Raw genomic sequence first — 974,529 nt, forward strand, 5'->3', positions numbered from 1 at the left:
GTTTCTAGCTACAAATTATGTACTGTGGTCTGCTTCCGGGTGAAATGGGTGCAGTTGCCAATTGGTCCCATCACAGATCATAGCTGCCTATCTTGGATTTACAGATATAGCCTATAATCTCCCTTATGTTGAAGTTGCACTAAACTTGAATATTTATTATAAAGCTAATACACTCTATCTTGACCCCACTTAATAGTTGAACAGTCCTTGTGTAAACTTGCATTGTACTATGCAGGTACTGCCATCATTTTTGTCCTCTAGTTCTGGTAGCTTGAACCTAGGGGTCCTGCCTAAATATTCATTATTCAGATTGGACTTCTGGGTTCCCCTCCACCTGTGGAGAAGCTCCTTTCTTCTCATCTCCTTACACCAAGAAAAGGGAAATCTATACCCTTTATGAGCTTTCAGTCACAGTAGAGGTTGGGCAACCTTTTATATGACTGTGTTAATATTTTCAAACCATGCAATACAAAGCTCTTGCCAAACACCTTCATGTTAATACATTTGTCTTAAACAGGACCCATGTGGATTTGCCCTCTGTGGCAAATGAGGCAAATAGGTTCCAAACAGTCATCCTGAAATGTCTGTGTGGACTTCTGAGTTCTGTCTGGCTCCAGCCTAAGACATCCAGGAGCAGAGACACTACTAGGAGATGCAGCTGTGAGTTTGCTGTTTCTTGGAATGACACTATAAATCCTAATGGATAGCTTCCGCCACAGATGCTGCAGGAGCCATGTGGTTCTGATTAATGAATCTTTTAAAACTGTCCACCATTAATATTTCTCCCAGCCTTATTACAGCCAGTAAATCTGTATGGCATTTCTGGGATTACCTCTCCCAGCATCCTGTTTCCTTGTCTCAGTCCAGTCTTATTGCATCCAGTAAATCCTTTTACCTTTTTCATATTTTCTGTTTGCATGATTCTACATACACAGGTGAGAGATCATTGTTCACCGACTCTTCTATTGGGTTAACGTCTCCAGCCTCGCTTGGATCATCCATCACTTGGGCATTATTGCCCTTGAACCAAAGCATTTGCTTTGCCTCTTCCTTCTAATGTGCATGAATAAACAATTCAGGTTTGTTTTCTTCAATGCACAGGGTTCACAATGAATGCCAAGAAGTACAAAGTGCTAATGTTCTGCTGCACAAGTTACTTTCTAAATCTGCTGAGTTGCCAAAGATCAACATTGAACACGCTGTATATTTTAAATCTGTTTGGGGGGGGGGGGGGGTTAAATTAATGTTTCTGCCAATAAAACACACCTCCAATAAAAGAATCTGAAATACTTGAGACCCGAAAAATTTCAGATTTTGGAATACAGGCAGCCCCTAGTTACAAATATCTGACTTACGAACAACTCAGAAACATTCACTCCTTGGAAGAGAAATTAATTCCTGGAAGAGTTATCATGGGAAAAAGGGGCCTCCATTAAAGCTTCATCACTAATCCTTGTTTCCACAACAAGCCAAGTTTTTCAAAATCCAATTATCACAGGGACAGAAAGTGAAGTGAATGAGATATCTTGGAGGTGGGGCCAAATCTAAACATGACATTCATTTATGTTTCATATACACCTTATAAATATCGCATGATAACAATTTTATACAACATTGTTAATAATGTTGTGCATGAAACAAAGTTTGGATGCACTGAACCATCAGAAAGCACGGGTGCCACTCTATTACCTACCCATGCAGATAATTTCAGATTTTGAATTTTGGAATTCCAACTAAAAGATGCTCAAATTGTATAATCCAACAAGGATAAGCAGAACTTTCAGAGATGTGAGAGTCAATTGAGAACATTATGCACGTGCACTTCTATTCATATATAAGAGATTCTGCCCCTATCCTGAAACACATTTGAAATAGAAATCAAGTCCATGATTTTATGTGACTTGGGAGGGATAGAGGTGAAATTTTACACCTTTAGTTCACCTTTATTCACACTATACAAATCAAGGATCTCTGATGAATTGTGTTTACCATGATATGAACTCCACAAAGAAAGACAGCAGCGAATGCATCTGTAGGCACACAAGACCATAGCTTGGTAAAAGAAGGGGAGTTCTAATTGAGTACAATATCTGGGATGCACCCACAGCATGTTTCCATGCCATCAATCATGAGACCCTGCAGACTATAACTTTCAGCATGTCTCACAATCAGCTATGGTGGTTCAGGCTGTTGGTAGTTGCAACCAAACAATATCTGGAGAACTGCATAATTCACAACTCTGTACTACATGAAGCTTGAACTGTACTGCATAACTGAGAAGTTTGATATTTGTTCAATATCAGGTTATTTTGAATTTGACTTTGAATGAAAGAATATGCAATAGACTTTATATCTGAATGGAACTTTCTTTTAGCCCAACTAGTTTGGAACTCAAACTGAAGCCTTATAAGGGTAGAAGTCTATCAGAGGCCGTTCATTCTCCATGGCTGACTTCTAGTTCAGGGAATCAATAGTCACACCATATGACAGGGGGAAAACCCTTCTCTAGCAAAAGTATTGTCTAAGATAAGCATTCTGCAGGACACTCAGAGTTATGGACAATACTGTACTGCCAGAATTATTTACTGCGTAGTTTCCCATTAAACATTTTCATCCTTGGCAAAAAGAAAAACCCCTCTAGTAAAATTGCAGTATTCCATGCAAAAATCGAAGGTCTCACTTGAAGCAATCATGTAACCAAAAGTGTTTACCTATAGAGTCATCTCACAAAATTTGCTGGAGTTATGGACATAGGGCCCACACAAACAAGTTTAATTCATTGCTCTTCCCCACCTCATTCCATAGGGAGAGGTGGGTAAGAAACTGCTAATGATGAGGATTGTTGACAATGATGGTTGAACAAGAGGCTTAACAAGTCATCAAGTGTCCTATAAGCATACTAACCATTTAGATAGAATTTTTGACTGTGAACAAAACAAGGAGGCACATAACTTGGATTGCTGATGTTCAATTTGAGCAGGAGCCTTTTAGACAGTATTGTAAGTTGTGTTTTGGGAGATTAGAAAAATTGACCCAACTGCTTTTAAGCTTCCCACTCTGGCTAGCTACCATAATTAGGACAGAAATCTAACCCAGAGGGACTGTTGGTCTTATACAGCAAGACAAGTCTTTTGCTGGTAACAAGTATGCGCTCATAGTCACAGCAGAGTATCTGAGTATTCCTGCTTCTTGGCAGGGGGTTGGACTGGATGGCCCATGAGGTCTCTTCCAACTCTTTGATTCTATGATTCTATGATTCTATGAGGAGTCCATAATGACAGGCTCTTAAGGAAAAAAGGAGGAAAATCCAAAGACTAGTAATACCTAGCTATTCCCCTGTGGTCTAATGCAACCATCTATTCACCTTGCTAATTTATTTCTTTAGTACAGAATTCATACGACATAACTTATGTCAGTTCCATGTAGTGTCTTCTAGATAATGAGAACGAGTCTGAATGGGAAAGACTTGCCTAATAAAATGTCACTTTAACGCTAGGAAACTCCAGACCCGTATTAATGTATTACAGCCTCGAGGGGACACTTTGTTATGAAGCTATTACACCCAACACTTGCTTTCTTTATTGAAAGGTGATGAACCAAAACCAAAACAGGAGGAAAGGGGGAAAATCCCAGTTTTGGTGAAAGGAGCTTGGAGCTTTGTTTTATAGCCTCAAAAAAATCACAGTATATACAGCAGAAAATGTACTGTATGTGTTATACAAAATAAGATGTGTTTTAGGCCTTTATAGTAAATTGAAGGGGGTTTTTTTCCGTCAAGAGTGCCATTCTGAGTGTAGCTTCTTTAAGGCCAAAATATTTTGCCTATCTACTAAACTATATATTGAATTGGTTCTGATATATTAGATGGATTGATAAGATCCCCAAACTTCCCTATTCCTTTCTAGTTACCTCAATGTTTGCTTACTTGCTTACTTCACTTAGGCGATCCCTCGTTGACTGAATATGATGGCCTTCCAAGTGTAGTGTCTTGGTGGTGGGTTTGTAGGTCACTGTGGAGCCCTATTCTTGACCCACATGTTCTTCCACAGTGAGGGCATTGATTTCCAGGTAGAAGGCAGTCCCAGTCAGGGTTGGTTTGACACAGCTTCCTCTTGACACATTTCTCCCATTTGCCCTCCATTCGTGCCTCTTCAAATTCCACAGCACTGCTGGCCACAGCTGACCTCCAGCTAGAGTGCTCAAGAGCCAGGGATTCTCAGTTCTCAGTGTCTATGCCACAGTTTTTAAGGTTAGCTTTAAGCCCATTTTACAATCTCTTTCTGTCCACCAACATTCTGTTTTCTGTTCTTAAGTTGGGAGTGTAGTAACAGCTTTTGGAGATGGTGATTGAGCATTCAGACATTGTGGCCGGTTCAGTGGAATTGATGATGTGGGAGCATCTCTTTAGTATGAGGTATAAACCTCAGTGTTTATACCTCATACTAAATATGTTCATAGTCTGAAATTTCAGCAGGTTCTAAAAATCAATTTATGGTTGATTAGAGGTCATGATTTACCCTACATCAAACATTTTCTCATGGTAACAAGTTACAATTTCTAAGAAATTCTGACCAATCTGAGACATGTACTTTTTGTCTCACCTGGCTAAGAAAACAAGATTAAATTCTGTTCTCCTAATAGATCTAACTAAACCTATAAAGATTCTTGACATTCTGAGGACATTCATACATAAGGCATAAATGCTCCCTTAAGCATCTTGCATGCTATTTCATCTACGTGGTAATATTATTAATGTGAGATAGGATGGGGAAGAGAAACTGAACATAACTATAGCCAATGTTAACTTTTATGAGACTCATATTTTTTAATTGAACAGACGTATTGCCTGCTATTCCCACGTCTTTACATTTCCTCCCTAGTTTTGCGCATGCTGGCAGAATTCAAGCACCTTCGCATTATTATTATTATTATCCAAGTACTCCCATACTGGATGGGAGACGGAGACCACCAATGAATACCAGGAGCTGTGGGTTGTATTTCAGAGAAAAGAACTGCCAAAGCCACTTCTGAGCATTCCATGTCAGTCTTATGAAATTAATGGGGTCACCAGAAGTTGACTAATGATTTGTAGACACAAAGACACACAAAAGCTCCAAGTGATTTTGAGCCTGAATTTCCCCAAGCTAAGTCCAGCATTCTGGATAATACAAGTGGTGGGACCCTATGTCTTTACTAATAATATTGAATTCCAGCATTCAGCTGCCCTAGCTAAGATGGCTAATGGTTATGGAGGATGTGTGATACAATACAGTAAAATCTGAAAATCCACAAATTCCTTGGTCATGACCTATTACATCACAAGCCAATTAAAAACCTTGGCATGACCCCAGTATTGCATACTCATGTACAGAATTTACCATAAAAACAATGTATTTGTAAGAATGCTCATTTGTGGCCCTTTTTGACATGTCTGCTTTCCCCTTCCTTTTCCCCTGAACAAATCTGACTGCACTTTACTCAATTATTCCTGCTTCTGTGCTTAAAGCTCCTAGCAAATTATAAAGTGTAGCACTGTCAATATACTTTACTCTCGAAAAGATAAGCTCTAGTTGAAAGGCCACCTAGATGATACAGGAATGGTGTGCTTGCTCTATATTTAGGGTTCACATTCGTGCAAAGAAACAATTGGTACTGGTTGCATGAATTAGGCCTTGGGCTGGAATATGCTTGAGTTAATCTCATCCACAAGTCTCAGAGTTATCTCAGAAGCTCTGGCATCTGAAGAATGGATCCAGCCAGTGAGTAACACACCCCTCTTGATATAATATTGGAAGAGGTATACACTAGTATAGAGAAATCACCAAAATTACGATAAACATGATTTCTTGCCAATTTTATCTCTTAATGTTGCATATTTCCACAGGATCCTTTGCTTGGTGACCTCTAGAATGAGATACAGTTTTCTGGAGTTTGATGTAATGTAATTTTGGCTTAGTTAAGTGTGTTTAATCATTGCCACATATTCATGAAAGTAACACAGGTGAAGATCAGTAAAAGCTGCATCTGGATTGTGAAAATATACTGGAAATATTGAGAAGAAACACATGTGCCACCTTGAAACTATTTATATATTCAGCAGATATAGGTGATAATGCTTTTTTCCCATGAATGACAACACCATAGGATTAGGGCAATGATTCTGGAAAGGAGTCCTACATGTCTGAACAGTGGTTATGGGGGACAGCGGAAGAAGCATCTGTGGAGACAAATAACATGTACAGGAGGAGACTGTACCATTGTTCCCTGTATGTTAGGTTTGTACATTGTGATGGGAGAGAGCTAAGCTATACAAAATATTTTTAATATTACTATTTTAATTTTAATATTACTAAACCAAATTTTCTTTAAACTGTGGATCACGACCCCAAATGGGGTGCCATAACTGAATATGGGGGGTTGCAAAAGTGTTGGAGATGCAGTTTCCTAAATATCTCCCTTCAAATTTTGATTCTAGAAAACTAAGTAGTTTCATAAACCATACTTTATTGAAATCAAAAATGTTAATCACCTGCCATCAAAAGTTCAAGAAGAATTTATTGAGTAATCAAGCAACACAGGTTTAAAACTTGAGCTTCCTTAAAAATCATTAAATGAATTTTGGCTTGAGATTAGGACACAATTTCCAAAATGTCCTGAAATGGCCCTAAACGTTTTGCCATTTATAATATCAAAATATCGATAAACTCTGAAAAATGTTGAAGATGCTTGACATTTTTCAGGATCAAACAGTCAGTAAAGATTTAATTTTTTATGTGAAAATAAACAAGTACATTCATCTCATTAGCATGCAATTTGTCCTTCATCTTTAATAAATGGTAAAATTATATGTGTAGCAAATAATTGTTTTAAAATAAATTTATGTATAATTTATTTTCAGCAAATGTTTGATTTGTATACATATTTTATATACCTATATAACTGGGGTTGTGTAAAAAAATTTCAGGTGAAAAGAAGTCATGAGTGGAAAAGGTTTAGGCTCCGTTCTAGACAGACTGGGCCATACCATAACCGTGTAATTCTCCTGAATTGTTCCCTCTCCCCTAAAGTGAATATTCAACCTTTGGCTTCCCATTTGGCATCCTCTTCCCAAATGGAACACAATTCCATAGACATCTGCAGTGCTGTCCGTGTCTCATTCTGCCTCTCATTTGAGCAAGGGACAAAGAAGATAAATCATTTATTTAATATTTTGTAAATACAACCCATCTAGCAGTGCACAGACTCCCTTTTGGCTCAACATTTGTGCCATTCTACTTTTCTTTGTGACCTCTCTTGTTATCTCACACAAATAGCCCTCTTGCTTTTCTTCCTAGCGCTTCCCACTTGGGTGATGAGATCTGCTTGACCCTGAATCTCTCTACGTTTCATTTCAAAGTCTTCATGAACATTTCCTGCATATTTTGGTGCTTATTTGGGTTGTACAGGAAAATAATTCAAAGCCCTCCAAACAAAACAGATACCTTTTGGGATTTTGCTTTATAATGAATAAATAGTGATTGCTGAAGCTAAATCTGTGGGTACATTAAAGATATCTTTTGCATGTGTGCGTCTCTGTGTGTGCATACACACATAACAATGAGGAAGAATGAATGAAAAGAAAGCTACCACTTTCTTATCCTATTTCTTTCCTTTTTTTCTTGCACTGGTGGCACGCTTTGTCATGCTGACATGCTTTTCCTCCACCTCTTTTATTATCTGGATAATAGACTCTTCTTCAGGCAAAGACTCCTTAATCTTCACATTGAGGAAACTAAATGGAAGGAAAAATTAAGAGAGAAAGTTCACAGTTGACTGTATGGTAGGTCTAGACACTATACTGAAAGCCCTTGTAACATATGGTTGTATCAGGCTGTGTTATGTAGAATTAAGTGCCCTATGGCCACCTTCTGGACAAGCTTCTGAACTCCATTTTCCACTTTAAATCAATACAGCTCATGGAGCTGGGCATGCTGTCTTGGGGATCATCCAAATGTTTCATCCAAATGCAATATAATCCAGTTTGTTTGTTCATTGCAACAGACAGATGGGAGAGTTTTAAAACATGATACCAACCTTATGGAAGCTTGCACTAGACACAGAAATCTGAATCATACTGAGTTGGATAATTGGTTCATTTACCCAGTATTGTAATCTCTGTAGTTCTTTGTGGTTTCAGGCTTTTTTAGCCTGGAGGTCCCAAGTATTCCCTGGTACTAATACAACCTTACATTGCTTCATTTCATTGAGAAGGGCAATGATATCGAGAAGGGCAGGATATAAGTGAGAAGGGCAGGATATAAGTACAGCAGATAAAGATAAGAGAGATTTCCAAAACGGATTGATTTTATTTATATCACACTTTTTTTCTGAAACACAATAACAAATCAGGCAATATTGGATACGGCCAGGGTAGCATGGTGGTGCAAAGTATGTTAATGCTAAACATGACTTACAACAATAGCAATGTAATACTCTGTATATGACCAAAACACTCTAAAGCAGTGGTTCTCAACCTGTGGGTCCCCAGATGTTTTGGCCTTCAACTTCCAGAAATCCTAACAGCTGGTAAGCTGGCTGGGATTTCTGGGAGTTGTTGGCCAAAACACCTGGGGACCCACAGGTTGAGAATCACTGCTCTAAAGGCACCAGATCCCGTGTGATCACTGAAAGTAAGCAAGGTCAGTCCTGATTAGTATTTGGGTGGGATACTACCAATGTATACCAGGTGCTGTAAGCTGTATTCTAGAGGAAGGAACTGCCAAAAAGCACCTCTGCATATTCCTTGCCTAAGAATGTCTCACAAAATTCATGGGGTCAGTTGACAGGTGATGTCAAAGTACACTCACTATACTCTGTATAGTTGTTACAGTTTTTGACCTATCCAATTATGGGATCGAGTAAATAATCTGGCATCCTGAAAATATCAGATTCCATTTTTAAAAGCAAACAATGCCATGGTGGGCTAGTCATAGAAATTTGTAAGCTAGAACTGGTGCCAATTTTTATATGGAGCCTCAACTTCTATTAAGAGTGATCACTTTTTTTAAAAAAAAAAAATCTATTGCTCTAAAGCTCTAAGACAAGGGTTCTCAAACTAAGGCCCAGGGGCTGGATACAACCCTCCAAGGTCATTTACCCAGCCCTTGCTCAAGGTCAGCCTAAGTCTGAAATGATTTGAAAGCACACAACAACAACAACAACAACAACAACAACAACAATCTTATCTCATCAGCCAAAGCAGGCCCACACTTCCCATTGAAATACTAATAAGTTTATATTTGTTAAAATTGTTCTTCATTTTAATGATTGTATTGTTTTTAAGTGTTTTTTGCACTACAAATAAGATATGCTCAGTGTGCATAGAAATTCATTCATGTTTTTTTCCCAATTATAATCCGGCCTTCCAACAGTTTGAGGGACTGTGACCTGTCCCTCTGTTTGAAAGATTTGAGGACCCCTGCTCTAAGAGATCTGACAGTTACATGACTTTGCAGCCTTCAACTAATCCATTGCCTTCATATTATTGATTCCTATTCAACCAATGTAAGCAGTATTTTTAAAGGAAATGGAAAATTCATCCTTAAGGGTAAAATACACTATGCAAAGTAAATATATGCAAATTTAATTTGCATAATTTCTTATGAATGCATAATTTGACATTTTAGAAAACTATGGACATGGCCCTTCAAGCAACATTTAGGCTGCAAACATACACGTTGGATAAAGTCCCACTGAACTCAGCGGGACTTACTTTTGAGTAACATGCACAGATTTCTGACATCTGCTCTTTTAGCCTCTTCTTACTCCCTGTTTCTAAGTACATGTGAGTGGAAAGATCTATCTTAGTTTGAATCAAGCTATCTCAGAATAATTTGTTTGGTATGCAACAATTCAAAATCTCAGGCAGAAAAGGTAAGGATGCTTTGAAAGATAGAAGGAAAAGGAGGAAACTGTGTTCCAGCTGGATGAGGAAGCCATAGCTCTGAGTTGGCAAGACCTGAACAGGGCTGCTAAAGATAGGGTGACTTGGAGGGTGACTTGTCAATGATGGCAATTATCAATCACATAAAATGACATTAGATGGAATTAGACACTCAGGATTTCCTAGATTTACTTGCATTTTTATCATTTAGAATTATTTTTCTAAAGCTTCTCAGTCAACTTCTTCTATTATAAAACACAAAGACTGCTACAGTGAAATGACTACATTGAGTAAAACTTGAGGAATTTACAGACAATCAGCAAACTCATACATCATGACAGCTTAAACTTATCAGGGCCTTCTGATGAAATATATCCAAATGTAAAGCATCTGAATGAACAAAATGGTAAAACTAGTCAATTAACTTGGTGTCCTAGTTCGCAGGTTTATAATGACATCCTGGATTGATATATCAATTTTAGAGAAACAAAAATGACTAATCAATATCATACTGAGAAATGGCATCTACAAGCTAAATAATATCTCCAATCTGGAGAAAATAAGACCAGTTTTCTAATAGAAAGCGTGAATTCACCATAAGTAACCTGAAAACAGGGCTCTGAGTGACTACAACAGAAATCAGTTAACACCCTTGTCAGATGATTATCCCAGGTGCTTTCAAAAAGCTATCCACTGGCTGGTATGCATTATGTGTGTGTGATAGTATATTGACACTGACCTGTTTTGGGAAAATAATCTATTCCCCATGTGAGAGTAAGAGCAGCAAAGGAAGAATCATTACTCCATGTTTCTTCCCAATTGGTTACTTATTGTGGCCTGAGAACAGACTCCCTTCCTGCTTCTACTTGACATACCATTGAGAAGTTTCTCTGTCTTAATAGATGCATAACAGACAAAAGGTCTTTTGCCCTGTTTTCCTTCCTTTCTGATCTTTTTGTTATATCCTCCGTATTCAGTTTTCTGATCTATATTCTGCTTGCTTTCTTCCTCCCTCCCTCTCCTTTGCTACTCTTTTTCCTTTCTTTCTGCAGTAGGTGAAAAAATGTCTTCTTGTTTGGGTTTTTTTTTTTTTTTTTGCCTTTAAATTCAACTATTCTGTAAAATCTGAACCTTGGTCTTGCTTTTCCTCCTAGGAGCCATAAAGGCATAAACCACCACCCAGACTCAAAACTCTAGGGGCCTCATCACCATCAGCCGTCCAACGCAGGTGACAACTGGGGGAATTACCAGGCAGCGTGGCTAATCTGGCAGGCAGTGGGGGAATCTGTTGCTCCACACCCCATATTGCCATCCTTCCCCAACTCATGGAGGAAAGTGACGCTTTCCAGTTCGGCTCCCCACGCTTGCCCCATTGTATGCGACGAGAACAATGGAAGCCTCATTGCTCCCTCTTACACACTTTCACCACAGTTCAGGACCAACCCCGCTAGAAGTAGATGTACATCATTTGATTGGATCTGGTGGGTTCCATCCCCGAACTGTGGTGAAAGTGTTGTACAACTGGTACATTTACCCTTGTGATGAAGTCCTGAGTAACGGAGATGGACACATAGCAGATGATGGTAAAAACCTCAACCAAAGACAGTGGCAATGACTAAAGTAGAAAACACTAGGCTAAATATTGAACAGTCTGACTTTTTTTTTTTTGCTTTTAATAATCCCATATTAAAATAATCGCCAGGTACCACTATTTAAGAGTACTAATGCACATAGAGATTAAATGTACAAAAATATATCACTAATTGGTGGTTGTACATTTTATGTTAATGTTAATTGTGTGTGATCTGTATACTTTATTATGAATAAATAATTTTTAAAAGTACTAACCTTTCTACAACCTTAACCGCTATCTTTGGAGGTTCAGCAGTGGGACTAGGAAGAAAAATTAACAATATTTACATTAAAAAATAAGTCTTGTTATATTCTGTCACTCGTTATTTACAGTTTTATTGCTTGAATATGTATTTTACACTTTGTCAGTGTTGCAGACAGATACTTACCTATTGTCATGGAAAAATCCTAGGTAATTTACACATTTCATCACCTTCGAACCCATATAGACACATATGTCAGGAAAAGGATGTTACAGTTTTTGAAGGATAATACATTGTCAAAATTTATTGGAAAACTGGTGTTGAACTCCCCCCCCCCCTCTCTCTATATATATCCAAAATCCTTTTATTAAATCACTGGCGTGTTTGCTTTCATAACAGCAATATTCTCTTCCTTGCAAGTTCCATTCCCTGTAGCAGAATTCTAACAGTAGCAGAAGTAAATGCATTTGTTTATGTATTGCAGGTTCATTCCCTCTTTCTTTCAAAAAAGTCAAAATGGTATACATGCTTTTCTCACTATTTTACTCCCATAAGGTAAACTAGGATGAATGAGTGTGAAACTGATTCAAGCTCACCTAGATAGCCTTACTACCAAATGTACATAGATGGCAACTTGGGTTTTTCTGATCCTAAGTCTAGTGCGGTAGCAAGTGACTGCCTCTTCAACTTGTGACCCACAAATGTAGATGCTAATCAGACATGGCATCCCACCAACAACTCAATATAATCCTATTTGGCTACCGCCTGGAAATGGACAAACCTGGAAGTGGGGAAATTGTGTGTTGCATTCATGTCGGAGGGCTTCCTTTTTCGCTAATTTAGTACTTGCTGCTCTCAGTTTAGTGTGATATCAAGGTAAGGAATAGTTATAATTTACTATTCCAGACAAAACCTCTTCAGAGTCACATATCAATGGTGAAAGGTTAGAAGATTCCTTATTCTTAAAGAAGATCTAATGTGTTCTCTCTTGTAAGCTGCAGTTGAGTAACACCTGAGTAACGTGTGAGAAGGATTATCACATTTGAAAATAACCTTTGATAATAATTTTGCAAATGTAAGCCCAATTCATACAGAAAATAAACTGTGATTCTACACATCAGATTGGGGGAATGATAAGAGATGCATAAGAAATATCACCAGTGCATTTATACCTCATATTGTTTACTACTTACAGAGATCTTCAGAGAAACAAAAGGCTTTACATCATGTAAGCCATTGCTTGTTCACTTAATATCTTTAAATTCAAGAATTCAATCAACATAATAAGGAGGAAACAGGCTGTCACGATGTACTGATTAGCTGATGATGAATGAAGGCTGTCTATCCATATACCTCCCACTGGGTGAGTCAGGTAAAATACAATTTGAGCTGCAAAGTGCCAGAAATTTATTTCCTCCCTCATAAAATGTCACAGGTTTTTGGTTTTTTTTTTTGCCCCAGGGAGGCCTGCCTCACACTTTTAAAACTATCACTCTAAAACCAATGCTTTGTCACCAAGATATCAGGTATATCACCCAAGAGCCTATGGCTGAGAAATGTCTGAGTTCAGAGGGAGGGTGACACTGTGGACCATCAGCTGAACAACAAAAGCAGGATAAGGCAATAAATGTTTGTGGAAGACCTTGGATGCAGCTACACTGTAGAATTAATGCAGTTTGATAACACTTTAATATGGGCTCATAGCTATGAAATGATATGAGTTGTAACCAAAGAGTACTAGTGCTTCACCAACTACAACATCCAAATGGCTATTGTAATGTGGAAATGCACCATGCAACATTACCTTAATCTGATCTCTTACACAGTGTCAAAAAAGAGGAAACACATCACCTCAAAAGAGGACACCAACTCCCATAAAACCAGCTGCAAATCTAGAAATAAATAATGGAAATATTGTGCCCGGGTGACTTGTGTGCTGACAGACTGCAGATCTGGAGTTCACTTTGGACAGCCTTCAAACAGTCACGTGGTCTCTGTAAAATGGGTCTTTTTTTGGAATCTTGTTCCTTACCCATCATATGACATTCCCTGACATAGATCTACTTTCGGTGGGGCTCTGTGGCACAAGTGAGGAGGGAGCATAGTAAGTCGCTGTGGAGGCAACACGGGAGGCTTCTCATGTTGCATAGGTAATAATGGGGGGGGGGAAGCCAGGTGGTGGACGCTTCCCCCATGGGATGGGGGAGGGGAAAGCCAGGCAATGTGGGACATGGAGCAACAGGTATGCTCTACAATGCATGGCAAATCCTGGTCTTAATATACTGAGGTCCTTAGTCCCCCCAAGAGCAGATCCACTGAATCAAATGTTAAATGGTGAGTAAACATATAGGAAAAAATATTGATTCTATGAGTTTACTCTAATTAAAATAATGGTAACCATTTCCCCTGACATTAAGTCTAGTAGTGTCCGACTCTGAGGGTTGGTGCTCATCTCTATTTCTAAGCCGAAGAGCCAGCGTTGTCCGTTGATGCCTCCATGGCCATGTGGCCAGCATGACTGCATGAAGCACCATTACTCTAATTAGAACTAACAAAAAGATTTAGGCTATTTCCCACCATTATTGTCTTCATACCATGTTTATTGACTGCTCAGAAGCATCTCACTTGCAAGTTAGGGAAATGGGACACCAATCCAAATAGATCTTTGTCCTTATTGAGAATGGCTTTTCTTACCAAAGCTAAACTGGAAGCTTTGGTAGATTCAATCAATAATCTCTTCTCCAGTATTTCAAAGTAGATCAATTCTTACTGAGCTCCAGCTATTTCCATGATAACTATGGAAGCAAATTCTGCCTTCTTAAAAAATGAAAGTAAACTACAAAACACTCTTGCATGTTTGTGATCCCAATCCCCACATGGTCAAGGAAACCCACTGGACGGCCCTGGGCAAGTCACACTCTCTCAGGCTTAAGGGAAAGCAATCCCCTCTACATAAATCTTGCCAAAATAACACCACAATATTTGCCGCGTTGCCGTTCCCCCCATCAGATGAGAGATAGAGCAAAAAACAAACAAACAGGTAGCTCCATTGGAGCGACCCAAAACACAACCTAGTGTAATGGAGACTCCTTCTTTGGAGACTTTTAAGGAGAGGCTGGATGACCATCTGTTGGGAGGTGTTTTGAATGCAATTTTCCTGCTTCTTGGCAGGGGGTTGGACTGAATGGCCCACAAGGTCTCTTCCAGCTCTATGATTCTATGAACTTAACCTTGAATTAGTGGTGAGAAAGCATCCTGCAACACTTCCTCACCACTTCAGGGATTAATGGGGCGGGTCAAGCCAGCGTCATCTGATGGCGCTCAGCAGGCCCCAGCGCAAAAGAGGAGAAATGGGCCAAAAACCACATTTGTGATAAGGTCCCTAGACATCTTTTCTAGCAAGTACCTACACTGGTACAGAAAGGTTATTATAAGAACCACTGAAATAAAAACACAAACACAGCAGAAGCTATGCTCACAATATTCCCTTCACCCTTTTTAAAAAGAAAAAGATTACACCCATGGCTTTTGTTTTCCTTCGAACTTTTGTGCTCTTATAGTTGCAAGTTGTCTACCAAACGAAGAGAGAGGGATTGCATCTTGATCGAAAGAGACAACATTAATTTCTTTTTCCTTATCCCTGCACAAAGTCTAAGGAAGATTTAGTTTACAATTGGGTTAGATAAGAATCTGCAGAAATCCCAGAGGGTCAACAAAGTAATTCACTCCTGTGACCCATCTTTCGTGGAAGCTCCAGGGCTTAATGTACAAAAGAAAATGCCTTTTGCAAAGGCCAGTTCACTGGATGTTAAGTGAGATTACGGGTACAGAGGCAGGTATGTGTGAAGATGCCCTTTTGGACTTCACAACTTTATCTTTAAGAGAGAGGATGACACAAAAATATACTCAGGCAAAGATTCATCATGGATTTCTCTAGTATGGCAACTTGGCCCATTATTTCACCAGCAGAACCTATCTAAGAAGTACAGATATAACAGAGAAAGTGGGGGGGGGGGGGATAAGTGAACTTTTTATGGTCAGCCTTCTATATCCATGGATTCTGCATCCACAGATTTAAACATCTGTGGCTCGCAAATAACCACCCCCTCAAAAATTACCAATTTCACAAAGCAAACCTTGATTTTGCCATTTTCAACAAGGGACGCCACTTTACTATGGCGTTGTATATAATGGGACTTAAACTTCCATGGATTTTTATATCCATGAGAAGTCCTGGAATCAAACTCCAGTAATTACCAATAGCCCACCTTATATTGTTGTGAGCTGGGTTTACAACAAGTTCACAATTTCAGTGGGTTTACTGGCCATTTTTTTCAGCCTGGGACATTCTGACACCAGTATGATTGGCCAAGAAACAAGCAAAAAGCACCTCTAAACTCCAAACTAAATTCAGCATCATGTTCCACTTCACTTTCCCTTTAAGCACAGAGCCCACCAGCTCCCATTCCACGACATACAGCTACTTCCGCCAGGGCTCTGTGCTTAAAGGGAAGGCAAAGTGGAGCATACAGCCACAGCGGCAACATGGGAGGCTTCTGATGTTGTGCCAGAAACAATGGGGAGGTGGGCGGACAGTGATTCTCCCCATGGGATGGGGACTTGGGTGAGTTGGACAATGCGGGGTGTGGGGAGAAGGATTCCCTATGCCCCCCCCCCAACAGGCTCTGCCGGAATTGCCACGATGTGTGGTGATTCTAGCAGCCTTTGTAATGAGGTCATAACTGGACATGGACAAAAGTTCACCTCTACTTTTGAAAAATTAAACCCTTTAATGCTTAAAATATTAATTAATGTTATTAATTAATTAATGGTAACACAGCAGGTTAAACCACTGAGTTGCTGAACTTGCTGAACGAAAGGTCGGTGGTTCGAATCCAGGGAGCGGGGTGAGCTCCTGCTGTTAGGCCCAGCGTCTGCAAACCTAGCAGTTCAAAACATACAAATGTGAGATCCGTAGGTACAACTTCTGCTGGAAAGTAACAGCGCTCCATGCAGTCATGCGGGCCACATGACCTTGGAGGTGTCTATGGACAACACCGGCACTTCGGCTTGGAAATGGAGATGAGCACCACACTCCAGAGTCAGACATGACTACACTTGTTTGGGGAAGCCTTTATCTTTGCCTAATGTTATTTTATGTATAATTTTATATATTTTTTTCTGCAAGTGGACACCTATTTTAAAAGTAAAAGTAAAAGCTTCTAGGAGAAGTAATATACCTTTTTATTTTTGCCACGTGAGTTGGAGAAAGACATTTTGCCATGTGAGTTGGAGAAAGACATTTCTGGCAATCACAAAATGCTTTGAGGCTACTTGGCCAATTTATACTCATTTTAATACACACAGTTGAAAATCTATGACACTACCTTTGTTTCACAATTTCTTTCCAGAGATTGATAATTAATCTATTACTACAGTGCCAACCAAAAGCAATGAACAGCATCCATCTGAGTGTCAGACATAAAAGAAGGCAACATCTGTTCAAATATGCAAAATAAAATTGGTAAATGTGAATAAGGCTGGAATGACACTGTTTGCATGAGAACCGGCAGTGTGTTTCATTATGTCTGTGGCTGTCAGGATGCATTACAAATATAAAAATTAAAACGGTATAAACTCTCATTATGTGTCAAAATGTTGACTAGAAATGAAATGTCAACAGGAGGCAAACTAGAATTATAGGATCTATAGTAATGACTTCAGTTGAATTGGTCAGTTCTTATCACAAGTGGCATGACTTTCAATTTGGATCCCCTGGAAAAAGTATTGCTCTATTTAAAAGGATAATTCAGAATTGGGCCCCATTAATTTTAGGTATCTTCTTTTACAGCTCTTATTCTTTACATTGTTCCTCAAGTTAAGATTTTTTAAAGCAGAGTTTTAGTAAGAAAACTAACTTTGAAAGGGTTAAGTTAACAGGGAAAACTTCATTATAACAAACTGGGATGATTGTTTTACCTAATGAAGTGATCAGCAGAGCCCATTATGAAGTTTCCCTGTAGATCTCTTCTTAAGATTAAATGCAATGCCAACTTGGAGGTTTCTCACATTAGCTATGTTCCCTTTGTTCTCCCAAACACAATTGGGTGGAGAGGTAAATTAAACTACAATCCTGACTGCTTTCCAAAACCCAAATGCATAGGTTGCAGTTACAAAAGTGCTAGAAAATGCTGAAATAGAAGTGCATCAGTAAATAAAAAGATTTAACTGTATAGTTCCATGATGGCGAACCTATGACACGTGTGTCAGCACTGACACGCGTAGCCATTTTCGATGGCACACAGCCGCATGTGGCCGCATACAGAGAAGATGGGGCCACATCCCAAGAAGAACATTTCATCCTCGGCTCCTACACCAACATTTTTCTATAATGCCGAGATATATGGCATTATAGAAAAAGCAGGTAATTTAAATAATTAGTTTTTGGTTTATTAAATACAGTTATATATTACAATAATATATATTTGTTTTTAAACTATAAATATCATGAAATTATTGGTTTTTCTCGAAGTGACACCCCACTCGGGTCATGCTCGGTTTTTTGGCGAGTATTGTCACACCAAACTCAAAAGGTTGCCCATCATTGGTATAGTTGGAACTCTGTAATAATGGAAAAGGTGCCCATGGTTTTACTACCTGCATCTGAGACTTCTGACAATGGGAGAAATAATTTCTAGCATAAGCTTTCATTGACTCTGGATGCATCTAGATCAGGCATGGGCAAACTTTTTTGGACTTCAACTCCCACAAGCTTAAGAGGCTGAGGGGGGAAAGGAAGGGACCTGAGGCTGTTAGGAATTGTGGGAACTGAAATCCAAAACAAGTTTGCCCATGCCTGATCTAGAGTGTAGAATTAATGCAGTCTGGTGCCATGTTAACTGTCATGGTTCAATGCTATGGAATCCTAGGATTTATAGTTTTGTGAGGCACCAGAGAAGGTTAGAGACCTTGAAAAACTACATTTCCCATAATTCCATAACATTGAGCAATGGTAGTTAAATGAACTTGCTGACTGAAAGGTTGCAGATTCAAGTCTGGGGAGCGGTGTTTCTTCATATGCATGGAGTGTTTTGGAGTGAAAATGCTGATTTAGGTAAATGTCATTACACCTAATCACATCACCCACAATGTTAGAAGGGCCTTTAGTTGCTCATTATATATGTCATCTTCTGTCAACAATGCCCATCAGCCCTTTGTATTAGACAAACAGGGCAGCCTCTATGCCAGAAGATAAAGGAACATAAATCAGACATTTGGAATGGGAATACACACAAAGGAGCACTCCATGCATTTGAGAAAGTAGACCATAAGTCTGTGAAAACATTTGCTACGTCTTTCTCTCAGTCTCAAAGGTACTAGAAGATCCCTTTGCACACTGATATTCCAGACTGACATGGCCATGTTGATGAATTCTAATGGCATACTTGACTTTGCTTTTATCCCAAGCCACTATATTTTTGTGTCATGACTTTTAGTTCACAACCCTATGAGTATAGTTGCTCTCACTCTTTGGAAGCCACCCTGGAGGGCTTTTTTCAGCTAAAGAAGAAGTTAAAATGCTTCAAATAAATAAAAAAAAAACATGCATGCTCACATACAGGTTCTTCACTCCAAATCCTTTTTCTCAGCTTATCTTTAAAAGACTGCCAATGGGTTTTTGCTATATGGATGGACACATAACATGTTTTTTCCACCCTGAGATTTCATTTTAAAATTGTATTTCCATGTCTTCCTACCTTCTTTTAAAAAAGAACCTGAAATGAGATTTCAGTGTGATTGCCTTCCCAAGCCCTGGGGATAAGACGATCTAGAAATCTAACTGAACAAAATACAATTCCTTGAAAAGCTTTTCCCTGCCTTAAGTAACACTCCATGGTGAGAAAAGAAGGGAAATAAGAAAAAACATTATTTTAACCCATTCTTGTTGGCATCATATATACTGGAAAGATTTGGCCATGGTCCTACCAATTTACTTAAATTCCACTAATACAAATACTATCAGCCGGGCACATCTACACTGCATGATTGATGCAGTTTGGTGCCACTTTAACTGCCATGGCTCAATGCTATGGACTCCTGGGAGCTGTAGTTTTAAAGGTCTTTAGCTTTCTCTGCCCAAGAGTGCTTGCACTCGGTTGTATTTGTATATTCTGTAATTGCATATATGCTGTAAACCGACCTGAGTCCCTCGGTTGAGGTGAGAAGGCCGGTATAGAAATCTTCCAAATAAATAAAATAAAATAAATACCTCACCAAACTACAGCTCCCAGGATTGCACAGCACTGAGCTATGGCAGTTAAAGTAGCGACAAACTGCAGTAATCCTAGAGTATAGATGCAGCATTCCTGGAACCATCACACATACCTCACAACTGTCTTGATTTGACATGAACAGTCATGATGAATCATGTCATCTTATAGTTTTTCAACTGCTTTTAAAATGTCACAATTGCTCTCTTCTCCCACTTTCCCCCTTTACTCTCAGCTTACTTCAAATTCTGCAAACTGAATTTACAATATAGAAGTAGTTTGCACTCAGTTAGGGGAGCACACTACTCTAAACACAACCTCCCTATGTCTGGGTAGTTCTACAAGGATAGTGGGCTTGAACTGGCCTCTGCTTGGTGGCCCAAAAGGAACATAGGTCACACAACCCGGTTGAAGGGAAGGAGGACCCCAAGGATAAAGTAGGCGGCTGTCCCATTGCTATAGTCAGCACTGATACACAGAAAGGGGGCAGGAGGGGATTGCCATCTCACATCTTTGAGCTGTCTGAGGCCAGTGAGTGCAGGGTGGCTGATTTAATTTTGAGGGCATAGATTTTGTGGTTACTTTTGGCCCCCAAACCAATCCAGATCTCAAAGGATCGAATTAAAAGACAATACCTTGTTCCCCTAATCACCCCCCAGACCCTTAAACTTTCCAAAACAGATACAAAATGAAGAAATCAGCTCCGAATGGCAGCCAGAAGAGACAACACATCATATTTTTCAGGCTAAGACTATGCAGGCTAAGGCTAAGGCCTGCCAGGTAGGCACAGGAAAGAAAAATGGCCCCTTCCCAATTTGCCATTGCGTACAGACGGTTTAATCCAGGCATTGGCAAAGTTTGGTCTTCCCGGTGCTTTGGACTTCAACTCTGACAATTCCTAACAGTTGGTAAGCTGACTGGGATTTCTGGGGGTTGTAGTCCAAAACACCTGGAGGGCTGAAGTTTGCCCATGTCTGGACTCTAATTCCTTTGTCTGAGATACATTTTAACTGCACGATACATGGGTTGATTAGGTAATGTATATACAGCAGCATTAAAGTTTCTACTCAGGTCTGAAGGGTATTGGGATGACAAGCTGTACCTTAATACTGTTGCCCATGTCTTTGTGTCAAAGTCTATGATGTTCAGCAAAGCAACCCACCATGGTAGCCCACCAGGTCTAAAGAGTTGTTCTCTATTTTGGAGCAACAAAGGGGTTGCTTCAAAAAAACAAAACAAAAAAAAAACACCTTTTCCAAAGGCAAAAACAGAGCCCAAATGTCTTGGGTTTTGGACATGGTTTACCGGCAGTTTCCTTACTTCTTCCAATACTTGCCTTACTTCAAAATGGGTTTTATGTATTAGTAAAATTTCATTGTGTGTCACCACACTCAATTATTCACAGCAATGGATAGAGACGTTGACTGACTGCACAAGCATTAATGCAATTTAGGAATGGAAACTACTGGCTCCCTGATAATTTATTACAGACAATTATGCAGTCCAGGAGAAAGTCAGGAGCTTACATACAATAAATGTGCAATCCATAATCCATCACTAACTGGAACATATACCGGATATCCCCAGTTCTTTAGCCTCCTTTGGATTTAAAGCTTTATTTGCAAAGAGATTTTATTCCTATTGCTTCCTGTTTCACAGGATCCTTACAATCATCACTTTGATTGAAACAATAAGCATGCAACAAGAATGGGCATTAGCAGACACAAGAGGCTTGCTCTTCTTCCATTGTAATCTGATGCAAATAAAATATGTTAAAAGTCTACGTTCCCCAAAGTACATTTCAAGCAGGTGTCTAACTATCAAGCTTTGAAGGGTGGGGTGGGGGAATATTGGAAAAAGCCAAAGGCACAATTATTTTCTGCATAGTTACACCTCTATATACTTGTGTATAAGCTGACCTCATATAAAAGTCAATGACAGGTTTTGGGGGCAAAATTGTGGATTTTGAAATCACCCATAGAAAAAGGGGAAAGCACAATCAATGCCCCAGGACCAGATGCCCCTGGCCGCTGCCATTGCCATTTTCCTGCGCAGGCATTCAAAATGGCTTTTCACCACTATACTCAGAGAAGGGAAAAGTTTCTTTCTAAAAATAAAAGTTAAGGTACAGTATTAACTCTTACCAAAAAGGAACTATCCCTTTCTCTGAGTAGTGTTATGAAAGGCATCCAGGGACAACATAAAACCAAACACCTTTTCTTTCAGTGTTCCTTTTGATGGAAAGTGTCAAACAGCCACATCTTTGGATAGCACAGGGAAGGGTTAATAATACCCCTGTGGTGTTTGCTTTGCTGTTTGTGCCCCTGTTTAGAAGATTTCACCTCACTTTCTGTCTCTGTGATAATTGGATTTTGAAAAATTTAGGGTGTTTCTCTCACTTCCTGTTGCCCCCCCCCCCATTCTTAACTGTGAGTCATTTATAAGTCGGATGTTTGCAACTTAGGGACTGTCTGTATATCCAATACCACTTTGAGTTTCCTTGGGAGAGATAAAAAGAGGTATAAATAAATATAATAATAATTCTAAGTTTTGCTACAGTCCACATCTAAACCATGGGGATATGTCATGTAATCTTCCAACGTTTTGCAGATGAAAACTGGGATATAATTGGAGAAGCAACATCAGACTGTGGTCAGGATGGCAAAATTATTAATGAGGAAGAGAAAAAAAAGTTAGCAGAGACCACAGCAGTTTGCTTTTGGCTGAGCTAACTGGAAAGGGCAAGACACTGCTGCTGCTGCTTCCTGACCTCTCTTATTGCCCCCAGTTGCATTTAAGCACTTCTCTTATTATCTGTTGCCTTCATGTAAGTCAGTGGTTCTCAATCTTTTTTTTAACCAGGAACTACTTGACCAGGAACCAAATTGACCAGGGGCCATTCTCCAATATTAGTACCAAAAGGCTTACGAATCAGTTTTTGGACAACTTTAGATTCAGTTTGGTTATTTGGGGTGCTAATTCAGAAAAATGCATTTGATAGACCACATCAGCTCTAGCTTCTGATATAGAACATATGCCATCTAGTAGTTGCCATCTGCTTGCCCACAGAAAACCATATTTAATAATCTAGAGCTGATGTGGTCTATCCAAGAGGCCAGGGCTGGTCAGTGACAAGAAAGAAGTGGCAGGTGGCGCAAAAGGAGCAGAAATAAAATAAAATAAAGAGGAAGGAGGCTCGCGGATCAGATTTTCATCCTCACAGCCCACTGGTCATCTTTGGCCCACAGGTTAAGAACCACTGATGTAAGTTGTATACCATATATATGTTCTCTGAGTCCCAAGCTTTTTTGAAGTTTAAAAAAAGGAAAAGAAAAGAAACCTTTTGTAAGGGAAACCCAGTACTCCTCTTCTCAACAGCCCAATAAGAACTAAGTATGCCTTGTGATGTGTGAATAAGGTTGTGTGTGTATGTGTTGATAAAGAAATGAAATGGCGTCTACTGGAAGAGGGCATGGATCATGCATTTGTTTTGCCTTATTTGTCTTGAAAAAGTGCTTGGGTGTGCACCTTCCTTTCACTCCTCCACCTTGCTTTGTTCTAACAAGAACTATATTGATTATTCACTGTGAACATGTAGCAATCTAAGCAGAGGACAGGATGTAGAATGAGTTTGCTTATTTATTTATTTAGCCTGTCCTTCTCATAGCAAATCCAACTACCTTCACCTCTTCCTGAAAGCCAGTGCCAGATATTTCTTTAGCTGACCTTTGGATGAACAGATTTTCCTTTCTGCCACTTTCTAGCATTCCTTTGCCATGTCGAATGCATCCTATTTGACCGGCCATCAGTCAGTTTTCCTGCCCCCAGCCCCAAGCTGTTCAGAGTGGCAAGCAGGGAAAGAAACACAGCTGCTGTGTTTTTATATATATGTGAGTCACTATTTGGACTGTGACCACCTCAGTACTTAGTGAAAACTCTACAATCCTGAGTAGCATTAACTCCATAGAATTCACAAGGGCACTAATTTGTTGACCTTATTTTCACTCCAGTTTCTGGATGTGATCATTTGACTTAAATAAAGTGGTATTCTTCTCCATGACTGATCAGACATCTTTGAAATTATTTTGGATTCACAACTCAAAAAAATATTCAGTGCCAAAAGATGTTTGGGATAATTAAAAGTTAAGAGCAGCTCATCATGTGTTATTGCTCCCGTTGCCAGTTCTTCCTCATTAATGCCTTTACAAAGTGTGGAAAGTGCAATAGGCCATGACCTTATCTATTTTCATGTTTCCTCAAATGGTTTCCAAATCCACTTCATTCATGGTTTCTCCTTCCCAGATGCAATAGTTGTGGTTCCCTCTTTCTTTCAACTAAATGACGAATTTCAGAATTTACTCTTTTCTACATCCCCAGCTCTCCATTCTACATACTTCTGTCAAGGCATCTTCTTGGCCTGGATCCACAGTACTATTCCAACAAGAAAACTTCAATTTATAGCTCCTCATGCCTGACTAAATAATTATTTCAGGTGAACAGAGTAGAAGGTAGGAAGTCATAAAACAAGTATGCACTTTGATATGAGGCCAAGTAGGATGTCATATATAGTACAACCCCCTATTATCAGTGGTTCTCAACTTGTGGGTCCCCAGATATTTGGCCTTCAATTCCCAGAAATCCTAACAACTGGTAAACTGGGATTTCTGGGAGCTGTAGACCATAACACCTGGGGACCCACAGCTTGAAAAGCACTGCCCTACATCCACAGGGATACATTCCAGAGTTTCACATGGATACATGGAACTATGGATCACAGTGAACCATATTACTTTGAAAGGGATGAACAACAGAGGCCCAATCTAGACTGCCATTATCGTGCAGATTGAACTGCATTATATGGTCAGTGTACTGTAGACTCACAATAATTCAGTTCAGTTAAGTAAGACTGCATTATATAGGTTTACACAGACCATAACATTTAGTTTGATCTGTATTATAATGGCAATGTAGATGGGGCCTGAGTTACAGAAATGAAGGTGTCATTTCCACAGAAGATCCTAGATGAATAAGTGAAATGTGAATAAGTTAAATCTCTTAATATCAAATGAACTGTGATGGATAAGTTGAACATATGTCTCATACAAAATAGAGGAGACAGGGGACATCTTATAGTAATGATCCAAAGCCTTCAACAAGCTTTATCTGGACCTTCTTCAGTTGACAGTACAGAACAAATCTTCAAAATAATTTTAAAAAGAAAATACAGTATTTATATTGCAAGTGCTACATGAGTATAGAGTTCTGACACAAGAGACCCCTTTCCTTCTGTTTTACAGGACTGCCCAGCCCAAAATAATATATGATGTACCAGTTCCTTGCCTGATGTCTTATTTGATATAAAAACTATAATTTGATTAATGTTACCAAGATCTGATTGTAGAATGTGAGTGGTGGTTCTGAATACATTTACTATTATATTTCTAGAAATAAGATCTGATTGGTCAGGGTGTTTGATATAAAGTCAACAACCCCCAAAATGGAATTTTGATGCTACAATACCCATGAAGGAAGTCAGGGGCAAATTATGCTTCTGACCTGGGAAAATGGTTGCAGTGAAAACATGCTATCCCACTACTATATCTGCTGGATTCAGATTATTTTAAGAGAGCAAGAAGGCTTGTAAACAAGGAAGACCAGTGCTTACTGGCTTTCCATCTTATCTCACTTCATCCCCCCAGTAAATGATACGCAAACCACAGTGACGCATGAAAGATTTCCTGGTCTTTCTAGTTCACATGGACATATCTTGTTATCAGCAGGGAATGGGTCATTTCCTAAAAATCTATGGGCACACTCGCACCCAAAACAGGCATGGCAAAATTCTACTGGTGGCAATGGAGTGGAGCTCACATGACCAAAAATGACCCTTACTTACTTATTTCCATGAGAATTTTACAGGTTTGTGCCTGCTATGATCACAAGCTCTGAAATTTCAGGCACTATAAAAAGGCATAACATAAAATGACAAAATAACCCCTGCCCCATTATAGATCACAATACACTGTGATTATCACTACTTTCAAAATGGAGGGAACGTAGTTTTTATGCAGTTTCTAAAATATGAAATATCTTACCTTTAGAATTACATACACAATTAATGAAAAAGTCCAATAACAACTACTTTATAAGCCAGATATGAAGTGGGAGATAACTTAAATTAATGCTGTCCCAGCTATCAAGGTTGCCAGAAAAGTAAGTCCTCTAGCCTCCTTGAATGCTGTCAGAGAAAATAGTACAGGGACCAGCAAACACGAGTCTTCTGTTGTAAATGGCTTACTCATTTGTACACATCTAGCTACATGCTTTGAATGGATGCCGCTCCTCAACTTACTACACTCCTAAAAGTCTGTAAATCTTGTTCAATGGCTGCATATGAGACCCACGCTGCATAAAATAATGCACTCCTAAGTGCAAGGCTGACAGGTGGGAACATGACCTCTTGTTGCTGATGAATAATTGGGACTATGTGAGTACATCCAGAATAGATTGAGGGAAGGCAATATTTTCAGTGCAAAATAAATTAAGCACCTTTGAGGAACACTCATCCTTTTGATCTATTTGTGTATTTTAATCTATTTCCACAACTTTTGACGTGTGTATAGTATGGACTAGTAATTTTAGTTTTTTACTTAATCTCATCAGTGCACATAAGATATAGGAATGATTTGGGATTGAGAAAACTGTTTCCTAGCTTTTTAAGGGGGGGGGGTATATGAAGGGGCAAAGGGAAGTGGAGTGAACAAAACAAGACATATAAAGTTTAAATGCATTTCACTGCACATTCTCATGTGGGAAATTTACCTTTAACAGAATAATAGTGAGAACCATTCACATTTTTTGAGTTTCTGCCTTTTTCTTCTGGTATGCAATCCCCCCGCCCCCAAGTTTTCCTGAGACAATAGGATTGTCTGTCTGTGGCAATCACAGACCATAGTGCAATGTAAGAAGGAAGGAAGGAGACCTTCCTTCCCACATTGTGGGACACAGCAGTCCTTGACAGGTGGAGAGCATTACTGTGGGAAATCACATGAAAAGAATTTTAAAACAGGAAGGACGGGGTCAGAGATTTTAAAAGGTGCAGCACCATGGACACTACAGCCAGAGTGGTTCATACCTTAGTTATCTCCCAACTAGGCCCAGGTAAAGCCTCCTATGTGGGGCTGTCAGCATAGGTAGCGGCTTGACTGTTGGATTAGGATTTTGAGAGACTAGGGTTTAAATTGCTGCTCAGCCATGGAAACTCTGAGCCCTTCCATGCAGCCATATAACCCAGAATATCAAGGCAGAAAATCCCACAATATCTGCTTTGAACTGGGTTATCTGAGTCCACACTGTCATATATTCCAGTTCAAAGTAGAAAATGTGGGATTTTATTCAGTTGTGTGAAAGGGGTCTCGCTGGGTGATTCTGGACAAATCCTCAGCTTCAGCAAAGTTTGATAGATTTAACTTAATGTCCTATTTACTGTTTTACACTGTTGTTATATTTGTTTATATTTGTATTATCTTGTGGCATAGAATTGTTGCCGGTGTAAGCCGCCCTGAGTTCCCCCTCAGGGGTTGAGAAAGGCAGGTTAGAAATGTGGGAAATAATAATAATAATAATAATAATAATAATAATAATAATAATAATAGATTCACCTTAGGGTCATAAGACTGAAAATTCTTGGAGGAGTACAATAGCAAATATGTGCAGCTGTCCATGAAATGTGTGCAAAACCTTCAGCTACTGTAAAATGCAGAGGTCAGGTTTGAGGATGCATCTACCCTGACACTATAATTCAGGTTGGAACGAGTTTAGGAGGAACTGGTTTCATTGTGTGCGTGCTCAGACTGTCAGTCATGCTTGGAACTGGTTTGAGGTCAGGATGGTGATTACGGTACATGGAATATGAAACCTACACTTTCCTCCATTTCCAGCAGTGATGTGAATTAGTGTTCTGGATGCATAAAGGGTGAAAAAGGGGAAAGTGACAGACAAGAGTGGGGGCAATCAATTACCCTCCTAGAGGGTCAATTAGCCCCCTGCTACCCAGCCATGCCCTTGTGGCATTTTGGCAGCCCACATTCTGGATCTTTTACTGTACTTCAGCAGGAGTGAGTATCTCCAATCTGCTCTATATTTTGTGGAGCCAATTCCACCATGGATCTCGGAAACGCTGGCATCTGCTGCAGCACATTTTTTGACACAACTTTCTTGGGACTTTAAAAATGAGTGATATATCTTTGGGTGCACACTACACTGCGAATTAGCAGTGCACATTTTGTGACCCCTGTGGATTCGAACCTGCTTCAAACTGCATTATATCATTGGTGTAGAAGGGCTCTGAGATTATCTTAACCATCTCCATGTCCTTCTTCTTCTTCTTCTGTAATAACCTGTTCAGAATCAGAGATCCTGGATGAAGACCCTGCTGCGAGTCTCATCACCTGAAAAGCAGTTGAGACTGTATTTGCATCTCTGGTGTTGAACTACCTTCCAAGAGAAGGCAGCCAATTCTATCTCTTTTGAGAAACCCAAACAAGCCTTTGCTTCTCAAAACCAGGTTTGGTTTGGGGAATTATTTTAATGGTGTGTTTTAAAATATTTAGAAACATTTTGGCCCATTTTTAAATGTTTTTCTCTGTTGTGCATTACTTAAAGGAATCTGGTGGGCCAAGAGGAGATAACCAACCTAATACATAAATGTTTCACTCCAAAATTGCCTTAATCACTATATTTGAGGACTTGGTGAGTTACTTCTGCACTTTATAGGGACTAATATTGTACACAGCCACTATTTCTGTAGCTTGCTGGGTTTAATTGTATCTTTTACATTAATAGGGGTTTATTGTTGTTTTAAGTATAATTGGGTCAATTTTATTGTTATTCATTTTTACTTTTCTTTATTTTGTTGTATTTGTATATTGTTGCACTATTCAGTGCTTTCTGTGAGCTGCCCCGAGTCCCTTCTGGGAAATGGTGGTGGGATACAAATAAATAAATAAATAAATAAATAAATAAATAATAATTAGAGTATGTCAAGACAAAATGATCTGTAATCTGCTCTCATTTAACTAGTGACTCCCTGACAAAGGGGCTCCAAAAGTGTGGAAAAACATATTGATCAGCCCTTAAAAACATGGAGAGCCAGAAAAAGACACAAGGAATGATATAATATAAACTCCCTTCATGTTATGTGTGTTGTGGGAAAACTCATCTTGATTGTAATTAATAATTATGCTGCTTTTTTTTTAAAAAAAACCTGTGTTATAAGTTTTTTTAATGTTATTAATAGCTTAATTTCATTTTAATGCTGAGCTCCTGTATCTTTTAACTATTGTACTTGTTTAAATTTGTAAGCCACATTGAGCCATAGTTTTGGAATAGATGCTGTATTTTAGAGGAAGGAACTAGGAAAACCACCACTGAGTATTCAATGCCTAAGAAAATTCTTTCAAATACATGGGTAACCATAAATCAACAACTGAAGACACATACACATACATTACTGGATGTGATCCCTACTGGAAATGGCTTCATCTGTAGCAGTAACTGGCCCGTTTGCTGCTTACTTGGCCTTTAAAAAATGCTTTGAGGCCTTTCCTTTGGCACTAAATTGAAATATTACCAGATTAGCTGGGTTTCATCCAAATTTTGGCTCTATTTATCTAGATTGATCTCTTGCCCAATTCCTCAACCATGTGGTTTCATGTCCTCCAGATTCAAGACATTGAACCACATGCTAGAATCTTGTATGGACGGCAGATGGTATCTCTCCCTTTATTGATTTCTAGGGTAAATAACTATACCTATAACAACCTGTAGATTTTTTGCTGCCTGAAGTGGAGTTCAAGTGACACCTGCTCTCCTTGACCTGACACCTTAAAACTGGACACCATAAAGCAATGTTTACAGGTGACCGAGAACTTCCCTCTCCTACAAGTTTTCTTCTTTTTACAATGTTCATTTCGTAACCTCGAGAGAAAAGTGCTATCTATCAACTGTCCAATGATTTTTAATTTTTCTTCTTCTTTCCATTAGAATGATTAGTTTCCTTTTAGGCTCAGAACAATACTTAGAAAGAGAATAGAGCAAGATGATATACCTGGCACTGTTGTTTTTCTTAACAGTCAACAGCCTTTTATCATTTTTAAAGGGGGGTTCCTAGGTGGCTAGCTATTCCTCAGTAGAAGGGGGATAAATTTGGCACCATCCACCAGTTCACCTTCTCTTTTGCCATGGAGTCCACAGACTTCCAATCCACAACACACAGTTACTTCCAGTGGCGCTCTGTGATAAAAGGGAAGGCAAACCCGTGCATGCTGCCACATCAGCAATACTAGAAACTTCCCACGTTCAACTGAAATCAAGATGAACTTTTAATGAAAGAAGAACTGGAACAGAAGAATATGGAATAATATAGAAAATATAAGATAGGACTGTTTGAAATTAGATGACAATGTTGCTCCTCTTTTTGTTTTAGGGGTGTATGGAATTTGTAATATTTTTAAGTAATGTGTGTAACGGTAGTAGCAATGAAGAATTAGATGTAATAACTATAATTCAGTATAATGTGTCTCCCTCTGTCCCTTCAACCCTTTTCTTCCCCTAACTCTTAAATATTCTAGAAATTAATCTATTAACAATGGCTATACCACACCCATCCTCCCCCCTTTCCCCCCCCTTTCCCCTTCTTTCCCCTGACTATTCTATTTTAAATATACTATATAGAGAGAGAGAGAGAGTGGGGGGGGGGGAGACACTTCCTCCTGTAGGATGCAGCAACAGGTGAGCTAGGTGATACAGAGTGTGAGCTGATGGGTGCCCCACACCTCCCAATGGGCACCACTAGATTTGCCACAATATGTGGCGATTCCAGCAGCCCATCTGATGACGTCATCTGTTGTTGGGGAAGGAGTTCCTGGTAGTAGAACTGGGTGGGACGTGAGGTAAACATTCCTACCAGAAAGTGGCTCTTTCCCGATTTTTTTTAAGGTTAATGTGTGCTAATACTCACATATCAGTATTAGCGCTACTCCACTTGAGAGAAAATATGTTTATTCACATGCATGATGGAATAAACAATAAAAATAGTAAAGAATCTAGTGGTTCTCAACTTGTGGGTCCCCAGATATTTTGGCCTACAACTCTCAGAAATCTCAGCCAGTTTACCAGTTATTAGGATTTCTGGGAGTTGAAGGCTAAAACATCTGGGGACCCACAGGTTGACAACCACTGACAGCCATGTGGCTAAAAACAATGCAAAGGATTGGAAATGCAGGCTAAGTTCTGAAGAAGAAGTTGTGACCAGTTATGGCAATCTCACCACAATTTGTAATGTGTGTGGTGTTATGGGAACACCAAAGACTGAGCAGAAAATGCAGCACCTAACAGATTTTTTTCAACAATGTAAACAACTCTATGATACTCATGCTGTGCAGTATGGACACACTGAAAAATTATTGAATTGGCCTCTCATAGGGTGCTGCCTTATGTTTCACGCTAATGCTTAGGAAGGCCACACCTGAATATGATTACTACTGGGTTTTACAGAAATCTGTGTTTCAGAGCAGCTACAGTATTTAAAGGGGCAATACTATGAGTATGTTGGAATTCAGCCTGTGATTGTGTCTAATGATCAGGGTACTCTGGATGTTGGGAATGACAATGATGTTTCTGAGGGTCATGTACCTAATGATGTTTCTTATGATGAGGTTTCCTTATATGCAGAGAATGACAATGGGATTCTTGTTCAAAGTGTCTTTTCTGATGAGAATGTTTCTGAAGGGTTTGGGGATGATGGTATGGTCCCTGGAAGGGGGCATTAATTGCTTCCAGAGAATTCCCAGGATTTTGTATATATTAAGTGCCTTGTTTGAGTTCATGAGTCAAGTTTTGTAGCTTTACCTTGGAAGTTTCTGTATTTGTTTTTCATGAACTCTGATGTACTTATTTCCTGGACTATTTGTTTCTGCCTATCTTTCTACCTAATTGGAGTTACCTATTTTTATGGAGTGGTTTTACTGCTACTGCTTTTTAATTATCTTCAATAAACAGCTTGCATTTTTACTCAGCTGTGTGGTGTTTAAAGTCAGAGGGCTTTCCTGGCCTGGAGTGCAACAGTGTACTTCTCCAGAAGTAAAGCCCATTAAGCTTACTCTCAGAAGGCAAGTACAGGATTGCAGTTTTAGTGACCTAGACAGAAGTAGCAACCAAGCTCATTTTAATTACTTTTTGAAGTGCTTCAGCACTTTAGCACAAATAAAAAACTGGTGCACACACATGTCCAATTGGTTTGTGATGCTAACAAAGCAATGGCATGTCACTCTGCACATGACATGGATGTATTGGTTTCTTCTTCCCTTTACAAAATATGATGGACTGTGAAGTAGCCTTTGGCTTTCAGTCTGAAAAAGATTACATTTTTTTCTGGCACTAAATATCAAAGCTGATGGGAAATGACAGTGCTCAAATCAGTTGTGAAAGTATTTTTTAAATCTCACATTTCCAAAAAGGCTGATGAGATATGAGCATGTGCTTAATGGTCATTCTGACTCTTATGGATTAGCAACCCAAAAATTGCCACTTTCCCTGCCTTCTAACAATGGGTGAAGCTATTTACTATGCAAAAGCAGATTTCTCTCATTTGTAAGAGTGTTGTCAAGAAATTTCTAAATTTTGTCTCATTCTCTGGATTGTTAAAACAACTTTGAGTCAAAAGCAAGCTATTGGTAATATTGATAATATTTGTATATGACTTTTTGTAAATATTATAGATCAATTAAAAGTGAAACTATTAAGCAACTTAACATTTGTAATGAATCTGTATTTCTAAATTTAGGAACCTGAAACACAGCAAGAAAGAATGAATATGTTAATTCTTCCTGCTTTGTTTTGCTGTCTACTTTTGTTTTGTGTCTGCAACTACAGTAGCTGACAACAAATTTAAACATGAAGCATTTTTCTCATAACATCCCATCCCATTCTTGGACATTTTATACTTTGGTCTCTGTAGTTTATATGGTAACCAGAAACCTCTGCATGACATTGCATCCCCTCTCCCCACTCCCATCTTTCCCACCAATGCCTTTCCTATTTTACCTAAATTTGAAACTTGGTGGCAGGAAGTGGCCCATCTTGCATGCACTGCAAACTTGTTCGATTTGCTTCAGCAGGTCCCTCTTGCTGTAGTTGTATCCGTTGAAAATGTTGCTCCCAAAGAGTAGGTTCCCTCCAGCATACATCTGTTGACAAACAGGCAGGAAGGAGGGGGACAAAAATGCTTTGCAATAAAAAATAAATAAAACAAAACCAAGTTTGAAGGCTCCAACCAAATGGCTTCCTTTTCCTGTTTTGCACAGGAGTCTTAAATGTTTTCACCCAGACATGAGGGGCTTTGACAGCTACTCACTCACATAGCCTTCCTGCACATTGATTTACACCACAGATGCTGAATGGAATGCTTCTGACTTGAGGGGAAGCAAAAAAGGTACAGTTCCTACATGGAACTCACTGAAAGCTTACATTTACTCTTTGGGATACTCTGCCAAGCCTATCCCAAGAGTAACAAGGAAGGTCAGCACACTTTTGCCTTAAAATGCATTCTCATGCTTCTGTACTCTAAAGCAATAAGGCTATGGCAGACATCTAGGTCCCATCTACACTGACCATCTAATGCAGTTTCAAACCAGTATGAAAGAAAGTGGTTTTGTTATATAAATGATTACACAGGAAATCTGGAACGTTTTAGCAAATGGTGATTACATAAACCACAGAGCACTGGTATACAGTAAAGCCTTTCTTTTGGCCACATTTGTGGCCAAAGCAGTTTCAAGCTACCTTTAATTGCATTAAACAGTCAGTGTAGATGGTGTTGAATTTTAACAATAATGGTACTCTAGTCCTTGCTTCAATTCACATTCCATAACATATATTGTATATAGTTGCAAGTATATTCAGAAATAAATTCTTTGATACATTGACAGCCAGTGTGTTATACTGGTTTGTATACTGGATTAAAACTCTGGAGATCAGGATTCAGTTCTCTGCTTAGCTATGGAAACTCATGCATGGAAAATCATATACTCTCAACCACAGAAACCCCTGTGATTGCTTCCCCTCAAAATCTCCATACATTGGAACTGATTTGACAAAACAAAGATGACATCAGATAGGTGAATTCAGCATGGGGCCTCTCTGTGAGGGTGACACTTTCCTCATGTGACCCAAGCCAAAGGATAGGATATTCACTCTAGGGTAAGGTAAAGTAAACATAGGTGTGGAGAAGGGCAGCTCAGTGTTATTCAGTGAGTTTGTTGTTGAAATTGAATGGGTTTACCAAATTACTTGTTGTGGGGACAGAAAATGAAAAGGTTCACTGTGCCCCCCCCCCCCCGTGACTGGCCCATGCTTTAATGCATTACTAGGTGCCCTCTCACAGCAGCAAACTGACGGATTTCCTGGTAAGCCTTGAGGAAGGAAGGAAGGTCACACAAAGAACACCTAGGCCTGAATCTTCTGTTCTGCCCAGCTGTAAGCAAGCTTCATCCGCACCCCTTTCTCTAACGATGCATCATACAACTACTGAACCATTTGGCAAAAAAACAAAAAATAAAAATAGACAGAAGAGAATGATAATCATTTTGAATAATAACACTGGGGGTACTGATGCACAACTAGGATGTTTCTGTCTTCAGGATTTTCAGTTATCTTATGCATAAGAGTACAGACGGCTCTTCACATGTTTTCAAATGAATGCTCATGCCAGAATGAAATCTTGTTCTTCATTTGTTCTAGTTCTACGTTGTAAAGAAGCACTAATCTTTAATGCCGCCAATATTCTGTGAGGAACCTTCTTTTAGATATCAATTAAGCTGCCACCAATATGTTTAGAGACGCTGGTTTGTGTCTCTATTTATCCTTAGTTGTGTTGTGAGGTGACGCTGGTAGTGTGGAATGCACCAAGCATAAAAGCAATGAAGGAGGCAGGTTTGAAATACAAAGAGAACAAGTTTTATTGTTAACAGAACGTAATTGTTGCAGTTTTGAGAGTTTGAACTTGGCACAAGGCTTGATGTTACAAAATGGCTGGTTTGAGATACATGTTTCTGATGATACAATTCTACAAACTTCTTCTTTAATGAAGTGCTTATACTACTTCAGAGTTCCCTATTGTGAATGTCCACACTGTTTGCCCTATACTCGGAACAAACCACTGAACACCAGTCTTTCCTTACTGGCAATCCTGCAAACCCCCTCTGTTAGATTCTTTTAACCTAAGCAATCTAACAAGGTAACACCTTCAGCTCTCTTGCTGAAGAAATATTCACAAATTCTAGGAACTACTGAATTCTCACAGCTTCACAACAGAGCCCTAACTGGCTATCCTCTTCCCCGGGTCTCTTCCACCGGACTGGAGCTTAACTGCCACTTTCAAACCTTTTCCTCCTTAAGCTCCGCCCACCTCCTCTGAGGCTTTGTCTTGTCACCATGGCAACCTATCCCTCACAGCTAGGCCATGGCAACAAATGTAAACCACAAATACAGTTTTAAACACATTATAAATAACACTTTATAATAAACATTATAAATACAGTTTAAACACATTATAAATAACACTTTATAATAAACACATCTTTACATACGTGTATTTGATTTATCTCAAATCAACATTTGTTTGGTAATTATCCCTGAAATTAGAATGGACAGGGCTGGGTCAGTAATATACAAGGTGTAACACCATTGAAGACATCCGTGGAATCACAATAATAGGCACTTTTTTGAGGGGAGGAGATCTCAGGGAGTGAAAGGGTGTGGATTTCCAAAGAAAAGAAAAGGTGGGCTGGGTGGGGTGGGACAGGGTGGGACAGGTGTATGCAACCTCAGAGTGTGAGGTGGAGACAGGAGAGACAAACAATAGATGGGGACAAAGGGTGGAGGGTTATAGATTAAGGCACATGAGCCAGGAGAAGTAGGTGGAGATGTTCAGTAAAACAAAGTGGAGGACATGGAGAATGAAGCATGTGGGTGGAGGGTGTGGGGAGGCAAGGATATGAGATCAGGGAGGTGGGACAGAGGGGATTCGGAAACAGTTGGAGCAGCCATCGGAAATGGGTAGCTGGCAACCACATGCTTGCCTTGTATGATTTAATGTGGCTTCCGCTCAAGGAACAAAGAGTTTATTATGAAGCCAAAGTTCTGTGGCTGCCTGGTAATTTGCGGTAGCCTTAGTTCTCAACTCCGTCAGTTGAAAGCATCTGATTCTGCAGTTCCCTCTAGTGGACTACAGCTTCAAATGCTACAGACAACTGGTTGCAAAAAATTATACAATCCTTCTGCTGCACCTCACATAAAGGGCAATAGGAAAAAAGACACACTTGCATGGGAAGTAATATATTTGCTGAAGTATAGCTTTTTCAAAATTGCTGGACAAATTCTTTCCATCTCGGTTACAAAGAGCAACCAGGGAGCCTAGGTTGTGAATATACAGCCCTACACTCCCTAAAAATATACTCTTCTGCAGGAACCACAAACAATTAGCACAATAGATGAAGATTCATTTGAGACAGAAAGCACTTCTTTTTATCACAATTTGAACTAATTATCATCAGTCACAGAGGTCTTGGGACCTTGATAGTTTGGGGATGCTTTTCCATATATAAACTAGCCCAAGAACAGAGATCTCCTGGAGAAGCCCTTCTCAGTGTCTCAACTGTGGGGTCAATACACTGGGAAAGACAGAGGAGAAGATCTCCCTTTGACATGGTTTCACATCTGTGGAATGCACGTCCCTTTGTGCTAATGCCATGCTAAAATGTTGTCAAGCTAAAACATGTTTTTTCTTTGTTAAAGCCTTGGGGACTTAATTGATTTCCCCCCAAAACTTATATGTAAATTGTTTTAGCCCACTTTGTTTTTATCCATCTAACTTGTAAAAGCAGTTTGTATGCTTTTTGTTTTTTAATATGCTTACATTATTCCTTCATCTTAAAATCTTATGTTGTTTTGATCTGTTTAAATTGTGTGATACACTTACATTTCATGATAACCACTGCAATTGTTATCATTGCAGTAAGTAAGTAAAGACTGCCTTAGGAGTTCTTCAATCAATGGTTTACTTTGATCAGGGGTTGGAAAATGCCCTTTTGGATTTCTGCTGGATTTTTCAATGACATTTGATACCATTGATCCATGTATCCTTTTGGACTGCCTGATACAGATGGGTTTAGTGGATATCACTTTGACAATCATTTCAGTCTTTCCTTGTGCGTCAATTTCAAAAGGTTGTGCTGGTGAACTTATTTTTCACAACTTGGGCACTGGAATATGCTGCCCTACAGCACTTTCTCAAGTATTGTTGGACTGCAACTGCTAGCAAATCTAGCCAGCAAAATCAGTGATGAGCAATGCTGGGAACTGCAGTCCAGCAACATCTGGTGGGCTACATGTTTTCCACCTCCTCCCTATAGAGGAAAAGAATATTTCCTATATACTTTAACAAATACATTAACTGATTAAAATAGACTTTTTGGAGATACCTAGTGTTTCTAAGTAAGTAGAAAGCACACAGAGCTCTTTTTCTTTGTTTCTCCCAGACATCTTTTAAAATTGATATTCTGTACCTGGAAACAGTAATGGATGCGTTGATGACTAAGACAGTGAATACAGGTAGTAACAGGTACTCCAGATAGGAGAGTGGTAGCATTTTAAAGCTGTTTTAGATGGAGTATTATTTACCCTGAAGAACCATGCTTGCAGTTTGGACAGTGACAATTACAGTTCCCATAACATCTTAATGTTTTAGGATTAATTTTGAGCAGTCTTCAGAAATTTCAGTTAGTGCAAAATGCAATAGCAAGAATGGCAGTGAACTTCCTTCTGCCATCCTTATGGTACCTGGTTAATATTTTTGCTTATAGGCACAAATTCTATAAGTCAGAGATAACCACTAAAGTAGAAATGATTTGGGTCAATGATACCTAACATTGCTTTTCCTTCTATCAGTCTCTGCTTTATCAAAGGTTTAGGGGAGAAAAGGAGATTCCTTTGTTTCCCATCTAGAGGGGATCAACATTTGACTAGAATGTGAGTCGAGGGCTTCTCAGTGGCCACACTTAAACTGTAGAATACATTTAACTTTTTGTTTTCCACTTGGGACGGTTGGGATAAAAAGCCATACCTAAGTAGGAGGGCAAAAGTGGAGGGAAGGGAATGGGATAAGTCCAGTTCCAAATAAAACTGGGTAGCATTTCAAATTGGAAAAAGCATTCAATTTTGGGAAATATTTGTTCAGTCATACAGTATTTTAAGGGCCTCCAAAACATGGCAGATTTCCTCCTACAGCCTTCTCAGAGGGCATAAAGGAACTTTTTAAATTAAAAAAGAGGATATCTTGGAAAGCTAGGTTGGGAGACTTGGGCTTGTATGTGTAGTCCACCTCTGCATTCAGGGAGCACAGCACTTGGGGTGTGTGTTTGTCTTCTATTTGTTTGTTTTTGCTACAACAAACTAGGAGTTAAATAATAATTCAGTATTATGAAAGAGAAAATAGTTAATACTTAGAAATAAATAAGATCTGAACCATGGAAAAAGAAAAGATTGCATCTGTGAAAAAGGTGGGGAATTCAAGGCATAGTAGACTATTTAGGACTTCATCACACTTACCAATTTAAGCATCCTAGGACACCTGCCAGGCACTTGAGGGACATTTGAACGCACAGCCCATCACACGATGTTCCTCAACTTCCAGCAGAGGCCCTGCTCCCAACTGGCATGGAAGTGTCCTAGGGACCTTATCACATATTCCCCCGCCCCCAGTGCTGTTTCACCATCAAGCATGGCAAAACGGCAGGCACAGCGATGCTTCCCCCATCATATGGAGGAAGAATCACCTAACCAGGGCAGAAGTGTGCTGGCTCCAGTAGACCTGGCACAACACAGGAGCCTTTCCATGTTGACAAGGAAGCATCCTAGGATGCTTACACACCAGTTAGAGACGGGGCCTCCGTCAGAAGTTCAGGGATGTCATGTGATGGACCACATCCCAATCTGTCCCTAAACTGGCTGGCAAGCATCCTAGGATGCTTAAACTGGTAACTGTGATGAGGTCCTACAATGCTTCCTCATCAACATACTTGCTGGCTAAATGGCACAGGGTCAGGTGTGATAAGATCCCTAGTCCAATACTACAAATTGAAATTACTGAGGTTATATTTGTGACAATATATCCAGATACTACCCTTTTGTCTCATGATTTCTTTGTGTATGGAAAAGCTTAGGAGTATTAGTCCCTAGCGAAGATGAAACAAGATTCATCTAGGTAAGATGAAACACAAACACACACATCTACACTATAGAATGAATGCAGTTTAACACCGCTTTAACTGAAATGGTTCAAAGCTAGGGAATCCTGGGAGTTGTCATTTTACAAGCCTTCTTTGCCAAATAGTGCTGGTGCATCATAATATTACAAATCCCAGGATTCCATAGCCATGGCAGTTAAAGGGATTCCAAACTGCATTAATTCTACAGTGTAGATACACCTTCTGACACTTTCATGAAGTTTGATTTTCTGTCCCCTGAGAGTCGGGGCCCTTCCAGATTGATCTGTCTTGTTTTTACAAGAGATGACCTAACAACATCTCTGGTAAAAGTAAATTAATGCTTAGAAAACTGAGTTTCCTTGGTTTATTCCGCATTAATTGAAGCTTCTCCTCATGTCTTTCTGAGTGGAGAAAATGACATGTGAGGAGGCTTGGGAGACAGAGGTGGAGGGATTTTCCTTCTCACCCCCCCCCCCCCCAACCTCTTCAGGTGTCATTTCCTCCACTCAGGAGGACACGAGTAGAGGCTTAATGCCTGCCAGGGACCCTTTTCAGTAAGTTTGGGGGGGGGGGGGATTTGGGCTTTGAGGATACATGCTATCCCCAATTTCAATGGGGATACCTTGTAGCCACCCCTGTCTGGGTTTTGGGTTGAGGGTGGGGACTAGAATGCGAGTTTTTAATCCGTTTCCTGCTCGCATTTTAGTATAGTGTAGAAGGGTCTTCAGAGGCATATTTCTCAATACTTGAAGCTGTATATCAACAATAAGACAAACAGTACTGTGAGAGTAGGAGAGATCAGCCAATAGATTCTGTGATGCTAAAGTGGATGAGTGGAATAGCAGCATCACAACAATGATAATATCTGCCCTTGTGAATTTAAATGCGTTGTACTTCCATAGTCATAAGGTTTACAAGCATTTAAAATAGCTACAGTGGAACACAGGGAAGCTTTCATTGGGAGTCTCTGTTTTTTTCTGACTTGGCGTTTCTGAATCTGTCTGAGTAAAAGCAACTTTCTTTATGGACCAAGACTCCCAAGATGAGAATAACATATTCCAGACATGACTAGGATAGGAGACTGAGCATTCAACAGCTTAGTATATTCATAGCACAAAACATTGAATAACAAGGCCTGTTAATCATTTATTCCGTATTCATTCTCGCTTTCTCTCTGACATACACAGAAGGCCTTCTTGTGATGTCCCCATATTCTTATCTTTTTAAAGCTGATATTGTATCAATTTTATAGGTTTATTTTTTATTTATCGTGTCAAGGGCAACCAATTGTATTACATTTCTAACAGAACAAAACAAAACAAACAGACAAAACACAAAATTTTATAGGTGAGACATTAAGAGTAAATTGAGAATAAATCATTTTGAGGAATCTGCCTACAAACCCAGGATTTAGTTCAAAATCTTTATATGATTGCATCTAGATTTTTTAAATTGCTCAGAAATCCTATTGACTTTAGTGAGAAAATATGCAGCGTTTTAGATACTGTTTACTTGGACATTCAAAAGACTTTGGACAAAGACTTCTGGGTTACTGTAAGTTTTTCAGGCTGTATGGCCATGTTCCAGAAACATTCTCTCCTGACGTTTCGCCTGCATCTATGGCAGGCACCCTCAGAGGTTGTGAGGACCATAACCATGTCTGTTGTGTGAATATTGCCTCAGCAAAAGTGTGAGCTGTCTCAAGATGTGGGTACTAAATTTAACTGAGGATCCAGTTGTGAAAAAATACCGATATTTATTTGGATATAAGCCAACCTGAATATAAGCCAAGGCACCTAATTTTACCACGAAAACTGGGAAAACTGGGAAAATGGATTGACTCAAGTATAAGGCGAGGGTGGGAAGTGCAGTAGCTACTGGTAAATTTCAAAATAAAAATATATACCAATACAATTACATTAATTGAGCCATCAGTATTTGAATATTTGCATAAAACTGTAATTTAAGATAAGACTGCCCAACTCTGATTAAATAATTATTCTAACTTTCATTGTAAATGTGCATACGTAACCTCCCAATAATAATAGAGTAAAATAATAACAGTAATAATAAAGTAAAATAATAAATGTAATAATAATAATTAATAAATTAAAATAATAAATGTAATAATAATAGAGTAAAATTATACATGTAACAACAACAACAACAACAACAACAGACTAAAATAATAAATAACCTTGACTACAGTATAAGCTAAGGGGGACTTTTTCAACCTAAAAAAGGGCTGAAAAACTCGGGTATATACAGTAATTCTTAGTTGTTTACTATCTTGAACACTCTCTCCCTCTTTCTGTTGGAATAATTCTTAGTAAAGCAGTACATGCATCAGGAAACTGACCTCAAAGTTAGGTGGCACAAAACCTTAAATGTAATGACTAAATGTCCATTTAGTCAGTTCTGAACCAGCCTAAACCTAATAGGGACCAAATTCAAATCTCCTCTTGACCACACTATTTTGATTTTCTTGAAGTCTGCATAAGTAGTCTTTAGTATAATGATATGTTAATCGCTAAATGTTGAAGTCGTGCTGTAACTGGCAAGACAGGCTCATTTACACAACAAGAGCCTACCTCCCCCCCCCCTCCCCAAGTTAATAGAAACAGTACAGTAACTCATGAAAAGTGGTTTTCCTCATCCAAAGTTTCACTTATTCAGTAATGTACTTAGGGCCTGCTGTACAAGGTACACTCTCTCCTTGGTACTTCCATCATTTGTCCCATTGTAAATAGTAGATAATAGGGTTATCTATTAGCCATGACAACAACAAGAAGAAATATACTTCAGGGACTTACCACTACCATCCCAGGAACAACGGCATGTTTCTCCACCAGAAGAGGAGGCTTCTTGTTCAGAGGGCTCTCTAGGTCATACCTCAGAAACCGAAAAGGGTCGTGCTTACTCTGGAAAGGATGAGAATAATCCTGAGAACCTGCATGTTGTGGCAGTTTGAGGGCTGGAGTAGGATATTGGGAGACCAGAGTTGAATCCTTGCTTGGCCATAGAAACCCAGCGAGTAATATCTTGATCAAGAGAAGGGCAGATTGGCACGCATCAGAAATGTTATACACATGCCTACATACCATATTTCTTTTATTCTAATATGCTATCAACTGTAAGATGCCCCAGTGATTTCAGTACCACTACCACCAACAACAAAATACATAAGACACAACGCAATACTAAGATGCACTCAATTTTAGAGATATTTATATGAAGGAAAGGTGCATCTTAGGAATGAAGATACATACACACACACACACACACACACATATATATACACACACACACATACACAGTTTTAAAGTTTTTAATGCCTAACAATATTAACTGAATATTAAGCATAGTAACACAGTTTGACATATAAGTAACCCCAAACCAGAATAGGAGGAGAGCAATGTCCAGTCTCGATAAAATAGTAAAGAGTAGAAGCATCAGACTGGCAACAAAGATCCGCCTAGTCAAAGCCATGGTATTCCCTGTAGTAACCTACGGATGTGAGAGCTGGACCTTAGGGAAGGCTGAGTGAAGGAAGATAGATGCTTTTGAGCTGTGGTGTTGGAGGAAAGTTCTGAGAGTGCCTTGGACTGCGAGAAGATCCAACCAGTCCATCCTCCAGGAAATAAAGCCCGACTGCTCACTGGAGGGAAGGATACTAGAGACAAAGTTGAAGTACTTTGGCCACATCATGAGGAGACAGCAAAGCCTAGAGAAGACAATTATGCTGGGGAAAGTGGAAGGCAAAAGGAAGAGGGGCCGACCAAGGGCAAGATGGATGGATGGCATCCTTGAAGTGACTGGACTGACCTTGAAGGAGCTGGGGGTGGTGATGGCCGACAGGGAGCTCTGGCATGGGCTGGTCCATGAGGTCACAAAGAGTCGGAGACGACTGAACGAATGAACAACAACACAAACCAGAATGAATTGGAAAAATTGTGTTAATGTAATCGGAACAGCAACACGTGTTTTCTAAGTTCCTTGAACTGCTCTTGGAAAGGACTGTCTAGTGCTAGATTTTGCCATTGCTCCTTGTCTGAAGGCTCCTGTTTCTGTCCCTTTTTATCCTTCTACTTCTTCCTTCCCTCTTTAACAGCTCTGCTTCATCCTGCAGCTTACTCTCCTCCTCCTCAGCCGTCTTTTCCTCCTTTCTTGGCCTTCCCTGCTCCATCGACAGCAGTTTTTTTTGCTCTTGTTCTCTTCTTCATGACTCCAGAAGACAGGATGAGGATTCAAAATGATTTTAACACATTAGAGAGCTGGGCCGAAACTAACAAAATGCATTTCAATAAGAAATGTACAATGCTACGCTTAGGCAGAAAAAAATGAAATGTAAAGATACAGGATGAGTGACACCTGCCTCGACAACAGTACATGTGAAAAAGATCTTGGTAGTCTTAGTGGACAACAAGTTGAACATGAGCCAACAATGTGATGCAGCAGCTAATTTTGGATTATTGGCTACATGAAAAGGAATATAATGTCTAAATCAAGAAAAGTAATTGTGCTCCTCTATTATTGAAAACTTGGCTGTTTTACCTTGCTTTTGATGAATAAATTACAAATCCCCAGACCATGACTGTCCCAGCTTAAACATGTCCTCTCAATGCCCTTTACCTCATCCCCTAGCTGGAAAACTAAACCTCATAGCCTGTCCCATCAATTTCTCCCACCAGATAAACTACTCTATTTTCCTTTCCTATCCAATGTCTCCTGTTTTTATCTTTTTATTTTGATTACTGTATTGTTTAATTTATATAGCTTTAATGAGTTAGCCCCCTTGTGACCCATTATTAGGAGAAGAATGAGATATAGAGAAGGAGAAGAGGAGGAGAAAGGCTTGTTCTGACCATTTTGTTACCTCAGGGGACGGCATCTGGAAGAAAGGCAACATGCAAATCCAGTTGGTTCATTACACTGACATAACTATACCATCATGGGCGATGGCAGAAGACATAGTTTATGGGCATAGCCTCCATGACAACTGCTGGTGTAGTGCTCCACCAAACTCCATATGTGTCACAGAAATGCATAGTCTCTTTGTATTTATTTTTTAAAGAATTAGACAAGATCACAGAAGGTTAGTAAAACTGATTATCCGCCATGAGAGCTACACACTGAGGCATTGCACTCTGCCAAATTGTAGAACCAGGCAGGTGGGTCCTTTTGAGAAATTAAGGATAGGCTGAATGGGCCTGGGTCTGGTGCAGCAAGGCAATTCGTATGCTTTCATAAGGAAGCCATCAAAATTCAAAATCTACTATGATCCCCACGAATATCTTTAATGAGGCAAAATACAGGTAAATGGGAACTGATTTAATGCACGGCTGGGTGTATCTTCTACTAAAATCCAGAATGTAGGCATTCTTTTCAGCCCTAAATACATTATAGAAATAAATAAAGTCTTGCATACTTTTAACTGTTTCAATAGACGTAAGTTTTGTTGTGTTCAGTGATATTTATTTCTTAGTTATCATGCTTACATTAAAGCCTAGAGGAGTGATTTTCAACCTGAGATGTTTGGGCCTTCAACTCCCAGTAATCCTAACAGCTGGTAAACGGGCTAGAACAGTAGTTCCCAACCTTTGGGCCTCCAGGTGTTTTGGACTTCAACTCCCAAAAATCCCAGTCAGCTTACCAGCTATTAGGAACTGTGGGAGCTGAAGTCCAAAACACCTGGAGGCCCAAAGGTTGGGAACCAATGGCCTAGAAGAACAGCAAGAAAGCAAGCCAGATTCCTCCATGGCTTTTGTTCATGTGTTGCTGTTTCCATGTTCATCTCATTCCCCATAGCTAAATGATCAGGAAATACAATCTTAAAAATGAGTAAGAAAATATCAGGAATAATTGTGCACCAAATAGTTTGTTAATGCAATGCAAATACAAGTGCATAACTCTGCTAACTTCTGCATTGTTATGCATGTTCACTGGGAATGATATAAAACACCCCAATGTGGCAACACTTACAAATGTAGCTCACCTGAATGCAGGGGGATGGACGACCATGCTGCTTTTGTATATAAATGTTTTCTATGGACCACTCAAAGAAAGGAGAGTAAGAATGGTTTTGGGGTGACAGTATACATATCACAAGTACTTGATGAGGGTCTCTTGGAGCACTGATAAACTTTTCCAACTCCATATCTGTAATCAGTGGAATTTTAACCACACATTTGCAGCAAATGCCTTCACTTTCTTTAGCCAAAATTTTGCGCAGCGCAACTGGACAGTCAGTAAGAGAAGAGGCCCAGGTATCCTGTGCAGGGCCTGCATCCTCAGGTGTGACCAGCAGTGCCCTGTGGAGAGAAAGAAAGGGGACATATCAAAAGAATTCAAGCTGTAATTGAATCAAACAGCAATTTTCTAACTAAATATAAAAGCTTTTGCCATAGTTCTTTATATTCTGGAAACCTCACATTAGGATTAGTGCAATGAATTATATGTTAGACTGCCTTTCCCAACAGTCCAGAAACATCAACTGATCCAAAGTGAAGTAGCAAGATTAATAGTGTGACCTTAATACAATAGTACATTTCTACTGTGATGGCTCTCAGTTCACTTCCATGTCTAATTCAAAGTACTAACCTTTAAAGTCCCTAATATATGGGTTGCTTGGAAGATTTTGCCATCACTTAATGCCTAGCTGAAGAATCCAAAATAATATTTGGAGACCCTTTTCTATGTGTCATCACCAAATATAACAGGAGGCTACTAAAAATGTCATTTTCAGTGGCAGCATCCGAGGTTTAAGAATTTACTTACTTGTTCTATTTAAGAAGTGAATTATTGTCATTACATGGCAGTGTGTGTGTGTTATGCAACTTGTCATGCTACTCATTTTTTTGTTTCTTTGGTTTAAAACATAATTTAGGATTTATAGAAAACAGCTGCCACAACCACCATTACTTGTCAAAATCTACGACCTCAGACATTCTGCATGATGTTATTGCCAGTGTTACTGGACCTGCTCCAATCATGTTTGAGGCATAGTATTTGGTATTACATGTCTTTGTATCACTATTAGGTTTTTTAGAGTTTGTATTACAAGATTCTGCAAGGTAGATTCCAGCAATACATGGAGTGAGAGTTGCCAGATATACAAGCTGGGTTTAGAAAAGGTAGAGGAACGAGAGACCAAATTGCCAGTATGAGATGGATAATGGAGGAAGGCAGGATATGTCACAAAAACTGGCCTTTGCCTGTGTGAATCATAATAAATTGTGGCAAGTTCTTGGTGGGATGGGGGTACTAAGCCACCTTGTCTGTCTCCTGAGGAATCTGTATAACGACCAAGTAGCAACAATAATAACAGATCATGGAACAACAAACTTGTTCAAGATTGGGAAAGGAATACGACAGGGTGGTATACTCTCACCTGACCTATTCAACTTGTATGCAGAACACATCATGCGATGTGCAGAGCTTAACAAATCCAAGGCTGGGGTTAAAATGGGAAGAAACATTAACAACTTTAGATATGCAGATGATACCACTTTATTTATTATTTATTTGATACACTTGTATACCGCTAATATCTCAGCCTGTGCGGCGACTCATTGCGGTTTACAACTTGTTAAAATACAATAGTCACTTAAAAATATAAAATAAGATATCAAAATACAAGACATAAAACATACATAGTATGAACATACTTAGTATCGGGCCACCAATACAAGTCGAAAACATCTCATAGTTAAAATCGTAATTCAGTTCGTTATCCTTGGTTGCAAGTCCATGGTCAAAATAACCTTACATCGGAAATTAGTTAAAAACTTGCTCGAACATCCAAGTTTTTAGATTTTTCCGAAATGCCATTAGCGAGGTGGCTGATCTTAGTTCAATAGGGAGGGCATTCCAAAGCCGGGGGGCCACCACAGAAAAGGCCCTATCTCTCGTTCCCGCGAGCCGCACCTGTGAAGCAGGCGGGATGGAGAGAAGGGCTCCTCCTGAAGATCTTAGGGTCCTGGTGGGCTGATAGGCTGAGATACGTTCGGATAGGTATGTAGGGCCAGAACCGTTTAGGGCTTTAAAGGTCAAAACCAGCACTTTGAATTGGGCTCGGTAGCTGATCGGTAGCCAATGGAGCTGGTACAGCAGAGGAGTTGTGTGCTCCCTGCGCCCTGCTCCTGTTAATACCATGGCTGCCGCCCGTTGGACTAGTTGAAGCTTCCGGGCCGTCTTCAAAGGCAACCCCACGTAGAGAGCGTTGCAGTAATCAAGGCGGGATGTAACCAGAGCGTGGATTACCGTGGCCAAGTCAGACTTCCCAAGGTACGGTCGCAGTTGGCGCACGAGTCTTAACTGTGCAAATGCTCCCCTGGTCACCGCCGAAACCTGGGGATCCAGGCTCAGCGATGAGTCCAGGATCACACCCAAACTGCGAACCTGTGTCTTCAGGGGGAGTGCGACCCCGTCTAACACAGGCTGTAACCCTATACCCTGTTCGGCCCTGCGACTGACCAGGAGTTTGATGGCTGAAAGCAAGGAGAAGCTGAGGAGCCTTCTAAACAAGGGGAAAGAAGAAAGTGAAAAAACTGGGTTGAAGTTAAACATTTTAAAAAGCAAGATCATGGCAACCAGAGTGATTGATAACTGACAAACAGATGGAGAAAACGTGGAGGCAGTGAAAGACTTTGTATTCCTAGGCGCAAAGATTACTACAGATGCAGACTGCTGCCAGGAAATCAGAAGGAAATCAATGATCAATCTCGATAAAATAGTAAAGAGTAGAGACATCATACTGGCAATGAAGATCCGCAGAGTTAAAGCAATAGTATTCCCCGTAGTAACCCATGGATGTGAGAGCTTGACCATAAGGAAGGCTGAGCGAAGGGAGATAGATGGTTTTGAACTGTGGTATTGTTGGAAAATGTTGAGAGTGCCTTGGACAGCAAGAAGATCAAACCAGTCCATACTCCAGGAAATAAAGCCCGACTGCTCAATGGAGGGAAAGATATTAAAGGCAAAGATGAAATACTTTAGCCTGAGAAGACAGGAAAGCTTAGAGAAGACAATGATGCTGGGGAAAAATTGAAGGAAAAAGGAAGAGGGTCTAACCAAGGGCCAGATGGATGGATGTTATCCTTGAAGTGACTGACTCGACTTTGAAGGAGGTGGGGGTGGTGACGCTGACAGGGAGTTCTGGCATGGGCTGGTACATGAGGTCACAAAGAGTTGGAAATGACTGAACGAATGAACATTACAGGTTGAACATCCCTTATCCGTAATTCCAAAATTCACAGTTGTCCACCTGGGAGACTGGTGTCACCTGTGCTTTCTAATGGTTCAGTCTATATACATTTTTTTTTTCATGCACTAGATGTTTAGGGCTGGGACCCATCTCCAAGATATCTTATTATGTACATGTATGTAAATACGTGTATTTTAATATTTGGAAAAATCGAAAATTCAAAACATTTCTGGTAACAAGCATTTCACATAGCAAATATTCAACCTAGATTCTCTGTTGTAACACTTGGTTGGTTATGCTTATATTTAATTGCTTTCAGGCTTTCAGTATTCAGTGTTCTGTATATTTTTCACAATATTACTCAATATCATATTAACTCTTCCTTTTAACTGTTGTACTCCCCCTATTTTCTAGTTGGAGTTTTGCTTGTTTTGAGACCCTCCTGTGTTTCCTGTGTTTGAAGCACAAATCCTGTCATATTCAAATTCTGTCAATTCACATGTTTGGTCCCGTTCTTCTGACTAACGTTTTCTCCAAAAGATAGCCCCACTAACCTCAAGCCAGGTTTTTGTTTCTCCTTCACAGGTTGATAACATATAAGGCTCCGTGAAAAAACTGGCTTGGAGTCTGCTTTCACTTTGACTTCTGCAGCAGAGCCACGGGTTTCTTCTTTGAGTTTTCTACTCCAGGCATAAATGGGCGATTCCCTCACCATAAACTTCACTTGCTTAGCAGTAGAAAATTCAAGTGGGTAATCTATGCAACATATTCCTGCCAGATAAACAAGGGAAGATTTCTCCATTATATTGTAAAGTTACACAATTATTATTCTTATTAATTAATTTATTTATATGCTGCTTTTCTCCCAAAATGGGACTCAAAGCAGCATACAGCATATAAAATCAGAAAGCACTTACATAACATAAAAACACAATCACAAACCACAAGATGCACAAAATTAGCAACTTACAACATTATAAAAACCCAGACATTATAAAAACCCTGACAATAGAAACTGCTCAAGTCCAATTGCAATTTTTAGTTTGTTATTTCTTACCGAATAATATTGTGAGCTATAGGAGGCTGCAAAATCCCATTTTGTTCCCTTTCTTTTGGAATATGTTTCAATGTGATGGCTTTCTCATCCTTAAGACACAATATCTGACAGTATTTTATTTACTATAATCCCAAATGACGACCAAATGGCAAAATGGGTTATCTCAGGCCAGTGAAGAAAGACTTGGGAATCAAGGTATCTTACAAAAGGCAGAAAATTACAATAAAACACATTAAGTTAAAAAATATCCCTTCTTTCTCTCACGGGATGGGTGATTTTTTTTCTCTTCCAACAGGCTCAGGCAAAAGCAAGCTTCTGCAGTCTTTCCCAATGTATGTATTCTTCCTCATAAATAAAATTTGGCATCTTTATCACACCCTGATGTTATTTAACCAAATACGTCCTGCTTATTGTCCATGAAACAATGGAGGGTATGGAGCCCACCTAGAACTCTGAAGGATGTTTCTTGTTGAAGGTGATTTGTTGAGTAATACTCCAAGAATTTTCTGAACTACTGAAAATTGGCTGGACATATCCTCAGACACCTGTAAAACAGATTGTAAAATGGACCTCTGGAGGGTCAGGAATCAAGGGCTTCATCTGCATGTTTTGTGGAATGAAAGCCACCCCACTTTCTCCAGCTTGTAGTGATAAGTACACTTCATGTGGAGCCAAAGCAATGTTTGTGTGTTTGAATAAAGTGTTGATTACATAATCCAACATGTTTTAAGAATTAAAATATACCAAATTTGTCAAATTATTCATTTGCAGGGTAGAAATTCAGAATAAAAATAAAATTATATGCACTATGGATACTAGAAGACCAGCAAAAATGATGATACCTGAGACCATCAGAACTCCATTTATGAATTGTTTCACTCTCTTCTCAAACCTTCGCTTAAGTTCTATTAAGCTTCGAATCCAGTGTCCTTCCCTGTCTTCGCTTTCAGGGTTTCTTAATGGCAACTTTGAGATGTAAAGGGAAAAATGGAATCAGGCAATTATGTTTCTGCATTTGGAAACTTACCACATTGTTGGTTTACTATATAGACTTTGTTAAAGGCAACATATGAACATTTATACAGCACATTAAGAAGATTTTTAAAGCATATTTTAAAGCATATATTATTGCAGAAATCTTACATTCTAAGAGCAGCCCCAATAATGTCAAATAATATTTATTGCTCTCACACTCTAGATGGAGTATAACTAGTTCTTCTCAAAGTGTGCAGGTAAAAATAAACTATGTGTGGGAAAGATGTTGTTGTTTATTCATTTATTGCTTCCGACTCTTTGTGATCTCATGTCACAAAGCCCATGTCAGAGCTCCCTGTTGGCCGTCACCACACCCAGCTCCTTCAGAGTCAAGCCAGTCACTTCAAGGATACCATCCATCCATCTTGCTCTTGGTTGGCCTCTCTTTCCTTTTCCTTCCATTTTCCCCAGCATCATTTCATTATGTGGCCAAAGTATTTCATCTTTGCCTCTACTATCCTTCCCTCCAATGAGCAGTTGGGCTTCATTTCCTGTAGTATGGACTGGTTTGATCTTCTTGCGGTCCAAGGCACTCTCAGAATTTTCCTCCATTCCACCACAGTTCAAAAGCATCTATTTCCTTTGCTCAGCCTTCCTTATGGTCCAGCTCTCATATCCGTAGGTTACTACGGGGAATACCATTGCTTTAACTATGCGGATCTTTGCTGCCAGTGTGATGTCTCTACTCTTCACTATTTTATCAAGATTGGTCATTGCTCTCCTCCCAAGAAGTAAACATCTTCTGATTTCTTGGCTGATATTCACCACTATTTATTTCATAGCAGAATAATGAGTTTTTCAATGATTAAGGAAACCTCACTGAGAATTTTGCACTTCACATAATTGCTTCTAATATTTGCAGTACAACTGTGATGTATAAGTGTTCTGGACTTTCTGCCTATCACAGTTAAAGTTGTCAAAATTCAGAACCACATGATTTGTGGATATGATACCATAAGATAGGTGGATAAGCCCTAGCCTTTATAACCCAGGATTAGACAAATTTAACCCAAGGTTAGACAAATTGACAAAAGATAGGTCTAATAAGGTTATTAGTGTAGGTTTAAGTAATCACAGCAGTTAGGTACAGTGTATGGAGACAGAGATCCATGTTCAGTCCCTAACATCTCCAGTTAAAATGATCATAGGTAGCATCAGGTGATGGCCAAGATCTCTGCCTAGTTTTGAAATACACCAAAATATCCCTTGTCCTAATCTTCTACAAACAAATACCCACAGTCCAAAACTTGAAAATGTTACTTGTTTTTGGACTCCAGTTCCCAGATGGGTTGGAGGATTCTGAAAAAAGATAATATTTTTATGCTTTGATGCTGGTCCCACATTCCATCTCTCTCTCTCTTTCCTACCCACCCAGCTACACATACTATCTTTCTTCCCCTCCTCCTTTCCTGAACATTTTCATATATGTCCAGATCCATCATTTCAGAACTGTCTCTTCTCCTCCAATGAGATGGATCAAAGCACTCTTCACCTTCAAGTGGCTTGAAGGTGCATCAAAGTGTTTTTTGAAGTCAGAGAGCCTGCTGAAGACATTGGGGGTTGTAGATTATCCACCTGTTCTTAGCACATTGTACTTGCAAGGATTTCATTTTCAGCACGGGTTCATTTTTTTAATACCACCACCTGTTTTCTTTCTCTGCTACAAAGGTAATAAAAATTCCCTACTGCATGTAGATACAGTTCTATTTTAGGGATGTAAAGAATATTCTCATCTTCAAGATTTCGCTGCACACAGGTGTGAAAAAAATTGTCAAAGACAAGTAGCCATTTTGGTAGCAGCAAAAATTATTTAATTTAATTTATGTTTTCCTTCCTTTTGAATTTATGTCCTGATCTTTTCTTGTACTGAACCCATGGCAGCAAATAGGAAAAAACAGTTTTATTTCATGCAAAGCTACGTTGTTTTGTGCAAAATCAACCTTTTGTGCAAAAAATTGTCAATTATATTTTTGCAAAAAAAAAAGCCTCTCTATTTGCTTAAAAAGTGAGTGCAATCTCACTCAACAAGGGAAAAGCATTTTTTATTGTTCTCAGGGGTGATTCCGTTCTTTCTTTCTTTCTTTCTTTCTTTCTTCTTTTTTAAAAAGATGGGTTTGTAGATAGACAGCCATTCTGTACATAGGATCTGCCAATAGTTGTGGGACAATAACAGCTGAGACAACAATGAATTCTTAATCTTAAAAAAATGGCCCAATTAACATGAAGAGGCTGGGAAATATGTCATTCAGCCAGCCTATGAAGACAGCCAATGGGGTAATAAAGCATTTTGATGCAAAGGCTGACTACCCACAAAAGTGCATTGATAGTATAAATATTTAGAGAGAGTGTGAATGAGTTGGAAATAGGCTCTTAAGGAAAGAACGTTGCCTTTAATATCGGTTTTATTGTGCCGTTCCTTGGGGCTCCTTTTCAAAGGTCAATGGAACTCTGGGGAAGCAATTTGAAAAGGGTTGAAGATGGTATACATATATTTTCTTTTTAAGAAAAGCATAGAGAGGCATAGTTTGACTACTAGCCTTTATAGCAAAGCTTGCATTTTCTGGTGATCAGCATAAACTCTGATTGTACAAAGGCCTACATTCATTAAAGGGGTTGTTGCTATATTGTCTGAAGCTCAAATGAATGATTCAGGACCAATTGCCATGGACATGACACAGATATATAAATATGGGGATGAGGGTAATATTAGGGCATTGTTCCCCAATAAGAATACTTGAGCTGGATTATATAAGTCTACACTGGCATATAATTCAGTTCAAAGCAGATAATCTGGATTCAGAAACTAGATTATATGGACCTAGACCAGTGGTTCTCAACCTGAGGGTCCCCAGGTGTTTTGGCCTACAACTCCCAGAAATCCCAGCCAGTTTACCAGCTGTTAGGACTTCTGGGAGTTGAAGGCCAAAACATCTGGGGACCCACAGGTTGAGAAACACTGGCTTAAAGAAACATTAAATCACACAATTGCTTAAAATATTACTTTAGATAGGTTGTCCTAAGGATTTTGCAGAGGAAATATAATTTTCTTTAGATAAGTATCCAGCTCTTTATTTGATTCAAGCAAGTGATGAAGATGTTTCTTGCATTTTAAGTAATATGGCTAGGCATTAAAAAACAAACTTCAGCCCATGTGGTCATTGTGTGCCTTCAAGTCCTTTCTGAATTATAGTGAACCTGTTGTATGTCAGCCTGTTCAGCTTGTGATTGTGTATAATGATCAGATTGCTTTGGATGATGGGTATGACAATGTTGTTCATATTCAAGTTGATTCCACTGATGGGAATGGGAATGCTGTCTATGAAGATGTTCCTGAAGGGAATGGGGATGATGGTCTGTTTCCTGGGCCTGGTTTTAGTGATGTGTGGCTTGAATGCAGTTCAGTTCATGGAGCCCCCAGTGGCGCAGTGGGTTAAACCCCTGTGTCGGCAGAACTGAAGACCGACAGGTCGCAGGTTCGAATCCGGGGAGAGGCTGATGAGCAGGGACATGAGAGAAGCCTCCCACAAGGATGATAAAAACATCAAATCATCTGGGCGTCCCTGGGCAACGTCCTCGCAGACGGCCAATTCTCTAACAACAGAAGCGACTTGCAGTTTCTCAAGTCACTCCTGACATGACAAAAAGAAAAGGTTCATGGCTTAGAGAGGCCTGCATTGCTGCAAAAGGAATCTCAAGGTCTTGAGCCTGGGAAAGGCTCTGCACCTGGTCAGTTATCTCCAGGTGCAAATTTTAACAAAGCCTTGAACAGGAGAAGTGCTTTTAGCCAGCAAAGACAAACAAATCAGAAATTAAGGTGCCCAGTCAGATTAGAGCACAGGTGAGAAGTGAAACCAAAATTGAGGAAAAATCCGTTCTTAGCTGTTTGGGAAACAAAGTAGATATATAGTGCCACGTACTGAGTCTAGCTTTAGATGAAGCAATGTTGGATTCACAATAGATTCTTCATGCTAAGTTCCTGGACCTTTGTCTTTGTTTGATTCCTGTTTCAAGTGCCTTGGCTGTTATTTGCCTTTGAATTCAAGCCTCTCGTTTTCTTGGATTTCTGTGGACTGTTTCTCTTTGGATTTATTGCTCTTTTTTACTTCCTAATCAATTGGATTACTTTTTATTGCTTTGGCTTTTATTACCCTCAATAAACTGCTTGCTATTTTAACTCAACTGTATGATGACTAAAGTCAGAGGGAATCCTGTTCTGGAGTGCAACAGAACCTATCATGGCGGTGGTTCTCAACCTGAGGGCCCCAGATGTTTTGGCTTTCAACTCTCATAAATTCTAACAGCTGGTAAACTGGCTGAGATTTCTGGGAGTTGTAGGCCAAAGTACCTGGGAACCCACAGGTTGAGAACCACTGTATCATGGGTTTTTCTTGGCAGAGAGAAAAACCCTGATTTAACACCTCAGGTTAATCACCAGCTGCAGCTGCAATAAACCAAAAGGTTGACAGTTCGAAGCCAGATCAGGGTGAGCTCCTGACTTTCAGCCCAGCTCCCCCATCCACCTATCAGATCGAAAACAGCAATGTGAGTAGACAAGTAGGAACCACATTAAGTGAGGAAGTATTTTAGGCATAGCGTCTCAGAGGAAAGTTTACAGACAAAGAAAGCTCTTTGGCAAGGGGATGGAACAACAGGACCCACCCACCCGCACCCCCACCCCCCACCCCCCGTGACTGGAACTGAGCCCAGCCTTCAAACCATGCCATATGCAAAAAGTCTAAATACATCTCTATCTGTTATCTCTCTTGACATTATATAATTGGCATTGAATGTTTGCCGTATATATGTTCTATGATCCACTTTGAGTCCCTTTTGGGGTGAGAAGAGTGGAATATAAGTACTGTAAATAAATAAATAAATAAATATTCTTGTCTTCCTCTAAGGCTGAGGTAGTATGATTCACCCAAGATCATACAGTAGATTTGTATTGCTGAGCAAGGATTCAAATCCTGGTCTCCCAATGTCTAAGTCCAACATTCAAATGGTTATACCATGGTGGTTCCACTGACAGTCATACTCCTGTGATATATGTAGCTGTTATCAGAAATAGGTTTCATTCTATGGCTTTTTACCTGCTTGGTTACGTGAGTGCATCCAGGTCTCGTCAAAGGCACATTGATACATTCACTGAGGGGGGTAAAAGTGAGTGTAATGGAATTGAGACCAAGAATCTTTAGTTTCAGCTGCTCATTTATCTAAGAATGAAAAGGGAAAAAAAGGAAAATTCAGGTCTTATGGGATGGTTCCTAGACTGTATTCTTATAAGCTAAAATCATGCCATGACACTGAGATTTGAAACAGATAAAGGGTATCACAGTTAAGCTTCACATAAATAAATAAAGGATATACATCAGTTTGGCTTCACATAATTAATTGTGCTGGAGAAATTGTGGCTTTCCATCCACAGCAAAGCCAGGCTTTGGGCAAATGGGGTATTTGAGGTCCAGATAGATGTGAAGCCAATTGTGTGAATGCAATTAACTTGAATTGGCTTTCTTGCTGTTATGTCAATAGTGGACAAAACAGCCTTAAAATACTGAGGAATGCTTCTTTGAAGATGCCATTTGCATTCCAGGGGAAGCTCACAACTTGTTTCCCTATGCTCATGGATAAGGGGGTGTGTTGAGCACCTAGAGCAAAGCTTTCCAAACATTTCATGTTGGTGACACTTCTTTGAGATGCAGTAATTCAGTTTTACTAGCAAACAGGAAGCTAAACTAACTCCTTGTAAGAGATATTTTGTGTCCTAAGAGATAGGGACACAAAATATCTCAGAAAAATCTTATATATTTTAAACATATATGTTGTATTACTTATTTTACATAGACTCAGAACTTTGCCTGACACATTCAGACATTGCAGCCAACACATTAATGCGACATACAGTTTGGAAAGCTCGGATCTAAAGCGTTAGAAAAGTCTTAACAGATTAGGTTCCTGGCCATTTCTGTTTGAAGAAAAAAAATACAATTCCAAAGACTGGGGTGCTATTTTTTACTTAGTTTTTTTTAAAAGAACTGTAATGACAACTAGAAGGAGGTGATAAAAAATATAGTTATCTGCTATTATTGCTGTGTTATTTTTGAAATCTTTCTTGTTTTTAAAAAAAGTAACTAAAAGTTATTTTAGTTATCTTTTTTTCAAGCAACTGAATGTGAAAGCTGCTGACCTACAGTACACAGCTCCTCCTGTCAAATGCAGCGTTCCTTCATCTCCACCAATATAGCATAAGCCAGCTGGAGTCTTCCTCCAACATTTAATCTGGTCATTCTCTCCTAACTATAAAAGTAATTAAATGAAATTCCCATTGTGAAAGGTGTAACATCTTTCCATGTTAAGTGGCATTCATCATGTAATGAAGTGGCACCATTATTGGAAAAGACATAAATGATAACTAACTAGTCAATTTTATTAGTTCCTTCCAAGTCCATTAAAGCAATTGGTGGTAGCTACCTTAGTGTGGTGGTATTCGAACATACGCATGCACATGCTACACATTTTAATGCTTTCTGGAAATGCTGGAGCATATGAAATGTCATAATAGAGATGAGTCAAAACAATGGCTTCAAACTACAAGAAAGGAGATTCCATCTGAACATGAGGAAGAACTTCCTGACTGTGAGAGCCGTTGAGCAGTGGAACTCTCTGACCCGGAGTGTGGTGGAGGCTCCTTCTTTGGAAGCTTTTAAACAGAGGCTGGATGGCCATCTGTCAGGGGTGATTTGAATGCAATAGTCCTGCTTCTTGGCAGGGGGTTGGACTGGATGGCCCATGAGGTCACTTCCAACTCTATGATTCTATGATTCTATGAAATCCTGAAATGGACACTCCAGTCATTATCCCTCTATCCAAGACACAGCACTTCTGGAGATATTTGCAAACTTTAGCTTAACCCAAAAGACACCTGTTCTCAAAATTAAAATACTTGAAACCTGAACCAATAGTAATGATGATTATTATAGTTTCAGTTTCATACCTGAAAGTCTACTGACTGTAGGACCTGGTTTTTGGAATACCAGCTCCACTGATGGGTTAGAAAACCATCTTTATCTCTGACACTTCCTCCATCATGATTCATCAGCAGTGCTATTGAGCAGCTAAGTGAGAGGAAACACAGTTAAAGTAGTTCACCTTCACACAAAAAATAAGTTCTAACATCTCTAATGATCACATTAATATTGTGAAATGAATAATAAAATTATAAGGTATGAATTGGTTTGATATCTAACATCTTAGACCAATATAACTGGTCTAAACTTCCTAAATACATGACAAAAGCTACAACTAACAAATTAGGGGGGAATGGCTTCCAACTATCTTTTTTCAATTGTATCTTAAGTCTTAAATTCCTGCTCTCACTGTACATTAACCATCTAATTAACAAAACTATTAGTCACAATCATTCCCCAAAATGTCAGATGGAGAATTTCAGTCTTTCAAAAATATTGTTAATGGTTTTTTTTTCTTGAAGTAAAATAGCAAATTTATCATTCTTTTTAAATAACCAGCCTCTCTATTTTAATAATCAGTCTTCGCCAGTAACACAGGAAGTCCCCAAGTTACGAACAAGATAGGTTATGTAGGTTTGTTCTTAAATTGAATTTGTAAGTCAGAACAGGTACATTTTAAAAATGTAACTCCAACCAATGTTTTAGTTTTGATAGCATAGGGAAGGGTTAACACCCTGTGGTATTTGTTTTGTTGTCTATGTGCCTGTTCAGAAGATTTCACCTCACTTTCTTTCACTGTGAGAATTGGATTTTGAAAAAAATTGGCTTGTTGTGGAAACAAGGCTTGGTGTGAAAACTTCAGTTGAGACATCTTTTCCCCATGACAATTGCTCCTCCAGGAATGAATTTCCCTTCTGAGGGGTAGATTTCTCTCACTTCCTGTTGTCTCACCCTTGTTTTTAACTATGAGTCATTTGTAAGTTGGATGTTTGTAACTCAGGGACTGCCTATAAATCACTTTTCTAATGCATGTTGTCATGTACTGAAATATTCAGATGTTGTCATGTACTGAAATATTCTTCCATGGCTCCTGTCTAACCAATCATCCATCACTCCCAAAAAAAGATAAGATTTTAATTTTAATTGGCTCTTTAATTTGTGAGGGTCAAACTATGCATTTGGACCCAAGTTTTTAGCTTTTTCACAAGTCCATGGAACAAAAAACCCTTCTTCCTCATCACATTCCCAACATACATTTAAGTTTCTTTGACAATTTCTCTAATGTCAAATACCAATAGCACATCATTTTGCAGATGTTCTCTTTAAGGTCATAACACAGAGCAGATTTCCAACCTTTCAGCCACATGTCTTCTCACTATTCCATTTATATGTTATATCCAATGTTTTTCTCCCTGAGCAACACCATGTGGCATAACCATTAATTACACTCAATGTCATTCAGCTTTCTAAATCTGCAGCAACCATTTCCAATATAGCACACTTTAAAGATTTTAAAGAATGAGAGTGATTACATATATCACACATGTAAAGAATGATAGATGATAATCATAATAGTAGCAGACTCAGTGGATCTAGACGAATAATCGACTATAAGGCACATTGAATTTAATTGGGCTTAAAATCCCTGGATTCTTTATCTGTGTCACTGACCAGTTAAATGACATTGGACAGTTATCTAAGCATTTTGGGGTGTTTTCTGATAGTTTGTCTATAAAATTAATGTTGCTTTCACATGACACTTACGACAGTAACAAGGAAAACACACTTCTGCAAGTATTCATTACTGTCTTTAGAGTGTTGAAGATGCTGCCTCTAAAAGAACCTTTGCACCTTTAAAAAAAATCTTTTGGGATTATAGAAGGCCCATGTAGGTACCATAATAACCACCTCACATTCTGGATAAACATCATTTCCCAAAACCTAGCAGATTAATCATCTGTTGCACTTGGCCCTCTCACAGTCCAAAACTTCAATGCATGCCACTCACTTGGATTTAAAAGAGTAGGATACACATGCATGTGCTGGTGGTATTAATATACCCAAAAGTCCTTCATTTGGAGTATCCTGAAACAGAAGGGTGATTGCTCTTCCTCCGCAGCACGTGGGAAACTGGCACATTGCAATACATCCTGATGGGTAACTTTAAAGCAGGTCAAAGAATATCACACAGTAAAATGGCATTTATCTACTATTCGTTTAGGAGGCGTGAGATAACATGAGCACACTCTGTGGAAACTCTGAAATGAGCTCCTCCCAATGATATTGTTATATTCATACCAAACCCGGTTTCATCAGTCTCAGGCTGCTTCCACACAGCTGAAGAATAGCCAGGTTCGCCTGCTCATCTAATGTGTGTATAATACTGAACACTGCACATAAACTTGGACTTCTTCCAGGGTGCTAACTTTCCACATACACAAGTAGGAAAAACATGGTGTTGTAGCCAAGAGAGTCTTTCCACCAGCAGAACTAATTAAAGAAATTTATTTATTTATTTACTTGTGATATGTATATACAACCCTTCTCAACCCCAAAGGGGACTCAGGGCGGTTCACAGTGTTGGCAACAATTCAATGCCATTGATAAAAACAGCATAAAACACTAAAATTGACCCTCCCCAGATAAAACATTAGACATTATTAAACACATCACATAAAATAACATCGCCTATCACACAGAGACATAGCCATTGTTGTAAACAGTCCTTGGTCATTGCACTTTCAACTTTCACTTTCACTTTAAATATTTCTATGATGGGCCGAACGCTTGGTTCCACAGCCAGGTCTTTGGCTGTCTCCTGAAAGTCAGGAGAGAGTGGGCTGACCTGATTTCACTCGGGAGGTTCCAAAGCCATGGGGCCACCTCTGAGAAGGCCTTGTCCCTCATCCCCACCAGCCACACCTGTGAGGCTGCTGGGGCTGAGAGCAGGACCTCCCTGGAAGATCTTAATCTACAAACGGGTTCATAGAGGGAGATACGTTCAGACAGGTAGGTTGGACCGGAGCCATTTAAGGCTTATAGGCTAAAGCTAGCACTTTGAATCATGCTTGGTAGCTAATGGGCAGCCAATGGAGATGCTGCAACAGGGTGGTTGTATGCTCCCTGTGCGATGCCCCAGTTAACAACATGGCTGCAGCGCGTTGGACTATTTGCAGCTTCCAAACAGTCTTCGAAGGCAACCCTTCCTCTTACATCCCCCATTGTCTCCCTCACTCCTGAGGATTGGGGCTCAAGCAGGAGGAAGAAAAAGTGAAGACCTTTTTCAAAAAGAAAACCCAACCTACACGACACAAGATCTTTACTGTTCACTGGATTTTTGCAGTGATTAGGGTAGTGCTTTTTGTCTATTGTACCTTCTTGCATGCGAATCCTTGCCAGCTTGCTGCTGGTGAAGCTTTACTCATACAGCTGCCGGATAAAGTCAGCCCACTAGAGCAGAGCGTGGCTCTGTCTGTTAAGCAGCTGGCCTCTGAGGGATTATTTCCCTCTCACATCTTCATCAACGCTACCGCAGAACACGAATCTACCAGCGAAAGTGGCGAGCTAGAAAGAGGGGGTTGTAAAGAACTTAAAATGAGCCCTTTGTGTTTAACACACCAGGCTAGAAAGCAGAGGCTGACAAACAGAATCACTGGTACGACATTAGTGATATGAAATACCACACTAAGAGCCCTTCATCTTTAATTCTCAATATGCTGGAAAGATCAAGCAGAACATGCATTTCTTTAGAACTACTCTAAATGAACCAATGCCAAGTGGTTGTCAAAGAAATTGAGGGAGCAGGAAGGAGGGATAGCAGGATTCCTAATGGGCTCAATTTGGTCTGGGTTTAGATACTGAGCAGGATTAAAAAGTGCATGTTCTGCCCCAAATGAAATTTTCCTTGTGTTGCTATGAGTTTTCCGGGCTGTATGACCATGTTCCAGAAGCATTCTCTCCTGACATTTCATTCACATCTATGGCAGGCATCCTTTGAGAATGCCTGGCATATGCATAGATGTGGGTGCAACGTCAGGAGAGAATGCTTCTGGAACATGGCCATACAGCTCGGAAAACTCACAGCAACCCAATGATTCTGGCCATGAAAGCCTTTGACAACACATTGAACATCTCTATGGGGTGAAATTTTTCATCATTCTCTACATCTATAGAAATAAAAATGTAATGTTAGTTTGTGGGATTAACATAACTCAGAAACCACTGGATGAATTGACACCAAATTTGGACACAATACACCGATCAGGCCAATGAGTGACTATCACCCATAACCCCTCCCCCCCCCCAAAAAAAAAAGCAGCAGAAAGGACCAAAAAAGCTAAGTGACAATACAGATGCAGATGCCTGGCTTACTAACCATGTAGTCCTTGCTTTGCAGAGAGCAGAGATGCACCTCTCTCAAGTGCTGCCTTTGAAGCCAACTCTTTTCCAGCCTATGTCTAGAGGGAAGGAATGAAGGAGGGAAAGGGGGAAGGAAGGAAGGAAAGAAGGAAGGAGAGAAGGAGGGAGGGAAAGAAGGAAATAAGGAAGGAGGAAAGGAAAGAGGGAATGAAGGAAAAATGCAGAAAAGCAAGGAAGGAAAGAAAGAGGTAAAGAAGGAAGGAAGGAGAGAATAGGAGGAAAATAAAGGGGGGGGTATGCGGGAAAGAGGTAGAGAAGGAGGGAAGGAAAGAAAAAAGAAAAAGAAGGAAGAAAGGAAAGAGAGAGGGAAGAAAAGAAGGAGAGAAAGAGAGAGGGAAGGAAGAAGGAAAGAGAGTAGGAAGGATGTTTTTAATCAATTGTTTAATTACTGTTTTTAATATTTTCATATATTGCTGATTGTTGATTTGTTTTCATGATGTTGGCATCCTATGATGCTTTTGTGAGGCTGCCCTGAGTACCCCCTTGGGGGTGAGAAGGGTGGGGTAAAAATATAATAAATAAATAAATAACCAATGAGCGAAGGAAGGAAGGAAGGAAGGAAGGAAGGAAGGAAGGAAGGAAGGAAGGAAGGAAGGAAGTAGAGAAGGAAGGAAGGAGAGAAAGGAAAAGGGAAAGTAGAAGGGAAAGTAAGGAAGGAAGAAAAGAGGGAGGGAAGGAAGGAAGGAGAGAAAGAAAGAAAGAAATAAAGAAAGAAAAGGAGAAAAAGAGAGAGGGAAAGTTGGCCAAAGCAACGCGTGGCGGGTACAGCTAGTTTCTAATATTGCAGTAATGTAAAGCTTCAGGCCAGCATGTAGGAAAAGTTCTAGGTGGGAATTATTTTCAGTGTTTCACTCTCTGCAATGCTGGACTGAACTATCACATTAATGATTTGTAAACTTCTTCTGGTTGAAGGGCAAGGCATCCATGCTTCAACAAATGACTAAATAATCCATCCCTTTGTTTATCAGCAAAACTAAGGATACTACATCGTGGCTGTTCCATCTGGAAGGAGAAAGTACATCTTCTTCGCCCTTGAACGTCTGATCTCTGCAGCTACTTGGGAACCCGAAGCTCTTTTCATAGCATGGGATGGTGACTTGTGGACAGTGATATAATTCCTCAGTATGAGGGCCCTTGTATGACCCTTTGCTATGGCCGCAGCGTTCTCCTCTTCTCTAGAAGGGAGAGAAGCAACCAATAAACATATAAGTAAAGAGAATTGGAATGGCAGTGCATCGCATAAATTGATATCTATTCCGGGATTTTTTTCACAATGTTCTTAAACGAGACAAGGCTATAACATTTGGGGATGATTAGCTTAGGGAATAGGTGAGTAAGGGCAGCAGTGATCATAGAATCATCAAGTTGGAAGAGACTTCGTGGGCCATCCAGTCGAACTCCCTGCCAAGAAGCAGGAAAATGATAGAGATGTATAAACATATGAACGGTGTGCTGATAGTGGATAAAGAGATGCTTGTCTGTCATAATATGGTGAAAATTCTGGGACATTTTGTATAAAAGTAAAAGACAAACTCTATCTGAACAAATCTTGCCAAGAAATCCCTGTCATAGGTTTGCCTTAGGGTTGCCATAAGTCAGAAAGAAAATGATGCCAGGGCAGGCAAAATATCCAAATTCATGCCAATCAAGAGAGTAAAATGCAAGGTGATTGATTGGTTGATAGGTTGATTGATTATAAATAAATAAATAAATAAGATTGGATGGACTAGGACTCAAACTCATTCTAAGATATCCCCACATGAATGAATGCTATAAAGTGGTTCTCAATCTGTGGGTCCCCAGATGTTTTGGCCTTCAACTCCAAGAAATCCTAACAGCTGGTAAACTGGCTGGGATTTCTGGGAGTTGTAAACCAAAACACCTGGAGACCCACAGGTTGAGAACCACTGTATTAGAGCAACTTGTGCTACTGTCAATAAGAGTAAGATAACCTCAGTCCGGAGTCTTTGAAAATACTTACATATGTTTACAAATTTCTCGGAGCTTCTCCCTAGCTAAAGGGCAGGGATCAAATTTATCCAGTAAACTTTCTTTCTCATGAACAGCGCTACCACTTTTCTCTTTAAGCAGACCTGGAAAAATGTATTTTGAAGTGAAGGTTAAGAAAGGCAGTTCCCTCAAGAGCATCCTGTAAATCAGATCCATAAATGAATTGAAAAAAACAACACCCACTTGCTACTTCTTCTCTATTATTCCAATCTCATTGTGCTTACAAAGAAATCCACGGTCAATTTTAACCTATGAATTTAAACTTATATAATGGTATAAATGATTTTAACATATATTGATCTCATATCTGTCTTATAATATACATGTTTTGATGGTCTTGTTTTTATCTATATAGTTTAAGTGTATTGTACCCTGCCCCGAACCTTGAGAAGAAGCACGTAAAATTCTTTGAAATGGAAAAATCAAATAAGGAGGAAGAATATCAGAGTGAGAACATTGCCTTAAAATGATATACATATGCATGTTTTTGACACATTTTTAATGCTTTTGGAGAAGATGTTATGCACTATTTACTATTCCAAGCAGAACCTGGAAAATGTTATTTAGTAGGGCTTATTTATTTATTTATTTATTTACTATACTTATATCCCGCCCTTCTCACCCCGAAGGGGACTCAGGGCAGCCTTACAATTGGCAGCAATTTGATGCCATATCAACAAACATATAATAAAATAAACATATAAATTACATTATAAATTAAAAAGCAATATAAACATTCAAACCGTTATTGAAACCATGCAATCCAAAATCATAGTCAAAAGCCATTCCAGTCATTATTGCACATATTCCAACTTAACTTATTGCATTGTACTACTAGCCAAAGGCTTGGTCTCAGACCCATATTTTTTACTTTCTTTCTGAAGGTCAGGAGGGTGGGGTCTGACCTGATTTCACTGTGGAGTTCCATAGCCGAAGGGCCACCACTGAGAAGGCCCTGTCTCTCGTCCTCACCAACCGCACCTGCAAAGGAGGTGGGACTGATAGCAGGGCCTCCCCAGACAATCTTAACCTCCGAGGTGGTTCATAGAGGGAGATGTGTTCAGACAGGTAAGCTTAGGGCTTTATAGACTAAAACTAGCACTTTGAATTGTGCCTGGTAATAGATGGGCAACCAGTAGAGTTGACATAACAGAGGAGTTGTATGCTTCCCTGTATGTCACTCTGGTGAGAACTCTGGCTACTGCCCATTGGACCACTTGATGTTTCCAAACAGTCTTCCAAAGCAACCCCACATAAAGCGCATTTCAGTAATCTATTTGGGATATAACAAGAGTGTGGCTATTCAGATTGGATTATAATTCTCAGGTGTTCTTAACAGCAGGGCTTGCAAAGGTGCTGCTGAATGTTTTCCATCCACATTCTACCCAGAGTTCAGAAACCCAGAGTTAAACAAAAGGTTTCTTTTTACAGTTCCTAAACTTGATTTCTATTTATTCCTATTATATCTTGCTAGATGCATCACACTTAATGGCATCAATATAGGGGCACCCTTTGCTCTCATGCTTTGATTCTGACATTTCAAGGCCTATGATGCTCCTGACCTGGCAACCCTAGGTATAATCTACTGATCAAAGCATTGTGCACCAATAATAGCTATATCTAAGCCTGTTCACATTCACCCCACACACCATGTGGATGACAGATCATCCCCATGGCACCACTCTGCCCAGTGCCAGCTCTCTTCCTGTACAAAATATGATACAACATTACCTCAGAGGGACCATACGCAATCCCTATGTCATGGCTGCATTAAGGACAGCAATAGGCAACTGACATCATACTTTTTAGACCTCCTCTCAGACAGAATTATCTTGGATCTTTCCATATGGCCATGGTCCGTACTATTTTTGTTGGCAAAAAGAGAAAGAATGCATATTCCAGAATATGTTGTTTTATAAGTTAGTGGGTTGGAAGCATTGAATGAGCATCACTTCCACCCACATCAAGGGACCCTTTGGCATAAGAACTGTGCTTCTGCCCTCCATGTTACACACATCCAGTGGTGTCTATAGGCTTGTTTGGATATCTAGTCTCAGTTTAAGACCTGTGAAGCCATCTGGGGAAAAAGTGTGGCAGCTCTACTTCCCATCCATAAGTGATGAATCCAAAAGGAGGCATTGAACTTCCATTAGGAGTATCATAACCTTTTTAAACCTTGAAATGTTGTCCTTTGGTTATAAGGTCTAATAGGTCCCATCAAAACTTTTGGTTTTTTCATTCTATAATTTCTAGGAATTCACATTTACCTGAAACTTTTGGCTGCTTGCTGTCTTTTAGTGATAACGAAAAACAAAGACAGGAAACTGACATTTGCTGTACAAGCTGGGTGGTGGAAGAGATCTGGACCACAGGTAATGCTGGAGCCATACCACGTCCTGTTCAGTAAAGCAGAAAGCAAACGTTATTTCTTTTGAACTCATTAAAAGAAAAGACGAAGAGAACTATGCATAATATCAAGTCAATTGCCAGAAAGGTTTGTTAGAGAAGAGAGAAAAAAATGAGGTGTGATGCCACTTGTTCAGGGACAGCTTTAGTAGATGTTTGTGTTACAGAGCTTCAGTTCTCAACCTGGACAAGTTCTACACTATTTTTTCCTCCTCTGGAAATTGAGATTATAATACTTTGTTCATGCTTTGTTGCTTCAATAAAAAACATATTGATTAGTATTTCAATTCCAAACTATGTGCAAGCGCCCAATTTTTGTGTAGTGTTGATAGTATTGGTTGTTTAGATTTCAAAAGACACAACACAAATGAATCTACAGGACTTGATAAAACCGCCAGTCTTTATTGCCCCACATTAGTGTGTATGGGCTATTTCAGTGGTGCAGTTAGATAAATTCTGCACTGAGCAGCTACAGTGGGGATGAAGGCTTTTCAGATAGTATGTCTAATCTATTACTTCATTTATTTCAAAACTTCCCATTCATTAATTAATCCCCCCTCTTTCACTCACTGTAGGACCTGAGACAGCCTATGATATGAGTTAAAACAAAAATAGCAAAACGGTCTGTGGCACAAAAATTTAAATTCCATTAAACAACCAATCCCATTAAAACAGTCATTTAAAACAATTAAAAAGAAAATCAGCAACACATTACGCTGGAAATAACACATTTATAAAGACAGCACCCTCTTTCAGACAGTCATATCAAATATGTAGTTGTTTCTCAGGATCTAGAAATGTTATCTCCCCCCTCCCCCCATTGTTCAAAATTCTATTAAAATCTGTCATATTCAATAATACAGGCACGGTTTGATAATCAGTGGAAGCAGAATTGGAGGAGAATTTATAAGAAAACACCCGATAATTCAGGATGAGAATATCTCCAATGGATTGAAGACCTTCAGCAAAGGAGAGAAATTTTTAAAAGGTGGCTGTCAACAAAGCATCACTTTTCTAAAAGCAGTTTAAATTATTGTTATTCATTACCATCCATCTGAACAATTTATTTCCTGGTTCACACTAAGATGGGCAAAATGCTGTTCTCTGCATGTTGTTGAACTGCAGCTCCCAGAATTCCTATTTGAATATGATGACTAGGTTTGATGGGAGCTTTAATCCAACAACCTCAAAAGAGCTGTTTTTGCCCATCCCTAATACAGATTTATTAGAGCGCTAGATTTATCAAGCGAAGGTTAATTGTTATTACTGCTGCCTGCAAATCCAATCAGATGGCAATATAAGCAAAAGGCCTTTCATGGCATCCAGACTCGAGAATAACCCTTGTGAAATATTATGCCATCAATGATGCTGCGTTTTCAACATGAATTTAAAACTTACTTGCTTACTTAATTAGCCTGCTGATTATTAAATTATCAAATACTGTTTTATTACACTTTGAAACATTGAATCTGCTCTTCAGAAGTTCCACAATCACCGGCTGACAGTAGCAGGTGAATAAGAATATTAGAGAGAAGCAAACTAATCTGGCCATGGCCAGAAGAGGGAGCCAAGTGTCCACTGAATTATGTTCATATAGTGAGGTTTTTTGGGGGTAGGAGGAAGACAGGAGTGAGAATTATACAACTCTCCCGATCTTAGACTGCAGCCCCCAGCAGCACAGCCAATGTTAAGGAACTCTGGGAATTGAATTACTCTCAAACAGCATTAATCCTACAGTTTAGATGCTGTCTTAAATCCCATGGTTGGGGGAGAAAAGGTAGGATAACAATAAGAATAACAAGTTGAAAGTTAGAGCACAACTTATGGTCAAGAATTGCATGCTCTAGAGACATCTCACTCTGCCCAAAAGCCAGATCATGAAATATGCCACCATCAATGTTTAGTTCCACAGATATTAATTTTCTACAGTAGCCACAGTGGTCATGCTGTATGTACATAGATCTTTTCCATGTATGGAGACTCCTTACTCCATGACACAAAGGCACAACAAAGTGGGCAAAGTCAGTAAGCTACTTGTAATCTCAAAGCCTAATAAGTGTTGGCAGTACTACAGTGCTCCTTCCCAAAGAGTATATGAGCACAATCTTTCAAATAAGAGATTTTTCTCCTCTTTCCTTTTGAAATGTCCTATCTTTTCTGTCACTCAAGGATGCTTTCAGTATATATGTAGACAAGATAACCATATGTTTAGCCTTTCCACCATGTTTTCGCTACTACTTTTTTTCATGTCAGAAGTGACTTGAGAAACTCTCTGCAAGGACATTGCCCAGGGGATGCCCGGATATGTTACCATCCTGTGGGAGGCTTCTTTCATGTCCCTGCATGGGAAGCTGGAGATGACAGAAGGGATCTCACCCCATCTTGTGGATTTGAACCACTGACCTTCAGGTCAGCAGTTCAGATGGCACAAAGATTGAACCCATTGCACCGTCACGTCTCACTACTACTTATATAGATCATCTGGATCTATGCAAGCAGTATGGAAATGAAAGCACATGCAGCACCAGAAGAGAATAGATTTGGCATAATAGAGGGGACTCTCATATCATATAGACATATAATGGCTTTGTTACTTTGCTGACCTTTCTTCCTTGGTTCTTTGCCTATGATTTCAATTGCTTCTTCTGTGGTTTTAGGACATAGTTGTCGACCAGCTTCCAGGAGTATCCTTGCAATCTCTTCACTGCTGGGGCCTGGGAAAGAGATATGGTGGTTGAAAAGAAAGTGTAAGATTTGTTGTTCGTTTTCAAGCTGTTTCTGACTTATTTTTGCTGTCAGGTCTGCTGATGCTTCAATGATAAATAGTGACCATAAATAAAATGTCAAAATGAATGCAATTTTTAGGGGCAGAAAATTTTGAGGTGTTTGAGACTCCTATCAGCCCATTAACATAATCATTTATCAGGGGTTATGAGGGCCTAACTCAAGATCAGGACCAAAAGGATTTTCTAGTATTGAGGTAGACAATAATACAAGAGCCAGGAAGCAATCAGATTCCCAACTAGCAGTGGCTCCTTGACTGTGCTCCCAAATGCCTTTATTTGATTGTTTATTATTTGATATTCTTTATTATGTTATGTTCCTTAAGCATTGAATGTTTGCTGAAGTTTTGTTGTACACTGCCCTGAGTCCTTCTTGGGAGATAGGGCAGTATAGAAACAAAGCATTATTATTATTATTATTATTATTATTATTATTATTATTATTATTATTATCTTCATTTGAGTCCTTCCCAAAACAATTTGAAGTGACATTGAATCGCTTCCTGTTACCATTTTTAAAAGGCCTCGTATCAAAAACCACTGCATAGCTTTTGAGTGAAAAAATGCATGATCCAGATTTTTGAAAGGCGGCCTTGGTCAGACAACAGATCTTGTTGTCCACACAACATGAATATATAGCAGCAGGTGACAATTTTTCCCCATGCTATACACACATTTAGAACATGCCCCCATTTATATGACTGTGCTTCTGTAAGAAATGCAACAGTCCATATCACTAGCAACACTCCTTTTTCAGGGTTCTAGACTGCAGTGATACTGCATATACCTGTAGGCTCCCTGCAGATGTGAGGTGCCTTCCATCATATGTACCTTCATCACACCCAAGGGAGGATAAACCTTTTTGTTTGAACCAGTTCAGTTTCCAGATACACCATATAGACAAGTAAGCACAATTAGTTGATCTCACCAGCAATTGCATCAATCATTATCCTCATCTTCATCTTCAACAATTCAGTCAAGAGAAAGACTGACCGTTTTTGGAACTTGAGGAGTATCTGTTGATTTTCAAATGAAGGGGTCACAAGGTTGGGCTTTAACATTGAGACAGGAGGGGTCGACTTCTGTGCTCTGGATGTCGGAGTGGAGGAAAAGTCAGGCTCTTCAAAAGGAAGGAATTTGACAACTGGACAATACAGACCAGTGAAGGATTTCCTTGGCGGTGACACCATGAGTTCATCCCATGTGAACTCAAAGATATTCCTGACACCTCGTGGCACATGGAAGCCCATTTTTTGCCATGTGAGAAGCATCTGCACCATCTCAGCCAAAATCCTTGGTGCCTTGGCTTTAACTTGTTCATAGCTGAGGCTTTTCTTTCTTTCAGGCTTAGGTTCAAGCTTTTGTTCAAGCTTTGGGCTATCCTTTTGATCGCTCTTTGGGCTACTCTTTGATTCACTTTTATTGTCCCCCTTAAGGTCAGCCTTCTGGTCACTCATGAGTTAAAGAGGATGCAAGGAGATCTAAAGCAAGAGAAGAAGGTTGAAGAGAAAGATCTCTGTGTCACTGTTTTTACGATTTTTCAGAGAGTCATGTGAAGTCTGTGTCACTCTATAAAGGACAATTCTAGTACTTTCTTACAGAACAATCAATTGTATGTGGGAGAGATGTGGAATGTAGCAGAAAGGTACATCGGCCCCAGACCATGCAAGGCCTTAAATATTGACAATTTATTCACAGTGTCATTACTTGCAGCAATAGCCGATGTAGTGAAGCAACCAAGTTGGGTGTTTGTGTTGAATGCTCTCATTAAGGAGGCCAGACTTGGTGGAGGTGGTTGACAGGGGCGGAGCTGCAGGCTATTGAAGGCTGCTCTGCCCCCTGCTGTGCTCTTTGCTTCAGTGTGAGCTAGGAGGCAGGTTTCAACCCCCCCCCCCGCAAAATTTTCAACCCCCCCCCCTGAAAATTTCAACCCCTCCCAAAAAAATTTCTAGCTATGGCCCTGGATGGACTAACCTTAAAAAAGAACAAAATATGGAGGAAAACCAGGAAGGGAAAGACAACTGAATCTCATTAGCTTCAATGTCTTTCAGATTCATTATACGAGACATAAATGGATTAGCTCAGGCATGGGCAAACTTTTTTGTCATGGGGCCACATTGTGAGCCTGGCCAGGGGGACTGGACCTAGAAGAAAGGGGGCCAGGCACACACTGGGAGGAGGAGAGGGCAGGGTCAAGAGGGGGCAGGGCAGGACGTGGGTTATCTTCAGGTTGTCCTCCCAGCATAAGGATGGGGCTGCTCTCCCTGTCCTTATGCCAGGAGGAAGGCAGGAAATGAGGTCACTGCCCCGATCCTTCCCCCCCTTCCCTCTGATCTTCGTGTTGTCCTCTTGGCATGCCAGGAGGAAGGTGAGACAGGCATTGGTTGAGAGTGCTCCGGAGGGCTCTCAGCCACCACATGCTTTCTTAGAGCCATCCTCTCATCATAAGAATGGAGCTGCTCGCACTGTCCATATGTCAGGAGGAAGTCAAGACGCACTATGGGTGAGAACTCCAGAGGACTCTCAGTTGCTACATGCCTTCTGCCCCCCCCCCCCCACCCCAATCTTTTTGGCATAAGGATGTGGAAGGCCTCTGTGTCCTTCTGCCAAGAAGACACAGAAAATGAGGAAGGCCTGAGATAAGCACCCAGGGGGTCGCATCCACGCCCCACCCCCAGGCCTTAGTTTGCCCACTCCTGGATTAGCCCCTCTTTCTTAAAATGTAGTATATTAATGGATTATGGGATACTGAGTATTCCAAATATATTATTAATGGATTATTTGAAATACTGAGTATTCCAAATGTTGCATCCATGTACTTCTGATGTTCTTGGAAGGATACCTTTAGAGAAATTATAAGTATTTGGCCTCAAGACACAAGTTCATGCAATAGGCTTGAAGAACAAGAAGCAAATTGAACTATCACATTTAATTGAGAACACTATGAACATTAAAACATGAATTAAGGGGACATTTAAACTTCCCAGCTCCAGCGGCTGTGCTTGTTTTTATTGTCCCCAAGTTTGCCAATGAGAGGTCCAAAAACAGTCTCAGGCCATTTCAAGTGTGACAAATAAATTACTTTTGATTTAATTAGAAAAGTGCAAATGAAGCTCTTTCTCAATTACAAAGTAAAACTTTCAGCTGGAACTAATACACTGCCAGTCTAAGTTTTATGTAAGTGCAGTTTTCTATGACAAGCTAGAGGCTGATTTCCTCAGTACTGAAGAATGAGCAACATGTGGACAATTTCAACAGAAAGGAAGAAACCATGAACATGAACAAAATCTGGCTACCACTATTAAAAAACTCTAAAATTGCAACAGCAAAAACAGCAGAGAGAAAAACAGGCAGGGACATCTAATCACCTTTCAAGAAGAGTTTGCTCCAGGCACAGTCAGCCCACTGTATGCTAATCAAGGTGGTCAGTTGAAAGATTCACACCTAGCCCAACTTACAAAAGCCCTTTGTCTCACCCTGGTCATTCCACAGATATATAAACCCATTTTTTCTCAGTTCCAGCAGACCTCACCTCTGAGGATGCTTGCCATAGATGCAGGCGAAACGTCAGGAGAAATGCCTCTAGAACATGGCCATATAGCCCGAAAAAACCCAAAAGAACTTAATGAGCAATTAAGTTTGGGTTCCTTGCTCAAGTTAGGACTTTGGAGTGTTGTTGCATTTGTTCAGGCCTACCTTTATTCAAACTATTCAGAGCTATTGCCATTGTCATTTTCCCTCTTCATACAAAATGCTGCCAAAGAAAGCCACCACCTCCTTTTTAAAATCAATATTTAGAAAAGATTTTCTCCTGATGGCAGGTGATGTCTGTTTTTTTTTTTCTTGAAAGACTACACTGCCTTACTTTAGGGACAAAAGTATACTGTATGGCATTCAATTCTCTATTAGAAATAGTGACCACACAAGTGAAGTTGTGGAGCCATTGATTTATGATAGAGGATCTAGTTTGCATGAAGCAGGCAAGAGGGTCAATCCTTGGCATCTCCAAAAGGGTCTGGAAACATGCCTGAAGCCCTGGGAGTTCATGCCAGTCAGCTCAGGTAATGATAAGCTAAGAGCCGCCGCAAACTAGGCTCCTGCGGGAGCAAACCTTGCCAGCACGTCCCTGACGTCATGAGGCTGCGCCTCTCGTCCCGCCCCTTTCTCAGCCTCTTTCTCCATGCGAGAGTGGCTTTTCCTTTGCTAGGGCAGCATTGCCAGCATACTCTCTGTTGGCAGAATTCAACTGAGAGAGTATGCTGGCAATGCTGCCCTAGCAAAGGAAAAACCACTCTGGCACGGAGAAAGAGGCTGAGAAAGGGGCGGGGTGAGAGGCGGAGTCTCATGACATCAGGGACGTGCTGGCAAGGTTTGCTCCCACAGGAGCCTAGTTTGCGACGGGTCTAAAGAAGCTAGTAGTCTGACTACAGAATATCGCATTTTTAGGGAGAAATTATTAACTGTGTTGCAGAATATTGTAAAAAAAAAAAAACAGCTCAGCTCAATTCAATTTTCAGCAGTCACATTCCAAATGTTGCCATCTACTGCTTTTCAGCCTTATATATAACTATACCACAAACTATATACATAACTATACCACTATACCACAAACAAATAAACAGTGTGGTATATTGGTTAGAAAGAACTACTAGTGCTAGGGAGAGCCCAATTCAAATCCTAACTCAGCCATGAAAAGCCCTGGGTAACTTGGGCTTGGTCACTGTCTCGTAGTTTGCCCTACCTTGCCATGAATGACGGAGGCCAACAAATACCTTTGGATTATATAGTTGTCTTGAGATCATATGTGGTGAAGGGTTGGGGAGGCAGAAATCTCTTAGATAAGAAATATCACAGGCAATCGTTGCTCACGTCACACAATAGGCACAATTACTCAGTTCTTCTTCCACCTAGGGAATAGCATCAAGAAATCTCTATATACATAAACAAACACACTCTAACAGTATATTTTTGAAGCATATATTGTCAAGAAACATGAAATCTAACCTTTGACTGGAAAAGATTTGGCATGGCCCACTGTCACCACAGATGATGTTTCATAGCATTACTATGTGGAAGATGGGACAATGTGGCATATTCTATATGACATCTATTCCTTATGTCATAACAGGAGAGAACCTTCTAACTTGGATTCTTTAGGAAAAGAACTGTGTTCTTTGGGAGACTTGGTCAGACCTCTCAAGGTCTTTAATAGTGGAAGAAAAGAAGTCCAAGTCCAAGAAAGATTAACATGTCATTTCCTCCAATGCTTCAGACTTGATTGGGGAAAACTGAAATTTACACAGAAGTTCTAAGGAATATACATAGCAACATCAGGAGATTGGAATGGCAGGGTACTCAGTGGTATATCATGTGTTTTGCACACAGAAGATTGAAGGTGCCACGTTCAAGTAGAGCCTGAAAACATCCCTCTGACATCCCGGAGCAGTGGTCATAGTAAATATGAGGCTATGTGAGTGTTTGTCCCTAGCAGTTTGGAAGAAGGGCTGTAATGTGGAAATGTTCCATTCCTAGTACGTCCAGGTAAGATTGCATAAAATGCAACTCTGAAAAGTAGAGTTGCTACTAGTTAATATAGACCAGGGGTTAACAACATGCAGTTCCTGGACAGCCAGAGTTTATAGTCCAGTTCCATGCAGCTTTCAGACTACTTGACAACAGCCAGTTCAGACCCACCAGCTACACTCAGAAATAGCACATTATAATCCGATAGAAGCTTTCTCTGCTGCCTGGAGACTGGAGTCCAAAGCAATGGGTTCACATTACTGGAGAGGAGATTCTATCTGAATATTAGGAAGAACTTCTTGACCGTAAGAGCTGTACAGAAGGGAAATTCTCTGCCTCAGAGTCTGGTGGAAGCTCCTTCTTTGGAGGCTTTTAAACAGAGGCTGGGTGGTCATCTGTCAGGGGTACTTTGAGGGTGCTTTTCCTGCATGGCAGGGGGTTAGACTAAATGGCCTATGCAGTCTCTTTTAACTCTATGATGCTATGTCTTATTTTTAAGATTGTGAGAGATCCTATCTGCTACCAGTTACAACACCATATGCCTTTCATAAAGGTAAACAACCATCCATACAAAGGTTTTTTCACCCCACAATACATTTCCAATGGAAAATCTTTGCTTCCTCAGATAGTATAAAGTAACCTAGCTTCTTTTACTGTATTCTTTCTTCTCACAGGTCTAAAAAAATGATGTTATGGCTGTTTTCCCACTAGATACTCTGCCAAATCTAATGTAGCTGCTCTTCACATGGAAGTCAAAACTCAAAAGGCATAAAATAGTGTTACTTTATGTGTAACCGTCAATGTTTCGATCATCTGCTGCCACCTACTGGTCACTAACTTTAGCCAGTTTCAGGACTAATGGAACTAGGAACTTCTTTTTGCTCTATAAGAGGAATCTATGAAGTAAATTTCCGGTCTCAGTTAAGCCCTGCATTAAAAAAAATTGTATCTGCAGCTCATAGATGTTTATTTTTTCAGTCACAATCTCTTGTTGAATCCCTAGTGACTAACCGAAGAAATTTGGTTGAAAAACCCTGCACTAGAACAACTGTTTCGGGTTGTCTTTGGGCTTAGCTTTTGAACAGAAAGATGCTCTTCAAATATATTGTACTGTGGTCCTCTGGCCCACTAAAAAGCTTTAAATATTTCCTAATCATAAACCCAAAGCAGTAAGGAATCAGGTAAATGATTATTTTGTTAAATGCTACCATATTTGTTAAAGCCACTGCAGATTTATGAACCACCATACATACACTATTATTTGCCTTAAGAATAAATTGAAAGAACTTACATTTTAGTTTAGTTACAGGATGTCCTGCAAATATTACTTTGATCTATAAATTGAAGGTTGTTACCTTCAAAGAGCTGGAAAATATGCCAAGTTTTATTTTCCAGCCAACTAACACAGTGCATTGGTAAAGCACCAAGTTTGAAAATGTTTTTAAAATAATACAAGAATTAGAAAAGAAGAGCCCACACTGGAAGCCATTCTATAAAATTAAAATGGCTGGCTCTTCATGACTAAGAGATTCAGGTCAGAAATGGAAAATGAGCCTGAACACACTGCAGTTAAGAACTCACAGATACCTTGTACACGAACAATAACGGATTGTCACGAGGAAACATGATTCATAATTTACAATTCCGAAGGCTATAACAGAATAGTTTACCACACACTGGAAGTAAAGACTTACACTTTTTTAAAGTCAAATATAAGATTATCTAACTGAAGATAAGGTATGCCTGTGATCCAGTATTGTCTGCCTGGGGCAGAGACTGAAAAGAATACATTAACATTTAAATTCTTACTAATTGATAAGAATGCTCAACAACCATACAATTAATTATATGGATAATGACACAGCCGTGATGTTAATTACTTGAGAATAATTGTAAACACTTAACATGATTTTAGTTCCTTAATTTCAGGAGTAACTGGGTGGTGGTTGTTTCCTGCAATTTAAATCTTTAAATGTAACGATTCAACAATTCAGTGAGCTTTACATGGGACTGCCTTTGAAGACTGTTTGGAAGCTCCAAATGGTCCAACAGGCGGCAGCCAGGTTGATCACCGGGGCGGTGAGCATACAACTCTCCTGTTATGTCAATTCCACTGGCTGTCAGTCTGCTATCAAGCACAATTCAAAGTGCTAGATTTAGCCTATAAAGCCCTAAATGGTTCCGGCCCAGCTTACCTATCCAAATGTATCTCCCTCTTTGAACCATTGCAGAGATTAAGATCTTCTGGGGAGGCCCTGCTCTGGGTCCCACCTCCTTCGCAGACACAGCTTGTAGGGAGAAGAGAGAGGGTCTTCTCAGTGGTGGCCCCTCAACTTGAAGTCCCTCCCCAGTGATATTCGATCAGCTCCTTCCCTTTTAACCTTCAGGAAGAAAGTTAAAACATGGCTAGGGCACCAAGCTTTTGGAGATTAACTGCAGTGCAAGAAATGAACAAAGAATCTGTGCAATGACATTGGAATGGCCCTGGACTACAACGTTGGATTATGTAATTTTGAAAATTGAAGTAACTGTTTCATGTGTTTTAATTCTCTGTTTTTAATATAGATGTTTTTACCAATGGTATGTTTTTAAAGTATTGAATTGTTGCCGATATGTGAAGCTGCTAAGAGTCCTCGCGGGGTTGAGAAGGGCAGGGTACAAACATGGTAAATAAACAATATATGGATTTTCATACTAATGATTAACAAAAACAAATTCTCTTAACATTCAAATGATAACAAAAATTCCTCAAGCAACACCCTAAAACCATGTGAACTTCTCTTTTCCAAATTATTAAATAAGAACAAAGGATTAACACTGGTTAGGTCTAAGATCGTGCCCAAAGTATTTATGGTCAGGCAAACAGCGAGTAAAACACATTCCATTTCAAGAATGACAGAAACAGAACATCACATTTAAAAGATAAAGCTTTAATATCAGTAGTGATGGAAGTAGAGTGGTTTTTGCAGTAAGACTAATGGTATTTCAGACCAAACGTGTTTGAAATCCATCTTACCATGATGTTCATCACAGCTTAAACAGCAAGAAGGCAGAACCCCAAACAAAGTTGTCCACTCATCTATAAGCTACTGATAATACTTCTATCATACGAAAAGCTCATGTTACTTGCTTATAATAGGACAGCATGTCATCTAAACTTTGGTAAGATGCGTCTGGATTAGACTGGCTGCTCTCATAAGCTTGTGCAGGTGGGAACTGGTTGCTCTGTGAGCTACTGCTGTGAGTTTCTGCTGATGAGGATGGCAAGTCCCTATACAGATTCTGTTCTCTTTTTTCATATGAAGATCCAGGTTTATGCATATTCTGAATTTTAAAGTCACAAGTTCTCCTTTGGTCTGCATAGTAAGCCGAAGGTGGTGCAAATTCTGGCTCTCGTTCATCCCTGAGTTCTTCCAGTTTCTTTGACCACATTCCAAAAGTGAATTCTGTTAGTGGAAAAGAAGAGTCAAATTCAGTAGTAGTAGTAGTAGTAGTAGTAGTAGTAGTAGTAATAATAATAATAATAATAATAATAATTTATATACCGCCTTTCCCCCCAAAACAAAGTGTGTGATTCAACTCAAAGACTGTTTAGTTCAGGCATGGGCAAACTTGGGCCCTCCAGTTGTTTTGAACTTCAACTCCCACAATTCCTAACAGCCTACTTGATGTTAGGAATTGTGGGAGTTGAAGTCCCAAACACCTGGAGGGCCCAAGTTTGTCCATGTCTGGTTTAGTTTTAAACAAATCAAGCTCATATTAACACCAGACACTTTCCCACAAGCCTTGCTTTACTGTTGGCAGAAATCAATATTCTAGTTACATGGATTCAGAGCCAGAAGCATGGCTCACTGAAGGAACCCAAATTGTAGAAACATTCAAAACCACTCATTTTTGTTGTGACTTCTAGAAGTCTTATTAGGGAATATCAAAGAACGCTAACAAGTGGAAATAAATTATTGACAGAAGAGTTATAGAAACCAAGCATTTACACGCTGATTTTCCTTTCTTTGAAGTACAGCTGAAGCATATTCTGCAGAGCCCACTGTAAGCCCTGCACAAGAGATCTGTGTGAATGTCTAAAACTTTTACGGTGGCCAAATTTTTGAGACTCCCAACACTGAGCTAAGGGGAGCCCTTTTGGGGTTGGGACCCACAGTTTAAGAAACCCTGCTCTAGGATACCAAGGCAGAGCTACAACTACAGGGATAAGTTAGATCCTTCCCTTTGCATGTCAGGGTGGAAAGAAGTAGCTCAGCTGCCTCTCCAATATATTAGTGCTGTAGGTCCAGGGTAACTGTGTGTGGGGCAACATTCACACCTTAGATTTCCTTACTTAACGTGGTCCTGGCCTTACAAGGAAGAACTGACAATAGAAATGTGTCCATAATAAATAAAAACTTTATTTGTATTCTGCCCTATCTCCCCGAGGGGATTTGGTATGCTTAGATGATGCTCATTCTGAGTATTACCTTTGCCTCTATCCCATTCTCGAACATAAGGAACTCCAGGCTTAGTATCTTTCCTTTCTTGAATGACAACTTCCACTTTTCTGCTTTCCACAGGAAACCTTGGTACTTCAGCAGACTTGGGCTCAGCCAGGACTGGCTCAACATCTTCCTCTGCTTTGATGGAGAAAAAGATTGTACTTAAATCACAACATGAAATTAAAACTATTGCCAGGATAGATACACACACACACACACTTTATTTATACCCCACCACCATCTCCCTGAAGGGACTTGGGGATCAAAGGCTCAAGCATTACCTACTCAGAGTCCATTGCATCATACTGGGGATGTTAAAGACCCTCAAAAGTAAATTAAGGCAGCAAGAAAAAATGTTCATTCCTTGACCCCTCTGTGTTATGATAGACTGATTGCTGAGACTTTACTATGCATGTATTGCTGCATGTTACTTGCTGGCCTTATCAATTTTGTCGACTTCATCGTGAATGTTATTGTCAACTTACATTGAAAAGTAACAAGAAAAATAAATGAAAAAAATAATATACACTGTCAGGATGTCAATGGCTCTGAAACGATGGAGCAAAATATATTACTCGGCAATATATCTTGGAATTGACCATTTTGGAAAATCTTACTCTCCCTTCCCTAAAACTTGCAATTTGACAGCTGGAATAACGCGCAGTATAATATATGATACAATGACATTCTGATTCCAATTGATATAAGTAGATTATTTATATGAACACAGATGCAAATCTGCTGTTCCTTACATTTACAGTATCTACAGAAACATTACCTCTGTTTTCCGTTGTGTCAACATCTTTCAGCCGCTTCTTTGCTCTAATTTTGGACAATCTCGCCTCCAGAGTAGCCTTCCGTTTCTCCTTTAAATGTTCACGTTTTGCTCTCTGGTCTGTAGTCTTTGAAATTATATAAAAGAGCTAACTGTTTCTGTTGCTATCCCAAACATCAATCCTCATATCACACAGATTTTTATTTTTATTTGATTAATATCCCACCTTTATTCCAAAAACAAAGTAACCTACAATATACAAAATAGCTAAAACAATATGTGATACAAAAATATTAAATAATAATCCAATTAAAACACAAGTTTTAAGATATTAATGTCAAAAACACATAATATATCAGAACCATACATCTATTAAATGCTCTTCTATCCCCAAGCAGTTAAGTCTGAAGATTTGTTTAATTAAGAATATATTTCCTAGCCTAAAGAGGGCTGAGAGGAAGCCAACTGAGCCCATGGGCAAGAGAAACTCAACAGCCTAGGAGCAGCCATTGAGAAGGCTCTCTTCTGAGTCCTCTCCAAATGAATTTGGGAGAATAGTGGGATGGAGGGAAGACCTACCTGATCTCTTAGCATTTCTAAAGTTTCCATTTGTTTTTTCCTCAAAGCTTGATCACGGGCAAAGGCAAAGTAACCCACACCAAGCTGTCTGGCCTCTGAAAGAAAAAAAGAATCACCATGTATTACACAACTTCAGAACGCTGGTAATAGGGACCTGCCTTAGACATTGTCATACCATTCTTCCATTTAGCTCAACATTGTCTACATGGGGGGGGGGGGGGGGGCGGTTGACACAACTGTACAGCAGTTGGGAGGCAATTTTCTTCGGGTCCCCAAGGGCCACACAAACACACACCCAACATGTAATATGAGAGAGAGAGGTCTCAGAACTCTGGGAGTAGTTTTGGTGTTATTGTGCGCCCAGGGTTGTTCTGACATAGGTTTCCAGGTTTTTAAAAATCTCATTCTAATCAAAAAATATATAAACACAAATGTGTGGAATTCCGGGAGTTTTGTGGGGCTCGAAGGAGTCTCTCTGTTTTAAATAGGGATCATTTTCAGCCCTCTTGGACAGATCAGAGACTGAATTTGAGTCTTTCTGGATACAAAACCTCTGAAATTAGGATGTAACTCTTCACCACAAAATTATATTAGTGAGGCGGACAGCTCTGTCATGTTGTTTTTCCAGATTATTACTTAGGTGCATTCTGATCTTAGTAAAACTAGGAAGGTCAGTTTTCAATAAACCAGAATATAAAATAACCTATCATACGTGTAATTCTATAAAGGAACACATACATCACAACCTTTTCAGCCACTTCTACTGGATGCCTAGAAGTGGGACATGAGAGTTTCTGCTCTTTGATTCACTATAGAATCAAAAAGCAGAAAGCACCCAAGTAACACTTTCTATACTGTACACAGGGCATAAGAGTAAAAGGCTTCTTCAATCTAATTTCCTATTCATTGAAAGTTTTATTACTGCAGGCTGGGAATTCTACCTGGCCCTGATCACTCTGCTAGAAAAGCAGAATTAAAGGTCAGAATATAACCTTTAGTAATGAGTTAAACAGAAACCAGTTAAGCACTGGGTGTAATACTGCACTGTGTTTCAAAGGCAACTTCACGTCATGACTACATACCATTTTCTCGAATGTCTTCATAATGCATTGGTCCCATAGGCCTCCTTAAGGCTTCTTCTTCCTCTCTTTCCCACTCCTGACGCTGAAGTTCCCTTCTCATGTCTTCAGACAATAGAGTCTTCTCTCCAGTCATTTCCCTAACAGAAACAGAATCACTTTAAGAGCTGGAAAGTGGCAAATGGAAGTAGTTTTGTAAGCATTCCACCCTTAAATGGATATCCCATCTAAAAGTACAATTATGAGTATGAAAATAGCTCCTAGAAAGCAAATATGAAAGAAAAGCAGTGTAACAGTCATGTTGAATCACAAAGGCAACCATGGGGCAGCCACCAGTAACCTCTCTCTACTCTTCTGTTTTATATTGGCCCAGAGTAGAGATGAAACCATTCAGCTGAACTTAGATATTGGAACATAAAGATGTGTAAAATTTCTGGTTGTTCTGAGGCTCTCCCCTTCCCCATACACATACATCAAGAAGGTTTTAAGATAATAGAAAAGAGTTCTGGTGGTGAATTACACACCATCTTTACTTTGGGTTGCTGATACACACTATATTTACTTTGAGTTGCTGTGAATTTTCTGGGCTGTGTGGCCATGCTCCAAAAGCATTCTTTCCTGATGTTTTGCCCCCATCTATGGCAGGCATCCTCAGAGGTTGTTATGCTTCTGAAACATGGCCAGACAGCCTGGAAAAATCACAGCAATCCAGTGATTCTGGCCAGGAAAGCCTTCAAAAACACATTTATTTTCTCTGATGAAGACAAAACCCAACTTTTGCTATTTGAGAAAAGGGGTAAGCGCGGCAAATTCAGTTTAAACACAAACTCCATCAACAATGTAGAAAACAAAGTTTCCTGAAACTGATTAAAACCTTTCTTAATCACAAGGCTAAGAGGGATAACTGTACAAACATTAGCCAGTGATGCCTCTTCCAAATGTTTCAAGGTGACATTCACAGTAGTAATATCAGGTTAGCAAGAAAGAGAATTGTATTTGAGTTGTATCCAACTCAATTGTAACACAGTTGTTACAAATATTTTCAGAAACTATGCTTGGGTGTAGCAAAGTGCAGCTACTACAACGGCTTGAACACTACAATACATTGGGACAAATTCATGGCAGGAAAATTCTGCCTACTGGCTTCTCCTTTGAAGCCATCTGCTGGACAGTGGAAAGAAGGAACAGGACTTTCCACAAACTCTGTTATCTTAGCATGTAGAACTATGGCCAAAAGACAAATTTTCATTCATTACACACACACACACACAAATAATCGCAATAATAAGAGTAGGTTTAAAAACATGTGAACAATGCTTTACTCTTAGGCATGTCTATGGAAAAATGCAATGTTCTAATATGAAGAAAGGGTGAAACACAACAAAAATAATCAGCCAACCAACTAAGTCTCTTTGGGGAGATAGGGAGGTAGATAATGTTTATTATTATTATTTAGCTATTGAGAGGGGCAGATATACATTTCACAACAGTTTATGTCTCTTATTAGATTTGAAAAGTTAATCAATTAGTCAATTGTTCAATTCTTGTGATCTATTTTACCTAAAATGTCCATCTGGCCAGGCTTATCACACACTTTAACGGCTACCTAACAAAACACTACGTCCCTGATTTTTGTCAAAAAGTTTTAAAACCCATCCAAGAAAGGCAGGGGGCTTCAATTGGTTTCATTAGTACACATTAGCATTCAATTCTACAAGAGAAGGACCATTTTGTAAGAACACTGTCAAGCTTTCACAAGATTGCTAAATTAATTGATGTGCAAAAAATTCATCAGGAACCTTTCCTCTACAATGAATGTTTTCAATTTTGCCAACATATTCCTCTCATTCTTTTATAAGTGTGTTTTCAAGACATAATGGCAATTTAAGAAAAATAAAAGTGTGGGCAGCCACTCTTCGCCATTGTTGTTTCTTTAACAAATTACTTTTTTTTGTGCTGGCATCTAAAATCTAGTATCTCCATCCAGATGACATCCTATATGACAAAAAACTCTAAAATTAACACTTCTGCTATGAGAACAAGATGGAAGACAATAATATTTCAGTATAAATGACTTTACTTAAGCCATCAGTTATTATGCATTTAAGTAAAATTCAATCTCAGAAAAAGGGTCAAGTGCCTTCTTTGCTCTATGACACAAGACTTTTCAGGAACATTTACAGGCCCTTTGATGTGGGAAGGAAGCATAACAAATGAACAAACTCTGTGAACAGCTATACATTTTTAATGAAAACTCGCCAAACACCCATTCTTTCTAGTTGGTCCAGCACACCAATATCCAATATGACCACATCCAAAAGAGTAACTATTTTCTTAAGAAATAAGCACCACCTCTTCCCCTGGAGCTCTTTATCCATTTGAAGGAGATGTGGTAGATCTTTCTTCATACAGCGTCTAGACCGGCCGAGGGAATCCACATAGTCAACCCTAAAATGATAAACACAATCAGACTAATTTAGAAGAGAGGATCTTGTCTATATACTGGTATATGAAACCAAAAAATAAAATAAAATACTGTATGCAAAATTTGGGTTGCTGGGAGTTTTCCAGACTGTATGGTCATGTTCCAGAAGCATTCTCTCCTGACATTTTGCCCAAGCAGGGATAGATGTGGGTGAAATGTCAGGAGATAATGCTTCTGGAACATGGCCCTACAGCCCGGAAAACTCACAGCAACCCAGTGATTCTGGCCATAAAAGTCTTTGACAACATTGTTTACACATGGTAATGTTAGTTATTCCATCCTAAATGCAGCAACAGGATCAAATATTTAGTCTGTTAAAACATTGTGTCTGATGCAACCATTTAACTTTGTTATAACTTGGACAGAGAACCAGTAAGAATGTTTGATTTGTAAGCAAAAATAATATACCATTGACTTTCCACACAAATATTAAATTGGTATAATATATTTCTGTCAGGCTCTGACTCATTTGATTTCACAATTGTCCTGCTACATTAATGTAAGCTGAAAACAAATGCAAAAGGTTATTTTCAATGAAGTCATGTTTCTTGCTTCAACCAGAAACTGCTCAAAATACAGATAAATAGCAGTAAGTGCTCCTCATTAAAAGTGATAAAGTTTTCTTCATAATGAATTCCCACAATTATTTATTTTGCAGAAACATAGTTGTCTAAGTGTTGATGGACCCAGCATGAAATGCTAATTATTAACCATTGATTTATATTTACATTTTTTAAACAAGAGTGTTAAAGACACAGAATTAGATGCTTGATTTCTCAAATAATATGTTTTTTCCAGGGGCACCTGCTGTTGAGTACATAATGCATGGATCTGATCAGATTTTCCTTATTGTTCTCAAAGATCTAAGCTCAAATTTCAGAGGTTTCTCAAAAGTTTTTATTCTTACAATTATTGACTGTACAAAATAGATGTGAATTGTTCATCAGTCTCAAATTACAGAGTTTTTATATGTATGCTTTTACCACTCTGAAAAATCGTTTTTACAATGGACTTAACAACTTTGGACAAACCAGCAAAATATTGATTGTGGTTCTTGTGGACTGTCAAAAGACTGTCATTAAGACAGACTGAGAAATTGTAGTGCTCATAGAAGTATGAGACTTTTTTTTTTTACATGAACCGATCTAATGACATGGAAAACCTGAAATGCTCCGAAATCGCCCATGGGGGGTGGGGGGGGGAGGTGTGGCTGAAATAGAGACACCATTGCTTTCTGATGGTAAAATGGACACAAACCTTGTTTCATGCACAAAGCATTGCAAAAGAATTACCTTTCAAGCTATATGTACAAAGTATATATGAAAAAGAAATGAATTTTGTGTTTATACTTGGGTCCAATCTGCAAGACATTCCATTATACACATGCAAGCATTCCAAAATCTGTAATGCAAAACACTTCTGGTCGCCATAATTTCAAATAAGGGATACCAGCCGGTACGATCAAACAGAATCACACCCAACTCGTGCAACATGGAAGCAGAAAAACTGAATTATCCTTAACATGGAAAAGCACATTCTGCAAGAAAAAAGGAAGCAATATGAGAGGATGCTTCCCGATAAGAAAGAGATTGTTAAAAAGCAACATTTTCTCATTAAAGAATGCATTCATGTGTATGCAAATGTACCACTGTTATTATTAAAGTTATTCTACAAGATCACATAGAATAGGATTATCCTACAGCAGTACCATTCTTCTGTGGGGTCCTGTGGAGGGGGAATCTCTGCCTCTGAGAGTCTCTCTTCTTCCTTCTCTGCAGCCTTCCTAGCAGCATCATTTGCACAGAGCTCTTGCACTTCCCGATGTTTATCTATGATCTTCTGTGTGAAATCCACAAGGTATAAATCCTCCGTTTCTTCATCTACGACAGAAAATCAATTTCTAAATAACAGATAGTCAGAGTACCCAGCTGAGATAGGAGTCAATGTAAAATTGCAGCAATCAACACTACTGCTGCAAACAATGTCCTTGACTACTCTTCGTGACAATACACAGAAAATAATGCCACACAAGTAATCCTGGGGCATTTTTCAGCTTTAAACATAATTGTGGCTTTTGTTGTAAATGAAAAAAAAAGATCTGTGAAAAGTCAGAAACTTCTTTTTCTTGCTGATACCTTACAAGTTGATGCTCTTCTCCAGCTTAACTGTAACAGTCAAACAGATTTGCCGAGTCAGATCTAGGTTTTACAAAAGTACAACTATGTCCAATAATTGTTTGTATCTCTTCCCTTTCTCTTTCTATGCAATGTTTGTTAAAGAAACACACCCAAGGCAACACTGTGGCTTTTCCTGCACTCAAGGTCTATCAGGTAGAGCTGGGGCAGGAAGCTTAAAACATCATGATTCTTCATGCAGTAGATATTACAAGAAGAGGAATGGCAGTGGTGAGCGAATTGAGTTGTCCGTTGTTTTTAGTAGCAACCAGACTTCTCCTGTCACTAGGTTTTACCTCCTCCAGGAAAAGGAAGGCACTTGTTTTATAAAGCTATTTTATGTTGATGTGTCTCATATTTCGAATCAAATTTCATGGGGGGAATGATCCGTTTAGCATATGTTGTTATATGTCGTATTTTGAATTACAGTTCATGGAGGAAAAGCTTCAGGACTCAGTCATCATTATCTAATATTTTCTGAATTATTTTTTTCTTCTCCACTCTTCAGTATTTTCACAAAACTCTTATACTATTTGAATCACTATTGACTGGCGCACAACATGATGACTAAGAACATCTGCAACATGTGAAATCATGTTAGTCTGTTCTTTCTGCCTGCAGCATATTTAATGTACTGACATTCCTTTTAAAAATGAATTCAAGAGTTGAATACTGACAGTGCTGGAAAACAAAGAAAGATACTGAGAGGGATTTATCAGCATACTGAGCCAAACCCCTAGTTGTACAGACAGACTACACGCTAAGAAGAAAAGAAACCCAAAAGAGCAAACTAACAGATGGGGGGGAAAAACTGCCACGCTTAAACACTAAATAGCTGATGATATCCTGAGGGACAAAACAGTAGATGGAAAAAATAATCTGATTATTTAGAAAACTAAAATCAATTTATTCTAGAACAGTTTTAGAAACAGTATTTGTCCAGAAGTTCTTTTTCCAGAAAGGGAATAAAACCCCAATTTTTAAATTCTATTTCCTATACTGGCAATCAGTTTTCAAGCTGTTGGAAAATGTAATTTGAGAGTATGTTGAAAAGGTTAATGCTTATGTAATCAGTGTGTTCATTCATGTTAAGTCATGGCCTAACTGATCTAGTACAAGTGGATCACTGTGGATAGTAGTTCTCAACCTGCGGTTTCCCAGATGTTTTGGTCTTCAACTCACAGAAATCCTAACAGCTGGTAAACTGGCTGTTGTAGGCCAAAAACACCTGGGGACCCACAGGTTGAGAACCACTGACTTAGGGCATAAAGTGACAAGAAAGAATGCCAAGTAAAACTGCATCATGTGCCTTCAACAAGCTGAAGGTGCTGAAGAATTTGTTCTGGGCTTTTAAAATAAATGCAGGAATACATCAACTGTGTTACATAAACAGAAACATATCTCTTTGTGTGGATACTGAAAGCAGCGGTTTAAGCAGGTAAAAACCAGAACAATGAGCTTTTACGGGTTCTCTTAGAATTACTCGGAGAACCTAACCTAATACATTTTTGTGCTATAGATCAAAACTGATAATTTATGTAGTGTTATTACCAAATGTTCACATTCTTTCATATGCATTTTTTCAATACTTTTTTCAGTAATTCTGCACACTAATCACACAGTACCCCAAAATCACAACTCAGAGGATGAAATATGACCACCCAATAAATTTCTAACTGCCAGGATTTGATTTAGGGGATTTATTTTTTACTGTACTGTACCTTCTCACCCTGAAGGGGACTCAGAGCAGCCTTACAACTCAGAGTGGCCTTACATTCTATGACTGTATGACATTCTATGATTCTATGACTGTAGCTCATGCTGTTAACTGCCGAGCTGCCTCTGTTTATTAAAATTGAAACAGACATGGGGGCATTCTATCAAGATAGTTCTTGCAAGGACACCTGATTCACTATTGAGAAAGAGATATAAGCTTCCTCTTCATTCACTGCATCCACCTTCTATTAAAAATACTGATCTAAACCTGGAGTTCAAATTGAATGCTAGAACAGTCAAAATAACTACAAAATAACTATATTTTGCCAAAGTACAGAATATTTATTGCAATGCAGCTTTCATTTTGTAAAAAGCCTATCAATTTTCTAAGAAAATATACTCTCTAAACTGAAATGATCTTAAGATCTTTCAGAGTAGTAGTGGTAGTCAGATTACATACTGTCTGAAAGAGTAAACACCATTTCTCCAGAGCAACAGTTTATTTACCTGGAAAGTCTCCTTTTGTCATCTTTTCATACAGCAGTGCTTTTTCTTCTAGTTTCTGTCTAAAAAGACAATCATATTAACTTCAGCTCACAATTACACAGCATCAAACCTTCTGGAATCAGAGGAGAAAACAACTTGCTTCTAGGATTGTTACCTGCAAATTAGCAGGATTTCTGATTATGAGGCATAACACAACTCTCGGAGAATATGAGAGTTTCACAGGTGGATCTCTGATATTGTTTTTGTGGCCAAAACAGGCTTCACATAAAAACTTTAATTGAATCAGTTCCACATACATCTTTGAACATCACACAGGCAAATCAGATGGAGGGAGCTTTGTACAACCAACCCCACATTTACTGGGTTTGGGGACACAGGACCCTCACAGAAGTGAACAGCCACTGAGTCAGAAAATTACACTGGACGGACCGCATCTGCTCTAGTTTCTTACATATGGTTACTAGGTTTTTCTATGGGTGAGAAGATGGTGGCTGATTTTGACATATATTCTACATCTCAAAAACTAGAGTTGATAGGGGGAAACTGGTGCCGTTTTTGGAATCCACGGGTCAAGAATACCCTGAAACAGACCTATCATTTGAGGCCAGTGTAATCAAATACACAAAAGTCAAACCCACAACTATGGAGGGTCAACTGCATATGATTTTTAAGGAACTCCGTAACAACTAATCGAACCCTTGGAGCATTATCTAACTAGGACTGCTGATCAATCTCTTTTAGAAGAAATAGAAGGGGCTTCAGTAGAAAGCATTATTTCCTCTCCTATCTATATAGTACATGCCTTCATTAATGCTACTCGTCTCCTTTGCCTGTCAATGATACCATTCCTTTTACTCAACTTGCTGGTGCTTCTGAAGCCCTGTGTGCCTCTTAATGACTTTACAAAAAGAAAAGCAAGAGAGAAGAGGGGCTTTAGTGACTTTAGTTCATAAAGACTAAAATAAACCTTTCACAACATTGTTGCTGTATAATCATTTCAGGTGGAGAATACTCATTTTTACCAACTCTATTTTACAGAATGAAGAATTAAGGATCCCATTAATAATTAAGAATTAATTAAAAATTAAGGCTCCCATTAATTAAGGCACAACAAATCCCAATAACCCTGGTGAGGACATTTGAGTGAATACCATTCTCACCTGTATAGCACAATAGACAGTTCTTTATTCCAAAGTAAAAAAAAAATTGGTTGTGTCAGGAGCGACTTGAGAAACTGCAAGTCGCTTCTGGTGTGAGAGAATTGTCTGTCTGCAAGGACATTGCCCAGGGGACGCCCAGATGTTTTGATGTTTTACCATCCTTGTGGGAGGCTTCTCTCGTGTCCCCGCATGAGGAGCTCGAGCTGATAGAGGGAGCTCGTCCACGCTCTCCCTGGATTCGAACCTGCGACCTGTCGGTCTTCAGTCCTGCTGGCACAAGGGTTTAACCCACTGTGCCACCAGAAGCTCCTTCCAAAGTAATGAATCAAGTAAATGCCTGTGTTTGAAGTTTCATCTCCAAGTCCAATTAGTCAAGCAAACTACGCTTTTAGAAGTTGACATCAACTGTTACCATAACAGTCCTTGTACTACTACTTCTGCTACATTGTATTAATCATTATTTACAGTCATATGTAGTCAAAATTTGGTAGTATAAAAATTCAAACCAATTCTAGAAACAGGAACCAAAGAAACCGAGTACAAATCATACTACATTAGCTCTGAAGGACATGATATTATGTTGGATTAATTTTTAGCCATACTAATTAAATCTGAAATTTGCCCATCTCAGAACCCAAGATATACCTTGATTTATCCAATGTTTGTTGCTCTTCTATCTTCTGCTCAGCATCTTTCTCAGCTCGGTCTGAAACACCTTTGTTCTGCTTAGTCCAAATATTTGGTTTCTAAAGAATCAAGTTTCAAAGCAAAGGACAAACCCAAGATTTAGCTTCAGTTAGGTATCAAAAAATAACTGCAGCACATTTACTAGAGCCATCTAGCCAATATCTTGCTTCCGGTAATATCCAGTCACAGATATTTCTAAACATGGATATGCAGTTTGATCACCAGGATGCATGCAGCTCACTAAAGCTCTTCTCCATTTCCAAAGGAAAAGCTCTGTCAACCGCCTGCAAGTGCCCTGAATAACTACAATACCTTGGAATTGTGGAGGAACAAGAGTCTATAGCAAGATATTCAAGAAGCCTTTAAGAAAGAATATTGCATTTACTGTCAATGTCTTCTTCAGTTTTATATTCTTTCTTTTTAAATATAACAATCTTTACCATGTTTAGTATTAATTATTATTTATATGTAAAAGCAAAGTCAAACTTTTTCTCACTAATATGTATGGAATAATTATCTTTTATGATGTTAAAATGTGGTTTTACATAACTAAGAGATTTTTAAATCATTACGGCTACATCCTTCAGAAAAGCAATTAGAAATGAGTGAACCTTGCTTTTGAGAAAGCATCTTTAAAGATTATAACACATGAATATTACCTCTGAGAAAATTTCAAACCACAGCAGCTGTCATTTAAGCATAAAGCACCTGTTGGCAAATTAACATGTGCCAATAAGAAAATTTCAGGTTTCATTTTTAGCTCAGTGGACCTGAAACTGACATAGGTAAAGGTAAAGGTAGTCCCCTGACATTAAGTCCAGTCATGTCTGACTCTGGGGTGTGGTGCTCATCTCCATTTCTAAGCTGAAGAGCTGGCGTTGTCCGTAGACACCTCCGAGGTCATGTGGCCGGCATGACTGCATGGAGCGCCGTTACCTTCCCGCCGGAGCGGTACCTATTGATCTACTCACATTTGCATGTTTTCGAACTGCTAGGTTTGCAGAAGCTAGGGCTGACAGCGGAAGCTCATGGCGCTCCCCGGAATCGAACCTGCGACTTTTCGATCAATGCTTTAACCCACTGCGCCACCAGGGGCCCCCAAAATTGACATAGCTGTTTAATATTTCTGACAGATATTCAAGAAGGAAGTTTATCATGTGTCAGAATGCAATTTTGTTGATCATAGGTTGCTATTCTTCAATCACTTACTAATGAACCACATACAGTCACAGAATCAGGTTGTATATAAATGCCTACTTTGCTAGTTGATTTGGATTTTACAGGGGCCCCAGCATCTTTCAGAAGTTTTTCTCTTTTGAATTCTTCCTGTTTCCGGTAAAGTTCAGCCTTCAAGTCTACCAGCTGAAATAGAAGCAGCAAAACAGAACAAGACAAATCACAAATAATGCACTTTTGGAGAATACAAGTTTAGAGAAACCCACAACAGTAGAACTACTAACCTTTAAAAATGTAAAATCTTGTTGAATGGCCAGCACACAAACACATATGTACGCATGACATAACTTGATCTTACTTGAAATTTAAATAATAAAAGAATGAATGTAAGGGAACAATGGCAATATATATAACCAAGAATATAATAAAATAATGACCAAATATATGACCTGAGTCTAGATTGCCACTAATAAGTCCAGGTTATGTATCCCTGATCCAATATGTTTAGAACAAGAACTGTTTTGAAATTTGGAAAAAATGGTATTTAGATTTCAATATTATTGTAAAAAATACTGTACATAGTATGTTTTCACACAGGATTGGTGCTACATTAGAACAATAAAGACAAGTATCACTTAAAGTAAAAGAAACATTAAAAATTAATCAACCAAAAAAGGCGTAGACACTAAACAAATCTGGGAATCTGCTATTGCAACACAGCCTTTGCACATGCATAGTCAATGGGGGATTGCCCCCCCCCCCCAATCTCCCTAGTGGAAATCAAGCCCTCATCCAACAGCTGATGTATTTTTCTTCTGTTTGGCTCTTTTCCTTCCTTTCTGGATATGAGGAATACATTCAAAATATCAGAATGTGTGCTAACAGATGGGGAAGTATCTGGGATGTCTGCTTTTTAGAAGGGCCTTAGGTGAACAGACACACAGGATCTGGGGTCTTTCTTCCCAACTCTCCCCGCTGCCCCCCCCCCCTCAAATTTCTGACTGTGGTGGAGAAAGCAATTTGAGGAAAAACTCAACAAGTGCTGGGCCCTTTCCCAAAAGGTGGAAGTGGGTTGCTGGAGGTAAAAAGTCTCCGTTTTTGGGTTTCCAGATAAGGGAGGTTAGTGTTATTATTATATTTATATGTCACTTTTTCTCTCTTATGAGGACTCAAAACAGCAAAGAACCATACAATATACATCTTAAAATCTATAAATACTAAAAACAAACTCAGTTATCTAAAAACAAATAATTAAAACCATTAAAGTCTATTTTAAAAAAAAAATCACACAACAGACTAGACCTATAAACTCTCTTCTTTAGAAGCTTGCCTGAATACAAAGGTTGAATCATTTTCATTTTCAAACAAGAAGATAGCCATTTTGGGGGAAACAAACTTAATGTGTAATATTTTCCATTTAAAGAGAAGTTACCAAAGTTTGACGAAGGTGACTGACAAGAATACCTCTATGCTAAACCAGTGTTACAGCCCCTCCTACCTTTTAATCTGTCACATGAGAAAAAGACTTCTCTTAGAGTGCATCCATACTTGTAGAATTGATGCAGTTTGACATCATTTTAACTGCCATGGTTAAATGCTATGGAATCCTGGCAGTTGTCATCTTCCAAAGTCTTTAGCCTTCTATGTAAAAGAGTGCTGGAGCCTCACCAAGCTTCAAATCCCAGTATTCCACAGTAAGGAGCCAAAGCAATATCAAATGACATTAATTCTACAATGTAGAAGCACCCATAGAGGCATTTTGGTTTGAGCCTTAGACCGGGACTTTGGAAGAACAGTGTTTGAACTCCTGCTCAGCCCTGGAAATCTTCTACCAGCCTTAGAGGAAGGCAATGGCTAACCTCCTCAGAATAAATCTTTCTGGGAAAATCCCATGAGTTACTACAAGGCAGAAAAGACAACAGCAACGCAATCCTGACAGCATCATTTTAAAATATCCTCACTTGTGTATGTGTGTACACACACTACAAAAGGATAATTAATGCTAAAGTAACTGCAAGAAGAGAATGAGAGATAACGGTGAGGCTCACTTCATCTGAAGTGTGCTAATTTCTGAGACGCAGGCCTGCTTCTCACTATGACTAAAGGCCCCATCATATCATAGTGCTGTTATTCTACATCAGGGGTCCTCAAACTAAGGCCCGGGGGCCAGATACAGCCCTCCAAGGTCATTTACCCAGCCCTCACTCAGGGTCAACCTAAGTCTGAAACTACTTAAAAGTAAACAACAACAACAACAATCCTATCTCATCAGCCAAAAGCAGGTGCACACTTCCCATTGAAATACAAATAAATTTATATTTGTTAAAATTGTTCTTCATTTTAATTGTTGTATTGTTTTAAAGTGTTTTTTTGCACTACAAATAAGATATGTGCAGTATGCATTCATTCATATTTTTTCAAATTATAATCTGGCCTTCCAACAGTTTGAGGGACTGTGACCTGGCCCTCTGTTTAAAAAGTTTGAGGACCCCTGTTCTACATTAACTGACAAGGCAACATCCTGGGCTTTCTTAATTTAGTGAGGCCAGTCTCTCTTGAGATAAGAATTGTAAATAGCCCTTACATCAGTGGTTCTCAAGCTGTGGGACCCCAGATGTTTTGGCCTTCAACTCCCATAAATCCTAACAGCTGGTAAACTGGCTGGGATGTCTGAGGGTTGTAGGCCAAAACACCTAGGAACCCACAGCTTGAGAACCACTGCCTTACATCCTCCATAGGATGTTGCCACAGCAGTTGAAGTGAAATAACAGCACTATAAAGAGCAGGCATAGACAAACTTTGGCCCTCCAGGTGTTTTGGATTCCACATCCCACAATTCCTAATAGGCTGTTAGGAATTGTGGGAGTTGAAATCCAAAACACATTTATTTTATTTACAGTATTTACATTCCGCCCTTCTCACCCTGCAGGGGACTCAGGGCGGATTACAGTGTACACATATATGGCAAACATTCAATGCCAATTTGACATACAACGTATACAGACATACACAGAGGCTATTTAACTTTTTCTGGCCGCCAGGGGAGCTGTCGCTTTCATCGTCCATCTACCACACCGATGAAGTACTTCCGCATTCCCCGCATGCTTTTGCTGGAGTGCTTTGCTGGAGTCTTTTTTATGGCCTCATAAATTAGTTAATTTAGCCTCCTCACACAAGGTGGTACCTAATTTTCCTACTTAATAGATGCAACTGTTTTTTGGGTTGCAAAGGTCGACAACAGGCTACACAATTGGTTAGAAGCCCACTCCAACCCGGGCTGGCTTTGAACTCATGACCTTTTGGTCAGAGTGATCTTAATGCAGCTGACACTCTGCCAGCTGCGCTACAATCCTGTGCGGGAGGGCCGAAGTTTGCTCATGCCTGATAAAGTCATAGTGCGATAGGCCCTTAGTAAGTTCTTGCTGGACCGAATGAACATGCCCAATATCGGTCTACATTTACAGCAGGTGCGTTCACGCTGTGGAATTAAAGCAGTTTGACACTAGTGGATTGTTGTAGGTATTTTTGGGCTATATGGCCATGTTCTAGAGGCATTCTCTCCTGACGTTTCACCTGCATCTATGGCAAGCATCCTCAGAGGTAGTCCTCACTATTATTATTATTATTATTATTATTATTATTAACTTTATTTGTACCCCGCTAGCATCTCCCGAAGGACTCGATGCGGCTTACAAAGGCCAAGGCCTCAAAACACAACATAACAATACAACACCTAAAGCAAATAAAAAACAATTAAAGCAATAAAAAACAATTAAAGCAATAAAAAACAACAAGCAATAAACAATACATCAAGACACTATAAAACTGGGCCAGGGCCAGAGTAATGGGTACAGGATTAAAAGTGCTGATGTGACAGGTGATATGTAAGGCTTATAGGGCAAGTGCAGTGTGCGGTGTGCAGCAATCTTAGTTCTAATAAAGTGCTTCTGGGACTTGTTATTGGAGGTTCCTAATCTGGAAAGGCACATCGGAACAGCCAGGTCTTCAAGTTCTTTCTGAAGACTGCCAATGTAGGGGCCTGTCTAAGATCTTTTGGGAGGGTGTTCCAGAGTCGGGGAGCCACCACAGAAAAGGTCATGTCTCGCGTCCCCACCAAACGCACCTGCGACGCAGGCGGAATCACGGGCAGGGCCTCTCCGGATGAACGAAGTGAACGCGTGGGTTCGTACACGGAGATGCGGTCATGCAGGTAGGATGGTCCCAAACCTTTTAGGGCTTTGTAGTTAAGCACCTGCACCTTAAATTGGGCTCGGAAAATAAACGGCAGACAGTGTAGCTCCTTGAACAGGAGGGTTGACCTCTCTCTGTAAGGAGCCCCAGTTAACATCCTGGCTGCTGCCTGTTGGACCAGTTGGGAGTTTCCGAGCCATTTTCAAGGGCAGCCCCACGTAGAGCACATTACAGTATCTCTGAGGATGCTTGCCATAGATGCAGGCGAAATGTCAGGAGAGAATGCCTCTAGAACATGGCCATATAGCCCGAAAAAACCTACAACAACCCACTGATTCCGGCCATAAAAGTCTTCGACAATAGCTTGACACCACTTTAGCCCCCATGACTCAACGCTTTGGAAGAATGGGAAGTGTAGCTTCACAAGGCCTTTAGCCTTCCCTGGCAGTGCGTGTGGGTGCCTCGCCGAACTACAAATCCCATAGCATCGAGGCGTGTGGCAGTCAAAGTGACCTCCTCACACACAAAGCAAACAGAGCGGAGCGCCGAAAGGTAAACAATGCGAGGAGATGCGAGTGAGCATGCGCAAAGCGCCACTTCCTTCGCAGGCTTCTCTGCCTTTCCGTTCCTTACCGAAGCGACGGTCACGTCCAGAGGCTTCTTTTTGCGGTCCATCGGGTCAAACTCGCACAAGTCACCGGCGAACGACAACAACTAGCTTCCTTCTGGCTCACCAAACTACTCCACAGCACTTCCGGCCATAAAGCAAACCCCTCTTCCGGTTACGGTACCGGTCCAGGGCCCGCGTTTGCGACAATGCCGTAACGCACCCGGGAGGGGCGACGTAAAAGGAGGATCTAGACTGTTCATTTGTTGGAAAGGGAGACTCAGAGCGCCTCTGAGGGGGGATTCACACTGTGACATCAATATAACTGGTTGTGGTGGAATCACAGGTGTTGTAGTTTTACAAGGTCTCTAGGCTTTCCTTGCCAAAGAATGCTGCTGTTATACAGCTGGGCTTCAGCTATCAAAACAGGTTAACATGTAGAATAATCACAGGATGTCTCAAACCTGCATCTGATGGTACACTTTATAAGGGGCCTGGGCCAACTTGGGCCCTCCAGGTGTTTTGGACTCCAACACCCACCATTCCTCACAGCTTCAGGCCCTTTCCTTTTCCCCCTCAGCCGCTTAAGCGGAATGGTGGGTGTTGGAGTCCAAAACACCTGGAGGGCCCAAGTTGGCCCAGGCCCCTTATAAAGTCTTTCAACAGGTGGTGCAATACCAGCTAAACAGTGTAATTTCTCCAGTAGTGTTGAGTGCAGACAGCCTTGATAATGCGACATGTCTCATTAAAAGTTTTAGCGTGGTGAGATTTGTTCCACACTGGGCATGCGTATTCAGCAGCAGAGTAGCACAGAGCAAGGGCAAATGCCTTCATTGTGCCTGGTTGTGATCCCCAGGTTGTGCCAGTCAGCTTTCGTATGATATTGTTTCTAGTGCCCACTTTTTGCTTGATATTCAAGCAATGCTTCTTGTAGGTGAGAACAACAACAATAATAATGTGCAACACGATTTTGTTCCTGGGTTATAAATGTAATTTCCTGATTGGTTCTGTCATAAAACATGGAAAAACTTTGTTTTTGCAGAACATCCTGCAGCACATTTTGCAGAAGTTTTTCAGTGAATATCTCATAGAGTCTCAATCAATTCAGCATAGTTTGTAGCAGCCACAAAAACAATAAAGTGAATAATTATATGTGTATTCGGGTCATTTCACTACACAAGATTTAGCGCTATTCTTAGACATTCATAGATAATAATAGAAGACCGACAGGTCGCAGGTTCGAATCCGGTGAGAGGCAGATGAGCTCCCTCTATCAGCTCCAGCTCCTCATGCGGGGACATGAGAGAAGCCTCCCACAAGGATGATAATACATCAAAAATCATCCGGGCATCCCCTGGGCAACGTCCCTGCAGACAACCAATTATCTCACACCAGAAGCGACTTGCGGTTTCTCAGGTCACCCCTGACACGACAAAAAAAAAAAAAAAAGATAATCGTGTTCCTTTCACATCTGAAATTATAACAGTACCCATTGCTAGAGTGCTAGAATCTTTATATACTTATACAATGTTCAGTATTAATGCCTTCAGTGATTACTTTAAGTTAGTGTGTGAGGCCATAACCCAGCATCAGACCCCTAACACTATGTAACATTTTTTTTCCTGGGTTATAAATTTAATTTCCTACTTGGTTCTATCATAAAACCATGGACAAAGTTTATTGAACTGCAGGATGTCTTTGTTTTTGCCAGACATCCTTCAACACATTGTGGGAAGTCATTAGAGATTTGAGTTCAGGTGGTATCAGTATGATGATGATACTCAATTCTATTTCTCTTATGCAAATCTCAGTTTTACCAGTTCCTTCGTTTGAAATATTATCTCTACAGTATGTGGTATTCATTGATAGTCTCTCATCCAAATACTAATCGGAGATGATCCTGTTTAGCATTCAAGATCAGATGGGATCTGGTGCCTTCATATTAGACCAGGGGTCCTCAAACTTTTAAAGCAGAGTGTGGGCTGCTTTTGGCTAATGATATAGTCAAGTTAATCAGGGTTGTTGTTGTGGCCTTCAAGTCATTTCAGACGTAGGGTGATCTTAAGTCTAAAGTTTAAGGCAGTGGTTGGGTAAATGACCTTGGAAGGCTGCATCTACACCTTAATTTGGAGACCCCTGTAGTAGACTGTCTCTTCTCATATGAGTAGTCTGAAATTTGAGATCCCTGATGATGGGTACATGCCACAGGTCTTTTTCTGTAACAGCACACTGACTGTGGAGCTCTCAAGAAGGGAAAAAAAGACGACCCAAACAACTACCGTCCGGTCAGCCTCACGTCGATACCGGGCAAAATTCTGGAAAAGATTGTTAAGGAAGCGGTCTGCAAACACTTAGAAACAAATGCAGTCATCGCTAATAGTCAACATGGATTTATCAAAAACAAGTCATGCCAGACTAATCTGATCTCTTTCTTCGATAGAGCTACAAGCTGGGTAGATGCGGGGAATGCCGTGGATGTAGCGTACCTGGATTTCAGTAAAGCCTTCGACAAGGTCCCCCATGACCTTCTGGCAAGGAAACTAGTCCAATGTGGGCTAGGCAAAACTACAGTGAGGTGGATCTGTAATTGGTTAAGTGGACGAACACAGAGAGTGCTCACTAATGCTTCCTCTTCATCTTGGAAAGAAGTGACGAGCGGAGTGCCACAGGGTTCCGTCCTGGGCCCGGTCCTGTTCAACATCTTTATTAACGACTTAGATGAAGGGCTAGAAGGCATGATCATCAAGTTTGCAGACGACACCAAATTGGGAGGGATAGCCAATAGTCCAGAGGACAGGAGCAGAATTCAAAACGATCTTGACAGATTAGAGAGATGGGCCAAAACTAACAAAATGAAGTTCAACAGTGACAAATGCAAGATACTCCACTTTGGCAGAAAAAATGAAATGCAAAGATACAGAATGGGGGACGCCTGGCTCGAGAGCAGTACGTGTGAAAAAGATCTTGGAGTCCTCGTGGACAACAAGTTAAACATGAGCCAACAATGTGATGTGGCGGCAAAAAAAGCCAATGGGATTTTGGCCTGCATCAATAGGAGCATAGTGTCTAGATCTAAGGAAGTAATGCTACCCCTCTATTCTGCTTTGGTTAGACCACATCTGGAATATTGTGTCCAATTCTGGGCACCACAATTCAAGAGAGATATTGACAAGCTGGAATGTGTCCAGAGGAGGGCGACTAAAATGATCAAGGGTCTGGAGAACAAGCCCTATGAGGAGCGGCTTAGGGAACTGGGCATGTTTAGCCTGAAGAAGAGAAGGCTGAGAGGAGATATGATAGCCATGTATAAATATGTGAGAGGAAGCCACAGGGAGGAGGGAGCAAGCTTGTTTTCTGCTTCCTTGGAGACTAGGACGCGGAACAATGGCTTCAAACTACAAGAGAGGAGATTCCATCTGAACATTAGGAAGAACTTCCTGACTGTGAGAGCCGTTCAGCAGTGGAACTCTCTGCCCCGGAGTGTGGTGGAGGCTCCTTCTTTGGAAGCTTTTAAGCAGAGGCTGGATGGCCATTTGTCAGGGGTGATTTGAATGCAATATTCCTGCTTCTTGGCAGGGGGTTGGACTGGATGGCCCTTGAGGTCTCTTCCAACTCTTTGATTCTATGATTCTATGATTCTAAGGAAAATGAGGCCAGCTCCACCACTTTTGAGTTTCCAGCAGGTAGATAAAACTATGTTGTCTCACCTGGTCTTCTTTTAAACCAGGTGAAGCTGCTTTGGCTGTTTTAACTGTCAAAGCTTTTGAAACTATTTGCATTAATCCAATTTGTTTTAAAACGTCTTCAATCATATATTTAACATATTAGATCATTTTATTCACTGTCCATTGCCTTGAGGGTCCTGCTGGGCTAGAAAGCTTTGAATAGGACGGATGGGTGGATATATCATTGTGTTAATGGCTGTTAATGTGTTTAATCATAATGCACTAATTCAGACATGACTTTTCTGTCTAGAATCTCAGATTGTCCAATTCAGAATGTGCCTTGCATGATTGATGTGGTTTCAAGAGAATTTAGAAATTTAGCTGCTTATTCTCAGTGCTATTCATAATCTGACTTACTAGCAAACAGCATGTAGCAGAGCAGTATTTGTATCTTGGCTGTCGCAAAACATCTGCTGAGTTATTGGGCAAAACTTGAGATCTGGAGTCAATATTTTTTTAAAAAGGGGAGAAGATTTGAAATTTTCTATATGTTGTTGGGCTACATCTCCCACCACTTCTCAATATTTGATTGTGCATGCTAAGGAGGTAAGGATTTCAGTCCAACAATGTCTAGAGCCTGGAAAACTCACAGCAACCCAAGAGCTCCCTCTAATTGCAAGACAATACTGACAAATACAGTAAGCTTTGACGTTTTGTTGGTTTTGACTATAGATTACTTTGTGTTTACACTTATTCATTACTTAAAAATTGTGATAAGAGGCATTTCTAACAGGTATTGATAAATAGAGGTAGTATGTAATTAAGACACTGAGTGCCTTGAACAAATGTTACCTCTGCCATCAACTCCCCCCTATATTATGGTGATTTTAACTTCAATGCTGGCTAATGTGTGTGTGCCTTTTTGAAGGAAAGTTCCAAAGACTGTTTCGTGTGACTGGAATTAATGACATAATATATCTTGTTACTTTATATCTAATTTGGTTGGAAACCCACAGCTGCTCAGATTCACCCTTCCATCCTTTCAAAAATGTATGAGTAATTCTAATAAAGGGGAAAGGAGCCTTCGTTTGACACCTTTGAAATATGGTGTGCAACCAGTCAGTCAGTTTCACACTGTGATATTACATAATTGATGGGCTCAAGCCACGAGGATAACCTTTTTCTGCCATTCCCTCCTCCAATTAGTAGGGAAAAGACCAACAGGCAGTAATGAATACCTATGTCATTGATGAGCAAGCAGGGAAGTATGGAAATCAGTCTCGCCCTCCTTGGTCTGTGATTCACTGCTCTAAGGAGTATGCTGTGACAGACAGTTTCAAAGACTTGCCCTGAATATCACTTCAGTGCTTTCATCCTTATTGTCTTAAGAAGTGACAAGCACTTTACATACAATTTCATCAAGGAGAGCTGATCCTAACACAAGTACTGGAGGTGTTCTTAAGCTTTGTAAAAACCCTAGGCAATTGATCAAAGTCTTTTTTGCCATCCAAGGAATGAAATTTTGGAACATGTTGATGACTGGAGCCAGAAGTGCTTTCACATTGATGTACCCATTTCTGCATCAGCAACTGTTCAAAGGGAGGGAACAAGAAAATTCAAGTTTGGTGCCCGATGGTGTCTTCATCTCTGTTAATCAAAAGGTCTGAATGCTCTGACCCAAGGAGTCCCAGTTTCACTATACAGTACAGTCTCTGCATCCATGGGGAATACATTCCTGGACTATACAAGAGTACAGATAATGGTGAAACTTACTGAAATGAAGGGCTTTAGTGGAAGAATACAACAGAGTTGCATTGGAGGACTCAGAAAATGCCTAGAGAGGACATATTTTGTTGGATGTGGATAAATGAAACTATGAATCTGGACCCACAAATTCAGGGGTTGCACTGTATTTATGGCATCAGAAGTGCAATGGGCCTTAACCTCCTTCTATGGTATTAATGATACAAATCAGTGGGTGTTCAACCTATAAATTTCATCCAGACTGAGTCCAACCATGGATCTGTGCCACCATTGTGCCATCATCACTGATTAGAAGTGTGAATCTGCGTTGGTAGCCAATCTGAATACATCACAGTGGCTACTTCAGTGGCATACTCCTGGTAGTGGACATGATCTGATTCCTTGTGGGTTCAAGTGGAGTCAATGGGTGGTCCCTTGCCATCAATGTTCCCACCCCAATTTCATATTATCCTTTCAAAGTAAATAAGTTCATTGGGATTTGTTTCTGAGCAAACACGTGAAAGTTTGCACTGTGCACAAAACGTAATCAGATGAACTTCTGTAATTGGAAAAGGAGAAGAATAACAATAGCGTTATTGCTTTTTCATATTCAATGCAGCTCTCTTTGGTTCTGTGTAGTATTTATTATTAAAGATTTGTGGATGCTAAGCAAACCAATGTTTCTAATTTAAGGTTGCTGATAACTATGAACCACCTTGAAATAATTAATTCAGTACTTCACACCAGAATGCTCTTTGTTTTAGCATACTTTAGGTCTATCCAGGAAACAAAACAAGCAGTGCATTGTTTTCTGGAATGCATGGAAAGAAATTTAATTTAGAAAATTGTTAACAAGATGTAGATATATTTAATTTAGAAGACAAATGTAAGATAAACTATCAGAAGCATATCAGCATTTTCAAGATGAGATATGTGGAAAACCGGAACCCTTCCATAACCTCCAAGTTGGAGTGGGTGGAGGAAGCACAAGCTGAAAAAAATAATTTTAGCAAGGTATGATTTGATGGACCGAGGGGATGCTATTTTGAGAACAATACTTGTCATAGCATCTCTTTTAAAACATGTAAATAGGGAACCTCTTTCTTACATCAGTACTGCTAAACACAGAGGAAGGGGGGAGAGAGAGAAGCTGCTGTTTTAGCTTTATTAATAGCCTGTGGTCTGGGACTCAACTTATTTAAGGGACACGAGGGGTTTCAATGGAAAGAAAGAATACAAAAATCCACTTGCCTCTTAATCTTTTGTTTTATAGATTAATAGCCACACACACACAAAAATCATTGCATGCTGATAATTAAGGCATAGCCTCACATTTCTGCAGGCAATTTTATCTGTAATGCAAAGAACAAGGAATGGATCTATAAAACTATGTATGCGTGAATATGAATGTAACACATTATGGCATTCAAATTTTGCACAATTCCTTAGCGGAGGTTAATAGTCCAGCAGCATGTTGCCATAGGAACAAAATGGTTAGTGAATTGCTTCTTGATAGAAACCCATCAGAGAAAGTACCAGATTCTCCATGATACTCCAAGTCAAAAAAAAATGTAAAGCCTGAGCTAAGTCAACGGGCAACTTGAAAGCACAGAAACCTGATGAGAAGTGATGACTCTTCTAAATATCCTCATCTTGGGAAGAGAGGGAAAGGAGGAAAGAAAATGTAGTAGTATGCATCTGAAAACTGATTTGCGGGAGGACCTGTGATCCTGAATATTGAAATTAGTGGATTCTGGGTATCTGTTGGAAAGTTAAACCACAGCTGTGAGTTATGACCTCCCCAAGGCTGTTTCCATGGCCCCTAAACCCTATCATTTTTTTTCCCGCCAGCCCAAAACCAGGGGAGTCACATCTTTGGTGAGCAGATGGGTTCTCCTTCAATTTCGCTACCATACATTTTGAACTTGCAAAAATCATTCCCTCCTCTCAGCAAACATTTCCAACCATCTCCAGGTTTGTGTGATTGATTTTGTTGCCCGCCTCCTCCATGCCCGAGGATCCAACCTTAGTAAGTTCCTTGTTGTCAAAGAATTGCAATTTTGTTAGAATATGCAGATGACGGCCAACTCCGTGGCTCAAAGAGGTCTTTTCAGTTAGTCATTGGTAATGGACTGGATGAAGGTGAACAAACTGAAACTTAATCCAGAAGAGACAGGGGTGCTTTGGCTCCATGTATGGGGATTCAGTCTGTTCTGGATGGAGTGACACTCTCCCTGAAAACACACGTTTGCGAGCTGTGTGTACTTCTGGATTCAAGTGTAAGCCTGGTAGCCGATGTGTACATTTACACAAGGCTGGTATCTCAAGTTTGTTTATTCCAAGAGGTGTTGGATCTGGCCATGGTTACACAAGCCTTTGTTATATATCACTTGGATTACAAGCATACCTCAGTTAATAAAGCCTTTGACAAACAAGCTCCTTCTTATAGTCTTCATGTTCCCTCAGCCTCCCCGCTTCTTTCCCATCCTCAATCTAACTGAAAGCTTATTTTAACAGCAACAGCACTGGGAGGATAATTTTGGAGGGGTGGTGAAAGAACTTTCAGTGTCAAATTGCAGCAGGATATCTACAGTAACCTATGCAATAAAATTGAGCTAGAAAAGAATTGAATTATACTCATACTGATCATACTGCAGCTGTTTGTGAATTCCTACAACAGGTAAAGTACTTACTTACTTACTTACTTACTTAGGCGATCCCTCGTTGGACGAGTAAGATGGTCTTCCATCATGGGTTTCCTTGTGGGTCCATAGGTGGCTGTGGAGCCCTATTTTTGCTCTGCATCTTCTTCCTCAGTGAGGGCATTGGTTTCCAGGTGGAAGGCGGTCCCGGTCGGGGTTGGCTTGACGCGCCTTCCTCCTGGCACGTTTCTCTCTTTCACCCTCCACTCGTGCCTCCTCGAATTCTGCAGCACTGCTGGTCACAGCTGACCTCCAGCTGGAGCGCTCGAGGGCCAGGGCCTCCCAGTTCTCAGTGTCTATGCCAGAGTTTTTAAGGTTGGCTTTGAGCCCATCTTTAAATCTCTTTTCCTGCCCACCAACGTTCCGTTTTCCGTTCTTGAGTTCGGAGTAGAGCAACTGCTTTGGGAGACGGTGGTCAGGCATCCAGACAATGTGGCCTGTCCAGCGGAGTTGATGTTGGAGGACCATCGCTTCAATGCTGGTGGTCTTTGCTTCTTCCAGCACGCTGACGTTTGTCTGCTTGTCTTCCCAGGAGATTTGCAGGATTTTCCGGAGGCAGCGCTGATGGAATCGTTCCAGGAGCTGCATGTGACGTCTGTAGACAGTCCATGTCTCACAGGCATATAGCAGGGTTGGGAGGACAGTAGCTTTATAGACAAGCACCTTAGTATCCCTACGGATGTCCCGGTCCTCAAACACTCTCTGCTTCATTCGGGAAAATGCTGCACTTGCAGAGCTCAGGCGGTGTTGTATTTCGGCGTCGATGTTGACTTTGGTGGAGAGGTGGCTGCCAAGGTAGCGGAAATGGTCGACATTTTCTAATGTTACACCATTAAGCTGTATCTCTGGCATTGGAGAGGGGACGGCTGGTGACTGCTGGAACAGCACTTTGGTTTTCTCGATGTTCAGTGACAGGCCAAGCTTTGTGTATGCATCTGCAAAGGTGTTGAGAGTGGCTTGTAGATCTTCTTCTGAATGCGCACAGACGACATTGTCATCAGCATACTGGAGTTCTATAACAGATGTTGTTGTAACCTTGGTTTTGGCTTTCAGTCTGCTGAGGTTAAACAGCTTGCCATCTGTCCGATAGATGATTTCCACTCCGGTGGGAAGCTTCCCGTCAACAAGGTGAAGTATCATAGCGATGAAGATGGAGAATAGAGTTGGGGCAATAATACATCCCTGTTTGACACCCGATTCCACTTTAAATGGGTCACTTTGGGAGCCATTGCTGTCCAAGACTGTTGCCATCATGTCATCGTGGAGGAGCCGCAGGATGTTCACGAATTTGCTTGGGCACCCGATTTTGTGGAGGATAGTCCAGAGAGCGCTGCGATTCACTGTGTCGAATGCCTTTGCAAGGTCGATGAATGCCATGTACAGAGGTTGATTTTGTTCTCTGCATTTTTCTTGGAGCTGTCGTGCAGTGAAGATCATGTCCACAGTTCCTCTGGAGGGGCGGAAGCCGTTCTGGGATTCTGGGAGGGTGTCTTCTGAGAGGGGCAGAAGGCGGTTTGCAAGGATTCTTGCGAGGATTTTTCCAGCAGAGGTTAGAAAGGAGATACCTCGATAGTTTCCGCAGTCTGTTCTTTCTCCTTTTTTGAAGAGGGTGATGATGGTGGCATCCTTGAAGTCTGCTGGGATTTTCTCGGTCACCCACACTTTTTCTATGAGCTGGTGGAGTTGGTGTGTCAGCTCAGGTCCTCCCTCTTTAAAGATTTCAGCAGGGATCCCATCCGGTCCGCTGGCTTTGTTGTTCTTTTGTTGGCTGATGGCATTGCTGACTTCTTCCAAACTAGGCAGTGCTGCAAGCTCATCCTTGGTTTGTTGTTGCGGGATTTGTGAGAGGACCTCTTCGGCCACACTGGAGCTGCGGTTTAGGAAGCTTTGGTAGTGTTCTTTCCAACGTAGTGCAATTGAGTTTTGGTCCTTCAGGAGTTTGGTTCCGTCTGATGAGCGTAGAGGCTGTATGCCATGGTTTCTTGGTCCATAGATGACCTTTGTGGCTTTGAAAAATCCTTGAGCATTATGGGTATCTGCCAGGTGTTGGATTTCTTCAGCCTTCTTTGTCCACCAGATGTTCTTGAGTTCTCTTGTCCTTCTTTGGACCTCAGCTTTTGCACTGGCGTAGATCTTTTTCTTAGCATCACAGTTGATGTCTCTCTGCCATGCTTGGAGGGCTTTCCTTTTCTTGTCGATTAGCTGTTGGATTTCGATGTCATTTTCGTCAAACCAGTCTTGATGTTTCTTGGCTTGGTATCCAATAGTTTCTTCGCAGGCTTGGATGATGGAGGTCTTCAGTTTGTTCCAATGTTCCTCAACATTTTCGGAGTGTACTGTGGGTAGATGGTCCTTGAGTGCTGTTTGGAGATGGGCTCGCCTGGAGGGCTCCTGAAGGGCTTGGGTGTTCATTTTGCGCCTTGTCTTTCTTCCTTGGAGTCTGCGCTTGGGGGCGATCTTGAGAGCCATCGTGGATCGGATTAGCCTGTGGTCGGTCCAGCAGTCATCAGCACCTGTCATGGCTCTTGTGAGGAGCACATCACGGCGGTCTCTGGCACGTGTGATTACATAGTCTAAGAGGTGCCAGTGCTTTGACCGGGGGTGCTTCCATGATGTCTTGAACTTGTTTTTCTGGCGGAAGAGCGTGTTGGTGATGACAAGGTTGTGCTCCGCACATTTGGTGAGAAGCAGGATGCCATTTGAGTTGCTGTTTCCAACCCCGTCTTTTCCTATGGTCCCTGGCCACAGGTCGAAGTCTCGCCCGACTCTTGCATTGAAGTCCCCCAGGAGAATGATTTTGTCCTCCTTAGGTATCCCCAATAGGACGGTGTCCAGCTGACAGTAGAATTTCTCCTTGATGTCTTCGTCAGCATCTAGTGTTTGTGCATAGGCACTTATGATGGTTGCCCGTTGGTTTTTGGCAGGATCGATTCGGAGGGTGGAGAGTCGTTCGTTGATGCCAGTGGGTGCTTCGGACAGATGTTTCATCAGATCATTTCTTATGGCGAAGCCAACTCCGTGCATTCTTTGGTCTTCTTCGGGCAGTCCCTTCCAGAAGAAGGTGTAGCCTCCTTTTTCTTCCTTCAGCTGTCCCTCTCCTGCTCTCCGGGTCTCCTGAAGGGCTGCTATGTCGATGTTGAAGCATCCCAGCTCCCTTGCGATGATGGCAGTTCTGCGTTCGGGGCGTTCACTGTCACTGTTGTCCATCAGTGTCCGTACGTTCCACGTACCGAAGTTCATTTTTCTTTTTTGGCCGCAGGATGGTGACCCCACTGGACGCGGCAGTCCAGTCAGGGATAAGAGAGGCAGACTATGTTTAGGGCACCTTTTCTAACCCCCTCCCCATGTGGGGTGAGCAGAGTGGGTCCTAAAAAGGGCTGCTCAGTCGCGGATACAGCTGCCGAACTACTCAACTGCCTCGGTCCTTGAGGTAGAACGACTGAGTCCGTACCCACCGCCCATGTGCCAGTCTGTGACTAGGGGCTTCCAGATTTCACAGTCCTGCCCCCGTCGCCACTCGCTGATCGCCATGGGACTTTGGTTTGTTTGTTTTTTTTCTTCGGAAGACGCCTGTGCGTGGGTTTTTTTAATGTGTGGAGGTCAGTGCACAACTGATCAACACACAGTCTTCACAGATGAGGTTCCACTGGTGATGTAGTTTAACACAATGACCATGGCTTCTCAGTCTGTTGCAGCCTTCTTCCGCCTTCGCAGCCGTTGTAACATGTGCCATGTTATCCTCCGCCTGCTCTGCCGTTGAGGTCTTTGGGTCTTCGGACTGTGCTTGGTCTGGGACCTCCCCCGCGGCCACTCCTGGGAGTGCAGGACTCCAGTTGTTGTGCCCACAGGTTCATCGGAACACGCAAGCCCCCTCACCACGACAAGGTGACAGTCCATCGAGGGGGACTGTCAGGTAAAGTAAACAGCAGCTGTCTCTAGAATCCTAACTGAGCATGCATGAGCAGCAAATTAGAGATGTGTTGCATGATTTAAAAAATTAAAACAAAGAACTACAAGTCTATTTACAAAAATGGTAATCATAAGAAAAATAGAGGCAGGGGAAGGAGTTATTCCTGGAAACATTTTGCAATAAACTACATTTGTAAAGTATTATGGAGTTAAAAACAAAACTTGTGTATTTTCAAAAAATACGCTTGATGCGTGTTTTTATTTGATTTATTTTGAAGAGTTTAGTGTTTGGGAGTCATATTTCTGTCAAAACAATTCCCAATCAAATATGAGTATAAGTATCACCTTCAATACAGAACTTATACTACGAGCATTGTTAAATGATAAAATAAAAAGGGAGCATGGAAGAATACTGCAGTATGTGTTAAACAATGCCAAGAATTGTATATATTGAACAATGGAAAACAATAGAAAGCTGAACAGTGAATATGTGGGAATTAATAGAAATGTACAAGTAACAATGTTGGAGGATAAATCACTGGACACATTCTTAGAATAATGGAAATCACCATATCTATCAATCTATCTATCTATCTGCGAGCGAGGGAAAGACTTTATGTACAGATTTGGAAACATGTTGGAAGAGTCACTTGCAAATAATAAGCAGAAGAAAATAGCTTGTTGGATATAAAGTGGAAGAAAAAATGTTACATTCATAGAGAAACCAACAAAAGAAGGTGGAAATCTACTTTTTACACTAACGTGTATGTTGGTAGTTCTAGGGTTATAAGTAAGTAGAGTACAGATGTAAGTTGTGTAGTTTGTAGTCCAACAGCATTTGGAGAACCATGTTTGGAAATGACTGCTCTTTTGCATCTTTCTCCACTCTTCCTTAAACCTGTGTGTTATGAAACATATTCTTCTTCTGTATTGTGGGTAATTAACGAATTGGAGAGATCCAGGACATAAAAGTAGAACAAGAAGTACCTGTACAGGAACTGAATGAGACACTCTCGTTTACTTATTTCAACTTGCCTAGTAAAGACACATTAAGCAAAATGTACAAATTAATAAATATCCAATAGATGCTTTCTATTGACAAAACACTATGTTTTTCCTTTATTTGATGTGAAAAAATGCAGGCCATGTAAGGCACTTATTGGAATTTTCCTGTGAAATGCACAAAATGTTTCTAGATTATGAGCATTCTCTAAAATGGATGATGAACCACTGTCTTGTCAGACATTTTGGACTGCATCCCTCACCATCCCATGCCATTTGTGATAATGGAGTTTTCAGGAATTGAACTCCAAAGGAGACAGAGGACCAGAGTTTTCCAGCCTCTGCTCTGAAACTCATGAATGATAATATACATCCTTATATACAATGTATCGTGTCAGTGTTGTCTTGTTGATTTGTCTCTCCATGCAGTATGAAATAATGATAGGTACACTGTTTCAGGCAAAATACAGAAGAGTCTAGCAATTTGCCCTTCCAGCTTTTTCTTCCCTCCCTTCCATTCTCTGCCATCTGTTTCTTTTTGCTGTGGACATGTGAAATTGCTCCTTCTTGACAGCAAAATTAGCTTCTGACTGATGCTTTGCAATGAGGCTTTCTCATACTGTGAATGAAAGTGGGCTTTTTCAGCCTTGGTGAACCTTTATGAATCTGGCTGTAATGTCTAGATAGGATTGGCTCACTCTATGAACCCAGGTGGATTATACTTTCTCAGCTGTGCTTCTACAGCTTGGCACTTCTTTTACTGCCAGAATGTCATGCTGGAGGAAGAACCTGGCTTTTTGTCTGCAGAGAAGGCAGGATGGAGATATATGCTGAAAAAGAAATGATGGATTAAAAATGCTTGGAATGCAGGGAGGTAAAATTAGATTCATTTCCTCTCTTGTTTCCTCCCTCACACATTGTTATACATACAAGGGTGACTGTATACAGCCATTCACCATCTCCAAAGCTCTCCACTCAAGAATGGAAAAAGAATTGTTGGTGAACAGCAAAATCAATGTAAAGGTAGGCTTAAAACTAACCTAAAATGTGTAATAATCACAGAATTTGAAACCCGTTCATTTATTTATTTATTTAAAACATTTATATTCCACCCTTCTCACCCCAAAAGGGACTCAGGGCTGAGTGCAACATATATACGGCAAACATTCAATGCCAGAACATAAATAAACTATAAACATACATAAACATTAAAATAAGTTATCCCATGTTAAAATAAACTGTTTAAAACCATCTCAAATCATCCATATTGACACTGGCCACTTGAGTGTTGTAACTGGAGGTCAGCTGTTACCAACAGTGCTGTGGATTTTGAAGAGGTACAAATAGAAGGCAAAAGGGAGAAATGTGCCAAGAAGAAGGTACATCAAGCAAACCCTTGTCATGACCGTCTTCCACTTGGAAACCTATGTTCTCACTATGAAATACCATGCAGATCCAGAAGAGGTCTCTACAGTCACTTACTGACCCACCTCCAAGATTCTACCCTTAGAAGACAATCCTACTCAGCCATGTGTGATCACCTGTGATAATGATATACAACCATTGACCCATTGTTATGGTTTATTTATTTATTTATTTATTTACTTTATTTGTATACCGCACTATCTCAGCCCGCAGGCGACTCAGTGCGGTTTACAACAGGTCAATATACAAGGTGCACAGCATTAGCATTAACATTTAAACAATAACTGAAGCAACTAAAACAATACAACAATACATCAGTAAATCAACATGGCATCAATACATCCATATAACTAATCCAACACGTCTCATCAGTAAAGTCATAATCCGATCTCCTCGTCCATTATTCCAAGTTCCAAATTCCAAGTTCCAAACTCAGTCAATTGATTGCACTGCTTAATTGAACACCTGTTCAAAGAGCCAGGTCTTCACTCTTCTCCTGAACGCCAGCAGGGAGGGGGCCGATCTAACGTCTGCGGGAAGGGCGTTCCACAGCCGAGGGGCCACCACTGAGAAGGCCCTGTCTCTCGTCCGCGCCAGCCGGGCTTGTGAGGCTGGCGGGATCGAGAGCAGGGCCTCCCCGGACGATCTTAATGTCCTAACTGGTTCATAGGGGGTTTTTTTCAATGTATGAATGAGTTCCAACAGCAGGTAAAGGAAAGTAAGAAGACGCATTATTTGTGCAGCATGAGCTTACTGAATGACAATGTACTAGCCAAATTGTGTGAATGGTTGCCACTACAGTCGGCCTTCTGGAGCCATGATTTCCAGAAAAAGTGAATCCTTGTGCCCCATATTAATGAAGGTGACATAAATATAATATGCTAAAGTGTTCAAATTCACATTGATACTATTTAATAATATGGGGTGTGATTGTCCTCTTTTTGTATTTGTAGTAGGTCCCAGAACCAAATCCCATGGATATAGCAGGCCCATGGTGTATGTTGTGTATCCCAGTTTGTTGGCTATCAAAGATTAGTCAAAATCAGTTGATAATCAGATTACCAATTGTCATCCCAGATCATATCACTCTCCTATGTAGATAAACTCTCACCCCACGCTGTAAGTGAGATATGATAGGGATTGTGTATGTGCAAGCCCTTTTGGGAGACAACAGTTTAAGGGGTTATTTTTTAATGATTACACATTAAAGTACCGTACTGGTTATCTGTCAAAATGGTACTCTGTCTGTTAGTTTCTACCTGTATTCAACATAAACACGAGCAGATTAGAGTACATTTCACCTTCCATATTCAGAGATTCTGTACTCACAAACTCATAGCTTGATTTTTTTCCATTTTATTTAAGGGACAGCATTTTACTACACCATTGTATATCATGGGACTTCAGCATCCACTGATTTTGATCTCCATGACGGTTTTTGAACCCATTTCCAACATATACCAAAAACCTACTATACTGGTAAATTTCTAGCCAGATATATTTTGGAGGCACACTATTGTAACAACTATGTTCGGAACCAAATTAGAAAACTCGTCTCATAATGGAATAATAGGCATTGTATTAAATATCTGATTGTTAAATATCCTAAAAGTAAGCAATATATATCAGCCCTGGTTAGTATTTTGGTGAGAGATCATCAATGAATACCAGGTGCAGTTGGCTATATTGAAGGAACATCTACTCCTTGCCTAAATACATAGGGTCACCATAAATAGGCAATTTGAAGGCATGCACACACAATCTTTCAGATATTCTAGCTCCAAGCCATTCAGAGCCTACTCCGTTTACTCAAAATGTAAATGTTGCCTTTTATTTCCTCTTCAGAGCAGACTCGGTTTGTTTTGCTCTGAAATAGTACCCAAAGGGTTTATATTTATTCCTAGTGAACAGGTTATTTTTGTTTCTCAAAATATTTAAATTGAACTCTTCATGTTTCAACTGTGTCTGGTTGATGTCTCAAAACTGTACATGCCACAAATACTGTCTACAAAATTATTCTTGTTTACATCCCACAGTGTTTGAGCTGAATTATTTTTAAATCTGCAAGCTGATGGCAGCTGGCACTAGAGCTCAAAACACCCTTTCAAAATGGTGGAAGTGTTTGACTGCTGTCTAGCTTTTACATACACTAAAAATGGTCTGCAAGTAAAAATATTTCAAATGTTGAACATGAGGGGATAAAGGATGAGACGTTGCCCAGATTTGAGAAAATGGGTTACTAATATGATAATGTTGCATTATTAACATTGATGTTGTTAAGCATGTTGATAGATACATTTCATTAAACCCCATAATTATTTTTCAAGTTTACTTAAAAGGAAAAAAATATGAAAATACAATGTGGGATTTATTTCTAGTGTATTAATTATGGCTATGCTATCTTCTGAGGAAAAGGAAAATGTGGTTCACCCACGTCTTTAGACTGAAACAGGATTTAGACTATAGTGGCTTTGGCAGAACTGACTGAAGCCTCAATCCTGGGGATATTTGCATGAAATTAAGACTCATTTAAATAAAGAGGGATAACTCAAGTAAAAATATTTACCACTAAGCTGTAATTTTGTGAAAACGAGAGAAGGCAAGCTAGATTGGACACATTTACAGAGAACTGGGTATTATTTAGCTAGTAATGGAATACTACGTTTATGATTTAAAACTAATTATGCTGTTTTCTTCTATCTGATTTTGATTATTTACTCTGCTCTATGGGGCCTGCTTGGTGATGTGTGTTAATGTCTTACAATCTCCTGGCTAATTGAAATCCCTCTAATTAAAAGCAGTACTGAGTTAAAAACAAGAATTTGATATATTATGGGGGAACATAACAAAATATTTAATTTCAGTACTGTGTTGGCAAGCATCTTACCTCTAATAACCTCTATGTAAATGTCATCAAGAGGATGGGTGAATGTAAACATATATTGCTATAGCATGAACAGGCCATTATTTCCTGACTGTTTAGGACAACATCTGCAACTATGTGACAGAGCACTGAAAGGATATTTAGAGATGCTTCTTGATGTTTCCCATTATGGTTGGTCAAACCCAATGACCTACTTCATGATTTTGTCAAGAGAAAATGCAGAAACCTAGGAAACGTTTGTATTTCTTAAATGGGGCTTCTCCCTGCCTGCCCTCCATAAGGCATGTAGTCAGAAGTGCTCTGCCTGTGTGAGATGCCCTAATTTTCCTAATACCATGTAAACATATAGAAGCATTTATAGAACTTTGACATCAGTTTGAAATAAAGGACTTTTGCCATTCTGGATGCTGATTGTTCCAAACTGGAGCCGGCTAGGATCCGTGTGCTGCTGGGATTAAATGCACTGTCTGCTGCCTGTTACTGGTTGGCTTTCAGGTCTGGCAAGAATTTTAATAAACTGTCATTACTCAGATTGTGGCTGTTTCTTGGTCTGCCCTTGGTAGGTGTGGGAAGAAAGGAATGCAGGTAGGTTCTGAGTTAAAGGGTGCTAATGGTTTGGAGTATAACAATGAGTATTGGCTATCTAAACAATGGGAGTATAACAATGGGTATTGGCTATCTAAACAATGGATGGCAAGGGTGTTGGCATGGTCTGAATGGGTTTTTTGGCTGAGTGTTGGGTAACTTCACTAATTTTCAGTCCAGATCCATTGATAAGTATATAGGGCTTTTGTGAAGGTATTACATCTCCTGCTGGAATAATGACGAGATTTACTCTGATGTGTGTATACATACTTGATGGTTTCAAGCTGAAGTCTGCTTAAGACTATACTTCTAGGGAAAAGAACACACATGGGCTCCATGTCTCAGTGCTCTTGGGGATGGGGTTGTTGGGGTCTGTTCTGGGGTCCTGGGGTTTTAATAACAAAACCCTATCCATTCTACAGAGTAGATACACCCTCAGTTTTGGTCAAATGTGGATGCTGATGATGAAGTGCAATTTCCATTATTACTGAGAACTGAGTTTCTTTAGTGGTTTTGGTGTTTGTTTGTTTTTGAAATTATGGCATGCATCCAGATCTCTTAAAACCTGCAAAAACAAAATATTCAGAACAGTCCTATGCATACATACCTTAGAACCCCAAATAAACGTTATTGATTATACTGGGAACAATTTCTGTGTAAAACGCAGAAGCAAACTACACCAGTTAGCATAGACTCTCGTGGATTGTGCATATTGCCTTGCTTCTTCCTGGCTTAGTTGTTGTTGAATGAGCAGGAGGTGGGCTGGCATAATTAATCAGGCACAAGCTCCATGTGTGACTTGATTAGCTGATGCTCAAGAGTGGTGAAAGTGGTATCTTTAGGAAGAACCTCACCCTGACACTGCTGGGTTGCCTTCCCTGTGCAAGTATGCATGAGAGCTTAGCTGGCAACTATTTTACTCAATCTTCCTGTGTCAGGAAGGCAAACCCCTAAAGAACATACTGATTATTAGATACTATTTGTACCACCTTTGAGTATAAATATTCCAGGGCACTCCACAACAATGAAAGTATCTAAAATAAAAAACCAAATGTATTTCAAAATGACTAGTAATAAAAGAGAAACAGCAAATTATATTATAGCTCAGGAATTAAAAGCTAGTGCTCCCAACAACACTGCTCCCAACAACATCCCCCAACAACAAACATTTTGTTTAGGAGTGAAAAGATAACCAAAGGAGGCACCAGATGAGTTTTCTCTGGGGAGAGAGAGAGGGGGCACCACCATGGAAAAATCCACCTCGCCGACCACGGAGGCACCCACCCTTCCTGGGAGAGGGTAACTACTGCTGTTGAGAAAACCTGGGCAGCACAGTATGGAGCCAAGTATGCCAGTCTCAAGCATTGCAAAGCTGTCACAGCAATTTTGAATTGTGCTTGAAAATAAAACAGTATCAAGAGAAGGTGTCAATGGAACAAAGAGGCCCATATTAGCAGTTAGGTAAAGGTTTTCCCCTGACATTAAGTCCTGTTGTGTCTAATTCTAGGGGTTGGTGGTCATCTCCATTTCTAAGCCAGAGAGCTGCCATTATCTGTAGACACCTCCTAGGTCATGTGACCAGCATGACTGCATGGAGCACCATTACCTTCCCGCTGGAGGTAATTGATCTAGTGTGTCCAATTCTGGGCACCAGAGGAGGGCAACTAAAATGATCAAGGCTCTGGAGAACAAGCCCTATGAGAATCGACTTAAAGAGCTGGGCATGTTTAGCTTGGAGAAGAGAAGGCTGAGAGGAGACATGATAGCCATGTATAAATACGTGCGAGGAAGTCATAGGGAGGAGGGAGCAAGCATGTTTTCTGCTGCCCTGGAGACTAGGACGGGCAACAATGGCTTCAAACTAAAGGAAAGGAGATTCCATCTGAACATTAGGAAGAACTTCCTGACTGCGAAAGCTGCTCAGCAGGGGAACTCTCTGCCCCAGAGTGTGGTGGAGGCTCCTTCTTTGGAGGTTTTTAAACATAGGTTGGATGGCCATCTGTCAGGGGTGCTTTGAATGCAATTTTCCTGCTTCTGGGCAGGGGTTAGGCTGGATGGCCCATGAGATCTCTTCCAACTCTATGATTCTATGATTCACATTTGCATGTTTTCGAACTGCTAGGTTGGCAGAAGCTGGGGCTAACAGTGGGGGCTCACACTGCTCCCCGAATTCAAAGCTATGACCTTTCAATCAGCAAGTTTAGCAGCTCAGCGGTTTAGCCCACTTCACCAACAGGGGCTCCATTTAAGGAGGATGTATATAATGTGTGACTTTACCTCTAGGTGTGTGTATGTAAAACTACTACTAATCTTTATTTGTACCCCACCACCATCTCCCCAAAGGGACTTGGGGCAGCTCCCAGAAACACTCAAAGTGCCAGATGCCACATGAAATAGAGCAGGGGTCCTCAAACTAAGGCCTGGGGGCCGGATGCGCCCCCCCCCCAGGTCGTTTACCTGGCCCTCACTCAGGGTCAACCTAAGTCTGAAATGACTTGAAAGCACACAACAACAACAACAACAACAACAACAACAACCCTATCTCATCAGCCAAAAGCAGGCCCACACTTCCCATTGAAATACTAATAAGTTTATATTTGTTAAAATTGTTCTTCATTTTAATTATTGTATTTTTTAAGTGTTTTTGCACTACAAATAAGATATGTGCAGTGTGAATAGGAATTCATTCATGTTTTTTTCAAATTATAATCCGGCCCTCCAACAGTTTGAGAGACTGTGACCTGGCCCTCTGTTTAAAACGTTTGAGGACCCCTGAAATAGAGAAAGGGGGAGGGGGAGGAGAGACAAGACATTTGAAAACATAGCTTCTAAAATGTGTGGACAGCAGCCATGAATAAAGGAAGCTTCCAAAAAAAGACTGTTCTCTTTACATTTGGAGGTTGATTTCTATATGATTCTATTCCCCCAGTGAATGGCTTTTCTCTTCTCTTTCACAAAAGTGAAAACTCTGTGGGATGAGGCAGGCTACAAATGTCTGTCTGTGTGTGTGTGTGTGTGTGTGTGTGTGTGTGTGTGTGTGTGTGTGTGTATGTATGTATGTATGAGAGAGAGAGAGAGAGAGAGAGAAGTCCAAGAAGAGAAGCCATTCCCGTTTCTTGAAAATGAAGAGAAAGAATAACAGTGTGTCAAAGTATAATATACTTGGTTGTCAACATTTTTATTTGCTTTGGTCATTTTAGTATCAGATTAAAATATCAAAATTAAGAAAATGAAGCTTTTTGTAGATTGGAGATGAGATGATGGGGAAAACGTAAGATCAGTGATTTTTGTTTATCACTCTACTGTTGAAATCTATCAACAATATTGGCAACATTAGCAGCACATAACCAAAAATATGAGAGTAATTGTGGATATTGAAAATCACAATTATCCCTCGGTGAATGTGTAAAAACTGTTCCTGTGAACCCAAGGCTGAATATGTGCTCTGACCAAATACTTCCAAGGACTCAATTCAAACATACAGCTTAAAGCCTTTTGCAGCATGACTTCAATTCTTGCTCCTCTATGAGCATTTTTTATCGGCCCTTTGTTGTTCCAAACTCAATTTTCTGGACTCACTTGTGTATGGCTTCCCCTGATATTAATTAAGAAAAGATCAAGGCACCCATCATGCTTGGAGTATAGGCAAGCCCGGAAACACCCTGCCCAGGTTTCTGTGTATATTCTCTCTTGATTTCTTTCTAGCACTGCAATACAATGAATTAATCTTCCTGCTTGGAAAAGGTATTCTCTCAACAGATGGCAGTAAAAGACTATTGTTAAAGATTCACGGTTCACACAGCTCAGCAGGGTGGCAATCATTTAGCAAAACATCCAGCTTTTTAATGGGAACATCTTTCTACTCAGCCTACCCCCCTCTCTCAAATTGCTACACTGTATTGTGAGAAATAAATTGATTTTGCAGTTTTATTTTCAGAGTGCCACAGGCAGGGTTTAACTTTGCATTAAAAAAAAGAAGAAAAAAAATCCAAAGACGACAAAGTGTCCTTCTTCCTGAGGCAAAAGGAATTATGAACTTGGGAATCTGTATGTGGGCAAAAGTAGGGTCAGTCTCATTTGGCTTGTCCATTAGCTCCAGGTGTGAACCCCAGTTCTGGTTTGGAGAGGACAAGCATCCTCCAGAGAGCAAATACAAGTCACCAGGTTCCAAATATGCTTGTGACAAGAATCCAAAGCAGTCAGAGAGAGCCAGTGGTATCATTATGTAAAAAGGAAGCAGTTTTTTCTCTTTGATTTTTGATGTCATTAAAGGGTAGCACATTGTTCATAGTTTATATTGGTACTGTGGCTGTTGTTATTCCTCTGTGCCTTGTGTTAATGAAATTGGGCAGTTTAGGCAGCAGCAGATAGTGAGGTCCGGGCCACAGATAGCGAAACCCACGCTGCGGATATTGAGACCCATTAAGCAGATGGCCGGCATCAGCCATAGGCTGCCTGTGGATCTGTGCCTGGTAAGGCCAAGAAGCTATAATTTCAATGTTTCCCAATAAATAGATCTCACCAGTTGAAGAAGAAAGCCACTGAAGTATCTTATTTCAATCTAGCTGGAAAGAATGACAGCTCACAGTAAGCTACTAAAGCAGGATTTCTCAACCTGGGGGTCAGGACCTCCTGGGGGTCACAAGAGGGTATCATTGATGGGGTTCAGAATGCTCTTTGATTGTAAATAAACTATACATCCCAGCAACTACAACTCCTAAATGACAAAAGCAATTCCCCCCCCCCCAAAAAAAAAACCCTACCAGTATTCAAATTTGCCAAATTTGGTCAAGTGAATGAAAATACATCCTGCGTATCAGATATTCACATTATGATTCACAACAGCAGCAAAATTATTTATTTATTTGTTTGTTTACAATATTTATATCCCGCCTTTCTTGAACCCGAAGGTGACTCAAGGCTGCTTACAATCACACAGCAATTTGATGCCTAACAATATACAATTAAAATGACATTTAAGCAGAATTAAAATACATTCAATAAAACTTTTTAAAACATATAAAACCAATGCCTTTATCATTAGTCACGTCTGACTCATTCCAATGTTCACTTTCGTCTAATTCCTTGTTTGACTGTTGCATTAGATTCCAAAGACTTGTTTAAATAGTCAGATTATCACTTTTTTCCCAGAAGGTCAAGAGGGAGGAGACTGATCTCATATCTTTGGGGAGAGCATTCCACAACTGAGGGGCCACCACTGAGAAAGTCTCTCGTCCCCACCAGTTGCACCTGTGAAAAAGGCGGGACAGAGAGCAGGGCCTCCCCGGACGATCTTAAACTCTTAGATGGTTCATAGGGGGAGATATGTTTGGAGAGGTAAGCTGGGCTGGAACTGTTTAGAACTTTATAGGCTAAAGCCAGCACTTTGAATTATGCCCGCTAGCAAACCGGCAGCCAGTAGAGCTGGTGTAACAGAGGACTTATATGCTCCCTGCATGTTGCTCTGCTGAGCAATCTGGCTGCCTCCCATTGGACCATTTGAAGCTTCCAAACAGTCTTCAAAGGCAACCCCACATAGAGCACATTGCAGTAGTCTATACAGGCTGTAACCAGAGCGTGGATTACCATGGCCAAGTCAGACTTCCCAAGATACGGGCACAGCTTATGAATTAGCAACAAAAAATATTTTATGGTTAGGAGTAACCACAACATGAGGAACTATATTAAGGGCTCACAAGATTAGGAAGGTTGAGAACCACTATGCTAAAGGAAGCTGAGATGCTTCATATAGGTAAATCATGCATTTTTATACATTCAAATCCTTTGTATTTCCTGCTCATGCCCCAGCTGGAGCCAGCTTAGCACTGATTGGTGGAGCTGGCTTTGATGTCATGGCCAGCTGGGAGGGCCCCTTTCATGAGGTGGGTCTGCAGCCCACGTTTTACTGGCTTGTTCACAATAACATTATTGGAGACCTTGCCAAAGGTCTTATTGAAATCATGGTACCTGTATGCTACATCTACAGCATTCTTTTCATCTACTAAACTTGTAACTCTTATCAAAAAGAAAGAGAAAATTTATCTGTCATGACTTATTTTAAAGAAACACATGTTAACCTTTTGCGATCACTGTATTCCATTATAAGTGATTACAGATTGTTTGTTTAATGATCTATAGCATATTTCCTGCTGTTGATGTCAGGGTAGGAATTTTTGGGGGTTCTCTTTCTCCCCCCTTTTTGACGATGGGAACATTAGCCATTCTTTTGTGTCCGGGGATATCTCCTCCATGAATTCTCAAAGATAGATAGATAGATAGATAGATAGATAGATAGATAGATAGATAGATAGATAGATGATAGATAGATTAGATAAATAAAAATCTGATCCCGGAAAATTATTTAGGCTTCCCAGGTATCCCTCTATTGCCCATTTTGTGCTGCATTTCCCATACTCAATCATCTGTTCCATTTTCCACAGGCTGTGTACTGTTTCAGTTTTGGGAGAAGACCAAAGCATCGAAGGTTTTGAGTTCTGCTTTTTCTTTCCCTCCTGTTTTCTCCATGCAGGGGTCCTACCTTTTCATTGTTTTTCATTTCATTATGAACACACTTTTAGAATGCCTTTTAATTGTTTTTAACCTCTCTAGCGAGCTTGAGCTCTTTCTGCGCTTTAACTTTTATTTCTTTTTTCCCTACACGGGCTGGTTATTTCTTTGAATTTCTCTTTGGTGACACTCCCCCTTTCATTTCCTGTACATGTCCCTTTTACACCTTAGCTCAGTTGAGAGTTCTTTAGAAATTCATTCTTTAGAAACCCATTTTCCTTCCTCCTTGGAACTGTTTGAAATTATGCTTCAATACCTCAGCTTTAAAAAACTAATTTCCTTCATGCACTACCTTCTGTTTTAGTATTTGGACCATGTATTTCCATAAGTTTATTGAAATAGGCTTTCTTAGAATGTGTGTTTGAAGATGCCAGCTGTCCCTTTTCTGAAGTATAACAAACTTCAGGAGAACATGGTCACTCCCACCTAGTGATCCTTCCATCTCTAATCCATTTCGTTAGGAGCAAATATAAAATAGCTGTTGCCTTTTCCAATTCTTGGGCAATTAAATTGTTTGCAAGGCAAGGCAGGAATTTTTTGGACCTTATATTTTTGGCAAGGTGTCGTACACCAGAGCAGGAACACCTCTGACCATAAACACCACACCAACTTGGTGAAACAAGAAAGCAGTTTATTGAAGAATATATGTTGACAAAGCAGTAAAAATAGCAAAAACAGTAAAGTTCCAAAACATCGGTTAGTCCATGAGCTTCAAGGCAAAACAAGATCCATAGGTACAAAAATTCATGAAACAGGCACAAGAATTCATAAAACAAGGCAGCATAAAAATCCAGTACACAAATTAGGAGCTTGGCAAAGACTTGGTACATGAAACTAAGAACACCTGAAAGCAAGACCATCATGAAATTCCAGTGTTGACCCAACTGAGGCAACTCATGCCTATGAATCAATATAAAGCTTTTCCAGATCCCAAAACCAAAAGGAAAGCATTTATCTTGACCTTACTACCAGGTAAAAGTTTCTTATCTTTCTTTTCCTGTAAACTAATTGATCTTCTTTGTGCCTGAGCACCCTGTCGCTGTTTACAAAAGCCTGGCTTTTTATCTACACTCTCATTAACCTGACTTTCATTAACTTCTGCACCCAACAAATCATCTTCAGACAGTTGTTCTGAGAAAGACTATGAAGGGTGTCTTCCAGAAATGTGACCATGTGAATCTTCCAGAGACAGCTTAGGCCTCTTGTCTAAGCTTATCTCAGACCCAGGCAAACCCTCGTCCCCATTGCCAACAGACACAGGCCCATCATCAGGAACATCATCCTCATTCCCATCATAAACATCAGGCACAGTCACAGGCTGACATACAACACAAGGTTTGGTTTCCAACAAATATCAAGACAGGGCTCTATGGCCATGTTCCAGAAGCATTCTCTCCTGACGTTTTGCTCACATCTATGGTAGGTATCCTCAGAGGTTGTGAGGTCTGTTGGAAACTAGGCAAGTGGGGTTTATATATCTGTGGAATGCCCAGGGTGGGAGAAAGAACTCTTTCTGCTTGAGGCAAGTATGAATTTTGCTGTTGGTCACCTTGATTAGCACTGAATAGCCTTGCAGCTTCAAAGCCTGGCTGCTTCCTACCTGGGGGAAACAGCTCAGAAAATTCACAACAACCCAGTGATTCTGGCCATGAAAGCCTTTGACAACACAAATATCAATACAGCGGAAATCCTCAATTAATACTTTATCTCTTCTTCTCATAGTGATACCCCTGTTGTTTCTCTCCCCCTTAATTTTTATCAAAATGCTCTTAATCTGGCTTCCAGGTTGTAAGTCATGGCTGAAAATATATTTTGGGATGTAATGCTACTCTTTCTCCTTTACTGTGTGTTCTATTTATCAGAAATAGGTTATATCCCTCTATTACTACATTCCAAAGCAAATGTAACATAATAGGAATCACCCACCAGGTCCAGTGACGTCTATTATATTGCATTTGTTTTGCTGCATTAAGAGTACAGGTTTATCTTCTTTATCTCCTATTTTCTTTATATTAGTGTAGTCATCTAAGACCGTAGTCCATCCCTTCTAGCTGCTTGTTTAAAGCTTTCTTCCTCCCACCGTTGGGTTCTTGTACTATTTGCTGTTCTCTCTATAACACTCAGGCTATTATCTCCAGCACTTGATGAACTCCTGCCCTCAAAAAGACTGTCCCTTAAGAATATGGAGTGGACCTTCGTGTGCTTGGTTTATTTCTCAGAATTAGATTTTTTTTCTCCTGTAGGAGACTGAGAATTATTGGTTCAAAAGCCAATTTGTAGAGGTGCACATTTTCACGTTAAATGAAATCCATCTCACACTGTCTCAAAGGATGTAAAAGAATTGAGTGCCCCTATAAAAGGCTTACTGTATGTGGTTGAATAAATCTGAGCTAAACCAGCAGTGGCAGACATTGCATCACATCTGCAATAGTATACCCATGAGTGAGACTCCAACTGCCAAGATTTGGAACTCAAAATTGATGCGGTCAGAATGAATGGAAGAACAGCTGTTGTTTCTTGTGTTATACAATTACAAGCAAATGTTAATAGCGTGAAGCAACTGTGGAAACCACGAGAACTCCAAACACTTCGCTGATCGCTTGGAATAAGAGACTGCACAGAGCCAGACTATGGCATGGTCAGTCGTACAAGTAGATTGAATTGCAAGTCAGAGTTTCCAACAGCAGACAAACCAATACACAGCAGTCATAGTAGAATTTGAAAGTAGACCTGGTAAAAATGTTAAAATATTAAGAGAGGGGAAAGTACAAAGCCCACTGTGTCTTGCTCCTCTCTTCAGTGGATGCATACTTTGTGATTAGATCTCTAAGGCTGTGTTTCTCAACCTTCCGAATGCCGTGACCCCTTAATACAGTTCCTCATGTTGTGATGACCCACAACCATAAAATTATTTTGGTTGTCACTTCATAACTCTAATTTTGCTACTGTTATGAATCGTAATGTAAATATCTGATATTCAGGATGTATTTTCACTCACTGGACCAAATTTGGCCCAATACCCAATACACCCACATTTGAATGCTGGTGGGGTTGTGGGGGGGATGGATTTTGTCATTTGGGAGTTGTATTTGCCGGGATGTATAGTTCACCTACAATCAAATAGCATTCTGAACTCCACCAACTTTGGAATTGAACCAAACTTGGCACACAGAGTTCCCATGAACAAGAGAAAATACTGGAAGGATTTGGTGGACATTGATCTTGAGTTATGGAGTTGCAGTTCACCTACATCCAGAGAGCATTGTGGATGCAAAGAATGATAGATCTGGACCAAACTTGGCACGAGTACTCAATATGCCCAAATGTGAACACTTGTAGAGTATGAGGCAAATAGACCTTGGCAGTTGGGAGTTGTAGTTGCTGGGATTTATAGTTCATCCGCAAACAAAGAGCATGCCTGGAGTGAGCCTTTCTTCTGCCTCACATGCTCTCCCTCATCCACACGTGTGCATCACGCTACCATGTGGCAAGCACTCCTGCTCTCCCCTCTCCGCTTGGAATCCCCTTGGCTGAGAGGCCAATCAATCACAGCAGAGGAAGTCTTTTGGTTGGATGATTTGCTGTCTGTTTACAAAAAGGAAGAGAAGGACGGGCGGAGAGATCTTCAGCCTTCTCTGCCAAAAGGGTTGCCAAGACCATCAGAAATAAATGTTTTCAGATAGTCTTTGGTGCCCCCTTTGAACCCCCTTGCAACCCCCCCCCCCCAGGTCATGACCCCCAGGTTGAGAATCACTGTCCTAAGGTATTCTGCATTTGGCCAGGTACAGCAAGAGAGGACAGGAACAGATTTTTAAACAGTTTCTGGCCCAATCTCTTTTGTCACTTACCTACTTGGGTGACTTACATCAAGAAATGGACAATTAGAAAGCAACTTTGTTGATTCTTTTGCATCATAACAGTAGCAAAATTACAGTTATGAAGTAGCAATGAAAATAATTCTATAGTTGGGAGTCACTATAGCATGAGACACTGTATTAAGGGGTCGCAGCATTAGGAAGGTTGAGAACCACTGATCTAGACCCATTTTGGATCAAGATTCATGCCTGCTTTTGAGACTGAAAGAGCAGTAGAAATTTTGAGGGATAATTTTTGTGTGGAGAAGAAGGGCATACAGTTCTATGCCATGGTATTAATTCTTCATGACTTAATCTGTGGGGATGGGAGGGAGGCCATGTTGGTTTGAAAATGCAACAGTATACGGGCGGACAGGTTCTACTGAACCACTTTGCAATTCTGCTTATTTTATTCTTATTTATTTTTATACTTGACATAAATGCTTACTTGGAATAAGTGCCTTCTAAGCTATCTATTACCCTCTAGGCCCAGATTTAGGGTGCATCTATACTTTAGAATTAATGCAGTTCGACACTACTTTAACCACCATGGGACAAAGCTATGGAATCCTCAGATGTATAGTTTGGTGAAGCATCAGCACCCTTTGGCAGATGAGGAGAAAGACCTTTTAAAACTACAGCTCACAGGATTCCATAGCATTGAGCCATGGCAGTTAAAGTGGTGTCAAACTGCTTTAATTGGACAGTAGAAATGTTCCTTAAGATCTGGGCCTAGTCTTTAGAGTCCTTAAAAGCTTGGAACACACATACACGATGAAACACTAATATTTAAGGGAACACTTCTTCCCAGACATTGCAAGTGTTTTAAGATGTTCTGACAAGGTCTTTCCTCTGTTGTGCTTTATCATAGGTAAATTACACAACAGCTACAGAAAGAGATTTCTCAGCAGTGTTTTTCCAGCTATGGCATGTGCTATCTAAGCAGGCTTATTTAGCATCTGCATAATTTTTTTTCCGACAACTAGCAAAAGCATTCTCATTTACCTAAGGATTTCAGCTGGCTGTAAGCCAATGTCAGGCAAACAGGCATCCACTTAACATGCTTCATCTTGGCCCCAATCTACTCAGTTCCAAAACTCAGAGTAGATTGGATGGAAATGCAGAATCAACTCCTCCTTGTTTTACTGACTGAAGCTGGCCTGACAGCTGAAATTGACAGCTAATTGACTAAGTGTTAATTAGAAATAATCAAAGGATTTCCCATTTTGTTGTTTCATTAAGCCTTTTATTTGCTGCTTTGTGTTTTAATCATATTATACTTGCCTGTACCTTGCCCTGGTACACCAACTATTGAATCTAAATATTTCCTGTTGTCAGTATAAAACATAGGGTTGTTGCTTTGTTTTTGTTTTAATCACATTGGAAGTAAAATTAGATATAAATGTAACTTACAAAGAAGAAAATTTACATGCATGTATTGTCGAAGGCTTTCATGGCTGGAATCACTGGGTTGTTGTAGGTTTTTTGGGTTGTATGGCCATGTTCTAGAAGCATTCTCGCCTGACGTTTTGCCTGCAACTGTGGCAAGGATGCTTGCCGCAAATGCAGGTGAAATGTCAGGAGAAAATGCTTCTAGAACATGGCCATACAACCCAAAAAACCTACAACAATCCATTTACATGCATGACTTTCTTCATTTTGGTTGTTCCTACACCCAAAAATCATATATTCTGGAGTTCTATTTGAGGCATGAAGAATGAAAAGAACGTCTCCTCTTTGTGTCCCCAAGATTGTTTTCCCAGATTTAGCCTTTCACTTTCACAAGTAATTCCTCATATGCGAGTTAGCTGGCAGACTGGAAAGTGGGATGCTAAAGAAGAACAAAGAGAGAAAGTTACAATGAGTGACAGTAAGACATTTTGAAGATATTCTCAGCAACTCTTGTATACTATAAATGTAATCTTAAAAACATCTTGTCCCTAAAATAGCAGTATTAATGCCAGCAAAGGGATCCAAATTAAATTGGGACTGTGGGTGGATGCCATAGTCATATTCCACTCCTTCCTCTTTCCTACACATTGGCATTTTGTGTCGCTTTTTGACCACATGTGGTAAAAAACCCCCATGAATTTCTCAGTCAACGTAACCAAAAGTTGGATATTGGATTTGGGAATCAATTTGATACTATTAATCATTAGAAATTGCAGAAATAGTTCATTATTGTCAGTACCATGAGTTGAAGTAAGAGCTTGTGTTATCGTTAATTCACTTATTATATAAAAAGTTCCTTTTCAGGAAAGCCCTAGTATTGTGGAAATAACAAGAACATACTAAAAAGTTAAAAAGAATTCATCACCCATAATAATATGCTATAGAAATTCAAATAGAAATATCAGAGAAGGAAAATGAGAAAAACATACACCTCACCCCAATCCCCAAAAGACAAGATAGTAGGGGGGACTCTAAGCTTTTAAGCATAAAATGCATAACATTAGTCCAATGAGTCTAAAGCAGTGTTTCTCGACCTTCCTAATGCCACAACCTCTTAATACTGTTCCTAATGTTGTGGTGACCTACAACCATAAAATATTTTCGTTGCTACTTCATAACTGTAATTTTGCTATTGTTATGAATCATAATGTAAATATCTGATGTGTGTTTTCATTCATTGGACCAAATTTGGCACAAATACCCGATACGCCCAAATTTGAATACTGGTAGGGTGGGGGTAATTGATTTTGTCATTTGTGAGTTGTATCAGCTGGGATTGATAATTCACCTACAATTAAAGAGCACTCTGAATTCCACCAATGATGGAATAGAACCAAATTTGGAACACAGAACTCCCATGACCAAGAGAAAATACTGGGTTTCGTGGGCATTGACCTTGAGTTTTAGAGTTGTAGTTCACCTACATCCAGAGAGCATTGTGGACTCAAACAATGGAGTATCTGGACCAAACTTGGCATGAGTAGTCAATATGCCCAAATGTGAACACTGGTGGAGTTTGGGGAAAATAGACTTGACATTTGGGAGTTGTAGTTGCTGGGATTTAGAGTTCACCTACGGTCACAGAGCACTCTGAACCCAGTCCACAATAGATCTGCACCAAACTTGGCACGCTACCTATATAGCCAACATTGAATACTGGTGGGGTTTTTTTTTAATTCTGGGAGTTTTAGTTCACTAACACCAAAAAGGAAGAGAATGACAGGTGGAGAGATCTTCAACCTTCTCTGCCAAAAGGTTTTCTAAGACCATCAGAAATGTGTGTTTTCTGATGGTTTTTGGCAACCCTCTGAAACCCTCCTTGCAACCTCCCCAGGGGTCCCGACCCCCAGGTTGAGAAACACTACTCTAGACCCTCTTGTTTCATTCAAGCATTGCTAGAGATGAACTCTTATTATATTTTGCTGGAGTTGAGACAGATGTGGGGCTACCATTTCGTAATTTTTTCTTGGTTGCAGAGTCAATTCCAGTCTTTGGTTGCTGAAGTTTTCATTAAGACTGTGCTGAACCTTTAGCAATGCCTCAGGCTATGCACATGTTGAATCAGATGCTACAAGGAGAAATCAACATTGGTTGGCGTTTGCATTCAATAAAAACTATCTGTGTTTGAAAACCATGGCTAAAAGTCAGCATGGCATAACTAAAATGAAAGCTTACATCATGTAGGATCACTATTTGGGGCCATGGTGGGAAGGCATTTGGCCATAAAAAACACTGTCCTGTATGGCTGAATGCATGATTCTTCATAGCACAAATTTACCAGGGGTACCATATGTAAAGTTCAATAAATATATTCACTGAACATTTCAAAAATGTTATTTGTGTGTGAAAGAAAAAATATTTTGCGAAAATGTCAGAGCTGGCCCACAATTAGAGCATCATTGCTGCATGGTATAAATAGGACCAAAATAAGAGATCTGGGGCACTTTCACACTACGCATTATAGCACAATGATCCCACTTTAACTACCATGGTTCCTTCCTATAGAATTGTGGGATTTGCAATTTAAGGAGATGCATCTAGAATTCTCACCCAAGATTTCATAGTATAAAGCCTTGACAAGAGGAATTATTGTGCTATAATTGCATAGAGTGAAAGGGCTTCTGCATGTGATGAAAGTAAAGGTAAAAGTTTCCTCTTGACATTAAGTCTAGTTGTATCCAACTTTAGGGGATGGTGCTCATCTCCATTTCTAAGATGAAATGCTGGCATTGTCCATAGACGCCGCCAATGTCATGTGGCCAGCATGACTGCATGGAGCACCATTACCTTCCCACCAGAGCGGTACCTATTGTTCTACTCACATTTGCATGTTTTGAACTGCTAGGTTGGCAGAAGCTGGGGCTAACAGTGGGAGCTCACCCCACTCCCCGGATTCGAACCACTGACCTTTTGGTCAGTGAATTCAGCAGCTCAGCGGTTTAATCTGCTCAGCCACTGGGGGCTCTGGATGTGATGAAAGTGGGATATAAATAAAGCTTCATTCATTCATTCATAATTGTGAAACTGTTTTCTTCCCACTCCCACAGCTGTCAAAAGGTGAATCAGGCAGTGAAATTTAGGCAATCTGCAGAGTGCTCCTCATTGGCATTAAATGAAATATTGCTCCATAACACCACAAAAGTTACCTACCACTGCACACAATGTAATGATTGTTACAGTCGACCCAGAGCCATATTGAGAGACTGACCAACCTGTTAATAACGCCCAGCCAAAGTGGAAAATTAAGACCAGCAGCCATGGCTAAGCGATTTTGTCCTCTGGAAATGAAAAATCTGAATATTGCAGCTGCCCAATAAATGTCTTTGTTCTCTTTGTGTTAAGACTCTGGCAAAATACCATGAAATTGCTGGCTTCTTTTTCATCACCAGAGGCAGAGTATCTTAACTCTTTGTGAGCATCCATCAAAAGTGAAAATGGTAACACCATGGACCATTTCTGTAATCTTACTCATATGTGGATGTCTGTTCAACTGAGACTCTGGAGACAAAATTGTGGATTACAGGTTGCATGCCCACTTCCAGTTCTAAGTCTATTTATCTGGGAGTAAGTTTCAATGAAAGCAGTGGGATTTACTTCTGAGCAGGCACATACACACTGGCACTGTTCGTTTGCTTCTGTATGCTGTAAAGCAAACCCATTTCCAAGCACATTCAGTGCAGGAATCTTTATGATCTTTTATCCTTCCCACAACAGTATCTGTTTCTTTCTTCAGTCTGGACCATGAAAATCAATGATGCGTGCTTCACTTCTGTCTATAGACAGTTTTACTTCAGGCTCCCAGTTATGGCTGAAAAATGCTTATTTGCTTAAAACCAAGTCAACCGTTTTAACTGATTTTTTTTTCACTTCCCCTTTGAAAACAACCATGTCATGGAAGCTCTCTTGTGATTATAGGTCATCCAATTAATTTAATCTGAAAAATATAAAAAACGAGTGTTATTGAGGGAATCACCACCGTATTTACTATTCATTTTTCATCCTTTTATAGAGGGTTTTGGTGCCTTTGCACATATGGTTTGGATGGACTCACGGCTCACTGGAAAGGTACATGACTTGTATGAACAGAGTGCTGATTTAAACCTTCAACATCTGCAGTTAAATTACCATTGAGCAAGCAATAGAGAAGACCTCTGTCTAAAGACCAAAGAGTGTTGTTACCAGCCAGAAGCTTGATGGGCTGGTGGGCTGGCATTGTGTAAAGAGGCTTCATACATCTACATAGGCCATATATTCTTTTGCAGATGGAGGGATAGTGGGAGTTGTAGTCCACCCCACTCCACTGGGGGGAGGGGGGCATGACACAACTCTTTCAAGCTCTGGTTTTAAGAGTGTTCTTTCAAACCCCATTAACTGATCATTAGTAAAATGTTTTTCTGGTAGTATTGTTAAATGCAAAATCATTATGATGCTATAACCCCAAAACAGTAAATTTAAGACAAAGGGGAGGAAGTTTCAGTCATAGCTGTGTTAGCAGTCAGAATATTCCTTTTTAATTAAACACTTCCAAATGCAAAACAATGATTAACACATCTTATTTCTTGAGATTTTATGGACAGTAATGGGCAGCCACATCCTAATGAAAAAGCGCTTAGTACTAAATAATAATTATTATTGAAGTCTCTTTGTGTACAGCTGTGGTTCTCAACCTGTGGATCCCCAGATGTTTTGGCCTTCAACTTCCAGAAATCCAAGCCAGTTTACCAGCGGTTAGAATTTCTGGGAGTTGAAGGCCAAAACATCTGGGGACCCACAGGTTGAGAACCACTTCTCTCAACTTGGGCTACTCTCAACTTTTGATGCCTTACTTTTCAAGACCGTGCTCTTTCAGAGCTTTAAAATAAGTTCTGTTAATTTGATGAGGGCTTTGCTCTTCCATCAACTCTTCTTGCCCAAGAGGCCTGCTGAGGTCTGCCTGCATGCACATGCATGGTCCCAAGGCTTGCCTATGGAAAGAGGGGACCCTTTCCTGACTCACTTTTAAGTGCATGCAAAAGGTCTTTTAGCTTTATCTTGCACTCAGAAAATGATAATTTTATTTTTCAGTTGCCAAAATGCACTTGCAAGCTAAAATAATTTGGGTTCCAATTTTCAACCAATTTTATTTTTTGAATTATTCTATTCAACAACAACAACAACAACAACTCCCCAAAGGGTTTTGAGGCAGATCACATGGGGACAAGCCCAATCAACATAGTTTTAAATAGCACAATAAAATTTGTAAAACAATATGAAAGCAACCATCAAGCAAACAACCAGTGGCCTGATATAGTAAACATTTACTGGGCTCGGGTGGGCAGGCTGGTGCTAACCCATCAGACGAGTGGGAGTCACTTGAATATATATACATAAGTGTTGGCTCAAATAATTTGGAGTACTATTTATGCTGAAAATTCTACCGTTTCTATTAGTGAAGCAAATCAGTTAGTAAAGAAAAAGTGCCATATTTTCACCAAGACACTTGGAATCGCGGTGGTGCAATGGGTTAAACCCTTGTGCCAGGTAAACTGCTGACCAAAAGGTCAGTGGTTCAAATCCATGAGATGGGGTGAGCTCCCGTCTGTCAGCTCCAGCTTCCCATGAAGGGACATGAGAGAAGCCTCCCACAGGATGGTAACACGTCTGGGCATCCCTGGGTAATGTCCATGCAGACTGGCAATTCTCTCACACTAGAAGCGACTTGCAGTTTCTCAAGTTGCTTCTGGCACCCCCCCCCCCCCAAGAATATGGAAACAGCTACTGAAATTCTCCTTGTCATTTGCAGTAGAAGAGATTTATTTGCATGAGAAGCCACCCACCTGGAAGCAGTCTTAGTCTCTAAAACTGTGACAGCTTTCAGTGGATATAAAATATAAATTTAAAGTCCTGAGGAAATGAAAAAAATCATTTATCTGCCGCAAGAATGACATTTGCTGTCTCATATAAAGATATGACACCTGGCAAGCCTGTTTTCATCTTGGGAGAAAATTCCCCAAACAGGGTATCACTACTAAGAAAACCCTTTTCTTGCTTGCCAATCTTTCCCCTTACTGAAGGATTCAGGGGCCTGGATCCAGTTGGTGTTATGTGAATAGCTGCATTTTTCAGAGTTGTGCACCAGCAACATCAAAGTAAGTAAGATGAATTTGCTGTTGTTAAAAATGGAAGAGTGCCAGCTAAGAACAGCCTATTTCTCCAATGTCTTCTGGAGTGGATGAGTTCTTGGAACCAGGTGTGAGTGAAGGCTTGGACTACTGCCGATCCACCAGCTTTCTGAATCCTGCCAGCTTTCTTAGAGTGCCTGGCTCAGAAGAGCACTTCCTGGAAGCCACTGATAGATAGATAGATAGACAGACAGGGATATAAACCTAGTTTGTTTACACATTGTATTTTTCCATTCTCAGTTATGACAACTTTATCTTCCTTTCCTTCAGCACTGCTATCCCTATGACCTTTCCCTCCTGCCCTTGCCACCACCACAGCCTACATGGAGTAATTACACTTTTAGTTATCCAACAGACTCTCAGCCCTAGGTTATACTAAACAATTTAGCATGCTAATGTTTGAGTATTTATGAACTGATGGCATTTTACCTCCTGGATATTGTTCTTTTTAATTACGCTTGAAAGATTATGAAGCAAAACTCTTATAACACAGACACTTGTGATAAGGGATTATCATAAATTAAAATATATCAGATGGGAAGCTTTCTATGGATGGAAAAAAAAGGCTTTCTTGGTGGTTGCTCTCAGGCTACTGAACTCCCTTTCAAGGAAGGCTACAATTGCCTTCTCTGCCAAAACCTCTTCCTCTTCCTCCTCCTCCTTTCTCTTTGTGCAGCTGACTGGCACTGAAGTTCAAAATGCCTCAAAAAGCTTGCAAAAGAATACAACAATTCTAATATAAATAGCAGCATTAATTGTACTTTCATGTTATAATTTGTTAAAATACTACTGTGATCGATAACAAGTGTTCACATCTGTATGTTTTAAAATTACTTTGAGAAACCTTGAATCCCAGTTTTGTGAGAAAATCGAGATATGAATCAAATCAGTCAATCAATAAAAGCTTTATATATAAAATGCCATGGTTCATATCAACCAAGCAATGAATAATAAGAGATTTTTTTCCATCTATGAAGACCTTATCCAATATCTACTGACAGCAAAAATTAGTATTGATTACCAAAGGGAAGGGAAAGAGATAAGAAACTGGCTGTTGAACATCTGGGACATGGCTGTAATGGAAATAATAATGATATGGTTGAAAATAACTATAATAAAAATATCCGACTGGATAAAATAAGAGAACCAAGTGTTTTCTCCCAGAAATCTGAATTTAATAATGTGATAGCAGAAAAGGGTGTGTAGTGGATAATATGATCTTCTCTTGCTTCCCATGGATGATCTATAATATACCATACATGAATGCACCACTTTCAATATGAAGAATGACATCATATGGAATTGCTGGCTGCACAACTTAAGATACTTCACTGTTCATGCAGTGCACACTGGAGAATACGTACTAGAAACTGTAACACACTATCTTCTCCACTGATCAGTTAAACTGAAAAGTTGAGTAGAAGGAGTGAAAATGAAAGAAATGGCTTAACAAGTATCTCTCTCACAAACAAAGAGACTGTCTCCAAAATGTCCCTATCAACAAAAGAGAGATAATTTACTAAAGGCAGGCCCTTTTAAAATAGTTGATTTTTCATTAGAACTGAACTATTAGATCACATTAAGGGTATGAGCAGACTATGGAAGGGGATGCCATTTCATGACAGAGCACACAAGCTGGGATTCTATATGATCCTGGTAGAGCATAGAGAAGGTAAATGCCACTCTCCACTGACTGGATCATGTCAACTGGATGGTGTTCAAGGACATATTCTCAGCCAATCAAGAAGAGAGGTATATTTATATTTATGCAAACTATAGGCAGCAACACTTTGTTTACTATAATATTTTGTTTACTTTTACATTGTTATTATGTCTTTTTAAATATTATTGTTTATGTGTCAACTGTTTCAAATTTGTATTATTTCTGTCTCTTTTTGACTCTGTCTGGAAGGAGTTGGCAACAGCTTAAAGCTGAAGCTTTCCTGCTTGCTTCTTTTTGGGGGTGGATGCATACATTTTACCCCCTTCTTTGCAGCATTTTGAGGGTATCTTCTGGGGACTGCCAGCCTATTTATTTATTTATTTATTTACTTTGCTTATATACCGCTGTATCTCAAGCCCGAAGGCGACTCACGGCGGTTCACAAACAGTAAAAACAGTAGAAACAGCAGTGGTTCCATACAACATATAACAATTGACTTAACACATTATCCATAAATTACCATTAAGCAATTACAATGCACAATTATTACAAAAAACAACCGTACCCAATCTTCTCATCATCCAAGCGTAGTCCAGGTTTGTCGTCCATTGTTCCATTCCTATGTTCCATTACCAGATTGCACTAAATTACTCAAACGCCTGCACAAACATCCAGGTCTTCAACCCACACAACAGGTTGTTTGAGGCATCCCCTCTCCCTGCACAATTACTTAATGAAATAGTAACAAAAAAATCACTCTTGTTAAAGAAATTGACACTTATGATATTTTAGAAACCCTTTAGAAACGACTCGCCAGCACCCCCTAATTTTGTAATGAGTATTGAAACTAGGTTCTTGTGGGTTTTTTCGGGCTATAGAGCCATGTTCTAGAGGCATTTCTCCTGACGTTTCGCCTGCATCTATGGCAAGCATCCTCAGAGGTTGTGAGGTCTGTTGGAAGTAGGAAAAATGGGTTTATATATCTGTGGAATGGCTGGGGTGGGGCAAGGAGCTCTTCCCTGCTGCAGTTAGGTGTGAATGTTTAGCTGATCACCTTCATTAGCATTGAAATGTTATTGAAACGTTATTGAGTAAATATCTGATATGCAGGATGTATTTTCATTCGCTGGACCAAATTTGGCACAAATACCCGATACACCCAAATTTGAATAATGGTGGGTTTGGGGGTGGGGTTGATTTTGTCATTTTGGAGTTGTACTTGCTGTCATTTATAGCTTACAATCAAAGCATTTTGAACTCCACCAACAATGGAATTGAACCAAACTTGGCACACAGAACTCCGGTGACCAATAGAAATACTGGAAGGGTTTGGTGGGCATTGACCTTGACTTTTGGTGCTATAGTTCACCTACATCCAGAGAGCATTATGGACTCAAACAATGATGGATCTGGGCCAAATATGTAGTTAGTGGGATTTATTGCTCACCTACAACAAAGAGCATTCGGAACCCCACCAATGTTAGAATTAGGCAAAACTTCCATACAGAGCCCCCATGACCAACAGAAAATACTGTATTTTCCTATGGTCTTTGGTGACCCCTCATGACCCCTCCAGGGGTGCTGACCCTTAGGTTGAGAAACACTGTTCTATATGCTCACCCTGTGCAATAGAAGAAGAAGAGGAGAAAGAGGAGAAGGAGGAGGGGGAAGAAGAGGAGGAGGACCAAGAAAAAAAGGAAGAAGAAGAGGAGGAGGAGGAAGAAGAGAAAGTAGTACAGAAGGAGGAAGAATGAGAAGAAGAGGACAAAGAGGAGGAGGAGAGGAAGAAGAGGAGGAAGAGGAGGAGGAAGAGAAGGAGGAAGAATAAGAGGAGAAGAAAAAGAAGATGAGGAAGAATGAGAGGAAGAAGAGGAGGAGGAGGAACAGGGAGAAGAAGAAGTGGAGGAGGAGGAAGAAGAAGAGGAGGAAGAAGAAAAAGAGGAGAAAGAGGGAGAAGAGGGGGAAGAAGAAGGAGAAGAGGAGGAGGAGAGGAAGAAGAAGAAGAGGAGGAAGAGGAAGAAGAGGAGGAGAAGGAGAAGGAGAAGAAAAAGAAGAGGAGGAAGAATGAGAAGAAGAAGAGGAAGAAGAGAAGGAGGAGGAGGAAGATGAGGAGGAGAAGGAGAAGAAAAAGAAGAGGAGGAAGAATGAGAAGAAGAAGAGGAAGAAGAGAAGGAGGAGGAGGAAGAAGTAGATGAAGTAGAAGAGGAAGAGGAAAAGGCGAGGAAGTGTTCCGTCTCCGCGGTTGCCTCTTCTCCGCGGTCCCTCCTCCCTCGGGAGCGCCTCGGCGAAGGCTCTTTCTCAGCGGGAGGGGCGCCGGGCTCACCTGCACGGCGGGAAGGCGCCAAAACACGAGGCGCGTGTGTGAAGCCTGCGCGCGCCAGGGAGAGAGAGAGAGGCGGGCCGTACCACTTCGCCTGCCTCCTGAAGGGAAGAGAACCCAACAAGGATAATACAAAGAAAAAGAGAGGACCCCTCAAGTCAGTGCGTTGGGCCCTGGCTCCATGCCTCCTCTGCTTTGCTACAGAAGCCTCTCCAAAGCCTGAAGCGGAGAGGCGGAACTCTTTGGGCTCCCCTTGGCTTTCCCAGCGACTTAGTACATCCCCGGCTCCATCCAGACCGCAGACTCTCTCGTGGAAGAAAGAGCGAGCTCCTCAAAGGCTGAGGGAGGGAAGGGAAGGGGTGCCGGGGAGTGCGGGAGGGTGCCTGGCTGCTCTCCCCGCCGCCGCAGAGCCCGCACAGCCCCATGCCTCGCGCGAGGCTTCCCGAGGAGGCAGAGCCACGCTCCCTCTCACCCTGAAGGCGCCCCTGCTCGGCTGTCAAGCTCCCCTTTGATCCGCGATGCCCGGCTGGAGGAAGAACCTGACCCTGTGCCTGCAGCGGATGCAGGAGGACGGTAAGGGCCCGCCAGGTGGGCAAGGGGCGCCAAGAGGAGAGAGGCACACACACACAGATAGAGGAGGGCTTTGTGTTCTGCGTTGTTTCCACGCGCGTTTGTTACGCTTGGCATGTGGGTGTGCTCGCAGGCTGGGGTTACACCTGGCATGAGCCAACTTGGGCCCTCCAGGTGCTTTGGACTTCAACTCCCACCATTCCTCACAGCCTCAGGCCCCTTCCTTTTCCCCCTCAGCCGCTTAAGCGGCTGAGGGGGAAAAGGAAAGGGCCTGAGGCTGTGAGGAATGGTGGGAGTTGGAGTCCAAAACACCTGGAAAGCCCAAGTTGGCCCATGCATGGTCTACACTGTCATATAATGAAACTGCATTATATGACACCAGGTCGGACAGCAGCTGTGTATGGCTATTGTTCTGCACCCACACTGGCATGAAGGCAGTTTGACACAGCTTGAACTCCCACAGCTCAATCCTGGGAGTTGTAGTTTAACAAAGTCTTGCACCTAATCTGCCCAAGAGTTTTTCCCCCCTCTGTGGCAGGAGCGACTTGAGAAACTGCAAGTTGCCTTCTGGTGTGAGAGAATTGGCCATCTGCAAGGATGTTGCCCAGATATTGTTACCATCCCGTGGGAGGCTTCTCTCATGTCCCCAGCACGAGAAGCTGAAGCTGACAGATGGGAGCTCACCCTGCTCTCCCCGGATTAGAACCCCAGACTTTTCTCTCACCAATCCTGCCAGCACAAGGGCTTAACCCACTGCACCACCAGGAGCTCCTGCCCAAGAGTGCAGGGGCTTCTGGGCATCAAGGACAACTTCTAGGATTCCATAGTATTGAGGCACTTGGTTAAAGTCAAACTGCATTCATTCCAAGGTGTAGATATGCCCCAAATTACCTTTGAAAAGGAGATAAGTTTTTTCTTTTCCCTCTTGCAACAAAATGAGCAGATGTGGCCTCATCTATGCTGCGAGTGCAGTTTGGAACTGGAGGTGGGGCCTTGCTCAGCCCAATGAGCTGCGTTCCAAGATGATGGGATGGAGGGTTGCAGTACTGGTGAAATGTTCCTCTTGCCAGAAAATGCAAAAGTGAAAATGTATTCATGTAATGATTTAGTTTGGAGGAGATAAGCTGGCTTGATTGTGACATAGCGGCTTGCTATTATTATTATTATTATTACTATCATCATCATTATTATTTTGGTTGGATTATTTTAAAGTGGATTATGGTTTAATGTTTGTCGAAGGCCTTTTTGGCTGGAGTCACTGGGTTGCTGTGAGTTTTCCAGGCTGTATGGCTATGTTCTAAAAGCTTTCTCACCTCACACATTTTGCCCACATCTTTGGCATGCATCCTCAGAGGCTGAGGGGATCTCTCAATCTCTGAGGATACCTACAATAGATATGGGAGAAATGACAGGAGAGAATGCTTCTGAAACATGGCCATACAGCCCTGAAAACTCACAGCAACCCAGAATCATAGTTTGTTTTAAGATTTCACAGTGGTCCTATAAGATTTTGTGCATGTCTGTTAGCTTTCCAAGTTCAGGGGGATGAGGAGGCTGGCATGATCTGCAAAACGGGCTCAATTAGCAAGATGCCCACAGCTCATAAAAGTTTGAGGAAATGTCCCACCAGGTGGCAGAACATGCAGGGCATCCAAAGCTTTGCACCAGAGTTGATTGGACTGCCTCCTTTGGATGTGATGCTCAGAGGGGCTCAAGCCATGGAAAGGGTGGGCTCCTTGGATTCAAGAGACAAAAAGCCTGCAGTGATGAGATCTATATGTGATTTTAATGTGAGGAGAATTTATCAGCCTCCGTCCTGAGCCTGATGTGACAATACGTCATGTTAAGTTCTGCTTTTGCCACTAAGGATGCTGTAAAGTCAAATGAGGGTATGGGAATTGTGGCGAGCGAAGCATTTGTGCAACTTCTGGCTAAAAGTGGGTGAACAAAAAGCTTTCAGCTATCCACGCTGTGTGCGTTAGATGCTTCATGTTAGAAAATAAATGTATGCTTGCAAGGATTGTCCTAAAACTGCTTTCTTATTGTATTATTTCTGAGCCACTTGGTACCATAGTTCAGATGTGTCCACTGCATTTTAAGCAGACAGCTTGAGTGTGTGTGCATGTGGAGCTGTTGAAGTGCTTCTCTTTGAAGGCAGTCTGCTCAATATTTTATTTCTGCCCAGACTTCTGTGGTGCTGCATCTCGTTCACAGGAGGAAGGCCAGAAGCACCTATACGTCTTGATTTCTACTTTTACATAAACTTGAGATATTTGCTGAATTTGACATTCTCTGCGGCACTCACTGTTTATGTTTATGTTTGTGTTGCACTCCATGCTCTGCAGGGAATTTCCTAGGAAGCAACTTCCATTTGGTGTAATCACATCAGTGATTACTGAATGATGGACAGTTTGGTTATCTGTATCATGTGTTCCATAGGTTTGTATAAGATATGCTGAGAATTTTTTTTAAGATAGTCATTTTCAAAGGCTTGGAAATGTGCAGCAGAACTGCTGTAACCATTAGAAAAAAACGCACTGGAAAAGAAGGAGGAGGAGCAATCTGGCATCTGGTAAAAGGCCTGGCAGATGTTGTTTGACTTGCTCATTGATTCTGGAACTTCACAGCCTCAGAGGACATGATAGGTTTAATGGGAACATCACATTATTATACTCTGTAGAGCTAGCTTCTTCCCGGGCTTTGTCTTATCAAAACTTTGATCTTGCAGTTTTGTACTGGCTACTCTCTCTGAGACATAATGAGACCTGGACCAGATAAATTGCAGTGTGTGCGGGGAGGGGGGGGGGGGGGCAGGCTTTTTAAAGCTGCATTTTAAAATCTGCCTTGAAAACACTTTCTTAAAAAATCTGAGAAATATATCAACCCGTATTAATTGCTTCTTATAAGTGGCATGTATTTGTGTGTGTGTGAGTGTATACACACACACACACACAGACACACAGTATATATGACTTGGTATACAAAATACATTAATTCTGAAGTTCTCTCTTTTCTCCACCCTTCTTCTTTCTCCAAAAGAGCAATCGTGTATTTGTACTACAGACTGGGATTGTGTTTGTCCACTGGGAAAACAAGAAACGTAGTGTCAGTACATCAGTTCCTTATTTAGCTAGGATGCAGAAATACTTCACACAGCCATACCATCAGGAACTTTGTATAGAAGTTCTTTTTGAAAGCTCAGAGTCGCTATGTTCCTTTCCAGTTTTTTGTTTGTTTGTTTGTTTTGGGTATGTTTTCTGCCTCTGCCAGTTTCACAATGTAATTGAGAAAATATGACATCTCATCTCAGTTGTTCATGACATATAGCCATATGACTTATACAAACTATTGGCAAAAGAGAAATATGAGAGTGATTATAGATTTTGAACACAGGGCTCTGTGTGTATATTGAATGTGTTCTACTACCTGCATTGTTGATCTCCTCTTTTGCAAGGGTTAGGGGCTCAGGAACCCTGTGAAAGTAGAAAAACTGAAAATAAAAAACTGCTACTTTTTAAAACTACAATGTCAAGGGGAAACCTTTACCTTTACTTAAAAGTATTCATAGGACTGCAAGCTGGAAATTCAGTCTTGAGCGCTGAAGTAAGCCACAATGTATTGAGAATGTACTGTACTGCTGAACACATTGTGAAATGTAATTCTTAGTTTCCAAAGTACATGCCTTGGAAAATAATAATGCTGCTGAGCATTCCTTCTTTACAAGGAACTTTAGTAACATTGCAAAAATGTGGATAGGGCCCTATGCCACAGATTCACAATGTTTCAGCAAACATTTTTGCATAAATGACAAATAGTCACATGTAAAATGAAACAACCAGGTCAGGTAAGCCTTGCATAAGTAAGCAGAGCAATTTTGGATCTTCTAGAAATCACATGAAAGCTTCTTCAAAACTATATTCTGGGTTGATTTTCCCCCTTTAGTTTTCTTATGATTTCTATTTTGGGCAAAGTTCTATGCTTTAAAAAACATGCTAGGGGAGATGTTTAGTCAGGCTTGTCTGCTCTCCACCTTTCTCACTGTTTTCCTGCTGTTCACACATGCCCAGGAAGAGACTCTGGAGCAGGCATGGCAAACTTCGGCCCTCCTGGTGTTTTGGACTTCACAATTCATAACAGCCGGTAGGAATTGTGGGAGTTGTAGGGCTGGAGTTTTCCCATGCTTGCTCTGGAGGCAGTTACTGGTTACCTGGCCTGTTTTGGTCACAGTGGAATCAGCTAGAACAGAATCCTGCTTTTTTTAAAAATATATTTTTAATTTTTAAATTTGCATATTTGTCCTAAAAACAACAATGACCATCTATACACATGTATGTATACATAAACAAATGCAATATTTCCTAACATATTTACAGTGATTTTACCTGACTGTGCCATTCCCTCCTCCCACCCATCCCATAAATCTGGCTCTTTACCAATGCAAACCTTTTTTGTTGCATTGTTTACTCCAGACATGCTGCAGCCTAACACTGAAAGTTGTTGTTTCTCCAGTCCTCCTTCCTTAGTCTCTAAATGCCAATCTAGCTAGAGACAGGATTAAGAGGAAAGCAGGCGATGGGGAGGGAAAAAAATAACTTTGGGGCAAAAAAAGCTTCCCTGTTGGAAACTTTAAGTGAAGTGTGACTGTACTTGCAAGGCCATATTGATACAGTAAAATCAGATTCTTTGCAACATAGTAATCCAGTTTCTTCTCCACACACCAAGTCCATCATTATTTAATCCATTTCATCAAGTGTCGAACCACAATATGAATGCATGGTACAGGAATTACATTATGGTTTTCCCTTGAATATTGTTCTTAGTAAGAATATCAAGCTAAAATGTTATTTCAACTAGACTTATAGGTCCATCTTGTAAACACAAGCAGTATTTTGATGACTTATTTTGAATAGCCATGACTTATGTTTAATTCTATGTTAGTGTTTATATGCTTTGGGTTTAAAATTCTATGCTGTGTTGCTTTTTATATTGTTCACCACTTTAAGTTTCCTTTAATAGAGAAACAGTGGCATATAAGTAATAATAATAATAATAATAATAATAATACAGCTTAAATATTTGCTAACATCCCAAGTTTTTACAAGGATAAAACCAATCTTCGGCACTGTCATTGGGCATCCTCTTAACCCAACTCTATAGTAAAATCTTGCTTATTTTTTCATTCATATGTATATCCTTTCAATTGTTCATGGGCTGTGTTCAAATGATAACTTTGAAAGCTGTCAGTGTACCAGGCAGCTGCAAACACAAGGCAAATCATTATAGCTCCTGATCATTGCTTTACAACAGCCCTGTAAAATAATACATTATTATTATTACTCTTCTCCTTCCCATATTACAAATACGGATTTCAGGCTTGAAAAATACTTCATATCAGAGGTACGATGTGAAAGTTGTAGTCAGTGTTGCTGGGCTGGAGAAAGATTTGGAAGATCCTGATTCAAGTCAGGCCGGTGAACTTCTTGGCTTACATATCTAGTCTACCTTAGAGTATTGTTGTGAGGATTAATGTGGGGATATGAAAAGCCTTTCACTCTGTAGAGGATTGATGGATTGTAAGTATTAACTAATTCATTAACTAATTCAAGTAATTATAAAATTAGTTCAGAGCGGAAGCCTCTTGTTCTCAAGTTATCTATCTCTCAACAACTAACATTTTTTGCCTGGTGTTTTCACACGTATATCCAGGTGTCAGCCTAATATTGCAAAAAATAGCGTAAGTCAACTAGCAAAAGGGGAAGCAGTAGGATGCAGAGTTGCATGCTGTAGTTCATGCTTCCATGTGATGTCCTCCTTGTCCATGATGGAGAATTTATCATCTCTGCAGCTGGTGGGAACCGCATGATTGGGCTTCTGTGTAATTACTTTTAAAGTATTTCTGTGTTCCTTGGGTTTAATGCCTCCCCTCGCTGCTCCGGCTTTATTTTTATATGACACAGCTTCTCCTTGCCATTTCGGTAAGAAGATCAGCATTCAGAAAAGTGCATTCCCACAACTTTGTGAATAACTTATTTTCCCTGCATGAATCAGCTGGGAAAAAGGTGGGGGAGATGTAGCATATTAAAGCTGTTCTTTAAAAGCAGAAATATTGTAGGATTAGGTGGCTGTTGCATTGTTCCTTTCCTTCTGCTGCGCCCGTCCCGTGTATATGGTTCCACGATGGTTACCAAGGAAACAGCTGTAGGAGGTACACTGGAATTTTATTGGCTAAATCATTAAGCCGGCTGTCAGGGTTGTGGGCAGAGGTTTCCATTGGTGCGAGTGAAGCCCTGCGATTATATTGATTTCTGAGATGAAAGAATGTGGCTAAGTCTTTCATAAGGTGTACTACTACCTACTTGACTTTTCACTATGTAAACCATGGTGCACATCATGAAATTAAAGGAGGGTAAAAGAGAATTAAAAGAGCAATTAAGTAGATGATGGATTCGCTTTAAAGAGCCTAATTTACAGCCCACACATGGTTCAGATATAAATTGCTTTTCATTTAATTCCAAATTTAATAAAAGTGAATTAAAGTCGGAAGTAAGGAACTTGGTACTTATTATGTCTTCCCTCCACTTGTTTAATCTGAAGTTAACAAAAGGATTGAAACAATTGCCTAATGTGAAGAAATTGTGGTTGACAACATCCCCTCATTCATTTTTCCTTCCCCCCCCCCCCCCATAGATATTTGTGTTGAAGGTACAGAATAAAGAATCTGCAAAAATGCCATATTCTAAAAAAAGCTGAGTGTTTATTATGTTTTTATTTAGCTATGTATCTTCTAATTCTTGTTTTTGTAAAACACAGGTTTGGCTTGTTACCTGCTAATTAGTATTTCCAATTCATAACATGCATTTGATGTTCATGCAAGCAGTCAAGGTCAGTCCCCAAGCCTGTTCTCCCCTGGGGAGATATAGGATACAAAGTGGATATAGTCCCTGTTGTTAACCATGACCTGGACCATGAATTATATATGATGCCTACTTTCCTACAAGTGAGGATGGGCTGGATTACAATATCTATGTGTGTAAAGGTACTATGTATGATTAAAAATGTAGCTTTGTGAATTCACGCAGAGTTCCCTTGTGGTTAGACAGCTGTTTGTGTAGAAATGAAATTTATTAATATTACATATATCTGTCACAGGCACATCCATAAATCAGGATGGTCATCATCATCATCATCATCTCCTTCATGATTTATCGACTTAACTGTGCCATTACTGTACATGGTGTTGTAAAGGTAAAAGAAACACAAAACACTTCCCTGCCCTTAGGCTTACAATCTAAGTGAGACATGACACATAAGGAAAAGGGGAAGGCAGTGTGTGCTTGTAGATTAAATCCAGCTAAATAAGTGAACTTAGATTTTGTTCCTTCCTTCCTTTCTTCTGGTGAGGATAGTCAACCGTGTGGCCCACAGCTGTATTTGTCTATATTAGGGATGGACAAATGTGGTCTTTCCAAATGTTTCTGATCCACATTTTCCATAGTCTCTGACCAGTAGCTATGCTGGCTAGGATGGTGGGAAGCTGTAAGTCAAAAACATCTGAAGGGCCATAGCGAAGGAATAGCATATTAAACATGAATTTGAGCTATAAGTGCCTTTAGGCTTAATTCTAACTTAATATTTAGCATATTAAACATGAATTTGAGCTATAACTGCCCTAAGGCTTAATTCTAACTTAATATTTTGTCTTACAAGGTTTGGTTGATCAGGCTTCTAGTTTATTCATGATCCTTAATTAGAGAATTTTATCAATTTCCTTGACATCTCAGCTGAATGTTATGAAGTATCAAATTGATGGTAATACTGTCAGGCAGTAATTGTTTGGCTTCTTTTGACCAACCAACCAATTAATGAATCAATTGATTAAAATTTCACCATATCCCATCAGAATGGCTGTATGAAGCCTATTTAATGAAAGTCACATTTTATCTTGATTAATTTAGACATAGATAACAATTTGGGAGTATCTTTTAAAGGATATGTGTGTAGGTAACACACACGTGTGTTTGTAGGTGAATGGATGTGGAGATGTTTCATATGATTGGTTCATTCCTAACAACGTAAGCATAGGGTTGCTGTAAGTTTTTCGGTCTGTATGGCCCAGAAGCATTCTCTCCTGATATAAGCATAATTGTAAATGCCTGAACAGATGACTCGTAATTGTCAAAAGTGTGAGAATGTTAAACATTAGAAAGTCAAGAATGCTTCAGAGCAGGTAGCACTAATATGATTAGGTAGTTTGAGTGACCCAAAGTGTCCTATCTATCCTGATACATCTGTGATATAGATGATAATTTTAGGGATTTCCCCCCTAACTCTTTCTTCCTGCAAGTCCTCTCTCAGCTCTTCTCTAAAAAGAAGGCCGTTTAGATAAGCATCCTGAATAACTTTCCTGTTTTAGAATAGAACTATAATAAAGCCTTCGGGTTTTTTTTTATCCTATGTCCTTGAATGGTTCTGTCATCCACAGGTGTGTTGGAGGATGCTAGTATTCCTTTGATGCATCAGTCTAACAGGCAACTGACAGCGAATTTACACTGGCTGCTTGATCTGAACTGGCCACAGAGGGATTCAAATCTTGTTCAGAGTTGTAGCCCAGCTTCAAACCACTACACCATGAGCAAAATTGAGATATATAAGAGAAATGGGGGTGGAGTTTAGTAATCTTTGCCAATTTGCAAAGGAGTTTCCTTTTCATAGGCCTCACTGGTTCATTGTCAATCATTGTGTTTTTAGTTATATCCATTGTTTTATATCTGTTTACCTAGGCAGAAGTTAGTTTACCAGTTTTCTCAGAATTTTTGTGGATCATTTAAACCAGTGGTTCCCAACTAGTGGTCCACAATAACTAAAATATGGCCTCACCATTACTACACTGTTGCAACAAGAACTATTGGTCTTGTGAAACCCTCTTATAGTGCAAGCAGTTGGCGAATACTGGATGTCGTATGTTCTGTATCAGAAACTATTGCTGATGTGGTCTATCCAATGAATTTTTCTGAATCAGCATCCCAAATAACCAAACTGAATCTAAAATTGACCCAAAACTGATTCGTAACCCTTTTGGTACTAATGTTGGAGAGTGGTCCCTGGTCAAAAAAAGGTTGGGAACCACTGGTTTAATCAAACAAATGGAATGAGATGTTTTCTAATCTAAGGAATCTGATTTTGAGAAATGTTGTACTTTAAATAAAAAGTTGAATAATTTCACATATGGAGAGTTTAAACACATTTGGTAGACTTCTACTTGATCCTGGTGACTTTCTAATTTGTGCACTGGCAACTACATATCAACTTTGTTGCTGTTTGATATAACAATTTCCACAATCATCTCCAGCAAATGCTGATATGGAGAATTGGTTTAGTTTCTCTCTCTCTCTTTACAATCTCGCTGCACCTTAGGAATTAATTGATTTATAGTAGCAATCGTTCTGTGTAATACTTTTGGCACTTGGATTCTTTTTCCTTGAAGAATTCATTGGCTCTAAGTTTTCTTTAAAAAGCCATCCAGTACAGAGTAACTGGCACGGCATGCTTTCTTAGAAAATACAGTGCTGCTACATAGATTGCCATTGTTTAAATGTAGAAATGATAAGAACTTTTTAATGCTGCCGGGCTGAGGAGCCTTTAAAGATGCCTATTTTCACTTATCTTTCTTTATAGTTTGTTAACTCCCAGCTCCTCATTTTAAACAGTGTGTGCCAGCCTTACAAAAGAAATATGCTCTTAAATACGGCTCTTAAGAATTTATAGGCTGCTGTTTGTTGCTAATACTAATTATACAGGCTGCTGCTTTTAAAACAAAATGTTAAAATAGAGGCTCTGACCTCCACCAACTCCTGCAATGTGTGGTATGGAATTAGAATGGCTTTAAAGTCTAAGCTAATAATACTTAAGGGAAAAGGTTAATTCATCAAAGAGATAGGACAGCGAGAGCAAATCTCAGACTTCAGTGGTTTCTCCTTCCCTTAGAAAAAAACTAAAATGTATATGGAGATTAGATGGAACTGCTGCCTGCTCTTTCTTCTATCTTCCTTAAAACTGCTTTATATACAACACTTTCCCTACATGGAAATAATTGGGATTGGAGACTGGGGAGGCCTTCCATCAGGCAGGTATATGTTCACCTGACCCAGACTCAGTTTTCAAAGTGGTTGTTACAATTAATGACATCAAGTAGGGAAAGCACTCTGATGGCTCAAAAGGGACTCTGTTAATCTCAAGTAGTTTTTACAGTTTTGACAAAATAAACATGTAAATAGTTTTCCCACTTGTACAGAAATGAATGCTCCATAGGGAAATATCAGTTGTGAAATGGATTCTAATTGTGAAAAGAGCCGGTGCGGGGAGGGGGAAAGTATGTACATACAGTCCTCAAGATACAAACATCCAACTTACAAATTACCCATAGCTAAAAACGGGGGTGAGATAACAGAAACTGAGAAAGATCTACCTCTCAGAAGGGAAATGCACTCCTGAAAGAGTTATCATTTGGAAAAGGTGTTGCCACTGAAGCTTTCGCACCAGTCCTTGATTCCACAACAAGACATTTTTTTTTCTAATTCCAATTCTGATTGGGACAGAAAGTGAGGAGAAATCTTCTAAACCGGGGCACAGACAATGAAACATACACCACGGGGGTGTTAATTTTCGTTTGTGCTATCCAAGGCTAAAAAAATGTATATTTTTGGCTGGAGCTACACTTAAAAAATGTACCTGTTCCGACTTACATAAAAATTCAATTTAAGAGCAAATCTACAGAACTTATCTCAACAATACATAGAACCTATCTCGTTTGTAACTTGGGGACTGTCTGTACAGAACCCCCCCCCCCCCTTTATCTGCAGATTCATTTTCAATGGCTGAAAATACCCACAGAAAATAGTCCCAAAATATTATGTAATCTCCCTTATGGTTTGAAGTATTCACAGCCAACCGTGCTCTGAAAATATTACTGGTGTAGGGTTCAGCACTGCCAATGGTTTCAGGAATCCCTCAGTGTTTCTTGGAATGTATCCCCCCATGCAGGATATCTTCTGACATAAGACTTTGCTCTGCTTTGTAGTCTGAGAAAATGTTACATGCAACAAGTTGTGCTTTGTGGATTTGGAATTGTTGCAGTCCATTTTACACATGCATATAATTGGGCGTAGTGTGGTTTGTATACTTGGTTGGATAATGTCTAAACTGATAAGAACTAATATAATGCCTCCTCCTTTTTTTTTTTTTACTTCAACCTGCCCTATATCTTTAGTCCTAACAATTCCTGGAATGTAGCCCTTAAGACACTTCCCAAATTGTAATTCAGCTGCTGCACTAAAAAGAGTTTCCCATCTCTGGCCTGAGATATAATATCATATATCCTTCAAATAGATCAGCTGGGGTTTACAGGAAAGTATCTTTGGCTCTTAGATCCCAGAACTAAGGAATTCACACCCCTTGGGATCCCAGCAAACTCTCATAATAGCAATAAGTGGAATGCGGCTTTGGTGAATTCATTGGCGTTGTTTATCATGATACGCTGTTCTGAGTTATATGTGTGCATTTAAAATAATTAACAGTGTACTTTATATTATGGTTCTGGTGTTTTTCACCATGAGACACAAAAGACTTCAGAGGTGAACTGGAAGCTGAAACTTAAAAGTTGTTATTTTCTGTCTGTTACACGTTGTTTCAAATGTTGTGATTGCCAGGACACTCCCTGTTTCTTCAGAGAGATATTTTTTGTATGCTTACCTGGAAGATATGCCCAGTATGTTCAGTGAAAAAGCATAATCCCAGTTTTTTTAACCTTTTATCTAAAATGAAAACTTTCCTTTCTTTCTTTCTCTTTACATGTAACGAGCTGCAAAATGTCATCTTTACCACTCTGAATAATGTGAAGCTAAGCAGACTCAGGTTGTTTATTTGTTTGTTTAATATATATAAACCCTGTTTTTCTCCTTTACCTTTAGTATAGATTGAGTGGAAGTCTACTAAGACATACTAAAGGTAAAGGTTTCCCCTTGACATTAAGTCTAGTTGAGTCTGACTTTGGGGGTGGTGCTCATCTCAGTTTCTAAGTGGAAAGCCAGTATTGTCGGCCTCCAAGGTCATGTGGCCGGCATGATTGCATGGAGCACTGTTACCTCCCCACCAAAGTGAAACCTATTGATCTACTCTTATTCGCATGGTTTTGAACTGCTAGGTTGGCAGAAGCTGGGGCTAACAATGGGAGCTCACCCCATCCATTGATTTGAACTGCTGACCTTCCATTCAGAAAGTTCTGCAGATAGCGGTTTAATCCGACATGCCACCACAGCCCCTTAAGAAATACTAGGGTTTTCGAAATAGGGCTAGAAAAGAAGCCTACCTGAAATCCTAGCGATTGCGGTAGTGAATTAGGGCTCTTGATGATACATGTTCTCTTCTTCTTTGAAGCTTTGGCGGGGGGTGGGGTGGGGTAGGAGAGATTGTTGTGCAGTAGTGAATTGGGGCTCTTGATGATGCATCTTCTCTTCTTTTAACCTTTTTTGGAGGGTGTGGGCAGCGGCGAGACATTCAATCTTTTACAACTATGTGGTAAGTAGGTACAATACGGTGTCCCTTGTACAGGAAATAAATAAACCTATTGAAGTTGGCTAGAACAGATGAGGGGAGAATTTATTTTAGTTCATTTCTTTGAGGAATTTATCAAATTACACAAATGTTTTATATTTTACAATGAGAAGAAGTTGACAAGAACTGTAGCTGTTGGCTTTCATATCAGTGTGAGCATGCAAATCTCATCTGGGTTTTAGATCACTTTAAACACGTTATCCAGTGACATTATCTAGACGACCCTTTTTTAGAGGTGGAGGGTAAATCAGCTCTATGGTGGCTACAAAATGCACACAGCTCATTTGGGTTAACACAGGCTAAAGTAGCTTAATGCAATGTGGAACCCTGTTAACAAAAGGTGCAGTTTGCTCTGAATTTTCACAAAGAATTTGGAACAAATTGCGGTTTTGTGTCCATGTAAACAGTTGGGCTGATTCTGAGACACAACTAATCACAGCTGTTTACATGATCATCCTGCATTCCCTGGGCTCTGACTGTCCTGGGGACATGCACTAGCACTTAGTGTTTATCCCTCCTGTCCTTCCAGTAGCAGTGACCTCCAGCTGTGATATGGTTGGTGAGCATCACTTGTTGCCTGGGGCATCAGGGTGATTGGAGAATGGAAGAGAGAAAAGAAGGGTGATTTCTTCTCTTTCCTGCATTGCTTAGGTGCCCTAGCTGATGTCACTCCAGGTTACAAGTGATGGTCACCAGCATTATTGTGTCTGGAGGCCACTACTATATTGAGAACGAGAATGGGGTGTGGGCATACTCCTTTCCTCCTCTGCAGTGGCCCAGACTGGCAGTAAAGACCCGCCTCCCGCCTCCACAGTTGCTTAGGGATTGGTGGTAGACATGGGCCATTGAGTCCAACCCTTTGCCATGCAGGAAAAGCACAATCAAGCCACCTCCCGACGGATGGCTGTCCAACCTCTGTTTAGAAGCCTCCAAGGAAGGAGCTTCCACCACATCCCAAAGCAGAGAGTTCCAGTGTTCAACAGCTTTCATGATCAGGATATTCTTCCTCAAACATCCTAGAGTCAATCCAGAATTTGACACTCTAGATTGACACTGGGATAAAGTATCTGCGTAGAACTGCCCCTAAATAGCAAAGCAAAATGGCTTGCTCCTTTAAAATTCAGACTAACACCCAGAGAGGTTTTATCATCTCCACGGACTTGAACTGCAGCTTGAGGTTTTTTTTAATGATGTGGAAACAAAAGTAACAGATTTCCCTATCCCTGGCTGTATTTCTCAGAACCACTGCTAAAGTCACATTGAGCTCCCTTCTACACTGCCATATAATTCAGATCATCAAATCAGATAATCCACATTATTTGCTATGAACTGGATAATATGAGTCCACACTGCCATATAATTCAGTTCAAATCAGAGAATCTGTATTGTATACAGCAGTGTAGAAGGGGCCTGAGGCTTCTCTCTCACCATATGAAGGCTCATTTGCAGATTCCTCTGTGAAGCATCCTTCCTCCTACCGTGGTCGCTTCCAAAATGGCCGGTATTATAGTAATCTCTCAATTATTCAAGGAGAAATAACTGACATAAGGGACATTTTTCTGGATTTATGTCAGCATGTGTGAGATGAGAATTTGCCTCAGCCTTGCTTGAGGGTTATGATGAAAAAACTAAGACGCACTATATTTCACACTAATGTTCTAGGTCTTATAGAGAGTGGTGGGTCTCCCCCTCACTAGTTTTTTATTCTGCTGAATCACAAGATGCAATAAAACATATCCTGTTCAGAGAGTTAGCATTTTGTCCTGTTATTTTATTTTTTTATATTCCTAGAAATATATGTCATATTTTTATTTTATTTTCAGAATTCAAGAATAATGGTTCCCCCAAGTTATCTTACTTTCAAACTCTTCAAGCTCTTTGCGGGGAGGGGGGCATCCCTAGAAGGTGATAATGTTCACATCGGATAAATGTAACATCCTCAAATGGTAGGTTTTATGATGATTCCCATTTTGTCTGACTTTTCCTTTCATTAACATTAGATGTTTTGGCAGCCTGTAATTACCAGGTTTGGATCAGTATCCAGAGCTGTCTTCAGCTTAAGTGAAATTCACAGATTCTGATGACAGTGTTTAAAACATTGCCTTCCATTGGGGAATTCATTCAGCCTAACATGTTCCACCTCGGCACATTTAGCTTCAGGTATTCTGCATTCTGATCACACTGGATGTAAACAGAAAGGGGGCCAGGGCACACTATGTGAAGTTCAAAGGACTTTTTTCTATGGATCAGGCTGTGATTAAGTCCATGCATTGTGGAAGATGTCAGTGACCCTGCCAACTGGACATCTCCCTTCTGGCTAGCAAAGGGCAGCAATAATATTGGGAAGTCTCTCACTGTCTCTTGAAGGCTACAAAACAATTTCTCTCACATATTCCACACACTGTTAATGGACATCCTATTATATATATATTCTGTCATATTGCTTTTCTGCCACTGGGATTTTTAGTTTAAGCCTTTCATTTCAGTGAAGACTCATATGAACCATGGTGCATTTTTGACCACAATCAATGAGATTTTCTCGAACTTTTGTCTCTTTGCTGTGGAAGCCTCCCTCCCCACATACACCCCCTGTATTTTGGCTAATGTAGTATCATTACTCACCTGATAGATCAGCTCAGCCTTTCAAAGGGACCTCCCATAATTCAGGTGATGTTTCAACTTTTACTTTCTTTGCCCCAAACCATGGGCAATAATAATGTTCTGCTTAGGGAAGTGGCTTTTTGAATATTGTGAGTAATCTATGTATGTAAAGCTTTTCACAGTTCCTTAGTTTTCAAATTTCCCATCGGTTCCTTGAAATCCAAACCACTCTCAGGAACTAGAAATCCTAACCAGGTTGAATGCCTATCTTCTTGCTGTTCTTCCCTTGATAGGCAAGGACTTCTTAAGAACTCCACTAACATTTCAGGATTTGACAGACTTTAAAGAAAAAAACTATAAGCAGGGTATCAGATTGGTTTTTAGACATTATAATTTTCTTTTTTTTAACATCTCTTTTAAATAGTTTAATGTTTTTGATAGTTTAATTACATTATATGTGTTTTTATTTATCAATTTTGATCAGCAAGAGACATTAATAAGAATATATTCAAATTGACATAATGGGCTGCTCAGTGAACATGGTTGACTCAATGTTATTAGTATGCTGAGAGAGTAGTAAGTCTGTGGATAGTTTCATAGTTTTTCTTCTTCAGAGAGACCAGCAACCTTATCAGACAGGACTTGGGAAGTGTCCTAGGAAGCTTCCCCACCAGTCCAGCAACAGATGGGCATGCTTCCCATCCCACAATTTTTTATTTATTTAGGAAATTTATACCCCACCTTTTCCCACTTAAGGGTATAAGGTGGCTTACAGTGGATAAAAACATGCATAATAAAAGTTAAAACATTTTAAACCAAATATTAGTTGTTGCTATCACATGATGTTGCTGGACTTCTGGCAGAGGCCCCACCCACAGTTTGAGTGGAAGCATCATACAACACATCTCTCTCCCAATACTGGAGCTTGCCCATGTTGTTCTGGCTCCATTGGAGCCAGCACAGATCCCTGGCGCTTGGGCAGCACTTTGGAGGAGCAGGATGCTTCGCTTCGCTCATGTGATAAGGTCATGAGTGATAAGGTCATTTGATAAGGTCATGAGTGAGAAGGGACTATCATAGCGATTTCTGGTGCATTTCAGGATAAGAATCCAAATTAATAAAACATTATGTAAATTTATGTGTTAAAATTCGGAGAGACTGAAACGTAATCTAGAGAAAGGCAACCAAAATGGTATAGGATCTGGTAACCAAAACCTATGAGAAATAGCTTTTGTAGTTAGATATTTTAGCTTGGATAAGAGAGGACTGAGAAGTGATATGACAACCTTCTTGAAGTATCTGAAGGAATGCTATATAGAAGAAGCAAGTTTGTTTTCCATTGTTCCGGGGAGAAGGTTAAGAACCAATGAATTCAAGTTACAAATTAGGAACCATCTTTAAGGGCAAAGGATGGTGGACTCTTCTTTGGTGGTTAAGAGGCAGAGGATGGGTGGCTATCTCTTTTGGGTTCTTTCATTATGCCTTCCCACATGCCAGGGCATTGGATGGCCCTTGTGGTCCCTTCCAACTCAATGATTCCTTTGCAAGACATAATTTTGCTGGACGAATACTGGTATCTGGAGGAGGAGAGGACCGTGAGAGGCCAATTTGTAAACTCCACACTGGAAGACCACATTTTATAATCACAATTCCCATTGTCTCTTCATTTTCTTTTCCTGATTGATGAATGGGAGAAAGAAGAGAGCTAGGAACACTCTTTTGGAAGGATGAATTTGACTAAGGTTATCTGGTGTTGACTCCTGCTTGTTCAATCCTTCATGTTAGAGTGCAATTATACATCACAGAGTCTGGAACAGCCAGAGTTTTGAAATCACCATTCAGTGAAGAAGTACACATAATAATAAATAGCAAAAAAAGATAGAGCATGATGTGGTGGAATGAGAGCTAGACTGTGGCATGCCAGGATTTAAATCCCTGCACAGACATGGGAATTCATTGGATTATCTTGGGCAAGTCACACTTTCTCAGCCTCAGAGGAAGACAATCGCAAACATTCTCTAAACAAAGCTTGCTAGAAAAAATACATGATGAGGTCATTTTGGGGTCAAAATAAATTGGAAACTACTTGAAGTCACATAATAATGAGAAAACACCACTTCTGTAGATGTAAATCTGGATGAAAGGCACAAGCTACTTCCTATCATTGTTATCATTAGGGTACCTGCTATTCCACTGAAGATGTTGTTCAAGGAGCCAACAACATGGGTAAAAGCAAATAGAACAGTGGCAGCATGGAAACAATCACTACAACCAAACTAGACAATATAACAATTACAATCAAGAAGCAAAAATCAGTCAAACCAATAAATAAATAAAAATTTAGAGAGCAGTTAGAAAAAATGAACCTTCACAGCAAACTCCCCCTCTTCTCAGCCCACAACACTTTTTGAAGGAGGAAAATAAACAAGAATTGAAGGACAGCAAGAGGAAATTAAAGATGAGCATTTTCAGACTTGCTTAAGCCTGCAGTCATAGGCATCTGGCAGAGCATAGTTGTTCCTTACTAATTACAAATAACTGAAGCATTAAATGAGAGTCTCCGGTCCCGGTAACATCAGTCCCATCAATAGGGTTTTCTATAAAACCAGCTCAATGTATGCAGCATGTTGTGGGTGGGGGGAGGGGTCCAACTATCCTTATTCATCTTCCATTCAAAGGGTTGTCAGAACAGAGGTCCCCATTGAATGCATCCTCTAGTAGAGTGGTTCTCAACCTGGGGGGTCTCCAGATGTTTTTGGCCTACAACTCCCAGAAATCCCAGCCAGTTTACCAGCTGTTAGGATTTCTGGGAGTTGAAGGCCAAAAACATCTGGGGACTCCAGGTTGAGAACCACTGCTCTAGTACAATGGTGCATAAACTGTGGCTCTCCAGGTGTTTGGGGCTTCAGCTCCCATAGTTCCTGTCCATTGGACAAGCTGCTAGGGCTTCTGGGAGTTGGAGTCTGAAACACCTGGAGGCCACAGGTTGTGAATCACTGTTCTAGTAAGACTTTCCAATCTAGGATTGACAGTGAGATAAAGATCCCATAGAAGAGAGAGAAGGAACCTTGGTTTTAATCTTGTACTGGGGATTTATACTTAAATTTTGAGATTTAAGTCCTATCCTTGATGCTCTAGCTATTGACCAGGGATGGAAGATCAGGTGCTGTCACTTGCAGTTTTGAAAAAGGAAGTTGGATTTTAACTCCAGGTCTAAATCTTTGAATCAAGTTTTAGAAGGCAAAGAGTGATAAATCCTTGCTTTATTTGTGAAGGTCACATAGACTTTTGTTGCAGAAATTCCTAATAGAACACATTCACTAGGGAACCACTGTGAATATATTTCTGTTAAGGGAACAGTTTGTATCTTCTTTCTCATTTTTCTTCCTTCCTTTCTTCTTCCCCTTTGTTATTTGTGTTCTTTGAAGAGCAAATGTGTTTTCTCTGGAGAGAATTTAACCTCCATTGGGGATATAGGGTCTTACTCAAGAAATGTTTAGGACCAAGTTGTTGGTCTATTCTGGGTTTTTTTCTCTTTAGAGAATGGTTTTTTTTTTTATAAAACTCTGTATTTGAATTATTTTTGAAAAATGACTGATGCATGTTTTGATTAATCAAAATCTGGATCCACCAAGTCATTCACAGCATCTGCATGGGTATGCTTATATGTACAAATCCACTGAAAAAGTCAACATATGTTGATTTCAACAATTTTAAAGAATGGTTGTGAGAATCTACTCTACAGTTTCTACAGCTAATGTGTTTGCTTTATTTCAAATAACGTTTTAATAAACAGGCTGAAGAAACAAAATGTACATTGCAGTAAATATTTATCCCCACCAAGTGGGAAGAATGATCTAAAAAATATTTCTAAAAACTAAACCACGATGAAAGACAATATTTCCTGCAGTCTTGTAATTCAGAAATCAATAATACCTTCTGGAAATTGAATGGAGATCAAATAATTTTTAAAAACTCTTTTAGTGTTTTATTTTCTTTCTTTCTTGTTTTAAAAACAAGATTCTCTGCAGCCTGTTTCTAGCAAGATTATGCTCCTGTCAAATACAAACGTTCTAGGATCTAGAGCCTCAGGCTTTGCATGTGTGTCTGAATATATACATCAAATGTAATTGCGCTGCTGAAGCAGCATCTTGTCATTGAGCTGTGGAGGCTTAGAGCAGTGGTCTGCTGGGATTCCAACTTTCAGATTGTATTAAATCCTATATGGCAATAGCAAACTAACCCCTTTGAATGGAGATCCTTGCATAATCAAAACAGCATTCATTATGTGCCTGAAACAGTCCAAGAATTTGAGAACAAAACTTGAAAAATTAGTCTTTCCAGTCACATCATCCAGAATCACCCAGGTAGCATGAACCATTCAACATAATGGCTAATGATTTCTTGAAGTTGTAGTACAAAAAGTAACTTTTGTAAATTTTGGCTGAGAACCCATAGATTTATAAATCCTCAAAATATTTCCGTTTGGATGTCCCTTGCCCCCAATATTCACAGAAGGAAACTTGAATAATGAAAATAGCTTAATGAGGATTGAACATATGTTTTCTATTGTGGAGGACTAAGACTAGAGAAGTGAAGGTGATCATTCATGAACTTGCGTAACCTGGTACAGCTGGAATCTTGAGTTCAAATGCGCCATAGGCCCACATTTTGTTGATGTCCAACTTGTAGAATCTAATTGTGGCTCCATGACAAATTCACATTATTTGATGGTTGACAGCAGTGTTTTCAGCACTTTCTTAGAAAGCTGTCATGAGATGGACTACAGCCAGGGGCGGCTCGTCCATTACGTGAAGTAAGCGGTCGCAGAACACCTTTTTTGCCAGGGGCACAGAGGAACCTCTGTAAATGCCCCTTGACCGCCACTTGAGGAGCGCCCCCTCAGCTCACAACAGCTCTAGCAGTCCGGGGGGAGCCTTGGCTTTCTTGCCTCACTGCCGGGCGATCCTCTTCCCAAAGGGGCCGGGCCCTTGAGCCTCGCCTAGCCCCACTCGTTCCTGCTCCACCTGGCCACTGGGTGCACAAGCAGAGCCGGTGCTCAATTGTTCTCTGTGTTAGATCTCTCCCCATGACCGGCTCCCTTTCCTGATCCCCCGGCGCTCTCCTTTCCCCAATCCGCGGGTGGACCAAGGGGTGGAGCCAGTGCACCTGGCCCGCTTCGGGTCCGGAGGTGTGTCTGAAGACCCCTGCGTGCGCACCAGAAGTCACCTCTTCTCCTGACTTTCTTTTCAGCCATTGGGACCAAGAGAGAGAGAGAGAGCCACTCCAGCAGGAGGTATCTCCCATCTCCGCTCCCTCCTTTGCTTTTGTGCCTACCTTCAGGAAAGGTGGGCATCTCCACCTCTCTCTCTCTCTCTTGGTCCCAATGGCTGAGGAGAAAATCAGGAGAAGAGGTGACTTTTGGTGCACACGCCGGGGTCTTCAGGCATGCCTCCAGACCCAAAGCGGGCCAGGCAAGGGAGCAAGTGCGGCAAATGTAGTTACTGGGATGTATAGTTCACTGACAATCAAAGAGCATTCTGAACTCCACCAATGATGGAAATGAACCATATATAGCACACAGAACACCCACGACAAATAGAAAATATATATCAATGATTGGTTGGGGGGGGGGGGGGGCGCCAAAATACTGTTTGCTTACCATTGAAAATTACCTAGGGCCGCCTCTGACTACAGCAGTTGGTTTATATTCTTTTTGGATGGAATAGAATAGGTCTATAAACTACCAGTGGGTGAACGTATTGTTCTCCCATCACATGTTGTATTCTAAGATATTCTTATCCTAAAATTCTTTTTGTCAGTGGTAGAAAATTCAGATAGCCATTGATAAATCTTGATATAAAGGAAGCAGGATTATTTTAGCTGAAGGAAGAAAAAAAAACAGGGAATGGGGATGTCTTGTTTGCTTTACATCTTCCAGTCTAATAACACCGGAAAATCAGGTGGAAAGTCTTCATCCATATGTGAGCCCCTCTCATTCAGGCTCAGTGCTTTTAACATTAGCAAAGCAATGCTCCCTTATTTAAAACATTCAAATTGGGCTTTTGACTTTGTTATGTAGAGCATTTGGATATTTCTAAGAGACTTTTCCAACCTGGTGCCATCCAAATACATTTAGACAGTCAATGTTGACATGTGGTTTTGTGGTTTTGGCCTCACACTGTGAATGCTGTTTTACTGGTTCTTTTCCTAAAGAAAACCTTTCTGTAATGCTATCCAACTAATGAGACACCATTCCAAGGCAACATTCATTTTCTTTATCATATTTATCACGGATGCTTTCTACTTTATAGGCTCCTGAGAAAGTACACAGTAAAAACTTCACTTCATAAAACAATAAATTCAAAAACACAACCATAAATTTAAAAATAATAAAAAGCTATAATTAAAGTTAATATTAGAAATTAAGCTAAAACCTTAATAGGAAGTATTAAAAGCCAAATGGACACAATTGTATTTACTGCCATAGTAATAACCATAGTAATATGGTTATTAGCCTCACCTTTCACAGAAAGGATGCAGCTACCAAAAAGGCCCTGTCCGAAGTTCCACCATTCTAGATGGTGAGATATATGATAGTATTTCCAACAGTGGCAGCAGGTTTCGAAGCCCCTCCCCCCATTAATGTCCACAACTTTGCACATAATGTAATACACTAAGCCCATTCAATGGGAAGCTCACAATGCTGTTATAATCCAATGACTTCTGCTTAAACTTTGTATTTTTGTTGCCTAAATGAATTTTGGGTCCATTCCATTTATATATAAAATATATAATAAAATGCCAAGTTGGAGGTAATAAAATTCAAGTTACTAGGGCATGTGTGAGCTGTTTGCACTTCTTCAATTTATGAAATGCAAGTTACTCTTCTGAACTAACTGCATTTTGTGTTGCTTTCTATTCATGTAGCTATCTCACTCATTTTATTTACATGGAAAAGACACACACACACGCTCTGTCAGAAACATTCTGCATTTAGAAATATAGTTTCTGACAGTCTGGTAATAATGTTTTTCTGTTGCTGATTGTGTGTCATTTTGCAGCATCTCTCAAATTTATGGAGTGGGAGAGTGAAGAGCCAAGACATAGCATAATACCATTTTTGTTTTTGTGAAAATCTGGTTGTAACCAGAGAAGCCAGTATTTGAAGAGTAATTCACTTCTATTCCCTCTTCATGTTGTCACTCTTGATATTCGACAAATGGCCTCCCTCCTGATGACTTAATGTGTTTGCACCTAGACAACCTTCCCTGGTGGCTGCAATGCCAAATGCTTTCTTCTGCATGATTGTGTTCTGTGGATAGCTAATTTCTTCTTGCCTGAGTATTTGGCGTTGGCCAGAGACCATGTATTGCATAGCTCTAAATGCACACATTGAACAGAACATCAACAAACAGCAGTGTTTTAATGTGTTTTAAATAATTAAAGATAGCAGGAGGGAGGGAGAGAACAAGCCTTAGAACAGGGATAGAAAGTTGGGCTGGTTTTTGTTTTGTTTTGTTGTTGATGCTTTACTTTGCCACCCCATCTGCTACCTCAGATGCTGAATGCCATAAACATCACTGGCAAGAGCAGCTGTGGCTGGTCATATGTTCGCAGCAGGAGAGAACATGGAAGGATTGTCCTCTTCAGTAGAGCTGCATTATGCTCTCCATTCAGCAGAGTTGCATTACACTCTCCATTCATCCCCTTCCTTTCCTTGGCTCATGCTCATTCTAAAATCTGTTGAGATCCAGTGCTGGTCCGAGACATTTTACTGCCTCAACTTGAAGTCAGATAGTGCTATTCATACTTCTAAAAATGTTGATTTTGGAAGCTAAGCTGGATCAGCCCTGGTAAGTACTTGGATGGGAGACCACCAACAATAACAAGTACAGTAAACTATATTTCTGAAGAAATTGCTGGCAACCCCCCCCCCCCCCCCCGGGTATTCCCTGCCTAAGAAAACCTTATGAAAATCACAGAGTTACTATAGGTTGACAGGTGGCTTGCTGGCCATTTCCCGTAATAAAGTGAACTTGAATTTAGACAGGTGGCCTGAAGACACATAGAAGTCCAAAATTAATTTATACTCAAATGAGAGTAAACACATTCAGTAAATGTTGGCTTAACCTTCAGCAATTAATTCAGTAGGTCTCTTTTGGGATTAAGAAGTAGTTTTAAGACCAATACTTAGAAGGTCTTGCCACCTTATTCATATGCTGATCCAAGTTTGGCCCTACCATTAGGCAGAGTAAGGGTGTTCACCTTAGGTGCTAGATGCCAGAGGAAGGTAATAGCACACCTTTGCAGATTTTTTTTTGAGCCCAGCAGTCATTCTCCTGAAGGACAGGACTGTGTGGAACACGGCCTGCCTGATGTTCCTGAAAAGGTTTATCATCCACAGGTATGTTGGGGGATATCAGGATCTTTTTGTTGCATCTATTCAACTGGCAACTTAGGACAAACCTACATTGGCTGCTTGATCAAGGACCAGTCTGGAGTATTATACTCTGGACTGGCATCAGAGGAACTGTGATGGCAATCAAATGTACCCAGCTGATTCTGCTGTGGCACCGTGATGGCATCCAGCCTGTTCAGGTGGGCCACTATCATACCAGTCCTATAGGAAATCACCTTGTCCTCTGTGTTGCTGCTGCTCCTAGCCAGCTCTGGAGGACATGACTATCGCACCTGTGGTGTCATATCATGACATCCACACAACCAGTACAATTAACTTTTTGTGTGAGGACAGTTGTTTTAAAAAATGCAGCATAGGGAAAGCTATTATTATGAAATGCATAAACTTCAGGCAAGATAACTGAAGTGCTTAATAAGAAAGAGGAGTCTTCAAAATGTGCTGTTTATGTGTGGTTTCTTTGAACCCAACTCCATTTTTCTTGTGCGGGAGGCAATTTAAATAAAATTGAGTAGTTATGGATTTTGGGCATGGAAACATTCTGGGAGATGGAGAGGATAGGCAGTTGGAAGCAGTGGTTTACTTTGAAGCATTCCTACTCAGCCAGAAATCTTTTTAAATTAAGAAATTAAAACACCAGATATCAGCAGAGCACTTTGTGGGTATAAAGGAAGCTGTAAAACAAATGGAATCTTTGTTGGAGACAAGCTACAAATCTAAATTGCAAAACAATGAATAATAAATTAATACAGAGATTTGATTTTTTAATTGCAAGTGTTTTACCAATTGCAAATACTGGTATATCTAGCTAATATTCAGAATTGGTAATCTGACAGAAAAAGCCCAAACTCCCATCACACGCTTGTTAAAAATCCATCCCTTAAATCCATACATTTCAGTGCAACTGCCTTGGGATAAGTGGCTTGAGAATTACGGTCTAATCCATAATCCTGATGTGATGTATTCCTATGTATGAGGAAATAGGGAGTCCATTAGAAAATCTTTTCTGCTTCAGTTATTTTCTAATTCTTTTTGCACTAAATTTCCAACTGAGAAAGAGTAGGAAACCTTGAGAGTAATCAATATTCAGGAAAGAAATCCTGACACTGAACATCTGGCAGACAAGATCAAAGGTCTGTGATCTTTATTTAGGAGCACAATCATTTTCAGAAACCAAAACCACAACCACCTTGGTCATGAAGTGGATTTCTTGTTCAGCCTTTATGCATGAATTGATGGAAAAATCCAGAGAAGTCACCACAGCATAACCTTCATTAGATTCTGGATAGGTTAATCAAACAGGGCCACCTTATACTTTTTGTCACTATTAGGAATGATAATTCTTGGTGAACGTCGATGGAAAGGAAAAAGTGGCTTTGCTCTTTGCAATAGACTGAGCTCATATTTGCAGTGAGCTCTTTATAATGCCATGAGAAATTTCTTCTGATTGGTATTGACAAATATGTAAATTAACATTATTTTAGCTGCCCCTCATGCCCTAATTGAATTCTACAGTCAATTTAAGGACCCAGTAATATACTTTTGCAATAATCTTCCCCCTTCTTCATTCAACTCAGGATGTCACTATCCTGTATATATGTATGTATGTATGTGTGTGTGTGTGTGTGTATGTACATATAAGGGGGGGGGGCTAGTTCCCAAGTTCCAAACAAGGTTCCGTAGGTTTCTTCTTAAGCTGTATTTCTAACTTAAAACAGGCTTTATAAAAAAGCATTTTATGTGCCTTGAAAACACTTTAAAAATCTGAGAAATATGTCAAGCAGTAGTAATGGCTTCTGAATGGTGACATGAATGCATGCATATGTGTGTATGTATGTATAAACACATGCACATAGAAAAAAAGTTTTTCTTGTGGACTAGGTTCTTAGGTTGGAGCTACTATAATAATCTAAAGTTAGAAGGAGAAACAAAATGGTTTGGTATAGTATACAGGCAGTCCCCAAGTTACAAACAAGATAGGTTCTTGTTTGTTCTTAAGTTGAATTTGTACGTAAGTCAGAACAGGTGCATTTTTAAGTGTAACTTCAGCCATATATATATAGAAGGGGGAGGCATGTGGAAGGATTAATATGCCTCTGGTGTTTGTTTGCAGTCTGTGTCCCTGTTCAGATGATTTCACCTCACTTTCTGTTCCTGTGAGAATTGGAGTTTGAAAAATTTGGCTTGTGGATAAAGCTTCAGCGGAGATGCCTTTTCCTATAACTCTTTCAGGAGTGAATTTCTCTTCCGAGGAGTAGATTTTTCTCACTTCCTGTTGTCTCAACCCTGTTTGTAACTATGAGTCATTTGCGAGTCAGATGTTTGTAAGTTGGGGACTGCCTGTATATGTGTTTATGTATGGATATGTTTGCATGTGTTTGTCTCTGTGTATGTATGTCTCTATCTATGTATGTATGCACTGTGTGAAAATGTACCCACTCTAGAATTTATGGCCAGTAATAAAATAGGGGTTGACATTTTTTTTAAAATTTAGCAAACTGTTGCTATACAGCCATTCACTGTTCCAGTTGGACAAAACAGCTATGATATCAAGGGGCATGTTCCAACTGATTGTCTAATCACATCATTTAGCAATTAAATACAGAAGTGGAAAATATCCCCAAGGCATAATTACCATTATATCCCATTATTATCCTACACAGCTATTTCAGTTTTTTTAGTACAATGAAATAATACTTTCTCTTTGTGCATATTTATTTATTTATTTATTTACTTCGCTTATATACCGCAGTTCTCAGCCCACTAGATATGTATATCTAGTATTTTGAGGGAGGAGGGGATATTGTTGGTGTTTTCCTTTTTGCTTTGTAAAACCTTTTAAAGGGCAAACTCTTTGGCATTGGCAGAGATTTTTTATATATGAATGAATCATAAACACTGTGATGATCTGCTGCCTTAATTTGTCAGTGCTTCAATATATGCATAAGGTCTTGAGATCATACGTTAATTTCAAATGGTTGCCAGTGATTGAGAGATGTGATCCATCTGTATGAATCCAGCTTGCATGTACTACAGGTCAGTTGCAGTCTATCATATTGCCTGAGTGGAAGGAAATTATAAATAGGTGGACAGGCTTAACAAAGGCAGTGAGAGTCAGAATTATCAGGACCCTGGACAGAGTATAGAGTACCGACAAGAAAAAGCTCTACTGAACTGTTTTCGAGTGAGCTATTTTTTTGGAGTGATCTATTCCTCAGATTCTGTCTTCTTTCTGATGAATAGTATGCCTGAACACTGCAAAGTCTTCACTTACTTTTAAATGGTTCCTTTCCAGGTGCGTTGATGGAAAAATTAAGTGATGTCCAAAGGCCTTGGAGGTGGAGATGCTTTTCTCTCTCTCTAAGCCAGGGAGTCACCTATCAAATTGCAGATTAATTTCATATGCCAGGATTTTCTTAGGCAAGGAATATTCAGAAGTGGTTTTCCATGACCTTCCTCTAACATAGCCTATAGCATCTGGTATTCCTTTGTGGTCCCTTTTCTGATTGCTAGCCAGTCCTGATCTACCCTTCTCCATAATTATATATCTATAGTGTGAGATTATAAATATTTAAATACAGAAATAATAGCCTAGGAAGCCCTCTGACCCTTAGTCCCTCTAGCCCCAGTGGGGGAGAACCTGTGGCTGTCTGGATGTTTGGGACTCCAATTCTCAGAAGTCCTAGCCAGTTTGTCCAATGGTCGGGAATTCTAGGAGCTGAAGCCCAAAGCACCTGAAGGTTGTACACCACTGCTCTTGTTCAACATTATCAGCACTGACACATGGTTTCAGGCAGTATTTGTATTTAGTCCTAGCTGGAGATCAAGAGCCATCATAGTGTAGTTGTCTGAGTGTTGGACTAGGGTTATGGTAAACCAAGATTCAATTCCCTGGCTGGCCATAAAAATCATTTTTTTCAGACTCAGAGGAAAGCAATGGCAGCTCCTCTCTGAATAAATCTTAACAAGGAAATCCCATGATAGGTTCACTTTAGGGTTGCCATAAGCTGAAAATGACTTGAAGGCACAGAACAATAAAACCTGATATTTCCTGAGTCAATGACTAGGCCTTGTCTAGCTTTCCTTCCAAAATAAAATGTGGATGACTCTGTTTAATATGGTGTACTATCAGGTTTCTGAGGCTATGTGATATACGGAATCAACAATTATTTTTGTTTCAATGTGCTATGGAATAATACTGTTTTGCATCTATTGGCTACAATTGTTAAAAAAATGCCTGGGACTCTAACTTCTAGCTTTAACATGCAAAATAACTCCTGGCTCTTTCATAAACTTGTGTGCTTTTAAAACCCAATTCAGTTTTAAAATCCTCGAAATCCAAGAAAGAGGGAGAACAACCAGATTTGTTTTTTTAAATAACCAGAGAACCCATATCAGCCGCAACTATTAGGCAAAGATGCATTTGAAAAAGCCCAGTTTTTTCAACAATATTCCATACTGATTTTAGGATAATTATGTGTTCTTTGCTTGATATGCTTTAGGCAAAATGTCTAGGCTGGATATTGGCTGCACTGGGATGTTAGAACCATGAGTAAATATTTCAAAGGCAAATTTTCATCCCTCCAGTACTTGAGATGTTCCCCTTAGATTTTCTGCAACTTCAGTCAAGAGCCTCATTTACTTCTGTGAGATGTTGTCTTTATGTTTTTGGTAGATTCAGTTACAAATACCCATTTTTTTCTTAAAAAACAATTTCCCTAGCTATAGTTGCTCCACTGGTTAAGGTCTTGCAGTCCCAGCACTTTGTTCCCATAGTGGCCAAATCAGAATATCATAGCACTCTCCTACTCTTCCATTCATGTTCACAGGTGACTTGTATTCAAAGAAACTGCAAAGGATTTTACCTAGACCTGAACACGGATTGATAACTTTTGAATGTTGAAGGGCACATTAGTCCCCCAGGAAAACTTGGCTGTATATGTAGCCACATCCTTCCAGATTCTGTCAGATCTAGGAAGCTTAGCAGGGTTAGTATTTGTATGGATACTAGGTGCTACCAGCTATATTTCAGAGGAATGGACTGGTAAAATGACCTCTGTGTATCTCTAGATTAAGAAAACCCTATGGAATTCATTGGATCTCCCTAAGTTGAGAGACAGCTTGGAGATGCACACTCTCACCCGTTATCATATGCACTCCCACAAAAATAATGTCCCTAACTGCTCACCAGGAAGCAGTTTCTTGTTCATCTTCTGTTTCACAAAACCTGGTCCACCCTCCCCTCAAATGTAGTGGAAATTCCTCTGTGCACCCTAGAGGGCATTTTAGAGGAAAAACCTTTAATTTTTTTTGCACCTTTTATAGCTAAATAATGTTTAAAAGCAATGCTACAAGCTAGCTGGCATTGCCCCCCCCCCCCCCCCGTTGTGTTATGGGAAGTTGCTGCTATCATCATCATCATCATCATCATCATCATCATGTGAGAGAAATAAGGTTGAACATTGTGAAAGCCATCCACTGTATGGCTATCAGCTTCTTCCCAGTAGACTCAAATCAAGGAAAAGGTTTATGAGAATAACCACTCCTCTTGGCATCCCCCCCCCCCCCCAGCAACAACAAGGGTATCCCTCTGGGCTAAACCAGGAAATCCCAACTGGATGGCCCCTTATGAGGATCCTCCTCCAGGGGCAAACCAAGAATGGGAAACCTGGAAGTCCCTGAATAGACCCAGAAGCAGAATGGGCAGATCAAAAGACAACCTGATAAAATGGCACTATCTAAAAGAATTCCACACCTTATGTGACTGTGGAACAGAACACACAACTCTGCATCTGTATGCTTGCCCATTGTGCCCTTCCTCATGTACAGAGGAGGAGTTGTTGGAGGCTACAGACAATGCCGTTGCCTGTTTATGGTCAAAAAATATTTAGCCGCCTGAACACCTTCTATTTTTATCAGTTTATACTCATTTATGCAATGCTTTTGATACGAAATAATAAAGCTAAATAATTATAATCATAGTATTTCTTATTTGCCTCTCCTCATGGCTCAGGGTGGATTCCAACATAGTGAAAACACATAATCATTGCAAACATTCTATAAAATACACGTATTAAAACATATTTATATGAAGTACATATTAAAATACACAGAACAAAGATTAAAACACTAGAGATGAGTTTAAAATGATTAAAACTGACAGAATAGATAGGTCTTCAGATGTTGCTCTGCCCCCACACTATCTTAACTACTTGGAAGGTGAACTGGCTGCATAGGGAACAGATCGGAGACTATATGGTTGAATCAAACCAGAATTTATTAACTGACAAGAATTTTAGACTCTCTCTCCTCCTGAGACTCACTAGAAAGTCTTTTTGAGGAGAGGTAAATTCTTTGATAGACATAGTTCTTGCTGAACTGAGGTTCTTGAATCTTTATTTCTTCTTATTGTCTCTTTCTTATATGGTGTTCAACTGTTTCTATATTTAACTCTGACTAGACTTGAATACAGCTCCAACTGGACTTGAATACAGTTCCTGCTGGACCTGAATACAGCTCTGACTGGACTTGAATACAGCTCTGACTGGACGTGCTATTCTGTAGACCTTCCGGTCTTCCTCTCTCCTCACTTTCCAGTCAGGAAAGGCTGATTCTTCCCAGAACCAGAAGTGCCTTGCCCAAGGCTCTGCTGCTGAGGGGATTCTTAAAGGGGCAGGGTGACTGAGTCTTCAAATGCAGAGAGGCTCTCTAGATTGACGCCCCAGAAACTGTACAATATTAATCCCTCAAACTAAAAAGGGCTTAACTAGGGGTGAACAGTGAGGGTCTTCATAGGGCATGACAAATGAGTTTTAAATTCCCATAGCTCATTTAGCTATCACAGTTTTTTCTGGCATGTCGTTCCACAGTCTTGGGGTGGCTGATGAAAAATCTGGAGGGAATTCAATTCAGTGCTGTCCAATTGTTTTATTTATTTTCCACCCCTTCCCCAAAGCACAACTCAAGGCAGCTCAAGTTAGCATTCTATATTCAAATCCATTTTCTTCCAAAATAATGTTAGAGAAATAATTTGGGACTTCTATAAATGCCTGCCAGATCACAGTGTGAATGTGCATGCTTTTTTTCACAGCCCAGTTAAGAAATAGCAGATTTTATCCTAGAAGATTTATTTTGTGTCATCTATTTCTCCCTGAATAAATAAACAGTCTTGACCTGTGTCCTGTCTAAACAGTTATTTATTCTAGGTATATCATGTGAAACCTGGCAAGAAGGCAGTCTTCTGGAGCATGCATCTCTAATTTATAACCTCACCTCTGTTCCAAGTGAAACCAAGACCTAAACCTCCTATTATGGGGCTATAATATATGATTTCACATTTTTTACGATTGTTATCATTCAATATTTTTATTAAGTCCTAAAGTGGAGTTGTGTGGATGAAGCTGTATTTTAAAATGCTGGCCGGTTCTCCAGGAGTGCAAGGGAGATTATAAATTATTGGAAGACTTCTCTTCAAATATGGTGCTCTCTGCCATGTTAGTATTTATTGGAGTCATAAGTATAATACGGATTTGTTAAGATCAGATGTTGCCAATCCTCTGCTAAATTATTTTGTCTTGTATTACAGAAGAAAGAATATATTTGGTTACTAGAAACTCAAATCATTTTTATCTGAACATAAGAACAATTTTGGGACAGTGGTGATGGTGAACCTTTTAGAGACTGAGTGCCCAAACCACTATTCAAAACCAGCTTTAATGAGCATGGGTGAGTGGGGAGTGTGTGTGAGTGAATGGGTAGCAAGTGAGCGGGAAAGTGAGGGGGCAAATGGGGGAGGGGTGGGAAAGTCAGCCAGTGGGAGAGGGCAAGTGGGGGGGGGGGGTTGTACACACGGATGGACAACATCCATGACAAGGGGGAGGGCACTGCATTCCCCTTTTGCCACATGTGCCATAAGTTTGTCCCCATTGCCCTAGGACCTAAGCATGATCCATTGCAAAAGTCTTTTGCTAGTTTTTTAAACCAGCTAGATGATTGTAGCAATTGTCCTTGGAATATTATCTTCTAATTTGGACAATGTTCAAGATGTGCTCTTCTATAATTGATGAACATTTCTTTATTGTATATTGAAGTTTATCATCTGATAATTTTTGTCCTTGGTATAAATTGCATTTGTTAGATAATTCTCCTAAGAGAATTACATAAATATGTATTAAATTCTTAGTATTTTCCAGGATTTGATGTGGATTTTTTTGGTGGTGGGTGGATATAAAAAGTACCCTAAAATGTAACAATGCACTTAAACTCTTTGGCTTCTTGCTGTATAATTGTTGGCCTATGTAAACTGGTGCATAAAATCCAGTATTTATGGGTATAAGAATGCAGTTGTTGTTTCCTGATTTTCAAAAAATTTGCTTTAAAAAAACTTTATGTGGTTGTTTGAAGTGCATGCTTTTATTCTATTAGGACATTTCTGCAACTAACTCTGCCTTTTCCTTTAACCAGAGCTTGAAAAATTTGGGATTTTTTTTTTTGTAATATGGAAGCTATAATAAGCAAAGACTGCTAACTTGTCTAAGCTCTTGTCTCCATTTCTGGGCAGAGGCAGAAATCCATCACTTCAAGAAAATGGTCTTGTCTGCAAGAGAAATGATCAACTCAGCTACCATTCTTCCACACCAGAAGAAGAAAAAACTTGTCTGTTTTTTCTTCTTTTTTAGAGCCAAATAGATAAGGGAAACCAAGTGCCTTAGGTTTGTGGAGTGTGAAGTCTTGCTTGGGTTTGTGATAAACCAATGTTTAGGTCCAGACAGAAAGGAAGTTTTTATTCAAACCATCAAATAGTAAAAAAATTGGAGATCAGACAGCTGTTTAAAATTTGCTTCCCTGTATGGGAATGGAAAAAATGGCTGCCTTACCAATTTCACAATTGAGAAATAGAAAAGAAGATTAAATTCTGATCATTTAGACCAGGGAGTGCCAATAAAATAAGTACTTCAACATTTATGCTGAGACTGTCTTGACAAGACCTGTTCAAGACTTCATGACTATCATGAGGCTGTCCCAATACATCATTGGTCTGATACTTGCACAGGACATACCTTATTGGTTTTTGCTATTGGATAGATGGAGGGTGATTCCGTTTTAGAAAGGTGTAAAACAATGCCATTGCCATGCTTGTAAGTTGCCTGGAGTCTCCATGTGGAGAAAGACAGGGGAGAAATAAAATGAAATAAACTTCTCCATCAAGTTTGATTTGGCAGTAGCCAACATCCCCAACAGGAAGACTGATTAAGACAGTCTTCTTCCAGAGACTTATGCAATCTGAATAATTCCTTATGCTCTGGAAGATTTTCAAGTTTACAGGGCTGGTGATTCTGTTGAGACATTGATGTCACTATGGAAAGGTGAAATGGAAAAGGTCACTGATGTTGTTGATCTTAAGTATCCAGTCCAGTACTATAGAACTTGTAATTCACTTTAGCTTACAGAAAATCTGTGGGCAGTAAAATGAGCTGAGTGAGGGCTAATGCAAATGCAAATCATGGAGTGAATATGACCAAAAAACTGCAAAGACTTTTTTGTGTGCCTAGAATGCAGCAGTGAAGATGGGAAAAATAATTTACTATACCTTCTCTGCTCCATGTTCAGCACCCATCTCAGCATGATTTTTCTGTGTGGTCAGGCACAGAGAGGCCAGCATTAGAGATCTCAGTTGACTGCCTTGATAAATTTTCCAGGTACTTTGAGAAGAAAGTTATTCAGAACTTGATGCCATACGAATAGTTATTGCAGAATTGAGGGAGGCAAATTTACTTGGGGACATTTTGAGTGTTCCAATGTGAGGATGAAGTTTGTGCAGGGGGGTGGGTGGGGGTGGTAAATGCCTCATTATGTCAGAGAGAGTGCGTGTAACTTTAAAGGAAGCTGTACCGCACCATCTCCTGAAGAGGACATCCCTTGTTCCTGAGATATATGACAACTACCCATATCTGGACAAGGTACTTGATTGTGTTGTGGCCAAGGAGCTTCAAATATTCTTGGAGGAAACAGATGATCTAGATCAATTTCAGTGGGATTTCAGGCCACGGTGTGGTACCAAGTCAGTCTTGGTTGCTCTGACTGACCACTAACAACTTCATCAGACAGGTTTTCCTCTCTGTTCTAATGCTCTGCTGGGACAGAGTCTGCTGGAGCCCATCATATAATGCAGGGCTACTGCCAGCAATGTGCTCAGAGGGAGCTGGAGGATACAGGTATCTACCCATATTCTCATTGAAGAAGCCAGGGACAGCACAGGAGGAACTGGGGATAGCCAGAAATGTTGTGGAATGGCAGCTCATGACCAACTACAGTAAGAGAACAAAGTTGGGCACTGCCACATAGTTTCCCCCACTGTCCCCCAGCTTCTGGACCTTCATCTGGTGAGGTCCTTACTGTAAGGAAAAGGGATTTCTCACCAGTTTTTAAACCATTAATCATGGTTTCTTATTGGACTGGCTCTTACGAGTCTGAAGGGCCCTTAGTTGCACTCCTCTGTGTCGCAATAGTAGGGGAAATACATATTGTGGCAGAACATGGGACAGGGCATCTTCTGCTGTGACATGCTTTTTGTGGAATTCCCTCTCTCTGGAGGCTTGATTGGCAGCAAAATTAGAACCATTTTAGTGTTGAGTTGAAACCTGGTCTTGCCTTTGGACCAAACTAATTTGACCCAGGCTGACATGTTTCATATATATATTATACAAGATTATTTTAACTAGTTTTAAACTTTTTAATTTTAAAATTGAAAAGCTAGTCAATGTATGTTAATCTTTTCAGGTATTGTAGTGATTTATTGTTAATTTTTTCTTATTGTAAGCTGATCTGATATATTTAGATAAAATGCAAATAAATATTAGGTTCTTGTGGGTTTTTTCGGGCTATAGAGCCATGTTCTAGAGGCATTTCTCCTGACGTTTCGCCTGCATCTATGGCAAGCATCCTCAGAGGTGTGAGGTCTGTTTATTGTAATTTTCTTTAAAAGATAACTTTTCCAAGCTCCGACTTTAGACAACTCTAACTTAATGGTACTTCTATTGCTTTAATTTCTATCCCACTTTTAATAACACCTCATTATGTTCTCTTAGTATTTATATTTGCATTAAGGGAGCACTTTCAACAGACTTCCATCAGCTCACAGCAGAGATAACAGTGGACAGAGGATGAAAGTGTTGCATTGCCCATTACTTAAACCTAAGTCCTCAGTGAGACTTAGTTCTTAATAAACTCACATACATTCAGGCTCCATATGCTTTTAAGCTATGGAAATTGTTGAGCTCAAAGTAGGATTTTCTTTGGCATGAAAGGAAATACATATACAGAGCCCTCATCTTTATTCAAACTTCAGTTTGGATAGTCTCCAGTGTGTTTTTCTTCCTTGTGTGCTCAAAGTGTCTCTTTTAGCTTTAGCCGGGGGGGGGGGGGGGGGGGGGAAGATTAGAAAAAGAGAGTTAGATAAAATTGTCCTGGAGGCTCAGAGTATTAATCTGATGTTTGTGCTGATAATTTTGAATTTCTTTATATCATTGTCCTCGGTGTTCTTTATTATTATCCCTAAAAATATTTTACTGTGCTTTGTATCTTTTGTATACTTTTATAGATCTTTAGTAAATTTCTCATGGCTTTTTGGCTAGTATAGAGAAAGTGCAAGTATTTGTGTGTTATTACAAGTTACTCCAGAGATTTTGTAATCAAGAAATCGGCACAGAATTGTTTTTCTTTAACTTTGTTTTGTCCTCCTTCAACAACACAATAGGCCTTCCACTTTTGTAGGAATTGGGTGCAGAACTTCTGAAAAAGTGGGAAAAATGCAAATTAAAAAAATCCTGTTGTTTTTATCCTGAGAGAACATCTCTCTATGAATCTCTAAGTCCTCTATCTAGGCAGCACTTTGGTGAACTACCACTGGAAATTGACCAAAGAATAAGCATGGAGGACCTAGAATTTCATATAGAGAACGTATTCATAAAATCTGTGAGTCATCTGAGCCTGGAGAACATGGGCTAGCTGTGTAAACAGTTCTGTGTTGGAACTGGCCCAACTTTTTTTTTATGGTCCAAGATTGTGGTTTACTCCAGATTCTTGTGGAGATTTCACAACAACCCATGGCTTATTTAATGTGGTTCAAGGCATTCATTTAACAATCACAGAGCTGATTTGTGGCTAATTTTGAGCCCCTTTTGTGAAAAGTAGCCAGTGTAAATGTGCCCCTGGTCTTAACTTCATCCCACCCTACTCCTTTATCAATTTCTATAATATTTTGTAAAAGACCAGATAAAAATTAAAATGATATACACATTTTTGGGCATGCAGCCTTTCCTAATAGGCATACGTATTTTTGAAATTGATTCTCCCTCATATAATGCATTTTTTTTAACATTATGGACATTTTCCCCTAGTATATTATAGGTATTTTAAAATGAGAGAACATATCACAGGTTTTTGAGAACTGAGAACACCAAAGGATAACTGTTTCAGTGTTGGTTTACAAAATGAGAATTTAAATGAGTTGGAATTAAAATGTAATACAAAAGCATCTAGTGCTCACTCTCATTAGTAAGTAATATGTGTTGGGTACATGTAGAGAGAAAATGCATGAGGATGTTTAATGGAAGCAGTTGATTTTAACATATTGTGCTTTTTAAAAACAATACCCTCTAAATCTTGCTCCTACTTTCTTTCCAGGGGCCATCATATACTGTGATGCCTTTGGAGCACATTTCTACCCATATGCTGCAAGCATCAATTTAATTAGAAGTAAAAATTGATTAGTGTATTCTCAGTGGATCTTTTAGAACCTTGGCAGCAAATGCAAATATTATGAATGAAGCTGTTTACTGAAGCAAGAGAAAAAAGTGTTATCCCCTTTAAAAATTGATCAACACTATTCCTGCCTATTGATCTATCTGGCCAGAGGTAGCAGATGGGATGCCAACCCATTAAAAGAGGGAGGGAGGGAGGGAGGAAAAGGGAGGAAGGAAGGTGGTGAATAGATTGGCATGGACACAGCGGGGATGACAAAATGAAAAACTTGGCATTCATTTCTCAAGATTATCACACAATTTCTCTCTCTCTCTCTCTCTCTCTCACACACACACACACAAAATGAATGTAAGTTATTATTTTAAACATATCCAGAGCACGAAAAGATTACTTTTTGCACTACAATCTTCAGAGTCCTCCAGTCAGAATGTACCAAGATGGTTTTAAACAGTGGTTTTAACGTTGAGATCAATGATTTTAATGTTTATGTATATGCATAATTTATTTGTCCTGGCATTGATTGTTTGCTATTTGTATGTTGTGCTATTTGTATGTTGTGCTCCGACCTGAGTCTCCTTCAGGGCGAGAAGGGTGGAATATAAATGCTTTAAATAAAATAAAATAATAAATACACCAGTATGGAAAAAATCCCTTCATTGGAGTCTAACGGAATCTATTTTATACTTGTCTAGTAAATGAGCCAAACAGTTATAATGGAGGGAGACATTGTAATGGTTCTGTGAAATTATGTCTTCGCAACTCCTTTTTCATGTTCTTCACTCTTAACATTTTTATGCATTTATCTAAGACATTTTTGGGAGAAATCTGGATGAAAATATTCTATAAATTTGAAAATAATTGGTTTCATATTAATTGAATCTAAATTTCTGTTGACAGCCAGATGGGAACAGACAAGCCCCCATTCCATAAGAGGACAGTTTTAGAAGTTCTATTAGACAAAATGTCAACACAAATTAGGGAAAGCATATATTCCAACTGATATGTTGCTGGTAACTAGCTTATAATTGTCTGTTTTAAATTGAGAAACAATTTAATATTTTTTTCAATTTAAAACTTTTATAATTGATTATTTTTTAAAACTCATTTTATTTTTAAGCCACCCAGAGAACTTTAGATAAAAAGTAGGAAATAAATAAATAAATAAGGGTGCTGTTTATTAATAAGGAATCAAGAACAATCCTTTTCATCAGACCCAAATTATTTAAATCTATATTTACTAAATAAGGTTCAGAAAAATGAGGGTAACTGTGTCTTAAATCTTTATGTTGTCTGTGTCATATGAAGTCATATTGACAAAGAATTATAGAGTTGGAAGAGACCTCAAGGCCATCTAGTCCACCCCCCTGCCATGCAATAAAAAGTATCTCATCTAATGAAGTTGAGAATAGTTTAAGTCTTGAACTGATATGTTCTGTTCTTGTACTGCCTATTTGTTCTGCACCTCATGGTTTATCAAGACTTTCTGGATTAATTAATTAAATACACTTCATAGGAAACGGGTCGTAAGTATCAAACTAGGATCGTAAACCATGGTTTGCAGTTGTTTTAAGATCTAACTTTATGCTAGCCCTGCCAAATAATGCAGTTTGTACTGCATTATATGGTTAGTATGGAACCATATAATATACTTCAGTGCAGTTCAAACTGAATCATTTAGCAGTGTAGATTCAGTCATGATTCCTATCTTCCTTCCTTCTCTTTTTCCTTCCGCCTTTCTTCTTGGGGGATGTTTAGATAAGAGAAGAAATAATTGTTAATTATGTATTTATTTATTTATTTATTTATTTACTACATTTATATCCTGTCCTTCTCACCCCTGCAGGGGGACTTAGAGCAGCTCATCAAAGACAGCAATTTGATGCTGATGAGAAGGAACATAAGAACCATGTTTTAAGATTTATAAGGGTCTCCCATTGAGGAGGAGGGGAAAACTGACTTTATGCTGGGCAGAAGGGAGCATGGATTTTAAATGGCAGGGAAAGAGATTCGACTGAAAATATTAGGAAGAACTTACAGGAGGGTGTCCTAGTCTGCCTAGGAGTGTGGTGGAGTTTCCTTCTCTGGAGGCTTTTCTGCAGAGGCTGTCTGTTGGGAGTGCTTTGATTGTGCCTTCCTGCATGGCAGGGGGTTGAAATGGACAGCCCTTCCAACTCTTCCAACTCTTGGATTCTATATCAGGATAAGGCTATATGGGGTCCTATGGATACACTTTTTCTCTCCCATCACCCATCAACATGCACCCTCCCAGCCTGCTCTGACCAGCCATGCAGCCTCCAAGTTTGAAAGTTTGCCCATGCCTGGTCTGAAATCTAGGTATATATCATCATAATAAGACAAAACAAGAACCTGGGCAGCTTGTTTCTGACTTTATAAAAAGAAAAAAATGGCATATTGAAATAAAAATAGAAGAAAAATGCATTTCATTTAGTCAGTTCTCCATTTCCACAGATTCTGCATCCATAGATTCAACCATCCATGGCAGGGGTCCCCAAACTAAGGCCTGGGGCCCGGATACAGCCCTCCAAGTTCATTTACCCATCCCTCACTCAGAGTCAACCTAAGTCTAAAACTACTTTAAAGCACACAAGAACAACGACTATCCTATCTCATCAGGCAAAAGCAGATTCAAACTTCCCATTGAAATACTAATAAGTTCATATTTGTTAAAATTGTTATTCGTTTTAATTATTGGTTTTTTTGCACTACAAATGTTTTTTTTTTTGCACTACAAATAAGATATGTGCAGTGTGCATAAGAATTTATTTATTTATTTATTTATTCAAATTATAATCTGGCCCTCCAACAGTTTGACGGACTGTGACCTGGCCCTCTGTTAAAAGGTTTGAGGGCCCCTGATCCATGGCTTGAAGTCATTTGCTTAAAAATCCAAAAGGCAAACTTTGATTTATACAAGAGACATCATTTAACTACAGCATTGCATATAAGAAGGGTTGAACATCTTGGAAACAAACCCTGGCAGATATGAAGGATTCACTGTGTAGACAGTCTCATCAGAGAGTCTGGATTGGCCTGGTGGCAAAAATGTGTTTGTTGTTATGTAATGTGTGTGAAACCACTCTAAGAGCTGGCAGAATGCAGAAAGTTAAATTTGAACTCGTAAGTTTTATTTTAGAGCCAGGAAAAAAGAAAAAAAAAGTATTCTCTTCTTGTATTTATTTATGTCATATCAGAGACTTAAAATTTTTTGGCAAAGCCATCAATTCAGTCATTTCCTACATTTTATTCTTTGCCATGGCCCTTAAATAGGAAGTAAACAATGTGTATCATCTTTTATCCACTGTTCAAGAAACTGAGATGCATTGTTATTCTGAGGCTAGATTTGTAGTGCTGTCTGACTGATCATCCATTAGATTGGTAACTGAAAGAATCTAAATAGTTTCTGAACTGTTTTTGAATCAGGCTTTCCAATTTAAAATACAAACAAAAAAGCTTGATCCCTTGCATACTCGCATAAGTAGTTGTTTATTGGAGAGGAAAATTCAGAGGAGCACAGTTCCCAGATGTTATCAGTGTTATCATTTTGAAATTGACTGTAATTTATATACTGATTTCTTGATGCTGCTGTTTATGTTTCTTTACCCAAGGGTGGCCAATAAATATTTTAAATAAATGAAATTCCGTATGTGTGTGTGTCCATGCGCAGATATGTACACACAATTATGAGTTTTAAAGTTTGAACATTTTCAGCAGTCAGTGCATACAGACAGTATTAGGCAGAGATAGGTTTGCCTCAGAAAAACTCCTTTTAGCTTTGATTCTGTGACTGATTATGGTTTTAAAAAGTTACAGTGAAACCATACTGGAAATGAACCTGAAAGTGTTTGAAAATAATATGTGGCTAAAGAGCATCAAGTTGATACAAATGAAAAGCACCAGGGTATAAGAAAAGTTACTTCTTTGGATAATATGTATCTCCTTACATTTTTACAAGAACAGTTTATACAGCAGATTTCAGTCTTTTTAACCTGGAGGAACCCTTGAAATAATATTCATGTCTCAGCAAACCTCTGCTTTTGAATAATAATAATAATAATAATAATAATAATAATAATAATAATAATAATGACAATTCTTCTTCATCTTCTTCTTCTTCTTATTATTATTATTCTTATTCTTATTATTATTAGAAACACAACAAGATTAGTATAAAGCAAACAAGATCACTATGCTGGCTGTTGTATTGGATCACATGTTGGACACTTCCCAAGTGTCTAGGACTTTGTGATGTATCAGCGAATAATGTGTGCAGATCCCAGTAGGCCTTTAGGAGCTTATTATTATTATTATTATTATTATTATTATTATTATTATTATTCACAATCTTTCCCACAATCCCAGTGACCTCTATGGTACCAACAAATATTAATTGAAAAAACTTACCATCTATCTGAAGTGCTTTGAGTTTCTGTTCCTGTGTCATATGGTCTGCAGTTGATGGTGGTTGGTGATGGAAGGGTTAATGTGAGTATTAGTTCTAGAGGGTTTGGTGATCTGTAAGTGGGAATTCATGGGTGAAAGCAATAAGGGGTGGAGGTGTGCAGGAGATGGGTTGCAGCTGGGTGTTACTGGATTTAAGGAGCTAACCTTGGGACTGATGCTTGGGGAGAAAAGTATTTGTTGTATTTTGGTGGTGGAATGCTGTTGGTTTTTCCCCCAGGTCTGTTGGATTTTTCGGTATCCTGACCTGTCTCCTGTAATCTTGGAATCCTGGAACCATGAACCTTTGGACTGGCTTTTGACTATGGTATAGACTCTTGATCCCTGGACTTTGTTTATTGAACTCTTGGCATTTGACCATTGGACTGGACCCTTTTGAAGTTATTTTTGCTATCAGTTTTTGTTTATTCTGTAGCTGCATGCTATCTTTGTGTTTTATATTTTGGACTATAAAAACAGCCAGCAAGTAAGTGCTGTTTTAATTAAACTGTTGGTTAAAACTGGGAGTTTTGATTCATCTCTACCTAAACAAGGTAGAGCCCTAGCAATGTGACATCATGCATGGCAGAATGGGATTGAACTAGATGGTCCTTTTAGTCTCTTTGTTTGTATGATTCTGTAATTCTAACTGATCTATAGCAACACTGCCAAAGAAAACACAATATGTGAGACCTTATCTATATATCTATAACAAATTAAAATTCTTTGGGTTTTTAAAATAGCTCTAAAACAGCTAGATTAGACACCCCTTTTGTAATATCCAAAGGTCAAGTGGAATAGGACACTCTTCACTTCCTACTGGAATCTCAGAAGTCATGGAGCCAGTTGGACTTCTCTTGGGAGTGAGTTCTAAAGTTGACATGCTCCTATAAAAAAAGTCTGACATATGTATCCATCAGCCTGGCTTCATGGAATGCTGGGTATAAGCAAACAGGGCCTCTTCTGATGATTTTCCCTACCAGTTTTCTTCTTTTCTGTTCTGATAGGGAACCTAATAATAATAATAATAATAATAATAATAATAATAATAATAATTTTATAAAAATTTTATTTCTTGTCACCTCTCCTCATGGCTCGAGGCAGGTTACACAAATACACGTATGGAACTGTACCTCTATAAAAGCTACACACTAAAACATATCTCTATAAAATACACAAAAAGAGATTAAACTGAGTTTGATTCAGGAGGGGGCCTCAGGTTTTGTATCATCCCAATACCCCCATATATATGGGATATATTGAGCATGGTGATCAGATCATGATATGAATAAACATAACAGTTTAAATAATGTACCAGTAAGGCCTTCTCGCGGACCATCCTGAGAATTTGGGGGGGGGGGGTGAAGCCACTCAAGCCCCCTCCTGGCTATGGGCCTGTTGCTGGGTTTATCCTGTGCACCATTTATGTTCATTTCCCTTTACATCTTCTTTCTTTCTATTATTTCATCCTTTCAGCAGAAGAAGAATAGCTAAGAGAAACAACTGACTTTTTACTTCCCACCAACATTTCAGCATGTTGGCATATAACAACAGTCCTCCCTCTACTCCCATGACAATAGAGCAAGTCATTGCAATGTGCTGTTTTGTCTGACTGCTGCAAGAAGCAATCCTTAAGGAAGCATTCTGTTCTCTTTCCAAAACACAAGGTTCTCAAAGCCTTTCAAAGGTTTATGCTTCTTCTTCCTCAAAAGAGAAGGGAAATAACATCTCCTCCAATCTACAAGTTAGCAAAGATATATTTCAGAGCATTCATTTCACTACCATATCTCAAATATCCTTGAAAACACAATGGAGCAAAGTACATTTTGGCCCCCATATCCACTGGGGCTACATTTGTGAAGCTATCATGGAAACAGGAATCCTTACATAATAGCAAACCCTATGGAAACGAATTACTTCTGCCAAAGATTACCACAGAGGATGTAGAAAATTCCAAGACATATTCTCCTTAGAATTTGCCAGTGAAAGCAAACAATAGAATTGTCTGTAAGACCAAGAACATTTCTAGAAGGGATATATTTTGCCAAGTAAGGGTAGGTGAAATCATAAATACAAATCCTTTGGATGTGGGGGTCATACTGTGTACTATTTCAAACTGAGAAATCATAAGGATATATTTGAAACTGTTCTTATTCCTATGTGGCTATCTGAATGGACCTTCATTAGAATACCCATTCTCCCTCATAAAGCTTGTAATGACATTTTGTGGCAAAACAATCTGTCCATGATTTGTAGGATCTTTCTGGAGAAAGAATTATTATTATTATTATTAACTTTATTTGTACCCCGCTAGCATCTCCCGAAGGACTCGATGCGGCTTACAAAGGCCAAGGCCTCAAAAACATAGCATAACAATACACAACTCAAAGCAAATCAAAACAATTAAAGCAATATCAAAAATAACCAAAATAATAAAACAATACACCAAACACAATAAAACTGGGCCAGGCCAAATGTAATGGGATTAAAATTACCTAGGTTAGGTGAGTATAAGGCTAATCACATATCACACTATTGGGACAATCAGAGCACATGGATATTAATGCTTCTTCAGCATGAAAATAGTCTACTTACATGTGTGAAACTGTTGGTCCTAGGAAAAATGTCATCTGGCTTTGGGAAAACTTCTGCTTCTTGATGCAACTCCAGGAGATGGTAATAGTGTTGGGAAGGTAAACATATTAAAGATTAAATTATGAGTGTAGTGTTTTCTGATACAATTGGAAAGCACAGTCCAGAGTGTTTGGATCTTTTCCAAATAATTTATGTCCAGTGGCGCTGTAAAGAAAAAATAACAAAAGTTCAGTGCTGAAATGGTCTGATGAGACCTGGTAGAATAGAAACAATATCCAATATTAATTTCAGGTGCACAGTACAGGTGTACTTATATATTTTTTGCTTCTAATGCTATATTGTAACTTTTGGTTTCTACCTTCTAGCCTTCTCAACCCAGGGTGTGAATGGTTGGAAATTATCTCAAAACACTTGTTTGGCCATTCCAGATTTATGGTCCTCATAGTCTGACATTTTACAATTATCAAAAAGAATGGAGCATTCAGTGGAAAGTGAAAAATGGTGCACAATCTAGTGTAGCTTAGATTGTTATGAAATGTAAAACTCCAGGGCAGAAGGAGCTTATTCAGAATCTCTCATGAAGAATTGACACCTTTTAAAGCTCTGATTATGGTACGAAAACACAAACATAACTGGGGATTCACAACATTTTTGCTGTGATGATATGTACCTCTTCCCAGTTTATTGGGGATGTGGGTGTCTGTATTGTCACAGAAAAGTGGGTCAAATGTTTTTTTCACTTGACCCTAATTTACCATATACCTTAGAAAGTTGAGGACTGCCTTTAATCTCTAAGAATTCTTAATCAATAACCAAAGTTGAGAGTAAGGGCACCATAAGGATCTGTGCAAAGAAATGAATTCCCTATAAGCAGGCAAATTCAGGATTTATTTAAACATCTGGTTCAGTTTTCCCCACCATTTATAGTGCCAATAGGGAAAGGTTAAGATAATAAGATAGGGCAGCAATATAAGAAGGAAATATATTTGCATATGTAATTCCTCACAGTATATTTTTGTTGTTTCTCGGCTTCATTGAGGGTCATGGAAAGGGCAAAACCACAGTATGACAGGGCCCAGGGCATATGCCAGATTTGCTGGCTTCTCTCTCTAAAACTCTCCTCCAGAGAACTAACATTCCCAGAGCCAGCTGCCAAAAAGCTAAGAGCCAACAAGTGAGGCAATATTCTCTCTTTCATTTCTTTGCTGGGTTAAGTGAAGGAGGCCGGAGCTCCCTCTTGACAGACAGCTTCTAAAGCCAATCTCTCTAACCTGCCATATTGAGTTCTTCATTACACCCATTACACCCATTCATTTATGCAGCAGAATGCTGTACAAATGAGTTGGCATTAGAACAGTTATTCACACATTGCTGTAAAAGGGGAGATGCGTCACCAAAAAGGACAGGGAAAGACAGAATTTCACAAAAGTCTCATATGCCAATTTATATATGGAGATGTGCATTTAGAAATCATGGGTATTATTTCAATAGAAAAATCATTTAAATCTCACATAATTGGAGTAGCTGTGTTTGGGGCTGCAATCCTGTTGGTGACACGGACAGACATAACATCTATATGTCCCTGTGTGTACCTTTTCTCAGTACTTCCTTTTGCAAGGCATTCCTACCATAGGCAGTAACTATTGATTGGTTGCAAGAGTATGTATGGGCTCATTTTAGGTGCTCCTGACCATCAAGGGAAGTGAAGAGCAGCTAGTACATGCTGAAGACAACCCTGCAATTGATCACTAGTAGGAAAAAAGAGAGCTTTCTAGGATGCATAAACAGTGTAGCGTCTAGGTTTAGTCTAAAATATATTCGGCTTTGTCAGACGTCACCTGGAATGTCCAGTTCTGGGCACCATGATTCAAGGAGGATATGGAAAAGCTTGAACATGTCCAGAGACATGAGACTAAAATGGTCAAGGTTTTGAAACCAAGCACCATGAGGAATGGTTGAGGGAACTGGATATGTTTAGATTGGAGAAAAAAATGTCAGTTGAGGAGGGAGCAAGCTTTTTTTTTTCTTTTTTGCTGCTCTGTGGAGACTAGGACACAGAGTAATGGATTCAAATTGTAGGAAAAGAAATTCTACTTAAACATTAGGAAGAACCTACTGACAGTAGCAGCTGTTCAGCAGTGAAATATGTTGCCTCCTCAGAGTGAGCTTTGTAAGTAGAGTGAGGTTTGTAAGCAGAGGCTGGATGGCCATCTGTTAGGGTGCTTTGATTGTATTTTCCTGCATGGCAGGGAGTTGGACTGGATGACCCTTCAGATCTCATCCAACTCTATGATTCTATGAACCCCCAGGGGAAGCATGGTCTCTGTGCTTTCCAGGGGTACGCTGGTGGAGATTTACATTCTGGCATGGTGTAGGTTGAATTTCAATGTATGTTAGTTTCCAGTTATCAACTGAGTCAGAGCTGCCTTCTTTCCAGGTAGCAACTGCATTAGATTTGTCTTCTTTACCTTTCTACCAGATTGGAACTGGCCAGTTTTTCAAGTAAAAAATAACTTGAAAAAGATAGTCATCCTCTAACAGCCTTCTGTTAGTGCTCTGCTTACAGGGAGCTGTCACTTATTTAATCTGGAAAGCAGTCAGGATAGAATCTGCTGCCCGTAGTTTGAAATTGTAATGGCCACTCTATCAACTTCAGATTTGTGCTAGCGTATTCTACATTCTAAATAGATCTGGTTGTAAGTATCACTCACCTGCAGTTTCATGGTTCTTTGAGATAAATGACACTTTCAAATCTGTAACTTTCAAGGCGGTGTGATAAGTGCATTTCCTCCTTTTTATTCAGTATGAGCATCCATGTCTTTATGTAGCTTCATAAATACTTCCTGGACCATTTGGAATAAAGAAGCCTACAAAAAGGAGAGAAAATAGATAAAATAAATGTTATCATCCTTGGCTTTGTGAGCTAACTGCAGCCAGCATAAAAAAGTATAAGACCCCTTTATACATAATTCATCTGGCCAATATTAGGGGGAAGGGAGTTTTTTACTTTCCCTATCCTTTCTGCATTAACCCTTATATTTTAGGGGTTTTTTTTTGTCCTGCTAACTGATATATGATACCAGATGGAGCAGTTGGCAGCCAATCTTGGTTCTCTACATAATGATGTCGGCTTCTGTTATTTCTGGGTGGAATCCCCACCGAATTATGTTGAGTGGGCTGAAGACTGAAAATGCTCAAGACAACAATAAAACTGTCCTTTTCATAGCTTTTAAAAAATTAAAAATGCATTTCTCCCTCTTTCAGTCTTTTTTCTACCACTTTGAATTTAAAATTTGAAGTTTTAATTAACTGGAAAGCATTATTTTCTTTTTGCTAGGCCTAACCCCACTCCTGTGTTGGTAAGAGGTCTGCCACTTTCTTAAATAGAAGCAGTGAACCAAAGCAAGCATTTACCAGCTGATACCATGCAAACAAGGATAATATGTTTATTTTTTATAGAATTTTCTGTTTAAATTTGGAGAAGAAAATGAATATAATGTGGTCATTAGATGTATTTGATGCTCTTTGAGGCTCCAAACTATTTCTGTCAGTTTACATCTATATACTAACTGTAACCCTTTGAACCATCAGCCTTACTTCCTATTTCCTCCTCCTGGATAGAAGTAGCTTTGCAACTATTATTCATATTTTAGGTGACTTTCCATTTGGATTGCAGGAATAGTTATTATAGGGAGTAGGTTTCGAAACCTCAGTTCAGATCATGGTAGCAAAACTTGTAATAAAACTTGATATTTTAATCATATTATACAGTATTTCTGTTTCTGTATACAGCTCAAAGTGGTGGTTTTACTCCATGAAGCCCTGAACAGGTTGTATCCAGATCTAAAGGACTACTTCCCCCAACATCTACCTATGCAGACTCATCATCCAAGATGCCTCCCTCCCCCCAGTGTTGTGATGCTCTTGGTTGTAATTCCATAATATGAGACCAAAAACTCTCTCTTGGTGGGAAATGATGCATAATGTCTACAGCAGAGGAAGCATCACAATTATTTAGCTGCTGGTTTCCAAAATTTCCACATTGCAAATGGTAGAACAGGTTCCCTAAACAGTTAATCTATCCAGACTGTCCCATGGCCCCATGACTGGATAAAGGACTCCAGATATCCATGGTTGGATAAAGGGTGACCCAAGGTAAAGCAACTGGAAGATGAGTCCTTGGGGTTCGTAGGCTAGAAACAAAGGGAAACTGAAGTGCCTAGGCATGACCCATCTTTCATCTTAACAATTTTGAGAATAGCACAATGTTGTTAACAGGAAAGTGTGCTCTGCCAGTTTGTTCACAGTTCCTGGCCTTTCTTAGCCTTCAACTGCCAAACTAAAATAGAACTATCTAGGAAGGCCTACTAAACACAAAATAACCTTTTTATGCCACTGGACAGCTGCTAATGTTTGGACATGACCTTGTATAGGATTTTAAAACCCATCTGCCTGGTGGCAGGGGCCATACCTGCTATGTGTAGCCAAATGAAGCAAGACAGATGGCTATAAGAGAGGGCTCCAGGTACTTCTTCTATGAAACATTGTCCCTAGAGAAGTTTGGATGACACCTACATTATGTTGTTCTGTTTCTGTATTTGGGCCAGACAAAGACAGATTCATTGTTCCCAGTGAGAACCATTCTTAGCACTTTTAGATCTCAGCACTGTTGTATTTTCATGCCGATTTCAGTTTGGTTTTATAAACACTACTCTTTACAGCTGGTTTTATCTTGGGTTTATTATGAGATTTCTTTAGTAACTGTTTTATTGTTTGTAATTCATTTTTTTTACAATTATATTGTACAGCATCCAGGGACATTTGAGAGTCTGAAATGCAATAAATGGGGAATCTGAACATGCAATAAATTAAAAACAAGCAAGCTAGCAAACTGTTTGAATAAACCAGGAGGCAATTGATGCTTTTTCTGGGTACTTTACTGGGAAACTGAATGTAAAGCCTCTGTGTCCCCATCTGTCATGGAATCTCTGCCAGGTAAAAAGTATCTCAATGCACTTGTATTATCCCCATGGCAGTTTGTGGAAAATGATGACCTAAACTTACATTTTTTTCTTGCCATTTTGCTTCACCATATAAGTATGAAATTGAACGTTCCTGGGCCACCTTTATCATTTGACAGGTTTGATTATGGGCACATACGCAGCAGGAAGGGCATTTGAACATCAAAAGACAGAGAGGAACATTAAATTATGTTGAAGCAAGTGGATTAACATCTGCAAACTAGATACAAATTATCCAAATAGTAAAGCTGAATTCTCTGCATTAATTAAAAACAGAAGCTATAGAAGCAGTTGTTTTTTTTTTTGTCGTGTCAGGAGCGACCTGAGAAACTGCAAGTCGCTTCTGGTTCCTAACAGCATTCCAGCTATTAGGAATGGTGGGAGTTGAAGTCCAAAACACCTGGAGGGCCAAAGTTTTCCCATGCTTGCTGTAGACCTTGGAGAACCAGTAAATGGCCATATTGGGCTGAAACTAGAGTCCAAGAAAAGGAAATGTTCCAAACTCCTGCCATTCAGCATAAAGCCTGAGATGTAAAGGATGTTGGGTCCACAACAATATTCTATAATCACAATAGCTTAATCTTTATTATGACCAATTAAAATGTCCCCGGTTATGATTCTGCCTTTCTTTGACACATTTCAATTCAAGATATCTTGGAGGAGGGATATTTCATGTGCCTTTTATGGAAAGCTGAGAATAAATCAGCTATGGTAATGCTTCATTGTAAGATAGCAGGAATCAAATGGGTTACAGTCGTGGCAGATGTAGGATTGTATAGTCAGTTTATGGCCACTTATAAAAACCCGTATTAAACCAGTCATCAATCAGCATTGTCTGTAGGCCCCCAGATTCAAGACATTTATTTGGTTATGTGCCTGTCTGAGGATAAAGTGTTTGTTCTCAAGGGCCACTTCAGTTTCATTTTTCATTCCCCTAGAGCCGGAGGTTATTTAAATCAAAACAGATCAATTTTGGCTTGACTTTCTCAATAGGAAACACAGGTCAGTACTGAGCAGATAACTGAATGGTGTAGTTATATTTTTAAAAGCAGAAATTACCAGTTTTTAAAATGTTGTCACTACAGGAAAGATTTTCACTATTTCCTATTGTCATTATTTTAAGATTTCTCCCAAAAATAGGGCACTAGGAGCACCTTCCCCCAGGGATAGGGAGCAAAACAGATACCAGGAATGATGTAATACCTTGACATTTATTAAGAGAACACTAAATTATGTTTTCTGAATGGAAAGGAAAAGGTAACCTCAGGGTCTAACATGAAAAGACAAAGGTTTCCTCGGGGGATTGCTAAGATCACAAAGTCAGCAGAAGGGCATCCTTGGAGGGAAAACAAGTGATTACGAATGGCTGGAATGACTTCTGTTTTACCATCAAATCAAATATTTGTTTGGTTCCAGAACTGTATAGCATGTGCTAGGGATAAGTAGGGAAAAAACCAGGTGATGGGCAGTTTGTTGCTTCTCATGATAGGACAGGTTACCTTTTCAGAGGTATTTGGCTTTTAAATAAGATGCCATGCTTACAGAGAACTGCAAGTGTTTGTGGTAGCTACTAATTATGATTGGCCTTACATGGATCTGTGTTAGAAAGCCCCCTTTTATAGTTTGCTTCTCCCAAGGGGGAGACTATTTAAATTCATGTTAACTTTGCATTTTTTGTAGTAGAGAAAACAAGGGGTTTGCTGTCCTAGTTTTCTGTTCTTATTTTCTCAGGTGATGACATTTCATGATAAAGTAAGATGTTGTGGAAATGAGTGAATGTGATGTATTCCTGCTTGTATTGGCTTTCAGAAGTGGATGTCAGTACTGGTGCATGGTGCCTTCTGTAGGTGCCATGGTACCTTCAGGCTTATTTTGGCTCACAGTCTACTGCTGCCAAAACAATTATATTTAAAATTCAGTAGTTCTTGCACACAGACATGTATAGAACTGCATTACATGTGTATGTTCTACTTCATTTTCAATCCTGATAATGTAGTTCATGAAGACACCACATAATAAAGTAGTAGGATAATTTCTCTCTCTCAATGAGACCTAAAGATTTTGACAACAGGAAAGATCTAATGCACATTTTTTAGATTACGAAGACATTCCAGAAATTAACTGAATGCAGAAATTGTAACAGTTAATTCTATATGCATGTTCTTGAGAATTCGCCTCCAGCATCACACCATATTTTGCCAAATTAACCATTTGCATGCAAGGTAAACCTTGGGAGAAGGTTTTAGATTGGACCCACTCGATCCACAGAAGTTTTGACTGAACGTATGCAACAAGACTTGCTTATAAAAATGCTAAATGTTAAATGATTGCAAGTCATTATCTGGGAGCTCTGTATGTGTGTGTTCGTTTTTGTAAAGACAAATTCACAGTGACTAGAAGCTTCCAATTAGAAATACAAATGCATACAGAACTGCAAGTAATTTGAGCTAAGTTATTTAATGCTCATCAAACCGGTGCATTTTAATCATCCCAACAAAATATCAGAGGTGCTCTTTTCCTGATTCAGTCAGTCTGCATCTGTGTGATGGAGGACAACTTCTGGAAACCATGACCTCAAGCTAGTGTCCTGACTGGAATGGAAAATGTCAATTGCATCACAAGCACTATTGGGCAAGCATTTTGGGGGGAAAAAATCACAGATTAAAAACTAATCAGCTGAGACAAAGAAACAACAAGTCAGACTTAGCAGAATATACATGGAAAGGGCAGATCATTCTCTGTAAAAAATCCACTTGGAGAAGAATTGAATATTAGTTCTCAGACAGTTTCTGGAACCCACACTAAAATATTTGGGAATACCCTTTCTTTGGGATACAATGAGACAGGAATTGCAGCAACATCTTTTCAAGAAATGTTCCTTTTCCTACCAAACCTATTCCTTTTGTGTCTATTCTAAAATAGGTCTCCTTGGGATATATCCTTTTTTGGGAGTGAAATGTGGGAAGAAATACAAACAAATGAAAATTGGAAAGTTAATCTCTTTCCTGTCTCTTTTATATTAGATGCAGAATGTTGTGGAAAATATTTTTAACCATGTTGGCTGGAGGACACTTAGAATTTTAGTCTCCCAAAGTACTTTTCCAAGTTTTGTTTAGCTGACAAAAGATAGAAAGAACTTTGTTACCACATATCTTTCTCCAGAGATCTGGAGAGGGATCATCATGAAGCACTATTATGAAACAGACATTGAGCAGCTTGGACTTACTGATTTTTTCTTGCCATAATGTAGTACCAAAGACCAGGAAAATCACTGTAGTTTCCCCTTATTTCTTTCACATTTATTTGATTGAGGATCTTGCAAAGGTAGCTCTGAATTGGTGAGTTTGATTTTGGAAGGGGGAAAATGCAATTCATTGGTAATACCTTTGATTTCACGTATGGGATTGCAAGTTCCTACAAGAATGTGGGATCTCAAGGGCAGTTGAAACTGAGGATCTTCAATATAGTACACATGTTGCTGTTGCGGTAGTTGCATAGAATCATAGAATAATAGAGTTGGAAGAGACCACATAAGCCATCTAGTCCAACCCCCTGCCAGTTCTTCCTAATGTTCAGATGGAATCTCCTTTCCTGTAACTTTGAACTCATTGTTTCAAGTCCTAGTTTCTAGGGCAGCAGAAAACAAGTCTGCTCCCTCTTCCTTATGACATCCTTTCACATATTTATACGTTCCTATCATGTCTCTTCTTTTGCAGACTAAACTGCCCAGTTCTTTAAGACATTCCTCATAGGGCATGGTCTTCAGACCTTTGATAATTTTAGTTGCCCTTCTCTGGGCACCTTCCAACTTGTCGATATCTTTTTTGAACGGTGGTGCCCAGAACTGTACACAGTATTTCAGCTGAGGTCTAACCAAAGCAAAATACAAAAGCACTATGACTTCCCTTAATCTAGACATTATACTCGTTTTGATGCAGCCCAAAATCACATTGGCTTTTTTAGCTGCTGCATCACATTGTTGGCTCATATTCAACTTGTTGTCCATGAAGACTCCACTATTTTTTTCTCATGGACTGGTGTCGAGCCAGGCATCACCCATACTGTATCTTTGTATTTCATTTTTTCTGCCTAAGTGGAGTATCTTACATTTGTCCTTTACATTAAAATTCATTTTGTTAGTTTTGGCCCATCTCTCTATTAAGGTCATTTTGAATTCTAATCCTGTCATCTAGAGCAGGGGTCCTCAAACTAAGGCCCGGGGGCCGGATACGGCCCTCCAAGGTAATTTACCCGGCCCTCGCTCAGGGTCAACCTAAGTCTGAAACGACTTGAAAGCACACAACAACAACAACAATCCTATCTCATCAGCCAAAAGCAGGCCCACTCTTCCCATTGAAATACTAATAAGTTTATATGTTCTTCATTTTAATTATTTTAATTATTCTATGGTATTCTTACTTATGTGTTTTTTGCACTACAAATAAGACATGTGCAGTGCGCATAGGAATTCATTCATGTGTTTTTCAAATTATAATCCGTCCCTTCAACAGTTTGAGGGACTGTGACCTGGCTCTCTGTTTAAAAAGTTTGTGGACCCCTGATCTAGAGTATTAGCTATTCCCCGTAATTTTGGTGTGATTGGCAAACTTGATCAGTATGCCCATCCAAGTCATTAATAAAGATATTGAACAAAACTGGGCCCAGGACTGAACCCTGTGGCACTCCACTAGTCACTTCTTTCCAAGGTGAAGAGAAACCATTGGTGAGCATCCTTTGGGTTCAATCACTTAAGCAATTACAGGTCCACCTAAGCAGCATTGCCTAGGCCACATTTGACTAGTTTGCTTGCAAGAAGGTCATGCTTCACTCCCAACAGAGAAGCCGAAATAGTTGTCTTCATGCTTGACATTTATTCTTTCTTGGCCTCGTGATGTAGATAGGAAAAGGGAGTGAAACTGGGACAAATCTTTTCTTTTAAATCTAATTTGTCCAACATACTTCAGCAATAGGACTCATAGGGTTGTGTGCAATAAAAAAACAAATGTAATAAAACGTTAAATTAAAGCAGTAAAGTTATAAGAACTTCAGCAGTAAGAATCAAAATCTAAAGAAGCCTCTAAAATCAGTTTTAAAATAACCTGGGATATCTGGGCAAATTATAGGGTAAGGAAGCATGGCTTGAAACTAGGAATAGACCCAATTGGGCACAAGAAAGAGCTTTGTGTATCCAAGCTGTATGACTGGAAATCTCTTTCTGGTCAGCATGCCACTGTCAGAAAGAGTGTTTTCTCAGGATGAAGCGGGGGGGGGGGGGGGGAGTAGACAACAGTAGGCTTCCCATACTGTGTCAGTGGAAGTAATCTGCGACAATCAGGATGTAGTCTGCCCCCAGGAAGAGTTAGCACAGTTTGGAAGAGGAAGAGGGAAGGAGGAGTGAATGCCTCACTGAGCAACTGACGTGCTTTGCTTAGAAAGCCTGCCTCTTTGGGAATGTGGGTTTTAATGTAAGCAAAGGTGTGTTAGAAAGATAATTTCATTAAACTGAGGAGAAACCTCCTTTGTGGACATTTTTCAAGCATCTGAATATTATGTGCAATTATAAATCTCCCTGGCTAGTTACATTGAATTAAATTATGCCACAGAAAAGTAAATTTGTTTCAGTAGTGCTGGGAAAGCTATGCTAAGAGTCATTGGTTTCCGGCATGCATTCCAGTATATTTAGTTTCCCTTGATTATATTTGCATAGAGAGAGTCCTGTAGGCTTTGGAGCGCCTTTGCTGATCTCCTGATGGAATTATGGGCCAAGGCTCAGCGGCAGAGTACTGTTTTGTATGCAGCTCAATCCTTGGCTTCTCTAAATAGTCTGAAACAACTTCGGCATGAAACCTTGAAGAATCAGTGCAAGTTGTGTGGACAGTACTGAGATAGATGGACCAAAGGTCTGAGCTAAGAAACGTAGCTTCCTTCCTAACTTTCTAATTCTGATTTCATCACTGTACCAGTAACTTGTGAATACTGCTACTCTCAGAGTTGAACAATATACAGTTGGACACCCTCATTCATACACTCAATAATCCAGGCACCATTTACCCATGTTCCAAAAAACATTCTCCCTAAAAGTGTTTGTGGGCCTTTCTATGTCCTACAGTGCTATTCTATGGTATTCTTACTCTGCAAGTATACACAAAATATTTACAGTCCTGATTTTAGAGGAGTTTTTTTTATAAAAAAAAAATTCTGGTAGCCAGTATCAGAGTCTATTGATGGTCTTGCCTGCCAATAGCAAGGGAAATGGTGTACCAGTAACAGATAGTGCATAATTTTGTGCGATAGCGACTGCTACCAAAGGTGACAGTTCTGCTTCTATGCTGGTTTGCCACCTCCATCCAATAAAGTCCTAAATGTGTTCAGAATATCTGGTAACATTTGAGGGCAAATATAATGCAGTCATCTTTATTCCATATAAACAGGTTCCCTGTGCTGGCTGATATGCCCTCCTTAATATATTGTGTACACTTTCCTCCCCTGAGGCAGTACAAGACAGTATATATGTCTTTATCCTCATAAGGGCTCTGTGGGTTAGGTCAATCTTACAGAGAGTAACTTGCCACAGTCACTTGGTTCATGGTTGCTAGTGACACAAGAGACAACAAACATTTCAAACAGATCCTTTTTGATTCTTTAGTATCCCTTATTGTTCCTTGTTGTTTTATTGGGCCTCTTCATAGGTACTGAAGAGGGAGGAAAGGAAGAGCGTTTATTGGATGTCAACGCTACAGGCTGTTGGGTGGAGAAGAGGGCAGGGGGAGGCAGCTGCATGCCTGCAGTAACGCCCCTACCCTCCTCCTTCAGCCTATGTGTTTCCAGTTCACTTCATGCATTAAGAAGACATTAATAGTCCCTGATGACAGTTTCATGCTCTGTTTGCATTCTTTCTAACAAGCTCCCTTGCTTTTTAAAAAATATGGGAATATTTTTTCAGAGAAAAAAGTGCCATCTGCAGACAAGCTGCTAAATTGCTGCCAAGAAAATGAATGCAAAAGCTCACAAGGATTAAAGCCACACTCCTTGAACTTGGTCCTGTGACATGTGTCGGGTTTTCAGAAGACAGAGCCCAAGGGCACAGTTGAAGGTGAAAGAAATGTCTTTCTATCAAGACATTAGTAGCGATGAGGAGCTGTTCAGTCCCTTTTTCTCAAACATGGAACCAGGCAAAGACTAGCAGACACCACTGTGAAGTTAAGGATTCTGTGTGTGCTTTCAAGTTGCTTGTCTACTTATGGTGACCTCATGAATTTCGTAGGGTTTTCTTTGGCAATGAATACTCAGATATGGTTTTGCTACTCCCTTCATCTGAAATATAGACCATAGCACCTGGTATTCATTGGTGGTTTCCTATCCAAGTACTAAACAGGGAACATTTTGCTTATCTTTCAAGATCAAATTGAGCCAGGTGCTTTAGGGTATTTAGGTTGAATCTGCTGGCAGCTATGGAGTTTTTGTCCTTGTTTTATGTAACATTGATAGGGGAATTATTTCAACATGAACATTGAAATTAGACTAGAGACTTGAATTCAAAAGCGTTATTAAATAACTGATAAAAGACCACCATATTAAAATTTTGAAGAAGAGAAGTATATCTGTGTGTGCCCAAATAGGTGAGTTCCCTTGAGAAAGGGTGGGATAAAAATTTATGAAAGAATAAGCAACCAATCCATCTACACTTCCCAGAACTTCCCAGTTTTCCCAGAATTCATTTGAAATTCTCTTAAATTTTTCAGATATGTTGTCCCAAAGAAAAAATCATTATTATTCTCTGAAAAATTAGAACCATTTTTTTCTTTCCCTCAAAATTTTCAGGGACATTGCTTGTAAAAATTACCCTCCGAATTCACTTCGAACTGGTAGGCAAAGATAAAGACAATGTAATGATTTGTAGGGCTATCTCAGCAATTTATTTGGTCCTTTGGGCAAAAATTCTTTAGGCATTTTTCAGAATTCTTCAGAATATTTTGCCTCAGACATGTCTCTCAAAATAATTTTAGTTCAGTTAAAAGGAGACACCATAAAGCCAAGGGTGGGCAAATTGTGGCCTGCAGTAGTTGCTTTAGTGCAGTTTCCATCATCCCTGCTCATTAACTATGTTGTGGAAGTGCTGTTGGTGTGAAGTGCCTCTTTCATACCACACTGTGATTCCACTTTAACTGCCATGATTCCAACCTGGGAATCTTATAATTCGTAGTTTAAAGAGGGGCTTTCAGAATTCTCAGATATAGGGTCCTATTACCTTCTTATTACCTGCTCTACTCCAAACTCAGGAATGGAAAACGGAATGTTGGTGGACAGGAAAAGAGATTTAAAGATGGGTCAAAGCCAACCTTAAAAACTCTGGCATAGACACTGAGATACTGAGAACTGGGAAGCCCTGGCCCTTGAGCGCTCCAGCTGGAAGTCAGCTGTGACCAGCAGTGCTGTAGAATTTGAAGAGGCACGAATGGAAGGCAAAAGAGAGAAATGTGCCAAGAAGAAGGCGCATCAAGCCAACCCCAACCGAGACTGCCTTCCACCTGGAAACCAATGCCCTCACAAAATTTGGGGTGATCTGTTAATTTCAAAAGAAAGGTGGTCGGATGGATATAGTGTTTTCCAGAATAACATTGGCTTTTGAATCAGCTCCAAACTGGGCTGTTACTGAATTTCCTCATTGGGGTCCACACTGAATCTGAGTTGGTGGACATCCCAAGGAAATATATACTAAGGATGTGTATGCATGTATGGAAATGGCTACTAGGTGGAAAATGAATCCAGTGGCTCCCATTGCATTGTGCTGTACTGACACATACACACAACCCTTGAGGGGATAATAGAAGAAAAGAAAATGAATGGATGTAAGCAGCCTTTGAAAGAACTGGTTTAAGAGGCCACATTGACAGAAGAGAGAGGCATTGGCTTTTGTGGAAAAAAAAATAAGAGGAGATAAAAGGTTCCTTGCTTTGTTGTTCATCAAAGAGGATGAGGAGCCGATGCCAGAAACCGATTTTCTAGGGCATGATCGAGTTAGTAAAGGAAATTAGGGTCAAACTAAAACAGCTGATCACAACAACCAAATATCTGAAGGCAACCTATATGAATGAACAAAGTGTCAAAAAAAAAAAAAACCAACCTGAGTAACAGTTGGCAGATGTCTGCATTGAGAGGAAAAGATTTGGATTGGGGCCAGATATAGATGAACCACATTCAATAGGGATAGGAAAATGGCAGCAAAGAAGAAACAGGGATCCAAATATCAGCAAGGAATGTTTAATGGGGTGGGGTAGAAAATTACTGATGGAGCATTTTCTTTCAGGGTTACCAATGTATTCCAAGAGAAACAGGTTTATCCTAGGTTTCAGTTGTGAGAGAGAGGGCAGATGAGTGAGGGAATTCTGTCTTTTTCTGACTGAAGTCTCCACTTTCCTTATGTCCACCTTCTTGTCCATTATATATACATAGGACATGCAAATCCGAAAGTGCCCAAGAGTTTGAAGGATCTAAGCCTTGCAATTCCATCCAGGTGTGTGCTCCATATGGAAGAAATGAGTTTCCATTGAAGTTTCATTGTCTGATCACTTGGTAGTTCTTTAAATATGTATATATTGACAATATAAGTGATTACAGGCAGTTCCCGGGTTACAAACATATGACTTACAAATGACTCACAGTTAAGAATGGGGATGAAACAATGGGAAGTGAGAGAAATCTACCAATTGGAAGGGAAATTCACTCCTCAAAGAGTTTTTATTGGGAAAAGGTGTCTCCACTGAAGATTATCACCAGTCCTTGTTTCCAAATTTCTCAAAATCCAATGATCACAAAGACAGAAAGTGAGGTGAAATCTTCTGAACAGGGACACAGACAGCATAAGGTTGGGTTAACTGGAATGTTAACTCTTTCCTATTTGGCTGGAGTTGCATTTAAAATGTACCTGTTTTGACTTACATACAAATTCAGCTAAAGAACAAATGTGCAGAACCTATCTAATTCGTAAATTGGGGACTGCCTGTATATAAGAAGAGACTAAGAGATGGAGATATTGTTTAGCTTTGCTTTCCAATGCAGCCCAGTGTGTTGTTGGTTTTTTGTTTTGTTTAAAGAACTAAAAAACAGCCACTTAACTGGTTTTCAGTACAGACAAAGGACTTGTTATTTTCTTAAAATGATTGTACTGTAACTATAATGTAGTGTACTGTACCCACTGGGAAGCTTGTTTCTGTTGTTCAAACAAATTCTTCGTTTAAAAAATAACTTTCTATGTGTCAGATTTTACCCAATAGGCCAGTGATTATTCAACATTTTGCATGCAGCATCTTCCTGATGTCAGTGGATTATACTGGAAATCTCAATATTTGGTGTGTGTGTGTGTGGGGGGGGGGGGGGGAGGAGGAAGGGGGATGTCATGTTGCAAAGCAAGTTTATGATTGGCCGGCTAATTGATTTCTGGAATAATAAACACAGTAAGAATAACTTTGGGAAGCATGTCATGACCATGGGAATATGTGCCATGGTGCAAAATGCCGTGACCTGGATTTGTTTACATATTTATCATGTCAGAAGCAAGTTGAGGATACAGTTGAAATGTATTTAAAAACACAAACAAAGTTCAAAACTTGGCATTATGCTAAATGTCCTTTGACCAGAAGCTGGCCACTTGGAGTACCTCTGGTGTTGCAGTGAGAAGGTCCTCCATTGTGCCTCTGGCAGGGCTCAGATTGCATTGCAGTAGATGATCTGTGGTTTGCTCTTCTCCACACTTGCATGTCATGGATTCCACTTTGTAGCCCCATTTCTTAAGGTTGGCTCTGCATCTCGTGGTCTCAGAGGGCAGTCTGTTTAGCACCTTCCAAGTTGCCCAGTTTTCTGTGTATCCAGGAGGGAGTTTCTCATATGGTCTTAGCCACTGATTAAGGTGGGTTTTAACCTGCCACTTTTGGATTCTTGCTTTCTGAGGTGTTCCTGCAAGTATCGCTGTAGATCTTAGGAAGCTGCTTCTTGATTGGTTTGCTAGCTGATATCCGAACATAGGATGGGCCGAAGATGTTACTGCCTTGGTCTTTTCATGGCTGGCTGCTACTTCCTGGTGAATATGGCCTGGATGAAACTATTTAAAATGCCTTGACTCAGAAGAACATAATTTTAAAACAATTACAAACGTGTGTGCCAAGGAGAAGCGCAGGGTGCAAATTTGAAAGCACACAAAGTCAATGTAGCCAGACTATGCACAATTAGGGTTAGTATCAAGACTATTTGAGTTAAAAGATGTTATCTTCTAGTAAAGTTTGAACTCTGATTTTCTTTTCTTTAAATGTAAATTGACCATCTGTAGTAACTTAGAGCAAGGCTTTAAAACCTTTTGCAACCCCCTTTCCACCTAAGTAACATTTATGCCACTCCAGGTATATAGGTACATAAAATGGGTATTAAATCAAATATTTACTGTTCAGAAATCATCATTTGCAAGGCTTGCTAAACAGACTGAAGTACTTTTTATGAAGTACAGATAACACATCGTAGACACTGCACATAGTTGCTAAAAGATTTAGTTATCAGAGATTTTGGCTACTGCAACATTGAACTAAAGGTTGGGACCCATAATTTGAGAAGCAGTGACGTTGGGCCTTTACAGACAGGTCCTGTATCCCAGGATCTGATCCCAGGTTTTCTGTTTATCCCAGATTATTTGGCAATGCGAACTCATTTGAGTCCCCCCAGGGGTGAGAAAGACAGTATATAAATAAATACTATTAATTAATTAATTAATTAATTAATAATCCAGTTTAAAGCAGAAAACCTGGGATCAGATCCTGGGATATAGGGCCTGTCTGGAAGGGCCCTTAGAACCTGAGTTTTTCCAAGATACTCTGCTTATATGGGATATTACCCTGGAAAACAAATTAAGACTGTAGAACAATTTGATGTGCTCCTGCTATTGCGAGGAGTTAGGAGTGGTTTCTAGGATTTCAGAGATAAGTAGGGCCACTTGAAAGAATTCCAGGAGGACAGAACATAATCATGCAGAAGATGGGTGCAGAAGTGTATGCACATGCACACAAACAAACAGACAGGCAGGCAGACAAGTGAAGGAGCAAGCAAGCATGCAAAGCAATTGAGGTTTAGATGCAATTTTCATTCCATTAAGTGTTAAAGCTTTCCGCTTTACATTTCTCTACTATAGTGGGTCTGTGCAGGAGGCATTTTCCCATTTTGATGCTTGGTAGACTATGAAATGTACTTAGTCACACTACTGTGTCGTTGATTCCAAAAATTACTCTGCTCTCCCACTAATAAAGTCTTCTTTAAGATGACATTTTAATTCTTTTCAGAATGCAAACATCTCCTTCTTCCTTTCAACTTTTTGGTATGCTTGAATGTGGGGCTGGTAGTGTTGATGTTGTTTTTGGAGACCTGCTTTTAATTTTCTTGCTGTTATAGTTACGTGATTTCTGGTTGACTATTATCCATGGTTTCAAGTATCCAAAAGAGTTCTTGGAACATATCCCTCAGGGGTCATACTATAGTTATGAATGACAGTGTGATACAGACTTTAGGTTTTGTGACTATGCCCTTATCGTGGAATTCTAGTTCAGGTAAGATCTACTTGGGATCTTCTATCACTATTGATGTGCAGGAGGTGGTGTATCCTCTTTACCTGAGTTTATTATTTTGGCTTTCTTGTTGCCAAACTACTCCTGTGACTTCTGCTCCCAGTTTTGCTTCCATTCCTTCTTTTGTTACTCATTTATAATGTGCCTTTTTCTGTAAGATAGCTCACTGAGTATTAAAACTGAAAAAGAAAATAAATCCGTAAAACAGATATATATTTTAAGACATTAAACAACATATAAAATCAAAAGACATGATATTTTAAAACACTAATATGAGACAGGAAATAAAACCAGCAACAAAACAACACACCATTGAACACCCATTGCAGCCAATTCCTAAAACGCTGCTGGAATAGGAAATTCTTCACTTGGGAATGAAGTAAGGAGGAAGTCCTATTATTCTGCTTAGGGAAAGTCTGGCAACAGCCTCTGAAAAGCTTGCTCTTTGTACCCACCAAACATAGGGAGTGGAACTGAGAGAAAGGCCTTCCCAGAAGATCTGAAATCTTGGGCAGGCTCATATAGGGAAATAAGGCCCTTCAGATATTCTGCATCTACTTTTTCTGTTCCTCATTGTTGAAAAGGCCTTTATTTTAAAAACCAAGGTGGAAGGATGGGCTGTACAAATTCAGAAATAGCTGATGCCACCAGACTAAACCATCCATGACTCTCTCTCCCTCCCTATACCCACACACACACCCCAAAAGTCAAAACTTGATTATACCATTTTATATAAGGGACACCATTTTATTACACCATTGTATTTCATGCTACTTAAGCATCTCATTATATACGATAAATTTCATCTATGCACACAAAAAGCCAATATCCTGCTGATAGAAAAGCAAACATAACATAAATGTTCTAGGTTGATATGCAGAGAAAACAACATTTTGAGTGTAGAAAATAATTTCCTATACAAGAATTAATTTCTGCATCAATTTTTTTCCATGCAGGCAATGTTGTTCATTTTGCATAGGGCTTTATTTTCTTTTGTAAACAGATATGGGGGAGGAGTGGAATAAATATTGCTTCTTCTCCACCAGAAAGATCACTTCTGGTTTCTTTGCAAACAAACAAACAAACAAACAAAAAAGCCGGGAAAATGGATGGGTTTGAAAGAGAGCCGTTCAAACAAGGAGGATATGAAATATATCTTCTTTCCCTCCTTCCCTCCCTTTTGACTCAAAAATAAATCCTGCAGATTTACACGAGTCTCTGGAAAAGCAGAGGAAAAGAAACCATACAGTTAAGGGAGGGGAAGAGGAGAGAGAAATATATCATACATTGCAAGCAATGACCTCCAGCCTCTGCTTCCCAGCTTGACCCCATTATGAGCCGAGGGAGGCTTTTTCAGCCCAAAAAAAACTTGGCTCATCTTCGAGTATATACAGTAATAATAATAATAATAATAATAATAATAATAATAATTCAAATAAAGGACACTTAAAATTCATGTTTAAAGACTGTCTGGGTAGATCTGCCAGAAGAGATTGGTCTTTATGTGGTTTTTAAATTCCAACAGCTCATTTAGCTTCTTCTGGCAGGTTGTTCCACAGTCTTGGAGTGGCAATGAAAAGGTCCTCTGGATGGTACTTGTCAGTCAGGTTCTGGCTAGTTTAAGCAGATGCCCCCCTCCCCAAGAAGACTAACCGGTGTGGGGCAGATTGTGTGGGAGAAGACAATCCTTTAGGTAACCTGGACCCAATTAATGTAGGGTTTTAAAGGTCAAAACTAACAGCTTGTACTTTGCCCAGAAATTAACTGGTAGCCAGTGGAGTGACTTTAGGATAGTTATGCCTCCTCTTTCCATGAAAAGAGGACATTTTGGGACATTTTTTGCAAAATCTTTCTGCAACATCCTTCCCCCCCCCCTTTTTTTGGGTAATGGGAACTTATTTATTTACTCTTTTTATATCCTGCCTTTCTCTACCCTGATGTGGACTCAAGGCGGCTTTACATATGGCCTTTAAACAACAGACAATTAAATACATTTAAGTGAAAAATTAAAAATTAGAGTTAAAATGCACATTAAAACATATAACATTATAATCACTATTAAAATCACACCAACCACAACTGTCTTTACATACAAATCAGCATTCATGAAACTATGTGTAAAGATAAAAGTCCTGAAATGTGAAATAATAATAATGATAATAAAATTAAAACCACCAGTGAGGGTCAAACTATTATAACTTTGCCCAGGTAGGAACCATACAAAATCCTTAAATAAACAAAATGTTACCTGGGCCCCCTACTTCTTCAGTTCTCTTGGAGATGAAAACTGAGTCTACCCCTAAAGAGCCTCAGTTGTTGTGGGAGGGCCTGTCTCTTTGAAAGTACTAAGGTAAGCTTGTACTTGTTTTGAAGGTAAGCACTGTCTTGGAGGTAAGCACTGTCTTCTCCTCATCCTCAGATAGAAAATAGTTCTGGCTGGCCCTGCTCTTGCTGATCTGCAACAAAATCCATTGGGACTGGCAGGCTGGGAGCAAAGAAGTTGCAGCTTTTTTCTGCGTATTGCTTCCTCATTTCTGAACTGAAATTAGAATTTCCAGTACTGCTGTTTAACCTTCAGACAGAAACTTAGCCATGAAGGATATCTTTCCCATTATGGTTAATGCCTCTGGTTTTTAATTTTGTGACCGTGATACCCCTGGATATGTTTTTCAGTGATTTAGTGAGTGACAAAGAACTAGGGCTTCACATATGAGGGTGACATTTATATTTAGTGTGTAGAGCAGTGGAATTGTTAAAGGCTGTTTTCAAGATTAGAACTCTTTATTTTATAAAGCTCAAGAGTGTGAAATATGATTTAAAAAACTGATTTAAATCTCAGATGAAAATTTATCCATAGATGAGGTGGTTTCTCACCTCTCCTAATCCCTACACTATAAGAATATGAATGCCAAGTTCATACACTACTTCTGAGCTCATGCATGTGAAGTACTCCAAAAATGAGGTGTATTTTATAAATAGTAGAGATGAGTAAAATGCAGCTAGATTTCACATTGGTCAGCACTGCAGTTGTACTTTCGTAACTCCGTTTCTAGACCACTAGAGGGAAGAATGTGTATTTGTCACTTTTATAGAGGTCTGGATATACCACTCTGTGTGGGGATTAATGGAGTGTAGAGTTCCGTGTCCTTAAGCAAGAAACTGTAATAATTCTGTTGGTTGCATTAAAGGGCATCCTCTTTTTTGCATGGACCTGGCAGACTGGGAGCAGAAAGGTTGCTGCTCTTTGCTGCATGTAGACTTCCCCACTTCTGAACTGAAATTAAAATTTCTCTCACAGCCATTTAACCTTCAGGCAGAAACTTAGCCATGAAGGATATCTTCCTTCTGTTATGGGTAATGCCTCTAGTTTTTAATTTCACTCCCCAAAGAAGTCACAGAACTGATCAAGTAGTGACTGTCACTCCCTCCCTGGGGAATGCAATTATTTTCTGAGGGTAGGTGATGGAAAGGAGAGACAAGGTAAAGGAGAAAAGTGGTAAAGGTGCTTCTTAGCTTTAAGTCTCCAGAGAAATGGCACTCAGCTTTGTGCTTTCCTGTGTTAATCTGTCTCTGGAATGTCATCTCTGTCTGCCCAAAGCCAAGGCCAAAATACGAAGGAGGTTTAAATATAGTTTTAGTTCTTGGGTTTGTGTGTGAGTGATCCTTTAGATGAATTGAGGTGTTAGTGGCAGCAGAAATGCCCTGCAACAGGGAAAGAACATGGGACAAGAAAGCTATCAATAGTGCAAGCAGCTGTTTTGCCTAACTTGTTCTGAGTGTACTTGGGCACTTCCACACTTTTGTAGCACTAGATGATTCCACTTTGATTGCCACAGTCACATCTCATGAATTTGAAGTTGATAGAGGGGCATTTAGTATCCTTAGCCAAAGTGCTCCTCTGGCCAGACTACAAATTCCAGGATTCCACATGATGCCATCTGGATTCATAGTGCTATAATTATGTAGTATGAAAGGGCTTATCATGGCTGTATACCTACTGTATATACTGTATTTTCTGGCATATAAGACTATTTTTTAACCCAAGAAAATTTTCTCAAAAGTCAGGGGTTGTCTTATATGCGGAAGTCATCTTATAGAGTGGGTGCTGAAACTTCCAATCCGGATTGGAGAATCTGTGGTTGCTGCATATGGTAGGGGAGCTCAAAAATGTCAGTGGCCGCATCCCCTGCCATATGCAGAGACTGTATGAAAGCATTAAGGGCCACGCTGTACAAGTACGGTAAAAGAAAATCCATTCATCAGGGTTCATGGACTTAATGTGTTCCTGATGGTGAGGTGAAGGGGCGTCTCACCGGGAAGGTGTAAGTGAAGGGTGGAGCAAGCTGCAGGCGTCCAGGGCACCCGGGATATGGAAAAAAGAGATTAAGGGCCGCGCTGTACAAGTACGGTAGAAGAAAATCCATTCATCAGGGTTCGTGGACTTAATGTGGTCCTGATGGTGAGGTGAAGGGGCGCCTCACTGGGAAGGTGTAAGTGAAGGGTGGAGCAAGCTGCAGGCGTCCAGGGCACCCGGGATATGGAAAAAAGAGATTAAGGGCCGTGCTGTACAAGTACGGTAGAAGAAAATCCATTCATCAGGGTTCGTGGACTTAATGTGGTCCTGATGGTGAGGTGAAGGGGCGCCTCACTGGGAAGGTGTAAGTGAAGGGTGGAGCAAGCTGCAGGCGTCCAGGGCACCCGGGATATGGAAAAAAGAGTGGCTCTGGGCCCAGAAAAAACACCTCTTCTGGCCTGCTCTTGTATCCTATTACCATACCTCCTCCTCTGCCTCTCAGATCTCGCTCCTGAAGATTGCAGTGAAGCAGTGTAGGTGCGCATGTGCAAGATCTGAGAGGCAGAGAAGGAGGTACAGTAATAGGAAAATTAACATATTGAAAGAAAACCTGATGCTTTTAAAATGTTTGTTTGGTGTGCGTTGGAAGACGGGTAGTCTTATATGGCGAGTATATCCCAAACTCTATATTTTAACTTGAAAAGTTGAGGGTCATCTTATATGTCCAGTCGTCTTATATGCCGGAAAATACAGTACCCATGTATAAGTTGAGTTCATGTATAAATCAAGGAGGGTGGCAGCAAAATTATGAGATTTGATATGACTTGTGGATAAGTTGAAGGTAGAACTTTGAGGCTCAGCACAGGGCATCTAATGTTGATACCATAGAGAGAGGGACATGCCAGTGCCACCTTGAGATTGGGGCACCCACCCCTGGTTGCCATCAATGCCATTTCCTCAACTAGGCCAATCTACTCAGAGAAGGGAGATGGCTCAATTTTGGATAATAGTTGCCTAAATTTACCCATTGATAAGTCAATCCAGATAGTGCCTAAATTTACCCATTGATAAGTCAATCCAGATTTTTTTTGTTAAGTTTTGATTAAAATTTCTAGGCTTGCACATGAATATATACAGTAATATTACAGAACCTACTTAAGTGTAATGGACTATGCCCAACAGTGATAACTGGAGCCCTGCAACCTTTTAAGGTTAACTGTGCCCATGAGTACTCGCTGGAAAATATGACCAGAATCCTCTAGGAAATTGATCAAACCAACTGATTGAATGAAATGAATGGCAAGGTAACTCCATTATGTGTAGGCTTGACAGGAAGAGAAGAACAGGTGAAACATCAGGAAATAATGCTATTGGAATATACCGTACATCCCCAAAAAACTCACATAAACCCAGTTTAAAGATGGAACAGGGCAGTTTTTGTCCTGAGTAATTAGAACGTAATGGATCTGTTGCTTTAGGGATGGTGAATCTGGTTTTATAGCTAGTCCTCATACAGCTGGCCTGAGTTGTGTCATATCTCTCCCAGTGCTAAACTCCTGTTGGGAAATTTGGATGGCTCTCACAAAATTTAAAGCAGCTGTAGGAGGAACAGCTGTAAAACTTAGATTCGATTTCTACCTCCACCACCTGACTAACCGGTACTCTGTACAGCATAATTAAGACTGACCTGTTATTCCTTCTAAAATCCCATTACTTTCAAATGGTACCATGTTTAAAATGGCCGGAAATGATTAAAAACTAACATCAGAATTAGAACAATGCCAGTTTCCACACTTGAATTTCATTCAGTATTTTACTGGAGGAAAATTGAAATTTTGACTGGACATCGGAAGGTTGGCTTTTACATCTGTTTCATACCAAGACTTTAAGAAATAAGAGATTAGATGTAGGCAAGGAGATTAATAAGTAGCTGCAAGTGGATCAGCAATTAAATTAAGCATTTAGAGCTAGAGGCCAAGGAGCAGAAGTAGCAAGTGGTCATTTTTTAAAAGATCTAAGTGCTATTTAAAACAGTGATCTGGCATTAATGAGAGGTGTCAGCCTAAAATGTCAATATATTTCAGAACTGGTTGAACCAAGAATTTTTGCTGTTGATTTCATCTTCAGACTCACCAGATCCCGCACAAAGTTTTACCAGGTTCTGCCAGGGTTTCCCCATCACATACCATCACTCTGCTGCTGGTCCATTGGAGTTTTTACTCATCGTAGATGTATCTCTGGATTCAAAAGTTGACATTATCCTTAATCAAATCTGTCAGTAAGACCTCCATCTTATTTCAAATATATCTAACTCCACTCCATACCCCACTTTTGGTTAATTGCACTGAGAACTAGTTCTCGTCTTTAGTTTAGGCAAGATTAAGTCCTCATTCAGTCACAGGGAGGTGTTTTCTGAAGAAGTATGCGAGAAGTAGCTAATATCTCCATTCTAGACAAACTCCTTGATCATGTAGTAAATTGAGAGAAAGAGAGAAAGAAAGAGATCATTTCAAAAAAGAGGAGAGTGCTGCTCTTTTAATCTTCCTGATTTTCTCTAGTGACTTTAGATACTTGTAGAATTGATTATAATATCTTCCTGGACCATTTCATTAGGATGTGACTAAGAAGCAGTGTTTTATTGTAACATTGCTTCCCTTTGCAGGACCAGATCCACATTCTCATTGCCCCATGATTACTAAGCTATGAGATACTACAAGATTCCCTCATATCCCTCATTATGTTATCTGTTGCCTTGTAAGCTGCCATGAGTCCCTTTTGGGAGATGGGGCAGGATATAAATAAAGTTGTTGTTGTTGTTGTTTGGACCTGTCAAAGCAGAGTAGAGGCGTCTTTCTTTGCCATAGAATATTTTCTGCATTCATAGAACACAAATTTTGTCCTGTATTCGCAATTTTGTCTCATCTCAGCCATCCTTGAATCTTCCCTCAAAATGGTGGCCCTGTTCAAACTCCAGCATCAGACGCAGATCAAAGGTCTGTTTAGTTCAAAGCAAAATGTCTATTCAGTTCAGTGTTCTGGTCACACAGTGATCAACCAATTCTCTTTGGGGAGCCTGCAAGAAAGACATCAAAGCAATTGCACCCTTCATTTCATATTCCCCAGAAAATGCTGTATAAGAGAGACAGGTGTGTGTATACTAATGTGTACATGTATATACATAGACACATTCATACATGCTTAGTTCTGATATGGAAGAGAATAAGATTGATGTTTCATGGGTACCTCATTGGCCATAATAACTGTAGGCATATGATGTGTGATCTTTAACTGTGAAACTCTCCTGGGATCTGATATTAATGATTTATGCAGACTTTATTTTTTAGTTGGCATTTTAAATGCAGTGTTAAAACCACCCCAACCCCCGCTTGGATAAAGTTAATTTTTATAAGCTTCAGCATCCTTGTTGTGAGTGATCTATAGAGTTCAAATTCAGAATCTTGTTTAGAGGGTTATGGAATGGGTAGAATAGTCTCCAGCAACCCAGTGCTTTTCATATGCATTGGACCACAACTCCTAGAAGCCCCAGTCATTGTGATCTCCTTTCTGCCTTTTTAGTTTCCTGCTGAGTTTATGGCTCAGTAGAAATTAGTTTATTTGCTTGAAGAGATTTCTCCAACACAGAAATTGTGACAATATATTATGCTTATATGTTGAAGCTAAATATTATCTATGCCACTACTCTGGTAAGTATTTGATTGCTTTATTATGCATTAAGGCTCTTGTATGCCATCCTTTATGCATTGTAATCCACTTTGTAACTTCTTGTGGACTTTAATAAGCAGGCTCTGGGACATTATAGTCCAACACATCTTGAAGGTATGAAGTCACGGAAGGCTGTAAGCCATCTTTCTAAAAAAATAACTCTTCTTTGCAGCCCTGTTGGTTTCCAGAAAGGAAACAGTTAATGGATTTAGCAACGCAACATGCTCAGTTGTCTCAAAGCCTCACTACTTTAATCACTTATTCAACCTGGGCCACCTTTTTGAGGGTCCTTCTACACAGCCATATAACCCAGAATATCAAGGCAGAATAACCCACAATATATGCTGAGTCCACACTGCCATATAACCCAGTTCAAAGCAGAAAATGTGAGAATTTATTCAGCTGTGTGAAAGGGGCCTGAGAAATGTTGTTCTGATGTTAATATTGAGGGAAAACATTTTCCCAGTGAGTCCTATCACAAGAGAAAGCTGAGCTTAAAAAAACAATTACATAAACAACACTATTATGCAGTCCTATACTGTATTATTCTCAGGAGATGTAAGTGCCATCTGTGGTTTCATCATGCAGACCTCTGCTGCTTCTGCCTTGTTCAGGTTTTCATCTATAGAGAAGATGTATCATTAAAGTTTTAAGTTTCTCATTGGGTCAGGCAAGCAGGTCATACAGAAAATGTTGCCTGGGAAGTTTTTTTGTATACTTATGTGTATTTATCCAAGTGTTTAGCATAATCTCTGAGGCCATGTTCCCTTACTTGCAGAAGTGAAATAGTTCAGCTCAAGAGAAAGCCTTCTCATATTTGTCACTATGATGATAGAATTCTCTCTCCAGACAAGTCTGCCTGCCTCAGTAAATGTTTACCTTTTTTTTAAAAAAAATTATAACTTGTTGGGAAAGCCTTTGAAACAAACTGATATTTGGCTACTATTTGATTTAATAGTCAAGTATATTATATTCTAATTCTCTTGATGTTGATCTTCATAGAATCATAGTGTTAGACGAGACTACATAGGCCATCTAGTTCAACCCCCTGCCATGTAAGAAAAGCACAATCAAAGCCTCTGCTTAAAAGCCTTCAAAGAAGGAGCTTCCACCACATTCCGAGGCAAATAGTTCCACTGTTAAACAGCTCTCATGTTCAGGAAGTTCTTCTTAATGTTCAGGTGGAATTTCCTTTAATTTGAACCCATTGCTCTGAGTCCTTGGTTTTTCCCTTTGGTTATTGCTTATATATTGTTTAATTATATGATGCCAGAAGTAAGTCTTTGTTGCTGTTACTATTTTAGGGATCAAATAGACAAAAGAAATCTATGTGCAACATCCAGATAGAGTATAGCTATTCATATGCAGACACTGACTGGTCATCATTGACTACATGGACTGACTGATTTCTTTATTAGAAACATGCCAGTCTGCCATTGCAGTCTAACAAAGCCAAAGAAAAATACTATAAAATCTGAAGCATCTGCAACAAATACTTGGAATTGGTATCAAAATAGTGCATGTACAAGGATCTAGGATCTAATATTCTGCCTGTATCCACAGATTGAATCAGCCATTACTTGAAAATATTTTTAAAATACACACAAAAAGCAAGTCTTGAATTTGTCGTTTTATATAAAAGACCTAAAACCCCAGTCGTAATCCAATGGTTATGAAGTGCAAAGAGCACCCCATGATAGAAACCAACCTATGGCAAGGGGAGTCACGTCTGCCATATGCTTATTGCCAGAAAGATGTTGAAGTCATAGTATCAGGGAACATTCATGTTTGTTTTGTATTGTCATTTGCCGTTATTTTCCTTGAGGAAATGACCTAAGGCATATCTCTGAAATAAAGGGCTTGATGCTGCCCTCCCTTCAGTCCATGAATTTACTTCAGCATTAGCAATTGTTTAGGGTTCTCCATTATGATGGAGATAATAGCCTAGTTTTGTATTTCAAAAATAAATTATATATCTCTAGATCTTTCTCCTCAAAGATGGAAACAGCCATCTTTGAGAATATGAGAGTTCAGGAGGAACAGCTTGCAGGGTTCCTACTATAGCCCCCCAACATATGCTCCCTGAGTTGTTTGCCTCACTTTGCCTAACAGTTTGACTGATCTTTCACCTTCCAAAACTAGAAATAACTGCACAATACTGAGACAGCAGAGAAGCTGCTCTTTACATTTAAAAAGGGCAATTTTTTTAAATACTTTGCCACTAAGAAGTAAACATAAAAATGATTTAACCAAAGTTCTAAGTATAGTATTCAGAATGTTTTTATTGCTTGCATTCTTGTATTCTCTCCCTCTGTGTTCATGAATCCCTGACAGGCATTCCATTGTAACAGCAGGTACTTCGCTTATGTATTGGACCACGGAGCACATCAACCAAGGCTAATGTTTTTAGCCAGTTTTGCCTTGGGAAACAATTGCCAAGAAGAGCTATACAAGATTTTCACTGCTGTCTAATGTGACTTTGACAATCCCTGTGGTTTGATCTAGAAGTGATGGTGATTTTCCTATTCCAATAAATTAATATCATTACATATGCACACACTGTGCTAGAAGTCTTTAGGTAACCTTTCTGCCTCAAGCCAAGGCTAGCTCCAAGCCTGTTTGAGAATGATAAATGGGCAAGACATTAATAGTTTATTGTCGAAGGCTTTCATGGCTGGAATCACTCAGTTCTTGTGGGTTTTTTCGGGCTATATGGCCATGTTCTAGAGGCATTTCTCCTGACGTTTCGCCTGCATCTATGGCAAGCATCTTCAGAGGTCTGTTGCAAATTAGTACAATGGGTTTATATATCTGTGGAATGGTTGGGGTGGGGCAAGGAGCAGCAGGGAAGAGCTCCTTGCCCCACCCCAACCATTCCACAGATATATAAACCCATTGTACTAATTTGCAACAGACCTCTGAAGATGCTTGCCATAGATGCAGGCGAAACGTCAGGAGAAATGCCTCTAGAACATGGCCATATAGCCCGAAAAAACCCACAAGAACTGAGACATTAATAGTTCTCGGTCTTAACTTCAGATATGTTGTATTATAATTAGGAAAGAAGAGGAGATGGAAGAAGGGTTGAACTGTTTGAGGCTGTTGAGTCGCTCTAATGGAAAATTTAATAGGCAAGTTAAGGCAGTAGCAAAATGAGCATGTAGCACACACACAAATCGCTCGGTTCTTGTGCCAACTCATTTTCATGTCAGGTACTCTTACTGAAGGGCAGAATTCTATTCTAAATCGAAAAGGTCTTCGTAATAGTTGTGTTCCCCCACACCGCAAATGCCAGAACTTGGAAATGTTTTTTTTTTTTAAAAAAAAGAAATTATAGTTTATCGTATCTGCCATGACTACTGGGTTTGTTAACTGGGGGATTCTGGGACTTGTAATAATAATAATAATCAACTTTATTTATATACCGCTCTATCTCCCCGGAGGGGGACCACAACACTCAGGCTGGGTTCTAAGCAACAACATCAAAATGTACAGAGTCACAACATGAACAAAAAATAACAGCAACAGCAGCATAAGCAAGGAATTACCCAACAGCACGTAAAAATTAAAAGGAAAAAAAATCCTGCCTGCTCTTCATGTCTATTTGTAAGGGCATGGAAAAGGAAAGGGTCAGGACAATTAAAAAGGCTGGGTCAAGACTGATACAAATTGAAATAAGATGGGACCGGCATTTAGGTACTGTAATAGGTAAGCAACAAAAGCAGGGATTGGATGTTTCGAGGGGCCTATTAGGAGAATATATAGGGGGCAAGGTCATGTCTGGACAGTGTCTGGGCTGAGCTAGCACCGGTCACTCTCGAAGATTTGATGAAACCACCAAGTTTTCAAACTCTTACGAAAAGAGGGGAGGGATGGGACTTGTCTAATTTCTCTTGGAAGAGCATTCCAGAGGTGGGGGGGGGGGGGGCACCACCGAGAAGGCCCTCTCTCTCATCCCCACCAACCGTGCTTATGACAGAGGTGGGAGCAAGAGGAGGGCCTCCCCGGAGGATCTTAGAGTTCAGATAGTGACTTTTCCAAACTGAAAAAAAGCAACGAATATGTTGTTCAGAAGTTGTGTGTTCAAATGGCTTGGGATTGTGATAATTTCCCTAAAAGTGTTTTCCCCAAAAATGAAATCTGCCAAGGAAGACCCTCCTCTGTGACCCACCAGTCAGGACAATACACAATGTGAGGATGTGGAAGAGGGCTTTCTCATTTGAGGCACCCCAGTTGTGGAATGCCCTCATTTTGTGGATCCAGATATTGCAATGTTCATTTCATTGAGCTGCCAAGTAAAAACATGCCTATTCCTTAAGTCCTTTAGGTCTCAATTATTCTCATTTCAAACTCACTACACAAGTAATACAGTTTAAACAAACTAAAACATATTAAATATATTAAGAGGCTACATCAAGTTTATCCTTTACCTATTTGCTTCTCTGATGCCTTCTGATATAGGGTGGGACTGCAGTGTTTTAATAGAATGAATGAAAACTGGAGTAGATCTGCCTCCCAATTGATATTGTGGTCTACATAGACCTAATCCCACAGATAATGCCTACAAGAATGCAGGCAGTTCTGTTGATCCATATCACCAAGTCAGTTCTGCCAATGTCTTGATTTAAGTCGTTGACGTGCTGGCTGATACCCAAACAGGGGATGAGCTGGAGATGTCTCTGCCTTGGTCCTTTCACTATTGGCTGCTACTTCCCGGCGGATGTCAGGTGGTGCAATACCGGCTAAGCAGTGTAATTTCTCCAGTGGTGTGGGGCGCAGACACCCCGTGATAATGCGGCATGTTTCATTAAGAGCCACATCCACTGTTTTAGTGTGATGAGATGTGTTCCACACTGGGCATGCATACTCAGCAGCAGAGTAGCATAACGCAAGGGCAGATGTCTTCACTGTGTCTGGTTGTGATCCCCAGGTTGTGCCAGTCAGCTTTCGTATGATGTTGTTTCTAGCACCCACTTTTTGTTTGATGTTCAGGCAGTGCTTCTTGTAGGTCAGAGCACGGTCCAAAGTGACTCCCAGGTATTTGGGTGCGCTGCAATGCTCCAGTGGGATTCCTTCCCAGGTAATCCTCAGGGCTCGGGATGCTTGTCTGTTCTTAAGGTGAAAGGCGCATGCCTGTGTTTTAGATGGATTAGGGATCAGCTGGTTTTCCCTGTAATAGGCAGTAAGAGCACCTAGAGCTTCGGAGAGCTTCTGTTCTACCATCTCAAAGCTCCCTGCTTGAGCAGTAATGGCACGATCATCAGCATAGATGAAACTCTCTGTCCCTTCTGGCAGTGGCTGGTCATTTGTGTAGATGTTGAACATGGATGGAGCAAGCACGCTCCCCTGAGGCAGGCCGTTCTTCTGTTTCCGCCATCTGCTTCTCTGGCCCTGGAACTCAACAAAAAAGCTCCTGTTTTGTAGCAGGTTTCCTATGAGGCGGGTGAGGTGGTAGTCCTTTGTGATATTATACATTTTTCTCAGGAGGAGGTGGTGGTTCACAGTATCATAGGCTGCTGACAGGTCTATGAAGACAGCTTCTGTGATCTGCTGCCTTTCAAAGCCATCTTCTATGTGCTGGGTCAGGTTCAGCACTTGCGATGTGCAGCTTTTGCCTTTTCTGAAGCCAGCTTGCTGTGGGATCAGACACACCCCAGCAAGCGAGAGTCCAAAAGTGGCAGGCCCAAACCCAGCACCTAAATTCATGGGTGATACCAGATGAGAGACTCCCCCCTGGGCACTCAGAAGACTGGGCGACTTGGAAGGCGCTGAACAGATTGCGCTCTGGCACCACGAGATGCAGAGCCAATCTTAAGAAATGGGGCTACAGGGTGGAATCCTCGGCATGCGAGTGCGGAGAAGAACAAACCACTGACCACCTGCTGCAATGTACCCTGAGCCCTGCCACATGCACGATGGAGGACCTTCTTGCGGCAACCCCAGAGGCACTCCAAGTGGCCAGATACTGGTCAAAGGACATTTAACCAAATACCAAATTTACAAAATCTGTGTGGTTTTTCTTTCTTTTTTTTTCTTTTTCTTTTTAATCTCTGTGTTTGTTTTGCTCTGTTAGAATTGTAATACAATGGTTGCTGATGTCACGATAAATAAATAAATAAATAAATAAGTTCTGCCAATTTTTGTCTCTAGCAAAAGTAGGTCAACTGTAAAATTGATAGGCTTTATTACATGACTGAATCACTTTCAATATTAACAGAGAGATCTCGCTACAATATAATGCTGCAAGGGAAAGCTATTTGCCAATAGCTACCATGAGGATTGCAGATGATGCCATAGGAGACCAGAAGTGAGTTAGAGATGATGCCATAATTGGTCCTGCCGATGAAACTGTCCTGACACTTTACACCGTAAGCCCCAACTTCATTGCAACATGGCTGGCAGGCCTCTCAAAGTCTCTGAAAAGTGCCAAGTGGTGTGTATATGTATAGCTGGGGAACATGTCATCAATGGAAAGCTGGGTTGCATTATACAGGTGATTTGTAGGAGCAGCACTGTGCAAATACAGTCCAACTTCCCTATCTGTGGGACCATAACTCATAATTTCATTTACCCACATCTGACAAAATATACCAATTCTAGGCATTTTCCAGGTCTTCCAGAGGATTTACAGATATGGTTCCACTTGTAGTTAACCATACAATGGATTTGACAGTAATACTGATATTTGGCGTATATATTTTGTAACACACCAAATGGTAGCTAAAAATCCCAACTGTTTAGAAAGTAAAATTGGGTGTTTTCCAAGACTCAAAAATAAACCGCTTAAACTCCTCTAGCATGTGAGTGTTCCCATGGCCTTTATTTCCCAAATCTCTGTATGTGCCTTTAAATACATAAAAACCCATAAAGGGAACAGATATTTTATCTTGCAAATAATTTCCATTTAAAGTCAAAATGACACAACATAGATCCAGAAGTCTTCCCTTTAAAAATACATTTTTACTTTCTGAATGTGAATGTTTTGTGCACTGTTTTTTGTTTTGTTTTTTTAGATCACCAAGTCTCATGAGACCTCCCTTTGGGAGAATTCTCCCAGGCCTGGTGTAACTACTTCAGAGAAATGCCATCCAAGGACGCAGGTTCCTGGAAAGGGCAAAAGTATATTTCTCAGCTTTCAAAGTGTTTGTTGTTGGTTGCCATGATAACTCACCTTGCGACCAATTTTGACATTCCCATGGTGAATTCTGCTTGAGGTGATGCTGTTTGTAAACTATGTCCCCCAGGATGCATAGTAAAGCAAAGCTAGGAGGATGAGCAGGGCAGAAAAGAGCAGCAGCATTAGTATTTCAGACACTGTGCCGGTGGCTTCAGAGTTTAATGCTTCCACTGCGCCACTTGATCAATAATTGAAATCACAAGAGAAGCATAATAACACTTGAAAATTCATGCAGTTAACTTTATTGCAGGTTCTTGTAATTCAAAGGTAATTCCAAAATCAATAGTAATGTGGTTTTGGTGCAGCATGTGAACAATTCAAGTAGGTGCAGCTGTAAATGCTTGTGTGGTTAAATGCATTCCAGTCTGCTGGGATAAATCATCATTATCCACTAATCTCAGCAGGTAAATTGAATAGTCTCCCAAAACAATCAAAGGGAATGTCTTCCTTTTAGGGTAGTTTCTGAACTTTATCACCTTCAATCCTCCAGTTTCTAATTTTGTGTAAAAAGTGTCTTTCTCCGGCTGAGGTAACGCAATGGGACACTCTTCCTCTAGCATGGTTTTGAGTTATATATGTATCTCAAGAAGTTTGGTTTTTAACAAGAAGAGGATGCTACTATCCTTGTGGGTTTAGAGATAGAATCCCGCTAAATACAGAGACCAATCAACCAACCTGGAGCCCATTCACATTACATGATTATTGTGCTGTTATTCCGTTTTAAACAATCATGGCTCCATCCTATGGAATCCTGGTGGTTTGTTGTGGCAATGGAACTCTTTGCCTGCAAATTATAAATGCCCCTCATGAACTACCAATCCCATGATTCCATAGAATGGAACTATGATAATTAGTGGAATAATAGCACTATAAATCTATAGTGTGAATGGACCCCTGGTTATACTAATATTTTCTGCAGAGAGCCTTCCTTTCCCAACTGTACCCAGTCTTTCCCCCAATGAGTTCACTGTTAACATTTTGACAATGGAGGCAAAGGCCTAAGTATTTCTTTCTCAATTTTCCTTGATGCCAATGATGCTTAGAGGATGAGTGCAGAAAGTTGTTTCCAAGAAAGGTAGAAGTGATTCAGTACAATTTTACATTATTATTTGCAGACACATTTCCCTCCATAACAGGTATAGGCAATCTGGTGCCCTCCTGGTGTGTTGGATGCCTATTTCCATAACTCACTTTATGCCTGAAGAAATAAAATATTGTTATTTGCAATGACCATTCAGCACTGGTCAGTCCCATGGAGATATCAGGAAAGTATATAGTAAACATTTCTGGAAATCATGTATTATCATTTACTCATCCAGACTCTCAGCCTCAGGGGAAGACAAAGGCAATCCTTCTGAACATATCTTGCCAAGAAAAACCCATCAAAGTTTTGCCTTAGGTCAACATGACATGAAGATACACAATAACAGCAATGCATTGGAATGGCCATTCAGCATTCAGATTTCTCTCAGTCCCTGATATATCTGTTAAACTGTGGCTTTATTGTTTCAGGGAATTCTAAGGAAAGTGTTATGTGGTCCTGTGTAAACACTGACAAAGTGAAAAATATGTATGTGCTATATTTTCATTCTTAACTCCTGCAACACATTATTCATTAGAAGAACAGAAAGAAACCTCAGTTAGCATTAATTCAATTACAGACATATGTATATGACATCCATAAAAAAGTAGTTCAAACTATACTCTTATCTGAAGATGACTCTAAAAGAAATAAGTGCATTATAAATTGTACGTGGAAGCTGTTAATTAAAGTATTTGCTTGAGTTTGTGCTTCATTCTTTGTGAATGGAAACATGCTGGGAAACAGCAAGAGCTCTCCTTTCTTTGAAAAAGTAGCAGGATGAAGGCATGAAGAATGTTTGAATGAACTCATATACAACTGATAACATTGGCTCCCAAAGCAATGCCCTTGGGCCACTGTATAGGAAACGTAGGTTAACTAATATGTTATAGAGCAATAAACCATGCTAGATGATGAGGTGTACACTTGGCAGGGAACCAGGCATATTCATCACGGTCAAATGTGTGAGGCAGCCTCAGGGAAGAGGCGGGAGATAACCATGCTGCAGTAAAGTTGTGAAAAACTCAGTTTCAATAGCATTCCATTTCTCCAAATCCCATCTGCATTCTTGTCTCTTCCATTATTTGTTTCAGATGGCTAGTTTTTGTAATTTCTTCTTAAAAAAGAAATTCTGTGTGAGGGTTCTATGCATTTTATGTATTTCATTTTTAGTCTATTATCCTTTGTAGCCATTTGCTCACTGACTGAAATGTACTTGTGCGTACTGCTCAGTTGCACACCTTTTAACTGCTTACACATTTAAAATGTAAATGTAAATATGATTTGAAGCATATTTCTTTGAAATTCTCTGCAAGACTCAGAAATGTTAAGATTTATGACACTAAGTGCATCTTCTCATACCACAAAACTCAGAAGATATAAAATGGATATGTTAATCAAGAATTTTGACTCAAATTATAAAAGGTGCTTCCTGCCAATAGCCTTCAAGATAGGCAGTCCTGCAATAAAAAAAGAAGAAGGGGGAGGGGTGAGGAGTACCAGTGTCAACCAACACAGTTGTTTTTCCATATGTTTTCCAAGCGAAATTGGATTTATGTGCATATTGTAAACAAACAAAATTGGATTAGGGAATAAAAATTATCAGTGACCTAATTCCCAAAGGGAACCTGTGTCTCTTCTACTTGGCAAGGTAGAAAGTTGTGACGTAATACTTAGACTCAGCAGTATGTATAGCACGGTGTGTGATATGTCAAAATAAATGTGCTGTTTTTGGTTCCATTTTGGCTGCCCCTTGTTCTGTTTACTAGAAAGTTCTGGAAACCATGAGGGGAAAAACACTGTTCCATGATCCATCAGCAAGAAGTTCCATTTACGTTCCAGGAAGATCAGACTCATTGGTGACAATGGAGAAACTTGTGAGGATCCTCTTCCCATCATTTTTATGGCTATTGGGAGGAAATTGGCCACACTTGGAAGACATATTTAGGACTGTGAGGCTCCCAAGTTTCAGAATGTTTGGGTCATCCACTGATTCTTAGGACATTTTTAAATATTCTACAAATAAAGGAGGAAGGCTGTTAGACTAGTGCATAAGTACACACAACCATAAAGGTGGGACTGAGGAGGGAATGCAGAGAGTCAAAGAGGTGAATTAGAAGAATGGGCCTTTTTTTTTGCAATTTTTAATTATTTGGGGGGGGGGGAGAGGCTGCTAATGGAGAACAGAATTCAGTCTTTCAAATGTAGCCAAAAGATCCAGTGCCATGTGGTCCATTCCAACTAAGCTTTCAGCTGTCCCCTGCCTGGTCAGCTTTCAGTGATCTTTCAGTGATCTTTCAGTGCTGGATTGCCAAATTTCCCCAAATGCTGAATCGCGAAACAAAATTGTGCACACCCCTAACAGCTACACTGGCTGCATAATTCTACAAGTTATAATCACAGTCAATTTCCCAAGCTCTAGCTGCAGTTAATTTTTTCAGAGGTGTCCAGTTTCAACTTATTTTAATTTCCAAGCAATCTCTATTGCCATAGAAAGATTTCTTGTCCAGTACTGCTGTGTTTACTCCACAGCCACCGGGTGGTAAGTCTGTTGCTCGTCTAGCAACATCTTTGCTATCCATCTGTATCACAAGGGGTAATCCCAAAGCCTGCCAGCCCTAACTGCTTGCTCATCTCAATCATCCCAATAATTTGCTAACCCATTTGTTCATTTCACTGAACCTTCTCTTCCAGGATAGTTTAATATTTAAGCCAAGCAGAGTTGCCATCTGCCCAAGGGAGGAAATCAGCCAAGGCTAACATGCATATGTTTGAACATTAATGTCTGCAAATGTAGATAGGGCTGGCTCCAGCTTTTTGTGAGCCTTCAGACAAGAAGGCATGTTTAAATCTCTTGCTTGGTCCAACACAAGAACAGGTGAGGCAAGTGTCCAAAAATACTACCTCATATTTCACTGGATTTAGTTCTGGGATGATAGGCAAAAAGAATATGAAAAACCACATAACTAAAAATAAAGGTAGCAAATAAAACAGTCTATAATCTGCAACATCATGAAATGACTAGAATACTTTAGAAACATGATACAATTCATTTAAAAGATTTTTGCTTAACAGTTAAAGAACTTCATTGTTGGCATCAGGGAGGCCTTTATGGGGCGGGCATTCCATAGATCACTGCTTGATAAACTGTGGGTCCCGACCCCAAATTGAGTCCTTTTAGCTCACTGTTGGGGTCACAAAAACCTTGGCAACAGGAAAAGGTTTCTGGATGTCACTCATTTACACAAATCAACAATGTACAGTGTTTACAGTGGACTCTGCAGAAAATGCTTCAGCTGTGTTGCACAAAAGGGGAAATCAGCCTGTTTAGCAAGCCTTACGAATTCTGATTTATTATCAATGAATATTTATTTTATACGTATTTTATATACCTATATACCTGGGATCATGTAAAAAATTTCTTTATATACATATATACCTGGGGTCATGTAAAAAGAGGTCATTAGTACACACAGTTTAAGAAGCTTTGTTGTAGATAAAAAACATGGCCAAAAAGGCCCTTTATGATTTTCATGTACTTAATTTGTTTAATGAAAAAAGATAGATGGGGTTCAAAAAGCATTAGGATGATAAGATTTAGGAAAGGAAACTCCTTCAAATAACTAGGTTCCATGCCATTTAGAGGTTTAAAATTCAAATTAGTACTCAGTTGGGAACTTGACGCAGAGAGGGAGCCAGTAAAACCCTTTCAATAGCAACAGTTTGATGTAAGCAGAAGTCCTAGCAGCTGCATACCAACTGAACTATAGGGTTGACTATACTATTAGTCAAAATGAAGCAGTTCCTCAACCAGCTCATTTCATAGAGTCATAGAATTGGAAGAGACCACAGGAACCATCCTGTCCCTGAAAGGAAGGTATATTGAGGGTCTTTTAATGTATGGATCTGGGCATGTTTAGCCTGAAGAAGAGAAGGCTGAGAGGAGATATGATAGCCATGTATAAATATGTAAGAGGAAGCCACAGGGAGGAGGGAGCAAGCTTGTTTTATGCTTCCTTGGAGACTAGGAGGCGAAACAATGGCTTCAAACTACAAGAAAGGAGATTCCATCTGAACATGAGGAAGAACTTCCTGACTGTGAGAGCTGTTCAGCAGTGGAACTCTCTGCCCCGGAGTGTGGTGGAGGCTCCTTCTTTCATAGAATCATAGAATCAAAGAGTTGGAAGAGACCTCATGGGCCATCCAGTCCAACCCCCTGCCAAGAAGCAGGAATATTGCATTCAAATCACCCCTGACAAATGGCCATCCAGCCTCTGCTTAAAAGCTTCCAAAGAAGGAGCCTCCACCACACTCCGGGGCAGAGAGTTCCACTGCTGAATGGCTCTCACAGTCAGGAAGTTCTTCCTAATGTTCAGATGGAATCTCCTCTCTTGTAGTTTGAAGCCATTGTTCCGCGTCCTAGTCTCCAAATTTGGAAGCTTTTAAACAGAGGCTGGATGGCCATCTGTCAGGGGTGATTTGAATGCAATATTCCTGCTTCTTGGCAGAGGGTTGGACTGGATGGCCCATGAGGTCTCTTCCAACTCTTTGATTCTATGATTCTATGGTATTTTTAGTGGCAAGGAGACCAAATGTTTGTGGGATTTTCTGCATTAGAAGATTGAATACCCTTTTCAATTTTAGGTGTCATGAACCATAAGGATGAATATTTGATGCTCTGCCTCAAGCATCCAAGGCAAATGACATGATTATACATTTTCTATGAGTTTTCATATTTTGGGATATTTTTGTAAACAATAGTTTTTGCAAAAAATGTTTTCATAAAAGCCTTTTTCTTGTAGACAAGAGCATTTTATGCAAAACCCAGTTTTTAAAAATGATTTTTTTGCCATGGGGCATCTCAATGTGTTGAGACCAGTTCTTCACACCGAGGATGAGAAAATTTGTGAGCATTTTTTTCCTAACCAGGGCTTATGGATTTATGTCTGCCTCTGAATTGAATGAATATGGTCTTAAAGAAAAGCCTTATTTTAAAAAGCTGTGAGGCCCATGATTTAGTGTAACGTAACAAATGGTCCATTTATCAAATAGAATGATGTGCAAAGAAACCCGTCAAAATTCAAAATGGGAATTGTCTTTAAAAATAAGACAAGATTGGAATGGAAGAACAGAACAGAATACTAGCAGGTTTTGTGCATATATTGCCAAAGAAACAATCTCACATTTTATGTTGACAGGATCCTGAGACTGCAGCAAAGCATCGCTTAGAGCAACTCCAGCCATCACAAAGCAATTAAAATGTTCTCATTGCTGTTATCTCTTCTGTAATCATCAAGGAAGATGGAAAGATGGAGTGAAAGCTCGCCCAGCTACTACCTATCAGCATCTCAGTAACAGACTGTGCCAGTGGGAGACAATGAAACATCACAGAGATTTATCAGGAATGGCAGGCTACCCAAACCTTGCTGGGGTTTGTCGCACTGACTAATGACCCATGGTGCATGATGCTTCTAATCCGAAAAGTGAGCAGAACACTTGTGAGAGGATTGTTGCATCAGCCTAAAAGTGGAAATCATCAAAATTACCTCTTTAGTTCTTATGAAGCATGATGTAGAGAAATTTGTGATACATTTTGGAAACTTCATGGTCAGTGCAGGGCACTGCCATGTACTGTCACACCAGCATACAAGACCAAGCCGAATGTGGACCAGAGCTTGGGCAGGTTACTTTCTGGGGCTATAACTTGCAATCGGCATGCTGTCTGGGAAGGAGTGGGATGTATGTAAGAAATATAGACTAAAAGAGGACCTTTTCAAAGCCAAGAGATGGGCTAGTGAAGAATGTTAAAGCTTTTTCCCTTCCACCAGTGTTCTTTTTGTGAGATGCTTATTGTGAGCAACCTGTGAGCTCCTGCCCTATAAATGGGCTGATGTGACATTGTATTTGAGAACACAACTTTGGTGTGGGCAACATCTGGCTTGAAACTCTTGACAGTGAGTATCCCAGTCCCTCCTTTCTTTAAGGAAGGTGTGAAATGAATGCAGCAGCTATGTCACACAATGATGTATTGATGCCTCGTCTTCATTGGTCCTTGCAATGATCAGTCTGTTTTCTCGTGGATTATGGTATTTTGTCAGTGTATTAGAGGAGATGGAAATTGTTCTGTGTGCTAGATGTTGTTGCACTGCAACTCCCTCCAACCCAGAGCAGCATAGCCAATGAGAAGCAATGCTAGGAGTCACACTCTCAACAACATCTGGACTGTTGCTACATGGTGCAAGTTATATCATGCTGGTGCAATGTGTGCCAGGCTTGAGGAAATCCTGAGAAAGATGTCATTGGGGAAGGATACAGTCTCGAGTATTTTTTATTCCCAAATGTTATTCCCAGCTGCCCTTTCTTTCCCCACTTCAGAAAACATTTATAGGCTCTGGAGGGCAGACCTCTAGTTGTGCCAGCACTCTGTTTCCAAAATGCCTCTGTGCTCAGGATACAAGAAGTCTTCTGGGTAAATGAGGGTGCATTTTCTGCCTCTTCTGTTGTTGGCTCTTTTGCCAGAAGTTGATCTGGGCAACGGATGTGGTGACTGGATTTGGGGACCCTTGGCACTGAATCTAGATATCTGAATCAACAGGTACCTCTGAGGTGGTGAGATTAGAAAGTGATACTTTAATCTGAGCAGTCACATCTTAGATGACACTTCAATTGGACAGCGGTATAATTGTTTGCAGATCTTTACTGGGAACAGTGAAGTTCACATTCCTGATTAAGCAGGGGCAGACCTGATTCATCCTCTGCAGCTTCACTTTTCAACTGGTTTTAAAATATCCCACTTTCTCTCCTTGTCTGTAGCTTACTTCAGTTGCTGCAAATTAAGTGCAAAACTAATTTCCATTCAATGAATTTAACAAGAGGAGGGGGAGTGGATGTGGCAAGATCTTGCCCTTCGTAGTAGGATCAGGTGAAAAGAAACTGCTGCAGCTTCTCCCAGCTCGTGTTTTTACTCACTAATAATTTTTGCCATACTGGCCATCCTGTGATGTTGGATGGCCACACATGTCTCAGTTGTTACCTGTGAAATATTGAGTTGTGTAGAAGTTAGTATTTTACAAAGAGGCAAAATAAATGCAGTCAGTAATCTGCGTTGTTGTAGCTGAAGTCCAAGAAAATGTCATATTCTCAGGATGGAGTTAAGCCTTCTTTCTTTCTTTCACTTTTGCTTCCAGAGATTTGGGGTTTTTGTATAGATGAGCCTTTGATCTAGTGTAAATTGTTTCTTCCATACAAAAACTCTTTGAATATATCCTCTTCTGTACTGTAGAATTACACCAGATCATAAATAGATTTTTTTCAATTCAAGGCTCAGCTTTTAAATGTGTATTTTATCAAATGTTATCTGTTTTCTTACATTATATAGCCTTAAAAATTGGTCCTGTTTATACTCACAGAGTATTTGGTAGATTTTTTTCCTGCCAAAATGTTCCCTCCCTTTAAAGGGAGAAATGAAGAAATTTTTCTGCTTCTGAAGATATAATTCTGGGATCTGTAGTGCGCACAGTCAGATTATGCAAATTATGTTGCTCTTCAAATAAATCACAAGTTTCTTACAGAAAAATATTGCCATCTTAGCACTGTCCTGTAAATGTCTATTGAAAGTGAGTCCCATTGAGTTCCTAGAAACTGTGTATACTTTGATCCCTATACTTGTTGTGTTCAATTTTAACATTATGCTAACTGTTATTAGTAAAGAAAAAATGGGAATACTTGTATCAATTAGACATTTAATATATATATATATATATATATATATATATATATATATATATATACAGGTAATCTCAGTAAAGGAGAGAAAGAGAAGGTTAAATGGTATTCCTTTATTTTGAACCTTGATTTCAAAGAATCGTGGGAGTGCTGAGCCACATCTTTCCTTGTCGTTTATATTTTCTCTTCCTTTCCTTGAGTGAGCTTGAAGCTTGTTGGTCTCATCAGTGCTTTGAGTGCTTCTCATTCATTCAGGAAGGGAGGCGAGCCTTTTTCATTTTCTACTTGTGTCTTTCTTGCTTTACAAACATTCATATACATGTGGCAATTTTCAGTGAGAACCATCTGGGTATGACAGATGCCTCGGGTTTTTTTCCCCTAGGCCTATTGTTAAAGGGAGGGAATACTGTGAATCAGAGGAAATAGCTTTTGATAGCAGCCTGCAATTTCATGGGCTGTGAGAAAGAGCGGTATCCCTCTCAGTCAATTGTCATCAGCTCCATTCATTGCAATCTGCATTTACTGGGTGGGATGCATTCCTATTTTCTTGACTATGGTTTGGAATGGCTGTATTTCCTAATACATTCATCACACTAGAGAAAAAGTCCACTTAAAATCCAGTTTCTGCCTCCTGCAGAATTCTGGGGTTTGTGAGGCTGTCAAAGGCTCTTCCCTAAACAACAAACTCCAAAATTTTGCAGGAGGCAGAAACTGGATTTTAAGTGGATTTCTTCTCAAGTGTGATGAAGCCTTAAAAAAGCTTTTACACTTACAGTAAATCCTATGTGCCTATCCCATAGTCTCAAGGTCTGTAATGCAAGATGTCTCTTTACATACTATACATGGTGGTAGTGGTGAATTTTGAGGTACAAGCGCAGTCATGATGGTTCCTGTTGCAGTACTCCAAGAAGAAAACGAAATGCAGATGGCTGTGGTGTGTGCATTTTGTTTGCCTGTGACCGAGAGGGAACATCTCTAGCAATTTCATTTCCAGAAGGCCAATAAGTTTTGCCCACTCAAGACTAGGGCCCCATCTGCACTGCCAGATAAAATCCTGATTATCTGCTTTGAGCTGGATTTTATAGCAGTGTAGACTCATATAATGCAGTTCATTATATCCAATTCATAGTGTGGATTATCTGCTTTGATAACCTGGATTATATGGCAGTGTAGAAGAGCCTAGATGGGGCCTAAGCCAACCCAAAATATTTTACATTACAAAGTATACATTGTGGTGATACCTTTAGTAGGCCAAGGAGAGGATGTCACATTTTTATGCTAGCTTTTAAATCCAACTGGCTTTTTCTTCAAGAAAAAAAGGCAAAAGAAATTATAGAAGATAAAGAAAGTGATGTTGTTAGAGTCAAAAGTTAGCTGCCTCAATTGTACTTAAAAATGTCCCTAGCTGCCAGAAAGCCTCCCCTTGACTCCTCCTGGCATTTTCTCACTCCAGGAGGCTTTATGGTGGCTGGGGACCTTGTAAAGTATGTTTTAGGGGTTAAATTGGAATCTTGGGGGGAGAGGATGGGTGACCCTTGGGCTCCAGTAGCCCAAAAGATGTGGGAGGGCAATGGAGACTCACCCCTGGGTTGTCCTGGGAGTGAGTCCCTACAGGATGGTACGGATGTAATGGGGTGTCTAATTCTGAACAAACCAAGGGAACCATGATTTGTTTCAAGTTAATTCATTTTTATTGGATGAATTGTTTGGACGTCTCCGGTAAAAACTGAGACAGGCCCCAGTTTTTAGGCCTATCTGGATGGTCCCTCAGTTTGCAAATAAACTCAGAGTAAACTGAGTTCAAGAAGTAGTGGTGTCTGTTGAAGTAACACTTCTGGCTAATCCAAATTTTCTGGAGCTTTGGCCACCACAAGTCCTGATTCCACTATAGTGTCAAATATATGATGATGCCATATGGTGTTTGTGAGGCTGCCCTGTTTCCCCCCTCGGGGGTGAGAAGGGCGCGGTATAAATATAGGAAATAAATAAATGCTTTGGAACTTCTTGTTCTGGAAATTCTATGCTGAAATTCTGTGACCACCTTGAAGTTGTAACAGAGCCACTTTATGTAGATTACATTTAATATAATTAAAATATGTCTATGTGATTTAAGCAGCTCTTTTGTGGGGGGGGGGGAGGCAACATGTCTGTATATTAAAAACTTCAAAGCAGACATTTATCTAATTATTTGGCACTTTATTGAAAATATAAGTGTGATAATTATACACATCCAGTGACAAAATAAAATAAATCAATGCACAAAACCATTATAGCCAGCCCTCCATATTCACCTGTCCAACCACAGATTGCAAATTCCCAAAAGCAAATCTTTTGCCACACACCGAGCACTATGTGGATGTGTAGGCATACTTGCTCTCTTCAACATTTATTTGAGTTGTTTGCCGTTGTATATAAGGGATGTCATTGTACTATGTCACTGTTAGCTCATGGGACTTGAGCATCCATGGATTTTGGTATCCATTTCTTGCTGACATACATTAGAATCAAGGCAGAGCCCTTATTGGAAGAGAAAAAAAGTCATAAAGTATTTTGGTCAAGCTACCCGACCATCTATCTAGATTATCTCAGGCATCTTGGTTTTAGCAGGTTCTTCTTTAATGCTGTAAAGTTACTCTGTCTAGCTACAGATGAGATTTCAAAAGCAGCAGTCTTGCTCTGTATCCTATCATGTGTGTTTGGGTTTTACCTGCAAGACTCAGATTTACCTCAGGGACTCTTTTCCAGCTTAAAACCTCTGCTTTCCTGTATCGGTACAATACAGTGCCCATATTAGTGGAACTAGTATTCGCAGATTCATATATCCACATCCAATAAAATGTGTTTTCTCTGGGCATTTTCTAGACCCTTCAGCATGACTTTATAGAATAAATGAGCCAGAAGTCCTTTGTTTCAATAATGTTTGCTATTATCCACAGTTATGCATAGGTGTGTCAAGTCCAAGACTGTATCCCTGTGCGTATGGGGATTATAGTATAGTACAATAAACTTGTTTCTATGTTTATATTTTCTAATGCATATTTTCTCTGTGTAAAAGATTCCTGTCATGACACTATTTAAAAGAAATGGTGAATTGACTCAAACTGATTTTAAGGCTGATCAAACTCTAGCATTTCAATATCCGATTTAGCTGAATATTGTTGCCTATTATTTGCATTTTCTTTCTCTTTATTTTGACAGCAGCGGTGTGTGTGTGAAATATTTGTGAAATAACTTACATTCAAAACCAGAAGATACCACAAAGGTCACATATCAGATGCCTTTCTGCCAAAGAATATATCAGCATAACAATGTATGCAGTTAATGAAGTGATGAGATGCATAGACCGGATGGAATGCATGCCTTCTTTTCCTCCTTCTCCTCTTCCTCCTCCTCTTAGTTCAAGCCTCCCTCTAACATATAATATTGCCCATGTATTTGGCTTTCCAGCCAAATGTACAGAATAATTTATTATTGCTCGTCCAACAGCAGCAACAAGTAAACAGAGATTAATATTCCCAAGTGGGAAGGTAGTTATCAGATGCAATGGTAAACTGTCCTATGCTATATGACTTGATCCAAGGGCTAATCTGAACACAACATACAACTATCTACAGACTATCTGCAGGCCTACCAAGAAAATCCAACAAAAGCTACATCCAGCAAAGGACAAGAGGGGTCCTCTCACTTCTGCAGAAGTCTACTGTATACCATGCAGCTGTGGACAAGTCTACATAGGGACCACCAAATGCAGCGCCCAAACACAAATCAAGGAACATGAAAGGCACTGCAGACTACTTCAACCTGAGAAGTCAACCATAGCAGAGCACCTGATGAACCAACCTAGACATATTATTTGAGAACACAGAAATACTGGACCACTCTAACAACCACTATGTCAGACTACACAGAGAAGCCATTGAAATCCATAAGCATGTGGACAATTTCAACAGAAAGGAGGAAACCATGAAAATGAACAAAATCTGGATACCATATTAAAGAACTCTAAATTACAACAGCAAAACAACAGAGAAGAAACAATCAGGGACAGCTAATCACATCTCAACAAAAGATTCCCCCAGGCACTAACAAGCCACACCAAAAGACTGCTAGGACATCAAATGCTAACCAAGGTGGTCAGTTGAAACATTCACATCTAGCTCCAACAGACAAGAGTTATTTGTCCCACCCTGGACATTCTACAGATGTATAAACTCAATTTTCCTAGTTCCAACAGATCTCAGTACCTCTGAGGCTGCTTGCCATAGATGCAGGCAAAACGTCAGGAGAGAATGCCTCTAGAACATGGCCATATAGCCCTAAAAATCCTACAACAACCCAGTGATTCCGGCCATGAAAGCCTTCGACAATACATTGAACATCTCTATGGGGAGAAACTGTTCCAAGACACACAAATATTGGAAAAACTAAGGACCAGGAAAGCACATCTACTGTGCTTCCTGACTTTCCTTTACGCTGCAGAGACATAGATACCATCCCAAAATTTCTCGCAGCCAAAAGGACTTTCAAGAAATGGCCATATAGATCGAAAAAACCTACAACAACCCAAACTGAAAGTTCTCTGAGACTGGATCTACATTGCCCTATATCCCAGGATCTGATCCCAGATTATGTGCTTTGAACTGGATTATATGAGTCTATACTGTCAGATAATTTGGGATAAGCAGATAATATGGGATCAGATCCTGGGATATAGGGCAGTGTAGATCCAGCCTGAGAAGAACCTTTACTTGAAGTTGGGAAAATTAGATTTCTTCTTGTCTACCCTGAGCCTTTGAAAGCAGTTGGGTTTTGGTTCCAGGACCCCCTATACCTACCAAAATCTGTGAATGTTCCAGTAATATTATATACAGTAATGTAGTAAAATTTCAACATCAGGGTTTGCCTTATCGATTTGTGTGGGGGATATTTTCAAACCATTGAATCTGTGAGTGCAGAATTTGTGAATATGGAGGACTGAGTGTACTCATTTTTTCCTTACATAATAAGACAGAGATAACTTTCTTTATCTCTATTTGGATCCACTTTGTTGTGTGACACTGGTGGAACACCCATTCCCACTGTTTTAAGTTCAACCTCAGAATGATATTGTGTACTGTCCCTTTAAGAACTCAATGCTTAGCAAGACACCAACATTTCCAGTCCTTCCAGATGGTAGCTGTCCTCTGGAAACCCCAAGGAGTCAACATGGGGCCCGTGTGGTTCAGAATGTACCTATCTTTACTTTAATGTGGTGGTGGTGGTGGTGATTATGGTGTGCCTTCAAGTCATTTCCAACTTAGGCAACCCTCAGGCTTATCATGGGGTTTCTTGGCAAGGTCTGCTTAGGAGGTGGCTTGCCCTTGTCTCCCTCTGAGGTTGAGAAAGTGTGACTTGGCCAAGACCACCCAATGGGTTTTCACGGCTATGTGGGGATTCAAACCTTGGTCTCCAGAGTCATAATCATCTACTTCTCAAACCACTACAACATGCTGGCTCACGGTTACACCACATTGTTTATACTTTTTATCTAAATGGATTGTAGCAGATTTCCGGTAGCAACTTGAGATACTGATTAGAACTACATAACTTTTAGATATTTATTTTTAAATTGTGTTGGACTGATAGCCTTGAGTTTAGGGATTTGTCACCTTGAAAAGCAGAGTAATATGGGGAAAGGCCATTGACTTGCAATGAATCATAGTTAAAAAATTTCTGATCACTTTGACGTACCATACATCATCCTGACATTATGTAATACACAAAATCAAACTTAAGTTCATTTGAATAAATGGTGCCTGCCTGCCTGCTGTTTAACTTCTGCCTCTTACTTTACTGAAAGCACCAAGATGCCCTTGTTTTACTCATCCGAGATTAGATATAGCAAGGACAGACACAGTCGGCTCTTGGCCCTAGCTGTCCACATGCTGAGATCAGGGCTGGAAGTGGAACTTGGAATAAATAGCTTGAAAGCCGAGCACTCCTATCATTGGCTTCAACAAAAGCATTGTTGGTAGAAACATCAAAGATAATTGGTCCTAGGCCTACTAAGCATTTAAACTTACAGGATGACCCACTGTGCAGTGGAAATAGTTGGAATGAAGGATAATGTAGGTTTTAGGCCAACCAGCATGGGATTTGTAGGACAGGTTATCTCTCCCCATTCCAACCCCCACCTCTGGTATATGTGTATGTATATAAGTATAGGGCCTTGGAGAAAGAAGTGTTGTGTGTGCATGTGTGTGTGTGTGTGTGTGTGGGCCAAACAAGTAGAGGATAACACAACCTCCTTTCCTATGTTTAGAAGATAACATAGGCGACTTTTACAGAACATATATTTTAACAATTCAACAAAAAGGAGATTTAAAAATCACTCTCACCCCTACTTGCTTCCATCTCTTTTGCACTATTTTCTCCCTCCCCTCTCCATCTCCCATTCAACCCTCCAGTTTTGTTGTTGTTGAGTGCCTTCAAGACATTTCTGACTAATAGAAGTATACATTTTTTTTAAAAACACACACAAAAAGGGTCAAGGTGAGGCTTGCAATTTGGAAGGCAGTTGCAATACTGTAAGGATGGTAGCAGTAGCTGCATTTTTTTTAAATGAAGGGAAGTGCTACAGGGGGCTTTGGGGGCTCAGGGGCTTTTTATGGCTCAGATGCTATACTCACACAGATATAGGGAAATGTTACAAGAAGGCTACCAATTTAGAATGAGAAGCTTGCAGGCTCCTTTTAGTTTTAGGCTCTTGAGCAGGTTTTTAAGTAGCTTAAGCAAAGCAATAGTTGGACTTATAGCTCATTGGACTTGATGGCCATATGGAAACATAGTATCATTTTTGGGGGTACCAGCATTGTAAAATTCTTTTTTGAGATAATTCACTAGGATCCTTTTTATTTCTCAAGATGTGGGATGTATATTATTATTTTTAAACTGAGAAATCATTTGCAAATTATTGTAGGGTAACTAAAAATATACATTTAAAATATAAATTTTAGAAACCCAAACTTGGAAATATTTCTTTTTGGGGCTGCAATACAAACTTGTACAAATTGAGCATATTTTTTGGAATTCTGAAATCTGAACTATTTTAAAAAATTGCTGAGATAGTGATACCTTTGCTTTCTGATTGTTCAGTGTACATAAACTTCGTTTCATGCACCAAAGTCTTGTGTATAAAATTACCTTCAGGATATGTGCAAAAGTTGCATATAAAACATAAATTAATGTGGGGTTTTTTTAGATTTGGGTTTCATTTTCAAGATTTTTTGTGTGTGTATATACACTATCTGTCTGTCTATCTACACACACACACACGCACACACCCTGATACAGGTATCCAAAATTTGAAAAATATCCCAGATTCCAAACACATCAGGTCCCAAGCATTTCAGATAAGAGATATTCAACATGTAGTTCCAAAGAAAACAAACAAAACACCCCACAAACCATTTTCAGCTTCTGCTAACAATTGGTTGGAAGGTACATGCTCAGTGATTGTCAATACTTAATATGAGTAGTAAGAAAACAATTCTTCATGAAGGCAAGTCTTGTACTCATTTTGTAAAAAATAAATTCAGCCATTGCTTCTTGTTCTGAAAGTGAGTCACACAACTTTCTGCAACTTTGCATCTCCAAAGTTAGACTCTTGCAGATCTAAAGGGGAACAAAGTGCTCTGTTGCAAACACATGAAACAAATCATGATATCTGGATAGAGAAAATACGGCCAAAGTTTGTATTGGTTACAGATGCACATAAGATTACCATTGCCATGGGACCATATTCAGGCACTGGATAACCTCACAAAATGTGATCTGATATGACAACTATGGGTTCCACATTGGGGAGGAGGATGCATCTTTATGTTTCCCCTTTCACTTGGGGATATGGTGAACCAGTTGCCCCTGAGCTAGACATGACTTGTGCTCCTTTACCCATAAAGTCCTATAAGGGGCCCTCTCCAAATGCATTGCTGGGCCTTCCAACTCCCCAAATACCTGTTTCCTAAATCTGAATCCCATGCAATCCTTGTATCCATCATAATTGTGACAAGAGAACATTTGACCAGTAAAATGCCCTACTTACTGGGAGGGTGGCTGGGATGACGATGATAAAATATAGCCTGAGACCCAAGCGCTGGGCGTATACACCCTGGCACTTGATTTGAGTGAAGACTTCCAAAACTTCATTAAGTTCCTGCCTACCAACCAATAGATATGAATCTAGTAGCTGGCAGTTCCTGCCAGATCCCAGAGCCTGTGTATGGACTCCTAGGAAGAGAAGCTATTCAGACCCAGGGTTAGTGTGGCCCCAAGTAGCTCTGCCAGACTCTCACCCTCCTCCCCACACTATAAAGTCACCTCCAGGTATGCTGGGAAATAGACTTCTTCCAAACAGGCTACTGGTGTGGACTATTTTTTGAAAGCACAAGTCATCTGTAGGAATATCCATTGGAACAGCCTTTTTTGATTCATGTTTTTTGTGCCTGATTGCTTCCTCCTTGTTTCCTCAGCTTTTCATCTTCTCCTACGTCTTTGATCACTGCTGAAAGCAAACAGCATTTTCCCCAAGTCTTCCTTTCCTCCATCCCATGTTTATCAGTTGTGTATACCTGCATTCAAGCTGCCCTTTGAACCTGCATTCTCTTTGTTTAATGTAACTTCAATCACATGCATACATTCTGAAAAGACCAACACTTGTAAGCTGGCTGGCTGAGAAATGAACAAGATAATTACTGTTTAATGCCAGCTTTGCTTTGATCTCCATCACGCACAGCAAATTTGCAGACATCAGATGGCCAACACTTTTTCCAAGCAGCCTATCAAATCCCACATGTTTTTGTTTATTTTTATTATTTTTGGCTATGCTGTTAAAACCTGTATTAAGTATTACCACCAAAAGTAACTGGTTTCAGCATAAATCTGCAACAAGAGATTTCAGAGAAATGGAATGTGCTTGTTCTAGATGGAGCCCAGCATTGCCAGAGTCAATTTCTTGATTATTTGAACTGTGATCTCTCTTGATCTTTGGTTTGGCTTTATTACTATGAACTCTGAGCTGCTTCATGACTGTGGCTCCATAGCATTCTCTCCTAATTTAGTTGCTCTCTGCCACCCAGTAATGCTTCCCTTGTACATTATTGGGGCCTACTAGAATCTGTCTAGCCTCAGAACAGACAATGACTCTAGATCCCTGCTACATGGGACAAAATAGTGTACAGTTGGACACCTATATTTATTTACTAGAGGATCAATACCCATAGCTTTGATTCTCCATGTCTGACAAAATATGTATTCTCCAGGTTATTCTGTGGTCTGCTTCTGTCAGAAGATGGCCATGGAGTTGTGCTGGATGAGCTAGCAATGCCTAGAAAGCCGTCTTCTTTGGGCATTTGCTAGGGCCTCTGATGAAATTCTAGGATATTCTTCCAAAAGAAGCCATATATTCAATAGGGTTCACTATTACCCAGTGTTTTGCATAATCATGGGGAGTCCATGGATAAAGGAATTGTTCTGTACTATTTGAGAATAAATGCTGTCTCTAGAAACGACCCAAGACATGGAAGGATTGCAATTTTCCAACACTGAAAGATGAACCATCTTCCCTCGTGTTTCTTCGGTGCCATTAAAGTATCTTCCAAGGATTGTGGATCTGATGGTTTTAGATAGCTAGTCTCATGTTAGAACTTACAATAAATGTCTTAGATCCCTTGAGTCTGGATAGTTCTTAGATAAATAAGTTGTCAGAAATCAATGAGTAGAGTTGCAATCTGATTATAATTTCCAATGTCTTCTATAGCTAGTGGTGGGAAACCACCAGGATTGGTGTAGAGATGGCATTGGACTCCATGATCCTATTTCACAACATGAAGCACTTAGAAATATTACTTTTGGACTACAACTCCAAGAACTCCACCAATCATTACAACTTGGGGTTTCTGGGAGATGCAACCCCAAAGTAACTTTTCCAGGTTCTACTATTTACTGTATGCTTTGTAATGTTATTGGATGAACTTGTTAACTTTTCCATCTTAAGGTGCTGGCAAGTAGCAGTTTTTAAAATTACTTTAAATGCTCAAACTTCACACATTTTGTTTTTAAGACTGAAATTTCATATACTATGACTTGATTTTAAAACTGGTCTCACCATTAGGTAGAATATGATGGTTGCCTTGGGTAGAAAATGTTGGGTGTCATGAAAGGGCAAAAAATATTTACCTCTGAGGATGCTTGCCATAGATGCAGGCGAAACGTCAGGAGAAAAATTGCCTCCAGAACATGGCCATATAGCCCAGAAAAACCTACAACAACCCAGTGATTCCGGCCATGAAAACCTTCGACAATACAAAAAATATTTAGTTTTTTTATGTTTTACAGTCAGCCCCCAAGTTACAAACATGACAGGTTCTGTAGATTTGCTCTTAAGTTGAATGTGTTGAAACAGGTACATTTTAAAGTGTGAATCCAGCCAAATATATATAATTGTGATAACTGGATTTTGAAACATTTGGTTTGTTGTGGGAATAAGGTTTTGTGAGAAAGCTTCAGTGAAGACACCTTTTCTCTATGATAACTCTTTTAGAAGTGCATTTCATAGAATCATAGAATAATAGAGTTGGAAGAGACCACACAGGTTATCATGCAGGAAAAGCATGGCAGGATTTCTCTCACTTCCTGTTGTCCCAGCCTTAACTATGTGTTGTTTGTATGCCAGATATTTGTAACTTGGGGACTGGTTGTATTGCCAGGAGTAGATGAGGAATATTTGGAGATAAGCATGCACCAAAATAACTTCAGTTTGGGCACTGTGCACCTTGATTTGGTGCTGTGTTTACCATTTTCTACTCTGCTTCAGACAGCAAAATGTCTTGGGAAGGCCTTACTTGGTTTCAGTGGAAAACTTAAGTATACTTTGCTTATGCCTTCTGCATTTCTGGTTGAAAATATTAAAATCAGAGCAATTGTTTTTTAAAGTGAATTCACTTTTTTTAAAAAACCAAAGAACTGCAGGGAGAGGTATGTACAATGCCTTGATCTGGCATGGAGAGTCTCAATTCACTCACTGTAGTTCTGATTATTCAGCTGCTCTTAAAATGCCTGTGGCTTTCTCCTCCTTCCACTTTCTACTGTTGTCCCCCATATACAGTGGGCCCTGGGTATCTTTTGGGATTTGGAGACTGAATGCTGAAGCCCCATTATATACAGTAAAATTGTGTCCTTTTTATAACATCAAGATTTTCTTTTTGTATATTTTGTTTGGTGGGGTGGTTATTTTCAAGTCATGAATGCTTGAATACTTGGATACTAAATCTGTGGCTATGGGAGGCCAACTGTACCTTAGTTATTACAAATTGAGTTCAAAGTTCAAAAATAGTTTGCACTCAATTAATTCAGCAGCGGGAGAGGAGGGGAGAGGTGGCATCTTGCCTTCCCTTTAGACTCAGGCAAATGCAAAATGTTATGCCCTCTCATAGGTTGTGTGTTCTTCCTCATTAATCACTTTTTGCCATCTTGATCAGATGCAGCTGCTTAGGCACCATATGTCTTATTTCTACCTGTGAAATGTTGATGCCCTTTGACTTTTTCAGATTTCATGGTATTACTACCTGGCACTGACATGGATTTAATTGACATTGTTGCCATTTGATGTACAGCAGATACTAAAAACTCCAAAGATGAAAAATATTTTTAATGTGGCACAGAGGTTGCATACATACAGCTCTTCACATTTATTTAAGTTAGGGGCACAGGACCCATGCAAATTTGGGAGAAAACATGAATTCCAAATTATTTGTTTTCTTAAAACCTGAGAAAATACCTCCTTATGAATATCTAGGTTCTTCAGCATGACCTTTGCAGGAGGTTGAGCACAGTATTACACTGTTGGATCTAGAGATTCCTTGTCAGATGTTTTCTCTAGGAACCTCTAGGTCCTCCAGTGTGACTCTGTGGTTAGATTTTATCAGAAGCTGGCCAAAGAGTTGCACTGGAGGAACTAGAAATTCCTAGAGAGATTTTTAAATCAAATCTATGAATAATCAAATCTACAAATTTCAAAGCTGCAAATATGAAGGGCTGATAGTAAACCATAGCAAGTGAAAAAGTATTGAATACTGCTGTAAGGCATGTTCTGAGTGCTGCGACCAACATCGATGGTGAAATTAGAGTTCAGAAATTTTTAAAAACTTGAAATACTACTAACTTTAAATGACAACAGACTCTTTAAAAACTGCACGGTAAAAGCACTGGTGCAATAGCAAAACCCTCCTTTTGCGCTTAGGTGTCAGATACACAGAGAGATCTTAAGGCTTTCCATAGTGAACCATCCCACACTATCAAGTACAGGTGCAGGAGTTCAGACTTGAATGAGCAACCAAATGACTTGCATTCCTTTCAAAGGGTCAGGGGCCAAGTAAATGTTTGAGATAAGATGTTCCACTGCAACCTTTAATAAAGTCAGAGCTTGGCACGCTGATGCTTCCTGCAGAGGTACAGCCATGCAAAGAGAAAAGATAAAATATACATTGAGAAATGCGGGAAGACAGCCCTTTTGATTCTTTAGAGATGCACAGTCGGAAACTCCAGGCGGTGTGCTTTGTATTAATCGGGCGCCTTTGTGTAATTTCCAAATCGCCTACTGTCAGAAACATCTGTTTGTGTCTCTCAAACCCCAATAAAAATAAATTAACAGACAACAACACTCAGAACTTCGAAGTGCAGCAAAAGCAAGCTGTAAAAAAACAAAACAAAACATGAAAGCCCATACAGCCAATTTTTAGCATTTTAATGGGGACAAAGGTGTATCTTCACCTTCAATGTGACCTTTCTAAATATTGAAGAAGTGGTCCAAATGCCTTTGGATGAGCATGGTGGTCACATCCCAGCTTGTCTGAAACATTACAGACAATGTGATGCATGAACCGCTGCAGTGATATGGATTTAGACTTAGCACTGTCCAGGTTCCTAATGGGAGTGTTAATTGGATAGTGGAGAAATAGAACAAACAGCAAGCAGATTGTATGAGAAGGAGAGACAAGAAATATAATGCTGATTAGGAAACTACTAAATTCTTCATTGTGTCATTTCTGTTGTTTTGGAACAGGAGGTCCAAGTTTCTTCAATACAATAAGGTTCCCATACAGCCTCATTATAAAGGCTAGGCAAAGAGGGACAGCAGGGTGGATCTGTCTTCCCCTAGTGCAACTCCTTCTGTGCAACGCTTTCCCCATCACACGGAGAAAGCATTGTCTTTTCAGAGAGGTCCCATGCCGGCTCTTTTGGAGCCAGCACAAAATGAAAAGCTTCCCATGTTGGGCAATGTTTTCACTGTGGTTGGGGGCGGGGTCTCTGCCGGAACTCACACAACATTGTGTGATGTCTGGTGTGGGGCTCCATTCTCTAGATAGGGCTTCATTTTAACCTTCATTTTTAATTTTTGTGGTATGAAATTTTATCTTGACATTTTAATGATGATATTTTTAGTTATCTTTTAACCTAATGTGTGTTGGTTCACTGTTGTGGGGGTCTTGGGATGGTGATTGTTGTCTGTTTGTGCACGTTTCTGTTTTTGCTTTTAATGTTGATGCGGTCAATAGTCTATTCAATAAACTTTGCTTGCTTGCTAGATAGGGTGAAAGTCTCCTAGGATGCTGAATTCACCCAGTCTGATGAGGTCCTTAATGTATCTGGCAACACAGTGGTTGTAGGGCTTCATAATAGGCCAGAGATTTAGCAGTATTGCCCCAGCATCTTCTAAAACAGAGCTTCCCAAGCATTTCATGCTGGCGACACACTTTTGAGATGTGCATCATTCCATGACACTGTAATTTAGTTGTACTAGCAAACTGGAGGTGTGGACTTTTCTCCTCAAACCAGAGATTTAGTTGAAACTCATATTCCCTCCTCCCACTTCCAATGTGTCCACTGTCCACTGTGAACCCCCTTTGGTGCAGCCTCTCCACAGGTGCCTTAGGTGGTGTGAAAGCTTGACCTGAATGGGTCTGGCAGGGAAACTGAGAGCAGAAGAGGTAGATTTCTCTTTCTGTTTTCTTATTCCCGTTCTTAACTATGAATTATTTGTAAGTGGGCTGTTTGTAACTTGGGGCAGAAAGTGAGGTGAAAGTGAGCAATTTATACAAGTTACCCATTCCACGCTTCTGGACGTTTCTTAAGGTTGCAGAGCCAACCTTAAGGAATGGGGCTACAAAGTGGAGTCCATGACATGTGAGTGTGGAAAAGAGCAAATCACTGACCACCTATTACAATGCAACCTGAACCCTGTCACATGCACAATGGAGGACCTTCTTATAACAACACCAGAGACACTCCAAATGACCAGCTACTGGTCAAAGGACATTTAATAGAATGTCAAGTTTGCAAACTTTGTTTTTTTTAAAAATACAATACAACTGTTTGGTTTGCTCCTGACACAATAAATAAATAAAAAAATAAATTCCCATTCTACACTAACATTTCTTCACCTCTCCCCATGTTCCTCCTCAGTTCTTGTCCCTCCTCTAACTCCGTTTTCTTTGTTCCTTTCCCCACCCAATAAAGTCATAGTTTTTCAGTTTGCAACAATCTTTTTGGATGCCTCTGCAAGCCGAAGCCTTAAGTCAGAATGTCCAGTTGCTCTCCACATTCCAGCGTCTTTTATTCTTACCAAGTCCCCCCCCCCCCCCATCTCTGTTGTGTTACTGAACCAACATTTCAAAATGGGCAATTAATACTGAAATGATCCTTCTAAATATTATTTAAAATTATATTTCAGCCAAGAGCATCTTCACCTTCACAATTAAGATTTCCCAGAATGGCTATCCAATTTTCAAGTGAGTAGGATCTTGGAAATTCAGAGATGTTGTGAGATTCATTTTAGGATTCATCTATACTGTAGAATGAATGCAGTTCGACACCACTTTTACTGCCATGGCTCATTGCTATGGAATCATGAGAGTTATAGTTTAGTAATGCACCAGCACCAATTGGCAGAGAAAGCTAACAACCTTGTAAAATTACAGCCCCCATGATTCATATAGCATTGAGCCATGGTAGTTAAAGTGATGTCAAACTGCATTCATTCTGCAGTGTAGATGCACCCGGAAATACATGTTTCTGTCCTTTCACAGTGGGTAGCAGAGAGGATAACAATCACATGTATTCGCAGGTGGAAATACATTTCATACTGACATTGTGCACTATACAGACTTGCCATTTTGTGTTTTGTTATATTTCTTCAAAATAGGAGGAACAGCTTATTTCTGTAGCACTGTTCATTTGTTCTAAAATCTTGTAAAATAAGTGTGTGGGTAGGACTAGACTAGCTCTTCCCTTGTGTTTGGTTTGCTCCCCTTCTTCACTTGTTATTTCAATCTACTTTTTGTCACCTGAATATCTATCTATATTGATATCATTCAGTATAACTCTATACACTTAGTCAGGGAAGTGATAAGCAATGAATGAAAGGATGAAAAAAAGGTCAAGATAGAAGGGGGATATTGGTTATAAGGGGTAAGAAAAGCTATAATTCCCTTCTCTGAACAATATTTACAGGTTCAGGAGCAGTGCCCTCCTGTTCCATTGGTCAAAATGTCATGTAACGCCCAACAGCATGCATGGGCCCTTTAGAGAGAACACTTCCACTCACACAAGCTTTTCTTCCAGCTATGTTGAAATTAATAGATTAATCACAGCAATAGCTCTCTTTTTAAAAAACAAAGCAAAACAAAACCACACTCTTAAAAACAACAACATGGCATCGTGATCGGACTGACAAGTCAGCTACAGCTTTTCTGTTTATGGTTTAATTAATTGCTTTCCTTCTTGGCACACTGTTCCTTAAGATGAGTTCAGTGACTTTTCTTCATCAAGTGTAACAAAACAAGAGACATGTGAGCCAGTTTTTAAAGGGACAATCTGGTGTTCTTGGCTGTGCTAAACAGCCCACGGTTATGATTGATTATGATGGGACCAGTTGGAATAACCCTTCTAAGCACTGATGTTTAGCAATAAAGCAAGCAGAGTTTGTCTCTTCCATAAATCTTGTCATCTCAGCAGGAAAAGAATTATATTTTGGGATAGGCAAAAAGTGTGAAGGGTTTAAACCTTGTCATTGAAGGTTTTAAAAGGTAAAAGAAGCAAGTAAAAAAATGGTAGCCTACAACACTAAGTTCACTGACAGATCGCAGGGATCGCCAGTCTGGGTACAACCTGGTATTCTTGGTTTAAGATGATAAATTGGGGGTGGGGGGTAGGGGTGGGATGAGGGCACAGAAAATCAATGTACAGCACCTCCTATGTCTTTTAAAGCAGGAAAGGTGTGGTGTGGAACTAGCTAGAGCAGACCACAACTTCACTCAGCCCAGTGCTTAGCAATGCAGGTGCACTCATCTGAGGTATAGAGATATCCTACAAATGTAGTTTGACTCCACCACCCATAAACCCTAGCCCATATGGCATGGACCAGGGATGCAGGATTACATAAAATGGATCCATGGCCATTAAAGTAATATCAAACTGCTATAATTTGGCAATGTAGATGGTATCCCAGTGTACTAGTAGGCACCTGTTTAGTGATATTCTGGAAACTGTGTGGGACTTCAGTATATGCCTGTTATAAAATGGAATTGTGAAATTATGAGTGAAGATAAATTTGAATGTACTGTTTAAATGGAGCAAACTAGTAAATTAGTATTTTATTTTTCACCCCCCCCCCCACAACAATGACAATGAAACAAGAAGGTAAACTAGTCTTACAAATATTTTTAGAGGGAACTTTACAAAATGTTGTACCAGTTTAATCTGAAGGGGACATCCCTCACTTTCAAAATGGTCCAATGACTTAATTTGGGAGAGCTGATTGTTTGGGCTAAACATAGCCAGACCTAGGACTCATATGTGGCATGCAATGGATCTCAAGAGCCTTTCTCTGGTCGCTTCTCTGTGTGCATCTGTACTGCAGAATAAATGCAGTTTGACACCACTTTAACTGCTATAAAATCATGGAAGCTGTAGTATTGAAGGTATTTAGCCTTCTCTGCCAAAGAGTGCTGGTGTCTCAACAGACTACTAGTATCCCATAGCAATAAGCCATGACAGTTAAAGTATTGTCAAACTACACTCATTCTACAGTGTAGATGCACCCTCTGTTTCACCAAACTGAGTTTCAGTGGTGAGTGAAGGTCACATGAATAATCTGAGCTGAACTTCAAGTCCCAGACAATGTTTCCCATAATTTCTGGCATCTCAGGATTATGTTGCATAGTTTAATTCAGTCTGCTGTGTATCCAAACTGGGAAGTTCAGATTTTGTTCTGAATATCCATGTTTATGTCTGTTTATGCGGCATTGAATTGTTGCCTACTCATTAGCCACTTTGCATCCTCTTCGGGGTGAAATAAGGTGGGATATAAATATAGTAAATAAATAAATCTTTACAAAAAACAAGTTGTTTTGTTAATATGTGTCAGAATTGTGCAGGATAGTGCGTTAAACATGTCACTTTTCTGGATGACAGAGAGAGAGATTTGAGATTAGCTTTTACTAAAGCATTATACACCATGTGCCAGAGCCTTGAAGCTCATTGTAAAGGAAGCCTTCTGTCTTCAGTCATAATATTATTTAAAATACACTCTTTAACTGGTTGCAGTCGAAAATACAAATGTAAACACTCCTTCTGCTGATGATATTTGAAAACCAGGCCATGCTTTTCCTGGTTTTAGCCAGAGGCTCTACTGCTGTGTGTTTTTGACTTGGTACAGTGAGCAACCACGAAATCTCTCTGCAATAGGCAGAGATTTTGTTTTAAATCTTCTGCAGAAGAAGTGTTAGCCCCTTCCCTTCCCCCAACCCTTTTTTTATTCTTGCCCAAGCAAACTTAATGTAAAGAGGCAAATCATCTGGTAATAAACCCAGAAGGCTCTTCAGGCTGTTCCTCCCAGAAAGCATTTGAAGGTAATGATTATTTGAAGGTAATGTTTGCCCTAGAATATTGTCAGAATGAACTAAAGATCCTGCTGGATGGACTGCCAGAAGTAAGCATCAGGAATAGGTTACAAACAGAACAATTCATACTTTTTGGAGGAGCTTCCCCTTCTCTCTTAGGTGAGGTGAGCTTTACTGTGTCCACTTAACTTCCTTGCCCCATTAGGGATTCTTTCATTACAGCAAGGCATCAGCCTTAATTTTTGGAATCCACCTTGACTTCCAGGTCTGAGGGAAAGGAGTGTACCACCCTATCTACTTCCAACAAAACATATCATCTAAGAATTTTGTATGTTTTTCTATGGTATGTTTTCCCCCCTGGAAATTACCATAAAGTTGTACTGGAGGACCTAACAAATTCCTAGAGAAGATACACCTCTAACAATTGTCCAGGTCCTCCAAAGTGACTCTATCGTAACTTCCAATGGAAATTACTCATTTCGCTAGGGTTTCCACTGCTTCTTCTTCCCATGATAAGTTTAGGAATGTATCCCCCAAGGATATAGGAATTTTACTGCAAAATAAAATAAGATGATCATGATATGATGACGGGGCCAACACAAGCAATATTAGGTACCTGATCAGATTAGCGGAGCAGGTTAAGGACCTGCACAATCCTGGCTGTGAGATTCTCTTGTGGATTCAGCAAAGTGGTTGACAATCCTGCAACTCAGATAAGAGATGGGCGACTCCAGCATCAGTCTGTAGCAACTGCCAGGATTTTACAGCCTGGCCAGGAGAATTCTTCTGGAGGGCTTCACCTGGCTTGTAAAAGGCTTACCACTTTGTATATGTGCAGAAAAAGGGGGAGAGATTTGGAAATGCTGCTGCTGATGAGGGAATCAAGAGCAGTCAAATCAGAAAGTTGACTCAGACATTAAAGAGCAATTAAACTTTCCCAGGGTTTAGTGGACACAGTGTAAGACCCAAGGCCTGAAGATCCTGCTTTAGAGGTACTACTTTTGATACCTCTGAACAGTTGATGCTGCTAGAGAGCTTGATAACTGAGAATTTGTTGTTTTGAGCTTTGCAATTAACCTCCCTCCATCTTTTCTATCACATGGGCATCCAGCCCATCACAACCCAGTGAGATAGCTGATAATGGTGAACCTTAGCAGGTGAGTGTCATGGATGGTCATGGTTATAGTTCAGTAGTGATTGTTTGTGCCTTTCACACCACTGATATAGTAAACCCATTCTGGATTTTAGCCCGGCTTTTCAAGGAGGTTTGGAAACCCTATTTCCAAAAATGGATTCTTCACCTTGGATAGCTACTTTAAAGGTTGGAGTAAACCCCGAACAGATTGATCACACTACAACTTCACTGATAGTTGCATTAGTTGCCTATGGGGTTTCAATCTAGATCCCCCTTGTGTAAGTCCATCACTCTACCTACTCCAGAAGGCAACAGGTAACAAATAAGGAGTGGCCACAAAGGCGTAAAAAGGAAGAGAGTGAAGCCAAATGCAGCTGTAGCTTTCTTCCTTCTTCCATGCCTCCATAGTTTTTCAGGATTTCTCAATTTTGGTGCTATATTATGAAGCAGACATGTCTGATAGACAATGTGTTGATTCCTTTGATGGATTTTTAGATAATCCATGGTTTGGACTATCAAAGAAACGGCATGTATGAATAATCTCTGCTCTCCAGTTCCTGCTTTGTGAGCTTGCATTTGAATGTGTCATGGCACCCCTACCGGAATCAGTTTATGACCCCTCTCAGTAGGGTATATGCATCATGACAGATTGCATTAATAAAATTACCTTTTTCAGGAGGCTTTTCCAATACTGCGCTTATGCATTTTTCATCACAACACCCACGGGCAAGCTTGGAAAAGCCTTCAAACATAATCACTCTGCTTGTGCCAAAAATGGATAATCCTCCAGTTATAGAGGTTTTATGGGTAGAGTTGGGGAAGTAGAAAGGGGAAAGGAGGGGGCAGGAGAAAGGAAAGGCAAGATAAAAAATAAGAGACCTGGAAAATTGGCACAGCTATAGCATATATCCTGATGGATCTTGAGAAATATGGCCTGTGATCTTATCTCATAATGAACCAGAGGATTATACTGTACATCCTTGGCAGCAAGAGTGCTTGATAAGATTTAGCACCATGATTCCAGCTTGGGCCCAGAGAAAATTGGAAGAGCAAGCTGGGAACAAACAGTGTCAACATCTTATGGAAATTCCACAGGTGAAATACAGCCACTACTCCGAGAGGGATGGCAAAGAATCTAAATTCTGTGAGTAGCAGTTTCATATAGAAGGTTTTTGTAACAACTAGAAAGTCAGATTTGCTTTGTAAAGGCTTTTTTTTAAAAAAAATAGGAGTGAGTTCTGGAACTGAAAGAAAATTACAAGCACAACTGTAGATGGTGATAATTTCAGAATGGTTGTAAAATCTTTTCACCCACCAAATTAGGAGGATAGCTCATACCCCAGAATTCAAAATTACCTTTATGGGTTAGAGGGCTAAGTCAAAACTAACAAAATGTATTTCAACATGTAAGGTGCTACACTTAAGCGGGAAAAGAAAGGAAATGCATTGATATAGAATAGATGGTACCTGTCTTGACAGCAGTACACGTAAAAGGGATCTAGGTGTCTTAGCAGACCCCAAGATGAACATAAGTCAACTGTGTGATGTGGCAGCTTTAAAAAGGACTGTTCCACTTTAGATGGCAAGTGATAGGAAAAACTACTCCCATCGTGCAGAAGATTAGTATGGCAAGCTGGATTTAATTCTGCTGTCAACATGCTAGTTCTATAGCTACTTTCTTTTAAAAGAACACCAGAAGAGAACGCCTTCTAAAATGTAACTTGTCACCTGCGTGACTGAAACAGCAGATTTGGGGGAGAGCTGTGGGTTTGCTTTCTGAAAGTGGAGATTGGCTCTCAGTTATTAGACAGGTGCATAATTGAGGGGAAATAATGTTAATGGAATCAGATGTCTCATGAAAAGTGGTGTGTCAAGAATAATGTTGCAAGTCGGTACAGTTTTGCTGCCTTCTAAAACTTTTTAAACAGAGGGCCAGTTCAGATTGTTGGGAGGCTGGACTATAGTTTGGAAAAAAATATTGAATTCCTTTGCACACTGCACATACCTTTGTGCTTTCAAGTCGCTTCAGGCTTGGGCCACCCTGAATCTAAAGTTTATGTTGCGGGGCGAGTGAATGGCCTTAGAGTGCTGCATCTGGCTGCACAACCCCATAGTCAGAAAAAATAATATGGGGGGGGGGGGGGGAGCTTGAAACCTTTTTATTTTTTAGTGAATCATGAAGAGTAGGTCCATAACACAAAATAATTTAAAAATACAATGCTTATCGGTCATAAAGGATAATAGTTTTCACAATTGGCAGAAGTTTCCTTCTGAGTTCTGGGTGGCTTCCATTCAACATCTGGATGGTTACATTACTGGTGGTAAACTTCCTAGGGATTCATGAAGAGGAAATCTTTCAGCAGTTTCCTGAGATTCCAGTTATTTAACCGTGGGTCTTCTGTAGGCCAGACATATGCTCCACCTAGCCTTGCTTTCTTACATATATTTTTGGTATCTTTCCAGTATGGTGTGAAATATGTGATCTGAAGAAAGGGAGCAATGCATTTAATTGACCCTCTCTTGAGGTCTGAAATAATGTGAAATTAAGTATCCATTAATGTTGTTCTTTCAGTTAAAATCTAGTTGTCTCTTAGCTGAGTCCACTGAGTCACTGTACTTCTTTTGATGCAATTGAAACTGTTCTCATTTGAAATGCCAAGGGTTCATGGCCTTCTGGAGATAGATGCTCATTACACCATTCCCTTCTCAGATTTCCTTGTCTGTCTGTGGATGAGTAAATTCTTCTCCCCATGCTAATTGTTCTGTGCCACAGGGAATCCAAGAATGGGTTTATCTAGGAACTGAAAGCTTTCGCTTAAATGTTTTGTTTTAATGCTACCTTCTCAATTAAAGCGGAACTAAAACAGCTTTATTAAGAAGGGTCAAGTAGGGTTGGGATGTGTCTTTTTTGTATTGTTTTTCTTGTTTGCCTTGTTCTGTATTCCATACCACTCCTAAATTTTACCTTAGTTCAAATTAATCCAGAAATTGAACAGACATCGTTTCTTGTGTATACAGACCTTCTTATACATATAAAATAGTTTTGATGGCACATCTTATGGTTCTGTTCCCTGGTCCATTAGGGAAAAATCAGTGGCTCTCTACAATATATAACTTAAGAAGCACTGATTTCTACCTTCATTTTATCTTCTCTTCAACAGGCATAGTGATATAAGGGCAGGATTTCTTTGTCAACCTAGCAATTCAAAAATATGCACTTGGAGGTGTCTACGGACAATGCTCTTGACTAAGAAATGGAGATGAGCACCAACCCCCAGAATCAGACATGACTGGACTTAATGTCAGGGGAAAACCTTTACCTTTTACACAATTTCTTAAAATTGTCTAGAAAGAAATCTCTTTCTTTCTTTCTAAATAATTCACATCTAAATTTTTCAAAATATACTGGATCATGGTTAAACACAATTAAAATGTTACAATAGATACAAATAAAATATAATATCAAAACAGATCACTATATTAAATAACAACTAATTTGGAATTAATTATAAAAACACTGGAAGAGAAAGGTATATGACTGTAATTGTTTTAGCTCTCTCCCTGGGGGTGAAATCACCATAGATAAATGGCTCAAAATCTGCATCCTGTTGAAGTAAGTGCCATTGCTGGCAGTGTTTCTGTAATGGCATTTTGGCTGTATTCAATAACTCTCATCAGGGAAGATTAGTATTAAAATATCTCCCATTCCAACTCACTTCTATTCCCATTCCACCTTTCAGTGGTTCAGGAACAGCTCAGAAGCCATGTTCACCAAAGGCTCTAAAATAAATCCAAGCAGAATTTTGTTTCCAGAAGCAGAAAGCTACTGTAAGTCTGCTAGGATTATAGTTTTTCTCTCTTTGCTGGCTGGAAACTATGGGTATATATTGAACTAGCAAGGGAGGACAACTCTTGACAGTAATTAACTGAAGGCCATGGCTTGTGAGCAACTTCCTGACCACTCAGGAAATTTAATGGAAAGCAATATTGAGTATTACATTGGATGAAATTTATGAAAAGATGTTTCAGTAGCTTGGAAATTAATTATTGGATTTTTGTGCAAAGACATGCTTTACACGACAGACTCGGGGATCCTTGTATACATGCTTGGGAAGATAATTCTTTAAAGGAAATAAGGTTTTAAAAGCTGTGAGCAAACATCCACAGTCTAACAGCCAAGAATTTTGCTTGATTTTTCCCCAATGGGAAACATATAACATTTGCATTTTTTGTGTCAATATGCAAACCGAAATGTGGCTACTTATTGGTATCGGCATATATCAGAAATTTCATGAAGTGATTTTAGTGTCCTATGACATTTCTTTCAAGACATTTCTTCCTTGGAGCCTCATGCCGGCCGTTGCACAAGGCTGTGTGACTTCCATTGGAGGCCCCATCCCCAACTGGGGTGAAAGTGTCAGCAGATGCTTTCCCTGCAACATGGGAGGCTTCCCGCATTGTGCTGGCTCAAATGGAACCAGCACACTTCTGCCCTGTTTGGGTGACACCTTCCTTGTTTGATGGGGAAAGTGTCACTGCACCAGAGCAGCACACACAGCAATGGAGTTGCCCCTTGTGCCTGCCATTTTGCCACACCTGCAGGTGAAACGGCACCGGATGTGTGTGTGTGTATCATAGGGTTGTAAGACAGGGCCAGTGTGGTGTAGTATTTTGAGTGTTGGAGCACAACTCTGAAGACCACAGTTTAATTCCCCACTTAGCCATGGAATCAGCTGGGTGAGTCTCACACTGTCAGCACGAAAAAATCCCATGGCCCTAGGTTTGCCATAAGTCAGAAACTACTTGAAGGCATGCAACACCAAACAGGTGTTAAGGTTGTCTTTTTTAAAAATCAAACAGATGCAGAAACAGGATGCAATGAACCAAACATGAGACTAAGCTAGATTCTTCAGCAAATTTTGTATTGTTGATTTTGCTTGGGGGAAAGCAGATACAACTTTTAGTTTTTGACAGGATGTGTTGTACTTGTGTTTTATCATTATTTGAATGTGGTTAAATTGTTTTGATTTGCTTAAAAAAAATCAAAACTGATTTAATTGCTTGTTAATTTTGCTATTCATTTTTTAAAATTATATTTTGTTTTAACTGGTTTTTAACTGCCTTCAATCCTGTCCTGGGAGAAAAGTGAAATATAAATTAAATAAATAAATAAATAAAAATAATAAATTAAATTTGAATGCCACATTGTGTACTACCATGGATAGTGCTTAAGGTATCATGAAATTACCAGGGCCTGCTCTCTGTACTATCAGCCTTGACAAGCCATTGAAAACTATCCTATGACATCATAAGGAATTATCCTTAATGTTCTGGTTTGACATTGAAATCTCAGGTCTTGAAATAATCTTAAACTGGTAATTTTAGGGTGCATCTACATGGGCTGGGAACACTGGGGCTGGTGTGAAACGCAGAACTCCGTACGAGACTTAGGGCAGCTTATCACTTTGGTGGCAGAATGGAGCCTTGACTGGCTGGCTGGGCTGGACCTGGTTTGGCCACTCTTATTTTCATGGTCTCGTGGCCACTGTCACTGTGACCACAGAGCTCCTGATCATCCCTGGGTGCCATTGCCATGCAACTTAGAGCAGGGAGGGGAAAAAGGGGGACAGTCTTCCTTTCCAAGTCATGCAAACACCATTGAAAATTTAGCAGAAGTTGTTCCCAGGATTGGCCAATAACTCTTAGGAGCTTCTTGGTTGATGCCACAACAGCAACGGGACTACTGAGGTAGGTGACATTCCTGTGTTCCATGGTGTGGAACATGGAGAAAGTGGGATGTCCGTGTGAACAGCGGGAGTGGTTCCAATTCAAAATCTGCCTGACTGTTTATACTACCTGAAAGTGTAGGAAGCTCTGAAGCCTAACTTGTTGGAGGTGAGAATAACCCATGGGTCTTACTGCTCCAGTATAAAATGCCCATGTAGATATGTCTAAAGTATTACTCTTTTTGGGATTCCCATCCCAACAAAGTTATGTTGCTTTGCTTTTATTATTGCTGAATTATAGTGAGAGAAAGGAAACATTGAAAAGGCAGGATACTAATTCCTAAAGCACCGAACAAACAGCAGTGGCTAGCCATTTCCACATAATATTTAGCAGTTTATTTTGCTTCATGATGAATTAAAAATGAGAGATCCTGGGGTAAGAAAACATCCAAGATGAACTGACCCATCTGTTTTGCCTTTCCTGAAGATGACAAAGACTGCTTACCAGTTCATAACATGTACAATGTAATGAAATAATTTTCCTGGAGCTGTTTTAATGATAGAAGAACAGGTCTCTCTGTGGACATCTTTATTTTTAGACTGATTTTTAAGAGTGTTAACATGCTTGCATTCAGATCAGTTCTAAGAAAGCAAAGGCCTGGGAATGTTGCTTTAATTTTGACCCACTAGATGTCACTGTTGCTTGAAAGACATATGATTGATACTGTATTATTTTGGCAGCCAAGATTTGTGGTTCTTTTATATAAACGATTTTGAAAGTGCTTGGATTTTATTCAGAGCTTGGGAAAGTTACAATTTTGAACCACAGCTTTGTAATTCTCCAGATAGCTTGACTAGTGGTGATGTTGTTTGGGGTATTCAGTGAGATGTAATTCAAACATATGTTTTCTGAGCTATGTTTTTGTGGTGCTTATGTTTCTGGTTTCACAAAGTATTCTGTTATAGTAACAACTGTATTAAAAAGGAGCATTGAAAAGTGCCAGTTGCATATTTACTTTGATCTCAGTCAAAGTAAATATGCAATGAAAACGTCTGTAGACCATTTTGCTGTGGGCATCAAACCTTCAAAATCAGGAAAACTGTAAATACAGAAGCAACCGTGTTTAGACTGTTGTACCACCCTTCCCAGGTTTTTTGGCTCATATGTGGGAGGATATGGCGAGAAGAAGCTTCTGTCTTCTCCCATTTCAGTCTGGCTTCACTTCTGGTTTTAGCACGGCTTTAGTTATACTGATGAATTACCTGCATCACTGCATCAGAAAAAGGGAGTAGAGCACTGCAGTTGTGTCAGTTCATCTCACTCTCTTAGCATCTTTCCCCACAATCTTCCACAGTTTCTTTCTGGGCCTGTTTTATGGGTTTGGGACAGGGTGTTTCATTGCCTCTGGTCCTTCACAGTTTATCTGAGAAACAGTATTTCAGTATCTTTATACCACTTTTGGCTGTCTACTTCTAAACAAGGGCTTCTTTAATGTTTCCCACTTATGACCCCTTTCAGCCTGAGACATTTTTATACACCCTGGGTATATAAATATATAAAATATGTGTCAAAATCAAACATTTACTGATAAATCCACATATGCAAGGTTAACTAAACAGGCTGATTTTCTTTTTTTATGAAGTACAGCTGAGGCATCTTCTGCAGAATATACTTGAAACATTACACAACAGAGTAATATAAATCTTTAAAACATCCACTAAATGATGTTCAGAAAACTTTTACTGTTGCCAAGTTTTTGGGACCCCAACATTGATCTAAGGCAGTGGTTGTCAACCTGTGGGTCCTCAGATGGTTTGGCTTTCAACTACCAGAAATCCTAACAGCTGGTAAACTGGATGGGATTTCTGGGAGTTGTAGGCCAAAACACCCCAGGACCCTATGGTCATTCTTGGGCCTAGAAAATAAGAATGTTGCTGGTTCTGGATGAGATTGTCCTCTCCCAGAAGGAGTAGGTGGCTCCTTTGAAGGTGTTCATGGATTCCACTAGAAGCCCACACAGTCTCAGTGGTCTTACTCTTGTCAGATGAACTCCTCAGATATTTCTGTATAGGTGTAATTTGGCTAGACGTATTCATGCATTTGTAACCTTTTGATTAAACATAGTACTGCTGTTGTAAAAAATCCAAAAACTGCAGTAGTGTTAGTGTTAGGGATCACCTTACACCTTACAGTTGCTGTTGCCTGTTTTTGGTCTAAACATATCTAGCAGCTTGTGATCTCTTTTATTTTATCAGTTTTTGATAAACTATATTAAGAGTTTTAGATAAATGCAATGCTTTTGACACTAAATAAATAATACCTTACACCCATTATCTGCGCTGGCTGCTATTAATTGTTGGACCAAACACAAGATTTCAGTACAACCAAGCATACCTGTAAACAGCTTGAGTGCCTTCAGGAGAATGCAGTGTTTTTAAAAAACAGAATCTTGAAGTGCTTGAATCTTCACAATGATATACTGTACTCTGAAGGAATGCACAAAATAGTTGCAAGGCTGTGTAGGTAACCTTTGTAGGAACATCTACAACCTCTCCAGAGTGGATATTCATGAGAAATAGCACTCCATGCTTTCAGGTGGATGTTTGTAATTCCCTTTTACAAGCATCCCCTGGACATTTTTCAGGGCCTTGGAGAAGCACATATCTTTCTGTCAATGGGCAAAGGTAGCCCCGGCAGCCCTCCCAGACCCATCTGTGTGAACATCCAGGGGGTATTCTCTACACCCCACATTACAGAAAGGAGAAATGATCATATTTGTTGTTTCTGGTTTTGCAAGATATTAAGTATTTATGCTTAGTTCTGCACAATATTTTTAGCCTCCATTGGGTTACCTTCAAGTAGCCTGAAGATTCCCAAGTTCCATGTGTCCTCTCTCTCCCCTCCCCTCCTGCTTTGATGAGCTTTGTTTTATGATATGGGAATTTGGAAGAACAATGAACAATTTTAGGAAAATCAAATAGCAAATTGGGAGGTGAAAAGTTCTGTTTCAAAGTGTTCATCACCATTGTTTGTCTACTATCTGATTTTAATCTGCACATCATCTTCTCTATCCTTAGGCTCCAGCTAACCAAGAATAGTCACTGGTACTTGTTGTCCACACAGCACCATAATGTGAATGAGTTACTGACCATTATTGGTAATTTTATTATAAAAGCATTATATAAACACAAACAAAACTCAGTAATGATAATTAAAAATTAAAACAAATATACAAACTTTAGTATCCTACATTTTAACAGATATGGCAGGAAGAAAAGGCTTTCCCTATTGCTAGTTCCCAAGACTCCCTGCCAATATTATTGATAGTCCACCACCAGTTAGCATGAACATCCTGCCACATCTGATGCATCATTACTTTGCATCTTTGCAGTGTGCCAATGAGCCATATCTTCTAAGTTTGATAGAGAGCTCCCTTGAGTGATCCAATGTATCCACTTCCATCTGTTCAAAATGGCCTTTGAGAGGTGTTGAGATTGAGATTAGCTTTGTGAAGACCTTTTAAAGCAATTCTCCCCTCCTCTCTGGAGGATTTGTAAATATTGTTCTCTGCAGATGTCCCTCAAAGCACAATAAATGTAAAGGAAACTCATGAGAAAGGGGCTTTTCCAAGAACTTGTCTAATACCTACTCCAAGAGGTCGCTTAAGATTGCCTATATTGACTGGGGTTATAATTTCCTACAGCACTATACCCACTACTTATATACTGCCAGATTAATGCAGCAGAATAAATAATTATGAACTAGGAAGAATGAACATGGAATGGCTAGACAAAATGCTACTGGAGAATATTTTTAACAGGACAACACTGGTGATTATATGTTTTTAATGGTTTTACATGATTTTTATAATATGCAGAATTTTTTAAAATATTTTATGAATATAGGGCATCAAATTCTGCCAATTCTGTAATCCGCCTTGAGTTGCCTTGGGGCTGAAAAAGGTGGGCTACAGATATCATAAATAAATAAATAAATAAATAAATACATAAATAAATAGTTATAAACTCAAAGGCTATAGGAGAAAAATGTAATTGAAGCCTTTTCAGGTATCTACCTCTTTTTATGTGTGTTGTAGAGGAATATTTAGGTGAGACTGGGCAGTTGTTTTTTTTTTTTAAAAAAACTTCTATATACTGAAAAATTATTATGTAGTGAGAATGAGCATTCTTAAAATGGCATGGTTCTTTAATAAGGCTTATGCAAAACACTGTCATTGGGATGAGCTCTTACTGGCAACATTATTTACTTTGCCTGTTTATCCCTATTTGCTGCATGCTATTTGAATAAATCAGGTTGGCCTGTCTTCTACAAACCACCTCAATTATTGCCTGGTGGGCGACTACTTATTCAAGCAATCGAGCCACTGTGCTACTTTCTGTGAGAGCAGGCTCATTTGGCTTCAATCCTACCCACATTTACTAGAGAGTAAAGCTCACTAAATTATAGGGACCTACATCTCAGCAAACCTGCTTATTATTGTGCTTTCACAATGTTTTTGGACTTTAGTCCTTGACAGCTATTTAAAATGACACTTTCAGTGAAGGTGAATCACCTCTTTTCCCATCTTACTGCTATGTAAAGTAAATAATAAACAAGTTCCCAAAGCAGATCATTAATTGCCTGAAAAGTGAAGTGCTCCATTTTTTATTATCACTTATTGGATTATCACTACAAGAGTCTGGAATAATGGAAAACTGTAAGATAGAATTCTAATCATGATCTGTGATCCAATTAACCAGATCCTAATTTTTAAATCATATCATTAATAATGGACTCAAGGCTCTCCATTTTTTTTTAAGAAAAGTAAAATAAAGGTATATGGTGTCACAGAATATATACACCCAAATGAGATGAATGAATTTTTTCCATCTACCAGGAGCATATCTCAGGGAAATAATATATAAGACTATTGAGAAATGACAGTAAGATTGTTTTTATCTGTTTATTTGCCATAAAATCTTTTTTGATTTATAAATGGGAGATAAGATTAGATATCAATTTCATCCTGGAAATGTACGTATATAGTGTATTGTGGGCAATTTACTATAAAGAGTAGATTAGAGTATGATCAAAGAAAGAGGTGTCTTTTATTAGGCAATAACCTAGGTAGTTTTAACTTCCACAGTTCAACTTTAATAGAATTTTAATAGTTGTTCCTGCAATTCCCTGGGATTGTTGTAAGGTCAAAACATCTGCCCTAAAACCAAAGTGCATGAAAATATGCTAGATAGCATTTTTGTTTAAACTCTTGGTCCCCATTTTGGGAGAAGGGCAGAATATTAAACAAATAAACTAACAGTGAGCTCTGGGCTTTTGTTTGTACACATTTTCAACATTTTTGCATTCAGTGGGTTGTTAAAATTGAACTGGACTTAAAACAGTACAATATCCTTATTCTTTCTTTATTTCCCTTTTGTGGTAATAGCAATTTCTGCTTTCTAGTTTGAGATATTGGAAAAATATGTGAAGGTACCTAAATACTCTAAAGACAACAGGTCCTGACTGATCTTGGAAGCTAATTGTGTCCAGGTCTGTATAATAATTGGGTGAGAGACCTCAAATGAAGCCCAGGTGATGTAGACTGTATTCCAAAGGAAGGAACCAGCACCACTATCTCTTGAATATTACCAAAGAAAATCCTGTGAGATTCATGAGGCCATTGTAAGCCAACAGGTGATTTAAAGACATGTAAACACATATATGGGTTACTGTTCTTCACCTTACAATTCAAAACTAACAATGATTAATATAATGAGGTGAAGGGAAAGATAAGGAGAATAAGAAAAGAGAAGGAAATTGGGAGAGATCAGGAATGTCAGTTCTGACTTGATTTATCCACAAGCCCTTATGAGGTAAATGGATTTTTGTTGTTAGTGGCGGTGGTCTCACAGAAAATCTATGTGTTTGCATTTTTTGTGTTTCTTTGCAGGGTGTAGTTTGAGGAACTTAAATGATAGAAGTATTGTGTCGAAACTGGTAGAGTTGGATACTTTGTTTACAAGTTGGATCGATCTGCCTCAACTGTTAAAGTTCTTCTCAGTGGATATGTGTTTTTTTTTGTTTGCTCAGCTTCCAAAAGACAAAAATCAGTAGTTTTGGCTAAAGACCTAATTTCTGCCCCAAATAGGTTTTATTCAAATTGAGAGTCATCAAAGGTTTTGGAGAATGCTTGAGAAGTTGTCTCACTAGGCTGAGATGGCCATCCTCAACTAAAATGTTTGCAGTAGTGATATTTCTTAATGTGTTTAACACTGATCTTTGTGTTTTGATTCTTGACACATACATTTCCTTATGTACAACTCACTTATCCGTGGATTCAAGATCATTTGTATAACTTACTCATTCTTCAATAAATATTCCTCCCATCACAAAATCTTTGTGAACTTCTCTAGATCCTACATTATGATTCTATAGTATGTTCCTGGCTCAAGTATAGTAAAAATACAAAGTTCACTATTATTTGCCCCTTAACCCCTGAAATAACTAGACAGACAACAATGTATGGATTCAAATTGGGCAACTTTTATTGAATGTTACCTATTTAACTTTTCCTGAACTAAACTAAGTGTCAAGGAACTTGGTGGCTAACCGAGGCAGCATCCTCGGCTAGTTAGTGTGTAATATTTGTGTGCCCTGGATCCCCAACCAGGCAACCTGAAGGTAAAAATCTGGAGAAGCCTGCGTCCGATTATTGATATCAGCTTCTCTCTTTACTGTGCCAATTGATATCCCCTCACCCATTTGGTGACTTCTAGGTGAGTGTTTGTTGTACACTGACCCCCACCCTTAAGTGGTGCCTTGTGTATACCTCCATGTCCGTGTTTTCCTGATCTATTTATGCCACAGATTGGGGGCAAATGTCTATTTCGCCCCCATCCCCCACCAAGCCCCTTGCAACTTCCTGAATGCCTAACTGCAAATCAGCCCAAATTGTGCGTTGCCCAAATGTGTTAAATGTACCCAAATCTGTGGGTTGTACACCACCATAACGGTAAAACTGTGTTTTGTCATGTGTAATGTCTCCATGGTGTATCCAAAATCCCCTACCCCATGCCAAAACCGTGCGCATGGCCCGGTTCACGCGCTTTCTGGCCTTCTCGAGCTTCCTGACGTCACCGCCTCCTGGCCACCGAAGGCATGAATGATGGCCGACCAAGCGATGTGAACCCGGGGCCATGCCTACCAGATCTTAGGAATGTCAGCACGGGCTTGTAGATACAGGGCCCTGCCGTTAAGCAGGCCCAGATCGTTACCTCCGATATGGAGCACCGGCCCAACGAAGGCCACGAACACCCTTCCACTCGCCAATGCAGTGGAAGCGCAACCCAGACGCTGGCCAAAGGAAGAGTTCCTGGCGTATCTCTCCGCCCAGTGGACATAACTATGCCCACAAACAAGGATACTCCATCTATGCACCAGCCTGGCAGTCTCTGCAAAATAAACAACAAACAAACAAACGCCGAGCGAACATATCCATGTAAACATCCTATTTCCCCCTGCCAATTGATTTAATGGCCACATCATTATAACCCGGGTGAGCTGCCAAATATGCCGCCCCTATATGGAAGGAATGAGTGCCAAAATCTATGGGCACCCTAACCCCCAGCATCTTCTGCACCCTATCTGTGATGGCCCAAACTGATATTTTGCGAGGGGGTGGAATCCTGAAGGCAAAACAAATATCCCCTTGACACAACCTTAGCCCGGGGTGATAAGAGGGAACCCCTGTCACCCACAATTTGAAGGGATTGAAGGGAACATGGGCCAAAGAGTGTCGGTCCAAGTATGAGCACCGGTTATTTCATGGATCTCAAATTATAGGACAATGTGGAAAACCGGGGACCCAACACAGGAATGTGAAAACCCTCTGAAAAAACCTTCCCATAGGTACTTAACTGCCCCCCTATCTGGGTACTGATCCAGCCAAACCTTCAACTGATGTAACTTAGTTGGGCTGGGGCCCTTGTGAAACTGCGGCCTGTCCAGAAGGTTTCTTAATGAATTGGGTGTCCCTAGTATTACCTCTCGCGGCTCTCCCCTTGGGGCAATTTTGGGATGGGTGAGTCCCATAACAAATAGAGCACGAGTGCGCGTATCGACAGTCCTTCCGTGAACAGGCTCCCTGAGCCACAAATTCCCAGCATAAAGGCTTTTGACGCTGGGACTGCAGCTGGGGAGCCCCCTGCCGAGAGGGCTGTCCTGCTGTGTTCTGAATAGTGTGCCCACTGTCCGCCTTCAAGGCAGAGGAAGCCCTAGATGGATTCATAACTTCAATCCAAATTTGGTCATCAATCAAATCCCAACGTTTGTCTGGGTGGCAAGCCGCTTCAGCTCTAAAACGCCTATCATACTCTAGCCACGCATTAGGAGGGCAGCTAACGTAAGCCTTGTTAATAATATTCTGATACTGCCACAAAGCTGTAGCCCTTTCCGGGGCAGCATCAGAAAGCAGATTTGCGTACATCGTGAAACAAGGGAACCACTTCTCCCAATTCTGCTCAACCTTGCGTTTCTTAATTCTCTCCTTACTGTCCTCATCTAACTCATCCTTCTCCTTCTTACCAAGATCCCTAAAGTATAGAGAAAAGATATCGATATATTCATTTCTCAATATCTTCTCCATAGTTTTGGTTGCCAAATGGGAACCCAAACCTGAAAGACTGACAGTAGGCGTCGCCTGCGGTGGCCATTTCGCTGTGCCCCAAAATTTGTTTGCTTCCCCAGTTCGGGCCGATTCCAAGGTGACCGTAGCTGGTTTGGCCGAATGAGTGGCCGAATCATCCTTCTTCTCCCCTACACTAGGCTCTGACCCACCCGCAGACTGAACCCCAACTGCCACCTGTGACTGAACCCCAACCACCGGGCAAACACAAACCGCCGGGCAAACACAAAATGGCAGCCGCGCGCCCGACAAAATGGCGGCCTCTACCTAAAAGAATTTCTAAAGAAAATAAGCCGCCGTCGCCAACATGGCCGAAACAGGGCCTCCGCGGCCGGTTCGGGGCCCAAGCCCCCCCACTAATGCCAGACTACGTCAAACTAGCCTGGCCTGCGCCGTGAGGAAATCGCCCTGCAAAAATTGGCACCAGAGACGTCACCAACAGCCACAAAACGCCAAAATGGTGCCTGGCGTGGTGGCGCTCAGCGCCCTCGAACGGAGCCCCAAGCCGCAGCCCGCCTGGCGCGCACGCGAAACTGCGCCCAAACCCAGCTGCCACGCCCACAAACACAGGCACGACAAGGGAAGGCGGGGAAAAGCCATCCCCTGTATCAGCAACAGCGCGGTAATGGTGGCCGCCGATCGAGACGGCCTGAGTGCGTGCCACGCGTCCTGCTAGCCGTGCAGCTGAGCGCGCACCACGCGATCCTCCGGCCGGGCAGCCTCCTTCCTCGCCCAGGCTGCTCCGACCTCTGCCACTCCGCCTTGGATCAGCAGGGAAGGAGGGAAGTACCCCCTCCTTCCCGGCCCGCTCCCAAGACCGACCTGAGCAGCAAAAGGTGCGTCCGTCGTCTTGAAAAGTCTCACAAGACTGAGGGAAGGAGGCTGGCTCACGTGACTAGCCAGCCCCCGCCCCTCTTCCAGGAGGTTCTAAAGGAACCTCCGATTCTCTCCCTTCAGGGGGTGGGGCAAATCGCTCTCCCCACCAACTGTGTTGGTGGGGAGAGTCCCTTGTGGTTTCAGGTTAGGGTTATACAGCAATCTTGCTTTGTTCATTCCTTACAATTAGGCCAAAACTCAAAGGGAGAGGTCTTTCGGGATAATGTGAATGGGCAAGTAGGATAGAGCCAGTACGCTACAGCATCTACACACTGTTGTTATTTTTCCATGTCTCCCCTTTTCACTCTGTTCTCTGACTTCTTCCTTTGTTAGCATGGGTGCTGTTAGAGTATCTCGGGCCTTTTGAAAGTTTAAATCTGTATATTTCAAATATATACATTCTGGGGTTGAGGCAAAAGCGAGCAAATGAATTATGGTTTGATGTATGATTTATTGCAGATGCACTGACAGTAGAGGTGTGTGTGTTATCGTGCTTTTTGCATGAGCCTAAATATGGCTTGAGCTGAAAGGAGCTGGACTTGAATTGATTGGACTCTTCTATTCATGTATACAATAGAAACATTTCTCATTGCTTCCTTGTGGCTAGTGACTGCTTACTGCAACATGTGTTTCTTCTGGCTTTATCTTTTGAATGAATCCTTGCTTTTTGTATCTGTCAGTATTTTGCTTTGTAATGTTTCTGTCAGAAGTGTAAGTGGTTTCTTAAAAAAATGGTTGTTCTATTTTTTGTTTTGTTCTCAATAAAATATGGCACATTGCTGGTATTAAGCATCAATTGTCATAAACAAAAACGATTGCATTTTCCTTAAATCAAGAAAGGGGATTTCAGTAATAAAAAAATACACTTTTGTGAATGGGTGCCCTTTGTGTCTGAATCAAACAGCTTGATTTTTATGCTCTTGTAAGCTTTTTGCTGGCCCTTTTGGTGTATTGGTTAATTTCTCAAAGAATCTCTAGTTGGTACTTCTCTGACATTTAGGGATAATGTAGAAATAAACATAATGAGTTAGGAAATACGCAGAGACTGTTAATCCAGTAGTTGTCTCATGGCAGGGGTGTGGTGGGGAACCTAAATATCTTCTGCAGGGTGATTATTTCACAGAGAACAGGGAAGTTGATTGCAACAGTACCCATCACAACTTATCCTTAAGGCATGCTAGTCTGTATCATGTTGACTATGAGAAACTACCATAGTCATCCTGCATGAGAGATCCTGAAGCTAACATGGAGGATTTTAAAAATGTTGTTCAATTCAGCACCATCATGCACCCTAAACAGCATTTTTATTTTTATTGTTCTGTGTTATTTATTTATCTCATACTTTTCTCCCAAAAATGGAACAAAAGAAAGCTAACAATGTGTTGAAAGGAATCCATGTAGGATGGGTAGCCAGCCATGAGTTTTTCCCTTGAAAACAAACTTTTTTGGGGGAAACTAATGTTGACCAAATATTGTATTGTCGAAGACTTTCATGGCTGGAATCACTGGATTGTTGTGCGTTTTCCAGGCTTCATGGCCATGTTCTAGAAGTATTATCTCCTGATGTTTCACTTGCATCTATGGCAGGCATCCTCAGAGGTTGTGAGGTTTGTTGGAAACTAGGAAAATGGGGTTTAAATCTGTGGAAGGTCTGGGGGGGGGGGGGGAGAGAAAGAACTCTTGTCTGTTGGAGCTAGGTGTGGATGTTTTACTTGACCATATTGATTAGCATTTGATGGCCAAATATATTTTGGGCGATACTAGGGATATCAGGAGCCCCCCCCCCCCACCGAAACCATCATAGGGCCATACAACCTCCATCCATCTAATTGGATGGAGACTCAAGTGTTGGATAAATATGCGGAAGGGGAAATGGATTATATGAGCCTTTGAACAGGGGGCAGTCATGGAGCTTAGTAATAGGAGTGTGAGCAGTTCCATGATTATTACTCATATTTACCAGATGATGAGAACCCTTGATACTAAAGCTTGCAAAAATGGAAAATACATATTTAAGGGAAGAGAAAATTCTCTTTTTCTTACAGCACGCACACACAAGAAATTGTTTGTATGGCATACTTTATCTCTTTCGTTTTGAAGGTTTCTTTGGAGGCTTCCAAAGCTATGAATAGGGTTACTTGAGAATAAATTCTTAGTTCAAAGCCTTATGTCGCATAGAGAAGTGACCCGGTAAACAAACGGGTCACAATGGCTGTGTTCTGCTCTGATCGCTTCAGCGCCAAATAATTATGAGAAGATGAAAAAGGTACAGAGAAAATGATTAGGTGTGTGGTATAATTTTTTCACTTGGAGGGAATAAAAATGTACAGGAAAGCTTGGAGCAAAAAGACCAGGGGGCAGGGGAGGAGAGGAAGCAATAAAAAGCTTAGGAAGCAAATGCTGTGAAAAGGGTGTATGGTACTATTATTTTACTCTTCAACAGTGTACGAGAATAAAAGGCATAATCCTCAGAAATTGGCGGTGAGATATTTAGTGTTTTAAAAATATTTTCAGATATTGTGGCAATAACTGACATTAAGGCCAAGTAAATATTAATAACATAACTCTGTTTAAAAGAGAGATAAGTGGACAGGTAATATTTCAGATTCATGATGTTATTCCTGCTGCTTTTCAATGTTTAGGGGCAGAGTAGGTGGGGAATATGAAAAGAATGAAACTCAAATCATGTCAAGTTTATTTTCTTTGAAAGGACATAACTAGAATATTGAAGCTAGTGTAGAATTCAAGTCCAACCACCCTAGAAGCCAATAGTCCACCCAAACAAACTTTGGCCCTCCAGATGTTTTGGACTTCAACCCTCACAATTCCTAACAGCCTCATGCCCTTTCCTTTCCCCTGTCAGACACTTAAGCCCATGCCTGGTCTAACCAGACTAAAAGCATTCCAAAGCACTCTAAAGACATATTCTTTTAAGTCATGGATTCACCCATTAGAAGTGGTGGGTGCACTGTTTCAGCCAGGATCACGACCAGGTATCACTACATACAGAAGCCGTATTGATCTGGTCATCTCCCATTTGAAAATGTTGCCTACTTCCAATGATTAATTTGTCCAAAAATTCAAACTCTGTATTTCAGGATGGAATTTGGTGAGCACTAGAGAAGCAAGTAAGCAAACAATCAACAGAATGACTCACAGTGAACCATTGGTTCCTTGCAGCTCACAAGTTCTTGATAAAATTTATGTTGTACTATGCGTGAATGCAGACCTGACCCTTTGTTATATGGCACAAATAGCTGATGAGAGAGAGGACAATGGGATATGTAGTTTTGAAGAGGGCAGATTCATGACCTTATTTCAAGCTCCTGTTGAGTGTCCCCATGTCTCCCATGACTGCTGCAAAGTAACAGTCATAGATCAGAGACAATCACAGATATCCCGGAGAGATAATGAAGAAACAATAACTTTTGATTTCTTATGTTAAACCTGTTCTCAGATATCCCAGGCTGAGATAAATTGACCTGAGTAGAATACATATTCCCTGACCCTCAACAGAAAGTGCTGATGCTCTGATAATTAGATTACTGGTTTTAATTGCAGCCTTGCTCTTTAAGACATCACCCATCACAAATCTGGATATATTGTCTATTGCAATAAGGCTCAAAGTGGTGGTAGTTGGACCCATTGGCTACTGGAGTACAAAGAGTTACCAAAAAGAAAAAAAAAACATTTTAGCTAATGGACTGTGACAAAAAGAGAATCAACTGATTTGAAATGTCCTGGAGAAGAGTCCTGCAGATATCATGGACTGCTAAAAGATGAATATATAGTATCTCACATTAAATCAACTGAGGTCTCACAAGAAGTGAATAAAACTAAATGGAGGCTGTCATACTTTGGACATATCATGAAACAATGTGACTCTTTGAAAAGGACAATACTGCTCTGAAAATTGCAATATAGTAGGTAAAGCATAAGAGTACATTACATCCTTTATGCACACACTCCCCACTCCATACCAGTTGTTGTAGAAGCACTGATCTTACTGTGATTTTTTATATTTCAAAGATAATCTGTCACCAGTCGAGGGACTGCCTGGGACTGAAACTCACCAGAAGTCTAGCCTGATCTCTTATGAATGACTTTTCGAATGAGGTGAATGGATGTCTGTATCATTGGGATGCAGGTTGCCCACCTGTTGTGAGTTCTTTTGTGTATGAAATTGCCCTCTCCTAAACTGTCTAATTTTATAGGGATACAGTGGGCACCCTGTGTCTTTCTGCTAATGAGTGAAAAATCAGCTTGGGAAAGGCAGACAAATGGAAGAGTTAAGCAGCCTCTATCCACATACTCATCTTCCATTTGGTCTTGTGCACTGACCAGAAGGTTTTGGTCAAGGAAATAATTCTAGGACTTCACATAATGCATTGTGAGAGCATTATTCAAAAGAAATTGCTTTCTCTTTTTGGCCTGTAAAGCAAATGGATTTTAGAATGAATGCTCAGTCCATTCAATTGATTATTTACTAAACAAAGTGGAAGTGATTTTGATTTTCTCTGTTATTATGATTTTTAAAAAAATTGAAGCAATATGGTGTAACGGTGTTTTAAAGATTTTTCCCCAAGGAGAGATTTTGCTGTTTTCTTTGTACTTGCTTTCATTGTCTCCATACTTTTATCCCTAATGCTTCTTGAAATAATGATAATTTTCCAAATAATGAATGGTTGCCTTCATTGTGAATCAAGACCAATGATGAGACTGTCAATAACAGGATGTGGCATACATTCTTGTGAAAAAGGGACTTTGGACTTTGCGAATGGCATTCATATCTAGAAACTGATAAAAATCATACCATTTGACTAAATATGATGGGGAGAAAGGCTGTGTCCTAGATATGTATGTGTAGTCCATTCAGCATCTCTTTTACTATGAGAGTATTCTGATCTTGAATAGCATAAATCCTGATCTCTGGTACTCTGTTCGCCAGGCCATTGTGTTTATGTATTTCAACCCTCACCAGGCTCCTCAAAATTCTGTCTTCAGATAGAAACTCTTTATAATGTGTCTCATCTGTGGAGATGGAAATATATCAAGGCCAGTACAAAATATGAGGCACAAGTCAGGAAAGGTCTCCCACAAGTACATATGCTGAAGATGATTTGTCTTCACATTCAGCACTGTGGATGAAAGAGAAGACTTCAGTGCAGCTAAAGCTCCTGCCTAGTTTGGGTCAATGAAGCTTCTGTGATATACAACTGGAGGTGGGTGGTTTAAAAGAATGGCTAATCTGCCAGAGGGAGTAGTAGCCATTTCACCTGGCCTATGGGTGATGTGATTGTATGGGCTGTTTTTAATTAGGATGGCATTGCCATGGCATAGTTGTAGGCTAGCTTTACATTTTGGATTTCCAACCCACTCACGTTTCACCTCCTCCCATGGCTCCTGGGTCTCTTGCTTTCCTTATCAACATTTTTCTCTCATTCACTCTAGAAGGTTTCTGTATTTTCTGTGGCAGCACAGCTTTAGTCAACAGAAGATACCATGCAAATCAAAGTGTCTTAATTTACATAATTGATTCTCTATACATGGGGTATTCTTGGTGCTCTCTATTGATTCTTGTTTCTTTTTATGTTTTGAATTTACATGCCAGGCATAGCGTGGGCGAGACTTGGATTGCTTGAACTGGATGAGCTCTGCCCAGCAGCAAAGGTCCTTGTCCATGACATTACTATTCTTGTCCCTTCCAAATGCAAATATGTCTTAAAACTCTATTCTTGGCAGACTAATTATTTGCCACATTCAGTAAAATATCATAGGAAAAGCTTTCAAACATTGGATGGTTTCAGAGGAGCTCATTAGGAGAAATTGAAGATGATTAAAATGTGTCATATGCTGTTACACTGTATTATATGGCACTTTTAGCATTTTGTGGAAAGGTGGTATAAAAGTGTTGTAAACAAATGATAATTAGAATACAAATGCATAGAACCAAACCATTAGGAGAAGAATTGCCTCATACACAAGGACTCAGATAAAAGGACCCTACAGTTCCTTATGATATGAAAAATAAGGATCCAGCTAGTGACTGCTGCAATATCATGAGAGCTATTTTAGTGGCTCTCTGCCTGGGCTTTTGAGGGGCAGTATGAAATTAAAACATAAGAGCTAGTATTGATGCAAAACAATTATTCAGAGTCAGAGAAGAAAAGGAGAAGGTTTGGCACAGACGGACTAAAGCAGACAGCAGGCAATTTAACCCCACATCTGATAAATATGCATGTTACATCAATAATATATCACACATAACCTGATAGCTAAATAAATAATGGCCTACATAGAGCATGATATGCCATGTGAGCCATTCGGTTTTTCTCTTCCCCTTTGAACTGCAAGGAGAATTTATGAACATGGTAGAAATGGCTTTTATCCATTTGCCAGTGCAATCTTTGTGTTCATAAAGATGGCAGTTCTCATTTTGTGTATATATAGATGAAAGGCAGTAATCCACAGACACTCTAGTGCTTCACTTTCTGCATTCCACAAGGGCAGCATTCAGAGTTTCTGGCAACCATGTACCCTAAGGTAAATGTATCCTAAGGGATTAAATGAATAATATTGTTATACTGGCTACCATACTCCTGAGGCTGTCATATTTTGGACATATCATGAGACAATGTGATTTATTGGAAAAGATGATAATGCATGATGAAGTGGAAGGTAGTAGGAAAGGAGGGAGACTGCACAACAGGTGGATTGATTGAATCAGGGAAGTAAAGACCTGAATAGGGCAGTTAATAGCTGGAGATTCTGCATGTCTCATTTTCATAGGTTCAATATAAGCCAAAGTCATCCTGATGTCAAATAATAACAAATCGTACTCCTGTTCTCTCTAATAGTAATAGTAAACTGAAGAAAATGCTATGATTCTCACCTGCCAATGTCTGAACATGTTTAGTCTTGTCTCCTTGTTTCCACATATGTTACACCTTGTCATTTTGTGTCTATTAATGATAGACACCCAACCAGGTCTGACATTAAAATGATGATTGCTGCTGTATACAGACTGATAGGCCTTTTCATGCTTTAGGGATCCATGTGGAGAACTCTTAGGGGAATTGTTGCAAGTTTCCAAACACAATGTCACACCTTTCTGATACCAGTAAAGTATTTCAGGATGAGATAAACTGCTTTCAATTGCTTATATGTGTATCTCTCTCTCTCTCTCTCTCTCTCTCTCTCTCTCTCTCTCTCTCTATATATATATATATATATATATATATATCAATAGGATTCTGGCATGTTTATTGTAAACTAGATTGGGCTCCCCTTTCAGCCTTCTTATTTTCAGTATGCCAACAACTGTAGTGACAACCCAACCCAATTTGATGACTGTATGCCAAGTAGGTGAGAAATGTGGCTGTGGGGAAGGGACATACTCAAATCTTTTTCAGACTCCTAAAATGTCTGCAGGTACTATGAAGATGGTTGGAAAAATCACAGAGGATCTGATTCACTGGTACAAAATGACTGCATTTTACCAAGATAAGACACATATAGTTAGCATATAGCATTCTGGGTATCCAAAGGTGGAAAATATTATTTCATTTGAAATGATTTCCAGAAATATTAACTTAAACATTTAGCTTTTAGCCATAAAGAAAAAGATATGTCATCAGTCTATTCTACATAAATTCCAGATTCCCATGGAAATACAGAAGTTCAAATGAGTCTTTTAATCTGAACTTTTATATATTTATAAACAGCATTTGCTGTTTATAAATATATAGATATTTGCTTGTTTGACCTTATGTCCCCAAATCCATTCTTGGCATGGAAATTAATTGCTTGGTTTTGAAAAGTGCTGAATGTCCATTTTCTTCCATTGAAATCAATGGAATCTATTGGGTGCTCAGCATATTTAAATGGAGCTGTTATTTAAGCTCTTAATTACAGTCATGGTAGTCCAATTCTTGCTTGAGAGTAAGCTCAGTTGAATGCACTAGACCTACTTCTAACTAAATTTGCATGAGATGGGATGGTATATTTGCCTACCAGCACCATCCAAATGAAAACTATAAGGTGTGGGGAGCACTTGGGCTAAAGCAAGGTGCTCTGGCATAGGGTCTGTGTTCAGCCTGTGAGTCACACTCATCCTCCTGAAAGTAAGTCATACATGTTGTTACAACACATTTTAAATCAGAAGTATTTAATTGATGGTTCAGGTAGTAGCAGGACTAGGCCTTTCCTTGGCCAGAATGAAGTGCTTTTTTCAGGTGGCCAATGCTAGGAGAGAGAGGCCACAGAGTCTGTTCCTTTTGGACTCCCTGGCTCTGCCATACAACTTACCTTGGAAAAAATATACCTCCTTGATGGTAATTTAACCTTCATTAACATTGTTGGAATAAGGTTGAACTGCTTTAACAGCCAACCCATTTGCACATGAAACAAAGAGGAATAATTTTGCTCTTTGACTCAGATGGAAAAAAATCTTTTGCCAGCCTTGGATGGTAGTGTAGAATGGCAGATTAGTAAAACTTTATTAAAGTGCTTGGGGCCTTCCTAAAACGGACCTTTCTTTGAGTTGTTCTAGTAGGGATGGGGTAGAAAGGAAATACATGTGAAATACATACACTCCAAAAGTGCGAGAGACAACAGCGCAAAAATCTTCAGGTCTAGATTTGTCTGTAGCCTTGGAGGAAATAGCAGTAATATATGAATACTAACACAGTATTTAAGTATATCTATATTTTGGATGAGAAAAAAAATCAGACTAAAAAACAGTGATAACAATGTTGGCAACTGTATTGTTTCATGCTTTCTAGGCAAAGCTAAGACATTTGTACAATATTGCATTTATATAACAGACATGGGATGGGTAAACTTTGCTTTGGCAATGGTACGCATGAAAGGTATTTAGGAGTCTTAGTAGATCAAAAGCTTCACATGAGTGTGATGCAGTAGTGTAAAACACAATGCAATTATAGGCCACAAGGGAAATAATATTTACTCTCTGTTCTGCTTTGGACAGATCTCACCTGGAATACTGTATCCAGTTCAGGGCATTCAAGAAGACTGTTGACACGCTGGAACATGTCCAGAGGAGAGTGACTAGAATAATCAAAGATCTTTAGACCATGCTCCATGAATGACATAGAACTAGGCATATTTAACTTAAGGAACAGAAAGTTAAGATGTGAGATGATAGCCATGTTTAAATATTTGAAAGGATGTCACATTGAGAAGTGGGCAAGCTTATTTTCTGCTGGTCCAGAGGCCAGGACATGGAGCAATGGGTTCAAACTGCAGGAAAAGAGATTTGTACTAAGCATTAGAGATAATATGCTGATGGTGAGAACTGCTCAAAAATGGAATGTGGTGCCTGGGAATATGGTGGAGTCTGGATGACAATTCGTTGGAGTGTTCTGATTGTGTATTTCTGCATGGCATAGAGTTGGATTGGATGGCCTTTGGGGTGTTTTCAACCCTATGATTCTGTTTTATTGGGACATTTGCTGTGAAGCAGCAGTTTGTAGAGTATGGAGTGACACAGCTTTACGAATCACTGCTTCAAGTATCACTTCTCTGTGTGAGAGGAAATCGCAATTATTGAATCAATCTTCATTTTTAAAAGGGATAATCATATCATACTAGCAAAACAGAAAGTCTTTTCAGTCACCTTCTGCTTCTTGTTGTTACTTGCTGTCAAGCTGTCTTGAATTTATGATGACTCTATGAATGAGAGTCCTTCAAGACACCCTGTTATTACCAAAATTGGCCAGATCTTGTAAACTTAGGACTGTGGTTTCCTTCCTTTCAATCAATCAATCAATCCACCTGTAATGTGGTCTTCATATTTTCATAATGTCTTCCACTTTATAATCATTATCTTCTTTCTAATTGTCATGTTATCTTTGGATGTGTCCAGATTACACAAGCCTCAGTTTAGTCATTTTGGCTTCTAAAAGAGTTCAGACTTGACTTGCTCTAACAACCATTTATTTGTCTTTTTGGCACTCTATGGTGTCTGTAGAACTCTTCTTCAGAACTTCATTTGAAATCTCTTGATTCTCTTCTTGTCAACTTTCTTCCATGTACAACTTTTACTGCCATACATAGAAATCAGATATACCCTGGCATAGATGATCCTGACTTTGATATTTCATGAGATATCTGCCCTTGGGGAGCTTATCTAATTCCACTCTCTGGCTACATCACTTCAATGATTTTTTTTACTGTTCCTTGCTGTAAAATAGATACACAAATTTGTATTGTCCTTATGACAGCTCTGTAAGATAGATCAGCATTTTTCTTCCCATATTAGTGGGAAGCTACCTAATAGAATTGTGGAAACAGAGCTGTGTGTCAGAAGCCTAATAGAATTGCTATGCATACTGAAAAGGGTGAAAACTCTCAACCTTAAACCCTCTAAAGAACACGAGCCATGACTGAATCAAAATCAAACACAGAAATATGTACTTGCTCTTATTTTTATAAAGCTGACTGATACCACTCTATGTTCAATCCATTGTGCTCCGAAAATGTTTCTGTTTCTTCTTCCTTCATTCTCCTTCCCAATCCTTGGCCTTCAATCTTCTCCTGAATGTGCTTTTCAAAGACTTTGCTGTGTGATTTGTATCCTGGGCCAACAAACCTAGCAGATGTTTAAATATTAATGCCTCTTTTAAAAAACTAATCACATTAGTAATACCAACCTTGCTATTTAAGAGTAATCTAGCCATCATGGCTGAGCTAGATACATTAAGGCTCCCTGTGGAAAGCCGTAATTCTTTCAAGAAGCATGGACAATATGTTACGCTTGTCTGATATCTCCAAGTGAATGTTCTCTGCTGATGACTGTGCTTTGGGGAAATTGAAAGCACATTTCCCCCTTGAAAATATATGAAGTGCTAGCCTATTAAGGACGTGCCCAGAATTTGACAGACTGTCAAGACATGTACTGTCCCAAACACTATATCCACTATAACTCTGATTTTCAAGGTTTATTTCTTTGGCGATCTCTTCCCAGATTGAGATATCTGCTGAAGAGCCTGTGTGTTGCATGTAGGAATGGATGAATCAATCAGTTCCAGTTCTGCTCAGTTTGACATTTTCCCATCTTTTAAGTCTATTTCTTTCACAATTTTCCATTTTTCTTAGTTTGCCCCCAGGTTCAGGCATACTCCATTCACATTTTCCTATTGTGCAAATTTCTATATGTATTACAATATCTACATTTTTGCAAGCAACTTCTAATGGGATGCATTTTGCACATTTTCACCTGTTGTACTCCCTTTTGTATATGTTTTTGTTTTGAATTACAAATTCAGAAATGGGCTGATATTGGTGTAAATTTTTATACCCAGCCCTCTGTAACCATGGAATGGTTGATTCCACCATCCATGGTTTGAAAATACTCCTCCTCCCCTGCCCCTTCAGAGAAACCCAAAAATTAAACCTCAATTTTGCCATTTTAGATATGCCATTGTATATAACGGTACTTGAAAATTCACAGATTTTAGTATCAACAGGGAGTCCTGGAACCAAACCGCAGTGGATACTAAGGACCCATGTATATATCAAAAAAATGTGCATTTGTGTAAATTTCTTATCTGTTCCTAGATGGATGTTGATTAGATCTTTTGAGATTCACAGACTATTTAATAAAATACCCATATGCCACCTTTCTGCCTGCAGAAGGGTATCTTTTTACCTAATCAACATAACTATTATGAAAGAATGTAAATGTTTTTAAGACCAATTACTGGCAAGATACCACATCATGTCTGTCTAGTGTAATTCACACGCATGAAGTTACACAATGATATACAACCCATCAGCTAAATATTGACTATTCATATGTCTGTGTATCATCCAGCATGAGCACTTATTTTCTCATTGTGCAACAGAGAATGCAGATTGCACCTTGTCTATTTTTTCAATCAGAATGAAATAAATAGGATCTTAAATGATGATGATGATGATGATGATGATGATTATTATTATTATTATTTATACCCCACTTTTTCTCTCCACAAGGAAACTCAAATGCACTTTCCAAGAATGCTCAGCTTTCTGTCAAATGGTTGCATTTTCAGAACTCCGCTTGTGATTCTGCTGACCAATGTTTGAACAAAAGAAGAAGGAGGAAAAATGTATCAGGAGCTTCTATTGTTCCATATTAGATATCCAGGTTTCCTGTAACTCAACACTTCCAAATGGCATAGAAAGAAATTCTAATTGAGGGGTCATATTGTTTTAGCTATACAGCGTTCCCTCACTTGTTGTGGGCGCTATGTTCCAGGACCACCCGCGAAAAGTGAAAACCTGCAAAGTAGAGACGCTATATATGTATATCGAGTTCTGAGGGAGAGGCAGAAGTGAGGAGAGATTTAAAGGCATCACACACTTTTTTTGCTAGCTATCTCTGCTTTGCTTTGCAATCTCTCTTGATTGGCTGCCTCTCTCCTTGATTGGCTCTCCTCTCTCCATTCCACACTCCATCTTTGCCAGGAGGTGGGATTAGAATGCCACTCAAGGCAGTGGCAACCATTCATAAACTGGGAGGCAAAAATCTGCGAAACAGCGAGTCCGCAAAAAGCGAACTACAAAGTAGCGAGGGAACACTGTATTTATAGATCGCTTGTAAAGTTGTTTCACCTATGACTTGTTTGATTTTCATCTCTATTTGTCTTCCTTTTTCTCATTCAGACTACCCACTATTCTTAACCTATCCTATTTAAAACACCAAATCCCACTGCAGTTCTTATCTATTTGCATTAAAACATCCAGCCAGACTTTTATGGGGTGGGGTGGGGGGTTGGAAATGTACAAATAAAGGTGCTGAATTTTAACAGAGGCCTTGATCCTTTAATCATCTGTCCCTCAGGCAAAGTTCAGTAGCCTAGCAACAAATCCTCCCACTTGCTGTGATATTTGCAGCATTTGTATAAAGAATCCCCTAGTAAGTCAGCAGCACAAGCTCAGATTCATGAACCCATAGCACCTTTTGCCCAAAATGGTTGAAGGGACATATAAATACCATGAAATCTTGCTATCTTTCAAAAGCTCTGGCCAGACGCCCAAGAGCAGTGGTTCTCAACCTTCCTAATGCCATGACCCCTTAATACAGTTCCTTGCATTGTGGTGACCCCTAACCATAAAATTATTTTCATTGCTACTTCATAACTGTAATTTTGCTACTGTTATGAATCTCAATGTAAATATCTGATATGCAAGATGTGTTTTCATTCACTGGACCAAATTTGGCACAAATGCACAATATGCCCAAATTTTAATACTGGTGGGGTTGTGGTGGGGGTGGTGGATTGATTTTGTCATTTGGGAGTTGTAATTTAAAAAGTTACTCCAAGGTTCAAGAGACAAGAGGAATCCACTAAAAACTGCAAGAAATGAGCCAGGAAGATTCTTTAAACCAAAGGCGTTCTATGTACATTATAACTAATTTGAAATAACACTAGATCAGTTAGGAAGTCTTGGTGAGTCTAAAGCATAAGGCACATATTCAGCATCATATATATAGATGTATAGGAAGTATGATGCCCCTCACTTTTCCACTAGTCCCATAGCTTCTGTGCACGTTGTCTGTGTTCCCTGACATTCCTCTATTGATCTGGAAGATATGAAAAGGGCTTCTACAGGGCAGTGGGGGACAGAATATGTTTATGCTCATATTCTCCTTGAGATCTTATTTTGTCCCCATGTTTGGATAGAATTAATCAATTTAAAGGAGCTGTGCAAAATAGATCTGTGAGCCCTGTCATTAGGAAGAATGGAGTGAGTGCCTTTGGCAACATGTTTTGACTATGTCATGGAGGCTGCCTTCTAGCTATTCCTCAGGACCTTCCCAGTAGTATCCATCAAAATCCATCATAGACACAGTGAATCAAGACTGGACTACTGTAATGCCCTCTACATTGGCCTTCCTTTGTCAGTGATCCAGAAGCTCAAGTTGGTACAAAATGCAGCTGCTTGACTTCTTGCGGGAATTCCGATGAGATGTCACATAACTCCAATTTTACTACAGCTGCATTGGTTACCAATTGAGCACCGGATCACTTTCAAAGTGATGGTACTCACCTTTAAGGCCTTGCATGGTCTGGGGCCGATGTATCTGAGGGACCACCTCATTCCCTACCAACCACAGAGATCCCTCCATTCTGAGGACCAAGATCTATTGGAAGTCCCTAGTGTCAAGACCTTGTGTCTAACAGCAACCAGACACAGAGCCTCCACAGCAGTGGCACCATCACTCTGGAATACTCTGCCACCTGAAGTCCGTGCCTTTCCGCAGGGCATGTAAGACATACCTGTTTCAACAGGCTTTTAATGTTTGATATTGCTGTTTTTAAATTGTTTTAAATTGCTTTTAAATTTTGTTAGATTTTAGCCATTTTTGTAAGCCTCTCCGAGCCCCAGGGGAGTGGCGGCATATAAGTTTAAATAATAAATAAATAAATAAATTAGATTGCCATTTCAGAGCACTGTTCTATCACCACTGTTCAGTAAGGTTCAATTGCCAATCCAAAGCTTCTGGGCATGGCTTGGCCAGGCATTGTCATAGTATCCTTTGCCTTAGTGGAACTAAATATCTTCAGCCACCTTTCCTTATGAGTCACTTGGTAGAAGGAGGCATAAGGCAGAGGGTATGTTCCAAGACTTCCTTTGGAAACTTGAAACCATGGTTGAAATAAACCCTGTATTTTGACTGTACAGTACTTTGGTCAGAAGCATTCCATAGAATCACACTAAAGGACGTAGAGAGGCCTGCAAACACTTGCTGGATAACAGATATTTTTGGAGCAAAGGTAAGGGAATCATAGATCTTGAATCTGTGAGCAGAAGGTTGTGCTATGCACATTTCTGTGAGAGAAAAAAGCAGAATGTGGGATGATTTGTGAGTAAATCCAAAAGTAAGACAACTATGAGTAACTCCAGAAGTAAGACAGCAAGTGGCATCAGATAAACCCAATTAAGGAGAATGGGATGCTCAATAAACCATGACCTAAATCAGGGGTCAGGAACCTTCGGCTCTCCAGGTGTGGTGGACTTCAACTCCCACAATTCCTTGAGGCTCGGCATTTGCCCCAGAGGCTTACCTTGGCCCAACGAGGTTTGTTTGGCTCTACGTTACGCTCGTCTCTCCCCCTTTGCTGCCCGTCCTCCATGAAAAAGAGCCAAACAAACCTCGTTGGGCCAAGGTAAGCCTTTGGGGCGAATGCCGAGCCTCAAGGAATTGTGGGAGTTGAAGTCCACCACAGCTGGAGAGCCGAAGGTTCCCCATGCCTGACCTAAATCCTAGCTAAAGTCTCAATGAAAGTAGAAACATTAAATCAATGATATTTATTTACATAGGCATTGACTCCCTTTGACCAATTGATTTAACAGGACTATTCTTATGGGGATTACCCCTAAGATTGGGGTCTTACTTTGCAGATGAATAAGGAAGACAGAGGACAATAAAGGGGAGGTGGAAAAAGCTGTGGAAAAAGTTAGCTCAAGATAGATTCTGGCCCAGGTCTCTTTATTTATTTAGCTGCTGATAAAAAAAAACGACAACAAGAACTAGTGTTCCCCACTCCTGGGTCTGTGGACATGCTAACAGAGGACTGCTCAGCCGATGTCCCATCTCCCTGGGTTCCTTGCTCACTTTTCCCCTGGCTGGTCAAGCTTTGCATGATTGCTGAAAGCTCCTGAATGTTAAGTGACTGGGAAGTAAGCAACTGCTGGAGCTCTATCGATCAGTTGTGTGAGAATGTGCACGGCTTACTGAACCGAAGTGACATGGAAAATAAAAGTTGTGATTGAACCACAAGCTGTGAGAAATAAACATCTCTCCCCGTGGAAATCAGAAATGAGTAATTTAGGATCCCCAGAATCTGCTGGTGGCATACAGCCCAGCACTGAGCTTGAGTGGCAATGCAAAATCAGGGTAGCTCCCAGGAGCCAGTGATGGCCTATAAACAAAATTGGCCTTTCTCTTTGGCAGATGAAGATGCTGTTATTTATTCGAGCCAACAAACTTTGATGCATTCTCAGTTAATCCTAATGACTGACAGTGCAAATGAGACCGACAGAGACTGCTAGCTGTGTTAGGGGAATTTTGCATCCTGTGACATAAGAAAAAGCAGGTTTGTTCTTTTATCTATATAAGTCTTTATCCATGTTCTTGCTTTATTTGTGTACTTTACTCTAGCAGATGAGTCAATTACTTAGTAGGCTTTTTGCTGAACTTAAAAGACATTCCAGATTAATCACACAGCAGGAGAGGAAGGCGGGTGAGAAGGAGTGAACTTGGCTGCTTTGTCATTTGTAAATGCCAGGCCAGCTCATGGGGAAGGAAGGGTGGAGCAAGATAGTCCCCGTTGTCATATTCTTCCTTGTGTTTTCTCAGTTTTCTCAGTTTTCTCAGGTAAGCGGTTCGAATCTGGGGAGAGCGGGTTGAGCTCCCTCTGTCAGCTCCAGCTCCCCATGTGGGGACATGAGAGAAGCCTCCCACAAGGATGGTAAAACATCAAACATCTGGGCATCCCTGGACAACATCCTTGCAGAGGGGCCAATTCTCTCACACCAGAATTGACTTGCAGTTTCTCAAGGTGTTCCTGACATGAAAAAAAAAAAAAGCTTGCCCATCCTGTCCTACTGCTACTGCTGCTGCTGTTGCCTCCTCCTCCAGATGAAGAAATTTGTATGCTAGTATGCTTAAAATGGGAGGATATGTCCCAAGCTTGGTTCTTCTAAAACCTGTGAAATGAGGCTAATGGTTGTTTGTGGCTCCTATGTCAATGAGTCAGTGAATTCCCAGAGGGATTTGAATAGCAGTAAAGGAACTATCAAAGGTGTGAACCTCTTTGGTTGGTTTGTTTCAGCAGCCTGGTCTTGGGCCCAGTTTGTTTAACATCTTTATATTGTCCAAACAGGTGGCCAAGACAGGCACACCTTTGTTTTCTGATCAATAAACACAAATTTCATTTCAGCAACAAAATTACTAAAAATGTTGTGTTCAAAATTACCTTCAGACTGTGCTTAGACTTGAGTTTCATCTCCAATATATATTATTGTGTATGTATATACAAATACATTGTGCCGCAAATATCTTAAACCCATTCGAGTTCTGTATTGGGCTGTGAGATATCAATACTTCTCCCCTTTTTTCTTGTGCAAACATGTTACACATTTTTTTCTGAAATATCATTTTCCCCATTGACTGCAGCACTGTTCACACAGACTTATTTTTCAGCCGTGTGTGTGTCTGCTTCTGCCACTAATGCCAAAGTAATATGGGTACTAACTATGCACTATTTACAACCTTGGGGGACATTTTCTGCTGTACCTAATTAATAATGATGTCTGCAGTGTTTGAGGAAGGAGATTTTCTTTAATGTTATATCTATCCGTTCTCCCCACTTTTAGAGAAATCAGGATTGGTTTGATCCAGGAAGAAGGGCTAACACTTTGGTGGTATCTCTGCTTCCTGTTTTCTTCCTTTTGCCACTTTAGTCAAGCACACACATATTCCAGATGTGCACCTATACCTAAACCAGGAAGAAACAGCTTCCCACTGAAATGCATCAGTATTGGTGATCTGTATGCTGTGCCTGTGAAAGCAAGAGGAAATGTGAATTACCCTGATAACATAGCTTTGGCATCCTTTCATTAAAGTCAATGCAGTCTATAAAACCATAAAGAGATCATCAGGGCAGGTTTAATGCCGTAAAAGCTTTCACACTGCCATTGTAATAGCATAAAATCTGAATATATGTGTTTATATCCTTGCCGGCTTTGGAGCTCAGGAGATGTTGCTGGGAGGAATGCAAAAGCAGGGGAAAGGAAAATTTGAAAAGCTCTGGACAGAAAATAAGATTGCTGATGTTTAAGATCCTTTGCACCCTTTCCCTTTTTATTATACATATGTAAAAGTGGTTTCTGGGGGAAGGAGCATGTTATCAGGCCAAAGAGTTCTGCTCTATCCTGTTGGCCTTGTCCCCAGTCCTTGTAGAAGAAGTGGATAGTCTTATTCACATCTTTGAATCCTTGCTGTCAATGGAAAGTATGTGATGTAGAAATCTAGTTTATTTATTTATCATATCATAAACAAACCAAGGGTACAGTTGTAATGTATTTAAAAAACTTGGCATTATACTAAATGTCATTAGACCAGTAGCTGGCCACTTGGAGTGCATCTGGAGTTGCTATAAGAAGGTCCTCCATTGTGCATGTGCCAAGGCTCAGGTTGTATTGTAATAGATGGTGTGTGGTTTGTTCTTCTTCACACTCACATGTTGTGGACTCCACTTCGTAGCCCCATTTTTAAAGGCTGGCTTTGCATCTCATTGAAGAAAACTAGTTGAAGCTGAGTATATGGACACTGATTAGCTTGGAACTCATGGAAGAATGTGTGTGCGTGTGTTTGTGTGTGTGAATAATGATATTCGTGGTAGTGGTGTGTATAAGGCATACTGTGTGTGTGGTGGGCAGCTTTTGGGGCTACATTGACTTTGGATGGCTGTATCTGCTACCAGACATACCCATGCAAATTAATTTCTAATTTTTCCCCTGAAATGTCATAATTTTATTTATTTATTTATTTATTAATGCACTTGTATACCGCTAATATCTCAGCCTAAATCGGCGACTCATTGCGGTTTACAACATTTAAAAAACAATATTCAGTTAAAAGCATAAAACACATATACAGTACAAATTATTGGGCCACCAATAACAATCCTATGCATCTCATAACTGGAATCGTAATCCAAAATTCATCGTCCGTGTATAACCAATCCTTAGTCATCACAATTCGTTACAACGGATTAACCGAATGCTTGTTTAAACATCCATGTCTTCAATCTTTTCCGAAACACCATCAGTGAAGGGGCTGATCCTACCTCTATGGGAAGCCTCCTGTGTTGCCCAGGTGGCAACGGCATGCCAATTCCACCCCTTTGCACTCATGGGGACAGTACGACTATGCAGTATTTTGACTCTCACATTGCTTTCAGATGGAAAAAAAGGCCTCTCCTAGAATGAAAATGACCCCAAAATGTCTGCATAACATAGTCAAATTCTTTCCATGCACAGAGGTGTTTAGGGGACACTTTAGAGCAAAACATAAGGAGGAGGAGAATATTGTTTACTAAACTGTGGACCTAGGCCACCACAGAAATGTCCACAGGGCACTCCACTATTGTAGAAATGGGTGGCCTTCGACATCATTAGTAAAATTACTGTTTTGTGAAACCTATAGTAATGAGACTGCTTTTTGATATTACAGAATATCTCAGCTTTCCTCTGACTGTATTTCAACCTACAGCCAACATTTAGTGAGCCAGTTGATGAGATTCCTTCTGCCAATGGAACTGAATGAGTAAGATAGGAGGGTTCCATATGGCTAGTGGATGGCTGCTGGTATAACATTAGATTGATGCAATGGCTGGAATCATGTTGGTGCATTTACAACAGCGCCCCTACTTTTTGCAGGATTGTGCAGCAATGATGAGGGAAAGCAGACAAAATCTTTTGGTTCTGAGCAGCTGCTTTTTCCATTTCCACCTTACTTCCTTTATGGTGGTCAGCCCATGTACTTGTTCCTACTTCTGCCACCACCAACACTTTCACATCTGCGCTGGAGTAGTAGTCCCAAAAGATTTCAACTAATATATTTATCTGTTTTATTCTAGGTTTTTGAAGTTGTCCATCTGCATGGTTCACAAGGTTTTATTGTAAATCAGCATAGGCACTCATTGAACTGAAATAATTGTTTAAAACTACAGTACAGCAGGCGTGAAAGTCAAGCAGCACCTTTGGATGTTTACAGAGTACTTTTTAGTTTAAAAAAAAACATTTCTAAGTTCAATGTTGATCAAAGGGTGAACTATATCACTTTTTATGGTATTTTCCTTCTCAAAAAATAACTTTTTCCATGTCTCACTTTGTCACTTGTGCTGAAAGCCTTTCATCCTAATCTTAAAAGTATAAATGTGTATTGATGAAGTTTAGATATGGTTGTTCTATGGTGAGATGTTAACATTCTGATCATGCTCATTGTGTTCAGAGATCAGAATCACCCAGCCCTCCAGAGATATTGTTGAACTGTAACTCTTGCCAGAAGACACCCTACAGTCAGGAGCGGCTCAATCCATTACACAAAGTAAGCCTTTGCAGTAGATTTGATTTTGCCCAGGGGCGCTCTTGAGGTGCTCTTGGGGGAAAATAGACCTTGACATATGCGAGTTGTAGTTACTGGGATGTATAGTTCACCTACAATCAAAGAGCATTCTGAACTCCACCAATGATGGAATTGAACCAAATATTGCACACAGAACTCCCACGACGAACATAAAATATATATCAGTGATTGGTTGGGAGGGGGGGCACGCCAAAATACTGTTTGCTTACCATTGAAAATTACCTAGGGCCGCCTCTGCCTACAGCTGACAAGTTGGGTGGTGGATTGTGAGACTTCAAGTCCAAGAATGACACTTTATCTGGTTCTGTAGTGAAAGTTATACAAAACCAATAATGAATGCTAGTGTAAATAAAGGCCTCTTGAGTAATGGACCACTTTGATCCTGCTGAGAAAAAGTACAGATTGGAACACAATGCAGATATATTATGCTGCCTTATTTCATTCAATTCATTTAAAGTTGAAATCATTTCTCAGACTCTCATTGAGATGTTAACCAGGCAGAAAGTTCCAGTTCACCTTATTTTGCTTTTTGTTGCATGATAATTATACAGGGAAACTGTCCATTCCCATTAGGAGTGTCAGCATGAAGATGTATAGCCAAATTCACTGTCCAAGTCTTGGCCAATTTACGTTCCTTAAGCATGCTGTTGACTTCAAGGCTGCCATTTTAGCTACAATGATCAAGCTGTACCTTTGTGTCTGATGGGCCCAGCATGTGACATTGACTTAATGCTGCAAGACGGACTGTGCAGATTAGTCTGTGAGTGAATGTTTATGAGAAACAGATTTATAGGCACCAAGCTCTGCTTGGGAAATGGCTTTGGTGCGTTTCAGTTGGCATTGGCTTGACAGCTTGGAAGGGCTTTGCTTATCCTTCAGTGAATAAGGGAAGGATCAATGTGTGACTGCATACAGGCACATTAAATGGAAAGGCAGGAGCAGCTGAGTCAGCCAGTCAGTCATTGTTTGAATTGGGTAGAAACCGATGACCCAAGGATAACATTGACTTACACTGACTTATTATGTGGTGTTCTGTTGAGGACTCAGCACCAGCCTTTGCCAGCAGTGTTCAGAGTCTGCCCAGTGGTAGGGATACAAAGAACGCAGAATAATTTTACTGCTTGTTGTCTTGTCTTAGACTTTTGTTGCTGTCATATTATGCTTTCTCCAAGGCACTATTCCTTGGGGGATCTCTTAATTGACTCCCTGTCCCATTCACAAGGATCACATATTTCTTCTTGCTGATGTTAAGGTATTTCTGTGTACTAGCTGATAGTTTACGTCATACGTAACAACCTCCCTTCTCCATAGCCACTCTGTGTTACATCATGACAGCATTTCTTTCTTGAATTAAAATTTCTGCATGCGCGTGTGCATGTGCTTTCATGTTGCCTTGATGGCAACCCCATGAATTTAATTGTAATATTCAGAGACAGTTTTGCCAGTTCCTTCCTTTGAAAAACAGTGCAGTGTCTCATATTTGTTGAATCCAGAAACCCATGCCTAGCTTCCCCTTGCCGTGCATCACCTGTCGGGAGGGCGATCACATGGGAGAAGCATAGAGTGCGTATGGCTTCCTTACTTGCAACTGGCAACATGGGAAGCCTCCTGTGTTGCCCAGGTGGCAACGGCATGCCAATTCCACCCCTTTGCACTCATGGGGACAGTACGACTATGCAGTATCTATAACCATCCTGCAGGATCTCTTCAAATTTGGCACTGTTAGTGCAAATGGTAAAATCTTCAAAAAGCCAATTATTATGTTTGCAAATAGTATCATCTGAAAGAGAAAATGTTGTTCTACAAGACTGATATGCATCCTCATGATCCTGAAGAAGACAAGCTTGGGATCCTGCAGTCAAGATACCCACCAGTAGCTGTTACTGCATGACTAGTTGCAAATCTGGCAGTATTATGTCCAGCACAAGCCTAATGCTTGGTCAAAATTTCAAGTCCATATCTTCATTTGCATGGAATTGTTGCAGTCTGAATATTGGTCAAAATTTGTCACATTGAGTTACGACACATTTTGATGCACAGTTTGAGTCAACTTGTTTAATTTGATTTTGCATCCATGATGTTAAAATTATTTTCATCATAATCAGTTGAAAAAACCGTGCAGGATTTGAATATACTAGCCATTCTTATGCATTTAGTTTCAATTTTATTAGACCCCCAAAATGGCATTTTGTTAAATGTAGTCTGTACGCTGACTGACTACTCTTCAGATAAGGGGATCTAGATCAGCAACTATTGCAGTTACAGATCTCAAATTTTAGGAAACTTAGTTTAACACCTGACTGGTGCTACAGCTAAAACTGGAGAACATGGTGGTCAGAACTTTTTAAAAATTTAGACCACTTGGCATGGAATGACCCACTTGGAAGAGGGACCACTAAGGAATCCCAAGTGATGTAAGCTATATTTCAGAGGAAGGGAATGGCAACCCACTTCTGAGAATTCATTGCTTATAAAATTCATGGGGTCTCCATAGGTCAGCAAGCAATTTGAAGACACAGACAAAAAAGCTTGAAAGCTATTCCTCTATTAAATTCTGGTGGACCTAGGTGGAACATAAAACTAACTATTTCTAATAGTTGTACATTATAGCAATTTAACTGAAGTCTGTCATTCCAAATATTCATGTTAATTTTTTGTATTTTGATATTTAGTAGTTTAATGACATCAACTCATGGAATTGAATGCTTCCTTCCTTAGGAAGAAAGATTGATGGTCATTTGTAGTTTTTGAGATGATGTTGCCAGGAATAATTCATCTTCTTGAACATGGCCTGCTATTTCATGAGGATATATGTCTGACAAATGATGGCTTGTTCCTTTCCTACACCAGCTTTATAGAGCTTGAATTATTTTATGTTTTCAAGGGAGTAGTTGTGCTCATCTTATGTAGGATAAAACGGAGAGAGGTGTGTGGAAAAAATCTGTCATTGCCTTTTTTATTTTCAGGCTGTGTCAAGTGATATAGGTCTCTCAGATCTTTACAGTGGTCAGAGTTGATAGGTGAAAGCAATACATTTGCTTTTCAAATGTCAGTTTCCCAGGGTTCAAAAAAACTCTCTCTGAGAAGATTCATTTCATTATATGTGCAATAGTGAGGACTCTTATATGAATATAGCAGTGTGCCATGAAGTCTTTGCCCTTGTTCAGAATAGTACTAAATGAATTGGAATATTTAATCGAGCTGCTTCTCTTTCTAGTCTTACTTTGTAATTTCCACAAAATTGCATCCCTTTCTTTATGTCCAGGAAAGTTGAAATTTTCTGCAACTGGTTTTGGGGGATATTGCCATATCTGATTTGTATCCACTGATTCTCTGCACACTCCAGCACATCTAGAAATACAAGGGTGAATATTGGAGTGGAAACTGTTGTCAGCTGAAAGGTGCTATTGGAGCAACACCTGCAGTGATGCATGTAGAATACTCCTGGTAAATATGAACTTTTCCCAGGGTTGGCAGGGAACAAAATACATACAGGTTAAACAACTAACAGTTTATTGTCGAAGGCTTATGCCAACAGACTAAGTTGCTGTAAGTTTTTCAGGCTGTATGGCCATGTTCCAGAAGCATTCTCTAACAGTTTCACTTTTTCAACAAAAAGCACAATATTTTAATTGGATCGTGTCTTTCTTTGTGGCAGCAATTAATATTTGAATAATCTAAATCTTAAAATCCTGTCTACTCTGTGGGTTTTACCTTGCTTTTCTGGAAATACAACCACTTGTCAATCCAATGCATGCAGGTATCTGGAACTTGTTATGTTGTGCTATTTGCAGGAATGCAAGGATTCACATATTGCCCATTAAAGGATTTTCTGCAGGTATGAAATGTACTGGGGAATTTTTCCTCTTGAACTGCTTTTGCTTCATAGGGAAACAGAGTACATTATTATCTGCCTGTATTTCAAGGATGGGAGGGATAACCCTAAAGGTCCATGTGGCACCTAAATGGTAAAGGAAAGTTATAATGCTATTGGGAGCTGTAGCCAATCATTCTATGAGATGAGAAAGCAACAACAAACACAGAGATCATTCACTGTGTAATATTTTAATATATAATAAGTATATATGAATTGCTGCCAGAAACCAAGGCTGTGTATGGTACCAGAGCAACTTTAGCCAGGATTTCTAAATGCTAAAAACTCATTCATGAAGCAGCAGGGTTTTATAGTGGAGGTGAGCATAGCAAAGCTATGTGCTAAGGGAAGGGGAAGAAGAAGCATGAGATAATTGCACCACTTAATGTATAGATTTGTTCCTGAGAGCGAATGATATACTTTCAGAGCAATAAGTATACTCAACAAATACAGTTCTTAGAATGTAGGTGATCACAGTTGCTTTTAAAAAAATGTTATAGGTATTGCAACCTTTTGCCTCAAATACATGGGATAATTCAGATATATTAAAATGTATTTATATCCAGTGGTTAAAAATAAAGTTCTTTTTTATTGTGTACATGGCTGAGTATTCATTCCTAGTCCTTATGTTTTTAGAAAATTAGTTGAAAAAATCAGACATTTGTGGAAGGGCTAAGATATTTCTTCATAAGAATGTGCCTTGGTGTAGAAATTCAGCAGACTGCATATATTCAAGGATCAAATTCAGTATCCTTGAAGGGGTTGAACTTATGTCCATATCTGACTCATAGTCACTGGAGTTATGCGATTTGGGACCTTCCTGGTCACTTGTAGGATGTATCGGTTGTCCTCAAGAGCCAGTATGTGATTGCTGGTGAGGTGTTGCAGTTAAAGAGTTATATTTGGACTTGAGAGATTCAGATACAAGTCACCACTGAGACATAGAATCGACTTGCTGATCTTTGGCACCTCCACCCCCAAATGACCTGCTTCACAGGTGTGGAGAAGAGACGCAATAATGACCAGGCGAGAGACAGGGTGTAGAAGTGAATGATGATGACTTTTTTATTGTTCTCCAAGCAAAGGTTATATAGGCTCTGGTGCTCTTTAGCAAAAGTCTGCATAGCAACAGTGGGTGATTACATAATTGCCAAGTGATTGGTGGAACTCTCAAGGGTGAGGTAATCTACAGGTGAGGTAATCTTTCCTGCCCTCAAGGGTGATGTCCTTACATGGTCTTGCCGGAACTTATGAACACCAGGGGTGAAGGAATGGGTGTGTGTGGCCACCAGAGCAGTGTGGCTTGCCAACGCTGCCCCCTAGCGGCACCACGGTGTCACTACACACAGGAGGTTGTTTTCATTGGAGTGAGGCAGAATAATAATACAACTCATACATAAGTTACATCATGAGTAATAATAGCATGTGACTCTGTGCATATCAAATAAGTAGACAATAATCAATCTTTCCAGGTGTCAGATGCTGGCATGAATGCTGCCACAAGTGGCTCCCAGGATTGCATTAACAATTCCCCTCTCTTTTCTAGGCTTTTAAGGTGGGTAGCTCTTAGGATGAAAAGAACAAAGAGTTTCACACTTTGGCTACTTGTTTAATTCAGGGAGGTGTTGTGGTCCACTATTTGCATGGCTTTCTCTCTCTAGCTGATCTCCCTGCATTCTTCAACACTTAGATGTAAAATTATCATTGCCCCTTAAAAATAATTCCTTTAAATAGGAATGTGATGGGACATGTAGAAAGCTTCCTATGTTCCATAGGCAGTGGGATGGCAGGCCTTCAGCTTAAAATGTAGCTTCCTTGAACTCTATTGAACTTGGTCTTCCACTTGATGTGTTTTTTGGGCAGGTGGGGGGTAGGATGCAGTATCCTTTTATCCTCAAAAGACTGTATATTGCTCATTACATTTATAAACTAGACTACTTTTAATCATGTTGTGAACCATCTTGGATTCCAGTGTTGAGAAAAGGTAGGATAGCAAACAAACAAAGAAATGTACCATATATGAAGAAAGTTAGCATCACCTTTCTGTGGGAAATGCTAGCAGTAGTACGTCTTTCATATTATCAGCAGTGCTTCCAATCTGAAGCACAGCTGGATGAGACTTAAGACTGACACTTCCATTGCACTTCTAATTTTACCATCTGGAGACAGAAACTCTGGCCAATGAAGTTCATTGTCTACAGATGGGAAACCCAATATGCGATTAAGGCGATTCTCTTCCAGTTGACCTGATTACAACTCAGTGCTCCTCAGAAGAAGAAGCCACTCCCAAATGATCACCCAGAGAAAGCTCTATACATGTTCATTCAATTTCTATTCATGAGGCATGAAAAAATAAAGAAATAGGATATCTGCAAAAAATTAAGAGGGCGCATTTACTTTGCAACATGAAATACACTTGTTTAGTCTTTTTGTTAAAAGTCTTTTTTTATATTCCTTCAGTGGGTGGGGGTGGGGAGGCTGGATTACCAGTGGTCCAATTGGTTCATAAGGAGACATAGTAAATGATTATTCACCTGTATTTCAGGGGTGGGAGGGGTAACCGTAAAAGGTCCATGTGGGGACCTAATCTCTCACTAGGTGGGGGAAATTGGACAGTTTGTTTCCTTTTCTTCTGTAGTCACATCTGGAATCTCCTTGTGTTTTTGTGATGATCAAGATTTGTGTGTTTCTTAAGTAAATGAAAAAAAAGCATGGGATCAAGGTGCCAATCCCATCAATATATCACAGTTGAACATGAGTCCCATCTTGAAGATTTTTGCGCCACTGCGTATTCCATTTCGTATTTTAGTTATCGTTTATTTCTTTGTTTCATTTATATACCACCCTTCCTAGAATTAATACTCCTTTTTTTGGGAATTGCTCCCATCCCCATGTATCTTAATCTGGCCTTTTTCTTAAGTCAAAGGGCAGTTTGATTCCCCCCTTGGCCATCAAAACCCACTGTGTGATTTCAGGTGAGTCATGCTCTCAATCTCAGCAACTCTTCTGATAGGTTCACCATACGTTGGATAGGACTTGAAGGAACACAGCAATAATAAAAGTAATGGTGGGACTATTGAATATATGTATAATGTTTGTGGTAGCTTTGTGCTTTTAGATGGAATATTTTTCCTCTCAATACTGTAGTAATTAAAGCCCCTCTTTCCTTTGGTTTATGGCAAACCATTATTGCTATTAGGATTTTATTACTTAACTTAGTCTGTTGGCATGAATGTGGATGTGTGGGAGCTTGCTATTTTGGGAATCTTTTCATCATGAAAAAATCTGTGGGTGATAAGAACTTAAGGGTGTGTGTGTGTGTGTGGAAACAACACTGGGTTATTTGTCTTCTGAGGAAAGTGCTCTGTGTTTCCAAGGGCAAAGTAAGGAACAATTAAAGTAATAAAGTCTAACACATAAATGGAGGGACGCAAAGAGTTCTGAAGGCATGGAAATAATTGCTTTGACTCCTGTGCTGAAGAGCAAGGAGCTGAAGCATTGAATGATGTTTTCTGTTCCCATCATCGCCTTCTTATTATGTTGTAGTTACATAACACAACACACAATTCGTTTCCTGAAAAATAAGGTTTGAGAAGTGTGGTGTGTTGCTTCATGAACATTGCTCTGAAACATCTCAGCTCATTTGGTCATTCTTCTGAGAATAAGTTCACTGAATAACAACAACAACTCTGCAACGAATCTGGCACAAGCCAATAAAAGTGGTCCCAGTGGTGATCGATACACTGAGTGCAGTGCCTAAAGACCTTGGCCAGCACTTAAAAACACTCAGTGCTGACAAAATTACCATCTGTTAGCTGCAAAAGGCCATCCTGCTTGGATCTGTATGCATAATTCGCCAATACATCAGATAGTCCTAGACACTTGGGAAGTGTCTGATGTGTGACCAAATACAACAGCCAGCATATTGAACTTGTTTGCTATCTACTAATCTTGTTGTGTTTCAAATAAATAATAATAATAATAATAATAATAATAATAATAATTTAATCTCTTACCCACCTCTCCTCATGGCTCTAGATGGGTTACAGAATAATTAAAACACATAAACATTGTAAAAGTACCACAAATGCACATATTAAAATGAATTTCTATAAAAGATACACATTAAAACATACTTCTATAAAATAAAAATACCTTGGGACCCATCTCCTACATCAAAAACACTGAAAAATCGAACTTCTTACCAGTGATCTGCCCTAAAACATCCATATGGGATCTGTTAAGCTTCCTTGTATTAGGTGATACAATGATTCAGTATGTATTTATTAATTACTGCACTAGTGTTGCAATTAGCATCTCTAAGCCAGTGGTTCACAAACTTTCAACCTCTACATGTTTTCCACTTCATCACTCAGGCCATTAGCCATAATAACCAGAGCATTTGAGAGTAAAAATCCAAAACACCTGGAGGCAAAAAGTAGAGCTGTTCAAAGTGGGTTCAATTAAATGTAGTTTACATTAAAATACACACCTAATACAAAATAAAATCAGTATGAAACAATTTTCAGAACAATTCTGAAAACAAACCAAACTTTGAAACACTAATAGTCATACAGGAGCAAAGCTGTAATAACCAGCAGAAACAGAAAACAACCTAAGAGTTGACCTCCCTTGATTATTTCAGGAGTTGATTTGACAGTTTTCCCTTCCCACTTTCTTCCTCTGTCCTCAGTGTACTTCAGCAGCTGCAAATTGAGTTCGAAAAGTAGTTCGCATTTTTTGAAGTTCAGCAGGGGGAGAGGAAAAGCGGAACAGAATCCTGTCCTTCCAAGTTGTCTCAGGCAAAAGGAAACGGCTGCATCCTCTCCTAGCTTGTATTTTCTTCCTCATTGATAATGTACATCTCAGTTTACATCTAGGGAATGGAAAGTGTAAATATGCCAACCACTGGTAAATCATGACTGGTAATGGCTCCTTGGGATTTCTTTCTCAGCTTTGTTATCTAAGATTCTTTAACGCAGTGGTTCTCAACCTGTGGGTCTCGAGGTGTTTTGGTCTACGACTCCCTGAAATCCCAGCCAGTTTACCAGCTGTTAGGATTTCTGGGAGTTGAAGGCATAAACATCTGGGGACTCACAGGTTGAGAACCACTGCTTTAACCAAACTTAATCTCAGATCATACTCTTGCGAAATTGATATATATAGTACCTCACTGTTATATGCCCTATGTCATAAATCAGCAAAGTGCTGCTAGATGTCCATGTATAATGATGCAAAATGTCCAACTAATCCAATATATTACATATTGGTTATCTCACAGTTATAAGTGACAAGTGCTGCCACTGGTGCAAGCGCCTCTATTGCAAATCTCCTGAGAAGCCTTTCTCTCTTTTCAATATTATGTTGGAAAAGTTGCATCTATTCATATCTGTTTTTGTTCATTGGTTTTGCAATGGCTTATGGCTATGGTCATTTATGAGATCCCTTACTACCTATATCGAAAGTGGCAGATCTCTCGCTTGGAGCTGTGCACTCCTGCTGTGCTTGGTGCCTTGCGTGCGGACTCTTTGGATGCCGGGTTAGCTGGCGATTGGGGTTATGATGTGGCTGACAGGGACCCACAAATCGGTTGATTATTTTCTGCAACTAGGGCCAGGGTTACTTCACTTTTCCATCCTCTGAGTTACACAAAGGTACTGCAGTGGCTTGGACATTTGTCAGCATTTCATTTTCCTTGAGGCTTCATCTGTTCCCAAAATTGCTGATTCTTTATGAGATCTGGAGTCCAAAGTCATAATTATCTGTTTTGTGGGAAGAGTCATTGAGGGATGCAAGGTAGGTGGGGAAAATAAATCTTATGGTGATTGATAGATATTAATACTTACATAAGTAGCAACGCTGAAAATTAGACAGTGTAATTATATGCTTCAGTGTACAAAGTTATCATTACCTGGACCTTTATTGTTCAGTATCAAACATGGAACCTTACAGTTGTTTGCTTTTCTCACTGCCACCAAATGTGAGGTCTTGTGGTCACCATGTGTGGATATTTTCTCTTTTTTCTGTGATCCTGGTGTCAAAAGAATATCATGGATTATTCATAATATTTCTCATTTGTTATAAAAGCTGAAATTACCAGCCTCAGTGATAAATTATAAGCCTCTATGAGAAGCCTTAGCTCTTTTCTACATTGAAGTTTCCACAGTATGCATAAAAATGTCTTGGCACAAAAACTACAATGTCTTTTTTTGTTTGTGAAGAAAAATACAGCAAGAACAGGATGGTTGTTTGAATGATGTAAAGGACAGAATCAATCAATCAATCCAAAGTGACTCATTTTCCAAAATCCATAATTTTATCTAATTAAAAATTGCCTTTGTCAGACCACACTTAGAATACTGTTTCTGGGCACCACAATTTTGGGTACCACAATTTAAGGGAGATGTTGACAAGCTAGAATGGGTTTAGAGGAGGGTGACTAAAATGATCAAGGGTCTGGAGAACAAGCCCTATGAGCAGTGGCTTAAAGAGTGGGGTGTGTTTAGCCTGCAGAAGAGAAGGCTGAGAGGAGACATGATGGCCATGTATAAATATGTGAGGGGAAGTCATACGGAGGAGGGAGCAGGCTTGTTTTCTGCTGCCCTGGAGACTAGGACACGGAACAATGGCTTCAAACTACACGAAAGGAGATTCCACCTGAACATGAGGAAGTACTTCCTGACAGTGAGACCTGTTCAGCAGTGGAATTCTCTGACCTGGAGTGTGGTGGAGGCTCCTTCTTTGGAGGCTTTTAAGCAGAGGCTGGATGGCCATCTGTCAGGGGTGCTTTGAATGCAATTTTCCTGCTTCTTGGCAGAGGATTGGACTGGGTGACCCATGAGGTCTGTTCCAACTCTGTGATTCTATGACTCTAAAGTAGTTCTGTGTTGTCGGACAAGGTCTGAAGAAATATACTCTTACTAATACAAAATTTCTATTAAAAAGGAAAGCACATATCCTGTCATCTTGTAAGTGCTGAAGAAAGTGATGCAGTTTCTTGCCCTTGTGCATGACCCCGAAACAAGCAAGGATTTGCATTCCTGTCTCAGAGTCAAGCAAGAGAGGCAGCAAGCTGACAATCTAATTGCAGAAAAATAACTCAGTCAGTGGAATCTTTAGAAGTAAGATGTCCAGAGGAAAAAGAAACAGCCTATAAGAAAACCCAGCATTGTGCTGAGGTCTGGCATAAGCCTGTAGTTCTGTCAAAATATGTGTTCAAACCTAGAAGGCTTTCCCACCTCTGACTGGGCTGTGGGAAAGAGATGTACTTTTAACCTATCACTTCCTTTTTGCTATTTGGGAATTTCTAGCATGATGAGTATGTTAGCACCAGCCAACTGCTATTGATTTTTAAAGGAAACTGGTGGCAATAAGGATCAATCTCACTAGCCTTTCATACGAATGTCTTTAAAACAAAAATTAGACATGCTATCAGCAATCTCTTGGTGTATTTTGTGTTCTCATCAAAGAAATGGGGGAAAAACACATTCTACTTTTCTTTGTATTAGTAGATGTGTTTGTACTGTCACTTAAAAAAAAATGTTTCACATCTCCTGTTGGTGCTTTTGTCATTGTCTGCCTGCCTGCCTTCAACATATGGCAACCCCGTAGAGTTTTCATCGGTTGAGAATTCTTAGACGTAGTTATGCCAATTTCTTCCACTGAAATATAGCCTGGGATTTATTGGTCTCCCATCCAAGCAAAACCAAGGCATATCCTGCTTGGCTTCCCAAATCAGACTGGATTTGGTGCTTTTTGCATATTTACGCCCCTTACCACTACATTAATTGTCCCTCATATCCTTCCTATTTCACATTGTTCTATTCAGTTCTAAATTGTTCTATTCAGTTCTATCATTCCAGCCATAAGATACAAGGATCAAGCAGATAAATAGAAAACATTCTGAGGAAAGAGAGATGATGTTTTCTCTGGGGCTTTCTGGCACTTGGCGTGCAGGCTACACAATGTCTCTAGCTGCCATGTGAGCAACTATTGAAGTAGGTGGCTCTGCATCCTACATTGGAGAAGACCATCTTCCGTTTGCAGGACTGTATGACCCAAATCCAGGTTGCAGAAAGAATAATGTGAAAAGGAATGAGAAATGTTTAAGTTGCCTATCGATAAGTGACAACTGGGAAGTGATGCAAACCACTTGACTGTTGTCCGTATTCTATAGAGATACATTGTATTCTGTAGAGACATGTTGTATCTATAAATTAGTAGTCAGTTCAATGAACAGTGAGCTCCAGGTGGTGCAGTGGGTTAAACTACTGAGCTGCTGAACTTGCTGATTGAAAGGTCAGTGGTTTGAATCCGGAGAGCAGGGTGAGCTGCTGCTGTTAGCCTCAGCTTCTGCCAGCCTAGCAGTTCGAAAACATGCAAATGTGAGTATTTATTTATTTATTTATTTATTTATTTATTTGGTGCATTTGTTAACCGCCGCTCTCAGCCCTAGGGCGACTCGCGGTGGTGTACAACATATAAAAAGCATATTTTACAATCAACTACAACGACAAAAACAACATATCACTAATACATTATCATTTAAATTACACTAAAAAATCTGCTTCGTCTTATCATAGAATCATAACCAGTCTCGTAGTCTATATTCCGTTCCAGTTGTCCAGTTACCAGTTACTGTAGCATTTAGTTAAATGCCTTCTCGAATAGCCATGTCTTCAGGCTCTGATGTCAACAGGGAGGGTGTTCCACAGCCGGTGGGCCACCACTGAGAAGGTACCATTCTGGCAGGAAGGTAATGGCACTCCATGCAGTCATGCCGGCCACATGACCTTGGAGGTGTCTACGGACAATGCCAGCTCTTTGACTTAGAAATGAGTTGGTCACAACTAGACTTAATGTCAAAAGGAAACTTCAGTGAACAAATGCAAATACTCAAGTTGTATATCCTTTTTATGATCTTCTTTTGCGATGCATTTCCTCTTTTTCAGAAGTATAATCATTCACCTTTCACTAGTGCTGAAGCTTTTTGGTTCTTCAGAACAGTCTTAAAGTTTGACTGCCATATGTATCCAAAGTATAGTGCTTCGATTGCTATATTAGTCCTTACTAGTGGATCCTAGTCCTTACATATCCACCAAAGCACAAGCAAATCAATCACAGCACAAAACCTTCTATTGTACAACAGATCAGGAAGTTTTCCTATTCAGCTTTCATGAAAGGCTATTTCATTTCTGGCAGCACACGAAGATGAAAATGCTAATTCCAAATAAATCTACAATCGGCTTCTACAAATCATCACAGGCTGTGCTTGCTAATCCCTGGTGAATGGAGAAAGCTGCCAGAACAACCCACAAATGCTGAGGTATGGTGATTGTCCTAGTGCATGGGAGAAGTTTTGAAGTACAGTTCCCAGAATCCCCTAGTAACCCCCATTGGATAGGGAGTTCTGGGAGTTATAGCCAAAGAAGAAACTTTTGAAAGTTCTATATGGATGAAAGATTAGACCACAGCACACTTTCAGTCCTTTCTTTTCATAAAGATGCTGGTTTCTGTACCTGGCTGTTCTGTACCCCTGAAAGCCTTGCTTCCTAATCTTAAACCCATGAGTGCGGACAGATGGAGTCAGATGGTGGTTGTTTGTGAAAAGGTGTAGGTATTTTGATTGTGCTTATTGTGTAAACCAGGCATTGGGATACTGTGGCCCTCTAGATGTTGTTGGACTGAAACTCCCAGCAGCCCTAGTTGGTTCAGCCAATGGTGAGGAATGCTAGGAAGTGCAGTCCATTTACAACAGTGGTTCTCAACTTGTGGGTCCCCAGGTGTTTTGGATTACAACTCCCAGAAATCCTAGCCAGTTTACCAGGTGTTAGGATTTCTGGGAGTTGAAGGCTAAGACATCTGGGGACCCACAGGTTGAGACCCACTAATTCATTTATCATATCAGGAGCAAACCAAAACAGTTGTATTGCATTAAAAAACAGACAAACAAACAAACAAAACACAAAATTTGCAGACTTGGTATTCTATTAAATGTCCTTGGACCCGTAGCTGGCCACTTGGAGTGCCTCTGGTGTTGCTGCAAGAAGGTCCTCCATTGTGCATGTGGCAGGACTCAGGTTGCACTGATTTACATAATTCCTATCCCAAGTGTAGATCTACTCCTCTTTTTTGTGGAAAATATCTGTAATGGGTGAAAGGGCACTTATGCAACTGTGCCTGAATTAGAATTTAAAACGAAGTATCTTGGAATGTATGTGTTGTTCATGACTTAGACCCCAGTGAGACCCCCCTTTTTTGTCTCAGTAGCAAACAAACAACAACAATATAAGAGCTTCCATACCCATAGTATAGATCATATTGTATAGATAACCACTCTCTTTGGGGAGACAGAGCATATATAAATAAAATGTTATTTATTTTATTATTGTCATAAGGAGCCCTTAGCAATAATTAGCAGGTGATGAATGAAACAGGAAACATGATGCACCTGGGCAGGTTGCATAACAAGCTGGAAGACCCCTTGTGATCTCCAGTATCAAATCTTCTTTAGTGGCAAATGATTTAGCTAGCTTCAGAGATCTTCAAGCAGCGGATGAATGGGCATGCCAAGGTGTGGATTTCCTGTGCCTGCATTTAGGATTGATGATTTAATTCATTGTGAGTGAGCCCTAGAGGAGCGTTTGCATTTTATGTTAACAAGTCTCTAATCTGTAGTGACACCAGCAAAGGTCTAAGCCATTTTTAACACCAGCCAGATTATGTTTGGCAGAGTTTGTTTTTCTTTCCTCAAGAGCTCTCCCCACAACCCCACAGGAAAGTGCTTCTTCAGAACTTCATAGGCCTTAGTAGGCTGTTGCCCAAATTAATGTGCTGCCATATACAGTTGGCCCCCACATTTGTGATGGTTAGGGATACAGAACCACCACAAAAGCAGGTAGAGGCAGAGGCAAGGCTCCCAAGTGCTTCCCGGGCTTGCCAAGCAGATGACCTGGTACTTCTTGGATGACAGGGGGCACTAAGAATGCATGCCTAACTGATAGTCTCCCTGCCTCTCTTCCAAAAGCCATGGCCATGTGCATGCCCACATAGCAACTCAGCTTCAGGAGGAGATAGATTACAACTGCTGTCCAGTTCTTGAAGCTAGAGAAGGGGGGCATTGGAGGTTGTTGGCACTTACTCACCCACTCACTCATCCCTTGGGTTTCTTGGCATGGACCTCCTTCAAAGGTCCAAAAGAGCTTAGTCCATATTGGCAGCGTCTGAAATTAGCAACGACCACTCTGTCCTCTCTTCCTTAGCTGTCTATGGGCTTCCCTTTCAAGGTGACAAAACAGAGAAAGATGTGTTTCCTTTAAAAGGGGGGTGGGGGAGGGAACCCAGCTGCTGGGCACTCACATCTTCTGCTCCTTAATCCATAGAGATAGAAAACAGACCAAGCCAAGGTTTGAGGGTACCAACTCAACCTACATTCCTATCTCTGTGGGCTAAAGAACCTGAGCAGAATGCTGCATATGTCCTGGAAAGCATGAGGAAATTGGCCAAGATGAAGCAATGGTAAACACATGAATGATCAAAAATCACAGATGTCCAAACAGCAAATCTAGAGGTATGACTGAAGGTTTGATGGGTCCCCTACTGCAAGGAGCTTACAACCTAAAGCCAAGCACAAGGGAAGCCGTTCTGTCAAAGCAGATCCAAATCATCATCCCTTCCTTGTCCAGAATTTTAGAATGAAGACCATACAGGCATGCCACAGTTAGTGAAGTAGATATGAGTTCTTGGACATATCTCTTTTACGGAAAGTTTGGCACCAGAGGCAGAAATAATATGGAAAGAATAGGGGTGAGTTCCTCCATCACAAAGAAGAGTTCAACATGTTTCACTAAACTTTTTATTCAAAACTAAACAATATTCTCATATGATATGAAACAACCAAGCCGGGTAAGCTTTCCATAAGTAAACAAACACATTTTGAACTTTATGGGGCAGAAGAAGAGCATCTGTGGGGGTTTTATAACATATTATAGAGAGCTGGTAAGACAGGTTTATCTTCTCTCCCCCTTTGCTTAATAAGAGATTCTGAAGGCAAGTGCTCTCAGTAAAAAGCTTTTGCATTACCTTATACTCTTTATGTAGTGCTTCATCTGTATGCTATTATATTCTGTTATTTTTCTTGATATCAAGGTTGGCAAGCAAATTAGCATGCAGTCATTCTCAAGAAATAAGCAATTGCCATGATTAGGGATCATAATGAAAATACAAACCCCTTCCATAGTGTATTATATCACACACATTACATGGAATATTAATTAACATTCATTAGTCACACTTTAATAAGCACATTCTTGAAAAGACTAATATCACAATTCTCTAATCAAATCAGTTTACTGATTCATAAAATCTTAGAGATGGAAAAGACGATAGGGACCACCTAGCACTACCACCGTTATATAATTATAACACTCTGGAAAATGTCCAAATAATTTCTGGATCAGAACCTTCATATTTACCTTTGTGGAATTCAGAAAATTTGGGGTTTGGATATAAGGACTGCTAGGTCAAGATTTGAATGCTATAGTGGTGCACAAGAATTACTATTCTTTAATCCTATCTTGCATTCAAAATTTGATACAAGATTCCTGACATTATGAATCAGTAGAACTTTTCTTAAAACTATTTGATTCATTCCAAAAGAGAAAATATTTGTCATCATCCCCCCTCCACATAATCCTACATTGAACATTTGTTCATGGGTCAAATAGGAAGGGATACATTTACTTCTATTTTTTTCTGCATCCTCACACACGTCCAGTGTTTCCCTCTCTTTGTGGGATAAACCAACTGTATTCTCTGGATGCCAAAAGAAATTTGTGGCCATTCATCATTTACTGAACAAGCTAAATTAATTCTAATTCATCACCTAGAATGAATAAATCTTCAGTACATGCCAATTGGCTTCTCCTTGACTGACAGAAGTTTGAAAAATAGCTGGTTAGAAGTACTATCTGAATATGACTAGTACTTCAGCACTTCTAGTCTTAGAAATTTCCAAATCTGTAAATCAAAACAGATGTACACACAATGCCAACCCTCATTTTGAATAAATATCTGTATGTGGAGTACTCGGAGACTAAATGCTGATATGTTGTTTTTGTTCCTCCCTGTTCGCTGTAGCTTCTAATCCTTCTTCCATACTCACAAGTATTTCACAGATTAAAACTGAGACATGTGTGAACAGGCAACACCAGAGTATGGTAAAAGTAGAAAAAGCTATTAATGTAGGTAGGTGCAGTTGTTTGCTTTCTTCTGAGTCCATTAGAAAAGAGTCTTCCGACTTGTCTCCTCTCTTCACTGCTGAGTTAACACAAAGCACTTTTGCATTTCAAATTTCATTTTGTGAGAAGTGGGAAAGTGTGAAGAGGAACTATAAACTGGGGCATTTCAAAAATAGTTGAAAAAGTAAAGTGAGAGGATCAATGAAGACACTCCCTGCCAAATCGGTGCATTTGGAGGTTATACTTTCTCCTCCCTTCTGCAGGGCAACAAAGCGCCTTGGTTCTGGGATGTATTTTGCTGTAGCCCTAGCTTTAATTTCCTTCTGTGTAACTACAGTTCTTAAAAGTAGCCAAACATCATCCTTATTTAGTGGTTGAAGTCCCAGAGCTTTGGGAAGACCTATAATGGATTCATATTTTGTTTTTTTTCCTGACAGCAGCAAATCTCAGTTGCTCATTTTCTAAAATGCCATCTTGGGATGCCATCATTGCTATTGGTCATTGTGAAAAATAAAAATTGCAGCTTACCATTTGGCCCTGATTGCCATGGTTTTGCCAACCATCACTACAAGTTATGTTCCAATGCCTTCAACCCTTCACAGATGAAAATGGGAAACACGATGAAGCTGAGGAATATCAGAATGTGCCCAAAAGACCATGGCCAGGAAACAAATAGGCATATATTGTTAATGATGAAAAATCATAGAATCATAGAGTTGGAAGAGACCTCATGGGCCATCTAGTCCAACCCCCTGCCAAGAAGCAGGAATATTGCATTCAAAGCACCCCTGACAGATGGCCACCCAGCTTCTGTCCAAAAGCTTCCAAAGAAGGAGCCTCCACCACACTCTGGAGCAGAGAGTTCACTATAGTTATACTATCACTATAAAACAAAGAGGGCAACAAATGTGATAAAAGACAGAACCATTCAATTCAAGAACAAAAATGTTTGGACATAGCAGTGAAGCAACTAAGGTGCTGTAGCCAGTTAACATGGTGATTTGGGTAGCAGCTCTAAGAAGGCTCTTTTCCTAGAGTTTTCGGAGAAAAGTTCCCATTGATTAGCTTAACTCACTGGCAATCTAGTATAAAGATGGTCACACCTGCAAATATAGTATTTGGGCCCCAAATTGTAAATAGCTTTTAGAAGATTATGTTTGTGCATCCTTTGTAAACTTCTACATCTGTGGGTCCTTGGATGAATTGTGCCGAGTCCAGTGCAAAGCACCTGAAAGTTTGTTCATTAGTTTCAAATACTCAAATGAAACAGAAGGTTTAAATGGCAGTTGATCTAAACCTGGCTTCTTTACAGAGGACTAGATCTGATAAAAATGTGTTTGTCAGGGTTAAATGTTTTTGATGCAGTCAGTCAGACAGGACTAAGACCAAGCTCTCTGTGATATAATTGGCTACTTTTTACACAGAATCATCAGTCTGTAAAGTAATTTCCAGCAATAATAAGGCTTGGCTTTGCCACCAATATTTTTAAGGGTGACCAGGATGAAAATATAGAGGATTCTGAAGCCTTAAGCCTTCTAGCTGGAGCCCCTGGTGACACAATGTGTTAAACTGTTGTGCCGGCAAAACAGCTGACTGAGTGGTCAGCGGTTCAAATCCAGGGAGAGCGGGTTGAGCTCCCTCTGTCAGCTCCAGCTCCTCATGTGTGGGGACATGAGAGAAGCCGCTCACAGAATGGTAAAACATCAAACCTTCTTGAGTCCCCTGGGCAACATCCTTGCAGATGGCCAATTTTCTCACACCAGAAGTGACTTGCAGTTTCTCAAGTTGCTCCAGACATGAAAAAAGCCTTCTAGTATCTTTATAAAAGTTAGAAAGTCTCCATTAAAGACATGGAAATAAAGAGCATTGCAAATATTTCATGAGAATTTTTTTTGGAAATATGTTTATTGCAGTAGAGCCCAAACCTCCAATCTGTGCCATTTCCTTAAGGATTGTGTTTCATTTTGTTTTGATGTAAAATGTGTACATGCATTTTGGAAATGGGCAGGCATTTCCCCCTTGACAAATGTTTTTGGACTGCTTCTACAACAATCCTGCATTATTAGCTATTCTGAATAGATCTCTTGTGAATCATAGGCCAAAATTATCGGGGGGGGGGGATATCTGGAAATTGTTTACAAAGAATCTATTTGTCAATAAACCATTAGTTTGCAGAAGCCCTCCTATTAGATATTGCAGAGATGAAGTGGCCCTCAATTACTGTTGTAATGCTATTGTCAGATTATTAATATAGGCTATGCCGGTTTGATGCAGTCCTTCCAAACTGCCTGCCTGGAACAGACAGTTAAGATGGGATGAACATTTTTTAATGATTACCATAAAAATATTCTGTTAACTTATAGAGTCCACTATCATCTCAAATGTCTCATATATGAATGCATTGATTTTATCACTTATTTGTGTCCTACGGGTGCTAATTATTAAAGTTATATTATAATTTTAATAATTAACTTTATTTTATTTATTTTATTCCAATCACCTGTCAATGTCTGGTTGACTCCATGAATTCCATATGGTTTTCTTAAGCGGGGAATAGTCAGCCGACAGCACCTAGTATTCTTTGGCATTCTCCCATCCAGGTACTAAGTAACTACAGCTGACGCTGTTTAGCTTCTGAGATCAGATGGGGCCTGGTACACTGATGGCATTTAGGCAGCCCCCCGACTAGAATAGGCCCTTTGAAATTAATGGGACTCACATAAGTAATGGCTAACAAGGCTTATTTGTTTAGTGTATTTAGAGCTTTGATCCAGACAAACTGCATTAGGAAGACATTAGGTGCTTTGAATCTGATTTTTCTGCTTCTTGGCAGAGGGTTGGACTGGATGGCCCATAAGCTCTATGATTCTATGACCCCAGGACTCTGCTCTGAATCACTATATGACATAAAACAAAGTAAATAAAAATGAATAAATCAACATTTAAATTCTTCAGATTTCTAATAAAAGGCATTACACCTTCATCAGAATCACCCAAAGGCCCAAATCTGACCTCCAAAAAAGTAGAATCATTTGGATGCAGCCTGACACGTTTTGCTTGCAGCAAATGTAGGAATTTAGATGGAGTGCAACAGGGGTGAAGCATGCTGGGTACTGCACTCCACTAACATCTAGAACAACACAGAGTTCCCTTCTGTTTATTTAATTTCATTTAAATGTCACTTTTCCCCCAGATTGAGACTGAACACAACTCATAAAGAGATGTTTTATCTACTGTATTTCCAAAAAGGCTCTCAGTATGGCTTTCAGCAAGAAAATGGAATTTTGTCGCACCTTAGAGACTGAGAGAATTTAGTTGATAGTCTAAGCTTGAAAAGCCGGTATTTTCAACTGCATCTACATTGTAGAATTAATGCAATTTAACACCACTTTAACAGCCATGGATCTATACTATGGAATTATGGAATTTGTAATTTGGTGATGAATTCACTCTATTTGACAGGGAAGACAAAAGCACTGCTCTAGAGGAATACCAGGAAGAAAAAAGGGAAAATGATATTTAGTAGGGAAGGTAATCAATTCCTAGCTTCAAACCTAGGCAGCTCCAAATTGGATGCAGTCTAAGCAAGCTGCAGCGCAAATTAAAGCCAGTAAGAAGCATTAAGCAAAGTTGGACATAAGTCCAAGTTAAATCCCTTAATGCACTTCAGCAAGTTCCAAATCTAGACCACATTGCATGGCAAAATAGGCTCCACAGAATGCAAAGCGCTTAATAGCCACCCTCCTGCACTGGAGAACGTTTTAAAATTTGGAACACATGGGTGAGGACTCTGCCAAAAAAATGCTCAAAGTTGCCCCAAGGCACCCAAAGCTAGTTTCAAACTGGATTATATGGCCAGCAGAGATGCGCCCTTAGTGTCTAAGGTGCTCTGAGATTGTTTTGCATACTATTTGGTTTATATTTTGGTCATTTAAAACCAAAGAAAAAAGAATTCATATATTTTCAAGGTATTTGAGATAAAGGACTAGCAATGTCATTCAAATACGATCTAGTAAGTATATTTTTGCACACTGTAAATTCCTGTGGCTTTATATGCTGGTGATTGGGGATTGGTAGGTAGACGAACCCAGTTACTTCATACTGGGACACTAGATTAAAGGATTTGAAAAGTCCCTGAAATTGACAACTTGGTTTTCTGAAGCATTCATTATAGGTGCATTCACAGCAGGTGACTTGAATCCCAAGATGTGCCCCTCTCCCTTCCTTCCTCTTTCCCCTTTGAACTGGCTTTTATTTGTCTGCCTTAGTTTCATGCCTCCATCGCAGCCTTTCAAATCACTTTAGCGAAGCGTACTTGCTTAATCCGACTGCCGGTGCCATGTGCATCTTGTTGATTACAGCCCCTTTTAAGATGCCATTTATGACTGACTCTTTGCGTGCCTCCCTGTCAGCAGCTTTTTGCTCATCTAAACCTCTTGAATGTCTTGCTTGCCAGATTATAAACCTTTCAACAAAAACAGTATGATTACTGAATGAGTCTGAACTTTCCCCTGAAGTGCCAGTCACGTAGGCTTTGAAAAGCAGCAGCAGCGGCACCAGTTAAAATAGCAAAAGGCAGTGGCGTTTTTATCAAGAGCGACCATCTAGAGACGCTCTGAAGAAATCTGTTACTTTAATATTGCTCATAGATCAATGGAGATTGCCCAAAAAGGAAAATGTGTGACTGATAACCAGTTCCTTTTTTAAAGAGAGGGAAAAGAAGGAAAACTTGATTACTGAGCATCCCTCCTTATGCATGGTTTGTTCCATTCCCAAGTGAACGCTGTAGATATGGAGGAACATAAAGGCTTCAGCTGATGGAGAGTGGAAGAACGTGATTGGTTGACTTTGGTGAATCATCAGTGAAGGCTACAAATAGTTTTTCCTTCCTCAGCTAGAAAGTCCTGGGGGCAAAAATATCCTTTATATTCATTACACATTATTGTGGTTGCTTTGGCATTTGTGTGTTTCCCTCTCCCCTCCTCAGCGTTTTAAAATCACATTTCAGAACATGTGTGGCTAGAAGATGATAGGAATGTGCACATCTTTAAAAATCCAACCTGAGTTCAAGATTGGGAACTTCAAAGACATTTCTCAGTGTGATGGGCATCTAGGTTTGCTGAGCTGCAAGAGTGGGGGTGAGATTGGAGTTGGGGATAATGTCTTCAATAGAACGGCACAACAAGAGAAGCTTTTTTCATCTCAGCTTTGGCATTCTGGAAAAAACTCTACTTGTCATACTCATGTCAAATGAACAGAAACCCCACCAGAATGGTGACGTGGAGAGAATGCTACACATGAGTCTTTTACTCCCAGGTTTTCCATTTAGTGGTCATTTCTGTGCATATCATCCACACACAGAGACACATTTAATACAAAAAAGGAAATGTACTATTGGGAGTTGCCTATTTTTAGGGGTAATGTAACATACTGTTGCTATGTACCTCGTGTTCAAGTTGATTCCAACTTATGATGCCTTTTCATTGAAGTTTCTTTGCAATATTTAATCAGAGGTCGTTTGCCATTGTCTTCCTCTAAATTCGAGTGAGTGTGACTTACCCAAGGTCAGCAGTTTGGTTTCCATGGCATCATGGTGATTCAAACCTGGATCTCCTAGACTTGTCCAACTCTCAAAACTTGATATTGTACTGACTTCCTCTGTCAGAATGGCACAGCTCTCCAGAAAATGTTTATAGGATTCCTAGGACCTGTTTAGCCCCCTGGTGGCACAGTGGGTTAAACCACTGAGCTGATGAACTTCCTGACAGAGAAGTTGGCAGTTCTAATCCAGGGAGTGGGTCGGGCTCTCACTGTTAGCCCCAGCTTCTGCCAACCTAGCAGTTCAAAACCATGCAAATGTGAGTAGTTTAATAGATATCACTTCCGCGGGAAGGTAATGGTGCTCCATGCAGTCATGTTGAACATTTGACCTTGGAGGTGTCTTTGGCTTAGAAATGGAGATGAGCAACATCCCCCAGTGTCAGACATGACTAGTTTTAATGTTGGGGAAACCTTTATCTTTATGTTAAGACCCTTTGACACTGTAGAGTTATAGATTATGATTCCACATCAGCTGCCATGGCAATATCCTAAATCATCGTAATTTAGGTAGGTACATTTAGAATTTCCAGCCAGAGAGCCCTAGTGCCTCACCAAACTACATATTCCAGGATTCCATAGGATGTTTTCATGACAGTTAAGTGGAACATAACACTATAATTTTGTAATGTGAAAGGGTTCCCAAAGAAAGATAAAGCAAAGGGCAACAATAGGATATCTTTCTTTCCTTTTCCTGGAAAAGAAAGCTTTTTATGTGTACACAATATTTGGTGTCTGCTCTTTGGTCTCCCAGAGTAGAAACAAATAAAAAACGCCATGGGCAATAAAGCAGTGAATGAAAATGAAACAACCGAGCACAAGCATTTAAAAATCACAAGAGAAATGAAAAAGAGCTAGCCGAGCAGATTGAAAATCTCTGCATGACACAAGAAAGCATCAACCAGAACAACTTTCATTCTAGATAAGTGGTGCCACAACAGATAGGACTCTCCCCGCTCCCCGCCCCCAGCCAGTGTTCCTACTTATCCCTTATGTACAATATGAATATAATATAATATACAATATAATAAACATGGACAGAGATTTGTATACATTTTATATATACTAATTTACATGTTAAAATGAAACTTTTGAAATAATGGCTGGAATAGAAATAAAAATTCTCAGCATCATAGTGAGCATATCCCAGTAACCTGTCTACATGCTAAGTGTGTTCTCTAGTACTGTCTGTTGCTGATTAACTTAAGGGGTCTTGTTTCCAGTGCTTAGGGTGCTTTAACTTCAAAATGGACTCCCTGGTTTTGGGAGTTGAGTATGTTGAGTTTTCAGAATAGAGGGCTGAGAAGAGGGGGCATGATAGCCAGGTTTAAATATTTGAAAGTATTCTACATTGAGAGGAGAATCTTGTTTTCTGCTGTTCTAGAAACTACGACATGGTGCAATGTATTCAAATTGCAGAAAAGGGGATTCCACCTAAACATTAGGAAAAACTTCCTGATGGTTAGAGCTGTTCAACAGTGGAATATGCTGCCTTGGAGTATGGTGGAGTTTCTCTCTGTGAAGGTTATTAAACAGAGGGTGGATATCGATCTGTCAGCAGTGTTTTCCTGTCTGTCAGAGTGGTTCAACAGTGGAACTCTCTGTCTCAGAGTATGGCGGAAGCTCCTTCTTTGGAGGTTTTTAAGCAGAGGCTAGATGGCCATCTGACATGGATACTTTGTGCTTTTCCTGCATAGCAGCGAATTGGACTGGATGTTCCTGGTGGTCTCCTCTGACTGTGATTCTGTGACTGAAAAGCATTGCAAAGAGAGTGTGCTTTCATGCAGAGGAAGACCCTCAGAGATCCTCTCATACACTGAACTCGTCTTTGTACAGTAGGACACATGGCCATTCATGCTGCCTACTCTCTCTTTGCGAGGCTCTCCAGTTGTAAGAAAAAAAGTCTGTGTTTTTGACGGTTCTGAACACTTTCTACCCAAAACTAAACAACCTATACTTTGAGTATTTATCTCATTTTAAAAACTTAGCCAGTTTTTCTTTGATATAATAATGTTCATGGCCTTACGTCTTGTGTTTAATCTTTGTTCTGTGCATTTTAATATGTATTTTGTAGAAATATGTTTCAATATCTATATATATAAATCTGTTAGGGGAGTCCAACAGGACAGCAAAACTCTAAAAAACCCCAACGAAACTGAACCAAAATTGCCATGTCCCTAGGACAACCCACTCGGTACAAACTAATCCACTCCAAATAAAAAACAACACAACAACACACAGATAAAAGGGCAAAACAACAGAGCAGGCGCACTGGCGCAAAGTCCTCGGCGTGCGTGTGCACAAGGCCGAACGGCCAATGCACCCTCCGCACTTCCCTCCCTCCCTCGCCCCACCCACGAACACGTCGCCGCCCACACACACACACACACACAACGCAACTTCCCCCCGCCCCTTCCCTCAACCCCCTCCTTCATCTTACCCCTCCCACGCTGCCTCCAAGCCCCGCTCCGCCCACTCCAAGCCTTGCCGCGCCGGATCTTACCCCTCCCACGCTGCCTCCAAGCCCCGCCCTGTCAAAACCATCCCCTCTCCCCCTCCCTGACTCACTCCTTCCCTTCTCCCACCCCCTCCGGAAAGACACGCCCCCTCCCTTCACCCCACCCCTTCCCTCTGTGTCTTACTCCTTCCCTCCTCCCACCCCCTCCGGAAAGACATGCCCCCTCCCTTCTCCCCACCCCTTCCCTCCGCCCACCTCCTCCGGAAAGACACGCCCCCTCCCTTCGCCTCACCCCTTCCCTCTGTGACTCACTCCTCCCCTCCTCCCACCCCCTCCGGAAAGACTTGCCCCCTCCCTTCGCCCCACCCCTTTCCTCCGTGACTCACTCCTGGAGTCGTGTCTTACCGGAGGGGGTGGGAGGAGGGGAGGAGTGAGTCACAGAGGGAAGGGGTGGGGTGAAGGGAGGGGGCGTGTCTTTCCAGAGGGGGTGGGAGGAGGGGAGGAGTGAGTCACAGAGGGAAAGGGGTGGGGCGAAGGGAGGGGGCGTGTCTTTCCGGAGGGGGTGGGAGGAGGGAAGGAGTGAGTCACGGAGGGAAAGGGGTGGGGCGAAGGGAGGGGACGTGTCTAACCGGAGGGGGTGGGAGGAGGGGAGGAGTGAGTCACGGAGGGAAAGGGGTGGGGCGAAGGGAGGGGGCGTGTCTTTCCAGAGGGGGTGGGAGGAGGGGAGGAGTGAGTCACAGAGGGAAAGGGGTGGGGCGAAGGGAGGGGGCGTGTCTTTCCGGAGGGGGTGGGAGGAGGGAAGGAGTGAGTCACGGAGGGAAAGGGGTGGGGCGAAGGGAGGGGACGTGTCTAACCGGAGGGGGTGGGAGGAGGGGAGGAGTGAGTCACGGAGGGAAAGGGGTGGGGCGAAGGGAGGGGGCATGTCTTTCTGGAGGGGGTGAGAGGAGGGAAGAAGTGAGTCATGGAGGGAAGGGGTGGGGGCAAAGGGAGGGGGCAACTTTGAAAACATTTACTATATGCCACAGCAACGCGTGGCAGGGCACAGCTAGTATTTTATAAAATACTTTAGATAATTATGTGGTTGTTTTTGGTGATGTCATGGCTTGAGGCATGTAATAAATAAATAATAATAATAATAATAATTATTATTATTATTATTATTATTATTATTATGGTAAAAGGTAGCATGGCAGAGAGCTGAAACATCAAAGCCATCATTGTGAAACATAAGATTAATATAAAATAAGAAAGGTAACCCATCCATGAACAAGGTTTTCCCAACCAAAAGGCAAGACGTAAAAAGAGTAAGGAGAACAAGTGAGTTACTCAAAAAACGGGTCCATCATAAGAGTAGAAACTTTCTCATCTGTCCTGAACAGAGCATATAGTCAGTGTGGGTATATTTTTCATAGTATAAATGTTTGTATGTGTGTATCTTAATTATTTATTAGAGTGAGTTGGTACAGTTTTCATATGTATCTGTTTTTAGTTGTACATATTTTTCATATGTACTATTGGTTTCATATATATGATTGCTAAAATGCGGCTTTCCAGAGGAAGAGGCAATCTGTCTTTTTGCAAGTCTCTGGAGATATAAAATGGATTTTTCTTGAGAGAAACCCAAGCACAGTGAATTTATTTCCCATCCCTAGAAACAAGAGCCTGTGAATCCTGTCTAGAAGAAATGGAAGAGAGCATTTTGCTGTTCCAATCTCTCTACATAGCAATTTTGCCTTTCTCTCTCAGTTTACGCAAATTCCTAGAGGCTCCATCATTCACAACTGATCTGGTTGAGAACATTGCTTGCATGGAACTGTAGACTTCAGCAGATGGCGTAAAAGCCCTGAGCAAATACTGAGAGGAAAAATATTCCAGGAAGAAAACTGATGCAATTTAGATTACTAAATAAGCTAAGCAACGAGGACTACTGGATGCAGTGTGGAATTGAATCTTCCAGCTCCTTTCTGAAGTTTGGCAGCAGAACAAGCTTGTGGCTTGCCAACTGAATAACTGCTTTAATTATTCTTGCCGTATTGTAGCTCCCCAAATCCAGGTACATCATTTGCTTATCGTCTGGATTATTTGATTATTATGGAAATCATGCAGTCGATTTAAAAAGTGTGTTAGAAAAGGCAACCTAGCTCCCTGCTTATTTTTCACTCTGAAATCAGTCTTTTCAAAGTTGCTTTGTAGCTAAGAAATAGAAGTATGGGTTTTGTTAGATGTTTTGCAAGTCACACAAAAGTGCACAAGCTGAGGTGTGTATGGCTCATGCACAACCCTAGAGATTTTAAGCATCCACCGTGACCTCTTTTGTTTACCACTCTGTAACCATCTTTTCTGCTATCAGGGTTTTAACAGCTGTGGTTCTAAGAATTACAGGAAATGCCTACGTACAATAGATCCCATAAATATGGTTATCCCCCTGCCCAATCATTTTACAGATTGTGTAGTTTCTGCATTAAAGAACACTGAAATGGAAGATGCCATCTTTCCATGCCATGCCCATCATGACAAATCAAAATCCCACAGCAGCCCTGCAGGAATGGGTAGGTTTTTTTATAGTTGGGAAAACTCTGTCTCTGGGTTCATCTACAGTGTAGAATTAATGCAGTTTGACACCACTTCAACTGACATGTGTGAGTGCTATGGAATTGTGAGAATTTTAGTTTGATAAGGTCTTTGCCAAAGAGTGCTGGTGCCTCATCAAACTAAACATCCCATGGCACTTTAAGTGGTATTAAATTGCATTAATTCTACAATGTAGATGTGCATTGGGTGATCAAGGTAATAACTCTGGGTGTACAAAATGGAGAGACGGAGGAGAAAGAAACTCTGGGCCTGGAAGTGTTGTTTAAATACCGAAAGTCTGTAAGGGATGGATCACAGGGAATTGAAACCAGGGCAGGCACTGAACTTAGGGCACTTCCGGACAGTGCCAAAATTCGGATTAAATAAATGGATTTAAAAATCACACACCTGACGGCAAGTCTAGACACAGACCTGTCAGTCTTGGGAAATGGTCCCTCGCCATCCTCACACCTTCCTTTGTAATGGATTTTACAAATCTGCAAGATGAACAGGAGACATCCAGCAGAAGTTTTTTTTTTAAAAAAAAAAACACTCTGAGATGCACTGGATCATATATGTGGTCATGTGGATATCTCAGTGTACACACAAGCAGATTTCTTGTTCTCGTTTTCTCATCCAACTGTAAACCCCAGCGTTGTTTAATATTATAAGCATCAAAAGAAGAAGAAGATGGTTGCAGAGAGTTCTAGTTGTAATTGCTTTTCATTTATCAGCTGTTCAGCTGTTTAGGGCTTTTAAAATGCACACATGTGTTGGAGCAGTCCATATCAGGGATTGGTCAGTTAAAGTTAATAGGATACTTGACTACAATGCTGTCTTCTGCATTAATCTGAAGTTCCCAAATTTTGTATACTGCAAGCAGTTGGGAGAGTCTGGAACATACAAAATGATTTTAGAAATTTAGTATGAAACCAGAGTAGTATAGAATATGGCAAGTGTTTCTATTACTCCTTCCTTACAAAAGGGACTATCCCTTTTATAGGGTACAATTGCAATACCAATGTCAGACTATGCATGCAAGTCCAGGATTCAGCAGACCCTCTTTCCACAAATTACAATATCTTTGGACTTGTGACCTGATTTAAGGGTAACACAAGCAACCGTTTGGTCAGTGTTTGAACAGAACCCTGAATTAGGTATGCATTGTTTTTTCTTCTTCTGAATTGTTCTATTGCTCTACAGCCATATAATTAGTGTCTCCTTGCAAGATCTGTCCCATAATTTGCAGAAATTATGTTTGAGCATGATGCTGTTGTTGTTTTTATACTAGTGATCTAAAAAGAAATTATCTCTTATTTTATGCTGATCTCAGCATGCCTGAACACAGTTGATTGATGGTACATGACAAACCAGTACAACACAGTGTCAGCCAGAAAGTTATGTTGGTTTAAATTAAAGAACAGAAGTGTCTGCTTGTGCCCAATCAGTTAGTCCAAGCTTTTGTTATTCTGCTCTGTCTTTCCACTTACCTCCTTTTTTGAAAAACATTCAGCATAATTTATTCATAAGTGCTCCAATTTATACTTGCATAGTGCAAAGTCAGCTCAAAGTTACCCATTTTTTAAATCTTCAACAGTAATTAGAAAATGTAAAAGACACCTACCCTTTAAAAAAGGAATACTTATGCCGAACCAAGAGACTGGATATGGAGTGGGCTCATGTTTTCATCTCCAGTTCAACTATTGATTGGAATGAGGGAAAATAGCATCTGGGGGAAAATAAAACAGGGAATGAAAAACATGCTAAATGCTAACAAGAAGCCCTGTTAAGTTTTCTGCCTAATGCAATGTAATGCATGTACCTCCCAGTCATCTTTCCGCTTAGGGAACCCATGAATTTTCTTCATAAAGGAATACTCAGGGGTAGTTTGTTGGTGCTTTCCTTGGTGGCCCCCATCCAATTGCTAATCAGGACTTACCCTGTTTATCTGCCCTAGAGTGTGGTGGAGTCTCCTCCTCTGGAGGCTCTTAAACAGAGATGGGATGGACATATGACAGGAGTGCTTTGATTGTGTGTTCCTGCATGGCAAGAGTTTGGATTGGAGAGTCCTGATGGTCTCTTCAAAATCTGTGAGTCTGTAATTCTATGACATATTTAGAAAATTGATACTTTGAGTTTTAGGGTCTATGTTCAGCAAGTTTTCTCTTCTGAAACCAGTTATCCCTTCACAGATGAGTGGACGAACTAGAGCCCCAAGGTCACAGGCCATTTCCCCTTGGCTGTTTCTGTAGCCTTCAATCTGTCCTTGGATTATCCATTACCCATCTCCCAAATGTCTTCTGGAGTTACAATTACATTTTCAACATTTTGCATGAGTCCCCTTAGTGTAGTGCTTCTCAACCTTCCTAATGCCACGACCCTCTTAATACAGTTCCTCATGTTGTGGTGACCCTCAACCATAAAATTATTTTCATTGCTACTTCATAACTGTAATTTTGCTACTGTTATGAATTGTAATGTAAATATCTGATATGCAGGATGTATTTTCATTCATTGAACAAAACTTGGCATGAATACTCAATATGCCCAAATGTGGATACTCGTGGAGTTTGGGGGAAATAGACCTTGACATTTGGAAGTTGCAGTTGCTGGGATTTGTAGTTCACCTATAATCAAAGAGCATTCTGAACCACACCAACGATAGAATTGGGCCAAACTTCCCACACAGAACCTCTATATCCAATAGAAAATACTGCGTTTTCTGATGGTATTTGGCAACCCCTCTGACACCCCCTCATGACCCCCCCCCAGGAGTCCCAACCCCCTCCCCCTCCAGTTGAGAAACACTGCTTTAATGGTTTTTTGAAATCACAATTTTGGCTTTTAATTTGGAGAATTTGCATACTCCCAGAAAGTCATGGCTCTGGCCCCCAGAATCACTGCAGTTGCCCATCGCTTGTGTCTGTAAAAGGAAGGTGTGATACTAATTAATAAGGTGCCTAAAAATATTTTTGTTGAATGACTGAGTCCAAAGTTGGTAGAACCTGGCTGCTTTCCACCTGTGGGAGCTTAGAGTCAGCAGACGGCACAACAAGGCTGTGCAATTCTGATCCAGACACAATTTAGAGTGGCCATTTGTTACTCTTATCTAGCCAAAAGCTAATTAAAACTGTGGCCTGACAGGGAGGATTTTAATGAGGCATTTAGTGTCGCATAGGAAACAATCCAAAATAAATCCCTCACAAAGGGAACACTGGGTAAAAGCAATTTTCAAAAGATTTTTAACACATTATAAAAGCAAGCAATTAGGACCACGGGCTTTTGAAATCATATGGTAATAACTTATCTGAGAGGATTTGTCTCATATAAATGAATGTGGCAAACAAGATAATGTAACTGATGCCCTTATACCAACACACACTCTCCTCTAGGACCTCTTCACACATTGCTCCATTTCACGACAATTGCTGGCGAGATAGCATGCGCATGGGGCATATAGCGTGCTTCATTCACCCTAACTCTAACCCTCTCCCCCATCAGATGGGGGACAATGGGACAATGGGGCACCTTGTCCCTGTCTCCATCAGATGGGAGAAGGGGCCGCAATGCACATTGCTGCATTGGCCTTTCCCCGTGAGAATGGGGGAAGGCACCAAAAAAGCAGGTAGCTCCATCAGAGTTTCCCAGAACCCACTTTCTGTCTTGTGACACTTCCTCACCACTTTGGGAGGAATGGGGGTGGGGCCAAGCCAATCTCTGGGTGCATCTGCACTTTAAATAATATAACTATGCAGTCCTGGGGGCTATAGTTTGCCAAAGTCCACACTCTCCTTTGGATGCATCTGCACTGGAGAATAAATGCAGTTGGGACCTACTTTAAATGCTATTATTATTATTATTATTATTAGTAGTAGTAGTAGTAGTAGTCTCCATGCAGTCCTGAGAGTCATAGTTTTCAAGGTCGAAACCATTCTCTTGGTGGATTTAAAGTATGGAATGAATTTCCTTGCACCCCTCTTTGAATGCCATGGCTCCATATGATGGAGTCCTCCTGGGAGTTATAGTTTCCCAAGGTCCATAACCTTCTCTGGGTGCATCTACACTGTGGAATGAGTGCAGTTAGATCTTACTTTAAAATGTCATGTCTCCATGAAATAGTCTTGGGAATTGCAGTTTCCCAAGGTCCACGAAGCTTCTCTGGGTGCATCTACACTATGAAATTAATGCAGCTGTACCTTACTTTAAATACCATAGCTCCCTACTATGCAGTCCTGGGAGTTATAGTTTTCCACAGTCCACACCCTTCTCTGTGGAGCAGCCAGGGGAAGGAGGGAGGGAGAGAGAGAAAAAGAAAGAGTACATCACCACTTTCCCTCCCTCCCTCTGTGTTTCCTTGCTTCTGGAATTGAAGATATGTAATAGCTGACATTTCAATGAGAAGAGGGTTTTTTTCAACAAAGAACATGGTGAGGGATGATGAGTGGGTCCAAGTCTTTAAAGTCTGATGGCAAATAAACTCAAAGAATGCTGAATAACACGGATACACTTAACAGTGTGATGAAGGTAGGGAAATAATCTGTTTCATTTCAAAATGGATCTCTATTCTGCCAAACACTTCCCTGCTTCAGTGTGATGAAGTGGTTAAGAAAAGCATTACCTGGCATCTCAATGTGAGTGGGCTGTAGAAGGAACCTATGTGGATGCCAATGGCTAGGAAAACACAGGAGCAAACAGAAAATTCAGCTGACTTGTGGCTAAAGAGAATGGCAAACATTTCACAAACCTGAGGAAACCTTTTGACCTCTCATAGACTGCAATAGATAGATCACTGCAACTTGTGACATAGATCAAATGGATCTCTCCATCATCTGTACACAGCAATGACATTGCTTAAGCCACAGCTGAAAAGCACCTTATTATGGATCTGGTAGCCTCTTAAAAGCAACAAGAAGCAATACAAAATATGTCATTAGAAAACAAGAGGCTAAATTCCTTGGAAAGAGGGGCCACAACAGAGAAACTTGCAAGACACAACTTCATACATTACATTCATAGAATCATAGAATCAAAGAGTTGGAAGAGACCTCCTGGGCCATCCAGTCCAACCCCATTCTGCCAAGAAGCAGGAATATTGCATTCAAATCACCCCTGACAAATGGCCATCCAGCCTATGCTTAAAAGCTTCCAAAGAAGGAGCCTCCACCACACTCCGGGGCAGAGAGTTCCACTGCTGAACGGCTCTCACAGTCAGGAAGTTCTTCCTAATGTTCAGATGGAATCTCCTCTCTTGTAGTTTGAAGCCATTGTTCCGCGTCCTAGTCTCCAAGGAAGCAGAAAACAAGCTTGCTCCCTCCTCCCTGTGGCTTCCTCTCACATATTTATACATGGCTATCATATCTCCTCTCAGCCTTCTCTTCTTCAGGCTAAACATGCCCAGTTCCCTAAGCCGCTCCTCATAGGGCTTGTTCTCCAGACCCTTGATCATTTTAGTCGCCCTGCTCTGGACACATTCCAGCTTGTCAATATCTCTCTTGAATTGTGGTGCCCAGAATTGGACACAATATTCCAGATGTGGTCTAACCAAAGCAGAATAGAGGGGTAGCATTACTTCCTTAGATCTAGACACTATGCTCCTATTGATGCAGGCCAAAATCCCATTGGCTTTTTTTGCCGCCACATCACATTGTTGGCTCATGTTTAACTTGTTGTCCACGAGGACTCCAAGATCTTTTTCACACGTACTGCTCTCGAGCCAGGCGTCCCCCATTCTGTATCTTTGCATTTCATTTTTTCTGCCAAAGTGGAGTATCTTGCATTTGTCACTGTTGAACTTCATTTTGTTAGTTTTGGCCCATCTCTCTAATCTGTCAAGATCGTTTTGAATTCTGCTCCTGTCCTCTGGACTATTGGCTATCCCTCCCAATTTGGTGTCGTCTGCAAACTTGATGATCATGCCTTCTAGCCCTTCATCTAAGTCGTTAATAAAGATGTTGAACAGGACCGGGCCCAGGACGGAACCCTGCGGCACTCCACTTGTCACTTCTTTCCAAGATGAAGAGGAAGCATTAGTGAGCACTCTCTGTGTTCGTCCACTTAACCAATTACAGATCCACCTCACCGTAGTTTTGCCTAGCCCACATTGGACTAGTTTCCTTGCCAGAAGGTCATGGGGGACCTTGTCGAAGGCCTTACTGAAATCCAGGTACGCTACATCCACGGCATTCCCCGCATCTACCCAGCTTGTAGCTCTATCGAAGAAAGAGATCAGATTAGTCTGGCATGACTTGTTTTTGATAAATCCGTGTTGACTATTAGCGATGACTGCATTTGTTTCTAAGTGTTTGCAGACCGCTTCCTTAACAATCTTTTCCAGAATCTTGCCCGGTATCGACGTGAGGCTGACCGGACGGTAGTTGTTTGGGTCATCCTTTTTTCCCTTCTTGAAGATTGGGACCACATTGGCCCTCCTCCAATCTGCTGGAACTTCTCCCGTTCTCCAAGAACTCTCAAAGATGGTTGCCAATGGTTCCGAAATGACTTCCACTAGTTCCTTCAATACTCTGGGGTGTAGTTGATCTGGCCCTGGGGACTTGAACTCATTAAGAGCGGCCAGGTATTCCTGGACGACTTCTTTCCCAATTTGGGGTTGGATGTCCTCCAATCCCTCACCCACTCCATCTTGCTGAGGTTGAAGACTCTCTTTTTGTGAGAAGACTGAGGCAAAGAAGGCATTAAGTAGTTCTGCCTTTTCCCTATCCCCTGTCAGCATTGCCCCATCTTCTCCTCGAAGAGGTCCTATCGCCTCCTTGTTTTTCCTTTTTCTACTGACATAAGAATAGAAGCCCTTTTTATTGTTTTTAATGTCCCTGGCAAGTCTGAGCTCGTTTTTTGCTTTAGCCTTGCGGACCTTTTCCCTACAGGTGTTGGCTATTTGTTTGAATTATTCTTTGGTGATTTCTCCCTTTTTCCACTTCTTGTGCATGTCTCTTTTGTGTCTTAGCACAGTTAGTAGTTCTTTGGACATCCATTCTGGCTTCTTTGCACTTGTCCTATTTTTTCTCTTTGTTGGCACGGTTTGCAATTGCGCCTTGAGTATTTCACTCTTGAGAAATTCCCATCCATCCGTAACTCCCTTGTCTTTTAGTATCTGTGTCCACGGAATGCTGCTCAGCGTTTCCTTCATTTTTTGGAAATCAGCTCTCCTAAAGTCCAAAATGCGGGTTTGACTTGTCTTAGTTTCGGCCTTCCTTTGTACCTCAAATCGCAGGAGCACATGGTCACTTGCCCCTAAGGATCCTACTACTTCGACCGCATCGATCAGGTCCTCCGCATTCAATGCATATATATTGTGTGAAGATGTTCATAGACTGACAGTCTGTCTACCTGTTCCGTGTTTACATATAACTTCCAGGTGTGATTTTTTGCAGGAAAAAATGTATGATTCACTCTCTGTTTTGAGTTGCATCCTAGCAAAATAAATGGTGGCTGCTGTATTACAAGCAGCAGTACAGATCTTAATGATGAACATTAGCTAAGAAACTGACCAGAATATACAGTACACAAGAATGATAAGACAGTGTTATCTCTGGAGAAGGTAAATAGGTTTTCTCCTTGCTGAATCAGCACTGAACTTTCACTGGATCACATCCAACCTATTTTCCTCTCAGGATCTTTCTCTGCCATATATATTGCATTATGTTTATGCTTTAGGGTTGCTTCAAGGGATACAAATGAAACCATAATGAGTTTCTGACCGAGAGGCATGTGGGAAAACAAATGCCATTCCACCCCCTTTCTCTTTCCCTGCTGTGCTCTTGCTCCTTCCACCTACCTTTCATCTGAGCAATCATATAATCATATGGTGCTGAGTAAACAACAGGGCTCTAATGTTCTAAATGGAGCTTAAATGAAACCATCGTGACAAATTGCACGGATCCCATCTTCAGCAATAAATAAATGTTTGCCAAAAACTGTGTTCATTTGTTTAGAGAGGTGGAGAAGCAATTCCCATTGGCAATTTAGACCCCCTTTATACTGACATATAAAATCCATATTGTCTGTTTTGAACTGGATTATATGGCAGTGTAGGATCATAACGGTGCTCCATGCAGTCATGCCGGCCACATGACCTTGGAGGTGTCTACGGACAACGCTGGCTCTTCGGCTTAGAAATGGAGATGAGCACCACACCCCAGAGTCAGACATGACTGGACTTAATGTCAGGGGACTACCTTTACCTTTTAGGATCATATAATCCAGTTCAAAGCAGATAATATGGATTATCTACTTTGATAATCTAGATTATATGGCAGTGTAGAAGGGGCCTTCGTTTCATGAGATACTCTTACCATGGAGAAAGAAGCCAGTTTATTGTATTTAAGGCTTCCAGTGTTATTATTTATTTGTTTACTATATTTGTAAACTTCCCTTCTCAGCCCGCAGAGGGCTCAAGGCAGTTTACAGACGGCAACAATTCAATGACCACAATACCATAAAATACAATAAAACATTAATATATAATATAAAACCATAGCAAGATAAATAAAAACATATATCATTAGCATCTCCTTATTAAAACATTTTCCATTGAGTCTTTGAACTTGCAAAAGGATGATAACTAAGTGGTAAAGAGCACATATTTTGCATGTAGATGGTTCCACATTGAAGTAATGACATTACTTGTTGGCATCAGGAAAGATTTTTTTTTCAGTCTGAAGAGCAGCTTCCATTCAATTTAAAGGAATTTGAAAAAAAATATATTAATTGAGATTAGATGTAGAAGTGCTGGGACCCTCCAGGTGTCCCAGCACTTGTTATCATTGGCTGCAGTTCAGCAGTTCTAGAGGGACACACATTATCCTACTTTTGAGCTAGATGGGCCAGTAGTCTAAAAGCTTTAAGAGAATATCTTCACTTTCCTTTTTCTTTACCAGGAGTTCAAAAATGTTCTACCCATTGAAAACTGTTTCTGAATCCAGAAGTATTTGGGTTACAAAATGGCAATGGTGGATGAAGTTGATAACAAGATAACAGCAGCTAAAGGAGCAGCTTCATATAAGCAATGATTTTTTTTCTAATATCTAACTGATCTTAGAATTTCCAGAGGGATTTTTAATACATGGTTTTTGACTGAATACTTGTTGCAGCACAAATAGGGGGTCTGCATTTTGTGAACACCCCAACCTTGAGATGGCTTGGAACTGGATTTTAATCACTGTGCGGAAGTGCCCTTTCATTCATTCCATCTTTTTGCCCACCATCTTTCACCCCAATCACTGTGACTCTTGATGTCAGCTGGGAACAGGGTGGCTGAGATTAACAAGTAGCTTGTGATAAAAATTGTTCCTGAATAATTGATATACATACTATTGAATGGATGTTACAGTGTTCTTCAGGTCTGTAAGACATTCTAAAATTGGCATGTGATATGATTATGGTATCTTTGCGAGTTGATCACCCAAGAGGGAAATTGAGGCAATCCGAATTATCAGTAATTTGTCTGATTCCTTACAAATTTCTACATGGGCATTTCAGGAGCAAAGAGTCCTTATAATTAGCTTTTTTTCACTATATACAGCTTTCTAGTGTTTGTAAGACATTTCCAGTTGGTTTTCCACAATGGAGATAGATCAAAGGTGGTGCTTGAGAAACCTGGAGTGAAAATCTGTGGCTCCTGTCATTCCAAATGTCTGATACTTTATGTCACAAAACGTATTGGGCTGCACAATCAAAAGGCCCGTTCCCCACAATGAAGATGGGGAGGTTGTTCTGGATGTTTTTATTGATGTTATTATATCTCAGCATTATTAAGACTGGGATAATGATATTGGAAGTTAAATTGTTCTTGTTGTTTGTCTGCAATTTCTGACTTATGGTAACTCTTAGGAAACCCTATTCTTGAGAGGATTTGTTAGGGAGTGGTAGGGATTGAAAGAGTATGACTTGCCCAAGGTTTCCATGATCAAGTGGGAATTCAAGTCGTAGTCTCCCAGTGTCTTAGTCTAGCACTGAAAGTACTGTAAGACATTGACTTTGGAAGTGGAGAGTGGAGCTTAATTTGGTCTGTTTTGTATTTTTCTTTTCTTTTCTTTTCATTGTACAGTGGGCCCTTAGTGTCTGCTAGGGTTTGGAAAAATCTACAGTTGCATGGTAAAATGATGTCTCTAATATAAATTGCAAAATCAAGGTTTGGTTTGCAATTTTTGAGGGAGTGACCAATTTGTTTGTTCGTTTAGCTCAGTACTGTCTCAAATCCACTCTGTTACCAAATGTTAGACTACATTTCTCATTGGCAATGAGTTATAGGCAGTGTTGGCTGATGGCCTTGATATCACTGAGACAATGAGTCCACTCAGGGTTTTAGTTTGAACTTTAAAGAGCTATCCAAAATTCTGAACCTTTAGCTCAGAATAGGTTCAACATTTCCAAAAAGCCTCTTAAAGATTTAGTGTAAGCTTCAGAGTGGATTTACTACCTCACTGACAGACCCAAAAAAAGGATCCGGGACACCTGGCAAGACAGCAAGCACCAAGAAAGATTTTCCCTAAATTTCCCAAAAAAGTCTCACCAAGTTGAAGGAGAGCCACTGAGGTTTTATTTCATTCCAGCTGGAACGGATGATGATCACAGTTCTCTGCCGACATGTTTGCTAGGCAAGTAAATACAGAATATATAGTTTTCCATTCAGTTTTCCCCATGGCCACCCCCTGAGCCAGCTTCATTGGGATTGGCTGTGACGTCAGCAAGCTGGGAGGAGATCCAATGAGGGCCCTGGCCGTTCAGCCAATGAGGTAGGAGGGAGGTGGACAACAGAGAAATAATGAAGAAATGTCTAAATGACTGGATTACAAATGACCGATGTTTGCCAAGTGACCAAGCGATAGCTTTAGGCTCTCAAGCCTGGTCAGCATTATTGTCCTGATCTTTAAATTAACATCTTTGCCTAGCCCTGAAAGGCCAGGTTCTTTGTTTTATTGTCCTGCAATATTGATTTCATTTAATGAAGTTGAGATTGGTTTCGGAGATTGGGACATGACACAGCAGGGGAGGCGACGACAATCTCTGGTTCTTTGCAGATGGGGAGATGTCGTTTATGTTGAGTGATTTAGTATGTCCAGAGACTCCATTTTTCTGGGTGTCCTGGCTATAAGCCCCCTGAGGTCCAGAAAAAAAGAGTCATTTACTTATTGTCCATTCAAATGGGTTTTGGTCAAGTCCTTTCTTAGGGGATTATTGGCTCAGGAAGTTTGGAGATTCCTAGAGATTCCTTATCCCAGTCTTGGCACTACCTTTCTGCCACCCTGAGTCCCCTCGGGGAGATAGGGTGGAATAAAAATAAATATTTTTTTATAAAAATTATTTCTGTTGTACTGGGATTGTGTGCTGTCTTGTGATAAGAGACTATGCAGGCAGTAGCATTGTTTGCATTAGGGTCTTCCAAGTTATATGGGCATTTGCTGAGGAGCCAGACTAAGGACCTCATCACTTTAATGAGACCCTGTGGAGCTATTCTCTGGCCTTTGTGGCTCCCACCTCACCTGCAGTGACACTTCCCCATTCTGATATTTGTTTTCATTCAGGAGGCTGCTGGAGAGTTGCACTTTTTCTTGAAAGCTAGGAAGTGTTTATCTGTACATTGTAAATGTATGGCTTGTAGCTGCAAAGGATGATAGTAACTATCAAATATTTCCAAGGCCATTGTTGTGAGAGACCTGGCATGAGGGGATATCTAAAATGTTTTAGTGGAAAACCCAAGTATAAAGAATTAAGGGCTGGATTATGATGAATCTCACCACCTGCCACCAATATAAAGGAAATCTCTAACACGGAGGTTTTAAATATACTATTCTGAATCACGCCACTGCCACCAGTATAAAATGTCTTCACGGAGTTTAAACACGATATGATGTTTGATATGTGCTCTGGTAGAGTGAACACTGCTTCAGTCTTCTTTTGGATTATTGCTGCCACCACCCAAACTGCCTTAGGATTTTAAATGGAGTTTCTGAGGTAACCTTTTCCCTGCCCTGCCAACCCAGCTCTCCCTTAGCTCCCAAAAATGACTGTGATATTATGAAGTTAAAGAAACTAGAATTATCCCACAGGAATGAATAACGATAGAGGCTTCTTTAAAAGTTGAAATAGAGAAAATATTTATTTATAAGAACAAACAAACAGCTGACAGACTTCTTCTTTCAAGAGGCATAAAGCTTAACTTGTTACTAAGGTACAATTTCTTAATGGTTTCTTACAGAGTGTTACTTGACTTGGTTACGAACAAAATTCCTCACTCTACTTTAACAAAATAGCAGTGAGTCCCAGACTAACCTAACTCAGGCTGTCTACAGAGCAATTAGCCAACTCTAACCAGAGTACTCTATAGCTAATCTACTCCACCCAGAGAGCCAACCACTTATGTTGTCACCCACAAGTAAACCAGGAGGCTACTTGACCCTTTTGGCTAATAATGCAGCCTTGCCTGCCACAAACTCTCTATCGGAAAAACCTAGTCTCAAAAGTACCTCTTCTTTCTTCAGTTCCCAAATCCCAACTCCTCTTCTCTCTTAGAAGCTGTCACTTTTTCCCTCGCAAGACTTGGCTCCTCCCATCTGCTCTAGCCAATCCCAAGAGACCTCCAGCTCCTTCCCTCTTCTAACTTTCCACTCTCAAGATGTCTGCTTCCCTGGTTTACACTCCCAAAATGGAGGTTTGCCTTACTGCTTCCCAGGCTTCTCCTTCGGCCTTCTAGGTAAGAGTCATTACACTGAGCAAGAGGGATTGGTATTGCCTGCTGACAGATGGGATAAAAGCCCGTAAAATATTTGAATGTCTCTACCTACAGACATATTATGCAGTTACTCATTCCTCAAATCTGACAGCATCTGTTGTACTGGGAATAAACTCTGTTATTTTAAATATAGCTTCTATACTTTGAGAGCTTTTTTCTGAACTGGAGTTTCCTGTACATGACATTATCCTTTGACCCAGTCCATTCTCCCCTAGTCTGCCCTTTATTTTCTCATCGGTTATTTGGATTTCCCAGTCCAAGTTCCCTTTTTATTTTGTATTGCTCTGGTACATTTCCTTCACTACAGGACTGCATGCTAAAATTCAGTTACATGGGCAAAAGTAAAGGAGTGGTCCATGGGAAACTTCTCATGCTCATGGAACTTGTGGAGAAGGTTAAACCTACATCTTGCTTTAGCTTCGGAGAGTATGGCTAGCTTTGTTCTGAAAGTCCCATCCTGATTTTTCCCTCTTGGTTGAAACAGGTTTTATAAAGAGATAGACCTTTAAAAGATCTAAAACAGAATATTTGGTGGTAATACTTGTGTGTGCAAGATCAAGAAATTAGAAACGATGTTTAACCTTCCCAGCACAAAATAGGTTCACCTCATTTGACCTCATGCTGCTGAGTCTAAAGCAGGCAGGTAGGGAAGGTTTAGACCCTCCACAAGAGTTTCTAAAAAGGAACGAGTGTGACTTTTTAAAGAGTCATTTGTTAGCCAGAGTGTATTCATTTTCAAACCCTTATGTTTGAGGTTTCCTGATACATTCCTGCTCATCTCTTGTGGTTTGATTTATAAGGGGTTCGGAGGGGTTAGTGACATAATAATAGTAATAAATTATTACAGATTGCATTTTTGAAGCCTAACATTTCTGCAGTTGTTTAAGCCACTATTTAGAACCACAAGCAAGCACTATACATTGATAGTCTTATAGTGTCAGTGCCTCTCTCTATAGTATGATACTTCACATTTGTTTAAAGGAAACTGATGACCATCAATTTGAGTGGCTTAAGTAGAAATATTTCAGTCTATCAAGATGTTCCTCCTAATATTCAACTAAAATATGTAATGAAGCAGTAAACAACAGACTTGATCTCTATGGCATCCCTTGACATATTCAAAGAGAACAGTCATGTCACAGTTTTCACCAAGCTGAACATGCCCAGATCCTTCAAATATCCTCATATTTTTTTTGTTCTCCAAACCTCTCATCATCCTTTTGTGAACCGTCTCCAACTTGTTTGTACCCTAAAATGAAGAATTAAATAAAATAGATTTCAGTATGTATGTATTCACATTCGTTGATGACCATTTTTGATGGGGCCTTTTTTAAAAAAAAGAATAACAAACTGAGGGAGAAACTAGACATTCTAGACTTCTACTTGAAAAAAGGGAATATAGTAGAAAATGAATCAGACCGATTTATGCATCCCAACTCATGTTTCAGCTCCCTGTATGCATTCAGCTTAGTGCTAACAGCTGGGAATGTTTTGAGAATCTCGCCATCTGGTTTGCATCCTTGTAATGTTTTAAGTTTGCCAGGGCCAAGTCTTTTAAATATTGTCCCTTGTTACAAAACATCACAGGCCTGTGAGACACAATGGCTGTCACTTAACTATAAACAACTGCAAAACAGAGACCACAGCTTTGGGTTGTTTGATTCTGAAACAGCAACAGATCTGCCAGATCTCTTATTCCCCAGCACTTGTAAGATTTCAAGTCACTGGCTTTGATTTTCAATATGTTCCCCAGGACTGCGTACTACAGTCTGGCAGAAAAAAACACTGGCTTTCAGTCATGAGGGATGGGAGATGGGAATGAGCAGTTAATCAAACAGAATCACAATTTTTCTACTATATCCCCTTCACTCTCAGCAAATTTGTTTCTGAAGTATTTTATAACCCTAATGACTCAGAAGGAGGATTTAGAATTTAACTTTCTGAACGGGAGTCAGTAATTGCTGGAAGGCAGCCAAGAGGAATGGGTTCCAAGAAATTTGGAACAAAATAGAGAGCATCACCAGAGTGGTTTTGAATGGCTGCTGTGGAGCACATGCTTTTGATGCAAATAGTGCCAAGCCCAATTCCTGACATTTCCTTTCTGTCCCCATTCTCCTGTTGTGGTCAAGTTCCCATTAATATTAATTATAAGCAATCATGAACACAATTACTATTTGATGTTAAAAAAAGAGTATCTATTTGAAGTTCTGGAGATCTGTTAACAGTCATTGTGGGCAGTGAGCTGATGGTCTGGCTTGAAATAAAGCAAAATCCTATTAGGTGTAGCAATGTGTTGCTTGACACTTCTGGAGGTATCTCCACCATATTACCTATGCACCACAAAATCATTCTGAATGCACTCGATCTTCTCTGCTTTTGGAAACTACACAGTATTGGAGCTGGTTTGTAACAGCATTGAACCTGAAGATCTCTGGTTAAGGTTAGCAAAGAATCCTATCTATATCCCTAGAAACCAACTTACTATGAGAGATGACAGTACTGGGCTAGATGGACCAATCCATTTACTAAGCAATCCAAATATTAACCAGGCTAGATGGACCAATCCAAGTACTAACCATTCCTTAGCTTCTGAAATCACAGATATAGCATTGTGATTCCACTTCAACTACTATGGCTCCATGCTATGGAATCCTGGGATTGGCAGCTTAGGGAGGAGTAGTTAAAATGCTCAGCCACAGAGCTCCTCCATTGCTTCCCTAAACTACAATCCCCATGATGCCATACGTTAATGCCATAATAGTTAAAGTGGGATCATATTGTTATAATTTTGTAGTATGGAAGGCTACTGGGTACATTCAGGGTGAGATGGTGATAGTGCTGCAGAACGGCATGAGACAAAGGGCCTTTCCTATTCCTTTCTGTCCCCATTCTCCAGTTGTGTTAAAGTTCCCATTAATATTAATTATAAGCAATCATGAACACAATTACTATTTGATGTTTCTAGAAAGCCCCAAGACCCTTTAACACAGTGGTTCTCAACCTGTGGGTTCCCAGGTCTCAGAAATCCCAGCCACTTTACCAGCTGTTAGGATTTCTGGGAGTTGAAGGCCAAAATATCTGGGGACCCACAGGCTGAGAATCAGTTTTAACACTACACCATTGTGATTTTACTTCAATTGTCATGATGTGGAATTCTGGAGTTTAAAATTTTGGGATAAACATTTCAAAATCTCAGCTTTAGTTTTGCAGATTTGGGTCTCCAGATATTTTGGACTTTAACTCTCAGACTTCAGCTCTCAGGATTTCAGACTGTTGGTTAAACTGGCAAGAACAATTCCCAGTTTGGAGGACCAGAGTTTGATAAGCTCTAGTACCTCACCAAACCACAAATCCCAGGATTTCTTAGGATGCAGCCATGACAGTTAAACTGGAATTATAGTGCTATAATTGTATAGTATGAAAAAGCCCATAGCATGTGCTCAGCTTATCCTTAGAATTACATCTTAAGTCTGCGAGCTCATAATATACCATTGAAATATTATCAGCAGCTGACCACTGCCATAAACAGACGTAGAAAAAGCAAACACAAACCAGAGCCTGGAAAGATTTTGTACTGCATTGTTGACAATCTCTCAATTTAGAATATAGACATTTTAGGATAGTGTGGCTGGTGACTCGTACATTATTAGCTTTGCAGTGTTGAAAAGTAACTTTTCCAGTATCTGAATGCAACACAGTCAAATAATCAAAAGCTTGTGGGGAAAAAATGGCTTTGCCTCACGGCTAAACATTTTGTACTTTTGATTGAGCAATAAAGCAAGTAAGAATCAGTAAGAATTTCCCTTACTGATAAAAATATGTGCCCCCTAACAATCCACAGTGAAATTGCTTTGAATCCCAGAACTCTTTCTGTACACTGTATATTGCTGAAGGAGCCATACGTTATTCTGTCAGGTTGAGTGATACCTTGTTTTGGTCATAATATCATGAGCCATTCATTTCCTCTGGCATTATTTCAGTGCTGAACTGATGGCAATATGAATTCTACACCAGAGTGTCCCAGCTTTCCTCCTCCAGAAAGGCTAAAATTGATTTGATCAAGGAAGAGAAGATTTGAGTGAGAGAAACTGGGAACTTTGCTTGCTTATTAAAAAACCTCAGATATTCTATTCGCTTGGAGCACTGCTCATTTCCCTAGTTCAGGGGGGCTTTGACCTGAGAACCCCAAAGGAGCAGTTGCGTCCATGTGGAGCCAGCTCAGATAGAAAGCATACATGACCGCTGAAGTCCTTAGCTTTCTGGCCTTGGATCCAGGTGTATACTTAGATGTACTTCCTCCTTCATTTAGGGTGCATCTGCATTGTAGAATTAATGCAGTTTGACACCACTTTGATTCCCACGTCTCAATGCTATGGAATCTTGGGAACTGTAATTTTAAATGGCTTTTAGCTTTGCCTGTCATGTGTGCTGGCACCTCACCAAATGCCTCCCATGATTCAATAGTATTGAGCCATAGCAGTTAAAGTGCATTCATTCTACAGTGTAGCTGTACCCTTCGTTTGGCTCACAGGCAGTTTCATGGGCATTTGGCCATTGCTCCAGTGGCACCTTGTTTGCCACGCCTTCTGCTCTTGTGTCTAAATAGACTGAACAGGGCTGAAGTAGGAAAGGAGTTGAACAGTAGTCTCTTCAAACAGTCAGAGAAAGAAAAACCAGTATGGTGTAGTGGTTTGAGCATTGAACATGAATCTTGGAAACACATAAGGGAGTAAACCATTATAAAAGAGGAATTCATTTATAAATATATGGCTATGGTTGTACTATATATAGTGCCATGATAATTATCTTTTCCCCAAAGCAACCTCTAAAAGAATTAGGCAAAATTATAACAGAATATGGATTCATCAGTGTCTAAATATTAACAGAGATAAAACTAATATATTATGAATAAATATAGATAAGTATTAAGTAGGCAGAAGCCAAATTAAATTGTCTTTGTCCAGAAAGATAAGCCAGATGATGCTGATGAAGGACATGAATGATTTATTTCGTTCTGATTACAAGCTATTATGTTAAAAGGCTTCACCATTAATAAGTTAATACCAGCCTTCCTTGATAGAAGTTCAGCAGTAAATTAACAAAGTTTGAAATACATATATATATGCCCCCGATGATGCAGTGGGTTAAACCTCTGAGCTGATGAACTTGCTGACTGAAAGGTAGGCAGTTTGAATTCAGAGAGCAGGGTGAGCTCCCGCTGTTAGCCTCAGCTTCTGCCAACCTAGCAGTTCAAAAACATGCAAATATGAGTAGATCAATACATACCACTTTGGCGGGAAGGTTATGGCACTCCTTGTATTCATTCTGGCCATATTACATAGGAGACGTCTACAAACAACGCCGACTCTTTGGCTTAGAAATCGAGATGAGCACCACCCCGCAGAGTCAGACACGACTAGATTTAATTTCAAGGGGAAACCTTTACTATATCTATAGCTAATCATGAAATATATCTGGAAATATGAAAGATCATTGTTTATAAATAGTGATCAAAGGAAAGGGTTTAGATCTGTTTATTAATTGGATAAGTATAGACAAAAGAGAAAATTACAAATAGCATTGGAAATGTTAGTTTGCAAGATCAAAAATAATGTAAAATATATAGCAAGAGTGGGAAACTCTGGCTTCTGACCTACATCCCCATTTGACTAGGCCATCTTTGCCAAAGGCTTGGGTTTATGACAAACTGCAGTCCAAAAGCATTTGGAGGACCACAGAGGAACACTCTGATAGAGACTATGTAGACTACAGCTAAGAAGAAATTATTTCTACATTTTCTGTGGGATTTTCAAATGGTGAAATGGAGGAACCATTTTAACTGTATAAGATAAGGAGGAAGAGCTACTATCTGCAGCAGAGTTTTTCTTGGGTTGTGTCTACACTTAGAATCAATTCAGTTTTTCATCACTTTAAGTTGTAGTTTAGTGGGACACCAGTTCTCTTTGGCAAGGGATGTTTATAAAATTATAATTACTGTGATCCCAATGTTTGTAAAATTATAACTTCTATTATCCCATAGCATTGAACCATGGCAGTTAAATGGCGTCAAATTACCTTAATTCCATAGTGTAGATGCGCACTTAGTTGTCATTTAGTGGATACTGTTTTTCACAGAAAGCATCAGGTATAACATTGATAAAGCATATTCTGGGAATACCAATAGAATGTCCTGGAAAGATATGACATCTTTGGATCTTGGAGCAGGTTCAGAGAATGACCACAAGGATGATACAAGATATAAAGAGAAAAACATGTAGCAAGGTTAAGGGAGTTGGGCATATAGAAGAGCTCTAAGAGAGAGGAAGGTGCCATCTCAGGGAGTGGAAGCAGGTTTAAAAGGGGAGATTTTGGGTTCAACTATAGAAATCTTGATGGTAATAGCCTTGATGGTAAGAGCAATTCAGCAATGGAACCAATTATGTAGAGAGATGGTGGGGTCTCCTGTGGACATCTTCAAAAAGGGGGTGGGACAGCTGTCTGCCTGGTAGATCCTTTAGGGCAGGCCCACATAACCTGGATCCTTCCATGTGTTTTGGACTCCAGCTCCCAGAATTCCTGGCCATTGAACAAGCTAGCTAGGGCTTCTGAGTGTTGGAGGTCCAAACACTTGGAGGGCTACAGTTAGTGCAGGACTGCTCTAGGTAGAAATCCTGCATTGAGCAGAGAGTTGGACTTGATGGTTATGGGGCCCCTTTTATCTCCATGATTCTACAACATCCAGGTGGTTGGAGTGAGGAATGGCTGACAACTATGGATTCTAGCTCAACTTCAAGACTGGCTCCTTCCCGGTATATAGAAATGCTGTCTCTTCAAACCCTATGGGCCTCAGGACTGCCTCCTTTCAGTAACACACTAGCAATACCAATATCAATACTGTCCTAAACAACACAGGCTGGACCACAGTGCTATTGCTTTAAGGATGAGCTCATTTGCTCTATATTTAGCTGCCTGTTTTACACAGTTGGCCTTCTTAGCAAAATATCCAGTTTCACATGCACTGTCCATGGTACTGATCTCTCCCAATTATTTGACAGGCACAGAGCAGCAAAACACAAAAGAAACTAAAGAAAAGAGATGGTGATTATTGATTTAGAGGGAAGAACTGTTAACACTCGAACTTCTGTATTTTGTGCTTGTGCTTGGCAAAATATACATTAAATTAAATTAAACTTAACTAAATTATACAAATATATGCCATGTGATCTGGATGGTAATTCACTTTTGTTTCCACCAAAGTGAATTCAGTACAATATTTTGTTTGCAGTACCAAGTTACTAAAGCCCTATAAGACTTGCTGCTTTTGTATCCCGCAAAGTATTGATTCTGTATCAAACCAAAGGATTTCTGATTCTGGAAGGAAATAATATATCAAATGCCATCTGTATTTTGGAAAAATAAATGTTAAAAAAAAACCAAAAGCCAGGCTTGTTCTCTTTCACCTCATTGAAGAATTCTGAACTCTTCATTTCAGATGTTGGCATTTCTAAGATAAGCCAACCTAGTTTTTTCCCCCTCTTTCATATGAAGTTTGTAATTACGATTCTTTTTGTTGAGATTACAGTTTCTTGCTTGTTCATGAACAGGGCACAGTTTTGAAATGTCAAGCTAATTATGGTGCATAGATGAAAATGATTTAGGAGGATATTTCGACATGACATTACATAAACACAATGCATTTGTCATGATAGGAGAGACAGGGAAGAACTTTATATATTTCTAAGATATTTATAATAGCCTGAAGCGGTTGTCTGTTTCTATCTTTACAAAGTAAAAAAAGAACTGTGGCTTGATTAGCAGTGAGTGAACGTTAGAATGTCAGACCAGGATTAGACAAAGCTCCCAGAGAGTTGAAGGATTACTTAATTTTTTGTCTCTTCCCGTATGAAAATAAACACTTCAAAGAACACTTTTTTAAAAATAGGAGAAACCTTTATTGATGTTAAACTTTAGTAGGACACTTACACAGCTTCTTTAATGCCAAAATGTGTACATTTTTATCAGTTACATTAGAAGCCCCCAGTGGCACAATGGGTTAAACCCTTTTGCCGGCAGGACTGCTAACCAAAAGGTCAGCAGTTTGAATCCAGGGAGTGGGGTGAGCTACCAACTATAAGCTCCAGCTTCTCATGCGGGGACATGAGGGAAGCATCCCACAGGATGGTAAAACATCAGGGTGTTCCCTGGGCAACGTGGCCAATTCTTTCACACAAGAAATGACTTGAAGTTTCTCAAGTCGCTCCTGACATGAAAAAAATCAGTTACATTTATAATCTCATCTTTTCTCCAGTGATCTGGAAGCAACAAACAGAGTTCATGATGTAGATAGTTTGAGTGTTGGACTATGACTTTGTTGACCTAACTGAATCTGCTTATCTATGAAACCCATTTCATGGATTTGGGCAATTCTCACTTTCTGACATTCAGTAGAAGGTAAAACCAAACCCCCTCTGAATAATCCTTGCCCAGAAACCCATAAAGTTTGAAATGAATTAAAGACACACAACAACAACAACAACAACAGCAGCAACAGCAACAACATAATCTTCACAGAGATCCTATGACGTAGATCAGCTGAAAACACAGTGATTGGCTAACTTGCACCCATTGACTTTCATGGCTCATAAGAAAGTAGATCTCAAAAGTCTCTACTAAGCAAGTAAAGTACACATATTTGCTCATCCTTGAACCTAAAGAATGTCTCAACACATCAAGGCACCCTGTCAATAAAATGGCCAAAGGCATTCTCAGTTTGTGACTTTTATTTGCCAGAAAAAACATTTCCCCCACAAATGAGCTTTTTTGAAAAAGTGACAAAGTGAAAAATATTTTTAAAATACACAAACACACAAATAATTAAATGCAGTGAGGAGAAAATTTTTGAAATTATTTGTTCTTCCGTGTGAGAATTGAGGAAGGGAAGATTGATGCCCCTAAACTAACAGTAGCACTTCTGTACTCTAGCTCATCAGCTCTTGCATTGTGAACATTTTAAAAAAGGTGAGAAGCCAAGCATTTTATTATTGATTCATTTAAAGTATTTTTGCCTCATCTCCCTGTTCATGAGGCAATGAATAAGTGAGAGGACCTGGCTGCAGGAGAAGAAGGAATCATGAAATCATCAAGTTGGAAGAGACCACAAGGGCCTGGATGGTCCAACCCCATTCTGCTATGCAGGAAAAACACAAACAATGAGTATGCAAATACTGTTTAATAGATCAGATTGTTTTAAGTGGTTTCTATATTTTCCAAGAAAATAACCATCCTAGTTGACCCATCTTACCTGTCTGAACGTATCTCCCTCTACATCCCGCCTCAGAATTTAAGATAGTCCGAGGAGGCCCTGCTTTCGGTCCCGCTTTCTTCGCAAATGCGTTTGGGGGGGAAGAGAGAAAGGATCTTCTTGGTGGTGCCCCCCCCCCCGCCTATGTAATGTGCTCCTTAGCGTGATTAGGTCAGCTCCATCCCTCCTCCCTTTTGGAAATAAGTTAAAAACATGGTTTTGGGACCAGGCATTTGGACAGTAAGTTTGGCAGCAATCATAATGTTTGATATCTGACTATGACAGGCATTGGACTGGGTCGTTGGTTGTTGAATCAGATTTGGATATGGAGATATGGCAAATAATAGTGTTTTAAATAGTTTAAGCTTGATGTTTTTACTTATTGTGTAATGTTGTATGTATTTGTGTTTGTATGTTGCTGGAATTGAATTGCTGCCATTGTAAGCTGCCCTGAGTCCCCCCTCAGGGGTTGATAAGGATAGGGTAGAAATGTTGGAAATAAATAAATAAATAAAATTCCAGAAAACGGCCTGGGGATACTGCCTGGAGATCCCAGCAACATCTGGAAGACTACATAATTCTCACCTTTCATTTCTTATTTGCCATTACTTGGATGGTGATCCCGATAGCATTTTGGCATGGGTGAGATTTATTTTAGTTAGGGTTTGATGAGAATTTGGGGACATTTGCAAAATTCAAGTATGAGAGAAAACAAAATTCAAAGATTTGCCTATCCCTCAGGGCACCGCAGCAGTGCACTTGGAAGTCTTCCCCCAAAAGTGTTATTTCTTTTCCCACCAACAGATCTTTCGAGCCAAACCATTACATAAGCCAAATGGAAGTAATTGTGGAGACACAAACATGACCAACAGCAGGCATTTCTTTCCAGCTGACTTACCCTTTATTGATGTAATTTATGCCTTGCCTTTTTGTTGAATATTAATGCATGCCTTGCCCTTATTCTTGTGGAACAATAGCAGCCAAATGGCATTTGAGTCAGGCTTCTCCAAATGAATTTTTCCATATCAATTTTTCCATATCAAGTAATGCTAACTATTGTGCCCCTTGGAAATGGTCATTTGCAACTTCTGTTTGAATAACAGCTGTGTGACAGGCAGAGAAGTGGCAATGGCAAAATGTTTGCTCTTTTACTTGAATTTTTCCCACAATACTACTCTTAGAAAATAACTTTTAGGGGAAGAGGAGTAGCTGTTAACATTTTCATTGTGATATATTTCTATCAGTGGGATAATTCAACATTGTTAAATAGCATTGCTACTGTTTCATGCTGATTCTGTGATACAACTGCACCATTTCTTTGACATCGCCAATAGTAGTATCCAATGGAAGATAATTTAAATATTACTGGCATGGTAATTGTACCCCTAGGAGGTGCTAACTAAGTGCACAGATAATGGTAGTAAGATAAGTGTACCCAGAGGGTAGCCCAAACATACAAATAATAGCCATAACATAAAGTGCAGTATAAAAATCAGAAGGCTGTACCGTTGATGTGTATAGCAACAATGTAGCTTTACCCAAAGGGCACAATATAATGATCTTCATGACTAGACAATTTCACCAGCAATGCGGGCAGAACTGATAAAATGATAACAGTGTTTGCCTCTCTGTTGTCTCAATTGATAGGTTAATAAAGAAGGCTGTAAAATTTATATGCCTTGTGTTGAGTCCAGGGCATTCCCTCACTGTGCCAGAATCAGTTAACCATTTGTCACATTTTAAACACACATACATATAGAAAGAGAAAGCAAACACATTTCACAAATAGCATGGAGCTTGCTTGCCTCCACAATATACAATGGTATTCTGACCTTTGGATAAGGCTATTATTGCTGCTGCTTTGAGTCCCTATGGGGACAAAGCCAGGATAGAAATAAAGCTAACAACAACATCAACATATGCAAAATGTGTGTTGGCCAGTGTAATCAGCTGTGAACAATATTAACTTTGTCTACTATGTGTGCTAGCTTATTTTTCTTCTTAAACGACTTCAGCAATAATTTAACCATTCAACTCTTTCATCCATTTTCTGAAGGAAAAAATCCAGAAGCTGTTTCTGCTACCTGTCGGACCAAAGCCTGAGTCTTTCAAAGCAAATTCACTGTGGATTTAAAATTATTGCATTTCAGGATTAAACTGTCTGAGGGCTTGGAGAAGGCAAACAAGCAGGTTATGTAGCACAGTGATGGTGAAGCAGCATTTAAAAAGCAGAACATTTTTTACGTGGAATGATAAATGGTATATATAAGAATAAGTGGCATCCAGTGCAATGCAGCAGAAATGTGTGATAACATCAAGGTTATACATTCTTTTTTCTAAGGCATGTCTTCTTTTTTAGAGTCTGGACAGATTTTTAAAATGTCGGGATTTGTGAAACATGCACTCCTATCTGAGAAGTGGTTTGAAGAAGTCAGTCAATGTGTTCTTCTTCTTATTATTATTTTTGCTTTTCAAAATATGGTAACACTAAGATACATTATTCATGGTTTCCTGGAATATTCATGTTCAAATTGATTGCCTTCAGAAAGCCACAGCTGGACGATTTGTGTTCTGCTCAGTCGCCTTCCGAAATCACGGTGGTGAATGTTCCACACAGTTCCCAAGAAGATTTAACAAAGTCAATGATCAGCTTGCCAGATGGTGTCTGACATCAATGGGAATGCCTGAGGTTTCACATAAACCCTGTTGGTATTGATAGAAGCCAAGGCATTCTGATCAACATGAGACATTTATGTGCTAGCTGCATGCAAGCAGGTAATGCAGCCAATTGTTATCGTATTTATAACAGAACAGAGATAAAACTGTAGTTTTGGATAGACTGCTTTTCTATAAATTAATACTATAGATATTAATGTTTCCATTAAACTAGTTTCTTAGAATGTTTCTCCTTTAATCACCTTTGCCCAAAGAAAGCTAAATTTTCCATTCATAATCAGACTCTCTACTTTGTAACATAACTGAGGTATCAAGAAAATAAATCCCACTAAAGAGATAAGCTGTGACCTTAGACTTAGGTCCTCATTACATTGAGGCTGAGAAGCATCTTCTCCCCACTTATCTGCACTGTTGGTACACTGCTGGCACAGAATCCCCTGGAGCCCACCATATGACGCAGGGCGACTTCGGGGGTGGGGGGTGTTTCTGTGCTTGTAGCATGCTGGCAGCACAGAGAAACAGAGCCCAAAGGAGTTCTGTGTACACTTGACTCCTCATATCCAAAAGGCAGAGGAGCCAAAGAGGAAGCAGGACAGACAAGGAAACGTAGTAGGAAGGACCACCTGCGGGAGGTAACAGAGCCTGACAATTGCGTTCAGTGCCCCATGATTGCCCACAATTTCCCCTGCTATCTTCTGCTTTATCCCTGCCCATGTGATAAGGTCCTTAGTCCCACACTGTTAGCTGTGCCTAATATCAGCTTTGCCAGTCATACCAAACAGCTGAGTCTTTATTTTATCAACAATTTCCTCCTTATTTATTGTGTCAGAAGCAAATCGAGAATACAGTTATAATGTATAGAAAAACCACAAACAAAGTTAAAAACTTGACATTATACTACATTTCTGGCTGAAGAAAGAAAAGAGAGAGAAGGGAGTCATTCAGCACATGGTTGGAAAGATCACCTGAAGGGAGACTGTGTCTTGCCTCTTGTAACACAGCTTCCTTCCTATATAACTGGCTTCCCCAAACCTGTTCCCTTCTGATGAGAAGAAATATCACTCATCGTATTTGTAAGTTATGCTGTCCAGTGTATTGGAAAATATGAAGTACCCTTGGTATGAAGTATCAGAGACCCTATGTCTAGATAGATAGAGATAGATAGATGTGATTTTCAGATGCCTTGAGACCTGAAAATCAATCAACATATATAAACCATTCATATATGCAGCATTGCTTTACTCTCCCAACCTCTAAAAACAGTGGTTGAAAGTGATGCAATGGGTTTCATGGGAACAATCTTTGGATAGTTGCATGGTTGCTCAGTCCTACAATACAGCAGGTATGAATTGCATGCAGTTTCCTTTGGCAATTGCACCAATAATTTAATTAAGTCCTGCCCACTCCCATCAATATAGAAGGCATTACACAGAATTTGGAATACCTATTTCTTGTAATGAATTCCTTTCCCCAGTAACAAAGCTATATCTTTGCTAATTTAGAAGGAAGTATACTGTTTGCTTTTGAGCCAGGAAATAGGAAAGTATGGAATTATTTCAATATTGCAACTATGATGACAAACTACTTTGGAGTCTTGCAACTATCATGTAATTAATTTATTTGAAAGTGTTTTTTTATGCTTTAGATATTAGCCATTCAGTTCCATTAAAAGTTATTTCCTCTAAACCTGGTAACTTTTGCTTGTTACTCCCTTCTCATGAACATTGCCTAAGGGCTACAATCTGCAGACTGTCCTTTGTTCTAAAGGTTCTTCTTTGCATGAATGTTATTGTGAATTCCTGGACCTTCCAGCAACAAAGATTTCAAGGGCTTTTCATTTCTGCAGCTCCAATGAACATTGACTTGTAGGCTCTGCCAGACCCAGCCTCCTCTCCTGCCAATGGTCGCAAGCTGGAAGCAAGCAATTAGGGATAATTTAGAAGTACAATTGCACAGAAACCTTGACACTTTCTCCTAGATGAGAGGTCTGGAGGATGGAGGGATCCTTTCAGACTGGGACTCGGGCCAAGTTAAAAGGATAATACAAGCTTTATGTGGCTTGTGGCTTCGCACCCTTCTGTGGCCTAATTAAGGTTTCACAATCAAAGATGATTTGCAAGTGTGCTATTTCTATTGTTTTAGCATGCCCTCTGGCCAATTCATTAGCAGCTTTTTTACTCTGTATTCCCATGTTATATTATTCCCCTGTTATTTTTCTTGCTGAACTTAATTATAACCAGGTGTCAGATGACTCCAAAATGCTATCAGCTATTATATATTTGCCTTTTATCCCGCATTTAATATAATAGTTTAAAATAATGCTTATAAAGTACAAAGTGATGGGATTTTTTTCTTCAAGCTTATCCTTATTTTTGGCAGGTATGTAGTCAGAATTTCAGAGAATGCAGAACACAGTAGACATAGAATCATAGAATCATAGAATCAAAGAGTTGGAAGAGACCTCATGGGCCATCCAGTCCAACCCCCTGCCAAGAAGCAGGAATATTGCATTCAAATCACCCCTGACAGATGGCCATCCAGCCTCTGTTTAAAAGCTTCCAAAGAAGGAGCCTCCACATCTAAAAGTATACAACACATCCATTCCTTAGCCTCTTTTTTTATTAAAAGGGGTAAACTGAATCTTAAAAGAAAAGAGACGACCATCTGACTCAGTAAATCTATACTAAAACATTTTAAAGTTATTTATCAAAGTAAGGTATTTCTCAACAAGAGTTACCTAGAACTTGACCATGCTGTGTGAAGTCACTAGGGATTCGATGGACCAATAATGATGGAAACAAAATTATTTGAGCTGGTTTTATAATAACCTTTGTTCAGGGCTTCCCTGGGATCCAAATGATCTACTATTTCTACATTTAGCTGTCACATGGCACACTGAATACCCATATAGTGATACTGCTTAATTCTATTCTTGATATCAGAATGATCAGCACAGCAAATGAAATACCTAAAAAAAAACCCCATATAATTAATGAGGTCATCGTAAATCGTAAATCGACAGGCGACTCAAAGGCACATGCTCCAGAAACAGTACAGAGCTGTAGGGTGAGCCTCTTTTGTAAGCATTTGGCTTTTCAGTGCCACATTTTCAGTAAGAAATCTCTTTTTGTGGGTTATTCAGCTGCATGTTGTCATTAACAAGCAACAGGACATTGTTAACCTGACACCCAACAACACCTGAATACGCCAATCTTTAGATCATATTGTTAGGTGTTTGGTTGCACACAGCATAGCTCTATGATGCATAGTGTAAGTAGAGTTATATTATGCAGTGCCTATATGGAATATCAATGCAGAGCTTTGTCTAGGCTAGGAAAACTTAAAAGAAGCACTGATTCCATCTGTGATCTTGGCACTCCTTTGAAGAGAAGCACCAAAGATCCTCCTCTACTTCCATTTTCCCAGAAGCAGCATTGTAGTGGGAGAAAGTGGAGAGTGTTGGTGCTTCTTTTAGGTTCTGCCAGGATGAACTAAACTTTCATCTTAAGACACTTTACTCAGAGAAGGGAGTGGTTCCTTTTTTGACAAGAGTTTAAGTACAGTACGTACATTGACCCATGGATAAGTCAGTCCAGTTTTTCAGGAATTGTTTTTTTACTAAAATATGTGACTTATACATGACTTTATATATAGTACCCTGAAGGCACCAAATTCTGACTGTTTTTGGAGGCTAGTCAGGGTTAGTTCTGGGTTAGGAGACTGTCAGATAATACCAGGTGCTGCAGGCTATATGTCAGAGGGAAGTAATGCCAAACCACCTCTGAGTGTGTCTTGCTTAAAAATAAAACTCTATAAAAGTCAAGAGGTGACTAGATGGCATACAGACAAAGTTTCTTGTGGGGAAAATAATCTCACAGCATCATTGTACAATAAAGTGTTTTGCACACCAAACTATTTCTTTTGTAGTGCAATGCAGAGAGAGAAGGGGGGGGGGGGATTGGGATAAGAGAGCCCTGTCAGATTTCCTCCTATTTCAAATTTCATTTTCTCTTTTTACATGATTGGAAGTCTTAAACTCATGGAGATCCAACTGAAAATTTAGAAATCAGCCAATAGACCCTGATCTACATCTGTACTAGAGCATCTCAGTCAGTTTTTTTGGGACTCACATCATGGCCTTTTAAACTTCTGCACTTCTGAGGAGTTTGAAGCGAGTATCAACTGTACACCAAGGCTGTATAGCTTCTTCTGTGCATGTTGATGAGCCACAAACACATTTTTCCCCAGCAATGCAAATTTCTGACTGAAGATAAAAGGCTTTTCCAGTTATCCCTTGAGGTCCACATTGGAATTTGTTTTAATTGAATTAGCTGGATGTATGTAAATTGAATCGTACACTTAACTAGAAGAAAGCTGTTTTCAATCCTAAAAAATCAGAACAAGTTTCAAAAAATGAAATGGGACTTAATTCTGGATACACATTGTGCTGTTAGTTATGCCTATGGCTGATTTACTGTGCTATCTTAGGGCAAACTGCTCACTTTTGAAAAGTGTTTCCTAGCTGTTATTTTGTTTTTAGTTTTAAGTGATCGTTATCTTTGAAGAACACTGACATTCAAAAGCCATTGCCTTTCAGACTGCTATCAGAAGAATCAGTCAATGCAACTGAGAGAGAGTAGCACCTTGAAGTAACTAATTATTGTTACTTTGACTTACAGCCCTAAGGGCCCTTTCAGAAAGGCCCTATATCCCAGTATCTGGTCCCAGGTTTTCTGTTTATCCCAGATTATCTGGCAGTGAGGACTTATAGAATCTAATTTAAAGCAGAAAACCTGGGATCTGATCCTGGGATATAGGGTCTGTCTGGAAGGGCCCAAAGACTTGGAGACCTCTAAATCCACATCTACATTCACCACTTAGGTTAGAATAAATGAGGATTAGCTTTATGGCAACAAACGCTACATGGGACTGATCTATCTTAAAACAGCCTTGCCCAAAGTCAGCGGGAAGTCCCAGAATTCACACTTTCTCCTGACTAAAGTCCTACGGGGGCAGTTGACCTGGTTCCCAAATGGAACAGGCTGCAACTGTCTCCATTGGCACCTCACATTTCCTGGGCTCAGATGGTCCAGGGACATAGGATAGCAGTCTTCTTCCCCCCCCCCCCCACAATGTGGGTTCCACATGTTCTCCATCATGTGTTCTGATATCAACTGGGGTGACAGGGAGTGCTTTGAAAAGAGGAGGGTTCCTTCTTTACCACTGCCTCTTGGTGTCCTGTTCCTCTGCCTGACATCATGGCAGGTGATTGGGAAACATATATTACCCATGTTGTGGCTGGAGACCACTGTGACATGTCGGGAGGTGTGGGGGGCAGTTAGCTTGGCTGCTCAGCGACACCAAATTGTATTTGGTACTGCTGGGTAGTGGAGACTGGGGGAGTTCCTGTGGGGACACTAGCTGGGTTTGATCTAACATCTAGCATACTGGATCAGCCCTGAAATGTATGTCAGCGTGACTACCCCTAATCATTCTATGCTCAACCTCCTGCTCAGATATTGCAGGCTTCATGCTGTGGCTTCTTTTCCTACTGCATTTTTGTCTTTTCTAGGGAGTCATATCTATTCTATGACCCATTTATTTGTCTTTTTAGCAGTCCACAATGACTGTTGAACCCATCACCAGAAACGAGTCAAATGACTGGATTTTTTCCCTATCAGCTTTCTTCACTATCCTGCTTTCACAATCATACATAAAAATAAGAAAAGATGGGATTTCTAATTTGATGAAGCACCAGGACTATTAGATAAAGAAGGCTAAAGTTCCTACAAAGTTACAACTTTTATGATTCCATAGCATTGTGTCATGACAATTAAAATTATGTCAAATTGCATTCATTCTAGATAAGGCACAGACAAACTTCGGCCCTTCAGGTATTTTGGACTTCAATGCTCGATTGACGGTTAGGAATTATGGGAGTTGAAGTCCAAAACACCTGGAGGGCTAAAGTTTGGAATGGGAGAGAACTGTCCCACCAGTGATTGCCAGGAATTTGCTAAGTTCCACAACTTTTGCTGACATCGACCCACCTTTAAGGATAATGCCATTCCTGTTGCAAAGTAGCTGCAGTTACTTTCATAACTGTGGAGATCTGGCATCATTAAAAAGTGGAGGAAGAACACAGTTTTTGGGTTGAACTGTGTTGCTATCTCCTGCACTATTGTCGGTTTTGAAGCAACAACAAGCTGGACAGAGATTGAACCATGGATGCAGGCTCTAGCTATTAGGCATTTTTTTAGAATAAAGTACTGAGAAAATAAGAATTCACTGGTTTTATTTCCTTGGTTTATATTTAGCAAATGATAGCTGTGGTTAAGGGGTTAGATCATGATCACAGGAGGGGCAGAAGGTTGTGTCCCTTTTCTCCAGTTTGGTTTCCTTTCTCATTTATCAGTTGCTGTTCAATTATCAAAAGTTTCTTGTTTGAGCCTTTTGAATTAATACACTGAAGTAAGAAATCATGCATTTTAATTAATTTAATTAATTGAAAGAATAACAGGAAGAAACAAAATGGAATGAAATGATAAATTAATGTAAATGAATACACGAACAGATAATAAACTTGGTAGAAGTGCTATGAGGCAGAAATCTATGTTTAAATGTCTAGAAGAGAGAAGCAGATATATAAGTAAGTTTCTGTGCAGAGTTAATATCCACAGGCCACAAGTTAAAGGCTTGTCACCTCCTCAGTCCACTGGACTGAAGGTGAGCATTTGTCTTTCTAATGCTGCAGCATAAATCTTGTAGCCACTGAAAGGGCATGAGCAATCCATTTCCACTGACAAAAAGTTAATTTCCTAGCTGCAGGCAAATAGTGGAAATAATGGACTTGATTCATTACAAATCCATGCATTCTGAAGCGCCCAGGTTTCTTGTATCACCATAGGAAAACCCCTTAGGTGAGCTTCTGCCTGCTGCAAAAATTAATGGGTTGTTTTGCATGCACTGTGGTTTTATGGTATGGCTTTAACAGGAGCTTTGGGAATGCGGACTTCTGCTGGTGGGGAGGCAATGCAGACTTATACCCCAATGCCTTAGCACAGGAAGCCTCTTTAGCTGCTAGAAATGTATGTGTGTGTTTTCTGTTATTGTGCCTTATAATAATATGCAGTGAATTTGTAGGCAATGTGATGTGGTGGCAAGGATGTTGTACTAGGACTGGGAGAGATCCCATGTGGTTGTGAAACTCTCATGTGCAAGCCACGTTTGTTTACTCTTGTTGTGATGAACTAAAAGAGAAGGGCAACTCATGTATACCACCCCAAAGACATACTCAACTTGAGATCCCAAAATTGTGATATAATAAATCAGTCAATTTTCCTTTTGGAAAAAATTATATAAAAAGGAAAACATGTGTCATCAAACTGATGAGCTGATGTGTGCCTTCAAGTTGTTTCTCACTTATGTTCATCATAACGTGACTCCATCTCACAGGTTTCTGGATGAGATTTGTTCTGACTAGGAATTGTCATTGACTTCCTCCGAAGTATAGAGAGAGTGACTTGCCCAAGGTCACTGAGCAAGTTTCATGGCACAGCAGAGATTCACCCCTGGTCACCCAGAGTCCTAATCCAACACTCAGACCATGTCTAAAACTGATGTAAGTTTGTAAATGTGTGAGCTTTTTATTCTTTCTTTAAAAATTGGCATATATGTAACCTGTGCTACAATAATTTGGTTGACTGGATTGTATTGTATCTTTATATTAGTGTAAATATTGTTATGTAAATAAGTGGTTATACCTTCACAGAGATTTTGTAAGTGTTGCTTTCAAGTTATGGTTTTCAAGCAATGTGATATTGACACAAGCCATTGCACAAAATCAGGAGCATTGCCTATGTGGTTCAGTAAATGTAGTTATGATCACAATGGGAAGTTGGAATGATTATTGCTTAGGAAGAAGCTGAACAACCTTGCCTCCCATTTGGTTGTGCAGCAATGTAATCCAGTACTGCTACATAGTTATGCCTGCATAATTTATATCATACGACTGGTGAATACTATCTGAGCCTTCATCTCTATTTTGGCCTCTATGTCTAGCTTTCCAGTCACTACATGTTAAAAAAGGACCTGTTCCTCTTAGACACAAGTGTGTTTGTCTTTCAGGGAGATGCAGCACAAAATCTTTGCAACATGTCAACTCTGACATTTGTTTTTGGGGTGGCAGTGGCAGCTATGTTCTGGTTGTCATGTTTTATATCCCAAGGCTTAAGAAACGAAGGTGGATCGAAGTGGTGGATGACATTCCCAAGTGGCTGTCACCCCTGTCTCTCTTGAATAAAGGGATGGCACACTGTAGCAATGCACTCACTTGGGAGTTTTCACCACTTAATTCAGTTGGTTTCATTCTGGATAAACATGTGGGGTGATTGTGCTGTATTGTTAGTGTAAAAAGAAAGGAAAGTAAAAGCTTGTGTATATTTTTTTATTTCTCTGCTTCATGACACCATTGTGGACTTGGTTGCTTCAGGATCTTTTCAAATAAAGGCTGAATCATTTTATGTTGTGCATATTAAGTGGAATCATAGGAGGTCTCAGCAAACACTGGAACAGATGCCAAATGTCAGGCTTGAAGGGTGATGTTTAATTGCTTGTCACCAGTTGTGTTGTTGTTCCAAAATTGCTTCCCTGACAGTGTGAAATGTCTTTTCTCTTTCAAACATTTTTTCACGAATCCAGCCAGTGGCTCCCTGCAGGAGAGGACAAGCCAACAACCTAATCTCAAAATGAAAACAAAGAAGAAAAACACAATTCACAATTTTGGATTTGCTTTCTGCTCAGTTTTACTCCATTCTTTGAGGTTAACTTTGGTGATGGGCATTTAGGACAGAAGTTATGAAGATGGAGAGGCTATGGAGAGGTGCAGAATGATGAAGAAAAGTTACTTATTCCTGATTTAGTTTTTGTTACTTTGAACATTGTGTTTAAATGTATTTAATTTGAATAAGAGATTCATAGTTTAAGGGTGCATCTACACAATAGAATGAATACAGTTTGACACCACTTTAATTGCCATGGCTCAATTCAATGGAATTGTTGGCTTTGTAGTTTGGAGAGGCACCAATACAATTTGGCAAAGAAGGCTAAAGACCTAGTAAAAATGGAAAAGGATCAAGGAGCTTCAACCTGGAGCATTCTAACCAGAAATCATAATTTATCTTGGGCTGGGAAATTACCTGACAAAAGAGGACTAGGGTAATCTAGAATAGCTGGCTGATAAAAAGCTCCCATTTCGTCTGCTTGCTGCTGAGAAGGATTACCGAAATGGAGTGTACATATACATACAAAACTCAATCCCCAAAGAGTGAGTCTTGTCAGTCAAAGGTCAGAAATAGTGAATAGGCTTTTCCATTCTATGCTTGACTCATTCAATCAATGGGATTTGCCTACAAAGTGATTTGTCACAGTTCATTTGATGGATTTAACTCAGGAGTGAGACAAGCTATGATATGTACCTTATGGAGACTAGAGGATCACATCGCATTATGAGAGTTGTATTTTTACAAGGACTTTAGTTTTCTCTACCAAAGAGTGCTGGTGTCTCAGCAAACTATAACTCCCAGGATCCCATAACATTGAACTATGGCAGTTAAAATGATGTCAAGCCACATCAATTCTAGAGTGTAGATATACCCACAGTCACCATTGCTAGCCCTTGGTGTAGAAAGGTGATGTGAAATAATTGCTCTGTGTAGGCAGAGTGAAGAAATCAGGAATATTTTTGTAGACGTTGCCTTATTTAGCACTGTAGCACAAGACCTTTGGCTGTGGAAGGGCCTCTCCCGGCTTTTCATCATGATCTAAAGTGGTTATCCAGATCCTTCATCTCAAAACGACATTGCTCAAATGTTTCCTTTTAATATTTAGAACCTTTGCCATGCTTCTTCTGCAAATGCACCCAGACTGTTTTGCTTTGATGTGTAAAGAGTGCATTAATTAAATGGCTGAATTAGCTATCAGAACCTCTTGAGAAAAAGAGCTGGGGGAGCCAATTGGCCTATATTTCATGAGAGCAATTGAGCCTGGGGCTGCAGGTAGAACTAGCGGTTTTCTTTTCTTCTGTGCATATGTGTGTTTTTGCAGATTCTCAGCTGCTTTTTTTCTCCCTCTACACAGTAGTATTGTTTTTTTATTTTAAAAATCTTCTCCAAATAGATCAGAGCTAATTATAGCTCTGGCAGATTCTCAGGCATCTTTGAAATCAGGGCATGTTTAAAAACATGAAAAGAGTGGAGGATAGGGACAGAAATCTATTCTTATTTCATCCAAGTATGTGCAAAAATATCAAATAGTTTCTTCACAATGGACAAGATTTTATTTTTTGAGATTTTTTTCACAGTGTGGATCCCCCCCTTTTAAGGGGAAAAAACTGTTGTAAAGATCTCCCCATGTATTTTTGAAGGGATTCAGATTTACACAGAGAAAGAGAAAGTGTATATAAGTGATATATGTGTAGTAATCCTTATGTGAGGTCTATATAACCACCACAAAATGTTTTTATGACTTCTTATTGGCAAGAACGTCTCTCAGAGGGCACATCTATACAGGGTGGAAAATGCGTGCCCTCCTAGATTTTTATGTGGGGCATCCAAATGATGCCTCATGTAAAAGTGCATTAATTCACCACAAAGCAGGAAACCCCTGTTGTGTGGCAAATCAATTTGATACTGGATTAGACCTGGGTCTTCCTGGAAATGGCAGGCTGGTGAGCAATTTTTACTTTTTAAGGTTTTTCTTGGGGACTTTTGTTGGTGTCTGGGTGCCCTTCTGGAAGGCACGAGCTTTCTCAGGTGTGTGTGGACTCTAATCTGGGCCCAGTTGGATTTTTAAAACCTGATTGGGTGCGAATTAAAGTCCTGACTGAACTGCCCAGAGTCTGGCACTGCATGTAGCCATAATTTCTGGTTGTTAGGCCATGGCTAACAATATTGCAGTTATAGCATTTCTAGCATATCACAGATAAAAAGCTCAGTGAAAAATATAGGCTGCTGGCATCAAAATGGAGTTGAATAGATTCACTAAAACATTTCAGCATACAGCAGAATCTTTAATTCTTATTTAACACCAACACCCAACAATTGTTGGAAAGAAGAGGATACCTGAAAGAGAGAAGAGACAACATAGAGTGGTCAGGTAAGCAAGACTTTAGAGAAGCAAGACAGGAGGGAGAATGAAGAAATCAAAGGAAGAAGGCACAGTTGACTACAGAGGAGCAATGACACATAAATATGTGGACAGTAGAAGTACCCGTGGAGATTTGAAGAGGATGCAGATTTCTGAGGTGTAATATCATGAAGTATTGTTGCTGAGATTTAGATATCATTAATGAGGGTGAGAGAGGTATGAGGGATCTAGTATATAGTAGTTTATATTAATTTCCTATATCCTTCATTTCATTTGTGCATTCTCTTTCAATGGGAGTATGGCTGATAAATGGGGTTATTACAAATGTCATGCAATAGGTTCTTTTTCTCGAGCTCGAATCTGAACCCATGTATGTGTGAAATCATGGGTGAATTGTATCTGCATCTTGGAAAGATATTTCATGCAGTAATATAGCATAAATATAAAAACCAAATTCACATCCATGCAATTAAACTAAACATCCCCCACAGCTTTTTATTGTAAACATAGTGAAATGTTTTCTAATAATTTTCCTATCTCTCTTTTTGCGATTACCAAGCATGGATTCACTACTTGGAAATAATGGAATGAAGCCACTTTGATTCAAATTCTTTTTTCCCAAGTGATTTTGTTGTGTGTGCACTGAAAGGATTTACTTCAAGTATCATCTGCAACTTCTGACTCATCAGTGCCCCTTGTAGTTTAATTTTTTTGTGTTATTTCTCTCAGCTAATTGGATTTTCTGGCTGTACTTTGTAACTGGCAATATCCTACATGCAAATTTGTTTTTGGAAATCTCTTTTATGAGGTCAGTGTCCATAATATTATGAGTTAGAATTTGAAAATGTCATGTCATGTTCTTTCCATTGCTTTGTCAGGGTAGAATTTTGTAATTGTCTGGAGGTCAGTACATCATAAGAGTATGTAGGTGAAGTGCAACCTGGTTTGTTGCTGAAGCTGGTCTCTCTTTGAAACATAAATTATATTTCCTCCAAATTTTTCATAGCACATGGATTTTTGAAGACCATAGCATTAAACTGGAACTCTACAGTATATTGGAAGGGGACTTTTTTCACCGCATAGATCATTATACCCCTCACAATTAAGCAGGATTTTTTTTTTTGAAACTGGGGATGGGATGATTTTGTTAAGGCTATATTAAAAACTGGCAAAAACCACCTCTGAGTGCTCCTTGCCTAAGGAAACCCTTTGATATTAATGCAGTCACCATAAGATGACAGATGACTTAAAACAAAAACAAAAAAAGAAGAGGATGAGGGTGGGGTGAAGAGCTGTAGATATAAAATTATCCATCCACATTTGCAGTATTGACTGTTATGGGTTTGATTATTGGTAGATTAGGCATAACCCTCTGGCATAACTCTATGGTCAACTTCTTCTAGTACCCTTAGGCACAGATTTATCTTTGATTGAGGAACAATATTAGATGGTGGTTAGCATTGGGGAAAACCTCTCCAGACATTGTCAAAATGCACTAATTTTTCAGAAAATAGTACATTCCTTCTCCCCTCCCCCCCCCCTTGTGTTTGTGTGTTTGTGTCACACTCTGACCTTCATCTTTTGCTTTGCAATAAAAGCAGTTATCTTAGGGGGGAAATAATGACAAAGCAGCCTGAAAAAATGGTGTGGAAGAGCAAGGAAAGTAGCCTGTCTCTGTTAAGAACTCAGCATGAAAATAGGGACATTGTGCAGAGATGAGAAGCTACTCTTGACGTGGTGATGCATGGAAGCAGCACTCCCACCCTTTTATCCCTTCCTTGCCCAAACTGGAGATAGTAAGGCTGCCCTCCCTCTTTCCTTTCTTCCTCAAATTCTGTTTCATCCTGAGTGGCATTTAGCAACAGATGGGGAACCTGAAGAATGTAATGCACCTGTCATTTGCGGGGCTTGAGGTGGAGGGAAGTGCTGATAGCCTTTAAAGTAAGGTGTTACTGGATAAGCATAGACAATGCCAAGACTTGCTATATGGTAAGTCCATTAAAAACAGCAACTGCTGCTCCACTTTGCTTCAAGCACACACAATAGTATATGCACCACATTCTTTGGGCTCCCCATCTTGCTGCCAAACACCACTTGAACAGAAAATGAAGGTGAGGAAGAAAGGAGGGTTGCTTTTCTTTCTCTGCTTTGGGCATGGATGGCATAAAGGAAAGGGAGTGTTTTTTCTATGCCCCTTTCTGCCAAGGTGAACTTCTTGTCTCTGCTTCTAGCTACTGCCTATGCATTGGGCCCCTAAAAGAGGCAGGTTGCTTTTCTTTCTCTCCTCTCCTACGTTTTTCAGACCGCATCCATTCTGTGCAGAATTCAGTAGCCAGGCATGTTGCCGGGGGGGGGGGGGGAGCTTGGGGGCCTTCAGCCCCCCCCCCCCCCGAAATTCTGATGGTGGTCCATGAGAAGGCCTTACTGGTACATTATTTAAACTGTTATGTTTATTCATATCATGATCTGATCACCATGCTCAATATATCCCATATGAATGGGGGTATTGGGGTAACGAGACAAAAGGTTTGCTAGGGTAGACCCTCTTTCCCTCAGACTCAGCCCCCCCCCGAACCAAACTCAGCCCCCCCCCCCGAAACAAAATCCTGGCTACGGGCCTGCCAGTAGCCATCATAATCACCACCACCATCACTATCATCTGTTTCCAGCATTACCCCACGAATAAGTTGGAATAGGTTTTTTTGGGTTGATTTTTTGTCCATTTTTCCCAGCTTATACATGCTTTCTATGACCTTAATTAATTAATTATAATAATAACTTTATTCATATCCTACCACCATCTCCCCGAAGTGACTGAGGGCAACTTACATGGGGACCAGGCCCAGTCAAACAGAACTGAAATATAATAAGATCCATTGCATTACAATAAATTAAAACCAAAAAAGCCATACAAAACATCAGAAATCATTACCATCAACAACTAGTCGCCAAGCACAGTAGATGTGTTCAGAGCTGAGAGGGCACGGCAAGGGCTTTTACAATACAACTGCAAGGGTGGGGCTGGTAATAAAGTGCAAAAGCCAGATATAACATTAGGGCTAGAAGGACTAAGTCAATTGATGAACCGAATTGCTCTTCTTTGTTTCCTTTTTGTATAGAAATGCTGAGTGGTGTTTTAATTTAATGTGTCATTCTGTTTTTTTATTGTCATTTTAGTAGATTCACTCGTTTTTATTTTGTTTTTATTTGGAAATAAATCATCCCAAAATCAAACTGATAGAGGATGGAATACAGCAAAGTAACTAAAGGCAACAAGTTCTTAGAATGACAATACAGCACAAACTGCTGTTTAAATGGGAGAGGGGCTGTAGAGCTGTATGATTCACCGTTTGGTTGGGACTGTTCTTAGGATCTGACTTTATATGTAACTGTTCAGCTGTGTAAAAAATTGCGTTGTTGAAGGCTTTCATGGTTGAAATCACCAGTTGCTGTGAGTTTTCCAAGCTATATGGCCATGTTCCAGAAGCATTCTCTCTTGATGTTTCGCCCACATCTGTGGCAGGCATCCTCGGAGGTTGTGAGATCTGTTGCAAACTAGGCAAGTGAGGTTTATATATCTGTGGGATGTCCAGTTCTTTCTCCCACTCAGGACATTCCACAGATATATAAACCTCACTTGCCTAGTTTCCAACAGACCTCACAGTCTCTGAGGATGCCTGCCATAGATGCAGGTGAACGTCAGGAGAGAATGCTTCTGAAACATGGCCATACAGCTCAGAATACTCACTGCAAGCCAGGGTAAAATATTTATTTTCTCTTAAGGGCCAATATTGCAAGAGAGAGCTAGAAAGAAAGTCCATACATCTTTTGTGGTTTCCACTTGTTTTACGGTCATATTTTATTTTTATTTTCTCTATCTAAATTGTTATAAATCATTGCCAAACAGTATTAATGAAAATTCCTTTTGCTTCTCACAGCTGTGAGGACAGTTCCATGTCACAACTGGCAATTGTGATTAAAGGGCAATTGTGTTGCCAAATGATCCAGTTCCTGAAACTGGCCAAGGTAGCAGGAACCATCTTGTTGGCAACACACCAATTCCTCAGGAAGTTATTATAATCAGGGCATAATCACACGCTTGGAAGTATCGGAGGCACTTGTCTGAACCTTGCTCTTCACAAAACCCCAGAGATCCAATTAGCTTATGGCATCTATTTTCCCTGACAGACCTTGTTACTTAAATATTTTACACACGAATATACAAAAATATTAAATATGCATTTGATGTTACTGTTCCTTGTGAATCTGTAATTTTGAATGAGGAATAAATTTTGTCTCAGTCAAATCTCTTTTTATGTTTGTAGCTAACCTGAAGATTGAAGTATATTGAATTCCATCTGCCACTTTCCCAGATTGGCATTAATAGCTTCAGACTTATTTAGATATATTTGTCAGTGTGACTAAGCTTACATTATAGATGAATGCTTGAATCATGTTGTTAATTCCAACTGGGGTAAATCCATTGAATCAATTGGACTTACGTAGGTGTTGATGAAACATAGGCCTCATGTATATAAAGTTTCAGAATCCAGATTAACTGCATTGAACTGCACTATGTGACAGTGTGGATTTATATAATCTAGTTCAATGCAGTTAATCTGTATTTTGAAATTGCATTATATGGCTGTGTAAATAGTCGATTTAATCAGTTTACTCTAGTAGGGACTACTAATAGTATTCAGACTAATGTCACAGCCTTATGAAATGAATGTTATCGTAAAACACTTGCCAGTAATAATACTCTCTCTCTCCACACACACACATACACACATGTATTTGTGCAAGTGCTTTTATTGCATTGCATTGCATTGCAATTTACACAATACAGTAGGACTCCCATATCCCCATAGCCTGTGGTTACCAGAAACTATGGATACAACTGAACATCATTAAAGTAGTTTCTTTCTGGTGCCAGAATAGCATAGAGTTTCCAAGAGAGGTATCCCCTCCAGGAATTTGCTTTATGGTAACTTCTCAGGCAGGGTAGAGGACCAGTAGGATGGTTTTCTTCTCCTATTTGTGTGTAAGTGAAATTGCAGGTATGGGTTCCACAGTTATAGGAATCTTATTGTAGTTTCTTTCTTTAATGTGCTGTCCAGTTCAAGTCCAGTTTAAAGATATTGCATCAGAAGACCTGGAGGAATTAAAGGCCTTGAGGATTCTCATAAAAAATCAGCATGTGTCTAGACAAGTTACCAGTCAAGAGCTACTGTAGTTCTGTTTAAATCATGGCATTTACTTCTGAGTTTTGATTGCAATTGTTGTTTTCTTTTCCTAGTATGAGCTCCAAGATGGTTCACAGAATAAAATAAAATAACCTAAAACTATAATAACAATATTAATGTACATTTAAAAGGCAGCCACATTAAAATCTTAAATTAAACAATTTGAAAACAGAGAAAATTTTAAACTAGAGGAGCCACCCTTCTTGCAATAGTTACTCATTTGAAGGTTGCTTGGACAAGTGGCTTTATATCTTCAGTAAGTAGGGAGGTTCTGCCAATCTAGTAGTTTGAAAACATGCAAATGTGAGTAGATCAATAGGTACCACTTCGGCGGGAAGATAACAGCACTCCATGCAGTCATGCCGGCCACATGACCTAGGAGGTGTCTATGGACAACGCTGGCTCTTCAGCTTAGAAATGGAGATGAGCACCACACCCCAGAGTTGGACATAACTGGACTTAATGTCAGGGGAAAAGCTTTACCTTTACCTAAGTAGGGAGGGAGTCAGCCTAGCCCCCCCCATGGAAAGGTAGGAGCAACCATTTAGAAGGCTCTCTTTGTCATGCCCTCACCCAATCAGACTATGATGGTGGCAGACAAGAGAAAACTTCCTTTGAGCATCTTAAGACTCTTGCGGGTTTGTATAGGGAAATACTGTCTTTCAGATAGACTGGATCAAATGCATATAGACCTCCATTGGTTATGACGCAAACTTTGAACTGTGCCCAGAAATACTGGTAGCCAAAAAATGGCTGTGAATGGCTTCAGTGAGTGTTCTGGCCACAGGGTTTTGAACTCATATAAATTACATTGTTTAAAATAAAAAAATCAATTTAGTTCCTTTTTCTAAAAGAACTATGGAAAGACGATACCCAGCAGCTTCCCCAGGAAATGCATTTGTTTTTAATTGCCACATTAAGCTAAGTTTTGATGGATGATAAGACCTGGCTTGATGCAGTCTGACATAATAGGTGCTTCTCAGACATTTTGGAACAAACAGCTACCTTTGCAATTCTTTCCAAGATCTCTCTTTGGTAGATAGTTAAACTGACCAGTTATAATGGCTCTGTGCCTTAAAGGAAACTTGGTCACGTGCCTTGAAAGGGCTCTGTTTATACAATATCAACATTGTCTATTTTAATATAGAATAATAGTTTCCAATCTTAGGACTCAGGCTCTTAGAATCCCTCACTATTGACCATGTTGTCTGGTATGATGGGAGCTGCAGTTTAAAAACATGTGGGTACCCAGGTTTGGGAATTGCTGCTCTAGATGTATCTGAATGGAAAGAGAAAACAGTAGAAATTTCATTAGCCTGTTTATTGCACAAATTGCTTAACACTCCCTGTTGATCAGACCTATTAGCCTGATAATTTCATGATTTATAAAGCTGTGTATTAAACTCTTGTCCTCAGGATGCATTTGTTATCACAGACCTGAAGGGGAATTGGAAAAAAATGTAAAGCCAGGAGCAAAATCTTGGTAATGATGAATGAAACATTTTGCTGGCAGAATTTAAGTTCACTCCAGAGGATTGTGGCTGCCAGACAACTTTCTCTAACTGCATGGAGATCAGACAGCAAGGCTGTTTATGAGCTTTTTGATGGCACACTTCATTCATTGAGCAGCAGCACATCTGTAGTACAGATGAGATTCCAGTTGCTTCAAGGCTTAAGTGCTAAAAGGTACTTTGAGGATAATGTCAGGAAACGCCTGCAAAAGGCATAAAAACTTTTGAATGTATGAACACACAAGAATAACCTGGTATTTAGGCAATGTTGGTGAAAGGCCTAGACAGGTATAGAGGCAGATAAGAGAGCATTTCCCCAAACTTCTGGCAACAAGTTGACCTCTTCCTCAGTCACCCTTTTGTCCATCACTTTTGGCTCCAAAGAGGTTGGGACACTCAAGAGTTATTAAGAAAGTGAGGTATTGGGATATATAAAGAAAACACACCAGGAAGAATTGGGGTGGGGGATTCCAAATCTGGATCTATTCTACGAAGCATTTCAATTAAATCCACTACTACAAAGCAGGATAGGGAAGAGAAAAATGGTCTAGAACAGAGGACATAGTAAATAACAGTGAGGTAAAATTTGGTGCATTCACAAAAAATCTAGAGGCAATCATAAAAAAAAAGAGGCCCCAGAAAATTAGCACTAAAAATAAGGGGGAAATGGCATCCAATATCAGTGCCTGAAATACCAAAGTGGACACCCTTATGATGCCTGTATGAAAAGGAATTCAACCCCAACTGATGAAAGTACATGAAGGTCAAAGGCTATTATTGTATTAAAGATCTGTATGACATAAATGGTCAACTGATCCCCGTAAGTAGGATAATAGAAAAAGTGGGAAATAAAAACTGGATAAAAGTATAAAAGTATATAAATAACTTAGACAGGGGAAATATGAGGAATGTATAGGCAAAGAAAGTAAGCTGGAGAGTATATTTATAAAAGGACAGAAATCAGAGAAAGGATTAGCAGGAGCAATATATAAATTAATGATAAATGATGATGAATATATAGCAAGAGCACTACAAAACAAATGGCAGAAAGAAGGCCTCCTCACAAAACAAACAATAGAGGAAATAAGGAAGGGAGTTAAGAACATTAAAATTTTAGAAAGAAAGAAAAAATATTTGGAAATGATACAGGATACCAGCTCAGTTATTTATTTATCGTGTCATCAGCAACCATACCATTGTATTACATTTCTAACAGAACAAAACAAACAGATAAAAAAACACAAATTTTGCAGACTTGGTAGCTGATTAAATGTCCTTTGACCAGTATCTGGCCACTTGGAGTGCTTCTGGTATTGCCGCAAGAAGGTCCTCCATTGTGCTTGTAGCAGGGCCCAGGTTGCATTGCAGCAGGTGGTCTGTGGTTTACTCTTCTCCACACTCGCGTGTCGTGTCTTCACTGTGTCTGGTTGTGATCCTCAGGTTGTGTCAGTCAGCTTTCGTATGGCATTGTTTCTAGTGCCCACTTTTTGCTTGATGTTCAGGCAGTGCTTCTTGTAGGTCAGAGCACGGTCCAGAGTGACTCCCAGGTATTTGGGTGTGCTGCAATGCTCCAGTGGGATTCCTTCCCAGGTAATCCTCAGAGCTCGGGATGCTTGTCTGTTCTTAAGGTGAAAGGCACATGTCTGTGTTTTAGATGGATTAGGGATCAGTTGGTTTTCCCTGTAATAGGCAGTAAGAGCACTTAGAGCATCGGAGAGCTTCTGTTCAACCATCTCAAATCTCCCTGCTTGAGTGGTAATGGCACGATCATCAGCATAGATGAAACTCTCTGTCCCTTCTGGCAGTGGCTGGTCATTTGTGTAAATGTTGAACATTGATGGAGCGAGCACGCTCCCTTGAGGCAGGCCGTTCTTCTGTTTCCGCCATCTGCTTTTCTGGCCCTGGAACTCAACAAAAAAGCTCCTGTTTTGTAGCAGGTTTCCTATGAGGCAGGTGAGGAGGTAGTCCTTTGTGATATTATACATTTTTCTCAGGAGGAGGTGGTGGTTCACAGTATCATAAGCCGCTGACAGGTCTATGAAGACAGCTCCTGTGATCTGCTGCCTTTCAAAGCCATCTTCTATGTGCTGAGTCAAGTTCAGCACTTGTGATGTGCAGCTTTTGCCTTTCCTGAAGCCAGCTTGCTGTGGGATCAGATATGAGTCTATTTTTTCCATAATTCTATGTAAAATAAGTCTCTCCTGAACTTTGTAGAGGTGGCACAACAGGGAGATTAATCTGTAGTTTCTTTGCCTGGCTTCAAGATGGCGATGACTCTTGCTTTCCTCCAGATTTTGGGGATCTGACAGGATGCAGTGCAGTTCTTCATCAGCTCCAGCAGCCAGCGCCTTGCTTTTGGACCAAAGTTCTTGATTTGTTCCATCTGTAGATCATCCAAGCCAGTTGCTTTGCCATTCTTACATTTATTGAGAGCCATGTCCAATTCAGTAGATGCAAGGGGTTCGTGAAGGTTGTTGTTCTCAATCTCTTGTTGTCTGGCTATTGGTTTCTTTCCTACTTTGGTGGCAAGGTTGGGTTTACCTTTTTTCAAGAGTTGGTGTGCTATCTGATCTGCCTTTATGTTGGCATGGGTATTAGTTTGTGAGGGGTCATTGCTCAACCATTTTAGCAGCCTCCACGCCTTCTGGCTGCTCCTGCCCATGTCAACCTCTGTGATCAGCCTGATCCACTGTTCTTTCTTGGCTTTAGAGATGGAGGACACGATGCTCTGCACTGCCTGAAGGGTCTGCTCACTAAATGGGTCTTCGTTGTGGAGTCTGCAATAGTTTTCCAACAAGACAGCTGTTTCAGGAGTAATGCCCTGAAGGTAGTTGGTTCTGCAGCCTTTCAGTATAGAGGCCTGTGAGGAGGTTTTCACTATTTCAATAAAGTGCTCGTATTTCTCAGGGGTTGGCATGACCGATGTGATCATGTCATCTAACATGTCTGAGAATTTAGTCCAATCTGCCTTTCTGAAGTTGAATCTTGGTTTAAATTGAACTTCCTGGGGCCTTATAGTTGGGAACAGTTGGCATACTATAGGTCAACAGCCATAGCCATGTATGGGGCTATGCTCAAAAGGATAAAAATGGAGAGGCTGTCCTCTCCTGGTCTGAACTGCACAAACTATCACTCATTCATGATAGTAAGCTCCCACCATCCTACAACAACGGGAGATGGCACCAAGGATATAACCCAGATCTCTTATTTGTGAGCGACAGCATTGTACAGCAATGCACTAAATCAGTGGGACCACCAATACCAAACACACAGCACTGACGTATAGTATAGCTCAGTTATCAAATATGGGAATAAGTTCAACATGTTGGCATTGTAGAACAAATAAAGGGTTTATTTTCCGGTCCCAATTCAAGTTACAGGTCATTACCTATAAAACCCTTAATGGTTTGGGACCCGCCAACCTTCGTGACCTTATCTCCATCCATGAGCCTGTTCGATCACTCTGATCCTCAGGGGAGGCTCTCCTTTCACCCTTACCATTTTCTCAGTGGCCCCCTGACTATGGAATACACTGCCAGGTAGGTGAGCCCCTACCTTAGAGAGTTTAAGAAGAATCTCAAAACCTGGCTCTTCCACTGTGCTTTTGGAGATTAACCATTAATGTATATGCCCATTAACCCTCAATATCTGTTTTTAGTGCACACCTCCTCCCCCTCTGTATGTAAATAATTCCTAGCTAAGAATGGGGTTGAGACATCAGGAACTTAGTGTTATGTGCCACTAGGAAGGAAAATTCACTCCTGAAAGAGTTATCATGGGGAAAAGGTGCCTCCATTGAAGCTTTAACACCAATCCTTGTTTCCACAAAAAGCCATTTTTTTTTCAAAGTCCAGTTATCACAGGGATCGAAAGCGAGGCGAAATCTTCTGAAGAGGAGCACAGATAGTGAAACAAACACCACAGGGGTGTTAACCCTTATGCTATCCAAAGCGTGCATACACATATACATCCCCCCCCCCTCTCTCTCTCACACACACATAATGCTTGAGTTATACTTAAAATGTTCCTCTTTCAACTTACATACAAATTCATCTTAAGAACAAACCTAGATAACCTATCTTGTTCATAACTTGGAGACTTACCTGTATACTGAAATTGAACCATCAGATCTTTTTTGCCTGCCTTTTGTGAACAGCTTTACTGACAGCCACAAGTAGTGAGGGAGTAGAGGATAGAGTGAACCTTCTGAGGAATATACTTCCCTTTTGCTTCTTTGGGTGCTATTCAGACTTTTATCTACTGTTAACTTTTAAAGCAAACCAGAAGACTGCAAGCCAGGCATCATGAATTGCTCTGCTTTGTTGACATTAAATCAGCGATACTATCCTTGAGGTCCACAGTCAGACAAATAGAACCCGAGGCAGAGTTGGACTGAATCTTCAAAGCAAAGCTGACATCTGTCAAAGTTGGCTTTTTCAAATGCCCAGAGCTTAGATACAAAAGTCTTTCGAGGTCTAGTGCCATATAATCATAGCACATTTACTCAGACATATGTCTTACCTACCTCAGCAGAGTTTGCTGCATTTTAAGTATGCTTAGGAATGGAACCATCTGGAGGTTTAAAACTGGCACCTTGACTGAACCTCCAAAAACTAGTGCCCAGTGTAGATGGATGAAAACTGATGATATGCACTACAATGAATAAATGATTTTAGATTGGGATGGCTCCTGCCACATTCCCACAGCTCAGCATAACCCCCTGCATGGACTAAGTACATGAAGGATGATCAGTATGAATACAGTACCAAATTCCCAACAAAAAGAGGGTTTGTGACATGGAACAAATTATGTCCTTCTGGTTTTTGGTCATCATTTATTCCTCATTTATGAGGAAGAATTTCCTAACTGTGAGAGCAGTGGAACCCTCTGGCCCTGAGTGTGGTGGAGGCTTTTAAACTGAGGCTGGATGGCCATCTCTCGGGGGTGATTTGAATGTGATTTTTTTTTTGCTTCTTGGTGAGGGGTTGGACTGGATAGCCCACGAGGTCTCTTCCAACTCTATGATTCTATCTTCTTCTGGATGAAAACAATTTCCAAAATAACTCACAAAAAATAACAATGGCATTTGAACAGTGCCATAATATAGAGCTTACTAATCTCTATAGATTGTTTTACTGAAGCCCCATCTATGTTGATTTTAATGCAGTTCAAAGCTAGCTTCAAACTGTGACAACCAGACAACAAATCCCCACAAAAAGTGTACAAACAAACGCCTTAATGTGCATCAAGTCCCCTGGTTTGTATAATCACCATCTGGGCTCCAGGATTTCCTGTGTAATCATCTGCACAGGCAAACTGCTTTCTTCAATACCAGTTTAAAACTGCATTAAATGGTCAGTATAGATAGGGACTGAAATAACTGTTTAGAATGAAGAACTTTTGTTTGTGCTGAATCATTGCCATTGTCTGGATCAAGGCTCCTTAAACTTTTTTCACTCATGAACCCTTTCCACTGGAGAGATTTTGCATGACACAAGGTATATAGGTATATAAAATAGCAATAAAAATCAAATGTTTTCTGATAATAAATCAACATTTTAAAGCTTGCTAAACAGGCTGATTTTTCTTTTTGTGGAGTACAGTTGAAGGTTTTTCTGCAGAGTCCACTATAAACACTACATGGTATTCCTAACAGATTTGTGTAATTTGGTGACATTCAGAAACCTTTTACTGTTGTATATATTTTGTAGCCCCAGCATTGAGCTAAGGGAACCCTATTTGGTGTTGGGACCCACAGTTTAAGAAGCAGTGATCTAGATGACTTGTGAGTGAACCCAGTCTGCTGCATTGTCACCTCCTCCATGCCACCACTACTGCTGCTGCTCTTAGCCAGCCACAAAGCTTTACTGAGCTCCTATAAATTGTGAACATTTCTGCCAATGTTAGAGCATGGTGCCTAGCCAACCAGGAAGATGGAAGGGAGTGATCTCTCTTCCTTCTTGGTGGACCAGGGAGCTCCATGTGAGCTCCTGCTGATGGCAGAATAGGGCACCTGCACAACCAGCAAGGAGGAGGGGAGTTTGCCCTCCCACGTCTTCCTGGGGGTGGACACCTCATTTGGACTGAAGACTGTGGTCAGCTAAGAGACACAATAGCAGCAAAACGGGCATAATCTATCCTCTTTCCCTACACTGTCCAGTGCAAGGAAAAGGTAATGGCATCAGTGTCTAGTGTGGACTGTGAATAAATTCAAACCAGAATTGATCTCACACTCCAGACTACCCCTAACAATACCAGATAGGATAATAATAATAATAATAATAATAATAATAATAATAATAATAATACACTTTATTTGTATTCCACCCCTTCTCCCCTAGGGGACTCAGAGCAGATTACAGCATTTACATGCATCGGCAAACATTTAATGCTTTTACAGTCATACACAATGAAGACACATAAACACAAACAAAGGCAAAGGCTTCTCCCCTCAGAGCACATCTCTGCCTCTGGGGAGGTGCTTTTCTCTATTTTCACGCCGTGGAGCATACGTTGATACCTCCTGGTTGGGTGGCCAGCAAAATTGCTTGGAGCGTCTCTTTTCCTTTTCCTGCTGAAGGGGTACCTATTTATCTACTCATATTTGCATATTTTCGAACTGACAGACAGGAGCTCACCCTGTCTTGCAGATTTGAACTGCCTACCTTTAAGTTAGCAGTTCAGCAGCACAAGGTTTTAAACCAGGCATCCTCAAACTGCGGCCCTCCAGCTGTTTGGGCCTTCAACTCCCAGAATTCCTGACAATTGAACAAGCTTGTTAGGGATTCTGGGAATTGGAGGACCAAATGGCTGGAGGACCACAGTTTGAGGATGCCTGGTTTAACCCATTGTGCCACCGTGACCCTAATGTGTCATTTTAACATTACCATGCTTTACCTTGGCCCTAAAAAAACAAAAACCAAAAACCATGTGACTTGTGATCTCAAAAAAGCACTCTGAAGTTTCAGTTTGAGGTTCCTTTTCTGTTCAGACCAGAGGCTGATAACAGATAACACAGAGAAAGATGCCAGATTTCCTTGGGCTGTGTCAAGCATGCTGCTGAACAAGATGTTGTACCAGTTTAAACCAGAGCACAGTTTAGCCCAGTTACTTCATCTTTACTTTCTTCTCTTAATAAGGTTACTGCTGCTTTGATAGTCTTTTTAAAGGAAAAAGATGCTGTGGAAGTCATAATCTGAAAGCTTTGGAGTCTGTGATCTTGTTTTGCAACCTCATCTCCTTCTGAGTCTTAAAAAAAATCCCATCAATTCCAAACCTAGAGAGCAGAGCAAGGCTTCTAATCATTGGCACTAAGCTGCTAAATTCATTTTCAAGTGTTCTGTCTTAAGAACATTAATAGCAACACAGTTTGTTTGGTTTTTTTCCTGTGGTGAACAGGCAGTATCCCAGCTGCGAGATGTGGACTTTGGCATTCAGGCAGCCTGTTAATTAGTGGGAAGTGGAGAAACAGCTGGGAAACATAAAGCCCAAAAGGAAAGGGGGTTCTGGAAAATAATTTCGGCTTTTATCACAAAGGCGGAAAAACTTTACAAAATCGGGCCATGGATTTCTAAAGGATACTATACTTTTCCGATCAGAAATATTTCGTATCCTTTAAATAGTTTCCCAGTATAATTACTCTTTCAGATTATTCATGTTAATCATAACCATTCTCAATTTCCAAACTGTTGTTATTTCAACTAAGAAAGAATGAACATCATGTTGGCTGATGAGATTATTGAAGAATATATTAATGGCAAAATATTTTATAGCAAGAAACATATAACATAGCAATTAATGTGGTGGAACCATCTAGATTAGCTTGGGAGCTCTGTAAAATTGTGCAGGGTTTGGCAGCAGAGCTTTATTACTCATGGTTGTAGCTCGCTGGTGACATGTATTGATGTCCACTGATTCATCACATATTGGCAACATCACATATTAGACTACTGGTTCTACAGCAGTACATGTGAAAAAGATCTTAGGGTCCTTGTGGACAACAAGTTAAACATGAGCCAACAAGTTGCTACGGCAAAAAAAGCCAATGGGATTTTGGCCTGCATCAATAGGAGTATAGTGTCTTGATCCCGGGAATTCATGCTACCTCTCTATTCTGCCTTGGTTAGACCACACCTGGAATACTGTGTGTTTAATTCTGAGCACCACAACTGAAGAAAGATATTGACAAGCTGGAATGTGTCCAGAGGAGGGCAACTAAAATGATCAAGGGTCTGGAGAACAAGCCCTATAAAGAGTGGCTTAAAGAGCTGGGCATGTTTAGCCTACAGAAAAGAAGACATGATGGCCATGTATAAATATGTGAGGGGAAGTCATAGGGAGGATGGAACAGGCTTGTTTTCCACTGCCCTGGAGACTAGGATGCGGAGCAATGGCTTCAAACTGCAGGAAAGGAAATTCCACCTGAACATTAGGAAGAACTTCCTAACTGTGATAGCTGTTCAACAGTGGAACTCTCTACCCTGAAGTGTGGTGGAGGTTCCTTTTATGGAGACTTTTAAACAGAGGCTGGATGGCCATCTGTCAGGGGTGCTTTGAATGCAATTGTCCTGCTTCTTGGGAGGTGGTTGGACAGGATATCCCACAATGTTTCTTCCAACTCTATGATTCTAGGATTCTAAGTACTCACTAGCCTCACATTTTAGCTTGAGGGACAAGAACTAGCAAGGAATGGGAAGGTTGGCCAGACCATAGTACTGGGTTGATTAAATGCTACACAGGTGAAGTGGATGGGGGATGAAGGAGCAAAAGAGAGAGAACAGCTATATGAACAGTAGAATAGGTACAGAAAAAACATAGGTTGGTGCAAGAGAACATGAAAGGTAGGTGGCAACCCAATCTGCCCGTGAGAGACTATCCAAAGTATAATTGCCACCTTCCCCCTCTTCCTCCTCTTTTTTCATGCCTTTTCTCAGAGTGTACACTTATAAGCAGCTGAGGAGTGATTTGGGGCCAAAATTCTGAATTTTGATATGATTTGTGGATTCTCTGGGGGTCTGCGGAGAGGGGAAAGTGTCATGGCTGCATTATGGATCCAGCCAACCCTGGAAGCCACTGCCATCATTTTCCCACCAAGACATTCAAAAAGACCTGAAGTGGCACCACAGCACAGAGAATAAATAGAGTCAGAGCTTCTTTTAGGTTCCCCCAGGAGAGATAAGCTCTCCTTGTTCAGCACAACTCAGGGCCCTTCCGCCCAGCCATATAACCCAAAATATAATGTCAGATAATCCACAATATCTGCTTTGAACTGGATTATCTGAAACCACACTGCCAGATAATCCAGTTCAATGTGGATTTTATATAGCTGTGTGGAAGGGGCCTCAAAAAAGGGGACAGTTTCCTTTGTATAAGCATTAAGGCATACTATCCACATTGACCCATGAATAATTCAACCAGTTTTTGTTGATTTTTGACTAAAATTTCTAGACTTATACATGAGTATGTAGGGTAACTTTTCAGATTTGATAATAATGAAAAGTTCTTTGACACCAGACTTGTTGCTGTGTTTTATTCACACAATTTTAGAGTTAAATACCTGATGCTTCCTTGTGGCTATGATGTTTCTAATTTTGGCAGTTGTGGTGCATGCTTAGTCAGAGCTGATATAACTCTGTACTGCATCTGAAATAATGGGTTTATATCCATTAAAGCTCCAATGTATGTATGTATATATATATATATATATATATATATATATATATGTTAGGACTCATCCCACAAGTGTGGGGAAAGCAGGAGAAAGTGAAGGGAACCATCTTACCTTGCTTCATACTATCAAGGTCTGTCTTCTGGGATGGCCAGCAATCCCACATCCTTTCCTTTTTTTTTGCTGTCTTAAACCATTTGGAGTTGGGTATCACCTGACTCCTGGAGATGTATTCTGGGCTCCATTTCCATGTGCTTTGGAAGCAGAGTCCCACCGGAAGTGCCCTTACATCATGTGATGGCCTCAGTGGGATTAGTTTCAACAGCACAGGGAAATGGAACCCAAAATGCATGGGACGAAGTCCTTAATCTTAAAGGTGCTGCATGTTCCCATTTTTACTTCCTCTTCCTTTCTCCTTTTTATAAAGAAAACATTAGACCAAAAAGGTTAATCAGTCAGTAGATCTTACTGGAAGGAGGAAACGAGGGAGACTGAAATACTCTTAAATGTTGATTGTGTGGTTTCATATTTCAGGTTTTTCAGTTATATGTAAAGGCTATTCTTTCAAGAAACTGACTTTTCTCTGGGTTCATTCACAGGAGGAGACACTTTAGAGAATGATTGCACTGTGCTAATAGAAGCACAAAAGGCAGGGTTTGATTGAATTCCTGTCATTTCTTGATTGAGTCATCTATAGCTATTTGCTCTGATGTTACTTTTGGTCCCTTTTCTCTAGCTGTGGATCCTTTGATCTGATGTCTACAGGCCTGTCTGTGTAGCGACAGATTAGTGGGGGTTAGGTTTCCTTTGCAGAAAGTGCTTATAATGTTGAACACTTTGTATGTAATATGCTTCTATCAGATTCTTATACATGGAGGTTGTTCTACTGCAAGAAGCATCTACTGTATTTATTTAATTGTTTCTGTCTTTTCGTAACAAAATTGGGCTGCAAATAAATGAAGTGGCATCTGTTTTAATGTAAAGGGCTGGTTTTAGCTCACAAAAATGTCAACTTGGAACTATATTATCAGTGAGGTATTTTCTCCTCCTCTGCTTATCTAAACAGATCAAGCACTGTGTATAACTTAAGAATCCAGAGTGTTTTAGTGCACCACTGGCATGCAAGCCATTGGTGTAGACCAGTGGCCCCAAGAACTAAAATATGATCCATGGCCTCACCATTACTACATCGTTGCAACAAGAATGACTGGTCTCGTGAAACACTCTTATAGTGTCGAGACAACATGGATGCTGGGAGAGGAGAGGCTGACTACCTACAAAAGGCATGTCAACAAGCCTCCTAACTGCTGCTCCTCCCTCCCCCTGAGCTGAGCCATTCCATGTGGTGCCTGGAAGCATTTTTAGGCCTGTGCCTTGGCCTATTTGGGGTGCTGATTCAGAAAATTGCATTGAATAGACTACATCAATTCTAGATTATTAAATATGGTTTTCTGTGGGTGAGCAGATAGCGACTACTGGATGGAATATGTTCTGTATCAGAAACTTGAGCTGATGTGGTCTATCCAATGAAGTTTTCTGAATCAACATCCCAAATAACCAATCTGAATGTAAAGTTGACCAAAAACTGTTTCGTAACTTTTTTGGTACTAATGTTGAAGAGTGGTCCCTGGTCAAAGTGGTTCCTGGTCAAAAAAAGGTTGGGAACCACTGGTGTAGACACTAAAGCCATCCTGGGTGCATCTACACTATAGAATTAATGCAATTTGATACCACTTTAACTCCTATGGCTCAATACAATGGCATTACAGGAACTGTAGTTTTACAAAATCTGTTGCTTCTCTACCAAAGCATGCCAGTTTCTCCACAAACTACAAATCCCAAGATTCCGTAGTTAAAATGGTGACGGACCACATTAATTCTACAGTGCAGGAGCTTCCTCAGTAAACAGGTTAAAGAATATCCCACAATTCGGAATTGTAAGGGAGGCACAGAGAAATAACCTAGTATCCTTCACACAGGAGAAAGAATTTTACACAAATGAGGGTGCTAAACATTGCTTCCTAATATTGACTGATATTCAATACACAAATCTCTTTAGAGGAGAATTTACTTTATTTACTATATTTATATCCCACCCTTACCCCGAAGGGGACTCAGAGTGGCCTTTTAGTAAAGAAAGAAAATCTGTTACAAGAATAGACGTTATACAATTTCACTTCAAGAGTAATAATTATCTCCTTGTCTTGGCAGGCAAGAGTCGACCCTATAATCTGTTGACTCACATAATGTTTTCTTGTCAGTGCTGTTCCCTTATAATATAATCCCAAAACAATCAAGTTAAACTGAGAGCAACAGGATCTTGGAGGTGGCATGCTTTGAACAATAATGCAAGGGAAGTATGGCAAAATGGTCTGCAAATTTAACATGTTAAGCGATTTTGCAGAGAAAAATCAATGTAATAAAATTTAAATTCTACACACTTGTAATTGTTAGCCAGACAGATTTTCCGAGCTCTTATCTGTGTATTTGAGATCAGCCATATATTTTCAGCGATTTCCTTGTGACATTTAAAAAGTTGGAGTTTCAGTACAGGCAATACCCAGGTTACAAAAAAGATAGGTTTGGTAGGTTCATTCTTAAGTTGAATTGGTACGTAAGTCGGAACTAATACATTTTTAAAGTTTAATTCCAGTTTTTGATAGCATAAGGAAGAATTAACATCCCTGTGGTGTTTGTTTTGCTGTCTGTGCCCCTATTCAGATTTTACTTCACTTTCTGTCCCTGAGATAATTGGATTTTGAAAAACATTGGTTTGTTGTGGAAACAAGGATACATATTTATGGAGTGCTTTAGAGTGTCATAATGCTTTGCAGATGCCCATTAAAGTTCCAGATTCCCACAAAGTTGTTGTTGTATGCCTTCAAGTTATTTCCAACCCTATCACAGAGTTTTCTCAGAGAGGTTTGCTTTTGGCTTCTTCTAAGACTGAGATAGTATGACTTGTCCAAGGTCACCCAGTAGGTTTCCATGGCCAAGCGGTTTTCAAATCTTGGTCTCCAGAGCGGTGTCATGTTAACACATGGGCATGAGGGCCCCATGCTAAGCTATGCATTGACTAGTATTTAACACTAATTATACAATCACCTGCATCAGCAATTAAATCTCCCACTAACTCAGTAGAAGGAGAAAAAATACTAGTTGTAGCAGAGAATTGGCATGTCGACATTTGCAAAAAACAAAACAAAAACACAACCATTTTGATTGCTTGCAATGTTATGGAAACAGGATATTGTAATTGATTCATGGGAGACAATTAACAGCTGGGGACAACAATTACTAACAGTGTGCATTTACATTATCAGAAGCAGAGTCTCCATTGTTTGTGTTCCAAGGATTCTATTTGAGTTAGAGGAAGTTACTTTTCTCTCAACTCAAGAATGGAAAATAGAATGTCAGTGGACAGAAAAAGTGATTTAAAGATGGGCTTAAAAGTAACCTTAAAAATGTGGAATAAACACTGAGAACTAGTCGTGCACATCCCTAGTCTCTATACACAAAGCGGACAATAGCTTGTTTCTTTGCAATTCAGAGGCTGACTTGTATGAAAGCCATACACATAGAAATTTGTGCCAGCCTCATATTTTCTAACATTTCACAGGTAAAAAGTGGGACACTTGTGACCAAGCAACATTGGAATGTGGTGGAAAATACACAAGATGGAAAACACAAAAACGCATGAGCTAAAGGAGGCTGCAGCAAAGGACAAAATTCAACTACTCCTCTCCTTGGTCACCTGCCGAGTTAGTATAAACTGCTTTTGCACTTCAACACTTCTGCAGCTATTGAAAGATAAATGGAGAAATTGGGAGGAGAAGAGAAAAATTAACAAGTAGGACAACAGATGGTTAATCAGGACTGTTGCTGCCCATTCAGAATAGTTGGAGGGTATGCATCCCTTTGATATCCGGAGGTGATGTAGTCTAAAACCGAAAACAACTAAAGAGGCTTACCTGAAAATTCAGAAATATTCGTCATGGTTAGATGTATATGAAGAATCTTTTGAGTAAGACTGAGATTGTGCCAGAATTACACGAAAGTTATTAAGAACTTAATTTTTTTCTCAAGCATTTGTTCATGCTATTTTTTTGGCAAAAAAAATACCAAACATCCTGCTACCCTGCTGCTCTCCAGGCTAGTTGGAGGAGGAGGAGGAGACGAAGAAGACGATGATGAAGAGTAGTTGGTGATCAGGACCAGTTAGTGGCAACATCAATTGATTATGTCAGCTCTGAGTAATGAAGCCAGAAGCTGATAAAGTGACTATTACATTGGCTTGGCATTATGAGCCTCATTGCTAATTATGTAAACACACTGTAGGAATTAACCATCAAAATAAAATGTAATTGTACTCATAAATCTTATTGATGGGAAATTTATGAAAGATTATGGCCACTACCCAAAAGATAAATCTATACATCAGTATTTGGGGAAGAAGACTTTATGTGAAATTGCAGAAAAGGGGATTTAACTTCTGCTGATGTGGTTCTGGTTCATTGCTGAGCACATGCAATAGGGCTAGAGGTTGTATTTAAATATGACTAAGAGCTAGGTAAATGAAGTTAGGAGTTGTTTGCTTTAGAAAACCAAATTAGAAGCTTTGCTGAAGACTTTTTGGTGGTACATAGTAGAACCCCTCTATCTATGGTGGATATATTTCAAGATCTTCCATGGATACCTAAAACTGTGGATAATAGTTAACCCTCTACTTTGACTATATTCAGTGCGGAGGCGTGCTATAAAACATACTGGAGGGCCTAGAAAATCCCATAAACACTTCTGTGTGGGAATATTTTTAGAATGAGCTAACTCACTGCATCTCCTTAGTGCCAGGGCCCTGCCACACAGCCATATAACCCAGAATATCAAGGCAGAAAATCCCACAATATCTACTTTGAAGTGAGTCATTTGAGTCCACACTGCCATATATTCCAGTTCAAAGCAGAAAATGTGAGATTTTATGCAGTTATGTGGAAGGGGGCTCAGGTGTCTCCTTTTCCTTGTGTGCAACTGCATAATTTGAGAGGCTAAGGCAGAGAAATTGATGCCTGTCTTATACAGTGTTTATCTTCATTACTTATTACTTATCATATGAAGGCACAATTGGGTTATCATATGAAGGCACAAGTGTTTCTCAGTATGGTATAAGTCATTGTGGTACTGAGGCCAAAGGCAGCTGCTGCGCCAAGTAAACTTACTTTTGGCTCTTATATGAGTGTAGAAAGATGAGCTGTCTCTTTGTATTAACTCTGCCCAGATCCCCTGACCCTCTGGCTTAATCCAGAAACACATCAGATCAGGCTGAATGTTGGGAGGGCTTATGAAATGTCCACACAAACATGTGTCTTCATTTCACAGGGTACAGTTTTGTGTGCACAGATAGAACAGTGTTTTTATGGCACCCTAATTCTAATCACACTGCATTTCACTGACTTAGCATTGAGTGCGTTGAATATTGCTCGGGGAATGTGTTCCCAACATTGTTGTTAATTTGCTTGGCAGTTTCCCAAGACGATAGCAAATTTAAGGTGACAGTTTTTTTAGCAGGTGATCCAGTTCTAATGAACCAATTGATGTGCATGCCACAAAATATGATAACTGAAGTAAATATTTGACATAAGGAAAATAAGGAAAGATGTATTAACGGTGGTCAAAGGGAGCTGTTTGGATGCTTTCTTTGATCCATATTTGTGTTGTGGTCGGCACTGGCTATTTCTAAGTCTTCCAACTGCTGCTGTCTTTAGAAGAATCACTGCTCTTTCTACACCAGTGTTGACACTCTTCGCCTGGAGAGCCTTTCTGAAATCTGCCACAATGTATACAGCACTAAAAACAGAAATTGGAAACCTTGTAAAATGAGCTGCTGCCCTTCTGAGTTCTTTGCTCAGAGAGGAGCCCTGTCTGCTCACGGTTTGGAGAGCACAGCACACAAACTCTGGCTTCCTGCCTTGTTCCTTTTCTTCCTCTCCTCATATATATTTTGGAGAGTGGGGGGAAATATTTTAGTCACTTAATTAATTAATTAATTAATTTTATTTATTTATTTGGCAATCACACCAGTGCTATAGCTCTTGCTCAATGACCTGGATTTTTAAAACATTGGTAATTCTATCTTTTTTTTTGGAAAGAAGAAACTACACTTGCTAGTGATATAGAACTACAGAAGATTTGTAGGTCTCCCTCCCTCTCTCTCTTTGATGGTGTGGGCAAATGAAGAAAGTCATCAAGTTTTTCCAGATCGTTAAAAGGTCTTCAAGGAGGAGGAGACGTTCAGACGAATTTGAGGTGGATGAAGACCTGGAAAGCCAAGGATCTCAGGACCACCCGACTGGCTTGTGCAATCTGAAGTTTTGTGTCAGGGGTAAGGAAAATGGATGAGTGAGACTGTTGTGTGCTAGGAGCTATACATAGCTAGGGGTTGTGGATGGTTGAACAGAAAGGTTCCTAGGAATGGTCAGCTTTGTTTCATCCTTCTAAATTGTTTTTTCAGAAAATGGGTACATTCCGTTTGGAGGGGATTATTTGATTAGGTCTGATGCTTATTTTGTTTATTTTCCATTTTCCAAATCCATAGTTTGAATACAAGTTGTGTTTAGTAAGTGCAGTCTCAATGAGTAAAGTTTGATAAGTGGGTGGATATCTTGTGTGGGGTGGGGTTTCTTTTTTTTGGGGGGGGGGGTGGAGGCTTTAAGTCAACAGATTTCATTCTTAATCTACATATATTCAGAATCAAACCTGTGCCATCAGAGTTAGAATGGGCTTCAAAACTGCACAGCACAACATTTGCCAATTTAGGAAATCTATTGCCATATCAGCTCAAACAAGTGGCTATTCAGCTACCTGTTTGTGGTTTGAAAACCTCTCAGCATCATGGAGTACACTACATTCCATTCTTCTGCATCTCATTCTTTTTCAAACATTTCATGTTATCTAGAATTTCTTTCAGATATTTAGCCAAATACAGTGTACAGCCACTTATGCAGTAGACTATGTCTATGAGGGCAAGAGCTCTTCACCATTGCACATATTCACCGAAGTTGTTTTGATGCTTTGAACGACTGAAGAAAATGCCATGTTATTTAAAATGCAAGCTAATACAAAACAGCTCATCCATGCAGAGCTGGATGTAGGATTTCAGGACACTTAAAAAAATGGCCCTAGTGGTCATTGCCAACTATGTCTCCCACTTCCTTACTCATTAGATGTTCAGTCATCCTTTAGGCACAAATTGTATAGAGATTCCAAAAAGGAACACAAGAAAAATGGACAACATTACTCTGTCTCCTCACTGGTTATATACTTGGAGAAGTAAGGTAAAGACACAGCACTGACAATATAGAGGAAGCACAGACTTGGGGAACATTGTAGACTCTGGCCCCTTCCACTCAGGCCCCTTCCACACAGCAGAATAAAATCTCTCATTTTCTGTTTTGAACTGGAATATATGGCAGTGTGGACTCAGATAACCCAGTTCAAAGCAGATATTGTGGGGTTTTCTGCCATCATATTCTGGAATATAGGGCTGTGAGGAAGGGCCCACAGTCGTATAACCCAGAATTTCAAGGCAAAAAAAATCCTACAATATCTGCTTTGAACTGGGTTAACTGAGTCCACACTGTAATATATTCCAGTTCAAAGCAGATAATGTGGGATTTTATTCAGCTGTGTGGAAGCAGTGAGTCCCTGAAGGGTTATGGGGCTGTGTAGATTTCAGATGTTGACTGCTAATTACATTTAGGAAAAGTTACTTTTTTGCATCATAGGTCCTCAGGTTTCCCTTATCAACATGTCCAGTGGTACAAGTAGCCAGGAGAAGCCTAGATTCTGAACTAAAAAAAAACTAAATTGTAATACAGATGCAGCCCTTCATCTATTTTTAGTTTCTGTTTTGTTGCAGAATATAAGTACATCTTTAAGAACACTGGTACAGCTGTCTTCTTGAAATGCTTGTCCATGGTGGTTTGCAATGTGAATGTTGTAATTATGTAATTACATGGACATACACTGATAGCACATATGATCCTAACTGTTTTGGGAAACAAAACAGGGTTAGCTCTGGTTAATAATTGCATGGGAGATCTCCAATGAATACCAGGTGCGGTAGATTATGTTTCAGACAAAGAAACCTATGAATATTTCTTGCTTAAGAAAACCCTATGAAATTCATGGGACCGTCATAAGTTGATTTGAAAGTACATGCACGCATACATACATACTAATGTAAATACTGATGTTTTCATTCTGATTGTGCCTTTCCATACTAATGCTTGTGGACTTAATGATAACATATTGATTTCATTGTTGAACATCCCCATGTGAGCTCCTCACACAGAAGTAAATCACAAAGTCTTTAAAAATCAGACATTCCTACATACCCCACTCTTATTCTTGCAGCAGTGCAGTGGGAAGATGGCCAGCAGGTAATGCACCACATATGGGGAGACTACTTAGTTTAAGTTTCTCAACATGTAAACTTTCCTAAACTCCCATGAAAGTAAATATGCATGAAATGATGTATTGAATGCATTTTAAAAGGTAAGATAGAAGCATACCAGTATATATTTGCTGTTGATAGATAGATAGATAGATAGATAGATAGATAGATAGATAGATAGATAGAGAAGCAAAAGTCAGAGTTGGTACATTTCTAATGCATTTGACTCCACCCAAATTGTTTCTGACTGTTTCCAATTCAACTATCCCTCTTGTGAGGGACTACAGCAACATACAAATTAGATGCACTGGTGACCTGCATAGTACAAAGAGTGCCCTTTCCTTGTGGGGCATTTTCTGCATCAGCTATCATACTATTAGGTTAACAGTAATCCCATGGTACAATTAATGATAAGCCACGTTGCTGATAAATAAAATAGCTTTCTTTCTTCAAGGTTTAAATCTGTTTCTTAGAGCTCTACAACAAGATGTTTGTTTATTGACCATTAATACAAAACAGCAGTGAAAATCTTCATTTGTCAGCAATGTTGAACTATTGTTCTGCCTCATATGAATACACATCCTCTGGCTCTGGGTGTTGGGGATTTTGGACTGAACTTCATGTTACACTGCTGTGCAAACGGGATACATTTATTTCCTGAAATAGATGGGAGTTATGATGGAGCAGAGCAGAAAATATCTAGTAGTGTATAAGTCTGAAAGTTTTAGTCAAAAAGTGTATCCTCCAAAACTTAAATCAATGTATCTTTGGGCCAATATATGTACTTTAGCTTATTTCTTATCAAAAGAAGAAATCATCCTCTTCTCTGAGTAGAGTGGCAAAAGGTGAGATCTTAGAGAACCTAAAAGAAACACCAACCCCTTCATCTCACACTGCTATGATGTCACTTCTGCTCTTTTTCAATACCTAGGAGGAAAAATGGCAGTAGTTCATTACTTCCTATCAAAGAGGTCAATGCTTCATTTAGATTATCCCCAGGCAGAATAAGCTCTCATCTTTCATCACTCCGCTCAAGAAGGGGATAGTTTTTTTTTAATAAGAATTATTATCATACTTTAACTTTTATCAAAAATGGAACCATCTCTGAATAGGGTGGCAAAAGGCAAGAACTTAGTTACTCCTAGGAACCTAAAAGAAGCATCGCACTAACACCTCCATCTGCAGTGTTGCCAATTTTGGCCTTTTTGAATACTTGGGTGGGAAAATGGTTATGGCCCTGGGACACCAATTGCACTTTCCCCTCTCTACAGAATGACCCTAGACTTATAAATATATGGTACATTTTGTAAACCCATGTGACTGATGATTAAAGCAACTTGTTTTCCCCTTGTTAAAGCTTGAACATCATTAATATCATAGCTCTGGCTTAACTTGAATATACATTCAATTTATAATTATCTTTTGTTCTGCTTGATCTGTTGTGTCAACTATGTTTATAAGTGAGGGATTTCAGAATAAAAGCTGTTCATGCCTCTGCTCTTGAAGAGTCATTTAGTGCTCACATGATTGATGAAAAGTCAATGTGTGCATTACTATCTGCAAGTTTGTTGATTTTCCATAGCGATTGCCAAGGTGTTCTGGAAAAAGAGATATCTGTTATAGTGCCCAAATAGGCATCTGAAAAAATAGATTTTTTCACAGTTGTCATGGAGTAAATCATATTAAAGACTGTTAATTGACTTGTGAAAACTGTGCAGATGAAGCAGTGGGAAAAGAGAAAAACAGTTGAACAATGTTAATCTCCCTGTAGTAAGTGAAAGCAGGAAGACAAAACTAAATCATTAGCAAGGAGTTTGCTATCCAGTGATGTAACTATGGGATTCTTTCCTACTTCCCTTTATATTTCTCAAAGATGGACACATGCCATAATCTTATGCAGTAGGACCCCCATATCTGTAGGATTGATAGCCATTGCTTCATTTATCCATATCCAACAACTTTTGTTGGCATTTTCTAGGTCCTCCAACATGACTGGAGCCTGAAGTCATTCATTCCAATAGGATTCATTATGATCTGGGGTTTTGCATATCAACACAAAATCTGCGAAAGTATCTGCTATGAATACAGGGGCTGTATTGTACTTGTTATCTAGGGCCCCTTTTACACAGCTGAATAAAATCCAGATTATCAGATGTGAACTGGATTATATGGCAATGTTCAAATCAGTTCAAAGCAGATAAGGTGAATTATCTGCCTTGATATTCTGAATTATATGGCAGTGTAGAAGGGCCTGCAGGTAACTCAGATATCCTATTGATGTCAATGAAACTCTCTTCCATGTAAGTGTATATTGGTTTGCAGCCTCAACGCAGTGCCTTTTTTGCCCACATGCACTTCAGGACCAGATCTCGTACATTACCTCTACAGTTAACAGCAGTGTGTTTGTCTGTTTCTCCTTGATTTAAGGAATATGGTTTACTCATTCCAGCAGGAATTAAAAGGCAATTGAATGGCTTTAAAATTATAATGCTGTCTATTTTTGATTGTGCTAAGGCTTGTCTTCACTGCCACATTATTATTGAGTCTGTGACTGTCCCTCCAATTGCCCTTAAAATTAACTTTGCTGAAAAGTGGAGATGTCATCAACAATGGGCCTTCTTTCTTTGCAGTAATTGAGGACATGTCACTGTCCACCTTTCTTTCCATATGAAGGGCTAATAAAGCTGGTGAACAGGACTGACCACAGCCTTTTCTTATTTTTGTTCAGCAAGGATATCTGAGGCTCAGAAAAGATGAAGCAGCAGACACAATAAAGAGGAAATTGCAGCTGCTCCTGATATGTAGGTCATTGCTCTTTTCAACATTCACATTTAATGACATGTTTTTGTGTTGCATTGTATACAGGGCTTATTTTAACTTCCTTCCTTCTTTTATAAAGCGGGGTCTGTCTTTTTTTCAGATCTTCCCCATCTCTTCTTTATCTACCTAATTAACTCTGGCAGTATTTGCGGCCCTGACATCTTATCATACTCAGACGCAGGCACAAACACACACATACTGATTGTTGCACAGTATCCATTTTGACACTGGACAATATGGTTGGTCTCATTTTAAAGAAAAATAACAGAGGCAGATAGGTGAGAACATTTGATATGGTTGGGGATTCAACCAGCAATGCAAAACCTGAACTGGATTCCTGAGAGATCAGATCAAACACAGTTTTCTCATCTCCTCTATTAGCAGGGTTGTTGTCCAGAAACAGGATCTATAGACTCAGGTTGAACATCAATGACTAGTTTCCATTGGAAGTTCCACTGGAAGTTGACCATAGCTGTGCTGGAGAACCTTGCTCTAGCTGATACATTTGTTCTAGGATTTTTGTTATAAAAATATTAAATAATCTCTGCATGCAGTCTTGAGCTTTATATATTTTAAATCAGTTGGTCTACATAGGATATAACTCCAAGCGCACTAAGCAGAAGTTAGTTTCTCCTTCTAGTAGTTAAATGAACACAAGCCTATCAGGAATATCTGTAGTCTTCCCCAGTACAGATAGAGAGATGACAACCATGCCATAATTGGTAGTTGTAATTGTATTACTTCAAGTAGACTCCCACTTATGACAATCCTGCCCTAGAGTTTTTTTGACAAGATTTATTTAGAGGAGGTCTGCTCTTGTATTCTCTTGAGGCTGAGAAGGTTTGCCTGTCTTAAGGTCAACCAGTAGGATTCCAAGACTGATCTATGATTTGGACCCTGGCCCTTGAAGCCTTAGTTTAACACTACAACCATTAGACAACTCTGGTTTCCCAATTGCTTTAATTAATACATACAGAAAACAATATCCTTCTCAGGCAACAATGCTTCAGAGTGACCTAGAGGCAGTTTGGGTAAAGATTGGATTGTGCAAAAAGGTCATGTAATTAATTAAACAGATCAAAATGCTGAGTCAGCATCCATTCAGAATTTTGTTATTTATTGTGATCATTTTTCTTGTTAGAAATAGCATGCAGGAAAAAAGATAAAACAAAAAAGACAACACCCATTTGTAAAGCAATATCCACCAATAACTCAGCTTGCCACCTAACGCAAGAAATCTGTTGATTTTTTTCTTCAGTAGTTAAATAATTGATGATATTTGTATAGTTTTACACAAAGGCAAGAACAGCAGTTCTGGAACAAAAACTGCATTTTTTGTGTGTTTTAGGTGATGCAAACTTGTTTCATAGCAGGAACCTGACATGTGGCATTCCCAGTTCTTTTAGAAAGGATCTCTTCTGTGACTGTGCTTCCCATCTACAAGTTTTATTAATAATTTTATAAAAGGTTTTTATAATAATGCATAACATTGTTTTAGTTAAATATTAGTAATCAAGCATTTGTCTGATTTATCAATTAAATATTGCACTTAGGATAGCACTACCAAAAGGGAGAAAATATTTCCCAAAGAATGGTGCTTTATTAGCAAAAGAACAATGAGACAGTTCTCTGCAACCACACTTGGCAATCTAATTATGACAGCATACCAAAAGAAAAGGATAGGTAATATGGGAGGAATTTGAGTCCAGTAGATACTGCTTCTTCTCTTCCTCCAAGATCAAGACAGTGGCAGTAGGGATGGATTTGTTGTTCAGTCATCTCCGACTCTTCGTGACCTCATGGACCAGCCCACGCCAGAGCTCCCTGTCGGCCGTCACGACTAGGCGGATGGATGGGTTGGATGATGGACTTTTAATCTGCTCCTGGCTCTAGGCACAATGAACCTGTGGCTCCCTCTTCATTTCTCCCTCAATGTTTAGGACAATGGCAGTTGGGATGGAGGGAGGACCTTTTATCTGCTTCTAGGCCAGGGCACAGTGTCATTGCCTAATCAATTAATTGGCACCGAATTTACACATGTAACTTGGTCAGTGTAAATTTGGAAATATTTATTCTAATGTACGAAAAAAAAATTGGGGAAAACTATGACAAGTGACGTAAACACCTGCTGCGTGTGGTGCCCGTGTGCTCATTGCTGGTCGGTGAGTTCAAAGATCCCAATTTCCCTTCTTTTGTATTATTAAACCAGGTTTTGATGATTTCAAACAGAAGGTATTTTCAGCTAGAAGATGGCTATGCTCTGACACACCTTCCAAGAGAGAACTGCCCTCTGAAGTAGTTCAGTAATCCAGTAGTTACCCCTGCCTAAAGTAAACCAATTGAATCAATAGAACTTATATATTGTAATTGCGGAATTTCCCAGTTCTTGCTCTGTTAATGGGTGTATTCTTGCTGGAACTAGCAATTAAATTTAGACCAGGGTTGTCCTAATTGCACCATATACATTATGGACAAGGCTCACAGTTTATGAATGAGTTACTGACCATTGCAAGCATTCAGAAGATACAGCTTCTGGAAAACTGAGTTATACTACAGATGTAGATTTATTCACATTTCAGTCCATGCCTAACATATCCATGGCACATTTGGGCACAGTGATTTAAGGATGCCCACAGGCAAGAGCACGGTTCTCTCTAATATGACTTTTCAAATCATGCTTTGTGTAGTGAGGGAGAACTCTGGAGAGGTCACACAAATGTCTGCTTTTTAAACTAAAGTTAATGAGAGAGTTGTTCCGTGTTCTCTACTGTCACCAAGATTATGGAAATGATAAAAAAAATGCTGTAAAGGCAACAAATAAAGTAATGGGAAGAAAAAGTGGCACATCCATGCTTTTGCATTCCTAGGACAGAATTATTGTAGCCAACTAATTCTCAGGGAAAAATAGTAAATCAATGCAAAAACATATTTTGCAGCCTGGAGCCTGGTGGTGTATAAAGATAAGACACCATTTCCCCATTGTTTGCATAATGGGTGCCTTTTCTGCATCTGTCAGGCAGATAGCTTGCGAGCATTTAGTATGTGTGTGTGTGTGTGTGTGTGTGTGTGTGTATGTGTGTATATATATATATATATATATGCTTTCAGTAGATTAGCATGGCATCTACATAAATGTCAGTTTGCTTTCCTATAGTTTCTACAGGAGCAATGCACAGGAAAATCTCAGAGTAATTCTATTGGTATGATTTTGTGGAAGTAGTTCATAAGAGAGTAAAAAGAAGATATTATGTATTGAGCACAAAAAGATACTATTCATATAACCAAACAAACAAGTTACACTAAACATGTGAATGGAATGGAGAGTGGAAATCATGACAAGCACATCCTTGAAACAATGGTTCTTCAAGCATTTTTAAATGTGTCATAGCTTACCAATAGAATGTGAGTCTTCGATATAAAAGGTCCCACTTTCAATCTCAGTTCCAAGAAGGAGTAGGACAGACTTTTGTCTGAAACCACAGGGAGTCGGTCATACAACAACATTGGTTGTGTTATCCATTGTTTGTTGTGTAAACTACAACAAGAAAGACATGTTTTCTGGCTTGTTTCTTTCCTGAGCTTTTGGCCAGGTCCTATTTCCAGATGAGTATATGGAGAAAAAGGCTATGAACAAGCACTAGAGACAGATTTTTTTTAAAAAAATCACAGCCAACACATTAAACCCCCTAGGGGTTTTGGTGGGTATTTCCATTATGTTTGCAGAAGTCAAATACCCTTTTTAAAAACAGTTTTCATTTTTCCTATTTGAGCCTGCCCAAGCTCTAAGATCCACAAGGCAAAGCTTCCTTTCAATCCAACCAATATCAGAGGCACACTGAGGTCAACAGAGAAGACTTCTCTATGGATGCTCTCAGGTTGTGGAGCTCCCCACCCTGCTATCATGTACATCACTTTTATTTAATTGAGCTTTTGGGTTTTCATTTGATGTGGCTGACTGAGCTTCTACTGGAAAGCAGGTTATTTTGGTTTCATCATTGTGTGTGTGTGTGTACACACACACACATACACACCTGGTTTTAGCTTTCATTTTAACCAGTGGTTTTAAATAGAAATTTGATTATGCTTTAGTTTTTGTACTGAAAACTGGTATTTGTTAATAGTCTCCCACCCAAGTAGTAACAAGGACTGGCTGCTTTGTTTCTAAAGGCAGACAGTATTGACTGCTTTTAGGGTACAGCTGTATCTAATTGAATTTGTACACAATAACAGCAAGATTCAGTGTGGTTGTAGTGATTGGAGTATTGGACTGTGGTGGCGATGACCAGGATTTGAATCCCTGCTCAGCTATGGATACCCACTGGGTCATGTTTGAGCAAGTTATATTCTCTCAGCCCCAGAAACAGGTAGAGGGAAGCTCTATTTGAACAAATCTGGCCAATGATAGCCCCATGATAGGCTTGCCATAAGTCAAAAAAAGATTTGAAGTTCCAGAACAATAAGAATTATAATAGAAACCTTGGCAGATGTTGAGCACCACCTAATGATAGAAAAAGAGACTTCAGCATCGCAGAGAGACTGTTATCTGTAGTTATTTTCCTCTCAATCTGTTTTATTCAATAAACATTCTGTGTGTTTAATTACTCCTGAGTCTTGCCTTGGGTGATTCAAGATGTTCTGACCTATATCTTATGTAAGCCTCACCACAGCTGGTGGAACAATGGTACTTGGCACCTGTCCTGTACTGAAGCAGATTGATTAAAACTGGGTAGGAAGAAGGTGATGTGGAGCAGAGTCACCATCATGCTGGTTCCAGAAATCTAGGCTTTGACATTCCCAGTTGTGTTACCATCACAGGAGAAGAGGTGACTCTGGAGTAAGGTTCAACTAATAAGCTGATCAACATTTTCCACCCAGAGGCAACTGTTCAATATTACATTCTACAAAGTCCTATCTGATGAACCAATAAATGAATATTGAAAGGAATTATACCCAACTCAAGGAATTTCCCGTGGAGGTGCAGGACCAAATCCAAATTGACATACCCCAGAAGCCTCAACTGGGCATATTCCATCTATCACTCAAAATATATAAACAGGGCAAGTCTGGATGACACCTTGTGTTTAGCATTGAAACACACAGAGTTGGTGCAACTGAGTATATCTTAAATCATATGCTACCAGCACTCCACGCTATATGAAGGATGCTATTTACTATAGTCCACCCACAATACTCCAGGAAACATCATCTTTGCCACTATGGATAAGAAAACTCTTTATACAACGTACAAGCTGTCAGAAACATCATTACATATTTGACCATAGCAGGCGTAGTCACCAAAGCTTGTGACTTTGTTCTAGCACAAAACTATTTTACTTTTGGTGATAATTTAAATGTTAAAATGTTAAACGTACATGCATGGCACCACAATAGAGCAACACTTCATTAACTCCTTCATTCAGAAACCTCTCCTCTGAGGAACACTGATACCTTCACAGCTTTCCTTAGCACTTAGTATAATTTATCAGAAAAAAACTAAAAACTTGGCTTTAAGCCCAAGCTTTTGGTCAGTAAATGGGAGCAATGCAACAAGAGACTATAAAATAACATAATGATGACTTGGATCAGCCCTGAAATATGACCTGGATTGTGTGATTTTAACTGATGTTTTAATGTTTATGTTTTAATTGGTTTGGATTTTAATGCATTTGTTTATTTGTCGATATGTATATGTGGCATCAAATTGCCTTTGTAAAGCCGCCCCGAGTCCCCTTTGAGGTGAGAAGGGTGGGGTACAACTGAGGTAAATAAATTATCTGTTTTAATTCATTCCATATTGACTTCTTCATTTGTTCTTCTCAAAGTCCCAAAACCTCTGAGATACTTCCAAAGAATGTGCTCTATTTACCATCTTAAGTTTCACATTTTATTTGTTTAATGGCAGTCTTCTTCATTCAGGTCCCTTTCAGATATACTGGACTACAACTCCCATCACTCTGAGAAAATGCAGTGTGTGGATGTGGGAGGTTGTAATCTGACACGTTGTAAAATGCCAGGATGGGAAAGGCTTCCAGGTTTGCCAGAGTTGGTATTTGTTCTTATTTTGTTCCTCTGGCTGAACTGAGCTGTGTATTATCTTTGAGTGTTAATTGAATGTACACTTGATTAATGAATTCTCAAGGAAAGTGCTGGAGGGAGTTTTCAGTATTCAGAATATTTGGTTGGATAGGATGTGAAGAAAAGGAATGGGTAACAGCAAGAGATGGCCAAAGCATTTGGATAATCCCAGATTATGTTGTTGGGCCTTGCAATTTTAATAACAACAGAATTTATTAACCTTTGGACAAAAGGATGTCAGGAAGACATAGTGATCTGTTTGAGCAATTCTCCAATTGCTACTGATTGTGGCTGAAAATCTTTCACAAGGTATACAAGAGCAAAAAGAAAACAACTAACCTCAAAGCCTTAGCATGGTTTATAAATGACACCTAAGGGATGAAAAGGAGCCCCCAGTGGTGCAGCAGGTTAAAGTGCTGAGCTGCTGAACTTGCTGACTAAAAGGTTGGCAGTTCAAATTGGCGGAGTGGGATGAGCTCATGCTGTTAGCCCCAGCTTCTGCCAAACTAGCAGTTCAAAAACATGCAAATATGAGTAGATCAATAGATACCACTTTGGCAGGAAGGTAACGGTGCTCCATGCAGTCATATCAGCCACATGACCTTGGAGGCATCTATGGACAACGCCAGCTCTTTGGCTTAGAAATGGAGATGAGCACCAGCCCCCAGAGTCAGGCACGACTAGACTTCATGTCAAGGGAAAACCTTTACCTTTACTAAGGGATGAAAGCATCTAAACTGACTATATAATCCAGTTTTATTTATTTATTTATTTATTTACTTTGCTTATATACCGCTGTTCTCAGCCCAGGGGCGACTCACAGCGGTTTACAACATAGGAACAACAAAATTCAAGACATGGTATAAAAACAATTCTGGCCCCAGAGTGGCCGTTGGTGTTGGGGGAGGGGCGCTGATGTCACAGGGGACAAGATGGCAACGTCCTCCTGGCTCCCCTTCTTTATTCTGGCCTCAGAGTGGCCGTTGGTGTTGGGGGAGGGGCGCTGATGTCACAGGGGACAAGATGGTATCCATATTATGGACTTTAAACTGGATTAAATAAATCTACTTCCCTATAATTCAGTTTAAAGCAGATAATCTGCATTCAGAACCTGGATTATATGATTGTGTAGATGGGGCCTTCACCCACTAAAATATGAATTTTGATGGGTATTTGACTTAATATTTTAGCTGCAAATTTGGAGGAAGTATTAAGATAAACAAAACGTCTTCCCCAGTCCTGCTCCAAGACAATGTTAGTGTGCAATTTTGTTCATCCACAAGAGACCTATCGACTGATTCTTATTGATGGAAAATGCTAAATTAAATACAGACAGGTTCTGTGGCTATTTCCTTTTCACTCTCCTCCCATTGGTAGTTTTTTTTTTTCTCGGTGATGCCATTGACACATAAGAATGAGAAAAGATACTATATGAAACATAGCAAGTCAAGTGGGTAACTTCTGAATAATTCTTCCTGCTCTGGTTTCTCAGTGGAATTTATATTTACTTGCTGGTCTCCCCCCCCCCCCCTCACCCCCACCCCCACAATGATTTCACATTTTGACAGGTGAAATTTAATGCTTTGCCTTGGTTCTTTCCTCTGTTTATATCACATTTATCTTTTTGTGTTGTGGCTGATCACAGGAAAGCTGATAGCTTTGCTTCCAGCTATAAATCAAGACTTAGCAAAAGGACGGTTTCCTTTGTCCTGTGCTGGTTCCCCATTTACAATCATGCGTATCATTCTGTAAACAACCATCCATAAGTCACCAGCTGTGATACCTTTACATCCCAGCATTCGTCTTAATTGATTATCCTTTCCATCCTGAATGGTCAGCATGTTCCAAAATGGTTTGTGCCCCACTCCAAAACATGGCCTTGGAATGGCTTCCCTTCTCATATGGCCTCTTAATCACCCCTAATATCTGACTCTTGTTCCTCACTCCTATACTTATCTATGCACTAACATCAGTCATCCTATCATAAGGGCATGGTATTGTATCATGTATTAATGCCTTTGCTAATCAATGTTTGCAGGAGAAGGAATAAAATAATCCAGAGTGAAAATGTGACTCTGTGACCAAGCCTTTGGAGAACTTGTGCAATAGACATGGAACAATGTGCAGTGACTATTGGAACGGCCTGGATTATGCTTGAGGATTACGTGATTAATTGTGAAGATATTGTCTTAAGTGTTTTTAATTGTTTTAATGTATTTTATAATTCTATTTGAATGTTTATTTTAATTGTACATTGTTTTATGGCATCAGATAGTTGCCTATGTGTAAGGTGCCGGGGTGGAGAAAGGTGGGGTAGAAATGTTGCAAACAAATAAATAATTAATAAATTTGGAGAAATTGGCTGTATTTCATTAATAAGGAAATATCATAATTTCTGGAAGAGCAACAGATGTAACAATGGCTCATGCATTTGATGATTTGGATTGGAGCACATGAAAGAGTATACTAAATATTTCTTTTTCTCTATTCATTTCAAAGTTGTCACGGGATTCCTTTATATCTTTTCTGCTTAAATAAACTTGGTTATCTTCTTTGTGTATTATCACAATGGTTATATAAAATTCAGGAAAGATAAAGTCATCCAGAAGGTCCATGGTGCTTAACATAGTGGAGGACTATTCTAAAAGGGCCATAGGCAATGATGTCACTGCTGGAAATTGAGATAAATTACCTTCCTTATCTCAGCTGCTTCGACTTTCCAAGTTCAACCTGAAAGCATGAAGTGGTAAAGGCACCAGATTCCTTCAATTCAGCTTTCACCGGAAAGCGGCATTTTATCTTTATTGACACAAATATACAAGACGACCTTCTATCATGTCCACTCACATCTTGGCACACAGCTAGAAGAACATTCCTTTCTTGCCACTTCTTCTTCATCCGGCCAGCACAGGAAACTCCAAAATTGATACTCTACCAGTACTACACATCTCTGTTTTGACCCATTGATTGCTGAAATCACACAGTTTAAACTGTAAGCAATTTTCATACCATATAACATTGCATACTAACAGACATTACAATTCCATTTTAACAGCCATGACTCCATCCTATAAAATTCTGGAATATGTGTTTTTGTTGCTGCTATGCACCTTCCAGTTATTTCTGTCTTAAAAGTGGCCCCAAGGCTAACCTGTTACATTTTTTTCAAAAGGAGTTATTCAGGAGGTATGCCATTACCTTCTTCTGAGGTTAGAGAGTAAGACTGGTACAAAATTGTGTGATCATCAAGCAAACATTTCAACTCTGATATCTCAAAGTCGTAGTTTAACACCCAAACTCCTACATCATGCTGACTCCATATATGCAGTTTAAGGGGATGTACTTACAGCTTGGAGTGCTGCCTCAACAAACTACATATCTCAGGATGATCTAAGAAGCAACCATGGCAGTTAAAGTGAAATATAGTTCTGTTAATGGTATGAAAGGTCCCACTCATATGCCCTCCAATCCTGCAGTAGACAAAGGAAGCTTCCTTTGTTTGTAGGGCAGTATCCAATGTTTTCAGTTCTCTAATAATAATTATAATACTAATTATAATTATAATAACAACAAAAACTTTATTTATACCCTGCCACCATCTTCCCAAGGGACTCGGAGCGGCTTACATGAGGCCAAGCCCAACAACACATCAATAAAACAAAAACAAAAACAATAAACAAAAACAATAAATACAATACAATTAATATAAATCACATATAAACAATAATCAATAAACAGTAACACACAAGGATTTAAAAACCTATGGTCAGGCCAAATGTAATAGTTTAGAAATTAAAAAATAAACGCTGGGCATGAACTAGATAGGATATATCTGGTATAGGGTTTTAAAAGAGAGATGAGGGAGTGCAGTCAATCCTAAACCAGTAGTAAAGTGCATTCTGAGGACATATTACTGGGAATTTTCCTTATTCTGGGAAGGAACACTGGAACAGCCACATTTTCAGGCTCCTCCTAAAGACTGCCAGAGTTGGGGCATGCCTGTTGTCCTTGGGAAGTGAGTTCCAGAGTTGGGGGCCACCACCGAAAGGGCCCTCTCCTTCGTCCCCACCAATCGCGCCTGCGAAGGAGGCAGGAGCATGAGCAAGGCCTCTCCAGATGATCGAAGAGATCGTGTGTTAATGCGATGGTGTCACACAGCCCATCAGAGTTCTTATTCTGAAAACATCACTGAGACCAAACTTAGCCAGTTTAAAGTTGAAACAGTGCTGCCTTTATAATGTGTCCATTGCTTGAATCTGAAAACATGCCTCCACTGTCAGGCATTTATGAAAAAAAAAATGGGAAGCAGGCTGCTGGGAATGGTATGGTTAGGATTTTGGGGTGGCTGCGTAGTTTTTAATGTGTTGTGATTTTTTAAAATGTATAATGGTTTGATGACAAAAAGGGTTTAATTTTGTATACTGGTATTTTTTGTTTTAATATGCATTGTGTCATATTTATTTTTAGCCACCTCAAGTACCTCTATTAGGAAAAAAATTTGGAATAAAAATAAGTAAGTAAATAAATTAAATATGTTTCTGGGAAGGGGGAACCTTGACTGAACAGAGAAGGAAGGGGTTATTGTTTGTTATCACTGCATCTACTGCCACTATCATATTTTACTGAAAACACCTAGAATTCAGCCTATTTTACAACTTTCTCTACACTTCATTACCTGAACACAGTGCCATAAAGGTAGCTCAGTTATGGTATATTATCTTGAAACATCTTGTACCTCTTTTTGTAGAATGCTATGTATGTGAGAGTCTTATTATTCAGCATAGAATAATTTGTGTGTTTGTACTTCATAAAAAGAACACCCCCCCCCTTTCTGCTTTTCCTACACTGCTGGATAGTATCTTGTAACTAGAAGGGAATGATGGATTCTCAGCCTCAGGGTGCTACCAAGATTCCTTCATTTCCCTGTCAACATCTGTTTTGATCCCTTTTTGTTTTCATAATAAATAACATCACCTTTTCTGTTGGCATGAAAAGGTTGCAGAAGATTACTTTTTACACTGTGCCCCATCCAGCAATGCAGCAAAAGTGGGAAAGAAGTTCAGAAATCACAAACACACACACACACAGAGAGAGAGAGAAAGATTGTACTTGAAATACAGCTTTTACTCGACAGGAAGTACTACTGAGCCCAGTGAATCTTTCTTCCAGTGAATGTACATGGTTCTACATGCAAAAAGTGATAATTTTGGGGAATAGCGGGTTGTATAGTAACACAGTGGGGAATTTTAAGGTATATCTCTTCACTTTTCTCATACAGCAGGGAGAGATTTAAATGATTCAGCAGCTCTGTTGTTGATGCTGGGAGCAAACCTTGGCTGAAGGAAACAACTTTGTGGGATGGAAGTGGAGGCATTGTGTAAATCTTGTTTCCTAGTTGATTTGACCCAAATCCACCAATGTGCATGTTTCAATTTGTCTCAAACTTTTTGAGCTGTTTGATTTCATTGAACACTATTCTGAGATCCTATGATAAAGAGTAGAACATAAATATTAAATAAATACATGGTTCAGGGAAGTATGCTAAAAGTCTTCATCAGAGAGGTCTAAGTGATTCATCAAAGAAACAACAACAACAACAACAATTTATTTCTAACCCGCACCTCTCTCCCCAAAGGGACTCAGGACAGCTTCCAAATATAACATGAAAACATGGCAAACATTCAGTGTCGTAAAAATAAAACACATTTACACATACAATTAAAACATTAAAGGAAGCCATGCCTGTTAGATGCTGTATTAAACTGCGATAACTGTAGAGTTCAGAGATACTCATAGAGGCATATATGTGTAGTATTTGGTACAATGCTTGCACTGTGCAAACACTTTTAAAGAGTTGGATTTATGTGTTTGTGACACAATGTAAACCTATCATCTGAACCAGAAAATGTTGGCATTTTCATCCATTCCAAAAATGATTTCCCTTGTGGTGGTTGGTGGAAGGGGAAAACAGTTCCTTAAGAAATCCTGACAGTCTTTCAAAAGCCTAGACATTTTAGATATTCCTTTTGCAATGCTTCAGCATTTGGTTATTTTCTGCTTCTCATGGGCATATGTCTTCCACATTTACAGCCTTCGCCTTGAATGGATGGCTAGCACATGCCAGAGACTTCAGAGACAAAAAAACTTACTTCCATCTGTGGTATTGGCATTTTCCAAATAGTAGAGAGAGACAAGGATAAAAATAAAACATTTGACTGGACAAATTCCATTATAAGAAAATGCAAATTTTGTTTCGAAAATATTTCCTCTCTTTTACATAGTCTGGACCCTAAGCTATATAGGGTTTTATAGTACACAAATGGCACTTTGAATTCTGACTAGAAATGAACAGGTAGCCAATGATAGCTGTACTTAACAAGAGAGTTATATGCTGTCAAATCCAGGTCTATAAGGGGCCTTCTACACACCCTTAAAGGTGGGCCCAATCCGGCATCCCAGAATGCCAGATTGGGAGCACATAGTGTCTTTACAGGGACTCCCTCAGCTATCTGGGAGGTGGCAGGGAGTCCCTGCTATCCAACTGGGCCAAACATCATTCATCCACACTAGGCAGCCACCAAAGGGCCTTCCATGTCACAACTGTACTCGGGCACAACACAACACCTGCTAGATCTTTTGCACTCTTCCTGAATAAGGTAGGTGGGGTCCCCATACCAATTGGAGCTCAGGGACCATGCAGTGGCAGTCATGCAAACTGCTATCTTAGGAGCCCCTAAGTCAGGTGGAAATCTGAATCCTGGGTTTTCCCCAATGTAGCTTATCTTGGGGCAACTGTGTTAAGTCAGCCTTGCCCCAGGTTAATCCAGATCAGCTCCGTTTGATATTTAGCCACCACAGGGCTTATCCAATGACACTAACTAACCTAAGTGGTGAGTGTAGATTAGCCCTAAGAATGCTCATGCATTACTCAAATGACTAAACCTGCTAGGCTTATCAATGAGGCTTGCTCCCAAGTAAATATGTATAGAATTACAACCTAAATTTTATAAAATGTGACCTTTATAAAATGTGACCTGTATTCAGTGCCAATTATACACACACACACACCCTCTTCTTTCTCATCTTAATATATTTTTGATGTGAGAAAAAGTCTTTAAAAAAACCAAACTTCTGGGCCTTTAAAACACTTGAAACATGCAATATCTGCATTGGAATTTCAGCATGTTCATTTTGATCTGTTGAAAGTATTCTTTTGGTTCTCTGCATTGATGGATTTCTGGCTGTTACATTTTAGTGTCTGGATCTGCTTTAAAATAGTCAATCTTGTTTTGCATAGTTATTCTGCTTTAACCATTGCATTATGATTTGATCTAATAAAGTTTGACTTGTTGAAATTGAGTTTTGTTTTGTTTTTAAAATGTTTTCTATGTCACTTTGGGAACAGTTATTATTGACCAAATAGAGAGATTCAATGAATGTGATTGAGGTAATAAATTAAGCTCTAGGATCTGCTGCTTCAGTTATGCATAAGCACAATTTGTTATTTATATGTAGAAACAAATAAGACTTAAAAATTATTGTTGTCAGGCTGTAATGAAAGATCTTTAAGTTAATGTGCCTTTTCAGAATTAAGATGCTGCTGTAAATGCCATGTGTAAACCAGTACATTACTTTAAATTTCAGCATTTCTGTTGGATGTGGGTAGAACATGCAACAAGGTTTCCCAACAGTCTCGGTAATACCAATGGCTCCTAGAATCTCAGGCTTCATAATAATAATACATAATAAATATAATAGGCTCTCGGTTAAGTGGAACTCAATCAACCAGAATTTTAAAGCAACCAGCAAAAAATTATTTCAAAAATAATACTTGAAATAAAAATTAAAATAAAATCAATATTTGGTGGAACAAAACAATTTTTGTTCCGATGTGCCTTCGCAGATTAGGAATCCCCATCCCAAGTCCTAGATGCACTTTAGCACAACTAATGTTACTGCACACCGCACTTAATCTTACGTTCCTCCTGCCATCTCAGCACTTTTAACCCTGTACCCCATTGCGCTGGCCGAACCAGTTTTAATAGTGTCTTGATGTATTGTTCATTGTGGTTATTTTGCTTAATTGTTTGATTTGCTTTGTTTATTGCTGTGTTATGTTTTCTATTGTATTGTGTTTTGTGGCTTCGGCCCGTGTAAGCCGCATCGAGTCCTTCGGGAGATGCTAGCGGGGTACAAATAAAGTTAATAATAATAATAATAATAATAATTTTTGTAATACAGTAAAAGTATGGCAAATTAAGTTAAATCTGTCTTTATCATAATTTGTTTTTACTCATTGAATTTCAATATTTATATTATTTTAAAAGAGTCACTTTCTCTTCTTATGCCCACTAGGAGTACATCTCCGAAAACATTGCCTGCTATGTTGTGAGTGAAATATGTATGACTTTAAAAAATGAAAAACCTTTCTTGCTTTAGAAATATTACATTAATCTGTGTGGCTTCTTAAAAACCTAGACAAGAAAGCTAATGGGCAGTAACCTTCAAATACCTGATAGCAGTCAATTGAAGTACTAGTCAGGAGAAATCGGAACAAAGGCTTTTTGTATGCTACCCTTCTGATGGAATTTAGTTACAGCAGAGTAGATTTCAACAGAACACAAAGTTAAATTTCTGAATTACAGGGGTGGTTTAATAGTAAACACCTTATGGAATTTTGAGCATCCCCAATGGAAGTTTTTCAGGCAGTTCTACCTCTGAATTTCTTGCATAGAAGAGGAAGGTTAATTAGATGCCTTCCATTTGATTCCATCTTTTCCTTCATGGGATGGGAATTGACCTTTGACTCCATATGCCCTGCCCAACATTGCGGCTGCTGGCGCATCCCACCCACCATCCACCTTGTGGTTCTCCTTCCCAGGAACCCCTGCGCCCTGTGAGTTTTGGCACATTTAGCCGGGCAACCAATCCAGGGTGTACTCCGGCCTGAGCCCTGGTCAGCTGTGCGCTGGCCCTATTTCGATCTGCCAGTGCAAAGACACATGTGTTCAGTACCGGTGTCCCAGACCAGAAGTGGTCAGCTCACTGTCTGCAACCCCTTCCAATGTTAAGTGGCATCGGTCAGCAGCAGGCTGGCGCACCCCACTCACCATCCACCTTGGGGTTCTCCTTCCCAGGAACCCCTGCATCCTGTGAGTTTTGGCACATTTGGCCGGGCAACCTTGATCCAGGATTCATACATGGCTGCCAAGCCTGTTTTCATTGTAACCAATAAACAAGTTATGGCCTTTGGTTATCCCAACCCCTTTGAGTTGTTTTTTCAAGGAGGTGTGAAGCCAAAGCATCAAGAAAAATAGTTTTATTTGCTCCTCATGTTCCCACCAACGTCATGGTTATGCACGAGAGGGCCTTCTTGGTGGCTGCACTTGTTTCTGAAATTCCCTTCCACTGGAGGCTAGGGTAATTTCCCCCATTTCCTTTCTGTTGGCCTGCCAATGCTCTTTTCATACACATTAACCTTTTTATTTAAATAGATAATTGGCTGTTATTTGGTTATTGCAAAATAATCTAACAATGGGAGATGTTGAATTTTTACCTCCATTCATATAGGAAGAAACTATTTGGGTTGTTTTTGTTTTGTTTTTAAACTTTTGCAGTGTTATATTTTTATAGCTGTATATTCTTCCTTTCTCCCAGACTGGGAGAAAGGAAGAATATAAATTATATGGGTGAGAGAATGAGTAAATGAATAAAAGCTAGCAAATATCCATCTATATTCTTCTTCCAAATTTAACTTAACAAGGAATTGTAGACCAAGCAGTATTAATTCTTTGCTAACTGAGCCACATTTCAGAATCCTTCACCTTTGAACTTATCTTCAGAGACAGAGCAGATGGTTAATAAAACTTGGGAAATGTCACAAGAACAAATTAAAGAACCCTTCATTATGAGCCACATTAATAAACTAAATTAAGAACATGCAACACTGTGGTGGAATGTTTTTTGGCCAACTGGGATTTTCAAAGACATTTTCTCTTAGATACAGAAGCAATCACTTGCTTTAGCTCACCATAGGGAGTTGAAAACAAGTTCCTGTCATATTTTGAAATGTTTAAATGTGTGCTCGGGAAAAGGAAGCAACATGGCAAGATACTTAAGGGGAAAAACTGATACTCCCCCATAGAGTCTGCCATGTATAGCACAAAGTAGAAGAGATTTCATTTTCTTTCGTATCAATTAGCAATATGTAATGCAAAGTTTTATGTCTGATATTCTTTGCAACATTGAAATTTGTCTTCAGTTTCATAAGAAGAGAAAGGCAGCATCATTCATAGATAGATAGATAGATAGATAGATAGATAGATAGATAGAGAATGTATTCTAATCCATAGAAATCCAAGGACTTGCATACACAATTAATAAAAGTGATCTTAAATCAACTGTGACCATGGAATAGCAATCCCTTTCCCCCCATTTCTTCATACGTATTTGCATTGTTAAATGTAAATATGGACATCTATAATTGCTATTATATTAATGATCACACGCTCTTACATTTACAATAATATCTCTCCCCCCCCCCCCCCCCCCAATATCCATAACTCCAGCTAAGGAAAGGTGGAGTTGCTTTAGTCTTTAATAAATCATGGCTTAATGAAGTGACCACTATGGCTCTCCCAAACCACAGCTTTCACAAACCATAACAAAGGCTTGGGGAGAATCTTTACGTGCCCTTTGGGCATGGTATGCTCACACATCTGCTTCCTCTCACCTTTTGTTAACCTTGGCTTCTTCAAGGAGAGATCTTGAAAATGTTGCTTTTGGGGTGCAACTCCATGAATCTCTCAGCAAGGATAAAGACCAAAAAAAATAGTGTTACAGTAGAGTCTTGCTTATCCAACATAAACAGGCTGGCAGAATGTTGAAGAAGCAAAAATGTTGGATAATAAGGAGGGATTAAGAAAAAGCCTATTAAAGTCAAATTACGTTATGATTTTACAAATTAAGCACCAAAACGTCATGTTTTGCAACAAATCTACAGAAAAAGCAGCTCTACATGGTAACGTTATGTAGTAATTACTGCATTTATGAATTTAGCGCCGAAACATCATGATGTATTGAAACAAATGTGGATCCAGGCAGGAGGCATTGGATAATACAGAACGTTGGATGAGTGAAGGTTGGATAAGCGAGATTCTACTGTATCCTCTTTGGCTATAATATTACAATGATAATAATGAAATGAATGGCCACAGTGACAAAATATCAGGTCACTACTGTGATTGTTTTAAACAAACCATGTGTACAGACTTACATTCTCTCCCTCATATGCTGTCAAATATCCAGATTATGTCTTCTATAGTACTTCTGTACTAGACTCAACATAATCTTTTCTCATTTAAGAAGTAGAAAAAAAGATTCAAATTCTCAGTTTCCAGAATTTGTGAAATATTAGTCTTTTCTGTATTTAGTTGGCTAATGCCTATCAAAGGTGAAGCAAATTGATTTTTAAAAAAATACTTTAATATATTTTAATTACATATACAATATTGAATTATTAACAAACACTAAAATGAAAAAGGCAAAGAAAGGATATAAATAAATAAATACAAAAATATTCTAAGAAATGACAATCTACCACCTCCCCAAAGCACCCCTTCCTTTTTAATTACTTTGGTTTTCTCTCCACAGGTGCAAGGAATTTTTATGGACAAAATTACATGAATATTTGGGCAGCTTTTAATTCCCTTTTTGGCTGTTGTTGGTTTTGTTTTTTTCTGGCTTTCCTTTCTGCTGCAGCTTTAGTTAATCTGAGTTGTGGATGATTCATTTAAAAGAATGTGGCTCTGGCCACAATATTTCTCAATTATCTTGAGTCTTCTGTTTCGGTAATGTTCTGCCAATAGCAGTTAGAGTTATCTCCAATAACATTTCATTCATCAAATCAACAGTATGTATGTGTGTGCGTTTTGTCTTTCCATGTGAGGGAAGTGCATATCTGTTTGCGAGGTAAACACCTTCTATCTTTTGACTGGATATCATTCTCAGGCAGTTTTGCATAACATATGGCTCTATTAATATAATCTCAAAAAGGAAAATACAATCAGGAGGCTATTAGAGGTAATACATGAGGGAGGCATGACCACAGCCCGGAAAGTCATTTGTTTTCAGTAGTTGTAGTGAGAAGGACTCTTTCTTTAGCTTCCACAATAAATTGGCTATGAACGCAAGCGGCTATAATGCACATAAAGATAAGGCTAGCTTGATTTCCTATTTGCAAAGCCAATGAATTGTCAACTGCAAAAAACCTTTAGTAGCTGCCACTTTCTCATTATAAGCACATGCTTCTTCCTGGCTGAATCCATGTTGCTTTCAACTTCATATGCACAGGTTCTCAAACTACAGGTCATTTAACATCATCATCCTTGTTGCTGCTATGGTAGTAAAATGTCATGGAGCAAGGATGGGATTGCTGTGACCCCACAGATGTTGTGGGGCTGCAACTCCCAGTAATCCTTACAATTGACTATTTAGGACAATGCTGATGGGACTGGCTCCTTGGCACTCTCTGGGGTGCTACATGATTCCCATCCTGCCAAACTTTGTGGGATAGTTTTCATTGTTTATGAATTTCAAATAATTAAGAAACAATCAAACAATACAAGCAAATCCAACAATTCAATGGAATTTGGGCTTGGACTTAGAAGGTATCTTTGAATAGGAAAATATGAGTTCAACTTGAATACCAGAAAATATATTGTGAGTTAAAGTCCATGGGAGGTGGGGGTAATTGTTTCTTTAGATACAAATAATGTGCTTTAGAGTAGAATATTGAATAACCTAACAACAATTCTAGGAAAATGAAATATTCTTACACACATGTGGTTGTTTTTTGCACAAAAAATTATACATCACAGAAAAAAGGCTGCTACCTGCACTAAAAAATCTATTTTCTTCGGAAGGATCAGCATTTTCACTGTGGGATATAATACCAGTATTTCAACCCAGGAATATTAATCTCTGCACATAAAATGCTATTTTGTAAGCACAAATTTTACTCAAAACAAATCCCCCAATTCTGTTCACACGTTTGTAGCTTTTTCCACACAGGAAAATCCTGTGACTTGGCACTGGAATAGTATGTTCCTTGCAGAAAATTCTGCTTACTGCGTAGAGAGAATCCTTTTTTTGGCACAAAACAGACACATGTGAATTTTGCATATAATAAATATTGTACTGTGAAGATAAATCCAGCATTTTTCCTCATCAGGTTTCTCAACCCTTGAAAAACATATTTTGACCATTTTTGCATATTTCTGAAAATTCTTTTCACCTCTAACTGAGAGATTTTTTTCCAACCTAGAATACCCCCCCCCCCACCACCAATATTTTGTATGTTGTACTAGTTTGGGGAGATGCTGCACATGTTTTATCTTGGTCTCTGTGGCCTTCCAGATGTAGTTGGACTGCAGTTCCCTTCAGCCATACACAGTGTTGTCGCTGATGAGGAGAAATGAGAGGGGGGAAAAACAACTTCTGGAGAGCCACATGTTGCCCCCTCCTACCCATAGTGTATTAAATTGGCAGGGGGGATATTCTACACTATTCAAAGTTTGTCAGTCTGAGTGTGTTCTTGGTGCAGATGTTACTTGGTGTGTCTATCCAGATTTTCTAAATAAACAGACATAAATATGGGTGGTGGGAATTCATCACTTTCCCCTCCCCGGTTTTCCAGTGTTCTGAGTTCCAGGGAGAACCTGCAGGCATGTAGAGGGTTGCCTGCTTTAGATTATATCTCTCTGTGAGTGCAGCTGCACTATAGAATGTATGTAGTTTGACACCAGCTTAATAACACAGTTCAAAGCCTTTTGTCTTCTCTGCCGAAGAGTGCTGGTGCATCACCAAATGATAAATCCCCAAATTCTACAGAGCCATGGCAGTTAAGCTGAAGAGATCAGGAGAAGGTGGCGAGACTATACAGAAGATCTGTATAGGAAGGATAATAATATTGAGGATAGTTTTGATGGTGTGGTGAATGAATTAGAACCAGACATCCTGAGGAGTGAGGTTGAATGGGCCTTAAGAAGCATTGCTAACAACAAGGCAGCAGGAGACGACGGGATCCCTGCTGAACTGTTTAAAATCTTAAAAGATGATGCTGTCAAGGTGATGCATGCCATTTGCCAGCAAATATGGAAAACACAAGAATGGCCATCAGACTGGAAAAAATCAACTTATATCCCCATACCAAAAAAGGGAAATGCGAAAGACTGCTCAAACTTCCGTACAGTGGCCCTTATTTCTCATGCCAGTAAGGTAATGCTCGAGATCCTGCAAGGAAGACTCCAGCAATACATGGAGCGAGAGTTGCCAGATGTTCAAGCTGGGTTTAGAAAAGGCAGAGGAACGAGAGACCAAATTGCCAATATCCGCTGGATAATGGATAAAGGCAGGGAGTTTCAGAAAAACATCTACTTCTGCTTCATTGACTATTCTAAAGCCTTTGACTGTGTGGATCATAATAAATTGTGGCAAGTTCTTAGTGGGATGGGCATCCCAAGCCACCTTGTCTCTCTCCTGAGGAATCTGTATAAGGACCAAGTAGCAACAGTAAGAACTGACCACAGAACAACAGACTGGTTCAAGATTGGGAAAGGCGTATGGCAAGGCTGCATCCTCTCACCCAACCTTTTTAACTTGTATGCAGAACACATCATGCGATGTGCGGGGCTTGATGAATGCAAAGCTGGGGTGAAAATTGCTGGAAGAAACATTAACAACCTCAGATATGCAGATGACACCACTCTGATGGCCGAAAGCGAGGAGGAGCTGAGGAGCCTTCTAATCAAGGTGAAAGAAGAAAGCGCAAAAGCCGGGTTGCAGCTAAACGTCAAAAAAACCAAGATTATGGCAACAAGAATGATTGACAACTGGAAAATAGAGGGAGAAACCGTGGAGGCCGTGACAGACTTTGTATTTCTAGGTGCAAAGATTACTGCAGATGCAGACTGTGGCCAGGAAATCAGAAGACGCTTCCTTCTTGGGAGGAGAGCAATGTCCAGTCTTGATAAAATAGTAAAGAGTAGAGACATCACACTGGCCACAAAGATCCGCGTAGTCAAAGCCATGGTATTCCCTGTAGTAACCTACGGATGTGAGAGCTGGACCTTAGGGAAGGCTGAGCGAAGGAAGATCGATGCTTTTGAACTGTGGTGTTGGAGGAAAGTTCTGAGAGTGCCTTGGACTGCGAGAAGATCCAACCAGTCCATCCTCCAGGAAATAAAGCCCAACTGCTCACTGGAGGGAAAGATACTAGAGACAAAGTTGAAGTACTTTGGTCACATCATGAGGAGACAGGAAAGCCTAGAGAAGACAATTATGCTGGGGAAAGTGGAAGGCAAAAGGAAGAGGGGCCGACCAAGGGCAAGATGGATGGATGGCATCCTTGAAGTGACTGGACTGACCTTGAGGGAGCTGGGGGTGGTAACGGCCGACAGGGAGCTCTGGCGTGGGCTGGTCCATGAGGTCACGAAGAGTTGGAGACGACTGAACGAATGAACAACAACAATGGCAGTTAAAGTGGTATCAAACTGTCTTCATTCTACAGTGTAAATGCACCCCATGTCGGGAGTGCATCTCTGTCTTTTTGTGACTCTGTGGGAATGTAGAGTTCTGGATAGAACTTCTGTAAATCTGATAGCAGGCAAATATGGTGATCCCAGGGGAGAAGTCTCCACCTGTGGATAATCACAAGTTATAAGTTATTTTGAACTGATAATGGCATTTTTCCAGGCAAGGAAAAAGGGGAAGTTTGATGTCCTACCAAGACACTGTTTTTATGTCAGCAAGCACACAAGTGTTAGGGGTTAGAAAAAACACCCAATGCAGCTAGAAACCGCTGATGTGAACTTAACCAGAGAACTACCAGTTAATGTACTTTTAAAAACGTCTTTTAAGAAACACCAAGGTTAATAATAAATTTTGTGGAGTGGGTTGATTATGACACCTAAAAGCATTTACGCCCATCAACAGGTTAAAGTTTTGTTTTCCTTTGAAACCATAATAAAGGAATTTTCCTAGGACAAAGAAACAGAAAGTAGATATCTGAACTATAACACGTTCCCTTTTGCCTAGCAAGCAACATCATCATCAACAACAACAACTGCTGAAGGAAGGAAGTGTATCTTACTGCAAGATATATCAGTGACTTTAAGGCAAAATGGCAATGGAAGGCACATTTGTGGAGCCAGTTGGATTTAACTAAAGTTTGACAGAACTGAGAATTATAAGGCAAAAAGTAAAAGCAGAACTGAAAGAAATACATAATTCTCTGGCAAAGCTGACTAAAGAGCCAATTCAGACAAGCCTGAATTCGGTGAAACTGGAAGTCAAAACTCAACAGCAGACAGCAGGATTGGACAAACTTTCCCAGAAAGCTATACATAAAGATTTCATTTAAGAGATTGATAAGAGCTATCAAGAAGACCAGCTTGAAGCCAAAAATAAAAAATAAAAAAATAAAAATCTGCATATAGAAACAGTGGCTAACTTCATAAAATGGAAAAGTCATGATTGGGTTGTGCTGATGGACTTTTGACATGGGAACATCTATATACAATGAAAGGGAAGTAAAGATGAAGGGGTGGAGCTCCTGTATGGAGTGTTTCTGAATTTACAACAAATGGACAAGAAATGTCTACTGTCTATAACAATGGCTAATGAAGATTTATGAAATAACTAAAATCAACAAATGGGTTACGCTGACGGAGGAAAAGTATCTGCCTAACTCAAGAGAGATAGGGGATTTATTTATTAATATAAGATTTAGGGTTAACTAATTGTGGGACTTATGAGCTAGTAATATGTTATTAAATAAAGAAGTGTGATTATATAATACTCCTTAAAGGGAGTAAGCTAGTAAGAACTAAAAAATCATCACACACAGAGTGTGAGGTCTATAGATTAGATTAGTAGATTAGCTTTTCCATTTGTTCATTAGTTTTGCTTTTGTGTGTATGTTTTGTGTATTGGTTTGACTAATGTGTTTGATTTCATTTATTTGTATGATGGTATGTTTGTTTCATTGAATAAAAATTAATGTTTTAAAAAGACTTCTGAAAATCTGCAAAACTACAAGAACTGATAGGGAAAGGATGATGAAAAAAACAAGGGATAAAAACATGTCAATTTGCAGTCCAGATTATTTAGCATCCAAAAATGGAACTCTGCATGAATGCAGACCTCTCTCAAATATCTTTCCCCAAACATCCAGAATGCGTTTTCTTTTAGAGGAGAGGGAAAGTGATGGAAGAGTTATGGTATTAATAGAGACATGTTGTACTCTATGTTGGAAATCCGTAGATTGATGATGTTTTAAGATCATTTAAATTGAGAAATGGAGGCGCTATATGTGGTAGTTGTGACAAGGTGAAGGGAAGCACATTAAAAGCGTGGCGTGTCTTACAGACAGCCTCCATGGGTTCTCTTATACAGTGTGCTTCATTCATGTATCAAATGAAGATAAGTGTCCAAATAATAATGTCCTATATAGGTATTGCTGAATATCGATTATGATCCAATTTAACGTCTCTTCTTACAGTGATGAATGAAAGCATTCATCTTTTTTTGTCATTAGTTTCCTCCACCTTGCTGGAAACATTTCAAATACTGACCATGATGAATGGAAATAGTTCTTGTTGCAAAATAGCCTTTTAATATTCTTTTTTATTGAATTGCTGCTCCATTTCATTGTGATACAAAGGCAGCTCTTTTTTTGACTAACCGTGAATGAGATTCCTATTGTGCCATTCTACAGTAACTTCCTGAGGCTATGGGATATATGCAGTTTTTGTGTAGAGAGTGTAGAGACAGCTATTCACTTCTAGTATTTGGGTTAAAAGGTTTCTGCAAAATTTCCCCAAGTTTTCTTGTTACTATGCTTTAGTATGTATATGTGAGCGAAGGGGGTGATATCATTATTAAAAGAAGCAACCAAAATTGCATTTTGATTCCGTGTTATTGTAAGAGTTTTTTGCCTAACTTGGCCCTCAGGGTTTTCAGCATGACTGCAAGAGATCATGACTGAACTGAGTCAATTTGAAAGCATCATGGAAAAAATGCAAAATTGCACAATAAGTTGTGTTTTCAGATCTCAGTTATAGTGGGGAAAATGCCCTCTAGAGCCCCAAGGCTTGTTCTTTCAGCACTACATTATGTACCAACATTGTCTCTGCTGGACCAGTATCAGAAATTGTGCAGCTATCAGATAATGCATTATTGGGATATAATTACTAGGCAAAACTTTTCCTCTTTCCTATTTAGGGAGATATTATCCTTTCTAATCTCATGAAATGCTCTCTCTTTCTTAAAATGACAGAATTTTATAATCTTGTATTAGGAAAGGATCTCATTGGTCATCTAGTGTAACCCCTTGTAATATAAGAATATGCAAGAAAAAAAATTCCTGAAAGATGTTCATCCAGTCTATATTTAAATCCTCTTTCAGTCCCCTTGAAGGGAGATAAAGCAGGGTATAAATAAATATAATAATTATTATGAAGACCTAAAAAATGGAGAGTCCATCACATGTATTACTATTTCACACAGGGCTAAAATCAGCAGCATGCACTGATTTTGTCTAGGTCACCCTCTGAGCTGGCTAGCTCCCATCAGACAATGCCGGCGTGGCTCTGTGGGTGAAGTAGGGCAAAGCTGGATTCACATAAGTGGACTTACATTACCAACTGCTTTCTCTCACTCTCAGAGGTGCTTTTACAAGACACTTTTGTACACTGATCCAGACTAACACAATGATGTTCTTGTTCAACCAGATGATAATGTGTACCTTTTCCAGTTCTTAACAACAAATGGATTCAGGTTGTGTTATATTTGTCATCCAGAGAACATGGCCAGTGAAGTATGTAGAATGAGTTGTTTTGAAAGAAAAACAGGCATTGATAGCATTTCTTAAAAGCAGATTGGGGGGGGGGGGGGGGGATAACAGTTTATAAATCAAATCTGATTGAAAAATAAAGGTTCAATATTTGTCAATCAAATAAGGATAAGGTGAACCTGCAAATAGTGAACCTGCAAATAGAAAAATGTATTTCTTTACTTTCTATGTTGTAAGCCATGTCTCGAGAATAATTATAAGTTTTCACAACCCTGTGCATTGTAAATTTGTGAAATGTGAAATTTGTGAAATGTATATATTACATTACCTATCATCTTCTTAAAAGCAATAAAAAGATAACATTGCAGCAATAGGGAGGCTATAAACTGCTGACCTGTGCAAAAGTTTTATTGATTTTCTTTAATAAAGGTTTACTCATGCATAACTGTTTCCAACTGAGGCTTTGATACAGTATCCAACCCTTGAGACCCCATAATCCACAGAGGAACATTTAGGTGCTCTATTGATAGATGGCCTTGAGAAACAGGAAAGCTATACTGGACAGGTTAAAATAACAGGACGGAGCTTGTTCTCTGTGAGTTCTCCCTTGCAAATAATCTGCTCTTTTTATCTCACTCTGAGTTTTTAATCATTTTATTGTACATACATATTGTACTGTCATTGTGATTGTTTATTGCATTCTTATGTGTCGTGTACATTGCTTATTGTATTCATATGTTTTTGCATTTTATTATGATGTGGTTTGCTTCTTAGTTTTTATTTTATTGTATTTTATTTTATTGTAATTTGTTGTTTGGACTCAGCCTCATGTAAACCGCCCTGAGTCCCCATTGGGGGAGATGGTGGTGAGGTATAAATAAAGATTATTATTATTATTATTATTATTATTATTATTATTATTATGACTGCTCTGAGTACTAATTTAAGACTATTTGTAAGGTGGTAAAAAACAGAAAAAGAAAATAAGCAATAAAAACATAAGAGCAATTCTGTCTTCAAGAACAGAGCACATTATTTACATGCAGAAAGCCAGGTAGCTCCAGCTGAAAAGGAAGCTGGTGTGTGAGTGAGTGTGTGTGTGCACACGCGCACAGATGTGAAGTCTGCAAGTGTAAGCTGCTTCCTTTGTCAGTCAGGGAAAAAAATCAATGCTAGGCTAGAGGGCCTCAGTACAAGTCTTTTTTGGGGGTGCAGTTTATTTATTTATGTATTTATTTATTTACTGTATTTGTATACTGCCTTTCTCAGCCAATTGGCAACTCAAAGCGGTTTCCAACAAATTAGTATACATAAAACATAATAGATAAAAAACATTAAACAGTATAAGAACATCACAAAAACAATAAAAGCAACATCATCAGCGTCTCATTTCTCTGTGTTCTCTGTGACAGTTAATGATGGTACTCAGGATCACCCATTACCATTCAACTCATGACTAATACGTTGCCTTCACCTCATAAAGCACCATGTAAAGTTGCCAGATAGAATAAGAGACACTAGTTGCATAGAAGAGGGAGTTTCAACAAGCATTTTTGTCATGTAAGCAACTGACATTCCTCCTGCTATACAACCATTAGAGGGACAAGAGCCAACTGTTATGTTCCCACCCAAATAAAACACATCAGTGTCCAAGGTTTTTACAATCTTAAAAGTAAGCTGGAAAACATTGAAAATGGGTGATTTAAGATATTACGATTAGAGCCAGTGTGGACTACAGGTCTGGATAACAGGTTTTGAATCATCATCTGACCATTGAAACCTACAAGGTGGCCTTGGACAAGTTATACTTTTTCAGCATCAGAGGAAGACAAAAGGAAACATTTTCTGGAAAAAAAATCTTGCCAATAAACCCTTTTGATAGATTCACCTTAAGGTCATTGTTAAGTCAGAAACTACTAAACACACACAGCAACAGGTATTACCATATTTGAAGGAATGACTCAAAAGATTTCTGGGAATGGGAGACCAAGCAGAACGTTTTCAAGCACATTAAAGCAGTCAGTTCTCAGAGAGATGGATATGTCTAGGTGTTTAGATCCTACCAATTAGAAGAAGGCATATTTTGAAATCAAAACCATTAATTTGGGTAGTTATAACACTGAGTTCATCCTGGCACTTTCCTCTCACAGATCATAACTCCTTTTCTTATTTTGATTTCAAAATAATTTCCAAGCAGATTGTAATGCTTGTTTTATTTCTATTCCATGGAATCCAGACCCATAAGGCAATGTGAGGCTTTTATGGCATTGTTACTTCTGATGACCCAAAGAGTGTAATTGGGTCTGAGATTTAATTTCTTGTATCTGGGCCACAGTGGCTTATATGATTCCTAGTGCTATCTCTTTACAGTTCTGTTTAAGAGCCAAATTTAGCCAAGGCACTTGTAGCTCTTACAAAGAAGTATAGATCTAAGCTCTATTTGTATCACATTTCATATCTAAAAATAATAGCTGAGTGTGCTGCATAGAGCTCATATGGTTTCTTGCCCCTTTCAGTTAAATGGCAGTAGCTGGAAGTTGGAAGAAAGCCAAATGGTCACTAAATCCTGGAGTTGTTGAGCTGGAAGGAGCTGTGACAGCATCTAATTGAGGTATTGGGAAAGCTGTCAGTGTTTCTTTCTCCTGCATACAAATGCTTTAAACCTGATATTCCTTCCACCCCAAATATAAAGAAACATGTAACTTTGGGTTGCTATTTTCCCCCCATTTGTACCAATTATGTAACACACTAATGAAGAATGAATATATAGGGAATGCAATTGCAAAGAAATGGATTCAAGAACATAGAACTCTAGGTTTTTTATTAGTTCTGATTTTGTTTGGTTTGATTTCTTGCATTTGCCTTTTGCTTTCATTGGTGGCAGTGGAAGCTCAGCATTCACATGATTGTACACACTAAGATTAAAAATTTGTCTGGAATACTGTTGGACACCACTAGTATGAAATGAATTGTGCAGTAGTTGCAGTTTCTCCGAGATTTCATACATATTATCCCTAGCCCAGTTAGCTTTTCTACAAGTGCACACACAACATACACACACACACGCACACACACACAAGTCTTAACTTTTAACTGAGTTAGGGTACTAATGGATGGTTGTGCAACAGGTGAGCCCAAGGCCATAACACTCTTAGGCTATTGTTTGTACAGTTGTGGAACCCAATGTACTTACACAAGCATGTATTTATACAATTTTAAAAGTGTATAGAGAGGCAGTATGGTGTAATGATGGGAATGTAAAGCTATATCTCCAGAAGACCAGGGTTTAGATCTCTCTTAGCCATGGAAATGTAGTCATGAAAGTTATACACTCTTATCTTGAGAGGAAAGCAGTGGCAAATCACCTCTGAATAAATCTTAACCAAGAAAACCCTATAATAGAGTTACCATACATTAGGGTTGACTTGAAGACCCATAATAGCAAGAAGATCTTGGCCCACTGGCTTTTAAGTTCTCAAGCCCTCCATGGACAAATCTGTCACTTCTGATTTTCCCCACATTTGAATGTTTACATCATAAGTTATTTCATCCTGAATATAAAGCATATTGTACATCAGGGCAAAATCCTATCAGAACCAAACTCAGATTGAATTGTCACACTTCCTTAATACAGTATGAAACTTTGCCATGGGGCAGTTTGTCAGTTCAAACTGTAGTATGCTAAAGGCAGAACTGTGAAGGAGAAGGCTAACAGAACAACCATACTGAATACAGTTTCAAATGAAAAGAACTCCTGCAGTGCACTGATTCCAAACTGCAGAACTCTACCCAAGGAAGCAAGCCTAGACTCCTCTCTGTTAGTCATTTTATGTGAGAAGGCTTTTGACCATGGACTGGCAGCTGAGGAAGGGACTTTTAATGCAGGAAGGATGTTCTATTTTTTTAATTAATGTGCTTTTTGTTAACTTATAATCTGTGGTTTAACAATATATTTTATTTAATTGTTATTTATTATTTTAACATCATATGTTTTTTGCATATGTATTTTTAGTCTTGGTGTCAGCTATTTTGAACCTCAGCTTTTGGAGGATGGTAAGATATTAATTCAAATAAATAAATATATTTTTATTTAATGTTTAAAAGGAACTCTTAAGCTTACAATTTAGGATTCTGTGCCCTTCTTAAATACATCTGATAATCCAAATGGTTTCTTTGCACACCCGGTTTCATTTCATTTTTTAAAAATAACTTTCAAAGTTTGCTTTTGGCTGTTTCAAGGCATATTATGCTTCTATGTAATAGTAACCAAAATGAGTCTGCATTTTAATATCCCTGCTGTGAACCTAACTTCTAAAAGCCACTAGAAGATATGTTATGATAATTAAATGTAGCATTGTCATTCCAGTGCCACACATCCCTGAAACCAACTGGTATATAAAAGTATTTGAGATGTTACAGGTGGTTGATAGTTGTTATGTCTGTTGTATGGAGGAGCCTTATGACTACATGTGCATTCATGAGCACCAGGCAGGATTGATAGTCATATGGTGTTCCAGATGTTTTTGCACAGAAATTCGCCATTGACTATGCAGGCTTATGCTGATGGGAGCTGCAGGCCAAAAACATCTGGAGGACTGCAGGATTCCTACCGTGAATGTAAAATTTAAGATAGATTCTGTATGCCACTTTGAACATTTCCCAATGTGTTTTATCATGACCATTTAAAAATCTCTTCTGAACATCTGGGTACTTTGCTATTTTTATTATTTTCACAATCAGTTTTATTTCTCCAGGGGTCTGTTGTCTATAAATAGAAAGCATTTCTTTGTTTCCAGCATATGTTATGTTGATTTCAAAACATAATCAATTTGGGTCTTTAAATAGATGAGGGAAGTATTATTGAGCCTTTATTCATGTTTATCACCCATGTGATACCTATCCTCCAGTTTCCTGTCTGGCCAAGGGTATGGCCCTAACTAGACAAAATTTCCAAGATCTCTCTAAGCTTACAAAGTTGTGTAGAATTCAACCTTCTCTCAACCTAGGGGTCTTGTAAATTTCTTGGGACCATTCTTAGGTATGCTGACGTCCATAAATTTGTTCTTGCACAACAAATAATGTTGCCTTTTTTGTCCCCACAACATAAATGGTAGTTTCCAAAAACTATGTGCAGTTTGGGCATATTTTATGCAAAAACTACATGTGGTTTTTGAAGTTCTTCACAGAAAGTACCACAAAAAGTAATCATAATTACTCATATACTCATCAGGACTAAACTGAACCATTGATTTAAAAAATGACAGATCTATTATTCATCGAATTTAGGCCAAAAGTTGGTGTGATTCTGGATTTCAGCTCTGGCCCTCTAGATATTTAAAGATTGCAATTGCCATGAACTGATGGCCTCTTCTAGCTTCCCCAAAAAGATGAATTGTAAGCCGCCCCCCCCCCCCAAAACGAGAGGGCTGCCATTACCCACCAGTTTTTTAAACAATTGCTTGAGACAATGAAATATAACTTTTGCTACTGTGCATATTCAGGATAGCACGTAGTAGCTGAATAAAGCAATGTAAAATGCATCACATCCACTATTTATGCTCCATTCATGCTCATAACCTCATGGGCTGATACTTCTTTTTTTTCCCCTAATTAGTTCTTTAAATAATTAGTCACTAGATGCAGGCAATAATCCTTTGTTTGGGGACTTTTGTCCTAATAAGTGAGTCTACAAAAAGCTCAAACCCTCTGCCTAGCTTAGAGATTGTCTCCTTCTGTATTATGACTCTTACAACAGATTGCTGCAGTCTGTTAAGAGCTGGCATAGATGAATCTCCCAGCTCTTTTTTCCCTAACTGAAAAAAATCTCAAATTTGTTCCATCAGGTTTATGAAAAAGAGCATGTATTTATTAAACACGTATTGGAAAACAAAGTGAATGAAATCTTTGCTGATTTACATTGATCAAATTCCTCCTAAGTCATGGTTCAAGATAAAAAAAATTGTGTCAGAAGAAAAAAGGGGGTAGCTGTAATTCAGCATTAAAAATGGCTGAATACCCTAGTATTTTGAAAACAACCTTTCATGAATGAAACTATCAAAGTCTTCTGTTTGAGTGGATAATGGGACAGTTTTGCTTTCCACCTGATTTTTTAAAATGCTGTAAGGTTGATTTTGTCTTGTTTTTGGAGAATTTTGGAAAGGTTTTGTTTTTTTAATAATGTTATTGAAATTCCCTGTCATCCCAAGTTAGCAGTACTATTGGAACCCAAACTGAAAAATCAAGTGCTTGAAGGGAGGTTGTTCAAGCCTCCCTTCTGCATGAAGTTAGTTTTTCCTCAAGAACCGGCCAGATTTAGGAAAACACCTTGTTGTTTATTTGTTCAATTGCTTCTGACTCTTCGTGACCTCATGGACCAGCCCAGCCAGAGCTCCCTGTCGGCTGTTGCCACCCCCAGCTCCTTCAAGGTCAAGCCAGCCACTTCAAGGACACCATCCATCCATCTTGCCATTGGTTGGTCCCTCTTCCCTTTTGCTTCCATTTCCCCCAGCATCATTGACTTCTCTAAGCTTTCCTGTCTTCTCATTATATGGCCAAAGTACTTCATCTTTGCCTCTAATATCCTTTCCTCCAGTGAGCAGTCGGGCATTATTTCCTGGAGTATGGACTGGTTAGATCTTCTTGCAGTCCAAGGCACTCTCAGAATTTTCCTCCAACAGCACAGTTCAAAAGCGTCTATCTTCCTTTCCTCAGCCTTCCTTATGGTCCAGCTCTCACATCCATAGGTTACTCCAGCAATACCATTGCTTTAACTATGCGGACCTTTGTTGCCAGTGTGATGTCTCTACTTTTCACTATTTTATCGAGATTGGACATTGCTCTCCTCCCAAGAAGTAAACATCATCTGATTTCCTAGCTGCAGTCTTGTGTCTGCAGTCATCTTTGCACCTAGATATACAAAGTCTCATTGTCTCCATGTCCCGCCCCCCCCCCCCCCCCCCATTTGCCAGTTATCAATCAGTCCGGTTGCCATAATCTTGTTTTTTTATGTTTTACTGCAACCCAGTTTTTGCACTTTTTTCGTTCACCTCAGCTCTTCCTCGCTTTCAGGCATCATCTGCATAACAAAGGTTGTTAATGCTTTAACTCCAGCCTTAAATTCATCAAGCCCCACATATTGCATGATGTGTTCTGCATACAAGTTGAATAGGTAGGGTGAGATTATACAGCCCTGCCATACTCCTTTCCCAATCTTGAACCAGTCTGTTTTTCCATGGTCTGTTCTTACTGTTGCTACTTGATCGTTATACAAATTCCTCAAGAGACAGGCAAGGTGGCTTGGTATCCCCATACCACCAAGAACTCAATGGAGGCCCAGGTCTCTGCTGTGAGCAGATCTGCGTTTTTCCATCTACGTCAGGCGAGGTGACTGGCTCCCTTCCTATCTAGGAACGACCTGGCTATGGTGATCCAGGCAACGGTCATCTCGAGGCTTGACTACTGTAACACCCTCTACATTGGCCTTCCTTTGTCAGTGATCTGGAAACTGAAGCTGGTGCAAAATGCGGCGGCTCGTCTTCTTGCTGGGGTGCCAGCGAGGTGTTGTATCACCCCAATTCTACAACAGGTGCACTGGCTACCGATTGAGTACCGGATTACTTTCAAGGTGCTGGTATTAACCTTTAAGGTCTTATATGGTCTGGGGCCGGTGTACCTGAGGGCCCGCTTATCCCCCTACCAACCCCAGAGATTACTTCGGTCCAAAGACCAAAATTTGCTTGAAGTCCCCAACATCCGGACTTACCATATGTCCTCTACTAGGCAGAGGGCCTTCTCAATTGTGGCCCCTTATTTATGGAATGCCTTGCCAGTTGAAACCCGAACCATCCAAGAGCTACTTGCTTTTCGGAAAGCCTGTAAAACCTTTCTCTTCTGACAAGCTTTCGATGGGTGATTAACTCGGGACTATGTCTGTTCTTGGTTTATTGTATTTTAACGTTAATTGTATTGTTTTAATCTACTGCTATAAACCGCTCCGAGCCAAATTGGGAGTAGCGGTATACAAGTCAAATAAATAAATAAATAAATACATAAATAAATAAATAAACAAACTTGCCACAATTTATTATGATTCACATAGTGGATCATAATACCATATTAAGGTAGAAAGAAGGAAATAGGTTTTGTTTTCTATTGATTATTAGTATGTCGGTATTTGAACCGGAACAGTGAAATATAACTTCAGTATTTTATGCAAAACAACAACTCTGGTGCTCTCCAAATCTGTGACTGCCTTTATCCCTTTTCTCTTATTTGCTGACAACTTTACCAGGAGGTTGATAGTTCCTCTTTGTAATCTTTTTGAGAGTTATTCTTAAAGGGAGACACTTACAGATAAAAATAACCCTACAGTTGCTAATGAGTTATGTTAATGTCATAGAGGATTCTTGGGATGCTAGAGAAGTGTTTGCCTGTGTATGGCTGCATGCTGTTTTCAAAGGGGGAGAACTACGAATGTAGAGAAACAATTTCCAATTTCATTTGGTCTGAAATTTCCACGAAGTGCAGTCCCGAGGAATTCCTAAGAAAGGAATGTGTCCCATCCTCTCTGCCCTCCCTCACTCTCATTCCTTCTGCTAGGACATGAAGCACAACTCCATTTCACAGTAATCATAAATTAATTTAAAGCCGGCAGCCCATCGCAGAGTCAGGCAGAGGTGTTGAGGGAGAAGCCGTTCAGAGCCATGTGAGCCCGGCACTGTCAAAGACAGCGATCCAGGGAAGATGTTTGCTGTTTCTCTGAAGTGCCGGCTTGGGGTGGTCAGGCGTCGGAACAAAGGTACTGGGGACTGGGGCAGGGAGGGTTGAAGGAGCACCCCAGGACTCATTGACAGAGGGTAACTCAGAGAGGAGCAGCCAGACAGATGGACTTATTTCCAGTTTAAATGTTTTCCTTCTTTTAGTAGCCAGACAAATGGGAAACTAGGTTGCATTGTACTATCTGCTTGTTATATGTGTTCAGAAAGGGAGGAGGAGGAGGAGAATGGATTTACCAATCCCTCCAGGAATACAATTCCAGAATAATTAACTCAGGCACTTACTAATGCTAGTTGCAGGTACACGTCATATTAACACTGGATCTTAATACATGTCTGCATTCGCATTTTACAAAGTGGGTTTATTTGTATTTTAGATGGAATTGGACAGATTGTTTATTTTACAGTATTGCTTGGTACTGCAAGTTGATGCAGAGTTGTTTTCACAGACGCCTGGGATAAGAGAAGAGGGCTTGTGTGTGGGTTGTTATTATTTGGGGCAGAGAGACATGTCTGTGTAGAATGGTTGCAAAGAGATGCTGTCAGAAATCAAAACTGAAATCTATTTTAAGGACTTTATCACATGAAGGAGACAAACACATAAGGAAGGAAGTCTCAAAGGTTGTTGCACTGCTCTGTTCCTCCCTGTGATAAACCTGTCCCTCACTATTGATGGGAAATCCCATCAATTCCTGCAGATTGCATCATGTTTCCATCACTTACCTGGTGCATTGATACGATGTCAAGGGACAGGATTCTCCTCCTTTCCCATTCTCCCCCACCCAGACAACATTTTAAAAATGTTAACTTTAATTTCATTAAAAAATTTAAATATTGCTGAAATTGCAAAATTGTTTATTAAAAAAAATATAGAGCAGCATGGCCATTCGTTGGACCAGATAGTGCTTGTGATCTCATCAAACTGTATGATTCTAAGTACGAGATGGTGGGCTTATGAGGTTATGCAGAAGTAAGGAGTGAGGGGCCACAGATTGGCTAATCAGTACAGTTACCTGAATGAAAAGGTGTGTGACAGGGAGGGTGCTCATTCCACTATGTTACCACTATTTGTAATCATGCAACTGTTATGGAATATCAGCTTTGTGTGATAAAGTCCTAAGTCTCAAAACAGTCATGCAATTTTTTTTGGTATTTGTGTTTACTTTCCTTAGTATCCCAGCTACACAAAACCCAGTACATTGTATATGTGGAAGTGAATTGGTAGGTTCTGCTTGCAAATATTTAAAGTCTAGACGCATTGGCAGGGGACAGATCTCAGAACCTTTCTGTCGATACAATTCAATTCATAACCTTCTGATATGACTGTTGTGCACTGCTCACCACACCTGATCATTGTGGCCGGACTCCTATCCTTCCACAAAACCTTCCTAAAATCTTTCCATAGATTGGAAAGCCTTAAAGGATACTTTGGATGCAGCTAGGCCTGTGAGATACATCTGTAACACTCAAAATCTGTAACACCAGCCTACATCTCATAAAGGAACATGAAGTACTAAGATACACACACATGCACATACACACACACACACACACTTACAGACCTTTTATAGAATAAGGATTAGCTTGTCATAAGCCACCTTAACTGTAGGATGAGTGTTATTGATTTCCTGAAAGGTACATGCTCAGCTTATTTTCCTTGTTTATAGCAAGCCTTAGTGTCTGATGTAGAGCTTTGATCCAGCCTGTTATCTTGAAACCCATTTAAGGAAAAAGCAGTCTTTGAACTTCAAGTGGGATAAAGAGACCTCTTCCCCAAATGATCACATTCATCATATGAAGACAAAGGTGTTGAGATGCAAAAGGAGACTGAGCTCCTAAACCTTTAATCCTTGACCAGGAAGGAGAATTAAGTAGATATCCCTTAAATAATAGCACTGTGCAGCACAATTTTGTTCCTGGGTTTTAAATGTCATTTCCTAATTGGTTCTATCACAAAAACATGAAAAAAGTTTATTAAACTGCAAAAAAACTTTTCTTTTTTGTGGGACATCCTGCAGCACATTTTCCTATAGCTTTTCAATGAGTATCTCATAAGAGTCTCAACTAATTCAGCATTGTTTGTGACAGCCACAAAAACAAAGTTCCTGGAGTATACCAACTACTTTCAAAGTAGCTGCACAGTTAAACAATAAATAACACTTTCAAACCAGGAATAGTTGTTTTCAAAAAATTGTTACATACTGTAGTAGAATCTAGCAAGTTCCTACTTGACGTTCTCCTCTCCTATCCTCAGGTGTAAAAGTAATTCTAGTTTATTTTCAAAGTGAGTGTGGCCAAAGCTTGGACAAATTTCTGAAACTTCTTGCTCTCCAAGAAGGTACCTCCTATCTGGAAAGAAGCTGTAGTTTCTCAGAGGGGAATTACAAGCAAACTCTCCCATGTCCAAAGGTGCTTTGTCCCCTTGTTTGACAACTTTTCCTGTCTCATCCTGTAATTATATAGTTAATGCTGTCCTGTTAGGTTAGCCTGGGAGATGGCTAGAAGTGGCACAAGAATCACTTTCCTGTCTGCAAAATCTCAAATACAAACCTTAGCTGAGAGCTTCACACTCCTATGATACGAGATGCTCACCCCACCTCCCCACCCCCATCTGAACTGATGGCGGTAAAAGGAGAACAGCTCAAACTGGGTCATTGATCATTGCTGTGTGAGGGAAGATACTTTGACCATTATATTTTTCAGTGCTCCTGTTTTGTATACTTTCTGTTATTACTGATGTGCTGTGTAGGTAAGGGAAAGACAAGCCCCCTCCGTCTGTTTCAAATCCAATTCATTGTCATTGTCTACTGAAACCAAGTCCTCCCCCCTCCCCTCCCCAGCTCCTCTTCAAGAGTTCTGTACTGCAGGGAAAGGATTTTGAAATAAAACCCATGACCAAATTAATCCTGATTATCTTCTTCAGTACTATAATAGCAGGAATATATTTTCATTCACTACTAGAACATATGGGCATATTTCAGAGTTATTCATAGGGAGAGCTCCAGAAGGATTGCCTTAGCATTTTTCCTCCCATTTCATCCTACTGGCAGCTCTTTGTCATCTGTTTGCACAAATGGCATAGAATTGTAGTAGTGCGGGGAGGCTCCATGTTGGCATTCTCATTCAGTGCAATACCCATACATAGCCTGTCTAGGATGTATTTTTTCCAATAATTCAGCAGAAGATCACATTGAAGTTTGCATCTGGGGATACTTCATTCTGTTGAAAAATGAGAAAATTGAGGAGGAACTCATTTTGACTATTTGTGATGACCACTTTTTGTATTTGGTTTAGATGGAAGTGTGTAAATTTGTGCATTGTTCCTTGCATGGTTCTGTAAAAAGAACACTATTGAAGTGTTGCCTTGTAGTTAAACTAGTGGGACTGGATGGTTTGTTCACACCTTTGAGGTTATGCTTTGCTTCCCCAAGGGGGGAAAAGGCCAATTTTGCAAGAATCAGGAATTCAAAGTATATCTTGTAGAAATTACAAAAGCCACAGCACCTCCATGCCATTTTGCATCTTGACTTTCATCTGGAAGTAAGCTCTCTCTAGAGAATTGGAGTGTCCTGAGACGTGATCTTTCAATCACTTCTCAAATCTCATCAAAACTTCCCAAAATTAGACCATGCTTCAGCTTCATATGCATATCTCAGTGGAAGTAGTACACTTCAAATGGATGATGTGCATCTGAAATAAATGAACAGAAAGAGGCAACCAAGCACATAACAGTGTGGGTGGTAAGGTCCAACTCTGTCAAATGCTTTTCAGAATATTATATGTACTTTACAACATCAACAGATCACTGATAGAAGGATGCTATTAGAGACCTCTGTCCTTACAAGAAAATATTGAGAGGCAGCAAAAACGCATGCATGCATCCCATCATCCAAATGAATTCATTGTGGGAGTAGTATTTTTACAAAATCACAGGTGATTTGGTACATATTTTTTCCTAGTAGATCAATTTTTATATGCATTTTTGCCTAATATAGACATATTTACAATGCATTTTTCTGGCGTACTGCATTTTTTGTATATTCCTCTAATATATAGTTTTCTAACACATTTTAGAGATAGAGGACTCAATTGCATTCTCCAAACTATGTTGGAGAAGGTGTGGAGAAATAGGGGATTGGAGCCACAAATGGTCAACATGCCCAAAAGTACAGAGATTCTGGGATTAAGTGCTATCATGGATAAGCCAAATGAGGGAAACCATACACTTCAGAGGAGCTCTATTAATGATTTCTGTATTTGAAAGTGAGAATAAGGATCTGATAAATAAAAATATTACATTGTTCCTGTTATATGCTGCAAGTTTTGAAATAGCTTTTTTCTTCATTTCTGCAAGGACGTTGTCCAGGGGATGCCCGGATATTTTGATGTTTTACCATCCTTGCGGGAGGCTTCTCTCATGTCCCCACATGGGGAGCTGGGTTAGGGTTAGGGTTAGATTCGAACCTCCGACCTGTCTTTCTGGCACAAGGGTTTAAGCCACTAGGGCCTCCTATTTGAAATAGTGAAAGCCTAGAAAAAGTTAGAGAATCAAACAATAAAGAATTGGTTAAATAAGATATGAACATTGTGTGAGAGAGTTCATATATAAAATGAGGACATTTCTTCCCTCTCTGTAAATTTCCAACTATTTGTTTCCTATAGTTGGGAATTGATAATATTTCCATGAAAATTACATTGCTTTCATAGGTGTGCTATTTTCAAACAGATTTGCACATATGTCTGTGAATGTAGCAGAACCCACAAAATACACATAAAGTTATGAAGCTATGCCTCATACACAAATGAGAAATCCTACTCTCAGGATTAATACAACCATTTTTCAGCATCAAGAGTTTACTTGGCATGGTCTGAGATGTTTAATGTGGATCACCTCCATTTCTTCATGACAATTTAAAATATGGCAATTATTAATCCAATGCTTATTTTTGCTACTTTGATCAAGGATTATATTGAACTGATATTGGTTTCAAATAAAATGTGGTAAAGCAAATGGAAGGGGTAGCATTATTTATATTTTACAACCAGATTCAATAAATAGTCATTATCACTGTCTTCTATGGGCTCCCTTTTTTCAAAAGTCAGTTTTAAAGTATGGCTTTTTGATTGACAACCGATGTGATTTGCATGAAGTTATGAAGGTTTCAGGTGCTTTCCCTACCTCATCCAAATCTGTAAATATTCTCAACACCTTGCATACATTAAATTCCATCTTTGCAACCCTTGAAGCATCAGGTCTGCAAGAAATGTGTGGGTGGGAAAGGATGTTTCCTATGCTTCAAAGGCTTGTCTATGCAAGTAGGAGTTTAAACCAAAGCACCATATACCAATGAAAGATAAACCCACAATATACAGACTTAATCCAACACAGTGTTTGCAAACATTCAGGACCTCATCATACAGGCTAAATTCGGCAGGAGTCTACCGTATACCATGCAGCTGTGGACAAGTCTACATAGGGACCACCAAACGCAGCGCCCAGACACGCATCAAGGAACATGAAAGGCACTGCAGACTACTTCAACCAGAGAAGTCAGCCATAGCAGAGCACCTGATGAACCAGCCTGGACACAGTATATTATTTGAAAACACAGAAATGCTGGACCACACCAACAACCACCATGTCAGACTACACAGAGAAGCCATTGAAATCCACAAGCATGTGGACAATTTCAACAGAAAGGAAGAGACCATGAAAATGAACAAAATCTGGCTACCAGTATTAAAGAACTCTAAAATTATAACAGCTAAACAACAGAGAGGAAGAAACCAGGCACAGATTAACACCTCCCAGCAACAGATTTTCCCAGATTCAGGCAGGCCTTCAAATGCTAATGAAGGTGATTAGCTAAACACTCACACCTAACTGCAGCAGGAAAGAGCTCCTTGCCCCACCCCAGCCATTCCACAGATATATAAACCCATTGTCCTAATTCCAACAGACCTCTACCTCTGAGGATGCCTGCCATAGATGCAGGCGAAACGTCAGGAGAAATGCCTCTAGAACATGGCCATATAGCCCGAAAAAACCCACAAGAACTGAGTGATTCCGGCCATGAAAGCCTTCGACAATACAGTGTATTGACAAATAGCATGTCCCAGAATTGGTGTTATAACATCTTTACTGGGAAAACCAAAATGTTACAATACACATGGTATTATCTGACTATTTATTTACTCCATTTTTACTCCGCCTTTCTCACCCCACAGGGGACTCAAGGCAGCTTAAAAACTCCAGCCAAATTCAATCCCGCATGTACATAACAATAAACATACCCCAAAAAATTATAAAACAGTTAAACATATATGCAATTAAAACACATAACAATTAAACAGATTAAAACCATATAAACCATATGAAGTGCTGAGTCTTGATCTCATAGTTATCCATAGTCAATGTACTGTCGAAGGCCTTCTTGGCCGAAGTCACTGGGTTGTTGTAGGTTTTTCGGGGTGTATGTCCATGTTCTAGAAGCATTCTCTCCTGATGTTTCACCTGCATCTATGGCAGGCGTCTTCAGAGGTTGTGAGGACCTCACAACCTCTGAGGATGCCTGCCATAGATGCAGGCGAAACGTCTGGAGAGAATACTTCTAGAACATGGCAATACAGCCTGAGAAACCTACAACTATCCATAGTCATTTTCCAAAATCCAAAGTCATTATTCAGGCTGTTGAAGTCTAATTCCGTAATATTTTATTCACCAAATGCCTTCGTGCAAAGCCAGGTCTTAAGACTTTTTCTAAAGACTAGGAGGGATGGGGCTTGCCTGATGTTGCAAGGGAGGGAGTTCCACAGCCGAGGGGGCACCTCTGAGAAGGACCTGTCTCCCATCTCCACCAGTCACAGTTGCGAAGAGGGTGGGATCAAGAGCAGGGCCTCCCCAAATGATCTTAAAGATCTTGTTGGCTCATAAATGGAGGGAAGTTGGACCAGAACCATTTAGGGCATTATAGGCCAAAGTTAGCACTTTGAATTGATCCCAGTAGCAAAGTGGAACTGACACAACAGGGGGTTGTACACTCCCTGTACTCTGCTCCAGTAAGAAATCAAAGCCATGCTGGGAGTGATGATGTTAGAGTCATTAGTCTACATGTTGTCTTCAGATGATATGGGAGGAAGAGGATGCAGATTTTCAAATTAAATTTATCAGGCACCATCCTCAAAGGCCAGCCAAGAACACAAAAAGCTGCAAACAAATAGCAATAAAATGGAGTTTCCTTTCAGAGAATACAAAAGACCACAAATGTTATAGGTCTAAATTTAGTTCCTGGCAAATCCAATTAAAAGGAGTCAAACAATATTTTGTTTTTTAACATAACTTTTTTGGAGTGCTGCATTTTTGTGTTCTGTCTGCCTGTGCATGTTTCTCATATATACACAAGAACGCACAAAGAAGTAGTGCTCTATGACCTTGTTTCAGTTTTAGTTATTGGCTCACATAACCTAACCTGAACTGTGTTCTTATTTTTTTCTTATTCTTTTTAGTCCGCTCAAGTGAAACAAGGGAATCAGTCTGAAGCCTTAAATTATTAACATAGTACATGTGTAAGCATTAAAGCTACAAATGAATGCAAACTGAGAGGTGAGGCAAGGATCTTACTGCAAGATTAGCATAGAGATCTGGGTTAGCCCTGTAGGAGTGAATGAATCACTAACACCTCAATCAGAAGAAGAGCTTCTTGCATGCCCTGTGCTGTTTGCGTGAATGTATTCTCACCTTCCGAAAATCTGCCATGTAAATTCAGTTCTCAAAATGAAGAGAACACCCTTAAAGAATTGCAAAGAGGTGTGATCAAAGTGCAGGGTTTTTTTCCTTTCCATTCCACCAGGGCTGCCATATTCTGAACCAATGAAAGCTCTCTTGCTTTAAGAGCCACTAATATGGAACATCTTGGGGGCAAATGGTGACTCACATGTCAGTGGGTGGTGATTCTGCTTGATATTTTAGTCTGTGCTTTAAAGTAGTGATGCAAGGTGCCTTGAAGTTCGGTCTAATGCCTGGAGCAGATTCACTGTCACAGAGACATTGATGTCACCACCACTGATCATGGCTAGAAGTTATGGTCTCCTCCCTAAGGAAGGCATGGCCACACATCCTGATTACATCTGTTCCTTTCTCCATTTGTCTATAAACACAAAAATGTTTTAAAATATTAATCAGTCTTCAAGGTAAACTAAACAGAATACAATACAGAATTAAAGTATGTCACACACAATACATCTAACAAAACTGCCAAACTTGATAACGGCTACTGAATATCTAGGAACACAAATTAACACCATCATCTCAACTAGTGGTTCAAATTGTCAAAACCATGAATTTCCTCTATAAAGAAATGTCTCAGTTGGATATCTACAATAAACACATCTCTACCAAAACCTCAAACCTAATACATATATCATATCCCCCAACAATATGTCAAAAAGCCAATAAATAAATCCAAATCTTAAAATTTGAAACAGACTTGGCCTTAAGCAAAAAAATGTAATGTATCCATTTCTGCCAACTCCCTCAACTAAGCTTGTTAGTATAAAATTGTCCTTCAGTCTCTGAAACTGCAAAACTCATGCTGCTGTAATGATATATTAAGTCTTCCATTATTCTTCTGTGTGGTTCATTATTTATTCAAGGAAACTAGGAGATGCAAATGATTTATGTCTTACTAGCTGTCCCCTGCCACGTGTTGCTGTGGCCCAGTCTGGTGATCTGGAAAAATAAAGTAATGCGAAAGTGTTGGTTTCTAATATATATAATTTCTTTATGCTTGTGGATAAACAGTATTTCTTGCTGTTTCTTTGTCAGTGTTGATGTGGAGTGTCTGGTTTGCCTATTCTGGAACATGCAACATATCATTATCCTTCTTCAGGGGTCCCTTTCAAATCTATGATATTATATATCTCTCTGTGTGTGAATCCATCTATCTCTCTCTATGGCTGGATGGCTCTTTGTCAGGAGGGCTTTGATTACATTTTCTTGCCCTGGTGAAGGGAGTTGGACTGGATGGCCTTAAGTATTTTCTGTTGGTCATGGGGGTTCTGTGTGGGAAGTCTGGCCCAATTCTGTCATTGGTGGAGTTCAGAACACTCTTTGATTGTAGGTGAACTATAAATCCCATTAACTACAACTCCCATGTCAAGGTCTATTTCCCCCAAACGCCATCTGTGTTCATATTTGGGCATATGGAATATTCGTGCCAAGTTTGGTCCAGATCCATCATTGTTTGAGTCCATGGTAGTCTCTGGATGTAGGTGAACTACAACTCCCAAACTCAAGGTCAATGCTCACCAAACCCTTCTAGTGTTTTCTGTTGGCCACGGGAGTCCTGTATGCCCCAGTTGGTTCAATTCTATCATGCTATTTGATTGTAGGTGAACTATAAATCCCAGCAACTACAACTCCCTATCTCTATCTATCTCTATCTATCTATCTATCTATCTATCTATCTATCTATCTATCTATGGCTGGATGGCTCTTTATCAGGAGGACTTTGATTACGTTTTCTTGCCCTGATGAAGGGAGTTGGATTTGATGGCCTTAAGTATTTTCTGTTGGTCATGGGGGTTCTGTGGGAAGTTTGCCCCAATTCTGTCGTTTGTGGGGTTCAGAATGCTCTTTGATTGTAGATTAACTGTGAATCCCAGTGACTACAACTTCTAAATGTCAAGGTCTATTTTTCCCCAGACTCCATTTTTCATATTTGTTCATATTTGGGTATATTGAGTGCTTGTGCCAAGTTTGGTCCAGATCCATCATTGTTTGAGTCCACAGTGCTCTCCGGATGTAGGTGAACTACAACTCCCAAACTCAAGGTCAATGCCCACCAAACCCTTCCAGTATTTTCTGTTGGTCATGGGAGTTCTATGTGCTAAGTTTGGTTCAATTCCATCTTTGATGGAGTTCAGAATGCTCTTTGATTGTAGGTGAACTATATCCCAGCAGCTACAACTCCCAAATGACAAAATCATAAATAGAGACATTAGTTGTGATAGCACTCCTGCATCATGAGTTTGTGTAGCCATAGAATGCGCTACTGGATGGCATGCCAGACCCAAAATGGTCATTTTGGTGCTCAGGTGAGTCGAGCAACCAAGCCCAGGAGAGTAGTTCAGGAAAACAGCCCTATGGCTTCTTGTTTTTGTCATTTTGGAGGTGCATGGACCCTCATATTTTGATCATTCACCTGTAAGGAATAAGCTGGTTTGTTGAAGGGAAAGGTTCTGGATACTTTTTTTGGTGGATGATGTGGTGGATCTTTTGCCTTGTTAAGTTTGAAGGGGTGAAGGTGGTCTTTGGTGCATTGATACAGTCTACCAAATGATAAATAGAGAGATTTGAATTGCATTGAACAGGAGATGGGTATATACCTGTTTCTTGATGTAACATCATATTTGGAAGGCTGCATTTTATGGGGGATCACTGTAAACTCTGGCAGTCTTCTTGATCCATCAACTGCAACAACTGAAAATGAACACTTGAGGAACTTTCACTGTATAGATAACTGTATTCCTAAAATTAGGATGATAGATACCTAGATTTGATCATGTACTGGAAGGCAAAAGCTTGAAATGCTATTCTTGTCTTCAAGAATATTGCAAGGGAACAGTTGCTGCAAGTAAGGAGCAAAAGAAAGACAAATACATAGCTGCATAAATGAAGTGCACTCCATGGATAAACTTAGGAAAGTTTCCTAATTAATGCCACATATCTAGTGTTGGCTGGTAATACTGACAGACTGACACTATTTCATAATAATTTGATAAGAACCTTTCTTAGGAGAGAGTGCCGCATCGATCCTTCCATTTAATGAGAACAAGATCAGTTTCCTTGCGAATAAAGAATAAGACTGTGAAACGTGTGTAAATGGCTTCTGTAGTAGAAACACCTCCGCCCACTGATAAAAGTTATGAGAAGGAATGTGAAAATCCAGGTGGTTTGTTTGTTTGGTTCTCTAGTATAGTTCGTTAGACCATTTTCTCCCCTTCTTACCTTAATTCTTGACAGATGTTTAACTTTTGTTTCAGATCTGCAATCAGGAGACATATTGTACATGATTCATTTCTCACCAAGAGTGTATGTAAACTACAGAATTAATGCAGTTTGACAGCACTTTCACGGCCATGTCTCAGTGCTCTGAAATCCTGGAAGTTGTAGGTTGGTGAGGCAACAGCACTTTTCGGCAAACAGGGCTAGACACCTTGTAAAATGGTGACTCCCAGGATTCCAGAGCATTGAGCCATGGCAGTGAAAGTGCTGTCAAACTGCATTACATTTACAGTGTAGATGTACCCTAAGTCATCCACCATTTTTTCTTTGGTGCAGCACCCACAGCATACACATTTCTTGGCCAGAGGAGGGAGAGGAAAATAGAAGCTCTTTTCCTATAGCTGAACACTCGTTCACATGAAACTATAGGGATTTCAATGGACCTCATTGAAGTCCTTGAGGATGCTTACCTTGTTGTGCTATAGGAAAAGGGCTGGCTCTTTGTCTACAGCTTCCACTTCTCTAGTTACCAAAAAATAACTGCATTGTGGGGCACAAAAGGTGGGTTTAGGGAAATGTTGGTCATTGGGCATTCAGGTCAGAATTTTGGCCTCTTTAACTATAAAAAAGTAAGTTACAATGGCACAAGTTGAATGTACGCATTGCAGTTCACTAACAAGATGTTAGCCACTGAACTGATATCTATCCAAAATGGTAGATGTTTTCTCCTCCTACAGGGTGAGGCAGCATAACTTCCTTTTTTCAAAACTTAATAAAACCCATTGTATGGATCAGAATTTTTTATTTTTTTTATAATGTAGGCGCATACCTAAAGTTTTGTTTTATGTAGTTTTGAAGATCAAATTAGGTAGGTGACGTCCCCCATTCTCCATACACTGAGTAAACTGATTTCTGGCATTTGTCATGACTCTTGCCAGCATATCAGGTGTTATGTTGGCAATTTCTTCCTGGATGTTGGTCTTCAAATCTTGTAGGGTCCTTGGATGGTTCACATAAACACGGGATTTAAAAAAAACACATAGGAAAAAATTGCAAGGGGCCAAATCTGGAGAGCGGGCCGGCCACTCCATATCCACTTGAAAAGTAGCAACAGCAAAAGCACGCTCCTCACTGTTCCAACGCATGATGGCGACTGAACTGTGTCAGGACAAAACTTTATACTCCCGCCTCTCGAACAAGACCGCTAGCACTATGTCTTCAACCGACTGAATGGTGCACATTTTTAAAAAGAAAGTTATGCTGCCTCACCCTGTGTTTTTGCCTCACAACAAGACTATAAGTTAAAATGAAAGGGCTTTATGGCTTAGTGTGAACTTGGTGCTGGGTTTCCAGATATTTCACTGGAGTCCTTAAAAAGACTGGGCTGTTAAAAATAACTCTTATTAAGGGGGTGGAGGATTTCAAAACCCATCAAACATTTAAATTTGGATTGGCCTTTAATTTTGCCCATGAATTTTTGCATATATTTGAAGTGGGAAGCAGTTCGTTGTCTGCATGGCTAATGTTGGCAGCCCATTAACTAAGCATAAGTCATTTCCCAAATCTTTTAAAGGGTTGTGTTGATTTTATATCCCTAATATCCAGTGTAGGAAGAAATGGGAAAATGTGCTGAATTGAATGGATTAAACCTCTTTTCATGTGTGTAAACCACATGCTTAATTGATCACACTTTAAAGCATAATATTTTCCCTCTTTCAGTTTTTGTGACTGTTGCCATGCATTTATAAATGCTATGCCACACATTTGAGCTTTGACAGGTTGAGGTTGGATTTAATTTCATTTCAATCCAGAATTGTAGCATTAGTGCTGAACTTTCTTCTTTTTGATTTTGCAAATGATCCCGAGGGTTATTTTAACCTACTTTTTATGCTGTTAACTTAGTTTCACAGATTAATTATGAGAAGCCAGCAACTTCTGGAATACCATATAAATCAGCATTTATTTGAATGATTTACTTAGAATGTGCTCAATGCCTATTTAAAAACAAAATCACTATAGACATTCTCCAAAAAATCTCTGCCTATTTATCCATTTGGGTGCTATGGTTCATTTCTAAAAGCATGTGGCTTGGCTAATCTAAAGTTAAGCACTGGCAAACACTCAAAAGACAAATGTTAGTGAGAATAAACAGAGTAGTAATAGCGGAATTAGGGCAAGTATTAGATGCTGATCTTGAGTTTAGGCAAGTACTACTAAGACAGAGTGGAGACTGGTGGGATGCAGACAGAGAGACAGATAGGGCTAGGGGTGTAGAGAGAAGACCACCCACACACTGGCATCTCAAAGTTACAGAGATTGGGGCAAATCAGACAACATTTAGATCCCCCAGTAGCACCCAATTGCCTCTTGATCACTACCTTTCCAAGAGAATTACAGGCTGTTGCGTTTAACTCAAAGCATAAGAAAGCTATCTCTTGAGATCACAGCACTTAGAATCCCTCACCCAGTTGTACTCCCCCAAAGTAACTTTTCTAAACTCTGATCTCTTGTAGAAGAACTATTGTGCTGCTTGGTAGTTTTCATTGGTGGACTTTTCTGTTTCTGACTTAGAACATCTTGTCAAAACACTGTCCACTACAGAAAATATGTTTCTGCTCAGGAATGAGGCATATGTATCTTCAAATCTGGACCAGGTACCAAGCTAAGTTTTCCAAGCAGTAGAAACAGTGCGTGGTGTAAGGAAGCCAAATCTACTTCCCAGTTTCTTCCAAATAGGACCCCTTATCTTGGCTCCAGCACTTCATCTTACTGAGGAAGTATTGTGCTTCTGAGCTTCAAGGAATGGACCTCAAATGATTCTCCTTTGTACTCACACCTTGTCACCACACCCCAGAGTAGTCTGGAACATCAGCAAAAAAGCTAGTTATTCAAGGCAACTGACTAAATTCAGCTGTGAAAGTGGAGCTCTCAAGAGAAATCTCTTGGTTGCTCTTCCTGGTGAAATGTTTTTCTAGCTAGGACATTTAGGGCCTGAATTAAAGTGCTGTCCAGGGTCCTGAATCTTACTCTGTGTTCTCTCTCCCTCCCCTCCCTCCCTCCCTCCCTCCCTCCCTCCCAATCTTTCTGGGCCCATCAGCACAATTTTTATGCCCTTAAATATTATGATTGGTTTGATAATATCCATATTGAAGATTAAATTAGAATGTCAAATCACATTGGCCTTATGTGTTTTGTGGTATATGTGTATGGCGATGGGGTAATAGGATCACCTGCTATGTGGAACATGACTGTATGTGTATGGAGCAGGGCAATGAATGGATTGTTGTCATGGTAGAGCTGAGAATCCCCCCACCCCACCCCTCCACCCCCAACAAGAAGATAGTTCAAATCATGGTCATGCAGTTTTAACTCAGTGGAAGAAAGACTTCTTGGTGACAAAAGATCAGAATGGCAGAATAAGCAATAGTTGGGTCGACAGGAAGGGCTACAGTAGCATCACTTAGACAAGCAGGGTATATCTATTACAAAGATAGTGCAACATGCATTTCTGCCAACAGAGCTATGTGGTATACTATTTGGTTACAGAGAATTGCACTGAAGCTTAACTGCTTATCTGATATTGTGGCAATCTTTAATTCCATTGTGCGCTGGCAGATTGGGTCCATACAAAGGACACAGCTATAATTGTTTAAATCTCATTTGCAGTAGAATAATTATATAGTGACTAAAAAGTGTAACAGTTTGTGCAAAGATTATGCCTGTACAACTCCATATGTACAGCCATGAACTGGACATGTCTTTTATACTGCAACTAAAAATATAAATCTGTTTGTGGTACTTAGAGTACCCTAAGCTAAGAAACCAACAGGATTCTATTATCTCTCCATCTATTGGCAAATAATGCTTGTCAGTCTCTAGGCCTTTCCTGTTGCCCTAACAAAGCAATGTACAGATGGCCCTTTACTTCTCCATCCCTTAGAATCAACACATCAAATGCTATTTACCATGCATACCATTGGCTGCTATTTAGGTTGAAGTCTTCAGCTCACTCTCTGGCACTTTAGGGACTAATTTAGCTGCACTGAGTCTCTTTCAGAGCTTAATTCCCTGCTTTCAAAGAGAAACGTACTTCCACTTCAGTTGAACTCCTGCTGTACTAAAGTTTTCCAGACTGCCAGCCGTGTGAAGACTTAGGAGGGCTCCATACAGATATGTAAGTGTGTGTGTGTGTGCGTGAGTGCGCACGCACGCACACACACTTTCCTTCTCTCAAAAGTCCCAATTATTCAAACAGATTGGAAGACTTGAAAGTACATCAGAGAAGTGGGGGAGCTTGCAATGTAAATGATTTGCCATCAGGGATGTGACCTCATTCCGATATTTGAAAGAGGAGGCTGTGTACAGAAAGAGTAAAAACAAAGCAGGTTATAAACTCATATCAGTATCCTCATAATATTTACTTGGAACTTAGCCTGACTGATCCTATTATAGATTACTTTCACGTCACTGCAATTAGGATTGGTTGTTATGGCAGCACATCTGGAAATTTGTCTCTTTTGTTTAGTAAATACATAAGTCTCATCTTCACATCAAAATATCCTGGGGCAGTGAACAACATCTGATAGAATCACAGTAATCTAGATTTGTAAAGGACCTAATGACCAGAAAAGGAATCCATAAGTGAATCTTCCCAGAAAGACAGCCAGACAACCTCACCATAAAAACTTTCAACAAAAGAGACTCCAGCCCCAGTTAACCAGGTTATTCTACTGTCATACAGCTCTTACCATTGGGAGCGTGTAAGGTCACTCAGCAGGTTTTATGGTCCAATGTGGATTTGAATCCTGGTTACCAGAGTTGTCATCCCATGATTCTAGGCCCCATTTATATGTTTTTGTTTTGTTGTTAAGCTGCCCATGGTATTCACAAATGTGTTTTGTAGCATCACAGTTCAAATAAGCTGATTGTCTTCTTGTGAGTTTTCTTCTCAGTGCTGCTTCCATACATAGAAATTGAAAATACCATGGCACCAGTTAGTGAAATAATAGGACAGTCTCAGACAAGCATCCACTAAAAGACATTATGAATTCCTTGACCTGACCAGCACCCACTAGATTTCCATGCCAATATAGCTGTTACCTAGATTCAGATACCCATCTATAGATAAAGATCTCTGCATGGAAGATTTTGTGCTTTATGTACAAATGTTCCCCATATATACAACACCTATTATTATTATTATTATTATTATTATTATTATTATTATTTGAGAGTTTCCTTTCACCTACTGGATTGATCCTTCTTGTGATAAGATTCCAATTCAACCAGCAACTTCCATGTAGCACATACACAGGCTCACAAATATATACAGGTCCTGAAAGAGTTCTTGTACAGTTGTAGGCACCTTGGCAACACCTGCACAGGCAATTTGACAAAAGGCTATAAATCAGACGCACAGGCTGAAGAGTCTGGAGTCACTGGAGTTTCTTCAGCATATCTTCCAACCTATGTTGTTGAATATTTACATCCCGAAGAGGCCCCATCAATTATTCAGATTATGATCTTTGAATGAAGCAGTATAGAAAAGGGATGGACCATTGGTAGATGAACAGGTAGGTATCTTTGTCTAGCTCCCTGTTCCAGCACTATTTGGAGCTATCTGGGGGTGTCAATCCTCCTGTCTTGGTTTGCTTTATCAACTCTCATCCTTATCAAATATTGGATTTGGGACCAATATGCAACCTTGGCAGCTGCCAAACCATTGGTTGCTGCCAGGGCCAGTGATCTAGAACAATGCTTCTCAATCTTTGGTCCACCAGATATTTCAGACTTCAACTCCAGATGTCCCAGTCAACATGACCAGTCTGTAACACCAGAATTTGAGAAGCATTAGAACACAGCAATGCATGACTGCTTCCTACCCTGTACCACATTTGCTATGTTTTGCAAGACTATCAATGTAGCAAAATAGGATGCATGAATGTAAAACTCTTAATAAAAGGGATTGTTTTCCAACTAGGTAAAGGTAAAGGTTTTCCCCTGACATTAAGTCCAGTCCTGTCTGACTCTGGGGGTTGGTGCTCATCTCCATTTCTAAGCCAAAGAGCCAGTGTTGTCTGTAGACACCTCCTAAGTCATGTGGCCAGCATGACTGCATAGAGAACCGTTACCTTCCTGCTGGAGTGGTATCTACTGATCTATTCACATTTGCATATTTTCGAATTGCTAGGTTGGCAGAAGCTGGGGCTAACAGTGGGAGCTCATGCTGCTCCCTGGAATCGAACCTGTGACCTTTCAGTCAACAAGTTCAGCATCTAAGCAGTTTAACCCACTGCGCCACTGGGGGCTCCTCTTTTCCAACTAGGAGTGTATAATTAGTGTCACATATAAGACTCAAGCCAAGAGAGTTCGCTTATAATGATAGTATTTGGGAAGAATAGTTGGCATTGAAAATGTGTGGTATAAGTCAGGATTTACCACCTCCTGTATTTCATTAAGTATGCCAACTTATCTGGACATCTCTTGATCCTCAAAGTTGAGACCTATCTAAAGTACACAATATTTAGATGTTTGCTTGTATTAGTGACTTTGACATGAAAGCCCATGTCTTTTAGTGTTAGGGAAAGGCATGAATTTGCTTTGAGACGAATGGGATGGACTCCATCTAGATCCATAGACTTGCATTCTCTCTTACAAAGGGGCTTCAGTTTTCAAGCCATGCTTACATAGCAAAATCCTTTCACAGCTGCCGTTCACTATTCGGTAAGATAGAAGCTGATTTCAGGGGAGACAGTGCAAAATGTGAAATCATGAATGATCTCAAAAGAAGCTTTCACAACTACACCACATTGATTCATATCATATAAAATGAGAGACGGGTTGCAAATTGTCTCCTGTGGATTGCTTGGCTGCTTTTGAGCAATGCTAGAACAATTTTGCCATGTTTTTGCTGTCCCTGGGCTGCTTTAGGCAGGGGAAGGATCCTGATTTCCAACTAGAGACTAAAACAGAAGCCAACTACAACATTTTTCTAACATTAAGTAATTAAAAAAATCAGAAGGTGGGGGACACAGCAGAGAGTGTTTCTCCAAGGACCTCCATGTGGCCAAGGTGCCCCAACACATAACAGTTTTCTACCCCTGCTATCCACATCAACCTGAAAGTAAATACCCAAGCACTCAGGGGGTTTTCTTACACTGGAAAAGCTTCATGCATATATGTATGATATGCATGTAGTTTATCTTTTTTATTTGCATTTTCTCCTCTGGACTCCTGATAACTGTATTATTTAAATGAGTGAGTATTTCTGAGACGTGGGAAGGTTGAGAGGATAGGAAGATTTTCCCCATCTCTCATGCAGTTTGATCTAGCATGTTAATATACTCAGTTGTTATTGTGATTAATTATTTAATCCTCTTCCTTCAGTGCTGGGGTATAATAGCAGCCCCTGTTTCTGCTGAGATTCACAGTTCTCTCCTTTTCCTGTGAGCGCTTCATAGACTCTGGAAATGCAGCTGGGAGAGCTGAAACTAGGCTCTTAAAGGAGCCTCCACTCTCTGTATCTCCACTTGCTTTCATTTCCTGAATCTGGGCTCTGTTTCACCCTCTTAGGGCCCTTCCAGACAGACCCTATATCCCAAGATCTGATTCCAGGTTTTTGGCTTTATACTGGATTATATGAGTCCACACTGCCAGATAATCTTGGATAAATAGAAAACCTGGGATCAGATCCTGGGATAGAGGGCCTGTCTGGAAGGATCCACAGTCTTCTGAATTTGGCCTGGTCTCTGTCTTTCTCAGGCATGCCAAAGAAATGAGTCAAAAACAGGGTAGTACAGATATAAGCAACTGAAATAAAGATTTGCACTATACAATAAAAATATTGGTTTTGAAAGAGACCAATCAGAATTTGAAAAGGAACGGTGTGCTAATGAAGAATATCTTATTGGAAAAAACATATTAAGTATTAATGAAGATGGAAATGGAAACAGAAATGATAAAGGATTGAATGATTAAATGGGCACAAAATATCACGCACAACATTGAGTCCCTCAAAAGAGGTGAGAAGGTCGGTATATAAACTCTGAAAATTCAACTAAATAAATGGGGGAAAACATGGACTATTGGTATAAAGAAAATTTGGTGCTACAGCCTTAGAGAAAAAATAAAATAAAATGATGAACCGGCAGTACCTGACCCCAGCAAAACTAGCTAAAATCTATAAAGGAAGAAACAACGAATGCAGGGAATGTAAAGAAAGAAACTTTCTTCCACATGTGATGGACCTGTAAAAAAAGCAAGAGAATTCTGGGGTGAGGTACAATAGCACTGCAGGAAAATTTTCAATCAAAGATACAGTTGGATCCTGAATTATTTTTATTGGGACGGTCAAATAAACAAAATCATTAAACTACTATATATTGCACTACATAATTATAGCAGCAATAACTGTATATGCATAGTTCTGGAAAAAGACAGACCCCCCAACAATGGAAGAGTGGGTCGTAAAAGTCATTAAAATAGCAGAATTGGACAAATTAGCAATGATGAATAAAGAAAAAAAACACAAAAAACGTTAACATGGGCCTGAGAACCATCTTAGTGGCCAATATTAGACAATATTAGGTTATTCATCTTAGATCAGGATTTCTCAACTTGGAGGTTGGGACCCCTGGGGGGTCACAAGGGGGGTGTCAGAGGGATCACCAGAGACCATCAGAAAACGGTATTTTCTGTTGGTCATGAGGGTTCTGTGTGCCAAGTTTGATTCAATTCCATCGTTGGTGTTCAGAATGCTTTTTGATTATATGTTAACTATAAATCCCAGCAACTACTGTACAACTCCTAAATGACAAAATCAACCCCCAACCCCCAACCCCACCAGTATTCAAATTTGGACATATTGTGTATTTGTGCCATATTTGGTCCAGTGAATGAAAATACATCCTGCATATCAGATGTTTACATTATGATTCATAACAGTAGCAAAATTATAGTTATGAAGTAGCAACAAAAATAATTTTATGGTTGGGGGTCACCACAACATGAGGAATTGTATTAAGGAGTTGTGGCATTAGGAAGGTTGAGAACCATTACCATAGATCCATATATGATATACTAATATAATATTAGTCATTTAGCAGTGTGGTAATGAAAGAATGCCTGTCTGTGTACCAACTTTGCAGTGTTTGGATATTGCAAAGTACCTAACATCATTTTCTAATGTGCTGCCATATGTAAAGAGTCAAACTACAGGCCACCTCAAACATGTAGCATGCAGCTGAAGCATCTTTGGTACTCCAGTAATTTGGGGCTTTAAGACCAGAAGTTCTAGGCATTAGCTAGAATACTGGAATACCTGTGAGTTGAATTCCAAATCATCTGGATGACCATAATTTGAGAACCCTGACCTAAAGTATTTTAACACTTTATGTAAGGTTGTGTGACCCAAGAGTGATGACTGGTTGCTTTCTTACCAGTAGAACAATGAATTGATGGCAAATTCTGGCCCTTCTGCTGACAGTGCTAAATCCATTTGGTCCTAGGGGATAACTATTTTGGTAAACTACTTTAAAGCCCAGACGAAAACTCAGAGCGGATTCATGGTCCCACTGAGATGGAAATCAATAGTCACTTCTGGGCTCCAATCCAGATTAGGGGATGAGATTCAAAATTCATCTCCCATCTAGTAGCTAAATAAAACACCTGCTCTCTCATTTCCCTGTCCAGTGTTAGTTTATGAAAAAGAGTTATGTTGGTGTCTTACTAATAAAAAACCACCTACACATTTGCCATGGTCCCACTGAGATCCGACACGCATAAAAAGTGAACTTTTAATGCATTGTGTGCAAATACAGGAGTTTGAACCCTGGTCAGTCTGCTTCTGTCAATGCAAGATAGGTTGAAATTGCGGTTGCCAGAGAGAGTAAGTGTGTAGAAGAGGTAATTTCAGCTGGTACTGCTTCTTACCTGGTTGTATGACAAGGAATTGCCCCCATTAGTGGAATAGGTTAAACGCTTGTGACGGAAGGACAGCTGACCGACAGGCTCAAATCTGGGGAGAGCAGCGTGAGCTACCTCTGTCAGCTCCAGCTCCCCATACAGGGACATGAGAGAAGCCTCCCACAAGGATCATAAAACATCAAACATCCGGGTGTCCCCTAGCCAGTGTCCTTGCAGATGGCCAATTCTCTCACACCAGAAGCGACTTGCAGTTTCTCAAGTTGCTCCTGACACACACAAAAAATGACAAGGAATAGCTGCTGAAATTCTCTTTTCTGTGAAACCATTAACAACCTCATCATATTGGCCTATATTTGGCAGAAAACATCCCATCAAATGACATAGTGCCAGCTCCGTGGGTGCAGGGGGCAGAACTGATATGCCACTGCCACCTTGGCAACATGGGAAACTTCCTGTGTTACCAATCTATGGGGGGAAACCATGCGCTCCATATTTCCCCCATATGATCACCTTCCCAGTGAGGGGGGTGATTCAAGGTGTGGGGTGCCAGATTTCCCATGTCTTGTGGCAAAGCTGACCACCAACCTCCTTCTGCCACCGGCCATCTGATGAGATGGACAGATACATGAGCCCTACCCAGCTTTCAGTTTGGCAACTCTAGATGAGACTAATGAACATAGATAACCACAATGACTGAAGCACTGACTAAGTTGAAATCTTGGAGAGCAAGAGGACTCAATTTGGATAAACTCTATTATGTCTGTTGCCTTAGTCACTTTTCAGTGTGGGTGAAGCAGTCCCAGAAAGACTTCTGGAAACATTCCCATGGAACATACCCTGCATTTTTAGTAGTTTTAGCTAGTGGTGGAGCATAACTTTCTCATTATTGCTACTGAAATCTCATTTCAGTCTACCATACTTTATGCTGATCTAAATCTGGGCATTAAAAAATCACAGTTAAACTCCATTAAACTGGACTCCTCCAGATATTTTGGACTTCAGCTCTGACAATTCCTAACAGCTGGTAAACTGGTTGGGATTTCTAGGAGCTGAAGTCCAAAACACCTGGAGGGGCACAGTTAGAGAAACACTGTTTTAGAACAAGGAATTGGCAAACCACCTTTGAGTATTCCTTGCCAAAGAAAACTCGATTAAATTCATGGGCTTGCCATAAGGAAGTGGTTCTTAATCTGTGGGTCCCCATGTGTTTTGGCCTACAACTCCCAGAAATCCCAGCCAGCTGTTAGGATTTCTGGGAGGTGAAGGCCTAAACATCTGGGGACCCACTGGTTGAAAGCCACTACCATAAGGCAACTTGAAGGCAGGCGCGTGCACACACACACATTACTGCATAATGTAACAGCACATCAGATTGTTAATTACAGAATACAAAACTTCTATTGAAATTTAAAGCCATACAGAGCTGTATATAAAACAAAGGGAAACCTTTAAATTGGTGTGTATATCTTTGAAGAAATGAATCTGTAAACTGTGAGTTAATATAGTGAATGCTGTTTGTTTATTTATTTAGAAAAGGAGGGGGAATGATAAGCCCCTTTAAATGAGAATGAATTATAAAATACCAGTTCTGTAGATCAAAATCCCAGAGACCTACTTACAGAAATGTGAGATTGCTCAAATTAATGTCTAAATATTTTATTGAATTTTAATTTGCTTTATTATGTTGCATGATTGCCCTGAGTACCTTTGGCTTCATAAATAAAATTAAAGTTGTGCTGAAATAATTTGCTGCATAAAAATTAATGATTTAATGCTTTGGGACATATAAAAATTGCAGTAGATTTTTTTCCAATTGCTAATGATGGGGAGAAAATCCTAAACCGTACAACTTCAGGTAACCCAATGCGATCATGTTAGGTTAGTGGTCTACAGTGCAAAATATTTGTGGTTATTGCTATTTACAAAGGAGAAACAAAAGTTTTGGACTAATAGCAAACTTTACCACTGATACTAAAATAGCATATTTTCCAGAACAGTTAAAGCAAATAAAGGCCAAATAACTCATACCTCCCTTCTACACCAAAAACCATATCCATGGTCCTTGGATGATGAATTCAAGAATAATCCGATAAGCATAAAAGTACTGCTCTGTTAACAGACAGATAGCCCTATTAATTACACACATTTAAAAGACTCCTGTGCCTTTAAATCTGTGTAGAAAAATTTGCCAGGAAGAATTAGCTTCCCTACTACATGCTTACAGTTGCCATTTAATTCTCACCTTACTAAGGCAATTCCTTAGTAAGGCCATAGCTGTATTGCACCATACTATACTGACCATACCTTTATTGTAAAGTACTATGGCATGTAATACTCCCTATTCTGTAGAAGTTCAAGTTGTATATTCTTTAAAGTATTATACCTTTTTGTCTCAAAGGATGCTGTGGATTGGACTTTGGGGTGCTGTGGAGTTGATTTATATGGGTATGTATTATGATGTGTTTAACTAGTATCCTATACTTTGTTTGTATTCGGTAGAGTATAATGGACTTCATCTATTTAAATCCTAATAGCAGAGTACAATTTGTCAGGTAGTAATTTTTACAAAGAACAGTTTCAAAGTGCTCCATGTGGCTGATTATAACATGACCTATAACATGACCTTCAGTGTAGGTATATTGTATGATATTGAACTTCTTGTACAAGTGTTCAAAAGATTTTAGCTTAATGATTTCTGACAGTTAGAATGTCTTAGATATTTAGCTGGATGTGTATTACAAGTATACTTCTATGTAGCATGCAAAAACACCTCCAAACATTCCTGTTAAAGTTCATTTTTTCTTTATAATCTTCCTTGTATAGGTATCCTTCAACTCTTTGACTCACCTTCATATGTGTATTCTCTTGTCATGCTTCTTACACAAGTTGAGCATCTCTTATCTAGAATTCCAAAGTACTGTATTTCAAATTATCCACATGGATGAGATTGTGGCACCTTTGCTTTCGAATAGTTCAATGTCCACAAACTTTATTTCATGCCCAAAATTATTTAAAACTAGCTCGGGGACCTGGAGTTGCCTGGGTAATTTGAAAAAGTCATTTTAATGGTACAAAATGCTTAAGGTTGTGTTTTAACTAACTGACATCATGTCAGGTTAACCCCGAAAAACTCCATCAGTACTTAAAGTTGGCTGTGTTGGGCAAGCTTGCTCTAGATGCATCATCAGCGGGGTTCAGTATGCTCTTTGGCTGTAGAGTAAACTACAACTCCCACTATGGTGAGTCAGTCCCCTCAAACCCCTCCAGTAGGTTGAATTAGTTATGGGGATTCTGTATGCCAAGTTTGGTCCAGGTCCATAATTGGTGGAGGTCACAGTTTCTCTGGTTGTGACTGAACTACAGTTCCTAGAAAGGAATGCCATCCCTCCCCCAAACCCCTCCAGTAATCAAATTTCAGCATATCAGATATGTGTGCCAAGTTTGGTCCAGATCAATTGGTGTTTGGGTTCACAGTACCCTCTGGATGTAGGTGAACTACAACTCCCCCAAATCAAGGTGAATTTCCTCCAAAGATCTCCAGGTGTTTTTCTTTCTTTCCTTTTTTGGCTGGTCATGAGGGCTCTGTGTGCCAAGTTTGGTCCAATTCCATCTTTGGTGGAGTTCAGAGTGCTCGCAGGTGAACTGTAAATTGCAGTACCTACCACTCCAAAATGCCAGATTAATTCCCCTCAAAACCCACCAGTATTCAGATTTGGGCATATCGGGTTTGTATGCTAAGTTTGGTCCAGACCCATCATCGTTTGCATTCATAGTGCACCCTGGATGCAGGTGAATTACAGCTCCTATAAATCCCTCCAATGTCATCCAGTATATTTTGTTGGTCATGGTGCCAAGTTAGTTCCAGGTCCATAGTTGGTGGAGTTCAGAAAGCTCTTAGATTGCAGGTGAACTATAAATCCTAGTACCTACAATTCCTATAAATCATGGTGAATTCTCCCCAAACCTCTCTGGTATGTTCAGTTGCTGATCAATTCCTTTGCTTGCTGTATGCCACAGCAAAGTATAGGAAAGGGTTTTGGGAGAGACAGTGGGCAGGGTTATGCAAATTCCACACCAATGGAGAGAGTAAGAAACACTGGGTGTCTGTGGTGGAGGAAAAACAGAAAATCTAGGATGAAATTGTTCCTGTATTTAGGCCTTCACTTGTGTGGTGGGCAGTATTGTGTTTGTGGAGGACACTGCCCGGGGTTATACATGTTCGCAGCACTCGCTATAACCTGCGATGTCATTGGAGGGAGGGCCTTTGATGACTCCTCATAGCTAAAGATCATAGCTGTTTGTGGAAGTAGGAGCCTGCCTGTGAAAGTGGACACCTCAGTCAGAGACTGAGTAAACTTACCTTCAGGCTATGTATATAAGGTATATTTGAAACATAAATGAACGTTGTGTTTCAACATGTCTTCATGTCCAAGGTATCAGTAAGTACAGATATGCAGATAAAGGTATTCCAATATGGGGGGGGGGGGGATCAAAAACACCCCTGATCCCAAACATGGTCTACCTGTACTGAAATCAGTTTGTGTCATGTTTATCTCCTTCTCCAAGACTATGGATTTGACCTTTGTTCATTCACATCTGCCTATTAGATATAATGAGGTGCTGCTTGATTTTGACCTTTTTAAATAGATACCAACCATTGCTTTGGCATTAGGGAGAGAGCCCCCAAAGGAACAGCTCTGTTGACCTGTGATATTTCCGAGCCTTCTTAACTGATCTCTAAGAAAGAGTTAATTATAGCCTTTCCCCCTTCTTGCTCAAACATGGTTGGGTATTAGCATTTGAGCTGTAATTATTCATGCTAATTGCTTGTTTGGGGAGTTAGGGGAGTGAAGGGAGAGAGCTCTAGTCTGTACATCAGCAAAGAGCTGATCAGAGCAGGTGCACTTCATTGGAGCTGGATTGCATGGTTTTAGGGGTTGGGGTGGTCTGAATTGTGCTGGGGATGCAGAAGTAACTGACCAGTGTGGAGTGGATCAGGCCAGGCTAATGTTGCTTCCTCCTCCAGGACTGAAAAAAAAGAGCATGCACTTCCTGCAGACCTTCCTCCGGTGGAGGGCACTCAGAGGTAATTGTTCGCTCAATTGGCCCGTTCCTTTGATTTACTGCAATTAGACACCTTTAATGAGGCTTCCTGCTATTTGTGATTTCCTTTTAAACTGCTTAATGGATTCATGGAATGGTAGGCTATCAGTATTATGATGGTAGATCCCCCCCCCCCCCCGATGTCATATCTTAAAGTTGTGTTGTATGTGTTTTCCTGTTTTGTGACTTTCATATTTATATGTATCTGTGTCTTCGAGGTGCTGAGGTTGTTGGAACAAATGACATATATCAGTGTATGGATCTTTAGGGCACCTCACAGTTATAGAGGAAAATGAGCAGGGGGTTGTGTATCCCTTCTCCGTACAGATGGTCAGAAAGAGAAGTAGTGTGTATGTGTGTTAATGAAATGTATTGATGGAGGATGAGGTGTTCTCTTACAATGAATTGTTATTTCTCGGCTTTGAAGCAGAAGTTCAGAAGTGTGGCAATGTGAATTACCTAGCACAAAAATATAAGATTTGGGCGTCTTGTTAAAAAATTCTGGATATGAGGAGTGCTACATCACATCCCAGTACAGGTTGAGCATCTGTGTAGAAAGAGCTGCAGTAAAAAAACTCCCTTTTTCCCTTAGCCAAGCCACCAGAGGCCTGAACTTTTGTTACAGAGGATGACTTAAAATAGTCCCCCCCCCCCCCCAGAAATGATTAGATTTTACAAAACCCTTCCTTTCTGAACATGCTGATTTCTTTTTGTGTTTTATATTGTTTAGCTATGTTATTGATTGTTTATTCCATTTTATGTATTTTATTGTATTGTATCTATTGCATTATTATGTTGTAAGCCGCCCTGAGTCCCCTGAGGAGAGGTGGCGGGATATAAATAAACATTATTGTTTGTTATTATTATTATTATTATTATCATTTATTATTTATTTATTTATTTATTTATTTATTTTACTGACACAAAAACACAGTATGTCACAGCTAATGAGATATATATGCTGGATTTCATATCACAAAATCACAAGTTGAACACTTCCCAAGCGTCTAGGACTCTGTGATGTATTTTTAAATGATGCACACAGATCCAAGTAAGGTGGTCTTTTGTGGTTGACAGATCGTGATTTTGTCAATGTTTATTCTTTCCAAATGCCAGCTGAGATCTTTTGGCACGGCACCCCGTGTGCCGATGACCACTAGGACCACCTGTACTGGTTTATGCCAGAGCCCTTGCAGTTCGATTTTGAGGTCCTGATAATGGCTTCTTCTTCTTCTTCTTCTTCTTATTATTATTATTATTATATCTGTTATCTGAAAATCCAAAGGAGTCCAAAACTAAAATTGTCCACATGAGTGGCTGAGAGAGGAGTGACATCTTTGTTTTCTGATGATTCAGTGTATGCAAACTTGTTCTCATGCAAAACATTATTTAATTTTTTGCATGAAATTTCCTCCAGTATATAAGGTACATATGAAACATTTAATTTCATGTTTAGACCGCATCTCTAATATCTCTATGTACAAAAGTGCAAATACAGACATTCCAAAATCTGAACAAATTCAAAATTCCAAAGTCTTCAAATAAAAAACAACATTTCAGATAAAGGATACTCGACCTGTAAATGGAAGGAAAGAGCAAAATTCATAGCAAAGTTGAAAGGTGTGTGGTTGGATATAAAACATAATAGAACTGACGCTTATATTTTTGATAGCTCAAGGTGATATTGGTGGGCGCTTAAAACAGAAATAGGGGATCTTAAAGGGTGTTCACATGTGGTCTCAAGAAATATTGAGTGAGAGCATTTGTTCACTGCCTTTCCAAAATGGAACTATTAAATTAATAAATGATAGTCCACTCCCAGAGTAATGGGTTTACCATATTATGAGGTAGACACTGTTGTTAATTTCTGTTTAAAAGTCCCCGTTTCTACTCTGTTTCCTGTGATTTAAAACCTGAGCAGACTATTCTGGTGGAAGTGGTTTCAGGATTGATGCCAAGGCTGATATTTTGCATCCCACATAGAGTCCCATTAATCTCAATGAGATGTAGAGAAACAGTGCTTGTGATCTGGAGCCAATACCTCTTAGTTCTGGCAACTCATTTGGGCTTGAGGTTGGTGAAGATGGTAATTTCAATGAAATAGTTTAGGTTTGGTTGCAACTAGAGATACTTATAAATGCCATTTTCCACCCCATTCTCCCACCCTGTTTTAGTTCCTGTCGATTACCTTCTCTATAAAGAAAGCAAGGCTTTTTCTCATGGTATGCAGATACATAGATGGGGAAAGCATGAACTGTAAGAGTTGGCTACATTCCTGGCGGTAGTGATGTACTGCTATGTGCATTTGCTAAATGCAGAAACCGAACCATGAAGCACCTTTGAAGATGAGACTCCACATGGGATGGGATTCTGGTATATTATAAGTGTTTATGTGCATCATTTTGAGTTCATGATAATATCTGAGCAATTTTTTTAAAAAATGAAGGATCACTTATCTTTCTACAGGTTTCCATCAACTGAAGGTCCTGACTTACACAAGTATGCATTCATGTTCTCTGTGATTTGCTCATCTGGGTGCTCTTTCCTGGTTCATTAATGCAAAATGTCTCCAAAATTTCTAAGACCATGTTCTCAGTGCCCCCCCCCCCATGACAATAATGTTCACTCCTAGGGAAGTGTAGGAGCCCCCGATGGTGCAGTAGGTAAACCCGCTGAGCTGCTGAGCTTGTTGACTGAAAGGTCATAGGTTCGAATCCGGGGAACAGCGTGAGCTTCCACTGTCAGACCCAGCTTCTGCCAACCTAGCAGTTCGAAAACATGCAAATGTGAGTAGATCAATAGGTACCGCTCTGACTACTCCATGCAGTCATGCCAGCCACATGACCTTGGAGGTGTCTATGGGCAATACCAGCTCTTTGGCTTAGAAATGGAGATGAGTACCAACCCCCAGAGTCGGACATGACTGGACTTAATGTCAGGGGAAAACCTTCACCGTTACCTTACCCAGGGAAGTGGGTAGGTAGTGAAAGCTAGTAGGAAGCCCAGAATGTGCAAAAATCTTAGGGCCAGCCTTTGCAAAGTGACACCTTAATTGATGTGCTTGGAATCTGCCCCAGTCAGAAGCAACTAGTTTTTCCCAAAATGTAACTTTTCCAAGCTCTGGCATTTTGAGGGTTGCATATTACAAACCCATTTGTTTTAATTGCTAGTGTTGTGTGTCTTCAAAACCTTTTCCTGTGATGAACCTAAAATGGAATCTCTCACAGGTTTTTCTTGGCAAGATTTATTCAGAGGTTTGCTTTTGTCTTCCCCTGACACTGAGAGAGCATAACTTGCTCAAAGCCACCCAAGTGAGTATCTGTGACCAAGTGAGGATTTCAACCCAGGTCTCCAGGGTCATAGTCCAATGCTGAAACCACTATACTAGGCTGGTCTTGAATCTGTTCCTGTAGGAAGACACAATATGTATGACATGTGTGAGAATTATATGTGCATTTCTCTTTCCACAAAAACACATTTTGAGGAGCCAAGCTGTAACTTGCATATCTTGAGGCAGCACAATTCCATCTAACAGGCATCTGATATACAGTCAGCCCACCACATCCATGCATTCTGCTCCCACAGATTTCACCATTCAAGGCATTAAAATATATTTTTAAATCCAAAAAAGCAAACCTTGATTTTGCTCTTTAATACAAGAGACGCCATTTTACTATGCCATTGAATATTTTGGGACCTGATCATCCATGGACTTTAGTATTCATATCGGGCCCTGGAGCCAAACCCTAGCAGATACCAAGAACCTACTATATTTACATTTAGACTCATTTTAAGGTAGGCACATTTTCCTGACTAGTTGCTGCTGACAAGTTCACTTGAATAACTCCTGAGAATGGGCTCTGTTAACACTATCATTTGTAGGTAGCCATAATTGCTAGGTGTATTGTGCTTCCTACCCAGCAGGAATTTCTGCCAAAGAATGTTGTGCAGAGGAATGCATAGACAAAATGAAAAGGTAGCATTTAACAGGGAAGAGTTAAGGGGGAAAACCTGAATTAATTCCAAATGTTTTTGGAATTGATTGTGAACCAAGATCCATGTACAGACATCACCTCCTTCACTTCACCCATTCCTTCTCTCCCTCTTCTGTTAAAAATATGTATTTTTATTACTTTTGTGCCCTTTGGCAAGTTTGCAGAGATGATTGCATTTGCCTGAAGATGTATGTGAAGTTTAGAAATGTCTCATGCACCTGATGTTCTTAAGGAAACCTTGCTGTGCACTTCATGTCAAAATAATGCTTTTTGCTAAAATATGGAAGTTTGATAGGGTTGGGAGGTCTCACCACAGCATCACTAGCCTCAGAATATTTTTCAGTATGTGGCACGGCACACTGTGTGCAAACTTAGCAGTTGAATTCCAGAAAGCATATTGAAACATGTTGATATGTCTGAGGGTGGCAAGTGAAGGGAGACTTTTTTGCCTGAAGGCAGAATTGTAAGAAAGTGGCATTTTAGAGTTCGACTGTGTAAAACTTTCTGGCAAACTGAAATTGAGTCTTGTTTTAAATAAACCATTCATCATTAAGATGAATGTCTTCCTGCATGGTTTAGATTATTTATACACACTGAAAATATGCCTATAATGAAGTACTTTTAAGCCAGTGGAAGTTTTTAGAAAACTATGGTTTGGTGGAACAGAAAAGATTTACAGGCCTGGCTTATATTCTTAATTTGACCTTCAAAGGAAAAGATGGACAATGAGAGATCTTTATGCATCAGGCTAACTTTGATAGCTACATACATTTGAATGGCATAAAAATACTTTCCATTTGAGTACTTACAGTCTCCTAGAATATTCACAGCAGTTACAGTCTGGCCAGTTCCATTTTGTACTATTTAATAATAAATCCTTTGCCCAACTTACTGGGCAGGGGGTTGCTCTCATTGGTTAGGCAAGGTGGGCCTGAGTGAAGACTTTTTTACTCAAGTCCACCAGATGGTTATTTAAGCTAGCACAATTCCTCCTCCAGCTCAGTAGCTGTCGAGCTCTCCCCACTCTCCCATTCTCTGCTTGTTCCATTATTATTTCTAAGTTGCATCTCCTTGTCACAACTTGGGGGTGGTTGGCATGGGCCCAGGATCTAGAACTGGCTTGTTCTCCCTCCCATATATTTATTTATTTATTTATTTCTTGCATTTATTGACCGCCCCTCTCAGCCCGAGGGATTATCTGAGTTTCCAGCGAGGATCAGGGCAGTGCAGGTAATCCAGAACAGCATTGGACAAGAACCTGTACTATATCCCTCTTGCCTGTTTCCAGTGTCAGCTCGGCTGAGCCATTCGGATCTGTCTGGTGGCTCCTTCCTCTGTTCATTGGGCCGGTAGCTGGGCGGTGTGATTTGACAGTCCCGAACCCATGTATGTCTGCCAACCCTGTATTAGCTATAACCAGTAAACAAGTTGTGGCCTTTGTTATTCTAATATATCTGTGTGACTGGTTCTTCCAATAGGTATTAGGATGATTGCCCTGTGCATGCTACAGGCTTGGTGACATGCATATGTGTAGCTTGCTCCAGAGTATTCGGGAATTGACAGCTGGCTTGTGTAATTTCAATAAAACAGTATAATAAATACCATAAATATGTAGGTTGTATGGCAATGATGCTCCACCAGTCTGTAAGAATATGGGAAGAGGGTACACTATTGGTGCCACTGTTCCATTATTTCCTTCCTGTATTAAGTGATTGCATCACAAGATTGAATGTGTAGCAGTATAATCTTTCTGTAGTTCGATGGCAGAGAAAGCAACTCAGCTTCATGACTATATTCTACTACTGAAAGTGGATCCAAATGGCTCTGTGAATCTCTTCAGCTGAGGCATGGGGAAAAGAAAGGTAATGTGATGCTGAGTGCTTTGATGGTACTTAGAGACCCCAGACATATTTATTTGATACTTTTGCTCAACCAAGCAAAAAAAGTATCTATTTGGTTTCTGTTATGTACAAGCAGCTGAAATTCCTCTGGCATATAGAAAAGTGGCTACATGTGTACAGAAACAGCCACAATTATTTCCCAAAATAGAGGAAGCCAGCAAAAGAGCTGGAGCAGCCGTGGGAAGAGTTGCCAGGTTTGTCTATACATATTGTGATCAGCATTGCCCATGTGTGATCTTATATAGAAGGATCTTTGTCTATTAGGCTAATGCTTCTTTCTTCCTATGTGCTTGAAAAAAATGATTATTGAAAAGATCTCTAGGTGGACAAGATTGATCATGGCAAGCTATTTGCTCATGCAGAGACTAGAATGGTGTAGGGCAGGGGTCCTCAAACTAAGGCCCGGGGGCCGGATGCGGCCCGCCAAGGTCATTTACCCGGCCCTCGCTCAGGGTCAACCTAAGTCTGAAACAGCTTATAAACACATAACAACAACAACAATCCTATCTCATCAGCCAAAAGCAGGCCCACATTTCCCATTGAAATACTAATAAGTTTATATTTGTTAACATTGTTCCTCATTTTAATTATTGTATTGTTTTTAAGTGTTTTTTATACTACAAATAAGATATGTGCAGCGTGCACAGGAATTCATGTTTTATTTTTCAAATTATAATCCGGCCCTCCAACAGTTTGAGGGACTGTGACCTGGCCCTCTGCTTAAAAAGTTTGTGGCCCCCTGGTGTAGGGCATTCATGTGACATGGAGTGGAAGAATTCTTCATGCTACCACATCAAGAAGAATATTGGAATTTGAAACAAATTAACTCATGCCAAATTATTTGGATTTTTTTATTCATCTTGTGCAGAAAAGCAAAAGTTTCTAGATTTGAACCAATAAAGTGGTACGGTTAGTCCTTCCCATCCACAGATTCCACCATCTATGACTTGAAAATATTTTTTTTAATCCCAAAAGCAAAACTTGATTTTGCCATTGACTACACCACTCTATAAATGGTACTGGAGCATTCATGGATTTTGATATCCACAGAAGGTGCTGGAGTCAAATTCCAGTGGATGCCAAAGCCCCGCGGTATGATGAATTCGACATGTATCAGCTTTCTAAACACTCTACCTTCATTGCTGTTCTCAAGTACAATGAATCAACTGTGCTCTGTTTGATAGAGTTATTGTGGGATAATCAAACACACTTGCTTGGAAATTTGGAATCAGGATCACAAGTGAGCATAGCAGGTCTGATTCTCTTGATTTTGTCCTTCAGGCTCAAAGACCCAAACATTTGCTGAAGGGGAAGGGCGGAGGAAGTAGAAGAACAAGACAGGCCATTCCTATCTTCAACATAGTGTCCTTTCCTGCTGTGGATTGCTGTTGCACCCCAGACCTAGAAACATCTATGACTTTAGCACCACAAACAATTTCTGGTAAAAACACATAAAACATATAAAATTCAGAACTAAAGAAAAAAAATATAATCCAAAAGAAAAGGGGGGGGGGTTAGCAATAGGTGATAACCAAACAATAATCCAAATGCCTCATGCAGACCCCAAGATAACACAGTCCAGGAATAGCCAAAATATCACAAGTACAGCAGAAGTCCACAAACAAAAGGTATACTTAGTAAAACTTGAGCAGGAATATAAAGAAAAGAACATAAAAAACTTCCAGGAAACTTAAATCCAAAACCAAGGCTTGACTGGAGACAAGAACCAGAGAACTCAGACCTAGCTTCACACTTGAACGCTACGTTACTTGAACTAATTCTTAGGTAAACAACTTGCTAATTAATATGCACCCATTAAGTCATGTTTTTCCCACTAAATCTCTCCCTAATTTTCCCATGTAATCGTGCTGACATATGATGCCTATTGTTTCCTCTGATCTGTAAACAAAGACCTTTGTTGATCTCCATAACCCCAGGTGTTTTCTCCTGATGTCCTTCAGTATCATTTATCCCTTCACCTGACTGCTTATCTAATTTTGCAGTTTCTGGCTCCTCTGACTGACCTTTCTAAGTCAGATTTCTCAGAGAGAGAAGCATCATTGCCCTGACTTGAATCTTCATCACTTTGAGCCCCAGGAAATCCCACAGGCATTCTCACAATCATTAGTGAACCAATCAGCTTCAGGAGTCTCAGGCTGATCTCCAACAATTGTGTCTCAGAACTCCTTGACAGTTGACATGCCATTTCTGCAGAAGGGAAGTCTCACATCTCCTGTTCAATGCAAGTCAAACAAAGAATATTAGTTTTTCACTAGGAACTCTGGGACTTCTATCCCTAGTATCCAGCAGGAAAATACACTTTTCCTACACCAGGATAAGCTTATGGATCTTGAAGTAGATAAAGGGAGAGGAGATATGCACGAGCTTTTGTGAGAATGATCATGAAACACAGCTCTCAGGCATTTGGTTGGGACACCCACAAAGGCTCGATTCTTTCCAATGTGGTAGTTCCAAGTCCTGTAAGTATAAAGTAACATTTCCCTCCCCAAGTCCTGTACCTGCTGTTTTAGAGTTAGGCCACCCAATCCTAACATTTCATCCTATAACAGATCAGCCTGACTCCTACTTTAGTCATCACAGTTCAAGAGACACCACAGAATTTTGTGGCCAATGCACACTCTGTGGTATATTTCTACTCACCGCAATGGTTCATTAATACCATACTCCAAGGGGTTAGCTTGTGAATTCCACTTGTTTGGAAAATCAGGCTGCATAGAATTCTCTGGAGTTTCAAGGCATTCTTTCTCTCTAAGAACAGGCAACCTCTGCAAGGCTAAGGGCAATTTTTCCTGGTTAGGGACTGAACAAAAGGCAACTGGGTGAGAAGCTTAGAATGAAAATGGCAAAATAGATACACATGAGATAATGTAAACAAGGATATATATTTATTTTTAAAGGAAGCATGCAAAATACATTTTGTTATGAAAGTTAGTATTAAGAAATAAAATCCCTCTAAACTCAATTATTTTAAAATATTAATTTATATTTAATGCATTTAATATTATTGTATTAATTAAAATTAATTGAGGATTAAGACTAACTGTTCGATCTTCATTATACAGTGATCTTATTTCATTATACTGTAATTTTTAATTTTAAATCATCTTGGGAAGCCTTGCACTTTAAATCAGCTTTTCTAGAAGTCCAATACAAGCAGTAGCAGTGAAGGCAAATGAAAGGATTCCTACTCCATTTGACTTGTGAAATGCTTTTAAAACCAAGGTTTCTGTTTGATTTTTCAACAGCACTGTGGTTTTGTGTTTAGACTATTAATTGGCACTGTGTTGCTACATTTAGTGGTTACAGTTAGCCACTGAAGTCAGGTCACAAACTATCCTGAATGGATGAAAAAAGTGGGTGATGTCTTATGGGGCACACTTTAAAAAAATATTCAAAACTCAATTGAAATATGGGGAATCTTAAAAAAATAAAAGAACAGAGAAGCAATGGTGCCCCTCTGTTCTGCTCTGGGTAGACCTTACCTGGAATACTGGGAATCACAATTTAAGAAAGACATTGACAAGCTAGAAAATTTCCATAGGAAGGTGACTAAAATGATCAAAGGTCTGGAGACCATGCCCTACGAGGAGCATCTTCAAGAGCTGGGTATGTTTAACCTGCAGAAAAGAAGACTGAGAGAGGATATGATTGCCATGTTTAAATATTTGAAAGGATGTCATAAGGAAGAGGGAGAAGGCTTGTTTTCTGCTGCCCTGGAGACTAGGACTTAAAATAATGGGATCAAATTGTAGGAAAGGAGGTTCCACATGAACATTAGGAAGAACTTCCTCACCATTAGAGCTGTTCAACAGTGGAACTCTCTGTCTCAGAATGTGGTGAAGGCTCCTTCTTTGGAAGCTTTCAAACAGAGGTTGGAAGGCCATCTGGCATGGATACTTTGTGCTTTTCCTGCATGGCAGGGGTTTTGATTGGGTGGCCCATGTGCTCTCTGTGAAGCAGCTCATTGACCTGTACAGCAGACTATGGGGGCACACATCCAACTTGGTCAAAGTGTTTCCCACTATGCTAAAATTGGGGGGATTTCTATATAAATTGGGGAAATAATTGCTAATAAATGCTAATAATATTATATATATGTATATGTGTGTGTGTGAGAAGGGTGCATATAAATGTCATAAATAAATAAATAACTAGGAGAAAGTAGTCAGTAGCATAATACACGGAATCTACCTCCCCAGGTGGCACTTCATATCATAAAATCTTTGTTTTCTCCTTTTATCTCTAAGGTGCTACAAGTTCTCTTTGGCACTTCAGATCCTACAGATCAGATAGGGAGATGATGGAGCAGTGATGTCTTATGGGGCATAATAAAAGAAAGATTAAAAACTCAATTGAAAGATGGGGAACCATAAAAAAAAACAAGGAAGCAATGGTGCCTGTCTATTCATAAACCTAGGTTCAGCTGAAGAGTTTCCAAAGTGCTGCAAACTGACACACTGGAAATGGCATTTGTAATGTCCTCCTGGTCATGGGGCACTGTGAGAGAAGCAGGACCTCAAGGTGTTTCTCCACCTGTTTGTTCCTCATTTCCCAGTAACTTGATTCGCAGCATCTCGGAAACCCTTCACATGAAGTGCAGCCTGATTGAAAATGTCATTCATAAACAGAACTGCAAATCCCCAGTGAGTTACATGATTGTAAGTCTATTTTACAACTGAGCATCATGCCAAGTACACTCTCATTTTGTGGGCAACATGATGATTGATAAGGCCTGAGAAAGCCCAATTATATAACAGCTCTGGTGGTCCAATTTAGTCTCAGCTTCTCTTCTGTAATCCTGGGGGTGTGGGTTGAGCACCCCAATCTCCACTCCATGGCCTGGGTATGTTGTGTCTAATACATAGGTGCCATGTAATTATTTTAAGCAATGGTAACAATTTCAATTGTCAAGTTTGTAGAGTGGATACCATTGCAGTTATTTTTTTAAAAAATAGAGGCATTCAGACAGTTGCAAAGTTAATAGATTCATCTGACAGTAATGACCAAAGAGCTCTTACAGTGGTGTCCTTAGTTTCATCTGTAAAATACTGGCTACTGAGCCTTTGAGTTAATGGTCTTTGCACTTCCCCAGAAATGAATAATTGTAACACAGTTCATCTCCTTAGATTCTGCCATAAACCATTAGGGCTGATAAAACAGGCTCAGTGTGGCGCATTCTTGTCTAAAGGGGGGAAATGTCAACCCTGGCTTAGTTTGTGAAAAACCTATCTTCTGCTGTTAGAAGAGTGAAAGCCCCAGATATATTAAGAAAATCCTTGTGTTTTTGAGGACGAGAAAGAAGACCAAGAAGAAGAGAAGCAACACTGCCATAACATCCATGAAGATTAAGATCATCGTTTTCCTGGCAAAATCTATTAGACACACACATATATGAACACACTGAGTTTCATGGGGCTAAAATAGTGATAACGGTACTACTTTTATTTTATAACAGCTTAGGTACCTGGTGGTGCCCAACTTATTTGAAAAAGGCATTGCTTGTTTTAGGGTGTTAGGTAATATCATTTAGTTAATTAGTAACACTATTTATTAGGGAAATGCCAGTCTTTGATTACATTTTTATGAATGCTCTCATTAGAAAATGCATAACGATGTGGGTTAACTACAATTCCTAGAATCGTGGGTCAATCTTCCCCAAACCAGGCCTGTATGCACAGATGGCCATGTTGGGTGTACATGCCAAGTTTGGTCCAGATCTGTAGTTTGGTTCAGTGCTCTCTGGAGAAGGGTAAATTACAACTCCCATATGCGAAGGGTAGTCACCCCAAAATCCTGTCAGTATTTATAGTTGGCCATGTTGGGTCTGTGTGTAGAAGTGTGATCCAGATTTGCCATCAGCTGGGTTGAATGCTCTCAAGATGCAGGTGAACTACACCTTCCAAAATCAAGGTCATTTCCCCCAAACCCCCGCAGTATGTTCAGTTGGTCATGGGCTTCTCTGTGCCAAGTTTGGTCCCGTTCCATTATCAGACCCCCCAGTCCCCCCAGTCTGTTCAACTGCTGATCAATACCTCTGTTTGCTATGTACCACAGGAGAGGGTAGGAAAGGAGAGGCAGTGGGGTGAGGTCATGCAAATTCCACTCAAGGAACCCTGGCATGCCTGCCTGGTGTGGAGGAAACACATCAAATCTAGGATGAAATTCTGCCTGGATGAAAGCATTCCTTGGGTGGTGGACCATAGTGTTTGTGGAGGACATTGGCAGAGTTTGGACTACGTGTTCATGGTTCTCGCTATAACCTGCAATGTCAGGTAAGGGAGTGCCATTAGAGGCTCCTCAGCTCTTGGAATTATAGCCTGTTTGTGGAGTTTGGGAGGCTGTCTGTGTAATTAGACACTTCTGCCACAGACATATTTTTCAGTTTTGTTATGTGTATAGATATAGCTTTGTATCCATGAATATTTAATATTAAAATATTAAAAAAATAATTCCAAAATGCATGCCAAATTTACTGTAACCAATGTATATAATGGGCCTTGAGCAATCATGGATTTTAGTATCCATAGAGCAGGGATTCTCAAACTAAGGCCCATGGGCTAGATATGGCCCTCCAAAATCATTTGCCATAGTTAACTAGTCTTCCATGATAAGCCTCCAAAAATAAATAACCAACTGAAACTTCTATCATGTAGCCAGTACAAAATATCTGTATCTATCTTGGTGCAGAAGAGGCAGTTGTAGGACTTGCAGGGAGCCGTTTGGTGGGTTTTTATTTGGCATGTATAAAACCTGAGATTCCTCAACCAGAGCAAGTTGTAAGCTTTTAAGAATATCACAGAATTCTTAGTCCATTCATTCTGAGCACCAGAATTGAAAACACACACAAATGAGCCATAGTCATACTTGCTTGATTTCAGCAGTATGGTTTAGGAGGTCTTCCCCTTATCTCTATAAAAACACTTGCCAATCCAGCATTCTAGCCTTTGATCCAGTTCTACCTCTTTCCACCTATGTTTTGATGGTGTCAGATGTGCATGTTGGATTAAAAGAATTATTTTGACATGTTGGATAAAAAGAATTATTTTTACTTTCCGTAAAGCCTGACAATCCCAGTGATACATTTACAGAGACAACCTATGCAAAATGTGAGCGTCAATGGCAAATTAATTATGAATACTTGGAACTAAAGTGTTTTCTAAGAATTAAAGATGTTGATAGTACTTGGTGTACATGATTTGCCAAAATGCATAAAATGTAGACAAAACAGACTATAAGACTGAAATGCAGGAGCTATTTTTTTCAAATTCATTTATAATCTTCCTTCATGTATTGATGCATGAAGAATAGGAATAAAAACAGTTTCTGACCAAAGTTATGCATGTTCAGATTTCAGAAGGTGCTGAGCATATGTTTTAACTTTCCTGATGAAATTATTGACCTTCTTTATTGAAAAAGATGAATGACAGCACTGATTGTTTCTGGTTAGCTAGGCTTCTCTGCAGATTTTTTTTCTCCCTGGCAAGAAAAAAGCCATATGGTGTTGCTGCAAACACATTCTTAAGCATTACAAAAGGCATGGGCAATTCTACAATATGGTGAACATTGCATATCTGTAATACTTGCTTCAAGCCAGGAGCTGTGTGGCATCTGTACCAATGCCCTACACTGCTTAGGGGTCCTGCCCTTTGTCCATATAATCAAGCCTGTAAAAGTAGAGAAAGCCTCTAATGGTACTCCCTTAACTCACATTGTAGGTTATAGCGAGCCCCATGAACATGTAGCCCAAAAGCTGCCAATGTCATCCCCAGTTGGCATAGCCTCATGGTCAGGGGTCATAGAAGTTGCTGTACATATTTAGAGGACACCAGTGTAGATGCACAAAATGAGTGTAAATGTGTTGTCAAAGGCTTTCATGGCTGGAATCACTGGATTGCAATGAGTTTTTTGGGCTGTATGGCCACATTCCAGAAGCATTCTCTTCTGACGTTTCAGCCACATCTATGGCAGGCATTCTCAGAGGTTGAGAGGTCTGTTGGAAACTAGGCAAGTGAGGTTTATATATCAGTGGAATGTCCAAGGTGGGAGAAATAACTCTTCTCTGTTGAAAGCAAGTGTGAATGTTGCAATTGGGCACCTTGATTAGCATTGAATGGCCTTGCAGCTTTCAAAACCTGGTTTCTTTCTGCCTGGTGGCATCCTTTGTTAGGAGATGTTAGCTGGCCCTGATTGTTTCTTCTCTGGAATTCCCCTGCTTTTTTAGTGTTGTTCTTTATTTACTGTCATGATTTTGGAGTTTTTTTAAAAAATTCTGGTAGCCAGATTTTGTTCATTTTCATGGTTTCTTTGTTTCTGTTGAAATTGCCCTTATGCTTGTGGATTTTAATGGCTTCACAATGTACAAATTATCTCCAGTCTCACTAGGAAAATCCAACAAATGCTACATTCAGCAAAGGACAAGAGGGTTCCTCTCACCTCTGCAGGAGTCTACCACAAACCATGGACAAGTCTACATAGGGACCAACAAACACAGCATGCAAACACGAATCAAGGAACATGAAAGACACTGCAGACTAATTCAACCAGAAAAGTCAGCCATAGCAGAGCACCTGATGAACCAACCTGGACACAACATATTATTTGAGAACATAGAAATGCTGGATCACTCTAACAACCACCATGTTGCAATTGAAATCCATAATAGCGGTGAAGTGTCTGACTCTGGAAGATTAACGTGCCTTTCAAACCTGAATTTTCCCCACACTAAAACAAATCCAATTATTTAAATGGAAGCCGACACATCACAAATTAAGAAACTGTTCCTCCTCATTCCTATATTTCAGTGCTTGGAGGGATGCTGGGAAAGATGAACCCAGGAGTCCCATTGCAACTATAACTCTTTTTCAGTATACATTTGTAGTTTGTCTTTGACATTCAAGCTGCTAACTAGAGTGGAAACATGAATTTCTCATGTTTTAGCTTCTGTTTCACAGCAAGCTTCTCTTAGCTGGAAACCTTCAGTATGCAATGAATCTGTGTGTGTGTGTATGTATTGGCTGCAGACTAGGAAAACTAGCTTACTATGCAGTGTAGGTCTTGACATCTTTGTGATGCTTACATTTGTTTCCTATCTTGGATAATTAAGCAGATAAAGTCATCTATTTTCAAAATGGGCTAAATTAATAGAACATAAGTGGGACAAGAGCCTGCATATTTCACTTCCTAATTTAATACTTCCACTGTTCAGCTTGAAATGGCAACCTTTGGAGAATAGAAGCACGGGTTGTGCCTATTATATGTACAATTTTGCTTGCCACTGCAGCTTCTATCTCCTTCCTATGTGCTATGTAGGTAAGCCTACTAGCCCTTTCTTAGATAAGCTACATTTATAGTCATGCTAACTGAGGAATTCGGGAAAATCCAAAATTGCAGTTTTTCAAACTCTGTTAGTAGCTGCACAATAAATTCAGCAGCTAGCAAATGTCATTTTTCTTCTGTCCTGACCGATACCGTGGCCCCCATATAATCTTGCTTATCTGTGTCAGATTTGGTCTGGCTTCAAACTTAGCTGTATGTAGACTGTTTACCTTCTCACCAGAGCAGCTCTTCAGACAGTAAGAATACACCTGGGTTTATGTGACAGCTCTGTCTAGAAGGTAACTAAAACAGGATGATCAGGGGTTTGCCCCCCCCCCCCCCGAGGCTTCTGCCTAGAGCTTGCCTCTGTAGCCACACATATCAGACATTTAAACATTTGTCAGAGCTCCTTTAGATCTGTTACATACAACCATGAATGCCCAATTTGTAATTTTTCTGTAGGTGTGGGGAACCAGTAATCTTCTCAGTATTTTTGGACTGAAACTTTCACCAGACGTAAGGATGATGAGAATTGTTGAGAATTGTTGGCCAATAAATGTTCATATAAACATAAAGATCTTACATAGGCGATCCCTCATTGTCCAAGTAGGATTGTCTTTCAAGACTGGCGGTAGATACATAGTTGACTGTGGAGCCCTATTCTTGATCTGCATGTTCTCCCACAGTGAGGGCATTGGTTTCCAGGTGAAAGGCGGTTCCAGTCGGGGTTGGCTTGACGCACCTTCTTTTCACCCTCCATTCATGCCTCTTCAAATTCTACAGCACTGCTGGTCACAGCTGACCTCCAGCTGGAGGACTCAATAAAAATCTAAATCAATTTCTTGCTCCTAACTAGAGAAAGTTCTCTAGACAGTTCAGGTACAGACTCTTTGGTTCACTGCATCTCCTTGTATGAACCTGCCCTGGCCCTGATATCTTGAGTAGAGGCCCTTCTCTTGGTCCCACCTCCATCTCAAGCTCAATTGATGAGAACGAGAGAGCGGGCCTTCTTTCTCGGTGGCTGCCCCTTGACTCAGGACCTCCCTTCTTCCCAGGGATGCCAGAATGGCCCCCTCCCTGCTGTCCTTCTGGTGGCAGGCAAAAAGCTTTATATTCAGGCAGACTTTTCATATCGAGTCAGAAGGTGCTGTGGTTCTTAACTTTGAATTTGTTTTAATGATTTTTAACTGGGATTTTTAAATACTATTTATATTTAATTCTGCTTTAATGTTTGTATACTTTATATGGCTATGCAGATTCTTTTATGTTAAACTGCTTAGAGTCCCCTTCTGGGGAGATAAAGCAGGCTATAAAATAAATATACAGTAGAGTCTCGCTTATCCAACCTTCACTCCTCTATCTTTCTGTATTATCCAACACAGTCTGCCTCCTGCCTGGATCCACAGCTGTTTCAATTCATTACGATGTTTTGGTGCTAAATTTGTAAATACAGTAATTACTACATAATGTTACCATGTATTGAACTGCTTTTTTGTCTATCTGTTGTACAACATGATGTTTTGGTGCTTAATATATAAAATAATAACATAATTTGACATTTAATATATTTTTCCTTAACCCCTCCTTATTATCCAACATTTTTGCTTATCCAACATTCTGCTGGCCTGTTTATGTTGGATAAGCGAGACTATTGTAATAATAATAATAAGCCTTTGGAAACTAACTGTAGTGCAATAATAGCTACAGAATGACCCTGAATTACAATTGTGGATGGTGTGATTTTAATAGTGATTGCAATGTTTTAAATGTTTTAATATGCATTTAATTTTTTTTAATTTAATGTATTCTATTGTTTGTTATTCAAAGACATTGAATAGTTGCCATACATAAACAGCCCCAGCCCAGTTTGCCTGTCTGAACGCATATCTCTCTATAAACCACCGTGAAGACTAAGATCCTCCAGGGAGGCCCTGTTCTCAATCCCACCACCGTCACAAGTGCAATTGGTGGGGATGAGAGAGAGGGCCTTCTCAGTGATTGCCCCTCAGCTATGGAACTCCCTTCCTGATGAGATTAAATCAGCCTCCTCCCTCGGTGTCCTTCAGAAAGATGGTAAAAACTTGGCTGTGGACCAAGCCTTTGGGATAGTTCAGTGAGGTAATAATAGGAAACCATCTGGTATGGCCAATTTGAGATGGTTTTAACAATTTGATTTTAAAGTGGATACAACTGATTTTAATGTTTGTGTATATTTATAGTTTGTTTTATTCCAGCATTGAATATTTGCTGTATGTTGTGGTCTGCCCTGAGTCCTCTTTGGGGTAAGAAGGGTGGAATATAAATTGTATTTGTTTTTATTTATTTCGTATCAAAAGCATTGCATAAATTAGTATAAAACTGATAAAATAGAAGGTGTTCAGGCAGCTAAATATCTTTTGACCAAATGATGGCAACAGCAATGGCGTTGTCTCTAGCCCCCAACAATTCCTCCTCTGTACATGAGGCAGGGCACAATGGACAAGCATACAGATGCAGAGTTGTCTGTTCTGCTCCACAGTCACACAAGGTATGGGATTCTTTTAGGTAGTCCTATTTTGCCAGGTTGTCTTTTGATCTGCCCACTCTGCTTCTGAGTCTATTCAGGGACTTCCAGGTTGCCCATTCTTGGTTTGCCCCTGGAGGAGGACCCTTGTGGGGGGCCATCCAGTTGGGATTTCCTGATTCAGCTGCCCAGAGGGATACCCTTGCTGCTGCTGGGGGGACGCCAAGAGGAGTGGTAGTTCTCATAAAGCTTTTCCTTTGTTTGAGTCTACTGGGAATAGGCTGGTAGCCATGCAGTGGATTGCTTTCACAGTGTTCAACCTTATTTCTCTCACATTTAGTAGCAACTTCCCATCGCACATCAGTCATACTCAGCTGTTGAGTAAGACAAGGCCAGGGCTGATGTTCTTATTAATTTTGGGTCTGCACCCCATGTGCTGCCAGTAAGTTTCCGCAGGATGTTATTTCGTGCAGCTACTTTGTGCTTGGTGTGCAAGCAGTGTTTCCTATATGCTAGTGTTCAATCTAAGGTGACACCGAGATATTTAGGATGGAAACAATGTTCAAATTCTTGACCTTCCCAGGTGACTTTCAATTTCCTGTTGGCTTCATGGTTGCATAGATGGAAAGCACATACTTGTGTTTTGGCAGGGTTAGGTTTCAGGTGTTAATTAAATTGGAATATAAATTAAATAAATAAATAAATAATACCATCTTGAGTCCCCTTCGGGATACAAATAGAGTAAATAAATAAAATTTACTGGCTGATGGATCAATTTAACAATGCTCCTGTAAACTCCATGGATTTACTCTAGTTCAGTGGTTCTCAACCTGTGGGTCCACAGGTGTTTTGGCCCACAACTCCCAGAAATCCCAGCCAGTTTACCAGCTGTTAGGAGTTCTCGGAGTTGAAGGCCAAAACACCTGTGGATCTGTTGGAACTTACATTGGTTCAAAGGCATTTCACTTCTAAAATTCTTTTTTGCCCTTTGAGCATTCCATGCAATCCTGGATCTGAGTTTAGAAATCTAGGTATCAAAACTTGAAAATGCAGATGAGTCAGGATGAGACACTGGTCATGGTATATACATCAGGAGGCTTCAGACCACATTTTTAAGTCCCTCTCAAAAAACATTGCAATAATAATGGCAAATGGGATGGCCAGTGGCCAATTAAAGCAAATTGGGACCCATAGAGTTTGCCACCCTACATTCACTCCCTTATCTTCTCAAAGTATCCTAAATAAACAGATTAAATCTTTGCTGTTCTTCCACCCCGTTTCTTAAGCACCGTGGAGCTGGAGAATTTTCCTGAATGCCTCTTTATTCCTTTCAGTTGTTTTGTCTTCACAGTTTTTCCCTGATCTTGATATTTTACCCAGTGGCCTACTTGTGCTGGAGTTCCTAGGGGTCAAAACCTTTTGTACCTCATTTCATGTGTATAATACATACCCAAAGGCTCTCTGGTTCCACTTTCCCCTCTCTTTCCATGAGTTCATCTTTCCTTGGCAAGGCTAAATGATCCCACTGCATGTCTGTGTGTGGGTTTAAATGCTAGAATAAATCTAATCCTCTGTATAATGGCATTAGCCATTATAATAAGTAGTACTCCATAGGCCAATTTTCTTCCAGCAAGAAGGTAGATACTGCAACCTAGTGGCTCCAGTCATATTGCAGTGGAAGGAAAACATTTAGCATTTTATCACGTCTTATTCATGGGTGATCAAACCACAGATTTTTTTTTATTGAATTCCCTCTCCTGCCCATTAGGGATGGAAATAAATGAGCTATAAAAGCTATTCTCATTCACTATCATGTCAAGGAAGGAAAGGAAAAAAAATCTAATGTGCAAAAAATGTTTTCAAATCTTACTATTACAATATAGCCCTGTTCCTTTCTTGCTGGCAGAATTATAAAACAGACTTTAAAGTAAGGTATGAGATACATCTGGAGATGAATTCTTCCATAAGATGTATATTCTTTGGAAAGGAATTGAGGCACTCATATATGGCAATGGTTGCTTCCTTGGATTTGCTACTTACCTTTTGTCAAGTTCTGTGAGAGCATTTCATCAATTGGCTAAGCCTTTTTATTGAACAATTAAAAAACGGATTTAATTCTAGGGGGAAAGAACCAAAAGACAATGTGATTTCTATTATACATAATATCAAGAGCTCCAAGGGGTTTATGGAAATATATACATTAAATCCTAAAGATAAAATAGATCATTTTATAGACTCTAAGGATATCTCCAAGGCCAACTAATGTTTACAGGATCAGAATTTAAAGAAACTAACGAACCTGCATTAAAATGTTACACAGATATCTTCCCCTTACCTTCCAGTCGGTTTCTCCCTTTCATTCTTTGTTTTAAAACCCATTAGTCACAAGAGGGCAGAGTTGTGGAAGCTTCTTTGAGTTGTTTAGATTAGTAGGACCTACTAGCATTTAATTATACCTGTTTCGTGAATTAAATTAAACAACTGCTGAATATATGTTGACCAAAAATAATAACTGTGTTGATACCATGTGAACTTGGATGCCAATGACAGTCACTGGATAACATCTTTATTTAAGTGGCAAACAGACTTTTCTGATGCTATTTGTGGGTTCACATTTCTGGACAGGACATTGTACTGTGGAAATGCAGATGCACTTGGTTTTGATACCTGATCTTACCATGGTTTTTTTTTGTTTTTTTTTACTTTACATCATTTTTATCACGCCCATTTCAGCCCGAAGGTGACTCAGGGTGGCGTACAGACTGGCAACAATTCGATGCCATATATACGCATACACATACATATATCAGTTAAAAGCAATTAAATCACATCATAAATACATATAAAAACATAGAAGCAATAAAAACTATAAGAATCTATACAAACAATGTCTTTAAATCCAGCATATAGTGTTTGACTGATAATATTAGTAGTAGTATCTGCCTCTTTACATTTTTGAATGTCTAATTATAACTGGTTTCTCTCTCTCTCTCTCTCTCTCTCTCTGTGTGTGTGTGTGTGTGTGTGTAGGACTGTCTTCAAGTCACCTATTGATTTATGATGACCCCATGAATTTATAGCGTTTTCTCTAGGTCCTAAACAGATTGCAATCTGAGATAACTCAGTTCAAAGCAGATACTGTGGGATTTTCTGCCTTGATATTTTGGGTTATATGGCTGTGTGGAAAACAGCCCCTTCTACACAGCTGTCTACAATCCAGATTATCTGCTTTGAACTGGATTATTTGGCAGTGTGGACTCATATAATCCAGTTCAAAACAGATAATGTGGATTATCTGCCTTGATATGACAGTGTAGAAGGGGCCTACATTCCTTAACACCCAGAAACACCCACTATGATTGGCAGCAGCATGTATATAAGACACCGACTTGTATACTATAGATACTTGTGTATGGCTTTTGATATGATCTGTGGATACGTCAAGGGTCATTTCCTGAAAAGCGGAAAGTGCCAATACTGCGTGAGAGGGCAGCCATCCCTGGCTATTACTGCCACCATTTCCCCATCCAGGTCTTTTGCTACTCTCTCTAAATAAGACAATGTACAGTACTTACACTTTCCTGTCAATAAGTTGACCCTGTTTTTTTCTTTTTCTTTTTTTAAAATGTATAGACACATATATACTATATAGAATTTGTAGAAATACTGAATTGGATCCAAATTGTTATTGTTTACCAAGGCTTGAAAATGATAACATGCAAAACATGTAAACCTAATAGAAATTGTGTCTAAAGATTAAGAATAAGATCAAGAGTATACTAACTGAATCCAATTGGTTTAAGGTGTTTCTTAAAGGCTGGAAGAGACTGAATGGCTTTAATCTCTACAAGGAGAACATTCAAAAGGGAGAAATAAAGAAATTAAATATGGCAAACACAGAAATCACTGTTTAACAAGCTTGAGGTTTACTATATCTAAATAGGGCATGATTTGTAAGCCAAATGAGAACATAAGAGGTGAGGAGTCCAACATTTAAAGGCAATAGTGAAGCTCTGAACTGAATGAATGCAAGAGGACCAAAGAAACTAATAAAGCAAAGAAACAAGAGGGTCACTACTTCAGCCTGTAACAGTAAGATGAGAAGAAGAATGAAAGACAGAAATACGAGGCGTAAGATAAGGGCAACCTAGACAGAAAAGTATTGCAATATAATCCAGGACAGATAAAAAAGAAAGAACTGAAGAATGAGCAGTGTCAACAGAAAAGAAAGCGCACATATTAAATTAAGAAGCCAAAAGTGATGGACCTTATCTGTGGTGGAAATATGAGATTGAGAAAAAGACTAAAAGTCCACCCAAATTTGTAGGAGAATAAAAAGAGGAAATTAATGCCAGCAACAGACAATGAAACGGGAAAAGAAAGGGTGGTGGGGGACTTCAAAACCTCAGTTTTTGTTAAATTAAACTTTAGAATAAATAGATGACCAAGAGGAAATAGGTAAGCAGAAGCACTAGAAAGAAATGTGAAGAGTAAGATAAAACGTAACAAACAAAAACCCCATCATTGAATGTCTGAATATAGGTGATGACCAGTGCTTGTAGACCAAAGAAAAGAAACACACAGAAATGCACATAAGCCCAACAAAAACTCATCTGCTAGAGTCACATGAGGCAGACTGATCAGAGACATGGGAAGTACAGCTGAAGAGAACAGAATCACCAGTATAGATTACAGCAGTGTTGCTCAACCTGGTGGTCAGGACCCCTGTGGGAAATCGCAAGGGGGTGCCGGAAGGGTCACCAAAGACCATTAGGAAATACAGTATTTTCTGTTGGTCATGGGGGTTCTGTGTGGGAAGTTTGGCCCAATTCTGTTGTTGGTGAGGTTTATAATGCTCTTTGATTGTAGGTGAGGTATAAATCCCAGCAACTACAACTCCCAAATGTCAAGGTCTATTTTCCCCAAACTCCACCAGTGTTCACATTTGGGCATATTGAGTATTTGTGCCAAGTTTGGTCCAGATCCATCATTGTTTGAGTCCACAGTGATCTCTGGATGTCGGTGAACTACAAATCCAAAACTCAAGGTCAATACCCACCAAACGCTGCCAGTATTTTCAGTTGGTCATGGGAGTTCTGTGTGCCAAGTTTGGTTCGATTCCATCATTGGTAGAGTTCAGAATGCTCTTTGATTGTAGGTGAACTATACATTCCAGCAACTACAACTCCCAAATAACAAAATCATCCCCCCCCCCCCCCATTTCACCAGTATTCAAATTTGGGCATATCGGGTATTTGTGCCAAATTTGGTCTAGTGAATGAAAATACATCCTGCATATCAGATATTTACATTACGATTCATAAACAGTAGCAAAATTAGTTATGAAGTAGCAACTGAAATAATTTTATGGTTGGGTGTCACTACAACATGAGCAACTGTATTAAGGGGTCGCGGCATTGGGAAGGTTAAGAACTACTGCATTAGAACATGTTGTGGAGGAGCAGCACTGGACAACGTAGAACCAGCCCATGGCAACAACAGCACCCATGATTACACCGAATGCCACTGTTCATCCTGACTGGGGCTTCTAGGAATTGAAATCCAATAAAATCAAGAAGTTTAAGACCAAGAACAATTGGCTTACATTGCGCAGGGTAGCTCAGACCTTTAAATTTCCTTGTCCAATGAACAATTGGACAACCAATTTCAATGGGAGAGAAAAGCTTGCTTTTACTCTTTACTTATGTTAGTGTAGCTTCCAACATGCCTTCATACTGACAGATGGTGATCTTGAATGGTCAAGTATAACCTGAGGCAGGTTTTTTGTACGCATCCTTGGCACGGGATACATAGTACAAGCCCTTATGAACCGACTTCCATCATCTTCACCTTGAGACAACTTATCATTAAAATCATCTGTACTGATAACATTGTGTGGGAATAGTGAATTCTTTTTTTTTTTTTGGCTCAGCAGGAGAATGTCTGAAAATACCTGGTTAATATAGATTTAAAAAGGAGAATGTGGCATCCAATTTCCTTCACAAAAATATGGAAGTCTCTCTTCCTCCATTCTCCTTTAAGCCTACCTATAATGCAGTTGATGCTGTTTCACTTCTGTTGTGAAGGTTTCGATTTGGTTGCTCAGAGTGGGTAGGTAGCTGTTGCTGCAACTAATCTACCTGTCAGTTTGTCAAAGTGGTCTCTGGTGCATTGGTGCTAATCAGCCATAATAAACAGATGAACATTTCAGATTTCTCCTCTAATGAGGTGACAGTGGATGTATCTCGCCATTAACCTTCTTGCCTTGTTATAATTATTCAGGTTTTGATCAGCTGGATGCTAATCTATTTAGAATGTGGGAGTTGGGAAAGGAGGAAAGAAGGGTTTAATAGCACCCTGGGAATTGAACCCGTTTAAAGCTGGACTGTTAATCCACTTTCAAAACAGAAAGAGTTTGGCTAAAGGATCTTTTTTCCTTTTTTTTTTTTGTGCATTTGAATTGAAAACTTGAGGGGTACCTTTCTGGGCAGCAGCTAATTAAAATGTTTAATATTTCTACCTTTCCCTGTTTTTTTAAAAAACTTATCTTAATCCCCCTCATCATTTAAGCAGACATTTAAACAGCATTAATCTTGACATTTGGGATACATCACTTTTGGTATGAAACTTCCTTTAAAAGCTAGGAGGTAAGGTTGCTTCAGTTTTGCTAAAACCTAATTTATGTAAAGTAGATGGAAAATAGGGAACCTTTTCTATATGCCGATGAGGGAAGATGTCTGGAAATGCCTGTCTTTGTGGCCGGGGAATGATAGGACGTGGCAGGCTCAATTTTGGCACCAGTAATTTTGGGGTCATCAGCTGGTTCAGAAACTTTCTTGTTTGATTTATATCACAACTTGATTTATCCCCACTTCTAATTTTACTTAGTGGAGCCAACATGGTGAAGTGGTTTGACTATGGCTCTGGTGGCCAAGCTTGAAAAACCTACATGGTCATGAAGACCGAGTAGGATTTTCATGACTGGGTGACCTTAAGCAAATCTCACTCTCTCAGCCTCAGAAGAAGGCAATAGCAAATATCCTCTGAAAAGAAATCATGCAAACAAACAACTTAGGGTCACCATAAGTTGGAAATTACACATAAAACAACAATAGTTTTACTTGCAACTTCACACATGTTAGGATACACCTGACAAAGTGGGCTGGAGTCCAGAAAAGCCTATGCCAAATCAAACTTATTAGTCTTCAATGTCTCACAAGATTATTCATTTCCTTAAAAAGACCCTGCTGAAATTGATTTCATTTGGTTGGTTTTCCTCAGTACCTTTTTTACTCTGTTGTTCCATTTATGTCCTAAACCTTGTTCTACCATAGGTCTTCCCACATGGTTTGGGTTAGATTTTTCTTCATCTGTGGCCATTGTTCATGATGTAATGGAAGCTGTGATCCAGAACATTCAGACGGGCTCCAGGTTGGAGAAGGTTCATCACTTAGATTGTGTCCTAGACCTCTGCCCACAAAAATGCAGATTCTTTACCTAGCATAATGTCTAGAAAGGGGGAGGGGGAGGTAAGGGTTATTTGTGAAAAAGTATATTAACTTGAAATACAACACCTAACTGCAATGTCATCTGAGGGATGGAGAAATTTGGGTTTCGTGTGCATGTTGAGAAATTAGGATACTATTGTGGAAAAACGGTCCAAAATTGAATCCACTAGTGGAACCCTGTTGGGAGCAAGTGAAGTGGGTTATTCTGCCAGTGTAATTCCACAAGAATTGAGACTGGAATAAGTGGAGCTATGTCTGAGCCTCGGTATGGAGTATTGAAGACTGCTGCTTCATGAGGAAATTGTGGGAAACCAGTTTTCCTACCATTACAATCCCATTCAAAGGAAACCTGGTAGCACAACCAAACATTGTGCTCAGTAGAGCTTCTCTAGCATGGGTGGGCAAGAGTGTTATTGTGAAGACACCAAGGACCTCGTCATACTGGGGGGTTTTTTGTTTGTTTTTGCCACGTACCATGTTGGCCCTCCTCTTCAGTGACAATTCCTGATGGACCCCATCAAATGATGCAGGCCAAGGGCCCACCCCATCTGTAGCTGAAGTGGCAAGCAAGTGTTGCATTCTAGTTTCCTTGCCACCATGGTAAGAAATCATGTTTTAGGTAGCTCCAATGGAGCTACCCACATTTTTGGGCTTTCCCAATTGCCACGAGGCACCACACACACCTTCTGTTTCATCAGTGATTACTGGTAAAATAGAACAAAAGAGAGGGAGGTGGCATCAATATGATGAGGTCCTTAAACAGCCCTCCAAACCCCAGCAGACTTCATTGAAGCTCCAGACCAAATGTGATGTGATGTTACTTGCAGTTTCAATTTCAGCCATTCCTCCTTTCCCCCAGGTAACTGAAAGCAAAACTATTCCATATTACAACCATGTTGAGCACTGGGGTGAAACTCAATTTGTGGGCTTGGTGAATATACTGAAGAACTTCATGGGCCACAGAAAGGGGATGTGCCTTGCAATGATCCATGTATCACAATTTCCTCACATCTACCCTAAAAGATCCTGACTCCTATATGAATTTTACAGAGGATAGCACTACTACAAGGAACTCTGTGGGTTATAGAAAACATCTAGTTCAAAGTAGAAAGATAGTAGGAAATCTAGGTAGAAGAGCCTAGAGTCTTTTGGGAGATGTCCTCTACCAGTGATGAAAGTTGTGCTAACGGCATCATGGAGATTTTTTTTAATATTGCCTTGGGCATGCCACAGTTCTATGTTTTTTGGTTGGTACTATTTCTTCAGAGGATGAGCAGCAGTTTTTTTATTAACATGGAATTGGTTGTAAATTATTCAACTCAATGTCACAAGCACCCAAGCTTTGAAAATATATATATTTAAAATGTTCTTTGTCTTTCATGACTACACGTATAGGCTTGCTACTTTGGTCATGAAGAAAGTAAAAAAATGTATAATCTGTTCTTTTTATGAGTCATGGCATGGAATGTGCCACTGGCTCTTCTCAGCAGCCTGGGAGTACTCATGGATACTACAGGTTGAACTTCCCTTAGCTGGAATTCTGAAATCCAAAATACTCCAAAAATGTCAACATGGGTGGCTGAGATAGTGACACCTTTGCTTTTTGAAGGTTCAGTGAACACAAACTTTGGGCCCATGTACACTGCCTCTCCAAAACTCATTTCTGAGCACCATGGAGATACAGGGAAGCCTCCAACATCAATAAGCATACTATGCCTTTGTTTTAATGGTGAAACGGGGAACAGTTAGGGAGGGTGGCACTATCTATGCCAGCCGTTGTTGGGTATGTCTGGCCATCCCCACCCTACACTAAAGCAGGTTTTTGCCCCCTTGGCATTTTGGCGAGTGTACAAGGGCCCCTCTTTCATGCTCAAGGTAATTAAAAATATTGTGTAAGCTAATCTTCTGGCTTTGTGGACAAGGTGTATATGAAGCATAAATGAATTCATGTTTGGACTTGTGTTTCAGCTCCAAGATATGCTATTATGTACATATATACAAATACAAGTTACCCAAGTTACAAACAAGATAGGTTCTGTAGATTTGTTCTTAAGTTGAATTTGTATGTAAGTCAGATCATGTACATTTTGTAAGTGCTACTCCAGCTGTGTGTGTGTGTGTGTGTGTGTATAAGCAAGCAAGCAAGCTTTGGATAGCATATGGAAGGGTTAACACCCCTGTTGTTTTTGTGGTCCTGTTCAGAAGATTTCACCTCTCTCTCTGTCCCTGTGATAAAAGATTTTGAAATATTGTCAAATTTGAAATATTTGGCTTGTTCAGAAAGCAAGGATTGGTGATCAAGTTTCATTGGAGACACCCTTTCCCCATCATAACCCTTCCTGTTATGTGAATTTCCCTTCCTAGAGGTAGATTTCTCTCACTTCCTGTTGTCTCACCCCTGTTCTTTACTATGAATTGTTTACAAGTTAGATGTTTGTAACTTGGGGACTGGCTGTATTTCAAAATCTGAAAAAAATCCAAAACAGTTCTGATCCCAAGCATTTCAGATAGGGGATACCCAAACTATACTGATCTCATAGAACAAGGAATGAAGAGTTAACATGTGACTAGCTGCTTCTGTTGAGAATTAAAGTTTTTTTGCACAGGAGAAAAGGATTATGATGATTGTTATATTTCTATCCAGCTTTTCCTCCAATGAACTGAAGATAGGATTTATGGTTGGTTTTCACAACAACCTTCTGGAGTAGTCCCTGAAGAGTCCAACAAATCTGTCTGTGACGTGTGAGAATCCACACTTGAGTTTTTGCTCTAGAGACATCGCTTGGAATTCTGAGTTTCTGGATTCAACTTGAATTAAAAGATGAAGATTTAACCCAATTCATAGTCAGCTGATTTTCCCTCCTCCATATGAATCCTGGTTGTTCCCACTCTCTATTTATATGAAAGATAAAAGACTTATTTCACTGTAAGTTTGCGCTTATATGCATTCTGTACTCAAAAAGCATATTTAGATGAATAAGAACCTTAGGTACTTTCTCTTCCTCTCTTTCTTCAATTTTCAAAAGGAGGTGTTTAGAAAGAGTTGCCTAGGGATTTAAATGGTAATGTGATGGGAACCTGAAAGGAAAAGACTCTGCAATTAGTAAATCTCTCCTATTGTGACAGCTCTATTATTAAACTGTCATAAATGCAAGTCTGTTAATCAGCTGTCTGCTCAATTCCCCCCACGCTCTCTCTGCTAACCCCCTCTTGCTTTTGCACTCTCAAATATAACCTGCTTTAGCACTCAACTCTCCTGTGGAGGGAATCCTTTGTGAAGCTGAAACACATAATGGGGGCAAGAAGGGAAAGCCCTGTGACCTGTCAAACCTCTCTCTCTCCTCTGAAGCTTTCAGTGTCTCTCTTTGAAGCTGGTGGAAGAGCCTGGTCTGTTTAAGCTCAAATTAAGTTTTTTCCCATTTGAGGAAGGAAGAGGGGACTGGCCTAACATATCTGGTTTTCAACTTCCTTATATTTGCGTCACCTCATCCCAAGAAGAGAAGGCCATGGATTTCAACACGGCTCTAATGATAATTAATTAGGTGTAATGGTATATGGTCACACACATCTCCTAATCCTAGGGATCCCTCAAAAATTAAACAGAGGAATTTCTGTGTGATATTGTGCATGCATGCAGTCATACCCATGAAAGGAGAATGCAGACTTCCTAGTCTACTTGGTCCCCACAGCTAGCTTTCAGGAGCAGATTGCTTCCATAATGGTCTATCTATGTTGTGTTTCAGCTCCATTTCAGGTAGAACTCAGAAAAGGTGATCATGAGCTTCTAACACCTTGAACAGCTTGACTCCATATTATGTTTGCCCATCTGGTTAAATTGGTAGTTCTTGGTCTGTGGGCCGTGGACTACCAGTGGGCCACAGGACTAAAATCTGGTCCTCTTTATTTTATTTATTTTATTTCCACTTCTTTCCTGTCATTGACCACAGCATATGTTCTGTATTACAAACCAGAGCCGATGTGGTCTATCCAATGCAATTATCTGAATCAGCACCCCAAACCAAATCTAAAGTTGACCCTTTTGGTACTAATGTTGGAGAGTGGTCCCTGGTCCAAGTGGTCCCTGGTCAAATGGTCCCTAGTCAAAAAAGGTTGGGAACCACTGGGTTAAGTGAAATATGCAGAAGAAGGTCTTTTGATTAATGCCCCTTAGGTTGTAGAACAGGGCTGGGAAATCTCAGGTCTTCAAGATTGTGCTGAAATGTGGCCTGTCCTAAAAGATGAAAAGTGTAGAATCATAGAGATGGAAACTATTCCAAGGATCATCTAGTTCCTACTCCAGGAAGATGACCATTGAACTGGTGCTTGGCTGCTGTGTCGGACTGGATGAGAGCTAACAAATTGAAACTGAATCCAGACAAGACAGAGGTCCTACAGGTCAGTCGTAAGGCCGAACAGGGTATAGGGTTACAGCCCGTGTTAGACGGGGCTACACTCCCCCTGAAGACGCAGGTTCACAGCTTGGGAGTGATCCTGGACTCATCGCTGAGCCTGGAACCCCAGGTCTCGGCGGTGGCCGGGAGAGGTTTTGCACAATTAAAACTTGTGTGCCAGCTGCGCCCGTATCTTGGGAAGTCGGATCTGGCCACAGTGGTCCATGCTCTTGTTACATCCCGGATAGATTACTGCAACGCACTCTACGTGGGGTTGCCTTTGAAGACTGTTCGGAAACTTCAATTAGTCCAGTGGGAGACAGCCAGATTGCTCACCGGAGCGTCATACAGGGAGCATACCACCCTCCTGCTATGTCAGCTCCACTGGCTGCCGATCCAGTTCCGAGCACAATTCAAAGTGCTGGTTTTGACCTACAAAACCCTATACGATTCCGGCCCAGCGTATCTGTCCGAACGCATCTCCCTTTACATCCCATCTCGGAGTCTGAGATCCTCTGGGGAGGCCCTGCTCTCGACCCCGCCTCTGTCACAAGTGAGATTGGCGGGGACGAGGAGCAGGGCCTTCTCAGTGGTGGCCCCTCACCTATGGAATTCACTCCCCGGGGAGATCAGATCAGCAACATCCCTCCTTTCATTCAGAAAGAAATTAAGGATGTGGATGTGGGACCAGGCGTTTGGGCAATCTGGCAGATGAATAAGGGACTGTGACGATGGATAGGAATTGGACAAGGTGGAACGAAATATGAACTCTGAGTTGGCGAACGCTGTGTCTGAGATTGGCTATTGATTATGTGATATATTGTTGTTTTTAATTGTTGACCATTTAATTGCTGGTTTTATATGTTATTGTATTTGTGTAGGCACCAAGATGTGCCTTTTGTAAACCGTCCTGAGTCCCCCCTCGGGGGTTGAAAAAGGCGGGGCAGAAGTACACGAAATAAATAAATAAATAAATTTGTTTCAAGGCCTCTGATAAAATCCTGTAGAAAATATACCAACTCTCAAGGTGTTGAAAAGGATGATTTTATGTTTTTATGTTTTTATTTTATTTTATTTTATTCCAATGCATTTTGGCCTAGTAATATTTAATGGCATTCTTCTGGGGCTAAAAGATAAAAGAAAGGAAAGGGATACTACATAAATGGCAAAAATTATGAAAACAGACAAATTACAATTTGATGAACATACACCTTACATTAAAATACATATAAAATGTCTCAATTTTTCAAAACACTTACTAATCCAAAATAAATTAATACAAGATCAAAATATACCTTGTAAAGCAATTTTAAAACTGCCTGCAGGGAATTCAAGAAGAATGTTTTCCGAGTTTATGTCTGTAGACTGATCCTTTGAGAAGTAGGAAACAGAGCATTTTACTGTTTCATTTGTTTCTACATGTACTAAGGACATCCTTATAACAAGTATACAGTGTAACGGAAAGACTTCTGGTATTCTCAAGATTTCATGATGAAAACTGGGATGCTTGTGCCTAACTTCAGAGTGTAGTCAAGGTGGCAGAAAATATTAATGAGCTAGGAGAGGCTGCAGCAGTGTGCTTTTGCCTGAGTCTACTGGGAAAGACAAGATTTTGACTATTTGTATCTGCTGCTGAGTTAATGACTGCAAACTCAATTTACACCCATGGAAGTAAATTAAAGAGAAATGGGGAGAGTGCAAAGAGCAGGTAGAAACTGGGACATATTAAAAGCAGTTGACAAGTAGGGCTATGGAGGATTAAACAGGGCTGCCCCTACTAAATCAGAGTGGATCCAGGGTATGAGTTCTTTCTAATGTTTGCGTGGCATCTTCTGCTCCACTGAATTATTAATTCATCGGGATTTGCAAACCTATTGTAAAATGCCCTTCTGAGTTAAGCTCTTGCAGCCTTTTCATTCAGGGCATGTAATCACTGTGCAACAATACTCCTTTTGAAATAAGAATGTGGCCTGTTTTTAATTTTTTGCCATGTGTTGCCTATTCTAGGTAATCTGAAATAGTGCTGAAATAGGGCCATAAATCTCACAGCTTGTGACAGGATCAAATGGATGATAACCATGTACATTGCATTGTTTCCATTCTTTCATCCAAATCTGGAAGAAGGAATACAAAGTGTGCTTGTCTTATACCTTGTTGATTGCTTCTTTGCCCAGGGCTTTCTGTAGAAATAAGCAGGTAGAAAGAGTCATGTCTTACAGAACTGCCAACTTCTCAGATTTCCCAGGCAAAAGGGTCAGATGCAGGAGCAGGTTAACAAGACATTTCTGAATGATGTGTCAGATTGTGGAGCAAATGCTGACTCCAAGTAGTAAAAAAAAAAGAGTAAAAGATACTGTTTTAGTTTCACTGTCATCAAACTCAACACAGATGGCAAAGTATGTTATAGACTGTGACAAGAAAAATGCAAATCCTAATGACTGGGAATCCCTTTTAATGTTGCTATTTCCAGTGTGGATGAGTGAATGGAACTCAATTATTAGTGTAAAAATTGAGAAAACCCAAAATTGTATACATCAGTAGTAGTAATATACACCTTATTCTGCTCTTTCCCAAGAAAACCACATGTAACTCAGGTTTCCTTGGGAGTGTATGATAGAAATATTTCTATCAATAGTGCAGCAGCCGTGAAAGTGAGATATCAATATTGGATTACAGCTGCACATGGAGTGAAAAGTTTATAATTTTTGATCTGAGCAAAGTGGAGTTAAATACTCTGGAATTAGAAAGCGAGAGAGGTTTGGGTTGACTGCATTCCAGATAGCCACATGGAACAAATAACTATAAAATGATCAAAATCTTGTCAATTTATGATGAGAATTCAGCCTTCTACTTACCTAGGCTCCACATACACAAGAAATTGGAAGGAAAGACTCAGGTTATATGGAAGCATAGCTTATGATGCTGTGCAGCATTTCTTCCTGATTATCTGGCAGGTTATCAGTCTCAGCTTTCATGTTTCTGGATGCTACAGCTTTCTTATTTATCATGATATGGTCATAATGCTAGTCCTGAATTGGCTGTTTTCAGTTGCTGAATTTTCTTAGATTTTGAAAAGAAATCTAATATTCCACTTCTGGCTAACCCACCAAATCTTATCTGAGTTTGTTTTCTTGCAAATCAGTCTTTACGGTAGTAATGCTAATCTATATTCCATTTTAAGGTAGACATTTAGATTTCTTTTTTATGTGAACCCTTTAAAATCTATAAAGGCAAGTTAAACATTAATTCACTCTGTTTGGTTCCTTTCTCCCATAAGTCTGCCATTCCCCTCCAACTTCCTCCCCAAATTTCCTAGTGCTTTTTCTCATGGTTCCAAAAGGCATTTCACTGGGGCTATAGACATTCAAGGGTCTCATAAACCGGAGATAGTGGGGTGGAATTAATTTTGTATGCTCATATGGATGCTGAGTTCACACACAGTCCTTAGTCCTGCACCTTCTAAGCTGAAGATATACATCAGGATTGAAAGGAAGTGCTGAAAGCACTTCCTTGTTATAGGGTTCCCGGATTTCGGGGCCTGTATCGTCTTCTGCTGTCATCAGGGCAAGAGGACTCTATTAGGCCGGCTTTAGCACAGCAGGTAAGGTTGACAGTTCAAAGCTGGGTCAGGGTGAGCTCCTGACATTCAGGCCAGCTCCCTGCCTACCCAGTGGATCATAAAACAGCAATGTGAATAGAAATCGCATTAAGCAGGGAGGTATTTTAGGCACAACATTCAGAGGAAAGATTACAAAGAAAGCTCTTTGCCAAGGAGAGATCGAGCAATGGCATCCCCTGTGGCTGGAACCAGGCACTGCCACCAAAGATGTTGAATGATGAGAAAAAGCCAATATATACCTCTATATGTTGTCTGTCTTGTTGTATAATTGGCATTGAATGTTTGCCTTATATGTGTTATGTGATCTGCCCTGAATCCACTTTGGGGTGAAAAGAGCGGAATATAAGTACTGTAAATAAATAAATAGGTATTGGTTACATTAACCAATCAACCTAAATACATAGGTGAGGAAAGATGTTATCACATGAGGGAACACCTCTTCTCAAAACATGGTAAGCATATCATCTGCTTTTAGCTTCAGAGTTTTTAATACTGTATTTCATTGATTCTAATATGCTATCAATTCTAAGACGCATACACATTTCATATATATATATAGATAGAGAGATAGAGATAGAGAGAGAGAGAGAGAGAGAGAAAGAGAGAAAGAGAGAGAGAGAGATCTCACCCATGATTTGAAGATGCACCCTATTTTTGAGATATTTATATGGGGAACAATGGTGTCTTAGAATCAATGAAATTCAGTAGTTTTAAAACTACTAATCAGGATTGTCGATCTGAATTCCCACTGTGGTTTTAGCAGCCCTCACATACCTGCTCTCAGTCCCTTTTGCGTATTCTCCTTGAAGAAAGGTAACCTCTTCCCAAGTCAGAGGAATAGCCCACTATTCTGAAGAACCTAACAACCGGTCTTCTAAATGGGACATTTCTGTATCTCTTTAATGATTATGGCCATTCTCCTCCTCTTCAAGATAATGGATTGCCTTTTTAAAAACCTATTTGCAAAATTAAGGGATTATTTCGCCCTTGCAAATTTTATACGATAAATCTAAAAGTGAAAACTTTGATAGATTTCTACCCTAAGTAGTACTGTTACAGGTGTGTAGGGCATTTATATTTGGCATCCTATGATCATTGTTTTAATGCCACTCTGAAGACCACTAGGTACTTTCCATACTCTCTTAACCTTCCAAAAAGATGTCCAGAAATGTTTATGTGCAAAGTTATCAACCATGATAAAAAATTTGTGGAGACCTAAGGTTTTTCTAAAAAGTTATCCTCATTTTTCAAATAAGGGAAGTGTGAGAAGAGAGGCCCTGAATTGTTGCTTTTATAGTCACTGGAGTATCAGAATACTTTTGTGATGGGCAGGACAGGTGAGCTGTGTGGCACTTCCAAAGTAGCGAACTGAGAAGGTTGAGAAGTAGCCTACATCTTCACTATGGAATGAATGTAGTTTGACACCTGTTAAATTGTCATGGCTTGATGCTGGCATTTGTAGTTTGCTGAGGCTCTAGCATCTTTGGCAGAGAAAGATGCAGACCTTGTAAAACTACAGCTTCAAGTGGTATCCAACTGCATTAATTCTACAGTATAGATCAGGCATGGGCAAACTTTGGCCCTCTGGGTTTTTGGATTTCAACTCTCACAATTCCTAACAGCCTCAGGTCCTTTCCCTGCTTAAGCAGCTGAGGGGGCAAAGGCAAGGGACTGAAGCTGTTAGGAATTGTGGGACTTGAAATCCAAAACACCTGGAGGGCCGAAGTTTGCCCATACCTGGTATAGATGCATCCGTAGTGATTTTAGAGGTTGTAAAATCCTACTTTTATGGACTACAGTCCAAGCAATTCCCTGAGTTGTCATGGGCACCGGCCATGCTCTTGGATTTCGGTAGCCGTAGTACAAAAAAGTAACTTTTTACAAGCTCAGGTGCTTCTGGCTTTTAACCAGGGTCCAATTTTGTTTTGCCTGAGTTGGTTGAAAGGCATTTGCACGTGCCTTTGCACCAGTTGTTCATGTAATTGGAAAGATCTTTGTGGTTGGGAAGGGGTGGGGGGAAAACAGGAGCAGAAGCATAGAAAGAAAACTCTGCTTTGAAGAAAAATATCATCTTCTTGATTCTTTAGATGGGTTGACATAAATCAGCTGTGCCGTGTAAACACAGATTACATCTGTGTTGAGTTGCTATGGTAACTTAATGGGAGGGCCTGGGTTAGTGACTGCAGGCAACACTTCCAAGCTGGAGATTATCGTCAAGTAGAGAGTTGGGGGAGGCCTGCTGTGCATTTGGATCTCTTGATGCTCAGAAGGAGGAACTAATGCTGGCTTGGCTCTCTTATCTTGGGGTCTGAAGACTGTGCATTAGGTAAAGCCCTTTGGGTATCTGCAAACACTCACTATTTTCATCTGGAAAATTAAGTGGAAATTTACTTTCACCAGCTTGCTGCTTGGATCAGAGCTGGGGAAAGTTATGGTTGTGGAAATCAGCTCCCTAAATACCCCAATCAACTAGTGATAGGATGGCTGGGGGATTCTGAAGTCATCATGTTAAAAAAAGGAACTTTTCCCAGTCCTGTTTGTAATTTTGGAATGAGTCTTGATGTCATGCCAGATGTGTTCCTTCCAACATAAGAAAACAGTCGATGCCAAATATTACACCCATGGAGCAACAAGTAGTTTGTGTGCTTAAGTATTTATACTTGCTTTTGCAGGTGAATAAAGTCTGATAGTACTTCAGCTGACCGTGTTTTCTCACTTTACCAGGGTGATCAGCCACCTCACTTACAGATTTCTGGATGGTAAATATCTCATCACCAAGTTGATTGTAGATTCAAGTGAGGGTAGGCAAAGTGAGGCAGGATGGTGTTGGATTTGAGCTCCAGTTGATGCTGGATTGGAGATTGTGTTGGATTACATCAGGGGTTCCCAAAACTAAGGCCTGCAGGGCTAGATGCAGTCATTTACCTGTGCCCCCCCCCCCTAAACTTTATACTTAGGGTTGCCCTAAGTCTGAAATTACACACAATAACAAAAGCCCTAAGTAATTTGACAATCTCATCATTCAAAAGCAGTCCCAACTTCCCATTGAAATATTGGTAAGTTTATGGGGCTGTGGTGGCACAATGGGTTAAACCACTGAGCTGCTTAACTTTTTGACCAAAAGGTTGGTGGTTCGAATCCATGGAGTGAGATGAGCTCCCATAGTAAGCACCAGCTTCTGCCAACCTAGCAGATCGAAAACATGCAAATGTGAGTTGATCAATAGGTACCATTTCAGTGGGAAGGTCATGGTGCTCCATGTAGTCATGTCGGCCATATGACCTTGGAAGCATCTACGGACAATGCTGGCTCCTCAGCTTAGAAATGGAGATGAGCATCACTTCCCAGAGTCAGACATGACTAGACTTAATGTCAAGGGGAAACCTTTACCTTTTTATGTTGGATTAGATGGTGTTGGATTAGACTGCCCAGTTTTAGCCCAGTATGAGCATGCTTGGAGTTGCAGTCCAGTAGTATCTGGATGGGCATGAAACCCCTGTTTAATGTCATCCCTTCAAAATTTAGCTTTTTGTTTGATATACAAGTAGTTACTCCAACCATCAAATTAAGAGCACCTTTCTCATTTCCATTTTGTTGCTCTCTTAAGTGTGAAGTTGCTACCCTTTTTCAACCAACTTGTAAACAGGACCTGCAAATCTACCACCTAAGCCAGTCTTAACAGAGCTCATCAGTTTGTGAAAACAGCATATCCTTTCACTGTACTCTAAAGATACTTTTTATTCATATGTGAAAAATGCTTTCAGGGATAGAAATAGAAAGTATCTCACATTTCACTACTCTAGCCACTGCATGATAGAAGTAAGTGTGTGTGTGTGTGTGTGTGTGTGTGTGTGTTTATTAATGGAAATGACAGGATTCTTTCACCAGTAATGAAATCTTGTGTGTTGGACAGTGTTCAAGCTTTCCAGTAAAAACCTGTAAACTTGATACTGAGACACGGCAATCTTGAGTCTTCCTGACAGATGTACTGATTGCCTTGCCTGTTGCAACTTAAAAAACAAAAAAGACAGAGCCTGTTGTAACTTTAAGAAGACAAATCAAATTTGTCTCCCTTTTTTGCAAGTGTAGACAAAATGGATTTTTGGTGGGAGGGAATACTTGTATATATCTGTCAAAACACTATGAGTGAGCTAGATGCTTATTCCCGGGCTTCTGATACATATTAAGTATCCTTTGTCCAATATACTGGAGGCAGTACATTGGATGGCATTCTGGAGGCAGAAGTGTTTAGTATTTTGGATTTTTTTTTCAGATTTTAGAACACCTTTATTTGCAAATACAAACATACTAAGATATATTGTTGAAGGTTTTCATGGCCTTTTCATGGCCGGAATCAATGGGTTGTTGTAGGTTTTTCAGGCTCACAACCTCACAATCTCTGAGGATGCTTGACATAGATGTAGGCGAAACATCAGGAGAGAATGCTTCTAGAACTTGGCCATACAGCCCGAAAAACCTACAACAACCCATACTAAGATATCCCAAGGATGTGATCCAAATCTGTACAAAAAAACTGTTTGTTGATATCCATAGCATGAAGGTGATTTTATACAAAACATTTTACCAAATTTTGTTCATGAAACAAAGTTTTGTGTACATTGAACATTGGAGAGCAAAGGTGTCTTGGCCATCCATCTGGGCAGTGTTGGATTTTGGAGTATTTTGGATTTCAGAAATATAGCTAAAGAATGCTTAACCTATACTAAAGCTTCTTCTTTTTATTTCCCTTGCAGTAGATTGTTTTTGCTTTTTAAAAAACTTTGACTTGGTTTATTGGAACTCATGCCCTCCATATTTGTTGCCCTTGGTTAAATACTACAATAATAATCCATGGCTATTAACATTTTTTGTGTTTTTGATTTTTTAAAAATTATATATAACCAATACCATGCCTTTTACCTTTTTCATTCCCTTCTCCCTCCCCACACCCACCCGTATTGTTTTTGTTTTTGTTCCTTCAACAGCTTTCAGCTCCAAGGTTGAAAGTTCTAAGCAATCTAAACCTAACTAAGCATTCCATGTAGTTCTGCTGTCCCTATGTCCTGGCTAATGGAGCATGAATCCTCCTCCTCTTAAGAAGCAGTCATGGCATAAGAACTCTGCTGGTTAGACACAAGATCTGTTTCAAAGATGGGCAGCTGTGACGCCCGAGTTGTTGCTGAACTGGAAATCCTTGTAATTTTTTAAGCATTTGTGTGTGTGTCAGGGGCAATTTGAGAAACTGCAAGTCACTTCTGGCATGATAGAATTGACCATCTGCAAGGATGTTGCCCAGGAGATGCCAAGATATTTTGATGTTTTACCATCCTTGTGGGAGGCTTCTCTCATGTCCCCACATGGGGAGCTGGAGCTGACAAAGGGAGCTCATCCAGGCTCTCCCCAGATTCAAACCTCCAACCTGTCGGTCTTCAGTCCTACCAGCACAAGGGTTTAACCCATTGCTCCACCAGGGGCTCCTATTATCCTTGTACTGATAGCCAGCATCACCAAGAGTAAGGAATCATCGAAATTGCAGCCCAGCAGTCCCATAGCAAATGAAGGGTCACAGTGTTGTCAAAGGCTTTCATGTCCAGAATCACTGGGTTGCTGTGAGTTTTCTGGGCTGTATGGCCATGTTCCAGAAGCACTCTCTCCTGAAGTTTTGCCTACATCTATGGCAGGCAGGCAGGCATGCTCAGAGGTTGTGAGATCTGTTGGAAACTAGGCAAGCAAGGTTAACTGTGGAATGTCCAGGGTGGGAGAAAGAGCTCTTGTCTGTTGGAGGCAAGTGTGAATGTTGCCATTGGTGAACTTGATTAGAATTGAATGGCATTGCATCTTCAAGGTCTGGCTGCTTCCTGAACGGGGGAAATGAATGGGAGAAGTGACTGCTTTGGGGACCGGGGAATGTACTGTCCTTTCGGAGAAAAATCATTCTATTTGGAATCTTGGGTAGATTTTGAAATTAGAGATTACTTCAGTTTTGTTGTACATTGTCTTTTTTTAAAAGCAAAAAACCCAGAGAACTGAAACATACAGAAAGCTGAAACACCCCGCAGACCTCGTAGCATTAGGATGAAACAAAACAGAGAACATTAGGCTTGTAAAACCTTCACCAACCTGCTGGAAGATTGGTTGTTTCCAATTAAAGCTGGAAAGATAGCAAACTAATGTAGCATATTCATCTCTTTACAATTTGCCGTTGAAAATGTTGCTTTCATTTTACGGAGACCTTGTATCCATTGAGTTAACCTAAACTGTGACTGCTCAGTAAACCTTTGTTTATCTTATTACAACAGCAAACGCTTAATGTATCCCCTTGTGACAATAGCAGCTACAAGAAACACAGATAAATGCAATTGGGCACCCCCCCCCCCATTTTTTAATAACCAAAGAAGCAGCAAGTTGTTTGAGACAGTGAAGCTGTGATAGCCTAGATTCGTATCATCCTTTAAGGCCAACCAGCCATTTCACTAGCAGTTCACACACATAGATATACCTCAGGCACAAAAGGGTTCACTTTATCCCCCTCTGTATATTCACCATGGGATAGTAAACTCGAGGTTACCCACATTTATCTCCATACCCCTGGAAATGTGCTGTTTATCCTGAAGAAACAGGAGACCAACTGCTTTGGAGAAACTTTTTACAATCTCAATAACTACAGGTAGTTATTTTTCAAAGCATCCTATAAACATCTGTGTATATTACTGGTATTTATTGTGTCAGAAGTGAACTGAGGGTACTGTTGTAATGTATTTAAAAACACAAACAAAGTTTAAAAACTTGGTATTATACTAAATGTTCCTTGACAAGTATTTGGCCACTTGGAGTGCCTCTGGTGTTGCTATAAGAAGGCCCTCCATTGTGCACGTGGCAGGGCTCAGACTGCATTGCAATAGGTGGTCTGTGGTTTGCTCTTCTCCACACTCGTATGACATGGACTCCACTTTGTGGCCCCATTTCTTAAGGTTGGCTCTGCATCTCATGGTGCCAGAGCGCAGTCTGTTCAGTGCCTTTCAACTTGCTTAATCTTCCATGTGTCCAGAGGGGAGTTTCTCATCTGGTATCAGGCAATGATTGAGGTTCCAGGTTTTAGCCTGCCACTTTTGGACTCTTGCTTGCTGAGGTGTTCCTGCAAGTATCTCTGTGGATCTTATCAAACTATTTCTTGACTTAAGCCATTGATGTGCTGGCTGATATCCAAACAGGGGATGAGCCAGAGATGTCACTGCCTTGGTCCTTTCATTATTGGCTGCTACTTCCCGGCAGATGTCAGGTGGTGCAATACCGGCTAAACAGTATAATTTCTCCAGTGGTTTTTACAGGTAAATTGTGCATGAATTGATGATGACCAAGGACTGAGAACAGTAACAGGAAGAAGGTTCAAAGTCACAGGCAGATGTACAAGCTGTGTATTTCATGACAAATATAATCATTTACTTTGAAATTAATGATGTTTGATATCCCTCATCACAGGAAAATGTTCATAGCTGAACCATTGCCTGTTACTGTCAATATAATTGGAACTTAAAGGGAAATAAAGTTTTATAAATGGATGTGATGCCATAGGCAGTCTTAATTTTCATTTGCTTGTTATCAATCTGGAGTATTCCATACGTTACCTGCTACATATTAAAAACTTTAATAAGGAGCCAGCATGATCTCTGGAAGACTAGATTTCAAATTCCTACTCAGCCATGAAAACCCACGGGGTGATCTTGGGCAAGTTGTACACTTTCAGCATTAGAAAAAGGTAATGGCAATCTTCCTCGGAAATAATTTTGTCAAGAAAACACTGGGATAGCATTGCTGTGAGTCAGAGGCAATCTGAAGCCACATAACAAAAACCTTTATTGTTTCTAAAAGAAAAAAAGTTAATCTGCTTATAGTTTGGCCCTAGAGCAATTGAAAATGACTGAGAAGTACATGGAAACAGGGCTTTAACAGTTATTATAACTTGGATAGCAACATTTAGTCAGTTAATCAATTGGGCACTGTCCCCATGGCCTCCTGTCACCAGAAGGAAATGTCAGAACCTGCTGAACATGTATTTTAGTCAAGCTGTGCTTGCAGCTTTCCCAGCTCCTCTGCTGGCATGACTTTGTTTCCTTCTTGCTGCGTTGGCTAAAGGAGGCATTCGGAGGTGCAAAACTGAGAAGGTTTAAAACTAAATTAGAGTCACCAATGTTGGTCTGGGGATTCACTTGCATTATGGTGTTCTACCTGGAAAGACGAAACTTCTGCATGATCTCACAAAACATTCACAAGTGCTATAGGTTCCAACACTCCTAGCGTAACCATTCTAGATTGGATTGGGGGACTATATGAGGAAAATGCCAAATGACACTTGGAAGTGCAAATTTCCACCCCTGCCTTAGGGTGCATCTACACTGCAGAATTAATACACTTTGACATCACTTTAACTGCTGTTACTCAATGTTATGGGATCATGGGAGTTGTAGTTTGATAAGGCACCAACACTCTTTGGCAGAGAAGGCTAAGGACCTTGTAAGACTACAACTCCCATGATTCCGTAGTACTGAGTGTTGTCTCACTGCATTATTTAAGGGGGCATCTACATCAATACCTCACGTAGTAAAGGTAAAGGTTCCCCCTGATATTAAGTCTAGTCATGTCTAACTCTGGGGGGTGGTGCTCATTTCTATTTCTAAGCCAAAGAGCTGGTGTTGTCCGTAGACACCTCCAAGCTGATGTGGCCAGCATGATTGCATGAAGCACCATTCCCTTCCTGCAGAAGAGGCACCTATTGATCTACTTACATTTGCATATTTTCGAACTGCTAGGATGGCAGAAGCTGGAGCTAACAGCAGGAGTTTACCCTGCTCACTGGATTTGATCCACCAACCTTTCGGTCAGCAAGTTCAGCTACTCAGTGGTTTAACCTGCTGCGCCACCAGGGTAGAGTCATGTAGGGTAGAGTTATTGCAGTGTATTCCCTATTCGGGTTGACTTTATAGTGCCAAGGCTTGTGTTACTCACCTTGCCCTTTTACCCTGGATCTGGTACTTGTGCCTCCAGGTGACCATTATATTGGAGGAGTGGATGTGTTGATCATTGGGTTCAATGTAGTAAAGCATTGCCTGTTAATTATTAAGGGACATAAATAAAAATGTAATGTTGGTTTGTGGGATTAACATAACTCAAAAACTACTGGATGAATTGACACCAACTTTGGACACAATACACCTATCAGGCAAACGAGTGACAATCGCTCATAAAAACACTGAAAAACATAGCAGAAGAGACTTTAAAAAACCCCAAAAACAAAAAAACTTTGCAACGCATGCACAAAACCACACATATTCACAAACACACATACACATACATGTTTGATATACACAACACATATACACAAACTGGGCTACAGCAACGCATGGCAGGGGAAGCTAGTAACAAATAAAATAAACACCTAGCCTTATGCTGGTTCCATTTATAGGACATTATAATATCCCAGTTTCAAAGAAAGTAACACTTATCTCTGACTTCTTTCTACACTTTTAGTTAACAGAAATACTTCCCGGATCTCTTTTATTTTCCCTTTCCTGACTGGCCCTATCATTATTTCTAACTGGACCTATCTGACTGCTTGACAGACAAGTCTCTGGTTCTTATAATTTTCTCCCATAGCATTCCATGAGCTGTGATTCGCTGCCTCTACGCAAGCTCTCCTGGTTTTTTCTCACACAGTTATAAATAACCTAATGTACTGACTTTCACTACTGAGCTGAATTTTCTTTATATATCTGGCACAATGCATTCCTTATAATTAGCTGTTGACTACTGGAAATGGATACAGGCTATTCTATTCTTTCTCAACAAAGGAAACATTTTAAAAGATCCATCTTTACTGGTGCCCAAAACCCCTCCTGAAAATATGCTTTGAAATCATTCATTAAGATATTGTTCATTTAAACTTCCATTTAAAAAATAGTAATCCCCCCCCCCCTTAATTCCATCCTGCTCTGTGTGGTTGGAGATGCTTGGGTTTACAGATGAGGTACACAATCTTATTTCCTGTGTGGCCCATAATTTTGTTTTCCATCAAAAAAAACCCTAATTAAATTAAATTCAGAACATTTTGTTAGTGAGAAATGAATGCCAATAGGGCTCAATGGACAATGGTTCTTAACCTGTGGACTGTGGCCTAGCAGTGTATCATGAGAACAAAAATCTGGTCAGTGAACCTCCTTCCTCTTTATGTTATTTATTTTATTTCTGCTCCTTTCCACAGAACTAACTGGCCTTGCTCCATTGATACTAATGTTGGAGAGTGGTCCCTGGTCAAAGTGGTGCCCGGTCAACTGGTCCCTATTCAAGTGGGCCCTGGTCAAAAAAAAAAAGGTTGGGAACAACTGATATAGAGCATAGGTAAAGGTAAAGGTTTTCTCCTGACATTAAGTCTAGTTATGTCTGACTCTGGGGGGGGTTGGTGATAATCTCCATTTCTAAGATGAAGAGCCGGAGTTGTCCGTAGACACCTCCAAGGTCATGTGGCCAGCATGACTTCATGGAGCACTGTTATCTTCCTGCTGGAGTGGTACCTATTGATCTACTCACAATTGCATGTTTTGGCAGAAACTGGGGCTAACAGCAGGAGCCCACGCCACTCCCCAGATTCGAACCATTGACCTTTTGGACAGCAAGTTCAGCAGCTCAATAGTTCAACCCACTGCGCCACCGGGATCTTCTTGATTTAGCATACAGTTTGTTTTTTTCTATCTAGGGTTTTTGGATTCAATCATCCATGACTTAAAAATATTGTTTTAAAATTCTAAAAAGCAACTCTTGATTTGGCCATTTCAGATAAGGGGAACCATTTTACTTCATCATTGTATATAATGGGACTTGAGCATCCATCGATTTTGGTATCCACAGGTGTTCTTGGAACTAAACTTCAATGGATACCCAGGGCCCACTGTACTCAGAAGCATCCTTTCCTGCAAAGGAACAATCTGTAGCTTTTGTAGCATAATTAAAATGAAGACAACAAAAATTATAATATGTATCTGGCCAGGAAATGATGATCCTTGGCATAATGAGGTATGTCTTTTGCCAGTTTCTCCTGCTAGTATCCTCCCCCTTCCATGCAATTTTTGTAAGATAAAGGTGGGTTTTTTTTAATAGAACTGAAGGACAGTATGAATGGGGAAGACCTTCCCAATTTCGGATTTGCCTAGTGCTAGTCTTTTTTACTCCTGCTCCTGCGTTGTGGTATTCCCACTGAAGCCTTTGTTCTGTTCTGTTTGGCTCATGCAGTTTTCCCAGGGAAGTCAGTGTTTGCTTTTGTGCCCTAAGCTTCTGTGTCATGGAAGCTCTCCATGCTGCTTGTGTGTGATTATTACCGCTGGCTTATGTGACTGGGTTATTGCTGCTGTATCAGGATGTACATATGATTTTTTTTCTCACCAAAAAAAGAGAGAGAGGCACAATTGGCTGTTAAAACAGGTATCCTGTTGCAACGGTATTAAAATTAAGCCCTGGGAAGAGATGTTTGCATTTGAAGTAGTTCATATATAGCACCTTGGAGAAAAGGTGTCTGATACGCTGGCATAAAAATGAAGTCTTATTAAGCAGAAATGCAGCGCTTCTCTTGAATACCCCAGCAATTAAATTTTATCTTGATTTGTATGCAGGTCAGGACAATTTCAAAGGAGAACAGGGAAGCAAAGCATCATGGTATAATACTATGCAAATTAGTGTTAACACAGTGTTTCATTTCTTGTTAATGCATTGTTACACTGTTACTCATTGAAAAGAAACTATGTGACACCTATTAAGAGCGATGACCTACTCACTTAGTTTTCCATTTGGATTGGCCACGTGGTCCTGAAAAGACTGTAGCGCTAGAAGAATTCTTGAATTTCAGAAAGAAAAGATTATGGGGCTCTTCTTTCTTTGAAGCCAGGTTCAGTTTTGGCATCACCAAGGCTGTTGTCCTCACATTTCTATTACGTTATCTGCTAATACAAGCAATACCTGTCTCCAATGGACAAAGATTGTTGTGTCTGAGAATTTTTTTAAAAATGTTATTTCAGTATTTCACATTTGGCTCTTTAACTTTTTGTAAAATGCTCCAGGGAACCAGTGCTTAGACTGCTGAACTAGGACTCTAGGAGGCCAGTGCTCAAATCTCTGTTTACTTATGGAAGCTCACTGGATGACTTTGGGCAAGTCACGACCACAGGCTGGGAACCACTGGCCTAAATGAATGTCTTTCCACAGACCTTTTTCATGAAGTTAGTGATGTGCTCCACACAATGAGATCTGTATTATTTTCTTTCTATAATCTTGAGGTTGTAGTGGGCTGCAGGACAAAAGAGTTTCTTAAAATTTCTCCTCCTCTCAGTCACTTCCTTGGTTTCTCAAGGAGGTTTAGCAAAGTTCTCTCTTTGTTGGTAGTTTCTCTGATGTCCTTGGTGAAGATTCCTGTCTTTTCATTCTCTCAGGTCTTGTGACACAAAAAAATTAATTAATCTTCCACTTGCTCTACTGTACTTCTTGGTAATGAATATCAGCCTGTTATCTTGGCATGCATTCCAGTCTGATTAGGAATGGCTGCTGTGCATGTGAAATGCGTAATCCTGGAGCTTTAAAGAAGTGGGTGTCAGACAGAGGGTCACTTTGCCACCCCTCCACTCCCATTAATCACACCACTATCCTATAGCATCTGGATGTTGATGTGTTTTGAAGGTTTCTAGCTGCAGACATTTGCTGTTACTTTAGGTCAAAGATGAATGTGGCTGTTTGCTGAAATATTGTGTAGCCCAACCTGCATGGTAATTCTCATTGGATTCCAATTCTGAGAAAGACAGAATGTTAATGAGGAAGGCTCTGGTGGAAGAAAAAGAAAGCTCCACAAGAATATTCTTCCCTCTTTTTGTGTCCTGGCAGCCTCTGTCTCTGAAGTAAGGGCTATAATTGCTTGTTGGAAAGGTCCATTTATCTTGCGGTGCCAATTATTGATGATGAATTAGCTTTTAAGGATGCCTAGAGGAATCCCATCTTTATGGAACGATACCTAGAGAAGCCCTTATTGAGTGCTTGATCTGAAGAGAAGAATTTTCTCTGAATGTGTACATTTCTTACACACCCACAGATTTAAATACAATCCAGAATGTGTGATTTCCTTTTTCATGTTCTCAGTTTTTCATCTTGGGTATTTTAATCTCCTTTTAATAGCTGCTGTCATGTGTGTTTTATTGGTTTGTTTTCATGGTTAGTTAAGATAAAATGTCATTTTAATTATCTGCATTTCATTTATTTGTATTTTTGTATATTGTATGGCATCAAAAGGCTGCCATTTGTGTTGTAAGCTGCCTCAAGTCCCCATGGAGAGATGGGATGGGATATAAATAAAGTTGACTTGACTTAACTTGACTCAACTCAGAGGTGACACCTGAAAAGCTCCCTCTTACCTTTTTGTGATGTGACCTCTGGTGGAAAGAAATGTCCGTACACTGAATATGATGTCTAGACTCCATTACGTAGCCTTCAAAATTGCTTGTGACAGTGAATGAATGAAAGTGCACTTTGAATGTTAAACAGGTCCCTTTCACACTATGTAGTATATGATAATAATAATAAAACTTTATATTCCACTCTTATCTCCCCAAAGGGACTCAGGGCGTATGATTTCTGATTGCACCTTTCCAACGCAGTGTAGCTATGATCTCTGGATGCTGTTATTGTTGTTGTTGCTGTTGTTACATAGTTATACATACTTCTATGAAGCCACTTTAATGGTTCTATGGTGTCCTGGGATTTTGAGTTGAGGGAATGGTATTCTCAGTGGAAGAGCTTTTTTAGTGCCTTAGTAAATCACAACGCCCAAGATGCCATAGGATGTGGCCATGGCAGTTAAAGTGGAATAATTGCAAAATAACTGTGTAATGCAAAGGGGCCAAATCAATCTTAATATAAGTGTTACTATTTCCTGTAGACACATTGTCATAATTGGTTATGCCTACATATACCCACATGACAATACTTCTGCTAGTTCTGAATGCAAATTTCAGATTGCACTTTTCCAACATAGTGTAGCCATGACCTCTGGATGCTGTTGTTTGCCAGGGAAATTAGTTTGTTTAGAATATTTTCATCACATCTTTCATCCACCATGACAACACTAGGCAGCATACATGAACATATGACTATCAAGGGATTTCTTGACCATAACTGAACCAGGTTAGCTTCAGCAATTTATTTATATCATGTATGCCATGTTCTGAAATCGGTGTAGAAGTATATCTCATTTCACAAAGTATATGTGTTCCTAAGCATTACTACTTCAACAGAATATTTGGTATCAGAGACAGAAATAATGTGGAAAGATACACCACAAAAACGAAGAGCAGTTAAACATGTTTCAGCATTTTTTTATTTTTATGATCCATAATAAAATGGCAAGATGTTCACACATGCTGTAATGTGCTCTGGGATTATTATGGATAATTGGAGAAAAAAGACATTTACCTCTGTTTCAATGTTACTGTAAGTGCATGAGTGGAATTAGAGCAAAAACATGTTGTCATGTATAATTGAAGAATATACATCCAGCACAAGTCCCCTCTGCTAAATTTGTATTATTCTGTTCTGGTACGCAGGCATCTTTCTGATGATAGTAGCCATTGTTCACAAGGGGAAACCAGAAATTGAGTACCCTAGTTGTTCATAAACAATATAGTAAATTTGACTTTATTTAAATACCTATGCCTTTATTCTGTTTGGTTTTCTTTTCGAATTTGTGATGCACTGAGATTCTTTAATGCAAATGTGAGGCTGCCCGGGGGGGGGGGGGGGTTGAAAAGGAAGCCACTAATTGTGTAATCAGTTTCATTGTCATTAGTACAGTTTACCAATGTGAAATTAGCACTTTCCAAATCTGTTCATTTTCTGACAAACCTCCAAAGCTCTCACACAATTTCTTCTAGGAGAATATTGTGTAGAATGAAGAGATGCTAATGGCAAACTCAACTCTGCTGCTAATTATGTCAGTTTTTTTAAAAAATGTGGTTTCCCCGGTTCCCTGAATAACAAATGTCAGAATAGTATTACAGTGTGTTTCCCTTTTGTTTTGTGCTAATTTTAGCTTTCTAAAGTGCTCAGGGCACTGGAACCCAAATGAGTGACTTTGTCCCAAGGTGGAATTGTTATTGTACAAAATTTACAGCACAGTGCATAACTTTCAGCCTCTGTCTAATGACCAAATCTCTCACCTTCCTTCTTTCTTTTTTTCAGTTTTCTTTTACATCTTTCTTTATGCATACAACTGGCAAATACTTTGTGCTCCTCAATTGCAAGACTCTTCAAACATGAGGCAAATGTTGCAAATGGGTATTGACCCATTATTTATGCCCAATGCTTCATCAATCATTGAGATAAGAGGCTCACCTCAAAGTATACACATAAACCATGCATGCACAGCCACAAATGGCCAAAAAAAGTCTCTAGTGACACGGGCTGAATTATGTGGTAAGTCTTAGTGTGTAAACAGCTCACCATCATGTGAAATAATTTAAAGTAGTCTCTATATGAAGGTTACAGTGTGCTACACACTGTCTGTTAGGGAGCATTATTGCAGGCAGACAAGACTGGTTTTCTCCACAAGTATTGAATAGGAAAGTGATGGGTAGACTGCTTTATCTTCTAACCAATTTTCTGGCTGACATGCACTTGTGTTGTTTTTCCTATTCAAAAGGAGATTTTTAAAAATGTGCCCTGTAAACACTGGGGAGGGGAGTCTTCTGGTGCCCTATTTATGGCCCTGATCCTGCTCATTCCTTTGCTTTCCGGAGCATTTGTTTTTAAAACAAGCTGTGAGAATACTGCAACTCTCCAGATGATAGTGTACTTCAAGACACAGCAGCCTAGCCACTGCTAATGATGTTTTGGGCATCTAAGTAATTTTCAACTTATGGCTTCACCAAAGCAAACCTATCATATGGTATTTTTGGCAAGATTTGATCAGAGAAAGTTTGTCATTGTCCTTTTTTTATGCTAAGAAAGTGTGACTTACAGTGGCTCTTAAGGTTGAGGAGGCATTAGAACCCTGCTCTGGGAGTGTACAATGCCCCTGTTAAAGCAGCTCCACTGGCTGCCAATCAGTTGCTGGGCCCAATTCAAGGTGCAGGTTATGACCTATAAAGCCCTAAATGGTTCAGGCCCCACCTATCTCCGTGATTGCATCTCCCCCTATGAACCGGCACGATCTCTTAGATCTGCCGGGGAGGCCGCCCTCTATCGCCCACCACTGTCCCAAGCACAGTTGGTGGGAATTAGGGTGAGGGCCTTCTCGGTGGTGGCCCCCAGACTGCGGAACATTCTCTCCAGAGAGATAAGACAAGCCCCGTCACTATCTTCCTTCCACAGTGACCAGAAAACCTGGTGGTTCCAGCAGGTCTTTGAAAATGATTAGCTACAGGCCCCATCCTAGCCATCAGCTAGGACCATGCTCTGCACTTTATCCACACACATACACACCCACCACCACCACCAGCAGCACACTCCCGGCCCTATGCTACCTTTTGGTACTAGTCCTGAAAACCTGGTGGGTCCAGCAGGCCTTGAAAATGAACAGCCCCAGGCTCTACCTCAGCCATCAGCTAGGACCTTGCTCTGCACCTTATCCACTTCCCTAGCCCTATGCTACTTTGTTGACTAGTCCTGACCCAGCCCTCTCATAGCTGTCTTGGCTCACATTGAAATTTTGGTCATAGGTAGTTCGAATCTTGTCCGATGGAATAATACTTGAAATGTGTGTGACTGTTTTAATAGTATTATTTTTATGTTTTGTAATTGTTATTTTATATGATTTTGTGTTGTAATTGAATGCTTTGCCCTATGCTAAAAACCACCCTGAGTCCCTTTGGGGAGACAGAGGTGCAAACAAATAAAGTTTTATTATTATTTATTATAACCCTGGTCTCCCAAACTCATATTACTTGCTCATATTACACAATTGTACAACTATTACACAATTATACAACTAATTCTGAGCACAATTTAAAGTGCTGGTCTAGACCTATAAAACCCTATACGGTTCCGGCACAGCATACCTGTCCGAATGTATCTCTTTGTACGTCCCACCTCGGAGTTTAACATTTTCTGGGGAGGCCCTGATCTCAGCCCCACCTTTGTCAGAAAGCTGCTTGGTGGGTATGAGGGACAGTGCCTTTTCAGTGGTGGCCCCCTGACTGTGGAACCCGGTCCCTAGGGAAATTAGTCTTCCCTCCTCTCCTTCAGAAAGAAGTTGAAAACGTGGATGTGGGACCAGGCCTTCGGGTAATTATAATGACAATGACAGTGATGACAGTTGCTATGGTAATGGGCTATGGACAAGCTTGATGGAATCTCCAACCACAGAATTCGGCTAGATAAGGCCACAAGGCTGTTATATTTAAGCATATTTTAATTGAATTGACTTAATGTTTTAACTGTATGTAATTATTGGTTTTTATTATGTATTTTATTATGTGTACATGGAGGCATTGAATCGTTGCCGGCTGGAAGCCACCCGGGGGGGGGGGGGGGAGGGTTGAGAAGGGCGGGGTACAAATATCTGAAATAAATAAATAAATAATTCTTTTTAAACTTCTTATGAAATCCTGGAGTTTGAAGTCCAGTGAGGCACAAGGGTTCTGGCTGAGAAATTGTAAAAGCATCTCCCGAAAACTGCCAATTCCACGATTCCATAGAAGAGAGGCATGAAATTAAAGTGAAATCAGAGTGATATAATTCTTTAGCCTGAGTAGACACTGATCCAACACACACACAACTACAACAAACTGACTCCCTGCCACTATTACCTATGGTGAAGAATGTTGGTGGTTATAGTTCAACATATCTGTAGGATTACATGATTCCCACCCTTGCTTTTAATAATGTAGAGTCTATGCTATTGTATTTTTGCAACTGGTCAGCATAGGATTTGTTTAATGTCTTCTAAAATGAAGCTTAAGCCCAGTTAATTGCCAGTCATGTAAGCCAGTGGTCCCATTTCAAGGTTTCTTCCCAATTTTATTTTTATTTCACAGTGTCTAATTCATTAGTATGCATTTGAGTACATCGATCAGGAAAGTTTTGTGTTATTAAAATGTCAGGCTTGCAGTTACAGAGGAGGAAACAATTTTCAAAATGAGTCCCCAGAATAGATAATGAGGAGTGAATGCTGAGATCAAATCCAATACATAAAATAAATGCTATCTTTGTGGTCTCCTTTAGCATTGTTGACTGTCTTCCTCGTGTGCCACGCTACAATTCCAATGTGGTTGATGTGCATTTACACATTTCAACATTTTCCTCCTTTACATCCAACAATGTGACAATAAAGATTTAAGCTACAGCGATTATGTGAAGCGTTCATGTCATTGGCATTATTGGTGTCTCATATGTCAGCCATAAAGGAGCCAGCCAACAGCCAATGCTGCAGTTTTCTTTGGCAAACAGCTCATCTTTCCAGTAGATAGATAATGAGCCCTTTTAAAAGACGAAGGAAAACTGTTAAAGCCTTCCTTCCTTCCTTCCTTCCTTCCTTCCTTCCTTCCTTCCTTCCTTCCTTCCTTCCTTCCTTCCTTCCTTAATCAGAGCAAGGACTCAGCAATTAAATGCAGTGGAATATTTTATGGAAAATACTACCTGTTTGTATCATCTTAGACTGATGGCATTTTGATGGAAAAGTTTGTCATGGTCATATAAGTTCAGACTGACCAACAGCCTCACATTAAGGACCTCATCAAAAAAAAAAGCCAATGGATTTGCCATGCATTGTGGTGAATCCACAGGCTCCCAGCAAGGGGGTATGAGAACCCATCACTCCCCTCATTGTGTGACATGCTGTGACCTCCATCCCATTGGGGAAAGTGTCGCTGCCTGGCTTCCTCCCATTGCTGGTAAAGCAACATGGGAAAGCTCCTGTGTTTCTGCTGTAGCAGCATACACTGCTTGTTCTCCCTGTTCTGGATGAAGCCTGGCCAGAAGTACATGTGCATCATGTAATGGGCTCCATCCTGAAAAGGGAGAACAAGCAACCTAACATGAGTCAAGTAGCCCACCTGATGAGGTTGTAAGTGACCCAGGGTTCATCTATACCATAGAATGAATGCAGTTTGACAACACTTCAACTCCCATGACTCCATGCTATGGAAGCATGGGAGTTGTAGTTTTTAAAGGTCTTTAGCCTTTTCTGCCAAAGACTGCTGTTGCCCAATCAAACTACATCTCCCACTGAACTGTGGCAGTTAAAATGGCACCAAATTGCATTCATTCTACAATGCAGATGCAACCATAGTCCAAAGTTGAAAGTCGTGTGGCCTTCTAGATATTGTTGGAATCAGGTCCAAGGAGCAGTCAGCATTAACAAATGAGTAATGTTGAGAGTTGCAGTCCAACAGAAGTGACCAGACTGCATAATTCCCACCACTCTTTCCAGGGAGGTGTATTTCTTCTTCCATTCAGAGTTGTCAGATTGAAGATTGTAGGGGGCTCTTTCCTTTTAATTTAATAGTTATGCAGAAGGAAGAATTTGAGCAGACGTGGCTTGTCATTCAAGCAGATGCTAAAATTTTCTCTTTTACACAACTAATAAAGGGCTAGGAGTCTCATTTTCACTCATTTCACTCTCTCATTTTCACTCTGGCAACCTTACTTCCAGGCCAGGGATGTGGCTGTTCTTTGGGTTTTATGGAGCCTCTAAACTATGAACATTTCAAATACAATTATAAAAGTCTGAAAATTTTGCAGATTTATATAACCCCTTTCAAAAGCCATAAAATAAGCATTGATACTGCAGATTTTATACTGAATCCAGCACCTATACAGTTTCCCATCATTTCAAGCACCCCCACAAAGCAAGACCTGCAGAATTCTTACTTGTCAGCAGTTATTGTAAACAACCTCAAAGCCCTAAATGATAATAGAAAATAGATAAAGATAATGCAGTATTCAAACCAGGGAGTTTATCCTTCCATTCTCTTCTAAACCCATACTTTTTTTTTACCTTGTTCAAAGTGAAAAGAACCTAATTTTTATCCCAGGCAAGCAAAGCTCCTCTCGCCTCTAGCCCCCCCTCCCCCCCTGCCTATTTTCCAATCTTTTTTTTCCAGGAAGGACTAAGTACATCCTCCCCTGCTTTTCAGGGTTTCCCTACCCACTGTACCAAACAAATTGGGGTTTCTTAGTTACACCATCCACTTAAAGCACTTTGATGCCATTTGAACTGTCACAGCTTCAGCCTTTGCAGTCCTGGACTTTGTAATTTTGTGAGGGATTTAGACTTCCAGAGAGGTCTAGCACTACAGCTCAGGGGAATGCACTCAAAATTCTAAGTTCCTTCAGCAATCTACTGAACCATGGCATTTAAAGTAATAGCAGACTGCTGTAATGCTGCAGTACAGATACACCCCAAGTTCAACATTGCAGTCTTTGAAGACAGCAATTGTTCAGGTGTTCTGCCCTTTTTATTGTTTGTATTTATGGATCATGCTCAGTGTTTGGGTGCTTTTGTGAGAAAAGTGCTAAAAAAGGAAAAGTACGAACTCTCAGACTTGGTGGGTCATGAAGCTAGGCAATGTAAATACTATATGTGTACGTTAGGTTAGTTTGCTTTTCAGAGATGAGTCAAACTGTCTTTTCAGCAAAGGCTATCTGGAGGCTGTTGTTTGATGCTCCCATGCCCTGGCTATGTGTTTAGTTAAAGAATGGAGCATAACACTTCAGCAGCAGCTTGACATTGCCTTGAGAGGTGCTGGAGCTTGTATAGTCATTTGACAAAAGGGTGTGTGTTTAGAGAGGCAGTGGTGGCAGCAAGACGCTGAACAGTATTCAGCCGTACTGCAGCACTTGCCGTCTTTTCTCACATGGAAGTCTTGCTGCCTAAGAATTCAACCTTTTTAGAGTGCGCTCTCTCTCTCTCTCTTTCTCTGCTGCCTTCCAACTTGTGCCTGCTGGTTGGAGCAAAGGGGGAGGAACCTTTGGGTTGTGTGGCTCAGAGCCAAGAGATTGAAATCCAGCCTTTGAAAGATTGTTCTGGATTTCCCGGGCGAATAGGCAACAAAAGGCTCTGCCTGAAAGATGAGCACGTTGCCACCCATGCGGGCTGATGGCTGCTCTCTCCCAGCGTGGCTGAAGTTAGAATAGAGCTGGCAGTGAAATGCCCCTTCCACATTTGCTGGGCAAGCTGGTGCGCCAACATGCTCTGTTTGGATCTGGTGATGCTTTGTCTCCAACTTGCTGATCCTTTTTAAATGCCTCTGCTGAGACGTCTTGGTATGCTCTTCTTTCTCCTGGAAAACGTTTGATAGATGTCTTGATTTTACAAAAAGATCAGCTCAAGATTTTTCTCCTTTATTCATTTCCTATTGTTATACTGTTTTCCTCCACTCATTAGTCTTGCCCTTCCTCTGAGCCTTCAGATGCGGACTGAGGGTTACTTCTCCTTCTTCTTTGATTATCCTACGGAGGGGTGACATTTGTTGGGTGTCAATCCAGTGGAGTCAATAGGACTTTGTTCCCTTTAAGTAGAGGAGGCTTGCTGTTCGCGGAGTGTAACCCTGCTCTCTGGTGGGAGACAGCCTGAGAGCAAGGCAGCTGTAATGTGATTCCAGTGCCAGCCAAGGCAAAGAGAGGAGTGCCTCTTGCAATTTAGCTGAATGCTTTGATAGATAATAGCAGGCATGCTTTGTGGGCTGAAGAAGGATTTGCAGTCCGATTTCGGTGAGTAAGACTTGTACCTTTACCTTGCTTTTCTTTGCATTTCATCTGATTCTCTTTTTTTCCAGACCACTTGATTCTTCAAACTTGTTTCTTTTCTCTTTTTTTTGCAAACAATGTGTCCATCCTTCTTAGACATCTTTCAGAATTTACTCTGGGTTTCTTCCATAGCTTCTGTGCTTTTGTTTTAAGCAGCTGTGTGACTCTGGGTGTTCTCTTGCATGTAATTAATTTGACTTTGTAACCTTGGAAACCGGGGCTTCTACTCCAAGCACCTCTTGAAGGTCTTTTTATTGTTGTAGCTTATATGGTTTCTGAAGGCTTTGTGTGTACCTCTGTATAATTTGTATTTTCCCTCATACTACAAATGTTTTTGGTTTCATTGAAAGGACAGGGATGGTGTGTGAGGAGTAAAAGAGCATGCTAAATATAGACAGTTTGCTAACTCTGTGTGCAATGGAGGGGGTAGTGATCTTGTAGTCGAATGTAAGCAAATATATTAATGATTCCAGCACACTTATAAATGGGTATAAACAGTAAGGGCTGTTTTTGCAAACTGCAGATGAAGGAGATACAAACAGGTAGATCCAATGAGAAACTGGATGAATACATCTGTTTCACCACATGTACATATTAAAGCTGAAATCCTTGAGCTGGCTCTCCTAAACTCTGATAGTTTACTTTCAGATATAAGACATTTCTTCTTTCTCTCTCTTTTTACATACAGCAAAGAGAGCTAAAGTGTTCATTCCTTTGTGGTTCTGCAGATTTCACAGGAACCTGATGATGAGATAGTTCAAAGGAACTTATGCTGAAAAGGCATAATTGTGTTTAATGCTGCCTTTTTGGTGCTATTTGGTAGAAGGTTTGCAAGCTTTCCTTTCAAATGTCACAAATGGAAATGTTGCTTTCTCTGATTCAGGAACTCTCATTTTAAAAACTTATTCAATTTGAGAAAGTGATTTTTCCAAAGGAATATATTTTGGTGGAATGTCTTCCAATGGAGTTGATATGGTCAACTCCATTGGAAAAGCAACAAAAAGTATTGTGGCATCTTGAACACTAACAAGGTTACAAAGCTAAAAGCTTTTGTGGAATGGGACCTGCTTCTTGGGGCCTTCACAGGTTTGTGTTTTACCTACTCCTCTGTGGGTACGCATGTCCTCCAATATATTTGCCTTATTAATCTACCAACTAAGGATAATACTTCATGCATTTGCTGTGTGCTGCACTCCACAAAAGCTTATTCCTTAATGAACTGGTATATCTGTAAGATGCAACAAGACTGGTATAACCTTGGAAATGGTCTTGACCTGCTTGTTTGATCTGATTTGAATAAATGAGGAACTTTTCCTCCTCTGCTCACTTAATCCTATTTCATATGTTTGAAACATGCAGTTTGGTTTTACAAGCCTCGTTTATCTGCCCTTGTGCTGTCGCCTTATCCATGCTTCAGGCTAGAGCTACTCTGTTGTGTAAGAGAACTCTCTGCCTTTCAAGTTTGGTTCATAAGTGGATAAAGAAGGAATGCATGCAGTACTAACTAGCAAGGCTTTTGTGACAAATGTTGATATCGGTGGACTTGTCAGTGCCAACAGAAGATGTTTTTAAAGGAATAACTGGTCAGACATCAATGTTTGAAAGCTTTATGTTCCACACATTCTACTTTAGGGAGGAAATATTGATAAGTTCATTACAAGATTTCTTTATCACTGTCAATATTCATTTGTAAATGCAGACAGCCACAAATGAACATAATGAATATCTTGAAATGCTTAATTTAAGAGTTTGTAGGTAATAACGAAGTTCCTATATATCTCCTCAGTTTTTGGACATGCCTGATGAAAATGAAATGTGTTTTCCAGTCAACATTTTGCTCAGCATTCATTAAATATGCGCCTGTGTTTCGGTAAATTCATAACATGGGATTGTCACTATTGAAATGCTGGCTAGATATTAGCTGTAGCATAAACATGTCTTTAATGCAAATGGGAATTAGTGTTAATTAAAAAACAAATGTACCCATTTAGTGCATTTTCTCAGACCAGTGTGACAGCCTGCAACTAAATTCTGCTATTGTCTGCATCCAGCAGCATTCCCTATAACTCCTAGGATTCTTGGTGTTTGAGAATGCTTGCTTGGACTGATATGACTTGTCGTCCAAAATTTCTGGACCACACAAAGTTAGGACAGGCAGGATATGTTTCTGAACATATGATTAGATCACTGCATCACATCAGATGTCTAGAGGAACTCACCACATTTTTGGCAGAATCTCATTTCTAGCAGAGACTGGCCCCAAACCACTAAATTAGCTTGCTTCTATTAGCATATGCCTTAAAAAATGGAAGGAAGGGGAAAAAAAGTAACTTCCTTACATAACTCTAAGTGATCTCTAGAGAGAGCCAACACTCAGTTATGTTAAATTAGAGAGAGCCAACACTCAGTTATGGTCCGTACCCAAGTGGGAAATTTTCCTGCTATTTTTTGAATTTGTGTACCACTTTGAGTTTCATGACAGAAGAAAATGTATTTATTGTATTCATGTACTCACTTTTCTCCCAGTAATGAGACTAAGATCACACAATTTAAAACAATACAAATTAGAAAAGTATAAATAATAAGATTTATAAACCAATGGTGAAGCTGGTTGGGAGTCAGCTGCATTAAAATCACTACTGACCGAAAGGTCATGAGTTCGAAGCCAGCCCATGTTGGAGTAAGCTTCCAACCATTTGTCTAGCTTGCTGTCAACCTTTGCAGCCTGAAAGACAGTTGCATCTGTCATGTAGGAAATTTAGGTACCGCTTATGCAGGGAGGCTAATTTAACTAATTTACGACACTATAAAACTCTCCAGTAGCATGCAAAAGAATGAGGAAGTACTCCGTCGGTGTCACAAGTGGACAGTGAAGCGGCAGCTCCCCCGGTGGCTGGAATTCAAAGCATACCCTCATGAAGGTGGAAAGTTAAATAGCCTCTGTGTGTCTGTGTATATAGTTGTATGCCTATGACATTGAATGTTTGCCATGTATGTGTGCATTGTGATCTGCCGAGTCCCCTGCGGGGTGAGAAGGGCAGAATATAAATACTATAAATAAATAAATAAATAAATAAATAAATAAATAAATAATATAAGTTAAGAATCAAACATTAAAATATTAAAATGCATTAATGGGCTGTATGCAACCACCACCCACAAAAAGAGCTCTGCACAACATTAAACGCCCAATCAAAGAGGGTTTGTAAAAGCCAGATAGCATAAAATGTTGTGGCCTGGCAGAGGAAGGACAGCAAAGACCATCCTGGCCTTTCTATGAGGAGAGAGTTCAAAAGTCTGGGAGCAGCCACCAAGAAGGCTCTCTCCTTTGTTTCATCACAGAAGGTGGTAGGACAGAAAGAAGAGCCTTGCCAGGTGACCTGAAAGATCTAATGTGTTCACAAAGAAAGATCTGATTTTTCAAGTAACTTGGACCCAAGCTGTATAGGGCTTTATAGGTCGAAACTAGCCATTTGAATTGTACTAAAAAAACAATTTGGCAGTCAATGAAGCTATTGAAACAATGGAGATGTGTGCTCTTTGGGCTAGTTAAAGTTTCTAAGCACTTTTCAAAGGCAGCCCCACGTAGAGACATTCAGGATTCAAACAGGATGTAGCCAAGGCATGTACCATCATGGTCAAATCTGACCTCTCCAGAAACAGATGCAGTTGGTGCACTAACTTTAACTGTGTAAAAGCATTTGTGGTTTCTCTGGTCACTGGTGGGCTGAATTCCTATTCCCAGATCTATTATTTGGCTGATCAAGAGCACTTACCTTATCTGGATGAAGCTTCAATTTGGTTGTTTTCATCCTGTCCATTACAGCTGCCAGAAATGGCTTCCTTGGAGTTAGAAAAGGTAACAGTGATGTCTGACCCCCAAAGCTCTAAACAATTTCCCCCAGTTGTTTCACATAGATATAAATTAGCATAGGGGATAAGACTGAATCCTAAAAGACTCTATAAGTATTCCCCAGCATTGCCCTCTAAAATCACCCTTCCAGGAAAAAATGGAACTACTGAAGAACAATACCTCCAAGCCCCTTCTCATATAGATGACTCAGAAGCATACAATATGCTGATGGTATTTCAAGCCCCTTGGAGGTCCAGCAGAACTAACAGGAGCACACACACACACATTGTCCAGTTCTCTGCATAGGCCATCCATCAATATCCTGGTTTGAAACCAGACTGAAATTAATCTACATCATACTTGTCAAATGCAAGAACCACATAATGAATCTGGCTCACCACATCCTTTTAGGTAACCCACAGTGCTGTCAATGACAGAACAACAGTTACATTTATTCAGTCTTACAATTACAAATGTCCTCTTGAAGGCAACCATGAAGCTGATGTGGCACTTGGTGAAAATGAGTTTGATACCCCTGGTCTAGATAACCCGCCTCATCCAGGAACCTTGAAGTTGAGAAGCCACCACATGCTCTAGTTCCTTTCTTATAAATGGAAACTTTGAGACAGCCCTCTATTTACTGAATATAGTAGGGTCCAATGAATGTTTCATCAGAAAATATCTTACCAGAGCCTCCTTCAGGCATGTTGGGACTCTGCCTTTTTTGCAAAGCGGCATTAATCACTTCCTTAACTCACTCAGCCAGACCTGTTCCAGCCTGTTTGATAAGCCAGAAAGGGCAAGGGTCTGTATCTAGTACACATGTGGTGGTTCCCACCTCTCCAAGGATCCTGTCCAGGGGGCAAAATTGAAAAGTATCAATTAATGCTGGATGTGCAGAAGCTTAGGCTGCTCCATCAGAACTGTATCAACTCTGATGTTGAAGTCAGAGCAAATCCAAATGATTTGATGTGCGAAATGGTGGGCATGTGTGTGTGTATCTGTGTCTATGTGTCTATGTGTATATGTGTGTGTGTGTGTGTGTGTGTGTGTCTGTGTGTGTGTGTGTGTGTGTGTATATATATATATATATATATATATATATATATATATATATACGAGCCATCCCTGCCATACGTTGCTGTGGCCCAGTCTGTGTATATGTGTTTTGTGTGTGTATATATGTGTATATATATGTGTGTGCGTGTGTATTTGTGTATATGTGTATATATGTGTGTTTGCGTATATATATATATATGTGGTTTTATGCATGCGTTGTAATGTATTTTTTATTTTTTGGTTTTTAAGTCTCTTCTGTGCATTCCTGGTTTGGAGTGGTAAAAATTATGAGTGTATTGGACATTGACTTGAAATTAGCAGCACAGCAGCATTCAATGTGTCTAGGTTTCTATGGGTTTTCTGGGCTGTATGGCCATGTTCCAGAAGCATTCTCTCCTGACATTTCACCTACATCTATGGCAGGCATCCTCAGAGGTTGCCTGCCATAGATGTGGGTGAAATGTCAGGGGGAATGCTTCTGGAACATGGCCATACATCCTGGAATATCCGCAGCAACCCAGTGATTCTGGTCATGAAAGCCTTTGACAACACATTTAATGTGTCTTTCCCCTGCTCCTTCTTATAGCTGTAAAAGACTTGTTGGTAGGTAGACGTGTATGTATGTGTATTGCAGTTCTGAACTAAATGCATACAAAATGAGGTGATAGTGGGGGTAACACAGTAAGCTAAGTATTGTGTAACTAGCAATGGCTCTCCAGTGGCTCAGCTGGAAATATCACTCCTCCCAAGCTATGACCTTGTCCTGATTCTATAAACTGGAGACGTCAGAAACTGAAACTGGAGCCTTCTGCTTACAGATTGAGTTGAAATGCTGTGGTGTTTAGGGGTTCAGTTCTGACAAGGAAATCGGGGTGTATGGATCTATCATACACAATCATTATTGCACTGCAACATGCAACTAGAGCTGTTTCCTGACAGAAATGCATCAAGGTGAAGCTAACAAGAAAAGTACCTGAAGATGCAAATGGACAAGAGGGATACTGTAGTCAGTGAAAAGGCTGAGCCCCCCATTATAACTATTGCTAAAACCAGATATTTATGCAATGACTGAATATCTGGATTTAAAATTGCTGCTGTATCTTCTTTATGCTCTTGTGGAACAAAAATGTTAAGACACATACAAGTTTGGATTTTGAGTGTTAGGATTGCTACTTTAGAATATTTATTTATTTATTTATATTTGTAGCCCGCCTTTCTCAACCATACGGTGACTCAAAGCGGGAAAGCAGAGAACTGACTGTGATGTCCCCCTAAATTTTTGCCACCATCTTACTTCCCCATTGTTTCCTTTCCCTCACCTAAAGTTAGTTTGATGCATCTGTTTCCCAGACTTCACCAAAAAAAAATTCAATGTGTTACAATATCTTCAGAATTCCGACCCACTAATTTTGGCAACTCTGCAGTATTGTATTGCTTGTAGCTAATTCTCTCATTCATTCCGGATATTTTATTTCACTCAGCAATAGTAGCAAGTGGGGAATGCACACCTGACTCTGCAAACATGGCACAATTGGTACAAGTGTCTCCTAATGACTTACCAAAAGAAAAGGGAAACAATCATGAATAGAGCAAATGGGATGCTCTGTAAAACTCATAAAAGCATGCTAGAAGCTGATGAAAAGGAATATTGTACCAGGGAAAGATGAAAAGGGTTGTAATAGAGGCAAGCCAGCCTTGAAAAATAGAATAGCCTGGCCACAGAATGCTTTAAAAACAGTTCACTTTGCAATAGGTTAAGATGCTGAACTGGAGACAGGGAACTAATTACTTCTTACCTTTTGGGCTTGTAATGGCTCATCATGATGAACCCGCTCCCAGCATCTTGCAAATCAGCAGTAAGTGGACCTTTTGGCTATTTGTCATTCAAAGCCACTCTCCTACTGTGATTGCAGTCCTGAATTCGCTAATTTAGTGATAACACATTAGAAGTTGGTGCAACTTAATGTTGAGTAAACATCCAAAGGTTTAGTCTACATTTTAAGGATGGAGGAAAAAAGTAACCCTGAAACTTCCCCCTCCCCCACCTGTAGTCATTTCTGTGGCATTTCATAAAATCATAGAATTGGAAAAGTCTACAGGAGCCATCCAGTCCAACCCCCTGCCATGGAGGAAAATACAATTCCTGTAATGTCTTTCTATATAGCAAACTAGACGGGCCTTTGACAACAGGTTTATCTAATAGTAATCTACTTATGCCCACAGTACAGTCATATGTATTCTCGCAACTGTAGGAATGTCTTAGAGACACATGCTAGAGAGTGAATGAATTTAGTTTATTAAATAGAACAGAACAAACCATGAAAAATTGTTGATATCATTATGATGCGCCTTCAAGTTGTTTTTGACTTATAGTGACCCTATCGTGGCAAGATTTGTTCAGAGGAGGTCTGCCATTGCCTTCCTCTGAGGTCGAGGGAATGTAATTTGCTCATAGTTGTCTAGTGCATGTCCATGACAGATTTGAACCTTACTCCAGTCCAGCACTTAAACCCTTACACCACACTGGCCCAAAATATAAACTCCATATGATAGAGACCTGTATTTTTATACCTTTTTTCAATCTCTGAGTAATCAGCAGTGGAACTTTATAGGTGAACATGAGAATGAATATATCATCACATACCCCCCCCCCCCCCAAAAAAGGTGTGATTATCATTGTGTGTAATTTGTGAATTTTCCTGCTGATGCTTTAATGAATGGAGCTGCTTTAATTTGTTTCATTCCCAATAGTTTGCTCACATAGCTCCTTGCACATTTTTGTAAAGTGTCAGTCTCCCCAGACATAATGAAGCAGAATCCCCAACTGGGAGGGACACCTACTTTGTTAAGTAGGAAACCACAAGGATTATATCTAGTTTAACAGTGAAAAATGCAAGATACTACACTTAGGCAGAAAAAATGAAATGCAAAAATACAGAATGGGGGATGCCAGGCTCAACAGCAGTATGTGTGAAAAAGATCTGGAATCCTCGTGGCAACAAGTTAAACATGAGCCAACAATGTCATGCAGTGGCAAAGAAAAAGCCAATGGGGTTGTGGTCTGCATAAATAGGAGTTTAGTGTCTAGATCCAGGGAAGTCATGCTACCCTGCTATTCTGCCTTGGTCAGACCACACCTGGAATACTGTATCCAATTCTGGGCACCGCAGTTGAAGGGAGAAGTTGTCAATCTGGAAAGTGTCCAGAGGAAGGTGACTAAAATGATCAAGGATCTGGAGAACAAGCCCTCTGAAGAGTGTGTTAAAGAACTGGGCATGTTTAGAAGAGAAGGCTGAGAGGAGACATGATGGCCATGTATAAATATGTGAGGGAAAGTCATAGGGAGGAGGGAGCAAGCAAGCTTGTTTTCTGCTGTACTGGAGACTAGGACACAGAACAATTATTTATTTATTTATTTATTTATTATTTGATCTTATATGCTGCCACTCCTCTGGGGCTCGGAGTGGCTTACAAGAACAGGCTAAAATCGAACACAATTTAAAAACAATTTAAAACAATTTAAAAACAATTTAAAACAATTTAAAAACAATTTAAAATGGCTTCAAACTACATGAAAGGAAATTCCACTTGAATATTAGAACTTCCTGGCTGTGAGAGCTGTTCAGCAGTGGAACTCTCTGCCCCGGAGTGTGATGGAGGCTCTTTCTTTGGAGGCTTTTAAACAGAGGCTAGATGGTCATCTGTCGCGGGAGCTTGAATGTGATTTTCCTGCTTCTTGGCAGGAGGTTGGACTGGATGGCCCATGAGGTCTCTTCCAACTCAATTATTCTATGATTCTATGAATTTATTGCAGCCAGGATTTCAGTTTATCATGCAATTGATCAGACCCATCCCATCAAAGACAGTTATCTGTAGGAGGTAACTAGCTTTGGTAACTCCTTTGGAAGCATCTAATTTGAGAAATGAAGGAGTACTTAATTTGTTATAGACAGGAGTGTGCTTTTTCTTTTCTGGCCTTCCTATCAGTGCAGGGAAGGAGCTTAAATGCTTAAATGTAATTCCTCCATCCACTGCTATTGGCACCATTCTTGTTACATTAAAAGTTGATGTTACTGCCACAATCTCCAGGTGGGAAGTCCCAGAAATACTACTTACAGAAGTTAAAGACCAGAGTTATAGATTACAGACTTTCCCTTTCACAGACCTGTGCGATTTTGCTAGACTCATTGTTTGCAGTATGGTAAAAATTGCAACAGCTTTCAATCATTCTTCTCCCAAATTGCACCCTTGATAAATTCATCAGTAACTGCATCCTCCTGTAAAAGACATTCTTCTTCTCCAGTGATTCTGTTTTCTAGAACAAAAGCACTCACCTGAATTTAAGGATGGGAAAATTGCTTCTGAATGATAAAAGCTGGTATTTGGATTTGTAGAACTGTGCTCAAATGGCCTCTTTAAATTTCCACCATATTACCGATGTGTGTGTATGGGCATAGAGACATTTTTTTTTCCTGGGGAAGAGAATTCCCCCCAAACTTTTTGGAGATAGGACCAGCCATTAGCAGCAAAACTACTTAAGATTTCCTTTCCTTGTAGTGAGGCTAAGAAAAACAATCTCAGAAATTATCTCTAAAGAATTTCTTTTGATATTTTTAACAAGGAAACTGTGGGTATTTTCCTCACTTTTCTGAGTATGCAAGGTTCCTTCTCCTGACACTGTTTTCAAAGTCTTTTATGGCATTTGCTCAGTCAAACAGCTGATGAAGATCTTGTACAAAGGCCACCATCATTAACCTGACTGACAGTACTTAGCATGACTAATGGGACTGTTTGGTCAGGGCCAGCAGTTCAGTTGCAAATGACAGAGTTCAGCATCTAGCCTTGGTTCTTTGCATTTTGCTTTCAGTGGAGGAAAGCCCATCTTGCAACCACTGTACTTTTTCTGTCTCATCTTTTGAATCCAGCCTTGTAGGCAATGCAGTTTCCGTGATGATAAACCACTGCTATGTTTGCTCATTTTGATATGTAACAAATCGGGAAGGAATGGGTTTTCTCTTGCCAGACTGACGATAACATCTACATTGGGGAAAGTCATGAATAATTTTGTAGCTCCTGCAGGCACTTAAGCATATTCTTAATCTTAGTGATGCCAGTGAGTATTGTGGGCTTGATCATCAAATGCAAGAGCAAGCCGTTACCTATAAAGCTTTAAAGTATGAAAGTGTTTCATGGTTGTCGTTTTGTGAAATGGGGATAATAACAAAAACAAATGGGGAACAAAAATCTCCCTGAGCCCTTGAACAGCTCTGAAACATTGCCAGGTTTTAAACTCTACATCATCTACATCATCATCATCCTCATCCTCATCATCATCACCATCATCTGTTTGGTTAAGGAAGAAAGGCCACATCTTTTATTTAGAAAATGGGTTCCATGTTTTCCCTTTAATTTTTATTTTGCAAAATAAGCTGGCTTCAGATAAAAGAAAGGAGATTACTGAACAAAAGCCTAGTAACATCAGCATTCTATATTCACTTGGGTTAGTTAGGGGCTCAGGATCCCAATGAATGTGAAAAAATGCCATCTTCAGTTGCATTTTTTGTTCTATTGGTATTTCATTAATCTCAGTAAAGATATTTTTAAAGCCTTTTAAAATTGAGAGAACACTCTCTAGGAATTTCTATGTCCTCCAGCACATTCTGTGCAATGGGTTAAACCATTGCACTGATAGGACTGACAGAAGTTTGGATCTAAGGAGAGCGCAGATGAGCTCCCTCTGTCAGCTCCAGCTCCCCATGCAGGGACATGAGAGAAGCCTCCCAGAAGGATGGTAAAACATCAAAACATCCTGGCATCCTATGGCAATGTCCTTGCAGACGGCCAATTCCCTCACACCAGAAGCAATGTGCAGTTTCTCAGCTCACTCCTGTCACACCCACACAAAAAAGCACATTCTATGATCAGCCTCTGCTGAAAACTGACTTTAGAGAATGTAGAGGACATTTTGACCAAATCTGTGAACAATCAAATCCACAAGCTCAAATGTGGAGGGCTTATTGTACTCCATATATCTGTTTAGGACCAACACACTATAAGCTGTTGTTTGAGATACTGCAGAAACATAGACTATTAATATTATTTGGGTAACATCATATGTCCCAGTTTTCCAGGAACAGTATCAGTTAATCCGCTTTTTGGTACTGTCCCATTATCTGGGCGGAAGCCACAAGGGGGTGTGAGAGAAAGAAGGATAGTGCATTTTATGGGGTGGAAGGTGAGTTGAAGGAGTAAAACCATTTCCCCCTGTTTTCCTGCTATCCCCCCTACCCATGTCCCAGTTGTGGAAACAACCCTTGTTTATGATATGGGAAGCGGGGAAGGGAGAATAACCAGCAAAAACAAGGGAAATGGTTTTCCTCCTTCAACGCCTTCCCATAAAATGGGCTATCCTTCTCTCTCTAGTACCCCCTGATGGCCACTATCTGGATAATGGAACAGTACCCTCTTTCTTTTACTTTTCCTGCTTCTGTAAAAATGTGCTAGTTTCTCTCCCCTTTCCCCACTTTTCTCCTTTTTCCTCAGCTTTACTTCAGATGCTTCCAACCTGAGCTCTAAATACAAAGGTAGTTTGTAATTGGTTGACTGAGCAGAAGGGAAGGGGAAAAGGGAGCAAATTATTGCCTTCCCCAGAAGGTACAGGAAAAAGCAACCTGATGTAGCCTCCCCTAGCTTGCATCTTCTTCCTCATTTATAACGTTTGTCATTTTGACTGCTCTCTGATGTTGCTTGGCCTCATGAAACCTGATTTTCTTATTGGCAATATTGAAGGAAGAACATCCCGCAAGCTCCACTTTCTTGGGACTAAAAGTGCAATTAAAAATAAAGCCAAATACCAGTAATTAGAAATGTATTGACATCACAAATCCCCTGGCTGAGGTGAGTGTTTCACTTGAATGATAGGGTTATCCTTGTCCCTGTGCTACCATACGTTCATGCCTTCCTTCAAGTGACCCAACCATTTGAGGCCAATGAAGGCAAGAAAGTGGTTTCCCTTGGAGTACCTTGTGGTGTCCCTTGGAGCCCCCCCATGTGGCAAATACATTGTTGTGTAAAAAAAATGGACCTTTTGTAGTAATGTGCAATGGAGCCCCCAGTGACACAATGGGTTAAACCTTTGTGCTGGCTGAACTGCTGACCAAAAGGTTGGCAGTTCGAATCCGGGGAGTGGGGTGAGCTCCCATCTGTCAGATCAGGCCTATCACAGGATGATAAAACATCCAGGTGTCCCCTGGGTGACATCCTTGCAGACAGCCAATTCTCTCACACCAGAAGTGACTTGCAGTTTCTCAAATCACTCCTGACATAAAAAAAAACTATGTCCAATGCTTTCCTATAGAAATCCACATTAAATTTTTGAAGAGAAAGGAGATAGCTCAGGAGCAAAGTACATGTTTTGCACAGAGCAGCTCCTATTCTGAATCCCTGGCCCCTCCAGGCAGAGCTAGAAATAATTCTGTCTGAAAACCTGTAGAACTGATGTCTCTGAGCCACAACATATAGTAGTATAAATCTTGAAAATATTTTTTTCATGCCAGGAGGAATGGATAAATCAAACAATTATCTCCCTAATGAAAGACAATACTCCCAAAACCACACCGGTTTTTAGAACTATTCACAAGTATGGACTTGCATTTTTTTTTAAAAAACCTCATGGAAACTTTGTATAGTAAACAAGCATCTCATTTTAAAAACACAAGATCAAGTTTCCTTTTAAACAGAAAGATTCTTGCCATATCCAGATTCTCTCACAAAGGTTTCCCAGTGTTTGGGAAACTAGTTTTTCATTGACAACTAACTGTCCCCTGCCACGCATTGCTGTGGCCCAGTCTGTGTGTATGTGTTTTGTGTATGTGTGTGTATATATATTTGTGTATATGTGTGTTTGTGTATATATATATGTGTGTGTGTGTGTGGTTTGGTGGATGTGCTGTAATTTTTGTTTTTTTTTGGCTTTTTATGTCTCTTCTGCTTTGTTTTTCAGTGTTTTTATGAGTGATGGTCACTCGTTGGCCTGATAGGTGTATTGTGTCCAAATTTGACTATCCAGTGGTTTTTGAGTTATGGTAATCCCACAAACAAACATTACATTTTTATGTATATAGATTTAAGTTTTGTTTAATATTTTGTTAGATCTTTATTAGTTGTAATAATTACATAGATCATTCTCATATTCCTTTAAAAAGAAGTAGCTTGCTTTTGTATTGGTGTATTGCTCCTTACCTTGATTTGTGGGTCTTTTTTCACTGATATGGGCTGGTTCAAACTGCCAACGAGTGAGCATTCAGTCAGCTATATGTTAAGACTATTTACAGGCTTCTTCCTATTTCCAAATCCACATACTCTTTTTAAAATAAATAAATGAATAAATATGCTTTCCACTGCCTCTCTCTTCAACCTGCCACCCAACAAGCAGTTTTGCAAAACAGTGGGAAGAGGTAAGGATGGTATCTTTCCCCATTTACACACACAAATACACAGGGAGTACAGCAGATTCAACTTAAAATGTGCAGAAGAGGGATAAAGGGAATGAAAAGGAGAAAGCTGACAGACTAGAAACTAGTATTGTTTAAGGGGGGAAAGTCTTATGGGTAGGAACAAAATCATATAGGGGAAGCCTACAGCAACCTGGAATTATTGGTGCATTGTCTGGATCTTGGAAACAAAAGCAGTAGTTGCAGAAATAATAATTTAAAACATGATCTCCTGATATATGTAACCAGTCTGGATAAAACCTTGATCTCGAATGGCAGTTCAGAAATGTTTTAATACATGAAGAGTACAATGAATAAAGTTATAGTGTGATATAAATTGGTTTATAACATTTGGAATTTCTGTAATGGTCATCATCTCAATTTAGAGAATTGTGACTCTCGTTGCCATTTTCTGAGCATCTTCATAAATGCTTCATGGCTCATATCCTAATGGTGTTAATGAGAGGCCAGTCTTTAAAGGAAATAAAATATTGTTGATCTATCCAACATTAAGAATAAAACTGAATTATCTCGCATAAAGAAGGCACACTGAAGATGTCTACTGTTTTTGCTTGGGCATGAAGGCTGACTCAAGGCATTTTTTCTGCCTGGGGTGAAAGGTAAGATAGCTGCCTTTCACAATTCCACATACAGAAGCCAAATTGGCCTAGCAGTTGGCTCTTATGTGATCATTGACATTTGAATGTCTACCATTACATCTAAGGGAGTTCAGAAGGCCAAGGAGTGGGGCATGCACTGCCCCATCCTCCAACAAAGAGAAACAGTTGGGGAGTTCAAGAACAGCCAGGAAGCTGCCACCAACTCAGGGTGCATCTACAATGGAGAATTAATACAGTTTGACTCCACTTTAACTGCCATCTCTCAATGCTGTAGGTGTAGTTTAGCCTTCTCTGCAAAAGAGTGCCAAATTACAGCTCCCAGGATTCAGTAGCATTGAGCCATGACAGTTAAAGTGGTGTCAAACAGCTTTATTTCTACAGTATAGATGCACCCTCACTCTGCCAGTCATATACCATATTAGCACTGCCCCTGTTGTTCAAGCTGAGATCAGAATAAAGAAAAGATAAGGTTCATGAGGGGAGCCTCCGGTGGCACAGCGGGTTAAACCACTGAGCTGCTGAACTTGCTGACCGAAAGGTCACAGGTTAGAATCCAGGGAGTGGCGTGAGCTCCTGCAGTTAGACCCAGCTTCTGGCAATCTAGCATTTCGAAAACATGCAAATGTGAGTAGATCAATAGGTACCGCTTTGGTGGGAAGGTAACAGCACTCCATGCAGCTATTCTAGCCACATGACCTTGGAGGTGTCTACAGACAACGCCAGCTCTTTGGCTTAGAAATGGAGATATGTGCCACACCCCTGAGTAGGACATGGCCTTTACCTTTACCTTTACCTTTATTGTTCATGAAGCATAGGATGTTGGAATTTTTTTGTCCAGCATTATTTCTGGAAATATTCCCATATAAATTTGGCTTAGCTTAGACCTTTTTCAGTGGGTTATATTTATTTTGTATCAAAAGTATTGCATAAATGAGTATAGAACTGATATAGAAAGAGCACAAGCAGCTAAATATCTTTTGACCAAAACGGCATTGTCTGTAGCCTCCAACAATTCTTCCTCTGTATTTGAGGCAGGTTATAGTGGACAAGCATACAGATTCAAAGTTGTCTGTTATGCTCCACAGTCACACAAGGAGGTGTGTTTTCGGTGCGTGATTCCAGAATTGGTTTTGCAGAGATATACAGTTAAGAACTGTCAAGAAAGTTTTTTTTCCACATATCTCCAATGTTTCATGTCGTGGGTAACTTGGTCACAGGCTCCAACGTCTCCTTCACTCCAGCATCCATTACGCCTACTGAGTAGAAACCGAATTCACTGCCTAAAATATATGTGTAATACAGACTAAATGCCTGAACTTCTTATCGGAATGCATTAACTCCACCCTCAGCTCCATAAGAACAGTTTCATTCTGTACAAGCTGTGTTTGTGGAATATGTATGTGCATATAATATATTGTTCAGGGTCCTAGTAATTATATGCTTGAAGATGAAGTTTTTTTAAATTATCTTTTCAGCTGGAGATATAGATAAAAGTATCCCACTCCCCCTGGGCTTTTAAAACCTCAGAAGTATACAATTATGAGCTCAGCCTTCACTCAATTCATCAAGGAAGAAATTCACTTCATGGGGAAATTTATATCCTAGCTTCAGTAGATGCCAACATATTTGGCAGATGTTGGCTTTCAGAAAGAAAGGAATGAAAATTGCCATGTAGCAAATTAGCCCCCACACCTGGGAATGATGAAAGGCTGGAATACTATTATTTTAATCACTGTTAATTTGCCTTGCATACTTAGTTTCCTGAAATGAACTCATGAAAGCTGCTTGCCTTGTCAAGATGTGAAGAGAGGCATACACTTAATCATGCCTAGCAGTTGGTACTTGTGTGTTCAGTAGTTAACTTGTGTGTTCAGGAAAGGGCGCGGGCAAGTTGAGAATGATGTCACTCTCTTTCCAAAAGGTGTTTTGTCGCTTCTGCATCGAAAATCTTCAATAATAGATGACTTTGAACTCAGCTGAACAGATGTGATGGACTTCTCCTCCCATTACTCTCAAAATCTCAGACAAGTCTGTCTTCTCTGATATTATGGGAGTTGCGGTATGATATATCTAGGAGATGCCAGCATTGGGCAGACTGGCCCAGCGAGAGAGGAAATTTATGTTATGTCAGAGTCTGACATCTGGTTCTAATGCTACTTATACAATATAGCCAAAGGTTGCTCCATTAAGCTTCTGATCTTTTCTAAAAGTTGTGCTGTGGTTGTTGTTTTCCAGGTTTAGCTTTGATAGGCAATTAAATTGTGTCAGATTTATTTGACATCATGTTTTATAAGGCTGCAATGATGTGGGCAAATGTGGTTAATTATTAAAGAATTTGTGGTGTCTGCAGTTCACAGGCTTGTCTTTTTCTTACTGAATTCCCTTATGTTGAATTCGTAGTTCCATATGTTCTGTGTCAGATATTAGAAAGGTTTTTGGGGGGACCAGTTAGGGATTTATATCTCAAGGTCTTTAAATGCTATTATCAGCACCTTGACTTCAGACCTGAATTGTATTGGCAGTTAGTGCAATTCCTTTAAAATCAATTTTGCATAATTTCTGTAGGTAGTTCTGTCAGCAATCAAAGGGCAACATCACTTTTTCTAAATCATCTTCAATAATACCTCCATTGCAGTAATTTATTTATTTATTTATTTAGTACACTTGTATACCGCTAATATCTCAGCCTAAAACGGCGACTCATTGCGGTTTACAACATTTAAAAACAACAATATTCCAATTAAAAATATAAAACACATACATATACAATACACAGTATTGGGCCACCAATACAGACCAATGCATCTCTTAAATTAAAATCATAATCCAATTTCGTTGTCTGTGATTGCCAGTCCTTGATCAGAGATTTCATCGCATCGGATTAGCCGAATGCTTGCTCAAACATCCATGTCTTGAGTTTTTTCCGAAATACTATCAGCGAGGAGGCTGATCTTATCTCTATAGGGAGGGCATTCCAAAGCCGCGGGGCCACCACAGAAAAGGCCCTGTCTCTCGTTCCCGCCAGCCGCACCTGTGAAGCAGGCGGGATGGAGAGAAGGGCCTCTCCCGAAGATCTTAGGGTCCTGGTGGGCTGATAGGCCGAGATACGTTCGGATAGATATGTTGGGCCAGAACCGTTTAGGGCTTTAAAGGCCAATGCCAGCACTTTGAATTGGGCCCGGTAGCTAATCGGCAGCCAGTGGAGCTGGTACAGCAGAGGAGTTGTATGCTCCCTGCGCCCTGCCCCTGTTAGTACCATGGCTGCCGCCCGTTGGACTAGTTGGAGCTTCCGAGCCGTCTTCAAAGGCAACCCCACGTAGAGAGCGTTGCAGTAATCAAGGCGGGATGTAACCAGAGCGTGGACTACCGTGGCCAAGTCAGACTTCCCAAGGTACGGTCGCAGTTGGCGCACGAGTCTTAACTGTGCGAATGCTCCCCTGGTCACCGCCGAAACCTGGGGATCCAGGCTCAGCGATGAGTCCAGGATCACACCCAAACTGCGAACCTGTGTCTTCAGGTTCTGAATCAAATTGAGGAGTCATCAGTTTATAAAATACTGTCAACAGATTGTCTCTCTTCAGAAAAGGCCATTGCCAGTGGTCTCAGGCACAAGTCACAGAGTGCTTTTCAAGCTCCAGGGAACACAAAAGGACCTGGAAGTACATTTGAGATCTTTTGGGGGTGTAGAACCCCATCCAGAACAAGCTGTATTACCCAATTGTTAGATCTGGAAGCCACCAAACTGCAGAGTTTTCAACTTAACAGCATGCCATTTCTATTTGTTGGCTCTTATCCAGCCCATTACAGTATCCAGGCACTGATCCAGCAACTGCCTGTCTTTGGTGATAACAAAAACTACAGCTGAGCATTTTCCCCCAAACTCCTAATGATCTCACCTAGCAGCTCTGGGGCCAAACATAAATCCCCCAATACCCCTATCTAGAACTGGCTCTGTAGATAAGAGTAAAAACACTTGAACACAGTGTCTTCTACTTACATTCTGCAGAGCTGGTTCAGTTCATCTGGAGTAGGTCACTGATGTTTCAGTACGATACATTTTGCCTGTAACCAGACTGGAAATAATCCAGATAATCTGCTTCTTCCAAAAACATTTGAAGTGGTCTGTCTACCAAACACTCATGTACCTTGCTCCATAGGCAATATTAACAATAATGCAATATTTGTCACCAACCTCTGGGTCCAGGAAAAGAGCACATAACGATCTCCCTGAAGGTTGCAAACACACACACACACACACACCCCCACCGTTGTCTGTCCATCTCTGCTAGATCTCATGAACCAAGATGGGCAGATATCAAATTTATATTTGGTGAGACAAACTGATTCAAGCATCTTTTTTTAACATTGAGCTGCAGTAAGTGAAATTTACAGAGATAGCATAATTGTTAGTTGCCCAGAATCAATGAAAATTGTGGCATCAAGTTCTGAGTGAATTTGATTTTCTTTTTCACAAAGTGCCTAGCAAATTTCTTACAGTAGGTAATCAAAGAGTCTACTGCTAGTCTCTCAGAATCTGATCTCAACAGGCATCTCACCACATGGAATAACTCTGCCGGGTGGTATGTCAAGGAAGAGATAGGACAGGCAAAGTAACTTCACTGCCACATAACAGGTGCATTGAATAGCCCTTTCTTATCTTGCGTTGGCCACAGACTTAACTAATTCAAGAACAGTAGGGCGGGGAAAAGGATATACTGAATTTCCTGTTGGGTTTTTAGAAATTGGATGTTTGGAATCTGTATTAAAGTGTATTTTAAGTGACGTGAAAACATTTATTAAAGAAAATAAATGTCTGATTAATAGAGAAAACTTGGTCTACTGAGTAAACAACTAGAACAAAAACTACTGAATGAGGAGTGCTGAGAAGTAGAGTCATATTGAGAATATAAGGGAGAAGTAGGTTGGAAAAGACAAGAGGGAACATAACCAGATAATGTTGTCAGTGTACAGTACTTCTGCTGATCTCTGTAAAGATAAAGTTGTTTTTGCTGTGTGCCTCCAAGTCATTTCCAACTTATAGTGACCCTAAGGCAAACCTATCACAGGATTTTCTCAGGCTAAAAGTGTATGGCTTGCCCAAGTTGTACATTTCTCTACTTCCAGCATATCCACCTTCTGCAAGACACTTGAAGATTTATGACTTTGATGGAGACCTTGATGAAGTCTCCCATCACACAACTCTGCCTCAGAGTGAGACAGTATGGTATGACCCAGGACCAAGCCTCATGGGTCATGTAGTCTGGGGAATACTTTTCCTCCTTTCATTTAGATTCCCAAAGCAAAGGCACATTGCCCACTTTTTCTGGCTTTCCCACTTTAGCCAACATTACATGAATGTATTTAACATGTAACATATTTTAGGCAAGTAAAGAGGATTAAGACCCAGTTAAAAGTAAACCACGAATACATATAATTACAGCAGAAGCAAGTGAGCTTTTAGATCAAAGCAGAATGATTTAAACTGTCTACTTGAGTAGAAAATGAACCACCTGACCACTCCAATGCAGCAAAGAGAGCTAGGCTACTTTCTGGAGCCAAACATATGTAAGGAAGGATGGCTTTGTCTCCTAACATTCTTCCCCCTTTCCTGATTCATATCTGTTGGTAAATAGAGCGACTGAACTATACTCTAAGAATGCTTTTTTCCTTACTGATTGCAATATGTCCTGTCCTGCACTGATAACCTCATACTGAGAAGCATCTTTGTGTGACTGTTTGAATGGTACCTTATCAGCAACCAGCAACATGGATGCTTATATCCACTGGCCTTGCATGCATAATTTTTAAAAATCTACATGCTATGCATGATTCAGTAGTTAAAAGTGGCCAGAGAGCACAGACATCTTGAGTGGTAGTTCTTGTGAAATTTTGAAATAGGAAAACTGGACTAAGAATAATAAAAATCACAGGTAGTCCCCTCCCCCTTCCCCAAGTTTCTAGGATGAATGTTGTTTTTCGGTTGCTGGAAATCTGTTTTCTATCTCTTTTGTTATTACCTAGCTGCTGGTGGATCTTCTGAGCACATGATTTACACAGTGACACAATACTGGAGACCTGGTGAGATAGCATCAGGTAGTAAATCTGTGGCTTATGGCATCTGGGGTCTTTTTATTTATTTGCTTTCTCTTTTCCAACATATCCCTCCTGTGAATGGAAGATCTACAACTAAAGTAACAAAATATGTACTCGAACAGAACTCTCCCAGTCTTTCTGAGGTACATAAGCACTTTAAATATTCTTCATTAGCTATATTTTCCTGACTCTCATAAACATACTGGGCATGTTTATGCTGCAGCATTAAACTCATAACACAGTTAACTAAGGGATCATGAAAGCTAATTCTCTCAAGAGTGCAACAGTTTTTTTACCGGTTCCTTAGCACCCCATAAAGAAAAGCCTTAGAAGTCCCAAGACCCTTTGTGGGAAATCATGGCAGAGTGGTTTGAATGCTGTTTAAATCTGGTAACATAAATGTGTCCTCTTACTATAGCGTAGTCGTAAGGGCTACTTTTGCTTATTGGTATTCAGTGGCCTTCTAACAATGTCAGGAGATGAAGCTGTAGGGAAGAAGGTTGGGGAACAAGTTTGGGAAGGGGAAGACAGAAAGATGAGTTTCAGCCTTTCCCATTCACTTTAAATATTTTGTATTTATAATATGGCGGACAGAAATCAAAAGTCATTGATCACATTGACGCACAGTCAGTCCTCCATATCCATGAACTTTGCATCAACTGATTGATTCATTCACAGCTTGGAGATATATATATATATATATATATATATATTCCCAAAAACAAACCTTGATTTTGCTATTTTATATAAGGAATTCCATTTCACTACATTATTTTATATAATGGAATTTGAGCACCTATAGATTTTGATATTCACAGGGGATATCACTGTATCATTTTTTTCAGATAAAAGTTATCTTTTTTATGGGCAGGGTGTAGTATGAACTGGAAATTAATTTGCAATGGGCAGACCTGCCAATGCGTCTCTGGAATCAGTCCAGAGTGTAAAGGTCATATTCTTGGATAATCATATACCCAAGAAATTAACCAAGAGCCATCATTTTATAGCAAATAATGAGCGTCTTCAACCCCCTACCACCCCACCCTCAGCCCCAATGGTGAAGACATTACCACCGTATGGCAAGGTTCATGGTCACAAGCTTTCAGGATATTAAGGAGAACCTATGCCATGTTCTACAACAGAAGCGAGGATGGCACTCGAAATGTATACATTATTGGGAGAGATGGGGAGGGTGGTAGATTAACAGAAGCATTTCAGGTCAATCCCAGCTCGAAAGTTTTCTTGAGACCAATATGACATTTATTTGAGGAAAAAGTCCAGGATCCAAACCCACACCTTGTTCTAGACTAAACTCCAGTTTTTAAGTGAATGATTTCAATTGCATTGGCTTGTATAGTAAAGACAAAGTGATATTCTACATTATTCCTATCTATTAGCTAAGAAAATCTTCTGAAGTCCTACCCTGGTCCTTATGTCTTCCTCCATTTGAGGGGATCAGCTCTTTTTCAGCATTAAAAATGTCCCTTTACTCTCCCAGTATTCCTCGGTCCATCAATCTTATGACAATTTTTATTGCCTAGTTATCATGTCAGTATTGTTTGTTTTTGTTTATTTTGGTTCTTGAGTTAATATTTTTGGCATTGTGATTTGCCTTAATAATATCTGTTGTATGTTTCAAGGATGCTTTGAATTCATGGTGGATAAGATAGTTAATGTGGTGGTTTGTTTTTAGGGACTCCCAGGCTACCTGTACCAGAGTCTAGATAGTTTATGCTGCAATGGAAAGAGTTTGGGGGACTATTCTGCCCACATTGTTTAATTGTAACTGAGAACTGAGTTGGAAGCAATCACAATTGTCATCTATGCCTAATAGTTGTACCCATGTCTAAAGCATTCTTAACAAATGGACATACATCATCTCTAACAAAGGAAAGTCAACCACTACCAGTGGAGCAATACTATGCTGCCATATTGAACAGTTCTGGGCACATTCCAGCTTTTCAATTTTGTTTTTAACTATATTGCCCAGAAATGGCAAATCAGAAGACAACTGTTCTACTGTTTCTGTTGATCTACATGCTTTACTTGTGTTGATGCTGTTGAATCATAGAATCATAGAATCATAGAGTTGGAAGAGACCTCATGGGCCATCCAGTCCAACCCCCTGCCAAGAAGCAGGAATATTGCATTCAAATCACCCCTGACAAATGGCCATCCAGCCTCTGCTTAAAAGCTTCCAAAGAAGGAGCCTCCACCACACTCCGGGGCAGAGAGTTCCACTGCTGAACGGCTCTCACAGTCAGGAAGTTCTTCCTCATGTTCAGATGGAATCTCCTCTCTTGTAGTTTGAAGCCATTGTTCCGCGTCCTAGTCTCCAAGGAAGCAGAAAACAAGCTTGCTCCCTCCTCCCTGTGGCTTCCTCTCACATTGAGAACTGCATTTATGAGTTTCATACTGAAGTTTAAATATATCATAGCAACTTCCCGTTATTTTGTATTGTCGGAGGCTTTCACAGCTAGAATCACTGGAGTGTTGTGTGGTTTCTGGGCTGCATTTTGATATTGACTCTGGCACATTAATGTTATTTTAACTTGTTTTGTGGCTGGAAGGTTCAACGTGTTTGTACTACTCATTTTAATTAGTAGCTATGCTGAATTTTATTATTTTATTTAAATTGAGTTGGATTTTTCCTAGTTTTAAGTGTTGTCTTATGTTAATTGATATTGTTACTGCCATAAAAATTGATGTATTTTATGTGTTTTTGTGACACTGTTATGTGTTGTTCTGTAAGCTGCCCCAAGTCCCTTTTGGAAGATGGTGGAGGGATATAAATAAAGCTATTATTATTATTATTATTATTATTATTATTATTATTATTCTCCCGATGTTTCTCCTGCATTTGTGACTGGCATCTTCAGAAGATCCTCTGTATTTTGTATTTAGACTTGGGTCCCATCTCCAACATATCTAACCCAACCAAATAGTGTGGTGCAGGGTAACAGGTCCTCATGCACCTGAAGGGTGATACTTGGTGATTCCAGCAGTGTGTGTGAAGAGGTCCTTAGTCTGGACACTGACAAATGTAACCATAATGATATCTTATCTACCTGTTTGGTGTCTTGGACCTACAATGATAATGAAATCTCAAGCTGTGTCAACCCATTGCTACCTGGAGAAATATTGTAAAGACTAAGGAAAAGTGATTGCAGAGGGGCTGTTCAGAGACTTCTGGCTGGCCTTTTTATTACAGTGTCAACAGGAGGAATTTGTTGAGTGATTTGAGCAGGATTCTAAGGAACAGGTGGGCCAGATTCATGAAAAAAAATCAATAAATTTGCAGTGATTTCATGACTGGGACAAGTATTGTTTTAAAGAAAAGGGGATATAATGTGATGCAAAAGAATTCAACTTGTTTAGCTGTTTAATGTTTTGAGTTCTTTAATACATTTCATCTTGTTTAAATTATTCATTGACTTGAATCTGGAATGGTGCATGTATCATGTTCATCAAAGGTGTAGCTGCAGTGCAAAAGAGTTTAAGCCATTTTAAGCGCTTTTAAATCTAAGCGTTTAAAAAACAATGTAATCTTTACTAAATTATTCATTGACTTCAATCTGAAATTGTTTGAATAGCTTGTTATCTTAATTGTTTGCTGTCCTGAGATCTCATGATAAAATAATGGGATAAAAATAAATTTGTTTTTGTTTGTTTTGAAAAACTCCAATACAAGTTGGCCACTCCTGAGAGGCTACATCTTATGCAGAAATTTCTGGAGTTTTACACTATACTTTCCAAAGTTATAGACCATTAAACATGAAGAGTTGTCTTCTGATTTCATTTTACTTTTTATATGGACTCATCAGTTCTCTCCTTTTTTCCAAAACACATTGGGCTTTGTAAAAGCAATAAAGCAAGTGATGATCTATCATCATGTGGAACCTCCTCATTTGTTTTGACCCATAACAATAGACTCCTAAACAGAAAACTTAAGGTACAGTTTAAAAGCATGGTTAGCAGGGTAAAAGTAGTAGTGGGTCATGGCCCTCAATATTTCTTTCTTACTCTCCACACTACTAGTTTGAAAATACAGTACGACGCTTTTTGAATGTAGGACTGAATTCTAAAAAAAACCTGGTGATGCTGTGGTGTAATTGGGATGAGTTGACAGTTGTTCGGCTTCTTGTAGATTGGCTTGAAATCTCTCGTGAAGGACGAAGGACGCGAGCTGCAGCTGGTGCACCAGCAATCCCTAGCCACAGGACACCACAGCTGCTTTGGCCACAATCATTTATGTTCTGATAACATACCATTTAGATTACTGTGAGACCAACCCTTTAGGCTTTTCAGAAACAGCAGTTGGCAAAACAATATGGCAGCCTGGGCATATAAAGCCCACTTCAGCTCTGATACAACGGCGTCATGTCCCAGGGTGAGCCAGTATGGCACAGTAGTTTCAATGCTGGTCTGTAACTCTGGAGAAGTACTTATGGCTGCACATTGTGTTAAGCATTACACATGGTTAGTAACATCATTCCCTCAGGGTTCCCAGTCAGGTGAAGTCCCCTTGGTTATACAAGTGATACAAACATCATTCAAAGATAGGCCATTCTGCCAGTTTCCATTTATTTATTTATTTATTTATTTATTTATTTATTTATTTATTTATTTATTTAGTTACTGGGTATACTTCACTGTTCTCTTGGCATGGGACCCCAAACAGGTTGCGGTAGTTGAAAAATAAAAAAATCAGAAAATTAAAGAACAATCAAACAACATTTGTATTTTAAAAAGCATGGGGTTAAACATAATTTCAAGCACATTTGAAACCTAATCGAGAAGATAAAAGCACAGCACTCCACTTTCAAGCAGCAGTCTGCAATATGATTTATAAATCAAAGCCCTCCAAATATATTCACATTTAAGCCATGAAAATAAATTCTGATCAAAACATAACTGAAATTCTCACCCATAGCCAGCAAAAGCCGTACTGGAGAGACCTTTGGCTTGATGTGAGATGATCAGGAACAAAAGTACTCTTGTGGGAAATTAGCCAATGGCGTGATCCTGCTTCCCTTTTTAATTTATCAAGTGCACTCAGTACATAGGTGAGTGCACACAAACATGTGTGAAAAAGGTCTAGATGAAGTTCACTGTGCAATAACGTTTATGTTCTCTTTAGTTCAGAGGGGAATATTGAGTGTCGGCACCAGGTCATTGTGTGCCGTAAAGCGCTAATAGTACCAAATTGATTTGGCAATTGGAAAACTTTAAAAGGCGCACTACATCTAGGGTCTCTTCCTTGTTCCAGAATTAATCTTTTGATGTGACTTCTAGGATTCACATTTCTCAGAGACATGTTTTCCACGGTTAGTTAAGCCTCACAGCATATAATATATTCATAACAGAAGTTAACGCTTTTATAGATTCTCTTGGGAGCAGTTACATTGTGCCAGCAGCACACTTACACTTAAAAGTTCTACCAGAATATAGCAAAAACTCCCTGCTATAATTTCGATATCTTTTTTTTCCTCTTTACTATGCTGAAATGAGTCTGATATTATTTGAGCATTTCCGCTTCCATCACCCAGGAGTTTTATGAACTTCAGTTGCACCTTCATAGTTGTATGCACCTTGTAGCAATATATGTTGCTTCTCTGTTCTACTTAAATCACACAATTGTTATCATGTCCACTGAGCTAATATTACTTAGAGTACCATAGGAAAAAAACCCCTACTTATCATTTTTTAAAGCTTTTCAAGCGAAGATGTGCTAACTCATGACATTTGAAAGTAGAATCTACAGACATCTGCTTCAAAGACTTCCCTAGCAGTGGGTGAATCATCACTGCTCTCTTAGTTCATTTAAAAGCCCAGTAAATTTACAAGACAGTACATGCATGTACCTGAAACACTCCTATCCACTAGTGGGGCATTTTGTTCCAGGCTACATGAAAAATGACAGTGATGATCACAGGGTGTCTTGGGGGTGGGGGGAATTCACCACAAGAAAAAAGACATGCTTCCTGTTTCTTAACTAGCACCCCTTGAGTCATCGGGAGGCCAAATCAGGTTAGCCCTACATACCCTCTAACTATCGCAAATTAGCAAGGGTAGTCCCAATTCATTCTTGTCATCCCACTTTTTCAGCCATTTTCGAAATATTGTAGTTTCTCTCTCCTCATTCCCCTTTTACCCTTGGTCTTCGGATTTCTTCAGTTGCTGCAAAATGCTTTCAAAGTGCAATATATGGTCCATTATACTTAAATAGAAAAATACATTCCTTTATTCTCTTGGGCTTACAGTTTCCTATTCTACTGATTAAAATTTTCAGTAGTATCTAGAGAGAAATTCCTCAATAAGATAGCTTTGGCCTTGAATGTTACTTAGCATATTTCTGTGTCCCTTCAACTAGATAGTTGCTTTTTTATTATGACATTCTCCCTTCTATTTTTTGAGTTTTATTCAGATAAGTAATGTCTTTCTAATCAGTGGGTTGTATCACCCCTCATGTGACTTCTGCTGGATAGAAAACAAAAAAAAAATAGTGCTGAGCAAAAATTAATAGTGTGACCTCTTTGATTGGCAATGTGGCTTTTTGTTTTTTTGTGATTGTTATCCTGATTGAATTTCACTCTCTCTGTACTCTGTGTTTTGTACTGAAGGAACTAGAATAGTGAATTGTTCAATCTACTTATCTAGGTAGGGTACCCATCTGAAGTACAAATAAAGTGTGACCAGCATACATTTATTTTAATATTTTATTTAAATTATATCATGTATTTCTATAAGTATACGAAAGAACTCAATCATTCTGTTCAGCACCTTGGATTTTCTTTGTTTGTCTTATTCAAATATCTGTTGAAGCCAGAGTCCGAAACATATTTAAGTTATTCCCAGTTGAGAGCTTTTTCACACATCATAGGGGGGAAAGTCTCATAATCTTTGCACCATATGCAAATGACATTAATAAAGGATGGAATGCCGATGACGAATTGAACATACATTTGCAGCCCTTGACTGGTAATTAGGTTTAATATTGGCACCTTCTTCAAAATTTGATTAAAATATAAATATGGTTTAATTTATTTTTAATTTCTTCCTGGTGGATGACTACCATGGAAGTCAAGAGCCAAGATTTGCTTGATTTATTAGTTGAAATAGAAAAATGGCCACGGACAGGAGAATACGATCATTGAGGTAGTGTAATTATTGCCTCTCTTGGGTAGCTGGCAAGCTCCAGCTCAGAATTGGCAACTTTCAGAAGATTCAGAATACAGGTATCATCAAGCACACAATTCACAGCATCATGGATTTAGAAGAGAACACAAGGGCCACCCAGCGCAACCCCCTCCCTTATGGGAATGGAACACCCAATCAAAGCACTAATTTGTTGACAAAACCTTTCTGTTACACAGTATACATAAAGTACAAAGCAATTCAACCATTTTGATGGGCTTTCTTCGTATTCACCAACAACTCAGAATATTTCTTTCATTTTTCTTCATAGTAGATTTCTTACACAGAGATAGAATAGCATATTTGGGTCACTTGTGGGGTGTTGGGACCAGGCTGTAAGGATCTATTGAAGAAAACAAGCTACACTCATGACTGACTTACCAGGATAGTCTTGTATTTATATGGTTTAATTACAGTACTGAACTCTGGAACTCAGAATGGCATCTGGCCTCTCATTCTCTTCTTGCTCAAAAAAGGCAATAATAGCAATTAACTTCTGGTTCATCCTCATGATTGTTTTTTTTTTAAAGTATCATACTACATTTCATACTCATCATTTGAGAAAATGTCTATTCTCGTATGTTTCTGCTGAAGTAGTGAGGATGTGGAAAGTGGTGGTGGTGGTTGTTGCAATGTTTTTAAGTTGACTCCACCTTCCCTAGGTTTATTTAGAGAAGTGGGTTGTTGTGAGTTTTCTGGACTGTTTGCCATGTTCCAGACACATTCTGGAACATGGCCATACAGACCAGAAAACTCACAACAACCCAATGATTCCGGCCATGAAATCCTTCAACAATATATTGTATTTAGAGAAGGTTTGCATTGCCGTCTTCTAACAATGTGAGAGAGAGCAGACAGATGTGGACTGAAAGATTGGGTGACAAATACAGGTGAACTCTATGTTTGAAAAAAAGCAAGATACTGTTCCATTATCTGGGTAGACTCCAAAAGGGGGCCTAAACAGAGAAGGATATTCTATTTTATTGTGGGGGAGGGGGTGTTGGAGGGTTAAAGGAGGAAAACCATTTTTACTATTTTTGCTGGTAACCCCCCCCCCCCATCATAAACAATTGTTGTTTTGATGACTGCAACATATGTGTGTGGACTATCCTTCTCCATCTGCTGCCCCCTTGTGGCCTCCACCTGGGTAATAGAACAATACCAAAAGCTGTTATAGGATAATATTTTCTGCCTACACCAGGTATGATAAACTATGTCCAATCCTTTCCCCATCTGACCTCATCTGTCTTCTTTATTTTAAAGGGGAAAATCTATTTTTATAGCCTGTGCAGCGTGGAACCTAATAACCGTGACAACTATATTATGTATTTCAAGGTATATGCTGACTAGATAACTGGAAATGGCAGCTTAGTGGCCTTCTTGTAATTCAAGACAATAATATCCTCCAAAAATGTATTCATTATTGTGGGCCCTGAGATACCAGCTAACTAGAGAATGATGCCAACGATTAAAATACTCTGTTTTAAAATTTCCACATTTATATTGTTACAATGCTCACTTGTCTTTACAGGGCTCATGTATACATACAAAATATATTGTTCATTATCTTCTCCTTAGATCAGCATGGCTATGATGTAGACTTCCAGAAACTGTTGGAATAAAAGCTCCTCATAGTTTTTCAGTCTGTGGTATTCTGGCTAGTGCTACCCAATAAGTTCCTTCCACTTATCCCCAGTATTATTAATTTGGACAAAACATATTGGTAGCCAGTGCAAACCATTAAGATTGCTATTATATGGTTTCCATGTGGTGTCCCAGTCAGCAGTCTAGCTGTTGAATTTTACATCAGATGCATGGAATGCATAACACTAGTTTAAATGATGTTACCAACACATAGATGAATTTATCACGATCACGGAATGGCCATGGCTGAGGGACCAATCAAAGCTGGTATCAAACACCTTAAGTCACAGAGTCCACTGCTTCTCTAGTGACAAAGCTAGATCTTGGGAGTACCACCAAGCTCTTAACATGCCCACCTTTCCAGATGCCCGTAACACTTTTGATTAATTTGGGCACAAAGGATTACTGCGCTTAACACTGGACAACTGCAGATCCAGGACATTTCATGACTAGAGTTCCTATAGTACTGCTTTGTATCCAAACAATAGTTTGCTCCACCCTCACTCCCTAAATGAATCCTTGATGTTCTTCTCCCCCCCCCCTTTTTTTAAAAAAGATTATATTATCTATACTGTTCATACTTTATGTTTTAAGGACTATGTTATTTCTTCTATACCTCTTCACAGGTTTTGCCTTTTGCTGATTGTTTTTTTAATTGAGAGTCCATGATGAGAACCATCCTAATCTTGTATGACTGTAAGTCCCAGTAGCCCTGGCAGTATAGGCAAAAGTGGGGAATGCTGGAAATTATAGTGCCCTGGCATTTTGAAGTCGACATGATTTCTAATCCTGTCCTGAGATTATCATAATAGTAATTGCATTAGATTTCTGTGTGTGTTTGTGTTTTGGGTTATTGTGCTGATATTTTAGCATGTTTTTTAAGTTTTTGAAATTTTGTAATCTCTGTAAAATATGTAAAATAAATGAAACCATGGACATATACATTAAAATTCTTCTATCACTAGTACTCCTGCATCAATTGAAGGCTGTGGGAACTGGATCTGTACCATCTCCAAGCTCCAGTGCTCTATCCAAAAAGAGGATTCATGACCTGATTTGTATCCCAACAAACATTTCCATAAGTTTTCTTCCTGAGACATTAAGCAATCGCTGGCTCCCCTGTGCCTGTCTGCCTTGATGTGCTTATGGAAAAACATGCATGAGTAAATGAGAGAGAGAGAAGCTTTTGGTCCCTTTTCTTTTGCTCAAGAGTGTTAGACCCATCACTAACCATATTGCTGTGATTTCTAGAGCTCTTCCATAATTTATCACTACAAATTATGGCTTATATCAAATCTAAATGTGCCTAAAAGTCAATATTCTTTTTGATATTCTTACAAAAGAGGTTTCAAACGTACAAAGAAAGAGGCTCTTAGCCGAACAAAAAGCGGCTGCTTACCTTATAGGTTCTTTTCTCATGAATAAAGCAGCAGGTGGTTATGAAACTTGCATGCTTAGCAGGGTCCTTGGGAAAATGGATAATGGCATTAGGATGAGGCAGAGAGGAAGAAAGGAAAAGGTGTGCAGTTGCATGTAATGGAGAAAGAGATGTAAGGAAATATACATTTTCAGCTGACATCCACTGGGTGACAAGAGTCATTAGCAGTTTTTTGTACCATTAGATGGCTATCCCTTGCATCGGGAAATCTGCCTAAATAATGTGGTCTTGATAGGGTCAGATATTTCTGATACAGGTTGAGGGCCCCTTTCCAGAACTCTGCAGTATTTCAAAATTATCTACAGTACGTGGGTGGCTAAGATAGAGACCGCTTTTCTGTCTAATGGTTCGATGCACACAAACATCGTTTCATTCACACAGTTATTGAAATATTATGTGTTAATTTATCTCCAGGTGTATATTAACTAATGAATTTCATGTTTAGCAGTGGGATATTTCATGATTTACATATATGCAAATGCAGATATTTCAACATCCAAATAAATCTAAAATACAGAATGCTTCTGGTCCCAAGCATTTTAGATGAGAAATACTCAAATTAGAACAGTTTCATGTGAACTGCCATCTTCATATTCAAGAGAAGGGAGAAAAAATGACAGGCATAATATTCTGATGGGAGACAAACCATTATCAGATAATTTAGATGAATTTCAGATTGCCACAAGTTGTTCTTGAACCTTCTTGTTCATTAATCTGAGATTGCCTATGTAGTGTGTCTTTTCTCTTCAACTCCCACAAACTTTGGAATTTAGTAATTTTGAACAGTAGGTCCTCTTATCAAGCAAGTGCCCCATTCCATGATTCTTCAAGTAATGCATTTTTAAATGTAATATGGAACCCTATTTTTCTTACTTAAAATGAACGATGGCTTAGGCCTCCAGGCAAAACATTCCATAGAATCACTCTGGAGGACATGGAAAATGCCTAGAGACATGTACTTTCCAGATCTGCTGCACAATTCTGGCAGAATATTCAGCAGAATTTCCAACAGAATTTGACTGGAGACCTAGATGGAACACTTCGTTAGGTGTTGCTAGCTCAACAGTGATAGTATGGTATTAAAAATGCTTTGCATATAAATGAGTATGCATTCCACAAACCCACATAATCATCGAGCCTATGGTACTGCTGATTTACTTGTATGTACAGTACTTTTACATTTGGATTGGATTAAGTTTTAAGAACCTTTTGGGTAAAAGTGTTATCTGGCAATCTAAACACTTCTAGTTCATGACTCCTATGGGTGGTCCTGAATCATTGTTATTCCAGCCTGTAGGATTTCCTGAGGGTCCTGGTGCTCCCAATGTTCTAGGAAATGTAGCTGATAAACTCCACAAATTCAAATACAGAATAGATTTTGACTCGAATCTCTGTTTATGTGAAAGGGGAAGGCAGATAAATATTGAAATAGAAATGCATGCAGTAGTGCAAAAGACTTAAAATAATGTTTGTGGTCCAAGAGTGCTTCCAGCCCACCAGATGTCAGCTATGGTCAGGTATGCTATTAGTTGCAATGTTTCTTTGTTAAAGCTTGTGTGCCAGCTGTGATCATACCTTGAGAAGTCAGACTTGGCCACAGTGGTCCATATCTTGGTTACATTGAGATTGGATTATTGCAACACATTCTACTTGGGGCTGCCTTTGAAGATAGCCAAGAAACTGTAGTTGATACAAAGGTCAGCAGCCAGGCTTCTAACTGGAGCTAACTATAGGGAGTGCACAACGCCCCTCCTAATGCAGCTCCATTGGCTGTTGATAAGTTGCCAGTCCCAATTCAAGGTGCAGGTTATGACCTACAAAGCTCTAAATAGTTTGGGCCCTGCCTATCTTCGTGATCGCATCTCCCCCTATGAACTGGCGCCGGCTCTATGATCTGCCGGGGTGGCTCTCCTCTTGCTTCTGCCACCGTCACGAACACACTTGGTGAGGATGAGGGAGCGGGCCTTCTCGTTGATGGCCCTCTGACTTTGGAACTCCCTCCCCAGAGAGATTAGACAAGCCTCCATACTGTCCTCCTTCCACAGGGACCTGAATACCCATATGTTCCAGCAGGTTTTCAAGAATGATTAATCCCTAGGTGCTTCCCTAGGCTGTCATATAGTACTCTCTTCTGCACATTATCCACTTTCCCATCTCTACGATACACTATTACACTATCCCTTGCCCAGCCCTTTTATAATTACCATATCTATTTTGTAATCCTGGCCATTGGTATTTTGAACCTGTCAGTTATAATGGAATTGGTTTTTAATTTTTTAAATATATATATTTTGGTAGGATTTTATGTTTTATGATGTTTATTTTAATTTGTCTGTATGGTTTTCCTTTCTGGCAATTGAATGTTTTGCCTTATATGTTGGAAACCACCCAGAGTCCCCTTTGGAAAATAAGGTGGTATACAAATAAAGTTTTTTTATTATTATATTTTATTGTCATTGTCATTTGGGTTTTGCTAATTCTGTTGATTGACTACTACAGTGTTCCTTAAGAAAAATATCCTTGAAAAATGTTTCAAAGGCAAACGTAAATTTTTTTGCCTTTGACAGGCATTCTGCTGATGGCTAAAACACACAATTGCTTTCTAATATCTTTTTAGAAAGCCAACTGATTGATTGATTGATTGATCTAATATCCTACCTTGTTCCTGGTCTTGTATGTCAGCCTGTTCACCCTGTGATTGTATCTGATGATCAGGTTGCTTTGGATGATGGGAATGACAATGATGCTCATGTTCAAGCTGATTTCTCTGATGGAAATGGGGATGGTGTCCATGAAGATGTTCCTGAAGGGAATGGACATGATGGTCTGTTTCCTGGGCCTGGTTTTGGAGATGTGGGCCTGAATGCAGTTTAGATTGTGGGTCACAGAGGCCTGTATTGCTGCAAGAGGATTCTCAAGGTCTTGAGCTTGGGAAAGGCTATACACCGCAGTTATCTCCAGGTGGAGATTTTCATGAAGGGAGTAGCAGTGAAGCCTTGGACAGGAGAAGTGCTTTTTATCAGCAAAGACAAACAAGTCAGCAATTACAGAACTCAGACAGATTACAGCAGAAGTTAGAAGTGAAACCAAAATTAAGAAAGAATCATTTCCTAGCTGTTTGGAAATTAGGGTAAGGTTGTGAGTGCCAAGTATGGAATCTAGCTTCAGATGAAGCAATGCTGGATTCACGTTGAGTTCTTCGTGCCAAGTCCTTGGACTCTTGTCATTCATGGATATAAGTGCATTTGCTGTTATTTGTCTTTGAAATCAAGTATTTGGTTTCATGGACTTTTGGGGGGCTATTTCTCTTTGAACTGTTTGTTCCTGTTTTTTCCTAATCAATTGGATTACCTTTTACTGTGGCTTATATTATCATCAATAAACAGTTTGCTATTTTTACCCATCTGTGTGGTGTTTAAAGTAAGAGGGGATACTGCTCTGGAGTACAACATAAAGTGGGTTAAAATAAAGTTTAAAAAATGCAGCTAAAATCCTGAAAATGCAATTAAGTGCTTTCATATAAAAACAACCACCAGAGTAAAGCAATGAAAATTATCTTAAAAACTACAGATTTCCCTGATCATGGAAGCTAAGCAGGATCAGTCCTTGTAGAATATATTTCAGAAGAAGGAACTGAAAAAAAAGCCCATTCCTTGCCTTATGAAAGTCATGGGATCATGATAAGGACCCTTTCACATTTGGATAAAATCAGTGGCATGCACCAGTTTATCCTAGGTCACCCACAGAGCCCTCTGGCTTCCATCAAACATTGCCAGCGGGGCTCTGTGGGTGACGTAGGGTGGAGCTAGCATATGTTGCCACCATGGCAACATGGGAGACTTCTCATGTTGCCATTGGAATCCATGGGGGGAAGCTGTGTGCTCTACCCATGCTCCATGCATCCCTCCATGGGATTGCTCTTTCCTCGAGCCGGGTGATTCAAGACATGGCGTGCCAGATTCCCCATGCCCCAGAACAATGTGAGATGACATCCAGCAATTCCAGCAGCTGTGTGACAAGGTAGATTGTCAGCAGGCAACTTGAATGTGCATGCACACACACATGCAAAATCATTTAATAACGTAACAGTAAAAAACAAGCACAGGACAGCTCTCCCTTTAAGAATCCTTAGACATCAGATGCCCTTTTAAATAAATAGGAGAGCAGAGGTGGTGTTCTAGCATCTCATGGGAATGAATTTCACAGCTTGGGAACAGCCATCATAATCTACTTCCAATCTCAAGACTGAAGGAATCTCTTTCTGGGAAATACAATTTTTCAGATAGTCTTGATGTAATCTGTATAAAGCTTTATTGGTTATAACCAGCACTTTCCGTTGTGCTTGGGAGCAAGCCAGTTATGGTTAACATAACATTTTAGGTCACTGAGATCCTCAGGAGAGGCTCTTTTCTTGGTCCCTCCTCTGTCTCAAGCTTGGTTGGTGGGAACAAGAAAGAGGGCCTTCCTTCTCAGTGGCTGCCCCTCAACTCTGGAACTCCCTTTTACCCAGGGAAGCCAGAATGGCCCTTTCCCTGCTGTCCTTCTGACAGCAGACTAAAACCTTTTTATTCAGGCTTTTAAGGAATGTTTTTACAATCAAGTCAGGGGGTGCTGTGGTTTTTAGTTTTGATTATGTTTTTGTGAATTTTTGTGAATTTTTAATACCATTTATATTAAATTTTGTTTTAATGTTTGTATATTTTAAAATTGTATTGAAATAGCTTTTAAGGTGAGCTGCTTTGAGTCTCCTTGTGGAGAAAAAAAGGCGAGGTATAAATAAACAATAAAAATAATAATATGGCTCAATGAGTAAATGTCATGTGAAACTTCACTTGGTCTATTCTGCTGAAGAAATCTTTTATTTTTCTATTTTTGTCTTCTATACTTTTGCTTTGTAGATAAAAAAAATCAAGATTTCATCTCTTCCAGCAATTTAGAATGATGAAGTGTGGGTTTCTTTTTTGACAGCACAAATGCCACTGAGATGAAAAAGCTAGATCCCCTATTCCCCAGTCCATGACTTTGTCTCTTCCCACGTTTATGGAAGGGGGTTTGTTCCTCAAAATAGAAACCTTTTTAGCAACAATGGAAAGGCTAATTCCATAGTTTCCCTTCTTATCGTATGTATATTATCATAAAAATAATTAATATTAATAATGACAAATAATACTAAGGGATAATATTGCAGAGGAAGCAAGCATGGTGTTGTGAATATTAGGCCTGTGCAATCAATGGAGAAAAAATGTTTAAAGTGTTGAGGATATAGTCAGTAGTAATTTCCACTGTAAGTAGCCAGTTGCTAGAAATGTTGCTGTGGCAATTTTGTTTTTTGTAGCCTGAAATCCTGAGGAGGGTTCTGGTAATTTCTGGTTTAGCCCCACAAGATGGCATTCTTATTTTCCATCTCTTCCAGTACTCTTTTAAATTTACTCTTCCAGTAAATTTAAGCAGCGGAGTAGCAGCAGCTTCTATGCTAAATTTTTTGACAAATGTGACTCAGTTACTGCTCACTTCACGTTTTCTGAGCATTAGTTTAAGCACAGAATGGTTTTTCTGTGTGCATGATAAATAAATACCATATAGTTTATCCTTCTGACATACTTTCTTGTGTGGATATACTTTTTAAAAACTACAACAAGCAATTATCCTGGAAGAAAAGCATTTTGTAGATAAACTTACCTGATTTTATTTGATAAGGAAACCCTTTTTCTCTTCTGCCAGGGATTAATGGATTTCTCTGTTTATCTGCTCTGGGCTTACTATAATAAATTTAGGTTTCATTAAAAATATCCTTGCAGCTATTTAGTAGCAAATTTAGAAGTGATATTTTAATAGTCAGATAAAGAAATGCCAAGCTGGTGTCATCCCTAAATGAGCTTATGCTCTCCCAGTTGTAGACTTGACAAGTAGGCATGGCTGAAGGTTTCTTTCCCAAAGGCTTAACAGTAAGCATGTTAGGTTTGTTCTTGCTCTTTCCTAATATGTTGTGTTGAGACCAGCCATAATCTCAGAAGACAACTCAGTGGCTTTCAGGAAACTGGCATGTAATCCGATTATTTAGATTAAATTCCCAATGGACCCAATTGGATGGCATTGCTTGGTCTACGGGGCTGTGCAGAGCTGCTGTTGAGGGGGGTTTGCTTTCTTGTTGTACATAGTGGCAGTGCTGACTGGGGGATTCTGAAATTTGTAGACTTAAAAGATGACTTTTCTAAGTTCTGCATTCTATGAAAGCGTTGATACTAAAATCCTCATAAGTGCTCTGTTTTATGTAATGTTGTCATTTGCTTGTTGTTATTGTGTGCTCAAGATAGATTTTACTTACAGTGACCCTCTTCTAGAGTTTGTTTTTTTTTTACTAAGAGTTGTTCAGAAGCGGTTTGCCATTGCCTTCTCCTAAAACGGAGAGTGTCTTGTCCAAGATTACCCAGTGGTTTTCCAATGTTGAGTGAGGATTTCAACCTTGGTCTCTCAGACTCCTGTTCAAACACATGAACTAAGATACCACACTGGTCTTATTTGCTTATTATTCTCTCTCTCATGACCTGTCAGTATTGAATTCAGCTCAATGGAACAATGGAACAACAACATCTCCCCATGGCTGAGTCGAGCACAGCCTCCAAATTATTGTCTGTGTGTGTGTCAGGAGCAACTTGAGAAACTGCAAGTTGCTTCTGGTGTGAGAGAATTGACCATCTGCAAGGACTTTGCCCAGGGGACACCCAGATGTTTTGATGTTTTACCATCCCTGTGGTAGGCGTCTCTCATTTCCCCTCATGGGGAGTTGGAGCTAACAGAGGGAGCTCATCCATGCTCTCCCCGGATTTTAACCTCCAACTTGTCGGTCTTTAGTCCTGCTGGCACAAGGTTTTAACCCACTGAACCACCGGGGGTTCTTGGCCTCCAGATGCCAGAATGAAAAAGAGGAAAGCCTTGCTTCTGTCTATTTATTGTCTGCCTTTGTTAATTGTATAACAGCATTGAATGTTTGCCATATATGTATTCTGTAATCCACTCTGAGTTACCTCAGGGAGAAGATTCTTCTTCTTCTTCTTAAAAAAGATTCTTCTTCTTATGCTAAGAGGTTTTTGTTTTTTTGTTTTTTGATGTTTCATTAAAAATATTGTCACCTCCTCTGGGAGGCTTAGCTATATTGGCTAAGAAATATAGGTTGCTGTTCTGTACAGTACTGTTCCATGTATGCCACTATGTAGACTTACAGTTAGCCCTCATGAATGCCATCTTACGTCATCCTAAGAGCCAAGTCTAGCCATCTTCTGATTGGGACAGAAGGACAGTGACAGTAAGGTTGTAATAATCAGAAGTAGGACCCCTAGAGCAAGTTCTTGTCACAGCTTCACTCGCTGATGAGAAGGAGCTAGATACATCTTCTTTGCACCCTGACTGGAAGATGAGCAAACCTCCTTTGGCTAATCTACTGGCTAAGGATGTTGGCAGGGTCAGTTCAGGAGGCATTGCTTAGTTTTGCAGACATAACTAAGGACCAATCTTGATTGCTACTGATGATAAATAAATAAATAAATAAATCATGTTTACCACAATAGACCAATCTAGATCATATAGTCCTCTGACTTTTATGAAGAATTTCTAGGCTAGGCTTGCCTCAGAATATCCTGTTAGTGGGAAATCTCCTTTTTAATTATTATTTTTTATTTAAGTATTTATATATTAGCTGCTAGGCCCCTTAGGGCAGTTTTCTTGTGCTATATCAATGTTGCTACAGTTGACCCTTTACATTTGAGGATTAAATTTTTGCAGACTTGATTATTCTTGGATTTGATTAATATGTTCTCTCTATAAATTTTTAGGAGTTGTTTATTTGTTTGCTCCTGATTGCAAGAGATTTGACTAGCTGTCCCTTGCAATTCTGCTCAACTCCATGATTCTATTCCTAATATCCTTTTAATCTTGCCTTCCTCATTCTGGTGCCCTCCAGACATTTGAATTTCAGTTCCAAGGATTTCACATTATCGGTTTCATTGGCTGAGTCTAATGGAAGTTGCATTCCAAAACATCTGGAGGGCCCATGTTAGGGAAAGGCTGTGCTGGTTGGCGGCAGATGATCAAAGCATTCTTGTATCAGAAGTTAATATAGCTAGGGGAAAAGATGCCCCACCTCTGCTTTCTTGAATGGTTCACTAAGTCACTGGACCATTACTCCTTGTGATGGTTCTTGGCTCATTTGATAACAATTGTTGGTATAGGATGTAGAGGAACAGGCAGGTTTTGAAGGGAGGAGAGAGGCTTGACAGAGATCTTCTTGGCTGTCAGAAGATCTCTGTCAAGCCTTCCCCCTTCCTTCAAAATGCCAAAATAGATTTGTTAATGTCTTGTGTGTTTCTTTACCTCAGTCTCTTCAAATTATATAAGTAAATCTACTTTGTATTGCTAAAATGCTGATGGTTTTGCTTTTTCCTGTGATTGCAATGAAAAGAAAATCTGGCAAATAGCACCTGCAATACTTACAATTTATTGTACAGAAAAATAAACCAGAAACAGCAATTTTCTATGGACAAAAGATTTGTTTATTGTTTTCCAATTTGCATGAAGATGAGCAGGGTAGCAACCCCCTGTGTAAAAACCAAATATGCTCCAAACCCTTTGACAAATATGCATTTAGAGCAAAGAATACAGAAATCCGAAGTGTTGGTTCTAGGATTATTGGATCACCCAAATAATCTTTGTTTTAGTCCCATTAGATAGAATGCCAAATGTGAAACCTATGAATGTGTATGGCATGGCAGATGGACACAGTTGAAATTATAGATGAATGAAAAGCCCTCTTGCTGACTTTACTGGGATGACATATTCAAAAATGGTGACACTTCTAATTTTTCTCTGTAATATTGCCAATATCCATATCACAAATGATGCTTGTAGCACAATACACATGATCTGATGATACACACAATGGAGAAACAATATTGGGACAAACAAAGGGAAAGAAGCAAGCTAGTTGATTTGACTCATTACTGAATGAAATGTGCTGTTTAGTTTGCCAATTGCAGCTATATGCACGCCAGAAGTCTCTCTTTCAAATGGCATTGCAAGCTGCCACTACTCAATGAGAGCAGTGAATTGTTACGAGCGGTGGCTTTTGCCTTTTTCTTTTTGGCCTCAATGGTTTTTCCTGAATGGCCACTTGCTGTCTGAGTGATTTGTCTAGGGACTTAACTGCTGTGTATAAAATTGTTTTTACTCCCATAAAAAAGAGGTGTTGAAGAGATGTGGTGTAGTCTGTGGAGCTATGAGCCATTTCTGTAGCACTATAGATTTCCAACATGCTTTATGGTCTTTGTTTGTTCTTGCAACAACCTTCTAAAATAGGTTGCCATTTTCTATTCTTCTTCTCTTCTTTCTTAAAAAAACGCTGGAGACACATGAAGCTGAGATATTATTCCTAAAAGCAGCCAATTTCAGTACAGTACTTGGTAAAAGACGTAGGAACGGGAATGATGCTTAAATACAATCCTTTAGTTGTCTATCTGCTGAATGTTATTCCTACCATACCTTTAGTTCTTCAAGTGTTATTCTTCCTAGGTTTGCTCTATGTATGACCTTTTATGGCAGATGCTTCCAAAGTATTCTTTTCGTTAACATCTGAACACTCTTATGTCTCCAGTTTTGTTCTCATCTCCTTTTGCATTCCCATCACTATTTTGGTGTGTGATCAATTCTCATCTAGACTTCTGCACAGCATCTTTCAATTCTTCATTCTTTTAAGTCTAGTACAGTGATTCCCAACCTTTTTTGACCAGGGACCACTTGACCAAGGACCGCTTTGTTACTGTAATATATGTTCTGCAATTATAGACTTGTATTTCATCCACGAGCACATCAACAGCTGAATAACCTTTTGGCTTGATTAGCCACAGTGCTACCCGAAGTTGTTTTGTACTTTTGTTCACACTTTTTGGTTTGTTTCAGTGCTACTTGTAGTTGTCCTTTGCAGTACCTAGTAGCCCATTGAGTGCTTTCTGACCTGGGAGGGTCAGTGATCTCTTGTTTCATATTGGATTGCTTCATCGTTGGGTATTTATTCAAAAGGTTTTTGCTGTCCCTCCTTCAATGCAGTAGTACTTATTTACTTAGGCAATCACTCATAGCCCAAGGATGATGGCCCTCCAAGTGTAGTGTCTTGCTGATGGATACATAGGTGGCTGTGAAGACCTGTTCTTGATCTGAATGTTCTTCTGCAGTGAAGACAGCGGTTTCAAGGTGGAAGGCAGTCCCAGTCAGGGTTGGCTTGATGCGCCTTCCTCTTGGCATGTTTCTCCCTTTCACCTTCTATTCATGCCTCTTCGAATTCTGCAGCACTGCTGGTCATAGCTGACCTCCAGTTAGAATGCTCAAGGAACAGGGCTTTAAGCCCATCTTTAAATCTCTTTTCCTATCAACCAATGTTCTGTTTTCCATTCTTGAGTTGGGCATATAGTAACTGCTTTTGGAGATGCTGATTGGGCATTCAGTACAGTAGTAACAAGTATTAGCTATGGTGTAATTGCTGTTGTCTCTGAAGCAAGGTCAAACATTCCACTTGTGCTTTTTCCCAGTGGATGTTTGGCACATTTAGTCAGCTGTTGGAATTTATGACACAACTGAAAACCCATGTCTTCTGGCAGGACTACCAGGCCAGTTTTAATCATGAATTTTAAAATTGTGTTTTCTGTCCACTATATTTTAACCATTATTCTGTGTGTGTATGTGTGTGTGTGTGTGTGTGTGTGTATTTGTAGAAATAGGTTTTAATATGTGTATTTCATATAATTATTACATGTTTTTAGCTATGTGGTAACCCACCTTGAGCCATGAGGAGAGATGGGTAAGAAACAGAAGAAGAAGAAGTTGTCTGACTCCTCAGCAAGTCTGTCTAACATAGAAAACCCAAGCCACGGCACTACCACATGCCTCATGCCTCACAGGAGCATGCAACCCCACCACCATGGCATGCTGGTGCTATGATAAGAATACTTTAATTGAGTGATTTAAATTATGAAAAATGATATGTGGAAAATGGCTTTAATAAAGTAGCATGCCTACCTTTAGGACTTTATAAAAGGCAGGACAGAAATCACCAAGAAATCATCCTAGAACTGATAAATAGCTACCATGTGTCAGCCACTTGTTTGGTAGGAAAAAAAATCAGGTAACTAACCCAGAAATTATTGTAACTGTCATGAAATGTGAGAGCCATAAGGAGAATGTGACCATAACCCCTTCTTCAATGGTGTGACAGCAGGCTTTAAAATCTTTACGTGTGATGTAAACAAATTGTGGCAAGCTTGCTTTATTGAACTACATCTTTCAAAATTCTCCCAGATAGCATGCTGTGCTGGTTGGGGGACTCTGCCAGTAACTTTTTTCCCAAGCTCCAGAAATAACAAGAATGTTGTTTGGAGGATGTAAACATTTAGATCACAAAGAATGAGAGAAACATGTGAGCTTAACCTTGGTGAGAGATACCTCTCCCTTCATACACACACACACACACTTACTTAGCATTTCATTGCAAAGCTGTTGGTCTCTTTTTATGTTCAGTAATGGTGAGGGATGCTGGATATTGCCATCTGATAGTTTCTGGAAGGCCACATTATTCCTCTTTCTGCTTCCCTTCTCCCTCTCTTTGCCCAAGGAAACCAGATCTACAGTGACCAGATGTCTTCAGTTTCCTTCAAAGCAGGAAGATGTTGCTTTTGGTATTTCTCACTTGCTTAGAAGTGGGGCATGTGTAAAAATAAGTCATCTGCTCACAGCAGACCTTCAGCAACTGGTGCTGTCAAGGAAGACATGGGCACTGACTGATGTGTTGCTGCTTAAACAAACTTGAGGATTTACACATTCTTCTTTTTTCTGTGTTTTTTAAAAGCCTGCTAACGTTGAAGATTCAATCTCTTTTTGAACTGTCACAAACTTGAAACAGCCACTTAAATAATGCAATTTCTCTCCCCTTTTGAGGTTCCTTTGAACACTTTAGACTAACTCAACCAGACTGTGTATGCATTTCTATAGATCTTTGGAAGGGCTGTCCCAGTATTTCAGCATGAAATTTGTAGTTGGGTTTCTTGATGTAGTCTACAATTTAATTCAACAGGATGATGCAAACATGATGAATTCATCAAATGTGCCTCATCTGATCCGTCCATTTATTGCACAATAGTATAGAACAGATTGAGTTGTCTTCTTTTATTATATACAAAAACATTCTTTTTCTGAACCTTGAGCTTTACAAAACAAGTTTTTTAACACAGCTGCTGGAAAATATTCAGAGGATGGGCACTTGAGACTGAAATTGAGAAGAAAAAGTACTTGAAACAATTGCCTGCTTTTCAGTGAGCAAACCCGTGTATCTCATTGGTGGCTCTTTCTTCCTGAGAGCCTGCAGCTGAAAATGGAGCAACAGCTGAATGGAGCAAACAAACAAACTGCTTAAGTGTGCATCCTACCCACAAGCTGTGGTTCTTTTCATGGAAGAAGCACTATCATTTTGCATGTGTTTACAGCCTGTCTTTCATGAGCAAAGTGCACAAGGTGTTTTTGAGGCTAGTTTATATGAGCAGTTTTAGTGTGTGTTAGGAACACATCTACGGCCCCATCTACACTGACCTCGTAATCCAATTTCTGAATGCAGATTATCTTATTTCAACTGGACTGTATGAGTCTACACTGCATTCAGACATTGGATCATATGGCAGTGTAGATGGAGCCAGAATGTCGACTTCCTCGGGCAACATTCCATGGTTTCCCTGGGCTGGAAAAAGTACGCTGTGGGTTGGTTGGAGGTATGGAAATGCAGCTACCCCATCCCCCAGGTCTCTGCTACAATATTCCTCAAACCATTCGCATTTTACATACACACAGAATATGAAAATATGCTGCAAAAAGGTATAAGAAGATGCTGTAAACATAGATTTGCTAATGTGTACTGATGAAGCTGTGGCGGCATGTAAATAGGGATAGCATCAGGGTGTTTGCTACAGCTTGACGTTTAGAAATCTGTTGGGCAGCTGCATGATGGTGTCAAGAAACAGAATGCATTGTGTGGACTGGGAATCTCTGACAGCAACTATTGTAGGCATAATTGATATGCAACATAATGCCTTCTCTGTGGAGGGTGTCTGTCATAAATGCTATTTCCTCCATTTCTATTTAACATATTCTAGAATAGTAAGCAAGGGACAGTTGGTCTAATGAAGCCCCCAGGACGATCTATTATGGGATAATGCCAAGCATGCAATCTCAGTCTTCATTGAAGTTTGGGGGTGGAGTGGGCAGAGGAGGAAGTGGGAAAGAAATCTTTAATGAAGTAAGCCTAATTGACTAAGCAGGAAATCAGCCAAAAATGAACAAAAAGGCACACAGCAGGAAAACGGAATGCCAGCAAATGCCAGTTTACACTTCAACAGGCACCTTCCTTGACTGCTCAAACGTTTCAGCCAGATAATGAGCAAAAACAAATAGTTTAACATCATTCACTGTGCTGCAGAGAAGACTATTTTGAGGAAGGGGAGTTGCTTCATACTAATTATTTGACCATCTGAACTGTCAGTGAGATGCCGGAGGACTTTTGTTGACCAGCACTTGTCTTGAACGGCTAATTGTGGCTGTTATACTGTTATACTGTATATGGCTTTTATTTGTTTATTTTGCTAGCTCCTGTCACTGAGCTGTGTACAGAGGTTCTCCATGATGGTAAGCTAACTTAATATGTAGCAGTTTTGAAAGACAGCTCACTCTGCTGTCTACTTTACTTATCTGCCAACATCAACTGCACTTTTGGGGCACAGTAGTGCTGATTTTAAAGATGTAGCACAACAGTGCTATTTTGAGATTACTAAAAGGAGATTTCAATATGCTTGCTTAGTGGCTGGGGAGCATATGGCAGATGGTGTGTCTGGGCCATTCCCATTATTGCAGCTGGCCTCTTGGCTCTCTGTTTCATCAGGCTTCCCTTTTAGACAATGGGTTTTGGGCTTCTGATGGCAACATGTATTTTCTGTTCTGTGAAGATATATATGCCACTTCTGACTTTTTTAATTATAAAAGACTCACCTTCATCTACAATTGGCCAGATGTGCACCAGTCTGAGCTTTCTTCTGGAGACCAACCCTAAAGTATATCCCAAGGCAGCAGTACTCAGTTGTGTTGCTGTAAGTGTGAGGACATTGTTACTGAAGCATTACTGAGCCTAAACCTTTGGCAGACTATCTTGATGCTGAAAACAAACTACAGTGGTCCCTTTGTATCCACTGGGCTTTTGTTCTTTGTGGATTCCAAAATCCATGGATAGTAAAGTCCCATTATATACAAATGTGTAGTAAAATAGGGTCCCTTTTATAAAATGGCAAAAGCAAGGTTTGCTTTTTGAAATATGGTTGTTTGAATGCTTGAGTGGGGAATCTGTGGATACAGAGGGCATCCTTGTCATTACCCTCACTTGCGTTGTAAAAAAAAAAATCAATTCAGTTAAACTAGTTGAGATTTGGGTTCCGCAAGGGCTTTATCATACTGTATGCTATTTTCCCAAAACACCCAAAACACCCACTTTTGCAGCTTTTTGATGGGGGTCCTAAGGCCAATATTGAATTCCAACTCCTGTTTTAATTTATTTTTAAAAGATCAAGCATCCAAACACTGCATATGCCTTTCATAGCCATCACATGCAGAGTAACCCTGATAGTTGGTGAAACTGGAGCCTCTATGCACATCTAAAGATCTTCCCATCACCTTTCCTATGTACGGTTAACTGTGCTGATTTCCTAAATGTGCTGCTGTCTTCTTATGGGGAACACATTTTCCATGACTGCTGCAGTGCTGACACATGATAAAGGACCATTTGCAACGGAGTTGGTTTGGGATGCTGGGAGAAACTCCTTATGTGTCGTAATTTACAGGCACTCTGTTGAGATGCAGCCAGGTGCATTATAACTATTGCCCCCATGGGTTTCCTTAAAAATACTTTTTTATATATAGTCCTGAAGTTTCTGTGATTTGAAGCATCAATAAATGTGGGGGGAAAGTAATTTGGGAGTTCTTATTTCCTAGCAAATAAACACCTCCTTGGGAATAGAGATATATAGGAAGTGAAACTTACATTTAATTATGCAGTTTAGATTTTAAAAGTATTTTCCTTCAAATACTGTTTCAACCCACCCTTCTTTTTTCTATATGCAACTTTAAGCAGCAGCAAGGAGAGGTGACTTTGGAATAAAAGGATGCAAGGAAATAGGTGATTGAATTCAAGTATGGTGATTTAGTGCTCTGTTGGTGTCCTGATGTATTATTCCATTTCCAGACACCAAGGGTTTCTTCACGAATATTACAGCATGCTAAACTTAGGAGAATTATGTGCTTTCACCCTTAAAGGGTTATCTTTTGAAAAATAGATCAGGCTGTTAAAGCTGCTGTTTTGAGCAGGTAGGGGGAGTACTACAGTTCTTGGGAATGTTGAGCTTTATGCCTAATGGAATCTCCCACATGCATTCCCACCACTGCCTTGCTGAGACATTAAGGTCCTATTGTTATTCACCTGGAGGGAGAAACGGATAGTGGGGACATCGCTATTCATGTGAACCCTTCTCAGAATGCCTCACTGTACCTGGCGGCATCCCAAAAGTCTGTGTAGGGGTTTGTAACTACATTCATTAAAAAGTAGTTGACAGATGTGTAATGGCATTTAGCCAAAATGCCATTAGACAGATCTCTTCAGATGCACAAGTCCAGTACTCTAGTGAGTGTGTAGTGTTATTCATAAGCGCGGTTTGCATGTGCATCCACATCCACATCACCAGCATAGCCAAACGCATGGATATGCCTGAAAAAAGGGATTTATTGATATTGATCTGCATCAAACATGGAATAGGGAGAAGGCTGCTTTAAGGATGATGAAGACAGTCTCTAATGTAAAATGAGAGGATCCAGATCAGGGCTGATATTATTGAATGGTAGCTCCCGTCATCCCTCACCATTGGTTCTGTTGATTTGAGGATGGTGGGAGTCGTAGTCTAGAAGCATGTGCATTCTCCAGCCGTGACCTAGCTACAAATGTGAGTAGTTTACAAGTCATCACAGGGATGCCATTTCGAGTGCCATGCCTTTAGCCACCAAAACATTTATAAATTGGAAGGTTATAAAGGATGGTGACAGTAAGCTTGTTTGGAGTAACAGAGAAGAAATATTTGTTTTAGGATCCATGAACTCTTGGTTTGTTTCCTTCCTCCCATAGATGATGGCCCTTATTCGAAAGGGAGCAAAGACTCAGGTGGACTGGACACGGCTTTGGTCTCAAGAAGGCAAAGTATTCCAGGTAATTGTAGGTATTCTCTTATCCATGTATGTCTCCATATCCATGTTCAGGTTGCTTGGGTAACATTCAAATACAGGCTGTTAGTTATTTTGTTTATAAATATAGATAGATAAATGATAGATAGATAGATAGATAGATAGATAGATAGATAGATAGATAGATAGATAGAGATAGATAGTAACAGAGTGAGCAGATATCAGGTATTCAGGATTCTCCCCCCCCCCCCTTTTTTTTTTCTACTAGAATCCTGAGTTTCAAAGTCTGGAATTTGATGTCAAAATGCATTTAGAACAGTGGTTCTCAACCTGTGGATCCCCAGAAGCTTTGGCCTTCAACTCCCAGAAATCCTAACAGCTGGTACACAGCAGGGATTTATGGGAGTTGTAGGCCAAAACACCGCCACAGGTTGAGAACCACTGATTTAGAATTATTGCTGTACCCCAAATTTGTAATGTGTTTAGAATCTCGGAACTGAATAGAGGTCGCACATCTTCCAAAACAAGAAACACACTTTCAGCATTTTTTCACTATAGTTTAGGGCAGAGCTTCTTAAACTTTTTCTACTTGTGATCCCTTTTCCCTCAAGAACTTTTTACATGTTTCTGGGTATCTATCTGTCTGTCTGTCTATCTATCTATCTATCTATCTACTCAGAGTATAATACAAATCAAACATTTATTGAAAATAAATCAAAAATATTTTTGAAACAATTATATGATATACATATAATTTCACCATTTATTAAAGGTGAAAGCAGATTTGCATACTAAGAAATGTGCTTAATTATTTTTACATGAAGAATTAAATCTTGGCATAATATTTGATTGCAAGACTTTAGAGCATCTTCGCAACATAATTCATTCCATGGTGGCATGCTTGGTTTGCAGCCTCAAGTGGCAGTATATGCTTGGTTGGCTCTCCTTTTTTTCTCCTGTTTTCATGTAGATGTCTAAAACAGCCACTGGGTGACAAGATGCATAACGTAGATAGGGACCCCAAATGGGGTCACGACCGATAGTTTAGGATGCTCTAATTTAGAAGATGGTGTTGAAGGCATTTTATAGTGGCTGGTGTTAAAATAGTATATTTTTGCAAATGTAACTTTTTTTCAAATCTATTTGTCAACCTGTTACAGATTACTTAGATATCGATCAGTACATGCTGATGTGCCTATCATTCCTGCAGAAGTCTTCCTCTTCTTAGGCCTGGGCAAGACAACTGTGTAGCTGCCCTTTAACAACCTTCTCCTGGAAGCCAGAATACTTTTCTTTTTCTCCTTTTCACGGCCAAATAGCTGTTATGCCCAGGAACTGAACAATTAAAAACACATTTCAGAGGTGGAGGGTAGAAGATACATAAGGGTGTTTTTGCATATTTTTGTACGTTTGAGTGTCAAGGCACAATTCAGGGGTAATTTTTGCCTGGCAGGGGATGCACAAAACTAAAACTTGGAAATCATATCAATTTTATACTTTTTTCACCTCGTGTTACACACTCTAGATCAAATTGTAGTCATTGTAGAAAAGTACAAAATACTTAAGTAATGAAAATGATTTTACTTGTTATACTGGTGCATTGTAAACTGTTGTACTGTCTTCATATTGCAGTATTTAGGTTGAAGTAGTGCCTGATCTGGAGAATATAGAAATGACCCCGGCAATTGATGGCGTAGCTCCTAAATGCCCCTGCCTCGTGGTAGACCGCAGATCAATGAAATGGGAGAGAAAGTAATTTAGAAGAGCACAGTTCAAGCATGATATTTCCAGTTGCAATCATCTGAAGATTTAAATTGTAGCAATGAGAACTGTGAGGAAATCTTACTACTCTGCCATCATGACATCCACTCAGATGAACTAGTAGTGCTTTTTAAAATACTGTAAAACATGTTTTACAATGGTGGTGGAAAGCAGGTGCTGGAGCAGTGGCTTGTGATGAGTGGTTTGTTGCGTGCCTAGTGACAAAATTGCTGTGATCTCTCTTGGTATTGACCCTGCTATTGGGTTGACATGCTTATCAAGTTGTGTGGAATTTTTTTATTGTTTGGGTATCTTTAGGTTGTTGAAAGTATATATGGAGCTGTGAAAACTATACCTTGTGTATACTTGACTCTTTCCTTTTCTGTCGCATCAAATCTGCCCATGTGACTTTGATGCCATGATTAAGGCCTGATTAATGCTGCTATGAGAAGGGTCACCTCTTCTGCTTAAGAGGCAATGATGAATGACTGACTTTGATGTAGTAAGTTCTCTTACTCATCTCAGTAGGTTTTGATTCCATATTATACCGTTCTAGAGTACTGAGCCAATTTGGCCACTAGAGGTATTGTAGTAGTGCTGATCTTTCTTGTCCCAGAACATATTTCTGGACAATGATTGTGTGAAACTATAACTGTGTTCTTTTCCCACTGTTATTATTATTACTTCCTAAATTTTGGACTCCCTGATGTTTTAGATTTCAGCTCCCAGAATCCCTGATAGTTGGCCAATGCTGCTGAAGCTTTTGAGAGTTGAAGGTCAAAACACCTTGAAGACCAGAGTTTGAGATCTATATGGAAAAATGTGAAAAGGCCATTCAGAGCTTTGGGGTGTGGTATCACTGATATGCTGATATCTAGATTTGTCATTCCTTGTCATTAAACATCATTAAGTTAGAGCCGCGGTAGCACAATGAGTGAAATCCTTGTGCTAGCTGGACTACTGACCTGAAAGTCGGGTTGCTGATTTGAAAGTTGCCAGTTTGAATCTCTAAGATGGGGTGAGCTCCTGTGTGTCAGCTCTAGCTTGCAGGGACATGAGAGAAGCCTCCCAGCACATTGGTAACACATCTGTGTGTTCCCTGGGCAATATCTCTGTGGATAGCCAATTCTCTCACACCAGTATGTTCTCAAGTCACTTCTGACATTTTAAAATCATTGAGTTGCTATACTTGAGTGCTGCCTAGATTTGATAATAGGCTGAATGGTTGAACAAGCTGAAATTAAACTCCAACTAAATGAGCTGGTGCTGGAGATAGGATTCAGCCTGTTTAGAAGTACAGTATATTCTGGCGTATAAGACTACTTTTTAACCCAAGAAAATCTTCTCAAAAGTCAGGGGTCGTCTTATACGCGGGTGTAGTCTTATGCATGGGAGTCTTCTTAACTCTATATTTCAACTGGAAAAGTTGGGGGTCGTCTTATACGCCCAGTCGTCTTATATGCCGGAATATACGGTAGTTATATTGCTTCTGAAGGATTAGTATTATATAATGAGAGTACTTTTTGATCCCATATTGTCCAGCCTGTGGCAGTAAGAAGTCTTTTTGCTCATCACCACTAAGTTTATCAGTCATGACTGTTCCTGAGCATACCTGGTTTTATAACAGTTATACATACCTTTGTTATATGACATTTTGACTTGTGATGGGCTTCATGTGATGTTGACCTTAAAGAGTGTCTAGAAGCTTTGTTTGGTGCAAAATGTAGCTAAAGTGCTAACTGTACACTTCATGTACAGAAAGCCCCATTGCTTTCCAGGGCCATTTCAGGGTATTGGTTGTAACATTTTGAAAGCCCTTAATTACTTGAGTGTGTTGCTATCAAAGGGATAACCTGTCTCATGTGAAGCTCTCAGAATGTTAAGATCTTCAAAAGAGGATCTCTTGAGGAAACCATGTTCTGTGAAGACACTTGGAAGGAGGCTTTCTCCTCTTTTACTCCCAAACTGTGGAATTCTCTAGACCAGTTTCTCAAACTGTGCTCCTCTTGTGTTTTGGACTTCATCTCCCACAATTCCTAAACAGCTGGTAAGCTGGCTAGGATTTCTGGGAGCTGAAGTCCAAAACATCTGGAAGCGCACAGTTTGAGAAACACTGTGCTAATTTCATAGTTGCATCCAAGTCTGATTTATTGCTGCTGTCAGGATGTGCATGAAAAAAACATAGCTTCAATCTGGTTTTTTAAGGTTTTTCAATGCCTATTGTTATTCTGATTTTGTTTTTGGTGTTGTTTGTTGGATACAAGAATTCTAGTTTTTTAATGGAAAAATGTGAAAAAGGGGAAAAAACTGCAAATATTTCATTTTACAAGATTTTCTACCTACTTTTCTGACTCTGAAATGATCGTACCTACTTTTTTCTATTTTATCTTTTGTTTACTGTCATAACAACTTCTTTAAAGATATATCTCAACATCAGTTTTTTTAATTCTTCTTAGATAAATAGAACAGGATTAAGCTTCCTTGGGTTTCGTTTTCTGTAAAACTAGGTTCACCTCCAGTAAAATAGCTTGAATTCTGTTTTCTGTCAAACATTTTGATATTTTTACTACCATATCTGCTCTTAAATGTACTTTATGCTCCTTCCTAGCCTCTTGTGTTTAAAAGGCAGATGAAATATTATGACTTTTTCATAAAGGCTGCCAAAATATCTTCTACACTGTAGCACTCCATGACAGAGGTATAATATTTATTAGCAGCTTAAAAGTGCCAATGAAATTTCTCCCCAGTTGGGCTTCAAACAATGCATTGTCATGGGTTGGAGAAGCCCACCTTAAAGACGTATGAGAATATTGTGGAGTTCGACAAAATATTGTGGATGGTGATATAGTGTGCCTGGCTCCCCATCACCGTGCTAATTCATTTAGTAGCACCCCCAAGGGGAGTGCAAAATCTAAGTAGTTGTCTGATCTACATCAGGCCTGCACCACCTGTGGCCCTCCAAGTGTTTGGGACTCTAATTCCCAGAAGCCCTATTCGGCTTGTCAAATGACCAGGAATTCTTGGGGCTGAAGTCTAAAACACCAGAAGGGCTGCAGGTTGTGTGGGTCTGGTCTATATTAATAACCACAATAGCTGTTTTCTTCTTCACCCACAGCTGGTTTTTTGTAAAGCTGATGAAGTTTGTGCACTAAATCAAGCCATGCCAATTAATTACAACAGTGATAGCTTGAAATGATATTGTTACAGGAAATGTTCTCTTTACCTACTGTGGAGCTTGCAATAAAACCCAGAAGGAATTATCTGTCTCTGTGAGACAGATGATCACATGTTCCCTATTCCTTAAAATGTCCTGGGAGGTTAGCCCTACAAGCCCTGGCTCTAGTGCACAAGTGGATGTGGCCCTCAAAATGCTGCTGGGTTGCAAGTCCCAGCAGGACTAGATCGCATAGCCACTGGTGAGAAACCATTTGGGAGTTGCCATCCAGTATCTACATGATTCTCAACTCTCAAATGCACCCGTTTGTTTTTAAAGGCTAACTTACCTGTCCAAATGCATCTCCTCCTATGAGCCAACAAGAGTTTTAAGATTGGCAGGGAAGGCCCTGCTGTTGGTCCCACCACCTTCTAAAGCTCGATTGGTGGGGATGAGAGACAGGGCCTTCTCAGTGGTTTCCCCTGTTGTGGAATTGCCTCCTCAGTGACATTAGGCAGGCCCCATCTCTTCAGGTTTTCAGAAAAAAGGTAAAGAAATGGCTCTGTACACAAGCGTTTGCAGAATGAATCATTACAGTTTCAACACAGTCTGAATAAGGATTATGAGCAAGGATTACAGATGAGTGGAATCATACACTTTATATGTTTTAATCTGTTATTATTCTATGTGTTTTATTGTTTCACTCTTTTCAGTATATGGAATACTCCCTGAGTCCCCCTACAGGGGTGAAAAAGACAGGGTATAAATGAAGCAAATAAATAATAAATAAAGTTAAAAGGCAGTCTTTATGGCCCTCTAGAAACTCAGAAGGGATAGAGCCAGCCTGACCCTCCTTAGCAAAGATTGTCACATTTGGAGTCTTGCCCTGTTGTGTTGCTATTCCTCACCAGCTTACCCTTATGAGATGTTGGGACACATACCAGGTCCATTAGCAAAGCTCATGTAGGAAGAGATGATCCTTCAGGTTCTTTCAAATGGTTAAAGTAAAAGATAGACAGGTACTGCCAAGATATCTAAGTCGTATGTCCATCCTTTCAAAGGTTGGGGATTGGAGAATACAAGTAAGAATCCCTCTTCAACATTATCTGTTTGATGGGCAGTTATGCTCTGGGTGGTCTCATTAAGGAATTGTCAAAAAACAATTGTCAGTTTTCATTGAGGATATAATAACATTCCATTGTGGCACCATCGGTGTTTATTTGTCACTTCTTTGAAATTTTTCAAGAGGATATTTGTAAGATTGTGCCAGATGGCATTCAATTTAGAACAGCAGGGAATGGTGAGGGAATCTCTGTGACTTACTGAAAATTCTGAGCCAGTAGTCTGAAAAGTTACTGTACGTAGCTTTCAATTAAAATACTTCAATATCTGAGAGCACTAAAACAATTAGAAGACATACTTGCAATATTAAACAAGAAATTGATGCTTTCTAAGTGGATGCTGGAGACATCACATTATTCCCCATTTTTCTTCAACAAGAGGTTCTCTTTGATGAGGCCTGATGTACACCAATTGACACACAGGAGGAATGTTTCTCTGGCAGGTACACCAATCCAAGACTTCTGGCTTCTGTTTTCAAGCTGTTAGGTAATGATGCAGATACATCACACAAAATGGAAAGCAATATGTATTTATTTATTTATTTACTTCATTTCTACCCCAAAGGGACTCAAGGTGGTTTACAATTCTGGTAAGAAACATTACTTAAAAGGATAAAGAGATTTCAAATGAAATCCGAATTTCTCAGTCTAATCAAGAGTTGGAGCCTCTTTGGAGGTTTATTTTCTCAAGGATTGTCTTCCTAAAATGGCAACTTTTTTCTTCAAAAACCTTTCAGCTGCATCTTTTACTGGCTATCTTGAATGAGTTGTGAATTTTCAAGCAACACATGTTTTAGGTTCAGAAGAGCAGTAATGAACCATCCCATTTCCACTGAGACAGAACTTGCAGGTGTCTTTTACAATCATGAAGGACTGTAGTTGATAGATAGAGAACATGCTTTGCTGATTCGTCTTGAGTTTAAAGAGTAGGCAAATAGTATGCATCCCATCTGAAATCTCGTGGTTGCCTCCTGCAGAAATCTGGGGCTTTTAGTTTAAGAGTGGAGCCTTTTAAATGCTCAGCCACAGAGGTCCTGGGCCTCACTAAACTACAAGCCCCAGAATTCCACAGGAGGCAGTTACAGGATTTCAGATGGGATGTGTACTCTTTATGCTCTGGTGTGATGAGAAATACTAGTACAGTACTTCCTGGAGAGCCATATCAAGTCAGAGTCAGCAACACAGGGCAAGATGGACCAGTGATCTCAGTTACCCCATAAGGCAACTACCTGTATTCTTTAAAGGCAAATTCCTATCTAGTTTTTTAAAGAAAGAAATTCCTTCTATTTCTTCATCTTCACTTCCTTATGCCTGAGAAGCAGGTAGATCTTTTGCCAATATAAAACTTTTCCCAAATAAAATGTGGACAGTATGCAAATCTTTTGTAAAATCTAATATGGGAGAGTGGTAGAAAGAACCATTTCCCTTTGTGTATATCTGCGAGAAAGAATACCATTACTTTTTCTGTTTCGACATAGTGTCTTCTGTATGTTAGCATAGAATTATATATGCAAATTCACACTCAAACACTTTAAATCAGAGTAGAGGCCATATCTACACACTCCAAGGTACTCAGCAACCCCAAAAAGTTTATACAAGACCCCTAACATTTTGATCCCAAAATCCCACAATGCTCATATCTTTAAACCAGTGGTTCCCAATTTTTGGTCCTCCAGTTGTTTTGGACTAAAACTCCCAGAAACCCCAGCCAGTTTGCCAACTGTTAGGAATTGTGGGAACTGAAGTCCAAAATGCTTGGTGGACCAAAGGTAGAGACGATTTTCTCATGTTTTAGGGGTTCCTTTTGTGTTAAAGAGAGAACCCAGGAATTGAACTTCAGTTCACTTTGGGCCATTCCTTCTTTTTAAGAAGGCCTCTCCTGGATCTGAAATCCTCCTCATGACAAATTTACCTCCCATGTCCTGTCATGGGTATTAGGGCATTTGGAGGCAAAGATATGTTAAATTATTTAGGCAGATGGGGAGCCTAAATGAGGATTCAGTTCTCAAGACCCCCTTAGGAGCAAATACAGTCCTCCTTACATTTGCCCACCTTGCTTTTTCTGCCCACAATAGACCACTTGTCTTATATAATCTAGTATATGTGCATACACATTTAAACAGAACCATGGAACAACATAGCAATCCCATTGGCAGTATTCAACTGGCATTCCAGAATTTGGAGTGGGACATCATCTTGTAATTCACTTCTCCTGAACTGATCCTGGTTTGACTTACTAGATCAGCTAGACTGAACACTGAACTACCTTGTTCATACTTTCTGTCTCCAGAGGAATTCAGAGGAGTCACCATTGTGGAACTGATTAAAAAAGAGGGAAGCACTCTCGGATTAACTATATCAGGAGGCACAGACAAAGATGGAAAACCAAGGGTTTCCAACCTAAGACCAGGAGGACTGGCAGCAAGGTAAGATTATCACATCAAAGCATTATGGGCTAGGGTGAAACTGTTGGATAAAAAAGTTTGAGAGAGGTTATGATTAACTATGATTGTGGATAATGTGGTTTTATAGTTGTAATTGCAATGTTTTATATGTTTTAATGCTCTTAATCTTATTTAAACTTTTAATTGAAATGTTTATTTAATTGTATATTTGATGTATATTGTTTTAAGGCGTTGAATTATTGCCTATGCTGGAAGCCGCCTTGAGTCTCCCTTGGGGTTGAGAAAGGCTTGGATATAAATATAGTAAATAAAATAAATAAACAAAATTTTAAAAGGAAATGAAAGCCTTGATTGCATCAGAGATTGATGTATCCTATGCCAAAGTATAAAAATGTCTTGCCCCACATTATCTCCCAAATGTTTGGGACAACTGCAGTACTCATAAATCTCCAGCCAGCATGGTCAAGGATCAAGTGGGAATGCTAATCCAAAATATCTGCAAAGTGCCAGACTGAGGAAAGATGGCATACTTGTTCACTTGAATCAAAGAGCTTATTGATGCTTCCTTTACTGATGTAATTTCAGTGCTTCTTCTTAAACTGATATACATTATATTTTCCCTGCTCTCCTCTTCCCTACATATTCACACTTCTTTTCATAAATCCTTGACAGGAGTGTTCAGTTGAGAAATACACTCTGGTATTGCTCATTTGATGGTTCAAATTCATATGGTACAATATGCAGATCAATGTTTTCTAGTTAGTGGATAAGGACATAAATCCAGATAATGTGCATTTTGAAAAATACTCCAGAAAACTCTAACACAGATATTTTATTTTGTTATATTACAGGAGTGATCAGCTAAATGTTGGTGATTACATCAAGTCAGTGAATGGGATTAACCTGACCAAATTGCGCCATGATGAAATCATAAGCCTGTTGAAGAATGTGGGAGAAAGAGTAGTATTAGAGGTAGAATATGAACTACCGCCAGCTGGTTAGTAACTCCTTAACGATGCTATTTATGTTTTTGGAATACAACAGTGTTTAATAGTGTATTTTTTTTGAAGTTGACTTGTATTATTGATCCATCTGATAATCTTTATTCTGACTAACAGTATCAAAACTTAGATTCTCTTCTCTCCCTAATGTCTTAGAAGGTGCAGACAGAAACAACTTTAAGCTATTCATGAGTGCATTTCATTAAAAAAAAATGAAATCATAACAGATAAACAGAGAGCAACATCTATGAGATGCAGACAATGTACAGACAGCCCTCCATACTTGCTGGGGTTAGGGCAGGCATGGGCACACTTTGGTTCTCCAGGTGTTTTGGACTTCAACTCCCACAATTCCTAAGCTGACTGGGATTTCTGGGAGTTGAAGTCCAAAACAGCTGGAGTGCCAAAGTTTGTCCATGCACAGGTAGCCCATGAAAATGAACAACCAAAGATAAAATATTGCTATTAGAGGTATGAGTGATCCAAACGGACTCTGCTTTCCTGAATATACCTTTCTCCATTAATGAAAATTCCATTCATAGCTCATGTTCTATGCCTATCAATAGTTGAACGCAAGGAATAATCAGATTCACATCTGTTGATATAATCTGTTATTTCTCTTGACTCACAAACTTCAACCATGGGAGCTGATACTCAAGCAGCATACTAGAAGCAGATGTGTTACTCATTTTCTCAGGTTCTCTCTTTGATAAAGTCTTTTTCCCCCAATTAAAGCTGTGAAACTTTATGTTGTCTTTTTTTTTTGTCTTTTGTCTACCTCTATCCGAAAGAGCTATGTATAGTGCAATCTTTCAAAATACTCGAGGGATTGCTGTTATTTTGAGGGGTGGAAAGTAAGGATTGCTAAAAGATTGTTTCATGTGTCTTTTAGAGACATGATTCTTCACTGAGTTTTTCTTGAAGGAAGAAACAAATATTTCACACAGTGACCAAAACATAGTTGCAATTAAGGATTTATTCAGTGCAAATTTCTCCTTGTGTTTGCTGTTAAATAAAGTGGCCTAAATCCTAAATTGTTACTTGCAGCCAGATTAGATCAGTTTAAACAATGGGCACTCAAGCAATACTTGTATCAGTTCTATTGCTTCAATGAGTCCACTTTGATTCGGACTAGTAGTTGGATTTAGGCTGATATCCCTTCTGTTTAATTACCATACATATTGATGTGTTAATTGTATAAGTCGAGGGCAGGTTTTGGGGTAAAATATTGTAGATTTTGATATGACCCATGGATGCCAAAGGACATTTGCAGAGAAGGGAAAGCACGAATGGCACCATAGAGGGGCACTGTTTTCCAACCAGATATTCAAAAAGGTCAGAAGTAGCACTATGAGATTAGAGGAGGTCAGTGCTTCTCTTTGGTTATCCTGGGACAGGCTTGGCTCTTTCCATTTGCCACTTTTATCTAGGGAAAGAGGTAGTTATTTTTGGATAAATCCTAAGGTACAGTACTCACATTGACCCATAGATCATCGACAAAGGTTTCTTGGGTGGTTCTTGGGTATTTTTACTTAAAAAAATTAGACTTATACAAGAATATATATTGATGCAACATTTTAATTAATCAAACACTTTGGTAAATGTTTAGCTGATTAATTAATTAGTGCTGCCATTGTTGTTCAGATGCTGTTATGTCAAATAGACAATCAAGTTACAGTGGAACAACTGAGTATATGTGATAAGTGTCCATTTACAAATAATACACTGAGTTGTAATTCTTTTCCTTTGCTTCCATAAGCATTTGCAATTACCACATTAACTGTGAATGAAATTGCATTCCTCTAGAATTGTTTTACACTTGATCATTTTTTCTAAATGATCACCATCAATGCTATCCTTTTAACCGAAAGGATTTGGACTTATCCAGCTGTAATTGCCAGCTGGAATATCTGAGAATAAAATATCTGAGAATAAAGTAAACATTCTTGAAAGAACTACCAGCTTTTGATAGCTGAAGTCTTCTTTGAAGCTAGGAGAGAAAGACCAATCCATCATTATGGTATTGTGTATTTTTGAATACAGAATAGCAAGGATATATAAGAAAAGAGCAAAAAATCTTATTGAAAGTGCTTGCAAAGGAACTGCTGTGCAACCGACAGGAATAATTGCGTAAGGAGGTCTTGGGCTACACAAGCATAGAAAAAATCCAACCACTTTCATATCTAGCCTGCAAATTTCACCAGGAGAATTCTGAGTGGATTCACTGGTATTTTTAATATTGTCATTAAATAAATCCATATGATTAATTCAAACATTTTGGTCTTCTTATTCAAAAGTCCTTCACATTACAAGATTTGTATGAATAAGTCAACCATTTTGTAAGCACAGGAATCCAAAAGATATTAATTCACCCCTTTACCTTATCTATAGCCCCTGATAACAGTGCTGGTATCATTCCAAAGACCATTGATGTGACCTTATATAAAGAAGGCAACAGTTTTGGATTTGTACTACGAGGTCAGTATCTTTTAAAATCATTACTGGGGAAAATAATTCTGTTGTAATATTTAAAATGGGAAAGAATAAAGCTTAGTGTCATATAGATGGCAAAATTCTCGTCTAATAGACATGCAGAAACCTTAAACACTGAAACATGAATGTAACATCAGAGCTTTCTGTTTGTTGCCATAAAATCTTAGATAACTACCTGTTGGAGAGAAGAAAAAGAAACATTGCTTTCTTCTGTAATAGTGATTTCTCATATCTCTGTATTTGCTGTTTGTACCTGATTGTTTTTATTATTTTCTTACAGGAGGGGCCCATGAAGACTGGCATAAATCTAGGCCCTTAGTATTGACATATGTTAGGCCAGGTGGCCCCGCAGACAGGTAAAGGGGGTATTTTGCTACTTTAATGAAGAGATATTCAATGAACAACTTGAAATTCTTTGCATCTCAATTGTGTAGCTAAGTTTGGGATTTGGATATAACTTCTATTAAGATTTATATCTCTCTTATAATATGACATGAACATTAGTCTTCTAGAAACAGAGTAATCTCAGACAAAATTCAAAAACGGAGATGTCATATTTGTTGCTTATTTGAGCAATCAAATATGCAGATTTCTGAGTGTCTGCTACAATTGAAGCCTACAGTTAATAACTTACTATATGACTGAAGGTGAGAAATGTCTGTCCCTCCAGCTTGAAGGTTGCATTTTTCTCATAACTCTATACTCTGCTTTACATAACATTATATAATGCCTCCTCCTTATAGAGATGACCTAAAGCTGTGAATGTGGTGTAGTTCTCCATAAAGTTCTGGCTGCCTCCCCCCTCCCCCAAAATGCCCATAGATATCAGACTGAAAGTGATCCATGCCAGAACTTCCTTGCATGTGGAACATTGGATATCTCAAAGGACTGCTTCTGCCCTGGAGAACTGTGTCATGTGAACAGCAGCACATTTGAATTTTCTCTTCCATTCTATTTTTATGTATATTTACACCTAGAGATGTGATTTTATTTTGTAAGAATTTTCAGTCGGTCATTCCATTTGGTTAACAGTTTTGAGAATCACAGAGTTGGAAGAGACCTTGTGGGCCATCCAGCCCAACCCCTTGCCAAGAAGCAGGAAAATCACATTCAAAGCACCCTTGACAGATGTCCATCCAACCTCTGTTTAAAAGACTCCAAAGAAGGAGCCTCCACCACAGTCCAGGGTGGAGAGTTCCACTGATGAACAGCTCTCACCGTTAGGAAGTTTGTGAGGATGGTATAACTTCCATGCTGGTCCTCATATGTGTAGATATCCACAAGTGTAGTTTGGCTTCATGCTGTTTTGAGATACCATGCAAACAAGTGTTAATCAAGTGTTGTTTAGTTGCTTTATGGCTCTTCTAGGAACCTACATTGTGAGAGTCATGTTGCACATATTAGAAACAGTACATATATAAACACAGCAACCATCCCAGTAAAACAGAGTTAGGGAGTCTTTGGCACTTTGGATGTATGTTCTCAGAATTGTTATCCACTTTTGTCAACAGTAAGGAATTGTGGGATTTATAGTCCAAATAAGTTCCACTCCCTTGCAGAATGTGGCCAGAATGCTTTAGATTTCTTACAGTTTTCATCCAAGAAAATGTTCTGGTGCTTTATTTGTACATGCTCTTTTTTTGCAGGGAAGGGTCTTTGAAAGTTGGAGACAGGCTTTTGAGTGTTGATGGCATTCCTCTTCATAGTGTGAGCCACGCTGATGCACTCAACATCTTACGTCAGTGCAACCAGGAGGCACTCTTCCAGATAGAATATGATGTCACAATAATGGGTAAGAGCTTTAGTGTGGCCTCTGACCTAGAAAATAAAATGTATTTAATACTGAGATATTGCTGAACTGGACATTGTTTCTAGTACAAAATTAAGGGTGTTGCATCAGATATCACTTGTGTGTAGAAAAGCTTAGAAAAATTCTGAGAAGTGTTAAGATTCAATTTCTGACATGTTGGCTAAGATTAATCATAAAATGGTTCATGTGGACAAAAAAAGATAGAAAGGTTGACTAATAGTTTGGCTGTGCTCTGCTAGATTATTGAAATAAATGCTGTATTTCATCACATATTGGTATTTTAGGATTCATTGCATAATAGTAGCACCCTTTGTTCACAAGTATGACTATTATGCATGGGGGCAATACCTGCTCGAATTCCTCTTCCCTCACCCAATCACCTTACTCACCCAATCACCTGCTGGGGAGAGCTGCAGGGCATCCCTTGGCTGGAAGCAGCCTAGGGAGGCCTGTAACTGCAAAAAACATTTCCTTGCATAATAGTTACATCCCCCTCCCCCCAACAAAAGAGGGAAGTGTGATGATTTTGCGGCGAAATACAGGATTCTCATTGGACCAAGTACTGGGGCTGGATATGAATTCTTATGAACATCCAGTGAAACTTGCAAAACTCACTTTTTAAATTTCTTGTACCACTTCGCTTCCTTAGTAAGAAATATTTAATTTAGGTCTGCCAGGTAGAAGTAGCATCACAAAAGGATATTAAATAATTGTACTACAAATGGTATAGATATTAGTATAAGGACAGTGGGATATTGAACCATGTTGTCTATACCTTTGTGACGATGGCTTATTAGACCTAGAGCCGAATGAACATGAAAGAAGTTATTATTATTATTATTATTAACTTTATTTGTACCCCGCTAGCATCTCCCGAAGGACTCGATGCGGCTTACACGGGCTGAAGCCACAAAACACAATACAATAGAAAACATAACACAGCAATAAACAAAGCAAATCAAACAATTAAGCAAAATAACCACAATGACAATACATCAAGACACTATTAAAACTGGTTCGGCCAGCGCAATGGGGTACAGGGTTAAAAGTGCTGAGATGGCAGGAGGAACGTAGGATTAAAAGTGCGGTGTGCAGCAACATTAGTTGTGCTAAAGTGCATCTAGGACTTGGGATGGGGATTCCTAATCTGCGAAGGCACATCGGAACAGCCAAGTTTTTAGATTCCTTCTGAAAACTGCCAGAGTAGGGGCCTGACGAAGCTCTTTTGGAAGGGCATTCCAAAGTCGGGGGGCCGCCACAGAGAAGGCCCTGTCCCGCGTCCCCACCAAGCGCGCTTGCGACGTAGGTGGGATAACGAGCAGGGCCTCCCCAGATGACCGGAGCGAGCGTGTGGGTTCGTAGATGAAAATGCGGTCACGCAGGTAGGGTGGTCCCAAACCGTTCAGGGCTTTGTAGGTGAGCACCTGCACCTTGAATTGGGCTCGGAAAATAAATGGCAGCCAGTGGAGCTCCTTGAACAAGAGGGTTGACCTCTCTTGATAATGAGCTCCAGTTAGCATCCTGGCTGCTGCCCGCTGGACCAATTGTAGTTTCCGAGCCGTCTTCAAGGGCAGCCCCACGTAGAGTGCATTGCAGTAATCCATTCTAGAGGTGACCAAGGCGTGGACCACCCCGGCCAGATCCGCCTTCACGAGGTACGGTCGCAGCTGGCGCACAAGTCTCAGTTGTGCAAAGGCCCTCCCGGATACCGCCGACACCTGAGCCTCAAGTGTAAGCGAAGAATCCAAGAGGACTCCCAAACTGCGGACCTGTGGCTTCAGGGGGAGTGTAACCCCGTCCAACACAGATTGCCACCCTATACCCCGATCCGGTTTACGATCGACCAGGAGGACCTCTGTCTTGTCGGGATTGATCTTCAGCTTGTTCTTCCTCATCCAGATCGACACAGCGGCCAGGCACTCGTCCAGCACCCGAGAAGCCTCCTTGGAATTAGGTGGAAAGGAGTAGTAGAGTTGTGTGTCATCCGCATAGAGATGGCACCCAGCTCCAAAACTCCGGATGACCTCTCCCAGCGGTTTCATGTAGATGTTGAAGAGCATGGGCGACAAGATAGATCCTTGCGGGACCCCACAGGTCAAAGGCCAGGGGTCCGAGCAGGCGTCTCCCAGCTTCACCAACTGGGTACGTCCCTCCAGGAAGGACCGGAGCCACGACAGAACCATGCCCCCAAGGCCCATCCCAGAGAGACGACCCAGGAGGATACCATGATCGATGGTATCGAAAGCCGCTGAGATGTCCAGGAGAACCAACAGGGTCACACTCCCCCTGTCCAGCTCTCTACGGAGGTCATCCACCAAGGCGACCAAGGCTGTCTCGGTGCCATGACCAGGCCTGAAACCAGACTGTGCCTGATCTAGGTAGTTGGTATCGTCTAGGAAGCCCTGGAGCTGCGAGGCGACCACCCGCTCCAGCACCTTACCCAGGAAAGGGAGGTTGGAGACTGGTCTGTAGTTATTCAGCACCGTGGAGTCAAGGGAAGCTTTTTTGAGGAGTGGACGAACCACTGCCTGTTTCAAACCAGATGGAAAAATCCCTTGCTCCAACGATGTATTGATAATCAATACAAACCAGTCAACCAACCCCTCCCTGGCTGATTTAATGAGCCAAGATGGGCATGGGTCTAGAGGTGAGGTGGTCGCCCTCACAGCCCCAAGAACCTACTCTACGGTTTCAGGAAGAACAAGCCTAAAAGAATCCCACAAAATTGGACAAGCAGGTACCTCCGTCACCTCTTCAGGCACTGCGATGGAATTGGAGTCGAGCTCGAGGCGTATCTGGGCGACTTTATCTGCAAAATGGTGTGCGAAATCGCGACACCGAGCTGCGGGGTCGTCAGGGACCTCCTCCACCGCAGGTGGGTGGAGGAGTTCTCCCACGACCCGAAACAGCTCCGATGATCTATTTGCTGCAGATGCTATACGAGCGGTCGTGAATGACTTCCTGGCCGCCCGTATGGCCACGGAGTATGCCTTAAGAGAGGCTCTAGCCCGTGTTCGATCAGATACATCTCGAGATTTCCTCCATTTGCGCTCTAGCCCCCTTCTCGTGTGCTTCATCACAGCCAGCTCCTCGGTGAACCAAGGAGATGGCCTGTCACGACGCAACGAGATGGGGCGTTCGGGTGCGATCATATCTAACGCCCTGGCCATCTCCCCATTATAGAGAGTTACCAAGGCGTCGATAGAATCGCCAGGCTCCAAGGCAGGAAGAACCCTAAGATTCCTCAGGAATCCATCCGGATCCATCAGTCTCCTAGGGCGGACCATCTTAATTTGTCCTCCACCCCTGCGGAGGTTTAGGGTCGCAGTAAGTCTAAATGTGATCAGATGATGGTCAGACCATGACACTGGAAGGATGTTTTGATCTTCCACTCTGATCAATTCGTCGTCCGCCACAAAGACAAGGTCGAGAGTGTGCCCAGCTTGATGCGTGGGGCCGGATATTATCTGTGACAGTCCTATGGCCGTCATGGTGGCCATAAAGTCCTGAGCTGCGCCAGATAAAGTGGTCTCGGCGTGGATGTTAAAGTCTCCCAGCACCACCAGGCGCTGGGAGACCAAGGCCGAATTAGAGACCACCTCCGCTAACTCAGACAGGGAAGCTGCTGGATCTCGGGGTGGATGATACACCAACAGGAACCCCACACTGTCACGGCTCCCCACCTTCAAGTGGACACATTCAAACCCAGAAGCTTGCGGGACAACGCATCTGGTCACGGCGATGGATTGCCGGAAGACCACTGCGACCCCTCCTCCCCGCCCCCCTTGTCTAGCCTGCTGATGCACTCCAAAACCTGGTGGGCACAGCTGAGAGAGATTTACTCCCCCCAGCTCGTCCAACCAGGTCTCGGTAATGCATGCCAGATCCGCCCTCTCATCCAGGATCAGGTCCTGGATGGCCGCAGTCTTACCATTAACGGATCTGGCATTAATCAGCAGGACCTTTAGACCAAGGGGGCTGCCATGGAGCCTACCACTACCTACCTTCTCCAGGGTCGCAAGGACTCTGTTGCGCTTCTCCCTGGGATGACGGTGACCCGCTATTCTCCTCCCCCACACGACTTGAATGGCACCCCCCTCCTCCGGAACCCTCTCCCCCCCTACATGGCCGGGGTCTGTAAGTTGCTCCTTCATTGCCTTAGTTAAGGAATGGACTTCATGTTGGTTGTCCAGATTTCTGTCATCATAATTCAATCTTACCTGTCCTGTCCTTTGTTTGGATGAATACATGGTACATCCAAGCAAAGAAAAACACATCATACAGCTACTTATGGCTAAGAGAACTGATTAGAAGAAGTAATAGAAAGCAGCATATATCTTGTTGGTTTTTATCCATTATAATACTGCAAAAATGTGGTCCTTCTTCTCCATCCTCTCATAAAAAGGCATTATTATAGATGACTATCAATTCCACTCCAAAGTTCTTTAATCTCACCCTGGTTACTCTCCTCAAATTTACCTAATATTTTGTAGCCATAATCATTCATCCAACCAACCATGTGATGCTGCTATAAAACTCCTTGGCATTATCTTCTAAGTGTGTGTTGCCCCGAAGGTTTTTCTTCTTTTACCCCATTATCCTCTTATCTTTGCTCCTTGAATGTCTCCTTTTCCCCAACCATCCAAAGGTTTCTATCACCTTAAAAATAATATTTTCCCTTCTTGTTCCCTTTTTCGTTGGAAGAAGCGCCCAGAAAAGCTCTCTTTATTTCCTTCAAAACATTCTGTTCTGTGAACTCCTTGGTTCAGTCTCCCAGTTCATAACGCAGTCTGCAACCAAGTTTATGTCCATATGGTTGGAACAAGTATCTATAGTTTTCCTATTTATCTCTGCCCCTGATTACCCCTTACCACCTCCTCCTCGTGTTTCTCTTGTGATGCATTTGAGATTATAAAGTCATTAGGGACAGGTATCCTGTAATGCACCATACAGACTAGTAGCACTCCTCAAATAATAACATTTTGCCAGACTGGGTGGAAAGAACTGTGGATTTATGTCTGGAATTTTTGAAGGATATGGTTTTGTGAGGGCAGAAAGGACTTTGTGGCCAGGTTAAAGCTTTTTCCTTGATATTAAGTCTACTCATGTCCAACTATATGGTGGTTCCCATCTCCATTTCTAAGCTGAAGAGCTGGTGTTGTCTGTAGACATCCCCTAGGTCATGTGGCTAGCATGACTGCATGGAGTGCCATTATCTTCCTACAGAAGTGTTACCTATTGATTTACTCACATTTGCATGTTTTCGAACTGCTAGGTTGGCAGAAGCTGGGGCTAACAGCGGGAGCTGGCCCTGCTCCCTGGATTCAAACCACTAACCTTTTGGTCAGCAAGTTTAGCAGTTCAGTGGTTTACCACTTAGCAAAGCCAAAGCGAAGGGCAATACATACTGGCAAATGACAGCCAACTGTTAGGGGGCAGATGGTACCATAAAATCTGCCCTTCTTGGAGTAGCTTTCTGATCAGGAAGATGCTGCCTATTGTCCAGTATTGAAAAAATACTATTTTTTCCGTCCAGTCAGATTTTGAATGTGGATCATGTGGGTTTTGTCTTGTCCTTTGCCTTTTTGGAGATATTTAGAAATGGATAGACCTCTTTGGGAACTGGGGCTGCTTTTCATGTGTGTGTGGGCTCAACATTGGCAGACAGTTATTAATTCTGCCTACTTGCAGGTACTTATAGGGGGAGTGCAAATTACTTTTCCTATCCATTATCATTCAAACATCCTTAAATATGCAGGCTGTTGTGAGTACACTATGTACTTAGAAGTCTCCTTCATGTGTTCAGTGTAGCTTCCTCCTAAGTAACTGTGTATAGGATAAATTCTAGGCAGCATTTAATACATATCCAGATGGAAACATAGATCAACTCCATAGAAACTAAACATTTAAATGTAATGTAGCAGAGAGCTAAAGTGAGGAAGGAAATTGCTTTTATCTTCTTCATCATGGGCAGAAGACAGCCTGTGGTATCAGGAAGGGGAGAAGGACCTGACTCCTTTATGTATTACAGATCATTGGCAGTGGCTTGTTCCGCTGTTCTGGGGCACAAAATCTCTCCCAGGCTCTGAATTTCACAGGATTTGTGTGGGAGATAGGTAGTTTTCTATGGAGGAGTTTAGAACAGTTTAGGCTGGAAAATACTGAACAGAATGTACAGCTGATGAGTTTTATGATTACCACTGAGTCCAAAGCTGTGTTTGGCTGTAGAAGCTCATTGAACTGTTGCGGCATATCATGCCTCACGGGGGCAACAGACTGGACTGCCTATTTTTAAAGCCTTCTCCGTCCGCTGCCACCCCCTCCGCCTACACTAAGCACATCACCACAGTTGAACTCGGGAGTTGAGAAAAGACTAATGGCTGGTGATTATATTTCTAATTTACCACCAAATTAGTAAATGAAACAGGGCTTTATTTGAGTACATTATGAGACTATAGAGCTGTCTTTCCAAATTAGAAGCTGTTAAAAATGTACAAGTAAATTATCTACATGCCTGTGCATGTGTGGGGATTGGAAACACACTCCATGATTTGTAAGGGGCACAACTGCAATCAGCAATGCTTTCCAGCAGCAAATTTGGGTGGGAGGAAATAGTCACGACTAAGCAAGCTTAAACTTTACATAGAGATGCTGCGTTATCTTGCCAATTAAGGGTACACTACACTGGAGCCTTAATATGCATTTGTTTTGAATTTGAAGGATTTCAAAAACTGAAATTGTGTCAACTCGGTTGGTACTGAGAGAGGACTACTAATATAGATTAGATAAGACATAGGAATTATGCATCCCTGTAGATACTGAACTGCAGCTCTCATCACCCCTAGCCATTATTTATTTATCGTGTCATCCGCAACCAGAACATTGTATTGCATTTCTAACAGAACAAAACAAACAAACAGATAAAAAAACAACGCACATTTTGCAAACTTGGTAGCTGATTAAATGTCCTTTTACCAGTATCTGGCCACTTGGAGTGCATCTGGTGTTGCCGCAAGAAGGTCCTCCATCGTGCATGTGGCAGGACTCAGGTTGCAATGCAGCAGGTGGTCAGTGGTTTGCTCTTCTCCACACTCGCATGTCGTGGATTCAACTTTGTAGCCCCATTTCTTAAACTTGGATGTGCATCTCATGGTGCCAGAGCGTAGTCTGTTCAGCGCCTTCCAAGTCGCCCAGTCTTCTGTGTGCCCAGGGGGGAGTCTCTCATCTGGTATCACCCATGGATTGAGGTGCTGGGTTTGAGCCTGCCACTTTTGAACTCTCACTTGCTGAGGTGTTCCAGCGAGTGTCTCTGTAGATCTAAGAAAACTATTTCTTGATTTAAGTCGTTGACGTGCTGGCTGATACCCAAACAAGGGATGTATCTGCCTTGGTCCTTTCACTATTGGCTGCAACTTCCCGGCGGATGTCAGGTGGTGCAATACCGGCTAAGCAGTATAATTTCTCCAGTGGTGTAGGGCGCAGACACCCCTAGCCATTATACATTAATTAATATTGGATGATGCAGCCCAAACACAGCAGGGCTTGACCCCCCCCCCCCAACACACAGACTATTTATTTCCTCTCTCTTTGGCCCTAAGAAAATCCTTTTCTGAAAACAGGACTTACTTATAGAAATCCTTCATTGGTATCAGGAAGAAAGGTTAGGAGTCCCGGTAGCGCAATGGGTTAAACCCTTGTGCTGACAGGACTTCTGACCAATAGGTCAATGGTTCAAATCCTGGGAGAACAGGTTGAACTCCTTCTATCAGCTCCAGCTCCCCATACAGGGACATGAGAGAAACCCCCTACAAGGATGGTAAAACATCAAACATCCAGCCATCCCCTGGGCAATGTCCTTGCACATGGCCAATTCTCTCACACCAGAAGTGACTTGCAGTGTCTCAAGTCGCTCCTGACACACAAGACCAAATCTTCTCTTCTCTTCCCTTCTCCACAAATAATGCTGCTCTTTAATCCATCAAACAGCAACCCTTTCAGCTGAAGCAGTTTGCATTTTTAAACTAGCATGATAATGTGCATATTATTGAGTTTTCATAACAAAAACAGTGTACCATGTGTCATGTTGCAGAAACTGTATCAGTACACTAACTCTTGATACTAGTTCTGCTCTCAGCCAAGAATGAGAAAAATATCCTAGCTTCAACTTTTTGCATTCTCCAAATCTCACCTGCATTCTTCTTCTGTCCTTGATTAAAATAGCAGGTTAAAATGATAATTAGTTCCATATATTTTACTTATCATTAAAACAATTGAAACCATTTGCAACATACATATTTTTGTATACATTTCCTCCACTAACTGTGTTTGTTGTTCCTCCACTAACTAGCTATTTGAGTTTATAAAATCAACACATGGCTTTGTGCATGGGCCACATGTGGAGCATTTTTGTTTTGTTCCATAATGTCCCCAAATGTACTTAGAGGGGCTGAAGGACTTGAAACACCACATTTGGAGCCACACTGGGCCCATCAGGTGTCAAAAGCCATGTTTGCACATTTCTTCAATACCCCCCCCCCCCAATTCTACAAATTATTCACTAGAGAGCAGTGGGTGCATTCCCACCACATATTCCAAACTCCATTGGTCAGTTTCAGCCCAGGAGAAGTCTTGGCTTCAGTTTTAGTTTATTTAGTGGTTGTTTTGTGGATTGGTCAGCCCTCCAAGATCTCCTAGGAGGCTCCATGGTCTTTCCCAGTTGCCCCCAGCTTTATGTTCCAAAATTAATGGAACTGCTGTCTGAAAGGAATAGAAAGTTACAAACTAAACATGATTATGTCTGAACTGCCCATAACAACCTGTGAATTTTAGTGCAATTAGACAATAAAAGCATTTATTGTTATGCTAAATCAATTTTGTACTATAGATTTGCATCTCATGAAATAGGACCCCTGGTGGAACAATGCATTAAACCCGTGTGCCGGCTGAACTGCTGACCGAAATGTCAGCAATTCGAATCCAGGGAGCGGGGTTAGCTCCTGTTTGTCAGCTCCAGCTTCCCATGCAGGGCCATAAGAAAAGCCTCCCACAGGATGGTAAAACATCAGGGCGTCCCCTGAGCAACGTCCTTGCAGACGGCCAACTCTCACACCAGATGTGACTTGCAGTTTTTCAAATCACTTCTGACACGAGAAAAATATCTCATAAAGTAGGTTGAGTCTACGGAAGCCTCTGCCTAATATACTTTCTCTCAGGTCATTACAAAGCTGCTACACTTATATATCGATACAGACTGGCATGGTTATGCAGACCAGCTTCTGGATATGTCTGTAGCCTAGCAATTTCTTGGCAAGATTTGATCATAGGAGGTTTCTCATTGATTCCCTAAGGCTGAGAGAGTGTGGCTTGCCCAAAAATGGGCTTCTGTGTCAGAGCAAAGATTTGAACCCTGATAGACTCTTTCATATGAGAAAGGAGGTGCGACTAGAACCTTCCTTTTTGAAGTACAGTGGGACAACATGTAATCACGCTGTCCCTCATTTGCAGTCTGATGTGTTCAGCTTTGACTACATGATGAGTCTGCCAGGACTAAGCTTAAGACCCTGAAATCCTCTTTATTCAAGTTTTATGAAGAAGCAATGCAGTACTTACTCTTTTAATTTGGAGTTGTCATTTGCATATCCCACCTTTAGCCTCTTAATTCTTGGTCACCCTGGAGAGTGTCCATCTTGTATAGGCAAGGAAAATATTAAGTTCCTCATTAAAGTAATGCAGATTTTTTTCTGCCACAGTTTTATGCACAGCACTAAATTCATTGTGCATGTGATGCAGACCGCCTTCCAGATTTGGATTTCTGTCTCCAGGGCAAAGTCAGAGAATGCCCGTGAAACCTAAACTATTTGCATAGGCATAGATAAAATTCTAAGTTTTTATCTAGAATGCAGTGATATCTGAAACAGTAAGTAACACCTAGAATTTAGGAATAAATTACAAAGAAGTATGATACACATATTTGTGTCAGTGCCATCAGTTCCAGACCTTTTTTTTTTTTACTATTTTGGAGGAGTGCAATGTGGCAAATGATCTGTATGAGAAGTGGATTAGAGAGATGGGTGTGTTTAGCATAGAGAAGACAAGGTGACATGATAATCATGATGCTGAAGATTGATGAAGCTTGTTTTCTGTTGCTTTAGAGCAGTGGTTCTCAACCTGTGGGCCACAGCTCAGCAGTGGGCACCGAGAATGAAAAGCCAGTCTGCGAACTTCCTTCCTTCCTTCCTTCCTTCCTTCCTTCCTTCCTTCCTTCCTTCCTTCCTCTTTATTTATTTATTTATTTATTTATTTATTTTCCTCTCCTTTCCAAAAAGCTAACCAGCCCCACCCCTTTTGCTGCTAATGTTGGAGAGTGGTCCCTGGTCAAAGTGGTCCTTGGTCAAAGCAGGCCCTGGTCAAGTGGGCCCTGGTCAAAAAAGGTTGGGAACCACTGCTTTAGAGATTACCACATAGAACAAGGCATTCAAATTACAAAAGATCCCACCTAAATATTAGGAAGGACTTGCTGAAAATAAGAGGTTCAATAATTGAATATATTGCTTTGGACTGTGGTGGAGACACCTTTTCTGTAGGTTTTAAAATAGAGACTGGATGGCCTTCTGTCAAGAGTTCTTTGATAGAATCATAGAATCAAAGAGTTGGAAGAGACCTTTTGGGCCATCCAGTCCAATCCCCTGCCAAGAAGCAGGAAAATTGCATTCAAAGCACCCCTAATGGATGGCCATCCAGCCTCTGTTCAAAAGCCTCCAAGGAAGGAGCCTCCTTCTTTGTCTTCTGTCTTCCTCCCTGGCAGGAGCTTGGCTTGGATGGACCTTGGTGTCTCTTACAACCCTATTATTCTATTTGTAGAATTGTGCTTATTTGTGAATGTTTTGTGTCTGTGTCATAGTCTTATGCTGCCACTGCATATTTTTGTAATAATGCCATATAAAGTTGGTTTAATTGTTTGCATGTGGTGGAACCTTGGATTGCGAAGCCAGAGTCTACTCAGCACCCTGTTTTAAAATGAAAAGTGGAGTTCAATCTAGTGTCAGACTCTATTAATGAATATTAAAGGATTTTTTTAAAAAAAAACCCTTTCTGACTTTTTAAAAGAAGCTGGAAATGAGAAACCACAGTTTACTATCTTAATGCTTTACTCCGCCTACCATCTGTGAAACTCAGAGGTGATCTGAGGTGGTCCTTCCCATAGTACCTTGAGTTAGGAAAGTAAGGAACACATCCAAAGAGAACAGATATGGATTGGCAGAAATGAATAAAAGGGGTTTACAAATTGCAAGTAACTGACATAGGAGTAGGCTTTCAATGACATAAGTCTAATTCATGCTTGCTGAATATGGTTGGTTGACACTGATATGAACTGGCTTATTGAAGTAAAGCCCAGCAGAGTGAACATTTTCTTCTCCTTCTGCCTTGTAGGCAAAGATATTTTATGAGATTCCTTTGCTGCCCCATGTCAGCCAATGTGTATTACATTATTGTGACACTGTTATTCCTTAAGTTTTCTGTGTAGGGTGATGGTGTGGGGAGATGTATCCGGTTTTCTACATTCCCATCTGCGGGGCAAGAATTTTTGTTGCTGCCTGAATGGAAGAGAAAAGCTTCCTCCTAATAGGTTAAAATTCTCAAGAAGTTTTCTCAGAGCTTTGAATTTTGTTTCCTTTTATTATCCATTTTATCCATCCTTTTTCTTACAATCTTCTCAGTTTATTTACCTACTCACCTTTCCTTCCTCCTCCCATGGGTCACATCAGTCACATTCAATCTCATGCAGTACTAGATCTCTGAAACTGATTTTCAGACATTTCCACTGGGCCTTTTATATTATTGTTCAGGAGTTACGATCAAATGCTGAAGTGCTTTAGCAGTATTATAGTAGTTAAGCATAAGGATCATTTTGTGTGAGTGCTAACATTCCTGTTTCCATCACTTGATCTCTTTGAATCCATGCCCTGCAAACTACCATTTATACTTGAGTATAAGCCAACCTGAATATAAGCTGAGGCACCTAATTTTACTACAAAAAAAACCCCTAGGAAAACATATTGACTCAAATATAAGTCGAAGGTGGGAAATGCAGCATCTACTGGTAAATTTCAAAATAAAATTAGATACCAATACAATTACAGTAACTGAGGCATCAGTAGATTAAATGTTTTTGAATATTTACATAAACCTGTAATTTCAGGTAAGACTTTCCAACTCTGATTAAACCATTATTCTAACCTTCTTCAATCTAAATATGCTTACATATCCTTCCAATAATAATAGAGTAAAATAATAAATGCAATAATAATAATAATAATAGAGTGAAATAATGGAAATGTAATAATAACAGTAATAATAGAGTAAAATAATAAATGTAATAACAATAATAAATAGAGTAAAACAATAAAGTAAAATAATAAATGCAATAACAATAATAGAGTACAATGATAAATATAATAAAAATGATAAATGTAATAAAAATAATAATATCAGAGTAAAATAATAAATAACCTTCACTCCAGTATAAGCCAAAGGGACTTTTTCAACCCCCAAAAGTTCTGAAAAACTAAGCTTATACTCGAGTATATACAGTACACCTGTGTTAACTTCATAAGGGAGATCTTTACTCTGTTTGAGTGTGCATCTGTACTATAGAATTAATACAAATTAACACCAATTTAAATGCCATGGCTCAGTGCTATGGGATCATAGGAGTTGTAATTTAGTGAGGCATTGTCACTGTTTGGCAGGGAAGGGTAGAGATCTTGTAAAACTACCACTTCCAGAACACTGAACCATGACAGTTAAAGAGATGCCAAATTGCACCAATTCTACAGTGTAGATGTATCCAGCGTAAGTAAGCCTGAAGAAACAGGATGGCTATGGGAATTCTAGGGCTTGAGCCCCACAGGGGCCACACCTGGAAAGATCTGGACCTTAGCTTAAGATCTGGATCTTTCCAGGTGTTTTATTAATCCATAGCAAAATGGGAAGTCCCAATTTTCTCTTGATAAATTCGGTTTTAACCGAGGCATCATTTGGAAGGTCTCAGGAAAAATCAAGACAGGTCCCAGGAGATGGGCTTGTCTGGAAGTGCCCTCATGTAGTAAATCCTGGGACCATGGTACAATCAGGGACTATTATGGGATTTTTCTCATCAGTAGCCCCTGACAGCTTAATTGTTAGGTGGCAGACTTGCAGTGGATATCGCTTGACATCAGGCTAGACCATTTCTATGCAATAAAGTCATGAGAAAATGTTTTCTGCCCTACAAATTTAATGGAGAACCTAGAGGAATTTGATATGCAATTGGGGTTGTGGTGTTCAGGTGCTATAGGTCACAATGCTGTGTGAAGTAGGCTGGAGCTGGTTTATTATCTTCTGATTTCTAAAGAGACTCCTACAACACCTACAACACCATCTTTCCCATTTTCTTTTTGTCTGACTTTTCCAATGTCTCTTACACATAAGTACTTGCTGGTCTGTAGTACTTTCTGTTCACCCCTCACTGGGCACAAATTAAGTATTTAGTTTCAAACCAGTCACTCAGTTGAACTCCACTAATCCTCGCCTTAAAAGCTTCCCGGGGGTTTGGGAATTAAGGTGAGAATGATTCCAAGTGTGTCTTTGATCTAAAAACACCCAAATGCTTAAGTAACTAAATAATCCTTCACACACCTGACTGAGAAAGGTACATATCAATATTTTGCAGACAGGAGCCCTGCAGTTTGTCAAGCATGTATAAAAAATTTTGTCTCCTGGTGAGATCATTGAAGCCTCTCATCTATCTTGAAGTGTGAGGCCATCGCTTTCTTTTTCAAAAAATGAAAACTCTTCCCTTTGCTTATAGCATTTAGAATCTGAGTGGGGGGTAGTATTAGTGATAGGAGGTAAAGAGGAAGGTAATAGTGTTTTCTCCAACTTTAAGCTAAAAAACCCGATCAGTTTGCACTTCTTCCAATCTGAGGAGCAAAGGGGCATGTAGGTAATGAAAGCTGAACCATCCCCCCAGTTCTCTCCTCATAGGTGACATCCCCACTCCATCCCAATATTTCTTCTCACCTGGAGCTCCTGTACCACAAATGAGCTTGACTAAGAGAAAAGCATGAAGTGATGGAAAAGTTTTAGGGAAGTAATCAAAGAAAAGATTGATCTCCTTGAGTGCTTCTATACCACATGTGTACTTTACATGTGTTAGTAGTGGTTTTTACACTACCACATCTTGTTAACATGTGTCCCCAAGTTATTTTCAATTCATGGTGTCTTCTGGGAGTGTCTAGCCTGCCCCAAGGTCACCTAGTGGCTTTACATGTCCAAGAAGGAATTCAAATCCTGGTCTCCAGAGTTGTAGTGCAATGCTCAAACCACTATGCCACATTGGCTCCTCCTCTGTCACATCTACTTAGCTTCTTTGAGAAGTAAGGAAGATCAGCTTGTTGTCTTAAGCAATTTTGTGGAATGATTCAATCCAATATGAAGGATACACAGCCTTGCAGTATCCTTTTTGAAGGGAACTTCATGACAAGTAATAGAGACTGGCTTGTGAGGAACAAGCATTGAATATTATGTGCATATGGCCAAGGGTTCATAGATGATCTCTTAGGATGCCATTGCTAACTTCTAAGACACACCAATTGCCTGAGTTTGGTGGCCCTTGCAAGAGCATCACTGGAGGTTTATGAGATGTTGTCTATGCCAGGCAGACCCTAAGTCCTGACTTTAAAATAGAATCACCATTAACAACTGGAGTGAGATAACAGGAAATGAGAGATCTACCCCTAGGAAGAGCAATTCTCTCCTGAAAGATTTGTCATAGGGAAAAGGTGTCTCCACTAAAGCATTCTCACCAATCCTTGTTTCCACAACAAGCCAATTTTTTCAAAACTGAATTATCACAGAGACAGAAAGTGAAGTAAAATCTTCTGAACATGGGGTACAGGCAGAAAAACAAACATCACAAGAATATTAACACCTGTACTATCCAATTTTTTTAAAACACATACTTTTTGCTGGAGTTACACTGAAAAGATGTACCTGTTTCGAATTACAAACCAATTCAGGTAAAAATAAACCTAAAAAACCTATTTTGTTTGTAACTTAAGGACTGCCTATATATGATTTTTCTGTGAGTTTTTTCATTGACTGTTTGTCTCTCCCACACACACACACACATTTTGAGTCCACACACTCTGAAAGACCATATTCTCCCCCATAAGCAGGGCCAGACTCTGAGATCTGCAGGACCTCCACCTCTAGAGGCTTCTCTTCCTCGCCCATCATCTTATTCTCATCATCTCTTTCTTCTGTTCCTCTTCCTTATCCTTCTCCATGCCCCTCCTCCCTGCTATATAATGTCTTTCCTGGATAGTCTAACCTCCTAACAGGCAAAGACCTTTCTAATCAAACAGACCTTTTATGGATAACAGAATATTTCTGTTGAGGTCCGTTTGGCCTCCTTTTTGGTCTGTGCTGCTGAAACAGTTGATCTGTTAGTTTTCCTGTTGGTGAATTGCCGCCAGCCCCTGCCCTCCTAATAATGCTGAGAGGCCAAATTCATTGCTTGTAAAGCATTTTGCAATTCCTACTGGGTAGTCAATACAATTGTGGAAGACATTATTAGGCTTTCAGGGCCAAGCTTCCTTTATTGATCAGTTCTACATGAATTATAAAAGCTTCTGCTATGTGTGATCCCTCCCTCCCTGTAGTTGTATATCTCTGCCTTTTTTGCTCTGTTAGCTTAGCAGTAACAGATGTCTTGCCCTTGGTAGCTAGCTACAGTTCCATATTTCACTGGTCCACTGCTGAAATTCCTTTGTCTCAAAACTGTTGACTAAAGTCTGCCTGCTAGAATCATAGTTGGAATATATTATGGTTTGTTCTGAAAAATCCATACAATCACAAACACATTGTGTCAGTGTTGTGACTTTTTGTGGCTTTACCATGATATTTCCTGACTTTTTGTTGTTGTGTTTGGTAGAATGCACTGCTAAACTGTTCATGGAGCTGCTATGGAGTTGGCTATTTTTTCTTCTCCTGTTACTACTGACACACATGTGTGTGATACCTTCATGTTTGTGATAACTCCCTTCTTTATTCTTCCCCCTTCTTACTTTATCAATCTCATTGTGATCTATTATATCTTTTTTCACCTAATTGTACATTTCTGTATTCACATCTGTCTATTTTTAAGTCAGAACTAAGTCTTACACTCCATTGTCCAGACATTGAGAAAAACGGTCATTTCTTCTTATGTGAACACACTCTGGTGACAGCCTAGTTTGCCCAAGTATTTGTCCCCTCTCCTCCTCTTTTATGGCTGTGAACAGAAACTTCTGGTTCTAATTTTATGCGAAGTACTATTACCCATAACTTCTAGATTTGGAAACTGAAGTTTGTTTAATCTTTACTTAGTTAAAAAATCAGGATCTTAAAGCCTGGATTTGAGCCTAGCTTTCATTTTCCAACTAGACTTTAATTAAGTCACAGTCACTTCAGTTGAAATCTCATGGGAAACTTATAATAAAAAGCTTCCAATCTCCTTGTGTTTGGAAAGAAGAGAAAAGAGTGCTAGAAGCCAGGATTGCTAATACTCATAAACCACAAGTAAGCCATGGCATTCTGTTATGTTTGAACTGGGCATATATCCTTTTATCTCAATTTTGTGTGTGTGTGTGTGTGTGTGTGTGTGTGTGTGTGTGTGTGTGTGACCGTGCTGTGTGTGTGCTACACTGCCCGGTCACTGGCCATTGTTTTAAGTGTTGCACTGCCTTGGCACTGTGAGAAAGAGGTTTGGAAATTAAAAGAGCAGATCATTTTGTTTGCTTAAGAACATTTCTGTAATGCTTTTCATTTTAAAAATATCTCCGAGGTGATATGAGGCAGCCCCTCAATCTGTGGTTTTAAAATAGTAATAAAAATTCATTATGAATAAAGAGCAGCTGGCTTTATTAGCAATCAGGAAAATGCCACAGCTAACAAGTAATTATTTGACTGGTAATGGAAGTGACCCATGATGTCAGCTGAAATCATTGCAATGTGAGGAATTGTTCCACATGGTAAGTGTCAAGACAGTGAAGGCCCTTTTTCATTTTGCATCTAAATAAATGTCACCAGACCACAGAAGCCCCCGGTAGCGCAGTGGGTTAAACCCTCATGCCAGCAGGACTGCTGACCGATAAGCCAGCGGTTCAAATCTGGGGAGAGCGGGTTGAGTTCCCTTTGTCAGCTCCAGCGCCCCATGTGGGGACACGAGAGAAGCCTCCCACAAGGATGGTAAAACATCAACCATCCGGGTGTCCCTGGGCAACATCCTGGCAGACAGACAATTCTCTCACACCAGAAGCAACTTGCAGTTTCTCAAGTCGCTCCTGACATGAAAAAAAAAACAACAAAAACAACAGGCCACAATACAGTACACGGGACTACAAGCCATAAGGGCTGGAATACTCAATACAAAAGAAGGTTATCTATACGATAATTTGACCTTGGACTGTTTAGGGACTTCTAAGCCAAAAGTACCAGCTTAAAACTTCTCACTGGGTAACTGCTAGCCAGCAGAGATCTTTCTGATTCTAACCTAAACCAAGTCATCCAGTATGCTACACTAGTCCAATAAGGAACTTACCAGGACATGGTTCACTCAGCTCAGACTGTTCCTGCTTAAGAAGAGTGACAACTTCTGTATTAACAAAAACTAGTTGTAGATGCTCTTTACTACTGATGCCACTAATGTCTCTGATGAGGGACATAAACTGAAGATCATCTATTTTCCATATGAATGTCAGAGTGACACTTGATGTGTAGAAGATAGAATAACCTATTCCTAGACTTAGGTGCCACCTTCCCATTGGGCCTCCATCTTTTCAGGGTTAATTCTCACTGTGTGTTATATTGTATTATTCTAAAGATTATACAGATATTTCAGCATATACATATGGAACTATGCCATGGGTCCATCAATGTGTGTGTGTGTGTGTGTGTGGTCTTTTTTTACCTGAGATGTCAGAGAGTGGCTCATGACCCTTCTATATGCAAAATATGGATTCTACTACTGAATTGTATAATCTTCAGTAAAATAGGCAAGACATGAACAGAAGATGGGACAATGGGCATCTAGTTTTGCCCTTTTAAGAAATGTAGATGAGTGATCACACTTTAGCATTGTCTGTGGATGCCAGAGTCAAACAAAGAACAAATCCATCATTTTGCTTGACGTCAGCAGCATGAGGTGTCTGATATACCTGTCTGCTGGCAGTGTTGTTCAGTTAACATGATGCTTGCCAGACAGTCTGGATCCTATGTCTGACAGGATGAGAAAATGGGATGGCTTTTAATTGCTGCATTTTTCCTGCATTTCTCCCAAGACTCAATATTATATATTTCCTTGTTTTAGATTTTCACTATGAGCTAAACATTATAAGCCTTGTCTAAATTAGCTTATGTCTTGTTTTTGTCTGGCAACTTAAAACAAGTAGCTTATAACATTTTCAATTTGGATCCTTTCCAAGCCACCAAAACAACTACATATTTGTTTTCCATTATACAAGAGTTATAGATAGAATATCATCGCTTTCTGCAATGAGATTGTGGGATGTGCTGGGGGTGGATGAAGTATAGTTTCCCCTCAATAGTGGAAGCTTCTTCTTTTAATCAGTACATAGTAAATGTATGTACTGCAGTCTTCAAATGAGAAACTGTAGGATTTGTTCAACAAAGTGGCACACAACTGGTAACTATTGCTAGAGAGGCTAAGACCGTATTGGAAATTAGGGGAATCAGGCTTCCATGTTATTCATATTGCCTGACTTTGGCTTGCATTCACACCATCTGATGTGCTGAAGGCAAGGTGAAAGGTCTGCCAGCACCCAAATACTCAAGTTTTCAGGGTTGAACAAATGTGACTTTCTTGCAGGAATTGACAAATCAATTTATTTCTGACCCCTAACAGCTTTGTGTGTGTAGTTATTAATACATTATGTCTTGTTTTCTTATCTATCTGGGGTCTAAAAAATGTGCGTGAAAAATTTATTTTACTCTCATCTGAATATTGCCAAATTTTGTTATGACACCATCACAGCATATTTTCATGCTGTTTTGAAACAAGAATTGCACTGCAAAATTCAGAGGTACATGGTCCAAATAATAACGATGTTCTTGTTTACATATTAATCCAAGAAATGCAAACTGTGACAGTTTGCTTTAAAATGCAAAACAGAATCCTCCCTTGTCTCCATTTTCCTGCGATCTCAGTTCTCTGAAAACAATGGAGTGCCAACTGTATGTACATTGTTCAAGAAAATATAAACTGAAGAGCTGCTTGAGGGGAGGATGTGTGTGTGTGTGTGTGTGTGTGTGTGTGTGTAAATGTCCATGAAGACATAGTTGAAAGGAAAAGAACCACATCTTCTGCCTTGAGTCATGGGAATAAAGGCAGCATGCCAAAGTAATATTTGTATTACTTTTATTTTATATCATTATGTAACATTCATAAATGTTACTCATAATCCAGGGTGGAGTATGCTTCAGAGACTTGATGGATCCACATAGTGTTTTTGGCTCCTATGGGCTCCAGAAGGCTAGTTTGTTGACCACAGGTAGCATCCATTCCTTACAGTCTTCTTTTAGCTATTGGTATGTGTATTGACAGCAGGAATACCATGAAGCAGCATGTTTTAACATTTTTAAAAGTATTTTCCGGTGAAAAATAGTTTTTTGACTAGTTATGAGGTGACACTTGGAAGTAGGGGAAAGGTTGGGTGGGATCCAAATGGGTTGTAGCAGATCCACAGGGCCACACAATTTTCCACACCTGCTATAGCCAAACCCGGAAAAATGGCAATGCTGCTAATTCATATAAATAGAACAGAGGACCATAAAGTACAAAGGCGAGGTGCCAGAAATCAGAGAAGGTATGTGGTCAATGAAGGAAACTAGGTGATATAGTATTAGCTGAGCAGAGAGGAAATGTGAATGTGCTCCAGGAATGGAAAGCCTTGCAGGGGATGCAGGATTTCCTTGAACTGATTCTATCAGCTGTTTCTTTGAAGTAGTGGAATAGGTTGCTATGACATTCGCTCACCTCCGCACATCCTGAGCGCATTGAAGGTCCTAATTGCAAGCATTACAGTGATAAGATCCCCCCCCCTCCCCCAGCTAGCTACTCCATAAATCCTACTAGTTCTTCCTTGGGTATGAAGGGTGTTTTATGTTTCTTGATAAGGAAAGTATTTGCTGCCCAGAATATGCTCCTTTATCTCCCCTAAACTTTCTTCATAACATTCTGAATGTTTCCTGTGTTAGTGGAAGATGTTTTATACTGATGTGAATCAAGTCATAAATACTTTAATTTTAAAACATGCAACACTTGGATGTATTCCCACTCCAGATGTACAATGTTGGCCATAAGTTGTGTTGATTTGTTTTCAGGAAGGCAGGGAGAGTCCAAGGCTTTGGTTTGCTTTTTAAATAGAAATACTATACTTTGGAAAAAATCAAGATACTGGGATACTCTTCTTTCTGAGCATCTTGGAACTGGTCTTGACCATGTCCCTGGCCATATTTCAGAGTTCACCACTACTCTCAAACTGGAGTTGGCTAGTGTTTTTTGGACTATAATTCCCGGACTCCCTCAACCAAAATAGCCAGAGGCTGAGGTATTTAGGCAGTTGAAGTCCAGAAAGCTTGGAAGGAAACAACTACCCATTGGGAATTTAGAATCAGTAAATAACTTAGCAGTGAGGTTCATAGTGTGTGTGTGTGTGTGTTTTAAAAAAGTTAGAAGCAGATAACAGTCCATTTGTACTTCAGGGAGCCAGGTACTAAATATATAAAATTTCTGAAAATGTTGAATTCATGGAGGAGGCATATATATATATGGGACTGTGGTGCAGCTGTCTGAGTGTCAGCTGCATTAAGATCACTTCTGACCACAAGGTCATGAGTTCAAAGCCAGCCTGGGTCGGAGTGAACTTCCGACCAATTGTGTAGCTTGTTGTTAACCTTTGCAACCCGAAAGACAGTTGCATCTGACAAGTGGGAAAATTAGGTACCACCTATGTGTGGGAAGGCTAATTTAACAAAATTTATGAGGCCATAAAAAAGACTCTAGCAAAGCACTCCAGCAAAAGCATGCGGGGAATGCGGAAGTACTTCATCAGTGTCGCAGATGGACAATGAAAGCGACAGCTCCCCTGGTGGCCAGAAAAAGTTAAATAGTAGGGCTGGGCGGTTTCGTTTCATTAATTCGTAATTCGTTAAAAAATGCGTTAATTTTTCAATTACAAAACGATAACAAACCAGTCTGGAGCAATTTTTTTAAAAAATGAATTTTTAAATCGTTTCGTAAATGTTTTGTATTTCGTTATTGTATTCGTTTCGTTATTGTTTTGAGGTCGTTTCGTTATTATTTCCGCATGTCTGGGGCAAGTTTTATAGTTGTTTTTGGTTTTCTAAGGGTTTTTATAGTTGTTTTTGGTTTAATTAAGCTTCAGAAGTTCCCCCTGTCCCATTTGGAGGTTTTTTAGCGTATTGCGCGGTCGTGTCCGCCATTAACGAATCGATTCGTTATTGTTTCGGAAGTCGATTCATTATTGTTTTGTAATTTTTTTCACATTTACGAAATTTCGTAAATATCGAACTTTTTTAAAGGAAAATTTTGTAATTATTTTAAATAACGAAACGCAAAAAACCCCAAAAAAAGAATCGATTTTAGAAACAAATTTTTCCGTTGTTACCCAGGCCTATTAAATAGCCTCTGACTGTTTGTCTATATCTGTTGTGTGACTTTGGCATTGAATGTTTGCGGAATATAAACACTGTATATATGTGTGTATGTATATATATATATATATATATATATATATATATATATATGGTTTCTGCTTTGTTACTTTAGGCACCAAAATGCATATATATAATACACACAAATTTTGAATAAACGTATCATGTTTTATATATGAAAAGTATACGTGATTCTGAATGTCAGTACTAATTTTTCCTTACTTTTCAAATTCTATTTGAAATCAAGCAAATAGGATATATGTATAGTATCACTTATAGAGTCATTTATGACGTGAATAGAATGATGCTTGGATAGTAAAGCATGAAATGAGGTACTATGGGAAGTCCTAAATGTTTCAGATTTTAAAATTATTTTACCTTTCATTTAGGAATAGTTGAAAAGCTTTCTTCCTTTGCCCTTGCTTTTGTTGTGGCTAAATGGAGACTTGGGATTCAATACTAAATGACCTCTTCACATTTCATTACATGGGCACATACACTGACATACTCCAATGAGTATTTGCTGTGATAAACACCAGGATACAAATAAAGGAGAGGTTCATTTCCAAACAGAACATGTCTTAGGGTTATAAATCTTCACACATTTTATTGCTCTTTTCTTCATGTCTGCTGTGTACTGTATGATGTTAAACCATTGTTACGGCTTCACTGTGATGCCAGTCCAGAAGGTGAATGCCAGGTATGAGCACAAGCACAGAGCCTGATACAAACCAAAAATATGTGATCTTGAAGGGTTCTTGTTATTTTCTGTCAACTGGACCCTTCTTCAGAGGCATTCATAACCACACATTGCATCAATAGAATCATAGAATCATAGAGTTGGAAGAGATCTCATGCAACATCCAGGCCAACCACCTGGCCTGAATGGTGCCTGACAATACCTGCCCAGAAGCCATGGAGAGAGAAAGACAGGCTCAGGTCAAGGCCAGACTATGACCCAATTTAAGGATCAAATTAAAATTTAATGGAAATGTGTGTTTTAAGATTATTAACATGTTTTTTCTTCCCATAGCAGGATCTCCTCAGAAACTTTAGTCCATTCACACATCTTCTTGTGTCAGAATAGTTTATTTTTTCCCATCTTTGAGCATAGATCATTCTTGCTGCCATGGTCATATATAACATTAGTCTTCTCTCAAGTTGATCATCTAGCATCCCTAGCAGAGTTCTGGTTTCATCTCAAAGTTAACTTCACAATATCTTCTAGAACCAGATGTATTTCAACCCAGTATTTCTGGGCCTTTTTTACACAACCATCACATATGATAAAATGTACCAGCATTTCCTCCACATTTTCAACTATCACTAGAGCTAATTTTATACATCTTACAAAGCCTTTCTGGTGTCAAATACCATCTTTTATTTTGGGAAGCATATCTGCCAAAGAGGAAGAGGGGTGCATAACCCAAACCCAACTATGTGTTTGAAAAGCTTGTGAATAAAGTGGTTGTTTGTGTGTCAAGAATGCAGTGATAGTCACTGTATGTCCTTTCAAGCTATGTTGGTATCCTAGTTTAGGCAATTTGGGTAGAAGCAACTTTAAATGCCTTTTTGTTTTCTAGATTCTGTAGCCAATGCTTCCGGCCCTTTGCTTGTGGAAATTGCAAAGACACCTGGCTCTGCACTAGGAATCACACTAGCACTAAACTCACATCGGAATAAGCAGGTTATCATCATTGACAAGATCAAGCCAGCTAGCGTGGTTGACAGGTATGAAGCTGAATGCTCATCCATAACTGATATTTTTTTTCATTCTTGCTTTCCTCTTTTTGAACTCATGGGATGTTTCAGAGCAGTCCATGAAAATGTTGACATTACGTGAAATGAATAGAATAGAATAGAATAGAATACTGGATCTTGTGGCAAGCTTCAGACCATGGTGTTAGCTTTTGATGTGGTCAAAGATAACTACATTTTGCTTATCAGACATTAATCGGACTGCATTGAATTTTCAGTATAAGTTCCAGCTAAATGATAGAGTGATAGCTTGCTAGTGAAAAATGACATTACACCTTCTTCTCAGAAGTCGTCTTAAACAGGTTGCATTTTTTCCCTGAATGCAGGTGAATGCACAGTTCATTCCTTGTATTATTTTCAGGACTCTTTTCTTAAAATATTGCTTTTGCAGGATTACTGGTAGCTGGTGGCTTCCATGTCAGTGGGGTGATGGATATATTCCAATTTTAATCTGAATTTTAAAATAGGTGTCCAAGGTGCTGAAACTGTTTTGATAGTTGGGTTCAACACCTTGGATTGTTTCCTTAAACTTTGGGTTAAAACTCAGTGGTCCATGAATCCACTGCCCCAACTATTCAAAATTTAATTCTCTTACTTGTTTTCCTCTTTCCTGTTCTTTGGGGCAGGTTAGGCTGGTGATCACTTCTTCCCCAATCCAAATATCATACTTTTTGCCATTTTGAGTGCTAACTCAAAGTGGCTTCCTGGAGCAGAAGGAGCAGAAGGGTGTTTATCTAATCTTTAAGTAACGATGTGTACCTTTGCATAACATTTTTGCATTTTTTTATCTTTCAAAAGTAATATTAGCCAGTTTATTCTGCTGGATCATATCAATCATCTCCTCTGCTCCCCCAACCCCACTCTGCCAGAGATGGCAAGGAATAAAAACACATGAGAATGATATCAGGGGTTGTTTATTTTCTTTGAGCCTTCTAAGAAAGACAAGTTTTAGATTCCACTTTCTGCGCAAAGAGAGAGTTCATTCAGTGTGTCTGCCAAAAAAACTTTTATTGAAAATAATATAACTTAACAAGGTTAATGAGGATGAAATAAAATTTACAATCTGTCAGCATTCTTTTGCAAAGCATGCAGTAGACTCATATGCACATACTTGCTATTCTAGCCTCTTTGGTTTTTGTTCTTTCAGAATGTCTGGCTTTATATTTTGGGCTTCTGCTGAATTCAAACAACAGTAACAAGAAACCTGGCAGAAATAAATTGACAAAATGCCATCAGTTCATAGATGAGGGTGCAGGGTGAATCTATTGGATTTTGAAGTGCTGTATAGAAATCACAGATCACTCTCCTGGTGGTATGGTTTTATTTTTTTCTTACAGATGTGGAGCCTTGCACATGGGAGATCACATCCTTTCCATTGATGGCACCAGTACAGAGCACTGTTCCTTGTTAGAGGCCACCCAGCTCTTAGCTGCAACGTCAGAAAATGTCAAGCTGGAGATATTACCTGCTCACCAGAGCAGACTTCCCCTTAAGCCCCCAGACACTGGTGTGTATGTGGCCTAAATGATATCTAAGATTTGAGGCAGCCAAGGCTTTCTCATATGGTCTGTCTGCCGTAGACCTGTTTATATGTGGAAGATGCCCTTAAAAATATCCTGACATGGTTTTACTGCTTAGCTTGCCTGCTCTGCCAGCAGAACTACCAGAAGCCCCCTGAAAGAATATCAAAAGCTTTTGAGGATTGTAAAATAAAAGAGAGAGCACTTTGGGTTGCTGCTTGGTACTCTGATTATTCTAGTAGTAACATGTAATGAGACCTTATGAATGAACTGTCCCACCATCCTTAACACTTCCTAATCAAAATAGATAGCAAAAGGGAGAGGAAGAACAAGGTTCCAAGAACTCAGGGGACTTTTTCTTCTTCTTCTGAGCAAAGAAGAGTGTGTTTCAAGTCTTTTGGAAAAACATGTGATTATGGCTGTAACCAGAGTCAAGAAAAGGCGAAAGAGAATTTAAGAATTTGTCTCTGACCCCACACAAAATGTTGTTGTTCATTTGTTCAGTCGCTTCCGACTCTTCGTGACCTCATGGAGCATCCCACGCCAGAGCTCCCTGTCGGCTGTCACCTCCCCCAGCTCCTTCAGAGTCAAGCCAGACTTCAAGGATAGCATCCATCCATCTTGCCCTTGGTTGGCCCCTCTTCCTTTTTCCTTCCATTTTCCCCAGCCCACACAAAATACCGTTCTCTAATATTGTGGAAACTAGAGGAATATTTATTGTAGGGAGCAAATTGAAGGTGGTTATGCTCATTGAATGAGCATTGTGGCCAGCATTGTGATAATGCTGAAATGCATTGGGTTACTTAAGTTTATTGAGCTAGGAGCAAGAGGGAGACAGGACCATACCTTTATTATTCGGCTGGTATAGTTTTCTCCACACTTAGGATATTATGATGCTTTGCTCCTTCCTTACCCAACCACTGTGAAATGAAGACTGATTTTCTATTCATTTAATCAAAAAGGAAGTTGGGAGATGTAAAATTAGACACACAAAATGATAAGCCTTTGAGTTATGATACCTTGCATCTCATCCAAAAGGTTTGTGACTCAGTTGTGGATATATCTGTGGCCTCTGCATTCATACATGGTGGATTTATTTATTTATTTGTTTGTTTATTTATTTATATTTAGAACACTTACACCCCATCCTTTTCAACCACCAAAGAGGGAATTGAATCAATTAATATAATTAACTTGTAAAATAGTATAGTGTTATAAAATTATTCTTAATGTTCAAAACTGTTTAAATTTATTTTTTATTGTACACTATCCCAAGGTCTTTTGATATATGTCAGGAAAAATCTATTTTAATGAATTAGATTTATTGTGATTTATCTGGTGGAATTCCCAGTCAGTGATGAATTGTAGGATCCTGTCCCTTCATTTGTTATTGAAGTAGGCAGTTCCTTATAGACATGCATTAAGCTCTAGTTCTTATAACCTTCCACAGTCTAATAACCATCCTTCACAGATGACGCGCTTGCTGTAAATTGAACTTTCAGATGTAGCTTAAATGCGGGCAGCACATGACACACCTGATCTTACAGAGGGACAGCTGTGTGACAGGAGGCAGTACCATGACAAGGGACTATGCCTCATACTTTTGACCTAAAGTCATTTCAGTTAATTTAAACATTCACAGTTTATTTTCTCTTTGTCTACAACCCAGTATACCTTAAATTTCAGTGGGCAGTTGATATCAATTCTGAGTCAACACTTCGCAACATTGCTCTCTGGAATCCTGAGGTTTTTGGTTTTTATTCAGAGACATTAGTGGCTGCATTCACGACAAGAGCAGCATACATTTGTTGTCTTTAATGCAATAACACAAAGTAATTGCTGTGTATATTTTTTTGGAGAGTGTCCACGTGCTGTGTGCATGTTTGCAAAGTTATAGGAAAAACCTCATCCTAATCACCCCGGCAAATATAATTAACCACCCTAATGAAGAAGTCAAAGAGTTCCTTTCTGAAAATAGCATACACTTATGGTTGCAATTGAGCCCTGTCCATTATTATTAAAGTTATTCTAAAAACATAACTTTTTCTCAGTTCTTTTTAGTTTGTTTAAAACACAACTTTTTTTTTGCCTACTGTCATGTTACCAAATTTTAGTAGTTATGTTGGAAAGATGGGCATAGGGCCTACAGAAGGATACAAGGATTCCAGACTTCCTGATGTCACCGTCCACTGGAGTGTTTTATTGTCTTTTTGTTGTTGCCTGCTTTCAAGTCATTTCAACTTCTATGATAGGGTTTTCCTGGCACCATTTCTTTAGAAAGAGGTTGCTGTGCCCCTCCTCTGAGACTTAGAGAGAGTGACTAGCTCAAGGTCAGATACTGGGTTTCCATGGCCAAATGCGGATTCATATTCTGGCCTGCAGAATTGCAGTCCAGCATTGAAACTACTACACCATGTTGGCTCCAGTTTTCTTTATACTAATAAAAACATTAAATGGCAATTCTTCCAAAAATGCTATTGATTGTGAGTGCCAAATATAAGCAACAGAGTTCTCTGCCAAAGTGTGGGGGAAATGGGAGGAGGGTTAATCTTTCCCCAAAGGCATTCCTAGAGAAAGCTATCAGGGTGGATTGAACCGGCTGTACTAATTTTGCATGAGCCACATAACTCTTACAAAACAAGAGATTACTTCTTCTCACATTCATAAAAGGGCCTTGAATTTTAACATGGAAACCCTGCATGATCTGCATTATCTTCTACCCATTACAGAACCCTAGTAAAAACATAAAAGGAAGTTTTTAGTACGTGACAACATATTTTATTTCCACAACTAGGTGGAGACTGTGCTGGGCTGCCTGTGTGACTCACAGGTGTGATCTTGTAATCTTTTTTCAACAATAGCAGGGTTGTTTCACCTGCTATATATAAGTATAGTTACACAGAAAGGGGGGGGGGGATTGAGGGCATGTGTGTTGAATGTTTCAGGGAGAAAAATGAGTAAATAAATAAATGAAATATATGCCATCTCTTTTATCTTCTCTGTTCTGTTTAATGCTGACTGAAGTCAAAGTGCAAAAAAGTGACCACCACCATTGCTGGGACCCCTGTGTCAGCTACTGCCACACCCACCATCCAGGACACTGCAAGACACCAACCTGGAACCAAACAACCAGCCAGGATTATTGCAAATGTAAGGCAACTCATTATTTTATTATTGATCCACATAGCCATAGTTTGCATTCTCAGGACACTGAAAGGTCGACTGCCTTAATGTGGCTGCCTTGTTGGCCAGCCATATGGCAAACTGTTTGCCCTTCCTGAAGAGGCAATGACTTCGAACTAAGTCTTCTTTCATAGAATCATAGAGTTAGAATAGACCTCATGGGCCATCCAGTCCAACCCTCTGCCAAGAAGCAGGAAAATTGCATTCAAAGCTTCTTTAAGCATCCCAGGACCCTTCCACACAGCCCTATATCCCAGAATATCAAGGCAGAAAATCCCACATTAGCTGAGTGTGGAGTCAGATAACCCAGATCAAAGCAGTTATTGTGGGATTTTCTACCTTGATATTCTGGGATATTGGGCTGTGTGGAAAGGCCCCCAGTGTTCACCTTCCTGCTACTTCTCTGCCACCTGACTCTACTCTAACTCATCCATTTTCCTCTTTTCTTACTGCTTACTCATTGAATGTAAATATTAATTTCAGCCACTGAATCAGATATTTGTCATTTCTATCATACACAGAGTGCACAGATTGCCCTGGGGTATGTGGTGCACAAGTACAATATTTCACTAAATCCTTTCATTGAAGAATATGAGTGCGGACAATTTGGGAAACTCTTAACTATGAAAGCTTTGGCGAAACCTCTTCTGGCAGGAATTTGGCAGTTTTAATAATTGATGTAAACTGATAAATATGCAGATGTACAGCATAGGGAGTAAGGGAAACATTTTATCTATAAATCATCTTTAGGTGTTTTGGGATGGGCAAACAGTTGTCAGCTGTGATTAATTCTGGACTGGTATACTGTCAGGAATGCATATGGGGATATAAAAGTTGAGAATTCCTTATATGTGATTCTGAAATCCCAAATACTTCAAAATCTAAAATTGTCTATTTGAGAAGCTGAGAGTGAAATCTTTGCTTCTTGAGGTTCAATATGTACAAACTTTATTTCATGCACAAAATTATTTAAAATACTTTATAAAATCACCATCAGGGTACATGTGCATAAGCTGTACATGAATTTTGTATTTAGACTTGGGATCCACTTCCAAGATATCTCATTTTGTATTTATACACAAATACAAGTATTCTAGAATTCCCCAAAAATCAAAAACCCTTTTGGTCCCAATCACTTTTTATTAGGGGATACTCAGCCTGTATGTTATTAATGACAGGAATATATACACATGGTCCCAAAGTTCATGGTGATACTGCCAGCATGGCATGGTAATTCCCAACACTAAACCTGTTTCTTGTGTGTTTTGTCCAGCTCTTGTAGCTGCCAACTTTGCATCTCCCACAATGAATTCATCAGGGTTTGCATGTCAGAATTCCAATACTCTACCTCGGAGCAATCACACAATGAGCCCAAGGGCTACCATGTTGAGGCGAAGACAGCGGAAGAAGGAGCACAAAAGTTCATGTAAGCATTGCAGCCCCTTCTGGGAGAGGGAGCAGAGGGGTGTTTTCCCAGGAGCACTAGTGATCTCTCTGAAATTGTCTTTCTCTGTTCGTTTTTGTTTAGTTTTGGTTGGTCACAAAAAGTAAGCAAGCTGTTGATCATTCTCCAATTTGTGATATGTGCAGTTGGGATACCTTCCTCAAAAAACACACCAGAAACTATAAAATCCTACTTGTCAAAATTCTGACTTCCAGTGTGTGTGTGTGTGTGTGTGTGTGTGTGTGATTGGGTTTTTAAAAATATTTCCCTCCTGTTTTGTCCCATGATTATTGGCTAAAATGGGGGACAGGGTGTTGGCATGGACTACCATGTTTACTTCATATTATGGCCAGACAACCTGCTATTATAGCATTTCCAAGGCTCCTGCAGCTTTAAATTAAGTACTTCTTTTTTGCATGTTCAAGCTATTTTATTGGCTTCTATAAATAGAGATGAAAGACTGTAATTACAGATTTCCTCTCATTGTTTCATATTTTTTTAAAAGTAAAACATCACGGCTTTACTTTTAAAAAGAAAGAAAAAAGGCAAGAAGTAGCTACAAAGGTATTTCCTGGATAGTACTCACATGTCCTGGCCTTGAGGAGAGGTGCAGCTAGGTAATATTGTTCTCTGGGTTGTTGTTTTCCAGGCTGTATGGCCACGTTTCAGAAGCATTCTCTCCAGAAGTTTCACCTGCATCTCTGGCAGGCATCCTCAAAGGTTGTGAGGTCTGTTGGAAACTAGGATAATGGGATTTATATATCTGTGGAATGTCCAGGGTGGGAGAAAGAAGTCTTGTTTGGCATCTCTGGGGATTCCTGCCATAGATGCAGGCAAAATGTCAGGAGAGAATGCTTCTGGAACATGGCCATACAGCCCAGAAAACTCACAACAACCCAGTGATTCCAGCCATGAAAGCCTTCAACAATACAGTATTGCTCTCTTTTACATGCTTGGTAGTATCCACACACGATGCTTGAAAGACAAAATGAGTCTGGGAGAAATAAAACCTGAACTAGAAGCCAAATTGAAAAAAAAATAAGGCTATCATACTGTGGACATATCATGAGACAACATTGACCCATTAGGAAAAAGACATTATACTTGGTGAAATAGAAGAAAGCTAGGAAAGTGGAAGACCACATTGCAGGCAGATGGACGTAATTAGGGAAATCACAGCCCTAAATTTGCAGGATCTGAGCAGAGTTTTTAATAGTAAGGTACCTAATTTCCATGATTCAAAGTATAATTGGTTGAAGCCTACTTGATGGCAATTGACAATAACAAATCCCTAAATGGTTTATCCATTTTAAATTTTTATTCTGCCTCCAGCTAATTGTGAAAAAGCATTGCAAACTGCTCACTGAGGAGGACTATTTTGTTTGTGGTTTGGTTTTCTTCATTGTTTCCTGTTCCTTCCTGCTCTTTGTGTGATCACTCTAACACTAGCTATTTTGGGAGGATAGTGTAATCATAATAAAGGCTTATCCATGATCAAGCATGTATTTTTCTTGTAATAGAGAGCCTGCACCATTACAGCTATAGTTTCATGAGTTCCCGAAGGATAGGTGCTGTTTTAACTTAACCGTCTCTCTCTTGTTTTAGTGTCATTGGCTTCTAGCACCATCGGTCCTGGTGGGCAGATTGTTCATACAGAAATAACAGAAGTAATTCTAAGAGGAGACCCCTTGAATGGCTTTGGACTGCAGCTGCAGGGGGGAATCTTTGCTACTGAAACTCTCTCTTCTCCGCCTCTCATCCGATTTATTGAGCCTGACAGCCCAGCAGAAAGGTTAGAGACCTTGCTCTTGGGTTTCAATGGATGTTGATTGCGTTCTCTTTTGTTAATGGAGGTGCCTCCTCCCACATAGAGGTCACTTCTTTATTACCTCCCTCTGAATTCTAATTGTCTTGACTTTGTGCTTGCATTTCCATTAAGGGAAGTATTAATAGGAAGCTTATATTTATCAGAATGTCTATTTAGGTTCTTTGTAAACATGGCTTGCTGTATTTCTTTGTTACACTGAATGCCATCACAGAGTGGGGAATTCCATTTGGGGGTTTGCCATTTTTTGTCTTGTGTTTAGACTTTAACAGCCCAAAGGAGCCTCCCATTCAATCATCCCACCCCGTTACTTTATATTGTAATGTTCTTGGTGGACCCATGCTTCGCTTTACCTGATGGAAATTCTTCTTTATGGCTTAGGATTTAATTATCGAGGATCAGTGATAGTGGATCAGTTTTCTAAAAGTCTGTATTGTTGTAAAAGGAATGCTCTGTGTGTCTGTGATTGTGTGTGTGCACATGCATGTTTCAATAAATGAGAGTACTTACCATAATGTTGGGTACAATTTGAAGAAACATTAGCTGAATCGTGCACAAAAGAACGTTGCTTTCAAGTGTTAGATTAATGCAAGCCCATTAGCAAATGGATACACTTGATAGAAAGTGAGAAGAGGTAGGTTTGAAATTGGAGACATAGTGGGAACAGAAACCTGTTTTTCTATGTACATAAATGTAGAGTCAGTTATTAGATCTGATCTCTCTTTAGAGAAGTCATGAAAATGGAGATCATTTTCCATGTTTTAATTTGTTGTCTGCATTTTTCTTGGATACTCCTTTTGTGAACTAACATGGTGTAATGGTTGGACTATGATTCTGGAGGCTAGAGTTCAAATTTCTGCTCAGGAATGGAAATTCACTGGGTGACCTTGAGCAAATCACTTTCTCGCAACCACAGAGGAAGACAAAGGCAAACCTCTCTGAATAAATCTTGTGAAGAAAACCCTGTGATAGCTTTCCCTTAGGGTCACCATAAGTTGGAAGTGACTTGCAGACAACAACAACAAAACACTGTCATTGTTTTCATTCTTGTCTTCGGCAATAATAAGAGTATTGCAGTGAGATATAGTTGCTTTGTTTGTTTGTGGTTGCAAAACAGATAATACTTTAACACACTCCTTTCTGGAGTTCATTTGATTACTACATTAATACACTTTATTGTAATTTCTTTTTAGAACCCCAGGGCAGGGGTAAGAGTTGAAATGAAAATGTGTCTATCTCTTGCTTCTTCTGCTCCTTACACATTTTGCAGACATTATAGTTTCTACTGTAGGAAAAAATGAAATAAATAGATTGTGCTTTAACAAAGGTTGTAATCTCAGAGGTGTTGGAATCAGCCAGATTTCTCAGATGGGCTTGGCAAGCCCTAAGCGAGAGCAATGCTTTGTTCTATGGATATGCCTCAATAAAATGAGTCACACTTGTTCGCATGTGCCTGTTCTATAGGATTTAGAGTTTGCTTGATTTTGTTTTCTCTTTATTTAGGATGTTATGACTAATCAATAGGCTACCCTGGCCATACCTTGGTCCCATGGAAAACACTGGAGCATCAGTTCATAATGTTCAAGTTTTCACATTGAAATAACTTGGATCCAACTTTATTTGTGTTCTGCTTCATTGGGAAAATTACTTTTTGAATGTAGAAACTGAGGGCCGATATCCGGCATAGCTTCTCCGATTTTCATCCCATGGCCTGCTCACTTAATCCAGCACATCATCTTGATGTATATATTTTATCCATGTTGTGTAATCTGTTAGGTTTATGTGGGGGCTGTGCACCTTATGATCAACCATATTTGACAGCCTACTGACAGCTCAATAAATCTCTTGGCTTTCCTGCTTGTCTGCAGGATTATTGAGTACACAATATATGGCTGTTGGGTTGTGTTCAGCTCAATGAGACAGAAATTTTGTGAGCCTGGTATATATTAATATGGATGACCTCAGACCTGCATAACTTTGATACTGGAAAATGTGGATGCAATTCTTAGCTAATTTCATTCTGAAAAGAAAGCAATTAATAAATTTAGTAATTTTCAAAGAATATTGGCAGTTCAAGGATTTTTTTTCATGCAAAATATGCACATAGGATTTGGGGGGGGGCGTGTAGTGTTTTCTGCACATAAATGATGTGTATATTTTATATCCTGGTAATTATATTATTTAATATAATATTTAAAATTGTAATATTTTTCTTTACAGAAAATGTTGTTTCCTATACAAATAAAAATGTGGATTTTGCATAGAATAAGTCCCATATTTTGAAGATTCTCATCTGTCCATGATTCTCCCCATTAGGCTTTCCCAACATTTGAGAAATGTGTCTGATCATTTATGAGTATTTCTGGATATTCTTTAAATTCTTGCTTGAAGACTGGAATGATATATGCATTGTAGGAAGCTTGGGATTTTGTGCTCTTGGAGTCCAGCTCTTCACTTTTGCTTTATTAATTATTTCTTAGCTATACATTTGTATTTCACTTTTTTCATCATGTGGAGTACATAATTACTCTCTTGCCCACCATGTGATGTAGAACATATTGAGGGTGCATCTACAGTACAGTACATAATTAATGAAGCTTGACATAAGTTTAACTGCATGGTCCACTGTTATGGAATCATGTGCATTGTAGTTTTACATGGTCTTTATCCTTTTCTGCTAGATAGTACTTGGTGCCTCACCAAGGTACAAATCTTAGAATTCTACAGCATTGAACCATGGCAGTCAAAGTGGTGTCAAACTGCATTGGTTCCGCTATGTAGATGTCACCTAGGAGAGAGAGTGACTGGCCCAAGGTAATGCAACAAGTTCTCTGATTCATAGGGAACTAAAACCTGGATCTTCCCAATCCTACAATAGACCACTATTCTAACCATTCTAACATAGCCCTTCACACCATTACTATCTAGGAAACCGTGCCCATTTTGGTCATAATAGTCTTTGTTATAATCTGGATTTGTAACAATCTAATTGGACTCGCTGAATCAGACTTGGATATGGTTATATGGTTGATAATAATGTTTTACATTGATTTTAACCTAATGTTATAACCTACTCTGTAATGTCATGTTGTATTGTGTTTTATATGTGTGGCATCGAATTGTTGCCATTGTAAGCTGCCCTGACTCCCCCCTCAGGGGTTGAGAAGGATGGGGTACAAATGTTTGAAATAAACAAATAAAATAAATAAAACTAATCTATCAAACTAAAATAATCTGCCCTACATTATACAAATTTAGATTACTGTCTTGAAGATAGAATGAGGTATTGAACGAAATCACTTTTAGCTACATCTATTTTCCACTCCTTTCCGACCAAGACATGTTTCATGGTGTGTAGGACCATTGATGGTAACTGGTCAGGATAGTTATGTACCTCCTTCAATACCAGAGGACTATATATTTTCATGATGTGAAAAGTGAGTATGTCATGACCACTTGGCTGGTCACTGTGTGTACAGAATGTTGGATTACATGGACCATGGTTTTAATCCATTGTTGCTCTTTTTATGTTCTTACCATTTGATTTGTCTGTTACAGAAATTTCTGAGTGTAATTTTTGAGACACCTTTAAGTGCAGTGGAAATACTAATGATATGAACTGTTCCACAGGGATACATGGTGCATGGAGAAGAAGTGAGCTATTTTTCAGTGGAGTAATTTCAGTAGAAGTTGGCCATCTGTCAGGGAAGCTGTTACAGCAACTTGTCATGTAGATTCATGATTGGATAAGGGGTTTGTTGAACCTTAAGATTCCTTGAAACTACAATTTTATTTTTCCTACTTTAATATTACTTTTTGCTCTTTGTTATTAATTTATTATATGCCTACTCCAGTTTTCAACAAAATATGATGCTCAGGAGTTAACAGTAATTGCAAAACAGATCAAGACGAAGTAAAATAAGGTTAGATCATAAAATCATAACTGTAAACAAGTGGTCTAAAGCAGTAATTGGTAAAGCAGTTTAAAGGCCATTATGCATCTTCACATCCTTTTAAAAATAGTAATAATGGGAATTCTTCACAACTTTGAAGAGATTATATTTCTCAACCATGACAGCAACACGAGAGAAAGCATTCTGCTGCATGTCCTTTGAGTGGACCACCACAGACAAAGATGTTCTCAAAACAGCTGTTTCCGAAAATCTTAGCATCTATACAGATTCATAATAAGACTTGACTTCAGGCTGTTGGGTACTTTAATGGTTAAGACCAACACTTTGATCTGAGCCCAGAAAGCAATTGGCAACCGGTGTAGCTCTTTCAGTATTAAAATGCAGGAAATCCAAAGCACTCCACAAACAAACGAACAAACAAACAAGCAAACCTTTATTACTGTCATAGACCAACATAGGAAGCTAAAATCAACCACATAAGCATCTGTGATAATGATGCCTTTGTTTTCTGGTGGTTCAATACACCTTTGCGTCATGTGCAAAATTGTTTGAAGTACTGTATAAAGTTATCTTCAGGTTATATATAAAGTTATCATCAGGCTATATATGTTTCATATGTATATGAAACAAGAATTAATTTTGTATCTAGACTTGGGTTCCATCTCCAAGAGGTCTCTATGAACATAAGCTCATTATGTACGTTTATGGAAACACAGGTACTGCATTAAAAAAAATCCCTGAAATCCAATTTTTTTCCGATCCTAATTATTTTGGATATGAGATACTCAGCTGTTGCAGGCCCAGTGCCTGCTGGGGAGCCTGGGGCAGCTCACAAGGAGGGAGAGGCCAGCTCAGGCCTCTCCTGCAGCGGGCGTGGTCAGTTGGCCATTGGCCGATTGACCCGCCGGCAGGAAACCTTCCCGCCTCCAAAGGAGCTTCTGGGAGGAAGAAGCCCCTCCAAGGCCAGAATGGTGGTGGGGGATGCCCTGCACCGCAACTTCTTTGGCCCGGTAAGTCGGGCCATACCTTGTATTTTGGATATATGGGATACTCAGCTTGTAATGTTTACCTGATTCCATTTAGTTGTTATCACCTTAGCTGCTACCTGTTGCACTAACTTAAGCTCAAAAATAGTCTTCAAAATTGTTCCACATATCTTAGCGAGAGAATGAATGACTACTGCTAAGTAGTTTTTAAATTGTTTTCTAATGCTTTTTCTCAATTTAAAAATATTTATGTATTAGCATGGTTGCTTATACTCTTTTACTGTTTGCCACATTAAACATTCTTTCTTTTTTTACAAAGCCAGGAGAGAATATGTATAGAGAGTAGCAAGGTAGAGAGGTAACATTTTACAAGACTCCACAGTCTTCAAATTTACTGCTTTTAATCCAATGAGTGTTTTTCACCCTGTGCCAATTCAAATACTGTATATACTTGAGTATAAGCCTAATTTTTCAGCCCTTTTTAAGGCTGAAAAAGCCCCCCTCGACTTATACACAGGTGAGGGTCCTGGCAGGAAGGTGTGGGGCTGAAAGAAGAGCTCCTTTCAACCATCCACCTTCCTGCCAGGCCCTCACCTCTCCGCACAGCAACCCAGCTCCTAATTCTCTACTCCTCTCTCGCACACACAGAATAATGATTTAATCAGAGTTGGACAGTTCTATCATAAATTACAGTTTTATGTAAATATTCAAAAACATCTAACCTACTGATGCCTCAATTAATTTAATTTTATTGGTATCTATTTTTATTTTGAAATTTACCAGAAGCTGCTACATTTCCCATACTCGAGTCAATATGTTTTTCATGGTAAAATTAGATGCCTCGTCTTATATTCGGGTCGGCTTATACTCGCGTATATATGACAAGTTAGAGTAGCCAGCTTGTATCAACAGGCACCAGTTAACATGAGATTAAAGACAAAACCAAATTCGGGTTTGTTGCTTTGATGATTTTCCTTTGCAGCCTTTAATATTTGTATTCTCTGGCAGGTTAACTAGATAAAATTGCATGCTATCTAATGAGTTTAAATGCCTCCCCAAGGACATTTCATTTCACATGTCCATATTTAGACTGTCCAAATAGCCTTAATAGGGTTTCTTCTCTGGATAACAACTCCTGGAATCCCTTCAGCCAACAGGGGATTCTTGGAGTTCTAGGGGAAAAATAAAAGAAACATGATACACTATTTCCAATTTCTCTCTGCTTCTCTGCCCATCTGACCGTATTTGAAGTTCTATTGCTTTCATTATGTTTTCTGACAAAATAAATGGATGGAAAGGCACTGTATTAAGGCACACAAATGTTTCCAGATTATGTTGACCCTAAGGCAAAGCTATCATGGCGTTCTAGCCATGTTTGTTGTTGTATTTATCTGCCTCCAGGAGACAAAATCTAAGCAGGTCAGTTTTTTGTCTTCACCTTTGCATCACATGGCAAAATTGGCCATGGTGTCCAGTTCAGCACCATTACACAAACAAGTATTGGGCACATTGGTGCCTGTGGAGACAAATCTGTTGACCCAGTTTTGTGCACATGTGTGGGGAGCCTGTTCCAGCAATCCCTATTCATGCATGGTGGATGGTCAGTGTGAGGACAGCAAAGTGTTTCTCTTTAAACAGCACCATTTCATCAGGGAGAGAAGGCCTTCTTCTACAGTGGTCTTTTGCTAAATGGGAAATGTATATCTTTTCTTTCAGTGTGTCCCAAATGCTCCTCAATTTGAAATTCATCTCAGCTACCCAAGCTGTAAATGTTGCATATTCTGGCATGGTTTTTCCTCTTAAGAAGGCAAACAGGCATAGTGTTATGCAAAGATCACTAGTATTTAAAGCACAAAGCTTTTATTTGCATTTTCTTCCTGTACTTATGTGTTTCATAAACCTGGCATATATTACATCTCTACCACTACTATCAGTAGCAGAGTGGCTGTGTGCTGAATTCATAGTATCTGAGAACACTTTGTCAGATACTCATTTTTTTTATAAAGCACTTCACCAAATGCCTCTGGGAGATTCCACCTGGTTTGTTTTGTTTTTAAACTGAGGAAATGCTTTAGGTTAGTCAAGCAATTGGTCTCTTTTATATCAATCAGCAAGCACTTTCAGTGTAAACTCTATCCATGATATGATATACAAGTCATGTTAAAGCTTACAATTCTATATGAGGGGTTTCTAACTGTTACATAACTTGGAAAGTATCCAGAGCACACAAATAAAGGTCAGATATGTGTTCATGTCCACGGGTGAACAACACTGTTCGTTCCTGATGCTAGTGCATGTAGCTCTCGATTCTCCTTTTTCTGGAACTGATAGGGGCATAGGACATTGACTGATACGACTCTCCAGCAGTCTCTAAATGTCAGTCAACATTGGTAACAGGCAAGCTGAAATCTTCTTTGAGGTGCTCAGAGCACTTTTAAATTGCATTGTTAAGGCCTGTGATGGCCCCTCCATATCTTTAGTTTCAGTCTCAAGATAAGAGCTCGGACTCATCTGTTTCATGCAGTGCTTCTGAGATGTTTGAAATTCCTCCAAAGCAGAGAAACAGGCATTCTCCTGAACTCAGAACTGTGAAGAGAGACAAAAGGTCATCATGGCAATCACATAGTGTTTCTGAAGCACTTGGAGCACCTCCAACATCCAGTCCAGTGCAGAAAGCCCCCTGATCCCTTCCTTTGTTCAGAATTTGCCAGATGGAAAAGGAATGCTTACTGTAGCAAATGAAGTTGTGGTCAGTCTATTTAAGACAGCAGGGCCCTTTCCACACTGCAAAATTCTCACACAATGTTTCTTTCATTGCTGTGGTTGCATCTTATGGAGTCTTGGTAAAAGCAGTTTGAGGGAGATGCATTTTGTGTGCTAAATTCCTCCCCCCCCCCCCCCCACACACACACACTAAAATGATTGATGAGCTTAGAGAGCAACATTTAGTTCACCAAAGAGGCTAATGATATTAAATGAAAGTGGGTCTTGTCTCAACATAGCTTGGGTAGGTTTTCTGTATTGTTCTTGTCACATACTAATAGTATTATTTTCTAATTTGTTTTGCCACTATGCCCTCCCCTCTCCCCAAATTTAGTATGTTAGGTCACCATTTAAATTGCAAAATGAGATTAAAGATGATCACAGAGCTAGAAAAGCTGCAGTGACTGCTGTAACAGTGTGACCAGAGAGACCCCCAAATGAAAGGCCATTTGATTCCTTTCCCCTCAAGGATGCTTTGTTTCAGGTCAATGATTCTCATCAGACTGTGTTTAAAGAACTAATTTACTGAGCCTTTCAGTTAGCAGAGATAGGGGATGTAACATTTTGTTTTCACTAACTCTAGAAATTCATTGTTTCCCATCTGGTGTCCAGTTAGAAGGAACTGGACATCAGTTCTTCTAAATTAAAAGGACATACCCGTGGTCTCTTGTTCCAGCCAATGGTTGTTTGAAACTGTATTGTCTAAACTTACAAGTAAAACCTAAGCTGGGTGTCATATACAGCTACACATTTTGTTTCCACAAAGCCTTAACCCCAGGTTTATAGGTCTGTTTCTTTAGATGGAAAGCCACCTCAGATGGCTTTGAGTCTAGATCGAGGAATAGTAGAAAAACCGCTGAACAATTTTTTGCTCACAATTTAGCCATTCACTCATAGCCATATTTATGCTCATAGTTATAAAGTATTCTTCACCAATGGGGAGAAAAAAGACTTAGGTGTGTGCATCTGGGGGGGGGGGGGGGGGGGATAATCATAAGTAGTCAAGGACAGAGAAGAAAAGCGTGAAGAAGCCAGCTGTTCCAACAAATCAATGTTGTGGGATGGAAGCAGCTGTTTATTTTTTTAGGAAAATGTACTATTTGGATTTTTTTTTTAAAAAAAAAAATTATACTTATCCTTCATGTTTATTTGCAGCTGGAGTGATGCATTCAAAGGCTTTAGATGTCCCTTTTGTCCATTTAAATAAGAACTCAAGGCATCTGGGAAAGGGCTTGTGGGAGAAGGTCTAGAAAGTTGTCTCTATTGAACCAGGTGACCCCTGTGGTCTCTTCCAACACCATGATTCCATAATAATGAAACAAATCAAACCACTATGGTAATGTTACTGCTTACCTTCAAGGAAACAATTCTAACTGGTGACAAAAAAAGCTTAATTCATTTTTTTTTAATTTTGGTGCATGAAGGCTAAAGAAAAAATGCAAATTTCACAGACTGATTGGGTACCTTTTATGCTTTTACATTAATCATTGGACTTCCAGATCGGCAAAATACTAAAGGCAAATGTTTTAAGTATATTCATTTACATGAACTTGGTTGAAGTAGTGATGAGAGAAGAGGAGGAGGAGGACACCTCTCTGTTTGAGACACAGAAAAATGTTTTGTGGGAGCCTTGTGCTTTCCATGAGCTTAGCAACAGCACAGGCAAAGGCAATGTAAGCTGAAGCCTGAAAGGAAAATGTACAGTGGTTTCTTACAGTATGTTGATTTTTAAGACATTATTACTCACGGCATCCACAGCCATGCTTTTATTTGGAGACAAATCTAACAGTGATAGTTTTGCATCACACAATCTTACAAACTTGCAGTGCGTTGGAATGAAATTTATTCTTAGCTCAGTTCAGTTTACTAATAAATAAAATAAAATGTTTTTTGACTCAACATTTTAAAATTTTCTGATCCAGAGACCAAAAGGATGTTTTCAAATATTTCACTTTCAGGGCACAATGATATAATGCGCCAGCTTTTTTCTTCTCCCGATCAGTGATCCAAAGACAATACTGCCTCTAAGCTCCACTGAGTGGCTATAAAAACCACCATTAATACAATAAATGCATCCCACTCCTATAAGGATATTTAAGAAACAATTCAAATTGACTCAAATACAGCTTCTGCAATATTTCAAATATCTCCCAAGCCATTCAAAAGAAATAGGAAGGAAATTACAATATAAAAGAAGGGTGGGTACTGCCTTTTTAACCATTGATGGATATATAGGATCCTCTGCCTCTGTGGAGCTATTTATTTGCAGTATGGCATTGCTATGTGATACAATGGGATTGACACAGAATACCTGGACCTTATATACCCCTTGACTATTTTTTAGCCATTGGAACTATTATGGATAAAGTCGGCAGTGTTCCCACCACCACATAAACCACATTTTCTCACTCAAGGTACAGAACGCACGTCACACTTTAGATTTGCAGTGCTAGGAGCCTCATGGAAGCACATTTCTCTAAAACAAGGTATTTATCCATTGTCTATCATGTTTTGATTTGGAAGTAAAGTATTGAAAAACACGTGTGGGGGGGGGGGGGAGAAGCAAAGTAGAGATGAACACCATGTGCTAATTAATGGTCAACTGTTTATTCCGGAGGACCTCATCACATTAAACCATGGGTGCACTTTAAATCTGGTTGCTGCATCCTGTGGAATTCTGGGATTTGTAGTTCAGAGAAGGGCCTTTAAACTGCTCAGCCAGAGAGGTCCTGGGCCGCATTAAACTACAAAGCCCATAATTCTGCAGAAGCCAGCAACAGGATTTAAAGTGGATCCATGCTGTAGTCTGATGAGACAGTAAATAATAAATCCCAATGTGTTTTGGGCTATGTCAGGAAAGGTGGTCATACATAAGAAATTGCAAACTGCATACTGTCCAAAGGATTGGACCACTAAGTATTACAAGCTTGTAATACTTATAGGCTGAAACATTGATTTTGAAGTCAATTCTGTGGGACTGAGATAGCTACTTGAATACATTTCTGTTTTGGAAGAGGGTTCTCCAGGCTATAACAGTGAGAGCAAGAAACAGTTTGGGAACAGGTTATACAAAGAGCTGCTGTTGTTCATATGACTCAAATGCACTGAGATCTGCTTCAGATGTCCTGCTGGTTTGTCTAAATTCTCATCTATTAGGCTATGAAGCCATGGATAGGAGATTCCTTCTGTTGGTTCTGTGGTTTTGGGATGCCCTTCCAATGGAGTTCTGTCTCTCTCAAATGATGAATTATTTATACAAACCTTTGGAATCCTTTAAAAGCTATTTCTTTATGGAAAACATCAACAATGTGCACTATGAGAATTAGACAGTAATTCAGGGGTTTCTTGTATACAGCTGTAAACAGAGATGAAATTGATTTTGGTTTATTTAATGTTCTTGTTTTCTTAAGGGATGCCTGTCTTTTCAAAATTGGCATGTGTTGACTAATGTGCAAATGGCTGCTAGGTTCATGTGCTGGAGAGCAATTGCCTACATCAGCATTAACTGTTCCATTTACTGTTCTGTGCTTTACTGTTATAATATATCATCCTGGAAAGGTACAGTCTTCAAAAGTGCTCATACATCCTTTAATTCTTGTATAGAACAGCTTTTGGGGCTTTGAGGGACACATACAATGATACCTTGTACATGGGGGTAGGATTGCTAAGTTTGCTCAGGAGCAATTTTAAACCTTAGTAGATCATGCAGCAGAAAGAGGTACCATAAAGGTCCTTTGAGATGGACCAAAGTAACTATCCTCTATAACTTCCAACCTCTACTTTCATTTGCAGCACTTCCAGCACAGCTATTGTCTTTCTGGTAGAGGTGTAAAGTGAAGAGCCATCATCAGTCCCATTGGCACCAGTGTATCCTCTTCTTCCACCTCCTATCATCTGTTAAAGATTAGAGTTACGGGTGCCCCATTCTGTGTCCGACCTTGCAATGCTAAAGTGATCCATCTGTCTGAGGTGATGCACATGTGCAAATAGACACAGAGCAATTACTTATCCTTGCTGGAGCTTTCTCTCTATTCCTTAATCAGGGATCCTGTTCTTTCTTTGCTGTTAGCAATCAAATGGTCTATATATAAAAATAAATGGTAGCAGCTAGAGGCAATGATCTGGTCACTCCTGGCCTGCACACGTAAGGTCATACATAAAAGGAGGAAGGGGCTTGGATGTAGATTCTAAAATCTTGCTTTAAAAATAAATGAATATGTAGAGAAAACTCAAACTAATGCTTTGTAGTGGGTTGTTTTGTGGTTTCCAGGCTGTATGGCCATGTTCTAGCAGCATTTTCTCCTACTGTTTCATCTGCATCTGTGGCTGGCATCTTCAGAGGATCCTTGTATGCCTTATAGTTTTTTCTTAGCCCAAAAGCAGAGCCTGTGAAGTTTTTAGGGCTCAAAGGGGGTGGCTTTCAGCATAAAAGTTGAGAGGTTCAGCTGAAAGAGCCATAGGAGAGAGCCCCTTGGTGTATTGGCAACTTGCTTAAAAGAACCAAATACACATGGAAGTCCACTCCCACTCTCCCTCCTTTTTTCAGGTTAGTTGGTAACTATAAGAATCAGTTTCTATTTACTCCTCATTGTCCTCTAGTATTCTTGCTAGCTGTGTGATAACACTTTCTGAAGAAAATTTGTATTTTGTAGATTTGATTCAACATCAAATTTCTTTGAGAAAAGACATATGGCTTGATCTATTACAAGATATAAATTATTGCATTTCTTGCAATTTAGACTCTGTAAACTCCTGAACTAGTGGACCAAATGTTAGATGTATGCAATCCGTTTGCATGCAATGAAGCTATCCTAGCTCAGCCTGCCTGCAGCCAAGAAATGGGATGGAGTGGCTCTCTTTCTTTCATTCTCCTTCTCCCTTTCCTTCACATCTCCTTCATAGCCCTGGTAACACAGATATAGCAACCATCCCACCAACATACAGAATAGGCCAAAAAAAGACATTGCCTATTGGCTTATTGGCCTATTCATTTTGACTAACCCTGTATATCTTCACCCCTTTCTGAGCTACACAACCACCCTGACTCTGGACTGTGAGAACTCATTAATTCATGAAAGGATACCCCGAGTCCTTTTAATTGCCTCTTTCTGTATTACTGGGATCTCCATCTGACATTTAGCTCATTTTTTGTTTATGAAGCACTGTTAAACAGCACTCATGTGTAACTGATTTCAAGAAAGAGATAAATGATTATCCAATTGTTGTGAGACACTGAGATGTCATTGCACTGAGTTGAATCTAGTGATATTACTCCATAGTAATAAGAGAAGTTCATAGGTCCAGTATCATTTTCAGTTCTTACTAACAAGGTTGTCCTGGAGATTGAATTTGAAGTGGCAGGTATGGAAGTGATTATTTTGTCATAGTCTTGGACTCTGTTTTTTTTTTTTTTGAGGATTTTGATTTTTCTAAAAAAATCTATTAACTCTGTAAATTTAAGACAATAGATTCAGACAATGGATTCAGACAAATTTCATGTGAATCTTTTGCATTTAACATGATTTTGAGACGAGGGCGAATATCAGATTTACTCTTGTATTGATCTTAATTACAACGTAACTTTCTTTGCCTAGTGAAAATGTATTTTCCTTGACAGTGGAGGCAATTTCCCAAAGAGTTGCTTTAAGAACTCTGAACAGATCTGAAACTTCTTTAGGATCCTTTAAGATCAGAGTAGACAAATACCTCAGTTAATGTTGAGCATCCCATTTCTATTTTCCATTGCTTCTCTGGTGAACCAATTTGAAAAATGAACTACACGGTCTCTGAGTACCTCACCTTCTTGACCTGTTTCATCTTCTTCCTCCACTCGGGACTGCAGGTGTGGGCTCCTGCAAGTTGGAGATAGAGTGCTTTCTATCAACAGCATTGCAACAGAAGATGGAACAATGGAGGAAGCCAACCAGCTCTTGCGGGACGCAGCTCTTACTAACAAGGTTGTCCTGGAGATTGAATTTGATGTGGCAGGTATGGAAGTGATTATTTTGTTATAGTCTTGGACTCTGGTTTTTTTTTTTTTTTGAGGATTTTGATTTTTCTAAAAAAAATCTATTAACTCTGTAAATTTAAGACAATGCAAAGCCTTCGACAATACAATGCAAAGGAATTGGTTACAAGAATGTGTTCTGAGATCTGGATTTGAAACTTCACACAAGAAACAAGAAGCCTTGAATTCAGTTGTTTCTTGCCAACCAAATTTGGAAACCAGAATCAGAGACTTGTCACCCCAACTACCATGTACACTTTAAGACCATCTAACTCTAGTAAAAGCTCCAGATATAACCAGCACTGGAGTTACCTTAGGGCAGTCATGGGCAAACTTCAGCCCTCCAAGTGTCTTGGACCAACTCCCACAATTTCTAACAGCCTGCTGGTTGTTAGGTATTGTGGGAGTTGAAGCCCAAAACACCTGGAGGGCCAAAGTTTGCCCATGACTGCCTTACCCCTTGTACCTTTCCAACCCCCAGGTGACAAATTGAGGTGGAAACTCTATGTTTGTTGATAACAAAAAAGAGTTTCTGTATTAAGTAGACCAGAAATCTTGTTCAGTGAAAGGCAGATCCTTCTGTTCTTTTTTGGAAGGCTTTGGTTCTTTGTCCATAGCCCTGAGATGTGTCAGCAAAAGGTGTTTTGATGTACAGTAGTTTCTCCTGTCATAACATTACAGATTTTTGTTAATTCACTGATGTGACGTCTCTTCCTCACTTCTCCTCCCTGAGAAATAGATTATGGTTGGAGATGGAGGTGAGGCATGAGTGATCCCCCACTAATGTGAGGATTTAAATCTAGATTTCCTTTCTTCTAAATTATACTTTAACCTTTGGATTGTGAAATAGAAAAGCACGATGGCATTTTAAAAATGTTTTGCAGTTGGACTGATTAGGTAGAGAAGATATTGGAATCTATCAAAAGTCCGGCCTGCTCATATCAACAAAATGAAGACATCCAGTGTAATAAATCTTTAAATAAGCAACACCATCATCTCAAACATTTTACTTGGCACTGTAACATAGCCTGCATCACCGCCCTCAGGTGCATTCTCTTAATTGCTCACCACTCTCTCTGTGCTACTATTGACTAATAATTGTCAAGCATCTCCTTCTGGAGTTGTAAAAATGAAACCAGCTTAATTCAAAACTGAGCCACATATAAAATTTGCTTGGTTGAGCATTTCATGCACCCATCCCCCCCCCCCTCTCAATTTTACAATATTTGGCACCATGGCCTAAATTTTAAAAACTTTTTCAAAGTAAAAAAAACCCTATTCAGACACATCTGTTTCTTTCAGAGTTGAGGTAACATATGCATTTTTGTTATACACATTGACATGAAACTCTCCCAGTGCATGCAGCTAATTCAAATTTAAGTGCATTTAGCTAATTCAAAGAAGTCACACACATACCTGCACTCCAATAGCAAATGGAAATCTGTGCAAAGCAATGCCAAGTATAATTTTAAATGTGAATTACAGCCATTATGTATATCTCAATACTTTGGAATGAGAATAAATTGGGTTTGTTCATTCATTAGACTCAGAAGATGTGCAACAGCATTTTGACTGCTGAGATTGCTATTAGCATGTTTGAGGAAATGGATATCTGCAGGTTTGGTTTTACTTCGGAATGGGCACCTTTTCCAGCCAGAGGATAAACTCCAATTTGGGAAGAGTCTTAAGGGAGTGAATGGAGCCAAGGGGAAAAGACAAAGACAAAATTGAGAAACAAAATTTTGATGTCGCTGGAGGGAGGGCTGGTTGTATCTTTAGACATTCCTCTATGAAGCATATGAAGCACATCTGTGCCTGCTAGATCAGGGGAAAGACAGTACAATAGTTTTCCCATCTACAAAGTGCAGTTCAATTCCATGCAGAGTGTTGAAAACATGCAAGTATTTTTATCTCCAATTACTGACTGGAGAGAACAACAGAAGAGGTTTAGTGTGGAGCACTTCCATGGGCTGGATCTGACTAATATAGTAGTTGTTTCTATTTTTGTTTTAATTACAGTTCATTATAAGAAATGGGAATTTGGAGGACTGATCGCAATTATATCTGCTTTTCATGTACTGGAAGCCTTCTGAATGGATTAGCCTTCTTGTGTGTTGGCTCGCATCAATTTTCAGTTGGGCATGGTGTTGGCATAGAGGTTTGCACATCAAAAGCCAAGAGAAATAGGATCACAGGTATTAAACACTGCACCACCTTTTGTAAGGAATGACATACCATATATGAAAATAGCACCTAGCCCCTATGCCAGTAGTTCTCAACTTGTGGGTCCCCAGATAATTTGGCATTCAATTGCCAGAAATTCTAATAGCTGGTAAACTGGCTGGAATTTCTGGGAGTTGTAGGCCAAAACACCTGGAGACCTACAGGTTGAGATCCACTGCTCTGTGCAGAATACCAGCCAGCAAAGCAGTGAGATACAACTTTGTCCTCTCTCTATGAGGTGTGTCACCTAACTGATTGCTCTGTTCTATAGAATCTGTTATCCCCAGCAGTGGTACCTTTCATGTGAAGCTACCCAAGAAAAGAGGCGTGGAGCTTGGGATTACCATCAGTTGTAAGTACTGTTTAGACTTCTTGAAAAAATAGAAAAATCATCACTAGATAGATCCACTGTCAAGTTTAGGAGATCGTAAGAGCCCATTCAGTACTTCTCATTCTTAGAAGAGCATGATAAAAGCCAGGTTGGGGGAGACTTTATTAAAATAATATCAGCTATATTCTAATCTAGCTGCATGCAATAATCCTATTATTTGACATTCAGATTATGGGTTAAGTGTCTAGAAGAATGCTGAATGGCTATATCATTGTTGTTTGGCTGAGTATACAACTGAACCAAGTACCATTGTGGTGTAGTCGTGTGAACTCTGTACTATGACTCTGAAGATTAGAAGCTTTGAAATTCACATTCTGTGGTGGCTGAATACGTTCAGTCTTATTTGAGTTGGCCTGTGTTTTTCTCTCTCTAAGGTTTCCCCTGCACCCTTTAAATATTTATACTTTTGCAAACCCTGATGATCTCTCTAGTAAACTGATACCTACTTATCTGTGGATGGTACTGTTTGATCTACAAAAGCATCAGTACTATGACTTCTGAAGTGACTCTTAGTATATTTGATGGAACAGGTATCTGCTGTTGGGGAGAATAGTGTGTTGTGTTATATGGTACATATGAGTTATGTGCTAAATATGTGCCTTCTCGCTCAGGAAGATGGTTGCTGGTTACCCATGTCTAAGTAAAAAAATAATAAAGCTTTTGTACCTAGAGCTTTTCCAGAAATTGCTTCAGAGGACTATTTATTTTGTTGAGAAATCATTAATGATAATAATGGTGTTCAGTGATTGTTAAAGTTCACCATATTCACAATAGAGAACCATTTGAATTTCTGAATGGGTCACAATGAATTCACAAGTTCTCCTTTTGAGTATGATAAAACTTCCATTTACTATTTTTTTATCTTTTTCATCATGTGGTTTGGTCATCTTTAGGGATAGGTGAATAACTGAGAACTACACTCTCTCTGGGTGAGGTGCACTTCACAGGCAAGAACCCTGATCAGCTATCGTGCCCAAACAAGGTGTATAGTAATGCATAAGAGACATGGGGCTATGTCTCACCACAGCTTGACTCACCATTGTTGCATGTGCCAGTTCCAGATTGAATCAGTCCTGATCCTCTCTATCTTCAGCAAGGAGATTTGAAGTGGGCTTCCATCTGGATTTACCTGAATGTGAAAAGACTTGTTGCTCCCTTGCAATCTGAAGTCAGTTATTATGTGAACAGTTCTACCTACTTTCAGGTGAACACAGAAGGTGAACCAGGCAAGACTGAGAAGTGGAAGAACAGGCCCTGGGTATCTGCAGGACAAAGGCAAATGTGGGAGAGAAAACAGGAGTGTGGGTTTTGTGTGAGAAAAATTAGAACTTTGGTCTCAAGAAAGCTACAATGATTGGAATCCCATAGTACTTGGAAATGGAGAGGCTTTCAGCACCTAAAGGTGGTGAAAGGACATGGAAAAATGGCTTCAAACTACAGGAAAGGAGATTCCTAACTAGGAGAGTGTTTCAGCAGTGGAACTCTCTGCCCCGGACTGTGGTGGAGGCTTCTTCCTTGGAGGCTTTTAAACAGAGGCTGGATGGCCATCTGTCAGGGGTACTTTGAATGCAATTTACCTGCTTCTTGGCAGGTGTTGGACTGGATGGCCCACGAGGTCTCTTCCAACTCTATGATTCTATATGGTGCTAGATGAAAAGTGATTTGACTCCTAAATACCTTTTCCCTTCAGAAATAACTGCATGAATGTGTCTGTCCCTCATCTTTACTGAGAATGTAAAGATTCGAAAAACAAATAGATATATTGTCGAAGGCTTTCATGGCCGGAATCACTAGGTTCTTGTGGGTTTTTTCGGGCTATAGGGCCATGTTCTAGAGGCATTTCTCCTGACGTTTCGCCTGCATCTATGGATGCTTGCCATAAATGCAGGCGAAACGTCAGGAGAAATGCCTCTAGAACATGGCCCTATAGCCCGAAAAAACCCACAAATAGATTGACATTAATATCCTACTAGGATAACACTTTAATTTATAATCTGTTTTTTTTAATTAATGAAGAGCTTTGTTCGCAGTAGCAGCACTTTTCTGCTATTGTTGTATTTCAGACTTGCCTTCTGTGCTCCCTTTCACTCAGCTATCCTCAGGTTATTTTACTCTTTTAATCATTCTTTCAGCTGTTATGAGTACTTCTTTTCTGAGATGTGGCTTTATAGCAGTATTACACTCTTTTTAATTACACATTTCCCAAATGCTGCTTTGTCTCAATCAATAGTAGAAGGTGTTTTATAACCGGCGGAGTCACTGGTGCATGTGAGTTATGTGCTTAAACTTCTCTGAGGGGAATAATTTCCCAATCCAAGTCATTATGCATCCTATTAAAAACACGAAATGGACATGTGTTTGGAGACACTTCATCCATCATGCCATAAACCAGGGGTAGCCTGGTTCCTGCGGAGATTGCGGAGACTCATGTGAATCAGGAAAAGTAAATAAGAGCATCGGCCATCTTACCTCTCACTTTTCTACTATAACATTAAACAGTGTGTTTTGAGGTAGAATCCCTTCTTCTTTTAGGTCTTTCATATAGCCATTCTACTATAGTGGTTCAAACATGGGATGGGTCTGTGACTCTGGGGACTAGGGTTTGAATGCCAGCTCAGCCATAGAAACCCACTTTATCAGCCTCAAAGGATGCAAAGGGAAACACCCCTTGAACAAGTCTTGCCAAACCCTGTGACAGTGTTGCCATAAGTAAGAAACCACTTGAATGCACATAACAATAACATAATAGAAATGTGCTATTGTGTGCAATATGGGAGTTAGAAAACAGGTTCAATTAGAATTAATTGTAATTCAGGTTTTTCTCCCAATCAAATTTTGTTCAATGTTAATCAAGCAAATATTCCATTTGAGCAACATTGGATTTGGCCTGCGTTGTGAAGAATAGCCTTGTATCATAAATCAACTTCCTGTTGATTTATGATACAAGGTTTTCACAACTGTAAAGAATAATTTTCTTACCAAATTTGGGTAAATTTTCTGTAGTTTCCATGAATGAGAATCCAAGGAGCCTTTCACATTAAACAAAAAATCACAACGGTTCCACTTTAGCTGCTGTGGCTCCATCCTACGGAATCCTGGAGTTTGAAGTCCAGGGAGGGAAATGTGTGACTCTCTGACAAAGAGCTGTAGTGCAAACTAGAAATTCCAGGATTTCATAGGATGCGGCCATGGCAGTTAACACAGAATAATAATGGTACAACTTTGGAGCATGGAAATACCACAAGATATAAACCTATCATGATTTACAAAACAAGCCTATCCATTGTGTGGAACAAGACAGCTGTACTCCAGACCTCCTCAAACTCCAGCCCTCCAGCTGTTTGGGCCTCCAACTCCCAGAATTCCTGGCTATTTAGCAAGCTGGCTAGGGCTTCTGGGAGCTGGGGGCCAAAACAGTTGGAGGGTCAGAGTTTGAGGATGCCTGATTAAAACTGTCCTCATCCACACCCTTGGGGGGGCTTCTTGCTTCCATTACTTGAGAAATCCTTGTTTTTGAAGCTAATAATGTTACAAGTGCCCCGGGTCTGGGAAGTGTTCAAAGGCATTAATTTTAGATCGGTCCCATGGGAAGGCGCCATGTGCTGCTAGAATATTATGCACAACTGTGACTATGGGAGAAAGCAAGCAGTGGTAAGGGGAGGAAGAAACAGGATAACAAAGTATGGCAAGTGATTGGGGAGACTATGAGGAAGGGAGGATGTGATTGTGGCAGAGGAGAGCATAAGCAAAGCAAAGGAGGTGAACATAAGTTGGTGGTGTCTATGAGAACTGTGACAGACCCTTCTCCCACCTCAACCAGCAAAAGGGCATGATATAGGCCTAGTTTACATTGGAAGAAGAATTTCAGATGTAACAAACAGAGCATAATTCATATATCTTTCATCTCCAGCTATAATATTCAGCATATTCCTTCCTGACACTTGTTCTTTACCCTTCATGTGTGGTGTACTCAAAGAACACTTTACAAGAGAGATTCAGGAAGAAGCAACATTATGGCATTAGAGTAGTGATTCTCGACCTGTGGGTCCCCAGATGTTTTGGCCTTCAATTCCCAGAAATCCTAATAGCTGGTAAACTGTCTGGGATTTCTGGGAGTTGTAGGCCAAAACATCTGGGGACCCACAGGTCGAGAACCACCGCATTAGAGGGATGAGTAGGAGAGAATCATCATCGTCCTGCCACATACCAGGTTGGAAGTTGTAACATATGCAACCATTGGTTCGAGTCTTTTTTAAAAAAAATGTTGATATTATAATACTGTATTATATAGCTATTACACTCTTGGTGTCAATTATTAAGTTGCTTTTAAATAACTGCTTTGGGTTCTTGCAAAGAATGCCCAATTGTTTATCAGGTAAATAATACTAATATTTGCACACTTCCCAGTTGGTTTGATGAGGAACAGCCTGTATTTAATCCCCAACATTGTTTTTATGGTCCCTATATCCACTCACAATCTCCCTTGCACCCTCTTTTGTGGCTAAAAGAGGCAGCAGCTCATCTTTTTAAAAGGTTGCATGAGTCCTTGTAATGCTTATCATTAAAAATGTAGATTTTATAAAATGAGAAGATTGCTTGGAAAAATATACTTCAAGTTTCTTCTTGTTGTGTTGCCAGCTTGTGTGGTCTCTCTAGACTCTAGAGCAGTGGTTCTCAACCTGCGTGTCCCCAGGTGTTTTGGCCTACAATTCCCAGAAATCCCATCCAGTTTACCAGCTACTAGGATTTCTGAAAGCCAAAACATCAGGGGACCCACAGGTTGAGAAACACTGCTTTAGAGAGTCCCATGGCAAACAAATGATTTCCCAGTTCATTGGCTTGCTCATTACCACCCTTGCAATAGCGGCCTGGGAATCTACCATTAGGTTCTTTCTGGCAACATTACCAAACCCATCCAAGTAATTGCAGCAAAATCTTTGGTGAGACAGAATGGTGATCTGCTGTAAGCCCCTAATGTGTGTAGCAAGGTATTATGTCAGAGCATAAAATTGCTTTGATGCATGGAAAGCAACATAAATCTGTCTCCACTTCAAGGTTGCATTAAGTGTAAGGCAGCTGGAAACCAACCTGAATGAAGAGCAAAGAGGGGTAACTTGTCAGTGAGAATTTAATTTGGCTAATAAGCTCTATTAGAGTTAACTGAATACTCAGTAACTACTGAACAGGCCTCTTTCTCCAAGTTAGTGTGTATCTTTGACATTTGAGGAAAGCATTGCAAACAGGCAAGTGTTTTTATCCAGCTTTTCCCAGAGAAAAGCAATGCTTATTTAAAATTAATAAGCATAGGGTATTTTTGTAAACAGTGCTAATTGTATGTGAACATTTTGAAGTAAATTGAATTGTTGTTGCCAGATTTATTATTAATATGCAAAATAGCTTAGTAAATCTATGTTGTTATATCTAAATTAAATATAATTAAGCCTTTTTTTAAAGAGTAATTTAAATGCTTTTTCATAGATAAACTCTCGCTGGAGGTTTCTTATTTTCTCCTATGATTATATCTTCCTTTGAGCTGTTTTTCTCACCCAGGGGTAGGATCTGGGTTGCAACAGTCATTTTGGTTGCTGCAGTAAAAGTGTTTCTCTAGCTTTTAAGTTTATGGATGTATTTGCACTGTAGAATTAATGTAATTTGACACCACTCTAACTGCTATGACTCAGTACTATGGAATTTTGGGAGTTGATCTTTGTGGAGCCATCAGCTCTTTGTGGCAGTAAAGGCTAAATACTTTCCCATACTGCAACTCCCATGAGTTGAGCCATGGCCATTAAAGTGGTGTCGAACTTCATTAATTGAACAATATAGATGCATCCTGTGTTCACTTTGACTGGAAAAGAGTGGTTTAGAACCAGGGTTCCCAGATCTCATGAACTTTTCCCTCTCAGTCTTCAAGACAAGTGGAGTATTATAATCTCTGGGTGAAAGTGCTGGTTTGAAAAGTAGTGTGTCAGGCCATCAAATGCTAATCAAGATGGCCAATTGAAAACATTCACACCTAGCTCCAACAGACAAGAGTTCTTTTTCCCACCCTGTACATTTCACAGATATATGAATCCAATTTTCCTAGTTTCCAACAGATCTCACAACCTCTGAGGATGCCTACCATAGATGCAGGCAAAACGTGAGGAGAGAATGCTTCTAGAACATGGCCATATAGCCTGAAAAACCTACAACAATCCAAAGTAGTGTGTGTTTCCTCACAGCACCGTTCTGCTACTGTGGGTTTCTTTGGAGCAGCTGCCACTTGGTCATCATCTCTAGTTCAGCCTCATTAATTATTTTCTCATTTGTTAAGCTTCCTGATTGTTATTTAAATGGCAACATTTGTTGATACTTAATGAATCAAGCTTAATGACATTACCAGTTGCTGTCCCATGTGATGTTACCATGGGCTATCCCTATATCTCAGGTTTTGGCCTGGAAAACTCAAGGTCTTAGATGTGCCCAACAACCTAATAAATCAATTATTATCCTGGCTTTCTCCCAGTCTAAGGCCCAAGCTAGTTTGTATCAAATTAAATGCAAATTACAGATAAAATCAATTTGATACATTTTTAAAAAAAACGTTTAAAGCATGACATTTCAACAATTTAAAACACATTAAAACATAATTAAAAGTTAAAAGTGTAACACATCCTTTTGTGTTATTTAGAATAGTTTTTGTGATCATTCTGAAGAAAGATGATCAAATGTCTCTCATAAAAGAGCTGTTAAAAACTGGGGAAGGGTCACATATTCTTGCCAAGTCAGCTGCAGTTGTCATCTGGATGCACACTAAATTTTATGACCCATACCTTTCAGGTTCACTCACCCTGGACTCTTCAACTTTAAATACATCAGAGATATCCTGGTGTGCACCACTGTAAAATTAAATGGATTTGGGTTAACAAGGGTTAGATTTAGTAGATGGACATATTAGTCTGTTGCAGAAAAAGAGTTGCATGACACCTTAAAGACCACAACATAATTTTATTTTATGGGCACAGGTTGCACAAATGTGCTCTTGCATACAATGCTTCCAATGTCCAGATATACCTGCAACTCATAAATTTTAAGCTAATCATGTCTAGATCCTGTAGGCGGGTATAATAAAATGCTCCCTGATTTGTAATGTATGTGTATTGCAGTTCTAAGTATGGTCTTGTGGAGTATATGCATATGAGTTGAGTTTTGACTGCCCTTATTTCTTTCAAAACAGCAAGCAGAAAGTCTGGAGAACCTTTAATTATCTCCGATATCAAGAAGGGAAGTGTAGCACACAGGTGAGAGACGTATCTGATTTCCTACTTTACTAAATCTGAGTCTTTGTGTTAAATAAATAAAAATGGATCTGCTAACATTTTAGACCTTCTGAACTCTCTTTCCCTCTCCTCCTCCATTTTGTAAAGAAACTAGATCTAGACATATCATTCAAGGAACATGTGTTTTGTAAATGTAACCAAATATGATATTTGGATTTGTTTGAATTTTAATGATGGTTGTCAAAGCTTCTTGCCAGGAATGAAATGGCAAAAAAAGAAACAAATCAGGAATATTCCTTAAGTGGACAGGACCGGCCCTATGTAATTTTCAATGGTAAGCAAACATTATTTTGGCGCCCCCCCCCCCCCAAACCCACAAAAACCAATCACTGAAAAATAAAATGTAGAGGTGAATAAAGAGTTACCTTAAAATCAGAAGGTTACTTACATTATGTTCATATAGTTACATTACATAGAATTAACACAAATTAATGTTTTTTAAATGCAAATATTTTATTAAACTTGGCAACAATTTTAAGTTTTTGTTGTTATTTTTGATCTACAAGTATGACACAAAGGTTTCACAGAAAATACAAGATCTTTGCATTATGACAATTCCGCTGAGACAATTGAAGACAGAACAGCCCTTAATACATGCATACATATACATACACATACATACATGAACACACACACACACACACACACACACACACACACATATTATTTTATTTGGAATTGCAAATTGCAATGCATTCCATCACACACACACTTAAATAAATATTCTGTGTTTACGGAACAAACGGCTTCCTTTCTGCAAGGACTTCTTCTAGAATGCATGGCAATTTCAAAGAAAATAAAATATTTTGGACCACAACAAGTAAGTCCACTGAGACGACTAAAGATAGAATAACCTTATCTATATAAATAAATATATAATTTTCGTTTGTGGGATTAACATAACTCAAAACCCGCTGGACGAATTGGCACCAAATTTGGCAGCAAAACACATACTAATCCAATCTATGTCTGTCAAACAAAAAAAATCTCTGGCTGCTTCTCATTACTTCATTTTGCATACCACCACACTACCCCAGGGTGCTATTATTGTTATTATTATTATTATTATTATTATTATTATTATTATTATTATGAGTCTAAATGGCCATCTAGCAGGAGTGTTTCAATTGTGCTTTTCGCTTATGCCAGAAGGAAGTTGGATTGGATGGACCTTGGAGGTCTCCCTACTTTATGATTCTATTACTATTATTAATAATAGTATTATTATTAAGCAGAGTCTCTATGGCCATCTGTTAGGAGTGCTTGGATTGTGTTTTTCCCTTATGGCAGAAGGAGGTTGGACTGGATGGCCCTTGGAGGTCTCTTGCAACACTAGGATCCTATTACTGTGAATTCCTCCCAAACCCCTCCAGAGTTTTCTGCTGGTCATGGAGGTTCTGTGTGCCAAGTTTGGTTCAGATCTGTCATTAATGGGAGTTTTAATGGTCTGTGGAAGTCTGAGCTAAATCAGTTGAAGGTACTCCAAATTCCATCAGCTTGATTAGCATTCAATGGCCTTGCAGACAAGAGTCAATCAAGGCCAGCTAATATGTCTTAACAATGGATTCCCCCGGGCAGGAAGCAGCCAGGCTTTGAAGCTGCAAGGTTATTTGCTGCATCAGAAGCAAACCAAGGGTAAATTTGTAATGTATATAGAAAACACAAAGTTTAAAAACTTGGCATCCAGCTGCAAGGTCATTCAGTGCTAATCAAGGTGGCCAATGGCAACACTCACACTTGCCTCAAGCAGGCAAGAGTCCTTCTTCCCACTCTGGACATCATTCCACAGGGATATATATAAACCCCACTTGCCTAGTTTCCAACAGAGTTCCCAACCTCTGAAGATGCCTGCCATTTATAACACATAACAATCTAATAAATATAAATAATTCATGTTAAAAATAATAACGTAATAAATAATAATTGTAAATAGAATAATAAATATAATAAAATATAATAATAATAGTAATAATTCCAAAGCTGAGAAGGAAATGGGGGCGAGTCAGTTTCCAACAGACCTCCCAATCTCTGAGGATGCTTGCCACTGATGTGGGTGAAACGTCAGGAGAGAATGCTGCTGGAACATTTTGAGCCTTCCAGGCGAAGCAGAGGCTTCAAAGGGCAGAGAGAAGAGCATGGAATGGGGCAACAGCAGCAGGTCTTCCCCTCTTCTCCTCCAGGGTCTTCCTCCTCTCCGTTTGGAGACCCCCAAATGGAAAGGAGGAAGAAGAGCCCAGAGGAGAAGGAGATGGCCAAGCCTCGCTGCTGCTGCTGCTGCCCCACGCTCCTCTTCTCGCGAGAAGAGGGGCGAGAAGAGAGTGGCACAGAGCAGCAGCAGCAGCAGCGAGGTCTTCCCCCCTTCTCCTCTAGGGTTTTCTTCCTCCTCCTCTCCATTTGGAGGTGCTTAAACCGAGAGGAGGAGGAGGAAGAGCCCAGAGGAGAAGGAGAAGGGGGAAGACCTCGCTGCTGCTGCTGCTCTGTGTCACCCCCCTCTTCTCGCCCCCTTCGATGCCTCGCCTCGAAGGAGGTGAGAAGAGGAGGATGGCACAGAGCAGCAGCAGCAGCGAGGTCTTCCCCCCTTCTCCTCCAGGGTCTTCCTCCTCCTCCTCCTCCTCCTCCTCCTCCTCCTCCTCTCCATTTAGAGGTGTCTAAACGGAGAGGAGAAGGAAGAAGCGCCCAGAGGAGAAGGAGATGGCCAAGCCTCGCTGCTGCCCCACATTCCTCTCGCCGCTCTACAAGGTGCACGGGGCATGAAGGGAGGGAAAGGCATGCACCTTTCTCTTCTCCCTCGCACGTCTTTCCTGCCTCTGCCGCCAGGAAAGGCACATGCGGGGCGAGAGGGGAAGAGCAGAGGCGCGCGCCTTTCCCTTCCCTCTTGCTCCATGCACAGCTTTTCTGCCTCCTCCTGCCGTTGTCCCCGCCACCGCGCGTGGGACGAGGCCCAATTGGAAGAGCATTTAAGGAGGCGCCCCTGGGAAAAACAAAGTGTTCCGCGGTCGCTTACTTCGCGTAATGGAAAAACCGGCCCTGTAAGTGGATCATAAAATAACCCATTAGTTTTACTAAGAAATCCACAACTAAGCTAACTGCAATTCACATTTTTATTTAGTACTTAAGTAGAACACATTCTTGTTAATAACTACCTCCTCCAATACAACTCTATGCATCATGACTTTCAACTGCCTCTTATTCATATTTTGAAAATGTGGCAATCCTAAATGTATCTGAAGCTGCTATATTGGGAATACGTCAGATCATTGACATATCTCACCCAGCTTTATTTCCAGCAATAGTTCTTCAGGTTGTTTAGGAGGAAACTTTCCCAGACCTACCATCTTTTCAGCTAGAGCTGTGGTCCCCAACCTTTGGTCCTCCAGGTGTTTTTGGACTTTAACTCCCAGAAATCCCAGACAACTTAACAGCTGTTAGGAATTGCAGAACCTGAAGTCCATTGCAGAACCTGGAGGACCAAAGATAGATCAAACCACCGAGGTAGAGATTCTGGAGATCAAGCTTAGGTCCTCCTGAATGCCAAGTTTGTAGTCTACTACTGAATGACAGATCTTTCCCAGAGGTCAACACCGCAAAACTATGCTTCCCAAGATTTTTCACTTTTCTTGAAGCTCCAGGATGTTTCTTGTATTCTTCTATGTCCAATATTATATAGAAATGGTAGTTTTATCTCTGTGATGCCCTGTATCTCCTTTGTCAAAAGTACACCTCACTGGACTACTGTGAGTATTAAGGATACAGGCTCCTTAATTAACTGATTCCATTACATGCAGTAATATCATATGTGAAAACAAAACATTGATTTTTGGAATTAAACTATCACGAGACTAGTTCTTTATGTTATCTTTGAATGACGTGCCACAACTGAGCAGGGTAGCCAGTATTCAATAATGGCATCTGATATATTTGGAGAAAATGAGAACTTCATATCCAAAATGAATTGTTGGCATCACTATGCATCATATGTACCTTTGATTAGAAGTCATGATATAATGTGAAATTCTAGATTTTTCTCAGCAGTTTAAGGCACTTATCCTGGAACATTTGAGTAGTTGTCAAAACTTTCTGCAGAAGAATATGCACTGGAAATAAGGTATATTTTCAGGCTTTAAAATATTTCCCAAACAAGTAGATTTGTTTCACACCTTGAGCAATTCCAGACAAAATTGCTTGTAGCATTATATAGTAATTAATAATATAGTAATTCCTGACAAGAACAATTTTCATTACTCTTTGGACTATGTTAAACGCAGGATTGTTTCTTCTTTGTACCCAGGACTGGCACCTTAGAGCCTGGAGACAAGCTGCTAGCCATCGATAATATCCGACTCGACAATTGCTCAATGGAGGATGCAGTGCAGATTTTAAAGCAATGTGAAGAACTTGTCAAATTGAAGATCAGGAAGGATGAAGATAATTCTGGTATGAAAACCTTAAATCATGCTATCATCAAGTTACATTAATGATATTATCTAATAATAATAATAATAGCAAACAAAGTTAGAAGCAGTGTTCACTTTATTAATGCACACACATGCTTACATGCACTTTTGGTGTGGTCATTATTTATTTTTTACAGTATTTATATTCTGCCCTTCTCACCCTGAAGGGGACTCAGGGTGAATCACAGAACACATATATAACAAACATTCAATGCCTATTATACAATGACAAGACAGGCAACAGATATAGGTATATATTTTTCCCATCTTTTGGCATCTTTGGAGGCTGTGCTCAGTTCTGGCCACAGGGGGGTGTTGTTGCTGCATCTCCTTGCCAAAGAGCTCTCCTTGTTCATAAACTTTCCTCCTTTTTCTGATCGAAACACCATACCTAAAATACCTCCCTGCTTAATGTAGTTCCATTTTATCTACTCACATTGTTGTTTTTGATTTGCTAGGTGGGAAGGGAGCTGGGCTGAAGATCAGGAGCTCACCTTGAAACGCTTCGAACTGTCAAGCTTTCGGTTAGCAAGATTTACTTTAGCTGCAGCTGGTGATTAACCTGCTGTGCTAAAGCCAGCCCATGCATAAATAAGTTCCTGCAAGAGGTGCAAAGGCTTTAAAATTACATACCATTTGGTTAGGAAGTTCTGGAATATTTCCCTGAATTATTTCTATGTAGTTTGATCTGTATATCTGTGGGGATATGACTTACTGTGAAAAAAAGAAAACTTAATAGTGAATCCTGTTGAAGTGAATGAGACATATCATCTCTAGGAACTTGCTAGGTTCTCCTGGGAGACCCTATAATAACCTGGGAAATCTAGAAAATTCTAAGTAACGGCACGTTTTGTTGGATACAGGGAGGTGAAACTGAGTAGCAATTTCATGGGTAATTATTATTCATTATTTTATCCTCTTTTAACAGATGAGCAAGAAACAACGGGTGCTATCATTTACACAGTGGAGCTAAAGAGATATGGTGGACCCTTGGGAATAACTATTTCAGGGACTGAGGAGCCTTTTGACCCAATTGTTATATCAGGCTTGACGAAACGAGGGCTGGCAGAAAGGTGAGTCTCAGTTTACATCCTGCTGGGCAGAAATCCAAGGTGATCCTGCAGCACCAACCACTAGGAACTCTCCCATCAGTTTCCCATTTAATCTTATGCCCCCCTCCCACACAGAGCAAAGCATATATTCCTGCACATTTTGTTGTGTGCAAATACACACACACAAATTGTCGCACTTGATCTTAAGATAAACTCACATTTTCTCAGCTGTCTTGGTGCAATCTTACATTTTTACACTATTCACTGTATTGTGATTGTGGTGCTATGTAGCTGTTCATATACAAGACCACTGGCTGATTTTTTTTTAAAAATTATTGGTACCTGGTAAAAGCAAGAAATCCAGTAAACATTTTAAAAACAAATTAAACCACATAAATATTTCTACTAATTTAATTATTTAAATGCAATATTCCTATTTGCTTGAAGGCAGCACCATTTATCCAAACTGGCAAACAGCACTTCAAGATTTTAAAAGAACAATTAAAGCATAATGAAAGCCAGCAATATGCTAAAATTTTAAGGAAAAAGAATAATGAAAGCAGACCCAGAGTAACAGTCAAATTTTGGTTTAGAAAACTGTTACTTATAATTTTTTGCTGATGGAGAATGTATTTTATTGTTTACCTAAAGGCAAGCTGCAACAGAATCAAGTAAACTTACTTTGACAAGGTGTTCCAGTACCTTGATGCCAATCAAGGGGGATTCTTCAGTTTCACTAATTTCACATGATGTTTTTGGGAATGTTCCATATCCAGGAAGCAGTTTATTTTCTGTACCCTTTTATGTGGATCTGAAATTGTTGCTCCAAGTAAATGACAAACTCATGGTGATCTAGAACGAACAGGCACTTGTAATTAAGCTGTTGTATTATTTCCTGTATTTTGGTCTTCAGCAAGTAAGTCAAAACTCACCTACAGTGGTTAGCAGCAGGGGGGGGCTGCTGTCACAACAAATATGTGACTGAAATTAAGAAGTGAATCCCCAAATGTATGTTTTGTCTGAATGCAGTTGCTGGGTATGAAATGGTTAAAGGCTAATGCTATATCTTACAATCTAGCCTGCCTAAAGGTGGCATAATGGCTACTAACTGGTTGTGGAAATAAAACTGGGATGAATATTACTTTTTGTCAATGCACCAGTAATTTGTCTGCAGTGATGGAAGAGGCAGAATGTAAATGATTTGAACTAAAGCAGCAAGGTTTTTTTTCCTACAATGTAACATGAATGTGACCGACTCCATGATGTGAACGATTAGGACAGGGTAAACAAAGAGATTCCCTGCAAGGTTGGTTTTGGAGTTCTCAAAGCACTCAACCTAGTGCCCTTGTTGCTTTTCTCAACCAAAAAGGAAGGGTGGAAGGAAAGGAGGGGGGAAGGTAGGTCAGAATGTCCATTCACCTTTTAAATGAAACAAAAACTTCTCTATTTATTGTGTCAAAAACACCTGATTTTCAAAATCAGGAGTTAATGTCTAGCATTTTGTGTGGATTTGAAGATTTCTCAATTTATGGCAGATTTTTTGGTATAGTAATTGGCTCCTAAGACCTGTTAACAGTGCTCACCCTTGACTCACACTGTTAAGATAATTATCTTTAAATTTTAATGAATATAAAAGATTGCATTCTTAAAATTGCTTTATGTGTAGAAATTCACATTTCCCATTCTGCAGCATTTTTTGGTTTCAAACTCTGCACCAGAGATCCTTTCATATTATACTGTTGTATTACATTAACTTCTGTAGTTCTCTCCCATGGAATCTCAGTTTTTCAGCTTCAGAAAAGATGTTTTGAATTCTCAGCCGCACCAAACTATGAAGCCCAGGATTTCATAGGTTGGAACAACGGCAGCTGAAAAAGAATCATTGTACTATGGTAGTCTAGAACAGGGCTTTTTAAACTTTTCCATTCATTTCCTCTTTCCACCTGAGAATTTATTACAACACCCCAGGTATAGAGGAATATAAAACAGATTTAAAAATCAAACACTTACTGATAATAAATTTCCATTTGCAAGACTTGCTAAATGGCCTGATTTTCCTTTTTGTGGAATACAGTTAGAGCATTTTTTGCAGAGCCCATGGTAAACATTGCACTCTGTTGCTAACAGATTTCTGTAAATGAGTAGTATTAAGAAACATTTTACTGTTCCCCAAAATTTTGTGACCCTACCATTAAGTTAAGGGGGCCTCATCTGAATTTGGGACCCTCAGTTTAAGAAACTGTTTTTATTTAATTAAAAAAATCAGTTGTCTTTCACTGTCTTCAGTGGGCCATGCTGTCTGTCTGCCTGCAACAAGGCTATGTTGCAGAAATAAAATACTGTTTAGGATGAGCAATCCTCCTCCTTGATCTGCTGTAAGGCCCTTTACTCCCTTGTGAATTTTGAAAGAGAATATTAGTGATGGGAGTTGGGTTTTATACTACTTTTAGGGGAGGGATATCTCATAGAATCATAGAATCATTGAGTCATGGCCGCCCAGCCTCTATTTAAAAGCTTCCAAAGAAGGAACCTCCACCACACTCCGGGGCAGAGAGTTCCATTGCTGAACGGCTCTCACAGTCAGGAAGTTCTTCCTAAAGTTCAGATGGAATCTCCTTTCTTGTAGTTTGAAGCCATTGTTCCGTGTCCTAGTCTCCAGGGCAGCAGAAAACAAGCTTGCTCCCTCCTCCTGGCTATCATGTCTCTTCTCAGCCTTCTCTTCTTCAGGCTAAACATGCCCAGCTCTTTAAGCCGCTCCACATAGGGCTTGTTCTCCAGACCCTTGATCATTTTATTCACCCTCCTCTTGGACACATTCCAGCTTGACAATATCTCTCTTCAATTGTGGTGCACAATTCCAGGTGTGGTCTAATAGAGGGGTAGCATGACTTCCCTGGATCTAGACATTATACTCCTATTGATGCAGGTTTCTTTTGCAAGGTAGCAAAGAAAACTTTGCCATGAGCCCTACTGCATTCCTTGAGCAAAATATTGATGCAATATTATCCCTATGCATTTTCCTTGGGAAAATAAATATGGCAGACCCAGCATGGTGCCCAGTATCTGCCCTTATCCCTAGTAAGAACGCCTCTTGGAATGATGCTACATTATCCTTCAACCCACAGCCCCACCATGATATGACTCACTCTCCCTCAAAAGTTAAGCAGCCTTTCAGGAGGATTTTCACATTTCCCTAAATATTATTTGAAAAAGATCTAAGCAAAATACTTCAATCTTTCTGCTGTTTCTTCTGTTTCTTCCTTCTTCGCCTTTTCATGTTTTTTTGACTGATACTATAGTGACCTCTACCGGATAGCTGGGAAATCAATGTATTGACTCAAGACAGAAAAAGAAGGAGGGGGCATTGCCTAAATGGAGCTGATTTAAAAAAAAAAGAATAAACTTTGATTTGAAAGATTGGCATCAGAGTATGCTAAGCTTTTGTGTTTTGTTTCTGAAAATAGATAGTGCTCTTTTATTTGTGAAAGCTGTAAGTAAAAGTAATGTACTCACAAAAGAAAGTGGGGGAAAAAGCTAGGACAGAAACCTTTGTGGTGAAGAGATAAAATGAGCCTGAATGACAGCTCTTACCAGTTCTATCATATGTGATAGCTATAAGAGCAGAGATACTATGAAAGAAGGAGCTGTTTTGTATTATTGCTATTATCTGCAAACTGTGATTATAACAAGCAAGCTGTGCCTACTAAACAGTGCCAGTTGAACATCCCTTATCTGAAATGGTTAGAACTTGAAGTCTTTTGAATTTTGGATTTTTTTTCCTGTTTACGAATACAATTATTTCAACATATATACTCAGGGCCCTTCCACACAGACCAAAAAACCAGGGTTTTTTTTATTGGAGTAGCCTGAGGCATCCAAACAAAGCCTCGGGCTAATCCCATTTAACCTGAAATAAACCTAGATTTCCAGGTTTACTCGTGGTTAAAAAAATACCTGGGAAGGTGCAGACCTTTCAGGTATTGTGTCTGTGGGGATTGACTCTCGGGATTGCCTTCCAAAATCCTGAGAGTAAGTCTCCACAAGCATTTTGTTTTGTTAGGCTCCAGGAGCCCAAAAGTATAAAATGGCACTGCCACCCTACCCTCCCAACCCCCCCCCCCCATTTTCTAAAAAATGGGGGGGGGGGGGGTTGGTGGCAATACCCCCTAGCCACCCCTCAGAAAAATCACTGGGTTTGGGGCCTTGGTTTGGCTGCAAACTCAGTAGAAACCAGAATTTAAATATCAGTTTCTGTTGAGTTTTCAGCCTGTCTGGAGGAGCCCCTGGTAATGCAATGGGTTAAACTCCTGTGCTGATAGGACTGCCGACCGACAGCTCTAGCTTCCCATGTTGAGACATGAGGGAAGCCTCCCATGGGATGATAAAACATCAAACATCTGGGTGTCCCTTGGGCAACATCCTTGCAGATGGCTAATTCTCTCACACCAGTAGCAACTTGCAGTTTCTCAAGTTGCTCCTGACATGAAAAAAAAAGTTTATCTGGAAAAGCCCTGAAATATCTTGGTGGTTGGATCCAAATCTAAACACAACATTAATTTATGTTTAACATATGCTTTAAACACAGACTGAAGGTAATTTTTATAGACAATATTTTAATAATTTTGTGAATGAAATGAAGTTTGTGTATATCAAAGCATCTGAAAGCAAAGGCATCACCATCTCAGCAAACCATATGAACAATTTTAGGTTATTGGACTTTTCCAGATTTTAAAATTCCAAATAAGGGATGCTCCACCCATATTCTTCTAAATTGTATGGCTTAGGATAGTGTAGTATGGAGCAATTTCAGAAATTCCAGTGTAATTTTGGGGCAGCAAGAGCTTTCGGCAGGCCACACTAGACCCAGAAATTTCAGAAAAAAGAAATAGAAATGAAAGTCATCTAATATAGATCTCTTTTTTCCTACTTATTATTGTTTTCATTTTCATTTGAGTGGCTTGGAGGAGGTGCACCCCCCAGTGCAAAAACAGCACTCTTGGAATCCCTCTTAGCCCTAATATTGTTTAATTGTACTTTACTGTACTGCCAAAGAATTCCCAGTTTCTATGAACAATTGTGAAAGATAGATAGTGGTGAAAGTTGAGAGGAAGGCATCAATTCGATTGAAATATGGTGCTGGAAGGGTTTTGCAGATACCGTGGATCCCTATAAAGATACACAGGAGTCTATAGGAAATTGGGCTTGAACCTAACCTGTTCTAGAAGCTAAGATGATAAACTGAGACTGTAGTACTTTGGACTTATCTTGACAATGACTTGCTGAATGCTCATTAAAGACCACATTACAGGTGGAATCATTCAGTCAAGGAAGCCACAGCCCTCAGTCTGCAAGACCTGAAGAGGGTAAATGGTGACAGGAGAGTTTGCAAGTTCCTTCTTCATAGGGTCTCTAAAAGCCAAGATCAACTGATGGCAAATAGCAATAACAATCTACCTGAACACTCTGTGTCTACAACACTTGGTAGGCATTTGTTAGTTTGTCTTAGAAATAACCCTCTGGTGATGCTTTGCTCATTCCTGGTGAAGTGGTTGGAGTGACAGACTCAGGGTGGAGAAGAACTGGATTCAGATTCCCACTTGACTATGAAAGCCAGTGAGTGACAAGTACCTCAAAGACAAAACATAAATGGAAGAAATAAAATAAGTAAAGACTAAGTATTCAACCTTTGCCACCTCACTTGGCATTACAGTTTATTACATGCTTAGGCCTGAATATCTTGTGCAGCTGTAGCTAGCTGAATATAAATAGAAGATGTGACATGATTCATCAGTGTAGCCCTTGTGATGCAGCCCACAGCTGAGCCATTCCTTGGGCTCCAACCATGTGCTGCATGAGAGAACTTGGAAGCCCTGTCATTTCTTTACATTATACAAGAAGCAACCGTCATCAGTATGTTCCCAAGAGCTCAGCCCTTCAGGCACCATATAAACATGCTGCTTCATGGTAGTTCATTAGTTGCATTTATAGGGATTGCTATCTTCTGCCTAAGCCAAATGAAACTAGCCTGATGAGATGACAGGAATCCCATTTGTGTTTCCATGTACATGTGGCTCTCCCATATATTTGGAGTTTCAAGTTTGTTTCTGTGTGGGGCAGAGAATCAGACTACAAAGTGTTTTGTAGACAGGTCTGGTTCTTTTTTTCTTTGAATTTGATGGACCCACATGTGTGTGTTGGGGGCGCATTTGCAAGCATACACAGAGTTTCTATTTCATAGTTGATCACTCAGTGTGAATAAATACTCGCCAAACTGTACATCATTGCATAATTATTCTGATATTTCCTTTCTGGTGACTGCTGCACTCCAGATTTTGTAATGCCACATTTAATTATCTCTTCTCCAAAAATGGAACTCCTGGTGGTTCATAGTATTATTCAATCAAAGAAGAACAAAGTAAAATCCCAAACATGATCAGCTGTTAAAATAGAATTACATTTAACTAATTACATTACATTGGCTTATTGAACATGACTGTGTTTTTCAGTGCTGGTGAAATAGCTTTATTTTGGGCAGGTGTTTGACTTTTAAATGAAATTACCACCATGCTCAATAGTTACAGTTTTCTTCACTTGCTTTTTAGAACTGGAGCCATCCATGTCGGTGATCGGATATTAGCTATTAATAATGTAAGCCTTAAGGGGAAACCGTTGAGCGAAGCCATTCATCTTCTCCAAATGGCTGGAGAGACTGTAACTCTGAAAATCAAGAAGCAAACTGAACGTAAGTCCTCCCATTTGTTATTTCCTTTCCTCCAAAATCTCTTGGTTGTATTTGGCAATGTACCACATCTTGAGATAGATACAGTGTGTCAGGACAGATTGTAGTAAAGGGTCGCCTTTTTGACGTGTTTGAAAAATGGGTGATTGATAATGATCTCAGTGTTGTTGTTATTGCTTTATTGCTCATATTTTATTTGTATTTTAATATGTAGCACATTTTATCTTTATTTATTTATTATTTACAGTATTTATATGCCGCTTTTCTCATCCCTGAGGGGATTCAAAGCTGTTTACAAAAAATGACAGAATTCAATGCTTTACATACATAAAACAAATCATAAATCAAACAGCATATGGCTAAGCATAAAATACAATAGGACAAATTCACCATAAGATAATAGGACATTTAAACATGAAGTATAAAAATTAACACCTAAAATCACATGATCCAAACTCATAAACCAGGCAATTCCAGATGCTGATTACACATATTCCATATTTACTTCTTGTACTTCGTTACTTTACTAGTCAAAAGCTTGGTTCCATTACCATGTCTTTGTTCTCTTTCTAAAGGCTAGGAGGGAGGGTGCTGATCTCACTGGGGAGAGTGTTCCAGAGTCGGGGAGTCACCATTGAGAAGACCCTGTCTCTTGTCCCCACCAACCAGACTTGCAAAGCAGGTGGGATCAAGAGCAGGGCCTCCCCAGAAGAACTTAACATTTATAGAAGGAGATACATCTGGACAGATAAGCTGGGCCAGAACTGTTTAGGGCTTTGTAGGCTAAAGCCAGCATTTTGAATTGTGCTCGGTAGCAGACTGGCAGCCAGTGGAGCTGGCATAACGGGGGGGGGGGGGGGGGGGGTAATGTGCTCCCTGCATGCCACTCCGGTGAGAAACCTGGTTGCTGCCTTTGGACCATTTGAAGCTTCCGAGCAGTCTTCAAGGGTAACCCCACATAAAGCATGCTGTAGTAATCTATTCTCAATGTAACTAGCGTGGACCACTGTGGCCAAGTCATACTTCCCAAGGCATGGGCGCAACTGGTACACAAGCTTTAATTGTACAAAAGCTCCCCTGGCCACTGCTGAAACCTGGGGTTCAGCGATAAATCCAAGATCACTCCCAAGCTGTGAACTTGTGCCTTCAGAGAGAGTGTAACCCCATCCAGCACAGGCTGTGACCCTATACCCTGTTTGGCCTTTCAGATAACCAGGAGTAACCCCTTTCTTGTCTGGATTAAATATGAATTTGTTTGCCTTCATCCAGACCATCACATCTGCCAAGCACCAGTTCACACCTTTCAGGAGTGGAAAGGAGTGATAGAGTTGTATATCATCTGCATAGAAATGCCCTGGCCAGATTATTTGTCCACCTAAAATGCAGAATTTCATTGTATTTCTACCACATTTGAATTGTTGTTCATGTTAATTCTAATATTGTGTACGACTAGTCCATTTCTCAAGAGTATTTTGTTTCTTAGGGAGATAGCTTTGAAACAACAACAAGAAGAAAACAAAATGATCAGCAGGTGACTCACTGGCAGGTGTGAGTTTAAGCACTCACTTGATATTCTGATGTCAGAAGCTGCCTTGACTCCAAACTGTTTCTCTCTTTTGAGCAACAACAACTACAAAAATTGTCGGTCCTGTAACATAAAAAGGATTTTCAGTATTGCCAATGTGGAAAGCTCTTTTTACTTCTTTCTGCATAGCAATTCCTTCCTTAATGCTTCCCTTCAAAGAGCTCTCCTTTGATGCAGCATTACATTTCTAAAAGAATTGCTGAAAAACCAATAGGAGAACAACTTAATAGGCATCTTTCACTGCCAGCTACTTGTCAGTCAAACAACACACATCAGACTCCTTAGCTCTGCCACGTTCCTTGCTTTTGAAATTCTGAAATAGTGCCGGCCTTCCTTGCCAGACTAAGGATCTCAGCCAATGCCTTGAAAGGAGAGAAGTTCACTTTCAAGTCCTGACAGTTAGGATTCTGTTCTATGGTTCTTTAATGAAGACAACTGACTGTGTGGCCATGCACTCACAACTATTTATAATCCAAGTAAGGGATGGACAGGATTACCCCCCCCCCCCATTTTAGTGCGATCTCCTCTGGTTGTAACCAGAAGCCCACCCAGCTTTTAATTAATTTTCCTATTTTGGGGGTTATTACATTTAAACCAGACTTTCCTGGCACAATCTATTCTGCTTTCCTTCCTGTATGTGTGCATGTAGCTTCAGATCTTGGAAGCTAAGCAGGGTAAGCCTTAGTTAGGACCAAAAGGAAGGAGGAAGTCCTGATGAGTCTTCGTCGTAGAGGATGGAGCAACAGCAACCCCCCCCCCCCCCCATGGCTGGATTTGAGCCCAACATTCAAAGGCACCAAAAAGCAGGACAACACACCTCCTTTGGTTCTTTCTGTCTCTGTATTGTTTATATAAAACAGCATTGAATATTTGCCATGTATGTTTACTGTGATCCGCCCTGAGTCCCCTTGGAGAGATAGGGTGGGATATAAATAAAGTGTTGTTGTCATTGTGACAGGCAACCCTCACATTAGGTATTTTCTCAAGTTGAATTTGTATGTAAGTCAGAACAGGTGCAACATTTTTATGTGTAACTCCAGAGAGAGAGAGAGAGAGAGAGAGAGAGAGAGATCTCCATCTATCTATCTATCTATCTATCTATCTATCTATCTATCTATCTATCTATGCAGGCTTTGGGTAGCATATGTTAACAGCCCTGTGGTGTTTGTTTTACTGCCTGTAATGTATTTTGCACAACAGACTTGGAGAGTCGCTTTCGTCTCTCATGAGGCTCTTACTCATATTTATTGTGACCCGTTGGATTGTTTATATATTGTTTTTGATTTCAGTGCTTAATTCTTTTATTATAAGTTTATTGTTGTTATTGTGCACCATTCTGTATTCATTTTTGATGTGTTTGTACTTATTTGAGGCATTGAATGTTTGCCTTTTTGTGTGCAAATCACCCTGAGTCCCTTTAGGAGAGAGGGCATTCTAGAAATATTATTATTATTATTATTATTATTATTGCATTTAAACTGCATATTACTCAACCCATTGCTCTTATTATTTAGAGAAGGATTTTGGGTCAATTCAATGATGGATTGGCTGATATTCTGGCCAATACTTCCCCCAGCCATTTGGATATGTTTTTTGAAGTCATTTCTGCATGCAACATGTGAGCTGAAATGGTGGCGGAAGGGTGGAGGTTAATACCCATTGATCATTCCAAGCCTGAAGTATCCAAAATTGGAATTCCACAGTCGTCATAAGCAATTTCATTCATCCTAATTTTGAAAGACTATAGATTTATTTTCTTTCTTTCAAAAGCAGCCTTTATCTCAGGAGATGTTGTAAGGTCAAGGAGCAAATTGTCTAGGTGATGGCAGTTTAAGCATTTAGTGAAAAATAAATCACTTCCCTACCACTAAATCTAAAAACCATTTCTTGGAAATAAGTCTCTAATTGATTTTAGTGGAACCTATTTGCAAGCAAATGCACTTAGAACCACATGCTGGCAGGAGAAATGATTTGTGCCTTTCAGTGCCTAGGAACCCATTGCCCTTGCTCTTTCTTTCAGTTATGATTGAAGCAGATTGAAGGTCCTATAGGCCAAAAATGCACAGGATGAAAGAGAAGAAAAGGGTACATTGCCCTTGTCAGAGTGCTATGAAATCACAATATATATTTTTTATTCTTATGAAACTTTTAGCTACTGACTATAAAAGTACATAATATAATGAGCAAGGAACCTTCTACAATATTTGGAAAAAAGGTCTCCATAACATTTGCCTGATGGTGTGTGTATCTATCTCCTGTGTTCCAGGGACTTATCCAAAAAAGTCTGGAAGTATGAACGAAGTGAGTGACACAGAAGATGACTTGACTGATTCGCAGAAAACGAGCAAACTGTCTGAAATTTATTCCACCACCATCCCTAGTGTAGACAGTGCTATGGAATCCTGGGATGGATCTGGCATTGATGCAGGTTATGGAAGTCAGGGTAAGTTGGCACGTTCAATGTGTTTATTAAGTGAATTCAGGGATTCCAGTGAAGAAGAAGGGGAGCTCTAGTGGCCTTTCAGGATCAGAAACTTGGGGTTGTTCAGGAGCGTTGGTTTGTTTCTGGGTTGTTGCTTTTTTTTTACCATAACTCTCAGAATCTAGGTGATTTATGAGCTGTTGCCCATAAGAAGGTGAGAGCCAGTATGGTGTATTGGTTTGATTGTTGTTCTAGGACAGTGTTTCTCAAGCTCTGCTTCTCCAGGTGTTTTGGACTTCAGCTCTCAGAAATCCCAGCCAGTTTACCAGCTGTTAGGAATTCTGGGAGCTAAAGTCCAAAACAGTTAGAGCAATGGTATTCCCCATAGTAACCTATGGACGTGATAGATGGACTATAACAAAGGTTGAGCAAAGGAAGATAGATGCTTTTGAACTGTGGTTTTGGAGGAAAATTCTGAGAATGCCTTGGACCACATGCAGATCAAACCAGTCCATACTCCAGAAAGTAATGCCCGGCTGCTCACTGGAGGGAAAGATATTAGAGGCGAAGATAAAGTACTTTGGCCACATAATGAGAAGATAGGAAAGCTTGGAGAAGATAATGATTCATGGGCAAATGGAAAGAAAAAGGAAGAGAGGCCCGCCAAGTGGCTGGTGGCGATGGCTGACAGGGAGCTCTGGTGTGGGCTGGTCCATAAGGTTACGAAGAATCAGAAGCGACTGAACGTTCAGGCTTTTTATAAATATTTGTAGGCAACATCTTCAACCCATGAAATGAAAAATGGAGAGGGGTGACTCTTAACTGCTAGAGAAGATACAGTGTAGTGTTTAAGAGTCTTTGGAAGGAATGACATGGGCAGTTACTTTGTCTTGATTCTCCCCTCTGCGCGGACTCATTCAGTGACCTTGGGCAGGTTTCTCTTGTTCTCACATCTGCAGTGTTAGAGATAATACTGGACTTCCTCTGTGTGAGTATCAACAAGAAAAGTGTGTAAAATGCTTTCAGTGTTAGAAACGCTGTATAAATAATACAAATCAGCTGTTGCTGTGATTGTTGCTATTGAAAGTAAAACAATGAGTATATTAGATGCTTTTAGGCTAAAGGAGGCCAGTGGGGGGGGGGGGGTATCTGGGGATTTGTAACATGAATATTCAGAGTGACTGGTCTTGCATAAGGACATAAGAGACCCTAAGTGAACCTGGAGTCCTAGAGCTATTAGTCCACTTTAACTGCCATGCGGTCACCTTGTGGAAACCTGCTATACAATAACACCAACTATATAGAGACAAGAGCAGGCATAGACAAAGTTCTACCCTCCAGATGTTTTGGACTTCATCTCCCAGAAATACCAGCCAGCTTTCCAGCTGTTAGGAATTGTGGGAGTTGAAGTCCAAAATACCTGGAGGGCTGAAGTTTGCCCATGCCTGAGCTAGAGCTACTGGATTGCTTAGCATGCCTAAGAGAGAGATGGGATGAGGGGAGAGTGAGTTTAAAGAAATCACGTATTAACGGTATCTGAAACAACTGAACAAAGCATTTTGCTTGTTCAATTATGCCTTCTTTCTCTTTCAGTATGTTCTTTCAAGGTTAATTGCCCAGTGTTGTTGTTTGAACTATAATATGATAGGTTTAAAATAATAAAAAATAGCAGATGAGTTTTAGTTCAAGTGGTGTGCTCTTTCACACCTAATGGTTTGCTTCTTACAATTATTGCATTTTATTTCTTTTCTATCTGGCATTAGTTATGTTATTTAGAGCTGGTGATTGAAGTGATCATTCCTTTGAAAACAGTTAAGATGTATTTTAAAATTTGGCTTACCGTATGCCTTTAAAATGTATTTTTTTCAGTTTTGTAGGCCTCTGAAAAGATTTGGTCAATATGATTATGACCCCCATCTGTTCTTGTCTTCTGAATTAACCCTTGCTTCCTTGCCTGGTTTTGCAAAACTCCCCTTACTATAGTCTTTTCAAGCTCTTCCCAGTTCTGAGAGAAGACACAAGATAGTGAGTAAAAACCTGCATAGAATCAATCTTGTCTAGTCTTTTCCATTGTGAGCAAAACTAGTAAAACAGTTCTGCTCTGTTTTAGTTTTCTCAGCACTCACCGATACTTAACAGTTTTGCAAAATCCATCTGTAAGTTTAAAGGCTTTGTCTCCGTTGATTGAAGCAATGTGTATACTGGAAGAGGAGTAATATTCCTTTTAAAGTTTGAATAGTTCATAACATCCCTGTTACTTTTCTCTCTTTTGGCTTTTCTCTCTCTCTCTCTCTGTCTAGCTCTTCCTTCCTTCCCTTTTTTTCTGTCTCATACCACCTTTTGATCCTCTGGAGACTCTTATTGTGGCATACAATGAAAATTGTTCAATAGTGCAACCAGGGGTGAAGTAAGCGGTCACAGAACACTTATTTTTTTTGCCAGGGGCGCAGAGGCGCCTCTGTAAATGCCCCTCGACCGCCACTTGAGGAGCGCCCCCTCAGCTCACAACAGCCCTAGCAGTCCGGGGGGAGCCTCGGCTTTCTTGCCTCGCTGCCAGGCGATCCTCTTCCCAAAGGGGCCGGGCCCTTGAGCCTTGCCTAGCCCCTCTCGTTCCTGCTCCACCTGGCCACCGGGTGCACGAGCAGAGCCGGCACTCAGTCGTTCTCCGCATTCAATCCCTTCCCCTTGACTGACTCCTTTTCCTGATCCCCGGCGCTCTCCTCTCCCCAATCCGCAGGCGGGCCAAGGGGCGGAGCTGCTGCACCTGGCCCGCTTCGGGTCCGGAGGCGTGTCTGAAGACCCCAGCGTACACACCAAAAATCGCCTCTTCTCCTGACTTTCTCTTCAGCCATTGGGACCAAGAGAGAGAGAGAGAGAGAGCCCCTCCGGCTGGAGATATCTTCCACCTCCGCTCCCTCCTTTGTTTTTGCACCTACCTTCAGGAAAGGTGGGCATCTCCACCTCTCTCTCTCTCTTTCTCTCTCTCTTGGTCCCAGTGGCTGAGGAGAAAGTCAGGAGAAGAGGTGACTTTTGGTGCACACGCCGGGGTCTTCAGGCACACCTCCGGACCCAAAGCGAGCCAGGCAAGGGAGCAAGTGCGGCAAGTGTAGTTACTGGGATGTATAGTTCAAAGAGCATTCTGAACTCCACCAATGATGAAATTGAACCAAATATGGCACACAGAACTCCCACGACAAACAGAAAATATATATCAATGATTAGTTGGGGGGGGGGGGCAAAATACTGTTTGCTTACCATTGAAAATTACCTAGGGCTGTCTCTGAGTGCAACAGTAAAGGTTGATGCCAAAAGTCTGTTTTTCAAAACAGCCAGTGGTGAAGATTGTGTTTTCCAATCTGTGACGTAACCATAAGACTGTCTTTCTTCATTTAGTTTATTGGCTTTCTAAAACTAAAAAGAATCTCTCCTTCCCATTTATCTTTTCTCCTTATCTAATCTCAGTAGGTACATACTTACCCCAGGCTGTTGGTATTGCTCTTCATCCGCATGAGTGGAGATCCAGCAGACAGAAGAGCAGCACCCCTCCTGGTGATCCCAGAAAGAGTTACCCCTTCATGGATGGCAGTTTCAGTGAGGATGACTGGGAGAAGCCCAGCAGGTATGTTTTGCTTGTAAGAAAAATGAGGATATGGTAGTGACAGAAATGAACATGTATTCTTATTGATCACAAGAGAAAGGGGCAGGCGGGCATGTCTTATGAGGGCTGGTGTGGGTTGACTGTCTGCTGAATGTTTTTCCTTTCCCTACCAGCTACAGGTTGAGGTTCCTATATCCTTAATGCGTGGAATTAAATTTTTTCCTTCAGATTTTGGACTATTTTTGGGATCTTGGAATGGCCAAACGTGATGTGAAGTGGTTATGTGAAGTGGTTATGCATATTTTGCATATGCATAATGAATAAGGAATGGAGGGAAAGGAGACTAGTCACATGTCCAGGTCAACTGAGTTTTTCTTCAAGGAAAAATCTTTCCTCCAAAATTGTTAGCACACTTTCCACTCTTTTAGTGAAGTATTTGGGAAAGGAAGGGAAAATCCTCTCCACCCATTTCTTTTAATTCTCTGTGGGTTGGCTAAAGACAGTTCTATATTCATCCTCTCAGCCTGTTTCCATGGTAGCCATCCTGTCATACACCATCTTTGGGCAAGTGGAAAGCAAATGTAGAAGCATCTAGGCCAGTGGTTCTCAACCTGTGGGTCCCCAGATGTTTTGGCCTTCAACTCGCAGAAATCCTAATAGCTGATTAAACTGGCTGGGATTTCTGGGAGTTGTAGACCAAAACACCTGGGGACCCACATGTTGAGAATCACTGATCTAGGCCATCAGCTTTTTACAGAGGCCTTGTATAAACAGAGTTCTTCATCCTCTTCTCTTTCCACTATAAGGGATCTAAGAGACAAAACTTAATTTGTACTGAACTTGTAACTAGCCCCCTTTCCCCAAAGGCAGAAGTGGTCAGCTTAGTTTTTAGAGTATTTCAGTTTTTGCATTTCTGGTTAGTGGAGACCCAACCTGTACTTGATAGCAGCTATATTTTATAACTATCTGGCATCAATATATAATTACTCTATTGCCTTGTTGACAAAAAAATGATGACATGAAGAATTAATGAAATCCCATGGTGCATATACTACTGTGAAAAATTAATATCAAAGAATAATGTGTTAACCATTAAAAGGTGACTGTCTTTGGAAAAGCATCACGTTTGGCCATTTTAAAATACATGCTTTAGGGATAGATGTATAGAGAAATTCATGGAAGCAGTAATTTAGTGAGAGGGTGAGTGTATCACAGAATCCTCAAATCCTCTTGAAATCAAGAAAATCTGTTTTCTATGGAAAAAGCATAATTTGTCATTATTTTGTGTTTATTGCCACATAGTTTCACAGAGTGACTGCATTCATGAAATACCCTAGATTTTTTTTTCCTAACGTGTGGAGTGAGAATTATGTGGTTCTATGAATGTTGTTGAATTGCAACTCCCAGCAATCTTCACTATTGTCTATGTAGTCTAGAGTGGCTGGAAGCTTCTGTCTAGCCCTGTCCTAACTGGGTGCAAAGGCAGGTTTTTTGCTTCTTTCGCTCTTCATTTTATAATGGCGAGATGTTATGGCTGAGTTAAAAATGGCAAAGGGACATTTAGATTATTTTTATTAATGTTGTAGCCAGACAGAAGGATTTCTCTTATAACTATGAAGTATGATGTTCTTTGCAGGTTTTTCTATGAAGACATATCTTCAACTTCCAAACTTGCAAAAAAAGAGAGGGGGCGGGGTTAACCCTTTTAAACTTGCAAAAAAAAAGAGGGGGCAGGGTTAACCCTTTTAAGCAAACCAAAAGTAATTTCTCCTGAAGGCATTCAGATTTGTCCATACTGAAAAGCAGCCCCAGTTGCATTAAGGTTGGACTATGCTGCTTGGTCTGTCTCTGCTTAGTTTTTACATTAGGTCTAGTAGAGAAGAAATCCCAAAATTCTCAGCTACTTGGAATCAATTTACTGATCCCTTAGAAATTCTTCACCTGAAAATGTCCCCTATGCTTGTCATAGTTCTACCTCCCAAGCTTCAGCAGTCCGACAGCGCAGCCAGAGGAACTTACAACTTGGTTTCACCATAGTGTCTTCATTATATAGATTGACTACCTGATGCGCTATGGCTTGTTGTCCAGACAACTAGAATTCTGAAAAGCCAGCAATAGCCCTATTGGCACACAGACATGAAAACAAACAATCATGGTCCAAAGTACATTACATCAAAGACAGGAAGGAAGAACGATTGCATAAATTAAAATTAAAAACCCAACCTTCAACTCAACATTCCCCTTGTTTGTGTCACAGTTCTTTGTAGTGTTGACCCATTAAAACAATAATCATTTTCCTTGGCATGAGTTTCCAAAACCATTTCATATGACTTGAGTTCATCTTTAATTGCTGTTTACCCTTTAGAGATCTAAGAAGTGGCACCAAAACATCCAGTGGAGTGACTTCCTCATTGAAATGTGAAGCAGTCTTTGCTGTTACACAAAGAGCTGACAGTACATAGGATTTCTAAAAAGGCCACCTCAGATAGATTGGTTGTGGATGATGTGCAAAGGCACACATTCCACCACTCTGTGTGGCTTTCCTGGCAGTAAGGGCTAGGCACCCAATATTCAGGATGAAGGACAGATTTTTATCTTCTTCACTACTATGTCCTTCTACAGTAGCATCACTTTCTCCCCCAAAAAACATATGGTAATCATTTGCTTTTATAATGTACTAGATAATGCCACTAAATGGGAACTAAATGTATATGCTCTCCATGGTGTGAACCCAACCATTTAGACAATTTGGAATCAAGTCTGCTTTTGATTGCATAGTCCTATCCTGGATTCTGTATGTTGGTCGCACTAGGGCATGTGAAATATTACCTGGGGGAAAGAGGAAAAGATTTGCCCACTATTTAGCTACAGAGGGGTAGCTATTACCAAATCTAACTCTCTTTGCTCCTTCAAGGGAGATGTTTTCCCCATCTCGTATCATGAGAAAGGGCCAACAGAACTAATTAAAACTGTTTATTGAAAGAGCCATTCATGAAAATAAGAGATGAGACATATGGACCGCATATAGGTCCTGTTCACTCCTCTGTACGTATTTGTCTAGGTTGTTTAATTGTTTGCCTACCCTAGGGAAAAATCATTTTTATACTTCTTTTTTACATTATAGACTCCCATGGAGACCTGATGTATTTATCATTCTCTCACCATGTCTGTTACCCTCTGTGTTTTTCTCTCTTTTCTCAGGTGTTCTGTGTCTCAGATCTGAACTCTGTCCCATCCGCCTTTGTACTAACAGTCTCTGAGGCTCCTGGTTTACCCATAATGCATCCTTTTTTTCTTTTACTTCTCTATTTCACCAAAACGTCTTCCTAAACGTGCAATCTTCCTACAGGCACTTTTTATTTACCCTTTTGAACTTGACATTACTACACCAGTTTAATTCTTCCTTTCGAAGGACTTTTGCCCCATTAGTGAAAGTGCATGGAGGTTTTGTATTTGGACTCTCTTTCTTGCCTGAAAAGTTCATATTGTTTGCTTTTGTATATGAAGACTCTGCCAAGTCTCTGCTTTTACTGGTGAGCCACTTGCTGTAGCCTTGCAGCTTCCATCCTGCTCCAGAAGAGTGCTGACAATCTTTGGTTCCTACGTTACAACAGATATCCCAACCGCCAAAATGGCCTTGAGACCGCACATGAGGATAATTTTTGGCGTGTTTTTGGAGAAGCTTTGGAAGACTTGGAAACATGCGGCCAGTCTGAACTTTTGAGGGAAATTGAGGTAAATTAATCTTGTGAAAAGAGAACTGGTTTATTGATTCTGTTGCTTTTACATTTGAATGTAATAAAAACATGCTGGATCAGACCAAAGGCTGTTCCTCACCCATGTGGACCCATGGAAAGCTCACAAACAGCCTACAAGTGCTAGTGGTCCTCAAGAACTGATTATTTATTTATTTATTTGTAGAGTGCCCTATTTCTCCTAGGGGGACTCATGGTGCATCTGGCACTTCTTAGCCATTGCTTTCCCAGTTGTAATTGAAGAGGGGCAAAAAGTTGTGTTTACAAGATGTTTTACCCATATATACTTGTACCTTGTACTTTGCCCAGAAACTAATCGGCAGCCAGTGGAGTGACTCCTGGATGTTCTCGTGACCAGTCTGGTTGCCATATTTTGAACCAGCTGGAGTTTCCAAACTTGATACAAGGGTAGCCCAGTGTAGAGTGCTTTGCAGAAGTCCAACCTAGAGGGTATGCACTACCATCTTCAGGTCCTCCAAATCTAGGAAGGGGCACAGCTGGCATATCAGCCAAAGCAGTTTTATTTCTACAGGCAGATGTTTTTGCTTGTACATGTTTTATTTGTACAACCAGTTGTTTCTCATCTACTTAGATCTCAGGCTGAGTAGAAATTGTAATTAAGCAGCATCCCATAGCAAACAGAATTGACGTGTATTGAGTAATGACCCACTGTTCTCTTTCTGAAACTGTTTGCCTTGTCGGCTTGTGTTTTTCTGTTTCTGCTTTTGCTTTATTTTCAAAAAGGGGAGGGGTTCTAAGAGTAAAGACAAAGAGGCCGCTCTGAGTCCCCCTTTTGGGGAGGGGGGAAGGGCAGGGTAAAAGCGCATGAAATAAATAAATAAATAGGGGTTACATATCAATATCACAACACAGCATTGGGATTTGATGGGGAAAAGAAAGGTGTAAGGCAGGAGAAGCAAATCTCTGTCCCATGAGTCTAATCTAGTTTAGGATACCATGATATAGCTAGCAGGGATCACTAGGCAACAATACCCCTCCCACAAGCCCTGCCCCAGAGTAGGAAGGAAATCCATGTATAGACAGTCCCCAAGTTACAACCAAAATATAGGTTCTGTAGGTTTGTTCTTAAGTATAAATTGTTTGTAAGTCGGAACAGGTACATTTTAAGTATAACTCCAGCTATATATTCATTCTTTCTTTGGATAGCATAGGGGATAGCAAAACAAATGCCCTGTGGCATTTGTTTTGCTATCTGTGCAAAAGATTCAGAAGATTTCACTAAACTTTGTGTCCCTTTGATAATTGGATTTTGAAAAAATTGGCTTGTTGTGGAAACAAAGATTGATGATAAAGCTTCAGTTGAGCCATCTCTTTTCCCATGGTAACTCTTTCAAGAGTGAATTTCCCTTCCAAGCAGTAGATTTCTCTCACTTCTTATTGTTTCACCCCTCATTGTAACTATGAGTAGTTTGTAAGTTGAGAACTGTCTGTATTCTATATCTCCTATTGGAGATACAAACACTATCCCTTCCTAACTTCTTGCCTCATTCTCTTTCCTGACAGAAAAGAAGTAGGAGATACTAAATTATTTGTGATCCGAGCCAGCATTTGCAAGTTTTGGCTGCTCCTCCTTCCTTTTTTGCCATTCAGGAAATGGAAAGGAGGAGAAAGCCAGGTCCCCTGCCTAAGCCTCAGGAAGAAAACCTTCAGCCAAGGACTCCCTAATGGGAGAGTCAAGGGTCACATGCCCTGATGCCTTCCAGCTATGGAAAACAGGGAATATCTGGCAATGGTTCCCTATTAATTTCTTTGCCATTGAGGACATTTTTTCATGTCAATATCAATACCAACTTCACAACCTTCACTGCTGCTGCGTCTTGAGTTGGGCCTTACTGTTCTGTTTGTTGTTGTTGTTGCTGTTGTTGTCTTGCTTTCCCATGTAGGCATCCATCATGACTGGGAGTGTACACAATCTGGGCCTTGACGGGGGCAAGTTGCTCCTAAACTCTGTTAACCAAACGGGACTGAGCCCACCAAGGAAAGGGAACACCAAAAGCCCAGGAGATGGGCAAGGGAACAGCAATGGCACTCCCACCAAGAAGAATGACAGGAATTTGGAGATTAAAATGATGAAGGAAGAGCTCCAGGAAATCATGTCTCCCACCCCTCTTGAACTGCACAAGGTGTGTGTCTGCCAAGGATGGCTTTTTAAAGGAATGGGACCTTTGCAGCCCTCCAAAATTTTCAGCTTCCATCATCCATCACCACTGGTTAGATTTCCTAAGGCATTTAGGATTTGCTCTAACAATGTCCAACGGGGTGGGTACAGGTTGTCAACTCCAGAAGTAATATTTGTGAGAGGGTGCATTTCACATGACTTGAAGGTTTGTTTTTTTTGTAAGGTCAAGGGTAGTGGTCCTCAACCCGAGAGTCCCCAGGTGTTTTGGCCTACAACTCCCAGAAATCCCAGCCAGTTTACCAACTGTTACAATTTCTGGAAGTAGAAGGCAAAAACATCTGGGGACACACAAGTTGAGAACCACTGGTCTAGGGTAATACTTTTAAAAGGTGAATATGTCATCTATTACACTCTAAACCATACAAGAAAACATGTTTATGCAGAAGACTGCTGAAGCCCTTGTATCTGGAGACTGAATATCTTCTCACAAAAGTGTTGCAGTGCACTTATTTATACCTAGAATGACTAAAATCAGCTGTAGCTCATCAAGAGGGGAAAACTGGCTGAAGGATTCTGGGAACTACAAAATAAAAATAATAATAATAATAATAATAATAATAATAATAATAATAATGTTACCTGGAGATGATGAAAATAAGCTCACTTCATCTTTTGCATGATATCTTTTCATGTCAACTATCAGGCATAGCCTCTAAAAATAACATTCCCATCTCTGGGTCTGACTCAGTGTTTGGCATACTTATGACTTCAAATATATTTGAATCCACAATTCATAAAATGATGAGTGATGTGTGCACATAGAAGCATTTCAAAGATAGCAGGGTGAGTTCCCCAAAGTCATCAGCTGTCAACCCAAATTTCAGGGGTACTCATCACTATGCCTATTTTATTATTCACCAATACTTCTTTTTTTTTAAAGAATATGTTTATTAGTTTTCCAATGTACATTAAAATAGGGTAGTGCTTCTTATAAAAAAGAAAGGAAAAGTGAGGGGAGGAGGGGAGGGAATTTGGGGGTAGGGAGTGGGGGGTGTCATCACACTTCCTGTCATACAAAACACTTTCTTATCTAACTCATTCAGCCGGGAGGGGATAGGGAAGGGGAAGAGTGGGGAGGTGAAGAGGGGGTCTGTAGAGAGATGCTTCCTTAGATATCGGAGCTGTCAGCCATATCTTCCTCTAAGGTTCCCCTTGTTTGTGCGAATGTTTATATTGGTTGTCTTTAATTATGGTTTATGATCTTCTAATTGGCGTTTCCAGTTCTTCTGTTTATAGTTCACTTGTTCTATTTTCGAGGTAGTTTAGGAAATTGCTCCAATCCGTAGTCTTAGTCTTGATGTTGTTTGTTGTTATTCGTTGCGTCAATAGATCCATATTCATAATGTCATAGATCTTTAGTGTCCACTGTTCTATAGTTGGAACTTCTCTGGATTTCCAATATTGGGCCCACTTGATCCTGGCGGCTGTAGAGAGGTAAAAGAAAATCTTACTTTCATTTTCGTTTAGATCAAAATCTACTATTCCCAACAGATAGTATTCTATTTTCAGGTTAAATGTTTTACCGAGGATTTTTCTAACTTCTTTGTGTATTTGGAGCCAGTAAGTTTTGGCCATCTTGCATCCCCACCACATATGCCTGAAGTCCCCAACTGCTCTTCTACACTTCCAACATCTCCCATCTGTTTTACCTCTATTGAATTTCGATAGTTGGTCCGGGGTAAGCTACCATCTGAAAAATATCTTATACCAATTCTCCTTGAATTCCGTTGAGTATATGAGTTTCAATTTTTTCGACCAAATTTCTTCCCATTCCTTTAGATTAACTGGGCGGCCGATGTCCTTTGCCCACCTTATCATATTTTCCTTGACCTGTTTCCTTTCAGTTTCACACAGGAGCAGTTGCTGGTAAATTTTTCTTATGTGTTTCCCTTCGGAGTTTAATAGTTTGTTCCAGAAGGATTTTTCGCCCTCAAAGCCTATCTTTTTGTCTTTCTCGTAGGTCTCCTTAATTTGGTAGTATTGATACCATGAGATCGTGTTATCGTAGATTTTTATTTCTTCTTGTGTTTTTAAAAATGTTCCATCTACTTTCCTTTTTAATATTTGCTTATAAGTTAACCATACTTCTCTGGGGGCTCCCCTTATTTGACTGGCCTCGTTTGGGGAGAACCATAGAGGGGTTTTCTGATGGAATCTCATTGAGATTCACCACTACTTCTGAGAAGTAGTGAGATGCAGCATACTAACACTGTATGGCTATCAGGGTTATCTGATCTCACTGGGTAGCAATGGCATGTCACCCATTAACCTCCCCTACAGAAGAATGCTTAGTATGTCACCCGCCTCCCCTTAAAAGGTTTTTGGTGGCTGGAAGCATTTCAGACATTTAGTTAAAGTCAAATACGCCCTGTTTAAACAACAGAGGGGGTCATTCTGAGTCAAGTAAAGAGGATTCATTCAAAATCCAAACAACCTCACACTCCTACTGACAAATTTTTAAAAGTAAGATTAATGTTAAACTAATCCATGTATTATGCTACCCTTTTGTTTCTTAGTATTTGTATTTGTACAACTAGCACATGCTTGATGAAACAACCATGACCTTTCGGTCATTATTTTCTGAGGGCAGATGAAGGAAAACAACCCTAACATCCAGTTTCCATATTTCTTTTTTTTTTTTACTTCCTTAATTTCTCATGCTGAATTCTGCTTATTGTAGTGCCCTCTATCTTGTACTCTTTAAGGGATTTCTTCTCAAACGTATTCCAATTTTTAAAAAAATCCTGGAGACATCACATAGAAGAGTTCGCATACAATATCTATACATTAAAGTGAAAAGAATTAATTTATTTTATTTACACTGTTCATGAAAGCTAAGCAGAGCTGAAAAGATTTGGCCTAACTGAAAGGCCAACTTTTTTTATTGTATTCACCACACATAAACACCCCATACATGCCAACCAATTTCTCTATTCCTAAACCTTCCTCAGTCTGTTTTCATGTTTTCTTTATACTGAGGATGAGAATCTTGCAGATCTCTAAATATTTTTGGAAGGTAACTCCCAGCCTTCCTCACCATAGGACACATGGGATTTGTAGTTTAATAAATTCCCATCTGTGCCTTGTCTCTATGATCCCTGAGCCATCTAGGAAGACTATTCACGAGAATCAGACTGAGGGTCAAACTAGATGGCCATTCCCTAAATCAGTGGTTCCCAACCTGTGTTCTGTGAACTATCAGGGGCCCCCAAAAATTAAAATATGCTCCACATCCTCACCATTATGATACCATTGCCTTGAAACCAAACAGCAACAAGAGTGTCTAGCCTCACAAAACCCTGTTATAGTGCTAAGGCAATGAGGATGTCAGGAGGGCAGAGGCTGAGTACCCACGAATGATTACTACTGCCAGATCAGCTCTAGATTATTAAATATGGTTTTCTGTGGGAGAGCAGATGGCGACTACTGGATGGTATATGTTCTGTATCAGAAACTAGAGCTGATGTCGTCTAGCCAGCACCCCAAATAACCAAACCGAATCTAAAGTTGACAAAAACCAATTCATAATCCTTTTGGTACTAATGTTGGAGATTGGTCCCTGGTCAAATGGTCGCTGGTCAAGTGGTCCCTGGTCAAAAAAGGTAGGGAACTCACTGCCCTAAATGAATACCTTTCCCATTGAGATGCAGAAATCTGATTTGCAAATTAAACCAGTGTTTGCTTCCCAGTGAACAATTGGTAAGCGATGCCCAGGCAATGACAAAAAGGCATCTTTCACCAGTTGAGGGAGCACTTCTTCTAAATACATGCTAAGCATATCCCATGGCCTTAACCCTACAGGAACACATCTATAATACTCTGATAAGGGAATGAGCTACAGTTATTAGCACTGGATATCGCACTAACAAATGAAGTAGCCCTTTCTGAAACGGGTTCTAGTTGAATGAATATTTGTGGAGTAAGGGTAATTTTGTCTTTTATGAGTTTAGTGGCTTTGGCGATAAGGAAAAAAGGATTATAGTTTATTGTTAGATCAAATGCTTTGCATTTCAATCCCTAGCATTTTCATTTGGGACAAAGAAAAACTCCTCTCCAAATTCTTGAAGAGCCCATCAATTACCAAAATTAATTAGGTAGATAACCTAATTGCCTGACTTGTTCTAAGCCAGCTTCCATTTATAATATGGACACCTCAAAGTGGCTGTTAACTTTGAATGCTTTATGCTATTTGGGAGAAACAGAAAGTCAGAAAATAATGCTCTTAAAGGGAAGCCTCATTCGGTTGCATCAAGACTGCTTTTATACTCGTATATCTTCATTTGAGGATATAGACGTGCCCTGGTATTTGCCACCTGTCCCTTTGTAGAATGCAAGGAAATGACAACCCCCAAGAGCTGCAGCATCACCCACCAAAACTCGGCTTTACAATATTTTGTGTTTTGCTATCTATGTAGCCAAGTAAAATTTAGCTCCTCCCAAGAATGAAATTACATTATAGGTAAACCCATAGTATTTTTTTCTATGTAAAAAGCCTTCCACATTTCTCCCCCATGATATTTCTCAAGAAAGTAACCTAATTCATCTTGTGTTTTACTCAAGCTATGGTGTCACTGGTTTGCAACAAGAATGTGTGACTTAGTGAAAGATGTGTACATTGTGTTTGACCAAATGACCTTTTACATAACAATATTGATTCTGCCTCCCAGTGTTGGATGAGTAATTAGTTCACAACCTTCCTGTCTTTCAACTTGTGACCATAGTCAGCAGCAGGGGTCAGCAAGGTTGAGCATCTGCCAAGGCTCACAGCCAAACCCTTGGCCTCCCTCCTCTTCCTCACTGTTGCTGTCCAGAACATTTCTCCCATCTCAGCAGCCAAGAAGTGAAGGGGGAGAAAAAGGAGCAACTGCCACTTACCATCTCTACCTCTGGTTGGTGGGGAGTGATATTTAAGGGTGGTGCCGGGCTGCCACTTTTGCTGTATTTTCCCAGCAGAGTATTAGACAAGGTGCAGGCCTCCCAATGTTCTTGGGCTGCAATTCCCAGTCAGTATCGTAAATCGTTTGGGATCACCTGCCCTCCTAGAATCATAGAATCATAGAATCAAAGAGTTGGAAGAGACCTCATGGGCCATCCAGTCCAACCCCATTCTGCCAAGAAGCAGGAATATTGCATTCAAATCACCCCTGACAAATGGCCATCCAGCCTCTGCTTAAAAGCTTCCAAAGAAGGAGCCTCCACCACACTCCGGGGCAGAGAGTTCCACTGCTGAACGGCTCTCACAGTCAGCAGTGAGAGGAGATGGAATCTCCTCTCTTGTAGTTTGAAGCCATTGTTCCGCATCCTAGTCTCCAGGAAAGCAGAAAACAAGCTTGCTCCCTCCTCCCTGTGGCTTCCTTTCACATATTTATACATGGCTATCATATCTCCTCTCAGCCTTCTCTTCTTCAGGCTAAACATGCCCAGTTCCCTAAGCCGCTCCTCATAGGGCTTGTTCTCCTTGATCATTTTAGTCGCCCTCCTCTGGACACATTCCAGCTTGTCAATATCTCTCTTGAATTGTGGTGCCCATAATTGGACACAATATTCCAGATGTGGTCTAACCAAAGCAGAATAGAGGGGTAGCATTACTTCCTTAGATCTAGACACTATGCTCCTATTGATGCAGGCCAAAATCCCATTGGCTTTTTTTGCCGCCACATCACATTGTTGGCTCATGTTTAACTTGTTGTCCACGAGGACTCCAAGATCTTTTTCACATGTACTGCTCTCGAGCCAGGCATCCCCCATTCTGTATCTTTGCATTTCATTTTTTCTGCCAAAGTGGAGTATCTTGCATTTGTCACTGTTGAACTTCATTTTGTTAGTTTTGGCCCATCTCTCTAATCTGTCAAGATCGTTTTGAATTCTGCTCCTGTCCTCTGGAGTATTGGCTATCCCTCCCAATTTGGTGTCGTCTGCAAACTTGATGATCATGCCTCCTAGCCCTTCATCTAAGTCGTTAATAAAGATGTTGAACAGGACCGGGCCCAGGACGGAACCCTGAGGCACTCCACTTGTCACTTCTTTCCAAGATGAAGAGGAAGCATTAGTGAGCACTCTCTGTGTTCATCCACTTAACCAATTACAGATCCACCTCACCGTAGTTTTGCCTAGCCCACACTGGACTAGCTTCCTTGCCAGAAGGTCATGGGGGACCTTGTCGAAGGCTTTACTGAAGTCCAGGTACGCTACATCCACGGCATTCCCCGCATCTACTCAGCTTGTAGCTCTATCGAAGAAAGAGATCAGATTAGTCTGGCATGACTTGTTTTTGATAAATCCATGTTGACTATTAGCGATGACTGCATTTGTTTCTAAGTGTTTGCAGACCGCTTCCTTAACAATCTTTTCCAGAATCTTGCCCGGTATCGATGTGAGGCTGACCGGACGGTAGTTGTTTGGGTCATCCTTTTTTCCCTTCTTGAAGATTGGGACCACATTGGCCCTCCTCCAATCTGCTGGAACTTCTCCCGTTCTCCAAGAACTCTCAAAGATGGTTGCCAATGGTTCCGAAATGACTTCCGCTAGTTCCTTCAATACTCTGGGGTGTAGTTGATCTGGCCCTGGGGACTTGAACTCATTAAGAGCGGCCAGGTATTCCTGGACGACTTCTTTCCCAATTTGGGGTTGGATGTCCTCCAATCCCTCACCCACTCCATCTTGCTGAGGTTGAAGACTCTCTTTTTGTGAGAAGACTGAGGCAAAGAAGGCATTAAGTAGTTCTGCCTTTTCCCTATCCCCTGTCAGCATTGCCCCATCTTCTCCTCGAAGAGGTCCTATCGCCTCCTTGTTTTTCCTTTTTCTACTGACATAAGAATAGAAGCCCTTTTTATTGTTTTTAATGTCCCTGGCAAGTCTGAGCTCGTTTTTTGCTTTAGCCTTGCGGACCTTTTCCCTACAGGTGTTGGCTATTTGTTTGAATTCTTCTTTGGTGATTTCTCCTACTTTGGTTCTCTAATTTGTCTTGCAACTAAACTAAACTGAGGCTCATTCATGAATGGATGTTATAGCGGAGCTTTGAAAATTACTTTTTTTCGCAATGACTTCCAGAATGCCTTGGTGGAGAATTTTTGAGGGTTGAAGTACAAAAAAAGTTATTTTCTAAAGTATAGACATAAAATAGAACTTTACAATGAAGTATCTACTTCTAATAAAGAAATATGTTCCATGTCCAGTGTAGTTGCATTTCTGGCTACAATTTTTGAAAAGTAGCTAAATTGTCTCATTATTCAAAAATAACGACTTTTATTTCACCTAAACCACACAGATGCACATACATCTCCGGATGTGGGTGAAATACAACTCCCAGAATGCAGGGTTAATCACCCCCAAAACCCTGCCACTAATCAAAATTGGCCATGTTGGGTCTGTGTGCCAAGCTTAATCCAGATCCATTGTCAGCTGGGTTCAGTTGGCAGCAGCTGCGTTCAGTTACTCTCTGTATGTGGGTGAACTACAATTCCCAGATTCCAAGGTCAATCACCCCAAATCTTGCCAGTAATCGAAATTGTCCGTGTTGGGTCTGTGTGCCAAGTTTGGTCCAGATCCGTTGTTGGCTGGGTTCAATGTTCTCTGGATATGAGTGAACTACAACTCCCAGATTCCAAAGGCTATCGCTCCCAAATCTTACCAGCAATCAAAAGTTGGCCAATGCTGCTTTCCTCTGGTACAGAACTCATCTGTGTAATGAGATTGCATACTGACAGAAATATTATTATAAAAGTGGAAGAAACTGTTGCATGTACACTACAAAGAGTGATGTTGTGTTGCAAGCATAATGTAATTTTAGTAATGCCTGAGTTACTTCAAATAGGAGTTTATTCTTTGACAGAAAGACTGGCTCATACTCACTAGCATAGGAAACCAGAATGCGTAAGCAGCTCATTCCTTGTTTGGATTCTGATGCTATCAAGCCTCATGGTGAACCTTTTGACTGGTTTATTTAAAGACATAATGAGGAAAAGCACTGTTAATACTCATTCATTCCCTTTGAGGTTACAAACATGTACCCAAAATATGCCCCTCTGCACTTTTTTTCTAATATATATCCATGATCCTAAGATCAAACTGCAACAGTGTCATCTTCATCGAATAGATGGTCCACAGGTGTCGTCTAGTCTGATCTCTTCCATTCATATGTACTTAAAGCAATGACAATATGACTTCAGTTTACAAGTCTATGCTAGGTCAAACAGTTATTATAGTAAAGAAATTATTCCTGATCTTTAAGAGAGACTCTCATTCTTTATAATTGGAATACAATGAAGAAGCAAAGAACCCTATTTTTTACATAGCACCTCTTTATTTTATTTTCTGTTAAGAAAAAAAACTACCCCAAACCAAAGTCATAAGGGATTTTGTTACATAGGAGTCTGTCTGTTTATTTGCTTTTGGGGGTTATTCATTCACCCACTTCTAAGGGAGTTGGTCCCCACAACAATTTTACTTCATCCCTCTTTTTTTTTCTTTTTGTTTTTGTACTTTATCTGTACAATGGCAAAAATTGATTTGGACAGTTTAGGATGCTTGGGTTACTTCAAATAGGAGTTTATTTTTTGACAGAAAGACTGGCTCACACTCACTAGCATATGATTTTGGTTTGGTCTGTACCATCCAAATCCAGGAAACATATGTGAACCCTGCTTTCATTACCTTTTGCACTCTTCTTCTTAGATCATGCATTATAAGAACATGTTCTTCAAGCGCCAGGGCAGTCTCACCTAGTGTTCAAGGGGAAATCCAGTTAACCTTGTTGTTCTGTTCCCCCAAAATATAAACACCTGAACATTGATGGATTCTGAGAAAGAAACCATCATATCTTCCCTCCATGCTTTGGGAATCTATATTTGAAACTTCTTTCTCCAATTCTTTTTTCCTTTAGAGAAGAGCTTTTCAACCTTTTCATATTGGTGGCACTTTTTTAGACATGCATCCTTTGTGACACGGTAATTCAATTTTACTATCAAACTAGAGTTAAGCTTATGTGCTACAATTGATTTTTGTGTAGTTTCCTCGATAGCAGCTTCATGTGGTTTATCACAAACATCATTGTCAACAGATTTTCTTTTCTTACTTAGAAACTTATACATGTTAGTGGTAATTACTGCAAGGGAATCAAGATATTGTGAAAATTATAAAAGTTATAATAGTACCCACACTTGAATAGCTCTAGCCCTCCACTTCTGTAGTGATGAAACCTTGGGGGGGGTGTTAAACAGGGGGGCTTTGATTGTGCATTCCTGCCTGGCGGAAGGGGGTTGGACTAGATGCCCTTTGAGGTCCTGTCCAACTCTGGTGAAGTATAGGCTGCCTGGAAGTCCAATGGAATCTTCTTCTCTGGAGGTTTTAGAATTGAGGCTGGGTGGCTATCTGTTGGGAAGGCTTTGGCAGTGTTTTCTGCTTGGCTGAAGTGGGTTGGACTGGATGCCCTTTGAGGGTCTCTTCAAACTCTCTGCTTCCCTTCCACCACAGTCTCCTCACCTGAGCCCTTACTTGTTCTCACTCTCCTCCTCCTCCTTCTGCCTCCTCCTTGGCTGGGGCTCCTCTTTGGAGCATTGCCACTTGGCCGTGAGGTGGAGGATGTGGCCAAGGATCACAAGGAGGAAGAGGATGAGCAAGCCTCAGGCTTGGGTTCAGCACTGCCTAAGTGGCTGCTGCTTTCACTGCCACCGCCTCCTCTAGGGGCAGCCAGCATGTTCCCGCCAAGCAGCTCCCATGCCTAAAGCTCACCAGGAAGCCTTTGTTTGGGGCAGTGGGGTGGGGGGAGCATTTTTCATGCAACACACCTAGGAACTGCTGGTGACACACTAATATGCTCTAATACAATTTGGAATTCTTTGCTTTAGAGCCTAAAGATGACTACCTTTGCACTCTCGGACCAAGGAGCTACTTGCAGTTCAGCCTATTGTTCTGATTTAATTAAGGTTAACTTGATTAATCTTCATCCTTGGTCTAATTGACTCCTGTTACTTTTCTGTCTCCTTAACCAGAGATAGTGGGATATTGAACTCTAAACTTGAATTGAGCCATTTAAGGTACTCAAACCATTAAGATTAGATTTAGCACCTTGAATAGGTCCTTTAAGTTCAGACTAAAACCCAGAGTTAAATCCTCCCATCACAAACAGTTGGGCCACAAACCACCAAAAGTGGGTTCCTCCTGCTCCCTTATCCCTCAGAACCCATGTCTTCCATATCCCCCCCCCCCATCTCTTCTAGAGTTGCCAGCTGTATCCTGATACTGTCATGTAGTTATTCTGCCTATTTTAATAAATTGCAAATAGTAATATCTTAAAAGGTTCTAGCAGCTTATCTCATTTCTTGATGCCTCCTTGGAATGTGGTAGTTGACGGCTTCAGGCCTCAATATGTGTCATTGGGAACGGTGTATATTTCTGTTCATTTGTAGATCGGCAATGGACTGAGCATATTACCTGGCATCAAATTGAAAGAACTAGTGCACAACCTGTAATAGAAGAGCGATGGAATGATGGTCCTGTTCAGAATGTGGTTTGAATAAAGCTGTTCAGAGCCTCTCCAAACCTCATTCTGACACATCTAGGAATCTCAGATGTTAATATAAGAAATCTCCTTTCTGCCTATCCTTGAGAGAAAGGAAGACAAAGGTTGAAAAGCCAGCCCTTACTAATGAGAAAAAAAATGTGCACAAAGCTTAAGGTCTTTCAGGCTTCTTTGCCTATTGAATGGTGGTGTTGTGAAATAGCCATAATAATATACTGGAGCCAGATAGATGAATGCATACTTAGCAAGCTCTCGAGGGTTGTGTACATTTTCTATGAAATGGTGTAATTATCCTTCCATTCAAAGTTCAAACATGAAGTTTCCAGTGCAGACAAAGTCTCCTTTCAGTTCCAGGTCCAGAACCTTGTTCATGTCATGCTTGATATACTTGGTGTGTTTTTTGGTTTACTTGCAGTCTAGTGCACTTTGGTAACTAACGTTCCAAACCAACTCACAGTTTTCTTTTCTAGTCCTTCCCAACATACCCATCCATCCGAGCTTTACACGAGTCTTGTGTGTGCCACCTCACAGTGCTATTTTCCTTGCAAATAAGGCATGTTAGCCTATGTATACTTTTCTTTGGACAAAACTGCATTTTCAGGACGTGTACAAAATGCTGTCAGTCTGGAAACAAGATGCACACACTGTGAGTGCCTTGTTTTCAGATTTTAAAAAGAGAGTGTATGTCATTTTGGTTTCCATAGAAGCACATTCAGTGGTGGCTGGATTATGGTTCCTGGGGGGGGGGGGGGGGGGGATTTAGCTCTTGGGCTTAACTACCCTCATGAGCCTTCTCATGTTCCGTATGTCCTCAAAATGATTTACAGAAGTGCTATAAATAGTCTCTCAGGTTTTCACCTTAAGTATGTTATCCACGGTGACCATGTGTAGAAAATATTTATAGTTGCTGTATTATTTTGGTAACTAATGTTTTTATTTTCTTTTATTTGAATCCCCCCTTTTCATTGCAGAGGGCTTGCTTTTTTGTAATTGTGGATAAAAATTTATATGATTCCTATAAAAATAAATTCCTGCCACAATATTTCCCAATTGTTTTTCATTTGCTTATTGTGTTTGTATCCTACTCTTCCTTCTTTGGGATGCAGAGCTCTGTGACTGTGTCCTTGCCCCCTGTTTTATTTTAATAGCCTTGTAAGGCAGGTCAGGTCAATCATATCTGAATAAAGGTTTGAGTCCATGTCTCTTCAGGGGCCAATTTGGCAAGGATCACAGTAGAACATAGTGGATATTCCTTAGACCTGTGTTGAAAACATCACAATTCAACCCTTGTCAGATCCTCTTCCTGTGCCTCCCCAAGGGCTTTTCTTACTATTCCTTTCCCTCTTCATATGGATTTATGCTTATCTTTTTTCTATAGATGACCATCTACAAGGATCCAGAGACTGAAGACTTTGGATTTAGTGTCTCAGATGGCTTGCTAGAAAAGGGTGTCTATGTGAATATGATCCGTCCAGATGGACCAGCTGATCAATGTGGACTAAAGCCCTATGACAGAGTCCTTCAGGTAATAAATGCAAGGAATTGTGGGAAAGAGGGATTGTGGTTAAATTCTTCATTCTAAGAAAAGTCTTCCACTTCCTAATACATTTTTGTAACCAGCTGGAAGACATCTAGTCTATCTGTCGAGGAGAGACACAAGAGGATCAGTTGTAAGAATATAGGAAATAGCCTTATACTAACCTGAGATGTACAAATTATATCGGATTATAACTTCCATTATCTCCAACCAGCACAGCCACTGACCATGTTAGGTGGGATCAAAGCTTAGGGAGCTACTTTTAAGAAATCCTTATTCTCCTGCCACCTCTTCACATGCGACATTTTTGCCCCATTTTGCTGCTTTTTAGTGCAGCAAGGATGGGGCCTGCTATGTGCACATGACACATGGAAGGCTTCACCCACATTCCTCCCAAAGTGAGGAGGAAAGTGTAGTTTGGGTAGCTCTGTTGGAGCTATCTGCCCTTTCCTCTTCTTTCCCCCATATGATGTGTTACCTCCCTTTTCCCCATCTGATTGGGACAGGGTGCTTTGCAAAGCATCCTGTCCTGTACCCACCATGTGAGAGGGTAAGAAGAAAGGGTGTGCAGGGCACCACGAGACTCCCTGCATGCCTTCCCTTTCACCAGCAATTGCCAGGGCAATAGCACGGCCCAAAGGGTCATATGAAGAGGTCCTTTAATTGATTTCAAAAGTAATTACCTAGAATTGATAAATGACACAAAATGTGGAAAATTGAAATGCCTCTGAAGTGTCTCTAAATGTTCATTAAAAGTAATTTGCACAAGTAGCTAAAAATTACTTGTGACTCCAAATAAAGTAGTATTGTTCCTGAGCACCTATATTGTTTTCATTACACTCCTTTCAAATGTCATTTTCTTACACCCACAAAAAATGATGGAGAAAGTGGATGTATCTGGTGGAGTTTAGAGACCAGGGTTTGAATCTTTGTTTAGACGTAGAAACCCACTGGGTGACCTGATGCAAGTAACCCTCTTTTTGTCTCAGAAGAAGGCCTTGGTGAACCCCATCTAGGCAAGAATACATTCTAGGCAAGAATAAATCTTGACTAAAAACCCTGTGAGAAATTTGCCTTGGGTCGCCATTAGTCAGAAATGGTTCTAAGGCTCCCAAAAACACATTAACAGTATTACTTGTAACTCATTCATTTTAAATTGTAACAAGGGAGGGAAGGCACCAGCTGTAGTTTGATATATCTGAAAGGGACCAGGTTGAGGAAGGCACTCTTACATCATTGGTGAGTTTAGCTTAGTACTATCCGCACCAACTTTTCAGAGTTCCCAAATGGCATTATTCCCAAACCCAGCTGGAGGCTCCAGGGACTGAGTGGGGTCTTTTATGCCTGCAAAACATTTGCCCTGCCACAGAAGTACAGCTCATGCCATGTTACATCCAGTAAGCTGCCTTGAAACCTGTCCTGGGAGTATATTTGCAATGAAACCCAAACAGGAAAGGTATTGATGTTTCATAGACACCTTATGCACATCACCCGAAGGAAATGTTGTACATTTTAAAATATTTTTGTGCATGAAACAAGGTTTGTGTACGTTGAACCATCAAAAAACAAAAGTGCCACTATCTCAGCCATCCATACAGACAATTTGGGAGTATTTTGGATTTCAGAATTCTAGATGAAGATGTTCAGCCTGAATTTAAGATTTTGGAATTGCAGATAAGTGATGCTCAACTGGTGTAAAGAAATAAAGTTCCTATGTAATTGGTCCATTATGTCAGCCACTCTTAAGGCAACCACTTAATGCTAAAACACTGGAAGCACTGGGCACCAGCCTTCTGCTCCTCCTCACATGCTCTGTTTGTTGGGTTCCTTTTAGCATTTCCCTGCTTTTATTGGCTGGGCAGCAGTTAGCTTGCACACGTATAGGGTGAGGAACTGAAACACGGGCAATAATACAGTGAGCTTCATTTGGCTTGTCCTGGTTAGCAGCCAATTGGCCTGCTTGACAGTTGCCCTTTTTTAGTATGCAAATAAAGAGCAGTAAAAAGAAATGTTGAAAATATGGAAGGGGGGAGAGTTAATTATTCTTTCACCCCTGCTCTTGCTGAATGTTGGCAATGTTGCCTCCAATGCAAGCACAAAAGTATGCATTGGATATGTATTACATCCAAATAGGAATGAAGAGAGAGCTGCCTTCAGTGTCTCTGCATGGAACCCTAGGGTTACTTTAAAAGGTGATAAAGCAATGAAAGAATTGTCTGGCTTTCCCAGTTTTGCATCTCTTATTTGGTCCTGCCCAGAAGTGACTTAGTCTGGATTAATGCACCAAGAGGACATCAATAGGCTCTGCTTCCCCCTTTGAGATCTCAAGAAATGTCATTGCTCATGTGGAGAGTCTGCAGGCAAACAACATTCTCATTTTCCAATGTCCTTGCAATGTAAAGGAAGTGATGATGTAGAGGGGTCAAAGCTTAGCATTCGCATGCTCATGTTTAGATTCAAACAATGATCACACTGCACCCAACCAGGGTCATTGTCTCTGCCTGTGTGTTTTGTCTTTAACCTACCTTGACTCTTTCACTATCCTTTCAGGTAAACCGCATCCGAACAAGAGACCTTGATTGTTGCTTGGCTGTTCCTTTGATTTCCGAAGCGGGAGACAAACTGGACCTGGTCATCAGCCGGAATCCCCTAGCCTTCATGGCTAATGCCCAGCTAGATGACCACAGGGATTTCCTGGCCCAGCAATCCCTGGGTATGGAGGGGAAGGGCAATACACAGACACTCTGATTGTGGGTGGCTTTAGGGTCAGCTGTCCTTGAAGGCCTGTGAGGGGCAAACAGGGTTATTGGGTGTCTGTTGTGCTTTTTTCTGTTTTCTTTTGCACTGGTATTTGTGCGTAAGCTGTGTGACGTAACTTGCCATTAAGAAATGGGTTTCTGGTTAGCCATCTCTTGAAGCCTGTCAGTTTTGGCCTTGATGGTCCAAGCCGAGTGAGCTGGAACAGTTTTGCCTTGGGTTTGACCCAGTGGATGGACTGGGCTTCTCACAGCAAGAATGCAGAATCCAGGGCCACCCTCCTGTGAGAAGTCATCCTTTGTTCAGGCTGTGAGCTTCTCTGGCACACAGGGCAATAGGCCACAGGCCCTGTCTTTGCCCCAGTCCAAAGGGCTTAGATACATGGTGCTATTTTTGTTGTTTGCTTTGTTAAATTATGTACAGTTGGAAATTGAAAAAGGACCCCCTTGTTTCTGTGAAAAGTTTCCCTGCACTATCCCACAGCCTTTTCTCGAACCACTGCGATAACCTTGACCTATCTTGCTCCCCAGTCCACCCAGTGTCTTGCAGATCACTGTGCCATGCCAGATTCCCTTAAAATGTGAGCAGATTTTACTACCCCATTTTTCTTTGGTGTAAATGCTGAGCCCATCCCTGCGGAAGATGGCTCTCAGACACGTAGCTCTCTTCTCTTTCTGACACACCCTGAGGCACGGTTGAGGAACACAGCAGCACTCTCACCACTGCTCGAATTAAGCATGGAATTTGTCTTCATCAGCTGTATTTTAGAAAACACTTATTACAGAGCACAACGTAAGGACATGAGTGGTCCTATCCCAGGTCACCAGTCATTTGTGTGCACATATCAGGCACCAGAAAGCTCACGTTCTCCCTGGTTGCTTCTCATGAGTGGGCTGCATTCAAATCTTTGCCCTGCCCTAATTGTTTGTGCAACATGAATGGGAGAGTAACCTTGAACCCCTTTGTCACTGTTTAGCATGAGACACCCTCGGCTAGATTGATATTGTATCCTCAAGTGCACCCTTTGTGGGTCGTCTTAGTGCAAGTACAGACGTGTACATTTTCGTAATCACTGATGTTGATGCTGTTTAGCCTCCTCTTGTAAGCAGCCATAGCAGTTCCACCTCCCCTCCTTGGTTTCTGTAGTTACCTTCTCCTCCATGGCTTGTGTGAGCACGATGCCTTTGTGACCCCTCAGCCCTGCATCTGCCTCCCCAGCCAAAGCCCCCTGTGCTGATCATGGGTGTGATATACGTATGGAATGATCTGCCAACAGCAAATGAGTTGGATTGCAACCAAGGCCGTAATCTCCTCCTTTCACATGGCAAAACCGCCGGGATTTGCAAATGTCTTTCTGGCCAGTCCAAATTGCCTCTTCTGGGGCCTCTGGAATTGCACTTTATTGTGATGATTATTTGATTGACTCCTCTCTGGGAATTTTAGTAAGTCCCTAATCTTGGAAACTGGCTCTTCTCTTGTGTTGTATTCTTTTGGGGTTTTCTCCTTTTTCTTTTTATATTATCCTGGTACATTATTAAGATGTAATGTTTTCAACACAGGTTGGGAATCTGTTCTATGAGAACAGTGTTGAGCAAGGGCTGGTTGCCAGGTCTGAGTTCAAGCCAAGCTATAATTGCATCTCTTCCTGGGCCATAACAAAATAGAAATGATTTCCTTAAGATGTGCATGGAGTCCCATTGAGCTGTCTCTAGCTGTAGCCATTCTCTCTTCTCAAAGTATGCAATATTCCATACCATTGCTGCCATAACCTAGATAACGTGCCATAAAAGAAGCTGCAGAGCATTGACAGTTGAGCAGAAAAAGGGGGTTTTATATGCAATATTCTCAAAATGGCAGAAGCTCAACATGGCTTCCAATGGGTTTTTAATGAAGACTTTTAATAAGGCTTTAAAATGGTCCTTGTATCCCTTCCTATGCATTTTGAATGATATGGAAATGAAATGCATTACTTAAATGTGTATTTTTATCCATATATTAGAGTGTATTCCTTGTAAAGTATTTTTCTATGCTAATTTTCTTATGTATCTATGAAAGCACAATATTCAAAGAATATTTTAGTCCTGTTTTGGACATATTTGTAAATCTATGTATTTAAATGGTATTGCAATTACTTAGAATTTTTTAATTAAATAAAAACAAAATAAATTGGCTTTCTGTTTTCTTCAAGAGGTTGGAGTCAGAATAATAATGTCTGTCGGTATCTGTTCTTGGCCTTACACTAGCTAAAGCTAAACTCTTTTTTGCCCAATGCCAAGTTCACAGCATTTTTGTTAATACCATTGATTTGCATGCTAAAAATACAGAGACAGATATCTGCATGTCTAGCTGGAAGCATCTCTTGCTGAATTTGATATGTGTTACTCCCAAATACACTGGAGTGTTAAACACATGCTGAACGTAGCCACTGAAGTCTTTGCTATTTTATACTAGTAGTATAATGTCATTTGCATATCTTAAATTGCCATCCGGATGCATAGACTCAATCAAGGAAGCCAGGGCTCCTTGCAAGATCTGAGCAAGACAGTTGATGACAGAGTGATGTAGGGGTCTCTTGTTTACAGGGCTGCCCTAAGCCTAAGTTGACTTGGTGACATTTTATAACAAGACAGCAAAATTTTGCACACAGTTTTATCATACTGTGATTTTCAGAGTTTTTTATCCTCCTGAAATTAAATAATATTGCTCCTTATAGTTTTCATTAAATATGTAACCCCAGTGGTTTCCAAAACAATTAACTGGAGATTCCAGAGTTGTCACAGCATTAGTGACAGTGAGATCTTGGATATTTTGGTGTTCCTTGGTGGCCTTCACTGGTCATTCATTCACATTTCAGTGATGTTATCATGATGGCCATTGTCTGGTTGTGTCGTGCAGGCCTCATAGGAGGTAATCGAACTACTGTGCCATCTGTGTATAATAGAGTTTCCTGTGAGTGTTTTCAGAGCTGATTTGAAATTTCTCAGAAAATACTTTTCCCAGAAAACTTCTACTATTTTCCCCACTTCCTCCCTAAGAAAAGCATACTTCTCTGTATAATTCCTACAGTGTCTTTGAGGCAGCCCACACTTCTCATTATGACACCATTTACATATGTTTCAGAGGTAAGTGGTGGCCAAATTAATGAAATGGTTGCTGCAGTAAAGTGCCCAGAAGGTTGGCAGTTTTTGGTGGAGAGTAGATTATAGTTTCCAGGTTTGCCAGCAAATACAGCCACTGGTCATGCTGGCTTGGAGATTCTGGGGTAGCATTTTCAAGTTCTGTAGCTACAAAGTGTGATACCATTCTGACAAACAGTTGGAGACATCCTCATACTGTGAAGGAACACAGTAAAATCATTTCCAAATATGCAGGGGGCAAATCCAAGAAAGAATCTTATTATGACTAACAAGTCTCGTTGAGCATAATAAGCTTTTGTGGACTTCAGCCTACTTTACTCTCTACGTATGAATTGAAGTGGGCTACAGTCCCTGAAAGCTTATGCCAAGCTATTAATCTCTAAAAAGTGTCACAAGATTTTGTGCTTTCTGTAAAATGGTAGCTAAGAAGCTAAAAAGTAGCTATGAAAATGTAGTTATGTAGTCAAAAGCACACATTTACTCTTCTCTCCATCGTGCTCTTGTTCTCCTAGTTAATGTTCAATAGGAAACACTTCTTTTTGCAGCAAACAAGGCTTTATCTGTGACCTTTGCCCTTCTTCAGTTGGAATGTTTAGCAGGGCAAAGACCGTTAGAGGATTGACACTGCCTCTCGCTGTCAATGGGAAGAATTGTGTAAATCTTTGTCAACAGTTAATGTGTGGCAAATACAATTTCTGCATTTGGCAAAGCTAATTGGCAAGTTTTTGTAGGCACTGTCCAGGAGAGGACAAGGCTTGAAAATGAGTGACCTCTAGTAAAAGCAGGTTGTGTTACAGAATGTTTACAGAGGTGATTTGGTTCCAAAAAAAGTAGATTCAATGCCATTTAGGGACCCCTGTGAAAAACAGGAAGAATACTGTGAGACAATGCTGCCTTTTTGCCACAGGGCAACATATAATGTACTTGTTTAAATTGCCAGTGACCATACCATCTACTCCCTGTGCAATATTCATGGGCAGGAATCCAGAAATGCACTTACATTTAATTTTAAAGGCTTTTTTTCTTCTTGAATCTGAAACATTTTTTTCAGATTCTCTCCATCTCTCAAGCTCAAGAAATGTGTGTGTGTGTGACTCCACTACACTTTGTGACAGTGTGTTTTACTGTCAAAACAGAGATCTTATTGTCAGAAAGGTTTTCCTAATGTTTCGGTGGAATGTCTTTTCCTGTAGTTTGAATCCATTCTTCAATGTCTAAGCCATTGGATTAGCATAAAATAAGCTTGCTCCCTTAGTGCTACTCACTATAGCCAGCCTCACAGATAGGAGTGGTACCAATGGAATGTATTTCCTCCTACTTCCATCCAGTTCATCCAGTCCACTAGGACACTGTATCAAAGGCTACCAAGAGATTCAGGAAGGTCAACAGGATAGGACTTCCACCCAAGGTAGGTTATTTGTCACTGTACACAAGACTATATCTATATCATACTGTGGCATGAAACCAAATTGAAATTAATCTAGGTATTCTGTTTCTCAAAGCATATCTGAAGTTGCCCAACTGCTGCATCCTCTAGGCACCTTACTCTAAAGTTGTTATTAATAATAGAGCTGTACTTTTCACGTATCTTTTGGTCCTGGAAGGGTACACATGAAGTCAACAGGCACATTCTCCTGACATCATGAGGTTTTTAACCCGTTCAGGATCTATCAAATCAAATATCTTGGGGATTTAATGTAAAACCTCATCACTACAGAAATGTAAGATGCAATAAATTTCAGCAATGCCTATTTTGAAAAGCCCAGTGCCCTCCACCCCACTTACATAACAAACCCTGGGCTTTGACACTCTAAATAAGATTTAGCACAAATACCTTTAGCTCAGTTGGCCACACCAAAATGTGTCAGACTATCATGAGATGGAAGAATATTCATTACTTTTTGTTCTGTCATTCCAATATATGACAGCTCATAATTAATGATATAATGTTTCCTCTAAATGCAGTTTTGTGATGGGCTCTGGTTATTTAAAACTTCCAGCAACTTCTGATTTTCTAGACAAGCATATATAAACAATTGAATAATTCCAGGAAGTGGGTTGGGAATATTCTTCATGGTTCTGGCAGAATAGTAAGAAGCTTTAAATGACCTTGGATCTTAGAACAGTGGTTTCCAAACTTTGGTCCTCCAGGTGGTTTTGGACTTCAACTCCCAAGTCATAGGCTAACAGTCAGGAATTCTGAAAGCTTGGAGTACAAAAAATCTGGAGGACCAACATTGTGGAGCCACAGATTTAGACTGCCTTAACTGGATTGGGTCTGATGACTGTCATTTTACATGGACAAAATACTTACTAACAGGGTTATTTCTTCATAATGACACAGGTGTGGTTAGTGGGTAGAGGTTGAGCCTGAGCGCACCATCAGAACACAAGCCATGCCTACCCTTGTGTCATCAACATCTGTATTTTAAATAGAAATTCAAGTGAATCAGATTTTTTTCTTGGCACACTGATACAGGGATACAAGTCCAATAGATGAATATTTTTGTAGTGTTTTCAAAGTGCAAAAGGCATAAAAACTTTAGAAATGAAAAAGTAGCAAAACTTGTCTGCAAGCCTGATGAGGACTTAGGTCTTTGCAAATGAACTTACATATACAGGAATTAGAATTTGTGCAGTTGTACAATGTCAGTAACCAGGAGGCTATCGCTACATTACTATGTAGCAGAGTTGAGAAAGTGCGTGGTGTGTGTTGATGCCCAGTACACAACAAGACTGATAAAAAACCAAATTAATGTGCATCAGTCCTTATGCACATTAGGCACCAATGGAAACGCTTGTCAGTGTTCTGTTACTTTTCCACAATTCAGGAAAGGGGTTTCTTGGCAACTCTGTAGCATAAGAGGTCATATGGGATACTGGCAATTGAATGTAATATATCTAATACTACTAATGCTGGAGTATCCTAAATTGGCTAAAGAGCCCAAAACATGATGGAAGCCTTGATCACATATTTCATAGAGGGCAATTTGGAGTGAAAAGATTTTGAAAAATAGAATTTTTAAAAACTGGGTAGTGGGGGTCACTGCCCTCCCCACCCTGCAGAAGCCATATTGGGAATTTTGAAGCATTTTTCTCTTTTGCAGAAATAATTGACCACCAACAATCAGAAAAGGTGCCCTGAAGTACATGTGACCCATTGGCCATTATTTAACCACCATGGTCTATAGTAGACAAAAATAGTAAAAGAAATGTATTTTTTTATGTTACCAACAACAACCCCTCCCCAAAGGTCTGACTCCACCCAGGGTTTCCAGCTCTTAGTTTTATAAACGGGACCCTCTATAACACTAGAGCAGCAGTGGTGAACCACTTGCTCACCCACCCCATTCACCATCCCATCCAGCCCCCTTGCCTTCCCCACTCCCCCCCCCCCCCCGGCAACCATACACATATATGCTTTGGGTTCACTATCACTGAACTACAGCAAGGAAGAGTGCTGCAGAAATCTTGTCTGCACATTATGGAAGTCCAGCAGTAACACAGACCCAAAGCTTTTCTTATGTTAAGATGAAGGTACACTAGTTAAAAGATAACAAAGGTGTGTTGACTTTACAAAGGAAAAGGTTTTTTTTTTATTTTTTTCTGTTTGTGATGATTACAAACTCATCTAAAAAAGCAAAAAATGACTTTACAATATCAATATACATTTTTCTTTATCTAAAAAGCAAAACAGGTAAAACTGCAAAGTACAAACATTTACTGTATACATCGAAAAAACCTAATTTTCAGGGCTGAAGTACACGCCAAATTTGTATTCCTATACAAATATTCCATTTTGGAACAATAAGGATGACAAACAGGTTTTAAATGTCTTTTTAAAAAAAATATTTTAAAAATTATTTTTAAAAGGAGGACAAGTCCTCTTTAAACCTTCTAAAATCCATGTGGCTATCTGTTACAGTCAGTAGTCACAAGTGTGAATTTAAATAAAATTCAGAACTGCTCAACAATGTTTTCAGTAGAATAAAGTCGTCCTCTGTCTTATTTCACAACCACAAAGCCCCTGGAATTGCATTCCTTTCACAATTGCAACAGCACAATACAGCAACAACACAACAGTGTTCTATTACAACAGTGAATGTATCAGAGCATTGTACTGTCTTGCCTTGTGGGTGGATGGGGAGAGAGACACTGATGTACAATCTCAGACCGTCATTTGGTTCCTTAGCATCCAATGCTGGCTTTCTTTAAACAGTCACACATACACATACACACAGAGTGGCTGCTTTTACTTGTTATTTGGGTGATCATCAGGCCTGCTAAGAAATCTTTTTAACTAACCTGTCTGGCCCTTCAGACCACCTTGCTTCCAAAATGTGAAGGGCCAGTAAACTAATACACACAAGGGTGCCTGCCTACATATATATGGACTCACAGACTCCCTGTGACCTCCCCCTCCAGATAAACAAAGCTAAGGCTGCAATCCTAATCATGTTTACTAGAAAGCAAGTCTCACTAAACTTGCTGTGTCTTACTTGCAAGTAAACATGTTTAAGAGCATGTCTGTGTAGTGGACAATCTCTTTGGATCAAGCCTCTACTAAGCAGGAAGAGATCTATATTTTGGAAACTGGAAATGTAAACATACACATACAAGAGGGGGGAGAATGGGTTTTCTTTTGCCACATTTTGTCCAATAAGGATGTTAGGTATTTGTTCTATTTTTTAAAAAAAATAAACATTGTAATGTTTATTTTTTGATCTAGCCATATACAGTTATAGCATTGTTGCAGCAGAATTCCCAGGACTGACATGTTTTTTTTTTCCTCACAAAAGCCTATGTATGTCATGTGTCAATGTGTTTAAGGGGGTAACCAGCAGCCTGTGATGTAACTCCATTCTATTACAGGGTCTGGACTGGTGTGGATTCAGTTGCATTGCTGTAAATGAGGCAGAAGCAGTTTGAATCACAGGACTTTGGCTTAACTGAAATGCAGGCTACGTAGTCAGCAGTTGCTTTTGAAGGGGAATTGGAGAGTTAGACAGAGACAGGTGCAAAACCAGGATGTACTGGTCTAAAATTACATCCCTCCTGCCAAGAGATTAGTGTACTCTAGATTTAACAGACTAATATAACATGACAGAGGTCACAGCCTAGTGACATCCAAACCTTGGTGTCGAATAGTGATCAGTATTCCTTACTCCTACAAGTAAGGCTCTGAGTTCTATCCATGTCCTGGATCAATTTAAGATGATTCAGACAGCCTGAATTCACTGTTTGGCCAATTGTTTAAGAGTGTGTGTGTTTGGAGTTTATATCTTAAAGGGGATAATTAGTCCTGTCTTTCTTTTATGATACTATTTGATTCTTGGAAAAATCAATAAATGTAAGGTAATTCAACTTCAGTAGATAAAAAGAAACAAAGCAATGCCTTTTCTATCTTTTCTTATAAAGAAGAAAAGCTACCTTTGATCCTGGAATGACTACTATTATTTTTCAGTGGAAATGTGATCGTCTTTGAAAACATGTATGATCTTCTGCTCAGTACAGTTTGATCAGCCAGTTTGCTTTACTCAGTACAGCACAGAAATCACCTCTGACTTGCATGAGCTCTTTAGGAAGCAGCAGCCACAAGATTAAAGAGGTCACAGAGGGAAAGTGGGTCTGGATTCAGACTTACGAGTTCAAGTTTTCCCAAGTACAGCAAACTATAAAAAACTACACACATTCAGTATCATTTTGGCTGACAGATAGTACTTAACTTCCAGGTAAATATGGCTTGCTTTACTATTTAAGCCAAATCTGAAAATATTATTCTTTAAACCAAATTAGAGCCCCCAATTTTTCCATTGGTCTCAATGGGCCACCTGTCTGGGAGCTACTCGTTTTCTTTGTCTCCGCAGGCTTGAAAGCAGCTCAGCTGTTCCAGCTCAAACAGGAAACCATTCTCTCAGTCTACATGCTGCCCTGAGAATAGATTTTCATAAGTCTCAAATACAAAGATGTGGGACAAGATATGTATTATTTCTAACTGATGTCATCCAGTGAGATCATTGCTAAGAAAAGTATGGATGTTGGCATTTTGGAGATTTGGTTAAAAGGACATAGATTTTGGGGTAACTTTCAAAACTGCTCCTCTTAGAGCTAGATCTGAAAATGCTGGCTACAGATGTATGAGTGCCCGATTGATTTTCAGTGGATATCAGCATGTGTTCCCAGTTGCTTTCATAACATTTTTGGATTTCAACCAACTGGGCACAGTTTACGGAAAATGCCACTTTTATGAAACCATCAACTGTGAAAATGATGCTCACATTCTCTCCGCATCCCCCTACCCCCTTTTTGGACATGCAATCATTTCTTTGAACAAACACTTAGGCTACTACAGCTCCCACCCCCCAGCAATATCTCCCCATATCCAAACCAGTTTCACCAACAGTTAGTCACAATACTGAATATTTAACTTCTTAGTTACAAATGACAGATAAAATAGGCCACAAATTTCTACAAAGTAAATTAGAAAAAATCAGTCTCTTTGCAATCATAAATAAGTAGAAAATACAAACAGTTGTTTACATTTTTCCCACTCTGTCCCCCCCATCCCACCCCCACCCATTGCCCTTTAATTTGGCAGAATCTTCTATAGACATTCAAGAGTTACCACATTCCATTTTTCTCAGATTTTTGTGATGTGAAAATGTGCTTGTTAAAAAAAAAACAAGAAAAACTGAGGGATGGTTGAATGAGAGGGTCCAGGCTTTAATCCCCCACCCAGCTAAAGCTAACTAATCAGACAACCTCTTAAGATCACCACGTACATGACCACAACTCCCTTTCACTTCCACATGGAAGCCACAGATTCTAATGGCACAACGTAACCTCGAAATCAGCCATCAGAGGCAAAATGGCATCTATCTCATGTCACTTACAGAAGTGAAATGGATTGGCAGCTGAACTGTATTTCATCTGTGAGGATGTGAGAGTGTTCTCCTCTGAAGAAGATGACAGCAGGCTAATTTAAGGGGAGTGAGACAAGCTCTGTGGCATGTAAGCTCTGTCCTTCTACAAAGCATAATGGTTGTGTGCCTGTTGTTACTCCCCTTCAAATTTGCCACCTGAGTTGGCTGCCTCACTCTGCCTAATGATAGGGATGGTCTATCTGGCACTGCTCACTTTTAGCTGAAACTCTAAAGGTGCAGGATGGAGTCTCTCTGGTCTGTTTCCATACTGTGTGCTTTGAGCAACCTTCCCTACCCTGGCACATTCTCAACTGTGGAATACAACCCTCATCACCCACAGCCATGATGGCCAAGACTAAGGAAAGTTAGTTTAGAATATATCCCCTGGATTGACATTTGCCTTTGGCTTAGCAGCTGTTCTTCGATTCTTTGACTCCTTTTGTCATTCTTTCATCAAAATATTGCAGCATCTTTAGTGCAAAATGCACTGTGGAGAGTGGGGGAATTGATTGTTAAAATGTCTGAACTGACTCCCTGTTGCCTGTGAATGAGTGCCAACAATTCAGATCTGGAAATTGTGAGCATAAATTGGAGCCCTGCTTCAGACAGCATCAGAGTTTGGATTACAGATGCCCTCCATGCCAAAATTAATGGAAAACAGCAGCTTTCCCTTGGGTTCCTTACTTAATCTAGAGTTAACTATTCCATTGTCTATAATTCAGCAAGACATTCATCATTTCCACAGGACTAGGACTCGATGATGTCCACATTTGGAAGTGTTTGATTTTGAGCTCACATTAAGTGGAAAAAAGTAAGAACCCCGACCTCTGTCACTGCTGTGCATTGAAAGTTTAATTCCTTCATATAAAATATATCACAGAACTCCATCCACTATATAAATGTATTTGTATACAAGACACTTGCATATAGCTGTGCTTTGGTCCTTTTTATTTAACGTTATTTCCATGTTATGTAAAAACTAACATAATTTAGCAAGCATATGTATAACTAACATGAAGTGGCCACCGAAAGCGTAGGAGGCATGTTGTTTTTTAAGTTGCTGTTGTTATTTTAAACACACGTAGGAATGTTTTCAAATACTGGTTTGGTTCCAGTTTAAAATGCTGTACTTGTCCCTGACAGGTTAACCAAGCAATAATAGCACAGATAAAGGCTTTGCTTCCACTTCTGGCTTATAATCCTGTCCATCTTCTATTTGGTGCCAAAACTCCCTTAAAAGGGGGAGAAGTACACCACACAATCAATAGTCATGAGGAAAGGGCTAATGCCTTCATCCAACACTGAAAGTGGAGGATAATTGAAGAAGAAAATGTAGCTTGTCTAAATTAAAAATTTCCAGAAGAAAATAGTTATTTTTGAAGAAAGTAGGAAACATCTCAACATTTAGACTACTGATTAAAATCTTCTCCAGGTGTTTTGTGCCTCATTCGAACTAAAACGTCTTGTTGCTCGCTTCAGCTCCTTGTGCTTCCCCATCTCAATACGAGTAAGTAAATGATGACTCTGCTCATGCTTGTGAAGACTGTGATCTAGGTCTCTATACTCCTTTTCTCTCACCTCCTGCTGTCCTTTATAACTTTGTCTCTAATAGCTTGTAACTCCGGGTCAGTGATCAATATCTGACTTAACTGACTTGATTTATACAGGCCCAACACTGCTTTCCGTGCCCTGATAAAGGATAAATTTTGGCAAATTTGTGATTCAAAATAGAACTTTGAATTACACAGTATTTCTGAAGTATCTATCTGTTTTTTGACACCAGCCTACAGTTAAAATAAATTTCAAGTCAAACCCAATTCATTTCACAACTGCGCTCCTTCAAAACTAAGCCAATTCCCACATTGTTCTAGAATTGCCTGAGTGATCTGTCCAGTTTCTCTAGTGTCTCTGTGTATGGTAAGAAAGGGTCAAACATGATAGACGAGAAACTCTTCTATGATGGAAACTAAAAAGAAAAACAGCTATACTCAGAGCTTTCTCAGAAGTCTATATATACACTTATCTGCCGAGACTGTACATCAGAGGTGTCGAACTTGTGGCACTCAAGATGTTTGGGACTTCAACTCCCAGAAGCCCTAGCTTGTCAATGGTCAGGGATTCTAGAAGCTGAAGTCCAAAACAACTAGAGGGCCACAAGTTTGACACCTCTGACCTACATGGCCAAGTGTTGTGTAAGAGTTCTGCTCAAGGACTCGCCATTGCACTGTGATCCCATGGCCATTTCATGCTAGTGAAGAGCAGAGAGGGCACCAGAGAACCATCTGCCTTTGTTGTCATAACCAGATGCAGACTGAGGACATCTTCCACAAAGATCTACTTGGATTTTCCAGATGTGTCAGAGAATGATGTCACTGATCTACTTCCAGCTATGGGAACACAGCCAGACACTTCAACAGAATGGCTGTCACAGCACTCCTTTGAGCCCTAGTGGGATTTGGACAACCAGAAAATAATACATACACAAGCATAAAGTGGATTTATGCTTATGCATATTACTAAACAGGATGCCAGTTTTGTGATATTAGATAAGGAATACGGTTGAATGACTTAAGAGAGAAGTCCTTTAATGGAAGAAAAGCAAAGCCTCACTTGGGAAGGTCGTAAATGGCTGCTTATGTACGAAGTGTACTCTAGAGGTGGCTGCTGCTTGCATTGTTCCCTTGGTTCCTAACTGCTCCCATCCCTAACTGACCCATATTGCAGCTTTTCCAATTATACATACAAATAGATCCTTACATGGATCACAGCAAACATAAAAGCATGCACCCTTTCCTGTTTTCATTCTCCCCACTTCAACCAGAGGAAGATAGTGCTATACCTTTGAAAACCAGTTTCTTCAAATAGTATATAAAGCAAATTTCTCTAATGAGAAAGTTGCTTTTTTGTAAGTTTTTTTAAAAAAATCTTTACCCTGTTCCCAACCACACCAGCACCTAAAGAAATCCAAGACTTGTATACGCATATATTCATATATGTATGTGTCTGTGCAACCCTACACATTTCTATTCAGAAGCAAGCCCCAGTCTGTCCATGGGCAGATTGCCAAATGAGTGTGCATATAGGACTGTGGCCTGTGTGTATTGCTGGTGAGAAAAATCAACTCAAGCAGTAGGATGGTGTTATGAACAGAAGTTAGTTAGATATGTTGTGTGGGGGAAAATATAGCAAATTCCTGCAATGTGCCTAATTTGATATGAAAGCTCCGCCTCTTAAGAAGAATGAGAGGCATCTGCTGTGATTTACTTTACAAAGTATTAAAAAATAAAAACCAAAACACACACAAAAAATAACTTTCTCTGTGAGAAATAAAAATAAATCCTAGTGCAAATATAAAGCTCTGTAAACCTGGTCCTATGAGAGATTTCTATGGTTAGTAAACGGCAGTTTTAAAGCAGGCAATTCCTCTCATAGAGAGAGAAAGCTCACATCATTGTCTCCACGATGATATGAGTTGGCTTGATGAGATCACCGTTGGCCACTCCAGCGGGGTAGAAGGGAGTCACAATCTCTGATTCTCTGCCCCACTCAGATACCTCACGAGGGGCAGCCACAGCCTTCACCCTCTGGGGAGAAAACAATACATGAAAGTTAGAGGAAAACTTGCACATGGTTGTAGTCATATGGCATCATGGGGTAAGTAATCTTAATGAAAGTCATACTCAAGATTGGAGAGCCTGTGGGTACTGGTGACTAGTAAAAAAAATGATCTCAGGATAACATAAACATGAATGATCATTGTGCCACAATTGTGAAAAGGGCAGATTCCGTGTGAAGAACTTTTCAGAAATAATAAAATAAAATAAAATTGATGTAACTGTGGAACCTTTGTCTGCACTTTCACTATCTAGTTATTTACCCAGCCTTCCAGCATTGTTCTATGGTATGCTTCCCCTGAAAGCAGGCCCGTAGCCAGGATTTTGATTCCGGTGGGGGAGGGGGAGGGGCTGAGTTTGATTGGGGGGGGGGGCTGAGTCTGAGTGAAAGAGGGTCTACCCTAGCAAACCTTTTGTATCATTACCCCAATACCCCAATGCATATGGGATATATTGAGCATTGTGATCAGAGAATGATATGAATAAACATAACAGTTTAAATAATGTACCAGTAAGGCCTTCTCACAAACCACCATAAGAATTTCGGGGGGGGGGGGGGCGCTTGACGGTCTTCATGCCTGCCTGAAAGCTTCCCAAGTTGGACTGGAGAATTTAGTATATGCCAAGAGAGGATACCTCTCCAGGAATCTATAGGTCCTCCTGCATAACCTTTATTATATACCAGCAATTTTCTGCAGGATTTAAAAACGACGAAATAGTAGACATTTTGTTTAACTGCACTGTACTCGGTCTTTTTTAACAAAGACATTTAATGTATTGTCGAAGGGTTTCATGGCCGGAATCACTCAGTTCTTGTGGGTTTTTTCGGGCTATATGGCCATGTTCTAGAGGCATTTCTCCTGACGTTTCGCCTGCATCTATGGCAAGCATCCTCAGAGGTAGAGGTCTGTTGGAATTAGGACAATGGGTTTATATATCTGTGGAATGGCTGGGGTGGGGCAAGGAGCTTTTCCCTGCTGCAGTTAGGTGTGAATGTTTAGCTAATCACCTTCATTAGCATTTGAAGGCCTGCCTGAACCTGGGAAAATCTGTTGCTGGGAGGTGTTAATCTGTGCCTGGTTTCTTCCTCTCTGTTGTTTAGCTGTTATAATTTTAGAGTTCTTTAATACTGGTAGCCAGATTTTGTTCATTTTCATGGTCTCTTCCTTTCTGTTGAAATTGTCCACATGCTTGTGGATTTCAATGGCTTCTCTGTGTAGTCTGACATGGTGGTTGTTTGTGTGGTCCAGCATTTCTGTGTTCTCAAATAATATGCTGTGTCCAGGCTGGTTCAACAGGTGCTCTGCTATGGCTGACTTCTCTGGTTGAAGTAGTCTGCAGTGCCTTTCATGTTCCTTGATGCGTGTCTGGGCGCTGCGTTTGGTGGTCCCTATGTAGACTTGTCCACAGCTGCATGGTATACGGTAGACTCCTGCAGAGGTGAGAGGATCCCTCTTGTCCTTTGCTGAACGTAGCATTTGTTGGATTTTCTTGGTGGGTTTGTAGATTGTTTGTATGTTGTGTTTCCTCATCAGCTTCCCTATGCGGTCAGTGGTTCCCTTGATGTATGGCAGGAACACTTTTCCTCTGGGTGGATCTTCATCTTGACTCTCGTGGCTTGTTCTTGGTCTTGCAGCTCTTCTGATGTCTGAGGTGGAGTATCCATTGGCCTGGAGAGCCCAGTTGAGGTGGTTCAGTTCATCTTGGAGGAGGTGGGGTTCACAGATTCTTTTTGCACGGTCTGCCAAGGCTTTGATGGTGCTTCTTTTTTGACTTGGGTGATGGTTGGAGTTTTTATGTAGATATCTATCTATGTGTGTGGGTTTTCTGTAGACGGTGTGACCCAATTGTTGATCTGGTTTGCGGATGACTAGGACATCTAGAAAAGGCAGTCTTCCTTCGTTTTCTTTTTCCATGGTGAACTGGATGTTTGGGTGGATGCTGTTAAGATGGTCCAGGAACCTGTTGAGTTCTTCATCTCCATGGCTCCAAATGGTGAAGGTGTCATCCACATATCTGAACCATATCGTGGGCTTTTTGGTTGCTGTCTCCAGGGCTTGTTCTTCAAAGTGTTCCATGTAGAAGTTAGCTATGACTGGGCTGAGAGGGCTCCCCATAACTACATTTAACGACATTTAACTACACCCAGTTTTAAGGTCTGTAAGTATTATAAGTACCTGTGAAATAGCCATCTCTGCTGAAATGAATGAGTGTGAAATTATTGTCATAAATACTGGGCTTCTGGTGTTTGTAGGGAAATGAAGGCCAGGAAAATAGCTACAGTGAAAATAGCTACAGTGAAAGTTGCCTGTGTAAGTTCATGCTGAATTTTCCTCATTTTCGTGCTTCTTTACTTTTTATTTACCTCAATGAGAGAGCCATCGGACTGTATAATGCGGATGACCATAACAAGTGGGATACAGATCATAGAAGAGAGGGCAAGAATCCAGCCCAGGCCGATTGCCCACTCAGGATATATGTACACTTTGTTGTAGGTCAGTGGTGTATACTTGGCCAGAGAAAAGATAAAGCACCCCTGTGACAAGAAAGAAAACAAGAGAAGAAACCAGTTAAAGACATGTTGTAGGTGGACAGATGTTTTTGTATTTGAAATTTTCTCTTTCTTTTGCATTCTGTATACCACCTTTACACAATAAAATTTATTAATATATATATTTTTAAAGACATGTTGTAGGTGTTGTGACTTTCAGTGATTGCCTGGCAGAAAGAAACTGAAGATAGTGACCAAGATCTAATAAGTATACTGGCAAAGCATTAAGTCTGCACCAGCATAGTTGTACATGTCACCAAGTAGAGACTATACAGCAGCTAATTTCACCAGCATTCAAGCTTCTGGTATATTTTGCCTCTTCCTTATCCCTAAGTTTGCAGAAAGACTCCCTGCATACAAGAGGCTGCAAACTGGAAAGGAATAAGGCCAGGATCTTGTATCAGATGATATGATATGTAACTTTATAATTATACAATTATATTACACACAATTACATGTCAGCTCATCCTGCATGAGCTGCATGTTTAGCCGGTATTGCACCACCTGACATCTGCCAGGAAGTACCAACCGATAGTGAAAAGACCAAAGCAGTGACATCTCCAGCTCATCCCCTGTTTGGATGTCAGCCAGCATGTCAATGACTTAAATTAAGAAATAGTTTTCTAAGATCTACAGATACTCGCTGGAACACCTCAGCAAGTGAGAGTCCAAAAGTGGCAGGCTCAAACCCAGAACCTCAATCAATGGCTGATACTAAATGAGAGACTCCCCCCTGGACATACAAAAAACTGGGCGACATGGAAGGCATTGAACAGACTGTGCTCTGGCACAACGAGATGCAGAGCCAACCTTAAGAAAAGGGGCTACAAAGTGGAATCCACGACATGCAAGTGTGGAGAAGAGCAAACTACAGACCACCTGCTGCAATGCACCCTGAGCCCTGCCACATGCACAATGGAGGACCTCCGTGCGGCAACACCAGAGGCACTCCAAGTGGCCAGCTACTGGTCAAAGGACATTTAATCAACTACCAAGCTTGCAAACTTTGTGTTTTGTTTTTTGTTTGTTTGTTAAATAAATGCAATACAACTGTTTGATCTGCTCCTGACACGATAAATAAATAAATCCTGCATGGTTTCTTATTGCACAATGAGGCCCTGTTGAACAATGAAACCCATGGCATTAAGGTGGCTCCACCTGAAAAATGGTCCCCAAAGGTGCAGCTTTGTTTCTGTTCCCTTCCTGAGAATAAGAATGCTGTCTACTGACATAATTGAGCTTTACATGATAACTCAATTTACAATGATGTAACTACCTAACAGAGTGCAGCCCCTCCACCCCTGTTTTTAAAAGTCTGGACACATTGAATCACTCATTTCTGAACCTCCTAATGTAGAAGTTGTTTTTGAAGATTTACAACTGAATGAGCTACATTTGTTTCTTTCTTTCTATTTCTGTCAGCATCCCCCATCTAACCACTTCCTGTGCTCTTGGAGCTATACTACGAGAGCTCAGCATGTATATATTCAGACAACAAAGAATACTTTCTCTACTGTGTAGCTTGGAGCTCTCTGATGAGTTCTGCTGTTAGAATTATGTTGTAAACAGTAGGGAAGTTTTTCCAATTTTGTCCTCCGCATCCTTTCCCATCCAAATTTTCAAAAAGGTGTTATTTCTGTAGCCAGTGTAAATAATTCCGATGCTCAGCAGAGTGTGAAAATCGAGTTTGTGTGGTGTTACTACAAGCTACAAGAAGAGAGACGGCCTTTATATATTCATAGCACTACTAATTTGTTTTCACTTACTAAGATTGCGGTGTTGTGTAACAGACCATCTACTCTAATGCAAGTTGACTCAGAACTATTGTGTTCAGTCAGAGCTGCCTCTTAGTAAGTATGCACAGGCTAAAACACTACTACAGGGGCTTCCTGAGTTACAAACATCTGACTTACGAATGACTCATAGTTAAGAATGGGGGTGAGACAACAGGAATTGAGAGACATTACTCTTAGGAAGGGAAATTCATTCCTGAAAGAGTTATGGAGAAAATCTGTCTCAACTGAAGCTTTATCACCAATCCTTATTTCCACAACAAACTTTTTTTTTTCAAAATCCAATTATCACAGGAACAGAAAGTGCTATGAACAGGGGCACAGTCAGCAAAACAAACTCCACAGAGGTGTTAACCCTTCCCTATGCTATTCAAAGCGTTCTTTCTCTCTCTCTCTCTCTCTCTATATATATATATATATAGAGAGAGAGAGAGAGAGAATGAGAGAGAATGAGAGAGATACACTTTTAAAAGTACCTGTTCCAGTTTACAAACAAATTCAACTTAAGAATAAACCTACAGAGTCTATCTTGTTCATAACTTGGGGCCTGCCTGTAATACTGCCTGTACTGTCATAGCATCATCCTGTTACATTCCAGTGTGTTTATTAGTAACTGCTGGGACTTCTCCACTGATAATAAATAGAGCACATATCCTGTCTTTTACTCTGATGTACAATAAGATGCTTAACTACATTGTAGCAGAGGTGTTGCAATACCTACCGCACAGAGAATTGGTGTAATTAAAATCCAGCTCCATTTCATCCAGGGACCAGGTCTGTAACCAATCATATCTTCAATGGCATCATAAAATTTGTCAGCGCCTGAAGTTCAAGCACAAGAGGAGAACAAACCATTAGTCTGAAAATAATCAGGTCTCAGATCTAACCTTATAATTAGCACTGGAATCAATTTTTGAGGGGAAATGGTTTGTTTGAGGAAGTCATCCCAAAAAAGCCATATATCCCACTTTTTATACTTGGTTTTGTGAATGATTTTGCACCACTGGGGTGGTTTTTTTAACTTTTAAAGGGGGCTGCTTTGTCATTCTCTGTGAAATGCAGGTAATCAGATATAAAAACAATGAAACATAATAGAATTGATCAGATTTGTCTGCATAGATGGTGTCAGAAAAGACCCTCTGTGTTGAGCTCTGATCCTGTATTAGCACAGTTAGAGATCCTCTTCTTATACTCAAAAGCACAAACAAATGTGAACACCTTTATCACCATTCAAGTGCCATCAGAAAAGTGGATGAAAAAAAGGGATCCTTTTCAACTACTAACGTTTCCCCGCTGAAATTCACCACCCCTCCACCCTGACTCTGCACTCCATCTTATTTGTTTAATTTAATTTATACCCTGCTTTTTACACAATGGCTTAAAACTATGTAAGAATATTTTAAAAATCCCCCACACCTCTACAATAATGAATAATGCATAGCTGGGGCTTCTACCCAATAAGTATCAAGTTGCCTGAGATTTTGGACAAGTTAAGCATTTACCGATATGAGTGAACTCTGTGGGGCAGAAACCTAAAAGGTGTGGGGATGGGATATCTCAGGTAAAACATGCATTTATGTGAGTGGAGGGTTCATTCCCTAACCCCTTTACTCCCCCAATCAAAACCTCTTATGAGAGTTCTCAAGTCTTGGGGTGTGGATTTTCTTCTTCTGTTCTGTATTAGTAGGGATGGAGAAAGAAGCTACTGGCATTTATTCCAAGAGAAAGGAAAATAATGGTGGGCTCTATCCCCCAATTCTTCCCCAATGAGCTGAGACCATCTGCATCTCCTTTCTCTGAACCCCCCACCCCCAAATCTATCAGTAAACAACAGCTTTACTCGAACATTTCACTATGCATGCAAGTGGAACACTAGTAAAATGATTTATGCTTGCTTCTTGAAGGATTTTAGCCCTTCAGTCTTGAATAAGGAAGGAAATGCTGATGAACTGGCAATCTTTGAACCTAGGATTTTTTTCCCTTGGGGATCTAAAGCTCTTAAAGGACTAACTGGGGCACATTAACACAAATCAGGAAAATCACTCTTTGCAATATAGGCCTTTATGTTAGATTTCTCTCTTTTATTCTTTTGCCCATGCTCTCATAAACATAGTGGTTTTGTACCATAGCGGCAGTGGAAAGGATGACAGGGCCAATTGGTGCGGATGGGTAGGACGGTTTTAAATGGTGTATTTTAATATTTTGATAATTTTTTTAATGTTTATGTATTGTATGTGAATTTGTGTCCCTGCATTGAATGCTCGCCGTGTATATGCTGTGCTCCACCCTGAGTCCCCTTCGGGGTGAGAAGGGCGGAATATAAATGTTTTAAATACATAAAATAAATAAATAATACCTTATCCCCAGGCTTCTGTACTTTATGTTGTACTTGTAGGGAAGGGATAAGGTCATAACTTGCACTTTACTCACCATAAACCCAGGCTACAGCAATGCATTCAAAGAATGCAACCCACAAAAGGCATACACCACTAGCTGCATAGTAGTCAAAGAGTTGAAACACATACATGCCACCCTGGAAAAGAAGGAGACAAGTGGAAAAGCAACAAGAGAACTATTAATAACACAACCAAAAATGCAAACATGACAAACAAGCTGACCATGTCTATGAATCATTCTGCAGTACCCATAAATGCAGCTGCCATTCAGTTCTCGAAAGTTGTGAGTGCACCACGTCCCCTTCAAAATCTGTTCTTATTTTCCACATTAAAGGCATTTTGAAAGAGATGATGATTTGACTAAAATTAAGGCACTCATTTTAATTTAACAATGCTAAATGGTTTTAGAATGTACTTTCTTCCTAGAATGTGGTATTTTAAGGATGTGTATTTATAGAAATACAGTGGAAGAAAACAATTGGTCTTCAATGGAAATTGCTACAATGAGAGCAAAAATTGTAAGTAGAATCCAACAAAGAGTTCCCTAATGAATAAGCTGACGTGTTTCCTTTTTTCTTTTCCCCATTTTGACCATGTTTCAGAAGACTCTATTATCAAAATATAATTTCTCACTTGTTTTATCTTCAACTAACTTTGTTTCAGTCAGATCTAAACAGAACCTAAAATAATCTCTAATATACCAGGAAATAAAGATGAATAAATTGTGTGCAACAGTTACTTCAACTGTTATGAGAAGGGAAGGGTTATTAACAATACAGGCTTAAACTGGCACGGACCCATTTTGGCATGCTGTACCTACGAACATAAGGTCTCTACAAAGAAAGTTTCTGTTACTTTTACACAATGTAGCATTGTGTAGTTCTCTTATAAATCTGCTTTTTAGGCATTCAGACTCTTTGCCCATTTGGCCCATTACTGTTCTCTCTATCTGGCTGCAGTGGCTCTCTAAATTCTCAAGGAAAATGTTTTTAGAAATGAAGAACTTCACTGAATTCTGCAATCAGCCTAGGAGCCCCCATTGGTGCAATGGGCTAAACCTTTGTGCCAGCAGGACGGATCAACCGATAGGTTGGTGGTATGAATCCAAGGAGCAGGGTAAGCTCTCGTCTGTTGAGCTCTAGCTTTTCATGTGGGGACATGAGAGACACCTCCCACAGGATGGGGAATCCCCTGGGCAACGTCCTTGCAGACAGCCAATTCTCTCACACCAGAAGTGACCAGAAGTGAAAAGAAATCCAGCCTACCACTGAGACACCATCCCTTCCCTCTCACACTGTGCTATTTGACTTCACAGAATGAACCCATACAAACTCTCAGACTCACAGATAAAGAGAACTCTTACTTACTTCAGTCACCATAGATAGTCCCAGAAGATAGCTGAGGAAACATAGTATAGCGATGAAGATTTCCCGTCGGTAACCCTTCCTTAGGAAGGATGGGTACAGATCAACTAAAGATGTGATCTGTCCTTCAACTTCAACAAACTGGAGAGAAAAGACAAAAAGAAACCCACCTTGAACTAATGCCACACATATGTCCCATTTTCTAAAAAAAAAAAAAAAAAAGTACCCCTTGGCAACCATGTTGGCACTCTCAGGGAAGTCAAATATATTCACTTGCTTAACATTTCAGGGAGTCAAAGTAGTCCCCTCTACTTTGTCTTAGTTTTACAATTAATCCAGCCTTATACTTAGTTAGGCAAAGTTGTTGCTGTTGTAGATCTACAGATATCTGGTCCACTTCACTTTTAAACTATCAATAGAGTCTTTTAAGAAAACTGAAACACATTTATTATCACATCCCAGTTTTTTCTTATAATGCATCTTGCATAAATAGAAACACCAAGGCAACATAACTGTATCTTAGCTTACTACATAAAACTAAATTATACAAAACTGTGGTGCAGCTATGGCTTGTATTATAATAAACCAGTAAAGTTTCGTAAGGCCAAATGTTGTTCTCTCTATTCCTTTGATTCAGGGATGATTCATGATTTATTGTAAGATATGATTTTGATCTATTCAAGTTTTACATTTCAATAATTCTTATTACGTAAGTGATGGTCTCTGGCATTATTTATCCATCTGTCCATCTGAACCTGTTACAGCATGCTTTTGAAAGAGTCATCACAAACTCCTCATCACTTGAGGAAAGTGATTTTCTCCCTCCTCAGAACCAGCTTTTCCCCAAGCCATCAGGGAAAAAACATTCTTCTATCAATCATCAAGTATAAGATTCAGAAATATGCAAAACACGAATATATGTTAGCAATATTCTATGTCTTATACATTCTCCTCCTAGTCTATTGGACAGGGAGTTTTATACACATTGACATTCATATTTGTTCTGTTAATGTTCAGGAACTACAAAAGTGTATAGCTGTGTATAGTTAACCCTTAAGGTACTTAATTAAAACCCTCCCTTAACACTTATATAAAAGTATTCTTTTTCTCTTTTTCTGTTGCAATGTAACATGTAGTCCAGTTTGCTCCTAAGCTGCTCTAGCATTCCAAAACCCTGCTTGACAGCTCTCCAAAAGCAAACAAAACATTAAGTGCTCCAATTAGTTTTAATTATTCTACACAGTGAGAAATGACTTAAAATTACCAGGCAACCTTCAATTTACATAAGTACTTGGTTGCAGAATCACAGCTCTGAGCATGTTTTAACATTCAATTTGGAAGTGATTAAAAGTCGCTCACTGGAGTTCAAAGATTAAGCACTAAAGAGCCATTTAGAACAAATGCAATGCTTTGCCAATTTAAGAGATCAAGTGAGTAACAACCAGAGGGAAAACTCCACTAATCTCCATTCATGAGAGGTTTTGAATGCAGTAAACTTTCTGCTCCTGTCAAGTAGATTTATTTAACATTAAAGGCACTTTCACAAAGAATAAACAGGAGCTTGTTAGCTTAAAATCTTAAAACTATCTACAAAAAACAAAACAAAACAAAACAAAACAAAACCAGACCAAAACCCCAGCAGAACTCTATAACTTAGCATTTCTCTAGAAATTATTAACAGATTTCTTTGCGTCATGAAAACATTCTTGGTGGGATGGAAGCGTACTCTCAATTTCCACAGGAAATTACAGCAATGTGCACTGCACAATTAGTCCAGCTATGCAGAAATAAATGTTTCCACTGGCTTCAGGAGGGATAGCTCAGTTTTCAAGGATGCTGAACTCTGAAAGACCTTAGGAAATGGAAAGGCAATGCATATGACATTGCTTACCCTTTCAAAAACCAAGCTCCACATGGTGGTCTTGTCTCTCCTTTAATCAGACACAAAACTTCGGAATAACCTAATTAGTTGCTTCATACACTGCAAAGCAGTGCATATGGTGACACTGATTAGTACATGTCAAAACCTGCTTATTAGGTAAAACAACCATTTAATTGCAAGGGGCTGATTAAGAAGAAAGAGCAATATCCACTTAGCAGACTCCATTCGGACTTCTGTAACGTTTCCCTACAACCTCCTTTCTACCTTGATTCTTGCTCTCATTTCATCTTGTGTCTATGAATGTCTATTGTGTCTTGGAGATGTAAGAGTTACTATAGCAACGATGTTTGCCGAAAGAGTGAGAAACTAATATTAATTCAGAGTGGGTTTGCCATTGCCTTCCTCTGAGCAAATGTGACTTGCCCAGAGTGACCCAGTGGGTTTCTATGGGAAGGTGTGCTTTCCCACAGTCCTGGTCCAACACTCTACCACTGAAACACACTGGCTCCCTAAGTATGTTAATGTAATGCAAGTAAATTAACTTAAGTCAATTTCTTTACCCTTAGCACATCAGAGGCCCCTTCTATACTTCCAAATAAAATCCAGATTATCTGCTTTGAACTGGATTATATGGCAGTGTAGACTCATATAATCCAGTTCAAAGCAGATAATATGAATAATATAGCTTTGATAATCTGAATTATGTAGCAGTGTAGCAGGGGGCAGAGTGTAACCTGGATCTGATCTGCATAGGAGAGTTCCTGAAGATTCAGGTTGCTCTGAGCTATATGAAGGAATAGCATGATATGAGAAAAAATATATCTATATGGAGGATAGTGGAATACCCTCTGGTCCTCAGGGGCTTCACTTAGCCCACCACACTTTCTCAAACAGGTTAAAGGGCAAAGTTTATGTCTTTCCTCCGCCCTGAAACCCAGACAGTTGAGAAAGGCAAGGGAGAGACAAATGGAAGCCTAGAAGCAGCTCTTTTTTCACCAATTGTTTCAACTAGCTGAGCAGCTAGAAATGGAGATAAGGGGGAGGGAGTGGAATTTGATTAATGAGTTGTGAATAGAAAAGGGTATTGTGTGAGAATGGAGGAGTTTGTGCATGTGAATTTGGTCCTACCTATTTTTGGTCTTATTTTTCTCCCTGATGTCAAGAAACTCCTGGGAATGAAGTCCTGGAAAATGAAAAGATTTTTCCCCATCCAGAAAATGCAGTGGCTAATTTAGAATTAAAAAGTTGGCTTCCAATTCTGAAAAAAATCCCTGTCTCAAATTCTGATAACACAGTTCTAATGAGTGTCTGAAGTCATTGACATTTTATAGGAGCTGGACTGTTATATTTTGCTTCTCCTGTTTGGTAAGCAAGATAATTTGCCAAGCAAACTGTATCATCCCGGTCAACAAGAGATATTTAAATTGTAGAGTCTATAAAATTCCATGGATCTCTATGGCAAAAACAGACAACAAAGAACATTCCTCATCTAATACATTTTCAATTATTTGTTTGTAACCTCTATTATATTTATCCCCTGAGGCAGAATTACATACCAATTAAAGCACAGGTTTTCATTACACATGTCTTCCATGTTTGCGCTATGGTTACTCACCTGGCTGTCCAGGCCAAGCAACAGAAGCATAATAAAAAAAAGGATCGCCCAAAAAGTTGGGAGTGGCATCATGGACACAGCTTTTGGATAGGCAATAAAGGCCAAGCCTGGACCTAGAGGATTAAAAAGAGAAAAAAGGAAGGGGGCAAAGGGAGAGGATGCAGTGAGTAGGCCATTCACTCTTCACCTCAAGACCCCTCCTCCCCAATATGGATGCTTGGTTCCATTCAGATAAACCCAAACCCAATTGAAGATTCCAGAATGGAATTCACTCGGATCCTTTATCTGACAAAGAATCATGCATGATTAAAACAGGAACTTCTATAATCAAATCCAAAAGCCATTGGTTATCCATTCACAGCCTCACCATCTGCATCAGACACACCAAAAACAGGTCCAACCCCACAGACATCTTTCAAAAAGAGAGTATGACAGAAAGAACAGTGGCTTTTGGAGTAATTGAGATGGAATTAGAGAATTACTGATTCCTGTCATCTTTGAGAACAAAGAGGTAAATGCTGTGCTCCAGTTTCCTCTTAAATTTTTAAAAGACTCAACAAGTAACATGTGGACAAGCAAAAATATGTTTTAGGGCAGGGGCCAGAATTGTGTGGGCCTTGGATTGCATGAGGCCTTTGAGGGGTCCAGTTCAACTAGAGAAAACCCATATTTTTAATTCAAAGAACTCATGCTGTTATCCCATACTATACTGAGGTGTTCTAAACCTCCCCGCCCCCCAAAAAACATTAAAAAGTCCCCCAAATAAAAAGAAAGATGAAAGTCCTAAAATCATTGATGCAGGTCTATGGGCTGCAAACAAAGCCCATCCTTAGTAGGAGTTGAGTTTGCACTAAACAGGCTAGATTTTATCCTGGCATAAGCCTCCATAATTCTATCAGCACCAGCAAAATAATATTTGCAGACTGCAACATAGGAAGCGGTCTGGCAGTTTCCACTAAAATAACTGATGTTCTGATAACTTAATCATTGGCCCTTTCTTGGTAGGACCCTGGCTGCATTATGCTAATGGTTTACTCCAGTTAATGGTTATAATAAATTCATTTGCAACTGTTTGATAGTCATTAAAGAACATTCATTTGCAGTGCAAAATATGCCCATTAATTCTAAAAGCATGTTTATTCAAACAAGGCCAATGTCTCCAGCTAGCATTAGTAATGACAAAATCACTGGCAGATTATTCTGAGGATGATTGACTAAACAGCAAAATCAAATTCATGTCTTCAGTATATAACATTGATACATTACAAGGAGATAATTCTAATTTTATATGAGTGCCCCTTGTACAACTTTGGAATGTAAAGAGGAAATGTTGCATCAACACTTCCCATGCAAGCCTTTTCTTTAAAGAAAGTACTTCTGAGTGCTGAAAAGCTCCAGAGCCAGATTAGAACACCCTTTTGGTTGCTGTTTTTTTAATGCCTCAGTACAGCAGGAGAATATTCTTTGCAGATTAGCACTTGATCACGCATTGCTGATACTATTGCTACCTTCCATTTACCATTCAATTTCAGAAACTGGAGAGGTACAAGAAAAATAAATAAATAAATGCATTTAGCATGCCCAGCCTTAAATCCATGGATTTGGATCCAGATGTTTGTTATACATGTCCCCATTGGTATTCATGGGACTTGCATGACTCAGGACCATCATGTTCCACTAAATTTAATGCAAGTGAAATGCAACTAAGTTTCAATGGCACAACCCAGCTAATGTTGTGCATATTTAAAGTTATGCCCATTGCAAACATCCCTAGCAAGAACCACCCGTTATCTGACCCAACAGGTGGGATGGCATGGACAGAAATATAAGTGAAATTCTCTTTTTTAATCCTTCAGGAATTCAAGTTGGGAACTGGCTCTGATCCCATCAATTCCACTTCACTTCTAAATAATTTTCTTTCTAAAACAACCCTCCTTAATGCTAGAACTACTCTAAGGACACTGCACTGAGTCAGAGCCGAAAAGGATGGCTGTTTTATAAGTGGCTCATCATCTATCATTCTCTCCCAAAAGGCTGATGGAATTCAATCAGGTCAACTAGTTCATTATTAATTAAGTTGTTTATTTATTCATAACATTACTTAAATTGATATATTTATGAATATATTCTAGCACCTTAATCCTAGCAAATTCAGTGGGACTACTTCTGAGTTAACATAGTTATGACTGGGCTTTGTAACCTAAAAAAATGCCCTCTGTTGGATGGATGAACAAGTGAAGCAAAATGTAGATTCAGTTATTAGCAATTCTACACCAGGATCAGGTACAAGTCTTATTATGTTTAATGTGGACTATTCCCAAGGACAGGTGAAAAGGATTTTAGCCTTAAACATGCATAAACAAACTGGAATTAACAAGGTTAAGTGGCACTAACTCTGTGTTGGCATGTCTTCATAGTAATTTGGGTTTTAAAGATGGAAGTTTGTGTACCAAGAGCTTAAGTTATCTTATCTGCTACCAACAGCTCTATCATTTTCCTTCCTCTATGCCCCAAACTGGAAATGTATATTAAAAAGTGCAAAGATGAAATTAGAGAGAAAATATAAACTCTTTACTAGCACTGCTCAACCTTATTAAAAAGGACATTGCAGGAAGACAACATACTGAATTTGTGGGATATAGCAACATATCATGGGACCCTGAACTTGGAAATGTTACTTTTGTTGGTTATGGAACTGGAATTTGTGGGGAAAGGGTATCTTTCCTAAGATCCAGTGAAAACTACAATATTTGCTTTTTCCATAGAACACTTGCCTGAGCACCCTTAATTTAAAACTGGGCCACAGCATTTTCATGACTTCATGCTCAATGCTGCTTTATATTTCTTGCTTTTTCAAACTATCATTATGTGAATTCGCACTATGGAATTATAAAGTGGATTGATATAACTTTAATTGCCACGCCTTTCTCCTATGCAATTCTGGGATTTGTATAGTGAGGTGCTTAGAATTCTCTAGTGTACTTCCCTGAACTACTATGCTGGAGTTCATTGGCTGAGAAATACTAAGTACCTCACAGAACTTTAAATCATATTACATCATAGGAAAGCACCATACCCCAGTTAAAATGATATCAAATAGCTATATTTATGTAGTGTATGGATACTCTTTCCCAAGTCTGAACTCACAAGAAAAAAGTAATAATAATAATAATTTTGGTCAGCATAAACCTCTGGGATTCCAAATAAATCTCTTCACTAATTGTTTCAATTACTTTCCAAAATTGCTGACTGCCAGTCACAGCACTGTAGAGTTCAATACATCAATATAGACTGTAATAAACTGAGATGCTAGCATATCTAGAACATCTGACCTTAAAAGGCAAAAATGACAACTTGGAGTTGGCTCAAGTGACCAGTAGATACCAGGAAAGCCCAGAAAATGGCTTGTATGGTTTGTTCAAAAATAACAAGGCTGGGGATATATGGGCTGGCAACGTGTATTGCAGTTACAGATTCATAAAATAAAAGTTATAGATCGGTAACTCCTCCCAATAAAATTACATCATGTTTCCAATACCATGGCATTATTGCCACAGTCACAAACATCCTTTTACGTCCACCTTGAACTCAAGGAAATGGAGGTTTGTTCTACTAACAATCAGAATATAGCAGGATGACACCCTCCTGCCATCGATCTCCAGTGTAAGTCAGAAGTAGGACCTCTGTCACAATTTCTTGACCATTGCAGATGGATGGCTGGAGGCATCTGGCAATGCCATCCTGCTGCATCCCAATCACCAGCAGAACAGACCTGCATGGCACAGAACTGCTGCCAGCTGTTAAGGTAGGTTTAAGGGAGTCAGGCCAGGAGACAATACTGGGCTATTCATATATAACTAGGCCATGTAGGATCTCAGGCATTATCCTGCCAGTCCACATGAACCTGAGTTCTAGCTAAATATTTCACAAGGATAACAAAAGAAAAAAGAAATTTTATTTCAAGAGAAGGAGGGGTTCACTTTGGGCCTTTCCGCACAGTCATAAAACCCAGAATCTCAAGGCAGATGACCCACGATATCAACTTTGAACTGGAATATATGAGTCCATGCTGCCATATAATCCAGTTGAATGTGAATTTTATACAGCTCTGTGGAAGGGGCCTCTGTTGCCTGAATATAGACATGAGAGGTGCATGGCTCCATGCACATGAATAGTTCAGTGCAAAATGAGAGTTTGAAGACTCTCTCACATACAAATAGGGTTTCAAGAATGTGTTTGGGAACCTGATCTTTCTCCAGCACTCCCAGCCATCCCAGTTTCTAAACAGCCTTGTTACAGAAAACATCACTTCCATCAATGTTCTACACTAGAATATAGATAAAATTGCAAAAGGACAGGGAAAGGGGGAGAAACATTTTCTATCACAGCTACTATCTCACATGGTGGGTCTATGAAAGTTCCAGAAACCAAGTCTCCTAGGATTTTGATTGAAGCAAGGGGAGAGTAACCACAAGGGGTTATATCTTTATAATTGTTCACATTTCATATATTTTGAGCATTTCTCTTAAGTTTTTTTTATTTCAGCACACTTTGAAAATCTATACATTGAACTGTCAATGCTCCATGTACAAATCAGACTTTGTTTCCTGAAGTACTTAGTATTTTTTTAAAAAAATTCAAAATCTCTCTCCTTTTTTTTTTTTTTGACTGATTTAGTTTGTAGTACTTTGCTCACACACTGGGTGGCAGTGCCCACCATCACTGCCACCGACACCATCGTACCTGACTCTGCCACATCAGCAATGTCCACCCCTTGCTCTTGTGCCATGAAGCCCAGGACGGAAAAAATTGCGAAGCCAGACACAAAACTGGTACCACTGTTCAGGCATCCCAGCAGCAAACAGTCCCTAAGTCACACATATGTCATGGAGGAAGTTAATTGAAGAAAAGTATTGACCCCACGGTTCCCTACACATCAATATGCTAACACACTAAACCCCTTTGGTAGGACACTTGCCTATAGCAGTTGTATTTGTATTTATTGTAGCTCCCCAAGGAAGTCATTGCACCTAAGCAGATTGCATAGGAAAAGAAGATCTGTGTGCCAGCATCTATCCAGACCTAAAGGTAACATGAAAGAAGGCATAGTTAGAATACAGCATCCAGCACTAGCTCTGGCTATCTTCTACTGCTGATACATGACTATATATCCCGTAAGTATTTCCCCATCTCACCCAACATTAACAACAAACACCTTTGCAAAACTGTCTTATTAGAAACACTTTTAGCAGTTGCAAAAAACATCATCCTGCCATATAAAGTTGCATCAACACCATATTAAAATATTGTAGCAAACATATTAAACTAAAACAGAAGAGCACTACACATGTAAATCACAGGTTTGATCATAACCAGTTTGTAGATACCTGCAGATGCATATACATGTAAGATGAGGTTAGATTCAATTTACCAGTTTAATGAGTCCACACTTCTTAGAAAGGGAAGGGAGGGAAAAGGGGAAGGAGGGGGGAGGGCAGGGAGGAAGCTTAAACCAGGAGTAGGTAACCATGGCCTGCCAGATTTTGTTCAATTGTCGTGTCCATGATCTATTGCCATTGGTTATGCTGGCTACTGCTGCTGGGAATCGCTATCCAGCAACATAAAAATGACCACAGTTGCCAATTCCTGGCTTAGACTGATAGAAAAAAGCTTGAAGGATTTGAAAAGGAGAGAGGCTGTAGTTTTTTTAGAAAACTCTTGGGTGAAGTGCTGCACTCCAGTGCAGACTTTGTAATATATACTGGTTTCTTTTTGTTGCTTATATGACAATCACACTGTACTCTTGTATCTTATAAAAAAAATCTGTTCTTTAGCTAGACATTGTGTATTTCCGCAACCTTTAAGATGTTGAAGGTACTCTTACTAATGTACTTAATACTACAGGGGAAAAATATTCAAACTCCTTCCCCTTACAATGAGTGGTATGTCTTCCAAGCATTTGTTTGAATTGAGATCTCAACAAAGAACATGTTTTCCATTTTATTTTATAGTCCTTAAATGCCCTCCCCAAAGATGTCCATATAACATGGACAGTTACAGATACTCACAGGTGCTTCTTACCGTTCTCCTTGCTGTTCCGTATCTTTGTTGCCTTTAAGAACTAAAGACTGAAGCAAATATTATCTCCCTTACCTTGTCCACAGCCTAATATCAACAAAAAAAAGCTGAGATGCTACATTTGGACAGAGTCTACAAGCCTCAGAATCCTTCTGATATAAAAAGATATACACACATGGAAATGCATTAACATATTAACAACAATAAACTTTTTGACAACGTATGGTGCGGGAAAATAACATCCTCAATTGCTTAAAATCACTACAAAATTTGTTTTGCAAGGGTCCCTATACTCTTCACACATTCTAACAAACAAGAAGCACTTCCAATTTCTAGTAACCCACCTGTGGATCCGACAGACGAGTGATGTCAGGGTAAAGATAAAACCTGATGCCTTCTGCAGCTCCAGGTAAAGTGACACCACGAATTAAGAGAACAAAGAGCATGACGAATGGAAATGTAGCTGTTATGTACACAACCTAAAAATAAAACAAAATAGGGGGTTGTCAATTAAAAAGAGACTTCAATTTGTATAAATTTGGAGTTTGAGATTACAGTAAGATTCACCCCTTTTTGATTCACTTATTCCTATGTACTCTTGGTATTCAACATTCACTGCATCAGAAAGGTCTCCTATACAGCATCCACATTTGTCCATCATGCTTGTGGTAGTAGATTTTCTCTTCTGTGGTGCAATTCTTTTCTGCTGCCTTTAAATCTGGATGGTTTTTTTTTTTACAATTCCACTACTCCTCCATATTTTTATAGTTAATGCAAATCTCGTTTGTTTAAGACTTTAAGTGGTCACTCTTGCTTGCATACTTTCTCAATGAAGAAAGGATACAAGGAAATTATTATCCACTTGAAAAATGATGAAACAAGGATGTAACAAAAACTATTATTAGACTTTATTAAACTTAGGTCTTTTTCAGAGCCATATCTTGATTATGTGCACAAGCTGAAAAATTAGCCCAGCTCACCCTTATTATATAGATATTTGCATATGGCAGGCATCCTCAAACTGTGGCCCTCCAGCTGTTTGGGCCTCCAACTTCCAGAGGTCCTAACCTTGTTTTATTGTGAGGAATTCTGGGGGTTAAAGCCCCAAACAGCTGGAGGGCTGCAGTTTGAGGATGCCTGGCATACGGTATCTATCAAGCTAATGCAATATGCAGGATAAAAATATAAAAATCACACATGCCTAAATAGTGAGATCAAAAAGTAAATGGATGCCATCCTCCCATTTCCTTCTAAGATGTGCAATACCATGTACAGATAAAAGGTTTGTTTTTCAATTATTGCAAACATCACCATTTCAATATGATTCTCTTGGACATATTTGGGCAAAACTTGGCAATGAATTGCTCAAAAAACCAAAGCTATGACTATCACTATAACATCATCATTGTAGCAAAAATGTGTTTATTTATTTAGCTTGTGTGTGATGAAGACACTGAAATTATTAAACTGTTTTCTCTAGCTTGGTTAATTAATAATCAAATGGAGACTGTAATAAAAAAGAGAAACAGACTAATACCTAAGGAGGGTAGCTATGACAGCGCTAGATAAGATAGGTTTAAAGGTATTTTCCATGGCACAGTCTTTCTAATTTTGACACAGAGAAAGGACACCTTTGTAGTAAAGAAAGCTAAAAAGAATAAGATCAACTCGTTTAAAATCTGATGCTGGAATAAAGTTCCACAGATACCAAAGACTTCCACAAAGACAAATGGATCCAAAAGCAAATCAATTCTGAATACTCAAAATGACTAAACTGAGGCTATTGTACTTTGGTCATACCATGAAAGGACACAGCTCATTGGAAAGAATGGTAATGATCAGTAAGCTTTAAAGCCATAAGAAAATAGGTTAGTCCCAACAAGCTGAGCATATGGGTGCCTTTCGGGAATCTGTGATAGCCTGCCAAATTCTGACTAGGCTTTATTTATTTCCTTTCTTCTCTTAATAGGTTCACTTCATGCCACCTGGTAATTACAGTCCTGATTCTTTGTTTAATATAGTTTTCTTTCCATGAAATTGGTTTAGCTAGATAAAAGGTCTTCTTCTTGCCTTTTAAATGAACCCTGGGAGATTATCAGAGAGATATGAAAGCCTGCTGCACCATAATAACTCCTGCAGCCGCTCAGATCTCTAAAAGCAGAATATGTAACTACACCAACCTTTTTGTGTAATTTCCTGCCTTTCTTTAGGAAAATCAGACCAGCCTTCTCATTTTCAAAATGCTACATAAAAGACTAGAAATTGCTCCCAAATCCTTCTCCATATCCTGCTTTTTAATTTGACCCCTGCCTTTATTATTTTTCTATATGAGTTCAGATAAATATAACTACAATACACAGATTGTGTGGACATGCAATTGATTTGTAACTGTTACAAAGAACTCATCATAAACAACTGGCCTGGGGCCAATGGATGTATTTGCAGGATCCCCCTACTTCTGCTAGAATTGGTGTTCTATCTCCTTTTTCTATTACAACCTCCATGAGTCCCAAATACATGTTCCAGGGAACTAGGAAACCCTCTGGACAGTTTGTGCTGACATAAAGTACTGCAATGGGAGATGAAAGTGAAGAAATTTCCATTTAGGGTACAGTTCAAAACTAGAGAACATAACTGAATTCTATGTCATTCTTAGAGAACAGATGTGTGTAAGTCTACTTAGAAGTTAGTACCAAAATTTTCAGTGAAAATTGTTCCCTGATAAATGCATACAGGACTGCTGCCTTATCTGTTATTAAATTTAATTTCAAAACTCCATCAGACTTTTGACACCCTGATCATTACCAATAAATAATTCAAATTGTAGTGAATCCAAAGTATTACATTAATAGGCATCTATATGTAAGGAAAATGCCAGACCAGCACTAATACTGATATATGAAAGTGGCTTCTTTAAGTTAAAGAACATCAAAGTCTGTAGAAATCCTCTTGGATGGGGACTGCCAGAGGTATTTAGTCAGTAGTCCAAATGTAACTTTTCCAAGCTCTGCAAAGATTACTTATAAATAAACTCTTGTGGAGTTTTTAAAGCCATCATGAAATGAGGGTCAGAGGGGTAACTGTCAAGGCTCCTTTGAATATTTACAACAGATCTGCACAACTTGGTGGTAGGTAAGGACCAAATTCAAAATAGGCTAAATCTCTTTGGGCCACATATAGGTTTTTAGTGTCTCACCAAACTACGACTCCTGGGATTACATAGCATTGTGCCATGGCAGTGAAAGTGGTGCCATGCTGCACTATTTATATAAAGGAGTTGTACCCTATGTCTTTGAAATATACTAAAATGGTAAGCCTTCTGGGCAATACATTCCCTTGAGCAGGAGATTTCTATTTTATTTAGCATCCCCCTCTTTGGCAGTTTTCTCCCCTTTCTCCTTGCTCCAAGAGTGCCTGTTTCCATGCTCTGTCTGGACCTCATTAACAGAAGGAGGAGGCTGGCAGAAGTCGCTCAACCTCCTGCTTGCTTCATGTGGTTTGCCCCAGCAGCTAACCCATGATGGGTATATTATGCAGTGAATCAGTGAGAATGGCTGCCTCTTTGGGTCAACTGAAATGTTTTGAGGGCCACATGTGACTTGCAGTCAGTACATTGTGCTGGCTTGAATATTAACTTTGGGTAAAATTTGATCTTCTAGAAGTATATTGACAAATGTGAACAATGAAAAAATGTTATTCAGCAATAAAACAAGAAAGGAAAGGAATCCACAGTTTGACAACTGTGATGTTGAAAAAATAAGTAAAACACAGAAGCCAAATTTTATAGATTTTTGAATCCCCAATTTTCAGCAGGCTGAGCTACATTATCTCGTATTTGGATAAACAAGGAATATGTTCAAAAGGTTAAATTAAAGTGGGACTTGCTAAGAAAATACTGCAATTTTAGACACAAAATTTTGTGTGGTTGCAAAACCATTCGAAATTAATCCCTTAACATCCTGTTTAATGGAGCTATAAAGAACTCAACACGACTTCAGCTCTGCAGCTTCAACTTTGCCATCATTTGGTAATTTATGTATCTCATTAAGAGGCTTGATGCACAATTATGGATTAATGGACTGAAAATCTTTAATCTGAGAAGGAATTCTATTTAAGAAAATCATAATCACAATTAAAAGAAGTAATGAACACTTACTTTCCCGGTGGACTTCACACCTTTCCAGATGCAAAAAAAACAAATAACCCAAATAAGGAGGAGGCAAAGAGCCAGGTCCCATTTGACAACACCAGGTTCATCAATTCCTGAAGACAAACTTAGCACATTGCGCCTGAAAAGGGCAAAACAAAATGCAAAAGACAAAGATAACAATGAAACTGGTTAATACATTGTTCCTCAAGAACCAGTCTTCTAAAGCATTTAGCTCTGCCTAAATTTTAGATAATGTTGTTTTCATTGCCAAGTCAATGGATGGGCTAAATTTGTAGCATGTTTTTCTTATACATGTACATTTACTGTTATATATTCCTGTATTAACACACTAAAAAGTTTTTTATTTTTTAAAATAATACATATCTAAAGTGGTTTTAAAAGCATATAAATGTTGTTTTAGAGTTCATTACAAAAATGTATTGTAATTGCAAATAAGGGCGCTTCCACACAGCCACGTAATGTGACTCAAACCAACATTGAGAGCAACATGTCATCCTCATGAGTTATCTCGGGGATGGGGGGACGGACCGGGCACACAGCCCTGCCATGTTGAGGGCTGGGCATAGGCAGTGCCTCCCAAGCCTTCCTGTACCCCAATTACCTGCAAAACTGATAGGGAATCAGTTCCCCATTCTGTCACAGCAGGTTGCTGGGGATGTGATGGAACATTGGAGTTGGAAGCCTCCCCTGCCCTGTCATTTTTGAGTGGAATCAGGGTTCAGGAAGATTCTGGAGGCCCTGCCATCCAACCTTCCTGGGGTGCCTGAGCCCAGAAAGCACGGGATGGCTGTGGGGACACCATCTGTGATCATGCATGGTGAACCCAGACGGCAGCCTCCACTGCCACAGTGCCCACAAGCCTGAGTAAAAGACTTACCCTGGGTTAAACCTCATTAGCCTGGGTACATTGTTTGGATACTCCAGGCAGTGTAGATGGGGCCTGAGTGATAGGATTCCCACTGCAGGTTACAGAATTACTCCAAGAATGATCCAGAGTAAGCAAACTATGTATTGCAGGTGAAACTTAATATGGCTGCTTAAACATTACTTTTATTGACAACTCATATTTATGGAGGAGAGTGAAATATCAAAGTGTTTCTATTTTAGCAACATGTGTGCAATCTTCAATTTCAGTAACTAGAGTTGTGCAGCTTCTCAAAAGTATTCCATTTAATCGAAGATGAACAGCTGAGTGGCAATAAACAATATACTCACTTTTCAGAAGGATTTCACTCAAGAAAAGGCAAAAGGTGATTTTTTAAAAAACTGAATTTATAGTGGCATTCAAAACCAAATGAGTTCAAAGTATATATATATTTAAAACAAATTTAGAATTATATGCCTGAAGCATGTGATGAGCTTCACTGGATTTTGAATGAACTAGATCTGCTGATTCCTAAGCACTTTTAAGCTTTTGGTGGCAGAGAACAATCAAAGCTCTTGTTTACTTGTAATTGTTCTCTGCGTCTTACTCTCTCAGTATTATGTTTGCAGCCATATACTATGAAATCAAATCTTTACAACTGAGAAACTGAAGTAAGCATGTGATGTAATCCCAAGAGCTAAATCTCTGGAAATAAAGCCAGATATACTTATCCCCTAAGACTGCTTCTCAAACAAGCATGAGAATTACCCAGGCCATTAACGCAAATGAACTGTAATGAGAGCCTCTAATGTATAATCAGTTATATTGCCAATGAAAAGGATGTCACTTAGCATGTGGAAGTGAGTGTTTCAAAAAAGCCACCCTGTCTTTAGTTATCAGTGACTGTTGATAAGGCTTAATGAATAGATCCCACCTGAGTTTCACTATCCAAACATCGTATCAATTGTTTTATTCATGAAATGAAGTAGTTGTAAGTTAAAATCTTACAGAGTTTACTTATTTGAATAGTGCAACTTATTAACTAACTACCATTCAGCAGTGTATAGTTTCTGTTAATACATATAGCAAAGTTATACAGATACCTAAAGTTTTCTATTAACATTAAGATACAAAATCCTTTGCTATTCTTCTAGTGTAATAAGTTAAATATTTTTCCCATAGTTTCTATATGTGTCAGGCATTACAAATAAACTAATTATCATGTAGTGTCCAGGTTTTCTTCCTGAAAGTTGAGCTTCTAACTACAACTACTGTAATATATATTATGTAGTATATATTTTGTAGTAAAAAGTTTCATATTATCATCTAGCCCAGGCAAGAACGGATTATGATGTATGGATAATCCAAGGTGCATCTGCTCTAATGATCCAACTTGAGCTCTTGGGTTACAAATTTCAGCACAGCTCTTATGATTCACTTTCCAAGTATAGCTCATAGGTAGCATTTTTATGTGGTGATCAATTTACATATATGTTTAAAATGCTATGTTGAGTCAAGATCACTTCAAGATTAAAGAGGATGCTGAAGTGCATGAAACAAGCAAAGTCATGATAAAAGGAAAGGTCCCATACAGACTAAGCCTGTTTTCAGTTTATGGAACACTCTGCAAAGGGGCATTGCACACAAAATATTGATTCATACTATTAAAGCCCTTTACTATGTGCATATAATCCAGATAACCTTCAAGGCAGGTATAATCCAGATAGCCTTCAAGGCAGAGGCAAACTAATATCCTGTCAGGGAGTGGGTTAGTAAATGCAGACCTGCCCATAGATTGATTCAGTGCATGAGGATTTCATCTGAATATGGCTAAAGTGCAATCACAGTAGCTACATTTATATATTACGTTCATGAGTGGAGTTAGTAATGTATGATGAAAGCCTGCAGCTACACAATTAACCCTATCACTGAAATTGCAGTTAAGCTTACCCAGTGTTTCTCAAACTGTGCTCCTCCAGGTGTTTTGGACTTCAGCTCCCAGAAATCCTAGCCATCTTCCCAGCTGTTAGGAATTGTGGGGGTTGAAGGCCAAAATACCTGGAAGAGCACAGTTTGAGAAACTTGGAGCTAACCACATCAATAGCAAAAGTGAGGCTACTCTGAAGAAAGTCTAAATACTTGGCCTCACTGCTCTTCACACCTCATCACCAGTGCACCTAAATATCAGCTGTGTGTCTTGAGAGGGATTGAGCACATTTTTCTCTGCTGGAAGTAGGTGGGTGGGGAGTATAGTTTTGGGCCCCTAAGTAGTGGGTCAGAGCTTCCCTCGTGATTTCAAGCAATATTTCATTTTAGATGTATGTTATTTTTACAAAATATGAATAACAAAGAATGAAAAAAGTTATAATTAAATTTGCTTACTCCCAAAACTCTGTGACAGGAGATGTGAAGTTAGTGGTATTCAGTGCCAGCAAGGCTGTTTTGTTCCTCCTGACAGTGTCTTCCACACAGTTTGGTGTGTTCCAATCTTGGTGGCAGTAAGCCCAAGGCAGAACAGTTGTAAAAGACTGGAATAAATAGTACAGTCCCCAAGCCAGGATGACAATGTAATATACATTCAGAAGGGACACGATCACTATGGAAGCATAACCAATTCCTGTTGGAAAGGGAGAAGACAAAACATAAGAAATAATAAGACACAAATAAGATTATCTATATGCATAATATAGATGGACATGTAGTATTGCTAATTTAGAAACATATATATCTACAGCAGGAGCAGGGAATTTCTGGTTGTTCTGATGTTCCTGAATTGTAGCTCCCATAATATCTGGGCATTGCCAAAGTTGGCTGGGGTTTATAGAAAAGGCTGGAGGGCCGGAGATTCTGCATCTTGCTTTAGACAGGTGTCATGCCTCAGATTTATTTTTTAAATTATTACATGTTCACAACTAGTTAATCCCACCCCGTAACTTCCCCCCATCCCTACCAACTAAGACTAAACTCTATACCCCAATTCAGATATAGAGCTCTTTTGGAGTATGTGGGCACATACAAGATGACCATATGCAAAAGAAGACAGAACTCACTTGCATCCATGCAAACTACACATTATGAAATTCCTTCTAAAAAATCCTTTTTGTGTCACATGACAAACCATTTTTGAAATCAGAAGTCAATAGAACAAAATTTGAAATGTTGGTATGGAACAGGAATAATTAATGTCCAGAGGGGAAAGTAAAATATTCACATGAGAATTCAAGTTCAAAGGTGTAATCAAAGTAGCTTATTGGTTCCTGCTTTGTATGCTGAAAATAGTCACTCTCTTGTGCTTCAAAACAGAGGAAAGTGCCAAAGGTCACTCTTAATTAGCTCAGCAGATAAAATGGACCATGGACTGTGGACCTTTGGACTAATTTTGCATGACAGTTATGAAGGTAATGCACAGAGTTGTCTGGAATGCATTTTAAAACTAGATTATGCTTCCTGTGCCTGATAGTAATACACAACATAATCCTGTGCACACCCTTACCTAGATGTACGGCAACTGAGTTCAATGGAGCTTACTCCCAAGGAAGTATGGATAAAACTGCAACTTTAACACAGTCCTACACATGCATACTCATAGAATCATAGAGTTGGAAGGAGTTTCAAACATAGGCCATCAAGTCCAATCAGCCATTCAATGTACAAAATCCAGTTAGAGCATCCCCAGCAGGTATTGATCTAACCTCTTCTTGAAGATGTCCAGAGAAAGAAAATGCATGATCTCTCCAGATAATTGGTTCCACTGTTTAATTGCTGTTTTTAAGAGGCATCCCTTTTATTGTTCAATTGAAATCTACACTCCTGTAACTTAAAGCCATTAAGCTTTGACTTACCCTCTGGGCAGAAAAGAAAAGAAAAAAACCTGCACCTTCTTTGTGATATACATTTAGGGGAAAAACAAGCCTCACTGAATCAAAAGCAGTTTACACCTGCAATCAGTGGGTATCTGATTGCAGCCTTATAAAGAATACTATATACATACATATTGTACCCACAAGATCAAATGTAAGAATATATAATTTAGTAGAACTTATTTCCACTGAAGCATCTGTAGGACTGCAGATTGTTAATCTCTGTAGGACTGCAGCCTTTCTTTGACAAGCTGTAGTGGCTTCAACAGGGCCAAACTATGTGCTCAGCAAAAAGACAAAATGTGCTGGGGGTGACCTGAGGATTAGAAGTTTACCAAGGAAAGTTAACAAAGAGAAAACTGTAATTATACGCATGACTCTCGCTCGCTTAGTCTCTCTTGTTTTTCAAAGGTTCCATGCCTGTTATTTGTAAAATAAGATAAATGTTTAACTCTGTAATCAGTGCTTGATGATAGAAAAAAATACTGCTAAACTGGGTTCTCAAACACAGGGTCACTGGCAGATAAGGTTATGTCCTCTACTGCTTGAAATGACACGCAAGCAGCTAATGAAGTGCATGTTGGCACAAGGTTTTAGCAGCCATCCCAATCCCTCCCTTGTTTACTTGGCAGAAAGTCCTACTGATTTGAAGGGGGCTTTCATTCAAGTAAGTATTTTGGGAGACAAAAAACTGGTCTAATCTGGCAATCCACTTATGAAACACCAAACTATCCTGGAACAACTTAATGACCTGTGAATGTACCAGCTTCTTAATAACCATTGAGCTATCTTGAACCATAGCAATCATTCTGTATTTTCCTGATATAAAATATAAAGCCAGGGACTTTGAGAAACTCCTTCATATTCATCAATGATCAGCAAATGTAACAGAACATAATTCAGAGGGCTCCTTCAAAAAAAAACAGGATATGTTTAAATACTTTTGGGGTCTTCTACCTTCCAGTGCTAGCACCCTTTCTGTATCTTTCTCTGTGGCTATGAAAATATAAAATACTGTATGTATATCAATATTTATGAAATATCCAATTTGTAAGAAAATGTGAACATGTATTACCAAATACAACAGAATTTGACAAATGCTGTTTGTTTTATTGGCTAAACCGTTATGAGTTGTTATCTGGATCCCTTCCTTGCACCCCTTTGCTGGGAATCACCGTTCCTGACTATATGCTGCTCCTTAAATGCAAGATGAGATCAGGCTCTAAGCTTGGAGCTAGAGAAAGAAGAAACAATCCTCTGTCAACTGTTCAGGGTTCCACTCTGCCCAGCAAGTGCTCAAATATTTTGTCTACCTCATTTAGGACTGAGTGAAAGGTAGAGAGGAGTTAGTTTACCCTGCTTTTGCACTAATTGATACCCTAAAACTCAGAAAGAAGTTCTCCATGCTTCTGCCTTCTTTCTTCAGCCCTGAGATAGTAAAAGCAGCTGGAGGCACAAATGGCTCGCCTTTTCTTGATCTTCCATATTCATATTCACCTCACTTACTAGAGCCTGACATTCACCCTATCACATCAAGGAGAAGTGAGATGATCAAATTCTGTGTTTTGGATTCTTGTTTTTAAATGTTCTGGACACTAAATTTTAAAGCCTATTACATTCTTTTTCTTGGCATTTCTCTTCATACATTAAAGTAATCAGAGGCTTTTAATCAAACTGTAAATAACAGAGTAGCATATATACAGGAATTAACTTAAAACTAGTCTCTCTCTCTCTCTCTTTCTCTCGGGCTTCAAAGTAAGATTGGGTAGGACCAAGCTGACATCACAGGCTTACAATGCTGCTGAGAATAATTTGCATTCAAAAATAGTAATACAGTGATATTCATCTCAGTAAACACTTTACTGTGGAGGGCAGTAGTCCCCAAACATTAGTCCCTCGAGGGTTTTGGAATTCAGTTCCCAAAATTCTTGACCATTGGAAAAACACCTGAAGAACCAAAGTTTGGAAACCACTGGTGTAGGTTACACTTTTACTTAGATGGAGATACCAAAGGACCACACCATGGACCACACTAGCATTAAGGATAATTCATCTTCCTGCTTCAATTACCCCAATAATTAAAAATCATGTATATTCTAATTTAATTGCTTTCCCATACATAGTCTCCAGAATCCAACAGGTAACTGAGGCCTAACAAGAAAGTAACTAATAAATAACCAACCGGTGAAAATAGGGCAGATCTTTTCCCAGCATGTAATTCCTCCTTCAGAGGTGTATTGTCCAAGTGCAACCTCCAGGAAAAATACAGGAAGACCTCCCCCAAACAGAAAAATGAAATAAGGTATGAGAAATGCACCTGTAAGGAGAAGAACACAGAAATAAACAGTCAGAAAGATTGCATGATTCAACAAAAAAAGCCATGGTAGTTGGTGTAAAGTATTATTAAGAAGTATCTCCTATGCTCTTTCATAAATATTCCATGAGCCTGTTACATTAGAGCAGAGGCATCAAACTTGTGGCTTCCAACTTTCAGAATCCCTAATCATCTTGTCAAATTCTGGGAGCTGAAGCCCAAAACACCTGGAGACCCACAAGTTTGATACCACTGCATTGAAGAATTTTAGAGATGTTATATGAATGCCACCCCATGTTCAGAATAAGATATACATTTGCAATATAAGAGACTTCCTTATGATGCTGAAATATCAAATTCTTACTAATATTAGTCCTTATAAATGTTTTCAGCTAAGTAATTCCCCAGTATTGTATAACAAGGTATTAATGGATAATTATAAATGCACTGCATATAATAATAGCAATCATAATCATCACATTTATTTTCACTATTTAAGAGGACAAAACTCATAGAGAAGATGGGACTACTTGTCACTGATGTAAAACATACTATAATCACTCCCTTTATATATAAAAAAGCAAATAACTGAATTCCATTTATATATGAGTTCAATAACATTTTACTGTATAACCCTATAAATGCCTACACAAAAACAATCCCCACTAGACTAAATGTGTCCCTCATATAAGTATCTACTGAATTATAATAAAATTGTTTCAACATTTTAATCTTTATCAATTTCCAGAAAAATTCTAGCTTTCCATGCATCCTACCCAAAATTCTTCCTAATTCCTGTCATGTACATAAAAATCATGACTGCAATACTCACCTCCGCCATTTTTATAGCAGAGATACGGAAATCGCCAAACATTGCCTAATCCAATAAATCCTCCAGCCACAGACAAGAGAAAGTCAATCTTGCTGGCCCACTTTTCACGTTGTGGAGGCTTCCCTTCAGCCTCATCCTCAGGCCGTGTCCCAGGACTCTTGCCGGGCGAAGGTTTAAGAATGTCTTTGTGAAAATCTTTCAAACACTGGAGTTTCTCCTTTGTTGCCATGTTTTTGTTTTCTAAAAAAGAAATATAATTACAGGATGGATTTTATAAAAGGTGGTGCTTGATAAGCCCCACTCAACAAGTATGCTGCCTAGGAACCACCTTGAGAAGCAATTATGCATAACCAAACGACCTTTCTCTCTAAATTATCAGTTTTTTCAAGAGAGCATGGAAATATACATGCACAGGAAAGATGTAGCTAATAAGGTTAGTCAGTCATGTCTGACTCACAGGTGGGTAAAACTACACCAATGTCTCTTTAACACTCATAAAGGACATTTTCACAATTTATGTTTAGCACTTCCAAGTTCCTCAACACACTGGAAAAGGAGTCAGTACCTTCTTACTCACTGCTCTAATGAAGGAATAAGAATAATGTAGCATTCTAAATCTGACTGGACTACAACATGGAGTATTCCTTGCCACAAGCAGGTCTAGCTATGGATGCTGCAATCCAACAATACCTGGAAGCACATATGATTCCTGCCCAAAACACAGTACAATCACCCCTACACAACTAACAGGGCCATGCAGAAAGACCTAGAAATTTTTGGAGAAGTGTTCTCTCAGGTAAAAAAAACTTTTATGGGTGTCTGATGCCCATGACTCCAGCAAATGTGTTGGGCTGGCTGTATTTCACTAGTGCTTGGGGAGTGTTAATGAGCATTAAAATCAAGTGGAATGCAACATCAGTATGCACTGTGGCACTTTATTTTATTAGACAGTCTGTTGGTCAAAAAGGGACTGGGCATCTCCAGTGTGCTGATTCCTAACCTACATTTGGTGAATTTGCAGTGCATGAAGTGTGCAGGTGGAGGATAGGGAGGGAGCAGATGACAGGAGCAGGTAGACTACAATGCTGGAAAGGGCAAAGATATTGCTCCAGGAGTGAGGAATGCAGAAGCAGTGAGGAGATTTAAAGGAGTCAGTAAGAAAGCGCTGTACAGTATGTTGCCAAGGAAGGGGTACAACAAAGACAGGAAAAAGATACTATCTATGCCCTTGAACACTTTCAACATGGGGTCCCAAGATTTTTGCTTTTTCCTGTCATTTCAAACAGATTATCAACTGGGGTCAATTCCTGTTTAAGCATCTAGGACAGTGGTTCTCAATCTGTGGGTCCCCAGATGTTTTAGCCTTCAACTCTCAGAAAGCCTAACAGTTGGTAAATTTCCTGGAATTTTTGGGAGTTGTAGGCCAGAACATCTGGGAACCCACAGGTTGAAAACCACTGATCTAGGAGATTCCTTTAGGGCTTTGTGACCAGAATTAATCACCATCATGGCACATCGTGTAAATGGAAGGTGACCATTGTTGAAAACTGGGCCCCTATTAATGTACAATTTCCCTGTCCCTATGTCTCTTTTAAATCTCCTTTGCGCCCACCCCCAACCCCCAGATCTTTTTGTGTTTTTTTCTCTTTCCAAAAAGAATAATCATGAATCTTTTATTAAAAATGAAATTTTCTTCAACAGTGAGCAAAAAGACCCAAAGTAGAAAGGCAAGTTTCTTTCTTTCAATTATTTCATTTTACTTTTTAAAACTGAATGAAAAAATATTTTGCACCTGGACATACATCCCTACCTCAGCTGCTTCAAGTAGCATATTCAACTGCCAATTTAGCATCTCACTTCAATTTCAAAATACATAGGCCTGAGTCACTCCGGTGTACATTCTTTGCTATAGCCATAGATAATAGTTAATAAAATAACCAGAACTCACTTTGCACAAACAAAAAACAAATGTGGCTTACAAGGACTACTCTCATTTGAACATGCTATGTATACAACTGTATACAACTGATAATAAAATATGAATTAACTTTTTATGAAAACCATATATATATGGAAATGTAAGATTAAAAGGGCAAGATAAAAATGAAGAGGGTTTTATCCAGAGACCTTTTCATGTCTCACTGGACCCAGATCTCCAAAATGTAGTGTGAGAGGTACACCATTTACACTGTGGTACAGAAGTAAATGCCTATACATCGCTGAGGGTATTTATGGTATTTGTAGCCTGCCTTTCTCAGCCCTAAGGCAACTCTAGGTGGCTTACAGAATTGGCAACAATTTGATGCCATATATTCATAAAATACAATTAAAACTCTCAAAACAATCATATAAAAACCATTAAAAACATATAATTACCAATGTAGATACTCAGGGTTTGCCTTAATGTATCCCTGCTTCAAAGCTCTGCTCTTGCATATCTCAAGACAAAGCAATTAATCTATTCTTCCCTTTTATTTTAAGCTGAGTAACTTTCTCCAAGCACAGAGAGAGTCCACACTAGTTTATAAATACAGGTTATATACAACTGATTGATTGATTGATTGATTGGACTGGATTTATATCCTGCCTTTCAAAGTGACTTAAATGTGCCATTATTTTTTAAGATTACACAATGATCCATGTGGGGATCTTCACACAGTTTCAGCACAAGTGGCAGAAGACTGGGCAGGATAATAATTTAAAATCCATATTTGAAATAAAAGTGGTTATAAAAACTGGTTCAGCTGATATAAACACCTAAACCTAAACATAATGACAAAATAAATTAATACTATGCTTAAAACAAAGAATGACCAATATTTCTTTAACTGTATGTTGTCAGTAAAAGTGTTCTCCTTTTTCACTAGGCTTAGGCACAGCAGGACTTTTACTGCATACTTCAGCCATTTTATGTTCGGTTTCTGTTTGTTTTGCTTTTTAAAAAAGTACTTGTTATTATTACGCTGGAAGCCTGGAATCCATTTGCTGCTTTCTGATCTGTAAACAGATTTAGTTTGAACAGCAATGACCTGAAACTAGGGTTGACATTAAAGCAGCAGGAAATGTGCAAGTGGAACATGATTCAGAGAGAGATATGTATCAGTGTACCCATGCAGATGAAAACCTTTCCATAAACTATAGAGGTTACTCAGGCCAGATCTGGAGGAAATTAATGTTGAATTTCCCATAGTATTTCGCTGTCTTGGTTTGACAAACTGTTTGAAAACTGTTTTAAAAATACTGCTGAAGTCACTTCAAACTTAATGGTTGTCTTTCATATTATCTAGAGAAAATTGGGAGTGAAGCATTTTAAACAAACTTCTGAATGCTATATGAAAATGAAGTATGCAATAAGCATAATAAATACCAGGTACAGCAACAATTTCAACAGATTTGTTTTAAAAGGTTGGGTTTAATATGTTACAAATAGAATGTGCAGGCTGGCACAACATAAAATGACTCTTATCCAATACATAATTGCATATGGTTAATTATAACTACAGCAGCAATGGAGGTGGAGAACACCAAACTTGGACGTTCTCAAGAAAAACCACCTTCAAGTATCAGCACAGCTTGATTTTCATATTCACTTTTTTAGCAAAAGAAAGCTGAAACAGGATGAGATAAATCATGGTTTTGACCATAAAAGGGAATGATCACAAGTCATATTGCCTACACGTTCAGTATAAAGCATGACTATGTAGCCTAGGTAGGAACTCTACTGCTGATCTGCTATGCTAGCAGTACAGAAATGAATGGGTCATGTGCTAAGTCACAGTTAAGCTCTCCCTGTGATGTATGATACTTTACAAGGGTCTCTTCTGCATCCTCCAAAGGACCATGCATATATGAGTGAGAGATCGCCTCCAAGGCATTTCAGTCTGTTGAGACTTTGGATGGGGGAAGTCTTTCCTAAGAAACATGTACAAGAAATTGTATATCGTAACTGCTTGCAGAAATTTGCCTGGGTACTTCCTTATACTGTGCCAATACCCAGGCAAAGTTTGTGTGTATTTTTTAAAAGTAATCTCATGGTGGCATTGACATGTTAAAAACTAATGTGAGAATCCTGGTTAAATTAAAAAGGTCAGCATGACCTTGGTGAAAAGTAGAACCTATTTCATATTGTCTCAGTGTTTTTGTTCCTTGAAAAGAGCAAGTTATTTGTTTGGCACAAAGCAGACAATATTTGTATTTCATCAAGCAGCAAATGGTTTAAAGGATGCCAAAACTAAGTGTTGGTAGGGCTTACAACAAAGGTAATTAATTTGAGCTAGTTGTGGTTTTTAAATAACTGAAGATACTCTTCAGAATAAAAGCGATTCTTGCTTTAATGTGCCGAGTGTTTTGTATGTGCAGTGTTTTGTAACTCTTGGTACAAATAACCTCTGTAACATTTATGTTGAAGGGGACCATAATTCTAGTTTATGGCATTTAAAAGATCCTTAAAAATACGACACTTTATTGCTCTCAGATCTCTCACTTTATCACCCACCCAGAGTTGTTCCCAATTACAGGAAATGCCAGAGAAGATGAAAAGGAGGTGGTCTGAAGCAATGCAGTATTGCGGGAAATTCCAAGGCGACTGTGTTTGTCTGGTGAAAGGCATTGTCCTGAGGATTAATAGTATTTGTGTTTAATTTCCTGTTCTCTTGTTCTTTTGAGTTAAACTACAAGGCCTTTAAAGAGATTTCAATCAATGGTCCCATATATATTTAGAAGCTATTCTGCATATCAGAGCTAGAGCTATTATTTTAATATCAGTTAAAATAATAAGGTATCCAAAAGACAGCAGTACTACAGTCAAAAAGAACTTATATTCACAGAGAATAAAATAACTGTGTAGCTCAACTTCTGAAGAACATGCCAGTCTTGGAGACACATGTCTGCTTTCTCTATAAGAAAAAAAGGCCTGACCCCCAACATTCAAACTGATTTTTAACTAGGAACCAAAGCTACCATTTATAGCAAGAAACAAAACCAAGTGCAACCAAAGGTAAGAGTGTTCCAAAAAAAAAATGAGAGGAAAGAATCAAGGCCAAAATCTTTTGCTTGTTTTCCACTGTCCCGTCCCTTTTTTGATTTTTTTCTTCTAAGTGGTGGGAGTCCAAACAAGTTCTAGAGCAGCTGTCCAGAATCTACTGATATTACACAGAGGAACTACTGCATAATCAGTATGAAATGTCTTTGCTCTTCTTTGGGCTCTTTCACACAGACCTATATCCCAAAATATCAAGGCAGAAAATCCCACATTATCTGAGTATGGACTCAGATAACCCAGTTCAAAGCAGATATTGTGGGATTTTCTGTCTGGATATTCTGGGATATAGTGCTGTTTGGAAGGGGCCTTTGTCTCACCAAACACACTAAATTGTGAGACACTGCCATTATTTTCAGACTCTAATCAAGCCATTCACTAAACAGAAGTGTCTCACTAAATTGTCAGCCATGTGCACAAAATGTTCAGTTAAATGGGACATTCTGCTGACATTATTCAAAGTGAGTCTTCATCTGCTATTGAGCTAATTAGCACTAGGCTGAAAGAAAGTAAGTCCCATGCATGGAAAAGCCATGTCCACCTCCACATGAAATGTCACAGATTCCTTTTACTCAATAAATTTCCCATTATCATTAAACAGTCGTCCATTCCATAAATAATTTCAGCATCCAACTGGTTTGCTATTGTAAGTAACTAAATAATCTCAATTTGCCCTAGCTACCAGGACTATATTAAATCATCAAGTTGTTTGGATTGGTACTGAGACTGAGAACAGAACTGAGGTACTGAACTGAAATTAAACAAGAGCTTTTGGAGATTTGTAGGTGGAGTCTGTAAAATGCAAAAACTGGGATATTGAGACTTGACTTTGGAAGACTCATCGACAACTGAAGACAGAGACAACTAACATTGACTTTTATCTATATTTATGAAACACTATACTGTGGTGCAAGGCTTATTCTCATTTGTTTCTTGCTTTCCTTTTCCAATTTCAACATGGCTTCAGAGAGAATGGAAACATTCATTTCCATTTTCATTTAACCAGAGCTTAGTGTTATGCCAAATCCAAAACTATGGTTAATCTTTAACTATTTTTTTAATAAACCAACATCATAAACCAAGTTAACATGGATTTGATTCAGAAAGCAATAGTTAAGGGAAAAAAACAGTTGATCCTGTTCAGACATAATGCTAAACTGGATTGAGTTAAAATACGAAGCACAAAATCCTTCAATATCTCAAAATGGCAACACTGAAGAAATGAGTCAGAGACTAGCTGATATAATTAAGGAGTATTTTTAGATGAGATCACAGACTTCTGACACTGTTGAGGGGTCATGAAATTAAAGAACATATCTGATAGAGTGAGGGGCCAAGTATGGCAATTTATGTTTCTTAATGTGCCAGGTTGACCTGTCTCTATTGGCTACATCTGTTTCCTTCATTGAAGGTTGACATGCACCAGCAGGAGACAACTTGTAGACCAACACCAGCATTTGGACAGCCATTTTGAAAGGCACTGGCTTAAAACATGCAACAGTTTGGACCCACATATTTAATCTTAATTTTAAAAAATGTTTAAAAGTCTGTACAAGTCAAGACAATGTAGTTTTCTTTTCTACCATATAATACATTTTAAAAACAGCTTTGAAAGTGTTCTTCTGGTTTTTATTCTTGCTTTTTTCAAAGCTCTTTCTTACGAGACTGCCACATTCAATTTTATATTGCCTTCTGTTGTTTTATTCTGCCTTCAGTGTTATTTTTCACCATGTGTTACTCTGGCTCACATTTCAATGTGAAGGTAAAATGTGATCACTCCTAGAGAAGAAATGTTGCTCATGTCACCACAGTATCCCAAGTTTTTTATGCATGCAAGAGCCAGCTTTAGATGAAGGAGCACCAAAACTGTATAATAATATAGTGCTCCCATATGGAACTACAGTATTATTTATATAAATCAGGAGTGGGTAATTGTGAAAAACTTGAAAGCCACATAAGCTTTTTTTCCCCTCCAGACTTTGGAGGGTTGCACTTACCCTTCCACAAACACACACCAAACTAATTTTGGCCCATTTTTTTAGGCAGCAAAACTTGCATTGTTCTCTTAACAGGCCAAGAAAGCAATGATTACAGATGACAGGAAGCTGTTATATATTGCTATATGCATTGGTAATTGAGAAATGGCCCAGTTAAAAGTTGTTTTTATTCACAACAAACCAACTTCTGATCTCAATTAACACCCCTGGGGGGTGAGCTAACTAAAAGCCTAATGATTGACAATAATCTAGAAAGGATCACCAGCTTCCTGCAGTTTTCCTTTGGTGTGCTGCGTCATCATACCAGATGCAAAAGTGCAAAATGTAATTCCACTGTGCAGCAAAAATTGTCAGCATTTTATAAATGCACATGAAAAATGTAAATCATACAACAAACTGAAGCCACAAAGTGAGCAAATGCTATTTTGTGCTTATATAGACACTCTCACCACTTTTCTCACCCCTGGGGGGACTCAAAGAAGTTTACACAGAAATAATGACAAAAACCAATGCCTTACATATGTAGAGCAAATCTCAAATCAACACCGTATAACTAATAGGACAATTCACTATAAGATAAGAAAAAAGGACTTTTAAAACATGAAATATAAAAATTAAAACACCTAATAAAAACATTAAAATGACATGATCCAAGCACGTAGACTGGGCCATTGCAATGTCAATTGCACATATTCTGTATTTGCTTCCTGTACTGCATTACTTTAGTAATCAAAAAACCTGGTTACATAACCAGGTCTTTGTTCTCTTTTTAAAAGTCAGGAAGGAGGGCACTGATCTAATCTCACTGGGGAGAGATTTCCAGAGTCAAGGAGCCACCACTGAGAAGACCCCATCTCTTGTCCCCGCCAAGCACATTTGCAAAGCAGGTGGGACCAAGAGCAGGGCCTCCCCAGAAAATCTTAACCTCCTTGATAGTTCACATTGCTCCAGTCTAGACACAGTAGTTTAACAAATAAAATAAAGGTAGATTTTCATGCAGCTCTCCTAACTATATAAATGAGCAGCCCTTGTCAACTAGCAAATGATAAATAATGCTGGGTTTTACAGTTCAGCAACATCTTGATGTCCACATGATTTACACCCCTGATGTAAATCTAAAACAGTTCTTGGTCTTCTCAAAATGTTTTATGAGCCCAGATTAGCTTACACAATAAGTAGAAGCAGAAGGACAATTCAGGGCATTTATAACAACCATATAGTGGGCTTCACTGACATCAATAATTCCTGGGAAACATCAAGAGTACAACTACACTGGAAAAAGATTCCAAAATACAACTAAGGTGGCCACATAAACACCACCCAGAAAGAGGCATGCAGCAGCCCCCCCCCCCAAAAAAAAAAATACAAAAGAGCAGAAACTAGTATAACATTTCCAAATGTTCATGTCAACATATTACAAATATGTCTTCTGTTTATGTACTTTAAAAATAGCTGTCAAAAAGGTAGATGGAATAGTCCCAAATGGAAGACAGTTCTTTGCTCTCTAAAACCCACAATCTAAGTGTCTAGAGTCTTCTTTGTAGTTTTACGAAAATGTAAGTTGTACCAGCAATATTCCTGACCCAGCTCTATGAAGTTTTAAATCAGCAGTATTCACATGTTGACCTTTGGATGGCATGTGACCAGCAGTGACTTTGTTTGATGCCATTCCCCCTCTTATCTCAGCATGTCTCATCATTTGGCTCCCATCCCTAACAGCAACAGCTTCATTATGACTAACTTAAATTAGCCAAGTGAGTTTTAGAACTCCTACTTATTGAACTGGTGTGTGAAAACATTTCTGGGAGAGTTTGTGCACCAATGCCCTCTCATTTAGATGGTGTTATAAATATCAGGAGAAGATTACAAAGGGCACATCAACACTGACAATTTAAGTCAGTTTGGAACCAGTTGGAACAGGTTTAAACGGGTAATTAGACTAACATGTCTGGAACAAGGTTTGAGGCCAGATGGATGATTACATTAACCATAGATGTTGGGTCTCAGACCAGGTCCAGAATCTGCAGTGTTTTTTTCCCATTTCCAGTCTAGATGCGCACCAGTGCTCTGGAGGCATAAGAGCCATGGGAGAGAAAAGGGGAAGCTGATAGTTAGCAGTAGATATAATCAATTACCTGTCCCAAGGAGTCAGTTAGGTCCCTGCTGCCCAGCTATGTCCTTGAGGTGTTTTTTGGCAGCCTCTTTTTCCAAATGCTAAGTGCGCTCCAGCTCAGCCAGGTGTTTACAATGTGCTTCGCATTCTGCAGAACCAATTTTCCATGCAGCATGGTTTACATTGGGTTCTTCCCGATTTTCCTTAAGGGGCTTAGCTCAGACTTTTTTCCAACTTGGCTTGATATGCTTTAATCCCTTTCATTTAAACCCTTTCATTTGTGTTGCAGCATGATTTGGCAATGTGCATTCTTTTGTCACTGCAGTTTGGTGTCACCTTGAACCTGCATTAAATAGTCAACATAGGTGTGCCCTAAGAAAAAACTTGGTCGTTTTTTTTTCTTTTTTCAAATATTCAGGATTCACAGAATCTTCATAGAAAAACACCAAAGTACTTAACTAATTATCCATCTGTGCCACAGATCTGCTTAGTCTAGAGTTAGTGAGCCCTTAACACTGATCCCAATGAGCAAATGAAAAAAAAATGGCTCCTAGCCCTCGTTTAGAGTATGGAAATGTTATTCTTTTAGACTATGACATCCACAATCCTCCAGCCACCATGTCCATGGCTTGAATATTCTATAAGTTTTAGCCCAAGAAAATAACTTTCTGCAAGTATGCCCTCTTTTCTCATGTGGCCACTGAACTCCATCACAAATTCCTCCCTTCAGTCAAGAGCTCTTAACAACATACCTTAATCTTTTTTTATTTTGGGTAAAGAGAAAGGAGGGAAAGTACTATTTAATACCAGAGCAGACAGAGGATGAGTAGCAAAGCAGCTACATGCAAGGGTCAGGAAAGGGGTTGGCAGTACCCCTGGAAAGGAAGGACAGCTGCAATGCAGAATTGGAGAGGGAAAGGCTATATGAGTTTATATTTATCTCTACATATCACTGCATGTATTAGGCTGGGAAATATTCCTTCTTTTTACAGTTAAAATACATTGGTAATAACACGTTTTAACAAGCCTGTGGATCTAATTGAGGATTCTGTCATCTGAACTGCCTAGAAATTCCATATGCATCAATCACCAAATACCAGTCACTCAGCAGTAATGACTTTAGGTCACCTTGATCTAGCTTGCTTGAATGATACACATAATATAAGTCATATTCTCCTTCCTGAAAACCATGTGTGTAGGTTAATTTTAAATCAGATTTTTTTTCCTGTATGGTATCACCAAAACAAACCTTTGACACTCAGATGTGGGGGCTAAATTTGAGGGATTTGAAAAAATGCTTTAATGTCTTTGCTAACTAGTAAAAAAAATCAAACAGATGCTTAAAATAAGCATTTCATTTCTCTATGAAAACCAGGCATACAACATAATTCTGTATACCATGCTCAACAACACTTGCAAACACAAAACCTATCCTACACTTTCAGCAGGAGAGATACCCTCCAAATCAGTTTATCAGGACAGAAGGAAGGATGAAAAAAGTAAGTGATTTTTCATATTTTTATAAATGCTAGATCATTTCAGATAATTGTCCTTATACTGTTATTTATCATTAGTTTGTGTTAATTGCACGAAGGCATTTCACACTTCAGAAGCATGCAGAACCATACAATTAAATTTGAGACATCAACAATTGTTCTCAAAATGTTTAGTATATACAGTTTGCAATTTGAATTCCTGGTTTGTTTGTTTGTTTGCTTTTTGCTTTCTGCTACAAAACAAGATTAAAGCAAGTGGAAAATGTTTGCAAAGAAAAAAAAGAAGCTATGGCAATTTGTACTATATAGGATATTGCAAGATCTTTAACAAACCACTAGAATGAAGATTAATCTACAACTATGTTAAATGTATATTTTGTTACAAATCATTTACAATACACAAAATAAAGGCAAAGCAAAGGGAATCAGGATGAGGTAGGAGGAGCAGATTTGGTGCATTTGCTTGTTGTTTTTAAGAAAGTCAGGAATGTCATCAATCAAAATTTAGAATATTAAAAAATCACAATTATGCCACCTTCATCTGACTTTAGTGGAGTTCTCAATCTAGTTTTAAAACAATATAATTTCTTACTGAGTGAAATGACAAGGAATTATTCTATAGTGGTCACAAAAGAACTAAACTACAAATAGTGTCAGATGAAAAGGTTAAGTGATATAAATTAATGACTGGAGAGATACATTTTTCAGAAATTTAAAGGAAATAGAAAGGGACATTGTGCAATAAAAAGACATTGAAGATTTCTTTTAAAAATACTATTTTTACTAGTGAAAAAATACAAATAAAAAGGCAGAAAACAAGACTGAAAAAATATCATTCTATGATTAAGCTGACTATGCACCATAATGATACCGATATGAATCTAGCATTGTGTTCCAAGATAACTTTCAAAGAAATTCTGCTGATTTATACATAACCATACATTTGGCTGGCTCTCATATTTTTATCACAATTCTAATGATATTTAGTCTTGCGCCAGTTAGTCTCTGCAATTATTTTGATATGCTCATTTCAGCTTTCTACTTTTAGACTAAGTTCACAATGACAAGGTTCCTGAAAAATAAGCAAAGAATCAAGTGATCAGCTGAGTAAAGATATTTGTTTCTTTCCTCCTGATGCATCGCAACCCTCAGAACAAAGAAATCAGGCAAATTTCAAGGTCAGTTGAAGGTTCAAATATATAAATATTCAATTACTTTGTTGAATTTAGAAACGAATGCTGTTGTTTCACATCTACATAATTATAACTTTGAAAAGTAGGTTTGCCAGTGGAATTAAACTGCGTTAAAGTCATTCTGAAGCAAGGGCCACATTATTTGCCCTGGAATTTATCTGAGCTTATAGGTGAGTAAGAACAATGGAAGGGTTGTCTTGTATTTGGTTGAGAAAAGGGGCTTTTGAAACTTTATTGTAGAATGAAAAAAATATGTAAGACAATAACTGCTAAAATGATACAACTGGAAGGGGTTTATGTAAGACAGCATATACTAGATCACTGAAGATGTATGATCAATATGATCAGTGTATGGTAACTGATCACTGTGTTTACTCATATTCATGTTTCCTTTTGTTTTTGGCCTCTCCTATCCTGTTTCCATAAAAATAAGACATCCCCTGAAAATAAGACCTAGTAGAGGTTTTACTGAATTGCTAAATATAAGGCCTCCCCCAAAATAAAAAAAAATATTTATTATATACTCTCAACTACTATACAGTATATAATAAATGTTCAATTTTTTGTTCAATAATAAATATGAATTCTTCTTCATGGAAAAATAAGACATGCCCTGAAAATAAGATCTAGCAAATCTTTGGGACACTGTCTTATTTTCAGGGAAACAGGGTAATAAAGTGACAAAACCAATGAGTAGTCACTATTTAGGACCTTGTAGCTGCAGTTATAACAGTATAAAATGAATCAAAATAAAATCTTGAAAAAGCCATTTTAGTTTGTAACTATTATCTGACTGGATTGAACTTGTAATATACTAATTGAATATGTTGGATTTGCCTACAGGTTGACTCACTAGTCAACATCAAATTGAATGGGTCTACTTCAGTTGGAGCTGACCAACAGAATTTCAGCAACTAACAGATAAATGTGGATCAGTCCTGAAGAGTGCAATACAAAATAAATATGTTCAAAACTTGTAACTGCAGGCAAGCAAATATTGATGTGACTACCCATCCAGAAGATTTCTGATTTTCTCACGTATTTGAACCAAAGAAAATCTTGTCACAGGAAATGAGCTTCAAGCTGATCTGGAATCTTGGCTAGCACTTACACTGGGAAAACTGTAAGGAAATAAAATTTCCAGGAAACTAAGAGTGATTCCAAATGGAAACTGTCTATTTCAGGGGGATCTTTATATATATTTTTTTCATTTCATTTCAGGATAAACCTGTCACTCTAGCAGGAACTAGAAAACATCCTCATTCAATTAGGTGGCTGTCTTATTCACTTTTCCCCACAACTATGTGAGACTATGACAATCAGAAAGGAATAAGAGTAGATGGTATTGGTAGTCTGGACTTCCTGGCAGCATCAAACCCTTCCCATTCACCTTGTTATGGTGGTCTCAGGGCACAACATGGGTCCTACTGTGATATCAACCAGGGCAATGAAGGGGAGGGGAGATAGGAGGATTCATCCCTCCTTTCCCTCCTCCCTTCCCCAGTCACCCTGGGCAACTTTATTGCCGTTTACAACCAACTGGACCAATGTCACACCTGGAGATTGCAGTGATAATTAAATCGGGACTGTAAGTGCCACCCTGCCTCAGCACAGGGAATGTGGGATGGCTATGTTTGTATGGACCAAAAGGAATGGTAGAAATATTTTCAAAATGCTGTGTGTTTCCCAGACAAAATTAGGTATTCCTAAATTTTATTCAGATCCATGAACCAACATGCCTACAGTTTTCTGGATTGTGAACATTCTTTGTAACCCTAAATAGCCAGAACAATGTCTATGTTCATTAGAACAGCAATAAAATTATGAGAGCGAGCAACTGTGGATCAGAGCCTGGAAAAGTCATTGCTTTGGGCTTTCAAGACCCAGAATCCCACAGCAAGTATCATCATTCTAGCTGTAGTAATCTGATAGCTATAGTTCATCCACTCCTAAACATTTCCAAGCTTTGATTTGATACATTGGACAACTCTGTCCAGCCATGGCACAACTTCTCTTGATCAACAGAAATGGCATTGCCAACATAGCCCATATAAGGAAGAAAAAATCTTTTAAATGTTTTGGACAACATTCATAAGATCTGTGGATAAACACAAATGCAGCACCAAGCTCCATGTACCAACATGCCTTCCCCCACAACCAATTTCGCAAGCATCCCACCTTAGCTGCACTCACCAGTTGGAACGTCTGTCCCCTCCTCAATGTGGATGGGCAGTGCTGGTTCCTCCATAGGGTGAGGCGCTGATAGAAAGTAATGAATGATGGTAGTATTTGTCGCAAAATGATCACAGTAAGATGGTTCCTTCTTAGCATTATAGTTACAAATGAGATTGATGATGGCAGTAAGCAATCCACTCCCCCCTGCAAAGGGTTCAATTCTATGCAACAACCCACTTCAACATAACTTGTATGCTTTGCCATATCCAGAAATACAACCCTGATAAAGGTATTATCTTAACCATTCGATTCCATTTGAAGCACCCAGTTCCATGATCTTTCAAAACAACCTTTAGAATGCTATGTACTGCTTCCTCAACATTAATATAACCAAAAGAATTTTAATTTAGAGTTAAAAACAACAACAACAAAGAACTGAATTCTTTTCCACCTAACTGTCCAAACACAGACATTTTAACAGGCCTGGTTTTTAACAATGTAGCTGTTCAACTCTCTGGAGTTCACTTAATCCAATTTAAAAATTCATGCTGAAGTCAAAAGGTACCAAAGTGCTGACATATATATTAAGGAGAAGAGAAAGAAATGTGTGCATCACTCCCATAAGCTATGTTCTACTATAAAGGAGTATCAGTACCTCCAGTTTTATGCCATCTTGCCAAGAAAGGCAGTTAAGGGGCATACGGTGTGATTTGCATGTAGTCCAGGGTTTATACATCAATGGGAAACAGTTATGAAAGGATGGCATTTTTATTGTGCATCATGAATGTACACTTTTATGGGCATTTTCTCTGGCATATGTATTTCTATATACCTTTTAATCAGAGCTCCCATGCTGCAAAATTCAGTTAAGTACAAAAACTAAAAGATAATTGTTTTCTGGTTTATGAATTATTTTAGGAAGTTCAAATCAGGCTGGCAAAAACATTACTAGAAAAACCAATTTGATTCTGATTTGATGTGTTTCATAGGTAGACAGTTCAGACTGGTTTGCATTAAAATGCAGGCAGAATTAATCTATCATCTTTGCACATATTCCATACAGAGGAGTTTTATAACAAATTGTCTCTTGATTGCAGTAACTGACAAAATAGGATGTGTGAGGCTTGGAGACAGACTTGAAGAGAGAGATCACATCTACTCCTTCATTGCCTAGAGGTGAGCACGGACTTTTCTTAATGGCTTCCTTCCTTCTTGTAAACTGTTGTAAAACTATTGCTGTAGGGTGAGTGTATGCCTGCCTAGTCCACGTAGGAGTTCACATTCATCAATGGAGCATGGAAATATCTTTCATGATGAAATACAGGTTCAGGAGGAAGCTTCTTTATTCAGCAAAGCATCTGAATTCAGTTGCTACTGCCATCGTTGTTGTTGGTTACCAGGTTGGGTACAACAATGATGGTCATGAGCTAAGTTGTGTTGTATATTATGCCTATGTGGAAATGGCACAAGGAAATGTACAGAGCACTATAATAATGGGGAAGAATGTGAAACATGTCTCTACAATGCTGTTCTACAATATGGGTAACGTTGTCTATGATATATGGCCAATATATGGTCTGGTTAACTTATGTTTCTCAAAAGGCAGGACTAGGGCAGAGAATGAAATATTCATGTTACATTAACCTTTGAGATAATGTGAGAGGAAAATACACAGCACAAAAAGGAAGCTCCTTCCCATCTTGCCACCCGATGTTTGCAGGTCTCCATTAGTATTTCCCTAAAGCTGCATATCCTGATTGTTTAAAATGCAAAACATATACATGGTTTAAAAGGAAGGGAAGTTTACAAATAAATTTCCTTGTACAAATAGCTGTATAAAATTATTTTATAATGAAGGTGCACTGAACAAGTTTTTTTAAAAAAAAATTATACTTCAGCTCCTCAAGAACAAGAAGACATGTATTACCACATAGGTTTGCTACATATGAACCAAATCAATACTTACAACTTCATATAAGGCTAAAAAAATAATAGTATTAAATATTTGCCCAATGATATTGTTATTGAGCTTTAGATTACATTAGGCGTGGAAAATGTAATGCAAAATAGGTTTTACACACAAGGCCGTTTTTTTCTGCCCTGCTGATTATTTTGCTTTATCAAAATAATATTCTTAAACCAAAGAGAAGTCATGTTTTGACTTCCCCATATTTAATGAGTTTTCAAGCATAGAGGCAATGCTCCAAAGAACTGTGCCACTAGATCACTGTGACCAGTGGGGCCCTAACCTTGTGTTTCCCAAATAGTGATCCTTCAATCTATGATCAGTCTGCGATAGGTCTCACTTGTGTTGAGAAAAAGCTGGGTATAAGTAAACTAATCATAATTCAAACTGAATGGTGAGTATGTATTGTCAAAGTCTTTCATGGCCGGAATCACTGGGTTGTTGTAGGTTTTTCCGGGCTATATGGCCATGTTCTGGAGGCACATTGCCTCCAGAACATGGCCATATAGCCCAGAAAAACCTACAACAACCCAGTGAATGGTGAATGTCTTTAAACTGAAACAAATCTCATAAGCACTCTGGGGTATTCCATAGTTATCTTTGCTTATCAAGCGTATCTATTTCAAGTTGGCTCATTGAAACCTATCCGCTCACCTGAAGGAGCTCTTTGCAATCAAAGTCTGTAACCAAGCCAAGGCCATGGGAAGGGTGTAAAACATGGCTTTACCCCCTGCATTGTTCCCTTTTTTAGTTTGGTGATATCTAGATCCAAAAGGCTGGAACTACTTTGTTTTTCTACTGGTCTGAGAGACTTTTCAGATGAAGACGGACAATAACATTAGATAACAAATACACAAATTAATATGCCTTAATGCTACATCTGTTCTATGTAAATGCAAATACAGCATAAACTATTTCATAGGTCCTGGAGCTGGCTCTCTAGCACAGCCTTGTGGCTAAACACTAGTGAGTCACTCCTCTGGCATGTACATCAATAGCTTGCCAGACCTCAAGCTCCACTATGACGCACACATCAGCAGGCTGATTTATTGCTGCAGTTTCTGGGTGGTTGGGGTACATCTGTGTATTTACCTCCAAGGGCATTAAAATGGTTTAAAAAATCATGAGACGAGTCTAAAATGTTTATCTGATGCTATTTTATCTCCCAGTCTCTCTCTCACACGCACACAAACATATGCATTCTTTAGAATTAGTAACTTGGATTGTGTATCTGAATCCAAGAAAAACAAAGCCTATTTTAGCACAGAACCAGTAGTAAAGAAATCTATGATTAGCTCGTGCTATATTCTATAGCCTTGAACTAATGGCTTATATCACAATCCTAAAGATGCTTACTCAGAGAGAAGTCCCACCAAGTTCATCAGGACTTACTGTCTAGTAAGTGTATTTAGGATTTCAGCCTTCCAACACAATCCTAATCTACCCAGAAGGTTCAATGGGGGATAACATAAGATAGGCTGCATTCTTCCTTGCCTCCTATTTCTAAAACAGAAGAAATATCACTTACCTGCTTGAGTGATCTCTGATCAATCTGAAGAATTAATTGCTGAATTTCCTTATCTCATTATCATCACTACTATGATTATACTCTCATAACTAGGCTGGGCAAGAGGCTGTTTCTTACACCAAATTTAGTAAAATGGAAATTACAATAGCCCTGCTTCACAATGTTGTTCAGACCTTATGCAAAACAAAACACTAAGCCAGCATGTGCAGGGTTTCTGATAACAGCTTATCCTATCAAGGAAAGTTGTTGCAAGAGGAAGTGGATATCCACACCATGATGATGATGATATAGTTATCAATAATAGCAATAACAATGTAATAAAAAGCAATGATACCCAGTTACTGTGTATTTATAATTACAAAACTGTATTTCTGCAAGCCCTCTATACTTCTTCTATGAGCAGATAATGAGCATTTGTATTCTGTAGATTCAGATTTCACTCCTAATATTTTGCTATTTTCATTAATGAGCATAAATGACACTTACATGAAGAAGAGTCTCTCCAGAATGGATTTTCTCTTCCTGTTTCAGAAAAAGAAAAAATAAAATAAAATAAACCAAAACAAAATGAAATGAAATGGAAAAAATATGGTGCTCATGGAAGAAAAAAATGAACACAATCCTTCTAGCTAAATGTAGACATGATTTATTTTTAAAAAAATTTTAAAAAATGAGATAGTGTAGGTTCTTTTCATTGAGCAACAGGTTTTTTCTCTCTAATTTTCCACTTCAACTTTAAACTAACTATGCCAGCACTAAATTTTAGCTGACTGCCTCAGAAGTCAACAGATTACAAAGAACCATGTACAGTTCAATATAAAGTTTCAATGCTTTCTAACCAGAATGACATTTGGCATGTTTCCAATCCCCTTCCATTTCACCTTTGCTTAAGGATTTCTGTGTAGGATCCCTGTTGTTTACCAGCCCTTTTCTAGCACTGAAGGGTCCATGGTGTCCCACAGTGAGGACCCAGAACATTCAGGCTTGATAAATAAAAGCTGGAAATCAGCTTAGGAACTACTTTATGTCAGGGAAGCTGTCTTACAACAGGCCAATTGTCAATTTAACCAAGTATTATCTGTCTGAGTGACCATCACTCCTCAGGGTTTGAGACAAAGGCTTTACCTTTCATGTCACCTTGTACTTAGTCATTTTAAAACCACCGGGGGTGGGGGGGGGATTAAAAGCTGCATTTTCCATATAAATGGACTCTTCCACAAAACTGTAATCATGCCTTTTGCCCCACGCTTCAAGCCTCTCTTAACAGATGTTGCTAAATGGTTGCATTCTCCAAAGCAAAATCTTTTCCTGCCAGGAACCCATTTTGATTAAATTGGAAACATCTGCAGTGGTTCTTGACTTCCTAGAGAGCAAATTACCTCCTCCTGTATCATCTATGCCTCCTTTACAGAAAAAGCTAAAGGAACAAGGCAGAAGGGCAACTCGGGCCTGAAAGGGTTAGCAATCAGAATCACAGACTGGGACACCAAATTTCTTTTAAGAAACTTCTAACTATAATTTTGACAGATCTTCACCGTAGTATCTTCAGATGGTCTCAAACTCAGTCACTAGCCTATGGTCTCATCTATAACAACAAGTTACCTATAACCTATCCCTATGCACTCCCATGTTTACAGCATAGTACACAGCATAATGGATTAGGGTTTTCTACCACCAGCAGCTTGGATTTCAAGATTGGATACAGGATGGGACCCTCCACATATCTTCCTCTGCTTCTACCAGTGAGGCAATAGCCATGTTGGGAGGGGATGGCTGGAAATGAAAGTTAGGGTTTTGAATGTGAGGGAGAATCATTATTGTTGTTGGTATTATTATTATTATTATTATTATTATTATTATTATATTCCACTTTATCTCCCCCAATGGGGACTCAAAGCAGCATGACAGAGCTTGCTGCTCTTCTCTAAGATCTACTGAGGATTAAAGTTATGGGAATTTCATCCTGGATTCAATCTGGCAATGCTAGTACTAGCACAATGCTATAATCGGGCAATTTTAACATAACTGATACCTGACTGTGAAACAGTGGGGCTAGGTTCATGTGCTAAGAAGAAGGGACAGAATAAAAATCTAATAGTTAGTCCTGAGCCATGTAGACCCAGTGAATCAACAGAATCCCTATAAATCAACACTTCCATTTCATTGATTCAGATGGTATACTCTACTAATTGGGTTTGGGCTTTGGGGTATTTTATTCAGATAGTTTAAAAAGCTCTTTCATACTTAGCTGGGGAGAATATAACTCGGTAAGTGGTTAACTAGGCTGAGTTCTTGCCACAGTTAATTTGTACAGGATATTCCAAATACTAAATCATGCTGAACTACTATAAAGCACGTTTTCACCAGATCTGAACAGTCTTTTACATAAAATACTAAGCCACTAGTTAAAACATTTGCAATCCACTACATAAACCAGGGTGGAACCCAAGTATTTTATATTGGTTGCTAGTAGCTACATGAAAAAAAAAGAAACACAGTCCTCTTTTTTCCTATATACAGTATGTATTTTTCTGAGAATGTAGAGCAATTCTAAATTCAGCTGAAGCTGTTTGCATCTAGAATCATTCTATAAAGCATGGCAATGTAAATAACACTAAAAGAACAGGAATACTTTTGGCACAATTTTGTATCATAAAAGAACCATCTGGGCCTGGCTTCTCATTCTATGGATCTTTAAACACCGTGGGACAAAAACCGCTGGTGTTATTCCCATCCTTCCAAAGGTTCAATGACCACTAAATGATAAACAAGTGAGGTCTAAGTTCTCAGAGCAACCTTTGAAATATTTCAACTAATTACTGAAATAATAGTAATTATGATAACATGAAAATGATTGTGGTGATAGCAGTGATTATGATAAAACTCAAATAATAGCAATAAAAGTGATTTTTAAAAAATCAAGTCACTACTACAAAGAGCCAACATTATTTTTCTCTTTTTCACTGAAATATTTCACCTTAGTGGAATTACAGAAGTCGAGGACACCTATGCCAAAGAAGAACCTACTTTACAATATATAAGAAAGCAGAGATATTGACAGGCAATTATGGTATGCTTTAGCTAACCACCAACCTCTTCATGTAAGCAAAAAAGGAAGATGATTTTCATAAAGCGCACAGTTTATCACAGGGATAAACTGTGAATCAGTATTGTTGTTCACATACATCCGCTCTTCAAACAGCATATTAACATTCTAATTTGATACATAAGAATGCAACACTAATTTACATTAACATACCAGGAATTGGCGAAGTACAAACAGCTACCTCCAGGCTGTTTTGTGACCTCAAATCCCACCCTTTTTGTCTGGTACGAAAGGGTGAATTGTCACTTCTTGGAAGTCTCCAGGACCTCTGCAACTCATCTTTTAAACAGGTCACATGGACTCCCTGAATTAACTTTCATTTTTCAAAATCAGAAAAGGACTTACAGTTTTGTTTTCCTTTCAATAATATGAATCCCCAGAACTGTTGAAATTGCCCACCACTGGTTCAAATAAACAAAACCTCCTGGTTTAGTTCTCAGAGCACTTAGATGCTTCAAGGTCCAGTTGAGGGGGCAAAGCACCTCCCATCAACATTCTCATGCCAATAAAAGGAGAACACCTGTGCATTGTATTCAGTGAATAGTACTATTGTTCCATATATTATAAAATAGTAAATGAATCGTGTAGAGACTCACATCTGAACCCATATTTTATTGCATTCAATCTCACTTTTGCATATGTTTTAAAAAAAGAACTTTGCAAAACAGCTCACAACTTCAGAAAGTAAAATGTATCTATCATGTTACCCCAGGTTGTACTTGGATTAATTGCAGAAGACATTAGTTACAGTTTTTATTACAGAAAGGACAAAGCACAAAGTTCTTCTATAAAGCAAGCAGTGATTTCAGGCTTAGGCAAAATACACATACTCAGCTAGCTGCATTTAAACAAGGATGAAGCAAACAAATTTTGTTTTAATGCAAAATGGGGAGCTTGAGAGAAAGAAAAGACACAAAGGATTGCATTAAACTATATGTGAGCAGGATTAAACTTGCCACAAGGAAAATTTTCTATCTATGTTATAAGAAACCATTTAAGCATAAATTTAAAGCCAGAGCTAGAACACAATCGGAGAACAGCAATTGACCCAACCTAAATGTGTCAGGAGGGGTGGGACTCACAAAACTACAGTATATTATGGTTATTTTTACTATACTGGGTAATCTTCTTTGTACTATCGGCATGTCTAGATATTTGTTTCTGGTACCCAAAGTCAGGAAACTGTTGCACACCTAAGTTAGGCTGCTGCACCAAGCCGCTTTTGTACAGCTGAGGGTTTCTCAGTGGGACCTGTAAGCCCTTCTTTTCATTATCATTATCATTTTCACAATCATGTGGGTCAGTGAATTGAGTCTTGAGTTCAGAAATATGAAACTAGTTAAATAACAGCTCGTATAATACTGAGATCCCTTTGCCAAATTAAATATCTCATTCTGAATTACAGTACTGCTTTTCAGACTATCGGGTGTGAGCAGATGGCATTTTCCCCCAAAATGCCAGTGACCAACTTCAAATTTGTACTGTCAAGTTACAATTGTTGGTTTTCTCCTGGAAACTCACCAAGAATCAGTACTCAATGGAATCAAAGACCAACACCACTTTTAAATAGTAGTGATTTAACCTGTGCAGGTGGCTGAGAGGACACAGTAAATGCACTGCTATGTTATACAGAAATTTTAAAAATGAGTTTTACATGAGTAATGCTAGCTCTCCTGTTTGTTCAAATTCTTTGGAAATGTTTACACACATGTACATCTGCACACAAGCACACATAAATACAAAGGGATAAGTTTGAAAAATATAATGCCTTTTGGGGTATTTTAATGCTACAACACCAAGTATCAGTCATGATCTAATGCAAGGATGGGCAAAGTGTAGCCCCCAATTCATGAAGTTCATGAAGCCCTCCAAAGCCCACAACCTCCCCCTGAAATTAATTAATGATTTCACACCCCTAAACATCCCATTCAGTTTAATGCCCACATCCCTATTGGATCAGAATGTTCCCAAACATAGCAAAAAGCTGCCTGCCTGCCTGCTGCTAGTGTGTATAAGTTCTCACAAAGAAACCTGTACACTGAGCAAAAAGACAACTAAAACCCTGATGAATTTTCCAGTGCAACAATGTTTAGCAAATTCAAGGAAGATAGAACCTTATCTACTCCATCTTCCACCAACAAAACTGAACACTCAATTATTCTAAATAAAGATCTTATACTTAAATCACCTTCTATGCAAGAGAATTTTTTATTCGTCTATCTCCTTGGTCAAAAAGCTGGGCCTGGTAAGCACAAAGGTAGTTTATACAAATAGGAGATGATCAATGTTCATGGGTCTCTTCCTTTTACAGCCAATTTCCTGCTCCTTCCTCTCTTAACTTCTGCCTGCAGCCTTTTCTTTATCCTTACCTCACGTATCAGCTTCCTTTAGTTTCCTCACTGTGGCTCATCTCTGCTGAATTACTGGGTGCACAGAAGGGAGAATGCCTTAGTGACATCGACATCCATTGTTGTCTCAGCCTTCTTTCCTCCATTCTTAGGTGTGCAGAGAATGTTATTCTGATTTGAGGGTAAGGATTGGTGTACTGGCTGCTGATGTCACAAAGGCACTGTTCTTTGCTGGGGGAAAACAGTGCTATTCTGCATTGCTAGTAGGGGAAGGGATAATTCTGCTTGCATTCCCTGACTCTTAAGGATAAGGAGTTTTCCAGATCTAGACTCTTCTTGGTTTCTGACGATAAAGAGCTCTGGAAAAGGAAGGCAGTGTCCTGCCTTATGAGACAGGATCTCTCTAAAGCGGGGCAGAGAGGTAATATTTCTGTCTCTACAAGTCACCCATCATATCCACTCATCCCAATGCATTTTTTTTTCTGATGGAAACCTTTCCTGTTGGCTCCAGTGAAGCAATTTGGGGGATGCATGGTGAACAGAAACAGTTAATTGTATGGTTACAAGGTTAATATTGATACCATTATTAGTATGACACCTTGTGGGAGTAACTACATTTTCTTTAGAAACCTCTCTCTCCTTGATATAAACTAGCCTTTAATGTGTTACATTTGTGTGCACTAAAAACAGAGTGCAAATTGGGCTGGCAGTGAAGGAACGAATAGGGTTCATGAGACATGATTATTAGACTGATTGTAATGGCATTATATCTAACATTTTCAGATCCTTTTCTGTTCTCTGTCTCTTCTCAAACTTGATATCATATTCCCCCATTTCGTTTCTTTTCTATCTGTTTCTTGTTTTACTATTTCTGCAATTTTGGAGTTTATATTACAACTGGGGTGTGAAGTGAGGAGTAGCTATTATAGATTTTTTGGGGGTTGTGTTGCATGCTAATAAAACTATCTCAAATCACCATAATTTAAAAAAAACCCCTACTGCTTCCTATGCAACTAGTCTGACCTCCTGCAACAGGATTCTGCAATATCTGATATGTAGCAAGTGTTCTGAATTTCTGAATGCTCCATTGCTGATCCACAGTAACGGCTGTACATGCCAAGCCAGTGAGGCAGCCAAAGGATCTTTATCTCACAGCACCCTAACTGAGCTATGTGAGCCACAGTTGAATGGCAATTTATCAAACAGTGGCAGTATTTTGGATCACCTCCACAGAATAGAGTACTGTATCACTTTCGTATTCATTTACAGGCATTTCCCAAAACAACTTTAGTCACTTTTCAACACTGTGTAATGGAAAAATATCTTACTCTGTTGAGATGTTCTACTTTTATAATATAATGAGCTTAACACAGATCTCAGTCAGTGGCTATTTCATAACTACTTCTTTTTTTCGAGGAACACAATCATCTCAATCTATGCCACAACTTTATTTCCCTGAAAATTAAACATGCTGTCGCTGCTGTTGCTGCTGTGTGCCTTCAAGTTTTTTCAGACTTATGATGATCATAAGGTGAACCTATCACTTGGCAAGACTGGCTCAGAGAAGGTTTGCCTTTACTTTCCTCTGAGGCTCAGAGAATGGGACTTGCCAAGGTCACCTAGGGGGTTTCCATGGCTGAGTAAGGATTTGAAATCTAGTTTCCCAAAGTCTTAGTCCAACAATCAAATTATTATACTGCCCTGTCTCAAAGCTGTTTACAAGTTAAAAACACACGAAGCTTTTCTTCTGTTATACTTTGTACTTTATTAATTTTAGAGAAATTTATTTGATGGATAAATGTCTATGTAGATAGTGTGACACTAACAGAATAGCTCAGCCATCTGTAGAAAGGGACCCCTACTTTTGGAACTCCCCAGGGCCCCAAATCACCCTAAACTGGCCTTGCTGAAGCAGGCAAGGAAAAAAAGAAGAAAGGTATGAGCTTTTTTCGACTCCAATCTGATCAATTATATCATGAAAAGCATTCTTTTGGGCACAAGAATGAAAGGTCAAGCCAAAATACAAAAAGTGCCATTTTCATGCATTCTTCATATGTGCCTAAAGGCTATTTTGCTCGAATAAGCCAGAAAGCAGCCACAGCACTACAAAGGAAATACAGGTAAAGGGACAGACTGTGTTCCATTCCATAAATAAACCTAACAACCCTCTAGCTCCCATCCAATTCTAAACAGCCATGGCTTGTGCACTTTGCAGCACCATACAACAACCTGGCTACCCATATATGAATCAAAACCTATCTTGACCCTATGGCTTGGGTGCTTCAACCAGTTATGACAATAATTTTGAATGTTCATAAGAAAGAAAAATCTTGGTGAGCAAAATGGGGGTCGTAGTGCTACTTGTTCTAGTATTCCACATCCCCCCCACCCACACACACAAGTCCAACATTGTGGATGAAAAGGGATAAACACTTATTTTCTCACAACTACTCCATCAATCAAACTGCCAAACCCTACATAGCTACATTTCATGGAAAATTAGGAACTCCAATCTCTATAATCTCCTCTGCAATACATTTCGTGTAGGCCTCTGAACTTTTAGTGGGCTGCATCTGAGATGTCACTGGCAACCTTGCAAAATGTCACTGGGAAAAAAAAAACCCAAATAGAGAATTAAAGATCTGGCACATGAATATCATGTTTCCAGTATTTTGGCCAGTATTCTGTTCAGCTTCCTTTTTACCCCCTTCTATGACAGCTCTCTTCTCTTCTCCCCTAAGAAAGAGGAGAGGAAAAAATATCCAACATATATTTTCTTAAGCCTAACAAAGAAATATTAATACCAGGCGATATCACCCCACTGTAAATTAACTTAGTGGGGTTGCTCCTGTTTTACACCCAGATTTGTCTCTGATGTCTTTATTAAATCAAAACTTCTTATTTTACTATTGGATCACACAATAAGACATCCAGGCATTTGTTCAATTTGATCATACAGTACTACTGAAAGTCATTTGATGAATATTCTTTAGACAGCATCCAAAAACAACAGTACAGGTTCTGCCCAATCTAAGAGTCTTCTTATACTAATTCTATCTGCATGCTCTTACTGGAATATTCAGTGATATGGTTCAAGACTAAGCAAAATGTTTTCTTCTATCTTTGCCCCATGCAGTCAGCGTAATACAGCAATACAATATTTCTGAGTCTTATCTTACTGCCCCCTACAGGATAAGATCCTATTCACCAGATCTGCTTTCGATGGTCAGTAAAAGTTATGTCGCAGCCTAAATATACTAAAAGCACCAGATCCTGTCTGATCTTGGGAGATAAGTAGAACCGCTTGGGAGATAAGCAGAACTGGCTGTAGTTAATACTTGGATGGAAGATTGCAAAGGAATACCAGGTATTGTAGACCAGAAAGCAATAGGCAAAACAACCTGAATACTCCTTGCCAAGGAAACTCTTTGAAATGCATGCGGTCACTTCTAAGTATTCCTTGCCTAAGAAAACCCAATGAAATTCATGGGGTTGTCATAAATAACAGGAAAAATGAAGGCACACACACACACATCATGTCTCTCTTGGATTGGGTGGCAGTGCTGTAAGAAGATTACTGCAAAAGAAAGTGGAAAAGAAAAATGAAAGACAGGAGCTCTTGCAGGACAGAGATAAGATTGGCAGGGATGGGGAGGCTTTCAAAGCAAACACAGAGCCGTGGATTTTTTTTTTAAAAAAAGGGAGTGTAAGATTCAACAGATGAAATAAGATACTAAAATGTAGAACAGAGAAGGGATGGGACTATTGCTTCTAATATTCATTTCCTCCTCTGTATGCATTTCATTCACTTCTAACAATGGCTTCAGCCAATGTTGTCCTTATTACAGGAGACAACGAGCTCACATCAAATGGATGGGAATATCCGTTCCCATATTCTATTCTAAGACACTGATTTACAAGCCAAGTCTTTCAGGAAAATGTTTCCATCAGACCCGTTCTGAATCCAAAATTCTGCCAGAGAAATGATTTGCATTCACCCAGCTGCAAATACACACTTCCATCTGCCAAGGACACAGAGGTTTGGCCTAGACTCCTCTGTAGTATTTTTTGGTATCCCTCAAACACTAGGCATGAATGACCCCACTTCTTTCTTTTTTTTTTTTACAAAAAGACATATTTAATTCAGACATCTACGTTACAAAAAAAAAAAATCTAGGAGACAAACCAGAGCTATAAAACCTTAGCCAGCACCAGCTCTAGAATTACACAGCCCATTGCATGGCTCTTGAAACAAATCTGTTTAATATTGCCAGACTAATACTCGAGACAGTTTGACGCACTGAGACAAGAAAGTACAGGGAACCAAAATAGCACATTAAGCACAACTGACTTTTTTCTTGGCACACTTTCTTAATGCCTCTCCTGATACGGTTAAGAAAATTTACTCAGTAAGGACAAAAAGGAGGCAAGGGAGGGAGGAAAGCTCTTGTTCTTGCACGGCAAGAGCAACAGGGAGATTCAAGATTTCCACAGAGGACATCTACCTGCCTTTTCATTTCACCTCATTAATTTTAGAGCTCTAAGAACAACAATCTGTACGAATAATGATCTGGAAGTAATTTCTCTTTGAAAGACACAGTGGTTTAACAGTACGGAACAAAAAAAGGCGGTCCAAAAAACAACCCACAGTTTAGGCTGCAATCTTTATTAAAAAGCAGATTTGGAAGGTTTCCTAACTAAAGATCACTTCATTCTCTAGTTAATGAAGAGGCAGAAAGAGAAGATTATATCTCCAATTGGTGATCTGAGCAGGCAATGCAAAGCAGCTTCCTCCTCATGTTCTTATATGGAAATGTAGAGGATGTTGTCTCAAAAGCCTTGTACGCTTCCCTTTTGTGCAATGGCTACCCATCGATGAACATCCATCCTGTCCTCTGTTTTCCGGCGGCTAAGACAAAAGTGGCAAATTTAGGTGTCGCTTTGTCCATATTGAGACTGAAATTTAGTTGTGGAGCAGCAGGTTAAACCACTGAACTGCTGAAATTGCTGACTGAAAGGTCAGCAGTTCGAATCCGGGGAACAAGGTGAGCTCCCGATGCTAGCCTCGGCTTCTGCCAATCTAGCAGTTCAAAAACATGAAAATGTGAGTAGATCAATAGGTACTGCTTCAGTGGGAAGGTAATGGCACTCCATGCAGTCATGCCAGCCACATGACTTTGGAGGTGTCTACAGATAATGCTCTTCAGCTTAGAAATGGAGATGAGCACCTTCCAAAGTCGGACATGACTAGACTTAATATCGAGGGGAAACTTTTACCTTTGACATAAGGGAGAAGCCACTTTGCATGCCTGGTTCAGCTCAGCAACTGAGGATATAATCCTTCTCTGTATATAATCAGGAGAAAAGAGAGTACTTTTTTGCTTATGAATTTGTGTGTGTATGTGTGTGTCAGAAGCGACTTGAGAAACTGCAAGCTGCTTCTGTTGTGAGAGAATTGGTCATCTGCAAGGCTGTTGCCCGGATATTTTAATGTTTTACCATCCTTGTGGGAGGCTTCTCTCCTGTCCCTGCATGGGGAGCTGAAGCTGACAGAGGGAGCTCATCCGCACTCTCCCTGGATTCGAACTTCAGTCCTGATGGAACAAGGGTTTAACCCACTGTGCCACTGGGGACTCCATTCCTAAAATCTTTAAGTGCCTAAGGATGCATCTACTGAAGAATGAATGCGGTTGGAAAACCGCTTTAACTGCCATGCATCGATCAATGCAAGGGAGCTGTAGTTTGCAGAGGTACAAGGAGGCTTTTGAAGAGAAGGCGAAGGACAATGTATGATTACAACTGCCATGGCTCCACAGCACTGAGACGATTCAATAACTCGACAGTGTAGATCAGGCATGGGCCAACTTGGGCCTTCGCTCCAGGCATTTTGGGCTTCAACTCCCACCATTCCTAACAGCCTCAGGCCCTTTCCTTTTTCCCCTCAGCCACTTGAAAAGGAAGGGGCCTGAGGCTGTTAGGAATGGTGGGAAAGGGGTCTGAAGCTACTAGGAATGGTGGGAGTTGGAAAGGAAGGGGCTTGAGGCTGCTAGGAATGGTGGGAGTTGGAAAGGAAGGGGCTTGAGGCTGTTAGGAATGGTGGGAGTTGTAAAGGAAGAGGCTTGAGGCTGCTAGGAATGGTGGGAGTTGGAAAGGAAGGGGCTTGAGGCTGCTAGGAATGGTGGGAGTTGGAAAGGAAGGGGCTTGAGGCTGCTAGGAATGGTGGGAAAGGGGTTTGAGGCTGTTAGGAATGGTGGGAGTTAGAAAGGAAGGGGCTTGAGGCTGTTAGGAATGGTGGGAAAGGGGTCTGAGGTTGCTAGGAATGGTGGAAGTTGGAAAGGAAGGGGCTTGAGGCTGGTAGGAATGGTGGGAAAGGGGTCTGAGGCTCCTAAGAATGGTGGGAGTTGGAAAGGAAGGGGCTCGAGGCTGTTAGGAATGGTGGGAAAGGGGTCTGAGGCTGCTAGGAATGGTGGGAGTTGGAAAGGAAGGGGCTCGAGGCTGTTAGGAATGGTGGGAAAGGGGTCTGAGGCTGCTAGGAATGGTGGGAGTTGGAAAGGAAGGGGCTCGAGGCTGTTAGGAATGGTGGGAAAGGGGTCTGAGGCTGCTAGGAATGGTGGAAGTTGACATCCAAAACACCTGGAGGGAGGGCCCAAGTTTGCCCATGCCTGGTGAAGATGCAGCCTTTGAGGATGTGTCCACGGTGCCCTTCCTTCCATAAAAAAAAGGCCCAGGCTAAAGAAGCGGTGGGCAAGGTTGGCGTTGGTCTTCACAGGCTGGGCTCGAGGAGGAAAGAGAGACGCGGCGAGGCGAAAAGGGCGCGTGGGCAAGAGAGGAGCACATGCTCGCGCTCACATACAAAGGGCGGAAAGCGCCTCGCGCGCCCTGGGGCCAAATCCCTTCGGCTTTTTCCCAAGCCAGGTGGGGAAGTCCGCGTCGGAAAGACGTCCCCGCAGAGGGAGGGCGGCGGGGCTGTCGAGAGAAAAGAACAGCCTCGCGCAGGGAGGGAGAGCGAGAGAGGAAGGAGTGGGGGGCTGTTGAGGAGACCCTCCTTCCTTCCTTCCTTCCCTCCTTTAGAAAGGTGTCCGCTTTTTCCAAAGGAGCCAGACAAAAGCCCAACAACCGCAACCGCCATGCTTTCCCCTCACCCAAAAGAAGAAGGGAAAAAAAGAGGGGGCAAAGCATCCACAAATAGGGGGGGGGGGATAAAATGGAGGGAGGGAAACGTACACTGCCAAAAAAGGTGTGCGTTGAATGTGTTGGGAGAAGGGAGGGAAAGGGCGCCTTTGGGGGGGGGGGGGGTCTGGAGGGAGACCCACCTGCTGCCCGCCTTTGTTCCGAGGAGACGAGGGAAGGGAGCGGGGGGCGCGCTCGGGGGGGAGCCTACCTGTCGCAGCTCTGCCTGCCCTTGCTCGCCGTGGCTGTGCCCCTCCGTGGCGCCTGCCTGCTCTCTGGCTCGGCTTGGGGGTGTCCGGGGGTAGCTGTCCAGCGCCTGCCTGCCTGCCTGCCTGCTTCTCCCTCTGGGAGCCTGCCTCTCTCTCTCTCTCTCTCTCTCTGTCTCCTCCTCAGCTGCGTCCCGCTGCTGCGTCCCGAGGGCGAGCCTGACCAAGCGCACTAGCCGGGCGGCGGCGGAGGAAACGGTAATTTATAAGCGCTTTCTTCCTGACCTCTCGCGTCTGTTGTCTGAGGAGGGAGCGCGGAGCATCCCCCATCCTGCGGAGTGGAAAAACACCAGCTCGGCCTCGTCTTTGCGCGGGGGGGCGGGCAGGGGGGGCGGAGGAGGAGAAGGAGGAGGGGCGGGGCTATCTCTCAGGCGCTCTGTCACTCAAGCTGAGGGAGAAAGGGGGGGGGGGAGGAAGGAGAGGCCAGGCTGGCAGGCAGCCCGCGGGAGGGGCGAGGACGACGAGGAGGAGGAGGAACAGCTGCCTGGCCCTCTGCCTGCCTTGCCGTCGCCCAGGCGGGAAAGGGAGCCTGTCCATCCCCTCGGGGCCTCTGCCCCGAAGCTCCCTTTGCTGCCCCAAACTGAAGAGAGGGGGTGTGGGGTCACCTAGAGCTAGAAGGGGCCACTGCTTCATAAGATTGATGGCAGCATGTGGGATGAAAAGGAAGCTCTCTTCCTCTCTAATCATAATCATAATTGGGTTGCTTCCTGTCTGTGAGAGCCGTTCAGCAGTGGAAGTCTCTGCCCCCGAGTGTGGTGGAGGCACCTTCTTTGGAAGCTTTTAAACAGAGGCCGGATGGCCATCTGTCGGGGGTGCTTTGAATGCAATTTTCCTGCTTCTTGGAAGGGTTTGGACTGGATGGCCCATGAGGTCTCTTCCAACTCTATGATTCTATGTTGAGTGTTTTCCGGGCTGTATGGCCATGTTCCAGAAGCATTCTCTCCTGATGTTTCACCCACATAGAATTATTGAGTTGGAAGAGACCTCGTAGGCCATCCAGTCCAACCCCCTGCCAAGAAGCAGGACAATCGCTTTCAAACCAACCTCAGCAGATGGCCATCCAGCCTCAGTTTAAAAGCCTCCATAGGAGGAGCCTCCACTACATCTGTTGCAGGCATCCTCAGAGGTCTACAGTTCTTTTGGAAACTAGGCAAGTGACATTTATATATCTGTGGAATGTCCAGGGTGGGAGGAAGAACGCTTGTCTATCTTGTCTCTAAAATCAGTACAGGAGAATTCCAGGCAGGAAACAATCAGGGCCAGCTAATACCTCCCAACAAAGGATTCCTCCAGGCAGGAAGCAGTCAGGCTTTGAAGCTGCCAGGCTATTCAATGCTAATCGAGGTGCTTAATGGCAACATTCATGCTTGCAAGTGGGATTTATTTATTTAAGTATTCATTTACTGTACTTATACCCTGCCTTTTCACCCCCAAAGGGGGACTCAGTGTTAGTATCATAAACTATTGGATTATGACCAATTGGGAAAACCATAATTTTTATGTCTTTTAAGAAAAGAAATTGTATCCATGAGATGCCAGAGCGCAATTTGTTCAGCACTTTCCAAGTCGCCCAGTCTGAGTGTCCAGGGAGTTCAGCCTGTGTTACCCTGGCTGGATAAGCCTGCCAGAAGAGGTGAGTCTTCTATGGTGCTGTTGAACCTCTTCCAGCAGGTGTAGTCCATGCTATACCATACCACCAACTCTATACTGAAATACAGTCTTTGGGGAGCCGGTGAAAAGGTACTCTGGGTGACTCTTGCCCATCAGGTTCTAGCTGTTTGGAGTCAACATCCACCAGATGATCTCCTGTAGGTAACCTGGATCCAAAGGACTTTAGTTTCCTTTGCCTGGGAACTAATTGGCAGCCAGTGGAATAGTTTCAGAGTAGGTGTAATATGCTCACACCAAGATGCCCCTGTGACCAACCTGGCTGCCATGTTTTGAATTAACTGGAGTTTCTGAACTTGGTACAAAGGTAGCCCAATGCCCAGCACATTGTAGAAGTCCCAACCTTGAGGTTACCAGAATGGACAGTAAGCATCCTTTAACCTGCAAAGGTGAGGTGACAGTATGAGGGGATTACACTATTTCATCAGATAGGTGCTCTTCCCACTTGGGAGGGAAAGGCAGCTCTCTTCAACTCTTCATATGGAGCAAACAGGGGCTTCTCCTAAAGCTACCCTTTGAGGCTTCTTATGTTTTGTATATGTATTTTAACTATGTTATACCCCACCTTGAGCAATGAAATAAAATGTAAATAAATAAAATAAAAGCTACCTTTTGTGCGTTTTTCACATCCATCCCAGGTTAGGGTGGGTTTGAGGGGAAAGAGGGAAGCAAAGGTTGTCATGCATCACCAAGAGAGAACATATTTGCTGTACAATTATAGCACTGTAATGCCACTTTAGTTACCATGGAGCCTTGGGTTTTTTTGTTCTGTTTAGAAGGTGCCAAGGTGTTCTGAAAAGAGAGCAGCTGGGAATTAAATACATTTAGTTCTGTGGTGTAGACAGAGTATTGTGCCTGGGCCTGAGGATGGGGGTGGAATATATACCTTTTTGCAGAGGATTCCAAATTCTTCGCCAAATTACAAAATCCAATAAGCCGTAGATCAAAACCATGGTAGCTAAAGTGGCGTTAAACTTTGCAGTGTGGATATACTGCTCAGGTTTGTCACCCAGTGTAGTGGAGAAGAAGTGACAGGCAATTGGGCCTCTGAAACATCTTAGCTGTAAGAAGCACATGAATGCTCACAAGAACATACATGCTAATTTCACCTTCCAGTTGTTTTTGGTATGGGCTTAAAACATTGGTGGCAGATGTGTAGCTTGTCTCTCCCCAATCTAGTGAAGTCAACAGAAGGGTGTTAGGGTGCATCTTCACTGTAAAACTAATGCATCTTGACACCACACTTAACTGCCATGACTCAATGCTGTAGAATCCTAGCCATTATAGTTTTACAAGGTCTTTAGCCTTCTCTGCCAAAGGGTTCTGGTGGAACACCAAACTACAAGTCCCATGATTCCATAGAATTGAGTCATGGCAGTTAAAGTGATGTCCAACTGCATTACTTCTACAGTGCAGATGTCCCCTTAGACTTGGGTGCATTTAAAGAACGCTCAGCTTCAAGTTCCTGGTTGGCCTTAGGGCCCTTCCACACAGCCATATAACCCAGAATATCAAGGTAGAAAACCCCACAATATCTGCTTTGAACTGAGGGCCCTTCCACATAGCCCTATATCCCAGACTATCAAGGTGGAAAATCCCACAATATCTGCTTTGAATGAGTTATCTGAGTCCACACTCAGATAATGTGGGATGTTTCACCTTGATATTCTGAGATAAAGGGCTGTGTGGAAGGCCTTGAGTTATCTGAGTCCACACTGCCATATATTCTGGAATTTTATTCAGCTGTGTGGAGGGACTCTTAGGCAAAACTAATGTCTCTCATCTTATACTATCTCACAGGGCTGTTGTGAGGCTAAAACACTCTTCTGCATTCATTGTAGAAAGAATACTGAAGGACAAGTAAAACCACATATGATAATTAAATTTAAGCAGGGGTGAGCAACTTTGTTCAATTTACAGTCCTAATCAGTTTCAGATACTTTTGTGGAGGAGAGCCAAAAGAGCCAAAAATGCTACAGTCAGTCAGCACTCCATATCCACAGATTCTGTATCCATGCATTCCACAAGCCACAGCATGAAAATGTTTTTAACAACTCCAAAAGCAAACTGTGCCATTTCATGCCAGTGTATATAATAGGATTTGGGCATTGGCAGATTTTGGTACCCACGAGGGTGGGTGTGGGAAGTCAAACTTAGCAGATACCAAAGGACTATCATCTGGAGACACTGAGGATTTATGGTAACAGGTTCAGTCTATTCCTTCCATCCATCCAAACTTGTTACTTCTCATTTTACCAGTAAATGACTGTTTAAAACCCCACCCTTTGCTGAACCCTTTCATCATCATCACTGAGTGAAATTTTGAACATTTTCTAACCTTCATCAAATCAGGCCACTCTGCTGTTTTTTGAAAGGAGGCTGGGATGGAAGTGTGGTGTAGAGGTCTGAAAGTTAAACTAGGGCCCTTCCAGACAAGCCCTGTGTCCCAGGATCTGATTCCAGGTTTTCTGCATTAAACTGGATTATGTGAGTCCCCACTGAACAGATAATCTGGGATAAACAGAAAACCTGGGGTGTATGGCCTGTCTAAAAGGGCCCTATGACACAGAGAAACTGGGGTTCAAATCTTTGCTCAGCAAATTCACTAGGTGACCTTGGGTAAATCTCACTCTCTCAGGCTGAGATGAAGACAAGAGTAAACCCCTCTAAACTAATCTTACTAAGTAAATCCCATGAAATATCCACCTTGGGATCACCCTATGACAGCAATTACTTGAAGGCACACAGCAATGGTGTGTCAGAATAATCCGAAGAGCATAAATCATGCTCACATATGAATATGATGTCTTGGATGCAATAATTCTGACATACCTTTGCAACACAAAAAGGATGAAGCAACTTTCTTTAGGAGGAAAAAACATGAAACTGTACGTGAGTGTGGTTTCCTTGCAGAGAACGTTGAACTTGAGAACTTCCTCAGAGGCTCTGAAAATGCTGAGGGACAGATGCTGTCTTCAGCATTTGCATTTAAAACTCTTCCATCTTTTACTTGAAAAACTTGCAACTATTGCAGACTATAGTTTCTGAAATTGAACATTTTTGTTGTTGTCATGTGTCTTCCAGTCACTTTTGACTTAGGGTGATCTTAAGGAAATCATAGAGTTTTCTTGGCAATATTTATTCAGAGTGTATTTGCCATTGACTTCTAAGACAGAGAGTGTGATTTCTCCAAGGTCATCCAACAGTTTTCCATAGCCAAGGGAGACTTTGAACTCTGGTCAAATGATCATGTTGGCTTTTTGCACCACACTCATTCAGTTGCAGCCCATAGCAGAATTAGTGTAACTTCACAAGCTGTAGGATGGGACTGTGGTACGATTAGGGTGTATCCAGGCTAATTGAAAGGTTCCAGATTTTGGGTTGTTTTAGGTTTTTTTGGGCTGTATGGTCATGCTCTAGAAGCATTCTCTCCTGATGTTTTGCCTGCATCTGTGGCAAGCATCCTCAGAGGCAGTGAGGACAACCTCACAATCTCTGAGGTTGCTTGCCACAGATGCAGGCAAAACATCAGGAGAGAATGCTTCTAGAACATGGCTATACAGCCTGAGAAACCTAAAATAACCCAGTGATTCCGGCCATGAAAGCCTTTGACAATACGTTCCAGATTTTGTTCTAACCTGGGGATATAGTGTAGAAGGTGTTTTGTCTTACTAAGAGTTGACAGAAAACACACAAGGATAAACAAAAAATCCATGGAGCTCCAAACCTTTGAAAGAACTGAAACTTGTTGGTCTTTCTACTCAGTCTGAATGTGCCATAGTTTGTTCAATAATTGGCACATTTCTGTATTGTACCATAATCAGAGATCACTTGGCTGGGCACAAAAGAGAAAATTGGGCTGTCTTTTCTGTTCCTGATCACTTCCCAATACTGCATGGCAAAGCTATCTTAGAAGAACTTTTTCCAGAAACCTTCACTGATCCTTTGACTTGCATTCTAACTTAACAAGGCCACCAGGTTTCCAATACCAGTAAAATGTTGCTCCCAGCAACTGTAGCATGAAAGTCTCTTTATTCTGAGGCAAATAGAGCAGAAATGACCCCTGTGTGTGTCCAGCTCTCCTCATGCAAAACGTTGATCGTTGCTATTTCTTTTTTTCAGGTCTCTTCTTGTTTCGTTGAATCCACCACAGAAAGTAAAAGAGACTCAGAGAACTTTAGGCACCAACTGCGTAAGAGGAAACAAAGATGTTTTGGAATCGGGAACATATAAACACTGCTTGGAACAGACTAAAATAGTAATCATCAGCATTCTTGTATGACACAAATTGGATACTACGTAGTCTTTCTTTTATTAAAGAAAAAGTATTCAGAAGAGTCCTTCAAGCTGATACTATGAGCATCTAGCTACATTGTTAAGTCTTAATCCTCAAAATTAATGTTCATGAGTACACTGTTTCAAGTAAGGGAGAGCACAAAAGTACAGTAAAACCTGCTTTGAACTATTGTTACCTAATTCACATTTGAAACCTTAAATCCCAACAGGATAACTTTGAAATAATTATTCTCATTCCAGTGGGGTTATGCATACTTTAAAGCAGTGTTTCTAAAACTCCAGGTGTCTTGGACTTCAGCTCCCAGAAATCCCAGCCAGATGCTAGGAATTATCGTCCAACCACAGTTGCCATTTCTCAAATGGGAATAAGAAATCCTGGATCCAACATGCCTACTCTGAGAGGTACTAAGGATAGGTACATTATTGTTGATTTTTATGTTGGTGGGCTGTAAGCAAAGAACTTCAAATGTCTAAAATTCCTATGTACAGAGGTGTTTTAGATGTGAGGCTTTCAAGCAGCAATTTTTCTACTGTGGTCATCATGCCACAGACTAAATTGAATTAAAGGCCAAAATATGTGCAACGTTGCTAATTTGTCTTTGTATTCAAAATTGGGTGATTTGAAAAAGAAACAAAGAAAGGCTTAAATTCTCCGTATCTTCATTATAAGCCTCAACCCCAACCTGGTTAGATTACATGCAACCCCCCCCCCCCCCCCACACACACACACAGAAACACACATTTGAAGTAATGTTCCCTTTCTTTGGTTTGAAGGGAGATTTCAAGTTATTTGTGACATGGAAAAGGAATCAGAACATAAACCATTGTCCATCTCAAGCCCACTAAGGGATCAGCCCCCAGACCAGTCTTACTGGTTTTGATAGCTGTATTTGGTATGCTTATCCATCTACTGATTTGCATTCATTTGTACTCTTCAGTTCCTTCTGAAAACTCATCAAAGCAGCTAATTAGATTCCTGTAAGAACCAAATATAAAGCAATACCTATATAATAAAGACAGAAAAACCAGACAGCACAAGAAATTGGCAGAATACAACAGAACACAAACATTTCAGCAGAAAGAACAGCTCTCTGAAATAAAACAGGTTTTACTGCTGGTCAGAAAATGACCATAGATGAAGCCAAACAGATCTCTCTTTGAAATCCTGGCGCCACAGCTGAAAAGGCTCTCTGCTGTTCCTGTTTGACTCTCCAAAACTTTTCATAAAAGTTATGTTTTGGAATACAATTCCCAGAATTATATATCCAGCATGGTCATTGAATGTGTTGGCTGGAAACTTCTGAGAGCATTGTTCAACAAGATCCAAACCTTTGATCTTCCTACTGCAGAAACTGGTGGAGTGGGTTGAAGACAGAATGGGATTTACTGGTTCAACTCTGGGTGTTTTACATTGGACTGGCAATAGTCACCAACTTCCAGTTATTTAACAATAATGACCACTGATGGAATGGAGGGAGATCCGGGATCTTTTAAGATGGATGGAAGGGCTCTCTCACTGAAGATGTTGAGATCAGTACTTCTCATGACAATTCATGCTATTCAGCAGGGGTTTTCAGTCTTTTGTGCAGCGGGCTATCATGAAGGAAAAGGAAGTAGGAATGGATTTTTGCTTGAAGGATCTGCTGAGCTGAGTCCTGATATAAAGGAACAAATCCCTCATCTGAGGATGTGCTTATATATTACATAATTCTAAGGATGTGCCTATCTTCTGAGCTTTTGTTTTGTTTGAAAGTCTGTTTGGTAGATCCTAAGGCTCTTCTCCTTGTGTATCTACCTTCAAGCTGCCCCCATGGATTTCATAGAGTTTTCTTAGAGCATAGCTACACAGACCACTTTGCATGAAAGGCCAGCGAATCAGCTCTGTGGTGGCTAAACAATGCACAGAGCTTATCTGAGTTAATGCAAGCCAAAGCTGCTTAGCACAGTCTTGAACCATGTTAACCAAAGTCACAGGTTGCTCCAAGTTGTCCCCCCAAATCCAGAGCAAAACACAATGGGGCCATGTAAGCAGTTAGCCCACTTCTGAGATGGAACCAGCCAGAACAACTGTTTACATGGCCATCCTGTGTTCCTTGAGCTCAGGTGGCCTGGGGCATGGGGTGGCACTCACCATCCCCTCAAGTCAAGGTGATCAGAGAAGAGAGGCCTAGAGGAGGAGGCAAATTCTCCTCCTCTCTCCCACATCATGAACTATGTCATGCCTGCTGGCCATAGCAATGAAGTAAATCGGATAGGACTGGAAGGGTGACCACTCAGCAGCACCAAAGTGGGTACAGCAAAAAAAAAAAAAGCATAGCCAAGACTCCCCCTCCCCCCACCTCCACAGCATCCAGGGGGTGGTGATCCTGAGGCTTATCCATCAGTTCCCACTTGGAATAAGTCAGTGTAGAAGCGCCCTTAGGCAAGGAATATGCAGAGGTTGTTTTGCCAGTCCCTTCCTTTGAAACGTAGCTTCCTCCTCAACAAAAGGAGGAGAAGGAGGAAAAACCATGCCTTATTTCAAAGCCTGCAATCTTGATGTCTGCCCACTGCTGCATAAACCATCATGAGAATTAGGAAATGGGTTAAAAGGTGGGCAATAAATAAATAAATAAATAAACCTGGTAGAGGCTACTTCTTGGATCTTCCCTAAGCAAAAGAGTATGTGTGGAATGTGGCAAGCTCTTATCTAGGAAAGATCTGGCAACCCTAAACAAAAGAGCACTTTATGGCAGGGATTATATTGCTAGGGAGTCAGTTGAGGTGTTGATCTGCGCTGTTACCACAAAAGACGTGGTCTATGTGAAAAGGCTTTCAGCTGATTAAAGTTTTTGCAAAACACAAATGCTCTTCAAGAGGTCATTTTAGGGCGAATGGATGTGGAGTTTGGGTCACTAATCATTCTCATATCCCAGGAAGGGGGGGGGGAGGTGTTTTCTTATACCTAGAATTTCCAGTTAATTGGTTTGTGAGAGGCACTATTTTCATGGGTGAATGCAGACTGTCCCCCAAAGCACTATTTGAGTCTGTTGATCTTCATTGTTTACTCCAAACTGCAGTTGTTTATAGGTCATCATAAAGATGTAGGCTGGTTTGGAAGCTTGCCTAGTGTGTTAATTATTTTAGATTTTAAGGACAGAGATTTTAGCTGGAGGCAATACATTGTGGTAATCAAAGGTATGTATTGAATTCTACTTGATAAAGATTGTGTTCTGCATGGTAATTTGATGCATAGCTGAGGCTTCTGTCTTCTCTTTGTTATTCGCTGCCTCCCTTCCACTCCCTCCATTCCTTTCCACTCCCTTCTCCCTCCCTCCCACTTTCCTTCCAGCCCTTCCCCACTTCTGTTTGTATCCACATACATTCGTCTGCAAATTGAGGATAATATCCATCTGAGTGGGCTCTTGCTGCAGTTTCAATTGCCATCATGTCAATGTCAACTTAAGGCAACCCTATGAATGTGAGACCTCCTGTTCATTTCTTGCAAACTCAGGACTATGCCCTCTTTGGTTGAATCTATCCACCTAATACTGTCTTCTTCTTTTATGGCTTCCTTGTATCTTACCAAGCATTATTGTATTTTCTAATGAGTCATGACTTTTAATAATAAATTTAGTCTTAGCTGTTAGATAGCTCTTAACAGCTATCAAAATGTAACAAGCTGACATTCTAATGGTCAGTATGGTATTGTAGTTAAAGTGTAGGACTGATAGTGGAGAGACCCAGGATAATGATGATGATGATGATGATGATAATAATAATAATTTTATTTTTTACCCGCTTTTCCTCATGGCCCGAGGTAGGTTACAGAATAATTAAAACATGTACACATTGTAAAAAATACCACAAATACACATATTAAAATGTATTTTACAAAATATACATATTAAAATATATTTCTATAAAATACATATTAAAATGCACAAAACAGAGATTAAACACAGGACACAAGTTTAAAATTCATGCTTAAAACTGGCTGGGTAGGCCTGCCAGAAGAGATAGGTCTTTAGATGGTTTTAAAATTCTGATCGGGCCCTTATCAGCCATGAATTTTACGCGTGGCTTTTGAACAAGCCACTATCTCTCAACTTGGTTGAGTGTTGTGAGAATAAAGTAGGGAGAAAGAGAAATCATGAACAGAAGTCCATTGGTGACCCTGCATTAGTATTTATCAATACTGACAAGTCTTCCTTCCTTCTCTCCCCTCTTTCTTTCCCTGTGCTTGGTTAATTTACTAGGATAAAGTCTGTAATTTAATGGTGTATACCTTGTATACAGAAAGCCCCGGTCTCATCCCTTGGTCCTTCCAGCTAGGGTTTACCTAGGCTGATCCCTGATGAAGCTGCTCAACAGAGGGAACATAGCTAAATGGAACTAGATAGTTCATTTTTTTGAATCTAAAACATATAAAACAACTGAAAATTCAGATAGACATCCACTGCCGATACAAGCATCAAAAAGAAGCGGTTATGCTCTTTTTAAAAAAAAAAAATAGAGAAAGCAGTGTTCTTTGCAAAGTATCTTTATCCATGGACTGCCACCCAAAACACAGACATTATTTCACTGGGACCGGTTTCCATATGAGATAGTGTCATCCAGAGAACACTGGTTGTGCCTCCTACACAATGAACCAAAACAAGAGTTTGTTTATCTTCCCAGTAAGACTGTCATACTCCTTGGATAGCAGGGCTTTATCTGGATTTATCTGGCAGTAAGCAGAATGCAAAAAGCAACAGAGGTGTCTACTGCAAGAGGGTTAGGTAAGACAAAGGAGTGAGTAGAAAGAAAGGAAGGAAGAGTAGAGCAAAGGAGGGATGTGAAGGTAAGCAGTAGCACAGTTGAAGGAGAAAGAGAGGTAGGGCAGATGAGGGTAGTAGTAGAATAGAAAGGACATATTAGAGAAGCATTATAGAGGTATGAGTTAGGGAGAGGGAAGTATGGTGGTGTGGTGAGGTAGGAAGGAGCAAAGGAGGGAAGCAAGGCAGCACCAGAAGAGTATAAATAATTACTTCCATACTCTGCAACTTGTGATGCTATTCTGGGGGCAAAACATGTGGGAAAGAGTGAAAGTATAGAATAGAGAAAAGCCTGTTAATGTAGATGCCAGATATGAATCTGCAGAATGTGAGGGAAGGGATTCAAATAATTATAAAGAAAGATTAAGTCTTCTGATGCACTAATTCCACCTTTATTTGTCTTGGCAGTGTAACATGGGCATTTGCACTGTTTACTCATACATGAGTCCTACTTAGTTAAATATATGTAAGATAGGAATGCCATTTACCTCTATAATGTAAACTCTGTCAGGAAAACAATACAGCAGCTTCAAGGGTGATGCTTTAGAAAGGATTTATGGTGAGAAGTACAAGGGTGGTGTTGGGTGGGACATCTCTCCCACGTTGGATTACACTGACTATCTCCATGCATCTGATGGAATGGAATGCCAAACAGAACTTGTTTATCTTTAAAGTTAGATACTCTTGGGTAGATAAGGGTTGTCTCAGTCAGCAGATATGCACAGACTCAGCCTTCCACATTTGCTAGTTTGATTTTTGTGGATTTGATTTTTTTATGGATTTGATTAAAGGTTCCTGGACAAGTGTTAGGTCTAGGCATCTCTTGTCCTTTCTGTGTGATTCTATGGTCAGCTTCCAGTGGAAGTTGAACATAAAGCTGTGATGGAAGACCTAGAGATGCCTGGACTTAACAGTTCTCCAAAAATCTCTCGGTCTTCCAATATGATTCCTCCAGTGAAAAATAATTGCAGGATTTAGGAATCTCGACAAATAGCAATTTTTATTCACAGTTTTTACTTTCATGGGTGCCCTGTGACCTTAAACCCAACAAATGCGAAGGACTGGCTGTATACATATTTGGGTTCAGAAGATGTAATTAGGAAGTGTGGGGTGAGAGGGATGAAATGTAAAAGTACAAATATTTATAAATACCTCAACTGGCATGAATAAACAAGAATCGGGTTTGTTAAAAAATCAGCTGTTAGCATGTACAATAAATAAAATAAAATAGGTGACTTTTAAGGAAGACTGTCTGGAAGAACATAGTATCTCTGAAGATAAGCAGATGATGCTTTTGCTGCCTTCTATTACTCCTGTTTGTCCTTACTTTCTTCTGCATCCTGCTCTGTGAATCAGATGACAGTCACTCTCAGGGGTCTTCTGTGATATTTTCATAGGTGTGTATGTTTCTATCATCAATGAAAAACAAAAGAAATCTGAAGGGAATGGTTTGTTCATGACAAAATGTCTGGGAGTGGAGTTGAAGATCCTTGGAGACTTTTAAACAGAGGCTGGATGGCCATTTGTCAGGGGTACTTTGATGGTGCTTTTCCTGCATGGCAGGGGGTTGAACTGAATGGCCCTAGTGGTTTCTCCAAACTCTGTGATTCTATGATTCTAAGTGTCTGTTCATGATAAAATGTCAATGTTAATATTCTTGTTTTTATATGCTTTAGAATAAGCATTTCTACTTTATACGGTTTCCTTTCCCCCTTTAATCCCCACAGCAATCCTATAAGGTAAGTTTATTAGGAGTTAGTGATAGTCCATAATCACATGGTTAACTCCCCAAAAAACAAAGATTTGAACCTGGGCCAGCATTTTAAACATTAATTTACACACATTGAGCATTCCTTACTCAAAATGCTTTGAACCAATGTTTTGGATTTTTGAGGGATATTTTGGTTTTTAAAATGCATTTTCATATATTTACATAATGAGATTTCTTGATGCTAGAACCAAAGTTGAAACACAGTGTTAATTTATGTGAACAACCTTCAAAAAGCAAAGGTTCACTACTTGAGCAACTAACGTAGACCATTTTGGATTTGGAGTGTCTTGGATTTCAGATTTCCAGAAAAGGGAACCTGCACTGATTTTCTCAGATTAATTGTAACCATTAAAATAGTATGAAGTTTGATTTTTTTTTTAATATTTGGGGTATGCAACAATCAATGTGCCTGATTTGAATAATTTGAATGGAAATTAGAGCATTTAGCATAATTGGAGTTATACCCATAATTGAAGCAGTGGAATATGGCAATCTTACTGTAGTGACTGGACTGTTGTAGCTCCAGCTTCACTATAGGTATAGGTGTTATTCTTTCTGTACCCTGCTTATAAGAAGAATAATACATAAATATCCTATTTTTGTTTATTAAATAAGAGTGAATGGATGATCCTGACCTTGTAAAAGACAGCTGCCAATTAGAAAAAAGCACACTGTATCCTAGAGCAATTCTAAGGACCTCTTCACATGGGGCATTTTTGCCCCGTTTTGCCACTTTTGTTCACACCAAGGATGGGGCCTGCCAGGCATGTAGCCGGGGGGGGGGGGCGGCTTTGGGGGCTTCACCCCCCCCCCCGAAATTCTCATGATGGTCTGCGAAAAGGCCTTACTGGTACATTATTTAAACTGTTATGTTTATTCATATCATGATCTGATCACCATGCTCAATATATCTCATATGCATGGGGGTATTGGGGTAATGATACAAAAGGTTTGCTAGGGTAGACCCTCTTTCACTCAGACTCAGCCCCCCCCGAATCAAACTCAGCCCCCCCTCCCCTGAATCAAAATCCTGGCTACGGGCCTGGGGCCTGCCATGCACCATCACACGGAACAAGGCAGGCCCCACCCACATTCCTCTCAAAGTGGAGGGGAAGATGCTATTTCCACCACTACAAGGAGGAAAGTGTAGTTTGGGTAGCTGCAATGGAGCTACCCATATTTTCCTCCTTTTTTGCCGTGTGATAGCAGAAAGGGTGGTGGGGCGACGCATGTTGCTGCTTTTTCTGCCATCTGATGTGGACAGGGACAGTGTGCCAACACACCCTGCCCTGTTCCCACCGTGTGATGGAGGAAGGAGGGAGGGCATGTGGGGCACCACGAGCAGCCCTGAGCCCCTCCCTTTTTGCAGTACAACAGCATGGCCTTATAGAATTGTACAAGTATTGAAGTGTCAGTATTAATGTATCCTGAGATATTTTTTCAAGGAAATGTGTTTCCATGAAAGCTAAATAAATGTTTGTTGCAGAATAAAATTTATTTTGGGATGTTTGTGTTTTTTTAATTAATGTTCAATCATTTGGGTTTTTAAAAAAGGTACTGACGGACTAGTTTAACAAAAGGGCCTGGTACTATTTTGCTATGTTTGCAAACACCTGTAGTTCAGAGAAATACCTGGTGAGAAATGATTTTTTGGAATGATGGTGCCAGGTTTGCATTAATTCCTGCCACAGAGCCGCCTTCCACAAAGCCTCTTTTTCCTAACTTCCCTGCATTTTCCATGTATTCAAGGTCATGGCAGTCCTCTCTACCCTCTGGGTTATAAAACTAATCATAGGACTCTGGAGCGGAAGGCAGAATTGTATATGAGGAAGGAGGATTTCATAAGAGAGAAAGAGAGAGAGAGAGAATGAGAGAGAGAGGGAACGAACGGCATTGGTTGGCACTGCTCTCTGGTCAGAATTCTACAACCAGCTGTTTGAATAGGAGGTCATGGCCTCTGAAGGGAGCATTAAAGCTTTATATTTGGTAAGATCACATATTAATATATGCTGACTCCCAAAGTCCCTGGTTGCAAAACATGATGAGATATTGAGCCAACTCCTTACCAATCTTTCCCACTTTGCTTTTGGGCCTTCAATTAATATTTGTTTAATCTAACAATTCTTTGTGCTTGCGATGCATTCAATGTAAAATACAAATAACAAAAATGTAAAAGTAAGAAACCCTAATAAAAATAAAGAAGAAACAGCAAATCAAATAAGGAATTGCCTTTCAAATCAACAAATCAATCAGAGCAAAAGATGGAAATTTGGATCCTGTATCTGATGGGACATTTACTCCCCAATGCTCTAGTATCCCTGCAGGATTTCCTTCTCTTTAAAGGAGATGTTTCTTCTTGTTCTTGTGAGCCGTCAAGTTGCATTAAGCTTATGGTGAACTTATCGTGGGCTTTCTTTGCAAAATTTGTTTTTAAAAGGGTTTGCCGTTGCCGAGAGAGTGGAACATGCCCAAGGTCACCCAGTGAATTTCCATGGCCAATTTGGGATTCAGATTCTGGTTTCCAGAGATATAATTCAACACTCAAAACAATTACATCATGCTGGCTCTATGTGAAGCCAATCTTTTCCAGCCTCAGAGGAAGACAATCACAAACCTCTGAATAAAAGTAAAAGTTAAGCTTTCCCCATGACATTAAGTCTAATCGTGTCCGACACTGGGGAGCGGTGCTAATCGGAAGAGCCAGTGTTGCTTGTAGACAGCTCCAAGGTCATGTGGCCAGCATGACTGCATGGAACACCATTACCTTCCCACAGAAACGGTACCTATTGATCTACTCACATCTGCATGTTTTTGAACTGCTTGATTGGCAGAAACCAAGCCTAACAGCAGGGGCTCACCCCAGATCTGAACCGCCAACCTTTTGGTCAGCAAGTTCAGCAGCTCAGATGTTTAACCTGCTGTACCACCAGGGAGGCCATCTCTGAATAAAAGTTGCCAGTAAAAGCCAAGGTATACGGTGATTCTTATAAGTTGGAGTTGACTTGGAGGCACAGAACAACAGAACTGCAAGCAATACATTTATCTTTTGTTTTTCACATTAACTCCCCACATTTATTTAAAACACAGGGATTTCTTTAAATATAAAGGTTTTAAAATCCCTAGTGCTCTGCTAATGATGTGCAGATAAAACAAATTCATGTTTAATACATAAACAATCATGAAAGATGGTACAAAGATGAAAGGGAAGACTTGGATGTCAGAATGAATGAAGCTTTTAGCCAAGCAGAACCCGCAGAAAATTGCTCAGAGTGCAGTAAAGCAAGGTAAAGGCAGTTATGTTGACTTTTTCACAGTGCTGGTAAATCATGGGAGAATCCGGAAATTCCAGATCTTAGATTACAGAAATCCAGATTATGGACTACACTTTGGATCCAGAGAACCTACTCATTCAAGGCTCAAATAACCTAATGACTAGGTGTGCCTGTAGAATTTATTACATCTTTTGTCAATGTGAGATAACCCTCGTACTTGCCTTTATTTATAGTTGCATCCATCATTAAAAGACTTGCACTTGCATTAAAAGAGCTATGCATTAGATGTCATATTTCATATTATGCAAGCTTTCCTAAAGTATGCAATTTCAGATTCTAGATTGCCAGGGATTCAAGAATGGTTCCCATGCTGGCTTTCTCCAAGCTTTGTGTGTGTATGTCAGGAGTGACTTGAGAAACTGTAAGTTACTTCTGGTGTGAGAGAATTGGCCATCTGCTAGGACACTGCCCAGGGGACGCCCAGATTGTTTTTTTGATGTTTTACAATCCTTGTGGGAGGCTTCTCTCATGTCCCCACATGAGAAGCTGGAGCTGGCAGAGGGAGCTCATCCACACTCTCCCTGGATTTGTACCCCTGACCCATCAGTCTTCAGTCCTGCCAGCACAAGGGTTTAATTCATTGAGCCTCCGGGAGTCCTAGCTCCCAACTTATATATGTTATTCTCTGTACCTCCCACATGCAACAAACATGTTGCTACCACATTAAAATACTGCATTCTACATTTTACGTATGAAATGTATGGGCTTGTTATAAGTTAAAGGGGGGCTGCACATGCAGACACAATCCATGTCAGTAACTTTCCATGGTTTTAGAATTTAGCTAAGTTTTAAAAATCATTACTGGAGGTTGTGATTGGGGCCATGAGAAGAGGTAGGTAAGAAATATAATAATGGAGGAGGAAGAGGAGGAGGAGCAAGGAGAAGGACGAAGAAGAAGAAGGGAAGGAAGGAAGGAAGGAAGGAAGGAAAAGAAAGAGTGGAGGGACAATTTTTCTTCCTTATTTTTTCGTTAAGTCTCTGCATCTTTGCCTGGCATTCGTATTCAACACTGTGGGAATGAACTGCATAGCTATTGCTATGAAGCAGTAGTCTCTCTCTTTTTTGGTCATTTTTCTTTTGCTATTATGTGATTTCATCTGCCTGACATCCACAAACCCAGCATCCCAATTGTGATTTCTGCTAATCCAAACTTCAGACTCGTGATCAATGCAGTTTACAGGAATGATAGCCACATGTGATTCCTGCATTTGTGTGGGACATTTTTATTTGATGCTTCACTTGGGTGTTACATTCCAGACAGAAACTAGTTTCCCATCTGAATGAATTCAACCATCGTCATCAATCTCATATTTAATTTTTGATCTAGTTACCTCATTCTTTTTATCATGAATTGTACCATTGTTTACACATTCCCTTTTTGATTCAAAAGGCACTTAGCACATACTTTTTCTTTCATAATTGCATGCTTGCACTTGGACGTAAATGCATTTTTTTTTTATGGAAAGAAGAAAAGAATGAGATTGCTGTTCTAATTCCATCCACTTGAATGTGCTTGGGTATTGTTATTTTATTTCACAAATAACTGCATTTACAACAAGAAAAGGAATTACAGAAGCAGTGGCCTTTCCTTATTCAGTGAAAAAGCATAAATCCTTGTCATCTTACAGCTGATTCACTACTTAGTTCTAAGCACAGGTGCTAAAAATATTGCAGTTTGAGGAACAAGCTGTATTTGAATGTATTCTAGAGATGAAACCAAGGGGAAAGTATATTAAATAAAAAACTAAAATAAGAAAAAATAAAAGCTATACACACACATACAGAAAATGGATGTCTGTGCTCTAGAAGTGATTAAAAGAAACAAGTGGTCACAAAGCACAGAAGTGCCAGGGTCAAGTTGAAGTTGAGTACAAACATCCAAAGTTCAAATCCTGAATCCTTGGTAAAAAGGAATATATTAAGAGACTATGGGGGGGGGGGGGATCACTGCTAGCCAGAATTGGTTATAGATAGGCTACATATAAAGTAGTTCCCTTCACATCTGTTCCTACAACTTAGTTCTAAGCATGTTTACTCAGAAGGAGGACCCAATGTGTTCAGTAGGGCCTATGCTTAACTTAATGTGTAACAGTATCTACATCATGCACAACCTTGACACCTCTCTGATTTTTAGGCAGTATAATGTATGTGTTGTTGAAGGCTTTCATGGCTGGAGTCACTGGGTTGCTGTGAGTTTTCTGGCCTGTCTGACCATGTTCCAGAAGCATTCTCTCCTGACATTTCATCCACATCTATGGCAGGCATCCTCAAAGACTATGGGATTTGTTGAAAACAAGACAAGTGGGCTTTATATATCTGTGGAATGTCCAGGGTGGGAGAATGTCCTGGTTTTTTTTACTGTTGTTCTTTCTTTACTGTTCTGATTTTAGAGGTTTTTTAAAAATAAATTCTGGTAGCCAGATTTTGTTCATTTTCATGGTTTCCTACTTTCTGTTGAAATTCTTCACATGCTTGTGGATTTCAATGACTTCTCTAAAATCAGAACAGTAAAGAAAGAACAACACTCAAAAACAGGGGAATTCCAGACAAGAAACAATCAGGGCTAGCTATTCACCTTCCAACAAAGGATTCCCCCAGGCAGGAAACAACCAAGCCTTGAAGCTGCAAGGCTTTTCAATGCTAATCAAGGTGATCAATTGCAACATTCACACTTGCCTCAAACAGACAAGAGTTCTTTCTCCCACCCTGGACATTTCACAGATATATATAAACCACACTTGCCTTGTTTCCAATAAACCTCACATCAGGAGAGACTGCTTCTGGAACATGGCCAGCTTGGAAAACACACAGCAACTCAGTATAATTTACTTTTGTAATATTTTGGTTAATTGTTTTGGATCCAGACTTAGCCATCCATCCATTTTCTTTTGTAGTGGAGACATTTCCTTGGTTTATGTTTTAAACTGAGTAATTAAAACATACACCATAATCAATATGAAGCACCACAATATTTTCTGGTCCATAAATTCTTAGCATTACATTAGCTGCCACTCAAGCCAAGAGCAAAAGACCCACAGACTGAAATTGTTCTAATAGTTAAAAGGACTACTGCATAGATAACCTGTAAAACTGCAGTGTTATAGGAAAGAATACATTCTCTTATTTTCATTATCCATCAAGGACAAATCCAAATTATGCCCAGAATCACTCACACTTCCAGAACTCTTAGAAGATGCAATCTATCCAGAACAATGGTTCTCAGCTTATGGGTCCCCAGGTGTTTTGGCCTACAACTGCCAGAAATCCCAGCCAGTTTGCCAGCTGTTAGGATTTCTGGGAGTTGAAGGCCAAAATATCTTGGGACCCACAGGTTGAGAACCACTGATCTAGAAAATATCCCGTAGAAATCTCACTTAAATCAATAGGTGCCATGTTTTTTCTTTGAACAGGATAGCTTTCCAATAGATTGTGGCCCTTGTTCTATTCTCTACCTGCATCCTCTTTCCTTTCAATCACACTTCAGTTTTTCAAGAAGAGCATCACTTTCTACTTCGAGTAAATAAATATGCCTCTCTTGCTCTGTTGCACCTACAAAGCGATCACCATAAACCAAACGTTTTCATGTGGAAACTTTTTCATATGTCATCTAGCTTTATCCATCAATTTTTCCAGATTTTACAAGGTCTATTGCCCACGTTTGCTGTGGGTAGCATGATTTTGATACTGTTTATTTTATTATTTATTTATTTACATACTATATTTATATATCACCCCTCTCAGCAGGCAGGCGACTCAGGGTAATTTACAGTCAGCACCAAGACCAAAAAATACAATTAAAACATTAATATAAATATAAAACAAGTAAAAAAATCAATATCAATAAAAACATGCATCATTAGAGTCTCCTCGTTAAAAACATTGTCCAGTCACATCATTCAGTCATTCAATTTTCCTGTTGTCATTGTTCCTAGAAAGTATGGTCCCAGGAGACAAGATAGGTGTTGAATTTTACCATGCAACTTTGGCTGGGCTACATATTTGGAAGTTCAAAGGTATATAAAACTCTAGGGAGAGACAGTTGCCAGGGCCATTGTTGAGATTGTATTGACAAAGGTGTATGTTGCTGTGAGAAGCACCTGATTCATATTGAAAACAGGTCAGTGTTGACAGACCAAACAACACAGATGCTTCGGGTAGCTGGGATATATTGACTGCGAAGGGTGTTCAGAGGAAACAAATATATATATAGCTACTTCAAACTAATTAAGAAAGATACATTATATGGGTTATCAGGAAAGTCTAAGTAACAAAATCTCTTTCAATACCTGGTCACTAATGTGTGATTGTTGTGACCCCATAAGCTTTGTTCAGGAACAGAGATAGTTTGAAGCTTGTGCAGCACTAGTTTTCTGACTGAGAAGTTTAAATACTTCTCCCTAAAATGGAGCTAATTTCCATGGGATATAATAGTATAATGATGTATATGGAATGGCCTCTGTAACCAGTGAGATTACAATCCCACTGAGCATTAGCATGTGGCATCTTTGGGAGCTACCAAGGCATCAGATATGTAAATGCTATTTCAAAGTTTATGTATGGGTGGTTTTAATACATAATGCTTTGTGTTTTAATCTATGTTTCAAGGTTTTAAGTTATAGGTATATTGTATTTTAATTTATGTTGTGTCCTGCCTTACACTTTGAGGAGAGGTAAGGAAGAAGTAACATTTATCATCAGCAGCATTGATATCATCAACATCCATCTAACCAAGACCACAGATACTTGGCTCCTCCTGTCCATTCTAAAAAGGGTTTGATACCCTCAGTGGGGAAAAACAATCATCACCCATTAACATTTCTCACAGTGTAATCCATTATAAAACTATATCAGAGGCATTAACACACAAGCCACCAGCTCCTGATCATAGCATTGCTGCAGTCTGTAGCTGCTAGTGTCACCAGGCTAAGTGAGGCCACATTTACATTGCCATATAATCCAGTTTTTCAATCCAGATTATCTGCTTTGAACTGAATTATATGGAGTGTAAAATCATATACTCCAGTTCAAAGCATATAATCTGGATTTAGAAATTGGACTATATGACAGTGTAGATACAGGCTGAATCACATAGGCAGTGGTTCACTCTTATAGGAGGAATTCCACCCATAACCTTCATATGTGTTTATTCACATAAGAGAAACACGAATACCATGAGTGTGTAACAGCTGTGTAGATTGGGTAGATTGGGTGTGGTAGATTGGATGTGCTGGGTAGATTGGATGTGTGCTGGAGGTCATGTCTCCCTCAACAACTCACAAGGCCAACTTTATCCCAGTTTGATAAACCAGCAATAAAGAAGCAAATATCTTCTGTTTCTTTTAGAGCTCTTGGATTCCAAGTATGGAAAGTTGCTTTTTGGATTACAGCTCTCATAAACCCACAGAAAGTATTACCACTGGACATGTAGATGAGTGTTTCTGGGATAGTTATTCAAGAAAGTAGTTTTTCTGAACTCAGCTCCGCATCCCTGTTGTTATCATGTCATCTGGAGCATCAACTGAAACAGCTCCCTCCCTTTCCCCTCTGTACTGTATACTGGATTATTTCACCAGGTTTTACAGTTTGCACAGCTTCTCAGTGCTTCTCCTCTGAGTGCTAACCATGTTTGCCCACTTATCATAACCTTACACTCTGTTGGCTTCTGTAAACAATGTTCCATATGCTTGTTTCAATGGCAGATTAAGGTGTTTTTGTCCTGGATAGTTTATTGCCCAAGAAGGCAAGTGTATACCTGTTTCTTTGTGATTCTAAATCAGCTCAGTTATTCAGCTTCATGAAGGTTTCCTGGAACAGAGGAGAGTACAGAGGGCACACATTGATTACATGTTGACACAAGAAACTGAATAATTGTTTATTATTTGGATGGCTTCTGTTTTTCCTCACAAATGGGCACCATAATTTGATTTCAGTAAACCTATTACTTCTGCAGGATAGCATTAGTTGTTTTATACCTTCCAGTCATTTTGGGCATATGGCACCCCAAAAGTATAAACCTAGCAGAGTTTCCTTGGCAAGATTTGTTCAGAAAGGACTTGCCATTGCCTTCCTCTGAGTTTGAGAGTGTGGCTTGCCCAAGACATGGCCTTCATTGTTGAGCCAGGATTCGAATTTGGCTTCCAGGATCATAGTCCAACACTCAAATCACTGCAATCACACTATCTTTGGTGCTTATGTCGCAGATGGACAATGAAAGCGACAGCTCCCCTGGTGGCCAGAAAAAGTTAAATAGCCTCTGTGTATGTCTATATAAGTTGTATGTCTTATTGGCATTGAATGTTTGCCATATATGTGTACATTGTAATACACCTTGAGTCCCCTGCGGGGTGAGAAGGGCGGAATATAAATGCTGTAAATAAATAAACATGTCGACAGTAAGATACAGAACCTTCATCAACATGTACTCTACTTTCCATTCTGTCTTCCAAGCACTCAAGTTTATGTAACAACCAGCATTACATTATCCATGGCCAAGAAGGAGGCAGCAGCAGGCTCAGCTGAGGCAAGCATGGGCAGAGGGACACCAAAGACTGTGCAAATACATATCTTTATTGGAGTGGGGAAATGACACTGAAGATAGACAACTTCTCCAAATAGTCCAGGGAAGATGAGTATACTTAACAGTCATAGCAAGTATTTTGAACCCTAGTATCCAGAGTTGTAGTCAAGAGAATAGGCTAAGACTACTTTCTTCTCCTACGCAAAATTCTACAGCAAACATCATGCCGGATCAGAAACATCAACAGAGTACAAATCGGGCTGTATTTCTGTTAGAAACTTTGAGATGAATAAAATTCAGCTCGCAGCTTGCTTATCTGAGTGTGGCTATGAAAATCTAATGTCTGTGAGTAAATACATGTTGCCCATATTCCTATACAAAGTAGATAAATGTGGGTTTTTTTTTGTTAGAGTCTGTTTATAAGACAACATAGGACAATGAGAACTAATGGGCAACTGACCCATTGTCTGAAGCATATCATGTTGAGTTTCATTCTGGAGGCGGGGAAGGGGAAATGTATGGTTTCCTAACAACATAGCATTTTACCATGAACTTAAGCTTATTCTGCAGGCTTTTTACCTCACTCCTTTTTCTTTTTTTAAAAATATTTCAACATTCATCCTGATTGGGTTGTGAAACAAATACTGAATTAGTCATATGCTGAATGCCGTTGTAATTGCTTAATTATTTCATAAGTGCTGTATGGAAGATAAATATTTTACTTTGTTCACTTTTTTCCTGCTTTCACATTATGGAGCTTTATACTTCGCAGAGTAAAGCCTTGCAATCTAATCTTGGCAAAATACCCACTCTTTGAAATAAAGTGCTGTAAAGTTTTCAGTGATAAAGCCCACCATTCAGGATACTTAGAAAAGATATGTGAAAACAATTGACAAAGGTACTTAATGCTGATTGCACATAACTATACACACAGCAGTAAGAATGACATCAGACCAGTTGTGTGTTATTAAAGCATAGTTAATTATCTAAACTGCTTCTTTTCAAGAGTAGAGATCTCTGTGTTTCCACTCCATGTAATGCTTTACATTAGGTATGTAGCACACCCACCAGTAAGATCTCAGTTTCAGTGACCTTCACAACAACTTTACAAAAGGTATACTCTTCATATGCCACTTTTATAGATAAGCAACTGAAGCCATGAGCTAGTACTTTCCCCAAGACCTGCTGAGTCCATAGTTTCTCAAGAAAACAAATCTTGATTTACTGGATCCACTCCTAACTCTGCACACACTGGATCATTCCAGTTAGTATAAATGGCAGGGAGTCATCATACATAAAGATGTACAGAGAGGGACTATCGAGATGAAGGGGTAGTTAAGAATGAGCTTAGTGGCTTGATGCTTGTGGACTGTACTGTTTGTACTGAGCTAAAGTGAAATAAACAACACAAAAAGACAATTTAGAGTTTAATGCCTCCCAACACTACCAATTCTGCTGGTTGTTTGGTTACCAAGTTCAGAAATGTAAATTAATTCAAAAATGGCAGCCAAATTGGTAAGTGGGACATTTAGATTTAGCATGCTACACCAATATTAAAATCACTTTGCTGGGTGCCAATTTGTTTCTGGACAAAGTACAAAGTACTGCCATTTAATGGTAGGAGAGTGCAGGGAGTGGCAATGCAAAGCACTCATGTGGGTGGATATTCAGCAATAACATTATCTGTTGTCTTCCGCTGTTTGTTCCAGTTATAGAAACATAGCTGGCTATTTCTTCACTGCTTCCCTCTTTACTTGCTAATAAATGGTCAGGTGGTCATATGCACAAGAGAGCATCAGCCAAAAAGGAATGGAAAATAGGTGAGAGGAAGACATGCCATAGTTCTAGCTATGTATAACTTTATGATACATCTCCCAATCCAGGACCTTGGCCTGCACTTCGAAGCAATATTACCAAGTACTTTAAGCATGAAAACATCAAAAGCAGAATTTGGTAACACCATGGAAGACACGTAGGGGTCAGGTGGATGTCAGGGTTGCTTCTTACCCAGGCACTGGCCATGAATAACCTATTGGCTTATTACATAAAACTGTGATGGTGCCATGTAGCTGTGCTGATAATGCTTGTTGAGCAACAAGCCTACAATATCAACAAATTTCCTTTTTCAGCAGAAAATCTAGATTGCTATTTGAAAGAAACATTTATTCTTCCTTTCATTTTGTGTCTATTGCTATGCTATTGTATTTTATATATTCAGTTTATAGCAACCCCATGAATAAAAGACATCCAAGTCACCCTATTATCAACTGCCCTGCTCAAGACATACAGATTCGGAGAAGTGTCTTCCTCGATTGAGTCTATCCATCTGTAATGTGTTTCTCTTTTCCTACTGCCTTCTATCTTACCTTCTATCTTTCTAGTGAGTCATGTCTTTTCATGACATACTAAAATATGACCATCTCAAATTAGTAATCTTCTAGGGGAAATTTAGGTTTGATTTGCTTTAAGATTCATTTATTTGTATTTTTAGCAGTCCATGGTATCAATAGTAATCTTCCCCAGCACATCTCAAATGAATTGATTTTCTTCATATCAGTTTTTTGTCTTTCTTTCACAATGACACATAGCAATAGGAAACTCAATAGCATGGGCAAGCCTAAATTTAATATTCAAGTATATATCTTTAGATTTCAGGATCTTGATTAGTTCCTTCATAGGTGTCCTTCTAAGTGTCTCCTGATTTCATGACTGATGTCTCAATTCTGCTTCAGGATTGAGCCAAGGTTTGGAAAATATTAAACTTTTACAATGTCTTCATTATCTATGATTATGATGATGATCACTGAGGATGGTGTGTTTGCAATGTTTTATACATTTTAACGTGCATTTAATTTTAATTTCATTTTTTAAACTTAAGTGTATTCTAACTGTTGTGCAAAAGCATCGAATAGCTGCCATATGTAAAGCTGCCTTGATTTCCCTTCTGGGTAAAGAAAGGTGAGATACATAAAGCGCAAATAAATAAATACATTTAAAGTTATGGTCATTCTTTCTATTTCTTTGTTGTTCGACTGTAAATTACCTTTACACTTTCTTCCTTGGCTTTCAGTAATTGTTCCAAGTCTGTTCTCTACTAGTAGCATGGTGTCATCTGCATACCTAAAATTTTTGATGTGACTTCCTCCAGTTTTCATGTCTCATTTCTCCAAGTATACTCCTACTTTATGCACCATATATGTAGATAAGGTGATAAGATCCCACCTCCATCTCAAGCTCAGTTGGTGGGAATGTGAGAATGGACCTTCTCGATGGCTTGACTCTGGAACTCCCTTCTTCCCAGGAAAGCCAGAATGACCCCCTATTGCCCTTCTAGTGGCAAGTTAAAAACCTTTTTATTCAGCCAGACTTTCAAAGAAGAAGATTTTTAAGATCAATTCTGGGGGTGCTGTGATTTTAACTTTGAATATGCATTGAATATGTCTGAAAGGTTTTTAACTGTGAATCTTTAATTCTGTTTTAATGTTTGTGTTTATTATTTATTTTATTTATTTGTGGTATTATTTACTGCCCTTCTCAACCCCGAAGGGGACTCAGGGCATTTCACAGTGTTGGCAACAATTAAATGCCACTGGTAAAATACAGTATAAAACATCAAAATTGACCCTTTTCTAATAAAACACTAAACATTATTAAACACAGTACATAAATTCACATATCACACAAAGACATAGCCGCTATTTGCTATTCATTTGTTTATTTGTATATTTGTATAGTTAAAATTGTGTGCTAATGCTTTTATGTCAAGTTACTTTAAATCCCCTTTCAGGGGAGATAAAGCAGGGTATAACAACAACAACAACAACAACAACAACAACAACAACAAATGCAGCCATTCTGAACCCATCTACACCACCATATAATGCTGCAAAATTCTTCCATATATTGTTTCCACTATGTTTTCAAAATAGTTACATAACATTAGTCTCTTCCAACTTTATCATTATATGAATCAACAATATGATATGGTTCTCCAGTGCCCCCCCCCCCCAAATTTGTAAATGTAAACTGCATTCACATAATATCAAAAGCAAGGGAAGGAGTAGTGCCACTCTATTGTACTTTGATCAGACCTCACCTGGAAGAACATATTTGGAGTAAGAATAGTTTGGTCATAGAAATAGAAAGCCTTGGATGGTGAGGGACTACCCTTCTCTGGAGGTCTTTAAACAAAGTTGGATGGGTACCTTTCAGGAATGGTGTAAAACTGCAGGGAGGAGACTTAGATGACCCTTATAGCCTCATAATTCGGTTATTCTAGCTGCTAAGCATGCTCAATCATCATTGGGCTGCTTTGGGAGTTTTCCCCTACAGACTTTTAAAATTTCCTATATGTTTTTTTTCTACTTCTGTAAATTCAAATCTGCTGATACATTCCTTGGGGGGAGGGGGGGGGGTTTCAGCTGTGTAAGGCTAAACACTCTGAACCTGCCTTGCCCTTCCCTAAATTTAGTAATCAAAGCGAAGGGTATGCTAGGCTCTATAATCCAGAGTAAGATGGGGGCAATGTCTAGATATTTGGGCTTCACTCATCACTGAAAGAACTGCACCTTCATTCCTGCTCATCACTTGCACCACAAAATTGTTAGTCCTCAAGAGCCAGTTTCACGTTCTCAGTGAACGACTGGAAACTTCACATCATTTTCAGGGGTTCTGTTTTAGACTTGTGAGAGAAGCTTGCTATCAAAACCAGAAAAGATCCTCTATTCGGTTTTATTATTTATACTGCTTGAGTCAAGTGAGGTGAAGGGAAAGCAGCCCAAATTACCATACATACCTCAAGACTTTGCAGAGAAGAACACTAAAAAGTCCTGCTGGGGGAGGGATTATATGGGGTAAACATGGGATCACATGCAGCCCCCAGATTATACATTGCCCACCCTCTACCTAGACATTCAGTTCTTTAAGGCACTGCTTCTTTTCCTTCTTAAGCCTCACCATGGCTTGATGTGAACTGAGGGTACATTTCTTGACTTACTCTGGAAATTTATTGGTAATCTCCCAAATTATATTCTGGAAATCTTATCTGCAATTATTGTTCCTCAAATTGAAAAATGTTTGAAAAGTTACAGGGAAAACCCAGAACTGCCAAGAACGTAGTTGCTGAAGGCACCTGATTGAGATGATGAACGAAAACGAATCCTAGGTTGCAAAAGGTAAATAAAGCATTTTGTTGCTACTGATATAAAAGCACTCTTTATGTGTGTGAATGTGTTCATGCAGGGCTGTCTTCCTTTTCATCCCCCACCCCCTCTTTTTGGCAAGTATTCAAAACTGAAGCCAAGGACATGTGTCTGGACTCAAATCTTCCTCCTTGGATATTTTTCAGAGCAGTTCCCAAAATAGTGCATGAGTGTCAATGTAAACAAATCTTGCTGAGACACACTGAAAGCCAAAAGTCAGAACAAGAAAGGAAGTTGTGAGTTCACAGTTGTGTTGGTGGTCTAAACAGGAGGAATCCAGGGGTATTGACCACCTCTGTGAAATCAGGAATACAGCCCCCCTCTTTCTCTCTTTCTCAGGCCTCTTCCACACAGCTGAATATCTGCTTTGAACTGGAATATATGGCAGTGTGGACTCAGACAACCCAGTTCAAAGCAGATATTGTGGGATTTTCTGCCTTGATATTCTGAGTTATATGGCTGTTTAGAAGATGCCAGAGAGGGGCGAAGGATGAATGAATGAATGAATCTGGTTATATTGCTGTGGGGAAGGGCCCTCAGTTATGCTGGAGAAATTCCAGGGCAATCAAAGCGACTTCCATGAAGCCATATACTATATATTATCTTTCAGTAAAGAACAAACTGGAATTATTTGATCATTTTGTTCACTAGTATAACAGTAGTTTGGGGGCAAAGTAGTAACTAATTCAATATCTTTTTTAAAACAATCATAATTAAGCATAATGACTTCAGATCATGAATATACATGAAAACCTGTTCTTCAGTGTTCATTCAATATTGTTTTTATTCAAGATCTACTGTACATAACAAATACAGCTTGACACCATGGTATCCCTGCCCATTTGCTAGGTTGGCTAATTAGAGCACATGTAATCCAAATTGTTTTAAGTTCCCATCATCACTCCTGTCCATTGGCTAGGCTGATTACAAAGGGATATGGGTGTTGTATTACTGTCATTGTTTATTGTGTTTTTGTTTATGAGCTTTATTTTAATTGTTTTTATTGTTGTTGTTATTGCTTGTATTGCTTGTATTGCTTGTTATTGCTTGTATTTATGTATTGTGGGCTCGGCCTCATGTAAGCCGCACCAAGTCCCCTGGGGAGATGGTAGGGGGGTACTAATAAAGTTTGATGGTGATGATGATGATGATGATGATGATGATTATGGGAACTGCAATCCAAAATGTCTGAAGGGTAAGGTAACGGTAGTCCCTTGACTTTAAGTCCAGTCATGTCTGACTCTGGGGTGTGGTGCTCATCTCCATTTCTAAGCCGAAGAGCCAGCGTTGTCCGTAGACACCTCCAAGGTCATGTGGCCAGCATGACTGCATGGAGCGCCGTTACCTTCCCGCCGGAGCGGTACCTATTGATCTACTCACATTTGCATGTTTTCGAACTGCTAGGTTGGCAGAAGCTAGGGCTGACAGCGGAAGCTCACGCCGCTCCCCGGAATCGAACCTGCGACCTTTCGATCAACAAGCTCAGCAGCTCAGTGCTTTAACCCACTGCGCCACCGGGTACAAGTGTGGAAAAGACGAACAAATTACTTCCTTGTCAACTTTCTTTGCTGGTGAAAGTACTCCCCTTCATGTTGTATGCTATGTTAGTGGATTCCAGTCAGCCCCAAAATGATTGCTTCTCAGTGTAAAAAGACAAGTCATGAATAGTACAGCAGCAGGGATACGGGTGCAAGTAGGGCCGGCTCTAGGTAATTTTCAAGTGTAAGCAGGGGCGCCTCAAGAGCGCCCCTCAAGGATTTTGTGCTATATGCAAATGCGTAACTTGCCTATTGCTTCAGCTGCCCCTCAATTTAATGAGATTCATCCTCGCTGCTTGTGATTGGGCTCTTCTGGGATATGTAAATACTACAAATAAACTGTTTCCCACCAGATTTGGAATTGTAGAACTGCCATCCAATTTGGAGCAGGGAATGCGCGCGCGCACACACACACATATTGGGATTTAAACCGGCAAATATTTGTGTCTCTGAAGGCTTTAGCTTTCACTTTAGGGCATTGTTCTGGAGCCAGGGAGGAAAACAGCCACCCTGATCATTTCATGCCGTTTCAAAGCAGTTTCGCTGTGTGTGTGGATGGTTGCACTGATGCTCATGAAGGACTTGCTTTGGTGGAAATTTTGTTGCCTGGCTTTGAAGTGCACATAATGCTCAGTGTGGATTGAGGCCCCTTCTACCACACTGCCATATCAAATACTGATGGTCTGCATAGAACTGGATTATAGGGCAGTGTAGACTCACTTAATCCGGTTCAAATGAGATAATGTGGGTTATCTGATTTAATAATCTGGATTATGTGGCAGTGTAGAAAGGACCTGGGAGACATGGGACCTCAGCAACACTGTCATATAAAATCCAGATTAATCTGCTTTGAACTGGATTATATGTGTCTACATTATCAAAAATTCCATCTCAAAGCAAATTATTTGGATTTTATATGTCAGAATAGATGGGGACTGAGGGCCCTTCCACATAGCCATATTACACAGAATATCAAGGCAGATAATACACAATATCTGCTTTGAACTGGATTATATGTGTCTACACTGTCACAAATTCCAGCTCAAAGCAAATTATTTGGATTTTATATGGCAGAATAGATGGGGACTGAGGGCCCTTCCACACAGCCATATTACACAGAATATCAAGGCAGATAATACACAATATCTGCTTTGAACTGGATTATATGTGTCTACACTGTCACAAATTCCAGCTCAAAGCAAATTATTTGGATTTTATATGGCAGAATAGATGGGGACTGAGGGCCCTTCCACATAGCCATATAACCCAGAATCTCAAGGCAGATAATACAAGATATCTGCTTTGAACTGGGTTATCTGAGTCCACACTCAGCTAATGTGGGATTTTCTGCCTTGATATTCTGGGAAATGGAACTGTGTGGAAGGACCCTGGGTGGTATGGAATGGTGGACGGTCTTTCACCTAATCTGCCCAAGAGAACTGGTGCCATTACACCAAACTGCCCAATCCCACAGCATTCAGCCTTGGCAGTCCAAGTGGTGTCAAACTGCATTGAGTGTACAATGGGGATGCAGTCTGGAGGCAGAGGGGAGAAAGGGCCGGGTGGCGGGACCAGGTACAGAGTCAAGCCACAGCAGACGCGATCAAGGGGAATCTTTCCATGCCAAGGCTGAGCCCACATTTACCTACCTGGGTGCCTAGCTGCCTCTCTCTCTCCTTCTCTTTCTCTCTCTCTGTCTCTCTGCCCGCCCTCCTGAAGTGCCGCCTCCCTGCTCCTGGGGCTGGCTCAGCCAGACGAAGGCAGTGAGATAGAAAGAGTGAGATTGACAGCCACAATAATCCACATGGGTGCAATAATCCACATAGAATATGTGGTGGATTGCAGTATAGGGTAGCCCAATTTCTAAGACAAGAAGGGAAAAGTTTTGTGAATGACTATAATCATTCTCAATATCAGGCCAGAAAAATTGGTCAGGTGTGCTCAAAAAAGACATATTTAGGGGAACGATTAACAACAACACACTTTATTTATATTCTGCCCTTTTCCCCTAGGGAACTCAGAGTGGATTACAGCATTTACATACATAGGCAAATATTCAATGCCTTTACAATCATATACAATGAGACAGGCAAACACAAAGGCAGAGGCTTCTCCTTTCATTTCCAGCTTCTGGAGGCGGTGCTCATCTCTGGCTCTGGGGAAGTGCTTTTTCTCAATTTTCAAGCTGTGTTGTTACCTCCTGATTGTGTGGCCAGCAAGATTGCTTGGAACTTCTCTTTGCCTCCAAGCAACCCATTGGATATATCAGGACATTTCCCAAGAATCCTAGTGACCTGTGTCCAAAACCAGAAGTAACTTAGGTGGACCACACTTGTCCATGCCTGTTTTGAGATCTTTAAACTAAAGAGAAAGGAAATCTTGGATTAGATTGTGCATTGAAACAGAAACCTGAAAGACTTACTTTATTTTTACTACATTCCCCCAGCTCACCAACCAGCATGACTACTATTTGGGAAATCCTGAGGCTTTGACTCCAAAAAGTAATTTTTGCCATGCTTTGGCATCAATCCTTTTGTTAGTCCTCAGTAGAGTAGACCCATTCAGTCAGTAGGATTTACCTATATGTTCACTCACCATTCAACAATTGCTGGAATAGTTCTACTCTACTAACAAAAAAGAGGTCAACTATTGGCTGAACACTAAATTTTCCATTTGTACTGAGAACTCTCTCTAGAAGCTGACATGATTAAACTGAGATTGTCATACTTTGGCCATTTCAGGAAAAGAGGTGGTTCACTAGAAAATATTGTAATGCTTAGTAAAGTAAAAGTGTGTAGGAAAAGAGGAGGACTGCATTGCAAATTGTGGAGCCAATCAAAGAAGCCATGATCCTCAGTCTGCAAGACCTAAGCAAGACACCTGATGATAGGGTAACTTGGAGGTATCCCATTCAGGTGGTTGCTATAAGTTAAAGTAAGCTTGATGGCAGTTAACAACAACAGTTCTACTGATGCCTTTAACAAGCTGCATGGTTCTCAGAATTGTCCTTTGAACCCACAACTGATTCATACCTGTGCCATAACACCTGTAGTGTAGTTTTAAGGTCAACATGTAAGTCATTGGCACTTCCTCCTAAATCAGCTGGTAATAGGACAGTGAGCTTTCTAGCAATGGCATGTGATTACAGATGGCCTTTCCTTCCAAATATCTCCCAAGCCAAAGAGCAAATTAGAAGCTAGAATCTTGGCCCTTTTGCAGCAGCATTATAAATCAGCACAGTGGTAATAAATTGTTGAGACATTTGGCTGGTTTTCAATGTGATAAGTTATATGGGCTTTTCCAATACCGAATGTATACTGATTACAAATGTAGGTTAGCGAGATCAAATGTATTTCTAATTCTTTTTCTTTTCTTTTGATGTTCTCATTTTCCTCTTGAAGCCCCTTTTCACCTCAGATGGTTATTCCCATCAACTACAGTTGATGACTAGGGTTCTTGGACGTCACCAGACTTTGAAGTTGATTTGATGGCAAATAATTTGATGGCCACTAATAAGTCTAGCAACATACCATGGACATATTGGTTCAAAATGGCAATGCTAAGAAAAAATGTTCCCAAGGATAGCTGTTACATTATATTTTAGGGAAGCCATGGATCACAGAATCAGTTTAGACAGCAATCTTGCTCCATCTTCTTACCATATAAGAGTCTACTCTGGATTTTAGGCTAAGGAACTCTCTAAAGTGCTTAACGTATTCTGGACTAGAGTTGAGCAGGCTAGATTATTCTGTTAAAGTCTGAATAAACACCAAAGCAATTACTCTGGCCCGGCCCAGTTTTTATAGTGTCTTGATGTATTGTTTATTGCTTGTTGTTTATACTGCTTAACTGTTTTTAATTTGCTTTAGGTGTTGTATTGTTGTGTTGTGTTTTGAGGCCTTGGCCTATGTAAGCTGCATCGAGTCCTTCGGGAGATGCTAGCAGGGTACAAATAAAGTAATAATAATAATAATACTTCCCTAGGTAACATGTGTAGGGGAAACTGTTCTTTAGAAAGATCATTCTCAAAACAGCCATTGTCTTTGAAGTTTGGTGCTCTCGTTTGAGATCACCATGGGCCCATTTACACTACACCATGGGCCCATTTACACGATTATTCAGTTGTAATGGCCAGAGTTCGATTTTTTGGAACCCAGGGGTTTGTAGCTCATGGAAACAGTCACAGAATCATAGATTCATTGAGTTGGAAAAGACCTCATGGGCCATACAGTCCAACCCCCTGCCAAGAAGCAGGAAAATAGCATTCAAGGCACTCCCGACAGATGGCCACCCAGCCTCTCATGGAGAAATCCTCAATACCCTTCCAAATTCCAAGATCCCATAGGATAATAGCCAAGGTGGAAATATAGTGGTATAATTGCTTAGTGTGAATGGGCTTCAAGCCTTTACCCTGGGTACTCTGGCATGCTCTCAGCACTCTGGCATGCTGGGATATTGTCTTAACAAACAGTTATGTTATTTCTCTGTTCCTTCTTCAAGGCATGTGGGCAGTTGCTTTTCTTGCCAAGACCTTTGCATATCTGAGGCCAGAAGCCCTGGAATGTTGGCACTCTTAGTGCAGTTGCCTAGTTTCTCTCTATGGCTCAGCTGCTCCTGTTATCTAGCAACCAGCCATTTCCTATTACTAGTGGCAAAGACTGGTGGGCTTCTTTCTCTTGGCCTATATTAAATCTGCAAGTAAAGAGTTGAGAACAGACATTGGTACAAGAAAGTGAGTAAAAGTAAATCTATGGTTACCACCTGGAAACAAAGCCAGCAGAAAAACTCAGAGCAATTAACCAATACATTTCATTTCTGAAAGTACTGGGTTAATTTAAAATGATCTGAGGAGTGGAAATAAAAAGGCTGGCAACTTCTAGGAAATACTCCAAGATGGATAAAACATCATAAGGATCACCAAAATAACATTGGTTTGTACAGGAATAAAATTAGGCATTTCCTGATACTTTTGCCCTATATATAGATGCTCATGGATACAGCATAGGAGCTGTCAACGCAGAGAAAGAGGAGATGATTTTAAGTGAGACTAGGGTGACAGGAAGCACAAAGTGGGGTGGAGTGTTAAGAGAGACAGCTCTGAAACCTGTCCGAACATATCTCCCTTTACATCCCACCTTGTAGTTTAAGATTGTCCAGGGAGGCCCTGCTCTCAGTCTCGCCAGCTTCAAAAATATGTTTGGTGCGGATCAGGGACAGGGCCTTCTTGGTGGTGGCCCTCCACCTATGGAACACTCTCCCCAGCAAGATCAGGTTGGCTTCATCCCTCTTTTCTTTTAGGAAGAAACTTAAGTCATGGTATGGGACCAGGTGTTTGGACAGCAGGCATGACAGCACTTTGCATGTTGAATTGGACTGGAAATGGCTATATGGTTTGATAATTATGTTTAACTTGTTTTTAAATCAATTTTTATTTATTGTTTTACATTGTTATAATAGTTTTTTAGATTGGTTTGTAAATTGCAGCATTGAATTGTTACTGGTTTTTAATCTGTCCTGAGTCCCCGTCCCTCCCTTGGGGGTTGAGAAGGACGGGGTATAAATAAATAAATAAACAAATAAACAAATAAATAATAAACACACTTAAGTACAGGTTACCTTTGTGAACTATTTTTTTTTGTCCACTCTTTAATGGCCATTCTTCTATAATTATCATAAATGAATTGTATAACCAGGGAAATCATTCACATTTACTGATATCTCCAATGTTAAAACTCAAGGCTAGAATGGGGAAAGGCAATTGTGTCAGGGAGGAAATCAGTCTTCATATACACTCTCACATAGCCACCCTCGAATTGAACCAGAAGTGACATGACATTTCTTCCTGTTCCTTTATTGGCTATTTTTCTACTTTTGGGACATGTTTAGGGTTGAGAAAGGAAAATTGTCTTCTTAAACAGCAGTCTGTGGTAAAGCATAGTTCGTATTTTTAAAGGAAAGAGTTTGGGAGTTTGTGGGATATCGTGGAGCTTCAAGGGCCAGAAGGCTGAGACTACTGGCCCACTCTCTTCAACCCTGCACAAGAGAAACATTTTACAAAAGAGCACCGGAAGCAGGAGGAGAAAATGCCAATGATACAGAAAATGATCTCTCATAAAATTTGTCCCCGACGTCCAGTTTCGATTGCTAATGATCAAGGACAACATTGACTCCATTGGGGACAGGCAAAAGGTACTATCTGCAACTACTAATAGGTTTCTGCATGAGTTACAATAGATTGGTGATGCCTTCTTTCTACCCACTGTTTAGCAAAAGCAGAGAAAAATGACACCCTCCACCCCTAAATTACATATATTGCTCAAGGGAATCAATCATTGAGAAAAGAGTTGACCTCTCTGTAATACACATACACACACACTCCACCAGCACCATGACTCTGATGTAATTGGGCCTATAACAGGACCCATTTGCTGGGTTTTGGATGTTTTCAGACGTGGATAGTGGGAGTACAATTAAACCACTGGCACATGGGAAGATGAAAACACCTTTCTTGCAAAGAGTTATTGCTTCTCCCCAATAAAAGATGCAAGCACAGTGCACATCTCTCTTCATAAATTATGACAAAAAGGAAAAGGAGAAGCATGATTCATGTACTTCCTCCCAGGATGGTACCGTGTACTGTTCAGAGCTGACACGTGAGTTCATAGACATGGAAAGAAACCAGCAGTGAACCACAGCATGTGTGCCCTGTGAATCTCAGTGGAATAATGAACTTTTTAAAAAGCGATTTTTATATTTATTAAGTTGTGAATTTTAGACCTCATCAGATGAGGGAAGAATTGGCAGCATACTCCACTTCGCCACCGCATTAAGCATGGAGCCTACTACTTCTGGTGGGGATCTGTGGTTAAGGGGGCAGCGAACCAGTGCATGCTGCTGTGGTGGCAACATGGGAGGCTTGGAGCAATGAGGGGAAGCAATGGGAGGAAGCCGGATAGTCAATACTTCCCCCTATGGGTAAGCCAGGTAATGCAGGGTGTGCGGTAATGGCTTTCCCATGCCCCTCAACAGTGGTCATCATGATGTGTGGCAATTCCGGCAGCCAATGTGTAGAGGTCCTTGATCTGCATTTCATCAGTGGATTTTAATGTGTATTTTAACTCTGTGTATCTTGTTGTGTGTGTTTTAATAGTGCCTTATCTCTTGTTTTAATGATGTTGTGTCTCACCTTGAGTCACAGGAAGAGGCGAGTCCAATGGTCAAACTCACCCACCGACCGCCAATTACATGATGATATAACTTTGCTGCCAGAAATCTAAATGTATTGGTCTACGACTACACCATTCACTCTTCCCTGTCCCACTGGCCCACCGACCACCTAAGTCAGTTCACAGAGCCACTCAAAAATGGGAGGGTAAATCTAACTTAAAGAGTGATGGTTGTTATCCAGACAGACCCCCTTCTTATACTGAGGCACAGAAAGACACACTGAATACTTGTGGCGAAGTATAAACAGATTTGTGAAGTTTATTTGAACTAGAACAAGGGACTTATCAGATATTAGGAGAGGTTTGGACACTTAGTGGTTTCAGAAGATTATCAAGCTGTTTCCTTAAAAGAAAATGGTTCCTTAACTTGTCTTCTGCAGAACTATGTTCACTCACAGGTGAACTAACCAGGCTTTTCAAAACCCCTCAGTCTTCCCTTCCAGAGGCTCATAACATAAGCACTTTGACCCATAGAGGCTCTCTAAAAATGTAGCACTTCTCCCCGGAGGCTATTTTTAATTTCTCCCTCCCCACAGAGGTTTTTCCCTCTGACCTCCAAACACTTCTTTTCTCCCCCTCAGACTTCTCCCAGCCCCCCAGATTACCGCTTTCACTGATGCCCTCTACCTTCTGTAGCTGACAAAACACTCTCTAACTCCCCCACCAATCTGGCATCACTACCTAACAACAACAACAACAACAACAACAATGGTAAGTAGTTCAAACATATAAGGAGCAGGCTGTTCCCTCCTTCTTTAGCTTGGATCGGGCTTTTTCTCCCAGAGCCTAGAAATTTTCCTAGCCTGGCAAGGTTGGCCCATTCCGTTACAGTGAGCAATACATTCATTATCATTATCATCGTTATTATATTGAGGGACCTTCCACACGGCCATAAATCAAGGCAGATAATCCACAGTATCTGCTTTGAACTGGAATAGCTAAATCCACCCTGCCATAAAATCCAGTTCAATGTGGATTTTATACAGCTGTGTGGAAGGGGCCTAAGAGCACCTCTGACACCATTGAGTTCAGGCACTCAGACCTGCAATTACCCACATTAATGGTTAGCCACTGTAGCCAATAGTGAAATAATGTTATGTTTGAGGAATTATTTTCATTCGTCCATCTCTCAGCAAGCATTTTGGACCAATAAATACATCTGAATGACATTTAACCTGTACTTTGCAAATGGTTTCCGATATACACACAAGCGGGTGGTGGAAAGTGAGCATACAATGAGTATTATTCTTGGTAAGTAGTTCAAACATTTCTCAGTTGGCATGTTCTGTTAAATAGACTGGGCTGAATTCAAAGAAGTGAAACAATACATGGAAACTAAACAGTATCATTGCTCAGTTTTTAAATGCTGAGAGTTGGCTTCTGCCTGATCTTTGTTGCAACCGTGGCGCTGTAATTTTTCATCACTGTTTTGGGTTATTTGATGGTGACGTTCGGCATGACAGGGAGAGCAAAGAAAATATCTTGTTTTGGTGGCATCCAACTGACTTTTTCCAGTGAAGAACCTTCTCAACAGGAAGCCAATCATTGAGGCTGGGAGTGTTTACAGAGAGCTACAATGGCAGTGCATAAAGATCTGTCTCATAGGATGACTCTTCAAAAGACCCCTTGTTGTAGGAGACCACATTAGAAAGGCATGGTTTTTATACTTTCTACTTTCCATTCTTTCCACAGTGACTTGAGGAGTCGCTACGTGGCTGACAAAGAGTCCCCTATGCATTTGGACTCCATAAATCTTAGGAACAAGGGAAGGCATAGACATCAAGGGCTATTTTATATTATTTTATGTATTGGTATGTATTTTATATCTTTATTTAAAGAGAGCTATGAAGTATATTAGAGGTAGCATAGTGCTATATAGCAGCTTTTCTGGGGAGGAGGTGCAATTACAACTCCTGTTTGACAATTTTGTGGACACAGTATCTTATTAGTGTCCCTCATTTTCAGCTGTCCATTTTTTGACAATCCACTCTTTTGACCCTTTTTAGTTATTACCAGAACCCATATATTCAACCTGTGCCTTGCTCTTTCAGCCCATGTCATCAAGTTCCATTACCTTTCCCATATTTCTGCAGCCACCCACTACATTTTTTTCTAACAACCTCATCATACAGGGCTTGTTTAGCACTACTGCTGGTTTAGCACTAGGTCATAGGATGGGAGCTGATAAGCTCCATGGACTAGGACTAGATCATCCATGGATCTTACCAGCTCCCATCTGATGACACAGAAGAACATCTAGTGGGGCTCCATGGACAATCTAAGGTGAAATTGGCACACTTCCCCCCTATGGGATCAACAAAATTTGCGAGGCGAGGCCCTCCCACGAGGGTTGCCAGATTTGCCACAATATGTGGCGATTCCGGTGGCCATGTGACAAGGTCATAATTTAACTTTTACATTCATTTGCAAGTGTTACATCATCCATTGTGGTTTTTTGGTGGCCAAAATGCATATTCGTGATAAAAAAGAAAAGAAAAGAAAATCGATTTCTGTATTTCCAATTTTCACAGTTTCCTCTGTCCCACACGCAATCTTTCTCTCATATCATAAAATAAAATGAATTTTATAAAAAATTTCACAGTCTCTAACCTGCTGAGTAAGCAAGGGACACCTGTATTGAAATAAGGAGAATATTGCTTTCAGCCACCCAGGCTTTCCTTATGTACTTCCTATGCATCAAAACTCCATGCTTTGTATAAACCTCTGTAGTTATTCATTGCAGTCATGCAAGGAAATCTGTTTTGCAAGGAAGCTGGTCCACTGTTATTAGTGCTTCATAGATTTACACAGAGTTTTACATTAAACATTTTTATTATTTCAGTTCTTTTCCTACTTCTCTCTGATACTGTTTTGTTTTTTGCTTGCCCATCTACTTAGAATGAAAGCTTCTATTCCAGAAAGCTATCCATTCTGAGTTAAAACCATGCACATACACATAGATAGGCACATACCACAAACTTCTAGAGTTACTTTTTAGACTACATTGCCCAGAATCCTCCAGCCAGCAGGTTTGCAGTCTGAAAAGTAACTGCTAAGCTTTAGCATTCATATCACACCTAAACCAGAATGCCTTGAAATCTCTTCCTCTGTCCCACAAGCAATATTTCTCTCATATCATAAATTAAAATGAATGTAAACAATTCAAAGCAATTTGAAATATCAAGCAGTGTTGTTTTTTTTTTTTTACATTGTAAGCCTATTAAACTAGCCAACAAATTAAAACAAGTTAGAACAGTTAAAAACATGAACATGTAAAAACTGGATAAAATCATTTCAATTCAAAGGCTTGTGCCAGATTGTAACAATTTACTAAGATTGTGTTTGAAGGAGTCAGTGCTGGGTCTATACAAAGTTTGTCTGAGTGAGAAGTCAGTACATGAGATTTTCTATATATTACAATATTTGAACCAGAGTATGATATCAGGTAAAAACAGCTTAAAATAACCCAAGGCTATCTGGACCATCTGAGTGCTTGTTTCTGCCTGAAATGTTGGGGCTCATACATAGGCAAGGAGAATAAATATTAGTCATGGTCTCTTGGCTGATTTCCAGCACAGGTAATTATGATGTGCAATGCCCTACTTACACTTCCCTGTAGTTTCAATTACTCAGATTGCTTGCATACTCTGTGGGGTACTTGTACTCTTCTCATTAAATGGCTGCAGCTTCCCCCCAACTCCCACCTAAGAAACTCTGCCTTTTCTTGGTTTAGTTGGATAGATACACAAATGTATGCATGGACAAGCTGAAGTGGGAACTCTAATCTTCGATTGTGTAAATCAACATAATTTCTACTAAACTGATGGAGCTCTGCCCATTCACTGCCACTTGGGATCCTGACCAGAGAGCTTGGAATGCCATTCTTTCTAATAGTCTGCTGCTATAAATGGGAGCTTATTACAAGGACCAATTGTTATTTGGAGAGTCTGGGCCAGATTTCCAAACACTGAGGCATCTCATGCTGATCTATTTTTCTTTAAGCACAGTGACTGCACACAACGTCCTCTCATTGTTACACCCACAGGAAGCTCACAATGGGCCTACAGGCCAACAGTTTAAAGAAAAATATGCACATTTGGGCCTTTTGCCTCTTTAGTCAACAAAAGTCTCAGAGGGTTTAACAGGCAGGGCCGCCCAGCTCTAGGAAATGAGAGTGGATTTTGCATGTCCTGAAGGGAGAGCAAATAGCTGTTTAATTTTTATATTCTGTCTCTACTCTTCAGGTGCTTGAGAGGCTTTATACCTCCTCTGCTAAAATAAATTGGCTGGCTCGAGATACTATGCCTCTCAACCTGGGGATGCTCTTTGATAATTGATTATTTCATTATCCTTACAGCAGTCCTAAGAGGGATGACTTGAACCAATGTCATACAGTGATTTCATGGCTGAGGATCTGAACCATATTCTCCTAATCCCCATAACAGTATCCTGAGCACTGTAGCATAGTGGTTCCTAGGCTGCAAATATTTTGGATTAGCTTTATGGCTAGAGCAATTATTCCCCCAACTTGCTCTCCAATTCTTTACAGTGATATAAATTGTCATCAGTGTTGACCATCTGATTTTACACATGGAATGGCTAATAAGGGCCTATCTTCAGCATCTAAGTACATCTTGAGCACGCAGCCAAGCCATGACATATTGAAGCAATAGCAAGGGAGAAGGAATCTCAGCCACCACACGTTTGACTGAAATATCTCCTTGTGAACCTTCTTAGAACGTGCCTGCATCTTGAAATCAGCCAAATACTCCCTCCCTCTCCACTTTCAGGAGAGATGAGTAAAGCTTTAAAAGCATGGGGGGTGGGCGGAAGGATTTGGCTCAGCTTTAGTCATGATATCTGTTTGCAAAAGTTTGTAAAGATACAGTTCCAGTCATGCTTAAAATGTTCTTGATTTGGCCCAGCAGGTGGGTAAACCCAAGGAAGAGGCAGTACATGCTAGTCAGTTCAGAAAAAGAAAAAGTAGACAGACTTGGAAGGAGAGGAGTTGCAATTGGCTTTTTGTCATATTGAATTAGGTAGCAGAATGTTGACATATAGATTAGTTTTATGTATTGGCATTATTTTATATCTTCATTTAAAGATTGCATGCTGTTGAGAAGCCTATATATAGAAGAATTCTGCAAGCCAAGGCTGCACTGCTGGTTTTGATTCTCCTTGGCCTCTTTAAAATGGAATTTATATAAGAATTAAGTAAATATTCAAGCAGTGTTACAATGCTCGAATATGTGAAATGCATTAAGAGGCTGCTGCTGAAATTCAAATACAGCCTAACATTTTTAGAGAAATGTTTCTTCCTACCCCTTCTGCTCTCTCACACAGAATATCAGCGGCAGTGTCCCACCTTCTCTGAAATCTTACCACTAGCAGCAACATTTTGTTCCATCTGGTGCTTGTGCTGTCTTATTAGGGATGTCAGCCAATACAGAATTGCAGTAATTGAATCTCACAGTCATAAACGTGCACATAAGTACTGTAGAAACAAGAAGGGAGAAACATGACAATCTGCTTCTCCCACATGACTTATTGCTTGGTTCCCTAAAGTTCTCAGAAAACATTTACTTGTCACTTTGATGGATGTTGGTGCTAATGCATCTACCAATCAGAAGGGAGAGGTTGTTCTGAAGAGTTGTAATTCAGTAATGCAGAGAACTTCAGACTTTAGATTAGACATAAGGTTTCTTATTCATATTTAAGTGCACTCATGCATGCTGCTTCTTACAAGCCAACCCCTCGTCAAGCCTCCCTGGCTTTTAAAGACTTCAGAAGAAAGCTTTTCCTGCCAAAGGCCCATTTATTGAGTACATTGGAGAGATCTTTCTTGGTGTCTTCTCCTATGTTAAGAACACCCTTCCACGGGAGGCTCATTTTACCTTATCAGTTCTGTTTATACAGTAGAGTCTCATTATTGATCATAAACGGGTCGGCAAAATGTTGGATAAGTGAAATTTTTGGATAATAAGGCGGGATTGAGGAAAAACCTATTAAATGTCAAATGTTATGATTTTACCAATTAAGCACCAAAACACCACGTTTTACAACCAATCAACGGAAAAAGCAGTTCAATACATGGTAATGTCGTGTAGTACTTACTGTATTTATAGATTTAGCACCAAAACATCACAATGTATTGAAACAGCTGTGGATCCGGGTGAGAGGCAGTCTGTGTTGGATAATACAGAAAGTTGGATTAGCAAAGGTTGGGTAAGCAAGACTCTACTGTACTACTAATATGGCACAAATGAGCTTTTAAATCCTTCAGAATGTTTCAATATGTTACAGAACCTGTGTTGGGTAAGAAGCAGAGAAAAACAAGATCTCGGGTGAGATCTTGTAACCGTTTTGTAGCTTGAGTTATATTGTAAATTGAGAACACAGGCTTAAGAAATATGAGCATGTAAGCTTTTAAAAATTTACCTGTCATTAGACGCTGATGTTTCTCTAGTTCTCTTTTTGTACTGTCTTGAGTTTTATTTATTAAAAGAAAATATCAAATAAAGGTGTAGAGTTCTAGTGTGTTTGTCCTTCATGTTTGCATATGGTTGTTATGACCTTATCAGGTACAACCATAAACATTTAACTACCTGGAATCTACTGTTTAACCCTACTTTGTGTAAGGAAGATCAGAAGACACCATTGAACTGCACCATGGGAGATAACAATGAAATACAGTTGGCCCTCCCTGTTCACTGGGATTAGGGGTGCAGGACACCTATGAAAGTGGGAAGACTGAAAACTAAAAATCAAACACTATTTTTTTACCTGAGAGAACACATTTCAAGTGAAGACATTCTCCTACCTGAGGATGGTGGGAGGTGACCCAGGCTGCATGTGATTCTTTAGAAGAGTGGAGAGGATGTGAATTGATGTGAAAGGAGCATCAAAAGGAGAGTATGGAAGACTGAATTGTTGGAAATGGGGTTTAAAAGTCTTCATGATGGAAAAGTGGTAAATAGAATGAGGGGTTGGTGCTTTGAACAGAACATGGAAAAGCAGGTGGAGAGGCAGTAGAAGGAATGGAGGGAAGTAGTCAAGATAGTACAGGAACAGCTACCAACTTGCAATTAAATACATCCCTGCTTAGTAGGAAATTCATATATTTGTATGCATGATTGGGAATGGGGAAGCTGGAGTTGCCATGGCTTTATGGCCAGAAATAATGCGAATGATTGGAGATTGTTGACTGCCACTTGCATTGAGGTAAGTTTGCTGGGTGGCAATGCGTGGCTATTTATGGCTCTCTCACCATGATGTTTGTGACATTGACAGGGTCAATGAGGACTGTGAAATTCTTTTTTGTTAGTGTAGGCAAGCTCAGACTAATCTAGTCACCTCCCTCAAAGCACAAACAGTTAGATATTAAGTGTATGCAATGCAACCAAATATACTTCTTTACATAATGAAGTACAAAAGAATCCCAGACTTTTAAATGAATGCTTTGGCTGTGATTCTGAACTGTGCAGGTAAAATGTGTCATCCTGTCCATGCAGTTCCGTGTCCCTCCCATCTCTGGAAGGCAGCTTTCGAGTACCCAAAGCATGATGCCATATTCTGGCAGTGGTAAGGACATGAAATGTAGAGGTGACCAGACAGTAACTTGCTCTAGTTTACACCTGGGAGTCTGGCTTGAGTCTTACACAGTACTTCTGGTGGACTCCCTTAAGCAACTGTGTGGCTTTTGTGTGAACAGAATATTGGAACAGATATGTCTTTGGTGCAATCCAACTTGGCTCTTTGTAGAATATGGGAGCTCTCTCGTTCCATGTCTGCAAATGACCAGATGTGTCTATATTTTGCACCATGAAAATTGTTTCGCCAGGTTTGATAGATTAAAGCTCTTTGGAAGCAACACAAAGACAGAACATGTCACACAAAGTGAGATAACAAAAACATGAAAGCAGCATACGGCTCTTATATCAAAATAGAAGGAAATACAGAACAATGGAGAAATAAAATCCATATGGAAATCAAAATGCTTGTGGCTTCCACTTCCTCATCCTCCTCCCTTTCCCAGCTGGGTTTTATTTTCTGGAATTAAACATATCCCATCTGATTGTTGTTTAGTAACGCACAGCCAGTGAGTTAAGTTTTGGAAAATTATAAAACACACATAGACGTCTGTTAAAATGTCTTTCTTGATGTCCTGCCATGGATATTCAGCAGTTCTAAACCACTGCCAAATTAACAGTTTTTTTTAGAGAGGGTGGAGGCTCATGATGGTGAGAAGGAGAAACAGCCCTATGTAGATTGGGGGTCATTCCTCTATTTAATTGCTATTAATATTTCAGATATCCTACCAATATTCATCCAAACAGATTCAGCCACAAAAGTCCTGTCAACATTCTGTCAAAAAAGTCAGGCAATTGATTATTAGTTATATATAAATAAAAAATAATCTATCTTTCCCCAGAACAGAACCTATGGTGGCTGACAAAATGAGTTACAGCAAAATCCAGCTTTAAAAATACAGTTAAGAATACTGGCACTTTTCAATGGTACTTAGAACCTGTATAGCTGTTAAGAGCATTCAAAATGCTTTGCTTATTTCATTATTCTTTGACCAAAACTCTGCAATATTGTGTCACATTTATATTCTATACTTCTACTTTGAAAACAACAGTTTCAATGAAACATTTAAAACTCCAGTTATCAGATCAAAACAATAAACAACAGTAATATACATCACTACTACCATTCCAGTATTGTTTAAGATGGAAAACCCAACTAAGGTCACCATCTGTGTCAAAGTCGAGGTACAATCTGAATAGAGGATTCAGAACTGCATGCCTGTTAGCCTTGCTGCTGACATAACCTCCAGTGTTTCACAGATGTCACTTCAAACATCGAACATCAAACAATTTTTATTGATTAGCCAGTTGGCCTTATAAAAACAGACAATGTAAACACAACATACATCTAGCCCTCTTAAAATAAAATACAAATATAAATATACAGGTGTTTGTTAGCTTCAGTAACCTCAGCTGTTCCTAAGACTCCCACCCAGGAGCATGGTTATTTTGTACCCTCCAACATTTCATAACCAGGCAACATCATTGTGTGGCCAAAATGGCAAAGTTACTAATGAGAAAAAATACACAAGCTAGGAGAGGCTGCCTGAGCACAATGCGAAGGGAAAGATTTTGGCATTCCCTCTTTCCACTCAGAGCTAAATGACGTTTGAGGAAAGTGTGGGCGGAAACAGGTTCACAGATAAAAAGCATGTGTTTAAAAGGTGCTCTTAAAACCCAGTTCCACCAAAAAGTGTTTATCCCTGCAGACATGGAAAACATATATGACTGTATATCCCTGCAGACATGGAAAACATGACTTCCTTCCAATCCCCCTGTGTGGACCGCTCCTGCACACATGCACATTTTAAAAGCCCAAAACAGGTGATTGGGCTGTCAAAGAATGAGGCCACAGATACATAGGTGGCTAAATGGAAGCTGAGTTGGAAATAAATTACAGTTAGAACCATTCCTTTGTTCTAAGGTTTATAATATTTAACAGAGCTTGAATTTATAATTTGGTGAAGAGAGAGATAATAAATCTGTTTGTGTGTACATTAGGATTTCCACATGAGCACATATGAGGGCCAGTGCTTCTCAGAGATACTTAAAAAAAAACTTCCACCGGTTGTCTCCCATTTCCCCTCCATCTTGCAGACTTTTAAAATCCTTTTCAAAGGAAGGTGTGAGAATAGAAGGGGAACATTTCCTGGGACTGACAGGTCTCTGTGAGGACTTGCTGTTGGGTCCTGGGATTTTTTACCCTCCTTTTAAACCCACATTTTGATGCTGCCTGGAAGCATCCTCAATTTCTTGCGCACAATTTTGTACTTTGAACTCAGTTAAAATTTCATACGGTTTCCTTAGGCAAGGAATACTAAGAGATGCTTTTCCCAGTTTCTTCCTCTGAAATACAATATACAACACATGATATTGGCACTCTCCCATCCAAGTATTAGTCAAGGCTGACCTGGCTTAGCTTTTAAGATCAGACAGGATCTGGTGCCTTTAGTGGTATGGCAGGAGATTAATTGGGATGATCCTTGCCAAAATGGGACAGCTGGAAGGTATGCACTATGAAAAGTGAGCACTACCTCAGACAACAAATTTTGGATTGAGTGAAAGGGTTGTTAATGATCTAGTCCACACTTATTATATTATATTTTGTACTGTCAGGGAAGGGGAGAGGTTGCTGTATGCCTTCATGAAGTTTTTGACTTATGGTGATCCTGAGTCAACCCTATTAGGGGGATTCTTGGTAAGATTTCTTCAGAGGGGATTTGCCATTGTCATCCTCAGACTGAGTGAGTGTCATCCAGAAAGTTTCCATGGCTGAGAAGGAAATTGAACTTTGCCCTCTAGGATCCTCATCCAACACTTGAACCACTACACGACCCTGGATCTCTAAGGGAAAAGGTCCTGGTGGGAATTCAGCTTCATTTGCTAAAAATAACCTGTCCAACTCCAGTTTCTAATCACATTGAACTGGTGAATAATAATTTTCTAGATAAGTTCAAAGGATTACAGTAGTGCTGCTGGCACTAGAGGCCCAGAAAAGGGAGGAATGCAGGCTTTGTGATGGTTATGTGCATCTTCTTTATCTTGCATTCATAAGCAATCCTCTTCTCAGAGGAGTAAGTCCATTGGGTCCAGTGAAATTCACTTGCTATACTTGCTAAGCAAACACTTTGAAGCCGAGTGTGTTGTTTAGCTGAGCTGAAGTCCCAGCATAGCTCCACTGATGTCAGTGGAGCTGTGCCAACCTGTGCCAGCTGAAGGTTTGCCCTTAATGTTGGAGCCAGAGGATTACGTGGCGTTAATGTCAGAGCAGGGACTGGAATCCTGGAATTACAGGAGCTCAGGCTGCTAGACAGCTTCCCTCAGCTTTACAAAAGGACTTTCATACTGAGGGAAATGTCCCAGTCTATCCGATTTAGTTGCAAATCTATTGGCTTTCCTCACTGTTAGTTCTCCCACCCCCAATCCCCGCCATAATTTGCCTCACAGTGTGTTATTTGCTAATGAACATGGCTATTTGTGCATCAAATGCAGGCTGGTTGCCTCTTTATTCAATCAATCCTCTTAGGAAACTCTCAAGTGGAAATCATATGAACAAATTTTGCAGAGTGACGCAAATGGTGACAGAGGGTTAGCAAGAGTTTGGTGGGAATAAGCACAGAGCAACTGACATTCATGAAAATGCTCAAAGCCAAGCGAAGGGCAGTAAACTTCTGCAGCTGGACAGTAAAACAGCCAGAGATTTTCTTACACTATCAAGGGCATTGGCAGTTTGTATTGGCTGACTGGCTTATCATTTGGACTCAGATGGCCTATGGCATCCCTACCCAAGGATTTTCTTCTTCTAATTGTGAGAAATTCTTAAAACAACTATGGAAAATAGACGACATTGGAAGAGAGCAATTCTGAGCCTTACACACACTGAAATCAAAGAACAGCACCGATGACTGTATCCCCCCTCCAGTTCTTGTGCAACCCCTGTTTCCATTAGTCCTATCTAGCCTGGCCAATGGTAAGTAGCACAGACCCTTGGACAGGAAGGCAAGTTTTGGCAGAGCAAATGGTTTCACAAAATTTGACTATCAAGAGTAATGTGCAGTTGAACTTCCTAGGGAATTATCCACTGGGAGCAGGCCCGTAGCCAGGATTTCGATTCGGGGTGAGCTGAGTTTTTTTCAGGGGGGAGGGTTCGGGGGGGCTGAATTTCAGGGGGGGGGGCAGAGTCTGAGTGAAAGAGGGTCTACCCTAGCAAACCTTTTGTATCATTACCCCAATACCCCCATGCATATGGGATATATTGAATATGGTGATCAGATCATGATATGAATAAACATAACAGTTTAAATAATGCACCAGTAAGGCCTTTTCGCGAACCACCATGAGAATTTGGGGGGGGGGGGCTGAAGCCCCTCAAGCCTCCCCCTCCCCCCCCCCCCCCCCCGCTTGCAATCTTCCCCTTCTGGAGGCTGCATTGTAATGGCTATTATACACTCTCCAGAGCAGGGGTTCCCAAACTTTATTATTATTTTTTTATTATTAAACTTTATTTGTACGCCGCTAGCATCTCCCAAAGGACTCGATGGGGCTTACAAAGGCCCATGGGTCAGATGTGGCCCTCCAAGGTAATTTACCCAGTCCCCACCCTATTTATTTATTTATTTATTTATTTGATGCACTTATTAACCGCCATTCTCAGCCCATTAGGGCGACTCATGGCGGTGTACAAATACATATAGAAGACAATTTACAAAAGAAACCAATTACAACAACATATAGACTAAACAACAATTACAGACAACATTAAAAATCTGCTTCGTCTCTTGGTAGAATCATAACCAGTCTCATATTCCTTGTTCCATTCCGATATTCTTTACCACATTGTTGCACTTAATTAAATGCCCTCTCGAACAGCCATGTCTTAAGGCTTTTTCGGAAGGACATGAGGGAGGGCGCCTGTCTGATGTCTGCAGGGAGAGTGTTCCACAGCCGGGGGGCCACCACCGAGAAGGCCCTCTCCCTCGTCCCCGCCAGCCGTGCTTGTGAGGCAGGCGGGATCGAGAGAAGGGCCTCCCCAGACGATCTCAAGGTCCTCGTGGGCTCGTAGGCCAAGATGCGGTCCGAAAGGTATTTTGGGCCGGAACCGTTTAGGGCTTTGTAGGCCAAAACCAGCACCTTGAATTGGGTCCGGTAGCAAATCGGCAGCCAGTGGAGCTGGGACAACAAGGGCGTTGTGTGCTCCCTGCTACCCGCTCCAGTTAGTAACATGGCTGCCGTGCGCTGAACCAGCTGCAGCTTCCAGGCCGTCTTCAAGGGCAGCCCCACGTAGAGAGCGTTGCAGTAGTCAAGGCGGGATGTGACCAGAGCGTGTACCACCGTGGCCAAGTCAGACTTCCCGAGATACGGGCGCAGCTGGCGCACGAGCCTGAGCTGTGCAAATGCTCCCCTGGTCACCGCTGAAACCTGGGGATCCAGGCTCAACGATGAGTCCAGGGTCACACCCAAGCTGCGAACCTGCGCCTTCAAGGGGAGTGCGACCCCGTCCAGCACAGGCTGTAACCCTATACCCGTTTCGGCCTTGCCGAACCAGGAGTACCTCTGTCTTGTCTGGATTTAATTTCAGTTTGTTCGCCCTCATCCAGACCGTTACAGCGGCCAGGCACCGGTTCAGGACCTCGACAGCCTCCTTAGTAGCAGGTGGAAAGGAGTGACAGAGTTGGACATCATCTGCGTACAGATGACACCGCACCCCGAAACTCCGGATGATCTCACCCAGCGGCTTCATGTAGATATTAAACAGCATGGGGGACAGTATGGAACCCTGTGGCACCCCACAAGTCAAAGGCTGTGGTGCGGAACAGGAGTCCCCCAATAACACCTTCTGGGTGCAGCCCTCCAGGAATGACTGGAGCCACTGCAAAGCAATGCCTCCAAGGCCCATTCCCGCAAGGCGCCCCAGAAGGATACCGTGGTCGACGGTATCGAAGGCCGCTGAGAGGTCCAGGAGCACCAACAGGGACACACTCCCCCTGTCTAGCTCCCGGCGCAGATCATCCACTAAGGCGACCAAGACCGTCTCGGTACCATGTCCCGGTCTGAAACCAGACTGTGCCGGATCCAGATAATCCGTGTCTCTCAAGAATACCTGGAGTTGTGAGGCCACCACGCTTTCCATGACTTTGCCCAAGAAGGGGAGATTGGAAACAGGCCGAAAGTTGTCCAATTTAGTGGGGTCCAGTGATGGTTTCTTCAACAGCGGCTTTATAATAGCCTGTTTTAGGCTCGCTGGAATCTTGCCTTCCCGAAGGGAGGCATTCACCACCACTGTTACCCACTCAGCCAATCCCCCTCTGGCCTCCCTCAGAAGCCAGGATGGGCAGGGGTCTAGGATGGACGTGGTGGGCCTCATTCCTCCAAGTATCTTGTCCACATCCTCGGGTTTCACAAACTGAAAAGAATCCATCAAAATAGGACAAGCAGGTGCTCTTGTTACATCCTCAGAGACTGCATTTAACGCGGCGTCCAGCCCAGAACGGATCAAGGCGACTTTGTCTGCAAAGAACCGAGCAAATGCTTCACAGCGCGCGACCGAATTGTCAGGGCTCCCGCCCGCAGTGGTGGGAGTTAAAAGACCTCTGACAATCCGAAACAACTCCGCCGGACGGTTCTTTGCAGACGCAATAGTGGCCGCAAAGAAGGTTTTCTTTGCGGCCTTTATTGCCGCGGCATATGCCCTAAGAAAGGACACAAACCGTGCTCGGTTTGACTCGTTCGGATCCGAACGCCACACGCTCTCTAGTTCCCTCTTCCTTCGCTTCATCACTGCCAGCTCCTCAGTAAACCAAGGGGCTGGTTTAGCTCGGCTACTTGAGAGGGGACGTTCCGGAGCAATCATGTCAATAGCCCTGGCCATCTCCCCATTCCAGAGAGCAACCAAGGCTTCGACATGGTCACCTACCGAGGTGGCGGGAAAATCCCCAAGAGCCGTCAGGAATCCATTTGGATCCATCAGCCTCCTGGGGCGGACCATCTTAGTAGGTCCTCCACCTTTGCAGAGGTTAGGGGGCGCAGTGAGCCTAAATCTGACCAGGAAGTGGTCGGTCCATGGCAATGGAGAGATGGACAACTCCTCCACACCGCCACCCTGTTCCCATCCCTGGCAGAAAACCAAATCCAATGTGTGTCCAGCACAGTGGGTGGGGCCAGATATTTGTTGGGATAGTCCCATGGTTGCCATGGCAGACATGAAGTCCTGAGCCGCACCTGTGAGGGCCGCCTCGGCATGGATGTTGAAGTCTCCCAGCACAAGAAGCTGTTGAGACTCCAACGCCAGGCTCGAGACCACCCCCGCTAGCTCAGGTAGGGAGACTGTAGTGCAGCGAGGTGGACGGTACACTAACAGAATCCCTATTCTGTCCCGGTCACCCACCCTCAGGTAGACGCTTTCAAAATTTGCGGTCTGCGGGATGGGGCACCTGGTCAGATGGATGGAATCTCTATAGACCACTGCGACCCCGCCTCCCCGCCCTCCGGATCTCGGTTGGTGCTGCACGGAGAAACCCGGAGGACAAAGCTGGGTCAGATTTACTCCTCCAGCTTCATCCAACCAGGTCTCCGTGATGCACGCCAGATCTGCCCGTTCGTCCAGGATTAAGTCCTGGATCCAGGTCGTTTTTCCGTTGACAGATCTGGCGTTCAACAGCACCACCTTCAGTCCGGAGGGTCCGCTCACCTGGTTACACCAATTTACCTTAGGAGACCGATTTGGAATTTTTAATGTGGATAAGTGGTCCAAATTAGGCCGAATTTGAGGTCTCCTTTTCCCGCATCTCCTCCTTCCCACCACGACCTCTATGGGGGCCCCTCGGCTAGTGGACACCTCCCCTCCTCCATGCCGCAGTTCATGGCCAGGGTCTTAATCTCTGTTTCACCAGCTGTTTGGGATGCTGGCGTTTTTCCTTGCCAGTTGCTTTGGTCTTCTTTATCCCCCCTCCCCCCCTCATTGTTCATCACAGGCTCCAGCCCACTTCCTCCCCTGCCCTAAACTTTAGACTCATGGTCACTCTAAGTCTGGAATGACCTGAAGGCACACAGTAATAACAATCCTAATTTACTTGACTATCTCATCAGCCAAAAGTATGCCCACACTTCCTATTGAAATACTGGCAAGTTTATTTTGGTTAAAATTGTTCATTTTCAATATTGTATTGTTCTTTCATATTTTTGTGCACTACAAATAAGATATGTGCAGTGTGCATAGGAATTTGTTCATGCTTTTTTAAAAATTACATTCCCCCCCCCCCCCTTCAACAGTTTGAGGAACCATGAACCCAGCCCTCTGCTTAAGAAGTTTGAAGACTCCTTCTCCAGAGGACTCCCTCTGGCCCTCTTTCTCCTTCCTCTTTTTCTTCTCAGAATTACCCATACTCCAACCATACCAGGGCCCAGTGGAAGGAAACAGTGTGTGCTGAGAAATACTAAACTGCCTTAGAGTTTATTTCCCCATGATATTCTGAATGGCTGCTTTGTAGCTAATACATTTTCTCGGTTTATTTCTCACCTTCACTGTACCATAAATAAAACTTTGTTTTGTATTTTTGGTTTCCAGTGTAGGGCATTACAATTTAGAAAAAGTGAAGAAAATACAGAATACCTGCAATACATGCCTAATTCATTAAAGGTATGTAAAAGGACATACCTAAAATGTCCATATTTACTAAAAGTAACATTTCTCTTCTACTTACTCTGCTTTTTTTTATTATTATTGTGGGGATTCTTGCCTCTTCATTATCTTCACCAAGAGTCACTTAATAAGGCACTACAGATTGGGCATCCCTTATAAGCTGAGGAACAGAATTTGATTTTGGATTTTTCCGGATTTTGGAATACCTGTGTTCCAAATGCATATATGTGCACAATGAGAGATTTAGGAGATGGAAACCAGATCTAAATATTAAATTAATTTGTTTTTCAAATATACTTTATGTACTTTATATATATAGCCTGAAGGTAATGCTATACATAATATTTTTCATAATTTTGTTACAATAACAAAGTTTGTGAACATTGAACGATCAGAAAGCAAAGATATCACTATCTCAACCACCCATATGGATAATTTTGTATTTTGTATTTTAGAATTTCTGATAAGGTGCGATTTGTGGGGAGAGAGATAAGGCCTTCTTGGTGGTGGCCCCTCAGCTGTAGAACTCCCTCCCCAGTGAGATCAGATCAGCCCCCTCCCTCCTGGTATTTAGGAAACAAATCAAGCATTTGGCAAGTGACAGAAATGCAGTTTAACATCCCCACATTATATAGATATAAATGAAGCAGCTAAATTATGATTATGAGATTGGTGCAATGTTCTATTTGTTTTATCGTGTTTTTAACACATCCAATATGTTGAATGGGTTTAATTTGTATTTATATGTTTATTGATTTTAGATGAATTATGTTATGAATTATTTTTTCTTTTGTATAATGTGGCATTGAATTTTGTAAGTCACTCTGAGTCCCCCTCAGGGTGAGATAGATAAGGATAGAAGTGGGTAAATAAATAAATAACTGCTGCTTTTTGTCTTTTCCTACCTTATTTTTTACTAGAACTGGAAGAATTAAGTAGTTGGGTCTGCAGGACAAGTTTCTTTGTATGAGTTACATGCAGGTTGTGCCTCTTTAATGAACTCACCGGGGTCTGCTTCTGTGGCCTCATTAGGAGCAATTCCTGGGTCTCAGGTTTCAGCCCTGAAATCTCTTGAGAACTTGTGGATATGGCAGCTCTAAGGAATATCAGGCCATTAACCTCTGGTCCCCCAACCTTCATCCTTGTGCTAGAAGTCAAACATCAATGAAGAAGACACAGAGCCAGCTTCCAGGATAGGGCTTTTTCCTATCCTGGTGACTTATGGCAGCAGCAGCAAGAGCCATGCGTGTCAATTAATTTCCCACAGTACTTCTAATATAGGTCATTCCAGGTCTTAGTGAGAATTAAAAAATGACACTGCCAGATCCCCAATGCTGATCAAAGTGTCCCCTGCCGATGAAATATTTTTAAAACAGTGTCTCAGGCCAGATGGACCTTGGTAGCTGCCCCATGATGAGGCCACTTCCTAATGCCAAGCCTCAATATATGATAGACACTTCTATCAAGCAGACTATTTGTCCATCTGCTCTGGTATTGTATCTCCTCCAACTGGCAGTGGCTCTTCGAGGTCTCAGGTCTTTTATATCACCTGACACTTGATCTTTTTAGTATTAGAGATGTCAGATGTTGAAACCAAAGACTTCCTGCATGTGAAATGTGCCTTACCATGGAGCCATGGCTCCTCCACATTGCAGTGGCCAAAGAAAGTGCCATTCAAGGCTGAAAACAGGCACATAGACTGACCACTTCATCACACTAGAAAAAAAACCCACTTAAAATTCAGTTTCTACCTCCTGCAGAATTCTGAGGTTTGCTGTTTAGTGAGGCTGTTAATGACTCCTCCCTAAACTACAAACCCCAGAATTTTGCAGGAGGCAGGAACCAGATTTCAAGTGGATTTCTTCTGTAGTTTGATGAGTGCCTGAGAGAAGTAATAGCACCACTCTAGTCTCCTTTGGTCAGGTCTCTCCAACATTGACAAGTTGGAAATGTCCAGAGGAGCAAGATGTGAAAGGCCAGGAAACTAAGCCATAAGAAGAACAAGTTTTGAATCTGGTTATTCTTAGCCTAAAGAAGACAAGACGAAGGGCTGAAAAATACCTTTAAATACATGAAAAGATATCAGATAGAAGAAGGAGCAATCTGCTTCCTATTGTTTCAGAAACTTGAACATGAACCAGCAGATCCAAATTATGAGAAAAAAGATTGTACCTAAATATTAGGACTTTAAGCACTGTTCATCAATGGAATCAATAGCTTTGAGAGGTGTTGGATTCTCAAGAATATTCCTGCATGGTAGTGGATTAGACTCCAGCAAAGGATCACCGCCTTGTCGGGGCGCTGGAGCTTGAGCACCTCAATGATGTCATGAGCGAAACCGTGAAGGGACACCCAAGACGGGACGGTTGTGGCAGAGAGGTCAGACCAAGCGTGATCCCTGGGGAAGGCAATGGCAAACCACTCCAGTATCCTTGCCAAGAAAACTAAATGGACCAGTACAACCAGAGATATGTCGGTATTGGAAGATGGGACTCCCAGGTCGGAAGATGGCCAAAATGCTAAAGTGACTGGACTGACCTTGAGGGAGCTGGGGGTGGTAACGGCCGACAGGGAGCTCTGGCGTGGGCTGGTCCATGAGGTCACGAAGAGTCGGAGATGACTGAACGAATGAACAACAACAAAGTGGATTAGACTGACAGTCCCTATGAATGCTATGATTCTTTAACTTTATAATCTACAAGGAATAAAAGCTGCTAGATACCATTTAGGAGAAAGTAGGATTTAATCAAGCCAATCAATCAATCAATCAATCAATCAATTGATACATTGTGTTTGATTGGATTCTACCAAAGAAAATTCCAGTGTAAACTTCAGAAAATGCTCCTCCCTCATTTCTCCAAATTTGATCGAAATTACTGGGCTATATCAGAAGGGATTTGAGCATAGTTTTTTTCTAGAATTATACATTTGTAAAATGATTTTCTATGTAAACAATTGGTAATTTTAAAAGCATTTTAAAACATATGACTATATGTTTGGTATGATATATTGAATTTGGGGGTGGGTAATGCTTGTAACAAAGATCCGCCTAGTCAAAGCCATGGTATTCCCTGTAGTAACCTACGGATGTGAGAGCTGGACCTTAGGGAAGGCTGAGCGAAGGAAGATAGATGCTTTTGAGCTGTGGTGCTGGAGGAAAGTGCTGAGAGTGCCTTGGACTGCGAGAAGATCCAACCAGTCCATCCTCCAGGAAATAAAGCCCGACTGCTCACTGGAGGGAAAGATACTAGAGACAAAGTTGAAGTACTTTGGTCACATCATGAGGAGACAGGAAAGCCTAGAGAAGACAATTATGCTGGGGAAAGTGGAAGGCAAAAGGAAGAGGGGCCGACCAAGGGCAAGATGGATGGATGGCATCCTTGAAGTGACTGGACTGACCTTGAGGGAGCTGGGGGTGGTAACGGCCGACAGGGAGCTCTGGCGTGGGCTGGTCCATGAGGTCACGAAGAGTCGGAGACGACTGAACGAATGAACAAAAAAAAAATGCTTGTATTTTTGTTTGAATGAAAATGTTCAAATAAACACTTTTTAAAAGGATAGTAATGTCAGATCAACATAAGGAGAAAATAGCTATCATTACATCGATGCTATGAATACTGGAGTACGCACTAGCGGAGGCATTACAGCATTTCTCCTCCATCATCTTCTCTCTGTTTACTTCTCTTTGGTTTTTAAAGGCAACACCTTTGGGTTGGAGTCCTGTTTGAGCAATGCAGATTATGACAGCTGTTGTATTTTTACACAGGTTTAAGAGGCAGTATCCAATACCTTAAAAATGAAGCAGATCTCTCAGTTTCCCACAATACAATTGGATGACTTAAAGGTTAGTTGGAGGTCAATACGGCTCTGGCCCATTACCAGGAATGGCTACCAGAACATCACCATAACGTTTTGAAACAGTTACTAGAAGGGCCACCAGAAATTTACCACTGTATAAGATCTTGGCCTTTGTTGGTACACGGAGAAAGCAGAAACATAGAATTCAAGATATTTGGGAACCTTTTAATGAAATATTTTTCTCACAGAACACACTAGTTACTGTGTTGACATTTTTCACTTTGCTTCAGCTGGATGTTTGTGTGCCAGATTTTCCTACTTACTGGAACATTTCCACAATCATACTTTGTAGCACTCAACTCTCCCTTTTTATGTGTAGCCAAGTTTTGCCACTAAAATCAGGATGTGTGTTTCATCCACATCCATCACAGACCATCTGCTGTACAAGTTCAAATCCCACGGCCCCTACCTAAAAGTAATGGAACTGCGTTGCAAATAATTCACATTGGAAAATGTCCAGTTATGTAATAGGCATCTATCATTCCAGCCAGAATTCATTAAAAAGCTGATGTTCTGAAGCCCCAAGGGTACCTCTTCTGGAGATAACCACCTAATGAGCTCAATAATAACTGATGGAACTGTTTCTATTACAAAGTTTGTTTTTAGTTTCCAGTCCAAATAGTGATGCTCTGGGGAGTTTCCAACTTCCCATTTATGTGTTTGAACATCTCATAGAAGCATCGGTTTCCCTACTCAGGCTAAAACGTGACTCATTCTGAAACAAACAAACACATGTAGTGAATGACAGCTTTGTGCAATGTCGATAAGCAAATGTGCACAGCAGAAATCAAGGGCCTAAATCCAACATCATACTAACAGATGTCTGCTAGTGAGTGATTTTTTTTTGCTTGCCTTCCCGCAGTCCTCTGTGTTTCTTTAGAAACATGCTCCTTTTCTATATTGAGAGATTTCTGTCTTTTGGAATAGATGACCATTCAGTCATATATCCCATCATAGTTTCTACAGAACCACCTGCTTATTCCAGAAGGTCTCCCATTTCTATGAAGCATAGAAATGAAGAAGAGCCACCATGATGTAGTAAGCGTTGGACTATGATTCTGGAGATCAGGATTTGCATCCTCACTTAGCCCTGGAAACCTGCTGGGTCATCTTGGGCAAGTCTGAGCTTTAGAGGAAGGCAATGGCAAACCCCCCTCTGAAAAAAAATGCCCCCAAACCCTATGATCAGTTTTAGGGTCACCATAAGTCAGAAATGCCTTCAAGGCACATTGAAGCAGCAGCAACAACAACAGCAGCAGCAGCAGCAGAAGCAGCATATAGGTTGCTGCAGAAAGAAGTGGGGAGTGAACCGCCTTCCACTTCTGCAATTAGAACTAGTTGCAGCAATGGAATGATGACACCAGGTCCTGCCCAAATACCCCACTCTATTTAAAGCTGACATGACCAGTACTGGACATGCATCAATGCTCACTACATAGAGAATTAAAGGCATCTTAGGGAGGATTAAGTAGTTTTTAGTCACCCAAAGTCTCCTAATTGTTTATCCATCTATCTTAAAGAATTTGAGATATAGTAAGTTGATTTTCTGAGGGACGTTTTCGCTTCTTCTTTTTTCACCTGCTTATTCTTTCACAGCAAGTCATGAAACCAAACCCCAATGAATATCAAAGGGCCATGTACTCTTTAATCAGAATTGCTTTGTGTTGCAAAGATGCACCTTTCTTTTCCCAAAAGATGCCATGAAACAAAAAAGGGGTTTGGTTCCTAAAATAAGCTGCATTCCTAAATACATTTACTTAGAACAAGTTACTTTGTACTGAGGGAGACTTACATTACAACTCCTGTACCCATAGGACCAGTATCCAGGGCTTCATTGATCCATGTACGACAAAATATGTCCCCTCTAGACTTTTTCTAGGTCCTCTGGCATGACTCTATTCTTGGGCCAGATGCAGGAAATAGGAAATGTTTCTTCCATGAACTTCCTTAAGTAGTTATGTTGGATTTTCCTAAAGGTAATTTATCACTAAAACATTTTTTCCATTTCTGCAATATTTATAGGTTTTGACTATCATTCTTCTAGTTTTGGTCGTCTTTATACCTAAGAAAGCCAAGCTCTGTCTAACAAGGCTTTTAGTGAAGACCACTATTAAGGGAAAACCCATCACCTTTTTAGGGAATTGGTAATATTGCTGAACTGCTCTTGTTTAATTATTCAGCTGAAATCTTCTCTTTCCTTACCCTCGCCCCCCATTCTCATTTAATCTAAAATATGACTTTTGTTTTATGCCAGCCTGTGGCTAGTACTCTCAGGGAGGCAGAATTCCCCTCCCTCCTGGGCATCATTCCATATATGCCCTTGGGACCTTTCTAGCTGATCTGTTCACAAAAGGAACTTCAATAATTTAATCAGACAAGCCTATTTATTTAGTTATGATTTAGATTGCTGAATAACCAAATTTCTCTGGTTACTGAATGAGCCACTTGATCAGCCAAGTCAATTTAAATTAAGAGACTGGTTATTTCAGTGGTTCTCAGCCTGTGGTCCACAGGTCTTTTGACCCATAACTCTCGGAAATCCCAGCCAGTTTACCAGCTGTTAGGATTTTTGAAAGTTGAAGGCCAAATCATCTGGGGACCCGCAGGTTGAAAACTCCTGGTTTATTTACCTTAACCATTTCGTATCAAAAGCATTGCATAAATTAGTATAAAACTGATAAAAATAGAAGGAGCACAAGCAACAAAATATCTTTTGACCAAAAATCTGCAACAGCGACTGCATTGACTGTAGCATCAAATAATTCTTCCTCTGTACATAAGGCAGGACATTGCAGAGAGGCATATAGATGTGGAGTTGTCTGTTCTGCTCCACAGTTGCACAAGGTGGAGACCGTTGGGGAGGGGGGTAGGGCATCCAATTGGGATTTCCTGGTTTAGCTGCTCAGAGGGATACTCTTTCTGTTTCTGGGGAAACGTTAAGAGGAGTGGTAATTCTCATGAAACTTTTCCTTGTTTTGAGCCTACTGGGAGGAGGCTGATAGCCATGCAGTGGATGGCTTTCAAAGTGTTGAACCTGAAAGAGCCTCCTCGAAGTCTGAGTAAATACAGTCAGGTGTCCCCTGGGCAAGGTTTCTTGTAAACAGCTAATCTTTCCAAACCCAAAACCATTGCTTTTTAAAACATTATAAATTGGCTTATTTACTCATATTTTCTAATTAAAAATTAGCTAGAACTTACAATTACACCACAAAAGAAATGCAGATATTTCTTGGAATATTATAATCATTCTGCAATACTCTCGCAGTTTATTGGGGAATGGAATTAACCCCAATAAACATTTTTCAGTGATGTCTTCCTAGTGTTCTTCAGGAAACAACCCCAGTTTCATTGAAATAAAACTATAAGTTCAAGTTCTGAATAAGCTTCAAAATCCACTGGGTAGATAAAGCTGTCTCATTCATTCTCAACTAACCCACTACATTGCTGGAAGGAATATTTATGGGGAAGAGGATTGAAACTAGAAATTGGGGGAAAGTGAGGAGGGGAATCAGCCTTCCTCATACATGCTTGCTTGAATTCTTGGAAAGAAGAACAGAGTTCAAAATGAAAAGGATATTGACATTTTATGTAAAATATTTCCTTTCTCTCAAAGATATAAATGGATTCTGCTCAATGATACAATTTGTATAACACCTCCTTGATTATTATTGGCTATATTTGGAAGTACAATGACCTCGTACATGAGAACAATAGATCCAAGGATGATAAAGGAAAGCACAGTTTTTTGCAATTCATTGTTCACTGTGTCCCAGTTGCGGTGAAATTGAATATCCTATGTGGGATTGTCTTTCTCACCCCTCTCTTTCTTTCCTTTCTCTCATATATGTTTTGCGTCTCTCTGCTTTCCTAACCATCCTTCTCCTCTTTTCAAGAACATTGGTTACTATGGAAACCAAGACATCATTCAAAAGGGCAGATCTTCCAGGCAACCGCAAATATAAAAGCAATGCAATTTATATAATATTTTTCTACTCTATATACCACAATTTTAAGGTGTTGATGGCATGGTTGTACTTTTGGGTATATGGGTCTGTGGGTATACCATTGCTCTCAGAGTCAAAACCCTAGCTGGAATTTCTTCTTTGTAACTGGTTGTCAGACAAAGAACCAACATGCAAAGGAAGATAACCCTGTGTGGTAGCCACTATAGCCTTAGGTTCTTGTGGGTTTTTTCGGGCTATAGAGCCATGTTCTAGAGGCATTTCTCCTGACGTTTCGCCTGCATCTATGGCAAGCATCCTCAGAGGTTGAGAAGGTCTGTTGGAAGTAGGAAAAATGGGTTTATATATCTGTGGAATGGCTGGGGTGGGGCAAGGAGCTCTTCCCTGCTGCACATACGACCTAGCAAAATTTCTTGCTGCACAGTTACAAAGCCATATTGGACTCACTACACACTACATCAAGGACTCAGCCCACTTCATAGAAAAAATCAGCAATCTCAAGTTAATACAAACGACAAACTTATCAGCTTCGATGTGGTATCTCTATTTACCATGGTCCCGGTAGCAGACACCATGGCACTCATCAACCAGAGGTTCCCAGAAGACATCACGGCTCTGTTTCACCATTGCCTTACCACCAGTTACTTTCAGTGGGACAATGAATTCTACGAACAGAAAGATGGAGTAGCTATGGGGAGCCCCCTCAGCCCGGTCATAGCTAACTTCTACATGGAACACTTTGAAGAACAAGCCCTGGAAACAGCAACCAAAAAGCCCACATATGGTTCAGATATGTGGATGACACCTTCGCCATTTGGAGCCATGGAGAAGAAGAACTCAACAGGTTCCTGGACCATCTTAACAGCATCCACCCAAACATCCAGCTCACCATGGAAAAAGAAAATGAAGGAAGACTGCCTTTTCTAGATGTCCTAGTCATCTGCAAACCAGATCAACAATTGGGTCACACCGTCTACAGAAAACCCACACACACAGATAGATATCTACATAAAAACTCCAACCATCACCCAAGTCAAAAAAGAAGCACCATTAAAACCTTGGCAGACCGTGCAAAAAGAATCTGCGAACCCCACCTCCTCCAAGATGAACTGAACCACCTCAACTGGGCTCTCCAGGCCAATGGATACTCCACCTCAGACATCAGAAGAGCTGCAAGACCAAGAACAAGCCACGAGAGTCAAGATGAAGATCCACCCAGAGGAAAAGTGTTCCTGCCATACATCAAGGGAACCACTGATCGCATAGGGAAGCTGATGAGGAAACACAACATACAAACAATCTACAAACCCACCAGGAAAATCCAACAAATGCTACGTTCAGCAAAGGACAAGAGGGATCCTCTCACCTCTGCAGGAGTCTACCGTATACCATGCAGCTGTGGACAAGTCTACATAGGGACCACCAAACGCAGCGCCCAGACACGCATCAAGGAACATGAAAGGCACTGCAGACTACTTCAACCAGAGAAGTCAGCCATAGCAGAGCACCTGATGAACCAGCCTGGACACAGCATATTATTTGAGAACACAGAAATGCTGGACCACACCAACAACCACCATGTCAGACTACATAGAGAAGCCATTGAAATCCACAAGCATGTGGACAATTTCAACAGAAAGGAAGAGACCATGAAAATGAACAAAATCTGGCTAACAGTATTAAAAAACTCTAAAATTATAACAGCTAAACAACAGAGAGGAAAAAACCAGGCACAGATAAACACCTCCCAGCAACAGATTTTCCCAGACTCAGGCAGGCCTTCAAATGCTAATGAAGGTGATCAGCTAAACATTCACACCTAACTGCAGCAGGGAAGAGCTCCTTGCCCCACCCTAGCCATTCCACAGATATATAAACCCATTTTTCCTACTTCCAACAGACCTTCTCAACCTCTGAGGATGCTTGCCATAGATGCAGGCGAAACGTCAGGAGAAATGCCTCTAGAACATGGCTCTATAGCCCGAAAAAACCCACAAGAACCTAGTGATTCCAGCCATGAAAGCCTTCGACAATACACTATAGCCTTGTTTCTAAAGAATGCATTTTATACAATATGTGTATAAAAGTTTTTTTCTTATCAAAATGGAAATTCTACAAATCTCAGAGGTGTTTTGTCATTTACTTGCATTCTTTCAAATACAGCCTATTTTTCATTCCCACAGGAAAGGTTTACAATTATTCAGAGGTGCTGTGCAATGACTTGTGAAGGACAGCCAATGTTTGTACATTGATGTATGCATGCATCCATATAGGCATGTTTTAGACTGAACACTATAAATTTGGTTGAGAGAAAGAACAATTGATCCAACATGCCAATTAGAGAAAAAAAAAACCATACACACCTAGTAGCGGTGTAATGATATGTTTTGTGTTGCTGTCACAAAAGCATTGGTGTTTGGCACATTCCATTCTCAGCACTTTTGTGCTGCGCAAGAAATCTGGGGGTGAGTCACAAGACTGTGCTTGCCACTTACGCATTCAGCTCTTACCAGCAATGGGAGTCTTATAATTTGAAATAAGCAGGTTTGGTCCTGTAAATTGCTTGGCTGAGGGACCACCTTGGAACCATACGTAGGCCATCTTGAGCTCTTCTGAAGACTAGAATAGATGTGTAATGGAAAAAGACCCACAGCCATGAATGCACAGCCTTTTAAAAATCAGGTTACCTGGTGGGAAGAGAAAATGAATGCCTGAGTTATTAGTCTCATAAATCATAGGTAGCAAAGTCAGCCAACAAATTAAGAATTTTATGCAGTTTAGTTGCATCTACAAGCATCAACGAACCTTCACCACAAAATGGGGAAATAAAAACACAGAGGCAACAAAGCTGGTGGCAATGATGGTTCCTCAATGCCTTGAATAGCCAAGCAACTTCTTTCCAGATCAGTGTGCAGAGTCACATCAATCCATAGCTGTATGGAAAATAACCACATATGCACATGTTAACAACATGAACTTCACCCTAAATAACTAGTTTTAGCACGTTTGGTGAATTCACTGGAGATGAGCCTGTAAGACTCCCCACCCACATGGAACATGCAAAAACAGATTAGGCGACTTGGATGGGATATCTACTAAGCAACTAAATGGTTGGTTCATCAGTAGAACCCTTAATCTCTCCTGAATCACAACCAAAGCATCCCCAACAAATGGCCATCCAGACTTTGTAGTAGTGGTAGTGGTAGTCCAATCCCCTTCTGCCATGTAGGAAAAACAGTCAAAGCACCCTCTGAGTGGTGGTAGGGAAATTGGGTTTTGGAAGCAAAGAAAGTGGAGGAAGGGAGGGTTTGGGTGATGGGGGAAGAGTCAGGGCAACAAAGGAGATGGGTGGAAAGTGTCTGGGTAGCAAGGAAAAGCATCTGGACAGTGAGGGAGAAAGGTCTGTGCCCTGGGAGGAAAGATGAGGAGGCAGGAAGTAGCATGGGATCGTGAAGCCCCTCACTATCACCTTGGAGCCCCAAGGACTCAGTGCACCACTGTTTGACATTTGACAGTTTGTTCTTTGGCACATTTTTCCACAGAGCTGCTGTCCCATGTAGGACCTTCAAGTTGCTCAAGTAGGTTGTCTCACAAAGGTTTTGATGAAATTGAAGATGGAATGAATTAATGTAGTTTGACACCACTTTAACTGACACGGCTCCATGCTTGGTGAGATATCAATACTCTTTGTTAGAGAAGACTAAAGTCCTTGTAAAATCACAACTCCCATGATTCCATAGCCCTGAACACAACAGTTAAAGAAGTGTCAAAATGCATTGATTCTACACTATAGATGCACCTGGGTCTCCCAGTCTATTGTTTAAAAAAGTGGCTGCAAATGATGTAATACAATATTTAAGGAATTTAAAAGCAAAGCAACATGAGAATATTTCCTTTTAATCAAGATCCCAGTTCTGTCTTTTCCTAAGTCTTTCCCATCCCATGAATCTCCAGATGAAACAATTTGCTTTCATAGAGTCACAGAATCATCAACTCTTGGAGTCGGACATATAGCAAGGACCATGTAGTCCAACCTCATGTTGGACTACACAACTGAAGCACTCCTAAGAGATGACCATTCTACCTCTGTCAACACAAGTCAATAGTCAACCTGAAATCACATACAGTTCTTCTGCTGATGGCATAAATGTTTTACGTTTATGAAAAGTTTAAAAGAAACCAGTTTTCTGATACTTCTCTGAGTATCACTGAACACTGAACCTTCATCCCATCACCTGCTATCTTATGAAAATTGAACTCCACATTCAAGTCAGTTCTATATTTTCAATGCAGTTCTATATTTAATTTTCATAACTCTCAGCATTTCCTGCCAAAAAAAAAAAAAAAACGGGAACATGATGTTCCTCTTATTCTATTTGACTATGCTTCATGATCAGATGACTTGAAGAACATGGTACAGTCATGCAAACAACAGAAACAGAAACAGTTGTGGTTTGGGAAAACAACAGCAACAGTCACATTAAAAGTAACCCTTTCTTCATATACATGTCTCTTGTTGGTTATTGGAGACCACAACATTATCAGTTTCCTGCCAAAGTCTAATCTGCTGATTTCAGTTTCTGCATCACTTCCAAACAGAAACCCAAGTATATTTCAGAAATGAATTTGAATGACTTTGCTTATTCCTATGTATCACAGACCCAGAGACTTTAAAAATTCAACTGACATGTATCTTATAGCTACATCCAGCCCTAGAGCCAAGTTACAAACCTGGGGTCCTCCAGATATTCTCTAGATATTTTCTGACTACAGCTCTAGCCAGCATGATTAATATGAAAGGAGATATAGTTTAACAATATCTAGTTCCAATGTGCTTGGGTAATCTGTTGACAAACACAATTGAGAGCGACCTCCACAATGTTCATATTGACACCTCACTCAAGGCAACTGCCACAAGTATATAATATCTAGGGGAACAAAAATATTTTATTTCGTTATCAGGTCAAAGTAAAAAAAAAAAAACAATTTGGATTACATCGCACCTTGATTCCAAACAGGGAATTAAAGATGTGCTAACATTCATCAAAATCAAAGAATTCAAAGCATATAATTTTGCTTGGCTCGTGTCCTTGGTTAACGAAAACTGATCCGACAGTGATTCAGATGAGTGCTGGATGATTCAGCCAAATTACAAGAGGCGGGGAGAGAAGCAAAGTTCAGCAGTGGAATTTTACAAACTTTCTTAGCATCTTGCGAACTTGTCAAGATGACTACATGGAATAACTTTCCCACTGCTACTTGGCAAAACAAAACTGAATCAGGTAGTGGCATGTAAGATTCCCCTTTTACTTTCACTGTTTACCTGGCAATGGCATGAAGAATTAAAAGAAATGATGGAGACAGGAGATCAGTTCAAGAAAAAATGTGCCAAATATGAATTACATTGGAATTATCAAACTGGTTATTTATTTATTTTGCCCTAATGGCAATTGTTTTTTGTTTAGTTGGTGTGCTTTTTATTTTTTTTACTATTTTTGTGTTTTTGCTTGTTTTATGCCTGGTTTTACGTTGCCTTCTGGTTTATGCAAATAAACTTTCCACACTTTCCCCAGAAATATTTTTTTGCCTTGTGTTATCCAAAACCATTGACTTAGATGCAAAATAGTCTCAATCCACTTGATTTCATGCTACCAATATACCAATAATTATTAGAACAGACATGGTAAGTAAGAAAAACACAAGTATACCTGTATTGTATCTGTATATAGATATATATATATAGAGAGAGAGAGTTTATATACATAGATAACATTAGCAGACAGCTAGGTAGGTAGCTAAGTAGGGGGGTAGGTAGGTAGGTAGGTAGGCTTGGGTCCAGGTTATTTGGTCATATCTCCCTTTATGAGCTCAATAAAGTTCATTCCTACCACCTTTTCAGATGCATTTGATTGGGGGGAGGGAAAGGAAGCAGTTTCCAGGCTTTTTACAGAATGGCCCTGTCCTTGTTCTCCTTCCATCAGCAAATAAAACACTTTTATGCTGTCAGGCTTTTAGAAACTGGTTGTGTGGGGTTTTTAATGCTATGTGGTGCTATTTTTAAGTTTTGTATATTATAAGGTAAAGGAAAAGGTTTTCCCCTGACATGAAGTCCAGTTGTGTCTGACTCTGGGATGTGGTGCTCATCTCCATTTCTAAGCCGAAGAGCCGGCGTTGTCCAAGGTCATGTGGCTGGCATGACTGTATGGAGCACTGTTACCTTCCCACCGGAGCGGTACCTATTGATCTACTCACATTTGCATGTTTTCGAACTGCTAGGTTGGCAGAAGCTGGGGCTGACAGCGAAAGCTCACACCGCTCCCTGTATTTGAACCTGCGACCTTTTGGTCAACAAGCTCAGCGCTTTAACCCACTGCACCACTGGGGACTCCATTGTATATTATATAGTCTTTTAATAAGTATCAATGCTTTTAATATTTAATGCTTTACCTTTATACATTGTTTAATTATTTCTAAATAACTTCCATATTTATACTGTATTGTTTTAAATATTTTGTGAGCTGCCTTGAGACTCATTATTAAGAGAAAGGTAGCATGCAAATGAAAAGAGGAAGAAGGGAGGAGAGGAGGAGGGGAATAAGGGGAAGAAGAAATAGAAGTTGTTGTTGACAAGTCAATTTAGTGGGTGTTTTACCACAGAAAATAATCTATCCACCAAGTTTCTGCATCATGCTTCACTTTGCATACAAGCAATTCAGTGGTCATTGTACTACTGTCTTTCTACTGAATACCAACATTTTACAATTAACAGCATATCGGTTGATGTGATCGCTTATTGGTTGTCTTCATAATCCTCGTGAACTAAAGCTACATGAAAGGCACTTTTGAGTAATTATACACCATCCAAAATGGCATGTAAAGTGTTTAGACTTGCAGACTTCAACTTTCGCATTTGTGAAGTAAAGACAGAAGTTTTGCATTGGCCCCCCAAAAGTAGAACATTTGAATAAGAAGATTTCCACGCACATAAAACACCAACAGGATCCCAGCCAACATTTGCTCTTGGGCTATAAGGTATTGGTGGCTCCTTTGAAAGCTTTTAAACAGAGACTGGATGGGAGTGCTTTAATTGTGCTTTTCCTGCATGACAGGGGGTTGTACTGGATGACCTGTGTGCTCTCTTCCAACTCCATGAATCTTTGAGTCTATAATTTGAATGTCCTTTGATGGTTGCTAACAAAATCGCAAAAAAAAATTACTTCTTTATATTGTGACTGCCTCTGTATGTATGTATGTATGTATGTATGTATGATGTGGCAACTTCAAGTCAATGAGAGTACAGATCATAACTTTATTGATAACATAGATGCACAAAAGATGCAGTGCCAAAAAAAAGTGTTGTTGCATCTCTTCAACCAAACACAACCTCAAAGACCAGTTGATCCCTGGGGCTACACTACATAGACATTATTCCCTTAGTTCCTCAACAATCTTCAGCAATGTATTACCATCTGCCCATTTAATACATAAATTTGTTCTCCATCAGAGAGGTTTGCAATGGGAATGGACCGGCACTCCTATATGTGTCCTATATGTGGGACCTCTTCTGAGAATAAGATAACAGAAATTTCCTTCCCATCTCCAAATTCATGATGACTGAGCTTCTTACTGAGCTCATGATGACTCACAGCCTTGACTGAGTCCATCTTGGGCTCATTCCTTCTGAGGCCATTCCTTGTAATCCAAGCATATTGGTACTGCTGAGAACAGGTGCAAGACTTCTGCCAGATACTGTATCTTTCAGCTCATGTGCTTTACTGTAATCTCTCAGTTACAATGATGTCAGACCATTAGTCTTGGCCATGGTGTCACTTCCAATTCACTTCCACACAAATGGTCACTGTGACTTCTTTGCCTACCACTGCTTCAGCTTCTCAACTCTGTCCATCTGACTTTCTTGGGTTTTATTCCTCCATTGATTCACTATAACAAGGCCCCTATTAGTTTTGGTAACAAAAGAGAAAAGGAAATCTATTGATTGTGATGCCATGAATTATCAACTATAAATTTGAAGCCAACTTTCCTAGATTGGATCTAAAATTGTTTGTAAAAAATAAATTCCAGTCATCTTCATTTCAGAAAACTTCTAGCTAAGGAATCAGATTGTCAGAGTACTTTCTGTTCTGAGATGAAAGTGATACTGAAAGACCTATCCAGGGACTAAATGACCTTTCATAAAATTAAAGCACAAACCACAGAGTTTGTTGTTGTGTGCCTTCAAGTGGATTCTGACTTATGGTGACCCTGAGGGGAATGTATCAGAAGGTTTTCTTGGCAGAATTTGTTCAGAGGGATCTTGTCTTTGCCTTCCTCTGAGGCTGAGAGTGTATGGCATGCCTTAGGTCCCCCAGGGGGTTTTCATTACTGAGTGTGTATTCAAATACTTATCTCAAGAGCTGTAGTTCAAAGCTCAAATTGCTGTACCTCACTAGTTATAGTCATAAAGTCACATTTTAAAATGTGGATCAAGTTTTGCAGAAGGCATTCTTTGGGAAGAGTTGTGCAGAGAGTGGTGGCAATGCTTCATTGATGTCCAAAGATCCTGAGAGGTCACTCCTTTCTTATGTTTCAATACTTTTCAATGTTTTATAACTCTATGTCTTACTGTTACATCATCTTGGTTTCTAAGCCATTTCAGGTACTAAATATAAAAATTAGGGGATGAAGTCATCAGGAAGAGAAGGAGGGTGATGTCAGAAAACTAGGACCTAGAACATGTCTCTTCTAAATGGTGACTATTGTATGTAGATAACTTATTTACTCATTTATTTATTTCCTGCATTTGTAACCCGCCCTTCTCACCCCCGAGGGGGGACTCAGGGCAGCCTCATAGCAAGCACTATCTGATGCTGTCACAATTAGAAACATTCAACAATACCATTAAAAGCATTAAACAATTAATTAAGACAGTTAATTAAAAACAATTAATTAAAAACAGTCAATTAAACAATTGATTGAAACACGCCAATTAAAATCCAAATCTAGGTCTGGATTCATTATTGTAAAATATTGTAAAATTGTAAAATACTTGTTAGTCCACAAATGAAATAAATAAATAAAAATGCAATAGATAAATGATCTGCTTTGATTAGTGTGAAATTGTTGAATATTTTTAAAAGACTGGGAATTGTTTCAGAAGGGAAGTTTATGCTCGCTAGATTTGAAAACTGAAATATTTTGCTGACTATATAATTTTAGTTTGATACTATAAAGAAGTTCAACATATTTTAACTACGTATATTGTTTTTAGTCTGGAAGGTGGGAAGTTATTTTTATATGTCTTTTATTTGGGTTGAAGCCAGTGGTAGGTAGATTGGGGAAGTTATTTGTAAGACTTCATTTTCAGTGTGTTTATGTACCAGTATAGACTATATAAATAAACTGTGACTTGGTCTCTCACACAGTGAGTAGGTCATTTCATTCAAAGTCTCAACTTAGCTACGGGCTCGGTTTTGCATGTAATAAAAGTAAATATTTGTGAAGGATTGTATGCCCATGGCAATCCTTTAGAAAATTGACCATGTTTTTGTTTTGCTATATTCATTCAATTCAATGTCAGTAACATCCACTCCTGGGACTTATTAGGGAAGAAACTGATATCTCTCATGTCTATTAAAAAGCAGGGTTTTGATGTGCATGTGATGGAATGTGTCTCTAAAGAGGCTCAGATACCAACAAGCTATGCACATGCATGCCTTGTTTCACAGATGGCACTTCTCTTTTCAAAAGCCTCCCCAGACAGACCATAAATATAACAATCATAAACTCAGAAAACAATCCCTGAAGTTTTCAATTGTTTTATCATGTCATAAGCGACTTGAGAAACTGTAAGTCACTTCTGTATTTTTCAATAGGAGGGTGAGATGTGTTAATAAGTAAATGTATTGTTATTTTTAAATGTGCATCTATGCACATAAGCTAATGAGCCAATGTAGTGTTTATTTTATTTATTTTATTTCAAAGTTTTATATACCGAGCTTCTGACCTCATAAGAGGGACTCAGCCCGGTTTCCAACCATAAAAACACATACAATCGGTAAAATATCAAAATACACATTACAATAAAACATTTAAAAAGCACATATATTTAAAACTACGGTGGTCAGTCGTCATACTAAAATCGAATATATTACCTGTGGGTAGCTGTGGGTATTGTGCTATGGGTGTGTCTATACTGCAGAATTAATGCCGTTTGACATCCCTTTAATTGCCCCAGCTCAATGCAATGGAGTCATGGTAATTTCAGTTTTACCAGGTCTTTCAATTATTCTGTTAAAGGGTGCTGGTGCCTCACCACAGTACAAACCCCAGGATTACAGAACATTGAGCCATGGCAGTTAAAGTGGTGGCAAACTGAATTAACTCTATACTCTAACTGCACCCTAAAACTCTAAGAAATCTGGCTCTGAGTTGCTCTTCAGCCATAGAAATCCAGTGAATGACTTTGGGCAAGTCACACTCTCAACCTCAGAGAAAGTTTGAACAAAACTTGCCCCAAAAACTACAAGTTTACTTTATGGTTGCCATAAGTCAGAAATGACTTGAAAGCACACTACTACTGTTGGTGCTGCTACTACTACTACAAACACCTAAGATAACACAAATAAACAGAAAATATACAAATTGTATGCTCCTAAAACAACTTTTTCAGTGATCAATTTCTTCTTAGCTAGCCATAAGCAGGTGACCATGGCATTTAGACCTGTAGATTAATCTCTTTAGGCAGTAGACTAAATGTGGCTGTGAGATCTTTGGGAATATAGTGGTGTCAGTTCTGTTGCTGATTTTTGGAGGTTTGATTCTGACCTGTCTTTGTGGTTCTCTTTCTGTCTGTGTGTCTGTGTGGTTATAGGAGGATGTTTATCAGAGTCAAAGATATATTCATCATAATATATGCATAAGTCAGCTCATCAGGAAAGGGTGCCCGTGTTATCATGAAAGAGCTGTCACTATTAAGATAACTAATCCTTGTTTGTACTTTATGTATTTCATTTCCCTATGACCTTGCTGTTGACAATTCAGCCTCCTTCACTTCTGTACATATAAATCTGTCAACTGGGGATAAGATTTCCTGTATCTAATGAAGTGGACTGGGTCCATGAAAATTTATGTTATAGTGTTTTTGTTTGTTTTGATGGTGGAACCAATTCTTGCTGTTGCTGCAGTGGTGCATCTGCAGTGTAGAATGAATGCAGTTTGACACCACATGACGTGCTATGGCTCAATGCTAGGGAATCACTGGAGTTGTAGTTTTACAACGTTTTTAGCCTTCTCTGCCAAAGAGTGCTGGTGTCTCCCCAAATGAGAAATCTCAGGATTCAATACCATTGAACCACGGCATTAAAAGGGATGTCAAACTGCATTATTTCTATAGTGTAGATGCACCCTGAGACATCCATGCTTTTGCCATCAGTGGCTGGCATATTGTTGTTTAGTCTCAACTAGAGCAGACACATTCAATCAATTATGAATTAGTTTGTTGATACATACTGTAAATCCCATTGGTACAGTGGGTTTAAATCAGGATGTAAGTACATTTCCCCTATAATTCTTGTTGGCTTGTAATGTCTCTAGATTTTTTAACTTTTTATATTATTTCCGCTTCTTCCAGTGCCCCTATTTACATAGACTTCTGGGCACGGAGACTAATAAAACAGTTAAGAAGATCCATCCAGTAGTGTCCCAGGTCAGATAAAATCAATGCCTTTGTATACAAATGTGTGACAGATAATCCTTTTATTGCCAGGGCTGTGTCCAAATTATTTACCTGTTTTGAAATTTCTGGGGGCTCATAGTCTCATGGAAGGAAAGCCTAAAGCAAACACGAATATGTTAGCTTCTGAAAGTCAGGCCTCTGGTCATCCAGGATTATCACCTTTTGTTCTCTTGCACCTTTGTTTTCATGGAACTGGACACTTAAATCAATTAAGGAATCATCTTGTTGCAGCCCAGCCACCTATGTGACTCCTTTTCACCCAAAATGAAGAGCTAATTAGCCCAAATATAGCTCAGCCAACAAGAATCAATCAACTAATTAACCTTTTATTTTTAAAAAGGAGTGTTCTATAGAAAATACTAGTTCAAAAATACATTCCAACATAAAAAGTACAAAAGTATTTCCAAGGTATACATAAAAGGAAAAACAAAAGTGCATCCAAAATATAATTTCCAAAAGTTATTCCAAAATATATGTTACAGTCAGAGTATTCTTGAGGCAACAATAAACAAAGTCTTGCACTGAAAGTATAGCCAAAACCCACAAAACTTAGACCAAAAACTGTATCCAAATGAGATTCCCCAATCCCAAAAAGGAAAACATGACATGAAAGCAAGGCCAGAATCTCCTATCACAGAACACAAGGAAAATGTGACTTTCTTCTGAAAATCCTTCCACACGGAGCAATCCAAGCGGTTAGCTTAAGAAACTGAATTGGTTCCCATGGAGACACTATCTATCTAACACCTGGAATCCCTCTGTTTATCTTTCAAACACTGAGAAACCTTAATTGTCTCTGCTTAGCACTATCTTACTGTAAATGATGACGCTGAGTTGTGGGCAACAATTCAGTGTCTTCCAGCTACCTCACATCTTTCCCAGGGTCAGAGAGAGCCTTTGGAAGAAGAGCCTCTAGCTGGATTTCATGTGAAACAGCTTCACTAAAAGCAGATCTGTCTGTAAAGCCATTCCCATCATCCAGGGAAGAATTGCATTATCCCTGAGGCACTACAAAAGTGGCGGGCTCCAATTCAAACTCCAATTCAGGAGCACAAGGTCCGATCAAAGGGTCCTCCTCCTCAGACCAGGTCTCAACACATCAGCATACCCACGTCATCATCCCCTTCAGTTTCACACCCTTCATGGGGATGTCTCTGCAATGGACTGGACCTTTTAACCTACCAGTCAATTATCAGGTGTTCTTCCTGCCATGGGGATCCCTTCCCCCTGTGACATCGGAGAAATCTCCAACCAATCCCCGTGTGGATCCTAGCTGGCCCATTTCTCAGCCAATCAGGAGGAGGCATGGGAACTCTGAATAGCTGTCGGAAATGTATAAAACATCTTGTATTTTTCTTTTCTTTTTTTTGGGTGTTTTTTTATTTTCAATTTACATTAAAAACAATTAAACAAATCTGTATATTTATATATATACTTAAACCAATACAATACAAGCCCACTGAGTGACCTTAGGCAAGTCACACTCTTTCAACCTCAAAGGAAAGCAAAGGCAAAATTTGACAACAACTTTAAGGCACACAGAAGAATGAATATTACAGTAAAGTCTCTAATGTGCCCAGTTAAAGGGTCTTTCTGAGGCATTCCTCCTTTGTGGCCCTAAATGAAGCTATGCACTTCCTCTTCACAATGATGTTCCCCCTCCCCACTCACTCAGCAACTACCAAAATATAAGGTCTGAAAGCTGTTCCCTATGAGGAGTGACTTTCAGTGATGGCTATCTTTAGCATAGAGAAGAGAAGGTTAAAAGATGAAATGACAATCATGTTTACATATTTGAAAGGATGTCATATTGAAAATGGAGCCATTGTCTTTTTTTTACTGCTCCAGAGACTGTGGATTCAAACTGCAGGAAAAGAGATTCCACCTGAATATTAGGAAGAACTCCTTGATAGTAAGAGCTGTTCAACAGTGGAATATGTGGGTTCAACAGTGTGGTGGGGTCATCTTCTCTGGAGGTTTTAAACAGAGGCTGGATGGTAATGTGTGGCTTGGGGTTGGACTAGATAGCCCTTGATGTCTCTTCCAACACTCTGTTTTTATAATGCTAAAAGTAACCAACCTCATGGGACCAAATTAAGCAAGAATGAGCTTTCCTCATGAGCGACCCTTTCCCCAGTGTTTTCTCACCTGAGGCTCAATGCTTCTGAGAAATATTGAGGCAACCTAAAATTTCTGATTTGGTATCTCACACAGCTTTGTTATTCTAAATGAAGACAGGATATTGAGGGGAAGGGTTAAAATCAAGCATGTCTGCCAGTAAGCATGTGAAAGAGATACAAGCTTTCTGTCAGTACACAGAGACATTCAGTACTATTCCTGATTGTGTCCAGAAAGCCCAAGAGGATCTTTATAGGTATGGCACGCAAAATGTTTTACTGCATACATACACTCTTGGCAAGGGAAGGGGCCATTTCATAAAGGGTGATTGGTAAGGAATCCCTGTGGCCCAATGACAACTGCACACAATGCTCTTGAGAACATGCAACTTGGCATACTCCATGCGACAGAAGCGGGATGTAGAATTCTCTTGGCTTGGTGGAGTTTTTTTTAAAAAGGTACAGTATTTCATCAGGAAATGGTGCTAATCTCTCCATAGCTAAATCTCACTTTCTATTATAAACCCTGATGTGGTGTGGCAGGCTCCAAATTTAGAAAAAGTACACTGAGCCATCTAAAATGGTCTGGGTATCAGCGATAAAAAGAGTTGGATCATAAGAGCATCTGGTTTAAAGGGTTACTTTTCTTTATGACATTAGGAATCATTACTGGATATACTGTGAAAAGTGAGACAGCACAGTTGTGAAGGCTGTAGAGTTATCAGTTAGGTAATAATGAAAATCCTTTTCAGTTCAGGGACTTCCTTGAGATTTTCTCTGTAGCTGAATTGCACAGGGTTGTGCTGATACTTATGTATGGTTGCCATAGAAATAGGTCAGAAAGTCCTCTCCGCAGATGCAATGGACTTGAGGTATAATCCACCCTCAGCAAAAGATTTCCTTGGCTTTTGGGGAGCTGTGGTAGGAGAGAGAATAGCAACCACATGCACAGAAGACAGAAATTGGTTCTAAGACTCAGCTTGGCAAAACTGGATAGTGATTAAGAGCAAGTATCTTTGCCAGGAGGGAGTTGTCTTCAGGGCAGATCAAGGGATAGATTTTAAGACAGCTGAACTGATAAGAAGTCATTACAGAATGGAGCAGTAAGCCAGATGTATGTTTCCCTTTAAATACCTAAAGTGCACTCTCTTCTCTTACTGCAAAGCACCAAAGCTTCCTCTCACAGGGATTCTGTGCTTCAAGGTGAGGAGCCAGGATGAAAGTAGCTTATAGAAATCCCACCCCTACCAGCCATACACACATTGAAATAGAGAAACACTGAAACTCTTAAAGGATCTCCATGGATCTCAGCATTGGTGCTATCTTCATTTGTTCAGCTATGAGGGGATATTCAAGACTATTTCCAAACCTGCCTGCTCACCTTGAACATGGAATCGATGTGGAAAGCAGCTTTGGAGATTTACAATAATTCAAGGAGCTGTGGCTCACAAATGGAACTTTGAAAAAGGAGACGGAGGGCCTGATTCCGGCAGCCCAAGAACAAGCCATTAGAACAAATGCCATCAAAACCAGAATTCAAAAGTTAGCAACAGACCCCAAATGTAGACTCTGCAAGGGAGCAGATGAAACAATAGATCACAGCCTCAGCTGCAAGATCGCACAGACAGACTACAAGCAGAGGTATAACACCGTTGCTCAGATGATTAATTTGAGCTTGTACCACAAATACCATCTGCCTGTGACAAAGAACTGGTGAGATCACAAGCCTGAAAAGTTACAGAAAATGAACCCCTCAAACTACTCTGGGACTTCTGAATTCAGACAGACAGAGTTTTGGAGCGCAATACTCCTGATCTCACGATTGTGTTAAAAAACAAAGTATGGATCGTTGATGTTGCAATTCCAGTTGACAGCAGGATTTAAGAGAAACAACTGGAAAAACTGACATGATATGAGGATTTAAAGATTGAACTGCAAAGACTCTGGCACAAGGTGGCCCCAGTGGTGACCTTGGTCTGCACTTAAACGCAATTGGTGCTGACAAGATTATCATCTGCCAGCTGCAGAAGGCCACCTTACTGGGATCTGCACACATTATTTGCTGATACATCACACAGTCCTAGACACTTGGGAAGTGTCTAACGTGTGATCCAATTCAACAACCAGCAGAGTGATCTTGTCTGCTGTGGACTCATCTTGTTGTGTTTCTAATAATAATAATAATAATAATAATAATAATAATAATAATAATAATAATAATTTCTTTTCCACCTCTTCTCATGGTGCGGGGTGGTTACAATACCCTAAAAACCACATAACCATCATAAGGCTCAGCATAGCATAGGTCCTTGGTGCAGGATCTATTTCTTAGCCTTGTCTGGGTGTTCTCTAAGCATTACCAAACCAAAACATTTTTAGTTCCCCAAATCAAAAGGAATCAGATGGATGGCCACCCTGGATTCTATACCAGGAGAAAGGTGAGCTCTTAAGTGATTGATTGATTGATTGATTGGTAGTATCAGATTTGGTATGCCTTTAACAGACATCAAATAGTTGCTTAATGTGTTGTTTTAGAGTTGAGGAGAGGTGCTTGCAGAATTTTCTGTTCCAGAAGTCAAAATAGCTTATGGTAGTATGCATCTGGTAGGGTTGTGGACAAATTGTTGGACTGCTCCAGATTCATTCATCCTCCACCCCTCTCCCTGGGCCCTTCAACACATCCACATAACTCAGAATATCAAGGCAGAAAATCCCACAATATCTCCTTTGAACTGGGTTAGCTGAGTCCACACTACCATATATTCTAGTTCAAAACAGTAAATGTGGAATTTTATTCAACTGTGTGAAAGGGGCCTCTGCTTTCTAGGGTTGCAAAGCCTTGTAAAGAACTCAGGCCTGTCCTTGACATCTCTAAAAGTGCATACACTCAAGCATATAAACATGGCTAGAATGAGCAGCCAAACTGTCTAGATTCCCCCATTACATTGATTCAATGCTAGAGTTTTAGTCATAGAGCAAAAACCTTCATTCAGCTTTAAGCTGTAGTGGTGCTTTGTCTTTATAGGATAGAGAAGTGATAACATCTTTCTTGATTTTTTTTTACAAAACTGCAATGGAGGAATAGCTATGGTTGTATGTTGATCTGCCTAAAGAATAATAAGAGCTGGTCTTGAGACTCCAGAAATACGTGCACAGCCATAATGTCTAGACACGCCCTTGGCCGCTCCGTTCCACCACTCCTTTAAGCCATTTCTGCAGGCAAGTTCATCATGTGCAAAGTGTAAACATAAGCCAGAATTCACCTAAGATCAAATAAACGTGCTCAGTAGAATTAACTACTGTCTGTGTGCTCAATGTCACACTAGGATTTTTTTTCTGTAGCAAACTCATATATGAGCAAAACAAACCCCCTAGATAATAAAAACTTACAACACAGACACATATTTGCTATTTTCTACATTTATTGAAGGTACAGATCAAAAGAATTAGAAATGCTTAACAGTAGCAAAATAGTATTCCAAAATAAAACACAGACCAACTGGTCAAAAAGGAGGCAAAACAGAGATTCCCAAAGTCCTAAAAAAAACCCCAACCCACTAACCAAAATACACAGCAAAGGAAAAGACATGCTATCGTTTCAGTGAGCATGTTCCAGGGTGTAGCAAAGTCATAGTCAAGCCGGTCCAGGGGTCATCCGCAGCAAACAGGATACCGCAGCAGCAGCATCAAACATCCAATCCAAGGTCAGGACAGAAGAGAAAAGGCGATGCCCAGAAGCGATCCAAGGTCCAAAGCAGTAGCAGAGGGTCCACGAAGTTCAGGAATCACAATCCAACATAGCAGGCAACCCAGCATACACTGCCAGTCGCAAAGTCCCCAGTGTAACCAACCCACCTTATATTACAAGCTTTCCTCTGAGCTGCAATGAGACAATGCCCCATCCTCAGCTGCTCCTGCATTCTCCTCCAAACTAGAATCAGACAACACTGCCAGTTGTGCTGCCCGAGCTGCTCTTTGCCTTGCCTGTCAAGAGGTCCTTCTCCTGCTTCTCCTTACATCTCCCCAAACAGTAGATGAATCATCCTCCCTCCAAGTTTCATCCCCAGCAAACCCTCTGATTGTGTCACTACTTGTAGGCTCTTCTCACACTTCTCTCACTTCTGCTACTTTTGTCCAATCCATCTCATCCTCAGCCCTATCAGTGTGACTCCCAGCACTTCTCATAAAATCTGCTTCATTGCCAAACCCATCATCCCCATCAAACCCTTCAAAAGACTCTTCATCAGTGAGTTCAGTAAGTATTTGCCGAATTCTCTTCTGCTGTTGCTCTTCAATAGATTCTTGCTCCCGAGTAGACCTTTTTGCCTGCCTAGTCTCCAACTCTTTGTTGTTACTACTACTCAGAGACTCATCCACAACAAAGATACTGTTAGTGCTTTATAATTTCATTCTCTCTCTTAACTCATTTATAAAACCAGAGCAATTTGAATCATGCACACAGCAACGAAACTCCTCAAAATCAGATTCTGGATAACTCAGTTCTCACAAGTTATATTGACAGAAGAAGCAGCTTTGTATTTTTAAAGTAACCCATTTCCTACATTATAAGGCAATCCAATACCTGTGTAGGCTTCCTTCCTTTATTTTGCCATTACAAACATTATGCAAATTAGAATTTTCTCATCAACATTTTAAAGTATTGCATTTTTAATCTGACAATATATTGTCCTGTTTACCAGGGATAGTGAGAATTATCCTGTCACCTCATAACATCAGCAACTTATTTATGTAACTTAGGAATCTGACTTGTAAACAAGATAATGACTCTTTTCTTCGAAATATAATTGGTCGACCGCTGTTGTTACTGCTAACAAATAGTAATCTCTTCCCCTCCTTAGTGAAAGGCAAACATCTAGGTATGTGAACCAGAAAAACTTGGCAATTTTTTTGAAAAAATTATAAATGCTACGTAAGGCAGGAATACTTTATGAAGGAAAAACAGTGCTGACAGCAATTTGTAGGTTCATTTCATTTAAGTCCCTATTTAAAGATATGCAAACTAAACTACAGAAGAGGTGGATAAATACATTTTTGAAACAACATCATGAAAAGACAGGCTCTTACGCCATCATTTCCCAACCCCCCTGTGTGTTTCTTTTCCTAGATCAATCAAAAAAGCAAAACAATGAACTGGCAATCTTGATACGCACTTGCTCCCAAGGGAACATGCTGATTTTAGACTAAACATTGTTAAGCAAGGATTATTTGCATTCCAGAGGCCAGATTTTCTGGTGGCTTATTTATCCCATTAGGGCATACAGTGTAAAGAGAATGGTTTATTGCCTCACAGGAGGTAGGGACATTTGCTGCCTTCTTGCACAATGAAAACTAGTGGTGTCATTCAGCCAGTTCATACTGATCCAAACCAAATCAATGCACAAAATTGATCAAGTTTTCCAAAATGCTTATTGTTCACGCAGACCATGAGATATTGTGCTGTGTCCTCCCCCCTGCTCCAGCAGCATCATCAAGCCAAAAGTTTTTCTGGCTAGCACCAGCTACTGCAGTGTGGTATACTACCAGGAAAGGCCAAGGAAATGGAGAACATGGGATTCAGTTTCTGCTTCACAGGCAATGCCCTCCAAGGAAGAAAAGGAGAAAGGAGGACGAGGTTCACCTCAAGACCACTTGGCCCTGATCCTTCCCCTCCTCTCCCGCTCTGCTGCTGGCAAATGCATATCCTATCCACATACATTTCTTCAACGATGAATCATACAATTGAACATTTTTGGTCAAACAGCATTGCTGATTATTTTCAATGTAACAGCTGATAACACCTCTCCCCCCCCCCCTGCCCGCCCGCCAGTGCAACAGCACTGATACATTTCCCCAAATCCTCAGTTGTTGTGGACGCTTGGCCACAACTAGGAGAAAAGTATATGTCATCATGCCAAGTATTCAGCAGGTTGCTAGGAATCCCATTCACTTGAGAGGATTTGCAATAACTTGCTGAAAATTTGGGGGAAACTTTCCTGCTTTTTCTTTGTTTGCTTTGCTTTGCAGAATTGCAGAAGGATATTGCCCAGCTCTCCCCTGCCCTCCCTCATCAACTAATTGGCTACAGAAGTTAATTCAAGCACTGAAAAGGCCCACTGCATTGGGGGATAGAAGAGGAAGTGCAGCAAAAATATGATGAGAGAAACCAAAGCTCCGACATTGCATCTCAGATTATCCCGGTAAAATCCTAAAATCATAAAACTAGAAGGACCTATGCATGTCCTCAAATCTAATCCTCTGCACAGAAGTACAGCTTCTGTACTTCTGTACTAGAGGTAGTCCTATAGGAAGGAGTATCCCAAGCAGTGTGTCCCACTCAGGGGTGGCTCAACCCATTACGCAAAATAAGCATTTGCAGTATAGTTGATTTTGCCCAGGGGCGCTCTTGAGGCACTCTTGGGGAAAAATAGACGTTGACATATGCGAGTTGTAGTTACTGGGATGTATAGTTCACCTACAATCAAAGAGCATTCTGAACTCCACCAATGATGGAACTGAACCATAGAACTCCCACAACGAACAATATATATATATCAGTGATTGGTTGGGGAGGGGGCAAAATACTGTTTGCTTACCTTTGAAAATTACCTAGGGCCGCCTCTGGTCCCACTCTATTAAATAGCTGTTTGGTAATGTCTCCTAGCAGCATTCTGCTTTCCTGCAATTTCTTGCATTAGTTTTGGCCCTGCCCTATGGAACAAGAGATAACAAATCTGCTCCATCTTTTCACCCATGACATCCCTTCACACACACACATATATATATAGACCCCAATCCTGTCTGCCTTTTTCCTATCTTCTCTAGGCTAAACATGCCATTGCCTAGCCTTTTCAAACCTTCCTCATAAGTTGGATTCCATACCTCTCATCACCTGGTTCTCCTTCACATGCTCCCAATTGTTAACATTTTAATCTCAACTCTGTCTTATTGGCACAAGGCATACAACCCAATTTAGTGTCATTTGCAGATCCATGTTATTTATGAAGTGGTTGAACAATGCAGGAATAATACTCTACATCAGGAGTCCTCAAACTAAGGCCCAGGGGCTGGATACGACCCTCCAAGGGCATTTACCCAGCCCTCACTCAGGTCACCCTATGTCAGAAACCACTTGAAAGCTCACAACCACAACAATAACAATCCTATCTCATTAGCCAAAAGCAGGTCCACACTTCCCATTGAAATACTAGTAAATTTATATTTGTTAAAATTGTTCTTCATTTTAATTATTGTATTCTTTTTAAGTGTTTTTTTTTTTGCACTACAAATAAGATATGTGCACTGTGCATAGGGATTCGTTCATGTTTTTTCAAATTATAATCCGACCCTCCAACAGTTTGAGGGACTGTAACCTGGCCCTCTGATTAAAAAGTTTGAGGACCCCTGCTCGACATCATCCATCTACTATCATTCAGATAGTTAAGATCAACATAAATAGACAAATGCCATGTACTTTAAACAACAACATGTTTGTGGCAAGCCTGAGACAGTATTATATAGTTGATAGAGCACAAAACTGGATACAGAAGGCCAGAGTTCAACTCTTCCCAATCTATGGAGCTCACTTGAACACAAACTAGTCATCTTCCAGCTTGAGAAACTTCACTTATGGGTTGTGGTGCAAAGAACCATGTTTTCTTCCTTTTGAGTTCCTTCAGTGGAAGGCAGTTGAAATGTCAATCTGTATATGTATCAAAGCAATGTGTTACTATCTTGCTGTCGATGTTACTTTTCCTCTGATGTTTGCAACAAAATGTAACAAAGCAAGCCAATGCAGCCCCCCTTATTACAAATAATGACTTTTCTTTCTTAATGTGCTTCACAGTAGAGAAGCAGAAAGGGGAAGAAGTCCAACATGTGACAGTGTTTTTACTGTTCCTTGGGAAGGAAAAACAGAATGTCCTGCCAATCTCAAAACATGAAGCTTTCTAAGAAAGTTGAATAAACACTTTGTTCTTGGCACCTGGGGATCATAGTTATGACCTCTCCCCCGCTGCCGTCCCCCAGCTTTCCCAAGACACACAGCTATGGGACACTTTGGTTCACAGCTTCTTGTAGAAGGACCATGCAATCTCTACATTATCGTTGTGTCCTGCAAATGAGCTAACTTTGTTGTTGCTGTTGATTCGTTCAGTCGCTTTTGACTCTTCATGACCTCATGGACCATTCCACGCCAGAGCGCCCTGTCAGCCGTCACTATCCCCAGCACCTTCAGAGTCAAGTCAGTCACTTCAAGGATGCCATCCATCCATCTTGCCCTTGGTTGGCCCCTCTTCCTTTTTCCTTCCATTTTCCCCAGCATCATTGTCTTCTCTAAGCTTTCCTTTCTTCTCATGATGTGGCCAAAGTACTTCATCTTTGCCTCTACTATCTTTCCCTCCAATGAGCAGTCGGGCTTTATTTCCTGAAGTATGGATTGGTTGGATCTTTTCAGGTTCCAAGGCGCTCTCAGAACTTTCCTCCAACACCACAGTTCAAAAGCATCTATCATCCATCTTCCTTCGCTCAACCTTCCCCATGGTCCAGCTCTCACATCCGTAGGTGACTACAGGGAATACCATTGCTTTGATTATACGGATCTTCGTTGCCAGTGTGATGTCTCTACTCTTCACTATTCTATCGAGATTGGTCATTGCTCTCCTCCCAAGAAGTAAGCATCTTCTGATTTCCTGGCTGCAGTCTACATCTGCAGTAATCTTTGCACCTAGAAATACAAAGTCTTTCACTGCCCCCAAGTTTTCTCCGTCTATTTGCCAGTTATCAATCAGTCTGGTTGTCATAATCCTGTTTTTTTATGTTTAACTGCAGCTCAGCTTTTGCACTTTCTTCTTTCACCTTGATTAGAAAGCTCCTCAGCAACTCCTCGCTTTCGGCCATCAAAGTGGTATCATCTGCATACTTAAGGTTGTTAATGATTCTTCCAACAATCTTGACCCCAGCCTTGCATTCATCAAGCCCCACACATCGCATGATGTGTTCTGCATACAAGTTGAATAGGTTGGGTGAACTAACTAAGTTGACTTATTAGTCTTATTCAGGTTATCCATTCAAGACATTCTCCTATCCCGTTTTGTTTTCGTTTTATGCCATCATTTAAAGATCACTTTCAGTGGAGTGTCAATGGACCTGTGTAGAGAGGAGTACTTCCCCTTTACCTCTGAAATTTAAGCAGCATGCAGTGTGACACTTACATCAATGAGACTGGTATCTATGGTTTCATTTCACCATATTTGACAAAATAGGTTATCTCTGGCCATTTTCTATGTCCTCCAGTGCAACTCTATCATAGTTTGGGGCCAGAAGTCCCTCGTTTCAGTAGGTTACAGCTTAGCAAGTCTGCAGACAAATCTACCATGGATACAGGGGTCAAACTGTGTTCTGAAATGTGACATATGCATGTGTTGTGGATAACTAGGACCATAAATAAGAGAGTCCATGCCTAGTGAATATATGTTAAATCAGATAGTCCAGAATAGAGAAACCAACTCACCAAGTTGAAGACAAGCCAGAGAGGTTTAATATGATTTGGCCAAAAAGCTATGCAAATGGAGTAATTTTCTTCAAAGGTACAAGTATAGCCCTACAGAGAAATACAAGACATTTTATACAGTTCTCCTCCAACTGGCCAAAAAGTGGCAGGCTATGCTGGGGCTGGCTGGGAGGGAGAATGGCATTCTGGGATTGGTCAGAGTGAAGCACCATTCAGCTGCAGAGACACCCCTGGGAGGGCACAGTTCATAGAAAACATATGACAAAGATATGCTGATAGGCTTCTGATGAGCTCAAATGTGCAATTCCATACCAAGCAAGGATAGGAGCTTCAGAAAACAAAGGTGTGGGGCTCCTGGAACAAAAGGTGATGATCTTGGGTAATCAAAGGCTTGGCTGTCAATACAGAGGTTTAACAAAGGCACATACTCTAAGCCCCTGTTTCTGCAGCAGCAATCTCTCAGCTTCAAGTGAACCATATAACTAAACAAACAGGTTTGAGTTTATCTGTGCTGACAAGGAAGTCACCTATTACTGCAGATACATGAACAATGGATTATGGTGATTGACCTGGCTGGGAACAGCCAGAGGGATATGCCCAGTCTTCCTGCTTAGGAAATGTCTCAGCGGAGTTATGCCTTGTTATGCTTTATAGGAAAACGTATACATCTTATATTGAAAGAATAGATACAATATATAAAGATGCAAGTTAGGCAGAAAGTCAGAATAAAAAAGATACATTTTATTAAAGAGTTGAAATGATAAAGTCTTTGTGGGGAAGAAGCATGCCGCTGGTCCGCTCCCGCTCTCTGCTGCTTCAAAGTAGCAAAAATTCAAAAAAAGTATTAAAAATTAATAAGGATATATTTCTTGTAGAACTCTTGGCAATCTATAGATCTTTGCCGCAGGGGGGGGGGGGTAGGTCATCGTGGCTCAATAACACATAGAGCACTAACAGTAGAAGGTTCTTAAAAGCAATGCCTGAGAAGAGTCATTTCAGTTTTGCCTCAGTCAGTCATGAAGACATTAAAGAGCCACATCAGCTTAAAGACTGATACATTTATTACTGCATAGATCTTTGTAGAATCTATCAAAGATATGAAGCTTTTCTCTCAGTCATAAAGCATACTAATTGCATTACATATATAGAGTGCAACTGAACTTCCCTTTCTTTATTACTGACAAAGAACCGGACAGTCCTCTGATCCAGATAGGGATCACGGCACAGAGTATAGGAGAAGTTGCTCCCAACTGTCTTCATTTAGCGGGGAAATAGCAATTGATCCTTTATAATCCCTATTTTTGAGTGGCTTTAAAAATGTACCATTTTCTTCAGTTGCTACAAACTTGAGTTCAAAGTGTAAAAGAAGTCCACCCAATTAACTCAGCAGGGGGAGAAGAAGGAGAAGGCGTGCAATCTTGGCTTTCTCAGTAGACTCAGACAAAGGCAAAATGCTGCAGCCTCTCCTAGATTTTTGTGTTATTCCTCCTGCATAGTCTTTGCCATCCTGACCATATTCAGGTGCTGGTGGTTGCATATAGCCTGTTTTTCATCTGTCAAGTGTTGGAGGTTGCGTAAATCTTTGAGAGCCAGCATGGCAGAATGGTTTGAGCATTGGACTAAGACTCTGGAGACCAAGGTTTGGATGCCTGGCCAGCCATGGAAACCCTATGGGTGACTTTGGGCAAGTCGCATTGTTTCAGCCTCAAAGGAAGGCAAAGACAAATGCTTTCTGAACAAATGTTGCCAGGAAAACCCTGCCAGAAATTACTTGAAGGCACTTACTTACTTACTTACTTACTTAGGCGATCCCTCATTGGACGAGTAAGATGGTCTTCCAGTGTACTTGTGGGTTCATAGGTGGCTGTGGAGCCCTATTCTTGACCCGCATCTTCTCCCACAGTGAAGGCATTGGTTTCCAGGTGGAAGGCAGTCCCGGTCGGGGTTGGCTTGATGCGCCTTCCTCCTGGCACGTTTCTCTCTTTCACCCTCCACTCGTGCCTCCTCGAATTCTGCAGCACTGCTGGTCACAGCTGACCTTCAGCTGGAGCGGTCAAGGGCCAGGGCTTCCCAGTTCTCAGTGTCTATGCCAGAGTTTTTAAGGTTGGCTTTGAGGCCATCTTTAAATCTCTTTTCATGTCCACCAACGTTCTGTTTTCCATTCTTAAGTTCAGAGTAAAGCAACTGCTTTGGGAGACGGTGGTCAGGCATCTGGACAACGTGGCCGGTCCAGCGGAGTTGATGGCAGAGGACCATCGCTCCAATGCTGGTGGTCTTTGCTTCTTCCAGCACGCTGACATTTGTCCGCTTGTCTTCCCAAGAGATTTGCAGGATTTTCCGGAGGCAGAGCTGATGGAATCGTTCCAGGAGTAGCATGTGACGTCTGTAGACAGTCCACGTCTCACAGGCATATAGCAGGGTTGGGAGGACAATAGCTTTATAGACAAGCACCTTGGTATCCCTATGCATGTCCTGGTCCTCAAACACTCTCTGCTTCATTTGGGAAAATGCTGCACTCGCAGAGCTCAGGCGGTGTTGTATTTCGGTGCCGATGTTGACTTTGGTGGAAAGGTGGCTGCCAAGGTAGCGGAAATGGTCAACATTTTCTAATGTTACACCATTAAGCTGTATCTCTGGCATTGGAGAGGGGATGACTGGTGACTGCTGGAACAGCACTTTGGTTTTCTCGATGTTCAGTGACAGGCCAAGTTTCGTGTATGCTTCTGCGAAGGTGTTTAGAGTTGCTTGTAGATCTTCTTCTGAATGCGCACATAACTTGAAGGCACATAACAGGTTAGTCCATAGTTGGTGGGTATAGAGTTATAATGTTTGATACAAAAAGAAAAATGACCAAGAATAGGCTCAATTGTTAATGACATATAAGATGAACAGACAATAGTGATTCATTGTATGCTTCATTGTATGCAGGAAGAGCATAAAGTAACTACTCACTGAAGTTACTGCTTGCCTCCAGACTGGGGACAAAAAGGCAGGGTCGCCAACAAAAGGGGTGACATCAAAGGGCGTTGCCCCTTTAGAGGAGCCACTTTGGGAGTGGCACAAGGGCAAGGGCCTATTACCTTGCTTTTAACAACTGTCTACCTGATTTTATATAGGGTTTTTACTTGCCATTTGTTAGCCTGTCCCATACAAGAAGGGTGTGTTTCTCTAAAGAGGAAGGGAGTTTCTGGACCTGTGGGGCAGCCACTGAAGTCATACAGGGCAGGAGGATATGCCTCCAAACTGTCTCCTATATCAAATAGCCTGGATAACTGGGATGACAGTCCCCATAGGTTGAAAGTGCTGCTGATGAATGATAGGTCAGTAAATGGAAAAACAACTGCCGAACAGGATTTGATTCTGGATGAGCATGCTGACCTGGTTTGTGTTACAGAGATCTGACTGGATGAGACTGGGGGGTTGATCTCTCTCAGTTCTCCCCACCAGAATTCACTATGGAGCAGCAAGCAAGGCCTGGGGGATGGGGAAGTGGAGCTGCTGTGGTCTATCATGATTCCACTACCTTGATCAGGTTCCCAATCCCACAGTCAACTGCATTTGAGTATATTACCAAAAGGTGGGCAGCTGGGACAGAATAGGGAACCTGTTGGTGTACTGCCCACCCCACTGCTCAACAGTCTCCCTTCCTGACCTAACTGGCATGGTCTCAGGGTTGGTGTTGTAGTCTCAGCAGCTAATAGGGCCGGGATACTTTAACAAGCATGCTGAGCCTGCCCTGTCAGGAGTGGATCAGGATTTCATGGCCTCCATGACAACCATGAGTCTGTCCCAAGTGGTGGCTTGCCTTACTCCTGCTGCTGGACACACTTTGGACCTTATTTCCTGTGCATGATAGGATGATGGTGGTGGTGGTGGTGGTGGTGTGGGGGAACTTGTCACAGTCCCATTGTAATGGACAGATCACTACCTGGTCAGGTTTCAACTCACTGGGACTTCAAACCTCCACAGGGTTTTAAACTGTTTTAATGATATCTAGCTGTGATTTTTTAGTGATGTCAAGCTGTTTTGAGGCAGGGTATTATTATTATTATTATTATTATTATTATTATTATTATTAAGTAGTAGTAGTAGTAGTAGTAGTAATGGGTGATGACCCAATCATCCATGCTTTTATACACTGAGACTTGAAGTGGGACAAGAAACCATTGTCTCAGTCCTCAATCCTGTGTTAGTGGAAGCATGGTAAATGACTGCCTGTTGCTCCAAAAGCATTTATTTGACACTTGCTGCAGAATTTTCAGAGTTGCCCATTGCATAATGCCAGTTGAACTCATTTCTCAGAAGGCTGAGTCAGAATTGCATATTTTGAAGAAATGCCCCCTGGGTTCTGTCCTATGATCAATTCTTTATTTTCTCCATGGATTTTTTTTGTTTCTCAGTGGTCATGCTTCACAAAATTCCTGTCAGCCTCACTGACATCCAACTGACATTAAAAAATGGCAGTCTTTTGAATCCCATGGGAGAAAAATTTCAGTCTCTCAGGACAAACTGCCAGTGCCCAGAAGGTCACTGTCCTTCAACAACTGCATTTGTAAGTCCAAAAGAAGATTTTGGTCTGTAGAATTTATTAGTAAAGTTGATTCTAATCTGTTCCTATGGGCTTGAATGGAAATAAGTGTTTATCTCCAGCTACATATTTTTAATTACAAAAAGCAAAACACGGAAGGCTGATTGATCTCACCTTTACTCCTGTTGTTAATAGCCAAGGTATTATGTGTGTGTGTCTATATATATATATCATCCATCCCACTCTATCTCAACTTGAGGGGACTCAGAGCGGCTTACAGTTTGACAAAGTTCAAGGCCACATTTCAATATAAATAAACAGATACAACACAAAACATATAAATACAAATTAAAACAGTTAAAATAATAATGTCTTGTCCCATAGTCATCAATTTCTGCTGCTATGACTTTGAAAACTTTGAAAAGAATGGAAAATTCCACAGTAGGTTGTCATACTGTAGGAGAGTTTCAAGATGTGAGGAATTCTGGGATTTGTGGTCTGGAAACTAACTTTTCTCCTATAGAGCCTTCAGTAGGAAGGGAACTGCTGAAACCATCTTCCACGTCCCTTCATTGACATTTACAAGTTTTTATCTTGTAAAATGTGGCCTCTAGATCTGCTCTAAATGTGGGATTTCCAACAACCTTGGATCATCATAGCCTATATTATTAAATTGCAGCAATGTCGATACAGGCATGTTGAAGAAACCTCACTGTTACAGGCATCTTCATTTTCCTTGGCATTTTCTTCCAGTTCGTTTTATAGGATCAATGGTTCAGATTCTTCTCTGTGTTTGCTCTGAAGTAGCATCTGTGCCAAGATAGAAAGGAAAACATGCACAATATATGGGAATCATAGAATCATTTAGTTGGAAGAGACCTCATGGGTCATCCAGTCCAACCCCTTCCAAGAAGCAGGAAAATTGCATTCAAAGCACCCCAATAGATGGCCATCCAGCCTCTGTTTAAAAGCCTCCAAAGAAGGAGCAATGATTGGCAGTTTTGATGAAACAACAGTTTGATCCACCTCTTGAATAAGAAAATGGAACAAGAAAGCTTGCAGCAGCAATCTTTTACTTTGTGTGCTAGGGAAAAAAAATGAAAGAAATGCACTGTGGTTCAAAATTATCATTGGAGTGAACAGACTCCACAAGATTTCTTTTGTATAGTTTTTTGTACTCCGCATAATCTCTGGTGTTTGTTTTTCCTTTATGCTCGGGAATGTTGATGGCTCAGATCTAGGCCATGGAATCTCAGAGTCTGAAGGAGTCCCAAGGGCCATCTAATCCAACTTTTGCCAGGACAGAAATCCAAAGTAAAACATTTTTGGGAGTGGTTGTCCAACAATGTCTGCCCTAACCAGAGTTCCCCATTTTCCAAGGAAGTCCTCCAAGTGACTTAACTCTTCATAATTTGTGTAGAAAAAGACCGTATTGTATACTAATATGTCTGTGCCTATGCCTTTAGCTTTTGCAAAATGGAAAATTGGTTTTGGTTTTGTAATCATGGTGACAGCCTGATCAATGACCACAGAAGCAGCTTTAACTAGGACAAATTCCAAACACCCAAAGTAAGACAGAAGCAAAGGGAAAATGTTCAAATGATATAGAGGCTTTATATTAACAAGGAACACAAATATACAGTTGCTATTTTCCTTCCTTGTCTGACCTCCTTATGGATTTGTTTGTTTGTTTTACTTAGGATGTGTGTGACTTCTCCCCAACAAAGAGAGAAATTCATCTTTTGTTGCTCATTGGCTAGACAAGGTCTGCACTCTTCACAAACCTTTGCTTCTTCATAAGCAGTATTTTTTAAGTTTTTGGTTTTCCAGTTTTACTTTTAAGAGTGTCTGTAGAACACTTCAAATAACTTATCAATTCTACAATATTTGTAGAGGTGTGGGAATCTGAGATGAATTCCTAGCCCAAGCATTATTGCATAGTTCATTGAAGGCCACACTACTACATCACCCTCAAAGCCTGTATTTATGCAGTCATCCTTCACCATTCTCCCAATGCTGATGCAGCTAAAGAAACATATAGCTAGACAGAGGACAAGGAAGAAAGAGAGGTTGGACTGGTAGAAAAAGGCTTTATGAAAAGGAGCATCTTGGTCAGAGACTTTGTTAACAGAAGTATGCTTGAATAGATACTCTGTAATGTTAAAGTGTTTGACCTCATTGCCTTTACACTGCAGGCTTATAATCACTGGATATTTTTAGTTGAAATCCTTGGTGGCTGAACCAAAGAGGCAGATGCCTCTAGCAATGTAATGCTCATTCAGAGATTGTTTAATATGTGAATTGGCCTTGGGGTTTTGGAATTGCTCACAGCTGCCAATTTGTTTAAGAATGACTAAATAACAGCCGCAACCTCACATGTTATCGCTGCATCTTGAAACAAATCTATTTACAGTTGTCTTGTTACCCCTCAAAAAATCATTTCTCCCTCCCATGTAGAAATATCTTGGTTTGACTGAAATAAACTCTTATGGATGCATGCCTGCAAGAACCTTGGGGCATGTTCTGTTCTTGGAGTCGCATGTACATTATTCTATTAACGTCAATGCAGCTTACTGAGTCAAGTATCATAGATTAACTATGCTTGTTTTGGGGTTTCTGAGCCATTTTGTATGTGCTTGCACAGGGCAATCTGATAATTTTGTCCTTGATAAAATAATGTTACAAATACCAGACTTGAACATTATTAATTGGGTGTTTGGCTGAAGCCTGTAAAATTTACACAATTTGAAGGACATAAATGAACATTTCAAGTTCATATTTTGAAATTTCATTTTAATTAAAAATGCAAATTGTTACTGAATTCCTGTTGGTGTGTTACATTTTCATATGTGGATTTACATCTCTTGTCATTAGAATTGTGCCATTGTGTAATGTCCACATCCAGTAGAGGACTTCTGTTACATTATTATGTAATAGTGCTCATTAGTGTCCAATGCACATTATTGTGCAATGAACATCAGCATTCAATGGACATTGGTGTGTGGTGTGCATCAGTGAGCAATGTATGTACAACAACCCAATGTATGTTTGTTCATTTGAATTTATACCCTGCATTTCTCCCAGAATGGAATATCAGTGTATAAGGCATACCAATGTGATTGTCCTTATTGATGTACATTGTGCATTTATGCAATGATTTGTGTAATTATACACATTATGCAGTTATATGCATTGCATTATGCACTAATGTAATTTAGCCCCAACGCATTGTCACTATTGTGGCTCAGTCTGAGTCTGAAACTGAACTGTTTGGGCCTTCTGGGCCTGGGCCTTCTGAGCCTGACTTTCTGCAGGATGACCAAGAGGCTGATGGGTTGCAGATTCCTGTTCATGCTCCAGACGGGGCTAATAGTGTGCCTTCTGAAGAAGAAACAGCAAGCCTGTTCCCCAGGGAAAGGAATGTGCCTTTAGATAGAGACAGTGAAATCCCACAGGTGCAGGTGGAGACTCCTTTCGGTTCCCAGAGTGATCTAGCCCAGCTGAGCCGAGATAAGGAGTTGTATAGCCTTGAAGATAATAGTGAATTAATGAGCAGACAGGACCGTTTGCAATTAAGGGTTCGCCGAAGCACACGCCTTGCTAGCAAGAAGGAGGTCAAAGGTCAACTCAATGCTTTCATGTCTGGGAAGCTTATTTAATGATGTAGCTGACAAGCATTTCTTGTCAGTCCAATGTTGCTTCTTACCCGTTAACTTCTGTGGAATTGCCTTGGCTTTTGTGGAACGCTTCTGGCTTCTTGGAGACTGGGATTCTAATTCTGATTTTGCCTGTTTGCCATGGACTCTTGTTTGACCATTGCCAAGGGATTATGCTTCATGTTATTTGCCTGTGGATCTTGGGAACCTTGCTTTTGCATTTAAGACTCTGTTTTGCCTATTGAACTTTTGCATCTTTATTTCTTTGTTTTGATTTTGCTTTTTCTCAATAAACTACAAAACAGCCTTGGTGTGTGCTGGTGTCTTGAGCAAGGTGAAAACTACCCTGAGTTGCGATGGTCAGGCAGTCTTTCAAATGGTCCATTATGGGTCTTCTCCATTCAGCACAGGGGTTTCTTGTTGTCTCTGCTACATAATTTGCTATAAGGTAAAGGTAAAGGTTAAGTCTAGTCGTGTCTGACTCTGGAGGGGGGAGGGGCGTGCTCATCTCCATTTCTAAGCCAAAGAGCTGGCATTGCCCATAAACACCTCCAAGGTCATGTGGTCAGCATGACTGCACGGAACATTGTTACCTTCCCACCAGAGTGGTACCTATTGATCTACTCACATTTGCATGTTTTCAAACTGCTAGGTTGGCAGAAGCCAGGGCTAACAGTGGGAGCTCACCCTGTCCTGTGGATTTGGACTGCTGACCTTATGGTCAGCAAGTTCAGCAGCTTAGTGGTTTAACCCACTGTGCCACCGGGGGCTCCTATAGTTTGCTATATATGAAGTTATATAACATAACAGGTAACACATTCCACTCTTCTCCTGATATAGGGATATGTCTTTTTGCTGTACTAGAGATTGAATTTCCACATCAAAATATAGACACATATTTTATTGATAATCTAAAAAATATCCGAAATAAAATCCCTCCATTAAAGATAGGTCAAATTATGGTTTGTTATGAAACTAGGCTAACACACGAAAGACAAATCATGTATATGACAACCCTGAACACATTATATGGAGCTTATCCTTCTAACCATAGAAGATATCATAAAGAAAATTTAGTCCAACTGCAAATGTAGCAGGAAATCAGCTGATATCTCTGATCGATGTCCATCCAACCTTTCTTTTAAAAAGAAAAGAAAAGAAAAATCAATTCACATAAATCAACTATTTCACAAAGCAGTCTGTCCCACTGTCAAACACCGTGTGCCATCAAGTCCCACTAATTGAAGGGTCCAGGAATGGGGTGCAGGCAATTTAGTGTCTTGGGGTACTTTATCACTGCATACTTGCATTCTGTTGAATCCTGGAGTTTATTGTTCAATGAGGCACTAGATTAGTGATTCCCAACCTTTAGTCTTCCAGGTGTTTTTGACTTCAACTTCCAGAAATCCCAGTCAGCTTACCAATTACACTAGAGCATTCTGGATCACAGTTCTAAATGCCTCTCCCAGAGTCTATGTGATATAGTGATTTTAGTGTTGGTCTATGACCCTAGAGACCAAGGTTCAGTTGCCCACTCAGCCATAGATACCCTGTGGATGACACTCTCAATCCCAGAAAATCTTGTAATAGGGTTGCCTTAAGTCAGAAACCTACCTGAAGGCATGCAGAAACAATGTCCAGGCTTCCATGGGGCATTTCCATAGTAGTTAAATTGGAATTTTAATGGAATTTAATTCAATAGTAGAAAATGCCCCTAATAATGTGGGAATGGTTATACTCACAATTGGAGATGAGTCATCATTGATAATACGTATGTGTTTTTCTAGTCCAATCCAAGATCTGTTTGTTTAGACGTACATCTCACTGAATTCAATTACAAAGATATTTATACAATTGGCACCTTTATTTTGACACCCCCAATAATTTATCTGAATGATCACTATCATCCCTGCCCCCTCTCATACAGACACGCAGATACACAGCTAGGGGACAGTTCCCTTCCTCCAGTAAACATATAGATGCAAGCAATTTCCTGGGTCTTTTCCCACCTCATTAACAACCCCTCCAGGAGGATGCTGTCTAGCTGAGTGGTCTCCTCTCACGTGGCTCCAGAATTCACGTGTGTGTATGGGTGTGTATGTGGAGCATATCTGACCCAGGTCAATTACTCTGCAAAGTCTATCTTTACCAGACATGCACTGACCTGTCACCCAATAATGTATCAGCTGAGTTCTAGGAAGGAGAAAAAGATTGAGGTTTCATATGACTCAGTGATGGCAGCACAGCTGAAGTTAATCAAAACACATGGTTCAATGCAAAGATTATACAGCATTTTTCCAGGACTGTCTGAGTTGCACCTTTTAATCATATCCTAAGATACCTACATTCCAAGGTGAGCAAAGGAATGCAAATGCATTAAAATTTTAACTGGAGTAAGGAACCTATTTGCTGAATTAGCTTAAAGAATATGCATTTGTTGACCATTACCAAGAAGTATAAAAGGAAGCAGTTCTGAGGGATATGCAGTTAAGTTTCTCAAGATAACAAAGTACAGACGAATAATAAAAATCATCCACATGAGCATTACCTCCACATTGGGTGGGTGTGGATATTTGAGCCAGTCTGTTAGCACTTGGTGGGAGGTGCCTGAAGACTGGAGGACATCAAACATCGTATTCAAGAAAGGGAAATAAAAGTGATCTTAGTAACTGCAGACCTGTAGAGCAAGCAAATAAACATCAAAGTACAGGTGCTTGGGGGGGGGGGGGGGGAACAAGGAGAGGATACTTACATAACTTGGGAAAGTTACTTTCCAGGATTAGAACTCTCCAGAAACCCCAAGTCCATATGGTCACTGAGAGATTCTGAGAGTTGTAGGAAAAAGTTTCTTTCTCATATAGACAGTAATCTACATTCATTGGGTTAGGGGCCCAGGACCCCCATGAAAATGGGAAAACACGTAAATTGTTCTGGGATGCAGATTACTATATGTAACATATATAGTTAGAGAATGGGTTTGTCAGACAGATTATTCCAGGCAAATCTGATATCCTTTCCCAATTAAATCTAAGTACTGTTGTCTGCTGGTACCTCTGCCTCAACTGATGTGCATTCAGCATTATGTTTGCAAAAGAGCATTTTCATGTATACAAAGATGCATTGTGAAGGCATTACATATGATTGGGACCCTGATGGCGTGGACCACAAATTCACGTACAATGAAACACATAGAGGCTCTTCTTTCCCAATTGTGCTGAGCATTCATAGTTAAGGAGGCCAGACCATGTTGGATTTTACTGCCAACACTTTTAACATTTTGGGCAGAATGCAAGTTTAACAAACCAAAAAATGAATAAGTGTCTAAGCAGAGAATTGAACCTATGGATCTAGCCCTTCATCCATTACCTGGCTTTATAGCAGTACATCTGCCATTGCCCTTTGTATGTGGGGCCTTTTGATATCTTTGGAATATGATGCTGAAAAATGTGCAGCTGAAATTGGCTTTTAGAATTGCTTTTGAGTTCCTGCTTGTTGCCTCGTTTTAGCAATAGAAGCATTTTACTTCCTTTGTCCTTTTAGTCAGATATTTTACAAGAGTAGTCAATTATAATTTTGCATGATCCATGGGAATCTTTGATGTCTGACTCCTGTTATTCTGCTCTATTGTTTGTAACTATAGTATACTATTTTAAGATGCTAAAATTGCCTATAAAACTGCTCTGAGAAGTTGAAGACAGTTGCAGATGTTTCAGATAGATTGACAGAGGCTGGCAATTGACTTTCTCTTTGCCCTTGTAGCATTCTATTAATAAAATGCATGTGGAAATACATTGGTTAGAATAGCTTCCACATAGCCTGTCTCCATGGAGCCCATCTTTCTTTCCCAACATGTGACCTGGTTGAAATGTGTCATCCAGATTCAAGTGGCCTTCTGGCCAGTGGAAAAGAATTGACGGGAAGTGAAGAAACAAGGTTGCCTCATCCAATACCTCTGGAACACTTGGCTGGGAAAGGCGCATTCTGCACAGCACTTGATCACTATTGTTTTGGTTGTCTTCAAGTCATTTCTGACCTATGGTATCGTTGATACTCTTTGGCTCTTTCCACCCATCTCTTTGATTCACTGGCCCATCTCAGTGTCAAACATCTGGCTATGGAACAGTTGTTCTGGTTAACAGCTTCCATTCTGACTTCAACATCACAGCTCAGAACTGGAAGGAAACAACCTCAGAGCTTCACTCTCTCTGCTTAAGGAGCTGCAGTACATACAGATAGGTTCAGGAGCAAGATGGTCTGTAATCCTGACAGCTATGTGTTCTAGGTCTTGGATGTGCTGCTTGAATACATTATATTTCATTATATGGCTGGGGAATCCCATGTCAGTGCAGACCCCTCTGTGGATAGGTTCCGCACATTAGATGGTGCTGATCCCTTCCCCCTTCAGCTTAAAGTACCAGTGAAGACAGATTCGAGGATGCCTGGACACTCCTAGGCTGTGGAACCCACTGGGTGACTTTGGGAAAGCTGGACTCTCTCAGCCTTAGAGAAAGATGATTGAAAGTTTCCCTCCTTGCCAAGAAAACCTTGACTGAATTGGAATCAACTTGAAGATGCCCCTAACAAAGAAGATAGACCTACCCACTGCATGTAAAGGAAGTATGGTCAGTGGTGGGAGTGCAAGGCAGGCCACATGGAACAGTTTTTAATTCCTCACCTTACTGCTTTCCCCCTACCATCTTTTTGTCTCACTATGTCTAGTGTTAAGTCTATCTTTGGTTGAGTTGAAGATGCAATGGTTTATTCAGCCCAACTTCTCCTATTCTATTCCCTTATTTTCAAACCTACTGCCATACTTTGTTGCAACAGCATTTGGCAGACCCAGTTCTTTGGATTCCTTCCAGATGCATTCCTGGTTGACCACTGGTTTTTTTCTGGAAGATTTGAGCATCACCACAAGCTGGCTTGTGATGGTTAGGGACAAAGATAGCAACACAGAAGTAAAACAGATATAGTTAATAATGTCTGAAATGTTCCACTCTTTCATAGGTCAGGCTCTGCTCCAATAGATCTTCATGGGAGTGAAGTCAATCCCTTGGATTGTATTAAGCATCATAGCAATTTGGTAGATATCCAAATCTTCGTTGCAGAGTTAACTGAAAGATCCCAACAGCATCAGTCAGAAAACTGACAGTCATCCTTTGTGCATCCTTAATGTCTTACAAATGTGAAAATGTTTTGTTGAAGACTGACTCAGAAATTAAAAACCTTGCCAAGTTGGAGAGCCCACGAATGTTTGGATCAGATAGTTTCCTTGGCAACCAGCGGAGATGTCACATTCCCATGCAGTTCCTCACCTACAAAATGAGGCTGGGAATACAATCTTCAAACCACATACTTTGGGGTAAGTCTATTGGGATACATCTCTCGCACTGTGAACTGAGGACTGTGACATAAAGGTCATTACTTTTTAAAGAAAAGCCCTGTTGCCGGATGTAGTGTTTTGAATTTGTCGATTGCCTCCAAGCCACATTCACATTCCTCGAGGGTTTCATAAAATGTATTTGTTGCCTCTTCCAGTAACTGATTTTATGACTGCCTATAGACACAAAGAACTTTTGTTTATTTCCCTCATTTTCCCTCCCCCATCATTTTTATTAGGCTTTTTAAAATCCACAGCTTGCAGTTCCCTGCAAGTTTCATTCCACATGCAGTTACTGAACATGTGCAGTACTGATGCACAGGCAGACTGGTCACTTTAAAACTGGGGATGTGTTCCAGAAGCAGAGGATGGGATGAGGCTAGGGTCACAGGTCGAGTAGGCAGGGCCTAAAACTTACCAATTTGAACATTTCCACACAAAAGAATTAAAGCAGAACTCAGGTGTAACTATCTACAGCAGCAATTGTATTGGCAGAACCCTAAAAACCAAATGATGTGCTCTAGAGCAGTGTTTCTCAACCTGGGGGTTGGGACCCCAGGAGGGGGGGGGGCATGAGGGTGTGTCAGAGGGATTGTCAAAGACCATCAGAAAACATAGTATTTTCTGTTAGTCATGGGGGTTCTGTGTGGCAAGATTGGTTCAATTCCATCATTGATGAAGTTCAGAATGCTCTTTGATTGTAGATGAACTATAAATCCCAGCAACTACAACTCCCAAATGACAAAATCAGTTCCTTCCAACATCACCAGTATTCAAATTTGAGCGTATCGGGTATTTGTACCCAACTTGGTCCAGTGAATGAAAATACATCCTGCACCTCAGATATTTACATTACAATTCATAACAGTAGCAAAATTACAGTTATGAAATAGCAGCAAAAATAATTTTATGATTGGAGGTCACCACATGAGGAACTGTATTAAGAAGGCATAACATTAGGAAGGTTGAGAAACACTGATCTAGAGGGAAGCTTGCCCACCTTTCTCTTCACACAATATTACACAATATTGTGCTGCACAGCTTTTTTTTACCTTGCAGGGGAAAGGCAGTTGTCTGACTGAGATAATGGCTAAAGGAGTCCTTTTTCAGCTAGTGACTCAGTGAAGATGGCATTGCTGCCTGATATCTCCCCCATGGATAAGGGTGCACAGCAGGCAAGGCATAGTAGACTTTTTTCATCTGTACAGAAGATCTTGGAATCTCTGAGGTTAGCTTTGATCAGTGATTCCTTCAGGCACATTGTGCTACTGGCAGAAGAAATGGCATCTGGGATAATTCTCACTGTTATCTCTGATCACTTATCAAAGATAAGGTTGAGTGGCAATACCTTGCCTACTTAATCTCTAAGGGTGAGGCTTGGAAGAGATATTCCATGCGCTTAAGGGGAACTCCACTTGCTGAATCAGTCCTTTGGGTTAGACAAATTCCCTTTTCTGTTTTATGGCAAGTAATTTTGCTTTGTGGCATAATTATAGGCCACAAATATAATTTCTATTTTGCCATAATTTTATATTTGGCATTAATATTTCATTCTTGGCTATGTTTTAAGCAGCCAGTTTCACCTGGAGGAAAGAAAAGCATAAATTCAAGGAGAGATTTAATCGTTTTTTAAAAGTAAATTGCATAGTTTGGGGCACTGTTTTTCATTTTTACCTCCAATTTGCTTTTCTATCTGTAGCATTTCTTGTTGAGTCAGAGAACTGACAAGTAGCAATGTAAATGCTTTACTTGGGTATTTAATTTTGGGATACAAGAAGGAACATTCACAGAAGTTTTCCCTTTTTAGGAAGATTAGGAGACTTCTGCATTTTGAGCTTTGGCAGTTTATTTTGGGTAAAAATCATGTATGTAAATATTAAGCACAGAAAACAGAAGTATGCTTTGCACTGTTTTTTGTGCAAAAAGGACAAAGCATACGTTAAGGCAGCTTTTCTCACTGGGAATAAGAAAGTATGTAAATTTTCATTATATTCCTACAAAAAAATCTTCCAATCCAAGCATTTGTTAGTGTAGAAATCCACTGCTAAACCATTCACCACCCAACGCCTCTCACCCTCAGGAAATTCTTCCTAATGTTCCTCATGTATTTTGAATCCACTGGTTCAGGTCCTACTGTCTGGAGCAGCAAAGGCAGTCAATGTTAACCACATGCCATTTAGATGGAGAACGAAAACACTGTGAAGTTGTTGTCATGCAGTGCGATGCACTTAAGCTCTATTAGCAGGGAAGGGATGGCATGCATGCCTAGGGCAAATCAGCAGCCTGAAAGGAACCACTGCAGTGATATAAAACAAACTGTAAAACGAAATCACCTTCCATTGTTGGTTTTAAGGCTGTTTTATGACCCAGGTGTCCTGAAACAAATTGGACCTTGGAATCTGACATCATGCCATTTCATTTCTACAAAGCAAGGAATTACCTGTTTTTCACCACTTGCAATGAGCTGACTTATGGACCTTGGAAAGTTGTTTTTTTCTAGTGGCAACATTTAGTTCTGTTGTTCAACACTCCTCCAGTTCCATTTTTAAGGTTTGACTGAACAGTCAACATGCTTCCTGTAGCCGCACTCTTATGGCCATGTCTTTTCTTGTCTTCATTATCTATAATAAGAACAGCAAGGAATCTCACAGTTCCTTAACAGCGGCAGACAAAGAGTGTTTACAGTGAACATCACCGTGCCATCATATTCACACCCAACTAAGACTAAGTGGGTTTTCAGTATCTGCTGGGGTTTGGTTCCATACCAAAAGCTGTGGATCCTCAAGTCCCATTATATGCAATGGCGTAATAAAATAGTATGTCTTATATAAAAGGGCAAAATTAAGGTTTGCTTTTGAGGGGGGGGGGGGTTGGGAGGGGGAGGTGAAATATTTTCAAGGCATGCATAGTTGAATCCATGGATGCAGTACCTAAGTATATGAGGAGGGGCAGGAGAGAGACTGTAATGCCCAAAGCCAACCAAGTTCTCATAGCCCCTGAGGCATAAAATCCCACAAACATCTTTCCCCATCCTTGGCACTTCAAATGCAACTACAAAAAGATTGATATGTGATTATTTGAGTCTCCTTTATGGTTTTTTTCCCCCTCCAAATTTGACACTTGAAATGGTTGTCTCACTCCATCCAATGGTTGGACTGGCTCTGCAGTTTCAATACAGGCAGTCTCCAAGTTATAAACAAGATAGGTTCTGTTGGTCTGCTCTTAAGTGGAATTTTATGTAAGTTAGAACAGATGCATTTTAAGTGTAACTCCAGGCAAAAATATATGTTTTAACTTTGGCTAGCATAGGGAAGGGTTAACACCACTGTGCTGTTTGTTTTGCTGCCTATGCCCTTGTTCAGAAGATTTCATCTCACTTTCTCTCCATGTGATAATTGGATTTTAAAAAATGGCTTGTTGAGAAACAAAAATTGGTAGTAAAGTTTCAGTTGAGACAGGTTTTGCTATTTAACATCTACATAAAACTGCTGGGAGAGGTCATCTGAAGATTTGGAGTATGGTGCCATCTCTATGCAGATGACACTCAACTCCACTACTCGTTTCCACCAGAATCCAAGGAAACCTCTCAGATTCTGGACCAGTGTTCGGCTGCTGTGTTTGTCTGGATGAGGATGAACAAGCTGAAGATTAATCCCGAAAAGACAGAGGTCCTCCAGGTCAGTTGTTTGTCTGATCGGGGTATTGGGTGGCAACCTGTGCTGGACGGGGTTGCAGTCCCCCTGAAGTCACAGGTCTGTAGCTTGGGGATCCTCCTGGATTCAGCATTGATGCTTGATGTGCGGGTGGCCGGGAGGGCCTTTGCACAATTAAAACTAATGCGCCAGCTGTGACCATATCTTGTGAAGACTGACTTGACCACTGTGGTCCATGCCTTAGTTACCTCTAGATTGGACTACTGCAATGCACTCTACGTGGGGCTACCCTTGAAGATGGCCCCGAAACTCCAACTGGTTCAATGACTGTTATGATAATTGGAAATGGATATGTGATTATGTGATTATATAATTAATTGTTACTGTTTTTAACCTGTTATGCATGTATGTTTTTATGCTGATGTTTATTATATTGTGGCATCAAATTGCTCCCTGTGTTAGTTGCTCTGAGTCTACCACCCCACCCCACCCCCGGGGGGGTTGAGAAGGGTGGGGTAAAAATGATGTAAATAAATAAATAAATAAATAAATAAGCTCCCTGCCTCTGTTCCTGGTCCATGAACTATAGCTATTAAAACTGGATCAAAGTGTTACAGTTGTACATTGTGGATATACCTTGTTTCATCTAAAACAGACACTTAACACACCCTTTAATACCTTGTGATTTCTTTTCTTTTTTCTTTGGCAAAGCTGCTTACTTTAGAGCAGTGGTTCCCAACCCTTTTGACCAGGGACCACTTTGACCAGGGACCACTTTCCAACATTAGTACCAAAGGGGTTAAGAATCAGTTTTTGGTCAACTTTAGATTTAGTTTGGTTATTTGGGGTGCTAATTCAGAAAATTGCATTGGATAGACCACATCAGCTCTAGTTCTGATGCAGAACATATGCCATCCAGTAGTTGCCATCTGCTCATCCACAGAAAACCATATTTAATAATCTAGAGCTGATGTGGCCTATCCAAGGGGGCGAATCAGTGACAGGGAAGGAGTGGCAGGCAGTGTGAAAGGAGTGGAAACAAAACAAAATTAAATAAAATAAAGAGGAAGAAGGCTCATGGACAGATTTTCATCCTTGCAGCCCACTGGTGATCTGCAACCCACAGGTTAAGAACTACTGCTTTAGAGAAAATGCAAAAAAGAGTCTGAACCAAGTAGTGCAATTTCCAAAGGGAAATTACACTGTTAGAACCAGATTACTTTCTTCTGAAATGACTTCACAACAAACAACCAATGAGGACATTAATCAGAATGGCTATCCAACACTAACCCTGTTATCACTGGTGTTTGTACTGAACTTAATATTGGGATGAATTTTCTTTTTAAAAAAGTCTTGCCACACTGAAAATGTTGGCAACTAAAAGAATCCCAAAAATCTTTACATAAACAAAGTTCTTTGGTTTTACAGTCCCACAACATTCTTTTCCCCATTCAAAAATGTTCTATTTTCAGGCTGCTGTTTCCAGGTAGCCACAAAGAGTTTGAATGGACCTACACTGTTTCCGGACTCTCATTCCATTCCAAGAAAAATCAACTATTTGGGATATTTGTGGAAAACATATCTGATACCATCTCAACAGACCGAAATAAACCCAGCTGTCTCCTTCACCAGCATGAAAAGGTGGATTGGTTAACCCAATTAGTGCAAATTCCATCTGACAGAGAGGAATAAAGGTCCTTTCACAGCAGGGGTTTAATCCAAGGCCTAGGTTTCCATTGTGTGGCAACCATGTCCACACTTAGCATTACTGAACACTATGGTTTCCTTTCCCCCTAAACATGCCCATATTTCATGGTCTAATATATTTCTCCCAAAATTCCAGGATTCATCATGCTGCTTGTGTTTCTTGTATTTCCACAGGCATGCCAGTTTCCCTTTCTTGAGCAAACATCTCTGTTTCTCCCATAAAATCATTAAAGAAGAACCAATGAAAAGAGAGGCGTCACAAACAAAGATGAGTGAAACTCTCACCATAGTTCAGCAAGGAAACACATAGCTTCACAGCTGGTCGCCAACTTAGAAAACAAGTCTTTCACTCTGAGGGACATGGCACCAAGCACTGCATAACTATGTGACTGTGTGTGAAAGAAAAGAAACATAATGTGTCAAGTCTGGTAGAGGTTTCAGTGCCCTGGTTGAAATCTCAAGGAATTGCTGTATTTCTCTAGCTAGAGAGGAAAATAACATGAGACAATGGAGCTAGAGAGGAAAATAACATGAGACAATGGAACAACTGGAGTAAAATGTTTGATTTTTATACATGAGGTGACTTTAAAGCCTCGGTACCCAACTCCACACAGGTGTAATCACAAGTATTCATTCTCTAGTTTCATATTTTTGTCTCAAAATCACAGTTAATGTGATGCTTCTGCTCTTATGTCAACCCTAGTGACTCCAGAAGATAATGTTTGCCTTTTTGTGTGTAAACTGCCTTTCAGGGAGAGTATAGAAATAAAGTTTATTTATTTAATTTATGAAGATTCTGCTTTTTGGGCCTGACTGAAAGTGTCCTGAAGAACAAGAGCAATGGGTGGGGGGACAGAAGAATTTACTTCTTTCTCATCCCTATCTTCTCCTTTGTGCCCCAGGCAATGTCACTCCAGGTGACACTCTCCATCCTGTGCCAGTGACTGCTGCTATGATGAGAACAGGAAGTAGGTGGCTATGTTAACAGCTGCATCCCGTTCCATCTTGGAACCATACAAACTGTTAACATGGGACCAAAGTCATGGTTCCCTGATTTTTTGGGAAAAGTTCAGAGCAACCTGTTCCTTTTGTTAATGCTGTTCAAGGCCACATTAACTAAATTGGTTCCATGCATCATGCAGTCACCACAGAGCTGATTCTCCACCTCCACCCCGTCCCAGGGCAAGGGTCCATATAGATGTACCCTATGTCTTAAGGGCATAATATCACACCACATCAAACTGTACACTGCAATCCTTAGAGTTTTCAGACACCTCTGTTTTCACACATGGCAGGTCAGCCTGAGATAGCTTTTCTGATGCATCATTGTGGGATTGCTAAACTCAGGGCAAAGAAATTGTAGGAAATACTCAAAGTCAACTGAACTGCGGTATTCTTTATGAACTCCAGCAACTTTTCTACTTGTCTCTGTGGGCACACAGCAGCACAAAACACATTAACAGAGATAATGCAGATTGAAAGCATGAGGGAGGGGGGAATCAGCTTTTAAAATATGACACGAGAGAGGCTATTTGCAAGAAGTAAAAGGTTAGTGCTGTTTTGCCCTCAGCACTTCCCTCCCAGCGACCGTCTGTGTTTCTTCTGCCAATGTGTCTCTAGTCTCTGGCAGCACGTGAGCTGGCTGCGTATAATCCCATATTACAGGGACTGAGCCTCCATGTGAGGGTCAGGCATCTGACTGTGGTAGCTGCCAAAAAGAGAGATTAGACCATGTTCCAGGATGAAGCAGGCAGCCGCTCAAGACAGCACTGGGGACCAAAGGGCAAAGCTCTGTAAGTTAGCAGCACAGGGCAACACAATGCAAATGCCGGATCCATTGAGTAGAAATGGAAAGTGGGAGGAGAAACTAAAGGAAAGCAAAAAAAAGGGACACATCTAATTGGGAGCTGCATAATGAAGTCATTGGAGCTAGAGCACTAAATGTTCAAGAGAGCTGTGTCGAGCTTTCTTGAGTTTGGATTGCTGTTCCTTTATTCAATTTATATTGTGCTTTTCTGTTACAAACAGGACTCACCCACAAGTAGGTTTCCCATGGTTTATATAAATTAGAACAAATACATAAAATGAATAAAATCAGTAAAAAAAATATTCCCCCTCTCCCACTCCCAGTGCTGTGCCTTACATTAGCCTGAGCACTGCAGCAAGTAGAAGGTGGGTCATGTTTCGTGGCTGGGGTTAGCTGCAACATGGAGGTGGAGGGAGGATCTCTAGGGTGGCAGCCCAGTGATGTCAAATTGTGTTTGGCTGTGCAGTAGAGATGGACTGCCACCTCCAAGGCAACTGGGGGAGTCTCTATAAGGACATTATGTAGGCAGATCTGGACCTAGAACCCCAGATTGTGCTCACATTTTGTGTCTGTTTAAAAAGATACTGGTCTTGTACCTGTAAACTAGTTGGCTCCTTCTGCAATATGACATTCTTTCAAATATTTAAACATGGCTATCACAACACTTCTCAACTTTCCATTTTCTAAGCTACTCCTGATAGGGCTTGGCTCCACGTCTTCAACTATTTTGGTGGGCCTTCTCTGGACATGTTCTAGTTAGTCAATATCCTTCTTGGATGGTGGTGACCAGAACTGAGCACCAGGTGAGATGTGACCAAGTAGGGATTCAAATCCTGGTTTCCAGAGTCATAGTCCAATGCTCAACATGACACCACCATGCTGGCTTTTCTTCACCATTGTCAGATCTTTCAACATTTCATTCTTGAAAACTATAGACAAGTGGCCAAGTAACATCAAAGTATAATCAAGGTTGGAAAAATTATTAATTAAGACGAAACACATGTCAGGAGAGGTTGTAGCAACTTACTTTCACCTGAGTGTACTGGGAAAGTTAAGTTTCGACCACCTCCCCTCCACAATATCTGCTTTGAACTAGGTTATCTGAGTCCACACTGGCATATATTCCATTTCAAAGCAGATAATGTGGGATTTTGCTGTGTGCAAGGGGTCTCACTCTGCAGAGTTAGTCACAGTTCAGTCACAGTTCATAGCAAAAGTGTACATGTTTATGACCATGTCAGCCTAAGGCCAAACTCCATATGAAATCCTAATCATCATCTTGCAAGGAAGTCAATATTACTTCCACAGATAAGTACAGGAGCAAAAGATATTTTTAGTATTCCACCCCTTTTTACTGATTTATTGACTGACTGATCAATTGATTTGCGTGTTGACAGGAATTACATAACCTTGTTTTAAGTCTTTAGTCGTTTAGTTGACTGCCTGCCAAGACATTTAAAACATTTTTTCCAAAGCATTCTAAATGGAGATTATGATCTTGTTTTTTAAAATGTATTCCAGTCTTTGAAACTAAAAGGGAGGCCCCTGCTTCAATTAAATAATAAGCTTATTTCTTACATCACACTTTCAGTTGCAGCATACAGTAGGGCTAATGGTTGCTGCTTATCTGAGGACAGAAATGTGAAACCAGGGACACAGAGGGCAGTGAAAAGCCTCCTGTCACCAGTCACTTTGCTAATGAATAATATGTACCTAAGAAATTATCTTTACCCAGAACACCATGAAGAAGAGAAAAGTGTATATAGATTTGCCTCTACTTGTGATTGTGTAAAGATATAATTCTTTACAATTTGAATGAATTAACCCGCAGCTGCACAAGCAATATTGACTGCATAGATCAAGCAGACATTTTAATTAGATTTTATCTGGAAAAAAAAGCTTTATAGAGAAATAAGCAGCTCCAGGGGTTCCTGGATAAAAGGGATTATTTTGAAATATTTCAGTACATTTTCATGTCTGGCAATGCGACAGAGACCGTTTAGGTTGCCTTTGTAGAGGGCCAGAGTTGGGAATTGCCCAGAGAGAGTGGATCCCTGTTGGTTTTGCTGCACCTCTTGACACTTTTCAGTACTTTCCATATTTCTGTCCTATCAGCTCCAGTATCTTTCTGGGTCATCATCTCACTGGAATATGACTTAGAGGCACAATTTTACAGTGGTTTCATTCCTTCCTGAAGGGATAAACCCAAAAATCCTGTTTGTTTCCATGTACACATAGCTGTGGGGTTATCCTGTTCTGTACCCCATAATATTCAACATCTACATGAAACAATTGGATAAAATTATCCAGAAGTTTAGGGTTTGGCATAACCAGTATGCCGATGACATCCAACACCTATTTCTTCTTTCTACCTAACTTAGGGCCCTTCCCCACAGCCATATAAGACAGAATATCAAGGCAGAAAATCCCACGGTAGCTGCTTTGAACTGGGCTATTTGAGTCCACATTGCCATATAATCCAGTTCAAAGCAGAAAATGTGGGATTTTATTCAGTGTGTGGAAGGGGCCTTAGAGGAAACTGTTTTGGTTTTAAACCAATATGCGTAATCAGTAATGGGCTGGATAAGAGTGAACAAATTGAACATTAATCCAGACAACAAGAGGGGCTCCTGGTCATTTTAAAGGCAGACAAAGGGTATGTAGATTCAGTTACACTCCCCCTGAAAGCATAGAATTGCAGTTTGGATCTAACTGTGGTCTCAGTCTTAAGCCTGGAGATCCAGGTTTCTGAAATATTCAGTAGTGCTTTTGCACACTTAAAGCCAGGGCATCAACTGGATCCTTTCTTGAATATGCCTGATCTAGTCATGCTAGCACAAGCCTTGGTTACATCCCGTTTGGATTACAGTAACATGGTCTATATCGGGTTGCATTTCAGATACTTCAACTGCAGTTAGTATTAAATGGTTCAGGGAGTTCCCTTGTTAAAAAAGCTCCAGTGGTTGCCAGTCTGTTTCTGGACAAATTCAAAGTGTTGGTTATGAGACATAAAGCTCTATACAATTTAGGTCCAGGCTGTCTGATAGGCCTTACCTTCTGTTTGAGAATGCCCTTAACCTGAAATACCCAGAAACATCCTTCTCTCAGTTCCTCCACCTTCACCGACACAGCTGGAGAGGATGCAAGGCAGGGCATTCCTGTTGGATTTCCCTGGGCTCTGGCACCCCCTTCCTAACAACTTGGCAGGCAAAGACTTCCAATTGGTTTTTAGAACAGAAAGTTGTCAAAGAAATGGCTTAAAGCAGTGGTTCCCAACTTTTTTTTTTTTACTTGGGACCACTTTGACCAAGGACTACTTTGAACAGGGACCACTATGACTAGGGACCACTTTCCAGTGTGGTCCAATGTTAGTACCAAAAGGGTTACGAATCAGTTTTTGGTCAACTTTAGATTTGCTTTGGTTATTTGGGCTGCTGATTCAGAAAATTGCATTGGACGGACCACATCACCTCTAGTTTCTGATACAGAATATATGCCATCCAGTAGTCGCCATCTGCTCATCCATAGAAAACAATATCTAATAATCTAGACCTGATGTGGTCTATCCAATGCTATTCTGAATCAGCACCGCAAATAACCCCAGGAAGAGGCCTAACAACAAAGACACCCCATGTATTTATTTATGGCATCTAATTGTTGCCAATCTGTACGCCACCCTGAGTCGTCTTTGGTCTGAAATGGGCAGGATAAAAGTAATGTAAATAAATAAATAGTCAGCCTCTCCCCTCCTGACATTCCTGTTGCCTTGGCACTGTGAAAGGGTTTCACAAGACCAGTCACTCTTTTTGCAACTGTGTAGTAAAGGTGAGGTTGCGGACCATATTTTAATTCTTGCAGACCACTGGTTGTCCATGGATCACAGGTTGGGAACCAGTGCTTTAGAGGGTACTATGTGGAACTGTTTTTAACTGCTTTTTATCCTTTTGAGATGTAAATTGCTTTAATATAGTGAAAAGTTTGATTCTATTTTAATGCTGATAACATAATGCTTTTAGCTATATTGTACTTGTTTAAAATTGTAAACTGCTTGAGTCCAAATCTGGGGGATATAAAAATGATGATCAAAATGATGGAGGAAAGAAGCAAGTTTGGAAAGAAATGAATAGATAATTTCTTGTTATTGCCTTCAAGTTAACTTTGACTGACAGCAAACCTATGAATGATAGAACTCCAAGTCACCCCACCCTCAATATCTTTCGTCAAGTCTTGCAGACAAGGTCATTCTAACTTTCCAATACATTATAGTAAATTTGGTGACTTATTTGCTAAGCAGGGATTATTGGTTGACAGCACTAGACTGTTAGTAATATTTATGGGAGATTCATCCCATTGTTTAATCCAGTCTTTCTCAATGGCCAGGTTTAATCATTTCCCACAGAGCACTTGCATTAATATGTTGTAGCAAAAGCCACAAAACTTCCTGCTGTCTGGGACTGCTATAGGGCACTAGTTTAACCACAGATCTATCAAATTCCAAGATTTATAGTATTTATTGTCCTTGAAGCTGTTGTTTTTGTTTGCTGATTTATTGCATATATCTTATCTTTTCTCAAATTGAGCCCAAGGCAGCATATAGGAGGAATATTTAGAATTTTTAGCCAGAGAACTTCTCTAGCATCTCACCAACTTAACACAGAATGAAGCTTTGGCAGGTAAAGTGGAATCATAATTTTATAATAGTGTTGTTTGAAAGAGCTCACAATCTCCATTCTTGAGTTTTTCTTATCTGAAATCCAAAATACTCCAAAAACCAATACCTTTTGCCACTAACCGTCTGCTTCTGACCTTTGGGAAAGGAGGCTAGTCAGATGTCCCTCACTCAGTGAATTTTCTCTCAAGGAGCCCTTGCTCCACTACCATCAAAAATTATGGAGGGTGGGGAAAAGAGTAGGAGGACTCTGTAAAAAGTAAAAAGTAGTCATTCCAGATGCTCCTTCACTCACCTTCTACCCTTCCAATGGTGATAGGGCTGGTGCCCTAGAAATGGGCTTTGATGGTGAGCCCAGAGGGAATAAAAAGACTCACCAGATGCATGTGTGTGGAATCTTCCCCTTCTTTTCTAGCTGCTTTGATGATAGGGTGGAATGTGTGCTAACAGCTAGGGAATCATGTGCTGGCCCTGCATAATCCTCAAGTAGCTGTAGGCATTCAACACCTGAGCAGTCCTTCTTGGCTTTAATATGTGCCAATGCTCTTTCCCAGGAATGGATAAGATGAGGAGATCTTGCAGGTATGCAATGAAAATGACTGGGGGACAACTTTGAACAGACTGCACCATGGTTATTGGTGTGATCTATCTCCTTCAGAAAGTATAATAATGCCATCTCATGTGTTTTAATTTTGTAATCCTAAAATGACATAAAAGGAGGTATCAGCGAGAGGCTCCGGCAGCAGCGAGGAGGAGGAAGAGGAAGGTAAAGAGAGCGAGGAGGGAAAAAGAGCTGCCCCCTTGCCCTCTTTACCTTCCTCTTCCTCATCGCCACCGGGGCCTCTTGCTGAGGAAGCAGTGTGGGGCCCAAGCAGTGGCAAGAAGCCCAGGTGGCAACAATGAGGAGGAGGAAGAGGAAGGTAAAGAGGGGGAGGAGGTGGCTCTTCTTCCCTCCTCACTACAGTGTTCCCTTGCAATATATATATATAATATACACACACACACACACACACACACACACATACACATACAGTGCGTCCGCATTAAATGAACCACAAAGAAGCGAGGGAACACAGTAGTTTATTGTACACATGCTGCTGTGAGCCATCTTCCTCCTTCCTTAATCCTCCTCCCAATGCCAGTGCTGCAAAACAACCAACCAAGCCAAACCAAAAAGTAGACAGGAGTCAAGAAAATGGTGGGTACATGGGCTAGACTCCTGCAATAAGCTTTTTTAAAAGGAGTTTTTTTGCTAGAGGCTTTCCTAACTGTTGTGTTATTGAACTGTATCTTTTGTGTTTTTAATTAATTGGTTTGAAATAGTTTTAATTCTATATATAGTTTAATTGAATTTAGCAATAATATTGTCTAATTTTTTACCCACACTTTTAATACATATTTGGATTAATTTTTGGATGCCACCTTGAGTTTCAGTTCTGAAACAATGGCAGGATAGATCTGAATGATGATGGAGGACAAGAAGGAAGAGGGGAGGGGAGGGAATGAGAAATAGTTCCATTATATATCTAAACATTCTTCAAAAGTTTAAATATATTGATGTGTCTTTAAAGTCTTCATGGCCTGAGACCCAAATATCTCAAGAAATGTCTGTTGATAAAATCACAATTTCCATGCATTCAAGTCAAGAAGTTGAATTGCCCTCTCTTTGCCCTGCCAGCTGAAGTAAGAAAGTTAGCAATTGGGAGGGGGGACTGTCATTGGTGGCCCCTCACTTATGGAGCCTTTTCTGTGAATCAAATGGCACCTTTCAGGCTTGAAGATTCATTACATCATAACCTTTCATAGACACAGAACTTATTTTCCAAATGCATGGAGGAAGAAGGCTGTGTAATTAGCAAAACTTCATACTGTAATGAATCAAACCCTATTCTGCTCTTTATTGCTTTGTTCCTTTTATTGCCATCAGGTTCACTTTGAATAAAGGCCCTCTGGTGGCGCAGTGGGTTAAACCGCTGAACTGCTGAACTTGCTGACTGAAAGGTTGGCAGTGTGAATCCGGGGAGCAGGGTGAGCTCCCACTGTTAGGCCCGGCTTCTGCCAACATAGTAATTTGAAAACATGCAAGTGTGAGTAGATCAGTAGGTACCGCTTCTGCGGGAAGATAACGGTGCTCCATGCAGTCATGACCTTGGAGGTGTATATGAACAATGCTGGCTCTTTGGCTTAGAAATAGAGATGAGCACCTACCCCCAGAGTCGGACACGACTAGACTTAATCCCAGGAGAAAGGTTTACCTATACCTTTTATAGCTTTGAATTAAGATGAAGACACCCTCTCATCCGTTGCCCTGCTCAGGATCTGCAAATTCGGTCATGATATGGCCAAAGTATAACAGCCTATGTGAACTCATTTTCACATCTAAAAAAAAAAGCTTGAGGACATTTATTGGTCATTTTGGTAGTCCCTACTATCTGAGAAACTCTCTTCCAGCACCACATTTCAAATGAGTGGATAGTCTTCCTTTTGCTACAACAGATTAATAAAGCTCATCAGGAAGACGAAGATGTCATTTACTTTGTTATTATACTTTAAAAAAAAGACTTCTCGGTCCATTTAATCTTTTCAACTGTGAGTTTTAATGGTAAACTTACTGTTTTTAATTGTTCATTTTCCTCTTCTTTTTATTGCAGCTTGTCTTCTTAATTGCCCTAGGAAGCAATTCATTGAAGGCAAGTGTTAAATGCAGAATATACACATGAACACATCTATTACAGTAATGTTCCATTTTTCTAAAGGAAGAAAATCTGAACTGGGCAATTAAGAAAGGCAAAGCTCGAGGTAACAATGTGCCTTAATTTTTGTTTACCTTCCACCTAGTGAAGATCTGAAAGTCCTTCTCAATTTTCATGAGAGGTTGTTATATTTTTATAACACAGTTTGTCCCTTGAACAAAAAAAAAAACATGGTGGAGGAAGCATTTTCCATCTCACAACTACCTTCATTTTTCTGAGACAGGAGAAGCCGATGGTAAACTGCATCATGGGAAAATAAGGACTGAAGTGTTCTCAGAAGGGGAATGTCACTGACACATTTAGCTGACAGTTGTTGACACCATTAGTTATATGTGCAGTTGCTGTTTGTTGGACCTTTTTTTAACAGATAAGAAAGTGATGCCTCTTTTGCAATTGGGTGAGAAACCCGAGATCCCGCAGAGCTTAGAAAGGGTCCTTTGGTGCCACTTTTTTCATTAGATTTGCACTCTCTGCGACAGGTGTGCATGAATTTATTCCCAGCAGAGCACATCAAAGTCACAGCCTCAGAAGAAGATGGCAGGCAATAGAGACATCAGACCACCAGAGCAATCCCTTGTAACTTGAAAGGAAAAAAAACTCTTGGTGGAGAAGTAGAGAAAAAGTAGGAGGGAGCAAGGAAAAGAAAATAACATTTAGGAAACTCAGTACTGTAGAAATTCCGAACTTCTTTAGGTAAAGGTAAAGGTTTCCCCTGACTTTTTAAGTCTAGTTGCGCTTGACTCTGGGGGTTGGTGCTCATCCCCATTTCTAAGTCAAAGAGCTGGCATTGTCCGTAGACAACTCCAAAGCACCATTACCTTCCTGCCGGAGTGGTACCTATTGATCTATTCACATTTGCATGTTTTCAAACTGCTAGGTTGGCAGAAGCTGGGGCTAACAGCGGGAGCTCATGCTGTTCCCCAGATTTGAATCTGTGACCTTTTGGTCAACAAGTTTAAACAGCTCAATGCTTTAACCCACTGTACCACTGGGGGCTTTACTATTAGTCACTTATATCTTGCCAGCTGAGACTTTATCATTTCATCATGTCATCGGCTAGGAGATGGAGTTATGGAGGGAAGAGAAATGAGGGCATTGGCCTTCAATTAAGAATCTCCCTTCCCTGATTGTGTCTTCAGTCCTCTAATTTTTTCCATTGTAGACTTAAAACGTCAGATGAAATACAGTATAGACCACACTCAAAAAAAAAAAACCAAAAAAAAAAAACCCAAGAGGCAAATTGACCAAGAGAATATTAACACGGTCATATAAGAGCTTTGTGTAAACAATTATCAATGTCCCACTCAATGTAAGTGAGTGAGACATTGGGGAATGAATGAATATTTCATTTGGTAGTCAGGATTCTTATTTGGGGGGCAACATCTTCATTTTTCCACCCAGCCTCCAAAACTCTACAGTGGACACCATGTTCCAAGTTTAGACATAGGAAAAAGATTGTATTTGTGGTAAGATCATTGCATTGCGGGACAGCTGCTTTTCTGGGCTCTAGCCAGGAATCGTTTTGAGAAGCTGGAGATAGGACCTGGGTCCCTCTGCATATGTATTTCAGGTTTATGTGGTGTAATTAACTTAACACCTCCCCATAATATCCTCTTATCTTCTCTTTTATTCCCTTGCATGGTAAGTCAGGCTCAGAGAACATGACTACCTCAGAGTCACTTAGGGCCCTTCCACACAGACCTATATCCCAGAATATCAAGGCAGGAAATCCCACAATATCTGCTTTGAACTGGGTTATCTGAGTCCACACTGCCATATATTCCAGTTCAAAGCAGATAATGTGGGAAGTTCTGCCTTGATATTCTGGGATATAGGGCTCTGTAGAAGGGCCCTGAGTGAGTTTCATGATTCAGTGGGGCCTAATTCCTGAAATTCTCAAGTGTAAGTTCAATACTTTTATCGCTATACCACATAGTTACACACAGCTTTCACTAAACCACAAAGACAGTTGTTCCACAGAGGTTTTCTTTCTGGAAGATCTTCATTAGATCCATATTTAACTCCACTGATTGATCCTTTCTGAAGGAACAAGGCAATATGAGTAAGTCCTGGAGGCAATTAAAGAAAGTAAAAGCAAGAAAGAAATTATCTAAAATCCTAGACCTCAGATTTAGTGGTTATTTTTTGAAGGGCAACACGTGCTACTATTTGGTCATAATTCTTTCTCTGAAAATGTTGAAAGAAATTTCAGTGGACTTTCTACACAACTTGGCATTTTCTCTGCTTGTTTCCCTGTATGTTCCATCAACTTTTGGGAGACCCTTGCAGATGACATCCCTTATAGCCCACCCTACTGCAGAAAAATAACACAGCACACCCCTACTCATACACTGGCTCTCCAAAAAAATGGAAAGAGTCATGTTGCTGAAGCTACACTGCTTAGAAGGTCAATTTGAGGAGATTTTTGTTGTGGCATGGACACATTCTTTGCAAGAACCACGATAACAAATTGTAATAGCTTAAATCTGATTTATGCCACTGTCATTCACTACCCTATGTTTTTAGAATGTTGCATGTGAGGTACATCAAATAAAAAGAGAAAATAAATATTTGGTTGAAATAGAAATAAAAACAACACCAGCAGCTACTTCCTGGTAAACTGGGATTGGGGAAGTCAGGCCAGAATTCACTGTGTAGCTGCTGTCATAACAACAGTGCTTATGAATAAGCATTTCCCCATACAGTATTCCTGCCCCTGATTCCAGGAATCCAGTCTCATGTGATCACAGTCTGAATGCAACAGTAATGTAACTCCATTATGAAGTATCTTGTTCCTCAGAGGCTTATTTACAAGAGTGGGCATAACATGACAGGTGGAGGGGGAGTGGATTAGTCATCCTCTCAACAATTTTTTTAAAGGAGTGGTCACCCATTGAAATCCAGAGGGGTTTAAAGTACAGAAAAGGGAAAGTATGTTCATGCAATTCAGAATGAAAAATAGAATGAGTCATAATGGAATGGCTGCTGTGGTTTAAAAAAAAACGGCGATGACTAAATGGGAGACAGGTTGATCAAACAGGAGAGGTGATATAATGTAACAGATTGGGTAATGCTGGACATAGGCCAGAACAATTGAGATTAAGACTCTGTTTAGCAATGAATCTCACTGAGTGACCTTGTGCCAGCCTAGCCTATATGCAAGGTTGTTGGAAGGTTAAAATGAGGAAAAATAAGAGTTGAAATTCAAATACACCGATAGCTTAGAGCCGCTGGCTTTGAGAGCGGTAAATTTAGCCATAGAATCATGATGGAGGACTGAAACAATTCCTTGAGAGAACACCTCTCTGGTATTTCTAGGTCTTCCAGAATGACTCTATGGCCAACTTCCAGTGGAAACATACAGAAGAATCTCACTGGAAGACCAATAAAAAGACTTAGAGAGAACATATTTTGGAGACTGGGTTTGTATGTGAAATTGTAGGTACTGGACCCCTTGTATATGAGAGGCAAATTATAGTTGGGCTATCTTCCTGCTTTCTTTGAGAAGATGGAAGGAAGGGGAGAAAAATAACTTTCTGGAACTATGTGTGATAATTGGGTTTGTGTCACTGAAAAATTGAGAGGAAAGGGGAAAAGAAAGAGATAAAAAATGTATGAAATGTTTGGCACTATTTGAATGAGGATATATTATGTCTGTATTAAGTAATTTCTTCTTTTAAATTGATTATATTCTGGATTTATTTTGATTATACATACACCATCCTAATACCAGGAGGAGGTCAAGACACATGGTGGCTGAGAGCGCTCCAGAGGGATCTCGGCTGCTAAATGCTTTCCTTCCCCATCTTTTTGTACATCTCGAGATGAGTTACTGCGAAAGAAGGAAGAGAATGTCCATCTTTGCAATGATCAAAAATAAACATGCACAGGCACAGGGTTAACATGACTGGGTGTGTCATTAGATGGATGCTGTCCAAAGGAGTGTTACAAGAAGGGGTAATCTTTTGTTCCACATTTTTTTCCTGATAAATATAGATTATTTTCAAGTAGCAAAGTCATAGTAGAGGAGGAAGTTGCTTACTCAACAGAAAAGCAATGGGCATGTTTTTATTCCCCTTTTGACCTGGATGCTGAACTTTTATGAGAATGGAGATATAATGACTTTATTTACATAATGCATCACATAAAAGGATGTGTAAGTGTTGCAGTTTATTATGCTGTGTTTTCTACACAGAATAACATTTTCTGCACATATTTTTTTTGCAAAAGAAATTAATCCCACATTTTTTTCTACACAGAAAAAAATTCCTACAATACCTCAGAACATCTAAACACTTGCATAAAATTATCACTGGTTTGCCAACTATCTGAAAACCCATTTTTGATCAGAGAAAGTAATTATGAGTATTTTTCCATTTCGCATATGAGAATGAACTCTGACACAATTAGTTTCTAAACTGCAATTCTCAGAATCCTTTGCAAAGTTTCTGATAATTGCAGTTAAATCCAATTTTATATAGCTAACATTAATATACAAGCACAGTTTAAGTATATTGTCGAAGGATTTCATGGCTGGAATCAATGGGTTGTTGTAGGTTTTTCGGGGCTGTATGGCCATGTTCTAGAAACATTCTCTCCTGATGTTTCACCTGCATCTATGGCAAGCATCCTCAGAGGTTATGAACTCATAACCTCTAAAGATGCTTGTCATAGATGCAGGCAAAATGTCAGAAGAGAATGCTTCTAGAACATGGCTATATAGCCCGAAAAACCTACAACAACCCACAGTTTAAATAAATTACTTTTGGGGCTACAATTCTCAGAATCTCCCAGCTACCATGGTCCTTGGTGAATTCTGGGAGCTGAATTCCACAAAAAAGTAACTTTGTGGGGTTTTGCAAACATGTCAGTGCATTTGCAGCATTAATGAGGATGTGAAAAGCTGGAGGTTGTTGTGTCCCATGTCTTCTCCTTCAAAATCGCCTACAATTTCATTTCAGAGTCAGCTGGCAGAAGAGGAGGGTTTTGGTGGAGTGAGCTGGGTTGGCACTATTTTTAAACTCAAGGACAGGGCAAGCTGAAACATGCCAGATTTACACTGCCGTCTTTTTAATTCAACTTGATGAGTGTCCTGCCTGTGTGACAACTGCCCCTTGCAGGACACAGAGGCTTGGCTTTCATCAGCTGGGGGACCTGACGCAACCCACCTCATCCATGTGTCCTGCAATGCTGCCTCCATTTAAATAGACTGCAATCTGTCAGGCAAGGCTGGGACAAGCTGGTCATGAAATATTACATGTCTCCTTATTTAGCTCCATATTTTTTTAAAAATCAAATATTTTCATGTTCAAGTGAAGGAAGCTGCAGGATGTTATATAGAAAGATATTTGGAAGAGATGGGAACTAGAAAGATAGCAGAGAAGAAGGTTTTCAGATGGGCACTTCATTGCAGGAACAATGATCCACAGGACAAAGAGTGCTCGGAATTTGGGCTCATAGTAATAATGAATCAGTAAATTGTTGCATTTTTGATACCATATTTCACTTTACTTGGATACTGTATTACAATTTTCAGGGAATGGAAAAGTGAGTTTTTGGAAAAGAGAACTCCAAGAATCTGCCAGTGGTCACAATGGTTCAGATTGTAATTATTTGTATTGTTCTACCATGCTAACCCATATTTTTTATTTTCCCTGCTATTTGACCTTTTATGCTTATCTTAAAACCAGGATTAGAGTGTTACTTTGCTATACCAGCATGTTACCTTGCCACATCACCCTATTTTTATGCACATTAAATAAAATGGTATTTTTCAATACCCTGAGACATTATCTCTATATCCCTTCTCCTGGGTGATAACAAATATAATTTCTCTCCCCACCCCTATTTTTACCCCAACAAGGAAATATACAAGCCCAGATTTTTACTATATGTCTAAAATAGAGGTATGACTCTAGCTCTCCAGCAACTATATACAACATACTGTATGAAACTGGACACATCACAAAAACTGTCACACACATGTTGCTTGGAAGATAACGAGCTATGATGCCCATCTGATTATGCACTCAGTTGCAGATTTATATAGACTGCATTGTTTTAATTGTACACAGAGACACAGAGCACTTATATTCTAGGGAAAAATAATAATAATAATAATAATAATAATAATAATAATAATATATTTGTACCCAACCACCATTTCCCTGAAGGCGGCTAACAAAGCACTCCAAAGTACCACACATAAAATAAAAACAATTTTATAGACAGCAAAGGGATAAAAACATGAGCAGACATCCATAAAATATCACATAATCAAATTAAAATTCAAAATTCATAAAACACAGTCATAACTGTGGATAAAACGAACCCAGTGCCGAAGTGTAGCCGCCAAGTCCTCAGACTAACCCTTAAAATCTATTCAAGATCAAAGGCTTGTTTAAAAAGCCAAATTTTTAGATGGTATCGAAAAGCTTGAAAAGGGGGCTAACCTAATCTCTCTAGAGAGGACATTCCAGAGCCAGGGGGGCCACCATCGAGAAGGCCCTCTCTCATCTCCCCGCCAAACTTACTTAGGATGGTGGTGGGACTGAGAAAAGGGCCTTCCCAGCAAAACTCAAGGATCAAGTAATGATGCTTGAATTCCCCTTGACACTGTAACCAGCATGACTGCAATAAGGCTCATAAGAGCCTGATTTTTGGAGAGGGATTGTGTTACACAACCCCTCTCCAAAATGGTGTCAAATTGTCCTACTCTATGTTCTTACATATCTCTGGGTATTGGCCTGGAGCTCTGATGTGTCAGCTTTTCATGCCGTTCTTTTACATGCAGACACAGCTGATTTGTATGATCAACCTGAAACCACTGACTGTTCAGGAAATTTAGTGAAGCAGCTCTGATGGAACTTGATAGGAAGCTGTGTTATGGAGCATGGAGCACATTTTGCTTGCCTAATCAGAAGTACATTTATCTCCACTCAATGAACCATATTCCCAAAAATGCAGAACAGAAAGATTGTAGCCTGAGAATCAGAGTTAGACCCATAAGTACCAAAGGCCCATGAAACCTGTCTAACTGAAATATATCAGTTCACTCCCCACATCCCACATGCGGACATACTGGATACTAATCTTACCAAGCTTTATGTGGACATATATAAAGGAAGTTGTAGAGTTAAGGTGAGGTGGGATGAAGATGACACGTATAATCTTAGCTTGGAAGTTGCTTAGTTCTTCTTTCCGATACCTTCTGGGGTAGGAGAAGAGAGGTGGTGAAAATGGTGTGTGTGCAAATGCTCATCAGTCTTTGAGCTAACCTCAGCAAGCCCAGGACTCTCACCTTGAGACATATTATAGAAGTCAAATTCTATACCACCTACCATTCTAGTTCACTTCCACACTTTTACAGGTGAGTCTCAATTTGCATTGCCTCAGTTCTCAACATTTCCAGTTCACAGAAATGAAAATCTTGCCCACAGTGCAAAAAGGAGGGAGCAACTACAACCTTTGCTGGCTTAGGGGAAGTGGGAGATAAACTTGGTGGCATTTGAAGGAAAGGTTTTGCATTGCCTGACTAGAAGGAAAGGCATGGAGTGGAGAAAGAAACTGAAATCTTGCCATTGTTGGAGGGAGTGCACAATGAGGCAACGGAAGACGAAGAAACTGGAATCCTGGCATTTTGATGTAGATGGAAGGGCTTTGCTTTGCTTGATTATGTGGGGCATGAGTGAGCAACTGAGGTCCTATCACTGGAAATGTGTTTTGTAGCCTGATAAGGCTAAACCTTTTTAAAATTGGTGATGGATTGAGTAAAGGCCATGTTCTAGAAGCATTCTCTCCTGATGTTTCGCCTGCATCTATGGCAGGCATTCTCAGAGGTTGTGAGGATGCCTGGCATAGATGCAGGTGAAACAGTAGGAGAGAATGCTTCTAGAACATAGCCATACAGCCCAAAAAACCTACAACCACCCAGTGATTCTGGTGATGAAAGCCTTTGACAATGGATTGAGTAAAACTGTATGGCTACTTCATATCCATCAGAAAGTTTTCCCAATCCTACTGACTCACCTATTTATATCAGTCTCAACTTACACTGCAAGTCAAGGAATGCAAATCCAGTGTAAATTAAGACTTGCCTAAATAGAATCAGAGTGTGTACCATTTTGCAATTTGCCTTGAGCAGGAAAATGGCAAAGAAAATTGAAATATTTGGACAGATTTGTCTTTTTCATCTTTCATAATCTCCTCTGCAGCAAACTTTAAACAAAATGTAGGAAGACAGGCTGGCTTGAAACAGGAAAGGCATGGTGGAAAATGTCAACAATAATATCAGAGGAAATAGCTGAGATGGAATACTTGAGGGCAAATGGTTTGTGGTTTGTAACTTTATATTATAGTGTTGTTTAGAGAACCCAAAAACATAGCCACATGGATTGGATATAACTCAGGTTAGTGTTTACTGTTGACCTCTGGAGTGTAATTCTATAGCTGTTTACCAATGGGTGGGAATGGGACAATGCTACAAAATTCCTGACAAATAATAACCTTTGCTCTGGATTTGCCATACCATCAATTTTTGTAGACAAAAATCTATTATGCAATACACTTTCAGTTAACTAGAACCCAAGCAAATGAAGCTCTCAAGCAACTGGCAAAAATTTCCAAGAAATAATACTTTAAATACTTTAAATAAAAATGCTTTTATAATACATTGAAATTGTGTTACATTAAGTTTGTGTGTATTCGTCCAAAATTTAAAGTTAGGCAATCACTTTAGCTAAAAATAAATTTAGCTAGATTACCCATTTTTATTAGAAATTTTCCAATTTAATAGCTAATTGCTATGTCTACTATTAAGTTGGATGTTAACAAGTGTAATTCATTGTTTGTAAGTATGTAATTGAGAAATAGGCATCCTGGTGATAAATAGGAACAGACATATATTTGAGGAAAAATCTGCCCCAAAATAATACATGTTCTGTAGGTTCCTGTGAAATAATATATATGTAAGAACAGAGTTGTGGAGTTCCTTTGCATTTCTGAAGAACTGTATGTAGAGGGTTTTCCTGGTGGATTACATCCCAGATTCCTAAAATAGTAGCTGGACTCCTTGTGCAGCATGTATTCCTCACCTATGAAAACTCATTGAGAAGTCAAAAGCAGCCCATCCACAAAATACTCAGCATTTCTGAATCTTCAGAAGTACTTCACTTTGAAGCATGATCTCAGCAGGCCTTACTCCTATTCTGCAGAAGAAAGTGGGACACTTTTGTTAAAGGTGGGTGTTCATGAGGGTGAAGCCAAGATAAGTTCTTCATAAAGTTGTCTAGTGAAATAATGCCCAAGGCAATATTTGAACTGAGAATGTCTAAGATTCCCGACTTACTTATTATTCTACATTAGAGTGTTCTTCTACTATAAAACCTCTGATCTGCCCTGAGGTGAGTTCTTTCTGTGAAGTAAATCCCACTGCATATTGTGAAAACAAAACAAAATCAAAGCCATTGGGCTTAGCTTTTCAAAGGTATTCTGCCCAGCTGGGTTTTTGACCTTTTTGGAGTTATTCAGTCTGATCCCCTGTATATTGTGTTGGGGAAAAAATACGGACATCTAGAGTCTTTAAACCAATCTGTGTAGATCCTGGAAATTCAAGACAGAGGAGGCTTCTCATTTTTAAAAAAAAAAATCACTCAATCCCACAATATTTGTAAGATATGCAGTATTGGAAAAGAAAAAGAAAGCATTGGAGAAATTTACAGAAGAGGAAAATTACCTTATATACTTATGCATAGGAGTCCCTAGTGGTGCATCTGGTCAAACCACTGAGCTGCTGAACTTGCTGACCAAATGGTCACTGGTTTGAATTTGGGGAGCAGGTGAGCTTTCGCTGTAGTCCCAGCTTCTGTCAACCTAGCAGTTTGAAAACATGCAAATGTGAGTAGATCAATAAGTACCACCTCAGCAGGAAGGTAATGGCACTTCATGCAGTCATGCTGGCCACATGATCTTGGAGACATCTATGGACAATGCTGGCTCTTTGACTTAGAAATGGAGATGAGCACCACCACCTCAGAGTTGGACACGGCTAGACTTAATGTCAAGGGGAAACCTTTACCTTTACTCATGTATAAATCAAAAAATTCTCATTAAAAATCGACCAAAAGCCTGGGTCAACTTATCCACATATCAATGTCAGTACTGCACCTGAACATTTATATAAAAAAGGAACCATCCCCTTCTCTGAGTAGAATGGTAAAAGACGAGCTTAGTCTATAGCAGGAAAGCCTATAAGAGGAAACTGCCCCCCCCCCTTCCCACTCAACCTGCTGCAGCATCACTGCTGCTCTTTTTGAATGCCTGGGTAATTGAATGGCAGGGTAATTGTGGGGATGATGCCAAGAGGCAACTGGCCCCTGGAAGCAGCCTTGGTGCTTTCCCCTTTCCACATAATGACCCTTGATTTATCTACAGGTCATACCAAAATCCATAATTTTGTCCCCAAAAGCTGTCCTTGGGTTGGCCAACCATCCCATCACACAAGGGGAAATAGGCTCTTTGCTCCTCTTAGACCATGGAGCCTGCTGAGTGCCATCACATGACCCAGGCTGTGGCCCCACCTCATCGATTGCCGAAGTGGTGAGGAAGTGTCACAAAATGCTTCGTTGCAAACACTGGAAGGTGCTGTTTTTGTTCTTTCTGCCTATCTGATGGGGGAAGGGACAGGGTGTCTACATACCTTGTCCTGATGCTCCCAATGATGGGAGAAGGAGTGAGGGCATGCAGGTCACCATAAGTCACCACACACACCTTCCATTTCAGCAGTGATTGCTGGTGAAACAGAACAACATGGGGGGGGGGGGAACATCTGTATGATTAGGCTGTTATACATGAGTATATATGGTAATAATTGATTTTTTTCTCAGTTCAGCTGTGTTCTGAATTTGATTTCAACTCCTAGAAGCTTTAGCTGCTTTGATCAATAAGTGGGGATTCTGGGAACTGAAGTCCAGTACCAGAGTTTAGGAAATACTGCAATTAGACAATGAGAAGTAAAGGATTTAAAAAAAAACAAAACCAGAATAACCAACCATGTATACACTGAATTTGTCTACGACTGAGAAAGACAGCATCTAGTGAATGACAGCAGGGAAAACTAGAATCCATGTATAGGCATTGGCACACATGCCAATTAATGTTTGCAGCCGGAGGAAGAGCTTTCAACTGTGACTCCATCTCCTTCTATATGCATTCTATAAAAACATGGCTTGTTGCCCAAACAGCACTGTCAGTCATCTGAAATCTCTCCTCTCGACATTTGGAAGGTGATGTCCTTGAAGGAGAGTCCAAGAAACATTGTTATTGTAATTTAACTTTGTGCACAGTATGTGCGTGTACATATGTACCTTCAAGACGCCAGATCTGATGTATTCCATTGGGTTTTCTTAGGCAAGGGATGTTCACAGGTGGTTTGCCACTTCCTTTCCCTGAAATATAGCCTACAGCACCTGGTATTCATTAGTAGCTACATTGCTTAAAAGTGGTGAGCTGGAGTAGAGTTTGGAAGGCAGTCACTCTTTGGAAATCTGAAACAGGATTGGGCCATCTGTTCTTAGAATCTGTTTTATTCCAACTGCTGTGCCTCTTTATATACAAATAAAACAGATTCTGCAAAGACTTCTTGAGTTCATACATGAGAAATTTCAATGTATTGTCGAAAGCTTTCATGGCTGGAATCACTGGGTTGCTGTAGGTTTTTCAGGCTGTATGGCCATGTTCTAGAAGCATTCTCTCCTGACGTTTCACCTGCATCTGTGGCAAGCATCCTCAGAGGTTGTCCTCAGATCTCACAACCTCTGAGGATGCTTGCCACAGATGCAGGTGAAACGTCAGGAGAGAATGCTTCTAGAACGCTTCTAGAACATGCCCATACAGCCCAAAAAACCTACAACAACTCAAGAGAAATTTCATTTTATGGGACTGCTCTAACCCTACTTGTATAGGGAAACAATGTGTAGAGTGCAGTGAGAATCATTAAGCCTTACAGGTGTTGTTGGACTTCAAGTCCCAACATCCCTCATCATTGGTTATACTTATGAGAGTTCCAGTTATACAATTGGGTAGTTGTATGGTTCCAACTACTAGTATATAATGTGTTCTCTTAATGTGACAAAAATCTAGGTTGAGTGTTCATTATCTGGCATTCTGAAATCCAAAATCCTAAATTGTCCATATGGTGACTAAGATAGTCACACCTCTGCTTTCTGAAGGTGGGCTGGCCTAAGTTGTTTGTGTACACCAGATTTTCTCAAACTGTGCTCCTTCAGGTGTTTTGGACTTCAGCTCCCAGAAATCCCAGCCATCTCACCAGCTGTTCTAATTGTGGGAAGTGAAGTCCAAAACATCTGGAGGAGCACAATTTGAGAAACTCTGGTGTACACAATAAGCCCACCTTATTTTGAAATATATGGGTCCACCATGTTCAATCATAGTGTAATATTGAGAAGGCCTCACCTGGTGCTTTTAGGGAAGGTTTCATCATATTCAATGTCACTGCTTCTCCTTTTTTTTTTTTTTTTTTTGCTTTGTCACTGCTTCTCCTGATGCTCCTTTAGACTACAACACATTAATTGGCCCATGAAATACCAGCTCCCATAAAGTCCAGACCACGCCATGAGAAGACATTGTGTCATGCTGCCCAATTATGAAATGAGTGGCTGACCTTGGGCTTTTTAGCTCCCCTCTAATTGCTTTTGTGAAGGTGTCCTTATATCCCTCCTTCACTTTATAATACTTGTCTACAATGTGCGCCCCCTTGTTTTATGGTTCATGTATATCTCTGGGAAAATCATCATTATATTTATGTACTTGATTTAATTTACAGCCCACTTTTCTCCTCAGATGGGATCCAAGTAATTTAAAGATTAATTTAAAATTTTATTTTATAAAAGTTTAAAAATACTTAAATAACAATGTTTTTTTTTAAAAAAAAAACCCTACGGTTAAAACAGATAGTCATTAAATGATGAAGTTATACCTACCAATTCATTGACATATTGCCTGTTCATATCTGGCTTGCTCAGCTGTCAATTACCTTCCTTCTTCTCCCTTCTTTTGAATGCCCAAGTGGATCGTCCTAGAACATGTTGTGCTTCCCTCTCTTTACAGCCCTCGAGATTGGGGACTCAGCTGATGTGGAAGGTGTGTTGGATGACTCATATCCCAGAAGGCCCTTTGCTGCTTCTTTTACTTATCACTCTTTTGCTTCGGTAGTTCTTTCTTTCTTGCTATATCCTTCTCCCAACCAATGAAACTACTGCTAGAACCCTCATACAAGATTCTGGCCTTCTCTACCTCCTTGCTGTTGCCAAAGGTTTCTTCTTCCATGGCCTCTGCCAGACCTCTTATACCCCAGAGACAGAGCTGACACAGCCAGAAGGGCAAGCTGCTCCCACACTTTTCCAAGGTTTGCGTAAGGCATTACAGGATGGTGGCTGAAACTGATGACAGAGGATTAAGTGGGACTCTCCCTGCCAAATCAGAATAGTTGGTGGGCATGGATTTTCTACTTATTCAGTATACAAGTGAACATTAACCCTCTTCTGAAATCTATTCCTCTTGGTGCATTTCCAGCACATACTCAATAACAGCAAGTTCTAAGTCTTTAGGGGGAAAGTCTCAATCTGTAAATAACCTCACCACTCACATACCTGGTGGCCTCCAACACAATGAAGAATAAATATCCTTTTTGGTTTTTACACCATTGGGAGCTTCTCAATATCCACTACCAGGCTTCCCTTTGATCTTCTCTCTTTGTTGCAAGAAAGAAATGATGTTTTCATATCTTGCTTTAGTGCCTGGTATAAGGAACAGGAACCAGGGAGGTGAAAGTCAACATATCAAAACATCAACATCTAAACTCAACTATTTGAAACTGAAACCCTTAGTACAACCCTGGATTAGGAGGCAGAAGAAGAGCTTATCTTTAGGGAGAGCATATCTATCCTGAAGGATTCTGTTCAGACTTTCTGGATTTTGTTTGGCTTGAGTTATCTGTGTAGATTTCAGCACTTCCCATGTCTCCCTTTTTCTCAGAGATTGATGGCTGAAGAAATTCCAACTCAGACTAGAATCCATGTATCAAAGGATAATTTCAGGCCTGTTTTTATGATGTAAGGGAGCAATAAATAAACACATGAAAAGGATAAGGGAAAAATTTATTCCACTATTATTGTTTTTTTTTTTTTTACGTAAATGGCTTAGTGATTTGAGCATTAAGTTATAACTCTGAAAAACTATTCAAATCCCTGTTCAGTCATGAAAACCCACTGTCTGGCCTTGGGCAAGTCACACATCTTATTCTAAGAAAGCCATTTTCTGTGATGTCACCATACCATAAAGTCCTTAGGATAAGGGATAAGTCAGAAACAATTTGAAGGCAAACATCAACAACAAATGACAAAACCAACATAGTTACATGTATCATGTTTGAGCCATTCATTTTACATTGCAGAAAATTGCTTCTGAGAACTATTAGGGTAACTAATAGTTACTGCATAAACCTCCAGAAGTAACACAAGTCTTTTTAGACCCACTTGACCACATATTTGTGCAATTCTACCTCTAGGACCAGCGACTCCATGCCTCCAAATGCCAGTTATGGACAAATAACAACATTACCTTCATATCCTCTTATTCCTTGGAGGCTTCCCAGAGACTGCTGCTGGAAAGAAAATTGTCGATGAATGATAGAAACATAGAGTTGGAAGAGACCTCATGGGCCATCCAGCTCAACCCCCTGTCAAGAAGCAGGAATATTGCATTCAAAGAACCCCTGACAGATGGCCATCCAGCCTCTGCTTAAAAGCTTCCAAAGAAGGAGCCTCCATCATACTCTGGGGCAAAGAGTTCCACTGCTGAACGGCTCTCACAGTCAGGAAGTTCTTCCTCATGTTCAGATGGAATCTCCTTTCTTGTAGTTTGAAGCCATTGTTCCGTGTCCTTGTCTCCAGGGAAGCAGAAAACAAGCTTGCTCCCTCCTCCCTGTGACTTCCTCTCACATATTTATACATGGCTATCATATCTCCTCTCAGCTTTCTCTTCGTCAGGCTAAACATGCCCAGCTCTTTAAGCTGCTCCACATAGGGCTTGTTCTCCAGACCCTTGATCATTTTAGTCGCCCTCCTCTGGACACATTCCAGCTTGTCAATATCTCCCTTCAATTGTGGTGCCCAGAATTGGACACAATATTCCAGGTGTGGTCTAAGCAAGGCGGAATAGAAGGGTAGCATTACTTCCCTAGATCTAGACACTATGCTCCTATTGATGCAGGCCAAAATCCCATTGGCCTTTTTTGCCACCACCTCACATTGTTGACTCGTGTTTAACTTGTTGTCTACGAGCACTCCAAGATCTTTTTCACACGTACTGCTTTCGAGCCAGGCATCCCCCATTCTGTATCTTTGCATTTCGTTTTTTTCTGCCTAAGTGGAGTATCTTGCATTTGTCCCTGTTGAACTTCATTTTGTTAGTTTGGCCCATCTCTCTAATCTGTCAAGATCATTTTGAATTCTGCTCCTGTCCTCTGGAGTATTGGCTATCCCTTGTAAACCGCCTCAAGTCGCTGGAAGGCTGAGAGGGGTGATATAGAAATGTACTAAATAAATAAATAAATAAAAATAAAATCCCTCCCAATTTGGTGTCATCTGCAAACTTGAGATAGTTCATTAGCCTGATTAGCCTGATTTTCCAGGGCTCTATGTTCTTATGTACATTTTATCTAGGAATATGTCTCACTTAACTTAATGGATCTAAAGGCTGAAAAGACATGTGTGGACTTGCACTGTTGATTGGTAATTTGCACTGATGATGGCACAGATAATAATTACTTCATAATGCTCATAATGCTCAGGAATGCTCTGATTTATTCTCTGTCAAGTGTAATTTTCCTTTGAGAGTATAAAATGAGATTCTATATATATGCAGAATGTGATCCTAGTTTATGTTTTGTCAATAAGGTTGATTAAATTACAAGTTGTATTTCTATCAAAAAGGCATCCAAAGCAGCTGTTCTCAGATGTAGAATCAAGAAAGCCTTAAATTAAGATATCCAAGTCAGAAAATTAAAATGTATTTAAAACACACAGCATTAAAAGATACAGCCGACACAGTCTGTTAATCCTTTTTAGGAACAAGTCAGTTTGTGTGCCATAGATTTGCCTGAATAAAAATGCCAATTGACAGAGAGCCGGCTTATCCTGACTCAGCTGGGAGTTGCAGGGTTCAGGAGCAACCCCCAAGAAGGCATTTCTGCATTACAGACTTGAAGTTTTAATAATCATTCTCCCCTTCAAGGGAACTTGGAATTATAATATGGTGGAGGGAGAGGCAAGGGGTAGCCCTACCACTTGCCAGAATACAACTGTTGCATCAAGGGACAAGTCCTGGGAAGGGGGTGTACCAAGTCAGAAGAAAGAGACGTATACCACACAGCCTGCCTCACATCCCCTGCACTACCTTGTTGTCTTCTCACAGTGGAGGACACTGTCCCATTGCCAGTGATGATGAAAGATGAAACTGTCAATCCAGTCAGCACAATCTGTCAGCTAAAATGCCAGGTAGAATCTGAATTGTAAGCTGATATTAACCTAGCAGAATTTGCAATATTTTTACACTCTGCATTTTTTTCCTGGATTCATTCTGCAAGTCCATCTGAAGGTTATCCAGCACCTTGACAAAGTGTGGCCTGTTTTTACAGTAAACCTTGAAAGTAAGTTCTTAGGGAAACTTGTAGATGTGCCATGTATTAAATTATTTAGCTGCTTCATAGCACTCCCTCCAAACAGGGGCACAGGTGGCCATGAGAGTGTGGTCAAGAGGATAAATTTTATTAAGGAAGAAGACAGAAAGCTAGGAGACTCTGCATCAGTTTGGCTGACTCTGATGGGGATGCATGTAGAGTTACTGAAATAATCTAGAGTACTTGTTCCAGAGCTGCCCTGATGCAGCACAGGATTGGCCCTGAAGCCCTTTCAGTGCCCAGATGGCTGACCAAGCTGAGAACAAGAGCCTTCCTGGCAACATCACTTCTGGTGAGAACACAACACAACACCAGCCATGTGACCAATAGAAGCAATGTCACCGGCAAGGCTTTGCCAGGTAGCTTCCACTAGCTGGCCACACAGTGGAGAGTCTGTTAGATGTGTGGACAATTGATCAGGTTGGATCCATTTGGATCCAGTTGTCCATACCTCAAGAACACCAGGCCCTTTGCACTGAATTAATGGGTGGATACAGCTCTTATGCTGCAAAGCCAGCTGTGTGTCATATGGACACACCACAGAAGTTGCAAGACCTATGTAGACAAGACCTGGGAAGGGCAAGATTTGGCCCTTTCTGCTTCTCTCTCCCCTGCTGAGTTAATTTTTAATTAATTAATTAATTAATTAATTAGCTTATTTTTATCCCATCTTTCTCTCCATAGGAACTAACAATGATATGACACAATACAATAGAACTGAAGTAAGATTAAGACAAAGAGGGAAAGTGGAAGGAGTGGAAAACTGGGACAATTTAGAAGTAGCTGAAGAAGTGGGTTGAGGATGAATTGGGACTGTTGGCAGTTATGTGACAGAAAGAAATAGCAACGTGGAGGCTAGAATCCTTTTTCTATTGCAGTTCTGCCATAAATTGAAGGGTTTCTTTTTTTCAAAAATTAGAACCGAACCCAAATTTCTCAGAAGCCGTGGGGAAATTCCTGGGATTTCTGTCACCACCCACAAGGCCATTTCACAGAATTTGCTCTGACTGTTTTCTATTTTTGGTGCTGGAAGGAGAGAGCTTCCATTTTCTCTCTCAGATGCACTGCAACATCTGTACATTCTGAGCCTAGGAGGGAAAGCAAAATAATTAACTGAGTAGATGCTGTTGTCACATTTGGAGAAACAGAAGCACAACAACAATAGCAAGGTCTTGCATAGGAAGAAGAAGGCAGAATTGTTAGTAGTTTGCAACTGAACTACTAGTAGGAGAAATTCTCCCGAGAGAAATTTGTTGAAACAGCCCCAAGCATTTGTCTACCCCAAAACAGAGTTGACCATACACAAAGCCACTTGCACACCACTTCTAATTCAGAAGAGGGGTTTTTGTAATTTATTTAATCAAGAATGTTATGACAAACAATGTCAGCAAAGCAGCAGACAAGAGCATAATAAAACCATTTGTTTACAGTCCATGGAGCCAATGTAGATGATGTTTCTATTTGAAATCTATCATATCACCAAGAACTCAGCAATTTGGTATCTGTAAGCAGGTTGGAGTGACTTGTCTGTTACACACAGGGTGACTTGTATCAGATGAGGACAGGGTTCTGCAGGAAGGGGAATTTCGCCAACTGGGCTTTCCATCCTCTATTTATCCACCTGGGTCAATAAGGTCAATCTTTTCTGAACAGCAGCCAGGTGATCTGGAAGTACTGTGTATAATAGATAGATCCTTCTTCCTGCAAAATCCTGTGTTCTACTACAGAGATACCATCCCCTAACAGTAGACGTTCTGCCTCCTTCTACACTGTACAAAGCATACAACTCCCATATTGCCAGTGTCTGCCAATCTATTTCCAGACACAATTCAAATTACCAATCATTAACTATAAAGCCCTCTATGGCTCAGGTTCAGGATATTTGAGTTCTAAGATCTTTGGGAGAAATGTTTCTCTCTATCCCACTATCTTTTCAGGCTCATGTAACAGGATGAAGAGAGAGAGCCTTCTTGGTGGCGGCTCCAATACTTTGGATTTCTTTCCTAGGGAAGCCAAAATAGCTTTCTTCCTTTGTATTTTAATGTGTTATATTTTAACTATGTTGATTGGGTACAAAAATAAAGTTGTTATTGTTAATAATAATAATAATAATAATAATAATAATATACCCTGCCACCATCTCCCCTAGGGGACTTGGGGTGGCTTAAAAGGGAAAAGCCCAAAAACACTACAAATAAGACAAGACAATTAAAATCATCACATAAAAACAATAAAAACATAGCATATTCTTAAACATCATCATAAAACAATGTGGCTCAGATAAAAGTTATAGCTAAGTTCTGGCTCAATAAGTGCAGCAATTCCTAAAAAGGAACCAGTGGAAAGTGTGGAGATCAAATGAACTAAGGAACATTAACGATATTATTATTATTATTATTATTATTATTATTATTATTATTATTATTATTATGTAGCTCTCACCTCTCCAAGAATCCTGTCGACATTCTCAGGCTATACAAATTGAAATATTTATGAAATATTTATTAAGATATTTATGGATATATTTTAATGGTTTTTAATCTGGACTGTTTTTAAACATTTGCAAGCCACTCTGAATCCCATAATCTGGCAAAAGGTAGTATCCAAAATAAATAAAGTAACAACAACAACAACAAACACCACACATAGTTATGCAGTGGCAACATAACATTTACTACAAAATCATATTGCAATATTCCAAATCTTGGTTTTCATTTTAAATTTAAAAAACAAAACAAATAAAATGGCAACTCAAAGAAAAATGATTAAACAGATCATAAGGTAAAATAAAATCTTCCTAATGTTTTGGTGAAATCTCTTTTATCATAATCTGAAACCATTGCTTGTCCTAGTCTCTGGAGCAGCAGAAAACAACCTTGCTCTGTCTTCAGATATCTAGATCACTATCATGTCTCCTTTCAGTTTTTTCTTATCGACATGAAACACATCCATTTCCTTAAGTCATTTCTCATTAGACTTGGTTTCCAGACCTTTGAGCATCTTGATCACCTTCTCTGTATGAGTTCCAGTTTGCCAATATCCTCCTTCAACTGGGCTGCCCAGCACACATGCACACACACAAAGAGAGATAGAAAGAGAGGCATAATTCCTTTGCAGTTGACTATATCCAAGAAGTTAATATCTGTGAATTAATTTGCTTCTCGATGTATGCACCTTTGAAGTCGGTTTCAGCTTCTGTTCTACACACCTAGAAGGGCTGCTGTGAAACCATACCAGAAGTTTGAAAAGGTTGGTATCACCCAGATCAGCAACTGTATACTATATAAAAATAAAACACCAGCAATGAAAATAAGCATTTGCTTGAATCTAAATAGAAGGGCAAGATTCTGCCCCTTCTTCTCACTTCTCCTTGCTACCTTTGCACTTGAACTCAGTTTGCAGCAACTGAATTAATCTGAGGACAAAAGAAGAAAAGTGTAAATAAAAGAGAGAAACAAACATTTTTAAAGATGCTGAAAAAAGATTATAAAAAGGTGAGATGGAAGAGGATTAATTGGAACTGTCCCTGCCAGATCAGGATACTTGGAGAGTATGTTGTGGGAACCTGGTACACTTTATGGGGTGGGATCACTTTAGTTGAGACTATCACTTTTAGATCAGTATGTTTACTGGAAGTAGTCTTATCTCTGGAATTCCTGTAACCTCCAACAGGTCTCCTTTTATATGCCCAACTCCCACCTCCATTTGTATCAGTGCTTCCTGTGCATTGGTTATATGCCCCCCCCCAATACATTAGCACTAAGACAATAAACTTGGTTTGCCCTACCCTTCTTGCTGATGTCCAGATCATTAATAAAACCCATTAGCATTAAATCAAAAACACTGAAGCAGGAGCAATGTGCTCACATAAAAGGATTAGGCAATGGAAACATTAATGCAGCAGGATCTAATGTAGGAAGTGCTTCTACAGTTGGATTGCAGTGGTTAGCTAGAACTGTGAATAAGACAATCCCTGCCTGGCAAGCATATGCTAAACCAGAAGGACCAGTACAAAAAAACAACTCATCAGGTTGAAGACAAACCGCAGAGATTTAATACAATTCAGTCAAAAGGGACTTGGTTATAAGCAATATGCTTCAAAATGTACAAGAGAAAAGCAAGACCTCCTGCTCCCTCTTCTGTTTGGCTGAAAAAAGAGGCTGGTCAGGATCCATGATCTAATTGGCTAAGGGCTTTGCTGACATTGCTGTCTCTAAGCAGGGATTCCCTTGTTGAGGGAAATGATGGTTGAGGATTGATCAAGTGGGGGACCAAACAGGTGGTGTGCCTTGGAGGAGGCACAATCCAGAAAAGACAATGTCAAATAAATGTTAATGGGCTTTTGATTACCTCAACTATTCAGTTCCATGTCAAACAAAGATATGAGCTTTGGGAAACAAAGGCGCAAGACTCCTGGAACAAAGGTGATGATCCTGGGCCATCAGGGGCTTTGTTGTTAAGTAAAAGAGTTAACAATGCACATGTTCTTATGTCTCTGTTTCCGCAGGCAGCAATCTGTCAGTTTCAGGTGGATCATGCAACTACTCAATCTTGGGCTAATCTTGGCTGGCATGGAAGTTACCTATCTTTGTATGTGTGTGTAAACAGATGATTACCTGGCTTGGGAAACAGCCAGAGGGGTTTGCCCAGCCTATCTGTTCCCAGGGGGTTATCTCAGCAGAGACACGGAGGGTTGATTGTATGTGGGCTACATCTTAATACATTTTTAAAGGTTTGTACATTTTATATAAGAGCTAAATAAGTCTAGGACACCTCAAACTTGAGAAAGGTTTTTTAAAAGAGAAAAAAACAGATAATTATTTCTGAGTCCATGGCAAATTATAAATCCTTCACACAGAGGAGGGTGGAGTTACAGTGGGTTGACAATAGTATAACTCAAATGTATCCACACAGGAAATGCCTTAAACTAAACTGTGCACGTTGATGCTAGATGGATGTTGACAAGCTAAAAAGGATTCACAGAGATGGTATACCATTGATTATGTTCACATAATATAAGACCATATTTATGGGCTTTTCTTTGGGGCCAGCAAAAAAAGGCAGATACCCTAATACTCTTTGTTGCCCATTCATTTTTGCAGAACCTGCATGTGGGAATCCCTGATTATATTTTGCCCCTGTTTGTTTTAGGCAGATTTGGTAATACATATGAATGTGACTTATTCCAGAGGTAGGACATGTGTGTCTTTCTAGATACTAATTTTCTGCAACTCTCTTCATCTTTAGCAAGCATGGTCAATTGTGAGAGATTATGAGATACCACTCACAATTCTGTTGACTTTCACTTCTGAGGAAACTCTGCATTGCAATACATCAACAGGTGACAAGTATTTCACCTAACTTTCCTGAACTGCTGCCTAATTCATCAGATATGAGTCAGATGAGGTCCAGAAAAGCTTATGTCAAAGTAGCCATTTTGAACCCATTCCCTTCCAAACATGGGATGTAATCTTTGCTTACTTCCTGTGTAGACAGGGGACAGAAAGGACAATTTGTGAATTCAGGAAGGAGAAAGACTATTTCTCAGGAAGGAAGAGGATAAATGCTGAAAGGAAATGTGAATTATCTTTGTCTTCTTTTTGTTGGCTGCAAAATAAAAGGGTTGTTGGAGCTAAGGTTTCTTACAATTACATTCTTTTAATTTTTTTCCCCTTCCTATGCATCGATAATACATGAAACTTATAAACTATATGATCCCCCTTCTCCTCCCTTGCTTTACTAGTGACCATGTTTAATTTCTTTGCTTTACAAGTTGCCCATCTAATCTTTTGCTGCACAGGAATATGCAATCAAAGCACTCCTTATAGAAGGTCATTCAGTCTCTGTTTAAAAACCTCCAGAGAAGAATACTTCAACACACTCCAAGGCAACGTATTCTACAGTTGAACAGCTCTTAACTTCAGGAAAATCTCCTCTTTCAGTGTCATGAGAGCAAATGGAAGTTTTTCAATAGCTATATGAATTCAAAAAGAAAGACAGTTAAAAACAAATGTACAAAGTATATTTCTGTATCTCAGTTCACTCATTCTTTTATTTTATTTTTAAAAATATCATATTGAATATTTAAGATTTTTTTCACATAAAAAGGGAAAATGGAACAGTCAGATAAAAAGAAAAAGGAAGGGTAGAGGTAATGGAGTTATTGTTAGTAGGTTAACTCTTTACAAATATCTAGTATGTCGCCAGGGGAGTGGGGGGAGGGGAAGGGGTTGAGGAATAGAGGGTAAGACATCTCTATTACCCTTACACACACTATGTACAGTATTTAGAATGTTACAAATTCCATATATTCTCTAAAACAAAAAGAGGAATAGTATTGTCATCTAATTTAAAAACCTTATAGTTGTGTTTTCTTATATTTTCTGTATTATTCCACATTCTTCTTGTCTACTCCTCCAGCTCTTCTTAATTAATTAACCATATTTATATATTAATTTTTATTCAGTGAAAGTTGATCTTAATTTTCAAAGCAGATTGTTTCACATTAAATCTTGTCTTAAATTATTTATTGTTAATATCTACACAGGAAATTCTGCAATTTTCATTTACAGCATTAGTAGGTTAGCGTTTATATCATTTTATCATTGTCATGCTTTCTCTCTTTTTGTATTATATCAAATTTATGTAGTTCTATATATAACCAATCCATTTTTATAGCCCGATATAATGTATGTACTCCTAATCTTTCTATATATTATAGTTTCTTAACACTTAATCTATCAGTTAGCATCAAGTTTTAACATACACAATACATAAGATAATTATATATTATTTATCTTATTTTTCGTTATCAAAACCTACCATGGTCATCTTATTTTGGTTTTTCACAAAGTTTATAAAACATTTCCATTTTTCTTGTAGACTCCGTGAGTTAGTTTGCTGTAAGGATAAAGTTAATTCATCCAACTTGGCAATTTCTAAGACAGTGGTTCTCAACCTGGGGTCCCCAGATGTTTTTGGCCTACAACTCCCAGAAACCCCAGCCAGTTTACCAGCTGTTAGGATTTCTGGGAGTTGAACGCAAAAACCATCTGGGGACCCCAGGTTGAGAACCACTGTTCTAAGACTTTTGTAGTCCAGTTCTCTGTCATTAGTGTAGTTTGTAGTTTCACAGTTTTGCATATTCAATTCTTGTTGCTTTTTGTCATGAAGAGAAAGATTCTTTCTTAAGGTTTTGGGATTTGCTTATCTAATAATTCTGATAGGAAAGTTTCTGGTTTCAATGTTATTTTGTTTTTTAATATTGTTTCCATTTCATTATTAATTATTATCCAAAAATCTTTGGTCTTTGGGCATGTCCACCACATGTGGTAAGAAGTTTCTTTCTTCTGTTTGCATTTTTGCACTACCAACATGAGTCCAAACTTTTATTTATCTTTGCAAGTTTTTCTGGAGGAATGTACCATGAATACATCATTTTATGAAAGTTCTCTTTTACCATATAGCTTCTTGTAAATTGTAGTCGTTTCTTCCAGAATTGTTCCCATTCTTCTAAGTTTATTGCTTGTCCTATATTTTTAGCCCATTGAATCATGGCCTCCTTTACTTGTTTGTCAATTGTATAGTCTTTTAAAAGGAATTGATATATTTTCCCAATTTTTGTTTTTGTTTTGGTCTGTAATAATAAATTCAAATGATTCCTCGAGCCTTTTTTTTTTTTTGTCCAATCGCCATCTCTGTTGTAGTTGACTGTAGTGGAACTATTTAATTGTTGAGTCTTCTTTTTGCAACTCTTGAAATGTTGTAATAATTTTGGACTGTTCTTTTTTTCTAATATTTATTTATAGGTCAAGTGTTTTCTCTCAGCTGTTCTTAATTGTGGAAATGCCTCTTGTGGTTTAGTCCATTCCAGTATTTCTCTAAAGAAGGCTTTCTTATATTTATTCCAAACCGTCAGTAATTAATTTCTTATTTTATATTTCTTAAAATTGGAGTCCACTTTCATTTTATCATAAATCAAGTATGCATTGCCAACCATATTTTAAATCTGTTCCTTCTAAATTGAGTAATCTTCCATTTTTTAAATAAATCTATTCCTTGATCCAAACCCAGGCAGTTGCAACATATTAGGTACTGCCTTTCCGCCTCTCTTCAATGAATCTTGCAAATTTTTCATTTTGAGTCTAGGTTTTTATTTTTCCAAATGAATTTTGTCAATTCTTTATTCCAAGCTTCAAAAAGTGATTCTTTAGATACAGTTAGTAATGTTTGGAATAAATATAACACTTTCGGTAGTATATTCATTTTGATTGTTGGTATTCTTCCCAATAAGGACAACTCTAGTTTGCTCCATCTTTGTAGGTTTTTAAAATCTCTTTCCATATTTTTCATAATTGTTTTCAAATAAGCCTGAGTTCTTGTTTGTCAAATAAATTCCCAAGTATTTGATTTTCTTTGCTGTATCTATTTTTTACCTCTTGTGACAGTTTCTTTATTTATTATTTATTTATTTACTTCATTTATATACTTCTTTTCTCAGCCCTTGGGTGACTCAAAGCTTATTGATTCTTTTTACTCATGTTATATGTCATAATCTTTGCCTTGTCTCTGTTTATAGATAAGTCTGCGACTTTTCCAAATTCCTTAACTGTATCCCTCCCTATGAACCATCTAGGAGCTCAAGATCATCTGGGGAAGCCCTGCTCTCAGTCCCGCCTTCTTTGCAGGCATGACTGGTGGAAATGAGAGACAGGGAATTCTCAGTGGTGGCCCCTCGGCTGTGGAATTCTCTTCCTTGGGATATTAGATCAGCCCCCTCCCTCCTGACCTTTCATAGAAAATTGAAGACATGGCTTTTCGAAGAAGCCTTTGGAAATGAAGTGAAATAGACAAACACGGAACTATGTGATAATGAATTTTGGAACTGTTCAGACAATGTTTTTGACAATGAGATTAACAGTGAAGGCATTGGTTTTTATATGATTTGAAAGCTCTTTGTATGGTTTTTAATTTTGTTTTAAATGTTTTAAAGTATATATTGTTATGGCATTGAATGGCTGCCTGGTTGTAAGCTGCCTTGAGTCACCTTTGGGTTCGAGAAAGGTGTGATAGAAATATTGTGCATAAATAAATAAATATGAGCCATCTTGTAAATATTCTATATCACACTGGTCTTTTCTTCCTCAAACTGATTCGCATTGGAAAATGGTTGGCTGACTATGTGCATGAACTCTGCAGCCCAATTTATTTTTCCTAGCATTGGCTGTATAACAGAGATGTATGAGGTGTCTGGAATGTTGAGGCTAGAGTGGATTTCTTGGTATGAAACAAGGACACTGATATGGTGTGAGAGACAGGCTTATGTTCATCAGAACTATATCTCATGAACTTTATTTTTCTGTTAGTGTGTACTTTTACATTTGGGCATAAGTTAGTTTTGACAAATGAAATGCCAATATGTGCTGGTGGAGGGAGAATACATTGTACTGTTTGTAGAGGCTATTAAATATTGTAAATAGTTCCCAAGTGCAAGGCTTTCTAAGGCCCTAACATAGTGTTGGAGATAAAATTCAAATCAGCTATCAAAAAATCAAGAAACATAGGTAATAAGTGGAAAAGAAAGACTTGTCTTTTTTTCTCTCTTCTTACAGCAGAAGTGTACTCTAACCACATAAAATTGCAAATCTGTAGTAGCAATAAAAATAGAAGCAAAGCTAGGAAGTAATGAGATATAAGGAATACGTCCAATAACTGGCTATTTCTGCAGAGCCGTTTAAGCCGAGTCAGGATATAGATTTAAAATAATTGGTTCATTGTGGGGGTGTCTCTACATGAGTATCCCATGGACCAGTCCCAAGCTGGTCAGTGATCACAAAGTTCAGCTGATTGAACATTGATCTGATTCAAGGAGTATTTTTTCCTGCCTCCTCGGGCAATATGAATTGATAAGAAGCAGACTGATCAATGAGAATCAACACTGGAGACAAGCAGGGAAAAGCAAGAAAGGGAAAGTGAGCATCCCCATAGGAAAGCCATGGTTTCCTCTCTGGGAGGAGGTGATTATTTAACTTCCGGCTGAACTGTGTATCTGGTTTCTTTCTCTGAATGCTTCAACGCTAGCCCTGTCCTCACAAGTGCTCTGCATTTTGGCCTCAGATTCCTGCTCTGCGTGGGATAATTGAGGGGCTTCAGTGGATTTTATGAAATGTCAATTGAGTTTTTTTAATATGCTGTTTCTGACAGGGTGTGTATTGCAAAGAATATTGGGATATGTTTTGTAGATACCCTGACCTTGACTCAGCTTGAAATTGGATTTTAGTGCCTGTGCAGAAGAGCTCTATGTTACTCTAGTGAAGAGCAGTGTCCCACCTGTAACTGTAACCCATTATAGTTATGGAACTGAACTCACAGAATAGTAATGGAAGAATATCACATGGCTTAAGTGCTGTCTCATTTTTCTGCCTCCTGCTGCTTTGTTGTCAATATAGAAGAGACAAGGAGGTGGACAGGAGGAAAATTTGTATCACAGGTCAGCAGCTTTTTAAAGGAAAATATAACTAAAATTATTTGTTATTTTTTGGGAAATGTGAGAGTAAAGAATTGTTTGCTTTTAAAATGCATTTGCACAACGAATTATTGGGAATTGCAAATATTTTTAAAAGTAACTTTCCAGGATCTGACAGAAAGAAGAAAAGGAATAAGACTGGCTACTAAGCCAACTTTTAATACACCCTCTAGCACGACAGAGATTACAATAGTTTCATCTCATTTGCTTTTTCTTCAGTCACCCTTCCCTGTTAGGTAGGAGGACTCTTACATGGGCATACTTCAAAGTAGTTTAACACATGGAAATTAGCAACAGCAAATGATCAGTCAGTGATCAATGATCATTTGAGTTCCCAAATACTCAAAAAACAGCAGGAACCTGAATAAGTATTATATGATAGGCAACAAACACAAAATGCCTCATTCTCCACCTTCCAGAAATATACTGAGTTATATTGTAGAAACTGCTAGTTGTCGTGATAGTTAAAGTTTTAAACAAGATACACTTTTCCAGGGTATACCAATGTGCACATAAATACACATAGGCAGCATGTTTCTCTGATTTTCTAAGAGGCATGAACCAAAGGTCAAGAGAGAAAGCTTTAGTTTTGAGTTCCATTTGGTTCTCAACCTGGGGTCCCCAGATGTTTTTGGCCTACAACTCCCAGAAATCCCTGCCAGTTTATCAGCTGTTAGGATTTCTGGGAGTTGAAGGCCAAAAACATCTGGGAACCCCAGGTTGAGAATCACTGCAAGTTTAGACTCTCGGGGTCCTACCACACAGCCATATAACCCAGAGTATCAAGGCCGACAATAAAAAATCTGCTTTGAACTGGATTATCTGAGTCCACACTGCCATATAATCCAGTTCAATGTGGATTTTATTCAGATATGTAGAAGGGGCCTCACTTAACCGGAATCAAGCAAGCAGAACTTTCAAGCAACTGGCAAAAAAAAAAAATCAAAGAAACAACACATTAAGTTTTTTAAAAGCTGTTTTTATAGAACTGTGTTACATTAAGTTAAGTTTTTTCTTTATTTTAATTACTGTATTTCAGTATTAGTAGTAAGTCAATACATACTTGTTTTAGTATGGGGTATAGTATTAGTTAGCAGCCGATGGCACAATGGGTTAAACTGCTGAGCTGCTGAACTTGCTGACCGAAAGGGTGGCAGTTCAAATCCAAGGAGTGGGGTGAGCTCCTGCTATTAGGCCCAGCTTCTGCCAACCTAGCAGTTTGAAAACATGCAAATGTGAGTAGATCAATAGATACCACTCTGGCGGGAAGGTAACGGAACTCCATGCAGTCATGACAGCCACATGACCTTGGAGGTGTCTATAGACAACACCGGCTCTTCAGTTTAGAAATGGAGATGAGCACCACCACCCCCCAGAGTTGGACATGACAAAACTTAATGTCAAGGAGAAACCTTTATAGGCCTATTAAGTAGGCCTATATTAATATGCCTATTAAGTAGGCCTATATTAATAGGAACTTCCAAAAAAAAAACCAGGAACTCAATTGATTTGGCAACTATCAATTCCATGGGTGCTGGCTAACTAAGAGTCTATGGTATTTATGTTTATCTTGTGAGAATGATAACTGACATGTTGGCATTTCTGTGTACCATCATTCCAGTGATCATGTGTACTTGCATCTTCAAACACTTTGTGAGAATTTGCACCATTATAGACTACAATTTGATGGGGATTAAATACTCATTGTAATTTGTCTAAAATTACTTCAAAAGTATTATATATATATATATATATATATATATATATATATATATATAAATACCCCCTCAATTTGGACACAGATTGGGGGGGGGGGATCATAGTGGAGAAGGCTATCATCAGCTAGTACTTGTCAGACTGGTAATGTGTTACTTCCAGAATCAGAGGCAATATGCTGCTCAGTGTCTGTTGCTAAGAAACATGAGTGGGAAGACGCACATGCTGCCCTCATGTGCATTTCATATGGGCACTGTGGGAACAGTACACTAGAGAAAATAAGCCTTCGGTCTGATCCACCAAGGTTGTTCTTGCTGTTCTTACATGTTCCATTCTCTGCAAAATAACACATATTTTGAAGAATCAGACTGACACCCTGCTGTGTATTTATGAGATTGTAAATGGGATTTAAAATCTTCCTGTTTATGATTGTTGGTGACTGAACATGAGCTCCCAATACCTACCTTTCAAGTCAGGCTGTGTCGCAACCTAAAGGTTTCCAAGGATCTGCAAATTGGGCAATTGGGGAATTATGACTACAGCACTCTCCTGGGGTACATCCGATCTACAATCTCAAACAGTATTTCACCTACTCTGCCAAAGAGTGCTTGTGCCACACCAAACCTCAACCGCCATGACTCCATAGCATTGAGCCATAGCAGTTAAAGTGCTGTCAAACTGCATTAATTCTATAGTGTAGACATGTCTCTGTTGGCAGAAAACAGAAAAAAGCAGTTACAGAATGACTCCATGGGGTCTTTCTCACTGCCAGTCTCAATGTGCTGCTTGCAGCCATAATTTTCCAGCTTCCTAAAACTGCAATGTCTTAGAAGCATTACCTGGTTTAAGAGGGGTTAAGGGAGTGCTATTGGCCGAAGAAGCAGCAAGGATTGAATTCATCTTGTGTTGCAACTACACTGCTTCTATCCGTCTTCTCTCACCTGACTCCTGAAAATGCAGTCTTCCCTCCGTTTCCTTGTGCTGCTGCAATGCAGTCCCATGGGCAATCACCAAAAGTGGCCTTGCATCATGTGAGGTCCTCCATGGGACTCCATTTTAGTAATGCAGAGAAACGGGGAGAAAACTGTGTGTGATGATGTCCTTAATCATGCTAAATCCCAGCTACTGTTTGTTAAGGACCATTCATGCTACCCCCAACTATTGTTTTTAAAGGAGCACTGCTAAGATAGTGATGACCATTTCCACCTTTACTATTTCAATTTCCCTCCACCCTCTTTCTATCCAGTCATGTAAGCAAATATCTGAGAAATTATGTAGATCTCCATGCAACTGATAAATTGAGCTGCAATTCATGAAAATTTATGTCAAATAAAACATACTCATTTTAAGGTGTATCATAGGCAATCCCTTGTGTCCAAGTATGATTATCTTCCATTGGTATAGTCTTCATGGTGAGTCCCTAAATGACTTTAGAGGCCTATTCTGGATCCACATGGTCTTTCACAATGAGGACATTGATTTCCAGATGGAAGGTAGTCCTAACAAGAGTTTGCTTGACATGCAACATCTTGGTAACATCTGACCTCCAGTTTGAATGCTCAAGGGCCAGGGCTTCTCAGTTCTCTGTGTTTATGCAACGTTTTAAATGATAGTTTAAATCTCTTTTGCTGTACACCAACATACTATTTTCTGTTCTTCAGCTAAAAGTAAAGTAACTGCTTTTCTTGCTGCAACAAACTAATACTATGGTTTCCAGCCTCTCATTATGTTTCTCACAATAAGGCATGCAGTATGCAAAATATTTTGTAGCCTCTTAGACCAGGCCTGCACATTGTGCAGCCCTCCAGTTGTTTTGGACTTCATCTACCAGAATTCCTGACAATTGAACAAGCTAGCTAGGGCTTCATGGAGTTGGAGGCCTGCCCTAGAGACTAATTAAGAAAACAGGTGGATTAAACTGACTCACTGGCCAATCTGGAGTGGTGTACATAGGCACCCTCCACAGCCACACTGGAAGCAGGAAGGAGTCCCAACCACCCCACAGCACCAAACCTGGTTCAGGACCACCAAATGACCAGTCTTACTGGCCCCTCCTGTTCCTGTCATGGTGATCTCTGGGATAGGAAGGAAAGGGTGGATATAAAATTTGTCCCTTCTCTCCCTACGCTCTTCCCCAGTCACCCTGTCACCTCGCCCAACATCACTGCAAGTGATGAGGCCCTGGTGACACAGTGGGTTAAACCCCTGTGCTGGCAGGACTGAAGACTGGCAGGTCGCAGTTTCAAATCCGGGGAGAGGCGGACAAGCTCCCTCTATCAGCTCCAGCCCCCAATGCGGGGACATGAGAAAAGTCTCCCACAAGGATGATAAAAACATCAAATCATCTGGGCATCCCCTGGGCAACGTCCTTGCAGACGGCCAATTCTCTCACACCAGAAGCAACTTGCAGTCTCTCAAGTCGCTCCTGACATGACAAAAAAAACTGCAAGCGATGGCCAACTAGTAGAACATATGTTGCAGCTGGAGAAACACAGAATATCAGTGAAAATAGTTAAATCCGGTTCCATCTCAAAACTAGTCTAATTGTTTACATGGGCCCAAAGTCAGAAGATTCCCCAGATTCTGGACCAGAGTTCAAAGTATCTCTCAACTTTGGTTAACATTGGTAAATGATGTGTTAAGATGGTCATCCTGGAAAGAAGTGACGAGTGGAGTGCTGCAGGACCCAGTCCTGTTCAACATCTTTATTAATAACTTAGATGAAGGGTTAGAAGGCATGATCATCAAGTTTGCAGACGACACCAAATTGGGAGGGATAGCCAATACTCCAGAGGACAGGAGCAGAATTCAAAACAATCTTGACAGATTAGAGATGGGCCAACACTAACAAAATGAAGTTCAACAGTGACAAATGCAAGATACTCCACTTAAGCAGGAAAAACGAAATGCAAAGATACAGAATGGGGGACACCTGGCTCAAGAGCAGTACATGTGAAAAAGATTTTGGAGTCCTCATGGACAGCAAGTTAAACATGAGCCAACAATGTGATGTGGTGGCAAGAAAAGCCAATGGGATTTTGGCCTGCATCAATAGGAGCATAGTGTCTAGGTCTAGGGAAGTAATGCTATCCTTCTATTCTGCCTTGGTTAGACCACACCTGGAATATTGTGTCCAATTCTGGAAACCACAATTGAAGGGAGACATTGACAAGCTGGAACGTATCCAGAGGAGGGCAACTAAAATGATCAAGGGTCTGGAGAACTAGCCCTATGAAGAGCGGCTTAACGAGCTGGGCATGTTTAGCCTGAAGAAGAGAAGGCTGAGAGGAGATATGATAGCCATGTACAAATATGTGAGAGGAAGTAACAGGGAGGAGGGAGCAAGCTTGTTTTCTGCTTCCCTGGAGACGAGGACACGGAACAATGGCTTCAAACTACAAGAGAGGAGATTCCATTTGAACATGAGGAAGAACTTCCTGACTGTGAGAGCTGTTCAGAAGTGGAACTCTCTGCCCCGGAGTGTGATGGAGGCTCCTTCTTTGGAAGCTTTTAAACAGAGGCTGGATGACCATCTGTCAGGTGTGCTTTGAGTTCAATATTCCTGTTTATCATCACACTACCCTTTAACATGAGTTGAAGCTTGCCCTAAATATGAGTGAAAGCTCCACTTACTGCACAACATCATGATATATCAGTTCTAAATGTATTGGCAAAGTATAGGTGGGCAGTAGGTTTTGAAAAAGGGTAACTCCCATCTTCAGTCTACTCACCATACTATTTCTGAAATGAATTTTTCTTTGAGCAATGAGGCTGATGCACTACTGATCTGGCTTACCTGTAATTATGTTAATTTGGGCTGGGGAGGGACCAGCTCGATTCTCATTCCCAGAAATGGCTGGCATTCCACTTCAGGTAGCAGCCAGAGAAAGACCAACCTGTAAGTAATTATTTTTTCTCATTTCCCATTTGTTTCCTTTTTTAAATTTGCAGAACCACACAGTTTTGAAAGGGGAACTCTTGGAACTGAAAAAAATGGGAACTTGAAATGGCATCTTCTTGTGAGACCACAAAGTCTCGAAAATGTGTAACAATAAGGGGGGGGGGAATTAAGAAAGAGGGGGAAGTGACTAAGAGGGGCAATGCACAGATTGGGAGGATTCATCTTCTGGTTGTGCAATAATTCAGACATATATTATTTATTTAAAAACTATGGAAATCAGTAGTGTGGTGGGGAAAGGGGCTGTCCGGCATTTGTCCAGCACTCTTAAAAAGAATCCATTTTCTGAACTGTTCGTGATAATGTCCTAAGTCTACTTTCTCAGATAACTTAAGTATGTGAAAGCTTATGCTACCAGCTTCGCTTTCTCAGACCCCATCTACTCTGCCATATAATGCAGTTTGAAAGTATAGGCTCATATAATGTAATTGACAAATGACATTATATGGCAGTGTAAATGGGGCCTAGGATCCTTTTGCATACTGATATCCCAGAGTAACACAGCTATGTCTTTGAATCAGACATACATTGGTTGTGACAAACACATTGGATCTGTTCTAAGTACATGCTCTCACAAGGATAGAACAAACTTATGAGTAATTGTTGCTGGACTGAGCCCAGACTATGTTAGTAAGCCTGAAAAGAATTCAAGACTCTTAAGTCTCACAAAACTCTTCAATCAAAGATAACAAAAGAGTTTCTGAGTGGGGACAGAACTGAGCATACCTATCGCCTGAAACAAACAAGAATGATATCTAAGCTGAGTCATATCAAAGATCACATAATGCTAGTTAATGATTGCAGTGTGCTTCATATTTGAGTACACTGTACTTTTTTAAAAAAAATGACATACATGAGAGAGAGTGATGAACACAAAGGTTTTTTTTTCTGAACTCTGTCACAGGCTGCCTATTCTTTGACATGGGCACATTGTGTATTTATTTTGTTTACTTTAATATCCTGCCTTAAATGGGACTCAAACAGCTTAGGGCTGCTTTAATGAAAGCTGTAATATTCTTGTCCCCTTAATGAAGAAGGAATTTATGCAACCACTGCTTGTCACCTGGTTGTGTGATAAGAAACACCTCCAGAAAGTCTCTCTTCTACATCGCAGTTCAGGGACAGGAGGAATTCCCAGTTTTCATTCTGGCAACCCCAGTTTACAATATAAATCTCAATAAATAGTCCAAACAATATGAGGTGAAAATGTTTAAAACACTCAACAATCAATACTTTACAACAATTAAAACCCAAAAAGCACTTATTATACCATACCATAGCACTGCCTTCTACTTCAATTATAACTAAAAGGCAATTACAAGACTGGCTATTTTGGACTAATTCAAGAAGAGCCCTGCAATCAATCAGGAACACAAAATTCTCCCCTGATTCCCCTTGTTGAAATCTGACCATTTTAGAGCCAGATATCTAGATAACCCCTTTATTATGGAAAATTCCACAATAAAAAGTGGGCTGTCCAAACCCTAGTTTATGGTGAATTAATTAGATAGTGGATTTATTCCGGGCCTTCTTGGAAGATGCAGATAAACCCACTACTTCCAGTGTCTGGATTGCAGAATACTGCCCAGAAAGCTGTGGGAATACCAACCTCCTCCCCAGAAGCCCCCCTAAACTGAGTTAAAAAAGAAAAGAACTCACCCGGCCTTCCTGGGATGGCTGCTGGAGTTCTCCTGGTGCGTACAATTGACATGCCAAGAGAAGGGGGGGGTGATTTTCCTCCTCCCCCCTTTCTCCTTCCGCATGATTTGTATGCGTCAGGAGAACTCTGGAAGCCATCCCAGGGAGGATGCAAAAGGATCCTAGGCCCCATTTACACTGCCATATAATGTCATTTGTCAATTACATTATATGAGCCTATACTTTCAAACTGCATTATATGGCAGAGTAGATGGGGTCTGAGAAAGCGAAGCTGGTAGCATAAGCTTTCACATACTTAAGTTATCTGAGAAAGTAGACTTAGGACATTATCACGAACAGTTCAGAAAATGGATTCTTTTTAAGAGTGCTGGACAAATGCCGGACAGCCCCTTTCCCCACCACACTCCTGATTTCCATAGTTTTTAAATAAATAATATATGTCTGAATTATTGCACAGCCAGAAGATGAATCCTCCCAATCTGTGCATTGCCCCTCTTAGTCACTTCCCCCTCTTTCTTAATTCCCAGTACAGTACTGGGACTTTTACAAAGTTAAAAGTCCCAGTACAACATCTGGACACCCTCCCCAGAAAACATGCACTTTCTAGGGTGAGTGTGGACAGAGCCCTAGGAACATTCACTTTTTAAAAATGTGAATGCTCCTGGGATAAAGTCCTGTCTGGAAAGGGCCTGACTAAACTAAAGCCATCCTCCTTAAGAATTGCATTCCAAGTAATGCCCACCACAGTATTAGACGGTTGTTACCATAATGTGCCCTTGGAAAACAGACTTTGCATCTCTATCCAATATCAGGTGGAAGGCATTGTGCACTACATGCTAAACTGCTCTTTGTATAGTGACCCAAGAGAAAAATATTTGAAACCCCTGCTGATAAAAGATAATGACAACTCTCTTGTAGAAACGGTTCAATTTTTGCTAAGCAACTCAAATGATTGTGTAACATATGAAGTGGCTCTCTTTGCTTTGTCTGCAAAAAAAATCAGAAAGAGAGAGAGCTCAATAAAATTGCCGTCAACTGCTGGGAAACTAAATGGTTTAATTTCACCCCCCCCCCCCCAGTAACTATTAATCATTGACATTATTTTTTGCTCTTCGTGTGAGCATGAAGCTCACCTATATTTGTTGTCTTTTGCTTCCAGTTTGCTTTGAGGGCACTATTCTGTGCACCCTGCACCTGTACCTTTTTGTCACAGCATTGAGCTAGTACAATAAACTATTTGATGATGATGAACCCCATCACATTAATGCAGAGAAGTGTCTTCTCCCCACTTCCCTGCACTGCTGGCACGGAGTCCATCACATGACACAGGGCTACTTCTGGTGAGGCTCCATGCTGGCAGCATGCAGAAAACGCACTCAAGCTGAAGAGGAAGGGGGACACAGTAGGGAAATGTCATGGGAAGACAGAGGACAGATCCTGGTGTTAGGGAACACAGCCAGATGTGTTCCCTATACTGCCCTACAATTTCCCTCACTGTCCCCCACTTTACAAAGGGCCAATTGATGAGGTCTCTAGTTAAAGCAGGAATGGGCAAAGTGCTATTTTTGTAAACCTCAATATTTTCTTCCCCCTTGTAGCTCCTAAAGAGTTTAGAAGCCAATTTCATAAGGTCTGGGCCATTTTAGGCCCAGGGAAGGTCTTTTTTTTCTTCAAAACCAGAAGTAAACAAGGATTACCTCCTGTTTTTAGAAAAGATCTCTTTTGGATCATAAATGGCCCAGGGGAGCTAAAACATGATGAAAATTCTCCTTTCACCTTTAAGACGGCCCCCTCCTCTTGATATCAGAGAAGAATACACATCATTTACGGAGTCAAATAAGAACTTGAGTCCCTCTGTACAGGCCTACAGTGTTGTATGATAGTCTCTCTACCTCAGCTTGAACTTCAGCATACTGTGTTAAGAGTGAAGTACATCGCATGGCTCAGTGTCAGCCAATTCATGACTTCCACATCACTTGGGTTGTAATCCAATTTTGGATTTAGCCCAAATTTAAAGAAGCTACTCAAGGCACTGAAACTATTGGAGAGGGTTTCACATCTTAGATATCAGCTTCAAAGTTTTGCTTAAAACCTACAATTGATTTATTATAACACTGACATGCCATCAGGAAAAATCTTTCTCAATTGTAACCATTCCAGGGCAGAAAATTAGAGAAGCAAAGTAGAAATTTACTTTGTTTGGGGGTGGGGGTTATTTGTTGTTATTGTTGTTGTTGTTGTTTGTGATCAGATCATTGGCAAGATTTCCTTTGGTCAGATTGTCATTGCTGTCTTCTGAGACCAAGAGAGAGTGACTTGCTCAAGTTCACCAAGTAAGTTTCCACATTGGAGAGGGAATTCATCTCCAGAATCATATCTCAGTGTTCAAGCCACTATACCAAATTGGCTTTCAGGAGCATTTTTAGATATCTAAAAGCAAATAAAATGGAGTTTTCAAGTAAAATAGGAGATAAGTACATATAAGTAAAGAGAGTGTATAACTCTGCAATGCCCAGTTATAGATATATTTATATCTTGTACTGCACTGTTGTTGTTTTTTCATGTTCTTGCTTCTGGTTTAGTGGAAATTTTAAAATGGCTTCTCAATATGAACCAAGAAGCAATGACATAACAAGACCACGAGATGTTTCTCCCTGATATATTCTAATTGCTTTTGGTAAGAATGGGGACTTAAGCTTCGAACATTCCTCAGTTTTACACTACGTGTAAGCTAGGCAAAGATCCTAGCTGAAAGGATCCCATTTGCTCTTTCCAGACAGTACAAGGATATATCTATGGTCACCTTGTAACAAAATAGTTCTTGAAGCTTAGGGTGTTTTCACAAAAACCTGTTGAGTCATTAATTTATGGAAGATGAATAAATCTGGAAAAGAAAGCAAATTGGTCAGGTCTCTCAAGGGCACAAGGGATGTAATCAATGTGATAACAGATTACTGTGACGCTTTCTGCTATCTCTCAGCCTTTGGCTTGGATTCCAGTCATAAAATCAGTTTGTAGTCTACTCCAACAGGGTGCAGGTTATGACCTATAAAGCCCTAAACGGTTCAGGCCCCACCTATCTTCGCCATCCCATCTCCCTCTATGAACTGGCTTGAACTTTAAGATCTTAGGGGGAGGCCCTCCTTTCGCTCCCGCCACTGTCACAAGCATGGTTGGTAGGGACTAGAGAGAGGACCCTGTCAGTGGTGGCCCCCCTCCTCAGGGATGCTCCTCCTGGAGAAATAAGACAGGCCCCATCCCTCCCCTCCTTTCATAAGAGCCTGAAGACCTGGTGGTTTAAACAAACCTTTGAGAACAACTAGTTCTAGCTCTACCCCAGATACTGTTGAAATTGGCCATATCTTTTTCTACCAATTACCCAGGTCACTTTCTTCTATTAGTCCCTGGAAATGTACGGCCATAGACTCTACCTAATTTTCCAGGCTCTCTAAAATCGCACTAGCACAGCCCGGCCTTTTAAGCTGCCTTGAACAGGCAGGATTATTTTAAATATATGTGCCATTGTGGTTTTTAATGCTTATATTGTCTTGTTAATTTTATGTTTATGCTGTTTTCTTTGTATGTATTGATTATGTTACTTGGAAACCACTCTGAGTCCCCTTGGGGAGATAGAGCTGTATATAAATAAAGTTGTTGTTGTTGTTGTTGTAGGAGAGAGTTCCAGTTAAATCCTATGAAAATGCACCAATCTGTATGACCAACATTTTGCTCCCTTTTCACAAAAAGTGGTGGTTTTCAGCTTGCTTTGTTAGACAAACTAGTAGGGATTCCTTAATGGAAAGTTGATGGACATTTTCGTGTCACTGATCAGGTGCCATTTATCTTCTTCTGAAATATAAAGCCTTGGGATGGTGTTGAGCATTTTAAGAATACATTTTAAAGAATACATTCTTATGCTTACAGGGCAAGAGAGACCAGCCCAACGGTACTTATGGTTGGTGTCTGAAATTCCATATAAGAATTCTCTGCAATTATCAATTATGTTGGAATGTTGTGTTGCAAATTTGACACTTCTGATAACAAAACCACCTTTTCCATTCTTGGCTCTCCTGACCTTGGATTACAATCTCTGACTTTGTCCGCTAATAGCTGACTTTGTCCACTAATGAGAGCTGCAGTCCAATAGCATCTGGGGGGCCAAGACTGGCAAAGGTGGGGCAACAAGTCTTGGCAACTTTGTCAGGTTCAGGGTCCAGATATGAGTTACATCATCCTCTTTAGCCAAACCAGAAGTGAACAAAAATCTACTTGTTGTTTTTAAAAACAACAACAACAAAAAAATTCTGGGCATAAGTAGACAATATACAAGTGTCCCATTGTTTGAAAGGACAACCACAATACCTGGAAGCTCCCAAGTATTCTGTTCAGGAAAAAAAAAACTGTATAAAGGGCCATAGAAATAGAATGCAGCATAAGTGGAGCAGGTGGACTTCATATGCCTTATGGGCTGTGGACTATGTGTTGCCACCATTGATGGGGGAAGAACACTCTACCATCTATAATTTATGAAATGAAAACACTGAGATGAACTCTGTTTAGTTACTCATCCTCTTTGGTAGAAGCTACAATCCATATTCTACACTGCCTGTTGTACTTAGTGGTATATCTGATGGTGGGAGGGGGTTGGAAATGTCACCCTATTGACTTTTATCCTACTGCTAGCTGAATAGACCTCCACCTCTCCATGTCACTGCTACCTAGTAAAGTAGCTTAGAGGGCTATAGTGTCACAACCATGACTTTATAACAGCAGTGAATATGGAGCAATTATAGATCCCTTAGTCTAGGTTACAAATCCATGACTGCAATCCCCACCCTCTTAATGTTTTGCAAAAAAGTTAAAACCTGGCTATATGAGCAGGCCTTCCCAAATGCAGTGTAGCTATGAAGCTCTGATTGTGGAACTGTTGGACAACATGACTGGATAATGACTGGTAATGAAATGCGGAGGACTTATGGTTTTTATTGTGTTACTGATGTTAATTGCAATGAATTTTTACCTGTGTTAAATGTTTTTAATGTTTAAATTATTTTTGTACTGTTGTGGGCATCGAATTGTGGCGATTTGTAAATTGCCATGAGTCGCCCTCGGGCTAAGAATGGCGGTATAGAAGCATAGTAAATAAATAAATAAATAAATAAAATCCAGAATGAGAAATTATACCTCTGAGCAGAGCAGAGCATATGTGTAGATATCATGTACAGATAAGAGAAAAGGGTCTGAAATGTTAATAATAAAACCTATAATCATTCCATTTGTCCTCTCCTGAAGGTTCTGTTCTAGGAAAACAGTATCAAGGAAGGAAGGAACAAGCTGCTATTCCTACAGATTGAAACACTGTGTTCTGTCATTAACTTATGCATGCTACTGGTTTCTAGCCAACGCTATTTTAAAATCTCTACCATGTCTACTATAATAATATAATTTAGATCTCTTACTGCTTAACCATCAGCATCTCTGGTGTGAAATATGAGAGTCTGTAGGATTGTATAGTATGAGACACCTCCCGACCAGCATAAACAGGGGAGATACATACCCCCAGACACACACACACACAGAGAGAGAGAGAGAGACAGAGACAGAGACAGAGAGATACCTGAAATCTTGGATAATAGCCAACCCAATCAGTAAGTGAACCGGGACATCAAATTCATGGATAAGTGGGCCATACTGTGTCATTCTGTTGATCAGAACAGAAGGAATAATGGCCAAACAGATCAGTGATCTGACATTAGACATAGCAGATAATTCCTTGTTATTAATTTTTGTTTTAACTGGTATCAGAAATAGCCATGCTGACCAAAAGAAAAAAATGCCCAAAGCCATATTGTGATAATAGCCTTTATTAGACTAGCCAAAAAGGGCACAGAGACATATAATGTTTTCAACTCGTTAGGTTTCTTCAACAGACAAGGTGTTATAAAAGATCAGGGAAGGAGAAAGGGGGTGATTTAAGTTTTCAGTCATGGAGTCAACAATTTGGCTTGAAATGTTTTGAGAAGGGAGTAGGTCTTCTGACTCACAAATGGAGCACATCAAGTGAGGTGATGGTTTTAGTTTTCACTCAAAGTAGCCCCTGGGCTTTTGTGAATTTGGCAATGCAACATAAACTTGAGTTCTTAATTTTGAAAACAGAACACACACCCTAACTGAATTTCCATCCCCATGCAAAATATGCAGGCAATCTCTTCTATATATAACCGCAAAAAATTCAATGTCAGTTCCATGTGAGAGAGAGGGGGGGGGAGGAGAAAGAGATTGATTGATTGATTGATTGATTGACTGATTGATTTTGCATTGAAACAAATCACATATTAGAAAACAAGTAATAACATCAGAGTAATTAACATTCATTTAGTTTTTGTTGTTCTTGGCTATTTCCCAAAGACGTGGGAAGACTTTGTAGGTAAATTGCAAGCTCATCTTGGTCCAGAGGCAAAACACCTTCAGTGATACATAAGCAGAATTCCCCTAGTGAACTTAACCTTAAGATTCGCTGGAGTCAAGCCTGCTCCAGTTTTAGAAGTCTAGATAAGAAATGTTGCAACAACATTGGTAGCTGATTAAGTTGCCGGACTGAAAACTCAAGATGGCTCATGTACCTTTAACACATAGCTGTGTAAAAGAAAGAGGTTCAGCAGATGTTGCTTATTGCCTAGTTGGGTGATACAACATCTGCTCAAATTTCTTCTTCTACACAACCTTTCTCCAGTTTTCAGTCTGACAACCCTACATAGCAACTGATTAGTTTCTTCCATTGCTCTATCAAAAAACAAGTTTATGGGATGAGAGGTTAAGTTTCTGTGAGCATATTTCTGTCAAACCTTGGAAAAAATGAAAAATTACAAGTTGACTAACAATATAAATAAAAAAGCCACTTACATTGAATTTTATTTTATTTCGTGTCAAAAACATTGCATAAATAACTATAAAATTGATAAAACAAAGGGAGCAAAAGCAGCTAAATAATTTTAGACCAAAAACAGGCAACAGTGACCACATTATCTGTAGCCTTAAATAGTTCTTCCTCTGTATGTGAGGCAGGACATTGTGGGCAAGCATCAGATGATGAGTTGTTTGTTCTACTCTACAGTTACACAAGGTGGAGGATTCTTCTAGGTAGTGCCATTTGGCCAGGTTGTCTTTTGATCTGCCCACTCCACTTCTGAGTTTGTTTAGGTACTTCCAAATTTATTTATTTCAGGCATTTATATCCTGTCCTTCTCACCTCTGATGAGGGACTCAGGACGGCTTACAGCAGGCAGCCATTAGATGCCAAAAAACAATACATTAAAACACACAATTACAATTAACACAATTAAAAAAGAATAAGCATTCAATTAAAAACAGTTCACTGGTTCAAAACATAATCCAAATCAATCCATTGCGGTCCACTAAAACATTCTCTTCCCAGTCGATCCATTTATTCTACAAACACTTGATCCCAAAGCCAGGATTTGAGTTTTTCCCAAAAGGTCAGGAGGGAGGGAGTGGATCTAATATCATTGGGGAGAGAGTTCCACAGCCACCACAGAGAAGGCCCTGTCTCTTGTCCCCACCAGTTATGACTGTGAAGAAGGTGGGACTGAGATCAAGGCCTTCCCGGATAATCTTGATGTCCTTGGTAGTTCATAGAGAGAGATATATGTTTGGACAGGTAAACTGGGCCAGAACTGTTTAGGGCTTTATAGGCTAAAGCCAGCACTTTGAATTGTGCTCGGAAGCTAATAGGCAGCCAGTGGAGCTGGCATAATGGGAGTTGTGTACTCGCTATACACCACTCCAGTGAGCAACCTGGCTGCCAAGCATTGGACTAGCTGGAGCTTCTGAGCAGTCTTCAGAGGCAACCCCACGCAGAATTTGTTGCAGTAATCTATTCAGGATGTAATGAGAGCATGGACCACCATGCCCATTCCTGGAAGCGGACGCTCGTGGGGGCCATCCAGTTGTGATTGCCTAATTTTGCTGTCTACAAGGATATTTTTGCTGTTGCAGACCTAGATATCATAACAAAACATTACTAAGATGTAATGTAGGAACAGGAATTGAAAGCTGCTGGTATTACTGAGACTGAGGAGTTGGTGGGAGAAGAGGAGAGAAGCTGAAGTGGTTTCTGCTTCCTAGCAGAAGGTTGCAAAAAACCCAATGCTATTATTCACTGGGTAATGAAAAGACAAAGAGATATTATGTGGTTCCCAGCTGTTGTTAAGCAGGAGCCACTGACCTAATAAGCTACTTGGGCAATTGAAAAGCTGACAAAAAAATCTCACATCCACTTTCAGCCATCCTCCTTGGCAGCTAAAAAAACTTTTTATGTTCCTGACTTGGATTGACTATAATTTAAGGCTCTGTTTTAAAGCTTCTTAGTTGTTGTATCTGTGCTACTGATTTGCTGAACAATTCTAGGGCTGCCTGATAACCATCCTCTTACTTCTCCCTTCATTCTGCTGGATGCAACTGAATGAACTGCTTGACAGCTCTTGTAGTCTAACCACCAACTTGGTGAGATGGAAACAGGGATCTTCCACTTATATTACTGGCACATTCAAAGAATACATACTTTTTAACAGAGATTGGAAAAGCTATCTTTTGGGTTATAGCTCCCCTCATGACTGGAGTCATCATGGCTATATTGTTTGAGGGATTTCCCAAACCCTCCTTTTTGCACAGAAGGACCTAGGCTCAGTCTCTAGCATCTCCAATATTTTTGAAAGGTCTACTGAGTTGCAAGCATGTAGCCGGGGGGGGGGGGGGCCTTCAGCCCCCCCCCCCCCCCCCCGAAATTCTCATGGTGGTTCACGAAAAGGCCTTACTGGTGCATTATTTAAACTGTTATGTTTATTCATATCATGATCTGATCACCTTACTCAATATATCCCATATGCATGGGGGTATTGGGGTAATGATACAAAAGGTTTGCTAGGCTAGACCTTCTTTCACTCAGACTCAGCCCCCCTGAAACTCAGCCCCCCCCCGAAACCCCCCTGAAAAAAATTCAGCTCCCCCCCCCCCCCCCCCGAAACGAAATCCTGGCTACAGGCCTGCTGAGTTGTATCTCAGCGTAAGTAAAATTCTCAAGAGAAACCATGACTGTACATTAAATAATGTCCCTTCCATAAAGAGGGAAAAAGCTCACAGCAACCCAGTGATTCCAGCCATGAAAGCCTTCAACAACACATACTTGTCCATATATAGAATCATAGGGTTGGAAGAGAGCTCATGGGCCATCCAGTCCAATCCCCTGCCAAGAAGCAGGAAATTTGCATTCAAAGCACTCCCGACAGATGGTCATCCAGCCTCTGTTTAAAAGCTTCCAAAGAAGGAGCCTCCATCATACTCTGGGGCAGAGAGTTCCACTGCTGAACAGCTCTCACAGTCAGGAAGTTCTTCCTCATGTTCAGATGGAATCTCCTTTCTTGTAGTTTGAAGCCATTGTTCCGCATCCTAGTCTCTAGGGAAGCAGAAAACAAGCTTGTTCCCTCCTCCCTGTGACTTTCTCTCACATATTTATACATGCCTATTATGTCTCCTCTCAGCCTTCTTTTCTTCAGGCTAAAGATGCCCAGAAAAAAAATCAAGGTTTTCTTTGGAGTGGGGGGAAATCAAGCGGTGGATGATTGAATCTGTGGATGCAGAATCTGTGGATGAGGAGGGCTGACTGTAAATAAAAGTACTAAATGCAGGAGGATAGAGGAAAAGCTATATTAACCCAGTGGTTTTTCTGTTGCCCAAATGAAAGGAACATACCAGAGTGCTTGGAGTACATAAAGTGGCTCTGCTAGCGTTTGATTCTTGTTTTAGAATATGCTAAGATTTGAACATATTAAATGCAAATGAACATTTTTATGCAGAAAGGTGTGTTCTATATATAACTTCTCCTACCAGAATATATTACATTTCACCCCTTGCTCTTTTGCTACTTTCTGTGAAATTGGATCAGCCCTTTCATATTACTTCCCATGGCCAAGCACCACTTCTATTTATAGGAACTGCTAAAATGTAAACATTTCCCCAGGAAAAAAAGAGAAGGAATAACTTGAGGCTGTTTGCAAACACCTGACTTCATAATTAGCTACCTTTCTGTCATTCTGGTGAAATTTCAAAGCCTCTCACAGATTTAAGCTGCCTTCAGCAAGTTCACATCTATTTTCTTTCACTTTGTTTTCCAAGACCAGGATCAGAGAAATAATATTGCACTACCATATGTTGGATCCAGGGGGTCCCTACCTCAAATGGAATCCATCGTGTTTCTGGAAGACGTTTAGCAGGAAAATGAAGGGGAATTTGCTTTTGGCCAATTTCCCCTTTTTCCTGAAGTCCCATATCCTCCAATGTCATGTTGCATGTTGCATGTTGCATGGGGTCCCCAAACTAAGATTCGCTGGCCAGATGCATACCTTCAAGCCCTGCCCTAAACATTACACTTAGAGTCATGCTAAGTCTGACATGACTGGAAGACATTAAACAATAACAATCCTAATTAATTTGACTATATCATCAGCCAAAAGTAGGCCACATGTCCCACTGAAATACTGGTAAGTTTATGTTGCTTAATTTTTTTATTCATTTTAAATAATGTATTGTTATTTCATATTTTTGCACTATAAATAAGATATATGCAGTGTGCATAGGAATTTGTTCATGTTTTGTTCAAACTATAGCCCCCCCCCCCCCCCCAAACTGTCTGAAGGACCAAAAACTTGAAGTCCTCTGCTTAAAGTTTGAGGACACCTGTTCTGGAGGATCCCACAACTCAGGAGCCAGTCAAGTATATTTTGCTGCCTGAAGCAAAGGACAAGAGGTCACCCCTGCATTTCACATATAGTGCCATTTCTCCCTACACAACTATAGTGCTATGATTCTACTTTTACACATCCTGTGGAATCATGCTGTTTGGTGAAGCACAAAGGAGCCCTATGACTGAGAAATCTAGATTCCCTTCCCAAAATTGCCATTAATTTCAAGATTCCATAGGACTGAACCATGATAATTAAAGTGGAATCATTTTTTTCATGTCAGGAGCAACTTGAGAATCTGCAAGTTGTTTCTGGTGTGAAAGAATTGGCTGTCTGTAAGGACGTTGCCCAGAGGACGCCCGGATGTTTGATGTTTTACCATCCTTATGGGAGGCTTATCTCATGTCCCCAAATCGGAAGCTGGAGAGAGCTCAACCTGCTCTCCCCGGATTTGAACCACTAACCTGGAATCATAATGCTAGAATTATGTAGCATGAAAGAGCCAGGGATGTCAATTATTACTGTAATATTGGCAAAAAAAACAGCACCTTTTGTCATGCAGACTAGTTTGCATGACAAGGGAGGTGGTGAGAGCCCATATATGTTAATTCTCCAAGACAGAGTGTCAGCCTTGAGGAAGAACAGATAGATAGGTGTTACCATTGCCTCCCAGCATTTTCACCTGCCATAGTTACCTTACTTTTCCCGACCAGTAGGGGTGGAACAGCTATTCATGAGCCGGTGGTGGAAGTGGTAGAGGAGGAGTTGGAATGCATAAACATTGTCTTCCCCTTTCTTCCTACAGCAGGAGTGGCAATTCCATAGATGTACATTGGAATCAAGTCATTAAATAAACAATAAACCTTGTGGGTTGTTGTAGGTTTTTTCGGGCTATATGGCCATGTTCTAGAGGCATTCTCTCCTAGGAGAGAATACCTCTAGAACATGGCCATATAGCCTGAAAAAAGCTACAACAACCCAGTGATTTCAGCCATGAAAGCCTTCGACAATACAATAAACCTTGTGATTCAAGCCTGAGTGCTAAAGCAACCTCATGCAAACAACAAAGGGTTGAAGATGAATGTGTCACTGCAGTGAGTCGTTGGGCCTCTTCTGGTTCAGCAGGTTTGTTAGTATTAAAGGTATGACACCACTTTCTCCTGAAAGAATTAAGACAATACAAATTGCTCAGAGTTATCTACTCTGATTGACCAGGGGCCCATCAAGAGGTAACAGTCAAACTAGACGTGGCGACAATAGCTGTCTTCATGTTCTCGGGCCTTGTGGGGATTTCTCATGCTTGGTTTCATCATCAAAAACCTCATCAACTGCATTCCTTGAGCCCTGAAGGCCTCCATTTCAGAAATTATTACCTCTGCCAAGATACATAGGTCAATTGCTTCAGATCTATTGCCTCTGGCCGTGCATTTATTCCTGCATATATGATGCAGGATGAGAATCTCTTATCTAGAATTCCAAAATCTGAAATACTTGAAAATCCAAAATTGTCTACATGGATGGCTGAGTCTGTGATATCTTTGCTTTCTGGTGATTCAATGCACACAATTTCATGCACAAAAATATTAAGAATATTGTGTATAAAATTACCTTCAGGCAATGTTTATAAAGTGTACATAAATTAATTTCATATTTAAAATTGGATCCCATCTCCAAGATATGTTCATTATGCATGTATATGAAACTATTAATATTCCAAAACCTGAAAAAAATCCAAAATCTGGAACACTCCTGGTCCCAAGGATACAGGATACTCAACCTGTATGAATATTAATTAGTATATGGAGATTTAATGCAGATTTGTGTCCTGTGGGTCTAGGCTTCAGATATCTTGTGTACTATGGCAGCAAACTGTGTGGCACTCCAGATGGTGGTTGAACTGCAAATCCCTTCTGCTCTAGTGAGCATGGCTGATGGTGGGGGAATGCAAGGAGTTCAATAAAATCTGGAAGGCTGAATGCTTCCTACCCTGATCAAGAACATTTAAGTTACCCTTTCAACAGATATTTGTAAAGCTATCACTCATCAGTTCCAACAGGAGCAGAAGTCATTCTTGCCCACTCCATCTCTCATCTTTTATCTTCTTCAGAGTCTTCACCGTTGCCAAGCTGGAGAAGGAGTGGAGATGAGGAAACAGCCGTTAAAGGAGAAATAAGGCAAACTGAAATAAACAATGAGTGCAAGTAGGAGGGCAGCCAGCAATTCCTTTTTCTCTGTACCTATGATCTCCTCTGATTTTTCCTAATCCCTATATGTTTATGCAATACTAGGCAGAGGTGGCCCTAGGTAATTTTCAACAGTAAGCAAACAGTATTTTGGCGCTTCCCCCCCCCCCCCCCAACCAATCACTGATATATATTTTCTGTTCTTCATGGGAGTTCTGTGTGCCATATTTGGTTCAATTCCATCATTGGTGGAGTTCAGAATGCTCTTTGATTGTAGGTGAACTATACATCCTAGTAACTGCAATTCACATATGTCAAGGTCTATTTTCCCCCAATAATAATAAAGTAAGAAAACTTTATTTGTACCCTGCTATCATCTCCCCAAGGGACTTGGTGCGGCTTACATGAGGCTGAGCCCACATACATCAATACAAGCAATAACAACAATAAACAATTAAAATAAACTCATAAACAAAAAAGCAATAACAATAACAATAATACAACACACATTTTAAAATCTATGGCTGGGCCAAATGCAATTAAAGTTTAAAAATAATGCTAGGCATGAACAAAGTAGGAGAGATGGTGAAAGCGTACAAGCAATCATAAATCAGTGTAAAGTGCATTTAGAGGACATAATGCTGAGGGTTCATTATTCTGGGAAGGTGCACTGGAACAACCACATTTTCAAGCTCCTCCTAAAGACTGCCAAAGTTGGGGCATGCCTGATGTCCTTGGGGAGTGAGTTCCAGAGTCAAGGGGCCACCACTGAGAAGGCCCTCTCCCTCGTCCCCACCAAGAGCGCCTCAAGAGTACCCCTGGGCAAAATCAACTATACTGCAAATGCTTACTTTGCGTAATGGGTTGCGCCACCCCTGATACTAGGCCAGCGGTTCTCAACCTGGGGGTCGCGACCCCCAGGGGGGTCGCTGGGTCATTTTTGGGGGGTCGCGAAGGCACCTCGGTTAGCCCCGCCCCCTCCAAAATGGCTGCCGGCCCCTGTGCCAGCCAAACATCCAGGCACTCCTGGTCGGCTCCTCCTCCTCTTCCCACAAGGCTGCATGGAGTCAAAAGGAGCAGCTTAGAGGCAAAGGCGCGCAAGGGAGAAGGTACATTATTTTTGGAGACTTTCTTGGGCCCTCCCCTCCCCGTGAGCTTAGAAGGGGTGGGGGTCGAGTGGAAGGTTCCCCATATGAGCTGGCTCTTGCTGCCCAAGTTTGACCCAGGTCCACCATGGGAGGAGGTCAATTTCTCTGGTGTGGGTGAACTACAACGCACCAAAAAAAGGTCAGTTCCCCCATGAAGAAGAGGAGAAACGGCGGAGGCCGCAGAGGGGCCGCTGCAGCTGTTTCTCCTCTTCTTGCTCCTCCTCCTCCAGCTGGCCATCGAGGAGAAAGAAGGAAAAAGAGGAAAAAGGGCTCTGCTGCTGTTTCTTCTCCTCCAACTGGCCATGGAAGAGGAAGAAGCGGACAAACTGCAGCAGTGTCCCTTCTCCTCGTCCTCCTCGGTGGGCAACTGGAGGAAGAGGAAAAAGGTGGCTGCTGCCTTGCCCCGCCTCCCCTCTCCCTGACTGGAAGGCTCTGCCTGTTGTTGTTGCTGCAAGGTTAGTGAGTGGACCACCTGGTTGTTCCCTGGGTAAGAAACTTCTTAGCTGTTGGGGAAGGGGAAGCCCACACAGCCAGATAATCCACTTCAGTGTGTGTTTTATGCAGCTGTATGGAAAGGGACCCAAATAACCCAGCCCCTTCCACACAGCTGAATGAAATCCCACATTATCTGCTTTGAACTGGATTATCTGAGGCCACACAGCCAGATAATCCACTTCAGTGTGTATTTTATGCAGATGTATGGAAAGGGACCCAAATAACCCAGCCCCTTCCACACAGCTGAATGAAATCCCACATTATCTGCTTTGAACTGGATTATCTGAGGCCACACAGCCAGATAATCCACTTCAGTGTGTATTTTATGCAGATGTATGGAAAGGGACCCAAATAACCCAGTCCCTTCCACACAGCTGAATGAAATCCCACATTATCTGCTTTGAACTGGATTATCTGAGGCCACACAGCCAGATAATCCACTTCAGTGTGTGTTTTATGCAGCTGTATGGAAAGGGACCCAAATAACCCAGCCCCTTCCACACAGCTGAATGAAATCCCACATTATCTGCTTTGAACTGGATTATCTGAGGCCACACAGCCAGATAATCCACTTCAGTGTGTATTTTATGCAGATGTATGGAAAGGGACCCAAATAACCCAGCCCCTTCCACACAGCTGAATGAAATCCCACATTATCTGCTTTGAACTGGATTATCTGAGGCCACACAGCCAGATAATCCACTTCAGTGTGTATTTTATGCAGATGTATGGAAAGGGACCCAAAATAACCCAGCCCCTTCCACACAGCTGAATGAAATCCCACATTATCTGCTTTGAACTGGATTATCTGAGGCCACACAGCCAGATAATCCACTTCAGTGTGTATTTTATGCAGCTGTATGGAAAGGGACCCAAATAACCCAGCCCCTTCCACACAGCTGAATGAAATCCCACATTATCTGCTTTGAACTGGATTATCTGAGGCCACACAGCCAGATAATCCACTTCAGTGTGTATTTTATGCAGATGTATGGAAAGGGACCCAAATAACCCAGCCCCTTCCACACAGCTGAATGAAATCCCACATTATCTGCTTTGAACTGGATTATCTGAGGCCACACAGCCAGATAATCCACTTCAGTGTGTATTTTATGCAGATGTATGGAAAGGGACCCAAATAACCCAGTCCCTTCCACACAGCTGAATGAAATCCCACATTATCTGCTTTGAACTGGATTATCTGAGGCCACACAGCCAGATAATCCACTTCAGTGTGTATTTTATGCAGCTGTATGGAAAGGGACCCAAATAACCCAGCCCCTTCCACACAGCTGAATGAAATCCCACATTATCTGCTTTGAACTGGATTATCTGAGGCCACACAGCCAGATAATCCACTTCAGTGTGTATTTTATGCAGATGTATGGAAAGGGACCCAAATAACCCAGCCCCTTCCACACAGCTGAATGAAATCCCACATTATCTGCTTTGAACTGGATTATCTGAGGCCACACAGCCAGATAATCCACTTCAGTGTGTATTTTATGCAGTTGTATGGAAGGGGACCCAAATAACCCAGGCCCCTTCCACACAGCTGAATGAAATCCCACATTATCTGCTTTGAACTGGATTATCTGAGGCCACACAGCCAGATAATCCACTTCAGTGTGTATTTTATGCAGATGTATGGAAAGGGACCCAAATAACCCAGCCCCTTCCACACAGCTGAATGAAATCCCACATTATCTGCTTTGAACTGGATTATCTGAGGCCACACAGCCAGATAATCCACTTCAGTGTGTATTTTATGCAGATGTATGGAAAGGGACCCAAATAACCCAGCCCCTTCCACACAGCTGAATGAAATCCCACATTATCTGCTTTGAACTGGATTATCTGAGGCCACACAGCCAGATAATCCACTTCAGTGTGTATTTTATGCAGCTGTATAGAAAAGGACCCAAATAACCCAGCCCCTTCCACACAGCTGAATGAAATCCCACATCTGCTTTGAACTGGATTATCTGAGGCCACACAGCCAGATTATTCACTTCAGTGTCTATTTTATGCAGTTGTATGGAAGGGGACCCAAATAACCCAGGCCCCTTCCACACAGCTGAATGAAATCCCACATTATCTGCTTTGAACTGGATTATCTGAGGCCACACAGCCAGATAATCCACTTCAGTGTGTATTTTATGCAGATGTATGGAAAGGGACCCAAATAACCCAGCCCCTTCCACACAGCTGAATGTAATCCCACATTATCTGCTTTGAACTGGATTATCTGAGGCCACACAGCCAGATAATCCACTTCAGTGTGTATTTTATGCAGCTGTATGGAAGGAGCCTCAGATAACCCAGGCCTCTTCCACACAGATGAATGAAATCCCACATTATCTGCTTTGAACTGGATTATCTGTGTCCACACAGCCAGATAATCCACTTCAGTGTGTATTTTATGCAGCTTAATGGAAGGGGCCTCAGATAACCCAGGCCCCTTCCACACAGCTCAAGTTTGGTCCAATTTAATTGTGGTTGGATTTCAGAATGCTCTTTGATGGCTGGGGAACTAAACACCCCAACAAGTCCCAAATGCCAAGGTCTATTTTCCCAAAACCTCTCCAGTCTTTTCTGTTGGTTGTGAGAGTTCTGCAGGCCAAGTTTGGTCCAATTTAACTGTTGGAGTTCAGAATGCTCTTTGATGGCTGGGGAATTATACATCCCAACAACTCCCAAATGCTAAGGTCTATTTTCCCCAAACTCCACCAGTCTTGAGATTTGAGCATACTGAGTATTTGTGCCAAGTTCTGTCCAGATCCATAGTAATCTGGGTTCACAGTGCTGTCTGGATGTAGGTGAACTACCTCTCCCATAATTCACTGTCAATTCCCCCCAACACCCTCCAGTTTTTTTTGTTGGTCATTAGGGTTCTGTTTGCCAATTTTGGTCCAAGTCTGTATTTCGGGGGGGGGGGGGGTGTCTCAGTGGTCTCTGGAAGTCAGAGCTGCATCGGTTGAAGGTACTTCAGATCCCATCATCCGTTGCCCACACTCCCCCAAACATATTGTTTTTGTGATTAATCACTATGCTTTAATTATGTTCAATTTGTAACAATGAAAATACATCCTTCATATCAGACATTTACATTACATTTCATAACAGTAGCAAAATTACTGTTATGAAGTAGCAACAAAAATGTGGTTGGGGGTCACCACAACATGAGGAACTTTATTTAGGGGTCACAGCATTAGAAAGGTTGAGAACCACTGTACTAGGCCATTATGGATGGTTCCAGTCTCCTCCACTCTGAAGGATAGTATCTCATCCCCACATCCAAGGGACTGAATAACCCTTTGCAACTATTTATGTGAATAAAGCGATTGTTGACCACGTCCCCAGAGTTAAATCAGACATGAAATGGAATGTATGACACTAACCTTTCACTTTCCATGATTGCTGAAGGTGCCTTGCAATTTAAGATCATTTTTATCTTCCAATTTTTGTCGAACATTTTTCATGCCTCCAAAATTGCAAAATGTCAAAACTGCTAGAGGTTCTGGGAAAGACCTAGCAGCAGCTGTACCTTACAAACTCTATAAAATCTAATCCTTCAATAAATGTATAAACTTGGGATGCTATATGTAACTTGTATCTTTTATGTATTGTGTCAATTCTTGAACGTACACACTGTGTCAAATGAATGTATCAAAATGTATCTAGAAAGCATCTACCTTCCCATGCCCTCAGTTAGCATAACCCCTTGGGAACAAAGATTATAGCCAGGATCCCTCCAGCTATTTTTCAAGCCAGATAAATATCAAAACCATTGTGTGTGTATGTATGTGTGTGTAGACAGATTATTCTCTTTGTCACCAAGATAGGCTTAGGATGTTTGTTCATTTAACATGAGGCTGAGAGTTTGCCACTCCCACGGAAGAGTGGGATTAGCAAATATGAATTCATTAACTCTCTATACAGGCAGCCAAGCCTTTCTTTGTCTGGAATAACCACCTTTGTCTTTTGGGTCTTGCACCCTTTGTTTTACATGGAACTGGACACTTGAGTTAATCAGGAATTCACAGCATATCTACATTATCATTTCCTCCTGGACTGCACCCTCCCAAGGAGCGTTCTCTGCAATGGACTGGGTCTTTAAACTGACCAACTGTCAGTTGAAAATAATAGAGGAAAAAAACATGTGATGTGACCAACAGTCATATTTTACCATCCATTTGACCTGCAGAGGAATAGGATCATATCAAAGCCCATCAACAAAGGATTGTTCATTTTTAGTCTATTGCTTTGTGATTAACAATGTGTTCCTTAACCAGGTCATGTGTCATACTTCAGAAAAGGTCATCCTCCATTTAAGAAAATGTTCTACTTGAACAGCTGTGTGGTTCCAGTCCAGCCTGGAAGACTTTGGCACACCTGGGGAACAAGTTGAGAAGGTGTACAAGTCTCCCAAGTTATAGTTTTCTCCACTACAAGGCCTAAATTTTCCTCTATGCATAAACACTAGCACATACATGTTTTAGGTAAAACACTGACCTTTTTGGTCATCTTTCTCAGTGTCTCATATCTTCTTTTTGATAATATGTAAGCATCCTTTTTCATTGGCTTCTTGCTTAATAAAGGCAATCCATAGCCTCCCAGTCTGCCTCTTAAGTTGTCTCTACAAACTTATCCTGGGTATGTTTAGCCTGCAGAAGATAAAGTTGAGAGGAGACATGATAGTCATGTATAAATATGTGAAAGGATGTCATATAAGGAAGAGGGAGCAGGCTTGTTTTCCGATGGCCTGGAAATTAGGACATGGAGCAATGGTCTCAAGTTAAAGGAAAGGAGATTCCACCAGAACATTAGAAAGAACTTCCTGACTGTAAGAACTGTTCAGCAGTAGAACTCTCTGCCTCGGAGTGTGGTAGAAGCTCCTTCCTTGGAGGCTTTTAAACAGAGGCTGGATGGCCATCTGTTGGGTGTACTTTGATTGTGCTTTTCCTGCATGGCAGGGGATCGGACTGGATGGTCCATGTGGCCTCTTCCAACTAATATTGTATGATTCTATATACTTGCTTAACACAAAGCTCAAAAGAGTGATACAGAACAATAATGAATGTCTATGGCTGGTATTCTGAATTGCAGTTACTGATTTGTAATATGGAGTTATGGATCCATGACTGCACTGTATTCAGTAATTTTGCGCAGTTGTACTGTAGTGCTACATGAATACTCTCCAGCCCACCTTAACAGCCAGCAGCCACATCAGGCAAAGGAGGCCATTTCAGCTGCCTATCAGGGCCCTTCCACACAGCTATAAAACCTAAAATATCAAGGCAGAAAATCCCATAATATCTGCTTTGAACTGGGGGCCCTTTCACACAGCCCTATATCCCAGAATATCAAGGCAGAAAATCCCACCATCTCTGTGTGTCGATTCAAATAATCCAGTTCAAAACATATATTGTGGGATTTTTCTGCCTTGATATTCCGGGATATAGGGCTGCGTGGAGGGGCCCTGGGTTATCTGAGTTCACATTCCATATATCCCAGGACCACGGAGAAATTGTGGGATTTTATTCAGCTGTATGGAAGGGGCCTCAGAGGCACAACACCAGCAAGGCTACAACAATCCCTGTCACAATTGCTTCTTGGATGCTTGTTTACTGGTGAGATGGAGCTGGAAATGTGCCTCAAATACCAGGTGAACAGACCTTCTTTGCCCAATGTGGATGCTGGGTGTATAGGTGGGCCGGGGATTCAAACTAACAGAGGTTAGATATTTACATGTAGCTAAGTAGCCGATGTAGAATATCAATATATCAAAAGCTTCCTGCTTTTAATACTCCACTGTAAATTGCCAGGGCCAATATTAGGAAAGGAAGGAAGATCTAAACCACACAGACAGTATGTTGAGATTTATTAAAGCTTTTCAGGAAGTGATATAAATAAAAAGACAAATATCCCCAGTTCTTCTAAAAATCCAAATGGTTTCAGAATCCTAAATAGGGCAAAAGTTAATGGAAAATGGCTGTTCATTCCAAAAGTGTGGATATCAGATCATCTCTTTGGCGTTGTTTGTTTTGGTGTGTTTGTTTCTGTGGCCTCGGAAGCAAGGCTGTGTTGATACTTGAGAGTCTTGTGTCTAGGACTCTGTGCTCCTACATGTTATACTAAGCTCTGGCTACACTTCAGCAACTTGAAACGTTCGAAATATTTCCTATACCTCTGTCCATGTTTAAACAATAAATGTCTCAAAACCCTTGACAATTTTTGGCTGTCATGTTGTATAGGACATAATTCACTGGAGTAAAGTTCAGATTGCATTCTTATCCACTGCAATAAGTGGGTTTGAACATGTGGTGGACTGTGGTTTGGAAAGAGTCTATGTCCTGTTTAAATACAGTCCATTCTGCCACACACAAAGAGGAATGAATCCCATTTTAGAGACTATCACTGACCATTAGAAAATGACCCTCCAATGTTTAGCCAAAATGTGTTTCTCTTCACTGATTCTAGACTGCCAACTCTTTGGAAAGAGGCCTGGTGTGCAAATATAAGGAAGAAGAAAGAAGTGAAATCAGATGAAAGATTAGCAGACTAACTGAGAATGTTTGCTCCCAACCTGTATTGGGAGCCAAAGTAAATTGTAAGAGCAAGCTCTGTAAAAATACTAGTTAAAAAGTGGGGGTTGAGATATAGCATTAGCTATGGAAGGAGGCAAACAAGGGCATTACATCCCAAAATAAGAATTCCACCTTTCCAGATGAAACTTCCCTTCAGTTCCCACATTTCTAGTATTGGAATGACTTAACATTTCAATTGAGCATTTAGAAATATAGGGAGATGGTAGCACCTTTGAAACTAACTGAAAGATGGTAGCATCACACAACAAGTTACACATGGTTTAGTGAGATATCAAGTTATTAAGTTGCACTGAACATTTTGAACAAAAAACAAATCTTTTTTAAAAATCCTGCAAATGGAGAATATTTCTTATGGCCTTATGTTGCATTGTCACCATCTTGCAAATGGCTGAAGCTAGGGGCTATTTGTGAGCTGGGGCAGGCATTTGGCAGAAATATTTGGAAACTCTCTGTCCCACTCCTTCAGGTGGTAAGCATTTTATTTATGGGTCATTCATGGCTGCAGAGACACAACAATTTCAATCTAGGTCTCTCCTATAGAAACATCTTATAGATATAGACTCTAGGTGTTTTTTAAGTCTGACTCTAAGGTGTTTTTTAAAAGAAACGAACCAAGCATTTGATCATTGAATAGCAGCAAGTGAGAAGAAGACGTAAGCAATTCAAAGTGACAATGAACTGATCTGGACTTTGATTTTAACTGGCATGTTTTTAACAACTGTTTATTTAAGGTTTTGTTTTAATGAAATTGTTGAATGTTTTTATGATTGTGTTGGCACCGAATGGTGCTTGCTGTGAGGCCGCCCTGAGTCCCCCCCTCGGGGTGAGAAGGGCAGGGTTCAAGTGTATGAAATAAATAAATAAAAGAATGAAACACCATGGGTTGGTTCTAAACCTGGTCAGGTGCATTTCAGCCACACTGAAGTCAATGGGACTTAAGTCAGCCACTGTATAACTTTGCACATGGCTAGCTTATGTTTCCCATTAGAAATGAATTTTACACCATTTCCACCCACCCACCCAAACATGTAAAACAGGAATGGGAACCTTTGACCCTTCAAATATTTTAGGTGGCAGTACAGACATTCCCGTAGCCTTGTTGATGCTTTGTAAGGGGCTTCTGGGACCTAATGTCCAACAAATTAGGAGAGTCAAATATGTTTCTGCTTCCTGAGATAAAACTTTTTGTCAGGGAGCCCTTGGAAGTGTGTATTATGCCTATGAAACACAAATAGAATTAATGCCAGTGGAGAAGACCAGATATATCTAAAATCTTTGCAGAGGGTCTATGACCAATTTCTCTACTCCACATGTTTTCTTTTATACCACAGTTCTTCTAGATACTTATCTGCAAGAGTTCCTCAGCCTGGAGGAGTTTATGCTGGCTGGACTTTATGGAGGATATCATCCAAAATGTAACTTCTTTGAACTCTGGTTTGGTTTGGTTGCCACAAACTCCACAGAGATGCAGATTTATGACAAAAAAAATGAAATATGGATCAGACACGCAGTAACTAGCCAGTTATCATGCTGGCTGGGGGATTTGGAAAGATCTCTCTAACTTTTTCAAGTTCTCAGCTGGCTACCACAAATCACATAGAAATGATTCCAGGGACCTCAACTACATATTTCAACAGGAATGTAAAACATACAACAATTAGGTTGAAAATCAAGGACCTGAAGAGTAGAAAGCAAGATTCCTATTTCCCCTTCTGGCTAAGTGTTTCTTTGCCTCTCTGACCAGAAAGCCCTCATGTTGATAGAGCTTAACTAGCCTTGCTTGCCAAGACCTTGGCTGGTTACACAATTGTTCGCTGCTCCCACCCCTTAGCATCTTTCAGCTCAAGCAGTTCATTTTCTTGCTTTGGCAACCAACGTTGTTGACGAAAGGAAAGTTACCGTGCACGAGAATGTTTTGGCAGCCGGCTAAATGGCCTGATGTCAGCCTGCTCCCTGGACCGACTGGTGCGCCCACTCACGGCGTTCCTCCCAGTGAGAAAACTAACACCAGTGCTCTGCTTCACTGCAGTGCTAAGCTCGAGAGAACAAGTATAAAAAGAATGGCCTATCAGTAGAGGCTCCGGGAGAGCTGATTCAGAAAGCTCTGGGGTGAGATTAAAGCAAGCCATATAGTTACTATGCACCAAGGAAGGGTGGGTGGGTGGAGGGAGGGAGAGTGGAAAAATACCGCTTGTTATGGCTCACGGCTTAATGGAGCTGTGGTGAACTCAACCGAAGGCCAAACCCTTAGATATGTGGGCCTCTTGGCCAGCTCTTAGCATACTCTCCAGCATTTCCCAGATGAAAATTGGGTCATGTGTAGCCAAGCAGCAATAGAGCGGTGTCCAGATGGCAAACAGTATTAATGAGGAAGAAGCTACATGCCAAAAAAAGGCTGCAGCAGTTTGCCTTTGCCAAATCCTACAGAAAAGAGGAAGATTCTGTCCTTTCTTTTCTGTCTGCTGATTTCATAGGACACAATTTGCTTTTCCATTTTGAACACAGTTTGCAGGAACTGAAGTAAGCTGAGGACAAAAGGGGAAAGTGAAAAGAGAATAAAGAATCTGGAACTATTTAGTAACAACTGACAAAGTGGAATAATAAGAAAATTAATCAGGACTGTCCCTGCCAAATTCAGACAATTGAAGGGTATGTGAGAGTTTTATGGGAAAGTTACTTAAAGCCAAGGGATGGATGGTAGCAGACCAAGACCTTCCCCCAATACACAGACTGGAGTGCCACAAAACCACAACTTTCCCCTTCTTAGCCAGGAGGGGTAGATTTGGTCCAGAGGTTTCTGGTTGCTATCCTTACCTAAGTCCTTTAAAATCTAGACTAAAAAGACTGATAAAATTTACCACTGTTCTCAGATGGACACCCTCTCCCTTCTACAAAAAAAGATTAGTCCTAAAGTTTCACTGTCATGTCATTGCAATACAGTGGGACCCTTATTATCTTCTGAGATGTACAAGTCCCATTATATACAATGGTGTTGTTAAATTGTGTTCCTTGTGGCATCAGGCTTTGCTTTTTTTGGAATTTTTATTTAATATATTCATGCCATGGATGGTTACCTCTGTGGATGCAGAAGCTACAGTGTGAATATGGAGGGCTGCCTGTAAATGTGTAAACATTTCCCCATCAACCATTTCCCCAGCCATTGTGGTGCAATGGGCTAAACCCTTCTGCCAGCAGGACTGCAGACTGAGAGGTCAGCGATTCAAATCCGGGGAGAGCGAGTTGAGCTCCCTCTGTCAGCTCCAGCTCCCCATGTGAGGACATGAGAGAAGCCTCCCACAAGGATGGTAAAAACATCAAACATGTGGGCATCCCCTGGGCAACGTCCTTGCAGATGGTCAATTCTCTCATACCAGAAGCAACTTGCAGTTTTCAAAGTCACTCCTGACACACACAAAAAAGCAAAAAATGTTGTGATTTACTAGCTGGGGAAAGAAGAATGCACAAGATAAAAGAGGGTACAGCAGTTTGCTTTTGCCTGAGTCTACTGTGGAGGCCAATATTCCATTCCTTTCTCTCCTTTCTTCTTCTCCCCACCTTCAGCTGAGTTAATTGTGAGCAAACTACTTTTGTACTTTGAACTCAGTTAGCAGCGATTAAAATAAGCTGAGCAGAAAGAGGGAAATTGAGTGGAGATAGAAAAACCAAAGCATTTTAAATGGAGCTGAAAAACTGGGTTGACAGGTGATTAACTCGGATTGTCATTGCCAGACTAAGACAATTGGAAAGTATGTCTACACAGATTAGCAGCTGATTTCCAGTAGGGATCGCTTTCAAGCAGACATCAAATATTGAAGATGTGACAGGGTTTTTGTTTGGTTGGTTGGTTTTCTTGCACTGAAATCATATGAAGTCCCATTGAGTCATGGTGGTCCTCTCATCTAAAGAAGCCCTGGAATGGATCTCCTGCTTACAACTCTTCACTTCTGGTGAGTCCAAAGTTTAAACAATCCATCTGTAAGAATGATGTTTATTAATACCATGTAATAATCATTTAATTCTGGAAGCATGATATTCCAACCCTGGCATAATCTTCCAACCCTTTATCTCATCAACTCATGAGTCATCTTGTGATACTGCTGATGCTGACAGGTTGTTTGAAATTTTCTGCCCACAGATTATATCCATGGGGTGCTTGCAAAACATTTTCTCATTATTTTTCCTTCCACCACACCGAACATCAAGTGTTATTATTCCCCAAACAAGCTGCATTGTAGCAATGGTACACTCTGTAGGAGAGACACAGAAATAACTGGACCCCTTCCAGAATGTGCTTGCAGGCAACCAAAACTAAGAGATGTTTAAAAATACATCTGCCTGATTATTTGTAATGAGCTAAGAATTCAAAAGTAATTATACTTTCTCAGGGGTTTTATGGGAAGGTTGTATCCATGGGATTCACAACTGTAAGAGAGTTCACAAACTGAACTGTTATCAGTGGCCTCTGTAAGCTCACAGCAGCCGCTCCCAGAAAGGACACAGGACGCCAATCCGTAATCAATCAGGAAACTTTTACTACTGGATGCATATACACAATGAAAGCCAGGATTGGCATACAGACGCAAGACAACCCTTATATACCCTCCCCCACATTCGAATCCCCTCTTCCCGCCGACCAAGGATCCCGCTCAATAATTCCCGCCAAACCACCAACTGCCCCCTCAAGGCCACCAGCTGCAATTCCTTATCAGTCTTCCATGTCAGGAATCCGGTTTTTTGCGCCAACATCCAAGGCCAGGAAACTGAGTCCTGACATAACGTCCCCCTCCACCTCCTCTTCTTCCTGGAAGGGAAACACACGTCACCATCATATCCCTTCTTTGTCTAACGGACCTTGGTATTTTTTCAACAAATTACAATGGAACGTTGGGTGTACTTTCCCCAACACCTTAGGTAGTTTCAAAGTATATGTCACTTCATTTATTTTGTCAGAAATTCTGAAGGGACCAATGTATTTGGGAGACAATTTCCGAGAGGGGGTATTTAGCTTGAGGTTTTTGGTACTCAGCCACACTAGATCCCCTTCTTCCAATCTTTCACCTTCCCTCCTTTTCCGATCTGCAAACAACTTATATTTTCGTTGGGCCTCTCGTAGTGATTTTGCCACTTCCTCCCAGTTCGCTTTCATTTTGTCTGGCCATCCTTCCTCTCCCTCCGATTCCTCCCCCCAACTCGGCAGTTTGGGTAAAGGGGTTACTTCCATGCCGTATACTACCTCAAAGGGGGATTTCCCTGTGGATGCGTGACAGGCCCCATTGTATGCAATTTCTGCAAACGGGAGTAGATCGGCCCAATCGGTTTGGCATTGGTTTGTGTATATCCTTAGGAACAGTCCCAAGGTCTGTTGTGTGCGCTCGACCCCCCCGGTCGGTCATGGGATGGAACGCTGAACTCAAGGTCCTTTCCACCCCCATCAACTGCATGAATCTTTCCCAGAATCGGGCCGTGAATTGCACCCCTCAGTCACTAATCACCTGGTCCGGGCAACCATGCAACCGGTAGATATGTTTGATAAACAACTCAGCCAATTTCTCTGCAGATGGCAATTTAGGCAGTGCTATGAAATGCGCTTGCTTTGAGAACAGATCCATCACCGTCCATATGTAACGTTGACCTCGGCTAATTGGGAGTTCGCCCACAAAGTCCATAGCAATCACCCTCCACGGTTTTGATGGTTCTGCTACCTTTTGCAACAACCCCGTTGGCTTCTGTGTGGTTGCCTTATTTTGTGCACACGCATTGCATCGGGATACATACATTTTGGTGTCACCCCTCATCCCGGGCCACCAACACTGACGTGCCAACATTTTCAGGGTTTTCGTTACTCCCCAGTGTCCTGCTCCCTTGTTGCCATGGCATCTGACCATCATTTTTTCCCTCAGGTTGCCTGGGATGTATAACTTCTTGTGCACAAATCCCAAGCCATCCTTCCACTCCACCTTTTCCTTATTTCTTTCCAGCCACTCATCCTCCCTGCATGCTTGCCTTATCTCCTCCTCCCATCCCCCGTCCTTGCTCTCAACTCCCACCAGTTTTTGACTGCGCTCCGTTTGTGCTTGGGTTTGTACTGCCATGCCCCACTGCCGTTCTGAGAATATGCTCCCTTTTGGGCCTTGCCCCCTCCCTCCATCCTCCGGCATTCTTGACAACGTGTCTGCGACCACATTTTGTTTTCCCTTTTGGAAACGCAGCTTAAAATCAAATCTGCTGAAATACTGCCCCCATCTTATTTGCTTTGCTGACAATTGCCTGGGTGAAGTGAGGTATTGTAAGTTTTTATGGTCGGTCCACACTTCAAAGGGGATGCCGCTTCCCTCTAATAGGTGCCTCCATGTCTCTAGAGCTCTCACTACTGACAGGGCCTCCTTCTCCCACACTGGCCAGTTCCGTTCAGTTTCGCTGAACTTTTTTGAGATGAACCCGCAGGGTTTCAACCTCCCTTCTGGGTCCCTTTGCATCAGGGCCGCCCCGTAAGCCCAATCTGATGCGTCACAATGGATTACGAATGGTTTGGTCAAATCGGGGTGGATTAAGACTGATTTCTCAGTGAATCTGCGTTTCAGTTCTTCAAAAGCTCTTTGGCACTCTGTGGACCAATTTAGCTTTGCTCCCGGGGATCGTACCTTTACCGTTTCCCCCTTTCCCTTTGTTTTTAGCAGTTCAGTTAGGGGCAATGTTACCTGAGCAAAGTCCTCTATGAAACCCCGGTAGAAATTTGCAAATCCTAGGAATGATTGCAACTGTTTGCGCGTTTGGGGAGGGCTCCACCCCCTGACATCCTCCACCTTTGCCGGATCCATTGCTATCCCTCCCTTGGAGATTCGGTATCCCAGGAAATCTATCTGCTCCTTATTGAACTCACATTTTGGCAGCTTTGCAAACAATTTTGCCTCCCTCAATTTCTGGAGCACCTCTCTCACCAATTTGGCATGAGATCGTCTATCCCGGGTAAACACAATTACATCGTCCACAAAGCAAAACACCCCGCGATACAATAATGGGTGTAACACTTCAATAATCATTTGCATAAATGCTGATCCAGAGCCTTTTAGTCCAAAGGGACAGACGGAGAATTCAAAATGGCCGAGCGCGCAGGTGAACGCCGTTTTCCACCTGTCCTCGGGCCTTATGCGCAGCTTATGATAAGCCTCGATCAAGTCAATTTTCGTGAACACCCTTGCTTCTGATAGTCTCGATAGTAAGTCCTTGGTTAGTGGCATGGGGTAGTTGTTGGTGGTGCTCACTGCGTTCAGCCCCCTATAGTCCACGCACAGTCTCAACGAGCCGTCCTTTTTGTGCCTAAACAGCACTGGGGCTCCCAAGGGTGATTCGGATGGCTGTATAAACCCTCGGGCCAAGTTTTTATCAATATATTTCCTCAGTTCCTCCATCTCCTTGATCGACATGGGGTATAATCTACTCCTAGGCAACTTAGCATCCTCATTGAGTTCAATCTTTACTTCGACCCTCCTAGGAGGGGGAAGCTGATCTGCTTCCTTTTCGTCAAACACATCCTCGAAGTCTCTGTACTCAGGGGGAATTTCCTGCACTCTGCCTGCCGTGCCTTCCTCCCCCTTGCAACACTCCCCTCCTTCTTCGTTCTGGAATGTTATGCTGCCTTCCCTCCAATTGATCTGTGGGTTGGCTTCCTTTAACCATGGCATCCCCAGTATTACATTGTAAGTAGCCATAGGGGATACTACAAAGGTTATGCTGCCTTCCCAGCTCCCCACTTTACATCTCACTTCTCCCACTTCAAATCGCGCCGGGGCTCCAGCCGCCACTGATCCATCTAGCTGCGAGAATGCTATGGGGCTCTGCAAGGGGGTTTTCTCACATTTCAGTTCGTCCGCTAACTCTGGGGTCATAATGTTTCTTGAGCAGCCGCAATCCATGAGGGCCTTGCAGCTGGCCCACTTCCCCTCCCCTTCTAGCCTGATCAGGAACACCAGCATTCCTGGGCTGTGACTCACCAGATCTCCCACTGGGACCCTAGAAGGGGGGCTCTCCTCCGCTCTCTTCCCTGCAGCCGGTTTGAACTTTGGGAAATGGGACTCTCCCCCTTTCCTTTGTCGACATTCAGCAGCCCGATGGCCAAGGCGACCGCATACATAACAGCCGCCCCTCCGCTCCTTGGGCCCTCCGGTTGGGGCTTTCCCGACCGTGCCTCTCTCCGTCCTCCGACTCTCCTCCTTCGCTCTCGTCTGCTGCGGCGCCGCCCCTTGATGCCTCTTGACCTGTGCCAAGGTTGTCTCGATGCGGCCAGCCAGCTCAATCCATCTGCCTATCTCCTCCGGATCGTCACGATGAAGTGCCCAGGTCAAGATTTCTTTTCGCAGACCCTCTTTGAATATCTGGACCTTTGTTGTATTGGACCACTCTGGCACCTTCTCCGCCCTCAACCGGAATTCCTCCACGTACTCGGACACGGAGCGGTGTCCCTGGGTTATCGTCTGCAGCTTTTCCCTCGCCCGGACCCTCTCGAGCGGATCCCTGAAGCGCGCCTCCATCGCAGCCAGGAATCGCCTCGTAGATCCCAAACATAGATCGTGCCTGGCGTGGAGCTGGACATACCACTCCGCTGCTCCCCCTCTCAGTGCTGCGCCCACTGCTCTCACCCTGCTTGCCTCCGACCCGAAGGTAAGGGCGTTATCTTCTAGATATCCCCTCACCATAGTCAGGAAGTACGCAAGGTTCCCGGCTTCTCCTCCGAATTCGATCCTCAGCTCCTCCCTTCTCGGTTGGTAGAGAAGGGGCTGCCTCTCCCGGTTCTCCGCTCGCGGTGGCCCTCCCTGGAGCCCTCGCTGCTCCGGGGGCAATTCCTGACGCCCTGTGCCGCGCCCGGCTCCAGCCGGGGGCACCAGGAACGTCTGCTGGGACGCCAGTCCCCGGGGTTGTCCCTTCTCCTCATCACTCTCCGCAGTGGCCCTCCAACTCGTCTGCGTCTTAGGACGTGCCCCGGGTCCCCGGTCACTCCTCTCCTCTGCGCTCCACATCGATTCCCCTCGGGGTGGTGGTTCCTCTAACAGGGGGGCCAGCCGCTCCATCACCTTGGACATCATCGCAAGGGTGGTCTCCATGGATGCCAACTTCTCCTCCAGGAAATCCAACCTCTGCGGGGAGGGAAAATCCAGCCCGCTGCTTTCTCTCGCTGCTGCCCCTGCCCCCTTCACTCGCCTCTGTGTGACTCCGTTGGGCTGGGCATACGCAGTCAATGAAGCCAAGGCATTCACTCTCTCCAGCTCCTCTTCCGCATTCTCAAAAGGGGAGGCTGGTTCTCCCCCCTCCGTTGGATCTTCCTCCTGTTGCATAGGGGTACCTCACCACGGCCGTGGGATGGCACCGATGAATCCTGGCTTAATGTAAGCTCACAGCAGCCGCTCCCAGAAAGGACACAGGACGCCAATCCGTAATCAATCAGGAAACTTTTACTACTGGATGCATATACACAATGAAAGCCAGGATTGGCATACAGACGCAAGACAATCCTTATATACCCTCCCCCACATTCGAATCCCCTCTTCCTGCCGACCAAGGATCCCGCTCAATAATTCCCGCCAAACCACCAACTGCCCCCTCAAGGCCACCAGCTGCAATTCCTTATCAGTCTTCCATGTCAGGAATCCGGTTTTTTGCGCCAACATCCAAGGCCAGGAAACCGAGTCCTGACAGGCCTCCTTATCATTTTGTTCCATGTTTTACTCCCAACTTTAAAGAAATTATCAAATGTGCTGAACCCTACCCCCAAAATACATATAGCATTTTAAAAGCTCATTTAAAGTTTGGACTAGTTCTGGAATGGATCCACCACTCCACTTCCATGAGAAACAGTAGCTGATACTGCAGAAACTATTTCTCAGTTTTCTTGATGTTAAAAAGAGGCAGTGTACTATAGTCATTTCAGTGTTGCTTAGACTTCTGAAGACTAAGGTTTGAATCTGTGATCAGTTGTGGAAATCTACTGAGTAACCATAGAGAAGTTACACACTATCAGTCTAAGACAGTGTTTCTTAACCTGTGGGTCCTCAGGTGTTTTGGCCTACAACTCCCAGAAATCCCTGCCAGTTTACCAGCTGTTAGGATTTCTGGGAGTTGAAGGCCAAAACATATGGGGACCCAAAGGTTGAGAATCACTGGTCTAGAGTAACCACAATTCCGCAATGTATGGAGGGCCACATAATTTTTATCCATGAACTAAGGAATCAACATCCACAGGTTAAGAACCACTGGTATAAGAAGACAGCAAACACCCTCTGAATAAATCTTGCCAAGCAAATTTTATGATGGGATCACAATACTTGGAGTCCACTTGAAAGCATAGCCAACCAAGAAGAAGAAGAAGGAGAAAGAGAAAGAGAAGCAGCAGCAGCTTTATTTATATCTCCCACTCCCCAGAGGGACTCGGGAAGGCTTACAGCAAAACAAACAAATACAACAAATATTAAATATAACACAACCAATAATCACATATCAATTAGTAAAACAATATAAAACAATACTGTAAACGTAAATAAATAAACAACTTAAAAGACTGTGGGATCTTCTAAAAACTGTATGTAATGCCATTTAAAACCAGCCATTCCTTTAATCAGAGTATACAGGCTATAAATTACAGTTCAATAACCATTAAAATTATGCCCAATAAGATGGTTGATACTTTTAGCCATTATTAAAAACCTGCTAAAATAGCCAAGTTTTCAATTCTTTCATGAATGTTATAAGGGTGGGTGCTTGTCTAATTTCTCTGGTGAGAGCATTCTAAAGTTGGGGGGTCACTATCAAGAAAGCTCTCTCCCTCATCCCCAGCAACCTCGCTTGTGAGGGAGGAGGGCCTCCCTGGCTGATCTTAGAGCCTGTTCAGGCTCATAAGGAGAGATGTGGTCACGTAAATAGGCAGGATATGAACCCTTTATAGGTAATAAACTGCATTTTGAATTAGACCTAGAAGCAAATCGGCAACCAATGGAGCTGCTTTAAGGGGGCTGGGGGTGGTAATAACAATAACTTGATGCTGGGCACCTTTTTAAAAAAGAACTCTCCAATTAGTATAGAATGAAAGGATTAACATAAAAAGTTGACTTGCCATTCAATCATTGATTCCCTGGATCTACTCCTATTGAATGTCAATATGACTTGTGCCAAAGGACACAAGTCAGATTTTGTAAAATAGGCAATGGTGGTGAATTTCAATAGATGTGTTGGCTCTGTGGTCAATCTCCCATGAGAAAATGTTCTTCCAGCCCAGTTTACTTGGTGTATGAACTTTAATCTAGAAGTTACCTCACTTTTAAATTTACTTCAGTGCTCTTAAGCCTTATAAGCTTATGGAGATCCAAAGACCTTCTACTGTATTAGTTTAAGGTTAAAAGAGAGCAAGCATCACTATCCACTGATATAGAGGTAGGAATCATGCAGGCTTTCAAATGCTTTTGAACTGCAATGCCCAGAGTTTTCTATTATTGACTGTTTACAGCAGTGTTTCTCAACCTTCCCAATGCCGGGCCTATTAGTACAGTTCCTCGTGTTGTGGTGGCCCCCGGCAATAAAATTATTTTCGTTGCTACTTCATAACTGTAATTTTGCTACTGTTATGAACTGTAATGTAAATATATGATATGCAAGATGTATTTTCATTCACTGGACCAAATTTGGCACAAATACCTGAAACACCCACATTTGAATACTGGTGGGGTTGTGCAGGGGTTGATTTTGTCATTTGGAAGTTGTAGTTGCTGGGATTTATAGCTTACCTACAATCAAAGAGCATTCTGAACTCCACCAATGATGGAATTGAATCAGACTTGGTACACAGAACTCCCATAACCAACAGAAAATACTGGAAGGGTTTGGTGGGCACTGATCTTGTGTTTTGGAGTTATAGTTCACCTACATCCAGAACACTGTGAACTCAAACAATGATACAGCTGGATCAAACTCAACATGAATACTCAATATGCCCAATTGTGAACACTGGTGGGTGGGGTTTGTGGAAAATAGACCTTGACATTTGGGAGTTGTAGTGGCTGGGATTTATAGTTCACCTCCAATCAAAGAGTATTCTGAACCCCACCAATGATAGAATTGGGCCAAACTTCTCACACAGAACCCCCATGCCTTGAAGGGACTCGCAGGTGCAACCCTCCTCCAGCCTCACACGCTCTCCCTCACCTGCACATACACACCAGGTTGCCATGCACCAAGCACGCCCGCTCTCCCCTCCCTGTTTAGAGTCTCAGAAACAGCCCTCTCCTTTGCTGAGGTCAACTAATCACAGGAGGGCTTATTATTATTATTATTATTATTATTATTATTATTATTATTTATTAAACTTTATTTGTACCCCGCTAGCATCTCCCGAGGGACTTGATGCGGCTTACAAAGGCCAAGGCCTCAACACAACAACAGCATAACAAACAACTCAAGCAAAATCAAAAACATAAGCAATAACAACTAAACATTAAACCATGACACAGTAAAAACTATGGCTGGGCCAAGCAATGGGTACAGAATTAAAAGTGCTGGGTGTGACAGGTGGTATATTGGGTTTCAGGGCAAGTGCAATGTGCAGCAAATCTTATTATTCTAATAAAGTGCTTCTGGGACAATACTGGAGTTTTCCTATTCCGGAAAGGCACATCGGAACAGCCAAGTCTTCAAACTCTTCCTGAAGACTGCCAACGTGGGTGCTAGTCTGATGTCTTTGGGGAGGGTGTTCCAAAGTTGGAGGGCAACCACAGAAAAGGCCCTGTCCCTTGTCCCCACCAGATGCGCCTGCGACGCAGGTGGGATCGCAAGCAGGGCCTCTCCGGATGAATGAAGGGAATGCGTGGGTTCGTAGACGGAGATGCGGTCCCGCAGGTAGGCAGGTCCCAAACCATTTAGACTTTGTAGGTAAGCACCTGCACCTTGAATTGGGATCGGTAGGTAAATGGCAGCCAGTGGAGCTCCTTAAACAGGAGGGCTGACCTCTCTCTGTAAGGAGCACCAGTTAACATCCTGGCCGCCGCCCATTTGACCAGTTGGAATTTCTGAGCCATTTTCAAGGGCTTTTGGTGGGATTTGCCGTCTCTTTCAAAAAGGAAGAGAGAAGCCTTCTCTGCCAAAGGGGTTCTTAAGGCCATCAGAAATATATGTTTTCTAATTGTCTTTGGTGACCCCTTTGAAACCCTCTTGCAACCCCCCCCCCCCCCCCAGGAGTCCCGACCTCTAGGTTGAGAAACACTGGCCTAGAACAACAAGTCCACAAAATCTGTAGGGAGACATAATTCTTATCCCAGCTCTAAGGAATCAACACACATTACTTGCTCATTTACATCATACACCTTAACCCATTCCTCTACTGCATGAAAGAAGAGGGATTATTTTAGTTATGTTTGTCAACATATATGAAAACCCAAACGACAAATAATACTTAAAATCAAATGCACCTCCTGTGGACTCAGTATTAGATCATTTTTCACCTTGCTCATAATGTTTAGAAAGAATATGTTAACAAGATGCTTTTACCAACTCATCTGTTTCCTTCCTGGTTAGCCAACAATCCAGTTAATCTGAAGAACTCAGAGTTAAGCTTGTTCAGCTCCACTGTAATCAAAGGGATTAAACTGACTTAAAACCATGCACTCTGGTAGAGTATTGGGTGGATCTATCCACATTTGAATCTTTCCATTAGGATAAGCAGAGATTCTTGTTTCATTATAAAAGAACAAAATAAGCTTTTAGACACAAGTATAATGACAATGTTTCAATCCTGATTACAAAGTAGCCAAGATGAAATTCAAAGTTTTCATATATGCAAATAGGCCATAGGTTTTAAGGTTACCAGTACCACTTAATACAAGTTAGCTGTTAATCCACATCAATTCTTATAGTGATGATACCTTTTAGCTGCAGATGATGATGTTTATATAGTGTCATCACTGTACATGGCACTTTACAAGTAAAATAATAATGAAATAGTTCCCTTCCCTCTGGCTTGCAATCTAATGAAGGCATGACACACAAGGAACAGGGGATGGTAGAATGGAGGGGAATCTGGTTCAGCAGATACTGCCTCTTCTCTCTCTCTCTCTCTCTCTGAGCCCAGGGAGTGGCAGTTGGAATGAAGGGAGCTCCTTTCACCCACTTCTAGCCCTAGGCATGATGAAGTTATGCCAGTTTCTTCTTTTCTCCTTCTTAGGTCAGGACACTTGCAGCTGGAGTAGAGGAAGAACCTTTCATTTGCTTCTGTTGATCTCCATGTCAAGTAACAGATATGTGATGAAAATTGTACAGATGTGCATAAATGCATAACACAATACATGGTGACAACAGAATTCATACCAAACATAAGCCCCAATCTCAAAATTAAGTGTTCAAAAAATGTTCTGAACATTTTTAAAACTATTCATATTGTGTATGTAAAATTTCTCCTCCTAAGCAAGTTTAACACCATGTATTATATCTATTCATTATCACCAATCCCTTGCATTGTATGTCTTCACTCCAAAACTGCAACTTAGCTTAGAGTTACAGGAAATAAAGAGTTAAAGGAGGACAGGTTAGTGTACATACACTGAAAATCCATGATGTAAAATCCTTGTTTGAATTTTCTAAAACTGTCAATTTACGAAGAATGGTCATTTAAAGGGGAAAAGGTTAGTGTGAAAACACATGGATTCCAGCCTTCAAAAACAGAACAAGGTGATCCAGCTGCTCTCCGAACAATAGCTTTCATTAGTGAGGTGTGAATTGCTCAAAAGCCCTTGGCAGATCCAAAGTATTCTGTCAAGATATTAAAAGAAATCAGACAAGTACAGGCGTCAAATACAAGCTGTCAGCATGCAGATAAGGTTGCAATTTTCACTCTAAAAAACTAGAGTAACATAAGCTGTTTTGTGCCAATCTGCCTACAGTCATCCCTTGTTGTGTTTGCAGCACCCACAACCACACACTGGCATCTGCCTGAAAGTGAGTTAATCATGGCATGTATAGAATTGTTCTGCTTAGAATAAGTGAGAAATGGCACATGATTGATGCAACCTCCAGAGCAAACAGCTGGGAAGGTCAACCACCTTTTCTTTAATGCCAGAGTCAAGTACTTTTCTATATCCACATTGACAGGTGCTCTGAAAAACACAGCACTCCCTTGCAAAGAGAGCTCATGTCCACCCTTCCTGTATTTCTAGTCACACTTTCCCATGTGAAATTGCAGCAGCAAGAACCCAGCACACCTGCCCTCCACCCAGCACCCAACTCTGCCCAACATGTAGACAAAAACAACCCATTTGAAATATGGGAACAACATGATCTGGTCAGTGCACCCTCCACTGGGTTTTAAGTGGGGTTTTTTTGGCCCTAAAGAGTATTCCTGCACAACTTGAAAGCCTTCTCACAAAGAGCATCACCATGGTGCCCATAATTACTTGGAGCCGTGCATCTTTGTAATATCAAAGGGTTAGCCAGCTGACCATTTTGTTCTGCTTCATTTCCTCCATCAAACCCAACTCACTCTTCTCCAGCTTATAAACACTTTGTTCTACCATGCTGGAGGGAGGCTGTCAATGCATAATCTCTCTGTTTTCATCTCCACTGCACAGTTGAGGACGTTTGCTTGGTCCTCTCAGTGCCTATTGCTGAGCAAACTATGAATTAAGAAAGAGAAAGATTGAAAGAAAGCATTCAAGCCAGCTTGTCTATTCTAACTATACTCCTTCAATCATCATGTCCATAAATGCCGCACAATTAGTGGTTATTCCAGGGTCACTCTTGAGTGCTGGACCAAACCCATCAACCTCTGCTGGCACTGAAGCAGCAGCAGCACGCGGTGTTTATTTTGGATAACAAATAGAACATTGTAAGAATCGCTGGCTAAGCACAAGCTAAGGGTGGATGCAAAGAGAGCAGGAAGCAAAACAACAAGGAAAGGGCAGAAATATTTTGGGACTAATGAGAGGAAAACTGGATAGCTGTGATTTCATAACACATGACCAAAACTGTGCTGCAGAACCCTGACAAAAATTGTGGTCAGGCTGGATTCAAAAACTTATGCTTGGCCATGCATTGTCATCTTAGCTAACACAAATTGTTTTCTGTTTGCATGAATTTCAGTCTTGAACTGGTACCAAAGCTATTTGTGTTTGTTCCAGCTGTTTGTGTTCGTGCAGTGGCCTTGGTATCTGATACGATAGGTTTCCAGGACATCACACCAAAATGTGTGGATGTTCAAGTCCCATTATAAAGAACACCACAGTAATATGGCATCTCTTATATAAAATGTCAAAGTCATGTTTTCCCTTTTGGAATGTTTTGGATGGAAATATTTCCAAGCCATGAATGGTTGAATCTATGGATGCAGAATCTATGGAAATAGAGAGCTAATGTATTTATTTTTACTCCAATCTTCATTGACAGGAGTGTAGAGGAGTGTACAAGACCTTTCTGTTTTATCCTCTAAATCATTGGTTTCCAACCTTTGATCTTTTAAAGGTCTTGCATTTTAACCTCCAGGAGCTCTGCCAGAATAATGTATGATTGGTGGCTCTGGAAGTTGAAGTCAAAAACAACTGGAAGACCAAAATGTGAGAAGCTCTCCATTAAACAACTCTGTGAGGAGGATGAGGCTAAACAAGAGTCATTGACCAATATCATCCAGTAAGCTTTATGGCTGAGTGGAGATTTGAACGGGATCTCTCCAGTCCATCACTATGGCCACTATACCACACACTGCTTCTTTAAGCCATTGGTTCCTAACTTTTGGTCCATTGGGCATTTGAGACTTCAGCTCCCCAAATTCCTGACAGTTGGCCAAGTTGGCTGAGATTTCTGGCAGTTGAAGTCCTAAACACCTGAAGAACCAAAGATTGTGAATCACTGGTCTTGGCAGTTTGTATCTTGTAAACACATTCCTTGACTCCTTCACTTGTTTCAGTATCCCAATCATATTTGAGCACTGCAACAATAATATGTAATGACATCTATCTCATCTGTTCGCCTAGGGATGCATGTCCTAGCACTGCAGAATTATCTGTGAATGCTAATCAATGTACCACTAAAATGAAAGAAGGAGAGAGGCAGAGGTTGGAGAGTGCATTTGGAAACATTAAGAGGTGGAAAGTCACCACTACATTATACAAATGTTTTAATAAATTCCTTTGATAATTTTCTTAATGTTTTTAAATACATCCAATCATTATGTTACATTCAGAATGATTTTTTCCTAATTAAAAGGCAATTAAAACAATTTTACAAATAATCAGGTTAATTGTCTTTCATTCTTAGAGTCAGGAGAAAGTTAGGGCAACAATGTGAAAGTAGTACTATTCTGCAGAGATTGAAAATGTTGCATTTGGAACTACAACACCCAGAACCCTCTAGCCAGCACTGGCTGAAAGATTCTAGGAAATGTAATTTAAAAAAGGACTTTTCCTCTGTTGAACTGCTTTGTACAACAGGAGCTGCTAGACCAGTGGTTCTCAACCTATGGAAATTCCAGATGTTTTGGCCTACAACTCCCAGAAATCCCAGCCAGTTTATCAGTTGTTAGGATTTCTGGGAATTGAAGGCCAAAACATCTGTGGACCCACAGGTTGAGAACCAATTGATAAAGTTCTGGATGCTTCATGCTTGTTTGCTACCTCAGGGCCAAAATATGCAAAATCTACCAGAAATAAATTGACCTTGCCCCCTGGATACAATTTTTAAAGATAGATGGCAGACTCAACCTCTATAATGTCAGAGCACAAACAAAAACCTGTTTGGGTATCTTTTATTTTTGGTGGAGCCTCCACACGTTTTACTTGACCTAATAATCTACAAAAAGAACTGTACCAACTACTGCTAATATTTTTTCCCCTCTTAAACATCATATTTTTCTGACAATTGGATTTTGCAATACACATCAGTGTGTTGGTGGTATGGGCTGTCAAAGTCCAAGAAAGCTTATGCCAAATAAAATCTATAATATCTAAATGCAATGATTTGTCCCATCTAGATTCAAATCATTGGAACCATTTTGTTTTGCTTCATTTCCTCCATCAGCCTCATTGGGACAAATCATTGGAAGGAAAAGGAAATTAATTTTAATATAAACCCTACCAATATAATGGGCATACTCTGGTCAGAACTAGAAGTTGCTGTCAGCCCTTGGTGTCATAAGACTCTTTATGACATCTTAGACCAAAAATGACTTTTTGATACAGCCACCTTTCTTCCCTCTTCAGGGGAAAGTCTGCCTTTAGGCAAAAGAGGCAACCGCTTCACCTGGCAGGTGTCAGGGAACAGCAAAGGTAGTCCTCTAGAGTTCATTGGCTGTCCTTGGAGGAAACCGTTGTTTATCTGACAGTCTTTAAACTCATGTGTGGTCCCCAGGTATAGTGAAGGAACTTTTAATACTAGTGCTAAGGCAAAATTTAACTGGCCAGGTTTTGTACTTGGAATAGAGCAGGGTGCCTTCTTACATTTTTCCCCTGGCAGGAAAATGGATTGGGTAGCTCTGTCTCTCTGTCTTCCCCCCTCATGTCAGTCCTCTTCTTTCCTACTAATGCCACCTGTTCCTCTACAGCCTTGCCAATGTTCTACATCATGGTCAAGGGTATTTTGCAATTCCTCCCCTTAAGCCAAGTATTGAAGATTGAGTCAAGGAGCTTGCGTCTCCTCTGGATGACATGTTGTTCTTACTTCCAGGGATCCCAATAAACAAACAAGCATATGGCTTTCATGTAAAGCGATCTCTGCTAAGAGTGGAATGGACAGTTTGGAAAGTGTTCAGCCTTCAAGGTCTCCACCACAGCTGGGATTTGCTTGAAGCACGTGGACCAGATCGGACCTCTAACAGTCTCCAAAATAGCTTTGCCAATGAGTGTTTAAGGCAAGTGGCAGGGGTGTGTCTCACAGTGCTGATATATCAGGCCAAAAGTGGGCTGGTCCATATTGCATTCTAGTGTTTCCTCTTCCTCAGCAGCTTTGACATTCCCTTAATGAGCTGTGACTCTGAAACGAAGGTGCTGTCCGTCATCTGGATGTTAGCTGATGGCTGTTTGCCTCTCTCATTTCACCCGTGGATTTCTAAGCAACAGGATCCATGCTAAACATATTAAGTATGTCCAAGTCAAATTCTAGATCTCAGGAAACAAGGACTATGAGAACATGCGGAGATGGATAGTAAGTGTGCAGTTCAATCTGGTTTTAACATGAGCAGTGAAACAGATACCGTTCAAACTGTGTCTTGGCCTGATCTTTAGGTTAAAAGTTCACCCCTTCTGGTACCACTGCACTATCCTGTGTTTCTTTTTCCACAGAAAGACCAAGCTTTGGTATTTTGAAATTTACACTGTTTTTATCCATATTTATAGTTTATGCATCACAAATACCTCCATCCATGGCTTGAGAATATTCCCCACCCCAAAATTTCACAAAGAAAAGTTTGGTTTTGCCACTTTATATAAGGGACACAATTTTAATACACCATTTCATAAAATGGGACTGGAATATCCATGAATTTTGGTAATCTACATGGGACCCTGGAACCAAGCCATTTCTGTTTATTTCACTTGTTAGAGTTCCCAGCTTGTCCTGTTCTGAAGGCAGGAAGTGGATATAAAAATAACAGATGTTAATAAAGATGGCAATTGAACCTGATTTGAAAAAAAAAATTGCTCCCATCTAATAGCTTAGATCCAAGCTTCACTAAGCTTCACCAGTGTCCCTGCCAACATACACAATGAAGGGAAGGAGAAAAAAGGATACATGACAATCCACATGTTCTTATAGCATCCCTGCCCAATTTCATCATGATCTTACCTGTGAATGCTGAAAATCCTCTACCTTTGGCCTGATATCCCCTCTGCATTATAGAGCCTGTCTGGTTCTCATTACAGTTACTAATAGCTTGAGAACGCAAAGCAGATGGCGATGATGAAAGCCATGTTGACAATAACCTTGAATGATCTCTGGGTAAACCTTGAGGGCAGCTGTTGGTTTTGCATGGAGTGGGCTTCTGCTTGAATTGTCAACTCATGACTGCAGAGAGAGGGAAAGAAATGAGAAATGATGCTCCATTTTTGAGATTATTTAACCAGATAGAATACATTTCATTTTCCAGACATGGAACTTAACACAGTCCTCCCGGCATCTATCTCTGTTAACACAGAGAGACAACAGAGGATGACAGAAGCTCCCACTGAAGTCCAGATCAGCTGTGATAGAAAGGAACCTGCAGCCAAATTAGACCATTTTCTTTGGTGTAATTTACCCATTGTGGAAGATATGCTCATGCTGTTCCTTGATTCAGAATGCTTTTAATTCAATCAAGTTTCAAATAAGATATCATCACCATTCTCATAATCATCATCACCATCATCATCTAGGTAGAGTCTCAAATGAGGAACAGAATGCTTTCATTAGTATTTAAGGATGAGAATGGAATACTAGATTGAGTCAGTGGTGAGCTAAAGTAGACTTTGAAAAGTCCCTTTCAAAAAGCAATTGGTTACTGTCGTAATGTCAACAACTCCTAAAAGTAGTTGGCAACTCATGTAGACAGCCAGTATGGTGCAGTGGTTTAAATGTTGGACTTCAACCCTGGAGCACTGCATGAGCACTTACACCATCATTTTTTTAGTATGCAAATACATTAATAGCACACTAAAACATTAATAGCACACTAAAAATACTCACAAATACATGTAAATAATACAGTTGAATGAAAGAGAAAGTAGCACATGGTTGCAGAACCAAATGGAAGGTTGTGGACACATGATGAAATGTTTTAAAGTAGTGGATCATGTGTCAAATATATGGGTTGTGATTATAACTGGAAAGGATAAAAATAGTGGGTAATCAAAAAGCAGGAAATGTCCATATCCATATGTATAATGGATGGAAGTAATGAAGAAATTTACTGAGCATGCTCAGTCTGTATGGGTTTGTCTCCATATGACTTGTGGTTTTGAACAATACCTTCCTGTACATTTCCAAATCTCAGGGTTCTGCTGATAACATCTTTATTTTTTTCTCATTGGCCCTGTTTTGGTCAGTACTTCCTATCTGAAGCCCCTTCTTACACTGTCCTTATATCCCAGGATCTGATCCCAGATTATCTGATTATCCCAAATTATGTGGCAGTGGAGACTCATATAATCCAGTTCAAAACAGATAACCTGGAATCAGATCCGTGGATATAAGGACAACGTAGAAGGGGCCTGAGAGTACTCTTTGAAGGAGAAGAGTACTTTCTAAGAGGATCTTCACCAGCACATGTGAAGCACTATCACACTGTCAAACTGTAGTTTCTACACACATAGAAATCCTCGTTTTGAGAAATAAAGGGAATGGCACAAGGCTGCATATCACCCACTCTTCCATCTGAAATCATGAAAAAAGCACACAATCATGGTTGAATTTAGACAAATTACCCCTGGATATATTAACTTAAGCCCTGCATAACTGCCATCTTCTACTATACCACTCTGACCGATGTCATCATCATCATAGGCATTCATTTGTGGCCAAATTTTGAAGAGGCATGAATAGAGGGTGAAACATACCAAATGGAAGGTGCATCAGATAAATACATAGACAGGACTGCCTTCCATCTGGAAACCACACTGACCACCCACAACCTTGTCTGATTTTTGAAGCTATGCCTGATGTATACTTGAACATCATCATGAAACACCAGAAATCCCCAAGGAGAGTGAAGGAAGAATCCTGCCTGAAATCTAGTCAGTTTCCAGTTGGCAGAGTGGACAATATTTGAAACACAGAGATTAATGGTCTGGTTCAATAATAAGATGTCCCCCCTTGTTTCTATGTTATACTTCAGATTACCCCGTCACTCCTGTTCTTCTGATATTGGGACTCAATGTAGGTAACAATAAATATAAAACAATGCAAAAACATAAAATAAAAATATAAAATTTAAAAGCAAAGAGCAATTTATTATATTCAAAACATTAACATTAAAATACTAAAATGAATTAAACTTTATCTCCATCTTAAAATCTCAGTCACACCAACCCTCATCATTGTATACATTCTTGATGGCAGAGAAATGTTTTGGTGACAAAAAGCTGGCAGAGATGGGGCCATCCTGTTCTCTCTAGAAAGGGAGTTCCAGAGTCTGGAAACAGCCACCCAAAAGGTCATCTCCCTTGTTCACACCAGTTGAGCTTAAAAGGGTTGAGAGATAAAGAAAAAGTCTTCTCCAAGTGATTCTATGTTCCAACAGGCTCATTTCACAGGGTTTCTTTGGCAAGGAATACTTGATTTTGATTTTGCCAGTTCCTTCCTCTACTCTACAGTACCTGGTACTAACCAAGAATGACCCTGCTGAGATAGGATCTGGATTGTTTAGAGCAGTGTTTCTCAAACTCTGCTCCTCTAGGCATTTTGGAGTTCAGCTCCCATAAACCCAGCCAGCTTACCAAAACATCTGGAGAAGCAGTGTTTGAGAAACACTGGAGTACAAAGCAGTGTTTCTCAACTTGTGGGTCCCCAAATGTTTTGGCCTTCAACTCCCAGAAATCCTAACAGCTGGTAAACTGTCTGGGATTTCTGGGAGTTGTAGGTCAAAAACCTGAGAACCCACAGGTTGAGACCTACTAGTAAAGGAATACTTCCAGATAATTCAAATGGGGAGTCTAATTCCTTGCTCTCCTTTGTTCAATGCATGACATACGGCACATCTACATGGGTTAGAAATGGCGCTGCTGATCTGGAGTGGGATCCTCTGGATCACCAACACCATGGGCCACACAGCCATCCCTGAGTCTGTTTGGGGTCTGGATGGCAGCTGCACTGCACATCCCAAGAAAGCCCTGTAACTGGATGGCATCTGCATGGCCAGGGGCACTGGAACCAGTTTGGTGCTTCAGGACTGCCACCGCTACTTTAAACTGTTCTGGAATAAGTGGCCACAAGGAATGAAAATGGTACTCGTCATGGCGCCTGTAATGGGATAGCCAAAGCAATGGTGCCATGTGAAATAGAGGAGGAGGGAAAGGAGGAATTCTCTGGCCACCTCACCACTTTAGCTAGCGTCACTCCAAGTGCTGAGCCACAAACACCACTATTTTCATGTCCCGTCAGAACCACTAAGCCCAAAATGACAGGTCCAGGGAAAGCAGGATGACAGTTTAAACAGCCACATCTGCTTTACAAATAAGAAATAGCTCAACTGTTTTCACTCACCCAAAATGCAAATGACTACTGGAACTTCAGGGATACTCTGCAGCTCCAGGAAAGCTCCAGAGTAGCCAATAAGAGTGTACAATTTGGCTAAATTCCATGCCAATTTTGGTGGCTGGATTTCAGTGGCTCCCCTGATCAATTTTTCAAGAGCCTCCTGAATTCTGGTGGGGAAAATTCCATTTTTCAATGTGGCAGTTGAAAGATATGGGAAGATCCAGCCCATTGGCAGCAATGGTGGAACTTCCCAAGCTCCCCTTGTTGATTTCTCTCTCTCCCTGTATCCTTCAACTAGCCCTGAGTTTAACTACCTCTTCACATGGGGCTAAAATCAGAGGGATGTGCCAGTTTAGCCCAGATCAAATGATGCAGACACAGCTCCATGGGTGAAGAGGGCAGAGCCAGCACATGCCACTGCCATGGCTTCCCGTGTTGCCACGGGAATCCATGGGGGGAAGCCACTGCACTCCACGCTTCACCCCCCCCCCCCATGGGATTGTCTGTAAGAGGAACCCAGGGATGAGGGACTGGGGTGCTGGGTTCCCCACGCCTCCCAACAAAGTGGAGTGATGTCAAAAAGACCTGGGTTATTCATCAGACTTAAGAAGCCACCCTTTCTAACATCGTTTCTCCTCAACACTATTTATTTATTTAATATTCCTTTTTATTAATATTTTTCCAAAGGGTATGGTAGGGATACGGGAAAGGATAGGAGTGTTAAGATTAGCATTAGTAAATTACTAAAACTTAACAAATATCTAATAAAACATCAAGAGATAGGGGGGTGATATGGAGAACAGGTGAAAAACATTATATAACCTAACAACAATTGCTTAAACTACTAAAAAAAATTCTTCCCTAAAAGTTGATATATCTTCTTTCAGTGGGAGCCACACCACCTGAAGGAGCATTAGCTAGCCATTTAAAAAAAAAAGATATATAAATTTCCTCCTCATTTTATGGCGGCTTTATAAATGGAAAGATACCTCTCCCTCCCATTTGAAGCTTGTGTTGTGAAGGGCACCATTGGTGGTAATTTCTTAAGTATCTAGAAAGTAAATGCTTATTTATTGCTAGTTGAGTCAAAAAGCAAAGCAAGCAATCCAGAGCAGCGGGCTGGAGCACAATCTGTCTCTCTCAGAAGCCTGCTCGCAACAGAAAAATGGAGGCCCAGCTTTGTTAAATGACACTTCAAGATTTCTTCTGTTCTGATTGGCTCAATTGGGAGGGCTCACAGGGAAATCCTGTGTGGATACGGCTGCCTCTCCGCGCTCCACATGTAGTTGAGTGAAACTGAAAGTAGTCATGGTCAGCAGCAGCATAGTCTGTTGCAGCCAACGAAAAAGGTGGCTATGCCCATGCCGTTACAGCTGGCCGGAAGAGCCAAAGCCCATTTTAAAAAACAGATCCATGCACAGCCCTAGTAGTTGATGACTTTTTAAAATACGGTTCAAGGCTGCATTAACCCAAATCAGCTCCAGCATCATGAAGCTGTCACAGAGGGGATTTGTCCCCCTTTCAGGATAAAAGGTCCATGTATATGTGCCCTTACTTTTTCATAGATCTCAAACTGCATTGTCTTGCTCCCAGCATCTCTCCAAGCCCAAGTCATTAATGTAATGTAATTTTAGAATAGGAGCCCCCGGTGGCGCAGTGGGTTAAAGCACTGAGCTGCTGAGCTTGTTGATCGAAAGGTCGCAGGTTCGATTCCGAGGAGCGGCGTGAGCTTCCGCTGTCAGCCCTAGCTTCTGCCAACCTAGCAGTTCGAAAACATGCAAATGTGAGTAGATCAATAGGTACCGCTCTGGCAGGAAGGTAATGGCGCTCCATGCAGTCATGTCGGCCACATGACCTTGGAGGTGTCTACGGACAACGCTGGCTCTTCGGCTTAGAAATGGAGATGAGCACCACACCCCAGAGTCAGACATGACTGGACTTAATGTCAGGGGACTACCTTTACCTTTAACTTTAATTTTAGAATTATCATGTATTGCTAATAAGTATTAATGGGAGGTGATGGTGTGTGTCTGGATGTGGATTTCTATGTTAAAATGATTGAGTTGCGCTAATGAGATCTTGACTCAATAGATTCTACTTCAGCCCACTTTTTAAAAGTCTTCATCGTCTGTTGAGACATGGCAGGACTCCAAGCCATCCAACATTTCACAAACCAACAATTGGAACTTATGGCCAAGAAATATAAGGGTGTGATGGGTTTTTTTTTTCATGTCAGGAGCAACCTGAGAAACTACAAGTCACTTCTGGTGTGAGAGAATTGGCCATCTGCAAGGACTTTGCCCAGGGGACACCCAGTTGTTTTAGCATCCTGTGGGAATCTTCTCTCATGTTCCCGCATGAGAAGCTGGAGCTAACAGAAAGGAGCTCACTCCACTCCCTGTATTCAAACAGCCCACCTTTTGGTCAGCAGTCTTGGGGGCTCCAGGAAAGAATAGATAAGAAGATGTAGTAGTTGGCTTTTTGCCTGAGCCTACTGAGAAGCACAAGCTTTTGACTCCGTGGGGGGTGGGGTGGGGGGTATAATAAGAATAAACTAAACTACTTTGGAACCTTGTACTTACCTTAATTTGCAGTAATTGATGTTGGCTGAGAGCAAAACAAGAAAGGAGACATAAGAGAGAGAAAATAGGATATTTTAAAAGCAGTTGAAAAAGTGAGATGACAGAGGATTAGCTGGTCCTGTCCCCACCAAATTGAGACAATTGGAGAGACTGATATTATCAAGCCATTAAAAAGCTGATTCTACTGTAGAATAAACCATTTGGGTGAAAAAATGATTGTGTAAAGCAGATACATTAGGAAAGAATACATATTGTTTTCTCCTTCCTGGTCTGACTAATCCAGGAATGAGCTTATAAAGTCCGCTATCTCTCTTGAAAAATCACGCAACGTGCCCTGCCCTGTTTAAGTACCAAACTATGCTTATAGTTGATATGAGGCCAAAACTAATGTTGAAGAAAACAATTCATGAACTTACGGTCAATTGGCGAATCCACCTTCGGTTTTAGTTTGGCAGAAGGCAAAGGAAACTGCATTGTGTCGTGTCTGTTCTAGAGAGAATATATAAAACAAAAGCCAGAACCAGGATGGCTACTTCCTTGAATCCTCACCATCCTTTGGGTGGAGGTACAAATTAATCATGTGATGTCCAGCTGTCTGTAATACTAATGGTGGTCATTGTGTCGTGAGGGCAAGGGGGAAAACGACGTTTGAAATGACAGTTCAGAAATGGAATGGTCTCAGGGCCCTTCTACACTGCCATATAAAATCCAGATTATCTGCTTTGAACTGGATTTTATGGCAGTGTGGACAAATATAATCCACTTCAAAGCAGCTAATGTGGATTATTTCCTCCGATAATCTGGAGTACATGGTAGTGTAGTGTATCCATGGACTGGAGTGATGCCTGATCAGTGAGGACAGAGAAGCATTTGTACAACAGAGAGTTATGTGAGTATCCTATCAATATTGGATCCTGGACTCAAAATATCTGGCTACTAACTGATAGGGGCACTATGCAAATATGGGTGATATATAATGACTACTTCAGAAATAATAGTGGAAAAGAAGAAACTGAAAGGCATTAGCATTAAAACACAGTGCTGTCCTTACAAACAGAGTAATAGATTGATCCTAAAACTATTTTGGCCTACCCTATACACTCATGTCTAGAAATTTTAATTCAAAAATCAGCCCCCCTGTATCTTTAGTCTTATCAAAAAAGGAAGTGCGTAAAGTGGCAAAAGGCAAGAGCTTGGTACCACCTGGTAGAACCTAAAAGAAACACTGATCCCCTCAATTCTCTTGACCTGACTACAACGTCTGCTCTTCTTGAATGCCTGGGAGAAGAAATGACCTCAGCAGTAGCAAGGGACAGTAGCCACCCCGACCCCCCACCCCTAGAATGGCTCTTGACTTGTCCACAGGTCATATCTAAATCAATGTTTTTGGACCCCAAACATACCCTCGACTTATACATGAGTATGTATGGTAACTGTGAGGCACAGTAGCCACTAAAACACTCTCTCCCCAAAGATCTGTTCCATGCTTCTTCATAACTCTGCATGTGCTCAATCATACATGGTTACCATGATTCCATAATTCTTTCCCATACCATTTTAGTCTCAGAGGGAAACTGCACAACTGCTTTGGTTTTGGTGTTATCATTTTGAATGGGCAGAGAGAAACCTATAATTAGTCTGAATCAGGAATTTACCTTGGGCTGCAGATGCCAACAATTTATGAGACATTTAATTTATTTTGTTTCGTTTTGCTAGGAAAAGGAGAGAGACACTTATTAAATTTTCTGCATTGGATGCCTGCATTCTTTGGCAGATTTGGGGGGGAAAGGATGAGATTTTCTTCATGCAGAAAGGTGTATTGGGCCAGACTTTGCATCAAGAAATGGGCAAAGTAATGGTGTGAGACAGGAAAAAACCCAGCAATTGACCCAGGTAAACAAGATTCCGGAAGGCTTCCGGTTTTAGACCCAGCTTTGAGGACAGATCACACAAAATATAATAATAAATGAGCTTCAGTGCATTGAAATTAATTCCTTAAGATCCACTGCTTACCCAACTGGAATAGTCCTACTGAATCAGTTGTTCAGTGGGAGGGGTCAACACATAAATGAGTCTACTCTTGTTGTGACTTACAATAGCACGGAGGCCACTGTCCGTTTAGACATAATAGTCAAGGACAGAGCTCCTCTAATGCTTGGAAGTAACCAGTTACAAATAATTAGTTATATATAATTAATCCTAGAAGTAGCAGCTACATTGTGATAGTAACTTAACGACGGATAACAGCATTCTTCTGTGGTATCACTATAAGCCTTAGTTACATTTACAGTTATAAGACTACAGGAGGCATGAAGGAAGAACAAGGCTCATGTTGTGTCCCATGTTCTGATATGGGTAGCGAGATAATAACAGAGTGGATAGAAGGAGAGTATGTTTTGTACCATTGACCAACAATTTGAAGCATTCAAATGAGTGGTTTTAAAAATAGGAGGCATCAATTTTAATTACTTTTGTGTAAATGAAAATATTGCCTTTTAAAAACTGATAAATGCAGATGGACATTATTTTTCACTTTTTATCCCACTTACAGCTGAAATATCTTTTTTTCATTTCATTGCAATCCCTGATGCTTCAGGTTGCTTGTGAGATCCAAATGGGGGAATTGTTGGTGTCCCTTTAATCACATGGGTCTATCCACACCGGACAAGGGATGGCCATTTTCTCCCTCCAAAACCTAACCTTGCCTCACCTTATGTGCCCCAGTAGTTTCTGGGAGGCTGCCTTCATTTTGCCCCCACTGATGTGAAAATGTGGTGGATAATGGAAGACAGAAGCAGCACAAAATCAAAACCACAGACACCCTGCATGATAAAGATGCCAGTGCACAACTCACCAAGGGCAGCAGGTGGCAACCTTCCAAGGGAACCTTCTGGAAGAAAATGAGTAAGGATGCTGCATTAGCATGGGAAGCCACTGGGCTAAAAATTTAAAAAGTGATGAGAAAGAGGACTATATGGTTAGGGGCAACCTTGATCTTATGTAAAAGCATCAATCATAAATGCTGTACAATAAACATCAATCATAAATGCTATACAATATAAAACCACACTCAAAAGAGTGCATGTCAGTTGCCTCCTCAACTTCTCTCCATAAAGCAGACAGAACATGCTCAGTAGAGTGTTGTCTCTAAAAAATTCCAACATTAGGCTTGTTAGGGCCCTTCTACACATGCAATAAAACCCTGAATTAACCGGGTTAACAGCTGAAAAGCATGTGTTTAAAAGATGCACTTAAGACCCAATTCTGCTCAAAAAAACGCACACCTTCACATGCGCACTTTGCAGTCATGGAAAACACATGACTTCCTTCCCATTTCCCTGTGTGGACTGCTCCAGTGCATGTGTTTTAAAATCCCAAAACAGCTAACCAGGCTTTCAAAAATGGAGCCAGGGACACACAGGTGGCTAAAAGGAAACACAATTGGAAAGAAATTAGAACTCTCTGGAGCCATTCCTTTCTTTCTTATAATATTAAACAGAGCTTGAACTAACAATTGGATGAAGAAAGGTATAAAAAAATCTGCTTGCATGTACATTAGGATCTCCGCATGTACACATATGAAGTCCAGCACATCTCGGAGAAAAATTTTTAAAACTTCCACTGGATGTCCCCTATCTGCTCTCCATCTTGATCCACTGCAAAGAAAGGCGTGAGGATTGCAGGGGATCATTTTATAGGACTGATAATTCTGTGTGTTAACTTGCTGTCAGGTCCTGGGATTTTTTGCCCCACTTTAAAAATCTGCATTTTGATGCTGTCTAGAAGTGACCTCAATGGAGAATTAAGAGGTGTCTCTGAAGAGAACTGAGTTGATCAAAAGATTAAGTATCCCCCATCAGCAGTATTATAGAAATGATCTAGTAGGACCATAGATAAGGCCAGCCCCGTGAAAGTTCTCCCAAGAACTAGTTCTAATCATTTCAATGCGGTATATCTACATTGGTTTATAAATGAGATTATATTGATTAAATTGCAATGGCTTCACTACTGAAGATGCTGACATTAAAAGTATATAATGTAAGTAATACATAAATGGCCCCCTGGTGGCTCAGCAGGTTAAACCACTGAGCTACTGAACTTGCTAACTGAAAGGTTGGAGGTTCAAATCCAGGGAGCAGGGTGAGCTCGCACTTAGGCCCAGCTTTTGCCAACCTAGCAGTTCAAAAACATGCAAATGTGAGTAGATCAATACGTTTCGCTTCTGCAAGAAGGTAACGGCCCTCCCTGCAGTCATGCTGGCCATATGACCTTGGAGGTGTCTATGGACAACACCAACTCTTCAGCTTAGAAATGGAGATGAGCACCACCCCCCAGAATCGGGCATGACTTGACTTAATGTCAAGGGAAACCTTTACATTTTAACACATAAAGAAATATTTATTTATTAGTTTTAAACTTTTGTATGCAACAAGTTTAACTATGTTTATTTTAACTGTTGCAAGCTGCCTTGTATACTAAACTGGGGAAAAATAGGATATCAATACGATAATACAGCTCAACAAGGTGTGGTGATTTGAACATTAGACTAAAATGTTGGATACCGGGCATGCCTTCTTGTCAACAACAGAAGATAGCAGCAAGTCTTTTGACTTTCCTGAGTTGGTAGAGACAATCCCAATTAATCTTCTGTCAGCCCACTTTTCAGCTGTCCAAGTTTGTTTCTTCTCATTTATCCCTTTTCCCTCAGTTTACTTTAATTGTTTCAAATGAAGTTCATGCTGCAAAAATAATTTCCATTCAATTGACCAAAGAAAGGGAAGAGAAGAGGCGAGATGGGACAAACTATTTTCTTTCTCTGTAGGGTCAAACAAAGACAAGCTCCTGCCATTTTCCCTAGCTTCTGTGTTCTTTCTCATTAATAACTTTTGCCATCTTGTACACATACTGATGTTGATTTGCCACATTTCTTAGTTTTCATCTGTGTTATGATGAGGCGAGATATCCATGCTCCAAAAAGTGAATTGATCTGTCCTGCAACTAACTTGTCTGAAGTACAATCCATAAATCAACCTACAGCCTCATCTGTTTTATTGTTAACTATATAGTCTGAACGAACCCGGAACTATAACTGTTAATGAATTACTTCTTAGAAACACTTTTCCAAGTTCTGATCTCAAAACACATGAAATGTGGGCGTATCTTGTGGAAATGAGAACGTGTCTTGGAAGTTGATCTGGACTTTTTTTTTCCATGGCGTATCAAAAATAGCCCAGGGAAGATTTTAAATATAGCACTCTGGAATTGCTCTTTCCAAGAACTGATGATCTGTTTGTTCATAACATTATGATCACAATTTCACAAGGTTAATTTAAAGAAGCTGCAAATGCAATGGAGAATTATTCCTCTGGGGCCCATCAAGGCCCACCCTTGGGTTGTGGGAACTTTGTTGCTGGACTTAGCAGTGAACAGTAGAACCAAGGGACAGATAGCCAAAGTCAGTGAGTTTTTTTTCAGAGCCTCACAGGGTTCAGAAATCAAGTTAAACACATTGCAAACATATGTGAACCAATCCTGAAAGGCTCTTGCCTTTTGGAGGGAAAGAAGAGAGGCCAAGAAGAACATTCTCCCATATAAAATGCACCCTGCAGGCAAAAAAAATGGTTCCTTAAAGATAACCATAGGAAAAAGTCCCTCAATTGTCTTCAACTGTATTGTATTACAACTCCCATCATCTACAGACAGGATAAGCAAGAGCCTGTTGGTAGAGGATGATGGGATTAGTAGTCCTGCATTTCTAGAGGCTGCCAAGGTGATAAAGATTACAACACACTGCTAAAACCATGTCAAATAGCACAAGCAGTTAAAAAAAACTGATAATAGGTAGGAAAATACTAGAGATGGATAGATTCAAAAATGTCCTCCTTTGCTTCCAACTCATTTCCTTTGCTTGCAACTTGATCCCCATCTTCGCCCTTCTCTGCCATCCATTTTAAGTCAGTCTTCTGTCTTTTCTCCTCTTTCTGGGGTCTCTTTCTCCTTTCTTTCAGGGTTTCATTCTGAAACAAGCCTCATTAAATGTCACTAGGCAGTCAACGGTTTCTGGATTTACACTGCCATAGAATGCAGTTTAGACCCATGCAATGCAGTTCAATCCGTATTATATGGCGTGGTAGATCTAACAGGCAATGTGGGGCTCTTCTATGTGCTCCTTGCCTGCACCTCCACCGACAAATGAAGGAGAAAAGGCTTGGATCCCACCTTACATTTTCAGTTTTCTCTTTCCACCCAGCAGGCAGGCAGGGAAGACCTGCCTGCTGCTGCTTGCTTGGCTCTGGAGGCAGGCAGATGCCCTCAGGACTGGGAGGTGCAGCTGCACAAGCGCTCCAAGTCGTGGGAGGGCAAGCGGAGCCAGTGGCACTTCTGAACGGAACACCCCGATAAGTGAGGGAATACTGTACCCCAGAAAGAGGAGAAAACCACAATTATGTACATAATAAATAATTAGTATAGGAGACTTGTAGAATGTTGCAATTTCCAACACTTACAATGATTAACGAAAAAATTGCACACCCCTAGTATCCATATATTGTATTAACTTTCATAATGACTCAGAAATGTATTCTATTGATTTTATGACATCTGTCCTCTACCTTCCCAAATCCTAAAACTCTGGTGTGTGAACAGTGGTCTCCTCTAGGGTTGGATGATAAAAAAAAAGTTCAAAACTCATTTCGGATGGTGGTTCGATTCTAAAGTCAATTCCGATCTTCACAGAATTTTTTTTCAAAACTTTTCAAAACTTCTGAGACTTCCTAATCCTTTTGCTAATGATTTGAAAGTGTTATATTTCCTGTTTCATTGTGTGGTCTTTACTTCGAAAATAGTTGTTCTACTCCAGAAACTTTGTTTGTGTGGCACAAACAGTGTTAAATTGGTGCATTGGCATATCTTTGTTCCTAACAGTTCATAGAGATAACCAGGTATATCAGTATAACAACTGAGAAACCTAATTTGCCTTGCATGAATACTAGTGGATATTTACCACTAAGGAGATGATTCACTCAAACAAGTATTTAACTCTTCTAAGTAAGATCATACTTTACAAAAGGTTATGCTTATTCCAAATAGTGTGGGTGCCAATAAATCTCCAAAAGGGTCATGCTTCCAAAAGGCTATGGAGATTCCTGGTTTTCCAAAAGGTTTAGATCTCTAAAAGGTCATGCCTTTCCAAAAGTAAGTTGCATCAAATTCATCAAATTCATACTTATGACGCAATATCTGATGTGCAAGCATGGCCTGTGCCAAGAACTTTAAAATCAAAACTTACCCAATACTTTTTCATTTGAATTTTGTAAATCTCTGAAGCCTCCCAAACTCAGTTTGATCTTCAGCACAAGCAAGCAAAGCAAAGCCAAAAAGGCTGCCATTCATCTTTAAATTAATGGTCTCTCGCCACTAGGAGAGGTAAACCATAGGGAGAAAGCAGAGTTTGCTGGGAAAGAGAGCAGCAGTCAGCTAAAGTTCCAATAAATTGTTGAATATGCAAAGAGAAGAACTGACAAATACTTCTAGTAAGTACATCTCTGTGCTGGACTGGGGAGAAATCCATAAATTGAAGTTTTATTGATCAATATGAGTTGCATTCGATGAGATAGCTGTTGCAGCTTTTTTAAAAAAAATGTTTTTGTCCAAACTTTTTTAAAAAAACTCTAAAATCAGTAGATGTGAGAATATTTCTGAAAGTTGCGTGGTATGATCCCCTGTTATCTTGTTTCATTGTACAGAAAATTCAAGGAGATAATTTTGTTTTTTATATATAAAAACTTTGAAAATTCCCCAAAACTCAGTGGATAAGTGAAATTTTGAAACTTGATGGGCTAACAGTGGTGTGTTATATCACTGTAGCAAGTTTCATTCCAATAGCTGTGAAAATGAGGGAGAAAGGAGTCCCTGAAATTTCCCCGCTTGCATAATTACAATAATGAAAAAGTAAAAAAAAAATCGTTACTCTCATTTTAGTAATGACATTTTCACTAACAACCCTTTAGAAAACTTTAGAAATAAAATTCTGCCACCCCTAATTTTGTAATGAGTTTTGAAACTTTTTTTTCATTGATTGCACAGCCCTATTGAATACTAGGCCCTTTACATGAATGGTGCTATCCTAAGCATAATAAAGGACTTTAAAGCAGCAACAGGTATGCAGGAAAGCAAGCAAGGATCCCCCATTATATGTCTTTTGAACAAATATGAACTCCATAGTTTGCAAAACATAGAAATATGGTGAAGATAAAACCATGCAGTGAGACACAGAGAGAGAGAAGTCCTTTGAGAATGAGTATTTCGTTTCAATCTATTTCCATTGGAGTTAGTCATGGGCTTTGGCACAGTTTTCAGATCCAGTCATCAGGGCAGCCGGTAAGTAATAAAACTGGGTCATTAAATGCTCTTCTTAAATTGGATAGAGTATTAGCCGATCTCGCTGAATCCTTTTTTTAACATCAAGAAGGAAGCAGGCCAGTCACAGAAGCATTAAGAGCTGAGATCTGTCTTACGTCCTTTAAGAGTGGGAGAAGAAGGCGGCTCACTGGAGGGAGGTTACTTGGATTCAGAGGGTATGTTATGGCTAGGTCACAATAAAAATAGGATGCAAAATGCAAGAGGTGGTGAACCCAGTTGGACTAGTTCAAAGGGAAGTATATAAGAATTTGAATGGGCAGCTCATTGATCTGAATCCCATACATGCAAAACAAACTCTGTTCCCTGCATCTGTTAAGAGACAAGTGCCATCTACTGGCAATGATTAATTAATTTTTTTTAAATTAAAAAGAAATGCTATTTCAAATCTCTGGATAGATCACCATTATTATTACTATTAGCATGTATGGCAATTGCATGCAGCTGGCCAATATGAGCAGATATGTTTCTGTACAAGCTCAGAACCACAGTGGTCTTCATTATTCGCTTATTTATTAAGCCATGCATTTCTATACTTATTTGCAGATCTAACAAGGATCCCCCAGTACATTTTTTAAAACAAATATGAACTCCAAAGTTTGCAAAACTGATCTCTGACACATGGCATTTGTAAACAGTCATTGTTCATAAAAAAAGAAAACTTGTATGAAGTAACTGTATGAACCTGCTTTTTTGGTGTCAGAAACGGCAAATTGCTGTGAGAGAATTGGCCATCTGCAAGGATGTTGCCCAGAGGATGCTCAGATGTTTAACCATCATGTGGGAGGCTTCTTTCATCTCCCTGCATGGGAAACTGGAGCTGACAGGTGGGAGCTCACCCCACTCCCCAGATTTGACCTGCTGACCTTGTATGTTTCCACCAGCGCCCCACCTCCTCTATCTTGTTCATGCCCAGCATTATTTTTAACTTTAATTACATTTGCCCAGACATAGATTTTAAATGTGTTTTGTGCTATTGTACTCAAGTCAGAGTTATTTATCATTTTACTCTGTTGTTGTTGTTATTATTATTATTACTATTATTATTATTACATTGTTATTTTACTCTGTTTTTATTATTATTACATTTACATTGTTTTATTCTATTATTATTTTTATTAAATTTATTGTTTTACTCTATTTAATATTAGTAGTATTGTATTTATTATTTTACTCTATTATTACTGTTATTCCATTTCTGTTATTTTACTCTATTATTATTTTTATTACATTTATTATTTTACTAACTTTATTATTATTGGAAGGATACGTGAGCACATTTACATTGAAGAAGGTTGGAATAATGGTTTAATCAGAGTTGGACAGTCTTAACTTAAATTACAGTTTTATGTAAAAAAAATTAAAACCATTTAACCTACCGAGGCCTTAATTAATGTAATTTTATTAGTATTTATATTTATTTTGAAATTGACCAGTAGCTGCTGCATTTCCCACCCTCGGCTTATCCTTGAGTCAATACATTTTCCAGTTTTTTGTGGCAAAATTAGATGCCTCAGCTTATATTTGGATCAGCTTATACTCAAGTATATATGGTAGTTGTTTTTATAAAAGTCAATTTTTTCCCAGTTTAGAAGTGCCTTTTTGGATTGTTTGTGGAATTGGCTTTAAAACAACCAGAGGTAATTTCAGATGACTTAGAATATAATTAAGTAATGGTAGCAGGATGTTTGGTTCCCCAAAGAGCTTTTCATACTATGTAATTATAGCACTACTATTCCACTTAAACTTGCATTGCTTCATTCTATGGAATCCTGGAATTTTCATATTTTTTTTGAAGGGGGGTCTGCAATTCTCAGCCAAAACTACAAACTCCAGAATTCCACTGAATGCAGATAAGTGAAATCACAGTGTTATAATTGTGTAGTAGGAGCCACAGTCAAGATAACCAATGAGAAGATATTGTAGTCTAAAATATCTAGAGTCCTATATGCTGTTCTTAAAATAATGGTAACCCTTCTGTTAAGCAAGCTTAACAGAATTTTATTTATTTTTATATTTGGGACATTTATATCCCGTCCTTCACACTTCCAAAGAGGGACTCAGGACACCTACCAACAGGCACTATTCAATGCCAACACCATATAAAACATAACATACAATACAATTCGCAGAATTAAAAACAGTTATAAATAAACATTAAAATGGCGCCCCATGCAGTCATGCTGGCCACATGACCTTGGAGGTGCCTATGGACAACTCTGGCTCTTCAGCTTAGAAATGGAGATGATCACCAACTCCAGAGTCGGACACAACTAGACTTAATGTCAGGGGAAAACCTTTACCTTAACAGAAAAATAACAGAAGAAATGACAGGAAAAATGAATTAACAAAGCAATAATGTTCTAATGAAGGAACATGAAAAGACAGATTTGAGTTTATAGAAGAAAAAAACCAATGTAGAGTGTTTAGTTAACTCAGGTCATTTAACAGAATCCTTTCCAAAGAGATCCTATGTCATGAAAATGAACAAAATCTGGCTACCAGTATTAAAAAAAGTATTAAAAAACTCAAAAATTACAACAGCAAAACAACAGAGAGGAAACAAACAAGGACATCTAATCACGTCCCAACAAAAGATTGCCCCAGGCACTGCCAGGCCATCAAATGCTAATCAAGGTGGTCAGTTGAAACATTCACTCCTAATTCCAGCAGACAAGAGACCTTTGTCCCACCCTGGTCATTCCACAGATATATAAACCCCCTTTCCTAGTTCCAACAGACCTCACTACTTCTAAGGATGCTTGCCATAGATGCAGGCGAAACGTCAGGAGAGAATGCCTCTAGAACATGGTCATATAGCCCCAAAAGAACTACAACAACCCAGTGATTCCAGCCATGAAAGCCTTCAACAATACAGATCCTATTTTTAATGGCTACACAAAATAATATATTTCTAAGATATTTGTATTTTTAGTATTGCACATGTAAGGCTGAACCAGAAAAAGAGCTTATTTTATAGTTCCCAGTGCTAAATCTCTCTCTCTCTCTCTCTCTCTCTCTCTCACACACACACACACACACACTTTTTCATGTCCAGACTGTTGCTCATGTTGTTCAAAGCAAAATTAGAAAAATCTGCCGTGTTCCTTGTATAGCTGTAGGAAAACTACACTCCCCAACTATTCCCAACCTGTATTTTAGTATCACTTTCCTACATGGAAGATTAAATAGAGACAGGCATGATTCTCCCTAGCTGTCACCTTTAATAATTTAATCCCACTTTCTTGCAGCTCTATAAACTCCACTAAGTCCCCTTGTACTTTTCATTGGCCTCTGTGTACTGGTCAGCTTCACACACACAGCACTAGGTCCTAGGGTTAAACTTTTGGCACCTTAGCACGCACAAAGTAAGGCTATGGGCAACCATGGGGAGGAGCTGACACTTTTCAAAATAAGGCGATCAAAGAAGGCAGTCAAGTGAAACTGCAATATCTGCCAATGACTAGAACAGGTGCTTTTTATTTTTAGCTTTCCAAAGCGCTGCAACCAAATTGCAACTGACGGACAAATCCCTTTTCTGTCTGCTCAGGAACAGAAGGCTGAAGACAAGGGAACCATCACAAGGTCATGACCAGAGACTTTGTGTTCCACCTCTGAGCAACAGGGATACGACACTTCTCTTATGACTTCAGATATTGGATATCCTATTAGGTGTGGTCTGATTCCCATCAACATCCGTGGGTGGCTTCTGAGGATGAATTCAGACCTGCTTGGGTTATGTTCAAAGTAAAGTGTTGCTTTCATGTGCTTTCATGTGCATAGTGTAGCAGCAAATAAGAGAGAATCATAAATCTTAGATTTGGAAGGGATTGCCAATCATGCTGCTATGTAGGAATATACAACTAAAGCCCTCCTAAATGATGCCCATCCAACCTGCTTAAAGAATTCCAATATCAGGCCTCCAAGGCAGTCCATTGCATGGTTATACAGTTCTTACAACAGTGGTTCTCAACCTGTGGATCCCCAGGTGTTTTGGCCTACAACTCTCCAAAATCCCAGCCAGTTTACCAGCTGTTAGGATTTTGGAGAGTTGAATGCTAAAACATTTGGGGACACACAGGTTGAGAACCACTGTTATATAGTAAATAAGTTCAAAGTGTTTATTGTATATGCTCATGTATGAGTCTAGAAATTTTAATTAAAAAAACAATCCAAAAATCCTGGGCCAGCTTATTTATGGGTCAGCGTAAGTACTGTATCTTCACTGTTATCAAACAAGGAAATATGATGCTTCTTTTAAGGTCTTCCAGGACAGACTAAGCTCTTGCCATTCACCACTCTATTTAAAGAAAGGGAAGGTTTCTTTTTGTGGGTTTTAGTGAGTTTTTCAGATTGTATGGCCATGTTCCAGTAGCATTCTCTCCTGACATTTATGGCAGCCATCCTTAGAGGTTTGTTCAGAGGTCTGTTGGAAATGGAGCCAAGTGGTAATGCTGTGCCTTAACACAGAGAAGCCACTGAAATCCACAAGCATGTGAACAATTTCAACAGAAAGGAGGAAACCATGAAAACAAACAAAATCTGGATACCAGTATTTATATATATATATATATATATATATATATATATATATATATATATATATATATTTAAAAAACCCTCTAAAATCAGGACAGTAAATAAAGAGCAACACTAAAAAAACAACAAGGGAATTCCAGACATGAATAAATCAGGGCCAGCTAACACCTCCCAACAAAGGATTCCCCCGGGCAGCAAGCAGCAGGCTTTGAAGCTGCAATCCCTATTCAGTGCTAATCAAGGTGGCCAATTGTAACATTCACACTTGCCTCAGCAGACAAGAATTCTTTCTCCCACCGTGAACATTCTGCACATATATAAACCTCGCTTGCCTAGTCTCCAACAGACCTCACAACCTCTAAGGATGCCTGCCATAGATGTGGGTGAAACACCAGGAGACAATGCTTCTAGAACAAGGCCATACAGCCAGGAAAACTCACAGCAACCCATTTTTGCACTGACACCAGCAATGGTTTTAGTCTGTTTGCACTGAGAGAAGAATGCTTTGATTCCTAAGAGCCAACATGAGTTTCGCAAAAACCAATCATGCCAAACTAATCTTATCTCTCATTTTTTGAAAAATAAGTTGTTATAACCCAAGGAGGTTGCTACTGGTCATTCTCAATAATAACTTTAGGATAGGTTGCTCTTCAGATTGAGTATCCCTTATCTAAAATGCTTGGGACCTGGAGTGTTTTAGATTCCCCCCCCCCCCCTGATTTTGGAATGCCTGTATTTGTATATCTACACATAAAAAATCTTGGAGATGGGACCCAAGTCTAAACACAAAATTCATTTATGTTTTAGAAACACCTTATATACATAGTCTGAAATGAAGGTATACATAATGTTTTAAAATAATTTTAGGCATGAAACAAAGTGTATGTTCATTGAACCATCAGAAAGCAAAGGTGTCACTTTCTTAGCCACTCACATGGAGAATTTTGGAGTATTTTGAATTTTGGGATTCTGCAGTTATGACTTTTGTGAGGAAGAGCGCATCATTTGGAGCTCTCTGAATGAAAAACAAGATATAAATGTAATAAGCTGACTCAAGTATGCCTTGGTGGTTGTGGAAATGGTGTGACTTAAGGGCAATCACTTAGGTGGAGACACACGCTGGTGACACTTTTTCTGTTTCAGTACAGATCCTCCAAAATTTCTCACATGTACACTGATAGTGTTAGCAACTCCTACACTGAAGCAGTAACATGCCCTGGTTATGTCACTGGGGAGAAGGATACCAAGTAAACATTCCAATACCCTGACAATCATTCTGTATTTGTCATGACAAATGTGAAAATGTGCCATCATATTTATAGCAGAGCATCTCTCTTTGATCCTACCATGGAAGGCATATTCTCTCCTTGACATAGATTCCGGTGCCCAGCTGGCAGTGGCAGATAGTAAATAAAAAAGATTGACATTTTATGGAGTTTCTGTCATCTACAAAGCTTGAACTGATTTACAATGTGCCTCTCTCTTGGCAGTGTGCTATAAATAGGCTGGTTCTCTTGCTTGCTCACTCAATGGTAAATAAGGCCAGAGTATTTCAAGATTCCTTGTTGAATTCGTCCTGTTCAGGATCCAATATTATGAAACATACAAATTTTAGCTTAGGTAAAGGTAAAGGTTTCACCTGACATTAAGTCTAGTCATGTCCGGTTTTTTTTTTTTTTTGGGGGGGGGGGGGGTTCATCTCAATTTCTAAGCCAAAAAGCTGGTGTTATCCAAAGACACCTACAAGGTCATGTGGCCAACATGACTGCATGGAACACTGTTACCTTCCCGCAGAAGCAGTACCTATTGATATACTCACATTTGCATGTTTTCAAACTGCTAGGTAGGCAGAAGCTGGGGCTAACACCGGGAGCTCACTCAGCTCCCTGGATTCGAACCACCAACCTTTCGGTCAGCCGCTTCAGCAGCTCAGGGGTTTAACTCACTGCACCACCAGGGGGATATGATTACACTGCCCAGCTGTAGCTAATCTCTGATTCTGAAATTAATTCAGTCGTACACAAAAATGCACAGTCGTACACGAGAATCACCATAACTTTCACATTGCTGGTGTTCTGACGAAATTTTGAACTTTGTGGTGACCCGTAATGACGCCATTCATTTGATTGGCATTTCAATTCTGGCTGGTACTATCTGGCCCAGTCTCATCCAGTGTAATGATATTGCATAAGAAAGCCTCTCCTTCATGCTCATAGCACTCCCAGCGGGTACGAGCAGCATTGTATCATAACCATTTCTGCATTACCATCAAATGATGTGGAACCCATCATGAAACAAATTTTCTCATGCCCAGGAGCATAGTCGTATGTGCAAATCCTGTGTTTTGGGCCAGCTCATGAATCATATGGCGTCGATCACTGTCTATGAGTGCAGCAACAGCATTCACTTTCACTTTACTGACACTAGGACAACCTGGCCGATGCATGTCTGCCACATTTTGGCATCCTTTGTTGAAGGCTTTTACCCACCTTGGAACTGTTCTGTAAGGCATTGCAGATTCCCCGCAGGCCACTTGAAGACCTTGATGACACTGTTGTGCTCTACGACCTCTGGCGCGTTCAATCTTTATGCAACTCCATTGTTCTTGTTTCAAAAACTTCGCAACACTTACATTAGACCACAAGCTAATACGAGGCTCAGTTCTTTGTGTCAGTCCGCATGCACATGGCGTAAGAAGGGTGAGTCTCTTAGATCAGAGGAAAGGTTGGTATGTAACTAATGTGTGGCATACGTGACATTCTTTGGTTTCATTGTGTGGCATCTTTACAGTATTGTTGCTGCTAATAAAGTTCAAACCCACATAGATAATGCACCTCTTCTATTAAACTCCTTCCCCTACATACTTATTCTCATTCATTGGCCAACATTGGAACTTGCCACAATTATTCCTAGTCTTTCTGTTGCTTCTTTTATGTACTTCATTTCCATGTAATGTTGCAATGGCCCTCTAGGATTAAATGGCTTTTAAAAACCATTAGATAAATCAATCAAAAGTTGTGAGCTATGATTGCTAAATCAAACTTTCATGCACAAAGATACTATGTGCATGATATCTGTCATGTGCTATCATGTGCAGGGCCACAGGTAACATATTTATATACTTGCTGAATCTGATCTATATGTTTATGTATCTATGGCATCTGTTGTGGAATACTTTCTTCTTAGATTCTAGGCTTAAAAGCTCAATTAACTCCTATGTTGCTGTCATTCCATCACCAAGCTGAAATCATGGGGTAGAATTCTGTATCAGCTTATACTTAACTATGCACTTAGCAATCTTACCATTTTTCTTTGGCCACAGAAATCTCTCTTAGGATGGCACTTATCCTTTGACAGAAAGAAGAAGCAGTATAGAACAATAAAAATGCCACACTGGTTTTCCATTGGTCCTGGAGGTTGCCGGCTAGGATGCGCAGCCTCATTGGAAGAGGCACGAACCGCTTCTGCCTCTGAATGAATCAGAGGCAAGGCGGGAAATTTAATAAGCTAACATTCATGTATTTGAAGTCTTGTGTCTGTTTCTAAGTCCTTCCTAGAAACTGGGTGCATCTGAGTTGAATGCAGTTTGACGGGTAGTGATGGATCCTGATGGTCCAATGCCATTTAGACAAAGGAAGTGCTGGCTGATTGACAAAATGTGTTTAAGGCACAGTTAAAAACAATGGAGGACTCACAGAGGAGGTCCAGATAGGTGCTATAGATGAGGCAATGTTCCCAAGGCTAGCCTAGATCATATCATACCAGACAGATAAAGGAAACTGGATAATGGTGTTTTTTTCTGGGTGATGGTGAGGCAAGGATGAGGTGAGTTCCCATTCTAATGTTCTTAATGTTCACAAATGAGAGAAAGCTAATGACATTTTACCCAGACACAAGGTTCAGACTTGGTAATGCAAACTTCTCTTCTCTGCATCTAAGTATCTAAGAAGATACAACAGTCAAAGTGATTTAAATTTCCTATCATGCTGGTTGGATAATTCTGTAAGGTGTCATCCAAAATGGATTTTCAAATTCTGGCTTTTACAATACACATGTTTTAGGCTTAATTGTTAATATTTACAATAGGAATACACAGAATAAAATTTTGTTTCCTCTTTGATTAGATTTCTGTTCTGATGTTTTTCTGTTGTGATGTTTTTCTAAATAAAAGTTGTATTAGTTTAGCAATCCAATTTTGTTCAGCCTCCTTGCTCTAATGCTCAGGAATGACTTCTGCTACTTGAGCATACATTGAGAAAAATCACACAAAATTTCCATTCCAATTATTTATTTCGTATACTTCTACCCCGCCCTTCTCAACCCCCGAGGGGGGACTCAGGGCGGCTTACAAAAGGCACAATTCGATGCCTGCACAATAATACAAATAAACCTATATAGACAGCAATTTAACTGTTATAACAGTTAAAAACAATAATATATATCACAGTCGATAAAACCAATCTCATTCTCAACATTCGCCAACTCAGAGTCCATAGCTTCATTCCACATTGTCCATTCCTATCAGTCGTCGTTGTCCTTTATTTATCTGCTAGATTGCCCAAACGCCTGATCCCAAATCCATGTCTTTAATTTCCTTTTAAAGGAAAGGACGGATGTCGATGATCTAATTTCTCCGGGGAGTGAGTTCCATAGGTGAGGAGCCACCACTGAGAAGGCCCTGCTCCCCGTCCCTGCCAATCTCACTTGTGATAGAGGCGGAGCCGAGAGCAGGGCCTCCCCAGAAGATCTTAAATTTCGAGGTGGGATGTAGAGGGAGATGCATTCGGGCAGATACGCTGGGCTGGAACCGTATAGGGTTTTGTAGGTCAAAACCAGCACTTTGAATTGTGCTCGGAACTGGATCAGCAGCCAGTAGAGCTGATATAGCAGAGGGGTGGTATGCTCCCTGTATGACACTCCGGTGAGTAATCTGGCTGCCTCCCGCTGGACTAATTGAAGTTTCCGAACAGTCTTCAAAGGCAACCCCACGTAGAGTGCATTGCAGTAATCTGTTCGGGATGTAACAAGAGCATGGACGACTGTGGCCAGATCCGACTTCCCAAGGTACGGGCGCAGCTGGCACACAAATTTTAATTGTGCAAAAGCTCTCCCGGCCACCACCGAGACCTAGGGTTCCAGGCTCAGCGATGAGTCCAGGATCACTCCCAAGCTGCGAACCTGCGTCTTCAGGGGGAGTGTAATCCCATCAATTAGCACAAATTAGTTATGACTAATTGTGTTTAATGAAATACTTTCAAAAATAAAATTTCTTAATATTTTTTAAAGCAGCAGAAGTGAGGCTTTCAGGGTGTTTAGCCAATTTATACTTGTCTGTGGTTTAAACTGTTTTAACTTGTAATTTGTTGGTTTCATGTGGGTTCAGACAGCAAAATATATTTTACTGTGGTACATTTTAGAGTGTTCAAAATATTTTATTGTGTACATTTTACATTTTTGAAAGGTACTATATGCTTTTAATTGTTACGTTGTGTAATGCATGTTTTTAACTGGTTGTTTTGTAAGGAGCCTTGGGTGAGGGGAAAGTGGCATATAAAATAAATAAACAAACAAATGCATGTCTCCCAAAGGGGGGATCGAGTAAGTAAATGCCCTGCCAGTACTGGATCTTAGGACCCTTCCACACAGCTATATAACCCAGAATATCAAGGCAGATAATCCACAATATCTGCTTTGAACTGGATTATCTGAGTCCACACTGCCATATAATTCAGTTTAATGTGGGTTTTATACAGCTGTGTGGAAGGGGTCTTAGCATCAGTCACTCCTAGAGTTCAAACAGAGAGAAAAACCACTCATTTCAGAGTAAGAAAAAAAAAGAGTTGATGCGAAAGGCAGGGAATGAAAACTCACTGAACACCAATTTTCCTTCATGAAACTTTATTGTATCAGTCATGTTTCCTGAAGTATTTCCAGCAAGACATATACATTGAGAAGGTTCTCTGTCACTTTATACATGTGTCTTGACTTGGTGCACTTTTAAATATTGAGCAGATTCTTTCATATGCTTCAGAATGGGGGAATTTAAAGCATGCAAAAAGCAAAAAGATATGAAACTGTGTCGTGCCAAAAGACCTTGCCTTCATGCTGGAGAAGGGCCATGAGTACAGAATCTCAGACTACATTCCTGGATAAAATACCTAAATATATTCTGTATTCTGAAATATTTTAAAATACCTTTCCAACATTATATCCAAACTGTGTCTATAAAATATTTTTGAAATGATTTATTTGTTTGTTTGTTTGTTTGTTTTATTTGCGGTATTTGTATACTGCCCTTCTCAACCCCGAAGGGGACTCATGTAAAAGTCAGGCACAAATATATTTACACTTATGTGTTAACTATCTTAAATATCATTCCAAAATCATAGACTTGGAAGAAACCTTGTGGGCTATCCAGTCCAACCCCCTGCCAAGAAACACAATTCATTTTCTTCAATTTTTATGGAAAAACAAAAAAACTTGTAAGATATTATCATTTTGCATCATATTTTGTTCCATGTATTTTGCTTTGGACTTTTACATCTCTGTATTACATAAAAGATGGATCAGATGGAAAGGGCCATTCAGAGAAGTTGAGGACATTATCACATACAACTAGTAGCAAAGATCTGAAGTTCCCCAGTTATAAACAGAAATACTTATCACTGCATGACATTGTTGTGGAGTCGCTCCAGACTAGTCTTCAATTCATAACAAAGCAGTACTGTTTAAAAAATTGAGAATTCCCAGTTTTACGCAGCAGAAAGCACTTTTAATTGGTGTCTAAAATATAATCGAAAGTGCTTTTGCAGTGAGTTTGGGGACAGTGAGATATTGTTGCGTGTTTTGGGGTTGGCAGTTTGAACTGCTTTACTTCCCTATGACCATAGTGTTAGTTGGTAATGCCTTTAGATTAGTTTCAAGATACTTGGAATCAAAGAACAGAAGAGAAAAGTGTGCTATCAAACCTTAATCTGGTGTCATCATGAAATGTGGTTAGCCTTTTCTTATTCAGAAATATTAATAATGACTACTGAATAGCTCTGATTATGGAGCACGTATAGGGTTACTCAGCATCTGCAATTATACAAGTAAGAGCCCTAAATCTGGTCACAAATGTTGATATATCTTAACAATCAGAATACTCAATTACCAATGGTTGCCCTAGCAGAGTGCATCTAAAAATACAGGATAGTACTCACCCTCAAATAGCTATGCTTTTTACTTCCATACAGAAAATAATAGTTCCTTCAAAAAAGGGGGTGAGGGTTGGGGGAAAGTACATGAATATTTGGCAGCAACATTTCGGTTCTGGGTACTCAGAGTCCTCAATGAACTTCCAGGCAGCTAACAGCCGAAGCTGGTTTCTGAGCAACAGAAAGGTTTTGGCTGCCCTTGTACAAAGGCACTGTTTGAATTTTTTGCTTGCTGTTTTCCATGCCAGGATAGGCAAAACGTTGTGTTTCTAGGCTCCAGAGTGGTCCGGTGTTTGGATTCCTTTGGATTAAAGCAAACATCTTGTATCAGCCTTGGACAAAGATCATACAGTGGTTCACTGCTCACCACCGTACTTCAGTAAACACAAGTGTTAATTAAGAAGAACAGAAGTTGCAAGAGGCTAGTTTAGGATTGAGGCATTTTTCTCACAGTCTCATTGATATTTGCGTTAAAATGAATGCCAAGCCCTTGAGATAGGGTGGGATATCATTCAAAATAAATGAATTTAGTTCCTGCCCTCAGTATTACTATGACAAATACGGATTATCTCATGGCATTCTCAGCTCTTGCCTTTTTGGATTGTTGTACATTTAAAGTATTTAGTTTGAATTTGAAATTGTTATCAAAGGGCACCAAGCAGCAATAGTGAATGACAACATACCCTCCAACATTTAACAGATGAAAAGAGCATACAAAACTACCATTTTCAGCAAACAAACCCTGGAATTTACATACTAATTTTAAGAAGGGCAAGATTCTATTTAATCCTGCAGACAAGTGTCTCCTCTGGAGTAAGAGAACTTGCCTCCTTGCCTTGGAAAGTGTGTGTGATGTGCAGGTCTAGAAAGCGCACGTGTGTGCAACAAAATGTGGTCACTGACCCCAAATTAGAATTTTCCCCTCATCCCTCCCAAGAAATATTCTTTCAAACCCCAAATTTCTAGCATTGCAATAACTTGAAACTTCAGTTGAACATTTAGAAATACATTGTATTGTTGAAGGCATTTGGAAATACATTTTAGGCATCCAAAGCAAGGGAGCAGGCACAGAAAATATAATTCCAGATATGAATGATTTTGAGTGTCTAACCAACTTCAGTGCTAGAAACCTTTTTTTCCCCTTCTAACTGCAGTCAAATGGATCCTGGGCATGTCTACCCAGTCCCCAATTATTAAATTGCTTTCATATATCCTTTGGCTACCAAATAACCAAGGAACTCTACTTTCTCTTTGAATCAGGCTTTTTTTTTTGGGGGGGGGGGGGGATTGTGGAAGGGACTATTCAATACAACAATCATATAAGCTGTAAAGCATATGTTATGTCACCAACATGATTCCAGTGATATTGACCGCAGGAATTATCGATTGGAGGATTTGAGGAGAATTAAAATGCCAGCTTCCATACTCAAATATCTATAAATGTATGAACCACCAAGCAACATTTTAACTCTGTCAGAACTCATCTAGGATTGACATACAAGTATCCTACTAGAAGGTATTTTATCCTAAAGCCTATATACGTCCATATAAAGCAGGGCTGGGCAACATTTGAACCTCCAAATGTTTTAGGGCAGCAACTCTAATCATCCTTCATCAGTGGCTAAGGCTGATGGGAGTTGTAATGCAACAACATGTGAAAGAACCCTAGGGTCCTTCCCTGTCCCCAATACAAAACAACACAAAATGATGGAATTTCCTTTGGCAAATAACATTTTAACATCATTTTTCATTTGAATACATTTCAGCTTTCCAACATTCAGTAGATATTTTCTATCTTGTTCCTGTTTTGTTTTTATTATTTAATAATTAGCCAAAAATATCAGCCATACCCAAGAAGGGTCTCCAAACATGCCAATTCTGAGAATATCTTAGATTTCAAGTTAAAAATAAGCATTTAAATAATGTTGCATAAAAACATTTCTGGACGTTTCTTTCAGAGTATTCACCAAGAATGTGGAGTATAAATCCAATCAAACAGTCAATCAGATGTAGAATACCTGAATATTCTTTGTCAAACTGAGATTCCATATATATTTACATCACATCTCTATCTGTTTTGGAAAAGATATCAGCTTCAAAAAGTTCTTAGAATCATAGAGTGGTTAGAGACCACAAGAGTTACCCAGTCAAATCCCCTCCCATGCAGTAACAAGCAAAGCCCTCTCAACAGATGGCCCTCCAGCCTAAATACTTCAGAGGAGGAGACTCTACCATACTCCCAGGCAGGCATGTAGCCGGGGGGGGGGGGGCTCGGGGGGCTTCAGCCCCCCCCCGAAATTTTCATGGTGGTTCGCGAAAAGGCCTTATTGGTGCGTTATTTAAACTGTTATGTTTATTCATATCATGATCTGATCACCATACTCAATATATCCCATATGCATGGGGGTATTGGGGTAATGATACAAAAGGTTTGCTAGGCTAGACCCTCTTTCACTTAGACTCAGCCCCCCCCCCCCCGAAACTCAGCCCCCCCCGAAACCCGCCTGAAAAAAAATTCAGCGCCCCCCCCCCCCCAAACCAAATCCTGGCTACGGGCCTGCTCCCAGGCAGCATATTCCACTATTGAACAGCTTTGGCCATAAGGAAATTATTTCTAATATTTAGGTGGAATCTCTTTTCCTGCAGTTTGAATCTATTGCTCCATGTCTTAGGAGGCAGTCTGTACAATTAATGCAGTTTGACACCACTTTAACTGCCATGGCTCCATTTTATGAAATTATGGGTGTTTGTCAGTTTGGTGAGGCACCAACACTATTCAGCACGATTCAGCTTAAAGACCTTGTATAACTACAACCTGCATTGAGTCATGGCAGTTAAAGTGGTGTCAAACTCCATTAGTTCTTGTCGATGCACCCCTAGGTGGTATGAATGTGGAATTCTTATACACCAGCATTGCACAACATGATGACCTACAAGCCGTCAAGAAAACTTTTCTGAATCAGGCTACAGCAAGAAAAACAACAACTAGCCACCAAACTCTGCCACTTTGTGACTGAATAACAGAATCATATTTCTGAATCTCAAAATTTTTAAAAGGCTTGTTGAGCAAGTTCCTGATTTAGCTATAGCTAGAAAAGCAAAACAAAACCACGTTCGTCTAAGTCACCAGTACTTGAAGTCTGGCTTTCTACTTCATCTCACTAGAGAATAAATCCACTTTAAATCTGGTTGCTGCCTCCTGCAGAATTCTGGGGTTTGTAGTTTATGGGGGAAGCCTTTTACAGACTCACTAAACTACAAACCCCAGAATTCTGAAGGAGGCAGAAACTGGATTTAAATTGGATTTATTCTCTAGTGTGATGAGGTCCTATTGGGAAATGCAGGTAAATAAGCTCAGTATTGACACAAGGGATGAGAGGCTCACCTTTGGCTGTAATCATTTATAACTGTATTGTACCATGTTTTCTGTGGCTTTGATTTTTCCAAAGTGAGAACCATGAGTAATTTATTATCTCTCCCTCTGACAAAGACAAAAAGGTGCCAATTGGTCATTTCGGAACAATCAATTGCCGAAAAAGCATGCTGTGATGTTGCCCAGTTGACCTTTTGCTTTGAGAGACTCTCTATTCATGTGAAATCACAGCAGGAAGGTTCACAGGATGCTTGCAGAAGTAGTTACTACCTCAGGGCATAATGCAATGGAGCATTTCACTCTGAAATCATTACCAGTCACCTGTAGTAGAGGTTAATACGCCAGTAAATACTGTTCTGCATAGTAAACCAAGGAAGTGTTTTGTGATTCTTTTAATGGATTTATTTCAGAATAAGAATCTAAGGATTACAATTAATTTGCTCAGGTAATTGATGTACTGTAGAACATTAGAATTTTTAGAGACTGAGAAACATCTGCATTGCAGAATTAAAGCAGCTTAACACAACCTTAACTGCTATTCTCAATACTATGGAATCTTGGGAGTTGTCCTTTAGCAAGGTATTTTTGGACTGCAGATCCCAGGATCACCCAGCCAGCACTGTAGAAAGACACACTCTGGGGATTATAGGAGCTGTTACTCAACAACGTGGAGACTTCAGTCAAGAAATCAGAAAAAATAGGATTTGAACGAGACGCTATGAAGGCACTAGATAAGATCTTGCCATGTAAAGCTATATTGAATGCCAGAGTCAGCATGATCCATGTCACTGTATTTCCCGTTTCTAAGTATGGTTGTTAAAGTCCAACATGAAGAAGGCTAATAGGAAGAGCATGAACTCATTTGAGATGCTGAACTGGTGAGCAGGTGTACATATAGCTTGGGATGCCAAGAAAACAAATAAATGGGTCGTAGAATGAGTCTGCTCTCAAGTCACCTTTGAAGCCAAGATGACTAAACACACTGTCATACTTCGGACATAGCATGAAAACACATCACTCACTGGAAACAGACAATGGTGCTTGGCAAGGTGAAAGGCAGTAGAAGAAGAAGAAGAAGCTGGCATTGCCAATTTGAGTAAGACTGGATGACATGGAGGTCTCTCATCCATTGGGTTGCTGTAAATTGAAGTTCACAGCAATGAACAAGTCAAAACAAGCAAGCATCGAAATGGCTTCTGATAGAAATCTGATGAAGAAAATAATAATGTTATGGTATCGTCAATGGCTTTCATGGCCAGAATCACTGGATTTCTGTGAGTGTTTTGGGCTGTATGGCCATGTTCGAGTAGCATTCTCTCCTGATGTTTTGCCTGCATCTGTAGCCGGCATCTTCAGAGGTCTGTCGAAGGTGGCCACTCAATGTTATTCAAAGTTGCTAATTGCAATATTGACACTTGCTTTACACACACAGGAGCCCTGGTGGTGCAGTGGGTTAAAGCACTGAGATTGTTGACCAAAAGGTCACAGGTTCAAATCTGGGGAGCAGCAAGAACTCCCACCGTCAACCCCAGATTTTGCCAACCTAGCAGTTTGAAAACATGCAAATGTGAGTACATAAATAGATACCACCTGGTGGGAAGGTAACAGTGCTCCATGCAGTCATGCCAGCCACATGAGCTTGGAGGTGTCTACAGACAACACCAGCTCTTTGGCTTAGAAATGGAGATGAGCTTGAACCCCCAGAGTCTAACACAACTGGACTTAATGTCAGGGGAAAACATTTACCTTTACATTACACAGACAAGTGTTCTTTCTCCCACCTTGGAAATTCCACAGATAGATAGATAGATAGATAGATAGATAGATAGATAGATAGATAGATAGACAGACAGACAGACAGACTACACTTGTCTCATACCCTCACTGACTGACTTTGCAGCTTCAGTGCTATTCAAACTTCAAGCAACATTCACATTTGCTTTATACAGGCATGGGTTCTTGAAATATTTGTATATTTTAAATTGTTATGTTGACGCTTTTATGTTAAGCTGCTTTGAGTCCCCTTCAGGGGCGATAAAGGAGTGTATAAATAATAATAATAATAATAATAATAATAATAATAATAATAATAATAATAATACATCACACAGTCCTAGAAGCTTGGGAAGTGTTCGACTTGTGATTTTATGATACGAAATCCAGCATAGAGATCTTGTTTGCTGTGACATACTGTGCTTTTGTGTCAATAATAATAATCATCATCATCATCATCACCATCATAATGTCTCCCTTCCTGGACATTCCACAGATACACACACTCCACTGGCCTCATTTCCAACAGACCTCTGAAGATGCCAGTCACAGATGCAGCCAAAACATCAGGAGAGAATGCTACTGGCACATGGCGATACAGCCAAAGAACTCACAGTAACCCAATAATTGTTATTATTTAACATGGCTGGCTATAATTTCTAATGACAATCCTGCCACAAAATAATGTCTAAACATGTGTGAATCCACAGATAGTATGCATGCCAGTTTGACCAGACCTGCATGGCTAATTGTTTGACACAGAGAGTGACTGGCTGAGTAGGTTCTGTATGTGTTTGAGTTTACTTGAAATTGCAAAACAAGAATGAGATGTGGTAGCTGACAAGAACAATAACTGAAGAGAAGAAACATAATAATACACATTGCTCCTATACTTAAGGGTGGTCACTTGGAAGGGAATTGAAAAGACTGCAGAACTGACTTAAATGGAATATGATTTTTAAAAAAAAACCTCTGGGTGCATCATTTTCTCCACTTAGATGACGGGGGTGAGCTTTCTTCCTGGATCCTCATAATATAGCCATGGGTTGAGGGGTTAGAGGTGAGTTCAAAAATTCATGTTGGATGCTCAGAATTAATTGTCTGGTAGTTGTTCTTGTCATCTTGCTCTTGAATTTAGAGCAGCGGTTAGCATCCTAAGATCTTCACCTTCCATTTAAAAGGAGGAGGGGCTTTTGCATTTTCAATTTGCTCTCAGCATTAGTGCAAACCTGGTCTTTACATACTCAGGGAGAATAAGGATAGCTTACGTGCTCTGCAATCTTTGCTCCTTGCACGCTCCACTCCATCTCTCTCTTTACTCATCCTATGACGAACAAATCCATTATGCAAGCAAAATGAATTTATGCAGATATGCACGATTTGGCATGGAAGCTATGAGACAGAGAGGCAGACAGATATAATCTAGTGTTTAAAAAGCACAATCTATTCTGCTGACTCACAGAAATAAAAATATATTATTCTGCTAGTCCGCTAATGAAATGGAACACACAACTAAGAAGGGCAAGACAATGGCAGGTTATCCAGCTCCATTGCTGACTTCATTTCGGTATCTACCAGGACATCAGCAGGTCTGTGCAAGAAAGAAATAGGGTGGATGAGGGGGTTGATTAAGTTTCTATCCCACTTTCCAGACAATGGTTACCTCCCAAAGCAGTTCACATCTATCAACACAATGATATATGGGCATGTAGCCCACAGGCTTACAAATACAAAAGGAGCTCAGAAGGGAAAGGGGGTGAGAGCATAGGTAGAGAAAGGCTTTACAATGGCAGAGGGACGTGTTGAGTCGTAAGCAGGCCATTCTATCCAGCTGGGTTGAGGCTGATCATCCCTTACTAGTATTCTTATTTAGAAGAGGTACAACTATGAGTAGATGACTCTTGGTTTCTCTCCAGCCGGTGACAGAGATGAGAGCCATGGTTTTCCACCTTTGGTTGTCCACATACCTTGAATTTCAGCTTCCCCATCTGCATAGCCCAATGGTTCTCAACCTGTGGGTCCCCAGATGTTTTGGCCTACAATTCCCAGGAATCCCAGTCAGTTTACCAGCTGTTAGGATTTCTGGAAGTTGAAAGCCAAAGTATCTGTGGACCCACAGGTTGAGAACCACTGGATAACCCATTGGCTATGCCAATGTTTGCATAGCAAATATCCTGGGGGAAAGAACAATAACGTATTATCACCTATTTGGTCAAATAAAAGTCTCTTTTGATCAATAAATAGTAAAAAAATTGAACTTTTAGAGCACAAACACTCTTGGAACAGGAAAGTTGTTATTTCTGTCTGGGTTCACCATTCATCCCTTAAACCAGGCCTCTTCAACCTGCAACTATCCAGGTGTTTTGGACTTCAGCTCCCAGAATTCCTGACCAATGAATAAGCTGGCTAGGGCTTCTTGGAGCTGTAGACCCAAACACCTGGATGGCTGCAGGTTGAAGAGCTCTGCCTTAATCCCAGGTCTGATCCACTGCTCCATGGTCATTTCTAATTACTCTATAACGTAACCTTCCATGAATTTCATTGGATTGTTGCTTCACCACACCTAGGACCCCAGGGAACAATGTTTCCACACACCTAACAATGGAGCAAACCAGAGGTCACAGAAGATGGCCAATGCCCTCTTTTGTTCTCTTCCTGGGAAGTATTCAGGCAAATTAATATTCATTGTTTTGCTAGCACATAATATTGTCTTCACCCAGGCTGGGAAAACTACTACAGTTACCATCCATTTCCTCAAATTATTTCCTTCACACATGCCCATGAAAGGTGGAACCAGCAATAGCCATAAAACTTCAAACTGAGCAATGACAATTTATACAAAAAATCCTGCCTCGCCTCTGGTTGCCTCAGTGGCAGAAACAGACTTACACCTCCTCCAATGTGGCTGTAGATCCTAGCCAGCACCCTCCAAGACCAAGGGGAAGCCAGCACAGCTATTTTCAGTTGTTCTGTACTACTATAAATAACCCATGTGTTCATAGTTGGGGTATGTCAGTACTTTGAGCACTAGCTTTGTTGATATCCTCTTCAGCCATTAAGAATAAAAGACCTCTGCTTTTGCCTTCTATGCATTTGTGCCCTGATTTGGCCTTCTGGAGTAGCTTGGACATCAGGCTTTCAAACCCATGATTGGCAGAGGAGGCCAATCTCGTTGCCTGATGTCTCTTCTGTGGCAGAACACTGCCATGGAAGCAAATTGGGCTCATTGCAGGAGATAAGTGATGTACTGGGGTGCAATCTGTACTATTGACATGTTTTTCCACCAAGAGCAGGGGGTGGACTTACAGTAAACTCTCGCTTATCCAACATAAACTAGCCGGCAGAATGTTGGATAAGCAAAAATGTTGTATAGTAAGAAGGGATTAAAGAAAAGCCTATCAAACATCGAATTACATTATGATTTTACAAATTAAACACCAAAACATCGTGTTTTACAACAAATTGATAGAAAAAGCAGTTCAATACATGGTAATGTTATGTAGTAATTACTGTATTTACTAATTTAGCACCAAAACATTGCAATGCATTGAAACAGCTGTGGATCCAGGTGGGAGGCAGACTGCATTGGATAATACCAAATGCTGGATGAGTGAAGGTTGGATAAGCGAGACTCTACTGTATTGTGAAGAGGTGGCATGTGGCATTGTGTGATAGGGACCCATCACCTTTGCTTCAGTGCCATGAGATGAAGCCACAAGGTTCCTCAGGAGGCCTCTATGACAATCACAGAAGGATCAACATGTTCTAATTCTGTACTGAAAAATATACATTAGAAATTTAATAAGGAAAGATATGAAGATATGCTATTTCAATGTTTAAAGAAGTGTGTACACTATCGAGACATTTCTTCAAATACAATATTTTCCAGCAAAGGCAGTTCACACATTCAATGGCAAATACTGAGTAATTGAATGCTAGTAGTGCGTTCATGCATATGCACATGCGAAGAACCTTGGAAGATCTCTGTCAGAGACCCACTATCCCAATCCACGACCTCATCACAAGCATGGTGACCATCCTTTTAGCGTAGAGAATCACTTCTCTTATATCATCAGCAGTCCTTTTTCGAATTCTGCCTCCCCATCACACTCACATGTGGATACCTGAGAGCTTGCAATACATTCATCCCAAGGTCTGGCTATTTGGTTGTGCATTTAAGTATTCAGATCTAATTTGCCAAATAGTCACTGTTGAATGTTTTTATGTTGAATGTTTTTATATTGTGTAAATGCTATTTTAGATTGTAAGTCGCTCAGAGCACCTTGGTGGAGAGCGACTAATTAAGAAATAAAGTGAAGTGAAGTGAAGTGAAGTGAAGAAGGTCAGTATTACTTTTTTGTTTTTAATCGGGAGAAACAACAATATCCAAAAACCAAGAGATCCCTTGCCCTGCCCAAAGTCTCTTACATTAAAGGAGACTGACACCAGGTTAAAACCTCATCTTCCCATGGGAAAAACTGTTCTGAACCAAACCCCAGAGGATACAAGATACAGTGATCAAGATTAAAACCATTGCTTTCCATGAGATCCCTATTGTTCCGCATTGAACCCCATTTGATACAAGAGACAGTGATCCAGGTTAGAACCATTGCTTTCCATGAGATCCCATTGTTCTGCATTGAACCACATAGGATACAAGAGGCAGTGATCCAGGTTAAAACCATTGCTTTCCATGAGATCCTGTTGTTCTGCATTGAACTCCATAGAATATAAGAGACAGTGATCCAAGTTAAAACCATTGCTTTCCATGAGATCCTACTGTTCTGCATTGAACATTATAGGATACAAGAGACTGCTGACAGTTGGGCAATGAAACAGGACAGGAAACTTTGATGATTCCCATCATACCTATTTTTCAGTTGTAAAGATATGAGTAAAGTGTGATAAGAGGTAGACGTTCTGGACATAATTGCTAGCCTGAGTTCAGAGTTCCTTTCAGGACATTTCAGCCTCTTTTTAACCCTGGAACATGTGATGAGCTCTATGCCTCTCCATGCTAGAAAAGAGGCTGAAGTGTCCTACAAGGAGGAAATTTCTCAATGTGATGAGGTTGATTGCCGGAGTTCCCTTGTTTCAGGAAACTTGTGTCTCTTTTCAACCACGGAGGGCTATGCATGACTGCCAGAAGGAGTTTAACTCAGTGCCTCTCCATGTTTGAATAGAGGCTGTAGTGTCCTACAACTGGGAAATTTCTCAATGTGATAAGGTAGTTAAAATCTGCACAATGCAGCAGAAGTTCAAACACTTGCTGAATGCATTAGGACCATGAATGTTTTACTACAGCCTTTGAAGTAAATAAAGCATTGAAATACTTAATTTCTGTTTTATGTTTGATCCCATGGCTCTTGTGCAAAAAAAAATATATATACTGCCCTCCTTCCACAGAACTGATAACAAGGCTTGCAAAATTGAAAGGTCATAAACACGTTTTGAAATGTGTAATGGTTTTATAAAACAATCAGTATTCTAAATCGAAAAATGGCCTCAGATTTGCTCCATCATGTTAAGGTTTTTCCACAATTTTCTTTGCTGTTTTTATTTTGCAGTACGTGACTGGGTATTTATTTATTTACAGTATTTATATTCCGCCATTCTCACCATGAAGTGGACTCAGAGCAGATCACAGAGCAAATATACATCAAAGATTCAATGCTGTTATTCACTGACAAGACAGACAACTGTAAGTAGATAGAGGTATGTATATGATTTCCCATCTTTGACATCTTGGATGCTGTGCTTCGTTTTGGCCACTTGGGGGGGAGGTGCTGTCACTCCATCTTCCCTGCCAAAGAGCTTTGTTCGTAAACTTTCCTCCTTGATTGAACGACTGGCATTTTTCTGGCATTTCCTTATGGGTGCCTTAAATACCTTCCTGCTTTAAAGTGGTAACTATTTATCTACTCATGTCGCTGTTTTCGAAACTGCTAGGTAGACAGAAGCTGGGCTAATGGCCAGGAGCTCACACTGACCTGGGATTTGAACTGTCGACCTTTCAATTGGCAATATTTACTGCAGCTGGTGGTTAACCTGCTTTGTTATAGCCTGGCCTGGTAGATTTCGTTGTAGAGGATAGATTAAGAAAGGGTTCAAGTCTTCTAAAGAACTTGCAAAACACTTTAACTTTCTGATAGCAAACAAAAAATCACACTGCAACACTAGTGCACCTAATCAGAACTGAGTAACAACTGAAATAATAATTAAAAAATAGCCAGTATGTGTGAAACAACTGTGTTTTGTATAACATTCTATTGGGGTTTTTTTTTTCAAATTCATTACCCCAAAATACATTAAAAGCACCTGAGATCAGACTCAGATCAATCACTTTTGAATTTCAACTTTCTGTCTCCTACCTATCTTTACTGAGGAAGACTTGTGTAAGTAGTAACTTTCGGACACAGATGGAATTTATTTGATATTTGGGGATTGTGTAATGTAGCTGTAACCCTAGCCTCTAAGATGGAGCTATTCCATAAATGTGTAAGCCATGGTTGGTGAAATTAATTTAGGACCCCTTCAGGCTATGCATTTACAGCATCATGGTTCCATTTTAGCTGCCATGGGAATATCGCATGGATCACATGATAAATGTCGTTATTTAGTAATCTTATTTTATATGGTTTGTGTAATGTATTATGCAATGTGTTTGTTTATTGTTTACTTGTTTGGGTTGCGGGGGATGATCTTGTGCTCTTGTATTATGTAAATTCTGTTTTTTAACAATTCATTTGCTGCTTTGAGTCCCACCTGTGGGAGAAATGTGGGATATAGATAAATAAATTGTCCTGGGATTTGAAGTTAAAGGAGGGGCATTTACGTTTTTTGCCAGAGAACTATCCTATAGGCATTAAATGGAATCAGAGTGATATAATTGTATAATCTGTACAATTAAAGATAAGTGAAGAAAATTAAACACCACCCCACAATGCTACAGAAATGTACACCCAAATGTTATTTAATTCAACTGATTTTGAGAGGTTCTGTTTAGTCTGAGCTTATGTTCAGCACACTCCATGCCTTTTGAGAGGATCCTGATGGTTTAGGGGGTACGCAGTGTCATTTGACATATCAGTGACATTCAGCTGTCACCTTTCCATCCATTCCTGATTTGCATCTGTGCTTAGCCATGGAAACCCTTAGCCTACCCTAGAAACTTGACAAAAAGGCATCATGTATTAAGTAGAAAAGGCTTTTTCTGATACTTTTATTCAAGTATGGAAAGTAGGGGAAAGAAAGAACCAGTGCAGCATTGTGGCTTGAGGTTGGACCAATGCAGATGCAGAACATGAAAGTTCAAATCCCACTCAACCATGAAAAAACATGGATGATCTTGGGCAAGTCACACTTTCCCAGCCATAGCAAATTTACTCTAAAGAAATCTTGCTAAGAAAGCCTATGACAGGTTTTCCATAAGTCAGAGACACCTTGAACTCATGTAACAACCACAAGCTTTAGAAAAGACGTACTGTTAAAAAAAACCCTGCTAACTGCTGAAAAATGGTGAGAACTTTTTAAAAAATATATGGGTCAGCAACATATGAGAAGCTGGGAAGAACACCAGGACTTAATTACTTCACAATATGTTTTTCTGTTATTGATGTTCCTCAGCCTCTCTTGACCTGCAAACCTATAATTATATTCACCCGGGAAAATATCTTATTGAATTTAGCTGTAATTATTTCTAGATAGACATTTATGGAGTTGTGCTGAGGGTTCATGCTCTTGGATAGCTCTTAGATCAATGATCTCCAAACCTTTGTCTCTTAGAGCCACCGCAAACTACAGGAAAGCGGGAGCGAGCTTGCACTTGCGCTCGCTCCGAAGCCCCGCCTCCCCCCCCCCCCAAGGCTGCTCTCTCTCTTGCTAGCGTGCCTGTTTTCCCTTGCTAGGCCAGCGTTCCGAGCGTACTCTCGCTATTGAATTCTGTCAACAGCGAGAGTACGCTCGGAACGCTGGCCTAGCAAGGGAAAACAGGCACGCTAGCAAGAGAGAGAGCAGCCTCGGGGGGGGGGGAGGCGGGGCTTCGGAGCAAGCACAAGCGCAAGCTCACTCCCACTTTCCTGTAGTTTGTGGCGGCTCTTACAAGCTGTAAATTTTGAGCTTCCATTATCATTTTGACTGAGTATTCTTGGAGATGAAATCCAACTATAAGGCTCATCTGTGGTTAACCCGCTTTCCTAGATCTACTTCTTTCCCAGGAAATGCTTGTAATTCTAGATTAATAGATCAGAGAAGGCTAATGGGGGACGCAGTGCCTTTCCCAGATGCACCTTGAACCACAGTCTCCTCCCAACCATGAAATAAAAGTTCCTTGAGATGTCTACCTATCCATTTCCAGGGCAAGTATACCTCAGGTAGAAGTGTCTTTTGGCATTACATCTTTAAAAAAAATTGCTGTTAGAAGTGGAAACAACCTAGAACAAATGGGGATAGGTTGTTGTTATGGTTGTGTGTCTTCAAATAATTTCTGGCTTATGACAATCCTCAGGTGAAGTTATCACAGGGTTTTCTGGGGCTGAGAATGACTCGCCCAAGTTCACCCTGGGTTTCCATGGCTAAACAAGGAATTGAACCCTGGTCTTCACAGTCATAGTCCAACACTGAAAACACAACAGCATGTTGGTTTAGAATATTTTACATGTTTCAATGTATTTTTTATCCATAACAACATGCACATGTGTAATTAATGTTCAACACTTGAAGGCTTCTTCCAAAATGCACCCAAGGTCAGGTTTTCTAGACCTGTGATAACATGCTGTGGGTGGCTGCTGAGGCAAGCTCATCTGTTTTCCTCTTTTTGCTCTGCTTTTCTCATGCTGTATTAGAGATTCTGGAAACTTGAGCTGGGAAAGAATGAGATTCTAGGCTACCCAGTCCCACTGTAGCTGTTTGTCCTGCTCATTGGGCATGACATAGACACACAGCTAGAGTGGGACTGTGTAGCCTAGAATCCCATTCTTTACCAGCTCAAGTTTTCAGTGTATTATTGACTCAGATATGCTGCAGAAACCTGACTCAGAAAGCAGAGTCTGGATTGCTATCTGTTGGGGTACTTTGATTGTTCCTACATGGCAGGTGGTTGGACTGGATGGACCTTGGGGTCTTTTCCAACTCTATATGATTCTATGATTTGACCTAACAAATACAACTACCACTAGTGAGCTGCTCACATCCTTTTAGTAGGAATGTAAACTTAATTAACTTCATTCTCACAGACAAATAATTTTGCTATTTTTCTCCCTTTTGCAAGATAGTCTGAAAACATTATGCATTTTTTGAGATAATTCACAGTTTGGGGCTTGTTCTGCACAGAAATATTTCTTTTTTTAAAAAAAAAATGTCTTTTTTTTTATTGCCGACACCGGTAGAATAACATCACAATCCATCACCATTTTTAAATGTTGAAATACATAACGAATACATGTCACATATTGTTTTCATAGTGATCTTATCAATCCTATCCTTACCTCTCCCTTGTGTCTAACAATTTTAGACCCCTCACCTCCTCCCCCCACACTGTGCATGGAAATATTTCTTTCTATGTAGAAATATTCTTTTCAGTGATTAAAATCATGTTTTTTCAGTAATTAAAATCGGGAAACATGCTTTCAGTGAATACATTCATTCAATGGGTTGTACATATTCATGAAACCCATTCATTCATCTGCCATTTATCTGTCTGTCTATACACACATACATACACATACAGTCATTTGTGTGTGTGTGTGTGTGTGTGTGTGTGTGTGTGTGTGTGATCATCATCATCATCAAAATAGTTAATTGTATGGGCCCAAGGCCATAACAAAAAGCAGATTCTGCAGAACAAGTTCCTATGAAAACTTTATTCTCTCCCACCTGGAACTCCTGCAGAACTTCTGTGCACTGAATCTGGATAGCCATCAGTAAAATCCAAAGTAATTGTGCCCAATTAAGATACTTCAAATGAATTGCTACGCTTCAATATATATAGCAATTTGTAGAGTAGCAATTGGTTTGCTACTCATATATAAGAGTAGTACTTCATTTGAGGTACACACACACACACACACACATTCATCTATGTCTTTAGAAAGTTCTCACAGAACTGGGACCCTGAATCATATATGTGACAACATTTCACAGATTACTGCTGGGGCATCAATGACAAGCAACATCAGATTGTGGTCAATATCACAAAAGTTATTAATGAGAGAGAACACAAGGCCTGAGAGAGAACACATGGTAAAATTTCTCCACACCACAGAGTTCAGTATAAATTCCCATTTCCCTTTGAACTCTGTTTGCTGTGGTTGAAGGAAGCAAAAGATGAAGGGGGAAAGGGAAAGGAGGAGTGAAAACATGGGATATTAAAAATACAGCTGAAAAAATGAAACCACATAGGATTAATCAGGATTTTCCCATTCAAATCTGGAAAGCTGAAGAGTATGGGATCAAATGCTGAAAATGTGTTGTTTAATGAAAAAGATGAAAACATAGGTAAAAATGATGCTTTTTCATTGGGCAAGAATGCTATTCACTCAAAAGGATGACTCAGAGTGTTGACATACCCTTTAGCCAAAGATGAGGCAGCTCAACAGATGGCACCCTCTTCTTGGGTATTTTGCATTATCATTTGCAGGCTAAGCATCTCTCAACCCAGCCTCTCTGGGCCTGTGCTTCCTTAGCAGCTTCTGCTAGGGCTTTGTTTATGTGTCTCGACCCGCCATATGCTTCCAGCAGAACAAGCTTGCTGTAGTTTTCCTAAAAAATTCAGTTACCAGGGTAACCACAACCCTTCCACAATATTTTGTTAGATGTGAGCTAATGCATGTGAGCATTTATCTCCTAAACAGCAACAGATTGGTGTCTTACAGATATTCTTTCTCTCTCTCTCATTACTGGCTGGCATGGGCAGCGGAAGAGCTCCAATCAACCCACGCGGTTACATAAAGTTTCATCCCGGTCCCCTTAAAGGCACCGCGTACGTGCTTTGCCAACCGTCACTCTCGCTTCCCAGGGGGCCATCTGCTGTGTGGGCAGCTGCAGCATGCTCAGCAGCTGGCACAAAAGGGGTGGATGGGTTCTGCCTCTGACTGATTTCTAATCAGAAGTTTCACTTGCCAATCAGCCTGGAGCCCATTGAGCAATATTTGGATGGCAGGACATTACTGTGCTTGTTTTGGAGAGTCTTCCTGTCATTTTGTCTCATGAGAACTGCAAAGAAAATCTATGCTATCCTGGCTTCTATTGGGTTAAGGTCACACCAAGCCTGCTGTGCTAAAAAATGAGCCCCTTCCACACAGCTGTATAAAATCCACATTGAACTGGATTATATGGCAGTGTGGACTCAGATAACCTGGTTCTGCCATTTAAAAAGTGTTGTCTGTGGCTGCTATAAACTTTGGCAATGTTATATATTCTATTTCAGATGTATTACTATAAACTGTTTCATCATACTGCCATAATATATATAACTTAAAATAAGTTAGCTGATGGGAATGTGAGTAGGGAGCTGCATATTATTGGCACCAGACACCTGGAAGATAAGGAAGAAGAGTCTGCAAGGATGTAGTGCTGGGATTCAAGGTCATTCTCATATGAACTGGTGTCTGGGTAGTTGATGTAATGTTTAGATTTATTAGGCAATCCAGAAAGACAACAAAAAAGTTACAGAATGGTTCTTGAGCATCGAGGAAAATGTAACAACCAAATGGTTTACATGCTAACCCAACATAGAGTGTGTGACTAAGGTAAGCCTCAGTCCTGATGTTGATGGTGTGTAGAACCTGTACTGTAGTTTTCAAGAAGGTTCTGCCATTTGTCAAAGTTGGCCTTATTGTGAGAGACAGATTAGGGTTTCCTGTGTTGCAACCATGGGAGAAAGCCAGACAGGAGATGCTTCCTCCCATGGGACAGGGTGAGGGGAAAGCCAGACAATGTGGGGCACAGAGCAAATCCCAGTCTTAATGTGATGAAGTCCTTACTGTCCAGTCCCCTATTTCAAAGTGTCCGCAGTTGGGAAACCTGTCAAGATCAAGTTACTGAACTGATCAAAGGTCTGGAGGCCATGCCATATGAGGAATGGCTTAAAGATCTAGGTATGTTTGGTCTGCAGAAGAGAAGGTTGAGAGAAGACACGATAGCCATGTATAAATATGTGAAAAGATGTCACAAGGAAGAGGGAGCAGGCCTGTTTTCTGCTGCCCTGGAGACTAGAACATGGATCAATGGATTTAATTTACAGGAAAGGAGATTCCACCTAACATTAGGAATAACTTCCTGACTGTAAGAGCTGTTCAACAGTGGAACTCTCTGCCTTGGAGTATGGTGGACATGCCTTCCTTGAAGGCTTTTAAACAGAGGCTGGATGGCCATCTGTCCAGGATGTTTTAAATGTGCTTTTCCTGTATGGCAGGGGTTTTGACTGGGTGGCCCATGTGGCCTCTTCCAACTCTATTATTCTACTGTTTAAAAATAAAGGACTATAAAACAACATAAAAACCTGAAGTTGGCCTTCAACACTAGAGAACATCTGAGCCACAAACAAAGCAGACACAGATATAATCTTTCATAGTTTAATTTAATTTACAGGAAAGGAGATTCCACCTAACATTAGGAATAACTTCCTGACTGTAAGAGCTGTTCAACAGTGGAACTCTCTGCCTTGGAGTATGGTGGACATGCCTTCCTTGAAGGCTTTTAAACAGAGGCTGGATGGCCATCTGTGCTATGGCTTCTCTGTGCTATGGCTTCTCTGCTATGTTAGCAAATACTACACTTCTGTTTAAGTCATAGCAGTAATTTGTTCTTACAGGTTTGAGAGTGCATGCACATTTTAGACAATTTTAATTATCTTGTAGGGTATGGGTTGGGGACAATATATTTCCTTTTCTTTCCCCCTTCCTTTTTGGTTGATATATAAGCAGCCACTTACATGCAGTAGTACCTTCTTGGCTCCCTATGGGTTGGGGGAGGGGGCATTTTTCTCTTTATGTTTTCCTTCAGGATACCATTTTAGGAATCATTGGACACTATGCCTATAAAAGATATTAAATACCATGCCCCTATCCTGTGGGATCCAGAGAGCTATAGTGTGATGAGGCACCATAGCTCTCTAGAATTATAAATTCTCCTCCATAGATAGTTGCCTTGGCTGCTAAAGTGGAATTATAGTGCTATAACTGTGTAATGTGAATGAAGCCTAGGTTTCACTGAAGCATAGAAGAGAGAATATCTCAGTTGCGCAGAAGACACATTGTGTAGCTGGGGTCAATGGCCTGATCTAGGTCATGTTAAACTACACATACAGTATAAGCTGTACAACTTTACAGAATGTCTTGTTTTTGATATTTTATAATACTTCATAATAAATAGAAATATAGCTATAGCAATATTTGTGAGGAATAACTGTATGTGTTTGTGCCTTTTAAGTAATCTGTCAAGTTTTAGTGACCCTATGAATTTTATAAAGTTTTCATAGGCAAGGAATACTCTGAGGTAGTTTTACCAGTTCCTTCCAGCCTACAGCACCTGATATTTATTGACAGTTTTCCAACCAAGGTTGATCCTGTTTATCTTCCAAGATCAGGTGGGGTTGAGTGCCTTTAGGATATTTAGGCGCTGCAAGGATGACCATACATGGTTAAAACATGAGAACAGAGAGAAATCTTCCAATTTTCCTCCTTTGACACAGGGACACAATTGTAGGCATACTTCAGCCAGACAAAGTAGCGTCACTCCTCTAAACCTTTCCTTGGATACTTTCCCCAGAGTTTTAGATAGTCTGCCTGCTTGACTTGGACTTGGCACAACTAACACAAAGCAGTCAACACCCCCACTGCATGAGCTCTCCCAAAAGTTATCCCTCCATGATTTCATCACCCCTGGCAAAGAGAAATGGGTAACATATTTGACCAGGAAGGAGGACAGAATGGGTTGGAGGAGGTGGAGAATGAAGGAGGAGAGACAAAATGTGCAGATCATTGCCAAGTGATTTTTGAACTTTTTGTACCAAGCCAGTTACCTTCAGTTTCTTGGCTTTGTGGGAAAGGAATGAGGCATGTCTTTCCATGCCTTGTGTACCCACCCAGCCGTTCCCGGTGGGAACTTGTTACAGAAAAAAAAAAACATTTTCAAAAGGTTCCTTCAGGCAGATCAAATTGTCTGCTTTGTGAAGGAAAAGAATGAAAACAGGACAGGGGAACAAATGGTTCAGAGACAGAAGTCAAAATGTCCCAAGAAAATTCAATTATGTGGCCCATGGGCACTTCAAACTGGTGACAGCCTTGGGACAAGGCAGAGGAGAGCCAGTTTTATGCTTCTCAAATCTACTCTCTCTGCAATTTGTCCTGTCTCTGTTGTAACTGTTCCCATGTATGGAGAGACTTGCACCACAAGTTTCTCCATGCATTGTTGTATGTGAAGCATGTAGTAGTTCTATCAGTTCTGGTCCGGGAAATCTCCCAAATTCCTTTAGATGTGGTAAAGCACTGTATAGATTTAGGTGGTAGATGTTCACAACTCCAGGGTTTGGCCCTGCTCTATTTGGAAAACCTCTTATTATTTATTATTTACTTCGCTTGTATAACGCTCTTCTCAGCCCTTAGGCAACTCAGAGCGGTTAACAACAATTCCAATATACACAGTACAAAATCATTGGACATTTTAAAGCAAAGCGATTAAACATCAAACATCAATACATCAATTTAACAAATCCATCACGTCTCATCAATAAAATCAGAATCCAGTCTCCATATCCATTTTCCTTGTTCCAATAATCAATTGCACTGCCTAGTTGAATGCCTGTTCGAACAGCCAGGTCTTCACTCTCCTCTGGAATGCCAGTAGGGAGGGGGCTGATCTAATGTCTGTAGGAAGGGCGTTCCACAGCCGAGGGACCACCACTGAGAAGGCCCTGTCTCTCGTCCCCGCCAGGCGTGCTTGTGAAGCCGGCGGGATCAAGAGCAGGGCCTCCCCAGATGATCTTAGTGTCCTAACTGGTTCATAGGAGGAGATGCGTTTGGACAGGTAAGTCGAGCCAGAACTGTTTAGGGCTTTAAAGGCTAAAGCCAGCACTTTGAATTGTGCCCGGTAGCAAATTGGCAGCCAGTGGAGCTGGCGTAACAGTGGAGTTGTATGCTCCCTGAGTGCCGCTCCTGTTAGCATCCTGGCTGCCGATCTTACTTGTTCTTCTGAATGGGGCCCTGGACTTCTGCTCCCAAATTCTGGCACAGATTGTCCAGTATGACACTTATATCAATACTTTCCTAGAATTATCATGTTACAATTCTTTCCTAGAATTATCATGGAAATTCGAAAGTGCAGATAATAGCAAACCATAATTAAATGAATGTCTGGAAGAAGTATACTATGCAGTTATGCAGAAGGACCTATACAATGCCTGCCTCAGAGGAAAGAGGAAGAAGAAAAGACTGTAGCTTCAGAGACCTCCATTTTATAGTTTTTAAAACTGCCTGACCTTCAAAGAAAAGAAAGGGAGAATCAGTCTCAAATGGCTCTGCAATTTAAACAAATAAACAAAAATGGAGCTCTTTCTTTGATGCTGGATCATTTTATTTTTTTAAAAAAACAACAACACAAGATGGAGAATAAAAGGCAGATTTGTTTTCTTCATATAATAGTCACACCTTCTTTCTGATGAAAAAGGAGGGAAAAATTCACTATTATGTGATGAAATATGGTATTTCATAATCACAGATAATCACAGTTACCAGTTCTACAAATTCTACAAATTCAGTGCTTGCATAATACTTGGTGCTGCTGCTCTTATTGTTATTACCTTGATAGACCTGGGACTGCTTCACACTTTCCAGCCTGGGGAGTCTGGTTTTTCACTTTCCCTCCTTGAAGTGAAATCATAGCACTGTAACTGTGTATGTGAGCTCTTTATGTATTTTCTTAAACAATAAGGAACCACTTCATAAAGTTGAAACAACCCTATGACAGCTTTTCCCACTGTATATTCTGTGAATTAACACCAAATGTACCAGAAGTTTTATGAAGCCACATATGTGAAGACGAAAAGAATCAAGACCAGAAGTGACCTCATTTCTTTTTTTTTTTTTTTGTTTCTACCCAGAATAGCTTAGAGATGGTTCCCAGGAAGACTTGCTTAGACTCAGCAGTGAGACTACATCGTAGGACTTCAGCAGCAAACAACTTGTGTACAAGTGGGCATGCATCCCATTTATAGTCAAACATATCAATAACTCCTTTAAAACTGCAATGATCTGCAAATCACTGGAAAGCGATTTTTAACTGCTTCACCAATGTAGTCTTGAGAATTGACAAGTGCAGAGTGCAGGCTTCTGTTAAAGCAGATCAGAGAACCAAAATGTTTAACTCCTTTAAGATAGCTTTTAAATCAGGCAAAATATTGCTAGTTCAAACAAACATTGCTATGCCTCCCTCTGCTGGGTGAGTTTCTCCTCTGTAGAAGAAAAACAGTAAAAAGATTTTTTTAAATCAAAAATACTTGTCAAAAGTGGGAAGTTGAGATATGACTGTTTTTGATGGCTACAACCTTGCATGATAGATTTATCTATTAACCTATCTTGTGCTTGAAAATATACATCTGAACTACCAAGGGAAGAATCCACACCGGATGACTTTTTGTTACTCTAACACCCTCGTTTTTCTATTATTTGTTTTCACAATTGCTTCAGCTGAGACACATTGCACTGAAATGCTATGGTTTTGTTATCCACTATATTGCCCTAATTGGAGATATCAGATATTTTCTATTGTTGTAATAGCATGTGAAGTAGGTGATGGATAATGGCAAAAAATGTTCCATGCTGTAGCAATGTGTCATGCAACAAAGTACAGTATCCTATCCCAGTTGGGAGAGTCATATTGATGGAGAATGAAGTCTGAGTTATCAATAACTGTGTCCCCCCCCCCCCCCCCCCCCCAGTCTTCTAAGGGTGCATCTGCGGCATAAAATGCATTTTGACACCACTTGGACTGCCATGGCCCTATGCTATGGAGTACTGGGAGTTTAGTTCAACCAGGTCTCTAGCTTTCTCTGCCAAAGAGTGCTGGCACATCAAGAAACTACAAATCCCAGGATTCCATTGCACTGAGCCATGGATTCCCAGGCTTCCACAGCATGAGCCACAGAAGGACAACTAGGTTGGGACCCGTCTAACTTCCCTAGAGAGAGAGTTTCAGAGTCTAGAGAGCAAATTCTGAGAAGGCTTGAGAACATGTTCTCATTTGCAGCTGGAGGAGCTGATGTAGCAAATGATTTATGCTTCCTGTAACTAGCTCCAGTTAATAGTTTGGTTGCAACTTTTTGTGCCAGCCAAGGTTCCCAAATCTTCTTCAAAGACACATGAACATAGAGCACATTAAAATAATCCAAACAGGGTATAACTGTGGTCCACCAACATGGGCCACATGCCCTGAAGTAGGTGAAAAGTTGTTCCAGGGTGTTTACATGATACATAGGGTGATCTCACTTCCCAACATGGGGCAAAGGCATTTAACATGGATTTGCCCTGTGTTAGGTAAAATCGGGGAATGCTGCAGAGTTTTCGGGAGTGACATGGGGGGAACAGCTGGGTCAATTCTGGTTCTGTTGCTATCTCACCACCATTCCTTCTGAGTTATATGGGCACCTTTGACAACATTGGAGCGACCACCACTGCAATGACAAAGAACAACAAAAGATGGCCCAACTGGACAATGAGGACTCCACTCTAACTACTGATACAGTCTGGGAGAAGAGTAGTATAAATACTATGTCAAAATCCAGGGCTGGTTTGAAGCAGCAATGTTTTGTACCAGTCTTGTATTTTGTGGTCTGTGTACATGGGCCCAAAGGCATGTATTATCATGGTCAGATTTGGCATTTCCAGAAAATGGATCAGTTGTCACACAAGCTGTAAATCCTTGTCACCACCGATTCACTTCTTTCATCAGTTCAGCTAGCTGGACCTACGTATGCACTACTACATAATCTGAGAGAAAGACCCAAAGCTGGTTCTTAAGATGATAAAAACAAGTTCTGAAAAATGCATCTGTCTTTCTCCATAATGCATAAAGCTGGAGCTGTGCATACATGACATTTGAGTTAACACACAAGAGAAGACTGCCTCTGAGAAATCTAGACAAATATTATCTTGAAACTTGTACAACTACATAGTGTCAAGAGTTCCAATATATCAGGTTGTCACATGGTGCAGAAGTCAAAATAGGTGAAATGTACCATCTTGCTTTTCCTTGTCCAAATGACATCAGAATATGGGGTATGTTTTAATAGACATTCCAGGGCTGGGTCTGGGTGGGAACATTTGGACATGGATTTACCATATTCTGTGTTCTTCCCATAACTTTGAAAAGTTGCTTTTTTGGATTACAATATCCCAAAACCCCAGTCAGCATCAACAGTGGTTGTGCTGGCAAATACATTTTGGGAGCTATAGTACCCAACAGAAACTTGACTACCGGTTCTTGTGAATGTTTACATCAAACTTCCCTTCTTGTTTATGTCATCTCCTACAATTCATTTTGTTATTACAAGTTGAAGCATTCAAAAATTGAACCCTTAGACCCTGACATTTTCCTTGACAATCTTTCTGAACAGGCCTAAATAAACAAACATTTAGTTAAATAAAATCAAAAGGCAGCAAATGAGCTGTAATGCAGAATGCCAGGCAAAATCAAGCAAAATTGGCATTTCTTTCTTTCTTAATATAATTTTCTCTTTGTCAGCTTTTCATTTTGCGTCAAGGTGGGATTGGTTGCATGGAAAATAGTGTAATTTCATTGTGAAAATAATGGCCAAGGTTTGAAATCATGGGCAGTTGGATGTCCATTCTGCCACTCATATCTCATTTGAGGAAAGGAAAAGCATGAACAAAGGAAGTTGCCAAGACTAGCATGAACAAGACTGTACTGCGGTAAGCACAGAGCCAAGTGTAAATGCTGAGACAAGCAAGATCATGCTGTGTGGAGAGTAGATTTTTAATGAGCCATAGGCCATGGACAAATCAATAACACTTTAATTCAATGCCGTTGATAATTGTAATCTCCTTGCAAAACACCTACAAGTTATTCCTGCTAAAGGCTCAATCAGTCCTTCACGATGGAAGATGATTCTGCTTATAGATCTCAGTAAAAGCATGCCTCACACTATGAGTATATCACACCAAAAACACTGCATGTGTGTAGCCAGTAAGACAGAGTTCGACTGATCAAGATCTTGCTTATCCATAAAAATCCCTTTTCACAATACCTGGCTACTAGACCCTTAAGAGAGAAACTGAAGCCCATTTCCATAAGGAAGAAAACCCTATGTTATGTGTATAGCATGAGTCCTTGGTATAACTGGTAGTTTTCATCTGTATTCTGTCATAATTCATGTTGTAAAGCCACACTACATCCTCCACTGGAAAAAAGAAAGGAAGATTGGTAGGTAGGTGCTGGGAAATATTAGAGACAGCATACTTCAAGCAGAGTGATCAACTGGCAAGGCAAAAGCTGAACCATAACTAATTCCATGTTCTCCCCCCATACACAAGCCGTTGGAAAACATATAAATGTGACTTTACTTACAAACACTTGTACTTAATCAAATTTTTCAAATGGAGGAAAGGAGGGGAGAAAATTGCATAGTGGGGTGCAGAAAGCGTGTGTGCATGGCAAAATCACCATAAATACATGCAGTGCCCAATTTCTAGGAGAGCAATATGCAAATGCAAACAAGTAACAACCCTTACAATGAGTAACTAGTACAGAGGAGGAATCCTGTCCATGCTGACAAGGTGATCAAAGATGGAAGCCTTTACTTAGGTGAAGCACCAGCAGTAAGATTGTAGCATTTAATTTTTTTATAAAGTCTATATGATGTCATTAGGATGGGTAGAGATGGAGCAAAATATTCTTTAGAATAATTGGTCAAAAACAATTGGACATTATTGTATCTAAAATGACAAGTCTCTGAGCTTTTTAAAGCTTTTATTTGTTCAACACCTAGGGAGCACTTGTGGGCTGTGACCTGACGCAAAAATATCTTAATATCTTAAATAAATAAGCAAACACAGTATTTTACAGCCAGCCCTTGTCCAATACTCCTGTTGATGTGCTTTCCTTCAGACAGCAGGTTTTGGGGCATCTGAAAATAATGTATTGAATCGGTTCCTGTCTGTCCTAATCTCCAGACTGACATCCCCATAGCTAGCTTTCCCACTTCCACCTTACCACCTCTATTTACAACTAAGCATGTGTATCACTTCTTTTGTTGACTTGACAATAAGGCTGGGTGGGCACAGCCACCAATGGAATACAGCCAATAAATATAAAGCAAACAATGAGATGGAATGGAGATATGCTCTGTAAGATAATATTTGGGTATAGTAGAGGTTGTTCATAATTATTACTAATACTTATGACTGGAAATAAGAGGAATTATATTATACCTTTCCTTGATTACATCCTGATCTTATGCAGGTTAGCCCGAAAGCAAGCTTAATTGCTTCGAAAGGAATATATATTTGGCACTCTGTATCCACAGAATTGCATTCACAGATTCCACCACCCGCAACTTAAAATATTGTTTTAAAAATTCAAAAATCAAATCTTGATTTTGCCATTTTATAAAATATATCATTTGACTATGCCTTTGTATGCCATGAGATTTGAGCTTGCACTGATTTTGTTATCCACAAGGGTCTAAGATCCAAATTCCAGCAGATACTAAGAACTCACTTTACTCCCAATTCAGAATGCACGGATTACAAGCCTTACATACTGACCTATAATATGGTTTAGTCATTAGCCCAGTCTATACAATGAAGGACAAAAAGACAATAAATGAAATATTTCTCAATGATAGATAATAAGACAATACTCTGGTCCATACTTTTGCCAGCTTAGATAGCTTGAGATTCATACTTTAATATTCTGAAGTTACGAACAAAACTTAAATGGATAAAATGTTTTTATACTGTTTTCAAACTCTGATTGAGTTTCTAAAGGCCCTTCTACATACGCCAAAAATCCAAGAGGAATTTGGACTTGGGATGGAGACCATACAGCTGGCCGAAACCCCAGGATTTTGTAGGGGGAGGGGGCGACTAGATGCTCTTCTGTGCTGATCTGAGATTAGCAGGGTTGGACAAGGGCACTTCCAACCTCTCCCTCCCCTACCCCCGCCCCCATGTCCCTTTTAATCTTTCAGAGGAAAGCTCCATTTGAGACCTGCAGTTTTCTTCCCTCCTTCCCCCCTCCCTTGGAAGAGCTGAAAGAGGGGGGGTTTTTTTGAAGGGGAAGGGGATTTCTCCTCCAAGGATGTCCAAGGGAGAAGGAAGAGGAGAGAAGGCTCAAGGACTGCATGGGTTATCCGTGCTTGCAGGGATAAACAGGCATGGGAAGGTGCTCTTTTTTTCAGGAGGAATTGGGTTTAAAGGGCACCTTTTTAGCATGTGTTTTCCAGACCTTAATCTGATTCGTCCTGATTCCATCCATATTTTGGCTGAACATTGTTTAGCAACTCCCTCCCAACCCAAATTAAACTGGGTTATAATGCATGTGTAGAAGGGTGCTAAATGCTTCTCATTTCTCCAAGCAATGAGAAGTTCTAGGATATGACCAAAAAAGTACTTTCCCCTACACTAGTGAGATTACAAGATTTCAACTAAAGGTATTGGTAATGGATAAGAATGGATGCCAGTCTTCCCAGCTTTTCCTGATTGATGGTAAAGCTGACAAAATACAGTGTTGATAATTTAATTTATAATAGAAAGACACTAGTTCTTACAGGACATTTTCTGTTCAAGACAGTTTTCAGGTTCGAATGTGCCTTAGAATACCAAATGGTGGTGAAGGCAAGAGAGAAGGTGGTGGGCCATTGTGGGAACAGAATCCTGGACTCTTTTTGGCATCTCTCTTCTTAGGCAGGATTCTACATTGCATGAGCAGAAAACTTTTATGCCTCTTCCATGTATTGTTCAATCCCTTTATCCAGAGACCCAACATCCACAATTTCGCTTACCCACATTTCAAAAACAAAACCCTCCCCACTCTTGAAAGTGGGGCAGCAGGGCAAACCCATCATTCCACATGCAGCTCCCTCTTGGTGACACTGTTCCCATCACATGGGGAAGGCTTTGCCCTCCCATGTTCTGGGAGAAGCGTCCAATTTTGCTTCCATTCTGGTTGGGGGTGGGCCCTTTGCTGGAGTTTTCACAACATTGTGTGATGACTGGTGTGGGGCTCTGTCTCCAAGCATTTGTGGGCTTCTCTAGATTCTTTGGTACTGTTCTATGGTATGTTGCTGATCCAAGTGTAATACTTTGTCCATAGGGCCAGTATCTGTAATTTCATTTTTATGCTTCTGATAAAATTTGGTCTGTCTAAGCCAGGGGTCCTCAAACTTTTTAAACAGAGGGCCAGGTCACAGTCCCTCAAACTGTCGGAGGGCCAGATTATAATTGGAAAAAACATGAACATATCTTATTTGTAGTTCAAAAAACACTTAAAAACAATACAATAAATAAAATGAAGAACAATTTTAATAAATATAAACTTATTAGTATTTCAATGAGAAGTGTGGGCCTGCATTTCGCTGATGAGATAGGATCGTTGTTGTTGTTGTATGCTTTCAAGTCATTTCAGACTTAGGTTGACCCTGAGCGAGGGCCTGGTAAATGATCTTGGAGGGCTGTATCTCGCCCCCGGGCCATAGTTTGAGGACCCCTGGTCTAAGCTTTTCCTAGGTCCTTCAGCATGACTCTATGGCAGTGGTTCTCAATCTTTGGGTCCCCGGGTGTTTTGGCCTACAACTCCCAGAAATCCCAGCCAGTTTACCAGCTGTTAGGATTTCTGGGACTTGAAGGCCAAAATAGCTGGGGACCCAAAGATTGAGAAACACTGCTCTATGGTATTCTTAGGATGATTTCAATAAAGTTCACTGTTAATGACAGTTTCATATTTACATGAAAAGTCCAGGAACATGTCCCCTATAGATATGAGGTTATACTACACCAAATAGCCATTGGGCAGTCTAGCCTTGCAAAATCACACTGAAGATCTTTTAGATGGATGTGTGAACACGCAAACATATTTATGCACATTTGAATTATGATAAGGGCATCCACCAAGGAATTGGCACTGATCACCTACTGAGCAGAGAGAGGAACCCGTCAAGATGAAATTATGCAGAAGCACATATTAGCTAACGAGAACTTAAGCCACTTGACAAACATCCTCTGGGAACAAATGTTAATGGGAGAAGCAGCAGAGCATTAAAAAAAGGAGTTTCTCAAATCACTTTGTGAGGAGCATTTGGAATGTAGCACTTTTATATTCCGTGGTGTTTGATGGCTCCCATTTCAATGGAGCAGTGGACCCATTATTGGTCTGAGTCCAAATTTTAAATGTTGTGAACCTGATTTAGGGTCACAGCTCAAAACCTGGAGTAGATTCATTACTCTACTGACATGGGAACCACTAGGCACCACTGGCAATATTTTTTTCTGAGCATAGGGGCATTTTTTTTAATACTTATTGCCCAGTGGCCTATACAGTATAACCCCCATATTGATGGGGAATATATTGTTGAATTCACTAAGGAAACAGCAAACCTTATTGAAATGGAAAATTTTCTACCTGAAGTTACCATACAGTTCCCCTGGAAGACCTAGAAAATTCCACGAGATGACATATTTTGTCAGATGCAGTGTTGCATCTGATAGTATATGCAAAAGTGCTTTTATGGAATTTAAGCAACCAAAAGATCCTACCAAAAACTTGATTACTCACAAGGTCTGCTTGGAATATTCCTTTCTCTGCCCTCACGCTATCTTGTGGCTACCTAGAAGGACCAGACCTACAATTCTGTATGTAATTGGCATTCTTCTGCTATTTATTACATACAGAATTGTAGGTCTGGTCCTTCTAGGTAGCCACAAGATAGTGTGAGGGCAGAGAAAGGAAAATTCCAAGCAGACCTTGTGAGTAATCAAGTTTTGACCAGTAAACTTTAGGAATTGCTAAACTGGAAGCCACCTTGGTTAACGCACTCAAGAAGAGCAACCACATGGGAAGAATCAATTCAGACACTGGTACTCAAGTTGATATCGTGGAAGAGCAAAACACTGTCAAAGGTTGTAGTGCTGTGAAGCAGGAGTAGGCAGCTGTGGAGGGACAGGACAATTCTCCTCATGCACATGCCTAGCAGATCTGCATTAGCATGTTTCAGTAGACCTGAAGTGACGCAAAGTCATTTTGAGCTTTCATTGTGTCCATTTTTTTTGGCTTGGAGATTTTGGGGAAAGGATTGGTGGGCTCTAGGGGAGGCAAACTGCCATTTTCTCAGGTGGTTTTGTTAGCTTTGGGACTAAAACAAATCATTTACTTCAAATTGAACTAAAAATAATACTGATGGCTTTGAGGAGATATAAGGGGGGCATTAGGTGTTACACATAAGGGTCCTAAGAGCTGTATGCCATCCATGGACCATGCTTTGCTATTCCTGCCATAAAATTGTGATCAAGATAGTCCATACACGTTGTTAGATGACTCTGTATAGCTCTGGAGCCTGAACCACACCCCCAACCCACCACAGTTGCTCAGCTGCACCAAGTAAGTAATATTAAAAAGTAAGAGATGGGAACAACCTACCTTGCGCTTCATTTAATTGCCAAATCCTACACATGCTAATTGTATAATTTTAAATGGCCCATAAAGTTGACTTGTTTTAATGTGTACTGAGATGCCAAATTCCTATTACTACTTTATGCTTTTGTTTGAGTGTTTGACAACTCTGGAAACAGGTTCAATTCAGACACAACCATGGAAACCCACTAGGTGATCTTAGTCAAGTCACACTCTCTTAGACTCCAAGGTAAACCTAAAGGTAAACCCTTTGAACAATCTTTCCAAGAAAGGCTGTGATAGGGTCACCTTAGAGTCACCATGACTCAGAAATGTCTTGAAGTCATACAACAAATATTTAAATAAGAGCCAGTGGGGTTCTAGTGGTTTGAGCATTGGAGTATAACTCCGGAGACCAAGGTTTCAATAACCTCTCAACTATTGAAACCCAGAGAAATCAGCTTGCCAAGTAATCCTTGGTAGGTTTGCTACTTTAAGTCATATAGCAACAATTAAATAATGTTGCAAACCACCATGAATTCTTTATAATGAAAGTTGAGGTAGAAATATTATTGAAACAAATACGTATAATTGAGACAGCTGCATAAGTGCCTCTAAGTGAAAAGGTAGAGATGATTCACTGTAGAAGAATCTATAAGGCAGTCGCTCTAGGTTAGCTCAGCATAGTTCAGTGTAATGGTAATCCCCGTTGGATCAAATTAATTTAATCCAGAAGTAAATACCACACAAATGAACAGCTGTACACACTGTCTGTTTCAGTACAGCAGTATATCTCTAGATTAAATACAAGTCTTTCTATATCGCACTTAATAACAGATGCCCACTCTTCAGCAACTTGTAATATTGCTTTCACTTGGCTCCCTAAATGCCAGCTCCTGTTGTTGGGGTGCCTAAAACTGCCTGTGGAAATGTCCCAATGCCAAGGGTGGCAATGTTTGACACCAAGGCATTACTGGATTTCATATCTCATCTGTTCCAGCCAGTATGTCAAGGATTATCAGAGTTATAATTTAGTACTATCTGGTCGACACAGGTTTCCACCTCTATTCCACAGGTTATATAAGGCTAACAGTTCTCTTTATTTTTTGCATCAACACACAATAACAGTTTTATCATCAGAGTGCCAACATCATCAGGGTGCCAAAATAATTGGATAAATTGGCTGACAAGCCAGCAGGAGTCTTGGACCTAATCCCAAGAGACTCCTGACTCCCTTTCCTAGACAATTGTACAGGGTGAGCCAAAAGTCACAAAGGGTTTGAGTATTTAATAACTCCTTATTTTTTGTTTTTCATTTACAATACCATAGCATCATACCCAGCATATATAAAAAAATAAAATTACATGGCAATACATTATGTTACATAACATTATGTGCAAAATCTTTTCAAAAGGTTATTAAAACATCAGACTTTTTTGTGACTTTTAGCCCACCCTCTAACACAATGACTCCACTTTGTCTGAATCTACACTACCATATAATTGTTTCAGGATGCAGATCAACTGCTTTGAATTGTATTATATCAGTCTAAACTGCCATGTAATCCACTTCAATGCAGTTAATCTGCTTCCAAAAATGGATTATATGGCAGTGTAGATGGGGCCTTTAACAGAAATTGTATCCTCGGATCCACAGTTTGGAGAGGGGCATTTAGAATTCACAGGCAGTTCTTCCCCAAACTGCAAATCCCAGGATTCTACAGGATGCAGACATGGCTGTTAAATTGGAATCTTAGTTCTATAATTATGAATGGGCCCCTTGTGTCCCTATTTATTAGCCCTCATATATAAATACAAGCAAGATTACAGAGATGTAGTCTGCATGCACTCTCCACTTGCATTCTCCTTTTGGGCTGTAGTACGTGTGAACTGGCAAAAAATGGGCAGCAATGATTGAAGGGATGGGGAAGAGGAGGAAAGTCTAGTTAAGGAAAATACTTCCAATTGAGTGTGTTTTGGAAAGCACATGGACAGAATCACAGAATCTAACGACCTTATCATACTTCTGACGGCTGGCAGCGTTCTGCTTTGCTGCGGGGTATGGGGAATCTGGCACCCCATGCCTTACATCACCCTGATCTAAGAGAAGGCAATCACATGGGGGAAAGCATGAGTGCATGTGGTGGACTGTGTGGCAACTCACATGTGCTCACCCATGGAGCCGGCATGCCGTCATGTGATGGGAGCCAGCCAGCTCCATGGGTGACCTGGGCTAAAATCGATGCATGCCGCTGATTTTAGCCCAATGAGATGGTCATAAGAGAGTACAAAACAACACTGGCATCTGTTTCCATGTCAGCTGATTATATTGTGGGATACAAAGATATGTCGTATTATGCTAGAATGAGTCACTCTTCTGAACTAAATTGTTTGTAACCATGGATTCCAAGAAGAGCTCAAAATGTCATGCATAAGCTTACTGCTTTCTGCGGTGGAAAAGGGTATGTAGGAGGGGTTTTAATAATTTTGAGCTCACAAAAACAATAACAAAATAAACCCTAACGTATCTAAATGTGGAACTCTTATGCTTATGGCAGGGGATAAATGTATTGCTAAAAAAGGAACATCTGGAACAAACTGTGTTGGAATTGAGCTTTCCAGCCAGAAAATCTCAGCAATTTGATCTAATCGCTACTAATTCCTATCTCTGTAGCTGTTAAGAGACTGAAAATAGTTCTCACTCCTTGCTGTTTTAGGATTTTACAATGGGATAAATCTGACTCTTAATATAGCATTTGAATATTTTTTAAAAAATGTCTACTTGCTTTATCACTGAAGTGGGTTTGAGTTCCCAAGAAATAGTTGTCCGATATTACCCTAGGACAGAACCTATGGGCTCAGCAAATATGGAGGTGTAGAATGCTTGAATCATGTGGACAGTGTAAAAGATTAAAGGGGCAGGACAGCACCTGCCTGGATGGCAAAAATGCCCAGATTCTTGCCCTGTCTCCAGAAAATGATTACAATACAAACCAAAACCCTGTGTCTGAGTTCCTGGAAAACAGTTGCCAGTCATAAAATCACAGAAAAATAGAGTTGGAAGAAACTACAAGGGCCATCTGGTTCAACCCTCTGCCACACACCATCAAGGCATTCCTGACAAATGCCTATCCAGCATCTGTTTCAAAATCTCCAGATAAAGAGACTCCACCATATTCCCAGCTAGTATATTTGAACAGTCCTTACTGTCAGGAAGTTTTTCTAAATATTGAAGTAGAATCTCTTTTCCTGTACAGACAGTTGCCATTTTGGGCTTCTCCCCATTTCATTTACTGGGAAATTACCAAAATTGAGAGGGGGAAAAGACTGTTCCATGATCCGGCAGCCAGAAGTTCCATTTACTTTCCAGGAAGATCTGGCCCATGGGCAACAATGGAGGAACTTACGAGGCTCCTCTTTCCATCATTTTTATGGCTATCAGGATGAAACTTGGAGGACACATTTACAACTGCAAGCCCTCCAAGTTTCAGAACATTTGGATCATCCATTGATTTATAGGATTTTTTTAAGTTACCACAAATAAAGGAGGAAGTCTGCTGGACTGGTACATGAGTACACACAAGCCCGAAGATAGGGATGAGGAGGGAATAGCAGAGAGTAAATGAGTTGAACTAGAAGAAAGGGCTTTTTGTAATTTTAAAATATTTTATGGGGGTAGGAAGGCTGCTGGTGTAGGACAGAGTACAGTAGCCAGAAGGTAAGGCTGGGAAGGAACTGAAATTGAAATAATATTCTCCACGCGGGGACTCATGTTGAGTAGCTAAAAGACATAAGGAAGGAAAGCTGGAAGAGGCAAGCAGTGATTGCTGTAAAAGGAGGTAGCCCAAACCAAGGAAGGAAAAAGGAAGAGAGGGAGGAAGGGGGAAGGAAAAAAAGGAAAGGCAATTATGTGCTAGTAGGCATCCGCTTGCCCTTGCCTTTCTGTTTGGTCTGCACAGAGCCCTTCAGAGCTTGCCCTCTTCGCCTTGGGTACAGCATGGGTGATGCTGGGCTACTCATACATCTGCAGGTGGCTCAAGATGTGGCATTTGACAGCCTCCAGGAAGCTGCTGTCCACCTCTGTGGGGTTGCCACCCTCCTCCTTTTCTTCATGAGCAGCGCACTCTCTTCCTTCTTTCTGTGTCTCTGTGGGCCTCTCTTTGCCTCACCTCCTTCCTCCTGCCCAGAAAAAGTAGTCAGAGCAGCCAGGAAGGGGATGGGAGATTAGGGCTGGGAGTCATATGCTGGTATTGCTCCGGGCACCGTGGTGGCTGCTGTGGGCAACGGCATGGAGAGAGATCTATGATTCAATGCTATATTATCTAGGAGTGGTAGTTTTACAAGATTTTTGGCCACCTCTTGTGCTAGCTCTCGCCCTAACTCACAACTCAGATCTCAGCTCGAATCTCGAATTTTAAAAATGCAGTGGGGGACAGCTCGTAACATGTTGCTGTTGTTGTTGTGGTAGTTGTTGTATGACTTCAAATAATTTCTGACTTTTGATAACTTTAAGGCAAATTTATTACAGGATTTTCTTGGCAAAATTTCTTCAGAGTGGATTTGTCTTTGCATTCCTGTGAAGCTGGAAGAATGTGACTTGCCCAATGAGTTTCTATTGCCAAATGGGATTTTGAACTTTCATCTCCAGAGTCGTAGTCCAACACTGAAACCATTACAAGAGTATATAATAGCACCAAGACATTGGCACCATTCAAATAACTTTGGCTTGATAATTCCTAGAGCTCAGCCATAGAAAGATATCATATATAAGGCAATTACGTATTAAATGAAGTCTGTTTCATTATCTTATGATATCTATGCATGTTTTGATGCTTATCAATAATTTTTAATGTTGATAAAAGAGACCCAGAGAATCAAAACCTCTGTATTTTGGAGCAGCGTCAAAGAGAAATCTAATCTAAAACTAGATAATAGGATCAGCATTGGACTTTGTTTATTGACAAATTGAACATCAGCCAAAGGGGCTAAATGGCCATCATCCTGTTTTGCCATTCAAAAGGCCAGGGCTAAAGATCACACAGCTATCAACACAGCCATGCATGACCATGATCATTTCTTAATCCCGATTCCTGAACAGACAATACTACTATTGAGATTTCTCCACCTCATGTACCAAAATAATTTACCTGACTTTGGGTGCTATGCGCCATTCCATACTTTTGTGAAGAGGTGAAGGTGGGTCCTCTAGCACAGGCAGCAAAATGTTTTTGATTGGATTTAGTTTCAAATACTAGTTAAATGGGAATCCTAGTTAATATTAATTTTAGCTAAGACTGTTGTTAACAGGTGACCTTAACTGCAGTGAATTTGGAGGGGAGGGTGATGCACCAAAGCTTATGACATTGACTAGCAATGTCAGTGTAGGATCATTCCAGGCCTTGTAGTTTATTTGCCAAAAATGAGACCTAGCAAGAGCTGCTAGTATTACATGTTAAATACCAAACACAGTTTCTCACACATATACTTCAGAGAATCTTTGCAGGTTGCAGAAACAAATCAGTAAAGCCTTGCAAATTGGAGCATGTCACTGCACTACTAGCTGAGATGGGTATTTGCATATAACCTTTCCCTTTTGCCTGGAGTTGAGGCCACCAAAACTGAAGAATTTGCACCCTTGTGAAAATGTAATGTGTTATTGTGTATCTTCAAGTCATTTCTGCCTTTGGTAATCCAAACCGCGGAGTTTTCTGGTGCTGAGAGTATTTGATTCTCTCAAGGTCACCCACATGGATTTCCATGGCCAACCCTAGGCTTCAGAGTCATAGTCCAATGTTCAAGTCCCACCATGCTGTCTCTCTTTAAAGTACTATTCATTGAAATAGCTATAGCTAACCACCTGCTGCTTGAATTAGCTACCTCATGACACTCAACATTAGGGCCAGCACTGAGCATCTCCTGTTTGGAGATGTCCTTCAAAAGCTGGAGACTCGGGGCTAGGGCTTGAGAACTGGCCACCCTAGCACTGGCAGAACCAAGCCATGTTGTACAACTCGATTATCTTGCTGGAAACATAACTGGAAAGAGGAAAAATGGAAAATTCCCAGGGTTAGCCCCCAGCCTCTTCACATAATTTAGGTGGAGCTAGAAGGAGATGATGATGATGATGATGATTCTTTATTTATATGCTGCACCCTCTCCCCAAGGGGACTCAGGGTGGCTTACAACAGAAAGAGCAATAAACATAGTATAATCACACTTACTTCCAAAACGCTAAATCAAAACAAACAAATCAAAAGAGATGGGGGGGGGGGGTGCAGAAAAAAAGATAAGCCAAGCAAACTGTTGTGTGTATTTATGAAAAAGAGGGATAGAGAAGAAATCAAAGGCTCTAATCAGAACAAAACGTGGCGCGGTTTCTTAGAATTCTAACATGTTATCTTCATTTAGGCCTTATTGCTTTCCAGGGTCTCCCAGCAATTACAGCAGAGCACGTGAAAGGGTTACTGTGGATCAGCTGAATGTTTTTGAGATAACAATATAAAAATGACCTGGAAATACCTTTCCAGGTCAACAAGACCAGAGAAAAACACAGTGCAGAGATCAAAAGACAGTAATGTCAATAACCTCCCTGACAGCTAGTTGAAACCAACACTAAAAGTCTATAAACCTCTGGACCATAAGATAGGACCCAGCCACAATATCCCACTTCTCTCACATTCCAGATAAAGAGAGTCATGAGTGAAGGGTGAGGACAGCAACTGTATGAGGAAGCATGGGCTGAAGAGATCAGAGTCCATAAAACACGGTTGGCCAAAGGCATGGACTGCCTGATGCAGAGCAACAAAAGGCGACTGCCTTCAGCTCCCAAAATCCATAATATATTAGAAGTGAGTCGAGTTATTTTGGATATTTTGTCAGCAGAATATCTCACAACTGTTTCTTTAGCTTCTTGATAGTAAAAAAAGTTATTAACTAAAGTAAAAGGTAGTATTAAGTTAAATGACTAACGATCTGCTGCTTGAGGTAGCCAGCCACCTCATTATGCCTAATGTTAGGGCCAGCCCTGCATTTATACCAAATGTTTCTCATATCTGGTAACAAGTGGACTTCCCTAAAGTTCAACAGAATGAGGACACTCCTAAAACTCTTAGATTTGTTGTGTTTTCTTTTATTCCAAAATCTAAGAAGAATTTAATACCTAAATTAGGATGCCAACATATATCTAATTTCTATGTATGTTTGTGAAACCTGAACACTAAGAAAGCGGATGCAGAAAGAAAATTAACTCATTTGAAATGTGGTGCTATAGGAGACTTCTGCGGATCTCATGGACTGCCAAAATGACAACTAAATGGGTCCTAGAGCAAATTAACCTGGAATTCTCTACAGAAGCCAAAATGGTTAAACTGAGACTGTTGTACTTTGACCATATCATGAGAATATGTTACTCCCTAGAAAGACAATATGGCTTGTAAGGTAGAAGATCACATTACTGGCAGATAGACTGAATCAAGGAAGCCACTGTGATGTGTCTACAAGACCTGAGTTGTTGATGATACCAAAAATACCAGTGGTAGCACTCGACTTTTGCCACTTCTCTCAATTAGGAAACTTGTCTCTTTCGATTGTATTTCTCTAACACAACAGTTCATATGACTCCATTCTAGCTGGCTGGAAAAGGGCTAATCAGTCTAAAGGTTGTTGCTCATCCCTGAAAAAATCAATATATCCTTGGGAAGCTGATGAAAACTTGAAACCTGAATTACAGGAAACAAATCCCAGACCTCTGAATTTCCGGTAACAGAATTTGAACTAATAATACACCCACAAAGCAAGATTTCATTCTTCCTTTCATGCTGGGATAGAAACTGGCTGTACTTCATTTGCTGAAACGAAGGCTTTAATTTGGAATCTTGTTTCTCTCTCCTTGGCTCAATTTGTGTGGTTTCCAGCAGCAACACAGGCAAGTGGCGCCTTTACAGGTGCATTCAAAGTTCAGGCTGGTGCTGAAGAACAGTTTTTAAATGGGAATTAAGTAGAACATTCCTTTTTGAGCAGTTAGAAATTGGCAATCAAGGCTGAATTTAGAAACAAAGATATTAAGTCTGCAGGACTTGGCAGAAGGAAGGAGTTCCTTTTTTTGGAACTGAGATCATTTTACTATAATGTTCAACAATTGTGCTTATCTATCCATGTAGATCAGGAGTGACAATAATTAGAGATGAAGCCAGAATTCCTGAACTAAAGTGCTTCTCTCTTTTCAGCCTTCAAAAGTTCAAGGGTTCAGGATTTTTTTCCAATTTATTGGGGAGGAGAGACCACCTATAAAATCATAATCCTGGAACGGACAGCCTCTAAACATAAAGTTTTTTTTTTTATTAAAACTGTGTTACCGTTGAATTCCCACCTATCCATAATTTTCACAATAGTCTTTCCAAACCCAGTGACTAGTGTGGGGCTTCATATCTTGCAAGAATGAGCACAAATTACATTTTGTTAGAATGGAAAAGGTCACAACTTTACTGTTTACAATAGAATAGTCTTAGCCCAGGGTCTGAATCCAGGCATCAGTTGACCCACCTGCCAACCAATAAAAATCCATTCACCAAATCTGCCTGATGATGAGCTCTGGAATGACAGATTTAGAAATCCATTCAGTTAGAAGCCCCAGTGTGGTTCCCCTGCTACTTAGGAGTGAGGCATTTGCCACTGACCTGGGTGTGACTTTATTGCCTGCATCCACAAGGTCCCTCAAAGGCACTTCTCACCTTCCATATGATTAGAGCATGGCCCTCTCTACTCCCAAACTGGATCCAGTCCAGAACTGCACTGCTCAAAATTGTGGTAATTAATATTAACTGTTTGGCTACCAGTACTGAAGAAAACATCCATACAAAAACCCAAGGAAACCCTGAGGAAGGATGGGTTGGCACAACTATTGAAATCAACTGTCTCTTAGTGTGGTGGTGGAAAGTTGATTATGTCCAACCCCTATTGGCTAACCAGGCTGCCTCTGATTGATTGGCTTTTCTCCTTTGTACCAGCACTTGGGAAAACCATACAAACTTCTGGAAATGAGAAACAGCTCTAGATGGCTGAAGAATGGGGCCTATTCTCATTTTATCCACACTATGATCCATATATTGATACCCTCCGTTTCTAGGTTCCATGCATTCTTGTTCTCTCTCCTTACAGATTACTGAACAATAGGACTAATAAAAATGTTTTTGGGCATGATTTTATGCTTGCATAAAATGTTCATTAGGAACAAACTGTTGAGGGAGGTAGTTATTTGATGAAGGCCACTGGGATTGGTGTTACCCAGTGTGGTAACTCATGGTGTCACTGCCATGGACCAGTTTCCAAAATATCAGGGTTCCAGTCTCTCATTGCAGGGATCCTGAACTGCCTATCTAGTTCTACACATATGAAAACACTGGAGACCTTATCCATGTGTAATCTAACCATTGCCTTTTGGATAGACTGCAGACTGGCAGAAGGGAAAGAGGGAAAATATCAGTGGGAGGGAGGCAATGGGGGTGTCACAGGAAGTGAAGGCTTATTTAAGCATCACTTAACACATTGAGGAGGAAAATTACAACTAATTCCCTCCTCTAGGATATGACTACTTCAAAATGTGGGCTGGAAAATGTATACATTATTTGTTCTCAATTTTTTTAATTCTTTAAAGAATCTTGTTATTCTCAGTTGGCAAAATCAAACTGCTGCAGCCTCTCCTAGTGTGTTCTTCCTCATTAATAAAGATGGTTTCTACAAGGAAAAGGTAGTACATATCCAACCTCTGCTTGTGCTCGACAGAAAATGGATGGTCTGTAGCATTTGCTCCTTCTATTGACAATTTCTCTCTTGGAAATAAGAGAGGAAGGTTGACCAAGCAGGACATGATGCAGTGCTTCATGCCTTGACTTAGGAGCAAGGAGAGTTTCAGACCCAGCTTTCAGAAGAAGGAGAGAGATGTGGCTTGATGGCTGTTTAAATGACCTTAAATGAAGTGTTTCACATTTGGGGGCTGGATGTAAGAGTCACTGCAAGAGGTTTTGGATGTTGTTCATCCCATTCAAAGTTTTTAAATGAGAAAATAAAATGGAAAGTAACAAGTGAAAGAAGACAGGTCTTAATACATAGAAAGACTATTGATGTATATGGGGCAATGCAGTATGACTGTAGTAAGGACTATTTGTCCTTGGTCTAGTCTTGTAAATCCCATTAATTAGCAGAATCTCTTATTTGCAAAGAAAGGGGAAATCAACTTTCAGTCCATTCATGTGAAAATGCCAACTCCAGAGTCAATTTGTCAGCTGTTCTAGTATGAGAACACATTGCCAAAAGGGCACAAAGGAGAAACCATGGGAGAAAGACAGCATAAGCAATGCAGAACATGACCTCAGTAAACCTGGAAAAACCTGACTACTAAAGCATAGGTGATGTTGGGCAGCAAATCTCAACAGACCTTGCCAGCATTGCTGATGGGAGGTACAGTTTGGCAAAATCAAGGTCAGAACTGTCCATTCTGGACTCAAAGCATGATGCCTTTGTAAGCAGACACAGGCCACTGGCTCACAAGTCTTGTTTCCCATGGTCCTCAATTGCAGATGAATAAGACAAACAGTTCTTTTCAACCTTGAAAATCACCAAGGTGAGGTAAACAACCTTCTCAGTGAGACTGCAATTGTATACTCCAGGACTCGAGAATTTTTTTTTCAGCCCAGGAGTCAAATTCCCGAAGTGTGAAGGGCTATGTCATTCACGATATGGATCCTGTCACCTCATGATATGTTGAAAGTGTGCCAGACTCAATATCATCATTCCGGCTTGATTGTTTTCTCTAATCTTTTTTTTTTTTTTTTGGCAGTCCTTGACATCTGTAGAACTGTTCTTATAGCAAAGTAAAGCTTTCACATGTTTGTTACCTACTGTCAAATCAATTTATGGTGACTCTATGAATGATAGATTTCCAAATCACCCTATCCTCAACTGCTCTGCAGACTGAAAACTTTGGCTTCCTAGTTGGAGTCTATCCATCTGGGTTGTGGTTTTCTTCATTTTCCACTGCCTTCTACCTTACCAAGAATTGATATGATATGTCTAAAGTACAACCTCAGCTTAGCAGTCCAAAAAATTCTTATCTAGCACCACGTCTCAAATGAATTGATTCTTTTCTTATTCCCTTTCTTCACTATCCAATTTTCACAACTAAACAGAGAAATAGGAAATATCATGGCATGGAATATCTTAACTTCAGGATCTTGTCTCATTCCTTCATACCTGCTCTTCTGATTTCTTGGCTGCAATCTCCATTTTGTTTAAGGATTGAGCCAAGGTGTGAAAAAAAATAACTGTTTCCAATGTTCACTTTAAAGTTATGTAAATGATGTTTCATCATTAATTTTGATTTCTTAATGTAACCCTCCTTTTGCAGTTCTTCCTTGACTGTCTTCAATACTCATTCCTAGTCATTGGCATTTTCTGCTACTTGCAGGGTGGCATTTGCATCTTAAATTGCTGATGTTCCTTCCTTCCTCTACATTTCAGGACTCCTTCCTCTGAGCCTAATCTTGATTTACATCTGGTATGCTAAGTGTACAAGTTATAAAGACAGGGCAATAAAATGCAGCCTTGCCTAACCATACAATTTGTCCATTTTCTGTCTATACAACAGCCTTGTGTCCTATGTATGAGGATAATAAAATGTTGTAACATTCCTATGTCTTTAACACAGCCAAAGGCTTTGCTATAATGTATAAAGCAAATGATGGTTTTCTTTTGACATTCTTTGGTGTGCTTTATTATCCACTGGGTGTTTGCACCTATGCCTCTTCCTTTCCTGAACCCAGCTTGGACATCCAGTCATTTCATACTCCATATATGATAAACTTTTGTTGCAGAATTTTAAGCACCACTGTGCTTATATGTGCAATTAATGCAATGATCTGGTGGTTTCTGATATGAGGATTGGAATGTATATTTGTGGGCCATTTATTCATTTATTTTTGGCTGGGATATAAGCCCTCTCAAACTATACGTGGTAGACCTGCTCAAGTCCCTGCATGTTTACTTGCAATGTAAGTAGGATGGATTTCCTTGTATGTGAATGCTTTCTTCAGTATCTAGTTGAAACTTCAATACAAATACAATATTAATGGCCAAACATTTGACTTCCCAGAGTAGGAATGTGTTTATGTTTCCTGACTCATCCACCTAACTCTATAACTATTTATTTTTAAATACTGGTTTATTGTGCATCTGTTTTTACTTCAGATTGACTTTACTGTTGTTGTTGTTGTTGTTGTTGCTGTTGTTTATAGGTACTGCTGGTATGTTGAATTTTTCCTGGTTTTTATTACATTTTAAAGTTGTTATAAACTCTGCTAAGTGGTCCAAATGCAAGTGTGGGATAAAAACATTTGTTTACTCTTTAAAAGGAAAAAGGAAATTCTTTGGTGTGCTTTATTATCTAGTTTCTTTTAAAAAGAAACTAGGAAAATTAACATTTGTTTACTTTTAAAAAGAAACTGTGCAATCTCACCTGAAGCAGCCAGCAAGTAGGAGGTGAAAAGGAGGGCAGGAGACTTCGGCTCCTCCAGAGTGGAAAGTTTAGCCTACAGACCAAGTCTTCTCAGTGGCAACTATACCTCACTGCCTCCCCACCACCATCATTTGTCTACTGGAAAATGATAGCTCACACCTGACTTATGACAACACAGCTGATAAAATCTATGTTCCTCCAGACTTTTACCAAATGGATCAGTAGCCTACTGCTATCATCAGATAAGACTCCCCGCTCCCCCAAGGACGTCATATCACATTTACCATCCCCCCAAAAGGCCCAGAATGTTTTACCCTCCCCATTCTGTATTCAATCTGTACCTAAAGAACTTTGTGTCTTGTTGGATTGGGGGGGGGGGGTAGCAAGGAGCGTATAAAAAGAAGGGCTTAAACGCTATGGAGAGAGAGATGGTAAGTGGGAGCGGGGAGAGAAGGGTCTAGGTTATTAATTGCAGGATTAACATGTTTCATACTTAGGTCTATGTCTATATATATATATATATGGCATTGAATTTGCCATTTATTATGTTGTAAACTGCTTTGAGACCCCCCAGGGGTGTGAAAAGTGGTATAGAAATGCAGTCAATAAATAAATAAATAAATAATAGGACGAGAATGCCTCAGTGGGTTGAGGCCACTTTCACACAGCTGAATAAGATCTCACATTATCTGCTTTGTGGACTCAAATAACCCAGTTCAAAACAAATATTGTGGGATTTTCTGCCTTGATATTGTGTGGAAAGGCCCTGAGAGGGAGCCAGAGGGAACATGCTGGCCTTTGACAGACCAGTCCCAAAGGGGGAGCAGAGAGAGGAGGAAGTGAGACATCAATGGGAAATGAAGCAAGGAGAGACAGAGAGGCTCCACATAGGATGCAGTCACCATGGCACCTTTGAGTCGTCTGGAAATCATCCACATCTTCCTCTGTCATGAACTTAGCAGTGCAGTCTAGAAAAGGCAAGGCAAGTTGACAATCACTCCAGAATATTTGAGATGTTTTTAAAAGCAATATAAATATGAGCAACGGCACAGAATGACCATTTGTGCCACACAGTTAAATTATTGTGATGCTGAGAAACACTACCTTCTTTTCCCACCAGCCACCTTGAAAATATGTTTTACCATTTCCCCGGATAGCATGCTGGAACAGTTGATCACCAATTTCAATCCCAAAGGCTGTGAGTAGCAGCAACATTCTGTTGTGTTTCTGCGTGGGAGACCACGGAACATTAGTCACGGCATTATGCTAAAGTGTGCCACAAGTTGTGAAAATTGGATTCCTGACACATTTTTCAATGCCTTTGTTCAACACAATCCAAAGCAAATCTCAAAGGCATACTTGAAAATTAGGCAGCAGTTGCAACTCATCAGACCTCACCATGCATTTCAACTCCATCCTAGAGTGTAGCCAACAAAATCTCAAAAAGGAACAGGGCCCGTTGTTTGCCAACTTTATGCAACACTGCCATCTTGTGAGTAAAACCTTGCCTAGCACCTTGCATAAACCTTTTGCACTACGAACACTTCAAACTATGCTGTACTTTGTTTGCTGACTTTTAAAAACTTTATATATATAATGTAATCCTAGGTGAACTCAGCTGTTTTCAGAAACAGGATTCATATTCATATTTATTTCCCACTTCCCTCTCATCAAAATATTCAAGACTTGTTGCTGTGAGTTTTCCAGAAGCATTCTCTCCTGAAGTTTCACCCACATCTATGGCAGGCATGCTCAGAGATTGTGAGGTCTGTTGGAAACTAAGTAAGTGAGATTTATATACATATCTGTGGAATGTCCAAGGTGGGGGAAAGAATTCTTGTCTATTAGAGGTACGTGTGAATGTTGCAATTGGCCACCTTGATTAGCATGTAATGGCTTGCAGTTTCAAGGCTTAGCTGGTTGCTGCCTGGGATAATCCTTTGTTGAGAGGTGTTAGCTGGCCCTGATTTATTCTTGTCTGGAATTTCCCTGCTTTTCGAGTCTTGCTCTTGATTTCCTGTTCTGATTTTAGAGGGTTTTTTTTTTAATACTGGTAATCAGATTTTGTTCATTTACGTGGTTTTGTCCTTTCTATTGACATTGTCTTCATGCTTATGGATTTCAATGGCTTCTCTGTGTAGCCTAACATGTGTAGCCTCACTCAGGGTCAATCTAACTCTGAAATGACTTGAAAGCACACAACAACAACAACAACAACAACAACAATCCTATCTCATTAGGCAAAAGCAGGCCCACACTTTCCATTGAAATACTAATAAATACTAATAACATCAAATTAACTGCCATGGCTCAATGTTATGGAATTATAGGCCGGGGCGGTTCGTCCATTACGCGAAGTAAGCGGTCGCAGAACACTTTTTTTTGCCAGGGGCACAGAGGCACCTCTGTAAATGCCCCTCGACCGCCACTTGAGAAGCACCCCCTCAGCTCACAACAGCCCTAGCAGTCTGGGGGGAGCCTCGGCTTTCTTGCCTTGCTGCTGGGCGATCCTCTTCCCAAAGGGGCCGGGCCCTTGAGCCTTGCCTAGCCCCTCTCTTTCCTGCTCCACCCGGCCACCGGGTGCGCGAGCAGAGCCGGCGTTCAATCATTCTCTGCGTTCAATTCCTTCCCCATGACCGGATCCCCCGGCGCGCCACCCGCCTCCTCTCCTGTCCCCAATCCGTGGGTGGGCCAAGGGGTGGAGCCGCCGCGTCTGGCCCGCTTCGGGTCCGGAGGCGTGTCTGAAGACCCCAGCGTGCGCACCAAAAGTTGCCTTTTCTCCTGACTTTCTCTTCAGCCATTGGGACCAAGAGAGAGAGAGAGCCCCTCCAGCTGGAGGTATCTCCCACCTCCACTCCCTCCTTTGTTTTTGCACCTACCTTCAGGAAAGGTGGGCATCTCTACCTCTCTCTTGGTCCCAATGGCTGACGAGAAAGTCAGGAGAAGAGGCGACTTTTGGTGTGCACGCTGGGGTCTTCAGGCAAGCCTCCGGACCCAAAGCGGGCCAGGCAAGGGAGCAAGGGCGGCAAGTGTAGTTACTGGGATGTATAGTTCACCTACAATCAAAGAGCATTCTGAACTCCACCAATGATGGAATTGAACCAAATATGGCACACAGAACTCCCACGACGAACAGAATATACATATCAATAATTGGTTGGGGGAGGGGGGGTGCCAAAATACTGTTTGCTTACCGTTGAAAATTACCTAGGGCCGCCTGATTCTAGGATTTATAGTCTGGCAAGATATTTAGCCTTCTCTGTGGCTCTGGTGCCACAACAAACTACAAATTCCAGGATTCCAAAGAATAGAGCAATGGAAGTCAATATATCAAGATGCTATAATTCCGCAGTGCGGATGGTCTCATTGTAATGATTAGTTAAATATTGCACACAAAGTGCTTGCAACTCTTGGAATGGATTAAACAAGCCTTAATGATTACCCATATGACTTCTGAACCTGGTTGCTATGAGAAGCATGCTATTCACAAGAGCCCAAGAGAGTTACGGAGCCAACCAGCATGTAGGTTAGAGGCATAGGAATAAGATTGGAAGTAGCAGGAATAAAATTAGAAGAAAGAAGCAATAAAATTAATTTTCTTCATGGCTTTAAAATGCTTTGGTATTCTCCTCTTTTCCACCTGCATTTCTAATATGTCTAATGCCCGTGTATAAAACCATACCTAGGAGATTAATAGCATCTGCTTCCTATCTGAAAGAGGACTAGGGGGGTTAATTGCTTTTTGTAAACATGCCCTCCTGAGGGTTTTGTTAACCAACGTTCTGGAATATGCAAAGACTCCCTGCAAATAATCTAAATGAAGATCTCTGCCTAGACTATGCATACACTGCAGCAGGCTTCAGCGGAAATTGGGGAGTGCTCTGCAGATAGTGGTGTTAACACAAAAAATGATTTATTATGCAAGCCAAAGAATGGAAATCAGGCTGTGTGTGTTAGATACATACCAAAATGAAATGCAACGAGTGAGGAAAATAAGATGCTATGATGTGGATGATCCAATTCAAATCTCAAAGAAGGGCTTAAGTTACAGTTTTCTGTATATTCATTTCAGCTCTCTCCATTCAAGTTTTAGTTTCCTTAGGACTTTTAAGACAACAATTGTACGAAAGGCATTAAAAGTGGAGAATGAAACCTTTCTGAAAAACAGCACTTTAAAGAATGTTGTTATTGTGTACCTTCAAGTCCACATTGAAGTTGTTTCAAACTTATGGTGATCCTAAGATGTAATTTGCCCGAGGTCACCTAGTGGCTTTCCATGCCTGAGCGGGAAATCGGACCCTGGTCTCCAGAAACAACTACACCATGCTGAGATTCTTGAAAGACACACACACACACACACACGGGGGGGGGGGGGGGCACTGGAGGCACAGTGGACTGCACTTTGTCCATTCCTAATGTAATGCTGATCTTGCTTCAGTCCTCTCTGGCGATGAACTATTGAAAAGAAAGTAGCTGCAGGACTTAACTTTCATCCTTCTTCCATTCCTCTTTGCTTGTAAAGCAGCCAGAAGCTCAAGCCAAGTATTTATGGGGCTTTCTTGTTACTGAAGCGATTTCAGATGAGCCTGTGGATAAAGGGGTCCGTGCCTGGGGGGCTTCTGCTAAACCAAATCAGCCAGGACAGAGAACAAAGCACTTCAGGTTTGAAGGCATCCAGCAGGGGTTTATTACAATTTGGCCAAAAGGGATGCAAGTACCGAGTCACCACTTGAAAATGTACAAGCACCCTGATACAGAGGAATGCTCCTGTTTATTCATTCAGTCACTTCTGACTATTCATGATCTCATAAACCAGACCATGCCAGAGCTCCCTGTCGGCCGTGGCCACCCTCAGCTCCTTCAAAGTCAAGCCAGTCACTTCAGGACAGAGGAATACATAACATTTTCTCAGCCAATCAGGGTGAGATGCAGGAAACCTGAATAGCTGTCAAAGTGTATATACAGGGGAATACATAATATTATATACACTTTGACAGCTATTCTCAGCATATCCTCTGATTGGCTGAGAAAAGGTCTGGCTAAGATCTATGCATGGATTGGCCAGGGCTTTCCCTTTTATCACAGGCAAGAGGAAGGGTTTCTCATCGTGGGAAGAAGAACAGCTACCTATTGGTGAGTTTAAAGGTCCAGTCTGTTGCAGGGATGCCCCCCGTGAGGGGCGGGAAACTGAGGAAGACAATGACTTGATTGACTTAATGTCCAGTTCCAAAGAAGAAAAAAGGTGAAGGGCATAGAAGACAAAAGGTGATAATGCCAGATATCCAGAGGCTCAGTTGCCCATTCAAAATGCTGATTTATTCATCTTTGCTTAGCTTTATTCTCTGTGGAAGTCATAAACCTCTGGACACATCTGGTCAGGTAAACAGTGTAAAACGCAACCCTATTGATAAAGGGATTATGTCTTTTACTAACACAAAGGGATTTCATGTCTATGCTTAGGAGATCGCTGGAGGGATATTTTCTAATGGTTCAGTGATCTCAGTTCCCAGGAGTTTGTTAATAGAGGGGACTGGGTACTTTACAAATACATTTGATTTTAGTCTTACACTATATTAATTAATACACCATACATCAAGATCTCAGTACATTTTGATTTGATAAAACATGGGGTATAGCTACTTCTGGGTCGTTCCAGAGCTTTCACCAACTTCAAAATAGCAGAACTTCGATGAAGAGGAAAAAATTAAACAATTGCATAAATTCATGCAGTCTTCTGGTCCAGATTAATTTGGGAAGTGGGGGGGGGGGGGTATGCTAGCTCGATAACATTACTAAGGAAAGAAAGACCATCCCATAGAATGGGATCAAGCCCTGAACAAACAGCTGCTTTTTTTGATTTCTCCATAATGCGCCAGGCTTACTTGGATAAGCTGCTAATTTTTGTAGAATGCAGCATAATGCCATGTATTGCCATTTTGCAAAAGGATGGCAGCATCGCTTGTCTCAACTGATAAGAATTCTACTAACCTTTAATAAATTAAATATAACATTAGAATTCATCTTCCTGGCTATTTCTTCATATTTTTGCCAAGGGCCAGCTAATATAAGGTTTCTTGGCTGCCTGTGTGGTAATTGATTCAATTATTCTATTGAATTTATCCTAGTTCTGTCT

General features: G+C 40.1%; 4 protein-coding genes and 1 long non-coding RNA gene across 17 annotated transcripts; 2 read left to right on the plus strand and 3 right to left on the minus strand.

The window, feature by feature from the left end:
* Positions 1-7,473: 7,473 nt before the first annotated feature.
* Positions 7,474-70,692, minus strand: C2H3orf20 (chromosome 2 C3orf20 homolog). The gene is made up of 15 exons (XM_067465540.1): positions 70,164-70,692; positions 69,056-69,166; positions 66,314-66,442; positions 64,018-64,129; positions 63,020-63,211; positions 59,626-59,778; positions 57,644-57,764; positions 55,740-55,862; positions 50,457-50,580; positions 49,112-49,328; positions 45,348-45,663; positions 42,166-42,273; positions 33,132-33,274; positions 11,771-11,815; positions 7,474-7,771 (listed from the first exon to the last, which is right to left on the minus strand). Exons 1-15 carry the CDS (start codon positions 70,690-70,692, stop codon positions 7,639-7,641), a joined length of 2,556 nt encoding a protein of 851 aa, XP_067321641.1. The 3' UTR covers positions 7,474-7,638.
* A 6,975-nt stretch (positions 70,693-77,667) lies between these two features.
* Positions 77,668-96,545, minus strand: CCDC174 (coiled-coil domain containing 174). 2 transcript variants are annotated; one of them, XM_060766235.2, is made up of 11 exons: positions 96,408-96,545; positions 91,665-91,769; positions 90,366-90,466; positions 88,561-88,619; positions 85,872-86,043; positions 84,031-84,126; positions 81,682-81,818; positions 80,600-80,694; positions 80,024-80,147; positions 79,231-79,380; positions 77,668-78,204 (listed from the first exon to the last, which is right to left on the minus strand). In XM_060766235.2, exons 1-11 carry the CDS (start codon positions 96,447-96,449, stop codon positions 77,876-77,878), a joined length of 1,410 nt encoding a protein of 469 aa, XP_060622218.2. In that variant the 5' UTR covers positions 96,450-96,545; the 3' UTR covers positions 77,668-77,875. The 2 variants fall into 2 exon arrangements, with proteins under 2 accessions (XP_060622218.2, XP_060622217.2); XM_060766234.2 differs by having other exon boundaries at positions 79,231-79,383; positions 96,408-96,544.
* Positions 96,546-136,355: 39,810 nt separating this feature from the next.
* GRIP2 (glutamate receptor interacting protein 2) lies at positions 136,356-640,353 on the plus strand. Of its 9 annotated transcripts, none has more exons than XM_060766226.2 (24): positions 136,356-136,886; positions 529,174-529,254; positions 537,556-537,691; positions 538,522-538,667; positions 541,063-541,149; positions 541,445-541,520; positions 542,811-542,956; positions 566,335-566,482; positions 567,847-568,016; positions 571,054-571,179; positions 572,486-572,638; positions 574,262-574,448; positions 587,987-588,132; positions 590,646-590,726; positions 597,985-598,048; positions 602,376-602,521; positions 603,470-603,614; positions 610,196-610,335; positions 614,184-614,360; positions 617,802-617,958; positions 621,552-621,672; positions 623,597-623,836; positions 635,790-635,936; positions 638,499-640,353. In XM_060766226.2, the coding sequence occupies exons 1-24, from the start codon at positions 136,832-136,834 to the stop codon at positions 638,694-638,696; spliced, it is 3,273 nt and encodes a 1,090-aa protein (XP_060622209.2). In that variant the 5' UTR covers positions 136,356-136,831; the 3' UTR covers positions 638,697-640,353. The 9 variants fall into 9 exon arrangements, with proteins under 9 accessions (XP_060622209.2, XP_060622214.2, XP_060622216.2 ...); XM_060766225.2 differs by lacking the exon at positions 136,356-136,886 and adding an exon at positions 362,663-362,886; XM_060766227.2 differs by lacking the exon at positions 136,356-136,886 and adding an exon at positions 401,408-401,504.
* A 6,184-nt stretch (positions 640,354-646,537) lies between these two features.
* SLC6A6 (solute carrier family 6 member 6) lies at positions 646,538-712,624 on the minus strand. Of its 4 annotated transcripts, XM_067463502.1 has the most exons (17): positions 712,442-712,624; positions 700,093-700,128; positions 696,131-696,196; positions 682,101-682,340; positions 681,137-681,271; positions 677,477-677,711; positions 674,215-674,347; positions 670,403-670,537; positions 668,959-669,062; positions 668,724-668,848; positions 663,981-664,093; positions 660,487-660,624; positions 659,154-659,256; positions 657,445-657,545; positions 654,745-654,915; positions 652,213-652,349; positions 646,538-650,454 (listed from the first exon to the last, which is right to left on the minus strand). In XM_067463502.1, exons 3-17 carry the CDS (start codon positions 696,183-696,185, stop codon positions 650,340-650,342), a joined length of 2,040 nt encoding a protein of 679 aa, XP_067319603.1. In that variant the 5' UTR covers positions 696,186-696,196; positions 700,093-700,128; positions 712,442-712,624; the 3' UTR covers positions 646,538-650,339. The 4 variants fall into 4 exon arrangements, with proteins under 4 accessions (XP_067319603.1, XP_060622203.1, XP_060622205.1 ...); XM_060766220.2 differs by lacking the exon at positions 646,538-650,454 and having other exon boundaries at positions 651,330-652,349; XM_060766222.2 differs by lacking the exons at positions 646,538-650,454; positions 696,131-696,196 and having other exon boundaries at positions 651,330-652,349.
* Positions 712,625-713,804: 1,180 nt separating this feature from the next.
* Positions 713,805-719,043, plus strand: LOC132769344 (uncharacterized). Its single transcript, XR_009630837.2, has 2 exons — positions 713,805-714,129; positions 718,287-719,043. It is a non-coding gene; the product is annotated as an uncharacterized lncRNA (long non-coding RNA).
* Positions 719,044-974,529: the final 255,486 nt, after the last annotated feature.

The sequence above is a fragment of the Anolis sagrei genome, chromosome 2 (genome assembly GCF_037176765.1).
Source record: "Anolis sagrei isolate rAnoSag1 chromosome 2, rAnoSag1.mat, whole genome shotgun sequence".
NCBI lineage: Eukaryota > Metazoa > Chordata > Lepidosauria > Squamata > Dactyloidae > Anolis > Anolis sagrei.

Coding starts and splice junctions, on each gene's coding strand:
- C2H3orf20 (XM_067465540.1), bottom strand. CDS start 70,692: ATGAGTGACCAGAAGGCTGACCTTAAGGGGGACAATAAAAGTGAATCA. Junction 64,130..66,313: donor CAAGCAGCCAAAAGTTTCAG/GTAAATGTGAAT, acceptor ACATTTTTCCAG/GTCTGCTTAAAGAGAAAAGT. Junction 42,274..45,347: donor GTCCATCCCCCTGCATTCAG/GTGAGCTACATT, acceptor CATCCTTTCCAG/AGTAAGCACGACCCTTTTCG.
- CCDC174 (XM_060766234.2), bottom strand. CDS start 96,449: ATGGACCGCAAAAAGAAGCCTCTGGACGTGACCGTCGCTTCG. Junction 91,770..96,407: donor TGGACGTGACCGTCGCTTCG/GTAAGGAACGGA, acceptor CTTCTATTTCAG/CTGGTAGACTTGAAGGCTGA. Junction 78,205..79,230: donor AGAATGGGATAGAGGCAAAG/GTAATACTCAGA, acceptor TTCCACTAACAG/AATTCACTTTTGGAATGTGG.
- GRIP2 (XM_060766225.2), top strand. CDS start 362,736: ATGAAGAAAGTCATCAAGTTTTTCCAGATCGTTAAAAGGTCTTCAAGG. Junction 588,133..590,645: donor GATTGAATTTGATGTGGCAG/GTATGGAAGTGA, acceptor TCTGTTCTATAG/AATCTGTTATCCCCAGCAGT. Junction 635,937..638,498: donor CCTATGACAGAGTCCTTCAG/GTAATAAATGCA, acceptor CTATCCTTTCAG/GTAAACCGCATCCGAACAAG.
- SLC6A6 (XM_067463502.1), bottom strand. CDS start 696,185: ATGGAGGAACCAGCACTGCCCATCCACATTGAGGAGGGGACAGACGTT. Junction 682,341..696,130: donor GGGGACAGACGTTCCAACTG/GTGAGTGCAGCT, acceptor TTTCTTTTTTAG/AAAACAAAAACATGGCAACA. Junction 664,094..668,723: donor TGCTGATGTGGCAGAGTCAG/GTACGATGGTGT, acceptor TTAATCCTCTAG/GTCCAGGCTTGGCCTTTATT.